At 35.4% G+C, this 1,153,433-nt stretch overlaps 1 protein-coding gene and 1 long non-coding RNA gene across 2 annotated transcripts; one reads left to right on the top strand and one right to left on the bottom strand.

The window, feature by feature from the left end:
• Positions 1 to 261,421: 261,421 nt before the first annotated feature.
• On the top strand, positions 261,422 to 787,424 carry CDH12 (cadherin 12). The gene is made up of 13 exons (XM_079302853.1): positions 261,422 to 261,699; positions 567,675 to 567,811; positions 633,569 to 633,984; positions 665,920 to 666,214; positions 713,421 to 713,540; positions 720,184 to 720,351; positions 738,156 to 738,343; positions 748,434 to 748,687; positions 769,883 to 770,019; positions 776,660 to 776,781; positions 777,393 to 777,510; positions 782,391 to 782,642; positions 786,148 to 787,424. The coding sequence occupies exons 3-13, from the start codon at positions 633,754 to 633,756 to the stop codon at positions 786,642 to 786,644; spliced, it is 2,382 nt and encodes a 793-aa protein (XP_079158979.1). The 5' UTR covers positions 261,422 to 261,699; positions 567,675 to 567,811; positions 633,569 to 633,753; the 3' UTR covers positions 786,645 to 787,424.
• Positions 787,425 to 844,351: 56,927 nt separating this feature from the next.
• Positions 844,352 to 854,563, bottom strand: LOC306800624. The gene is made up of 3 exons (XR_013773883.1): positions 854,513 to 854,563; positions 844,867 to 845,050; positions 844,352 to 844,474 (listed from the first exon to the last, which is right to left on the bottom strand). It is a non-coding gene; the product is annotated as an uncharacterized lncRNA (long non-coding RNA).
• Between the last annotated feature and the right edge of the window lie 298,870 nt (positions 854,564 to 1,153,433).

The following is a 1,153,433-nucleotide window of genomic DNA, read 5'->3' on the forward strand; positions in this document are numbered from 1 at the left end:
CAAATTTTTTGATCTACACAAATAAGCTTTTAAAAGCCTCACTACAAAATAATCTGCCATTAAAGAACAAAAATTATCAAACAGGAACAAAACACGTGAATTCTCTTAGTGTGAACAAGCAGATGTTGTTTCAAGGCATGGAAATATAAGACTTAAGATTTCTTTTTCAAATAATATGTAAAGCTAGGCTGAAAGCCAGGTTAAAAGTGAAGGTAAATTTGTAATGGGGACATGCTCTAAGTGATATATTGCCCTACATCTTATTTTCAGGACCAATTTCAGCATATCCTATCTAATGTGTTAAGCCAAATTGCAATGAATGAGATTTAGACCTGGTCCTCATTAAAACTCTAGAAGATTGCCAGGAAGTCATTAAGCAATCTACTTGGTTAGCACTCTAACCATGTCTCTGTGTAGTACAGTTTATTTCAACTTGTTAGTTCCTGCTGTCAGTGATTGTACATCTCAAGCATTCTGTGAACAGATAAAGATGATAGGTCAATGTGGCTACTAAATAAAAATAAAAGGCAAAGATTTGGGCAAAATACATAGCATCATCCTTGTAACTGCTGAAAAGAGGTCAGCATTCTAGAGATAATTCCAAATGCTTTTCATTCAGTTTGGGAGATACATCTGCCTTCATCAGTGGTCGTGATGCAAAGCCAAACTATTTGTCTTGAGGTGACTTAGGATCTGACTTTTTCTTCAGCACACAAACATTAATCATACCATTTGCTTTTTGCAAATCAGGATTAGAATACGCAAACTTCTGTGACTAGTTACACTGTTATCCCTGAAAAGTTGTTCCTAGTAAGAACTCATCTATCTCAATTCATGTTTCAGTGGCAGTACTCTGGAGGAGACATGGGACTGTACAACGCAAGAGGTTGGAGCAGATGGCCTGGAGTGCTTTTTTCCTAACCTCAACCATGTTTAATTCACAAAGTTTTAACAAATGGTTTATGGACTCATATCTGCTTCTGTGTACTAATTGCCATAATAATTAATCATGTTAATTAGTGACTTAATTAATTAACAATCCAAATAAGATGTTATCAGTTATGTGGAAGGGAAATCACATTTGTTCCTGTGACTTCACAGGACAGACCTGAGGATTCTGCTAAAACGCATTTACATTTTCTACTTATTTGTTGTTTTTCTTACCTGTTCTATAGTCTGAGATGACAGATTGTGTCTGGTTAATTGGCTTTTATTAATATCTGGTATACTGTTTTTTTGAGAGGTAAGTTAGACACCACTTTTTTCTGTGGTTATGATGGGTGGTAATAAAATGCATGTGTTCATTAGGAAGGTGGGAGAATCATAAGGAATATGGAATCTTCTGTAAATGTGGAAGTCGTGATATTTTTGGGTCCTTACTGTCTTGTGGGCAAAATTTACTTCCAATCCATATTTGAACCAGTGCCCATTACTTGAATTTTGTTTTGTAGAGAGCTTTAGCCATGTCAAAGCTCTCAAAATCTGGATTGCAGCCAGCTCACTGCTAATTAAATCCTCAGAGGTGTCTGGAATCTAAACAGTATGGTGTGCAGAGATATCACCAATCATTTAGCAGAAATTGCATTTAGTTCTACTGCTGCAGATATTCATACTCCAGCAGGCTTGCTGTTTATAGATGCCTGTACATGAAAATCTCTCAGTAGGAGATTAATAGAATCATAGAATATTCTGAGTTGGAAGGAACACACAAGGATCACTGAGTCCAGCTCCTGGCCCTGCACACAGCAGCCCCAAGAGTCACTCCATGTGCCTGACAGGATTGTCCAAATGTTTCTTGAACTCTGTCAGGCTTGGTGCTGTGACCACTTCCCTGGGGAGCTTGCTCCAGTGCCCAAACCCCTCTGGGTGAAAAATCTTTTCCTAATGTCCAACCTAAACCTACCCTGCAACAGCTTCGGGTTATTCCCTTGGGTCCTGTCACTGGCAACCAAAGAGAAGAGATCAGTGCCTGCCACTCCTCTTCCACTCATGAGGAAATTGCAGACTGCAATGAGGTCTCCCCCAGTCTCCTCCTCTCCAGACTGAACAGGAGACCTCAGCTACTCTTCATATGGCTTCCCCTCAATGCCCCTCACCATCTTTGTAACCTACCTTTGGATTATCTCTAATAGCTTTATATCTTTCTGACATTGTAGTGCCCAAAACTGCATACAGGGTGCGAGGTGAGGCCTCACCAGCACCACAGTGGGACAGGACAATCACAAGTGAGGATCTGCAAGGTCATTTCTTCAAAGCTATTTTCTGTTCTCTTGCTCTAAGTAATGCAAACCTTTTTGTTATGCGTTAGTAGCTTGTATTGCTATTTATCTATGCTATTGTGCATCTTTTCTACTAATCTCCCCTGCAGGCATCTTCTTTTGCCTCAAGGTGGTCCCTGGATGAGTCATTTTATACCACTGGTGGCATATCTGGTCTTTCTCATCCTCAAGAACTTGACATTTGTGTTTGGAAGTGTCAATCATTTTGTACATTTTATGGATGTATTTAGTATCTGAGAGTCCTCTGCTTTCCCACTTTTGCCTTCATTCACACAGACAAAAAAAAGGAAAAGGTGTAGAAGTAAGAACCATTTCCACTCATTTGATAGTACTCAAGGATCTTCACATAGAACACACAGGAATTTTGCAGTGGTCAGTGAGACATTTTGGGCAAGTTTAAGTTAAGAACACACTTTTCTTTCTTCTAAGATCATATAAGAGTCATGTAGAAGTTGGGCACAAGGGAAGGAGCTGCTCACAGATTTTCATTAAAACTAGTGAATGACCATTTTCTTAAATTTTGCTTTTCTGAGGACACACTTTTCTCATTAAAAAGCCAACATTATCCTTTCCTTTCAAAACAAATAAAAAAACTTCAGAGTAATAAAATCCATCTCTTCATTCATTTTACTTATGGGAGCCATCCCATAATTCTCCGTTTAACCTACTACAGTGAGTTGTTTGCTCTAAACATAGACCAGAAATACAGGTCATTTGAAGCAAAATTATTAAGCAAAAATGTTATTGTAAGAAAATACTTGTACTGAAAGGGTTCCTAGCAAAAATTAAAAAAATTATTTTCAAATATAATTTAAATAATCCTATGCTCATCCAGTCGAATACAGCGTCAACATGTTCCTTAACAGAAGCACAGTTCTACCACATGTAAAAGTTACCTAAACTATTAAACTGTTTTAACTGATGTTTATCATCAGATTGTGAAAAGTGCATCTTTGGTATTCTGTCCTAGCCTCCAGCAATATGTAACTCAAAGTCAAATTGAACCAGAGGCAGTATTTGAATTTAACAGTCTTTGTCAGATTATTTCTATAAGAGCTTTCCTAATCTTTCTTTTTTAGCAAAATAGTTGCCTGTTCTTGTATCTTTGTATATTCTTTTTCGGTTTAGATACTTAAAAATTAATGATTTTAAAAAAACAACTCCTCTGAGATGCAATTTTAAGAACATACAACTGTGGTGTCAATTTTTTAAAAATTTAACTACTCTGTTTTTTTACCTTTTCTCCCTGTTCTGTCCTCAATAAAATTATAAGTAACAGAAAGTCTGTTATGTTTGCTGAGACCTAGCAAAAAAGTACTCATGTAGATGAAGCTTAACAGGAATCAAACTACACAGTTGCATATTTAATTACATGTGCTCAAATGACATTTGTCCTGAAAAACAAAAGTCAAGTCAATCTACTTTAAAATGCAATACATGCACTCATTATGGATTCAGCTAATCCATCACACACTCTGTTTCTGTCTCTATCCTTTTTTTTTTCTTCTCAAGAGATTTGCATGCTTAGGTTTGCTTTTACTTTGTTGTAGTTCAGACAGCTTTTACTGCAGGTGAAACTTTTCACCTAGAGATTATCAAGCATAGGTGCCTTTATGTATTAGGTGCAGGTTACAAAGAGAATGAAGCCATGCAGCAGTCTATGCAGCAGTTCACACAGACAGATGCACATTTCTCTGTGTTGCACTGTATTTTGTGAGGTTAGCCTAAAAGATCACAGTGACAACTAACTTCTCCATATATTTTTAAGTGTATTTATGTGCATTTTTTTTTTATTATGCCAGACAATTAATTCATACCTCATCTGACAGCACTGCAAGGACAAAGACCTATATAGTAGGCCAGGAAAATTCAGTTTCGTCTATGCTTTTAAAAAGTGCTAAGCAAGCTCTGTACTTCCAGTGATGTTTCAGGACCATTAATTAAATATGACAAATATCTGATTACAGCGTTCTTTCTCTCGTGTTGACCTCTGGATAAGTCTACATAACTTAATCTTTTATCCTATATTTTTTTAGATATCTACAGAATTTTTCTTGATTTTCTTGATTTCTATCACAACCTACACAGACTATGATCAGATGTTCTGATAAAAGAGAATGTGCATGACATATGGAAATGTCATACCACAATGACACTGGGCTCCTAAGATCTTAATTAGCACATCAGTTCCAAAATTTCAGCTTTATATGAAAAAAAATCTCTTACTTTTTATGTTAACCTTTAAATGGTTAACCTCATAGAGGTAAACCTCTGTTTTAATGAAAACCTCAGCTGTTTACTCAGATTTTATCCCCAAAGAAGTAATCCTTTCCACTGCAGCTCCATTTTAGAGTCTTTAGTTTTCCACATTTTAATCACCTTTACTGAGCTTTAGTGGTGACTATGAGGTGAATAATTTATCATACTCTAAACAGAGGCAAAGAAGCAGAGTAAATGATCCTTCACAATTAGATTTGGAAGGTGACTTTAAAATCTTAGGGGATTGCCCAATATATTAAAAGTAGTCAATTAAAAATTTAATTAGAAAGGTAGAGCCTGGTTTTGTGGTTATACGTGTACTTTAGGTTCACCCTGAAGAAGATTTCATTAGCATTTGTTCATTTTTATGCATTTGTGTTTTGAAGATTCTCTTCTTTATAATGGATCTGCTGCTTCCTTTTTTAGTTAGACACAAGACTAAATACACTCAGGCAAAACAAATACAAAGCCATTAGTGAAAGGGCACATTTTTAAGCAGTCAATTAGGATAGTCTAGTCTATTTAAATTCTACCCAATTTATTTTCCTTACACATTTAATTCATTAGGAAAAGTTAGAGAAGTTGAGGACTCTTATATAATGATCTTCTGAGTCTTTTTCCTTATAGAGATAATCTTACAGAGATGAACTTAATTCTTGCATATTTCTATTGTAGTTGAATGAGAAAACTGTAAGGTTATTCTACCCAGGTCTTGGATGTTTTGTATTGTTTTGATGATATCATGTCTCTCTTCAGTACATATAAAAAAGTCTAATGGCAAGTATTCTCTCTCTCTGCAATGTTTTATAGGACTTTGAAAGCATGATGATAGTTCATTGCATTTTTGTTGGTAATTATTAAGTGGTTTAATAAGTTGCTTATATGGCAAATCTGTACCCATGTAGACAGAATCATAGAATCTGTAAACTAAACCCCAACTCCCTCATTAGACTTGTGTTGCAGAGTCTTCACCAGCTCTGTTGCCCTTCTTTGAACATGCTCTAGTACCTCAATGTCCTTCTAGTAGTGAGGGGCCCAGCACTGAACACAGAATTTGAGATGTGGCCTTACCAATGCAGAGGGACAAACTGCCCTCGTCCAGCCAGCATACTATTGCTTCTTGACCATCTGGCACATGCTGGCTCATGTTTAGCAGGCTGTTGACCAGCATTAACAGGTTTTTTCCTAGCAAGCAGTTTTCCAGTCACTCCTTCCCAAGCCTGTAGCATGGGCTGCTTGTGACCTTAGCACTGATCTGGCACTTTACCTTGTTGAGCCTCATACAATTTGCCTTGGTCCATGGATTCAGCCTATCCAGATCCTTCCTATCCTCCATAATATCAACACTTCCACTGTATGTGGTGTTGTCTGCAAACTGATTGAGGGTGTGCTTGATCTCCTAGTCTAGGTTATCAATGAAGATATTAAACAGGGCTGTCCACAATACTGAGCCTTAGGGAACACCAGCAGTAACCAGCTGCCACCTGGATGTAGCACCATTCACCACCACTCTTTGGGCTCAGCCATCTGGACAGACATTTTTGTATCCAGCCCAGAGTACTCTCATCCAGGCCATGAGCAGTGCCTCCAGGACTATCCTCTGGGAAATGGTGTAAAATGCTTTATTGCAGTCTAGGTAGACAACATCCACATCCATTCTCTCATCCACCAAGGATGACACCCTGTCACAGAAGGAGATCTGGTCAGTCAAGCAGGACTTAGCTTTCATAAAGCCATTCTGGGCATGACCTTGAGTACTCTGCTGCATTTTGGTGTTCAAGGCAATTTTCCATGACCTTCCTGAGCACTGAGGTCAGACTGACAGGCCTGTAGTCCCCTGGATCATTTTTCTGTCCCTTCGTGTAGACAGCTGTCATATTTGCTTGCCTCCACTCAGCTGGGACCTCCCCTCTAAGGATGCTTGATAATTGATGGAAAATAGCTTAGCAAGCTCTTCCACCAGGTACTTCAGTACCCTTGGGTGGATGCTATGTGTCCCTATAGACTTGCAAGTATCTAAGTGGTATCACAGGCTGCTCACCTTTTCCCATGGATTACTAGGGTTTCATTCTTCCCCATCTTCCCATCTTTCAGGTCAGGGCCCACGTATCCTGATGACACTTAGCTTTACTTTTGAAGACTGAGACGAAGATATTAGGTACCATAGCCTTTTCCTTATCCTCTGTTATTATGTTTCTGCCATCCACTAAAGGACAGAGATTCTCCTTAGCCCTCCTTGTGTTGCAGATGTGTTTATAAAAACCTTTTTGATCACCTTTTACTGCAGTAACCATATTAAATTCCAGGTGAGTTTTGGCTCTTCTAATTTTTTCCCTGCAGAGCCCCATGACATCCATGTAGACCTCCAGAGTTACCTGCTCCTTCTTCCAATTTAAGTTTCTGGTGCAACTTCTGTGGAGAAATATTCTATGGCTCAGGAGGAGGATTGTGATTATTCAATCTATTTTCAAATTGAATTGCAATACTTTCATCTTGAATAAGAAAGGGTCAGTGGTTTTGGGTATTTTTCTTTCACTGTTGTAAACAGCCTTTGAATTTCACCTCTTGAAGATGACATCAGATTTACCAATTTTTGTTAACTATCTTTAAAACTATGAGAAGATTGATTCCTTCAGTGTCAGGCATTATACTGAGGCTGACAGTTCTAAGATATGCAATGTTAAATAGCATTTCTTTGGTACTATTCTTAGAAATATTATACACACCTTCAAAGTGTTTCTAAAATTATATTGTTACTAATTTAGACTGGATAAGTGAGACCACTTAAGCATTCCTCTCAGTATCTCTGCCAATAAAGCTGACCTTTGTTTGGAAGAAAATTTTATTTTTAGAATATTGGAAGCTTTACTCCATCAAATTTGTTTTATAAGCCATTTTACCCTAGAACTCAATAAAAATTTTAATAAATAGGAACAATAATAATTGCTTTTACTAGGAAACTTTATGATTTTATTTCAGGAAGAAGAGCAAAATACCTGTTCTTTGGAAGCAATAATTGCAGCTCCATGTTATTTTCATGTATTTTAGCTCAAGGTTGAAGGTATCTCTTTGGGGAAGGGTAAGCTTCATTACCAATTACAAATCATGTTTAAAACATCTTATTTGGATGAAATGTAGCACTAAGAGTGAGATGTTGGAGCTTTTTGAAAATTTTATTAAAATATTCTTTGTCTTCTGCTAGATCTAAAATTTCAGACAAAGTCTAACCTAATGTTTATCCCCAGTTGAATATGTTCTATAGAAACTTGTGACAGAAACTTTTGTACAGAAACCTGTGGGAAGATGTCTACATTTTGTGGGACCCTAATGAAATTACGTAAGTGTCCACAGACTCATGTGTTATATATTTTACGACATCTTTGCGATCCAAGAAAATAATATTGATTCTTTTCTTGCCATTAGATGATTTTGAGGCAAAACCCCCATGTGGTACTAAATCACTTTTAAAAACTCAAAATAGTTTCTTAAAATGGTCTAATATATTTTCTCTCATGGTAAAACTGAAGAAAATAAGTGGAGTTACATCAGTGTTTTATATTCTGTATTCATGTAATTCTAAGAGTATGAAAGACTACACAAACACAAAATCAATCATAAACTGTGAGCAACTGAGATAGAAAAGAAATAAATTTTTTAGAAGTTTAGCTGATAAAAACAGCTCAAGGCATGTTATAGGACCTGAAAGGCATTACCTGCCATGTGAACATCCAATGATTACTTTGTCTTCCAAAACTGCAGCTAAACTAAAATCACTAAGTGTGATAACTGTGTGAGTCAGCTTGCTAAAGCACCCAAGAGCCTTCTCAGAATTTCATTATTCTGCCTGTGGGAGAATAGTGGACATAATGCAATGGTTTCTTTCTCTAGCTTGTTCTGGTTTGGTATTTTTTGGTTTGTGTTTTAGATTTTTCACTGTGAAGGAGGAGGGATGCATGAGAGAAAAAAATGCAAGCAGAAAGAAAATATAGTTTCAATGGCTGGAATAAATTATCATCAGTCAAGCTGGCTTGGAGGGTGGGGACATAGGGAGATCTCTTTCAAGGCTGTGACAGATTCTGAGGTCAGAGCAGTTACAGACTTTTCCATTGTGGATACCATTTGAATTTTTTTTTTTTAATTAAGTTTTGAATTTTCTCTATTTGGTGGAGTAAACAGATTAATTAATGTTTCTTATCTGTAAATTTAAAACTTTCATAAACCAGGAAGAAAACAGAGGCAATATCTGCATGCTCACAGGTGAAATAAGTATCCTAACTTACCTAAGACACACAATTATTTTGGCAGAAAATACTGGTTTTAATATGCCAGCTGTACTGCTCAACTAGAACTAGTGAGAGAACTAGCAGCAGCAAGTGACCAATTATATCTCTCTGAGTGCATCAGAGAATACCCAAGTAAAACCAAGCCTAATTAAGAGTGAAATTAAGCTTTGTGGAAAGCTGAATTTGTTTATTTAGTTTGACTTCCTATTTTTAGTTAATCATTGGCTAGCCTTAGTCTAGAATGTACTAAAGCATTAAGTGCATTCATTAACAATAATTAAAAATCTGCATTTTTGTCACTTCAATAAACTGCACTATCTGTCAATCTGTGATTGGGAAAGTTTTCGTTGACTGCAACTGGACTTCTAGAGTGCTGAATTGGCTATAGTCATAAACTAAGGCCAGCCTCACCAAGCCCTCTGAGGATCATTTGAAATGCAAAGCAGCTTATTTTCTGCCAGATTTTTTTACCCTTAATACAGAAATAGTGAGGAAATTGTGTGTTTGGAAACCTCTGTAACTCATAAAAACATACTACCTTCATACACATGAATGTATGCTTCCAGAATGGCACTGAAAATTTTAAATTTTAAATTTTGCAAAACAGAGGCACTAAAAAACAGAAAAACTGATTCAGAGGCTGAAGTTATATTTGCATTTGCAGTTCAGGTAAATAATTTTTTATCAGTTCATGAGCAAATACTGCAATTTTTATCTTTATTTCCCAGTAAAGTAAATACTGAATTTAATATGAAGCTACCATTGTGACAAGGTAAAGATGCTTACAGAAAAGTTAGATTGTAACACAGACTGTGATTCAAACCCAGATCTGTGACTACTTTGGTAAAATTCAGTGATGCTAGAAGTCTATATATGGTCTAAAGTTGCCCATACATTGATATTGGCCTCAGGTATTTTATTATACAAACCTTGCCTCTAGCACCATGTAAAGGTGCAAATAATTTCTAGATATCCTATATTTCTTTATACCTGCTTGCTTAGAAAATAATCTTAGGGGACAAGTATTTTATTTATTACTTTGGAGCTTTTGCTTTTTTTTTTTTTTTTTCTGCTCATAAATAAAATATTCTTCAAAGCATAGAGGAAATTGAAGTGTCTAAGAAGTTGCTTCTAATCCTTGACTTAAACTTTTTCTCATAATTATACTTTAACTATGGCTTTCATCTATAGAGAAGACTTAATATACTCTTCCTTGATAAATTTATTTCTAAAACAATAAAGACTTAGCTTAGGTATAAAGCTTTGCATTCTGGTTATTAACAGGAAAATATGGCTATCTCGCATAGAAGGAAATCATGAGTACATTTTCTGCTAAACATGGCTAGAACCATTATAGGAGTTCTAATCTGAGTATGATTCTGTTTCTCAGAAGTCTTGAGATTAATTGGGGAAGAGGATATTAATTATGAGAAACAAAGTACATTTTAAGTAAAATAAGTATACTATTAAAATTTTTCTTGATTTCTTTGGTCATGTTTTTGCAACTGATGATGTACTCGATGAAATAATGATGATTATAGTAATTTTATATTGCACATAAATGCCAGAACTTAACAGTGTGAATTTTGTTCCTTGGGGCAGTGAAACCCTAATTTCATAACTGGATGTGTTATTCAAGGAGTTTACCTCAAAACGTGTTAAGCAAGGGAAACGTGCTATTATAAATAAATCTAGGTTACTTAATCTGTTCACATATTTTTTAAAAGCCATTGATCTAAATTGCTGCAATTATAGTAAGGGCTGATGTCTGTATTAAGAAGACAGCAGACACTAAAAAGATTGAGTTGTAATTTATCTCAATGAATCCCTCTCAAAAGTATGATTTCCTAGGCCATGAATAAGCACCCAGCCTTTCTTTTGTTCCTGTACATTTGTCCTGTCTGTGGAAATTGAAGTATATTTTCCTGGAATGGGCTTCTGTGTAGATGTACACACACACAATAGAGTAAACCTTAGCAAAGAATAAGCTACAAATTAACTTGTTTTGCTATTTTCACTTGACAGCATCTCATTTATTTATTATCTATTCTTTTGCTCTCTCTCACTAATTACAAAAGTGCTTGTAATAGGAACTTGAAATCCTTCATGTCAGGAAGCAGGTTCTAAACAAAGTCTACTTTTAAAGCAGCAGCATAATTGATCTGCTCAAATGACAGTTGCTTGAAGATGTGAAAACTGCAAATTATCTTGAAGGCAAGTGCTTCTCTATTTGATAATCATTGTGTGTTCACATTTTTAAACAAGGCTATGTTTCACACTGAGATGGCCAACTTCAGAATCTCTTCACCTTAATATGTAGAGAGTGAGCAGAGATTTCTTCCAGCTGTCAGATAACAGAAAAATTTATTTGAGAGGGTGTTGAACATGGACTTTTGCAGAACATTCAGTATTGACTTCTTGCTTTCTTAAGACAGTCCCAAGTGCATAACACTTGTTAGAACCAAAAACTCAAGGGCAGAAATTCTCTAGGTAGATTTTTTTAGTAACTTGCTCATTCTGGCAAAGCTTGGCAGCCATCTTAATTTCAGTCTTCTTTCAGTAGCTGACATTCAGAAACCCTATGCATGACGACTTCTTGTCTCCATAACTCCACTCAAAAATTTGCTTTTATCAGGTTGTTCACTCATCTCCTTACTCAGAGATACTCAATAAAAGGAGATACAGGAAGCCATGAGGCTCTTTTCCGTCTCGCAGACATTAAAGGTGAGCCAAACCATGAGAACTCTTCCTGCCTCTTCCTTCATTAAGAATTGGAGCATTTCAATAGAAATGATGATTTAAAACACAGATGCCTTGGATATACTGTTCCTGTGCTAATGGGAATAATGGTCAAAAAATATTAACAGCATAAATTAGTATACTTAGTTCTTTACAAATGTAGAAGTGAAAATTCATTTTCCTAAAAATATGTCAACTGTGTATTTTGTACACAAACTTGGATTAAAAAAAGCATTGAATATTCTCCCCTTGTCACAAAAAAAAAAAAAAAAAAAAAAAAAAAATCCATGAAAAAGGGCTGATAATGAAGAAGAAGCCTGGAGCATTTGTTTGCATCAGACATAAAAAGTATGCATACTTTAAATTATGTTACTTCTACAGTTAAGATATTGGGACTGTATCAAGATTGTACGTACTTTTATCTTAATTTAGTTTTAAGAAACCCTCCAGACTATATCAAGCAGTAGGAATTAGGAACAAACAATGTGGGCTTCCTAAGTAAATAGTAGCTATGGCTATTCTGATTTTAATGTTTCAAACTGAATTGGAATATATAATTTTATACTGAAGCTACTGCTGGGTGCTACAATCACTGTGTAGATATCTATGACATACCATTGTAGCATATCAAAAGTCAGGTTAAGTTCTGTACATTTTTTACAAAAATTTTGAGTAATAAAGCAAAGCCCATAGTGAGTCAGGAAGACAAATCTTTAAGTCTTAAGTGACTAAAGATATATTAGATATTTGTTTGGTATCTGATTTTTTGTGAAAGATCCAGTATTCAGGAAGAGGTCACTGACTAACAATATTAGCTTGTTAAATCTTGTAACAGATGGTTCTTTGTGTTACGTTCACTGTCATAACCTTTAATCTTCCTAAAGGTTTAATTGTTTTTTTTTTGCTTGTTTGTTTGTTTTTTTGTTTTGGTTTGGTTTGGTTTGTTTTGGTTTTTTTTTTGTTTTGTTTAGGGTTGGTTTTTTTTTTTGCAATATGTATAAAATATTCCTTGTTTTATTACAGTTTCTACTTTGAACCAGCCAAAGTTTCTTTGATTTCTGTTGCATGATTCAGTTATCTGGACTTAAATGAAATTTGGTTATTTATTAAGGTGTGATCTGAAATCTTGAGTTTAGAAGATAGAAGAGCAAAAAAAATCCCAGAAGTTACAGTATCTTATCTACCATAACTAGTTTTCAATTGTGGATTTATAGAACAAGGCATTATGGCAGCAACAGGGTTTTCAGGGCGATGGCAAATTGGGTACAAGAGTCAGACTTGCTTGACATTTAAGTGTGTCAAGTGAGAAATACTCTTTATAAAACAGTGTAAAATTTAGTTAAGACATTTTATTGCCCAGGAGCTATGAAAAACTTGTAAGTCAGGATCTATGTGTTTGATGTAATTTATCATTAAAATACGCATAAGACATAGTTTTGTCTAACTTATACTAAAGTAACACAAAATGATTCTGCATTCTAAGAGAATTTGTGTTAATATACTTTCTTATGGACTAATTAGATGAAGGCTCTCTTACCTAGAAAGGTTTCACATAGAGCTACCGTATTTTTAGATACAAAATTTCATGTAATATTACTCTTTAGACTCCTATGGAAATATGTGTATGTAAATAGAAGACTTGGTAAAAAATACTGATATAGTAATAGTGGATATGAATGAAGAGCAGGAAGAGGAATTTTTAGAACATCAGCTCATTTATTAGAAGAGAATAAAAAGAAATGGCAAGCCCTGCTACTCATTGTTGCAGTATCATTTCTTCTATTTTTGTCAAGCATACTTTACAACATTTGGAAAATGTGAGAGTTAAAACAATCACAATGTTACATTAGTGACAGTACAGTATTAACTTTTCCATTTACTTCCATCAAAATCCTGTGGTAAGCAACAATTACTTCCAGTTTCTCTTCAGTTTTATTAAAAATCTCTGGTTTCACAATTCCAACAATTCAGAAACAAATTCTAAGTATCATCCTGTACAATGATCTGAACCTTCATTTCAAAGGTTAGTGAAAAACTGGGGTTTAGCTTTGGTCTGAAAGGTCAGCTATTAAGCTACCGTACTGTTCTTTGTATTGTAGTCAAATACTTTGTCAGGGAGGACAGAAGACATGTATGTGGGATGCACACATACAATAATCTGTTATGACAATTATTTGGGGAACTCTAACTTCTGAAAACAGTAGTAAAATGAGAGGAATTATGGCAAATGATCTGGATTAATTTCCTATAATTTTTATTTTAAAATCTCAGTTTTCATTTGGAATTCAATCAATATTTGTGTGATTTTGAGCTACAAGAACAATTTTTCTTCATTGGGTACCTGCCCAGTGTCAGTGCTCACAGTGAAACTTTTGGGATTATTAATAGAGAATTACTAACAACTGGACTCTAAAAAGACTGAAGTAAGTTCAAACTAAGTGTTTAGAGTATGCAATGTAAACTCTCACAGCTTGCACACCAAGATCAAAGAAGATAAACTGAAACCTTAAAAATTAAGCAGGTGTCAAGGATGCCCAAGAGTAGGATCTGTTAGAAATATCCAAAATCCAATTCACTGCAGAAGACCCCAAATTTTAACTACCAAAGTAAAATATCTTTTCTTGTATGCAATGACAAAAGACCTCCTAAAGGGGCCATTTTGACTGCGAACTTTTCTAATTATTCTCTTTATCAGTGAATTGGTCATAAGAAAAAAATTGTAACACACCCATGGTGTGAAGCTACAAGCAAGAATTTGCTAATCAACATCAGTTTTACTGAAAAAAAAGGAGAGGAAAAAGAGAAATACTAATGACAGTTTGCAATTTCTATGCTAGGAAAGTGTGAGAGAGATGTCCAAAACTCCCTTAGGTTGGATGGAATAAATAAATTTTTTAGAAGCAAAATAAACAAAAACCACTACCATCAACAAGAAGAATTGATAAAAAACACAATAGCAGTTGAGAAAAAGCCTAGTAAAGTTACTCTTCTGTATATTTATTCAGCCTAAAGGAGGAGACTTGCAAGTGTCATGAAAGAGGTAGTCATTAGGAAGAAAAAATAGCAAAAAGTAGGTAGCAACTTCTTATGAAAAGTATTCTATGATCCTTCATTTATGTGAGCATTATCAATAAATCTAGACCTGTAAAATCAGCTTCTCATTCATGAGACAGTGGATGGCAAGGGCAATCATATTAGGCTGTGTCTCTATTAAATGTACTGTTCCCTTAACTAAAATAGCACATTCAAGGTGAGAAAACAAAGTCATGTCTATTTTTAATTCTGATGTAAAATATAGTCTATGGTTTCAGCAGGCACAGTAATAGGAGGTTATAAGCCAAAACTTTCCTTCTTTGGAGACAAAGATGTAGCTTCTATCTATGCATTCATATATATATATATATATATATATATATATATATATATATATATATATATATGTATGTATGTGTCTTCAGACTCCATACATTATTAAAGCAGCAATATGTTTCCATGTCATAAGTAGTAAACATAAATTAAATATTACTTTTAATGTTCTAAATGACTGAAAATATGAAAATGCAAAGTAACTGATTGGAGTAGGATAGATTTGTGTCGGTTTTGCTCTGGACTACAATCACAAATAATCAGGTAATTTCTCTTTTAGAGAAAAGAGTAGAAGACTACATTGTTTGCAGAGAATTTTTGAGGTACAGACAATTTTTTTTATATTCAGTAGCTATTTCAAAATTTTTTTTCTACATATTTCTATCTCATCTCAATATAAAACTCCATTCTTGCCTTCTTGTGCTCCCTTTTATTTAACTTTCTAATATTTATTTATGGCAATTTTCATCTTTCTTTTCTACTGGAAGTATAAAATACAATTTTTCAACTCCTAAATTAAGGATTTCTATGCAGGGGCACTTCTGCATTTATATCATCATACTGCAGAATGTCATCATACACAAGTACTGGATGTGACTGTATTTGGTGATCAAGTGTCAGGCAAATTTAAAGGCATGACAGAGAATTGCAGATTGCATCAGCTGTTCTAATGCAGATGGAGACTTCCATGTTTACAGAGCTTTCCACTCAAATGCCATGAGAATTGAGAGCTCTCATAATATGAAAAGAAAGTCTTTTTTAATTATGATACACCCATTCTATATGATACCTGATCAACCTACATTTATCTAGTTAATGACAGCTAGATGTGATAAGCATCTACACAGGGATGGTCATGTATTTCTGAATGAAGATGCCACCTATTTATGCTGAAATAGTATGGAGTAGTTCTGGGGCAAATTCCATCAGAATACCCAGCAGAGAAAATATTAATCTGAAATTCCGAGGTCACCTGGCTATCCCCCAGGCCTGCAGCAGTCTCAGTCTTCCCTCACTCACTGTTTTTTAGCTCAAAAATAAAAAAGACAGATAGATGTGACCAGAGGAAAAAATCTTCCAAATGGAATGGGAAGTCACCTCTGACTACTGTTCATTGGGACCTTTTTTGGTACTTAAAAGGAGTTTATAGAAAAGATGGAGAGGGACTTTTCACATGGGCAGAGGGGAGAAGGGAAATTTTTAAACTTATAGAGGGGAGATTAAGATTACACATTAGGAGGAAAATCTCTATCTAGAGGGTGTTGAGACACTGGAACAAGTTGCCCAGGAAAGTTGTGGTCACCCTGGTTATGGAAGTATTCAAGGCTAGGTTGGATGGTGTCTTGGGAAAACCTGACTTAGTGGATGGCATCACTGCCCATGGTGGCGGGAGAGGGCTTTGAACTAGATGATCTTTAAGGTCCCTTCCAACCCAAAACATTTTATGGTTCTGTAATACTGTTCTTGCCAAAACATCAGCAGGTGCCATTGTGTATCATCTAATGGCAATTTGCCAAAAAACTTCTGTGATCCACTGTGTGTTATGATGCCCTGCATCACTGGTTGAGTTAAAGCAGCTGGATAATCACTTGAAAATGGAACATGTCAGCTCCAGAAAACATGGCTTGTTATGCAGAAATAATAGGTATGTCAGGGTCTTACATTAGGCTCAAGTTCCTGAATTGCAGCTGTCTCAGATCTAGTCTCTGTTTCTGAGGACTTCCATGGTATATATAAAGTAAGCAGTGTCTTTAAAAGATATGAAGAAATTCAGATGAAAACTTTTCCTTGATAAACTTCCTCTTTTGACACCTGAGCTATTATTTCACTGTAAAGCTGCTTTACTCAGCTTCTATGAATGAGCTTTTTAATTACTTTATATGCTGAGAAAAATCTCTTAAGGCCACCATGATGAAAAATACACACAGTTTCATTTATTGGAGGATTTTAGTCCTGAATGTCTTTGCATCAGTAGCAAGCACATTCAGAGAAGTTTTTAGAGCAGGTGATATTCCTTGTATTTATTTCAGGTTGATGCTGGTCTTGATTGTTAGTGGGATTAAAGCTGTGTCATCAGTTGTTGGTATCATATACTGTACTAATAAATTGTGACAACTTGACCTTGCAACTTAACTTGTTCCTAATATTACCTATGAGGCTACTCTAAATCATATAATAATGTATTTCCTTTTCTGACCATGCTGCCAGCATTCCCAAAAGTGCACATTTACAAACCTTACCACCATGTTTTGATGTAAAAAGCAGACCGAGAATTTTTGTAATGAACTTACTCATCCTTCTAAATGTTTATGCATTTGAAATGTAGACTTAAAATCTTCAGAAATTAAACTCTAGGTAGCCTCCCTCATTGTAGGCACTCTAGCACATTTATAGTCTAATTACTCTAGTGAAAATCTTAGTTCAAGATTATGTACATTAGATCTAACCTCCTTAAACGGCATTGGAAAAAGATGTAAAAATAAACTTGCTGGTGTAACATTAAGATATAGTGCCAATTACAAAAATGTACTAAAATTATTAAATATTAATTAATAGCAAAGTATTGATAGGAAAGGAAGCCTTTGTTTCAGCTAGGTTAATATAAATTAGTCCCTGAAACAATGTATTTAAATAGTATTATTTTGAGAAATAATATTCTATTACTACTTTTCACACATGGAATCTTTTTAAAAGCCAAAAAGTACTACACCTTATGCATGAAAATAAGATTTTTTTGTTAGACTGGTCAAAATGCTACAAAGTTACTACTTGTCCAGTTAACTGGATAATATGCTAATTACTATTACATTAAGATTTATATGAATGTACTTCCTTGTATCTATACCTTTTCTATAGCACTGTGCTCCATCTCCTAATATCCTTTTAGTTCCTGAGGTCAAATTTACTAATCTTTCTCAAGCAGAAATGGCAAGAGATTATGATAAGACACTACCACCAGCAGCTTCAAATTCTTTATCATCTAACATTTAATGTTAACAAGGGAAGAAGGAGATATGGGTATCTTCCTTGATCTTCTGAGCCAATTAAGATTTTTTTTTTTTTTTTTTTGTCAGGTTCTGTTACCAGTCTACTTTTTTTTTATACAGTAGCCATCTTAAATCCCAAAACATGTAAGGGTTTTGAGTTTCCTATTTTTTCTTAATTCCCTAACTACCCTCATCTGGAACAGATACTCGCCATATCTTTCCCTGTAGTGCCATGACATTTATTTAAGATTAGTCTTGGATACCTATTTTTTCTTAAGGTAAATGAAATGTCATCTGTTTTCAGTCCTGCCTTTTTTGGATGTTCACCAGCTTGGATATTCACCTATGGGATGAAGTATATGAACTAACAGAATTGAATTGTTCAAATACTTCTGTTTTTGCATCCATATGCATCTTCATCAATGTATCTTCAATCAATGATATGCAAAATTTGACAGTGTACTTTATCAAGACACTATAAGTAATGATGTGAGAGGAAATGTATTTAATTACAGAATTATGTAAAATAACTGAGCATCACTAATAAAGCATTTTTCTAAAATCAGAACTCGTGTGAAGTAAAGATGGTGATAACACTCAGTTTTTAAAGCAGAGTATTTACTAGTTTGTACAAAGTGAATTTCAGTATAAAATGTTAATTTTCCATCCCAAATTTTCAGTTGATCATTGTGCTGGTTTTGTCTAGGGAAGAGTTAGTTTTGTTCACAATAGCTGACATGGGGTTGTGTTTTGTATTTGTGCAGAAAACAGTCTTGAGAATACAGAGATTACTTAATTACTGCTGAGCAGTTCTTACATACATCAAGGCCTTTTCTGTTTCTCCTACTACCCTGAGAGTGAAGGATGCATAAGAAGCTGGGAGGGGACACAGTTGGGACACCTGACCCCAGATGACCAAAGGGATATGCCATATCACATGGCATCATGCTCAGGATATAAGATGGAACAAGGAAGCAGAAGACCTTTTGAGCGATGGCATTTGCCATTCCAAGTCACTTTTGCACGTGATGGAGCCTTGCTTTCCTGGAGATGGCTGATTATCTGCCTGATGATGGGAAGCAGTAAATTAACTCCTTGTTTTTCTTTGTTAGTATATACAGCTTTTGCTTCACACATTAAACTGCCATTATCTCAACCCATGAGTTTTCTTACTTCTACTTTTCAATTCTCTACCCCATTCCACTGAGGGAAATGGGCTGTGCTGCTTCTTAGGTGCTAACTGTAGTTAAACCACGATAAGCATAAAAACTGCTTTGTACAGATGATAGTGGGGTTTAACATTTTGAAATACATTCCATTTGTAAAACTAAAAGGGAAAGTGGCTGGTCTCTCATCATGCACTTTAAAATTTTTAGTGATCCAGGAACATGGAGATATTGGCTCTGAAGAGACCTATAAATAATTTGAGCATTGCACTTTGCAGGAGGAACAATTTTACATATTGCTCTTTAAAATTCTGTTTCCTATCATACTTCAGAAGCACAGGTGAAAAAAGTAAATCTGAAGTGCAAGCAGACACTATACTCATGTAAAGGATGCTGACAGTCAAGTGTATAAACCCAAGGGAGCTGTGCTCCTCTGTATATAGAGTCCTTGATCAACTGCATAACTACTCAGTCTCAAGATTCCAATGACTATCTTGTGTGCATTCATTTTGGAATGCATTTAAAATTATATTTATTGAAGATGGGCAACAAGACTCTTAATCTAACTGCTAGTGTGATGACTATTAATTGATATTCATACTCATTGAGAATTTGATGTAATTCCAAAGGGACTGCTTAGGTTTTTCCTAATATTTTGTTCTTGCCATAGTTGCCAGTACACAAGGTCAAGGTCTTCATTCCCTCACCAGTGCAGACCGGAAAATTTCATGATATGACAGACTCCGATTCTTATAATCTACACTGGCTTCCCTACTCTTGTAATTTTTCTGGACTTCAAAGGGTTTAGGACCAGTGGTGATCAGGAGCCCGGATTAACAATACATCTTTTTAAAATGCTTCCTAGCAGCTTGCTTTGCAAGTTACCTAAAAAGTCAACTTTATGCATCTATATTGCTACACCATTGGTGAGGGATGTAAGCAATTATGGGAGACCTGCTCTGGATAAATACACCACTCAATGTAAGAGACTAGTACAATTACTTAGAATTATAGAACATCCAGAGCTGGAAGGATCATCAGCACGGGATCACCAAATGCCAGTTCTTGGCTCTGCACAGGACAGCTCCAAGAACCACAACACTTCTTGAAACTCAGGCTTGGTGCCATGACCACTTCCCTGGAAGAGCCTGTTCCAGTGCTCAACCACCCTCTGGGTTAAAATCCTTTTGCTAATGTCCAATCTAAACCTCCCCTGACACAAATTCATGTCATTCCCTCCAGTCACTGTCACTACAGAGAACAGATCAGTGTCTGCCCTTCCCCTCATCTCATGAGGAAGTTTTAACTGCTGTGAGATCTCCCCTCCATCTCCTCCAGGCTGAATAGACTGAGTGACCTCAGCTGCTGTTCAAATGGCTTTCCCACAAAGCCATTCACCAACTTCATGGCCCTCCTTGGGACAATCTCTAATAGTTAATGCCTTTCTTATATTGTAGGACCCAAACCAGCCCCCAGCACTGGAGATGAGGCTGCCCCAGCTCAGAGCAGAGCAGGACAATCCCCTCCCTTGCCTGGCTGTGTTGCTGTGCCTGATGCCCCCAGGACAGGGTTGGCTCTCCTGGCTGCCAGGGCACTGCTGGCTCATGGTCACCTTGCCATGGACCAGAACCCCCATGTCCCTTTCCATGGCACTGCACTCCAGCCTCTCATTGCCCAGTCTGTCTGTACATCCAGGGTTGTCCCATCCCAGGTGCAGAATCCAGAAAGTGTCTTTGTTAAGGCTCATATGGCTGATGACTGCCCAGCCCTTCAGTTTGTCCAGGTCTCTCTGCAAGGCCTCCTTGCCTTGGAGGAATCAACAGCTCCTCCTCATTTTGTATCATCTGTGAACCTCCTCAGTATCCCTACAAGTCCTGCATCCAAATAATTTATAAAGTTGTTAAAGAGCACAGGCCTGAGGATGGAGCCCCACTAGTAGAACTCCACTAATGACAAGTCTGATGTCACTCCATTCACCATAACACTTGGTGAGCCATTTCCTCTCCCACTAAGATGTGTTTGTCCAATTGTGTGCTGGGGATTGTGTCTAGAAGGATCCTGGGAGAGATGGTATCAAAAGCTTTAGTGAAATAAAGAGATTACCTCATCTGGCTTGCCTTGCTACTTGCATTACCCTATTACAGCCCTTTTGCCATGCAAGTCCACAGTTTTCTTTTTCTAAATATCTTACCTCTCTTGGAGCACACAGATTGAGGGCTGCTATGATGTTCATTATTTGCCCTGCTGTTCCAAGAACACATGCAGGTCCCTCAAAAACATTAAGGTACAGCAGCCCTAAGCAGTTGCTGTGAGTTCTATTTTAACTGCAAGCTCATTGGCAATAAGTAGAGATGGTCTTTCTCTCTGTCCGCTATGGTCTCAAGCTTTGGGCTCAAGTTTTCAAGCTTTCTTTTTTTTCTGTTTTTACCTATAATACAGCATTCTGTACAGACAGACTTTTTAAATTTAAAATTTCCCCTCAATTTTTTTTTTTAAAGGAGTTAAAAGATCACTGGAGTGCTGATATAGTAATTCTAATTTTGTGTATGTCCTGACTGCCAGAAAGTAAGCTCTAGAATGAGAGTAAAACTATACTAGATAGTTGACAAATATTACAGCCAGAGAATCTACTCTTCACTCAGATAATACAAGAAACTGTACGTCAGTAGAAATAGTAAGACCATTAGTAGTGGAAGACTGATGAAAGCTAGAATTTTGAGAGATTGTGGCAGCTTTGTTACAGCTCAAAACAATGAAAAACAAAGTTTGTGCTTCTGTTCAAAGCAACAGAAATCTTGCTAAATTGATGCCAGAAAACCTTTAAGCCTTATCTCCAGACATCAGGAATGACCAGTCAGTGTAATTGCAGGAATCAATCCTGCAATAAGCAGTTATGGAACAATTTTCGCTAGAGAGTTTTTCTTATGAATGCTAATATTTTGTTCACTTACCATCTTTACACTGTTCTGTATTTTACTATTTTTAGTAGACATATTTTTTTCTTAAATATCACAGTGCATGAAAGTCACAGTATAACATGACAAAAGCAGGAGTGAAATATCTACATGTAGAAGAAATTGTCAATCATCTCTCCTTTAAAGTATTAAAATTATTAATGCATTGCTCTTTACAAATAATATTTACTGATTTAAGAGTTCTACTCCCTCCAGAACTGTTGAACAAATTAATATTGTTTTAATAATGGATATAGAACAGCATGCCCTGACTGCCCCTGGAGACTTGCTATTGTCATTGTACATTTTGCTTGGGAATGGATAAGGAATGCTGTAGCAAAATGCATAGAAATTAAAACATTAAAGTGTTAGGTGAGATAATTAGGTGATGGATGAAATAAAAGTGTTGTGGAAACATTAAAACATTTTAATAGTACCCAATTGATATAGCTGGCTGTTTGATAGCACAAGAAAATAACCAGAAAGAGTAATATCCAAGAATCATTTGAGGTGAAAACTTAAATCCGACAGACTTGTAAGGCAAAAAACCACACTATAGAAATAAAAGCATTAATTTCCTTGGTATCTGTTTCTTTCCTACAGGTATCAGAATATAGGTTGCCTGTCTCACTGTGTGTGCTTTGCTGAAGATTTAATGTCAATAGGTAGGATCCCGTCTTTTATAGAAAATGAGTATTGCAGCTACTTATAACAACATATTTTTCATGGGTTATAAATAACTTTCTTCTCCAGTGTACCAGCCAGGGGAACTAGGTCATCTGTTGCACAGGACAGCGCCGTGTTTTGAATGACTTGAGAGGCTTAGCAGCTTTTCTCTGCCAGAACCTGGGTAGAAGATCCTCTCTGGTTTAGAATCAAACAATAGACTTGCACTGTACTTAGCTGGCTAAAGAATAATGTGCCTTTATAAATGCCTCAGTGAAGACTCAAGGTGTTGATAATTTCTCTCTGGAGCACATGAAAATAAGCTTGAGCAATGTTGGTGCTTTCCCCCCAAAACTGCCTGAGAATTTAATAGGTGATCATTAGGAGTTTCTTCCTCTAAAGTAGTAAAACAGAAAATACTGAAGGCCAATTTAAATGTTAATGCAACGCATACTGTGGTGATCAGTGCAGAAGCTCTGTGGGAATATAGATCCTTTTAAAGGTGTCAACTAAAAGTATAGTAGAAATGTAGATTCTTGAATGATAAATAATTCAGATACTAAATATGTGACCATAATATCAGTGTCTGTGAATTTGAAACAGCTGTGGACTGTTGTTAACTACCTGAAAAAACTGTCAAAGCAAAGTTTATCTATTAGTACAATCTGTTGGCAAATTCTGGTGAGCTCAGATTTTCCTTATGATTTTGTTCCCAGAGAGGTTTCCAAGCGTGACATCTTGTAATCATACATATCTGCAATGATATTTATTAATTCATGATAATGATAATTACTGTACATACACCAATTTAACAATTCTACTCATATTGCTACAAATATTATTCAGTATATACTGCTCACTTAAAATATACTTATCTCTGTTAGGTATATACAATCACATAAGTAATGAGTGTAACTTTGAAAACACTTAAATGAGAAACAATTAGCACGACATTTTACCTCTTGAACACCAGGGCAGTGTAAAATCAAGCAGCTTAACTGTACAGATTTTTCAAAAAGCATGCTAATGGTGATGAGGCAGTCTGAAGTGATAGACTGATTTAAGGCTATGAGCTAATTAGTGAGATCCTGGTTAGAACCACAGGGCCTAATGATTTGATAAAGCTGTCTTGCAAAGCATCGATCTCTAACTTTTTCTTTAAACTCTACAAATAGTTCTCATTAAGTGCTAGCAATATGCCTGAAGTTAAACATCTGGATCCCTGGACTGCAGTCAGACTACCCACTACAAAACCCCAAAATTTTGCTCATCACTGAAGCTATTGACAGAACAAGGGGGAACAATGATGCTTAGTTAGACCCCTATCCACCAAAAGTATACAATATAATTTTCAGGAGAACAGAATTGTCTGGAACACTGGTTAAATGGTAATTATGGATGGTTCACCACTGTTACTGTGCTATTGATTTATCATTGATCCTTTTTCATGGTTAGAATTGAAGATCCTATTTTTTGTTTGCTCTTTTTACCTGTTTCTGAGATGGATGTAGGATGTGTAGGTCAGAATTCTCTAGTGCTTTCTACTGTGCATTTAGTTTTCTCTAGTTCCAGGAGCACTATATAATGATAAACATCTTGCCAAAAGTGTAAGCTCAGAATTATTTTGGCATGGAGTAAACATTTGTGGACATATAAAAAAGGAACACAACTTTCTTAAAAGCCTCATTTATTAATTTTTATGGTATGTTTCAGCTTTCTGTCTATATATTTGCAAAAACTGAGATACCAAGAGAAGGAAAGAGCTGCTATCAGTACTTCTTTTCCTACAATATAGTTAAATGGGTGAAAAAAATAGGAATAGTAGTTCAAAATGCTTTTTACTAATGCTGAAGACATGAAATTGAATTTACTTCTCTCTCCAGGGAAGCTCCCCACCTTTCCTTTGAACCAATGAGACATCACTGGATTATCTATGGAGAGTGGCCCAACCAATATGCTGAAAGAATTCTATTGCTGGCTCACAAAAATAATTAAATAAATGTACAAAGCAGAAAAGTCTACAGTTCCTGCTCTGCCATCTCCCCAACTACTGAGTGAGCCAGAACTGTGGATAACTGTGCTGGATGATAAGCCCCATATGAAACAGCTGAGGTGATCAGAAATGAGAATATAACCCTTCCCCTTTCAGAACTGGAGTATTTTTACAGAATTTCATGTCCAGATGTTGATGGCTTTTTTGTGATTTTCTCTGACAGTTCAATTTTTCTTAAACCACCCACTCCAAAAAGACAAAAAAAAATCATTCTTCCAGCTTTTACTATAAAAAAGTGCATTATGATTCCTTAATAAGGATTAAAATACTCTGCTCATAATTTTTTAAAGAGGTATGAAATAAGTTTAAAATTTCGTGTGTTTTTGGTGGCTTTTTTTTCATTGTAGGATTTTTCTCTTTCCAGTCTGTAAAATTAAAAGAAAATAAAAAGAATACATTTTTAATATATGTTAGTATAACACCTCTATTTTAACTCATCCTCTGATGAGTTAAGGTAGGTTTGTGGCTTAAAATATTTTTGATAAATTTTCAAATGAAATATAAATATGTACTTTACAATCTCAAGTATTCTCTGCGTAAAATAATCTATACAGTGCAACCCTGAAATACAATATACATGTTCAGTGTTCTAAATCTTATCCAAATCTCAGCCCTCTCACCAATGCTTGGCTTCCAGGAAGTGGTTACCCTCAACATGCTTCCCTCCTACTGTGGATTTGTTTTGCTTCTCTTGGCATGTTGGTGTTTGCCACGCATTAAGGATGGTTTAATTGGGAAGAAGGTGGATAGGAGGGAAGAACCTTTTGCTGGCATTGCCTGAAGTGATAAACAGCTCGTGTGTTGCAGGAAGTGCTCCTGTGAAGCAGCTGCATTGCTCCCTCTTTACCCACCCCACGCTGGCAGTATGGCTGAACCACAGCAGGGCTGGCAGGCACAGCAGCCTCTCTGAGAGCAGACGTGGTGTGCTGATCTGTCAGCTCTTGACATAACACCTGTGGCCAGAGGTGTTTTCTGTCCTCAGAATGAATTGATGGCATTTCCGGTGGGCACCTTTGTTTTACACTGGGGCCATGGTTTGTGAGCAATTGTTCTGTGATGCAATACATGCAACTAGTACATCTCTGTGGCTTTATGCTGTGTAACAAAGGAAAACTGAGATATGGAAAGGGGTATAAAACCAAAGCATATGAAAGGGTATATAAAAGAAAACCAATATTGTTCCATGCCTGGCATATTTCCACCTGGGATTCAGCCCCATAGAAACGTTACATACATGAAGCTTTATACTGAAATTTGAGCTAATTTTGAAACACTTTGAAAAATCTATATAAATTCTACAATTCATATTACTTAGGGAAATGTGCATATATCATGAGATTGCTATGAGGCTGTGATATCTAGAGTATTTGTCCTTTAAGCCAAGAAAAATCCATAAAGAAATCTAAGCAATCTTGTTTAGAATCACAGCATCCCACATCAAAGTAGTCATAACTTCTTTGTTTTGATCACAGTTAATGATCCATTCATTTGTCTTATGTTCTTATAACAAAATGCCCACAACTGCTAACTTTATTCACTGAATAAAGGAAAGCAAATATAATTCTGGGCTTTTTGAATGCTTTGGTTTTGTTTTTTTAAGTGAAGTGTAAATGAAGTCTTTGGGAATAGTTTTAAGAAAGTGTCAACATGCAGTAGGAAATACTAAGGATCTTGAAATACTTGTTTGAAGTGCTAGGTCTGGATGTGTAATTTGTCTTTAAATTTGTGCATGCAAATCAAAGCAAAGAGAAAATAAAAAGGATCAGAAACTCTAGGAAGTTACGTGCAAAATATATATTGAGGCAAATCCCAAATTGTCAAAGGAATAATTTATTTTAAACATAAAATGCAGTCATAAATCTTTTCCAAAAACCTCAGAATAAAAAGAGTTAGCAAAGAGTGTGTAAAGCTAATTGATGATGAAGGCATAAAAAGAGGACTTAAAGGTTGAAACCACAGCAGAGAAATTATGCAAGGAGGGCTTTTTTGTTAGGTTGATTTGGTATTTTGCATTGCTGAAAAGACTGGGGACTTTCTGCATAGAAACCCTGGGTTTAGTTTGTTAGAGAATCAGTGATTTTTTTTTTTTTTTTTTTTTTTTTTTTTTAGAGAAAATATAGAACACAAACAAATGAGAAAAATGAACAAATAGAGATTATGATGATAAGATGATACTTGCCACAGGGTTCTAATCAAAGTTGAAATTTCTTAACACAATTAATAGTTCAGCTATCTCCAACATAAAACTGCTGTGCTATTACAGGCCTGCAAGTGGCAGAAGTGCCACTGGTGGAGTAATTTTAAGGTTTCAGAGGTGATCTAGGTGGCTACAGACTACTGATTCTGATGTGTGCACAGAGCTAATTGTTGGAAACTCTTCCAAAAAGTAAAATTAGTAGATGTAGATGAATAGAATATCCTGAGTTAATATGATTTTATAGAGAGAAACTTCCTGCCTCTGGGGCTCAAAAATTATTAGGAAAACAACAGGTGCTTGTAGATATCCCTTTGTTCCTTCAAGTCTGAGCCACAAACTACTGCAATCTATACACTATCCTGGAGAATTATTTAGTGTGTGTGTTCTCATTCCTTCCTATTCATTCTGTCCTGGACAGGAAGGAAATGGTGGAACCATAGCCACATTTTACCACACTTGTTATGATCATGTTCTCCATGGTGAAATCAGATGGTGGGAAAGGGTGGTGTGTTGAGCTGGACATTTTAATTTAGTCAGAGCAGATTTCTGCTGCTGGTTAGTATCCTGGCTTCTTGTGGCTGTGCTGCAGCCCATGCAGAAAACAAAATTCTCAAGAAGGACAAAGAAGTTACAGATGTACAGATGGTATACACAGCAAATGTATGACATTTTGCCATTGCATTAATGTGATTTTAATATCCCAATGAAGTCTGATGTCTGAGATAGTAGCAAGAATTTATCACTTCTCTGTGGGCCTTAAGGAACCTATTTGTCTGTGACTTAGACTCTGTACTTCAAAGTAAACTGACTGTATATTAATAACAAATAATGGCCTATCATCAATAAAACTGAGGATTTAGACAAACATTGCTATGGAAATGGATTGCAGAAACTGGCAAACAGTTTGGTATTGACTGTTTGAAATAAGCTGCTGTGCAAGGTATGCTGTATGGGGATTGTGATCATCAGTGGCAGCTACACAGCTGCTGGGTTTACACAAATAGGTCTGCAAAGGTATGTAGAGTATACAGTTAACATTCACCAGACTTGCACCATGCAAATTGTATTTTCTGAAGTGCATTTGAATTAGTGTATTGTGAATTATTTGGAAAGTTTCATTCAGTATAGACACATGCCTCTATCTTTCAAATTTTATCTGGTGAATTCTAAGCAAATTTCCCAAAAGATTACTTGTTTGTCGTGGTCGCAGGGAATGGGAATATTCTGATTACAATGCTTCTATGTATTCTAGCTTCAGCCAGTTGTTTTCAGCTGTCTTTACATTCTATGTGTGTATGTGTGTGTGTGTAAGTAAAATCAACATTTTGGCTGTTGGTATGAGAAATTGCCACTGCCAGTTTGGACTTGTAGAAAAGTAATACAGAGATGGAGCTCTTAACATGAGTATTGGCAAGATATTTTGGATTTGTATTGTAAGTCCTTTGTATTGCTTGTTTTTTATACTTCATATTTCAAACTGATATAATTGGTTAGATCATGAAGGGTGACACTGATTTTGTTATTCTTGGTATTTGAGAATAAGAGATTTTTACACCAACATACATCTTTTATCAATGCAGAATCTACAATATTGTATGTATGGTCAGTTTTGAAAATCTGTGCAATCCTGCTGACAAGACACCTTCTTTGATTATTAATCCTTGCAATGAGAAACTTAAGGAAATATTTATCAACTTTTTAATCTATTTTTTTGTCACTTTGTTTTTTTCTGTCATCTGCTTTTTTATTCTTTTCCAATTGAAATATTATGATAGAATGAGTTGGTTAACAAGGTTTTAAATAAATAACAGGAAATAAATACTGCTGAACTTGCCAGGTATATCTTTATAAAAATATTATTAAGAATTTTTCCTCTCCTTGTTCATGTTTTAATCCTTTAATTCTTTAGTACTTGAAATTATTTTTTTTATTAATAGTCTTGTTTCAGCCATTTAATATTTCACCAGGATCAGTATCAGGCTGACAAGCTGTTACCACACAGATCCCCTAATTTTCCTTTTAATATGTATGGAGAACCTTAGCTGTCTTCCACTTGAAACTTGGCTACTGTGCCAAGTTCTGTTGAGCCTTGGTATTTCTGCTCCAACCTCCCTCTGGAAGCAGGCTGCATGTGAGCAAGAAATCTGGAAGCAATTTCCCAACTTTTGAGTTGCAGTTGTATATCCACCATTTGATATAACATCACCTCTCTTTCAAACTTGCAAGAAAAAAAAAACATCAGCAACAAAATCCCACTGAAAAGAATTCTACCATTTGCTTGAAATGCATCTACCACTTCAATCTAGAGATTCACTCTAAGTAGGTTGATTATTTTTATTTCAGACTCCTTAGATAAACACTCCATGACCCCCACTTGTATTTATTAGTAATTTATTTCTGCAGTTTCCTTTGCTTCCTTTACTAATTGCAACCCTCCATCACCTGATTTTTAGCTTCATTCATATCCACTGCACTCAGCCACTACATTGTGTATGATTTTTTGATCTTTTTTTTTTCCTAAGAGAAACATACTGATTTTCTCAAATTCACGAAACTTTATTCAGTCATAGGATTCTGATTTCTAGCGCATCTCTAAGTAATGCTAAATAACTTCCAATTTTTATTGAATTCCATTAATATTTTATTAAATTGCTTTTATTAAATAGTTTAAATGTCTTTTAATTTGAAAATAAAGAATGTGGCATTTGCAAAACATAAATGCAGGGCTTTTGAAAAAGTTAACGAACCTAGTTACAAAAATCCTAATTTACTTTTCATTATTTCTCCTTCTTAAACAGAAACTGAAATGATGTTGGCTACTTCTCATAAATTCTTCACAATTTAGGCCTTCTGGGTTTAAGTTCATGCAAAAACTCCAAACAGTAGATAAAATTGCAGTCATTCAGAGACGAACATCCTTTAGTTGAAAGATATTCTTATTTGGCTTCTAAATATTTGAGGAAGAATATATATAAAATTCTGGCTACCAGTTGCAAATGGTTAAGCATAAAAATTTGCCCAGTAAACAACACAGATGCATGTTATGACACTGGTCCCTTACTCCTTATTGCAGCTGTGGGGAATCAGATCCTGAGAAGCTTTGTGTGGTTGATTTTGGAATAAAATGGAAGCTGTTGATCTGGTATTTTGTTGGGGTCTGCTTCTTTAATGCATGTATGTGTTGGCTCTTGAGTGAAAGATGTCAGCATACGGTACGTGGACGTAATCTTGTTCAGAAGTTTCAGTAGAATATTCCTGGGAAGTAACTGCGTCTCATCATAAAGTATCATCACTTTAGCAGGCTGAGCAAAAGTAAAAGTTCTCAGGCTCAAGACAGGACTTGTCTCAGCTGGTATGCACAGCAATTGCAGCAGAAAACTGCATGGCACAGCGTTTTCTTCAGAATTAAAAATGTGCCTATATTCCAAAAGAACCTGCAAGGCAATATGTAGCAGCATCATACACAATGTAATGAATTAGTCATGTGAAGCTATTAATCATACTCCTTTCACCACTTGCTCCTCTATTAATCCATTCCTGTCAGAAATTTAACATTACAAATTCTTCAGATGTCTCATACACCTACCACTGTTTAAATTAATGTTCAGCTTCCTCAAGTCTCATTTCCCTTCAAAATACCTGTTTTTCCCAAGGAATGAGATCGTACAATTCCCATAGGAAGTTAGTTGTTATAAATACAGTGAGAGTCAGTTTTGAAATTAAAAACCTAGAATTATTTCATGCTTAGCAATGCATGACTACAATAGTTAAGCTGTGTAAATTTTTTTACTAACTGCAAAATATAAAAAAGGGAAGAACCCAAAGTTTCTTTATTTTATGGATGAGTGGGTATAGCATAATACTGTGACATCTTCAGAACTTTGCAAGAATCTGAATATGAGTCAGGAAACAGATACCTGTGTAAGAATAATACCAGGTGATATCTAAAATATTTTGCTGACCTTTGAAGAACTGGAATATAAACTTGGAGAAGGTTACTGGTGATGTATTGCTTTGAGAATTGATGAGAAGCTATTTTAGGAAAACATTTACATCTCAAGAAGATGGTATTAAAACAGCAACACAGCAGAAATCATTCTTCAGAGTCTGATACCTCTGGAAGGTTATTTGAGTTTTGATGGTGTGACTGATGTTTTCGAGGTTTTTTTTTTTTGGCACTGCTTTGTATGAGAAAATGGAAGCACTTTTAGAAATTGAACAGAGTGACAAGATCATAGGACAGGGTCATATAAGGTCATTCAGATGGTAAGGGATCTCAGGAGGTCTCTAATACAACCTACTGCTTAAAGCAGGGTCAGCTTGTAATAAGATGTTTTGCCAAGGAACGTGGTCAAACAACTCACAAAACTGTGAGTATTTTGCAAGGTATCAGTAGTGGGTTGAAAGGGTTCATGTGCCACTTTTAGTGTTGAATTATGTTGAAACCAGTCTGGTTTATCAGCCCCAAATTAATATTTTGATAGGGAAGGAAAGATTTGGCAGGTTAGCTGCTAGGGTGATGTGGAGATCTATGACTGGTACTTAATCCTATATAAGTTCTGTTCACTCCCACAAGGCAGGTTCCTCTAACATATTCCTTCTTGGAGTGTGTCTACAAAGCTTCTTCTCTTGAAGTGGGGATGCTCCTTCAAGGACAGTCCTTGAGGTTGAGCAAAAAGATGTGCCCATGAGCATTAGTGTGGTGAGTTACATTGATCTCTATTTAATAATTACGGCTTTTTTCTAGATTTAATTTAATATCTTTGATAGAGTGCACTATACCACAATACCACTACCCTCTGAAATCAGTAATTCACAGGTTTTTGCCCATCTGCTTTTTCACTGTTATAGACTATAACATCTGAATTTCTTTCCAAGAATATTGTGAGGGACTGCTCAAGTGAGAGTAGCTCATTTGCTCAGAGCACGATGCTAATAATACCAAGGTTTTGAATTCGATCCCTGTCTGGGCCATTTACTTTGAGTTGGACTTGCTGGTCCTTGTGGGTCCCTTCCAACTCAGAATATTCTGTGATTTCTGGGATCAGTAACTGCAGACCCTGTCCACAAACACACTCATTTTCTCACCTTTTATATCTAATGAATTAAAGTGAAAGCTTAGGCCTTCCAATATGGGAAATTTCTGGGAATAAATACAAAAATTATCAGAGCAATATTTGCAATTCTCTGCAAATACTGATGAAGAGAGCAAGCAGAACTGATGAATGGAGCACAAAGGAGGAATGTATTAAATAGCAAAAAAAACCCCTGAGAAACCATTGGTGCGATGCCTCTCTCCTCCTTGGAGAAATAAGAAAGGCCAAAAAGGAGCCTATGAATTAAAAGAAGTAGTCTACAGTGGGTTTATTGCAATGAATGTTTCAAGTGAAGGGATTGGAATTCAATTTGTTGCAAAAATAAGCAGGCAAATTAGTCTGTGCTTCTCAAGATAAAAATTTCTGTCAATGTATTTACCTCAACTAGAAGTACCTATAGCTGCTAATTTTTTCTGACCTTCCTTTTTAGCTGATAAGCACAAGGCAGCATTACAAATTCCTGTCCTGCTTTAGGCACTTGATTTATGATGAAATTATGACTCGGACACAATAGGCTATATTGATCTCTGATGTCTATAAAATGAGATTAGCTTAAAAATACTTGTCTACATCATGGTCAGATGGGGGGATTTTTTGGTTTTTTTGGTTTTTTTTTTTTTTGCTTTGAATCATCACTCAGTTCTGCAGCTGATATTAAGAGGAAGATTTAAGTATATGTGACTGCTATAATTTTATCACAGTTGTTCAGATTTTGGGTTGACTCACAGTGCAACTTTAAAAGCTTTGGTTTTATACATTCTGTTTTACCACCAGTCTGACTATACTTTTAAAGCTTTTAGTGCCACGTGCTCTGAGGGGAGTGTGAGAGACAGCTGCCACAAACTGACTGACGACATGACAGCAGTAAAAATAGATTGCCATGCTCAGGCAAACTCAGCAGTGACAAAATACTGCTAACATTGGAAAATACAGGGTTTTAATGTCCTCTCATTCAACATTTGTCTGACTCATGCCTTTAAAATAAGGTTATTAGGTACAGAAATGTCCCATGATATGCTTTATATACTACTAGGAAAAGTCAACTTCCACAGCCAGTGATAGCAGCTGTAGTTTTGCACAAACAGTAATCACCAATAGTGTGACATCATGCTAATAAGATCTAATTGGTACTCCTCCCACCCCTTCCCATCAACAGTTTATTTCTACAAAGAATAATAACTTGTTATAGCATTGTCTTATCTGTTCAATGGGTGAATGCTAATGGTCTGAAAAGCCTCAAAGAAACAGTATAGCTGATCATTGTTTGCTTAATTCACTAAGTAAATTAGAAGCTGAATTGAGCTCAGGATGCATGATTGATTTATCTAAATAGCTGACTGAGCACTAGAAGAAGTATGATAAATGAATGGAAAGTTCCACAGTTATTATGGCAGCCTCATTCACCTCCAAAATTCTTTCTTCACTTTTACTGCTTATTCCCTAAATTCTTTATTTTTCACCTAATAAATGTCCTTATACTTAAAGCATATATTGCAATTTTCCTTACCACAACAAAAGTATAGTCTGTGCATTGGTTAAACTGAAGGTAGGGAAATACTGTACATATCCATTACTGTTAAAAATTTCATATATATGGGTAACCCATTATTTTATTTCAAAATTGTTTATTCTATCAAAATGTGCAGCACAAAACAATAAAAATAATGAGTTTGGGATAATAAGTAAGTTTGCAGATGATACAAAATTGGGAGAAGCTGTTGATTGCCTCCAAGGCAAGGAGACCTGGGCAAACTGAAGGGCTGGGCAGTCACCAACCAGAGGAGCTTTAACAAAGACACCTGCTGGATTCTGCACCTGGATGGGACAGCCCTGGATGTACAGACAGACTGGGCAATGAGAGGCTGGAGTGCATGGAAAGGGACTTGGGGGTGCTGGTCCATGGCAAGTTGACCATGAGCCAGCAGTGCCCTGGCAGCCAGGAGGGTCAACCCTGTCCTGGGGGCATCAGGCACAGCAACACAGCCAGGCAAGGGAGGGGATTGTCCTGCTCTGCTCTGAGCTGGGGCAGCCTCACCTCCAGTGCTGGGGGCTGGTTTGGGTGCTGCAATGAAGGAAAGACATTAAAGTATTAGAGTGCATTCAAAGGAAGGCAGAAAACGTGAAGGGCCTTGAGGAGAAGCTCTATGAGGAGCAGGTGAGGTTACTTGTTCTGTTCTGCCTGGAAAAGAGAAGACAGAGGAGACTTCAGAGCAACCTAGAATTCCTCTCAACAGTGAGAGGAAGAGGAGGGGCAGACACTGATCTGTTCTCTGTGGTGACAGTGACAGGACTTGAGTGAATGGCCTGAAGCTGTGTCAGGAGAGGTTTAAGTTGGAAATTAGCAAAAGGATTTTAACCCAGAGGGTGGTTGAGCACTGAAACAGAGTCTCCAAGGAAATGGTCACAGCACCAGCCCAACAGAGCTCAAGATGCATTTGGACAATACTCTTGGGCCCATGGTGTGACTTTGATGTGTCCTGTGCCAGGCCAGGTGTTGGGCTTGGTGATCTTTGTGGGTCTTTTCCATTCCAGGATATTCTGTGATTTTTTTATTCTTTTTGCATTATGATTTACCTTCTTTTTAATTTTTATTAACGTATACAAGTAGCTCTACTGTTACTTTTTGCTAAAAATAGACATTTTGCATCTAAGAGCAATTAATTTTAGAGTCAGAAGTTTCTGCTTTTGCAGTGAACTAGTCCCAGTAATTAATTTTCCACTGTTTACAAGGGTTTTCTTGTTACATATTCACATGTGTTTTCACAATGGCTAGAATAAGTTGTTATAAGTTGTTACGTCAATTCATTTGGGCTTTTTATATTTTTTTCTAGGAGTTCCATTCTTTTCCAGTCTCTTGATATATGATTTTTTTCAAAATGTGATGTTGTGTTGCACTTAAAGATTCCTTTTTTCTCCTTTCAATCTTTAACTATAACTCTGTTGTTTGTGTATTCATCTTTGCAGAGACTTTTAATTGAATACTTTAATTTTATACAAATATTAGTCAAAAATAGTAGAAGTTACACTTTTCTTTGGAAAAAAAGTGAAATAAAGGGTGCAAAAAAATTAGGTGTTAAAAAATGGTGATCTGTATGACTGTGGTTAAAGGGGAAAGGTAGAGCTAGGGGAAGTTATGAAAAACTAATAATAATAATGTGGAAAATTTAATAAAGTAAGAACAAGTTGTTGGGTTCACAGTTCACTAATAAAAAAAAAATCAAGATTATAGCTAAAAAAAGTTCATTTTTCCAAAGAAAGAAATTATACTTTAAAATACTCAAAATAATCTGATGGTTGAGAATCTGTTGATCCAAAACCAAGTGCCTTCTACAATAGCTGTTATTTTATATATAAATTAACTAGTTAAAAGTCTTTTGATCCCAAAAGCCAGATCATAATGCTCTGAAAGGTGTTCTCCCACCTCTATGATGCCATTTGAGCTGTCTCAAGTAGCACAGTGTGAATTTGTGTCAAAAGGGCTGTGATACATTTTATGATCTTAAGCAATGCCATTATACTGGGATATCAAATGCAATCACAACCTGAAAAATGTCTGAGTAATAGACTAGGAATGCAGGGTAGCATTTTACAGCAAAGACTCTACAACACACATTTGGCTGACAGACCAAGAGACCAAGTCTTTTCCCGTTTGTCCACAATCAGCAGTCAGCAATTTTCTTCTTTACTACTCAAGGAGACTTCACTTTATACCTCTAGTTCTAGTGATATGGCATTTTTTTCTTCGATAGTGAGAAGACAAAAAACCAAACAAGACCACAAATGAAAAGGAGTTCATCCATCTCTAGGGTTTTAAAATCCAACTTTGTACAGAGCTAATTATGCCAGTAAACCTTCATTTACATGGAGTGCAGTCCCACTGACCAGACCTATCACCTTATGTTTGCTTTACTGTCAAAACATCCAGTGTGCTACCTTGTATGAGAACACTTTTTCTATGGGAAAGGATATGCTTTTCAAAATTTAAATATAATAACTAGCAATGATAATAACATAATCTTACTGAAATTGCTTGATTTAATTAAAACATTTGAGTATTTATATGGAAGAAAGGACTGTGTGGGACATGAAATCAATAGCCACATTCAAATAAGGAAAGGCCAAAACTAATAGTCATGCAAATGACACTTGGCTGTAATTTCATAGGCAAATTCAAGTTATCTGAAAAAATAATCAGCAACACCTCATATACTAAGCCACTCTTGATATAAGAGGCTCTTTGCATTTGCTTTCTTCTTCTGTGAAATTACTTTCTTCCAGCCTATGTGTCTGAAGAATTATAGCACATTATTTTACATGTAGTCTTAGAGTTGAAGCCTGTAGCCTTTGTGTTTTACAAACTATTTTCCTATTAGAAAACCTCCTATTTAAGATTTGTTTCATAGGTCCAAGGTGATATATAGGTTACTAAAATACAGATGCCTACCAGGGTCTGCAAATTAAAACTCCAAAGCCTATTTTAAAGCTTTTTGATCTTGTTTAATCAGCAGCATAAGAGTACACAATTCCCTTGTGTACTCCAGTTAACTGAATGTTATTGCTTAGATAAACAGTACACCTATTCTGATTAGGTTCATGTTTATTCATTGAGTCAAAGAAATAAGGGATGGAAACACCTCTGAGGTCATCTTGTCCAATACCTTGTAGGTGTAGTATTGTTCCCAATGGGAATAGAAGTTTTGTACACTCCAGCTTTAACCAATTCAAGTTATGTGGTTTTTATCTCTTCCAGTGAGAATTATTAAGCAATTTAATAGACTTAACAGACTTAAACACTTTTAACAATGTTTCAAAAATTTTGATAATACTCAGTTTGCATTTTATTTTGAGTTTATGGCTGTTACATAGAATATGGATCAAGCAAATATCCATCTTCCATCCACAGGGTTTTCAAGTAATGGTAGACCTTTATGAGAGTCTTATTTCACAGCTGATGAGAAAAAGACTTTATAAAGCTATCTCCTAGTGGTTTTAATGTGTTTGATTTTTTTGCTTTGGTAAACATTTTTATAATTTTAAAATTTCTTTTTCAATAAAGTTTTTTCTTCAGCTGTATTTATGAAAACTTTATTGATAGCCAAGAGGGTTTTTGGGAGCGGTTGGCCCACTTTTTATTTTTTTTTATCATCAGAGTGGGTAGAGGTGAGGCTGTCTTGTTTACTTTTTGTTTAAAATATTTACATCATTATCCTTTTTGCTTCTAATCAATAAGAATTTATTAAAATTAAAATAATTAACATTCAATCAGAATAACTGATTGTTATATGTTATAAGAAGCATTTTTGAAACGTCTTAAAACTTGTCCCTGGTTGGCTCTGCTTTGATTTCATTGCTTCAGAATGTATTTTTAAAAGGTGGGAAAGTACTCCAGAGATAGAGCAAAAAAGTTTATGTACATTTGAATAGGTTCCATTTGAAATATATATTTGTAAAATATACTCAAATTTACTTTGATTTCATAGCTGCAAGTTTATATATCAGTATTAAGAGATGGCTACTGACTTTGTCAAGGGAAGGAAGATCCCTTAAGAAGGGATTGCTTAAAAATCCATTGCGTCAGCAGTTTTCTGAGGCCTTATTCTATGTCATTCCAGGTGATATTCTTTTCTTAGAAACTGTGTGCCTTCCTCTAGGCACAGAGCTCTTTGCCCTAACAGTCTTCTACATCAATTATATATCATGACCTTTACTTGTGAAGCAATCAGGAATTCTACAGAAACCTAAAGCCTCACATAAACTCAGAGGAGGGGCAGACAAGTTAAATCAATGGACAGCATGCCATACTTTTCAGGTTGTCCATATCCACAGATCAGCCTGGAATTCCTTTCTACCAACTCATGATCCCAAGTCCTATCCATCCTCAGCTAGTACTGGGAAGCCATCTTTTACTAAAAGAGACAATAGTTTGGGCATGTGTCCTGTTAGTGGGCAGGGCTTTGGGGCTAGAAGAGTAGAACGTGCTTTAATACACAACACCCGTGCCACTGTATTGTAGCTAATGCACAATCATGTTAGTATTTGAATGTCTTCTCAGAAATCAACTTGCTAAATATCTGCCAAAACATATTCCACCTTTTATTACTTCTACTGCGAGTTTTTTAAATGTCTCTCCTCCCTCCTTACTTGTTGGGGTGGATCTGTATGTTAAATCTCAGCCTGTTTGAATTCAATAAACACATTTATGATGGGCGAGTTTTGGTATAAAATCTTATCAGCTCCATGTCTTTTACTGAGCTGACTTAGCTGAAATGTATATTTACCACTATAACTTAATTAAGTGCATAGATATAAATGGGAAATGAAAAAGCAAAATCAAACGGTTTGCCCTTAGAAAACAGAATAATCCCTTGCTCCTCAAAATCAATTTTTATGGGGTTTTCATTTTGGTATAATAAGACCAGTTAGACATAATAATCTTTAGCTTCCAACTCACTAGTATCTGCTGCAGTGAAATAAAACCTGCAAACTCATTTTATGCAGAAGGTGAAACTGAATTACCATAAAGGTGCCTCGAGGTCTAGATGCTCTGAGCCAAGCACAGAGAACTGCATTGGTGAATCAATGGACACTGTTTCTTGGGAGTCCCTCTGTTTCACACTGGCAATTTTTGTATTTTTGAGTGGCATTGCAGGACCTGGCTGCTCATAGGGTGCAGCCACATTTTCAGCAGTGTTCTCAACCAGAGCTTTTGCAGCATGAATGGAATTAAAAAATGTATTCCAGGGCATAGAGGGAATAAAGATTAGAAGAGGAAGAACAAAGAATTTTTGCCTAATGCAGCCTACAAAGAAATCAAGTGGAATAAAATGCAATAAAATGTCAGACTACAACTAGCAGGAGAAGCAATAGCACTCTTGCTTAGACTCTGTAGTTTTTATTCATCTGAGAAAGTAGGTCTGTATGTTGTCTAGTATGAGGAGATCCTCCAGTATGGATAAAGACTGCAAAACTAACATTAAGACAAAGAAAGAAAACTTAGTCAAATGAAATCCAGAGATTTACTTTTAGAAAGAAAAACTTAGAATGGAAAGCATTAACAAAAGCAAATACAGTTGTGAATAGGAAACAGATTATATACAGTTATAAATAAGCAATGGACAGAGGAAATGGGACACTCAGCAGTATATTTTCATAGAAGATAAGGCAAATTAAGCTGCAATAAATTCCCCCCAAGTGTACAACTTTGTAAGAGAAAAAAAAAATTCCTTTTAATAGATTTGAATGGTATCACATTAGAAAAATGGGGAGGCAACAAATTAATTTTGTCCTATCCGCCATGAGATAATGGATTAAATACAACAGTGTGAATGCAGAAAATAAGGAACCTACCTAGCTAGAGTGGAACTTACTGCCTTCAGTTTCCAAGGGAAAAATAAAAGCTTCATGCTGTTTCTGCCAGCATTGGATCATTTGGATACAGTGCAAAAGCACTTCCAGTAACAGTAAATTGGCAATGAAAATGAGAAAAAAAATGAATATGATTCTATACTGTAAAAATTTTCTTTTTATTTTTAAAAATGTGAGGCATCACAAGCTTATGTACATCAGTTCACAATGAACTGAAAAGTAGCAGATGTTACAAGAGGAAGGAGAAAGATCAAAAAGCCTAGCCTTGGACTAACAGTGAAATAAGTGGTTATTTTAGGGCAACTGTATTGAGATGCTATTAACACTTCTCCACTAAGTTTTGCTGTATTCATATGTAAAATAGAGCATGAACAGCAGACTAACATTGTAACAAACTAATCAACTTATTGCTGGTGAAAGCAGATCCTGCCACATTAAATAATCTTTTTTTCTTATGATACTTGTCACTTCAGGGATTTTCTGATTTGTATAGGGAAACAACTTATAAAATCCCTTCCTATTCATGGTACTTCTAGACATAGTACTTCAAGAATGGGGCAGTAATCTTCTGTAGACTAAATTTTTCACTACAGAAATGAAAAATACCATTATCATAATGTAAATGACCTTCTTAAGGTTTGTATTGCTGATCCCTTGCAGGGGTCAGCACTAAAATACAACATCCATATATTCAATAAAGGTACCTAGAATTTTTTTTCTGCTCATATCATAGTAATCCCTGACACTAAGATCATAAAGCATTGAACTGACTTCCTGGAGCCCCAATCCTCTTAGTAGACAGCAATAATGATCCTGTCCACCAGCAATAATGTTCCAAGATGCTTTGTTATATTGGGAGTGCAATATTGTTATTGTCAAATTTACTGCTTAATCACTGAAGCTCTGGTAGTATCCCATAATTTTCTATACCTAAACAGAAGGGTTAATTGTTTCTAAAGCTGAAATCCAACTATGCTGCAGTCATCCAAAATTAGTATTTTTGTGACCACCTTTCGAGATTACATTGTTCTCTTGAATTGTGCAGAGACTCTAACTAGCAAATTTCTCCAGTGATATCTAGGGTCTGGGTCATTTTACTGAATTTAAATTCAAATACTGATTAACTTCTAAATTTGGCCTCTTATACCAATTTCAAAACTCAATTTTATTTCAGTTGCATTAACTTTTAAGTGGTGTAAGACTGAAAATATCAAAGGCATTGATCTTCCTTTACATCAATAGGAAAGAAGAGAGCACTACTACCTTCTCTTGCTTTTTGGAGTATACCATTTGCTTTTTTAAAACCATGTACTTAGTCTGTATTTCTAACTATAATGTTTCATCCTTTACTAAGCAATTTGAAGTGCTAACATTGAAAATATGCTTTAAACATAAAGGTACACTTAACAAAGCTCAGTATGATTTTCTTCTGACATGAAGTAAGTTAATTTTTCATCACTTGGGAGTATATCTTCTTGCATAATAAAAGCAGATAATTCATTGATGTTTAAAGATATTCTTGAAGAGCTAGAATAGAGTATTTTGAATTGGCTTTACTGCACTGAAATACCTGTGGTTTAGATGATTTCCAAGGAATTTCAAAGCAAACAAGTAAGTAAATGCTGCTCCTAAATAGTTTAATTTCAATCCAAGCTTCTTTGAAAAATAGGTGTGAAACAATACTGATCTTGATTTACAGCACATGGCTGAAATGGGCATTATTTTCCACAGAACATAGAAGGCCAAACCTGTGAGGTGGGATAGTGCAAGAGGCTCAATCTGCCTGTGAGTTTTCTCATTTATATTAGCTCTAGGGTGCTCCTATCTGTGCCTGGCTTGCTCCCTCCTTGGGTTGCTCTTCCCAGCCCTTTTGGCTGCACTATGGATGGAGAAATGGGTGCAGACCTTATTTAGAGGTATCCTGTCCTCCTGGACAGTTAGAGATGTTTACAAATCTAGGACTACCTTTGCAGGTTACACAGGCCACTGGGATTACTCACTTTCTTGTAATTAAGCTTATGCTTAAATACTTTGCTAGTGCACATGCAGAATATATCTTTTACATTCATCTTGCTGACTTTTCCATAGTACTTATGATTCCTAATTTTATTAATAAACTCTTTCTTCGACAATTTTCAGAAAAATAAATATTTTCTGTGGGTAATCCTTATATTTGGACTTGAACCCTTTTAGTGAATTAAACAGCTTTTTCTACGACATTTATGTCAGGATGTACCATAACTACTTCTTTAGGAATACTCAAGGATGAGAGATTAAGGAAACATGTAAGGGGAGCAAACACTGGTTTGTATTCCAGAATATGGAGAAACTCTGCTTTATGAAATAAAAAGAGAATCTGGTAAGAATATGAAATCTTCAGGCATCATTTTATCCCCAGTGCTCTTCAAACAGCAGTGAAGGAATAGAAAATTGCTGGGCTGTTTCTCAAGATTGCTTTTGATATAAATGTACCATAGCTTGCTGAGTAACTCTGTCACTGTCAGAAGATTGCAGATGAATGGAGTTGAGAGAAACAAAATCACTTAGCTGATATTCTTTTGAATAAAGATGTATTTAGCAACAGCTGAGAGCTGAGAGAGATGCACAGGAACCTGACAGGATACTGCAGCCCGAGCTGGTGAGGCTGACAGGACATTACCAGATCCACCACACCAGATTTAAATGATTGCAGGGACCACAAACCACACACAATGCAGCAAACAGTCCTGGTGAAAAAAAAGCTGTCCATGAGCCAGCTGTGTGTCCTTGTGGCCAAGGAGGCCAATGGGATCCTGGGGTGCTTTAAGAATAGAATTGCCAGCAGGTTGAGGGAAAGTGATCCTGCCCCTCTGCTCAGCCCTGGTGAGGCACATCTGGAGTGCTGTGTCCAGTTCTGGGCTCCTCAGTGCAAGAGAGACATGGAGCTCCTGGAGCAAGTACAGCAGAGGATGAAAAAGATTATTAAAGTACAGGAGCATCTCTTCCACAAAGAAAGACTGAGGAAGCTGGCCTTGTGCAGACTTCAGAAGAGGCAACTGAAAGGGGACCTCATCAATGATATAAGTATCTGAAGGGAGGGTGTCAAGAGGATGGAGCCAGACTCTTCTCAGGGGTGCCAAGCAATAGGACAAGAGTCAATGCGCAGAAACTGGTGGACAGGAGGTTCCACCTGAATATGAGAAAAAAGTTCTTTACTGTGCAGGTGCCTGTGCACTGGAGCAGATTGCCCAGAGAGGGAATGGAGTGTCCTTCACTGGAGATGTTGGAGAACTATCTGGAAACAATCCTGTGCCACGTGGTCTAGGATGACCCTGCTTGAGCTGGGAGTTTAGACCAGTCTACCCACCGTGGCTCCTTCTAACCCAACCCATTCTGTGATTCTGTGCTGCATTTGTGTACTGTTATCCAAATTCAAACTCACCACTGAGGCATAACAATTTATCTTACTTTGTCTCTCTAAGTTCCACAATATGTTTGAATTTCCATTAGGCTTTGGCAACCTGTTCTTAAACGTAGCACATACTTTGCTCAGTGATTATGATGATAAATTCTTTGTAGAAGGAATCTGCAGGATGAGACATAGTGTGAGACTGCTTATGAATCTCCTGGCAAATAGGCAGGACTCTTGCCTGTTTCTCACAGAGCTGTCAAAGAAACAATTAATGTGTTAGTGTGATCTTACACTGTAAAGCTTCTTATGCTGCTGGCAATAATTATGTGCCCCAGCTGAGTAATTTTTTTTTTCTAAAGAGAATGAGATACCAGATAAATTGCAGCCAGTGAAATCAATAGCTTTTTATACAAGGTCTGAAAGGCCATTTTCTTATGTTTTCCCTCTTCTGTGGAGAACAGTCATCAGAGTAGCTGAAATATGCCTCCAATAAAAGCATTCATTTCTGTAGTTTTGATATGGGCAACAGTCTTATGCTTTGCTAGGGAAACAGCAGGTCTGTTTTTTTCTATTTGTACTTTACCAGATTTCTTTTACCTTGCATTAGGAAGTATAACCTCTAGGAAAAAACAGGCTGATATATGGAGATGCATGAAACTTGGGAGCCATTATAACATACTCAAGGACAGAATAACCATGATGCTAACTTTTCATGACACTGTGTGTTCCTGTGTTCTGCATACTAACAAGACAGCACTAGAAAATGTTTGAAGGTAACCCACACTATGCTTCATCCCTAGATGGAGAAAGGAAGCATGATTTTCCTCTGAAATATGTTGGTCAGTTCATGAAATACATTTCCCTGTGCTATTTAAACTGTGTAAGTAGTTAAATTATTTCTCATTTTCTGAATTTAAATTAAAAATCAAATGCATGCTATATGGCATTTGTTGGTAAACTTAACTGTGTAATGAGTAATTTCAAGGACATGATGCTTGATGTGAAATTTGGAGAGCAGATCTGCAGCCATTACCTCCAGTGAGCTCTGTCAGGTGACTGAGGAGGTGTCAGAGTAACTTAAGATATTGTGATGATTTTCTTGCAAATATGACAATTGCAGTGATGCAGCCACAAAGCCTGAAAAACCATGATGACTGGACATAACTTGGGGTTCAGCTTGTAGTTACTTAGCAATGCTAGAACTAGAATTTTACTGGTGTGTTTGGTAATAACTAGGATTATCAATATGACTTTTTTATATTGCTCTAACATCAGAATACTGATACATTTATAGAAGAAACTGAATATCTAATAGAGTGATGTTACAAGGCATGACAAGAAAGGCAGCAGAGGTCTTTGGGTTAATCCCTTAGTGCTGCAAATTAATAATGGTTTGTGTCTAAATTATCTCTAAATTAATTTTAATATCTATATCCTTCTACTACTGTTCAGAGTTCCTCAGTTTTGAACAGCAAGAAATTGCATATTCCTTCTTCTAAATACAATTCCATTCCCAGATGCCTCTTTTTCAAAGCTTATAACCATGAAGTTCCAGCACTCTTCTACCTGAGTGTAACGAGACCTATGCAGTTTTATTAACTGCCCCATCAGTAATATTTCTCTATAGAAATTTTAGAACACACTGGTTAATTTTGGACATTGTTTAAAAATAATAAAATTTTCAAAGTTTTATTTTTAAAGATTCCTACATATTTTTGGAGAAGAATAGCTGAGTGCAGCAGAGATGAAAACCAGTGACCTCTGCTGAGAGGAAAAAACAAACAGAAATTAGTTCCTGATATACCTGGAGAGGCTCATCAGTGTGTGCATGTATCTTTGGAATACTTACAGTATTCCTCCCTCTGCCTGATGGAGTTGTCTTGGAGAAGAGTAAATTGATTCATTTGAGGTATAGAGGGAAGATGCAGTATTGAGTAGGACAAGTAAGGACAGAAATGCTTATGTCGTACTGTTCATGGTACAAAATTTAAAAATAAATAGTTTCTATAAAAAGCTTCTTTCACCCATTAGTTTTGCCTTTCCCATGAAACCTTACCTAAATGGTCAGATAAAAAGACAGTGCATCACTGGAAACATTCAGTTTTGTTATTTTCATTTTTTGTAATAAAGATGAGTTAGAATGAGCAGCCTTCTGCTGTTCCTGAACCATGCTTAGGGTAATTTGTCTTCAGAGTCTTGTGACTAATGGCTTAAACATGACAACATTCACAAGTGTTTATTTCCATTTTGCAGATTTATAAGGGAACTAAATCTGTTCTATGTAAACAAAGCAAGATGAAATCCATGTTTATGATCTATGTATAAAAAAATAAGGAGAAGAGAAAAAAGGAAAGAAAGCTAATAAAATTGTCTTAGGGCCATAGCACTTTCACTTTGAAAACAGGCATAAAGTCTGGAAGTTAAAAGCTTGCCACAGGCATAGTACAGAATATCATAAGGCAAATTCAGAAACTGAAAGCCTCAGTACTGGATCTTTTTTATATGTGGAGTCAGTCTAATATGGCAGCAGTGTCCTCTTTCCCAATAAAGTAAATTGTATTGAACACAGGTTAACTGAGAATGGTGTCTATTTTCATGCTTCTTGAGCTTCCCAAGATAGAATTGAAAGCCTAAATAAGGAAGTTCAGGGTAATAGCAAAAACAGAACATCAGCAGAATAAGACTAAGGAAAACCAGTTACCACTGTTACAGCTGCTTTAGTCATTAAGTCTAAAGACATATTAAATTATGAAAAAGAAAATATTTTTGGAACAATAATGGGAACACGATTATTCCAGAATAATTTTGGAATGAGGATAAATGTGTATTTTGTACCACAGGAAAATCATCCCAGCTTTAAAAATCACAGAAGTAATTATGTTTATGGCTTAGGCTTAGCTTAATACAAACTAATTGCACAGTATAAAACATATTATATCAGCACTTCCTTTTCAGTTTTCCACCAATATTTAAAGCTTTTTTTGGTGTTCTTTTCCTAAACTGTATCACAGATTAATAAAAGTACCTTTTACCTTGAATCTAAATTAATTTTGGTTATTTCTTAATTAAACAAGAGAATAGCAAATATGCCTTATCTCTTCAAAATATGAGCCAGCTTGCTCTTTTCTACAGAATGAGTGTTTCCCATTTGCTTCCCTGAATACAAATTTTGGGTTGTATTCTATTAATGCATTGACAGTGACCATTTGAAATTAATGTGTACTTTGGAAAGTAAGAGAATTTTTGCTCTGAATGATAGGGGAAAGAAGTACACTGTCCTTGAAACAGCAAGTGCTAGTCTTTGGAGCATGTGATATCCCAGATGGGAATACTATGGGGTCTGTTTCGCTTTGCCTCTAAACAGTCACTACATTGAAATAAAATGCATTGATTACAATCAAATTGATCATGTTGATTACAAGTAAATATTTGATCAGTCTAAACTGACTGATCTGCTGAAGTTTGGAAATAGTTCAAAGCAGAATGCACCTGAAGTTTCCTTTCACAAAACTAACACACTGAGTAGTCATTTCTTAAAACATTCTGGGGACTTAATAACATATTAGATCCATTTTCTTTGTATTGCATCACAAACTTAATTCTAACAGTTCTTCAGCAGAAAAGTAATAGCAGTGATTTAACTTTATGTAAGCTGTGAAGCTGAATGAGAAGGCAATGTGTCTTCTGCCTTCCACAGAGAAAATCACTGTGTTAACTCTAGGTGTGATTTTTCTCTTTGAGCGTAATATAATTAATTTCACAATTGTTTTCTTCATCTTACTAATAACAGTGCAGATAAATGGTATGTTTCTTCTTGTTTATAAAGTTCAAAAATTCATACACTATCCTTGTGAGTGAAAGGTAGTGTTATTTATTGAATGAGAGCTGTAACAGCACCAGAAAATGGTGGATTTTTTTTCTTTTCTTTTAAGATAGTGGGAGAAAATAATGACTTTTGTTGCTGTTCTTGGCAAAAAGCCTGGTGGTTAAAAGCATTTTGTGTTTGTTTGCTATAGAATTCATTATCAGAGCTTTGCAATCTTAAATTAATCTCCATAAGCCTGATGATATTTCCTGTGGCAGGTTTGTGGGTGTAGAGAAAAGGAGGCAGAGCACTTGATCCGACTTCCATGATGCTAGGGCAAGAGTCTCATTGTCTCTAGAATGTGATTCTGTGAAAGCAAAACCGTGCATAATTGCATTTTAATGACAGTGCAAACAAGCAGTTCACCTGAAGGTGCTGGAAGGGTTGTTGCTGTCCATTCCCTGTTTCATGCAGCCCCTCCCAAAAGAGGTCAGCCAGCTCCAGCAATTATTGCTGCACAGCCTCTAGAGCTCCCTGGTGGGTGCTCCTACTATGGCTGAAAAAAATCCAAGCAAAGAAAAAAAAAAAAAAACCCAAACAAACAACAACAACAACAAAAAATCTTAAAAAAAAAAAACTCCTATACCTGTTCCCTGCTGACAACTGCTTGGGAAAAAAAGCCCCTGAACTTCTTCCCTGATGAAAACTGCTTGTCTGAATGAAGATTTTGATGGATACGCCAGTGTATCACAGCTACTCTCAATGGATACTGAAGCAGGAGTAGTTATTTGTAGTTACTGTCTTTGAGTGAATAAATATCAATTTGCATGCCCATTATGAGGTTTTGCAAGCATAATGTGCGCAAAAGCATTTATGTCAGACACAGTGAGTTTGCCTATAAATCTTGAAAGCAAATGTTGAGAACAAAGACATGTTTGAAGTTCTTAGTACATAGGGAAGCAGGTTACTTAATGAGCAACACAGAGCTTGAATGCTTGCAACACTATTTCCTTTAGGTTTTTGTTCAGCTGTTGTCTCAGTGTTTCAACTTGTCAGATGGTATCCTAAGTGAAATAGCTGCCATTTCTAACAGATCTGTTTTCCCTTTCTTTCATCTCCCTCTTGGAAGGAAGAAGGGGGATTAGCTGTGCATTTTAATTTTTTTTTTATCTGTTACTGAACATGAGCAAGCCAGCTCCTCCATGATGCAGAGACTGTGGATATTCAATTAGCCTTCCTTCCCAGATGATCACGTCTGTCCCTGTGATGTGCCCTCCATTCCCAAGGTGGAACTGTTTGTGGGGCTGTAGTATGATCTGAAGGAGAGAAAAAGTGTGGGTTAAAAAGGAAAAATACTGTTTAAATGTACATTAGTTCCCATATTGCATAATGGTGACTTCTCCTACCATACAGATATATGAATGTAACTGAAGGACAAGAAACAACGTGACAAAGTAAATGTTTCTATGGTTTCACTCTTAAATGTTTGTTTCACTGTAAAAGTGTCATCTTGCAGAAGGAGTTGACAGGGTTCTGCATATCCATGCTCTGTGACTACTATGAGTGTACACAAAAAAGGGGATACTCAATTACCACCTTTTCAATAAATAGATGTCTGATAGAAAGCATGAATGCAGACATAAATAATCTCATATTTACCTTAAAGTTTAATAAGGATTTGCAGCCATTGAACCTATGTGAAAAAATGTAGGAATGTAGCAATGTATAAATACTATACAGATTGCACTAAAAAAAATAATAAATTCTGGTAGCAGAATTTGTTGCTGTCATTTTTATCAAGCTGAATTTGGCAGGCCATTTGAGAGGAAATTACAGTGAACAATAAGTATTATAATGAAGGCATGGGTAAGGATTGTTGCAATATTCTAATTAAAAATATGTGATGGCCTTGCAACATTTCTAGAATGAAAGCCTACTGCAAAATGGAACACATGGTAAATTCTTTAGACTCAACATAGTAGAGTTTTTTTTTTTTTTTTTTTTTTTTTTTTTAATTTTTTTTTCTGGAGTTGCCCAGAGCATAATATCTGGTTTAACTAAATTAAATTATATTTTGTAGCACATATAACCATAATATTTCTCAGCCAATAAAAAAAAAAAAAAAAAAACCTTAAGTGTCATAAATCGTTTTATCAACTAGGTATGTTTGAAATGTGAAACTACAGAATGCTGATTATAAAATCAGAAATCACATCCTAATAGTTTTAGGTGATTGAATATACTACTAATTGTTAAGGAGCTCTTGAGACTTAAATCAGAAATTTTAGCACTTAAAGAAATTAGACTACTAAGCATGTAGAAAGTCCTGAGCTAAGATCATGTAAGTGTGCAAGGATCATAAATGCATTGTGATATGTCTCACAAACAACGGTATTCAGAATTCTGTACATTAAACCTCCTGCAAATATATGAATTAATGATAAAGTAAAATGGTCCTAACTACATTTTCTTTAATTGGCTAGGAATTCAGATTAAATCATATCTCCTTGGATTTTCTCTTATTTTTTTTCTATATAATTTCAGTCTTCAAAAAAAATGGCAGACTATATTCAGCATGTTATCTCTCTCACATGGCTAAAGAAGTTAGCATTCTCTATTAAATACCATTGTCTACACCACAAGCATTTAATTTTTGTCAGGCTCTAGACAGCAGCTTTAAACTGATATTAGGTATTTTAAAGTTTTCAGCTTAACATTTCCCATCCCTCATGATGGAAGAGCTGCTTTTTTAAGCTCTTGTTTTGTATCTGATAAACTCTAAAATACTGCAGAAGGCTACATGAAAGCATAAGTGAGTAGGTGACATTTGACCTGAAGTCCTGCGACTATTGTCAAAAAGTCGGTGCTGTGATGTGGCTGCTCTATTGTGTTTTCCACAGTACATTTGGCCTCATGACATGCTCAAATTGAGCAAACCCTTCCTGAAGTGTTGCTCTCACTCCCTTGAAATCTCTGGCAGCAGAGCTCATAGCAGTTAGCATCTCCCTTCACATTTAGGAAATAGATAGCAGGGGATATTTTTAGAGATAAGGAGCTTCTGGAAATAAGCTCTGTATCATCCCATCAGGCCTCAGCTGGTCAGACAGCTCAAGGTATGCTATGGCAGGGAGTAGATGTGTGTCCTTGATGATGTGAAAGAGAATGAAGGCAGATGGGTTCTCTCCACGTCTTTCAAAACATTTCAATGAACTGTAGATGTGACCCAATGTTTCACTGCCCTCCTGTCTCCCTTGATATGATTAACCACCTCTCCAAAGCTCTATGAATCTCATTAAATGCCTGTTTTCAAGAAAGGTGGTTTTTGTTTCCTATTGGAGCTTATTTTAATACTTTCTAACAAAGCCATGCTTGTACTGTTGGTTTCAGTGTTCTGTTTACTTCAAGTAAACGATAAGTAGGCCAATCTCAGAGGTATCTGAGGTGGAACTGGGGAACTTTGTATCTTTCAGGGAAAATAAAGGAGACTTGGAGATTTGGTGGTAGCAAAAGCATACAGAACTCATCCAACCCTGTGGAATAAGCCACGGAAAACTTGTCCTACAGCACTGATTACATTACAGAGCTCTGTAGCTTCTTTATAGATTTCATAAATTGCTTGGTATCTGAGAAGACAAAATGTGAGGCCAGTTTCCCCTACTGAGCTAAGAAAACTATTCAAGCTTCCTTCAGTTTTTCCTTCTAGGTATCTGATCAATGGAAGAAGGACTGTAATGTGAGAAAATCCATTTCTAATATCCAGAGCTGCATGTGAGCTATTACTGAATTCCTAATAGCTTTCTGCCACACTGCCCACACAGTCCCAGTCATTATCAAGTCAACAGTTTTCAAAGCATCCTGTGCTCAAAAGACAAACATAGAAATGTTAAAAGCAATTTAACAAGATGCCTTAACATAATGTATCAGAAACGAGGTGATTTTGTTTACATTCATAACCTTAAATACATGTAAAATTGTGTCAAGATGACACCCTTAACACTTGGAATTACTAAAGATCTCCTGTTATTGCTGGATTAAAAATAAGGCTGTAGATCTAGAATTTGGATAGATCCTATAGAGACTACTAAAAGTCTGAATTGATCTGTAGCATTGCAGCAATCAGCCAAGTAGTGAATATTCACAAAGATTTTTTCACAAAAAAGTCATGTATCCTTGGGAAACTATCATGTTAAAGGGCTCCAAAGAGTTTCAAGGGATAATATGTGCTTTAAATGTTATCTGAAATAATACAAGTAGTTATTTGACAACTGAAAGCAAACAGAAACAATCCTCCAAGCATCATTTTGGACATATTTAATCTTATGAATCTAAATAAAATAATGTTTCTTGTTTCTGATCCATTATGTTAACACATCTTGCTAAATGGCTTTTAAAATTTCTGTGTATGCTTTTAGCTTGAGTATATATTGCAAAATCACTGGTTCTATTGATTATTTGTAGATTTCTTCTTAATATTTCTCTAATTTTAAACATCAATATTTGTATTTCTAAAAGTATACAGGGCTATAAAGGAAACTGTACTGCTTAGGGTAATGATAGGTTCCTGTTTTCCAAATTGCTTTTCCCATGACAAAACCATTACTGTAGAATTTGTATTGCTGCTTTCCGTACAGCAACAAATTGTACTCGTGTCAGGAATATGTATAAGTGGTTTTTTTATCTTTTTATACAAAATGAGTACTTTTTTTTTCCATTTTCTATTTATAATCCCTAAAACCAAAACCACTTTCATGTTAGTGTCTTGATGCAGCAAAATAACCAGTAATGAAACACACATATTAGAGTTTTCCAAGTACTCACCTGACTCAGGGCCTTTAGATATGCAAAACGTTCTCCAAGGAGACATGAATGTTACCCTGTGGTTTCTACTGGTCTTACTGCTAAAGTGTAATATTTTTGTGCAATCTCTACCCTGAGAAAAGGGAATGAAAATTAATTATTAATATCACGTTGAAATTCAACAAAAGATCCACATCTGACTTGTACTCATGCCTTTGAAAAATTGCAGCCCAGTATTACAAAGCACAAAGCACCTCCTGAGTGAGACTTACACTCCTGGAATTCCACAGCAACTTAAGTTAAACTGAGATTTGATAACATATTCAAGTAATCCGTGTTTCAGTGACTTTGATATGAAACTAAATGTAACCTCAATATTTGAGAAAGTAAAAATGTTTTGAATCATTAAGATCATACCTCTAGAAGCACCCTAAAAAATGAAGGAAATAAATTTTCTAAGCATAGATCATATAAATGGCTTAAACCATAGATGGCAGTTGTTGACTGATCTGAATTTTGAGAGGTAACATATCCTGTTTCTACAAAACTCAGGTTTTTGACAGCTGCTTAGTATCTTCCCAGTGTAATAGTTTGGAAGATCTCAGTGACAATCAGCTTGCAAAGATCAGTGATGCTTGGAGTGGGTCTTGGTAAATTTTTAAGGGACTTTCTGTCTCCAGTTCCTCACAAACTCCAAGGAAATTAAACTTGTTGGGCTCTGGAACGTGATCACTCAGGGGTTGGACATAGGCAAGAGGAAATAATTCCCTATCCTTTGCAGGATCTAAAAAGCAATACAAAACAGGTCAGTATTAGGATGCAGAAATTAGGATTGTGGTTGACAACACTCTTGAACCACACCACAGAGGTGAACTAGAAAGGGAGGATGAGGAGAATGTTGGGTTAAGGAAGGAGAGGAGAAGAAGCTGAGACATGGCATCATATTAATTGGCTGAATGGTGCAACCAGAGGGAAGCAATCAATGCCTTGATGTGACAAGGTAAGTGATCAGTGACAAGAGGTTCTCTGCAGGGTTCCATACTAGGACCAGTACTGACTAGTATCAACATCAATGGTATAGAGAGAGTGGTTGAGCATACCTTCAGCAAGTTTTCAGATGACCCCAAGCATAGTGGTACAACTGACACACCTGAAGGATGGGATGCCATCCATAGGGATTTAGAAAGGCTCAAGAAGTGACCACATGCAAACTTCAGGAGGTTAAACAAGGCCAAGTATAAGGGGCTGCACCTGGGTCAAGGGGACCTCCTGTATCAACACTGGCTGGGGAATGAAGAGATGGAGAGCAGCCCTGCCAAGAAGAACTTGGGGGTGCTGGTGGGCCTGATCTGTCAGTGTGCACTTGCAGTCCAGAAATCCAGCTGTATCCTGGGCCACATCCAAAGCAGCAGAGTAGGTGAGGGATTCTGATCCTTCACATCACTCTGGTGAGAGCCCACCCGGAGTGCTGTATCCAGCTCTAAGGTCCCTGTTAGAGGAAGGCCATAGACCTGTAGTCCAGAGGAGGATGGAATATTTCTTCTGTTAAGACAGGCTGAGAGAGTTGAGATAGTTCAGCCTGGAGAAGAAAAGGCTCCAGGGAGACCTTCCAGTACCTAAAAGAGAGATACAAGAAAGATGGAGAGAGACTTTTCACCAGGGTCTGTTCTTACAACTACCCCTTGTTCTGATAGGGCAAGGGGAAATTGCTTTAAATGAAAAGAGTGTGCAATCAGATTACATAGAAGCAAGATTTTTTTACAATAAAAGTGGTGAAACGCTGCTCAGAAAGGTGGTGGATGTTCTTGAAAATATTCAAAATCAGGATGGATGGGGCTTTGAGCAACCTGGTTTGCTTGAAGATGCCGCTGCTCTTTGCAGGGAGGTTGGACTAGATGACCTTTGAAGGTAATTTTCAACACAAACCAGCCAATCACTGATCTTTGAGGGTCTGTGGGAGGAGGAAATTCACTGAAGAGCTCGATTCCTTACCTTTGCTGAACACCAGCTCTGATCATGCCTTGATAACAAGGCAATGTTTTCGGTATTACCGAAATTTATGTCTAAAACCAGAAATAAATGCTATGTCTGAAACTCTGCTGTCAGCAGACTGAGTGAAAAGTTGTGTCAATATGTTAGCATTTTAAAAAATGAAGGTGAGGAAAGTCAGTATATCCACATAAATAGAGTATATCAACCATGCTTTCTATAAAATTTTTCTGCAATAAAAGGCAAATTTATTTTCTAGCTGCTTTTCATGCCCTACACTTTTCTTTTTTTTTCTTTTTCTCTAAGAGAACATGGAATTTACTGTTACTCTGAAAGGCTAATTACATAGCTGTGAAGTATGGTCAGAAAGTTGGGAAGGAGATGTATGACTGTTGGGCTTAATTGGAAGAAATTGCTTTTTTAAAAAAGAAAACCTACTGTACATAATGAGCCCTAAAGCAATAATGCCTCTGAAATACTGTGTTTTGTGAATGAAGAGAAAAAGACAGACTGTTAAGAGTGTAATGAAAAAAAATACAGTAGAATGAGTGTTTTTTTTTCTTGTTATGATGTAAAGATCTACATAGTTTCATGAAAAAACTGTAATCTAATTCTGACCTCAAAGTCAAGTTCAGTAAGGCTTACCTTCTAAGGACTGTTCACACAGTCAGTCATCTGAGACCACTGTACAACAAAGATCATTGATCCTCAGATATTTCTGCTGTCTAAAATCAATATGCATCTGCCTTATTTAGTGCTATTTTTTTTAGGAACTATTTTGTATTATATTATGAGATTTTTAAGCCTTATGGGTCTTTTGCATCTGATCCCTGTCACAATTCAAAAACTACAGTTTTTGACAGAAAAACAAATTTTCCCCAAAGATTATTTGTTCACAAATAATTTGTTCTTTCTGTAAGAAAAGGTTACTTCTGAAAAAAAAAAAAAAAAAATCTAAGCCTGAAAACCTTTTTTTCACTTTCACATCTACAGATCCATAAACACCTGTGGCATAAAAACTTTGCAGCTCAATATTGCCAACATGTGATGCTATTTTATTGTTATTCCATAGGCCAATTTTCCCAATATCTCTTAAGCATGCCTCTCCCTGCCTTGCACCATGAAATAATTGTCAATGCAGTGTAGAAATATCTGTCTACATACACATGCATATAAAATCCACAGTCTATTATTATCTTGTAAATGTTACTTAAAAGGAAAAGGAAAAAGCCTGGCCAACAATCCCTGCTAAAAAAAAAAATATATATATCTAATGCATTGAGGGTTTTAGCCTTATCCATGTGGATAATGTGAGTGTAAATGGAAAAAGGAACTTTGTATTTATATAGAACATGCAATGAATGTGAAACCTCTAGAAATTTAAGGAAATGGTTGGGTTTATTTTCCTGGTGAATTATATGTTTTTGCTTCAGGAATTACTTGCATCTCATTGGTAAACCTGGGAGCAGAAGAGTTTGACTTAGTCTACTGTCAGTTCAATGACTTCAGTAATACTTTAAAGGCTTTAATGTGACTGCACTGAACTGCACAGACTTTAATAGCAGCTTTCAAAAGCAGTGATGGGTTTGGTCTCAAGCCTGACTTGTCACTTAGGACTGGAGTTCTTGTAAACAAGTTTAGTAGATGTCTGTGCAATCACTTCATTCATATAATTCACTCTGCAGAAGTACTTGTTTCTCCTCAGGAAGGCTGAAAACAGCTTATTTGTTTTTATGTGGGTATGCAGTCATGTAGCAATTGCCCATGGAAGACCACTACATTTGACACAGCATTTAAAACACAAATTGAATGATATCAATGATAATACAATTACAGAAAGTTTAAGATATAAATTATGTTTGTAAAATTTATCATATACTTCTTCTTTTCCATGCAGTTCAGTTGAGACCCTTCGCAACTGAGGTGTTAGTACTCATTCAATTACTTCCAAGTTCTGTAGCCATGTCTTAATCAGCAGAGATCAGAGGGCAATTAAAGTATAACAAGTGTCTTTTTATTTATACCAAAAGCACTTCTAAGTGTGGCAAAGTCAGAGGTCTGGAAAAAAAAGAGAAGAGAAATAAAGAAATTAGATAAGAAAAACTCAGTGTTGCAGTGATTTTAATATCTTAATGTGCTACACATTTATCTTCCTTTGTACTACAGAGTCCCTCCCAAGAAATATTAAAGTACGGTAGTAAATCTGGATATTGGAGAGCTTAGCTATTTTGCATGGCAGTGATAGACTTTTCCTTTTATTCTTTTTTTTCTTTTTTTTTTTTTTTTTTTTTTCTTTAGCTCCTCTGCCTGCTTTTGAATTGCAAAAAAATAGCTTGGGTCTTTGTAGACTTGGAGTCTTTGTCTTTGTGCCACCCTGCAGTGCTGTGAAGAACAGTTTAAGGTATTTTCCCTTTCTGTTTTCTAAGTGCATATTTGTCTTCAGCTCCTACATGCACTGGCCTGTTCACCAGCACTTGGGCAGAAGTTTACACAGCAGGAGACAGTTACTCCAAGGTGCAGAGGAGAATGAAAAGAATTGTCCCTAGAGTTGTCTTAATTTTGCAGTATTCAGGGAATAATGTGCCTTTGCAAGTAGTAGGCAATTAATGAAGACCTCAAGAAATGGTGCTTCTGCTTCCTTGACTGCAGGAGGTAGATATTTCATCTTCAGGAGCATCCCCATATCTCTTGAGAGCCCTCATCAATAGGATAATGCTACTGCAGTTGGGCTTTAAGGAGTCAAATTGTGCCTTTGCTGAAGAGGCAAGAGAAGAGCCAAGAAGAGGATCAACATACTATCTGCATAATAGCAGCATTCTGTAACCCAGACAGGTCACCTCCAATTGCAAATCACAATTTAATTGTTTCAATAGAGCAGAAAGAGGATGGCTGGTGAAGGCTTTTAACATGCCTCTAGTCCAGGTTATATAAGATCTTAGCCACCCAATTACAGCTGTTGTGTTTGAGGCAGTAACAGACCAATTGTCTGGACTGGAGCTGAAAATGCAGCAACTTAGCATAGTGAAAAGTAAGATGAGATTCCTATTTTGAAAAGACTTTTCCATCTGAAAGACTCCTTCCAGAAGATCTGGAACAAAACATATTCTGCAAAGAATATGCTGGCTGTACAATTGGAAGAGGCTGGTACTGGTTGATCCTATCTCATCCTGAAGGAGTGACACTACATCTCCTTTTGAAGTGCTTCTCCATTTCACAAAAGCTCTGCATTTAATCCTGGGTAAAGATGAACTCAACAACAGATAATGGCTTGGGAATCCTAAGGTGGAGGGTTGGATTTTTTAAGGGGGAGAGGGAGGAATTATATGACAACAGAATCTACTTGAAATGCCTGATGTTTTTGGGGGAGTTCAAAGGCTGTTTTGGCAGCCTGACAGCTGTGTTACACAGACTCTGGGAGGAATTGCAAGCTCATCTTGTGTGGAATGATGCAGTGCTGCAGTGCAGGCCCCTAGCACTACTAAGGCTGAGGTACCATGGTACTCACCACAGCCATCTCATGTCTCTTCAGACACAGAGATATGGAGTTATATATCACTTGGGGCAGGACAGGGTATGGCCATGGCACTGTGTGACCTCTCCTACCACATAGTGCCAGCAGCCCTAATCAAATTGGATATATGTGGAGAGGTTCAACAGAAGAGCTTTAGCACAGAGGAGGCTGCATTCTGTTTGTTTCTTTCAGTATTTTTTGAGAGTCATATCTTATTTGATTCTGAGTTAGCATTGCTGTCTTGCCAAAACCTACATAAAATAGAAAATTTTTATTTGTGAGAACTTCCTTTAAGAAGAAAATGGTAATTGATTGGATAAATCAATCTCCTCCCCTCTTTGAATTTGGATTGTATCCTATATCACCCAAAATTTACAGGACTCAGATGCCTCTGTGATACTTTCTTGATTATCTTATTCTAATTTGCAGAATTTGCACTGCATTGGAATCTGCCTAACCTGTGTTCCACATAAGTACTTCATGGCAGTGCTCTGGGAAAGAGCACTTTGAAGTACAGAACAAGAAAAAAAAACCTTATCTTAAAATTTTAGGGATGAGGCTTTGTTATTACCTCAGCCTCTTCTGGAAGGTGAATTTTTCTCTGAGGGGGGCTGTATGGTGCAGGAAGGGTCAGAGTGTGTACATATATATGTATGTATGTATCTATATAAATGTGTGTATGTATATATATGCATGTATGTATATATATAAATGTGTGTATATATATATATATATATATATATATATGAAAGTAGACAACAACTTTGTGTCTGTAACTTTTGGAATAGCCAGCTCTGGGATTTTTCCATGTTTATAGATACATTTTTCACTCTTATATACTCTTGTCAATAATGAAACAAATCATGTTCACACACCAAAGTCACACACAGAAAGTACTGCTGCTTTTGTAACCAAGGTTGGTTTTGTTTGGGTTTTTTTTTTGTTTGTTTGTTTGTTTTTGTTGGTTTTTTGTTTGTTTGTTTGTTTGTTTTTTCTGGAATAGTGTGGATTTTGTTAGTGATGGTTGTTGGTTTGGGATTTTTTGAGGGGAGGGGGGGAATTTTTTGGTCAAGTAATCTTGCTTTCAGAATAGCCAGATAACTAAAAGTGAAAGAAAACTTCTGCAAGAAAAGTGAGTGCTTGAAAATTGGTATTGTTAGTGACTTTTTTGTTGTTGTTCTCATAGTATGGTCTCACACCACCATTTTTCTAAACCACATCCTAATACATAAAAGAATGAAAAGAAGCTTAACTGGGCTCTTTTGGAGTTTAACTTTTCTCTCACTTCCTGTCAGCTGTTCTGGTGCTCAAATTTTGAATCAGTCTTTAAAGCAAGGAAGAAAATCTCATTATAGAAAGTATAAAAGGAATGCAGTAGTCTGTGTTTGATGGTTTCAACAGTTTGCACTTTTCCTGCAGTGTTTTTATTATTATTTTTAACTGAGTTAAGACTAGTGCCTTGTGCCAAAATTTGCGGCACAGATTGCAAATGATGTGAGCTGGTGCTGAGGGTTTTTTCTCTTAAGAATCACACATTCCCTGTGAAGAGCATAGCTCCTTCAGCTCTTGAGAACTCAGCTGTTTCACCTCACAAGGGAAGCATGACAGTGCCAGAGAAGTCAGTGCATCCATGTTTCACTCTCTAGCCAGCAGGGCACACTGCATCGTGCAGAAGCCTGGGCATGTCCTCATCTCCTCAGTCCTGCTCTCTGAAGCAGCCATTTGTCACTGCTCCTGTTCCAGCCCTTGGGGCTATACCTTGTAAAGGGCTGAATACTTTTAATTGCCTCTGAACTCACCCAGCAGCTCTTTGGATGATATCCCTGGCTTGCTATTTCCTTTTTATAATCTCCTGCTCTTTTTCCATGGACCGTAAAGATTACAGGTGATACCAATTTTTACTCATTGAAACAAGTGCCCAGTCAATATCGAGGTGAAAGCTCTGTATCCTACAATCAATGGTCTTGAGCCTTTTAGTCCCCTGAGTTTCTCTGTGTTTAGATTATTATGGAAAGAGTATCATAATTAAAATTGTGTGAATAAGCTATGATGAATAATTTATAATACAAATTCCTCTATTTTGTCTCTTAGGAATATCTCAAATTAAATTGACTTCTATTTGTTTTTTGAGTGGTTCATTGTCCAAGGAAGCATTTCTCTTTCATGATTAATAGTTAACGCTACCTTTCATCTGGTTCTGACTGTTTCCTAGTCTTGATTGTCCAAACAAGTCACACAGGGCTTTACCTGTATTCTAGAATACAGAAAAAATACTGCCATAAATATTTTACAATGCCATTGTGAAATCTCTGAGTAAAATTACAAATGCTTTTCATTTGTTCTAAGTGAGTGACTGAGGTATCTTTTTACATAAAAGCCTCCAAGCTACTAAGCCACTAAAGACACATGTAGCTGATGTCATGGCTGGGTTTACCAGAATACAGTTTGCAGTATCTAGACAATGATCTCAGCTATCCAGGTTGTCTAAAATGTGTCACACGTGCAAACACACATCCATACAGTAATGGACATGAAAATTTTTAATTCATCCTTAATGCAAAAGAAAGTTGTATAAATATACTGTGACACTAATTGCGAGATTTTTGCTGCAGCGTTAAGTAAAATTTCATCTTTATTTATTTGTTACTTGGTAAGTCTGTTGTGCTGCTAGTGATTTTATCCTGCTTCTTACTTTTGAAATCAGGCTCTTGGATTGTAAAAGAATCATGCAATTACTATCTGCAATGGAAGTGTCTGGTACACTGACAGGGGTTGCCAATTTGAATGCTCAACCTTCATAAATTAGAGAATTAGTACATTTGAGAGGATATATCCTGAACCAGTGTAGTGATATTTGGGGGTATTCACTTTAAAAGATATCACCAAATCAGTTACAAAAGGAAATAGTATAATGCACCCAGCGCTATGACTAATGCACCCATCTCTTGTCATTCCTGGAATAGGGTAACTACCTAAAGTTCTTGACTCACCCTTGTATATCAGGTATAATTAGATCCACAACTTTAACAACACTTGTATAAAATAGCACAACTGAGTTGAAATCGAAGGATTTCCTGAGTTAGCTATTTTGCTTATAGCACTCTTTCTAATTGTAGGGATGCTTTTTTTTTCTGTCATATCTTCTGTTTTGGATTATACAGTGTTCATGTATAAAGAAGACCCACTATCTTCACAGAAGAATCCAACCATTTACCTTACAGACAAAACTACTGCAGGACGTCTATTAATTTCCTATAAAGAAATAATCCCAAAATGAGCCCACAAATGTCTTTCAAATATCTTTTAAAAATATCATATTCCCTCCCTTAATTATAGTCAGAGTTGAATATGTTATTATGGAAATTTAATACCTTTTGCCACAGAAAAGTACTTTGAAACACAATGGTAACATCTGAAGGTGTGCCTTTTGATTAATTTTTTGTTCCTGCTGTTGTGATTTAAGGCTAACTTATATGTGAGCTGTCAGCAGGATCATAAGAAATTTTTTTAGACAGAGTAAAAAGACTGAAATGGTTTTGAATTGAGAGCAGACAATACAAAAAAATACTGAAATGATAAACATTGCTATCTGTAGCATGTTTTAATTTCTATGCATGGATATGGATATATTTGCATGTCTCTTCCTTCTTCCCATTGCCCAGAAAACTCAAGACAACTTCTGGTTTTATACTGTTTTGAGTAATACGTGATAAGATAGAAGGAAATTATGAAAACACAGGAGAATTAGAAGTGCAGACTGAAACAGATGTTTCAAATATGGCAAATGTTATTTTAGAATCATTATATCTTCTTTTTGTGTATTTTGAGATGGTAAGACCTGAAATGTCAAAAATCCGGGGTTTTTTCTGGATGACTTTTATTACTACAATTAAGTTGATGGATTTGATACTGCCTTCCTTGTCTCTCTTATATTTGCACATATTCAAAGATGCTTAAAATCATACTCCAGAAAATGTTTTATGGAATGTATTTTTTTATCTTTTCTATAAGGTGTATTGCTTATGACTATTTGCTATTCCTCATACATTAATTCATTCCCCACATACGAACAATTTAACAAGGTTTTCATGGGAGCCCTGTGCTATTGCATGGATCAGTCATTCATTGAAAGTTGATTCTGCTACATATTAAAAGCAGAGGTTAAGGATATTTACTTGGAGTACCTTGAAGCATAAAGGCCAAATTTAAGCTGGTCCTGAAGGTTGCACCAAAGGCCACTCTGAGGATTTTCTTATGGACAGGACAAGTTACATGGCCTGCCCACAGGCTCATGTATACAGGTAATGTAGTTTGTGGTTTATAAGTACGTTTTCAGAAAAGGTGTTGTGTGTTGAAGGGGACATACCCTGTACAGGTGTAAAACTTTGTAGTATTTATGGCTGTCAGCAGGTAGATTTTAGAGTGAGTTTATCTTGCTGAAATGCACAACAATCTATATGGTCCAGATGGATGACAGTTTATTGCTAGAAAAAGAATATAAGCTACACTAAGAAAACAATGTGCTAATCTTTCATCACTGGTCTCTTACTAAGCACAGATTCAAACTTACAGTCAAAATGGGAGAGCAAACAGGCTGCTTTGGGTCTGGTCTGTGTGCCCAGTTGTTGGACATCTTGCAATGAGGACCGTGTAGCAAGGCTGTGCCTGCAGAAGGCAGTGCTGCCATTGCTGTACTGCAGGAGAAACGAAGAACAACACATTTCAAAAATGCCACATGTGCCTTCTAATAAGAAAGAGCTTCTGTGCAGTAAAACAATGCCATGATTTCTTCTTTAATATTGAGTCAACTGTCCCTGAAACCTATGATATAAATAAAACCAACTCGTAGTAAAACCTTCAGTGTGGGTATCATTCCTTGAAACATTAGACCTTCCCATATGCCAGAAGAAAACTCATAATTTAGCTGCAGAATGTTTCAGCTAAGCTGGTTGGTTGTATTGCAGCATTGTGCTAGAATAGCTCTATTGCTGCTTGTCAGCAGGAAGCACAGGCAGCACATATTCACTTCTAAATGGAATTTACCATTTAAACAAGTGCTATACCAGCATTTCAATTTTTATGCCAGTGTGATTTGCATCACCTTAACTATGTTCAGTCCGACCTGCTGATTATATGTACTCACGTTGGATTGGATAAAGCTGCATGAGCACTATCTTGTTGATTCATTGTATTATTATGCTCTTTATCTGAAGCACAGCTTTTACTAACTGAAGACTTTCATTAGTTTGAAGTAGCCTTAGATTCTCCACTTCTAACAGAACAAGTTGTTTATTTTAATAGTTTTTGGGGGGGGGGGTTTGTTGTTTTTTTTTTTGTTGTTGTTGTTGTTGTTGTTGTTGGGTTTTTTTTTGTTTGTTTGTTTTTGGGTTTTTTTTTTTTTTAATTATTATTTTATTTTTTTTATTGTGGGATTTTTTCTTCCTTTAGGTTATTATTGATATGACAGTTGTTTTGGTGAAGGAAGGCAGATTTCTCCTTTGACATTCATAGAATCCAGATGGAGAAAATTATGGACACGACTAAATTTACTTAATGTTGATGCTTCACCTGTGCAGTCATCTTAGGGGTGTTCTTGTATGATACAGGCTCATTGTAATGGGGAATTAACAACTTGGGCTATTCTGCACAGCTTCTTCATACTTGTAAGTACTGTGCTATTTTATAAGCTGATATCTTCAAATATGAAATAGTATTCATACCCGAAAAGGGGAAGGGAAGGGAGACTGGCAGATTTATTGAGAAATACAGACTTACTCACAAGAATCTAAGAGAGATCCTGGCAACATTTACTCTACATCTGCACTAATATACTGAGTGGTCCATCACATTTATTCCTTTAAAACCTTCATTGCTATTTTATTTTCTGAAATAAGCAACTTTCCAGAAGCAGAGTGGTAGAAGAGTTGATAAAACACTTGAGACATGAGAGATGTCTGACTACAGAAGAAAGACAATAAACTTCAGCTTTGCTCTGGTCTATCAGTTATAGAAAAATATAACTGAATCTTTCCAGCTTTCTGATGTTGAAGAACATCAGTAAAGCAAAAATGAATTTTTTACTTTTCTTGACACAGGCCAGCAGCTAGTTTGTTTTCAATATTCTTGAAAGTAACCTGAAGACTTCTAAATTATAACTGACTTCCTCTTAAAGGCCTAGAGCTAGGGATTTTTGAAGAATTATGGCAGCATAGCTCTTTTCTTTACTCCCAGCTGTCTGTTCTAAAAGGAATACAATACAGACCCAATAGCTTTATATGTGCTGGCATCCCCTGATGCTAAAGAAATAGATAGATACTTTGAAAAAGTTACTATCTTTTATATTTTTTTCCATCACAGGAAAATCTCTGCATTTACTGAAATAGTTTCTGAGGTAGATAAATAACAATAGTTAATATGATATACACTCCTTCTTTGAAATTGTTTTTACCATATTCAGCTCTTCAACAGTTTCTTCTGTGCGTAGTGTGTTGATAAAAATATGAGAGGTATTTAGAGATTAAAACTTTGCTGATATCAATTTTTTAACCCTCCCCTTTCAGAAAATGCATTAAATCTTTCATTGTTGGTTTTGCTTTTTTACTTTGACATTATTGTAGAAATTGTGTACACAAATGTTTTCAGAATATGAGATTTGTATTGCTCCAGCAATTATGCCATATTGCAGAGTAGTTATGCTAATGCTGTACTAGTTTTGCATGCAAATAGTTGAAATGTGAGCACTGAAATGCAGCTACTTATAATCAGATCTCCACTACTAGTTTTCCACTACACAATGGGTCTTCAACTTTCTATGTAACAGGTTCTGCTTCTCTTGTATTTTCCTGCCTCTGTTTCTCTGTGTGCCTGTGGTTATGGTGCAAGAGCATACATGTCTTCTTGTGAGCTGCTGTCTGAGCATGGAGGGGGGTTTATGTGTTTGTAAAAATTTACAAAAACAGAAGCAAGCAAAGGCAGTTTCTTTATTTTTTCAGTGTAAATTCCATACATTATCTGAAAAATCCATCATTTATATACAAAACATAAAGGAAAGATCATATGATATGTGCTTCATACAGAAAAGTAACCAACCTTGAAGGAATATTTTGAGTATAGTAAAAAAATTCCAAGACACTAACTTCCAAAAAGAATTAGTCTTAGCAGCTACAAAGTCCTCATGTGCAAAATACTTGATACAAATATTTTGTTGTAAAATATTACATAATGCATTGATAATACCTTATCATAATGCTGTGCATTTTACTAATGACTATATCATAGTATTATACACATTAAAGAATTAGGTAATGTTACATATATGGCACTGGTGGTACAAAAGCAAAAACTGCTTTCAGAGCCCCCATCTACTCTTTGAATTTCAGGCTACCACTACTGTTTTTGATTCATTTTCTCTAGTGAAGTAGAAGCTCTTCCTTTATTTATATATAAAATTTTATTTACAACATTGCACAAGGTTAAACACAGGCTTGAAGATAAAAATAGAACATTAAAAAAATACAGAACAAACCAATCTATGATATCCCTCTCTTTAGTTATCATTTAGGCTTTATGTAAGGTAGTCTAAGCTGTGGGAGTCAAACAACCATCTTAACATTGTTTTATTCTAATAACTGATTTTCAGATGAGTGTTTGTGGCTGGGTATAAGATATATATATATATATATATATATATATATATATATATATATACACATATATATAATATATATAAGATATATATACAGAAGATATATATTTTGGGAAATGCTATATTTTGAGTTTGATTAGTTTTAGGAGTCTTTAAGAAAAGGAAATATATCATCAACTAGGCTTGTCAAAAACTTCAGGTTTTGATTATTTGTTTTTGTTTTTGTTTCTCTTTTCAGTTCCAGGTGGTGGGCTTGCAAGCCCCTGTAATTAAGACCAAAAAAAAAAAAAAAAAAAAAAAAGGAAAGGGGGCAGGGCATATTAACCTCTTAGGCTTGAAAAGTCTCATGTAGCCCAATATCGAACACCTAATAATCTGCAATCTGTCAATAAGAGGCAAAAAACCATAACTACAGGATCTTTCCTTGATCAGATTTTTTCTACTCTTTTCATTATCTTGTCTCATTAATCAGACATAATGTTTTAATGTCATTAATAATATAATAGGTAACCTAATAGTTACCTAGTAATATAACCAAATATGTACCTGTATTGCAGTAGTTGTTTATTTAAGATGATTAGACTTGAGAAGAGGATGTTAGGGTCCCACCACCCTATTTGTACCCTAGTCTGGTTGCAGCATTTAGCAAAATAAACACATCCATTACAGAGTGAGCTCTTAATTATATGACCAATACTTTGCAATTTTCTGTTAAGAACTTGTAGTATCAGAGACAAAAATGCTGGACTCCCTCTCCCAGAAAAGTGGTCTAGATACCAAAAGCATTGTCACCATTCTCCTATTTGTCCCAAATGACATTTAATTATCTTAAAAAAGTAAATGAGCAGCAATGAGGTTATAAATGATGGCCCATTGGTGGCCAAGGTGTTATTGAAGGGCAGGCAAAACTGTTTCAAATATTCTCTGGCAAAGGAAAGAAATTAATTGAATTCAGGGTGATTACCAATGCTCTGTTGGAAGAAATTGTGCCAGCATCTGCTCCTCCTCCTTTGGCTGTCCTTTGATAGGAAAGAATAATTCTTTAATGTTTTTTAAAAGGTACTGAACTCTGGCTGATTAGTCAGAGCTGTGACTCCCAAGTGAAGGGCAACCAATGTAAAGGATCTAATTTTTCCTGAAAGGCAGAAGGGTTAAAAGCCCTGTCATGGATGCTTTGCGTTACCTTGGGTAGTTTTCTCTCTATCCATCAGCTATCACAAATTGGATTCTTCCTTTTCTGCACTTTATATAAAAACCAGGAAAGAAGCTTACATTGTTGCTTACATTGTGTCTGAAATCCTATTAATTAGAGGATATAGACTCAGATCATATGTGAAATTAACTTATTCATGTGAATTCTGTGGTCCATAAATGTGGGTAATACCAGTAACTTTAGAAGGAATATATTAAAAGCCATGGGCTGAAATTCTTAATGGATTGAAACCATGGAAATGTAGTAAATTTTACTTTTTCCTCAGCCTTTTATGGTTGTTCTTTCTGTACAGACAGTGGAACCAATGATAATTATCCTGTGAGGAATACTGAGACAGTGCCTGAAAGGGGATGGGATTAGGAAGTCTAAGGCATGGTTGGAGTTGAATTTGGCAAGGGATGCTAAGAATAATGAGATATGCAGTAGAGAAAGACATGGGCCTATTAGAATGGTTCCAGAGAAGGTCTTTTGATGACAAAAGTCATCAGATGTCTGGAACTCATCTCCTATGAAGACAGTCTGGGAGAGTTGGGCTTGTACAGCCTAAAGAAAAGAAGACTCCATGGAGATCTTTCAATACTTAGAGGGAGATATAATAAAGACAGACAGTATTTACCAACACCTTTTCTGTCAGGAGAAGGGGCAACAATTTTTAAATGAAAAAAAAGGCAGATTTAGATTGGAAGTAAGGAAGATATTTTTCTTGTTAATATAGTGGCTGAGAGAGGCTGTCCACAGAAATTGTGGATACCCCATCATTGGAAGCATTCAAAGCCAGGTTGGACAGGGCTTTGAGCAACCTGACCAAGAGAATTATGCCCCCATGGCAGGGGCTTTGGAGAAGCTGATCTTCATATGCTCCTTTCAACCCAAACCACTCTATAATTCTATTTTTTTTATTGTAGGATCCTAAACCACAATCAACAGAAGTTTTCAACAATAATATAATTCCTACAAAAACCTGAAAGCTGTCTATATTTTCAAACTCATTCTCTGTAACAGCTACTGTTCATGCATTTCAACTGAACTGATCACATTGTATGTAATTTTTTTGATACATAGAGTTATATGGATATCAAAGGGAGGAAAATAATGATGAGAAATCTTTATTCCCACAGAATATATTAGTTAATGCTTTCCCAGCTCTGGGTCATCGTCAAGATAATTCAATATTTTGGTTATATATCCTGCAATCTCTTCTGTCCTGTGCAGGAGTGCTCAGTAATGGTTACAGCAATACCCTCTGAAGAAGAGGGAAATCATAGTTCCTTTCCTGGCCTTGGTCCTGAAATGCAGGGAGGGAACAAGGGCTGCTGCTGTTTGACACCTAAAATGAGTTCCTACTGCAGAAGATTCCCAAATGTTTGCCTTCAAGAGCAGCAATTGCAACAGACATGTCACCTCTATGTCACTCAGGGATTAAGCTAATGTGAAAAGGATTTTCAGCTGCCTTCCCCGTGCCTTTTGTGCTGTTGAATTTTGCAAAGATTACTTGTGTAATCAGGAGACAAAATGTCAGATTTGCACAATAGGGAAATGATAGCAATGTTTCAAAGGGTAGAAAATCTTGCCTACAAAAGAAATGGAAATTGTAGTAATTTCTGATGAATTGAAATTTGACTAGCTCACAGTGATCTCAGGTCTCTTGGTCTTGTCTGCATTTCTGTCTATGTACCATAAGTAATGAATTCACATTTCAAAATAAACCCACAGCACTAATGTGAGCTGTTTTATCATATTTAGCATGTGAATTTTCATTTGTTTCTTTTACCTTTCATGAGTTAAGATTAAAATGCTTTGTAATGGGGTAATAGTTGCAATAAACACCATTTGAAATTCTGTATAGAGATGTGATCAAAGTACAGAATAAGACACTGGAAATCCAAACTTTTATTCCTCACCTCTCTTTTTAGATAAGCAACTTCTCTGTGTTTCTCCCATGTTACTACCTGGGGAAGATAACTCTTACAAGTCTCACCAGGTTGTTGTCAGCATTAATTATAATGTTTGCAAAGAGCTTTGAAGATAAAAAGTGCTAGGTAAGTGCTAAGTAGTATTTTTATTCTGCTGGAGTCAGAGTAATGTCAAAGAGAATGTCAGCTTCAAAGACTTTGCTGTCAGATCTAGAGTGCTCACAGGATAGATGAAGGTTATTTACTTTTACCTACACATACTGAAATAATAATGGTCAATACAATCCTTTCTTTAATCCAAGCAATACTGAGATGCTTGTATTTTATAAAGCAATTTAATGCAATAATAATTTTTTGTTGCATGGCTATTACAAAATGGGTGGTTTTCCAAAATTTGCCAGTTAGAGCCAGAATTAAATAATACACAAGACATATGCTGTAGAAAAAGAAAATGCTGCTTAAATTTTAAGGACATTGATAAGGAATCTTCTCCTTCTGACCACTCATGAGATTCTAGCAGACTCCCAAGGCCAGAGACTTCCAGTGCTGGGACAGAAGCCCCTTTATGGGGAGCAGCTCCAGTAGCCCAGCAGGTGCCCTGCTTGACTCCCTGCACACCCCACTCCCACAAAATCATTCCAGGCTTCCCATCTGGCTCAGCCCCAGGTTTCCCATGGTAAAATCTCTGATGTCTGGCTCCATAAAGCCATTTATTCCTGGTGCAGTAACACAAGAAGAGTCAAAGCCATTGCCTCTGAGGAGCACACCTAACTAAGGAAGCCCTGGGATTTCAGCCTCTCACATGCCCTATAAGTCTTGACCTTCCTCCAGAGACTTTGGGTTCTGCCCCCTCTCTGTCCATCCATGTCGTTGGTCATAGGTCTTCATCTTCTTTGTTATCCAAAAGATCTGCAATTCCCAGCTCCTGCTGTCAGTGTCCATTCACCTGGCAGATGTCACCCATCTTCATGTCCTTAGTCATCCCAAAAGTTGGCAATTGTCAAAAAAGCTTGTTGTCCGGGGCTTACACGCAGAGCTCAACCTGTATTTCAATCTGTTTCTCAATCAGCAGCTTTCAGCCAAGCTACCTGGACCATATGTATTCCTCTATAACATATAGCCTTCTTTTTTCTTTTGTAGGGGGAGGATGGAAGAATATCTCAAAGGAGAAACTTCTCAAACTATATTTTAAAGAAAAGCTAAGTACGGGGGAAGAAAGAAGTCAAAACCAGCAGAGAAAATTTTAAATGGAGTTTAAACTTGGTCAAAGTCCATGCTTTGTACAGCCTCTTAAAAAAAGAAGTCAGAGACAGTGGTTATGTTTTATATTAAAATACTAGTAGTATGATCCAATATGCTCCCCTTCAAATTTTAAAAGCATGATATTCAATTTGACTTGATTCAGTTTTGTGTTTCATTTTAATTTCATTAGAGATATTTTTTTAAAATTTGATTTATTTTTAAAATTCATTTAAGTTTGTTAAAAGTAAGATTTCTCTTAGTCACCTTGAAAGTTAGAGCTGAGAAGATGAAGTTGTGGCTGCTAGACTTTATGTTTTGACATTTCTACAAGCTTGAGTTTTCACATCTTGCTTCATGATCTCTAGCAGGTTGAGAAGAAATTCTAAAACTTTAGCCCCCAAAATCATGACCCTTCAGCTTTCAAAATCATCTTAACCTTTAGAGGAACTTGAATTTGGATTTGAGTCAAGTAATTATGTAATTTAAGAACTGAAAAGACACTTATTTTTTCAAATAAATTACTTCATTTAGAAGTCATCACTGCTACTGTATAACCCTATTCCTTATCTTTCTTTTTCTTTTTTCTCTTTCTTTTTAATTTTGTTTGTCATTTTTTTCTTTCATATGACAGTTATTCAGAATTGAAGCAGTAAAAATACTGAATTTAACATTGAGGCCTGAATGGAGCCTGACTTACCCTGGGGCTGTGAGGTGTCTTATGGGATTCAAGAAGAATATATGAGAACAATAATAATTAATATAATATAAAAAAAAGAAGAAGAATAAATAGAATGTATTTAATTATTAGCAGTTGGGGCAAGGCTGACCTTACTTGGAGATCCAGATGCACAACCAACATCAGCCTCCAGGGAAGAATTGAGACCTGTCATTCAAAAGGAGAAAATCCTCAGTTTCAGAGTTCTACCTGGTGTTCAGTGATGTGTGGCAGAAAAAAAAATTGTGTGGGTTCTGCAGTATGAAGATCTTGCTGCATAGTTCATTTCCTTGGCTGGGGAAGAATTCTCAAGAATTATCTTTTAAAACTCAAGTTCAGAGAAGCACCAGCTCCTCGTTTCATCTTTTTTCATCCTGTGAGGATGAAAAAATCTTTATTCTTACCTACCTCAGACCAGCAGCAACTTGTTCAGGGGTAGCTCTGTTCCACACCTTCCCACTTATGCTTTTGCCTCCCCCTATTGCATGCTGTCTTCTTTGTTTAGAACTGGTCTTAAACTGCAGCAATTCATCTTTAAGGGTTACAAGCTGATTGCACTTGGTAAATAGATGCGCTGCCTGAACAAGTGGTTGTCTTTTCTGTACTTTGACTTAAGCACACTGCATTCAGTATAGCCTGCTTTTGATATTCAATCTACATAAAGAGCTGATTTATTTGCATTTTGTATCCTTCTATGTATGTAATAGCGTTTTTATTTTGAATAAGCTTCTTTTAAAAGTTTTTTTCACCTCCCTCTTTCAATAACTCAATTTTGCATTCAAGTGACTACTAAATTGACTGCCCTGAGTTGGAAGGGACCTGTGATGATCATTTGGTCCAACTCCTAACTTCACACAGGGCAACCTAGAAGTTAAACCATGTGTCTAATAGTGGTGTCCAAATGCTTCTCAAACACTGAAAAGCCTTGGACCACCACTGCTTCCCTGGGAAGCTTACTTCTGGTTTCCAGACACCCTTTCAGTGAAGAGCTTTATTCCAACTGCCTCCTAACCTGCTGGATTAAGAGGAACACAAACCATTTAGGTCACGTAGTTAGATCATTGTGCTAACAGCACCAAGGTTGTGGGTTCGCTGTAGGCCATTCATAATTGATAATTTTCGTGGGTCCTTTCCATCTCAGAATATTCTGTGATTATCTGTGATTACCTACATACTGTTTCTAAGTTAACCTCCTTATGTGTGTGCTGTTAAGGTTATAATGTGATTCTACATTAGACTTTCTTTCATTTCTCTCAAATGAAGTGCTTAAGTTGGTAGATGGGGTTCATGCATTGTTTTAAATTCCAGGCTTCCTGCAGCCCGCAAATTAGGCTTTAAGATATAATCTGAATGTTTTATGTACTCAGAACATGATGGTACAAGCAGATTTGGGGATTTTTGGTTACATCTGAAGGTGGCTGCAGAGCGATGTGATCTTCATTCTGTGCATTATCTGTGTTGGGGTGAAGAATACTTGTGCTGTTTTCTTCTGTGATCATGGGACAGCTACATTTGCAGTGCCACAGAGGGCAGCATAATTGATTTAATCACTGAAGATTGACAGAAAAAATGCATTTCAAAAATGTGTCTTGGATAAAAATCTCTCTTTTCTTATATCTTCAACTTGCCTTATGAGTCCCTTCATTATCTCTTGGATTTCCAGCTAACAGAAGTGGAAGGTGCTGCTCCCAGCACAGTTTCTGCTGTGTGGATTTTCTGCAGGCAGTAGCAGTCACTAGTAAATCTTGTCCATGCTCAGAGGAAATACCAGCTGTCCTTGCCTGCACCACTCTGAAGAAGCTGGATGCAAGCCAGGTCTAAACTGGAAGGCATGTAGCTGTGTTAGCACGGTGCTGAGCCGGAGTGTCACACCAGCCTGAAAGCCCTGTCTCCCAGCAAGGCTTATTAGTTCAAACTCAGTGCCACGTTAATTGTACCTCAGCATCTTCTGGTCTGCTGCTGGCTTACATTCAGCCAGCCTGGAGTGCAGACAAATCCAGTCACGACTGCCTGTAAATGCCAGGTACTTGCAGCCCATGCTTCTTCACACAGCAGTCAGCCTTATTTTCCCTAAACCCTCTTTAAAATAAGACTGCAAATATGTAGTAGAAGCATTCTGCTTAGAGGATTATCCCTCTAAGGAAGTGGCTCTTAAAATGTCTGGAGCCAAGCAGACAGTATGCTTTGATAACTATAATGTTGAGAAATAACCCCAGCTCTTTCTTCAAGAACACTTATTGTCATTGCCTTTCTTGTTCAATGTTGTAACTATTTTTCTCTAGTAATTTGGATTCAAGTGAACAAATGTACCCTCGGTATATATCACTTGAAAAATAATATTAAAAGTCAAACAAACTCCAAATTATATTTAAACTTCTGTGCATTTCAGAGACATAATTAAAACTATTTAAGTGCTGTGGAACATACTATGTCATACTGCATTTAATGGTATAACATTTCTTAATTAACTTCTGAGTGGCAGAAGATCCCACAACAGTAATTTTCAGGTATTGTGTAGCTTATTGTAGCTATAAAATTTATTATTGGCATATTAAAAGAAGGCAGGAAGCCTAACTAATGGCTGCTTTAAGGGGATCTTTTAACTTAGTATTACAAAAATTATTGAAGTAAAAAGTCTGTTCAGAACTTGAACTGTAATTTGCTTTGAAAACTTTTCTGCATGCTGAGTGAACTCATAATTCTAAATGTTTATTTCTGCATTTCAAACAGCATAGTTTACTATTCTGATGAAGTAGCCACAAGGTAATTTTCACATTTCAGCAATGGAGATCTTATCATAATATCCAAAAGGCACATACTGTGCTACCATCTGCTTATTTTTTTTTATTAAACTGAATGTGAGATCAAACTTTTTAAAAAATATGTTGTTTAAAATATTTATCATCGCCAAGCATCTGTGCTTAGTAAATATGCATTTATTTTTAGCTTACAAAAATTTTCTTCTCAAAAAAATTTCTTATAATTATGTTTTATAATCACTTTCTTAATCCTTAAACACAATGTGCTTTGCTCTTTTTTTTTTTTTTTTTTCTTTTGTTTTGTTTTGTTTTGTTTTGTTTTGTCTTACAAAAACTAGTTTTGGTTTTAATTCAGTTTATTTGCCAGAAACCAGCACATATTGTAAAAGGGGGGGGGGGGGGGGGAAACAGATACACACACACAAAACCACAAAAATCTATGAAATGTCAAGGAGAGAAAAAAAATTAAGGCTTATGAGAGAGGGGAGAAGAAATTGTAGAACCTAAGACAGAGTAACACCTTCATTCATCATGAGACTTCTTCTAGCAGAAAAGGAAGGATTGAATATTTATAAATGTCATGACAGACAAAAAGGCCAACAAACCTGACTTGTTTCAAATCATGTCTGTGGAAATCAGTCCATCAGAACTTCTCTAGTGGACAAACAGTTTCCAAACCTTCGAGCCACATCTAGGATTTTCTTGAGGATGTTATTTTTATCTGGTGCGTAATGAGTACCTCAAAACCCATGTTTTCTCTATCACTCTAAAAGGGTAGTTTCTACTTTGCCTCCATTTTCTTAGTACACAAAGTTATTTTAAACCTTATGAGAAGGCAAACTTATGATATACTGTCTTGTCAATTCCTTGAACAAAGGATAGTTTTCCTTTGTCAGATAGTGACTCAGTGAAAGATACAGAAAAGTGTCTATTCCCGAGAGTTGATTTTATGACTTATTGCTGAAAAACATATTTTGATTTCGTTACACAGATTTGTGGTTTGCTCTGCCTTTTATCTAAAAGTCCCACAATAAAAACAAGCCCAACATTGATAAGGTAGGTACCTGTCTGCACTGCAAAGTGAGGCCAGGACTATCAGTTACTAGAAGAGGCTTGGTTTTGGTGCACAGCCAAAATTGGAAACCTGTAAATGAAATGTCCAATATGCATGTGTCTTAGAATTGATAAGACATAAATTTTACTTCAGATTGTCTGTAAGATAACAGAATACAACCCCTAGCAGTTTACTAGAGACACACAGAGAATCATATTAAATATCTTAAAATTACTTCCAGAATGATAGGCAGGTTACTCTTGTCGATGGCATAATTTTTTTCAGTTTCTGTTCCAGGTCAGACATTTTCCCATGTTATGCTATTGCATCTCTTGCTGTATAGGATGTTGTAGAACTTCTGCTTAGATCAAGCAGGTGAGACTTAGGACTGGATGGGAGAGCAAGGGGAGAGAGCTGTACTCTCTCTGCTGCCTGAATGGTTGTCAGTGCTAATGGTGCAGGCACCTGACTTGCACCCCTGATAACCAAATGCATGAGCAAGTCTTATCTGTTAATAGGGACAGTCTAAATTGATTGTGAACACCAATTTTCAGGAATTGACGTAATAATTCATCTTGCTCCCTCTGTCATTTCTATCTGTTTTCTCTGCAGCATCTCTGTTTTCTCTTCACCTTTCCCTGACAAAAAAATATATTTTTCTTTTATCAAAAGTCAAATGGGACTATAGATATAAAACCTAATGAAAATTAGTAGATTGTATGCAGGTAATTCGAGAATCCAGTTTCTGTCTCTGGAAGGGACAAGTTACAGGTTGTATCAACCTGTACCTTAATTCTAGTTTCATAATTAATTATAAGTTTTTCTTAATTCTAAGTTTTCAAAAGGATGTGTTTTGGTGAAGTTTTTCATCTGTAAGGGCACAAGAATCTGGCAACAGCATAAAAAAAAACCCAAAACAACCAAACACCTCAGATGCTTAACAATAACTTTACATGTCATAAATTACACAGTTTTTGAAATGACAGTTTTTAATTTTGAGGTCTTTGGTAGCATCAGGCATGGAGCAGGGGGTGTTGGAACAGACAATCTCTAGAGGTAATTATCACTAGAGCCATCTAGTGATAATTACTGAAAACAGTGGTCATCAAGAAGATAAGGCCATTACACTGGCATTCCATTTTCCCCACTCTCTCTATCTTTGATGTCTTGCTCTTATGGCGCTATATTCTTCAGTTTTCTTCCCTATATTGTGCCTTGACAAAGCTTTGCATTCTTCTCCAAAGTTGATGAAACTATATTTTACATCACCATTTAATGTAGCAAGAACCACACAACAAACAACACAAACAACAGCAAACTCTGTCATCCCCTTCAGCTCTGTTCTGTCATTAGAAACAAAGCCATATTGAAATTTACTCACAATTTTATACTTTCAATTATTATAAACAAAAAATACCTTCACCTTGTATTAAAGCATCAGGAAGTCAGCTTTACTTACAAACTAATTATACTTCTTAATTATCAGATGCAGAAAGAACACGAATATCTTTAGTGGTATTGCAAAATACTTCTCATATGAGATTTTATTTTAACAAAATGCAATAAATCAAAAATCTTAGGTGATGTATTTTCATACAGAAACTCCTTCCATGCAGTAGGTTATTCCAAATTATCACAAAGACCATCTCACCCTTACAGTTTATGTTTCTTTTTAGAAGCTTATAGAAGTGGGATGTGGAAAAAAATAATGCAAGTGTTGAAAAGTAATGTTTTCTTTGCATTTAATGTAAAGATCAGCATAAAAATAGTTGTAATCTGGAACAGTTTACTCAGATACCTCCTTCCCCAATGCTAAAATATTTCCCAAAAAATTGAGATTACTGCTTCTACAGAAACAAAATTATATACTTAAGAAAAAAGAATGCAAGAAATGCTTGCTAAAACCACCAAAACCCAGAAAAGGAATAAAATTAAATATTTTGTGAGCTTTCATTATGAATGCTTCATTACTTACTGCCTGCTTCATGATTGATGTGGATATAGAGCTATTGAATTAATTTGTGATTTTAGAGGAAGAACTGATTAGAAACAAGGATGAAATGACAGTTAATGACAGTTAACTGATGAAGAAATTATTATGGTTGGCACACCCAAATCTACCCAAAAAACAGATAAATTGCCTTTTTAGATAATTCTGAAAGTATTAGGTCCCTAAAAGATTTGATTCTCATGTTATGTTATCTCATATTCTACAGAACTAGGATATTTCCTCGGAATTACAGTATCCAAGGGAAAGCAGATAGGTTTGGAAAACTTGTGAGATCCTTGAAGACTGAAGAGCTTTAGAGCAGACTATCCAGGACCTCATTCACAGAAGCCCTCTAGGTTTCTTGACTGAAGAAATTATCAGAAATTGTTCCAAGCATCCTCCATAATTGCTCATTACTTAAAATGAACAGACAAAATAAGGAAAGAATATTTAAATTTTTGAAAGGGAAAGTTGTTAAAGCAAGTATCCTAGTTGCTGCCAGTTGAAGCTACAATTCTATGGATATAGAATCTATGAGTAGGGTTCCAGCTATAATTCAGGAATTTCCTGAATTAGATGTTTAGAACAGTGGAGGTTATAACTGGAAGGCCTTCCTATTGATTATTATTTTTTATATACCTTTTCCTGAATGTTTATTTTTGTCCACTCTTATGGATAGAATGCTGGGCTAAATGTGTCTGTTCTGATCCAGTACAACAGGTCTTACTAAGTAGGTGGATTTTTACGAATAAGATCTTTAAACAGTAAGGACTTTTCAACCCTAATTTTAAGAAAACATTCATTTTGTCATAGCATTGTTTGCATTCTGCATAAATCCACAGGAAAGAAATTGCTTTACTGTTGTCCCCCACTTGGAATGCTAATAAATAAATAATACATTTGGCAGTGAGTGCTCTCTCAATCTCAGTGACTGCTGGTAAAATAAGAGGTGGCCTGCAATCAGGAAGGCATTTTTAGTTAAAGGAATTGAAGCATGAAGTGTGATGTTTTAGCTCTAAAGTGTCAGAAGCAAATCGTAATTAATTCTGACCTCTCTACGTTATGCATCTTTCTGATCAACTCTCTGATAGTGCAGCTGTCAGACAATGGAGCTTGGTATTCAGAGTAAATAGACCTGCCAGAGCAGGTTTCCACTCTGATTGGATCAGAGCCTGGAAGTCATTCTACAATTTCTTCACCATAAAATTCTTCTCAGTGTCTCCTCAGCCTTGTAAAAGAAAGTTAAACATATCCTGCTATGCAGCAATATTGCAGTTTTACTTGTTGCTTAATGTTTTCACTGATGCTTTCTTCGTCATCCTCTGGGCACAAACTCTTAAATATTTTAAACCATCTGTTAAATTAACATACTTTTTAAGAAAAATATGCTTTCATAGTTCCTGTTCAGCTTCTTTTACAAAGTGCACATTTGCAAGTTGTGTAGTGTCTATGGAGTCTGTTCTGAAAGCCTCACCAATTAAGATTTGTGAATATTGAACAATTTTGTTCTTAAAATTCTGTAGATATGAAATTAAGATTACATTCTTTAAACAGAAATGATGCCACTTTTTCTTTCAACTTCAGAAAAATTTTATATTTGGGCTTAAGGACCATTTTGCATTTGAAAGAGATGTACATGGAGGTTATTCATAATGCCATACCTCTGAGAAAAACAGTCTGAATTAATTCACTTGGTCTCCAAGACAACAGCCATGGCTTTCTTATGCCAAACAAAGGTTCTAATTAATGTCATCTAGGTATCTGCAGGCATGATTTCTGATCTATGGTTTTTGTGTCTGATCTACCTGAAAAATGTCTGTGTTTCATAAGCAAAAGGAAAATATGTCCATGGCATGAAAGTAAGCAAGCAGATGAAAGTGAAAATAATTAAAAAACAATTTTTTTTTTCGTCCTTTTCACACTTCTGTTGGTAATGTGAAAATGAGTCCTTTACTCTTCTGACTGTCAGTTGCTGTTCTTTTGTACGATGCTCAATGATCATTATCTATGTTAGATTATATATGACTTTTCCTTAGGGTTTTGAGGGCATCTCTGTTCCCTTGCTTAGCTACTTCTGAAGAAGATCCAGCATCAACATCTGGAGTGCATATCAAGAATATTTCCATTGTTTCCTTCCTTGTGTGCAGGAGAAAATTGATATTGTGGGGTTTTCCCATTTTCATTGCTTTATGAAACTTTCTTGAGAATGCCTAGATGGATTGGTAGTGGTTTTTGGTTTGGGGAGGCAAGCATTGGGGTTTTCCTGGGAGAGTAATGTGTTTGATTTGTTGGTTGGTCGGTTGGTTGGTTGGTTTTATTGGGGGATTCTTTGCTTGTTTGGTTTGATTGGAGTTTTTTCATTGCTGTTGGTTTTGGGTTTGGCTCGGCTTGGTTTCGTTTAGATGGTTTGGTTTGGATTTGGTTTCATTTGATTTTATTTTGGTTTTTTAGCATGCTTTGATGACCTGTCACCATTATTTGAATTTTCTGCTTTCACATCTTACACAGATTGGCAAATTGTAATGATTACTTTTGCCTGGCTTTTTGGGGCCTGTTTTGCTCTCCCTTACCCTGCTATACAACAATTAAGTTCATTGTAGAGAAAGACAGTTTTTCTGCTGTGATGTTGTGGTATTTTGTTTGGACTGTGTAGGCACTTGAGAAGTTAATTCAGTGGAGTATGCTGGGTTGGCAGTGTAGATTGCTGTAGCTGTCAATCATAAGTGTTCTCATTCGTTCTTGGTCACAGCAGTCCTGACTTGAGAGTATCAGTTTCATCTCCTGTGAGTAATGCTTTCTGTGCTGTGACTGTCAGCTTAGACCCATGTGTTAAGTATAGAGATTTGGGAGAAAATAAATCCCCTTTCTCCAGTGGGTCCTAAGAAATCAGAGGGGCTAGGTGCAGCTGAGCTTTATTTCTGATTAGAACCAGACTGGAAATATAAGTCTGTTTGTGTTAAATAAGATGCATAAACCATGTGGGATGTACTCTAAGTCTGATTTGATTCATAATGAGAATCACAAATAATGAATTTTAACCAATTAAACACTAAAAGTCTGAAGGAATTCAAAAGGAACTTTCAGGAACACAGGTTCAACAATAATGTATTGGAGCAACAAGTTATAGATTCTTTCAGATTGCTGGTGATAAATTTACTGCACATGCAAAATATAAGTGTATAGCATGGTGAATAAGAGTCCCTGGGTAGACTCCAGTGCAGTTGGATGTGCAAATCTTATCACAGAGGTGTCACCACTTTGGGAAGGAAAGACAAGCAAGCGTCGTCCTCTTGCATGCAAGGTCATCATATGCCCAAATTCTACTGCTGAGAATTTCAAATGCCAATTAATACTTTTGGGATAAGTAGAGGTGAGAGTGCAGTCAAATATTCTGTTACTGCCATCATAAATGGAGGGGTGAGGCAGTTTATGTGTAAATGAAGAATATCAAGATTTACAAAGAAAGATTGCAAAGTCTGTGGGTCTTACACAAGGACATAATGGAACTGGGACACATTAGTGTCACATTTCCACCTTGCTGACTGCAGAAACAAGGACTGCCTAGCTTCTGCCTGAAAACCTGTCATCACCTCAGAAGGTCATCATGTCCACAGAAATCCCATCATACATACCCACAGAAATCCCATCATTGCATATCTCATGAAAATCCCTTTACCCTTTATCTTTTACCATGTACATACACCATGACATATATCATGGCAGTAGGCCTCATGCTCACACAGTGTCATAAAGTACATTTAGAGACTTCTGGAAGATAGATGTTTATCAGTTCTCAAATGTACAGCTTAAATGGACAACTGAATTTTGAAAAGAAAAAAAGAAGGAGAAACTGCACATGGATGCCAGCAACCCAGGTCTGGGTGTAAAGGAAGGAAGATGAGAAAATTCTGAATGAAATTGATTCACTCCTATTTTTTCACACAAATGCAACATTTGAAGTCTATTTCAAGGCATAATGATTATCACGATTCTGGATGCCATAAAATCATTTCAGACTGGGGAGACAAAGGTTGCAGCACAGTTCAGGATGTAGTAGAATGTTGGCACAGCTGACAGTTTCCTGTGGAATAGGGAGGGTTGTGAGCTTTCACTTTTATTCATGTATCTAGAAGAGTGCAATGAACAAGCACTTCCAAATAATATCCTATAAAAGACATACAGAAAAACTAGCTGTTTACTCCTTTGAATGTGCCTAAGCATTAAATTATATTAAAAATAGACAAGAAAAAACTAGAGTTAATTTCTACTTTTGAAGGGTCCCTTTTCTTTTTGTACTTTCTTACTTGTTTCTTTTTTGAGGAAAAATAGTGGATTCTATTACTTCATGCTTTTAACTGCTCTCCAGTCATCCTCCTCCAGTGAGGCCATGCATTTCCATCCAGGAGGGCTTTGCCTCTTTATTACTTGCTCTGATATGAGCAGCAGCCCATGGAAAGGACTACAGTGAACCATATAACATCATTACTATTAATGGGCTCAGAAAGCACAGTCCATGAAAACACACTAGTTCAAGCCTTTAAAAAAAAAAAAAAAAAAAAAAAAAAAGGAGAAAAGAAAAAGTAGAGGTTTTACCTCATCTCATTCAAATGATGAATGGAAATGCTGAGCCATTTCTACAAGACAGATGAAGCACTGTGAACTGAGGAAGGATGTTCAGGCAGACTGCATGTGTGAAACCTATGGTTATGAAAGATGACTGCAATATCTTTCTGTATCAGTATTAATGATGCTTATAATGCATTCCTGAATATACACATCTGCTTACAGATATAGATAGATTTGAAGGCATGTCATGCCTTGTGGCTTTCTTCTTTAACTAATAGATTAGTGAAAAAGGTTGCCATAGTTCAGCTGTGTAACTTCACTAACGTAAGTTGAAAAAGTTTGGTTATCATTTGACAAATGTTCCTGTCTACAACAAATTCTCTGAACCATGTAGGTTTTTATCTAGAGATGTGCCGAAGTACTTGAGAATAATTTGGGCAGCTGCTGAACTGTTACCCACTAGTTCACAGACACAACTTTCACCTCTTTCTTTCTTTCTTTCCACTTCAGTAAATTTGGTTAGAAAAAATGATTTGCCCAGTAGGGGAGGCTTGGCTTCACTAAAACATTTTATTTATCTTTTAATATGCTTTTGTACTTCAGTCACAAGTATGCTGACAAATTTATATGGCATGCCATGGAACTGCTGAGATGCTAATATGATACCACACAATATCCAATATAATGTTAACTGACTGAACTGGTCATTAACTGATCTATGTGAGCCATGCTTTAGCATTCTCTTGGTAGACCAGTCCAGGGTGACTTTTTGGATTGCAGACCTTCTTGACTAGCAGAAATATTATGAAAAGCTGGCAGCTTGGGAAACAAACACAAGACATGCAATGAAAAATTTCCCATTCCATATCCTACTGGCATTCCCTGACCTTGCTCCAAAAGAAGTACTGCAGTTACCACTGCACAGGAAGTTGAGTAAGTTCAGGAGTTCCTCACCAGGAAAAGAAGAGCTTCAAGCAGTGAAATTTGCATAGTGAACATTAAATTAACAATGGTCTCAACTCTGAGCCTCAAGCTCTCTGTCTGATAGTGCTGCAACTTTTTGTGTAGCAGGTACTGGAGTACTGTTTCTTAGGCATATAATTTTATTATATTTACCTTTTAGCATACTGTTTTTTCATTGGATACTGTCTAACAAAGATTTTATACATGCAAGTATATTGAATAAACCAATGAAAATTGTCTTTTCTCCAATTAGTTCTAATCAGGATAGAATAGTTACATTCTGATTAGGAATTCCAGTTGAGTCACATTATATTTATACTGATGAAAAAAAAGCAAGAGCATATGTTCTAATTATCAGTGATTTGGGCTTGAAATCATTTGAGGTAAATTCTAACAGACATATCTTGTGGAAGGAAGTTTTGAACCATCATATCAGCTTCAAACAATTTGCATTAAATTGAAGAATATTTATTAAATTATGTTTATGCTTTCAAAATAACTTATAAATTCAGAAAGAAGTTGCATGAAGAAATGTCTACAGCAAATGATGCTGGCATTTTCCATCTCATCAGCAAAATATAAAACAGATAAAATGATCCAGACTTAGAACAGATTGAGAGTAATTCTTCATGGATGGCAAACAGAGGCAGCAGAGATTCTTCCAAGAATAGAATTGTATTGTGGCTGCATAGGTGGAGCTGCTGCCTATGATGGGATTCTTTACAAGAGCATTACTTCAAAATTTTATATAACACAAAATACCATTTTGCTGAAAAAATGCTAAGTGTAGCCCATAGTCACTGTCTATGTAACATGAGAAGCTTGAAATATTTTATGATGTCTAGGCATAAACAGTGGAAACAAATGTTAGGTCTTTAGGCAGAATCTGATGTACCAGAAGGTAAAATATAGACCAAGGAAAGTCCATTAATTTCTCTACCAAACTGGGGCCAAATGTCTCACAAAATTATTTAATTTAGCAGAAGATGTTACCCATTGAGACAATAGTAATAGCCCCAAACTGTAAAAATAAATACATGGAAATTAATACTTATAATGAAAAAGCTGCAATACAAAGCATAGAGAAAAAAATTATCATGAAATATCAAGTCAAATAGATAACAGCTAAGAAGTCACAGATTAAGAAGAATTCATTCTAATAAAATTCTTATCTATTTCATGCAAATATTTCCTGTTAATTTCTTACAATATATATAGACAAAAAAAAAGAAAATATTAAATATACATGAACATAACTTAACAGTTAGTGAATTAATTGAGAACTTTTATGCAACAGAATAGTTTAGCCAGTTTTATCAAATTTACCATGTTTTATTGCCATCTTGTATGAATGCTAGGGCTACAAGAAACAATTGTCCATCTAGTCTAAATTACATAATTGGAAATTCTTTTATCATATTCCATCATTTGTGGTCATGCAAGTTTATAATTTATCTAGCCTTAACTTATTGTGATGGAAAAGTCACAATACTCCATTGCAATTTTTTTTAATTAACCACATAAATGTGTTTATTATTACTTTTGCTATTATATTCTGGCTTAACAGATGGAAAGCCCCTCTAAATCTTTTTGTCTGTTTCTTGTATCAGTGTTTGCAGAACTTGGTCAGTACTTACATTAACCTTCCATGGATTTGATAAGGTAAATAGATTTATCTCTTGTATCCCCCCTTTGTGATGACAATCTTTCAATATAAAATGTAATTGGCAGCTAAAATATTGTTGTTTAGAGTCAGCCTCAAGCTGACACTGCTGACAATGTTAGTTGTGTAAGTCATGAGAAAAGCTCACAGAGTTCTTGATTCTTTGACTGGCAACTTCTAATGTTGTTTTTTTCTATGATGCACATATGCATTCTCATCTCCAAATTTGCAGATGACCTCAAGCTGAGTAGTGCAGCTGACACACCTGAAGGATGGGATGCCATGCAGAGGGACCTGAATAGGCTCAAGAAGTGGCCACACTTGGACCTCATGAGGTTCAACAAGGCCAAGTGCCAGGTGCTGCCCCTGAGTCGGGGCAAACCCTGCTCTCAACACAGGCTGAGGGATGAAGAGGTTGAGAGCAGCCCCAGCAAGAAGGACTTGGGGGTGCTGGTGGGTGAGAGGCTGGAGAGGACCCAGCAATGTGCACTGACAGCCCAGAAACTAAAAATGTCCTGGGCTGCATCCAAAGCAGGGTGGGCAGCAGGGGAGGGAGGGGATTCTGCCCCTCTGCTCTGCTCTGTGAGACCCCACTGCAGAGCAGCATCAGCTCTGGGGGCCCAGCACAGGAAGGACATGGACCTGCTGGAATGAGTCCAAGAGGACAACTGTGAGAGACTATATATTAGAAAAACAAAATTCTAAAGGTAGTAGGGCACTGGATCTGTTTGCCTAAAGCAGTCATGGATGCCCCATCCCTGGAAGCCGTCAAGGCATGTTAGATGGGGCTCTGAGGAATTTGGTCCAGTGTCTCTGTCCACAGCAGGGGGATTGGAACTAGATAATCTTTAAAGTCCCTTTGAACTCAAACCATTTCATGATTCTATGATCTTCTGAGTATTTTCACCAAAATCCACATGCCACATGAAATGAATGTATTCAAACAGTTATTTGGATTTTTCAGTAAAATACTTATTCTACTTTTGTAATTGTACAAGAAAACAGAAGATACTTAGCCACTTCAGTCTCTTATTTGTGTCTCCATCCACCTGTCCTCATCTCCAGTAAAAGAAAAACAGAAATAGCTAAAAGTTCTTACCTATTGTATACAAATCATGTCTTCATAGAGATTGCTTCCTGTTTATTCTTCAGTTCTACAAAAAGGTCAAACCATTTTCATTCAGAGACATTTACTTTTCAGAACAGTGGCTTGCAGCTGCCTAATGGTTAGCATCAATGTGAGATCTGTGGGTGGAACAGCTCTGGGCCACAGCCTGAATTTTATCTTAGTTTTTCATCCCAATTCTCTTATATACAAAATGCATGCTATTTCTCTGCTTGTCATGTTATGGACCCCTATTAGCACTCTACAGATTTACAAAGGATCAAATCTCTTTTTAGGTTATTCTCTAAGTTTACTGGAAAGCAGAGTGTGATGAAATATTTTTTTCCGTTGAGTAGTATGAGGGTGTAGTGGGTTGACATTGATTGTCTCCTAGACCCCTATCCAGCCATTCTCTCAATGCTTCTTGTCAGCAGTACATATGGGAAACAAGATGGAAATTCTCAAAGATTGAGATAAGGATAGGGAGAGGGCTGAGAGTAATTACACTGACAAAATGGACCCAACTTAGGGAAAATTAGTTTCATTTCTTGACAGTTAAAGAGAGTTGGACGGTGAGAAAAAAAGAAAGTGAGCCATAGCCCCTCCATTCCCCTTGTTTCCAGGCTCAGCATCAGCTCAGCGTTCATCCTAAGGAATCTTCTCCTTCACTGAGGGGCACATAGGAATGGGAATGAGCGTGCAGTCAGGCCAGAGCAGGTCCCCTGTGCTGATCCTTTCTCCACCCTTTTCCCTGCTCCATCCCGCAGCATTCCCGCAGTGCAGCCGTGTCCCCTGGGCTGTGTGGGTGTCTCATCCCTGCCGGGTCTCTCCTGCCCGTCCCTGCTCCCGCTGTCCCCTCGGGCTCGCTGCGCTGTTTCTCGCTCGGTTCCCCTGGCTCAGCCCTGGCTGCCGGGCGGGTTTTGTCCTCCCTTGCCCAGGCTTTCCCCGGGGCTGAGGGGCTCAGCCCTGCCCTGCGCTGGGGCCGCTGCAGCCGCTGGCACCGCCCGGGGCCGGGCCGGGCAGAGCCGGTACTGACCCGGCACCGACCCGGTACTGACCCGGTACTGCCTCGGTACAACCCTAGTACTGCCCCAGTACTGACCCGGTACTGACCCGGTGCAGCCCCGGTACCGACCTGGTACTGACCCGGCACTGCCTCAGTGCTGACCCGGTACAGCCCCGGTACAGCCCCGGTACTGCCCCGGTACAGCCCTGGCACAGCCCCGGCGCTCCTGGTGCTGCCCTGGTACTTGTCAGGGAAAACCCAGTCGAGAGGCATGAAATCATGAAGATTCCACCACCAGCTACTGCTTTCTTCCTTGATCTTGCTGTGTTACTTCCCCGTTGTACGGCACACAGGTAGGGATTGGAAAGCAAAATTAAGTGTATTTCAGAGATTCTTTTTTTGTCAGAAAGCAGTTGATACATTGAACAGTATGTTCTGGATGAGTCTAATTCAAAGTAGAATAACAATAAACGTAATATACAGTGACTTTTGTTGTTAGCTGTTAATGTTTATACACTACTGTTAGTTTTTGGTCAAGGTGTTTCTATTTTACTTAATCTCCTGGGTCTCTGTGTTAAGGAGTTGACAACCAAGGATATAGAATCCTACAGCTTGACATTGTTGTTGTTGTTGTTTATACTGATAAAATATTCAAATTGCCAGAAGACAAAATAAAAAAAATAAAATAACCTGAGGCAGAAAGCAAAGACAGAATATCAGGTTGTGGAAGCCTCAAGTCTGAGTTTGCTTCATGGGGACTCAAGGTATTGCTCCCAGAAGATGTAATCAGACAGCTACCTACTGCTAAGGCTCCTGAGAGTCAGAGGGTGATGGTAAGTCCAAGGTTGAATTATCCTTGATGCTTTGGCTAATTAATTTTCAAAAGAAAATTTTGTAAAGTAGGAAAATCAAGGGTTGGAAATTCTTCACTGGTAAAAGCAAATACCTTGAGGAAGCTTTTCTCAGGAGATTGAAGATTGAATGAGGATTAAGGGCATATAATTTTGTAATGAATATTTTTTGCAAAGGTGTAAGCAACCCTTAAATAGAAGTACCAAACAGAGCTACATGAATAAATATTTGTGAGATAATTCTGATGGCCTATAAAAAAGAAATCATCCTGGAAGAGAGTTTTGGCACAACTTAAGACTGATCAAGTCAGCTAGATCCACAGTCTTGTTTCTACATACCATACTTTTGCAAGTATCTGATGATACTTGCTAAAAAGCTCTTGAAGTGGCTTGTAATTTGTGGCAGAAACTCTATGGCTTGTCCTAGAAATGTCTAATTTTTTTTTTAAATAAGTACACTTACTACTTTTTATAATTCTTGTTATTTTGGAGGTTAGGTAATTTTTAAATTGAGGCAAATCTGTGAAGCCATTGGCGTTGTCTACAGAGATCAGGTGTGCTGCATTTAGCAGCACAATATGAATATGCAGTACATTAATTAAAAGCTTAAATTTCAGAGGTGAATTTTACGCTGGGCCATCTCACCTATATAGAAAATCTCTGCAGAAGAATTTTCAGAAAACAGTTAGAATATATGGAAAGCCATTCTAATTTTAACAAAATTGTATATCATTGTGGATAGTTAACTTATGAAGGCTACTGCAGAGAACGCTAACATTTACAGCAATATTGCCATTGTTCATGTTGCATCACGTATTGATTGTCATGCATGTACTACTCTTGGGTGAGGTGTAGTGAGAAGTGTTTGCCAGAATTTGCAAATGAATCCTTAATAGAATAAAAAGTAATTTCAAAATGTTAGATTTAAAAGGTGGAAGACTAATGAGAGAGAAGTTGCATATTTTCTGTAATTTCTTTGAATATAACATTTCCTTAACTCCCATCACTCACTCATCCCTGATTCACTGACATTACTTGACTCTTTCTAGTAAACCACACATTCTAAAGTAACTTTGTTTCAGTTCAAGACATGAAAATAATTTTTCTTGCATATTTCACTTCCAAGTGGAAAAATATGAAGTTAACCATGCACACCAGTTTACAGTGCCAGTCTGTCTTTACCCTGTGAACAGAAAGGAAGAATAAATGGTCCCTCATTCTAGAGCTGAGTAGCCCAAACTGGATCCCATTCATGCTGTTCCTAGAATAGACTGGCCGTGTCCACATTGCACAACAAAAGAGTGTCGGGAATTTCTCCTGTGGCCCTAAAACTGGTATTTTGGTACGTCTGTGTGAGTTAATCATATCTACATAAATGTGAGACTTGTGTTATTGCCCACCACACTTTGCTCTGCAAAACACATTAGTGGTGTGCTGTAAACCTCAGATGTGGCATGAAGACATGCAGAAGGTTTGAAGGTGCAAATGAGGCAGAGCTGGACGACTGTACAGGTTGAAAAGAGTCATAACTTATGTAGTCCCATTAATTCTGCTTATTACATTATCTAGTCTTATTAATTCTGTTCTGTACAATCTCGGTGAGATTCAGAACAAAGCAAGGGAGCAAGCTGTTAATAGAGGAGCAGTCAGTATCTCTTTGCTTAGGTTCATTCTTTGGTCTTTTAGAAGTGTGCATATGTACAAGCATTCTCTAAACTGGCTTCCTTTACCTTGTGAATCTCTGAAAATTTTGTGGATTAAGTTAAGTATTGTTTTGCATGCTTTTTTTTTTCCATTGATCAGCTCAGCCTTTTTGAGTTCCTGGCATTTAAATTCTGAGTCTATTTTTTCTATTTCTTTTCTCATTGAATAAGTGAAAGGCTGAAGTCTTGCTCCGTAATTAGCACTTGTAAGATGAACCTTACATGAAGCATCTATCATGGCTGTCTGTTTCCTGATTATCTCTGTGGCCTCTGTCTTATGGTTATAAATGCTTTTCATCTTTTGAGTGTCATAGAGTTTTTTGGAGGATTTGTTTATGTTGGTTAGAGAGTTAAATCTTTTTTTTTTTTTTTTTTTTATTAGAGGGCTTTAAACTAGCCTTTTTTTTTTTTTTTTTTTAATTTAGTCAAATACAGGATTGATAGGAATGCATTTTAAATCATAAATTTTGCGAAACGTTTGAGTGTCTTACAAACTAATTGCTAACCATTGTCTCTCAGCACTGCAACTCCTATTCTACAGAAGTGGTATTTTTTGGACAGTAGCTGTTACTATTAAGAATTAATATTTTCCAGCAACTAATTGATCCAAGAATCTGGAACTCTGATTACCACTGCAGGCTGTTTATATCAGAAGTTTCTCATCTGATCATCCCTGGTGTCTCTTCTATAAACTATCAGCTACAGTGAATAGAATGTAGTTCTTGGTATAATAAGTTCTCTAGCACATCTGCTTCAAAACCCTTGCTTTAAAGTTTTAAAAAGGGTCAGCAAATCTACCTTGACTAAAGTAGTGCATATGTGAAACAGTTTTCTTCCATCATTTTTTAGTGCATTGGGAGCTCTATGAGTAAATCTGCTTTTGACATTAAAAGGGATGTTGATCAGTCCCATAGTTTCTTCCTTTTTTTTTTTCCTTTTTTTATCCTTTTTAATCAATCAAATTTGTCATTAAAATTTTTATTGCCAGCATTTTTTCAGTGCCTCTGTGACAGTACAATTGAATTCTGTCAACTGAATTTTATATTCTGTTGTCAGCTTCCTTGTGCTGGTAAAGATATCCTAGAATAAATCTTTACAATTTCTGCCTTTCTGTATGAATTGTCCCAGAATTAGATTTAGTATTTGACAAGTTTGTGATGTGCTGTAACCAATCCATCTCCTGCAAAAGCTACATATGTCAATATTTTAGGCTTCAGCTTTACCTCTGCATGCCTCACATACCCTGCAGTACAAAGGGTGCCCATCGGGTGAGCCAAACCTTTCCTGTGTATTTTGGGGGAAATAATGTTGTGGAACTTCAGCTGTCATATTGACCTGCAACAAATGGTTTGCAATTGCCCAGAGCTCAGTTCTGTTTGAATATATTAAGAATGTACCTCTCTCAAAGATTGCTCATGAACATATTTTTGATTGTACACTATGTGGAGTCTGTATGAAAAGTTTCATTTTTAAGTCTTTCAATGCTTTTCCATGCACTTTTCCAAAAATGTAACCATTGCAAACATCGCCCTATTTCCATGGCAAAATGCTGCTCAAGTCTGTTAAACTCCATGTTAAAAGTATTTTTGTCCCTGAAAAAATTGTTTGTCTGCATTATGAAGACTCTCTGGAACTATTAATTAAATTTCTTTGCCTCTCTATATTATCATATATCTTTGTTATTCCTCTCCAGTTCCAATTGATATTTTTTGTCTTTTTACAAAACTTATAATATGGTACAGCACTAATCTGCAGCTTGTAAAATTTTAATTTCTTTATATAAAATCTCCTGGTAGTTGTTTTCTCAGTCTGATGATTCCAGCTAGGACATGAATATAAATTAGGATTTCAGAAGCTATCTATATACATCTGTGATTAGTCGATCCAAATGCTGATATAAGTAACTGTGAAGTTTTTCCCCATTTCAAAATTACATGCAAAATAGTATATATCAAGTTCATTTTGTTCTTTACATCTCCTTAGGACAGCCTGAAAACTGTGTCAAAATTTTTCAATTGACTTTCATGACTTTATTCAGGAAGAGGGAAGAGAGAATGAGGTACTGTGTTTCCAAACAAGGTAGACTGACAGAGTTTTCTTAGAAAATCTGGAAAAAATAAAGCTCAAAAAGTTGAAGTTAAAAAAAAAAAAAAAAAAGGAAAGCAAGTTGGTTTTTTTTGAGATATTTAATTGTAGATTGTTGAATTTATGACAGAAAACCAATTTTTTCCCCTAGTGATGGTTTCCTGTCCTCTTGCTCTGTTTGCTTTTTATGGGATCTAGATATCTACATTAACAGATTTCATATTTGTTTAAATCATTTCTTGTTGTCTGTTGGGCTCCTTGAGAACTCCAGTTGTAATTGAATGTTCCTTTTTGAGTTTATTACCTATATTTTTCACCATTTTGCTTCACAAAACCCTATTCTTTTCCCACACGAGCTTCTGATTCTTGCACATACAAGTACATTCCTAGATGTTTTTTAATAAGTTCATATTTTACCTCATAAGGTTGATAAGCCTTCATCCCTCAAACCTGGGAAGCTTTAAAGAAACAGAAGAAACAGAAAGGGAGCAATAACTATGTATAACTAATAATTTAGTAACAAAATAACTAATTACCAGCTTAATAATTAAAATTATTGCACCAAAAGTTTTCCACGACTTGCCTTTTACCCTGTTGCATATAGTATACCTATGGCAGCCTTGGCTGGCTCAAAGGAAACTGCTATTATGATTCAGTGTAGACAAAATGGAGTTTAAGAACATACAATTGCAGCCTTTTGATGTGGGTATTTCAGTGAAAGATAATATTAAGCTCTTGCTGAAAGCTAACATGGTTCACAAAAAACAGTGACTGCAAGAAGTGTTCTCATGAATCAGCCATTTTGTTAAAAGAGTGTTTTAGCAGAATGGTGTTGACAAGATCCATTTCAGCTGAGTGAGAATACCAGGTTTGCTTTTACTGATTGATCAACGACCTATCATGATACAATAAATCTATGAGCAACAGGATGGCAATGACTGACCCTGCAGTATGTATATGAAAATACATAACTTATAGTCTACGTTATTAGTAGCATACAGCATGATGCCAGGTGGGTCAGGAATCCTTCCTTAGCATTTATCTGGAAATATAGCTAGATGGAACATCTTGTGATAGGAGAGAGCAGGGGAAAGATGATGTATGAATTTCACAAACAGGATCATAAGCTGTCAGGCAATGATAGCAGTGTGCAATATTAATATATGCATCTCGCATGGGGAAGTGATAAATGAGACAGCCCTGTGACAAATTACATAGGCATGTAATAAATAAGTTTACCACATAACTGTGCAATTTATCAGATGCCTTTTGCCATTACCTGCCCAATAATCCATCTCTCAAGGATTTATTTTCACCATCTGGATTTCCTCAGCAGCCTGAAACACCCTACTTCTTTTAAAGTTCAACCTGTCCAAAAAAAACTTTTCCTCTTGTTCTCCCTACAATGAGAAAGCCTGGGCTGTTGAAAGTTAACAGCTTGGATATACATGACGATATCCTAACAATTCTAACACATTAATTCTGAAAAATCAAGTTTCCTGCACTTTACAGTGGGCTATGTAACCCCTTATTGTATCAAAATCTGTTCCATATATTATTTGAAGCTCTTTTATTTTCCATGTGTTTTTGCTTCCTATTCCAGTTAGCCATGAAGGACTTCAGCTGTACTTTTGTGGATATAAATGCAATATTCCACTTCCTAAAGAATGTGACCAACTAGCTTTGCCTGCTAAATTAATCTCCCCGAATTTATTAACACCCCTTCATATCTCAATTAGTTTAAAACACCAACTGCTTCTAATAATAAATATGCTTCCATCTTTCACCCGTGCTTTCTTTTCACTGAGGAATTGCTTCCAGAAAATCCCAAAACTGCAAGCCTGAATGGATTACTGACTTCAAATGTGTTACCTAATAATTATTACATGTGAATATCATTTAACAGGTAAGGACATACTTGAACAGGAGATGATTTAAAAATGCATAGGCAGATTATAGTTTTTGTTCATTTGGGGCATGGTTTCTTTGTAGCAGAATTGTAGGTTTTTTTCAAGGTGGTGTTGGGGGGTATAAGCATTTATGAAATTTCTCAAAGTATGGTTTGTTTGGTTTTTTCCCATTTTGAATTTTCCCATTTTATTCCCTTCTTTCTTTGAAGATTCCTAGGAAATCTGCGGTAGTGCCCTTATTGAATGCATAACAGTTCTCTACTGCATATTTTTGGGTTGTTTGGTCTTTTTCATAAAAAATATTGTGAAAATTGACTTAATTTTCCAAATTTCTGATAAATGCTTCAGTATACTCTTAAGAACTGATAACTCCAATTTATTGTCTGTTCAGCTCCACTCAAAATCTATTTTCTTCAGATTTAATGCTTTAAATCTTACATGGTTATTCTCATTTGGGATGAAATGAAGCTCCAAAAACTAATAGAAGCTCTTGAATCTATGAAAGAGATAAAAATGAAATTTTCATTTTTAACTTATTTCCCCAAAAATGGTTAAAAAACCCCATGGTTCATCAAGGTTCCTATGGTTTTAGACATTTTTACCTTAATTTTGTAAGACAGAGATATACAGATAAATGTATTTGAAGTCATGTGCAAGTGTTTTTTGTCTGCTTTTCTACCCTGCTTGGTTGGTTTCTCTCACTCTTTTAGACTTTTGAAATCTCCCCAAATTCATACTGATTTCCTCTATCTATATATTAAAGACTTAATTTTTAGATTTTTGTCACATTTTTCAATCTGTACCAATGTAGTAATGGTAAGATCTCTTTTAAGGGAATTTGCCATCTTCTGTCAACATGATTGACAAATTATAATACTTTTTAATTTACTGGCTTTTCTGTCTTAGTAACCACTTTTACTTGACTTTATGGACAGCCATAAGTCATCCTTCAGGATAACCAACAGTAACTACCCAGAAATTGTCTGTGCCCATGTGTTTTGTGTTCATAGAGAATAGAAACTGCAATTATGTGCATAAGGTGAATACTTGTAAGTTTCTTATCCTGAAACATTTCACTCAAGCAGATTCTTTAAATCTTGAAGCTCAGTGTATGTTTGATGTTTGTTATAAGTACTATGTGTTAATTCTTGATGAAGGGTGTACTGTGTCCGAATGATGCTCCATCACTGCGATATGGAGGTCACTGTAACTCCTCTTTGGTTTGGCAGGGTTTGCAATATATAGGCACTCAGCCAGCACAATGTTAAAAGGCCATAAAATGGGAATTAATTAGGTTTTTCCAATAGTTGGCTATTCCAAATGTCAAGCTAAAGCTTGGCAAGATTCTTGACATAATGTACTTCTTGTCTCCCATTTGGCTAGGCCACTGTACTGTAGGGCATATTTTACTCATAGCAGTACCAAAATACCTCCTTCTGGCCAGATATAAACTAAACAAAACAAGGTGTTTGAACTAACTCATTCAAAAGGATTTTTTTGGTTGCTTGTATAGTTTTGGCGCTTTCAATATGTAATGTCTAGGATCAGTATTCCAAACACAGCTACCTTCAGTGAGAGATGGGCTCCAACAAGCTTTTCAAATTCTCTTTGTAGAGATTCAAAGTCTGCAGTGTTCATAATTCATAAGATGTAGCTGTTGCAATAATATTATCTTTTTAAAGGCTAGTGAACATTCACAGAACTGTATGCTGCATATGGTCTGCGGACCTGCCCCCTTTGTGAACTCTGGGACTGCTGTCTTCTCTCCTACCTCACACATAGATTTTCTACTTTTGAAATCTCAAGAGGAGAGATGGATTTCATTGAAATATACTGCAGAACCATCTGAGTTCTCTACTCAAAAAGGGAACAGAGTTACACTTCTGTGCCTCTGGTTTAGCTTAGCCAAACACCACATGAGCTGACTGTCTTTTAGAAAGAGTTTTAAGTTTGGAGAGGGTCAGAAAACCAAACTTAATTCTCTTGTGTCCTAGGCTGTAGTAACTGTTATATCATCCTCATCCTTTGTCTTGTCAGTTGTAGGTAATGAAAGCTTTCCCTGTCCCAGAGTACAGCTTGGGTTTCTGTCTGCTTCTTAAGATTTTGGTTTATATGTTGGGGGAGAATTTAAATAATATGAAGCATGATCTTGAAAATAACTTATTATAGATTTCCGTTAGTGCTACCACTGTAAGGGAGGAAAGTAATGTCTTTTTCCTGGTGTGCCATTTATCAGTGAGCACAGTGGCTCAGAGCAATTTTGTGCTCTTCTCATGTCCCAGGCGTCCTCATATGGATTTTTGCTTCTGCTAGCAGGATGGAACCCCTAAACACAACCTTGATGCTTTGTCTTTGTGAGTTCTGTTTATTGACTGCATAGGTATTTGTTCTTATAACACAGAGGTAAGGACAAAATTATGTCCTACAAAGCAATCCTTACACTTGTTAGTTTCTTTCAATATCCCATGAGCAGAAGTTTAAACTTTCTGATTAAGAACATTTCATTATTGATCAAGAATCTATCTAACCATGCTGAGCCTTTACCATAGAGTGCTGAGAACTTGTGATTTGTGAGTACACTGAACAGTAGTAAACAGCATTTTCTTGCACACACAGAGATCATGAAAAAAGTTAGAAAGAGGAAGAGCTTCACAGCTGATTCTGTAATGAATATAATAATTTGTGTGGAGAAAAAAACATGAAGGATATTTTTATTCAGAACAATCAAATCTTAGTATCTGTATCAAAACATTATTTTCAAAATAATGTTTGAAAGCATTTTAAATTATGTCAAAGGTATCAGAACCTGTTGCTTTATGCTTACATCATGAAAGATGGCACCATGTTCTTCTGGGGTTTTCATGAGATTTCAAAAATAATTTTTTTTCCTGTGCTTTTATTAGCTTTTGTGTTATTTGCAGATACTGGAAGGGGCATGACTTTGGTAATGAAGTATGTTTACATTGTTTAGCTGTTGTGAACATGAAGTATGTTGAGAGAAATACAAAATAATTCCTTCTTGGTTTATACTCTTGTCTTTAAGTGACCATTTTTTAAAGTGGCATGTGGAGAGTACCCTTCTTATTTTTTTGTTATTTTTTTCAGCTGGCCAAGTTTCACCAATTACAGCAGACTACTGATGCAGGGGAAAAATATTTTAACCAAGAAAATTTCCATTTCTCTATTTCACAGACATGAAATCCCAAACAAAAGATCTTTGATCACTTTGATTCAAATGTGTGTCTATGTTTACAACATTTTTTTTCTTGCAGTTTAATTTAAAAAAGTAATGCATCTGATTCACTTAATATGTGAACATCTGTACTCCATAACTCATATATTTTTTTATTATTTTTTTTTGGGCTTTGGAGCATTTGCATATACAATTTGCATATCTCATTTATTTCCAAGCTTCTGAACTAATTTATGTCCATTAAAGATCTAGATTTTTATGCAGAAATATTTGAAACATATGATTTTTTCTCTGTTGCCATCTTTTGCATTATATGTCATATAAGGGACATATAATATAAATAATTATAAAATGAAATGTGTCAGCATGTGAAGGGATATTTTTTTATGCTGATCCATCAGGGTTTTAATATTTCCTTTGCTTCATATTTCATTTGGTCTGTATATTTTCAATCAAATAGAAGAAGATTTTAATACCATATTTTATGTGTTCTTACTTGTTTTGTTAGTAGTACTGTAAGAGATAGAAAGGGAATAATTCTGATGCATTCTGAAAGTAACTAAAGGTAATGAGTTCTAGAAAATACAAATCAATATCTGAGTGCTTATCCTTTTAAATGCTATTTGTATGCAGCACACTTTGTTAAAATTGTGTTTATAATAACTTAAAGAAATCTCATTTTTCTTCCAGAGAGCATGGAATCAGATTTAGCAGCTATTTAAGCTACACTTCACTTTTATGAGGAGGAAAATAATGCATATGTATGTTAATACATATGTTTTTTGGGAGCAGGAGAAGCAGAGAGGTAGTTTATTCAGTTCCCTTCCAAAGATGAATCATCTGTTTAGCTCTATAAACCAGTAATTTTTCCTATCCAGTCACATGCATAGAAGTACTACCTGTAGTGGAAAATGCTAAAATATGATAGCTTGTGAAGGAGCATATTGACACCTCCTTTCTTCTATTAGTAAAGTAACTCTTTATGGATGATATTGGTGTGGTATTGAGGGGTATGTTTGGGTAATATAAGGAGATCTCCTGTAGCATCCTTTTTTGTCTACTCATTGTGTAGAGTACTGTCACTCCAAATTAAACACTAGTAAGAATTATTTTCACAAAAGAAAAGGTTGGTGACATCATGTGCTGCTGGAAGGTGTGAAGATGACATTAACTGTGAGGTGAAATGACCATGAGACTTTGAAAGTGAAACTGATCTTTGCTGGGAATTGGCATGTCCATTTGAATCGGTCAAACAGGAACAAGGAGTAGTCATAAGGTTCCCTGTGAACCTTATTTACCTCATTCTCCCATAAGAAATAAATAAAATAACCAAAAAAAAGCACTATGGTAGTTCTGTGCAAAGAAATGGCATTAAGAATAGTTTAGATGAGGAGGTAAATGAATTTAAGTAGAATATTTTTATTGTAAAAATACAAGTTAATTGGAAGAAAAGAATGCATGACAAGTTTTGCTGAATTTTTTCCCTCACTGGCTGGTGATGGAAAAAATACCTCCATGAGAACAGTAGCAATCCTTTAATATATTTTTCTAGGCAAAAAAACCACAAAATCATCTTTCGTAAGGGAGAAGTACATTAATTCCATTCAATTGAAAAAGGTAATTTAAAGATTAAAAATGTACTTAACATGGGAATTTGACATAGAGCTTCTAAAGTAGCTGTAAGGGGTATGCCAGTTCTGTTCTGAACAAAATTAATTTGGAAATGGCCCTCTGTGTGTAAGTGAATCAGCAGAAGTACAAAGTCACTGTTACTTTCCATACCCACCCAAATTCTTTATAGATGATCTGATCTCTCAGGGTCATCTTGTATTAACCTCTACTCAAAGTGGAATCTTAGTGTGTTGCCATCAAAGTTTGGTGTTGAAGAGTGGAGATACCATCATACTGAACAACCTTTCGGAAGACAGTGATAAAATCCTTATTCTTTTCTTGACTGAACAAAGCCAGCTCTCATCACCTTGCCTCATATCCTCAAGTTCCCCTTTACCACATTGCTAGCCCTCTGTTATAGTCACTCAATTTTACCAATTTTTTCTTTTTAGTACCTTGGAGCCCAAAATGACATAATATTCCAGATGTGGTCCAGTGGTGCCAAAAATGGGAAAGTAGCAGCAAAGCTTGTGGTGATACAGCCTAATATGTTGTTGTTTCATCATTGCAAGATATTATTTGATGCCTGCAAATTTCTAAAAGTATAGCCCTCAACTCCAAAGTTCTTAAAGCAAAGTGGTACATTGTGTTCGTCTTTCTGTAGACAAATGATCCATACTTAAGGACAGAATAGCTCTTCTTCTTTCAATGTTATCTCGCCCATAAACCCTTTTGACCAATTGCTGTCAAATTGTGCTAGAGTAAGAAGCACAACAATGGTTCCTATTTTGTCGGCAAACAACTGTGTATTTAAATTTGGAAGATTTCACATTTGCATGAAAAAAACAGTGAAATGACACCTGCTCTGTCCACGGATGGCAGGACACAAAGACACAATGAGTTTTATTTTTGCATGGTCTGGTAAAAGAAGTAGAAAATAACCTTCAATAAGAAATTGATGAAATCCCTTGCATGAATGTAAGCCTATATGTAAAGTAGGACCTACTTATGGACAACTGCTGTCACTTCTAAAGAAAAGGAAATCAGTTTTTTCAGTGAGAATGTTTGAGGGTGTAGCTGATAATATCCTTTAGGTACTGATGGGCTCACATATTATTTTCTTTTGGCAGCATTTGCATAGTGCCAAAATATTTTTTCCAAATTATGTAACAGATTATAACAGTCAATTTTTGACGTTTTGACAAGCTAAACACATTAGTCCTTGACTGTAGAGGAGATCATACTGTGAAAAAAAAGAAAAAAAAAGTGTGATGCTTCTAATAGTGGGTGGATTATAGTGTTACTTCTGAGACCGAGTTTTAGTACATGCTGTAAGAGAGCACCCAAGGGTCATCCTCATTAGTACAGGGAGAGATCGTTCCAAACTTGTCAGAAAGAGCTGGTACATAGTCCTTTTTGGTAGTCTGTTTTTTAAGGATATTTTGCTGATGGGGGGAAGGGAGGAGAAAGCATAGAAATAATGTAAAAAATTCCTACACAAGGAATAAATAATACAGGCTATTAATGCATCAGTTTCAATGAAAGATTGCTTCTTTTCTTATTTTCCTCAAAAAATCTGCAAGAGATTTGAGAAAGAAAAACTAGTTTTCTTTCAAGATTCCAGTAATCTTCCACTTGCAAAGAGATACAATTATATTCTCCCTCAGACCTATTCAGGACATACACTGATGTCAGACAAGTATTCACTCACTGTTTGCACTGTTTCTGTAAGACATGCAAATATTTTGCAGTAATATAGCCTCTAGAATTAAGTATGTTGGACTTAAATACAACTAGTTCCTTTAAGCAATATTACAATAGTAACTTTCTGTAGCAGGAAAGATACTGATTAATTTCTTCATTGATCTTGTATAGTAAGCCATTGTTCTAGCTACCTTCATAATATGAACTTCATGGTGTAAATAACTTAGTAAACAATCAGTAAATTTATTTTACTAAATTTAATTTAGTAAATAATTAGTGGATTTAAAAAACGTGCTAATCTGATGATTAGCACACACAACAAACAGCTGAGCTTATGAGACCTTTGCTTAGAATTTTTATGGTTGTCAGTATGTAAAAAAAATTAAATGGTGCACCTGCTCTGTTTCGAACTTTTGATAGATTTTTTAAACACTATTCCTAGAAACCTATGGGTTTTATGATTACTGTGAAGTAGAAGGAGTAAAAAACCAGCTATTTCTTGAAATCAAGAGAGGTAAAAAGGTGGCATATAAATTGATTTCTGGGTGTTCTTTGTGTGGTCTGTAATTAATATGCTGGCTCCTGAACCCAAGACTGTGAAGAAGCAGTATCATGGTATGAAGTCCTGGGTAATTAGCAAGAGGCTGTAATAGTGCAGCTTGCTTTGGAAAAGAGGGAATGTATTTTATTAGGTAATAACAGATGATCATTGAATTTTCAGTATTAAATTTACAGTTTCTTAGACAATACTTGGTTAAAACAAAGTTAATTTGGAATAAAATTAAAAAGTTAAAAAAATAAAAGTTAAAATAAAGTTAATTTTGAATTTCTGTTGGTTTGGGGTAGTTCCTCTTCTCTCAGCTATTGCAGGAAAATGAATTTATATTCCCTAACAGCATTGTGGCATTTTCCCCTGACTTTTTATTGCCATTAATGTTATTTTTTTGTTGGTTTTTTGTGTCATTTGCTAAGTAAATTATTGTCATCAAGTTGATTATTTTGATTTTTTTGTTTTTGAGTTTGTTGTTTTTATTTTTTTGTTTTGTTTTGTTTTTTGGTGGGTTTTTTGTTTGTTTTTGGTTTTTTTTGTTTTGTTTTGTTTTGGTTTGTTGTTTTTTTTTAATGAAGAAACTTTTATGTAAAGACAGCAGCAGACAGTTGGGTTTTCTGTGATACTGACAACCTCTAAAAGATAGCTGGCTTTTAAAAACATAATAACTGAAAATAAGTATTTTACTTTGGGTACAGCTATTAGGATGATGCTTTGACCTGAGGGCTTTGGATTATTATGAGCAGAAGCTCTAGCCAGTCTTAGGAACAGTACTTTGAGGACACAGTCTCTTGTATTGTTAATGTGAGTGATGTTTTATTGCAGTGCCATTAGGCAAGTTGTAATAGAGCTGCACACCTAGTAAGGCATGGAAAGGAAACCTGCGATTTTGCCACATTCCCAATCTGCTTTGGGTAGAATAAGCCTTTATTTGAGTATCATTTCCTGTTGCTTCAGAATAGTGTCTTGTTCCACAGAGGCTGTAAATATGGCACTGAATGACCACAGCTTAGGATAAGATTTTTACTCCCTACCCTGAAGTCCATGATTGCATTCTTAACATCTCCTGCCTTGATTAATGAAATTTATTCTTCCCTAGATTGTGTGGTATGCAGCTCACAACCCTCCAGTTTCCCACATAATTGGACTATTACTATTTTTGTGTGTACAGGTCATTTTTTCTGATTTCTGTTAGCTTTTTTTATTGACTCTCAATAGAAAAAAAATCCATGCCTTAGAAGTTTAAAACACAGATTAAATTTCTGCAGTAATTCTTAATGCATGTTCTTTTAGCATTGAAAACAATCTGACCTAAGTATACATGCAAAATCTGTCCCCAAAAAAGTACATTTTGACTGTCAGATAAATAATCTAGTACATGTTTCTGCACAAAAGTTTGAACAGCTGTACATAGACTATTTGACAGGTGTTTGTTTTGCCTATTTAAAAAGTTCCTTATAATTTATTTACATTATGTGTGGATCTCCTTGGAATTGTTTGCATTTCTGACAGTACATCTGGAAGGGTTTTCTTCCTTTTTTGCTTAATTGCTTATTTTTCTATTGTTAAGGTGAATTTTAATGTCCTTTAATGAAGACTGGGCTAATGGAGGAAGTGTTTATAGTTTGATTTCCTTAGAAGAGATCCACTGAGAAAAATCAGAGTTAAAATTTTCTGAAAAAGAATAAATGGTATATAAATATGAGGGAATCTCTCTTCAAAAAACTAGCAGTTTATTTCAAAATGATTTCTACAATTCTTAGCTTTAAACTTGGACCATTCAGTCAAATATACTCTTCTTTCAAAAGTCTTTTCAGACATGTTCGCCCTCTTTTTTGTGTCTTTGAACCAAAAAAAGCCTAATGTCTTTTATTCCTTTTATGTTTTACCCAATTGGCAAAACCACTTTTAATCTTTCCTCCATTTAATTCATCCTTCTGCCTTAGTCTTTTTAGTTCCAATGTAGGGAAGAGTGGGAACAGTCCTTTATGCTGTCTCTCAGCTTTGAAGCTCTGCCAAACTTGTACTTCAAAGCTGCTCGAAGGCTTCAGCTTTGTCATAAAACCATCATGTACAAAGCTTTAACCAACCCACACAACAGTTTAGTTTTTAAAGTGCTCCTTTATTACTGAAGAAAGGTTAACTCTGGTGATTCCCTAAATTATCTCTGCAAGTATATAGGAAATACCTTTAGACAATACTGTTGAATGGAAAATTATTCATAATTAAAAAGCAAAAAAAAAAAAAAAGATGATGTTATATCGTGAGAATTATTTTTATCATCTAATTTTCCATTTGACTAGTATTCTGTTTTTAAATATCTGAAAGTGATTTTGAAGAAAAGTTCTCAATAGATACCCTAAAAGTTTTGTGATATTGAGCTAAAATACTAAATAATTTTAGATTTTTAAAGTCATAGCAATTCTTGTGTATTTAGATTATTGTATATATATGGAGGTCCCATATATCAGGTTTTAGATACTCAAATTAGGTTTTATAAGCATATTAATAATATTAATAAGGTTAATATGAAGGAAAAAATATATTCCTTCTGGTTCAGGTACACTTAGGTAGGTATATGGCCTGTAATCAGTTCACCCTTGCTGAAGTAGGAATCCTCCATGAAGGAAAATTTTATGTTCACATAACTGGATTCTACAGAGAGCAATAAAGTGAGCAGAGTCTGACTTAGAGGTCTGAATGCCTTACACTATATACCCAGATGGCCTAGCCTGTAGCTTGGCTTTGGAAAGTTTTTCCTAGTAAAAAAACTCAACTAGGTTTTGACCACAAACATACCCTCAACACTCAAAAACCACCTAAATAGGGTAGTCTGTGATCTGACTGAATAAGGAAAAGAGTTGAAAATAAAGAAAAAAACATTATTCTAGATTAGGAATTATATGATTCTTTGTTGGGTAGCTTGGTTATCTTTTTGGAAGATTAAGCTATTTTTTAATTTCTATTATTAAGGTGATCATCGTGTGACTTTTTCAGCAATGTAATGAAAAACAGAAAATAAAGAAATGGGGAAAACTGCATCTTCTAGGATAATATGGTAACAACTTCAAAAGTCTTACCTGTCCTATTTATAGTATTTGAAATAAACTCTATTGGTCAGGTCCATAAAGCTCTTTTCTCTGCCACTGAATTAATGCATCCTGGGTTACTACAGTGGGTCTGCTAACATAAAATGAGTGAATGCTAGAGAAGATTTACATGAAGTCTAGCACTATCTGTCTAATACTGAATGACCCTTCTGTGGCTGATTAATTGGGCAGATTATTGGGAAAGTAAATTGTTAGTTTTCACTTTGCAATTACATTTAGAAGAGTTATGTGTGGGTTAAATCTCATGCTAAATAGTCCTTGTCCTTACCTGGCTTCACCTAGGAAGTGAACCCAAATTTAAGGATCATATCAATGATAAATATAATGGAATAAAATAAAATGGAAATAATAAAATGGAAAAAATGTTCAACTCAAGTGTGGTGTAGTTGTTTTGTTGTTTTTTGGGGGTTTTTTTCCTAAGTGCATTAAGGTATAAAATATTATTGGTTTTAACTTTGGAATTTTTGAATTACATTACAAACTTTTAACTAATTCCTGAATTTTAATTTGTGAACACTTGTGTCAAGCAAAGGAGCTTTTTTTTGACCAGCTTAGTACAACCTCAGCCAAAGTGACATTAAACAGAATTGCAAATTTAGTGAAGCTAAATAACTGTCTAAATTGGGTGGTAAAGAAAATAATGAGGAATGCTTTCAAATCTATTAGCAACTAATCGAAAAATCAAAAAACAACTCCATGTGCCTGATGTGGCAGGAAACAGTAAAACATGTTGACTGCTCAGTGCAAAATATAAAAGACTGATTAGTGGAAAGCAGTAAGATCAGAGATTTTTAGTGTTCCAAATAAATCAGTTGCCAACTGTAACTCTGCAACAGGGTTAACTGAACATTCAGGGCAGAGATGAGCCAAGCTGTTATCTGGAGGAATACTGCTGACCACTATTTCCAAAAGTGGAGAACTATTACTTGATTTAGACTCACAGGAATACTATCTAGGTCTAAAGTCTATTGATCCAGAGTGTTGTTAAACTAGAAAAACACAAAAATACCACTTTTGAATGAAAGTTGATTAGCAATTCTGATCCTTTGAAAGAATGGAAATAATGCTTAATGGTTATAGTAAATCATTAAAAGTAGGTGGCAAATAATTTCTGCCTTTTTAATTTTTAACATTAGTTTCCTGCAATTACATTTAATACAATATTTGTATTTAAAACAAAAAGCTGCTTTGAAGAAAAAAACAAGAAAAGAGCCTCAAATTTATTTCTGCATAGATTTATGAAAAATAGCTCTTGTGTATTAAAAAAAAAAAAAAATCTCTTTTAATGTGTCATATTTTTAACTAAAAAAGGTCAAAAGCATTTTTTTTCTATTCATAGCGTACTCCGAGGAAACTCCTAATTCAAAGTATAGTTCAGAATGTAAACACAAACGTAGACCTGTGAGGCTACTTTGACTTTTCACCCTTATTAGAGAACAAGGAATTCTGAAATGCAGTATTTCCTCGAGGATATAAATATTTGTTCAACTGCAATAAAATTCAAGATAAAATGTATGTTCCCTCACTCGTTTGATGGGGAGGCTCTTTGGAAGGGCTGTTCATAATTCAGCACTGTGCTGCTTGCATAATGAGTTGGAAAGGTCTTCAAAAAATTGCATTTGGCTAATGAACAAGACATACATCTATTCACCTCAGCTCTGTTGCTTTTGTGGACCCAGATATCTTCCTTTCTCTTCATATTTTTTACTTAATGTGAAACTCTGTGTGAAGTGTAACGTTTAATACAGGATGCATGACAACTTCAAACTTAATGCTGACAATTTAAGTCCTTGTTGCCCAAGAGCTACTAATTTAATTAGAGGCTGCTATGCTGGGATTAACAGGGAAGTAAAACATCCCTTCAGAGAAATTTCATTGAAGAAGATTAAGAGTGCAAGTGGAAAAAAGAAAATTACATACATAAGCCTGTTATTTTCCACTGACTACAAAAGGCGTTTAGGATGACTAGGAGAGTTGGACATGCCTACTTGTAGATGATAGCTGAGGTGATCTCCCTTTTGTCATTCAAAGATTAATCTTTGTTCTCCCTAGTGGATAGCCATTGATTTTCCATGTAAATGCTTCCAAATTTTTGTTGAGAAGTTTTTTTCCATTTTTTTCCCCTCTTATTTTTGTTTGCTTGTTTGTTTGTTTTGATGTGGGGATTAATTTTTTTTTCTTTTATTTTAAATCATTGGGACATATAATTTATTTTTTTCCTCTACTCTTCCCCATTATCTGTGAGATCTACCTATGTGATCTCAAATTGAAAATAACCCTCAAAGTCATATTTATCATAGTTAGAAGTCTAGCTTTTTACTTGCATGTCAGAAAACTTGCCCAAGAAACTGTTATGCACTCATTGAATAACAGAACTAAATAACATATTCTGTAGTTCACCATTATTGTTCCCATTCTGAATACTCTGTGAAAACAATTCGTATTTAAGTTACAGTGTTAAAAATACTATTAGTGACTAATATTGCTTGATTACTGTGAACAAGTATAATTATGATATTTCCTTGTCAGTAAGAGGATTACTAACTTAAAATAATAATAAAAAAATCTCTGGTATATCTGATTACTTGATTTTACTCTCCTGTTTAATTTATTTAAATTACTGTGAATTCTCATTAACCCCACTGAAGCACACTACTAGGGCAGAAGGATGAGACTCTATATCCTAAGTTTCATGCTCCAGGAGAACTGTTTTGGATGTAGTGGGACTTAGGTCACTTCTCTTGAAAGCTATCTGAACTGTGAAGTATTTCTGTATGCCATGTTTATAGAGAAGAAAAGAAACATTATTAATTTGGTAGCCATGCTGGTTTAGATAATCTTTTTTTTTTTTTTTTTGTATAAAAGGTAAATATCTACAACAACTTTTTCAAAGATACAAGCAAAACCAATTTAAGTAGCTCAAACTACTTGAATTAAGAAGCTGAAGCTACTTAAATTCTTCCAATGGTCTCACCAGATCCCTTATAATTGTCCTGATGAAATTAGGCTATTCTAATTAAACCCATTATATGTATCAAAGAACAATGCTTTTAGCCATGTATATGCAGTAGCTAAGTAAATTGTAATATATTTAACATTTTAATAACTAGACTTTTATTTCTCTAAATATGCAAGTAAGATAGCTGAACTGTCACAACCTCAGTTCTCCAGCTACAGATGGTCTTAATGTTATCAGATCAGCAGGTCAGGAACTTCTCCCTCACCCCACCAGTGACCTACAACTGACCCGCAGTAAATTGCTAAATCAATGTGTATTTTATTGCAGGTTCACTGGAGATCCCTATCCTTAGGCAAAACCTATACACACCATAAATAGATTCCAAGTACCTCTTTCTTGTCTCTGAAACGACTAGAGCTGTAGGAGACAATGTATAGGCTGAAGAGAAGCTGTATTTGAGCCCCTCTCCAGATGCTGACAGTACAAAGCTCCTGGTGGTGTTACTGGTGAATTGCTGCAGCCTGTGCTGTGGCTGCAGCTGCACTGACAGCAGTGTCATACCTGGGTTAAATTTAGCTGAGACACACGGACCTGAGGTGCATACATAACATTAACTGCAATGTCTGTGTGTAAGGCAAGACTGACAAACCAGTGTCAGCCCACCCACAGGATAATTTTATACATCCTCTGCCAGTGCTTTAGAAGAGCTGCTGCTGTCAACTTTTAAGTGATGTTTAACAGCAGAAGGGCGGGCAGAGTACCACTGTGTCCATTCAGGGCTCAGAGCCAAAAGGCAAGAGCTAGCCTAGCACAGAGCCCATATTATTAACAGTTATCATGTTGTGTTTATTGGTTTACAGTATTCTTATGGCAGTGTGTTTGAACTGACAGTCCAAGCAAAGGGCAGCTACTGGGCTTCTCCAGGGAAGTTCATTCTCCCTTGGTCAACCTTGAGTGCTAACAGCATGAAAGCCTGATCATACATACATTTGTTTTGCTATACATCATCCTGACTGCAGCATTGACTAATAATTATTAGTGTTCATAGTATCATAGAGGGTCTGGATTGGAAGGCAACTTGAAGATCACCCATTTCCAACTCCCCTCCCATGAACAGGGACACCTTCTACTAGACCACTTTGCACAGAGCTCCATGCAACCTAGCCTTGAACATTTCCAGGGATGCATGGGGGGTTCATAACTTCCATGGGCAATCTGTTCCAGTGGAAACCCTCACAGCAAAAACTTTATCCATCCAATCTAAACCTACTCTTTTAATTTGAAGCCGTTTCCCCTTGTGCTGTCACTACATGACTTTGTAAATAGTGTCTCTGCATCTTGCAGGTTCCTTTCTGGTACTGAAAGGCCAGACATAGGTCACCCCTGAACCTTCTCTTTGCTCTGCACAAACCCAGTTCTTTAAGCCTATCCTCAGAGAAGGGATACTCTATCCCTCTAATCGAAAGTTAGCAACATTTTCATCACTGAAAGAACTTGTTTATGATGTATATATAATGTACCCTGCATGCATTAAAGTAACAAGATGGTGTACAAAAATGTAATCAGAGATATGTAAAGACCCTGATTTCCCGTCTTCGCTAAGCTCAAATGTTCTTAGATTTTTTGAAGAAATCATTGTTTTTCTGCACAGAAACATTTGCTGTACTAGAGCTTGCATCTGGATAGCACTTTAAAAATCAATTTAAAGAATATATTTTTTCAGTGGCAAGAATTGACAGTAGTATTGTTTTCAGTTGTTTCATAGCTCACCTGTCCAGTTATGAGTAGTTATATGGTGCTGGTATGGAGCTATAATAGCAATTTACAGATTTTTTTCAAGAGACATTATATATATATCAGACATAGGGAAGTTGACACAAAAAGTGATTGTGACTGATCAGTTTACAGGCCCAGTGCAAAGTGCACCTAAGGTACAGGTTTAGTGATTTATGTCTTATTTTAGGAGAGTCTGCTTTCCAGAGGATTGAAGAAGGACCAGCCTTGCACTCTTTATAGCTTTTGGATAGATGCATAGACTGGAAAAGAGTGTAAGTTGCCCATAACTCCTTATATTGCTGTGCTCCATGAACGGACGGTTCCAACAGGAACAAAGCACAAAAATGTCTTTGAGCATTTGGTAATGTAATCTAAATGGGCTGCAGAAAGAAAAGCTATGTGCCTTTTCTGAGGAAACTCAGTATCACTCTGCATAAATAATTGCAGAAGGGAGGCACTTGGCTCACAGTTATCTAAGCTTTAAGTGCAATTCCAGCATTTGCTATTTATTCGTAAGAAATTAACAAAATTTTCCAGTCAGCAAAGAGTTTGAAGGATGTACACAGACATGAAAACTTTATTGCTGTGTGACACCATGCAATATACAGTGAAAGTCTGAAAGAGAATAAAGCAGAGCAAGGTGCAGTGGAGGAAAGGTTTTATTTCTATCAAAGAAGCAGAGAAATGAAAGGGCAGAGAAAAGCAATTTACTAAGGGATAAGAAGGCCAGAGGATTTTCAATGGTAAAACAGAATTCACGAGGATTTAGGATTGTATTGTTCTTCTTTCACACCTCCATGCTGAATTTTCATAATTCTGGGGCAGAATTATCATAAAGAACTTGAATGAAAAACTGAGGGTTTTTTGTTTATGTATTTCCAAGACCAGCTGTCTTCATACTTGACTGTCATACCCTTATCTGTAAATTTGACATGGACTGAGCTGGCAACTATGAAATCTCAAGAGAACATGAACAGAAAATCTCATTGGAGAACTTCAGTTCAATTTACACAAAATAGAATGTTTGGCACAGGCTACTGAAAACTGAGTTTAAGCACTTTGCGAGAGACAGATTGTTTTCCAAAATTTTGCCTTTTGAAGCAGGGCCAGCACTTATTATTGGAACTGCTATAATTCATGAGATGATCTGAAGCAGTTTCTTCTATACAGGGGAGATTTCAGAAAGACATCTGAGACTTCATGTTCTCTCCAAATCACTGTTAGAACAACAGACTGTCATCCAAAGACCACTGCTGTCAATGGGACTGTATTATCTTCACTGGACACCACAAGGAGCTCTCAGTCTCACATAATCTTTTGCAAATAAATTAAAATAAGTTGGTAAAAGAGTGATTCTGTGTAGTCATTGTAATCTTTTGGGGTATATTAAAAATATATAATTTTTGTATTCAATAAAATAATGTTCTTTGTTTTGTCTTATGCACATGAAAATAGATGAACTAAATCTTGTGTAAACCACTACCAAGACTTGGTGTTAATGCAATTCAAAATGGAAAAAAAAAACCCAACATAACTGCAGGAATGAAATTATATAGAAGGTACAAATGTTTTTAAAAGAAATGAGGATTCTTCTGTCTTTAAAAATTAATTTGTTTTCTATTGCCAGTTTTCAAAATTTTGACTTTTTTTTCCAATTGAAGATGAAAACAAAACCATAAAAATTTCACATTTCAAAGGAATGTAAGTATTCAAATTATTGCACTTTCCTTGTTCTACTTTTCTTAGTGACTATGAAAGTTATAAGAAAATCAACTTAAATAAAAAATTATATGCAAGCTAACATGCCTCCCAGTCCAATTCCTCCCCCACCCCAAAGTCCTCAGCTTCACTTATAAATTGTTAAATTGTTGAAAATTAGTACAACCTAAGTACAATAGCCATAACTGACATATTAGGTATTTTGCATTCTAATCAACAGTGAAAATTTTTTCCATGTATCAAAGAATTCATGTGGAGTTTCTTGTAAATCTGCTTTGGATTTTTGTTGGTGGTGTTTTTTGGGGTTTTCTTTCTTTCTTAGAGGTCTGGTTCAGGTTCATTGATACAAATTGAAAGTTCCTTTTGTTTTAAAAGGTTATTTGAATTGAGCACTCTCTCACTTAAATTACTTACTGTATCTAAAATGTATTGTGAAAGGTAGGCAGTAAAGTGTTCAAGATGCAGTACATCCTAAAGTATGTTTCCTACTGAAATCTCTGCTGATAATTTAATGTGATACTCATGCCCTTATGTTCTATCCTGAATCACATAAATGCCTTCAGCTGCCAGACATTTTTTCACTGCGAAGTTTAACTGGGCTTTTAAATGAGTCCTACTCACTTATGAAAAATCTCATCTAAATGTATTATTGCCTTCATGCTGTCTTATCTTGGACTAAGGGCAAACATACGAGTTCAACTTTTGCTCTTGTCTGATAACACCATGCTTTTCAGGGAAATTGGAGTTTAAACCACTGTGGTGCAGATAACAGTTCTTTAGTACATCCCTGCAAAGATCTTCAAACCTATCCTCCAAGAATCCAATAGAAGAGAATTGAGGAGTAACTCAGCTTTTTACAGCCCAGTTAATCATAGGGTGCTCTCCTGTGAGACCTGAGAAAAAGCACAAGTAATGCAGTACAAGAAGAGATGAAGAATGGGAAATGCCCTTTTAATCATTTCATTTAGGCAAACGTCTTGCTGACATAGATTATAGGATTGTTTTATTTATGCAACTCAGTGCCATATAGATAATTGTTCCAGGTGTTATCTGTCAGTCACAGTGTGATCTGTTACCATTTAATCTGTAGATATCTGGAGGGGTACATTACCATGCAAATGGAACAGGCATTAAAAGATCATGCAATATGAGATTGTCTCCCACCCCTTTGATATTTTTTATCAATACTGTAAATGCATTGGTGAGCAGATGGTATTCACCCCAGAGAAAGAGGGAAATTTAGTAAGTACTACTTGCATGCCTAGTGATAGGGAACAGGAAAAGCAATAACATGCCTAGAACCTTTCCTCATACATCCACACAGTTCAGACTGTCTAATCTCTATGTGAGTCCAACATGAAAAAGTACAAAACAAGATTGAGAGTCATTTTTAGTAAAGAATGCAACTTTCTGATCAGATTTGGCTCTGATAAAATGTAGTCCTAGAAGGTACTGGGCTAATGTAAAATTCATAGTTATTCTGACTTTCCAGTCTGATGGGAAATCTTGTGAAGGATGACAGTAAGGAACTGATGTGGAAATACTCTTCAGTAAAAATGAAAGTCTATATAGTTGTGCTGAATTTTCTGAGTTTGTTCCTAGGTCAGTTTTGTTTCTCTGGGAAAAAAAAAAAAAAAAAAAAAAAAAAGAGATGAAAAAATCTTATCTATCCAAACCAGTTCTTGAATATTGCTTTTTACACTCCTCATTTCTTCTCAAGACGTGTCCCTTACATGCCACCTGTAAAGAATTGAGTAGATATATTGAAGATGATTGTTTTGGTATTTTTCAAGATGGATACAAGATACATCATAACAATTAGTTTGCTAGAAAAGGACATAGTTGCATATCCTTGTCTTAGAGCACTGTTTGAAGAGACATACACTGTGTAAAATTGACTGTTTTAATACAGTCAAAAGCAGGTATGTGTTTAAAAAGTCTAATACCTGATCTGGTGGATATGTTGTGCTTACTGATTACCCTAATCCATAACCAGTTCTGGATGTGCATTGACTCAAATGCTGCTTATTTGTGCTATTGTTTTTTTGAGAAGGTTTTAGCCTTCATAGCTAATTATTCAGAAATCTATTGCACATTGTCAGACTGTGAAGGAGCTGCTAGACATGCAAATTCTGTATTCAAGGAAAGATTTAAAGGGTCATCAAAGCAGAAAACAAACAATATGCTGAATTTCTCAGACAATAAGCAAATCAGAAAACATGGGAAGAAAGCCTGTTAAACTGTTCCCAGGACATGGTGATGATTTCTTCTTTACAAGAATTGAAAAATTAATATTAGATCTGGGGAGAGGGAAAAGACTTGGATGGGAGAATCAGGTAGCACACATAAAGAATCCCTAAGAAGACCCCTAAAGGGAGAGAGTTTTGTTCTAGACACTTTGGTTGATTCATCTCTGTGCTGTCCTCACAACCAGTACAGGCATCTTGTAAGTTTTTTTTTTTTTTTTGTTTAGTTCATGCAGCATTTCATTGCTTATATTGTGAAACACTGACACTTTTAACTGACATTTACATTGAGTTTGGAGATGTCTTTGTTGTATATTGATGGAAGGAAGTATTTTAGAAAAATCTGAGTGAGTTTGGATTGAAGACTACTTGCATGCAGGGTAGTCAAACAGAGATATAATATGCAAGGTATCAAGTTGGAGAAAATATACCCAAGACTATCAGGCTGTTGCTGCAGCTGCTCCCATTTCTCCAACAAAACAGAAATTGAAGCTGGAATTAGTTGTGGGAAGAAGAGAAAAACCAAGATATGTTCACAGGTAGGACAGGGAGCTAGGAGGCCAAGGCAGTGTTTTTGGTCTGCTTTTTAGTGCCACCTACAAGCTGTCAATGACTTCAGTCTTTTCTTTGTATGCCTGATTCATCAGAACTCACTGTCCTTTTTTTCCCTATTTGGGTGTATTTTGCCTCCTACTCTGTTCAATAACTTTATTTTGGCATCTCTTACAGTTTAATCTTTTGTTTAATCTGAGTGTTGGCTTCTCCTGGTTTTATTTTGTCTTACATTTCCTTGTACACCTTGTAGTTCCAAGGTGCTCTGGGACATTTGTTCATCGTTGTCCATGTAGGTACCATCAATACAAGTCATACTTAGGGATTGTCATCTCCAGTTTGTTCATTCTGTTTTTTCCACATGTGGACACTCCCATTCATTTTACATACATGCCAATTTTCACATTTATATTGCACTTTTTTACAATAGTTCTCCAGAAGATTTTCTGTTCGAATATTACACTGAATAGTCAAAAATATAGCGTGACCCCCAGGCAGTGGAAGTTAAAATCAAGAGACTCAGTTTTAGGGATTATAGTAATGCTACATGTGAATACATCTGCACTTGCACAACCCATTTACTGTGCTAGCAGAAATCTGGAGAGCTAGAAATTTAGAAAATTTGAAGTGTTATATCCTGCTGCAGTTTAACACTAGCTGGAAACAAAATACTACTCGTTTTCTACATTCTATGGTATGGAATTTTTGAACACATCAGATCAGCTGTCCTGGCCATGTCCCCTCCCAGCTTCTTGTGCAGCTCCTCACTGGCAGAGTATGATAATGAAAAGTTCTTTATTCAGAGTGAGCATTACATAACAGCCACTAAAACATCAGAGTTATCAACATTATTCACATATTGAATCTAAAGCAAAGCACTGTACCAGTTATTAAAAAGAAAATTAATTATTTCCCAGGCAAAGCAAGGACATCTGATTGCCCTACACAACTTCTAACTCTCAAAAACATGAACTATCACAAGTTCTTTCTCTGTTAGTCTCCCATCTCAAAGGAGAGGTAGCATTTGAGGAATGAAGTTTACATTCAGCATGACTAAAAATATCAGAATCTACACCTCACTTAAAAAGAAAAATTAAGAACTGAAATAATGTCTTTGACTCTAAAATAAAATAAGAGTGTTACTTGAGAATTAAATAGAAGATATTATTTTGCACTGAAAAAGGCAGCAGCGATCACATCAACATTTGAAATACAGTGTGCAGCTCTTAGGAGCTCATTATGATAGAGGTATTAAGGAAATGAGGCAATAAAAAAAGGGCAGGAAAGAGCAATTTAGAATTGAGACTCAAGGATTTCAGTTATTCAGAAAATTAGATAATCAAGGTTCAAATACAAGAAAAAACAGATTAAGCAGGGAAGAGACTGCAGAGGACAATTGAAAAAAGAATCAGATGGCAAAAGCTCACAATCACCTCATTTTATTCTAGAGTAATTCATAAATGAAACAGCAATAGAAGCCACTTTTTGTAAAGTAACACAGTGTGTGTTGCTTTCATAGTTACTCTGCTTAATGGATTGATAACACTTTCTTAAAATAAATAGAATACAAATAAACAAAATCCTTTTTTCAGGGAAAGGATAGTAAATTTTAGGAATCAAAGAAAGAAAAATAATATAAAAGATACTATTGTTTCATAAGTTTCCACATAGGCGCTACACATAGAAAAAAGCTTCATTGCTCTCTCTGAGTTCTGACTCTGGCCCTTCTGCTCTTATTAATCTGAAAAATATAATGGTTATATCTTTCAGTTTTGTTATGTCTTGTTATGTTTAATTTTATTCTGTAGAATCTAGTAGTTAGTGTATTCTAAGAATATAGGAAACCTTCCAAATTATAAAGTCAAAATATGGCCTGTATTATAGATTTTGGAAACTTATTTGATTGTTTGATTTTTCTATTTTAAAGTTACTATTATGACTCTTGGGAGATTTTACTCAAAATTTCTATACACTGAGGATTTCCAAGAATGCAAAAATTTTGTTGATTTTGGTCTCAATCCACCCAGTGGGAAAAAGATAGGCTGTTTTAATTCTTTCTATGCAGAAACAGGAGGGATAATGCAAACATAACTATATTTATTGGCAACAACTGAACAGATTTGAATTTGAGACTGAGCAAAACTTGCAGTCAACAGTATCAAAACAACATACATTTGCTCCCACAGATGGGAAGAGGAAAAGAAAAGGAAAGATAGCAATAGGGACACAGAAAAAAAAAAGATAACACCAGCCTTGGATCCAATAATGCTTGTCAGCCTGCCAGGGTGGTGATCCCCTGGTGGGCATGCACTCCTCCTCCTGAGACTCAGTCTTTTTGGTCTCCAGTTTCTTGTCCTCAGTTAGAGATACAGATCTGGCCTCAGAAAAGCACCACTCTGCTTTTGCAAGCTGCTGAGAGTCAGGGCATTAACCTTTCTAACTTTTTCTTCTCTCACAAATTTTGATTAGGAAGCACAACTGAAGTACTTAATTTACAATGATCTGTGCATGTGAAACCAGCTGTGATGTTTGAAACACTACTGAAGCGCATAGTGAAGAACTGTTAAATCCTTACCAGCTTCCCAACTCCCTTTATGTTCAGTGAGGTTTTTAGTTCTTTATTCTTTGACTCAGAAGAGTTTCTGTTATCCCTGTCTCGCTGAGTTGTTCAGAGGTCATTGAGCACCAAAGAATCTGGTGGAAGGTGGCTTCCATCAGTCCTGCATTCTTACTGGTGCCCTGAACAAGATGAACCTCTGAACCTGAAGATCTTCCACAAAGCTATCAGTCAAAAATTTTTATTTCCATGTACATGTGTTTCCTTTTATGCAGCTGTTTTTGGAGATGGTACATTTCCCTTGTCCGTTACCTACATAAGCTCTCCTTGTCTAAGGTGTTTGAAAAAGTGCTTTAAGATGACTTTAGATATGCACATCATATTTTTCCTACATATCATTCAACATTTCTGTCAGAAACTTCTTGTGAACTACAAGGGCATTTAGTCGGAGGCATCTGGAATACTTTGGAAGTCTTCATAGATGTACTTCATTTGTAATGGATGTGTGGGAGTTCCATATGTCCTTCAGCCTAATCACAGAAACAGTTTTCTGCCAAACTTGATGTTACCCATGTATTTCAGGAAGATATCTAAAATGCTATTTATTTTTTATTTCCTATCCTTCCAGGACAGAATTGTAGGACAGAGAAATGTTATTTGTGAAAACTAAGATATTTTGTAACCCTGATTATGTAAAGAAAGGATCAGTTAGCATTTAAATGCTTCAGACTTGGTAAGATAGATTTATTGCCTAAATTATTTTAGTATTTAAATACAGAAGGAAATAGCCATGTTTCTTAGATTCATTTAGCCCAAGTAAAATTGTAATTGTAAAATTGTATATCATATGTGTAAAATGTCACCTATGCTGCAAAGTTATATCTAGAGAATATAATACGTAGAATCACTCCTCCAAAACTAAGTAAATGTTTTTATTATTTAAAGGGTTTTTTCCCTGTGCTATTGTATTACATGGAAATCTTATGGAAGCTTTGTGTTGTTATCTGGCTTTCCAAAATAGATTCTGTGGTGCTTCAGTACTGTAAAATAAGATGCAGACCTCAACAATTTAACATCTTCAGCCTTTGTCCTTCATAAAAATACAGTGAAAAGAAGCTTTCTCAGTGCTTTGGGAACTATTCCAACCCATTTGGTTTTTATAATTCTCATTTTCTATACTCATAGCACTGATGTTCACTGAGCATTATTATTTAACAGGAGGTTAACATAGTAAACATTAAACTGTTCTTTCAAAAATAGAGAAACCTTAATTCATTGTCATATTTAATGAAACAGACTATAAAAAATACTTAACAGGGAGATATGCTGAGAAAGCTGAGACTGTTCACCCTGGAGAAGACTCCATGGAGATGTTATATCAGCCTTCTAGTACCTTATGGGGGCCTAGAAGCAAGCTGGAGTGAGACATTTTAAAAGAGCACCTGGTAGAGAAAATGGGTAAAAACTTTAAACTGAAAAAGAGTAGGTTTTCACTAGATATTAAGAGGATATTAGATAATAGACATTCTTTATTGTGCGGGTGGTAAAATGGTAGAAGAGTAGCCCAGAGAACTTGTGGCTGCCCCATCCCTAGAAATATTCAAGGTCAGGTTGAATGGAGCTCGGAACAACCTGATAGCAGAAGGTGTCCCTGTCCATGACAAGCAGCGTAGAACTAGATGATCTTTAACGTTCCTTTCAACCTAATCCATTCAATAATTCTATGTAATAGCCATTAAAACAATACTTCTCCTATAATTAGCTGTAATGGCAATTAATACTGTGCAGTGCAAACACTCTTGCCAGTTATGTATCTTCAGTAATTAATGTTAGAAATACCTCCCCTGCACAGTTCTGACTTCATTCTTCAATTAAGTAATAGGATTTTGGGGAAGGAGAGGTGCATCCTGATCTTTTTACTAGATTGTCAAATTGCAATGAGCTACCACAGTTTTTCTCTCTCTTTTTCAAAATTTATATATTTAAATATAGGCTATGATACTAATTATTCATTTGAGCTTACATGGGAAGTCATAGAACATTCAGATTGCAAAGATCTTCTGGAAGTCATTTATTCCCATCTTCTGCGTAGAGCAAAATATTATCTGACTGGTCAGGGCCTTTCTGTATGTAATGTTTTTCCTCTCTATATGTAAATAAGCTAGTGACCAAATAATTCAAGTTTATTATGACTTTTGTATTTATTAATTTGCTGAGTCTCCTCTGGGCTTCTTAGTATCCTTGTGGTTGGACAGCTGCTCGTACTTCTTTTAAAGCTCTGATAATTTTTAGGTAGTTACTGAATTCTTTATCTGCTATCGGGTAAAGAATAGAATGACTTTGGTAACTACAAATTACCAAATGGCAAATACAAACACTGAGCAGGAAGTCAGAGATACATTCAGAGGCTCCATTGATTCAAAGTCTTATAGCAGTTTCTGCAAATTGTTTTAATCCTTTTGGTACCATATTTCTGAATGTTAGTTGCTTATTAAGATCAGATTTTATTGCTGATGGTGTTAGGGCATCAAGTATGGGGTTTTTCGCATTTGCACTATTGTTAATGTATATTACATACTTAATACTAAATGTCAATGAAAATAATCATCCAGATTTAAAAGACAATATGAACTCTGTGCAACATGCACAGAAATAGCTATTGTAATGACTAAAGTATTGTTGTTATGATTGTGAATATATGAGAGAGCCTGTCAAATCTTTTTTAGAACAACTCTGGTGCCAACAGGGTTTATTCAAAACATTATATCATCACTTCTACTAACTTTTTTTAATCAATTGTTAAAAAGTCAAATTAATCCACTTATTGCCTTGCTGGTGGTATTTTCAGTTTGGCATTGTCATGTATCTAGAGCATTCTGAGCAGATAAGAGAAACTAGGCTTTTGTTTTGCTTTGTTTTCCTGATTTGTTGGCTATTCTTGACCAAACTGTTCAAAACCCTATACAAAAAAAACCCCACCTAAATTACCCCTATCCCTTCGTAATTATTGAAACCACTCCAGCCAGATAGGATAGCTTTATAAACCATTTCTCCAAGGTGTAAAGCTGCAGAACAGATGTTCTCCTGCTGTTTCTTTTGATTCTAGGAGACATTAAACAATGTATTTGGTTTTCTCTGTGAGATCTCATAGGAAACACAGTAGCTGCGCACACACTACAATTCTTTCCACTCGACTGAGATGCCCGGAGAAAGAACAGCCTAGTAATATCCAGGTGTGTTTCTAACTTCTTGAAAGGAAAAGAAATTCAGGGACACGGTAGAGGAGATTGTGCAGAAATAATGATCAGTGGTTCCTGAAAAAAATTATTTTGCCCTTACAAAATATGACAAGATTAAAATAAAAATAAATACATATATTAACTACATAATGAAATCTGATTATCAAAACTGTTACAGTAAATGTTCAATATCATAAATGTTACAGTAGCTGGGACATTGGAGTGCTTAGACAAAAATATATGTTCCCTGACTGCAAATTATGTGAAAGAGACCATTTTAGAAGGTTGCATTCAGATCTAATCTACATTATAGTTTTATCTGCCTGATTCAAGAGCTTGCAAAGGCTGACAAAACTCTCACAACAAACTTACAACAAACTTCACATTGAATAGAAGTATATGCATGTTTCTCTGAGTGACATTTCTTTTTTTCCCTCTCTTGGAAGTGGAATTACAGGTTAATTGACACTAACACAAGTTCTGGCTGCAGAACACAAAATACTGCTGAGTTCACAAAGGCATTTGCAATTGCTTTTTGGAAACATAAAGCATTCCTGTAGAAAATGCTGCTTTAATGTAGCATAAAAATACAATTTAATCTCTAAGCAGGTGTGACTGTAAATGGGGACAAAGTGTAGTTACTGTTCTTTCTTGTCATCGATTCCTCTAATTATTTTGCCTCATCATAAGAATTATAGTTTTTATAGCATCAGAGCTAATTCACGTACCTAAAATGGATGATTATATTTACCTTTTTATGCAGAAGTAACAGTTACACATTCTATATTAACAAGAAACACTACTGGTTGGAAATTTCATTTCTGAAGTTAAATAGCTAATATGCTAGATGTAGAATAGGACAGATGGTTAAGTGGGTAGAGCATCAAGCTACTGGGCCATGACGGTGATGCAAAGCTTCAACAGGAAACGTTCCTCAGTCTGGTCACCTATGAGCATACATTTTCCTTCTTTTGCCTTTTTTTATGAAAGCAAACACTAGTATTTGCAATTATATTCTTCTAAACCATTTCACTTTTTTTTCTTTATTTGTATACCTTCAAAACTTGAGAAATAAGCGAATTAAAGTGTGCTCACTAACTTTTTTATCTCAACATGAATTAATTGTAGCAATGCATACTGGTTTTATTCTTGTAGAGAATTAACATTGTTTCCTAAACTCTTTGTATACATTATATTATTATCATTATCTATAGGCCTAATTTAGTTGATCTTATCTATATCTACTGCAATAGCAAATTTCTTACTGCAGCAAACATAGTACTTGGACTATGAAGAAAGATTTCTCTCTTTTGCACCTAATAATTTGTGAGCTTTCATGGATACCTGAAAGATCAATTGTAATTACTAGTAATCTAGAAAACCCTTGAAGAACCAAGACACAAATATTATGATAAAAAGTTGTCAGACATACTTGATGAGATTGCAATAACAATTTCAGTACATTTGTTATCTAGTTTTTCAAAACTCTCTATACTTTTAAAACAATTAGATGTTACATCTAATTTTGTTTGAGGAGTCTTTATATAGGCCACAGCTGATATAAAAAGTACATAGTGATATATGTGATGGGTAAATTGATGAGGAACATATAATTACTGACTTTCTGAAAATGTCTGATTTATGGCTCTTAGCTGTTAAGATGTTTATCCCTTATCAATGAGAAATCAGTGAGAATTAGACTAGAACTCAGTTTTTTAATTTTGAGAATCTAGTGTAAATATTAAATATGTATTGCTCTTGTGATGAGGAGAGAGGGAAAATATGCTTATTCATGATCATACTCAACTTCTTGAATGTATTTTTTTCTTGAAATATTCTATTTCATTCATCATAAGCTTTACACTATTTACAACTCATGAAGTGCAGATCTAACTGTAACCAGACACTTCGTGGTTTTTTTTTTTTTGTTTGTTTGTTTAGTTTTTAATGGAAACAAGTTTAATGAAGTAGCAGATACCACTGGGAAATAGAATAAAACCTGTATTATATGATGATTTAGTCACAAAATGATGGAAATAAATTTGTTTTCATTTTGGTGACCATTACTTCATCCTCTTAATCCTCTTGCAACATCATTCTTCAGTGTAATGTATGCATTAATGCTCTTTGATTCAAAGACTTTTTATTTGGGCTACCACAGTTCATTGAAATACAAAGCATGAGATCTGCAGTGGTTAAGATTTCTGCATAGATTACTTGTACAAGCCTTAATATAAAATAAACTCTAATTTTGACCATCTGTTCTTTGCAGAGAATTAGTTGAGATTGATTCTTCTGGCCCAGTTTTTAAGGATTGCCACAGATATTATTCTGGCAGGGAAAAATTGGAATTTATGACATGAACAGATAAAGAGACTGGTTTAGGCTTTTAAAAGAAATTTTTTATAAAGCCAGAAGTAGGAAACCAGATTCATTAAGATCCAAAATGCAAGAATTTAATCTATATAGTACAACTATCATCATCAAGCTTTCCATGACATGAATTCTTGATTTTCTACAGAAAAAAAATGAATCATTTTCTCATTTCTGATGTCTTTATTAAAAGATACCTATGAGATTTTCTATAAGTTTGTGGCTGTTCATCTTCTTGGTGGCAGGATTAGATGTGGAATCTTCTATGATATTGGCTCGAGCTCTATTATAGCTCAAATAAATTCATGGCAAACATGGTAAAAAATTAATATGATGAGTCTTTTATAATCACTGCTAGGATTCTTCTTTTTTTTTCAAAGAATCATTAAGAAACAAACAAACCAAAAACAAAAATCCACTAAAAATCCACTGCCAAACCCTGAAATCCTACCTGCAAATGTTTTGAGTCTCTGTGCAGATTTGTAACTCAAAATCTTTGAGCATCATTCTCCAATTGGAGCAAAACTAGTGGCAGCAGCAGCAGATTGTTATTCTCAGATTGAGAAAAAGGCATGGAGAGGATGTGATGCCCCTCTGAGCAAACAATCTCAGAGTCATGAGACAAGTGAGATACTCTTGGAGGCATGAGTTCAACTTTGTTATTCCCTGTGCTGGAGAAGGCAAAACTGTTCACAGCCAGTACAAGAGCTGTTAGTGCATTCAGCTTTGCTCAATTGTTCATAAGTAGCACAGAGAAGTGTATCACTTGGTGCACTCAGCCTCAAAGTCAGCAGAGATTTGTTCATATCTCTTATACATTCTAAAAGAGGAAAATATGATATTTACTGTATTTCTGGCACAGCTCTGAAACTTCGTTGTGTAATACAGACAGTAAAGAGAATGACATTGGAAAGCTTCCTCTGCTTCTCAGCCCTAGGCATTATTATTTCTATCAATCTATTTCTGAGAATAGAAGAATATAATACATGCTGTTTTATAATCAAATTCCCATTTGCATCAGCTGAATCTAGTGATTTTTCCCCAGAGATTTCATAGAAATAATTAGGTTGGAAAACAGCTCTGAGATCATAAAATCCAACCTATGAGCTAACACTGCCATGTCCGTAGACCGTGGCAGTCTGTGCTATGGCAAGTCTTTCCTTAAACACCTCCAGGGATGGTTACTCCACCACCACCCCAGGAAGCCCGTTCCAAAATCTAGTCACCTTTTTTGTGAAGAATTTATTCCCAATTCCTACCTCATGCTCCCATGGTACAGCTTAAAACTGTGCCCTCTTGTCCTGTCACTGGTTGGGAGAAGAGATGGGCACCCACCTGGTTACAGCCACCTTTCAGGTAGTTCCAGAGAGTGATAAGGTCACTCCTGAGCCTCCTCTTCTCCAAAGTAAACAACCCTAGTTCCCTCAGCTGCTCCTTGAATCATTTGTGCTCTAGACCCTTCACCAGCTCTGTTTACTTTTTCTGCACACTTTCCAGAATTGCAATGTCTTTCCTGAATTGAGGGCCCAGAAATAAATACAGTACTTGAGATATGTCTCATCAGTGCCAAGTACAGGGGGAAAATCACTGCCCTGGTCCTGCTGGCCACACTATTACTGATCCAAGCCAGGATATCATTGGCCTTCTTGGCCTCCTGAGCACAGCTGGCTCATGTTTAGCTGCTGTGCACCAGTGAAGATCCTTTTCCACTGGACAACTTTCCAGCCTCTCTGCTCCTAGCCTGCAGCCCTGTATGTTACAACAGGGTGTTTGTGGCCAAAATGCAGGACTTGTCGCTCAGTTTTGTTGAACCTTATGCTGTTGGTCTTGGCCCATCAATCCAGCCTGTCCAGGTCCCTCTTGCAATGCCTTCCCACACTCCAGAAGGTCAACACTGTGACTCTGCTTGGTGTCATCTGCCAATTTGCTAATGCTAGATCCAATACCTTCATCCAGATAATCAAAAAAGATATTAAACAGGACTGGGCCCAACACTGCTCCCTGGGGGTCCCTATTACTGACTGGTCACCAGCTGAAGCAGCACCATTCATCACAACTCTCTGGGCCTGGCTGGCCAGCCCGTTCTTAATGCAGCTACAGTGCACCTGCCTAAGCCATGGTCTGCCAGCTTTTCCAGGAGAATGCCATGGGAAGTGACACATGCCAGTGTTAAGGCTTTGCTTAAGTCCAGATAGACTACATCAATTTGTATGTAAATGTAATAAGCTTAGGTGTGTGTTTCTTCTCCTCATGAACTCTACTGTCTACAGAATCATTACAGGTCTTTTCTGTTCAACATATATTTGAAAATCCTATATTCTATATACTATTTCTATTTTGTTCAATTTCTAAGCAACATTTTTATAGAGAATGGCAGAACACAGCAGCCTTTTCCACTATATAAGATTTCCAAAAATTTCCTATTCCTGGAAGAGGAATAGGTAGAGAAAATACTTACAGGTCATGAAAGGAAATATAAGAGCATTGCTTTTTTAAAACTGATGTTGGTATTGGATGGATTTTAATGTCATTCATTCATACTGATTAATTTCATGCTAGACAGATGAGAGTTGCGACATATATTAAGTTTCACTGAAAATTGGTAGTTCCACATAAAACTGTTTCAGTGTTTAACCTAATATCTGAGAATGGGAACACGTATGTACATTTCTTAAGGATTTCAAAAATGTTATACTTTTAGTAGAATTCAGTTTATACAAAAGTGAGCATATTCAAATTTGTAAACTTACTATCCAGAGTTCTACTAGCATGGTAGGGTGCTCACAGAATTTTGTGCTCATCATGGGATGAATCACACAACAGAAGAGCAACTGACTCACTATGGTTATGATTTGGAGTATATTTAAGTAATTGCTCACTCAATCATGTGAACAATCTAGTTAAGTTCAATTATATTAGTAATTAAGATGTGTGTGTTTAAGTATTTGCATTATTTTGTTCCTCAGTAAGAGAAAATCTCATATAAAAATATGGAGAATAGTGTTGAAATGGTTGAAGTTATTTATGGATGTTTATGAAAATATACAACAAATAATGGGATCAGGAAAACTTTTTGACATACAGCCCTTTATGTGTAGCCATGACATGAATTTTTCTTAACACCTGTGGACTTGTCTCACTGAAGTGAATGAATTTGTGCTGCTGTGAAATTACTAAAGACAGAGAGAAAATAAAGCCCTATCCCTGTTATTGAAATATCTGATAAGTATGCTGTTCAGCATACTCCTTATTTGATTTGCCCAGCCCTAATAACAAGTCCCATCTGTTTTGTGAGGCCTATGAGTCATAGTGCCTCCTGCATAAGTCATCTCTCTCTCTGAGTATCTCTCATTTTTATTTTTAACTATAAAAGAAGCCAGGACAATAAAATGAAATAAATATAGTCGGTGTTTCTTGTGTATTAGAATTGCCTGGAAATAATTTTTATGTCATAACAATGCAGTAATTTCTCATAATAGTTTATTATATTGAAAAAGTAATCAGATAAAATGCAGAAATGGCCATTAGACCTTCAGAGTTCCATGCCACTTTTTTCTCTCTATAAAACAGACCAGATTAATGTCTGCTTATCCTTTTCCATCATTCAGTTGTGAATATAGTTAAGAAAATGTCTGTTGTAGGAATGATGCTTCTCATTTTATTAGTATCCTTATCTCTAGGCAGGCTGTCATTTTTCAGATGTTTGTCATTCTGTAATAACAAAACCTGGTGACTCATCCAACAAAGAAACTTTCAAGTTGATCCCAAACTCCTTTGCTGAAACTGAAACGCCAGGAATTCAATGCATTTAAAATTCCAGCAAGGGATGCAGATACTTCCTTGCATATGCTATTGCCCTTGAAATGATAACAGCAAGCCTAACTAAAGGCCACCCACATAGCCATATAACCAGGAGGGGCAGAGGGAAGAAGAATCTGTACATTAAATCCATCTGGAGTAAATACAGTTTCTACCTGTAATGTTAATGGAGCAGAAAGAGCTAAGATTTTTTTCAAGAGACAGCAAAAGAACTTGCCAGAGCCCCAAAACAGGCTGTATGATATGGGAGGGGAGCAAGTGCAGGCAATACACAAGCAGAAAGAGAAAGGCTCCTTCATGTTCTCCTTTTTTCCTCAAGCAAAATATTTTATTATACACTGGTGGCAAGAAGAATAGACAATATACAGCTAATATTTTTAGTGTGATAATTTAAAAACTGCAACAGCGTACTCTTGTGTTTTCAAAATACCTCTTTTAGATAATTTTTTTCATGCCATGATTTTGGTGGATTTGGGGGATATTTTAGAATGCAAGGATTTCTATAGCTTAGGGCAGATATTATGTGTTTTCAGTGTTAATGTATGCTTGTATATATGTTTCATGTAGGATTCTGTCTTTCCTATCCCACACTTCTGTAATATAAAGAATAAATGTAAAAATCCTATCTATTTATCTAATTAATAGGATAACTTCCCATTTGATGCCAAGAATTTTTATTAGAGGAAAAACTTGTTTATGTCTTCCATTGGTCTTTTTAAGGAGAAAACAGAATGTGAAATTCTGTGGGTAGGGTTTTCTGAGTGTTTTCTTACCATCTCTAAAGCTTTCATCTCAAGGTAAAATTCCTCAGGTTTCAATTCTGCCAAAATGCAGAGCCTATTTTTGTCTTTTGAAGAAACAATAATCAGTATTTTTGCTATGTTTTCTGAACTGTGCTGGATCTTCAGTGAGCTTACCTTATGTGTGCTCAAAGGCACAGAGAACATCATGATAAACAGCAAATACTTTCTCTGGGAAGAGGCAGCAATGACTGTTGAAGTTGCACCTGCCTTTGCATGCCTGTCAGAGAGCCTAAAGCTGCTGATTCTGCCAGAGAATTCAAATTCAAGAAAGAAGGGAGGTAAGAAATATACTTTTTGCCTCAGTGTAATAATCTGTCATTGGAGTAGCTGATGTTGTAGCTGATGGAGAAGGAAGAGAGAAAAGAGTGGTCTGCCTAAAGTATACTTGCTTCTTTGAGCATATTTTTGTGCACATACATGTGGAGAATTGGCTAATGGGGGAAGGAAAAAGGTTTTTATTCATGCATAGTCTGATACAGCTGAAATAGATGCTGCTGCTGCTGAGATTTACTTGTATAAGATTTCTTATATAAACATTTAACACCATTTATGGTATTAAAAGCATGTTGCTATTTTTTTTTCCTGTGTTGCTGCACAGTTCTAACACTGTTTTATATAGAATCATAGAATGGTTTGACTTGGTAGGAACCATAAAGATCATCTATTTCCAACCCCCCTGCAGTGAGCACCTTCCACAAGTTCAGGTTGTTCACACAGCATGGTCTTGAATACATTAGAGGCTTCAACACAGACAAACCACTGACATAATTTAATTCTTTTTCAAAGCCTGTAATCAAATGGCAACGATCTTAAACTGAAAGAGGGTAGATTTAGATTGGACATAAGGACAAAGGGTTTCTTATGATGGTGATGGTGAGAGATTGGAACAGGTTTTCTGGAGCTCTGGACAACCCATGACTGGAAGTGTTCGAGGTCAGGTTGCTTAGAACTCTGAGCAACCTGATAGATATTGATAGAGTCCCTATTCCTGGCAGGTAGGTAGACAGCACAATCTTTAGAAATCCCTTCTAACCCAAATCATTCAGTAATCTAATTTTATGGCTTCTCGTTTCCACAGAATAAAGACAGTGTGAAAGAAGGGATGAAGTGTGGAGAGCTTTAAAAAAGTGGGACCCAAACTATTTACAGAGTCCACAAATGCCTAAAGCATGGACCCCATCCCTATAACTCTCCTGGAGAAACCTGCATATAGTATTTGTGAACTAGAGGCAAAAGTAAGCATCAATAAGATAGCAAATGAGTGCTTCATCAAATAAGCTTCCCAGAGAAAGTGCATTGAATAAAGTTACCTGTGCCTTCCTGAAAATGAGTTTATATGTATTTGCCTATCCTTTCATCACTATAAATATTTTAATTTGAAAAAATCTAACTAAGCCAATTTCAGTGGGTTGAAAAACACGAGTCTTTGATTCTGAGCAAAAAGAAAGTTATTTGCTTCAGCTGAATGTTTAGTAATGCAATGTCTATGGCCAGAAAAAAGAAGCAAAATACAAAGGAACTTTTTTGGATTCTTTGTCTCTACATTTACTGTCCTCTAAATGCAGGTTGATAGTGGTCCTATTATGTAGTCATTGCATCTCTTAAGACCTTAAATTATAGGAGGAATAAATTATTCTGATTTAGCACATGCACAGGTTTATTGATGAGTAGTATTGTATTGTCTCTTTAATTTTGAATTTGCTCACATTTTTTTTAGATGGGGAAAACCCAGTGAAATTTTTTACTGAAACATACAAACCCATTTTTCATTAACTGATAACTTAAAATGTTTGCTCAGATTCCTAAAATAATTGCTGGAGTGAAACTAATATACAGGAGAGTAAAATGCATTGTATCTAATTAAAACGTTATGAAATATACTTGGACACTATATGAAATTGAATACAACAGATAATAAAAAATCATTGGAGACAAAACTAACATCTATTTAAGCTTAATTGCATTTTTGCTGTCAATTGCTAATGCCCTCTCTACCTGAGAACTTTTTTATACTAACATTTTACACATTTTAAGTAAATATAACCTGAGACAGTTTTCATCATTGCCTATGGCAAAGCAGAAAAATTATTTAAACTGAAAAATTTACATTCTAGATTTGCCTTTCAAACATTCCCATAGTCTGAATGCAAACAAATATGGAACCATCATTTTGGTTTCACTCCTGCTTACATTCAGTGCCAAAATACAGGCTCTGTGCTCAGTACACAAAATAGCTACAGTCTGTGAGGTTTATATGACTCCCATTTTTGCATTGCCCTTCCCAGCTGACAAATTTTCTGAGAAAATGGACCATCACCTCTCCCCACTTATTTCTTTTGCTGTCAGTCTTCAAGGCTGTACCAGAAAGGTTGGTATTTATAGAGTTCTTGGTTTTGATGGAAAAGTCAAAATGCACCTTAAGAAGCTCCTGCTCCTCTTCTAGTTCTTTGCCACAACACTTGTGTTACTGTTACTCTGTGTAGACCCAGTATAGACCCTGTTACACACTCTGTTACTGAAAAAGTCCATCTAAAATAGAACCTCAAAGGTTCTAAAATTTCCCCTTTTTTATACTTTTTTCTTTTTTTTTTTTTTCTCCCTCCCCCCTCCGCAAAGTATGACGTCGGTAACAGCTGTACTAGCACAGAGGAGGGTGCAGGAGAAGTATAAGTATTGTGCCAGAAAATATGCTACCATAAGTGACAGGATTTTGTGTTTTCTTCATGGATTTTCTTTTTTTATTTTTACTTTTACTTTTTCTCTTTGATTATTTATACAGTTATTGTGCAGAAGTCCCATCTAAGCCTTAAGCTCTAGAAGTCTATATCAAAGCAAGTCTTTCTGACAGCATATGTAAGAGCATCATACTAGGTTGGGTTGTGTTCTCCAGGAAGCATAAAATGTCCAGGTGGTGTTGGTTTACTAGAGATAGTAGGGTAGTAGGGGATAGTAGGAGACTTTTTCAGCTCTGAGTCACTGACGCAAACCCAAATAAGCTGTCAAATAAAGCCAATTTTGGCCAGTTGTGAACTCAAAAAAAAACCAAAAAACCAAAAAACCAAAAAAAAAAAAACCAAAAAAAAAAAAAAAAAAAAAAAAGTTGAAAAGGTTTACACTGAAAATTATTTTGAAGATAATGTACAAGGCAATTTAATTCCAGACCAAAATTAAACTCCAAATAAGCCACTCTTCTTTCCTCCACTCCCCCCAGCAACAGAGGGACAAAAGCAGAGACTATGGGTTGAGGTAAAAATTTACTGAAATGGCAAAAACATTAATTAAAAGAGTGTACAGAAAGAGAGGGTACTTAACACACCAAAAGGTGTTCACCAGCTCAACTTAATTCCATGTGGCTGCTGTGACAAAAACAAGCTGCTCCTGTGAGCAGCACCACACGGTTTCCCAGACAACAATGAAATGGAGGGTCCTTCTTGCAGCTGGCACTCCCATCCCTGGGCATGGCACAATGACAAACAATGACAGGCAAATGCCAAAAAAACTAGATTGTCTGCACTGTACTGCCCATTATTTTCCAGACCTCTGCACTCTGCTGATTCAAATCCATGTGGCACTGACACTTCAGATTGCTCCACCCTGCTCTGTGTGGCTCGACTCATCTCCTTTTGGCTCATCTCAGCTGGAATGGGGCTCTCCAATGCTGCTCCATTCCCTAGAGATACTTCCCCTGCCAGTGCAGCTTTTCAGCACTGCCGTGCTGGAGCTGTGTCTCAGTGGAATGGGAAGGGAATGGGGAACCTCAGAGAATGTGGTTTACAGGGCTGATCCTGGCAATCCCCCCACATGAAGAAAGGGAGACAAAATGATGCACTTCCAGGGGTATTTTCCTTTTTCTTCCCCCCAAAACCATGCTCCCCCAGTGATGATGTGGTATACAGCAGCAACCTGACCATGCCCACACTGCTCCTGTTTCACCCCCTCTCTGCAACCAGGATGACACAGTTTGAACAGATTTATTAATTGAGAAGAATACAATTTAAACAGTAATCCTTCAGAGCAGAATGCTGTGAAGCATTTCAGACCATCTAAGTATTTTCTTAGGAGCTGCCATTTAAAACTAAACCAGTTTCCTATGAGGAATTCTCTTTTTTGTTGCTAACTACTCATCCAGTGGGTAGCACTTTTGATCTGCCTCTTGGATGACCAGCTGTGCGTTAAAGGTTTTTCAAGCAGAGTAAAAATCACTAACCACCAAATTGTAACAGAGAAGATGACCTCTAAGGAAAAGAAAAAAGCAATTCATGACACCTGTCATGAATATGATTCTAGAGATGTTAAAAGTTTAAGGGACAGAAAAGTGGCCCAATAAAACCCATAAAAATGAGCAGTTATTTTTATGGGCAAAAAGAACAATAATAAGTATAGTAAATATTAATTATTCTTATGAACATATTATAATTCACTTTATAAATTAACCCCAGCCATCTGTTTTTAGCTTTATCTCTGTAGCTGCAAAAGTACACATTTTGACACTTTTTATATAATAACAGTGCTTCTTGAGTATACATTCATGCATTATATGATTTTGCATGCTAAAAGGAATAAATTTTCAAATAAACTAAACAAAAACCCCATAAAAACAGCAAAAGAAACAATTTGGGAGAACCAAAGAGTTTTATAAAATTCCCAACAACTACAACTATACCTCTTGGGAAAAAAAAAAAAAATCTATCTCTGGGGAAAGAAAAAAAAAAAATAAAAGAAAAAAGAAAAAAGATAAAATTTAAACAATTAACCAGTATGCAGTTTTAAGTCACATGAACAAAAGTAGTCATAAGTATCCCTTCAATGTATACATTGAAAAATTTCTATCTTGGATAAGCACTTGTATTTTTTCTTTGGAGAATAACCTATGAAGTAAGGAGTTTAAACACATGGAGACGTCCTTAAAATAACAATTTTATTTCAATGAGAAAATCTATGTGAAGCAACAGAAAAAAAATGCAAATTATCCTTGTGCCTTTTTCGATGTTGAAAACTATGATCTTATGTCACTCATCCACTGTCATTTAACACAGCATCTTTAGTGTTATTTAGTGCCAGTAAAGGATTATAGTCTCAATCCATTTCCCCAACTTCATGACCCTTTAATATGCAGGTTAGTTTCAGAATAAAGTAGTAAAATCAAACCTGTATTGTTTTGATATTGCACACAACAATGTTAGTTTTATTTCTTTTTCTTACTTATTTAACTGTGTCTAGTAGACAGCACCAGTGGATCACTGAACTATTTTACTAGGCCGCTTTCCCAAACACTGCAAGTTTCCATTTTCCCTTAAACCGTTAACATATGTTCTGTTTCCATAAAATCTGTGAACATGACAATCTGTAACCTAAATACCCTTTTTACAAGTGTAGCGGTTTTTCCCAGCTGCCTCCACTCATCTCTGGGTCGATCTGTGAGCAGCACTTCTGAAAGCTTTTTCATATTCAGTGTATATGATGTGTTTAGATATTAGAGAGGATCATATTAGACCCTTAATTTTCTTTCCATTCCTTTTCTTTCTTTGAAAAACAAACAACAAATCCTGCAATTTGGGCTCAAATCGTCCTCAGATACATAGTCTGGTCTAATAGTGGATGAGTGTAAAGAAGGTGGCATAGCTAAGTCATTGATGTGTAGAGTGGGGGGTTTTGCTTATTTATTTATTCATGTCAGAAGAGCTTTTTGAGAAGCGCTGTCTAGTGTTTTGCTGTCAATGTAGGACAGGACTGGCAAGCACTAGGATTTTTGGATTTCAGTACCTCAAAAACCAGCAGAGGAAATATTCCAGTGCCTTTTTTGATTTTGTCACTCAGAATGAAACACTCTGCTGTTTAATGTAACTACTGTGACAGAATATAATCAGTTGGTTAGTAGTCAGGCAGGTGTTTTTAATTTTTATTCTAAACCTGGGAAATTACAGAGAAACAAGTGAAAAAACAGTGGAGCAAAAGGTACCCTGTGGTTACTGAGAATACTGTTATTGTTAAATTCATCTTTTCTACTGCTTTATCTTCATAGAAACAGATAGAAATAGAAAAGAAGAAGCATTCTTAATCTGATGTAGTTATAATAACTATGTTTATTGGAAACAATGTATTGATTAAATAGGCACCGTGAATTTAAAAACTTTCATTTTGACCTTTCTTCTTTCTGCTCCCAAAGTATTATGCAACAGCATGATATTTATTACAAATCATCTCATTCTGTGATCCAGTTCATCAACTATTTTACTTATCTGGATTATTACTCAGTCAAGGTCACATATCTCATTTGGTGAATGCTATGTACATCCATCATTTTTAGATTCAGCGAAGTTTCTGGATGTGTAGTTATTAGTTAATAAAGAATCAGTATTTCTATAATTATCTGTTTGCTGGGATTTGCCAAACCACCTGGAACTGCAAAAGACATCAAGTATGTTTTGTCACTGTAAACCCTGAAGATGTTTTATCTCATTCACAATATTGTGGGAATAGCAAAAAATTTTGCTGCTGTTCAGTTCAAAGGTAGAGAATTTATCCTAAATGCCTTGGTATTCTCTTCAATCCATCCCTAGAAAATCCTGCCTTGGAAAGTGTCTCCATAGTATCTCTGCTACAGAGGAGATTTAAAAATATTCTTCATGGAAAAGACTACTTTAAGATTGAGCAAATGTGTGTTGTGAATATTAGATTCTCTGAAAATTTTGTGATAATGGCATTACCTCAGTTATAATTGTATCCATTCAGAGTAAGAACTGGTGGTTATAAAGATAACTAGAATCTAAGAAATCTTAATTTAGTCCTCTGCTAGTATATAGATTTTCTGCATGACTGAGAAAGTACTTTAAACAGCCTTGCGAAAATATTCAAGGCAGTTAGGAGCCTCACAAATGCAAAGTTGACCATATTTTGATGATTTATAAAGTACACTTTAACTCACATTGTTTTATTAGCACACAGTACCAGTAAAAGAACCTTTTAAAACTTCTTTTTTTTTTATTATTATTGTGTGTAATTATTCGTACACTTGCACTTTGTTTATTAGCTATTTGAAGGCTTCAAGGGATTCTCCTATATACCCACACAATCTGGAAAAATAGTTGGCTATTCCCCTCAGTTAATGGACTCCCTTCAAACCTTTTCTCCTAAGACTTTCTTTAGTATTCCGCAGTTTTCCTGGCTGGAAGGTCTCTGAATTCACCAGATGTCCATTTTGAGCTCTTCATATGATGTATATTAAGACTGAAAAAGCCTTAAAATTCACTTAAGCCCAAAGGGTGATTGAAAATCCCACTGACATCCATTAAAGGCTATCAGATACAGATACTCCCTTTGTAGGAATGCCTCTCCTCCCCATAAATTGTGGCAGGATAGTAATAATAATAGCTAAGTAATAACAATTACTAATTACTAACATGTACATATTTCATTGCTTGCTTCTCAAGACATCCAGCCTGAATTTTAGGCAGAGCTCCAGCCTATCCAGTTGCAGCCATCTGCAAATGCTGAAAGTTTAGAACCGAAGGTTCCCTTTCCCGGGATTGCTGCTTCCTTCTTCAGCATCACACAGCTTTTCCAAACATTATATTTACAGATTTAAGCAGGAGGAGGGAAAAAAAAAAAAAAAGAAAAAAGAAAAAATTCTAGATATCCATTTGGTTTAATCAGGCTTTTATGTTCTTAAATCAGCTTCAGCCTGCCTTGTTCTAGGATGGTATTTAAATTCTTCACTTAAAAGTGAGGACTGAGGTGTGGATGTCCTGTGGCTGTCCATTGTCCTGTGTTGCCTTATCTTTTTTTTTTTTTTTTCTGAGATAAGATCATTATCTATAATCTGCTTGTGTTTTCTTAAACAAACTTTACAGTGGATTCATGTTCTATGACACCTACAAAGAAGGCATGAGGAAAACTGACACTGCATGTGTAAAATCCTAGAGCCCACTTAGTGTCACAAGCAATGTGAATGATGTTGCCATGGATAAATCAGGAAGTATATCTTAATGGAGATTCTCTGTTTACTTAATGGTTGTCTTGCTATTGCAAGATCACTGGCAAGTGTTGCATTAGTCTCAAGGCATGAAATGTGCTTCTTCCTCGCTGACTCACTAACTTTACTGGTTTGTCTGCACACTTTTGTGGATGAACACAACGCAGCTTGCTCTGCCTGTGAATTTACTGAGAGGATATATTCTCCCCACATTCTATTAGAAAGCTGAACAGAAACTGCAGTGATGTCCTTTATTTTCCAGCGCCTTGGCGTGACAGCCATTATAAAATCAGCCATTATGAACTCAATGCAGAAAGGTGTCTTGTTCTGTGAGTTTTTTACTGACAGCCTGAATGTATCCACCCAGCAGAGAAAGGTTTCATTGTGTGACTCCTAAGCTTTAGTCACAATATTCCAGGCTGTTAGAGCTTCATATTATTGGAATCACATTGCTGCTGGCTTTACAATGCAGCTGAAATGGGTCATTGATCCAATAGTGATTGTAAATATGGCAGCTGGATGTTTGGCAGCTCCTTTATTGCCCAGTGTGCATATTAAAGATGTCGGTGTCTGAGTCCCAATTGTAGATGCTTTCTTCTGTTGCAGGTGTGTATTTACTATACAAGTAGCTTTTTTCTGTTCTTTTAATTTCCTGTACTGTTCAGTTGTTGGACATTCTTCCTTTATGCTTTTATTTCTATGTTCTTGAATGAGTCTTCCATCCTGCTTACTATAGATTATATCAGTAGCTTTAAAAACTTGCACTTATGCAGTAGTGCAGTGCAGATGTCATGGAACTATCACTCAACTAAACTTGTGACCATTGAAGCTGAGTAGGATTGAGGTTACAGGATACAGGCCTGAGAAGTTACCCAGATTTTCATGTCACTTGTCAAGAATGCATCGAGATTTATGTTGCAATGTCTTTACTCATATGGCTCTCAATTAAAAGTAACTTTATTGTTCTGGTTTGGTTTGGTTTGGGTTTAGTTTTTTTTTTTTTTTTTTATGATGATGATGATTCAGTTTCTATTGTTTTTTTGGAATAAGTTTCCTTATTGCTGTTCTGTTTGATTACTTTCTCAGAGACATTGCTCCTGTTAGAAGATGAGTCTGTCTTTAATTAAAAAATCTGTATCATTCTAGAATATTTATATGAAGCTCAGCCTTAATTACTGTATTTTTTTGATTCTTGGTTTCAAATGAAAAATTGCATCTCATTATCTTGAGAGTTATATTACTTGTTACACACCTTTACTGAGTGTGAACGTTTTAATTTCTAGCTTTCATTTTACTAATTTCTCATTGTTTCTTCAGTGAAGTAGAAAAAAAAATCCACTTCTCTTCCATGCAGATTCATTTGTTGATACAATTTACAGTGTTTTTCTTTCTTCATCTGGAAATCTGGTTTACCATCTAGGTTGAGTTTTTCTATTCTCTAGTCTGAGTTTCTAAATGTTGTGTAGTTTGACTGTTATTTTTTTCTTTTAGTAGACCACATTGTTCATGGCTCTCAATACCATGTTTTACTCACTGTGTGCTGGTTAATGACCACATGAAACTAGAGGTTTTATTTTATTTTATTTTGAGAGTTTTTCTTACCAAAATGTGACTATTACAAGCAGAACAGTGTATTCACTCAGTTTCACTCTGTAGCAACCTCTGCTCTTCTATGCAAGTTCCATGTCATTAGCCAGTGTTGATAAGAAAGGGAGAAAAATTACTTTATAGAGTGAGGATCTATGGATTTTTCTTACTGCTTTGGACTCCTAAAGTGTCACTGAATGAGAATATAAATCAGGCTTTGCATTAAGATCAGTGAAGTACGTGGTTACATAAAATAGAACTTCATATAACAGCCCAAATCTTGCAAACCCTAAGAATCTGTTTCATTACAATGTTAAGCTTGAAGATTAAAGCTAAGGTCAGAAACACAGCATTTTCTTGAAAATGTTCTAGTTCACAATTTTCTTGTTTCATGCTAATAGAAGTAACTACTGTGTATGCTGTTTTTCCTAAGATAAAATCAGAAATAGAAATATTAAGTGGAAAACTTAGGGGTAGAGAATGAGAAATACAAATGAAATTAATATCTCACTGCTGTACTTGTTTAGGCCTAAATTCATAGCTAAGCATGAAATGTTCCACTTAATTTCATCTTATCTTTCTATTAATAGGGGAATTACTCTATTGCAGAAATAAGGTGTATCTAGCACCCCACTTACACTATATCTAATTACAGGGAGAAAGAAAAAAAATGATTTAGACAGAAAACACATATTGAAACTGGAACACAGACAGTGTGTCTGGTCCTGCTGTTTCCTGAATGAAAAGGGTTTGAAGTGCAGTTGTGTCTCATTCTATTTATCATTTTTTGGTAATTGCTTTTCATTCTTTCAGGATCAGTGCAGAAATAGATTCTGTAAATCCATCCAAAGGCTTGGTTTTAGCCAGTGTTAAAAGAAGCAAATAGATAGGTGGAGTTTTCTCTCTCTTAACAGGAATTCAATGCAATATATCTAACTTTCATATTGAGTCTTCTTTGTAGTGAATTCTACCAAATTGAATTTATATAGACCAGATTCTTTTTGGGCTCAAGGGTATGTGCATGGCATTAACTTAGAGAAGTGTTATCTCCATATGCAGTGGCCCTGTTGTGCAAGATATTGAAGTGCATGCTTCTTCTCACTAGGTTTTTCTGGTGCCACCTGCAGTATTTAGGACAACAGACAACGAAGGAGTAAAAAAAACCAAAATATGCATTTTGACTGTCTTTCCTTTTGTGTTTATAAGCAGAGTCTTTAAGCAATATTCATAGGGACTTGTTTTGCTTTATTTCATAAGGCTTTTTGATTAATCATTTCACAAAGAATAGAAGGCTAGACCTTTAAAATTATGTTCAAGATTAGAATCCAATTTTATGTTAAGATTTTTTTAGGCTTTGACAGTATTTACTTCCTTCCTGTTTTCCAACTTGAGTTGGAACAGCTGAAATACCATAAAACAGGCTTGGACAAATTTGATAGATTCATATCCAGATCTAGGGTTCCAGTGCACTCTTGACTGTAAACATGCCTCTCACTCTCACAAATTACTACCCTTCTGTTTATGTACTGAAAGGGAATAGAATTCCTATTCTATATCACATCAAAGACTTCATGCTCTGGCTTTCCACTTTCCCCTGTTCCCATTATTCTGCATTTCATACTGTTTGACATCTGTCTTTTGCAACACTTTGCTATGCCAGTATTGATTGTTTCCACGCCATCTTACTATGTGTCCTGTGTACAAAGGGCTTTTTACACAGAATATTCTGGTTCTTATCCCATATAAGGAAAGCTTCCTCATTATTTACTCTTACATGAAAGGGATTGGAGGGTTCTATTGTATACATTACTTATAATTACAATAATGGAATGCTGTTAGGAATATCAGAGATACCAAGATTTTTAATCAAAATAAAGTTGACAGTGCTAAATGTAGAGTAAAAATCTAATTCCAATGCCAATGCGTTTTAATTCCTGTTTTACAACATACTATAAGACAGAAAACCAAATATTTTTCCTTATTCTGAATTCTTTTGAAAATCATCTGTTCAGACTTTGTTGGAATTAATGTTTCCATATGTATTGTGTATTGTGTTTGCAGGACAGTTTTTGGCTGGGGAGGGGGGGCCTACAGGGGTGGTTGATCCCAGAGAGTGCTGGTGGATGAATTTACAAGCAGGGTTCCACAAGGCTCAGTACCATGTTTAATATCTTTGTTAAAGGTCTGGATGAGTGGATTAAAGTGTACCTTCAGTGGTCTCACAGAGTATTGAGGGAGGTTTAGGAGGATATTAGGAACAATTTCTACATGGGCAGGATTGTTAAACATTGGAACATCCCAGTCACTGTCCCTGGAGGTATTTAAAAGACTCATAGATGTGATACTTAAGGCTATGGTGTACTTATAGGCTTGGCAGTGTTAGGTTCATGGTTGGACATGATGACCTTAAAGGTATTTTTCAATGTAAAGGACTTTAGGGTTCTATGAAAAGATGCTTTAAAAACAGATAGTGTTGCAGTGAAAACAATTCATTGCAAGCATATACTGCACCATGTTGCACAACAGGACCTATTTCCCCTTTGCCTCCTAAATTGGCATTTTTGGTCCTTCACTGCAGCTCAGAGTAAAGAAAAAACATTGTCTCAGCACCATTGTGTATCTTTCATGACTACCCTTTATTTTTGCAAAAATATGATTTCTTGGGGTTTGAGGGTTTTCTTCATTGTTTTGTTTGATTGATTTTCATTCCAAACATTTATTTTGTACATATTTCACAAAAGAGTGTTTTCAAAAGTACAAACATACCACAGGCTTGGACTAAGTAATAGTCCTGTTCCCTCAATTATACCATCCTCTAAACACCTGTTCATGCTGTGAAACAATATTCAACATGTTGATCTTCTTCAATTCCCTCTGGTCTTTCCAATAAAAAAAGTTAATACAGTAACAAACCAAATCAGCATGTCATCTGCAGTGACAAAGTCTTGCGTTTTGTTTCTCTTGCTTTAAGTTTCTGAGAATATCAAATGCCCAGGTTTTCAGAGAGTTTTGCTCTAAACACTGCTCAACATCTGGTGTAACATAGGTCAGATACAGTGGTGGATTAAGAGGAGGTCGAATACCTTCAAGTATAGGAAAAAAGTTCAGATCTTAATATTAGAAGAGGAGAAGCAATATGAAAGGTTGGGGAGGCCATGATGGTACCACAGAAAAGGAATGAAAAAGAAAGGTTGTTGCAGTGACTGAGCAAAATACAATTCATGGATATAAGGACAGGTAGGTTTTATTGTTCAGTCATAGGTTTCAAAGCTGACACTACTTTTACCTCTCATATATTCTAAAACCCTTCTGCAAATACAGTATTCTAAAGGTTTTGACAACCACAGCTCTGCAGATGCTCAACAAATGCCTTTTTAGGATCAGATAGTTATTGTCTGAATGTCTGTTTGAGGCTCAGTATGAATAGGACCTCCTGTGGCAGCACAGCTCCTTTGAACACAAATATGGGATTGCTATTACATCCCAAATAGTAAGGGAAAAAAAATTGTTCTGTGCAGCTCTGATCTGCTCCTTCTAGATTCTAAATCTAAATTGAAATAATACCTCTGAGTCAGTTGAGAAAGTGTTTTTCTTTACTGATATATTACACAACTGTTTGTTAAATGTAGAAAATACTATAATTTACCTGAAGCTGAATTTACCAAAGAGCTAAATTAGAAAACCTATAAGTAGAAAAGTACACAATCATCCTTATTTCTGATTTTAATTTCTTTTGATTGTTTCTTTTCAGTTGCTTTGGCTACTGGACTCCAGAGATTTTTAGTGTCCATCATGTCTTTGTGAAGGCAGTTGTACATTGCAAACTAATTGCTTGTCAATTTCTATCTATTTTCACTTTCTAATTAGCCACATATACTGAGTTTTCCAACACTTTATTTCCCTTTCTTGCCAACACTCAAAAGCTTTTAAGCTTTTTGTTTTAAGTTTTTATTTCTTGCCTATTTTTCTCAGATTTTAGTTGGGAACATAAGCAATAAAATCAGAGTTAGAATTACCTTTTCTGCCATCAAAGAGGCATAAAAATATCTCCTTGCTTAATCTCTTTACAAGGACATCAGTGCAGTGTTCAGCACTGGCTCCCATGGCCTCTCCTCAAACCAGAAAGATACAGATTGAAGGGGTTGCATGTGAGAAGTGTAGGCAGTTGGCTGACATTTCACACTCAGAAGGGGATCATCAGTGGTTATTGCTCAGATTGGCAACCTGCCACAGGTGAGGCCCCTGAGGGATTGATACTGGGCCCCTTCCATCCCACAGGTTCATAAATTGCACAGCTGATGGGATTGAAAGCACCTTCACCAAGTTTCCTGGTGCTGCTAAAGGTGGTGGTGAGGTGGACCTGTGAAAGGGCAAGCCATCCCACAGAGAGACCTGGCAGGATGGAAGGAGAGCTAGTGAGGGCAGTATGGAGTTTGTAAGAGACAAGAGTTAATTCCTGTACCTGGGATGAAATAACCAAAAGCCCACGATAGGTCAGTACGTGTGTGGCTGGAAGGAGCCTTGCTGGAAGGGACCTGGAGTCCTGGTGGACAACAAGATAAACATGAGTCAGCTGCATCAATGGCAGCTCTAATTCCTGGGCTGCACCTACCAAGGAACTGCATTGCTTTAAAATTATTTCATGTGGTTTATTTTGCTGTGGCTTGACTTGTTGTGTTTTGCCTGGCTTTTTTTTTTTTTTTTTTTTTCCAAGCAATTCCCTTCCAGATATATATATATATGTATGTGTGTGTGTGTGTATACATCTATATGTACACACACACACACACACATATATATATATATATAAATACTTTTAGGAAAATCTAAAATTAGTATTCTTCATCTATGCATGACTGTTGTGGTAAATCAAATATAGTTTATCAAATTTAAGATAAAAATACTAGTATATAATAACATATTTGAACTGATACCCTGCTTAATGGTTATGCAGGCAAAGTAGAGAAAGATCTTTATAATAATGTGCAACTGCCAAAACCAAAAGGAATCTGAAAAAAAAAAACTTCAGCCATATTTACTTTTTCCTTAAGTATTATATAACTCCTTAAATTCCTCCCAATAAACATGTGGACAAAAAGAACAGAGAACTTTTTTCAGCCCTTTGTAGCTTAGGGAATCTACCAAATGTTTTCCCAGACACGGAAAAGGTAGAGATATACTTGAATACACTTCATGGCCCCCAGAGGGTCCTACTGATGTTACAGAGACGTTTACAAGTGCAAGAATCTGTCAGAATTACTTCCATATCTGGAGTTTAGCTTGTAGGTTTTATGGATAATGACTCGGTAAAATACATCTTAGTTATTTTATTGTGATTTCTTTTAAGCAAATGGTAAAAGTGTGAGCTATAAAGAGATGATGAAACATTTTTATCTAAATTATTTTTGAAGATCACAAGCAGAAAGTGCTTGAAAACCTCATCAGTTATAATTATTCATTACTTCCGTGCCTTAGCACAGCACAATAAGTATTATGCATACCTGCTGGTCAGAGGGACTTTTTCTTCATATGACTTTGGATGTTGAAAACAGCATAAAATTCAAACCTTACCAGAGTTTTTCATCAGGCAAGCTAAAAATTTGAATTTTTTTTTTTTTTTTCCCCCCAAGGCTCACAGGCATTTCCAAAGTGCAACATGATTTCAAGGTTAACTGCCATTCCCACCCCTCCAGTTCCTTACATGTAAAATGAGCAAGTATAGACTATCCATCAGCATGAGACTGTGTGAGGTAAGGAAGTATAATGACAGGATGTAAATTTTTCCATTAAAAATCTCAGCACAGTGACTCTCATGGATGGGTTTTTTTCAAGTTTACTACTATTGCTGTGATGCAGCTGAGGATCAGCCACTGTTAGGAATTCTGGGAACTGCAGAGATTTCACAGTGGAATTAAACAAATTCTCTGCCCCGCTGTGATTCCAAGGGAACTATATAAAGCTTCTCACAGGGAAGCTGTACTATTTTTGATTAGCACAGCATTCCAAAAACCTCTAACATGCAATGCATCTCACACCATGTATAAACTGTAAATTGCATCTGAAAACAGTTCTTTTTCTGTGAAATTCAGCATTTTGAACATTATCTGTGTGGTCACCAGTATATCTTTTGTTAAACTGAGATTTAAACAGCCTTCCTGTGGATGACCATCTAAATAGTGGCACATGCAGATGAGAACATGACAACATGTCAACATGAGAAGCTGAAATCTACTGCCTGAAGGGTCTGCGTCTTGTTGTGTACAATGACCAGCAGTCACACTAGAGGAGACCTGGACAGCCACCATTCTCTTACCTTTCCATTAGTTACTCACACTGTTTTTAGCAGCTCTTTCTTCCCTCTTGCTGACCAATTCAACTGGAATGCTCCAGATGGTCTCCCCTCTCTCTCTTTCCTTTATCTTGAATCCTGTTTGAGGTCTAGGAAGTCTTCCTTCTCCAAACAATGTCTTGTATAGCTAAGGACTGTGGATAAGGTGAAAAAAAAAAAAAAAAAAAAAAAAAAAAAGATTGGACAGAAATAGCTATGGACTGAGAGTTTTGTGGGATCAAGCAGTTCATTTTAGTGATTGCATAATTAGGTCTGAGAACTGGGAGGGAAGATCTTAGAAGAGAAATAACGTGTATGATATGGACAATGTCAAGGACAGTCAAGGTAAATATTCAGAGTTGGGAAGGGATCCAAGAATATCTTACTCTAAGGAATATCTAGGGAGCAGAGTAGGTTAGTGTTCAAGGGAGGGATGAGAATCCATACCACTGAGCATGAATTTAAACAGAGATTAATTACAGGCCTATGATAAGATCTACAGTTTGTGCAAAATTTCAGGTAAATACTATTCATCGGTGAAAAATAGAATGACTAGAAATCAGAAAGGCTGCAATAAAGAAAGCCTGGTATGATGAAAATTCCTATGTCCTCTTATATTGACGATTTTATTTTTTAAATTTAGGATTTACAGTATATTTATTGATAATATAAAGTAAGGAATAATATATTTCAATATATATATATGTTTGGGACAAAAGAGAGGGGAGCTGAATAAGTGGAAGAAATATAAATGGTCTTAGAAAGCATAAGTTCTTAAATGACACAGAAAAATTGAGCAGACAGTAGCAACTCTTGACAGAGTTTGAGATGCTGGTAAGGTGCTTTGCCTTCTGGGACCTCATTTAGCAGCAGCAATCCTCTGTGATACATGGTCAGAATACAGAAACAAATGGCTGGCTAGGATATGTGCCAAGTTCCACAGTTAACTTCCTTACAGCCTTTCTGTAGGCTTGATGGTGCTCAACAGAATGATAGTCATAGACAGTCCTCTGGGATGAGTTAAGATAATGGTACATGAAAGTGTCTCAATGTCTGATCCAACAATTTTTTTTTAGAAACCAAGCTGAAGTTGTGGCTAAAGTAGTAATCTCAGGTAGGTACTGACTAAAATTTTGCAGAATTGAAAGAATTCATGTTGAAGTGTTGAAAGAATAATGAGGGATCCCATGTTGATGAGACAGCCTCTCTTACCCAAACAATGGTGCAGACCAGGGAGGGTTGCATACAGAAATCAACTCCATATTCTTAACACTGTAACCTTAAACCATGCAATTTTAATCTTGCTGGAATTTCCTGCATGTTACATTTTCTCTGTGCCATTTTTACTTCTTTTAAGGCTTGGTTTAAAGTATTTCTACTGAAGTATTTATCTCTTAATTTTATTTTATTTCACCATTTCCTTTGCATGTCACAGAGCTTAGCATCCTATATTTCTATTGAAGTAATTTCTCTCTCCAAAATACACATCTCTCCCAGCCATTTAGACTCTCATGCTTTAACTTCTTCTTTTTGAATTGTTGACTTCTGCCTACAGCTTTTGTGAAACATATTACTTCAAAGCATAGAAGGACTCTTAGTTACACCACAGGAAAAAAGCATTCAATTTGTAAAATGCCATACATCCCAGTGACTTAGAGATCTCTAAACCTTACAACAGAGTTCACCATATAGAATGCATTGGAAAGAATGCATATGGAAAGAAAAAAAAAAAAAAAAAAAACAAATACTTCACTCTCTTTGAACAACTCTTCTTGTATTTTAATTAAAACATTTTCATGTGAGCCTTTCCCTCATTAAAAAAAAAAAAAATCAATAAAGAAAAATAACAGCTAAAGGTCTTGTAGAATGCTCTAATGCCATCATAGATGCATTTATGATGCACTTAAATTCCTTCAGTTTGGAATACACCTCTTGATCATTGCTCATAGAGCATTACCCCTCATTCCCTTAACAAGAGACTTTTCAAGAAAACATCTTTTATCTCGGTTTTTCTAGAGCTATTCTTTTTATTTTAAGGGTTAAATAATGGCTAATACTTTACCAGAGGTACATAATTTGCTGTTTCTCTCAAGTATAAGTGTGCATGCAAGAAGAGTAAAATTCCCTTACATCTTTACTTTACATCTTTATGTTTTGCTTGCTCACTGCATATTTTGAATCTCTATATTATTCCATAATAGTCATTAATTTGGAATTTTTTCACATATTCATACTTTTTGGTTCTTATGATTTCCCTTTGTGAAAGGTTTCTTAAATTTTTATTAATTCTTCTAGCTTAATAAATGGTTCTGAAAGGTTGTAGGCGCTGTACAACACAAGCATTTCTGTTGAATTAGTGTCTGTCCCTAGGGATTCCTCAAAGAGGACAAATAGAGATCTCCATGCTATATTGTCACAGATAGTCTACAGACTATCTCTGTCTAATAAAAATATTAGTTGTTGCAAGTCATAACTCTTTCATAATAACCCCTAAAATTAACACCTAATAACAATTTCTTTTCAGAGGTATTCATTGCTTCAAATTTTTCATTGCTGTCTGTTGTCTGTAATGTAACTTCTCTTCTGTAATAACACCACAGATTTTAGTATCTACATTATTGACACTGGTGTAAAAATAAGCATAGTCATAACCACTATGTAATGTAACTCTTCATATAAAGAGTGACACTAGTGAGAATGATGTTCTATTTTGTTCTATTTTGTCAAGGTACCTTGGTAGTTTACCTGCCAAGGTTTAAACTACCAAGGTAGTTTACATAAACATAAAATGCTACAAAATCTGCAAGACAATGATTTAGACAAAAAATTGATAACTTCAAATAATACAAAAATAAATTTGTTTGTCTAGTTTCACTGATCATAAAAACAGAATTGAGGAAAGAATGCAATTGTATAACATTAAGATGTGCATTATTAAAAAATATTATTTTTAGTGTGTACAAATATATATAATCTAGTATTAATTTTATTTAGTCCACTACTTACTTTTCATATTACTAACCTTAGCATGCTGTCACAAATACTTTAATGATTTGTGTCATCAGCTATATCAGAGGTCAGAAGTGATGCACCTATTAATTTTGTCCAATTTTTCCAGTAAAGGATTTCCAAGTATCACCCGTTTCTCCAGAGATACAGTGCTTAAAATCAAGCTTTAATTGTAACAGCTTCAGTGTAAGGATTCTTCTTAACTGTTTGGCTTCTATATGCAACTTTTAAAACACTAAAAATTCTAATCATATTAAGGAAAGGAAGGTTCCTGAGGTGTAGTCTGTGCTGCTCTTGTCAAATAGTTTTATCTGGGATTGACCATGTTAATCATGGTCAAACATGTATATCAAACATGGTTTCTCTACTGGAAGTTCTTCTTCCACTCTTACTGAAATAATCACAGGAAAAACAAAACAAAACAAACAAGCAAAACACGAGTTGAATTTAACTCCATAGCCATTTTTTTAAATCAGAATACCAAGTTTAGGAGATATATATTAGGGATTATATATATTACTTATATATTAAAATTATTCTGGTAGAAATTCAGTCAATTTTTTGTATACTTTTTAATTCCAGAACATAAGGATCATTATATGAAGAATTAAAAGCCTCTAACTCACATATATGCACATACACAAAAGGAAAAATGAAACACTTCACAGGGATAAATTGATTTTTCCTTTGTTAAATTGGAATTATTAGCTCATTGCAGAACTAAAAGGCTGATTTGAAGGAGTGAGAAGTCAGCTAAGGCAGTTGATTTAGTACTTGTCAGTAAAATTGTTCTTCTTTTGTCAGAACAGTTTTTATTAATTTCATCTTTTTCCTATATTAAGGTCATGATACTTTACTTGGCTGGCATATGTCTAAAAGACTTTTGAAAAGCATAATTCAGTTTTTGTTTCATTTATTTCTCTTGGATATCATTCTTTCAAAGTCTTTTCCCCCTGAGTGTAATTAGCATGATTTTTTCTAATTCTCTGATCCCTCTTCTCACGCTGTTTGATGTGTGACAAACCTTTGAATACTATTATAATTTCAAACTCTGATTTTTTTTCCCATTTACATAAATACTGGTGAAGTTTTCTTAACCAAAGACATCTATTAAAAATGGCTTAAAAGGACTTACTTCTTCATAGTAGATGGAGTGCTATGATAAAAACATAGCTGCCAAATCTAGAAACTCCTGAGCTTTGTATAGGGACAAATCACTATTAACAATGACTCATTTTTTCCTCAGATTAGCTCTTTATTTCAAGCAATAAGAAAAGAAAAATAGTGGCAAATGCATGAAATACAAAATTCAGATTAGAAAAGCAAATTTAGTGTTACAGACCTAGCTCACAACATAAGTACCTCAAGAAAGTGTCTGCCTTTTAATGTTCAAAATACTATATTTGCAATATTCCTGGAAATGCATTTATTTTCTTTAGATTCATTCCTCATAGTAACATCAGAGCATGCCTGCAGGTCCTCAGATGTAGTTCTGCCTGCACTGGGAATGCCTTTGTGGTAGATACATCCTTATGACTTCAATAGGAAAAGCATTGATGCAAATAAATTCCTCTCTCTTTGTACTCTTAGTTAATACATATTTCTGTATTTCTTGGGAAGCAGCAGAGTATATGAATCAGTGAAATAAATGGGACAGATTATACCAGCTTTATTTATGTCTTGCTTCCCATTTGCTGAGGCATTTCTCCACCAGGTTTCTTCAGAACCACAAACAATTTGAAGTAGTCTAGTTTTAAAACAAAACAAAATAAAACAACAAAAAAACCAACCAAACAAACAAACAAAAAAAAAAAAAAAAAAGCAAAAGAAACAAACAAACAAAAAAAAACTTCAAACCCTCAAGCAAACAAAAAACAGAACTAACTTTCTTTAGAGAACAGTTACCAGTCCCTGGAAGATGTAGAAAGATTGCATTTCTACATGCTAGTCGAAGTCTGAGATCATGTTTATGTCAGGAGGTTGGTATGTCAAGAGGTCAAAGGAGGTGATTCTCCCCCTCTACTCAGCTGACATGAGACCCCACCTGGAGTACTGCATCCTGCTTTAGGGTCCTGAGCACAAAGAACACATGGACCTTGTGGAGTGAGTCCAGAGGGGGGCCAGGGAAAAGATCAGAGGGAAGATCTGATCTTCCTACAATACCTACAATAAAATGCTGATACTTTTTTCCTACTTTTTCTTTACTGCTTTCTTACACAGCTTACATTCATCTGGGTCTGCTCCTATGTATTTTCTAACACACTTTGTAAACTTTCCTTTTTTTGTTATTCTGCAGCTCCATGCTAAAACTCAATAGACACGTTGCCTTTTGTGGATGTTAGATATAAATGGGATATGAGTTTTCTTTGTTCCTTCTAAAACCAAGCCAATATTGTCTAGCTCCAGTCTGCATGTCTTTAACAGGCATGTGGAAAGTTGCTTATGCTGGAAAAAGTCTCTCTAGCCTGTGTCCCAGCTCTTCTCATCCCATGCCTGTATTCCCCTTTGCTGCATCCTGGATCTCCTGACATGAGGACACCTCCTGGTATGAGATCTTACATCAGGTTTTTCATTCTCTATACTGCAACATTATATTTGAGTCATGAATATCTTATTGTAGCATAATTGCCTGCTACTGTCATCTCTAGAACTATGATCACACCATGAAAGCATCAACCAAAAAAAATTAGCTACCCCATGTCAATTAGAAATAGGATTATTGCAGCTAAACCAAGCAAAACAAAGGTACAGGCAGATGAAAATTTCAGACAGAGGTAGCCTGACAAGTTCTGAAACTTCCAAAGTCACTAAAAATCTTTTGGCCCGTTAACATCAATGACAATAGTGTGTATTACAGGGCTACAGATTAACAAAGCTCAGGTTAAAGACACCATAAGAAGTCTGGTTTTTTATGTAATTATAAATACTGTACTGTGTTATCGTCTAGTAGAGCAGTCTATGGTAATTTTTTTATGTATTCATGCAATGCTTGTATAGTTAGGCTTTAATAAATATATATATATATATATATGTCTTATATCACTTTGAAGATATTAATGGCTTGCTTTTATTTTGAATCTTTAGTCTAATTAATTTCATAGTGAAGAGACAGTAATATATGTTTTGTTGTTTTCTCTTTTTTTATGTCATCAGTAATTGTACTAGTGTCTTTGCCCTTGTAGTATGTTCTATGGAAATTGAAGTAACATGTTTGTGGAAATTTATGCTACCATTTATCTAATGCTTTACCACATACTAACCATACCCATTTATTTGTTCTTAGACTGTCTTTTGACAAGAATTACTGTTTCTATTGATGAACACTAGTGTACTGGTGTCTCAGAGGACTGAGATGGTTATGCTGTGCAAGAGGAGGAATGCAAAGGGTTAAAGTTGACCAGAGAGGGCAGTGGCCTTGGTGAGATGTCCTACATAACAGGTGTCAGAGAATGGAGAGATTGACTTTTTGAGACACTTTGGAATGCCTATGTGTGTGTGATAGGGGGTGGGTCTAGCCTTGCTTTTGGTCAGACAGTGCCTCTCATGCCCCCAGTGTCTGCCAGCCATGGCACACTGAAGGCAGCCCCTTAATGTCTTTTCACTGGTCCCAAAATCACGAGCCAGACACAGTTAGGTGATAATAAGGGGTTACCTTTATAAGTATCCTGAGCACATCCAGCACAGCTTGCTGGATGGAAAACACCAAAGATGCACACATGAAATAAAAGGGATGTAATTTTTATGTGTTTAGAAAATAACAATGACTGACAAGAATCCCCAGTTAGAGACATAAGCGATGAGGTGATTCATCCCTGCCCTTACCCTTTCCTGAATTCCCCTCATGCTTTCTCCTTAGGTAGGAACTAAGTTTTGTTTATGAAAATATGTCTCAGAGAGCTGATTTCTGCCTTGGCTCCCAGAGAGCTTTACCTTGGACTCCCAGGACTTGAAGCTGCTAGGGTATTTGTCTTTCTGTCTAATAGAGTAGGTAAAATAATAGCTAAAAGTGCAATAATAGGTACAGAGCCAAAGACATATGTAAGGAATATAGAGAATGTACAAAAGCAAAAAGGCAAAAATCAATTCAGCATCACCCTCAGTGTTTCTAACCCAGCCCCTGAGTGTCCAAGAGACTGGAAGTCCCACCTGGGAGGAATGCCCATGAAAAGATAAGGGTTTAAGAAGACTTAACAGGAGACAAGCAGGTTGTTCTTTAACACTTCCTTAATCTTGGACTTTTCTATCTCTTACATCACTGGAACCCAGAAGCTGGTATCTATATGTCTGTCTTTCTAAATTTTTCTTGTCTTTTTGTCTTTGTTCCTTTCTTCTTCTTCCTCTAACACTCTTTTCATGGAATTTAACATCAAATGGATGCAAACAAAACTCAGTTTTCCAAGTTGAATGGGCTACGTCAATGTTGTGATAAATGTTTTATATTGTACTAAGTCTTTTGCCAAAGTCCCTTAATTTTGTGTTTTGCCAGAAAAACTTTTGTGTAATTTTCGCCTCTCAAGAATATCTGGTTGGAATCTCTCCTTTGTGCCTACTGAGAGCAGAAGAACCTCAGTTTGCCCCGTACATTTAAGTGTCTGGGGTGTTACAACATGTTTAGTGACTGTAATCATGGTGGTTGTGTGCCCAAAACACTGCTCACAGATACAGGGTGCTGGTGGGTAAAATAATCCCCTGAAAGACCCTGGCCTCTATCTTCAGGGTCTGAGCACACCTTACTGCAGCAAGTCAGTGCCCAGCACTAAATTCAGCTTGGAGTGTCCTGTGGTGGCCTGGGGGCTCTGGCTGTTAGCTGAGAGATGAAAAACAATGATCAGTCTAAAGGGAAAGAAATGTATGCAATAAATTCACATGACAAAGATGTTTGTAGAGATCCTGATTTTGATGTAAGATGTTTACCTTGGTGGCAGGCAATTTGGAGCATTAAGCTGTGTAAACTTTTTATTTTCCAACAATAATTAACTTCTTCAGCTCTTTCATAGCACTTAATCATAGGTTCCTCCTTTCCTATGTGCATTTCAAATCTGAAAAGTGTGTTTACTTTTGTATCAAGTAAGTTGCATGAATGTTTATAATATATGAATGATACAGCACTGTAGTACTCCTCCTCCCAGTGTTAGTCTTATTTTTTCTGAAAAAAATGAACAGAAACAACTTTGCCAATACCCGGAAATTTTTGATTGATAGGTGGTTAAGGTGGTTGCTGTAATTACACAAGAGTGCAAAAAATAAGTGTCTTATGTCTTCAATCGAACACTTTCAAACTGTAAGCAAAATACAAATACTATTTATTTTTCTTTTCAATGTGAAAGTGATTGTGTTGCAATTCTTCTCTTTTCTTCTTGTTTATTCTCTTTCTCTCTTATTTCCTGATTTTCACATTTTATTTCATATTGAGTGACATCTGAATCCAAGACAACATGCCATGTTAAAAGAGATTGATTCGGGAAAATTAATTTGAGTCATAGGCCAAATTTATTCAAATTTTTCCATTTAATTTTTTAAAATGTTTTAGATTAGGTAACTTATAGTTTTCACTTTTTAAGTCCTTGATCAAATAATTCAGAATATGCTTGATATTTAGATCATGTTCAATTTTTGTTTTATTTTTAAATACTTAAGAATAGTAGCTAACACATGCTGAATGATTGCAATAAAGTGAAAAATAGAATTCTTTTGGGATCTATTTATACTTGAAAACTAATGCTATGAAGTCAGTTAATTTTAATCACTTTCCATAGTTTTCATGAAAAAGATAGGACATTTGTTATTTAAATTGTGTTTTTGTTTTTGTTTTTTAATTTAGTGTGCTATTAGTAGAAAATGAATTGCTCCTAAACACTGCTTGATGAAAGGGAGTGCTATCTCAGTTTTCGTCTTGCTGTTAATATTTCTTTCTCCCTGGGATTCTAATACTGCAAACATCATATATTCTTAATAGGTTCTTAGCTAGTTTGCTGAACATTGAAAATATCCATTTCCATTTTTCAGTGCATTTTTATCATTAGAATCAAAAGCAGTAGCAAAAAACAAGATTTGTATCTTATGTTAGACACAACTCTACATTCAGTGTCCTGCACTGATGAATAGGGTCCTGTGTTTTATAGAAAAAAAAACATGTATGTCCTATGAAGTCATAAAATCATATATATCATCTTGCAATCTCACTATTACTGGTATAACTAAATCATATTACTATATTCTCTCAGTTTGTTCACCAGAAAAATTCCTATGTCAGGTGCTAGGAAAGATCAAATGGTTTAAAGGATTTTCAGCATTACCTCTGGCCTTAATGGAAAAATGCATTTTATTTCATCATCCCTGCTACATGGAATGCAAGCTAATGCTATAAATTTGCATTAATCTCCTTGACCTTCCCTTGTACAGAAGAAATCAGGAGAAAATATCACCAATACGATTAGTTTTTATGTGAGTTTCTCTGGCTGTTATTTGGACTCCATAACAGAGGTGGTTTTGTTCCGCTTTTGCATATTCATTCACGTTCTTAGTGAAATGGCATTGCACTTAATTTACATTGGCTAATCAGAAGATTTTCTCAGTTTTGACTACCGTGCATAATACAACAGGAAAGATACTTACCATATCTCTACTAAAAAGCCTGTAGCATGAGTTTAATCATGCTATTTAATTGCTGGGCTTAATTTGAAAATAATTGTTCACAGCAATTAAGTAAATGTCCCAATTTCATTAACAGACTTTCTAATTAGAAAGTACAACATAAAAGTGCTAATGCTGCTTCATTAGGTTTGAATTACTGGTTCTAATACTACTTTTTTACTGTCTATACAATTTCTCTCTGCAGTAGAATATCAGCCTAATAACTGGTACTAGATTAGTAGTAAATTTCCTGTTGCAGCACATTCATGTCCTAGCCAAATGTGCATTGTTTTATTATGAAGGAGACTCGTGTATATTTTAAATTTTAAGTTTAGTTTGAAATTTAAAGAAATGTGAGATACAGCAATATCAGCTAAAAAGATGTAGGACTTGATTGCTTTGAAGAATACAAGGGCTTTCAAAATTTAATGTCCAAATACATGTTTGACACTTGCTATATAAGAAACTACAAATGAGAAATAAATGCGAAGTTAAAAGATATAAATATGGCTGCTGATAAGATATAGTGATGACCAAAATAATTCTGGCACTGTCACAGGATGACATTATAGATGCCCTTACTGTCTTTAACTGTCAAAACTATTGTTTCTTTACAACACTGAGGAACCATTTCAATTTTTTACTGTATTACTGTAAATTTGTGTAAGAAGGAGGAAGAATATTTCTGTTTCAATCAAATGATTCCTTTCTTGCATATTAAAAAAATCAGTATTCAGTAGCTTTAGCACAGTGTGGAGTGGAGAAAGGAAAACATAAAAGAAAAAATTGCACATAAAAGCAATAAGAAGAAATTTAAAAGATTGTAAAAGTACACAAAAGCACAAAATAGAATAGCCCTTGCTTGTTTCTAAGTTACCTTCAAACTTTCACTCAATTTCCTTTATTATTTCCCATACTGTCTCTTGTTTAAAATATAAGGATGATTAAAAATAGGTTACCGAGAAAAAAAAAAAAAAATTTTGTGAAATCTTGCCAGCTGTCTCATGTGCTTATCATTATTAGATGAATGCAACATTGACAACATTTATGTGATTATGGATTTTAATATTTGTAAAAATATGCATATAGTTAGAGTTTGGGAGTTTTTATTTTGTTTCGGATTGCAAAATCTTGTCTCGTTCATGCATGCGCATATATGGACAAATTGTAAATCTCAAAAACAGGAAAAGAATAAATTTGATGTACTACTCTCCATCTAAAAATATAATATCCTAATTATATTTATTGAATATGACTATGATGAAAAAGTTATAAATATGTAGAAATTTTGAAAATAGACCATAGGTGTTAATCTCGTGTGTCAAGAGGTGATCGAGAGAATTTTTCCTATTGACAGATGGAATCAAACTCTTTTTTTTACTAAAGGACTATATAGCAAAGAATAAATGTTTGGTCTGGATTGTCTCCCCATGATATCCAGACTTTCTGTGTTTTTGCCTAGGTCCAGTGTAAGCCTGCACACAGATGACAGCTGTGAGGGCAGTGAAGTCTGTATTCACTTTTTAGAAATGCTAACAGAGCTAGTTGTGTGTGTACATTTACAAATACACTTGCTGAAATAAGTTCATTCTGGTTCAAAAAAGCAGCAAACAGTATCTTTATTTCTTTCCTGATTGTCAAAGCCCAGCAGAGTACTTCAGAATTTACTTTTACATTCTCTCTGTTGGTCTACTGTATTTAGCCAAACTTTTTTTTTTTTTTTTTTTTTTTTTCCCTTAAAAGATTGTCAGATATAATGAGGACGACTTTAAGTAATGTCTTGCCTAGACAGGAGCTTATTTTAGACAAGGACTATTTGTAACTGTAGTTCAGTCAGATGTGATTCCAGCTTCCAGAAGTGCCAAACCAACCTGGATTTTAATTAATCACTAGAATTATATTAATCTTATTCCTATGTCTTCCAGGCTAAACCAAGAGAAAAAAACAACACGTACAAAAACAAGTTGTCAATGCTGCAGTCCATCCTCTGTAACATATAAGAGTGAAAACAGAAAACTGCACAGTTTTTTCTTCTTATGTTGTTGAGTTTTAACACTTCTGTCCTTTTTTAGGTTTTAGACTACTGCTATTATTTTTTCTCCATTTGCTGCTACCCATATCATACAAGGAATTTCTTTTGCAAGTCAGAATTTTTTTTTTAATCCATGTTTTTAATGAAATTTTTAAATCATGACAGAAAGATTTTGATAATTAGCATAGCTGAAATTGTCTCTCTTTCAGCCTCCATGTTTGTGCAGTTTCTTTTACTTACTCATTATTTCCTCATTTTGAATCTGTGAGAATTTGGGTCTTACTGTGTCTCTGTAGTTGGTTTGTGATTGCTGCTAAGATTCTGTGTAAACAGACACCTCTACAGTAACCCTTTCAGTGACCTCTACAGAACTAAAATTAGAGCTATTATCTCTCCTTCAGAGAGATAATAAGGGGAAAGTTCCAGAATAGGGCCTTGCATCTGTGTACATCCACTCACATATTGAGTTTAAATTACTTTTTCTCCATATTTGTTCATTTTTTTTCTCTATATTTGGCCAAGGTGAGCAACACAACAAGATAAAGAAAGGGGAATAATAAAGCAAGCCAGATGGCACTTCAATTTCCAATCGGACATGTAGAGTTTAATGTTTTCCTCTGGCTATGAATAGAAAAGAAAGTCAGGAGAGAAACTTTTTTTAAAAAAATATGATAATAGAAATGATGATAATAGAATATTGCATAATATTTAAACTTATCTTCACAGGAAATAGATCAGAATGTAATCAGCTTTGCTACTTTACTTATTACTAGATTTCAATTTGGATGTCAGAAAGACATTTTATGATTAACCATATTTTATGGTTTATTTGTCATCTGCCATATGGAGAGTTCTTTCTTTTTTCATCATTTAAATCTGATATTTCTAGATGAGAAATTTTGGAGGGAAAGAAACCATAATAAAGTTTTGGAATGTTACAAAGTTGATAATTTTAAAGGGTCTTTTTGGATAGGAATGAAAACTAAATTAAAGTAATGTAATTTCTCCTAGTGAAAACCTATTGAATACCAATATGTATAAAGGGGGGATTTTACATATGTTTGTATGTTAAATTGAAAATCAGTCACGTCTCTTGGCTCTCACTTCACTCTCATAATTATATCCCATGAAATTCCTCTGAGTAGATCCCTGGACAGTTCAAAGTCTGGTCTCATGAAATCTAGGATTGTGATCCTAGTTTTTGTCCTGCTTCTTTCTCTTGGGATCTTAAACTCCAGCATCTCTTTGCTGTCAAGACTGTCCCTGATCTTTGCATTCCCAGCCAGTTTTCTTGTTTGTAAGTAGAATATCAGCTTCTCAATCACCCATGTCAGAATGTCATCACCAATGTATGCATCATTGTGCCCTGCTGTGTTGCCCCTTCAACTGATCCTGGAGCAGCAAAGCTGATTTGATTTCAGAATTATATGAGAAATTTTGGCAGTTTGACATAATTTGAGATTTTTTCATTTTCTTTCTTGTGATGCACCATGGGAAGCATACTGTGAGCCAGACACTTATGTGACTTTTCAGTGACATACTTCATCAACAGCTCGGCAGGCAGAAGGTGCTACTTGCAAATTATGACTATCAGACCTAAAGAAAAAATATTCAGTACCACTAAATGGGCATGATATGAAGCAGCTCATAAGAACACAATCATCTTCACTTGTCTTCCTGGAAATTACCATTGTACTATCAAACAGTTTTTACAGGAGCTTCAGTAGACATTCTAGTAACTGACCTGGCAGTGTCAATGGTAGCAGGAGGTGAGGGACTTGTTCTTCATGGGTCAAATTCCTTCATATTAAAGGCCAGTGGTGTGAGAAATCTGCTGCAGACTTTGATTATCGAGCAATTGCTGTGGACCATCAGGATGACAAAGAGCTTTCTTGAGAATTTATCTCATGCCATGTCAACAGCAAACCAGTATTGAAATTTCTATTCCCCTGTTTATTAGCCTGCAGGAACATGATTTGATCTCCTATACAGATTAATGTGCCTGAAATGATGAGAAAACTATTACTTTTTAAAAAATGCTGAGGAAAAGATTACATAATTTACCATGCTCGAGCTGTGCAGCACTTTACTCATATAGGTTTCCCAACCATACACAAAGGAGGAACCTGGTTCCCATTGTTCATCCTCTCCTTCAGCAGTGTTTATATGCACTGTTTCTCTGATCATGTATATACTGTGGAACTTGCATCTTTACATCTATTTGATTTTTTTTTTTTAGTCCTGTAAGCCCTGTAAGGGCATTGGTACTTTGCAACTTTGCCTGATTAAATCTTACTCTGAGCACTAAGCATTGCTGCAAATACTTGCTTAATTAGTTAAAAAAAAAAAGTCAAAAACATGTATTTAGAAGAAGACATCGTGGCATTTGCATGTACCACACCAGAAAGTTCTGTGTAGTCTGTACCCTGAAGTAAATTTGAATATTATATTTTCCTCTTTACCCCCATGATGGAAAACTTTCTGAGAAATCTGAAGTCTCTGAAGTTTCTCTATGTGCAGCATTTCAGGATAGGCAGCTGGATGACACCCTCAAGATCCTACTTGCTCAATTTATGGGTGCCAGTATTCTCACCTTCAAGACAGGGTGCACTGTTATTATTTTTGTCTTACATATTAATGAGTTTGCAAGGCCTGGTATATCACATGTAAGTGGTTTGACTTTGTACACCTTTAAATAGAATTTTCTTATCACAATTCTTCTACATTTTAATCAATAAAGAATTAAGTGCATCTTACAGGAAAATGTGAATTAAGTTAATATATTTAAAAAAAAAGAAAGTTGGAAAAAGGATTACAGCATAAATGAAACAAGTTTTGAAAACTGTCTTGCCTCTGTAATTCTGTCCTTTTGATTGATTGTGTAAATATATATGTGTGGCTTTCTGCATGATTACTCCTCTAGTGAGTAGATTGAGATACTAGTTTAGAAAGTCTAGGAGGTGGATGATGAACTTCTAGAACTCCTTGGTTTTATAGGTCACTGTATTGGTAAATGGGGGACAATAATGGTGTTCAATTTAGCATTATCACTTAATGCCACTTTCAGTGTTTGTTTATCCAGTAGTGAATTAAACAAACTGTGTGTTCAATGGATTTTTTTTTTTTTTGATGCTCTAAAATCTTTGTTGAGTTGGGTTTTTGAGCATTTTTTTCCCACCAAATCATATCAAGACTATTCAGCTGTAAGCTGAACAGCCATTGCTGATCATTTAGGTGTTCTGCCCTTCTCCTTTTCAGACCAAAGAAACCTCTTCCAACCCTCCTTAACCTCACTTTAAATTCTCCAAATATAACCTCTTTACCTTCCTTATTTCCTTTCTATATTTGACAAGAGTTGGAAGTCTACTAATGATTCTGTACTTCATGGTTACCCTAGCAAATATGGTGGGCCCATAAGAAGTACAGAAAAGAACCCAGAAGTTATTGGGGTTTTTCTGTTCAGTTTCCATGGAAACAAATACAAAAATAAATCATCAGTTTTGTGCTTCCTTTCTTCTGACTTCTTCCCACTACCAGGGAAACCATATGATTTTTTTCCCCTCTTACTTCTATATTTTGGTACCCTACTTCTTTGTCTAATGCCTGAGTTAATTTTGTGGACTTTGCCTGGGGAGATTGGCTGCAGAGCACCTTTGAATGATGCAGAAGTGCACTCACTGCAGGGATCTTGGATGAGTAAGGACAGGGGCTGCAATTCTGCGGGAGCACCTTATGTCAGAGGACTTGGAACTGATTTGTGAGGAGAGAAAGCAGAAAATATACCAGAAAAAAAAGTGAGTATACACTAGCAGGATATACAGAAATATGTTACAAGTACTACTGTACTGGAAATACACATGGGAGAGAGCAGCTCTATCATGTAAGAAGCAAACAGAAAAACTCTCAGTTTGCATCATTGTGCAGTACATTGCTGTGTACAAAAAGATATACTGTACAGAAACTTCAGTTTTGCAATTATTATTCAGAATAAGGAGAGTTAAAACTGTTCGTCATGTCTTCTATCACTGTTTCTGTGTTTATAAATTTGTAGACAACTGTATGCCATGATATATGCCCAAAATGTCAGTAATACAGTTAAAATGCTATTTATGCTATCTGATAAAGTGGCTACATAAAATGCTATCAAGTATGTCTTATAAAACACTTTGATAAAAAGCTGTGGAATATACCTCGTTCAGTGATGATACATTGCTATGAAATTTACCTCTTATAGTCCTAGGAAACATACATCTAGGGCACTCATCAAACTGTGAAACAAATTATTTTGAATGGGACCTACTTTTGCAGTACTTATATATATTTAGTTAGAAACTAGTATAATTCTGATGTCCCAGTTGGAAGGCAAAAAGAAAGGACATCTCAAAGTCACCATTTTGAGCACATTAAGGAAAGAAAAGGCATGACAGGCTGCTTGTCTAGGAGTGAGGTGGACCAGGAATTATAAATAGATAGGCAAAGTCAGACAACACTATAAAGCACATTATTCTTATGAAAATATAAATCAGTTCCTCAGATTGACCTAAATGCAGTTTATCCTGTCCAAGCAGGAGAAGAATAACCTTAAAAATACCTGCATGTAGGAGCAAATCATGGATGTTTCATTTTGAGAAAAAACACAGGTTAGCCTTTTATACTTTATTATTCCTATTACATCCAATCATTAAAAAATAGGATTAACTTAAAAGAAAGGACACTATTTCAGGGACTGTCTGTGTTTTGCAGCTTCCTTAGAGTCTGCTTTCAGAATATGAAGTCAAGAAAAAAATTAGGACTTCTAAGAGAGATCTCATTGTCAGAATGATAATGGTCTTCTTGTCTGAGAGTTTTAATATTCTGCTGTGCTCTGCTCACAGTTAAGTAAAGCTTGCTGATTGTATTGTATCAAAATTTATCCTTGCTTCTTTTTCTATGGATATAAGCATCTCCCTGAGGTCCAAATTTATTGCTGTCTTCCAAGGGATTTTCTGTTTCTTGCTCTTGTTCCAGAACTGCCAGGTATCCTAGGTGTCACTCCTTAGTACTCTTCCACTCTAAGTCCCTTCATTATTCCAGCATTTACTTACAGAGGTTTTCTGAATGTTTTTTCTCTCCCTGGAAATAAAGGTGACCCAGAATCTCTGCTGGTCTCCAAGAAGTGGCTTGATGTATGGCATGAGACTCAACATTACGACTCAGATGTGGAAAAACTTCTCTGTTCACATGATTTGACCTAAATCAGAATTGAAGCATTTATGAACAATGAGTATTTAATCAGTAATGAGAGAACTACACCTTCAGGATTATTATCAGCAATAGAACAGATAGACCACAGTAATATGAGGTGTTCTAAACACATCTCAAAACCTGATTTCCCCCAAACTGTAACTCAAGAGACCATTGCAGACATGACCTGTGGTGGGTATTAAACATGAACTGGCCTTGATGTTACTCCATGTCATGGGTCTGTATATGACTACTGGAGTGCTGAACACCTGTTGAGGCACCACAAGCCTGTAGAGAGAGCTTCCCATGGAGTGGCTTGTTCTTTGCTTATTAAAATCACATATGAATATGTAAACTGTAGTATTATATAAGTCTGTTAAACAAAGTAGGCAAATTTCTTAACTGTTTACATTAACCCATTAATTAACCTTAAGCCAAAAACCTTTTAGTTTAAAAGCCTAACCTAGCCAGAGTCCTCAAGCTTTGAAGATGCAGAAGGAAGTATGGCTTTGCAGTATTTTATACCAGAGACAAAAAGACTATAATATGTAGAGAACTAGGAAGCTTAAAGGCAATATCCTGAAATACATCAAGTCAAACACCAAGAATGCATTTACATAATACTTAGATTTAATTTGATGATTGCCTGGGTTATCGTAGGAAGGCTTATACATTTTGTTTTCTGTTCATTGAATTTGCTGTTTCAGAAGGAACAGCTTTGGGAAAGCTGAAGAATTAAATCCTTTTATCTGTCCACTGAATTAGTTCAACTGTGGGGACAGTTGTACTTATCTGTTGGACTTTAACCAAGAGCTATTCAACAGAGAAGGTGCTTCTGTCTGCTGAGACCACTGACAAGAATGCCAACAGGGATACAACTTTCTGAGCCACTAACTTCAAAGAGAGCTGTGCTTTCATTTCAGCACAAGTTAAGGATTTATAGCCAGCAATTTTGCAAAAATCTGTGCCTTGGCATTACTCTAAACTATCCTCTGCCAAATGTTGTCAACAGCAAAAAGGTTATAATATGTAAGGGATTCTTTAAGCAATAAAGAGATGTTTCTGGCACAATTTCCCACCCATAAATCTGAAAAAACCCTGCTTGCTTCCCATGAGGGTCCTTATGAGGCTAGGCTTCTAAACTCAGAAGTGCTGAATCTATGTACAACACCAAAAATCAACGGTCTGTCAGAAAAAAAATACAGAATAGACTTGTGCAAGCTCATAAACTACATCAAACTGTCATCTGAAGATGAGGGAACAAATGATAACCAAGAAATGTGTGCTTGATTTGTGGCAATATGGTGTGGAATTGCAGGCCTGCTAAAAGAATAGATGACAGAGATTTAAGACTGTCCACTTTGAATGAAAGATCAGATGATACCAGGCAATGAAATATGTCTGTGCAGTTAATTTCCTTAGCAGGTGAAGCTTTCTAAAATGCTACTGCCCCCACATTTTTGTTACTTATTTGTTGTTTCTCTGAAGGTGAAGTGCAGAAAGGCTTTTGGGCATGAAATCTTATGCTTTTTTCCCCCAACCATATCAATGTGTCTATGTAAAAGATTCTTGTCTCCCAAACAACCTTGTCTTTTGTATCATTATAGTACTTAAACAATCAATCAGCAATCAAGACACCATTGTGTCAGGCAAAAAAATGGAAGCAAATCTATTCCATGAAGAGCAATTATCTGGATACATCAGTGATCTTATTCTGTGTGAAATTAATTTTTTGTTATCATAAATGTTATCTACTGCAGTCACTGTAAAACCTGCTTTCCCCATGGTCAAACTTTTACCTTGTTTTTTTTTTCTCCTCAAATGACATGAAATTTAGACCAGCCCATCCATACAGTCCCTATGCCTGCAATCTCAGTCAATGATCTATGCATGTGAAAAAATCCAAGAGATGAGATGCATAAGCAGGAGAGCAAATTTTTCTATATGCATAAATAAGATATTTTAAAAGTCCCAAATGAACTTATATAAAATATGATAAATTTTTACACATTAAAACACAAGCTATGAAACTGTTACAAGTGAAAAAATGTATGTCAGAATACCATACCTGAAAAAAATAGTGAATTGAAATAGATGCAGTCATACTGTTAGTTTTCATATGTTTCTACATGACAAGAAGTCATAAATATTAATGCCCAAAAATACCCTGCTGATAAGTAGCAGAATATGTTTAACACATTGAAGAATGAGAACAAAAAGGAAATTGTAACAATTCACCTTATGTATGACTAATCAGTATTTATCCCTTTATTTTTAATAACTATAGCTTCACAAATTCAGTATCAAACAACTTTTCATTAATTTAATGAACATTTTTTTAGAAGACAGATTTTTACATTAATGTGTCAGTTCTTATATGAATAGGGAATGGCAAAGTATAATTTCTTGGTCTACTATCTTATTTTAAGAAATTGCCTGGAGTATAAATGGCCTTCTCCTGGAGTGCCATGTCAGCAGTACTTGGGTGATTCTGGAGCTCTAACCCAAATTTGTATGTGTAATGAAAGAAAATTTAACAGAATATAGCCTAGAAATCTCTGCTCTGGTAGATCAAATGTACAAGCATAAGCACACTGTCAGTGGTTTCTGAAATGGCAGAAGCTGAAATTTAAGTATGTGATAAAAGCGAGTTTGTTGCCATCAAAGACATCATTCAGGTTTCTGGGAAAGTTTACTGGATATTACTTAGATAAATTCATTTTTATAAAATCTAGTATCAAATTGGATCATACCATAAGCTTGTCTTATCTGAGATGGAAGCCTATGTCTGACTAGTGATTTAACTTTATCCCTGAGAAGATTTACTTATCAGTTAAACTTTACACACTTAACATTGACTCACAATGAATCAAAACTCACTGCAGCACTTCATTATAACAAAGAAAGATCATGATTTTTCAAGTTGCTGTGTGACTCAGACAGTCGTAAGTAATAAAAAAGAATGCACATAAAAATAATTATATTGATTTTTGGCAAAATACTGAAGCGTCATCTATGAAATGTGGATCTTGTTAAAGGAGCTATGCAAATCAGTTTTAACCAAATAGGGTATCAGAATGTAAGCAATAAAAACAAGGAAGCTACCATGCACACTGCTTAAATAACATGAAAACCATTATATATTTTGAGAACAATTTCTGTTTGTTTCACTTCTACACCTGTTATGGTAAATAAGATTCCCATGTTGTTTTTACAGGTGCTGGAAATATAGGAGTGCTGATTCCATAAGAACTCTCTTCAACTTGCCCATGCTGTGCCACCTCACACACACCTACCCAAACTGAGTGAGAAGTGCCACATGACATTGCCATTAGATGTCTGCATAGCTCCTCTGTTATGCATCTCAAGCTTCAGCACCATGGAAGACTCTAATGCCTTTATAGCCTTCTGTACTCCTGCTTTCACTCCTGGAGTGAAAGGAAAGAGTGGAATTTGACTCATCATGCAGGGAAAGCTGTTGGATAGACAAAACTAGAACCAAGGCATTAGTAAACTCTAACAGATTATGAAATAGTAAAAATTATGGATTGTGGCTGATACTGTGAGATGCAACTAAGAAAATCAAAGCTGTCCTTAATCCATTCAATCCATTCAATCTATTCAATCCATTCTATTCACCTTCATATCAAATATAAAATTATATACATCAAGGGTTGGTCTGTGTATCCTAGTTTGGAGTGATAGAGGCTAACATAAAATACAAAACATTAGATTTGTCCAAGTATTTGTGACCTGACTGATCCCCAAGTACCTGAAAAAAGGACAGGTGGATCATGTTAAATCACAGCCTGTCTGTGTTGTGGGGGATCCATCCTATTTTTCTGCACCCACACCCCAAACATTCTAATCACCCAATGTTTCATCACAGTTTTCTTCCTAAAGCTATGACAAGACTGCCAAAATTAGAAGGAAATAGTGAGTTTCTCCTTCCAGAAAAGAAATATTTGGAAAGAAAAAGCACAAGGTATTGTTAAACAGGAAGATGTAAGCAAATTGCAAAAAAGCACTTAAAACAAAATAAAATCATCTGCCACCTGACATATGTTAAAAACTGAATGATTCTGAAGCCAGTAAGTTTTGCTAATTTAGAGGGAAGCATACCTTTTATTTTTATTTTCACTTCAATGAAATAAATCTAATATGGTCATCCAATATTTGAGTGAGGACTCCTGTTCAAAGAATTATGAACTTCCTTAGAAATCACTATGAATGTAAAATTTACAGACCCGAGTCAAAGAAAAACAGAATATACATATTTGAATACACCATATCTATAATAAAATTATTAATATATATAAACATTTTCATCAAGAAAGAACAGACAGCGAGGTCAAAACATGACATTCCCTCTGGGAGAGCAGAACATATTCAGGCACCTAATAAAAGTGTTAGCAATAGTCTCCAAAGCTGCAACCAATAGTCCCTTTATAGAGTCATTAATGGTGCTATAATTACTCTGAACAATTTTTACAATACTCGTGTTCACTCAAATAAATAACAAACTAATGGATGTGGTGACTAATTTTTTGTAAAGCACTGAGCTGTGACATTAACTTCTAAAATCAAATATTAATCCTGGTTTTCATCATGTATCCATTATTAAAACATTAAAGCATTATTAAAATGCTTTGTATGCATTTTTTCTTTGCTTTTTTTTTTTTCCTTTAAATCTGGAACTCTTGCTCTTTTCTTTCACAATGAGTGTCTGTACAAGAGGTTTAAGTGCCTTTTGTCTTTTTCTGTCTTCTCTTCAGAAGTGCCACCTGTGTTCTTTATTCTGTTTAATTCTACAAGTTTCTCATATATCACCATTTGACTCCACCTTTCTCTTTTACATTTCTTTGATCCTCTATTAACTTCTTTCAGGGCTAAATCCTAAATATGGAGTGAATTGATGCTTACATGTGTCAGAAATTGAGGCTGCAGACATGTCCAAGCCTAGGTTTTCATTGCCTACAGTTTTTAAGGTATACCTGTTTTTGTAGGCAGTACGAGTGGGAAGTAGAATACACAGATTATATCCACTAGCCTTAGGCACTCCAGTCTAATAATGAAATACCCTACTGGATGTGAACCCAGAAAGAAAACCTTCACTATATGCTCAGAGGAGAGACTGATGAGCTCTCTCATTAGACTGCTGTGAGAGTTCACTCTACGGCTGTGACTCTACTGGTGTACATACTTTATTTTAACAGGAAGAAAAGTTTTGTTAGAAGAATGAGGCTTCAGTTGCTGCATCCGCTGTAAAACATTGCAAATCATATCCATTCAATTTGTCAGTGTGATGGAAGGTAAGTAAAGAATAGGCCAAAGGAAGGGGCTTGGCTAGTCCAGAGGTATATAGCAGAGAAACAGCTAGGCCAACTCCATTCTGTTCTGTTAATTAGTTAATCTATCCCTGCACATAACTAAAATAACAGCACATTTTGTAATAAAGTAACACTTTAAACACAAGTCTAATAACTGCATTTTAGTAGAAAACTCTTCCCCTCCTCCCCCAGTCCCATTTCTATTGCATCTTGCAGAGACTGATGAGTATCAGCAGTCAGGGCACCAGTTGTTGCCTCATCTTTCACAGCTGTGCAGGGGAAGGTATTCCTGGGCCTGATCAGATATACTTAGGGAAATCATTCTGCTCCATAAGATGCTCTCTCAGGAAAGAAATAAGAGAATGAAATATTGTTTCTGGAGTGAAGAGCCTTTCCTCTGGTAAGCTTGGGTATTTTTGTTTGTGTGGGACAAAAAAAATATTGTTAGGGTTTCTTGTTTATTGTTTTTGATCAGGTGATATTTACTGCCTTTCTCAATAAGGCGACCTGTATTTCTGTTTTTAGTTTAAAATTTGGTTTGGTTGCAGAAAGCATGTTTTGTTGGTTTTTTTTTTTCTTTTGTTAGCAAAGCAGGCTGATAATATTATTTAGCTATAAAGGTCTTAAAGTCTGTGTTTGTAGTCTGGTAGGTTAATAACTGAATGCAATTATGTGGTCCAAATAGTTCTTCTGGTGAAAAGCAATGTTTTTTGATTAAAAATTTAAAAAAAAATTGCTTGCTTTAGGGAGATGTGTAAGTTAAGTCTTTTGCTGGAAAATGAGGTTATTTTACATCCAAAGGTATCAAAGATCTTAACTATAAGATCTAGGGTGATAAAGGAGGAAACTAGGCTTTTGCACGAGGTTGAACTTGTGTCCTATGTTGGGTGTCTTTGACCTCCTTAAAGACAAGATGGTGGATGTCTGAATTTCCTTTCAAGAGCTACCAACTTCGACTTGCTGCAAAGCCTAATCTTTCCAGAAATTATTGTGTAAATAGGAGATTCTTTCTAATATGTTTGTTTGTCATGCTGAAGAATTCAAGCCCTTTTGATTGAAATTTATCTGTATGACAGTTATGAAAACTTGTTTGATGTTGTTTCTGGCACTGCTTTGTATTGTTATAAATGATGAGACTGACACACTAAATATGCAAGAAAAGTCTGCTGATCTATGTAACCACATTACTGAAAATTTAAAAGAAAAACTAGATGGGAGAAATTATTTTCTTTCACTCTATGCAGTGTTTTGAGATAGTTGATGCTATCTATATTAAATTATATGAAAAATGTGCTAGAATTTCTAAGGGAAGGGTTGATAGTCATATATTATCATTGACCAATCTACAGATTGATTTTTTTAATCTGAGAACTAGGGAATTTGTTTTGTTGTTTTGTTTGGGTTTTTTTTTTTTAATATGTCTAAATATCTCTAAGGAATTAAACTTTTAGATTATTTTCAATATCTTCCTAGGCGTTGCTTGTATAACTGAAAAAATCTGTGTTTAGTGTCCCCTGTGTGCTAAAGAGATTAACCTCCTTGGCAAAAAGAAGCAAAGGAGGAGTCTAAGGAGCTGGGAAGATTGCTTATACACTGTTTATATTCTTATATGCTTATATAGCTGTAGCCATTTCCTTTAGCAAATATGTTTGAAGTTACACCTCAGTTATATAGTGTAATGTGAGGTGCATCCTTTTTCCATTTTTTTTTTACTCAGTCTTTTTCTGGAGATGTGTTGTCTTCCCATGTTGGTGTGGACCCCTTCAACTCTGGAGTATTAATTGCCCTAAATATAGCTGTTGCCTAGAAACCCCATTACACTCAGGTAACATAGCAGAAAACCTAAATTCCATCTGACTTTAGTATAATCGTGCCTGCCCTGTGTATACACAGAGAAAGTGAAAAAGGGTAGTGTTTAAAGTATGTAATGTCTTGTATTTGTACTTTTAATGTATTCTTCCTCACTGTGTAAGTAAATTGTAATAACTTAATCTCCATCCACTTTCCGTATCCTTGTTGAAACGTCTTCTGTCTTTGATTGTTTTATTTCTATTGCCTGTGATAGTGGTTATTTTCCAATATATTTTTTTTAAAAGATGTGGTACTGTTCTCATTCTTCTGACCCTCAGGATATTTATGCTTTGCACTTTTTCCCTTGAAGCAGAAAAGGCACGAAGATGTATTTATAGTTGTTTAGAGGGCAAGGGGGAAAATAATTGAAACAGTGCAAGGACTTTTCCTGCCTCAGCATTTCCCTTATGTGACCTTTAACAAGGAAGAGTTCTCTTTTGCTATAGAACCCTGCCTAGAAACATTCCTATTATAAAATGATAGGACACAATCATTACCTAACACAGTCACAGTCTGTGACTTAAGCAGGTAGTCTTTTATGTGCTCTTTAAATTAACTGCTTAGCATGTTCCTTAGAATAAGCTGTCTAAAGTTCTCTTTCTGTTTGTTAATCAGCTTTTGCATAATAATTTAGCACTTACAGACTTACAGGGGCTTAACAAGTCTTCTTGCTTGTCTCACTGTTTTCTGGGGTATGCAAGGAGTCGCTTTAATGTCTTGATGTCTTTGGATTATTAAGTGTCCGATATTATCACCAGAGAAGATTTTGCTAGTTGAATTACAATATTCTTGCTTTATAGATTGAAAAAACAATAAGCATGGAGATCAGATGCTTAAAAAGTTTGACTGAAAATTCAGTTGAAAGCAAGCATGGATACTCTGTCATAAACATAGAAACTGAATGCCTTTCAGAATTTTTTGTAATGCAGTTTTATGATATTTTTAGCAACACAAAAATGTTTATTTTTAAGTTTGGAACATAGTCTGGACTATCCAGGTTGCATTATCTCTGCTAGGTAAATACATGGCCTGTTTTCTGAAATTGTTACTGTAACTGCATCATGTATTTTTTAATGAGATGTGTGGTTTTGTTGTGCTTTAGTGTTTTGGTTTTTTTTCCCCCCAGTGTATTAGACCTGCAGAGAGTACAAACAACTCTTGGGAAGATTGGGTTGATGCAGTAGAGATCCACAAACTAAAGGGAAAGCTTAAATTATTTTTGTTAACTTGACATTTTTAGGCTACTGAAACTTGAATGGCAGTATTAGGATTAATTATCCTATAATTAAATTTGGATTCCTGTCTTAGTCATAACTGCTTGTTGAAGATCATTGAAGATCCTCTAGATTTGGGCCTAACTAATACACTGAGGATGGAATTGAATGAGCTTCATATTTGAGTTTCTCAAGTAGTGTCTTCAGTACTTGTACATTGAGCTTAAATACAGTATTGTGAACACCCTCTAGAGCTTTTGCAAAAGTTCTAGAAGCCTTTTCTTTTTAGTATAATTGCTAGAAAGGCTTATTTTTGCCAAAGAAATTTAATCCACCTTTTTTTAAAAAGATTAATTTAGTATGTAGTCGCTTTTTTAGGACTTCAGTTCTTGTTTACTTATTTCAGTAAATACTAGTTTGTGAAAAGTGTTATGAAATTACTGGTTAAGCTACTTTGCAGCCTGCCTAATGAGCGGCAAAGTTTAGATTTTTTTTCCTTACTTGTGGACTATTCTGAAAACATGTCCTGATACTAATACTGAAACTTTCAGAAAATATAATTTAGTAATTTTATCTTCATCACTGCTTTAATTTGATTTGCGTCAATGCTTTTTTTGTCCCTTTAACACACTGCATTAGGGTTTTTTCTTGTGAGTTTTTAATCTGTTTAATGTGCGTCTTAAAGCAGAGATGAAAACACATCTCTTTCAAGGCAGTCATATCAGCACATCAAAAACAGCAGAAAAGGGAAGCACTCTAATGGTTTTTTTCTCCATATAACCCATATGCATAATGCCCATAAGCATTAGAAGTATATGTGCTGTCCTATGGAAACTAAAATTTCCTCAATATTGATGGAGCTTTCCAGCTATGATTAATTCAAAAGCCTGGCTCTTCTTACACAGTGATGTATTCTTACACTATGATGATACAGTGCTTATGGGGGGGGGAGAAATCCCTTCTTATGTAAAAATAAACATGATGTCTGTCACATCAGGTCCCTTGGTATTAGTAAGGTTGAAGCTCTTTACTAAGGCAGCAATGAAGCTGTTGAGGTAGAGTTTTCCATGGTCTCCGTGGCACTGTTTTTCTTTCATTTCTCTCATGTTAAACCCAGACTGCAGGTCTTGTGCTCTGTACCTGCAAACACTGATAGCATTTTTGTGGCAGGTTCATGAGACAAGTGACTGCCACTGATATGAAATTCATCTTTCCCCTTCTCTAGGTTTTGGTTGTTTTTTGGTTTTTGTTTTTGGTTTTTTTGGGTTGTTGGTTTGGTTTTTTTTTTTTTTTGGTTTTTTTGGGGTTTTTTTGTTTTTTTCATGTGTTTTGTAGATTTGAGTTTGTGCTATTTAGATTTTTACTCCAAACTCTTCTTACTAAATATTCACCTGAAATTATGGAGAAAAAAATCTCTGCTGAAAGGAGACAGCATGCATTAAGTTATTATTAATAGATTTAGAGGCTGGAAGTAGATGCCTAGAAAGATAAAAATTAATTCTTGTCATAACTGTTTTGATATCAATAAATTTTATTGGTTTTACTTCTCAGTCCACAGAGAGATAGGAATGCTACTTTAAAAGACTGCTTTTAACATCTAGGTTAATACACTACACTGCTTCAATTGGAAGATGCTATATAAAGGTATAAATATTTTTTAAATCGTGCATTAAAAAAATCACTTAATCCAATGAGGAGCTGTTTCCTATTTCTGCTTTCAGGTGGCTCCCATAAGGGGAATAATACAGCTTCAAATTACTCCAAAAAGGGAAGAGACTGATTAGTATATAACACTATAAATATATAAAGGCTGGCTGGTTCTGTTGTTTAAACACTCTGTTCTTCTGGAAATCTCAGCATTGAGGAAGTAGTCAATATTTGAAGATGCTTTAGGGTCTATGTTTAGGTAGATTTCTCCACTCCTTTAAACAATTCTGTGCTAAGATATCCTTAAGCTGTTAGGTCCCTTTAAAATGTTTTGTTCAGGAAAGTGGATTTCTCTTAGTCTGCTTCTATTATCTATCCTAAAATGATAGATGTGTGTCATTTTTTAGGATTAATCAATAGGCATCCTATAGAGCTATAGGATATTATATATAGTTATATTTTGCTAGAATGAAATATGATTCTTGCCAGCACTTGTAGGTCAAGTTTTTCTTTCCCTGTACAGAAGATGAAAAATAAGAATAAATCTAAAATTGAGATTTTCTTCTTGCAGTACAGTGGGTTTGTGTTTCTGCCTAAATGTTTTATGAACCTTTAGAAAATGTCTGAATCTTAGGCTATATAAGGGACTTCATTTAGTCATCTGGGGGATGCCAAAATTTTATTGTCAACTGAATTTTTTGTGGCATTTGTGCTTTGAGAACTTTTGTTTTTAGAATTTCATGCTTACGCCTATATTGGTAAGTTAAATAAGTTTATGAGCATGTCATGAGTGCAACTGTACTGTGTCAGCTTGCCTTAATGCCAGAACACTAGACTCCTAGTCTTCAAAAATATAATTGCTGTTTCTAAATTGGCATTTGGGAGTAGTTTCTGAACATTGCCAATTCCTGAACTGTGCCCAAGAATAGTTTGGGAGAGCACTATTTAATCCAGGCCAAAAACCATGGCAGACAGGACTGTTGTGAGAATTAAAAGGACAGATAATTGAATTCCAGTGCTGTGGAACAATTTCTAGTACTAATGAAATAGTACATGTCTAGCCAACTTAAAAAGCTAAAAAGTGTTTTGGTTTCGTACATTTCAATGTGCCAGTTAACTTCAGAATTGGCACTTATGGGGGCACACACAAACAGCCTTAATAAGGAAATGTAATGAGTTTAAGCTGTAGACAAAATAATTGACACAGCATTGAACAGTTCAGTTCAGTCATGTGGCAAATCAGCATTTGATTTTGTAAACTAGCATGTTCTATTTGTTTTCATTTATCTTTTATCTGTTTTCTGTTAATGTTCTGTTTCATTATGCTAGACTATTTCAAATATCAAAGTGTTAAGAGTTAGAAAAAAGTACCTTTATTCTCAGGATTAGCTAATGGTGAATGTATTGAACATATAATCATCCTTCTTATTGATCTTCTCCCACTTTTGTTAAGGCTGTAGGTCTTTTGAGCATTTTCTGTGGGAGCAGAAATGAAATAGTAACTTCTGGCTTTCAGCTACCAACATATGATAGCATATATTTTCTGTAAAATAGTGATCAAGTATGTTTCCCAACTGCTGTACAAATTTCAAGTGTTTATATAGTATGCGTTCATGCTCAGCCCTTAAATGATCATCATTGTTTCTTGAGCAATTGCTGCAATTATAGAAAGAAATTTAAAGCAGAGTCAACTGCTGTAATGGACACACTGCTGTCATATGGAATTTTTTAAATATAGAAAATATTAACCTTGCTGTAGTACTTTGTCATCACCCATTTGTGCCAGAGAAGTTTGTACATATTATACAGACATTGCATTTTCTGTTTTTAAGGGAAATACGTGATCATTGTCTTGAATTTTTCTGAATATTTGATAAACCTTAGAGTCCCAAAATTTCTGTGAAGAGCTGATAAACAAGAGTGGTCTAAATGCAGTTTGGGCTGATAAATGTATGGCTTTCAATTAGCTCCTCAGTGGATCATCAACTATGAGAGGCAGAATATTTTGAGGGAGAGTAGATTTATAGAGCAATGAAATGATCAGTCACCAATCTAGTTTTCTAGCAAAGGATTTCTGAAGTGATAAACACTTAGGAAAAAATCTTTAAGAAAGGAGGGAGCGAAAGGAAAGATTTGGGTATAGTTTTATGAATGATTTAAATATAGTCTCACAAGATGCAGTCAATCACATTTCCAGTGTCAGCACCAGCACTCCTTGGTCTGACTGCAAGTTACCTGTGTAAAATAAACAAAGCTTGAGCTGTTTCTCTTGCCCAAAAGTAATTGTATTAGGGATACTACTAGGAACCTCCTTTGCGCAAGCAAAGAGATCTGAAAAAATTAGACCATCAGTGAGCTTGAGGAGAAAGCTGGGGGCCTCTGTTTACAACAGCAATGCTAATTGGTTTATGAAACTGCACTTCTTTGACATTGCTTTGAAAAATAGGGAATCTGCCAGGAACATGCTGCTGCAGAGCTCTATTTTTAAAGAAAGTGAAGAAATAAAAACCCTTAGACACTTAGAAAAAGTTATTTTGCATGAACAGATCAATCCATATACCTGGAACAAGATCTTTCTATTACAGGCTTATGTATGCCCGTGTCATGTATCAGCACTTCCCTGGTTGCTGTCAAGATGTTTTTAATCTTAAAACTGGATTGCTTGACCTCAGGTTGCATGTTTTCTGTATTCCAAATGCATAGACATTGCCTAACCACAGCTGACCTTCTCTCCAGAGACTGATAGAAAGCTGAAGGAAGGGAAAACATTCTTAGAAAACAAGCAGATCTTTTTGACACCCAGGATTCACAGCATAATACTACATGAAAGTTGCATCAGAGACTATCTGAAGGGGTATTCAAGAAGATATTCACAGCAAGGGTCTGGAGCAATAACTTCTAACCTATCCCCTCAAAGGGGTTGTAGTATTACATCAACATCCTGTGGAGAAGTATAGAAACAGTTCAGAGAAATTGCTTCAGGATTTTTGCATTTAAAATAGCTTACATGCAACTACAGGAGATAAATGTCCAGTTATTTTACAGGAGGTGGGTTTTTATTTAGCAGAATTAGGCTGCCCTTAAGATGCTCAAAATTTAACAATCAGGAAAGAGATGGCAAAGGAAATCTTTCAGCACTGTTGTTTTGAAACTTTAAAATGTATGCAGTACTGAAAAAGTAAATTATTACATACTGGCAAGTAGTATTGCAGTTTATTACTGTATATCCAACAGGATATACAGTAAAATATGTTGTCAGTTTCCTAGTCAGACTTGGCAGTAAGATATGCCACACTTCATGTAAAGCATAGTAGTAGAACATAATGATTTAAGATTAACAGAGTAGAACATAATGATTTAAGGAATTATGACATTCAACATCACTGATTGTGAGATCACTTTAATAATTCTCTTTATGCCATGGTAGGAAATTTGTTAACTTTATTAATACCTTATCTTGCACATCCGTCCTGATAAGCTGACATTTTGTGCAAAGTAATTCACTAAAATAATCCATTTTCTTTTTTTTTTTTTCCTTTTTGAGTGTATTAGGTATAAAGTTTAAATCATGCTTCTAATGGTGGAGGTTGGCTCAATGAGAACTGTCTTTAAGATTCTGTTCATTTGTGACCTAATAGCATACTCTTAACTCAGGTAACTCTATTTCTTCTTCCAGCAGTCAGTAGATTAGGATAAATAGACTGAAACCCCAAGAGAATAAATTATATTCAAATGAAATAATCATGTGTCAGAAGAATGAAGGCTAATGTCTTGATTTATGATGTGAATTCTTTCTGTTGGAGACTGTGAGGTAACTGAAATACATATTTTATAGGCCAAGCTGTCTTTGATTTGTAGTGGTGTCATGGCTAACCCCAGCCACCAATCAAGGACCATGCAGGTGTTCACCCAGTGGGATGGGCAAGAGAATATGAAGAGCAAATAAAAAGTCATGGTTTGAAATAAAGTCAGTTTAATAGGGAAAGCAAAAGCCACATGCCCACAAGCAAAGCAAACCAAGGAATTAATTCACCACTTCCATGGGCAGGCAGGTGTTCAGACACCTCCAGGAGAGCAGGACTCCATCTCATGTAGCAGTGGTGACTTGTGAAGACAAAGGTCCTCATATCAAACACATCCCTGTCCATTTCCTTCTTCTTCCCCCAGCTTTGCAAACTGAGCATGATGTCCTATCTTATGGAATATCTCTTTGATAATTTGGTGTCACCTGTCCCAGTTGTGCCCCCTTCCCACTCCTTCTGCACCCCCAGCCCCCTTTCCTGCACGGTCAGTACTAAAAGCACAAAAGGCCTTGACACTGTGTAAGCCCTGCTCAGCAATAACAAAACATCCCTGTCTTATCAACACTGTTTCCAGCACAAGCCCAAGACACAGCCCTCTACTAGCCATGGTGAAGACAATTAATGCTACCCCAGCTAAAACAAAGGCAAATTGCTAGCTTCAGGTTCACTCAGACTCATTCGCTAGCATGAGAGTGTGCAATGGTGCTTTTGTCTAGACATGCATTATCTAACAGCCCCATGTAAAACAAGTTATATAAATTATATTGACTATTTTATCATCAGTTTAAAATAGCTGAGAAGGCATTCATGCTTCATTTTTTGAGTAATGAAGCATATTTAGGATAATACTTCAACAAAATAAAACTTAGAAGATCCCATTTCTTTCGTTACAATTTTGGACTTTGTTAAGGAATAAAAGAGCATAATAGTATTAGATACACAGGAAAACTGTTAAAATGTGTTGACTCTCCTTCAGACATTTGTTCTTCATGGGATGTGGAGGCACTTTCATGTAGAATAATGTTTGACTGAAGTTCAGTAATTTCTGATCCCAGTTTAAGCTTTAAATTTATCATGTATTGTGCTACTACACCTGAAGCAGTTTCTGGTTCCATTGAGAGCACAGTGCTGTTTCTCAGGGAGCAGAAGGCAAATGGTGAATATATCTTGCTGGTTAAAACAGCTCTTACAACAAGAAGAATATATCTCATCTTTGAAGCTTATAACAGTAAGGTTTTTTTGTTTGTTTTTTTTTGGGCTTTTTTTGGTTGTTTTTTTTTTTTTTTTTTTTGCATTCGGGTGCTTGGTAAAGAAGTGAAGTGGAAAGAAAGTGTGACAAAGGAGAATCTCTCAAGTTGAAATCTTGGCCTTCCCTCACATTACAATATTGCATGGTGACTGCAAGTCATGCTACAGGCATGAGAAATGATGCCACCCAAAATGTGGCAGCAAAAACTTGCTCTGCAGTTGAAGGAACTCTTAGAGTTGTGTGTTCATCAAGAATGGAAGTTATTCACAGTACATAAAAAATTCACAAAATTGATTCAGTCATTCTTTCTTGCAGTTTTATTTTTTGAAGACTTCTCCCATGATAAATTAATCTAGGTACATTAATTTCCCTTGCAACAGAGTTGCTGTGTTCTATGCTTTACCTGTAACATCTTTTTGAAGTATTAGGACTAACTTTGGATAAAAGCAATTTGCTTTCCTGTACTCTGTATAACCCAGCGGGATTAAAATTCCTACTGGTATTACTGAATGTTTGTAAGGTAGTAGGTGGAGGGAGAATGTGCTACCAGAGGCTGAAGGGAATGCAGGAAGCCTGCCTTTGAGAAGCCTTTAATAATTCTTACTACAATTACGAGCCCATATGTTTAATTGCCAACTCAACAGCAGAAGGGGGCTGCAAAGCCAGAAATAGACTTTGTGAAGTAGCAGACCTTACTAGAATGGCCGGTTGCTCTCTCCTTAGATGTGGGTAAAGATATGGTCTGCAGGCTCAGCAGCCTTTTTTTTTTGTTTTTTTTTTTTTTCCCAACAGAAAGAAAGAATCTAAACACACTATTATCTGCAGGTTGTAAGATTTGTCACATATGTTAGTCCATTTTCTATTCAGACCATCATTGTGAAACAAAAACCTCCAGTTTACAAGTGGTTTTGCATGTTAAATTCCAAGGCCAGCAGGAATTGAATTTTCAACAATTCTGACATTATTATCCATCACAGAATTGTCCTTAGCCAGATTAGTCTCTCTTGTAATGTCCACCAGGGAATTATTTTGTCCCTTAGGGTAGAACATACAGGAATATGTTCTGTTGTGTCACAAAATCAATTAGGTTGTAAAAGACCTCGGCGATCAAGTCCAACCTATGACAAAACACCACCTTGTTAACTGGATCAATGCATTGAGTGCCACATCCAGTCTTTCCTTAAAGACTTCCAGGAATGGTGACTCCACCACCTCCCTGGGCAGCCCATTCCAATGCCCAGTCACTCTCTGTGAAGGATTTTTTCCTAAGATCCAACTCAAACCATCCCTAATGCCTCTTAGGACTGTGTCCTCTTGTCCTGTCACTGGTTACCTGAGAGAAGAGACTGACCCCCAGCTGGCTACACCCTCCTTCCTGGCAGTGGTAGAGAGTGATAAAATCTCCCTGAGCCTCCTTTTCTCCAGGCTAAACAACTCCAGCTCCCTCAGCTGCTCCATGCCCTTCATCAACTTTGCTGCCCTTCTCTGGACATGCCCTAGCAACTCAATGTTCTTCCTCAATTAAGGGACCCAAAAGTGAACACAGAATCCATCATGCAGCCTCACTAGTATGGGAAGATGATCACTGCCTTCATCCTGTTGGTCACACTATTTCTGAAACAGACCTGGATGCTGTTGGCCTTCTTGGCCACTGCTGGCTCATGAGTCCAGTAAATGTGCAATGTGTCTTCCTGAAATTAGCAGTTTTCATAATGACTCAGACATTTTCTCATTATCCTCACTGAATTATGCCTGGAAGTAAAACTAATTTTGCTTCTGATTAGTTTTCTTTGTCTTTCTCATCCCTATGAGAAAGTTGATATGATATATGATATATGATATATGATATATAGCAAAATTCAATGCCAAATAATGTTGTGGTATCAGTCTGATAAGGTGGTGCAATTAGATTTGAACAATTTAACCGGAAAATAACAAATTAAGAGGAAAATAAAATATACTAGCTGGCACTTGAGACCAGGACTGAAAGCTTTGAGAATCAAAGGCAGTCATGCACTGACTTTAAGATGATCAACAAAGGGATGCACTCGGATGTCTCCTGAAATCAAGATTTAAAAGTTCTGAAATGGTTAACTGGAGAAAGCAGTATTAGCTGAGCAAAATTCATATCATACATTTATAGAAACTGCATAAGTGATTTACTTTGTGGAGTGGATTTTATCTCTTTAAACTGAAGGTAGATGTGAATTTACTACAAAAAAAGTGGGGAAGAGACAAAACCGAAGGCAGTAAAATACAAAATTCTGTAATGCACTAACACCTCATTGATACTTACTTTTCCTGGTATGATGTGGCTGTCCTGGGTAGACAAGGAGAACCAAGTTGCCTGGCCATTACGCAAGTTACTCTCCTACTTCCCATTTGCATCATGGCTGAATTTGTATCTGGATTTGATACTCATGCGTTTCATCTTGCTTAAATGTTATCTTTGAATGAAGGTGCTGTTTCTAACTGAATTGAGCCTGATGCTCACCAATTTTCCTTTAGTAGCTTTTTGTCTTTATGATAATAGGAACTAGGGAGTGGGGGAATGTTATTAAACCTAAAAACTGAGGAAAACCTGGAATCTTGAAGAAGAAATCTGCAAATCTAGTACAAGAACTATTATTCGCTAGTTATGGTGCATTAAACAAAAATCTGAGAATGTTTATTGTGTTACAAAGTTACTGACAAAGAAAGTAAGAAAAGAATAAAAAAAAATTATAAGAGCAGGGATACTTATGGTGCTACACTTAAACTTTGTATTTCTTAGTGGGTGATCTTTCTGCGTTCAGCATATAAAAGTTTTTTGGTTCCAGTTTGGGTTATTATTCTTTAAAACAAGAACTTTTTTAAAAAAGTAAGTAAAAAAATATAGACAAGCTGTGTTTCTGTCATACTTTTGACCTTACCATATATCTATAAGGAAGCTCTATATACAGGAGGAATAGTTCAATGAACTGTTGGCTAAATAATTAAGAATAATCTGGAGAGGATCAGTATGACAGACATCAGCATTTTCCTAAACTTAATTCCTTGAGTTGCTGCTTGCCAAATTCTTGACTTTTGGATTGAGTAACTTACCTTTACAGCTGGTAAGTTAAACTATTTCCAGAGTTGTCATGCTCTGTTCAGTATAGAGAGAGAAAATGGAATTCTGTTGATGAAATGAGAGAGAATGCATTGTATTATAGAAGGGAAAGATAGAAAAAGAAAACATTCCTGCACAGTGCTCATCAATTTAATTTGATGCACAGTAATTTCATGTGACTATTTATTACATTTGAATGTAGTTTGTTTGAAGTAATTTAAGCAAAGTGAATGAAATATTAAAAGAAGAAAAAAACAAAAGCTGTACTGTAAAGGCTAACATTAAAAAGGAAAAGCATTTGCGAGAGAGGAAAGGTAAATGTTATTTCATTAATGGGAAAAAGTGATATGTGTTACCAAAATAGCTTAACAACAGATTATGGTTACAAACAAAAACCTCAACTACAAAAAAAGAAAAAGGACAGATGCAGTCCTTCCAAAAGACAGACTGTTTTATGCAGACCCACAAGATTAAATAAGGAGTATGGTCAGCTTTGTGTGCCACCTACTATCTCCTAAAAACATCATTATTAAAAACGTTGTATTGACTGTAACTCTATCTTCTGACAGCATCTTGAACTTGTAATATGGTCAAAACACTGGCATCTAACCCTCACTTTTTTCCAGTCTGCGTATTGGCAGTAAACAGTGGAGTATCTCTGACACACCGTATGAAAGATAAAAGATATTGGAAATTAATCAGATCTAAGTCCAGTATGGTGACTTACATGGGGTGCTTGAATGCTGCTAGCACATGTGACACTAACTACTTGTTTTACTTGTGGCACTCACTTGATGCTCATTCCACACACAGTTAAGCAACGTCAAGGTGTTTTCTAGTTCAGGTCTTAACAATTAAGCTTGACTTAGCAGTGTCAAGATCTTCATGTTGGCTCTCAGATAAAATGCACTTGATAGATTACTTGTTCCTAGAATCGGAATTATTAGAGTATTAAAATCAATAAGACATCTGTGCATTAATAGTATTATTATAAGCAATAATATAAGTAATATAATTATTATAACATTATTAATATTATTTTCTAAGATAAGCCTAGATTATTAATATCCCCCCAATAATTTTAAGTGAGAAATATTTATTTGTATGTTTGACTTCTATTATTGCTTGTATGTAACCCTTTAGACGAGCTCAGGCATGCAAGGAAACCATTCTGAAGTGACAATAAGCAGTTAAAGCTACCCATGTACATGCTATGATAACATACAGGTTGCAAAACTACCCAAGCTAGCTTAGCTTAGGTTCTGAAAAAATACTACTATTTCTTTCAACTGAAATGCATCTATTTAACATGAGAGAGGTAGTTTATTGTTTTTGAACTCATATTGCCAAAAAGAGGAAACGACAAATCCTTTATGAGATGGGTATTTATTTATACAATATGTCAAAACCTACAAATACTTTGATAATTTCAAGGAGTAAATAATAGTATATTTTAGAACTATTTAGGGCAATACAAATCTAGAAATCTTAGACATGATCATCAGATTACAGGGAAAAGTATATTTATATTGCAAATTTTAAAATAAAATGTTTAAGTTTTACCTTATAATCTATTTTTCTAACCTTTTTTCTTTTGATTGGTTCAGGGTTTTTTTGGGCAATTCTTGGTCCCCCTAGGCTAATACATTATTCAGAAGAAGCATTACTTTGATACAACTATATGTTATATCTGTATTAAGCCTGAATATGTTTAAGATACAGAATTTTTGCATGGTTTTAGGTTCAATATCTTTGTCACTATGGAAAAGGATGATCTTTAGGTTTATCACAAATAGGTTAGCATGCATGTATCCCACCAACATTAACAAGTCATGGCTCTATAATGATCAAATGAAGTAAGGACAGTACCTTGGGATTTGAATATGAAGGGAAAGCTCTTATTTTAGTACTGGTGTTCCTCAATTATTGAACTCTTAAGCAATATTATTTTTAAAAATAATATTTTTTAAAATGGGAGCTTTTAAACCTCTGAATACTTAATTATTATCCAAGGATACATATTTGTTTTTGAACAGGTAGTTCACAGAATATTTTTCTTTAGAAAATCCTGTTAATTTGCCAAAAGGTGAAATGGCAAAATAAAAACTGAATGCTTGCACTGCTGCTGAGTTACTGAAGAGTATGTTGTAATAATATCATAAACAGTTTCTTTTAGCAAAAAAACCACAAAAAAATCCCCAAACCAACCAAAACTCCAACACCAACACCTCCCCCCCAAAAAACCCAGATGTTATCAACTAAAAGATCAAATTAATAATGCATAAGATCTTAATGTTACTAAAGGAGGAAAAACAGTTATTTTGATAACTTATAGGTGTCATTTATCCTATCCAGAACTGATTTTAAACCTTAGGTGTTGAGCACTGATGCAAATTACTATTCTCTGATGCTTTTGTTTCGCCAGAGGTTTGCTAGTGGTCTGGGTGACTGGATGCAGAATAAAATGTGATGTCACTGAACTAAGAAAGACTGCACACTTGATAACTAAATATGTTGAAGTTACTGGGAAAAAAAAGAAAATGCAAAACTTGTGAGGAAATGCATCAAAGCAAGAATTTAAAAATTACACAGGTATAGGAAGTCAAACAAATGTTCAGGTAACAGCTATTCTAAAAAGCTCAATAATAGACCTCTAGGTGAGCCATAACCCAGGGATACCCTGCTGTTCTGGGTAAAAAAAAAATACAATATTCTGAGAGTTAATCTACGTTCTGAAAGGCCTTTTGAAGTAATCCTTCTCTACAGAATACTAGGAGGATTTTGGCTTCTGTCCAGTTCTGAGCTTTGCACAGCACAACTAGAGAAAGCTCAGAGAGGATAAGGGTGACCATAGGTCAACTAAACATGGCTTACAACGAAAATGTGATTCAATTAATGTTATTCTGTTTAAGATGATAGACTAAAATATGTAAAACACTATTGCAAAGAGAACTGGAATAATTATTTTCCATGTCCATGAGAAGATAAAAGATAATTCATTAAATGATAAGAAAGATTAAGGTTAGATATTGTAATTTTTTTTCAAAATGCTTAAGTGGGTAAGCACTGAAATGAACTGCCTGGATGTAGCTTCTGTGGAGAAGTAGATAAGCAGGTCACAGAAATTATGTAGATAAAAAATTAATGTAAGGAAGTAGACTTAAATGATAATGCAACGTGTCTTTAAACCCGGTAATTTCATGGTAAATGAGGAATAGGTATGTCAGTCCTTTAGCCTTAAATAATAGAAAAGCTTTCAATTACCCTTCTCTCACATTTGTGTCAAGGGTATAGAATCCTGTACCTTTTTTCCTCTTCTGTAGCTGCTTACAACCTTCTCTGGCTGTTCCTGTACGCTGGATTCCTTGTCTGTAACAAGGTAGCAGTCAGAATACTTCAGTCTTGCTCTTCAATGCTTTTCATCTTGGGATTCAGCCATTAGAAAGGCTATCCCTTGCTATCACAGCAGAGAAATTACCCTTGGATGATCCCCACTGAAGATGATAAGGTTGCTTTTTGTTTAGCTTTTAGTTTGCTTTTTCCCAGTGATAATTTTATTTATTCCTTGATCATGAAGTTAGGATGGGCATTCATATATGGTAGTCATTCATTTGGTTCACCCAACTCCTTTGTTCACACACTATTCAATGTTTCTGTGACAAGTATTACGGATTTTTGTGGTTTTTAAACACCAGACTGACATCTCTGTTATCCAGAAACTTTTCTCTGCCAGTGATAGTGCCCATCCTGTTGATTTGAGAAATTCAGCTGGGATGTGCAGAAGGCAGGCGATTTTCTAAAGCAGTAGACAGTGTTTATCAAAAGGTATACAGTGTTATCAGTTCAGGTGATCTAATTTACCTCCTGCTTTTCAAGAAATCTGATTGTGTTGACCAGGCTAAGGTTCAGCTACTTTTCAATTGACATAGATATTGTTGCATTTGCTCTTTTAATTCAGTACTGCTTTGGACTGTACCCTGGAGCAACTGCTTTTGGACTATATCCTGTATACTTGAAGCACACTAATCTTCAAAAGATCTGTAGACCATTAAAGGTTCAATATATTGCAACAGGAAACAAATGTTACACCTTCTGAGGATCCAATAGCTCACATTTACCAGTTTCACCATTTGTTGTCTTTACGTAACAAAGACTCCAATTCTGTCACTGAAAGGTACTGAGTCATGTCTTATTGTGCAAATATTTAATATTTCTGCTGACTTTCTCACAATTCCAATTCTCAAAATTCACAGAAGCTGATATTCTTTTATGCCCACTTGTCTTCTCCTGCTTTTACAAAACTTGATTTAGTTTGGCCACTCGAACTTATTAATTGCTGAATGAATAATGAGTAAAATACTGTCTTTCACTTACTGTGAAATGAGGCTTTAAAAAGGATGTTTGCTTTCTGATAGACTTGGGGTACTTCACACTATTTTTAGTCCTGAGATGAAGATAATCATGAGCAATCATCATGATTACTGAGGATCTGTATTCATGTATGAAATTATGTGGATGCTAGGACACTTGATTCCAGACTCTCTGTTGGTTCTCAAAAGTATTTTCCCTCTAAATTTAACTTACACGCCACTAAGTACAAAAAACTGATTGAAAATTTTAATATTTATGTTAATTATTTTATCCCAGTAATATATATATATATATTTAAGAAATTATTTAGAAAGTGGAGTTGCTGGGGTTTTGTTTAGCTGGGAAGGCATCAGACTTGCATTCCCTGCTTTTTTATTTCATGGAGAACAGTACCACCAAGTCTTGATTTTATCTTGCCAAGCATACATCCTTATTTGCAAGTGTAACATTTATATTCCAGGCGGTGTGTAGGACGTGTCGCTATTTGCAAACCATTCTAATTAACTTATTCTCCAGCTTAAGTATCATATTAAATAAACAAAAACTAATTATCATCTGGTTGTAATGGAATTAATCTCACTCCTTTCATTGACTCCTCATTACTCCTTCATTGCTCTGAAAGAAGAGCACTTGCTTTTCTTTCAGACTTCAAAGATATGCCAGTGAAGATTAATCTTCTGAATATTTTTTAAAAATAAAATATGATTAAACCCTTTGGTAAATACATAATTCTCTGAAAAAGACAACCTAAGTAATTTATTCTTTCTAACTTCAGCTTCTTTTCTCCCAATACATGTGCAACGTCTTGCATTTAAACAAAGCATGTGTCATAAATATTGAGATATGATTGTGAGCTTTAATTGTTAGCATATTTGTACTGTGATTAATAACAGAGATATGGGTCTGTTTTTGAGGTGGTCTCTAATAGATGTTTTAATGTACAGAAGTTACAAAACACTTGCACACACCATGCTTCAAAAGCAAGCATACTGCTTTTGCTTTAGGAATAGTATTTCCTGTCTTTCCATAACGACTTTGCAGATGGTCAAAAAGTAAAATCCATTTATAATTTTATGCTGGAAGAAATGGTTCTTTCCAGAGTGAGCACAGGAAGAGTATATGGGCTGAAATACAGACTTACTAGTGTTAGTGAAAGGGATCTGTATTTTTGCTGAAAACAATTTGGAAAATATTTTTAGGTTTTCCCTTTAATCCTGGTCTGCAAACTCAGAGGGTAAGGCAGTTAAAAGTGACTTTCCATTCAGGAAGGAGGCATTGGTAGGCTGTTTCCTGAATGGTCTTACTAGTAATTTGTACTGTAGACAATAGACTGTGACAGGAAAAGTACTTCTGTATCTTGTGGTCTTTGTCAACTCTAACATCTGCAGTTATGAAGGACACTCTAGAGAGCTAGTGTGGACCTTTCTGTTGCCAAGCTTGCACACTGTTGCAAAGCATTAGGAAATCATAGTTTTCAGAAAGCTATTCTGTTTATGGATTTTTTTGTTTGTTGTTGTTGTTTTCTAGTTTGTTTTTTTTAAGCGTGTCTTAGAGATGGGTTAACTGTTAACCCAGAACTAAGTCCACTATTAAACTATGCCCGTAAGTGCCACATCTATGTGCCTTTAAAATACCTCCAGAATGATGACTCAACTGCTTCTGGGGGTAGCCTGTTCGTATTGTGGACAACACTTTCTGTGAAGGGACATATATATAAATATATTTTTTTTTTTTAATATCTAACCTAAACCTGCCCTGTCACAAATTGAAGCTGTTTCCTCTTGGCCCATTTCTTGCATCTTGGGAGAAGAGACCAACACCCACCAGGCCACAACCTCCTTTCAGAGATAAGGTTGCCCCTGTAAAGCTGTCAAAAGCTTCACTTTATATATGAGATTGTGAAATGTAATTGTACAATAGTGTAGATAATTTTTGGTTGTTTTCCTGGAATTCTTACTCTTTTGCAACTAAGTGCTCATCCAAAAATTATTGTTACACAATTTATTTACTGAAACAACAAAGGAACAAAATAATCTCATTTATATTCCTACTTCTCTGAAAGTACTTCAGTCTTCCCTCTCCCCCCTGAATGCTCTTCTTGAATTATGCAAGTGCTTGAATGTTTTATATATATATATATGTTTATATATGTTTATGTATGAAGCACAGAATCTTTGGTTCACTTCATACTTCCTAGTTTTTTATTCGCTATTACTTCTTTCTTATATCCAGGATATCTATATCTGCCTTTTTGTTCTGTATATAACACTCAAATCATGTCCCTGCAATCTAATTGGCAACCCTTGCATCTCATTCTCTTGACGTGGTTCAGGTTGTCTGAATAATTTATACGTGGGAAAATTTTTCTTTGTTTTTTTTGGTGGGATGTATTTTGTGTTTTCCTCCCCTCTGCTCTTCTCCATTCCCTTCCCTCTCACCTTCTGCTAGGTTTTAAGTTGTACTGTAAATATACCTGAATGGGTGAAAATCAGTTTGTGAAGTTTCAGAGCATGTGGTCAGTATAGTTGTGTCATGAAAAACTTGTAACTAAGAAGGAAAAGTTTAGGAGGAAAGAAGAATCATGTTCATTGTGAACTGGATGGTTGAAACACAAGAGTCAAGTATACATATTCATACATAGCAATCAGTGCCCGGCGTTTAAAGATCTTCAGAGAATTGGAGGTCTCTCTCCTTTTACTGTTACAAGTCATTAAACTGCACATAAAAATTCAAATGCAAATTATATAATTTTTTTCTAAACTGACAAATACAAATTCCTAATTATCCATGAGTGATTTGATGGATGGTAAAGAGTTTGCCTTTAATGTCTGGATAGTTAGAAAACAATTTTGGAAAAGAAAAACATAATAATAACACACTTTGTTAAACAGGTGTTTTCTTGTAAATGTTAAAAATGCAAAGTAACAATTACAGGTGAGAAATTATGACTTTTTAGCTCTGCCCTCTTGCTAGGTAAGAAATGCCACGTACGCCTATGCAGCAACCTGAGCTGTGTCTGAGATCCTTTATTAAGCACTTGATAAGAAGCTCTGATCTCTGCAAATAAAACCAGTGGTTACAGTAACCCTTCTAAGATAAAAGCTGCTGCCTTCCTCTACACTTAGAAAGTTATTTATTATGTATCTGACTTGCAACATGGTATGGAAAGTAGGCAAGTAAAAGGTTTTTTTTAGCCTTACATTATCTATTAGTGAGATATTTCAGATCAAGAGGCTTAATCACATTCTTTTTCAACAAATTACTTTTCAACCAAAGCTCATTTTGTTATGAAGTACTGAGTACCACAGAATTAGATGTAATGTCGAGTATGAAATTTTCATCTCAGATACATTTTTCTTAAAACATGAATGAATTCATTGAATATGCAGTGTTGTAGCAGTATATTTTGTGCTATCTTGTGTTATGGGCTAATAAATATGCCCATAACATCTTGTAAAGGTTTTTTGTAAGATAAAAGGTAATCAAAATAATTGAGTCTTATGAAATAAAATTCTTCCTGTTAAATACTATTGAAGATAAGATTTACATTACAAGTTGTCTTTTTATGATAATTCCATGAGACCACCTCTTGTTTTGTTGGTTTGAAGCGGGAATTAGCACCTACTATTTACTAGTAATTTCAAAAATGCTGTTTTAGAACTAGGTAGGGTTTTGCATCAGCAGGTACCCTTTTCTGCTAGAAATCCTAGGTGTTTTTTTGAAAAAGGCTGTGAACTGATTTTCAAACATGCATTATTTTTATTAACCTTCTGATGGAACTTCAGAACTTAAGAATTTACTTGCCAGCAAACAATATTTTCAAACGGGTTTCAAAAACTTGCCCAGGCTCAAAAAGAATTTTAAGAATGGAAACATCTAAGTGGTAGTAATAAAGCTTTTGATGCATGCTGCTGTTATCTTGAAATAAAGCCAATGTATAAACACTATTATAGTTAACGCTACCGTAACAAATAAATTTACTGGTTTTTAGTTCAACTCTCTACTTGAAATTTACTCCCTGTGGCAAAATTAATGGTCCGTGTTGTTTACTAGAAGAAAATAGTGTACGGATATTCTTCATGTAAAGCAGAAACTCTGGATCAGTAATCCCAAATTCAATTGCACGCTGTTTAGTTTTTACTGGTAATGATCTAGTAATAATTTCTTAAGATGCTTCTAGAGTTTTTAATGCTTCAATTGAAGGAGAGTATATATTCCAGTGCTATGTGCATTCTCTCTAAAGCAGTAAAAGGAACTGTCAAAAGGAACAGGGTTTTACCCTTCTTTAAAGTAAGGATTTGCTATTTTAATCAAGGATGAAAATTGCCAACACTAGAAAACCTTTCTTGTAACTAAAACACTCTTTTGCTTTTAAATAAGCAGTGAACAGACTATGTTGCAGGAGGAATGAAAAATTGGTTTAGGGTGAAGGATTTAGGAGCCCTAGGTAGAAGAGTTAAAGAGAAAGTTCAGCTCTAGAAATAACACCACTGTTAATGCCACCACCATCCAGGAGTTCTGAGTAGGAAGCTCCTTTGCAATATCCCAGCAAGAATACCTTGAAGGTGTCTAAAAATGGCTTAATAATGGGTTGGTTTCCTTATACAGTTTCTAAATAAGTACCATCTGTAGCATAATGTAAGTCTAAAGCACACGATCCCAATTCTGATCATAGAGAGAGTATAGGGAAGGTAGGATTTTTATGAGGCTACAGTGAGCACACTATACTTAGGCTCTTATTTGTCTTTAATATTTAAAGCTGGGGTTGCTTTCATGTTTAAAAAATGCTTATATTTGTGTTCTTCTTACTTTACATTAAGCCTGAATTTTTTAAAAGTTTTTTTGAAAAAATCAAGTCACTGTTAACATAAGGGTGTTCTGATTTTATATCTTCAAACACTTTACAAAATGTGGTCTGGCTCAAAAGGGTTTGAGGGACAAACTTAATACTGACTTCTAGTAACACTAAAGGTTTTGTGGCATGCAGTGAAAATCTGGGCTATGTACTTGAACCTCAGAGTCACAAGAGAAATATTATGATCTTATAGGATAATTGATTAATAAAATTTTTAAAAGCTATTGATTTACTAGTCACCTATTAAAATATATTTATTTTTCCTGAAGTATATGAATATAAGATTTGAAGAGCGGTCTATATCCTAAAATACAAGCAGTACTATCCTATGGGGGTTTTTTTGTTGGTTTTTTTTTTTTTCCCTTGCTGAAAATAAAATATTTTCCATATTTCTTTTTCCTGAAAATCATATTTCTTTTGTCCTAGTGAAGTCTAATATAATCTTATTCAAAGTGCATAAAAACAGAAGAACTGCATCTCTGGACTGAACTTGGTGTTCATCTGCTGATTACTGCCTTCAGTAGTGCTCAGCTGAGGACAAAAAAGCTTGTAATTGCAATTAGATAGGACATGGTGAGTGAAATCTGAATCATCAGATATAGCAGCTCTTCTAATCTGCTTTGAATTATTAAGAGTACTTTATCCTTTTCCATTATCTACTCACTTCTTTGAAATTCTGTGACAATCATGGCCTTATTCTGCCATCATGTGACAATGCGCAATAAGGTGGTTGTACAAGATGGTCACACATCAGGAGGGAGGAAATAGAAGAATGCAGTCAGTTATTCAAAGTTCACCAGCCCTTACTCTCAGAGGATGTATTCTTGTTCTACCAGGACTTTTATCGTTGCTACACTACTTGTGCATCCATTCTATGCATTGGTGGGGTTTAAAAAATCAAAAATTGTTTTGAAAGCCATTATAAGTTATAGCTGAGCTTTGACTCTTCTAATTTTCCCCTTGCACAACCTCATGATGTGCTTACACAATCTACTGGCATCCTTATAATCCTTTCTTCTCCCTGAGGCAAAGTCAAGTGTTCAGCCAGAAGAGTGAGGATAGGGAATCCTCCATATCATACATCCTATTCTCCCAAGCAGCCTGTCCCAGGGAAGGCAGTTTGCAGATCCAGACAGAGATAGTGGATCTTTCTTGGTCACCTCTACCTACTCACCATAGCTCTGTCACTAAACATTGAAGCTGCTCTGCCTGAAGGACTCTTTGTTCTTCCCTCTAGAACTTAAAAGAAAAAAATAATTGGTGGGAAAGGTTCTTGTTTTATCAGTTAAATCAGTAGAATTCAAAAAATAATAAGTAATTAAGTAGTAAAAGCAGAGCAGTTAACCATTGTAGTTTAGAGCCAAATTTAATACAGTTCATGTATCTCTGTTTCCTTTGTTTTCAATTGTCCCCCTCTTTTCATGAGGATAGTATAGGAGACTAGTCAGCAAAATGCATTTCTTGTTTGACTGGCTATACCTTCATTTAAGGGTGGCTTGCATAAATATCCCTAAGGCTGCAAGTCCTTTGAAGGAGACACAGGAGAGATAACCTGCTGTTTGGGAGACCCATGGATGTTCTGCACTTGAGAATTTCTAGTTTTGGCCCAGCTTAAATAATGATTTTATTTCTCACACAGATGTCATGAGGAGGGAACTCAGGACACTCAGCATACTGGGAGTTCAATTTTGAGCAAGACTAGCAGGATGTTACTGCATATAAGTTAGTACTACTTTATCAGTTAGACACTTTTCTTTCCTGGAAGTCCCAAAACTTTTGTGAATCATATAATGTAAGCCTTACATTTATCAGCCATGCAAACTCATATTCCAGGAGTCGCTTGGAGAAGCATGTACCTGTGACAGGTTCAGATTTTTTAAATCATATTATTCAGTTATAATTATCCTGGGAAAGGCTGATGGAAGAGACATAAATGAGTACAATCTCTACCTCTTTCTTAAGATTCATGGAAATAGCAAGTATGTCCTTATAATATGTCACTTCAATAATTATTGTAGTCTTCAGCATAATCAGTTGTGGTTGGAAGTTATGATAGGGAGTTCTAAAGAGTTATACACCCAGCTATACATCCACACTTCATTGGTATAGCTTTTTAGTTGTTGGATATTGGAAGAACGCTAATAAGTCTGAGATTCAAAGATTTTGACTGCACTAGGATTTGATAGGAGCAGGTAGTTGTCTCTCATCAATATCGAGTGCTTACCTACATTAGAAATTCCAATTTAAATAATCAAACTCTTAGTTATCTGTAACCACCTATGTAAATTATGATGATCGAACATGATTTAATCTCATTTCACTCAGTGACAGCCTTATCTTTGCTTTTTAATGGCTGTAATATTAATAATTTTCTTTTCTGAGTAATCAAAAATGACTGGGCTGAATAAATGACTTTCTTAATTGGCAAATTAAAGAGTTCTGAGTAAACAAAGTTTAAATATTGAAATTTACATCTTTTGAGACATAGAAAGCAAATATTTTTATTTTTATTACTATGTTTAGTACTTCATTAAATAGGATCATTACTTAAGTTTAATTTTTGAGGTAAACAAGACCTCATCAAGACACAAATGATATCGGAAACCTGGTGCAGTGAAAGAAATTATTCCCTGTTGAATTATAGAGTCAATGAAGTATGAAAATTATGACATTTAATATATTAAATGAAAGCTGCTTTAGGGAATGCTTCAGCACTTTAAACTGGTATCTCATAATTTGGTCTCACCTGGCTAATTCAATATCACAATATAGCTGACAACTTTTCAAACTCCAAGATTCTGGCACTGCTATCAGATTTAGAAAGAAAAAAGATAGGAAAATATGCAGCAATAAGTGTGATATTTATAGACATTTCTAGTCAGGACATTTTTATGAGCTGTAATATTTATGCAGTTTAAAAAGCCATTCATTTAAGCATATTGTAATATGACTACTACTTCAGTTAGAGAAATTAACCTAGTTGCATAGCTTTTCCAGTTTTGATATTCATGAAATAGAAGGTGAAATCTTCATGCTTCTCTATCCAAATAAATTGTCTTTCTGTAGGAAATATATGATGGAGATTTTGGGAGGGTTGCTAACCCACAGGAAAAATTTCAGCAGAAATAAAAATTATGTTATAATTTTGAAACTCTATCTAGACCTTGAAGGGGGCAGTATTTCTTTGTATGTAAAGTGTTCCAGTACTTTGAAAAGCAGATATGGTCTTATTCTACCAACCATTAAACCTGATGCTGCATCCTGCCCTTGGGTCACAACAACCCCAGGCAGCTCTGGAGGATGGGGGAAGAGTGGTCGGAAAGCTGCCCAGTGGAAGAGGACATGGGGGTGCTGAATGTGAGCCAGTTGTGCCCAGGTGGCCAAGGCCAATGGCATCCTGCCCTGGATCAGCAACAGTGTGGCCAGCAGGAACAGGGCACTGATTGCCTCTGTACTCAGCACAGGGGAAACTGCAGCTTGAATTCAGTTCTGGGCCCTCACTGCAAGAAGGACATTGAGATGCTGGAGCCTGTCCAGAGAAGGCCAACAGAGCTGAAGGGTCTGGAGCACAAGTCCTATGAGGAGTGGCTGAGGGAGCTGGGGTTGTATAGCCTGGAAAAGAGAAGGCTCAGGGGAGACCTTTTTTCTTTCCCCAATTACCTGAATGGAGGTTGTAGAGGCATAGGGGTCAGTCTGTTCTCCAGAGAAACAAGTGACAGGACCAGAGGAAACAACTTGAAGTTCCGCCAGGGGTGGTTTATATTAAGAAAATTTTCTTTACTAAGATTGTTGTCAAGCCTTGATACTAGCTGCTCAGAGGAGCAGTGGAATCAATGTCCCTGGAATTGTCAAAAAAAACATGTGGATATGGCACCTGGGGACATTATTTAGTGGTGAAAATGAAAGTGCTAGCTTGATGGTGGAGCTCAAGGATCTTAGAGGTATTTTCCAACCCTTATGATTCTTTGATTCTTTTTACTTCTTTTGTTACTGCAAGAGCCCATTACTTATAGGGGGGAAAATTCTTTTTGAGTCAAGTTTCTTTTAGTTGGTGTTTATGCACTGAGACAATGTTATAGATAATTATTAATAAAAGCTAATTGCTTGCAAGCCCCTTTACACTCACAAACAGACAATGTAAGCATGTCCATTTTGAGATCATGGAGCCTGGGTATCTTTGCATTTTCAACTGATGTTAATATATACTTGGACATTTGAGTGTGGCAGGGTAAATTTTAGCATCAAATTTACTGTAAGAAAAAAGGTAGCATAAGCACTATTTCAAAATTAGGGGAAAATACTAAAATACTAAATACTAAATGCATGCACTAGAAGTGGCTATCTTCCTCTGTCTCTCTATGCTAGAATAAGAAGAAAAGACCTCACACAGGGATGCTAAGAGCTCTAGCATATCTGTATCAGAATGCACAATGGTAATGGTGTCCTACTCTGTAATTCCATACATGTACAATTTTGTTGAAACGATTCCTTGAGTATATGTCTCCATACCAAACTAATGGAACATGGTTTATCTCAGAGACAGAGACACATATGTATGACAGTGGAACATGAAAGTAACATGAGGTCATGTTTGATTTGCTCATAATATTTATTGTATTCCCTACTTTATTATGTCTTGAATTGCTGAGAATTTACTCTTCTTTGACTTGTTACTCATAAAGACTTAATCCTTCTTTTTAATGGAAGCAGTAAATACTTAACTACATTAATCAAATTTTTAGGGAAAAAATACAGAAGAAGCACAGGTTACAAGAATTGAAATGTCTAAAATCCAAGGTATTGTCCTAAAAATCCTCATGTTTAGTACAAAGAAAATTAACTCTAAGAGATAATTCCACAAAAGCATGTTTTCTCCAGCTACATGCATTGTTTCAAACTGCAATCCAATTCAGAACTTCTCACAACTAGCTGTTAAGACCTTTTTTTTAGCAGTATTTCATGGTTCATATTTTCTAATGCAGTTAAGCTTAACATGCTTACTTATCTGCCATGTAAAAAAACAAAGTCATCATCTACTCTTGTTGGGTCAGGTAGAGTGATGCAGACACTCAGACTGTTTTTTTCCTGAGGGAAAAGGCACCTTAAAAGTTTTGTTTTCTTGCATAGTTGCTTCACTCAAAGAAGCTAAGGCTAGATTTAGATGATTCATACTGTATTCTGAACCTAGCTGAAACCAATGCAATTTTAGAAGCCTGCTTATATCTAATTTATAAGCAGAAGAAAACAGTGTAGTCTATTGAAAAGAGGGGAATAAGTGTTGGGGAACACAGTGTATGTCCACCTAAATATCATTTTAAAGATGACAGCTTAGATGTGAGAGATCTACCTAATGAAGAGTCAAGCTGGAGAAAAGAGGGAGAAAGCAGTAGGTCTAGGGGAACACTAGTTGTGCTGCTGTCAATTAGTATGAATATCAATGCACCAAGTGATGTTTTTGATCACTACAAAGTCTTTTTTTTTTTTTTTTAATGGCCTTTTAACTGTGAATTTTAGTCTAGCAGACCTTTATGATAATCCTCTCATATTAATGAATCACATGTGCTTCGCTCTGAAATTTTTATCGTCTTTCCAACTATTAATATTCATCACGCTGGGGTTTATGGCTGTAGACCACATTGTTATTAATAAAACATTAATTGCAGAGTTGAACAGCAGGCACATTCTGTAGCAGAGCAGGGTATTGTAGTGCATGGGGGAAGGGAGTGTTTCTGACCTAGGGAAACCCCAGGCAGTGCTGAGACCTGCAGGTAAGTGGCAGCTCTCATGAGTGACTGATGAGGTGTGGGGTCAGGAGGAATGGTGTCACCCCTTGTGCTCACAAAGAGCAGCCCTGGGGAGCATGAGTGACCAGGAGCAGAGTGACATGTCAGCCAGAGCATGGTGTGGCAGTTTGCAGAGGAGAACATGCAGGGGGAGGGTGCTTCTTGGAAGGAGAGGCATTCTACTGGCCAAGAGGAGAGACTTGCTCCAGTATCTTTTGGAGGTTTTGGAATGCATTAACAATAGCTGCCTTCTCCATGTGATAGAGAAGTAGATGAGGAGAGAGGTGCTTTGCTGGACCCTGCTCTCAGCAAGAGTTGCTGTGGGGAATGTGCATCTGGTTACAGGTGCTGTAACCATCCAATGGAACAGCTCAAGACACTGAAGCCTGTGAGGAGGGTGCACACCAAACTCTGTATACCTTGGAGTCTGCTTGGTAGAATAGCATAGAATAAAGCCCAGGAGGGAAGATAAGCACAATCAAGCTGGTTGATATTCAAGGATCACCTCCACTAAGTTGAGGAGTTTTGCATCCTAACAAAGAGGAAGACAGATGAAATTACCAGGAGCTTAGTGGAGGGGAAAAAAGATCTTCTGGTCAAAGACAAACACAAAAAGCAAGCCTGGAGAGCATGGAAGCAGGGACAGGTAGTCTGGGAGGAATATAAAGAGATTTTCAGAACAACCAGGGATCAGGTTAGGAAAGCTAATATCCGGACAGAATTAAAACTGTCCACAGGTGTCCATGGCAAGAAGTAAAGCTCCAATGGCTTATGTCTGTGATAAAATGATGACAAGGGAAAATATGGCCCCACTTCATAAGGAAAAAAGAAACCTGATTTTCTGGGATTTGGAAAAGGTAGAAGTGCTCAAGAGCTTTTTTGTCTCAGTCTTTACTGCCAAGCCACACTGCCTGAGCCACACACACAGAAGGTAAAGGCAGGGATTGAGAGAATGAAGAACCACCTGCTATTGGAGAAGATCAGATCTGAGACCTTCTAAGAAAAAAACGTTGCACAAACCCATGGAACCCATAAAACAAATCGGTGGGTCCAAGCAAACTGGGTGGAGTAAGTAGCTAAGCTGCTGCTCATATTTGAGAAGCCATGGCAGTTTGGTGGAGTTCCCAGTGACTGATAGTTACCCCTTCAAAAATAGGGGTTGCCTCTTCAAAAGTGAGGGTGTTCAGGCACTGGAACCAGTTGCCCAAAGAATTTGTGGATGTTGCATCCCTGGAGATGTTCAAAGCCAGGTTGGATGGGATTTCATGCAACTTGATCTAGTGAACAGCATCCCTGGAAGAGGGTTATAACTAGGTCATATTTGATGTTCTCTTCCAAATCCAACAGTTTCTATGCTTTAATGATTAAAAGGCTGCTAAGACAGGAATCAGGATTTTTTAATAACTGTGAATTGCTATAAATAAAAGGAAACTGTGTCAAGTAATTTGCTCCTGAGTGGTGAAAGACTAGAAAAACATTCCTTTGCTAGTCATGAAAGCAGAAACTAACTATCTTTTAGTTCCTCCTTTCCTCAGCTGTTTTGTCATTGAAAATTTAGTTTAACATGTAAAAAGGGTTTTTTGCATGCTATGACTTTAAACCACAACAAGCTATATAGAAGGGTTTTCTTGGTGATTTTACTTTCTTGATAGAAAAGGTTTTTTATGCATATTTTCATATATTCATATACATTCATATATTCATGAATAATTTAAGGATTTCAGGAAAACAATTCCGTATTTCTTTAATGAAAAGGTACAATATAGAATAAAGCTTAATACAAAGGACTTCTAAAGTTGATTTCTCTTAAACACTTACAATTCCATGAAAATTTTTGCAGTTGTCTTTATTTGGTAGCTCCCAGAAATTATATAGGCTAGTATAAGACTGTTAATGTGGAACATGTGTATGTCTTGCTACAGTTATCTTATTCAAATAGCAGTTGTGGGAAGGAAAAGGAATAATTTTTAACTGACATGTGGAAAGTATGACCAAGATCTTAGAACAGGATACAGGTATTAACTTGCATCTAGTTTTGCTTTGGAATCTTTCCATTCATTTTATTTTTAGGGTGATAGTTAAAAAAAATATATATAACTTGTTATTCCATTTTACCATGGGAGTATAACCTGACAGTATTGTATAACACTTTCTTTGCCTTGTCAGCCACCTACAGATTTTTCAGAGCTTACTCACATAGTAAGTATGTTAACAACTTTTTGTTTTAATTAACCTCTAATGGTTCACCCATTAGTACATGTAAAGCACAATCAAGTCGAGACAACCGACATCCCATGACAGCACAGCTAATCAATATAAAAGCAGCTGAGACAACACAGCTCTGGCACTATAATAAACTGCATCCTTTAGGTGCACAGGTCTCCATAAACAGTTGGATGCCAAATTTTCACTTCTAATTGAAACTAAACATCATGACCAAGTCATATACATCTCAAATACTGACATTTCTTTCTCTAAGAAAAAATCTGTTTTGAAATTTTCTTCTGTATGGTTCTTCTTGCACAGTTCTAAAGATCACAATACTATTTTAGAAAAGCCCACACAAATAATCCATTCTAGTTCTATGTCTGCATATGCATATTAATAAAAATTTTGGAATAAATATTTTTGTTCTTGGAGTCATAAACTGGAAAGTGCTGAGTTTCTCATCTAATACTAAAATGTGAAAAATAACAAACCTGATAAAATCTAATAAAGATAATTCTTTTATGAGAAAGATGTGACTTGTTTATCTTTCAGTCTTCAGTCATCTTACAGCTATTATTCTATCTGCATATCTTTTTTTCCCCTGATTTTGATTTTTGGTTAAAGTGAAGCTTTTTGATATTGTTTGGTTGCTGCTGCTTTCAATCATAAACACTTGAAGGTGGTTGTAGGGTATCTAAATGAGGCTTCGATATCCTTCCTTCTTGTATTGCAACTTTGCTGTGATATCTGTTTTCAGGAATGGGAAAGAGGCTTGTTGTCAAAAGAAGTCTCTGAATGTTGCTGCTTCTTCTATAAATGACTACCCAAATCTAGATTTAGTGCTATGTCCAACAGGACTTGAATGCATGAGAGTAAACCTGACCTGTGTATTTTCATAGAGCCAGAGGTTGGCCCATCAAGTACCTCAATTTCTTTAAATTGCTTAGCAGAGCAAATTCTTAAACTCAAGGAGAAGCATAAACACAGGTTTGATCTATGTGCTGGAATGCTTCCTAAAGTTTAGACAGAATTATGGAGTAGAGTACCATGTATTTACCTTGTAAATAGTAGGAATGGAGATTGCAAATTGTTAAACACCTAGTTTCCATTTATTTTCAGTAGTAGTGCTTGGACTGCAGAGTGTCATAATGACTGGAGCTTTGTAAAACCATCTGCATTTAAAAATGGATTATGAAGGTGCTGTGAATTCCTCCAGTGCAGAGAATTTCCTGTTTAGATAAAATTCTGAAGATTACAGGATTGAATAAAAGAATGTCCTCCTCATAAGAGAAAGATGAAAGACAGGGGAAGGTAGGCTATGAGATTGTTTTCTTCTACTTGAGTATAGTTAATGAAGGTGAACAAAGTTAATAAAGATTAATATCCTTAAGCTTGAAAAATTGATTTTGATGTCAGAGACTGGATGTGTTCACCTCACAAAGTTTAGCAATCTAAATTCAGGAACTTAAAGCAAGATACCTATGCCCTTTCTAAAATTAATAGCTACGGAATAGCCTTTGAAATGGTTTGAATGATTTGAAGAAAAACTCTCACACAGGCAAGACACCCTGAGTAACGTTATGAAGGAGCTTACATTTTTTTTGCACTCTTATTTCAAGTGGCTAAAGCTGACTATGTGTGTATCCTTCTTACCAATATTTGATTACATTCTGATCTCATAATCTGTATGTTGGTCAATAACTGGAGCTGTGACGGGATGAAATGATTTCTCCCCTGAGGAAAACACAAGACCTTCATCTCCTCTACAGACATTAATCTTTGCTGTGTTATGCATGCCACACTTTCTTCAAAGTGCACTCTGTTAGTGTACATCATTCAGGCACTGCAAGGAATTAAGGATCCTCTTAAGCAAATCACTTAATTCCTCAACTTCACTTACAGCTAGGGTAGTCCAAAGAACAAATAAGATCATCTACCTCCTTAAACTGATGGTAATAGGTACCTGGTAACTTAGAAGTTACTTAGAATTTTAAAACATATTGGCTTTTGTGTTTTGTTTGATCATTGGAATATGATTTGGTGTAGATTCTAAGTCAGCTGAGTGTTAAATTATCTATAAGGAATGACATTTCACATATGCCAATGACAAATTAAAAGTCATGAGGAAGTGAATTTTAACTTTTTATTCTTACTCTCTAAGTATTTCCACATCTCATATATTGAATGATAGTAATAATAAATAATACTTAGGTTCTATGAAGTTGCTGTGAAAAATTGAGCTCCCACAGGGAAAATAATGGGAATTTGGAAAAAGCTATAACATGTGAGCAGGATTTTACGGAAATGAATGTGTTTGGGATTTTTTACATTTGGAAAATTAACTTTGCAAAGCCAAAGTCCTTTAATACCTAATTTGGACAAAAGATTTCTTCACAATATATAAAAAATGGGACAACAATATTTAAAGTACAAAACAAAGTCAGCTTCTCTATAAATATGAAGGAGAAAAATATTAAACTAGGCAGTATATCTTTGTTCTTCTCAAGTACGGTTGAAAAATAATAGGTGTTTTTAAAAATTACTGTTTTTATTCTCACATTATTACATCTAAATATATCTTGAATAAATAGCTTGACCTCCAAGTTGACTATTGAATATTAGAATGTTCAGGTAATCTAGAAAATATTTTTTAAAATATATGTGTCCAATATTTGGAAAAATGTGTATTTGAAAGTAAGTAGCTAATTATATTGTATGAAAAATAAATATCTCAGACACTCTGATCTATATATTACTGTAATATTTTTTTCACTGCAAATACAAAAGCTCTTATGGACCCTGTTTGCATTTTAGAATATTAAAGAAAAAGATTTTAATTTTTTTTAAGAACATTTTAGAACTTGTGAGTACTTGTTCCATAATAGTTTTTGTAGATAAAATCTATGAAATATTCTCCAGTAGATATATGAATAAATGTGGGGATTTTAGTGTTATGGTTTCATTTGAATTTGTAGGATTTTTTTCCCCAGACAACACACTTGTCTAGCAGGCTCAAGGATTAGTTATACCTCTTACTATCTTACCCTATCTGGCATCTGATCTAAAACAATTCTCACAGAAGGCTAAATGACTAGCTGATTAATGCATTTTTGTTAACCTTTGTATCAGCTTTTGGAACTCTAATCATGAAAATACAATCTGTGGTCTCTATCAACATAGTATTTCCTTTCTCTAATTCCTAGTTTAGACTGTGTTATCTGAATACCAGCCATTAAACAACATACCAGTAGGGGACTTTGGTCTGTCAGTCCCCAGGGTCATGCTCTTTGCAATACAATTGCCCAAGTCTCTCAGTGATGCAACCAGGCATTGTCCTACTTGGAATAACATAGCACATCACTAGCACTTAAGGATGCTAAAATGGAACAGAGAGCCCAGCAAAAGTTGCATGAAGTGGGTTTATTTAGTCCCCTGTAATTTTGACTTTTTCTTGGCAATGGGGAAAAGATCATTCCTGTCTTTTACATGCCAGTGAAATTAGCTTGTGTTCTGGGCTGTAGATATGCATCAGCCTGCTAATTGTGGTTTTTTTGTTTTGTTTTTTTAGCCTGATAAAATTGACCTAGTGTTGGCTCGGTGATGAAACAAAAGAGGCATTACTCCCACTTCATGTTCCAAGACCTCCCATGTTCAATCAATTTTCCCTTTCAGTTTATAGAAAGCTTTTTGGAACAGGGCTCTCTCTGTATTTGCAATGCCATACACGTTTCAGTTACAGGGTAGACTAGGCACAAACCAAGTCATTCAGTTATTATTCAAGGCAATAGAGAATCACAGAATTGCAGAAAGCAATTAGGCTGAAGAGGACCTCTGAGGTCATCAGGTCCAACCTGTGGACCAAACGCCACCTTGTCCACTAGACTGTGGCACTAAATGCCATTGTCCAGCCATTCCTTGGACACCTGCAGGGATGGTGAGTCTGCCTGGGCAGGCACGATATCTAACTACCCTTTCTGTGAAAGATTTTCTTCCTGAATAAAACAAAGATGAATCTTGGGATCCATGATCTTTTGAGTTGAAGATGAGCTTTAGTCTTTGGATTGCTTGTATACATGAGCACGTGTATCATGGGTTATGGCTCTTGCTCTTATAAAAATAAATGAAACCTCAGGTTTTTTTCCTTTTTAAATTAGAAACTGTGGTCTGCTTCATTATGATAATTAGTCCTCTGACATCACATTAATTATTGGAACCAATGCTGAGGAAAGTGAAACAGTCAACAACAGGAAGTATTTAATTTACAAACCTGTGTACTGAATAATATCAGTTTTAAAACTTAAAGTAAAAGAGAATTATTAATATATAATCAATTAACTTTGTATTAAAAAGAATCATTTAAAGAAAGCATGAAAGGGACTAAACACTGTCTTGATAACATACCATTACATTAGTTCCATGACCACTGAACAGCTACTTCATTTTACCTTTTTCTATCTCCAACAATAAACTATTCTATTTCCCTGTATGCTATATTTTTGTTGTGTTTTTTTGTTTTGTTTTGTTTTTTTTTTTTTTTGTTTTTGGTTTTTGGTTTTTGGTTTTGGGTTTTTTTTTTTTGTTGTTGTTGTTGTTGTTTGGTTTTTTGAGGTTTGTTTGTTTGGTTTTTTGTTTGTTTTTTTTAGTAGAATCCCTTCCACTGAAGTAAGAAAAAATATAAAACACTGGCTGGTGAGTAACGTGATATCCATATGAAAGGGTTAAAGGTATTTTTCAAAAGCTCCCTTGGCTCAAGAGCAAATCGAAATAAAAGTTGCTGTTGCTATTGAAACATAGTCCTGTAAAAAATGCTATAAAATCTGCTCTATAACTAAATTAAAAAGCAATAATCTGCAAGCATATTTAATTGTTTTTTTTATAATTTATGCTAGTGTGTATTTTGCAACTATTTATGGAGAGATATCATAATGGCATTAAAAGATGTATGATAAGTATTATCTGTATTTTCCATGTCAGAATGGAATTTTATTATAAAATTCCAGTAAACACAAATTATCACTTTCTATTTTTAAAGCAAATTAGAGTTTGGTATGATTAGAAATGTAGTGCCTGTAAAATGTGAAGGAATCAGTCTCATATCATGCTTGTCATGTTATCATTCTTTTTCAGGTTTTGGTAAGTACATTACTGAAAATGCTCAATAAAAAAAATGCAAACAAGATGACTAGTACTACAAGCTGTTATATTTTGCTGTATTGCTATAGAAAGCTGCTGTGCCACTTTAATATGGTTTGCTGGTTGTAAGGTGGTTGTTGAAATGTATAGGTCCTTATATAAATGGCAGTGAAAACCAAATGCTTCTCCTTTACTCAGCTCTGGAACTATTCTACAAAATTGCTTTAAATATTTGGATGGCTTTGTCAACACTTAATGAATTCTGGCCATCATAAATCTCAGATGCCCTCCCTGAGTAAAACCCAAAATTATCAGAGTTTCATAGCCTAAGCTGCCCTTGCCATATGGCGAGTGCAAATGTTTCTAAAGCAGCAAATGTTCTGTCAAGAGTTCCCAGTGATGTTTTGATTGGATTGCTCTATTATCTGAACAAGTCTGCCAAAAGAAAGCACCTGCACAATGAAAAGTGTGCAGAAGCTGCCAGTCTGTAACAAGGGAAAGAAACTGAAGCATGTAGTGACAAGTTACCTGTCATCAGAAAATATGTAGCATAGGTTATAATAGATTCTACAGCACACCTGATCTCACAAAATATCTCTTGCAAAAGAAAAAAGGTGATGAGTATGTGTGTGTGAAAAACTAAACTAGCTCCAGTAAACTTCTGCCCCTGAAGGTGCCAAGTCATAGGTTAATGTGCTGTAACAGCTTACAAAACAATAAATTCCTTAGTGGCTTCTTAGCTAGACCTTTCCAGAGAGGTTATCAAACAGTAACTCCAGAGAGGGTAGATACATTCCTTTTTCATATTCAGTTCTAAGATGCCAGTGCTGTATGCAGATTTTTATTCTCTTGGACAGTCTGGCCTGGAGCATATTATTCACTTGTTATAATTGATAGCTGAATATGCAAATGTGTTAAAGAACTGTCAGAAGTAAAATTATTTTTTCTCTTCTGAGGAGGAATGCTTAATGAGATCCCTTTACTATAGTCCACTTTTCTGGACTGTACATCATCTTTAAGTAGATTAAAGTTATATTTTGCACCAAAAAAAGGTTTTGCATGGACATGTGACAGTTATTATCTGTTATGTATGTAGGTTTACAGGTCATTACCATTTCTGTCACTGAGAAGGATATGTAGCTATACTGCACCTGTTGTTCTCAAGAAACAATAAAATTCAATCTTACCTAGTAGCCAGAAGTGTGTGAAGTGTTACCAGGACATGATCTCTGTGCAAATCCCTTGACTCAGCCTTAGCGCTATAAATTTTGCTGTGTACTCTGTCATGGAACTGAAGGAAGGGAAGTGGTGCAGAGAGGGAACTGTAGATCAGATCAACAGAACAGAAATAGACCCTGTCAGGGGAAAAAATAGTAATAATAATAAAACCCCACAAAATATAAAAAAAAACAACCAAAAAATCCCAAAACAACTGGATGATGAGTGTTGGAAGATTGTTCTTCTAGTAAGGTAGATTAGAGTTGAGTGGCAGTACAGTAAAAATCAGGGAGCGGGGGGAAATGGGGGAAGATAGATGGTATTAAGAGTTTTACGAGGACCTTTTGGGATAGATTTTTTTTTATCCTCACTGTAGAAATGGGTCCATTCATCTGTTAATGGATTTTAAAATTCCAGTTTAAGGTCAATAAAATTGAATTGTCCTTCCAGACATACCTTTGCATATTGTAATTCTAAATTTTTCCCACAGTAAAATTTCATCAAAAATAAAAGGGAGAACTGGAGTACAATGAAAGTGAGTTGCCTCAGTAAAACACTGTCTCAGCACACCTCATCTTCTACCTCTCACAGGGTCAATGCAGCTGTTACACAGACACTGCACCAAATGTCAACTGTGCACTGTCCAAACTCTAACTGCGTAGATGTTTTGAAAGATTTATGTTCTAGACCATGCTGTAACAAATCTTGTCAAACATGGGACTTGCAATGTTCTAGTCCTCCGTAACACATTCTGTACAATAAGCTAGTTAAAAATTCCTGGAGGATGTGTCTTATTCTTTAAAATTCCAACTTGGAATAAAAGCAAATGTGAGAAAAAAGTTATTTTGTCTTTGGAGATCTGTCTGATAGAGGCAGAATGATCTCTGCTCCCAACATTTCCATAATTCCTGGAATGCTAAAGTGAAATTCTCACTTTTCTTTTCCCAAAGTATGCTTTGAGTATTTAAAAACAATCCATTTTGACTTTTCTTTATTCTACTCTGTGCATCTTTTCCTAATTCACCTGAATAAGAAGTGGACAAAATAGGAGAAAAAGCATAATGCTATTTTGCAAAATCTTTTTTTATGTTCTTTCAACTCACCTCACCATCAGTCCACATTTGCCTAATAGTTTTCTTCTTTTCTCTCTTAGTGCACTACTATCCAATCCAAATCATAATCTAATGTGGCCCTAATGCAAAGTTGTTTATTCTCACATCAGTGATGTATTCTGTACACTATAATTATTTTCTGTAAGCTTTTTTGCACCTTTAAAATTGTATTTTTTTCTTCATGGATACTAAGTATGGTTTAGGGTTTTCAGAATCCTTCAGGCAGTAAAAATGAATATTATTTGGGTCTTAACCCTATTTAATACTGGAATTTGTAGCTGTTTTCTTCCTTCTTTTTCAGTATTGCCCTACTTAAAGTAAGACTTTTGTCAAATAAAAAGGCTCAGAAATAGGGGAAAAAGAGTTCTGTGATTGCAATGTCTTGAATACTGTGAACATGCAAGCAGACCTCTAGAGACTGTCTCTGGAGACTACACAAAGTGGCTATTAGTTATCACTGCATAATTTAATAATAATGATATGAATACAATTGGTAGGAATGCTTATTAAAAAAAAACCAAACCCTGAGATTATTAATTTTTTTGAAAGATCAATTTTAAAAGCAGAAAAGTTAACACTGATTGAAGGAAATTAATTATATTACCTTTTAAAATCTACTGTCCTTTAAGTTTCAGGAATTTTCTAGAAGCTTTTGTCTAGTTGCTTATGTTTGGGGGCAGTGGAAAGAATGTAGGCATCATGATCTGGTAGGTAACATACATACCTTCATTATAAGAAAGAAAATACCTCTGACAAGGTAAATTAATTACTTTATTTATATGGTAGTCTTGTCATTTTCCATGAAGCAATAGAAGCTATCCACTGGATTAACAAAACTGTTGTTCTTTTGTTTGAATGCCCAGAGACTAAAAATATCTTGTTTTGCTTATGCATAGATATTAATTTTAATGACATGAAATTAATGCTAAAACCCATCTAGGTACAGAGGACTGTAACTCTTATAAGCCACTGCACTGCAGGCATTTCTTAATGTATGTTTTCAAGAGAAAAACATTTAAAGCAGGTATTTTGTAAATCAAAGGAAACATTTCACTCTCAACTGTTGCTGGCAGATCCACAACCAGCACACCTGCATGACAAACATCATATCCTAGTGATGCCAAAAAAATGAAGAAGTCTAGACACCTGGTGTCTGGATACTTTTTTTTGCTAGACTTAGACACATTCACCAACCAGCAGGTTTATATTGGATCCACTAAGTAAAAAAAAAAAAGAAAAAAAATGGGGATGTTTTTTCTAAAAATTGCAGGCAACTTGCTATGCTTGTTTTTTTTGAGAACAATATGCAGAACAAGAAAAAGGTTATTTCATTCTCTGACTCTTTAATTCAATTATATCCTAAAACTCATTGTGTGCTTCAAAAATAAATTAACTCGAGATGTTATTCTGCTCTCCATCTGCTGCATTTCTCTAAATGTATTACTTCCACTCCTCAATCAGTTTAAGTGATTTTTTTCCTATCAAACCCATAGGCATATCTTTTTTTTTTTTTTTTTTTTTTTTTAATGTGTCTGTTCTAGAAATTGCCTCATAAACCATGTGACTCTCTAGTTTACTCTTTTTTCCCCTTGCATGAAAAGCAGCCAGTAAAATGCAGCTAATGGCTGTTTTATGCCTATGCTGCTGTAGACTCTGTAACAGCATGCTTCATGTTTTCCATCTGTGGTCTGTGTCTCGCTCGCAGAGGAGGACGTGTGATTGTAGAGCAAATGATCAGAGTACAGTTGCATTGTTGCCCCTTGATGCTGAGAGAGAAAAAAACTGCAGAAGAGGCTACTTGAGATAACCAGATCTTAGGTTGTAATTCAGCTGGTTTCCTCACTCTTGGATGTTCCCTTCCAAAGCACTTCTGCTTTAGTTTGATTGTCTGGTACAGCTGCTCAAGATTTCCACAGTACTATTAGCCATGCTAAATAAAAGATGTAAAAAGCACAGAATATTTCCAGTCTGCTCTTCCTGGTCTAAGTACAGCTTTAAGATCAGTGAAGGAGTAAACATGTGCAGATTTCTCCCAAGTATTAAATGAATTTTGAATTAGTAGCATAGCTAAATATTTATGGTTACCTAATAAATCACAATTATACCTGGTTGATATGAGCTCAAGAAAAAACATTAAGTTTCACTGGTTACCAAATGGAGATGGTCAGAAAACCTGCAACACTTTTCCTGAGCAATTTTAATACTCTAAGACATAATGGCACTGTCCAACTTGTAAATCTCTACATATATTTATATTCAATTAATCATACATAGAAGTCAACCATGCTTTCATTGGATTAAGAGTAGCTTGCCTGAGACTGTCCAGGAGGCCGAAGAAGTTGGTACAATTTCTTTAAATATATGATTTTAGGGCTGGGCAATTCACTTTATTCTTGCATTTGTTTTTCTCTTTGTGAAATAAGTGTAGCACTTGTATATGTTAAAAACTTTTTATGATGTGCAATTTTGCATTTTTAAAATAATTTGGCATCCTTAAATGAAGATTTATTAAGAAACATTAAGAAACACAGAAATTAACAAATCTTCAAGATAGATATATGTGCAGTTGAACAGATGTCTGTCTTGATACCTTTATGCTGCTCTAATACTGCCTTCATAGAGACAAAAATTGAACATCTGTTGAGTTTTCAAATGAATACAGTGAAATTGAGCATTCATGTCATGCTGATAGAAACCCTAAAAACAAAAAAGACCTGTTTTATGCCCCTGCTCCAGTATTTAGTACAATTAGTCTTAAGAAGTCCTGTATAATTGGTTTGTCTAACTGTATTAGCTGAGATTTTGAGCTTTGAATATCTGATTCAAATCTTATCTCCCTCCTAGTAAAGCCCATAGTTTTTAGATCTTTTGCATGTTTGTCCCTGCTTGAACATGGGTGTGCTGGTTTTGTCTAGGGTAGAATTCAATTTATTCACAGGTAGCTGGTATGGGGCTATATCTTTGATTTGTGCTGGAAATAGGGTTGGTAACACAGGGATGCTTCACTACAGCTGAGCACGGTTTGCCCAGAGCCAAGAGCTTTTCTGTCCCTCATCCCATCCCTTCCACCAGCAAGGAGGCTGGAGCTGCACACGAAGAGGGGACAGGAGAAGGCTGGGACAGCTGACCCAACTGAGGAAAGGGATATTCCATAACAAAGGGTGTCATGCTTAGCATAAGTAACAGGGGAAGAAGGAAGGAGGGAACACACTTAGTGGATGATGTTTGCCTTCCCAAGTCATCATAACAAGGGATGGAGCCCTGCTTTCCCAAAGATGGCTGAACACCTGCCTGCTGAACACAGTGGGAAGTGATGAATGATTTCCTTGTTTTGCTTTGCTTGTGTGTGAAGGTTTTACCTTGCCCATTAAACTGCCTTTACCTCAAACCCACGAGACTTTCCCTATTTCCTCCCCCATTCTACAAAGGGAAAATGAATGAGAGGCTGTGTGGGGCTTAGCTGCTTGCTGGGGTTAAACTATGACAATGGCTTATGAGATTCAGAGGTTTCTAGATGGGTTACACAGGAGACTGGGACACAAAGATTCTGTCTGAAACACATACACTATTCAAGTTTTCTTTAGTCTGTATTTTCTAAATCAGAGTGAGAGCACTCTAACTGTAAAGGACAGAAATCTAATCTGATTTGAATTATCTCTCTTTCTGCACAAGAGTGTATATCCTAAGAGGTGATTCACCTTTTTTTTTTTTTTGTATCAACCAGACCAATTTTTTTCTGAGGAAGGCAGCTGCTATTGTCCTATTCAGTTCTCACTTTGCCTGGGATGTTCTCTATCTCACTGATACTTAATGAATCCCAAAGCATCATCCCCAAAAGAGAAAATATTGGGAATTTTCAATCTCATTTTGGGAAAGAAGGTTCCTTGTTCAGACAGCAAGTGAACTTAGAGACAGCAATTTTTATTTTTATTTTTTTTTTTTTTTAATTTATCCTGACAACACTTACTTTTCTCGAGGGAAATGACTTCCATTCCAGAAGGTGAATTCTGTAGGTAAGCAATGGTGGTATTAAGAAATTATTTATTATCATCTTAGATTCTTATTTCTAGACAGCCACATGTTTAGTTATTAAACTTTTGTAAGCATTGAGCTACTGTGTATAAGGAGGTGGAAAGAAACAAATAGATGTTAGCTGTCAGTGAGATGTAAGAAAGAATATAGCAACATAGGAAAAAATCCTTCATCTTTAGTGACCAAATGATTTAGTCCTCTGAAATATTAATCTAAGTGTAATGATGACCTTTCATCATAGTTTTATTTTATTCTAATCTAGTTTCTAACACTATAGTTTTGAGTTTAATGATGTATTTGTTGTTTCTACTTTTCATAAAATATAAAAATGGCCACAAAAAACTCTTATTTCTTGATTTACTACACAGGCCACTAACTCAAATAACTACGGATTTTTAAAGGCATTTCACTCTGTTTAGACTAACATCTGCCTTCTTCAAGGATTCTACTTCAAAAAAGTCCTAAATATGTGACTTTTGTTGCAGATGCTAACGACAGGTATTTTTTCCTCCTTATAACTCTTCTCCTACCTATCCCTCCTCAATAACTGCTTCCAAACTCTTCTCAAACGCAACCTCTGAAAATGAGAATATTTCCTTTCTAAAGCTTCACTGCCAAAAATGTATTAATTCCCAGTATGTGTAAGAGTAGATCACTTTTTTCTCAAATTAGATGGATGTGAAATACTTGGTAGTTAAAAGTTCTGTAAGTGAATAAGTTATCAATAAATGTTATTAAATGATTACATTTTGCTAGGAAAATATATCAGCATTTGTGGACGTACTTTTGATACTGTGAAAACTAGAAATAGCTGATTGAACAAAAAGAGAAAGTTACTCCAGTTAACTACTTCATATTTCATTACATTTCCATTTCCATGGAAAATACTAGTTTATGATGCTAGTTACAGGTTTTCACAAATTGCAACGTTCAATGACAAAAATCAATAAATAATGAGAAGCTATAGAAAAAAGTAAATAGTAAAATATTTTTGCACCGCCAGAAATAACCGAGGCTGAAATACAATAAATTCTTATAGCATTACTACTGAGGAAAACATGCAAATCTGCAGGTGAATCACTTGATCTGGTGACAGCAATGCGGATGAGAGTTTTTAAACTGTGTTATCTCATATGATTTTTACCCAATCTTGTTAGTTCTTTCTAACCAGGAGATCTCAGTGTTATACCAAGAGGTCAGTAGTCTTTTTATTTTGTGTGTTGGGAAAAATAAGGTGCAAACAATAATAATTGGACAGTCTGGGTACTCACTATGCCATAGTGGAACGTCTACCATAGTAGAGTGGAAATAGAGCTTGCATTTTGTGAATCCTCTCCCTTGATTGAGTGGAGGGAAATAGTTGCTGTGCTACAATTTAAGAACTCAAAACATGCTGTTGAGTAAAATTACTGATTCTACCAAAATTCAGAAATACTTCACATTAGCTGAGGCTGAGTTTCACGCAGTCAAACTATATGTCAGTAATTACGTGATTTGCATTCACTTATCTCCAATTATCCTTGATATTCATTGATCTATACATACACATGTAAAAACTATTATGAGAAGTTACTACTAGGTCATTAAGGCAAAAACTTTCCGTCTTCAGCTTGACATTTAAAAGCCAGAGTTAGGAATTTAATGACTCAGTATGATAGATTTGTATCCCATGAAAAGCTCTGGTAACTGTGATGAGTAACCATGCAGGACCTTATTAGTAGGGTTTTTTTTTTAATATTCTCCTGAACCTAAATGTCTTATAATAATTAGGAAGCAGGTAGAAAGCCAATTTTTACTCCATGTGCTTTTGGAGCAGGTAGAAAACCAATTAATTTGATTCTAATAGACTATAATGGGGAAAGTAAAATTCTAAGTAGTGGGGCTAATCCAGACTTTCTGCAGAACTCAAGAACCATGGAGAATGTCTTGCAATTTTCCTATGCTTCTGTCTCTAATTGAACATAACAACAAATTGTCTTGAAACCAAGTAAAAATACTGGAGGACTAAGAACCCTTCCAATTTCAAGTGTTCAGTCCTAAATTATACCAAGAATTTGTGAAGGAGAATGAAAAACATCCTGTGTCCAAATCATCATCTCCAAGAAGTTGTGGGATGAAACTCAGATAAAGAAAGTGGATAACATCCTGCTGCAGTGAATTGAGAGCCACAGAAAGGAGTGGTAGAGGTGAAAAAAGAAGGAAAGGGTGAATCACTCCTAATTACTGAGATATATCCCAGATGTCACCTCTCACAGGCTTCCACTGGAGTAGTGGGGGGAGAAATGCAGCTGCTGAGGAACTGTGAAACTGATGGAGCAGCCATCATTAGCCATGGCAATTAAACTGTGAAGGAGATGGAATGACATATTCCATGAAAAGTTATAGGTAGCTGGAATATTACGTTAGCACAATTAACTTTTACTTTTTCCTGAGACAAGATCAAGAATATCTCATACACCATTTTCCTTACATAAGTAAACCAATACGATGTATTTCAAGTATTGTATGCCCTCTTTCCCCATTCCCCAGAAAATAAATTTGCATTCACACACAATCAGCATGGAAAAAATACAAGTATCTTGTTTTAAACAGGCAAGAAATATGTCATAATCATGCAAACAAGAATTTTTCATCCAGAGAGTGAAATTCTTAATAGCAGACGTGATCAGAAAATCCCATGTTTAAGAATCTTTAAGCAGCTGAAACTGATGGGATTAACACTGGTTTAGTAATGATGAGAAGAGAGAATACAGGCAAAGAACATTTCAAATCCTGTCAAACAGAGTTATAGGCAGTAATTCATAGGTTGAGGAAATTTTATTGTGAAGAAGTTGTTCTCAAGGCTATCCAAATAGAAAACTTGTCCAACAAAATATAATTTCTCTAGTGCCAGTCTTAAGAATGTTTAAATGGACTATTTTCCATTAACAGAGCTTATAGTTATTGTAACAGTAAAATAAACTTTAATTGTTGGCAGATGTAGGAATTTTTTTTAGAGAACTCTTGGGTAGCCCTGCATTTCTCAATAATGCACTGTTTTCCTTAGAAGTTGCATCACTGTCTGTGCTGTAAGGGCTAATAACTCCCCCTAAGGATGTTGAATGTTTTCATATGTTGAATGTTTTCAATAGCCTTTCTCTACATAGTTTTGTGAACAAACCCCCCATAAAACCAGCAGATCTTGTCACAACCAAAGAAAAAGAGTGCATGAAGTCCATATATCAACAAGCATTTTGAGTTGCCTCAGTGTGTAACACCTCCATTTAAAGTATTAATCTTCCATTGATTTGTTTTCATCCATCAATAATTGAAAATTTTGTTGGTTGTAAGTCACAGAGGAGAATTTCAGTTACTTTTTATGTAGTTTTGTGTTTTATTGTAGCACTTTAAATTAAATATAAAGGTCACACAGTAATTCTCTAGACAAATCCCATACAAAGCAATCATAAAGACCATTAGGTATGACAGGAATGCTCACCTCACAAAGAAATAAATTCAAGCTTACTGCAATATTAGTGTTAAAGCAAAATCCCTTTGCAACAGGAGTTGCCAAAACATGCCCAATGTCAGTATCATCTTTTTTGATCTAAATCAAACAACAAAGCATTTAAAACTCCATTTAGACACCTCTGCAAAAGTTTTTGACAAATCTTCTTCCCAATAAAAGGAAAAGCATGACTGAATTAAGCATATATTCCTCTTAACATATACAGACAAAAAAGGGAAGCATTAGTCGTGTTTGTTTTCTTAAGAGAAAGATAACTGAATATTTATTGGCTGTGGAAGTGAGTATGTGACAAAGCAAACAATCACAGTTAATGAAAGAGGAGTTACTGGAGAGTATCCATCACTGAGCCAAAATAAAATATTCTTGTAAGAACTGTATTTTTTTCCTCTAAGGCCTTTTTGTAGAAAAGGATAACCACATATCTATGTGCATATATAGATGGATAAATAGATCTCATTTTCTATGACTAGAAGCTTGTATAAAAATTTCAGTTTAAATAATTTCATAGTTACTCTTAATGAAAACAGCTGTTCTGATTCTAAGAGCATCTTCAAATAAACAAATGGTAATATAACATTTGTTTCAATATATTTTCTTCCAATGCTATGCATTTCATGCTATCATATTTGCAAGTATCAGAATTAATGAAAGCTGATCATTATGGAAATAGGTAGTTAAAAGACATACGCAATGAAAAAGTGTTTAACATAAAAAATAAATTTATTTAATTTATATACTAAAGATATTGAGTTGGGTACTAATGTCTTTGGTTTTAAAGGGCAACCTTTGCTTTTGGATAATGATGTACACTGGTAATTAGATTTTTTTCTATGTTCCACACCTTTGTTCCCTAATGCCACAAATAACTGTGTAATCTAGGTAAAATTTGCTTTGTAGAATGGGTTTATAATTTTTTTTAAATTGGTCTTGCTTTCTTAAATTTTAGAAAAATAAATTCTACTGGTTGCCTTTTGTTTTACAGTGGCACAATGCTTACACTAATACTCAAGTCTTGATGGGGGCTTTTAGATGCTATTGGAATACAGATTCTTTTTTTTTTTCCTGAATTTTATTCTGCCATTATTGAAAAAAAGCATTTTGAGATAAATTTAAGTCTTTCCCTAGAAGTATAACTATGGAGGTGCCTGTAAAATAAAAGTGAGCATATCATGGGCTTCACTTAACTTGCTGATAGAAATATTTGAGTTTAATCAGTGCTTAACTGTTCATCAGTTCCTGGTGTCCTATCCTCAAACCACAAGATGTAGTGGGGACACACTGCAGCTTATTTGACAGCAGCAGAAACCTAATTCACTAAAGCCTAATTCTAAATTATTAACTTGTTTTTCAGCCTTATGGCAGATCTAACATCAACAGTGTTCTCTTTTATAACACCAAGCAGTGCAGGTTGAGTAGATTATAGTCATCAGCTAAACTGCATTCACAGCTATTCTGTTTTACCAAAATAGCATTAAAGTGGCTGAAGTACATTCTCAAATATCTCTCTACCTCTTTACTGTCAGTCCCTCATTTTTCTTCCACAGCCACAATATCTCTCACAAAGACACTGTGTGTTCCTTTTCACTACTGTTAGCATATACATTGCTGTATCTATCCTATTCCTCTAGCTCATCTATTCTTATTTAACACTCTGACAGTAGTCTGGGGAATGAAAGAAGAAAACACATTTTGAAGTCACCCTCCCAAGGACTGGGAAGAGCTAAAGCTCTTTAATGGCTGCAGAGCAGCACTGGTGTGCTGAAAGGTGCTCAGTGCTGGCCTGGATATGTGAGGGAGATGGGCATATGCAATAATTGTTCTGGAACTTGAAGGTGTTCAAAGCACACCATGAGCCAGGTGACAGTAGGATATAACGTGGGAGTGAAGCAGCCAAACCTTATTTCTTTCTATATACACATTGCCACATGCACAGGTTATATGTAAGCATGCTTGGCAGTGTTTATAAGTCTTAGACTATATGGAAAGAAAAACAACAAGTGCTCAGTTGAGTTGAATGCAGTAGAGAATTTACGAAAATAAATAGTTTTGCTTATACAGTTATACTGGGCTGCTAGATATTTTTAACTTAATGTATCCATCTTTAGAGGAATTACATTAAATTTCTGTTCCAGGAAATGTCCAAGTTTCCTTCTGTAGTGACTCCTGCATCTCATTGCTCTCAACAGCACTGAAACAAACTGTCACCTTCCAAAAAAAAATCCTGTCTTTTGCTTTTCCCCCAGAGGAATAAAATCTAGGAGATATTTGAGTATTTTACACTGTTAGAAGTCACAGTCACATTGGTAAGAGTGTTAGATAGAAGCCATTTTGCAGTTGGATAGCACTTTTTGGAGTTTTCCTTTTGGAAAACACCCATGAGTCTCTAGTGTTGAACCTTCAACATGTAAGAGAGACCAAGCTATTAATTTAGAAAATAGCTTTTAAAAAATTAATTCAAGTTAAAAAAATTTGGAAGTCTTTAAATGTTTCAGTGTACAGTTTTAAGAATCTATGCTTTATGTTCTTTAGGGGGAAGAGTCAAGGGGACTGCACATAGCAGTGCTTTTCCTATAGACTCTATATTTATATGTAAATGGATGTGCTTTTCAGTGAAAATAGGTGTAAAATGAAATCTCCTCAGACATCACAAGAGAGACTGAGTCAACAATTATTACCTTACTAGTACATCTAGGTATTTACTGTATAGGATGTATTCATTGGTGCTCACTGTAGCACCACCACCACTTGTGGGTTTAGTTTACCTCAGCACCTACTTTGGCATGAAACTGGATTCTTGGGCATTGTGAGTATGTAGTGGCTGCTCAAGAGAGGCTCTGTGGCTGGCGTGACCAAGGCCTGATGGGGTATTATTCTCACATGAATATCCAATAAGCAATTTGTGATTGGTTTTGTGTTCTTTGTGGAAGACTGCTCTTAGCTGTTTCCTTTTTGCTCTTTGGTACTGAAAAATTATGAAGAATCCTTTTTAAGACTAACCAGGCTTTTATCTCCAGAATGGTTTTTGGATTTGGTTTTTTTTTCCAAATTCATCTGAGTATTTTAATTTCACTTTTTTGCTGCATACAGTGACAAGTAATTAGTCATAACTCAGGAAACTATAGTGTATTGGCACATTTGACTGCATGGATGAAAAAGTATATAATATTCTTTTGATAGTAAATATAGAAAGCTCTTATTAAAGACATAGTTAGTGATATTTGTTGATACACCAATGATGGCATGTTGTTTTATATAACTTTGCACTATATATTCTCTTTTGTATAGCATCCTATAGGAAGGAATAGGAAGGAATATTTTCTATATATGCTTTCTTCTGTATTGTGACTAAATATTTTCTGCCTTTTTTTTACCTGAAGGTCCTTACATTTGCTTTTAATTAGATAAAGAAATCTTCTGCATATAGAATTTGAAAATTTGATGATCTGTAATATGTAAGGTTATTGACTTGATGCACATTGTGCCCTTAGTATTCTTGGGATAAGTATCTTTAACTTGACTATATTCAGGGGATAGGAAACATGGTTCTTGTGCAAGTAGATCCATGATGATCAGTACTAATGGGCTATTTGTCAACTTCTGCCCAGAGTGAGTGCTGTACTGAACAAAACCAGACTTGGGGAGGTAGAGGCCAACTCCCATGGCAGCTCTATCAAAGTTGCTTAGATGATAAGCACGGTATTTCCATTCTTTTACAAAGGGAACGACACAGTCTTTTGCACTGCTGGTAGTAGGGTACAGCAGGCAAAGCATCCCACAGGCGCCCAAAACAGGTAAGAGGGATTAAAAATGAAAATAGCCTTAAAATGTGGGAGGATTCTTGTGTAGTTGAACCTTATTTGGGACATATGACAAAAATTAAATTAGTTCTATGTGCAAAAGGAAGGTGTTTCTGGTTTGCTAGCTCTAACAGCCAAATGACATGGTTTCTTTCTCAAAACTCTCTTTGGAAGGGCTTTCTCTTTTTCAAATGTTATAAAAGCCAGTAAGACTATGCTGTTGCTGTGGTGATCCTGTCTAATGAAAGCTTTATGCCTCCCTGCCCAACTGGCCCTGCACAGCTGGCATCAAGAGCCAGCTGTTTTTAAAGCAGACTGGCTGAATTCATGCTGAATGCCACTGGTGGGACAACTGTGGATGACAAATATGTTTCAGACACCTTTTTATGTATTCTCCCATCAATGAATAGGCATGTTTTACACTTCTCTACTTTGTGCACACATCATGCATCAAAATGGAGCTGAGCCCTGAGAACCACCAGTAATTTGTTACCACTCATGATAGTTGTGACAATATAGCACAGTATTCCGTTTCTTCTGCTGAGACCTCTGCCTTTGCTGTATTCATTAATCACATGATGTGAAAGACATTCCCTCTGTTTCAAGCTGAGAAACCTAACTTTTCAGGCTGCTGTAGAGTAAGAAGTGGTACCCCCAGGCCTACCACAGTACAAGAAACAAATTATAAATATGTGATGACCCAACTCTCAATGTATGTTAGTCATCTGGGTCATCTACTACAGATATCTTCCTGTTGTTCTGAAGCTGCTAGTGAGGGAGACAATACCCACTGGTGGGACAGAGCAGTAGTCTGCACCTGACATGACAGTTACCATTCAGGAAATATAAAGTATATACATGTGGTTGTCTCCTTAAAGGGGCCTTGTTCTTGCTATTGAGAACAAGCTCACTTTCTTAGATTTAATGTATTAATAAAGAGGTTGCCATCAGCAGCCCTTTAATATTTGTTCTCTTTTTAAAATAGCAAAATAGAAAATAGAACTCTCTGAATCCCACCTTTCATCTCACAGATGGGATCCACTTCCAGCTCCCACACTAGCTGTAGCACAAACTAGGAGACTGACAAAGCAATTCCTGTGCCTGGTGATCTGCCCTGAAATGGCAGAATATACTTTAGAACGTTAATAGAAGAAAAAAAAAAAAAAAAAAAAAAAAAAAAGTGCATTTTTCTCATGAAATTTCTCATAATATTGTGTATGAAGCAATGAGTATAGCATTTTATATTCTTGTAAGAAATCGTGCTGGTGGACCAGGATAGGGATTCATATACAGGTTATGGAAAACTGGTGTAATTGCTGCACACCAAAGGAGCCCAGCTCTTTAACCCTCAGCACCTGATAGAGCAGGTGCATTTATTGAGCTCAGAAACTCAGGAAAACTCATTGAGATGAGTCAACAGAAAGGTTGAAGATACATGAAATAAGAAAAGTTTAAATAAGTAGAAGGAAGTCAGCAAAGATTCGCAAGACATAATTATCAGAGGCCATAATAATAGTGCTTAGCCTAACTCCTTAACCTTAGCTTTTTATCTGAATTAGCTAATAAAAGATTGTTTTCTATTACTTAGATGATGTTTACTGTTCTCTCAAAATTTAGGAGTTTCATCTTCCTCAGAAGAGATGCTTAACATTTTCAGAAACAGGTGATCAATGTCAGAGATTAAAAGAATTTTTATAGTCAATAAATTCAGCTAAATTATGGGAAAATTATTTTAAATGTAAATAGATTTTTAGTGATAATTGTGATTTTGTTTATTGTTTCAGACAAGCACATATTTTCCTCATCCAGACACAACTTTTTCTATAGCTTGAATTTTAGTTTCAAATCATCAGTAAACTTTATTGTCCTCTTAACCCTCCAATTCACTTTTTGTTTTAAATGTCCTTTTCCCCTTCAAATTCCTCAAAATCTGCATCTTTAGAGTTAAACTTTTAATTGTTGATTTTCAGTAAGCCCATGCACTTGGTTTAAAGATTGAACAAATCATAGAGAATTTTTTAAAGTTTTAGATTCACGAAGCTGGCAGTCAATCAGCTGGTTAGTTCTGTGATATTATTCCCTCAAAAACACCACTCTGTCTGTATTCAAGCTTTGTTTCAATATGTTTTTCAGAGGTGAAAACTTTTGCCACAGACTTATTTTTTGGTTTTCTCAGGGCATTTTTTGTTTTTCACCCATTTGGTCCCTAGGGATGCTGAGCAGGCAGGATTGCTGCTGGTCATGCATTCTGCTGCAAGCCCCTCTGTGACCATGGGACAGTGTGCCTGTGCTCTGGTGCGTGGCCACAGCTCCAAGCTGGCCACCTTGTGCCACCTTGTACCTTGGGAAAACTCTCATCCAGGCTTTTGCAGGGCAGTGGAAGATGTGCAAAAGCTGGAAATCACTCATGGAAATTAATAAATTCCAAATTATCCTCTCTCTTAAAATGGATTTGCTGTCTTCTTGTGTTGGGAACTGTTATTTATGCTTGAACCAGTCTTATGTGTCAGTGCTTTGATACTTCCAACATTTTAAGATTTTCAGGTCAAACACGATTCCACAAAGAAAGGGGTAAATCAAGCTCTACTTCAACATATTCAGTGTTGTTCTTTCAGCCTCAATTTCTTCTAATTCAGTTGATTAGTGAGAGAAAAGGTTAGATTATGTCATATTTGTCTTCAGAGGTTCCCTCATTTTCATGGGATTATCAGGTCAGTCCCTGTCTGTGGCTTGCTTATTTACTAGACAGCTCAATGCTGCAATATTATAACAGGAGCAATTGGCACACTACATTTGAATTCTAAAATAATGTTTTTGAACATTATCAGTGTTCCAGGAAGGAGGATGTTTAGAACTGTTTCATAGATAAGTGAAATGGATGACCTTATTAAAGTATTTGGCTCTAAATTTTTAAAATGTTGTTTCAGAAATTACCTATACTGTTTTTTACTGCAAAAGTGAATATTTGGGAAAAATAAAAGTAGATAAAAAAAAAAGGAACTTAAAAATTAAACTCTTTTGAAGGTCTGCTGCATTTGCTGGTAGCAGGAACAGTTTTCCTTACACATGCATATTTATAATTTTCTTCTCCTGAAGCCTAACACAAAGCAGAAAATTTCTTTTTATCTGATACCCTAAGTGATATCACTCTGCTTTCTAAATGCAGTTTCTTACCCATCCTGGTCTGAGAGAAGTACATATAACCAATATATGAATACAGAGCAATATTGATGTTTTTCTTTTCTTTGTAAACATGCTTCTGTGTATATATAAGCACAGACCCACTATTAATATATTTAGTCTATACAATTGCAGAAAACACAAGGTAAGTTTCATTTCTAAGGGTTTTTTTTACCTTTGCAAATCCTAGAGCTATATAACATAGCCTAACGTTCTCAGCAGATTCTGTGAAGGGATTCACACATTTTATGTTGTGTTTTGCATGCAGGAACTCCATAAAATTATGTAAGCATCTGTTCCTGCAGATGCTTTTGGAGATATGTTGAGCTCTCAGATTGAATGCAGTTACAGTATGTACATTCTAAAAATTATGAATGTGTTAAATCTCCAGATAAGAGCTAAAAATGGAGATTTCATTTGTTTTCTAAGACCCATATGTGTGTGTGTGTGTGTGTGTGTGTGTCTATACACACATAGAACATAGAATTAGTGACTCTTCAGTGACTGCTGGTTTTGAGACAATAAGGTAACATCCTTTTCATTGCTTTATTACTGAATACTGGGCTGCTGACTTTTCCTTCTTGCATGAATAAAAATGGAACATAAAAAGAATTAAAATATCTGCCCCCTTTTTCTATCTCCAGGTAGATAAGAGCCTACCCAATATCAGGTATTTTGAGGCAGCAAAGATACTGAAATTCTGCTGCTTTTTCAGTTCTCACAAGAAGATTTGTTTTCAGGCAGATGGGATAGATACTTAATTTTTTTCAAATTATTTAATTCTGTTGAAAATACAAATAGAATTTTAAACTATTGATTAGATACTGTGGTTTTGAAACATTTTAGAATGCTTAGTTGATAATATATCTCACTTGTAAAATCACAAACCAGTATTTCAGATTGCAAACATAGAAATAAATTTGGGAGTTACAAATATAGGCATTGATTTGACATGTGGAAATATTGTGCAGCTTGTTTAAAAAATAATAAATCCAAATAATGGACAAAAGTACAGAAAGAAATAATACTAAAAAGCATGAAGCTGAAATTAGATAGTGTGTTGACAGGGGATTTTTATATCACCTGTATCAGAAAGACGCAACTGTGATTTTCAGCTGCTCTCATCAATGCTATGAATTGGAGAAGCAATGAATTTTTTTAAGGCCTCAAAACTTCTGTTGCAAGTGTTCTGGTTTTTTTTAAGTATCTCACCAGAATGCTATTCATAAGATTCAGACTCAGATTCAGAAAAGAGCAATAAAAGTTATTGAAAAGAAAAAAATACCTGGAAGGAGAAAACAAGAAACATTCACTATGGAGAAATTTGATTTAATTTTAACAAGCTCATACATATATTAATTACCTGATTAATAAAAATATAATTAGCATTTGTAATTTAATTATTCAGATGTTTTAGCAAATGATAAATTGTTTCCTGTAATCTATCTTTTAGCATAGGAGTGTGTGTGCAGGGTATTTATTGTTCTATTTTTTCTACAGGAATTGTAACTCCTAGAAAGAACAATGTTCTAAGTTAGTTGAAGCTGAATTTAATTTTATGCTATCATTTGTTTTCTATTGCCATGTCATATTTTACTTCATACCATCTCTATAGTGAACTGCCTATGAAATTGCAGGTGGACTTTTCTTTGCAAGCCTTTATTCATTATGAAAATTACTTTCCAGAAGACAGATGAAAAATTATCTCCATTTGACAGGTGGAGAAATGGCACAAGAAAAGGTAAAAATTGTTCAAAGCATCCAGTGATTTTGAATCTTAATCTAAAATGACAAAAGATAACTTTTTTCAAGTAATTTACCATTTGAATAATATTTTGTAATTTTGAGCCACTTCTGTGATATTCATGGGTACTAACTAAGCTCTGTCAATAAATTCTGCATTTTGATAATTTAATGAGATACAAAATCAAAATGATTGTCATTCATGAATGGCAGTACTGAGAGAAAAGGTTGTCAACCATTGAACAGCCATTTTGAAAGAGAAGACAGCACCTACTTCCATGGGGAGAAGAGCATCTCCTCATGGCTGCAATGTGCTTTCTCTGTTTTGTGAGAGGCTTTTTTTGTTCATCTTTCCCACTGTAAATAAATATGTCAGTGTGCAATCACTGGTTTCTTCCTTGAAGGTGACCAGTTCTATGTATAGAACAAGAAAAATCTGCAGAGAATTGACTATCAAATCCCAAGAAAAATGCCCATTAATATTGGACAGGCAATTTTAATTCCAGTCTTCTTAAATATTGTAATCCTTGGTTTTGTGACCTTTTTCATACATCTTCTAGTAACAGCCAGGAAAATGATGCATTTCAAAACTTAGACCACTATAAGAGCTGTGAAAAATTTGTGAGATTGACAGCTAACTGACCTGACTGGTGGGCAGTATTGATGCTCACAATCTCAATTTTTAGTTTGGGGTCAGATCTTTCTGTGATTAGGAGTAGTATTAACTCCAGTCTTTTCCCACCACCTCTTACATTCATTTTTGCAAGGAGGCAGGAGTACACAGAGAGCCCGGGGGGGCAGGCAGTGCTCCTCTGTCAGCCTCAGCTGCAGCAGCAAGCAGGCAGTACTATTCTCCAGAGGAGTGAGAAAGGGTATGTCCCTGACAGACTGACAACTGTGTGTTAAAATTCAAACTAGTACAGCACCAGCAAAGCAACTGTGAACAAGCAAAACAGCAATAAAGAGGATAAATAGCATTTATTTATTGTAATTATGGCAATAGTTTATTTTTGTTGCTACTTTAAAGATTAATAATAAAGTACTATATGATGAGGCAAATAGTTACCATGGAAAGTTTCAGCCTTCATGTATGAAGTTTAACAAAACCATAAGAATCTGAAAATGGATCTAAGTATCGGAAAACGACATGCAGGATAAGCAAGCTAATATTTATAAGTTGAGCAATGATCCAGAGATAAATAGATTCTGCAGATGAAGTCAATCTTTAAAAAATAGAGAGGATGATATATCTATTCCTTTTCAAGAAAAGGAAGAATAGTCATAAAATTATTTGGGTTGGAAGTAACCTTAAAAATCATGTTTCAACCTCACTGCCATGAGCAGAGACACCTTCCAGTAGACCAGGTTGCTCAAATCGCCACTGAGCACTTTCAGGGCTGGAGCATTTGGATCTTCTTAGGGGAAACTGCATCAGTGCCCCATCACCCTCACAACAAGGAGTTTCTTCCTAATATCTAGTTTAAAACTCTTCTCTTTCAGTCTACTCCCTGTGCTATAACTACATGCACTTGTACACTTTGCAGGGAGATTTATTTTATATAAATGCATATATTAAATTCAATTACTGAGATATGCCTCTGTCTAAATTAAGGTGCAAACAAGACCATGTGCCAAAGTCCGTAATACAGAGTTTTTTTAACAATTAATGTGAGGTACAGAGATAGAATAAAAAAAGATAGAATAGAAAGAGATCAATAGAAGATAGTCAACACCTGTGGATCCATGTGTCTTGATAAGCTCTCTTCACCCCGGGCTTCTCAGTAATGGGGATCCTGAGATTGTTCAAAACATTTCACCATTTATAGCTTTTAGCAAACAAAGAAATTAATGTTTATTGGCTACACAGAACACAAGAGCAATCTCTTGGTTAAATTATCCCCTTGCTTCTAGGGCTAGTCCACATTCTCAGATCTTTTCCTTATAGTTGGTGGGTGGAGTTGGTGGGTTGTGGTCTTCTCTTGCCAGAATTACCTTTTACCCAATCAGAGCTGATTCAGCACAGTTGCTAAGTTGGCTTTCCTTGTGGTCCATAAATTCTGTATTCTTTGTGTCCAGTATCAGTGATATATTCTTATCCCTCGGTTTTGCTAACCTCCCCTAGGTCTGAGATAACACCTGGAAAAAAGTAACACCTTTATCTTATTGCATGTTGTCTCTGTGATGGCTTAGCTTATACTTGAAGTTCTGGGTATCCAGGAAGGCATATTTGGAGATGCTTTCCTGTTGACTGGTCACAGATATCATCTGTACCATAACTTGGGGTGATCTTTGCTTGACCAGTGATATGTGTACAAGCAGTTGTTTTACATGGTTTGCCACAGTGGGAATTTCTGTCTAGATGTGTTAACCAGAATGAGCTAACCAGACCTCACCTCTGGCAGGCCTGGAGTTCACACCATCCTGTTGCTCCATTCTGTGCTTATCTCATGGCAAAGTCCTTCTGTGGCCTGAACAGCGTTTGAGACAGATGCCTGTGTTCCTTAATTCCTTACAGTATATGACAATCTTCTGACCGTAGGATTGAGTCTGTCACACAATTCTTATGACTTCTCTAATAAACTAGTAACTCATAAGGTCTTATAAAGAGTACACAGAGAAATACAGCATTGTCCATTTTTGCCTTTCATAGATTTCTAACACTTCCTGATGCAATATTATTCTAAGTGACTATTGCTGTTTCTGGGGCATTGCATATAGACTGGTTCACCAGTTCTGTAGGCATCTGGAACTGCTTTGGGAGTGGTTGTTTTACCCATATTCATGATACATCAGAAAAAGTGTTTTAAAGACTGATCTTGATACTTGTGCAAATTTCATCTTGGGATACCTTGAATAACTAGCTTAGTATTTATCAGAAACATTCAAACTCTCTTGGCTTCGGTTTCCTAATGCAAAACTTGTTTATTATGGACAAAGGGCATTATTGTTACCTATTTTTAATACAAGTCTAGAGGAATTTGATGGCATTAAGGAAATAACAGGCAGAATTCTCTTCTGAGCTGTATCAATATAAACATGTTTCAGAAGTTTTATGATAGTTTAAGTGTTGAATTTTTTTTTTAACAATGTCACAGCATGTCACTGAAACCTTTAATTGTGTATACTGTATTCCCACATCTCCAATTATCTCATTTCACTGGCATGACACTTCATTAATATAGAGTATCTCATGCTGTTGTGTTCTGAACAGCAAGCAGTGAGGGAGAAATTGCAGACAAGACCCTGAAGCCTTGAAGTTTAGTTCATTCATGGCAGTTTGTCAATTTCTCACCTAAAGGTTTTGTTCTGTTCATAGTGTGAGGTTATGACTGTCAAGAGAATTTCTATAAAATGAAATTTTACTTTCTTCTAGGTGTCTCTTGAGCTGAAGAAAGATCAAGCGTGGCATATTTATAGCTCTACATAAGAACATCTTTGACCATCACTGTCAACATATGTAAAACTTGCACAGTACAGCATGAAAAGACTGTTAAAAAAATAAAGAAGTAGGCCTACTGTAGACACAGCAACCAGCAAAACCCCTTAGTACACTGAACTACTCAGTGGTTTTCATTATGCCTCTGAGTTTGCATAGCAAGTTGAATTTTTAAAATATTTTGGCAATCAACAGAAGGCTTGAAATTCTGTGCCCATCAGTGCTCAATGATAATTATCATGTCACAAGACTTACTCTTTGAATTGGTAAGAATTTTTGTGAATTGATAAAAATACATTATTTTTGCCCCACAGACCACATATTGCTTGCACAAGCTAATATTGCGTATCTATATGTACCAGAAATAATCTCATAAATTTTGCATGAAATGGTCAATGATCACAAATTCAGAAATAGTTTTTCTCCAGTACTGCAGCCTCATGTGCATGTATTTGTGCAATAGAATGGTATTCACTGGCTTCTTGTTTCTCCCACACAGAGTAATGTCAATCCCCCTAAAGCAGACTTATTTCATCTGTTAATCATAGCATTTGTCTTCTGAATCTTGGTATCATTTGAAAGAATTGAAATCCCCCTGTTACATTTTTCTTCCTCAAATTAGACTGACATGCTAAGTAGAATGATTGCAAAGAATTTTCTCTTAAAATTTATCAAGGAGTGATGGGTAATGTAATACTTGACTATGCGACTGCAAGAGATTTCCTTGTTTTTCAGCTGTCAATTTTCCACGAAATTCAATTAAGATATTTCTTACAACTGGCAAAATTGCAGTGACATTACATTGACTTTTATTGCCTAGAAGCAATGCATTAGATATTTATCTGATTAAAGTAATGGCTACCTTATTGATCACATCAGTATTATCCTTCTGTAAGAGCTGTGTAAAAATCACCATCTTACAGAAATGACCTGTTGGTTATGGAAATTATTAGTATGTTGGCCACTGGCTGGCAGGTCAGACTACCCCCAAGTTACTAAGGCTTTCTTTTATTCAGGCTTGTTCTCCTTTGTACTGTCAGAAAGATCAAGTAAGATACTTTTCACCAGATACTTCAGAAACTCTGTCTTCTGTAAATTTGAATTGCCCTCTTGATCACATATAAGAGCATCTGACAGGCATAATAGAGATGCAACTCACAGTGTCACTTTTGATTATTTAAAATTTAAATTGACTCATTCAAATATACTGTGGGTAGTTGTGGATACCTTTAGAAATTTCTCTTATCATTTTAGAAGTTTCAATGTAGTGTATTCCTTTATTATATTTTTTTCACTTTAAGCTCCATAGTTTTATTTTTAAATAACTTTTTCTATAAATAGAATTTCTAAACAATCATTCAGGTGAATATAGAAAATCATTCCTAGCTACTGCTATTCTCAGAATCTTGACTTTCAGGAGTCTTACATGACAACTGAACACTGCAAAAATCCTAGAAAATTATTCGACATGAATCAAAGGAGAATACTTAAATAGATATTCTGTAATCCTTGCAGTTAGTGAACTTGCCAGCTCAGACTAGAAACCATATTTCAGAGCAAGGGAGCATGGGTCAGAGGATGCTGAGCTGTCACTTACAGGCATAAATATTCACAAAAATAGTGTTTTATTTTTAAACTTAGAAACATAACAACAGGTTTGTCCTTAATACTTCTTTAGAAATGCATACTTTTGAACTTACAGAATTACTAAGATGAAAACTGGTGGTGAACAAAAGGATTTATGTTTTTTTCTTGAAGTATAAACAATATAAATTATAGCAATTAATCAATTTCATTCCCAGACCATGTATCACATAGCCCAAGTATTATATTGCAAACATAATACTTCCAGCTCATGCCTTAAAAATAAAATGCTTGTACAAGCTTGTCCTCCTCCCAAAGTAAACTAAACTAGAAATTTTAAAAGCATATAATGGATGGTAATTATTTTTTTGCTAGATTAAGGTTATTTAAAAAACAAACAAGCAAATAAACACAATCCTTTGCAATTTAATTAAGTAGGTCAGATGAAAAGTGAGATAGCAGTGTCACAGCAGATACTGCAATTATTCTGTAACCATGATTTCTTATTTACTTTTATTTGAAGATTAAGATGTTAAGGTAGGGAAGAGAACACAAGAACAGGGCAGTGAAGCAGTATCAGGAAAAAAAGGAAGAGAGTCTGCAAACAGCCACAGAATTGTGGGATTTTAGGTCCATTTATTTTAATAAGTTCTTCCTATATTTTATAAAACGTGTTTCCTGCATCAGCAGAACTTTTATAACATGCACCTGGAGGTTTTGGGGTTTCCCTCAATGACCTATGGATATTCAAACAGGGATATTCAACTCAACAGTTTGGTGCTTCCTTCAGCAACTCTCAATAAACTTAAGAATTTGATTTTTTTATCTATCTTTGTCTGTAGAACTGTTTTGTGATACCCTGAGAGAAACTCATAGGTCATACTTTCTCATTCCTCTTTTTGTCAATATTCATCATTGTGCAATCAATAATTTATCAGCTGCTTTCCTACAGCTATACACAGTAGTGACACAAACCAGCCCAAGAACATCTGTGTTATTCATGGCTCCCTCAGTCACTCACTGTTATTGTGACATCTCAGCAGTGTCTTTATTTATGCAGTTATCATGCTGCTGCCATGGACCTTTGGCCCAAAGCTATAATAAGTCACTGCTGCCCGTTTTGCACAATCCATTCTACTAAGTGGATACACTATGTCCTGGGAGAAGTGCATTTCAGTGATGAGTAACAAGGCAGAATCATAAAGGAAACAAAATCTTTTTGCTGTTGTAAACGGTAGTTGTCAAACTTGTGCATCAATTATTGTTCATCTCATTCTGGTGCTTTTGTAGCAGGTGTTACCTTGCTGCATGAATGGTCTGAAATGAGATCAAATAAGAGTATTACCAGCATAGAAGAGCCATCTCAACACTCCTTTTAGTAGGACAATGTGTTGCTCTGGGAGAGGAAGTTCTCCCACAGCAATTAAAGACTATTCTAAGCATTATTTCTTTCACCTGAACAGATAATATGGCTGTGCTTTCTCTTGGGCTGTATTAGCATGTATTCTGAGAGACAATTCTTCCTCTCTGGCATTTATAAGATTGTGTCTGGGGTACCACACCAACTTTTGAGCTTCACAGTACAGGATGGTCTGTGGCATAGTCATGAAAGGCAGAGGGGAGAGCTGATTTCTGTACAGAGGTGGGAGGGTACAGAAAAAACCAAAATCAGCCTCTTCTAGAAGGTGCACAGTAGTAGCACATGAGACAACAAAACCACCTTGGAGTTAGGAAGGATTGGTTAGATATTAAGGAAAAAGGAATTGACCCTGAGTGTGGTCCAACACTGACGCAGGCTGCCCATACAGGCTGTTAAACCCTTTGTCACAGACATACTCAAAAGAAAACAATATAAGGCCCTAAGCTACACAATCTAAGTTGAGCTGTTTAGAGCCGAAGGCTGGTCTGGGTGACCTTCTCAAGTACTTTTCAACATGTAGGACTTGGATATCAATGATTTCATGAGAAACCCCAAGCCACAGCCTAAAGAAATGCTTTAAAATATGAAAGTGATAAAGAAAACACTACAAGATTTTATATCCAAATTGTCTAATCTGTGTAACAAACGTCAGTGTTTGGATCACAAGGGGAAATATAAAACCATTAAAATATATAAAAGATTAATACCATAAATGTTTACCAAAATTCTTGATTATTATCAAAGTAACTTAGGAAATATTATCACATATTCAGGGCATCCTAAATGTTCTTATTGTAATTGTACTTGTCATTGCAGTACATTTACCTTGTAATTGATGCTCTTGGTTTAAGGTGCTCTCTGACTGCTGTGCTGGCACCGTATTTTATTGTATTTGTCAGCCACAGCTTGTGATATGTTATGGCATGACATAAAGCTGTGTAACATAAAAAAAGAGGCAAAAAGGCAAGTAATCCACTCTGACATAATTTCTGTAGTGTAAAGCAATTTTTGTATTCTAATTCAAGCCTCAGAAAAAAATAAAACTTATTAGTTGTCAAACATGACTTGTGTTAATTCAAATATATTACTTCCTAAAGGAAAAATAAGGCTTCAGAGATATTATTTTTATATTGTTATAAACAGTTATTTCCTTGTGCTTTATTATATATAAGAATATTAGATGTCCTACATAAAGCGTATTAAAAGTGCACTTCCAAAACTGTCTTTATTTTAACAGCATATTTTTAATTACTGAGCAAGTTTCTTTTCCATCACGACAGCTACAATGATAGTAGATGATAAAAGTATATGTTAAATTCCAAAACTAGCAGATCAAGTCACACTAATTTAAGTGAAAATAAAGCCTGGAAAAATAACGGAATTGGATGCAATTTCACTGAAAAAAAAATAATTCTTTGAAGAAATCATTTCAGTATTTTTCCTCTTATAATGTCCATGATTATATCATCTCCCATATGTTGATAAATTTATCATCACATGCACATTTTCAAATAGAATTGCAATGAATGTTGGTTTTTTGCTTACTTCTTGATAGGCTATCCTCAATCTACTGCAGTTTTAAAGTTCATAGTTACAGTAGCTACGTAATTTTATTTTTTTCTGGAAAGATTGCATATTTATGTCCCCCTACATAGATTATATATCACTTCTAATAATTTTGTGAATGCACAGTATTTTAAGAATTTTATTGACAAAAACTTTAATGCCTTTTGAAGGTTTTGTTGATGGATTTATAGTACTTCATAGAAACTAGCTTTACATTCAAAATAGAATACTTCTGGTAATGTAAGAATTACTGTCTCTGTAGTACACATAATGTCTAATTGGGCGTAGCTGCAGCCCTGGTCAGGCTCTTGCACTCCCCAAGGTGTATCCTTTCAAAAACCTATTTTATTCCTTTTGCTCTGTCTAGTCTATGTTCCAGGCCAGCCTTTCCAGGGATCACAATCAATTGGTGGTTTGCATGCCCAGTTTCATATGCTTAAATTTCTATATTTAAATATAATTGCAGCAGTAGGCCAAAGGAGATCTAAATACTTGGATTAGCACAGATAATCTCAAACCACAATGACCAAGAATGTCAGAGAGAGGAAGAAATTGTCATCTTCTCTGGATGATTTCATAATGTATGCAATGTAAGGTTACATGTATGAATGTTTAAATTGCACTTATATTCACAGATCAACTATGAGCATAGTAAAAGTTTAGTATCACTCTATATAGGATTTTAAATTTAAAGATTTTTTCTTAAATTAAGACTCAAACTAGTTCCATCAAAAACCCGGGTGATTGGCTGAGTAGAGAAGGTCTGTTAGAAGATCTAAGATTCGGATGTGTTTAAAGAATGATAAATTATGTTATAAATTCTTGTAAGCTCACAATTCTTATTCTCTGCTAAATTTGCATGTATACCTTTATAACAAATAGACAAGAAATTGAATCCTCTTGTGGCGATCCAAACTTTACCAGTTGCATTTTCCATAACAAAATTATTTTGACTTTGATTTCAATGTATTTCAGTGAGATTATTTGGGGCATTAAAACACATTGAATTGCCCTGATATATTTGTAGTGTCTACTGTGTTCCTCATTTGGCATGTCCCTTATAAGATAGGTTCTAATACGCCTGTCATAATAAGTTCTTATTTATAATATTTTTGAAATGAATTATTTTTCATATGAAACAGGCTGGAAAACTACCCTATTTTTTTTCTACATTATTTTTCTATAATAAAAATGTTTGATTACTTTTCTATAGGGAAAATGCATCTTAAAGGCAGGAAAGCTTTCCTCTCATTTTTCATTTAACAATGTCTTTGTTCTCTTGGAAACTTCAGTGAAACTAGCAGTCTCTCTTTGTCATTTCTTCCTTCAGTTTTTGAATGATTCATTATCATAAAGATTAAAATACAGTGAAGGACAAAAATATGTCTAATTTTTTATTCATTGAAGGTTTTATCTTCTAATTCATATCCTGAGTTTTCCAGCTGAAATTTCAGCCTATAGACTTGAATTTAGTAAATTCTGTTTCCTAGAGTCTTGTGTCCCATTACCTGGAAGAGCTTCAGTAGACCTGGCTTATTTCTGGTCAATTTTGGGTAAAATCTGGAGCCCATTGACTCAGCAGATATTCTACTCTCTAATTTAAGAATGCCCATCCAAGCAGACCAAACAAATTCTTTGGATAGCTTTTGGGACAAGACATCTGTGTTGTTCTGCTCTTCCATTACAGGACTCTCTAATCATTTGCAATGACACAGCTACAGTACAATTACTCTTCTTTTAAGATTTAATCTTCAAAGAATCATCATTCTGGGACGATTCCATTAAATAACTTAAAAAGGAAAATAATTTTGCTTGTAAAAATGCAGGTGGGGAAAACTGAGAGATCTCTAAAAATAGTGTCAGAGATAAGAGAAATTTACAAGACTGATTCAAAACATTATTATTATTATTATTATTAATGTAAGAAAACTTTTTCTACAGAAGTAATAATTAAGGAAAAAAGGAGCAATGAAAATAAGGCAGATTCACCTCAGCTGGCTGCCATGTGCTCACTCAGCTGCTATCTCACTCCTCCTCAACAGGATGGGGACAGAAAAGATTAAAAAACACCTCATGGATCAGGGAAAAAGGCAGCATAATGGATGGAAGTAAAGGAAGCAAGAAACAAAGCAGGGCAAAATTATTTATTCTCTTATTTCCCGCCAGCAGGTACAGTTCAGCCACTTCCTAAGAACTGGGGATTGAGTATGTATTACAGTAATTTTGGTAGACAAATATCTCTATAACAAATGCCCCCTCCAGGCCCTCTTTTTTTTCTCTCAGCTTCTATTGATGAACATCATATGGCATGGAATATCCTGGGAAAAGCACTGCTGTATTATCAACCCCTTTCTACCTGCCAATGCAGACAGCTCTATGATGGCTGCTGTGTTGAACATTAACTCTGTTCCAGACATGCTCAATACAAAAAGTTTGGATATTTGGTGGTTATTTGTTGTTTATAGAGAAAAGGAGAGTGAATCTAATATACCAGGATGTCACCTTATGTATCAATCACTTTTACAAGTTCATCTCTCATGTAGGCAAATACAATCTTGCTTCATGTCTATTCACTGAGAGCTGATACCATATAATTTTATAACCAGTTGTATTTCATCATGTTATTCTTCTTCTCTGATCATCCATTTTCCATTTCCCTTTCTTAATACTGTAAAACAATACAAGCTTATCGCTGTCACTCTGAGGTTGATTAGTCCATCTTCCACTTTTCCTGTCATCTCTAATTCATTATCACAAATATTGGTACAGATCACCAGTCTGTGCTGGCAGCTTCCATCATGCTCCTCATTTAAGAACAACCAGGTTTTTTTCTACAGCTTCCCATCATTCTGCCTACAAACAGAAGTGCAATTTTGAATGTTTGTCACCTCAAAAGTCTCCTTAAGATTTTCATGTATTGTGTTGCATTTATGAAGTTGTTAATACCCTATATATTCTGTGCTCTTCTCTACTACAGTTCTTCCTGTAGTTTCATTGCTTAAATTTCCTTTAAGATAATTTTCAGTGTTTGTGCAGCAAGAAGCTCAATGGAGTGAGGGTCTCTGAACAGGACCATATGTTATCCTGATAGTGTACTGATAAATGAAAACCCACATGATTCACAACCAGAGCGTGGAGATGAGCTGGGTTCTTTTCCTGTTTAACTAGCTGTGACTAATTACTAGAAGCATTAGACAGTTTTAAAATTAATGTATTTATAAATGGAAGGAAAAGCAGCTTTTGCTATAATGATGAATGTTTACAGATATGTACTAGAAATTAATAAAAATAATAATGACAGTTATAAGTACTACTTAGTGGTTTTGCATTCAACTGAAATCAGAGATAAGGAAAACTTTTTAAATAATAGACCATTGTGTTTGTTCCTGCTTGTTTTGGTAGAGCTTGGTTCTACTTTCACACTGGTTGCTTATACATGATGTATTATTTCACATTGTGGTGTACGAGCAAGTAAGGAAGAGAAGTTTGAAATGTTTGGAATGTTTTGGTTTTTTTGTTAGCCAACTCTTGTAAATTTGGCTTTCCTGTCAAGATTTAAAACCTGCCACTAGCAACTGCATTCTTTCCACTGCTTATATCTTGAGAGAATTTAGTCAATTTGCATATTTTACAAAGTGAAGGAAAAATAAATAAAAGAAAAATTAAAATAAAATCAGGAAGCAGTCCATGTTTCTAAAGGCATTACCAGAGGGTTTCTGGCCTGAAGACTTAAAAAAAAAAAAAACAAAACAAAAAAACAACAACAACAAACTAACAGGCCAAAACAGCTTTGGAGATACTTTAATCTCAGTATAACATGGCCATCATCAGTCTGAGGAATTCCAGTGAGAGATTAAGTATGTTTACTAACTTGAGTTCTAATTAAAGAGCAGTGTGGCGAAAGAAATTAAGGAAAACATTTCTTATTAAAAAAAAAATCTTAAAATTAAATTCTAGCTGCTGACAGAACTTGGACTAAGAATAAAGCTGAGGAGTTGTATTTTATTCAATGTTAAAGACAGGCATAGGGCACTGTTCCAGTCTGGCAGATGCATAAAATCTATTCATTAAATGGAAAAACACAGATATATAAATTTTCTCTTATGCTCCACTCACCTCCAGCAGAATAAATAGGTATTTGGTTTTTTTTGAAAACAAATAATTTTTAAAGAAATAACTTTATATGCAGAAACTGTCATGTTTGTTGTTGAAGTTATTGAAAAAGCAATTGAGGGCTTTCAGAAGATTATCAGCATTTAAATTAGTTGAAAACTTGTGTTTCATTAATACATCAGAATAATGAGCCTGATTTCTTAAAATGTGCCAACCTAAAAACATGGCATTGAAATATTCAGAAGTGAGTTGAGAGGAAGATGAAGGATCTAACTTCTTAGAGAAAGAATTATGTTTTTTTGGGGCACAGACACAAGCTTTCCCTGTGTATGTTTCTCCCTTCAAGTGTACCATAGTGTTAGGTTATGTCTTCCATGATTTTAGTTTGACATTTGCGAGAGTCATTCTAGCCCATTGCAAAAATTGTGACAAAGACAACAATGTCATGGTGTCATATACTGTGTCATATTTAAGGATAATAATTTCTAATGGGAAAGTTGCCTGAAGTATCTGAAACATTTTTAAATGTCATTTGAATGAGCATTTTAACTTTCCCCCCTTAAATTCTACCTATTTACTTATTTTTCAAAGACTGATGATTTATAAGCATAAAACATCCTGTAATCTGTTAATTGCTCCAGTCTTTTTGAGCCTTAATTTCCTTCAGGAGCTCTTCATTACTTTTTAGGAGTTTTTCTCTTTCACTATATCATTGATCTTTCCTAGTTTCAAGTAAGTCAGCAGTGGCAGCGTACTTTTTCCTTAAAGTGCACTAGTTTCTATTTTCCTCAAATTCTAATAGACCTTCTAATAGAGACAAGCTTAACAGGTCAGCTCCATAATTTTAAGTGAAAGGACTTAATTTTCTCTTAGTTCAAAAGCAAGGAATTTAAAATGTTTCTTTGTCTTTTGATGCCCACATGATATGTGCTAATATTAATAAAGATGTTGTAAATTACATACGTACAATCATAGAATCACAAAAAAAAACTCCTCTAAAGTTATTGAGTCCAAATGTTAACCCAGCACTTCTGTGTTCACCACTAAACCATGCTCCCAAATGCCACATCCCCACTTCTTTTGAACACTTCCAGGGATAGTCACTCAACCACTTCCCTGGGCAGCCTGTTCCACTGCCTGAAAACCCTTTTCATGAAGAAATTTTTCCTAATTCCTGATCTAAGCCTCCCTTGGGGCAACCTAAAGCCATTTCCTTTTGCTCTATCACTTGTTACTTGTGTGAAAATACTGACACCTTCCCCTGCTACAGCCTCCTTTCAGATCCTAAGATCTGAACTCAAAACACCTCTTTGTGTTGGTGAAACACAGTATGTTGATTGAAAAACATTTATATTGGTGTTATTAGATGAGGCACAAATTAGAATGGTAATTTTAACTCAAATTGATTTTTTAAAGAGCCTGTATTTAAAATCATTTCAGAGCAGAACTTAACTACTTAAGTATTTTTTGCCTCTCTTAGATATGTTTTAAAAAGAAAATATTTAATATTTTGTACTTCACCTAAAGAGAATACTCAAAAAGTGGGTGAAAATACTACCCTTAACAAATAAAAATGTCGACTGTTATATATCGATTTAAATGTGTAATTTTAAATGTCACAATATTATTAAATTTTAAGCAAAGATGTACAGAGAAACCAATGTACCATAGGTTTAAATGGCACCACAATTTTAGACTAAGTACATGAATTAATTTATTTTTTATTTATTCAGTCATGTTGAAAACAGTTATTTTCTTAGAAAATTCAATAGTGAAAAAATAAACTGGAGTATATGACTCCAGTGATTCCATATTCTGAAAAAAAATAGAAACATGATCACAGTAAGAACAAGGCTTGTGCCTTCAACATTTTTTATAACTTCAGCTTGTCTTGAAACAGACAGGAATAAAATTATTAACCACACAGTCAAAAATATTCATAATTTTGGAGACTGGAAAGATCAGGATTGGATTGATTTTCTTGGTACTGTTTTTACCTTGTGAGTCTTTGTGTTGGTTTTGCACAGCCTGATTTTTGGTAGCAGGGGCAGCTAGGGAGGTGGCTTCAGTCAGAAGCTTCTGGAAGCTTCCATCATATCCAGCAGAACCAATCCCTGATGGGTCTGAAGATGGACATGCTGCTGGCCAGGGCTGGGCCAACTGGAGATGGTGATAACACCTCTGTGATGACATATTTAAAAAGAAAATCAAAACGAAGTTTGTGTGTAATTTTAATTCCAGCCAGAGACGAAGAGGAGGTGAGAACATGTGAGGGAGACAACACAGAGACACCAAGGTCAGAGCAGGAGGAGCAGGAGCTGCTCCAGTCACTGGAGATGAGATTGCTCTGCAGGCTGTGGTGAGACCATGGTGAAACAGCTGTGCCCTGCAGCCATGAGAATCCGGGGAGATGCAGAGATCCACCCACAGCCCATGGGGATCCATGGGGAATGCAGAGATCCACCCACAGCCCATGGGAATGTGCCCATGCCAGAGCAGGTGGATGCCTGGAGGAGGCTGTGATCCAGTGGGAGACCCAGTGGAGAGAGGGCCCTGATCCCAGGATGGAACAGCCTGTCCTTGGGGGACTGCACCCCTGGATGGGTGACCCACACCACAGCAGTTTTGGGGACTGTGTGCCTATGGAGGGGATTCATGCAAGGGAAGTTCACAGAGAACTGTACCCCGTGGGACAGATCCCAGAGTCTCACAGGGGAAGGATTTCCCTCCCTGAGAAGCAGAAGAAAACCTTTGGTGATGAACTGACCAAAACCCCCATGCCCCTGTTTCCCTGCCTTCCTCCTTGAGTGGGAAGGAGGGAGGGGCTGGGGGAAGAAAATGTTTTTCAGGGCTTATTTTACTTCACATTATCCTCCTCTGATTCTGTTAGTAATAATTCACATTGTACCTTGAAGTTGAGCCTGTTTTGCCCTTGGAGTGTTTTCTCCTAGTCTTTATCTCAACTCATGAGCCATTTTGTTAAATTTTTCTACCCTCTGCCCAGCTGTGGCAGGGGAGAGTGAGTGAGTGTCTTTTGTGATGTTTGGCCAGTGTCAAACCACAGCAGTTTTACTTGGAGGTATGCAGACATTCAGGCTGTATACACAAGTTCCTTTTTATCAATCTGGTGGAAAGCTGGTTTGTTTCACATTATCCCAAATGTTTTATGGCTTGTGGAAGATATTTAATGGTTGTCTGGAATGCCAAACATAGTTTTTAATCCTTATTTATTTGTTTGAAAAGTATATTCAATGAAACAATTTCCTTAAAGTCCATGCTTCATCAGCTAGCATCTACTTTTAAAAATACCTCATCTCTGAAATAAACCTAAATGGTTCATTGGAAAGATTGGGTTATTTCACACACAGAGAACGGCTGGTGACTTCATAATTTTGCCAAATGACATCTAATCCATATTACTATTATTTCCTTTATAAGGAGCTGATGGCTGATACCGAGGCTGAGCTGATAAAGAATTATAGATCTTTAAGGCATTTGAGAATTTACAGATATTCAAACTTAATCAATGTTACTATGCTTCTTAATCTTCTACTGCTATGACATTCAAGTTTTGAAGAGCCAGTGTAGTTTGAATGCATGACCAAATGTAAAAAAGATGGAAAATGTTAATATCTCTTGGCAGAAATGAAACTTTTTTACCCCCAGTTAAATATTGCCTCCTAACATTTTATAAAACATAATGGCCTATGGTGCCCAGGTGGCTTTCTCCCCTGGTATCTTGATTAAATATTTACTTTGTTTAAGAGTCAACATAGGACATAAAAAAGCTCAGAAGATGCATTTTTAAACATTCTCTAAAGGTTCATATTAAAAGGGAATTTTAAGCAGAACTCTGTAAAATTCATTTTATTTGCATTAAAAAATATATTTCACATCATATTTTTTGAAAATTTAGACAGCTGCACAAGATTAGGTTTTGAATTATTCATTTACAGATATTTACTATGTAAAGACATGGATGGAAAAAAAAAACCACCAACCAAAAAAAAAGTAAAAAAAAAATCACCCAGATCTTGTTTCAGATATCTTAAATGTCAATTAGCAGTTACAAATAAATTACATCAATCATGGCTACATGAGTTCATTATAATCCCATGAGAGAAAATAATTCTATTCACTTTGGACAGGGGCTCCAAGCAATCTGATGTAGTTGAATCTGATCCTACTCATTGCATGGGCATAGTACTACATGTTCTCTAAAGGTCTTTTCCAACCCAAAATATTTCATAGTTTATGATCTGAAATTTATTATTCAAAAAAATTACATGCAAGTTTTGGGGAAGGAATTTGTGTGAAGGAAGCCTACACAAAAGGAATATTATTGCAAAATTGCAGTAGTATTTAGATTAACCTACGGTAGTTTATGTTCTCTTTGCTGAATTAGTCCCAAAATTAGATGGTGTTTAAAAATTCTAAAGAATTTCAAATAATGGGCAAAATTAAATATCCGCCTCTATTTAAATGAGAAATACAGGCATAAGTAAGACTTGTCGAAAGGTAGACAAGTTGTCTGTGGCTATGGCATAAGAGAAAACCTGCTCTCTCTCTGGAGGTTTTGCTCAATAATTACTATCAAAACACAGTCTTTCTTACTACTGTGGCAAGGTAAAACACCAGCTGTAATCTGAAGGCATCATTTGTTAGAGTTTATCATGTGATTTGATCTCTTTTCTGGAATTACCAAACGGCAAGATTTCTTTTCACGTCAATTCTGTTTGTACTGCTACAATAAATAAAGAAGAGTAGTAGGAATCACACTGAAATAACCAGATTATTTTCCCCCTCACAAGCCTTAGAAGGATGGTTTGATAGCAGGATATATTTCCAGCACTGCACCACTGTCAGTCCTATGCAAAGATTGTTAGCTTCCAAATGTATGAATGGACCTAAACCTCATGAGATTAGACATATAAAACAGTCTTGCTAGCCTTAATTTTTTATATTTCTAGTATAAATGTCTGTTATAAGGTTATAAAAATTGGGAAAATACTGTTTGAGCAACATCTTTAAAAATCAGATTCATTATAGATAGTAAAAAAATCACCCTAACATAATTCAAAACAGAATGAGAGATAAAATATCCATCATGAATTTATGAGGGAAGCCATGTCTTGTGAAAGGGACAGAAGATAAAGCTAGGGAATATACCTCAGGTGGGCAATATGTTGCCAGTACAGACTGGTTTACTCATAGAGGAGCAAAAATTTGATTACTATTTCTAGCTGTATCACTGGTCTCTTACCAATTGACAAAAACCAAAACAATGCAGCAAACCGCCACAAACAAACAAACAAACAAACAAGTGACTAAATAAACAAAAGCAAAAAAAGCCAAAGTTCACTCTCAAAGAAATATTCCTATTCAATCCTGGCTCAGAAGTTAAGGTGGATCAAACCCGTAGGCAATTTCCAAAAATGATAGCTCTTAGACGTTTGCTTAACCAGCAAAAAAAATGTGATTAATATAATAGAGTTGCTCTGTGAGCAGTTTTTAACATCTGAAGACTGGTAAAATTGCTGAGTTTAAGAAAATTTAAAAAAAAATATTTATTTTTGACAAGTTAACATGAACTCTTACAGTCCAGTGCTATGCTTTGAAATACATTTGCCAACAAGTCACTGTCACTTATTTCTCTTGCTGTTTTGAAGGTTATTTTAAAGTGTTATTCCTAGTGCAATTCCTATTTGTTGTGGTCTAGTGTATATATGTGCAAAGGACTGAGGGAAAAATGTGATTTTTGAAAAACATTCAGAATCACACTTTCTAGAGCAACAACAAATATTTGTTTAGAGATAATAAAGGTACTGAGAAAAAGATGCAAGAATTTTAACTATACACCTGACATAAACTGTATTTTGCTTATTTCTTCCTTTATAGTAATTTCTTCCATGTTTTTATCCATTGTTGATGCAAGAATACTTTTAAAATTTATTACAAAGAAAGTCCTGGCTCTTTTAAATGAAATGCTTATTATGTATTAAAATGCACAAATATATTTCATAGATCTAGATGTTTCTATTTTAATATTCTGTTTTTGGTTTTTTTTAACCAGTGCCATAGAAAATTTCATTGAAGAGTTTCCTTAATTGAGAAGAAGCTGCTATGTCAGAGTCATAGTTGTCTTTCTGTAAATGCAAATTTCAAAAAGAATCTAAAAAAAAGACAAAATAGCAGCAGAAAAAAAAATTGATGGTGATTTTATAATACAGTAGAATTACTGTTGCCATAGTATACAAACCTTTTTATGTTTGGAGGTTATTTGGTTTTGTCTGGTTGGAGGTTTTGGGGTTGTTTGTTTGTTTGTTTGTTTTGTTTTTTGGGTTTTGGGGGGGGGGGGGGGTTGTAAAGATGCAGACACTGAAATTGTGATTAACATGAAGATGCTTATGGAATTAATCTTGTGTGACAAAAGCAACAGTGACCATAAAAAAAAGATAGTATTTTTATTCAAGAAAGAGCTACTTATAGAATCATTATGTACAAAGGATATTATTACATTATATTATTACAAAGGATAGAATATCCAAGTGTTTTTTCTCTTCTCTTCTCTCAGATAGTAAAAGAAAAAAGAGAGCAAGATCAAAACAGGGAGACCTTTAGCATTGCAACAGGCAAACAAGCAGAAAGAGAATCTGGTAAATGAAACCATCTATACTAAAAATCTATGCTGAGGTGTTGGTTGCTACTGAGATTTAATTAACAACTCAGTACTGGGAAAAGAACCAATTATACAAGCACAGAGATTTGACTAGGGAGGCTGAATCCTCAACTACCTCAACCTTTTAAAAATGTTCTTGTTTAGAGACAGAAAGAGATTTCTGCTTTCCTTGTTTTTTTTCAAAAAGTAGCAAAACCACAGAAAATATTTTGTGTGTATTTTGGATTGCCATCCAGATTTTAAGAGGGTTTCCAAATTAATTTTAATACCTTAAAGTTCAAAACTTTAATAAAGGTTGTTCCCCACCACAAACCTTTTCTATGCATGTTATGGCTGTTCCATATTTGTGACATTGTAATGAGCTGATCTTTATGTATAGACACAGGAAAACCAGAAAACATGGGAAGTCATCCAATGTAAAATCTTCAAATTTTTCACAGATATTTTTCTTTTCCTGTTACTAGATGATGCTTATAGTTTAAACATTTCCTCTCTATTGGACTATAACATTCTACTTGATCTATGAAAATAAAATTATTGGTTGCTTTGTATTTACTATTTTGATCAGTAAAGCTTATTAAAATTCTTAATTTACAGGCTTTCACTTTATTCTGAAATGCACATTATTTTAAACACATACAAAGCTAATTTGTAACACAAATATCTGCTAAAGTTTCTATATTAATTTCATCCTCAAATCTCTGCATTGATTGTCTACAGATATGACATTAAATTAAATATAATTCATAAGTCATCAAATTCTTCAGTCATAAAGATCGAGTTTGTCTCTTAGACCTACTGCTGCCATACACTAGAATTTTCTCAGTTGTTCCCAAAGACAAGCTAGTGCTGAGTATATGACACTTCTGGGACAAGAACTAGAAGTTCTCGGGAATCTGAGATTTCTGCAGTTTTCCATCTGTGAAGTCAATGCCCAAGTGATTCTGTGTTCTGCAGGTTGTGTTTAAATCCAAGAGATACGGGGTTTGATCTCATTGTTATCAGGTACTGTCCTTATATTGCTATGATCTGGTACATGGAAAAAATACGAGGGCTTAAAACACAAAACTAGCAAAAGGAAAATGTTCAGAATTCTTCATACCCAATAAATAGTGCTCACACACACCTTTTGAATGAGGCAAGGATCCAATTTTGTATGTGGTTTATGACCACAGTTGTGGTTCGATGGCACTGCTGTTTAGATGGGAAAGAGTCTGGAGGTGGGAAAGGTGAAGACTCATATTTTTTCCTCAACACATACTCCTGAAAAAAAGAATTGGATTTTACTCTTGCATAATGACTCCAACCCTATGAGTGTACTTATCTCCTCAGAAAAATTGTTGCTGCCTGCATTTAATAGTTTAAACCAGATATACCAGATTAACCAACAACATTTTAAATCATGTTTTGGTCTGACTTGTTGACCAGAATCAGAGCATTGGTTTTTGATGTGAATCCCCAGTATCTTAGATTTTATCGTGTCTCATTGAAAATACATTTTTTTTTTTTTTTTGGTCCGTATTCTCACAGAGTCTAATTTCTTGGCCAGCCTGTATCACTCAAAAAGATCTTTCATCAATTTTCCTGTAATTATTAGGTTAATGATACTTAGTATCATGATCACAGAAGCCTGTGAGACTAGAGGAAAAGGCATTTTGAATAACTGTACCCAGAGAATTCTGATTGTGACAAAATCTGTATGAATAATACAATTTGATTTGATATTTGGTATAACTATAGTAATAGAGAGTTATTTGGGACATCTGGATGCTTAGCACAACAGGGAATAAAATTAGCAGTTTCCTAACAAGCAGATTTTTAAATACTCACAGTAATAATTATAATTCCACAGGATGTACATTAACAAAGCACAACTTTGAGATTTATATGCTTTTTTCCCAGAAAACTACTGTCTGTCCATATTTAGAGCTAAAAATGTATGTTCACCTCATAAGGTGTCATAAAAGTCCCTATTGCTTTTCTAAGTAAATTATTTTTCTGTAGCCTGGAGCTGCTAACAGTACCTGAAGAATTAATAATGGCTTTGGCACAGGTCAGCATGTATCCTGCCAGTTCTCTCTCCCACTGAGCACACACACTAATACAGGACTTGGGACTCCAGTGAGGTTTATTATATTGGCTTATGGTGAACATGGTGGTAATCTTAAGTGCCTAGAGAAACAGGAGGGCACTTAAAAAGATGTCACTGAAATAGAACAGCAAAAGAAATGGAAATTTTCTGGACTCCATCAAAAATCCATTTGAAGAGTTGGGGTTATAATACACTCCTTCAGTGCTACACTGAGGAACTTTCACTTCTTCCTGTGAGATTAACTGATTTTACCTACCTGAAATTTTAGACTGGAGTTTGAAAAATCTGATGTTAATTCATAGATATTGTTTGGTTACCTGCTGCTTTATCAGTGTCATCTTTCTGGTAGGTTTGAAAAGTCAAGTGATGTTGCAGTCACTTAAGTGTTCCAGCTCATTTAATGAGACAAGAAAGTTGTGTTTTCTTCAGGCTTCCATGAAAGTGTTCACAAGTTGCTCTGGAGACCAGATTTAGAAGTTTTAGGAAAATTTGATTCATAGAGCTGAGGACTTTTTGATTGTGATTGGTTTTACATTTATTTCCTGCTATGAAAATAAGGCCAGAGCAGGGTTCCATTATAGAAGTCACTAAGCAAACATATAATAAAATGCTAATCCCTGTCATAGAGACTTCACAACCTAAATAATAGCCTCACATTTCACAAATGCTAATATAAGGTATATGAGTGAAATTTTATTCTCATTACAAAAGATACTTAAGCCTTAAGAAAGGCATATGAATATGAAAACAACTTACCATACAAATTAATGTATTTTAAAGTATAATATTAATAAAATGTTATAATTTTGAGGTGATGGATATTGTGTTATAGCAAGATGTCACATTTTTTAATTTTGCAAATAATACTTTTTAGAGAACTAAGAGAAACTTTTATGGAAACAACCAGATATTTTCTGCACAAAAACATGTTAAAATTCTCCTTTTGAGATCTTGCATAAGCTTGGCACTACATTTTCAATCATGAGTTAAATTACAGTATTGCTAGTTCTAAAGATCAAATTAAATCTCATAGACGTACCATGAAGAGTTTGTTTGATTGCTGCCTTCATTTCTGTTCTATCCAAATTGCAATAATGAATTCTATTTGGCAAAAGCTATTCTGACTCGGTTTAGACATGTCACCCTATCTTTAGTGATGCTACCAGAATACCTGCAGACTGTCCAAGCTGCCAAAAACGATCAAGCAAAGTGAGGTGTAATAATGCAATAAAGAGTTGCTCACCCATCGTGATGTGTGCTGACAGCAGGTGGTGCTGTACCTTTAAATTAAGGCGAGCTGCAGCTCCTCCATCATATCTACCTGCATGGAAAATATGGGTCAAGCTTCGTGGTAGGAGGGCACATGAAGCATGAAGTGTATTTTTTTGTTTTGTTTTGTTTTGTTTTGTTTTGTTTTTTTAATTGCTATGGATTCACATAAATACATGTTTATAGATATGGTACATGCTATTTCTGTTTTTTCAGTTTAGAAGTTCTTGTGGGAGTTGTCCTCTTTGTGAGTCTTTACACAGCTAGCAGTCAGGTGATTAATATTCCAGTTAGAATTAATCTTTTCAGATATGACACTCTTCCTATAGAGGAGAAACCTTCTGGTTATTTATGTAATGCTTTAAAGCCTAGGGTAGAAAAGGCATATGGAGCTGTCTACAGTGGAACAGCTCACATCTGTGACAGGTTTTTCTTTGGTCATCATTGCTGTTTTTAATTGCTTTGAATGCATTATTTATTTGTTTGGGGGTTTTTTGTTGTTGTTGTTGTTTGTTTGGTTGGTTGTTTTTTGTTTTTTTTCTTTTTTTGGGTTTTTTTTTTTTGTTGTGTTTTGTTTTGTTGTGTTTTGTTTTGTTTTGTTTTGTTTTGTTTTGTTTTGTTTTGTTTGTTTTGTTTTTTTAATGCCAGATATACTGGAGGGACAGCAAGGCACAGCCATATTAATTTTCCTGGGGAAATTTTGAGCTTCGCTCCTCAAAATAGTTGAACTCCTGCTCCAGATGTATGATTTAATTAAGGGATAGATCTGTAGATGGTGGTGGTGATGGACTGAACCTGAATTTAAATGTCTTGGACAGAAAAAGTCCAAGTAAGTAGCAAATTACAACAAATTACCACATTCCTAGAGGATCTTGTGAAGATATCCCAGTGAATAATTTGTTATATGAAATATAAACCAAACAGTCAGGCTAATTAAATGCACAGAATGTTATAAGTCTCTTGAGATTTCTCGCTCCATAATACTTTTTAAATGCAAAGTTTCCTTTCTGTATTCATATAATTTCACTGGCAAACAAGAGGTTCAAATAGAATATCATATATGGGAATAAAGTTCTATATGCAGTGTATGAAAAAGTTCACAGCTCTTTATGAGATCTAATATGCAAATTCTGTATCTACTGGGTTAAAATATAGTGACTAAATCTATTAATTTCCAGGTTGTGGAGTATTATGAACGATGAGTCACAAAACAGACTTGCTAATTAAAATCCACCTGAGCTTTATGAAAGTATCACTACCACTGCATTGATTGCATCTGCAAGGACTCCTTTTCTATTTAATAAGACAAAAAAAAAAAAAAAAAAAAAGAAAAATAGTTTAGTATTAGATTCTAATGGTACCTAAAACAATTACCAAAGTAACCTACTCAATACCTATATAAATAGTTGCCTGCTAAAGCTAACTGAAAACCACAGTATTTATTGTATTCAATTTACAGTCAAATGGATGTAGGGAAGATCATTACTGACAACCTAATTATCACTTGGAGCAGGATGTGTGATACACTTACTCTCGAAACTGAGAGAGCTTTCAGTTCTATTGATAGTGAAGCAAAGAAAGATAAATTCTTTCAATAAAAGTGGTTAATATTAGGGTTAAACTGCATACTGTATTATTATTGTGCTGCAGTTCAAACAAAACAAGTGCTTGTTGATAGGAGATTGATCTAATTACTTTTTAACATAAATGAAGAAAATAAAGAAGATTTCTTAGCATTTATTTAGCTTTCTTATATATGCTAATTTTGAAATGTGTTTTGATTATATAACTTTTCAGGACTGCTGTTCATGTTGAGGTTTTTTTCTTATGTAGTGTTAAAAATTATGAGAAACCAAAATAAATGCAACTTTTTTTTCCTTGCTCCATATTACTAAGATTTAATTTGACATTTTTATATGAGTTAATTAAGACCCTAGCATTTCTCATCCTGCTTTTAAAAGTTTCTCTTAAGCATATCTTATTTGCATGTGTTGAAATTGTTATTTAATTTTTGGATAAAATATATTTTCCTCTTATTTAATTACATCTGAATATGCTTCATATTTGTTCAAAGTGAGTGTTACTACAGAAATATGTATTCTATAAGGAAACATCCTGGGTGTGCTGGTGCTAAATTAATACATTCCGTGAAAGACTAATAAAAAAAACAAACAACAAACAAACAAACATGCAATATGCAATCTTCATCTTACCTCCTTTTAATTTTTTTTTTTTTTTATCATATGCTGGATCTTGTTAAAAAGTTAAACATTTATCCAACTCCTTCTTTGGGGCTGATGTTTTATTAAATATCTTACAGATGATCAATCAAGTATTATTCTATTCAAATTTCAGAAAATATTTGGAATAATGTCATGCTTGCAATAAATGTCACTGAAGTTCACTTCAGTTCTTTTGGAACAAAGTTGATAGAGTCATTAGCAGGGAAACCCTGAAACAGCTTGTACAGCTTTAAAATATGCCTGTCTAGACAGCAGATGAATGGAGAAGAAATTCTTCCTGCATTGGCCTTGAGCAAACTCTACACAAAATCACAAGTACTTATATAAGCCAAGACTGCAGTGACCAGACTTAAGAACTTAAAATCCACACTCTAGAGTATGTTTTATGTAATCATGACTTGTTTACATGTTATAAATGAACACACACCATGTGTGTTAGGTACTGTGCCATAGTATAATGCATGGCTCCTGGAAGACCAATGTTAAAACTTTATACGTAGAAAGAAATAAGTCTGCAGAAGGAGTAGTGATAGTATTCTTTTATCTCTCATTGTGTGCCATTCTTAGCAGAAAAAATAAGCTCCAGGACAGAGCCATTAATCCAATCTTTGGTGCACTCAGCAATATTTGAAGTGATCCTGCAGGCTTACAAGAATTGTCAGCCTTCCCCAAAGAAATCCTTGTACTTGCTTCCCCAGTGTAGACCAGAAGGGTTAGTTCTTTTACAGGGAAGTTGCCCTTTTCCTCCAGGGAGTTTCTGACATCCTAAATAGCCTATGAAACATGGTGAGCAAAGAGACATGGAAACTCCCAACTGGTTCTGCCCTGCAGTCACCAAAAAACACAGCAAAGTTGGCTGATGGCTTTCACTTCCTAAGGGCAAGGGAGCCCTTGCTCAAATATTCCCTCCCATCCCCCTTCACTAGCATGGAGGCAAATATTTACTCTGGTAGACGCTCGCACTTGCACTCAAAATATGACATGAACAGAACAAAGGGAATAAATTTACACACTTAATTATCATATATAGTATAGCTTAACCCATAGTGAAAGAGTTCAGATAAATCACATTCCTTCACAATTGTTTCAAGCTAAGTACATATAGTGTATATGAAAGATAGCTAAGCAGATGCTTGGTAAGCCACAGTAACTTGATTAATTATCAATTCCCTGGGAAACGAGGCCACAAATCCTATAAAGTTTCATAGGTTAAACTCTCAAGAGGTTTTCACAGATTCCTGGCATAATGTACTCGATATGTGACTGTCAACATATTGACATTTGAGTGTTTTAGCTGAACTCTCTTTAAAACAGCTTCAAAAGAGAAATTCTGCTCAAGATTTATTTTTGTAAATGATAAAGAGGGCATGGCAGATATAGAATTTATCAGAGTCTGGGGTCAAACCTCAGGAATCAGGCAGGGAAGATGTAATCAACACCATCTCTAAGTGTTGGCATGGACTTGATAAAAACCTTGGGGGAAAGGAAGGAAAGACAGCAGCTTGAGCAGCTGTTTTCACAGTGTGCCAACATAGCCTCAATGGGAAGTAAAAACTGGACAGAGAGGATGGATCTCATGCTGTTGGTGCAGAATCTGGAAAGGTTCCCCTAAGTTAGCACACACAGAGAACCTGGAGCCATTCCAAAAAGTACTGCATATGAGCTGTGAGGATAAGCATTTAAGAATGATGGTAAGGAGCTCAGAGCAGCAGCAATCTCACTGGGCCATCTCTGCCACTCAGCTCTGACTGGAGAGGATCAAAGCCTGAATAGTGACATGCTTTAACTGGAGGAAGCTTAATACAAAGCACACATATATTCAGCCCTGCCAAGTCAGCCTCTCAATCAAAAGAAAATGGCAAAAATAGAGACATTTTCAAGCACAGTATTCTTCATGTTTTACTGATGCCTGAGCTTACATAATTTTCCATTTGCATAGTTAATATAGAGGTAAAATAAGTGAAATCTGCTTGTGACATGAAAAATTAAAAAGGGGGCAGCACACTGGGATGAGCTTGGTGGAGCTGATATTATCTAGATTGTATCAGAGGGCTAAATGATTTGTTTCTTCAACTATCTCAGCAGTGACTTAAGCCACTATCAAAATTTTCTTTGATCCATTCTCAACTGAAAAAAAATACTAACCTTTCCACATTCACCATGTCAGATGCTGTACTTTTTTTACACTCAATCTGTTCTGTTTTGAGGAATTTTTCCACATCTCACTGATTGGAAACCAAAAGAGTAAGCACAACTTGGTCAGCAAGCAACAACTTCTTGAGGTTTTTGGACGTTTGTTAAATTCATGAAGTCATTCAGAGCAGTTACCCAAAAGTCACTTTTTAGAGACTCATATAAGCAAAAAGGAAAATATGCTTGATTATTGTTTTTATTAATAAAACAAATAAAATTTCAGCAAAATAAATGGTTGCAGCCCTGACAGGACAGGCACAAAATGAGAAAGCATTAATATAAAACTTTAGGGCACAGTTGAAGAAAAATCATTAGTTTTGTTTTCTTTCCAAATCAAAAATTGTTCATTGGTATTACTTCTCTGTATATAATATATGGAACCTAGCAGTAAATTTAGGATAGTACGCTTGGTTAATTTATCATGTTAATTTGAATCCATACCAAAAAAATGATTGCATGTCTTTTTATCTGCCTTAACAAATAAGACTTCCTTTTTCTAAGGAAGTAAATCAACATACCATTTGCTCTGAAGTCTTTAATGAGTCTCAGACCTTAAAACCAATTGTATTTCTTCTACAGATACCTTGCTTCTCTTGCTAATGGTAATAAAACTCTTTATTTTATTTTATTCTTAGTTTGGAATGAAAAAAAGGTGAATAAGAGTTCTCAGTCACAACCTTCTCCCCAAGATTTCTGTATTCCCAGCTTTCCCAGAACAGACAGAGACAGGCTGGCAGTCAGCCTGGAGGAGGAGGAGGGGTTGACAGGGCACTCAGGCTTCAACAACTTGCCAGAGAAGTGCATGCCAATTTTACTTTCCCCCTGCAGTGAGAAAATTAGTTGGATAAAAACCTTTCAGACAGGCAACAGGCAAGCTACTTTTTTTCCATTTGTGCACCCAGTATGGGATTTTTCTAGAAATCTTTCTCTTCACATCTCACTAATTTTAAAAACATTATCCCAATTTGCACCATCAAAAATACATACTAAAAGCATGGAAGGAGAAACAGATGGAGGCAGATAGTGTTGGAGAGAGGACTGAAGGCTGAGTAGCTTTGTATGGTTAATTGGCTGGTTAATAGCTCATATCACTTTACAGTACTGCAAAGTAGCTGGAAGATTCCTGTCGAGGTGGAGCTACTTGAAGGAAGTGCAGCACAGGATTTCAGAGGTCTAGTGGACTTACTTACAGAGAAAAAGGTGCTGAGTAGTAAAAAGGCAGAATGTTTAGAAGAACAGCCACATGGTGTGGCTGTTGGAATCCACAATCTAACCTGATTATTTGCCAAAGTACATCAATTAATGGATTCAGTTAAACTTCTATATGTAGAACATAAAGATAGTAAATGCAAAGAGCAACTTTGAAGACCAACAAATAGCCTGTAGGAAAGAAAAAATATTCACCCACTGTGTGCCTAAATAGTATGGAGGAAGACACTGCATTCTATCTTCTGTAATTGCTAGTTACAGAGTTCTGCAATTTATATGCCACAATGTGCTACTGTGGTTTCTTCCAAAGCAAGACCCTGAAGAGGTTTTAAATAAATGTTTACAGTTCATCATAAACCTGGAACATGTAGTGCAGTTGCATATACTTAGTTTGTTGCAGTGAGACAACATTTTATGTTCATATTCCTTGAAGAGCAGTGTAAGGACTCAGAGCTACTTCAGCAGAAGTTTGCAAAATTTTGTGTCCTCCATGCTTTTTCATATCAGTGATGACCATTACTGACTTTAAAATGAGATTCTAGATAAAGATTACAAAAAATTGAAATAAAAAAATAGCATTGATTACTTCCAGGATATTACTGTCACATGTGTATTTTGCTTAAATCACACTCCCTCCTCTTGGAATCACTTTTCTGGGATTTTTTGGGGTTCTTATATAGGTTATTTTCTTTGAAAGCATATCGCTGGTTTTTAATTTACTTTTAGGTCCTGAAGTATCTTATAATCAATTGAAAATATGACTAAAATATGTTCTGAGTTTTCATTTAGGTTTGTTAGAGTTAATTGTATTTTAAGAAAGAAATCAGCAGAACTCCAAAGCGTTGTTTGTTTGTTTGTTTAGGGGTTTTTTGTGGTTTTTGTTTGTTTGTTTGTTTGTTTGTTTTTTGGTTTTTGTTTTTTGGTTTTTGTTTTTTTGTTTTGTTTTGGTTTGGTTTTTTTTTTTGTCCCATCCCTTTTAAGGCAGTCTTGAGATTTTGGAAGGAAAGCTGATACTGAATTTTTGTGGCTGCTAGTGCTGTGATAACAAATATTTGACTACATCAGGAAAGAGAAAATTTCAAGCAGTGTGTCACATTATTTCAACTGATTGTGGCTGAGGGAATTTAAAAATTAATTATGGACCTTTTACAGGAGTTTGTTGGATTTCATGCTAGTCATACACAGGAGGCTCAGATGACAGACAGGAGAGCACCTTTATTTGTACCTACAAAATTATGAGAGGTGTCACAAGCCTGATTGTACCTGCTAAAGATTTAGCCTTGCTGAGAACTGCTCTGATTGGGCATGAGCCAGCAAATTGCCATTACCAGCACCACAACAGGCTCACAGAGGATTCAATGCTTACTGTTTCTTTGCTTTAAAAAATGAGATCGTTGTGACTTGGGTTAAGGAGAAAATGAGATACAACAACCAACCAATAACTTGATTCTCCAGAACACCTTACAGAGAGCTATGCACTGGACAGCCTTTTGCAAGTGCAGATATTCACTTTGATGCCAATGTGCATCAAAGATCTCCTTGATCAGAAGATATGGAAATACAATAAATGAAAATTCAGCCCTAAGACACATCATAAAATATTTTTGGGTATTACATTATCTTTTCTTCTCAGGTCTGTGGTTAATCACTTTAATGGTATTTCTTAACTGGACAAGTGAACTGTTGAAGGGGAAAAATAAAGAAAAACAGAATATTGATTTATAATGTTAAAATTTCACCAAATTTTATTAGATATTAATATTTTTAATTCTCAGAATAAACGACTCCATCAAATGTACAGTACAACCAAGAGGTCAGCTGGGCTCCAGTGTATGGTGTCTCAGGGACTGCTCCTGATGGGTGGATGGCACTCAGCAAAAAGAGGGACTGAAAAGTGTTCCTGAGGAATGAGTAGTGTCTGAGAACATAACTTCTGCCATCTGAAACAAAAAGACTGTTGTCTATATTAAAATTGAACCTTTTACAAACTTTTGATTTCTAAAAGGAGCAAAGCCCCTCCTAAAGGTGAGACCTGAGTTAAAGGGAAGTCAACTTCAGAAGAGGATTTTTTGTTGCCATGCATGTGTGCCCTAGGACATGTGAAGCAGACCAGGGCTAACACAGCAGGTAAAGGATGACCTCCTGCACTCTCAGCAGTCTGGCCAGGTCTCCAATGGCCAGGGGCTACCATAGGGATCACTTTGCAGCTCCTGGGTCCTGATTGCAATAGTTTTGATGAAAGGACATTATTTTGTTACATCTCAGATCTAAACAGCAGCTGTGTCTCTCCCCTACATCTATTTTTTCTTTTCACTCTTGAAATGCACATTCCTATGTTAGAATCAAACTAGAATTTGGAAGAATTATTGGGGAAAGATCATAGGAAGGTACTTAAATTATAGTATCAAATTGTTACAACAAAATGGAGAGTGTCAGTAAGGCCAAGTAATGCTCTGTGTCCTTATATTAACAATTGTATAGCTTCTAGGATCTGGGCAGTAATTCTCACCCTGTACTCGCCACTCATGAGGCCACACCTCAAATCCTGTGTTCAATTTTGGGCCACTCACTACAGGAGGACTTTGAGGTGCTGTAGCATGTCCAGAGAAGGGCAATGGAGCTGGTGAAGGGTTGGCAGCACAAATATTATGAGGGAACCTGAGGGAACTGGAGTTGTTTAGCCTGGAGAAAAGGGGGCTCAGAGGAGATCTTACCATTCTCTAACACTGCCTGAAATGAGGGAGTAGCCAGGTGGGGATTGGTCTCTTCTCCCCAGTAACAAGCAACAAGACCAGAGGAAACAGTCTCAAGTTGCACCAGGAGAGATATAGATGGGATATTTGGAAAAATTTCTTCACTGGAATGGTGCTCAAATAGTGGAACAGGCTGCTCAGAGAACTGGTGGAATCACCATCCCTGGGGGTATTTTAGAGATGTGTACACATGGTTTAGTGGTGAACTTGGTAGTACTGGGTTAACAGTTGAACTCAATGATCCCAAAGGTTTTTTAAACCAAAATAATTCTGTAATTCTATGTAATTTGTGTACAGTGGTTTGGCAGACAAGGATCTAAATATATCTTTCTTCTCTATCTGAAAATATTCCTCTCCTGTTTGACTGAGAAATTCACCTGATTTGGGAGCTCTAGCTATAAATCTATAATATTGGCAGAAGCTTATTCATAAAATGTGGAGATTTCACTGTAGGTTCTGGAGGAAAGTCAATGTTGCAAACTGAAGTGTAAAATTATTCCTGTCTCAGTGTTATTTTTGAGTCATATATCTCTGCCTTTTATGAACAGCAGGCATATTTGGAAGAATTATGTCTGAGTCATAAATCCCTATTTGCCTGGGACATGACTAATAGGTGTCTTTAACACAGTAAGATGATATTACTGTCTTAGCTTGCAATTTTTTTTAACCTCTGAAGAACATACAACAGATGAAGTTTAAACAGTACAATGACATTTATCTATGGTCTGTCAGGATGTTGTTGCCACCCTCCTTTTCTGGCCCATTGATTCCAGCCAGCAGATGCTGTAATTTATATGAGTCCCAGAATTTATTATTTCAATATTTAGCAAGCACAATCAGCATGGTTGCTTTCAGAACCTGCTGAGTGTGGTGGTCTGTGGGAGAAAAGAAGTGAGTGAGTCGAGGCAGGGAAGGAGGGAGGAGATCGTTGTTTGTGCACTCACTCACACTGCGTCGGCTGAGCTGTGACCAGGGAAAACAAAAGTCTGTTTAAATGAAAAATGCTGCAGATCTTCCTGCTGCAGCTACCAGTGGGGGCCAGTCTGTTTGTAGCAATTACCAACCCCTTGTGTTTTGAATAGCTACGCTTCTTGAGTGAAAAAAAAGTAATCTTTGTGAGCTGGTTTCTGTCATCCTCATTGTCTTGTAGAAAAGACAGAACAACTCTAACAACACATCTTAATATAAATATTTAATATTTGGGAATATCTCTGCGAGTCTAAAGGCTGCCAAGAATTGCTCATGAATAGGTTCAGAATTTCACAGAAGATTTATTATTACAATGCCTCCTTGCCATTATCACTATTATTAGCTATTTATTTATCTATTGTAGGTCAGACTGCACAGCATTATATGTGATTACAATATCTGCCCCAAATGTATTCCCCTAAAAAGCCAGACTCTTCATAACTGTATAGATATGCAAAATGTGTTACATGACACACAGATAAATATTTAATCACATAACAGGAATGAACAATACTTGGTGTTTCCTGAACATCCTCAATTGTTCCTGAAAGTGTGTTACCTTCAATATTAATTTATCTTGACTCTGCAATGTGAAAACACCATCAAGAAGTTTTTGGGGGAAATTCTGATTTTTTTTTTTTCTTGGAATACTGAAGTTTGTACTTCAATATCCCTGGTATGTGATTTGTCCCTTAAATCACAATGCGTTGTGTTTGCTCAGTCAATTAGACAGCCTAAATTCCTAGAAGAAAATAACTGTTGAGGAATAATGAATGAGGAATAATATATAATACATCATTAATATGGAAATTAATCAAAATTTATGCAGAAGCTCACAAACCCTTCTGTAATTATCAGCATTTTTTATAAATAAAATGGTAGCTGTCCCAGTATTTACAAACAAATAACATTCCCTAGCACTATTATGGGCCTAACTGATTAGATATATGTGCTAAAGCATCAACAAATTATGGTTTATGCTGTTCGATCAGTTCTAATTAATTCTAGATCTTCCTCAAGGGAGATTCTGTTCAAATGAACTGATTATTAGCAGTGATGAGAGCTGCATGGTGACAAATGTATCCTTTTCTACAGCCTCCAGGAATAGGATAGCATTTGGTTGGACATGAAATAAGGTAATGTTCTGTGTATTGAAATGTGACACATAAAAGAGATTTTCTTCTTCTGGTAGAGAGGACCATCAGAGGCTTTGTGTGTTTATTTCTTCCCACACCCTTTTAGCTAGAAACAGATAGTGCAAGACAATGCTGTAGCACACTAAACCAGAAAGTGACTGACTGTGGTTAGGATTCAGCCTACCAGCACCTACCTCCAGATAAATAATGGTGGTGGTTATTTATTTTAGTACCCGGTAGGAATTTATATTCTTTACACTGGAGGATGACTTTGTGAGCTCTGGGCTCTGCTTGAAGAAGAAATGCCATCTTGAGGTACCAAAAAGTACACATTTAAAACAAACAGCTGAAATGACAGCAGCTGTTGCCCCCAGGCTGATCAAACTGAGCACTGAAAAGGATGATTTTATCCCTGTGCTGTGGAGACTGTCACTTTCTGATGCAAACAACTATCATGCAGCATTTCTTCTTATAATTGGAGGCAACATGCCACAAATGAAAGAGAAACTGTGCTACTGCATCTGCCAGCCCTTTAAGGCTACAAGTGGTGACACTGGCTCCAAAATTTAGACAATTACTTGAATTCCTTTTAATTTTTTTATGTTAAACAGTTTTAGTGGAAGAATTAAAAAAGAGAAGCTGTGAGAAAACTGAAAGGACAAAGTTGATAATTTTTCTTTTGTTTCCAAAATAAAAACTTCTATGCTATTGTGCTTAATTTTAAATACATATTTAGGCATGTTTGGATTGTGGATTTCTAGCTTCAGAGATCTAGCTTCCTCAGACACCATTGCTTAATGAGTGCAATTTTCAAATATTCATCCAATTTCTTTGTGATTGAACTTTCTTCATTACTAAAATATCATAATGTTTTTCTACATCCATAATGTTTTTTGTAATTTAATGTAATTATTCCATGTTCTTAGTGTTCTTTCTCACAGAATCCCACAGTTTACATATTTCTCAGGTTTTTACAGAGCTTATAACTGTTTTATGTCTTGTGTAGTCAGGAATGGTCTTTGGCTAAAGCAAGGAGATAGAATTTCAGTGCTTGAAATATACCTCCATCAGAAAGCTGGTTTCCTATGTTAAAAGAAATTAAACTCCTGGAGTGACTGCAGATGTTGCTTCTTGCTACTTTTAATCAAGGATATTTGTTTAAAAATGCCTTTTGAATAGACATTGCTTGCCAAATATTTTTTTTTTTATTATTAAAAAGGTTAATTTTGTTTCAGAAAGTTATGATTTCTGATCTCATTTCTGAAAATATGTTGCACTCCACTTACCAAAGAACTCTCAGACTGTAGTCTCTGTTCAGGGCCAAACTGAGTTACAAGCAAAAAGTGTCACTGAGTATGGAGATCAGGAACTTCACAACCAGGCTCCCAGACTCCTTCAGGAAGTTTATTGTTTTAATTGCATGTGTAATCACAAACAAAAATATCAAACAAGACTGTGGAAAATTTGGCTTAAATACAATTTGCAGATTCTTAATAGAAATGTTCTTCAAGAACAGTCAAAAGCAATATATTGTGAAAGGTTTCTGAAGGACCACTGAAATACTCAAAGTTCTTTTTTCAAGTTTAAGATGCAATCTCATTACTATACTACTGAGGTACCAATTAAAATGTATATAAATTCAAATGTTCTGGTTCAAGTGGAGAGAGAGCAAATAACTTTGCAGAGAATTTGAAAAAATTATCTTTTCATTTTGACATGTGCTGTGTATACTGTTGGCTCAGTAACCTGTAAGGGAGAGAAAAAAGAGAAAAAATATGCACCTTAGTTGAAGTGTGGTTGTATGCATACTACTGAGTAGGTGAAATATCATAATCTTGCCAACAGTAGCTCTCTGTTGGCAATATGTGTGCTGGGGTTTTTGACAGAAGTTTATATGGGACTAATGCTCTAAAGAAACTACAAAGCTTTGTGCCTTACATGTCATTTAAGATCTTTTTAAGATCATATGGTAGTAATGTAGGAACTGCAAGACAAATGTTACTTTGATGTCAGATTTTGATTTTGGCTGGCATATAAAATCATAATCTTGGAACCCATAAATACCATAGCACACCACTAAAGAAGAAAACTCTGAATTCCCATAGAATTTTGTTATAGCATTTGTACTAATTCAAGTTGATCAGCTGAAATTAACTCTGGAGAGAGTAATACCAGAAAATACCATCACTACTTATTTTCACAATAGAATAAATCAAATGCATTGTTTTAATGAGGATTCAACTATGAAACAAATTCCTTTGGAGGTTAACAGTCCCATGTAGGAGTACTCCTCCTCTGCAGTAATTTTAGTGCAACACCTGCAGACATACACTCTATTAAGTTACTACTGTTTTATTCATTGATGATCAGGCCTGCTAAATCTACTGTAGCTTTCTCTCCATAGGTTTTCTTTATATTCAGTCAAATTTTATCAGAATGCATCTGCCTCACATCTCTAGCCAGCATGTAACATGATATTTTTAAAGAATTTTTGTCATTTCTAGGACAGAAAAGTCCAGTCCCAGAATACTCCCTTTTATTTTTTTCTCTCTGAGAAACTGTTATATTTTCACCTTCCTAAGAAAGTGGCAGTGAATCAGGTGAAGAGATTTAGAAGCTGGGTTAGAAGCTGAGTATTTTTCTGACAATGGATAGTTTTGATAGTTTGAAAAAGCATTGATGCTTACCCAAATAAAAAGTTTCTAAAATTCTCCCTTGTTAGATTTATGTTTAAATCTTCTCTGTATATCCATTTATGCTGGCTTACAACACATTACAGCAGTGTGGGTGGCTTATTTCTATCCATGATAACTTCTTTATACTTCCACTTCCAAAAGTTAATGACATATTTCTACTGAGAGTAATAAAACAAAACCAAAATCTGCTCAAGAGCTACTGCATTTCCTCTGTCTTAGAAATAAAGGATGCTTGATGGATATATAGTCCCTAGTGAGTTTTTACATGCATCTTGGACTAGAATTTTATCAGAATCTAACCTCCTTCTGCAGAGAGACATAAGTCTTGCTTCTTTAGCTGCTGCTAGCAAGAAAGCCATCCTCCATTATCATCAATGTATTTCTAGATACAAATTTATTTGCCTGTATAGAGATGGTGCTAATCTTATAAATTTCAGTAGACTTTTTTACTTTACTGTGTTCCTCTCCCAGTTCAGTAAAATGCATAGTGATCTCCCAAATCAGTACGATTTCACTGATTAAACATATATTTTGCTAGAAGAATGTAGCTAAGAATTTTTAATTCTTAGAACAGGAACCATTTTTTCAAGCTTTATCTTAGCTTCAAGCTTCATTAAAAACACTAAGAATGTGATGACATTAGAATTTTATCTCAGACATCTAATTTAATCAGAATTATTTCTCATTCTATTTTTTTCAGCTCTATAAACTTGACTTATGCAAGTTATTCTTAATATTTTTCAGTTGCAGTGAAATCAAAATCAAAGCTTTCTAAATGAAACAAAGTTCATGGAAATTCCTGTATTTTTTTTCCCTCGTATTTTTTTTTGTGGTTTAATGGTTTGCTTTTGTTTTTTTTTGTTTGTTTGGCTCTTTTTTTTTTTTCTTGGAAAGAGTCTCACTGGTATGTATTTGAATAGAAAAAGTTCTAAAACATATGAGAAATTGCAAATAAAATTACCTTTTCCACCCAAGCAAATTTCCAGTCTATGCACAGCTTATTTACGAGTTTCAGTTTTTCAGGTATTACTTATGCAATATTATCATTACCTACCACTAGCAAATTAGTACTTTATAGTAGTGTCTGCCTCTATCATCTGCTCACTTACTCTCATTGCTTGAAGGCTATGTCTTGAAGAAAATTAGAATAAACCAAAAGTGAGTAGAAGGAATATGATACTGAGACAGGCTACCTGTTCTGATGGGGAAAGAAACAAAGAAAACCCATTTTTCACCTGTTCAGAAATCAGATATTACTATTCAGTCAAATCTACAAGTATCAAGTCTTACCTTCCTCTCAGGCGTGGAGCAATGTCCGTATGTAAGGGGGATTACAAAATGAGTTACACATACTATTTCCTTCATCTTTACAGCATCCCTTTTTACCCATTTCTGGGAGCAGACTTCAAGCAGTGTATTGTAATTACCACGGGTGTCATAGGATTATAAAAAAATATATTTGCACCGTTTAGTACCTTGTCTGTAAATTATTTTATTTTCTGTCATGATAAAAGAAATCTGCAATAATTTTATTATATATGTTCAATGTTCTGAAACAGAACAACAAGACTGCATTTCTTAATATTTAAAAAATGCTCTTTAATATTTTTACATAATGCAACAATTTCACCTCTCCTTGGAAGTGTGTCTATACATAGCATTAGACCTCAGGAAAAAAACCTAACAAACTAGTGTGTGTGTGAGGGGGAGGTGTCAATGGAAAAAAAGAAAAACCAACAAACTAAAAAAACAACCCTGTATGCTTCACAACTCTGTTTAGATTTTCCTGACTCATCTACTTAAAAATGACATAAGGATGCTTCCTTTGGTCCTCATTGTTCTTGTTACATAAAAGGAAGAAGTGGTTAGGGCCCACTCTGTCCCAGGCAAAGATAACTTTTTTTGGTAGCAGTAGTATTATGTGTTGCCTGCTCAAAGTTCTTTTGAAACTGCAGTGTTGGAAAAAATGACAAATATTTCAAGATTCTAAATCTTAGGCCACAATTTCAGTATTTTCTTGGAAATGCAAATAATTCAAGAACATTTTTAATTGTAAAATTAAATCAGAAAATCAACCATTTTCTAGTGTTTGAGACAAATATCAATCAATTTCCTTCTTTTGTTTCTATAGTATGAGTGGGAAAAGAGCCAGGGAGATGACAGTATGCAGCATTTCAGAAAAAAAAAAAAAAAAAAAAAAAAAAAAACCAAACAAAAAAATCTCAGCTGTTTCTTTGATTTCTAAGTTATATGTAAAATTAAAAGAATATGCACTAGTTTCTTATCTATAGCTATAAATAGAACTTGCAGTAATCTTGCATAGATATCTGTATTTTTATGCTGCAACATGCACTTAGACCATGTCTGTATAAGCCAGTGGCTGAATTTTTGTTCCAACTAATTTTTACTCCTCTTTCTGCTAATGCACTTGGAAGCTAGAGCAAGCAGTCCATGCAAATATATAAAATTTGTGTGAACGGTACTCAAAGTTTTTGAAACAAATTCTGTAAAGCATCTAAATGTAAATATATAAGTTTAGAAATAGCCATTTCCAGATGCTATGAAGCTATAAGAATCAATTAAAGTTGCAAAAAAGGACAATTGTTTCCATTCATATTTTCAGTAATATTAATTTGGTTCTTTTCAAAGTCTGAGAAATGTTCATTATTTATTTTTGGCAGGGACTGTCAAGGATCATTTGTGCTTTTCTTTCCAACCTACTCTTTTCTTTTATCTAGTAGTAGTGGCCTGTTTCCAGCAAGATGGATAGATGCGCTGGCCTATGTACATCAACAGTAACCAAGGTACAGGATCAAAGAAATAACTCCCAACTAATAGATGTTTTGTGGACTCCGAACATATGTTCTGTGAACATAGGGGTTTTAAGGTCCCTTGATGCTTCTCAGGCATCTTTGTGGAGAATACTGAATGAAATACTACTGTGCTATATACTATATTCACTTATCCAGTGGCTGATAAATCTTGCCACCTCCAAAAGCCTTAGGAGAAGAGGGCAATGAATTTCAAGGTGATGTAGAGGTACACAGTAGAAACAAAAGGAAGGGCACTCTCTGTTTCAGACTGACTGATGTTAGAGCAAAAACTGGATGTGAATGGACTAGAGGGAGCAGGAACTTATTAAATTGCTGCCCCTCAAAGAGAAAGCCACAATACCCTCTAAGTATTTTTACTCTCTGTAAACTCTAAGGCAACACTTCATCCCTGTGTATGTACATTCAGGCTCAATGGGTTTTTCCTAACCTGAATTCCAGGAAAACAACCTCTGACTGTTTGGTAATTATGTGGCACTTCTCAGTGCCCCAGTGCCTAGTGCTTCACTATGAAAAATATCCAATCTTTTCCCAGAATAGTTTCTATCTTCTTAAAAGCGTCTGTATTCGCATTTCACACATTAGTGTAGCAAAAAAAAAAAAAAAAAAAAAGAGGGAAACTTGTTAAAATTGCAAGAAACTTGTAAAAACAGTGTGTTGATTTTTGAGGTCAGAATAATAATTGCATCCAGTTTCATCAGTAGATATTAAAATGCTTTAGATAGGTACATGTAAAATTCATGTTGCTCTTTTTTGGAGGACTTGCAAACAAGTACGTGGTATGATTTTTTTAAAATCTGCCATGCTGTTCTAGTTCAGTGGTTTAACACTCATCTAGCCTTTGTTTATACAAAGTATTCCCTCAACTAATTTTTTCTTTATTATTTCCTTGTGAAAATACTTCTGCTATTTCTGTGAAAACTAGTTTTAGATATACATGCATAAAATTGCTATTCAAGTTAACATACATGATGTAAACACTTGATGGAGGTGAGTATATAGTATATAGAACACAGCTGCAATCTTAGCAAGGCAGAAAATGTAATTTTGGGAAGTATAGAGAATGGGTAATCATTTGGAAATGTATGTAAGTGTATTGTGTTTTTTGAGAGAATCTTTGAATGGGTGTATCATCTAGATAAGTATATAAAACGAGAACAGACTTCTAATAGTTGGCTTAGAAATTAAAATAACAGCAACAAAATGTAACATTGTTTTAAAGATAATGTCTATTGCTAAGATAAGGTATTGTATTGGGATTTAAGAATTTCTGAGTTGCAGGAATAAATTTACCTCTCAGTGAAATAAATTCACTGTCTTGCTAGAGATACAGTGAAATAAGAAATGACTAAAAAAGGATTACATTAATATGTATGTATTTATAATTGTACTCCTGTGAAAAAGCTTGCAAGAATCTAAGGTTAGTGATAACAATTTATGAAGACATACATATCCCCAGAAGAAAACTATGGTAACTTGTTAAAACACAACAGTTTCAACAGTACTATCAAAATATATAATTTAGAAAACTTACCATTTAGGAAATATGGGTCAATACAATGCATTATTTAAAAGCAAAGTTTGTACTGAAATAATAATAGAAAAAATTAACTGTTTTATTAACTACTGTGTGTGTACCTTAGGGCTGATTTCCATTCTGTGATAACCACTGATAGTTCTCATCTGTGCTACTGACGTAATTTTGTTTTTTTTAATAAGTGCTATAGCCTTTGCTGTCCCTCTCATGCTGATAATCCAATTGGTGCTCATGATGCTGATGAAGTTCACACACAGACAGGTTTAGTTTGCATCAATTTGACATATTTCATGACTGTATGAGTTAGCTATATGATTCTATTTGACTTACTGCTTTTGTGAATGCATTGAAACATGATTGTTTTACTGGAAAGTGAGATGAGCAATCATTTGCATGTGTGGACAATGCTGGTGGAGAGCAAAGCTAAGTGAATTAGTAGGCAAGCTTTAAATGGGGATAAGCCAAAAAAGAAGGATGCAAGACGATTGTCCTCATGATTTGTTTCATGTTTTCAGCAGTAAGCCAGGCAAAGTGTGACTCACTGTTGGAATCACCAGCAAGGAAAACTATTCAGCTGGTGAAACCTTCTCTCCCTTTTTTAGCAGTCATTATGTATAAAGCACAAGAGTAAAAAAAATCAGTAAATCCACAGAACGCATTCTAAGAAGTAGTATCAGTTGTAAAGTTGAAAAAAACCCAGGTGAATAAACATTTTATATAAAAATAATTGCAAATTAAATGGGACACAGGTTATGTTTGGTGTCTAAAGGTACATTTTCCAATGGGTAGTTGGATAAGAAGCATTACAATTTGCAGACATATAGACATTGTGGACAATAAGCAGTTGGATGAGACCATGATAGTGGCATAGACATTGACAAACTGAAAGCTTTGTGGAAGGATGTAATAAGAAACAGAAGAAGCTCAAAATGCCTCGTGCAAACACTATTGCATCCTGTTTTGTCTCTAATTTCCTGTGTTGATGACAATTAAACAGGTAGTCATGCCTGCACTGTTCAGTTCATAGTGTGCTACTGCACTGATTGCATCTGAGAGTTCTCTCTCATGTTTTGTTTAAAGTGCAAGGTCTTTAGAGAAGGACTGATTATTAGGATAACAGCGTGACAAAGAGAAGAATGGCATTGACACTGCATAAAGACAGTGCTCAAATCTGGAGGTATTACCTTTCTAATAATCCTCAGGATGTGCCTTACCAGCACAGAGCACAGCAGCCCTATTGTATCCAGTATCAGACATTTAATTTTAGGAAAGAGGAAATCTGTTGAATAGGGAAGAGAGCAGAGTAAAAAGAATGCTCAGAATCTAGGAAGCAAAAATTCCTGTGAAGAGAGATGGAAGGAATGGGGATTGTTAGAGATGATATATCTGCATTTCATATCTGCTTGATATGAAATATCATAGCAAAAAGGAAGAGAATAATGCCCATTATGCTAAACCAGAGTATATGTAGAGCAAAACCCAGAGGACTTAAATTTCAACCAGGCAGTTTCATGTTAAGCACCTGAAAAATCTTTCACTTGTAAATGTAGCTAAAATGTAGAAGAGCCTAATTGAGAGACTCTGAATTCTCTGTCCTCAGCGATTTCTGGGACAGATTAGACATCATGTGGAAATGACACCTGTCATTTCTGACTCTTCTTGTGACCTTAGGGAGGGATTTCGAATGCTATCCAGCTCTACTTAAGATAATGCTGGATCTCTGGTTGGTTTCTCTAGGTGTCACTATAACAATCTGTATTTATAACTACAGTAAAAACAGATATCTGATGGCTACATGGATAACAAAGTGAAAAATCACTTAAGTGGCAGGTTGCCACTTTAATAATGTAATATACTGGTCTAAGTTCAGGGAGGTCTTAACTGGAGAAGTTCCAGAAATTATAGAAGATGACATTGATTCCTCATAAGTGTACCTATAAAATTAAGCTTTCTCTTTGAATGCTGTCTAGAATAAGGTTGCCCAACAAAAAGAAATTCTCAGGCAAAGACTGCTTACCTAATCTTACATATATGTGTAAATATTTATCAATTTTAAAAGTTTCCAAATTAAATCTCAGATCCCTTTTACCTATGTTGTGAAGCATGTGGGCTTTTAATCCTAGTTTTATATGTGTAGATGAACAAATTCTCCACAGAAATGGCTAAACCTTGAATTCTACCATGCACAAGTCAGGTGAATAAGTAGCTGCATAAATAAACTCAGTTATCCTTATAGATGTGTTTCCATGATGCTGCAAGGCTAAAAATCTCAGACTTTGTTTTGGCTGCCGTGGGAAATCCTTTAGACTCTGTAAGGGGTTTTTGTCCAGCCTGCATTTTCTTAACAGGAATCTTTGAAAAATCCTAGGAGTAGCAAGACAAATAAGAAACTTGAGTTATCTGGGCCAGTATTAGACGAATTCATAAGGATACAGGGGCAAAATTCAATCACGTTTACATCTAGTGGCATGCAAGGATTTTTTCAAAAAAGGATGAGTTCCAGTTCTTCTGGATGCATTTTCTTCCATGCTACATACATTTTCAACTTTAATGAGCATTCTCTCATAAGTAAGTAGCCCTATCTCCCCTTTAGAGTGACACAAAGAAATGAGCTACTCATGCTTCAGTGTTTTCTAAAAAAAAACATTTAAAAAAACAAATGGAATTTTAAAACACACACATACTTCTTTATGACAGATAACAAAATTAGAGGCTAAAATTAGCTACTGAGTTTCATGGCTTTGCAAGGACTTGTATACTCCTTTGTAAATTATACTATTCTGTTTTCTAGGGTTTGTTTTGAACTTTCAATTGTCAAACTTTAAATCAAACTGTAAAGCTGAAATAAAGATAATTTAAGGTAGGCTTTTAAGTGTTGTCATAGTTTTGCAGCTAGCATGAGCTTTATTATTGGTATACTCTATTGTAAGGGAATAACTAGGCTGAATGAACTTTTTACAGCCAGCTCTGTTATCAATTAAGGACGTGCAATAACATTTTTCTTGTCATCAGTTAATAGGATTGACAAAGATGAAAATCATACTTGCTAATGATCTTCTAGATTTAAAATATGGAACATCTCTAGCTCCTTTCTAGTCATTACACATTTAAACTGCTATGCTTGGAGGACACTTTCATGGCTTGTTCATGTGATGGATCAAAAATAAATTATTTCATTTTTTTAAATTCCTAGGAATTATTTTAATGTCATGACACCCACAGCTTTTCACACAACAAAGACAGGACTCCACGCAAGAGAAGAACCTAGTGGCTTTGATTAACTGTACAAAATGCTCTTAGGGCATGAGGTTTTTTGTGGTGTTTGTCTTTTTTTTTTTTGGTTTTTTTTTTTTTTTTTTGTTAACTACCAGCATTTTCACATACAACACAGTAACTGACTGTTTTGAGGAAGCTGGACTTTGAGGAATAGCTCATGTATTAGTTCTGAGTACACATCATTCCTGTAAGGGATGAGAGAGAGCTACAGGACAGGACTGCTGAAGGACTGTGAAGGCTGACCAGCTGTGGAAATAATTTAGCTACTGTCAATATTAGAATATTTCATCTTGGGCTTGGTGCTCAGTGGGAGGAGAAGGTTTTAATTTTGTCATGCTCCTTTTTCTACATGATAGCCCCAATCTATTAACTCTGGGAAGAGAAATCCTTTTTTTTTTTTTTTTTTCCCATGTTATCTAGTGTACAGAAAACCACATAATGAAAAACCAGTGTCCAGAAAGGAGACAGAGGAGTCCTGCAACTTTATTCGAATAAAGGGAGAGTCCTCTGGTGTCATGGGATTCCTCTGGGAACCAGGGAAAAGAGGCCTCAAGGCTGCTTTTTCCCTGGTTCCCTGTAGTATACAAGAACACACTGGGGCACACGCCCGCTGGGTTCTCTCTCTCAGGACACAGCCTCCGTTTATCCTAAACTCCCGGCTGCATGTTGCCCTGTTCCTTTCCCCATCAGCGGAGGTACTAGCCAGGTACAGCCTTCCCAAACCACATACCACATATCCCCCCCTGAACCTACTATTTTACCCCAAAGCTCAGAAATTCAGGCTTGTGCACACCCACTTGTCTGTCTCAAGCTGTCTGGGCTCGGTAGCAAACCTGCTGCTTGAAGTCAGTCGAGACATCAACACCCATTTCAAAGATGTTAACACCCATCCCTTCACCCATAGAATGGTTTGTAAAGACATTAGCACACATTTTCCCTATCACTAGGAATTTGGTTTTAGCAAGTATCACAGCTACATGCAGTTTGATTTAAATTGTAAAATAGTGTGTGGCATTGGACAAAGACAGAGAACCTTAATTTGTCATAGCTTAGCCTAACATCTATCGTTGTGTGATTTTCTGTCTTGATAGAAAGCTCACCAATCTTCTGAAACAGGACTGTGGTATAAAGTCTTTTCCACAATATAGGCAGTTGTACATATGTGTGTACATATAGAGGTGTACAATATGATCACTTTGGCAATGTCTCTTGTGCTTCTAAACTTTATGATATTGATGTTCCTCAGATATGCTGCGTACTTTTTATTTCTTCAGCACATATTCTGCCTACCTTCTACTCTGCACAATCTTCTCTGACTTGCTCTGACAAGAACACTGAGCAGACTGATAAAGACTTTTTAAGGCTTCTCCAATGATAAGCTATGGATCAGGTATATTTTTCTTTTTCAGGTACAATGCTCAGAACTGGCATTACTTCGGGGAAGCAATTCTGTGAAAGTCAGGGAGGTCAAAGCAGCCACTACCAGAACAGCTCAGCACACCCTACTCTCTTCCACAAGTTACTCTTGGGGAAGAGGGCTGCAGAAACTGAGCCTAGAGGCCATTCAACTTATCCTAACAGGGGGCAAATGGCCCATAAGCCAGAAGCCAAACCATCCTGAACTATGTCTGTAATACAGTAAGTGTTCCTTTTTTCGACTGAGGAAGGCCTTACTTCATAGGTGATAGCTGCCTTGTATTTCCCCAATAATTATGCCTGTTTCCCTATTTAACTAAAATGAATGAAGTTGCTGCCTGCCACATTAAAATCCATGCATGTATCTGCAAAATTTATTTGCCCGTCTCTGTCAAATGAATATTATTTTATATATAGCACTGCACTTTTTTCAACTAAATTGAGGGAAGCCCAGGTGTGTTTTTACTTGGCAGGCTATCTTATTTGCAAGTACAAACTTCAGAATATTGAAAATCTATGAAGACTGTATTATCCACAGGCAAGGGGAAGTGCTAATGTTATGTGGCTCACATCTCTCTGTATTTTAGCTGGGTTTGTTGAAAATTTAATTCCTTTTAAATTGTTCTATTTTTGTAGTAATTCATGTAGCATACCTTTTACTTTAAGTCAGGACAGCAGGCTCTCAGGCTTAAGCCATTTTAAACAGCTCTTCATTTCACATAAACACCAAGAAACAAAGAAGAAGGTGGTGTATTGACTATGAGGGTCTAGAAATAAAGTTAAAAGGCTCTACAAGTAAAGTTATTTTTTGAAATGTAAAGCATTCAATGTCCTTGATGAAATGATGAAGTCATATCCACTAAATAAAATCCAGGAATGGGCAAAATAAAAATCTCTCTTCTCTAGGTATATTACTGTGACTGTATATGTCACTATTGAAATTCTTTTTTCTTGTTTGATTGAAGTACAGGCATATTTTTGGTCAGAAATATGGGAAGTTTGTGGGGGGGGAAAAAAGAGGATGATGTCTGGATGGTAGATTGGAGGGCAAGTTTTTGGTTTTTTGGGAGGGAGGCAGCTTTTTGTGTGTGTTTTGTTTTGTTATGTTGGGAGGGGTTGGGGTTTTTTTGGGGGGAGTGAGGTTGAGGGTTTTTTGATTGTTGGTTTTTGGGGGGAGGGGGTTGTTTGTTTGGGTTTTTGGTTGTTTTGGTTTTTTTGGTTTTTTGGGTTTTTTTTTTTGTCATGGGCTATATCTACTAGATTGCAAAAACATCATCCTCCCAATCAGTCAATCAGTTGATTAGCAAATCGAGTATTTTAGTTTTTCACTGAATGTTACCCAGCTTAAAAGCGTCCAGGTATGGATAGTTTGGACAGTGAGAGCTTTTATTTTTAATAAAAAAAAAAAAAAAAAAAAAAAAAAAAGAAGAAAAGAAAAGCGATTACCCGGAGCTCCAAAAGCACAGGGTGGTTTTCAAGCAAGGGGTTAAAACTACTTTTCACAACTCGCAAAATTTCAGATGCAGACGGTGTATTTTTGTGGGAGGGGGTTAGGGAAAGGGAATCCTCCATACCAATTGGCTGCTCTCTATCAGCTGCAGCTGAGCTCAGGCTGCTGCTGAAGTGCAGTATTGATCTGAAGGGTAAATGTGTAGGGAGCCTCAGAGAGCGATTCAGTCGTATTCTGAGAAGGGAACCAGCCTCTTCCAGTAAGAAAGTGGTTTCTACCTGCCTTCGCTGCCGCGACATCCTCAGTGAAAGAAGGGGAGCCCGAGAAAGGGCAGCTCGCTGCTACAGCACTGAGCGAGCGGGTGCTGCCGCTGTGCTCGCTGCTGCTGCTGCTCTGCCTGGCGCTGCCGCAGCTCCATGTAGCAGGTAAGGCTTTTCCCGGGAAGGGGGAGGCGGAGAGGCCGGGATGGCACCGCGGTGAGCGGGGCTGCGGTGCGGGAGCTCCTGGACCGGGGCACCGAGGGACGCTGCCCGCTCCCGGGAGCGGCGGGGACACGACGGGAATCCCGACCGTGCGGGTCCAGCGGGCTCCGCTCCCTGCTCATCCCGGTCTGGAGCCGCAAAACTTCCTCAAGTTCCGAACAAAGTGTGCGAGCCCGCAGTGCCCAGAGGGAGCGGCGGAGGGGAGGAAGGAGCGGCCCCTTCCCTCCCGCTCTGTAGGCGTGCAGCCTCCGCCGGGTCGGGCAGCGGCCCCGGGGACACAGGTGCCTGTGGCACCAAGGCGCGGGTGCCGCCGCTCCGGCTGGGCTGGATGGCTGCTGACATCAGGGCTGATGAGAGGGAGAATACAGCGTGCCAAACTGGGCACTCCGCTGACAGGGAAAATAGCTGAGAGATGGTGTGAAACTCGTGAGACTGGGAATGTATTTGTCATTTTTATGTCCCTTTTTTTTTTTCCTTATTTTTAATTTATTTTCTTTATTTTAAGCTCTCAGAACTCTGTGTGTGTGTGAATACGGGGGTGGGGGTGGATTTCTGCAGCATTGGCGTTTAAAGTAATAAGGTTCAATTAAAGGAAAGAAGGTAAGGAATGTGAATTCGACTTGAAACAACTTTGAAAAACACCTGAGCAGCCTCCTCCCTTAAAACAAACAAACAAAAAAAAGGCACTGCAGAACAAATTTCATGGTGACAAACAAAATTTAGCCTTTACACAAGATTTTCAAATGTGAGCTGTGATTTATCATTATAATGTTTCAAACTGATCTTCTACTAATTAACCATGTGATGAACAGTATGACACGCATCATCTTTACACAAACGCTCTAATAGTGGGTTTTGCTCTGAATTACAAATCATGCTGCAAGTGTGCCTATAACAGCGATGTGTGAAGGTACTTGCTTACCTCGAGTATATAATGTAATTTTTGATGTGAATAGCTATGTGATTTTGGTATTTCAATTCTTAATATTTAGTCTAAAGTGAGGAGGATACATGTGTCTTGCCTTCTAAATACCCATTTCAAAGCATGCTATGGTGTGGTGCTGGTGATGGACTTTGTAAATTTCTGTGTTTATTGAGTCATGGTTAACTGTTTTTTTTTTCTGTATTTGCAAATATTTGTACAGAGCTAAATAGGATGCTGGATAGCATCAACGAATGGTTGAGGTTTCTGGTATTTCTTTCTCTATTTTCAAATTCAAATATAAATAGCAAAACCCAGACAATTCAAGAATACTAAGTATGTCTTATTATAATGCATCTTTTTCTGTGTATGTGATTGCATTTCAGATTCAAAGTAAATCAGTGTAATATATTTCCATGAAACCATGCTTTTGTGAAATTAACAAATGTGTCAGGACATTTTTATTTCAGTTTTCTGAACATGGTAAACCTTTCATTGATCACAGTGTGTTCTCAAGACGTTCCAATGATTCTTACAAAATATTTTCCCAGATCTGAAAGCTGATAGTTAGATTGCAGAAGTCATGAGCAGTTTAACTGATAATCTGATTTGAGTGCTCCAGAAAATATCAGCATGCAGACCAAAGTCTTCCAATATACTGATCAAACTAGTTACCTGATGTTTCTCTTCTTAGAGATTGAGGCCCCTGTGGAAGATGGTAGGGGGAACAAATTCTCCTTTGGGGAAGCAACAGAATACTTTGTTTTGAAAAGACTGTTTTGCAAGCAAATTTATTTTGTCTGTCTTGCATCTATCCCATAGATGACATTCATCCTCAAGTTTGCTTTATTTCTATTTATTTGTTTCTGTCCTGCCCCCTTACCTCCCAACTGTTGCAAATGCCAGGTCTATGGTAATTTTTTATCCACTGTGCTGGAGGGATCTCCCAAAATTTGCATTCATAATAGGTACACTGAATTCCCTCAAAGTGCTTGATACTTTGCAATTTTTTTTCCTTCCAAATATATAAAAAGAAATAATGTTTCAGTTGCAATGACATCCAGTAGAGAATAGAGAACAGAATAACATATATAAAGGCTGCAGTTGTCTCCCTATATGCAGTTTCTCATTTCATACCCATCAGTTGGAGTTTTGTTCTTTTGAAGAAAAACGTGACTTGTAATCAGTATTCAGAAGGAAAACAAATGTTTGTTTTATTTTCTTCAACCTTAAATAACCCATTAGTTCAATAATAGTGTTTGAAATTATTACAAAATTTTATAGATTAGCAAATTCCTAAATTGTTTTCCTTAAGTGAGTTTTAGACTGACAGTCTTTTCAGTATTCAAATAATTTTAAATATATTTGTAGAAGAGAATATTTTAGAAATCATTGAGACCTGTGTAATAGGAAAATGTCATGATGTTTTTGTCTTTCTCTGGTTGCTACTACCACAGTGTCTTAAAGGCTTGGGTATAAACCTTTCATAAAAGATTGCAAAGTTGTGCTTAAGTATTTAAGCAGTTATCACAGAATTAGAGCAAACTTACATGTAACTGTGCAAGCACCATTATCAGTTTTTTCCAATATTCTTATGATCACCCACAGTTCAGGTAAATTGTCTTTAATATGTTCAGAGGATCTGCTAGTCCCACATTAACTTTCCTAAACTATTCTGATGTGGACATGCAATGTATAGTCTTACTGTAAAACTGAGCAGATAAAGTCAGGGTGGAACATTGTGCTGCCCTCAAGTAATGAGGCACAGGGGCTTGGGGGTGGGCACAGAGCCTGGTGCTGGCAGCAAAAGACAGCCACTGAAGCACATGGAAACACCTTTTCATTGGAAGGGAGCAGGGCTCTCCTTACCATGTGCCCTGCTGTAAAAGTGGTAAAACTTTAATAATTTCCTGTGCGATGACCGAGTCTTAAATTATAACAACAAAGATTATTTGGAGCACAGTTTTTCTCATTAGGCATAACATCATAAATACCAACCTTCTTGAGAAAGCCATCTAAAGGGAATTTCTGCACATACATTTCTTCACAACAGTGTCTGCCCAGAGGGATCTCATACCTTAGCTCCGGAATGTATTGCTTTTAAAGATTATGAGAAAGTACATGTGTTCATTACACATTATTTTCTAGCTACAATAAAATTGTCTGAGAAAAAAGAAAAGTAATATATTTCAAGTTTGGATATATTTCTTTTGAAAGTTCTATTTTTGTCATCTACTTCTGATTCTAACAACATATACCACTTTTATTAAAAAAATATTCATAGTTTACTAAAACCTTTGCTTATACTTCATTAACAGACATTATTTATTATTATTGATACTCACATTATTATTTAATAGAGTATTATACTCAGTACTGTGTGAAATAATTTTGTGATGACAGCTGCCATTTTGATTAAATTGCAGCAGTTGTCCCATTCACAGTCATAAGGCTTTGAACAATGATTGCATATATGTATTGCTGTTGAGCATCTCTCCTTCTTTTAAGAATACCAAAGAGTTTTCAGAATATTTTTTTTAATGTTGACAAACAGTGACATGTGTGTGTGTGCATACTGACCTAGATGCATGTCCAGAAAAGGGCAATGAAGCTGCTGAAGGGTTGGCAGCACAAGTTTTATGAGGAACATCTGAGGGAGCAGAGGTTGTTTAACCTGGAGAAAAGGTGGTTTATCACTCTCCACATCTGCCTGAAAGGAGGTTGTGGCCAGATTCATCTCTTCCCCCAGTTAACAAGTGACAGGACAGAGGAAGCAACCTCTAGCTGCCCCAGGGGAGATTAGATTGGGTATTAGGGAAAGTTTCTTCACTGCCAGCATGGTCAGACATTGGGATAGGCTGCCTGAGGAAGTGGTGGAATGGTCATCCCTGGATGAGTTCAAAAGGCATGTGAATGTGTCACATTCCAACATGGTTTGGTAGTGAGCTTGGCAGAACTATGTTAGTGGTTAGACTCAATGATTTTAGACATCTCTTTCAACTTTAACAATTTCATGATAAACTATAAGTACAAAGTCAAATGTAAGCAAATTGATGACAGTTCTGCTGGAATTATTCAACATTTTTTGAAAAGCTGGAAAAGGAACATAGTTAAATTTTAATGTGAATTGTTTTAAACAGTAAAATATACTGATTTTTTCCAGTGTGTTGCTGAGTGGAACAACCATAATTTAATCTTATTTCCACATTGTCAATAATTTCTGACAGCTTATGTATTTGAAACTATGTATTAAAGACTCCTAATAAAAAAGCACAGGAGAGAAACACAGAACAAAAAAAGAATTAAAGCTGTTTCCATAGTGTCTTTGATTTTTCTTAATTTAACCATGGCTTTCTATTCATGTCTTAAAAGAAGAAACTCTAATACTTCTTCATTTTTCTGCTCTTCTTCAAATCATTACCTACAGCATCAGTATCTTTGCTGGTTTCCAGGCTATTCATTTGTGAAGCACTTTGAGGTATCTTGAATGTGAAAATTGTTATGAAGCCAAGCACTGCTTTGCTGTTGAGTGACTCATAAAAATGCCTCCACTTAAAGCATTTTTATGTATACATCAGTTTGGGTGTGTTTATACGTACCCTTTAAATGAAGTAATTTTTATAAGACATTTTAAAATGTGAACATGATTTAAGTTTGTATAGCACATTGAGTTGAAGGTATTGCAAGGAATGAATTATGGTTCAGGCTGGCAACAAAAAGAAAAACTACTAAGGAAGTATGTTATCTGAAGTGTTGTGTTTTATAAGTGCATTATGAAAAATATCATGTGGTCTTTGCTTTTTCTTAGATACTTGATAATTCAGTAAAGGAACTGGAATATAGTATTATAAGACATGACACCTCTTTTCAGCTCTAGATTTCACTTTTCTAAAGGTCTTTGTTGTGGAGGGAGGTCTATGGTCTCCTGTGGTACATTAGTTTCTCTCAGTGTTCACTCCTACTGGCCTTTAGGAGCTGTGTGATATAACTCATTGTGTCATAGTAGTGAAAATAAAGTTGGGGTATGTTTCCACATATGTGTTATTTTGTATTGTGATACTATCAGATTTCACAGAGTAAAGGTGACAGTGTTCTTACTTCTTAAAGGAAAAAATAGGGCAAAAGGGTACCGATTCTGTCATCTCTCATTATTAAAATTTGCTGCTCAGAGACCTAAATTTCAGAAAGATGGTTAAATCTGTCTCTTTTTAGGATGCCACTTAAGAGTCTGTCTAATATTAAGAGATAATTCCCTTATATTACAGTATGGTTCTAAGAAGCTGTCTGGTAAATAAAGTATTCTTCCCTGAGACATAGTAGAAGATAATAATCACCTCTCATCACTGAAAAACTTATATTGCTCTTGAATAAAACAGGGCTAAGGCATACTATTTTGGCCTCTTTGGTTTAAAAGATACTCTTTCCTAGCTTTATTGTTCTTTATTGGTTTACCTGGCTGATTTGTGTTCTTCTATTCAGTTAAACTAATTGTGAAATGAAATTGTGAACTAGTTCACTGATTGTGAACTCTGAAAACGCTACTTTGCTAAACTCCAGAAAGGGATTGCATTTCCCTGCCAGATCAAGTGAACTTGTCATAGCTTGTTATAACTATCTCCTTTTTGAAATCTTGTAACAAATACTTTGCTTCTTCTTTTTAGCTGTGTTTATTCTCTGTTTTGTCTCAGTGCATCCATTCTTGATATCTACTATAAAATTTAGCTATAAACTGAATTTTGAGATGTTCTGACCACTGCTTCAATGCAGACACTCCTGTTGCACTTGCTGTCTTTTAATTCCCACTGTCAGTTACCAAATGACAGATTTCTTTTTTTTCCCAAACATCTGTCCTCTAGTAGCAGAGTCAGAGGTGGTAGACTGTGCAATGCCTTCACTCACAGAAGCAGTCTCTTTTTTCAGTTCTGTTCTGTACATTATGTCTTTCTTATAAACCACTGAAAACTTTGACAACAGCATGAAAAACAGTGTGACTTTTAAGGAATTAGAGATGAACCTTGAAAATAACTTCAGCCACAGGAAAACACTTCAAAATAACAAAATGAGTCTCATGGATAATGTGTTAATGATCAACTTTGCTGTCATTGATGGAAATAGCCCTGGTTCTGGTCTTTGTCAGAGAAATAAAGCTGCATGATGCACTGAAGAGACAGCTCAATGAACAAGCATGACAGTCTTGATTCATCAAAATCTTTCATGTTGTATTCCAATAGTAATTATTTATTGCTGTAGAAATTTGCTTTGAAGCTAGATTTTTGGCTAGGTTGATTCTCTAGCCTCTTTAGGAGCACAGAGCAGAAATTAATCTGGTTTAACCTTGGCTGGAGACTCCCTCAGTCTCAAAGCTTGTCTATTCTGTGACTGGCAAACAGCATGCCTTTGGCCAGGCAGGGACTAGGGCATCTGTGTGGCTGCCCTGCTTATTACACACATGCTGGTAGGGCTTCTTTTGGGAGCTGCTGTTAATATGGTTTAGGGAAGCCCTAAAACTGAAACCAGTGTTTTTAATATCTTTATCTATGACATAAGCAGTGGAATCAAGTGCACCATTAACAAGTTATCAGGTGGCCCCAAGCTGAGTGACCCTGAAGGACAGGATGCCATCCAGGCAAGCTCAAGAAGTGGGCCCATGAAAACCTCGTGGTTCAACAAGTTCAAGTGCAAGATGATGCTCCAGGGTCAATCCCAAACATGAGTGTATACTGGGAGCTGAACTTATTGAGAGCAGTCCTGTGAGAAGGACTTGGGCTATTGGTAACTGAAAATCTCACCAGGTGTGTGCTTGCAGCCCAGAAAGACAAATACTTCATGGGCTGCATCAGAAAGAGGTGGTTGTTCCCTCTACTCTGCTCTTGTGACACCCCATTTTGAGTACTGTATACAGCTCTGGAGTCCTTAGCACAGAAAACATGTAGACCTGTTGGAGTGGGTCCAGGGGAGGCCACCAAGATGATCAGAGAGCTGGACCATCTCTCCTACGCGGACAGGCTGAGAGTTGGGGCTGCTCAGCCTGGAGAAGACTCAATGTAGACCTTTAGGGGCTTTTCAATACCTAAAGGGAACTTATACAAAGAGGGACAGTGAGTGTTTTATGGGCAGATATTGATATGGAAAGGCAGAATGCTTTTAAACTAAAAGAAGATTTCAATTATAAGATTTTTTTTTTTAGCTTTGAGAATAGTGAGGCACTGCCACAAATTGTCCAGAGATGCTGTGGGTGCCCCATCATTAAAGGTGCTCAAGGTCAGGTTGGATGGAACTTTGAGCAATCGTATCAGGGGGACATCCCCGGCCATTGCAGGGGTTTGGATCTACATAATCTTTAAGGTCCCTTCCAATCTTAACCACTCTATATTTCTATAAAATACTGGTATTCATTCTCTCTTTCTTCTGATAGTATAGTATCTCAGTGACAGGAGCAGAGACTAATTCTATCTATAAGCAAATATCAGTGTAAAAGAAAGGAGAAAAAAAAATACAGCAAAATGTTGCTAACGTTGGATTCCAAAACCTCATCCATATGTCAGAAGAAAAGAATGAGCTTTTCGGGACAATGCAAATATTATTTCTACAGTGTACAACTCAAAAGAAATGAATTAGTTGTCAGTGTCACTTATTTGGCTATGGCAGAGAGAGAGATGATCAAAGAATAGGTTGCAGCTTTTTTTTTGTCCTGTATTCATAATGCTTGTCGTAAGCAGTTGTGTTGATTTCTATACATTCTTCTCTAATTTATTAGTTGTCCTTTTACACTGAGAGAATGCATTTTTATTCAATTACTAGATCAAATAGAAATCAAGAAGAACTCATCAGAGGCCCACATACAATCTGAACAGTTTAAGGGTACAAATCTTCTACTTATAAAAGTTGATATGCTATTCATATTTTAGAGACTACCATATATATCATCAGGGAGATTCCAGAAATAAAAGTGCAAGTCCGCCTTCAAAGTTAGAGGAGGGTCTGATAACAGCAGCTTACACAATCATCTAATAATCTGCAAAGGTTGTGTGTGGCTCATGGGGACTTCAGTATTAAGCACAGGAAAGGTTTTTCACTGGAAGTTTTCCCCCACAGCTGTAGTGTGAACTGAATTGCTTAAACATGAATATGACTGTCCTTCTTGAAGCTGCGACTGGAGGAAAAAACTGCATACCTTATATTTGACTCTTGTCAGTAAAAGCAGTGTGCCTCAGTGAATTTCAATCTATCAGGGGAAAGTGTCAGAGGGTCTTGAGGGAGTATGCAGGTAATGAGTATATAATTAAAAGAAAAGTATGTCCCAACAAAGAATTTAGCAAAATGACAGTAGACAACAGTATACAGTAATAGATAGTAATTTATTCTAGGAAACCTTTAGAAATGTAACTGAAATTCTTCTATGTGGATTCCCTAGAATTCACAAAAAATGCTACAACACACAGTTCCTTAAAACACCTTACATATTCTCAGAACAACTGTTTAACAGAGTCATATAGTAAATGATCACAGATATTTTTTAATTTTTCAGGGTAAAAGTGAACAAAGTGGAAGCTAATCATCTGTCCTTCCTAGAAGGAAATAGAAGTGTTTTCAAGGGATTACCAATTTCTCACTATTTATCAAGTTCTTTAGCATATGCTTCTCCCAAGTTATCTATGCAGTTATTGGCGATGATCTCTTCTTCCCAACTGTGAAACTCATTCCTACTTTTTCAGGCAAAAATGGTTGATAGTGTGTAGTAATTTGATTAAAAGATTCATTTATTTCCTTCTCTTATTTCTATTTTTGCTATTTTATAACAAAAGAATTTCTATAAGATTATAATTTTTTTTTTTTTTTTTTTTTTTTTTGGTAAAGAGATATATAATTTGTGATTTAAACTTGATTCAGGAGTATTTAGGGGGACAATAATTCCATCTTCATTTATGATTCAGTAGTCTCAGAGGAAGTCCATATTTCCTTGTTGCATTCATAACTGAATAAAGCTGCCAGCATGCCATAAGAAAAGGAGGGTCATAGGAGTCCTTTAACTATTTGTCTTAACTGGGTTTGAAGCTCAGTCCTGTTATCAAAACTGAACAGTGAAGAACTGGTATTAACACCTGGAACTTATGTCTGTGCAAAATCCAGAGTTTCTAAAGTAGCAATTAATTGGCTTAATTCTGAATTCTGAAGTTATTTTCTGAAGGACAATGTTAATTTGTCATGTAGTGCTTATTCAGAACAACTGGAAGTGTATTCATTTTCTACAGTTCCAAAGTCTTTATTCCTTGTACTGTGAACGTGTGTGAGGAAAAAAAAAAACCAAACAAAAAAAACCAAACCAGGCAAACAAAAAACCCTCCAAAATTAGTGATTATGTTCTGTCTTCTTTAAGACAAAAATAAAATTGAGACACATAAGAATACACTTATTGTGCAAATAAGTGTTTTAATGGTGCACTTTAAAATTATTCAAGTCTAAATGTTAGGTTTTATCTTCATTGCTACCTATCCTTTGAAAACACACTTAGAATCTTGGTTGTACTTGGGCTGTATGCTCTAATAGAATATAAGACCTTGGAGCATTAACAAATCTCTCAGCTTTTAAATAGACTGTGACCTATTCATTTACAGGGCTACTTCAATAAAGCAATAGCTCACTTAGGTTAATGATGGATCATGGTGTGATTCGATTTGCAGAGTGCAGACTTGCCCATTATCCCCTAATGTTTGTATGGGTCATGTTATCACATCCAAATAATGATTCATGCCACCCTTTGTTCCTGAAGATATCACAGTGATTACAGGAAAGCTCAGTGTGCTAGTACACAAAGCCTAGAGGGCTCTGCTGGATGCTGTTGAATTATTATTTTTGGCTAGAGCCTGATAAGGCAGGGAAGTCTCGGGCTTCCCTGTGACACCTTCCTCTTGTGATTCAATTGGCCATCTGGCTGAGCAGACGGGCTGGACATTTGCAGAAATCAGATCTGTCTCTCCCTGTCTTTTGCTTCTTCCTTTTTCCTTCATTTTGGTGAGGAAAGTTAGGACGCCCTGACCTGCTGTGACAGATTATTTACAAGTCAAGTGCCTTATGACTTTCCCCCCTCTACCTTCTCACAGTTTGAGTTTCTAACATGAAGACGGAGCGATTGCCAACAGGAAGAAAACATAAATACTGTGTCCTCCTGTGGTTACTCACAGGAGAGACTCAGGCTGATAGTTACACTGAGAAGGGAAAAAAAGAATATGTTTTCTAGTTGTGAATACACTGCGAGTATCAACAAAATTTCTTCTCCCAGCGTTGCCACATTGTCATTTACACTGAAGAATTGTCACTTAGGCGTAACAATTCAAAACAGTCTAAGTGATAGGATGAGAAGACATTTTGGCTGTGACTGTAAATGTTTGTATAATACTTTAAATGTTTATTTTTGCTTCTCATTTTTGGGGATAATCTGAGTTTTGTCAACCTACCACTGTGTTTATGCTGAATGACCATCAAGCTGCTCACTGGTTCAGCTGCTGACAAACACTAAATCTTGATAAATGCTTCCAATAAAACTGTCATAAACCTCACTAGCACTGAACTCTCCTAGACATAAACCACTCCTAGTTAATATATAGTACAGCTGAAACATGAATGGGTAGAGGAATAGTTTCCTTACTTTTTTAATGCAAAGATATAAGACCTATGGAAATTAAAAAGATGAACTTCTATTTTTTTTTACCAACTGCACATGCAACCTAGATGCAGAAGAAATTGCCATAAGAAATAGTGGTGTTCTTCAAATTAATTTTCTTTTAACTGAATTTAAAGATTTTTCTTTCTGTCACTAAGGAGATATAATAGTTTTACTCAGTTAAATAATATTTTTCTAAGGAAAGCCATTGATAGTGAGAAAAAACTAACTTGAAAGTACCTGTTACCATTGTTTCTTCCAGTTTCTCTGCTTCTGCAGTTTGGCAAACAGCCACATTCAACAGCATCAAGTAGTGACAAAATGTTTAAAAATAAACTTTTTTTTTAACCCATTAGACTTTTTCTCATCCACCCATAAAAACATTTCCTAAAGAGTTTGGATACTATAGAGGGAGTTTTTTGTTCAAATCAGGCACTAGAAAGAGAATTTGGATTGAAATAATATTGCTGTGTTGACCTGTTTGGCATGGAATATGGTAAAAGGATGGGCACTTAAAATATTTCATATATTTGGCTCTCATTATATAACATTTTTTGTTGGCTTTAGAAGTATTATACAAGGATCTCCCCAGAAATAGTGCCAAGGATCTCAAAACTGTAAGCAGATTTCAAACCTAAATTAGGTTTCCCAGCTGCTTAGTGGTATATACTCACATTCAAATAGTGAAAAATGGCTTTTGAAATGTGTACTACATTAGAACTCAGAAAAGTTTAATGTATTTTAATTTGCTGAGTATAGCAGCAAATTTAAGACTTGAAAGTCTCTGGTGATAGCTGCCTGAAGCATTTATAGAGACTTTCTTCCTTTTCCCTCCCCTTGCATCCACAGTATAATGATTTTTGAGGATCAATATTGTATTCCTGCATTTGGAAGCTTAAACTCATGCAGATTTATTTCTGTCCAAAGTTTTCCTACTTAAGCATGTGGGACTTATTGAAGTTTGAAAGGATATTCAAAAATATCACTGTTTCCAAATACTAAAATTCCAGGTCATTCTCTCTCCTTCACAGATCCCATTACCAGTGATAAATTTATAAAAAAATCAAAAAATCCCGGTGTTTTAATCGTATCTAAGAAACATATAAACTTAGTTTATAATCTGAATACAATGACCTATCCTTCAAGCTCAATGGACTAAAAACAGGAACATGTGGGCTTTTTGCAAGCAAAGCAAAGTTTTTCATTCAAACCATAACCATAGTTGTAACTATTATCTACTAATTTCACAGAAGAGTGATTTTTTGCAAGGAAATATAAAGACACTTCAAGATTTCAAAGTTTGTGTTAATGCTGATAATTGCAGATTAAGATGGCTGTCACGTGTAGTGTAAAAGCATAGAATTTTTCCAATTTTATCTTTATCTTCAATATGTAAATACAATGTGTCTGTACCCTTATTTTCTTTAAATTGAGAACAGCACAATAGAAACATGTCCTGAAACAAAATCCTGGTTCTATTGTTATGCTTCGTATAGACCAGTGGATTCCATCCCTGGAAAGAAGGAATTGTAAATGTCACCACTATATAATATCTTCATGGGAATTTTTGAACTTGCTTTTTTCTGTGTGAAAATATGTACATACTCAAACTATTATTTTTTTTTTATTGTCTTTGAGATGATAGAGTTCTTGTTTTCATGTCTTGACATTTTATATGGGAATCAAAGATCCTTAGAGAATTTAGGGCCATAATATCCTTCTGTTGAACTCTAGTTCTCAAGTAGTAGCTAAGCACTCAGATTTTTTTGAGTGTTTAAGTTAAAACGTTATATAGAGACCAACCACCAATAAGAAGCAATGCAAAGCAAGAAATGGTGCTTTTTATGTCAAGTGCAAAGTGGAAAGCTTTGCTTTGGTATCTGTCAAATATCTCTTGCCTGTGTCTTACCTAAATACCCACAGACATGTAGACTTACCCCCATCACTGGAAGCTCATTAAATTCTTCTCTCAGACAGAACACCTGACAGGAAATGAGTCTTCTTCTCACAACTTCTCCTAGAATTTTGTCACAAGCTTTTCCTTCTATGAGGAAAAGACTTTTAAAACTTTTATGGTTTTAATTTATAATTATAACATTAGGCTTTCTTGTCCAAGTAATTTAAAATCCCATGGGAAATGTTATTTCTGCTTCAGATATAATTTAACAGTTCCAACAAAAACTTGTTATCATGGTTTAAAAGGAATGAATAAGAAAGAAATTACTTCTGTAACAATAGTGCTTTTCTGATGACCACTATTGTTGTATCATTTCAATTAAATTTATTCATTTATTTATGCAACATGTGAGGCTAGTCAGCCTCACATCACCTCATTTCATTACCTACCTGCTGTATGTAATGTAAATTAATTTTTGTGGTTCAGCTAGGCATCTAGTCCTGGTGCCCAGCTCTTCCATATTGTGTGTGACAATTTCTTATTTTGAAATTTTTTTCCCCTGTTAAAGTCACACAGTTGCAACAATAGACGTTGACATAATTTGATTCTTATTAAAAAAAAAAAAAAAAAAAAAAAAAAAAGGAAATTAAGCCAGTGGAATCATAAAATAAGGGTGGTCTGAATGTTATCTAGTACTAAGTAAATGTACAGATGTGATGGTTCAGGTTTCATATACTGGAAAACAAAAAGATAATTAATTTGTGAATTCTTGAGAATGAGTCAGTTTATTCATCTTGGGATGAGCTGTAGAAGCTCTGGTCAAAAGCTTCCTGAGGGAAATATTTTTCTATCAAGGATTTGATTTGTAGCTGAAGTAATCATTCTGCAAACAGAATTTGCTTTCCTGAAGAAAAAAAAATTAAAGGAATTAAATAATTGAAATAAAATATTCTGCGGACAAACACTTAAAAACTGAAAGCATTTAATTTAAAAACATTGCATGTTGTAGTTGTTGCCTCATGCTCCTTACTGAAAAGCAGAAACACTATTTCAATGTCCCTCCACATAAAGCTTTACAGCCTTGTCAGTCTTATTCACTAAGGAGAGTGTTGATCTGTGGGACAGGATGGAGAATGCAGGGAAGAGGAGCAGTCCCATTAAAAAAATGAGTACGACTAAACCTGAACTATTTCTGTCATATAAGATCCAAAAATATTCCAACTGGGTAATTTTGCTAAAATTATATTTTGTGGTTTGGCCCCTCCTTTTTCTAAAAAGCAAATACCTTATTTTGAACATTACTTAACTCTCTTAATGCTATCTTGATTAAGCCCTCAAAGTATATTTTATCTGTTGCTTGTGAACTTCATAATGTGGGAAGTTGTCTTTATCCATCTTCTTTATAGAGGTTTTCACCTCTAGTTTATTCAGCACTCAGTTTATTCTATTGCTTCTTCACTGCAGATCAAGACTTGGAGAAGTACAAGTGATATCACAGACTAAATTGTATAAATTTTAGTGCTTAGAAGAATTATTAGGCTTCAGCTGTTTTCTGACAACCTAAATAATTATTTTAGCATCAAGGCCTGACCCTCTTCTACACTTAGTGAAAAGACTGTATGATGTTTCGTCATTCTTGTAACAGCTAAGGCAGATTATTTTTTATCTTTCTTTGAGGATATTTATCAGATAAATAGCTTAATGTTGGTACCTTATGATTTCTTGACAGCTGGCCATAAAACCTGATAAATGCTCCTGCCAACAAAACAACACATGGGTTCCAAAAAAAGTTTGTGATTTTTAATAAGGTAGATTATTTGATTGATGTGCAGTATGCATTCTAATTACAAAGAAAATGAGGAAGAGGAAATTTGTCACTTCCCCATTCATTATTCCTTAATTATACTACAACTAATCAGGATTTATGATTGGCTGAAATAACCCCAGATTTAATTTACTACACTGCCATTACAGACTGATAAAAAGAAATAATGAATTATATCTTGCTGCCAAGACAGCACAAAAGAACAAGGAAATAGGATGAACCTTGAAATATTGTAAACAAGACTCTGTCTGCAAGCTCTCAGATTAGAAATTTATTGCAGCAAATGAAATGCTTCTCTTGTGAAATGACAGAGTGCATTTTTTTTTTCAATATGCAATATTTATGTTATTCTGAGTACCAGAGTGGATCAGTACTGCATGAAACCAATGCATTTATTTTGGTTTTGGCTTGTGTAAAAGCATTTTGCATGCTTTACTTAATATCAAAACATGTCATAAGGGCCAAATGAGTGGTGGTGATAACACAGCTCTGACATTATTACAGTTTCATTGTGGAGCTGAAATGTAGAATGAAAACTTTCATTTAGATGTGGTTATTTTCCTTAAGTCAGCTTTGTTCTACCAGTCTGGGCTTGCTGTTGTATCTGTTATATGCTTCCACTACCAGCATTACAGGTCTCAGTTTTAATGTGTGTATATTAGAGGAAGAAGGTAGGATAAAAAGTGAGAGTAAATTTTCCTTGTTACATTCTCATTTGTGCTCATTTTCTTGTATGGTGATATCAAAGTTACCTGTATCTCCATGATACACTATGAAAACAGGCATATTTGTTTTCATATCTGAATCTGCTGGCTATGCAGGCAAGCACATCAGGTGCCTATGGTGCAAGGTGTGGAAAATTCGAATCAGTCAAAGTTACTTCTTCTGAAGTACTGTTTTGTGTGCCCAGTAGAGGAAAAAAGACATAGGAAGAAAGATGTCAGAAAAGAAGTTAGCACAATGGTTAGTAGTTAAGGAATACTTTTGGGATGTAAGAAAATAAGGTTTAAATCCCTGTTTGCCTTGGCCTTAACTCAGGTCTAATTTTAAGTAACTTCGCCAGGCATATTTTACAGGCATATTTTACAGCCTGAGTCTCTCCAAGGAAGTTATTTAAATTTTTATAAAAATTAAAAGATCATTGGTAGGGACAGGAATTGTAAATTACTCAGTAGCACTGTGGGTAGAATATTCACCCACTCTTTCAGAGGCAGGTTGGGTTTCTGTTCTGAATTGATCCAAACAGAGGCTTCAAACTTTGGTTAGGTCTCCATAACTCTCAGATTAATTGCATTCTGCAATATTAGTTGGCCTAAAATTTAGCTTTAGGCTTTTTAGAGATGATTCAATATTGCCTGTGAGTAGTATCCCTACTTGAAGTCTGAAACAAAAAAATAAATATATATATATAAGAACAAAAGACACATTTTAACTACTTTTTTTTTTTTTTTTTTTTTTTTCCTAGTCATGGGGATGTGTTTTGGCTGCATTTATTTTCTCTTCTATTAGTGTAGATTTAAAATACTTTAAAACCAAATATAGACAGTGAGAAACCGCAATCTGAAGATCTGTAATCCTGAATTTCACAGTGCAAAAACTCTCAAGGTCCTGGCTACATTAAAACCAAGTCATTGAAAATGCATATCTCCTTGTAAAACAGCTGCACACAAAAACAGCTGTTGTGACTCACTGTGGGCTCAGCAACAAGCCACAGGGTCATTTTTATTTCTTTTGATTCTATGTCTTGTAATTAAGTAGGTTCAGTGAGTGAGTCATGTATGGTCAACCATTGGTTCTTACTGCTTTAAATAGCATATAGAAATGATCAGTTCACTAGGCTGTCATTGACAAGAAATCACTGAAAGTTGTAGAAAACTGTATGCTTGTTTTTTCAGTAAGATTCTTTTTTGCCTGCTTTTCCAAGCAGAGTTTGTCCATGATGTGCAGGGTATTTTTTCTATGTATGTGTACAAAGTGAGATCTCAGCACGCTGCTAGTCTTCCTGCTGATGTTCTTATTATCCCTTTGTCTTCTTTTTTTTTTTTCCTTTCTTTTAAACTTTCTTTTTTATTTATTTTGCTTTTTTCTTTCTCTTGTGTATTTCTCTTTTCTCATTAATTTCTACCTCTCTGCTCTTTCTGTATTTTCCTTTCTCCCCATGGAAAGATGTAATGTAGTTCAGTAATGCTGCTGTATTAGATTTAAGGAACCTTCTGCTTCATGCCAAGAAAGCTGGGTCACATCTGCAGCAAACAATGGTTCTCAAATGCATCAGATACAGGGAAAGAAGCCTGAGGCTTCATGTAGCACAAATAGAGCTGGAATATTTTTGTAGTGAACTTCATTTGCATCATGCTTGTACCTTAGTAGACATCTCTTATTTTATTGCATACCTATTTTTACTTATGTACTTTGTAGCTATACACAATTGCACCAAGAAACTGAGTATGTTAAGATGCATCCAGTCTCTCTAATTTTTTTTTTTCTGTAAAGACAAGAAAATATGTATATATTTAATGGTTTTTACAATGTATATATATATTATGGACTCATAGATGAGAAAATTATTTAAAGGAACAAGCTGGCAACTCCTGGATGTAGGTAATCAATGCAACTGGATTTCTGCAAAAGTTCTGATAGAATTTTAGTGTGCAAAGCTGAATCTTAATTCTGATTAATATTACAGCATTATGCATTAGAATGTCTTCTTCACTACACAAGAAATACATTCCTAATGATTTTTTTATTATTGAGGCACTTTAATAATTAGACAACTAGCAAAGAAGAAATGGAATAACCTATCTAGGCTAAGCCTGTGCTTTTTGAAAGATGAAGAATTATTTTTATTATGTCCATTTAATTCAGACATATCCTCCTTGACCTTGGCAAGGTTTGCAATGAGGACTTTTACGATATGATTTCAAGGAAAATGAATGCATTCGAAATTTCCACACAGATTCATACATCTCGGCAACCTTTAAAAATGCCCACTGTTTCATTTTTTAAAGAATTTAACTTATTTCTGTCAAATCTACAAGCTCTGGTTTTATCCTGTTTGTTGAGAACTTTTGAATGCTTTCCAGGTGTTGCTGTGTCTCTTGAAAAACTAAGACAATAGCTTGCAAGTGATGCCATCTGCCTGCATCCTTTGAAATATGTTAACTGTAAACAAGCAGCTTGGAAAAGGATTGATTGTTTCAGTGCTGACCACAGAGGCAGTAGCCAAACCCTTAATGCTGTAAAAACTCTGGCTGTAACTGGGGCTGCAGAGCCACACAGGAGCTTCTCTGTTGTGTCACTGGCACTGTGACTGGCACAGCAGGTGGACTCCAAGGAGGTCTGTGGCCTTCTCAGACAAGAAAATCTGTATCAAATAGTGCATAGCTCACAAGTGCTTTCAGTAGGTTAAATGTTTTGTTGTTTTCTTGGTTTAGGGAGGATTTGAACAGGTGGACAAATGAATGCCGTTTCCCATATTGCAAACCGGGATGAGACAAGAAAGTGCTAAAAGAGGGAAGGTGGAGAAGGAAAATCTGGTTTTGAACACTTGGCTGTGTGAATGAGGACTACACATAAGTTAGTTGATGAGTTTAAAATTGCTAATTGAGTGTTCCAGCAGATACTTCAATTAATTTTTTTCCCCAAGGAAAAGTATCCTTACTTTATTTTCTGAATGTGTCTTGTTCATCATACAGAGTTCATTAATATTTTGACCTGTGCAATATTTTGTTTGCTTATATGGCTGACACCCATGGGCAGTAACTACAAATAAGGTTTTAGTGGACAAAGTAGCATAATTTTTTTGGTGATATTTTTAAAAATGCTGGAAAGTATTTTTCAAAATGTATTTGACTCTATGTTATATATAAAATAAATGTGTAAAATTTCATCTAATAGCTCCACCTGGCATATCAACTTTTGGCATAATTAATTTTACTGTTTATTCATACTATGAAAATGAGATTTTGTCCACTTTCAGTTTAATCAAAAGGCTGCAGCTGATTAACTTTCTTCTGTCTGAGTTCTTCCATAATGGAGTTCCCATGACACCAAACAGAAAATAACTAATTGATCAGCTGCCACTTACCATTTCTTCCTTTACTCTGGCTTTTTCTGAAAATGCTTCTCCTTAGCCTGAGGCATAATACTGAGACATGCACACAGTTAGGGATGATAAAACTGCAGGACAGAGTAATCAAGCCATATAGATGTAGTGGCAAAGAAAATAGGTCCCCTGTGTTCTTTATGTGGCTTGATTTTGTTAAAAATGTTATTTATACACTGCAGGGGGTGAGTAAAGCAATGCAGGCATGACATCGTGGGCATGGATAGATATGGATGCTACAGACACAGTATATATACATTAGAAAGCTAAAAGCATAGAAAAGCACGACATTGATAACATTATCAAATGGTTTGCATAGTAGGGATTACACATTATATTATATATATCTGTATTTTGTAGATCCTATTCTTGCCAAAATGTGGCATAGCTGGCAGCATCCTAAATCAGGATGTGATTTGTGACAGAGTGCAAGTGAGAGTCTATGTGGAGCCTAAGAGTTCTAGGAAGGAGAGAAATCTTGGAGGACTTTGTCATTATATCCATGAATAGGGAAATACACTGTCCTAAATGGAGCAGAAATGTTTATTCTTTTTCAAACAGATGTGCCTACTTTATAATTTATTATCACATAATCTGTGCTTCTGAAAATACAGCAGATTTAATTGTTTCATGATGTCTTGTTTCTGACTCCTTCCCTGGCTTTTTCTTCTCTTGAAAAGAACATTGTTTTTTATCCTCTCAGAGCTAAATAATATGTTGTTCCAAGTATTCTTTCAGAGTTGATTGTCTTCCACCAGCTTTGAGACCTGGTAGAAGAGAGAGGTGGAAAAATGAGACCTGACTTCTTCCAAGTTTTGAGAACATATTTTTTGATACCTTTTCTTTCATAAGTACAATATTTGCTTCCACCTTTCCTTGCTTACTCATGCACTTAATTCTCTCTAAAAGCACTTCTCCCATGTTCACAAGTTTCTATTTTCCATTCAGTTTGTTCATTACATGTTGGATTTAATCAAATCATCATGGCTCCTAAAAAAGCATCATCCCTTACTTGTGTAAGGAATGTATTTAAGATGACCTTCCATACTCCATCTTACCTGACTTACTCATGTTTTAGATGGCAGAGCTATCCTCTTTGGAACAGAGTTAGACTTTCATAGGTCATTAAATCTGTGTTGCCATGAAAATAACTTTCTCTAGGAGGCTTTACATTAGCAGCACACAAACTGAAATTCTATCTTTGGTACCTGGTATCATATTTGATATAATACTCTTCTGTCTATAGGGGGCCAAGTGCTGTGAAAAAGAGAGGTAGCAGTGAAACAAAACTGATGGACTGGCATCTAGAGAGTAACCAGGAGGGTGCTTCTGCAAGCATAATATTTCAGTTAGCAGATGCTGTACCACAGCAATCCTCAAACAGTGTTTGCATCTGTCCCTTGTAGCTTTACACCTAAAAGGGCAGCAGCAGAATAAAGACAGGCAGAGATGATAATGAACCAACAGCAACATGCTACTTCTACAAAAGTTCCTGTTCCCTCAGCTCGTGTGGGTGTGCAAATCTTGCTGTGCTGAAAAGATGGAAAGAAGAGAAAATTGTCATTATTTTACTGTCTTTTGGAATCTTTAATTTGTATTCAAGATGTCCCAATGGTTAAATTGCCTTGCTGGGGTTTCTATAGGTCAATGTTGACTACTTGTATTTTAATTCTCAGTTATTAGGGAGCTTGTTATGGGGAGGACTCCTTCAAACATAACCTCTGCAAAGAAGAGGAACCTCTATATTCACTCAGTATATTTTTGCAATATTGTTTCTCATTAAAAAATACTAGTTTCATCAAGAAAAAACAGTAAACTAGTTAAAATAAAAACATTTTAAGGCAATTTACCATACAGCTATTAATAATTCCTTCCATTTCTGGAGCAATGCTTTCTAAAAAAATATCAGGTCAGGAAGTAAAGATACATGAAAGAAAGTGGTAGCTGCTGTTAACCTACGGACTATCAATATATTAGATAAAATAATTTTCTTACAGTGTAATTGACTGCTACACATCTCTACAAGCAGATGAAATTTTTTGGATTTACATGTCCAAGACTGTCTTTCTCACATATTTTAGATTGTTTAAAATACAATGAATTTGCAGATTAAATATTCAGTTGTTTTCAGTCTTTGTGTTTGTTGATATGGGCTTAGTCTGTTATTAAGCATTTTAGAATTTAGAATTTGTGGATTGCCAAATTGAAGTAATAGAACTGGTACTTAATTTACCATAGAACTGTGATGGACTTTATATTATTACTTGGTAAGAGGAGAAGTAAAATATATCTGTCACTGCACTGGGCAGATAAATGTAACCACTGCTCTCTGGTATTACAGAATCAGAAAAAAAAATATTTATCTCTAAATGTCTTTTCTAGCACTACATGTTCTTTCATACTTAATTACATCACCTTAGTCGAATCTCAGTTACCTTGAAAAAACTGCTGATAAATGACCACTGAAACTTAGCTTTGTTAGAGGTCAAGGTTTTGAAAGCTTTTGGATGGCTAAAAATGCAGCTTTTGATTCTCAGTAGTGTCGCCTCATGGTTTTAAGCGAGTAAGTTTTTGAGTTTTGGCAGAGCAAATGACAGCAAAACCAGTTTGAGGTCATTCTTACTTTGCATATAACTGGTTAAAAAATGAAAAATAAAAATCATCATCAGGCAAGAAGGCTGTGTTCTACTGTGCTGGCAATTCCCAGCATAAGATGTTATCTCTGTTCTTATGATATGTCATCCACTAGCACCACAGTAAAGCCCATAATCCACAAAGCAGAGAAAGAGGACATATAAAGAGTTTTTTTAGCTCAGTTTAAACCTCTCTTCTCTACAGAGATAACAAAGGTGAAATACAATGTCTATGTACACTTTCATTAAGATCTTAAAATACCTGGATACTCATGTCTCAGTTACACCTTTCGCTTCCCTTGGTTCTCCTTAGGAAGTGCTCAAGAAGAGGAATAATAACCCTACAAAACTGTCTAAAACAGTTGGAATATAATTTTTCATACAGAAACATGTCTCTAGACACTGATATCCATTGCTAAGGTGCAAAGGAATTTCAAATGGCAGCTAGTATGTGATATATTCATTTATCAATCCTAGTCTGATGGGCTTTGGCTTATTAAATATACAACTTTGGAAACAGCTGCTACTCAAAGTGCTTCTGGTTTTACAAAAACATCTCTGAATCATGTTTTTGTTTTGTGTGTACACATTTAATATGCTGTGCTGGTTCCACATGGAAGGTTGTGGGGCAGAGCCACCTGGGGGAGCGGAGGGGGTGTCCCCCCTCTGGGAGCTTCCCCTGTGGGATGCGGGGACCAGGCAGAGGCTGATCTGGTGTTTGGCATCCCAGGTGGCCATGAGAGAGTTGTTTCGTTTTTATAAATCACATTGAGGGGGGGTGGGCTGCTTTCTTTCCGCTTCTGGCCTCTCCAGAGGTGAGGTGGCTCTGGCTGGGGCCCCTGCCCTGGCCCTGGTGGCCCTGGCTTGGCTCGGCTCAGCTCCCCTCTCCACGTGGCATGGCCGAGCGGGGATCGGGGAGCCACCAAACGCTCTCCCTTCCCCCCTGCTCTGAAAGAAGAGGCCTCCAACTGTCCACGTGGCTTCTTCATGTTCTGGATACAATTTTAACTCTTTTAATGCCTGGATAAGATTCTCGATCTCCTGAGTTCCCCTGAATGAGAAGGAATAATGCATGGAGTCTACAGAAGTCATCAGAATGAAGATAAAGTTCCTGATGGGAAGAGATTGAAAAGATGCAACTGATAAGTAGCTGAAAACCTTTTTTTGTGGGGCTGTAAAGGGACGGTGACTACACTAAAGTTCCTTTAAACTGTGTAATATACTTGGGGAGGTTAAGTGCTTGAAAAGAATACCTTTCTGCTTTGAGGAAATGAAATCTCTGTTTTGGGACAGGAAATATGGACAGAGACATTTAATAGAAAAAGAGATGAAGAGTATTTTGTCTTTCAGCAGCTTGCCTTTAAAAGTGGTACCCCAAGTATGCAGCATAACCCATAGCACAGCTCTGGAAGGACTGTGGAGATGAGAGGAGAGTCATAATCTCCACTATTTTACGGGGCAGATATAGATTGTAAAGGTGAAGACACCCCCTATGCCTAAACCAAAAAAGGGACTTTTCTCTCTAGAGTGAACTGAAATTATTATTTAAGTAAATAACTGACTGAAGTGTGTTCTGTATGTTGTTGTTAAGAAATGTGGAATAAAGGAAGGGGGAGGAGGGAATAATCTAGAAATCTTATTCTGAATTGTTTTTGTGTTATTAATACATTTCTTCTTATACCCTATTAAGTTTTAAGCCTGCCTTGTCTCTGCTCCTGAATCCTATCTCTAAAGGAAACTAAATACATTAAAATTGGCAAACCCAAGTCACACCGTGAAATATGCAAACTCTGAAAATTCACTTGATATAAATGCTTATTGTTCAGTAGTATTTTCAGATTCTTGCATTTCCCGTTGACCTATTCTGTCTTTGACCTATTTTCCTCAGCTTTTTCTTCAAATTAAGCAATCATTTTCCTGCTTTCCCGAAGATCTCTATCAGTTTCTGAGCTACATATAGCTACACTTCCTAATTTTTGTTATGATATATATTATTCCAGATGAACTCTTATATATTTATGTGTATGTATAGGCCAGGCACCAAGCAACCTGGGAGACCTCAGAGAAAGAGAAACTAAGAGTTTATCCAGTAATGAGTAAGAGAATGACCAAGGAAAGCAGAACAAATTGTTTTTTCAACTGAAGAAATTATTAGAGACGGTTTGAGGGCAACTGCACTAAGTTTTCACTGTCACAGATTCTTGGCAGTAGCTGTCCTAGTTTCAAGCAGCATGAAGTTTCTGAATTTATAGCTGGTGTGAAATTATGCTCTGTATCAGCAAACAGAAATACTGAGTTCAGATCATTCCTAAGCGCTTCAAAATCTAGAGCTTTGAAATAGATGTTTAGGTATCTAATTTTAGGAAGTCTGATTTGAAACTGGACCTATTATTTGTATATGTTTTGAAGACCAACTGACGGTTTATCTCACCACTCTAAATCTCCAATATTTCAGACTGTTTCACACTGCTAGAAGGTATAATATTTGAAAAGCACTTTACTGTGTAGAAAAGCATTCGTTCTTACTTCAATGAAAGCTGCAATAAATTTGATGGAAGTAAACAGATTTGAAATGTAATAGACTGACAGTTCACTAGTTATATCTGAAATATCTGACCATGAGCAGTCTAAATTTCAAACCATTTTTTCAGTGTCAGAGAATGTATTGGAGTTTTAGCTGAAGGGCAGCTAAATGGTTCCATTTCCCGCTCAAACTCTATTATTTCTTGGCCTGATAAGGACCAGCATAAAATTTAGTACTTAGTAAATCGATTTGCAGATAAACAGCAATAACACCAGTGATTGTTATTGACTTATATTAAAAATTGATAATTATTGTCTCTTGACCTACAACATTCAAGACCAGAAACCATCAAAATGGGTGTTTTCAGTTTTAATAAGCATACCAACATTGAGGCCAGATGAGCGTGAGTAAACTTGGAGCATTTCAGGAAACAAAGGAGAACTTGCAGCTCACAAAGTTCAGTCATACTGCAAAGGCTTGGAAAATTAATGCTAGATACTAGAATTTAAATCAAAGCTTTTATAATAAAGATAAATTCTGGTGTAATTTTTAAAACTATAATAAATTATAAACAAATTTTGCCAAAATCTCAACTTTCCAGAAACACGCTTATTTTGAAATTGTTTCAAGAAAGGGGACAAGTTAATAGGTGTTTTTATTATTTTGTTGTTTTTTCACAAATTCAGCCTTTTTCACAACTGTAATTAAATTATTAATATGTGGCACTTTGGACAGCTGGGATTTTGTGTAAGACTTTTGTTATAAGGGATAGCAATATCAAATTTTGAAATGGACTTTTCAGTAGCCTTTGAACAAGCAAGGCATTTACATAGGTGAGTAGGTTGTTCAAATAAATTAGCAAGGCATTTACATAGGTGAGTAGGTTGTTCAAATAAATTATCCCCCTTGCTGATTTGGTCTAGCAAAAGGGTTGGTAGCTGTCCTAAGTTCTTGCACTTAGATGGCTTTATAATGAGAGGTGTCTACACCTCAACAACTAACTGAACCAAAGATTTTATGTAACTCCACAACAAATTGCAGAGTTGAGGTTGATGTAATATTGCAAACAAAGCTCTTAAGCAGAGCTGTATGCACTAACTCTCTAATTGCATATACAAATATTGGTTTAAAAGGAGTCATCTTATTTAGAAAAAGCAGTGGCGTTTAAGAAGAATCCTATGAATGTCAACAGAAAGACAGTCTTGAAACATTAATCTCCTCTAAATTGTTGCAGCCACAAATGAAGTTATCATAATGGAAAATAATTAAAATTAACTGATTGTTTTCATGGATGTTTGAAGTGTGAATAGTATCAGCACTTTTGTCAGAGTGGCTGAACTGAGATATTTTGATTAGAAAAACTGTTCCATGTCTAAAATCTTTCCTTTCTGTGCTTACAACATTCTTTCTTTCTTATGTGCATTTTTTTTTTTTCTTTTGGCATAAAATGCTTGCAATAAGACTATATAGCTGGTCAGAAAATGCTGGGTATTTAATTTTTTCCCCCCAGAACCAAGATGTATTTCAACAGGGATTTTCTCAGGAACCATTGTAAGCTGTAGCAGAGCCTACAAGTGTTACAGTACAGGCTGTGTGTGGATGTCTGTGAGAATAGAGTCATATGCAGGAACCAAAATGTTCACCTCTGATACACAAATTGCAAGTTGAAGTTTCGGTTCCAGTTGGCAGAAAAAGGATTTTAATTTGCATTAAAGTCTTGAAATAGAGTGCTTGCAAGGGAGAAATGCAAACATCATAGACACAGAGAGCATTTCTTTACAAGAGGTGGCATTTAATTATTTTTAAAATGTGGAAGAGCATAAAATATTAAACAAGGAATTTACTTCCAAGTATTTTGGTCACAGACCTTACAGTGTATAAAATAAACAAATTAAATTCTCCAGATAAATAAAGCAGGCATTCACCTGTGTCTTGTGTGGCCCAGGTGGCTCATCTAACCACTGTGCCCTTAGCTGTACAAGCAGAAAACAACACTTTTGCTGACGGAAGAAAAAAGGAATTTATTTTTGGGAGAAAGTAGTGTGACTATAGAACATTCTGCCTGTTGCTTGTGTTGAGCAATGGAAGGAAACAAATGCTCTACATGCTTAGACATAGTTGTAGGTCTTTTTTGTTTCTGATGCAAAATATTTTGAATAAAAGTTCCTTGCATCCGATCATTTTTTTATCCTTCTTCATTAGTGTTATCAAAACCATTTTCTATTTAATTCCAAAATTATTCTAAAATCTTACAATTCATGTGAAACATCCTGCACTTTGGTCAGTCATACTCAACAGTTTCTACTTATCTCCTCTAAGTATTGATGTGAAATGATTGTTTCAGGTTCAAATGGTTTTACATCCTTGGAAAAAAAAAAAAAAAAAAAAAGAAAAAAAACCAATTAAAATTGCTGTTTGTGTGATCTTAATCATCACTGGGTTGCAGGTCTGTGCCAAATCCCATTGAATTTGATGATGTGCCCTGCTTAAAGATGCCATTATGGCGTATTAAGACATAATATTTTAAAAGAGAAGAAAACTTACACAGATATTTAAGTAAGTATATTAACACACATGAAATAAGCAAATTAAAAAAATATATAATTGGTAAGAAAACATAACTCAAAAAGAAATTTCTAATAATTACTCTATGTAAAATCTTACTCATCCAATGGATCTTGTTTAATCTATACTTTGCTTTAATTTTTTACTCTGTATTTTCGGGCAGTCAACAATTCTGCATCTGTATTGGCCACCTAACATACTTGTGAGAATAAAATATCCTATTGAGTACTAGGACAAGAAGCGATTTTTGCCATTTGGCTGGTCTGTTTGAGTCTGGACTATTGAGGCCATTTTTTCACTTTTGCTGTTTACTGCTAGTAGTCTTTGATGGGTACATAAATCAGGTGGCACTATTTCAGTTTCATAATTAGGGAACTGATGTTATTTAGGGGGAAAAATTTGTTTAAAAATCAGTAAATTTTTTATTTTGTATGTGTATGGACTCATTATTCACATCTTTGATGGTAACTACTGTCAGTCTCATGCATTTCATGTAGAATTATTGCTAATAAGCTTACAGGGAAAAGGAAACAAATTATGTCCTGTTGTGTATGGCACATTTTCTAAGCAGGAATTTTCCAGCTGATTTTCTTTTATGGAAGGAAAAAAGTCTCAAAATTTACTACCAGGAAAACCTCACATCTGTTTCAAGGAGTGCCTGGTGCACTCTATTAGAGGGTGAAATTATATAATTGGGAAAAAAACACAGCAGATGTTTGCAATGTTCTTACACTTTTCCCCCAGGCACAATTTTTTGATTGCTGGGAGAGACAGCACACTGGCATAGATGGATATTTTATCTTGACCCAACTATGTTATCCAAAGCAACAGTTTCCACCATTTCCTAGTCCTCTTATAAGGAAACTGCTGACCTATATTGTTCCAACAACCTATCCTCTGAAAACACCTTAGCATGTCAATGGCCTTCTCCAAAACTTCTTATGCTTGGATGCTTTCATAAGATTGATTTAGAAATTCCTTGAGAATGAGATATGCTGTAAGATCACAGGAACCTGGAAATTAGACAAATCTTTTGGAATAAATTATGAACAAAATTAAATCTGATCTAATAAATAAAATTCATCTTCATGCAAAACCAAATTCAAACAAATAATAGAAATATTTAATTGCACCTTTTATTTGGGTGCAGAAAAAATGTTTGTATTGGTTTTCCCTTATGGTAGTTTGTATCACTGTCATGGATAGCATTTTGGCTTGAACAAAGATGCAAAACTGCAAACTTCTTAGCAGCTTGTTCCTTAAGTCTTCTGAAAGTAATTTCTCCTCCAACAAATAGTGACAAAGATAATATTTTGTGCCTTATGTTCAACCAGTTCCAAATCAACATGGACAATGGGCAATGCTGTGGTATATCTGAATTTTACAAAGATTATCCTAAGAAAGCAAACTGTTGGATGTTTATTGGGACTGCTACAAGAAGTGTTTGGAAGTATTTTAACTTGTTGGGTTAACTGTCTTCATCTTTATGTTGACTACTTCTCTGTGCATCCTCATAAATCTCCTGTTTAAAGTAGGTTTGTTAAGTTCTCCTAACATTTTTCTTTTAATTTTGAAATAATACATAATGCATAAAAATGTTTTTGTCACTCATAACCTCCTTTTTAACCAGAAGTGGAAACAGAATGCACTGAAATGTTTCAGTGCTAATGATTTTAAAAGTGTGGTTTTTGCAATAAGGAATTAATTATCAATTTTTGTCCAACTTCTCAAGATACATACCACTGATAATGCCCATGGATTAAGCTGGCAGTGTTCTTAATTAATCTTTAGATATGTGTCGTGCAGGATAATTTGCATATTTTCAAATGCTGCAAATCTACCCTATTGAAATAAAATAAGTTTTAGTGTCTACTAACAAAAGACAGGTAATAAAAAGGTAATAAAAATGTAGAAGAACGGGGAATAAATACCACAAAAATTCCTTTTAAAAGTAAGGGCATTTTTACTTTTAAAACCCAAGAAAGGCATTTTTAGTTAGGATTAACTTGTGCATGGTTGTCTCAGTACATTTAATTGGCAATAAAATAAAATAAAAAAAAAGTTAAACTTTCACATATTTATTACTTTAATTTTGTTTATTTCCTTGCTTGCAAATGTATGTGTCTTTCTTCTCTTCCTTCTAATGACATCTAGATCATAGGTATTCCACAGATCATGGCTGAGATACAGTGATCTGTAATAGACTTATTAGACTATATTGAGCTAGAAAAACCCCAAATTATTGGTTAGATACACATACTTTTTCAGTCCCAGCCACACAAGAAGTGTATATGTCGAGCTGTGGGAAGACATGAAAGTTGCATTAAAGAAGCATTTATTCTCTGGTCTTAATATTTTCTTAATCTAGTAGTATTTTTTTTACTTTGACATTCACTTAAGGGACTATACCTTATGAAACTACTATATCTTATGTTCAAGGCTGGATTAAACCTTCTGGGAGATGTCAACTAGATGATCTTTAAGGTCCCTTCCAAGACCTTAACATTGTATTATTCTATGCTTCTGTGAAATTAAACTTTAGTTTGTACGGACTTCTCATGAAGTGCAACAAATGCAGATTATAGTGGAAATGTAATATCACAGTTCATCAAAAAGTTTTTCTGCAACTATTTTGAATGCAAGATTGTCAAGGATATTTGTAGACATCTACATAGGGAAAAACTGTAAAGACCAGTATTTATTTTTTTTTCACTAATATGAAAAACTAAATTTAATCACATCCTCTAAGTATTTGATTATGCACTGAGCATTTATAATACTTTCTAAAGAAATTATACACAATGTGAACTTACATAAAAGGACCAAAAAATGAAGTATATATTGAATTCATCATTTAAAACTATCATGGAAGTGCTGCTAGACAGCAACTATATAGTTTGGATGATAAGAAACGAATAAAACTGATTTCGGCTGTCTATATGAAGAAGTATCAAAGTGTCTGATGTAATAAAATATTATCTCTTAAAGAAGGACTGTAGATTTACTCCTGATTAACAGGAGGTGATAGGCTTCACTTCAGCCTTGTTTTCAAAGGTAATAAATACTATGGCTCCCTCTAAGGCAAAGTTCTGTTTGAATCACACCCTGTCTAGTTTTAAAACATGTCTCTGTGATATCTGATTTTTTTTGTTTTATTTTTGTCTTTTCTGGATCACTTACATTTACTATACATTATTTTAGTTATTTTTATATTTTGTAATCTAAACTCTAACTCCTGTGTTGTTTCTTCTCCCTTAAAAGATCGATCTTAACAATAGAAGCTGTGGATAATGTGTTAATTTTCTTTGTTTTTGGGTTATTTCTAGTTGAACTAGGGCATATGATGTGAAAGGTCAACGATGCCTAACTGGAACATTGATTAAAGTGATGAAAATCCTCTCTGGAGAGAGAGCTTCCCTCTGAAAAGTCAAGCAAACAGGCTGTCATTAAGCTGCCCTGTTCCATTCTTGAATCTGAACCATTTATTAACCCTCTAGCACTTTAAAGTAAGTTATATAAGACTGAAATTTAGATTTAAGGGAACAAATGCAGAGATTTAGTTCTCTGAGACTGTCTGGTCCACAATTGATTTCATATACTGCAGTTAGACAGAATTTTATGGTCTCTTCAACCAACAGAACTATCTGGACTAATATTGTTGTACTCGTATTGCAGTTTAGCACATTTTCATACTACAGAAATTGAATTTGTGTCCTTTCCAATAATCATAAATGTGATAACTTTCTTTCCTATCAAAGATTCTGGGAAAATCATCATAAGATCCTTGATAGTAGTACTTGTTTAGTGTTTTTGGAAGGGAACTTATTAGCTTCAAGTGTTCATTAAAGATAAGATATGGCAAAAAAAATTAGGGCTATGTAAGTATCAAGAGAATCAAAGCAGTATGTTTGTGGTTTTTCTTTGCTTTGGGATTAAATTTATAAGGAAGGATTATTGTTCCATCTTCCTAATTCTTTCCCAGCTAACTGTGGAAAACTGATATGTGGACATCAATTTTCTGTCTTAGAGTTACATTTTCCAGTTTGATTTTGGATATAGAACTTTTTAACAATATCTCCTGAAAAACAGTATAGATATAGAGATAATTTTAGAGTTTCTTTTCACAAGTTCACTGAATTGTTTTAAATTCTTTTGGTTTCTACGGGCTGCTTGGTTAGAATTCTTTATTTTTCAGTGATTTTCTCTTCCTCACCCCCACCCATTAACATTTATTCATTTTATATGTTCTTGGCTATTTTTCTGCCTAGAATATATTCCATAAATTACAAAGTTGGAAGGCCACAAAGATATTCTTTTATCATTTAATGCTCCTCCTGGATACTCTATTGTCTTTTATTTTATAATTTTAATAATTGTCTTATCCAGTGACAATCTCCATTTTAATGTAGTTCGTGCTTGTCTTCACATGTAGAGCATGTTGAATATTTTGATAGGTGTACTAAACTACAGGTACGTCAAATAGAATAATTTATGCTAGCTCATTAAAACAGGGTTGTTTGTTTGTTTTTGTGGGAGGTGGGCAAGTGTATGAATTATTTCTGTTACAAAAACTTCCTGAGTCCATCATAAATCTGTGAGCAAGGAATGTTCTCATACACCTTAAATAGCCACAACCTATAGAATCTGGTTCTTTCCTATGACAAAAAGTTATAGAGTCTGTCTCATTCTCTGCCTTACCTTGCAAAAACTAGATTGAGAGAGAGAGGTGTTTTTTGAACAACGTGTACTAATTGTGATAGAAAAGTGTAATGTGAAATGCTGTAGAATAACGGGCAGATTTTAGAAATGCTTACCACTCCACTGATTGTGTTAATTAGCAAAATATCTACCTTTTAGTGATTATTAAAATCTCAAGCATTTTTTCCTGGAATGGAATTATTTGTATATTACAGACATACTTTTTTTGTTTTGTCCAGCTATTTAAATGTTTTAAAAAACCTCCATGTTGTCCAGAAATGGCACCACAGTGTCTTCTCTTTTCAATAATTATTCTGATGTATTTGTACAAAGTACACTAAGTTAATTTTCTTCTCATCACTTCCTTACTCCTATCAAATGCCAGTCCGGAGTAGTACAGCTGGTTTCGCTAGTCTCTTTCACCAATATTCATGAAACTAACATTGATGTATTTTCATTTGTTTATGCTCACCTCTGTGTCTGCCAGGAAAAAGTACATTCATACAGTCTGCACAATGGCTTTGCAGAAAAATTAATGCTGCATTCATCTGGGTCTTACATCAGGAAAGACTGTTCCACAGGCAATAGTGCAGCATGGAAGCTCTTTAGGAATAGAAGAGTTTCTGCCTCAGATGAGATTTTCAGGGAGCCTTCAGTAGAAAGGTTAATGAGAAAGTACAAAATGCAAGGCAGCTTCCATCACAGATCCAAATCGGCCTCAGGCTGAGCAAAATCTTAACATGCCGTACTGACAAATACTATCTCTTCTTTCTTGGTACCTGCTAATACATCAGGAATTCTCAAAAAGTAGCATATGGAAACCTGATCCCCAGTTTTGCAACAACCCCTTTAAAAGTTGGCCCCCCAAAATAACAGGATGTCTCCAAATGGCTATTGATGCCAACATAACACAGCACACCATATGGATACCACAGCATGGCAGTGGTATGACCTCAGGGGCAGTGGGAGGTAGTTAAGAAACCCTTTATGATTACAGAGAACAGATTTTTAGACATGAAGGACAGAAAGGAGCTATTCAATTGGCTATTCTGATCTGAGCTCATATGCAAACTGAAATAAAGGACTTCCTCAGATTAATTTTTATTTCCAATCAGGCATTGTTCTTGGTTTGCAAATTCCGGGTTTGCATAGTTCTCGGCAGTGCTTGGCCAGTGGGTCCCATGGTTAATTAATGTCATTATGGAAACCAACATGTGCTTTATTTGCAGGATACATTCAGTTAACATTAGCTTACAGACATGGGTTGTTTTTTGTTGTTGGCTTTCATCTTTTGGTAATTTTACCTGATGGAATGCAGTACAATATTCTTTTGTTGTTTAAATGGGGGAACAAAAAGTTGCAAGGGTATCAGAGACCCAAGTTAGTAGTAAAATAAAGCAGTACGATAAGAAAATCTGGTCCAGTAGAATGTCATATACTGTGTGTGGTAATATTTGTTTAAGATTATTTCCTCTGAATCTCCTTAATTCTATGCACTTTTTAACCTAGTAGCTATAAACATGCCAGTATTAACTAAACTTATAGGATATTTTAATGAAAAGTACAGGGGAGAGTTAAACGACTGTCTAAAATGACTGAAAATCAAAATGAAATTAGAAAACCAAAATAGATTAACAGATTTTGTTTTGGATATGGGGAATATAATTTTAGTTGCATCTTGTCCTTGAGTACCATAGACTAGAACAGTCAAAATAGAACATGTAAAGATGACATTTTTAAAAAAGCTAAACCAAGGGAGACTCTTTGAACTTGAAGCATTGCTTCCTCTTCCCCCTCTTCAGAAACATAGGATATAGTGTCTTAATATTTGCTGGTACTTAGGAATATAAACAAGATATGCATTAGAAATCATCAGGCTATGAAGGTACATCTCACATGAAAATCATCTTAGAGATTATAAAATACTAACAATGTTTTTTTCATATCAGATGTGACTTGCAGTCTTACATAGATCAGTGATATTATGAAATCAAACTCATGAAATGCTGTGTTAAGCATAAAATTAAATTATTGAAATAATTTTAATTTTTAAAAAATCATTATTTTTCCTTTTACCAAATATGAAATCCATATTTTTTTCTGAAGTTGAACTTCAATGTACAACTGTAATTTCCCATATAGGTCATCAGTACTTTGTGATGCTACATTATTCCCTTAGTCTTCCCTCACCAGTCTCCCCAGTTAGTTATGGAGCCATTTTTCTGTGTATGAAGTCACATGTAAACTCTCTCTGGTGTTGTTCACTGTCTAAGCTTTCTGTAATCTTAATTCATAAAATCTTCAGTGGCTTTGCTTAGCTTCACTTCATTTTGCAGCTAGAGCATCTGGCATATCCAAGTGGCCTCATGAATAAGCAAGGGACAGAGGATAATCACTCTGGTCTCTCTCTCTCTTAGGCTTTGGTATTCATACAGCCCTGCTTATGATAGCTCAATCTGTTTACACTCTCTAATGAATTCATACAAAATTCCTTTGAGATACAGAGGATGTACTGCTGTTCCCTTTTTGTAGGTGGATGTTGAAGCACCACAAAAAACCCTCTGATGCCTTTTGAAAAAGAATGAATCTTTTTTTCTTTTGCTTTATATGACATTCAAGACTTAGATCTCTGAAGTCAAGATTTAAATGAAACCCTGCTAATTCCAACTGATCCTTAATGACTGGCTGGGAAGTTGTGTGACAGAGACATTGATGTAGCTGATGGGCCCATCTGGTTGGGTTCAAGCTTGTAGTCTGAATTACTTCAGCTCTATCCTCATCAGTATGCCTCATTCTCTGGCTGGGACAAAATGTGAGTCATCAGTAGGCAGAACTTCCTGTTCTGTGTATTTCCTTATGGATAACTCTCTTGTATTTTGACCTTCATCTTCTTGATGGACTGAGATCTGGCTCTAAATGGTGCACTGGAACATAGCCAGATTTTCTTTTCCCTATTATCTCTTTTATTGTTGTTTTCGTTGTTTGATTTTTTTTTTGTCTAGTAAAACTCTTGGAACCTGAGTGAAATTCTGCGAATTGGTGTGCAGGTGACTTAAGAAGATGTTTTACACCGTTCAAGAGATGTTTTACTGAATCTCCTAAATTTTGCAAAGTTGAGTATTGATATACTTAAAACAATCTGGGGTCATGTATCTTTCCTAAGATGAAATAGAAGTGTTCTGTCATATCTCACATTTTTCTTTTCCCATTTTTATGGATCCATACCTGAAATGCTGTATATGGAATAAAAACTACCAGTATATTCATTTGTTTTTCATTGCAAGAAAAGGATTCTTAAAAGATGGTGTACTGAAAATAAATTACCTCTCTCACCAAACACAGATGTTTGAGTCCCTGATGAGGCTCCAAAATGTAAGTCTGTATTTTCTCCTCAATTTCACACTCCAGTTTTCCTAATACTACCTATTAAGAGTGAATTAGGGTGAATTGCAAAGAATATAATAAAAAATAGTGTGGAAATGTAAAAATATGTATAGGTTTTGTAAAAATACTTCTGCTGTGAAAATCTGATTCTTTAGCATGCCTTATATATCGTATTTGATATTAAAAAAATATAAAAATTTGAAGTTGTTTTAGAATGAATGGTAAATATTCAGTTTTTGATGTTTCTTATTTTGAACAAATCAAAATATATAATCAGTATTTGTATTAATTACTTAATTTGGTTGAATTATAACAGGTTAGTTTTTAATTTGTTAATTCATTTATTAATCCTAACACTGAAGAATTTTCATGGGGGAATTTGTTTTAAAAATGGATCTATGTTATAGATATCCTTTTAGATGCTCAATTGGTCCTTACACAGCACAAAGTACTCACTTTTATTTTGATATGCAAGATCTGACTTTTATTCTGACTAATTAATTTATAGCAAGAATAAGAGAGGGTAAAAAGTATTTATTTGAGTGCCTGAAGGAAACCTGAATACTTGTTTGCAGTAGGCAGAGTCCAGAGTGAAATGACTGCTAGAGAGTTGCATGGATAAATGGGGAGATGTGGGAGTCCTGTGTGTGTAGTAGGGAAAGCATGAGAGTTGCCATGGCTGGTTTAAAAAGGGTCAAATGTATTCAGTTTCTTTTCATGACTCTTACTCTACTCATGAGAGAGGTCTCAAAGTTGGATTTTGAATGTTCTAGCCCAATATTTGTAGTTAAATCAATAGTCCTCTAAATTATCAAATAATGCAAAGAATTATCATATTCATATATAATTTATAGAGTATATCATTAGTTTAGCCAACATATCTGGTTTCCTATAGAGGTTAATCTATCCTTTATATGAATTAAATGTTATTCATTATGAATAATGTTTTTTTCTTGCTGCATAGGGGCCTATTTATTCAGTATAAAGGCAATTGTCAGAGTTGTTGAACGAAATATTAAGAGCCTATTTGGTATGTTTAGGAAAAAAGAAAAAAAACCAGATTGCACTGAGTTTTAATCAGTTTCATTTCCTTGCATTTGGTAGAGTTAATACAAATAAAGCATTTTAATGTTATGTTTCATGCTCGAGTAATATCTCTCTTCTCAATTTTTCAATGGTTTGCCCTTTTTCAAGCTTCTAGATGAGAACCCAAACTCTCTAGAGGTCAGCCTGGTGTAGGAGATACCAGTAGATAAAGCAGATGGATATATCTTACCTGAAATGAGGTATTATCTTTCCTGTTCATGAGTGTGTATTTATCTCCACAGTCATTATTGCTACTGATAACAGCAATGAATCTTTCCAGAGAAATCATATAGCTGAGAAAAAAAGAGAGAGGAATGAGAAAAACCAGTGCCCCCACACCTAGAAATCTGCTTATATAGTTGATATCAGCAAACAGTTTGGACTGTTAAGTATTTAAGTATCTGCTGCGTATTTAAAACAATCACTTCAGAGTTTTGCTGAATTTAGGCTTCAGAAAGGGTGAGGAAGGAACCAGGAAAAGGAAATGTTTAAGGAAGCATTTCTGTGGAGAGTAATAATGCAAATAAAATGCTAATGTCTGTCGGACCATCACTGTCTTTATAGAATTGGCAGAATGGTGTGTTTCTGAATGGGGGAAAAAAAAGGTATCACTTACATGTATGCAGCAGCACAGAAGAAGGAACAATACCAGAAGTAATTTTGAGAAATGAGAATTGCATAAAGTCTTGGTTCACAATGTTTGCAGATGTTGTGGCAAGGGCAAAATAAATTGTTTAGACATGTCAAGGTGAGCAGAGGACCCACATTTATATCAGAATACTTGTCATAGTGGACAGAAAACTCAACAAAGGAAAAGAAGAAGGTGACTTTTCAATGCAAGAGACTCTAAGTATGAAAAAGAAGTACAATAATGCTTAAGGAGAGAAAGGGCACTGAAAATAAGAGAATACTTTTTACTAAGTGGGGAACAGCTATAAAAATACAGACTCTAAAAATATATGTGTTTTCTAAATTTATGATGGCAAATTAAAATTATAAAATGTGATACTATGAAGAGGAAACAGGAATCTAATATGATGTTGAATTCAACAGAGTTAAAGTACCAAAAAAAAAAAAAAAGGAAAATTCTCAAAGTTGTATAATGCTACTAAAGGTAAATTAATTTTTAAAATTCCTCAAAATCATTGATATCCCCTACTAATTTTGAAAATGAGGCATCTGAAACACCAGCAGACTGTAAATAGAATAGTCTTTAAAATGGGAACTGGTGAGAACATGACAAAACCAGTTCAGGATTGTAACATTGCTCTCTTAGGCTGTAGTGATTAAGATAGTGCTATTTCACCCACGTAATATTTTGTCCTTTTCCAAGAACACAATAGTATAATGTCATGATCTCAGAGTGGTGATTACTGGACTGATTAAAATTAGCCAGGATAGTCACAACTGAGACTTGTACTTGTTGAGCCTTACATTGACAACCTGTAAGGATTCTCCAGGAGAATCTGAACTCAGTCTCTGTGTTGTGCTGGACTGTGAAAGCATTTGTGATGAGCTCAGACTGCAGCTGGTAGTTTGATGTCAACTTTCAGTTTCCAGTCTTGGGTTATAGGTTTTATACACCTCTACCTAAACTAAGTATAACTTGCAGAATCATAGAACATGCTGAGTTAGAAGGGACCCACAAGGATCATAAAAGTCCAACTCCTGACCCTGCACAGGACCATCCCCAAGAGTTGCACCATGTGCCTGAGAGTGTTGTCCAAAAATGTTTCTTGAATTCTATCACGCTTTGTACTGTGACCACGTCCCTGGGGAGCATGTTCCAGTGCCAAAACACTCTTTGGGTGGATGAACCTTCTCTTGATATCCACCCTAAGCCTACCCTGCCTCAGCTTCGTGCCATTTCCTTGAGTCCTTTGGTGAGTGAAGAGATCAGTGTCTGTGCCTCCTTTTTACCTCAAAAGGAAGTTGTTGGCTACAGTGAGATCTCCCCTCAGTCTCCTCCAGGCTGAACAGAACAAGTGCCCTCAGATGCTCCCCATATGTCTTCCCCTCCAGACCTTTCACCACTTCATGTCTTTCCTTTGGATGTTCTCTAATAGTTTAATGCCTTTCTTACATTGCAGCACCCAAACCAGCCCTCCTCACCAGGAGGTGAGGCAGCCCCAGCTCAGAGCAGAGCAGGACAATCCCCTCCGTTGCCTGGCTGTGATGCTGTGCCTGATGCCCCCAGGACAGGGTTGTCTCTCCCGGCTGCCAGGGCACTGCTGGCTCATGGTCACCTTGCCATGGACCAGAACACCCAGGTCCCTTTCTGCAGCATTACTTTCCAGCCTCTCATTGCCCAGTCCATACACACAGCCAGGTGCAAAATATGGAACTTGCCCTGATTAAACTTCCTACTGTTGATGATTGCCCATCTCAAATTTGTCTCTCTGCGGGGCCTCTGCCCCAAGGGAAGCTCTGTGTTTCAGAACATCAACAGCTGCAAAAATACAGTAAATATTTGAATGAAAGTTTGAACCCATATAATATGAGTGATTTAAAATGGTGCATGATATGATTTTTCAATTGAGAAGAGATTAATAATTTTACAGGTGAAATATATTCCATTGAAAAAAATGGACACAATGAAGGGCAATAAATTTTAACAAAAGAATGGGAAATAAAATATTGAAGTATTAAAATTTTCTAGCCAAGAACTGCATAGTATTTCAGATTCATCTCACTCTCCTACCCCTTTTAACTAAGAAGAAATTAATATTGACAGAAAAAAACATTCATAGGTTAGCCTGGAGCAAAATGTTCTTATTTTTCTGAATCTTCCACCGCATTTAAGACGATGGCCAGTAGAATGGTTTATATTTTTCTGACATCTCTGCTTTTCTCTTTTGCCTAAAGCAGAATGAAAGTGTAGGCAAGAAGGAGCTGTAGAATCTTCCTTTCAAATAATGCTGAATGCCTGCTGTTCCTCAAAGTGGAATTTTTCAAAGAACAATTAAGATTTTCTGACTGCAACTAAACTCTTATTTAAATCTGAATCAAGATTTAACCTAGAAGTTTTGACTCCTTTTTTAAGAGTGAGAGAACTCTACTTAGTGGAGTGAAACAGACTTCCACTTTTTTAAATAATTAAAGTTTCATATTGATAAAAGGAGCTGCATTAACCAAGACACTTATACAATATTATTGGCACATAGGAGAACTCAGAAGTGTGCCGATAACCCCTACAACATGATTCACAGAAATTAATATTTTTTCTTTACAGAATAGCTGATTTTTTTCTTTAAAATGATGTCAAATATTTCACATGAGCTATGTGAATGAAGCAGATGTGCTGAGAGGATACAGAAGAGTATTATAAAGAAATAATAATAAATCAAAATATGTCTAGATTTTTTTTAATTATTGTGGCTAGGAGTTGTACATTTTTGGCATTTCAGAGTTGTGTATTCATAGGTTTGCAAAGGTAGGTGTGGGGAAAATACTTCTTATCTAGTTTCTAAAGGAGATAAAAATTTCTGTGCATGCAAAAAACCCAGCCCAAAACTTGTTTAGCAAAACCAGTGTAATCATATGTTCAGTTTTCTTCCTCCCACTCAAAGAACCTCACAAATTGCACTGTGAGTACATTTAATCAACTAACATGAACTCTATGTGGAAATGATCTGATTTTTCTGCATTTAAGATAGTCTGTCTAAAGGGATTTGAGGTTTTAATTAAGAGACGCAATATTCATTATAAGTGGAATTTTGTCTGAGGTATTCTAGTTTATTAAGTACCCTGCAAGCTTTTTAAAAGTACCCTGCAAACTTTTCTGGATAGAATAGATAAAAGTTTTTTTTGAAGGATGCTATTTGCTATATGGCTCTTCCCCCACACTCAGCTGTGGAAATGCAGTACAGTTTACAAGATGTTCCTTCAGCTGAATTGCCAGCACAATTTGCTGGATGTTCCAGGGATTCTTCCCTCTTTCAAGCATTTCCATCATTCAAGATGAGTTCCTCATCTTTCTACTAGGATAAAAGGATATGACCACAAAACAAGACAGAAGAAACATACAGATCCAGGAAGCACTGGATTTAGACTAAGTACTTTAGGTATACATGTTCAAGCACCTGAGATACAGATGTAATTTCAATATACTTTATTAGGGTGCTAAGTGGCAATATTCAGTATATTCAGCTTCTGTGAATAGCAGTTATAAAAAATTTGCTAAAGTTTGGATAAATTGAATATACAAATGGTTTTGCTTTAGTACTGATGCTTATCATTTGTTTATTATGTTCTATTCCAGGAACTGGATGTAGTTCATTTATTCTGTTTGTTTCCAAAATGAAGGAATTTCACAATACTATTATCAGACTGTCTGAAGGAAATTGAAAAGCTTGATAGAACTAATATTCATCAGCCTACATCCTAAGTGTGTGTACATATATATATAGACATAATTGACATGTTATGGTATGCATATTTGTGTGTAGTACGTAAATTTGGTTATAGATACATATATACATATATTACATATATGTATCTTCAAATGCAATAACTGTACATGAGTAAATTGAGAAATAAAAGCTATTCCTCTACAAAGTATTGATGTGTAGACATTAAAGTAGTTTCTTGAATTCCTAAATTATTCTAATATTCCTGACTTTCAAAAAGGCTTGTTCTTTTCTCCTCAGTGATGTACCAGTTTCCTGCCTTCAGTAAGATTTATAGCCAAGAGTTGTAACTTTTCATTTTATAAATTTACTTAACCTAAGCTTGAGTATCAAATTTACCAGTTAACTCTTTTACTTCTCTAGCAAAAAGTCCTTCCATCTTTGTGATCTTCTGTTATCTGCTGGGAGATAAGAGGGAAGCCTTTGGGAGTTTGGGTTGCTTCAACTTTGTCAGTCCCTAATTAGCTATTTCTCATGACCCTGTGAGCAGCATATCAAAGTTTTTTGTAATACCAAGAGCCACAAGACACAATACCAAGTATATAGTCAGAAGACAAATATGTGGGTCCTCCTGAGAAAAGAGGTAATTATGATTTCTCAGGGCTTGCTCTACTCTGCTGAGGCATGAGGTATGATGGGATTATTATAGACACTAAGTGCAACTATTTAGCCTACAGCCAGGGCAAGGAGCAGTTTGGATATCAGCAATCATTGCCTGGCTCATTTCCCTCACAGATGTATATCCCAGTTTCCTTTTGCCTGTACAGCACCTTCCTTGACTGATGGTGTGGTCTTGGACACATCTGGGCTGCTTGAACTGCATGCAGCCAGCAGTCACTGGATATTTATGTCTGACCTAATGTTACATAGACTAAAGGGAAAAAAAATTATCTGTAGACCCAACTTCTTTTTCAGCTGTATCTGGGAAGATTAAACATTGCTTCAACATGATGTGTCTTCTCTAACAATGGCTAAAAGTTGTAGCCTAAAAAAGTGTCAAATGAAGCCCACACATAAAATCAAACAGGATGATTGAGATTGGAAGACATTTCTGGAAAAAAACCAGGACCAATCTCTCATCTCAGAGCAGGATCAGTTAAAGCAAGTTGCTTAGGATTGTGTCATATTCAGTTTTGAATATCTCCAGGAATGGAAACTTCAAAACCTCTCTATGTCATATGTCTCAGTGATTGATCATCTTCATATATAAAAGCACATAAAGCCCATGTATTGTGAGGTGGGTTGTTTTTTTTTGTTTGTTTGTTTGTTTGTTTTGGGTTTTGTTTTTTGGGGTTTTTTGGGTTTTTTTAGGGTTTTTTTTGTTTTTTTGTTTTTTAGTTGTTGTTGTTGTTGCTGTTTCATTTTAAGGTTTTAATGGGGGTTTTTCACATCATTTTATGTCCCACTATCTCTTGCCCTGCCACTGGATATTACTGAGATGAGTCTAGCTCTTTATTCTTAACTCTTCCCATCAGGTATACACATTGATAAGATCTTCCTGAGCCTTCTGTTCTCTGGGCTGAACGGTCCCAGTTCTCTTTTGGCTTATCCTTCTATGTCAGATGCCCCAGTTCCCTGATCATTTTTATGATCTTTGCTGGACTTGCCCCAGAAAATCCATATCTGTTTTGTATTGGGATGCTCAATACTAGACAAAATATTCTAGGCATGTCTCTTTAGGGCTGGGCAGAGGGAAAGGATTACCTCCCTTGAGTTGCAATCAAAAATCTTCCATATACTGCCCAGATGCCCTTCATCTTTTTTACTTCAAGCACACAGCTCTATTTCATGGTCAATTTGTTGTCCACCAGAGCCCCCACGTCTGCTAAAAAGTACTGCTTTCCAGAAAGTTGTCCTCCAGTGTGTACTGATGTAGGGTATTATTTCCCCTACATGCAATTTCCATTACTGGAATTCATGAGCTTCCTGTTAGCCTATGCCTTTAGCCTGCTGAGGTCCCTCTGAATGGCAGCATGATGCCCTGGTGTGTCTAATATTCCTCCCTGTTTCATATCTTCTCCAAACTTGTATCCGTTGCCCAGGTCACTGATGAAGAGGTCATTGACAATTGTCTGTTGTGGTATCAGCCCCTGGGGCGCATGTGGCTCCATCCTCAAGGTTCAGCTCACTGACTTCCTGAGCTAAATGTCCTTTCTACAAATTTAGTACTTCTGTATGTATGAATTTGTCTGTCATGAACTTTTCCTCACCTCATTTAAGCGAAGCGTTTGCTAGCAGAGGTAACTTGCCTGGATGTCAGTGATGCTCAGGATTTCAGACCTGTCAACAGAAAACCACAGGAGGGTCAGTAGGGTGCTTTCAATTCCCAACAGTCACATTATTTTTTCTAAGAGACACTTGGTTATTGAACTTTTAAAATTTATTTAGTGGTAGAACTCACATAGTTACAGTTGGTAAATTTATTAGTTTCTGCTTATAAAGTGAAAATGGGAGAACTTAGATATTGTGAGATATCTTTTGACAAATACTGTCACAAATAGCAACTATGGTATTAGTTTATGAGCCCTGTTTAATTACAAACTTTTAAAATTATTGCACCAAAGTTATATAAAATTTGTGGCTTTAATGTACCAGTTATGAAAAAAAAATTGCTTCTGAAAATCAGAAAAAAAGTTATAATCATTCTCTCATTATAAGATAACTCAGTTTGTGTTTAGCTGATGCTTTTTCCAAGAGACTGACAAATCAATAGAAATTGAAATCGGTTTGCTGACTGAATAATTGTGAAGCTCAAATTTCAGCTAAATGGTCTAAGTGGAATTAAGCTTATCAGATTTTTAAAAATTGATTGACGTGTGAAGGAAAAATCCATGACAGCAGTATGGTACATGAACACTTTGCAATATAGAAGAAGGACACAATTATCTATGATAAATATTGATGACTGTAATGGCCTGGAATTTATTTTTAAAATTTTGCTAAGGACATCAAAACCAGAGTCATGGTAAGAAATTACGACTCTAAATTTAAATTGTAGAATGGTCAGCATTTTTCTATAAATTACAAACAAAAAAAGTGGAAAAAAAATAAACCCTTTTGCACCATTATTTTTCTACACTTTTATCTTTTTTTTTTTTGTTTGTTTAATCAGTGAACATTTTTCAGAAACAGAGTAATACTATACTTTTTAATACAAGTCTGGCTGCTTTGTTTATTCCTGTTTATAGAAAAAAAAATACATACTTGTCAATCTGTGAACCTCAAGCTTTGTTACCAAAGTTGGCATTATTACTAAAATATTTTGAATTTGAATTCAGGGTTTGAAATTATACCCTATGAGAGCACTCTCCAATTGGGACTTTTTATAGATAGAGACAGAGGAAAGTGACAGGGGCTGTCTAACCCAAAATCCTTTTTAAAAAATATTGGTAGAAAGCTGCTAATTTCACACACTTGTTCTCAATTTCTAATAGGACAGTGGTGGTTTGCAATGCTTTTCCCATGGCAGTGATACACTATACAACAATAACACAAATCACAGCTCGTTCACGATATCTCAAACTTCACCTTTTTTTATACGATGGTAAATCTGATAATATTCTGTGGCCTAGAAAGTGAGTCTGATCTGAGTTCAGCATTGAAAAGCTAATTTTCCCATGTCTTTGAGACCAAATAAGGTATGGAGTGTTTTTATTATCCTTTATGACCTGAGTCCTGAAAATCTGAGATAGATTAAAAAAAAAAATCTAAATATGCTTATTTCTAAAAGATAAAACTTTTTTTTTTTTTTTTTTTTTTTTTTTTTTTAATCTGATAATTTTCCTGTTGTTAAGTAGTTCTGCTGTAGCATTTAGAGGTGTGTGGGAGCCTTTTGTATAGGGATTGACGGTCCTCCAGGACAAACTCCTGCGTTGTGTATAAGCTGGTGTTACAGATGCAGTTTATTGAAAAGGTGTAGGTAGAGAAAGTCCTGCTAAGGGCTGCCAGCCACAGCCCTGAGCAGGACAGAGAGAGAGACTGGGGGCAAGAGAAATAGCAAGAGAGAGAGTAAAAGCAAGAGAGAGAGGGAGAGAGAGCGATTTCCTGTTTACAATACAATAAGTATTCTTCTATGATGAATATTCTAATTTCTATTAACCAATCTAACATGAGATACAAATTTCTATAGCATTTATATACAGCCTATAAGAATCCTTACATTACCATAGTGTGTTATACTTTAAACTAAAATCCACTCTTTGGACCCTAGCAGGGTCTTCTCTGACCTTTGGACCTGCTCTCCAGCAGAAAACATTGTTCTATTAAGAGGAGATTACTTTCAGCTGGCCCTCCTATTGTATTCTAGTTATTCAGTAACTGAGGTTTGGTATTCTCTCTTATGGTTTCTATATTTTCAGAATTTAAGCAATCATATTATTAAAGTTTTCCTGATTCATTCTTCCCAACAGGTGTTTTGTAAACAAAATTGGGCTTGTACATTTAGGCACATGTACTTGCAGCAATAGTGAAGTGCTGAAATTCAACAAATTGAATTGTGTTTTATTTATCAGTTTATGTACAATTCAGGTGTGTGTGTTCAGGAGTGCTTTTATCACTTGAAATTTGTATTAATAAGTTAATGAAAACTTGAGTGTTTTAATACTATTGCTGTATGTCTCTTAAATCAACATTAATTTATTTAAACTATATTTTAAAAACATTTTTTCTCTTAAGATTGCTTCTTTCTGCATAAAATTAAAATCCCTCTAGCAGTAAAAGAATGAAAAAGGAAACCCACAATTTTATTGTCAATAGTATTTTTTCATTCACTACACATTATTTTATCGAATATTTTCACTTGCATTCCCTTTCCTGTATTGCACTTGAATCTTACTTTTTCCTTTCTTCAAGCTTACCTCTGCTTTCTGCTTTCATTGCTTTTCCAATTCTTTGTATGTATTTTTTTCTTTCACATTACAACAGATGTTCTCTGATGCACAATTCCCTCTGTTTTCTTTTGTTTTTACCAGCACCTGCAAATTTCTTTATATTTTAAGCTAGTGACTTGCTTAAGAGCTATCCTAAGCTTTTCAGAACCTCTAGGGTTTGTTTCAGATGCTTAGTCAAAATGTCCTAAATAAAAATGGTAGTTATAGAAAGATGGAAACTTGTGCTGAATCTTATATAGACAACTGTTCTACTTGTGAGCTGTGAGGTCCCTCATGGGTTGAAGGGATGTGCTGGCTATTTTATGCCCTTGCAGACCATATGAGCTGTGTCCTTTAAATTCTGTGAAAGTCAATTGTAAAAATGTATAATGTATCCAGGAAAAATATTCCACTTAGGAAATTGTTATGCAGCAGAATTCTAGTATGTCTGACCTTTTCCGCAGTTGTGTAGATGTCACCATACAAATATAATGAAGTGCAAGCTGCCAGCTACTTTAAACAAAGTAGTTATATGGGGAAAATTTTAATCATGACATATTTCAAAGAATCGTTGGATTTTTTTTTTTATAATTTCTGTAGAATCATTGTCAATTAAAATAAGATGATCCACTTTTTACAAGTAGCTTCCGTTGACTTTTTTAGATAGATACTATGCCAGCCCTTGTGGATGGCCATCAAGGTGTTGTAGGAATGAAAAACATTGGGTGTCTCTACCATGTATGTCAGAAAACTTCATGATTGCTGTTTAAGAATATTAAACCCTCTTAAAGTCCATCTGCAACTTTAAGAGCTAAGTTGGGAGCTTCCATTTATCTTTCTACCTGAAACCAAAATGGAAAGTAAATAATTTCAACATGTCTGAAATGCTAATGATATGAGCAGCCAAGCTTCAAAGGAAATTGTCATCTAATTCTAGAGTCCACCAGTTACATCTTCTCTCAGGCAGCTCGACTGCTGAAAAGCCTGCCTTTCCCCACAGAGGTAAATTAGCTTTCTCTGAAGTGCTGCAGACAGGTAGGAAGGGCAGTTTCTCTTTGAAGTTTGACCACTAGCACTTCTTTCTCATGGAACTGAACTTCAAAGGGAAATATTGTTTCTCTTCTTTTTTTGGATGTTGTATTCTGTAGTATGAGAGACACAGTTTCTCTATGTGTGTGGGGAGAAAAATGTTCTTTTAAACAATATTTCTGCAAACAAGTTGAAGTTTCAGATTAGTTTCTCTGTGACAGGATAAACTGAATAGTGGCTAGAAAGAGCTACTAGAGACTTATAATTCTCTAATCGACAGGATTTTTTAAAAAAGTAGAAAGAATAGGAAAGAAAGGAAAAGATCAAAATGGTAATTTTTCTTACTAGCATTCAATTTTATTTACAGGCCAGACCAATCCTTTGCCAAAGAAACCTCCAAATCCAATGACTGGCCGTCTGGTTTAACTTTTGTGTTTCACTGGATAACATTTATGAGTTTGTTATAGAAATGGTGGTTAGAACCACCTATGGAAGCCATCCAAACCCCTGCTCTCGGCAAAATTATCACCAATAGATCGTATCAGCTGTGGTTTGGTCTAATGAAGTCTTAGAAGTTGCCAATGATGGAGGCTATGCTGCCTCCCTAGGTGACCTGTTCTGCAGCTGCAATAGCCTTCAAATATCTTCAGCAGGTAATTTTAACCTTTTTCCCCTAGACTTTGTTATCTGCCACTTCTAGAAAGAGAGGCTCAGTTGTCTTAGTAACTTTCCTTCAAGATCTCTAGTTTTCTCTTAGACTGCCCTTTGACCTTGGCTTCTCCAGTTGAAATAAGCATATTCTCCCTCAACCACTCTTGAAAGTCTTGACTGTGGGGCTCAAAACTGGTCACAGTAATCCAGGTGTGGGTCCATTGCAACAGATTAGACTGGAATAAATGTCCAATGTCCATTTAACATTCTGGTTGCTTTATTTGTGATCAGAGAACACTGCTGGATTTTATTCAGTTTTGTGTCAACAATTTGTAATTTGTAATACCCATTTTCTCTTCAGCTGGTTTCCATGGTGCAGTAAAACTACCATAACTGCATCTGGTCTGATTCATACCAAGCAGCCCCAATAATATGCCATGGAAGTCAGGGAAAGAGGACTTTGTCATTAATACAGCTATCTGGAACATTTCCATTTAGACAAATCTTAAGTAATGCTGCTCTTATGCTCCAGTCTTTTTCTTTGCATGGCAGTATTTCTTGCACATTAATAATATCCTGAAATTCAGAAGAGTGAACACCAGCTATAATGATAGAGAGAGCACTAGAGTCTTCAAGACCTCATGAATTATCTGTAGAATGTTTTTTTCTTTTGTGATTAAGCACTTCTAATCCATGCTTACAAGGAACAGACTTATACTCTTGAAATATTTAACAGTTTTATAGAGTAGATGATCTGCAAAATTACATAAAGTCTTTCACAATTGACCATTTTCAATTAACTTCAAGAAGAAATATTAGGAGTAACTTAAGATTTCAGTACATATTGCAGTTAGGAACATCATTAGGAAACTCTCTTTGACTTCAATAGGTCTGGGGAGAAAGGTAAAATGCTGATATATACAGTTTCTAATGAAGAGGTAGAATAGTGGAGCCCCAAGTCTCAAGACTGCAAGATTAATATGATACAAAGCCAAAACAATAGCAGCATATTTCAAATATTGAAATAGAATACAACTAAGTTGTGTTCTATAGTGACAAGGAGAGACTTATGGCTGTGCTAAATTTTTGCAGTCTTCAACATCAGTTTACAGTCCCATTAATCTCTGTTATTCTTTATCACATTTTTTTACATATGTGTTTCAGATTTTGTTTGGTTTTACTTAATTGTAATTAATCAATCCTAATTTATGCAAGCATTTTTATCTTAGCCTACACACTTTTGAATTTTATTGTTCTGTACAGGAGAGACAGAAGTTGCATTGTTTCGCCTCAGAATTATGCTGAAGTCTTTCATAGAGAAGGAGGCCAGCTAGATTTTCTGATAAGATTTTTTTTAAAATTATATTTTATCATTTTGGTGTGCAAATTTTTTGGTCTGTTTTATTGATTCTAAATATGCCAGTATTATAGGAAGACAAACCTAAAAAAAAAAAAAAAGTAAACAAAATATGCTGTAAGCCTGATCATTTTGTTATAGCATGAGTCAAATATTGTACTTAGTTTTCTTTCAGTGTTAGGTTTAGTATGCATTGTTTCATCACAGAGAACTCTGGCTGACTACTTCTCTTACGGAGATATATATGGTTCACTGAGGTGATTGCTGAGACAGGAATAGTTTCTTGTAGCAGTCTTCAGGTTTTCTTGTGCATCATCCCTGTAAACAGAACTGTAGAATTTCTCAGTGAATTGAAAAGATTCTGAATCCCATTTTCAACTATTGGAGTGAATAATTTAAATGAAAGAGCTGATTGATCTAGGAACACAGTACCTGGTTAAAAAAGAAAAATAAACTGCAATTCATCAAATTAAAATGTTATTATCCTGCCAGTATACAAGAAAAAGAAAACAGTGGAGGTTGCTTTTCTGTTAGACAAAACTGGAAAGATAAATGTAGGGAGATATATATGAGATTTATCCAAATTCTTGTACAATTGTTGTGGGAAAGTCGTGGTTTGCAGAATAAAATAAGAAATCTTATGAGTTGAGGCAAAGGTAGGGAGATTGCTTACCATTACTGTGCTACAGGCAAAAAAAGCTCCATATGGGGGAAATTAAATTTTTGTCAATTTAAATGCATTTAAGTGGTGAGCAGCAAAAGACAAAAATAAACACCTTTCCTCACCCATTCATAATTCCTAACTTCACCTCTGCAGTTTCAAGCCCTCCCCAAGCAACAGTGGAAGGTATGGGAGATGAAAGAATGTTGCCTTCAATTTTTATTTGTTTTAGCCTTTCATGTCAGCTGTAGAAAACAGATGATATCTGATTTGAGATTATGGGATTTTTTCAAAATTATTTAAATAGCAGATTGAACTTCTACCAAATAAATAAATAAATAAATAAATAAATAAATAACTTTGCATTATATAATCCACATTTTTTATTTTAACCTAAAGCTAAATTGTACTGAACTACTAACCTGATTCTTCTGGAAGCTATATACCAGTTTACTCCTCAATTATCATGGAATGCTACTAAATATAAACTTTATCTATCTATCTATCTATCTATCTATCTATCTATCTATCTATCTATCTATCTATCTATCTCTGTATCTATATCTTTATCTATATATCTATATCTATATATCTATCTATATCTATATCTACATATACAGACAGGCTGATAATCTTATTTTTAATTACGCATTTAGACAGTAGTTCTTGTTCATGACATTACACTTGATTGCTTCACCGTTTCTGAAAGAAGGGCACTGTTTCGAGATGTTTGCACTAAAAAATACTTAAAGGTAGAGGAGTTTTCTGTTAGTAATATCAATTGACATTTTATTACCAGTATAGTATATTTTGCTGCTCTGTCAGTTGCTTAGGAATAAAGCAATATAACGTAACAGAGATATTGCTCCAGAAAAGTCAGTCCTCTACAGTAGATGGCTTGAAATGTGTGTGCCAAGTAGCATTAAAAAACAAACCAGAACAAAGGAACTCTTCACAGGCCTGTGATTCCCACTATGAACTTTATAGGTCAGACACCCTGGGTTTTCATTGTCAGTAATCTTTTGGAACCAGTCTCTGTTTCATAACCCTGAAGTTGTTTTTCAGAAGTTCTCTCTCATTAATTCTTGCTTAAAGCCATATAATTAAAACCCTACAAGGTGTTTCCTGGTAAAAGATGAGTACCTTTCACATGAAGACAGAACACAAATCCCTCTCTTAATACAATGGGCCTTCTAACCTGGCACTCTCATAAAACCAAGACATCGCCAAGTAAATTGGCTGCAAGTGCTATCAGTGCCCTCCAGTGCTTTTGTTAATTGTATTGCCATAATTCCTGCCACAGATAGCAATCTTTGCAAAAGAGCAAGCAGATTTAAAGAGGCAGAATTAATTAAAATTGATTTTTGCAGTCTGTCACGTTAAGAACTGCTGGGAGAGTTTTCTTTCCCTTCTCTAATTCCTACTGTAGTAACATGTAACAGGTTGTTGCCTTACCTTGGAGTACTAATTATGATGAATGAATGGATTTGTCTGCCATGATAGGTACACAGGACAGGATTACAAATCATCAAAATTTACTTCATTTGGTACCACCTACAGAAAGTACATTTTTTTATTCCAGCTTCCTGGGTCCACTATAAAAGGGCACTAAAAAAGAAAAATTCCAAGGCCACATTTTTTTCAGTTGAGATCATAGCTTGCTTTAGTATCTCCAGAGACACAGGGCTGTAAATGTTTGTTGCAGATATGATAGAAAATGGCAGTGGAAGGCATGCAAGAATTAAAATATTACAACGTTATAGAGAGAAATCCCAATGTGAGCAGTGAATTTATTTCCTGTGTATGAGGCTCATTATCAAGGAATACTGCTCAAGATTTCCTGAGCTCCTTTATCCAGTTCAAATTTTATATAGAATTCTTCTCATATTTAAAAGCTCAAAAATTTGAACATTTATAAATAACCTTTAAGAAAATGACAGCTGTTTCTTTTATATAAATTTGCCTATCATACTGACAAATAGTGGATATATGAGGGAAGAATTAATGTACTTTAAATACATCAAGTCACTCCAAGATAGATTTTTAAAAACTTGCTTATTTAAAAAATCCTTAACTTTAAATATTTTAGATTTAGTTTATGGTTTGCAGTCAGGTTTTTGCAACTGTGGTTTCCATGATTTATGTGTATAAAAGTAATTTTTATTTTTGGCAAGTTGAGGTAGGGATATGATGAAGTCATAAACTTCTCCTTATACTAAACAATTTTTTTTTTCCAAAGTTAAGAAAAAAAGAGCATTCAAAATAAGTGCTAAAATTTATTTATGAATGAGGAGCTCATCAAGGAAGACTTGATATTTTCAGTAGATTTTAAAAAAGTACTTCCCTGGACTTTTTCAGCTGCAAAATCTTTGCCTGGGTTTCTGGTGTTGATGCTTCAAATTGAAAATAATATCTTGATTTAACTTTGAAGAAGGGTTATAATTTGCGTTTACTTTGAGAATTTGAATAAGTATTTTAAGCAAAAAAAATATTTCATGCAGCTCTTTACTGAATCAGAGTTTGAAAAATATATTTAAGGTGTGCACAGCAACTGCTTGTCTTCTACTTTCTTAAATTCTTATAGTCCTCTGACTGGATAAAAGCCAGGGGAGAATCAGGCCTAAGATGCTTCAATTATTATTTCCATTTCCATATCTAAGTCTAGCAAGCATGCTCCTGCAATTGAAACCAGCTATTCACAAGCAGAATTTACTTTATGTTGCATCATGTTTATAGAAATTCTGGTGGGAAAAAGGGCAGGAAATCTGTTATAAGAATAAGAGGCAGACACAATAAAAAATAAAGTGGAAAAAGCTAGAGAGCAAGCTAAATATGCAAATACAGCCAGTACATGCCAAGGTGAGCATTTTGCCTGATGCATTTCTTTCATGACCATCTTTTGAGCCTGGCAGTTCAGACAACATTTAGTCCATTTCACTCACTGTTTATCTTGTCTGTACTTCATCCAAGTAAGTCCAACAAATCAGTTTGTTTAAAGGACGATACGGGAGAAACTGTTAAAGCATTATTAAAGTGCAGATAAACCACTCCTCCTGAATTAGTTTCTTGACATCTGTAGTTTTCTATTACTCCTTTTAAGTAAATGGTGCTATGTGAAATGTATCATGAATGCTTAAGAGAACTTTTAACCCAAATAAAACAGTGAAATGTATGGGTCAGCAAAAAAAAAAAAAAAAAAAAAAAAAAGATAACCATAATATTAATTGGGGTGCTTAGGATCTATCTTGTTTTGCAGTGCAACTTTATAACTAACCTCAGCCAATCTTTGATGATTTTAAATATATTCACTATGTCCTCAAGGCTGATAAACTTTATTGAAAAATTAGGTTTTAGAAGTCTTTCTTGAGACTAAAAAAGTCTGGTTTGAAAGTCTTTCAGTCATGCAGATAAGTGTGTGAAGTTGTCTGAAACAAAAATTCAATTCCTGCTACAGCCTGATGAAACCAATGAGAAAACTTGTGCAGTAAACTGAATGGAATAATGAATTAAACCTTATAAGAAGATAAAAATACTTCTTACTGTACAGAAAAGTTGAGGTCACAGGACCACTACATTTGTAGTGAATTGGTTGTACAGAATAGCCAGTTACTAAAAACTTAAGCAATGAAATTATGGAGATAATGCAAATCCAAGCTTCTCATTTTATTCAGATTCAACTCTTCTGTAAGAAGAGGGAATTTTTATTTTCATCAACCATATTCCAGTGACAGATGGAATTATAACAAAGCATGTACCTGAACAACTAAATTAATATGCAGCTAGAACTTAGCAGATGTAAATACTTTGATGTCAAAAAATTCTAAACCACAGAGCTATGAAAATTTATTGTCTTGAACTTCTTTACTTGTTTAAATTATTTTTATCTTGATTATTTAAAATTGTTTTTTTATTTTTCTTTTAATTTTTTTTTAAGCAGGGCCAATCTGATTGTTGAAATAGGGATGAGGAACAGAGTTTCACATTAAGTCTGTAAATGAGTAAGTGTTACTTTGTGTTATTTGTATCTAAAATACCGTGCTTTCAGGTGAAGATAATTTCCAGGCTTCTGAGGAGTCCTTTAATTATTCCTCTTTTGAGTCACAACAAGCAGATGTGAGGGTAAAATAGTGGGGGAAAAAAAAAAAAAACCAACCAAAAAAAACCAAAACAAAACAAAAAAAAAGGAGTATTTTAAATTATCATAACAAGAAGCTGCAAGCTATTCAAATAGAAGGGATTAAATCAGAAAATGTAAACTGTAGTATCTACCCAGTAATGGAGTACTACAAAAAATCAATCAAATCTTTAGATTAAATGAACCAATATTCCGCATTTAAAATCAGTAATGTTACACTGACCTTCATCATCTGAGAACTTTATTTTTAGGAAAATACCACTGAGATGCCTTAATTAAATGTATGGTATTTATATATATCCCAGATCTGCAGCAGTTTATCAACAATTCTGGATAAGATTATTTTTGAGAAACCTGTCCTGTATATATTTGCTGACAGTTAGGAAAAAGATAGAAATCAAACAGGAAAGCAGTGATATCCTGAGAGGTTCAGGTATGTGGAACTGTACTAGAGTTTCCTCATTTCCTAGCAGACCTAGAAGCTGAATGCAAACCTAGTGTGTTACGTAGGAGGAATAAATTCTGCCATTTATGCTTCTGTTTTCCTTTCTGCCCTTGCTTCTCTTATTTGTTCACATTCATCTTTTTGAATCTGCCTTATTTCTGGCAAGGAATTTTCAGTTCTGTAATATGAAATAATTGCTGGGAAACAGGGACATCTGATTGTTCAAAGTGATCCTCAGATGAGCAGGTACAATGATCATGACAGCCCCTTTTCTAGGAATGGGGCACCTAGGATGAGAAAAGCAGCTTTAAAGCCATAGTCTTGGCTATGCAATGACTGAGATTTGTTACAGTAAAAATTCAAGTTTAGTCTTCTGCAATGTTTTACTTACATCCTCTCCCAAGTCATGGCAGTTTGTGCTCTGCTCTCTCACACATAAAACATGCCAAAGTAGAGAGTTAAAGATTCTTGAGTTATCAGTAGCTCTGTAAGACTTTAAATTATCAGTTATTAATATTGATGTTGGTATGGTAACAAAGCTTTCAAGCAGTGCAAGTATTAAGAGAACCATTAATGACAAAAGGATTCTTAATAGTAACTACTCTGAGTTACTTGGAATAGGACCTGCAAGAAATATGAAAAACCATTTTTTTCTGAGATTAAATAAAATATATATTTTTTTCCTATCTTGGTCTTTGTGGTCTTTGAGAATTTACTCCTATGGATTTTTTTCTTTAAGACAGACAGTACCCAGAATTGTAAAGGGCAATGGTCTGAAGTGCAGTTCACCATTATTTTTCTCAAAACCATTGCATTTTCTCAAAAAGAGAAAAAGAAAACCCACAAAAGCTATCCTAGCTTTTAGATACACTTTTATAACACCAAATAAAAATATATGAAGCATTAAAGTAATATAGAATTTTTAAAGCTGGGCTTCCAATTTTATGGGATGGGCCTCATGGTGATACCAGCAAGGGGTATATACCTGGAAGCTTTTCATGCTTGTATTCACCAAAGGAAAACTGAGATTTACCTTAAAGCAGTCTTATTCAATTAGCCTGAACTCTTTATTTAATGTATTGAGCAATCAAAGACCTGAGCACATGAATTAGGTTCTTCCAGAATTATGTCTGAGAGAAGTATCTCCTAAAAATGAGTAAAAGCAAAGATGATTTTACAATACAAAATATCTTCCCCTCTGCTTTTCTAGGGGTTTGCTCTTGGTTTACTGCACCAAGTTACACCAAATTGCCCTGCTACAGTCTTTGACACCAGACTTATGCTTATAAGGCCTGTTTTTCAGATTTCTTGTGTTTTAATAATATTTAGCTGAAGGATAGGTACTTGTACTTTGGATTCAGGCAGTTTCAATTAATTCCTGAATATCTAAAAGTATAATGATGTAAATAGTAATCTGGTGAAAACTTAGGACCTCTTTTTGCAAGCGCTTGTCTGACCAGGTCTATCAGTTCACACCCCGAAGCAGATTCAGTCTCACAATCAAATTTTCCTTTGAGAAACAAGGTCCACAGAAATAAAAATGTATATTTTTTTAGTCCTTATTAATCATTATTCAAAGTGATTTGCCAAGAGCTTCTAAGAGTCTCCTGCCTGAAGGCCATCTAAAGTACTTGTTCAGACCATTGGTCATTGACACTAAAGTTTAAACATGGAAGTGCTCAAGTCCTTGAGCTGCTGATGAGTGCAGTGCTTTTCAAATGCATCACATGAAGTCCCAAAAGTGCCAGTGTGGAACTGGTGTGGGGTTGCCCAGTACATAGTGGCTACAGTTCTCACAGTAGTCAACGTGGCTACTTTGTTTATAGCTCCGTGTTTAACCCTTCAGATTTTCTGCAGATTGTTTAATTTTCACAAACATTATGCTGTGCAATTATTTGAAAGGGAAAGAAAACTACACCAGCAGCACAATTTGCATTGTGAGTGTGTCTTTTGGTCATCCTCATCCATTTCATTAAACACATGAATGATTTCCCTGACCAGCTGAATGTGAGGTGTCTTTGCTCTCTCTAGCAGCACTCTGCAGTGTTTAAATGCTTAACATTTTCCAGGATACCACTCTTACTATCCACCAGAGTCTTGGTTCAATGAATAAAGAGAAGGTTGGTTAAAAGAGAGTATTCCCTGAATATTCTTCCTATCAAAAATGATTATTCTTTTTCCAATAGTAGCATGTAAAATTTCTAAGACTAGCTTGAATTTTAAGGCAAGGAAAATTGTCTTAAATTTCTAGATACTAGTATTGAGTATTCTGATTGCAAATATAAGAGGATCCATATATGAAACAGTATTCTCAATGTTAGTTTTGTTCTTGGGAGACAGAAAATAAAGTCTTGCTTAATTCTTCTAAGAATTTCTATTGGTAATTTTTTTAAAGATTTGCCTTTACCTTTTTCTTGAGGTAAATGTTTCTACTATGATTTATACTATTATATAAATATTGTCCTGTATAGAGAAAAGACAATTTTTACTACTTTTCAAAAATCTAAAATCATGTCAGAAGACTGTGGTTTTCAAAGTCTTTTTCTGTTTTTTAAGGAAAGATTCAGTGTTTAATGATGAGTTGCTTTTAGTTTGTAAGTTATGTTTAAAAGGTAAATTAATGCATATTACAGAGTTTTTCTATTGTTTTGTCTTGTGTTTTGGAGTGATTGCTGAACATTTTCATTTTCCTTTTCCAAGTTTAAATAATTCGTGACAGAAAATACAGCTGGCTGCTTGTACTGAAAAATACTTCTAATTAGCTCTTAAAGTCCTCTTCTGTGAAGGGTACTAGGAAGGGTGTTAGGACTCTCACAGATTGCTTGCTGCTTTCTTTCTCCCATCCATCTTCTTCAGGCATCTTGACATTTTATACTGCATTATTTTTTACACACCTTGTATTGAAGCTCTTAACCTGATCCTAGAAAGAGTATTTTTCACTGAAGAGGGAAAAAAAAAGACTTTTGGTTTTGATCAGACAATCTCTGTGCCACCTGCCTTAGTGGTACATGATCAACTGCTGTGCCATACTTCTATTCAAGTCTGTGTCTAAAGAAAATGCCACATAGGCTTACATTTATTTAAAAAGAACTGACAATTTTTTTATTGGTGCTTGTTAATGAAAAGACAAGGTGACCTTATTATTTTATTCTTTTAAATTTTTTTTTTTTGTTGTTTTGGGACTGGGGCTAGAGATAATTGCCATACTTCTTAACAGTCTCTAAAGACCAATTAACAACAGGGAGCTGTGTACTCTGCCAGTCTGAGTTTCAATTAAATGTCTGCTCCACGAGGAGCTAAACTAACACACAGCTATTGAGCAGCAGTTACACTATTGATATAGCTGAGTCCACCACAGAGGACAAAGGCTCTTGCTTCACGACAGATGGCCTAATGTTCTGGCAATTAATACATTTTTATGGCTTTTAAATCTTTCTGACCTTTTACTTTTCTGTTTGAATTAGTAGGGCACAGTTTTATTAGTGGAATGGAAGTTTAAGAACATGTTTATGTGACATCTTCTGTGGAACTCCCTTTCTATTTAAGATGTAAAATATATTCTGTTGGCAAGACTTAGCAGTCCAATTTTTATCAGTCAGGACTGCAATGTACTTATTCTGAAAGTGGGGAAGGTGGCAGTTCCTGATGAGATCCTGTTGTTTTATTATAGCTAGGCTGCCAAGGTAGATAAAGATTAGAGAATAGCAATAATTAGCAAATGGTATTAAGAACACAGTGATGAACACCCATGCAATGGAATTTAATGCTTTTATCCTAACTCATCACACCCTAGAGTCGTATCCTGAAAATATAGTTTTCCAAACAATAGAAACTTAAAAATCAAATCAACATAGTGAATATTACCATGTAAACATTCTTTCAAAATTCCAGTTACAGTTTAGCAGTAACTGCAAATTTTGGTTAGCCTATACAGTAAGATGGAATCTAAGATAATTATAGCAAATCATTTGCATTATAGCAAATCATTCCATTATTAAGAAATATACCAGAGTTTCACTCATTTGCTTGTTTCTTCTCCCAAAATATCATCCATACAAAGTTAAAATAAGGAAAATAGAAATGAAAAAGAAAAATACTACATTTCTCTCAGGCATATTTTATCCTGAGTCAGTTTTCCCAACATGGCTAGAAAGAAATTATAAGTGCTTGGTATTTGTGAATAAAACACATATCTAAAACCACAGAAAAAATGAGGAAAGACACAAATTATTGTGTGCCTAGCACATACTGAGAGTGGTTTTAAGTATTACTTAATTGCTGTTCCTCTAATTTTCTTAATAGAATAAGGATTGGATTGTTTGTGTATGCACAAAATGCAATATTTCAATGTCTTTATATTACATTTTTTCACTATTTCTATCAAATATACATCATCCAAACAATGAAATAACTGGAAAGGAAACAAAGAACACTCACAATTGTGCATCAACTTTATTTATAGACTACAGAAATATTGTTATCTGGTTTAAACTAATATTAAATCCATTTATTTGTTTGTGGTTTTCCCTAATATCTAAGTATTAAGAATATCTGCATTGAATTTCCAGTATTAATACATATAAAGTGTTTTGGTATTATTTTGACTACAGATAACTTAAACAATGCAGTTGTTCTAGTGATAACAAAGAAGTAACATTCAGAAAAAAACAATAAACTTTTTGTACTATAAAATCTTAATTAGTTTATAAAAATTCACTTATGTATTTCTCCCCTGCCCTCCAATACACGCACATATTCTTAGAAATTAAGTTTTTATTTCTCCACAGATTTGTTGAAAATCTTAAAAGACTGAGGTCTTAAACTTCTGTTATCCAAATCAACCTCTTGGGGATGTCATATATACTTGCTTATGACATCAGCAGAAAATTAGACAACTTAGTCAAACTCCTAGTTAAAGCAGCCATAAACTTTGGGAACTAGTCAGGTGACCAAACTCAGTTGTGCTCTGTGAAATTCACTGATTTGCATTAAATTTATACTTTATTGCTAACTAAAGTTTCCACACCCAAATTGCATGCAAAGTTCTTAATGACTAAATTTTTCTGTCCAAAAGTGTATCTGCTTTCCATCTGTAATGGTATCCAGAAGTATGATTCATTTTGATACTTGCTGGGTATATGCTTCTCTTCCAATGTTTTTACTGTGTGTGTACAAGTTTTCATTGTGAAGACAAGAATCTAGTAAGATGTTGTCTGAGAAAACTAGAAATTAAAAGAACAGGGCTGAAAATTCTACTCTCCATCTTTCCAAGATGGGCAAGATGAACTCACAATGTAGATTTTTTTTTTTTTTCAGGAGTATCAGATTATTCAGTGTCAAGGAGTTGATACTTTCCCATTGTCTGTGCGTGGACATTGGTTATTATTTGTAGGTGATCTAAATAGATGCATAAATAAATCCAACAAACCTCTAAAAGATTGACTAAAGAAACTCTGTTGTTCTATTTGTATTTTGATAGGTGTATATATAAGACCCCTCAGTTCTCAAGCAGGTCTTTTATAAACTAACTCACCATTCACAGGGGAAAGAGGAACATCAGATGAAAGAGATCAGGACCCTTTTCTGATATAAGTATAGATAAACTGTGGTGAACAGTCAGTTATGTAGAGAGATAAATGGAAGGCTTACCAAACAAACAGAACCTTAGAATTATGCTTTCAGTTACAAAAATAAAATTTATTTGGAAGTGAAAGAAGTTGGTTTATTTTCTTCAGAAACTTTAGGTACAATGTAAAACCTGTAATTATTCCCACCTTATAAAAAGTGGTTTTGGTTTCAGTACACACCTTTACAAGTTAACCTAATATTTTTAATATCTCATCACATGTGAGCAAACTTTTCTCTTCTTTGGAAAAGTTTACTTTACTCTTATGACTGTGCAAATGTATTGTGGTTGAATTTCCTTTATTTTTTTCTCTTCAGTTCTCTAAGAAAAGGAATCTGCAAATGGGTACTAACTTAAAATTTTGTATTTGAAATGGTGTTTTTCTATAGTTTGCATTAGTGTGTAGTGATAACTTCGTTCACATCTAAGTCTGTAATCTCCTTTTTTACAAAGTAACTACTAGCCTTGGCTTTTATCTTTCATAGATTTTGGTTTGGGAGATTTATGGGTATGTGAGAAACCATGTGAGAAATTTGCATTTTACTTTCCACCTAGGCATTTGCTGTTCATAGCAAGGGATTATTGAATGGAAGAAATGAAAATCAGTTTTTATTAATAGCTTGGTTATAATTTTATTGCTCACAGAGCACTCCAAGCTGGCAGCACTGTAGAATGCTATCAGTTGCTTAGCTGGGTGTAAGTACAGGATCATTAAACCTATACTTTTTTGATAGTCCTATTTAGTGAAACTCCAGCTCCACTTAGGTGTATGATACCTTTGGGACCAAGAGTTTATAACTATTCTTAAAGCTGGTTCAAGGTGTGTGAACATCTGTCTCTATAGTGCATGCTTAGTATGGTTTGATAGGATTTTATCTCCTTTATCCCTTCCTCTTTCAGTCTTCCTTTCTCATTTCTTGCAGCCTTTTTGGCACATCCCCTTTCCTTTTCCCTTCTCTTTCATCCCTAAAATAAACCACATCTGACACTAGAATTCTCACCATTTCCTGCTACCTGAAATAAACTTAATCTGCTAACCAATGTTTTTTCAATCTACAAAAATCATTGAGGGGAGGCCCAAGGAACTGTAGATCTGTTAGTGTAACTGCAGCTCCTTGAAAAATTATGAAGATCATACTGGATACTAGTGCAAGTGTTTTAAAGAATGATGCAGCTATCAGGCACAGTCTACATGGGCTCACAGAGGGAAAGTCTTGTTTCACTAGTTTGATGTCCTTCTAGGATAAGGTCACTCCCCTAGTGGATTAATGGAAAGTTATCCTGGATTTTAGTAAAGCTTTTGATACTGACTCTCACAGTAGCTTCTGAACAAGTTGTCCAGCAGTGGGATGTGTGGGCTCACAGTGCTCTGGGTGAAGAACTGACTGAAGGGCAGAGATCACAGGGCTGTGGTGAATGAAGTTGCATCTGACCAGTCACCAACAATGTTACTCAGGATACAGCTCCAGGGAGAGTCCTATTCAATCTGTTTATCAATGATCTGGATGCAGGAGGTGAACCTATGATGAGTGTGCTGCTGACCCCGAACTGGGGGACTGGGAGGTGGTGGTGACTCTCCTGAAGGACAGGAAGCTTTGCAGAGGGATCTAGATAGATTAGTGTTTTGGGGTATAATTATTGGGATGAAACTTGAAATAACTGTCATTATCTCTGTTTTGTGACAAATTTAGGAGAAGACACTCTGCAATGAGTAGTCTTCTCTAAAGATTTCAGTAATCAAACTCCACCAACAGAAGAAAGAATGCTAAGGAAAATGGGAAAAAAAAAAAACAACCCAGAGGTTTATTAACAACAGAATGCTCACAGAACTCACTCCCTGCCCCACACAGTTACAGGAACAAAGCCCCAGAAAATTAGGTGATTACCCCACTGCATTCAGCTTTGGTTTACCCCCCGCTAAAGTATTGTGTGCAATTCTGGGCCTCACAATTAAAGAACATGAAGGTCTTTCAGTGTGTCCAGAGAAGGCCACAAGGTTGGTGAAAGAGTTGGAAGGAATGTCCTGTGAGAAGCAGCTGAGGACTTCATGTTTGTCTGGTTTGGAGAGAGGAAGGCTGAGGGGAGGCTTCTTGCCCTCTACACCTCCTGAGGTGCAGAAATGGAAAGGAAGGTCCTGATCTCTTCTCCCTGCTGTTCAATCATATCATAGAATGGGAATGCTTCATAAATGCACCAGAAGAAATTTAGAGTGGACATTAGAAAGCATACCTTTAACAAGAGAATAGTTAAACACTGGAACAGGGTTCCTTGAGGAGTGGTTGATGCCTCATGTCTGTCAGTGTTTAAGAAGTATTTGGATTTGACAACTTGGTTAGCCCTGATATGGTCAGGCACTTAGACTGGATGATTGCTCTAGGTTTATTCCAATTGAAATAGTCTATTCTAGTCTGTTCTGTTCTTAGTCTGTAGGTTTGTAGGGAGATCAATCTGAAAAATTAAACTGGCAGATATTTGATTATATATACAAAACCCTTTTTCCTTAAATCACCAGGTATTGATCAGATACATGCTTTTAAATAACAATGAACAAAATATCAACTTCAAAGGAATTTGAATATCTCAATTTTGAATTTGTTCCTATTCCAATATTGTTTTTAAAGCTGCACTTGTTTTGAGGTTTGAAAATGTTAAGACCATGATAAGCTCAAGTATTCAAAGGCTACATCTGTTCAAAGCTTACAGATGGTCTTTTGTGTTATCTCCAGGCAGTGTATAATTATATGTGACACTGTGCTTCTCAGGGAGGTGTTGCAATGTACAGATATATTACAATTGAAACGTTCCAAAGGGCTTTCCTTAATACTTATTATTATCCATTCCTCAGTGTATTTATCATAACCTCAAGACCAAAGATTAAGTTTTTGCATATTGATTTGTTCTTGTTACAGAATCTGCAGTTGAAAATTACTGTCTTCTTAGGTTAAAAATACCAAAAGGCTTTCCTTCCCTTTCTGCATAATTTAATAGAGAAAAAGATACACGTTTTTGTTTTTCAAACCATGCTACAGAAAATTATTCTTTTTATATTTTTTTCTAAAATGCATGAAATAAATATTAAAAAATATTTTCTAGTAACGTCAGCACAAACCTTTTAGTTCATGTTTGCTCCTTTATTATTCTTAGACTTTCAAGTTTCTCTCCTATTGAGAATGCCTCCTTTCTTCTTTCTTTACTAGGTTAGCAGTCTTAGAAATGTTTCTTTTGTTTGACTTCCAGAATCTCCATGGTTTACCTCACAGACTAAAAATGCAAGGGTTAAATATCGCAATATGAATCTGACGTTGATTGAAGAACCATGTGGAATTTCTTATGGATGAGACTTGTACACCTGAGTATTAAAACAAAGAGACCTATCTTGAATTATTTATTCTCCTAGATTCTAACAGCTCTTTAAAAAAAAAAAAAAAAAAAAAAAAAAAAAAAAAAAAAAAGAAAAAAAAAGAGCCTTTTTTCTTTTGAACAAATAACCAATCCCCAAAGGTATACCTGTTGCAGTTGAATTTTATTAATCCTAATATGAAGGACAGGAAGACATTTAAGCAACCAAAACACCATGTATGAGAGAGAAGTGGTAATATGGTCGTAATCCTAATATGAAGGACAGGAAGACATTTAAGCAACCAAAACACCATGTATGAGAGAGAAGTGGTAATATGGTCGACAATTTTTGTAGGGAAAAAAAGAAAGCTGTAATATATTGCTAGAAATGCATTATATATTTTATACTTTCAAATCTCTATGCATAACTTGAATATTGTTAGGTTTTCTATTTCTTAATAGATCTTTGTACTGCAAAGAGCATGGAAACACTGTTGCATCAATGCAATTCCACAGTAACTAGGAAGTGTTTGTTTGTTTGTATTGTTACTTAGAAGATCAGGCAATGACAGGATAATTAGATGATTGCTTCTGTTATCTACAAGGGCCTTCCAAACAAGTGTATAATCTGCTGGTGGTCTACTCTCTTCATTCTCAGCATCTCTTGACACTTCAATAAGAGTTTTCTGCACCAGAATGAGTAGATTTTATCTTCATTATTTATAAAACTTGCTGTAACTTCATCTGTATGGAATTTTGCCCACTTGAAAGTACAGGATAAGCAAATATTGGTCAAATTATAATGTTCTCACTATTTTGTGCTCGTTCTTACTAAGCAGAAAGTTCTTTTATATTTAGTCCTTACTAAGCACTCCTTGTGTGAATTCTGAGTTTCCAGTCATATTTTAGAGCAGTTCAGCTCCATTGGAGCTATGCATAGTATTCATTGAAGTAGAATTGGAATTATGAATTCACTAATTAAAACTGTTATTTTCCGAAAATAAAGTCTTTTCATTACATTTTTAAGTGTAAAGATTTTTTCAACAGTCTGTATTGAGCAAAATTGTTACCACAGCCTTAATTCTAATCACTTTGGTAGTACCCTGGATACTCAAAGCCAAAATAACAATCGAGCCTTCCATTTCATTCTAAGGAAATATTTTTCCTTATTAAATGCTTTCTTTTCATTTTCTCATTGGAACTGTTACAATTCAATGGGGAAAAAAAGGGAAAAGAAAGCAGGATTTTCTGAGTTTTTTAATTTGGTATTTTACTTCATTTACCTTTCAGAATTTGAATCATCATAAATGAGTATTTATGTCAAGAAACAGATGGCATTCAAAGAAACCCCTCCATGCATGCCTATTGAGTGTAACTGGTTGGTTGGTTGGGGTTTTTTTGTGTTTTTTATTTGTTTGTTTGTTTGTTTTGTTTGTTTGTTTGTTTGTTTTGTCTTGTTTAGTTTAATATAGCCATGAAATGTGCAGGTAAGCAATGCACACTGAGGTAAAAACTACTTGCACAGGATTACTTTTATTTTGGGAAAGTTCCCCAGCATTTTGACTCAAAGAGCACAGTGTTTTGAGGCACAATACCTTTTCTTATTAGATATTTTTGTTCAACATATTTCTGTAGAGTTGCATAAAGTTTTGCAGGACTTAAAAGTGGTATTGACTTTTGGAATTGGGCTGCGTGAATGTTGCCTTTATTTTTCATTACTTAAAATAAGCAAACTTCCATGACAAGAAGCAATGTTAACAACTGATTAGTTACTAACAATTGCAGAGAGAAATACACTAATTTAAAATGTAAATCAGGCTATCATAAAATATGTTCCAAGAAAATAAACCAAACAAACAAGAAAGCAAAAAAACCCAAATAGAACATTGATTTTGAAAACTATTTCTGGCATTTATTGACTATGGAAACTCAATTACCAGTAAAAGTCAAAGCAGCAAGTAAAAGCCTTTAAATTTTATCCCACTTCCCTCAACAAGACAGTATATTCAAAGGAAAATTTTACACTCAAATCAGATCTTTAGTGGAACTGATGGCATGTGGACATGATTTTTTTATCTGTCATGCATTTCTATCAACTGAGCTAGAAAATTGAAATTTTTCTTTGTAGGCAGACCTTACGACCATAATTTATTCAACTGCCATCTTTTAACCAGTTCCTGTAGTATGTTGTAAATGGCAATAAGCTGAAATATAAAGTCTTAATAAACCCAACTGCTATTGCCTGGTTCCATATAGATACATTGCATCAATTATTTAAGAATGTAGTTTGCTTTTAAAATCCAGATTTCCAGATAAATATCCACACTCTAAGAGCCTTTTGTCTTCCCATGAAGTAGCTGGGATCGGCGAGAGAAAGTTATTTTCAGATGATCTTCAAGTTATGTGGGACAACCTTGTTTTCTCTTCAGTTATCCTGTAAGCGGAAAAACAGGGTATATAGTCTTATAATCTTAAAGTATAAAGTCTTAAAAGTGACCAATTGACAGCCAGTTAAGGTTGAAACTTTTAAGCAGTTTGATGATTTAGGCAAATATCCAATCATCATACCACAAACAAAAAATGACTACTTCATATCTTACTTAAAAAAAAAAAAAAAAAGAATTCTAAATTTGCAATCTTGTGAAAACAGACCACTTTCTGCAGAAATACCCAAACAAGTGAAGATACACAAGAAACATAGTAACACAATAAACATAAAAATACCAGTGATACATTGCAGAAATACCTTTCCAGAAATACCTCACGCCTTTAGAGATAATCTGGAAGGGAAAATAAACTGTTTATCAATGAAATTGCATATCACACTAGGGGGGAATTGTTGGCATTAGTCAAAAAAAGAGGAACAGGAAACTAAAGGGTATTCAAACATGAAGAAAAACAAGATGAAAGGCATCCTGGGGAGGAAAACAGTTAGTGTAGCCAAGGAAAACAAACAGCATGCTCACTGTCAGCTGGAAGGCAGTAACACCTGAAAGAACAAGGCTTGCTGTCATCACAGGGGACAGCTACATCTCCATGAGCACATCAGGAAAAAAGCAAAGGGAAGACTAATGCAACGTTAGGCTTTTTTCATAGCAGAATATTAGTAATGACAGTAACAGACCCTTATGAAGGTGGTCCAAGTGTGACCACGTCCTGCTACGTTTCTTGGATTGATAAGTGTTATTTCTGCAGTTATTATAATATAGTTCAATGAAATAATAGGGAAAGAAGCAAAGATAAAATATAGGCTTCTCATTGTAAACATAATTGTTCTCCTGCTTAAATGGGAATCTTTTGTTTTGCTCCTATAAGCAGTAAAATATGCATCCCTTTACACATTAAAACCCTTAAAATATCTAGGCAAATCAATCTTTCTCATTCTGAGAAGAGGGACTATTTAGTGCATGTTTCCCATTTCACATTTGGATATTTCTATAAAGAGGACATAGTTACTTTGTCATACATATTTGAAGTGTGTCTTCATTTTGTATGCCCATGTCTATGGAAGAGCTAGATTTTCAACATCCTAAAGAAGTAATTTTTCTTTATTACTATGCCACCACATCTACTACAGGAATCACCTGTCTGGCTAAGCAGCACATCCACTGGCACAGTGACATATGACTGCAAATAAGAATTATCTGATTATTCTGTGACTGATGTTGCCCACTAAAAAGAATTCATTAAAACTGAACTGTTAAAAACCTTTTCCATTTCTGGGAAAATTTGTTCTTGGCTTTGTATCAATTTTTTTTTTTTTTTTAAAGCATCTGTCTAAACTGTACTAGTACAATGTCCTTTCAAGGATGAATATTGAATCTTTAGCATTGCTACTTTGCTTCAAGCAATTTCTCCACCTCATATTCAAAGATGTTTGTCATGAAAGTTGAGTTTTAAATTAATTCTCCATAACTTGTCATGTCCCAAAGGCAGCTCTGGACTTCAATCCCTGTTCCTAAGCAGTTTAAACAAAAGAGAAATATTGTCACTTCTGTATATGTGTGTGACTACACTTGGGCAGGGTATTGTTCGAATAATAAAATTCAGAGAGGACAAGTATTTAATCATTGTAAGAATTCAAACACAGTCTTAGAATAGCAAAATGTAGGCAAGTTTAATTATCAAGCAAGTATAATTATCATTGCTACCAGTAGTCCTGCTGTAATGCTGTTTTTGGTTAGGCTTTAAACTTTTCCATGAAAAAAAGAGTCTTCTACCTGTAATGAAAGCATAATACAGCTGCAAGTAATGCCCTACAGATCACACTTGATGACTTGCTGATTACCTCTAGCAGTAGACATTGAGTGTAGAAGAAAGTTGTTCTTTTATGGGTACTTTCAGAATGCTTTTCTGCCTTTGAGATAATTTGAAATAATTTTTTATCATTTTCTTTCAGTTGGGAGTAATCAGCCATTGATAAATGGTTCTTAGAAAAAATCCACAGAAATATAAAAAAAAGTATTTTATATTTTTTACAATACTTTATTTAGCCATAGTCTGTGGCATGGGGACTACTATCTATGACCCTGAACTATCCTCCATGAATTAGGGAAGGATAATGCCAGAGGTGTTTTTAGTAGATTAGAGAATTATTATGCCTTATTTTGGTATGTTAGAGATATTGGCTTCCATAGACTTGTGTAATGAATTGATACAACTTTTCAGCAGTGAATTCTTAGATTTGGTGCTATGCAAAATGTCATCACTGCCACCATTTAAATTATTTAATGGATTTATGCAAAGATATTTTAAAAATTAAGGTGCAATTTAGATGTGTAGAACTATAATTTTAAATACAAGAAAATGCAATGAATTTTTCCCAGGGTGGATTGTAATTATCAATAGTACTGTACATAGTCAAAGCAGGAGAGAGAAACACATGATCTTCTAGCTGTGGCAATACAGGTTGCTAGTCAGTAATAACTTAATAACACACCTAAAAATCTGTATACTGCATTTCACAACCATTCATCATACATGCAGGTATTTAGGGGCCGAATAACACATAGTTAACTGTTTAAAATGTAGGAGAGAGAATCGTCAAGCTTAAATAAAAAAAACAGTTTCATCATGTGTATATCATACTCCCTCCTTCTTTTCAGACCTCCTGAAATTTTCTGAATGAGAAGGATGAGATGTTGCATTATTACCCACTGATCATCGCAGTGTACTGGCAATTATCCTACTGCAAATCACACAGTTCCTGAAACACTGATAATCCTTTTAGCTTAGGGTAGCACTACTGAAAAAAAAAAAAAAAAAAAAAAAAAATGGAATCCTCTTTGAGCCTTCAACTTCATTAGGTCTTTGTGTTCTTTACATTTCAGTTTGTATTTAGATATTTGGGATATTAGGAAACCATTTTGTCAAGAAACTCTCGAACCAGAGGATATCTTCATTATAAAGAAATGGTATGAGTTTCTGAGGAAGGACAGATGGTCATCTTTGAAAAGAGGTATCTCATTATCTATCTAGTGAAATACAACTTTGTTAGCCTCCTCCTGTGCCTGAGCTTCCCTGCAGTAGAATTCAGTTGATTTATCAGCTAAAGTCAGACTAGAGCCAGAGACCAGAACAATCTGCAGCACTGCAAAGGTTGCAGTGGATGAGGACAAGTTCAAGACCTAAGTTTACATCGATAGCAAATATAGCCAGGGACCTCCATCTCACCAAACTTTGCATGAAAGCCAAATTCCAGACTATTTTATAGTGTTTAAAAGAAATGTTAGTATTTTTTTTTTAACAGTATTGGCTTATATAGCATGTTGAAAGCCATTACAACAGTAAATGTGTCAAATATCCTAAGTTACTCAATATCTAAATCAATATTAGCTCTCTAGCCTCAGGAAAAGGGAAAAAAAAAATCAGTCTAAATTGTTATTTGTCATATGTTTGCATTTTATAGTAGGGTGTAGTCTTGATCTTTAGGTTCTTTCATAATAATGAAAGGTATAAGTGGTCAAGTAGAGTAAGTCAAGTATCATAACTGAACAGAAAGTTCTTAACAGGAAGATTTTCACAGTACAGGTGCCTTTGTGCTGGAGCAGATTGCCCACAGAGGCTGTGGAGTCTCCCTCACTGGAGATATTCAAGAATCATCTGGACACAGTCCTGTGCCATGTGCTCCAGAATGACCCTGCCTGATCAGGGAGGCAGGAGCAGAGGAGCCCCTGTGGTCCCTTCCAGCCTGACCCCCTCTATGATTGTGTGAAAGTTTTCAGTAGTCATACATGCAGTAAAGGTGAACAGCTGTCTGAGCATTTCAGAACATTGTTATCTGTGCTTTCTGCCAAACAGAGTTTCAAAAAATGATAGAGATTTTCTAAAGAAAAAAAAATAATTAATTATTTATAAAAACTAATCCCAAATTATGAAATTACTTTAGAACTAGCATGTGGAAAACCTTAAACATTCATTCTAGTGGGAAAAGAGTGGGGTTTTTTTAGGTTTTCTTGTTGTTGTTCTTGTTAGTTTGTTTGGGGGAGAGGATTTCTTAGGTGTTTTGGTGATTTGTTGGTTGGTTGGTTAGTTGGTTTTATAGAACTTAAAAACTTAGATATTTAGAAGGGCAAAATGGGCAATTTTTCCAGCAAAGTCAATTGGTATATATCTAAAATAGTTTTCTGCAGCTGAGAATCTCCAATCTTAATTTGTGGTGCTAACTCTAGAGAAACAAACTGTTATTTCTTCTTTACATCTAGTGGACAATAAAAAACAAGATATTTTCCTGAATTTCTATTCATTTGTTGCTTAACTTTCATTTTCTTATCATACCAAAATGAGGTATGGGGTATGGCAGTTCTTAGACTATATAAAAAAACCCAACTTGCTGAAGTTAATGCAGTCTTTGCAATTTACATTAGTCTGATCCTCTTTATCTCATGTAAGTTTATTTATAAATATACTTTAACTTGACTATATATCTTGGTTTTAATTGAAAAACCTAAAAAAGTTGTTTTGTTTTTTGGAATGCTTAGTTACCTAGAATGATTGCGTCATTACCAGTTCCTTACTCATTTTGGGTAAAATTAATATGTAGAACTAGGTAAAGCATTTTGTTAACTGATATACATAGCATTAAACAAATGGAATTATTTAATCAATGCCAGAAGCAGAAGTGTGGGTTTACAGGGCCCCACAGCAGTGATTGCTCATGGAATTGCATCCACATACATCCAATAATATCCAGTCCTTGTTCTTTGGACAGTTAAATTAGAAGCAGTTACTATAATGTCTCCCATGAACATAAGGGATCCCATCCACAGATGCATCATAAGCAGTTCCTGGTTTGCATGGCTATCACATTTCTGCTCTTCAAACAAACTTCAGTTCTGGGCAACTCCTTTCATTGAACAAAGAGACTAACTGAGATGTTTTTCTGCATAATATTATGAGTTAGTTTCCTGATGATTTTTTGTTTGCTTGGTTTGGTTTCTTTTGTTTTTCCTGGATTATAGCAAAACATTTTACCATCTAAAATTTAATATATGCTTATTTATTTCCTTCTGTAGGATTTTAAATAAGCTGCATGAATTAATTTAAACTAGGATAGGATGAACCTAATTTAAGTTTCCTCTTGGGAGAATTAATTCTGAATACAGTTCATACATTTTAAATTCTAAATTTTATTTTAAAAATCAGATAATTAATTTTAGTCTAAGAAATTATGCAAAATAAAAGCTGGATTTCTTAAACTTATTAGCAAACTAAATATTAAGACCTGTATACTTTTGTGCTCAGTGTGGATAAAAAGTATGTCTACTTGCAGTTAGTAAGTTCTCGTGAATATTTGTCCTTAATTCCTTTATTCATATTCCTGATGTTGTCTTTTTAAATATATGAGACATACTTTTTCAGCACATAGAGTCCATCACAGAATTTCTGGTCAGCTACCACTCATGAAAAAAACCAAAAAAACGGCTAATGAATATCTAGGAATTTTGACAAAAGGTTGAATAAAGATATTTGATTTGCTCCTACAGAAAGCAGGATTACCTACACAAATGTATATTTTTATTAAAGTTTTGTGGGTTTTATGGAAAGTAGAAATTCTGTGACGAATGAAATCCAGGAAACACAGCAGATTTCCAAACTAACAGTGCTTTGCATTCTTCCTAGCAAGGAATAGTTCAGAGTTTTCTCTCATGTATTAGATGTGCTTTAATCTTCAGTCTGATTGCAAGAATATATTTTATTAGCAAGGACTTTTGTTTGACAACAGGAATTACACCTCTCCTTCATCCCATGTTTTTCAAACTTCATTATTTATCTCTCCAGTTTCTAAAGAAAGATTGGCCCAAAGATAGTTGCCAGAGTCTAACAACAGCTATGATAAAACAGGTATGAAGGAATTTGTTGACATTTAAATATTTTGCATACTTACCACATCCTCAGCTGTTACAATTTTCTCAAAGAGAAAATTTGATATTTAAACATTGTGACATGGTTGTATTTTTCAGCTGCAGCTTTTACAATGAGATAATAAATTTCAAACAAAAAAAGCTGAAAATCAGAAATGCTTTTCATTTTTCTTATCTCCTTATAAGACCCAGTTGTTGAATGCACTTTATGCATTTCAAGATTGAATATTTCAGTTAGATTGGAACTCCAAACATCCACACTCTCCCTTTTACATTTCTTCTATAAGAGAATGTAGCTTTCAATATTTCTTAGAAAGCCTAAGTAAAACTTAGAGATAACTGATGAAAACTACCCATTTTGGCAGAGACCATATATCCTGAAACAATTCAGAAGTTCTTCCAAATTTAACTTTCTCTAAGAAGTTATAATTAAAACAAAGTATTTCTTTTATTTCCAGCATTATGTCCCAATTATTTTAGCTGGTAGAAAGAGAAATGAATTATGGGTGGCAGGTAATTACAGGAAATTAAAAGAACTGTTTCTGAAAAGGGAATATATTTACCTGCTGAAAGTAAAAAAAAATACAAGAAGACAATGAACAAATGAGTAATGATGATAATATCATCTCTGATCTTTGTGTAAACTCAGTTACAAATTAACGGTGAATGACAGAGTGCAATGAGTCCAAAGTAAATATCTTACATACCTCATTAGAAAAATCCTAGTTCTTATCTGCTAAAATGTCTTTCTGACTTATTAACCTTGTCAAAACATCCTTTTGAAAGACCTAGATATTTTCTCTATTTACAATGTCTTTCCCACAGTAATGCTAACATTAATACTGAAAAGTGGAGGAGGGAACGGCTTTCCAATATTCACCACAATGCAACAATAAGGGAAAATGCAATGGCAGTTTTAGGGAGGCTTAAAGCAAATAAAGCAGGTTGCATTTTTAAGACTAAAGTAAGACTAAAAGTAGCTCTGATTGCCCTGGAATGTTTTCATGGCTAAAAGTATGTTTAGAATAGCCACATAGCAGTGACCAACAACAAATGTCACCCAGACACAATCTCATTTTCAGTCATGTACTTAAATATTTAATGATGTCTCTCAAGATATTAGAATTTTCTGTGGTTTGTTTTTTTTTTTTTTCTGCTCCTTCCTGCAATGCCTGCTGCTCATCCTTCTCAGGATTTCAGGCTACACAGACCTTTCATATGGGCAATTACAGATATTTTAATGTTCACATTATTCCAGTTTGCTTTCTGCTCGGTTTCATTTAGCTCTTTTCCACCACTTATGAACTCCATTGGAGCCTGAACATCTGTAACTTCCTTATCCCATGGTTAGATTCAGCATCTTCCTTCTCAATGAGTCCCATTTCTTTCTTTTCTTTCTTTCCTCTTAGCCTTTTCTCCTAGCATGTGGAGAGGGCATTTGCATTCTTGCCTCTTTTCAGCTTTTCAGCATGGTATTAGATATCCTGAAAATGCTTTTGGTTGAGCTTTTTCTCATCTCCTTCATTTTGGGGTTGAGCTGTGAAAAGTCTGTGTAGCTGTGTGGCATGTGGGAATTATAACAAGGGTATCCAAGGATGCCAGCTTGGAACTGAATCTGAGGAGTTGCTAAAACACTTCAGGCCCAGCAGTCCTTTGGTATCACAGGCACTGCCTTGGGACAGCACAGGCAAAGTCATTTCAGTTTGTTTGCTGATCAGCAGCTGTGCAGTGGGACAGGGGCAGGGACAAGGGACAGCCATTGGCAGAATAGCAATCCAGTCAGAGAGGTGAGGCTGGCACAAGCTGCAGGTGCAACTCTCAGACAACATGAAATATAAGAAAAGTCTCTGGGGCTTTGTATGATTAGCAAAACCTGAGACAAAATACCAAACAAATTTTGTGTGAACTAGAAGATTATTTTTCTTCTGATTTAACAGTTTGTTCTTGTCCTCTAAGTTACCTTCAAATTTATCTTAGCTCTCTTACAATAGGAAATATATATGTGTGGAGAAACTAATCTGCAGCCTTTTCAGAGAAGAAAAGTATTGTTTTCTGTGGGTTTTTTTTTTTTCCTTTTTTCATTTTTTAATTTATTTGGGTCATTTTTGAGGGGTTTAACAAGTATTTGAGTGCCTGGGGGATAGGAATTTTCTTTTCCTACTAAATTTCAGGCTTTCTCTTTTTTGGCTTCTAAAACCTAACATTCCTTCCACTATTTTAAGTTGTAAATTTTTCTGATATTTCAAAGTGTCAGCAATTAACAAATGCCCTACTGATGGGATTTTGGAAAATGTGTCCAGGTTTCAGAAACTCCAAAGACAACTCAGATGATTTTTAGCTGGATGGGGAGATACAAGAAAGGGTTAAGACAGGAGACAAAATGAAGAGCTATGGGGTGAGGGGGAGAGAAAATAGTCTGCAGTGGGAAAAGATGTCAAACTTTTATAATTGTCAGAGACTTCTGTGAAAGGTTTTCACTGTTGGTATCTCATGAAAGAGGGTCATGGACAGTATTCCCTTCTCTCTGGAAATCAAGATTCTTGCTAAGGTGTGTGAGGGAAGTGAACATAATGCACAGGACAGCTGTCCTGTGTACTCTCTCCCACCAAGTCCTTTTTCAAATTACCTTAGTACCCTTAATGTTTTGATTATTATGATTTATTTTCTATTCCTTCTTTCACCTTATGTTTTCCTCATTTAATCTGATTTACTTCTAGTGACTCTGGAGCCTTTGATCTTTTCTACTAGCATTCTCCCCAACAGCCTTTTATAATAAATTTTATATAAAAAAATTTTGTTCTGTGGGGTTTTCCTTTCCTTTCCCAGAAGCTGAAATTGAATATGATTATGATGCAGGTCTTCTCAACAACCAAATTTGTTCTGAGCCAAATAAAGCACTTTCCAAAATCAGCCAGCAGATCATTTCTCAGCCTGTCATTACTTTCACATCTGCTGCTGCTGCTGATAGAATCTTCTGCATTGAAAATGCATGTTTGAAATGAGCACTGAGCACAAATGGCAGGACATAAAGAAATATAATGAATGTAAACGAACAATAGAACCCACTTTCAAATGCCATTTATGGGCTCAATCTTGCAAGCTGCTTGGAGGTTTCAGAGAGTATAAAGGGCACTCTGTACCTCTGAGGGAATAGTTAGGACCTTACTAGAACAAGATCTGTGAAATTGTGACCTTCCCTTCAAAAGTTACTGTAAGGAAAAAATCTTCCTATTGTCAAGATAGAGGGCTGACGGAAGAGAGGAAAAGCATGCAGGCTTATTGTGACTTAAAAACACAGCTCAATCCTACTAAAATTCAGTAATTCATTGGAAAGGTCAGCCACCTACAAGTTGACATTTCAAATGTCATTTTTAATTTATAAAATAGCAAAAAGTGGATTTTTGACTCTCAAACTGAGAGCCAAATTTTTGAACAAAATATAAATCTGTGGACTGTTACTAAACCCAAAACTCTACAACAAATTTGAATTCTATCAGAAGTCAAAAATTGTATCTAATATTGTGTGAGCATTTCTTGTCACCAAAATAGTGGCACCATCATTGTACTATTCTCTGCTGGAAGAAGAGTGAGTCACTGTTCTGGACTATTTGTTTCTCTTCTGCAAGGCTGACATATCTCTGCTCATCTGCTTCCCATGGTGTCTTTTTAATCTATTATATTCTTTACTGTGATGTCAAATCATGAATACAGCTTTTTTGCATGTTTTCTGTCTTGGCACTAGTTGTTTCATAAATCATTATAATAACAGGTGTATCAATATTTAATTCTGCATTAGTCTTTCTGTCATAAGTCTTTGCTCCTGTCTGCTTAGTATTGCCAAAATTTAACTCTGAGACTAATATAGTGCATGTTTGCTGTCTGTTTCAGTCTAACTTTTTGTGAGACAAGTTTTAAGACAGAAGTTTTACTTATATGCTAAGAAAAAAAAATAAATAGAGTGTTATTTACCCAACAAATTCCAATGCTTCTTGGTGTTGGCAACTGATTTTTTAATGAAGCCAAACTGCAATGTTTTCCAGTATAAAGGTCTATAGATATCTCTATTTTTTTGTCCTATCTCTGAAAAATAAGACTTCTATTATCCTTATCAATTCCATTATAATAAAATATTTTTCTAAAATCATTTGCTAAATGGATTGCAGATGCCAGTTGTGTCCTATATACAGTAGCTCTGATATTATTTCCATTGATTTTCATCTCAATTTTTCAGATGTCAGATTTCTAGAAATAATTTATTTAAGAGTTCTCTAATGCACACCCCCTTACTCCCTTCTTCTTCCCTCTCCCTTCCCCTTCCCCCAGCTTCTAACAAGCCTGACTGAATTTTAATTAATTCAACAGCAAAGTTTGGGCCCTTTTTTAATAAGACTATGAATGTGTCTGCTCAATAACTATGTGATGCTTTTAAAGGAAGTTTTCAGGACCAGAAATTCTCTGCCTGCATTGTAAGCAATTATTTATATGAGAGTAAAAAGACTGTCAGGTTTAATTGATTGTCTGGCTGACAAAACTTCCCATGCTACTATACAGTATTAATTCAAATTATAGAGTTCCATATAGGCTACCTAAAAAGTCTGTCAGGTGAGTGACAGGAGAACAATATGTTGAACCATTGAAATATGTGAAGGAGAGATACTGAACAAAAAGTTGTTCTGTGAAGAGTGCTCTGTCTTGTGCCAAAGGCAAAGCTCCATTCTGGGTTCTCTTCCTGAGCTACCAGGTGACACCAGACAAGAAGGAATAATCCATACACAAAGGGAGAAGGTTGCAGAAGCAATTTTTAGACTTGTATTTTCATATTTCTGTTCTTGAGTTGTATTGTTTTAATTCTTTCAATATATCATAAAGCCTATTTGGATGACTTGAAATACTCATTTTCCATTTTTTACTAATAACAGAAGGACTCATTTAGGAGTGGTGATACTTTATTGAATTATAAGCAAAACAATGTGTGGTCTAGATCCTCTATCCTGCCCTTCTTTGTTACTGAAAATTGGGATTCATTTAAAAGAAAAGTCAATGGGAGTCACACTGTGTTTATGGGCTTTAAATTACAGTGAGAAAGTGTAAAAAGAAGAAAACAGAAATAAGCTTTGGAAAATAAATAAAGTCTCTTCAGAGGCAGGGATCATATCTCTAATTAGTAATACTGGTGATGGCACTTATTTTTAGGACAGGGCACATGCTTTTATCCCTACCCAGCATAATAAAAGAGAAGAAACCTCGGATTTTATTAGTGACTTATTGCAGCTCAAAATTATTTATGAAGACTATCCATTTGATGACTGGAGGAATATCAATACAAGGAAAAGATATCAGCATGCAACTGCTAGGGAATATTCTTCTCTTAGACCTCTTTATAAAGAACTGTGCATGAAAAGTGTTTGCAAGCAACTGAAGAATGCACTCAGGAGACCCCAACAGTAAAAAGTTAGGCTACTATTTTAAATGACTACTCTATACTTTCTCCTTTGTGCCTAAGAATTGCTGGAGATTTCCAATGCAAATTTGGCTTCCCTTTAAAGACAGTTTTACTGTGCTTGTACAAAAAAAAAAAAAAAAAAAAAAAAAAAAAAAGGTTGAACTAAGGCTGCAGAGAACATCTGAATTCTTGCATTCCCTGTCTTATCTATACCAAATTTAAACACCTTTGATGTCCCAGTATGTTGTTGTACATTGGTTCATATACAGAAAACAAGCAAACTTTCCTTCCTGCATTCATCAGTCTAGGCTGTTACTTAAACTGTTCTCTGAATAGGTTACCTCTCAGGTAGCCAAGAGGGAATTTAGCTAACAGTTTTTGCAGTTTAGGGTAACAGACTCACAGACTATGGATTGCTGCAAGAATATATGTACTGTTAATTACAGATGCTGTTTCTTGCCATTTTGCCTGACTCTTATCTAATCTTTGCTACCCTAACCTCTAACTCCTGTTTCTTCACCTTTTCTGTACTGCTGCATTTTCATTTCCTACTAGGCTATTTTATCCGCATTTGGCCTTCTAGTGCCTGCATCGCATCATGGACAGATCTGAGAAAAAACACACAGTATAACAGGCTAGCATCTGTTTTTTTATCATCTGGTTATTTATCAGATGAACTTGAACGTAAACAGTACCTTAAAAGTTTTTCTTTACAGCTTCACAGTAGAGAGGAGGTACTACTGCTGAAATACCATCTTTTAGTGTTAGTTTTCCTGGTATTCACACTTAGAAACTCTGTATTGTTAAATATTGTCCTGTTGTATAATGAAACAGATTTGCCCCAGAAAGTTTATTGTATATAATGTAACTTAATCCAATTTTCAGATCTTAGATCTTTGAAGACTATGAAAGACAACAAATAAGGTTCTCAATGCTTTGGCTTTGAACCTCACATTTTGCAAATAGAAGGCCTGTAAGATTGTGCAGTCCTCCAATTCTGAGATATGAATTTTATTTATCTTTTTAAATGTCTTGCTTCCTGCTAAAGCCATACTCCTGTCTGGCTCATTACCAGTAGACATGGCCTTTAATATCTAAAACCAAAATTCAGAAGTGATTCTGAACCTATACAAGGAATGACAAAAGGGAATAAACCACCATGCCGTATAGGCTTGAAACTGCTTACCTGCAGTCTTTATGTCTTTACTGTTTTTCTGGTCACATATTTTTAAAACTACCTTTCTTCATACTTGTATTTATAAAATCAATTCACACTTAAAGTATTTTGTGTTCCTGGTGCCATCTACTTCAACAAAATCATTTTCATACAATTCCAAGAGTAAAAATGTGGTACTAATCTTTTTGAGGAAAGGAAAGGAAAGGAAAGGAAAGGAAAGGAAAGGAAAGGAAAGGAAAGGAAAGGAAAGGAAAGGAAAGGAAGGAAAGGAAAGGAAAGGAAAGGAAAGGAAAGGAAAGGAAAGGAAAGGAAAGGAAAGGAAAGGAAAGGAAAGGAAAGGAAAGGAAAGGAAAGGAAAGGAAAGGAAAGGAAAGGAAAGGAAAGGAAAGGAAAGGAAAGGAAAGGAAAGGAAAGGAAAGGAAAGGAAAGGAAAGGAAAGGAAAGGAAAGGAAAGGAAAGGAAAGGAAAGGAAAGGAAATGTTTTAGAGACTGAAGTGGGATGCACAGATCGATGTGCATCCCACTTCAGTCTCTAAAGCATTTCCTTTTCTGAAAACAACTGATTCAAAATAGATTCCAATATCCAGAAGATTTATACCAACTAAAAATCTTTGTTCTTCCCCAGCTAATGCTGCCTTCTAAAATTCTAGAAACCTTTTAACAAGAAACAATCAAAGCAAATTACAATATTTTTAAGAAGGGGGAAAAGACGTGTAGGGCTCCAGGATAGTCAATATCATCTCTGTCCCTGGTGAGATCATGGAACAGATGCTCCTGGAGACTGTGCTAAAGCACATGAAGAACAGTGCAGTGATTGCTGACAGGCAGAATGACTTTACTAAGGGCAAACCATGCCTGAAAAATATGGTAGATTCTATAACAGGTTTAGGGTATTGGTGAATTAGGGAAGAGCAGCTGACAGCATCTACCTGGACTCATGTAAAGCATTTGATACTGTCCCATATGACACCTTTTTCTCTAAAATGGAGAGAAACAGAGTTGATGGGCAGACCAGTTAATGGATAAGGAATTGACTGGATAGTCTCACACTCAAAATGTTGTGTTCAATGTCTCAGTGTCCAAGGGAAGACCAGTGATAAGTGGCAACCTCAAGAGTGCATCTTGGGACTAGTATTATTTATTATCTTTTCTGGGGACATGGACAGAAGGATTGAGTGAACTCTCATCATGTTTTTGGATGATATAAAACTCTGTGGTGTGGTTGACATGCTGGTGGGAAGAGATGCTTGACAGGCAGAGAAATCTTGCAAAGCTTGAGAGGTGGGCCTGTGAGAAGTTCAACAAGATCAAATGCAGCTGGATCAGAGAAATCCCAAGTACGGATACAGGCTGGGCAGCAAGTGGAGTGAGAGCAGTACCATAGAGAGGATGTGGGGTTTGTTGGTGGATGAAAAGCTTGACACGACCCTCAATGTATGCTTGCAGCCCAGAGAGGCAGCTGCATTCTTGGATGCATCAATCAGTGTGACCAACAGGGTGAGGGAAGGGATTCTCCCCTTCCACTATTGAGTCTGCTCTCAATAGACTCCACCTGGAGTGCTACATCCAACTCATTTATGTCATGCCCAAAATAAAATTGTCACATTGAAGATATTCCAGGGGAAGGCCACAAAGATGATGTGATGGATGGAGCACTCCTCCTGTGAAGGCTGAGAGATGAGCGAGTTGGGGCTGGGCATCATGGAGAAGGTAAGGCTTCAGGGAGACCTTTTAGCATCCTTCTAGTACCTAAAGGGGCCTACAAGAAATCTCAAGAAGGGTTTTTGACAAGGGCATGGAGTGATAGGGCAAGGGGTAGTGGCTTTAAACTGAAAGTGGGTCAATTTAGATTAGATGTTATAAAGAAATTCTTCACTATGAGGGTGGTGAGGCCCTGACAAAGATTGCCTAGGGAAGTTATGGATGTCCCACCCTGTAACTGCTGAAGGCCAGGTTGGATGGGGCTTTGAGCTACCCAGCCCAGTGGAAGGGTACCTACCCACAGCAGGGGGGGCTGGAAAAAGTGATCTTTAAGTTTCCTTCCACCACAAACTTTCTTTTGATTGGATGATTCATTGTTTGGCTAATTTGTTAACAAAAGATGCCTCCTACAAATTTGAAATTCAATTTGGACGAATAATCATGTGTATTACACTTCCTAGTAATTGATAGTCTGTTTGAACTATTGAATAATAAGTAAAAAACTATTTTAAAACACACACATTGAAAGATAAATGAGTCATCTTTGTGTTTTGCTTGATTGTTCTTTCCTACTCCAGTTAACAAGCAGATGATTATTCTGACAGTGTAACAGCAGTTTCTGTGTAGTTTTTCCAGTTGGAGGTACGCCAGTGTATTTCACCTAAGGTTGAATACTGAATATATATTTCACCATATTGAATGTATGCACATTTTACGTTAGCTTAATTTGGCCTAATTGAGTTCAATGTTCACAGAATCACAGAACCATTTACATTGGAAAATACTCTAAGATCATTGAAACCAAACTTTGACAGAACACATCAACTACACCACATCACTAAGTGCCATATCCAGTAACTTTTTGAACACTTTCAGGGTTGGTGACTCTACCACCTCTCAGGGCAGTTTGTTCCAATGCTGAACAACCCTTTCCATGAAGAAATTCTTCCTGAGGCTCTTGGCACAGTTGAACTTATGTCCTCTAATCCTATTACTAGTAGCCTGGAAGAAGAGACTGACCCCCACCTTGCTGCAATCTCTGTCAGGTACCTGTAGGGAGTGATAAGGTCACCCCTGAGCCTCCTCTTCTCCAGGATAAACAACTCAAGCTCCCTCAGCTGTTTCTTATAGGAGTTACTGTCTAGTCTCTTGCCCAGCTCCATTGCCCTTCTCTGGATGCAGTCCAGCACCTCAAAGTCAGTCTTGCTGTGAGGGGCCCAGAACTGGACACAGGATGGTGTGGACAGTGAGATGTGGCTTCAGCAGTGCTGAGTACATGAGGACAATTGCTCTGGTCCTGCTGGCCACACTATTGCTGATACAGAGCAGGATGCCATTGGCCTTCTTGTCCACCTTGGGCACAGCTAATCATGCTCAGCTGGCTGTTCACCAGCACCACCAGGTCCTTTTCCACTGGGCCACTTTCCAGTCATCTTCCCACAGCCTGTAGCACTGCCTGGGGTTGTTGTGACCCAAGTAAAGAACCTTCCACTTTGCCCTATTGAACCTCATCCCTTTGGCCTCATCCTAACTATCCAGACCGAGCAGATCTGCTTGCAGAACCTTCCTACCCTGTTGGTCAACACTCCCACCTAATTTAGTATTGTCTGCAAACTTGGTGAGGATGCACTCAATCCCCTCATCCAGATGATCAGTAAAGACACTAAACAGGACTGAACCCAGTACTGAGTCCTGTGGCACCCCAATAGTAATCAGACTCTAGGTGGATACAGCACCATTCACCACCCCTCTCTGGGGCCAGCCATAGAGCTGTCTTCTAGCACAGTGAGGACAGAACCTGTCCAAGCCATGGGCAGCCAGCTTTTCCAAGAGAATACCCATTATCCAGGGCTTTGCTGAAGTCCAGGTATTGTTGTTATGTTTATTTGAATTTCATTTTGGTTTGATATGGTTTGATTTGCTTTGATCAGGGGCTAGCTTTCATTAAAAGAGAGAAGGAAGCATAAAGGCAATATCAGATTAATAACTGACTTGAAAGATACTAAGATTAAGCAGACAGTGGGAAGAGGGACTGATTAGAAAGGGAAAAAGGAAATTAAGTCTGTATTTTAGAGCTCAGTAATAAATAAAGTAAGAAGTGCCAAAAGTCAGGTTTGCAGAAGAATTAAAATGAAAAGCACTATTTCTCCAAATGCATGCATAAAATAAGATAAAAAAGAAAAGTGGGATTAGGCAGAAATTAAATAAAAACCTTATTTGTCTTGATTTTCAAGAAAGATAATAATGGAGAGCATGGAACCAAACTAAAATGGATCATAAGGCAGAGAGAACAAAGGCAAAATGAAGACATAAGACAAAACAAAAAATAGGCAATTTCAAGGCAGATGGATCATAAAAATTCACTCTGCAAAAGGTTTGCCCTGCCTGGAGAATAAAGGACTTCAGGAGAACCTAAAAGCAGTCTCCTCATACTTGTGTGGATTTACTGAGAGGATAGAGATGGGCTCTTTATGGAAATACACAGCCAGAGGAGAAGATCAGCCTAGTCATACCCTGCTCTGAGCAGAGGGTGGGACTAGGGACCTCCTGAATGAATCAATATGAAACATTGCCCTAAAATAAAATGAGGCCTGGGAGAACACAATCACTGTCTCAGCTTATGTATGAGATGAGACTGAACAGAAGGAGAAAATGTAAAGAGAATTACTGGCCCAAGAGCAAATAAATATGCATATATTGACCTTGAGTGAATTCAGTCTGGAGTGAAAGATTTCTACCTGTTAAGGTCATGGAGATTTTGGAAGCACCTTCCAAATGGCAGTAGTGAGGGCCAAGACTAAATTTGTTTTATCTTGTAACTGATTGCTATATGGAAAGTATTATGGTATGTGTCTTCCTGCTATAGCACGTAATTCCAGGTCTGTGGCTAGGCTGATCTTCACAAGACACATCTTTTTCCTGGAAAAATTCCTTTGTTGTGGCCCACTCATTAATACCCAGGCATCTCTAAAGCTTAAAAAAAAAAAAAAAAGACACGACAGACTTGTAACATTCTCTCTCTGTAGGCAATCAATTGCAGATGTTTTTAGGAGGTAAGCAGAAGAAATCCACACATTCACCAAATAGAAGAAATCTTGTTTCTGCTAGTCATCCTCTGTTCACACTCATCATGCTCAGCTGAGTAGCTCTTTGAGATCCACATGCAGAGGCTACTGCTCCTTTAGTTGCTGTTCAAGGATTGATTCCTATTTGGTTGTTATTAAACAGGTTTGTATAAATGTCCTTCCTTTATAATTGAAATCGAGTATGATAATTTTGAGAGTTCTTTAATGAAATACTGCTGTGTTTTCTTCCCACTGATAAGAACGTTTTCTGGGCTCTTAAATTCAGTTCTGCAAAAAAGAAAAGTTGTATGCAAACACTTCTAGAGTTCTAGATAATTTAAAGGAAGAGTTTCAAAACTTGAGATGAATGCCATCAAAAGATAAGGGGGGAAAGAGATTGAGAGCAAATTTGAGATTTTCTATAGAATGTTTTTTCATATTTCTGTAGTGTACTTACATTTGGAGCGATATTTTAAAGAACAAACCTAAACCATCTGGTAGCATAATACTTGGTTAGTGCTTCATATCTATGTACTGGATGCACAGAAAAGCTTTGATTTACACAATGTCTTTCTGAGGCAAATGAGATACATAATGCATAATTCATGACTCTGCATCTTGGCATTGCATGGCAGTCTTGATTTGGATGTTAGAACCATTTTGTTTCTCAGAAGATTGTGACTCTTTAGGAGTGTGATTACAGTTAAGTGCACTGATGAGTGTCAGATATAATGAGAGGTTGTACCTCTGTCTTATGTCTCTGAGCATGTTGTTTTAGAGCAGCCACAAGCTGCAGGCCCTCATGCCAGTAATGAAGCATGGCCAGTATGCCTGGAGAAAAACAATGAAATTTGAGAGGAGTTTGTACAATGCTTTGGATAATTATTTACAAAAGGTGGGGGAGGGGGGAAGAAAAAAAAATTAATTGAGATAAAAAACATAACTTTAAACATTTTAGAAAACCATGGCAAGTGTCAGCCATATTGCATCATAGAAGGATTGTGCACCTGCTTCATGCCACTCACTAACCCTTACCTTTGCTTTAGTCTGAAAACAGATATGGGAGTTGGAGTTGTTGCAGAGATGCATTTTAGGGCTGTTGTGTTTTGCACATGAAGTGCCTCTTGGCTGTCAGAGCAGTGATGGGAATGATTACTGTCAGGGTGCTTTTGGCTTGATCCTAAGACTAACTTCAGTGACTGTGTGATACTCTTCACTGTGGAGAGAAGGGTGATTCTGATTGTAGTTCTTGTCTTCATTTCTATTCTCTCTAGATTCTTTCTCATAATGTCTGTTCAACCCAGTGATAGAAGCATCTTCTGTAACAAATGTTGTGTTTATGCATTCTCTTGGATTATTAATGGAATTGTTTCATAAAATAAATCCAACCTCTGAAAAATGTAGTAGTCCAGCAGATTAATACCCAGACTCAATATGTAGCAATGTCCTTCAATATCTTTTTTCATCAGCTGCAATGACATGGCTTTCATTATTTCCTAATTGTCCATAACATTTCCTTGTATTTTTCTCATTAAAGTTAGCTTTAAAAAACAGCCTGGTGACTGAGATGGTCTAGAATCATCAGTAATGTTACAGTAATGTAACCTTCTTCTACAAAGGTTGCACAATGACAACCCCATAAATCCTTCATTTAAATTAAGGGGAATATGATACAAGCAGCAGTAAAGATATTTTTGTCCCAGAGCTATTTCCACCTCCCTGATATGAACATCCTTGAGGGGCAATTCCCCAAGCTTATTTAGTCTTTGGCTTCTCTTATGAAATTACTTATAAGACTGCAAATTAGCTTGCTAATAATAGTGAGACAGTTTGAACATGAATTTATAAATACCTTTCCCACTTATTAATACAAACCTTTGAAGCCATCAAAGTTAGATAAGACATAACCTTGTGCTTTTAGCACCAGTATTTTTTTGTATTAGCTTTCTCCTTTTTAATCCTGTACTCAAATGCTGTCATAAATCCTCCTTATTTTCCATTTTTATTTGTGGCTATCCTTGGGACATATTTTTTTTTTTTCCTATTTCTACAGCATTTAGAAAAATGAGTCTCAGGACCTTGGCTGTGATTCCTCTTCTAGTAGAAGAGATTTCACAGCATGCAATATGTAATTACTTTTCTAAGATGCATCAAAGAAAAAAAAGTCTTATATTATATGGCAAATATGAAAGAATATTCCCAAAAGGGACCATCTTTTACATCCTCTTGCCTCAACTGCTCCTGACAGTTATTTCAAATCCTGGTAAATACCTCCAGTGATGGGAATCTCACAGCCTCAATTTAATTTAGTGCTTAACTGTCTTTACAGTTAAAAGTTTTACTAATGTATAATCAAACTTAAGGCTTCAATTTAAGCTTCTTACTCCATGTTCTGTCCCCAGTGGACATTACCAACAAGTTGTGAATTTCTTGTGTGTAACATCCATGTAAATGTACAAGGCTGTGAATGCTGCTCTTACTGAAAACCATCTAAAGTGCCCTTTCTCTTCATATACTCCTTTGTCTGTTATTGATTTCTTTTTCATCTGATGATTATACATTTTGGGCGATGAAGAAAAGGCCTCCTAAATTCCCTACACATGGCATTTCTACATTTGACAACTTAATTAACACCTGAATTCTAAACTCATACATTTTATTATGAATATCTAAATCCTGAAATTGCAAAAAAAAATTGTTATCAAAGCTGCAATGTATTTGCTTTTTTCTACCTTTCACATGATTACTCTTCATGAGATGAGGTTGTCTTGAGAGGAAATTCTAGTTGTATAATTCTGGTAGTCAAGCACCCTGAAATTACTTGGATCAGCAAATGGAACTATTAGCTATAGTTGTGTACATCCCATCCCACTGGTAAATTTGTCTTTGTTTAATGAAATTAGAATCTTGAATAGAGTTTTTAAAAACCCTTTTTTAAAAACTTCAATTAACAGCTTTATTACTTCAATTAATGTTAATTCAGCCACTATAATGAGAAGTGGGTATTTGTCAATAAATCTAAATTCAGTGCAGTGAACTATTAAATATTAATCTCTGTAAAACAACTGCCTAGTGTTGGTAGATATCCATGTCACTTACATTGTCCTTGTCACTTGTCCAGGGCAACACCAACTGTGTACTAAATTAACTTAAAAATTTATACTTCTTTCATGAAGCATTAATACATCTACTTATAACCTACTAAATCTATACATTTGAAGTGCTTTTTCTTAATTGGGACATTAATGAGGTACATGGAATTAAGCAGATTAATCTGACTCTTTAAGAATGCAAAAAAAATCAGGCGCAGTTATGTAACCCACTCAAAACTTAGAAAATCTATATTAAACTAGAATTTACCAAGTTTAATTCCTCAGAGGTTTGTGGATACTACTTAGTGCTCATGAAAGCACACATGGATACTGAGTGCACTTTTAGGGTCCCAGCACTAAAAGCAGTGATAGAATTGGGCAGATTCAGCTGGCTGGGATCAGCAGCAGCTGTCCCATGAGGAGATGCTGAGGGACCAGGACTTGTTCAGCCTGGAGGGATGGCTCCAGGATGCCCTAGAGCAGCACCCACCACCTGCCCTGACACCTCTGAGAAGATGGAGTTGGGCTCTTCACCGTACATAAAGTGAAATAAGAGAGCATCTGGCTATGTGAGGGGTGGAAATCACCCTGAGGACAGTCCAGAAATGGAACACATTTCCCAGAAATGTTGCTTGGAGTTTTTCAAGAAAAAAACAGATAAATACCTGAGCAGCCTGATCTGACCCCATGTCCGACCTTGCTCTGACATCCCTTTCAACCTGAATCATTCTATAAATGCAAACTATAAACAATTTAGTCGCTATATTTTTTAACTGATTTGAAAATATTATGGAAATGCAGTTGCTCAGTGTCAACTGTGCTTGTTTTCTGCATTTACTTGTGGTTAAGTTTAAATCTTCCTTATTACTGTTTTTTTTTTGTTTTTTGGATGATGATGCAATTACTTTTTGAGTCTTATTTAGAGTTTAGTGAGATTGTCAAGGACATGTCAAGGAGTTCATTGCAGCACTTCAGCACATTTCCTGAGATGGTGAAAGATAAATTGTTAAAGCCATCATAAACAATGTATGTATTTTCTCGCCATCTCAGTAACTGATTCTTTGTATGATTCTGAAAAACTCAGTTGATTAGGTCTTTTAACAGCTGAGTATTGTTCATTTCTGAATACTTAAATTGTCTGATTTGCAGAAGCCCTGACACATAAAACCTAAAGTTAGCCAGAGCTGTTTTAAACCTTTGGCTTTATTATGAGAAGTGTTCTGTAATAGCATATATTTGATGATACTTGCCAGATACTTCTGACAGTCTTGTCTTAATTTTCACAGTTTTGAAATGAAAACCTACATCCAGATGACATTAGAGGAATGTTGATAGCAGTGTTTCACTTTGCCATGAAACTTTGAAGAAATAAAGATATGTATATGGAGCAAGTCTTCATTGGATGAGACAGGGACTTTGTGGAAAACAAATTTATATCACAAAGTCATAGTGTGTGCAAAGTGGATAACAGTGAATCAATCTGTTCTGCTCTTATTATTTGCTTTTGCAGTCTTAATATTTAGGTAGTTAAGGTTTATTTGTTACAGATACAAAAAATTATTTGAGGCTTTATAAAGTTACGCAGTTGGATTAGAAATCATTTAACAGTATGATCCAAACATGGGAGAACCTAAAAAAAATTAGGAAACTGGTATTTGGGTTGGACAAGAGAGACTTGCTCCACTGTCACAGTATTGAAAGCTTCCTAATAACCACATTCAAAACTTCTTTTTGATCTGCTTTCTATTTTAGCTTCTTTCACACAAGTGGAGACTGGGGGCCTCACACCTCATTGATATCCACATCACTATTTTAGCAACTGAATTCATTGTATTGTCTTTCACTTCAATGCACATCTCATATGTTTCCCCAGCAGATTACACAACTCTCTCTCAAAAAGAACAGCATAACAAGCTAAAATAACCCACAAACAACAGAAGCCATCAGTAGCCACATACCACAGGTCATTATTACTGTTGCTTTGCTATCATCTTGATTTTCGCTGTCCTGTCTCTCCTCCTGGGTGGGAAGAGCACATCTGTGTATAAAACCAGAGTTTTTCCTGTACTGAGGAAAACATTTTTCTATTAGACATTCTTGGGATTTTTTTTCCCCCTTGGTTATGAACCAACAACTGTCTAACCAACAGTGGTGAAAAGCATGCTTCAAACAGTAACCTTGAGGGTACATAATTTGCAGAAAATGTTCTTCTGGAAAAGGAAATTTAAAGAAGGGATACCTATACTCTGCATTTGTATAATTTGCTATCCCTCCATTCTCTCTTATCTAACACAAAACTTTTAAAATAATTAGTATAATTGACCTGTTCCCTGTTGCTTCATACTTTTGGTCAACTTGGTTTCATTATTAGAAATGAAGACTTAGAAATTCTGCAGCAAAATAATCTGACATTTTGTGTGTGTTGTTTATATAAGCGAGCAGAAGTCAAACCCAGTGTTTCTTGGCCTAGCTATTTGTCTTGGTAAATGTGTATTGAGACTGTGCTACCAGATAAGCACAGTCATACTTCAATTTTTAAAGAGTGTTGCCACCTAATGTAGCAGTCAAAACTTATTTTCCATTAGAAACTTGCTTTCTCTACATTTACAAAATCTGTGTCAAGCTTTAAACCAACCAGTAAGAGTATGCACTTAGTCTATTTACATTATGTCACCTTGAATCTTTTCTCCCTGACAATTTAATGGAATCTGCTTCTCAGTTTCTTGTGGAAAGGAGTACCATACAAATACCTATCACTCAGTGATGGGTTTCTCAATAATGTTTACCCAGTACTAATATTCCCTCCAAAGTGCAATGCTAGTTTAACCTCTTTCCATCACTGAATTCACCAATTACCTAGGAAGTAATTCAGGGCTAAAATAAGGTATCAGGACTAATCTTGTTAATTGAGTTTATAAGTCAGGGGCCTGACCCTACACCAGTATTGAGAATAAGTCATAGAAGTCAGACAGTTTGCAACTCATTAGTGTGCCTAGGCTGTGAAATGATTACTTCTCAGTAATTTTTTTTGTAATGACTACTCCCAAGGAGGATGAATAGAGGTGGAATTCCTAGCCTTGTTTCTTCCTTTGCTAAAGAAAGGGGTGATGCATGATGTATAAACATTCACATGGAAACAGCAGATGAATGAAAAACAAACAAACAAAAAGATAGAAAACCCACAGCATGATATGTCAGTCCTTGGGGAGGGTGCAGTCTTTAAGGCACATGCTCCTCTGAGGTTGTTTAGATGAGTCAGGAGATTGTCAGCTGGTGAAGTGACATTCTTCAGTTTTCATAACACTTTTCCAGTCCTGTGCCAATAAAAGCTATACAATAGTTGGCAGCATGAAGCTGAAAGTAATTTGTCCCAAAGATAGGGGAAGGGAAAGAAGTAAACCAAATTAAAATATGTTCTGCAGATGGTTTTGTAAAAGACTTTTTTAAAGTAAATTTAAAAAAATATATTTCAATATGATTAACACTGTAGGAAAGTATACTGTAAATAAAAAAAAGAATGATGGGGACTTTGTGATACATTTATTTGTCCTTTAAGACTTCTCCTGAGTTGTCTGAAATAACATCACTGAGATAATTCTAATACTTTCACATGCAATCGAGATTCAACTACTAAGATGCCTTCTCTGTTTCTGAAAAATGTTACAAACTGTTAAAAAATTTCTTCTGCTGATACCTTTCTATTTTTATTCTTCTTCATGATCTCACTCACATAAATTTAAACTCTTTTATAATTAAATATTATTTCATAAGAATGGGATATTCCATATTTTCAGAAAAAAAAAAAGTATTCTTTCACAGGGTTTCTATTTTCTTTGAAATGTTGTTTTTTGAAATTATAGTATCCCTTTTTATTATACCAATAATACATATACTTTCTCATCTCTGTTTAAGCTCATTTCTACTTATCTAGCAATTATTGTTAAAAAAATGGAAACTTTATGTGAGTGTTATAATGTATGTTGAAACCTTTTTAATCACACTGAAGACAAGCCATTATCATGATTAGTCAGGTTATCATGGAAAATTCACTTTATTCTTAGTGGAACAAACATTAATTTTATTTACTCTTGTTATACATGAATATGTTTGTATATTTATCAAGAAGAAAATAATAGATTGCTGCAATAGGAATATCTAGAAGATTGATTCCATGACTCCTGCAGCAGTCATCTCATCCAAATGCCTGACCACTTCAACTAAAGTGTTGTTAATGGCATTGTCCAAATACCTCATAATCACCACCACCTCTCCAGGAAGATAGCTCCAATGTTGGACCACCATCTTAGTAAAGAAGTGTTTCATAATGTCCTTCTCCCCTTGTGCAGCTTTCCACACATCCTGTTACTGGATAGAAGAGCTCAGCATCTCCCTCTAACCCTTCCCTTTTCAAGAAGCTGTAAAGAGCAACTCTTTAGCCCTCTTCCCTCCAAATTAGATAAGCATAAAGTCCTCAACAGCTTCTCACAGGACATTCCTTCTAGTGCTTTTGCTAGCTTTGTTAGCCTTTTGCAGGCACCTTCAGAGATCTTCACACCCTTTTTAGACTGGACAGCACAGAATTGCACACAATACTTTAAGGGGGGGCCACACCAATGCTGAATACAGTGGGGTAATCACCTCCTTTGGCCAGCTGGTGATGCTGTGTTTGCTGCATCCCAGGATGTGGTTTGCCCTTTAGACTGCCAGGGCACACACTGCTGACTCACACTGAGCTGCAGCTGACCAGCAGTCCCAGACCCTGCAGGACTTTCTTTTCTTTTCTTTCCTGCAGGACTGCTCTCCAGCCACTGTTCTCCTCATTTACATTCTTCCCCAGCATTTCTCTGTCCTAGATTCAGCATTTGAACATGTCAAATTTTATCCCAATCATATCCCAAAACACCAACCTATCTGGATCCCTCTGCAAAGTCTCTTTGAGAAAGTCAACAGCACTTCCCAATTTGTCAATGCTGCATTCAGCTCCTGCATCCAGATCACTGATAAACAGATTGAACAGGACTGGCCCTGGAACTGTACCTGGGGACCACAACCTGTCACCACTCTTCAGTCAGTTCATCTACCAACACACTGTGAATCCACACATCCCACAGCTGGACAGCTTGTTCAGAAGAATGCTGTGAGGGTCAGTATCAAAAGCCTTATTAAAATCCCAGAAAACTACATCAATCACTTTCCCTTTATCCACTAGGGGGATGGCCTTATCCTAGAAGGATATCAAATTACTGAATAGGACTTTCTTTCTGTGAACACTTGCTGACTGTGCCTGGTTATTCTTTAAGTAACTCTCATTAGTACTCAGTATGATCTATGCAATTTTTTTCCGGGAACTGAGGTTAGACTTACCAGGCTGGTCTTTCCCTGGATCTTTTATCATGTTCCTTGTGTAAATTGGGAGTTTACATTCAGTAAGGACATCTTCAGACTCCCAAAACCTTCCCTAGAGTATCAAGAGTGGTCCTGCCAATACATCCTTCAGTAAACTGGAATGAATTCCCATGAACTTGTGAAAATTCAGAAGATACAGAGGATCCCTTATAATTTGAATATCCACAATTACGTCCACTGAAAAGTGGCATTCATCAGAGGTTGGTATTGGGACAGTTAAATCTTTATTAGGGACATGGGCATTAGGGATTACGTGTAGTCCAACCTGAGTCCTGTGTTTCATTCCCTAGAGGGAAGGAATGCCATCCATAGGGGCTTCAGGGATCCAGAGGGCTTTGGAGGTGGCCTGTATACTCAAGGAGATTATGTGCCTATTTGTAATCCCTTCTGCTTATACCGTCCTCTTTTGGGCAGGGCTAAATTTGAGTTACTTGGGTGCCTCCTTTGGGCAGCTGCAACCATCTTTGCCTCTTTTGGTGGTCACATTGTATATGAAGTTATAGGGTATTTTCTGCATTTGTTTAATTTTTTTTTTTTTTTGTTTTATTGCCCCTAGAGAAGGCTTTGCCTATCTCCCAGGGTTACATCCTGATAATGGCACGCAATGCTTATTGTTGAATCATTCATAGCTCTTCATTTTATCCTGTCCTGGTGCTCAAAAGACTTATGGTGTCATCTCATGTCTCTACTCAAATCACATGGCTATGCTAGTGTGCCACTTCATTCTATACAGAGTAATTGCACACTAATCATTACATACTGCTTTCCAAAAAGTTATGACAACAGGCATAACATGCAGTTTTTCAGAGCTAAGCAAAACTGAAGCAAATTAGGCAATAATAACCTGGTTGTTTGATAATTGCTAATAGAGCAAAACAAGCTGAAAGAAGGAACTTGGGAGACGTAAGGAAGCCCAGAAAAAGCAAGACAAACAGGTTCTGGTTCTGAGCTCTTGCAGAGCATTAATGCAGTATTAATACATTCTTATTAGTGATGGGAATGTTTTCTTACTGAGGTACAGGGCAACGTGTTTCTTAGAAGATGGGTTTAATTTCATGCTTGTAGCAGATGAACTACATAATCAATAGGGAAAATAGTTTGAACAATATATTTAATGCTTACTATTTGTATATAACAACTGACATATGAATGAAAACAGCACACTTTTTAGAAGGAAAAAAGAAGTGTTGGATATTGAAAACATTAACTTTTTTCTATTTTTATCCAGCTATAAAATATAAAATCTGAAACATGTTTTTACTGGTGAACAGAGATGAGTTATAAGCCTGGATTCAGCTCTGTGTGCAAATGGAATAGAATGCTGAGAAAGGAATTTGTTCCTGTTGTGGGATCTCAGACTTACAACGAACCTTACTGCTAGGAATACTCATAAGAAAGTTACCACAGAAGGCAACTGAGGAGTGATTGCAATAAAACTGGAAATGGTACAAACTGAGTTTGTACATACAGATACACACCCACACATATTTATGTATATACACACATATATCTCTATATACAGAACAGAAAATCATGTATTGTCATTTTTCTGAGAGAAGTCCTAAATCTTCCAGCCATTTTCCTCTGCCAAGACACCATAGCTCTCTGCTTCCCAGGTAATTGTAGTTCTGTCATTCTTTTTCTTCTTAGCTCATATTTTGGTTAAAAAACACCCAATTTGTGTATATTCACATATATTAATATATTCACACAATAATAGCTAAAAACTCACCAATTGAGACATATGTCTGGCAAGTGTCTGTATATGGAAGTATAAGAGCATATGTTTTTATACAAAAAGTGTGATTTTGACTAATAAAAATGGTTTATTATGAAAAGGACTAGAAGATTTCATGTTACCATAACAGTGTTTTGTTGTCTTACAAGCTGAATTATTTGGTACAGTATGTTCAAATTTCAAAAGTCCAATTATTTAAGTTTCTAAGAAATTTGATTAAGTGAAACAAAACAAAACAAACAAACAAACAAACAAACAAAAAAAAAAACCCAGAAAAACCATACAAAATAGCTTAAAAATAAGCCACACTTCAAGGTAAGACATTGTCTCAACAAAGAATATATAGCTGTTTGCTAAGGCAGATAGTATCTGCTCCTAAGATCCCATGAACCGTTCTTCCCAGGAAAGTATTTATATATAAAAATTTACTGACTGCATGATAATCAGTGACCCTCAAATGCTAGAGGGTCCAAAGCTGATCATTTTACAGGTGAGTTGTTCAAAACAAATGAGACTTCCCACAAAGCCTTACTATTGCAGCAGTGTCTCTGTGCTTTGGTACAGCTGGCTAATTGAAGATTTTAATATATGACAATACTCAGCCTTAACACAACCTGGAGTTTTCTGCAATTTCTCAGGTGCTGGACAAAGGGCAGGTGGCTTCTTGGCTCAGCAGATCTGGGCTCCCCACTGCCCCAGGATTTGGCAAGGGCTCCCTGGCCCTTAAGCATGAGCAGAAAAAAAATGAAAAAGAGAAAAATGCAGGGAGCTTTTCCTTGAAGAGGTCAGTTGGAGTTTTCATCAAACTTAGATTGAGATTCTATCTGTTGCTGTGCTGTCTGCCCGATGAATTCAGATCTTATCTCCTGTTATCCATTTTGTTTTGGTAACACCTGTCTATAAAGAAACACCCTTAAATAATGTTCAGAAAAGTTTCCTGCAGAAAAAAATGGAAGAATGGGAAAAAAATATATAAATTTATATTTTAAGAAGAATCTGAGAACATTGCTGTTCAGAATATTTTTAATTTTATTCAGCATTGTGAGAAATTAATATTTTCTACATATATTTATTGCCTTCAAACATAGGGAAGCTAGGAAACTATGGAAGCCCCACTTCACCTTTTTATCTCATTCTTCGTCTGCTTTCTCAAGAAAAACAAATAGGCTGAAAATGAATAGACCTGGAAAACAAACTAATTATCCAAATCTGAATCTGAAAATTACAATCTGAAATATTTGTTTCCCAAGAAATTAATATCACTTCAAGTAAAATGTAGCTTTTAATTTTAATTCAGAGCACAAAATAAAATTCTAAAATTATTACAGGCAATACCTAAAAAATGCAGTACCAGCATTATTTCAAGCTTTGAAATTATTGTTAAATTTATCTTTTTCTCAAAAAAAAAAAAAAAAATTCTTTCCCATGTTTAAATTAAATGCATGAATGGTAGAAGTTCCCTTGTTTATTTCAGTTTATTGCCTCTGTCTCACCTTACTAGATTACATTTGCACTAACCAAAGTCACTGTTTGCACTTATTTAACAGTATTGACTGAAGTACTGACTCTCTTTCAATGAGGGCTGATTTAGCTACAAATCACGGTTCCAGCACCAAGATCATTAATCAGCCTCAGGCTAGATCCATTACATGGATATTCAGTATAGAGAAAATATTAACAGCTCCACAGAAGAAATGTTACCATCAGATTAGCTCTGACTTCCTGCTGGAGCAGCAAATTACTCTGAAGTAATAATTATAATACATTAGTAGAGGTTTAATTTCCAATAAGTGCTGTCTATGTAAGGGTTACAATCTCACCATTCTTCAGAGAACAATAGATCATGTTATCAGCAAGACAAATCTACATGGAATTGAAAAAAAAGACAATAAAAAATTCATTACAGTCTCCAAATTGAAACAAAAATTTCCCAGAACTTTCCTAGCTGGAGCTTTGTGGAAAAAAAACCCTATTATTCTATTTGCTAAAAATTTCCCGCCATGGAAAAGCAAGGAAACACATTTTATCTGTAAATAAGGCCTGATTATGCAAACTCCAGCCTTCTATTTCAATAGTCATTTCTGGAGCATGCTGGCATCTGGTTTAGGATATATACAAAGCAAGAAGAAAGAAAGATGTGCTGAGCCTGAAGTATTTACCTTGACTGAGCATAGCACGTTGATTTTGATGGAGTTTACCATAGATCAGGGTCTGCACTTCTGTGTATATCCTTAAATCTGGTATGAAAGGATTTGATTAATTTGCACACAGCCACTGCACACCATACCATGGAGTTTTTCTTGAGAGTCAGTAACAGAAATTTTTTTGGTGTTTTTTTTTTGTTAATTTCTTGTAGCTCTCTGTAGAAACTCAACACTTTAAAACTTTTCAAGTCTCAATGTCTGTGCTTAAAGATGTTCTAAGCCTACATGTTGGCATTCTAAGGGAATAAAATTAACTATTTTGAACTAAATGAACAAAGGCACGTGGGGGCTTTGAAATATTCAGTGCAGCTGTGATCAATACTATTGCCTAAAATTAGTTACTAGAAACTTAAAAACCCTTCAATATTTGATAACTACAGAGGTGTTCCAGGAATGACCTCTTGCAGTGTATTAATTATCTGTACTCTGTGCATGTTTGATTGTGAAGTTTGGGGGAGAAAGGAGGAATGAGAAAAACAGAGACCCTGGATTGCAAGAAAAGGGGGCAACATGAGTTTTATATTGTGAGGATTAAGATATTTAGCTACTAGATATGTACTACTGGACTTTTAGTTGCAAAGATTGTATCCTGTCTTGCCACTTTAATCATACATTCAGTTCCTTTGTACAATCAGAAAAAAAAAAAAAAAGTTGCTGGGTCCTGGGGTGAAGTAAAGCTGATAAGAGTAAATATTACAGAATCCAGAGAAGTAACATCAACTAGTCATTCCATGGCTGACCCATTTGCCTCAGAAGGGACCAGAAATGGCAGTAGAGACAGTCTTCAGTAATGTGAGTTAGATTTGCTGAATTGGCAGAGAAATACATCTGCTTCCCTGGATAGGAGTAGACTGGCAAAAATTGTGGCCCAAAATATGCTTCCAGACAGGGAATCAAGGTAGAACAGCATAAATAAAGCCACAGTAAATGTGTTCCCCTACTCTCACTCTACAACAAGAATGATCATTCTGGTTTATCTCACTCTATTTTGCAATGAGACATTAAAATTTTAAAAAACCCAACAATTTCACGTTGTTATGTAGCAAAAATGTCTATAAGGATATTTGGTCAAACCTATTAAACTCAGGCTTAATTTTTCTTGTAGATAAGCTGTTTTTCAAGGTAAACCTGATGCCTTCAGGGTTAGTGAGTTCAGGAACTTCTTTGTCTCTTTCTGTCTACTGCATTGACATTTAATTATTTTTTATATTACCTAAATCTGACCACATATCCTGAGAATATCCTCCATCTTCATTTAAAGCTTTATTGATGGGATTCTTTGTGGCTCCATTGCAACAATAAAGAGATGAGTATCTTTTAATTCTCTAGATTTCTGATTTGATTTATATCTCTCAATAATGTATACACTAGAAGTTTTTCCTGTTTCTTTTTTCTTACTTTTTTTTTTTTTTTTTTTTTTTTTTTTTTCTACTTTGAAAACATTTAAAGCCATATTGGCAAATACAGAATAAATACAAGCTGTGGTGTCTGGATTGAAGCTTTCATAGAAGAATTAAAAATATAATGTTGAGAAGATGTTGGGTCGAGATCACTTGAGTTCTGCAGAGTTTGCATTACAGAATTGAATTTATTTCGTTCAGAAAAGAAATAAGCTTCTCAGTTCCACTGAAACACAGATTTCTAAGATTTAAAAGTAGTTAAGAATTGTAATTTCCTTTGTGTACTGTCACAGTTTCAAACTAGGCAATGAACTGCAAGAGACTATCACAACATTTCAGGATATTGTCTTTGTCTATCCTCATCTGTATTAATTGTCTAAGTGATCAAATCAGAATTATTCTTTGAACTGCTTATGCGCAAATTAATTCTTATATAGCTTAATAACCCCGTCACATTAGGAGAAATGCTTCAGCTTTAAAATGTTTATGTGAGACTCCAATATTTAGACTTAGTCTTAAATCATCAAAACTGTATTCATATTTATCGTACTTCCCCACACAGGAATGAGGATAATTGCACATAATAAGAACTTCTGAATAGCTGAAGCAATAGAACAAACAGAACATTCTATGAATTGAAAATAGAGATGGACAACCCTAAAAAATATTTCTTAAAATCTAGTAGCAATAATGCACATTGATATATTTCTGCACCTATGTCATCCAGAATGAATCCACTACTACTGATTTTGTATGTAGCTATGAGTTTGATTCATCAGATTAAAATAAATATAGATGTGTAGCTTATTAATTTGAATACGAAGAGAGAGCACAAAATTGTAATAAGATTTACTTCCTCTCCTGAAATAGTGGATAGCAACAAAATTCTGAATAACATATTATGCACTTCAAATGTTCGTACAAAGAATTCTATTTAACTCCTTTCAAGTCTTACTATATTTCAATGCAAAATGATAAATATGTACAATCACAGACATGCATATCATTATAAATGCGAGTGCAGCAGATAACTGTACTCAGAAATGCATAATATATAGCACATATAGATTTTTTAGCAAAATCATCATTATTGTAAAGTGTGGAACTTGGAATTCATATAAGCTAATAGATTGCAAGTATTTTATTTCGTAACTTCAGGGAAAAAAATGTTTTGTTTATTTTACTGGTAGGTCTGCTTCTACCTGAACTTAAGTTCTGTTTACATGAGTGAACAGCAGTACTTTTCACAGTACACTTCATGAAAACATTTCATAAGTATTTGAGTGCAGATGAGTCATGGTAACTTCTTTAATGTGTCCCTTGCAGCTAGGAGAGGATGATAGACCATAGTCTGAGAAGAATTTAATGTGAAAGAAAGTATGGGAAACAATTGGCAAGATATGTTCTTATAATATTCTTAATATTATTCTGAAAAGTTATCTTTTTATAGCCTTCTTCTTTTCTCCTGTCCATAACTTAATTGAGAAATGAAGAAAAAAGTAGAAAGGAAAAGAGGTAGAAAAGAAACCCTCTCTGTTCCACTACTCTCCTAATCTTCAAAGATTAGAGAAAAAACCCCTTTTTGGTATCAAAGAATTGTCTTGTAGGCTTCCATTTCATTTTAGCTACAAAAAGCCTGTATCAGAGAAGGTGATTTTTGCTGTCCCTGAAATTTAATATATCTTAACATTGAATCTCAAATCCACACCACAAATAGAATTTGTTTTCAAGAATCTATACAGTTCTGTTCAGGGGAGTGGTAAGAAGTTTAAAAAATCAATCAGAACTCCTGGGACTCTGAGTCTTGATTCCAAAGCTATTGATCTTATCTTGTGGTGCACTCATCAGACTTATTACCTCAGCCAACTATTTTGGCGACTACAAGTTGAGTTTTACAGCTTATTGCACACGTGCCCTGATTTAAAACAAACAGTCAAAACTCAATATGAAAACTCTTGTGCTCACTTTCTATTCTGTCCTCAAAGTAAAGACAGAGGACTCTGCTCTCCTCAGTTTAATACCATAATCTAAAAGATAATTCCAGGTGTTTGGAACACCAAAGCACTATTTCCTTCAAACATCCTCCATCCTTTTCTCTGTCTCCCATAGATGATACTAATCAGCTTCCATCCTGAACCATATGCTGCTACATTTTTCAGCATGTCAACTGCAGGCCCATAAAAATTTGTTTCTGTAGATTTCTGAAGTAGATCTTTGTAGAAATCCAATTCAATTTTCTTTTTGTTAGAAAATGCATTCTGTAAATTGCAGGTGAGACTGCAAAAGTAACTCCCATACTTCTACATTTTCATTGTTATTTATTCCAGATTAAAGATTACTGGTAAAAATATGAGATAAAGTAAAGCTTACAAAGCATTACAAATAAGAAAATAAAGAACATCTTTTGAAACTAATTTTTCATCTCCTGAAAACCAAAGAATGACTTTTTTTTTTTTAATTACTATTTTTTAACTTTAAAATAGAATGATTTTCAAATTTGCAGATTGAGGTTTCTTCTTCCTTTTTGCACTTAAAAAATTAAGAACATTGGATGATTCTAATGAAATCTGCTTAGGAAACAGGTATAACCATGATAAGAGGTTAAAATATTTTGAGGATAAAATATTGATTTACTTTGAACTGACTACCTCAAGTTCCAAGATCAGGAGCTGTCTACTTTACTATCACAAGCACAATTTTCCAAAACACTTGAGAAAACACTTCAAAAGAATCAAAAGAGTCAGAAATCAAAATTAATATTACACATTTCAAAAACAAAAATGTTTCCAGAGGTTTGCTATTATAAGAATAACTGGGTTCTCACAGGTGTTGGTTTATTTAACTTTTAGACACAAACTTTTCAAACTTCTCATGTTTACTAGACCTTTGGTTTGAATTCGTCTCTGTCTTCAGGTGAAAACCATCTTTTGAAACTTTCCAGCATTTTTCATCCTTTCAAATTTTTAGAAGTACACCAAAGACATATTTCTCTTCAAGGTATTGATATGAGAATTGAGTGGCTGCCTGTACTGTTACAGACACTGGGAATTGTCATTCATTTCATCATTTTCTCCACTGAAAAGGGAAAACAGCTATTTATGGGCCCCAAGAGAGACACAAGCATGTGAAACTGTGAGCTCTTTTAAAATTTTAATTAGTACTAAGCATCCTAATAAGAGGTTCAACCACCACACCAGGTAAACAATTAATCAATGTCAACAGCAAGAAAAATATGACTAGGCTTAGAGCTATTTATTTTTTGTCTCACTGACTTTGGTATGGTCATCTATTTGCAAATTATAACACTTTATCAAAAATTCCTTTGTTGCATTTTCTCACTGTATTAGTTGTGACATTCTTTCATTTATATTACAAACCAGAGAAGATGGTTACACCATTTTTAAGGTACCATAACTAAATTGAATATGCTTTTTTTTTTTTTCTTTTTTTCTTTTTTTCTTTTTTTCTTTTTATTCAAGTAAAACAAAGCATTTTCCTTGGTAAATTACTGGTGAGTCTGTTTAGCCCTGAAGAAATCAGATAAAACTCCTCATCATGTTTAGTGGAACTTATCACTCATAAACTTCACAAGTGCTCAAGACCTTAATGATGACTTCAGAACCTAATGTGCACGAAGTGGACAAGTGCCCCCAACAGTCTTTCTGCTCACTTGTGATTGTCAGAGTAAAATGCTGTTCACCTCCTTTTGAGGGAGATGACCTGTGAACTGTAAATTTTGAGACCCAAGGTCATGGTGCTCTAGTGGCTTTCAGTTACCTAATCAATCTATTTGATCAAGTTTATTTCTTGGGAGCCAAAATTATTTGGTTTGCATCAGAGCAGAGAAGAGAGATGATAATCAGAATTGAATATTTACATGAGCATAAAGATGTGAAACTCACACCCATACTGTTATAGCTCTTATGAAGATGGAGTATAGACATAGGGTATTTTCAGCTATTTTAAGAAAAGCTGATGTACCTTCTGTATCTGGAAAGCTATCACCTTGAGGTAGTTATCATGAATTGGATCATCAGCATTGGGCTTCTTATGGGGCTAATTTACTTAAAGATCAGATGTCCTACAATATGGGACTACTTAATAATTTTCCTAGGGTGGTTCTAGACCAAGATTAAGAAACACTTAATCATCAAGAACTGTGAGTGTCCTGGGTTAGCAAGGCCATAAAATGTGCATGGACTAAATAGACAGATGCTAAAAATATCTTAATTGGCATTAATTAGGATTATACCTAATAAGTATATTGTTCTTTAGAAAATAACTATATTTTTGTTGTTATGAGGGTGGAAATCCACACTGTCAAGAACTCTGAGATAAGTTCCAAATTGCCATGGTTTAATGCCAGCTGTCAACTAAGCCACACACAGCCACTCACTCACTCCCCTCAGCAGGATGAGGGAGAGAATCAGGGGAGTAAAAGTGGAGGAACTCCTGGGTTGAGATAAAGACAGTTCAAAACAGAAAGGAAAAGCTGCAAACACAAGCAAAGCAAAACCAGGAATTGATTCATTGTTTCCCACAGGCTGGGAGGTGTTCAGCCATTGTCAGGAGAGCAGAGCCCCATCATGTATTACAGACTTGGAAAGACAAACACCGTCACTCCAAATGTCCCCCTTTCTCCTCCTTCCCCACCCACTATATAATACTGCACATGACATAAGGTATGGAATATCCTTTTGGTCAGCTGGGGTCACTCTCCCATCTGTGTCCCCTCAGAACACTTCATGCACCCCTGGCCTTCTTGCTTGTGGGGTGCTGTGAAGAGCAGAAAAGGGGCTGACACTGTGAATGATCTGATCAGCAATAACAAAATCATCCCTGTCTTAACACTGTTACACAGCCCTGTTCTAGGTACTGAGAAGAAAATCAGCTCTACCCAAAAAAAAAAAAAAAAAAAAAAAAAAAAAAAACAACAAAAAAACCCCCAAAAAACCAGCAGCACACAAGCAAACTCTTTGTTTATTGATTTATATGCTTGGTTCATCCCCTTTAATAACCACAAATAAAGTTAGAAATAATATAATGGAGTAAATTTAAATGAAGCAGACTAGATAGATCTTCACTGTAATATATGACTGTGTTTAAAATATACATCTTTCTACATACAAACACATATATATGTGTGTATTAAGGTGGAAAGATGCACAGTGATCTTCAGTAGAAGACTGTATTTCATACTTCTGTTATCCCATTTCACTCAATGTATTCATTATACATGCAGTGTAGCTCTAACACATAGTAAGACAGGAATATTGTATTTTGTTATGTACTGTAAGTGCATTCATACACACAACAAAGTGAACTCCATATTGATTATTTAAGCTAAATCTATTTTGTTTTCCTTTGGGCAATTGAAAAGGCACTATTTTTAACACGTATCAACAAAATTACTTTATATTTTCACACCCTCTTATCTAAATTTTTATATCTGTATTTTCACACCCTCTATATTTGACTTCTATCTTACTGTAAAAATCTCTTTTATTTATATAGGCAAAATAAATTCCAGTTTAGAGTCCATCAGAAATCAGTTTTCCTTAGTACAGTCTCCAGTTTAATCAAGGCAATTGAGTTTTTCCTTTTAAACAATTTTTTGTTCTTAATGTTGCTTCATCTCCTCCCTCCAAATAAAGCTTGTTTTTACTTTCCCAAAACTTCGTCACTGGCACTTTTAATCTTCACTAACATTGTTATATTTAGACAACATCACCGAGAATAAGGGAACGCTGTTACACTCCCAGGGACAATTTAAAGTGAAACTCATTGAATAATTTGTTTTTACTGAAAACTAGGTGGAGTAAGCATAGCTGAAAATTTCACTACTCAGTCTAGTGAATTAAAGCAGGACAACACATGTGATAGATAAGAGGAAAGCAAGTAGCTCCTGTCTCTTCATTAACCTGCATAGGGGAAACACCTGGGAGAAATGGCAGAAGTACTACTATGGCAAGAAGTGGCGGGCAGGTGGTTTGGGTGGATTTATGGGTGCTCCTGGAACAGTTTCTATGCTACTGAACAGCATTATGGTAAGCTGTGGCTGAAGCATGTTCTGTGTAATTGTTTCTAAAATCTTGTGTTGTGGAGCATCTGGGCTGGTAGGAGAATTTGGGATCACTTGGTTTCTGTGTGACTGATGTTTTGCTGAAGGTTTCTTACTGGAGCACTAACTTAGTATAATCAAAATTGTTTTACTGAGCATTGTGATTTGAATTGGTTTTGTTTGGTATGCTTGTGGGGAATGTAAAAAGGTCTTCCTGGAGAATTTGGTTCTTCATGCTTTTGTTTGAAGCTCAAGAGCAAAGAATATTTACAAAGCCCTGCAGATAGTTCATAGGAGCTAATTGTTGTGTTTGTGGCATGAATTCTAGTTAGATATTTTCCTACTAAGCACAAGTTCTCTTGTCTGCTTCTATGTAGTTCTCACAAATTTAAAAATGGAGAAAAGGTTGTAGGTGAGGGCATTGGATGATTACTTCAATTTTCACAGATATGATATTTCAAAGACTTGTGTTTCTTGTTTTTACTATTAGTAGCATTTTACTATTAGCAGCAATGTAGCACTATGGACTTTAGATCTGTTCAGCCTTATTTTTTTTCAGATAGACTGAACACTACACAGATTATCAGTCATAAAGGATGTTACTGTTAAGTGCATTAGTTGTTTGATGTCTTAGAAAACATTGTAAAAGGCAACAACAACAAAATAAATCCCAAACCAAAAAGCAAACAATCCCCAAACTTTTATTTCAATAAAATAATCATCAAAACCCTAAGATGTAGGACACAGATATCTGTACTTCTAAAGAGTCTGTATGAATTTCCTTTCATGAATAATAATAATACAACTAAATACTTTAAGCATTTGGTTAAATTATATTGATCTCAAAAGTAAACATATGCTCAAGTAGCTTGATGACTAAAGTTTTATTTAAAAAAGAGGGAAAAAGCCCTGTATAACATTAGTAGTTTGGTGGTTTTAATAGGATGATATTTTGAAAAGCAAGCATGTATGTATGTATCTGTAAATATATGTGTGAATAGATTCTTGCATTCATGAAGTGTTCACTTAATTTCTTGGGCTTTTTTGGCTTATTTCTGGGAAATGTTTTTATGTTAGCTTAGTGGATACTCTGTAAAAAAAAAAGTCTCTTCTCAGGCTTCTGTTGTATTCCTGGCTTTAGACTTCACTATGGCTCACAAAGAGAAACTGGCATTTTAAAACTTTGGCATGCTGAGAAATGCATTAGGGATTCTTTTAAGTTATTTCATGCTTGTTTTTACTTATGTGTCTTTGTGCCTTTGGTACCTGCAACAATGTATCAAACTCAGTAATATTTTGAGGGTTTTTTCTCTTCTTTGCGTTAAATAATATTCAAGATTATAATATAAGTAGAACATAGGTGTGGTGTATTCTAAAGTTTTGTATTTAATTTCAACTGATGAACAAAAACACAGCTGTGTTACAATTTTCTCATTTTTTATTGCTCAAATTGCTGAGTTCATAAACACAATATGTGCAACTCTTGTTAACTAATTTGTTACTTTAATTGTTAATTCATTATGTACAGTTATGGATGGAACACATCCAGTTTCTGTTTCTAGTAATTTTACCAAATGATATTAATCTGGAATGTTACTAAAAGAGAACAGGCTCTCTCACAAGTGTGTCAAATACAATTAACTAATGACAGCCTAGTCCTGAAGGGCAAGAAGCTCTTGCTACATGAGGAAGAAGGGCGGCTGTAATAGGAGACCCTCTTGTAAGGGAAATGGGCCCAGTGTGCAGACTGGACCCAGCTCACAGGGAAGTCTGCTGCCTCCCAGGGGCTTGGGTAAGGGACATCACTGTAAAACTCTCCAGTCTCCAGTAAGGCCCTCTGATCACTATTTGTTATTGGCTGTTCAAGCCAGCAGCTTGAAATAACGAAGTCCAAGGGCAATCAAAAGAGACTTCAAGGCCCTGGGAGAATTGGTAGAGGTATCAGGAGCATGGGTTGTGATTTCCTCAGTTCTTCCAGTAACAGCAAATAGTAGGAATAGGCAGGTCCACTGGGTCAATGTGTGGTTACAAGGTTGGTGTCAGCAAAAAAGTTTTGTTTCCTGACCACAGGATTTTCTATTCAATGCCTTGTCTAGTGACACCTGAACAGATATGTCCTTCTCAGAAGATAAAAAGAGCTCTAGCATAGGAGTGGCACAGCTTTAAACTAGCTTGGAATGGAGGAAAGGGGCAAACCACGGTTGCCAGTGATGAGCAGTGGGATGGTGTGCACACAGCAAGAGGAACTTGAGGCTTTGGCCAGTCTAAGATTTGACATCACTGATATAAGCGAAACCTGAGGGGTGAATCCCCTGATTGAAGTGCCCTGTGGATGGTTAAAGGCTTTTAGGAGAAACAGGGCAGAAGAGGCAGAGGTGTGGCATTGTGTAACAGGGTTAGAGTATAGGGGTCTTACAGTTGGCAGTGGCACAGTTTAGAGCCTCTAGGCAAGAATTAAGGGACAAACAAGTAATGTGAATGTCTTTGAGAGTGTCTACTATAGAATTCCTAGCCAGAGCAATGACACTGATGAATTATCCTATGAGAAACTAAGGGATGCTTCCAAGGCAATTGCCTTTGCCTTTATGGGGGACTTCAACATGCCAGAAATCAACTGGGAGTATCACAGAGCTGGTTCAGCCCAGGTCAGAAGGTTCTTAAAAGACCTGTATGGCAACTTTATGGAAGAGGATCTAAGGGAGCTGACTAAGAAAAATGCCCTTCTTGGTCTGCTGCTTGTCAACAGAGAAGCTCCTGAGAGCAAAGCTGTGATTTAACTACTGAAAACTACTACAAAATGATTGCTTTCAAACATTTGTTTAGGCAGATATTATCAAATGTGACTGGGGTTTTTCCAATTGTTATGGATTTTTTTCTTCATCCTCTGCCTCCTCTGTCCTTTTTTTCTTTGTCTTTCAGAAGTAACATTTTCTGGGTAATGATGGATAATTAGCAGTATAGCAGTACAAGAATTTCTTTGCTTGTGCCAAATAATTTTTAAGCTCTTATGCTACACCTTAGTTTTGTTACTCTATTTATGTTATCCTTGGAGTGTCTGATCCAATTATACAGTCAGCTGAGCTTCGATACAGACAGCTAAATTAGCATGTGATAAGAACCATGCTTTAGAATTGTTCATAAATAGATAAGTATTTTGTTAAAGCTTTGCTGGATATAATCCCTTTGATTAATACTTGTAAAAGAATAATCATAAGGAGTAATTAGGAAGGATAAGTGACATAATTTTATTAGATATCCTAAATTTTCATCTTATTAAAAAACACCCCACTATTTCTATGTTAAAAAAAAAAAAAAAAAAAAAAAAAAAAAAAAAAAAGAAGTCCAGGGAATAAGTACATGTTGTATTGTGTTTTGATGAGCCTAGAAATATTGCTTTCAACAGGAGCCAGTCATACTTCCAAATATTTTTTGAATACAGAGAGAAGCAGACACATGCAGTGAGTCATTAATTATTATTTAATCTGGTCACCTAGCTGGCTAGCCTACATTTTAGACAACATCTATTAGTCTTAATTTTCCATGGCCTTTGTGGCATTTCCTGCAGATTGACTTTTATGCTCAAGACCTGACTCTTTCAGAGGGAGAGCCATTAAGAGCTTCTCCTGAGCATCTTGTAGTGCAATTCCAATACATGCTCCGACATTAATCTGCTGCACTTACAGCTTCCTGTAATGTTAAAGTTTAGACAATACATAATTTCTTGTCAGAGCTAAAATACACAATGCATGGCTTATATTTCTAAAGAATTCAGGAGTTTAAAGATTTGTTCTCTGTCTCAGCTCTTCTATAAAACCGCAGACTTAGAAGGTAGGATCAGTTGTTACAGCTGTGCTTAAGGCTTTCAAATTATTTTATTTTTTAAAATTAATATATTCTAGAGAAATTCAAGAGAACGGGGAGCAATTGCTTTTTTTTTCCATATTTCACCTGTAATCAAATTCTTTGGGTGGTTTTGATGCATAGCATGCTGTGATAGATTTGTAACACTGCCAAATTAAGAGATTTCTAGACCATGCTGATGCTTTATATATTTTCACTGTCCTAGCATCTAGTTAGATCAGCTGCATCCTTAATTACTGTTGTACTGTGTGATGTTGCATAATCAGAATATGATGCTGCTACAGCTACAGCCTTTCATTATTGTTGCTGCTGAATGACTACATTCAGACTTCTGTATTCCACTCCAGGGAGTATAGCAGACATCCTTTCTACACATTCTGAAGCCCTGTTAAAAACACTTGAATTTTCCTTCCATTCAATGTGGACTTTAATTGGTTGCATATATAAGTGATAAGCACTGCATCAAACAAATTTTATAGAGCTTCTGATCCATTAACATGAATATGCACAATTTTGAAGAGTATCTAGAATGCATTGAAAGTTCCAAAGTAATACTGTTTTTTTGGGTTTTTCCCCTATTTTTTAATATGCTTATTTACCCTGCTGAGGATGAGAGGACACTGAGTACAGGAATGTAAGATGTAAGAAAGCAGTTCTCTTTGGTTCTGTTTAATCAGCAGCTTGAATTAAGTTGCCAAACTTGCAGAAAACTTTGAGGGCAATGATGTTAACAACAGGCATTCTCCATACTTCTATCAAACTGGGATGTGCTCTGAGAAAAAAACAATTGAGAAGGCTCTGACCTATCCATCTTGCCTCTGTCCCATTAGTGCTGTGATATTATGGGTTTGTTTTGGGGCTTAGACTTCACTCTTCTTATGAAGACTTACGTTCCGCCCCAAATTATTAAAAATTTAAATTTAAAAAATGAAGCAACTTCATATTTTGAAAGTAGACAGGAAAGAGTTGAATATCACTCTTTAGGTTGTGGGGGTACTTAAAGCATTGTTCTTGGGTGCCCTCAGTAATTACTGGAGGCTTTCAGGTCTGTTCTCTGTCTAGTTATCTCATTAAGAGTTTTGTAAACTTCTGACTTGTTCTTCTCTTTTTACTCATCTCCCCGGTTTGTGTTCTGTAGTAAATGTTTTTTTGAGTTTTTATGCTCTCTGGGGACATGCAGGCAGCCTAACCCCAGTCTCATCTGTTTGAAAAAGAAAATACTACTGTGACCCTTTAAAGGGATCTCTCTTTTAAGAGTTTTTGAAGCAACAGAATATTTTGTTTTAAGGGAAATGTCTGTGTGGCAAAATAATTTGCTATGAACTCATATTAGCTAATTGGAGCTAAGTGTTTAGTTGAGTATGTCAAATTTCATCTAACTGGATTTTGAATCTGCTTTTCTCCTTCCAATGATTAAAAGAGATAAGAAGCTGATGTTTGCCATTAAAGCTCATCATTTGATCCCCTAGCTATCAATAGCAAGAGCCAGGATAATCAGACTTTTTTTTTAATGACTTCAATATAAGAAAGGTTAAGTAACTAAATCTTTAACTTGAGAAAGAAACAAATTGGCTAATGGCTTATGAAATGATAAATGACTATGAATTAACCATTTTTTACTCATTTTTTCATGTCTTATGAAACAAGAATGAATAAGAAGGGTAATAAAACAGGAGTTATGGAACAAAAAGAAATATGTATTTATCATACCAAATGCAACTAAACAATGGGGATATTCTTGCAAGCAGCCAAAATGACAAAGCAAAGTGTAAATAAATGCTCAGAAGGATTAGACAAACTCATAAATTCTTCAAAAGGTGTGGAACACTAAGGTGAAGACACTAGCTATGCTTTACAGAATCCAGAGAATGTAGATTAACCTATCACAGAAGAGTGTGTTCTCAAGTGTGTCTTCTCGAGCACGCAGTATTCTTTGGTACAGCTGCTGGGTTCCTTATTGGACACACCCTACTCAGTCAAGAAAATGAAAATTCCCTCTGAGATTAAGAAAAATTGAGGAAGTTTTACTGCGGAAGATAAACTATGGGGGAAAATGGGAAAATGAGGATAAGGCAGGAGCAAGAACATGTCCAAAAACCAAAACATAGAGCCACCACATTAATTGTGAATAACGTAAGCAGGTCAGGGCAACTGACAAAAAACAAAAAACCAAAAAAACCCAAACCAAACAAACCAGACCTAAAAACCTCCAGTACTTGCTGAAGGCGTCCAAGAAGCCAATATGCTTTGCCTCGAGGCAAAAATATACAGGGAAAAGTAGATCTGTGAATATTTGGGAGCTCCCTGACAGGCTTCAGGCAATTTCTAATGAAGCTCCAACTCTGTAATTGTTCTATTTTGGTATTGATTTTTTGTGTGTCACCCTGGTGTTAATTGTTGACACAGTTTGTTTAATTTTAATTCAGTTCTAAGTTTGTTTGAACATACAGTATTGCTTCACTTCCAGCATAGGCTAGTTTAGCATTTCTGGCAAATTGTATTTCCTGGATATTTTTGTCTTTATTTCATCATGATGCTGATGTGCCTTGTATATCAAGGCCTTCTTTGAATCTAGATATGCCAGCTCCTTTCTCTTAAGTTTTCTTACTTGCTCATCCCTGTGTGTCTGTTTGGGGCTAGTACTCTCCTGACTTTCCAGGTTGCTTGAAAATCTATCGCCCTCAATCAAGGATCTTTCACTTAAATAAATTAAAAATAAAAAGCAACAGAAGTTAAGGGAGAAAGGAGGATGCTGTGAGCCTTAAAATACTAGAAACTTGAAGTAACTGAAAGGGGAATAAGCAAACTTTCCCCAGTAGTACCAAAGGTACCCAGACAGATGAAGCCTCAGGGACCTAAGAACAGGCATAGATTCCATCTTGCCTTCCTCTTGCTTGGGATCCTTGTAACTGGGCCAGAGCAGGGAAGAGGTTTGAGGAAGGCTTCTGTAACTTGCTGAGCTCTTTGTGAGTGACAATTTATGAATTGTGAAAGTGGATCCTGCTGAGCTCTGAAAGGAGAGCAACATACCAGTGACTGCTGTGCAAAATATGCATGTCCAAGAGCACCCAGTTCTTGAGAAGTAGCAGGTACCAAAGCCAAGCCTGACCTTCAGGGCTGCTCTGTGCAAACTTTTAGCAAGGTGTCATCTGTGTTTGGCAAGAAACAGACGGAATTCTTACTTGTGAATGAATTTGTGGCTCCTCCTGATCCTCTGTAAGATAGGCTCCCAAACACTACCTGAAGTTTCTACTTCTTGGCTGGTAGTTTCCCCAAATTTGATTATCTTGTGATTTGACACTTTGAAGTGTTACCCTTCCTGCTTCCTCACTATCCCCAGCAACTAATTACTCTGCTACTCTCCTGTTTTTCCTTAGTGGATGTAGAGGGGAGAAATTACTCTGATTACCCAGATGGATTGGCTGACAGTAATAACATCTCCAGTTTGAGCTTTTTTTCTCCTTTGTTTTCTCTCACCAATCTCTTCTTGAGTTTTAGAAAACTACTTTTGTTCCTTCTTCATAGCAGTATCTGTGAACAGAAGAAAGATCAAGATGGAGCCTGCTAAACTTTAATTTCTCTAAATGCCTAGTTTCTATATGTTCAATAGGACTGATCATCTTAAATTCCATTTATGATTTTGAAGATATTAGACCATTGTTTTTGCATTTTTGCTTATAATTGTTCTCACGCATTCCATTCCCATTCCTAATGTCCAGGCAGCGGTCAGAGTGCAGTGATCTTCCCAGAGAAGCCCCCTCAAAAGGGCATCCTGGTGGCACAGGCACATCTGCCACCCCTGAGTGATTTCAGCTCAGCTGTGAGCTGCTGCTGCAGGCAATGCTGGAGGAACACACAGGAGCCTTTGTATGGGACTCCACAGAGATCTCCATTTTTGGTCCTGGGACCAAGACTAAACTGAAAGGTCTGTGGGAGCAGGGTTTATATAGTGAAAGTAGGGGCGGGGTAGAACAACAGGGCCAATGATCTGAGGGTGCAGGGATGGAACAAAATGAGAAGGACAATGGGGTACAAAGTATCTACTTACAACTGAATAGCATCGTGGGAGAAATTCTCTTTGCCATAACCTAGTAGCCCGCCTAAGGGTTACCTCTTCAGGAGAGAATTCAAAGTTTTTCTTCAACCTTTTCTTCCAAGGAAGGGCCATGGCTTCCATCAGGCCCTGTGCCTCCACAGTCATCACCTTGGCTATGGTAAAGATTTATGTTAATGGAAAAAAAAAAAAAAAATCACTGTAAAATTCAAGGATGTTTCTGGAGGTTTCTCATCCTCTATTCACTGGGAACAGCTTCACAAATTGTAATACTCAAGTTACACTTCATGTGCTATCATCTTGCTTGTTTTGTAACAGAAGCAGTGTGGTGTCACCAGGGAAATGTCATCTATTTGCTAGCTATTTCCGTTTCCAAATCATTGACTGCATAGACTCATGAGATTTTTCTACCTAAAAATAGCTGTGGCTGTTTTGAGGAATAACTTTTAAACTTTATTTCCGATTGCTTAATTAGTTTCTAAATCAAGCTATTTGCCCCTTAAAAAACTACCTAGTACACAGCTGGTGACATAAAGCTAAATAATTGATATCCTTATATGTAATTACAAAGAAATTAATACTCCTTTAGGAAAGATCTAATTATATTATTTTTGAAAACTGAAGTTAATTAAGCTCATCTTCATCTACTCCCTTTCCTTTCCCCTGCCCCCCCTTTTTGTGTGTGCTTGCAAATAAGTACCTCACCTTGTTTAAAGGAGTGAGATTTGTCTCTCCTCTACCCTTTTTCCCCTTACTGGAACCATGCTGGCTCGAGTCTATCAAGTTATATTTATCCAACTGTTCTGCCATCCTATCTTTAATTAGATTCTCTATCAGTTTACTCAGTAATGGGACAAATCTCACCAGGCTGTAAAGTTTAGGTATTTTTTAGCAGCATTATTTAAAAATAGGTACTGCATAATTATTTTATTCACTACTCATCAGCAATTTAAATGTTTCTGTAAGGATGTTCTGCAGATTTCTGCTTCAGCATTTAAAAAAAATATTTTTTTGTTTGATGCTACAATTCGTTCTCAACCTTTTCTCAGGTATCCCCCAATCTTTAACCCACTTCTCTAGAAGAAATTTATCTTATGTCAAGTCACTGGTTTTAAACTAGTGATTGGAAGACTATCATGTGCATCCAGAAGGAATACTTCAGAAAAGGAGTCTTTATTGAACAGCAGCTACTTTTCCAGTGGAAGGTTTAGCATTTTATATTAGAAAAATGGTGAATCCACTGTCCAATAAAGCCCTTGACAATAACTGGTTTGAACAATTTCTCTCTTCTTCTGGTCTCTGCACTTTATAGCTAATTGTGCATTTAAGAGTTTCCATTTTCATTTGAAAAACTAAATGCAACGTGAATATAGTCAAATAAGGATGAAATAGAAGGTAATTAACTGCAAGGCCAAAATTTTCACACTTGCACCCACACAGAGCAATGCAGATGATCAGATTTACTTAACTTTAGTCATATATAGCCTCATTCATGTGCATAGTAGAAAAATATTTTAAATTGACTCACAAGCATTTTCACACTAGCTCGTTATTGAAATTTTATTTAAAAATAATTTTTACAAATTAATCTTGAACCAATATTTTTATTAGAAGACAAAAAAGGGGGATGTGTTCTGATACAGTTAGTATTTCAGCTTGGCTTCAACGGAAGTCGTTCACATTGCTCTACCACAAGTATGTTTTCACTGCTGCTAATATTAAAGTTAATACACCTGTGTCATGCACGGTCTTTTGTCTTTTAATTTAATGGATTTGCTTATGTACTGGAATTTGTATCAAACATATTTAGTTCAATTTACATATATAGAGCTAAGCATATTTGCACCATGTTAATATGCAGTATCTGGATATTTGTGACAAAGGAGATTAACTGCAAAATCAAAAGAATTAGGAGGGGGATTACTTGTTTTTTCACCTGTATGTGGACCAGAAGTCCTGAATTCTAAGATTCCTAGCTATATCCAAGACATGATGATAAATCAGAATATTTTTATTCTGTCTTTTGGTTCTGGAGGAAAGAAAAATAAATATTTTGGACTGTAATGAAGACCTGAATGTAAATACTCTGCTGTAGTAGGTAGATAACTGGCTGGCCACCCAATCCCCACCCAACTCCTCTCTCACTTCCCCACTGGGAAAGATCCTGCCATGGAAGACTGTGGGTTTAAATAGAGTGAAAAATCCCTTATGGGTTACTATCAGGCAAAAAAGATTTGACAGTGAGAGAAGTTGTATTGGCATTTTAAATAGATCTGATTTGTAAGAAACAAAGATAAAACTTGTGGCAACACATTTCTTTCCCTGAGTGTTCCTGGGCTAAGTTTCACTCCAAGCTCTTTGGTGCATCCTCAGATGGCCCTGGTGCAGAGTGTGGGGGGTTGTGGTCAGTCCAAAACAGTTCCTCTGCCTCTCCTTTCTCCTCACACTTCTCCCTGCTCCACCTGGGTACCTTCTAGGGGCAGCAGAGGGGCCTGCACTCCAATGCCTGGAGCTCCTTCTCCCTCTCCCTCCAGGGTTTGGAGGTACATTTCCCGGTCTCATTTGCTTTGGGTAAACTGAGTTATGTGTCTCAATGTGTTTTTTTGTTGGTTTTTTTTTTTTTTTTTTTTTTTTTTTTTTTTGGTGGGGAAGATAACAATTCCTCGTTTAAGACATTGGGTTATAAGATTTTGGGGCACTTTTACTTTAGTGAAGGAGGAAGCAGCTGAACTCTTTACTTGCTTTCTGATACCATGTGTATTGAGGATTGCATGCAAATAAAGAGCAGGGCTTGGATATCTGAACCTTCTGCCCCTTGGGAGTTTCTTTTAATCTTTGTTTGTTTTGGTCAGGTTGTTCTTTTGAGTTTTTTTATGAACTGTTGGTCTGTTTTTAAAACAACTCACATTGCTATTATGTAGCTTTAAATTCAAGGTCTCTTCAATGAAAATGTTTTTACTCTCTAGGTGATACAACCTCTTTTCTTTCTTAAAAAAAAAACAAACCAAAAAAAACCCCACAACACTTTAGGAATAAAGAGCTTGTATCAAATTGCAATTAGATAAGTAAAAACCTAGATGTAGCTTAATGAGTAAATTAAGTGTTGGATAATGGTTGTCCCTTGTAAGGGGTTTTAATGTGGAAAATGCTCTTTAATCATCTGATGATTATAGAAGAAGATCCGTAATCTGTGCCACTTTGATGCCCTGGCAAGGTAATTTACTGTATTTTGCTTTCTTGCTGTGAAATTGAATAGCCTCATTCTGTGCCCACACAGCAATCTGAAACATCTGGAGTCTGCTGTGTTCAGAAGTCTATTTATTTTTTTAAGTGTTCATCCCACATTGAGTGAATGGAGAGTGTGTGCTTTTTGCTGCTGATGCACAGAAGCATACAGGGGCTGCGGATGTGATTAGGTATAGGATTATTGCAAGGTACATTTTGTAAGCACTTTGCTTTTTAGAGAATCTTTATACTTATTTCTGAAAGCTTTTTTTTTTTTTTTTTTTTTTTTTATTTCTGGGGAGTGATCCAAATGCTTTGACTGCTGTCTCAAAACGAAAAGCAACACCCTCCACCAAATGCTTATCTGCTGCTCCAGTGGATGAACTTGCCTTTAAAACTGAAGGCTCTGAAGTGTTGTGATACTTTCTTCACATAGTGAAATACATTAGGTGTTGAGTCTGTAGACTCTCCCTTCTGTATCTAAGTGACAGACTTAGGATAGGTGAAGCCCCAATCTGTGTGCAATCAACCCCTTGTTTGTTATAGAGGGAAAGAAAAGGAAAAGAGGCTTTTCACCTCTTCTCCACCAGTAAAGAATATCTTAACATCTAGTATAAACCTATTCTCAGTTTAAAAATATTATCCCTTTTTCTATGTCATTGTAAAAAGTCCTTCTCCAGCATTTTTGTAGGCCTCGGGATACTGAAAGGCCACAGTTAGGTCAATGGGAACTTCCTCTTCTCTAGGCTGAAGAACCTCCACTTTCTCAGTCCTTCTTCCTAGGAGAGGTCATAGAGCTTCTTGACAGCCATTCTCTGGACTCACTCCAACAGTCCCATGTCCATCCTGTGCTGGGACCCCACAGCTGGACACAGCCCTGAAGGTGGGGTCTCAGCAGAGCAGAGGGGCAGAATCCCCTCCCTGGCCCTGCTGGCTGTGCTGCTCTTGGTGCAGCCCAGGACACAACTCGCTTTCTGGGCTGGGAATTCACATTGCCAGGTCATGTCCAGCCTCTCTAGCACCCCAAGGCCTTCCCTTCGAGGCTGCTCTGGATCTGTTCATCCCCCTGTGTTGATACTGTGGTTTGCCTCAACCCAGGTGCAACACCTTGCACTTGGCTCTGCTAAATTTCATTATGTTCCTGTGGGCCCACTTCTCAAATTTGGCCAGGTCCCTCTGGATTGCATGCCGTCCTTCAGGTGTGTCAACTGCACCACTCAGCTTGGTGTTGTGCTCAAAATTGCTGAGGGTGCACTTGGTTATGATCAATGAATTAAACATAAATATATGTATATATTTCTCACATTATTTTTTTAAGTATGTTCCAATGCTTTGTTACTTTTAAGACTTTGTGGTGTCAAGTCCTATGTTACAATGCTATGACTCTTCTACTGCTACGTAAGTGGTTATTTTGTGTGTATAATACTGTAGTCTTACAGCTGCTATTTGGTATTGTAGAATTCTTCTGGTAGAACCTATTTAAAAAAAAAAAATCCTAAGCCTCTAAACCATCTCTGTAAGAATATCTGTTACCAGACTATCTGAAAACCTGTGAAGGACACTTTTATATTACGATTGCAAGATTAAGTTAACCTTTCAGAGACTCATCACGTTTTTCATTAATGAAAGCCTAATTAGATGGTTATTATGTGTGTCCAGTCAAAAGAACTGCTCTGATGCACTGATTGTGGTTTTATTATTTATTTCATTATGACAACTGCATCTAGAAGAGCATGTATACAGTGGATTTGCTAAAACACCCCTTTTTTAAAACAAATAGGCAAAGAAGGGAAGTCAAAGTAGAGATTTCACAAAGCTGTCATTCAAACATCTGAGGTTCTCTTGTGGGGTTTTTTTTTTGTTTTTTTCCCCTCTTCTTTTGCCCAATGTGCTTTAAAGAAAACAATGGCTGTGCAGAGTTTTGGTTGAAAAAGCAAAAGCTGTGTAATGAGATTACTACAGCTATTGGAGTGCAATTCTATTGTACTGCTGTGTCCATGTCCCAGTTTTCGAATAGATCATAATAACCAGCTGGCAATGCAAATATCACAGCATGTAGTCTGAGAGTTATTCTGATTAGTTTGTAACTTGCAAAGGCTCCTCTCACTCTTGAGCAATGAGCTCTTCTCCCACAGTTGCTGTTTTTCCCCAATACTTTGTGTCATAAGAGATACTGAGATTGCAATGGCTGTAATTCTGGTTCAAAGGTGGTTGCAATAGAATTGGGTTTGTTACTTTCCAGGGCTTTGAAGGGTATGCTATTAATATAGATGTTGTTTTTTTGTTTTGTTTTGGTTTTTTTTCCCATCTTTTCTTGCAGACTATCTATGTAATTAGGTTTTTTAATCCCTTCATAGAGTTTTAAATCTCACACAAAGATAAAAATATATATTAAACCACTGTAGGAGCATACAGTCTGTATGTTTGTAATGTGTCTGGAATTTTATAATTTCTGTAGAGGCAAAAACATTGTTGAATTTTTTTTTGTTCTTTTTATTTTTCTCACAGAAATTGCAAAGTTCTTGCTCTAGAAAGTACAGATTTATATTTTTTTAATCTCTAATATATTTTTGTCTCTTACTGCAATAATTATTTCTGTGTAACAAATCATGGTGGTTTTTTATGGAAATTTATTCTAGTGTGTGCTGAAAGCCTGTATTCTCTGATGTGATAAAAATATGAGACTTTGACTCCAGCATAAAGCTTGGAAATATGTGCTAGGGTTGTGGAAAAAATGAACAGAAAAGGATTTAACTATGCAAATATTTCCATGTTGGTTTTTTTTGTTTTGTTTTGTTTTTTGTTTGTTTGGTTTTGGTTTTTTGTTGTTTTTTTTTTTTTTTTTAATGTCTACATTAAATTTTAACAAGAATTAAAATGTTTGAATTCATCACAGCATCTTGTAGGGTGACCACAGTGAAAAACCTAGTAATGCTTCTAGAATTATTGTCCATTTTGGAAAACCTTAGACAAAGTAACCAGCTCTTGTTTGTCATGTGGTCATGTTAACTTTCTTATCTCCTTAAGATGTTCAGTCTTATTATTGAAAAATACAAACATCAATTTCTTCAGAATAGTTTATCCAGATAAACTTGTACTTTTTGTAGTCTTGCATACATCATTATATTGCATATATTTTGGCTAGGAACCCAGCTTAGGCATCTAGTTTTGATTTCTCAGTCTGCCACAAATTTCTCAAGTAGTCTGAGTAAGTAATTTAGCTTTCCAATAGCTCTAACCTCAATCTATGTAGTAGATTGAATATCTATTATTATATTTAATACATATGCTTCCCATTGCGAGAGAATACACACTGTAACTGTGGAAATAAACTTATGATGAATCTCAAAATGCTTAGGAAGTGTGGGATGGGTCCAGATGCCAGAGGTGGATGTGAAAAGAAGTCATTATGAGTCCCAGGATGTAAAATTAGTTCAACCAAACACCCTTGTCCCAGAGTATATTTGAATTTTTTGGAGAGTAATTCTAGCTTCATATTAATTGTAGGACCCTTGCAGTAGGCTTTGGTTTTAGGGAAAAGGTAAACTCTACTAAAATCTACAGAGGATTATAGTATCACCTTCTGCTCATCACGCATGACATTTTAGTTTGTAAGTATGTACTTTGTAGGGGAAGAACAAACAAATTTCATAAAACTGTGGAGGTGAAATATGGAGAAACTGTTCAAATTCTCTGTAGAATTTGCAAGCCATAGAATCACACACTAGTTTGGGTTTGAAGGGACCTTTAAAGAACATCTATTGCAACCTCTTTGGCATGAGCAGGGACATTTTCAACTAGATAGGGTTTCTCAGAGCCCTGTTCAGTCTGAACATGAATGTTTCCAGGAATGGGGCACATTCCACTTCTCTGGACAACCTGTTTCACCAGCTTCACTATAAAAAAATTTCTTTCTAAAATGTACTGTGCATTTGCACTCTCTTTTTAAAACCTGTACCTCATGTCCTCCTGGAGCAGGACCTGATAAAAAGCCTGACCATAATGTTGTTTTCTGATGTAAGTGTACTCAGTTTTTAACTTAGAGAAATAATGATTATTGCTTCATTTATTGGAGCATAAATAAAAGTCCCATTCCTGGGTAAATATTTTTTCTCCTGCTTTTCTCAAGATGCATTCCTGGCAACAAACAGATAAAATTATTAGAAAAATCTACAAAGAGCAACTGCTACACTACCAAAATACAAAAAGAAATTCAGCAGAAAAAGCAATTTAATTGAGAGGGAACTAGTGGGAAAAGAACTGGAAAGAAGCCCCCATAGCCCCTGTTCTTCAAGATTTCTCTAAAGGACTGAATATTAAAAAAAGCCTGGTTTTTCAGAATGTGTCATGGGCACATCTGAACATTTTAGATAAATGTTTTATTGGATGAATCCCATTCTAGTGGCATATGCTGGCAGCAGGGGTTATGACTGAACTGCAGCAAATGCCAAGATTCAGTTAAATATGTTTCAGAATAGCTAGGCTGGACTCTAATTACCTAGTGTAAAAATAAGAAATTTTCATGCATGATGTTGTGGTTTAAACCCAGACAGCAGCTGAATACCACTCGCTCACCCCCTGCCCTGGTGTGTGATGGGGGAAAGAATTGCAAGGGTCAAACTGAGAGCTTGTGGGGTGAAACAAAGACAGTTCAATGTGGAGAGAAAAAAAACCATGCTGTCCTGGCTCTGGCCAGGCCAGGGTGAATTTGTGCCATAGTGAGGAAAGGGCATAAGTAGGATATGGTAGTAATTCTCTACCACTTCATTTTCTGGGCATGGGAGAAGAGACTCCCTTCTGGGTTGACATAACATGATGGTGATTGAATTTAGCTCCGTAGTGAGAATTTTAATGTGGATTTCTTGCCTCTCTCTTGTACACTTTTGTTATTAATATTGTTGCCCTTAGTGTTAATTTTCTCATCTCGTTGCTGTTCCAGCAAATTGTACTGATCTCAACCCTTGAACTGTATCTTTTGTGCCTCCCGTTCTCATCTCCAGCCCATTGTAGAGTGAGGAGAGGAGGGGGAGTGGGTGACTGGAGCTTGGCTTCAGTGGGAACACTAAACTGGAGAACACCTTTCCTAAACCATGAGATACACATGAGCAAAACAAGGAATTAATTCCCTGTTTCCCATGGGCAAGCAAATGTTCAGCCATGATGAACAGAGCAGAGCCCACCACACACAGCAGCTACTTGGGAATACAAACACCATCACTCTTCCCTTCTCATCCCCTGATTTATATATTAAACATGAAATATCTCTGATCAGTTGGGATCAGCTGTCCTGGCTGTATGCCCTCCTAACCTCTTATGCACCCCCAGCATCCTTGCTCCTGGTGTGTGAAGATGAAAAGGCCTTGATGCTGTGTAAGCTGTGCTCAGGAGTAATGAAAACATCCCTGCTATCAACACTTTCCACCACAAAAACATAGCCCCATACCAGCTGCTGTGGAGGAAATTTTACTCTATCCTAGCCCAAACCAGAACACCTGCTGATACTGGAAGAAGCAGCATCAGGAATTTGTGCCTTGAACACAGCAGAGTATCCAAGAGGCTCATGTACAGGCAGCCTCACCTGCAACTTACTTGTGTTTGCAATGTTTAATTCTAAACTAGGCCAAAAAGTCAAGGAAACATAGTGTTTTTTATTATACTGACACTTGTATTAGAAGATCTTTCATGTGTACTAGCATTATCTTTTGCATCTATAAATGTTAATGTTGTTTTTTTTTTTCTTCTGGTTTATTGCTGGACTTATTGAGAATAATGTTCTAGTCAACGTTGGTATTGTATTCCATCTCTGGTTAGAGAGTCCCAGACATGGTCAATGGTATGAGTCTCAAGGATTATACAGGTGTAATTCAGCCTTGACTCACAGGGTTAACAATGGCAGAACAGTGATATTTGTATGAATAAAATAAATTATTCACTTATATTGATAATGATAATAATTAGATTTAAATACTTTAATCAGAATTATTTGATACTCTGTGTAGATATGACTGCTAGTACAGTACATTTACTTTTGAAGCAATATTGAAGCAGTGGTATTAAAGCTAGCAAAATAATTATTAGAGATTGATGTTACTCAGCTATGACAACAACTGTGGGCAAATCTTTCATTCAGTTTCCAGGAGTAAGGGGCATCACCTCTTAAGAGGGGATCTCCATACAGAATTCTAGAAGGGATGTCTTAGAAGTCTTGGCTGTTCAAAGGAGGGTCTGTGCTTATAGTGTATAAAGTGATTGACTGTCAGTCATAGTTTCTAGGCTGCTGTGTCAACTCAGCAGCTTTAGATAAGTTATCAGTACTATCACTTGTTGGTTCCTTTATCAGAGACTTTGCCAGCCACATCCTCACTAGTGCCAGATTCTGTCAGGAAATGTTATTTTTTGCATCCTCAAAATGTTTGGGATCAATAAGCCAGGCTGATCTCAACATTCTTCAAAAACAGTGTGACCCATATCTCTATCTGTCAACTTCTGAAAACCAGGTAAAGCTTGAGCTGTTTTACCCCTACTTAAGCAGAGCACTTTTCTACATGTGGACATCTGTATCAATAAGCACAAAAGTTCTTATGCCTACACTACATTGTTCAATAGCTAATATAAGATCTGTTCACAATCCTGTTTGTTTTGCGTGGCAAAGAACTTTATGCTTTTAGAGTAGCTTATTCTTTTATTCAAAGGTAGAAAGTTTTATAGTTTTTTGCTAAAAATTATTAAAAATTAAATATGCAGAATGATCCTTGAAAATATCTAAATATTTTCATTTACCTTCAAATAACTTTGGAACTCAAGTTGGAAGTAGCAGCAGGTAGCTATTGATGGTGTAAGAACTACAGTAAAATCAAGTCACAACTGGAATCTCCACCTCAGTTACTGTAGTTTTACAGAGTAAAAAGTTGCTTCTATTATGTAGAACTTTTAGTTTAAATGCATTACACACTGTTGTGCTTTCTCAAATGAGAGCATGTGCAAGAAAAGAATCAAGTTGACTTTTCATGTTATCTTAGTAAGGTTGTTCTATACTATTATGAAAAAACTCATATGGATTTGTTAACATTAATTGGTACTTTGGAGCAGATTTTCTTTAACTGGACAAAATATTAGGATAAATCCTTGACTTTGGCATAGTATGGTTTCCTTTACTTGTTAGTCAGGTTAGGTGGATCTCCTCTTGGAAATACTTTTGTAATCTAGAATACTGGGTAATATAAACACTTCCTCAATATGTTTGTGCTTTCAGATTTTTTTTTTCTTTTCCTAATAAAATTATTTGTTTTTATGGTAAGTAATTGAAACATGAAAACAGGTGTCTGAATATTCTACTACTACAAATAGTAGAGTGAGTAGGTTACTTTGTTGTTAAGGAAATTGTCCATGGTCTACAATAATTGAGAAAGAGAATAAATGAAAATTAACTCAGCATGTTACCAGCTGAACTTCCACCTTCAATATAGTATGTAGCAAATGGTGCTTTTCAGAAAAGTTCTTCAAGGAACATTGACTGCAGTGTGTTCCTCTGGGTTCTTCACCTGGTGGTGAAATCAAGTCATTTAACAATCCTTATGCTTTAACACAAGTGCTGTACAATTGTACTGTCAAAATATTTTCCTTCTGATTTCTGAATTTGATGGACTTTGGCAAAGCACTCCAATTTCTATCATTAGGTTAATCTGTGTGATAATCCTGGAGAGAGCAACTGAGAACTGTAGGAAGAAATATTTAATTTGTATCAGCCTGAGGTGAGGTGGAGGTGCTGCAGCTCCATGTCCCCAGGCTCAGCTGGGAGCCAGGCTGAGGATGTTTCCTACAGGGACACATGCATGCACAGGGCTCACGCTATATCCCTGGCCAGCCACACACATACCATAGAGCCTTCTCACCCACAAAAGAGGTAAAAACTAGTTTAATATGTAAATAGGACAGGACAGGCTGTGCTGGTCAGGCACAGGGCATGGGCAGATGAGTGTACTGACCAGCCACATATTTATGTGTGACCTGGCCTTTACTTATCCTTAGCCTTCTATTTTCCTATTCTTGTTACTTTCCAAATCAGCTAAACTTCTGGCTTTTACCATCTTTGGTTCCTCCTCTAAACATTTCATAATAAATCCTGTGACCTGGGATTGCAATTCCTTTTGTGTCCTACAGTGTATTTCCTGGAAAACAACTCTATTAATCTGAAAAGAGGTTTCCAGATTGACCCCTTGTGATGGGTTTCACACTTGGACAATGAGGCTGAGGTTGTGCTGGGACAATCCTAAGAGGGGTCCAGAGAGGTGCTTGGTAGTCCTTGGGTTGGTTTCCCACCTGTATTTGTGCATCCCTGTGGTTCTCTGAGTTTGTGGAGATGGGTCTGTAATGGGCAGATGCCTCCTGGGATGGTTCTGAGTGCAGCTGAGTGCTCCCATTCCTGCCATTGTGTCTCTGAGCTCCTTTGTGGTTCTGGGGATTAGCTTTATCACACAACCTAGAAGTAATGAATACAGTATAATGCCTTATGAATAGCAGGCTATGTTTGCTATTTGGTTATAATGGAGAATTATGTTGTACAAGTTGCAATTTATGCAAGTCTCCAGAGAGGAAGATGTCTCTAATTGAAATAATTGTAAGTTAGATTGTTTTGCTGAGAATAATATGTTGTTTGCCTTTGCCTTGTCCTCAAAATACTCTTCATAACTGATCCTTTTACTTCTGTTTTTAATTATTTTTCTTCAGAATATTCAAACTGTAGATTGTCTTTCACAAATGAGTTTGTAAAAGGAGAATTAAATTTACTTTGTTCTCTTTACTCTTCCTCAGCTATCTGTCATGTTGATTATTTACAAGGTCATGCTGTGTTCTACTAATTGTTGAGTTATTCTGGCATGACAGTATTGTTTCATGTAGAAGTTTTACCTGGGATAAAGTCAGCAGGAAAACCAGTTTAGACAGTGCTGTGATTCAGAGATTACAAAGGATTGGTCTCCAGTGCACAAAACCGACTGTCACTGTAAGAGCAAGATGAAGCTGAATGGGCCATGAGAGAGAGGGATAAGTGTTCTTTATCAGGGAATTGAGACCTTTCTGAAAGACATCTACCAACTGAGGACAAGCAGCATGAGGATGTATGCCCTGCAGATGGAACACTTATTTCTGTGTTTTGTTTGATTCCTAAAAATCATTGATAGGGTGATAGTGAATGGAAAAGATCATAATTTGTTAAATGCCGTTTTGGCCAATGCAATATTATTTAAAAAAAAAAAAGAAAAAGAAAAAATAATTTGCTCCCAGAGTCAGAGAAGCTAAAACAGCTAGCTGGTGTGCTATCATAGGATTTTAATTTTAGTCATTGAACTGAGTTCTCCTTTTCTCTTGTCTGTTTGAGATGGACATAAAAATTTATCTCCTCGTTGGTGCATGTTTGGTTCCTTGTTAGTTACCTGCAAGGAAGCACATAATTTTATATGCAGGTACTTTAAGACAAATGAAGTACTCAAAAGTGCTTACAGGAAGGCCTTTATGAGTTCAGCTTGACTAATTATATTTGGCTGGTTTGAGGAAAGCAGAGTTCTGAAGCTTTCACTGGTGGATGCCAGTCTCCAGAACATGTGTTTAAGTAGGTTTAAGTATGTGTGGAACTGCCTTTTCTCAAACTCTATCTATGTCTTATCATTGCTGTGAGAAGCTATGCTGAAAATCTTGATTAAAACCAGCCTGTAACTGAAGTAAATCCCTTCAATAAATGTATTTTCCCAAATCTCCTATGAGGAGTTTTTAGAGGGAGGTGGAAGAGTTGTTAAAGTAGCTTATCCTATTTAAATCTGCACAGATTATAAAAATTTAATACTTTTCATGACAAAAAAAAGTTGGAGTCAGTGTAATTTTAAGATTGGGTAGCTTCTTATTAATGGGCTTCTTTCTAACTACCTTACAACAATTCATCAACAAACAGGGATAAGAGGTAGTGATGGGTGTTGCAGAATGAGACCATGAAGAAAGAGCTCAATGTTCAGATCAAAGGATTTTTATGTAAATGTATCTCATTCAGGCTTAACTGACTGAAAATTAGCCATTATCCCAGCATCTTTATAGATTGCCCATTTATAAGAAAAATGCTAAAAATTCAATCTGTGACTACCCATACTGTATACAGGCAGTTATTTTTCTTCAACTTAGTGGTTATGTTGCTACTATCTCCCTTCTAAAAGGTTATCAGATTGTCTTTTAAAGTTTTGTTTAATTATCCGAGCCTAGCTTCACCAAGGTCTATTTCAGTGTTGAGTTAAAGTGCTATTTCTGTGTGACTACAGAACCAGTCCACCCAATAGGAAGCATTTCTAGACTGAAATGAGTTACTGACCTAAAAAGAGGTCTGACACTTTTGATTTGTATTCGATGTAAAAGATGCATCAATGGCTACAGAGGCAACTGCTATTAGCAGTTCACCTGCAGATCCAGTGTTTTCAGAATCTCTGCTAAAGATGGCAGTGCTGCCATCTTACAAATATTGAAGGAGTAAGAATAAATTCAGTCTTTGAAAACATCAGTTAGAATAGCTGGAATGGTGCCTTCTCAACATATTCCAGCCACTAGTAGTTTTAGAAAAACTGGAAGTTGCAAAATTTTTATAGCATTTAATTTTATAGAGAACATTGTTATAATATTTATGTAGCTTGTTAATATTTTATGAAAATTGTTTAAATGAAAGTATACTTTTCATGACTTAGTATCATAGCTCTTCAAAATACCTTCTTTGTTTCCTTCTCATATCTTAAATACTTGAAAAAATTTTCAGAGACTCACTTGATGATACCCTGCTTAAAATGAAAACAGTGCACTGTAGAGGGAGGTGTCTTGAAAAGATCTCAAAAGGTTATATTGTCATTATCCCTGCTTAATTAAATCAGGAGATGAGTTGTGTTTAGGTATTTTAAAAGCCACTTGCAGCATACATATGTTTTTTTTTTTCTGTAGAAATCTTGATTAACTATGCACTGTAAGATGCAAAGTCCAATAATTAGTGTTAATAAACTTCAAAGACAGCAGCATGGGAAAGCGTGTTGTACAAATGTAATTACAAGCTGTTATGATAGTTTACAAATATATGTACGTGCTTTATGTTGCTTTCTGCTTTGATTTTTTATATGGAGATTATAACAAATAAAATGGTCTCCAGAGATTATTTCTCTTGTTGCTGAGAAAGCACATCTCATATTTAATATGCAGCTTTTTAATTCTTCCTGTTTCCCTTCCCTTGGGTATGAGGTTTTATCCTGTAAAGATGGTGGTTTAACATTCTGAGTCTTAAATGTTGAAACAGTTCTGCCTGTTGCCTATTCCCCCCACTGTATTTTATGCACTAAGGGGCTTGTAGCTCAGCATGGCTTGTGTTTCCAGAACTAGCTGGATTCCAGCACTTTCAGAAATAAACTATGCTCTGACTGTGAGGGACAGCTGCAGTTGTGCCACTGTTTGCTACTTACAATGAATGCAGGGAAAACAGAAATATTTTTGCCTTCCCTGAGGTAAACAAAATGATTGGCAAAATAATGTTGTGTTTGAATATGAAGCAGTCAAGGCAGACCTCCCCGTTTAGTAAGATTCACATTATCATTTTATATCCATGGAAATAACTCTTGCATTAAAGTATTGAAGTATGCAAAATACACAAATCTTCAGTGCTAAAGAATGTACAGGATTGGACAGGGTCATCTATTATGATGTCCAGCTTTTCATAGCTTTAATTTTACATATAAAATTCCCCCTACCATTGCTACTGATATATTTTGTTAAAACAATTGTTTATTCCAAAACATGAATTAGGTTTTCTTATTCCCTATGCAATTATTTAATATTTCTCTTACCTGAGAAAAGAATAAATAATAGCTGGAGTTTGTTTTGGGTTTGTTTTTCTTTTTGTTTGTTTATTTGTTTTTTTGGCATAACATATCCTACTTAGACTTGGCTGGTTTTATGTCATCATTTTTGCCAAAGGAGCAGTTCCATGATGTGACAAGATACAGCCGGTCATGCTATCAGATATGTTGATGAGTGGCAAATGATATTCACATTTAGGACAAGATTGTTCTTTTCTCATAACCATTATCTGTCACACATCATTACGGCTTAGCCCATCTAGGACATGCCTAATGCTTGTTTGGGTTTTTTTTGTTTTTTTTTTTTTTCCTCTTTAGGAAACCAGAATCTTATCTCACAGGCCTTTTGGACTAATATTATGCAGGTGTGAATGTTCCCATCTCATTCTCTAGCTGTAGAATACAAATGCCATCACCAGCAGCTGAAGAAGGTCAGGAAATAGGATGCACTATATTCTGCAGAAATATTGTTGAGAGCTGAATAAACAAAAGGAGTTTAAGCTAGAATCACAGAGGGGTTTGGGTTGGAAGGGGCTTTAATGATCATCTAGCTCTAATCTCTAATGATCATCTAGCTCAATCCCTGACATGGGCAGGGATAACTGCCACTAGAGCAGATTGCTCAAAGTTCTGCCCAACCCAGCCTCACCATACAGGGGTTGGGCATCCACGAGTTCTCTGGTCAATCTGTCCTAGTGTCTCACCACTCTCATTGAGTAAAAGCTAAACAAGTAAACAAAAATTAATAAAATAACCCAAAATTCCCAACCAACAAAATATATTTTCTTCTTTATATCCCATCTAAATCTTCCCAAAATCTACCATCTTTCAGTTGCCCCATGTGCTGTTTCTACAGGCCTTGGTAAAGGCTCTCTTCCAGTCTGTCATGTATTGCAAGGCCACAACGGTGTCTCCCTGGAGCCTTCTCCAGGATGAGCAACCCCAACTCTCTCAGCCTGTTGTCAATCAGAGGTGTTCCACAACTCTGACCATTAATAGATTTACAGATATATTATGTATGAAGAAAGAATTATTGAAGACTTTTCAAATTACTGTACTGAATAAATTCTGTACAATAAAACCTATAAATATGCTTCATGTAAGTTTTCAGGAAATTAACTTAGTGGATCACAAAAAGTGTCTTAATTATTTGGGCACATGGACATTGTGAAAACAAGAGTATTTTTGCCTGGTTTTTTTGGTGACTTTCTCATCAGCATGAAATCTTTCTGAATTAAATTATGTTAATGTTATGTTAATAATCCCATTTCAAGGTTGTGGATGATGCCAGCTAGAAAAATGTAATTTTTATTAAGATACTGGGTTAAAATTGATACATTTTTCATCTACTGCTCAGAAAGCAGTAGTAGTTTTTCCTAAGAAGTTTTCAACAAAAACAGTAATTTCAACTTTAGTGGTCTGAGCTTTAGTGGAGACTTAAGCAGCTACCTCTTTCTTATGTAGTTTTTCTTTAACACTTTATAACATTCTTAGTAAAGCCTAAATTTTGAGAAGTGCATTGATAGTGTTGAGTGTCCAGTTCCTGACAGCATCCAGGAGGTACCATGAAGAATCAATAATTCTAATAATGGACAGCTAGATTTTTTTTTTCAAGTGAAGCCCTAGCATAAATTGATGTTCACATTCATTAAATTAATCTGTTCGTAATGGTGGGTCTCAAATTGCATCATTAATGTATTAGCACATTGTAATGGTCTGGTCTCTCTCTCCCTGTGTTGCACTTAACAGTACTTTAAAAAAAAAAAGCCCTGAATGTTCCAGAAAATTGATATCAAACTCCTGGGAACTATTACTCAGTCAATGAATTATTCCAAGAATCCAGTTGATATGGCATGCCTCAACAAACTGATTTTTCAAGTGATATGTTCATAAGATTGCTTATAATGTATACATTCTTATAATGCTTTTACTAGGAAAAGATAATGTAAAAATAATTTTCTATTTTCCTACTGATCAATCTGCTTTCTTAAAGCTGTATACCAAGCCTGAAAAGTTTTCTTGTAGCAATGTGATTTTTTTTCTTTTCCCTCTTGATTTCTTTGTTTCCATTCCACAGTCTGTGGTCTGTAAACATGATGGAAGGCAAACAAATGAAACTAGTGTATGCCAGGAACTGAAACAGCCCTACCTGGAAAACAAAAGTTTGTAAACATCTAGAAGTACGTTTTTATAGACAACAAGAAAAGGCTTTTTTCTTGTTTTCCATAAACTTACTGTAACAGTGCATTAAGAAAACAACCATAAGTTGCCCAGATGAAGAGATGCCTAGAATAACAATTATTATTAATTAAGAAAAAGTCCCAGGTGGTCAAAGGGAAAGAAGTAAGTATGTCATAATGAAGATCCTATTCCAAGCGTATATGATCAACTATGTGAGGTGAGAAGAGTGTGTTTCATAGAAGTTTGTGAGAATTATGAGCACAAAAAGTAGTGGATGCATGCACAAAAAAAGCATAAAATTAAACTGAAGATGGTACAAACCTAAGCCTTAGCCTAATAAAAAGTATATATCTTTTTAAAGAAAGTAGAAATTCCCTTGCACTTTTTTACTGCCCGATGTACCCAAGAACCTTTTTAAAATTCTTTTTTAACAATTTTTCCTTTGAAAAGTGATTTTTTTTTCCTTTGGTGTGTATTCTATAGTCATTACTGAGACTGGATAGATGGCCTTGACTTCCTGACAACTCAATGCTGCTTATCACAAATTTATGGTGATGGTTCACTGCTGAACCACTGCTGGTGGTTCACTGCTGTTATTTTATGACATCTCTGTCTACTTAGTATTAGGAAGAGTTGGTAGCTATAGCTTTAGGGTGACTTACTGTAAGCTGCCTTCTTGACATATGACTTGATCCTAATTATTTTTTTACTAAAAATGAGAATAAGGTATTTTTTTTCTCAATTTCAACCCTGTAATAGAACATGGAAGAAATCAAATTTGGTGTTTCTTATATTGGTAGACTTAGATCAACTCTGGCGTTGATCCCTTGTACTGCAGAAAAATCTTGTGCTGTGAAATGAAGCAATATGATGCTGATGTCTTTTGTCCAATAGTCATTATCTCTTTTATCAGTGAAGCATGCATGGTAGACAGCTTTATTTATTCTGTGTCCTTCTTAGTAGACCTTCCCGGTAATAATGACTTTTTCCCCCAGTTACTTTCTGGGATTTGTTTGTTTTGTCTGAGAGCTCTTGTAGCACATAGCTTTGTGCATGACAACTTGGGTTCCAAACCTTGTTTCCCTGCTGAGAAGGTCCCTTCCTTGTTATCGATAAGAATGCCTGTCAGAAATTATAACTTAGCATACGGGATTCCATTCTTTTATCTGCTCATGGGCTAATTCCATGCAAAATTAAGTTGGTTTTTGTTTTACTTCTTTTTCCAGGAGTCTAGAGGAAGTTAGAGAAGTTAGTCTGGTGTTGTGGTTGTACTAATATCCGTCCTGTTGAACTCCAGGCCAAATGAATATCTACTTTTGTCTAACAGCAAAATTGCCTGTTACTTCTCATGACTCTGGAGCTGAAAATGAACACCAAATTAGTATTGATGCTTTATTAGAATGCTCAAATTAGGTTTAATTTGAAGTGTGTAAGATGTGTCTTAGCATCACATCATACTCTGAAATTTGAAAATGGAATAGACATCAAAAATAAAGATTGAATTGTTAGTGAAAATTGAACTTGGTTTCATTTTTAAAATTAATTGACTTGGTATCCTGATTATAACTAATTGACTCAGAATTCTAGGCCTGAACTTCACGCCTGAGTATCATATGAACTTAATTAACCAACTTGCTTTAATGACAGTGCTGTAAACAGCCTGATAAAGTGACTGGTGGTTCAACAAATTAATCCTCTTCAATAATAGGGAAACAGTGTGTCTATACTGCTATATTATTTTATCATGTTGTTGGTGAGAATAGACTTGAATACATACAACTGGGAAAAACCATGAAAGAGAATTAAGCCCATAGTGAAAACATAGTATGCAGTGGTGTGTATGGATCTCTTGCAAAATAGGTCCTGGCTAGTATACACGTGTATATAACTGTTCATGTGGATGCATTTCAAACACTAGTAGATATGTGTCTGCATACACCTAGGTTTAAAGGAAAGGGTTAAGCTAGAAGAAAAATCAACAAAATCCCTTTGTGTTTTAGCAGCACTGCACTGGGACTCAGTTGAGATTCCAGTCACATGTTCTGTTTATCCTGAGGTTTTTCTTTTATTTTCTGTGGTTCTTGAACAGAGGCAGTTTGTAGCAGGAGACTGCTGCCTGCTATGAGTCTTCAGATTAGTCAAGACAACCCCCAAAATCAAAGGCTCTATCTCTTCCAAAAATATGTGTGTATAATTCTGCTTCACAAGTGTAGAGTAATTGGGTTCAAAGGGGCCTTGGGAGGTCCCCTAGTCTGACTTCTTGCTCAGAGCAGGATCAACACAGAGTCGAGACCAAGTCTTAAAAATCCACAATGATGGAAACTGCACAACCTCTTTGGAGAACTTATTCCACTGCCTAATTATCCCCATAGTGATTTCTCTGCTCCCCACCACAAGTGCTTTCCCCCTTATATCAAATTGCAATCTGTGTTTTTTAGTTGTTGTTCATTGTGTCTCATCTTCCAGCTCAGTGCAAAGAGCTCCTTCCCAAAGGGCAAGAGCTTGGCTTAGCCCTCCCTCTCTGAACTTGACTCAGTTGTTCAACACCTGCTGTGTACAGAGGGTCCAAAACTGGACAATATTTTAAATATTGTCTCAGTAGCACTGAGTGGGAGAGATTAATCCTCCCTTCAGCCTCTTGGCTGTGCTTCTGTTAGCACCGACCAGGATGCTGCTGGCATTCCTTGTGGCCAGGATGCACTGCTAACTCAGGCTGAAATATAAACATACTCTGCTGCTTGTCTCTTGGGAATATAAAGTTTGACATGCAAGGTTGAAATTGTTTCTTTGGAATTCACCTGCATGCAATATTTCAGATGGAAATAGGAAGAGGCATGAAGTACTAAATTGAATTACAATAAATTCTCTGATCAATTTGCTGCCTGATGCATGGCTGTTCAGACTAATATGTGCATTGTTCTAAAAATAAAAAAGCTCTTTTTTGGCTATATGAGTGTTAGCATTGACTTTCACAGCTCCTTTACCAAGGACAAAACAATAGTGGTTTGCATAAACTGAACCTTTAACTTTTTCAATCACTACCAAAAATACACTTTATACTTCTTTCTTCCACAGGTATTAAATTCAAAATATATCCTGAGGTGATTGTTTGGGTTTTTTTTGTTTTTTTTTTTTTTTTTTTTTTTTTGTTTTTTTTTTTTTTTTTTCTTTTCTTTAAAGGAAAAAAAAATAGGACACTCAGGCAGGTATCTAACTATTTCTGTTGAACTATCTCTTTAAGGCATATGATGCATCTGCTTTCGAAGCTATATTCATATTTAGAAATAGTTATTTATTTCAACTTGCTTCAAGATGGTGGAAAGGTCCTCTAAGATTTAATCAAATCCAAGTTCTTTGCTCTAGGAATATGGCAAAAAAGTAGGGTTTTTTCCTGACAATTTTTTAAAATTGCTCTGCTATAGAGTATAAAACAATCCTCTTCAGTAACTTTATGTAGAATATGCTAAAAGCAACTATTTCTATATAAAGACCATTTTCACAATAGATAAAATCAACAGGAAAGCTCTTTATGCTACTTTTCAGGCTGCTTGTCCCCTTTCAGGTTCGTACTAGTAATGCATTTCATCTGTTATCATAAAAGAAACTCGGCCAAAGACAGAAATAACTGGAAGAATTTTATATATTGTTTTAAGGCTTTTGTCTTATCAGCTCAGCCAACATATATATCATGTCAATTGAATTTATCTCTGAAATGTCTTGAGCCCAAAAAAAGAAGTGCAGTTATTATGAGGAATTTATAAGAGGTTATCTTTGAAATTAAAAAAGCAATTTATTAATCTAACAATTAGCTAAATAATAAAATGTTATATGCGTATTAACAGTTTAATCTGAATTGCAGTTTGCTAGTAGGTGTTTACCCAAATATTCTGTTCATGAATTTCAGTGATAACTGAAAGAAAAGGCACTAAATCTACTTGTGAAACTTTTTCATTTTGCATTTAATTTCTCTTCATAAATCCCTACATTGATACTGACTTCATTTGCCAGTTGCACTTATGTTAGCATGTCTCATTCTTAGTAAGTATATTTCATTTAGATCTTCTCATGATTCTTCTCTTTTCCTCACCAGTAATTATAAATCATTAAGTAGTGGAAAAATTACTTGCATAATTGTAATCCTTTATCAGGAAGCTAACTGGTTTGTGCATAACTGTGCTTAAGGGATAAATCTTGCTTACCTTGGATTTCTGAAGGAGCCAGAATTCATTCACAACAGATGTTGGTAATTTACCCTGCATCTCTAACTTCTACTTCTTCTTTTTTTCCATTTCATCTAAATGAGATGATTTTGTTAGAATTGGAGAGAGAAGTAAATAAGATATTTAATCCTACATTAGCTCTTCTAATACTTTGTCTTTCATAGAGGCTTAATTTTGAAGGCCTCTCTAATTTTACTCTAGTTTGCCACAAGCTTTCAGTCTAGATGACCTGAAACTTGGTTTCAAGGGAAAGAAAGAAAAAAAGACAGCATTGTTTTTAAATTGTATTTTACTGTCTATGTTCAGCCTTTAATTTTCCATAAGTTTAACCCCATGATCTTGTGTTTTTCTCTCTCACTCTGTCAAGGCTTCATGGTTGGTTTCATCCAGCATATTTCTCTACCTTCATCTGTTGTGAAAAAGCAAATATAAGAGAAACTACAAGAGGAACTTGTGATAAAACAAAAAAATAAATGGCCAAATTTCTATGTGTAATCATGGTCTTATATAAAGGAACTGTTCATTGTGTAGAATTCTCTTCCCTGCACCTTCTGCTGCTGCTCACATAAAACAATCCTGAAGTAATCTACAGCTTCTATAACGATCCAACTAGTAATTAGCAACTCTGACCTGTAATGCAAGAAAACACCTAATTATGTAGAACATAATGTAAATCTTCAAGTTCAAGTGGATGGAAGGGGAAAGTAAACCCAAAATTATGGAACTGGCTTAGAAATATTATTTTTGGAACAAAGTTCAACTATTATCAGCTTTAAGACTTTAGAAACTCTTCAAGGATTTCATTTTAAGAGGTTTTTTTTTAGTGTTGTGCTGTTGGTTGGTTTTTATTTTGTTTGGTTTGCTTTCTTCCAACAAGAATTGGAACTTTTTTTTGTTGGTTAACTTATGTTTTTGTTTATGAGAGATTCTTCCTACTGGCAGTTGTGCTGGATCACATTTCCTTGCAGCTCAATGTGAGTTTTTAACCTAACCAGTTGGGTGCCATTCATGATCCTTATGGTCTCTAATTAAATTAAAAAGAAAAAAAAAAAAATCTATACCTGATGACTGCTTCAGGGAGTATATTTGTCAAGCCCATAAGGTGCTTTTATGTGACTCTAAAACACTGCTCACAGTTGTTCCAATAAAGCCAAATTCTAATCTGGAAAATTTCCCAAGGCCAGGAATGATGTCTGATGATGGCATTGTAATTAGAAAAGACGTCACTGTTACACCAGTTGCTCGTACTCATATTATTTCCTTTACTTGTGTAATTTAATTTTTGTTTGACTAGTCTCCTCCTTTGTCTGCAGCTATATATGTTTTCTACTGATAATCTTATGCTGCATATGTTTATCTGACACGTTCCCTTGTCAAAGTCTGTTTTGTATTCAGCCTAGTGCTGGTTGCTATTGCTGAGGCCCAATTCTGCTCAGCTGTCCCTGACAGCTGACTGAGATGATGGAGAAGTTGACAGGCAGTGTTGATGCCTGTCCCTGTGGGAGTCTGTGAGCCATGCTACAAGACTGACCAGCACTACCTCTGTCTTTGCCAGAGTGCTGCTTTCTCACAGGTGTGATAATAGTGAGTTGGCAAGATATTTTCTTTCTCTAGTATTGAACTACCAAAATAGCCCATTGCCATGAATACAGGCAGAGTTTTAAAGTTTCATGAGCATGAACTGAAATTGAAAAATATCTGACTCAAGAAACTGTTAGTATTAGATTTTTTCATGTGATTTGGACTTTGGGACACTACAGTAATTTTTATTTGCTTTAGCTTCTGAGGTAAAGAAAATTTTTGAAAATCATATGAAATAAAAATCATTTGGCAAAAGATACTAGCATGCTTTTAGCTTTCTAAGTCAGTTGTTCTCTTAATTTATATACTAATTAATATAGTTGAAGCTGATGTGGGAATCTTTATATGAGGAATAAAATTAGAAGAGTTTTGATTATGTAGGCAATATTGTATACTGAACTATGAAGGTCATAGATGAAGATATGGAATTCTATCATTTGAAAAAAGTAATGGGAAATAAAGGAGTTCACTTAACACGGAAGAAGTCAGTTTAAGTTATGTAATTTATTGTCAAACTGCTAGTAATTATGCAGAGCCAAAAAACTTTGCCTCATGAAGAGCAACAGTGAGAATAAGTAATATTTCATCATCACAATATTAATAGATAAAAATGTATTGAATTTCCTGTTTATGAATTAACTGAGTAGCAGTAAATATGGGGCAAACTGATAACTGTTGGAATGAACACAAACAAATAGAAAATAATTGCATCTTCGGTAGACAAAATTAAAACATTACTGTTCCTGTGTAATAATAGGAATTAAGATTAATGTATATGTAGAAAAGAAATTCTGCTAATTTGCATGATCATTACCTGGTAGCTGGTTTATCCAGCTACAAGTGCTGATAATATGCACAAGAACCTTACTAAAAATAATGTCTTTACACTTGTATTATAATGTGCACACATACCAAAGAATTTATATGCTTGTTTCAAGACGTGCACTACGTAAAAAGAAATGCCATATGTTTCATTTTGAAAGGAAAAATCACATTCTGTGACATTTCCAGTGTGTGCCTACATGCTTCATGACAACCTTGTAAAACTGTTGCGAAATGTACAGCTCAAATATGAAGAAAACAAATTCTGCCGTGTCTTACCATTTAAAAAGATTGCTTCAGACTGAGAGGAATTTTTCAGAGATATTAGTGAGGAAAATGCTGCTGAATAAGTTGTATAAGTGTTCTTGCAGTCTTGACAAAAAGTAACGAGTACTTCCTGACAAGAAGTAACAGCCAGTTTTCCAAATCTTGGGATCAGTGTTCATCCAGTACCTTTTTTTTCTTGATGTTATGCAGAGCAGACTGTTGCGTTTGTTTTGTTTGTGTTTGCTTTGTTTTACTGAATATACCAGCCTTTTCTTGTGGATGAATTCCAAGGAATATAGTTGGACTTTTATTCAAAACAGCCAGTGAACATCAGTTTAAATTTAAATTCCCTTAAATCCTTATTGTAGGAAGTAGCTTTAGTAAGCAATTTTTTGCTGTATGGAAACAAGAAAGCAAGCATATATTTGTTTATTTGTTTGGGGTTTTTTGTTTTTTGTTTTTTTTATTTGTTTGTTTGTTTGTTTGTTTGGGTTTTTTTTGGTTTGGTTTGGTTTGGTTTGGTTTGTTTTTTTTGGGGGGGGTTTTTTTGGGTTTTTTTTTTTGTTTTTTTTTTTTTTAGTTCTCAAGAAGGATCTAACATATTTGCATAATGCTGGAAGATATTGTGGTATGGTAACGATATGCATATCCTAAGTGGGTAAAAAAGCTTCTTAATGCTGGTATTTGTACCCTGAACCTGGTCTATTATTCACACTCAGATTAAAATGCAAAAAGAACCCTGTAAATTACCTGTATTTGCACACATTAGTCAAGGTACCTAATATACCTATGGTGTCTTAATATAGCTAGAATACATTAAAGTCAATGTCTGTCACATTTGTGAGAACGTTACTATGGATTAAAAGTTTCAGCATTCATTTATTGCATTTTTTTTTCCTAATAAGTACTTTTCCATATTTTCCATGCTAGCTTTAATAGAAATTATCCAAAATATAATCATTCATCAAAAACCTCTGAGTTGTTTATAGAACCTAGCCCATAAGTTCTTTGAATAATGAAAAAACAAAACAAAACAAAACACAAACCTTGGTCTTTATCTTGATGCATTTAGCATATAAATGTTTTTAAATATGTGCATAACATATATGTAGCAGTTCAGATTATTTAGTTATATTGTAGCTGTACTACAGAGCCATACCATTTGAACAGGGTGTCACACAGCTTGCTGGACTGAAACCATCTCTGTTTTCTTGTCGTCCTTGGTGGTAGAAGGATACAAGGGATGTGTTTGCACTGACAGCAAGACAGAATTCTGGTTGTCACAATATTCAGGCACCTTTGTTGGTTGCTGTAGTGGTACTGGCATTTTTATGTTTTTGGAATATTGCTGAATAATTGGAGCCTTAATAACTGATGCTAAAAGGATGTGTTGCATATCTGCTTTCCTGACTGGATTCTGAAGTGTGCACACATTTGTTGATATCTGTATTTTTAAATGTGAAAATATATATGTATTGTGTATTTATTAAACCTACTTTTCATTTATTGCATTTAAAGTACTAGATGTGTTTCATTGTGCTGGTTGGCATTGCAGACAACTGACTTTTACAAGATAGCTACTTTTTTCCTGAATTTACAAGCTGAGGAAATAGGCAATTTCATAACATAGACAGTACATCTGTGCTGGTACACATAGGATTAAATATTTTGCCCCTTGTGATAGATGATTTGTTTAAGTCTGAGGAAGTTCAGAGCAAAAATGAAAATATTCTCTGCAGGAAAACATATAGAGGAGTGAAAGGATTGAGTACCTAATAAAGGACAGCTAAATCTAGCTTTGCTTATAAGCACTCTAATCTTCTTCTCAATTACTTTAGTGTGACTGGATTCCCTCTGCCAAAGGGTAATGCAGTTTGTATACACTGGTTCAGGAGGCTCTGTCAATGTTTTTTGGTGTCAGATAAATCTAATTTTTCGGAGGATGAGCCCATGTGGCTGAGCAGTATGGTAATGCTGAACTCCACATGTAACATCACAATGCAATGTCTGCCTGTTTTATGCATCCACACAAATGCACAGCAGAAATCTGTCATTTGGCTATGCCAGATCATGGTCTTGTGTTATGCTAAAGTCATAAGGTAAGCGTCCAATGATTCTTTCAACCAAGGTGCTGTCCATACTCATACATATATGCATCATTATATCTATCTGTCTATCTATCTATCTATCTATCTATCTATCTATCTATCTATCTATCTATCTATCTATCTATCTGTATGTGCATGTCAACTTTTGCTCTGTGTGTCTCTCTCATACCATGATGGCCAGTCCTATGTCTTTTTAGCTTGGGTAGTGTTTCAAACCTTTTTATGGGCAATGTTTCAAACAGGGGAACTGACCTCTCTAGATATTTCTTGGTTGTTACTTGATACTAGTCATCATTAAAAATTTAAGATTATTTAAATCTGTGTTATGTAGTTTGGCATATGATCTGTATTTGCAGTTAAAAAGCATAATTTGGGCAGTCTCTCCATCTGCTTATTAATTTATGCATCTATGGTCTTGTAGGGTATGAAATCTAAATTGAGTGTGGTATTGGCTTTCTGAAGTTTAGGAAATTATACTGATTTCTGCAGCTAAGTTACTAGACTGTTCCTGGATATAATGGTGAGAGCCTATGTCTGTAAAAGTTATCATGGTTTAAACTGGATTTTTTTCTTCTCACCTTGCTCCTTTTTTAACCAACATGGCTGCTTGTCTGCTGATCCATGGGAAGATGTGCATAATAAAGCACTAGGCTTCCTATGGAAAGATATCTTGTCTTGCATTTGCCATTTATTCTCCTCTCACCTTATGTTGATAAACTAACTGTTCATGTCTAATATAAGTCCTGGATCTGAGCCTCCTCTGAAGTCACGTGTGTTGCAGTAAGGACTGTCCCACCAGCCTTTTAGCAGGAAAACTTGTTCTTTTGACTATGCTTCTCTTTCTCCAGACTAAAGACCTCTGGGGCAGCTAAGATGGAAAGCTGAGCTGTTAGAAGCCAGCTCAAGTCAACCCTACTGACCTTGACTTGTCATGTAGCCAAGGCCCAGATGCAGCTATGTCAGCTGGCTGGATTTCTTGCCTCAGATGCAAACAGAGTGAACCCCTGATTGTGAAATAAACCATCACGATACTCTTGCTAAATCAGAGGGAGCAATCACCTAGCTTCTTACTGCCTTTCCTTCTAGTCCCTTATGCCAATACAGCAGGAGAAATTTCTGCTACCAGGCACTGCAAGGACATAGAAGTGTCAGTAATTCTTTCCAAGTTGTAGTTTCTTAACTTTTTACTACTTTCTTTGAAATTGTATTTATACAATTTTGTCACCTTTACCAACTGCTGTCAGAGCTAAACCTAGAAGCTTCTGCTTTGCTATATTTGGGTTGTTGCACATTTCATCAGTTCCCCTTAGGTGCTTTGATCTGTTGTTTCGAGCAGATAGCAAGACCAGGGTCTAAGGGGAGAAGACTGAAAAGGAAAAATGTTCTCAAGTGATGCTGCCTCTCATGTAGTACGTGTACAGCTTTTGTTAGTACCAGACATTGCTTCAGAGGGTATTTGTCTCTGTCTCATGGTGCTAGACAAAAAACTAGCAAAGAAATAATGATTAGGTGTCATGATATTTCCTGACTTCTGTGTTTCTTGTAGCTTGTGCTGTCTGTCTCAGCCCAAGTCAAAGTGGTGACTATCTATTATTTTTATTTTTCTACTTCCTTCTTCAAATAATTATTGACTCTGCTTCACTATAAACCAGTTTATAATGAGTGGCAAGATTTTATGAAATTAATTTAGACTCTGAAAAAAGAAATAGCTAATTAAAATTACTAAATGGCATTAAATTTCTGAAGATGTTATGTAGTGGTGCTGAAGTCTCCTATGAATGCAACCTTTCAGTCTAAGAAATCAATAGTAGTCCAAGTAATTGCAAATGGTCTGTACAATACTAACTGAAAAGCTGAATCTACATAGACAGACCCCTCCCCCAAAATGAAAATGTTGCATGTTGTTTATTCCCATTCAATACATACGACTTTTTTGAGCCAAGAAATGTTAGGTGAAATTCTTTTGAAAACTCTTTCAGCAAAATGTGGTTCAATGATTACATCTCCAAGTTAAAACAACAAAACAAAACAAAGAAATTGGATTTTTTTTTATTAGATTACTGTTATTTTCTTTAAAAGCAGACTAAAGTCTGTAGGAAAAATATTGGTGTTTTAAGAAGAGGCTTAAAATTGTTTTTTGGAAAATGAGTTTGGAGATGTTTTATTGATGTTTGGTAAACAACTCCTACAATATAGTAATTTATCCTTATAAACAAAACAGACACAAGTTGGGGATATCAATGTTAAAATCTGAAGTCTTAATTTTGTAGAAGCATCCATTTGTCATTCATAGTACTGTAAAAACTGTAAAAAGTGGCTAGAGAAGTACTTGATAGACGTCTAAGCAGGAAAAACTAAAAATGTTAGCATAATTTATCATCAAGTGGAGAATATTCCATATATAATTTATTCTATTATTTCAAATGTTCGTATTCCTTTTTCTTTTGTCTACATTTCAATATAGCCTTTAAATTATTTTTTCAAATAAAAAATTATGCAAACTAGATTTATTTTTTAATGGTTGCTGTACTTCTTTTGGTGACTGCATCTTGAAATTGCTTTCTGCTACCAAATCTGTTCACTCTGAAAGAAGTTACAGTTTGAAAAAGAGAATGGGAAATTTCAAAACCAACTTTGTGTAATGAGCCAGTGCTTCTACATTTTTGGTACACATTTAAATATGCTGATGTAGCTATTCTGAAGATGTATTTTCAACCAAGGAAATGACCTATAATTCTGTTGCGCTGGAGCACAAGGAAACAAGAGCTGGAATGACGTACATGGACTAAAGCAGTAAAGAAACAATTAATTTCTTTTTTTGTGGTTGCTTGGCCAAACCCTGAAGCCACAGTAGAACTGTTATTTCTGACACGACTAAATTTGTTAGACTAGTTTTAAGAAACTTCGAGAGGGATTCTTGCTGTTGGGAAAAAAACATTAAAGGCAGGTTTTTTTCTGAAGCATTACCTACCTGTTACCTGTTAATTCCCTGAATCATTCTCTGACTTTAATGATAGCTTTATAACCCTGGAATTAATTTAGTAATTGAATCACATAACCTTAATTACAGTGTGAAGTAATGGAGCTCTGATTGTACATGAGCCAGACTATAATCAGTGATGCATGCACTCTGGAAGAAAAATCCTGTCAGAAATGAATGATCTTTATGGGCTGTGGATATTTAAAAGTACAAGATTACAAAAAAAAAAAAAATCCAAATAAATAATCAATTCTTAATTTCTTTAATTAATAGAAATCCAGTTTAAGAGAATTCTGGTGTGTGTGTGTATATCAGGAAATTCAGCATAATTTTAATGATTTACTGGCTTTCTAATAGAGTCATAGTGTTGGTGTTTGTCAGTTATCTGTGATAGCTTTTTAATCTACTGGCCAGTTCATCTTAAATTTGAGGCAGTAGAAGGCTGCAGGCAGTGAAGGAGTTATGGTAGGTCCTGTGATGTTCTGTGGTAGGAGAGGAGTCAGGGCAGAGGCTGAGGGCAGGCTGGCAGAGTGCAGCCTGGGGAAGGGCAGCCAGGTGTCCTGGCCCCTGGTGCCAAGGCAGACACATGGTACCTGCTGGGGCTTTGGCATGGGAATGACTTCTATTTTAGCTGTCTAATCAAAAGGGGAAACAAGGACTGGGAGGAAGGAAAATGAAAGCTTTTAGATGGCACTAAGATGCAAAATAAGAACACTGTGGGAAAGAGGGTGAGGGGAAGTGAAGGGCATGGTTGTGGTAAAAGTAGCTGCAGCTACACGGGCAGAGGACCCTGCTTACTGCAATGTCCACAAATTTTTAAGAAGTCTTAAAGACACATTTATTTTTGATCTACTGCTCTATAGACAGAGAGATCAGGAAGCTCCATCGCTTATTGTGTACAGAGATTGTATGCCAAATCTTGACCTGAATACATCAGGTATCTGCCTTATCTAATGCAAACTAAGACCAAAAAAAAAAAAAAAAAAAAAGTTTTCTGGGAATATATATATAAAATTTGGTTGTTTATAGGAAAGAAGTTTGTAGAAGATGGGTAACTGCTAACAGTATAGCACACACAAGTGGTGTGTTACCTGTTGTAGCTCTAGGAGATAAAAAGGTAAGGAATTTAGATCTGCCCTGCTTCTGACATTTTCAACTATTCATTTGAATACCCTACAGAGTAAAAAATATCTGTCACTGTCTGTCCTTTCAACAGACTTAGGAAGTATTTGTGAAATGTGAACAGGTGCTGGAGGCAGTCTGAAAAAATGTCCATATATATTTCTTAAAGCACTTGTACTACTTGGGAGAACGACAAGCAGTATAACAATATATTAATCTGAATCTCACTAAAAATCAGTATTATTAAATGCCACTTTATAGAACTCCTTAAAGACTTTTTAAATCTTTTTGCACCCATTATAATTAATGGCCAGAGAAAAAGAATTACAAGGAAAAGTAAATCCGTTTGCAGATAAGTTGCTTTCTGCTGTCTGATTGCATACATACAAAATCTGAATATTTTTTATATATTCAATTTCTTATACATTAGATACTATATTTTGAAAGACTGGCAGCAGTCACCTTGACAGAAGAGGTTACAGTGACAGTGCTATTTTGTTGCCAGTAGTAACATCTGTGTTAAATGTGGTTTAATTAAGTTTGAGTTTTGAAGTTTATTGCTGTCACAGTACTTGGTGACATTTTGTGAAAACGAGATGGGAATATTAACACAGCTCATCAGCCAGGTAGTCTCTGCCCATTGCTCCCTTTGCCAACTTGAGAGTCCGCATCTACTGTCCTCAGGAGAAAGGTGAATTCCTGCTGGAAGTCATCTAGTGGGGAGGGGTAGATAATTCTGCGGTCTGTAATCCTGCATTCAGACACATAAATCAGGTTCACTTAAATATCTTCATAAATTTGCTCTAGTGTATAAATCATGAACTTCCTTGAAGATAGAGTGAATTCATATGGTTTCATCTTTTCCTGCTACATTTACAAAGTTATACATTGCTTAAATTGCTTAAATTGTACAGAGTTTAACCTGTCTCACTGTTTGATGCTTAATTACTAGGAGCTCAAGTGGAAAAAGTAACAAGGATTTACAAAACTTATCAGGCAGAGGTTCCATTTTACCTGAAATTCTAATGACATTACTAATGACTTCTGAAAGACAGACAAAACATTTCATTACTGCTAAACATAAGATTTTTACAGCTAGGTATATTGGGTTTGTGTGGCCAGGTTTTGGTGGCTGGGGTGAGGGGAGGGAGGCACAGAGCTTCTGTGAGAAGCTGCTAGAAGCTTCGCCCATGCCCAACAGAGCCAATGCCAGCTGGCTCCAAGATGGATGTGCCACTGGCCAGGGCTGGGCCAGTCAGAGCAGGTGGCAGTTCCACCTGTGGGAGACCTGTGCTGGAACAGGGTCCTGGCAGGACCTGCAGACCTGTAGAGAGAGGAGCCCATAGTGGAACAGTTTTCCTGGTAGTGCTTACAGCCTTTGGGGGGACCCAAACTGGAGCAGGGTGTCAAGCTAGAGGAGTTCATGTGGCAATGTCTGCTATGGGAGGCAACCAAAGTTGAAGCAGGGGATAGACTCCTTTCCCTGAACAGTGGCAGAAAAAACCTGTGATGAGCTGACCATATCCCCCACTCCCTAGCTCCTTCCACCACTGGGGCAAAAAGATAGAGGTCCTGAAGGAAGGAGGAGTGGGGTGAAAGTGGTTTTAAGATTAATTTTAATTCTCATTATCCTGCTCTGATTTTGATTGGTTATAAATTCAATTAATATCCTCAAGTCAAGTCTGCTTTGCCTGTGACAGTAATTGATGAGTGATGTCTCCCTGTCCTCATTCATCTTCCATTATAATTGTTTTCCTCTATACAGTTGCAGAAATGAGTGATAGAGAGTCTTTGGTGGTGGCAGCACATCCAGGCAGGATCAAACAACCACACAGGCTGTTTTATGATGTCCTGTTTTTAAGAAAAAAGAAACATGTTGGCAAACTAAAGCTGCAGTGCTCTGTGTTTTTTTGGCAGTGCTGGGTTCCTTTTGTTGCTGTTTTGTTTTGGTATCTTAGTGGGAGGTTTGTGAGAGTTAATTTTTCAGCTTTCACCAGTTTAGTATACAAGTGTCAGCAGTGCTGAAAGAATGTATGTACTTTAGGAAATATAACAATGAAACACTGAACTCTTTCAGTTCCATTAATTGGTATGGATATGTATGTAAAAGTTGGAATACCTGTGCACTTGATTTTCGTTTAATATATTGGCTTAATTGGGGTTTTAGGTGAGTAAGACGAGTAAGGTTAATAGGATTCCTTCATGCAAAGCTGCAAAAATAATAGTAAAACATTAGTAGAAATTCTAAGTAGAAATTGGAGAAATGCTCATAATTATACTGTGTAAAGACCTATAAATTTTCTAGTTAATTTGTGTAATAGAATAACCTGTCACTTTTTTTTCTATGTAATATAGTGCTCTTTGCTAAAGAGGAAGGGGAATGTTGAGGTTAAGAATGTAACTCTAATTGTTATTATTCATGTGGTTGTTGGCAGTGAGACTTGTAGTATAAAGATGAGGTTGATTTAGACATTCACAGATGTGTCTGTGGTTTTGTTTGTTCTTTGCTGATACAAGTTGAATGAATATGGATGTGTGAGGTGAAGCATATTGAGGAATAGTGCTGTAAGTTTATATGCTTTGCAAATGTTAAAAAATATTAGATATCTCCTTGCTAATTCTTCTGTTCTTTTATCACAGATGTTCATTTACAACTTGTGTTCAGTGAGGCATATTTGAATCTGATTTCTTTTCACCCAATATGTAACCAGTGAATTTCCTATGTCACCACTACAAAACCATATGTATGTACAGACTGAAATTGTTCACGTATCAATATTGTTCAGTAATACAATTTTTTATTCCCTATTGCCATTATTCTCTAATAAATTAGTTTTCTGCACTTGAAATACAAGACCAGTTGCTGTTATTGATTCAGTGTAAAAATAGCAGTTGTTTAAAAAGCAGTCCAAAATTTAAATTAAAAATTGCACGTTACATCTTTTTCTTTTCTCGGTGGAGGAGGGAGAACTTAATTTCCCTATTGATCATTTTGATGCCACATTACTTAAGAAAATAAGCAGAAATATAAAAGCGTGCGTATAGATTTTGAAGGCATAATTGTGATGATCAAAAACCTTATGGGGAAGCAGTTCTAAATGAACTTTAAATTCAATTTCTCAGAAAACAAAAGAGCTCTGAAAGCTCAGCGTCACTCTGAACAAAGCAATTCATTACCAGACTGTTGAAACATCATCTTTATTCTATTAGAATTCGTGAACACAGCCCACAATCAGGAAGTGTTACTTGAAATAAATAGATACTTTTTACTTTACTTTTTGCCCAAATTAGAGTATATTCTAGTGTGAGTCATTAATTTAATGGCTGAAATGCCTGCATCAAGCCAATGAAAAGTAATGGGAGTTCCCTTTACAATGTGAATCACCAATCAGAGCCATGGAGGATAAAACTAATTTCTTGCAGGTACCAAGCTGGAGATCTTGCAAAGGTGTTCCCAGGAGTTTTTGGTGCTCAGTAACTAGGTCTTTCAATTTACCACACTTCTGAGCAGCTGTTACTTACAGGTGAAAAGCATTCACTAGGCTCCCTGCATCCATTTCTTTACCTGCAGACCGCTGCTGGCAGGCTTCTGCTTGTAGTGTGCCTTATCAGCAATTGTGTTACTGTGATATACGATAATGGGTTATCAATTAAATGGAAGTAAACCAAGTCAATAATCTATAAGAGACAAATTTATTGCAATCACTGCAAGAACTGGATTATCAGTTGAAAGAAAAAAAATTCAAGTACTTGCTTTATGAAGAGTCTCAGTAATTGCTCTCTGTGGAGTTCTTATTATCTGACAAATAAATATTGAACAGAGCAAGTTATGAAACACCTACATGCAAAAAGTATTTATGTGAAGCTAAACAGTGTGGATTGCAATATGAACATAAAGTAACAGGAAAGGATAAATACCACATACAGCTCAGAATTGTGTTTCACTCTTTATATGTGTTAAGAGAAGACCAGTGGACTTTGAAATAGAGAGGAGGGCTTGCCATCCCTGCTAAGTGCTGGGCTGCCACTTTTTCTCTTCCTGCTATCTCTAATACACCAGTGTACCTTCACCATTACACACACACATAAGGACATCACCTCCAGTTGTTCAGGTTGCCCACACCCATAAACAGCCCTTACAAAACCCAGAACTGTACATGTGTCAATCTTGTTCTTACCCACTGGCTAAACATGTTCAAATTTGCACACAAAATGCCCTCTGGTAGCTCCCCTTTGACCTACATTCACACTCATATCCAGTTTCAGATTTACAGTCTCTCCTATCTTCATTTTCTTGCTGCCTAGTTGGGTTTGAAATTTGCAAACATCTTCCTTGCTCAAACACACACAGAACAGACAAAATGCTCCTCAAGGAAGTGAGTATGGGAGAAGAGTTTAAAAAGAAGAAAGGAGGCACTGCCATGTTCAGGCACCAGACTTGCTCCCCCTTGCATTCAACCAGCTGCTTTCATTCCTGCTGCTGCCCTCCTTGCTGTGCATGCTACATCTGAGTCACCTTAATCCCTCTGTTTTTCATCCTGTCTCCTCACAGGTAAACCACACGCTCCAATTTACTTTTAACCTTTAGACCCACTGTTGCTACAGACATTCTCCATTTTGGTATTTCTGGTGCTACCAAAGGTAATCTCAGACTCATAGACTCATTGTAGCTTTAAGATATTTGCAAAGTTCTGTTGGGTTTACAAGACTCCAAAAAATGTTTCAGTGCTCCCCATTCAGTTTTTCATGAGATGTATCTGTTTCTCCCATATCCACCGCCCTTGAACCATTCAATGAAACCCATCCCTTCCTCATAGCACCAGATGTAATTATTATTAATTTCTTGCCAAGACTTGTGTTGTATCCAGCAGATTCTCATCCAATCTTCAGGAATTTCTTCTGTCCTCCTCAGTAAGATTAGCCTTACTTCAGGGCACAGTTACCTGCAGGCATGCCTCAGTATTACATTTGTTCTCTTTAATTCCTGATCCTGAATTTAGCCTGTTTTTCAGTCCAGCTGGAGTAGCATGTGCTCAGACTCAGAGACAGTCAGTCTAACATTGAAAGAGGAATTTTTCAATTTTTTTCCATACTGAATGATTGTAATATTAGCCATCTTTGTACAAAACCAGTAGCTCACCCTTGTGCATATGAGTACATGTGAATGGGAAGTCTGGTTTGGTGCAAGGTGGCATAGAAAGTTGTCCTGGTTTCAGTTTGAAACCAGGCAGAAACACGGAATAATGTAGTGGTTTTGGCTCACCAATTTGAACCAAATTCACTGCTTAGGTTGCAACAAATAAAAATTTCAGGAAATCTTTACAAACCACCACATTGGTCCACTTTTTTTTTGAAATAACAAATCAGGAAAACACCTGATTTACCTGGTAGTTTTTCAGAATGTGTAAGAGGCTGAACCCTTCTTTTGTTTACAAGCAGGAATGAACTTAAAATTCCTCTGCAGGTCATCATGCTTGCTGTCAACACTCATGAATTTCTCAGAAATAACTGCAAATTCATTCAAGTTTGAGGTGACCAGAAATGCTGCTAAGTATTCCAGATATATCTGTAATTTTAGTTTTGCATGGAAAAAAAAGAAAAAAAAAAGTCAGATTTTGCTTGCCTACTTGATTTTGACAAATTTAAATGAATTTAAAATAGGTTAGACCTTCAGGAAGCCTATATTATATTTTCAGCAAACAGAGGAAAATTCATTCCTACTTTTTCTTTACTCAACATCAGATGGAATTGAGAGTTTCTGAAGAAAGACTTGAGAGTGTCCTCTGCAGATTTTACATCTATCAGTAAGTGGCCGATAAAGTGACAGTGTTAAGAGAGACACGAGCTCCTTAACTTTGTTACACAATTATACTACCAATGCAATCCAAGTATAATAGCTCTTTATATACCTAGGCTATTCTTCACAAATACCTCCCCTTTCTGGAATATGATGATTGGCTCTACCATCCAGGTAGAAAACCTTGAAAAATTAAATAATAGTATCTTGTTTTTTCACATAACCTACAGCTAATCCTTTCAAGTAATGATTGTCTCCTGCCACTAGGTAGGATCTATTTAATTTTATGTTTTTTAAGTAAATATGATCTTTCCCCAGTGTTCCTGGTACCATTTTATGTTTTACTATTTTTCTTTTTATATTTTAATCAATCTGTGATGGAATTTACCACTAAATGACAAAGAATTATGTTGTAATTGAGGAATATGAATGGCAGAACCATATACTACTAATTTAGTAGCATATTTACCACATCGTAGCTGGTAGAAAATCAGTAAGTTACTTAAGTTCACAAGGCAACAATAAACCATGAAGTGTAACTCTTTGCATGGTGTGATAGCCGGCAGCTTCTCCTTTAACAATGCAAAACTTATTATAAAGTTAAATATTGGAGCTATGTACCCAGAAACAGTAATGCAACATTTAACAGTGCTGCATTATCTCATTAGACCTGAAGATTATAATTTCTCTAGCTCAATATTAGCTGTCCTTGGCAATGATAGACTACTCAGGATTTCCTCAAAGAGGAAAGACAGTCTCAGTCTTCCATATTCATGGTGTTTGTCACTTCAAAAACAAAAACAAACAAGAAAAAAGCACACACACACACACAAAAAAACCAAACACAAAAAAAACAAAAAACAAAACAAACAAACAAAAAAAACCCCTGGACATTTTAATGATACTGATAATTCACAATAGTGGAAAGGAAAATGAAATGGTATATTCTGCCAATGTGAAGATTATTCTTATTTATTAATTCCTATTGCCTGATTTTAAGAGCTATGGATTATATTAAAAAAACTTGAAGAAAACTGGTTATTAAGGGCCTGAATAGGTACAAGTGTAAAAAGAGTAAATATCAAAATCTAAGAGCTGAAAGATCCTTTCACAATTCTTCTATTTTGATTCTTGAAAGTGCGATGGTGGAATTTATGTTTAAGGTGCTCACAGGTATTTCTCTTGTGTTCAGAGCAGTGAAAGTGTTGTGGGGGTGCCTCATCCTTGCATTCAAAATACTGTGTGCAAAAGAGGATGCACAGATCTGTACTGGTTTAATTGCAGTTGGAATAAAATCTTTGTGTGAAACCCCGTTATTATTAGTCTATTTGCAATAATAATAATTGTGGTCAAAGATAATGCAGGACAATCTTATCAATACAGTCTTATAAAATTAAAACACAGGAACTTGCTAGCACCTATTCTTGTTTGTCAGTGTCCAGTACTCCCATGTTTCTTTGGGCTCCCTGTATCAGAACAGTGCTGAGACACTGCAGAGCACTGTCAGCAACTAGGAAATATTTAATGTTGGTATTCTTTAGCTTGAGGGTCTGTGCAGAGCTATTTTATAAGGGAGGGATCATATTGGAATCTCCTGAAAGGTTTCTGAATAGTCCTCTTCAAAATCTTCTGAGTCTAGGCATCCATTAGAATGGAGGAGAATTTAAATAAGTCTGGAGGTACTGTGAAATGATAATGCCAGTGGCACTCACAAGTTGTGCAGATATTTCTCAGTCTTAAAAGCTCATTATTCTATTAAGCATTTCTTTCTCTTCTACTTGCTGACAGAGAGTATGTTGCTTGAAGCTAATTATTTGGACTTGGCCTCACAAATATGAGCTTTCTCATTTAGAGTAAAGGTTAGCTCTTATTTATGACTTACTTCATCTATTTTATTAGAAGAGTGGAAGCAATTCTTAAATCATTGCATAGCATCTTAATTAGGATTTTGAAGAGAGCTTTCATAATTATGGAATTTCTTTTATGGACTTTTCCTTTGAACCAAATGTTTCTTAGTCTTTTATGCAGTTTTATTGAGACTACACACCAGAGTTATAAAACATTTGAAAAGGAGATTTAGAGAAAGATAGAGTTTTCTCTGCATCCCCCTCCCACAGCTACCCCCCTGCTCATGTTTATTGTTCAGAGTAAAATTCTTCTCTTTAGACCTATGGGTGGTAGTCTTCTGAAAATTGGAAAGTAGGACATGGAGAGCTGTTTTATACTTTTGTTCTTAAAAGAAGCTTCTTTGGGTCGTGGGTAGTGCAAAGGTCATCACACCTGATGATTTTAATTGTAAAATTTGCTGTAGTTGTAGCTATTTTTCTAAAACCCGGGCTTCTGATACAAAGGAACGAATGAATCTTGGGTTTCCTCAAAAAAAGAGCATTCTTCTGATGTCTGTATTTGAGGAGAAAAGTTTAAAAATATGTTCTGTGTTGCAGAATTATAAAGACAGTCTGAGAAGAAAGCCTTTTCTCTTTCCCTTTCTTAAAAACATGGTCTCTTAGTAATCAGGCTGTATTGCATTCTTAGTTTGGAATTTCCTTATTGTAGTATCTCTGGAAACTTGAACTACTGCTGTCCTTTTTATAGAATTAGTGGGTGAAACAGCTTCATACTTAGAAATTATTAACTTTCTACATTATATATTCGGTTGATTTTGGTTTGGTTTTTTTTTGTTTGTTTGTTTGTTTTGTTTTTGTTGTGTTTTTAAAAATTTATTTTAGGACTACAACTCTATCAAAATATTGGAAACAAATATGCCTTTTAAAATATCTCTAAGTATTTATGGTTTTTTTTAGCCTTGACTTCTACAGTTATATATGTTTATTTCTATAAGTAATTCTATGTCAACTTTAAATGTCTGTTTTCATACTGAGGCAGATCAGGTGAATTTACCTTGCAATTCCTGCATTGATATCATTATCCAGGGAGTTGGATTGGGCCATGGTGTTGTACAGTACGACTCAAAGTTCACATTTCTGTGGGCATGACTTTTATGAAATGTTAATTGCTACTCTATGAATTTTTGACAAGGTCTGAATCTGAGAGAATCTTGAATTGTATCTGCTGGCATCTTTTCTTTAAAATAAATGTACTGAAAGTACTGAAAAGCATCCAACTGATGTTTTATGAAACATCAACCAGAACAAGGTGTATTTTTTTGGAAATAGATTAAAATTCAGCTTTTAGCATCTGAAAATGACAGGAATTGGAAACAGTGTCTCCCTGCTTATTCTGCTCTTCTAGAGCAGGTTCTTTTTTCCCCATTTCCTTGCTCTCCAAGTGATTTTCAGTTCTTTACACATACACCTCTAGATCCAAAGTTATTCTAACTTTGTCTGCCTCCTCTGAAAACTTGGCAGTACATATGCTCCCTATATCTCCTCAGGAGTTTCTCAGTATGCGCCTCGTCTGCAAATTCCTTCTGTGCTCTGTTGCTGCCTCTGTCCATCATGTCTTACACTCCAGGGAGCTTTTTTTCAATTGAGCATCCTCATTTGCTCTCAAGGCTATCTAGCTCTTCTCTTAATACAGCACACAAGCACAACAATTCTTTTGTTCATGAATCCTTAAAAAAAGATTGAGCTTGTATTAGAAGATGAACAAGTCAAAAAAAAAACAAAACAAAAAAAAAAACAACCCCCCCCCCCCCCCCCAAAAAAAAAAAAACCAAAAAACCCCACCATTCAGAATATGTAAAATGGACAAATGGACAATCAAGCACAAAGACTTGTTCATCATCACTCTCAGTACTTAATGGTAACTTTTTAAACTGTAATGTGATTTGGCATGGCTTTCCCTGTCTAGCTAATCTGTGTAGGAAGTGTGAAGTTACATGACATGTTAATATCCTTTCAGATAAGATAAAAAAACCCCATCAAACAATACAGTTATAGAGAAAATTGTTCATTTGTTAGCATTTTTATAAATGTTTTTAAGATATACCACCTTTCACTTTTATTTTTATTCTTCTGAAATGAAGATGCTTTGGCTTCATAGGGCACTGTTCATATCTTGTTCATCAAAACTATCTTTACCAATGTAAGTGCATCCTCCATTTATATATAAGTACGTTAAGAGAACTTGGAAACAGGTTATGCCTGCTGGCAGGCATTGGCAAGTGTCTGACAGTTGTCTGAAAATACATGTACAAACTTGCAATGTTTTATTGCCTGTCGTTACCTTCTCACTGCAGAGTGTCTGTGTCATAACTCACTGAAACCATCCTACATGGAATACAAATATTCAAGGAGAATAAAATTTTTAACACAATTTTCATTTTAAAAACTGGCATTTCCTATGAAAATAGCATTACAATTAGATTATGATGAGAGTTCTATCATGGCCATGATGAGAGTTCAGTCCTTTACTTCAGAAGAGAATATGGTGACTGGAAAGATTTTCTAGTCCTTCTGAATTGAGATTTCTTATTTGTTTCTGATTTTCCACATATTCCACCAGCCTGCTGGAAAGGGGAAAGCATTGTTGTTAGGATCTCAACCTGAGATGCATGTAAATAATGTATATATATCTGAGCACAAACACATGCATCCCACAAGACAGCTCTTGCCATTCCATTTACTAATTAGCTGGGTGGGAGGCAGTGTTGGAAAGGCAGTGAGCATAGAGTTGTGTAGGGCATCTCCAGCTGCCCTAGTGCTTTCTTTGCCAGTTGAAACACTGCTATTGGGCATCAGAACAGCTGGGCCATATGGGATCCACCTCCATTTGTCTATGGGCACTGCTCTAAGCAAAGCCTGTTAGTGTGGTATTTGAGGAGATGCAGATTGAGCTCTGAGTGGGAGCCTGAGACAAGATGCCAACCCTTTGGTTAACAAAGGGCATGTAGACCAGTCCCACCAGCTAGGAGAGCAGGCACTCAGAGACACAAGAGAAGCCAAGGACACTTCTGAAAGACTCCAGACTATGACACACAGACTGTGAGTATATAAAAGCCCAGGGTTTTTTTTGGTCAGTTGTCCCGCCTCAGTGGCACCAGCTCAGGCTGTTTCTGTGTTACTGTGCCATAAATGAGTGTCTTTATGGAAAAAGAGAGCTCAGATTCTGCTAAGGGAAACCTAAGGTCAAATTGGTCTGGAAATCTGGTCTGTGTGAGGGTGGGGTGTGTAGGGTGTCAAACGGGGACTTGTTACTCACTGGACCCACCAGCTGTGAAGGGCTTTGGCCCAGCAGTGAAAGTCTCTGGTGGTGGCAATGTGACTGCCAGAGTGCCTTCTGAATGGCCACAGTGAGAAGCTTCCTTACCTGTGGTCATGTACCATCAGTGCTGCTACCCACATGGCACTCTGACTTTGCCACTGCCTTTGCAATACAAGCAAAGCAGAAATGAGATGTCAAAACAGACTGACCCAGCCATCTTTCACAAAGACACAGGATACCACACTCAAACTGGTGACTCTGGTGATTAGCACCAAAGCCAAGCTTTCTTGCTAAGAAGTATCCCATCCCCATGCTCACATCCTAAGCTGTTCTTAAAATTAACATGTCTTGGAAGGCATCCAAGGTAGGAATAGATATACCTTGCTTTTAAATATTAATATAAGTTACCACAGGAAAGCAAAGTGCCCAAACAGAGATGCAACTAGTATTCATTGGAATAGATGGGTTTTTTGTTTTTTGTTTTATGTTCTTGAGAGGTTAAATACAGAAACCGTCAAATGCAGTTTCTTAACACTTAGATCAGATGCAAATCCTGGGGACTCACCAAAGACTCTTGTGAAATGTGATTGTATTAAATAAACTTTAAAGTTCTACTGCTTCATGTGGTTTGTAAGGTTTGGAGATATTTGCAAAAATGCATGAAGAGAACATAAGAACTTGGGAATTCATTCAGGAATGTGATTGCATGAGAAAAATGAGTGTATAATTGAAGATTTTATTTATGCCAAATTTTATTAAGCATTATATTTTTGTATTTCTACTTTCTGGATGGCTAACTGACTGTAGTAAATGAAGTACATAGGTGCAAATATAAGTGAAGTCCTGAATGTTGTGCTATATAGAGCTGATTAAGACCTTACATCATGTCAGATTGTGGATTTTCCTAAGTTTCAAAGACTGGTATATAGGGAAACTATATTCTCTCCTTAGGTAAAGTACTTATCTTGTAGGTAATTATTTTTTTATCCGTGCACGTATGAACACTAACTGGAAAATTAACTGTGTCTTACTACCATGGAAATTTCACCCTACAGGATGATTCTAATCAAGTTACATAAAGAATTGTTCATAAATATTACCAGGAGGTGAGCTTAACCAGCACAGTGATGTGGCTCTTTTAGAGTTTCAGCAATTGGATTCATGTCAGCTTTGTTACATTGCGAACAGCAAGACGTTGCAGAACAGAAAATTAAAACCTTTGTGCTCCTAAATTCTGAGATGAGTTAATTTCTTCCACTCTGTCCAATTTTTCAATCTTTATTTACAGTGTAAAATCTACTTCAGGAAAGCAAATATATTCTAAGACTTCTAAACCCTAATATTTTGCATTGGTCTAAAAGGAAAGTGTACAGAAGAATGAAATACAAGCCACACACTATGGTCCTCTGACTGTTGGCATGTGATATATACATATGTATACATATATATATGTGTATATATGTATATACATGTGTATATGTGTGTGTATATATATATGTGTATGTATATGTATATATATATGTGTATATATGCATGTACACATATTACAGCTGTCCATCCTCAGGGAATTCCAGGCAGGATTCACTGATAGAAAATTAGTAATTTTTAATCTTAAACAATTCATTCTTTGTCACCATAGCTTTTAAGTTTCTCCATAATAATAATGTAATGTTCAGTTTAGATGAATGCTGAAACATTGTAGGACCATGGCTTTACTTAAGCACTAGTAGTGCAGCTGGTATATAGCCTCATAATTTGGCAAGTTTGCTCAATGTGCTTCAGTTTTTAACAAGGAGTTAATCTTATAAAAATATCACTTAAATGCATAAAAATACTCTCAAAATAATTTCATTTGTTTTCTGAAATCTGGACAGTAACTTCTTGTTTTCAGACTTTAAAAATGTTTGAGAGATTGGTTGTTTTATAGTGGGAGTTTTTTTGGTTTTATTTATTTGGGGTGGGTATTTTTTGTTTTGTTTGTTTTTTTGGTTGGCTTTTGTTTTTTAATTAGAGAGAGGGGTATGGATTCAATCTTATGGAGACAGTCTGTTTTTGGTCAAGATATGGACAAAAGTTCCCAGAATGGTAGCATAAATTTATATTGATGTGGTTAATTGTAAAAATCTTTCAGACACTTCTATTTCTGTGACAATAGGAGACAGCCTTAAGGTTGGACTGTGGCAGAAGAACATAAAATTCTACACGTATGTGTAGTGTGACACTTCTGCAGATTGCTTTGACATGGAAGTCAGAGTTTGGAATTATTGTGGAATAATGGTCTGTGTTATTGTTACACACAATATAAATACAGAATGTTCGGCATTCTTTTGTGGGATTTTTTTAACTTCCATGTTTTTCTGTGGACAAATTTCTGCCTCTCTGTTTTCAGTATTGCTTGACTGTGGTGTTCAAGACAGAAGAAGGCAGATACTGTGTTGAATTGTTGGGTACCAAAGATGACTCAGGCTGCATCATAGCTGCATGTCCCAGATTTTCCCATGAGGCTCATCCTCCATTGGCCCATTGTGGTATTATTCCTTTAACATGCAACTCAAATCAAGGGCTATTTTTCCCTAAAATGACATATGAGATGCACACTTGATTTCCTCACCAAGTACACCAAGGTCCTCTGCAATCTAGTGCTAACAAGGTGCCTTCTTCTAAGGTTGCTGAAGATACAGTTAATTCAAGTTTTTCAGAAAGGGATAAAAGTGTTAGCTTGGATATGATTTTGCTATGCTCCTTTGAATGTGCAGGCAGATCAAATTTGCAGTACTTTTCTCTGTTCAGAGTATTCCTTGTCACCCCTTGTCAATCGTTGCCATAATTTGCAGAAAAACAATTCATAGAATAAAGAAGATTTTTTTTTTTTTTTTTTTTTTTTTTTTTTTTTTTTTTTTTGGTAAGCAGTTAAAAGTTCTGTAGTAGAAGTAGTTTTCAAGGCTGAATTAAGTCAGCGGAAATATTCACAGTCATGTGACCCAGAGCATGTATGTTTTACTCTTTGATTACAGTCTTCTAAATATCTCTGATGAGCTTCAGCTTTAATTTACCATCTGTAAAATATATAGGGTTTGTATTCAAATAAAAGTGTTTGGTTCCTATCTTTCGAGTATGTTAAATATTTTGTAATAATTCTGAGGAAACATGAAAGCAAGCCTTTAACTAGAGGTCATTTCTCCAGAGAGGAAATTAAAAAATAAACTTTCATTCATATATTTTTGTTCAGAAAAAAGAGAGACTCAGCATCCTAAATTTTTATATGTGTTCTGAAGATATGGGGGATTCTTTGCATGCACCAAATACAAGTTGGGATCTTCAGTTTACTAATTTCAGCAAAAATCTTTGGAGGAATATGACTCAGGTGGAATGGAGAAATTGCTCAAGGCAGCCTGAGGTATCTTCTTTATTTTCTTAGAAATTTTGAAGAAGAAGATAAGTAACACTTGTAACTGTAGTAATTTCTGAGAATCTGTACACTAAGTGTTTAATTAAGTATCAGTTTAATTTATGATGGAATATGTAGAGACAGATTTCTGCCAGCATTCTGAAAGTGCTATAGCCTAATTTTTGTCATCGTTCAACAATACCCAGAAGGTGGCACAAGTGCACAAGGAATTTGCACAATTCTTTTCTTATCGGAGTTCTTTTATGTTTGATTGACTGATTTTGAGTATTCTAATTAAAATGCAATTGTTTAGCTTTTCTGTTTCTTTACAATGCTAGGCAACTTGTTCAGGTAACAGTTTTTATGGGGTTTTGTATGATATCAGAAGTTATTATTTTGGAAAACATAATGAACTGATGTCTTTATTTATAGCAAAAGCTCTAAAAGATTTTTCCATGAGTAAGTCACAGATGAGGCTGATTTGAGACTTGGGGAATGTTGAGAAGGCTTTCACTTCCATTTTTATTGTAATTTCATCTTTTTGTAGCAAAATGTCTACATATTTTTTGCTCATTGTCTTCCTTGCCAGTTTCCCTGACATAACTTAAGTAGTTAGTTTTCTATGAAAACATACAAGGAAGTACCTAGGAAGGAATTTGGGTTATAATTTTATTTTCCAAGTAATTGATCACAGATGGAACACATTAATTATGAGGAGCAGAGAAAAAGCTGTAGTGCCTTATTGAAAAAATACATTCAAGGCATATTGCCTATCTACTGAATTTATCAGTTAGTTGTGTAGTTATCTGTTTTTTCTCAGATTATCAAAATAAGAAAAAAGCAATTATTCTTTTACTATTATGCAGTTTATAAAGTGTTGTGAAGAACAGTGCACTTTTAAACCAGTATACCTCTACAATGTAAGTGCACCATATTTATACTGTATTAACACTGTCCAGGTCTACTTACTTCAGAAACTTCTTTGTCTCAGAATATATCATTAGATCCCTCTCTTCATGCACAGAGGTATTTAGATATGGTAGCTGTATTTCATCCTTTTACGTGAGGAAAGAGAGCCAGTCTATTTCTAAGGAAGCCCAGACATGATGAGAGAAAAATGATCTTAGAAGATCATTGATGAGATATCCTTTAAATCCTTCTGTGAGAAACTTTATCACATGGGTGAACTCCATGGACTCCTATTGCAATTGGAAAACTTCAGAGACGAGGCTTTACACGGGGCTTGTGCTGCCCCCCTGAGCAGCAAAGGCACAAGGGCTACTCAGTTTACTCACAGCAGCAGGCTTGTAAAAATGTGTTGCTAAGACAGAACCCAATCCCGAGTATCATGTTTCTTGGCTTGTAAAAATGTGAAGACAGCTATCATACTGTTTTTAATTTACTCCCTTGGCTTGTAATTTTGATAGTTCGTGTAACATTGTGTCAGTAGTGCTTCCTTTCAGAATACCAATTCAAGATACCACTGTGGTTGCTGCATTTTTCCTTTCATTTCTTTAGTGGCTTCTGAATACCAGATGATGGGCTCCTTGCAGACCATACCTGAAACTGTATCTGTATTTTAACTTATATAATTAGATGAGAGCTTCTTCTTTAATAGTTAATGTCTAAATATGATAAGCTTTCCAAATTACTACAATGGTGTAGTTTTTTGGCTTTGTTTTTGACTCTTCTTTTGAAGAGTAGAGGATTTATTTGGTTTTGTAAGCAATATAGCTTTTGTAGTAAGAAGAAACTATCGCCAGGTGATCTAAGAATCACATTAAAATATTCTAAACTTCATTTTTTGTTAATTTTGTTGTTAAATAAGAAAAGAGTGACACAATTGACTACAATCGGTTTTCTACATAATTTGCATTTGCCTTAAACTCCTAAAAGTCTTCATTAAAATAAGAAAATACAGTCAGGTGATCCTTGCATTAATAGTTATTAACCACAGCTTTAGAAAAGGGAAAACATATGACAGCATCTAATAATTTTAATTTCTTCCATGATGCCTGCTAAAATAATGGAATTAGTTCATAACTTGTCTACCCAAATAATACCAAAAAATAAAGTATCTGAGGTTTGTTTTTGTTGGGAGTTTGTTGTGTTGTTGGCTTGAAATATTGTGCATTTGAAATAGAAATAAAATTAGAATCTGAGAAGTAAAGTAACATAAATTAGTGATTTAGTTTAATTCTAGGATACTAATTGAGTTATACAATGTATCTTGTATATGGTAAATCTTGTGAATATGGAAAGAGTTCTTACTGTTATGAAGTATAATTGAAAAGTACCTTTAAAATGATGAATTTTTACTTGAGGTTTTTTCTACAATCAAAGATTAAAATCCCAACTAGAGAAAATTTCAGCAAACTAACCTTGTTAAATTGACAATTTTGTAAAATAAGAGTGTAAAATTGCTATGTTTCTTTTTAAATATATTTCAAAGTAATTTTTCATGCACATCTTGCAGTGACTCCCAAAATTGCTTGCTGTGTGCCAAGAGAATGTGAAGGAAAAAGATGTGATGGGAATTGTTATCCATCCTGATCAGTCCTTCAAGTAATGGACAGTTGCTTGGGTTTTTTACAGGCTCCAGGAAAGAGTTTTCACCAGTTGATAACAAATGTTTCAGATAAATATTTTCCTGACATGAGGATTAATTATTGCCAAATTACATCTTACAGGAAAACAATAGTATCAAGGATTAAATTGACTATTTTGCCATCATACAGCATAATGTCCCACCTGGCACTGCAGCTGCACAAAGCTTTGGCAGTTTTCTAAAAAACTTATTTGCAGCCACCAGCTATTGTTGTTTTGTTTTTTTGGTTTTTTGTTGTTTTGGTTTTTTTTTTTTGTTTGTTTGTTTTGGGTTTTTTTTTGGGGGGCGGGGTTGGTTAGTTTTGGTTTGATTTGGTGTTTTGTTTGTTTTTTGTTTTTTGGTTTTTTTTTTACTACAAGGATTAGAAACATTTCAAATCTTCATTTTCAGCACTCCTGTTTGTATGTGTTTCTAGAATTCCTTGCTTTCTTGGGTAGTAAATGTCAAAAAGAACCAATATAGTCCTAGGAAACTGGGGACTTCTAGGGGGTCTTTTTCATGTCATCTTACAGATAAGGGTCAAATACAATTTGAATAGCAAAATGTAAATGTTAAGAAATGCCAACAAGTTTAACAGGTAGTATAATTTGACATTAATCTAGTGTGTACCTTAACCATATGTTGTATGTAAACAGGTGTCTTTAAAGTTGAAATATTTAGTAGTCCATAGGACTGATTTACAAGCTCCATATGTATCTGAGAAAATGCCTATCAAATAAAATATGTCTTTTAATAAGTAGTTTTGGTTTTAATTTAATTTTCTCAACTAGCTATTCAAATAAATAATGAATTAAATGAGTGAGTTCTGCCAATAATTGTCATGTCAGTATGTCACCCTGAATGGAGTGTCTTTGTCGGTTTACTGACAAACTAACTTAGGTCAATATTAGTCTGGAATTGCTGAGTTCAGATCTTTCCCCTTTCCTTTTTCTGGTGATCAACACTAGGTATTGCCCCAGGAGTTGTCTAATAACTGAGAATCCTCCTGTGGTGCCTGAATGCTGATGAGAGGAATATGATGGAAGCACCATCCTCTTCCAACAGTGGTGACTCTCCCTGGCCACTCTGTTAGCTCAATTTCATTCCACACTATAGCAAAAGCTTCAACCAGTGTCAGGCTTTTCCTAGTGCCATTGTTGTGAACTAAAAATAAGAGAAGAGATTGACTAAAATAAACAGAGTTAGATGGAATAGATTTATTGTAGCCAAATAAAGCCTGTACTAATGTGAAATAGATTTTACAGATGAAACACTGAGTATCATTATCTTATTGAATGTGATCTTAGTAAATATGCCAAGAAAAACTCATTGTATAGTCTGTCAATGCCACTTCTAAAAATTATTTCAATAAAAAAGATTGAAAACTTTTTTTTTTAAAATTCTCTCTATATATACACGTATATGTTATATTCCAGGAAATTTCTAGAGATTTTGTGGGCTTTAGAGGACGTTTTTGTTCCATCAAGTGATGACAAAGTAATGATAGGTTTGTTTGATCAAAGCTGATTTCATATGGCATGTATCATAGTGATACAGTGACTTTCCTTCCCTTCCCATGACTCATAACAGGAAATTAAGATATATTAATAATACATTGAGACAAAATGACCATGGTTAGGCTGAAATCCAGCCCCCTAATTTTGCTCTGACTGCGAAGTGGATGATATATTTAAATTTAGCTACTTGGGAACACATCCTGTTCCACCTGGCAGATTGAAGTAGACAGGATAGACCCTGAATCCTGATAGGGTTTGTAGTGAAATGCACATAGCAAGTGTTGCTTTTGCTGTTAACAGGTGAAGGAGAAGTGGATATGTGTGTGTGTTATATCATTAGATTACTACAAAGATTTCATAATTATACACTAAAAACAAGATTAAAAGACTGTTAGCTTAACTGAAGAAAACAGAACTTGTGTTTACCCTGCAATAAATGTTACTAATGAAGAAGTCCAAGCTAATAGCTTTGAAATAACCTGAATGCATGAAGAAGCACCTGGCAGGTCAAGTGCAGGAGGGTTCTTAAGTCAACAAGTATGGATTCCTATAGGTCATATATTTTGTAGCATAAGTTGTGTAGAGTTCATGCATGTTCAATTACACATTCCCTTGATGTGAAAATTAGAGTTACACCTAGCTCCTAACTAGAAGTAAGAGTCAGAAATTTAAATGGGCTTCCTAGATAATCAGTAGTTGTTTACTGTTGGCCAAAATGCATCCATTCTTGCCTCATGTATTCTCCATCATTAGTGAATTGTGGAGTTGCCAGTTTCGGTGTCAAAAGTGCATTGCTTTTGCTTCCAATCTGTCTGTGAGGTTTGATTTGACAGAGCTGAGTCTATCATGGCACAAAGAAGAGAAAGGAATCAAAAACAGGGTTATTCTCCAGCTCTTTGTCTTCTCTCAGGTCCATGCTCTTGGAGATAAAAGCATTAGAGGACCATCACATGCTCTGTCCTGGATGTTGTGAGCATTGGTAATGGGTGCATCACTCAGAGCTGAGAAGAAACTTGGGTCAGCAGCTATATTTTAATAGAACTGCAAAGGCATGCCTAGTGTTTCATTAAGCACTTCAGTTTGACTTCCTAGCCTCAGACAATGCTATTACTGGCACTGATGCTTGCTCCAGTGAGCTAGGGAAACAGAGAGAAGAGCACGGTTTGCATTGTTTGTTTTTTCTACTGTTCCAGCTGGATTAAACTAAATTATTTTCATCTCAGTGACTTGCTGCAGACATAAAGGGTTGTGATTCTTACTCTGTTGAGAAACAAGAACATTGCCTCTGCTCTAAAATCTCATTTGTTTTGGTTTTTTCTTTTTTTTTTTTTTTTCCCCTTATGCATAATGTGTTCCTCCAATGTTTGGTAGTTAAGTGAATCATAAACTTTTCATGCTCTGCAGTGGGTATATTCATATGAAAAATTACTACTAAGCTTGTCATGAAATTGTAATAGGGCATAGCACTTATCACAGCTGTGGACTTGTTCCTAACCATCTGAATCTCCAGGTGTGCCCTTGAATTGACAATAACAAGGTGATATGCTACTGTAGAACTTTACTGTATTTTATAATGCCACTGTCTGGGAAAATAGATTCATAAGAAAGAGTTAATATAGGTTCCTAGCATCTTTGCAAGATTCACACTTTTTACATGTTAGGAATTTCATATGAAAACATATAAAGAAAGCATAGGTGCAAAAAATATATATAAAGCTTTATTAATTTTATGGATGAAAATATTAAATTTCAATAAAGTAATCAGATCTTTTATAGTTCAGATTAATAAAAATGTTCTATAAAATTAAAACAAAGATTTTATATTTTTGAACATAGTTTCTGGCTGCTTAATCATTTGCTTCAGTGTAAATCATAATAACCCATACTTAGAACACTTGAATTCCACCCTCTTTGCAAGAAAGGAATTTAATGACAAATATAATTTTTCTGCTGTATGAAAATTCACGTACATCTAGGGATTTCTTAGTTTCACACCCTGACTGCCCACTCCTCCTGGTCCCCCAATTTGGAATTCCATTATCTTTGTTTTATATTTCTCAAAATAGTCAATGAGGGTGAAATTCTTCTCACAGAGCTCATCAGCAGAAAGCCCTTTATTGCTACTGCATTTTTCATGTAGTTGGAGAAGGAACATATACCAGAGGAGTCTCGGGTTAAACTACATGTTTTCTCTCTTCTACATCTGTGCAGTTGTGGCTGTTGGCATCACAGTTAAATGGACTTCTGCTGCCACTTTTTCACATCCTCCAGAGGACATTTGGGCTACTCAATGGCTTCCAAATGCCATTATCTTCCTGGAATAATTTCACAGGACTTTATATTCACAGGTGTTTTTTCAGCAACATTATGTTTTATAAAATCCAGAACAGAAGAAAGTAATTTGAAAGAACTAAGTGGATTTTGAAGTGTTCTTTGTTAGTTGATTGCTATTAGTCTGCTTAGGCATTGGATGTTTTTGGAGAGATTGTTAGGGTTTTTCTTTATACTGAGAACTACTACTTCAGGTGATGCAATGAACCTGATTTTAAGCTATTCAAATGACATGTTTATTGGCACAATTTCACAATTGTGAGATTTCTATAATTTAAAAAAAATCTTTAAAAAAAAATCATTTATAGTATAGGTATCTTGGTGACTTACACACACACTTCCTAGTCATATACTACTTTTTGATGGGAGAAGGGAAAAATCTGTTTTCTCTAATTTTCTTTTTCCTTAAAAGTGGACATATCTACAATCTGCCACGAATTGAGTATGGAAACATTGTTTCTTATTAAACTATTGTCCTGCATGTAGTTGCTATTCCTGCCCTTGAATTCAAGAGAGTCTGAGCATTTTTGAGACCAGATTTAGGTGTTGAGTCTGCAGAGTTTGATCCCTACCTTACTTACAGCCACCAGTTTTTGGATGAATCTAGGCTTAACCACAGAATTTTGTCACCCAGCCTCTTCAATATAAGATTTTGTCATACCTGCACATGGTACTTTATGTAAAAAATGTGCTTTACTTAAGTATCTTGGGCTTAGAATTTATCTGTAGACCACAGCATTTTTTGTTTAGCTTAAAGTTTCTGCAATACTTGCTTGTAAAGAAGCTAATGCTTAAATCACATAAAAGCTGAATCTCATAGAATGCATTGTGAATCACTGGTACTCAATGAAGTGGATTTTTCTTGGGAATGTGGGATTTAAAGCTATGATAGATAGTGATGCATTTTTTTTTCTTTTAAACAATGAAATTTCAAGACTATAGAGGAGCCAATTTAGTTGTCAAAATGTAAAATCTTGAGATTTTACCCTTTCTTTTATTTATAGTTTCTTATTTTTAGCAGAATATTTTGTCTTTAAAACTAGAAAATTACATATGCTATATATTTAGATCTGCAACTGTTTGCCCTTTTCTCCAGAAATAACTTCAGAAATAAATTTACCAAAATATTTTACTCTGTTTGAAATTTTACTTGCCAAAAGCACCCACATAAAATTTTAAGCTGGAACGTCTATTGTGGAAAGCCTTATAAAAAAGAAATTAAGCCTAGAACCCCCAGGAACAGTCATGGCCAGTGAAGCTGTGCATGTAATGGGGGAATAAAACACTATTAACACTGTCATTATGTTTAATAAAAGTACTTAGATCAGTTCTTACCACAGAGATAAAAGAAAAAGAAATAACCTAGTTATAAGACATAACTGATGACCAAATACTTTAAACAATGATTTCATTAAATTTTTTCAATTTTAAAATTGAAAAGCAAAATTGAAAAGTGTAATTGAAAGCTGTTGTGCAGATAACTCAATTTTCAGCACTGGAGTCTAACACAAGACCTGTAAATGGACAGACAACATATATTTTTTAACGTTTAGAAAGGTTCAAGTGCACTGATGGTGAAAACCCTGGGTTCTGATGATATCAAAAAAGACAGTGGCTTCCAAGAAATAGATATAAAAGGCAGAGCACTGCAAAAAGCTGCTATGTTTGGCAGTGGTTTTTAGAAGAAAGCAAGCAATTTTGGTTTCCTCAAACTGTAAAGTGATAGTAAAAATGATCTCAAATCCTGAGAGATTTGGAAAATGCAAGATAAAGTTGCCCTGGTACAGGTGGACTTAACTTCTCTTCAGAGAGCTTCTTTTCCATGAGTAGACATTTTATTTTCCATGAGTAGACATTGTATGAAGGTTCCAGATGCCTTGCTGAAACTGAAGCAGACTGCTTGCTTGTTCGTTCAAACTTCTGCAGAATACATCTGAGAAGGGTAAAAAATTGCATTGTCATTCCATTTTCAAAATGGCATTTGCTGTTGTCAATTTAAAAATAAATTTTGGAGTGGATAATATTTAAATGTGCTAGATAATAGACACCTTACAAATTCAACTTGGATCTGTTGTGTTAGACTATCAAGACTATAAAAAGCATGGTAATGTCCCCTATGAAAAAAGAACATATGGCTTCAGAACATTACATTTCTTTTAATGGTACTCAATTTTTACATTGTCTGTGTGCTTAATGGAAGTACTATTAGACTAATAGTAGAGGCAATGTTCCTTTTTTCCTTTAATTTTGATTTTTTAATATTTTTATCAAATCAATTAGATTTACTGATTAAAAAAAGAAAAATAACAATGAAATACATGCTAAATTTAAAAGAAAATATTCAATAAAAATCTGTTATGTAGTAGAAAGAATTTGTATTTGTGCATTTCTGAGTCTGTGTAAGTAGGCTCTTACAGAGGGAATGGAGAGAAACTAATGAAATACCCATTTGTTTTTCCACTTAGACAAATTATCTTTCCACAGCCATTAACAAAGTAGACATATGGTATGATTTTCCAGAATAATTTATGTATAGAAAATTATTCATCAATTCCCTGTTGTTCCTGAAACATGCATGAAGCACAAGTATTGTGTGAGCTATTCCAAAAGAAAAAGATGTAAAAATATTTTGAGAGTCCATAATAATTTATTCTAAGGAGTAAACCATATATATTTTGAAATAATCTTAAAATTATTCTTTTTTTTAGTAGAACTTTAAAAAAAGTCTCATTTCTAATGAAGCATGTGTATCATAGAAAAAGACACATGGAAAACAAAAAACTACCTAAAAAATCAGTGTACTTTTGATCTGGAGATAGCAATAAACTGTCTAGTATCACAAATAATCTAGCATGATCTTAGATAATCCTGCCATGCTTATCCTTTTGCTAAATTATATCTTTATGGGGGAAGGAGACTAAGTCAGGTAGACCAGAGTCCAGAAGATGGTTTTCAGAGGCCCAGGTAGATTCTTTCTATTTATTTAAAGAATTATGTGAAAATTTTGACTGCCCAGTCAAAATAAGACCAAGTACTTCTAGATGCCATATTGCACTCTTGGTATTTGAAACTACATGGATCCCATCTAAAAATTCAGACAAAATACAGATGTTTAAGAGACCATGAAATAAATTTAGTGTAGTGACAGAGTTCTTTGTCTTAATTCCTAGATAAATCTTGAACAGTCAATATTTAATTTTTCGTAATACTTATAGTAGCAATTTTATTATGGTTTTCTTGACTCATTTCTGCGAAGAAGGAGCTTTAGGATGGAAGTAAATGTCAGAGCCAAAGGCTTATTTGATTAAACTATGGCAACAGCATTAATCTTCAAAAGGAAATCAAGATAATAGAGGGGTCTGGATGGACCAGGAGATTGATAATTGGTTATAAAGCTTTTGACCTTTGAGCCAGTTGTTCAGATTCAAGCTAAGCCAGTAGTGACTGAAAATCATTACTCTCTGAGAGCAGTGCAATTGCTGTGTGAAATGGGTGATTGGTTTCATTCCAGTTTCTAGAGAACTGGTACTCATGTTGCAAAAATAGCTACTCCTATTGATAGGGGTTTAAGGATGGGAAAATTCTTTGCGTGCTTACCTTAGGAGGTTTTTTGGGCAGTGAGGGCAAGAAGCTGCAGTCCATTGGAACATAGACAGCATCAACACCTACCCTCTGGCTCTTGTTAAATAATTAAAGCCACTGTTTTTGTCCACATGACATTTGTCATTGACCTCAGTAAAAGAAAAAAATTGTATGTGATGCAAATCTGTACGACTTTATAAAGGTTTCTCATTCTCATGGATTGTTTTCACCATTTTTAGTAGGAAAAAAAGTGGCTATTGTTTTGTTTTGTTTTGTTTTGTTTTTAGCTTCTAATTCACAGAAAAACCTGTAATTCATTTATATGAATCTGTTTGACCTTGGAATTGTGCTTGCCCTGTTTTGAGTCAATGGATGACTCATATCTGAATTGAGCTGCTAAAGATTTGTAACTTCTTGTCTTTGTTGGACTGTGTTCTTCCTCCTTAATTGGATGACCTGATGTTAATAATTGATGTCACCTGAAACCAGTATAATTTAATTCTGTAAGAAATAATTTAGGCTGCTGGCAATCTCAAAAACCACAGAGTCATATTAAAAGGTTGGAGCCTTACAAACTTAGTAGTTCTGGGTTAATGGCTGGACCTGATGATCTCAAAGATCTTTTCTAACCTAAACAATTGTATGATTTGTCCTCTTCTTACTCTTCTAGGTAAAAGTTATATTTGTCATCTCCTTCACTATCCACTATTTTTAATTATTTTTAACTGTGGAGAATGTGGCAATATTGCTCTCTCAGGCACACTTCTAACTTCCTTTTGATTTGCTGGTTTCTTCTGCCTGTTTTCTGAATCCTCAGCAAACCAGGAGGAGTTTTATTGCTTCAGCATACTTGTATTTGCATGTCTTTTATAGGATCTATGCTTAATTTAATTAGGTGTATCTTCTTGTCTATTTCTCTATTGCCTTTTCTTTTAAATGCTTTTCAGTTTATAGTTTGACTGTCTAATGTGTATTGTCACTGTAAGGTCTTAGGCACCTTTTCTTTCTGGAACTCCTCTTGAGTGCCCAGAATTCAAAGTGTAATTAATCCCTGTCTCATTTTTATGTAGCTAGTTCAAACAGTAGACTTGACTAGTAGAGATTTTTTTAAAGTAATTAGTGTCACAGTAAAAAAAAAAAAAAAAAAAAAAAAAAAGGAGAATAAAAATTACAGTGGACCATTTGATACTCAATTAATGCTCATGTTGTAGTAAAAATCACATTGAATGATGCTGATTCAGAGGTTAATGCATTCTTCTGTCCTTGGAGACAAAGCTGCTTTAGAAATCTGCTGAACTTGTGAAAGGTTTTTTGGAATAATTTCATATATGTCTTTGTAAAATAAAAAGTTCTAAAAGGTGAAGAAAAATGATAATTTTATAGTGAATGCTGTTGGTTGTTTTAGTGTAATGAGTGGGTCTCACTTAGATTATCAGCAATGCCAAGAAACAATCTCCAACTACTGCAGGCAGAAGGAACAAGGAAAATTCAGGAGTGGATGCAAAGACTTACCCTGAAGTGCTGCAATTCATGAAAGCTTTATTTCTGAATTCTATCACAAGAATCTCAGAACTCAGCAAAAGAGTTAGTGCTGCTTGTTTTAATATTGATTTGTCAATAAGTAAACATGAAAACATTATTAGTAGTACATTGTTGCATAATTTTGTTGGAAGAGTATTTATTAAATAAGCCCAGAAGGAAATATTGTCCTTTACAAAATTGACTATGATGGTTTTGAGGAGTATGTTTGACTGCCAAATTTCTGTAAACACACTGGTGCAGTAAAATGAAAAACTAATATTGAAAAGTACAGGGAGAAGTGAGGCCTTTCCATCTATGATACAAGTTATTTCTGAAGGATCTTGTGTATGGGGAGATTCTTTAGCAAAGTCATTTTTTCTGGAGAATAAATGTTGATATAAAGGGAATGTGAAAAAGCCCCTAAAGCATAGAAAACATAAGCCCAGATGCCAGCTTCAGAAAGGGTGAATAATCACTTTCATTAGTAATTGTGATCCACCTCTCTTGTGGTGACAAAGGAACTCAGAAAAACATTAGGAAATTCAGTCCACCTGCAAAACCAAAAGAGAGCAAGTAACCATAACTTCATGCAGCACAATTTAGGCAACTTCCAGTTAAATGTTATACTGTGAAAAATATCAGTAAATGAAAGTGAATGACATTTCACCAAATATGCACATTCTTTCTCACTTGATACTTTCTGCAGTTTCACAGATGATAACAATCCTGACAGTTTAACTTTGTTTTCCAACTGTGTTCAGAATGTTTTCTGAATGTGGATATATTCCAAGGCACTCAATGGCACCACAGTTGCCAGTCAATTTCCTCAGGTTAGATGATTGATGCAAACTGTATATTACAGTTTTCATGCTGTAGTTTTCCTTCGGCTAAGTAATGTGGATTATTTGCAGAAATGATTTTTCAAATTTAATCAATGCAACTGAGAAAAAATCAATAAGGTTTACAGAACCACTCCACTCTTTATTTGCAGTAAGAGTCATTGGGATCTCTTTTTCTTATCCATTGCTTTTGGTAAGAGGTGCCAAGAAATAGGTAGCTAGGGCTGCATGATGCATTTTAAGAATATTTTTAAGGAAACAGGAAATTGCAGTGCTAGCACCAAAAAACTGTTGGGTTTTTTTCCTCCTTGGTTATTATTAGGTTCTTTATTTCCGCATCAGCAGATTCTAGAGCCCTACAATGTGTGTAGTTCTGGATGCATGTTTCAGCTGCTCTTTTGAACTGATATTAAGTGTTATTGATCCATTAAGTTAATATTGGCGCTATCAAATATAATAATGTGAAGAATTAATACTGAGAAAGTACAAGTTGTTTTGTTTATGACTTGTGATTTCTATTGGGGATTTCTGCAACAAAAGAGGCTTGTACAGTGTTGGGATTTATCTCCTTTTGGACTCTTTATTTTTTGTTTGTAAGTTTGGGTTTTGGCAAGTATGTTAAATTTTTTGTGTAAGGACCACAAATAAATTCTTCAAAAGAAAAGAGAATGTGGTTGGTTTGATAAGCTTGAAATAAATCATGGCATTGAAATCCTACTTGCCTTAGCAAAACTCAAAAATAATTCCCCAGTTAAGTGGGTAAGTTTGCTTCTGGTGCTGCCTTCCTCACAAATATGGTGAATTTAAAGATCACCACATCCATGTGAACTGAGTATTTGAATAGTACTAACTATTGCATTGGAATCAATCACTCCTACAGTATATTAATTGTCAGTGAATAGAATGTCTTGGGCATTAAAAAATTGTGGTTGAATAGAAATAATTTTAAAATTTAATTCAACTACTTATTGAATAAATACTCCTTCAACTGAACTTAAAGAAAATTCTATTATTCCCTCCCCTTCCCCCCACACCCCCAAAAGGTATTAAAACTTCTGAGGGTACTAAAAGTTCTGAAGGCACAAAAAGAGATTCTGTGTTAATTCAGTGGAGGGAGTGGAATTTCTGAATTTATAAATATGCAGTTTATGTTACAGTGTACTATTAGGTTTTCTTTTAATTTTTTCTTGAAGTATGGAGACTTAGGTTGCTAATGTGTTACGAATGGTTTATTCTCCTCTGCAGGCATAATTCACCGGTAACTCCCGAGTCTGTACATTTCTAAAAGCCTTAATTTAATATGATCTAATGATTTGGCTCAGAGTTGGTGTTACGCCTCTCTTTAGTAGCCTCTTATCTTGGATAAGGACACTGCCTGGGGTGTGAAAGAAGACAAAGAGAGAAAAACTAGCTGAACTGTTTGTCTTACTTTGGGTTTTCTCTTGTTTTACAGTTTTGTATCTGGATGCCATCTCTCTTTTAATATTCCTTCAGTCTTAGGTTTGGAATCCCATATGTTTTAGTTTCTTTTTTTTTTTCTTCCTCCCTGTTAATTTAGCTTTCTGTCCATCTGCATGAAAAAATTCCATTATGCAAATAAGTAGACAACAAATGAAAGCAGCAAAGAACCCTCCAAGGTTCCATCTCATTGAAGTAACAAAAAATATTTTCCAGTATTTTTTGTTTGCTTCCCCACACCCCCATAGTCTGAACATCAGATTGAGGTCCAAATAACTATGTGTCTCAGAGCTGTAATAGAAACCAAATAAGGATAGGCTAGTTATAGAAGTAGCTTCCATGAGTTACAGAATTGCATTTAAGAGAAAAATTACAACCATGCCATACATGATACTGATTTATACCATTATAGTAGTGACAAAAGTGGCTGTAAAACCATTGTGAAAAGAATAAACCATTATATGAGATGTCCCTAGCTTCTATTATCATTACTCTATCCTTCTCAAAAAATTCTTTGTATGTTTATTTTCATGCTGTGATGAATGATAGCTGACATAAAGGAAACCCAGCCAAGGCAATGCATACAAATCAGAGCCGCAATATGATATTCTGCAGTAATGCCTATTGGCTGTAAAATCCCCCAAGTTTTAGACAGCTATAAGGAATGTGAGCAGTTTAATTCTGAATGTTTGCTCAGTAGGATCCATCAGCTTCAAGGGGTATCCATGTCCTGCTCCTCACCTTGCCATATTCAGCCAAGAGGCACAGAAAAAGTGCTGTGCAGTGATCTGTTACTATTTTTAAATGCTAGATTGATTTTCTAATGACATATCATTGTGCTTTGACTGTTATTCTTCCCATTTTCATGAGAAACAATTGTTGACAATGCCGTTTTAATTTTGCATATTTTTTACAGACTATAGTGACCCAGTCAGTTGAGGACTGTGGTGAATAAGGCCAGCCAAGGGCTGAACTTCATTTCTATAAGGTCTTGGAAGATGTGGAATGGTATTCACAGGTAAAAAGGTGTCTCTGTCATCTCAAAGAAATCTGTAATAATTGTGATGAACTTACTCTGGTAAACCTGGTGCGGGTTCAGTTCTCACTTTTTGTTTGCTGGATTTTTTTTTTTCTTCTTTGTTTGCTGTTATTTATATATTAAACAGAATTTAGCTTTAGGCCCACTTAACTGAGCTCAAGAAATTCTAATTATCCTTGCTACATATCTCAACAAAAATACTTGATGCAATCTAGAGATATTTCACTGCTACAGACCAATTCACTATTCACAGAGAGCTTTACTGTATGTTATATTCTTCAGACGATTTCAATTTAGATGTAGATTGGAGAAAATAAAAGTACCTTTATAGTCTATTCGGTACCTCTTAAAGGACAGGAACTAATTTTCGCTTTGAGCTTTATTTTTATGATGCTTTTTTTCTTGTGTTTGCATGATATTATTTTTGTCAAACGGTATTTGTCTGCTTTCAAAGGCATACCTTGGCAGAACCCTTTTCATGCAGGTAAAAACCAATGTCATATGCTTCCTCATGTTTATTAATACACTACTGTTTGCTTCAGTTGTTGCATATGGAATGTACTGTAAACTGGTTTTACTATACTCTGGTCAACAATTTAATGCCAGGGATGACAAAAAAAAGCAATTACATATGAAGGTATGAATCTTATAAAATTAATTACAATGTATTTTGAAGTAAAAGCCTAAATGAGTTTAAAGCAGAGTCTCCAAAAGATGGCAAAGGTTGGTGAACTTTTTGGATTCTATTTTTAGTAATTTGGTCTATGAAGCATGGCTAAAAGTGTATGGATCCTAGGGTTTTTTTTGTCAAGTCTGTTGTCTTTGGAACAAAGAGTACAAGGCAATTTTCAGTTATGCATTTTATCTTACAATACTCTAGGCTGCTGACTGGTCAAAAAAAATTAGGAAATTGAGATTATATCTTGGTGATTCTGACAAATAAATGAAAATAACTTCTCTGATGTCAACGCAATCAGCACTTGCTATCTTGACTAGGCTTGTTGGAATTGTGCCAGAAGATCTTGGGATGCAACTATCATTTCTGCTTAGTAAAATGGTTTGGTTGATATATTTCCATGCACTTTGACTTTAAAATATTATTTTTCTGGCATATGGATTGTAAATTACATTTCATTTTGTTTCAGGACATTCAGGTAGACAGCATAGCAATGTAATGAGAAGGATAACAGAGACCAAATAATATGGAATTGTTTTATTATTTTTTTTTTTTTAATTTAATTACATCAGCACTGAGTAGACTATCTTCCAAGAATGCCTGTGTGTGGATGAAGATGAACCTTGGCATTCCTGGTATATAATTTGTTGTTGAAAATGAGTTTATATTCTCACTGCATTTATTACGAAATATAATTTTAAACCACTTGACTATAAAATTAGGCACAAAATTAAAATATGGCTGAGCTTATCATATGGTTTAGATAGCCCTCTAAGTGTTTGATATGTTTACATTGACACGTGCATATAAGTAGAGATGTGGAGATCAGCATATTAATTAATGTGTAATAGAGAGGTATTAGAATAAAAAAAAAGCTAGGTATTCCTCTCATTCAGAATGGTTCTAAGCATCCAGATGTTATGTTTAGCTACATCTATATATCTGGAGGAGTAAAATAATCTCCAGATTTGTGAATTGTGTACTTTGAAGAGCTTAATGGATAGAATAAACATTGTGTGTCTGCTTTGTCCCTCACAGCTCATTCCCTCCTTCTTTTTACTGTGAGTTTTTACAGTGGACCATGTTGGTTGAAAGTGAGTAGAGCAGGCAGTAATCAAATTCATCATAGTATCACCCAGTCTGGAAAAACAAGAGTGATAAACAAGGGGAAAGAAAGCCTTTTGCTGTTATCAAAGAAATACTGCAGGAGAGATCAGGAGGCGACTTTGTTGTGGGACAACAATCCATAATTTACTTTGCAGATGTCTCTGTAATTTAAACAGCAGGCAGAACAACCGCACAGTTGTAGATGCTCTGGGGAAAGGATACCCAGAGCCTCGTAAATCATGGTAAGGATTAAAAGTAATGAACATTCATCTTCTTAACCTCATAAAGTGGTATTGCAAAGCCAAGGATTATAACTTACTGTGCATGTAATCTTTGTTCGGGGATAGAGGGCATCATATTTTTTAAATGCTTCTCTCAATTAACAGTAACACCTACCTTTTGAAAGGGAAAAAATGTTGTAAACCAGATCTTTAAAGAATTTCTGGTATTAAAGGAATGCTTAATATTTCCCATAAAAGAAGAGAAAGAAAGATTCTTGCTGAGCCCATTTTTTCTAAGCCCTGATCTGTTTTAAAAAGTTAAAAGATTTAAATATGTTTGAAAACCTTGCTTAATAGACACTAGACAAAAATAATACTTACCTTTCCCATTTTAAATTGGTGGACTCCTGAACAACCCTTTGAATTGAATTGCCTTTTGCCTTTGCTTGAATTCAGCTAAATTTCCAAGTATAAATATTCAACTCAAATACTCATGATGATTGAAGAACAACCTCAAAATGAAAAACATAGCATGTGTTCAGTCTGTTAAATAAGCACCGTAAAGCCTGGATTTATCTTTTCAGTTTGTAAATGTTGCTGATACACTTGGAAATAAATTTTATCCATCAATGTATTGAAAATATTTTATTTCCATGCTCAGAATGGCAGTATTGAGGGACTGAAAATATTTGTAAGAGAAATGAAGTTATATGTTAACATAAGGAGCCCCTTTCACAGCCTTTTGGTTTTGTTTTGGTTTTTTTTTTTTTTTTCTTAGGAGTTGTTTTTTTTTGGGGGGGGGGGGTTGTTGTTTTTTTTTTAAATTCTGTTTCAGTTTTTCTTTTTTACATTTATTTCTGATATGTGACTCAAAATTCTATGCATTTCTCTCAGGGAAAGAAATACAGGAATATCATGCTCAGCAAAGTCCTGTACAGCATTACTGACAAAGGTGGTGATCAACTTTCAACCTGTATTATGAAGGAAACATAAGTTTAAAAAAACTTGTAAAGTTCTAATCCATTGCATAATTAGCACAATCAACCTAGAAACCAAGAAAGATGGAGACAGACCTTTACATGGACATGTACTGACAGGACAATAGGGGATGGCATCAAACTGAAAGAGGTTTAGTTTAGATATTAGGAAAAAATATCTTTACTGTGAGCATGATGAAGCACTGGAACAAGTTGCTGAGAGAAATTGTGGATGCCTTAACCCTAGAAGTGTTGAAAACAAAGTTGGATGGGGCCATGAGGAGCCTGGTCCAGTGAAATGCTTCCATACTCATGGCAAAGGTGTTGGAAAGTGATTGTCTTCAAGGGCCCTTCCAACCTAGGCTGTTCTGATTCTGTAATCTAAAGGTGAAAGTGTTGGACCACAATGTTATGTCTTGAAAAGAAAAAAAAAAAAAAAAAAGAAAAAGAAAAAGAGAGAAAGAAACACATGTATGTGTAGTTTGAGTCTCTTTGATAATTCAACCCTTTGGATTGTCAACAGACAGTCAACCATGGCATTAGGATGTTTATATTCAGTCATTATGTACAGAGAGTGTTTTCTAGAAAGCAATTCCTGAGTACTGTCAGAAGATTGCAATCAGGAGAATATTGGTTTGTCAACTGCTTCAGGCCAGACCATTTGATAGCTTCTTAAAGAGTGCTGTAAAGTTTTACAGGCCCCCAGCAAGACTTTTTTCATCTCTTCAGGATAGCTGTTTCCTCTGATTAGCTCATAAAGATTGTACTGGAAATATCTTCCTGGGCAGATTTTCTGTGGTGATTCTTCTTCTAATTCAACTATTTTACTTTCCTTGCTTTTTTCCTACTTTGACGATGTGAAAGTTCATTTAGTTTCTAGTACTCCATTTGGATGTTTGATTACTCTAGAAATCTAGCCAATAAAACAGATGATGCAGGATGAGAGAGTTTGCTTATACACCTACCATGTTAGTCAGGAATGATGCTGTTGCTGTGAAACTAAACACTGGCCTTGAATACTATTTGTAGATAGACTGTTTTGTTTTTCTGATTTCATGTAAACCTGAAAATAAGCTCTTTATGATCAAAATTCCTTTTCATACTATTAGTATGTGTTGCATGCACAGTTTCTTATCCTCATAAAACACGTTACTCTGCATTCATGAAACCAGAAATGGATCACAAATTAAGAGTCCTTGATTCCTGAGAACCACTAAAGTAAAACCATGAAGGAGACAGCTGTTTATTTGGTGAACTGGCAGAAACTGCTCTTTGTTTAGGAAGTTTAATTTGGTCTAATGTAAAAGCCTTTGTATTCTTTTAAATAAAGCCTTCTCTAATTTGTACTATGCATCAAAGACATAGAACATGCTGTTTTGAGAAAGCAGGATGATCAGGTTACAAATGCTAAGACGTTTTTATAACGTCATGTTCAAATACATGCACTTTTCAATACCAGTTATTTATTTGAAATTCTTTAGATTTTAGTGCAAAGTAAAAGATAATAATTTAAAAAAAAAGTTAATTTTCTGAGCAGTATCAGAAACAAGCTGATCAAAAACAGGTTTCAAAGAATATACCTGATGACATTGTGAATTCAAAAAATGAAGTCTTAATCTAATCCAAGGTAATCAAGTTCTTAAGAAAATTATGACTTTGTTTCTTATGCTTGAAATGAAAGGGATAAATTAAACTGGAAATCTGCAATATTCTTATTCACCTGAGACAAATAATTAAAAATGGCAAGTTATTGCAACATCATGGAAATAGTTGCTAAAGAAGGTACTTACATGATTTTACAAGAAAAATTGAATGTTTTAGGGATGTTGAGGTTCTTCAGATATTAAAAATAATTGCATAATTGTAGCGTCATTGACAAATTGCTTGTAATTACTGTTTCTCTCTTTTTGCCTATCCATCTTGTGACATCATGATCCCACCCATATCTCAAAATATTGTTTGGTTATCTGTTGTTGCAACATAAGCTTGTTGAATTTCTTTGACAGTGACCAGGTCAAAATACAGGAAATCTATATTCCCTAGTGACGCAAAACAAAACAAACAAACAAAAAAAAAATCCTCAGTTCCTTCCTTATATTGATCATTCACCTGACCAAGCCAAAAATCTTTCTTTGTTAAGACTTCTGCTGTAAAAGTTATAGATGGCATCAGTGTCACTGTTACACAGTTCTAATCTTAAGACACAATGCTTCTAGTTTGCTGATAAGTGACTGCACTTATAACATTTTGACTTCAGAAATGAGAGCTAAAATATAAATTCAATGGTAGAAATTCACATATTATGAATAAATGATGTCAAAGCTCTCTAATCTTGTAGCCTTATGAAGAGAGGAGAAAAGAGGTGCCTTATACACTAAGAATTTTAGTACTGTTTCACTTAGTGTTTTAATCTGTGTTTGATCTAGATATACCTACAGAGAAAAAGCAGAAAGTTGGTTGCAGAACTTTCTTTATAATGAGAAGATATCTTATGTTTGGAGCAAAACTGTGGGGTCACAAGGATTTTGTTATGGGCTTAGACCTGGCTTTATTCAATATTATCATTAACCTAATCAGTGATGAAATACAAACCTGTATTTCTCATCAATTTTATAGATAAATTTGCCATCTACAAAGTTGATGAGAATTAACAGTGAGTAGACTCTGCATTCAAAATAGTTCTGAGAAATGGAGAAGTAACCACTAAAAGGTGTGATAAATCTTAGATAAATGGAATATACTTTCATAAAAATCACAGAAAAGGAACAATTGATTAGGTAACTACTGGAAGGAAGGAAGGAAGGAAGGAAGGAAGGAGGAAGGAAGGAAAGGAACGGAAGGAAGGAAGGAAGCGAAGGAAGGAAAGGAAGGAAGGAAGGAAGGAAGGAAGGAAGGCGAAGGAAGTAGGAGGAAGGAAGGAGGACTAGGGAAGGAAGGACAGGGAAGGAGGAAGGTAAGGAAGAGGAGGAAGGAAGGAAGGAAGGAAGGAAGGAAGGAAGGAAGGAAGGAAGGAAGGAAGGAAGGAAGGAAGGAAGGAAGGAAGGAAGGAAGGAAGGAAGGAAGGAAGGAAGGAAGGAAGGAAGGAAGGAAGGAAGGAAGGAGGAAGGAAGGAAGGAAGGAAGGAAGGAAGGAAGGAAGGAAGGAAGGAAGGAAGGAAGGAAGGAAGGAAGGAAGGAAGGAAGGAAGGAAGGAAGGAAGGAAGGAAGGAAGGAAGGAAGGAAGGAAGGAAGGAAGGAAGGAAGGAAGGAAGGAAGGAAGGAAGGAAGGAAGGAAGGAAGGAAGGAAGGAAGGAAGGAAGGAAGGAAGGAAGGAAGGAAGGAAGGAAGGAAGGAAGGAAGGAAGGAAGGAAGGAAGGAAGGAAGGAAGGAAGGAAGGAAGGAAGGAAGGAAGGAAGGAAGGAATTGCAAACTGAAGATGATGCTGTAAAATTATTTCAGAATGAAGCATGAAAAATTTGGGACATGATCTGGTTACTGGAGAAAACCAAATTTTGTATACATTTTCCAAACAAGGTCCAAAGCACTATACAGGAAACTACTGTACAGACATCTCATGTTAGTTTCCAAAGGAATAATGGAGTTCTCCTAAAGCTCACATCTGGGCCCCTGAAGGAGAAGACAGGGATTGGGAGCAGTCAGGCTGCCATTCATGCCTGGCCAACCTGATTGCTTTCTTCTTTGTGAGCAGAAAGAAAGGAATGGGTAATGCTTGCCTTGACTTTAATAAGTCTTACATTGTTAGTGTTGAACATGGCACTCTGGATGGTAGAAAACTAGTTGGATAAAAAGCTGGTTAGATGGCATCCAGGCTGTATTCATAGGGAAATAGGAAGGAGATTGAGTCACAAGGATTATCCCTCTGCTGTTCAGAGTTTGTGACACCTTGGCTAGCTTCTGCTTACAGTTTTTGACTCCTCAGTGCAAGAAAGGAATCAACTAGCTGGATTGGGATTAGCAGACGATCCCCAAACTAGTCTGGAGCTGGAGCATTTTTTCTTTGAGGGGAGAATGGAGGATCAGGGCTTATTCAGCCTGAAGAAGAGACTGCTTTGGGTGAATTTGTCAGCAGCTTGCCCATGCCACCAAGGGGGTTTGCAAAAGGATGGAGCTGGGCTCTTCATGGGCATGCATCAGAGAGAATGAAAGGCTACAGGTATAAACTGAAAAAAGTGGAGTTCAGACTGGATATATGGAAGACCTTGTAAGTCTTAGGACAATCAAAGTGTGCAATAGGATTTTCAGAGAGACTGTTTAGTCTCTCTGTTTTTGGACATATTCAAGACCAGACTGAACAAAGCCCTGAACATAGTGGTCTGACCTCACAGCTTACTCCTGCTCTGAATTGAAAATTGGACAAAAGATGTCCTGATGTCTCTTCAGCCTGAATAATTCTGTGAGTCTATGTATAGTTTAGGAGACAATTTTTCATCTCTATTGAGCTCTTGTAATGCTTTTGTAGTGTTTTTCACATTATATTTTGAGTTATCTGATTGTTAAAAAAAGCTCTCTCATTGCATGAGGCAACCTTTATACAAGTATCTTCAAAGTAAAGAGAAAATGGGAAAAATTAGATATATTAATTTGCTATTATATGTTCCTGAAAGAAGGGAAAATATTTTTTTTTTCCCCCTCAGGACAAATAGGGCAAGAATTAAGTGCTTTTTAACTTTATAGCAAGAGAGACTTGGATTACATAGAATTTAAAATCATATTATGGAAAATGTAATTGAAATAGACTGTGTAGGAGAATAATGTATCCTTCACTATTAGAGAAATTTAGCAGCATAAGCATGTGTCAGAAACACAGTGATTTCTGAGAGTAGAAAATACATATTTTGTATATATATTGTATATATATTTTGTATATATATTTTGAATGTATTTTGTATTGTGCATTAAAAGGCTATGCTAAATGATTTTAAGCTTTCCTAACCTCAATCCTCTATTGTTCGCAGTATAACTGGGAGGTAATTTAAAAAAAAAATCCTTCAGACACTGAGTGTGTCAGGATTTCTTCAAAGACTGACTTCGCTGTCAGTTTCACTACTTTTCTCTGTAAGATTTATGTCAAATCATATTAAAATGTAACAGTGCATTTCTACGCACATCTATGTAAAAAACGCAATCTTCTTAGAGTTTGGTCTGCTGCAATTCAAGCATTCACAGCATGTATCCTTAAATACATCTAATAAAATACTTCTATTATGCCCTTTTCATTTTTTTTCTGCAATTCATTCAAAGAGTGAAAAGCAAGCCATTAAGCCATTATCATCTTATGAAGTTTAGTTATCTAAAATAGAAATTACAGCTGACCCAGGAATGAGTGATCCTGTTTCTTTCAGGTATTTTGTCATTTTCCAACATGCAGGCAGGGTAAGATAGCCTTGTCTGAAGTATGGGTTTCTGATGCTTCTTCTTCAGGTCCTTTTGAGTCTCTATTTTTTTTCTGGATTGCAGTCAAGCTGGAGATGAGAATTAGGGTAGACTGCTAGTCTGCCTATATGAAGATGAGGCTGAAGGCTCTAATTCTTGGAAGATTAAAAGCTTTAAGTGAAATGAATTGTAAAGGGAATAATCTCTTTCCTATATTGTCAAGGTTGATAACTACTCTAAAGGTCAAACCTCAGTTTTAGTATGAGTACTCTCTGAAATAGACATATCATCATAAGCAAAGACTGACTCATGGACCAAGTATTTTTAGAGCTGAAGAAACAGAAGTAAGAAATGAAATTTTATTACAATATGCCCTCTACACTTTGTATTTTAAAGAGCTATTTTACTCCACTGTCCTGTTGGATTTGTTTTTGCTTTCAGCTATATCTCACAGACCTCATTAGTAGCTAATTAGAAATGAAAAAAAACCTCTATTTAATTGTGTTACAGTGGTGTTTCACCCAACTTGTCAGGTAACAGAGGAACAGGAAAAAAAAAAAAAAAAAAAAAGTAAAATAGAGTTTTAGTTTAGTTTGTTTTAATATTCCTGTGGATGACTTTGTGGAGGATAGTGGATGCAAGCCTGAAACATATCTGAGATATCTCGGATGGTTTCTCTATACGAAATAAACTGGCAAATGTTCCTTATCTTCATAAATTATGATACTGCCTGTGATACTGTGCTCCATGCCCTTAATGTCTGAGGAACACTAGAAAGGCAATATGTTCTGATTGACTTGTTTATTATTTAGTGTCAATAGTTATGTATAAAGTGGTGACTCTTATGAAATCTCATGAGTCTGTGGTTTTGCCCTCCCCATTGGCAGTATTACATGAATATAATCAGTAGGGAGAGCTCCACTTTATATTCTGATTGCCTGATCTAATTGCCATGAAGAACATCCTTATTAGACCAAACTAAAGGATTTATTTTATTTTTATTTTTTTTTTTTACTGAAGTCATGGTCTTCTCATCTGACCTGCTGGATGTTGAGTTTATACTACAAATCACAGTTTGTGTGTTTTTATTGCTCACTTGATGTAAGTTGTATTTTATATTATTTGTTTTATTATTCTATTTATATTGATAAAGATAGTAGTGGCTCCTGTGATTTTACTGCATTATATTAAAAAATATAATAATATAGTATACAATTTATGAACTTTGCAACTGGTAGCAAGTATGTTACAGGAAACTGAAAAGATTAACGAGCCAGTAAGAATGTTAGTTTGCATTGATCCTGGTTGTTATCTCACCTACCAAGACCTTTGACATCTGCAGTTCATTTTGTGTCCTATAAATTATGGTATCAAGATAAGATGGGTGTGTCGACTTTATGAGCTAGATAAGTGGAGAACAATTAAATATTGTTATCTGAATCTCACTTGGCATCACCAGACATATGGTGATTTCTATAACGTCTTCTATGCTGAACCTATAGGCGCTTAATTTTGTAGTAAAGGTTTCGTCATATTGTTTGCATTTTTTCCAGTAATGTGGGTGTATGTTTTCTTTCTGAAAGTTGGCATACCTGCCTCATGCTGAGAAAAGTGTGTCCTCACCACTGCTACAGAGAAATGGAGAATAATCTCTCAGTGTGGTTTTGAAGTGTTGATAATGAGAAGTATCCTCAGATACTTCTCAAATGGAAGGCACAGAGACAGGAAATGCATAGAAAAGCATTTTTGGTTACTTTATAAAATTAAAATAAAGAAGAGGAACAGTGTAATACCTTAGGTAGAAATACCTTGCACAAAATGTCAAGTTAATGTCTGGAGTTTGAGAAAAGAATGAAATATTAAATTTCAGAAATTACATAAAATTTCAGATTAACAGACTGGGAAATCTTGAATGAATAAAGATTGTCTCAGTAGAAAATACATCTTTCTAGAGCCAGGGGCACTCACCAAGTATTGTAATGACTGATTATGAAATAAAGGAAAGATGATGAAATCAAAAAGTAGAATACAGAAGAGCCTATATTGATGTTCAATTTTCCCATTACTTCCTTACCTGGAAGCGAGGAATGGATTAGGAAGGCACACAAGCTATAAAATACTTTTCTGGCTCAGTCATTTTCTATTAGGAAGAAACGATTTCTTCTTTGACTGAAGAAAGAATTGGGCTAGAAAAGGTAAATATTTAACTATCTGAAAGTGCTTATACTCTGAGGCAGTTCTATGCAAAATATTAAATAAGTAATAGAGTAAATGCCAGCTTTGTCTCCTTCTAGATTCCATCAGCTGGATTGGTAAGAACATTAATTATTTTTGTGAATAAATATGGAAGTTTGATAAAAAGTTGTGCATACTTACATGATCAACTATTGGTATGAATAAGTGCAGCAGAACTCTGTGGATGAAAAAGAAATTTTACAGACATGAAAGTGAGGCAAGAAGATAGTCTGCAAAAGGAATGCTTCATTGCAAACTTCAGCAACAGAGGACTCCTTTTACAGTATTATGTGTTTTTCTCACTAATATGTATTTCTGCTGTCATTAGTCCCCCATACCCTCTATGTACCCACCAGCTATAAGGTCCTTCAGTGTATCACTTGCAGCTGAGTTTTTGATAAATGCTGATGTATTTCAATGCACTTTTCTATAAATTCATTATATTTTACAAAATTTTTGTATGACAATCAATTCTTTTTATGGAAAAAAAGTATTTTTTGTCACCATGGTGTTAATGGAGATAATGAATTTGCACGTTTTAAGAAATAGAGATGACTAAGATTTGAGGATATGTGTCACATTCTTGCATAATACTAGGCATCTGAAGTATTTCCCTTAATCTCTCTCAATCCCTTAGCAAATTATCTTCATAAAACCTTTTCCTGAATTTTCCAGCTTTAAAGACAGTCTCTGTTAAAAAAAAAACACTTATTTTAAGAAAATTAATAATTTCATTAAGATAATTTTGTTTCTTGAACAAAAGCTGATAGGACTATGGTGTGAAATCTTTTTCCTATCTCATCTTATTTTGCTATGGTGTATTTTATACAAGTGGGTGTGTGTCAGGGTAGGACCAATACTTTAATGTATACAAATCTGTATTCAAGATTGAGAAATTGAAATATATCCTCTAAGTCAGATATATCTTTTAGCACTTGTTTATAAAAAGAGTTGAAAAGTCTTCTTGTATAAGTTTCAAGATCTTATTTATGGGCCACACAGGAGATTTTTTTTTTTCCCTTGATGTGTTATTTAGTGACAGAAAGTTAAGTCATTATCTGCATCATTAATCCTAGATAGTATTATATTTTTTTGCTGCACTTTCACAGATTTTTTTTGTTAGCAGCAAACCAGTTTTCTATAGTTGCACATTTTATTAATAAGAATTTTAAAGTGTTTCTTATAGGTGTAGAAGTTTTTGAATGATCTGTTGCATTTACATGAATTTTTATACTTGTCTGTGATGAGTTGAAAGCCACTATTACACCCAGTGTGATAAGTTTTGTTGCAATTACTGCTAAATATTGCAAAATAATCTCTAGTCAATCTATAAAGTGTAGAATTAGCTTTTCTTTTCAATGGCTTTTTGACCATCATAGTTATTTTTCTGACCAATGTAAAGAGAGAAGCTAATGTACAGAAATTGCATAAGTATTTCCTAGGCCATGATCATTACAATTTTTCTCAGTATGGGATGGCAGTAGGTTCAGAATATGAAGTCACTATTTAGCACCTGCTAAAAATTATACTTAAGTCATAAAGTCATGTAAAGTCATTGCTTCATAAGTAGATTTAATGCTATGAGTCTGACTATAGAAAATGTTCTTACTGAAAAATGAATAGGTTTAGATTAGGAATATTGAAGGTCAGAATTTCCTTTGTATTTTAGTAAGAATTGAAGTATGTAAATAAAAGTGGTATCATGATTTAATTTTCAGCTGAAAAAAAAATCCAACCTTTGTTTGACATGGTAAAATTGACTTCTATTCTGTCAGTGATTAGTAGTTTTTGGGTTTTATTTTTCCTATTTTGGCCACATTTTTTAGATAACAAATACTATTTACTGTTTAATTCAAATGAGACTTCTTTTTTTTTTTTTTTTTGGTTTTTTTTTTTTTTTTTTTTTTTTTTCTTTTTTTTGTCTAGAAACCTTATCCTGTAACCAGTTTAAAGGGAAAATTTTCCTTTTATTTCTCTTCCATTGCAGGACTCTGAAAATACCTTCTACAGTTCCTTCCATTAAAAAACACCAAACAGCACAGAATAGAAAAAGCAAGAAGTAAAATCCTGCTTTATATATTGCTCAAAGAGCCTGAATAAAAATTTCAAGAATGGTCTAGTAATGCTTCCATGCATGAACCTCTAGACTCTACCCAAAGAAATTGAGTTGGTGTATATTTCAAAGCCATGATCTGCACATAATACAGAGCCTTTTCACTAAAATATACTATTGCCTTTCTACAAGCAGCCTTTTCTCTCAGTGTAATAAGGTTTTCTAATGACTATGCATGTATGGACTGCACTTGCAAAACAGACATCCAGGGTGTACAGGAAGGATAAAATTTTAAATATAATCTCATATTTAGTGCTTATTGTAATAGAGGCTTGGATTAATGTGTTTACCAATGTTCTTGTCTGTGGGGGGGGGGGGGGGGGTATGATGGCTGCATTTGTTCAGCTATTCCACACCAAATAAAAGTTTAAATAGCAATTATACATATTGTCGAATAGTGATTTACTTTTTTCTTTATTTAGAACTGAATAACTTTATTTATAACTGAATAATTATGAGACTGACTTTAGGAGTTTTGGAATCCTCCCCACCGTGCTGTGTGGATCTGTATTGTCTAAATTGAAGAGGGAAATAAGTTTAAAAACTGTAATTCTCAAGCCATTATTCGACAATCAGTTAATTCAGAAATCAATGCAGGGAAAATCTTTTAGGGAGAAGGGAATTAATTTTAATGTGGTTATAAAGTCGGGGAGCACAGAGAGAGGTTTTGGGGAGGGAAAGCCCCATACTTTATGTTGATACTAGAAGAAATGTTTTCACTATCACTTAATTTTATTCTAAAGTTCAGTGTAGATTGCAACCTGGTCATGTGCTCTGGATTGACATGAAAGAATTTCCATTTAAATGATTAAGCATTAAATGATTAAAGACATATATCAAATTATAAGTGAACAGCTGCTGGAGAGAAGAAATGCTAAAGGAATAAAAAGGGAAATATAAAAGTTTGTTTCTTTCTGTGTGTTGTATTGCACTATAATAATTATGAATTGACCACATCTTAGTGATATTTAGAAAAATGTGGAAGATGTAGAGTGCCTGTTAAAATGGGGACGACTGCTGTCTGGTTATTGATACCTTTATGGATAAGTGATCTTTGGTGGTCAAACTATGGTTACAAAGAAAATTCTTTTGCAGTTCACTGATCCAGCCTAAGCATAAAAAAACTTCAAAGAGGTGTGAAACTGTAGGAGTAAAATTGTTCGCAAATTGATTGGTAATGATAATAACAGAATGGCAATCGAATTCTTATTTGGTTCAGTTTTTGTGTATAAGTATTTTCAGAAAAGATATTTTCAAAATAGACAACAAGAACTATTTGCACAATTGCACAATGAAGGGATGCTTTTACTTTCTGAGATTTTTTTATACTTCTTCTGAAACCTTAGAAAAATACTGGGTAGGTGTAAATTCCACTCTGTGCTCAAGCTCAGTTATTTTACCAAACATTTTATATTGCTTACCACATAATGCTTAGACTAGGGTTTAGAAGACAAGTTTCCACTGCTCTGAGGGCTTTGCTAGGTATTTCTACATTGCTCTGTTAATGGCTTGTCCTGATTCCAGCTCGGATCAGCAGAATAGGCCAAGACATTGTGTTATTCTGTATCACATCATTGCCAGGGACAGGGAACAGCTTCCAGGAAAGAGGGTCATGCTTTTCCAGTGGAACAAGTGTGACTGCTGCAGCTGTGGGGTAATGCTGGTCCTGACCAGAGAGAGTGGCTTGGGTCGAGTGGCTTCTGCACTGTCCTTTTTCTTCTATATTGTTATGATGTTGATGCTGTTACTGTTTATTTTCTAATCTCATTGCTATTACCAGTTAATTGGTTTTGTCTCAACCCGTGATCTTTCCCTATTTTGCCATCTACTCTCCTTTCTCCGCCTGTGGAGAAAGAGGGTAGGAGGGGGGTCGAGTGTGAGAAGCATGTGATTTTGGAGTCTTAGAAGTGGGGGGGGCATTAAATTGAGGACTATCATTCCTATACCTGTTTAGGTGTAAAGACATTTTTAAATAAAAATACTTCATTTCGTAGGTTATAAAATTCAACAACTCTTTGAAGATTCTCTTATAGTATATTTCATAGTCTTAATGCCTTATTTCATAGGGCATTCTGCTAGGCTGAAACTGCCCAGACAAAAAATTAAAATTTTAATCCCTCTTTCCCATGATTTTCTTTGCAAACTCTTTATCATTAACATTATATGTAGAGGGGACAGCATTATTGTTCTTTTTCGTGAGTCTAAATGAAAGCTGGTATCATTGCTATACTTGTGAGGAATTCATTCTCTAAATGCGACTACAATTCATCATCCTAAGGTGCCTTCAGATGAAGATAGACACTAAATCATCCAGAAAATTTGAGGCTATTCCATTTGAGCACAGAGGCACTCTGTGGGCTATTTATGAGCTTATGCTTGAGGTTTCTTTCCAAACACTGTTTTTGTTTCTTAACTTTTGTTTTCAACTTCGTGCTAGTTCTGTGCTTCCAAATGGGAGATAGTAGCACTATTCACATTGCTGCAATGTGTCTATGCATCATACTGATGTTTTTAAAGGGAAATCAAAACTTTCATATGCAGCTGTCAGAAACACCATTATTTATTTTGTCAGTCACTTCACATAGGGTTTAGTTTAACATCTGCCAAAGACACATCCTGTATTCTATTTTGTTCCTATTCAATTCCAAGATCGTTTGGCTTACTGCAATGATTCTCAGTTGTTTGTTTATTGGCTAGTACACTATATTCTGTCAAACATAATTTCAAGCTACTCTTGGAGCCCACTTTCTATCTTGCTATGGGGACATGTATATTTGCATGGCACCTTTTTGTTTTGTCTGTTGTAGCTGTTTTTTATTAATGTCTCAAAGGAAGAGGTACGCATAAGATATATTAGATCAAGAAGGAAAGAAAGCAAAGGAGAAGTAAGGGAGTTTCAGTAGCAAAAGGGGAACTGAAGAAAAAGATGGAATAAGCAGTAAAAGCATTAGATTTATTTGGGACACACATGCACACAAGGAGAATTCAGAGAAAGGAATGCTTACTCAACACTTGCAAAAGCATCTTGACTTTAACATTTGGAAAAATTCTACTCAAATAACCTCCAGCGTGAAATCACACCTTAATAAATGCTGTAAATAATCATCTTGTTGCAATATGTGACTCAAAGAGGGACTCTTAACTATTAATTAAGAATGTTTGTTCCTGTGAACTGATATCATGAAGTTGTTATCTCAGGTAGAAGCCTCAAACTGGTACAAATGAAGTAAAAAGATATTTTCCATCTCTCTTTTATTTGTAGGTGCTTGAATAACATCATCTTTATTCTGTGGGTGGGAATAGAGATAACTGTGGGGTTTTTCTAGTTGACTTCAGTAACAAGGAGTTATCTATAAGTTTGCTATATTAGAGTTCTCTTTTGGTGTAGCAAATAAATAAGGTCCTGTTTCCTGGTTTTTGTTGGCTTGCTTTTATGGGATGGTTTTTTTGTTTGCTTATTTGGGTTTTCTCAAGAAGACTAGAGGGAAGTAAAATAGTAGATTAACTGGTCCTTACATTAAATTGTTGACATTTTCAATTTTTAATTTGTAACATTAGAGAAAACACACTGAAAAGCAGATAATTTCAATGCATGTATTTGGATATTTTTCTGCTTCTTTTGAAGGTGTTTTATTCTCAAACCACCTCCTTCCTTTAGAAAATAGAAAACTTTTAATATTACTATGATTTTCTGCAAAAGCAGCTGTGAAGACACAGGACCTCTCAGGACAGCAGATCAGGAAAAAAAGTATTAAAATAAAAATTCATGAAACATGTACAATGGATTTATAGAATAGACTATGAATAGGATTCAATTTCACTTTCTTCTGGTCCATAAATAAGCATTAAGAAATTTTTTGCTATTATTTCTAACAATTTCACCATGTGGAAACACAGTGATACTGTATTTCTTGTATATGTTACAGTTTTCTTATCTCTGTCATGCTGAGTAATCTCTAGGGTTCTTTTTGTTAGAAACCTTTAATATTAATTTTATTATTACTCTCTCTGGTTTACATCTATCACCAAATAATTACTTAGAAAAGAAGAGAGGTTTCTTAAATTAAGTTTTTGAAAGCATGATTTTTAGCATGAATAAGGACATGCTTTTGTTGTCCTCTATTTCTAGAATTTCATAGAAATCGTGTTTTCCACCTTGTCATTGAATATTCTTATTGAAAGGAAACAGAATTACATGCAGTTTTTTAGAGAATCTTTTTGGGTAGCACTACAAACCAAACATCTAAATAAAAAACTAGCAAACAAAACACATAAAACAAAAAAAATCTTGGTGCAAAAGCATAATTTCTATTCCTCGGGCATTGTGCTAATATAAGAACAGACACTAAACAGGACTTCAGAATTTCAAAACGATTGTAATAGCAGGAAAAATCTATTTGCTGTCTTTATCAGAGAAATTCTTATTGTGATGTCTGTAATCAAATATTTTTCACATTCAAAATAATCTATTCAGACCTGCGTTCTTCTTTCTTGTGACTTTTCATATACTTGAATTTCCATAGCATACTGCAAAATATATTTAGCCCTGAGTTCTTTGAGCTTTGTTCAAGGGATCATTGTACTATTGCAGAGAGTTTTAAACCTATAACCTGAAAAGCCTGAGGGAATAGGTGAAAAACTCTCAAAATCACATTCTCTTCTGAAAAACCTATAATAAAATGTTATGCACAAATAAAGTTTGATAGTAATCAAACCTGGAATACAAAAGGATGGAAGTTTTGGAACTTGTGCAATAAACCAACAGTACCAGAAACTCGAGCTGGATTTCAGCCCTGTAACACACAGTTGAAGGTCCTTTCTAGAAACTGGCAGTTCCTCAGTCTGAAGTAACTTGAATTGTAGAAGTTAATTTCCATTCACTACTGCAGAATTCCGATACATCTAGAGAAGATCTTTCAAACTGGGGTTATTCCTTGAGAAAACATTTTGAAGGAAAGTAATGTCACCTGCACCTCCTCTGGAAACCAACACAAAGATGCATCCATACCATGCACTTTTTGTTACAGGCTGCAATGAAAAGGCAGGGTTTCCTTCCCTAGGGCATTTTTATTTTCTCTGTAGATCCAAGCATAAAGTGAGCACTGATTGCAACTCCTTGATAAACAGCAACAAGGAACCAAAATTATTTCATATTGGATTTCATGACAGTGTCTATGCTAGAGGTCATATTTAGCTAATAATATGGGAAAGCCAAAGCCCACCTGGAGTTCTGTTTTACAGGGGATGTAGGGAGAAATAACCAGTTTTACAAGTACATAAACAGCAAAGAGAACAGTAAGGAAAAGATAACTGTCTACCTTGTCACTGAATATTTATATTGACAAGAAACAGAATTAGGTGCAGTTCCAAAATGCATTTTATTGAGATAGTACTACAAACCAAAAACCTAAACTTAAAATATCTCCCAAACTAAGACCATCAAAAGTGGGCCTGCTGCTGAATGCATCTGATAAACTGCTGACAATGTGTTAAAGGCAAAGATGCTTAATGCCTTTACTGGTAAATCAAACTTTAGGTGCTATAAGAGGCAAGGCATATATAAGAGCTTGATAGGTGGCACTCACTGGTGCTGAGGGAGCTGGTTGATGTCACTGTGGGGCCTCTTGGTTTTCTTTGAAAGGTCATGGCATTCAGGAGAGACTCCTGAATACTATAAGAGGGCAAACGTCACTCACGTTCAAGAAAGCAAAGAGTAAAGGTCTGGGATCTACTACTGGTCAGTCTCACCTTAGTGCCTGGGAGGGCAATGAAGCAAATAATCCTGAAAACCATTTCTAAAGGTGAATGAGAGGTAGGTGCTCAGGAGTAGGCAGTGCTGATTTTGGAATGAGAAGCCATGCTTGACCACCTTGATAGTCTTCTACAATGAGGCGACTGACTTAGGAAACAAAGAGAGACCAGTAGATGTTTTTTATCTCAACTAGTAAATTCTTTGACACTGTTTCCTGTAACATCCTTAGATAAAGCTAAACAGTTATGGATTAGATAAGTAGACAGTGAGGTGGATTGAAAATTGACTGAATGTCTGATCCTAGAGGATGATGATCAGTGACAAAAAGTCCACTTAGAGGCAAGTCACTAATGAAGTAACCCAGGGGTCAAGGGTGGAGCCAATATTGTTTAACACTTTAATTAATGAGCTAGATGATTAGGCACAATGTGTGCTCAGATAGTTTCCAGACAATTAAAAAATTATGAGAATTAGTTGATATATTGGTTGGGTGGGATTCACCAAGTTCAACCCAAGTTCAATGATGGGCAGAGAAGAATCTCATTAAATTCAACAGCAGTAAATTCCAAGTTTTGCATTTGGGGATGAGTAACCCTGGGCACTGGTACTGGCTAGGGTTGGCCAGCTTTAAAGCAGCTCTTCAGAAAAGAACCTTGGGATCATGAGCTGACCATGAGCCAGTCAGCATTCCTCTATGGCAAAGGTCACCAACAGCTTCTCAGGCTGCATGTAGAAAAATGTTACCAGTAGGTAAAGGAAGGTTGTTCTTTTTCTTCTGCTTGGCACTGATCACACCAACTCTGGGAATGCTGGGTTCAGCTCTGGTTCCCCCAGTCCAAGAAATGTATGGACTTTACTAGAATAAATCCATTGAGTGCCACAAAAATGTAAAAGCAGCTAGAGCATCTTCAATACAAGGAGAGGCCAAGACAGGTGGAACTGCTCAGCAAGAAACAAAGAAGGCTTAAGGGGTTCTTATAAATTTGGAAAAGTACCTGATAGAGAGGAAGTGAAGGAAAGCTCATGTCAGTGGTACGCAGTGACAGGGCAAGAAGCAATGGATATAAATTTAAAAATATGAAAACACATCTGAACACAAATTCCATGATTCTGTAAAAACAGCCCTACAGACCAAGGAAAGGAATGGAAAATCCTTCATATGTAGGTCACTCATTTTACCATTATTGCTTTAATTTAATCCAGAATAGCAGTCTTCTATTCACGGTGAATAAGGACTCACTGAGCTCTGATAGAGTGTAAGACTAAAAGTTATTGACATGAAGAAGAACCACAATCTATGTTTCATCATTCATTGCTCTAATAAATGGATGGGTTATGACAACAATAAAAGATGGAGCCATTGCTCCATCTACACATAGACAAAAGAGGAAAGCTGAAATATGAGTAATGCTATTTATGCTTCATAGTTTTCTTGCCACAGAAACCTGATCAATGCTTCAGTCAGTCCAGTACACAGCAAATCAACCAAAGGTTTTTCACTCTCTAGTCTTGTCGGGGTAAAGACCCTGTTGTCACGAGCAGTCTAAAATGATGGATAGTGGGGCAGTTTGTGTGTATCAAGCTGAATGATAAGGAGCATGTTGGGTGTCGTTAAATCAGTTGTTAGTCTGTTCTGCCTTGTTCATCTTTACTGCGTAGAAATCTCACAGTGATGGTTACATAATAAGGGATATGTATTTTTCCTTGATTTTTTTTGCTAGAGTGTACATACAGACCATAGTCATGAAAGAGACTAGGCTCTATTTTTTTTTTATTTTTTTTTATAGCCGATAAAAATCCAGAATTGATTTACAGCTTTGCTCTTGGCACAGCCTTCAATGACAATTTTAACTTGAAGCTTCATTGAAGCAAAAATAAGGCAAATAAAATATTTTCACTTCTAATATTCAGGACATAGGATTTAGAAAACTTACAAAAAAATCAGAGAATCTAATGTAATCTTCAGCAAATTATAAGCAAAGAATGAAAACATGAAAGAAATGCAAGATAAGAGTTTGGGAATAAATCAGAATTAATTACATTAACAACTGAATGAACTGACTAAATTTAAAGGCACAATTATATGGCAAATTATGGTGAAAATTAAATTGCTCACAGAAATAGAATCAGCTCCTTGGAGGCTGTGTATGTTATGCAATAGTATTCTGAAAAACACCAATGTAAAATGCTTTGTCTTACTCAATAGATTTATGTGAATGGGCAACCAGTTTGATTATTCTGCTGACTGAATGTCCAGTAATTTTTATGGCTTGTGTCTTAGTACTGAAGTGCACTAAATGTACTGAAGTGTCAACACACAGATTCAGGAAAATAGGATGGGTCATTAATAAGATTCTTGACTAAATTCAGGTTAATTTGGTTAAACTGACTCTTAAAAGTCATCAGCATAAATGCCCAGGATGCCTTAAGTTCTACTTTTCATGGCTCTGCTAAGCATGCACTCTTCATATTACCTAGTGGTTTTAAGACATAAAAAAAAAAAAAAGCCAATGAAGCTAGCAAATATTCTGGAATAAAAAAAATATTATTTTTCTACTCTGTTAGATTTAGTTTTAAACGTTTTAAAACATATTTATAGCTGAATTGAAAAAGTAGTGAAAGAACAAATGCATCATTAGCTGTGTCACTAAGTTGCCTGTCTGTTCTTCTCCATGACTATTTTTTTTCCTTTAATATATCTTAATATGGATAAATGTTTAGTATTTATTTATACATGTATCTGCATCTATGTGTCTTCATTGTACAAAAATAAAGAAGGTAGTATTTAAAGACCATTAGATAGTTTTGATCTGTAAGTATAACAAATAAATTGAAAACAAAGCAAAGCAAAAGGGGAGCCTAATTATTTGGAAGTTAGATAGATTCTTAGATAAGATTTGATTCTTAGATAGTAATCTAAGTGAAACAAAGTCATGTTGATTGTCATTATAAGAAAAATGATAAGAAAAATCAATAATAAAGAATAATGTGTAGATAAATCCTCTTGTGGTTTTGAGCTTCTAAGGGAGTATACCGTAAATAGTTATGAAAAACAAATTTGGAAGTTGTTAAGCAGTAGCTGAGTTTTCCACTAGTAATTAGTTCCCTGGTTACTTTTAGGTTTATCTGATGAAGGTTGTGTCACAGAGGCTGGAGAACAGCAGATTCAACAGAGAAGGATTCATGTTCTGAAAGACAGAGTTCGGGTTTTTACAGAATAGGAGGCATCCCTTCAGTACGTTCTGAATTGTTTTCCTGTTCCAGCATAACATTTTTTTTTTTTGGTCTGGATATCAGATCCTAGCTGTTCTTTTAGATAAGATAACAGAAAAAAAGAACTAAGGCATGACAGGGGCAGGCAGAGGGAAGACCTGCAGGAGGAAGTCTGCTGTTGTTATAAGGACTGATACTATTATGAAGGATCCAAGGAGAGGGTGCCAAATTGTCTTTGGGTGCTTTCAGGAGATGAGGCTTGGCAGAGCAGACAAGATTATGGAATTCTTCCATCCCTATACAAAAGTTCTCTTTTTCTCATGTCAAGGCCCTAGAGGAAAGAAGTTCATGAGAGATTAAATAAAAAGGACAAAAGATAAAATAATTCAGAAATTTTAATATTGCAATAAGCAAGGATTGTATGTTTTGGGAACTATAGTTTGGATTTTAATTAATAATGAATATGGGCACAGATCAGATATAGCTATATTGCTTGTCCTGTGTTTGAAGACTAATAGAATTACAATTGTAAGAGCTAAAAGTTTTTTTCCGTGTCTTCTGTAATTGATAAGCAGAAGCTGCTGAGATCTGTAATGTCCTTGAAAAAGTCCTGCTACCAAGCAATCTTTACTAGAGTCACTAAGACAGGCATTATTAGTAAAAGTAGTGTGTAATTCTAGTGATTGAAGCATGATCCTTGACAGCTTTTCTGCTCTGGCCTCTGTTTCTTCATATCTGACATGAGCAAGCTGAGCTAGGCTATGAGTCACTTCTGAGGAATGATTCAGAATTCAGATTTAAAATATATAGGCTCTATTGCAGGGGCGAGTAAGAAATCTATGTCTGAAAATTCACAATAAAAACTTTATGACACCTAGGTAAGACAGAAGTTGAAGTTTGGATGCATTTGATTATACCAGAGGAGGAATAAATTGACATACGAACAGTGAGGAAGAAAATTAAAATAGTTCATTATTTTGTAGCTCAGTAGCTTGAAATATCCAAAATTTGCAGGTTTCATTTCACTGACATTAGTTATTACTGGCTAATAAGATCTCATAGCTCTTTAACCTTGGTAACTCTTTTTATATCTTTCAAATGAAATCAACACAGATTTGTGGTGGAACCAGAAGAAAATTAATTAAATTCCATGAACAAACTTCTCCTAATTTTGTTATTTGAGAAGTTTCAGATGACACTGGAAATAAGGTTTTTTATTCTGTTATAGGAAGTAATTTAGTCTTTACAATCATTACTATCACCTGTATGAAACAAAATGCTGTGCAGTAGTGTAGTTACACTACGCTATAGTTATATGTAGTGACAACAGCCATGGGTTTGCAATGAGTCAGCCATTTTATAATGGTACTTGTATGTAGATTAAGTGCTTTGCAATTCTAAAAAAAATTATGCTAATGCAAGCAAACACATCAGTTTCTTGCCTGGGTCATAATCAAAGGAATCATAAATAATAGAAATGCATAACACAACTTAGAGCTCAGCAAGGAGTTGCTCTCTGAGTTCCTCCTTGTTTATGTGCAACCTGCATAAAATGGGGTTATAGCAATGATTATGGTCTTGCTCAGTTTTCTTTTTGATCAAGATATAGCTGGTGAGTTGCAGTTTTGAAAGCAATCTATGACACTTAAAATTGTGTCACAGTCAACACAGGATGTTACCTTTACATGAAGTACCACACATGAGAAAAGATTCTGTTGCTTGGCACTTGATTGTATTTCAGACTCCTCCCTAGAATGCTGTAGGACATTTTAATATCACAGTTTGGGCTTAAATTCAAAATACTTACCTTTAAGTTTGTGCTGTAGTTGTTCCAATAGGTTGATCTTTCCTTGAATACTTAGTTGGATATTTTGAATGCCAGATAGAAGGCTAAGTGGTATTGTGTATCAAAAATAGTTCTGAAACTGAAAATGAAACCATGCAACTACAAAGACCTTACACACATGGAAGATTTGTGGGGTTTTTTTGTGAATTTTAGTGGTTTTCTTTGTGTTTGGTTTTTTAGGGTTTTTTCTTGGTGGGGAGGTTGGGTTGGTTGGAACTGAATGAATACAATTAGGCACAACCTCTCAAATGCTGAGTTGTACAGATCTCCTGCAGGTCAAGTACCAAAAACCTCATTAAATTATTCTTGTCTTCCTGAAAGAGATTGATTTGAAATCACATGAAGAGAAAGAAGCTTGGGTTTCTGGTTTTAATTATGGATAATTTAACACATCTAAATATTTATGAGGAAGAATAATGCCTCGAATTCACATGTCATGTTTGTCTCAGAAGTAGTCTAAAAAAGCCTATCTTACTGCAGTTGACTTAGTATCTCTGCAAACAAATCATCAAAAAAATAAAAGTTTTTTTGGAAACATAAAGAAATTATGTAATATTTTGACAACACTTTACAAGACACAAGTTAGGTGTCTTAATAAACAATGTTACAAATTATTTTGGGGAGGAAAATACCTATATCTTTGAAGTAGCCTGTTAGAGTGTAGTCTTTTGTAAGACTGAAATATTCTGGAATCTTTCATACCTCATATCAAAAGGATATAAAAACACTGATTAGAGAAGTTATTTATTCCATACTGGATAACTTCAGAAATTGCATTAACTTATTTGTTTGGGGGAACTATTGGATTTTATTTTTTAGTTAATAGGTGTGACAGTACAAATGAATCTATCATCCTACCACTGAAAAAGATCAAGTCAGATAATGAAAATTGGGTTTCCCTGCAAACCATCTTGGAACTACAATGAACCTTCTTGTGCCAGTCAAAGTGATGCATGCATACCTGATGGTCCAAAAAATGCAATTAATGAGGATTATTATATTTTATAGTTTTCCCTGTGCTTTGTAAGCAAAAGATAAAGTCACAAAAATGAAATTCTGTGGTGTACATTTATTTCTGGGGCAGTGATCCCACAGTGATCTACAGTATGTCCTACATATTTATATCATCTATATCTATATATCTTCACCCTTGCTAACTTTTTTACCGAGTTGTCTACATAATTTCTGCACCTCATTGTTTATATAGGTTCACCTATTTAAGTATATATATAATAATTATCTTCATGCCTTCTGAAAATTAGAAATAGCAAGAGGAGATTTTTTTGGAACAGTGGTCCATTAACTGTTGTTAATTAGGATATCTTTACAGATTTCACTCATATGTTGTCTGTAGTTTGAGTTCTGTGCCCACATAGTATTTCTTCAAAAAAATGAAATGGTACAGATCATGCTGAAGTTGAGTATGACAGATGTGAACAGCATACCTTTGAGCAGAGGCTTGGCTTTCTTCTTTTTCTTAAAAAAACAAACAAAAAAAAAAAGAAAATCATTAGAAAATGTAAAGGGGATTTTGAAAAAAAAAAAAATCTGTTCTGATAATTAAATGGACAACAAATAATGAGCAACCCTAATGCAAAGCAAATTCTGAAGTAAATCTCAATACATACATCAAAGGCACCATGGTGTTTATTTTTTCAGGCTCCCATATCAAATTTTACTAAATCACTTCTGCCCTTTGAGTGGCATTCTCCTAGAATTGCCAGGTAAAAGCTGCCTGGTATAGACTGGAAAAGATAACCTCTATGGATTTTCTCAGTGCCTTTTCTAAGAGCTATAGTCTTCTTGTTAAAAGTGATTTTACACTATTGAGAAAAGTCAGCAAAAGGAACTAAATTTCAGGGAACATTTCAGCCTTTAGTGACAGAACTATTTTCCATTGGGGACTTTCCACTTTCTCAGAGTTAATACCTAGAACAGATAAGTATTTAAGTCTACTGCTAAGGTTGTAGTTAATAATACAGGTAATAATTACAGCAGTGAAGTTAATGATCTCATTTTGTTCAGTCCTAGATACTGTTAAATGCTTCTATATCCTGGATACATCAGATGCTTGGTAATAGAATTTCCTTAAGCTTCTATCAGGTAGAGAGAAAGAGAACCACTGAATATAAACTTAGATTTTCAGTACAAAAATTCTATTAGAATTATAAAAGTGAAGTCTCATGGACAATAATGGTTTTCCATTTATTCCTGCAATTTCAGGCTAATTATCTTCACAAATACCTGCCTCAGTCCTATTTTAGAAAAGGAAAAAAAAAAAAAGAGATGACTTAGGCCAATTATTCAAAAACAGTGTCTTGATTTTCTTTTTAGAGAGTGTCATCTCTTAAAAAACTGTGTGCTATCCAGGAGGGTAATTTTGTTTTGGCAATATTAGCGTCTTTTTTTTTTTTTTTTTTTTTTTTTTTTTTTTTGTTTTTTTTGTTTATTTGTTTGCTTGCTTGTTTTTTTCTTAGTTTTTATTTTTTTATCTGATTCTTTTCAGGAGCTCCCAGAGGTTTCCAAGCAATGTTCAATGATCAATTCTGATATAGATAAGTGTATGTAATACTACATCATTAAGTTGTTTTAATATTAAAAAGAGATGTCGAAATCATGAGAAATTCCTGTCCTGATATGCACCAAAACTTTTAGATGTGATTCTTTGAAGGAACAAAAAAGACAATTTGGAATACTGGAATTTCCATATGGATGAACAACCCCAGAATCCTACCTATCTCAATAAGTTACTCCAAAATGAAGATTTCAGAACAGTGAATCTAGTATAGAAAAGCATGACATTAAATTAAAAACCGGAAGACAGAATGTAGAAGAAAAAAATAGACATTGTACATGCGTATATATATATATATATGTATGTGTGTATGGTATACATTATATATTATATGTAATTATGTGAACAGACGTACTTTATATTATGTATATAATATATAATGTATATATTGTATACATATAGGTGCACATTATAAAGTGTTACACATTCTCTAAAATGAATTTTGGAATTTGCTACTGTTTTGGGAAGTAAATTTAAACTTCTGAAAAAAACTTTTCCAAATTGATTCTTCAGAAACTCTTAAAACCAGAACAACAAAATTTTGCTGATGAGGGTAATCAGATGACTTAATAAGCTTTCTCAAGCTTCTACTTATGCATTTTAGTAAGTAGGAAAATACATTCTGCAGTTTATGAGAGAGAAAATAGAAAAAAATCATTTTTATCTTAATGCATTTATCTTAGTATGGTGAAAAATTCTGCCAAATGAGTATACACTAATATGCTATCAGCCTTCAGTTCAGCAAAGCAACTTTGTACAGGTTTAAATCCTACTAAAATAAATATATATTCTGTCTGTCAAACTGCTTCTTCTGGTCCCTGAAAAGAGGCACCAGGCATGAGAAGAAGAAGATGAAGCAGAAAGTTGAAGTGAACTGGTCAAGGGTAAACAGGTAGGCAGAAGAGGAATGAAATCCCTTATAATCTTAAAATTTTATTCTGTACAGTTGTTTGAACTATGTACCTATTCCCTCCAAAGTGAAAGGTCAAGGATTGAATCAGTGCCTTCACCTGAAAATAACTGAATTTAAAAAAAAAAAAGGCAGAAAGGAAGACGTTCAGTCTTAAGAATAGAAGGGAAAAAAATATTTCTAGCAGAGCTAGGCCTAGATTTCTATTAAAAGATTGTCCTTTTTTTTCCTTAAGAATCTTTAAATTACATTCTCCGTTGTAGCAAGACAAGAATTTTTATAATAACCAGAAATGTCAGATACATAACAAGCATTCTATGTGGTCTCAGTCCAAATATTTATTAGTTTTTGTTCCTAATGATGATTGTCTGAGACAACTGAGGCAACATGCATTGATCATTGATGCTGAGGGGCTTTTTGTGGAGTTCCAGGGAATTTGTCACTTTTTCTGTAAAATCCTAAAGATGAGATTTTTTTGGAAATAGATTTTTTAACATTTTCTAAAGGATTATTATGGCATGGGGATATTAATTTCAGGAGAAGTGTTTCCAAGATAGGTGAGAAAGCATTTAACAGGCATTTTAACAAAGATTTATTAAACCATATTATTTACTTGTGCATATACTCATGTGCATGTGCATATTCTCATGTGCATGTGCATATAATAGTGCATATAGGATAGACAAGGGCTATGTATGTATATATAGAATACAATATTCCTGTTGAGCCAGGCATAGTTCCCAGGTGCTGGCAGGAGCAGTGGGGCTCTGTGGGGCTATGAGGAGAACCTGATGCTGCTCTTTGCTGTAGACAGCCAAGACAAGGCCCAGGCTGCAGCAGAGAAGATGAGGAGGAGGGACCAACAGAGAGAAGGTCTTAGAACTGAATGCAGCCCTAATTCCCCATCCCTCTAAGCTGCTCAGGGAGGAGGAAGAGGTAGAGGAATTGGAAATGAAGGGGTGAAGGTCAGTCTGGGGAGAAGCTGGAGGAAAGGAAGATATTTTTTATATTTCACCTTTGTTCCTCACCATCAAATTGTGCAATATGGACAATATATTCAATTAATTTTCCCCAAATCAGGGCATTTTTACATATGGTGGCAATTGACTAGCGATCTCCCTGCCTTTATCTCAGTCTACGAGTTCTTCTGTCTTATTTTCTCCCCACTGTCATTTTGAACGAGTGAGAGATTGGCTGGATGGGTGTCTGGTGGCTTGGCAAAGCCAACCCATCATGTCTTGGTAATGAAAACTAGAAATGGGAATAAAATATCAACCTGACAAATGCTTTTTAAGGCTTGTTTTAGAAGGTTGATTCCAACAGCACTTGGAAGATTGATGTTTTAAGTGAAGATCCTAGGTAATGTATTTGCTAGCAACTATCTTCCAGTCTTCTGGTTGTCTCTGTGTACAAGGAGCTACAACTGAATGTGTCATTTTGATGAAAACTGGAAGTGTGACAGTAGAATGAGGACCCACCTGGAATGATTGTGTCATAATGACTCATGTCTTTGGATAGTGCTTTTCCAGTGATACTGGAATTATTTGACAGTTGAAGGCAGTCTTATTCAGAAAAGCTGTGTTGTTGTTATTGCTGTTGAGGCATCTTCAGATTAAATACTTGTGTTATCTTCCATCAGCTCTGTTGCTGAATACACTGAGGAATAAGCAGTAGGTTCTACATATAGTCCCAACAAGGCTGTAGGTGATGGGAAAGTAGAAACCACAAAATTATAGAAAGAACAGGGAACCAATAAAGCACTTGTTCATACTGCATAATTTATACATTTTTTTCTTACAGTATACAACTGAAACCTCTGCAGACAATCTTCCAAGTTGCTACTGATGAGCTCTTAAATATTTAAATATTCAATAATAAACCTTCCCAAATACTTGAAGGATAATCAGTTAAGTTATTCAATAAAATATTCTGTGGTTTTTATAGTTATTAAGAACATAATGCTTTCATTAATTATATGACATTTTAATCAAAAGTAGTGCTGTATAGTGTGACATCTAAGTGCACATACATTTTAACAAAAAAAAAAGTCCCTGGCAGTAAAATCAGAGCGATGCTAAGAAATTGCTTTCCTTTGAAAAATTGAGGAGACTAATCTATAAACCTGCACATTACTAATAAGACAAATGTTTCCTTTTTTTTTTTTTTTTTTTTTTTTTTCAAATTCATGAGTAGACTTGGCAGTAGATATATAAGGCCCACTCCTGTACACTCTTGTTATTGGATAAAATCATATTAATGCTACAAATATATTAAGTGTTGGGTGAGCTTTCTTCCTTCCTATTGTTAAAAATCCCTAGAACTGATTAATCCTGTTTCAGTGAATGTCAAATGTACACTTTCTTTTGTTTGAGGAGCCCCGACATTACAATAAAGACCCTGGACAGGAGAAATTATTGTCTGTGCATTATGTTAAAGCTTATGCACCACCTGGTGGTTTTGAGAGGTGGTTCTGTGCCACAGGAGTCACATCTGAACAGCAGGCCCCCCAGGTCACAGACAGTCCAGATATGAACAGCCACAATAGCAGTGTAGAATGTGTCTGTGTGTCTGGCATTGCTTGAGAGAGGAGAAAGATGAGCTCTGAATTCACACAGGGGTCTTAAGTCTAGTGCTTTTGCAAATATTTTATTTTTCTGGAGATCCTGTTATTTACTGGTGACATAATCATTCACTGGTTTTTCCTCTTCCTCCTAAATCTCCTTCCCACAATTGCACATGTCCAAGATTGATTAAGTTAATAATCTCAACCAGACTTATTCCAATAGTTTCTTATCTGTGAGCCATTGTATGGAATTGTGTTTCTTCACCCAAAGGCTATTATTCTCACTGATTATTCTCTCTGCTTCTCAATTCAGTATCTGGTTATATATATTTCTAAGATATGTCCTTTCTTAATTATCTAGTAAACAAGTAAGGGGACATAGATAACAGTCTTACCATGCAACATGTTCACCTAAAGCCATCACCTTACTTTTACATGTGCAAAATAATCAGCAAAATGCAATGTGTAATACTGTCCTCAGTCAAATATGCACAGTTTGGAAACTGTTGTTTTCCCTTCTCTAAGGCTATATTGAAAAGTCTTTCTGTGCTGGCAATAACCTGCTGTTTATTTCTCACAGTAAAGATAATTCTTCTCCCTCTTCTTGTCATCCAGCCCTTCTTTCAGTATTCCAACTTAGAGTCTTTTTACCCAGTTTTCTTTCCACAGCTAATGACATGTTTTTTTTGGGTTTTTATTTTGGTTTGGTTTGGTTGTTGGAACTGAAGCAAAGTATTTTTAAAAATCATTTCACAAAAATAAATATTTCTTCTTCCCTAAGCACATAAAAATTCTAAATTAAAATTGGAAAAACACTAGGATTAAATCTTAAAAAATATTTCCTCAGCTTAGTCTGCATGAAAATGCTGAATTAGTGGGGCAAAGGCAAAGAGATAGAATGTGTTTGAAATACACCTGTATATAAATCAGAAGTTACCAGAATATATTTGCAGGCCAGTTATGTGACAGATGCTAAAGCGAGAAACAAACTGAAATTATCCTGCACATACTCTTCAAGGAAATCCATTGAAAATTAATTCAGAGAAGTGCAGAACCCAATCAATACTGACTCAATAATTTCAAAGCTTTGATTTGTTTTATTCTCTCATTCTGGATTCTAATGTTTGTTAAGTGTTCTTCACCCAGAGACTTGTATTTCAGCTTCCTTGTGTTTTGCATTCAGAATCTAAGCAACATTTCTTTCACTTTTAGGTTCATTTTTTTGTGTGGAGTTGAAATAGTGAACTCAGAAATAGTTTCACTGTAAAGCATTCATTACTTCATATGTTTTATGCAGAGTTTGCTGTCTGTTAAAATCTCAGGAAATACAGAAATGTATGAAAAATACTCGTCTAAGACAAATACTAAGGCCATACATTATTCTAACAGTTTCTTTTTGGAGCCACAAGCCATTTTAAATAAGACTATTAAATTGGTTTATAACTTCCTTGCAATTTATTTCAAGATTGAAGGAAGATATATGATAAATTGTGTGACATGCTGGTTTTGTATACACCATGCAAATAAATAGATAAATAAATAAATAAACAAACTGGGCTGGTATACAACAAATCTTTTGTGCTACAGGATTTTTTTGACTGTTGGTTTGTATTTTTTTAAAATTACAAATAAAATCTATCCTAGTGGCAAAAAACTTCTTCTGCACATCTGCAAGGTTAATGTGACTTTTACTTTCCTGTATAATGTTCCAGATACCACAACACATAGGAAAAAGGCAGAGAATAAATATACTATCAATGCTCAGATGATCCGATTTACATGAGCTGTAGTGCCTTAGTTAAGGGTCTATCTATACTATGACTTTCAGATAAAAAGTTATCAGGAAGAAGAAGAAAAGGTGGTGCTTTTCCATTCTCTAATTTTTTTGAAAACCAGAAGATATTATTGAGTAATTTGTCTGACTATTAACCTTTGAATGTACATAAAATACATTTTCTATTCACAGTTACCTTTAGCAAGGAGTGCTATTTAACAATGGCTTATTTACTTTGAGTCTGCCTACCACTATCTTAAATGGAGGTAAACAATAGCCTTTTAAATTTCTTTTCTTCTTAGGATATGGGAGACAATAGAGTTATATCATGGTAGGATGATCTGGATTTTTCCTCTGCTCTTTTGCTCCCCACTTCTATCAGTGATTTTCCTTTTTTGTGCATCTGATGAAACTCTCCAAACACCAACCTGATCCTCCTTATGTTAAACTAGAGTCCATTTTTTTATTTGTGGAAATAATTTTTTTTTTTTTTCATGTACACCTTGATTAATCTATAACAATTTTCATTTTGCCATTCTGTTGTTTGGACGCCTAAGAGCCTTCAACAATTCTTTGCAATTTTCCTAGTTCTCTTAAATATCTTTATCAGCAAACTAGCTCACTTTGCTGCTTTCCTCTTACGCAGGTTATTGATGAGTATATCAAGCAACACAAGGGCCAGAATTAGTTTGAGCAGAGGCTCTGTAGGGATTCCATTGATGACAACCTCTACCACCACCCCTGCATTATGTGAAATAGCTCTTTACACCTACAGTCTGAATTAGTATCTTTAAATGCAGTGGCTGCTTTTTTTTTCTTTTTTTTTCTTTGTTTTTTTTTTTTGTTTTGTTTTTGTTTTTGTTTTTGTTTTTTTAAAGCCTCAAGTAAGGAAATTTATCTTAAAGTCTTTTGAAAATTTAAGAAAGACACAATAACTTGATCACTCTCATCCAAATGTGCTGAAAAGTCAGGTGACTCTACACATCTTGCAACATCAGCTTCTGTTAAAGAGAGGACTGCTGTCCCTTCCCAAGTATATTCACCCAGATGTCCAAATTTTTTTTTCTTTATGAGTGCGTATTAATAAGTCTAAAGTTCCTTAAATCCTTTTGAAACCTTCTGTAAAAATTAATGTTCCCATTGCCCCCATTCAGTGTAGAGGTATCAACTAATTTCAATGAGAGGTTATATATCGTTGCAGTAAGCTGTAACTCCTTCCAAGCTATTTCTAAGAAGGAGCTAGGCACTGCATAGGATAAATGAAGGTTCAAAAGAGGCTCCTTGGCTTTCTCAATGTTCTTTGTTTATTTCATGGTGGTCCCAGGACAAAAGAGGAGGAGGATCTCAGATAATGGTCTTTTCTAGGAAAGGGTCAGGGAGGGGAATTTGACTCTGCCAATAGAATAGAGGCAGGAGGGAAGGGTTAAGGTGTTCCTTAAACCTCTGGTATTGGGTCACAGCATATCATCATTACCATTAATTTTTTTTTTCTTTCCTTGAGTTCTTGTTAAGCTCTTAAGTGAGTGTTTTCTGATTCCAATTGTGGCTGTTTTGTGACTAGTGTGTGTTATTAAATGTTAGTATTACACTCCCTCAAAAGGCCAGCATATATACTTTGCATCCTTTTACCTACAAGCCAAGGACAGAAATCCTTTCTAGCTTATACTTCCTTTTAGAGGACTTCAGGGCTTAGTTAAATCCAGTCAAGGAGGCAGAGAATTATGTTGGGATAAAGAAGCCTCTCCCTATACACAGAAAGACAAACCTTGAGAGGGGAAAAAAAAATTGTAATGTTCTGATCACTCATGTTATTATTGCAGCCCCTAATATGTGTACCAGATACTGTCAGTTATTTTTAATTACATAAAAATTGACATAATAGAAAACCACTTTGAGAGCCTAGCTATAGCTGAGAGCTCATGTCGATGTCTGGGATAAGTTTGCTTTCTATCCACTGTACCTTTTTTGACAGAATCATTAATTGTATTCTGGTGTAATTTTCTGCCTTCAGGTGTAATTTAAGCAGTGAACAGGTTTCTATATACACACACCCACATTATATAGATTTTTTTTTTTTTGTAGTTAAAGAGATGAGAAGCAGAGAATTAAGTGAAATGGTAGTATTGGATCCAAACCATTCTGCATTTAAATGTAAAAGAGAAATGAAATTGCTCTATCTTTTGTAAGTGGATTGTCTTCACAGTCTCATAAAGATGAAATCACTATTTTACTTGTACTCTGTGCAAAAAAGCATGAAAATCCAAGTGATTTCTGAGTCACAATAACAAAAAAAGACAAAAAAAATCTGGTTTAATATTTTACTAAACCCTTAATTTCCAAAATACAAGAATACATAATTTATTAGTTTTATTAATTGAAGTCATTGTGGGAATGGGAAGGAAAAATAAACTTTATGGTATTGACTAGCCAACAATAAAATTTCAACTTTGTGTCAGTAATGAGTTTTCTCACATGAGAAAAACTCGTGTTTTTCTGAAGATTCTCTGTCTAGAAATAACAAAATTTCATAGGGTGCTGGATGATTTATAATAATTGTTGTTCTGAATTGCATTTTAAAATTTCATTTATTCCATGACTAGGAATCAGTTTCTTAGGATTCACTTCAGAGGTAGCTTTTCACTCACTAAGCACAGAATGCTTAAATCTGGTAGCTCATTTCAGGTTCAAAGTACTCCATTTTGCAAAGCAAGTAGAGAGCAATAGGTAAATCTCTCAGTAATCCTGAAGGCCAAGTTTGACACATTAATTATATAACAATTGATATAAAACCTCTGCAGGTGGCAGCTCTGAAAGGAACAGCATAATGGGTGCAAAAAATATAAAGTAAAAATTAGAGCTGTAAAACCTTGAAATAATGTGAAATCTTTTTTCAACATGAAATACTGTGACTTTTACCCTATATATCCATATACATACACACATATGTATAGGTATATATATATGTATATATATTTATATATGTAAAATATATTAAAAAATTGAATACTTGTAGCAATACCAAAGTGAAGGAATAAGGTTGAAAAGTGCAAAAAAAATATTTTGACAATACATAATTGCTTTCATACTCTATTAACCACATATATGCTTTGGAAATTATACCAATTGAGTATCATACCCAAAGAAGGAAGCTGCAGAATGAGCTTACCATCCTCTACTGCATGAACATATGATTGCTTACAAGACTAACTAACGTTTCTAGTAAGAAAATAAGTAAAGTTAAAAAATAATTTATATGGCAATATAAAGTTTGATAACATCTTTTAAAAGCCAGGAATTATATTGAATATCTTATAAATCTTAATCTATATTACTGAATTTTTAGCTATTAAAGTTTGTGCTGGGAGCTGTTCTCTTTTCCAGAATTTTACAGTGCCAAGCAAAATGAAATTTGACTGAAATATCATTATAAAGAAATAACATTAGTGCTATAGATATCCTTCTTGGTCAACTTTGAGACACATGAATGTGCTTCTTGTGTGCATGTAATTGTAAACTATACTCAAATAAACCTGCTCACCTGTTAGAAAGAAGTTATTCCTATCTCAAACCCATTTGTTAGTATTAGAAGAAGAACATTTCTACCATAATAGTTCATCCTTTTCTGTTTTTTCACATTCAGTGACAGAGAAAGTGAATTTTGCTTACAATTTTCTCAAGTAAAGTTCTTAAATATGCATAAGTATTTTTTAAGAAATTGAATAAATAATCAAGACTCAGCATAGTGCTTTGGACTTGCCAAAATCCTATGGAAAATAGTTTTTAGGAATAGTTCGTGGGGAGGACTAATGCAAAAACTACTGGTTCTGATTCAGAAATGCTGTGCTCTACATCAAAGTTTAGAGCATTTGTGCCTATCTATTATATCTAATAAAAATCTAGCCTAGAGTTTTATAAATAGAGAAAAGCTAAGGCAGAAAAGTTGTCTTGCACTTTGCAGCTTCTAAAAAGCGACAGAAATTGCTGACCAGTCATAGTTTGATCTGAAAAATCATCTCATATGTAGAAATAAGACAAATACCAGTACAAAGTATGTTAAACAGCTGATTAAAATGTCCCTGTCTTTGTAATGTCTCTTTTCTGAAACAACTTTTATGTCCCTAAATATAAGATTATCTTTAAAGCAATGGGTGTTACACATGTAAGAGGACAAAAAATAAAATGTCTTTTTAAATTGTCCAGGTACCTCTTTTCCCTTTTGAAATGTTTTCTTTTCTCCTCTGCCATCTACCAGGACATTCAGAAGACAAATAGGATTTCAGGATTAAAGGGAAATGAAGGGTCAGAAATAATGCTGTGTGCATAATCTGACTACTTACATAGCCCAAGCTGTGTAAACAAATCAGCAAATTTGAAGTCTTTGAAGAAAAGAACACAATAAACACTGCCAGAGTATATAGTGTATCTAGCTGGCCAGCTCAATGTTAAAGAACTATTGAATGCCCAGCAAACACATACAAACAAAAATGAAAAGGCAATTCAGTGCTTTCTGGGCCAACAGGACAGGGAGCTCATGGTGAGGTGTTGGGTAAGACAGACTACAGGCTTGGGTCCAGTCAGGCAGCCCTTTCCAGCAAGACACACCAATGCTAATGATAAAATGATATAAAATTATATAAAACTGCGAATTGACAGCAAGCACCATTCCCAAACCACCAGAAAAATGCAGCTCCACTCCTCGAACCCAGGGGGCAAGAGGGGAGACACCATGAGGGAGAAAACCTGGCAGGGCTGCAGGGAGGAGGCACAGATGGCAACAGTGAATTAAATAAAAGATAACCTTGAGGAAACTGTGATCAAAGCAGCACTTTATCTCACATCAAGGAATTTAGCCTGGAAAGAGTACCATACCACAGAAATTAAACCCTTTGACTGCAGTTATTGGGGAGTGCTGTTTATTAGCTAGTGTTTAGATTTAGTGCTTTACAATGCAATTACTGATAAACTAGTGTCTGCCAAATCAGTGTGTAACAAATATGTAATGAGAAGTTTCAAACAACCCAATCACTTTGCTCCTAGAAAAAGATGATTCATCTTCAAATGGTTGACAAACTTGTTTAGCTGTTCTAAGAGTGGCAAAAACTGAAGCTCTATAGCCATTTAAATGCAAAGACAAATTAATGCTTGTTTCTTCATAAAAAAAATAAATGTGGTGGAACTTTTTTATTGTTCTTACCAATCTATCACACTTGTTTCCTTTATCTATTTTATTAATTCCTGCTATCAAAGTTTTTTCTTTTGTTTTCACAAAATATAGCAAGTGTTTATTTTCCGTGATCTGTGATATGAGCCCATAATTCATTTCTAGCTGTGTTCTCAGTTAGTGAGTTGTTAGTTTATTTTCTGTTTAAAATTCAGAGAAGACCGAGGTCTAACGAAAATTTTGGTACTCAATCATAGGTTTATGTATTCAGGCTGTCTTTTTTAAAAGATAAATTCTTCAGGCACTATATTCTGTATAACTCATCTACCAGGTTTTCAGCTATTTTTCATGCTGCATAACATGAGGTTTTTTCCATAAGACAGACCTCTTTTATTCTTAGCAGTTCCAGAGGGTTCTGTGGCAGCTTCTGCAGTCCCTGTCATAGGAAAAGAATCTGTACTTACACAGGTGTAGCAGGTTGTTTTGGGGTTTGTGTTTTGTTTGTTGTGTGGTTGGTGTTGTTTGTTTTGCTTTTGTTTGTTTGGTGTTTTTTTTTTTTTTTTTTGTGAGATATGGATGAAATTAGCAAATTCTTAATCCTTTTCATCATATGCCACAGCAAATCAGTCTGAGACTTCTCTAATTCATCCATTTGAAGGCACTCACCCTCACTGGAATGTTGGAGATCACATTGATTTTTTTTATTTCCAGCCTACTTAAATGTAATTTTTTTTTAATTTTCAACTATACCTCAAATCGTACTGTTTGTTCACACATCTCTGCCTGTCTTCATGTCTCCCCAGAAATCTGCAAAATAGCACTTTTAATTCTCTGACATGTAATGAAAGAAGAAAAAAAAATTCTTTTTTTTAATAGAATTTTTTTTTCCAAAGATGTTGCCAGTTACTAACTAATATAAAAATCAAAATCAACAAACCTAAAATACCAGGATATTATCATATGCAAGCTAGTCTTAATTAATTCCTAAAAAATCCCCTTATAGGTAGGATCTAAGTGCTATTATGTTATAAATTAGGCTTGTTCACCATGAGAAAAAAATCTTTCTGAATTCAACTTGATCAGGAAAGCAGTTGTGAGCTATGCACTGGCATCATGCACTGCAAAATAGGAAGAAGTTATAGCAACAAGAAAAGAAATAATACTACTGAAAACAGATAATTAGTGTGAAATATCGAGTTAGGGTAAACTTCTGCGCAATTTTCAAGCTTTAAATTGTTCTACATCAAGAAACCTGATACAGTTTTTAAGAATTACCCAAGAGTTACCCAATTTTTTTTTTTTTATTAGGACAAAAGATGGAGATTTCAAGTAAAGTTTAAAAAACAAATAAAATAACATCAGTAAAATTATTTAGAAGAACCATTTTTGATTTTGTTTTGTTTTGTTTTGTTTTGATACATCTGAACAAAAGAATATGAAAAACCTTCACAAATACATAATCTCTTATTAGCTGAATTAGGAAAAAGCAATGGTTCAGGCACAGCTGTTATTCTTTAGCATTATATGCAGTGGGGAAAAAAATAGAATAAAGGGAAAAAAAAGGTTTTACCATCATGATTTCTGGGCACAGCTCATCACCTGCAAAATTTTTATTCCCAAGTTCTAGAAGTGTGCAGTTGACAGTACTTACATTGGAAATATCCTGAAAAATAGATCTAGGCTGCACCATATGGCAAACAGGGTTTTTCCTAAAGGCAACAGTAAGAAGAGTATTAAGATAAGTGAACCCTACATTGTTCTCCCAACACTATGTCCATTTCTGTAATTTACTGTTAATTCTAAAGACAAATAATGATGAAGTAACATAGGTAAATATCACAGTGATACAGGTGGAGATATGTGGAAGATTTTTTGCCCAAACTTTGTTCCATTATTTTTGCAACCAAGTCTTTGAAACAGTTATAGTATGTAGATAGATAATCTTATTTGAAGATAGTAGAAAGAAAATTACTGTTTATGCAACTGAGCTGCTATACAGCACTGCATGTTCTATGTACACAACTGTTCTCCCTTTCAAACAAAGGACTAACTTACTTTACCCATTTCCTCAGCAGGTTGTGGGGGTTTTTGTCTTTATTGTTGTTGCTATTGTTTTCTTTTTGTTTTGGTGGTTTTTTTGTTTTTTTTTTTCCTTGGTTGTTTGGTTTTTTGTTTTGTTTTGGTTTGGTTTTTAATAAATTTTTATGGCGTGGTGGTTTTTTTTAATATTTCAAGGGAAACTACTTAGGAGTACATACCAATATGGAGTATTTATTGTTAACTTAAAATATTACATTCTTTCTTCATAGCTTATATTAGCCAGACAAAAGAGTCATTCCAGGCCTTTACAAATCTTTCTAGAAGAATGAGTGATCTTTCAAAATTTCCTGTTGAATTAGTGCATAGAAAACTGGGGCTCATATTAGTGTTGTTCATACTGTGAACCTCATAGTAAAGCCCATTATTCTGTGTGGCATATATCAGGTCATTCAAGAATGCATCAGAAGCCAATCCGGAATATGAGAGAAGAAAGTCAAACATGTCCATGATTTTTTTGAACAAACAGTAGTTAAATTTAAAGACACTGTATCATGTTCTCTACAGTTGTCTGTTTCAACTGGATCAACTCTGTACCTGTGATTTTTGCCAACATGAGGAACATTGCAAAATGATAAGACAATTAAATTAATTAAGGATTAATTAATTAATTAAATTAATCTCCTGGTTAGAAATCAGTGTTTGGTTTAGGCATATGTTATGTGTTTCACAGACACCACTGGAGAGTATTTAATATGAACCATTTTCTGAATGATCCATTAGGGTCAGATTTCAAGATTACTCCTGGGAGAAGTACGTGCTTATACCTTTGCCATTTTTTCACTCAGCTTTCTCCTGTTGGGAATTCAGAGCTGTAAATTCTCCAGATAGCTGTTTGTAGTCCATGAGAACCCAAGATGACTGTGATAGAATGTTGGTTGCTGCAATTACCAACTTGTCCCCTGCAGGAGGACCTCATTGTCTCCTTCAGAATCTCTCAGCTTTGATTGTGGGCTGAATGTTTTTGCAGAGAAAAGGGGGAATTGTACTAAACCATATTTATCATAATACCTTTCTAAAATAGTTATTTTTGTATGTAAATAGCATTTTCCTTCGTCCAGAATACCTTGTGTCCCATACCAGAGCTATCTTCTGTCATCTTTATTGATAATTTGCTAGCTTCACACTGATACTTTTGCTAATGACGAATTAAACCACATAATCTTCCAAATTCTGAGCTGCAGAAAAGTTCATACTGAAAGCCAAATTTGAAGTGTGACATTTGTGGCCATTTCTTGAAGGGCCTGGCATTTCCTGTAGGACAAGCTGCTCTTTAAAGCCTAGCTGATAAATGTGACACCAGTCAATTAAAGAAAAAATAACAGAGATGTATAATTACAGAAATTACAATGTAATCATGCAACCTAAAGTATTCTAGATGAGAAAAAAATTAACTATTAAAATCAGAATTACATTCTGTGAAAGAAACAGTCTAGTATTTTATTGGATTTATAACTGTTTAAGTAAATATAATTTTTGCAACTAACTAACACGTATTTTAAAGGAAAGAAACAAGGATGAACGTGCTAACACTTTTAAAACGTTTTGGAAGAAATCACTTAAACAGAGATCAAAGTCCACTGATGCTGATGTCAAAACAGGATGAAATTATCCATGGCAAAATAAGGATGACACCATTTTTAGCTCTAGTTTTCCCATTTTAAGCTTATGATTGTTCTCATGTTTTTATTCCTTTGTTTAAAGGAACTTTTTCTTAGTAATATTTGTGCCAAACCATGTACCTTGTTCATCAAAATGTCTCTGATTTTCTCATTAGAGGAATTAGGATTTTTCTAAGTATTTCACTATGTAACAAGTTTCCTGTACCTTGGGTCATACCCATGGCCATGTGCAGCTGCAGAACTTACCAAACTGTTGCATACATTATCTTGCAATAGCTTTATACAGGTCATATTTTCTTCTGGAATTTAAGCAAATCTTCCCTTTATTCGGGAACACCTGAGACAAGTTGGAATTTAATTAATTCATGATACTGTATGCAGGAATCTTCTGATTATCCTTTCTTAAAACCTTCCCATGCAGTTTATGAGCACTCACTCTTATTCTTCATTAGTTTTACATGTTTTCTTGATTTATACATATAAGATATAGCAAGTGATATAAGTGTATATGTATCTCAAGTTCACATAGTTTACCTAAGACTCTTAATTTCTTTGTAAAATGGCCTCCACTTAGAATTAATATCTCAATGACTTTGTGTCATCTGAAGTTACAAAAAATTCTTTTTTTTCTAGATAGCTCACATAAATATACATAAATATGTGCAGAATATTGATTTTCATTTCCCCTGAAGGACTATATTAAAATATTTCAAGTGAATTATTCTTCCTTTGCAAACACATCTTGAGGTCTATCAATGAGAACATATCAGTCTTGTCATAAGCTGAAACAGAGACAGTAAGCACTGCCAGTGATATTATTTTTATTTTTTATTTAACCCAAATGGCTCCAGATACTTTGGGGAAGCTAAAAGGAGGAAAAATCGGTTTACATTTTCCTGTCCATTAAAGAATGAAGACATCAGCAATCTACATATCCTGCAAGCAGGAAATCTAAGAGACTAAGATGTCATATACAGGGTGCTGATAATTTTATCAGAATTGCACTGTTCTTCATATTTATTATTCCTTAATAATTAAAATAAATCAAATGTTGCTGCCTCTTTCCATAGGGAATTGAGAGGAGCCATCAGGATTCTTTATTTTAAGGATAAAATGATTGTTGATGCAGATTAGCACAGATACTTGGATAGATTTTTATTGATTCAGACCTATAGGTCAGTTGATGTGGATGTTATTTTCAGACTCGAGCTATGACAATGTCTCTGGTTTAAAGATCTTATAGACTGCATTAGAATGCAGGCTTCTATCCTGGCATGGACTCAGCCTCAGCAAATCCATTGATTCCTCATTGTCATTTAAAATGCAGTTCTAAGATAAAAAAGTAATGATTTATTTTGTCCTTACAAAGACTTACAAAGCCAGGAAAAAAAAAAAATCCTCTGATCAGGTTATGCCATTTTTAGATGCATGCATTTTTGCTGCTTCCCCTCCCGAGCTAGAACTGTGAGACTGCTTAGCTTTGTTATACCTTTATCAATTGGTAAGCACAGGTCAAACATAAACATGTTAATTATTGATCTCCATGACAACATTCCATTACCTATCTAAGCCTAAAATAGATTATCAAATTGAGTAATCTCAGTAGGATTTTTTGACTACATGATCCAATATCTGTGCCACATAGTGAGAAACAATATAGCAATTCTATTATTAACTTACATAGAGGCAAACAACTGTGAAACTGAATGCATTTACAGCAGACCAGAAAACTGTATTATTTACCAGTGTGTCTAATCAACCAATAACATAAAGCAAGAACTCCCAACTCATTTAAAGAAGTATAAAGGAGAAACTAAGTACAAAGTTTTTATGTAGAACTCTTTCTGTAGTATCAGGTGGTTTTAGTCGACTGTGTAGATGTTAAAACAATTGAAATGCTTGACAAGTGCATTTCACTCTCCACAAGAGGTTCTTTCAGTGGACATAGAGGAAGATTTCCATAATTAAAACAATTTTCATTTTGAATGTGCTTTTTTTCTATATTTAATTCAATACAAAATGTAAAACTGCATTCTGATTTATAGTGAACAGTTGACTTTATAGAAAAATAGGATGTGCTCCTCTAAATTCACTAGAATTAGGCTGTTTTACTGAATTATTTTGACTTTACTAAAACTACTTAGGTACCCAAAATATAATAAGCTGACATTTGGTAAAAAAAGAGGTGTGCTAAAAGAGTGACGTTGAAAAGATGTATTCTGTAGGGATGGTAGCCAAATAGGTTACAGTTTGCATTTTGCAATGTGACATTGCATGACAGTTTCTGTTACTTTGTTAGATGCTGATATAATTAATTCAGTTTTCAATGATACAGTTTGATCCAGTGACTCTGCTTAGTTTGCGAGCACTACATAAAATTTATTTTTTTAATAAGCACTTTTACTATACTTATTCTTTCCCTGGAGCATGCAGAAAATTCCATTATCTTTTTCACTTTACTAATAGCCTTTAGTGAACTGTACTAGCCAATATTTGTTGCAAATGAGAGCACCTTAAATGTCTTGCTTTACCATTAAACTTTACAGAGCATGAACAAAACCTGCACCAGGGTGGAAGTAACAGTTTGTTCCAAAAAATGAATGTAGTAGAAATTGTTCACTGTCACTAGTCTGAAACATTTCTAATTGCAAAAAAAATAATAATAAGGAAGAAAAAAAAAAGTAGAGCCACACAGACTTGTACATAATGGAATGAGGCAAGCCTAGAAGGTGTTATTGATCATAATAATGCTTGCATCAAATTATTTTGGCTCAGCCTGCCTCAAAAAGCAGTTGTCACATTGAGTTCTCATCTGTCTCTGTTACTTTTCTCCATGTCGTTAAGGTACTGCCCGTAGCTAAGGACAGGGTAAGAACACTGCACTGCAGTTTGAGTCCTTAATTCCTTTAAAACCAGCAACACTAGCTCTTTGGTGGTGGGCTCCCACTGAACTGTAATGCCCTGGTGTTAGCAGTGAACATTCCATATTTTTATCACAGAAAGGACCAAAACTCACTGTGGGTATCACAAGTTCCAGTGATAAATGCAAGTAAAGGAAGAAATTGCAGTTTGCCATCTTCTATTTGCAACAGCTATTGCTTGAAAATATGTGTAAAATCAGGAGTCTTATGCACTTGGAATAGATAGGTATTTAAAAACAGATGGTTGTCAATAAGTTAGATATTTATTCACAAGTGATAATACCTGGGAAATTTTTTATTAATATTCAATCATATGACATAGACAATTTTTGGCCTTTTGTTATATATATCTATTAATAAATGTTGGTTTTTATTCCTGTATAAGCCTTTTGAGGCACACAAACGTGTCATTAAGGCAAAAGGTTGCATGGGAAAAATAACAGTTGCTTCCTGATCCTCAATGCATAGTTCAGCAAATTAAAGACTGTGGATACTTTTATATTACTATTCATCAAATATTTTCAGACTGCAAGTTTGCTGTTCCGACTAGACTGGACATCTTGCTCTGCCTCTTTACTTAAAAAAAAATTCACTCTGTAATTATGCAAATAGAACTTTATTTCATTTGAGGTTAGACATATATAAAGAACTTCTAATACGTATGTTGCATGTCAATAAATATGTTGAAACATTTAATCTTCAAAGACAGGAAAGATGTAAATGTAAAGAGGCAGAAATAGACAGTATTTTTTTTTTCGTGTTCCTGAATTGTATAAAGCTGTAAAACCCAATCTTCATATATCCTCATTCATAATAATTAAATACATAACTGGTTTGCTGCCAATGCAACCATTTTTCCTCTCTCCTCTTATCATCCTTGTATTTCCTATCTGAGTTGTTGCTTGCCTTCGATTCTGCTCTAGCTCACTTTTCCCCTTTAATTCTCATTCACTTAACGTAGTACATGACAACGATAATGAGGAATAAAAGCATAAAAATGGTCCCATAGACCATACTAGTGCTTGTTGAGGTTGTCCTGTCTGTGATATAGGAAGATGAAAAAATTGACCCTGGTATTTATTATCTGGAAAATATTAACAAAATGCAATCACTTTATTACCTTTCTATGAAATTTCAGTTGAGCTTTAATTAAGCAAAACTTTTTCTGAGTCCACTACACATGAAAAAGCATGAACTTAAATCAAGTTTGGAGTTAATAATGAGCATGAATATAAATAACATTCTTAATGAATATTCTGGGTTTTGCTGTAACTCCTCAATTGTTTCAAAGTCATCACTGAAACACTGAGTCATAGGTAACAACTCTTACAATAAGCACAGTAACAATGACATGTGAAGCCATTATCACGTGGGCTAAAGAGGATTAAATAGAAAGGCTTAGTGGAGAACACTTTGGGTGGGAAAGTATAATATTTTGTCATTAAACTTGAAACAGATCAGTTATTATTTAGTAATGTTCATATCTTCTTTCATGTGAGAGTAACAGCATTTAATTTCTTTTTTTCTGCATGATATTCCTTTAAAATCAGACAGACAGGAATAAAGCCCATTTTCTTTATCAAAAGAAGCTAATTTCAAAAGTCATGCATAAATGCTGTTTTCTGATCCTAAGTAAACCACAATGAGAAGACCCTTATTCCTTGAGCTTCTAGGAGTGATCTTGTCACTCTCAGAAGTTTTCTGCCCACGTCAGCCTACTTCCTGAATTTCTTAACAAAACAACAATGACCATTGTTTTCTGTAGCTGTCCAACAGTATTTGAAAACAGAGAGAAGAGATAATTCTTTATTTTCTCCACCTCCATGTTCCCCTTACAATTTTTTTTTTTAAAATACAAAGCTCGTATGAAAAGGTTCATAATTAGAAAAATAATCCAAGGTCCTAATTTGGTTTTAGGTATTTGATGTCCATCTAGTGGAAAAGTTAGTTTTAATTTTAGTTGGCATTTATATTTTAGACTAGAAGGCATAAACAATTTATTTTACAGTGGACTTTGAAAGGCTGCACAATATTTAAATTGTTCAGGGTTAAATCTTGGCACAGATGATGTCAAGAGTCAATTATTCTAAAGTTCTGCAACGATGAACAGCTTTTAATATATAAAAAACAGTTACATTTATGGCATGCTACGTAAAACTTTGCTGGAGCTGAATATATGGATCCTGAGCTTTGGGAGGTGGTACTGCTGTCAATACTGCCCATCTGGAAACTTTAAATCATGAGTGAAATTCCCAGTGGCTCAGAAAAGCACTGACATAAACACGGTGTGTCAGCATCAAACATGGTTTCTAGCTAAACTCTCAGTGTAAGTCTGTCAGAATGGACATTAAAGAGTTTTAATGATTTGTGCCACTGTTGCCTTCATCCTCTCTCGTTATAAAACGAGATTACAGCCTGATTGTATCAGAGAGTCCTGTCCCTGGAATGGCCATCACTGTGTCACATATATCTTAATGTCTGGGTGAGCTCAACCACTGAGTGGAAATCATGAATATATATGGCCAAATTTGCAGGGCTTTCCATTCTGTCTCGATGAGTGGAGGACCTGGATTGAGATCCTCTCACACGAGTTGTAAACTCTGGTTTTAGGGATGGAGGAAAACAGGACTCTTTGAAGGGCGTGGTTCTTGGCTGTGAAACTTCTTTTTACTTTCTTCTTCAGCTCAATGTCATGTCAGTGTGTTGCTTTTCAAAACCAAACCATTTCTTTTCATCTGTGAGACAGGGCTGTGCTAAAAGGAGTAAGGTCATTCATGCAAGGACTCAATGTCCTATTGGTTCAATTTTGCAGTTAAAAATACAACCATTGATGCCTTAGCCAGACAGAAAATTAGTACATGAGCCTAAAAAAAATATTTAAGATATATGTTTTAGCAGGGATTTTCTTAAATTAAAAAAGGGGGGAAAAAAAAGAAAAAAAAAAAAGTGATTTTCAAATTAGTTTCAGATATTTTTCATGTGTTGACATATCAAAAAGTTTTTCCAATTGATACAGAGATGAAAAAATATTAACTATCTTAGAAACATTTTAGTTAAACACAGAATCTGTTTCTAACACAGGAATGGTTTTGTTTGTTTTTTTTTTCCCCTAATTCTTTGAGTGAATGAGGTTTTAGAGAGAATATCAAGGAGATAATAACCCTAAAAAGTCTTAGTGGGAAGGAGTTCCACTTGTCCTGGTGAAATCTTAAATTTGGTAACATAGCCTAATCATATATTATTTATATTATAATGCCATTCAAATTTGCGTGTCTCTTAATGATTTTTTTCAGATTTGGTGTACTTCTGGCGTATTTCTAAGAATTGGATATCTATTTACTACCTGACTATGTGTGTCCACTGTATTTCAACAAAGATGAGCCAAGAACAAAGTTTTTTTTCTACCCAAACCATAGCCTTTCTTAATCCTGCTCCATTAGAAGCAGAAGAAAACAAATGTGAGGGAAAAGGCTTAATATCTGCATTTCCTTTATCCATGTCCTCAGCTCTTAATGGTGTTTCTGTGAACCCAGAAAATAAGTAGGTTCCTGCAAATTACAGCATTATAAACATTTTCTGCCTTACTGATTGCCACAAGTACAAAACCCCTGTTTATCATGGAGACTGTCCTGAAAGCAATCAAAACCCTGTCATTGTCAAGGTCCATGACTGGAGGACAGAGACTGTGGTATGGAAATATGTATTGCTGCATCTTCTAGCGTAAACAGGAATTAATCTTTGATGTATTGAGCATATTAATCATTATCCAAATAGCAATTTCACAGTAATGCAGCTGGAAGAGGCCTGAAGAAAAGAGTCCATCTACCATTAAAGTGGTTATTGATTGAAGGTTAATGTTGTGAGTCTGCAAGATCACTCTGCATCCTTCTTTTAATCAAATAAGTGCAGAGCTGAATGACTGACTGAACTGCTTGGCTAGCTGTTCATCTTATTCAATATGGGATATCAACATTGATTGTTTAAAGTAATCCAGTGACTAAAAACCTACAGCTCTATGTCAATTGGAAACAGTCATGTATTCATGCATACCTATCAGAAAAAAATTGATACTTTTTTTTTTCCTTTGTTCACATTCAATCTGTGAACATCTATTGCTTATTCCACTCTAAAAAGGGTTTCACCTTGTTTTCTCCCTGCTGTGAACACAATAATTTGTATTCTATTTTATGGTACTGTGCATTCCTGTATGGTACTCCTATGAAAGAGAATGGCAAGACATTTTCTTGAGAACACAGATAGTGCGCAGATAGCACAGTCAGGGAAACGACTGAGTTGATGAAATTACAGTGAGGCTGGGGAAGAACTTCCACTCCTTTGGCAGAGTGGGAAAAGTTTCCATTTTATGTCTCTTCTGTCTTACCAGTCAGTCACAGTTTTCTGTCTTTCAAAGTAAAAAGGGATGATGAAGAGCTAAAATCTAAGCACGTAAATTAAATGGCTTAGTCCCTAAATGCTGAAGGATTACACAGGAGTTAACACGGCATTTCAGAGCACATAAATGAAAAGCCCAATTAAAGTCTGCATAAAGTAGGTTGTGTAAATATCATACCAGTCTAGGACTTGACAGTGTCAACTTGTCAGCTGGTATTTCCTCTGCTCTGGTATATTCTCAGTGGATTGACTATTCATTTCTCTGTTTTTCTAGCTTAGGCCTGACCTTTATTCTTCAAGGGCTAAAATGAATTGTGGTGCAATCTTCTAGAAACATCAGCAGTGAATGTCTTATGCATTACTGCTAACACATAAAGAAACCCATGCAAACAAGTTATGCTAAATGAGTATTTTGTTACCATCTCTTTGTTTTGTGGTCTGAATTTGAGCTTTTACTAAAGTCAGTGACAGCTAAAAATTGCAATAAAAATTTTATCCTCTTATCCTTTGTGGCAATAATAATGAGGCTGTATAATATGAATGTCATATGCTGTGTATCTTTTGAGGAGTTTAATTGTTGCATGACATAATTCACAGAACACTAACCATTAGTCTGTCTGAGTATAGAACCTATTTCTATTTACATGATAATGAAACCTTCTCTCAAATAATCAGCAAGCTAATGAGACTTTCTAAATGACCCTCGACTATATGTTGGTTGTTCTTGTAATTTAGATCAAACACTGCTGATAAATAAAGCAGAAAAATCCTTAATTGAATGTAAACATTCAGACAAGAGAAGAGAGAAGAAACTAGTTGAAGCCAGAAATGAAAGGAAAAGGACAAAGGAGTTCTGAATGGAAGTTACTCCAGCCAAGATGATTGTGTAGGAGGCAGAAATGCACTGCATTAATGTCTATTGATTCAAGCACAATAAAGTTTCTCCAGGCACAATAAAGTTTCTCTCTGATTGCTTACTGAGCTATATAAAGGCTTTCCAATGGACAAAATAGCAAGATTTTTCCCTAAAAGTGTCTGCATTCAACATCATCTCTCCTTTTCTGTACTTGCTTGCTCTAATATCTGGTGTCAGATATGAATTTATACAAACAGCCTCAGTGGTTCCTTTGCTTTCACTTCTCCTGTAAAACAAGCTTTTTGGTGTTCCTCGTGAGGGACCAGCATTATAAAGACCAGCAAAGACTCCAAGGATCTTGTATGATATCTGAGTACATTTTCTAAGACAGATGCAAAGTTATATTCTTATAGAATGGTTCTTTTTTATTTATATGCATTTATAATGTAGCACGAATACAGTTCTTGAAGGGGGAAAAAGAAAGTAAATTACTTTTTAAAATACTGACCCTGAAGCTCTGAACTGGGCCACTCCCTTCTCCTTGACACTAGTGACTTGCTTCCAGGGCTTCCTACTTTCCTACATGGTTTCGCATGCTTTTCTCTTTTCGTCATTTACAGTTATCCTCTGTTGTCCCTCCTTTTCAGGACAATTTTGGGTCATGCTGCCTGTCCTGCTTTTATGTGAATGCACTCAAAATGGGGAAAAGAGTTATCCCAGCAAATGGCTGGGTTGGTACTCCTGAATGTATGGGAGAACAGGGAGTAGCAGAAACTGAAAAGAAAGTGTTTGTGATGATACGTAGAAACTCCAGACAAAGAAAATTGTTATATAGATCGTGTTAGCATCACATCCTTATTTAGAGAATTTTTAAATTTCTTTACCAGTATGATGACTTTGGTACAGGAATTTTTCATTAATAAATCTCATCAAATTAGAATATAAATTCATAGAAGAAATAGAAGAAAAGCCTATTTTTTGGTATTTTTTTAAATTTTAAAGGGAGTACTAATTAGTTATTAACATACATTTGTTAGTGCATTAACCTATAGTTGTCAGTGTTTTCTTTTCTGGAGAAAAATTTCCTCATACACAACTTTAAAACTAAGTTTCTTGTATTTTATGCATGCAAGCTTCTGCCTGCTACATGTATACATTTTGCACAATGATGTGCTACTCATTTCTCAAGACACTGGAGGGTATTATATATCAACCTAAGGGTTTGGTCATTACCTTGATACATGAGATTCATTTTGCTGGTTGTGAATGTTACGGTTGCCACAGCTGCTTGAATCACTAGCATATTTTAAACAAGAACATAAAAAGTTTGTTTTTTTTTTTTTTTTAATACAGTAGTGTTATCCTGTGGCCATTTGTCTATGTTCTTGAACAGCCTCTTTAAACATGTGGTGCAGGATAGTCAGTTGAGCAAAATGAGATAAGTTTTCCTCAGCAAGGGTAGAAGAATACATTAAGGAACAGGAAAGACATGAACCTGTTGGAGTGGGCTCAGAGGACAACCATGAAAATGATCCTCCTTTGAGGAAAGGCTGGAAGAATTGTAGCTGTTTAGCTTGGAGAAGAGAAAGCTCCACTGAGGCCTTATAGAAGCCTTTCAGTATTTCAAGGGAGCTTATAAACAAGATGGGAACAAATTTTTTAGCAGAGGTAGTTATGACAGGACAAGGGGTAATGGTTTTATCTGCAGGAGGGATAAACTAGATGTAAGGAAGAATGTTTTTACAATGGAGGTGATGAAACACTGGAACAAGCTGACTGGAGAAATTGTGGGTGCCTCATCTCTGGAAGTGTTCAAGACCCAGATGGATGCTGCTCTAAGCAATGTGATCAGTTGAAGATGTTCCTGTTCATTGCAGGGAAATTTGATTTGGACTGGATGTCCTTTAAAAGCCCCTTCCAACCCAAAATATTCTATGATTCTATGATATAAAAACATTTTTTCAGCAGATAATGAGTAACACTTTTCCTACACATGCCTGGTTCATGGACAGAGCACTGGGCTGAAGGAAGTGTAATTTCCAGATAACAAAAACCAGGAGACCCTGAGTCATTGGCCTATAAACTCTATTGCCAGATTTGAAATTGAGAAATTTTAACCTCTCTTCCTATGAAAAGAAACTCATCCTGCTTCAAAGACAGTTTTGAAAATGATGGAAGCATTGGTCACAATCTCAGTAATTGAGTCATTGCCAAGGGGAAAACTATGAGTAGATAACAACTCAGTACATCCATAGCTCATATACTGCCTGTACTGTCTTAGGAAAAAGTAATTGTGAGAAGAAAAAACAAGGAATGAAACTCAACATGTGATTAATATTATTTGTGTTCTGGCTTTTTTTAGAGGGTGGAAGATGTCCTGTTAGCAAGATCAGAAACATTACAGGAGTATCCATATTTATTTATTTATTGTGAAAAATCATTAGACAGGAAAGAAGAAGGGTTTTTTTGAGGAGGGATGGGGGATTTGTTTTGTTTTGGTGTAATGGAGGGGTTGTTGTTTGGGGTTTTTTTGGTTTTATTTTGTGTTTTAGGGGAATTTGTTTTGTTTTGGGGTCTTTTTGGGTTTTTTTTTTTGATTTTTTGGTTGGTTGGTTTCATTTGGTTTTGGGGTTTATTTCTGGGTTTTGCTTATTTTCTCCTTTTAAAATTTTCATAGTTAAAATGTCATTTGCTTTCATTTGTGATTCTCTCTCATCTACATTATCATTAAATTTATTGTTGCTGTGGTCTTCAGATTTGTTTTTACAAAAAAGCTTTTGGTAGGTCACACAAAGAAAGCACGAAGACCATATACTGCATTATTAAAGAATTTTGTCTGAGAGGAAAAGGAGATATTGTAATACATGTAGTAGTACAGGGCTGTTTATCAAGAAATTTGGTAGAATGTGCAAGAGCCTGCACAATTTTTTTTCTCTTTGAAATTAACTGTGCTTTAGGAAGAGTTTGGACAGATGTATTTTCACCCAACCTATATTTTTCTGTGGAAAAGACTTGATATGTATGGAGATAATATTTATGTACTTATGGTGGTTTATACCATCAAGAAGCAAAAAATTTCTTTTGCTACATCTGCCTTTGTCTTTCAACACATATGTTCTGTCCTTTGACAGCAGTAATAACCTTCCTACTGTAAATTCCCTAGTGGTTAGAATGGCATTTAGCTCTCTTCTAAGATCCTCAAGTGAATATTGTCTTCCAAAACCAAAATCTACAAGACTTCTGAAAGCACAAGTTGAGTAAATATGTAACGTCTTGATAAGATTCCTGATTTTGCTTAAAGTAAGTCTATATTTAAGGGCAATGTTTGAAATCCTTTGGAGTTGGTAGGAAATTCAGCTAATTTGGACTCTGAAGTCAGTAAATATTTTGCTGGAATTTTAATGTCTTGTCTACCTTTTTGTGAATTCTCTGCTGAATGTTACAGTTCCTGATGTTCCCCTGAACAGGTTAGAAAAAAACCTAAAACCTGGAGTCCTGCAGAAAATGTTCAGTGTCCTGTAACAGTAACTGTTCTGTTGACTAATTATCTCTTTCACAAATGAATCCTCTTCTCTCTAGATGATTTTATGGCAGTGAGACGCTTAATGAAACAGAGTTAAAAATGCACTGACAAAGGTTTGGTGGAGGAAAATAATGTGAACCATATTTTAATTTTGAAAACAAAGAAGCACTTGAAGTGTATCAGTAGAAACAGGCAAGAGAGAAGAATAGTACTGGATGAAATACTTATAAGTGTTAACACCAAACTTGCTCTTGCCTTAGTTGGATTCTTATTATACTTTACTACTGTGCTTGGAATTGCCTTTACTGTTTGACATTAATTTGTCTCTACTATATTTTTTATATTTATTATATATTTCTACTAAGAGTACTACAGAATTAATGGTACAGTGATCTTTAGTGAAACTACCTGTTAGAATCCTAACATAAGTGCAACATCTAACAGCCCTTCACTTAAAATTCCTGTCGTGCCATATTAATGAGTCTCAGACAGCATTAATGCGCCTGGAGGACATGGGTCTCAAAAGCCCAAGTGCAGCATAAAGGAAATGGACATTCATTTGAGTCTTAGAGCCCCATGAGACCTTACAGGTATAAACTTGGCTATAAATTGGCAAGCAACCTTGCTTGTCCTCAGGCTGTCAGAAATCTATGAGAAGTTTGTAGTGTTTTGAAGGAAAAAAAATAAAGCTCAAATGCATTGCCATTTGTTTAAAATCTAGCTGTAGGACTGTGTTCTGTGTGCACTATGTCTGGTTATGGGATGTAAAGTGAATAGGTTTTTTCATAGCCAGTCAACCATGCTTCTGCATTGGTCAATATTGACCAACACATATTAAACAGTTAGCAGTGTGGGTTGTTTAGAGGAAGATTAATAGTTAACCATGTAAAACCTTTGCCTGAATATTAGTGAATTAAGGTGTTCTAATGGGTTTGTTTTCCTGCAGAATTACAAGAAGTCTCACAGCCTACCACTTTCTTTTTTTTTTTGAAAATAGGAAAGAAAACACTTAGAAATCAGACTGAGGGATTTGTCTTGAGTGCTAAATACTCTAGTATACCCCTCAAGTACCCTGCAAATGTTGACAAGCTTCTTCCTAATGGTTAAACCATTGTTTAATAATCATGTAGTACTGAATTAACAAGGACAATCCAGAAAGAAAAACCTTTTCAAAGCTGATGCTGTAAGATCAAAATGTATTAACTTCATTTTTTTCTGTTTTCTCTGATGACTTTCTGTGCTTTTGTCCTCTGTCAGAAGCAAATCAGAAGCAATTCCAATTGACAGTTAAGTCTGGCATATCAATAAAGAACAAAAGCACAAGAAGTTTCAGGTAAAACTAGATTGTTCCCATTCAGATAATTATCACTTGTCCATCAGAACAAAACTTGCTCTACTTTTATGTTTCTTGAGTAGGGCATACAAGTGGAATACTGTTCCATTGACTCTTTTCTGAGTTTTGGGCAAGTGACTTCTATATTACAGATACTTTTTCACTAAACTTCCTTTTTAGACAGTGGTGAAGAGGAAGTGCTATGTCAGTATTTACTTTTATTTTTAGATTTCAACCTTAAACTTCCTTTAGAATAGTTTCATGTTGTATGTAAGTCATTAGAAATAATGGGTAGTTTTATGGAAACTTCCACAGAATTTTACCTAGAGTTTAATACAGTTGGTATATATGATTGCAGAAATAAGTAGATGATTGGTTTGATTTTTCTCTCTTTCTTTTCCCTTGAAAGGTCAGTTAAATTGGTAAACCAATGACAAGGAAACCAAGATCAACATCAGTAAAGATCCTATACATTCCAGCTGTATCTATAATGATGAGAGTTCTCTTTCATATCCTATTTAAGGCACTGATTTGTACCTTGACTGTCTTAGGTTTGGGTCTGCTACACACACCTTGTTTGAGTTTCGACAAGTTGTTTGGTCAAACTTTGCAAGTGTTATCTGGTTTACATTTATAAAATTGTGATAAAGATGATTATTTTTCTGTTGGGTGTACAACCCTTGAACTGCAACAGACAATGCTTATAAAGAAAATGTGTGCTTGTGAAGGACACTCTTCTGAATTGAAATACTGCAAGCGAATATAATAATGAGATTTCAGGAACTTGACTTCTACCAGATCATCAGGCAGGAGTGATTATAAAGCACTTCTCCCTGAAATGAGTATTCATACCAGAAATAAACTACATAATCTATTTTTCAGTGTTCAGTAAATTTTTCCTTTTTAGAAAGATTTTTGTGGAAATTTTAACATATTGCATTTTATCTATACAGTTTATCTGTCACTAATTGAGATATAGAAATGTAGAATACCAGTCAAGTTGTTCTGTAACTGGTTCTGGGTTTTTCTGCATTTTGCTCAAAGAAAATTTCTCTGTAACCATGAATTCTTGAAAGACTGACATAGAAAACCAGTAGTAGTTTGAAGAGCAAACATTAAAAATTTCCTGTTGTGAATGTCCCTTAGTCTCTACTAAAGAAGTTAAAAAGCAATTGCCCTGCAGTATCTAGGACTGTTGGTCTTAATGTCATACATGATCAGCATAAATGAGCACTACGGGTAATCTCTAGGCCAGGATGAGGAAAATTATTACAAAATGAGTCTAAACTGCTGTCCTTTCCCTCAAAATGCTTCAATGGCTAGTTAAAAATCCAGAACCCTGATATTCTGGATTCCTGGGAATGATATATTGAAAGGTAACAATAAAGGAAAAAAATAGATGCAGGACTGATCTCTACATTTCCATATTAACATTCAGTAATATGGTAACTAAGTAATGATAAACTTCACTCACAATACCTAACACAGTGTTTATTCAGATGAAGCTGTGCAATATGTGAACTGCACCCCACATGTAAAATACAGAAGAGATTTTTATATTGTTCCTTTTGTATCCATCACCTTCATAGTTTCTTTGGCCTTGATACACAAATTCCCTTTTAAATTGCTCTCATTTACCTTCTAAAATACACTAATACTTTGACTTCCTCTTGTACTGGGAAGTTTTAAGTTGGTATAACACTGGTGAAAGTAATGGTGATGTTGCCTGTGAGAAAATGGAAAAGCTCAGCAGTAACTCCTACATCAAGACTTACCTTTTGTCTTTGTAATTTTGTCTGGCTTGAACTGTGCATGGTAAAACTTTGACACAGACGTGGTAGAAACCACCTCCAACATTTTGCATTCTAATAGTGAGATTTTGTTTTTTTTCCAATTCAAATGAGCACAGTTACAATTAGTCTTTATTATCCAGAGAAGAGGCAAATGGTGAATCATAGCTTCATATCCTAGAATGTTTGTTATATAACACATATTGAATTTCATTTGTATGCTATATGCATATGTTTATGCTGAAAGCTGATTACCCAATTTCTTCTAAAGTCTTTGAAGGCACTGTGCCAGCCCTTCCTAAAGTTTGCAAGCATATTGTTTTTGACAGTCAGGAGAGTTTGAGATTTCTGTATTAATTACTCTGTTTATATAAAAATGAGCTTTATATCATTTGTGTATTCCTATTATACGTATTTTAGAAATTACAGAGTAATTACAGAAATTGCTTAAACTGCATGTGGTGTCTAATTTAATTTAATAAGATGCAGCTACATCATTTTTCATATCTCATAAAACTAAGTATGTGAGACAGTGAAGTAATAATGAAATGTTGTAGCAGTATATAACACATAAGGTTATAAAAACATTATTCATTTACCTAATGGTAATTATTCATTTAGTTAAGAAATATTGGTATATTTGTCTCCATATGAAATGTGTAGAGTATGTGAATGATTATTACTTCTCACTTTGTTACTTTATACAAAGAAATGCATGTTACTTTTTTCCTCCCACGTAGGGCATAGCCTTTACCAGTTTCAGTCCGGTAATATTAGCTCTAGCCTGCGGTAATGCATTTTAGTAAGCCAAAAGGGATTGCCATTTATCAGACTTGACAAGCAGTGGCTGAATAATAACTTTCCTGTAATGCAGACACTTTCCTGAATGTTTAAGTGCTGATGGTTTGAACATTACAGCTCACCAAATTTTAATTGATTTGAGGTTCACTGATTCACTGACCTCTAAGTAAGTGCCAGAACATACTGGGGTTTAATTTTCTTTTGGTTTTCTATCCAGATGAATTTACAGTCAAGTATTTGATCCTCTAATGTCCTATAGGTACCCCAGAAATGTACATCCTGCTCAAATATGTAAAGTCTTCTCTGCACAAGAGACAAACAATCCATACATCCAAAATATTGGTTTTAGCTGTGTGTGAAGTACAGGAAATGTAAACATTTTTTAGGGAGGGAAGTAGTTGAACAATTAGACACAACATTTCTCAAGACTTGCTTGCATGACTTAGAAGTGTAGGTTCTACAGCTAGACAGTGTCAGAATACGGATGAGATTATAGAATCTGTCACGTGTTTGAGCTAATTCTGCATAATCATTGCCCAAGTTTGACAGGCAGTATGATCAGTGTTTTAATTTTCTTCTCATGCTTCATAGCCATAATTCAAGTTTGTGAAAGGGTCGTGGAAACTTGTGGTTATATCCTTTAGTTCCTGAACCAAGAAGTTCCGTTAGTGGTTTTGTTTTTGTTTTGTTTGGTTGGTTTTTTTTTTTGGTTTTTTTTTTTGGTTTTTTGTTTTGTTTTTTTTTTTTAATAAAGCTTTCTGCTTTACATGCAACAAATTCCCAAAATATTCTGGGTTTTTTCAGCTTACTGGGATTTTTCTTATTTTGACTTCAAGACATGTACATGATCCTTCTCTTAACTTCAAGGAAAAATGAGAATAAAAGCTCTTTTGTGCTCTGTGACTGAATAGGAAGCATTGTAGTAACAAATACTTCCTATTGCTCAAAAATATTATCAAAAAAGTTATGTTGTTTTCTGCGTCAGAGCAATCGTTCAAAAACTATGTGCTTTCTTCAGAGACATCAGTGAAAATTGAAAAAAATAATAAAAATAAATTAATGAATGTGTTTATATTTTCTTGTTGTAAATGATTTCCTTATATGCCATCATTTGTGTTTGGAAATGGCATTTTATTTAACATTCTTTTTTTAAATTGCAGTGATCTATAAGGCTTTTTCTGGAGGATTCTATACCTTGTTCCCCATATGAGACACCTCAAAGTCAATAAAAGGCATTTTAGCAATAAATGAGGGTCCTAAATATGTTATTTCATTAATTCAGGAGCCAGGTAAAGGAAATATGGTGAAATAATATAAATTTTGCTTTTCATCCTTATTGAAGATATAATAGTTGTAAAAATTGTTAGAAGAACTAGATTAAAACAGGAATAGATAAGAAGTACTCATTATATTTTGGCTTTTCATGGCTACTTGCTGGAGAGCAGTGCAGTCTTGTCATTCTCTCCAGTTTTCAAAGGATGACATATTTAAAGGATGAGAATATTCATAAAGATCAGCAATTTATACAAAAAAATTCTTACGCTGATAAGTAAGAAATTCTTACAAATGGGTACAAACACACACCCAAAATAAAACAAAACAATAATTTAGACATTTAATTATTTCTGCAGTGTATGAAACTTTTCCTAGCTGCAGAAAAACTTTGCTTTAGTCAACAAAACTTATTTATATAAAGCTTTTATTTCTGTCAGCTTTGCCAGATACTCATGATACATAGTGAGTTAATATGTACACTCATGGCATTTATCATTAAGGAAGCCAATCATTACAGAATACATATATGTATATATATACACATATATGCATACATACATATATAAAATGGAATAGCAAGCTGCAATAAGTTTGCTACTTCTTTGCCAGTTGTATGCATTTCAAATATGAGAAAAGGACTTTCATATTCTTCTTGTCCTGTGAATTAATATACTTTGGTTTGAATTTTAGTGGATATTGGCTTTTTTTTTCTCTTGACAGCAATTGAGTGCTGTGTGTGCTGACTTAAACGTTGTGTACTAAAATTCACTCAGGACTGGAGTAGTTAAATAGTGGACTTCATGATACAATAAGTCATAATTAAAGTCTGATATTTACCTACCACTGGAGAAGGGTTCAAGGCAGGCAGTTTCAGAATTTGTTGTCATTCAGCAAGGGGCTCAGGAATGAGTTGAATCTCTGTAATGTGGAGCTGGCTCACAATTGGAAGGTAAGTAGTAGAATTATTAATATGGTGTTCATTCTTCTAACTACTCTTTTATTTGTTTTTCCTTACCCTATAGTTTCCAATATCATGTCTATATACTATATAGAATCTAAACTCCAGTGGGGAAAAGTTTCTGATAAATTCTTCTTTACCTTTATCCTCACTTCTTGCTCTAGACTGTAAAATGGCATGCAGGCTAGCTGTGCTCCAAAATAATTTTACATCCATAGTTTGTGCTATTACATATTGTGTTTTAAGCTTTTGTGAGACAATTGCCAAAATAACACCAATCTTTTTTGGTAATGGGCTTGGCATGTGTTTTTATTACATAGCTGTGATTTTTATGTTTCATATTTTGGTAATATCTTTACTCGTAGGTATTCAACTCTGCTTTAAACTTGTATACATATGTGTGTATAAATGTACTATATATGTGTACATGTGCTTGTAATATGCTGATATTACTGCTAATAATTTTCATATATATACATATATACTCTTATGGATATAAAACCAGTTTCCATTATTAGCAGGGAGATGTACTGTTATTCATACTGGGACAGATCATCAGTCCCTTAATCAGGAAAATTTTGAGAGTGAAGTCTGACTTACTGAGATTTTACTCTGAAGATTTCCCTATATATTTAGACAAATATTATTGTACTTTCTAATGACTCTTGAAAGGTGTAAAAATCACTGACCAAATGATAGAATAGGAAAAATGCTGATGTTTCTGTCTTAGCTTTATTTTTTTTAATATATATGAAATTATTTTATTCTGTTCTTGAGAAAACAGATTGTCTAAGTTTGTTTCATATGCTAGAAGTTCATAGGAGGAATCATTAGCACGTTATTTTGTGAAAGATGATAACACCAAATTCAACTTTTCCAACAGGAATGTCATCCTGCAATATTTTTTGAACTGATTTAATGAGCTCCAGCACTATTTTTCATGCTGAGTTCAGATTCTGTTTGATCTGTGAAAGCCGGTAATATGTGGTAATGTAACAAATAAAATTGTAAATAAATTTCATACTCTAGATTTTCTTTTTGGTCATAGCAATATCAAATACTGCACTAAGAGGAATGCACATTCAAATCATAGCAGCCTGGGTGGAAACTTCCCAACAAGCTCCTTTTTGTCTGACCTTTCAGAAGCTGGTGTATATTTATATACCTACATTCTATAAGTCAAACTCTTAATAAGTATAGGGAAAAAAAAACCCAAAAAACAAGGGAGAGTTTAGTCTGATCTCTGAAAATGAAGTTGGAAGGCTATGATCTACTTTTTTTTTTCCAAACTAAAATTAGTCCAAAAATATTTTTCCCTTACTCTTAAGGAATGAAGGAAAAAAAAAATCACTAAAATTGAAAGCAAGTACAGTCTCATACAAATACCATTTCCTGAAGTTCTTTGTGTGATAACTTTTCCTCCATAACTAAATCTCATTCCCTAAGTGAATTCTGCCTCATATGGAGCTGAAAAAAAAAGAGCAATGAGGTCCCTTGTCTCACTGGACTGTGACTGTGCCTCAGTAACTGATGCACATTTTGATATGCACTTCTTGCTCTTCCCCTGACGTGTTTCACACTAGAATGAGGGGACTTACTGCACAGGGTTTTCATCAACCACTTAATTCTGAACCCCTTTTGATGATGTCTTTATTCATTTGCAATCTGGTCTGCACAGCCTGAGCCCTTCTTCTGTCCTATTCCTCCCTCACAGTATCTTCTGGGGTCAGGCTGCTCCCTTCCGTGACACTGCTAGAAGATTTTTCACAGAAAAGCTGGCTGTGTTACCTCTTTAGTGTTGTCAAAGATCAGGACAGTGATCAAGATCAGCGAAAAAAAAGGGTGTGATCTCACTGAACAGGTTAGATGCTGTTCAGCTTGCTGGGGTACTCTTTTTTATCTCCTGTTTTGAGATTAGATGATTCTACAGACCCATGCATGATCTGGTAACAGTTATGCTGTTTGCAAACTTCAACTGTTTGATAACACAAGAACAAAACTCTCTGTTAATAAAATAATATATTAGTTAGCTAACTCCACTCAAGTAGGCTACTTTATCCTTCTCCATTTTTAAGTGGAATGACCAGGTAATCTAAACCCCAAATAGACCCCTTCCTAATCCCTGATTTTATAAATAATACTTAAAATGTTAAAATTTAACTTCCTATGTAGAGTAAGAGAGGTTTGTTTAGACAATAGTCTGGAAAGAGTCAAAATTTCATGGGTTTTAGCATAAGCATAGAACTAGTCTCCAGGTTTGGGATGAAACAGTTACACTGATGGTAGCAGTCCTATTAGGCAGCAGACTCACTCATTCTGTCTTCATCTGAATGTCACACTGAATGTCAACATCCTCAGCTGAGATGACAGCTTGACTTTAGGTAGGTAGACAATGTATTTTTCTACCAGAATTTTTTTTCTCAATGTTCAACTACACTCCCAGAGAGAAATTTTTGAAAAGCAGAGAACAAAACAGAAGGATTCTTGAATTTAGAGGTTAGGTTTGTTTTTTATACTGTCAAGATGCTAGGAAGATGCATATGCTTTTAAAAATCATTACCAGTCATGAGAAAAAAAACCCACTCTTTTCATCTCTTTGTGTGAGCTACCTTTCTTTTTTTGAGGTGTAGAATTATGAGACTAAGACAGAGCAGGGCAAGGTCTAGCATGGATATTAAAGGTCATTATTGTCACAGGTTAGCAGATAATAAGAGTGGAATTATGACTGCATAGGAATAATTGTAAAAACTGTGTTGCCTTCTTTCCTCTTTTTCCAAGCTAATCTCAGAATCTTCCTTATTGTAATCTGTTTATAAGAAACAGTGCAAAAGCTGGAGCCAGTAAAACAGGAAGCCTTGGCTTATCAATTTGACAATTTTCAGCTGTAGATGTGCATGAAAAATTGAACTATAACCACCCTGAAATATCTGTAATAATTGGCAGTAGTTTCAAGAGACTACATACAAGGTTGGTTCTCTGGTGAGTACCAGAAAAATTGATTGTGTGTGTTTGTTGGCTTGCTTTTTTTACTTAAAATATTTACTTTATAATTTCTATTTGAATTTTTTTTTGCTATTTTATTTTTCACACCCTCCTTATTTCCATAGGAGAAGAGCTCACAGCATTTTAAAATTTTAAAATTGTGCCAAAGGAAGCAATAAGAAGAAATGTAATTTCTTGTAGATAATGTCTTTTTTATTGTTTTGTCATTGTTTATCTGGAGATACTAGAGAAAATAAAATTATTCTGCCTAAATATAATGAAGCTGATAAGTACATAGCATTTAATAGAGCAGTTGGGTTGTTAGAAAGCTGTTAGAAAGGAAGCTTGTCTAATGCAGCATCATTTCAGAATTAGATCAGGAAATCGGAGGTCAGAGTTTCTACACTTGTCTTTCTCAGTGATAACTGGATAAACCACTTAAACTTGCCTAATTCTGTAACCTAACAAATTGTTTGTGCATATCAGAATGATACTTTGCTTCTTTGGTGACTATCAAGAGAGGTATGTAATCATTTGAGATCTTAAGATGGAAGTCTTCTCTCCTCCCTCTACCATTGCCTCCCAACAGGTTTAGGAAGAGAATCTTTCTCTCTCTCAAAAACTGTTAGTAATTATTCTTGTTTATTTTACATGCCTTAAAAAAGTTTGATTTTCATGAAAATCTGTTCATTTTCTTAATCTTAATTTGTATAAATTTAGCCCATGCTCATACAAAAGTGCCTTGGCTCTAAAGATAGTTTACAGAAATAGTGCCATTTATTCCATGCATTTCTGCCTTTCACACACTACATGACTAAGGTTGTGCTGGCTGCTCTTTCACATGCTGGTGGATGGCTGACCTGATTGGGTGTGTTTTAGAGATAATTTTGGAGGCTTAAAAAATTAACAACAGTTTCCAATCAACAATTACACTATTAAAAACATGATACCTGGCCTGAAAGCAGATGTTGCTATTGGAAGACAGGGGAAAACACAGGTGTGTTTCAGTGTGGTTCTTCAGCCTAAATTAAAGTGCTTGATGTGCTCTTTGATCTCTTCTGTTAGTTCACTTGGGTATAATAGCCTTCTCTTTATTACATTCAACAATGCTGTAATCTACCAAATGCAGCAAGATGAATAATAAATATTCCATTCCTAACACTGGAACCAGATGAATGGATACAGACTTTACAGATTTCGAGAAGGAAATCAGTCTTGTCTTTTCCAGAATCTAGGCAGAAGGCCAGTCTTACTTCAACTATCCTTTTTTGCTTGGTCATAACTGGTTAAAAAGAATGAAAATATTTTGTAGCCATAGCTTACATTCTTTCTTTTTTTTTTTTTTTTTTTTTTTTTTCACAACTGAGAATTGTGAAAAGTTGTAGCTATTTTAGGAATAAGTGTAAGAATTTCTTGAGAAATGAGAGCAGCTCTGAAAAAGTCTATCTGCAAGATGTAGCCTATTAAAGATCCAGTTGCATCAAAAAGTCAAGTTCTTGATAGATGTATCTGAAACTGTGAAAGAAACTTCTACTGTACCTGGGACATTGGAGCAGGAATAAGTTCTAAACATTTTAAAATTTTATATTAGATAAAATCTTGAATTCTTTCTTTATTGGTTTGAAATCTACCTGAAATTTACTTAGAAGTTTTCACAAATGAAAACAAGATCAAAGAACGTCACCTGATATAAACTGTGGATTCACTGAAGCCACAACACAGTGTTTGAAGCAGCTGAGGAACTGACAACTTCTTTCAGGATAGAGGCTGGTGTTTGTCCTGCCATTTTGCTTATTTATTTGTTTGTTTGTTTGTTTGCTTGCTTGTTTATACCTATGCAGATCTATTATCCAGTTTACTGGAACTAGAATGCCTAACTCATTTATTACCTGAAGTGTTTTTGGTCAAAAGTGCGAGAAGGCTGCAGTTCTCTGTGCAGATGGCAGAAATACTGTACACAGGAGTGGAGTGCAGTGTATCTTTTAATCTCATCTAAAGAAGCAGAGAGTGAAGAGGTTCAGTTCTGTGGCAGCCTAACCATTAACAGCATCCCAAACTTGATTTTGTTTCTTTACTTTTTTGGACTGAAAACACTGGGGCTGAGATTTATTATGTCATTGTCGTCTCTGCCTTTGCTCTGTCTCATCTGTATTCTTCACAGAGTCTATAAACATGGGCTGTCAGCAAGCTAAACCTGTCAGATTTCCACTTCCCCCCCTCCTCCGTCTGCTACTATGCTGCCCGAGAAACAGCCCCGCACACTGCACCCTCCCTGTGATTCTCATGATCACATCTCATTCATCACCGTGACTCCAAACTCAGCTCAGCACATGAGAAAAGAAGGTCAGGGATATGAAAGGAAAAGAGAAATAAACAACTACCCAGCGGAAGCGGTTGAGCTACAGGGGACGTGGGAGGTAAGATCGGAGCCAATTTCTCTGCCAGCAGCTGTACTGGGCATAAAGTACTTGCTATACAAGTTCTAAGTGCTTTAAACTGGAGGGTTGTGTAGGGGTTTTCTGCAGCTCCTGGTTTATTTCCCAGCACAGAAGCATAGTGAAAGGATAGAAAACCTTAGTTAAAGGTGGAAGGTGATAAAACTTTTTATAACTGGAGTAAAGATGACAGATTGGTTGCTGAGTGACTAGAAACATGATGGCATGCAAGATTTGGGCTTGAGAGTTCAATAAACACTGATGAAGGGATAACTTCTATGTTGACTTCCTGAGCCAAATTTTAAATTATTTTGCATGAAGCAGTAAAATTCCATTAAATGGGGTCTGTTTCCTCCTCTGTGCTATGCTGAAAATTTAGTTATGTAGAATTTATTTTAAAATTGTTTTGGTTCTGTGATATCCTCTGTCCATTCTCCTCACTACTACTTTGGGCATTTATACTCAGCAGGTTTGTCTCTTGATCAGATATTTTTCTTCCTTTATGCAATTAAGTTTTTTCCAATTTCTTGATAATTCCCATCATAAACAGAAATAGCTATTAACTCTTTTCTTGCTTGCAATTTTCAAATTTTCATTTAAAATATTAATGTGATATAATTCCAGTATTTTCTTTCACTCAAATAAGTGTGGGGGTGGGGTGGGGAAGAAAACTGCAGAGCCTAATATAAACACCAGTAAAACTCTGCTTAGAAGAGTTTTTCCCCCCCACAAAAAGTAGTATGCTATTTTTAGCAGGATTTTAATTTAAACTTTTATTTATATATGCAATAATTGATATAGAATTTTGTATATAATAATAACTTATTGCACAACAAGTACAATGATATTGGCTTAATAGTCTGCAATAAATATATCTATATTGAGTAATAATGTGACTGTTCTTTTTGAGAGCACAGATTGTCTGTCTCCTAACATTTTTTGATATGTTTCTGACTCAAGTTACAAGCTTGTTTTTATGCTTTATGTGTTATTTAAGCTAGAAAAGCAAAGTAAATTGATTATTTGATAATTCTCTTTGAACAAAGAAATAAAAAAATGGTGGAAGGCCATTAGTGAAATTATCAGGCAAATGATAAAACCAAAAGCATCCAATGATTAAGCAGGGAAAAGGAAATTTTATAGAAAATGTTTCCCATGATGTCCATTAAATGCAATGCTTTGGATGCAACTTTCAAATCTGTTATCCATGTGCCTCTGGCTCTTGTAAAGTGAGAAGGAATACTATTTGTATATCTGCTCAATTTCTCATTCTTTTTGAAAGATTTGCTATACCAAAGCTGAAGACAAAATGCTGCTGTTTGTGGCTCAAAACACAATTGCACAACTTACAGAGTCACTCATGGAGGGAATCTAGGAGCATTTGGGGAGAAACGTCTTCTAATTCAGAAAAGGAAGTTTTGCATTAAAAATAGAATAGGGGACTGTAATATCCCTTCTGTCAAAAATTCTCCCAAAATTTCAGTTTTCTTCAGCAAATGTAACTGTTCTCAGTGTCCATTAGGAGGCTCTTTTCTCTACGTTCATCATTCCCCATGGAATGATAACATGCAAATAAATCAATTTTGAGCATACTGAACATCTTAGCTTTAGTGGATAGGGGAAGATATGATCCCAAAATCAGGTAACTCCATTAACACGCTGTATGCACAATAATGTAGCAGCTGAAAAAGACAAAAATCTGAGCACATGGAGTTTGGATACTCAGGAAAAAGTTAAAAGTTGAGCTGAGAATGGATAGATTCTAGATTAATGTGAACTGTGAGGAGTAAAATAAATCGTGGAGAGTTAGGAACCAGGGGTAAAAACCTATTAGAAAAGAGAAGCACTTTTGAATTCCTACAATTTACTGAATATAAATGCAGCACTGTGATACAGCGAAGCTCTGAACTGACATGATTCATACTCCAAAATAAAGAAAAAAAAAAACCTGCTAGAAATTTCAAACTTGTGAAAAAGAGGTGTGAAAACCACCTAGCAGTACACCTATAAAAGAGGATATAGGTGCAGAACAATTAAGAAATAAATGTGAGTGGCTCTTCGTGAACTACATTGAACTGCAATAGTAACAGTGCTGGCAGTCTGAAAATGATGATCCTACTAGAGGAAAACAAAACAGAAGATAAGATCAGAATAATAAAGTAAATTGCAGTAAGAAAACAGGAATACTGTAGAAAACACAGATTTGATACATAGAGATATTTTCCTAGAGTGTAATTTGTAAAAAATTATAGAGTGTTCTTATGTACGACATCACTGCAAATAAAATATAGATTGAGTGGACAGTGAAAGGAGGAAGAAGAAAAGTCCAGAATCCAATAGTCCCCTCTTTACTGTTATACTAGGAAGAAGCCAACTCCTAGCCAGTTTATTTTCTGGCATCAAATGACATTGCTTCTGTTATCTTGGTCAATACCAGATTAAAATGAGATGTAAACCAAAGTTACTTTGCACTGGGATATCAAATATTCTCTTATGTCTCCCTGCTAAAGTAAACTGGTAAATATTGAACTTGGCAGACTGAATTTGACATGTATTTAAAATTTGAATAATGTCTTAGAAAAATAAATGGGTATCTCTCCTTCTTGAATACATAGTAAAGTTTTTATTACATGAGGCACTGCTGTCTAGATAGATGTTGAAGGTCTACATTAGGCTATGAAAAATTGTCTTTTACTTGAATATGAAAGGCAGCCATTTTAAAATAATAAGATTGAGAACAGAAAGGCAGTTTGGAAATTTGAGTACTTTCAAAAGACTAATTCATCTCAATAAACAAAAAAATGTGTGTTAGCATTCACCATCTAGCAAATATTATGAAATATGACAGAACTTACCTACTCTTAATTGCTTGCAGTCACCAAAACTACAACTTGTTTTGCCAGGTTGTAAATCAAATTTCTGTAATGAGGATATGTAGGGGTTTTGTTTTCTACTCCTACATTTCTTAAGGAGGGTTGGTTTAGCTGCACAGACTTCGTTATCCAAGCTTTGCAGCTCGGCTGGCTGCAATCAATAATGTGCAGCCCAAGACGGATTTGCAAAATAAACTAAATTATACCTTCATTAAAGACTTCATTGCAACTGATAGAGTTCAGGTCTGTATATTGGGTATGACAGCTATAATGCTTTCAGTGCACTCAAGCCAATGTTTGCAATATAAAGGGATGTACCACTCTAAGGATCGACATAACCATTCACCCCTTTTTAATTTTCTGGTAATGTTTACTTCCCATTTGATAAGGTCTTAAAAAACATTACTTACTATATGGAATTACGAAAACCATTGAAACACATTCAGATTTCTCTTCAGAAAGTAGCTGTTTCCTAGATAGGAGTCTCTTTCTGGCAGTTCTAACTGCTCTGTTGTTCAGAACTTTATGGATTTTCTTAAGACTTCTTGAAAATGTGAGAGGGTATATTTACATGCTTAAGGAGTGCTTACTTTTGATTAGTGGTGCATAGGAAATCAAGTAGGGTCTTATTTTTACCACAATTAACTAATTGGATGCTTTCTATAATGCTATTTATTTAATAGGAATAGTCAAACCACTGAGTATATTTGAACATTTAATTTTATTTTTGCTTCCATTTCTCCCTACAACCTTTCCATGATTCAAAAAGACTTCTCAGTTCTCTTGCATGTCTCTGTAATGAACATCACAGTCTAATATCATCAGGGAATGCATCCTCTGACTGTGCTGCTTCACTTCTTTTCCTTCCCCCTCCAGTGAAGGCAAACCAAACGTTTAAACGTGATTAGCCTGTTTCAAACTTCTTGCATGAATATGAACCAAGTCATAGTTTAGGAAAGAATGTGTTCTTTTATATAGCTATATTACTTAATTTTTTTAATGTCAATGTTTGAAATGGTTTAAAGTTATTTAGGGGGGATCAGGGTACAGTATTTAATGCAGCTTCTTTCCACTTTCTTTCATATCAGGATGTATAACAGTGCTGGCCATTTTATTTTCTTCAGGATGTAGCCTGTAATACTTTTTTTTTTTTTTTCTCAAATGCTAAATTTAAAAAATAAAGAAAAGGAGAATAATTTTCTAAATAACCCAGGAAATAATTGGAATTGAAACAGAAGAGAGAATAAGTAAAGCAATTTTTAAAAAGTAGTCAGATAATTTTATGGTTAGTCTTACAAGATTTATGCAAAACAGCTGGAACTCAAACTACTCTCTACATTGTGTTATAGTCATTATTAGTATTGTGCTTAATATGTTCTTGGCATTCTGTTGCCCATTACTATAATGAGATATAATGAAATCTTTTTCTAGTGCCCCAGGTGTAAAAAGTGTATTATTCAGGGCTTCACAGGCAGTCACTGTAATCTAGTCAGCACTGAGATGTGCTTGCTAGTAACTGGGGATAGTCTGCACCCTGGTATGTAGGGTTGGGGTTTCAGCCTCGCTGGCAGTCAAGCCCCACACAGCTGGTTGCTTACTCTCCCCAGTCAGGCTGGGGAGGAGAATGGGAAGCACAGAAAACTCTTGGACTGGGGTAAAGCAAAGTTGTGCACATAAGCATACCATAACCAGGAACTCTTTTACTACTTCCCAATGCATTCACCACTTCCCATGTGCCATGGCAGTTGTTCATCCATCTCCAGGAGATCAGGGCTCTGACTCATGTAACAGAGACCTGGAAAGAAAAATGCCATCACTCTGAAAATCCTCTGCTTCCTTCTTCCCTGAGCATGAAATCCTGAGTGTGATGCCATGTGGTGTGGAATTTCCCTTTGGTCACCTGGAGTCAGCTGCCCTGACCCTGTCCACTGCCAGTTTCTTGTTCCCCCTCAGCCTCCTCACTGTGGGGGAGAGTCTGAAGCAGAAAAGACCTTGATGCTGTGCAAGCACAGCTCAGCAAGAAATAAACATCCCCATGTCATCAGTGCTGTTTTCAGCACAATTCCGAGACTTAATCCCATATTAACTACTATGAAGAAAATTAACTACCCCAGCTGAAACCATCAAAGCAACTTACCTTCATAGAAGGTCCTTACTTACAGCAGTCCAACTATGGCAAAACTTGTGTCCTGTGCCATGGAGAAAACATACAATTAAGGTGAATTTATTAGTCACTGAAAGAGAACATCCCACCTACTTTATGTCTTGGCATTAAGCTTTTAGCAGCAAATATCCTGAGAAGCAGCATGGGCACAACTGTTGGAGGAAATTAGTATCCTTCCTTTTCCCTTCATTGAATTCTACATGATGACAGTTGTATGCCCAGGAAAGGAAAATATATTCTTTTTAGCTCTCTCTGCTCAAATATAGCCAAATGTGAATAATAACTCTCCTTCTCCTGTATTTCATAGGCAAAATGAGGAAGAGATAGATCTGCTTCAATACAGTGGTGTACTGATAGATGTGATTTGCACAGGATAGATTGTCTTTTAACTAAAAAAATCACAAAAAAAACCCTCTGTCATTTCCAAATTAATACAGGCTTTGCTTTAACTCTGCAGAACAAGAAACTATTTTTGGTATATCATGTTGATATGGAATGAATCTTACCACTATCATTTCCAGTGCATGTCTATTTACAAAAAAATTTGAATTTATAAAAAACAATCTCCATTTACAAACTATTTTTGTACTCAATAAATTTTTTGAGAAGCAACTTTTTTTCTCTAAGATACCTTTATTCTTTCAAAATTCATTCATTTTATTTATGACATAAGGGCTGCAAAATGCAATAATTTTGATATATCAGCTTATTGAGATCCCCAATCTTTTGGTTTAAGAACCATCCCTAAGCATTTCAAAGCATTATTTTAATTTTACTGAGCAATGTATTTTTACCTTTCTTGCTGCAGCCCTAGATTAGTATGTAAATAAACAGGTAACAGTGCTAAAACCAGTGCAGACCAACAATAGTATCTTGCAGTATTGCTTCTCCTGAGACATTCTGAAAGAATAGATAAAAAAAAGTCCACCATTGTCCAAAGTCTGTTTCTTCATATGTATCCAAAGTGCTTAATTGTTGATAATTTGTTTCTGAAATGGCTTTTTAACATGTTTTGCTTTTGTTTTGGTTTTTTTTTTTTTTTTGTCTAGTTATCCAAGGTAAATGGAACAAAAATTAATTGTACTCAAATATTGCAATATCAGCAAAAGTGTTTTCTGATTTGATTTTAATTTTATTTCTTAGAAGGGTTTGGTAATTAGCAGGGAAAATTCCCATCTAGGAAATTTCTCCAATTTTGTTTTTTTAATTGTCAGCTGTTAATAAAAGGAAAGTATAAAACAAGAAACACTAAAGTTGAATCTTGAAATTTAAGATTCTGTATCATATTATAACTACCTGAAAGATAACGCTAAACGAAGCTGAGAAAAGTAATACATTTCCAAACTGGTGTTTTTTAGCATGTTTTGAAGTAGTTCAAGATAGGGGATATAATTCAATGTATTCCTTTGAAATATTTTTATAATATTGATCAATTGTGTTTTTTGGCAGGAAAATGAAATGACACTACTGTTTTATTTTAAACCAATTCTCTGGATGGAATAGTTATTAACAGGGCTTTAGACTTGAGGGACTTACATGAATTTTAAAATCTTATACCAATGAATACATGGATAGAAGAAATTCAGCTGGATTTTGGAGTTTAGACAAAAAAAATCCATATTTGAAAAAAACCACTATTTTGCAGTGTAAAAAAAAAAAAAAAAAAAGTTTTAAATATAAAGTCAATATCAGGACCACGTTTTTATAATTTCATTGAAACAAAAAGTCTGGAAAAAAATAAATATTCTATTAAAATCCTTTTAAATAATAAAAAATCAAATAAAATTTCCACCTATTTACATTTTTAAAAGTTATATTTGTATGCATTTGGATTGTAGAAATATGTGTTTCTATTCACTAAATTGACTTTCATTTTGATTGGCCTACAGAATAGTATCATTTTAAATACCCACTTTTTTTCCTTATGCTTTTCCAAATCTTTCTCTCATTAGACCTAGACAAATACAAATGAAAGCATTAGATATAGCTTTTTTTTCTACCAATGTCCAAATTAAAATTCTGTGAGGCTCAAACATTCTCTTGTTTCTTATTCCTGTTTCCAAATAGATGAATTTTTGCTTTCTCCTCATTTATTTATTTTCATTTGTTCTTTTTTCTTTTGTCATCCTATACCAATCTTATATCAAACAACCCCAGCACTAAACCCAGGGTACACCAGTTTTCTTTTATTGATGTTACTATCAGAAGCCTGGTTTTTATTTTAGAATTTTTGCAGGAAAATTCCCTATATTGTATGTGTTCATAAAATATTTCTGGGTAACTCTGCTTAGTTCAGATGAAAACACGTTTATATTTCCCAGCTGTTTTAATAATTGCTTAACCAGAGACAAGACTTAGTTCGGAATTAAAAATATATGAGTTCAAGTCTCCAATTCAGGAGAAAAAATAAGTTATTCTATAATCTGTGTGGGAAAGGGAAATTTTATTTCTTTAGAAGGATACTGAGAACATTCATTCCCTTCAGATGCATGTAAATGCTATCAGAAAATGAGGAATGGGCAGATAAATATCTATTGATAGACCTAGATAAGGTATCTGTCATTCTTGAAAGCTCTTAGATAGTGAAACGCTCACTGGAAGTCAAATAAAAACTTACATATTTTTGTCCAAGAAGGATGTCTTGAACTTTGATCTCATGCTTTACTGTAATGTAATGGAGAAATAGCATTATTGCTGTGGGTTTAAAAAAAATTAAAAAAAAAATAAAGGCACATGAATGCTGATGTGAGGAGAGGAACATTGAGAAGACGTTGTGGAAGGAAGCAGACAGATGTACCAGACACTGCTCTCATGTTTCTACTGCCCTACTGCACTTAAACTCCATGGATAGCAACTCAAGTTGATTGATTTATTTACGTCCCTAGCTGAAATTCCAGAAAATTATCTTCTTCAGGAGAGCTCAGTGACTTTATATAAATGAGCATATGGGATCTGTACTTTTATATCATACACTGGAAGGCTTGGGGTCCTCTGCTGCTGCCCCACCTCACAGCTCTCCAACTACACCCCAAAGAACATGAAACTATTGCATGTGAGCCGCAGAGTAGTGCTGAGAGACACCCTGTGCATGGAGCTAGGTAGGAACTTCTGAGTGAAACTGTTTAACAGGCACTTCTCAAATTTTCCCAAGAATAATAAGTAGAATTCTGGGTTAAGGGGTTGCTGATGTAAATATTTTTCAATGGAGAATACATTTGATTTCTTTCAATGAGTTCAAAACAATAAACAAGAAAAAAATTGGATTTTGTTCTTCATGGCATTTTTAGTCTATAGACAGTTATTTTTATACGTGTACAAACATATTTTGAAGAATATCTGAGTTTGTTAAATACTAATCAAAATTCTTCAAGTTTTACATCATGAAAATGACAGAGTTAAAATAAGTTGTTAATATTTAATATCACTGGTTCTTCCATGAGTAGCTGAGTGTAATGAACTTCATCTTACAGAAGTGGCTTCTATTTAGGAATCTTGTGGTAAAGAAGTACTTGATCACACAGTCTAATTCTACTCTAATAGGTCTTGATAAAGTTGAATATATTAATTTGTATGAAATTATGTGGACAAGGTGTTGTGAATTCTGTCTTTGACCCAGTAAGCCACTGCTTTGATAAACAAGTAACTTTTCAGCCAAATTTATTAAAAGTTTGCTTAATCATACATACCATGCTCTGCCTATAAATTACTAAATTAGAATTTACAGTGAAAGAAATCAATTCATCTTTGTAGTATAGATAATCTGTTGATAAGCTCCACATTAGTCTGACCTTTATCAGCATAACTATAGGAAATGAGTAATTTATAAATACATTGACCAATTGTATCAGCATTTTCAAATTAATAATTTTAAGATAAATTATTCATATTTCAAAATCCCCACATTTTTTTGACTATGTGGAAATTACATGGTAGCCCCATTCTGCCCTAGGGGACAAGTAATCATACACATGCTATTATAAAATGTTTCAGGTCTTTTTCTCATAGTGTCTTTGTTTTTCTTCCCATTTTTCCCCCTGTATCTCTCCTTGATGATCATGCACAATTTACAAGAATGGAGACCTACTGAAAAGTTGAGATCTCTGTAATTTTAAAATTTAATTCTTCTCCATATATTTACAATTTTTTACATATATATGCAGTGTAGTACACATATCATTCACCAATAATTCATTGTGCCATGGCTGATCCATTCTAAATGCTCTCTGCATTGCCAGAAACATCACCTAGTGCACAGAATTGATGAGTAACACTGTCTGACAACTTGCACTACAATTTCTAGAGATAGTGAAGTAGCAAACATATAATGTGGATTGTGTTAATGTTCTTGAAATGATTGATTAGTTTTTAATTATAAATAAAATTTTAGTTTAGTTACTCTGTTCAGCCAGGTAAATCTTATGAAATTTAATGTATGTAATAATAATACATGATATAATTGAGTTTCCAGTGCTGGTAGATTCAGTTGTTTGACAATGCAGAGTAGATATTTTCATAATGACTAGTTTTATGATTGGGAACTTAATCCCATAAAAAGTAAGGCAGAAATCTACCCTTTTTATGGTATTTCTTGTACTGGAATGGTGACAGGAAGAAAAGTTACTGTTTGAGGTCTTGATAGACTTTTTTTTTTTCATCTGTGCCCTAGCCTTGATAGTACTGAAATACAGCACTTTTCTGTAAGTATTCTGATTCTGTCTCTTCTCTTAGGCACTGTGACTCATACATAACCATGCATTTGGAAGGGTATGAGGAAAAGCAGTTCCTAGCAGCCAATCGAGGCCACCTCCATCTTATTTTAATTTCCCTGTTAAATATAGATAATAGATCATGTTTTCCCTGATACACTTTTCAGGTTCAAAGCACTTTGCTTGCATTCAGTTTGATTTCTGCAGTCAGTCCTCCCTGGGTTTAACAACATGCATGTGCTCTAATGGTTGGTAGATGGCATTTATTCCTGACTTGCTCTGGAAGAACAGAAATTATCAAGACTCGGACATATATTGCGATTATATTAAACTTTTCTTTCCTTAAATTTTAAAAATTCCCAGAAACTCATGACTCTGCTGGACTTCATGTCTTTAGTAGTTTAGCCTGTGGTATATTTACATTTTTAATGACGTTTGTACCCTTTTGGTCAAAGTAGCTGTAGGCAAGCCATTTCAATAAATACAACGTGTTGAACAGTATGGAAAATGACAAATTAAGTTCTCTTGGAACAACTCCTATATGTTATTAAATAATGCAAAATACATACGATTTTCATAACTTGAATATGCTGTCTGGAGGTTTCAATGCTTAATTAGAAATTATGATTAAAGGCAACTGAGTAGAAAAATAGTACCATGACTTTCCTTTTTGTTTATTCTTTGCAGTTAATTAAGGATCTCATTTTTTTAAAGACTTTTAAAAAACTGTAAAACTGCACAGCAAAAAAATTTGTTGACCATAAATAAACATTTGGTGTTCTGTATTTTAGTGCAAGTGATAAATTCAGAGTTCAAGCTAGATTAACAGTTTATCATCTTGGTAGTTAAATGATGCTACCTCAGTAGTAAGACAGGAAGCAGCAGGAAATTTATATTTCTTCAATGTTGAATGGTAAGGGAACTCTGCAGAACTCTATCAGATGTGTTTAGTTTGACTAAAAACTTACTTCTGATCTTTTATCTACTAGGGATAATTTACCTTTTTTTACAGGTTTCTGTTATTGCAGCCTAATAGCATAGGGATGCCAACAGAGATTTGATATTTGTTTTTTTAAAGAGATCAATTCAATGTGTGTTTTCCCTCATTGTATTAAGTAACTTTGAGATGAATTACTTTGCTTCTATATCCTGTGACTTCAAAAATTTTAGATGAATATTAATGAATATCTCTTAATTTCATTGATGAACTAGCTTTCTCTTGTTAGACTTCTAAAGATATAATTACTTTTATTTTCTGCTTCCATTTGTTTGCAATCATTCAATGTAATGATTACAGGCTCAGACTTTCAGCCACCACTTCTAGTAATGCTAGAAAAATTTCCAAATGCATATTATTAATAGGAAGCTGTATAGTCAGATGAAATACATACATGCATTTGGGCTGGAGGAAAATTATGGTTCTTAATGTTGCTGATGGGGATGCTGGATCTCCAAGAAGGGGAGATTAATAGTGTGTCTTCTAATAGTGACAATAAAATTAATTTTATATCAAATTAAATTAGCACTATAGAATCCTAATAATCCTAAATTCTTCCTTGGACATTATTAATGGACAAAATGTAAAACCCATAACAGTTAACATAACAGTGATAATAAAGATGTAGCAAAAACTGCAATTGGAATAATTCTTCTGCTATCCTTTCTCATACTCTCATCATATACACTTTTATTCCCTAATATTTATATTGGTATCTGTAAAAAGAACTGTTATCACCATGACCCTGTAAGGTTTATAAAAATCCTATTGAAGTAAATGTTCAGAAAATAATGTCTCAAGTTTCTAAAATATTTTTCTGTCACTCCTAGTAGATGTAATTTTTAGGGAAAATGTTAGAAAATAAAAATTCATATCCTAATAATTTTCAAATAGAACTTTAAAGAGAAAATATACAGCTCTGCTTTTTAAAGTGAACAAACATACAAGTCCATTTCTAGTTCTTAACTGTTCCGACCTCTCCTTTTTTTTTAGATCATTTTTAAATCTTTCTGATATTTCTTTACTTAGTCATGCTCAATGCTGAACTCGGACAGGCATTTTGGGAAGGTATGCAATAGAAAACGTGTAGCATGAAATATTATGGCAAAATAATTTTTTAAAGCTGCTTCCAGCTAGGAATAAATGTTTTTTCTTACCAGAATACTTCTTCTAGTGTGGATTTTCAATATTGTTCGAGAATTTTTTTAATATTTTATGTTAAAATAGCAAAAGCAAGAGAGAGAATGCTTTCTAACAGGAAGGAAAATTCCAGCTGGTAGGAGGCTTTTCGTGTGCATGCATTTGTGTTTAGGAGGCTGTATAACAAATTTTTCCTTCTTAAAAACAAAACCATTATTGTTCTTACATTTTCTTATTTTGTTTTTCATTAGGAATTACCTATAGATTTCAAAAGCAAAAATGCAAAAAAAGGGCAACAAACAAGTAGTACTCTTTCTTTCAACAAAGCAACTCCCTCTGTGTCTCAGACACATATTTTGAAAAATCCTTCTCTTTATGAGGTTCTCATTGCAGTGCCTCTCTCAGCCCTAACTGAGTCTCAAGAGGGCAGGGCTGTGCACAGGATTTCCAGAGTGCCATTTTTAGTGCCAGTTTGAAAGCAAGAGACTCTGGGCCATACTTTGAAATATCATTCAGTGACTGTTTGATGGGACTGGAGTAATTATTGAATTTATCGTTCCCTAAACACTGGTTACATTTGGAATCTATAATGCTGGTTTTATTAGAATAGAGACTAGAAGCATAAACTTTTAAAAGCAGAGAGCTCAGATAATGACATAAAGCTAAGAGAGAATGTGAAAAGAAATTTCTCCTGCATTTTTTTGCCTTTTCAGAGTTCTCTTGCTATTAGCCCAGGTTCTGAGACTGGATTAGTACAGATGAATATTAATGATCCCTTGAAAGTGGTTAACTCTAATTTTGGAGGTGTGTATGTTTGAAAATACCCTTTTCTTCCCCACTGCATGCTTTCCCAAGGCAGCATTTTTACTGTCTCATGAGCCCCTTGGTTGCCTGCACACCAGAAATCATCCCTGGCACTTAGGCACTCTTTCTGCTTGCATGAGGAATAGTCTCCCTCTAAAGGTTCCTTCTGATCCAAGAAAAAAAGCAACATCCATCTGCCTCCTGCCTGGATCTGGGCTTTTAAAGAAATGGGGCATTGTGGTTCACAGTGACTATGTTAAGCAGATTCCACTCTTGGCACCTTTTGAAATCAAAGGTCAGAGGTACTTAGACAGGATAGCAAGAATCAGGTTTTCTCAGTAAGTTTATATTATAACATGAATGGATATGGAGGAAAGCTGTTATTCAATTATAATTCGGTCATTTAGTGAAGTGACATAATTTATGTTGCTACCTCTTTCTAAAAGGAAAAGCTGTCTGCCTTTATGCTTTCTAAATGGCATTTCAGGATGTTTGGCCGGTAAATTACATTAGGTTAATACTTTCCATGCTGCAAATGTATGCAGTACCTACACAAATGTCTTAGGTAGAGAGCAGTACCATCAAGAAGAGGACTTGTAGCAGTTAGTAACATTTGTCCTGACATTTAAGTTTTCACTGGTCTCTAGGAAGCAAATCTGACCAAAGTTTTCTGGGGAAGAGTTTCTAGTCTAACCAATTGCACGGATAGAAAGCAACATTCACATAGCCTGTGCTTTTGCATCCCTCAGACTCCTTGCTTTCATCTTCTGGACCCCTGTCATGATGTAGCCCTGGGCATTAATTCCAAATGCAAAGTGCTTGTTCTGATTTTCCTAACATGTTCCAGAATGACTGCTAATTATACTGGATGTGGGCTGCCACTGCTGTGCTGGTCCTATGTTCCAGTTTCTGTCTCTTGTGCTCTTCTTTGCTCCCTGTCTTCTTTGCCTGAAATGAAAGGATTTATTTAGTTGAATGTATTTACCTGAAGAGTTATGGTTTGGTCCATTGGCTGTAAGGCTGGTTGGAGGCATTTGGCACGGAATCAGTTTCAGTGGATTGTGGCTGCCTATTCTTATTGTATGAGGTTGCCAGTTGTACTTTATAGTCTGTGTGGAGCAGCTAATCTCTCTCTGGTGTAAAGGACAGAGCTGGATTGCTGTATACTATACATTACATCTCCTGCCAGCTGGAAAGATTGCTAGGCACTCTGGAAGATTTTTTTTTTTTTCCCTACAGTAAGGACTTTTACTTAGTTTCTATATGTAGCTCCTTTCTTCTTTTGATTATCTCTCAGCAACAGGCTTGAAGAGTGTTAAGGAGATTAAATGAATAAATGAAAAAAAAGACTGGTGGGAATTCTTTTTAACTCACTCCAGAATAGGACAGAACAAATGGAAACAGATGTAACATTGATCTACATCTGACCATCATTGCATCCCACAACTATCCAATAAAAGATGTAACAGTTGCAATTGTGTTCTATTGACATGTATCACAATTCTGAGGGTGTAGAATTGTTTAGAAAGACATGGCAGGGAGGGAGAGGGGGTGGCAAGAAAAGCCCCTCTGAGTCTTTTCCTTAGCTGATTATATATGAATTCAAAATAAAAATTAGATCTGTGCTAAGTAAAATTTACAAGAGGAGGAGGATGTACACTACAGATTTAAAATACTTTTTCTATTTGAAGTTGAAAATGAGGCAGCTAATGCTTCCTAGGTAGATTGAAATTAAACCATAATGTAAAAATAAGAAGAGTTAATGATATAGTGAAAGTTAGCCCTTTTTCATGTTTCATTTTCCCATGAAATGTTTGGAATAGATGAAAAGTAGTGAATTGCTAATTTAGGTCCATGCACACTTGCATGAATAAGTATGAAAATGGCTATACTGAGTCACACATCCACATAATGTAATATTCTGTCTCAGATAGTGATCAAATGTGAAAAAAGAACAGTGTGATTGTGTGCCTCTATTTTGCACAACTCAAAGCCTTTGTCCATTTCTGGGCCCCTCACAACATGAAGAACATTGAGGAGCCGGATCGTGTCAGAGAAAGGCAACAGAACTGGTGAAGGGTTTGGAGCACAAGTTTTATGAGGAGCAGAAGAGGGAGCTGGGAGTGTTTAACCTGGAGCAAAGGAGGCTCAGGAAGGACTGTATTCCTACAACTGCCTGAAAGGAGGCTGTACCAGGTAAGGGGCAGTCTCCTCTACCCAGTAACAAGCAACAGGACAAGAGGAAAAGGTCTTAAATTGACAGGGAGGCTTAGATTGGATATCAGGAAAAGAATCCTCACCAAAATGGCTCTGAAGCTTTGGAGCACATTGGCCGGGGAAACGCCTGAGTCACCTTAGAGGTGTTCAAAAGGCATGTAGATGTGACACTGAGAGACATGGTGCAGTGGACGACTTGGCACTGTTACCTTTACAGTTAGGCTTGATGTTCTCAAAGGTCTTTTTTTAACCTCGATGATTCTGATTCTATTGTATTCTTGCATTATGTCTTTCCAGCCTTCCTCTATTTTCAGGTCATGGACTCTTGATATGAATGAACATCTTATCTGGGTATTTAGCAACCTGCTGTGGATCAGTCTTCCATGACCTTTTCAAGTTTCCCCTGAGCCTTTTTTGAAACAAGCAATCAAATATGGTTTGGCAAGAAGTTCTACAATTCAGCCATCTGTTTTTGAGCCTGACTCCTCCTGGCTGATCTTACTATCCCCTATCTTGTTTTGAAATACAGTGTTTAACCCTGTCCACCTCTTTTTACTTGTTGCTTAATTTTATAAAATTTTATCACATCTCCCAGCCTTTTTTTTTTTTTTTTTTTTTTTTTTTTTTTTGTCCCCAGGATTGAAGAAGCAGATGTACCATGAATTTGTATATTGGCATCATTACATCTAAACCAGGTTTATTTTCAGGACTACCTATATATTTCAGAGATGTCACTATAGGTTTGTGAGTTGATGCAGGCACAATTTCTCCACTAGAGACAGATTCATATCAGGATACTGCTTCATCCATATGAGTTGAAAACTAGAAGGTTATGTTGAATGTCCTGCTTTGTGGAGCTGTCCAAAGAAGCTAGCCTTGGATCCCAAAGGATAAGCTCAAGCAAACAAGTGATTTTACCTGTGTATGTCTTTATGTCTTATTTAGACCAAAACCAGGTCTATACATAAATGAAATAATACAAAATCAGTTATGTGCAAATAAACCACCCGTGAGTCCAGTTATTGCTCCCTCATTTTGAAGATTTCATTTTCAGAAAAGAAAATAAGGTCATCTGGCCCATGACAGAGAAATTATTTGATAGTAAAAATATTACAGGTAAAAAACCCCAATTAATTAATTAATTAATTTTGTTTAGCTATTGCCATAATTTGAATAATTTTACTGGAATTCACCGTCTTTTGCATTACTTGAAGACTGGGGTCAATAAAGACAAGCTAAGTTTAATTTGTAGCAGTAAAATTATCATTAAAATAGAATTCAATAATGGTTCTGCAAATACGTTTTCTGACTGGCAAAGAACAGGAAGAGCTTGAGCCTACAGTGTATATATTAGCTGCATGTGTAATTATAACCAAAAGTAAATCAATTTAAAATTGTTGGAACAAATTCAATTAACTAGGAATTGCTTTATCCAAAAGTGAGCTATTTGAACAGTTGACAATGCTATGGCTAAAGAAGACAACAAAAATTGTTCTTTTTAAGGAAGCCTTTCTGATGCAGTAAGTAAAGGGCTCAGTGTTCTTAAAACTAGAAGAAAATCATGCTTCTAAGCTGACAGACAGGTAAAACAAAAGCTGAACAAAGTCCTCTGTTTTCAGACCGAGATCTGAGAAAGGGCGAGTTAGATTGGAAAGCACTGTTAAAGCTTTTGAACAGATTTTTTCCATTCCACTCTTATACATCCAATGCTATATATATTTTTGTGTTTTCTTTACTTTCTTATTTCACCTCCAGAACAAAACACTTCTTTAAAACAGCAGCTACTTGGTATTTTTAAGAGATATTCTTTATTTCTATTTTTTACGTGTGATGCTAACTGACAAATGTGCATGAACATGTTGATAAGTCCACTGGAGCACTGGTCATGTTTCTGTTCTTTCTGATGTCATATCTTGTTTTAATTTTTAAATTATAGCGCTCTTTGGAATAATATTGTTGTTCAGAGAATATTTTATACACAAAAAACCCCTCAGGTCCACAACTTATCTTTCAAATAAGTAAAAGTACCTAGATGAGGAGCACTAAAAAGAACAGTTGATTAGAAAAAGACAAAATGATTTCTGTGTCATTTCTATGCACAAGTTTAAAAGTTTTCTTAGTTGCTTGCAATAAAAAATAGAATAAAATAAAAAGAGTACAGAGCAAGAATTTTTATAATAGTAATTAAAGGTTCTGTCTTCACAAGCTAAATTCTATGCTGCTAATTTATGAACTCTACTAAGTTAGCAGCAGAGATTACAAAAACAGTACATTCACCATATAAATATGTTTCAGTAAGGTACATCTTAAAAAATATAGTCTGTTGAAATCCCTAAAATCCTTAAAAGCAATTCACTTCCTAGTCAGAGATTAACAACACCATAATGTTATTTGTATTGTTACACTTCTTAATTAAGCAGCCCACAATGCATTTACACAGGCACTAAAAATCCCTTCTTAAAAAGGTTTTATGAAACCATTTGTAAACATCCACAGCAAAGTAAAGCTCAGTGGATCTATCAGAACAGTATTAGCTCTATTTGCATGCCATAAAAATACAGGTACTCATTTAGCAACACCTGATAACTTTCATAAAAGAACAGGGGCAATATAATTAGGAAAGAAAGGACAACCAGACTGTTGGGGTTTTATCAGCACTGCAGTTACTGTGACTCGTTGCTATGAGAAGTTTTAATTAACCATCAATCACACTGAACATTTAAATGATCACATGCGTATTGTGATGTAGAACATGCAGAACTGCTTGAGGCATCACAAAAAAAACCTGTATAGAAACCAGTGTCAAATGTCCCATTTGTTATAATAACTGCTCTTTGACTACATTTATTATTTAAGGTGAGGATATGGAATTTATGAAGCCAACTGAGACTAAAATGTTTTGTAGGTTATGGAAATGCTGGAATGACTTCAAACCTTCAGTCTAAAATTATAAGTTTTATACTGGAAAGCAAATTAGAAAACCAATGAGAAATAAACCAGTAACAACTCTTTTTTATTATTATTATTATTCATATTATTACTCAACATGATTTTACCTACTTCTCATTTCCTAAGAGAAGGTCAAATGTTGACAAAGAAGCTAGCCAGGAAGGTGATAATCTGAAAGAAGGGATTGATTTATTAACCCTTTATATAAGAATTAGCTCACTGGCTTGGAGTGTCTTGAAATGAAGATGATCATGTTGCTCTGTAAATTTAATATTCCAGATGACCTATTATTATAATTAATCTCCACCACTATTTCAATATTTTAACTGTTAAAGGAGTTGAGGCTTTAACACAGATCAAAGGTTTAATAGGTTTGTATAGTGTTTAGCTTTAAACATCCAGGTAAGAATCCAGTTGGGTCTTGTTTAGTAGATTCCTGAAATTGATGGCTTAAGAAAGGGAAGTACTCTGAATTAATCTCTCCAATAAACACTGAAGGTTTTACACCTCTCTAACTTCATTAGGAGATTAGCGTGGTAAATTAGCAAGTTAATTCAGGTGTTTGAAATGCAGTTAAATTAATAGTCCCTTAGCCTCTTATTTGGGTTGCTGTAATACAAAGCGTGGCTCTGACAAAATTGGTTTTCCACATTTTTCAGGTTTCTTAGAATGTTTCAAGGCTCTACCTAAGACATAACAATTACACAAGAATAGTGTACTCCTCATCCACAAGGAAGCAAATGTGCCCAAGTTCTTGGTTGCTGTTATTTGAAAAACATTAAGTGTCTTAAATGTTTATAACACATCAGATGTCTTACCAGTCATTCTCAATGTTTCCACAGTAATTTTATTAAGCTATTTTATTATTCTGTGTTCTTCATTCTTACTGCTGCACAAATGTATTCTAAGACAGTAGAACCCTACAAGTTTCAATCATCTCCTGCATTCTGTTTTGAAAACAGAAGATTAGGTTTCTACTCATCTAGTATCAAATATATTTTAATATAATGTTATGTCTGTTGTGAGATGGCAATCTCAGATAAAATGCTACTGCTAAGTTACCTGTCTATAAAGTAAAATAATGGAAATATGACACCTTGACCCACTGTTTTTGTTTTGCTACAAAAAATAAACCTATATTTAGGCCTTCTAAATTCTTACGTCTATCTGTTAAAATATAACTATACACAAGAAAACTCTGAAATTTTCTTTCCATCCAGAATAAAAAAATCTCACAGAGAGAAATCTACTCTTGAGTGATGTTACTTGATATTATTTTCCAGATTTGTATGTCTTGCCTTAATTCAGAGAAACATCTGACAGTGTCCAAAGTTGCATTGATTTCAAGTGTTGCTGAAAGTAAAGAAGTATGACACAACAAACCTTTCAGCTCTATGTTCCAAAGGGCTTGGTCTGGCCATCTTTATATTGTAACTTTAGAATTTATGAATTCCCTCAGCAACAGCATTTAAGCTGAAATCCCCAGCATTTTGCTGACTGTATCTAAGACCCTTGCTTATTTTGACATTTACCCATCCTCTTTTTTTATCTTTGTGGGATTTTACTGTTTACTTTTTCCTCTTTTATTATCTTTAAATGTATTTTGTCTAGAAAAACATGTTTACTTCTGATTTATTGAACATCTGATTTGCTTGACATAGGAAAAAAGTTTAAAAAATAGCATTTTTATTGAGCACGGCTTGCATGCAAAGACACTGTGAATTTGATATTCAGTAGCAAAAGTTTATGATATTTACAGATCCTACCGCATATATTTTATAAATTTGATAAGACTGGAACACTGATATTTTGAAAGGTGGGGAAGTGATACAGGGAAAATGGGGAATGGTTTCCAAGGAGAAATAGGAGAGTATTTAGTATGGACAGTGAAGCTGATGAACTGCTGAACAGTTTAAAAACTGCATGGCCAGGTATGATAAAACAGTGTTTATTCTGCCTAGCAGAAAGCAAAGAAATCATAATTTGGGCTTTTTTCATCTTCTGAATTGATTTGATTCAGGAACCAAATGACAATTTACTGAATTTAATATTATCCAAGATGACAATAGCGTCTCATTTTAGCTATTCTGCTAAGTGCTCTTGGCTGGAGGTACGGAAGGGGTCAGAGAAACTAGAAATTATTCCTCTGTGTTAAGGTTAGATTCCTTCAGGAAATTCTCAGATATCTTAAGTCATCCATAAATTCCTTACATATGTTATATATTACTGAACCTTTTGAGATGGTTGGGACTGTTAGAGTCCCATATGAAACAGACTGCAGTAGACATGACATTCAGACTATATATCATGATGTGCTGGTTTTGGCTATGGAATTAATTTTCTTCAATATTGCTGGCAAGGTCTGTATTTTGGATTTGTGCTGAAAGCAAGATTGATAGCAAAGAAACATTTTTTAATTGCTGAGTTGCACTTATGTACAGTCAAGACCTTTTCTGCTTTTCTCACTGCCCTGCCAGTGAGTAGGAATTTTTGGAGTGGACACAGTCAGAGCAGCTGATCCCAACTGACTAAAGGGAAATTCTAGACCTTATGGCATTATATGGCTCTGTATATAAAGCTAGAGGAAGAACAAAGGAAATGGGGGATGCTGAGGGTGATGGCACATGTCTTCAGAAGTAGCTGCTATATATCAGGGAGCCTCAATTTTCCTGGAAATGACCTGGCCATGGGAAGTGGTGAATTAATTCCTTGTTTTGCTTTGCTTGAGAGTGTGGCTCTTGCTTTTCCTATGAATGTAGCTTTATCTCAAGCAATGAGTTCTCTGACTAACTTTTCTCATTCTTTTACCCACCTCACCAGAGAGAGGTGATCAGGGAGCTGTGTGGTGATTTCTTGCCAACTGGAGTTAAACCACAGTGCATTAAGACACGATTTAATGCATAAAAAAAAAAAATACACGCCAACTAAAAAGCTGGCTTTTTTTCATTAGGATTTTAACTAGTTTAGCTGCAAAGAGAGATACTCATCTTTTCTACTCACAGGGAAGACAACGCTGCTAAGAATGAATGTTTCATATCTTTCCTCCTCTATGCTGGCTCCTTGTGGTAATTCAAGGATGACCTTGCCTGTCCCACAGAGGACAAAGGTGTTACATGTCATACTTTGACTATAATTCTCTTTCTCCATGGATAATAAGTGTGAGTCTGCGTGGTACTTGCCTTTTCAGTGTCTGGTTATTTTTGAATTGAGACTTTCAAATTCTTTAAAGAAATAGCAGATTTCCTGTTAATTGTTAAATCCATATGAAAAATAAATTATACCTGGTGATCAGATGCTAATGGTTTTTGGTTTTTTAATTTTGTCTATTTTATGGACTAGAATATGCCTTTTCTACTTTATTTTTCTTTCCTGTAAAAATTTTCGGATGAGTGGACTGGGAAAACAGAACTGCCTTAGAAGAGGTGGCCATATTGTTGGCCCTGGCCATCTATCCCCAAAAGAAATGTGTTTTTCAACTGATGCATGAAGTTTGGAGTGTTGCTTCTTCTGGAGGATGGGTTTGAAGTAGAAAGGATGGAGGCCAGCTATTGCTGAGAGAAAGAAGAGTGAGGATTTTGACCATTACTAATGACCTGTGATGAGAGTTACTTCTCTTATCACTTAGAGGCAGAACACTGCCTTCTGCCCAAACCGTCCATCAGAGATTTATGTTTCTCTCCTTCTGAGACGTGTGGTTTCAGATCTCCCTGTGTGCAATAGTAGACTGGCACAGGAGATTCTGTGGGAGAGTAGTAGTGTTAGCTTCAGAACATGTCTAGTATCCCACATAAGAGCAAACAGCTGGGGAGGAAGGAGATTTGTATCTTCACTTTGGTCTCCAGAAAACATGACTGGAACATTTTCATGGACAAATGGTATCTTCTTATTCTTGCTAATTAAAGTGTACAGTTAAGCAATCAAGCTTTCTGTGCCTGGAGTGGTGTATCTCCAGGACCAATAGAATGACACTTAAACCAGATCACAACACATCTATATCACCACTATCACACTAATTCTTGTCCAGGTGTCTATAACTGTCAGAGTCAAACCTTGTGATAGTTTTGAATGGGAGGAGAAGAGACGATACAGAGTATGAAAATCATCGTATTTTTCAGAGGAGACTTCCCAACTAATTCATCTTGAAATTAAAATTCACAGTTGAAAGTCTCACTAAGTAGTTGTATGTAACTTGCAACTGTTTTTTATAAGACTAACATTTGTAGGACAAACAATTACTTACATAGTATTTGCTAATTAAACATTTCTATAAATCACAGCAAGAAAATTTCTACAGTATGGTAAAGACAGGATAAATTGAAACTTGAAATGTAACATTGATCTGTAGCCAAATGAAAATCTTTTAAATGTAAAGCCTCCATTTAATTTAGGCAAAATCAAAAATAACATCAATGGACCTGCTACAATTCTCCTGAGACCTTGTCCGGAAACATAATACAATTTCCATGCTGTCCAGTGATGGATCCAGTTAATGGAATAACCTTATAAACTTTAGTGTTCTTATTCATATTCAGGGGTAATATAAATACCATATGTCCTTCCCTTGGGCTGTAGAACATTAGGCTAACCTATTTCTTCAAGGCTCAATGTGCTGTGGTTGCTCTAGCTGTCTGATGTATTGATTATTTTATAATAAATGGTGTTATTTTAGTCATAGAAGATTTCTTTAGTAGATCTGCAATGTGCTGGAGACTGAAAACTGCACTGAAACTTAAAAAATTGAGTCTATTCCAGAGATGTACCAGATCCAGAGAAAAAAATACTATTTACTTATCCAAGGAATTCTCTCTAGCAGATTTGACACCTCCAGTGTTTCTTCCTGTGGAGATGTCTGAATTAGAGTTCAAGTAATCATACTCTTTATTTTCATTTAATGAGCACTCCTGCTTTTCTATAAAGCTTCCTTGTACTGTAATCCTCTGTGAGTCTACTTTCTAAAAACTATGAAGAATGAACATAAAATATGAATCTGGGCAATTTTTGATTTACTGGTTTCAGCTTTCATATGATTCAGATTTTACATGTTTATTATCACAGCAAATAGTAAGTTAGATTATCCTCTGGGTGGAGGTCTGTGCTGTACAGTGCTTGGCTTTATGAGATGCTTGAAAGGGTCAGCACTTGTGTCCTATAGTTCTTAGCTCCAATCTGTGAGCAGAAGGGCTACTGAACACCTGCAGCCTGTCAGATAAGGGGTGGGGGGGGGGGGTTCGGCTGGGGATTCCCAGTAAAGGCTGTAGTAAACTTCTGGAAAAATGAACACCAGAGACATATTGTAATTAAATAGTCCTCTATCACTACACTGCCCTCCCAGAAATGCCAAAGCAAGTATACCCAGCTCAGGTTTAATAGAGGTAAGCAGATCTGTCATTCCTTACACACAGATGTCAGTCTGGCTTATGTGTACTCCTACAGCTATGATGAAGCAGGAAGAGACAGGCATGGGAATTGGCAGAATTATAAGCTTGAGTCAAGCCAAGGGAAAACTCTTAGCTATCATACCTTGTTTTAGAAGGAAAAAAAACTTTATTTTAAAGTCAGAAAAGACATTAATTTCAAGGAAGAATTTTGAAATAAGAAGGCTGAACTCAAGGAAAAAATGCAGGGAGCTATGAAATGGAGGATATAGGGAATGGAAAGCTGCAAAGGGAGACAAGATACATAGTGCACACGTATGGCAGTTACATGTGCACTAATATATATATATATATAATATATATATATATAGTGGGGGTAAGTCCTCCGTGGAATGTTCTGTTTTATATGTGCATGAAGGAAAGTGCTGATGGCAGAAGAAAAGCTCACTTTTTTCCCCTTCAACTAGCCTTCTCATGGCACCTGGTGCATAGCTCAACCAGAGGATTCTGAACATCTGAAGGAAAAGGTTGCTGCTGAAAGCAGAGAAATGAGAGAAAAGAAATTAAAGAGGAAGAGGATTATATGATGCTTGTTAATGAAGGGAGGGGATTTTGCATACAAGGATTGCTATGCAGTCACTTCTTTTCCTAAGAAATTTATGGGGAAATTCCTGTGAAATTTATGGTTACTTGCAGTAACCATACTTGCAGTTACTTGCAGATAAAATTTTTACTTATGTCTAAGCAAATTTATCCATGTCTCAGGGTCTATCTATACTACTTTAGAAAATTTTCAAAAAAGCTTTCTAAGAAACATTCTAAGAAATTCTATTCACTTGTGTACCAATTCACAGGGATGATGCTTTGTTTCAGTTCACACATAAACCCAGCAGATTTGAAGCAGGACTCCTCTATGTTTCTTGAACCAGTGAGTTCATAGCAGCAAAACAGACAGCACTGCAGTAATGAGTGCATTACTAGATATGTAATGTTCACAGCCTTTCAGGACCATCAGGTTTTAATAGCTGCTGGTGCATGTAGTGTATAAGATAAAGTATATGGTTATGGTTCTGTGCACGTCTCAAATATATGCCTGCTACCTTCATGCACAGTAAAATAGAGAGGAGAAAGGGAAGGTAATGACCTGGCAAGCTTTCTTTTGGGTGGCTAACAGAGAGGGCACTATCTAAAATTGCAGGTTTAAAACTAGGTACCACAACAATTTTTGTCTCCATCCTCAGCTGACAGTCATCATCATCCTGAAAATGCTTGTTTTTGCATTCCCAGACCTGTAAAATATTGTTGTGCTTAAGCTTTTAAACTGAAGTCAGTAGGATCACCCACAGGCTTGAAAAGTTAGACTGCTTATGAGATTTACTGGATTAAAAATACAGGGTTCACTGCTTTGCAATGAAATAACCTTATAAATAATAACCTTAAAATGCAAGGACTTAATTTTTCCTTGTTTTTCAGACATGCCGTATAAAATCAACTTGCTGTTGATGTCAGCAAAATTCATCTTTCTGGCACTGGCCAATAATGTGTTAACTAGCCTGCTGCAGCTCTAATGGTAAAACTGAGATGGCTGGGCTTATTTAGAATCAGGTTTAAATTCATCTCTCCACAACCCTCTAAAGAGAATTAAAGGGCTATGAGAAATAATTAGCTGATGCCTGTCATATTCTTTGAAGATGAAAAATACTAGGTGCTACTGTGGTTACTGCATCAGTCCTTTCCTTTGAAAATGACTGCATGTAATCAAAATGTTAGTACCACAAACAGCACCATGGTAACAGAATTGTATAGGCAGAGAAAATATAAGTTTGTATGATGATAGGGGTTGCTGACATGGTCTTTGCCATCTCTTCTCTATTCTGTATCAACAGCAAAATGTATGAAATGCAGGAGTAGATATCTTTCCCTCTGCATTCCTAATAAAAATATCAAGTGACAGAGATGGAAAGAGAAGGCTAGTACTCAGTGTGCTCTGACATTTGCTTATATAGAGCACTTTAGGTGTGAGCTTTGGGGCCCTGAAAAAAAGATATTCAAGAATGATTAATTATTCTGTTTCCAATTATCCTTCTTATTTTAAATTTTTGATAAACAAACTGAATTTACCATGATGTATCAACAGAGCATCTCAGGGACTGTGGATTGATTTATGAAGTTTTATTCTGATATCCTGGCTCTTTTAGTTCTCTGTGCACTTTCAGCTGTTGCTGAACCCCAAACACTGCAGAGAAATATTTATAGAAAACAAACTGAAGAAAAATAAGAGATCTTAACAGCATCAAGACTGTGGAGAATTGACCTTCACACCTGTCCTGGATTGATCCCAGCCAGCAACAAAACCCTATGCAATCGCTCACTCCCTCCTCCACCAATGGAATTGGGGAAAGAATTGGAAGAGTAAGAGGTGGAAAAATTGTGAGTTGACATACAGACAGTTTAATAGGGAAAGCAAAAGCTGTGCATGCAAGCAAAGCCAAACAAGGATTTAATTCAGTGCTTCCCAAGGGCAGGCAGGTGTTCAGCCACCTCCAAGAGACATGGCATGTACTGGTGACTTGGGATGAGAAATATCACCACTTAAATGTATGAGTTTTAGAATTTTCCTCTTTGTTCTGTAAAGGAGTTAATCATCTTGGTAGGATGGGAGAAAGATTTGTTGTTTTGTTTGGGTTTTGTAATTAATATTGACATTATTATAGCTTATCCACAGCCCAGCAAATAAGAAGACAAATCTTTACATATTTTGCAATTCTTAAAATAAATTAAGCTGAAAGTGCCACACATTAATTTAAAAATCACTAATCATAAGCAATAGCTATGTTATGTGTTGTCTTATATGCAGGTAAATCTGTTTCTAAGCATGAATTGACCTTGCGTCCAGAATCCAATTGGTCAAATTTCACCTTTGCATATCTCAAGTTCAAAGGTATATAGGTGAGACAATACAGAGCTAATATCTAATAGGTGCTTGCTGAATTTTGATATATTTTGGTTGTTCATTTTTGCTCATTTTTTCTTTTGATCAGATATGCAAATTAAAGATGTAAAATCCAGCAAAGTCTGTCAAGGTTGGTATTTTGGCTGAATGGAGTTGGTATGTCATAGGGATACTTTGATAAAGGATATGAGCCAAAGATACTCTTTCTGGTAAACTTATTTAAATATGACCAGTAAAAGCTTGGAAAATTCCTATTGTTTTCTCAACATTGTAAAATGATGAAATCTAAGTAGTATGATGAAATCAAAATTTTTCATTAACTGAAATGTCAAACACCTATATGTAAAAAACAAATGTTTGTGTTTTGTTTTGTTTTTAAGTCAAAGCCAAATATTATTATAGATTTCATCTGTTTTGTTTTGTTTTGTTTTTTAAAACAGATGATTTTTTTTTAAATTAAAAAAACTCCAAACAATTTTTAATGCAGATCAGTGTAATCTCTTGGAAATACTGCAGTGCTACTCTTAACTTTGAACTGATCAGGTTAGATGGCAAACTATCTCAAATTTAATTTCCTTTCCCTGTTTTATGATGTCCAGATGGTAACAGAACGCGTCCTGAATAGTGTCAGTACTTGGACTTGTCGAGGATCTGCATGGAAATCAGTGCCTGCTTCACTGTACATGTTTGACACTTTGCTGTCAGGGTTATTATATAGGAGAATGCCCTAAACATGCTCTTTAAATGCAATCTTTTTCCAACAGCTCAACAAAATGCTTCTACATCTACTATCTCTCCTGAAATAGTTTTGACAATCCTGAGCAAACTTCTGAGTTGTTGAGTCACAGGTAAGAACTGGTCTAGAAAGACTAATCCCTATTACATCATGGAATATTGTATTAGTGCAGGATTTATAAGTCCAGAACTTGCTATTTCCTATCAAATGCTTCAGGCATGAAGGAGAGAACCTGTGCATGTTTTGTGTAGGCATAGTCTATGTCACTTTGCTACCCTTTTTAGGTGATCAGTGTGATATTGTTTCAACTAATTTTTATTAAATCTTGTTGTAACCAAAATAAGCTTAGAGAGGCAATGTTTTGTGTTTCTCCTTCTGGGCAGTGTTAGATCTGCTTCTTAGATTTGTGTTTTCTGCGCTCATAACCACAAAGCTGTCTGAAAACTATAATAGTATTTTTTCCTTGCAAATTATTGGCCCCTTGCAGTTCTACCTCAAGAAATATTTCTGGTCACATTACTCTATGATTGTATGATCTTCTTACATTAAAAAAAATGTATGAAAACTGTTTACTTAGCCAGGTACCACAGCTGAGTGGAGTCTTCACTCTCAGGATTTGGGAATAAAGAAATTCAAATATTTCCATTTTCCCAAATGGCTAACTTAGTGTTGCTAGAATTTGAATGAGGGCTTGTGAACTGTTCTACTACACCAGATTGTCTCTAGGTCTTCACTGATTTAACCAAAGCCTACAGACTTACCACCATGAAACACATGACAAGAAGGGGGATCAAAACAGTAATTTTCAGTTTCATTGGAGTTTTTTTATTTGTTTGGGGCTTTTTTCAGCTGATTTTGTTGGTTTTGTTGGTTTTTTTTTCAATACAGAAAACAGTTGCTTGTCAGTGGTAGACAGATTTTTCAAAAACTGTATTCTTTTACAGTTCTCCAAAGGAAAGTTATTCTCATTTTCAAAGACTTCAAATATCATTTATTTCCAGGAAGTTCTAGTGTTCCATAGTGCTTCTAAGTGTAGCATGACTAAGTCAAACATGGATATGAAGCAACCATATGATCCACTGTAATAGTTCATATCAGCAGTTTAAAACCTTGGGTAGTCATGCAAGCAAAATAGGAATAGAATCTGGTAAGTCTTCTCAGCATTTTTTTTATCCCAAACTTCTTGTGTGACTCCATAGGTAATCATTTCTGTCTGGCTAATCAAATATAACTTCCCATGTTATAATCCTATTAGTGCATCACTCTTTATTTTCAAGAGCTACTTCTGTTACTTTCTGATGTCAGTCATTAGTCCAGATATAAAGTGATGAGACATTTTTATCTTTACAAATTCTTTTAATTGCACACTTCTGTGGACAGTCTGTCCCAATTCCTCACAACCCTTTTGATGACAACATTTTTTCTAACATCCAGTCTAGACCTCCTCTGGTGCAACTTGAAGCCATTTGCTCTGGTCTTGTCACTCATTACCAGGGAGAAGGGGCTAATCCCCACCTTGCTGCAACCTCTTTCAGGCAGTTGTAGAAAGTGATAAGGTCTCTCCTGAGCCTCCTCTTTTCCAGGCTAAACATCCCCATCTCCCTCAGCTGCTCCTTATAAGGTTTCTCAGACGCTTCTGCAGCTCTGTTACCCTTCTCTGGACATGTTCCAGCTCTTCCATGTCTTCTGGTGAGGAGCTGAGAATCGAACATGGACCTGAATGCTGAGTACAGAGGGACAATCACTGCCCTGGTCCTGCTGGTCACACTATTGCTGATACAGGTTAGGATGCCATTGGCCTATTTGGCCACCTGGACACAGAGATCAGATTCACATGGCTGTTGATCAGCACCCCCAGGTTCTTTTCCATGGGCTACTCTCCAGTCACTCTGCCCCCAGCCTGTAGCACAGCCAGGAGTTGCTGTGACTGAAGTGCAGGACCCAGCTCTTGGCCTTGTTGAAATTCTTACAATTGGCATGGGCCTTTGATCCAGCCTGTCCAGATCCCTCTGAAGAGCCTTCCTACCCTCCAGCAGATCAGCACTGCTGCCCAACTTGATGTCATCTGCAAATGACTGAGGATGCACTTGATACTCTCACCTAGGCCATCAGTAAGGATATTTAAAAGGAATGAGTCCTGAGGAAGATCACTTGTGAATGGCCACCAGTTGGTTGCAACCCCATTCACCAGCATTCTTCAGGCTCAGCCATCAAGCCTAGCAAATTCTACCTAGCAAATAGCAGACTTGTCCTAGGCAGCCAGTTTTTCCAGGAGAATGCTGTGGGAGACAGCATCAAAGGATTTACTAAAGTCCATGTAGAAAACATCCAGACCCTTTTTCTCATCCACTAAGGATGTTTCCTTTTTGAGGAAATAGATCAGGTTGGTCAAGCAGGTCTGCCTTTTCTAAACCTTTCTGCTGACCTGGCTGAATGCCTGTTATTCCTGCATGTTCTGGCTCTTGTAGATGGGTGTCACATATGGGACAAGTCAACTGGGACCTTCCCAGTTAGCCAGGACTGCTGGTAAATGATGGAAAGTGGTTTGGCAAGCTCTTCTGCCAACTCCATCAGGATTTTTTAATGGATCCCATCTGGCCCCATAGACTTGTGCATGTCTAAACAGGTTGCTGACCATACTCCCTTAGATTATGGGGATTTTCTTTTGCTTTCCATCTCTGTCTTCCAGCTCAGGGGGCTGAATAAAACTCTTCTTGCTATTACAGACTGAGGCAAAAAGGTATTAGTAACTCAGCCTTCTCCTTAATCTTTGTTACTGTTTCCCCCTGTATTCAGTAAATGATGGAAATTCTCCTTAACCCTCCTTTTGTTACTGATATATTTGTAAAAACATGTTTTTACTATCCTTTACAGCAGTAGTCAGATTAAGTTCTAGTTAGGCTTTGGACCTTCTGATTTTCTCCCTACACAATTGCATGACATTCTTGCAGTCCTCCCGACTAGAAAAAAGCTTTAATGATGCATTCATTTGCATAATATTGTGGGATATATATTGACCTCTGTTGGTTGCTGACATGCATTTGAACATGGGAGGATTAATAATACAACTCCCTCTGCTCCACTGACATGTCTGTTCTGAACCTCAGAGGAGGCTGCTTTTTCTGTAATAAGGATTATTCATAACCCAGTTATATTGAACAGCCATATATTCTCAACCTGAAGTGCAGCTTATTAATCAACCATACAGTCCAGGAATTTCAACTAAAATATTAATATAGCATGCTATTCACTCAGGACAATTCATGTCACCACAACTGAACAGGTTCAATTGCTGCATCATAAATTCCGATTTTTAATAAAGTTGAGCACTACATCAAGCTCAGTGTTGTCATGCAGGATGTTGTCACCTTGTCAATGTTTGTTTTTTTTTTTTCTCTGATTAATGGGCTCAAAGTTTCAAAGCATGATATTTTAGATTGCCTTTCTTTTATACCTTTATGTCCTGTAGTGTGAAATCTGACATTTCAAAGGAACTTGAGCCTCCTGATGTCATTACCACCTATTCGTAATTGAATAGGAATGTATTCAGTTCTAAGACTGAACAGAACATGATATGTAGTTTTTATGTAGTACACACAATATAAAATTGAATGCAGTATATTTATTCAATCATACACATATTCAAATAATACTAATTTAATTGGTAGTACTGCAGAGCAGTAGTCTATGAAGTGTGAAAAGACAAGTTTCTTTAGTGACAGTTGTCGTATTGTAGTGTATTGCAGGAATCTAGAGCAGAATTACAGAACATAAAGAAAGACTCAAGATATCAGAGATCAAATAAACGGTAGTTCCTGTGAGCTTATACCAAATTTCTCCTACAGATAAGCCCAAGAAAGATATTGAAATAATTTTATATCTTGGGTTCTAAACTTGTTTTATTGATGTTTCCCCAGTCACAAACAGAGCAACTACACCGTGTGACCCAAGTATTCTTCCTTATGTGATATTATAAATATGGATAATTCTTTCAGGCTTTGAAACCTTAAGGTGAACTACTAAAGAAGGGAAAGCATTAGTACAGATGTCCCAGTACATCAGATGATTTTATTTTGACACATTGCTTATTCAGCAGAATGATTATCTTGCAATCTCCAGAGCTGATTTCTCCTTAGTTATTATACTGTCTGTGATCTGCATAGCAATATCCCACAGCCTTACAGAGATTTTTAGATCTAATCTAAGTAGCAAAATTAGGCGTTGCACACTTGTAGTCATTAAAGAGTTTTTGGGCACTTAAAGAAAGGAAAGGCACCACCAGCTGAAAATTACCTTACTCTGCTAGCCACAGCCTAGTCTGGCTAATTTACAGCATTGTTCTTTAAAATAAAACAGAATGACCAGACTGTCTGTTCTGTTAATGCTATAAAACTAGTAGTCAACTCTGTAACAAACACTATGTTTTCCTCAATATAACTGATCACCAGTTAGACCAGGCAAACTATCTGTTCCCGAACACTATTAATTAAAATCTCTTATGCTATAGTGACAGTGCAAATTAAGTGATAAAATAATACCTTTATTTTGACTGATAGAAATAAATTAAGGGGAACTTTTTCAGAATACCTTGATAACCCTGATTTTTTGGAATCTGGGTTAAAAATTGTCATATTATTTGGAAGATAATGTTAATTGTTGCTGTAGGATTTTATATATTGGGGGTGGGGGTAGAGAGGAGGGTTGATATTCAATTAGTTACATTAAAACATGTTGAAAATATTTCTGGGTTGGAGTTTATGCAAAGATTAATGATAAATGGTAAAAAATACATGGTTTGTTTTGTTGTTTTTTTTTTTCATTTGTTTGTTTGTTTTTGTCATATTTATTTCTGAACATAGTGCAAAGAGTACTTGAGCTTCTACCTTATCCTCACAAGAGGCAACTGTGAGGAAATATTGATTTCTTCAGCATATTTTAACTTTATTAGATTGAAAAGCTCTTAATTATGTGATGGGAACAGAAATGTCTTCATCATATCAGCCTGCTGACTTTTACAAGTATTTTGTTTTTCATGGTACCTAAATTTGGCTTCAAGATCAAGAGCAAATCAGAAAGGGTGATTTGGACTGTGTGAAAACAATCAAGATGTTTCTTCCCAAAGACGAATTGTGTTATGAACTCCTGCATTTATGACTAATTTTATAAGATTGATTGGTTTTTTTTTGTATATCCCTTGGGGTCTGCCAGTTCATGGGAAGAGCAAATTCCTCTTTCCTCTCTAGAAACCTTGCCTCTGATGCTCTTTTCTCTTTTTGTGTGCTTTAGAATCTTTTTATTGGGTAAGGATCTCTAAATCTAGAAACTTGCCTTTAGTTCTCTTAAGGTAAATCTTGTTTGTGTGTTGTTTTTTTCCTGCTATTTTCCTTGTTAAGGCACATAAGAGGCCTTAGAGGAGAGAAGAAGCTAAAAAATTTTATAGGTAGATAATCAATTTACCAATTTATTAATTTTTTTAGTATCAATTTACGTTCTGTAATTCCAGAGGGATATGATGAAGCATCAGTTACTGTCCTGGAAGCTGAAAAATTTTTAGTTTGGAGGCACATAATACTTTTTATGTTTGCATAAAAGGTAGTAATTTAAAAAGTGGTAGTCTCTTCATGTCATTAATCCTAGCCTTTGCAGACTGACTAGTCCTGGGGAATATATTGCCAGTAGACAAGTCTACTGCTTAGGCATAATTCCCAGCAGTAAAGCTGGCATTTGGCCTGCAGGACTAGATTACTATGGATTGTTTCTATGAATTACGTCCTTTGGCATCTGAACCGCATCCCTGGGAATACCCTCTTCATGACTTTTAAAATTCAGTCTGTATCTTCATTATGGACTTGACTTTCAGCAGAGTGCTTGTAATTTATTCCAAATCCTTCCATGTCAGACCCACTTGCTGTAGTTGCAAACTTATGCAGAACTGTCAGTCCATGAAGGAGCAGTTGGGACCAGGTGATTGAGTGCTTTGGCCTTGGAGTGGAGGAAGCAAGTGTGCTATTTAACACTTTAAGGGTTCTTACTTACTGTCCCCATCATTCATCTGAAATGAGTCTCTGCCTGCACTGTATTATATTACCAATTACATGCCTATGTTTGGCATTTGTGATTTAAGTAGTTGTTTTCAGGATTTTTTTCAAGTTTTTTAAATTTTTTTCCCCTCTGTTTTAAAACCTGTATTACAAGATTGTTAAATGTTTGCAGGGAAATGTGTCATTATGTTTTCAGGTGTTTGAGCATTCTGTCAGACTTTTTGCTGAAATTTGGATAAGCAATTCAGCTGTCCCATCATTCAGCCAAACCTTTGAGCACATGCTTGAATTTCATACATTTAGGAATGCATTAAGGTTAAGGATTTTTTCCAAGTGTTTTGGTGAATTAATATTTTCATTTTTAAAATACAGGCTTGACTTCTGATGGGATCTTTGGTCATTTACAGTGATAGAAATAATGGCATAATACTTTGAGAAACTAAATCAATCATGGTTTGATTGGGCTAATTGTTTCTAGACAAAAGAAAAGAACTTCTGCCCCTCTTTGTCATCTCTAATAGATAGAGAAAATAAAAAGCAGGAGGAAAAATAGTATCATCTCTACTATATTTTTGTGAAACTGCCATTCAAAAAATTTTAGCAATCTGTACAAATAACCAAGGAGGCATACAAAGCAATAGAAATTATGCCTTACCTTCACAGTCTTCAGCCCTGCACTATCTGCTCTTTTTCCCTCACGGCTATCACATTGCCTAAAACAATATGTTCCTTTTTCCTTAATTAATCAAAAGACACAAATCCCTTTTACAAATAATAGATTTTGTCTTTGACTAACTTTGTCATATTTCCTGCAACTATATAATCTGAAATGATTGCTTATGGGTGCTAAATGTTAAAATCCAAACTCAGTCTTTGACCTAATAAAACCCATCTCATCTTCAACAATCTCAAATAACATCGTCAGAATTCTCTCCCCAGTTGTCTCGATAGATGGGAGTTACAGCTGGTGTCCGTCCTGCTCTTTGCAATGATGTTTGTGCTGGTCCATCTGGCCAAATGCCACCTGCTGCAAGGGCAGGAGGGTGGGATCACCCATTTCTGAACAATGTCTCTCTGCTAACAGAAGGTTATTCAATTAGGCAATCACTTCTGCTTAATGCTGGGTGGGATGATGTCTGCCATCTGCACTCTCCCTCACTTCTCCCTTCCTGGGGACAGCAGTCTTTTCTGTCCCTGGGGAGGGGGAAAAGGTTTCCAATCTGCTCCATTTTAGCATTAGCTCTTGACTGCAATTATGAGAATCTAACATTTGTTTGGCTTCCTCACTATTCAGTGCAGACACTTTGTATAAATACGAATAAGCATTTAATAATATATTTGTATTTTAGCACTCCTCTCTGCTCTAGAGTGCTGAGTTTTTCTCTTGCTTGCCTTGACCTGGTGCTAACAAATTTCCTGCTTTAAGGCATTACACTAAGGAAAGATTCAGAATTCTAAAGGGCAATACAAGACTTTCCCTACACTTTTGCTTGTGTTTCTTTTTTAAGCTTTCCCTAAAGTCTGTTTGTATTGTTGATTTTGCTATGATTACTCAAGTTTGTAGAAACAGAACCAGTGTTTATTGCTGAGATTACTCTTGCTTCACAGGCAGATAATTCTGTGCTCTCTTTGTTTATTAATTAAATGGATGTGTCGCTTTGTGAGTTTTCTTGGTGTTCCCTGCTCTTTACATAACTAATCTCATTTTGTGGGGAAAAAATGCATATAATAAGAACAGAAATCAGAGGGATGCAGAACATCATCTGTGCCTTAGAAACAAACAGACATGCCCCTTTATACCCTTTCTAAAAACTTTGTAAATTCATCAATAGTATGTTAAACAACCATTTACTCTGATGTTTGTTTTAATAATTGGAATCTCTTATATCCATATCAGATTACATAATAATGAAAGCTATAATATTTATGGCATCCTGAAACATTTACATGACTCTGGAAAATTGTCCTCTAAGCATGGTTATTATAACAAAATTGAGTTTCATTCAACCCTCATATGTGTCTGAGATCCTATTGAAACCAAGTGCCACACTGCTGAATTTAAAGTTATTCCAGTTGGTTTTAAATGCACTGAAGAAAAGATTGAGTCTGTCAGATCTTGTTTTAGGTGAAGAGCATAACTCAAATTATTTTTCTGCTCTGGTAGTCCTTAGCTTTTTATTTTATTTTTTTCAAACGATGCACTCTTCTATTCTCTCAAATATTTTATTTATGTAGACCCTGTGTGTCATTTTGTTAAACAAAATTTATTAATTTTTTGCTAGTTGTAAAACTTACTTTTTCAGTAGAAATTATTTTATCCCCTAGTGACTGTTTAAACAGTTTTGATAACAATACACTATTTATTTTTTTCCCTCCACTTTCAATGGAAGGACATTCTGCAAGATTTCAGTTTCCTAATTATCTTTAAAATTTCTAATAATTGTGTCCTCCTATATTTAATAAGCAATTAATTGTAAAGTTCATTACCTCTCAGGCCTCTCAATAGTCAGTAAATGTTCTACACTCAGTCTACAACTTCCACCTGATCACAACATAAACAGAGATCATAAGGGGGTTGTTATTTGTGAATACATAATAACAAATGCCCAGGGTTATAGCCCCATTAGTGGAGACTTTCCCCCTTTGACCGCACTTTAACTGAGAACCATATTATAAGTTAGTATTTTGGGATAAAACAGCCTGTTGGACAATTCCTGCAGCATTTGGGATTCTTGTATTTCAAAGGATGCACCACCTTAGAAGGCTGGGAAAAGATGAATTCCTGTTGACTTACCAGTTTTGATGCTCTGAAGAAAGGTATCTAAACTGCAATTTCCCAGTGGTAATTATATATATATATGTATATATATATATATATAGTTTTTCTACTTGCTTACCAATTCTGCTTACAGCATTATTACATCCAGTGTACTTAATTAACATGGTCATCACATTTTTCATGTAAATTAATTGAGGCAGAAAAGGACATACTCAGACAGATTATTTAGCCAGTTACAAACAGTAGGAATAATATTAATACCTCTACACTGGAGAAGAAGGACTAGGGTGTTAGAAAGTGTTCTTAACTTTATTTAAATCTTCCTTTGTCTGTCTGAGCAATATCTAACTTCAATATTTTTATTATTATCTACAATCCTAATAATAGGATTCCCAAGTGAAAATATACAGAATGTGAAGCAAAACCATTTCTCCAAGTGAATAATAGTGATTTAAACACTCTTTGACAAATGTAAAGAGAGAAGATGAGTTGATGACTGAGATTGATGTAAAGACTCAAAATTTGAGTCTCTATACCTGTGAATACCTATGAGTACAAATGCACTCACATTATTCTCATCATTCAAGACTATCATAAACATAACTTTCCAAATTGACAGAGGCCAAGATAGATGATAATTCAGCCACCTAATCAGCCCAGTTTTTTGAGTTGCAATGAGACAAAATGTGTTATTTCTACTAGATTAGGTCAAATGATCTTTCTTTGGCCTAGTGATATTAGTTTTCAAGTTTCAAAAGAGGAAATGAAATAAAGATTTTAAAATACAGCAAAAGTGAAAATGAAGTAGAAATTAATTTCATATGGATAAACTGAAGGTAGCTTGGGAATGAAAATAACTTTATTCAACTATCAAGTTGAAACAGATCTGGGAGAAATATTATAGTAAAACAGAGCAGTTTAGCCACTGTAAAATTAGCCAGTAAAACATTCATTTTGATTTCAAGACAAAAAATGACTTTAAAAGTGTGTTTCTGGACCACACACTTCGTACATGTTACATTTTTAGCTAGACCAGTGCATTTTATGTCTGAAGACTTTATACCATAATTACATGTATGAGGTAACACAGAGGTGATTTTTATTTCTTAAATGGCATTGTACAAGAAGTTGCACTGTTTTAAAGGGCTCAAGACACCATTTAATTCTCAGCATGCTGCACAAAATTTGTCCAAAGGCATGCAGTTACAGGCAAACCATCCTATGCAAATTTTTCCCAAAAGGAAAGTTGAGCCTTTGAAGGAATCTTCACAAATTTTCTGTCAATACTAGAAATTAATAATATAGGTCAACTCTGTTTTCAAAAGAGGTATTTTCTCAGTTGAAATGAAGATAAAAAGACTTGCTATCTGTCAGTGACAATTGCTAAATTAGGTCAAGGATATTATTAAACCCATTGCAGTAGTACAAGGGCTCATCTTCCCAGCACTTCTGGAGTATTGGTATGAATCAGATAAGTAAATGAGAAAATTACATTTGGAACAAGCACTTATTTGGCATCTACATTAGTACAACAGTGACGTGTGCTAACAAAGTCTGATTAGAAATATCTTCTTATTGTTTTCTAAAGGTGTTCAAGATAAGCAGGATTAGGATCAAGATTAGGATCTCATGGGGATACTAATGGGCCTCTTGTCTGCACAAAGTCTACAAGCACAACCTGAAGGATGAACCCATTTATACTTTTCTGAGTGTACAAAACCCAGCAAGTCGGGAGATTTTCAGCCAGGTAGCATGCTGACAGTCAAGGGCAGACTGGCCACAGCTGTGCAATTGGAACAAAAGCATTGGAGCATTTTCTGCTAAAGCTTCCTCTAGAAAATTGCACCTTCACAGCAGGACAGACATAAAATATGGGTCAGGTCCTTAATTCATACAAGCCAGTATTCTATAAAGGAATTAGCCTTTGAATGGAGATGTCAGCTGTAGGGATCAAAAAGTCCTCTTTTGTGATGTAAATAGATGTATCTATGTATATGTATGCAGAAACTAAATTTATATATATATATAAATAAAAAAATATAATTTTTATATATAATATATATATTTTATTGTATATATATATACAATAAAATATATATATTATATATATAAATTATATTTTTTTATTTATTTATTTTTATGTGAAGTTGGTAATATGCAATTTAGATTGAAGTTTAAGTTTGTTCCAAATGAAAAGCCATAAAAATTCTGTTGCTGGCACAGATGAGTACATGGCCAACAGAGTTTAGCTTTAAACAGGTAAATCTATGTTCTGATTTACACTTGCAGCACTCAAAATGGCAGAATCAATTTGCTTGAAAATTGGTAAAACAAATTTGTTGTGGGCTATGACCTTGGATGCTGAATATCATCCCAGCAGGACTTTCTTTCTTTATGTTTGAATTATAAATCTTGGAAATGCAGGGGATTTTTTATTGCACAAATATTGACAGAGCTTTAACTATAATGGTGTAGCTATATTTCCTTAAAGAGTAGATATGTGTTTTGCCAGTGGTTAACTACTATTTTTCAAATAGTAGTATATGTTGAGCAGAGAAGGCAAATTAAAAATACGGTGGCAAAAACCAATAAGTCATTGATGTGAAGAATTAAGAAAAGGGGAAAAAACTACTACAGGAATGACTGAGGATGGAAACAGACAGCTGAAAATGTTAAGAGTATATGATGTGGAGATAGCCAGACATGGACCCTCACGGGGTTGTATTTATTGTGTATTTCAAGTGTTGTTAAGAGAATACAAGCACAAGATATATAAAATTATCAAAGGAAATAAAAGCAATTATTGTGACTATCTGCCATGTGACTTAATATAACAACTGAGTGTAAATTTATCTCGTATTACATTGTATTTGTGCTTGGAAAAAAGACTGTTGAGCTTTTTTTGTAGGAAGCATGGGCATTGCTGTTTATCTCATGTAGCATACAGGTACAAAGGTGTCTGATCCTGAATTACTTGCTTAGGGCAAATACTTGTTTTCACCTATGGCATGCTCTTTTAAGAGTCACAGATTTTATTCGATGTTATTTAGTTTAGATTTAAACACACTGGGACTAGTTGAGATTTGTGTTTCATTCGTGTCTTCATTCAGTAACTCTTGTTCATTTTAAACTTAGACTAAATTTACTAGCAAGGGCATATAATTACCTAATGAAGTACCTTTGTGATCATCAGATAAATTCTCCACAAAATTTTGTAGGATCTGATGCAATTAAGATCTTGTGTTGCTGTAAAACAAATGCAGTTAAATTATGCCTTATTTCAATGGCCCTACATTTTAAATGAAACATGAAGGAGTGAGATTAGCACCTGCATTGAGGTTGTTCCCTTTGGTAATGTCAAATCAGTCAGCTGATAAGCATTCCAAGGCCATGATTTCATTGAATCATATTTGCAACTTGAAAAGGGAAAGGAAACATGTTAGAGACAAATTTTCTTTAACTGGAAATCTAAGACCAAATAATTAAAATATTTTGTGGTTTTTCGTCTCTTCAAAAGTACTAGAAGATTATGAAGGATGAGGAACAAGCCACAGATGTGACTCTGGTGACAGCTTTCTGTGTTAGTTAATGTGCAATCACGGCTTGTCCTGAGTATATGCTCCATATATCATCAAGAAATAGAGTAGTTACGATGAAAATTTTATAAAAGTGTTTTGTGTTTCAAGCTGAGTCCACTTTTGTTTTCTTTCGTTTTTTATAAACTATCCAAAGTGGGTCAAATTTAATATCTAAATCTAAAATCTGACATCTCTGTTGATTTGAAGTGTATGGACTTGTGAGGAAGTAGGTAATCAAGAAGCACACTGCATTAGCTGCTCTGTGAATAGCCACAACTAGTTAACATTTGCAAAACACCCTCTCAATTGCTGTTTTTCTGCTTTTTCCCCAGATCTGCACTTTCTTGATTCTAGTCAGTAGTGAAACTGGATGGTCTGCTATAGTGGGAATCTATATTTATATATAATTTATATTTCTGTACATGTTTAATCAAATTTTGACTTATTTAGCCTTTGGACCATATCAAACTCGTCTCTAACATCTTACATTTCTTTTTGTTATGTCTCATAGCATCTCAGGAAAACTGGTTTTTTTTAGCCTTCCTGACACCTTCTCATCCACATGACTTCTTTCTCTTGAAGAATTTCCTTTATTTTTTGTTTCCATGGTCTTCTAGCCTTGCTATTGACCTTGTACAGCAGAACACAAAGAGAATTCTTGAGCTTTTACTGCCCTCAGTGACCACTAAATGTTGAGAAGAGTGCTCTTAACACCCTGTGTTGATAACATAGAAAGCTAACAAATCTTCTAAATCACAGCACTAAGGTTCCATTGGTCTGGGCAGTGAGCATCCTACAACATTTAAGTACAATCTTGCAGCATCATCAGCTCCACTGAATTCTCTCCTTGAGGCAGTTTGATGTATTCTGTCAGCTCAGCATTGTATTGCTTGACTTGCTCTTCAGTGCAATTCTAATGGGGATTAATGGCAGAAAACTTCAGAATACTCAGGGCCTTGCTCACCCTACTTTGATACCAAGCAGCTCCCTGGAATGCTGAGGAAAGTGCTTCATTTACGTTTGTCTTAATGCCTTATTGATTCAATGAGAAGTGTCTGTTTTAGGAAACTAATATTACAGGACAAAAAACGGCCTTGCTAAGTGGGAAGACACTTTGTATGGCTTTCTGTTATATATTTGACCCTGTGATCCAAAAGTGTAATAACTTACTCTCTTTTGGAGCCTATCCTTTTTCTCTGCAGGTCCGTAAGTTATCTGTGGATAACCAGTTAGAAATCTTGGGCTTTTATTTCTTATCATTTTCACAGAAGTATAATGTCAAAAAACAAATCTTAATGAAAATTGGTTTGAAGAATGATTCATTGTGAAAAAAATAATTAAATTCTTTTTTTCCTCCCATTTTAGTAAAATGAGAAGCTTATTCATCCAATCCAGAATGCAACAAGATGTTTTCCTTAACTTCAATAGGAACTCTTACTAGGAATGTCATTCCAGATTATTTTTAGATCAAAAGTGGACAGCAAGCACTGCTTCCCAAAAGACAGAGTTCTTTTCTTTCTTTCCCTTCTTCCAATGTAGATTATGCAACTTTAATTTACAAAGCTGGAATTCAGTTTTAACTCCCAAGCTCAGTTGTCCACGCTATTGTAGATATTCTACACTAATAGTGTTAGTGCAAAAGAATAACCCCAGTAATTCAAATCACACATGACAGAGTAAGAGAAGCATTCCCTTGTGTATCCAAGATTACACTTAAATGCAGGAAGGTTCAAATGCTTAGGGGAAACAGAACCAACTTTCTCTGAAAGTCAATTCTTATCTCCTACAAATTGTCCACTGATAAAGTGAAATTGATTACAATCAGTTCTTTCATTGCAAAACTATACTCCTAATTATAAATATGGTACAACTTCTCAGTTCTTTGCCACTCTGATGTTACAGAAATCATCTCAAAAACTTCACCACATATTATGATACACTAAATTATATCAGCAGCCTGTAGGAAGGAAAGTTTTTCTTTTTACTGTGTATGGCAGGTCTCTGCTTTTTATCTACTTTAATGATTGCTCAAATGGACTTTATTTTATCCTGAAATTTGTAGTATTTTTTTTTTTTTTTTGATTTCTGGTAAATTATTTTGGAAGTATCTAGTCTGGAAATCATGAAGGAGATGGATAGACACACATTTGTTCAGAGTGAATGCTTTTTAGACATGTCACATTAAAATACTACCCCTATGTTTATATATCACATTCAATTGTGTAATCTTGATGCATCTCCAATACTTAAAGGAATACCAAACAGAGTAACTATGTTTCTGAAGCTTGAGTTCCTACTTTTTCTATTCTAAAACACCTAACATATATGAGTTATATGATCAGTTAAACAGGTGATCTCTCCCTGTCTCTCTTTTAATTTTTTTGTTTTGTTTTGTGTTGTTTTGTTAATAAATACACATTTGTGATTTTTGCATGGTTTTTCTTCTTGGAAAACATGTTTTTCATCAAAGCAAAATCCTTTTCATGCCAGCATGCTTATTCTGAGATTTTTTTCTGAAATGAAGGTAGTAGTGTTTTGATCAAAAAGAAAAAATCTTCACTCCCCTACTCTGTGGGAGATGCTAAATCAGGTTCTCTTTTCAATTGTTATTAGACATAATGATTCAACGTCAAATTCTCTTATCAATTGCTATTAAGTATAATGATATGCTTTTAAAAAGAGACATTTTTTTAATGATTCATCAAATTTTAAGTGACTCAAAAATGGTTTGCTATATGAATAGAATCTAAACCATGTCAGTAGGGGAAGCTGGAAGGTTCTGACACCAAATTATTTCAAAATAGCTATAAGGGAGCTCTCATTTAGCATGTGAAAAGACCAATATTTTGAGGGATCTGAAGCTGATATTTGCCACATACAAGGTGAGTATCCTCATCTTACCTGTAATGAAAACACCTCTGACTTGGTGTCTTATTGTTTTATATATTTTTATTTTTTCAAAAAGTCGTATGAAAGTTTTTCTGGTTTCATTTCAACAAATATTTTATATTCTTGATTCTTCAGAAACAGTTGTATTACAAAGAAAGATTTCAGGAACTTTAAAATTAAACACCCTCTTTAAATATAATTTAGAACATTAATATTAGCAGATATTACATAAATTTTAGAGAATCTGGTTGGAAATTAGATGCATCTTTCATTTCTCATCTATCCAATCTCCAAAGTTATAAGCAAATACACTAACTGATTTCAGGTAAAACTTCATCTTGCTAGAGAAGCTGCCTCTAAGTCAAATAAGGAATAAGATTAAAATTTATTTTGTCATGAGAAAGGAAATTGAACAATTGTCCAATCTATGTTTTAGTTCTTCAGTCAACAAGTGGCAATCCATGGCAATCCAGGTTATACTTATATAAGAGACCAGGATCATGTCCATTTTGTTTCCATGCTGTATGACACAGGTTGGCTATGTCTAATGATCAACTGATCACCAGCTTGGTTGTTCACAGATAAATTTTATTCAGAGATATGCTGGGTAAAACTTAAAGCGTGTGAAGAGTACGAACCTCCTTTCTAATCTCAGTCTATGTGATCTTAGTGAAGACCATAGATGGTGAGAATTATTCTGAGTGCTTTCAAGTCTCACTTTGATGCTTTTCCTTGCCAAGTTCCATTTTACTGAAGTGCATGCCATGATTTAGTGATTATGTTTAAGCTTAAGAAAACAAGGAGATGAGTCTGCATACAAGCAAGGGAAAGGAAAATAATGAAAATGAAAATAATGTTTTCTACAGCATCTGTTTGGACTATCTGATCAGTTTTCCTAGTTTGAAGGAGCTACTCAGTTGCCAAGAGAGGTTGAGACTAGAAGGACTTTTCCTATTAACATTTTATGATGGTGGGTTGATCTGTAGAAAAAGATATGAAGCGGTTCAGCCTTTTTATTGATTCTTGAAAATTTTAGGAGCAGCTTAAGAAAGACTCTGACAATGATGATATGTGTATTCAAACCTATTAACTATTTAACTGGTAAACAGATTTTTTTTAATTGCTGTGGTGTGGATGCCTGTTAAATATCTTGGGAATAATTGTCAGTAAAAATCACATGGAAGAGATAGCAGTCTTCTGTGGAAACCAGGAGAATTTGAGATTCTGCTAACAACATATTTGTGTGTGTGAATGCATGGATTACACCCTACTGTTTGGCTCTGCTGCTCAGAAATATAGAACTTACTAGAATACAATTCTCAGGTAGTGGAGAAAGCAAAAGTCACACCTACATGCAGCAAGTATGAAATTACCACTGATACAGATTTTCAGTTGTTAATGTAATAGCAAATAATTAAAATTCTATCTGCTTGAAACTGAACTGTAAATCAAATACGATATTTTATTTTGAAAAGAATATAAAAATAGCAAAAAATACAATTAAGCTGATTTATGAACATCATGGAAAGCCTATTTGCTGCCAGAATTCTAAGAAAGCCCATTTTAGCATCATTTTTATGTTTCAATTTAAGTGAAGCATTTTCTTTCAGTTGCCTGAGTAAATAATGGGATGTTTACATTTTATTACAAAAGAATCACGGTTCATAAGTACTTCAAATTTTATATTTCTAGTTGAAGAAGTTTGACTGACTATAGAATGAGTTATATTTTATATTCATCTGGTTGGTGTATGGAGCTGGAATGAAACATGAAGAATTAAAATGTGAACAATTAAACTAGGCTTTTTAAATGTAGTAGTAAGGAGATAAATGTTTTTTGAAGTGCACAAATAATGTAATTTATCTTGCTGGACTGACATGTGAATAATTGCAGCTGCCCATTTCCCTGGTGAAATAAATTTCACATACATATCATGCCGTTGTGCTCTGCAACTCAGCTCTTTTCTATGCTTTCACCATCTAACACTAAGCAGCACACATCAATGTGCAGAAAAAAAATTCCCTTCAAAGCAATCCACACAAACAGCCTTATTTGAAAGACGTAGAGGACGATTAGTTCCTTAGGCTATATTCCTATTAAAAAAGGTACAGAGAAGAATATATGATAGTCAGCAGCATGCATGAAAATTAAAAATAGTGAATTTGATTTATCTCAACAAACAGATAAGCACTCTGTAAGAAGTGTATTAAGTATATAAATTTATATACATTATTTGCATTTTGAATTGATATTGTTAAAAGACTATTTTTCCATTAAAGACAGAAGTCATGTGCAAACCTTCCAAAAATGCATTTTCTTCTTAGTACTATATCTTATTGATTAACCAAAAGCAAAAAAGGAAAAGAAAAAAACTCTTAAAACTCTCTATGAACCCTAAGGAGCAGTTATGGTCAGAAAATTGATTGACTGTAAAAGAGCTGTTTTTATGATAGCTTTGAATAGAGTCTAATTACCCTGTTAGCTGTAACAGACTCCTATTGTTTGCACATATTCATATAGTACTCAGCACAAAGGATGTTTTGCATCTTGCTTTGCTTTTTCTTGTTATCTTAGATCATTTAATGGAGATGGAGAGAGGTCAGGTAAATAACGAATACTGAAATAGTAGTACCAGGCTGTGGGATAGCAACCATTTACCCAGGATCTGAGGTAGCCAACCTGGTCAAGTGACATGCCAATGACTCAGGCCACGTGAAGCACTCCAGCAGAGTCCAGTAATCAATGTTTTTTTTTTATTTCGTCTAACTTCTGAACTATTTTTTCTATTTTTTAAATGGATTATTTCCTTATATGGTTTGTCTGCGATCACACTATGCTTTACTCAACCTGCAATGTTCTGATTCCTTAAGTTTTAGCTTTTATATTTTTCAGAATCTCTGATGCCTAGTGTTTAACTCTGAAACTTCATGTTTGTAAGTTCTCTTCACAGGGTGGAAAGACAAAACAATTCCTTTTTAGCTATAGAATCAAGGATACCCATTACCCAAAAAGCATAAATAACAGCAAGGAAAAGGGGGCAAGCCAGGGGCTGAGACTTCATAGACTGGGGCTGTGGCTGGACAATTGACCCCAATATGTAGATGAACCTACACTCATAAAAGTGTAAAAACTCATGGCCAAGATCCATCTTGGATTTGATTTGGGTGTAGCCCCAGCCAGGCTCTTGCACTGCCCAAAGTGTATCCTTTCAACAAATATTTATCTTATCCTTTTGCTCTGTCTAGTGTCTGTTCCAGGTCAGCCTTTCCAGGCATCAACTTCACAGTAATATTTCCTATAGAAAATGAGCTGAAGTAATGGCATTGCATATCCTAATGTTCATTGACTTCCTATAACAGATATTTGTATTTCTGTTTTGAAGTGAGATTCTTATTTTTTAAGAAGTCTTTATGCTTACTTGCAGCATTTGAAAATGCCCTCTTGCCCATCTAGAAACAAAAGGCTAACTCAGTTAAAATATTATTTTGAAATAAATAACATTCAATACCACAAAATCAGTTGCTATACAAATTATAGCTTTTGTCATTTAAACTGGCTTATTTGCTCAAAAAAGTGAGCACTTCTTCAAAGTGTTTTGATGAGCACCAACTTCCTTCTGAAAAACAAGGTTTCCATTCAAAGGTAGTTTTTCATCTCAGTTTCTTCCATTAAAATCTCTAAAAGGGGTTTTGTGTGAAATTCTGTGACATGTCCGAAGTAGTTCTTATTACAATAACTGAGAGAATTTAGACTGCTCTGACAGCACATTAAAATATTCATAGTTCATTAATCAAACTTGAGTTATCTAAGAGCAACAAATTTTCAGGATGTGAATACATGTGGACTGACCTGTTGTTGAACTAAAACTGAATTTTGATATCCATGTTGCCGTTCTGTAAGCTTATTTCTTGATCTTTTTGCTACAAAGCATTCCTTGAAGTGACAAAAGAGCTAGAAATTCAGAACAAGTACCCACCAATAATTTCAACATTTCATTCACAATTAAAGTTCCTCCTCAAATGATTATTGCTTTATACTTTTCAATATTGAAAAAGAGGAACATAATTATATGTTGTTGTTTGCATATTATCAAAATTAATTTGAATATGGTCTTTGAAATTTCATATGTGCTGGTAATTCTCAAAATGAGAATTCCTAAAAAAGTTGTTTTCTTTTTTAAAAAGTGAGCTTTTAAAAAGTTAACAGAAATTAACATGGATCAGAAAGAGGAAATGATTAAAAACTGATCAAGAGATGGATTTAGTCAACAGTCTACAAGTTTTCTAAGACTCAGAGGAAAATTCTTTAACCTCAAAAAAGCAAATGACTGGGTCCAGAGCAAGATTCCATGTCATGCACAGTGGTCTATTTATTAAATTATCCTAGGCTTTTTATGTAGATCCCTGTTCTTATTTCAGTTCCTTTGTCCTCTTCCTTGAAGTGCATAAAAAAAGATAAAATACACATGACTGGTAGAACCTTAAGATTCATCTTTCTCTGTTGACCTGGTAGGTAATCAGTCTCTGTGGGTCTTTACTGTCAATGTACACTGAAGATGAGGCAGAATTTATGAGAGAGCATCCCCATATTTTCTGCAGTGGTAAGTTTCTAGGAATGATGTACGTGTTTCCACAGTAGTGAGAAGGATAAGAAAGCTTTAGACTTCTGTTGGCACAGAAAAAAAAGAAGTCCATCTCTCCTCATCTTCTCTAAAATTAAAAGTTAGGAAAATAAGAGCTGTAGAACATGGGCCCCCTTTCACATGATGGGACTATGTCATAACAGGATTTCAATACATAAAATGCTACAATGGTTTGTTTTAATTAAAAAACATTCTGAAATGGAGAATTTGGAAACTCAACACAGTATAGCAATTGTCAATTGATTCCAGTGCATTTCATGACCCATTACCAAATTTTCTGTGTCTTAATATCCTCCAAAAGGGCAATGATGTTACAATAAGAAAAATGTTCTTGCTGGAATTTAAGAAATATTTTAATTTAATTTCGTTTTATTTTATATGTGGTTTAGGAGGAGAAGGCTGCACAAAGACACAAGGAAAAGGGAAGACAAATTTTTTTTGTCTTAGTTTTGTTGTCAGGCTACAAACTTCAACTGGAAAATCTTTGGTTTGGAGAGGACATAGCAGAGGAACTGGTGTCTCATATTGTTAAGCAAAAATCTGAGAAGGAGAAAGAGGCAGACCCTGAATAAGTCTGAAAAGATGTGGGATCCAGGTCAAAATCTCTGAAATGCTGCAATGTGACTTCAGTCTCTGGTCAGAGCCTGAGGAGTTCAGGGGTCTCTGTTTTCTGTTATCTTTTGCGAACTGGTTGAATCCAGGTGTTTGGTCTTCTTGGCAGTTTTTCTGTGAACTGATAGAAAAGGCAGAAGGCCAGACACACCCATAGGGAAGAAAGCGAAGAGGAAAAGAGCCAATTCCTCCACTCTCTTGACCCCACACTAGGTGCCTGCTATGCTACTACATAAGTTGTCAAGGCTGACCTCAGTTCAGTAAAGGGATACCAAAGCCCTGGGGCTGGGCTTCCAGACAGGGATTCTTGCAGAGAAACTCTGCAGAGCTTTTTCTGGGAAAACTGGCATCCAGAGAGGAGAGAGAAGTAAAAAGACCACAATTAAAAAACAAAACAAAACAAAACAAAAACAAACAACAAACAAACAAACAAACAAACAATAAAGAACAAAACAAAACCAAAACAACAATTTAAAAAAGCATAGTAAAAAGGAGGGGGGAGAATGTACTTTAAAAAATGGAATCATTGCCTAAGTGCTCTCTATGCTTAAGTAGCTGTCAGTGAAGTGAGGAAGAGCTAACTGCATAATATCAACCTGTAAGGGATTATTTCAATTGATGCATTCAAAAAGACATTTATTTTGAGAGGAAAGGAGAGCTAAAAGTTTAAGTAAATGTGGTTGATTTTTTTTTAAACTAAAATATCTAGTTTTATGTGTTTGTTTTAAAAAGAGATGAAACCCAAGGGTGAGAAGTAAGGCTGTTTGATCACTAAGCAGTTTCTTAGGCACATAAAATCAAACATTCTTACTTAGTAGTAAAATAATTCATAAAAAATACTACAAAATGTATTGTTAAAACAACAATGGTGCTAATTATCTGGAATATCAACAGAAAGTCTTCTGGAAGGAGATGCTTTGGTTGGGACTAACAAAGATAGGTGATTGTAGCAGTATTGCTTGTAAGATTTTTGTGGGTATTGTTAGTTTGTTTATATGGTTTCTTATCCCTATAGGTAGAAAAGGAAGTTAAATAACAACTGTCACTCCTATGGGTATTGTCAGCTGTGTGATGCACAACTTTTATCTATTTGAATTTTGGTTCGTTTTGGGGTTTTATTACCATATCTCAATATGGGGAAAATCTAAAGTTAGAATGATTTTCTCTTGAAGTTGCCATGACTGAAGTTAAAAACATGAAAAAATAGGCAACTGGATAAAAAGAGTGTAGGTAGAGTTTAAGGTGGATTTTGGTCTTTTTTCCCTTTTTTTTGGGGGGGGGGGTGGGGTTGGGGTGGTTTTTTTTGGTGTTTTCATTGTTTTTTTGGTTTTTTTCTGTATTCATTGGAATTAGAAATGTTAATTTAATCAGACAAATACATGTTTTGTTAGGATCCCTATCCATACAAAGTTCTTTTTTCAATATCACTAGTTTGAATGTATCAACCCTGAGATAAGTGTGTGGAGTTCTATCTGCTCTGCCTGTGAGAATATTTTATCTAGATTATAGTAAGACTGCTAGTGCTGCACATCCCAAATCAGTCTGAAAGCAAAGCTTTGCCTGAATTCAGCTGAAAATCAGATCCATGTCTAAGTTAGCTCTATGCAGAAACATATATGCAGAAACATGGTGGGTCACTTTGTGAGGTAGCTAGTTCCTATGAATGGATTTCTTAGAGAGCTAAAGTATGTTTACATTGGTTATTTTTACTGCCAGGATTTGCATATATCTTATACTGTATGATCAACATGAGCTTTGGCTTCAGAATCTTCTGTTAGATGAAGCTCTATAAAATGTTACTCTGATGCATTCCATGAGTTGGGGGAAGGCAAAGAGTGCACATTATGTGAAATTTAAATCTATTTGAATTTCTACAAATCTCTGAACTTTGCTGTGTTCTTATGGATGGATCCATGTCTTCTGAGATGCTGCTGAATTGAATGAAGTTTTATTCTCCTTCTAAACAGATACACAATATAACATACCATATTCTGTAAACCTCGTGTGCACTTCTGGAAATTGTGTTCACTTTTTTTTTTTTTTTTTTTTTTTTTGATAGCCACACTTCATATTCTGTATCTATGCTTTTGATTCTCTTCCATGAGTAAGCTCTCACACGGGCAGGTGGAAGGATTTTGTAAAAGATAAATAAGGTATTTATACCTGTGACCATGTTGAAAGACCAGGGAGGGATCCAGATACTTGCACAGGTTATATTGACTAATTTATTCTGTTATCAGAAGTGAATCTAAAAAAAAAAAAATCTACGTTACACTATTTGCATGTCATGATTTGTTCTTCTCTCTCTTTGTTATTCAAACTCAGTCTGTTTGTAAATATACTATTATTTGTTTTTGTTTTTGTTTTTCGGGGGGGGAGGGGGGGGATGAAGTAGTCTTCATTTGATTTTTGTTCACAGCAAATATCCAGGGCTGCATCCCTTTAACTCAGTATTTAAAGGTGAGATTACTTAAGAGTTGGTTGATTAATCCTTACTGCTCATTCTTCAGACTTTTTTTATTCGAACTCTCATCATTATTTGAATAGACTGACCATGTACTTTATCCTCCAGACTTTGGAAGTTCTTTTAGAATAAAAGCCTATAAGAGCAAAATGAACTACTGTATTTATTTAGGGGTTTGTTTTTATCCTTTTCTTTTCCATAGCTCTGCTAGCCTTATATGCCTTCTTATTGAATCCTTTTAAGAAGGCCTGAAATATCAAAGGTAATCCTGCATCTTGTGTTTTGTCAAATCCAATTGATCACTGTGCTAATACTTTCATCTCTCCTCCTTGTAAGGCTTTCCTTATACTCTTGCAGGTTTGTTTCACAGACATTATGGGTAACATTTGAAATGGTTACTTTGAAGCTTTTAAAAATTTGTAACCAGAGTAGAAATAAGATTGTACTTCATTGGTGAGGTTAGCATGATCCCATAATTTTCCTAATATGAATACTAAGGTTGACTGGCATTGCAGTTAAAATGAAATAATACACTTTTTTTATTGGATAAGTTTTGTTTTCAGTGTGACACTCAGACTTTTAGTGGATCCCAAAGGGGAAGTTTTACATGCATGAAAAATTGTAAGGCTTCACTGTTTATGGTTTAGGAGCTTGCTTTACATTTTCTCATTCTGGATGATTTTAGGAGCATTCAATTCCAGAATACAATTCTGCCCTTCGAGGGAAATTTTGGTCACCATAAACACTCTGGTTAGTGGCCTAAAAATCATTACTTACTACTGTTTTATGATGCTTTTAGGTCTATTTTTATTTGAGAGATTACTTTCAAGCTATTAAAATACCTGGAGATTTATTAGGATTTTTGGAGACAAATATTTTATTTTTGATTGAAAAGTTTATCATACACAAATGCTTTTGCCTCATTGAATCTATTACAAAAAAAAAAAAAAAACAAAAAAAACAAAACAAAAAAAAAAACTGATGTAAATATGTAATTCAGTCCTTATTTGAATCATAGGTCTGGTAAGTCTCTGAGATAGAATAGAAATGTCTTTCTTCTATCTATAGTACTGCATATGCAAATTATGAGTAAAATTCAGTCTTCACATTTATTTCAATAGAGAGTTTTGCCAAGAGCAGAAGGATAAGCTATATCCATGACAAGAAATCTACATGACATGTTCCTTGCTTAGTTTCTAAATTTGATTTTTACCTTTCCTTCCAGAACAGAAAGGGTTGGTCTGAGCAGGTTCCTGTCACAGGAAGCATCAGCATTACCAGACTCTACCTCAGCTCCAGACTTTTCATGTCTGGCTTTTAGGCAGGCACAGTAAGAGTGAATTTTAAATGCATTAGGGACAGGCTTTGGTTAGGAATCTTTCTGTGAATAGGATATGTGTCTGTGTAGATTGAAAAGTTTCTTCTTTCATTTAACCTTTTTCCATATCTGCTCCATTTAAGACATTATAATTCAAGAAATACCTATCTATTTATATATAGACTTTTTTTTTTTTTTTTTGCAGTTGTACTATATATATATATATATATATATATATATATATATATATATATATATGGGGGTTTTTGCAGTACTATTATTTTGTGTTGTGTGTAACAGTTGATTCTCTGGAGCTATAAAATTCAAAATGATGTTTCAGGAAAATTTATAACATTGACCATTGAAATTTAGCTAGAATCAATTAGAATGAAGCTGCAATTATGCAATGGAGGGCAGCATATTATTAAAGTTCACATTTTGTATAATATTCCTATTATTTCTTCTACACAAAAAATGTTTCTGTTTGATTGAGGGCTTTGGGTTTGTTTTGTTTTTTGGTTTTGCTTTTTTTTTTTTTTTTTTGTTTTTTGTTTTTGTTTTTTTTTTGGGGTGTTTTTGTTTTTTTTTATTCTATGCCTTGATAAATATTTTAAACTAAGTTATCAGTAGGGAGGGGAATATCATCAAAGAAAAAGATCTCAGAAAGCTTAGTGAACTAATTTGCCTGGCATTATGTGGATGTTGTGGTTTGGAAATGAAGCTGTTGCTTTGAAACTACTACTCTATACATATATCCCTAGAGGCATACAAAGGGGAGAGTTTTTTCTATAAACTCTTAGAGGGATGCTCTCATGAATTTCCTGAGAATAATCAACAGGCTGCTGATGGTGTTTCCCACAGAAGATTGGCTATTTTGGTAGTCAGTGAACCTGAACAGGGGGTCAGCTGTTCAAAGTACAGCCTGAGTCCAAAGCAGCAGTTAGAGATGTTACTTTAAGAAAGCAGGCAGGAAAATGCTTTGGGTATGGAATCCAAAGGGTGATAGCAGTCACTCTTATTAGTATATATTTTTTTTTCTTTTTCAGGAATCTTTTCTGTTAGTAGGAAGATTCTTGTCTAGAGTTAAATTAATCTTCTTGAAATAATTGTATTTTTTTAATATTCTTATGACAAGCAGGTTACTGTTCATAAGATATCAAAATCAATGAACAACATAATACAAAACTATTTCTATATATCACATAGGCTCAACCATATAAAATTTAAAATTTTATTTACCTTAAAAGTTATATTTAATTGTTTTGTGAAATATTCATTAAGGTAAAAACCACAAGCCAGATACAGAAAAATAGCTCACCTAAGCTATCAAGGAAACTAGTAGGAGGTCCAGGAATAGGACTGAATTTTTTAGCATCTCACTGTAGAAGTCTAGCTCTAAAAATTAAATAATTCAATGTCACAGGGAGGGTTTTTTTTTTTTTTTTTTTTTTTTTTTTTTTTTTTTAATCACTATTTTCAGAAAAAGAAAAATCTATTGGAAGGAATTTGTCACTGAAGATTTTGAACATGTATACTGCTTTTCATTTAGAAAAATCTAAATTAAGTGTTGCATTCTGAGCAGTTAATTTAAGTGAGCTTATTTAATTCTATTCTCTCTCTTTATGTGAGATGTATAAATGTATGTGTGTATGTATGCTCCTGATTGCTTGATCTTAGTTGCATTTAAAGAAGGAAGGACATTAGAAGTTTTGTTAAATTTAAGGTGTGGAAAAAAAATAGTACCGGGGTACACTCAAACCAAAGTGAAGTTTTTTCATATCAAGAAACTTCAGAAAACTGTAGTTTGTTGCATACTGAAATTTTGTTTCATGTTCCAGAAAATGGAACTTTCTTTCTCTGTCTTTTCTATTGAAAGATAATGTTTCCTCTGCACAGAAATTATGAGGCTTTCATAATTCTAATTCTGGTATGTCTATTACTTTAGAAGGTAAAAAGGCTTTTGTGAAATGAATCAATATTTATACCACCTGAAAGTCCCAAGAATTTTTAGAGTGAGGTGAAAGTGTGTGCTAAAAATATGTTCTTCATGAAATACAAGTCCCTTGAATTGTTTGGCTCTGAAAGGTTTTCAACATAGATTATGCAAAATATTATTTTACCAGAAATTTTCCAGCTTTAATGTAATACTTAGTTAAGCATTTACTGATGTCATGGACTGGGCTGCAATCAACAAACTCGAAGCTATGCTTTTTTATAGGAACAGATGATCCCAAATAATGCAAATAGCATTGGAATATTTGTTGGTGCAAACCCAGAAGTTAATCAAAAGTTCTCTGATGGCTACTATTTCAGTGATGCATCTGGCTTTTTCCTATCATGGAGTAGTTAGCAAATAGTGAATACATCTTAGCTTCTGACATTTCATTGTATTCTTAACTTGCTTTGGGTCACATCCAGAATCAATTGCTAACAATGACAATTCTCTGACCTATGTTAAGGAGAGTTGTATATGGTTCTTAATGATCTAAAAAATGTTTTATCTTTTTCCATAACAGTGTCTACCACACTGAAACACTAAACAGCTTCAGTGTTTTCTGCTTTTCTTTGTTTCATTGTGAGATGTGGCATTTCTATTGACTAATGGGGTGGAAATCACTAATAATAGCAATTTATAAGTAAATAACATTCTTTGAAGATGTCAAAACAAACAGCAACAAAAAAACAGAGAGGAAATTGATTTTTTGAATAATTTCCCCCTAAATTACTAACAGACACATGACTTACCATATATAAAATAGATTTTTGGTTAATCAGGAAGGAAAAAAATAAAACCAACCAAAAAATTCTCATCTCATACCACTGTGGAAATTAAATATTCTGGGAACTGAAATCTCAATGGTATCTTTACACTTGTCTATATGGAAAACAAATGTAGGACTTGGCAGACCTAAGCCATTGTATTTTGAGGATGTCTACATCCAGAAAGTCAAAACTGGAGATCATTAATGTAAAAAGTACATGAAAAGAGCTCTTCAGCAGTTCAAGAATAAATGCATGACATATGATATGAATGATACAAGCCACTTGTTTCTCCTTTGTAATTTAAAAGTCAGTGTTCTATTGTCTGGGAGATTTCTTATATTAAACACTCTGCAAATTGCTACTTACTACAAGGATTAGATTTTTAATCAGGAAGGCTTGCATCCTTGTATAGTGATGGTGGCTTATATATTCAGCATTGTTAAGAATTAAAATATTTTTAATTTTTCTCTCTGTGTTCATGAGTAACACTAAGGCTTTAGATATGTGCCTGGCTGATAGGCCTGAATGGCAGAGGGTTTTTTACATTTTTTTTTCTACGTTAATGCAACATGGACAATGCATTCTCCATGACAGTTTGCTTTTTCCGAACTTGAAGTCTTAGTCAAACATCAACAGGACAAGTCTTCCTCCCAAATCTTGGTCACTTTGGCTGTGTCTGCATGAGGAAGTGAAACACACCAGGGTCATTATGATGTTGGTGGTGAAACACAGGCACAGTTTTTCCAGGGAGGTGGTAGATGCTCCATGCCTGGATACATTCAAGATCAGTAGAACAGTGCTGTTAACAACCTGATCTAGTTGAAGATTTCCCTGCCCATCGCAGGAAGTTGGATTAGATGACCTTTAAAGGTTTCTTCCAACTCAATCCATTCCATAATTCTATGATTCTCTGGCATTGAGGCCAAAAAGCAGAGAAGATCAATTTAAGTAAACTCAGCTAAATTTCCAAAATAAGATGCTTTTATATATACTTCCTGCTGTTCTTTTCTACTTCCTAGCACATTCCCACAGGAGTAACTTGCAAGAAAGCACGGAGGCTGGAAGTGCACTGGACACTGTTCTAATTTGCAGTATGAGTGAATAAGCCCAGTGCCCAGGAACAGCCACAGACACTGGATTTTTTAATAGCATAGGCAAATCTTTTGTGGTAGCAGAAAGGTTAATATTAAATGCTTATTACATTTTTATAATTACAGGATTCCATTTAACATACAGATTGGAAAACAATGTCAGGACATTGCCCTATCTGGATCATCAGCGTATTCCAGTGGGATATAGGAAACTTTGAATGCTTTCTTATGGAAAGCTGAGCCATAGTACCTTTCTAGCTCAGAGATGCAAATGGATCTCTTGACAAAAGAATGAAATCTAGCTCTGAACTCGTTGTGTGAGGTGCTGTAAGTGATTACTGTAGTTACTGCAGAACTACAGATTCCTCTCCTGTCTGTGCTGTGAATTTCTCTTAAGAAAGTCAAAAAAGTGAAAGAAAGCCTTGATGCTATACAATAGATTATTGAGTGTTGTTGCAAATATAAACTGTATAGAGTCAAATATTTTTGTATTATATATAGTGTTTGTATGATACACACATTTCTGCACAATTTTCTGGGGTTTTGATTTGTACGCAATTTTTTGAAAGATAAAATAACAAAACAACACAGTAAAATTGCTAGAGACTTGGTAGAGACATCCTGTTTCCTTTAAGAAATAATGCTTTTGGAGTACACTGAATATGTATTCAAGCATCTTGTCCTTGTTTTTAGTTTTGCTGCTGCCTCAAGACCTAAACCAGCCCTATGGTTGAGTGCTTTATGCTTTCCACTTTCACAGTGCTACTGAAAAATGTCATGTTGTCATCTCTTGCTGCTGCAGAGTCACAAATCTGAATTATGTAATTCAGGTATTGTTCCTGGGCCACAAATGGAAGAATCTTCATATTTATTCTTATTCATCTAGCTCCTTGTGTTCTAACCTGCAGTATTTTAGTCCTGCAGTAAATGCCTGCTTTAAGATATCTCTGCTCTCTGGATATATGAACAACAAACTCTTTGCTTATATAATATTAAGAATAGCAGTATTTTTAAATGCAGAGTTTCTTTGTGCTTTTTTGCAATCAACCTTGCAGTAGTATTTCTGGTAATTGCTGTATCCCATTATTGGAACTCACTGTATTGGTATAAAATGCCCTTGTCAAATCTCAATCTTTATAGAACCACAACCTGAGATCCTTCATTCTGTCAAAAATCAACAATAAATGTGGTCTTACCAGTGGAACACTGGGAATTGGAAACTAAGTTATCAGTATTGAAGATGTAAATACAGAGGTGATATTACACATTTGTTGCTTCACACATCGCACAGTGACAGATGGGAAGATTAGAGGTAGTTTTAGTGGGAGGTGTTTTCTCTATTTTTAATTTACACATAGTATGTGGATTAATTTATTTATTACAGTGAGAAGAAAAGTAAATTGCAACTGGAAATGCACCTATGATTAAATTCCTTGAATTGAATTGGGGTGGGTTGTGTTAGCACAATGTGCCATTAACATTACAATCACTGTTGTGAGAATGAATTCATATTGCTCCATACTCTGCTGTCATTATAACCTTTTTATTTCCACATAGCCATACTGAATTGTTGGGGTGAGCAATAACAAACCACGTTAGTGCCAATTCCATCTCTCTTTAATTCCACTGACTTCATTTGTCCAGTGCCTCATGCTTCCAGTGAAGGGCATAGAAAGATAAAATAACATAGGTATGAGGTGAAAATCTGAACTTATTTAAGAGAAGGGGAATTCAGTCATGGCTGTCTTTGCAGTTGAAATTGTTTCTGTTATTCCAGGGCAGTGCTGATATGAAGGGAAAAATCCTAAATTGAAAACCAATTGATCTAAATTGAAAATAAGCTGAAAACCATTTTGATTTTACATTATCTGTACTTAGGAATTAATGAGTCAAACAAACTTAGTAATTTTTTTTTTTTTAATAAACTCTAAAAGAACCCCAACCCCCAAACTTAGTTTATTTTGAATTCATTTTCCTAAATTATCACTGGAGTTAAAATACATTAAGGAGCAAAGCATCAAATATATTTATAAATAATGAATAATATTAAGATGGGACTATTTAAGATTCAGGTACACTTTTAATTTGTAAACTTAAATCTCTAGGATGATAACATGTACCTTATAAAACAATATAAAAATAACATTATGTTGATATTAGAAAAGGTAATAGCTGACATAGTGACAAACCAGGCATTCATTTTCTGAGGCTGGTTTTTTTTTGCATAACCAGCATGGGTAATTTGCTCAGAAAATAAGATATTGACAAGATGCTTTTAAAACAGCTCTCCCCTTGTCTTTGCTAGCTTGTCTTGTCCATCTTTTTCCACTCTTGAGTAATGAAGAAATATGCCATGTTCCTCAGATTTTCCATACAGAGAGTCTTCATTATTTCTTTGCTGTATGTTTCTTTAAATATTCAGCAGGAGTTATTTGTCTTTAAATTAAAAAAAACCAAACAAACAAAAACAAAAAAACAGCCAAACCAATCAAACAAAAACCTATCAAAATTGCTATATTTCTTTCCCTATTTATATATTGTGTATTGGCAACAGTAAATAATGATGTTATAGACTATATTTTCTTTTTCTACCTGTATGAATTAAGGTCTACAGTCTATACCGAGAAGTGTTAGCAGTTCAAATTACCATTCTATATTTTAAATCAATTTGTAGCTGCTCATAAAGTGTGTGTAACAAATAATTTTTATTTAGGTAGATATTCGGTAGTTATCAGACAGTCTAAAAGTTAAATGTATTAAATGATAATTTATAGAAATTACATTGTGTAGTGAGTTGGGAAAAAGGTGCTTACAGTGTGATTTAAAAAATGGACAGAGAATGCTCATATTGTTTAGAGGACCAGCTATCACGCATCCACATCTGATTGATGTGAACTTTTACCTGTGAAATTGTGATAGCTGTATTTGCAGCTCTTCTCTCATTTATGAAATGAACCGATTTGTCCTATAATGGTATTACAGGATAAGCCTCTTTGTGTTAAGTAATACATCAACTCACCCATGCTTGTGCCTGTTCTCTTCCCACTGATGAGTCCCACCTTTCAGTTGACCTCACCCAGAGTAGGACTTCATTCCTGTTTAGAGGCAAAAATAGTAGGGACTGAATGACTGATTTCTTAACGTTGAAAATGTACCCTGTGAGTGTATGAAAAAACGTTTTATTGATGAGTAAGTGGCCTGTTTTCCACCCAGATCAGTGAGAGGGGTTGTGGCCAAAGCATTATGCCATTCAATAGCACCTCATGTCATTATCTGGGGTGGGGGACAAAGGGACTCTCTCTTCCCAGGTTGTGCTTTTCTGATGGAACCACTGTGGCAGAGAGAGCAGTGCTGTAATGATGGTTCTGACTGGAGGGAGTTTGGATGGCATGGCTGCAGTCAGGTTGAGCTCTGTGTTTTCTCTTTTGTACACTTCTGTTGTTAGTGCTGTTGCTGTTCCTTTTCTTAAGTCATTGCTTTTTCCAGCAACTTGTTCTTACCTCAGACTGTGATGTTCCCCTTTGGAGTCTGCCGTCCTCCTGTGCAGCCACCCAGGGGTGGAAGAGGGGAGGAGGGGAAGCAAGTAAGCAGCATGTGGAGTTTTGTGGGGAGGGCAGCACTAAATAGGGAGTGCTATTCCTACACCACAAGAGTAAGGTAACATATCTCAGTGACAGGAAATTTATGCAGTTTTATTCCTCATCTTCTACTCTTTCCCCCAGTCTGAATCATGCATGAAAAATGTTTACATAATCTGTACAAAACTATAAGCATCTGGATTAGACTGCTCTGATAAAAACAAAGACAAGTTGTAAAAGCTTGATAAAGAAAGACAAAGCACTCACCAAAATATGTCTTTTCAAAAAAATAAGTTTTTTTTCCTCTATGTCCACCAAAGTAAGCTTGTGGTAAGAAATGATGGGATTCTACTCAGCTAATATTAACTGGCTAAAGTTTTGCCATCTGATCTTAGCAAACTACTTATGATACTTTCATAATTGAAGGGGAAAGACTTAAATGACAAACAAGAGGATAAATCTCATTTTGAAAAAGATGTCTGCGTTCAGATGGAAGAAAACTTACTGACATTCTATTCTGATAATGGGCTATCAGGTAGCCAAAATTAGAGTGCAAACCCAATTAAAAAGACCACTCATGAGAACTTTGAGTAGCAATGATATTGCAAGGCATACAGGTATGTTACAGTATTCTTTAAAATGTGACTTTCAGTTGTGAAAATATTAAAATTCTAAGAACTTTAGCTTTACTTAAGACGTTTTATACCACCCTTTCTTCTTATGAATAATTCTTTCAAGGTGTACATGTGTGTCATGGTTTAACCACAGACAGCTCACTTCCCTGCCACATAGACTGGGGAGGAAATTGGATGGATAAAAGGTAGAGAACTCACAGGTGGAGATAAGGATGGCTTAACAGGGGAAGCAAAAGCTGTGCTCAGAAGCAAAGCAAAACATAGAATTAACTCACTGCTTCCCATGGGCAGGCAGGTGTTCAGCATCTCCAGGAGAGTAGGGCTCCATCACACAGAACAATTAATTGGGAAGACAAGCACCATCACTCCAAATGCCCACCCTTTCCTTCTTCCCCTACTTTACACATGGAATGAGGTCATCTAGTCTGGGACATCCCTTTGAACAGTTTGGATCACCTGTCCCAGCTGTGTGTCCTTCCAGCCTCCATGCACTCCCTCTTCCTCTCCAGTCAGGCAGTACAGAAAGCAGAAAAGGCCCTGGCTCTGTTTAAGCCCTGCCCAGCAACAGAAAAAACACCTCTGCATTATCAGCCCTGTGTTCAGCACAAATCCAAAACACAGCCCCATACCAGGCACCATGAAGAAAATGAATCCACTCCAGCTGAAAACAGAGCAATGTGTACAGTTTATATTTTACCAATGCATTATAATTTTGTTTTTAAAGTTAATTATATGTGAGTGTGAGTATATATTAGCGATGCCCTTTTTGCTTGTCTCTTACTTGACAGGTAAGGACAATCTCTTGCAGAAATGCATGCAAAGTCTGACCCTCAATCTGCTGGGTTACAAATTTCATATAAATAATCTCACTTGGTTCACTGGAACCACTTTCTGTGAGGATGCAGTGAAAAAAGTTGAAGCATGGGGTGGATTTTTTAAATTAAATGTGAAGGATACATCCTGTGTTGTTCCTTTGGTCTCTCAAACTTACTGTTTGCTGGGCAGGATGTTGTAAAGCACATATTTGGGCAGCTCGCCTGCAGTTATTCACTGTGCCCTGCTATGCTGCTACTGGTATTTCAGCTAATTAGGACAACTCAGATATGTCTCTGTGAGTTTCAACCATTCCCAGTCTGCTTGCTGTTGAGGATAAAATCACTCATGAGTTCTGGAACATGAATATTTGTGTCTGATGTTTTACAAAATGTGATACTCCTGAGCTTTGTGCTTTGGGACCTGCATGAAAAGATTGTTAATGTATATAATACCAAGTGGAAGTGAAGTGACTGGAAATATGCCTATTAGTATTGAAAATGAGCCATAGAGGGAGACAGCATTGTGCTACAAATTAAAGGGTGCAGACGTCATCACCGTTGCCATAGCTTTCCTGTGTGCTTCAAAACCAGTTTGGAAGAAAAGATGCATACAAAAAGGAAGATGATTTTCCATGTGAGCAAGTGTAAAGGACAAAATATTTAGGTGAAGATAGACATAAATAATGGGAAGGTCCCAATCTCGTGAAAAGCAGGCAGTTACTTAGGCCACTTCCAGAATTATTTTAACTATTGTGAGAGTGATCGAAATATTGGAAAAAAAAGTTGGAATATCAATGTAAACTTACTTTGAGAAATTCTCAGTTGCTGTCAACATTGCCTATGAATTTCTGCTGTGGTAAATTCATAGTCATATACAGGATTTTTTCCTGTCTTATCCTATGCATTATTTCATTATTCTTTTGTTCCATGCTTTGGAGAAATGATTTAGGGGTTTGGACAAGTGTTATGAGTGGATTTATCATTAATCTCACATGCATATTTTCCTGATTTATTAAAAAAATTATCCAAAGTTCAGACATTTTCTTTTCTTTTATTTTCAGGTGTTGGTTGTGAATTCTAGACTTTCCATGTGTTTTGTTTATTCAGAACTTTCTTTTTTTTGAAAAAGTAGCATTTTCAGAATTAATGGTCAATGATGCAGTACAGGAAATTGCTCTATCATTGCAATACACTTGTGCAAGTTCTTACTTTGTGGTTGTTCCAAGACATGTATTTTACCACTGTTTACAAGACAGTTGAATTGTTTTCTCTGACTGTATGCCTCTATTTAATTATTTTCTTAACCAAATTAAAGCATTTTCATCCTGGTATCATGCTCATGGAGATCAGGATTATTTATTATTAATACAGTGCTTTCCTCAACAAATTATTTTTTTTTATTTATAATATCATTGTAAATAAATAATTTGTGCCTTTTTATCATTAATGACATAGGACAAATATGCTTTTGGTTGATTGCAAATGTGCTGCTGTGCAAATGTCAATGAGATAGAGAGAGTTTATTTTATGCCATTTTCTATAGTTTTAATTAAGCAATAAAAGAAGACATCCAAAATAATTACATACAGTTTCCTGCTTGACAAATATAAAACTAAAGCCTGTGCAAACAAAAAGAGTGCTAAAGAAAGAAAACACTTTCCTGCTCAGCCTAGATAACCTTAGGCACTTTAAAATATTAGAATCAGCAACATTCAGAATGTATCAACAAATTTTAATTAAAGATAAGTTGATATGTAAAGCTAGTCCACTTGTAGTTCCCAACATCTAAGAACCAGTATTTGCCTTACATTGATAATCACTCATTTAACTAACAGCATTAAACTATACAGCACTGCCTGGTTTTGGACACAGATTCGGGTTAAATAAATAAATAAAAATAATTGTTTAAAAGAACTTGGTTCCTAAAACAGTAATTAGGTTTCCATCCTTGCTCATCAGCATCCAAATATAATTATGGAGACATGCAAATAAAATCCACCTATTTCTTTTAGATCTGAAATGGACTGAAGAAAGGGAACACAAAATGAAGCTGCAGTAGCCTCTGTGTAACCCAGAGGCACCTAGGAAGAAACTCAGGACCTCTGGTCTGAATCTTTGACATTTTTATGTCCATTGCAAAAGCAAAACTCATCTTCTATATGTTGGGTAACATCACAGCTGAGCCAGGCACTTTCTTTGCCATTTTTCCTATCTGCTAGAAGTCCTTTCTGCACAGTGTTCTGAATTTTTGTGAGAGTGGTCTGTGGCCTTACTCCAACAGGCTGAACCAAGCAAAGCAAACCTAATGAAACCTCACAGACAAAACACAGCATTTGTTTCTGTTGTGATGTGGCATCACCAAGCATCCTTCTAAGGAGTCCTGTATCTATGTATGTGATCTGTTGTGCAAGTCTTGTGATTGTTACTTTCTTATAGTAATGTAAACCCCATTCTATCACAGGAGCTTATAAAAAAATTAATCATTGGATGAAATCACAAATTTATTAGTTTCATCCTGGCTACAATGTACTGTAGGAGCTCATCCCAGTCAATTTGTTTCCTACTGCCACAGAATTTTGAGGTCACAAGTGGTAAGTTGCTTGCTGTTGTCAGTGATTGGATTTGTAATCATGTGTATTGCAAATCTTGCAAATGATGAAACCATAAAATTGTGTTATTAATATCAAAATAGTGCCAATAAAGGCTTTTTCTTACCATGTCATTTCCAGGAAATATTTTCCTGAATATGCATCTTAAATAAAGTTTAAAGGGAGAATTAATTTTAAGAGAATGTAGAAGCCAGAGAGGGAGAAAGCAATTAACTTTACTTTCAAATTCTTGCAGAAGCAAGTATATATATTTTTATTATTCTTTTTTGAAATAATAGTTTTGGCTCAAGTTCTTAGAAAGAAGCAGATAATTTTCCAAGACACAGAATAGGTGTATCAGTTCTCTATCTTGGATAGTTGTCTGCTTCCCAAGCTCTAAGAACCTGAAAAGGTGTAACTATTCTGTAGGCAATTAAATTTAATTTTAAGGGCATCTCCAGAGAAGGGGATAGCTAGAGAGAGAAATGCACAGATTACAGGAGTGCTAAATATTGCAGCACATATGCAATGTTTGAAATTGACAGGGACCTTTTTACATCCCCTCTCACTCCATTCTCATTGTGGCTTTCTGTACTCTTGGATTGTTAATCCACTAGTCAGTAAGCTACAATATTATAAAAAATGTCAATATTGACATTAAGTGCGACTGAAACAAGCATTTAACATATCAATAGAGCAGAAAACAAAACTTCCCAGAGATGGACAAAAGTGATCTCAATTTGACCTGGTTGTATGTCTTCTAGATTTTGTACGGCCTTCAGTGCTTGTTTCTTGTTGTTTCTTTTTTTGTTTGTTTTTCTTTTTTTACTTTGTTCCCAGTCTTCATGGAGCATAAAGTACATTGAATATTTGTGTAATCATCTGGGGCTTTTGATTTGGATAAGTATGTGTACTGTACTTGCTAGATTCTAACACAATTCAAAACCACTCCCCAGGTTTGTATCAGTTGTGACACAGAGAATAGTTTTTGCTCTTGGATGATTCACTTCCTGGATTTAGCTTGCATACCTTACACCCCCAGTCACTATCCTAAATTCCAGACAATGATGCATCTCATGTAGTGTTAAGAAAAAAGTTTCCCTGACAGCAGTATCATACAATAGTATTATCCCATGTTCTCCTGTAGTCCTAATGTAGAAATTTCTGTTTCCCTGGAATCATTTGGATTGCAAACAAAGCAAAACTGAATTAAAACAAAGTGGGAAAAAATTTGATTAAATAGAGGTTATTTTGGAAGCAGAAAACCAAGGTTCAAAAGGAGAGTTTATTTGTCTAATTTTTTTATTTACTGTTGGTACTGAATATGTGAGCTTCATCTAGTCTTATAGAGAGCATGTTTTCTATTAGATTCCCTAAATGCAAAATGAACCAGGCATAGAAATCCTAATGTCATAGAATTGGGCAGTCTTTGCATTTAGTTGATCCAATTTTGAGTACAGATAGCCCCACATCAATTGAGATACCAAGTAAATTAGAATTTTCTAGTTTCTTGACCTCAGTTTTGTGGTCGTGATTCCTTTTAAGAATTTTGCCAGTATCTAAGAACAGACTGTTCTGGTTTTTAAAATATTATGAAAGTCCAGTAAGTTTTACTTTCAGTTCTTTTTTAATTTTTATTTGTGAATCCTTTGGAAAACTGAGTGGCTGTATAATATAGAGTAGGACTTGCACTGCCTGCCCTGGTATGTTGAATTCTTCACTGGAATCTCGTGATTATGTGCTGAGAATTCATCATAATTGTCCCATCTGCCTCCATTTCATTCTAATTTAAGCATCTTTTCCCTTAGTCCTCTCCCCTTTTTTCACTCTCCGTGGCCTCAGTCAGGTCACTCACCCTCTCTGCTAATGCTTCTCCATCTGTAAAATGGGAATAATGTGAGTTGTTGGAAAGATTAATTAATGAATTAATATTTGTAAAGCACTTGAAAGATGAGAAGCACTAGATAAAGGCTAAGTAGTGTAATTATTATTCTCAGAAGCGCCTTCATGAATAGGGGAAAAAAAAAGGATGCAGAGTTTTGGCAAACTGATTAATATCATATAGGTGGCTCTGGAGATAGATGAACACAGGCTAGTTGGCTTTGCTAACAGAGAGACAAATTAACATGAATGAATATGTAGTGTTTGGGGATTTACCCATTGTTTTTAACAGACAGTATTAATATTACACATCTTCACATCAATCACAAATTACAGCTTGAAAGCATCAGAGAAAATGGGACTGCATATTTAGGAAGTGAGGCCCTGAATCTTCCAGCTTCCACATTTTTCTACTTGCATTCCATATATGTGAGTGACTTTGAAACATGCTACTTATCACAGATGCAAATGGAACTGAGAGAATAACCGAGAATAAATATTTTAAGGTAATATTGTACAGTCTCAACTTTCTATTGTGATCATGACACCATCTTCTCTACCCCCCCACCAAAAGGCAAGTAATTTCCTAGTGCTATAATTAAGCCATCTTTCATTCCTCCATCTTCATAAAAAGGGAATAGGGAGGCTAATGGCTCAAAATGAGTATGATCACATAATGATACTTCCTGTCCAGAAAAGATATAATTACTAACCTGAAAAGTTTTGGTTGGTGTTTTTTTTGGTTTGTTGTTTTTTTTTTTTTTTTTTTAATGTGCCATAGCTTAATCTGTCATATGTGGCTAGAAAATTGTATTCTGTCTGATCAGTGGAGGCCAAATTTTATTACTTTGCTGCTGTCTCAAACCATCTTCATGCTGTCTCATGCCATCTTCAAAAGGTAACAGGTGTCTGTGCTTTGTGGAAGCGTGTTTTCTTCCAACATGTTTCCAGAGGAAGACTGTTAAAGAAACTGTTCCAGCATGCTCTGTACTGGTTTTTTTGGCAGCAAACTGCAGTGACATAGAGTTAATCTGAATTCCCTGCACAGAATACAATGCCCCAGTTTATGACAGACCATGGCCTGAGTGAGGACACAGCAGCTGAGAGAGACACGGCTTTTGCTTGGGCTGCATGAGCTAAGGAGTCTGGCTTTTTGCTCCAATCTCCTCCTGCCACCTTCAGTTTCCTGCTGGTTAGAACTGAGTGTCACATTTCATATTGTGATCTCATTCTTTGCTTTCTGAGCTTTTAATATGGAAGCATTAATAGATCCTACTGGAAATTGTGACTACCGGATGGAAAAATTAAGAAGACATCTTTTTATATCATTGTCTTTTAATTCAGGTGATCATTTAAGGTAAACCTTAGGAAACCTGATAATCACAAAGGTTTATGAGACTTTTGAATTGTAGGATATAGTCAAAAATAGGCAAATGAGAAATAACATTCAGGTCTGCAAAAGGAAGCAATTTTTTTTCTGAATTTTTACTATAAGTATGCAAACTCATGGGGGAGTACTATGTAGCATGTAATATGTATCATATGCCTGTACTAGGAGGGTGTTAGAGAGGGTAATGATGTGAGTGGTAAAAACAAGAAGGAATCTCAACAGAGTTAGGCCCTGCTAATCAGTGTCTATGTCTTTGTGCTAGATTGAAATCTTCAATTCCTTCATATCTAAAAATAAGATTTATATACAGTATATGCTTTAGCTTATTCGTGTCATGGAAGCCACTTAGTTTATTACATAATTGGATGCAATGCAATGCTTCTGGGTGTAATAATCTTGCTATTAGGCAATTGGAAGCCACTAAATAACTTCTATTCCTGATAACCTCTGAAGAAGATGAGATGAACCTTACCCTCCCCTTCACAGTCACCTTGAGGTGGTGTAGCTTGAGTATTCCCACTACAAATCTAACCAAGTGCTAACCAGCATGGTCCCATATGAAGTGAGAGTTCTTAACTCTTATAACCCATGCATATACTGGATGCAATTCCCATCAGCCTACTCTTTCAGGGCTTGGCACCATAATGCTGCAGGTACTCTTTATTTTATAATCTAGCCCTCTTCCCTGTGACAAGGAAATTGTCCTTCACAGTCTGGGCTTGTGTCTGTTATCTGAGGGAAAACTTGCTTCAGACTATGAAGAATGAGATTGTATGAGGAATTAAAATGTTTCCAGTCATGCTCCTTATGCTCCTTTACAGCATTTCTAGCTCCTCCTGAACAGTAGTTTGAGGAATGAGGAATAAAAGCAATTTTGTTAGCATTTGATTCCTACATAAGGTGGGGCTTTTTATGTGTATATGGAAAAATGCAGCTATTATTCTTCCTGGTTTTTCCCTCTATACCTATCCATTCTTACACTTCCAAGAAAATACAGTGTATTTCTCCTTATAAGACTGGCAAAACAGAGAGCAAGAAAACATGGAGGGAGGAATATTAAAAGAGATTGGAAATTTAAAAAAAACAGATTAAAGATTACTGTGGAATAGAAAAGCTGAAAAAGAGAAGAGCAATATCATATACGAAAACAGTCAAGGGTGAAATGAAAATAAAAACAAAACAGATCAAAAAATCAACAGGCCAAATGAAAAAAAAAAAAAAAGAAACAAATACTAGTTCCCCATAGTTAGAAGATTGGAATCTAGTCAGACAGATGCAAGTTAGGTTTGCTGGAAAGTTAGTTTTAATTAGTGTTTATACTTGTTACTATATTTTTCTGAGCTTTTCCAGAAACCAGTAGCATCTGAAAAATATCAGGCAGAGATGATGTCGCATTCTAAGATCTGATTTTCTCTATTATTATGAAAGCCCTGTGGTTACCCTGAAAAATGGACAGATATGATGCTTTATGACACTGAAAATGTGGCCCTTAAAGTGTGCTAGATTTATAGTATTAGTGTGAGTAAGTAGCAGACAGGCTTCAGCTATAAAAATGCCAGGGAGAATCCCAAGACTAAATAGCAGTTCAGTTCTGTCCCCTTCAAGGGGACAAGCAGCCCCTCCTTATTCAGAGAGACAGGAACAGGAAGGCTAATGGATGAGTGTAAGATATTTATGTGGTTACAAGCAGTACATTGCATCCCTGCACATGACTTTCTGCACTATCCTCTCCCCCCTGTCCCTGCATGCTCAAGCAAGTTGATGGCAAAAGGGAGTGAGCAGAGAGATTTTACTGAGAATTGTAAATTGCTGCTGAGACAGATCATACCACAAATCACACTGTTCCCTTCACCTGAACAAGAAGGATGTGAGGGAGGAATTGTACTTTAGGAAGGATGTCCCTGAGTCATTCTGTTTCCCACACTGCTCCTGTGGTGCAAATTGCAGGGCGCTCCTATTTTTGCTGTTAAGTCTAAAGGAGGTTTATAGCCTCCAGCAAAAAAAAGACCCAGACCAGAAACTGCAAACTTTGCTCCAAAACCATGCTCTTTGTTACAGCTGTTTAATTTCTTTTCCAGCTGAGCTGTATAGGGGCATTGCTGACAGAAATTTTCAGCAGAGGTTAACTAACTTCAAATATAGAGTTTCCTTGGTCCTGTAGAGTACATTCTAGTAGTCCCAGGTTCTCAATTCATACAGAAAGACACACTCAATAGACTGAACAGAATTTTGATTCCATTATTTAACAAAAATGCTTTTATAGTATGCATCTGTAAATAAAATAGTACTGCAAACACATATTACATTTTAATAATGGTTCATTCTGTTTCCTTCTTTGTAATTATGGACAACAATAATTTACTTGGTGCTTGAACATTAATACTGTTCCTCTGTGATACAAAGTTTATTTATCTCAGATTGTAGTTAAACTCCAAAAAAGTGGTGGCCTATTTCCTTTCATACATCTTCTTTTTACCTTCATTTTCAAATTCTCTCTACTAGACCTGAATATGTCCTTAAAAATAGTATCCCTCTTACATTTCCTTTCACTCACAGGGCTATTTACCCTTTATACCCTTAAGTTCCCTACTCTTATAAAGCATTAGGTTCATAAATTCTTCCCAGAACTGAATTCTAGAATTTTTAATCACCACCTGCTTTTCCCCTGTCATTATGATTTTGGGGCCATTCCCCTGTGCTACTTTCCTTATATTTGAAAGTCTGGCTTAAGTAGAAGGAATGGTACTGATTATTATTGCTAAACTAGGAGTGAGAACAGTGATCAGATGACATAAAGCAGTTTGGATTTGTCTGAGCCCCTTGAGGTACCACAAGGGGAAGCCTGATGAAGTCAGCAGTTTTCCACTGAGGATGACAAGAATTCATCTGTCTCCTTCCATCCAGATCACATCCTTACCTTAACATCAAGAACCTATTGAATAAGATGCTGAATTAAAGAAGTGAATGCTCAAGATTAAACTCTTTGTTACAAAGAAATGTCCTGTGTTGTCTGTACTCCCTATGGCTAAAGATTTGGAAAGTAATGATCCGTATCAAAAGTAAAATATTGGATGATGCTGCAGGAAAGTTGATCTTTGTAACCTGCTGCAGTATTCGTTGATGACCAATTGTATTGCTTCTGCATGAGATCTCACTAATTTATAGATCTGCTGTACAATTGCACTTAAATCAATGCTGCTATGCTGGTATAGTCCAGATAAGAGTTTGGAGTTGCCTTTGCTCAGCTAGAGCTTTTGAAATTAATGAGGATGAGAGTAAAATTTCAGAACTACCATGCATGACAGTAAAGTATTACGAAGAGTTAATTAGTCTCATTGTCTGTGGAGGCCATGGGAAAAAACTGGCTGCCAAAATAAGTAAAATATAATGGTTGTGAAAGATTGAGTGGCTCAAATGCCTTTCTTAGAGCATTTATAATGTCTTATAGTGGTTTATTATTTATGTTTTTGTCTGAAGAGAGGAAGGATAAATATAGCTTTATTTCATCTTTTCTATGTATTCTGCATGGATTTGCTGCTATCCCAGATGACTTGCACACCTTCCTAGTTTGTGTGTTCCCAGCCAAAAAGAAGCAATCTCTCTTTTTTGTTATTTGCTTATTAGAAAAGAAGAAATTACCCAGAATATTGACACTCTGAGTAAATCATCTATAGGACTTTTCTTATTTTTTCATACCAAAGGATCTTTTTAAATGTAGGGGAAGTATAATTCTGTGTGTTGGAGCTATGGACATAGACACAGTTTGCTTCTAGTTCTTTCTGCTCCTGAGAATCAACAAAGCTGGCACGACTGACTCCATGTGTGATTGGGCCAGCAGGAAAGTTGTGACTGTATTAGCATTTTCCTTACTGTTCTTCTATGGCCTTTTATTCTGTACTGAATTTACACTGGTGCATGATAGAGTATTGAGCTAGGTAATTTGCATCTGTGAACCAAAGGGCTTTATGAGAATATTGAGAAACTTACATTAGAACAGTTTTCTGTATTTATTTTGGCATTCAGTCTATTCAAATTAATTTCAAGATTGGAAGCACAGCTTTTTAAAATATGCTATTCATCTTTAAAAAAAGTCTTTTAATGAAATACAAATATCTGGTCGCCTTTGACAGTAAAAATACTATGGATTATTCAATGATACTGTAAAGGTCTTCTAAATTTTGCTGCTAAATCTTTAGTTGCTCAGGGATTTTTTACTCCCCATGATTATTATCCTGTCTTGCCTATGAGAAAATGTTTTTGCTTCACACTGAGTTACAATACTGAACAAAGAACATTTTATTGTGCAACTATTTTAGATTATGTTATGATTTTAAAATACTCTCACATGTAAATATTAATTCTTTCCTATTATCTTTACTTGGGGCAGTGAATTCAAAAGGTTAATAAGAGATTGCATAAAATTTTATTTTATTTTTTTTACTGCTTTAATATACTGCCCCCTTTGTGTAAGAATGATGTGCTGAGAAGGGATGCCTATTTTTTTATTTATATAGGTAACTATTTAATTTCCTATTGAAAACGTATTATTTTTCTGATCTCCTTGTTCAGAAAAACCTCTGTCCCTTTATTGAGATGACTCATAGGAACTGAATTCAAAATTTCAAGTTATATTTAGGATTGGAAATAGGACCCAAGGCGCCAGACTTTGCTTCTGTTATTTAGACTGTAGTAAGATTCATGAGTGAATCAAATTATTGTTTTCTTTTGTTAACATTGAATTTAAAATGCCAGTGTCTTACCTAATGGTCCAAGACTACAGTAAGTCCCAGTTGTTTCTGCACAAGCTGAAATCATGTTGTCACTTTGGGTTTTTTTCCTTCATGCTTCAGTCCCTTTCCTGGATCTGCTGGTTTGTTTTTTTTCCCCCAAACCTTTATATGTGGTGAGAAACAATTAAAATAATTCAGTTTTGTACAATGAACTTCTGATGAATGTTGACCTTTAAACCTTAAAAAGACAATCAGAACACTGAGTGTGAAAGATTACAATTTTAATTATTAGAGCATAATTTTTCTTGTGTAAAACTACTGAAAGATATTTGAAAAGGGGGTAACAAATGGAAAATAATGACTGTTATGAAGATCTCATTGGTTGGAACAGCAGTTGAAGAGAAGTGCTGAAATTTCTAGGGCTGGTGAAAGCTAAGATTCAACTAAACAAAGCAGCACGAAACCTGAAATTGGAAGCTTACTGGACTGGCAAATAAATTATCTCTAATAAGGTCTTTTTCATATTTAATTTTTAAATTGTATGTGAAATCATAAATAATACAACATGTGTCTGTGGATTGCATGTTTCATGAGGGATGCCATGTCAGAACAGATAAGACTGTAAGCATTGGGATGACTTCCACCCTTTCACTGGTACAAATATATAGGTAAGGAGAACAACCTCTTTTTCAGTGGGGGTTGTAACAGGAAATCACCTTAGTCTTGACACATAAAACCCTTTACTCAAGAGTGTGTTTATGTTTCACATTAATATGTGTAAAAGCCTTCTTATTTGATTAATTAGGAGATTAATTATTACTTTGTTACCATTAGTCCCAGGGCAAGCACAAATCCCTGGGTGATAGCCATTCAGTAACTTGCAAAAAAAAAAAAAAAAAGAAAAAAAAAAAAGTAACCTACATTCTAAAAGCTTTCCTGTCTGAATATAAAATATTGGCATTCTTTTTTATCTAGATTTTACATATTGAGGCACTCTTCAGTGGAAAGAGAGTGGCACTTCCAGAGGAGGAGCCTGAAAATTATATGGCCAACCCTGCTAGAGTAGAAAAGTTGATGTCTTCCTACTGATTGTCTAGTGGAAATATGGGTTACTTACATTTTTTCCCTGTTTCTCAGGCATTAAAGCCAGGGTGAAAAATCATTGTTTTCTGTCTTGCTAAATAAATTTGAGATTCAAACTTCCATCTAAATCACACAATACTATTTTCTCTGTAAAAATGAGTTTTCTGATGTGAAAACCTTCAGAAAGTAAACACATAATATACCTTCTCTACCACTTAACAAATTAAAAATTACTTTCTTTACCGTTTTTCATACTTAAACACAATTGCACAAATTTACCTGAAAAATGTATGAGTAGACCCAAATAAGTAAATAAAGAATTTCATTATATGTTTATGATTAACTTTATTTCAGCATTCATAGAGCAACTTATGATAAATACATATGAACTAGCATTGTTACTATAGGTTCCAAATCTTCTTCATTAGTTGCTATCAAAATATGAATTTTCCATTTTATATTGGTGCTTCAGACCACCAATTCTAAATATAGAATTTTGTGAACAAAATTATTCTTAGTCACAAGCTGGCATTTTCATATTTTCAAATCTGAATAGAAAATGGAGTCAGCTGCCTAGTGCTATCATCCAAGAACAGGAAAATAGCAGATGAGAACAGTCTTAAAAGTTGACACACTTTGGCTTGACTCATTTGACCATGGAAGCCTGAATACTTGGTACACTGAAGTCTAGTTTCCGTAATACCCTTGAATCAAAAACAAGTAACAAATACACCTCATTCTTCTTTCACTCTGCTTTTTTTTTTCATCCTGATCTAAATTTAAACTGTCATCTTTAATAGTTTTATTTGTACCACTGTAAGTGAAAAGCAAATTAGATCCTTTAAATGCATTCCTTGATGGTTTTTCCCTCTGCTGTAAGACAGGGAAGAACATGCATTGTTCTAATGTTGTACTTTTCTACAGTTTTATATCCATGTTGAAAAGTCCCTAATTTGAAATTCTTTCTCCACATTTTATTCAAATTCCCAGATACACTTGTTAAATAATTCCAGTCTGTTTGGGTTTTGTTGTTCTTTCCTTTTTCTTTCCATGGTGACTGATTGCCATCTGGGGGCAAACATGAGCCCACCATACTAATTTCAGTTATTCTACCCACTAACTGCTATTGTCTCCAGAGACAAATGTATGGATCCACTTTATCTCTCAGCTTACAGAACATCTCATACAGTGAGCCTTGTATTACGAAATGGCTACATCAGCCTCCAATTACTCAGCTCTACCCTGCGTTGGATGCTGGTGTACCTTGAGAAACAGCATGCAGAAGCACATTTGTTTAAGTCCTCAGATGGTTAACATTGTGCTTAACCTCCTCACAAATTACAGCCTCAGCTGCAGCACATCCATTAGTCTGGAAGAATGAAGATTCCCAAGCGGCCCTGGTGCCTTTCCCAATTCCCTGGCGACCCACCAATCCTCTCAGCGCTTTCTGTGCATGTAGGGAGTGTTCGGAGCTAATCAGGTCAATGATCATCTCACGGCTCAGGGGACATGACAGGAGCCTATCACAGCACTTACAGCATCTTCCAGACCTGAGCACGCTTGCTGAGAATCTCCTGTTAAGAAACATTGCTTTGGTGCCTCTTCTCTCACTCCCTACGAGCCTCTGAGGATTTCAGCCTGATCTCTCTCTCTCTCTGCTCTAGACAGTGAGGAGTTCACTGAAAAAAAGGCAGAGCAGCATGCGGCTACCCGGAGGGTGTTGATTGAAACTTAGATTCTCCCCGACCGCTGTTGATTGGACTGATGCTCCAGCGTTACCAGAGAAAATATTTCAATTAAGGTAAGTGCTGCTTTATGTGGCTGCCTGCGTCGTGCCGAATTTCTGCATGGAAAGTTGGGACGGAGTGGAGTGCCAGGCTGCAGTGCAGCAAGGGACCCGCGCAGCGCGGCGGGAGCGGGCTGGGGCAGGACCGAGCGTCCCAGCCCGGAACGCCGCTCGGGAGCGATTCGGGTGCTCAGCAGCATCTTAGGAATGATCCTGTGATTCTATAAACCTTGGGGAAAAAAACCCAAAAAACAAAAAAACAAAAACAAAAACCTACAGGAAAACCCAAAGAAAAAAAAAAAAAAAAGAAAAACAGAGCAGCAAACAAAGAAGAAAAAAAAAATATTAGAAGCATGCAGGAGTGTGAGAGGGGAGGAGGAGGAGGAAAGGCAAGTGCACTTTCCCCCCTGGTGTATGCATTTGAGGAAGCAAAGCAGCTGGAAAGCAAAAGTACATTATGGTAAAACATAATCCTGAATAAGGAGCATCATTCCTTCACCAGCAGGAACTCGTAGATGCGGGGCTTCAAAGTCCCATGGCATTTAAATGAGACAGTAAGGGATTCTTGAAATGTGACTCAAGAATATGCATGCAGCTTTCCAGGCTACCGTCAGACTGAGGACTGTGACTGGCATGTAGAAAGAATGTTATGCTCCGAGGCTGGTAGGATTTGGATAGTTGATTTCGTAGAATTAGCATTTCTCGTGGCGGGGGGGGGGGGGGGGGGGGGGGGGGGCGGGGAAGGGTGAGTAGAGGTTCTGTTTCAATGCAAGTGTCCAGAAAATTAAATTAGTTGCTATAGGGTGAGAGTAGTGTTTGACTGAAGAGAGAGAGGATGCACTTTTTCATGAGCTAGAAAGTGAGACATATCAAAAGAAATAGACTGATGCTTGAAGATCTTTATCTGTAAGGAAAAAAGACAATAGATGAGGGAGGCTGTCTTGTAAGATTAAATGACTAATAGGAAAATTTCAGAGATTTTTACACAGGCTGGAGTTAGCTAGACTTGTACCTGTGGTCTATCTACCCTGAAATGTCTAAAGTGAACTGGCTTGGATAGTCTCAGTCATGTCCCTGCTTGATAGCCGTGCTATCAGGGGATGTAATTAAGGAGCTTGTAAAGAGGCCAAACTTTTTAATACCATAAGGGATGAAATTAAGGTCTGCTGTATTGAAAATGTCAGTTCTCTCTCTTGCCCTTAAAAATTAATACATTTTTTAAAAACTCCATCCATAGAAAGAAAACATTTCAAATCTTCATAGGTTCGACAGATGTATAACTTCTAGGCAGTTTACAAAAGTGTGAGTTAATTGCACCACTTGTTTTCAGCCAATACTGTTTCATTGTCACTACATATCTCTATTGTTGATTATAATGTATTGTTGGAAATACAGTTCATAACACTATATCCTGCTTTAAAAACTCAGCTAATCAATATGGACATATACCTCTCAAGCCTCTGCCCTGCTCCATTCCTCCTCTCCACTTCACCACCTCACCATCTGGCCCCCTTGCACCCAAAAGAAAAGACAAAGAAAAAAGGACTATTCAGGCTACCTGCTGATTAGTTACTCCATTAGCCTTTTCAGTGAAAAATACCAAGTTGTCTTTCTTGCAAAAAGATGAGTATTGAGGGAAATGACTTGAGGTTTTGTGGGGATTTTGGGGGGTTGTTTGAAGAACACTGACAGTTTTAACTGTCTATCTGTATTTTCCTTCTTGAAAATTATGTTTATAATGGTGTCTCAATATGTCCACTGTTTTCTAGGAAAGAAAGCTGGTTTTGGAAGTAGTGACATGCACTCATTTTAGTGCAGCATATGGCTCACTTAGTTTTTCACATTATATTTATATGACATTTACTAAATGCCTGGGTGCTTCTTCAACCCAAAGATGCAAGTCTTGACCCGGGTAGAAGTATTTCAATGTATATATAAGAATGAATTACATAAGTCTTCACTTTTTTTCTTTTGCAACTAATCAATGTTTTTTCAGTATAGTTTTAATTCATATATATCAGAGTATTAATAATTTAAAAAATCAAAATAAAATAACCTAATGCACTGCAAGGAAAAAAAATTCCAGCATAAAGTAGTTGCAGTTGGAGACACCCAGATTGCATACAAATAGCAGGAAGTTCTGTTCCAGTCCTTCACAAGGTCTGGCTACAAACATTGTTTGACGTGATGGCTTTGTTCTCTTTTTGTTTCACAAAGCTGTTGTTGTAAGTAAAAAAAAAAATAAATAACGCTTTCACGGCAATGTGTCTGTGTGCTTTTAAACAAGTCTTACAAATACATCTCCATTATTATTTTACAAGATCACATGCTCTATCTGCTTGTAAGCAAAATGCTCTTACTTTCCGGTGTGCCAGCCTCAGAGGTTTCATGACATGACAGCTTACCTAAAAAAGGAAATGCTTGCTTGTTTTTTCATGTTTTCAATAAAAATGGACAAGAATTCTATAAGTATTTCCTGATCTTTTTCACTGGTGGGTTGAGAGCCTCTTCATACATAGTTGCAATCTTAAAAGTGACCTCAGCAATATGGGAAATAACATTCCTCTCATTAAACAGATAAATTGGGGCATCTGACTTACTGAAGCTTTTCAGACTTGTTAAACACAGGCAGACAGATTACACAGGAAGGCAGTATAACCTAGTACCCTCTCCTGAAGTTGTGGGGTTTTTTTACTCTAAGGTTGCATCAAATACTATTAAATATATAGCTATATGCAGAGTTCAACTCTTTTTCAGATATTTCAAGTTCTTTGAATGAAGTTGGTGTTAATTTTTTTTTTTGCCTCAAGCTACGTCTCCTTATTACTGACAGCAGAGTATGATTACTATCTGGACCAACTCCATTGAAAATTAGTGTTTGATACTAATGCTTTAATGTTTTACGAGCTTTTCACAAAGATTCATTAAAATGAGGTTTGGAAATGGGTAAAGGAAAGAGTTCTATGAAAACTGACATGAAGCCAACCATAGACCAGTGAGGAACAGTCCTGCTAAAACTGGGCTAGTGACATGTAATAGGGGAAACAATTGTTGATGACTGTAGCTCATAATCCAGATAATGTGCAAGAAAGAGATATGCTATCCTAAATGATAAATAATTTCAAGAGGATGGGGTGACAGTGAGATAGAACTTCAAGGGTTAATGAGTTTCCAGTTTCCCTTCTTGAAGATCTATGAGGAAATTGCTTTACTGAAAAGGAGATTTTTTTAACCCTGTGTTATTAACATGGGTTGAGGAACTAACATCAGTGTTCCTAGCAAGACCATTGTGTCACACCAGACTTGTTATCTCTCATTTGTTGTTTTCATAATTTTTTTCCTGGACACATTCTCACAATTCGCACACCTCAGTGTAGTGCCTTCCTCTTTGTAGAGCTTAATTTTCTTCCTAATGATATAAGTTTATCTTCATTCTTTTTCTCTTAGCATTCTCTTGTTCATTCCTTTTCTTCACCTACCATGATTCTCTTCCTTCCTTTGATGCTGCAGACACATCACTTTTCACACTTGGCCCATCTGTGTAAATTTTTCATTTTTAATTGAAACAAAAATCCCACTGAAGACAGTCCAATGCTTACAAGAATCAGAATTGTGTGCTCCAACAACTCTGACACCTCTTGATCCCCTTTTTATCTAGTTTTCAATTGTTTTTGATTGTACAGTCTTTGTGTCGAGGGCTGTATCTCACTGTACAGTAAGTAGTTAGCACAGTAAGATGTGGTCCTGCCTCCAGTTTTGGAGTCTATGTGTGTGTCTAGACTGCAGAAATTGCCTGCTCTTCACTGGCTCATGGAAACAGACTGCAGGGTCTAAGGCATCTGCTTCAGGATGACATTGTTTTTGCAAAAGTTACAGTTGAAAAGAAGCAGAGATTGCAATGTATATATTATGCTTTTAAATTAGTAAGCTTTGAGCATATTTTCAGAGGTTGCTATTTACAAGCCACTGTGAAAGCTGCACTTCCTGAATGACTTCTCAGACTTTAATAAGTTGATATAGAGGTTAATCTAGTCTTTGCTACTAATTTTTCCTGGCTTCTCTTTTTATTGTGTCTTGTCATTTCAAGCACTGTCTTCTTTTGTATTAACAGAACCTTTCACAAAGGCACAGTTGTTCTATAGAGGTGTAACTCATTGAAGGTTTGGCATGTGTCACTGAATATTTGTTCAGGTAATTATTTTGCAGGAAAGCTTTGAGGATACAATGTTCTTTTGGGAGAGACAAAGCTTCAGTCTGTTTTCTTGTTGAACTTTCAAGCCTGGTGGTTTGAATGAGGAAAAAAAATTCCGGGTGGAAAAATTCTACATAAAAATGGAATACAAACTTATCTTGCCATATTGATTACTGGAACTTGTATTTAGCAGAGATCAAAATCATAGTTTTTACAATGCTAGAAAAGTCTTCCTGTAAAGATCAGACTTGTTGACGTACACCAGACCATTCCAGGCTGGAGGACCATCTTTCTGCTGCGGATGTCTCAGCTGCCAATGTTTTTTAAAACAATTACTGCATTGGATGTGATATGTATAATATAAGCTTTATTTCCTGTCCTGTGTCGCAGTAGAGTGGGATTTGGGTATTGGAGAGTGGGTTCTGTGGGTGCCAAAGTCCATCTCTGTACTGTTGTACTGAATGGCCCAGACCTGGAACCACAGCTCAGATGTAAACACTTGTAGAGATATTCCTAAGAAAAGTAGATGTCTGAGATTAAAAATAAGAAAGTATCTAAGCACCTAACTCACAGTAAAAATTGGTTTACCACATAAGTTTAAAAGTTGTATATTTAAGTACCAGAATTATATGGTCTGTCAACTTTTACAGAAAAATATATTTGTAACAGTTGCCAAAATGGATGATATATACTCAGTTAAATGGCTTGGATGAATAGGTTTTGTTTCCATATTTAGGCCAGATTTATTATTCTTTTCTTGCATGCTACTCACTGATTACATTAATACTTTTTCCAGCAAACCAAATACACTTACAAAATACAGTAATGACTGAAACATTTTTTTTCCTCTAAAGTTAAATAGGTTTGAAAATCCATTCCTTTATCAGAACATAGACAAGACTTTTGACCTTTCTTGATCAACAATGTACTTTTGCACTGATCCCATAATCCAGCTTTTTGAACTGGGTCATTTGACCTAGAGGCTATAAGCTTTAGGTGGGTTCCTGGCTGCTGTTCTCTGAAGGCTGCCAGCAGGTGTTAAGTGTAATTGTAAATGCAGACACACATTTTCTAACCACTTGTCTGTGACCGTTTATTAATTTCACAAAAAAATTGGTTTCTTTATGCAATTCAAACACTACCCACAGATTTGGTTTGAACTGGAGACCTAGATTCTGACTTCCCTTCCCTCTTCCATATGTTTGTTCTGCAGTCCCCCTGGACCATTTATATAGTTAATTAGTTATACTGAAGTATTCCTGTATATGAAGTTGAGGTGACAGTTTAAGCAGCTCTCTTAAAAGCCAGTATGAAAGTCACAAAATACATTTATTAAGAACCTCCTTGTCATCCTATCTTCAGGCATACTGGCTGTGTGTGTGTGTTACACACTTTCATATATCTGTTTTATACTAAGTTTAATTTTAATGGGGAAAAAACCACTCCATTCCATGGTTCAGTTTTCCTATTTAAGAAAATGTCACAAATAAAAACAATTCTGTTAAATGGAAAATTTAATTACAGATTTCTAAGAATACTTGCCACATGAAGAAAAGCTAGAAACAAGTATTTCTTTACTAGATTTTCATTGTCTTGAACACTCTGAGCAGAATTTTCCACAGTACTTCTGCTAAGAATTTGATGATGAAGCCATTCTGCCAAATCTGAGTTCATTCAAATTTATTGCAACAAGCTTTCTATAAAAAATCTTCTAGTTCAAGTAATATTTCATTCACTAAATTGGAGTAATAATTATATAACAAAATGGAAAGCCATTGCCTTTCCATTTAAGAGACTTGTATGTTTGCTTGTTAAGTGTCTTTTCAATTCTCTCTAAAATATTAATAGTATTCATGGTATTTGGCTGCTATAATTTTAAATATATATCTCTTAAGAAAGGTTTCATTTACTGTCACAAGAAGTATTCTTTTACTACATAAATAGTAACAATTTTGGACATAAGTTAACACACCCAGTGTAGATCTATTTCACTAACTCCAAACAGATGTTACAGAAGTCCAGACTGACACTATTTTAGGAAAAGAAGGAAAAAAGAATCCCTATGCCTTTCAATAAAGGTCCTGAATGATGAGCAGTCCTCTCAGTAGAGCTGTGTTGCATATTTTCATGATGAATAAACTTGCTGTTTTTTTGGTTTGGATTTTTTCTTTTCTTTTTAAAACCTGACCTCCTAGATAGTGACACTCAGGTTTTCTATGAACCACAGCTTTTTGTAATTTGGCCCTTCCTCTTCAGAACTGCTACTTGAAGGAGAATGTGTCAAAAAAATAAAGCGAAAAAATGTGATATACCTGGCTTCTACTTGAATGAGTGCATATGTCAGAATAAATACAGAGTGTGAGGGGTGTTGAAAAGGTAAGTGCTGATAAGGAAAACACTCAAAATTATTTGCTAATTAAAATGCTTTTCAAAGAGCTCCACTTGCCTCTGATGTTTTTGTGATTCAATGTAAAAATTGCTATCCCATTTTTTGATCCTTACTGCATATAAAACAAATAAAACTTTCAGACACCATTACTTTCTTCTACATTTGTCCTCATGTCTCCTCATCTCATTCCTATCTTCCTCTTCTTATTGTTATTTGTAAATATTCTTTGTTAATGCGTGGAATGTGTAAGCAACTATTTCAGGTGCATCAATGGACTTCAATCCCACTCTGCATTACCCATCAGAGGCAGCACATAGCAATTACCTGTCAGTCCTTTTCACCCTGAGAGCCAAAATTTATCTGTCAAGGACATTTGAGTTCCAGCAGCCAAGAATGTGAGTAATCCTAGGCTAGATGTAGAGGAGATACTATGTATAGCAGGATGGAGCAGAGTCATCAGGGCAAACAACTGGATAATTTTAGTAGTTAAAGGGAAAACAAAAAACAAGAACAAAACAAAAACAGAAACAAGAAAACTATCCCAAAACAAAACATCCAAAAAATCCTCCCCCAAAAAAACCCATAGGGAATACTAGAAAGTAGCCAAATTTTTGTTTGTTTGCTTGTCTTTGCTTGGGGTATTTTTGGTCTGGTAGAATTTTTTGTCTCCAAGCCTGTAATTTCTTTTTTTTTTTTTTTTTTTTTTTTTTTTGCTTGGAACCGCCTGGAACATTATCTTCCAATAAACAATAGGCATTTTTTGCAAATGTTTTCTAAAGGTCACTATTTTTTAATCAACTCACTTTTTCTGTAATAATCATATGACATTTTTTTGCCCTATTTGTGATCAAAGAGCATGAATACTTTAAATAGAAAACTCACACACTAAACTGTCTTTCTAAATGTTGCTGTTACAGTTCTGTGCAGGCCTGGAAGGGGGTGTGTTGATTAACCAGAATTACCATTCACTTCTCATTACCTGAGGCTATATAATACTTTTTGTGGTACACACCTCAGGATGCTAATTCAGGTAAAAATAGCAAGGTGCTATGTTCAAATTTTCTCTTGACTGGAAAGTCTCACAACTATTTCTAAATATGTCTTCTTACCAGTCAAGGTATGAACACAGTTCATGTTCACATACCTAGTGACAGATGATGATTTTAATTAACAGCTGAGATTTAATAAGTCTAATATAATATATAATATTATATATATATATATATAAATATATATATATATATATATATAGATATAATCTCACTATTTGATAAAGAGCAGCTGGAGCTGGTTACCATCACCCTCCCTCAGTTGTTTTTCTATTAGTGCAGGGTTCTACCAGCCAAAGCACAAGTGGATCTATCTAAAACATTTTGAATGCAGTGTTTAGGTGTATCAGACATTTCCCACCAGCTGTTCTTCAGGCTCTCTTTGGACAAATACCATGATGGAGACATAGTTTATTATCATTTCAAAGTATACTTAGGGATGTTTGGGATCATTCTTCAACTCTCGGCCTCCTTGTGCCAGTTTTCTTGTGCAAAAATGATTAAGGAAATAGAGATCTTGAGCCATCTAAAATTTTAAAACATACAAGTGCTGGAGGTTCTATCTATGTGTGTTGTGTGGCTTACCTGCTCAGTTTGTTTTCAAATTTTAATTTTGAAATAAATTGTCTGATATTATTGATTTCCATAGTTAAACTAGCCATTTTAGGAGTCATTCTTCTAAAGTTTCTGATAGGATATCTCTCCCTCCCCAGTAAAAGTAAACAATAGTATTTTGGAAAATGTCTCCTTCATACCTCTTTAGAGCTTATCTCCTCAGATAGAAATTGTCTTTCTTGCAAAGAAACAAAACTTGGGTCAAATGGATTTAGTTTTCATGAGATATGTAGATTTATTTTTTTAAAAGTGCACTTTATAAGGCATAAATGTGATGTTTTAAATAGCATGCCAGGAAAAAGAAGTGATTTTTAACGCAGATCTATGAAATAGATGCTCTTTAGCAGCATCAATGCCCCTGAAGGCAAACATTTGAAAAGTCAGAGAGTACCATAACACCAAGATAAATGTTGTGAGTAGGATTGAAGGCAAAATGTAACACAAGTAAATAGAGAAACATTTCCTGTCAAAAAAGAAAGTATTAGTAATCAAAATTGTTGTTCTATTTTTTTTTGTTTATTTGCAAATCTCTAATGAGGTTATTTTAATATTAATGGGTTTTTTAAAAATTATTTTCAAAATATTTTCAAATATTTTTTTTTTAATTCTGAAAATAATTAGGAATACAAATTAAATATGCAATACGTATTTTCTTTATTATGCAAAATTCTATTGCTCTGTTACTGAAAAAAATCAGCCACAGAAATGAAAAATAATTCTAAGTAATCATTTGAAGTAGCACTTTATAATTCTTTATGAGAGCATAAGTGTATGTATGTTGGAATTTGATATTCTAAAATTGTAAAAATTCTCAAGCTCTTTGTGAAACCAACTGTTATTCGATAATAATTTGCAAGATTTTTGTAATTGGATAATCTTATTCATCCGCCTTTGAGGCATTAAACTATGCTTTATGGAAGGTATTGTGAAAGTAGTACTGCTCTGGTACTATAATCTAGCTTTAATTTTATTAAAAAGGTTATCATATTTACCAACTGAAACAAGTTTCAGAGTCTGCTCAGAACATTGTCTCATAGCTCAAAACCTACAGAAGTATCTGGCCAACTCTGGTTTACAGAGCAGGCGGGAAATTGTTCAGAAGAATCAACCTAGATGAAAAATGAATTTAACCTTCTATTATCTCATCAGGAGCTGGATCAGGCTGTGGCTGTGAAGTACACTGGATATGATTGATAGAATTAGAAAGTCTAACTGAGTGGGTAGGTTTGATAAGCACTCATGAGAGCTTTGAAGTTTCATGGAATGTCTAAGTAGAGTCTTAGAACTGTTAAGTTCTGATTTCTACTGTACTCTCATGTCTGGGATTGAAGTGCCATTCAGTGGCTAGGATGCTGAGTAATAGCCAAATTCCTGCTTTGGTCATTAAACCAAAGAAGCGCCAAGTGTGGGACAGTGCAGCGCCTCTGACCAAGATTAGGTGAGAATGTGATTACTTATGTGATGCCTCAAGATTTGCTGAGCTTTTTGTCTCCTACAAATTGAAGTTTATAAGTACTTGTGGCAGGTTGACCGGTTGACCTTGGCTGGATGTCAAGTGCCCACCAAATCACACTGTTACTCTCCAGCTGGACAGTGAAGAGAAAACAAGATAAAAACAACTCATGGGTTGAGATAAAGGAGTTGCTAAAGCAAATGTGAATGTTTGCAGGAGCACAACCAAAGAAAAAGAAAATATTTAATCTCTACTTCCCATCAGCAAGTGATATTCAGGCTTTCAATGATTTTCAATGTAGCAGTTTCTCTGGAGAACAAATATTGTAAATAACAAATGCTTCCCCTTTCTCCTCCTTCCCTTAGCTTTTGTATCTGATCAGATATCATATGGTATGGAATATCCCTTCAGTTATTTTGGGTCAGTTGGCCTGACCCAGGATCTTGTCCACCCCCAGCCCCTTGATGTGGGCAATGCTGAGAGACAGCCCTGGTGCTGTGCCAGTGCTGCTCAGCAGTACCCAAAACTCTGGTGTGTTATCAGCACCTTTCCAGCCACCAGTACAGAGCACAGCACTGTGAGGGCTGCTGTGGGAAAATGAACTCTGGCTCAACTAGACTCAGTACAGTACTGAAATTATTGTTGTTCTCTGCCAAAACTCCTATAAAAAAATAATAAAGGCAAACCTGCTTTGTTTCATTTTCCCACCCATGTTACCCACAAAGAGATTTCTGTTCCTAGCTTTAGGAAAGTTCTCCATCTGCCTGATATAAATGCTGAGGAACTGTTCCTTTTTTTATTCAACCCAACCCAGCAAACAACGGTAGTGGGTTAATACACTAACCACTGCTTCCTTGGAGTCACATTTCTCTACACAGGTCCTTAGCACCATTTTCCCTTTCCTGTTCCTAAGGAAGTAATGAATCACTGTCTCAAGACTAACTCAGATTTTTACAAGAGATTGGCTTGTGATTATAAATTGATATAATGTAAAATACTAATCCCAGGGATTATCATAAGCATAAATAGAAGCACTCTTTGTTTGGATTAAGGAATTGATGGGGGAAGAGGAATTGAGGTTATATATCTTCTTGAATATGGAAGGAGTATATTTATTTTTAATAACAGTGGTAGACAGTAATTACAGCCTTTTGCTCATTCTCCTGCCTCAGAGGAGCTGAACTGCTGCTGTCTTAGGGAAGACTGAGCTGCTACTGGCTGATGCCATTTAACACTTAGGGTCCTTCAAAAGGGTTTATGTAGTACTTCTCCTTTCTTTTTCTTATTTCTTTGATTTTCCCAATGAATATGTTCCTGAATTGCTCCTGAAAATGAGTTCAGATATCTGTGCAAGCATCTTTTAAAATTTGGAAGAGACCAGAAAACATAAATCTTTAATTCAAGAGAATCTGTCTTCAGCAAATCCTCCCTCTTCCCCATGACATGATGCACTTGATTAGACAGCAGTTAATGAGTACTTATAAGTTATGATTCTCATTAATATTCCTGTGCAGCTATAATGTTTCTTCTCTATTGTTATCAGTCTTCCTAATACCAAAGAATGAAAATTCAACTATTGTTGATTTTTTTTATCAAGAACAAGAGAATTCCTTTCGTGTGTATGCCAGTAAATGTGTCTGAGAACAGGCAATTCTGTGAGCATGCACATACATGAACAGCTTGGTTTTGCATATTACTGTCAGAGCATTGTTTAAAGTTAGTGTAATAACCTCAGCTTGAGATGTTGGCATATTCATTCAGTCATTAACACTTTGTATGTCCCTCAAGCTCTGATTAGATATTATGTAATGATTTTCAATTTTATTTGTTCATTTTCTGTTATTTCTTCTCTCTAAAATCAGATGATCCACTATTCTTTCCAAGTACTACTGTTGACATTTCATCAGGACAGGCAGGCTTCCTACATAAAAGACTCTTCCTTTCCCCTTTGCTGTATTCCTTTGCTTAACTGTTGTGCTTCTGCATCCACTTTAGAATAGACACCAGGTCAAAAGAATAATAGAGGATATATCAGATCAGCTCATCCTAAAGATTTTCTATATTACACTCTATTCAAGTATGTTCATGTACTGTTCTTAAAAATCTTTGTTCATTCTTAAATATGGTTTTTCTTCCTGTGTAATTGTAATAAAGGGATCCATATAATGACTAATTAGAATGAAAGAAAAAAAAACCCAAAGCAGTTTAATTGCACGCTATATGTCTTTTAAATCAGGGTGAAACCAACCCTTTAAATTGTCTTTAATACTGTTGGCAAAATGCCTTCTGATTCCACTGTTTAGAAGGCTGGTGGATTTGCAGGACCCGAAGAAATAAAACCTTTGCAGAATAGCCCAAAAGAGAATGTGATGGCACAATAGAAGGATTAATTGTGAAAGTTATCATGTTAGTCTTCTAATTATTCAAATCTTAATTACAACTGTGTTGGCCCAATTAGTTCAAAACACAAAGCTAATGTTAGGGTTGGGTGGATACTCAGCATCTGTGCATAAGTAAGAGGCATCTGTTGCCAAGTGGTGGAGCAATAGAAAGCATCAACTCACCAGCTGTGAAGTCAACAAAGCTCTTAAAAACTAAATTTGAGCCAACACAATGATTTAGCACCCTTGGGAGTGTGTAAAGCTTATCACACATGTATACTTTAGCTAGTTTTGTCACCTAGTGGGACTGTAATCTAGACCAACTATGCATATTTAAGTCTTTGCCTGCTTTTTAAACAATGACCTGCCTGACAGGGATCTGCAGTGGGGAATCTGACAGTGACATTTCTACCCATCAGTGCTGCAGTGGTATTTTGCTGTTTTGGTTTTTTTTTTTTTCCCTTGAACAATCTAGAGAACAAAAAATTGCCAAGCTCTTCAGAATATGCAGTGCCTTAAGATTTTACATTTTACAAGTACTACATACAAACAAAATGATAGAAAATAGTGAAATTAGTGAATTGAGAGGAATACCTTGTTTAAAAAGTGTTGCCTTTCCTGGCACCAGTTTTGTAAGAAGATGTAGCCATATTAAATATCCATTCTACCTTGTACTTTGTTTATTGCTATCAATTCCAGAAAGACAGGATTTTTATGATTCTGACTATTGATACTGATCTTAGTAATTTCTAGTATTGCCTACAGAGACCGAGGATATTAATAGCGTTGCTAACTTTACAATGGTATGTTTAATATTTATGCATTATTAACATTTAATGGTAACATGTAAACTTTACTGAAAGATAATCAATTGCCAGCAAGAACAAGAGAAGAAGGTGAGCATTAAAACCTAAGAAGGAATTATACTGAACACTAATGCATTCACTTATGACCTAGTTCTGAATGTTATGGATCCTTTGTCAGGGATTTCATTTGCATTACTTTCAAGTTTTTATTTATTCACATATCACAAAGTACAGATGGAGGAGTGTTTAGATTCATTGTAATCTGATAATGTTGTTAATTTACATGAAATGCATAGTTTGGTATTCTACTGCAGTACAATAGAAAATGAGCTCAACTTTCAAAACTGCCTTCACAAGAATTTTCAATTACATTAAAATAAAATTAAACTGAGTAATAAGGCATTTCAAGCATTTTGAGTCCAGATTTCTTTATTTGCAAATTATGAGGAGAGAAAGGTTTTTATTTCCTTCCTGTTTGAGCCAATATCCCTTTTAAAGTATGGTTTGTATTTTAATACAGAGTCTTTTGTTTAAAAAAAAAAAAAAAAAAAAAAAAGTTTATGCCTGCATGGCAATAGTTGATCTACTTTATTATATTAAAGCAGCAATCTGGCTGGACCGCAAAAGCCAAGCAATCCAACCTACTCGTATAAAAATATCTATAAATAAACACAACTACTTCTGAAAAGATGTAATGGAGTGTAAACTTTACTCGTTGTAAACTGAGCACTTTAGTGACTTGAAAAGCAATTTTTAAACTCACAATTAATTTAGATGTTTCTATCTTCATAGTCACAAAACAAATCCAGCAGTTCTTCACATTATACTAAAATTTTTGCATAATTGTGTGTGCAATGATGTAATGAAACAAAAAGTAGTACTATATTACATTTGGCTCAGATTAGCTGACCAATTTTGCTTAGGATTGTAAGGCTTCATAAGAAGTTCCTGGAAGATATAATGCTGCCACCTCCACCAATGAGTCACCAGTGCCATGTGTCTGAGTATAGCATTGCTGTAAATGGGAAGGAGAAGGAACATAGTGAGACACACAACAACTAATTACATGTGCTTTGGATTTGAGCTCCCTGATGCATTTGTGGCTGTATTTCACCTGAAAAATGTTCTTTCATTTTAAATCATATTGACAATATGAATAGCATGTGTATACTTTAACTAAACAACTTACCAATTCAAGTGGGCTGCCTCAGCTGTAAGGCATGAACTCAGAAGTGATAAAGCATGGCACTGCTTCAGTAAAATGGAATAAGAAATCATTTTGACAGAGCTTAGATCTTGGTCTGGGCTGTTGAATGAGTTTGGTTGTGGGATTTATTATTTCCCTCCCTGTCTGCCCCTTTCCTTTCAAGGTCAATGTTCCTTATTTTTTGTAGAGCACATCTTACATGACAGTACGGAATGAAATGCAACCTGGCTGGGTTAATGCTTTTGGGGTCAAAGTGGACTCCTGAATGCAAGGAAGCAGCACCTGAGAAATAGTGTTCACAGCCACTCCATAAAGACAAACAGTGACTAAACATCAGATGACTAAACTGCATATTTTTACTAAGGGGATGTGAATAAGGATTTTGAAATCAAATATTTTAGTCTATAGATAAAGGAAGTATCTCTCTTCTGTTTAAATCAACAGCATTGAATTAAAAGAGAGTGAAAAGTGCTGTGATTACAGAATAGTCTGTTTTGTCTGAAAACAAATTCTTGTTTATTGGGCCTGCAGACATCCTTAAAATAGCAAATTTAGGCAATAAAAATTAGAAATAATATTTTTTTGTTCATTTCCTATCCTGTCATTTACTAATGCAGGAGACATAGTAAAAATGAGCAGCAATTATTCTTTTGAAAATGACTTGACATTTGTCCATAATAAGAACAGAATTTTAAAATGTCTGATCTACAATATTGCAGGTGCCTGACTGTGGAGTGTCTGTAAGACTAGTTCATCTTTTTTGAAGCTCTTTTGGTTCCTCAAAGAAGCAAACCTATATTCCTTTAATCACAGAGGGAAATAATGCTTCCTTTGTTGCTCTTCCATCCTACATGCTAAAACAATGGTAAAGCATCAGTCTCATATGAGCTAGACTAGAATAACTTTATCTAACCCTCCACCCAGTACAGCTTCTTGTGATGTATACCTTTACATAAATACCACATTTGTGGGTAAACATTGTGGCAAGTTAGAGCTTGTCTCAAAATAAAGCTCCTATATTCAATGGATATAAACTCTTACATTTTCTTTGTGATAAAACACTGAATTTTACTTAAAACTAATGAGGTACAATAGAGTAGACAGAACATTTGGTCTGACAGAATAATTTTAGTAAAATGGTATTTCTTTAAATCATTTCTGCCAAAGCAAAAGTATTTCTCTCCCACAGTTTTATTCTATTATATTAAAATTGGAAATTTCTGTAGGGCTTTCTTTATGAACAACATTTGGTTACATTAGCAGTTGCAGTTTGAAAATGCACCTTGAAACTTCATGCAGCATACAAACTCTTATCAATATATCATGTCTCAAACCTACCAACTAAATCAAGTGACTTCAGTGAGGTTATTCCATAATGTTATAAGTTTCCATAAGAACAGCTAATGTCAATATCTGTCTGGTAGAATCACATCAGCATTTTCTGCTACTTCAAATTGAATTGCTATGGTAAGGTAAGTGAAAGAAATTATAAAATGTCATATGCCTTGGTGTCTAGACATGCTGCTTATATCTCATCACTAATAGCTGTTCATGTTGAGGTCAATGGCACAGGTGCTGGGATGATTCCTTAAATAAGTTTTGTCAAGTGTACTTTGGAGTAGCTATTTAATTTTAAATTATACCATAAAAAAGATGATCAGATTTTGATTCAGTGAAATATTTGTAATATTGATTTCAGTGATGCTGCATCAAGATCTGATACTCTCACTTTCCAAAGAGAAAGTAAAACTAAGGAGAAACTGTCTTTGTAGCATATCTTGACATCCCACTCCTTACTATATTAATCAGTGAAGCAAAAAGTCATTAAAAAATTGTTATGAATTCTTGAAAATTTATAGGTATTAGGCAATTGTACTGTTTTGTAGCCAAGTTTTTTTCCACTGGAAACCTTGAGAGATGAGCATACTAATACAGAAAGCATACAGTGATAGAGTGTGAAAGATAATTTTCCTGGGGAAAAAAATAATATTTTAACCATGGCAGAAATATATGATTCTATTTTAATTGATGTAAACTATTCTTTTCAATTAACTTCTACAATATGTGATCACTAAGAAGAAACTGGCTTCATAGTATCTTGCACAAAGTTCAGCAGTTGTTTAATCCTCTGCATTAAAATAGAGAAAGTGGTCAGAAAACAGAGTAGAAGTGAGGTGATGATTTACCCATTAGGCAAGGATGAAGACAATGTGTGTCATCCTGTATGCCATGCCCCAGCAAAGATTCTCTTTGTACTATTGCTTTACTGAACTGACTTTTTTCTTCAGACTCCTTCAGGACAGGAATAAATCAGATACGAGATAACATTAATCCAGTTTTACAGAGAAAGAAAATTACAGTGCTTATTCTCTCTGAGACTCATTATATTCCAGAAGAAATGTGGAAGCAGGCATTATTCTTTCCTGTATAAAAATCAAAATCTGAATGTGATATGAAGGACACTGATCATTTTTTTAATACTCCTATAAGTTTTAATATATTAAGTCAAGGTTCTCCATCCTCTCTGTACTGCTATAACTGCACTAAATTTAATAACTTAATTTGAATTAATTATACATCACGCTATTACTGCAAGAGACCTTTCTTAGCCTTTTAAGGATTTGTATAAAAATAACATACTGGACATCAATCTGTTTATTACACAGTTCCTATAGACATTATTTTTTGCAATTTATTATTAATAAATAGCTTACTGATACTGCAAATCAAATGGTTTATGTAATGCTTGTGGTAATCATTGGCCATAACTTTCTCTGAGTTGTTTTTAAAACAAGTCCTCATCATTTATAGTATCTCTTAGATTTCTAGCTTCTCCGCCTACTTGCTTAGAGTAACTTCAGAATAAATTCCACAGAATTCCTACTGCTAGTTCTAACTTCCACATGCTCATAAGGATTCTGTTTGAATTGTAAACTGAACATAAGAACCGTACCATCAGCTGGATTTTTTTTTCTATGTATTTAGGATTAATTCATGTCCCAGTGATGTGAACCTGAGTTTTATTATTGACTTCCCAGTGAGATGGATTAAGCCCTTAGGCAGTGCTTCTAACTCTGGTTCTCTAGTGCCTAGTGCAGTAACTAGGAAGAACTAAAGCATATCTCAGTTATTACCCATACACAACCAACTCAATGAGTATTAACTCAACACCAGAGTTGGAGTAACTACAAATGTATCACTCAAGAGGGAAGAGATAGTGATTGCAGCTCATGGTACTTGCTTTAATAATGAAAAAGAAACAAATTCTTAAATTATTAAAATTGGAAAATAAGCTAGCCTTATTAATCCCCTTTTTTTTAATATGAAATTCTAGAAAGAAAATTAGTGGTCACCATAATAGACATGTGACATAAACTTGCTGTAATTCTGATAATTCCCTTTAGAAATGGTGTTCTTTCTTCTTGATGAGAATGAGAGGAGAATAGATGAGTAAGGTTTTTCATGAAATTACTCTCCATGTCACTTCCACACTCACAGCTTAATTTTTTTCTTGCTTCTAGCTAGGAAGTGATTCCCACTTAACCACAAGAGCAGCACTGAAAAGAAAAAGAAAATGGGAAGAGTGTGGTAACATGCTAGTTGCCAGTTTTAACAGTAAGCAAATGTGAATTTCCTTAGTGCATTTAACTTTAAAAATTCAAATCTAAAAGTAGACACCATGATTCCCCCTTTCTTTAAGGAATATAAAATCGAGGACTCTATGAAGCAGGAAGCACTAGCTGCCTCTGTCAGACAATAGCAATGAAGCTTCAGTGATTTCTGTGTACTTTAAAGAGGCATATTTGAAGAGTAGTCTGATAACAGAATTCACTTCTTATGTCACACTGAAATTTGCAAGGCCATTACCAAAGTGAGAACACAGAAATCTGAAGTCTATCCTTTGAAAGGGGTGATGATTCAATTCAGATTTAGAAAGGCAAACAAAGCAGTCAGATAAACTGGCCTCCTAATACCTCTGTAACTTTACTCAAGGCATCTGATGTAGTCTTCTTCAAGAAGCATACAAGGAAAATCAAAAAACATTTTTTTTCTTCTACTCACCAGTTCAGTGTTATACTAAGGCAAATGCATTATTTGGTTTCCTATATAATCTCAGGGAAACAGACAGAGATCTACTTCCTGAACTCTGATTGGAGAATTCTAGGTTCTCATAAGCAAAACATTAAGAGACAAAATTAGGTCTCTCTCCTTCTGAAACATGTAGTACCAATTGCCTGTATAGTTTTGGAACACTTCATCTGGAAGAGACTGAAAAGAAAAAGTTTTTCCTGAGTGAAAAATGCCATATAATTTCTTCCAACTGCCTTTTGGTATTGAAAATTCAGGAACTTAAAGCTTTCCAGAGCTTAATGGGGAGTTTCTGTCAAAGTTATCTCAAAATGGGAGAGGCAGGACAACAGATTTTTCTAGAGATGATGTGCTGTTATGAAAACTAAGGACTACATTGCTGACCCTGCCTGAAGGTAGTGTTGAGCATTTGGAGTCTAAGAATGGTCTCGGTGTCAAACTTCAAATAGAACCCAAATTTTTAAGTTGGCCAAGCATTCCATAATCTTCTGTTCGACTTTTCCAATTCCTGAATTTGGAAGTTTTTTGGGATAGAAGTGTAATGGCATAGAGAGCGAGCCAAGAACATATGCATGCCTTTCCAAAGCAAGACAAAATACATGAGCTTGTAAGAAAAGGAACATTTGCATATGTACCTTAAATGAGACGTTGTGTTTGGTTTTTTTTTTTTTTTAATTTGATGTGTGAAAGGAAATTCACAAAATACAGAGCTTTTTGAAATAAGTCAACACATTTAACCAACAAAAAGATTCCTGCTATTCCATTTGGTTTCATGAACATTGGAATATCTACGGGTTGCTGGTAATTCATCAACTCTGTAATATAATTTTAAAATTATGATTGTCAAAGGTATTATGTCCAAACATAGGCATATGTCAAGGGACAAAACATATTCAAGTAGAAAAAATATTAAGCGAAAATATTCTTTAAAAAACCTAACAATTACTTAATTTCTTTTTGTCTGAAATACATTGTCTGAATTTCTTTTTGTATTTGATTTGCATTTCAGGCTTTAAAAACATTAAATTGCCATGGTGAGAGCTGTAGTTTTGAGACTACTGAAGAGATTTTTTTTCTAAAAATGTGAAAATAAGTAGCATGATATCCATTATCTGGCAGGCATCAATAAATTATGCAAGTTGAAATTATAGAATCAGAATCATTTAGGTTGGAAAAGACTATTAAGATCGCCAAGTCCAGCCACAAACCTTACACTTCATCTAAGTCAAGACACAAAATGCTACATCTATGTGTCTTTTAAAGACCTCCAGTGATGGTGACTCCATCACTTCCCTGGAAAGCCTGTTCCAGTGCTCAACAGCACTTCCCATGATTTTTCTTTTTCTAATATCCAAACAAATCCTCTTCTGCTGCGACTTGAAGAAATTTCCTCTTCCCCTACCACTTGTTATTTGGAAAAAGAGACAAATCCCCTCCCGCAACCATCCCCTTCAGGTGGCTGTAAGGAGTGGTAAGTTCTCCTCTGAGCCCCCTTTTCTCTAGGGCAAATAACCCCAGCTCTCTCAGCCATTGCTCACAAGGTTTGTGCTCCAGACCCTTCCCCAGCTCCATTGCCCTTCTCTGGACAGGCTCCAGCACCTCAATGTCTGTCTTGCTGTGAGTGGCCCGGGACAGAGAAGTTGAGGTGTGGCCTCACTTTGGTGACAACAGGGGGACAGTCACTGCCCTGCTCCTGCTGGCCACACTGTTGCTGACACAGGCCAGGGTTCCATTGGCCTTCTTGGCCACCTGAGCACACTCTGGCTCATGCTCAGCTGGTGGTCAACCAGCACTCCCAGGTACTTTCCTGCTGGGCAGTTTTCCAGCCACTCTGCCCCAGCCTGCTGGGGGAAGTTGTGCTGCAGGAAGTTGTTGTGACCCAAGGCACTTGGCCTTGTAGAGCCTCCTACAAGTGGCCTTTTCCCATTGATCCAACCTGTCCAGATCCCTCCGCAGAGCCTTCCAGGAGATCAACACTGTTGAACAAATTGGTGTCACCTGCAAATGACTGAGGGTGCACTCAATCTCCTTATCCATATTCTAGATGAAGCTGCACTAACCCCAAAACTGAGCCCTAAGGGACCCCACTAGTGATCTGACCACTAGCTGGATGTAAACCTATTCACCAGCACTGTTCAGGCTCAGCCATCCAACCAATTTTTCACCCAGCACACTGTGGACCTGTGCAAGCCCTGAGCAGCCAGTTTCTTCAGGAAAGTGCTATGGGAGACAGTGTCAAAGGATTTACTAAAGTCCAGATAGAAAACATCCAGAGCCCTTCCCTCATCCACTAAGGGTGTTAGATTGCCATGGAAAGGAAACCTGTTTGGGCATGGGAGCCTGCTGTTTCTAAAACCCCTGCTGACTAGGCCTGATCATCTCGTTTTTCTGTACATGTCATGTGATAACTTTCAAGATGATCTGCTCCATTCCTTTTAGTGACACTAAAGTCATACTGAAATGTCTGTAATTTCCCAGATCTTCCTTCCAACTGTTTTCATAGATGGGCGTCATACTGGCCAAATGAAGTCCACTGGGACCTCCCCAGTTAACCAAGATGACAATGGGAAGTGGTTTGGTGAGCACTTCTGCCAGTTTCTTAAGTACCCTTGGGTGGATTTCACCCAACCCCTTAGACCTGTGTGTGACTAAGTGGTATAGCAAGTCACTGGCCATTTCCCCACCTGTCATGGGGGCTTCATTCTGCTCTGCATGCCTGTTTTCCAGCTCAGGGTACTTGGTAACCAGAGAACGACTGGTCTTACCATAAAAGCTGAGGCAGAGAAATACCAGTAAGCATCTCAGACATTTACTTATCTTTCATCATTATATTTCCTCCTCCATCCAACAAACAATGGAGATTCTCCTTAGCCCTTCTTTTGTTCCTGATGTATTGATAGAAAGATTTTAACTCTCTTTTATCAGTAGACAGATTTAAGTTCTAGGTGGGTTTTGACTCTTCTAATTTTCTCCCTGAACAACCTCACAATATCCTTTTAGTCCTTCAGAATTGCCTGCCCCTTTTTTCCAAAGGTCATAAACCTAAAATTTTACACATTCACTTATGGTTAATCACGAGCCATGGTAAGCAGTGGCCTGGATCAACAGTTTCTCTCAGAGGTATGATAGGTGCTGGTAGCAATTAAGCTACAGTTCTCTGTTAAGCTTTATTATGTTATGATGGAAGATTCTAATTTTTTTTCACTTGGTATCAACAAATCTTTGTGTTGGTATGATTGTGTGTGTATAACTGCTTGAATAGTAAATACAATTAAGAAGATCTACTGGCGTACAGATGGGGAGGTAATAATGCATTAGAAGTGAGAAATCCTAGATCACTAAAATTTGAAACTGTTCTAATGTAAATTTTGGTTTTCCTTTTAATTGGAAGTTATTCTTCTTTATTTTATCCATATTACCTTTAAAAGGAATGCCTGCAGGTTTTTTCATATCTGAAATTCCTGGGATTATTTTAATAGTTGTTCATAAACTATTACTTCTGCTTGTTGTTGCAAGGTATTGAGGTTCTTTAACCAAAAAAGACTTCCAAACCTGTTTAAGTGTGTGACTGGTACTGGTCAGTACAGTAAAGTCTACTGACATGCTCAATTTAAGTGATTTGCTAATAAAAAGTATGTGAGTATATGGAGCTGTATAGTTTTCCAGTTCACAATTTCTGTATGAAACCACTCTGAAAAAAAGTGTGCTCCCTGTTAACAGAGAAAGAAAAAGTATAAAAATATTTCCTTTTCTGCCTTGTGTCATCACAGCATGACTCCAATAGGGGATGAGCAGCTGCATCTTTCTCTAAAGTCTGTTTCATAATCCAAAGCACTATATACCTTTGTATCATGTTTTTTATTTACTGGATTTGTCTTTTTCATCTCAAAAGCTATTGTAAAATTAGCCTGTGAAAAATAGCTGCAAAATTAAAGAAAAAATTGACCAAAGTTGTAAATCAAAGATTGCTCTGATTTCTGATCTTTTATTTTCTATAGAAAAAGAGCGGTTGGAAAATGGAGAATGAATATGCAGAATTTCATGCAAAATTTTGGCTAAGAATTCAGACAGTTATTTTTTACCAGTCTGACTGAATTTAGCCTAATTTACTCAAGACCATATTAGATCTCTGTACCCAAATGCATTGCTAGACTGAGTGAGAAGTTATGATTTTTTCTGTACACTGGAGACAAATTCCTATGTCTGTGGTTTTTGAGGGGCATATTAGTTACTCAGTAATAGGTTTCTGGAAATGGTTGAAAAGGATCCAGGACACAGAAGGGTTTAACCTCTTTTTTCTCATTATCAATGGGAAATGTTCTTTTGGCTCTGTGCCTTGTGATAGCATATCTGTGACCCTCAAGTCTTTCCCAGTCCCTCGTGCTCTCCTTTTAGTTTCAGTAGACATTGATTTTTGAAGAGATGCTTCCAGTGACCTAAAGCCAAAGTCCTACATTTCAACTTAGTTTACATGCATACATGAAGAAGAGGCAAAGGGAAGGGAAGGGAAGGGAAGGGAAGGGAAGGGAAGGGAAGGGAAGGGAAGGGAAGGGAAGGGAAGGGAAGGGAAGGGAAGGGAAGGGAAGGGAAGGGAAGGGAAGGGAAGGGAAGGGAAGGGAAGGGAAGGGAAGGGAAGGGAAGGGAAGGGAAGGGAAGGGAAGGGAAGGGAAGGGAAGGGAAGGGAAGGGAAGGGAAGGGAAGGGAAGGGAAGGGAAGGGAAGGGAAGGGAAGGGAAGGGAAGGGAAGGGAAGGGAAGGGAAGGGAAGGGAAGGGAAGGGAAGGGAAGGGAAGGGAAGGGAAGGGAAGGGAAGGGAAGGGAAGGGAAGGGAGGGAAGGGAAGGGAAGGGAAGGGAAGGGAATATAAAGGTATAAAATGAAAAAGTACATTTGAAGTCTTTATATGAAGTGAGAGAGAACAACCCAAACCAAATTCTTTAGAAAGGGGATTTTTTTTTTTTTTCAGCAGTGACTATTGGATTTCATTCAAACTTCCCCTTCTACAGTAGAGTACCATCATTTAGATTTATTCTGTAACAAATATCTAATACCAAGGGAGGGGATTTTACAGATATCTTTCTCTCTTAACAGTTCCACATAATACAGGAACACACTAGAAAGAAAATACTCAGTTCTCTGTGTAGAATTTTCTGCTTAATAGGTCCATGATTGCACACCTGATCAGCAAACGTTGAAAGTTCTCTTGGATGTTTCTGTCTACCTTATGCTGAACAGAATAGAAACTTCATTTTTACCTTTCAGTAGTGCTAAATGCTCCAATAACTCAACTGAAATATGATGGTAAGGTAAATCACCCTGTGAATTATTGAAGTACTAGAGAGATTAGGTTACTTAATCAAGGAACTGTTGCTAGCAGTGAAGTTTTCACTCCATAGAAGTTTCATTTTAATGTGTTTTATTGGAGTTTGGTTTTAACTGTCCAGAGAACTAAACATGATGAGATTCCTTTCACTGACTATGAGGTACCATGTAAATAAATAAAATCTGAGGATTCAGCTCAAATACTATAGTATATGTCAGATACTACACATCTAAGTTGGGAAGGTTGCTGGAATGCTGTACAGACGTGCTGAATTTGATGTGGAACACAGATTGGCCCAGAGAAGAGAAAAAAATAATATTAGAAATTACTTTGAGACCATGAGGTTAATTTATTTGTGCATGTATTTCATTTGGGGATTATCAGAGATAGAGTTTATATAATTTTCCAAATATGTAACATGATATGCAGCTAGGATCAGTTTAAAATTTGACAGTTTGAGTTTATCCCCAGTTAAGATAAGCTACGGAGTCTTTTTTATAACTACACACTGAAGCTTGCTTTCCCTCAGATCCTAAGACTTGTGGAAATAAGTACTTATCTGATAAATATTACATGAATTTAGGTAGCAGCAAAATATGATTCACTTAAAAAATGCCTATAACAATCTTTTATTTTCATACTTTCATATATCTGTAATAAAAATAATGTGGTAATAATTTACCAAGCATTGTCTCTGATAAAAATGCTTAATTCTACTCTCCTGTTTTCTTTTCTCTATCCATACACTGCAATACATTTTGAAATTAGTTAATCCAAACAGATATCTCAGAGGCATTTCTCTTACTACTTGCATTTAAGTTTTAATGTCATTATCAGTGTTGACTTCTAAAAATTGTTTTCACTTGAAGAAATTAGTTGTCCAACATTGTTGCCTGCTTAGAAATATTTAATATTTACCAAGATGAGAAAGGTACCCTAGTAGTATATTTTTCTTTCTCATCTTGCTTATTATGATGGAATGCATCTTTGGAATCAATAAATAAGTAAAGTTGTTTATATACAAGAGGAAAATGCATTCCCTTTTTAAAACAATGGGTTAATTGTCTTTATAAAGTATTTTTTGTCACACACTCATGATTCCTTTCATAAATTCCCCTAAGACTTGCATCTTAAATTGTTCATCTTCAAGTGTTTGGCACACTGTTTGTGTACACAGCATAGAGTGAATGTCTACATATGCATCTACACCATTTCTCTCTCTCCTCTTCCCTACTGAGATACTGACAGTGATGAAACATATTAAAATTAAATAATCCAGTTTTCTGAGTTACCTTACTTTTTCCATCAGTTGTACTAAAAACAGCATCTCTCGAAATGGAAGCACTGTGTGTCTGTGTCACTTACTGGTTATACTCTTATGGCCTCAAGCTGAATTTAGTAGGAAAACTCTGTGTTCTTTGTGGAAATAAGGGAGAAAAAACAGAACATGAGGATATTTTTCAAACTTTTTCTAGATTTCCAGTTGATTCTCTATGTTTCAGAATGGTTACTTATGGGATGTAGTACAAGGTTACACTTGACCTTTATTTAGTATGATCTTTACAAGATACTCATGGCTTCACACAGAACCTCATGAAGCACAATATCTGAAACCTCTTAGAAACTGAAAGTTACATTTCTCAAATAGATGGTTTGAGCATTGATAATGTGAAACCTTGGAGGAAAGATCAACAAAATTGCCTAATGACAATTACTGATCATCTTCCAAATGGATCTGCACTAGTGGTCTCTTTTATAGGTACATTTATGCACCTTCTTGTCCTTTACGCACATGTACATCTTCAATTTGGGGACATAACTCATATTTTGTCTTGCGGAAAAAAAAAAAATCTAATATATTTTACTATATTTGTGTGCCTGTGCATTTTTTTCATTAAACAGACAATGCCTTCATAGTTCTGTGTCTCCAAACATGATCTGAGCTCCACAAAGTGGGATTGATTAGAGTTAGGAAAATTATTTACAGTAAAAAATGAAGCAGCAGAAAGATAGTATATTTAACATAAAAGTTGCTTTTTGTTTTTGAGACCAAAAGTCATTTTCAAAGGAGGGGCAGAGTATAGTAAGTGTTTCTCTGACCTGAACTTCAGTCTTACCTTATATTTTGTATTTTAGGGGCTTTTTGTGTATTGTGCTTTAATAATTTTTCTTGTTTTATTTGAATAAACATGTTTACTGAGGTTATTATGAGGTTGCTGTGAGGTTAGGAGATAATACAGATTTTGAAGATTCACTGAGAACATAAGTTTACTGACCTGTGTTTAATGATCAAGAGCAATGATTTATTATAACAGACCTCAGTAATGTTAAGGGTTTTTTAATGGTAGGATTCAATGCAAAATCATGCTTCTGGCATTCAGCAGTCACTCTCTGTCCTGGTTTGCTTTTGCAAGGTCACTCATTGTTGCTGTGGCCCCTCTTCTCACTGGGACAAAGTACCCTGAGAATAATATTCCTGACTGGTCCTCTGACATTCTTTCTCATGTTCCAAATATTCTCAGTGTACACAGGCACTCTTGGAATATGAAGTGAAACCCTCAAAATATGTTGACTCACCAACCACACAGGCATGCTACAAAATTATGCATTAGCTTACACTGATTAAAATTGGTCTCATCTAAACAAATTAAGGGGTCTGTTCTCTCATCCATATGCATGGCTAATTCTCATTAATGCTAATAGAGGCTATGTGCATACATGGATGGGAGAACACACCTCTGAGGCTAACTGTATAGCTTCAGTTTGGTTTATTTCAGTCTGTTTTATGTTGTGTTAAGTATTTCAATAATTTAGAGAAAGATCAAAGGAGAGAAAGCTCAGTACTGTACCTTTTCTTGTACCTTACTGTGATAAATAAAATAATACACCTTATCTCTGTAAGTTGGGGGGCAAGTAGTTCTTTTTACCTGCTACTGGCTTTTTAAAGTATCAAATTCAGATTTACAAGCCTATGTTTTCAGGCAGAAATAAGGAAAAAAAATAATTTATGCTAAAAAGTTTCATCCTCCCAAAACAGTGAAACATTGATGCATATTTGTTACAATGCGGTTATTAAACTTTTAGAGCAAGGCCTCTGCCCAAATTAATGTGCAAACTTGACCATGTGATGAAGTCAAAAGTACAGATGTTATTTAACAGTAAATACAAGGCAGAGAGAGAGAGATATAAAGAAATAAATAAATGAAAAAAAAAAAAAAAAAAAAGTGTGGAGGTGTGAGAAGGAGAGTGACAAAGACCAATTAAGTAGAAAATATCACCACTCCCATTGGCCCTCTTCTCCCAGTCTTCTGGATGGTGACAGTCCGGCAAGACAGAGAGTTCAGTGGATTAATAGGTTCAGGCCAGGTGGGAATTCCAGGTACTTTCCCTGGAGAGGAGGTGGGGGCCAAGTTTGACACTGTCTCTTGCAACAGATTGTGGATCTGCAGCATCACTTCACGTCATGTGCAATGCTCTGGTTCAAAGCCTCGGCAATGAGTCTGGGGAGAAGTTCAGGGGGTGTTTGATGGACTATGACACCTCCCCAGCTGCCTCTCATGTGAATGTCCCATGGATGTGGCCTTCTCAGGGTGGGGGGCTTTGCAACTGAGACAATTTGTGTAAGGGAGTGAGGGTGTTTACTGTCTCACCAGAGGTTGTGTCACACACCCAGAAACTCTCTCCACTTACTCCCTGCTCCCAAGCCAGACAGAGATGATTTTCAGGACAGTGATGGGTTTGGCTCTCTCTCTTTCTTGATACATTCTTCTCCCTCAGCCTCATTTACTTCTTCCTAAATCTGAGATAAATGGACAGTAGTGTCACCTTTATCTTATCTCAGGTTCCATTAAGCAGTTTAACTAAGTCTGAAGTTCCAGTCCAGAGGCATATTCAGGGAGGGATGGGATTTGGTGGTCACACTTTCTTTATACTGTTTTACCATAATGGGCAAAAGGTCCTTCATAACAGTGTTTAAGCCATTAACAGTAATTAAAGTCTCTCACAGTATTAAATCTCTTAATGTCATCTTTATAATCTTACAAGCTGCTAATACCATTTACTGTATTTGAGCATGTTCCTGTGATACATACAGCATATCAGCTGTAATGTCATCTAAAGAATTCCCATGATTTAGTCCTTTCATATTCAGTTAAGTGTTCTTGGAACATATTCTGTCAAAACATTTTAAATATTTGTCTAATACCATAAAAATAGTGTTGTCCATATGTTATCAGACAATAGGAGATTAATTAGCATCCTTTACAGTCTGAGCTACACTTGGATAGAAGAGGTGAACATAACAGAGTCCGGTGCCTCAAGGGAGTTTGTCCTCTGTGAAAAAGGGCTTTAAAACAAGCCCCACTGCAAGAGGCTGGTTTCGATTTTTTAATTGTTAGGATTTCCAAGCAAAAATTAAGTAATTCATTATTGCTAAGAAACACAGACTTTTGGCAATGCTTATACTTTTAGTTGTTTCCATAAAGCTCAGGATCTATTCTGGACTGTAAATTCTTTGTCTTGGAGGAATGGGAGGGGATGGATGATGGCAGCAGAGGACAGGATCTTCAGACCTGATGCTGACAACCTTCCCACTGGAGAGAGGGAAGCAAAGTGGCAGAATTTCTGGGGTGTGCTCACCTTTTCTTCCCCGCTCTCTTCAACCAGATGCTTTCAGATAGGTTTTCCCTTTGGCAAGAGGTTTTGCCTTTGAAAATTACCATATTTTGTGAACTTGGTCTGAACTTGCTGATGAGGCAGGGAGGCTTTTCATGTGTTGCTGATCAGAAAGATGCACAATGAAGAAATATTTCTTCACTGGCCTACTTCTTTTAATTTAGCCCAGCTCCTAACTTGACACAGTATAATTTGTTACACACCAGAGTCATAATGACAATTTTGAAAGGTTTGGGATTTTGAGTTGTTAATGAGTCTTAAATTAATCTACAAAGGCATCAACTCCCATGAATTAACAGAAGTAATAATTTGTTTGAGTAGAAGTGAAGGCTTTGAAGTAGAGTTCTATTCTGTAGAGTGCTTCCTGGTCAGTGGAGGAGGTCACTGTCGATCTTAATAATTTTAAAAATTGAAATTAAAACCTTTGTTTAGTAAGAGGTGAATAATGAAGATTTGAAACGTAGTAAATAATTGCTTCCATAGTACATGATCCAAAATTAAAGCAGTTACTTTTCTACAAAAGTTTAGGATGTCATCTGCTGAAAAAAAATAGAGAAACAGAGTAAAATTGCAGGTTTTTTAATGTGTGTTTCCTGCAGGTGTGTCAGACCTAGTTGTAGCTTAGACCTGAGATCTTTGAAGCAATTCAGGCTCACCAAGAACTAGAATGACACAAAGAAAGACAAAGTGGCAGAGTTTGTTTTATACAGTCGACCAGACCCTGACTTTTGCAACAGAGAAAGGAGGTTACCAAAGTAATTAAGGCATAAAAATTAAAACTAAGATTAATTTGTGAAGATGGAGAAGAGAGACTAAGTGCTTCCATTTGTTTTATGAATGTGTTCTGTGATGCTGAACTCCCACATGTGGGACATGTCATCTTCTGTCTCATGGACATCTCAGGAGCATTTCCTCTGATTCAACATGCCCTATGGGCTGCCAACATATTCCCACACTTCCTACATCTGGGCTGGTTTTAGGTAGATCCAGCTCTTTGCTATCATATTCCTGAAGTTTGCTTCTAGCCAGCCTCTTTAGATTTCCAATTATGATTATAGAAAGAATATGGTAGAGCTGGTTTTCTCTGGGAATTACAGAGGAGAATTAAAAAAAAAAAAAAAAAAAAAAAAAAGACAGTAACAACAACCCAAAACAAACCAAAACGAGCATAATGTTTTATTATTCCTTTTCATTATGTATTCTTTTTCTGATATTTTAATTTTCTTCTCAAACATTTTTCTGTGTACTGTGGAAACTTGTCTTCCAGGAATTTATGTCAGGCAAAACTGTGAATTCCTATCCAACTATTCATATAATTTAGTAAAACTACTTCACTTTATCTTCTTTCTACAACACATATGCATGCTTCATTAATTGACCAAAATAAACCAGGGGCAGAAATGAAGCTTTTGCAATTTTCCTTTAATAAGGAGAAAACAAGGACAAACAAAAACAGAATGAAAGAAGCTCATGTGGGAGATTGTAAATTGATTTTCTTTTGAGATAGAACATAAGGGTTCTCTTTCTGTTCAGTGCTGGCTTATTTGAGTATTTGTGCTAGTTCAAGATCCTGCTGCTGACAAGATGAGTTACAAAATGTTTTGTAGTCATTCCTGCGCATCCATAGTAATGTGAGAAGAATATGAAAAATTCAAGAACATAGCATTTATGGTTGGTTTTGTTGAAATGAAGATGGATATATAGATCAGTATGAAGACTTGTGACAGACTTAATAATTTGTTTAGAGCTTCAAATGAGAGAAAGTCAGGAGAAAGGCTTTTCAGTTTGAGGGGGGGAGGTTTTAACTATTTTTTCTCTGGTTTATATTGTAATTGTTTAGGTTAAATGGAAATTTTAAAATTTTCTAATATTACACTAATGTTATAATTACCATTTTATAATGCGATTCATAAATTCCTTCTGGTTACATTGAAGAAAATAAGCTTCAGTCTTTTTGTAGGTAATGCAAAAATATGTTCATACAAACTTATTTTGTGGACTTAGATAATTTTGTTAAAATGCTTCTGAAGTTGTCATTTTTTGTACACTGTGAGCCTGCTTTTTCCTCTCAGTTATGCTAAGGCAAAGCAAGCTTTTTCATAGACGTGGGTAAGGCTAGAGGTGTTCATTAGCAGCTGAATTTCCCGCTGCTTCACTGGTGATAATAGGATGAGCTTTTTAAATGGTAAGGTTTGCTTTTTTTTTTTCCATTCAGCATTATTCCCTTAGTTCCTTATATTAAAAAAATCCCACAGAAATACCACTGAACAGAATAATTCAGCTTGTGAGTGGCACAGTCTGGAAGTCAATATATCTTTCTTTTCCTTAGTCTAAAAGATCCTTTCTTATAAAAATGTCATTTGTCATACTCAGTTCTTTTTAAGTAATACAATTTGGACTGACTACATTTTGGTACTTAAATATTTATAAATGAGGTAGTCAATAATTTTGTTCTTTAATATACTATTTGAAAAAGGTGGACAAGACAACTTTCGTGTACTGGAATGTTTTATAAAGTTTTAAAGGGAATATGAAATTTTCACTCAAAGTTAAAAGCTATATTATGTTATAATGACCAGGAATTTTTGAAAGAGACAATACAGAATCTTACAATAACATTATGGGTAATTTCACAGATTCATAATTGACTCTGGTTCAAATAGCTAAATTCTAACTTTAACATATGTTTTTGGATGATCAGAAAAATGAAGCAACCAGTGCCTGAAAATTTCCACTTACATGGGAATTTTATTTTCTGTGGTTCCAGAAAGAGAGAAAAGAAGATAAATTGCTTTCAGTTTTCATAAGCTAATGTCTTGGATTGTTTGGATTTCTCAGAAAATGCAAAAAGCTTGCAATTTATTTTTTAAAAAATTCCTATTATTTGATTTTATCTAATTAATGACTTAAGTGATGTGGCATGAGTGAGTATTTTAAGTGACTCAAGGATAATGGCAAAAGCAGGTTTAGTGCTAAAGGAAAGTGAGACAAAATTTGTTGGCAAGGCTTATTCTACTACTTACTAGATTGTTAAAGCACACAGGGAAAAATCTGAGTAAAATCTAAAATCAACCAAAGATAATCTGTGTGGAGGCTTTGGATGGAAGAAGAGTAAGAATAGGAAATTATAAAGATAGAAAAGAATGAAGGAAACTCTTCTGTTGAGTCACTATTTTGAGAGTGGATGCCCTTGCCAAACTTAGTCCCAGACTTGACAAATGGTTCAGGCCTGGAGGTTTTAAGAACACATAAAATTTAAAGAACTTATTTGATAGCCTAATTTAAACAATTTAACCAAAGATTCTATCAAATTTGATACAGTATAGTAATGACTCACTTTTGGGTCTTACTTACATGTGAATCTAATATATCTAAGAATCTAAGAGAGCAACATTCACAGTAGATTTGCTATGTAATATTCACACTCATACACTCACAGAATGAAAGGAGTACGTACAAGGCATATATTTGTGGTAAAATCCCATTGAATTCAGAGAAGTACTTGTCTTGGATGCCTTTGCATATTCTCAGTGGTGAGATAGTTGAGTCTGAAAGAGGGGGGTATCAGCCATTGTTGGGGGATCCTGTAGGTACAGCAAACTCGAGACTTTGCTGATGCTGAGAGACATCCCACTCAGGGACACTGCTGGTCACAGCCTGCTCTGGTGCAGGAGAGCTCATAGGGTCTCAAGACTGCTCTTTATAGGGCCACAAGCAACAACAGCAGCAATATGTATCAAACTAATAAACAAAACCCAGGGAGATTTGAGTAGGAGGGTGGCCATACAGCTCCACAGGAGGTTTCTCTGTTGGTTAGAAGTGTCTGAAAGCCATCAATCTCCAGGCCTGCTGTGCCTTTATCATCAGCTGCTGCTCCTGCCATCACATGAGTCTGACTTGTTCATGATGGGAACAGAGCTCTGGCAGGTTTGTGCTTTTGGAGCATCATCCTGCGAGTGCACCCCTCTGTGTTAGGTCTGGGGCTGGCTCAGATCAGTGGGACTGCTCTCAGTGCTTGAAGCAGGGGCTGACACAGAAGCACATTGCTGAATAGGAGGCTTAGCTGATTGATGTCTGTTCATCATAACTACATTCCAGAAAGCTTTCTCTGTCACATTCAGTTTGTTAATTCATTACTGTAGTCCTCTACCAGTGTTCCAAATATCTGTTATACCTTATATTTCAGTGATGGAAGTATGTGTCTGAAGAGTGATAACATTAAGAATGGCCAGTTTCTTGGGACATAGATGCCATAGATCAAAGCTGAGCTTTCACTATAACTCTAAGGGAAATTAAATTTTTAATGACTTATTGCTCCCTTTTCAAGTCCAAATACTCAAGCAGGATTTCAAATTTTTCAGTTCCAGCATTCATGCAGTCAAATGATTGCAAAATACAAGAGCATAAATTTATTCTCTAAAAAAGATATTTGTTGCTATGTGGTTTTATTTTTTAAAGTCAATTAGATGTCAGAAGTTTAAATCAGAAGGCTTTTATTTTGTTTTGTAATGAATCAAATGAAACAGCAACACAATATTTTGGTTGAAGGCAAAGTCTGTTTCACCAACAAAGCTTAGTAACAAGGAAAGGTAAGGAATTTGAATGGTACATTATCAAAAAGAAAAAAAAATCATATTTTCTGTGCCTTGGTAACTAATGAGCCTTAGATAATGATGTTGGGCTACTTCAACGTACGCAATGAAAGTGAACTTAAAAGTCAAAATATCATGAAAATATCAAGTTAGCAACAGTTACGAAACATAATTACAGAAAGGACTTACATCTATTTGATACGAAAATGTAAAAAGAAAAATCAGCTGTAAAAAATCCACACCATAGGGTAGAATAAAACCCCAGAAATTATCAAAATGCTTTTGTGCTTCAATTTTTCAGGAAGAAACTGGTGTAATACGTATGACTTGAAGGGGAATAGGCAGTCTGATGAGTTTAAATAATTTTTATTGATGCTAAGAGGATTAATTTGAATTAATACTAATTTCCATTTTGCTCCATTGGTTAGTTCTGCATGAACTATTCTGTGTGTTTTCTGTCTCTGATAAAGGTTTTTTGCTTTTTCTCAGAAGTTTTCATTTATATGTTGAAGAGTGGGTGTTCCTCCAGAGCAGCATTTTCTTATGAAAGAAGAAGTTATCAGCACTATTCATATCAATAATGACAACCTCAATGCAGGAATATGTGTCAGATGCAACCCAGAGATCCATGGCTCTGGGAAGAATGAATGACAGTTGACTTTCAGTTTTAAGACTTGCTAGACAGTTCTCTACAGTTCTTCTGAGAGAGCCAGAAAGAGCAGTAGTGATGACAAAGTGAAGCCTAATTAAAGCCACTGCTGTCAGCAATTAAACTCTACTAGAACATTCTCTATTTCTTTTGAAGTTAGAGGTATCACCTGAGTAAAGCTAACCATTTGGCTATATATGTTATACATGTTATATATTTGATTCTCATTACTCCCAAACTATTTCTATACCATAGACATGCATGCATCTTATATGTATACACCATTAAATATATATACCATCCTCAAAATGATGTTTAGACTGTGGTTTTGTAACAACTAGAAAGTGTTACACAATAAGGCTTCCCAAGTATGTGAAGCAGGACAGTCAGAGTTCAGGAGAACCAGGATTTTTTAAGTCCACTGAATGTGCCACTTATCTTCTCTACCTCCAAAATGCAGTGAGGCTGATGGAAAAATACTGTATTTCAAGGGCTGAAAGTCAATTTTTGAAGCTTCTTGTAGAAGAGGTGAAACAAATTGTGTCTAAATTGTGAGTCCCTTCTAATCACTGTGCAAGAACATCAGAAGCTACTAGTACTGCTTTCTGAGTAAAATGAAATGAGACATAAATCTGGCAATTACAGCTGAGTAAGCAAAATATTCTGGAAGATGAGGATTTTCATTTCACTGTTGTTTTTATGAAATCTTGTAATATGAAGATAGATTCACAAACTTTTTTTCTTTCTTTATTTTTATTTTTTTAATCTGAGCTGAGTTTCCCTCACACAGGAGGAGTCCAAACTGTAGGAATGTGGAGATGCATGGCACTTTGAAGCCTGATTAAGAGCACTGGAAATGTAAGAGGAACTAAATGAAGTGCTGCTCACTTTCAGATTAAATTTAATAAGCTCTGTTTCTGGCCTTCTCATCCCTTTTCAATGTGTTTTTTTCTTGCATTCACTTTGGAAGAAAATTTGGGTCTTAAGGAGGTGTGCAGTTCAAAGAGGGTTAGAGTTTTACACACTGTATTACCTAGTTGCTGCATATCTAATTAACTAAAAATTATCTACCTACTGAGTTGATATCAGCTAGAGCTTTATCTTTAGCCTCTTGGCAAGACAACTGTGTTTCACATGCATAGATTATTTGTTTAACTTTGCTGCCAGAAGAGATTATCTGTTAGAAGAAAACATATTCTTTTTAGAGCATGAGAGTTAATAGTGAAAACTGAACTGATGTTGTATCCTAGTTTTTTGCAAAGTTGTCTCTTTGTATGGGCATAACTTCGAGTTTATAGCCTGCAGCTTCAAATTTTAAGCTTTGCTTAAAATTTTTTTGACCTTCAAAATTTAATGAAATATCTCCATAAAAACATATAGTCAACTTCCTAACAACTTCTGACATTAGCACTCACATCCACATGTATATTTTAATGTCCTTTTCATTAACAAACTCTACAAAATGTAAGCCATAACATTAAATTTTTTCAACCAGTGGATTCGAAGGTGTTAGTGCTTTATGCTCGCCTCATCTCTTCAGTAGTGTATATTTTTTATTATTATTGTATATAATGGGAAGTCCCATGTATTTATTAAGGTTATAAAGCAAAGCAGCAAAACAATAATACCCCCTGAATGGACAGACATGTCCAGAAGGTGTTATCTGGGGCCCTCCTTACTCGGTGCCCCCTTAGAGATGAGCAGTGTTGGCTGCTTTGTCATGATGTTCTGCTCCTTATGGCCTTTTCTTCTAGATCTTCTTTTGTCTCTTGCCTCTCCTATGGCAGCGTCATGTCTGTCATGTGGCAGGTTCAGATTTGGCTGCAAAGTGGGTTTACTTACACTCTACCATTTTGTGCAATTTCTGGGTATTCAGTCACGTAAGTAGATATATCATCTCTATACCCATCAAGTGAAAGACATGTCAACCTGATTGTTTTGTCTTATAAAGTTGGTTCATTAATCAAGGAAAAGGTCAAGAATTATTTCTTTGAATATTAGCATAAGAGAACATGTGGTTTCTCAAACCATATAAAGGGCTGTGTAGGAGAAATTTTACAGCTGAGTCTAACATGGATAATTAAGAAAATATTAGAAAACTTAAAAAAAAAAGCTGAAAGAATACTTCAGCTCATGATTGTGCAATTCAGTGTTATATATCAAAGAAATCACATATCTCAAATTGATATTTGGAACTTGTTATTATATTCACACACAATTAAATCTAGAGCTGCAGCTTTTTGGTTAAAAAAAAAAAACAACAAAACAAAAACAACAAAAAAACCCCACCTTTTCATCGATGTGTAGTCAGAAACATTTTCAGTCATAGTCTAGCTGGTCAGATTTATGATCTGTAGCTTTCTGGACTGATACAAAATTAGGTCACTTTTTCAATATGTATGATATTATGAAAGAGAAGTGTTTGAAAGAGATGCCATGTTATTACATTGACTGCTTAAAACCCACAGATTCCTACCATAGAGAGATTAAATAAAATATGAATATTTGGAAATCTGTGTTCTACTCCATCTGCATCTGACTTTGGGCTGGTAACTTTAACCAGAAATTTGAAATAGAATGAAAAGTAGGAAGTACTTATGATAAATTATTTTAATGTGTGTTACTGCTTCATCTCAATACACTAAAGAGAGCTAAAACACTAATAGCCTGACCTTTCCTGAGGCAGAACACAACTCTTACATGACGTTGCTTCTGAGTGTCCTTGAGTAAATCTGACACGACCAGAACTTCTGCGGAAGATGAAAAATGATGTATTTATTCTGTTTCTAAATATATGACTTCAAAGTCCAAGGGGCTGGGATGGATTAATGACAATTTAAATGAATCCATAACTATATGGAAGAGATTAAAAAAAAAATAAGCCAGGGTCGTCTTTGAGATGCTGTCTAAACAAATACACGTGCCAGAATTCTTTGCTTGGATTTGAAAATATTCCTATCACTGGTTCCTTGATTGTTCCTACAGCTGTTTTGCATGTAGTCTGGCTATAAACCCGTGGCCAAAAGATTTGCTATATTTTTTTTCAAATGTGAAAATTCTGGCACAGAAACCAGCAAACAGAATTCAGGACACTACCTGCAAGCCGAGACAAGATACATGAAGCATAAGTATGAACATAGTTCAGCACTGTAAATAAAAAATCTCAAGTATTTAGTCTACAGAGATGAGTAAATGCAAGCCTGTCTGGAAAACAAAGCAAGCATTGTAATAGCTTGCTCATTTGCAAAGGTTAATGGTGTTTAGGGTCTGGAAAAAGGGGAATACTTTGACAAGCTACAAGTTCTGTTGAGCTGCAACTCATGATGAATATTACAGCTCAAAAGGAATGGGTTATCTACATAGGGAAAGCACTTATTAATTTCAGACTGGGCACTTCTACATCAGAAAAAATGAAATAATTACCAAGCAGGTGACAAGGGAACAATAAGGTAAAATTAATCATATGTAGTGGCAATTTTATTCATATTATTTAAGTCTTCAAACTACATGTGTAGGTTAATAAAGTACAGAAAGAGTGACAGATTGTAATATTGTCTTGGTAAAAGACCTGGGCTTGTCAAGAGACTGTTCTTATTACATTTTAGGAGATTTCAGGTACTACATAGTTCAGACTCAGACTCCAACTCTACCTAAAACTCATGTAACTAAAAGGTTTCCCTTTTCATTGGGAAAATTGAAATTCCATACTTTAATTTTTTTATATAAGCAGATGGCATATAAAAAAACCCAACAAACAAAATCAACCACCAAACTACCTGTACCTCCAAAACAAAATTATGATTGAATTCTTTCTATATATAGAGAGACAAATAATAAAAGGAATGGGAATAATGAGGATCTTTTCTTGCTAAGAATGGAATTCTAGGATAAACACTTTTAAAAAACTTTATTAAAACAAAAACACACAAAAAAAGATTATTTCTTGGGTTGCCTTTGGCATCTAGTATATCTTCTGGGAAAGAAGATTTTTTTGATATCATAGAATGGCTCTTCTACTATACCAGGTTGCTGAGAGCCCCATCAACCTGACCTCGAACACTTCCATTGATGTATGATATAATATAGAATATATTGGACATTTAATCTGAGGGAAAGAAACAAAAATGAGGAAAATTACTAGAGATTCTGTACAGCACTGAAAATAGCTAAAAATTTAGAGTACAAGAAACACAAAAAGGGAAAATAAGAACCAGGGAGAATAGAGGAGAAAATAATAAGGAAAAGAGTAAATAAAACAAATGTAAAAAAGGTATGCAAAGATACATAAGTCCATCTTGTCCATCTTGGGAATATGTGTTTAAACAGTGTATGGGTACAACACATTTGTGGTTTGGCAAACCTTCCCAACTGTGCCCCACCCCCCCTTCTTTTTTTTTTTTTTTTTAATTCTGAAAGATACATAAAATTTAACTTCCAGTATTTTGAGAAAATGAAGGAGTTTCAATTAGTGCCCTAAAAATATAGAAAGAAAAAACCCAGATTTGTCTACTGATTCCTCCAACTAGGATATTAGTACACATGTTTTGGCTGGTATTTTGCAGTAACAGCATTGAAGAAAACCTCTGTTTGGTAATTAAAATGTCAGCAAAAGCTAAAAAAAACCCATTTTCATAATAAAAAAAGGGTTTCAACAATGATCATGAGAATTTATAGATATATAATTTTATAAAAGGATATTAAGGATTGCTGCAATTGACTGTCATTGATCTTTCCACTAGTTGTTTGGTGAAAAAATGTTCCAGAGTGTGAAATTTTGCACAAATCATAGAGACTACTCTTTTCAACACTTGAGATGATCATGAAGGGGGAAAAACAAGAGACTGATTACAGACCTGACATTCAGCACAGTGCAGTCCAGCAGCAATTGGGCATGAGACACTCCAGGTTGTGTTTAAGTCATTAGAGCCTTATATTCCTTAAAGGGAATTTATACACATTCTCTTTCAAGTTACCCTATATGCCACTGTTACTACAAACTAAGATTTTAAACAAAGGCAGCAGACTTTGCGTGACTCTGTGTCACTGCAGAAAAACATATTTTTCTAACAGTGCATGAAGGTTACTTGACTTTGGGAAAAAAAGTTTGACCCATTTATATGAGCCTCAGCTGCACAAGGAAATAGAACAAGCTGTGAAAGCACACTGCGTAGGCCAACAGTGCAAGCTATAGATTACTGAGCCTAAAGTGGTGGTTAGTAAATCAAATAATGCCTCTCACTCAGCAATTGTAACACTCCTTCCTTCCAAAGGAACAGTGACTGTCTTAAATTTGTAGAAAATATTCCTTGCCAACTTGCTGGAAACCTTTTCCATTCATGGTACAGAAGAATCACTCTGTAATGAGATCTCATAAAAGACAAGGTACAGGCTTTTCTTTATCTTACTCACAAGCAGAGAATCAAACAAGTGTAAAAAGAAATCTGGCAACCTGCAAGGAAAGAGAGCCTTGCAGAGTTTTCAGCTGCTGTCTTGTACTGTCATACACTGAATTAGCAAAATAACAGATTGCCAATAAAACTGAAATAATCACATTCTAGGATAGCATGAGCATTATGAGGAAAGATGTACTGCATTTGTTAGGCTGTGTCTTCTACTGGTAATGGAAAGTGTGTTGCTAGATGACTCCTAATTTAAAAAAGAAAGAAGAAAAAAGCAGTAACTGGCTATACTTTATGATAATATTTAATATAATATGACCTTAATTTAACATCTGTTCTAGGCATGCCCAGTTAGATAACAATAAGTTATAAAAATCTGAGTGCTTTGGAAAACTGATGCAAGGAAGACAGGAAATTAATGCTCAAAATTAATCACCACCTTTCTTCATCTAAAAAATTACTCTCACTCTCTGTGTTAGTTGAACTCCAGACAGCAACTAAGTAACACACAGCTGCTCGCTCTCATTCCCCTCAGCCAGATGGGGGAAGGAGAACTGTAAGGGTAAATGCAAGAAACTCATGGGTTTAGATTAGAACAACTTAATAATAGAACCAGTAATAATGACAACAACAATTTTAATTTCAATGAAAAAAAAAAATAAAAAAGTAATTACAAGAGGAAAATAAAACCCAAGAAAGACAATCAATGAAAATGAAGACAGCTGCTCACCACCAACTGACCAATGCTCACCCAGTCTCTGAGCAGCAGCGCTGTGGCCAACTTCCCCCTTAATTTATTTCTGATCAGGATGCCATATGGTCTGAAACATCCTTTTGGTCAGTTGGAATCAGCTGTCTTGGCTGTTTCCACGCTTAAATTCTTGTGCACTCCCACTTATCTGCTGTTGAGGTGGTGTGTTAGGAGGAAAAGGCCTTGACTCTGAGCACAGATCAGCAGCAGCCAGGACATCTCTGAGTTATCAACACTAGTCCCATACTAGATACTGTGGAAAAAAACTACTTCACCCCAGTCAAAACCAGCACAAACTTCACTGTTACTGTGATATTTTCCTTTTAGTCCCCTTAGAAAAAAACTGTTTGACACTTCAGCTTAAGATTTGTTGCAAAGAAGTATTAAAGATCTTTTATAAAAAATTAAAAATTGTCAGTAGGCTTCCGCTGGAGTCAGTAATCAGCATGATTCATGCAAAAAATAAAGTTACGGTGATCTGCAGCATACATAAATGGAGGCAAAATATTCTGGTCTGCTCATCATTGTAAAGTTTTCGTAAAGTTTTAGTCATGAGAAGTTGTTGAAAATAGCTTAGAAAAGGACACTGAAGATCAGTCACCAGAAAATGACTATTTCCCACCATGTTTTGTCTTAATAATAGTAATGAGGTACATATCTGTACAACATCAAAATGTTTGTCAGTTATGTGTTTTAATATAGAGGAAAAAATACCGAATTAGAAGTATTTATTGATTGTAACACAATAAAATGTATCAGTGGTTCACCAGTGGAAGAGAGGAGATGGCTGTTCTCTTTGAGTAAAATAGTGTTTATTGGTCAGTCAAGCACAGGATATAACAAACACACATATCTAAGGACACAGAAAAGTACTTATTTTATGCAAAAAAGCAGAGTCAACTGATTTTTCTCTCTATGTACTTGATATAGTAATTTTCCAAGCAAAATGCTGGTGCTGCCTGGGTGCATTGGGAGATTTGATGGGAGAACATGGCTACATGTTCATGGCTACATTTTGCCAAAATATGATGATTTTTGGTGGAGGCAGTGTTTTCTGGGATATAAAGTAAGGAAAAGTTTATAAATGATTCTGCCATCTTACTTGCAAGAGCTATATCAGGTTTTGAGAGAAGAAAGAACATTCTTTTTAACCTTAGTTAAATAGACCAAGTTACTCTTGTGAGCACATTAAAAGTAATAGAGTCAAAGAGAGAAAAAAAAACCAGAACAAACTTATAAAAGGGAAATATGCATTTTATTTAAACTTGTATTCAGTTAAGGTGATTTTAAAATGTGTTGATAACTGATTACCACTAAGATATTATCAACATAATAATAGGAGGAACCTAAATATTATATCTCCAGCAGGGTTTGGAGCATCCAGAAATGTGAGTTTTCATTTCATCTCCATAGATTAGGCACTTTAAAGAGCAGAATAGTAGTTGTGAAAACCAAGAAACCTACTTTGGTTCCTACAAATGATTTTGTTTTTTCTTTCAGCTGTGTACACATCCCAGTGATCACCAAGTTATTGGTAGTTACAATAAGCAGATTATAAGGTCAGTTTAAGCTTAAGTGTAGTTTGTGAATTGAATAAAAAAATCAAATTTTGATCAACACGTACAATCCAAATTCTAATTGGTGCTTACTATCATGAATAAGTAACAGTAAAAATATAAATTCATCTTGAAAATAATTGTACATTTCAGCAAGGTGCTGTACAGCGAAAGAGTAGCATATATCAAGCAAAAGCAGAAAATTGCATACAGCTCTATTAAGATGTAATTGTTATAAACAAAGGTTTTACAGAGAATATTCACTTTGCTCTGTAGGAGGGGGTTCGATAGTATTCATGAGACAGTGCACTTGAGTAATCAAGTTTCTTATTCTTTTCAACACAGAATAACTTTCCTTTGAGCTCTACATAATTAAGATCAGCCACAATTTATAACTTGGCAAATAAATTGGTGTATGTTTTCCAAAGATTGAAAGATTGAAATCAACCTGAAAAGTTGTGACGGAGTATAGCTTTTCTTTTCTTTTTTTCTTTTCTTTTCTTTTCTTTTCTTTTCTTTTCTTTTCTTTTCTTTTCTTTTCTTTTCTTTTCTTTTCTTTTCTTTTCTTTTCTTTTCTTTTCTTTTCTTTTCTTTTCTTTTCTTTTCTTTTCTTTTTTTTTCTTTTCTTTTCTTTTCTCTTTTTCTTTTTTTTTCTTTTCTTTTTTTTTCTTTTCCTTTTTTTTTTTTTTTTCCTTCTTAATGGATTTTCTTCATTAAAAACTCATTGATTTATGTTCTCATGAAACTGGTTGTGTTTTGGACACTCTCTTTTTGTGTAACTGGGCATTTCAAGCAAACATGTGTGACAGATCATAAAACCAAATGCATGCTGCACGCTCTGTGTGACTTGCTGCAACATGAAGGCATCAACAAGTCATTCTTAAAAGAGTAATCTTGGAAGCTGAGGGAAGCACTTGCTGTGCCAGGTGATGTAGCTTTTAAACAACACAGAAATCTATTCAATTATTTTGTATTCTCAGAATGCAGTTTTTAAAAGTGGCACAACCTTTTAGATAAGAACCATTTGGCATTTCAATCTATCACTTATAGCCAAGAAGAACTAAGCCAGTATTGAAGACACATGGCTGGATTTAGTTCAAATCCTAGCTCTGCTTGCCTCAGTGGACTTTTTCAGATCCCTTTTCTCTATATTCAATTCCCTCTTTATGAAATACAGTTGATGGTATTCATATTCTGTGAGGATCTATCAAGGTGTTTTATTTATTAGTGCCTAGAAAGTAATGTGTGACACTCTGAAGCATTTATTTATATGATATATAATGGATGTATAAATGAACAGTCCTAGTATATGAAGTGTATATTCATTTTTACTTGTATCACTATTTAGTGTTTTGGGTCTTTAGAAGATTATGAAAGCAATGTCTTATGCAGTAAATGCACTTTTTCTTTAATATTTACAAGACTTTCTGTACTTTTTGTTCACTACCATCAAATTGTGCTATAAATAATCATAGTGCTATATTATAAACTTTTTATTATTTCTAAGTTCCCCAAAAGTACGTGTTTTATTTGTGAGATATTTTATTTTCTTCCCAAACAGGATGGAAAAAAATTGAAAACAAATATTTGTTGCATTGTAATGTATATTTTTCTTGGTTTTCTTGCAATAAGGTTGCAAGAACAAGTTTTTCAATTTGTGTTGTTTTCTTTTTTTTAAACATTCAGGATTAAAATTAAGGAAAATGGCAGAAAGATACATATTAACATTGTAGATGTAAATCTTAAAGTAGAATTTCACCTGTGCCAGTATGTTCTGAAGGTGTGTGTTAAGTGTGCTAGATGCATTTCCTTTATAATGGAGGCTCTGCCAAAAAAAATTATATGACAAATGATGTTGACCTGTTTTTAAAGAACAGCATTTTGAGGAGATGTATGGAAAGATATCATACCACACAGAAAAGAAAGATTAGCAAACTCAACATGTGAAACGTTTAACATTTACATACATCTCCTTCTAATGCAAAACTGAATGTAGTGTTATCAAATTTTGTTTCTTCAACTGCAAAAAGATAGCAGAAAAATTCTCCTTTATTTTGCTTGTAGTGGATGCAGAGAATGAAGGTCAAAGAATGAAGTTTTTATTACCTTGTTATTGACAAGGGGTTTTAGCAGAAGAACATTTTTACCTTTTCTCACTCCCTTCTTCCCTTCTCTCTTTTTTCTTGCATTTTGCCTGGTTGATTCTAAAGCTCAGAAAAGATGGCTTCCAATGTTTCAGCTTCTTCCTTTTTTCATAGCTGAAAAATAATTTTGTGGAGTAAGTGAACACATGCTTTTGAACAAACAAACGAGCAGAACCAAAAGCACCACCAGGAAAAATAGTCCATAATGACCAAAGGAAAGTCATGCTGTTTACCCAGGGCAATGTGAGCTCACATCCCACTGTGCTTTGCAGCTGTTCTGAATAGAAGGAACACTGACTGTCCTAAAATGTTATCTACAGTGGCCATATGCAGAAAAAGGAGTCACAGGAAATTTAGGCTTTGTAAGAAGCATTTCCAGAATTGCAACTGCAATATGTCCTAGAAGTAAATTTTCCCCAAATTCATGATAAAATTACTGAAATTTGCACCATTGGGTGTGTTTAATGTTTTTTACAATCTTTGTTGTATAAGTATGAGGAAAATCAAGCATCAGTTTTTCAGAACATTAGGGACTTGAGTTCATTTCAGGTGGAACTGATATACACTGATTTTTATTTTTTTTATCTTCCCTGCAAGCCACATTTTCTTCTTCTGAAATGCCATTCAAAAATGCCTGCAGGTCCTGTGAGCACAAAGGTTTGTTTTGCCATCTATATCATTGCTCTAAAATGCATTTGACAAAAGTAGAAAGAAAAGTGGGAAATTATTTGCTGAACTTTTTCAAGCATCATTTTCACAATACTTTTGCCTCTCTTGTTTTCTTTTTTTCCCTGATGACCCTTAGCAAAAATAAAAGGGAGCCAGAAGACTCTGAGAAATTAATTATAATCTGACATGTTGTTGACTTCATGCCTTATGTGGATGTAAAAACATTTAGACTTTTCACTAACACCCAGTCCTCTCTGTTCTTTCTCATTATGTTTGTCTTTCCTTTTTTTTTTTTTTTTTTTTTTTTCTTCCCTCTTGCTTAGATTTGGATTTTAGTTTTTCAGGTTTTTTTTTTGTTTTCTGGGGTTTTTTTTTTTTTGTTTGTTTGTTTGTTTGTTTGTTTGTTGGGGGTTTTTTTTGGTTTGGTTTGTTTTTTTTGGGTTTTTTTTGGGGGGGGGGGAGGGGGTGTGGGGGGCGAATGTTCTTGCAGCATGTGTGAATGCTAGATTTTTCAGCTGAGTGTTTTTAGGCTTTTAATAACCCTAAACATATTTTTATGTCAGTTGCATTGATAAAATTTGCAACAATGCCTTGCTTACCTTAGTGCTTGTCTAGGTGCCTATCTGTGTATTTGAAATGCAGAATCTTTTATCCTTTTTATTTTTAAGATCTGATCATGGATTAGGAGAAAACGGCTTGTTGACTCCTGCATGAAAGTTTGCTGCATCCCAAATTCAGCCTGCTTTGTGCTTGTTTAACGATGAAGTGTCAAGTCTGTGGCTGTTTATAGAGTTAAATAGTGTTTCCAAAATAATAATAATAATAGAATAAAGACAACAATGCATCAGAAAAAAACAGCAAAATAATAATTTTCTATTAATCTTATTTTCTTCCAAGCTCCAAGTTGTTTTGCAAAGGCAAAAAGCACATCTGTCTCCTTGAAAGGATTCTGTTTCAAGCAACGTCATAACCCACCTAGGCTGTTAAAGTGACACATAGACTTTCCTTAGCCTTTTTCTTGCTCTATGAAATATTTTAGGGTGGAAGAGAAAGTGTTCAGATCCTCTGGGTGATTTCTGCTCAGCCAAGCTAATTCCATTATCCGTTAGTCATGTTTACATCAGGCTAACAGCTAATAACTCACGTGGAACTCAGTAACCATCTTTAATCTTGTTCTTCATCCAGGAGCCTGGCTTTCTCAGATTATTGATGGTGATGGTTAAGTGTCCTGTCAGGCTTATGTTCATGGAATTGCAAAGTGACACAAGGCTCAGACCAGCTCTCTGGGGTGACATATAGTAATCACATGTACCCTTCCCTCCTCCTAAGGAAAAGAGCTGACTATCCCACCCAGGGTCTCAAAACAGTAATTGTTCTCATGCAACCCATTAAAGAGTTGAATTTTTCCTCCTGAAAAAGTTGGAAATAGACGTAGCGAGAATTGTGACTAAAAGTCTGCTGTCAGCTTGATGGCAAGCTGTTTGTATCCAAGTGAGTAGTTTTTTGTAGTAAAATGATTTTACAGAAAATTTCAGAATCCCAGTAGGCATACAGATGCCAAAGGATGCCCTCAAAATTAAATAAACCACAGATGACATACTGTGAAGAAATTACTTTTTAATTCTTTTCAGACTGGCTTAAACAATTCAGAGTACCAACAGTATTATAAAGCAATAGTAATTTTTTATTAATCTGTCAAAATGTTTAGCTGTGAGGACTTGAAGGTGTGAATAGTTACTAGAATTTTCATGCATATTTTTGTAGATAGCAAAAGCCCCTGAATGTCAATATAATAATGTCCAATCACATCTTTAACCTTAGATTTTATACGGTAAGTGAAACTGAAATAGAGTGAAGAACTTGTTTAAGCTGTTTCTATTCAAGAGGGCAAATCTGCTCTATTGTTGCAATCAGAATGAGCAAGTGTAAGCAGTGTCAGGCTAAGTGATCATGCTTTTCATCCTAGACCATGCTCAAGAAGCCTGTCTTTGTCTATTGAATAAAGATGATGTGCAAGTATCCTGCCAAGCTTCAGTTTGTGAAAACTAAATGAGGCCAAGAGCAGATTTGCTAAGGAACCTCCAATTTATGCAGCCTTGAAATGCTAAACATTCTTACAGGTGTGTTGTTACTTTTGTGATTAAAAAAACAAAACAAAACAAAACAAAAAACAAACAACAAAACAAAACAAATAAACAACAAAACCAAACCAAACCAAACAAACAAACACCCCAACCCTCTACCAAATTTATTTGGTCAAATAAGTCTGTCAGGAATGAAAAATAGCTTAGGATGTATTCTGCTCTGGAACAGTCTCGTTTTTTCATCCCAATGTAAAATCTTTCAGCTTGAAATAAGGAAGCAAATCCTAATCTTAAAAAATATCATATGTGCAAGCAGATAATGTTTAATTGAATAAAATGGAAAATAAAGGGTTGTCATGGAATCTGTGAAATTATGGATGGACTCTAGATAGAAATGGAAAGCAATCTGCTAACTCAGTTAAAATTTGACTGCATCACCTTATTCTAAAGAGCAATTTATATACATATATGAATAGGTGTAATGGACCTTAAAATATTTTCATACATTTGATCTGATCATTTAAACATAAAATTTATTTTATAAATAAATATAAACCCTTTTTCTTCCCCTTTTTCTTCCAAAATTATTCATAGACTCATAGCATCATAGAGTGTTGACACTCTAAACATCACGGAATGTTGTGGGATGGAAGGAAGATGAAAAATCATCTGATTCATAGCCCTGGACATGTGCCACTAGATCAACCTGTCCAGCCTGGCCTTGAATAATTCCTGGAATGGGGCATGCATAACTTCTCTAGGCAACCTCTGCTACTGCCTCATGACCCTTTGAGTAAAGAAATTCTTCGTGACATCCAATCTAATCCTCCCCTCTTTTACCTTAAAATCCTTCCCCCTTGTCTGCCAAAGTAAAAAATTTGCTCTAGATCTTTCCTATAAGGTCCCTTTAAATATTGAAGGGCTGTTAGTAAAGTGTCTCTGGAGTGTTCTCTCCTCCAGTCTGAACAATTCCAGCTCACTAGGTCTGTCTTCATAGGAGAGAGGCTCCAGCCTTCTGACCAACTTCACTCTCATTCTAACTGATCTGTCAATCCTGTCCTTGTGCTGGGGACCCCAGAGCTGGATGCAGCACTCCAGCTGTGGTCTCACCAGAGCAGAGCAGAGAGGAAGAATCACCTCCCTTGCCTTGCTGCAGGTTATGATTGGCATTCTAGGCTGGAAGCACACATTATTGGCTCATGTCCATCTTTTTGTCCACAAGAACCTCTAAGTCCTTCTCTGTAGGCCTGCTTTAAATGAGTTACTTTTTAGTCATTTCTGGGTTTGCCCTGACCCAGCTGCAGCACCTTGCACTTGGCCTTGTTGAACCTCATGAGTTTCTCTGTAGGAAGTGGAAAGACAGAAACTTTTTTCTTTTTCATTTTTGGTAGTGTAGCTTTTTCAGTTAGCCAGCCTAGCACAAATGTTTGTGTGACTTTAGCTAATGTTTCAGGTTTAGATATTGCGTGTTTATCTATGACTACTCCAGAAAATCCATTTTCCACTTCTTAGTCAGTGTACCTGTGAAGACTTGGTCCATACCAGGAAAAATCAACAGGACATATGAGGCATCTTTGCTGGGCCAAATGAGTGGAATTATTGGACTCCAATTAGTACACTGAAATGGTGGACTCCTCATCTTCCTAAAGCACCTGCTGAACCTCAGGAATAAGAGCTCCCTGGTTCTGCAAAAGTAAACTTTTCTGTTAAGATCTATTACTCAGGAAAAAACTTGATCAGTAGCAAGAGATGTTTCTTTACATCATCCTATATATTAGAACCAAACCTTTTGGTGTAATGACACTTCTGTAGTTGCATCTACACTCAGCTTTATTCCTCTTCAATTACTACAAGGGATATTTTTTGTTTGTGGAGAAAGAACATGGCCTGCTATTCCATCAAACATTAAAGGCAGTCCATGTAGTTTAGGAAAGTTTACATTGTTAACTCCTAGTATGGAAATGATTGTCAATATGACACATAAAGGTAAAAGGTCATTTATCCATCAATATGAACCAGAGTATAAGGATAATTTTGAACCTTGGGGCTTTGGAAAAAGGTTTGCAGCATCACTTCTTGTATCACCTGTTGCCCCAACTGTAGCATTAAAGCAGTTAGATCGATTGGGATGTTGGCTGAGTAAACAATCTGATGCTAGGTCACTTGCATTAAGTGGCTTTTCAGCAGATGTCAAAAGTGTTAGGCATGCAACCTTACAAAACAGGGCAGCAATAGATTTTCTTTTGTTAGCACATGGACATGGATGTGAAGATTTTGAAGGGATGTGTTCTATGATTATTTGATCACTCAGTCAATTCATAAAAGCAACAACTCAAAGAATGTATCAAAAATAAGAGTATATTATGGAACTTGGCTGGATGATTCTTTTAGTAGATGGATTTAATGCCATGGTTAAAATAGTGTCGTACAAAGTGTTTATACATTTTAGTCATTATAGTAGTAGTGCTAATAATGGTGCCTTGTTGGCTTTAGTGTATGCAGCGGATGATTGATAAATCTATTAATGGAATTTTTTTGGTGCAGAGAGAGAGGGGAGATGTAGTAAATGGAAAGACAGAAACTTCCACAGATACTGAAGGGATTGATTTCCAGCCTTGGAAGAAGCTAGGATTGATGTAAAAATAAAAGTGCACAGACAGAAAATTATAAAATTATGTTTCTATTGTTACAAGTAAGAATATGATTTAAGAAGCTTAATTGGATAAGATGGTGAAGAATTTTGTAGTGTAGTAATGTAATTGTTTAGGGTAAGCTAAGAGTTTAACTGTTATAATAGAAGTATATGTGTGTATGTGTAATAATAGCTCATTGGATAAAAGTATACTCAGTGCAGCAGAATTAAATAAAAGTGATAGGATAGAAAACCAAAATAATCTTAGTAGCAACTTTCCATTGGATTAGAATGTTGTATATTGGCTTGTAACAAAGCAACTTGTGACTACTTTGAGCTGTGGCTGACTTCTTGCTCCTCTGATATCTCACAATCTTTAAGGTTGATTTATATCTGAGTAATAAATCATTTTTCGTACAATGGTAGTCCCATCCCTTCATTAAAGCGACGATATTATTTCTGGTCATCACAGTTCTCAAGTTAGGTCACGTTCCTCTGGATGGCATCCCATCCTTTAGGTGTGTCAACTGCATCACTCAGCCTGGTTTCATCTGCAAGGTTGCTGAGGGTGCATTTGATCTTACTGTCCATGTCACTCAAGAAGATATTAAAGAACATTGGTCTTAAGACATAGACCTGTGGGACAAAAGAGTATTTAGTATTTATTCAGAAAAAACAAACCCCAAACCTGAATGCAATAAAGATTAAAATTTGTTAAGCTCTTTTAGGTATTATTTTTTTTGTTTTATTACAGAATGAAATATAATCTGTTTAATCTAATTTTCCTTATAATTTTGCTTTCCTAAATCAGAAGCACCATTGTATGGGGAGAAGTGGTTTGGTAAAAGAAAAATCATATTTGATTTTGTGGTCTTTTACTCAAATCAAGGTCTTTCTGTTACTGTATGTGATAGGGAAAGATGGGAGGAGAACACAAGTGATAAAAGTGGATGAAGAAAGGGAAATCAAGCTTAAAGACCCCATAGAGGTTACAAGCCTTGAGAGCTTGAGCAGGTGCAAGAGCACAGGCCTGCCAGGAAATTTTGTGTTGACAGAAGGATGGAAATTCATGCAAATCAGTCTTTCTTGTCACAACTTAGCATTTGATACATGAAAATTATGCTGATTTTATAGAATTAAACTGTCATTTTTATGGGGAGAATTATTTAGAACTGCTATGTTATAATATTCAATCATGCAAACATAAGTAAGGGCTGACTTCAAAATCTTTACTTGAGTCCTTGCTCTTCCTTCTGGCTTCCAGGAAACCTGTGGCCTCTTTTGCATTGCTCTTTCTGTGGCTGAATTTCCTCTGCTTGTAACTGCTGGATTTCTGTATTCTCCAACTCATAAGGTCATTGCCGACCATGGGGACATATATTTTACCTCTGCTAATATGAAATGCTAAACTATCTGGGCAGACTTCTGACTTGTGTTTTATGTTGAAAATTATTTTTATAGTTTCCTGTGTCTGCTTTAAAGGACTGCACCTTCTCTGCAATTTTCTCTTTTTCTCTTCTGCTTGTACCTCCAAGAACTGATGTCTCCAATCAGAATGTACACCATTTAATTTATGAGAGCAGTGATTTCAGGATGCAGGGCTACTGCTGTACTTGGGTTTATTTCATAAATAAATGTGGTTTTGTTCATATAGATTTGCAGAGTTTCTGTTATAGAAAGGCAGTGGAAAACAATTGCTCTACAATACTACAACATACTGCTTTTATGAGAGGCCTTGCCTTAGAATGCTTCTTTTATGGAAAACAGGTGGTTTTGGTTTATTTTTTTTCTTATCTTTTCTGTTTAGGAAATCCTTTTAAAGCAAAATCTGTTTTACAATTGTTCTTGATATTAAATTAGGATTGGCCTAAAAAGCTGATAGTTCCAAAAGGGAAGAAATCTGTGTTTCAATTTGCTTGTTTCTTTAATTAAAGTGCAATTTACAAAGAGATGATATTTCAAATTACTATATTAAAGTAAATTGGGTTTTCTGTTTTGTTTTTGTTTGTTTGTTTGTTTTAATTTTGAAGTCAATAAGCTTTGTTAATTATTGACTATTTTAATTTCAAAATTGTTTGATTATACATGGTATTTTATGTCTCAAACTACTTTGAAAAATATGAAATAAAAAGTTTTCAAATATATTTCCTAATTTATAAAATAATTTTTCTTTAGTTTCATATGATTTGACTTAATTTAGCCAATTGTACCATTTCTGATAGAAGATTTTCATGTAAGTTATTAGGGATATTTACCTTTCATTAAACAATGGAAAGACAATTCAGATCCAAAAGTTTGAAAAATAAAGAGTTTCTCATCTTACAAAGTTTTCTACTTACTATAATCTTAATCTAAATCTAAGTCTTATATTTTTTGAGTCTGTGCATGAGTCTTTTATTTTGCCTCTGTTTCCTATAATCTAAAACAGAAAATTACAGCAGTATGAGAAGAAAACAAATGACAAGGGAGGGTGTATGAAAAGACTAGACATTTAAAATGCTTACTTGTCTTTTCAGCTTCTGTCATGCTTTCTTTTGCAATTTCTAATCTTAAAACCTCAGTAAGTGTCCAATTCTATTTTTCACAGTTTGAAAGTTTTCTGGCCTTCTTAGTTGTGCTGCACTTTTTGAGTGTTTTAGTAAGAATTCGGTAGACAAGGACTATTTCTCTTATTAATTCCTTACTTTAAAAGAAAGCAAGATGTATTCTAGCATCTATTGTGTTTGCAGTTTATCCATTTAGTCTTAAATTTTCATCATGGTATTTCTCCCACACCATCCTCTGTGCCCTCAAGAAGTTTTTGGGACACAAATAGACTTAATTTTATTTAGTTTTATTAGTTCCAGTTTTGACAAGAGAAAAATTAAAAAATACAATATGGAATGTAAATGTGCTGTAGTAAGTGCTTTCTGTTTGAAAAATAAATGTCACTGGTACACAGTCAAAATAATAGAAAATGCATTTGAATTTTGTGCAGGAAGATTATACTCTTTGGGATAAAGCATTATATTTGAATTTGGTTGGGTTTTTTTTTCAGCAGAAGAATAATTTTCTTATTTTCACTTCTAAGCACTGAACCACATACCAAGTGTCTACTTAGTTTCTTTTTTTACTGGTAAACAGCAACTTTGTCGGAGCCCATATTGTATGGGAAAGGAAACTGCACATTAAAAATCTGAAGAAGTCATAATATTGTCAGTGTACTTCAGAAAAGCTTTTTCTTTAGGCAAACTAGGTGTGGAAAGGATTCTTACACTGTATTGGGAACATTAATTTATGTTATTCAGCAGCTAACATATTTGGTGTTTTTCTGAGAATTTGCCACTCTTAGGCATGCCTGTAAGGAATACATTTTCATTTTTCTTAAGTATGTAGGAATATGTCTCCATGTGTCTTATTATTTATGCATACATATGCACATAGAATTCAAAATAAAGGGATATTTTCTGTCCTGAATTTTTTGCCCCGACGACCAAAGCAAATACAGTTGTCATGAAAGCTTTGTTTCGGCATCATAAGAATGACTTAAAAATTATATTATTTTTGAAATAAGTTGAAGAAACTTAGAGACCTGAGAGTTTGCCTGTAATTTCCTAGGGAAAAAAAATAAATCAATAAGCTTGTTGGGAGAAATTGTAATACTTGGCTTTGCTGTAAGAGAAATTTACTTTATTATTTTTTCTTTCTTTTTCTGTAAGTGATTAAATGCTTAATCTTTGCAGAACAAAATGGATGGTGTGGGAGATGAAACTTTTTTACCTCCCTTAGGCTAAAAGGCATGTCAACTATGAAAGACAATTTTAAAAAGTCTAAGATTTTCTGCAAATTTTTGAAAAAAACTAGTGCTCTTCAAAATCAAATTGGACATAGTTTTGTCTCTCTGTTTCAGAGATCCCATCAACCAGGAAACAGGTGAACTAAATCATCAAGGATGCTGTAATTTTTTCCATTACTCACACAAGCAAACAAATTCTGAGTTTTAACATGGCATATAGTCCAACTTCTTATACAAACTGATCATGAAAAGATATATTGTGCCCTATGCTAATATGTATGTAAAAGCTTGCCCAGTTTTCCAAGTACTCAGCACACACGACTTCTGAGGCAGTCCTCTTTAATTCATGTGTCTAACTACAGACTTAATGTCTTGTTTTAAAATGCTGTTGCATTTTAATGACAGTTTCATCTCCTCTCTCTTCCCTTTGCCCCCTTTTAAATACTGTTTCTAAAATTCATGGCGAGAAAAAACAGCAATGAAGAGAGTGAGACAGGGAAGGTGATTAATTAGTGGACAATAAAGGGGCCACTTGATTGATGTGTTGACATGCTGGAAAGCTGGTGCAGTATTTTGTTCTTAATTTTTGTAACTTGAGCCAGTATGAGAACTGGGATCTTGCACAATTGCTGACACTCATCTGTGGATTTATGGGGCAATTAGCAATTCCCTCAAAAACTTCATCTGCAGGTTTTCTTATGTAACTGTAGTGTGATTATTTCTCAGTAATAGCAAAATATTAAAGTCTCTGTAACCTGGCTGAAAACTCTCCTTTGCATAACTATTATTCAGCTTGTTTCTGAACAAGGGCTAAGTCAGTCTTTTTCATTGATTAGCTGAGAGCCATTTTAGCTACCTTATTAAGAAATAATCACAACCATTTTTCTGCTCTGATTGTGTGCTGCTGCCCAGCCAGGCTGCCAACTATTTCTGCAGATGCTTACTAGTTAAATATTTAATTATAATTAGTGATGCTTGAATACCATAATGATGGCTAACACAGGTAACAGAGAACTACAGCCTTTTTTTACTGAGATACGAAGGGCCTGTGGAAGGCACAATGCTTTATGGTTTTGGGGGGCATATATTCTAGAGAATTAGTTGCTCATTCTGTGCTAATGACAAACCTGAGCCTTGAAACCTTGTTTTTCCTTGTTGCTTCCTGTGGGGACAGTAGGTTTTTTACTGAACCTCCTATTATCACACAAATAAATCCTGTAGAAATCTCATGATATTTACTCGAACAAGCAGAAGGGTAGCTCCTTTCTTCAGCATTATCAAAATATAGTTAGGGGTCTCAAGAGTGTGATCTTAGTGCTAGCCCAGGTTTTGAACAGCTCAGCAGGGATTCTACTTCGCACACATCAGGTGAGAGATGTGTCTGATGGGCTCCTGTCTGGTCTCCTTCTTCCTTTCGTCCTCACCTGAAATTCTGTCTCTCGCCGGAACGAAACTGGCAGGTAAATAGGTGGAAATCCATCTGGTGGTTTATCAGATGCTGAGAAACAGAAGAGTTGCAAGTGGTGAATCAATGAAAATTCTCAGTCACAGAAGTTTGCTGCATTATGCTTTATCTGAAAAAACAAAGGGTTAGTAAAGCCAATAGTGGTTGGCATAATCTAAAAAGTGCAGCTTTGTTCTATTTCTAAGTTGTGGGGTTTGGGTTTAAATGCTCTTAATGCAAAAAACCATATAAAAGTGTGCATGTGTATCAAAAGGGGTAAAAGCAAATAATTGTTTCTTGTTCTTTTTGAAATGGAAAATAAGATTCTTCCTGGGTATAAAACCCTCCCAGGAATTTCAAATGCTCTAACATCAGAGAAAATTTTAGCTAAAGTGAGGTAAATTCATAAAAGCATTTGAGTTGGAATTTTCACAAACAATAAGATTTTACTGTCTTGTATATCATCAATTGCTTTTAACATCTTATAATACTCAGCAAAGTATACTCTATTTTATGATGAATTAATTGTTCTCTTTATATATCTGAATGATCTGCCATAAAATGATGAGAAACAATTTTACAATTTCTGCTGGAGAAATACAGGAAGCTGAGCAAATTTGTAAAGTGTATTAGCCATATAAGGAAATTAATTTACAGATATATTTTTTAAAGTGCACTGTACTAACTGACCTTTCTCTACTTACATTTGAAAATTTTCCAGGTAACAGTTCTGTCACTGAATAATATTTTTTTATTAATAAACCAAAAAATGTGTTCATTATGTTTGTGATAAAGTGATATGATAATATTATCTAAAAATCCTTGGGAGTTTCAAAGACTTCTTTCCTAGAGGGAAGAGAAGAGGATTTGAAAAATAAGAGGGTTTATTTTTGCTTGCTTTACTGTCCTAGTGCAAACAACAAAAACTATCTTCATGAAGAGGCTTGATCATAGTGCTTGTGGGTGAGGCTTTGAAATTCCAGGAAAACAGGAAGTACCATCTGCCTTTGTATAGAACAAAGAAGAGTTGCTGTCAGTGATGGAGCACCAGGTTGGGAGAACTTCAGCAATCAGTGCATACATAAATCCATGGGGCCTGAGGCATCAACCTCACTTAAGTCCTCAGGAAAATAATAAAGCCCTGGAAACCTGGAAACCATTTCCAAACACACGAAGGACAAGAAGTAGTCAGTATGGATTTACAAAGGAGAAATCATGCTTAATCAACCTGCTAGTTTTCCATAATGAGGCAATTGGCTTGGTGGATGAGAGAACTGTAGGGAATGTAGTTTACCTTGACTTTAAAACAACTTTTCACATTGATTGCAAAACAATCTCATAGAGAAATTGATGAAGTAGACAGTGAGGTGGATCAAAAACTTGCATTATTGTCAGACCATTGAAACAGGTCACCCAGAGGGGTTGTGTAGTCTCCATCAGCAGAAGAAGCCTGCTTTGCCTATGTACCTACAGATGCTTCTTGTACCTGACCCTGACTGAGCTGGGGGTTTGGACCCCAGATGAACTCCAGAAGTCCCATCCAACTTCAACCATTCTGTGTTCCTGTGACTCACCATTCTGTGTTTCTGTGATTCTGCGATTAGTGAAGACATACAGTGTGTCACACATGACCACAGATCAGAGGTTGTGTGGAGGGAAACACATGTTTATTTCCACCAAATTATTAGCCTTTCTTCCAGCTTAGTCTTTGACCCATAACTCCATTTATACCAGGACAAAATGTGTGTCTCTGGGCTGTGTCCTCTGGTAAGGTTAATTCACTAATCATAGGGAAATATTTGATTTAGGTTGCTCCAGACTAAATGTGTCAATCTTTCTACCTTGAGACCTGAAGGTATTTTTTTAGTACAACAGGAGAGTGCTCTTAGTGATTACAATATGTCTGATTGATTGGCTGCAATCTATAATACTGCAGGTATGACATTATCCTCTTGCCATAATGCTGTTCTTTCTGAGTTCAGCTGAGGTGCAATTTCATCAGGACTATTTCAGCACTTCATTTCACTGAGCTTAGCCTTAAGACATTATCGATTTCCTATCTAGACCACAGTTTTGCAGACTGAAATAACTAGACAAATTTATGTTTATTATAAAAAAATAAAATATGCAATATATGCAATAAACAAGGTGCTCATTAAAGGTCTTGAGATAAGTTACATAAATCATAAACCACCTAGCCACTATACAGTTGCATTTTTACTGTAGCATGGAAGGAGCTCAGACAAAAATAAAGGAAGAATCTCTCTGAAGTGGCAAACAAAAAAGAAAAAGTAACCATTGCCTTTTTCTAAAGAATTAAGATGATGACTATAATAGTTTATGAAAATATGGGCTTTGTTTTAATTAATACTCATTTAATTGTTGAAGTAATTCAAAGCAGGGTGTTAAGAATGATGCAGAGTAAGATGAAATGGTTTCTATTCTAAGTTAAATCAGTGCTTACTGAAAATGGCTTATAATCCTTAATGGAAATTTTTTTTTTTTTTAAAAGTGGTTTTGAAATAGTAAGCTTACAAGGATTGCTGAGATTTTTCATTTCATATTTAAATTTTTCTATTTCCTGTATTTTCTGTGAAAATGTGAGATTGGGCATTTATGTATGTATGTATGAACAACAAAACAGACACAAAATAATATTTACCTTTAGTTTAGTAAATTACAGCAGATACTTTTGTGAATGATATTATGAAAATACATTCATACCAGTTAATAAAGATCCACATATGTACCAAATGGGAAAAAAATGGATCAGTGAGAAGAAGCCTCAAATAATTTATGTTGCTGAGTGTGAATGTTACACAAATGACAAGACCCATTTTCTAATACATTATTTTCTTGTCCTTTTAATTTGAAATTTAGAAAAGTAGGAAAGAATCTGAAAAGAAAATTATTTTCACCAATAAGATTTGCATTTATTTCTCTAAACAAGACAGATAGAGATGCAGTAGTAAGTGTCACTGAAATGAGTCTTTTATTTCCTCCTGCACCACCTCATCTATTGTCTGTGCTTGGCCATAATTGCTAAAATTCACAGCAGGCATCTGTTATAAAATCACCCAATTCATTACTCTTGAATTTCGAAAATGAACAATTGTACACAAGACACATGAGGATTTATGAAGATGAAAGTGAGGCATAAATATTATTTATTTTTTTTTTTAGAAACGGTAGACAAAGTGTCTCCTGGGTGCTTCCAGCATCTCTGAGTTTAATCCCTGACTTAGTTTGGGAGTTTCCACATTAACTGGGCAGTAGAGGGTTTTACTTGAGCGAGAGGTTTCTTGACCAGAGACATTCACACACAGCTGGTGAGTCTTCACAAAACACATCGAGGACTGAAAAACAAAATGCAAATGAGGATTACTTTGGCTGAAGTTATTTGTAGGTGGCTGATCTCTCTAGTTCAAATAGCAGCTGCCAGTCTAACTAGAGCCTGCCTCAGTTGCTCTAATGACCTTATATTCCTATGCAGTAATGCTGGGGTGAACAAAAAAAACTTTCTAAAAATCAAAATAGAAGCCCTACCATTGATATTTCTGATATTTTAAAATCCATGAAGGTTTTGTTTTCATTTCATTTTAGTTCACTGATGATCAGAAAAGAGTCATAGTCCTACCACAAATAGAGGTAGGATGAAAACAAGTTGTGAAAATGAGTTGTGAAAAGAGATAAATTACCAAGCATACGAGTTATGTTTTTATTGAGCATGGGATAAAGCCCAGGATAAAGTAGGTGACTCCAGAATAGTGAGAGGTCTGAGCTGATATTCTCACAGTTCAGAAAATTGATGGGTTATCCCTCACTCTTGCTGTCTCTGGGACTATCATGATGTCTCTGGGATTACCATGTTAAAATTCACAAGATTAATGGCTAGAAACCTGTTGGGCACAGCTGCTGTCTGTCGTGTTTTCCCAAGGATGGTATCAACCTCTGAAATTGAATAATTCAGTGCTGTTAGAACTAATCTATTAACCTTTCAGAATACTGAAAGTCTAAAAGTGGACTGTTATTTCCATAATTTTTGTGGAAAGAGATATTGGGGATTAAACACCTTTTAGCATTATGTTGGTGAAGACAGGGACATTTAAATCTGCTTGATAGCAGTTACAATAATTGGCAAGAGAAGACCTATATTTCCCATTTTAAATGTCTAATGTTATACACCAAGTTGACATTAAGCAATAATTGTACCATTATATATACAATACACAAACAAATGCCTGCAAGAACTCACTTTGGAATTTCTATATTTGAGTTAATTTTGTAATTTTGTATATTTTTGAGTCATTCTAATACAAGAAACTATAATAAATTGTTTGAAGTTTCTTATAAGGTACTGACAAACAGCAGAAAATCTTTTAATAATGAGATCTTAACTAAACTACTTTTGTGATCTGGTAGAATTTTTGACAGGTTCAGAAAAACAGAAATATCCTATGGATTAAGAAAATAATGTTACAGAGCACATTAAAATATGCTCATATGCATTTCATTATCGTGTGTTACATAAAAAATTATAAATATGTTTGAGTTGCAGCCTCAGATTTGTCAATTCTTGCTTTACATGTATTGCTAATGTGTTGAAATTTTTTGTTTTATTTGCCTTTCCCTCCTTGCCCCCAACTCATATGTTTATTCAAAAAGTGTAGAAGGACAGTAGAATGAAGGATTGTTTCCTGATTGTCCACGCTGTAGCATTGAAATAGATAGATTCATAGCAGAAATGAAAATGTTTGTAATTTATCAAAACTAAAGATTCTAGATCATTGACAAAGTAGGGATAGATTCACCATAGTACTTTTCTGAGTCAAACATGACACAAGACAGAATAAAAATGAAATTGAAAGCACTGCTTCATCTTCTGGCCATATTTGAAAAGGAAACTTTTTCTATTTGGAAACAGTTTTTTTCTTTTAACTTATGACTAGACTGTAGGGTTGCATTATGTATTTACAGAATAATACTGGCCAGGATCTGAATCTCAGCAAAATAAACATTAATTATTAACCTGGAGTGAAATTTCATTTTACCTGAGTTAACTTTCAAGAGTTCAATGAACCACAGAGACTTGTTCATTTACTGATGTATTTACACTTTATAATTAAAGTTCTAGTCTCTTATTTTTTTTTCCATTATCTCCCTCATATTCTTATGTATGTTTGTGAATTAGAAGTGATAATTTCCCAGGTAGAGGGTGATGGCTCAGTCATAAATGATCTCCTGTAAGTATTTCTAATGATGAGAAAGCTGATACAATATGTATAGAGTTGCATATAGAACCAGTTACCTATTTTTCACTCAGAATGTTTTTACCTTGCTCTTCTTCATTAGTTTTTCTATTAGCCTCAGCATTGTAGGTCTACACTGTTTTTGAAAGTGTGTAGCATTTGATTTTTTTATGTTACCAAACTCCTCAAAGTTACCACTTTTTTATATGCTAGAAAGCTGATTATTAAATCACATCTTTGAAGTTATAAGAATTTTATTACTGTAAAGTTTAGAAATGCCAGACATAATTAGACTTCTATCCAATGTTAGGCATTTCATAAATACATTTACTGTGTATTGATAGAGTATGTCACATGTTTTTTGTGCTGTATTACATCTTTGTGGCGACCTTCCTCTGAATGCGCTAAAAAGGACAATGACACTCAAATATGGGGGACATCATTCTCATCTCACTTTGCTTTTATGCCAGCTAAACTTCAATAGACTAGTTCAGATTCATAGATGATATCACTCTGTAGGCACAACTAACATCAGAATTGATTTCTTAACTAGTATACAAAATACATCTCTGCAGAGAACAATCGAATAGGGAAAGGAAGTGGCTTTGGCAGTCAAATCCAAAAATCATAGCCTTAATCATACTGATATTATTCTTTCCATGTCGAATCATTAGTAACTTTATATCAAGCAAAGTATTTGACATGAAATAGTAGGATTTGGGAGCTTTTGTAATAGAATTAACAAAAGTGAGCTACAGTCACTTTCTAGCAGGGGATGTGTTTCCATCTCTTTGTTGTTTAGTAGTCTACAGAGTACTGGTTTTGTCTGTTTGATGACATGTATCTTCCAGAAATACCAAGATTCAGCTTCTATATATGTATCTTCTACATACATTTCTTGCATTCAATCAGAATGCTCTCATCATGAATCTACAGAATATTTGGGTTTAGCTTAAGTGATTTGGTTTCCATTTCCTCTCTTAATCAGTAACTTCATATAAAAATCTCTGAAGTAATGGGACTGAGATTCAGATTTTCAAATTTTTGACAATTCAATCTGAGCAGCCAGGGAGTTAGCCTTGACTTCTGTACTGGTTTTGGCTGGGACAGAGTTAATTCTCTTCACAGCTGCTGGTATTGGGCAGTGTTTTTTGATTTATTCTGGAAACAGAACTGATAACACAGGGGTATTTTATTGATTGATGATCTGTGCTTATACAGAGTCAAGACCTTTTCTGCTTCTCACACCAATCCACCAGCACACATGTGGGCATGCACAGGAATCTGGGAGGGGACATAGCCAGGACAGCAGATCCCAAATGACCAAAGAAATGTTCCATAACATATGAAGTCATGCACAGCAATAAATTAGAGGGAAGGTTGGGAGCTGCTGCTTGGAGACTTGATGCCTGGGACATTGATTCACAGTTGCTGCCCAATTATTTTAATTTGTATTTCTTGGGGTTTATTTCTCCCACTCAGTTATTTTACTAATATTATTAACAATATTATTAATACTTTAATGATATTTCATTTATTAAACTGTTATATGAATGCACATGTTTTCCCACTTTTATTCTTTCAATTCTCTTGCCTCTATCCTCCTGGCTGAGGGAGTGAGTGAGCAGCTCTATGGTGCTTGTTTGCTGACAGATGTTAAACTAGGACAGTTTATACAGCTTATTGAATCTCACACAAAGGGAGATAAAGGAATAACTGTTTTGGATCATGTTAAGACTCCTGCAGGTAGAAGCACTGATATTGTTTTGTTTTTCCCATGGCAGTTACCTGGCATGGATTCCAGATGTTATTCTTGTCAAGTGGTTGTAGTAGCTGCAGAGGTTGGATCTGCTTAATCTGTTGAAAGTCTTCTGATTTGTAGGATGGACAGATTGAGAGTTAAATGCTTTGCTAGTTTGAGAGCTGTAATTTCTTGTAATCTCCCTCCTAACCCTTCTTTTGATATTACTAAGTAGTTTCCACCGTAACTAAAAAAAAATAACAGATAGAAAAAAGGAAGAATTACTTTTATTTCCAGTGTCTAGATAGGTTGTGAAGCTCAAGAAAGTCAAATTCACAAAGAAATGTGGTCATTTTGGGTCTAATACAATGGTATTTATTTAATTAAATAACCTTGAGGATATCTACCTAACTGATTTTTTTAAACTCAGAGAAAGACTTACCATATCCTTTTACCTATTCTTTAACCAGAGATATATAATCTCAAACACTTTAGCATTTAGTTTTAATAGGTATCCAAAACATGAACATGTTTTTCCTGTTGCCTTATTTTTTTATTCCAAGATATTGCAGATAAACAAGATTACATGATCAGCTATTACAGCATATCCATACTTATAGATATTATCTGACTTTCCTGCCAGCATGATCAACCATCTTACAGTATCACCAAGCTTTTTCAAACCTCTTTATCAGTAGGAAGATGGTTGCTCTACATTAGCTCTTATTTCCCATGAGCTAGAGCATTCCCTATACTAATAGATTTATGGTTAAGGTGGCTGCAGAAATGTTCTCACCATCAGTGCATAATGGACACTTTGTCAGTAAGCAATTTCCCTCCATTTTATGTTGGTTCAATTACCAGCCTTGCTGGACTGATGACAGTTTTGAGTGCATCATGGACCTTTAATGTTTCCTTCTTGTCTGCATGTGACAGTAGTACATCTGTGGTCTGATCCAAGTAGATACATCATACAGGTCTGCACTGGTTTTGGCTGGGATGGAATTAATTTTGTTCATATAAGCCAGTATATGAACAGTGTTACAGGGGCTGTGTTTTGACTTTTCCAGAAAACAGTGTTTTAGCTATTGCTGAGCAGTGCTTATGTAGTCAAGGCATTATCTCACTCCAACTCACCAGTGAAGAGGCCTCAGGTGCACGAGAAGTTTGGAGGGGAAACAACCAGGACAGCTGATCCAAGCTGACTAAAGCATAATTCTAGACCTATGGCCTCATGAACAGCATATAGAGTTGGGGGACAGGGGAGAAGAAGAAGAAAAGTTGGAATGTTTGGAGTGATGGCATTTATCTTCCCAAGTCACCACTACCTATTATGGAGCTCTGCTTTCCTGAGGATGACTGAAAACCTGCCTGCCAATGGAAAAGGAGTAAATGAACTTCATGTTCTCCTTTCCTTGCATTTGCAGCTTTTGCTTTATCTTTTAAACTGACTTTAGTTCAATCCATGAGATTCTTCACTTTTACCTTTTGGATTTTTTCTCTCATCCCACTGAGCATGAGTGAGTGAGCAGCTGGGAGGGGCTAAGTTGCTGACTGGGATTAAACCATGACAAGATCAAAAATAATTTTGAGTTTCTTTTCAAATACTTCTCTATATGAGGCCTTATGTAAATACTTGTGATTGCAGAGGGTCGATGGCTGTTGATCCTACAAGGGATAACCTTTGCCAAGCTTGGTGAGGTGATTTGTGTCTGCAGTACCATGACTCCCATTGATTAAGGGTTGTTGCAGCAGCAATGGCATGCATTAGTTTTGTATTCCAAAAGCATTTCTCTGCTCAGACTCTTTAGATTAATGGTCAGAATCAAAATTCTTCCAGAAGCAACATTTATACTGTATTTTGTTATTCCCAATAAATAATTGTAGTAGTGATATTTTATTCATCGTTTGAATTTCATGAGTTACTAAGCCTGCAGTTTTGGGGGACACAGTAAATATGATCACGATTTTTTAACAATCGTGTGTTAACAAACTGTCCATGCTTGCTGCTAGGTCATTTACCTCCTTTATCAAACTGGGGAAATGAATAAATGTATTTAAATATAAATATTAAATTAAATGTAAATATAAATTAAATATAAATGTCATGTTATAAAAGCATGTGTGGAGCTAAATTCTTACAGGGTATCCCTTTGTAGCTCTCTGTATGGGTTAATTAGATCATGCATAATGGCACTAAAATATCCATACAAGACAGTTTAAAGAAATTAGTACCTACAGCTAATACTGAAAAAAACCCAAGATCTAAGAAAAATCTGATCATCTGTATTTTTGTAATATATAGGAAAGAGATGCAATGAGGGTGCATGTCTGTTCACAACTATCTCACTGGATTTCTTTATGAGCATCACTGGAAATAATACCATAAAAAATTAGGAAATATAATGCCTTCCTTATGGTTAATTGCTCTGATTGGATTTCTAAATCCTGAAAGGAATGGATTTCAGAATGGATTTCTAAATCTAGTGTCCTATTTGTTTTTCTGATCAGAGGTATATAAGGAATTAATAAAATAAAAAAGCACTAAGACAGGTTTTAACATCAATAGCTTAAACAGAAAATGTAAAACAATAATCACAGACTAAAATAAATATATATATAGATATATATGCCTTTGAATTCCTGTACAAGTTCTAGTGGTGTTATAAAATATATTTCATCAGACCAAGCCACCTCCAATGCCAGGAATGAAATTATGGGGGAGAAGAAGCTACCGGGAGAAAATCTTCTCCCTCAGTTTCCCATGGAACAAATATTACAGTATGAGACTCTCAATTATTTCATTATTTGCTTTTCTGAGTTCTAAATTAAAAAAAAAAAAAAAAAAAAGAAAGAAAAAAGAAAAAAAGAAAGAAAGAAATTCATCATATTGAACTCCTTTTCAGCAGATGAGGCCATCTGTGTTACAATCCTGTACAACATCCATTAGCCTCCCATTTTTCTCTGACCCTCCCGTTCATCATCTTTTTGAAGCTGTAGGAAATGAAGCAAGCACTGGCATTGCTCTTTCCTGACTCTGCAGCAGGCATTCTGAGAGGCTGTCTGCGAGACCAATGGAGAAGGGGTTAAAGTGCTCTGAGTCTTGCACTTGGTTACTAACCTTCCAGCCGAGGGGGAATTGCCCTCCTTTCATTGAAGTCTTTCAATCTCTTTGCATTACTTTTGGTGCTGTATAACATTTTAAAAGCTCCCTGACTGACAGACATGGCCGGAGGCAGAGCTCTGCTGGGAGAACTGCAGTGTGCAGAGTCTTCCCAGCAAAGAGAAGTGGTGTGGCAATTAAATTGACTACAACATGATTTTGGCATTTCTGAAGCAGTGCAGACTATCCCACCCTCTTTTTTTTTTTTTTTTTTTTGATATTTGTTTCCACCTCTCATCTATGTCTGGGCAGTTCAAAAAGATATGTTGAGTTGATTGGTTATATTTTTTGCTACATTTCATGATACCACGATTTTGCCATAAAAAGGAGGCATGCACTCTGCAGCTTTGGATCAGGAGAGGCAAAAAAGTTTGGAAATCTTGGAATGAATTATGAATAAACACAGTCTGAATGTGATGTTATATACCACTGAATGCATTAAAAAGAGAAACAGAAAATCACATGTGAACTGTTCATTAAAAAATAAATTCATGCCAAATATATTGAATGCTGATCTCTCTTGTGGTTGGGTTGTGTCTTAAAGTTTCTTTGCTGGAATAAAATCCATAGACTGAAAATGATTGTGCAAATCAGAAGTTTTTACCCATTGCGCCAAAAAAATATTTTGCTGTAGAAGAAAAAATTGAAAAATTGGAAAATTGTTTTGAACATAGGAAAACTTTTATTTCAAGGATTTTGAGCAGATGGGAGTTCCTTCCTCATCTTTTATCCTTTTTGAAGGTAGAATTAAAACACTCAGTAGATAGCTTTCAACAAGTTTTTTTTTTTCATTTTATTTTTTACTTCATATTTTATTAGAGACCTTTATTTCTTATTGAGACTCTTTCAAATCAGAGCAAAAAAATCTCACCCTTTAGCATAGGAAGTGCAGCTATTCTCCTTGGTTTTGTTTCATTTTCCCTTTTTTTCAGAGTTCTTAAGTTTGCCAGGTTTCTGATCATAAATCCTTTATATTTAAATACTTCAGCATGTACCTAAGGAATAAGAATTTCTATGTTATTTATTGTTATGGATAGTAGTAGTATTCATAAGGAAAATATAACCTTTGGCAGTATTTGAAAATGAAAAATATATATGGTTAAGTGCTTTATTATTCTCCATTTTTAAGGTCCATATCATGTCATTGATTTTTAAGCAGAGCTCTATTGATTTCCTAGAAACCTATGCTTAAAAATCAATGACACAATATGACCCTAACAAAGTGGTGAATTCCATAGTGCTATAAATTGCATTTTTGTTTTTAAAATGTAAAATGCATCTATCTTAAGTCCTACAAGCAGTTATTTTTTATGTGCTGTCAACCAATACATTGTAGAGAAGACTTCAAGAGACTTTTCTAGCAAAGAAAATAAGCAAAGGATTCCTGCTCTGGACAGTAGGGTGAAAGAGTGGGTCCTCTATTCTCTAGTACTCTGTTTGTAAATCTGCATTAAATATTTTTAATATCACTGATGGGAAACAGTTTTGTTTGATAACTAGTCCTAAAGCAAAGGCTACATCTTTCTCTCAGACAAAGGTAATGCTAAGCAGAGAAAGAATGAGATATTCCTGTAATAATTGTACAGTGTTCTAGAGCAGCTCAGTGTTATAATGAAAATAGCAATCTCTTTAAATTGTGATTCTTAATCTTTTTTTCTGTCTCTAGAAACTAACTAAGTGTGAGAATTTTGATGAATGCTTCAGTGTAATCCTATGTAATTTGATGTTGCATGTAAATCTCTTTTATAGGTCCCTATAGATGGAATTTATTGCGGCAAATACCTTGTCATCAGAAGGATTAATGCCTGCATTAGCATTTCTGCAATAAAATCAGAAGCTAAGTGGTGAAGACCACAGACACCTCAAACCTGGATTCCTCTGCTCTGCATTAAGTGCTGGAGTTTTTATTACTTGCGGTAGGGAAGCCATTGCCAATGCTCACAAGGAACTGCTTATCCCTGCTTCTCTGGGTCCTGTTTGATGGAGGCCTCCTAACACCACTGCATACACAACCACAAGAGATTTTAGAAGCACAGCCAAGAGAAAATGTTGTCCCAGTGCCAGAGAGGAGATCATCTGCCCAGCGAGTCAAGCGAGGCTGGGTGTGGAATCAATTTTTTGTGCTGGAGGAGTACATGGGCTCTGAACCTCAGTATGTGGGAAAGGTAATTGTTTACTATTTCTTTGAAAGTTCAAATGATAAAGTCAAGTAGTATAATATATTGTAAATGTGTACCTGTTTCTGGTGGGACAAATCTTCAACTGGCAGTAGCTCCCTTTGCTCATTGCTTTTACCATCAAGCCTTTGCTGTAGTTATATACTTTTTTGTCTTCATATGTTTGTCTTATTTCCCCCTTCTTTCCTTTGGAATTAAACAAAAACAACAGCAATAAAAACAAACAAAAAAGAGAGACTGCCGATATGTCTGTGTTTCACAACTAATTTTAATTCAGACTATTGTAATAGCATATTTGATTCTTAGCAACAAACATTGGTCTGATGTCAAGACATAAGATATAAACCTTAAATCACAAGCCCAGAACGCACAGTCATTACTGTGATTGGTATGGTTATTCCAAGTCAGTTTTTAGCTAATGAAGACACATCTTTTTTGGTCTGTTGTCTTATGTCTCAGAACAATTTACTTTTATTTTGGATTGTTCAGATTGTTTTCAAGTATTTCCAATGTGTTTTATTGCTTCATATTCAAATTTCTGCACTACAGCTTTTACACTGCATGCAGACATGCACAATCACACCTGCAGAGAATTTTTGCAATTACCTCTCTCATTACATACCCACTGTTTCTGTAAGAGGGCATAAGAAAAAGACAGAAAACTTTTCAAGAGGTGTGGGAGTGGTGAATTTAAATAAGAGTTTTCAGACAAGAAAGCTGAAAAGGACACCTAAAGAAAATCTTAGAAGAGTATATAATTAGATGTTGTGTATAGTTTTCAGTTTAAGTAAACACCTTACTCAGTGCAAAAAAGTCAGGAATTTGTTTCCTGGGTCTCAAAATACCATTTCCCTAGACAGCAAGGTTTCAAATTCACCTGCTGTAAAAATGAGTCCTCATGCTTCAGTTTTTACTTTAATATCATAGTGAACCTTTTTTTTTTCTTAGCGGAAAGCAAGCAATATTTTTTTTTTCCTAAATATAAATAAATCCACAAAAAAATAATTTTTCTTCCTGCCCTTCCAGAAAGCTATTCTGAGGATGTATAAATAAAATACTAGATTATTTAGTTCTATTTAGCAAAGCAGCCAAAAATATACTTGGATATTGCACGTGAAGACATTTGTGTTAAGCCCTAAAATATATTGTTCATAGCAATTTGTAGAGCAGTGTGTTTGAATCACAAAGTACAATGAGCTTGTTCTGAGTCTGTAAGGGGGACCACACAATAAAAAAAAAAATCATATTTGTGATATCCAGTTGGTACAAGTTACACTTTCTGTAACACATACCTTTGTTCTGGCACCTCTCTGAAGATGTCAACAAGGACTCATCACATTAGATGCTACAGCACAGGCAATGTGATTGCTGTGCCTTTAATCTCTAAAGGCAGAAATATTATTGCTGTACCACTGTATTTTCATTAGTCTTTATTCCTATGTGTAGGTTTTTCTTGGGTCTTCTTTTAGGGTCAGTTCCAAACTGCCAAAATAATGTTAATGTTGCTAAAAAAGGAATATTATCAATGTGATGATGAATCAGCTTCTTCCTTTGTCCTGCTTTTGTTCCACTGACATTAAGTTTATAACCAAGTTTACAACTAATGGGCTATTTTCGTTAAGAGTAACAATTATCACAGATTTACCTGGAGTATTTTACCTCTTAAGACTTTTTAGAACTGTTACAAATTGTAGGACACTTTTCAAGTATAAGGAAAGTCAAAAAGTCAAACACCTGCTTCTAGAATAGAACAATTAATTCTAGGTAATAACTTTTTTCAATGCTTATTTTGATGTTTTTCTCAACTTGCTTTATCTATATTAAATAGTTTCTTTAGTATTTCTGAAAAAAACAAACAAACTCTGCCAATCTTTGTATATCATCTTTGCTGAATCTCTTACGAAAACGGAACACAAACAAACAAAACCAAGACGGAGATGTTTGTGTTTTCCCTTTATTTTCCACAAAGCTCTCATTGAAGGTAGAAGTTCCTTAGAGAAATTGTGCTTTTAAATCCAGATAGCAAAAACCAAGCTTCATATAAATTCAAATCATTGTCAACGTACTAAAATATACCCACCAGCCACTAATCAATATCTTTAGATTTCATACAATTTTTAAAAATCACATAAAATTTTTAAGGTATTAAATGCAGTTGAGTTTTGTATTGATTGCGGAACTAAATCTGTAGAAATAAATGATTCATCAAAATCAAACCTTTATTCTGAAAGCATATATTTTCAATTTAATTCTTTTTATAATGCTACTGTTCTATATTTTAAAGTGGTAATAAGTATATTATAAAGTGTAGCATATTTCATGTGAACTGAAATCACAAGGGTTTTATCTTCTTCTAGCCATTATATTAGGACATCTGTGCATAGGCATTTATATTACTTATTACAAAACTAAAGCACAGTTATAACGTCACAGTAATTTTTAAATAGGGGTATAATGTATCTATTAAATCAGGTGAAAGTTTCACTAAACAGTTGAGGGTGAATAGATAATATTGCAAACACTCTGTAAGAAAATACAGATTTGCAACAATAATGTCTTCTGTTATTGGCTAGTGCACCTAATTCCTTTCATCTCTATTTTTAGATGAATGTCGCAAGAAACATCAGATTGCAAATCAAAATATAGTTTACAATAGTTTACTGATGGAGATTAGTCTGTCTTACAGGTGAAGATTTTGAAATAGTGCTTGAAGCTTACACATTAAAAGCATTTAACCTGATTATTAAAGTCTGAGAATCTGCTCATTTAATCTGGAAGAGGAATAAAAATCTATGAGATTGATAAACAGAAGATAACCCTCTCTGCTCAACATTCATCAAGCTGATCCAGTTTAAAAAGTAAAATTAAAGTATTACCATGTGACCCATGTAAATGAACAGGGTGCTGGGAGGAAAATAAGGCTTGGCATTTACTTTACTTACAATTTGTTTTCCTGGTACCGTGAAGCTCCAGAAGGCAGGGAAAATCAGAAACTTTGTGGATGAAGACAAAAAAGTTCTTGATTTTTTTTATGCAAAAGCTCAGGTCACAATGAATGTGACAGAAATCATCAGAGGATAAGGTTCTTAAGCATGAATAGATCCCAGCAGAGTTTATACCCACAAACAAGGTAACCGTTTTAACTGCCCTTATGCAAGAATAGCTGAAGGGGGTGCAGCCCCACCAGGACACTATAAATATGTCTGTAGCCTTTCTGTATTGCTGTCTTTTAACAGGGACAAGCAGAGGCAGCAAAATAAACTGAAAGTTCAAGAGAACGATGAAGTGAAGATAATACTAGCAAAGGTTTTAGTAGTACTACATGTGGCATCTTCCCTTTATATGTGTCTTTGCATTCCTAGTGTGTAAATGCATCACTTCTGTCTTATTTTGTACACCTGAACAATTGCTTCCAGTGAGGATTTGTTTGCTGTCTGTCTTCAAGTTTGCAGAGGCAGGCATATGGTTGCTTGTACTGGATGCAGACTGGATGCATAGGATTAGATTAAGAAGTCCTCTTCAATATAGAGGCCATTTCACTTCTATTTTCCAGTGTAGAAAAAACAACAACGAGCCCACCAAAAATCCCAGAACCTCAGATTTTTTTTCTGCCAATAAATAACCTATGTTTTACAACAGTTTGTTTTTTATACCTCTGTCACATTAATGCATATTCACATACAAACTACTACAGATACTTTTTGTTAGGAAAAGGATGATGAAAAATTGAATACTCACAACTGCTTATGGCAGTACAGGGTAATGTAACAATATGATATTTTTCATCTGACTCAGTCCTGAGAAAGCTTCATCATCTTCAAATATTTTCCCATATATCAAAGCAGAAAGAATGCTGATTTGGAGCAAGCAGAGCTCTATATCAGTGACCAGAACAGTGTGTCTTTCTGAAATCTCTTAATTTATCCTCTGCATCTGAAATAGAGCATAGAATTCAATTTTGCATTTTATAGTGGATAATTTTTAATGTAATGGAATTAATGTTGACCACCTTCCATCAGACTTAAATCAACTTGTACTTCTGAATACACACACTCTTTTTTACGGTTATTTTCCCTCTTGAGTGAGTGTCTGATGACAGGGTAGTCTGTAGAGGAAATTCTGCACTGCTTACTTTGAATCTGTTCACACAAACAATTTTATAAAGCAGTGGCTATAATTTTGGCATTATTCATAAGCACCGAGTTAACTTGAAAGAAAAAATAAAATTTAAGGAAAAGAAATACATGCAGTAATTTTGAAAGCTACTGCCCTTTGAAGGAAATAACAACCCACTTAAATCTATTCATAAATGTACCCTGATTGTATTTTTACTAGATTTCTAGTAATATGATCACAATAATATTTCATTTAAATTGTCAAAAAGGTTTTTTGTAATTTACCAGATTCCATTCCCACAAGTGAAATAACAATATTAGAGATAGCCATGTATTATTTCCATTAGGCATTTGAATAGTGCCATCATCAAGAAGATGAAAATTGTTTCAGGGACTGCTGCTAGTAATGTATTAATTGACTCCCATGATGCAGGACATCACAGTACTCATTTCTGGATGATTATAATATGAAAGATATGCTATGTATAAGAATGAGCTTGTTCAGTACAGTGAACATATACTCAACTCTGTCTGCTGACATCAAAGTGAAATCTTGTTGGGCCTTAGTGGTCTTTAGACAGCAATTTAAAGAGCAATCAGGCATGATCACATTAACCTGGCTTACTAAATTGGCTTACAGAGTTTATGCCATGCACATATTTAAGCAAAAGCACTGCCACAATTTATTACAGACAAGAAAGTTGATGAGGAGAAATAGAATGGTTAAAAAGGTGTAAGAGGAATCACAATTGGTATCAGAATTCTGGATTTATTTTCTTGCTCTGTTGAGCTGAGGCCTTTGCCTCTCCCACTTATGTCTGTATGGGGGAAAAAAAGTGATGTCTTTAAAAGCTTTGCATCCTGTATATTGCATAGAGTATGTGAGACACAAAGTAATTTTGACAGTTGCATGTGAAAGTGTGAGAAGGAAATGGAACCATGAAAACACAAAGCCCCCATGAGCAAGTCAGACTTGCATTTAATGTTTACTCCTGAAAGCTTACCTTTTTACATGGTGTACAAAGACATGCAGCAGAGATGAACAACTTGCAACTGAATGTTTATTATTGGTCCAGTGGCTTTACTTTGTTTATTGATTTGCTTAGGTAGTTCATAGCAGGAAAATTAGGAGCGCAGTAGTAGTAAGATCTCTTTCCTGTGCTCCTTACATTGATGAAAATTATATAAGGTATTTGGAGCTGAAGATAAAGGAGCACTATGTTTTCACTGATTGCGTGAGAGAGGAGAAAGAGTGAGTTCAGGACAAGGAGAGGTTTTTATTTTTATCAAAATAAAAAGGAAGTACCAATTTCTTGAGCTGTCACCCACATTTTAGAGGATGTAGAAGGTTGAGGTTATTGTTCTGAACAGCTAAGGAGGTCACGGACTGGAGTATTTCAAACTCTAAAATTTAGCAGGCTGTATTATGCAAGAATTCAGTGATCACTTAGAAGATTCAAAGCCTGTGGACATGATCCTGTTAGAAGGAATGACTGGGTCTCACAAGACCTCTGAACACAGCTGAGAGTATGGTGCTAATGCTGCTTGTGTGTGTCTGAAATTTATGTTGCCAATACAGATGGACAAATACAAATGAGCTCATAGAAATTAAAGCTCCTAAAGAAAAATCTCGTACCTATTGTAGTTTTATTGGAATGCTTCTGTTTAAATGGCTTCATCTGGGCAGTAAGTTTATTTAAACAGGGAGGTATGAGGAAAGATAGTTTTAAAAATATTTAGAAATTCTTCGAAGGACTTAAAGAACAGACAAACCAAAAGATTGTCTCCTCTTTTAATCCAAGAAAAATTGAAAATTTTAAATTTGATTAATGTATATATTGAGTTTGGCTGAGAATTTCTGATTCACCTGGTTGACATAGTGTTACTGTTAGTCAGATCAGACATAGGCATGTATTTTGCATGTCAGCAATGCAAGCTGAATTTCTAACTAGTGAAACATTAGGCCATCAATTAAAATTCAGGTGGGATCATGAGATCTCCTGTCTGGATGAACATCAGAATGCTAAGCAATACATTAAATAACATTTGCCAGACAGCAAAATGGGGGAAAGTATTAAATACTTGTAGCCATTCCTGTATCTGGGTAACAATCTCTAAACCAAAATAACAAGTAAGTTCAGAAATGGAATAAAATTTATGGTTGCTGCAACATTCAAAAAGGGGGGGGAATAGCATAATGCCTCACTTAGACATGCTACAAAAGTATAAACTTTCAGCAGGAAAACAAACAAAACCCCCTGAAATATTAAAGAACTATTAAGTGACAGGAGACTAGATTAAAACTCAGGATTTCATATCTATGAGATAGATTATTTTTTCACAATGCGGACATCTCTGTTTCCTTTGCTCATTGCAGAGGAATGTGGGTTTGGCATTGAAACAGTAGTTGGAAAAAAATTTAAACTGCAAATTTCAGAAATATAAATAATTTATAATTCTATTTAATTAGCTATTAAAATATGCATATTTATAAAATTTGGATATTTATAAAGATTTCACTGAAAAGCAGCACTGAGAGGGACATGGGAGTGCTGGTCAGTGGCAAGTTGACCATGAGCCAGCAGTGCCCTGGCAGCCAGGAGAGCCAACCCTGTCCTGGGGACATCAGGCACAGCATCACAGCCAGGCAAGGGAGGGGATTGTCCTGCTCTGCTGTGAGCTGGGGCAGCCTCACCTCCAGTGCTGGGGGTGCTGCAATGTAAGAAAGACATTGACCTCTTAAAGAGTGTCCAAAGGAGGTTGCACAGATGGTGAAGGGAGTGGAGGTGAAGCCATATGAGGAGTGGCTGAGGTCACCTGTTCAGCTGGAGGAGAGGAGATTTGAGGGGAGATTCCTTCAACTTCCTCATGAGGGGAAGAGGAGGGGCAAAAACTGACCTGTTCTCTGTGGTGTCCCAAGGAAATGGGCTGAAGTTGTGTCAAGGAATGTTTAGGCCGGACACTAGAGAAGGGTTTTTCACCCAGAGGGTATTAGGACACTGGAACAGACTGCCCAGGGAAGAGGTCACAAGCACCCACCCTGACTGAGTCCAAGATGCATTTCAACAATGCTCTCAGGCACACAGAGTGATTCTTGAAGCTGTTCTGGGCAGTCAAGGACTCAAATTTCCTTGTGGGTCCCTTCCAAATCAGAATATGCTTTGATTCTCCGATTAAAATTGTTTCAATCAAATGCAAATTTTTGAAAACGTAGCATGAAAAATCGCTACTGAAATTCAAAACCAATGTATGACCATGAAATAGAGTGTAACAGCATTAAAACTTAAATTGATTTTTTCAAACAAAATTATAAATACTCTGAAACACAAAACAAACAAACAAACAAAAAATGGAAAGAAAGCCAAGCAAACAAAACCCCCAAAAACCCACAAACAAGCAAACGAACACAAAACCCCCAAAACCCAAAAAGCAAACCAAAAACTCTGGCGCTAGAATCAATCAATTGTTATAAAGCATGCTTCATAAGAAGAAGAAAGAATAATTCCCTATCAGCTGCCCAGCATCAATATATAGGAGAGGCTAACAAGTTAGAATGTTATCTCATCTTCAGTCACTGCAGTTAATATCCTCGTATGCAAGTCAGAAATAGAAATGTTTGGGATTGCCAGTCTTGTCATGCACTGCTGTTACATAACATGGTTGGTGATTTAGGGCCCTGAAAGTGTTTTAACAGCAGATGTCCTAAAGTACAAAACCCCCTGTTCTTCCAAAAGTGGTATATCAAACCACAATTTCTGTTATATAATTTAGAAAGCAATGGAATTGGAGCAAGTATTGGATCCATGGCAATGACCATTTCCCTCTCTCTCAGCAACGCTTCATGTCCCATAGGCTCTACATGAGCTGTATCTCCTCTCCCTCTAGAGATAACTATTCCCTAATCCTTCTTTCTGTCTCCCTGTATCTGATATCCACTCTGATGCAAAAGTTACAATCACCTTCCTTCTTGCAAAGGATCTGTTACATTTCCTATTCAATTCTGAGGAATTAACACAGTTAACAGAAGCTTTGCACTCCACAGCTTCTCTTCCAGTTTCAAATAGATCTTATGCACCCAAAAACTTGCTTGTTATTTTCCATGTGTTGGTGAAATGAATTGTCTTTCATAAATGAACCTTGTCTTTATTACATAATAATTATTTCATAAAACAGAGTAGATTACATATATTTCTTCAGGGGAAAAAAGGCAGAAAACTCAACAAAAGTCAAAACAGGTTTTCACAACGAAAAGTGGGGCAAGACTAAAACTGAGGACATAATAATAATACATAAAAATAACCAAATATTATTTAGATGCCCCAGTAGTGGAAAATAATTTTTTAACAGGAACACTGTGGCATAGTTTTCTCTCTGTTGTCATTTACTTATCATTTAATCAATCTAAATGAAGATTATAGAATACCAAATAATCCAATAATTTGTAGAGGCATTTTCAGACTCTTGGAAACAGATGATGCTGTTTCTAAGGGTGGAAGATGACCTAAAGCATAAAACCAATCTGGTGTTAAATTGAACTTTTCTTTCCACTTTTTTTTTTTTTTTAAACTCTGTTAAGTTCCTTGGTGTAGTTCAGCTGCATGTTTTCCATGACTGCTGCATGGCAGTGATACATGTGCTCTGCAAGCGGGAGAGGGTGACTAAGGAGAAAGGTGATTATATCCATTCAGCAGTGTCCTGCCCCCACCAAGCCCAGAGTCTGATCTCATGAAAGATGAAAAAGGGAGGAGAAAAGCTGAAAAACATGCTAATAAGGGAACACAATTGACTAGCATTGATGCACACTAAAATTAAAGCTAATGTAGATCAACAGTAACTAACTTAAATTTAGTTTTCCTCTGGTGAAGGTTTTGTTTCATAAATATATAAATACAGTGGGTGTTGTCAAATTATGTCAAAATGTTTGTTTGTGTGCAGTAGTTATTCTTGTATTTACAGCAAGATAAAAAAGTGTGTGTAAAGAACAAAGCAAACTTGGAAAAAAAACCCTGTCTTCTAGCATCAGCTGTACTGATAAAAATATTACCTTGCATGCATTGTATTTATTTTAGCTGTCAGTCCCTGAACATGTTAGTTGGAGTTGTTATTGATTCTGTTATCAATGATTGATACTGTAAGGCCGTTAAACCTTGCTATTGCTTGCTAAATGAAATAGATTTTCAATAACAGAAGGATTATTCACTCCTATTGTTGTGAAAATGCTTAATTGACCTCTGAGAAAACATTACTATGTTTCATCTTGGACCTTGTGATGCTATATTCAGTATCAGTAAGGATTTAGGCTGAGGCATATGTTGTTTAATGTCATCATAAATTATCTTGGAAAGTGTGAGAGTATCCAGGGAAGTGTTTGCTCTTCAAATTAAGCTACAAGAGTTACTAAAGACAAAGGCTAAATGGAAAAAATTGGAAAAAACATTATGAAACAGGACTAAAATAAGACATGAAATCTGAGGTAAAGCAGTACATACTGTGGGAGGAGTGGAATAATTCCAATTTCATAAATAAATTGTTGTGCTCTGTGGAAATGATAATCTCTCTCAAATGAGATCTTGTTTCATAATAGCTGTATGCACATTTGCTTAGTGTGCGGTGAGTGCCAAAAAACGCAAATGAGATGTTGGAAATTCTTAGCAGCAGCTGAAGGAAATAGATGTCATTAATACAGCTTTGTATCTAAATTTCTAGTGAGCCTGTTTCTTCCACACTGGGAATAATTTCTCTCCAGTCTCAGTGAACATATGTCTAAAAGAACTGGGAAAAGTACAGACAAGGATAAAAGGTTAATCAGGACCTTTGGACTAACTTGTCAGTGAGGAATGACTGAGTAAGATAGGTTGCCTTAGCCTGGGAAAGAAACAAAGAGGAGGAGACACGATAGGTCTCAAAAATATCGAGAACATTGGGGTGAGACTAAAGGGGGAAGATTCCTGTCTTAACCAAGAATGTGTGCAAGATGTGTGGGGCACAAATGAAGCTGACAGGTGGCACATTCAGAACAAAGAAAAGGAAGTCATTCTTCACAAAATGAATCAATCCAAAATAGGTAGTTCCATGCCACAGGTTGCTGAGGAGACAACAGAATATTTCGTGTTAATGAATGAAGAAATTAACAAAAAATCAATTTGCTCAAGGTCAATAACTATAGTCACCACCAATATCTGCATGAATACTGAAGACTTGGAAATGATGTGGTGAACTGTGCATTCTCTGACCTTCACCTTTACCAGAGGCAGAGCTCTGGGTTAAGGGCCTTGTGCATCCAGTGCAACGTACCATGCGTTGGGGACCAACGATAGTAACAGACATGCTCCTCCACCTAGATTGAATTAATGATAACTGTTTATATTAGTAACTCATTTAACTATGTTGAAAATTGATTGGACAGTTTAATGGGCAAGGAATTTCATCAAGTAAGAAATCAATTTTAAAAAGGAAAAATATATTTTAATAAATAGCATTTCTCCTAGTGAAAAATATGAAGTGTAAATGTCTGCATTATTTCACATAGCAATTTACTAAGTTTTTTGTTGATTTGGCTATATCAATAATAATATTAGATTCAAAAAACTTAAGACAGTAGTGCAGGTCACTATATAAACACAATGCCAAAAAAAATGTCCAGTTAGCAAGAGACTTGGGAGATTGTTGCAAATCTTCATACCTTTCAATATCTCATACTGCCAGCCATTTCACTCTGACTGCTTCTTTAGTTTTCTAGTCCATGTCACTGACAGAGGATCATCCTTAAAACATCCTTAAAAAGAGCTGAGCCTCTTTGGGCCTCTTATAAGTCCTCCAGAGGATTCCTTCTCTCTGAAGCTGACCTAAGCATAAAACACTTTTGCTATGCTGAGGATGCAGCCCACACACTCAGTTTGTGATTTGGCCTTCTCTCTGACTCTAAGCAAGAGGGAACTAACTCAGCCTATGCTCAGGCCATCTTATGAATGTGAGGTGATTTGATCAGGTGCAGTGAAACCTCCCAGGCAAGCTCATCATCCTCATGCAGCATGAATGTGACAACCCTTGAACCACAGTGGTACCTACATTCAAATTCAAACAGCTTGCAAAAGACAGACAGATTACAATGCACAAATATTCCTGTATGTCTTTTCCTGGGATATTTTTTCAAATCTTATGGTATTGTTATCAAATACAGTAGGTTTAAATTATACTTTGCAATCTGCTTCATAAAAATAAAATTACCTCTTAAAGGGGATAAGAGTTGTGATCATGTGTTGTTACTCTGACTGCCTGATAAGCTGAAAATCAAGAAGTAAATGAAAAGATTTTTTAATTACACCTTCTGCTTTATTTCTGTGGAAGAATTCCTTGTTTGTCTTGTCTTTAGTGTCTGTATATATTTGCATAGAGTCTTTATATACAAAATCCCACATGAAGTGAAGGAGAGTAGGTGTTTTATGTGCTGGTTGAATAAGAATTTAGGTCTGCCAGGAATGTGTACACTACACTGATTTTTATTTAATTTAAATTTTATTTATAAAGGGTTCAAAAACCCTTTTCTGGTGTTCAGTTCAAGCTGTCCTTTAAAGGAGTTTAAGGTGAGACAAGATGAGAGAATTTTCTATTCCAATGTCCTAGAGGCTAATGTCAGTAAATGAGTTTTAATTAGTAAACCCTTTTCTATGTCACTGTGGCAGTGGTTAAAACATAGTCCCTGATGATGATTCTATGCCATTCAGCAGAAGGTATTCTATTCACGTTTTTCTCATAGCACTGGTTTTCAGGAGTGATGTCTGAATGAGATCACAGCTGATTCTGAATCTTTTATGTTTTCTTGTGCCTTGGTGTCAGTGTAAAATTACTGTGTTGAAGAGAGTACAGTTTTTTAGGGTTTCATTATGCAGGATCCACAGATACTTTCTTTAGTGTTTCAAGTTTCAGATTTAGATAGTCAACAATAATTATTGTGTCAAAAACCATCAGGCTATAAATTATGTATGTATTATTGCTGATGTGAATTAAGGATTATAATAAAAGTGAGATAGGACAGTCTAACTGCTGTAATAATATTGGTTTTTTTTCTTATTGTGAGAATTGAAGCATAAACTGTGGAGGAGAAAGCTGAGGAAAAAAGTCTCATTGATGTAATTTGTGCAGTACATATTTTCTAGAAACCAAGAATACTTTCCAGCACTGTCATATAAGCCAGTTAATAGCCCTGCTTGTCAATTCTACCTGTATCAGCCCAACAGCAGGAAACTGCTTCTAGTTTAATTGATGCCAGTATTAGAGCCCAAGAAAATAACCAGAGTGTTTGCAGAATCAAGAGATTTCTGTGCAAGCCCAATGAATTTTGGTAGACAGTATTTGTGCAGATTAAGAACCATTATATCGATCCTGGAAACTTGAAAAACTGACCAGTACAACTGAAAAATTTTAAAAAGTAAAATATTTGCTTCATTCGAGTAATTTATATGCTAATATAAATTATTATGTTGTCAATATACTAATTATTAGTATGTTATACTAATAATTATTAAACTAATATATTACACTAATTTGATGCAATCAAGTAATTAAAAGGTAGTGATAAGTTTATGATTTATATAAGAAGCAATAACTTGAGCTGTTTGGGTTTTTTTTCAATAGCAAAATACAGAACCAAAAATAAATAATTCTTTCATTTGGATGCAAACAAGATTGGGTTTGGTTCTTTTTTATGTGATATTTTATTTACTCTGTTCACTATTTTGGCATATTTATTTCACTATCATAATCTGAAAGCTATTGTAAGGTCTGGTTCTGGAGTGCTCTTGATCTTTCCTTATCATCAAGCTGAGTCTTCTTCCGGGTGAGTCTGGTAGGAAATATAGCATAATTTTATTATCCAGAGTAGTCAAATTACATATATTGACAATTAAAAATAAATTAATGTCTAAATTATTATTTTGTTTTGGAGCAACACTTTGTAAAAAGAAATCGCAATTTATTCTACCAAAAAAAAAAAAAAATTGTTCTGTCCTCTTTGCTCATGAACCTGTCTATAAAGTAGAATGATTCAAAGATGTGCTTTTATGAGCCTCATCATTAAGGCATCTGAACATTTCAATGACTATCTTTGTAGTGTCTCTGTAAAGCAAGAAAGTATCATCTCTCTTCTCTAAGTAGGGAGTTGAAGCACAGGAAGCACAGGAAGTCTGAATTGTTTGCCTGAATAATTAATAAATTGAAACCTTAAAAACTAGAAAGTCTATCCTTCTGATTTTTTAAACTCTTGTTAAATGTGGGGGGGGTTTAATATAAATGATGTTCTACAGTTTGATATTGTCTGAACTGATGAGTAGGGAGTTGTGTCTCTGTTGAAGGACACAGTAACAGGGAGCTGGGCAGACCTGCCTGTGCAGAAATTAAATAAAGGATTACTGATTAAATTTTCCTACATCCAGCACTGCAGTGCTCTTTAGATTAAATAGTTAGCTTCCAAGTCCATGCCTAGTCTTGACATTAATAATGTCAAATTTGTAACTCCAAGGTAAAAAGTAAGGTAAAGTAATCTCAAGGGGAAGAGGGAAGGGGATTAAAGGCCAATGCTGCCAACTCCTCATGAGCCTGCTGTGTTTGTGGATCATCAAAACAGACAACAAAATTATTAAATAACTGGCAAAAAAGGCAACTGAGAGTCTTGTGTTCTTTAAGTCTGTCTGCCTTGTGCTTTATTCACTTGTGTTGCCTGTAATAGATTGTTAACCTGTTCCTTTGGGCAGCCCAGCCCCAGAGACTGATTTGGAAGTAATGGCTTCCTCGGTGTATTAAATAATTCTGACAGGCTGCTCATTTTTTTTTAATTATCTGCAAGTATTAGTGGTTAAAAACTTGTAAAAAGTAATGGTATAAGTAATTAGCCTATTGACATTACTTTTCCTTTTGGTTTTACAAGAAAATAAGAAATATGTCCTGAATTTCATCACATTTTATGTATTTTAAAGATAATTTTGTGTTATGGGGGAAAGTATAAAACATTATTTTTTAGGCAGAAAAAAAAAAGCACATAAAATCCCTCTTTCCAATATCTAGGACAGGAAGAAGTTCTTTTATTCTGTGTGTTCATGGGGCGTCTGCTGTCATATTTATTAGTGATGGACAGTCCGTATGCTGAGTTAAATAAGTAGGTAGAAATCATTTGCTCCAGTAATTTATCTCCAGTGTTACTTTCCAGTAATGTAACTCAAACTGTAGGAAAAAAGTAAATAACAAAGATAATATGGGTAAATTTATTCAAGGACTTTTCAAAGCCATTGATATTCTTCCATGAAAATATCTTAAAAAACCTTGAAATTCATTCATAGTCTTAATGTTCATTAATGCTATATACTAAAGGACAAGATGAGCCTAAAACAATGCCTATAAATTAAATAAAGACATTCTTCTAAATGTTGTAAATAACCCACACATCTTGACAGAATTTATTAAGAAAAATAATTTTCAGAAATTGTTTCTCAGATTCAGGGATTTTAAAGTAAATTTTCATTTTATCCTGTTAAATTTTAGTTCACTTCACCTTATTCCACCACCAATTTTATAGCCAGCTAATAAGAGCTCTATACCTTTGCTTAAAGATAGAATGCAGACATAAACTAAAGTTCACTTTCATTTTGGGCGGCACCCAAAAAATAAGTGGGAGACCTTACTTAAAAAAAATATTTTTGATTCTTTCAAAGAATCAAAAATTAAGAAGCGATATTATAATGAAGTTCTGAAGTCATAGCTGTGTTTTGGATTTGTTACCAGATAGCTGGGAATCTTCATGAGTGCTTTCATTCCAAATTAAAGGTCACTTTTGAGGCAAAACTCTTGATCATTTAGACTTACTGTAGTTTTATTCACATCAGGAGAGGTCTTGGAGAGTACAAACTAGATCACTTCTCGATAAAAAAAGCTGAGAGGATGCACTACATGAATTAGCACTTAGTCCACTGAACCAGATGAGATTTTGTTCGCAGCAGAAAACCCTGAGGTGTGTTTATTGCCTGCATTATTCCTCTCCATCAGCTGCTTCATTCTACAGAACACTCTCACTGGTTCACATTACCTGCTAACATAGGTACAGCTTGTGTCTAATAAAAAATAGATACAGAGACAGTACCCGAGGCTAGGTGAGTCCTGGCATGTTTAGTCAGCCATCTTTCCCTAAATTTTCCACTATGTTTAAGATGACCAATGAGTAGAAGGAATTTATACTGTCTCATGTACTAAGGTGGGGAAGAAATTATGCAAAATAGTAGTATAAAGCATGAGTGTATAATCTTAGTTTTGTAGTAACTCTTAGTGATATGTGGTATTTGCATTCCTGACTATGTAAAAACTTCCAGTTTGTAGTGCATATCTTTCATGACTTACAGCCCTTGAAAAATCTAGGTATTAAAATAAGTATTTACATTGTTTGTGTAAAATTATATTAATTTAGACAAAATTACCCTCAAGTTTGATGCTACATGTCTGTGTGTCTGTGTCTGTGTCTGTGTGTGATCTGCAAGTGAAAGTTGCATTTGTCCAAGTCTTCTTTTATGATTAGTTCTTATCTGTAATAGAACATGTTCGCCCATTACTTTTCGCATTGTGAAAAAAAAGTATAAAGAACAATAAAAATCATAAGATAGATCAAATTTATGTTGAAGTCACCAAGTTATTTCAATTTGAATAAATTTTAATTTGATCTTAAATGATTCTTAAGACAAAGGCATGAAACAGGCAGTTCAAACTTAAAAGAATCATGGCAGAGAAATGAAAAATAATTTTATTGTTATATTTAGTTTATAATAGATGGTCTATTTAAATAGATTTTTTTCGCTGCAATAAAGAAGTATAAAATGAAATGTTGTTAAATCGTTTTTATTAAATGGAAAGAGAAATAGAATAGTCTAACTGGAAACTGAATTTTTGAGATAAGATTTTGGTGTAAAAATGACACAAGATGTTACGAAGAACAGAAGCAATTTTCTAAGTACTTGTTTATCCTCTTATCATTATTTTTATTCTTCTGAAGGCTAATATTTCTGAATGTGTCCTCCTGAAAATATTCATGGTAATATTTCCTAAACAACAAAAATTAATATTTTTAAAAAATTGTAAATATAAAAGATAAGAGAAGAATACATACATAATTCACAATCTTTGATAGAGAAATCTTGTATGTAGAGCACAGTCTAAAATGCCATCTGTTTTTTCCTGTAAGGTTCTCATAAAATGTGTATTTTTAAAATATTTGGCTATGTAAAATTCATCTACCCTTTCTTTTGGAAATAGTTGCTAACTGTTTTGCAACATGCCTTAGTATTGCATATGATTTGCACCTTTGATCATAGTCTTCTTTTTTCCTTTTTTCTCTTTTTTTGTTTCTTCATTTTTCTCTTCCATGTTAACCAGGAAAAGAACTATTCTAAAACAAGCATGTGAGCAATCTGTGAGTGTCTGTGTGTATAAAAACTACACTTGGGAAACTTTATTTAATTATTTACTTTTGAGCTGGTAAGTGATCCAGATTTTCTTCTCATAGGTCCTATAGTTTCACAGTCTTGATCTTTAGGGGTTTTGACCTTAAACCTTCATGAAACTTACCCAGTTTCATATGGAAGGAGAAAAAGTTGCTTCAGTTGATGTTTTCTGTAGAGATGATGTTTATCTATTCTTTCTCTTGCTGTCTCTCACTAACTCAGCTGGAGTTCCTAAGATCAATAATTTCTTAGGTGTTCTTAAGTGAAGTTCTATAAAATTAGACTATTCTTCATTTCTCTGATCTTTGAGGTTCTATGGCTTGAATGAAAAGCAAACTTCACACTTATCTACAACTATTGTGCTGGAAGGCAGCTGAACGATTGAGTGCTGCCATTAAAGTCAGTACACTTACACTGAATTCTGTCTACAAATTGTACCATTGGGCTACCTTGTACCATTTTATTTCTTTGTCTGTTTCCCTTCCTGTAAGTAGGGTTGATTATTCTCTCTGAGAATTGATGTAAAGTTATCATCTGTAGCTCTTACATGAACATGGCTTTGTAGAACCTGAACATCATTAACTTTCCCTTGTCAAAGTCCATAATACCTCTGGGACTCAGCGTGTTGCTACACAAATCCTATATACATCCTGCAGTGCTGATATGTGCTGCTAATTTGCTGTTGCCATGACTAGTTTATTATTTCACCTGTCCACAGGGAAAAGTGCTTTTCCATTCTTTTCACAGCTGGCAGTACTACTCAGCCTGAAAATTTAGGAGTTTTTTCGAGCTTAGTAGAGAAAGAACTGGTATCTGATGCCCTGGCATGGCATTGGCACACATACCTCTCCTCTGGGACTAAGGTAGGTGTAACAGCAGGATCAGTCTACAAAATGTAGTCAGTAATGCTGGGAAAGCAGTGGTTTACTTACCCTTTTGGGAAGTCATCTGGAAGCACCTTACAACCTTCCCTTGATGATTCCAGTCTGTTTATGTTGCTCTGCTGAGGAGGGATGTATGTTAGAAAGTTGCACTGCACTCACAGGGAGAGATATCCTCCTGCTGAGATCTGTAACCTCTCCTTTATAACCTCTTTATAGACAAGTGTGTATCTGTTCTTAGTTATGCTTTGTACAGCCCAGCTTGGCTGAAACACCTATTCATCTATCAAAGTCATGACATTCACAGATCACAAGCAAGTTGGAGAATTACTCCGTATATTTTTTTTTCTGCTTTTCTGTTTTCTTCTTGCTTCTCCTTAAAATTGAAAACAGTGCCTTTTGAGGGCAAACTTCCTTAAGTAGAGAAGAATTTTTTTGAGAGCAAATTAATCAGCATTAAATAAATGTTTAATTTATGTACTGAAGAGACATATTCAGATTGTCCCATTCTTTTTTTCTTCTAAAATACAATTTCAATTTGGCATTCACCTCACCCTTAAGAATAAATTTGTGTATGTTTAGCTTACAAGGATAAAAATTTGAGTTCTTATAGGAATAAAAAATCCATGGAATCTCATATTCCACAGTCAGCCAAATGGTGATGATAAAGGAGCCATACAAGTCCCAAAATTGTTTCTAGGGGTCCACAGCACTAACCCAGTTCACAAAATAGATACTTCAGGAAGTCAGAAATGCTACACTGCTGCTAGTGGTATAGTGCAGCTGGTATATCAAAATATGAAGAAAGTATCTTTGGCTTAATGTGCCATTTTTTTCCATTATGGAAACACAACTAGTTAGTAGTATTATTTAAATCAAACTATTTTTAAGTGTATTTTAGTTTTATGTAAGATTGGTATTACAATGTCTTGTTAATCAAGAAAAGCCCAGGTCATAATAATAACTAGGTTAGTTAATAACTATGTTATTAAGTTAATAAACAAATTAGCAAAGAAATCTTGATGTATTTATGAATTTCAAAATATTTATTTGTGTTTCTTACTAAGTTTATGAATTTTAAAAGACTATTTATAGAAAATTAGGTATTCAGTTGAATTCTTACAGAACATTATTCTGATGTGTTTGTAACTATGCTGGGACGTAGTTTATTCATGATTTTATAGCATGAAATTTCTTTGCGACAGGTGTTTGGCATCCCATAATACCAATTCATGTTTCTGGCAAATATATCATTGAGATGAAAAATATGTACATTTAAGGCACATATATAGTAAATCAAAAGCTTGGTGTTGCTTAATTTTGTTTCTTCTGTCTGTGCTATATGATTTTTTCAAAGAAAATTTTGCATCATTCAAAACAAGGCCAGCTGGATGCCAACGAGAGATGAATCTATTCTGAAAGCTTAAAAAGGCTCACTTCAAGTGAATGCTGTATTCTTCTCATTCTGTTAAGCCAGACTCTCAAAAAACTTAGTTTTGGGGTGAAGGATGTGGCTCTAAATTGGGTCTCATAGCAGCTCAAGAAGGATGGCTATTTCCCTGTGCAGGTGGGGAAGGTCAGAGTAGGACGGTGGGAAGCTCTGTGCAAAAAGCCTTTTTCTCTTCTTATTGAGTCAAATAAGAGTCAATTACTTAAAGACCTTATTCCTTTGATAGAATCAGCTCTATGGGGCATGTGGCTGTTATAAATATACCTGTGCCCTCTGTGGATATGGACTTTGGCAGTTACATGTTATTCCCACTAGGTAAATAAAGTGCAGTTCTACAGAGCACATCCTTACATGACTTTCAATGGATGGCTTGAAGACTCTCTTTTAAGAGGCTGTACCTGCTATGTTCCTTTAGTCAGTCACACATTATCATCAGAGTTTGGTAGTTAGAGCTTGTCCCTGAGTGAGATGGGAAATACAATTTGCCTCAACACTAGAGTGCATTACTCTTCAACTGCTGTTAGCACTGCTTACAAGAGAATATGCTCATAAGACAGTTTTGACATTGAATCTATTCTGATTCATTAAATCAGTACTGCAGAAAACCAGTCATCATCAGATAACCTTGAAATAAATGTAATTTTCTGGCAAACAACTTCCCACTGAAAATAAATGTTTTTTAATAGAATTTAAAATGCTAGCTTTCAGCACATTTGGTAATTTGGTAATATCTAGAGTATTTTCCCCTAAAAAAAGTGGGAGCAACAGCAATAACTACGATTTCCTGGTTTACTAATTTTGGCAAATTGGTTAGTAAATAACTGCAATTGCCTGATCATTCTTTGATTTGGTTTAAACAAATGGTCTCTATTTTTTATGTCTCTGGATGAATTGGACACAGTAACGGATTCCTCTTCCTAAGTAAATTAGACTGCATTCTCCCTTATTGTTGAATTTAGTTCAATTTATGGTGCAAATATGGCTAGAGTGAAAGATTCATTACAAACAAATGCCATTTCATTTGATCTGTTCTAATTCTAAATAGGTGCCATTCTTCTGCATTGCCATTAACAAATATGAAGTTTCTATACATACATCTTTTAGTCATAATCAAAATTAACCTCACTAGGCTGTGAATTTTCTTAAAGTGCATTATTCACTACAGAGATTTTCTATCATTCAGTCAGTAAAATATTTACACATTCTTTTTGGAGAGGTACAGACGAAGTTTCTACATTTGGGATAAATGCCATAAGATGATGAAATCTATAAAAACTTAAAGACAGACAGCAAAGGAAAGATGATGTTTCATGCTCAGAATGTCTATGGCCAGTGATTATATTATTATTTAACAGATAAATCTGTTCTTATGTTCAAAAAGGGTGTGTGCCATTTATCACACCAAAGGAATATTTTTAGGAAAATTGCTAAAATGGGTTCCCTTTGTGAATCTCACTTCTTGGTCATAATTAACAGCTGCTGCAAATGCAGGTGAATTTAGCTACCAATAGCAACATTTATCAGTAAAAGAAGCCTGACTTCTGCAAGCATTTATGAATGGATGAAAGCACTGCCAGATCACAAGTAGCTCCCACACCACTGAAAGGATTGCACGGTAATTTCTGTCTAACAAAGGTTACGGCTAAATTGCAAGAGCATTTTTTTAATAAAGCTTGTCCCAACCCTGAATCTTGAAACAATAAAATATCATTATTTGAGGTATTTGAGGTTCTAGACAATCAAAAAGGAGGGTGTGGGAAGGACTGGAGAGAGAGATGGTGAATTATTTCCACACAAGAAGAGGCTTTTATTGTTTCCATTTTGAAATCTTTAGCATGGTAAAATTTAAAGGTCAAAAGAAAATTTTCCTAAGTGTATGAACTTCAACAAAAGAAAATGTTTACTCTCTGACTGCAGGAGAAAACCCTGCCAATACTCTGCAGGAGAATAGTGCAAGTGCTTGCAAGGCCCTAATTATTATTGAATAAAATTGGAGACAACAGGAGTTTTGCTATTGACTTTCTGAAGTCCAGGATTTAGGCTTTATGGAGGCAGTTACACTTCCCTGGACCTTGGAGAGATTTTGTCCTTAGAAACTGTGTCCTCAGGACTTCTAGAGGAATCATATGCAAAATAGGAAAAAATTGATATCTTTGTTGTTTCAATGAACAGTTTTGTCAGAAGAATGGAATATAAACTCATCCAGACATGGTTTTTCTACCTCATCTCCTGCTTCTTTCAAGTTCTCTGTAGGAATTGCCTTTTGTCTCTGGGGTAAAATGACTCTATGCTATTCTCTTCCTTCTCCACTCCCAATAGCAGCAGCAGAAGTGGATGTCGTTCTATCTCATCAAGTTAAAACATAATACAGCTGCAGCTATAGAAAACAGAGATCTTACACAGCCATATAATATTTTCTGTTCTAACTTATAAATATTTTTAATTTTTTTTTTGTCTATGGTGCTGTACTTTCCACTCATTCTTAGAAACATTTGTCTTTATTTATAAAAAACATGAGGATATCTTGAAAATGAATGCTTTACCTAACATATAACTACACGTAAACTCAACATGTTTCTCCTAAAACTGAATTGGGAAAATCCAGCAGAGACAATCATATTCAGATTTACAATTAAACTGCTCATTTGAGCAGAAATGATGCAACCTTGAGCTGTGGAAGATATTTTTCTTTTGCTTGTTAATACATAGGTGTGAATTTTTATTTAAAAAGAAGGGCTACCAATATTCTTTCACAGTGTAGTTTAATGTTATATGAAATATTAATGCATCCATAACTTAGAACATATATAGCATTTCTGGGATTTGATTCAGTTCTATGCAGTGCCATATAAATGCTGCTTGTTTAAGTAATCTGAGCCAGAAGAACAATCTCTATCTGATACTTTACCTGTGTCTTAAGAACCTACTTTTCTCCATGCAAATGTTGATTAGTTAAAGGACCCCACTGAAATAGAATGTTTACCTATTTTTGCAAAACCTCAAACCACAAAAAATCTCCTGTGTCACAAGCAAGCAAAAAATGCAAACTCTGCTGCATTTCACTTTTCTGTACTGCTTTAGCAAAATGAAAGAAATGCATACTGCTCAACCTTTTCCTATGCTGCTTCTAAAAACTGAGGAAAACCAAAACTGGTATGTGATAATACAACCTTTAAAAATATTGTTCTCAGGAAATCTTGCAGTGAGAAGGCTATTCATGGCGTTGTGCTTTCTTGAAATTGATGCATGTTAAGCGTTATTTGTTCATACTGCTGGATTATGTGCTGTAAATGCCTCAAAAATATCCCTCTAATATATATGTTAAAATTTATATTTTTCGCCTCTATGATGGAACTAAGATTTTTTTTTTCTGTTTAGATAAGAGAACTGGTCAAACAGTTTATGATAGTATGCCTTGTCACAGTGACAGACAAGCTGAGGTAAAATCTTTCTACTCTGTCATTCCCTGTCTGTTCTAGTATATCATTATCGAACAAAGAGACACCTTAACTGACAGAGCTTTACAGCAAGTGTGATTTACAGAACAAGTTGTTTGTATTTAACTTAACATTAAATTTAAATACACAAGGAAGGGAGTTTTTAACATTGATTTGCTAGTCAGTCAATTAAAAAAGAAATAAAAATAAAAGTAAAAAAAACCAAGAACCCCCCCCCCAAAAAAAAAAACAAAAACCAAAGAAAAATGATTGAGAGAGGGTTAAAAAAGAAGCAAATTTCATCAGCTCCAGAATTTGCTAGGCCTTTACTCTAAACCCTTCCAAGTTTAAACTTGAGTTGAAGAGCATACTGATAAAAGTAATAAAATAGCAGATGTATTTGATGAATAAGGTTCCAATCAGTATAAAATTAAGCATAGGATTTTATAATGTTTTTAATCTTTTAGATTTCAAATATCAATGGATTTAAACCAATACTCATTCAACACACATTTCTAGGGAAGTGTTTGCTGTAATTCGAATCTTTTTACATTTTAACTACAAGAACCTGTCATTTTGCACTTGTGACAGAGTGCCTTTTTGAAGTACTTAAAAGTTGTGTATTTATCAATATTTTTTATATTATTATTTCTATTATTATATTTGACAGAGAAAAATTCCAGCTTATTTAGACTCATGGGGAAGGCTGTAGGAATCTGTATAATAATGTGTACTTTCATGCTTCTGCGTGTCATAAAATTGTGACTTCGTTAGAGTAAACCTAGTTTAGGGAACCTAATTAGGGTACTCTTACAGGAACAATACTGAGACCTTGGCATTACAGAGAAGGTATCTCTTTATATTTCTCACCGCAGATTCAGGAAGCCAGTTAGGCTTGGGATTCATTTTGTGTCTGGTCACATGCACCATTTTTGTGACTGTGGAGGCCAGCTAATCCCTGAGTAGGGTTCTCTGTGTTACGGATTGATGAACAGTAGTAGATTACTTCATGACTACTTTGCCTTTAGATACTTATGACTGCATGGCTGGAGATGTATTCTTCTAGTTGCAGCTGTGGTGTGGAAATGTATACTGCCTCACAGCTACTGTCCCTCATACAGGTTCTTCCTTCCTCAGAAGAGCAACTCCAGCAGGAAATTTGAGTTTTCCTTAACTAATTTCAAAAGAACCAGGCTTATGAAAGGCAGCTATTCAATTCCTCTAACTACATGGGACAGTGTGATATAAAGAATTTCAGGGGAATCCTATTAGCTCCAGATGTTTAGGGTGGAGAAGTGAATACCACAAAGAAAAGGAATGGAAGCTGCTCAGAGTCAAGATCTCTTCCAGCAGCATGGCAATCATCAACAAGCAGCTTTTTGTCTGTCCCTTCAGAAATTGAATGGTGCATTCCACACTTTCTTCCCTATCACACAAGATATTCCTACTAGCATTGGTAGGGTAACTCCTGTGAGAGAAAATATGTCATGCAACTGACTGGCTGTAGCTATAGCTTCCTTTATAAATTATATCTCAAATAAAAAACAAGTCCATAATATCATAATTATTAGGTTAAATAAGGAATCAAGCATGTGTCCTCTGATGATAATTTTCTGTGTAGAAAAATCCAAGTAACTAACCAGGATTTTACACCTTGTAACTTAAGAGATCTATAGACTATAATTCTACAGAAAATGGATCACATTCACACACCTTAGAAAGAAAACATATTTTATCCTGAACACCTCATTCTAGACTGAAAATTTCTAACCTTACCAATAGTTTAATTTCAGTGACATTTTATAGTATAAGGCTCCTGCTTGTTCTCAACTTTATGAACAGTGGTTAACTGGTCTTCTTCAGAGAGGCTATCATCATAAATATAAGTAGATAGTCGCTAAAATTTATAAAGTCTCCTTTAACAAGTGTCTTAGAAATTTTGATTTAGATATTAAAAAAAAAAAAATCACATAAAGACTTCCTAAGTCTCAAGTGTCTATTTTCATTATATTTATTCATACAGCATAATTCATATTTGCATGCACTGATCTTTCACGTATGTTGTAGAAGAGATACAGCAGGGAACACAGTGCAAAATAATGTATTACTGACAGTATGTATTATCTAGAGAGGTACAACTGTGTTTGGTATTCTTATAGTGATTCCTCTTTCAAAAAGGAAATACTGCCATCACATACTCTACCTCTAAAGATCACACCCCTTCATACTTATCATTATAGTTAATTATGGCAATGCCATTGAGCATTTTGCTGATCTTGAAAAATTAAGTGTTGTCTTGAAGAGGAATGCAAATATCTCCTGCCTTCAGTTGGGATGATCTTTTTCCCCAGAGCCCTCTTTGTGGCCATTTTGCTTTCCTTATTTCTGAGTTTTGGACATCACATCATCCTCTGACTTAACAACAGGGGCTCCAACCAGGCATGGATACAGAAGGAGTACCAGTGCTTTTACAGGTGTAGTTCAAACCAGGCCTACAAGTGCCAACTCAAATGTATTAATTAATAATAGGTGATGTCTTTCACAGACTCCTTCAACCCAGAAGATTATTTACCGCAGATTTTGGGTGCACAGTAGTGAAAAGACATGACAAAATCCATGTATGAGGATACATGGCACAACCTCACTTTTCCCATCTGATGTATTGTTTTGAATTGTGAGGGTTTCACATTCAATCCCCTACTCAGTTCCTGTCAAATCCATTGAAAAATTCTAAAGTTATAAACATTTAATAATATGGTAGAATCTTTTTCCACTGAGCTGTCATCAGCAGCTGCACACTCTGTGGTAGCTCATAATCCTTCTGAAGGATTGCACTGGATAAAGAAGAAATTGGAAGTTGATACATTTCCTCAAATTTTGTCTCCTATTGCTGTTTGACAGCCAATACTGGAATTTGTAATTGGAACCTGCAGTTATGTTGCTACTTGACAATGGCTATACCCAGAGACCTCAACAGATTGAAGTTCACATCAGCTGTCAACCTTCTGGAGAAAATTTCACTCAACATTCAACATAACTGTGAAATAAAACCTATCAACATATGTGCACAGAGCACATTGCAACATGGAGTTATAAGAGATCAGTAAGAACAATTTAATTTTAAAAGTTACTTCTAATATTGATTGTTGCATTAAAGTTGAAGAGGGTGGACCACAACACTGCATTTCTATATGCATCAGCTCCACCTGAAGTGGTGATGCAGAAATAATCATCAGAAATTTATGCAACTTGTAACTTACATGTATAATTTCTTGTATAATTAAATTATATTAAGACATTACTGAGAAATTTTAATTCTTTCAATGTTTTACTAAGTGCATAACATTTTTCTTTGGCCAGGATTTTAACATATATGTCATTCTATAAAAGGAATGTTGGGAGTTTTTTCACTGTGATTTTAGAAGTGCTATTAAATTTCACATAATGCAACAAATATATAAAGCAGAGAAGAATTAGAAAAATAACAATCCCCAACCCCTCAAGTGCACGATGTTGGTAGAGATGAAGATTTATCTGAACTGACGAGGTCAGGTACTGTTTCTATTCCTCTCTAATGACTCATTTGCCATCATCTTGCTACTTGACAACCATACTCATTATTGAAAAAGTCTGTTCTGACTTAGTGTGCTTAGAATAAATCCCCATGACAGAAGGAGATAATGTTTTATTTAATTGGAAAATAAGTATTTTAATTTAAATAAAATTCAGCTTTATTTGTGAAACAAGAATCACTAAAGAAGGAGTATAAATTATTTTTTACTTAATTACTTTTGGATAAGATTGTATTCTAATCTTATCTGTACAGAAAGATACTTCAAAATGCAGAACCACATTATCTATTGCTATTTTTACAAAAAGTAGTCAGAAAAATGTCAATTCCAATTCTTAGAAGCAGATATTTTGCTAAACATCAAAAGAGAAGGAAGAGAAACACAACACAAAGAAAATTAATCATGATGATAATATACACACTGCTTACTAATTCAAATAATATTTTTTTGGTATATATATACATATATATATATGTATATATATATATGTATATATGTATATATATATATATACATCCTTTAATTGGCATTTTTAATTATTGTTTGAAATTCTCATAGTACTTAGAAAGCCTTCTCACAGAAGGGAATCTCTTACAAAAGCCCTGTACAAAGCTAGAAAAAATGCAACTCATGCTATTACAAGTAATTTTCATCTTTGAAAATTCTTCTTTTCCAAACGACCTTTTAAAAAATCATTCTTTTTTCCTTTTGATCACCTTTCTTTTACCTCATGATTTTGCAGTTGGATTGAGTTATCTTAAAGGTCTTTTTTAACCTAAAGGATTCTCTCATTCTGTGATTTTATTTGGTCCATATACCTATTGTCATTCATATAACCAATTTGCTGCAGCAGCCTAACTCCTCTCAACAAGAGCTTTACTCTGCAGTCTTGCCTGACTAATGCATGATAAAATATTATTTAGAAGATGCCCTAGGTAATCCAAACTTTTAGGATCAGGAAACATTTACACTGACTGTGTTTTGAGCAGATTTTACCTCATCCCTAAATGTCCTCTGCAGCAGTGTGTGCGTGTAATGAAGAGGGGAAGAAAGAAAAAAAAAAAATTATTTGATTAGCAACAATTAAACAGTTTTTGGTTTGGTTTGGTTTGGTTTTTTTATCTCTCCATGTCCTGAATTAAATTCTCTGGCATACTCCTTTGAATCTTAGGAAATTTTTCAAGGTTTATGTATTTTTAGAGGGAAGGTATAAATACATTTGTGTGAAAGCAGTACATTAGATTCTAATTATCAGTTTTTAAAAGACACTATGCAATCTGTGTAGACCTTAGAGTTCTTGCCAAGAGAAAGTATCTATAGAATATTTATATTTTAAAAGGGTACCCTTCCAAACAGAAAGTCTCCAGTCTCATTTGCACCATGTAGTGGGTGTCCTTGTTTCAACACACACTTTTGCATTAAAGATCTGCCAAAATAAGTCTGATATGGTCTGTGTTAACTATGTATAAAAATGACCTTTTTTGCTTTCCTCAGTTCAGGACATCATTCTGTATTTTCAGTCTTAGGTAATATGGGAGTTGAATGGATGTTCTGGTTTCTCAAATAGTTTCCATTGCACATCTTACAAGAAAGTACATGGGCTGGTGGCTACAGAATGAATGATGATACTTGGGAGTAGATGCAGGAAGAAAAAATAATGGAGTAAAATCCTAAAATATAATGCATAAAGAAAAATGATATAAACATACAAATGTGGGATGTATAACTAATACTGTTCTGCAGGCAAGGAATGGTTAATGGCGTGGAACTTTTATTATTTTTTTTCAGTCTAGATATACACTGTTATATTTAAATATAGCATGTAAATTGATTTACTAGTGATAAATAAACTGAACAGTGATTTGTTTTTTTCAGCCTGTGAAATTTGCAGTGGAATAAGACCTATAATCCCACAGTGTATCATAGGCTAAATATATAAGTTTAGGGATTTTTAGCATTCTTTGACATTTAAATTCACTACTTTTTTTTTTCTTTCTTTTTTTTTTTTTTTATGAGGATGAGAAATTCATAGCCATTCTGGCAGATGTCATAGCCCTTGTTCTTGCATGATTTGTGGTGTTTCAGTGATTACTTCATTTTAAAGTGACCATTTTGCAATTTTTTATGTTTTGCTTCTTATTTTTTTTACCTATGTGTGTGAATATAAATATTTGACTTTCAAAATGCTTGTATTAATAAAAGTATTGAAGTATTATTAAAGTATTGAAAGAAGGGAAGATGAACAATTGAGGATCAGATGAACAGGATATTGAAGATAAAATCAGCACCATAGCATACTGAGGAACAAATGCATCTGATCCATGCTCCTGCAACACTCAAGTTACCTAGGAGTATAGACTCATTCTTGAAGTGCATTGCCTAATGCATTTCCTGGTCTTTCATGTGGTTTGAAATTATTTGTGCAGGTGTATGCATTCTTGAAATGACACAGAACTGATAACAGAGTTATTGAAACAGTAAGATCTTAATTTATTGCTAAAATACAAACAATCATACTTCTTATTAGAAACTGTCAGAAGAACTGAATAAATAATTTGTCCCAGATGTGCTAGTAGTGAGTTGTTACCAACTTTTTCATCCTCTCTGAAGCAAACAAGCATTCAGCTTGTTACAGGCTGAAGCAGATTTCTAGATCACATTGACTTGCAGACTGCCTCAGTCTGGCATCTGGTACTGGTTATGATTCAAAAACACTGTCACAATTTCTTTACAGATTTATGCAATATATCTCACAATAGTCTCCATCTTATAACTTTTTTTTTTTTTAAATCAGTAATTTCCTTTGCCACATGTGTTATTGTTTGTGCACATTATCAAGAATTATGGAATTATATGTCTTTTTCTGCCATTATGGGAAAACACTCTTTATTTTCTGCACTAACAAAAAGTTAGGGGTTTTTTTTTTGCTGCAAAAAAAATATTAGTTTTATATTTGGGGCACATTTGTCCAAAGATCTGACACTAAGCTATGCTACTTACATAGTGAGACTAAAAGTGCAGGTTTCAGTAAAGGTAGAAATGAATCACACACATTTCTGAGCCTCTTCTGCACTTTTCATATTCAGGATTTATAGGGAAGACATAAAATTAAGATAACCTGTGTGAGTACAATCATTTGTACAACCTTGTTGCAGTAAATTCAGGTGATTTTGAAGTGTAAATACATTGTGGGGAGGGAAGTAGGTAATATCTGAGCACTTTTTCTCTTGCCCTTTAATTTTGGTGAAATAGTGGAATACCAAGAATTAGAAAACAAATGCAAGCAAGAAGGAGAAATCTGATACAAACGAAAGCTGCTGTGCACACAGAGTCAGAAAAACTAGTCTTTCACAAATATTCAGTATGTTTTTCAGCACAAAAAAAAAAAAAAAAAAATCTTTTCTTCCAGTGCAATACAGCTTGTAGCACATAAATCAAGACAGAGTAGAAACACTCATTCTTTATCCTAAACTGCTTTCTGGAAAATTTCAGGCATTGAAAGTCAGAATTATTTCCTAGTGTTATAAGTGCACTAATGCTAGCTTCTTTCTCTTCATTCTTGCATCTGAATCAAAGTTTTGCATTCTTTTATTGCTGGAGAATTCAGTTTATTTTAGATTAATCAATCAGCTGTCCCCCTGCAGTAATTTGACACTGTGTAATGTTGAATTGCCCCACAGATTGCACAGCTCAGCGTGGATTACAAATAAGCATGCATTTGCACATTGTCCAGCCATGCCATCTAGGAAGCCTATGTCAAAATCAGAAGATTTGGTGGATAAATACAATGTCATACATCGCAGCTAATGCAGAGCATAGCAACTCTGCTTAAATAGGTGGAATGGTTCCTAGGTTGTCCTAGCTGAGTGATACTTGTGAAGAGGTCATGGTGAACACAGTGAATACTTCTATAACTAGAATTGCTACCCCTGCCAGTTATAAACTGTTCTTTCTCCAATACATTTGGAAACAAAAACTATGTTTAGTCTAGTCCTTGTACTTCAGTTTTCCTTTGTCTGGGGAGCCCTTGCTTTTCCTGGTTTTTTTCCAGTTAGAAAAGCAACAGTAATTGATTCTCTCTAGTATAATCCAATGGCTCAGATAAGACATGCAGCCTGATTTGTTACTAGTTGAACATAAACCCTACAGCTGGCAATCAGAAACACACTCAACCATCTCAGCTTTAGTGCCAAATCCAATGACAGGAGATGGGAGTAATCTTGTCACACTTCCCTGTTTACAAATTCCCATTTCATAACTGCATTATTTTGTCCTGTGATATTCTTACTTCCAGGAGTAAGGCAGTCTTCACAATGAAGCCCAAACAAATTTTATGTAATATAGGAACACTACCAAAACAATTTTCCGGTTACCTCTAAAATGTTCCAACATTTTTTCCTTCAAGCTTTCTCATCATCATTTTGATTCCTTTTTTTCTCTTGATGTGTATCTATAAGCCTTTAAATGATAATGGAAGGAAAATACCAAGTTTTTTGCTGAGCAGAATATAATGAAACAGCAGGGAGTTTTGAGCCACTTAAATTAAAACGATGAGGAAGAAATAGACATTAATTATCTCAAACTATATTATCTTTTCATTTTGCAAGCAAGGAAATATTTAGCACCTTAGAAATAAAATGCTTTAGTTTGGACTGGCGAGATAATTTGAAATCACATATGGGGGGCAGCTAGATAAAAGATGAGAATTTAGTATATTCACTGAGCAAGAATGATGAGATGAAAAAGTAGACAAAGAAGAGATTATGTTTATGTTCACTCTGTGCCACAAACCATGACCTCTTCCACAGTCACAAGGACCTATTTTCAATTTCAAGTCAATAGCTATAAATGTTAGTAATTGCCTTTAACTCCTTTTCTGTAGCTTAGCTTCTTGCCCCATTACCAAAACCATTTAGTTTCTGAGTAATTTATTTTATACATAATCTCCTTTCATGTCCCATGTTTCCTCTATTGTGTTTCACCTTGAGCAGTACATCATGTAAATAAAGTCTATATCCATAATCGCTTTACAATTCAGCTTAAGGGAATTCACTCTTGCAAACTCCATTCTGACTGGTGTCCATTATAGGAGATCTTTTTAGTCCTCATTAGATGGGAAAAGTGGATGAATATTTTAAAAACTATTTCAGCATCAGTGATGTAACCTTGTGTAACTTTTCAAAACTTTTAAATGTATTTAAATGTATTTAAAGGATGAGTATGGAGCAGGTAAAGACATCTGAGAAGTTGAATTAAAGTTTTGTTGTTGTTGTTGTTTTTTATTTAAAATTCTAACTAGAGATTCATCAGAGTAATAGCCTGGAAAATATATATATTGGTATTTAAGGCAAAAAATATTTAGTTCAGTAGTCTTTCAAAATGAGCAAGAAACACCTAGATTTGCAGTCTGCAGTGTGATTATCTCAGAAAAGACAAAAGTAATTAATCAAATATTTGTGCAAAAGGCAGAATTTTTAGTTCTGTTTAGCATTTACTGTAATCATGAGGTGCATATTTTCTTTTTTTTAAACCAAGTTTGAGTTTCAGATGCCATCAAGGTCTTGCTCTTGAAATAATTAGATATTTCCCTTTTTCTATTCTGGAAACCAAATGCCTGTGAAAGCTTCTGACACTCTTTCATGCCATCTCACATTTGTTTGATGTGGCTATGGGTGATTTTATGTCCTTGGTCTTAAAACTCAGTTTATAACAAATGTGAACCCATGCTTCATTGCAGTTTTAGTTACTGAACTGCAGAAAGCCTGTGCTGTACTAGTAGGGGTAAAAGTCTTACATAACATGCTACCTACAGTTTTGCCATGCCCTAAGAGGCAGTTAAGGACTTAAGAAATTGGTTCCTCCAAAGTCTTTTATTACATTAAAAAAAAAAGGGAAAAAAAAACCAAACAAAAAAACCCCGTTGCTGACTAACCTTTGGCTGAAATGCTATTAATGTTTTTGTCCTTTCTTTGTTTTCCTTTTTCTTCCCAAGCTTCATTCTGACTTGGACAAAGGAGTTGGCACTGTTAAATACACCCTTTCAGGAGATGGTGCTGGCACGGTTTTCACCATCGATGAGACCACAGGAGATATTCATGCCATAAAGAGCCTCGATCGAGAAGAAAAACCTTTCTACACACTCCGGGCTCAGGCCGTGGATGTTGACACCAAGAAACCACTAGAGCCTGAATCAGAGTTCATCATCAAAGTGCAGGACATTAATGATAATGAGCCAAAATTTCTGGATGGGCCTTATGTTGCCAGCGTCCCAGAAATGTCTCCAGTGGGTGAGTAAGAAGCTGTAAATGCTTGATAACTAATTGCATATTACTTAATTGTCTCAATGTACTTTTCTTGCTGAGGAAAGAAAGAGAAGGATGAAACGAAAAAAACAAACAAACAAACAAAAAAAAAACTTCTAACACTTATTATTAGAAATGTTTCTAATATTCTGTGCCTAGGTATGCACAAATTACAGTTTTGTTCTAGCTTTTTCTGCTTATTTAGAAACTTATCTTCCTGCAATATGAGTGGCTGTGATGTTAAGTTTCTGAGGGTAAGATGAGTTTAAAAAAAGGGTATTCAAGGAAGGTATGGTAGGGTCCAGGGGCTCTCCCTAACCCCAAACCTGTTATGCCACATGATGTGGTGCATTTCCCTTCTCTCCCTAATTTACATTTGCTGTTTACTGTACAAAATTAGACTGCCTCTTTGCTGTAAAGCATCTTGCCATTTAGCTGGTTTTGTCTTTGGGGCTCTTAAACTCCTACAGCATTTGCATGATCTCCTAATTAGAGGGCAATCTTTATTCAAATCCTGTTATTTGCCCTTGCCTTGGTCACAATGCAAGTATGAGAGTCTGCAAGGGTGGCTCATGTTGTCAAAAACCTAATTTCCAAGAAAAAATTTAGTGCATCAGATTCTTGAATTTAAAAAAAAGAAAAAAATTTGCTTGTGAATATGGTAAGTTTTCGAAAACCTGGTGTACAGAGGACAGAGTCATTTTCTTTTCAAACAAAGGTGGACTGCAGTAATGATACTGAAGTACTGTAATAGATTTTTGCATGAAGAATTTTCCCAACACGATGGATATTTGCTAGAAATGACATAAAGAGCATTGATCCAGATTTGGAGCAGGAGAACAGGCTAAACCAGGCCCTTCTGGCCTCTTCCTGATGTCTGATTCTGAACTGGTCCTTAGCAGTGTGTTTGCAACACAAGCACAGGGCTTGTATCCTGCTGCCAGATGGCATTCACCAGAAATTAATTTGTTCTGGGCTGGGAGTCCTTTAAATTCCCAGTGCTAGTTCTAGCTCATTGCCCTTCTCTCTCAAAAACTGTCTTTTCCCAGTATTTCACAAGCCAGAACCAGCCATTTAATACTCCTGGTAGTTGTTAACAGTTTTGAAAGTTTTCTGAGTTTCAAGTATCGGAGGGATACTGTTCCCCTTCAGCTATGCACCTCAGATGTTGATATTTTTAAAGTCAATCTGGGAGGTGGCTAGATACCTACACAGGTTGCTACATAAAATTAATAAGGCAATGATATAAATTTTGTGATAAAGATTAGTAGAATGTGATAAATTGTGATAAAATGTGATATAATGTGATGTGAGTAAACATGCAGAGATGATCATATTAATCTTATAGAAGTGTACAGAGGCATTCACTATAGTCACCCACAGGGGTTTGTCGGTAGATACACAGTGTAGGTGCACTCTTGCTTCCCCCAATGCAATACATAATAATATTATTTTCAGTTGTATTATGTATAGATGAAAATCATTTGTTACATTTTGACACCTGTGTCTGTGGCAAATTCAGAATAACATTTCTCACTGTTGAATGTATGGTTGGTTACAAAACTGTTTTTAAAACCTGATCAGAAAGAAAAAATGAAAATCAGTGATGGTGTTTGTACAGCAAAACACAGTGTGTGCATTGAATTGTCTGCGAAAATTCCCTTACTCTATTGTTCACCCCTATCTTTCTTGGTTATTTTCTTAAATATGTGTGTGCAGCAGAAGATTAAATGCTAACAGAGCTTTTACTTCATATGAAATTCTCTTCAAGGTGTGCCTGCCATACATTATGGCTTTTACATGGATGAAGAGTTTCATGACTAAATGAGATACAACTGAGTATGGTGTGTCATGCATACGGAATTATAGAAGAAATGCTTTTCAATTTATTCTCCTTTAGAAAAACAAAAGTAGATGCCATGGCGAAATGGATCTTTTTGGGTTTTTTTTATTCGGTCACATTGACTATATCTAGAAAACTTATTCATAACAGTTGGGATTTTTTCCTCTATAAAAAAATTAAAGATGGATGAACAGTAATCAGAAAGGCAAGGCAAGGAAAGAGTTCCTTAAAAGGAGGCCTAAACTTTAATTAGTGGCTACTAAAGCAGATAAGAAATTTCGCTGTTAGGTTATCCTGCAGCAAAAATATCCAGAAATGCCTTGTCCTCTGTGTGTGTGTGCTGGGACATTGCGCCTTCTCTGATGTAGTTCTTGTTATTGTCTCGTTCTCTCTTATCTGTTTTTCATTCCTTATGCAAGCACAAATTTCTCAGAGGATCTAAAACTACTCCTTTCAATCTTCAGTACCATTTAGTTGCACCTATAGAGATGCTTAGACCTACCAGTGCCTGAGGCTGACATTGAAAATCACTTTGATTTTTCAGCTGGTGCGGCATATGGTTGTCTTGGCTTAGGAAAAAACCCAGATAAACTTTTCCTCTCATCTACTTTTTTTTAACATTTTCATTTTCTAGTTGCCACTTTTTAATTACCAAATGTTCCAAATTTCACTTACTATAGTTTTACAACAGTATTGATTATAAACTGCACTCATGAACATATTTCTTGGAAAGTTGTGGGAAATTCACTGAAACACTATTTTTTCACCCTGACTAGCCTCTTATGTGAACATGAAAAGCTTTTATGTCTAGTGTGTTGCAGTCCTTTATTGTTTCATGACATTTGTATGTAAAGGTTTGCCCAGTTTGATACTTCATTCCAAGGTAATTGGCAATATTGTTAGCAATGGTACTTTTTAGAAATTGTCATGGCTACATGGTTCTCAGTTTTGTAATGTCTCTGGACTTCCTAATAATTGCTGTTGCTGAATCTGAGAAGGCTGAAATAATACCAGAGCATACATCTCTGGAAACAGGGTTGCAGTAACAGTGCTACAATGCATTTGTACATCAAATGGATCTTGGCAATTTTTTAATGGAAAAAATGCAAAAATTGAAAATTCATTCTCAAGATCTGTTTTTCTGCAGAGAGGTGTTACTTCAATATACCTGTCATAGCCATGTTTATCACAGTAGATTTTCTTAGAGGTTGTGTTACTTTCCATGCATGTTGTAGGCGGAAGTTTACTTTTTCCCTTCAAATTTGCATTGAGGGTCAGATTGAATTTTCTTCACCAATTTCTGTACTCCACTGTTGGATTCTTTTTTTCCTTTTAATCAATACCACTCAATGAAAAAATAGTGGTACTGAATATCTTTTTTTTTTTTCCTGAAGAGATAGTTTTATTACTCTTTTAAGGTGCCTTCCTTACCAGGAGCCAAATTCCTTCATATGCTCAGAAGAAAAAATGCAAGAAGCACATTTACCCACTAAAAGCCAGGATGCAAACCTATTTCATGCCAAAGTTTGAATGGACATCCAGCCTTGCTCTTTCTATACATCCACTGTAATCTGTTCTTGTATGATGGAAAGTCAATCACAGCTATAAACAAGAAAGACCTTCTCTTGAAAAGCCCCTTGGGTTACCAACTGTTGTAACATGCAGGCTGCTGCACCCATCTATGATTTCCAGTGTTTCTGATAGTTTTGGAGTGGGCACAACTTCTGCCCTGCAGTGGAAGGATATCAGTGCCTCCAGAGTTGACGTATCTCTCACATGATAAATGGGATGCAGAGTACTTTATAGGGAAGATTTTTTTTTTTTTTTAAGGACAATACTTTGAAATTCTCTGCAGAAAAACGCGGCAGATGGAGTCAGATTATGATACAGAACTAATATTTTAAGAACAGAGATTGCTGTGCTGCTATCTTATGCCTAGTAAGAGACTTAAAAATGCTTAAGAGCTGGACTCCTAATGTTGGTGTCTTATTTGTGGTTTGTTTTGTTCTTGTTGCTTTTGTTTCTTTGGTTGGTTTTTCATGATATTGAAATGATTTTATGAATACTTTTATTTGAAAATATTTTCTTGATTTAATATAAATTCCAAAATGTAGAATGAATCAGAAATGGGCATTTATCTATGAGAACTGAAAAGAGTGGCATAATATCCCCATTTGTATGTTTGTATTAGCAAAATATGTTTTCCTTAAGTATAGTTTAATCAACTGTGTTGTTGCTTCTGGCAGCTGTGCCAGCTTCTGTTGCAGTATAGTTGACGCAAGCAAGCAAATATAGCTGAGTTTAAACCAAGGTTATCCCCTTATTAAAGCTATCAGTCCAGATGACTGAGAATGGGGGCATAGCAGCATTAAGCACACATTCAAGGGAAGATATTATCATATTTTTAATATTTATACAGAAAAATGTGCACAGGAATTCATTCACTTCCATAAGCATTTCTTTCACTGAATATGCTGATTTTAACAGAAAATTTATAATTTTCCATTGTCACCGTCTCCTAATTGTTTCCTAAGGTCTTTGCATTATTCCTCTATGCTTACACATAGACCAGCTTGGGCTGTGCTAAACCCATCAATTCCATAATATACAGATGCCATATGTTTTTTCCTATACAATTTCATTTCATACTTTTCTACTACATTACCTCTTTATTGATTAGAGGGGACTCTAAAAACTCCAGATCACCATGGCAGACTAAAATGGTCAATGATGATACAAAGTGGATATCAGTTTATTTATACTGTGTTCCTCAGTTGTGCAAAGCAGCTACCTGAAGAGTTTTATGGATTTGCTTCCCATGGTACTGTCAGTGTGAAAATAGTGTCTATAAATTTTCTGGCAGTTTTCCTTCTGGAGTGAATACTTAGTTGGCTTTTAATTAAGTATTGGCTTATATTTGAACATTGACAATGGAGCATATATATACATGCACAAATATAACATATTTTTAATATATCCATCTATGTAGTTTCATGTGCAAGAATTACAGTATCTAGAAAACTAACTTGGTGAAGTGGTGGGTAATAACCTGCACTCTGGTTTGGCTCACCTTAGCAGTGTGTGCCTGAGTTTAGCTTGAAGCTTACAGTGAGCTGAGGCTGGGGAAGGAAGGACTGTAAGGCATTGGAGCAAATGCTGAATGATCCTGCCTTTGATATAGATTCATAGCTGTTGGTGATATATTTTTAAAGGCTTCCAAAAGCTTACCTTGCCTGTTGCAGAAGATATTACTTTGGTAACCCATTGAGACCAGAGGTACTTTTGAATGGCATTATGCATGCTCATGGACAGCATAATTTGTCTGCAGCGACTGTCTGCAGACCTTCCAACTCCAGCCTTGTTTCCATGTCTTTTTCTGGTGTTATCCAGTCCTTAGAGAAAATGATGGGAGTTGCATGTCATATTCAAGATACAAACATTTTGAATATGTTTTATTTTTATCCAATTTTCCTTGTTGAATTATTCCCATTGATCATTTTCTTTTTTTCGTCTGCTGTTGATCATTGAGATGAAAAACTTTGGAGGATTTTTTGCAGTGATCCAAAGATCAAGAATTAATAGGCAATGGAGCTACAACCCACCTCTACGGAAGTACTGATAAGTTACTTTTTCTGATGCCTCTTTGTGTCTCTACATGTGAAGTTCCGTATTCTCAGTTTCATGCTATGCTAAGATTCCCCTGTAGCACTTTCCAGCGAAGCTTTCATTTTGTCAAGCTGTCACCTGTTCATATATTCTCTTTTATTGGCAACCTATGGGTTCAGATCCAAGAAAGATGCCAGTGGCAGCCCCTCTCTCATATAAAAAGACTGGCAATTGATTCCTACTGTTTTAGATCTCTTTTTATTTGGATTATTTTAAGAAAAGCTGCCATGTTTTAAATTTCCTTTTTTTCCCCCCTCTTTTTTAAAAGTCTTTGCTCAGTAACCTTGCTGAAAGCTTTTTTGAAATTTAGATACTCTTAACTATACTAGTAATCTTGAACCATATATTCATGATGCACTCAACAGTTTTAATGGGTTTTGTAAAGAGCAACTTCCCTTCACAAAATTGTACTGCATACGACCTTACAGGATTGTGTCCACATGTCCTCTAATCTGGTGCTTTATTACAGTGTACACATTTTGTCCACATTTCAGAAAAATCGTGTTCCATCACTGTTTTCCCATACCCTTTCCTGGAGCCAGGTCAGGTGGCAGTTAACTCATCGCAATTGACGGTACAGTGGTTTCCCACTAAGAACTATTTTTTTTTTTTTTTTTTAATTGAAGCTCTTGTCTTTCTAATTCTCTTTTTCATTTAATTTTGAAAAAATGCATCTACTGCACTGATCATCAGAATAACTTTTATTACCACTGTGTAGGAAAATGAGTTTTAGGGGAGGAGCAGAAGAGAAGGACAATTAGGGCTGCTTATCCTTTTCTCAAAGACTGTTTTTCCCTTTATACAGAATATTGCAAAAAATGTAAAACAAAATAAAAAGAATATGAAAAACCCTAACACTGAGATACTGAGAGAATATTACAAGTAGCCGGTTAAAGCTTTTGAAACAAAAGTGTTTCTTTATGATGGATCACTGGCCAACCTAGGCAGCTTCAATTATGGGGCAAGTGGGAGCCAGGGAAAAAATAAAAAAAAAAAAAAAAAAAAAAAAAAAAAAGAGATCAAAAGAGAGGGAGAAAATAGTGCAGAAAATCAAGACTTGATAGTTAAAGGATAATGGTTGTTGCCATATTGTGAGTTTCCTTTCCTACACCCTGGTTGTTGGATATTGTCAGTGAAAATAAGACATTTGGCAAATGCTGTCGGGTGGAAGAATCTATGTAAAATGAAAACTGTCAGAGATAGGACTATACAAACATGTGAACAGCAAAATTCTCAGCAAAACTGAGAAGCTTTGGTTGTTGAAAGAGACGCTGGATAGCTGTTTTCTGCTAGCTGTTCTTAAAGTCCCAGAATGTCAGCATTAGTGCTGAAACTATTTAAAAGCATTTGATTCTTACTTCTCATATATATCTAAGCTTACACAGGATATTTTTTACCATGATTTCAGCAAGACTTTGGGCACTATCTCTAATGATACCCTTATAGGCAAACGCAGGAGATGGGAATTAGATGAGTGGACATTGAAGTGCATTGAGAATTGGGACAAATGGCAGATCCCAGAGGATCATAATCAGTGGTACAGGTCCTAGTTGGAGAGCTGTCATTAGTGGTGTCCCCCAAGATTCAATACTGGGTCCAGTACTTCCTCACCAATGACTTGGATGAAGGGGCAGGTGCCTCCTCAGTAAGCTCCCTGAGGGCACAAAGCTGGGAGGAGTGTCTGATACCCCAGAGGGCTGTGCAGCCATTCAGAGGGACCCCAGCAGGGTGGAAAGATACAGATGGACAGAGAAGAACTACCTGAGAGTCAACTAAGGCAAATGCAGGGTCCTGCCACTGGGGAAGAATAACCCCATGGACCAGCACAGACTGGGGGTGGCATGCTGGTAAACAGCTCCTCAGAGAAGGACCTAGGCATCCTGGTGGACAACAAGCTGTCCAGGAGGCAGCAGTGTGTCCTTTCGGCCAAGAAGGACAAAGGCATCCTGGGGTGCATTAGGAACTGCAGATTGAGGGATGTGTTTCTGTTCCTGGGTGCAGGTGGAGTGCTCTCTCCAGTTCTGAGCTCCTCAGTTCTACAGAGACATGAAGCTGGTCCAATGAGGGTAACATGGAGCATTTATGGGGCTGGAGTATCTCTCTTATGAGGAAGCCCTGGGGGAGCTCAGGCTGCTCAGCCTTCAGAAGAGATGACAGAGAAGAGACCTGACCAATTTTGGTAAGCAGTGTGTCAGGAGGATGGAGCCAGCCTCTTCTTGCTGGGGCCAGGTGGTAGGGCAAGAGGCAACAGGCAGAAATGGATGCACAGGTGACCGAGCACTGGAACAGATTACCCAGAGAGGTTGTGGAGTCTTCCTCACCCAAGAACCATCTGGACATAATCCTGTGCCAAGTGCTCTAGAATGACCTTGCTTGAGTAGGGAGGTTGGACCAAATGGCCCACTGTGGTCTATTCCACCCTGACCCGCTCTGTGATTCACTGTGTGATTTTTTTTAACTCTAAGTGGACAAAGCTAAGAACCCAGGTCACAGCAGTTAAAACCACTATGTTTCTATCCACACACTGACTTTACTGCAGCTCAGTAGCATAAATCAAATAATATATTTTATCATATGCATCATTTTATACAACCTAACCTCTTTTAGGTAGCCAAATAATGCCTTAATTATTAAAATTAGGGTATTTGTTCTAAACATATATTCTAAATATTGTTGGTAGTTTCAGTGGTATTGATTATTAGCTCTTTTCGTAAATAAGGAGGAGATTAATAATTATTGGTCCAGTCTTGCTATTTTCATAAACACTTTTAGGTTCAAGATATACTTCATTAGAGTTGTTGGGATTATGTGTTTTTTGGTTGTTTTTTTGTTTGTTTGTTCGTTTGTTTGTTTGTTTTTGTTTGTTAATTTTACATTTGATGCAGGAAAGAAATTGACATATTTAAGTGTAGTATTGAAAAATGTAGAAATTGTTTTTATATAGGCAGGTAATATCTGTAAATATAAAACCTGTTGTATTGATACTTGTTTTAGTAGCCACAGATCAGCTGTAAATGATAAAATTTAAAAAGAAGTTGCTTTTTCTTACCACATAATTACTCTGAACATTAAATATCTTTTCAGTAAGAGCTGTTTTTTGGGCCACCAAGTGGTATTAAACATTAAACATATTTTAAAAGTATTACTGTTCTCAGCCACTGAACAATTGTAAACATTAAATATGTTTTATAAAAGCTGCTTTTCAAGCTACTGCCTGCATGGCTATGAATATAACTTTTATTTAAAGTTGTTTTTCAGCTGCTGAAGTATTTTCTTATACTCTCAGTTCTATTTATAATTTTTCAGAAAAGAAACAAGTTCAAGGTTTCACTGGTGCAAGGCAGCTCTTCATTTATGACAAGTAATCATGTTCTACCCATCTTCTCATAAAAACACTGCAGGTAATAATAACAAGCCAAATTTTAAATGGATGTTAATGGATATTTTGCATGGAAAGTGAGTGAATATTTAGTGTTCTAGTCACCCATTCCTGTGTTTTACTCTGTCATAAACCAAAACAATAAAAGCAGACATGACTGATATTCTCTACTAAGAAATTTAAGAAGTCTAAGAAATCAGTGATTGATGGATTGTGTGAATCAATCAAGTCATCATCAACCCCAGAGAAAGGCGAAAGAGACTGCAAAATAGTCTCAATATTACTAAGCAAATGGGAGTCACTAAACCAAATATGATTAAAGGCTTTAATTCTGTGTGCAGAAATAACTCTGTGTGGCAAATTAGATGTAATCCTAGGAAGGCCTGGAGTGATAAGAAAAGTGTTCATGAGAATCTGGCTTAACAAGAATTAAGAGAAGGATCACTGATCACAAACATACTGTTAAGGACAAATTATTCTCTGTTTAGAGAATCCCATAAGACTTAAAGTCTACAGCAAGTACACTGCAGATAAAAATAATACCTTAAGAAAAGAAAATCTACATAAACCAGAGGTTTAAAAATATCTGCAGTCTAAGGAACAGCATATACAAGTGTATCTTTAAATGGAATGTCAGCCAATTAGTAGGTGTATCTGTCTGCCAGCCTTGGATTTAATGAGTCCTAGGTACTTAACAGCTCTCCTTGTTTGTGGTAAGGAACAGCATAGATGGGCAATCCAATCCAATATCTGTCCTGCACAATGTAGGCTTTTCCTAAGCAGGGAACCTTTACAAAAAATTTCTCTTGTGGGAACAGGAATCTGGCATCCCCCCAGCTTTTTCTCAACAAGGGTCCTGATAGACCTGATCAAAATCTTTCCACAAGAGGTACTTCACTAAGTTTCTGTACAACAGAAAGGTGCAAGCATGTAAGTTTCTTAAAACTTTTTGTGAAAAAACAGATGGCTGCCTAGTGAGTTATCCCCCAGTTTAGCTGGTGACTGGAAAATTAAACAGGTGGCTCCTGTATTAGTAAAGCAGCATTCTTTATATCACCCTGGCAAGCCAAGCACTGGCTGGCTTGGAACCCATAGGCAAGGCATCACCTTCTGAAGCTTGGAACATGGTGCATTTGCCTGATCCCTGATTTCTCTTCCATATAGGTGATGACAAGACAGGTTGTCATGCCTTCCAGACAAGCTAGTCAGCCTGCAAGCTAAACAGGTCATAACTAGATAGGAAGAAGACCATGGAAATGAAACAAATTGTTCTCTTTGCTAAAAACTCTACAGTGCCACTAATGTTTCCTAGAGTGCATTTTTTTTTCCTAGAATGATGAAGGATGAAGTAAAAATCCAAAAACTATCTGAAATATCACAGTAGAATTTCACTGTCTAGACATCCTTACTTGCCAGTTATGTCTGAGCACCTTTTGTGCAGAAGCCAGCAGTAAATGTGAGATCATTGAGGATTAGAGAGGCAAAGGCTGGAAATAGAAGTGGAGTTGACTTTAGGCAGGTGTGAAAGTAAAGAATGACAGCAGAGGAAGAGGAAAATCTTTATAGACTGTTCAGCTTTCACTTCAAGAGCTACTGGAGAGAAATCAACACCTTTAATGCTGCCTTGGACTCAATTTAGGTTGACACTGCTAAAGAGACAGCTATTATTGCTGTTAACAAAACTTCAGGACTGTTCTTTTATCTTCATAAAAAGCTTGAAGGGTGTTCATGCATAAGCAGTCAAGGTATCAGTGTTCCTATGGAGCAGTCTTGAGGGAACAAGGAAACAGCAAGGAGTAGGCAAGAGGACCTCCAACTGAAGGATTACCTGACATACCATTCTGCACCAGGATTGATGGAGAATATTGCTGCTGGTACTCTCAGAGGCGTAATTTCAGCTAACCATCCACAACTTGCTTTGGGAAAAGATATTTTAAATGGTAAAGTATAATACGAATCCTAAAAGACAATCCAATAAAGTCTTGTCAAGAAGCCTACATCTGGAGATTATCTCCTCAAAAATATTTTTCATCTTCCATCTGTGTTTACTGCTGTTAGTTCAGCAAGCATCAGTTTTATCATTTGTTCTGATTTAAAGGAGTATCCCAACTTATCTGAAACATAAGATAATTATGTAGCTAAGATTCTCATTTTGTAGAAGCATCATCTTAGAAACCTATCTATCCTCTTGTCTCTGTAAATATCCAGAACTAGAGTCTGGGAAAAGGTTAAACTCACATTTAGGCAGATTATAATGTCACAGCCTATTTGGGACTAAGTTTTACCCAAGCATAATGTACCGCTTCTCTATTTCTTAAAAAGGATTGTTGTTTGGGTTCACATATATGTCAAATATTTTTCTAGTCCACATTTTGTTAGGTGCATTGGCTATACATTGCCTAAATTGCTCATGTCATTCTACAAAACATTTTCTTTTCCTACTTTTAACATTTTCCCCTTTTAGTCTTAAAGATAAAAGGTGTATAGGAACAGATGATTTAGCTTTGGTCCCTACTGAACACATCTCTATCATGCCACATCTTTTTGTCTCTTTTCTAAATTAAACAGATTAAATCTTTAAAGTTCTATGTGGAAAACTTTTCATGTCTCGATCACTTTTACAGTTTGCCTCTCAGGCCCCGTTACTTTTGCTGTCCTTTTAGCGATAAGGAAGCAGTAATCAATATTTTCAACAGCCTTGAGAGAATTCAGATGAGAAAGATGCCTGAAGGGCAGGTTCAAGTGCTCAAGCCTACAATTTATGGTCTTGCAAGAGATGATACAGACACGGATGCTCAAATTATCAGCCCTACTTGATACTTCTTTGGTTCAGTAGGTCCAAATTCATCAACTTCTTGCTGTTTTCAGGCCATATCACCTTATGTTTGAACACAAACCATATCCTTTCCCACAGTTTTCACAGTTTTCAACAGATACTTGATAGTCCTGGGATTCTTTCATCATTCTTCCATGTGATTTTCAATTAATCCTTTGTGAGTCTTCCAAACATCATACAGTTGTAGTGTGGGGGGGGGGGGGAGGGGGGCAAAATCTTACCCTGGTTGAGTAGTAAAAATAGATTTACTATGATATAATAAACCACTGTTTTTGATAGTTTTGTTTGCAATACTGGAGAGGGAATAAGCAGGGGATTCTTAACATTTGTGTAGAGATGGGCAGTAAGTGAACAAATGTAAACAGCTGTTTTTATTTCACACAACTCAGATTCAGACACTGTTGTAGTAGGAATTGCTGCAACATAAAATGTTGGATAATCGATTCCTAAATCAGCTTTTCTTTGTAAAAAATAAGCAAAGCAAATTCTAGCATTAAATTCCAAAATCCATATGAAGCTAGTAATTGAACTGGCAAGCTGTAAAGAAGGAATTCTCTCTTCAGGCCACTGCACAGCAATAAGAGATCTTTGAACGGCTGATTTAAAGGAAAGATAAGGGATAAGAACTGCACCAGCACATCCTACTGATTTACTGTAGAGATGATATTGTGGCAGGTCAGTAATACCTATACTGCAATCTGGATGCTTTATATTTTAGCCACCTTGATCAATTTACTTTGGTGAGCACAAGGGGACAGTAACAGTGATGATGGGACAGTTTTTATGGCAGCATAGTACAAGAGACTTTGGGACACTAACTCATCAGCTACCCCGCAGGAATGTCCTGATTGTTCAGTTCCAGGGCTGCTGTTGCCCAGACTGCCTATATTAAGGACTCCATGAGGCTGCACTCCTCACATGGCAAATGTGTTCTGTAATTTGAGTGTTGTCTTGTGGACACAGCATGCATCATGTCAGTACTGCTCTTATCAACAGCAGAGATTTTAGGCTCTTTAGTAAGGTCTTGTTCATGGAAGCTTTTCATCAGCACATTCTCAGGACAGATTTTTAAAGGTAGCTTCACACTCAGAGTTTACAAGCATCTTGTGGGTATTTATTTTTTCCTTGATATGAGTAAGTGTAGGGCATATAAATGGTTTTTAAAACCCTAGTCAGTCTCTAGACTCCCAAATATCTTTTAACAGCTTGAGCTCTACCACTAATTTCCTCAAGGTATACTGAGAATTTCTTAACCTGTAGACACCTAACATTTGCTGACCTACATTATAAATATGAGTCAAGGTGTCCTCGAAATTTGGACAGGTACTTCTAGCAATGTCTCTGGAGCCCAATCAGATCAGACACAAATCAAATTCAGCACTACTATAATAAATGAGGGAATGCCATGGAGGGTTAGACATCCACATGCATTTAATTGTCTGAGTACGCATGAAATATATTAGCACCTCCCTGAAACTGTAAAAAAGTAAGATTGCATGGGGTTTTTTTTCCATGGGTACCTAAAATGTCATCTAAGTCTGTCCCCAATCTGCTTGCGCATAAAAGCATCTGAACTTTACACTGCTGAGCAGCTAGGAGCCAATTAATGCCTAAGCACTGTCAGAAATCATAAAGTAGATATACCTAATTCTCTTTCGGAAGCCAGTCAGTGACATTTTCAGAGTTCAGAGTTACATCCCATGCAAAATGTGACTGGAGGAGAGGTTACATGTTTTTCATTTTGCAGTGAGGTAAGTAGAAAACTCACACAAGATGCTGCAGATGCAGCTTTAATGCTTTCCTTTTTTTGAATACCCCCTCCTTATGTTTTAACTACCAGAGTCTTTGTAGTTTTTCTTCTTTCACCCTTTTTTGACCTGATGAATATTTAATGATCCCACATAAAACAGATCTGCTTTCTCTCTTTTTTTTTTTTTTCAAGAGAGTGATGCTCTTGAGAGAGCATTCACTTAGGAGGTAGGAAATGCGCATTCAACCAACATACAACGGGAGAGTGACTTAGTCTGTAGCTCATGTATCCACTGAGCAGTCAGGGGGGCAACATCATCTGCTTCTTCATTTTGTCACAATAAGGTTGCTTTAAATTGTCAACACAGAAAAGAGTTCAACATTGTTATCCCCAGTAAATAATTTCTGAGAAAGAAGATATGTAGGATACAGCTTTCCTCATTGTTATTTCTTACAGTACCTTTTCACTAATAAGCTCGCATGTATGGATCTCAAAGGCATCTAAATAACACCAAAGAGAAAAAACCTGCATCTGAGCTTATTGCATTTTGCAGTGGCTCTTTTTTATGATTCATGCCCTCAGTATTGTTGTGCATAAAAGCACTGTATAATGTCTCTTCTCTGTTTTAAAGGTGTAGTCCTGAAGTTGGTGAAAACTGAGAAGAAATATTAATTGTAGAGCTTGATTCTTAATGCTTATTTGATACCAGAACTGACAAACACAGATAGGATGTGTGTGCAAGGAAACTATAGGAAATCACCTTAAAAACCAGTATGTCTTTTAAAATATGTTTGTGAACGTGTCAGGGAAATAAATATTTTTGAATAGCCAAAAAAAAGGAAAAAAAAAAAAAAGGAGCAAAAAGTTAATCAAGCAAGTGAATTATATTAATTCAATACAATATATTAATGGATATTAAAAAAGTATGAGCAGGATTAGTTAAGTGAGTTGATAACCATGATGTCTGGTTTTATGTATGGGGGAAGGACTGTGCATGAACTATTTCAAATTAGGACCTGGTAATCTTTTTGGCTTTCTTTGGATTTTCTTATAATTTATTTTGTTCTGTTTTGGATTAAGATAGAATTTTTTTTTTTTTTTGCCATTTTTGCTTCTCTTGATCTTTGGAAAAAATCAATAATTTGAATTGTAATTTATTTAGAAATTTAAAGGAGAAGACAAGAGTCCTTGAATATTGAATAGAAATTTTAGATAGTCAATATGTAGGTCTGGATTTGATTTTTGACAGATGTAGATTAATGTCTAAAATCATAACACAACAAAAGTTAAGCAAATCTTTTCCTCCAAAATGTAGAACTCTGTTTTTATGAGTTAAGCAGGATATCTAGGCCATATTTAGGTGTGTTTAATTTTAGCTCTGGTATTCCACAAGTTCAGAATTTTATGAATATCAAGGCTTGCTTATCTCACAGGTTTTTAGAATTTATGAATAAACATAAAGATGTTGGGGAGTGGAACAGAAAGGCAAATTTTTAGAATAGAATCCTCACCTGAGAAGGGTCAGACTACACTCAGCCTGGAAAACCGTCAGATGTCCTCTGCCTGCTTTAATTGATTGGATTTTTTTTTTCTTTTTTCTGTTCTTTTTATTTTTTGTTTGATTTGGTTTGGTTTGGTCTTTTTCTTTGACAGTAGTGTCAACTTAAGCACTGCTTTTTATCTTATCTCCAGAGAGAAGTGATTTTGATCATCAAAATAGACAGAGAAATGCAAATTGGCGGGAAAAATTCCCAGAGTAGGCTCAGAATAGCTCTAATGAGTAAATGATTGAAACTCCTCTCTGGTAAGAATTGTAGAGCCTCTACCTGAATCATTTTAACAGTGTGAAATACAGAGCTAGGCCTTTTTGTATCACCCTTAACTAGAATTTTCTGTATCCTAGCTATGCTATGCAAGTATTAAAATACTTGCATTAATGAATTTAGTTATGGTCACTATTTATTTGCCTGTTGTTCTGATTCTTTTTTTTTTTTTGTCTTGTGTCTTGTTTAAAGAGTATAATGCATTGCTACAAAATCGAGGCATTAAAGAAGCCCTCAAATAAGATACAAGGGATTAAAATTAGAATTATAAAAGAATGTTGCATCTTTCCTACAGAGACAGTTAAGCATCAGTGTCTGATTTTACTTCCTTTTTTCAAAGTTCAGGTATTTCAATTAGATAATCATCATTTTCCAATACATTTCTTCATACAACTAACAGATTGCCAGTGAAATATTATATATATATATATATATATATATATATATATATATACACACATATATATATATAGCCATAGCTACATGGACCTTGAATCACATCAAGAGAAGGCTGTATTGTAGAAGTGATGGCTCAGAACTCCCAAATAAGAAAACCTTCTCAAATAATTGTTGTAAGTCTTGTAGCAAAGATTTTTTAGTCCATAGTGCAGTGACAGCAGACAAAAGCAAACAAATGTTTTCTGCTTGCATTTTACAGATGGGAAATTAGGCAAATAAAGAAAGTTTGGGCTTAAATTTTTCCTCAGAGCTGTCTGATTACCAGTTGCGCCCCTGAATTTTTGGTTATTGATAAGGCACAAAAGAACATGATGAAGGAATGACCATGGAGATAGGAAATGAAACTGAGTATTGTATTACAATATATGCTTCAATTATTTCAATAATAAATCCCAATTATTTACTTTAAAATATAATTATTTGACCTCACTGGTTTCAGTATATTTTAAATTTTTCTTTAAATGAAACATATGCCAAGAGATATGCTAAGTAGTCAAGTTATTAAAGCTTTTAGTCAGGCTTTCATCCACATTTTACATGAATCCAAGGCTGTGCTTACCCAAGATATTTGGGCCATGGAGTGATGTAATAGGATTCATGAGTGGAAGTCCTGACCTGGCCTGGCATTTGACATTTTACCCAGGGATAACCCTCCATGAAGAGAGAGCAACTTTTACTGCTACTGTTTGATAAGTGTAAGCTTTTGACAACAGTTGAGTGACAGGGAAGGGAGAAACATAAGCCACTCTGGGTGGCAAGGGGAATTCAGGACAGTGAGGGTGAAGCTGATGGAAGTCCCAGAAAAAGACACCTTGAGGCTTTCCTGCAGGTGAGTTTCAGTGCTGAGCTCCTGCTGACAGTCAGAATTCCTGTGACTAAACATTGGGGAAAGTGAGATGTTTTGATCATACATTATTTCTGTACTAGGATGGGGAGATACAGTATTGGTGAGGGTTGTGTAGATGTGGAGTGAGACTATCTTGCAGGCTTTCTGAGTGGTGATATTCAACACTACCTTTTAAATACTCAAATAAGGAGGTAGAAATTCACAATTTTGAGTATTTGCTTTGACATAGCCTAGAGTTAATGAGCCCTTATATTTCTGATATTGTGCACACATCTGTCTTCAGCACATTTCTGCTCCCTCAGGTGGTAACAGGCAGATGTAGATATAGGACCATGGCAGACACCTGTGGTGACTGGGCTGAGCTTCACAGGTCACACACACTTGTTTTTCTCTTCACACATTGTGCTAACAAATACTTAATCCCTGTCATAAAGTTTATCCGATTAAAAAAACCAAAAACCAAAAAAAACCACCCAACAACAATACAGTTTTAGCTGTTAGAAATACCTTCATTTATATCATCAGGAAGATAAACATCTTTAAAATCTGATCTGTACTGTCTGCTCATCCATATTGTACTCTGTCTCATCCAAATTAGACAAATAAAGTCCCATGTTGAATTATTTCTCTAATGTGGGGGAGAAAATGGGGCACCTGGTTGTTTGTTTGGTTTTTTCCCACATGTATACCTGAACTACATACAGTTAGCACTGCATTCCAATTTGCAGAACACCAAATATTGTATAATAAAAGTGTAATGGGATTAGTTAATATTTTCCATGAAAATTTTCAGGTGTATGTTCATTCTAAAGAAAAATTGACAGAATTTCAGTTTTAAGATTAAACAATCTCAGAGTTGAAGAACTGGAATTTCATCCCACAAAAATAGATAACTGAATAGATAGCTCAAGTTCTTAGATAGATTTATGTATCTGAACAACTCAGAACCTCATTCTTCTCCTCAGTGTTTTTTCCCAAATCTCCCATCTCCATTTAGGGACTCCCTTCTGACTATGAAGTAGTACTGCAATATGAGAAATGGAGCCTAGCCAGAAATCCCAGGCCCATATTAATTCTGTTTATTTATTTTGTTTGCTATTTCATGTTTTGTTTTTCCAGTTTCCCGTGAGGCATACGCTGTTTTTGTTATTTACCTATGGGTGGGAAAAAAAATTACCCTTTTCTGGAAATTCTCACCTTGTTTTAAGAAGGAATAAGAATCTTCCAATACAGAGAATTTTGTGAGACTCACTCTTTTAAAATCAAGAGGAGTACTCCATATAGCAGTATATTCTGAAAATGCAATTCAAAAAGTTATGAAAATCATATTTTTCACCAAGCTGATGAATTCTCACAATCTTTTTTTTTTATAGATGTTCTTATCAGTTCTGAATGCTTTTCCACTGTATTTGTAAACTAGTTCTACTTTTCAATAATTTCCCCAGTATTCCTACAGATCTTATGCCTCAAATCTGTAAAATAGTGATTCATTTATTTTTCAAGCATTTTGAAATACTTCTTTAAAATCAATTTAAAGCATGCAGCTTTTAATTTAAACTACTTTTGTGTAATGTATCTATTCTATATGTAGAATAACAGGTTATCCACACTGATTACATGCTCAGTAAATGAAGAATACTGAAGAAAATTCTGTTAGAATAATTTAAGATAACAGGAAAACAATAGCAGAATGTCAGGCATTTGCTGAGAGTTTTATCTTAAGGCATATTTTCTCACGTAGTTTAGTACAGTGGTGATACACAACATTCAATGTTGTTCTTTTGGGTTTTGATTTGATGGGTTTTTTGTGTGTTTGTTTTTTGTTTTTTGGTTTTTTTTTTTTTTTTTTTTTTTTTTGTTTGTTTGGTTTTTTTTTTGGCTAGAAGCCATAGGAAAAACTGATGACCTTTAAAGATACTTTCTTTTCCATACATGTTTTGGGTTCTTTTTTAAGAAGATGCTCACTGTGCCTTTCTTTTACGTTTGTACAATAAGAAATGTCATGTTACACCTTGGTAATGTACAATATATTTGCTTTTGCCACAGGTGTCTTTCATTAAGCAGATCTTTATCTTATGAGCAGAAATATAATTTTCTTTTCTTGTCCATTTTTCATCCGGGAAACCACACTGACATAGAATTTTTTATGTGTTGAAGTACATATGCTGTTGCCCTGGAGAATCATCAGGACCTTGTCTTATTGGAGAGTCAGAGATGTATGGAAAAATTATTTACTTTTCTTTTACTATTTGTTTTAATATTTATTTTTGTGACATGTAAATAAAGAGATTTGACATGCAAGTAATCTGTACAGGTAACTGCTTTTTTCTCAGTTTTCTGACCTGAAAGATTAGGACCACTTAAAAATATTATCTGTTTGGTAACCAAAGATTGAAATTTTGAAACTCAAATAATTTGACTTTTCTTACTATTATTTCAGAAATAATGGTGGTAAAAGTGTTCAGCACAAATATAGAAGTATCTTTGATTAAGATGAATCTCAGTTATTTGGTTATTTTTCTGCATCCAAAATTAAGCATTGTTTACGATTATGTTCCCAAGGGGAAAAAAAACCCAAAAAACAAACAAAAAAATATTTTTTAACATATGAAATGTTTATAACTAAAGTTTTCACTGAAGATCAATTAATTTTTGCAACATGGGTATTGCAAACTTCTGTGTGGACTCAGCTGGGCACTAACAAATGGATCCAAGATAAACTTAGGGACTGCATGACACTCTTGTGCTTACCAAGATTATTTTAACAGTAGAATTCCCACCATGTCAGTATGCAAGAGGAATGTAATTACAGATCTTTCAACATAGCTAAAATTTAGAAAATATTAAATGTTTCCAGATTTTTGAGGGTTTTGCATATAAATCTCCCAGTATTTTTATCTTCTCTCATGTGACAAGTATCAGCATAGGGTTTATTTTCTTCTAAAAGAGGTATAACACTACATCCTTTATTCCACACACCTTGAGTATTTCAAAAGAATAAGGAGAACTAGGTCATGTTCAGGTCACTTACTGTTTCATCTCTCCACCTCCAATCCCAGCTGGCTTAATCCATTGTTGTGCTTGCCTTTAGACCATTGAACTCTGATCACACTGGTGACATTGGATGGGTGCACTGCACAGTCAAAGCTGGGGTTACTGATCTCTAATTGTCCTCAAATTTACTACAGCAGCTTTCACTAATGCACATTTTATTAAGCTACCAGGAAGAAATTGATAAATCTTCTTTCTATGCTTGAAAGCCCCACTGAACCTTTAAAAAACAGGTGATAACACTGAGAAGCTGCATTAAATTATAATAGGAATTATAATAGAAGAAGGAATATATTTTTGTGCCTAAGATTATAATTTATATTGCCATTATTGTAGGTGAAATCATCATTAATGTTTGCAGTCCCATATGGATTTTTTTACACTACTCATATCACCTCTGGGAAAATGATAATCATGGAATGAAAAAGATTTAAGTAAGATCAAGTGAGTGATTTTTCTGACCAACGAAATGGGAACTGCCTATTTATAGAGTACCTTATTCATCTGTTTGCATCCGGGTCCAGGCACAAGACAAGTGGAGGCCAAAGATCAGGAGTGTTTGAGAGCCAGGCTGCAAAGGGTCTCATAGTCTGGTAGTTCTGAAGCTGTTGCTCTTGCTGCTGTGTAAAGAGGAGGTGATCTGGAGGGAGGATTCTGAGACAAGCAAGTTAGTCTGAAAGACACAAGAAAGGACAGGTGTTTTGTAAGCAACATAACTGAAATGGCTCATGGAGAGGGTATAGCCTTTATGATATATTATACCTGTTATGGTTTGTGTTTTTAAAAGCACAGCCTTATTTTAAGGTGACAGAGCTGATGGTGGCTCTTCTGAGGGAAGTGCAGAAGGACACTAGAGACTGTAGCTGGCACTGTGCCCTAAGCCATGAGCCAAATTATAGCAGGTACATGGTGTTAAGTGAGGCTCCACCAGAACTCAGATCTTTCTTCTCAGTTACAAGGTCTACACAATGAAGCTCTAGGATCAGTATCAATATCCAAAGGTAAAAAAGAATCAAGCTTTCTGACAAAATGCAGTTGTACATAAATGCATCCCTGGTAGGGAAGTTACTTCAGTTCTCTAAAGTTATCTTAAGGTATCTAAGGTACTGAGTTTGTGTTCAAGTCTGCAGAAAGCGCTAAGTACTATGCTAGGCAAGTGCAACAGTTTTGCCAAAAGAAAAAAAAAAGGGGGGAAATAACTTTGTTTACTGCAATTTGGTCTTTTTGGCTAGAGTGTGGGAAATTAAACAGAGGAGATATGTGTTTAATTTCAGCTGAATATGATTTGAAATTGAGGTGATATTGAAACCTGAAAAAAAAGAGTTTAAAAAACTGGAGGGAAAAAATGCTGCTTAAAGAAACAGGAAAAAAAAAAAAAAAAAAAAAAAAAAAAAAGGAAAAAGAAAAAGAGAAGAGAAGCAAAAAATCCATATCACATCAGTCTAAACTGTGGTGCATCAGAAGTAGCAGTATGGGATGGCATGCACTTACTACATCTCAGTGTGCTGTTCCAATGTCTTTGCACTTGCTGCTCTGTGTAATCATCACTCCCTGTTGGATTCCATGTAAATTCCAAGTGCAAGCAATACTTATTTCTTCTGGAAGCATTTCAGTCTACAAAACTACTACACAAGGTGAGACAATATTCCCATTGCTCAGTGGTCCCCTTTTCCTGGCAGTCTTATCTTTCAGCCCTTAGGGACTGAAGCTGCATCTGCTGCAGAGCTGTTTCTGTAATAGCTCTCTGAGAGCCTATTCCAGGTAGTCTCTAATTAGACACACCCAGATGGTGGGCACAGAGCAGATGTCCTGCCAGCTTGGGGTGGATATGGAAGAAACTTTTCTCTTGGCTCCCTGTAGTTTGTCTTTCTAATGGTTTTTCCCCCCCATTTTTCTTCACAGTGAGCATTTTAAAATGTTTGCTCACCATTTCTAACATATGAAGCAAGTGTAGGCACTGTAATCTAAGATACTAAACATTCACATTGTTTGGTGTAGTCTGAAGTCGAGACATATTGAACTTATGTTACCCAAATGCTGTCACAAACAAAACTGCTCACTTGTGCTTGGATACACAATCTTTATCAGCAATTAAGATTTTATTCTTGGAAACTAATTAACAATTGTGTTCATACTGCCAGAGACATAAGTGAGCACGCTCAAGCATGTTGCGTAGCCAGCCTTGCAGATGAAATAAATGCAGATTGCTGGAATAGAGTCTGATGTTTTCAGTCATATGATAAACACAAGAAGCAGATCTCCAAAGTACAAAGCAGTTATTTTTGACAGCTTCTTTTCACAGTAGAACTGCACTTTAAATGTTTAGCCACATCTGACATTGAAAAGGTTTTGATGCAGAATATTTACTTACCCAGCAATTTGACCATCATTTTCATAGTGCTGTGTTTCATGCTCCATTTGTCATAGATGTTGACGTGTTTTTCACAGCATTTGGGGCAATGACAATTTTAATTAAAAAGTTCCCTTGTTATTCCTCCACCTTTCTAAATGTGATCACGTACAGAACAACTAAAAAAAAAAAAAAAAAAAAAAAGAATAAAAGCACAAGTAGATTTGCAATAAAGTGTCTGTAATCACTTGTGTTTCAAGAGATTTAACAAAGTCAATCCTCAGATATCATCTTTCTATTGTATTGTGTTTTTTGTTTTTTTTTTTTAATACAATGCTTTTAATTTATTTAAAATCAATTATCAAAGAATGGCTGTGTACCAGACAATACTTTATGATGGAAAGATTTGTAAAATATGTTATTTAGGAACTTGTGCTGGTTTTGCCTTGGGTAAAATTAATTTTATTCACAGAGGCCAGTATGGGGCTGTGTTTTAGATTTGTGCTGAACATAGGTTTGATAATAGTTTCTGAGTGGTTTTGGTTTTTTTATTGCTGCACAATAGCAAAATATGTTTTTGTTATTGCTGAGCAGGGCCAAGTCTTTTTCTGCTTCTCACACTTCCAGACTAGTGAGGGAGTTGGGGGTGCTTGGGAAGTTGGGAGGAGGCACAGCCGGGACTGGTGACCCAAACTGACCAAAGGAATATTCTAGATCATATTAAATCATTCTCAGTATATAAATTTCAGGAAAAAAGGAGGAAGTGGATAGAGGTTTGCAGCAATAATGTTTGTCTTTCAAAGTCACCATTCTGTGTCATGGGCTCATCTGTGTAATTTCCCTTCTCTCCTGGAGTTGGCTGAACACCTGCCTCTCCTTGGAAAGCAGAGAGTTAATTCCTTGTTTCTCTTTGCTTGTGTGCATGGCTTTTGCTTTCCCTATTAAACAGTCTTTATCTCAACCCACAAATTTTCTACCTTTTTTCCTTCTGATTCTCCCATCCATTCTACTGGTGGGGGAGAGAGCGAGTGGCTGTGTAGAATTTGGTGGCTGGCTGGGGTTAAACTACAACAGTACTTCTTGGACAATAAAATAAATTCTTCTCTCCATTATCAACCCTGTGTTTAGCACAAATCCAAAATGTAGTTTCACAAAAGCCACTGTGAAGAAAATCAAACACAGAACTGAAGATAAATTTGAAGGATGGAGGGCTGCCTTTGTGAGTCAAAATGCTTTCCTTGAGGAAGATTTGAACACAGCTTTACAAACCTCCCTGTTAGGAAGCACAACTAAAATATGTTTACATCATTATTTTGAGGATATTTGCATAATAATAGATTTTCACAATCCATGTTCTTCTGGTACACTATTTTCTGATTTCGCATTTCTTGAAAGGAAGTATTTCAGACTGTTGTCTTGAAATATCTTGTTATCTTTGAATATTTTGTATGAGGAAGAATGACACTGGTTTTTTTTTTTTTTTAGTTAATGAATATGTAGATTCTCCACTAACAACTTCTTAGTCATGCTACAGTAAGCCAAAAGGCAAGAAAATAACAGAGGTATGTGGAAGGGAAGTACTGTTCATATCTCATCCTTTAAAGAAAATAGAGAGATAGAGATAAAGAGAGAGAGGGGAAGGAAGGAAGGGAGGAAGGGAGGAAGGGAGGAAGGGAGGAAGGGAGGAAGGGAGGAAGGGAGGAAGGGAGGAAGGGAGGAAGGGAGGAAGGGAGGAAGGGAGGAAGGGAGGGAGGGAGGAAGGGAGGGAGGGAGGAAGGGAGGGAGGGAGGAAGGGAGGGAGGGAGGAAGGGAGGGAGGCAGGAAGGGAGGGAGGGAGGAAGGGAGGGAGGAAGGAAGGAAGGGAGGAAGGAAGGAAGGGAGGAAGGAAGGAAGGAAGGAAGGAAGGAAGGAAGGAAGGAAGGAAGGAAGGAAGGAAGGAAGGAAGGAAGGAAGGAAGGAGGAAGGGAAGGAAGGAAGGAAGGAAGGAAGGAAGGAAGGAAGGAGGAAGGAAGGAAGGAAGGAAGGAAGGAAGGAGGGAAGGAGGAAGGAGGGAAGGAGGGAAGGAGGGAAGGAGGGAAGGAGGGAAGGAGGGAGGAGGGAAGGAGGGAAGGAGGGAAGGAGGGAAGGAGGGAAGGAGGGAAGGAGGGAAGGAGGGAAGGAGGGAAGGAGGGAAGGAGGGAAGGAGGGAAGGAGGGAAGGAGGGAAGGAGGGAAGGAGGGAAGGAGGGAAGGAGGGAAGGAGGGAAGGAGGGAAGGAAGGAAGGAAGGAAGGAAGGAAGGAAGGAAGGAAGGAAGGAAGAAGGAAGGAAGAAGGAAGGAAGGAAGGAAGGAAGGAAGGAAGAAGGAAGGAAGGAAGGAAGGAAGGAAGGAAGGAAGGAAGGAAGGAAGGAAGGAAGGAAGGAAGGAAGGAAGGAAGGAAGGAATCAGAACCCAAACCAATAACATAATCTCTAATCTCCAAGAACTATATTTTGTAAGACAAAAATGGAAAAGTGTCTCAATTTGTTTTTCTGGACTTTATGGAGATTTGAGGCTGTCTGAAAATTTTCACATTTCAAAGATGTTCTGCAATAATTCTTTATTTTCCATTATATAATATTTTTAATTTATCTTTAACTTATTTTTAACTGAAAGGATTGTCAAAATTTCTCAGAAATCATAACTAGAAGTGTTTTGCACATTGTCCTGGCCAAATGCAGACTCTTAGAAGCCTACATGAGAGTCTTCCCTATGAGGCTTTCAAATTCAATTTTACCGACTCAACATGTCTAGGAAAGAAAATATAGGAATAACTTTCAGACTCTCAAGCCTTTACCCAACTGAAATTAGAACTCTGAAATTCTTGAAATGCTATGACTACTGAAAATGTATTATTGTACACAGTTACAATGTGTACAGCAAAAAGCTTTTAATCTTGACATCCACTGAGGCCAGGCCAATGGTGCTACCGACTGAAAATACAGTTTAGTGAAATTAATAAACATGGATAACTGGCAGTGGTTCAATACTCTGGACAGTCAGTGCAGTTTTGCTTCTGATAGCATTTTTTAAAATTTGTGTTAAAAACCATAATCAGGCAATTGCTAAAAAAAAAAAAAAAAAAAAAAAAAAAAAAAAAAAAAAAAAAAAAAAAGTTAATTTTAAATGTTGCTGTGTCTCAAAAGTGCCATCCCCACATTTGAGTAAGCAGAAATAATAGCATATTAAGTCCTTATCTGTTTAAGGGTCAAAGCACCTCTCTCAGTTTGAACATTTACTGCAGGCTTCTCAAGCCAGGCTGGAGAGCATTGCACTGGGTTCAGTGGAGAGAACTCACAGACAAAGTTCTGGCAACCTGGCTGCAGGAAATCCAACCTAGAGAAGATGACAAATGCAGGTATGGCAGTAAATGTCAGTGAGCACATAAGGATGCCACATCTCCTAATTACAGGGCACAAGAGAAGACACAGAGCTCTACAACCCATACCATTCATGTTGTACCTGCTGTTAACCTTGCCAGCACGTGGCAGCAGCATGGTGCAGTGGTTGCTTGCCTGTGGTATAAGAAAATCTTATGAAACTACATGGACATTAAAAGTAATTGAATGAAAACAGTGTGTTCTCTTCCTGGGTTGGTTTATGTTGGCATTGGAACATTTTTGCTTTTTCAACCTAACCAATCTCTTGTCCATCTCAAGACAGCAAGACATTAAATAAGACCTAACTAGGTAATTTTAGATAGCTTAGTTCAGGGGTAGAGGAGGTTATGGTGCACTGCATGTAATCTCTCTGCATCACTGCTTCTACTGTTATTTCTACTGTTGGTGTGATTATACTCCTTTTTGTGTTTTAACTAACCTTCTCTCTCTCTGCTCTGTGAGTATTTAGTACCTTCCAAAAATGGAAATAGCAAAAACTTTAAAACCAGCATGGTCCTCATAAATCTAATTATAACTGAACATAATTTTCCTTTTGTCTTTTAAATTAAATTGATGAAACGTACATAGTCATTGATCTTAAATGACTGTTAACTTTCAAAATCAGAGGAAGAAGAGAATATTCACAATAAGTATTAGTTATGTCTATGTTATAAAATTATCTTTGCTAGTCAGCCTATTATTTTGTGCTCTGAGTCCTTTCTCTTCCTGCATTTCCTTTCATTCTTATCTGCTTTCCCAGAGAGTAAGTTATATATCTGATTAAATGGTAATTAGTGACTTCAGTGGGGCTGCGTGTGTGTAACTGAGAATAGAATTTTGCCTAAAGAATTTTTAAAATCAAATATGCAATAATTAACGGAAACTGAAGTGGTGTATAATTTTTAATATGATGACCTAAAAATCCTAGTAATTGTCAGCAAGCTTTCTGAAGGAAAAAAAGCCAAACTTTTCTAAGCATGTGAAGTAAGAGAAGGAAAGGGCACAGCATACATCATGTTTGGTAGGTTGTCATTTCATATTTAATTTGATAACAATCAGATATGTGGATATTAAAGAGTAAGAAAAAGTAAAGTCAAGTACAGGAGTCATCTTTAAATTTAATATAAAATTAAACTCAGAGTCCTCTAATTGCTTCTCTCTTTTTCAATTAAACCTTAGAGCATATTCATCATACAATTGTTTTTACTGCAATATTTAAGTAGCATGATTCTTATCATTTTAAGTGACTGCAGAGGGCTGGAAAAATAGACATAACCTGCCTGTGTTCTGAAAAGTCATCTGAAAAGACATCTTTATTTAGTTAGCTGTTTCACAGGTAGGCAGATGCCTTCAAGTTGAATTCTTGAGTTGCCTGGGAGGCCACTGCAGGTGTCATCTGATAAAGCCCCCAGATAAAGAGCAGAGGACAGAAATTGGAGTGGGCAGAGGTTGCATCAGGCTACAGCCACAGCTGCAGCACCCCTCATGCTGTGTGGCCCTGACCAGCTGCCTGTTTTCTGTCCCAGAGTGGCTCTGTAGTAAGATGCTGATAACCACCTGCCAGCAGTCCCAGAGTTTTATCCCTGGTAAGTGAATGAGAGTAATGGGGAATTGCATCTGGGTAGACACATATTGAAAAGGAGGGATAAGGTTCTTCCCAGCCTTTCTGTGGTCTAAAGATCTAAGTCTTATAGAGGGTCATCTTTTTTTTAGGGTAAAAAAGGATGGAAGTTTGTAATTAAATATTCTTGCATGAAGGTGTGTTTTGGTAAGTCTTTCTCATATGCCATATGGTGACACAACAGTAACTAGCCAAAGATAAATCAGTAGCTTTCTCTGCTTTACACCAATAAAAATACAGCAAACGTGCCAGCAGTCAGTTTTAGAGATAAATGCATGAGCTTTGGCTTTACCAAACCATGAGTGCAGGGAAACTACAATAAATTCTGACTTCATATTTGGAGAAGAGGTATTGCTTCTGCAGAAAACCCCAAAATTTTATCAAAAGGAAAAAAGTCTTTAAATTGCTTATTGTATTGTCAGTCAATTAAATTAGCTTTGTGTAAGTATGTACAAAGTGCTCTGCATTCACAAAGGTGGGAGTATACTTTACAAAAATTCATTGGAGCAAGAGCTGATATCTAGTTCTGTGGCCTCTAAGCAGTGGTATTTGTAATTTTTATCTTGCAAAAACTCCTGGTTAAAGGCCCTATGTGGTTTAATAAAGTATGTTCAATTCCTGTGTTTCATATATAAGGGACAAAGGATTTGAAAGCTCATCATTTTCATGCTTCTGTTTTCTAGCTAAGGCTCAGTTCTGATCAGAAAAGTTTTTCCATAATATTGCATGAGTTACACATTAATTATGACAACACACCTGCTTGCACATAACCTAGAAATGTGCACTCCCAGCCCACAAACCAAACATGTCCTGGGCTGCAGCCAGAGCAGAGTGAGCAGCAGGGTGAGGGAGGGGATTCTGCCCCTTTGCTCTTCTCTGCTCTGCTGAGACCCCACTGCAGGGCTGCGTCCAGCTCCGGGTTCCCAGCACAGGACATGGACCTGCTGGAGCATGTCAAGAGGGGGCCATGAAGATGATCAGAGGGCTGGAACACCTCTCCTATAAAGACAGACTGAGAGAGCTGGGGCTATTCAGCCCAGAGAAGAGGGGGCTCTGGGGAGACCACAGAGCACCTTCCTGTACCCAAAAGGACCTGCAAGAAAGCTGGAGAGGGACTTTCCACAAGGGCATTAAGTCAAAGGACAAGGGGTGATGGCTTCAGACTGAAAGAGGGTAGACTTGGATTGGATATTATGAAATTCAGAAGAAATTCCTTACTGTGAGGATGGTGAGACACTGGAAGGGATTGCCCAGAGTAGTTGTGGATGCCTCATCCCTGGAAGTTTCAGGGTTTGTTGGGGCTTTGGACAATCTGGTTTAGTGAAAGGTCCTTGCTCCCAACAGGATTGTTGGACCTAAATGATCTTTAAGGTCATTTTCAACTAAAACCATTCTATCATTCTATAAGGTAATCTGTTGTACTGTAATACAGCTTAAAGAAAAAGGGTGATATTATTGAATACATAGTTTCTTATACAAATTTCTTACTGCCAGGGAATGAAAGAAGAAAAAAAAAGGATAAATTCTTGTGCTTGTTTCAATATTTCCATGTAATGATAGGAAAAAATGTGTCTTTTAGTGTATCATAATCAGGAAATTAAAGGGATGAAAAAAGAGATACCATTAGGATGGTGTCTTTCTAATGGTCACATATTGTTAAATCCAGTTAAGAACATAAAGTATATGAATACTGGAGAGAAAAGAGTTTAAATAAACATATAATTTCAGATATTTACTTGCAATGACATTGAATGATTTATCTGTTAAAGTGAGTCCTGCCCCACATCATCAGTAAAGGGTATATGGAGTCCTTAGTCTGTGTGGTTTGCTGTCAGAAAAATTCCTTGGTGATTTGTGCATCAGTCTCTATAAACATCACTCATAAGAATCATTCAACAAACATCAATGACAGTCATGAAGTCCAAAAAGGGCAGAAATTGTTAGCTTTAATTGTTTTATTTTGTCTTAAACCATGGAATTTTTGTGCATTTAAGGAACTGTGGATGCATGCCAGCTTATCTTGACACAAGAGCACCAGTGTACCTGAAGCAAAGTATGTCCCAAAGTTACAGAGCTGGCTCAGAATACCACACTGAAGTTAATGTTTTGAGTCAAGCTATCTGACACCTTTCTTTTTTTCTTTGTTGCCAAAGGACTTACTGCAAGGGTGCTTCTGCTTAACCTTTCTTGCACTGCCACTGTTTTTTAGTGAGATGCATTCCCCCAGTGAAAAAGAGGAGTAATGAATGTATAAATCAGCCTTTGCTACAAGGTCTAGGGGCAGCAACTAATGAAGGTAAATGAAAATAATTTTTTTTACAAAAATATTTGAATGCATTTTTATACTCTGAGATATGGAAAAGAACCACAGTAAATAAGAACAAGCGTGATGGAGGTAAAAGTCAGAATCTGTCAAATTTTGGACTGGTGACATATCACCAGTATCAATTTTTTAACACTGTTGTGGCTCCTGTCATTTTACTCCCATTTCAGGAGATGAGTTGTTCTCGAAATGTACTAATGCAATCCATTGTAGAAAACAGCACTGGGTTTAAAAAAAGATTAATCAGGTTCAGCAGATTTGTTTGGATCCCCAGATACCTAGAAACTAGCATGACTTAGCTTTCTCATTTAATAAATTTTTTTTAGAAATAAAATTCGAAGTGATTATTAATCTTCCTTTTATCTGACTAGGGAATTATTACCGTAAAAAAGCTAAGAAACTTTACAGAATGCTTTTCTAACAATTGTGTGTTTCACCATTAACAGTCTTGAAACTGTGTAGTTTTTTTATATGCAAGCCTGCCTGTTATTACCACCATCAGTTTAAGAAAACCAAGCAAACCCAAACCCTAAGAAAGGGAGGCTTGCTAGAGTATGAAATCCTACTAATTATAAGTGTGAAAAGTTTTGACTGTCTCAGGGGAGTAACAAATACATATATATATATATATGTATTTACATACACACAAGCAAATATATATGCTATATTCAGGCCACAGATCCAATTTGTAAGCATTTATATATGTAAAATTAAAATGCCAAAGTCTGGAGACAACTTTAACTACATTTTGTTTAAGGAAAAATACATAGAAAAATAAATAAATGGAGATCCAGTCGAAAGAAAGGTAAAGCTAAGGTGTTCTGTAAATGCATCAGGCAGAGAGCATGCTTATAAAGGTAAGAATTCTGCCAAAATCCATTATCATTGTCCTGAGTAAAGTTTGAGAGACTCCAAGTTTAAATGTAAAAGTAATCCTGAGAAAGGAAGCATTTTGATTCCTCAGAGGAGTCTGCTTTCAGGGCTTTCCAGAACTGTGATTAAAATGAAATCAGACATTATAGATACTCTTTTTCTGGCTCAATGTATGAATTTGTTGCAATTAATAGAGAAACATTTGTGTTGGATTCACTTAGAATTTGTATGCATTGGTGCAAAATCCCTGGGCATGCATTGTGAGAAGCAGCTTTGCTCCCAGGGCTGCCTGTGCTCATTAGCACTTGTCTGTGCAGAGACTGACATGTCCTGTGTCTCAAGTGAATGGATGAACATTGTTATGCCTGTGTGGCTTTTAGCCCTGTGTTGGCACACAGACACATAGGAAAGTGTCCAAAATTAGTACCAAACCATTTAGTCTGCATCTAATCTGTTTTTAGTCAGTGCTTTATCAGTAAGTACAGTGTTTGCATCTAGAAAAGTGCTTTGTTTCTCAGGCACCTCAAACTTTCTTGCTGATTACTTCAGATAAATTTGGTCTGTTCTCATTTCTGTGCTGGAAACAGCAATGACAGGCAGCCTGGAATGGGTTTTGGGAGTCTCTTCTGGGCAGCGGAGACAGACAAAGACTCCCTCTCTGACAAATATTACATAAAGCCTGATTAAAAAAAATAATATATTTTCATTACAGCTAGACCAGGTAAGGATTTAGGACTCTATGCAATGGTCTTCTATTGTATTCAAACAAGGGATCAGGCAAAACTACTACTTGATACTACTTAAGATATGGTATGAAGATATAAAGGTTCTTGCTAAAATGAGAATTTGACTTGTATTTGCTATTTAAGGCCTAGGATTGATAAAAGAACAATAGAAGTAAAAACATCTCTTCTCTGAGAAAAAACATCAATAATTTGAAATGGCCATTTAAAGTAAATCAGAAAAACCTGTGCATTTATTAAATGGATAGACTCAGCTCCAGCTTGTGTCAAATCTAGAGATCAAAATTTAAAAAAATACATTAAATATGTTAGCCAATGGTAAAACATTTTGAGCAGTTTTGGAAGACAGACATAGATTGCTCCCTACTGAGGGAAAAAGTAGGGGACTGAGGTGGAAGGTTTTGCTCTTCTTTTTACCTTCTTTATTTTCTGTGATCTCATGCAAGTTTTTCATCAGCCACAAGACCATGAGAGTCGATAAAGTTGGAAAAGACCACAGTGCATCAGCTGGTCCAGCTTCCCTGCTCAAACAGGGCCATCCTGGAGCACATTGCACAGGATTGGGTTCAGACAGCTCTGAAATATCTCCAGTGAGGGAGACTCCACAATCCCTCTTGGCAATCTGCTCTAGTGCTTGGTCACCTCATTGTGGGGTGGAACTTTCTGTGCATCTGCTTCTTCCTGACTCCTCTTGTCCTATGGAGTCTGGCTTCATCCTGTAGACGCCCTTCTTCTAAATACTTATACATATTAATTAGGTCCTCTCTTAGTTGTCTTTCTCCAGAATAAACAGATTCAGCTCTCTCAGCCTTTCCTGAGGTGCCCCAGTCCTTGAGTCACTTTTGTCACCCTCCGCTGTACTGATTCTAGAAGCTCCACGTCTCTCTTGTACTGAGGAGCCCAGAACTGGGCACAGCACTCCAGATATGACTCACCGGGGCTGAGCAGAGGGTCAGGTCATCTCCCTCAATCTGCTGGCAATGGTCTTCCTTGTGTACCCCAGGATACCATCCATTGGCCTTCTTGGCCATAAGGACATGCTGCTACCTCATGGACACCTTGTTGTTCACCAGGATCCCCAGGTCATTCTCCACAGAGCTGCTTTCCAGCCCCCAGCCTGTTCTGGTCCGTGGGCACCCTTGCCAGGTGCCTTTCTTGAATTTCAGAAGGTTCTTATCTGCCCATCTCTCCAACCTGTTGAGGTCCTTCTGAAGGCTGCACAACCGTTTGGGGTGCTGGTCACTCCTCCCAGCTTTGTGTTTTATTCTTCTCAGTAAAAAAACAAAAAACCCAAACCAAAACTGATCACTCTGCTACTGAACAGCATGGTGGATCATCTCTGCCCACCTACCCTTCCTTGAGAAACAGAGGCTATGACAAGTTTAGGTCTTTAAATAAAAATCACGATAACATTTATTAATGCATAGGACAGTGATAAAATACTGATCAAGGATATATTGATTATTAAATATTATCTATGAATAAGAAATTGAAAGCTTTAATGGACCAAATTCCTCATCTGGCTAGGTGAATGGCACCATCTGGTGGATCTGTCCTTTGGAAAATTTTTCCTGGAAATTGAAGTCATAACTTAGAGTCTGTTCCTTTACCATAAAACTGAATATTTTGCAAGAAGTGCTAAAAGTTAAATAAGATACAAAGAAACATAACAGTTATTAACAGCATAATTTTCATCATTGTTCATTTTGGAAAATTACCATTATTTTTGCACAATAAATGCCATATGAATAATAAAGACATCAAAGGAAATTAGCAAGAAGCAATTTATTAAGTGTTTACCTGAACTCTCTGTTCATAGCTATGAGTATCTATTAAAGAACCTACTCTATAATTCTGTGAAATAGTTTTCTGAACATGCTAATGGAATACAGGAAATTCAAATAATATAAAGATTCAGGGAGTTTTGGGGGGGATAGAAATGCTTTAATTTACTCTTTCATTGCATTGCAACTCAGTTGATTTGAGGACTTCTGTAGTAGTAGTATTTGCTTTTCACACACGATGGCAGTCATTGGCAAATGTGTGCTGTTGGTTACCAGCAGCATTGGAAATCTCAGTTATCCAGTCAGTTATTCCCATGCAGGTAAAACAGGTGACCTTTATCCATAGGAATCTTTGACAACAGTGTACCCTGGCACCTTCTGTCCATTGTATTTTCCTGCTACATTGCACCAGGTAACTGGATGAACAGGATACACACCCAGATCTAATTTCTGCCAAACAGCACACAATCTATAGGATTCCTTTCGACTGTATGGTCATCCATAAGAAGAATATTTCAGAAACACATAATCTTCATTTATAGTGAAGAGGAAAATATTGTAGGTGAGTTTAAAAAAAAAATAAAAAATAAAAAGTGTTTATCCTAAATAAACAAATATCTAAGAACATATAAAATAAGAAGTATAACCAAGCAGAGTCAGTCTTTGTGTGGCCGCAACCAGCATCTGATGTGTTCTTAAGAGTTTTCAGTGAGAAATTCTTAGAATTACTTAAGGACAGTAATTTTATGCTGCAAAATTCAGTTACCATTGGGAACCCCAGTAGTCCCAAGCATGCAATAGAAACATATTGAAAGTGACAAAGGGAAATTAACTAGACATTTTTACAAAATAGTCAAAGAGCGCACTCCTTTATTCAGTGTGGTCTTCACATGCCTACTGAATTTTAAGAAAATCAGACTGTATTCTGCATTATATTTAGCTGCAATAACAATGAAATGAACAAGCCTCTTTTCTCCACTGTATTCCTTTAAATTTCTCCTCAACTACTCCACATTAACACGAATTACTATTAATTTTCTTTTTTTTAACTATTGATGGTCAAAAAGAAAAATCATAGAGCCTTCAGAGTAAGAAAATAAAAAAATCTTAAAACAGAAAATTGTAAGTGGCCTGACACTGCTTAGATGTGTCCATACTGTTTTAGTTAGTACATTTTTGTCAGTATCTTGACATGAAACCTTTTGTTGGCACTAGATGCAATGGATCTAGGAAAAAACCTTGTTGTGATGCAGTCTGAAATGTTTCATTTGCAATACATTTCCAGAAAATAGAATCTCACATATATGGAAAAGAATGTGAAAACCAGAGAAGTAGGCTGGAGTTGAAGCTAATGTTGAAGAACCAAAAATGACTGAATATGCTGCATTTGGAAACATTGTTTTGTGGGAAGGAGGCAGCATAAAACAGCTTTTTTTTTTTTTTTTTTTTTTTTTTTTTTTTCTGTAGAGAGAAATCTAGGGAAAACAGAAGTTACTTCAGGAACATTTAATCAAACTAGACCTGGGCAAGGTTCAAAAGTGGAAAGCCCAGAGAAAGAAAGAGGGGCACAAGGGAGATGGTTGCATAACAGGCACAGTAGGGTATGTGTCAAGAGAAACAGGGAGGGTAAGCAAATGCAGTAAGTAGCTATGGGAACTGCAGTTTAAACTGGATGGATTTCCTTTGTGTGGCTCTCTAGTGGATGCTATGGGAATGGGAATAGGTATATGGCTGAAAATTGCAAAAGGTATGAGTCTTCTCAGCAGACAAGAGCTGCAGTGAGTCAAGGTAAAGTATAACCATTCTGTAAAGAAAGATTACTTGAGCAGCTCAGTAAATGACTTGGCATTTTTATTGTTTTGGATTGATTTTGGTTCTATGTGGTAATTTGTCCAATGACTAGAAGCCTTAATATATTTTAGAGTAAAATGGAGAACTTTCAGATGCTGGAAGCCTGAGCACCTCCATGTGGCTTTGCAGATACACGTTCCACTTCATCTAAAGGGTGCCAGAGTTGTAGAAAGATTAAAGAACAAAACCGACCAACCAACCAAACTAAACAAAGCAAAAAAAAACCAAAAAAAACCCCAACAAAACCAAACTAAACCCAACCATAAAAAAACCAAAACAAACAAAGAAAAAAAAACCACATCAAAAACAACAAACAAATAAGCAAACAAAAAGTTAATCTGCTGCAGGAATAAAAGATTATTCAACTGGACTCCAGTATCATTGTATAATCTCATTTGCTGTAGATCTTTAGCAGTTAATAAACCAAAAATTAATGTTAAAGACAACTGCTGTCTTATGCCGCAGGCTTGCTACTAATTTTATCCCTGTAGAATAATTTGGATTTCATTTCAGGGATCAGTTAAGTTGACAAATGTGATTGTGGCTCTTGGGGAAGAAAATTATGTCAAAAATGTTTAGATTTGGGAAATAAATGATAATTTATTAAAGGTTGGAGGTTTTTGTCTCCTCTAGCCTCTGTGACACATAGGTTGAAGTACATTTCTATTAACTTTTGAAAATTTTCTGAGCCAGTTTCAAGTGAATTAGGTAAAAGAGCCTTGGCTACCATGTTTTTGTAAGTGCTAAAATCTTAAAAGTGGTCTAGCAAGTTAGAGAAATGTAATAAGAAACATAAGAACTTAAATTATAACCCCTTTTTTTGAAGGGGTTAAAAGTCTCTTTGCAAGGGGGAGTGAAATATTTTGGATTTCTTCTAGGTGGCACAAGGTTTTGTATTTTAAGAGTTTCAACAGAATTCAATTATATATTGTGAATTCAGAAAGCATTATCTATGGTTTTTAAGAAACGAATGCTTGAAGAATCATGCAGGCAGTGCTTCAAGTCAATAATTTCAACAGAAAGGCAGCTCAGAACCAATTGATAACTCACAAAGTCAAATATGAAAATTTAATTTCTATCCATTTTCTTTGGATAATTATCAATCTGACGGAAAACATCTGCTATTATCTAGAGTGATAGAGCTAAATAGATTTTGAATTTCAAAACAACAGGAGCATCTAAATATACAGTCTTGTGCTACCCAAGGTAATGACAAGTTTGTTGTTAATTTTAGCATGAACAATATCTCACCCTTCCCAAGCAGGACTTCAAAATGGGAAGAGCAGCATAAAATTAGCTGAAATACTCTTAACTGACTAAAATATAAGGATAACGATTACGATTTGCCAAAACATACACATTTTGACTAGCTATGAGAACATTTTCTTTTGTCAGCCATGGCTAAACAAGAACTGTCGGAGGTGGAGGTCTAAACTTAGTTCTGGCATACAGGGAAGAGAGTCACTTTCTCTTTACACACACACCTTTAATACAGCCTTTCATATCACCTGGAATAACCCCAGGATCACTGGCTGGCTCTTCATCTGCTCTGGCATCATTCTAGTTAGAAGCTTTGCAGCCACAACCCTCACAGTCAGTATAACACAGATTACCCCATCAGAGTTCAGGCTTATTTTTAGACAATAGATGAATGAAAATTTAATTGATAAATGAACACATTTTGGAATGGGCAGGTACATTAACCTTTTAACAGTTGAGACTGAAGTCTCAAATTCCTGAAGTTAAACAGTAAAACTTCAGTACCTACAATTAAGACACACTCATGAAAACAATTTAATTTTAAAATAGAGCAATCTTAGAGGTTTAGTCTTCTCTAAACAGAGGAGAAGGGGGTTTTACCCCATACTTCAAATCTCTTTCTTCTCCATATTCTCCATTATATTTCTTGCTGTAATGTTGTCTTGAATCTCTCATAAGATGTTAAAACTGGGTCACAAAAGGCAAGAATGCTACTGAAGTTAATTTTGTGTCAGTGAAGACTTTATTCACTTAAAAGCTCAATTCAAGATGTCTTGAATCTATTTGCCAGTTAGCCAATTATATATGCATAAAAATGTGTCAGGGAATATTTTTAATGTAATAGTCCAATTTATGTAGAAGATTCAATTTATTTTTTGTTTCTCTACCAGCAATGGTTTTGTTCCACCTATCATAGATAAAGGTATGTTATTCAGGCTCACTTCACAATATTGTTTCATGTTTCTGAAAACACAGTTTTCCATTGATCAGGAGTGCTCATACATAAGAAACTGAGATGGAACAAAATAAAAGATACAGTAACATGGCATGAGTCAGGAAGCAGTTTTAGAAAACAGGAATATACCCTTGTGAATGATTAAACGAAATATAAAGCATATAAGCAGTCACATATATAAAATTTTCCAGAAAGATGGGCAGTACAAACTTGAACTTCCTCAGGCAAAAAGAACCTGACAACTCACACAGCATATCTGAGTGTCTTCCACTCCTAATGCAACTGTGGAAACAAGAACTTTCTTGCTCTTGCCTATTTACCATGCTCAAAACTGAAATGCTTTTCATCTGTTGATAAGCATTATGTTAACTTAAAATCATATTTTTCTTCAGGTTTTTTGTTTGTTCCAAAGGCCGCACTGTCTTTCAGTTTTTAACAAGTCAACCAAAAAAGAATACTGGGGATTTACACAGCCACAGGATGCAAGATGTTTTCTTCTATCATTAAATATCTTCTCTCATAAAATTTTGTTCAAAATAAGCAATTACTTGCAATTTTGTCAGCTCCTGAGATTCTTATTTGACTGCTTCTTGACTGCAGTCCATAACTCTTTCACAGACATGAATTTGAGAAATTTTAGAAATAGGATGTGCTGCTTTATGTCTTACTTTTGGGTGGTGTGGTATTCTGCCTAATACTACATCTCCAAATTATGTATATTACGTCATGATCAATGTTGTAACAGATGACATTTCTGTTACCACCACACTACAGAGCACCAAAAGTCACTACATATTAAATTGTCTTAGAGCAGTATCTACCACTGAGGGTGTGAAGGTTCCTTTTTTCATTTTATCATGGAGAACCTAAGAAATAGTAAAATATTTTGTTGAGCAGCAGTCTGGTGTTGAATTAAGAACAGGACCAGATCTCTCTATTACCATCTTCTGCTTCAGTCTTTCTTCATGCTGAGAAAAACTCTGCACACAGTATCTTGAAATTGAGTTGTGCTTAGTAAGGCAGAAAGAAATGAAAAGCATGTTTCTGTGACCTTTTGGCAAAGAACATCCTCCCAGTTATGCCTGGGAAGTGCATTCCTCCAGTGAAACACTGACATTTCCTTTGACTCACTTGACTTTTTCTAACAAAACTGGATGCAAGTCCCTACTCTGACAACACAGAGTCCAGAAATCTGCCTGCTGAGAAGGATGCTAGAGATTTTATTTGCTATGACTATATTATCAAAGCATTGTATTGATCCAAATTATGAAGTAAACAGAATTGGATTTACCATTCAAATCAACAAAAAATCAGACTGGAACATTAGAAGGTTTTTATATGATTTTATGAAAAAAAAAAAATCAAAAAGTAATGCAAGCATATAAAAAGGAGTGAGTTGCCACACTAATAGAAAATATTTGATATAAACACCATGATCAGTTTTAAGTGTGTACTTAAAACTTCCATATATGTAATATGACCTTGTGGTTTGAATTTCTTTTCTCTCCTAATCACTAAAATATTCTCTTTTCAGTATCATGAAATTGGCCAAATATGTGTAGTTGTACTATGATAGCATTTTCTATCTTCAGCTAAAACTTTATAGATTTTTCTTAAGTTGCAGCTGTTCCTGATGTGAAGTAATAATGATATTTATGTAATGCTATAGCATCTAAAGGCTCTGAAAATAATGTGATGTCATACTAGCATGACACAACAGAAGCAGAGCTGTGTGATGAAACAGTGTGTCATGAAAACTTGGCATTCAGAGTATTTGAAACCCTCATGGTTTCAAATAATATCTTACAAAATACCTATTAACAGTAGTCCTGCATCATGTGCACACCTACCTTCTTGCTTAGTTTTAACCCAAAATAATCCAGTTTACACGCTGAAAGAGTATACTGAGGGCAAGGGAAAGATCTGCTTCAATAGTGCACTCCTGAACCAAATAAAGCTCTTCAATGATAGCCATAAGAGCAAGGATGCAGTAGTTCTCTGAAGGAAGTCTTCATGTAGTACATGACATCACAAAGCTAAGGCGGAAGGAATCTCATTCACTTAATTTCCATGAGGATCATCACATATATGTTGCTCCTAATGGATATCTAATCTGTTCTCAAGAACTTCCAAAGACAGTGATGCTACAATCCCTTTAATAAAAGAACAAAATGGAATCAATTATGTGTTAACCATTAATGTGAGGGCTCTATTTAAAGTCTATCCACTTGTAACCTTAATGCCTGCATGGTTTTCTGTTGTGAGTTGTTTGTTCCCACTCTCTCTCAAGAGTTTCTGCTGCAAGGATGATTCAGCTGCATGTTCAAAGTCCATCAACTGCTGTGAATTACTAAGGGAATCTGAAGCTGACCTCAGTCTGTACCTTTATAAGTCACTGGGTCATTCCTACAAAAGGGATGTCATTTCTGAGAGGGAACACTAAGCTCAGATGAGAAGAGTCACCACACTCAGCTTTGTTCAAGCTGTCCCTGTTCATCCATCACAAACTTCTGACTCCCTTCAGTTTCTTGTACAGTTCTTGTAGCAAGGGAAATTAGTTCATTAGCTTTGTTTTAGGAAAAATTTGTCTGATTATTGTGGTGAAAGGTACGAGGTATTTGGAAATTGAATGTTTGTATGGTGCAAATCGGTCATGGGTAAGAATCAGAGCAGAACTTACACAGGGACGTGTCATCCTGAGTGTTTTCAGATGTTGGATTTTTTCCCCTCTTTTTTTTTTTTTAAATACCACTTGTGATGGAGGATGTGCCTGATGCCACTTAAAGTAACAATCTGTCTTCTGCCATTTCTCTTATTCCTACAAATAAGTTTGCATGAGGAGAACATCTTGTCAAGCCTGAGGATATCCATGTTGTTCCATGTTCTGAATCCCCTATAGTGATACTCCTCTGGTGGGTACGTGGGGTTACTGTCTCCTCTCACTACAGCAGGTTGTTGTAGTTGGGTATTGATATAGAGAGCTGTGTGGAATAGTATTAACATTATGAATTGAATCACTGAATGGATCAGATTACATTTTAAATTTTAATGCAAATGTATAGAGTAAAATTCTATGGATTCTTCAGTACTTTGATCTTCAAGTAGCAGGAAAGTCTTCAAAGCAATATTTTGATTAAATAATTAAAGTCAGCAGCTTTCACAGAGAATCTCATTGCATACTTGGTTGTGTAGAAGTCACTGATGCATTCTATAGTTCAATTTGCATGTTTCCATGACTCTGCCTAATCCAAGATTGCCCAAAGGATATTTGTAGATTTTGAGTAGGAAAAGAGTGGTAAAAAAAAAAAAAAAAAAAAAAAAGAGGGGAAAAAAGGAAAAATATTTCATGAAGACTGCTCTGCATCCTTCTTGAGAGATTTAACTTCAACATTTTAAATAGGTAGGAAGAACTGTGATACAGGCAATATAAACTTCAGAAGTGCTCAGTTATCAAAAGCTCCAAATGTCTTTTCCTGAAATGTTACCACATAAGTATGTCATTCAGTTACCAATTCTTGAGCCTGATTGCATGACTCTAAATATAACTCGAGAAAAGGCCTTGATAAACTTCTTTATTTCTTTCAAAATTTAAAATATTTTTTCATCAAATACTGGTGTAGAAACTAACTTTGCTTAGCTAAAGATACTGGGTAAACATAGAATTAAACAATTTCTAAACAGACCCAATATCTGGTAAAAAACAGTGGAACAACTCGGCCGTCATACAACATTAGAACATCTACTGAGATTCAAAACCAGGTCTCTTTAGCTGACATACATTATGAATAACATTTATTTCACGGCAATTTTTTTTCTTCTATCCTCTGTAAAGCTCAAGTTTTCTTATTACTACATTCTGAATAAATCATTTGACATTTGAAGAATTGATGTGTGAAACTCCAGCTCATGAAAAATTCAAACCATAAAATAGTGGAAGTAACACTGTGACTTGCTTTCTCCTGAGTTCTTTATGTGATGGCCACCACTTTTGGCACACTTTATTTTGGGTGGAAGAAAGCTTGGAGGTTGTCAGGAGTAGCATCACAATTTCAAGTTCTTTGCCGCAATTAAAAATCTCCAGGAGGTCTTCCATAAGAAAGGTGAATGCTTAAAAATTCTTTATCTAGTACTCTTTTGTCTGGCATGAGAAGAATCAGTGTTGTTGAAAGGCCATGCAGCTGATACTAACAAATCCTGTCCCAGTAAATATCATGACAATCATTAGGTTGCACCACCTTGGAATTGGTTCCAATGTTTCCTTGCTCAAATTGAACTTAATACTTCGTAATTTCTTTGAGCATTAGAGTCTGATTGCACTGAAGCAACTTTACAGATTAATAAATGAATAGCAACTCTTTGTGCTGTTATTCTGGGGTTGACTCATTTTTCTTCAATCCTTAAAGATTTCAGTGCATTGAATAGGGCTAAAATTTATTATTTTGCAATTCCATTGCAGAAGGTATTTCCCAAGACACATCTGATTTCCTACAGTGCTTTGAAAAAGTTGTCTGGTTGAGACATAGCATTTGATATCATAAAGGTTCTTCTAATACAACTTAAACTACCTCTCTGTAAAACATAAACTAAGACAGTAAAAGCATGTTTTTATCAGCACAGAGACATCTACAGTGGGAGATTTGCCAGCAGAGCTATCGTGATTAGAGTGCACTGGTTATTTTTATCTCACCTATCCTAGTCATGAAGGTTTACTGGCAGACTTAAGTCCCTACAGAGTCATGGCCTGAAAAGTAATCAGGTAGTCAAGATGATAAAAGGAGAAATCAAAGCTAAATTTTTCTATTTGCTAAATTTCATATATGAAAGAAGAACTTCTGTCATATTGGAAAGAGGAAAACAATTTTGAAAACAGAAAGAAAAAATCATTCTCCAGAGACGTATTTTTCAAACAGAGAGATATTAAGCTCAGTATTTGCTAATTTGTTCCTCTGCCATTCTCCTTATGCTTAATTTCCAGCAGTTACTTTACCAGACCACTCTTTTATGTGCATATTGGGTATAGACTATTAGCTGCTATTTCAAGCTCCTAATTTTCTTCAGAAGTGTAACCTCTGTAAACATTATCACAGCCTTGAGATGGTGTAAACAGCAAATGTCTTTATAATAAAATGAATAGTCTAAATTAATAAAAATATATAAATTAAATAAATATTCAGTGAGTAACAGGCATTATTAGCTTAGCCAGATTGAGTTTCTTAACTCTGGCTGACCCCAACAGATGATGGTAAAAAAAAAAAAAAAAAAAAAAAAAAAAAAAAAATTGTTTTGTTGATTTCTAAGCTAAATAATCAGCTAAAGCCCCCACAGCAGGTTTCCCCTGTTTATGCTCATCATCCATAAGGGAGACAGGGATGACCAGTAGGAAAAAAAAGCCAGCTTCCATACTCCCTAGATTGTTGCCAGTATAAGTTAAATGTTTTTCTAGACATACTAAAATATGCTTAATTATGCTCTAAATGCTGAGATTTGCAACAGCTGCTTTTAGCTACCAGCACAGCAAAACTATTAGCAAAAGGCTCCTGTTCTTCATCAATTACAAAAGGGAATGGCAGTATTGCTTTTGTGGCCACGGCTGCTTCTGACAGCTGAGAGAAATATATATGTTCAGGGTGATGTCTGGAATGCAAAACAGAAATAAAGTGTTCTTCCCTGATTGTGTCTAGTGTTCAAGATATTGATGGAGCCAGCAAGCTTGTATTATTATCAGGGCTGAACAGCCATGAATACATAAACTGGAAACTGACTTTTCCAAGTAAAATATGTCTTTCTCACATTACTTTTGTGGGAGTCAGCGTCCAGAGTATATATTCAAAACTTATTATTGGTAATTTTTCTATAAAAGATAAGCCCCAAAAGGGCAATGTCAGCATCTCTCTTTACAAATGCACATGTCTTCCGAGCACTGGAGTTTTGCTGAAACTACTAGTGGCAGGTCAGGGGAATATTTATTGAGACATGGAATCTCCTGATCTGAATTGCAATGTACTGCTGCAGTGCCATAAATTCACTTCTTTTTTTTTCTTAAACTTAAAAAAAACCCCAAACCCACAACTATGAAATGTGTTGATTAGATTTTTACTTGAATTCTGATAAGAAGATGGATGCTGTTTGGGTTGCCATAGTGTTATTTTTGGAATTGCTTAGAAAGAATATTGCACAAACTGGTTAGTTTCTATGCCAGCAGCTGTGCTCTTCTTTCCCCCTGCCCATAAAAAATAAAAAAAAAATAAAAAAAAAATCACAATCTTCTAATTTTTTTTCAAAAGTACTAAATCACACATGTGGAAGGGGAGAGGTTGTGCAGCAGGATGATGACAGTTCTTCTGACTCTACAAGGTAATCATGTCTTTACTCACCATGAAGTAAGTGACACTACCTTCTTTAGTCCATTATAAAAAGTAATTCTATGAAAATTCACATACTATGTCACATAATCATTTCCTGCTAACCAAAGACAAAAAGGAAAAAAAAAGTGAACAAGAAAAAATGGAAAAATTAGAGCCCTGAATTTCAAAGAAGAGTTGAGGTGGGAATATGCTTCACAAGATCATTAAATAAGTGATACCTTTGTTATTGGAGAATTTAAAAAATTTGGCAGGATGAGGGCCTGAGTCACCTGCTTTCTGAACCTCTGATCTCTGCGGAGTGGGGAGAAACTCTATCCAGAGACCATGGAACACCTCAAGTCCTGCTATAATTTCAACATCCCTTTCTTTATCAATTAACCTTGAAAACTTAGCTCCCACCCAGCCTTCTCTTACCTCTTCAAAGCCTCAAAGCAGGTCACCCTCACTGCCTGTGTAAAACAATGCACTGCTACCACTTAACTGAATTTTGGCATTTGTAACCAAACTTAATGGGATTTGCTGGCAGTGCAAGCTGTTCTTAATGAGAAAAGGCATAACTTATCCCCATCTCCTTTCTAGTTTGTCTTTGCAATTCTATTGACTGCACATTATTTTTTTTCAGGAATTGTCTAAATAATTCTGCACCATTATTCTCATAGCATTAAATCATCTCATTTTCCTTTACAATGAAATAACCATTTTATCTAGACTCAGTCAAGTTTTGTGTATTATTTGTAATGCTCTTCAGGTCAACAAACTAAAAATAAAAAAACCTCATATTTCATGCTTGATTACTTTGAAAGAAAGCACTAGCTCCACAGAGAGCAAGATATCCTACCCCATCTACACTTTGGTGAAGGTAAAATTCTTTTCCGAGTTGAAATAGTACAAAGGGTCAGTATTTTATTCTTTTATAAAAAAACAAAACAAAAGAAAACAAAACATTTATTATAAAGATAATTAATGAATTAAATATTCTGTTTCAGAGCTTGGGAGGGTCTAAACTTTAAAGTAATCTTTAAAAAAAAATTTGATATTCATAAGCAATTTGAAAATCTCAAACTGGATTCTAGAATATTTTGAAACTTCCTTCTAGTACTCTTTGCATGGGAAGAGATTTCATCAATAATTCTCTTCATTCAAAAATTCTTTCTATTTTGACATGATAGCATTTTTACCAATAAGGCATTCTCAGAAAAAAATGGTAATTGTTCTAGAAGTAAAATCAATATTTCATAAACCTTTCTGTTATGGTATAAGCTCAGATATCTTACGTTTCCTTCTGGTTATTCTGATAAAAACAACAAGGTTTTTATTAGTGCTCTTTCTGTCAGTTTTGCCAGCAAGTTATAGATTGTAGGCTCCATCCTATTTGTACATATTGATGAATCTCCTTTAGTTTTAGCTAGAGTACAATTCAGGTAAGTATGCTTGCTGTGATTTACAGTACGTTAGTTCTCAATACCAATTGCACTTCTTCAAAGAAAACACAATCTTTAAAATTCCGTACCATTTCTTGAGTTGTGTGAATGGTTTAGGATTTTTTTTTCCTCTTTCTAAAAGATAAATAACTAAAGCACAAAAGTCATTTTTTCTGCATTTTATAATGCCTTACACTAAATGTGTGTTGCCTGCACATAAAAAGCTTGAAATATATTTAAATGTTGATTACCATATAAAGTATTTTAAAAAGAATTACATCTTTTTTGTTAATTTCATTACTCCAAGTAGTAATGTAAATATATATTTTAATTAAAATGTTATGAACTATAGTTAATGTGATCCTTCTTCACTACCTTCATGCATTAAAGATTTGCCACTGTAGTGCCCTGCATTATTGCCTGGAAAAATATAATTTGATTTTATAGTCTACTTTTAAAAATATATTGATTTCATGCTTTGCAATAAAATAGAAAGCTTGTTAGATACAAAGAGCAATGCTTGATAATACTGAAAGGGTGAGAAACCAATTTCAGAAAACCCATTTAATACATTAAGTATGCATTTAAATAAGTAAATGACTGAAAGTATTTTAAAAAAATACAAACCAACATGCCAGATCTCTCCTAACAATATAAGCTTTACATATTATCTGTTAGTTGAAAAATATCTGACAGATGAGTTAATACATGAGTTGAAAATGCTGTCAATGTGAAATGGATTATTTTTTCATATTCAGTGCCAACTGTTTATCAGACTTTGTGTGTCTCCCTTAATAAAACTTAGTTTGTGAATCAACATTTCTTCTTCCTTTTGTGTAATAAAATTGGGCAATTGGAGCATGTACTTAGGAATATTTACACTAATAATCAGTATGTGCAGGGATCATCAAGCACCTTGGACAGTGATAGAATTTTCAGGTAGTTTGATGGCCACTGTTTGCTTCCTTCATGTCACATTTTTGAGTGAGGAGTTATAGATATCGATACACCTATGGCATTTATTTTCATTCGTTTTCATTTAATATTTGCTAATATTTTCTTTCTTTTAGAAGTTGATTTTAATGGAGCTTGCTATTAGCTTAAGAGTGTGATGTGCCCATTAAATGTAAAAAGTGATTACTGATCAAATAACACTTATATTTTTGTGCTTTCCTCAGGAGATAGAATATTTCTTGGAATAGCTTTTCATTTTCTATTGCCCAATAAACCGCAACTGGAGAAATCTGATGCTGCCATCACACAGCAAGTGTTTTTACAATGCTAGTACAAAACCTTTCAGCACCACTGTCAGTTCTCATCTGACAAGATTACATGGGCTGGGCACTGAAAAAATTGTCCTCCAAGCAATTAACCTTTGCTGTTGCTTTGCTGTCTAAGTCTTAGGGCCTTTCACATGGAACATCTTTCAGTGAGGTACTCCCAGAACTAAACTTTGACAAGCCCATTAAGCTTGAATATTTTTTTAAAACTTGTCGATTTTCTGTGCAGAAAAGTAGCAGTCTTAAAGCTCTTGCATTATTCCATGGATATTCTTGAAAAAATGCCAAATGGCCTCCAAATACACTAATCTGCTTAAAACAGGAATGGTGGAGATAACACATCACTGTTATGCTTCTTGTGTAGTCAACCTTCAATCCAAATCAGCACTGCAAATTCCAACATTGAATTGCACACAAGATCGTAGGAAACAATTCATCAAAGCTGATGGGAAAGACTAACAATGTGATGGTTACTTTTGCTTATAGTTTGAAACCTATTTTAGTTATGGGGCAGTTTAAAGTAAATAGATCAGCAACCAGCAGGAGGAACAAGACTTTGCAGATTGTTGCCATTTACAGTGAGTCTTCTACTTTCATGTGCATTTCTTTTGCTCCATTGGTCTGTTTTTTGTTGTAATGTAAAGGAAACTGCACTAGGTCTGGTCTATATCAATGGCTGAAAACAAAGTGACAAGGACTACTTCCTCCACAGTACTTCTGTTTCTTACTGAGCTGTATCGGAATGGCAAGGGCACTCAAGTCTGGATTTTGAAAACAATTACCTGAACTAAACACCTCTTTTCATTCCACAGTAGGAATATGAATTCCAACTTTAGGAGACTGCAGTGCAGTTCTCTAATGTACTTAGAGCTCGGTTCACTTGATTTTACTGAAGATTCAGGAGCTGATTGACAAACACTTGCTTTAAAGGCAACTCCCATGTTTTGCTTTCATAGTTGTCTACTTTTTCACAAAGTTGTGGGATATAATTCTTTTTAAAAATTTAGTATTGAGTTTTCCCAAGCCTCCATCCTTTATGTGCTATATAAAAAGATTTTTGCAAATAATGCATGCATCATAAACTATTCGTAAGTATCTTCCGACAGTGGATACCTTTCCCTTCCTTCCCCTTTATGCCTCGGCTATTGCCTAGATGGTTGCTAGCAGGCAGTTGAAGAACTAACAGTTTTATTCTCACCTTTATTCCAGGAACAAGAATTGCAGCAGAATCCACTAACAACTGGACTAGTGTGTCTGTATTATCCCTGGTCACTTCCCTATGACAAAAATGTGATTGCTTGTGTTTCCTTGCAGGAGCATATGTGCTTCAAGTAAAGGCGACAGATGCTGATGATCCCACTTATGGAAACAGTGCTAGAGTGGTTTACAGCATTCTTCAGGGGCAACCATATTTCTCCATTGATCCCAAGACAGGTAAATAGCTTATTAGCAACAGTGGAAGAGTTAAAGTTCGGTTTTTAGATTCATGTAGTCAGTTACAAAGAATAAATATGGACCTGGTTGATATGGCCAAAATCCAGGAGAGCAATTTCCCACGATTCAGTTCTGAGTATTGACTAGCTTTTTATGAATTGTAGTGTTTTGTAGAAACAAAAGAATCATGTTCTTCCAATCAGTCATGGAAATCTAAAATATGTCTGCATTGAATGATTATTTTCTCAATGTTTTACTATTTCCCTATAGATAAAACTTTATCTTCTACATGTATACTTTTTTTTTTTTTTTTCTGATGTCTGAGTTTTTTTAACTTGGGTCTTCTCAGCATTTTTACTTGCTGAACACACAGAAATTCTCCAGCAATTATTGCTTTGTTATATTTAATTAATTTGAGACTGTGGAACAACTAATTGTCTCCTTCCCTTTTCTTTTCCTGGGGCACATTATTTTTGTATGGGATTACTGGATGTGTGAGCAGAAAAAGATCCGATGTTTAAAGAGACTGAAGTATTTGAGAGGTTGGTAGACATGTCCTATATTTCTAAATGCCATTCTTGATTCTATATTTAGCAATTCAATAGAGGAAGTGATAACACACAGTGAATGCCACACATTATGGCATCCTGAGTGTGCTACAGGGAAAGCTATGCATAATCGTTCTTTCAGCAACTAGTTTCACCTTCCAATGTTGATGTACTTGAATGTCAGATTCAGGCTCTTTAGCTCTGATGGTGGAGTGTTGTAAGGCTGTGAATGCACCATCTCCATTCCTTTGTTCCATGCTACATTTAGCAGGAGATCTTTCTGTAATTTGCAGTGAGCAATTCTACTTTTAAACTGAAATAGAACTTCTTCAGGTGTCTGGGAAAAAAATTAGTTGCCTTTTTGTACGTAATTTTTTCATTTCAGTTTTGTAAAGAATGAGTATAAATTTAATGGAGCCAAAATTGGAGTTTTAGTACAAGTTTTGCAAGAAAAAAAGAGTAGTTAGTGGTACCTGGAAGTGAAACTATTTTTCCCATTGCACTTTGAATGTTTCTGTCATATATTCTCATCTGTTACTCAGTAGTGAGTCAACCATAGGTGATGACCTGCACCCTGCTAGCCCTGGAACATCATACAAACCTGGCTATTATCTTGAACGAGTTACTCATGTGCTAAAAGAATGGACACAGCTGTAGAGGAAGATTGGTGAAACAGTAGCCCAGAGTAGTTTAAAATCCTATACCATAAAAAAAAAAAGCATATAGATTCATGCTTCTACAAGTACCAATAACATACTGTAATGTGTCTTACATTACAAAGTTCACATTATGAGAATTACTCATGGGTCTAACAATGACTCTAGAAGTATGTGAATAAAACTGCACAAGATGGTGATTAATGATTTGTTCTTAAATCCACAAGTCTGGGGCAGTACTGCAGATCTGGTCTTCCCAATTCTTTATTTTATAACTGAGGAGTTTATACAGTAGTTTTTCACTGCAGAGTTTTACTGACAGAAATATGTCCTGAGCGCTTTTGACAGAAAAGGGGAAGAAAGCCATTTCGGTACAATGACAAACTCAGCAGATGAATAAGTTTTATTTTTGTGTGTTGTTGTTGGGTTGTTTTACCATCTCTTGCATTCCAGAAATAATTTTCAGACATAATCTTGCAGTTATTCAAAGAACCCAAAAACATATGTACTAAGTTTTTGCCCTGTATGGTGTTTCCAAAAGTGATGGCTTGCTTAGCTCTAGTGAGGGATGAAGAGCAAGTGTTTAGTGATGCACTCCTGGAAAATTCTTCTCGTTTTCAAAGAACTTAACTTTACAAAGTTTTATGTGACTAGCAGGGTCAAAGTAACTAAAATTCTGAAAGTATTTCTCCTCCACAGCTTTTCCACTTCCCAGTAGATTTGACTTGTCCAGGAGTACAGTAGCTTCATATCGATGACTAGAAATCCCACATCAAAAGTTTATTTGGTTAAGAACCAGCTCCTCTTACTCTTTTTTTTTTTTTTATGAAAGAGTGGCATATCAAATTCTTCATACCTCACACATTGCATAAGACAGTGAACAGTTAATTTCTATTTATATTCTCTCTGGATTTACTTTTTTCTAGATTTAAGACTTGCTTAAACAGAACCCACCCATAACAATAATCATCCTTGTCCTCCTCAGGGTGAGAAAGTGAGCCCAGGATTCAGGAAGACAGCTGATATGGATGTATACAGCTGTTTAATAGCACTTCTATTCTCTGTTCCTTCCCAAACAGTTCCAAACATTGTTTGTTTCTTTTGCTTCTACTGCACAGATGTTAATACATTTGTGGAAATTTGTTACCAGTTCAAGATCCCATTGCAAAGTCATAACTATAAAACCATTGACCAAAACTTTATGTATGAAATAAAGACTGTGCTTGCTAAGCACATGACTTTACACATAGTCCTTCCTCGAATCACTCCTAATAGGTGTTACAGATTTACTCTGATATGAAACTTGTACACTTAAATAGTTTTTAACTTCTATGGGTCTGAATGTGATGGCATTCCTTTTACTTCTCATCTTTACAGACCTCCTGATCTTTTTCCATCTTTTTGTTGGAGACAAGAAAACCATGTAGAAGTGGGAGAGTTCACTTTAATTGCTATTTCAAGGTAGTTAAATACAATATAGTACTTTCTGGAGAGCAATTGTTTGAATAGCACATTCTAACGCCTCAAATCTTATATATGGGGAGTATTTTTAAATGCTATAAGATTGCTCTTCTGATTTTAATGTAAAGGGTTTTTTTAACACAAGAACTTCTCTTAAAAACAGCTTAGCTCTCTTCTCTTTATTCTGTATATTCTCTTTTCTTATGAAAATGTCCATTTCCACCATTAAAATGTCCTTTCCCCCCAATTTTCTGATATGTTTATGAGGTTAGTATTCTTATTTATGACTAGATGTCACCAGGTTTTGTTAGACTTGATATTCTAGTCCATCTTCAGATGACTTCAGTTACATTATTGAAATCCAAATTGGTATCAGCAGGAGTATTGGTGTTAATATTCATGCAGTAGGTTTTTCTTGGAACTTGTGTTTTCTCTTCCACAAAAGTGAGTGATCTCCGGCTCAATTATGGGTCAATAACTTTGGAAAGCAAATCTTCTGGCCCAAGTCCCATGCATACTATTTTCAGTTTTCAGTGATCTCATGGAGACCATATTTTACTACACAATTGATATTGATGACATCTGAAAAGAAAAAAAGAAAATCAAAGTTATTCAGTTCTGCAGTTGAACAATATTGTAAAATCTTAAGGTAAAAGAATTTACAAAAACTCAGAATACCATTACATGCACATAAGGCCTCTATATTTTAATAACCCTTTGATTTAAATTTAGATATTCTCTGTGATGCTGAAGTTGAAATACCAATATTTATAGGCTCTAACTTCCCATGGATTCTTCTACTTTATTCTTCTGTTTTGCTGGTAAGATAACTCTAATTCACATTTGTCCTCTCCATATGAACTGATTTTGGAAGAAATAATATTTCTCAGTATTTTGTCTAAGCCTTTGAAATAGAGTAGGCAGAAAAAGGAAAATTGTCCATGAATTACTACACATAAAAATTATTTTCATTGATTTTTTTTTTCCTGAAGATAAAGTTTTTTTTTCAGAAAAAATATATAGAATGACCTTACACTTCCAGACAGGAAGGAACAGTGGGTGATTTGAAACTTTACTACTGGAGTGATAGCCCATTCTTCATTTCCTGAAAACTCCTGGAACGTTTCTGAGGAAGCCACTTAGTTGTACCCAGAACACCTATATCAACCAGATAAACTGCATTTTCTCTTCCCAACCCACTGTGTGCCCATGCTCTGTTTTTTGGGTTTGGTTGGTTTTTTTTCTGTCATCTTTTTCTGTAATCTTTTTGAACTTCAGCAAAGCTTTTGATACCACCTCTCACAGGATCCTTCTGGACAAAATGTCTGTCCAGCACACAGCTGAGTAAACACAACATCATGAGATGGGTGAGCAACTAACTGGCTCACAGGTCAGGCACGAAGGTTGTAGTGAAAGAGGTGACATCAGACTGGTGACTAGTGGGGTTCTCCAGGGGTCCATCCTCAACACAGTGTTCTTCAACGTCTTCAACTTGGACACAGGACTGCAAGGAATGCTATGCAAGTTTGCTGATGACACTAAACTGGGAGGGGCTGTTGGCTACCTTGGGTGCAGGGAGGTCCTGCAGATTTTTGACAAAATAGAAAGCTGGGCAATCATCAAACATATAAAGCTTAAAAAAGGCAAGTACCAGATTCTGCGATTTGAATGGTACATCTCTGGATGTACAGACAGACTGTGGAATGAGGGGATGGAAAGCAGCACCGTGGAAAGAAATCTGGATGTTCTGGTCCATGGCCAATTGAATCTGAGCCAGCAGTGCCCTGGCAGCCAGGAGAGCCAACCCCGTCCTGGGGGACATCAGGCACAGCATCACAGCCAGGCAAGGGAGGGGATTGTCCTGCTCTGCTCTGAGCTGGGGCAGCCTCACCTCCAGTGCTGGGGGGCTGCTTTGGGTGCCACGAAGCTTCATGAAGCTGTTAGAGAGCATCCAAAGGATGGTCACAAAGATGGTGAAGGGCCTTGAGGAGAAGCTGTATGAGGAGCAGGTGAGATCACTTGGTCTGTTCAGCCTGGAGGAGACTGAGGAGAGACCTCACTGTGGTCTTCAACACCCTCATGAGGGGAAGAGGCAGGGCAGGTACTGATCTGTTCTCTCTCATAACCAGTGACAGGACTGGAGGAAATGTCATGAAACTGAGTCAGGGAGGTTTAGGTTTGGTATCAGAGAAAGGTTTTTCAACCAGAGGGGAATTGGGTACTGGAACAGGCTCCCCAGTTCCAGCCTGACAGAGTTCAGAAAACATTTGGACAAACACTCTCAGGCACGTGGTATGACTCTTGGGGTATCCTGTGCAGAGACAGGAGTTGCACTCAATGATCCTGATGGGTAGCTTCCAACTTAGCATATTCTGAATCTATAATTCTATGTTATATCATTTTGTTATGAATGAAATTTTGTTTATGAATGTTATTTCATCTTGATAGTATAACATGAGTGGTCTTTCCTTCACACAGGTCTTTTCTCCTTGGAATGAACATACCAAGGGTATTGTAAAATATTGAAGAACATATAGTCTCTACAGTGCCAAATTAAACATTAATTAAGAGATTCAAGAGGAAATCTAGCAAAGTTCATCCTATTTGTAAAAATATTCTTTTTCTGAATCCCATTAATATGATTTTTTTTTTATCAGTTTTATAATTCGAGATTTCATTTTGGAACAAACTACGTGCAGTATAGTACATGCCATCCTGTGGCAGGAAAATAGTGATTCCTAATAAGGTTGTCATTATCATCTTGTTACAGGTGGCAAGAAAGGAAATTGCTATAGAGTTTAATTCAATGGGAATTTTTAATAGGCTCCAGAAATAGCAGCTTTAGGTCAAAGTTATTTCTAGACTCTGAAAAATTATTGTAAGTATTAATGGTTCTTATTCTGGTTTGTTAAGACAGCAGTGGTTAGTTGTTATAAAGATAAGAATGGTCCTTAAAGTTTGCTTGTTGCCATTCCAGACCCATTTTAACAACAGGTAAAAAAATTACTTTTAACATCAAATTGTTTAACACTCAAAAATAAGCCAATAATAACCAGGAAAATCATATGCCCAGTTGGCTTATTTTTCAGTTTTGCATGTTATCTGCACCAATGTGCACCTCGACATTTTCTGATATCTGTTGTTGAATAAATAGCATTGTGCAATGCTATAAATATTTGTAAAATTTTGACAATTTCTCTCCTACATATTTGATTTCAAGGAAAAGCCTTTAGTACCCCAAGCCTTTTAGGTTTAGATAACCTCATCAGCTAATTTGTGTATTCAGTAGTACCTCTCCCTTTCTCTCCCCGTCTTTCTCTTTCCAAGTCTTCCTTATATTCTGTATATTCCTAGCATACCAGAAGGGAGATTTTGGTATATCTGCTTAGATAGCAGCCGTCAAAAAAGACTAAAAGTCATATCTTACTGTGATATTTAAATTAATTCTTTTTAAAGGAAACTCCTCAAATTTTCACTGCATGTTTGTGGTATATCAAGGAAACTTTCTCTAAGAAAGGAAGAGTCTTCAAATAAAGACCTCTTTTTGTACAAAGGAACATTATCTTGGCCTACAGTAACTCGAATTAATTGTCAAGTGGATGGTTGGAAACAACTGAAGACTCTACAATGCAATGTCACCACTTGCTACATTGCCTTTATCTGTACCAGGCAGTGTTCCTCATCCCTGATGTGGCAAACCTAGGGTCACAACATTCACATCCCTAGTGAAAATACAACATTCTCTTTCATCCATTCATGTCCTGATTGAAAAGACAAAACAGCCATTTTGAGTGGTTGAATAGCTGACAAACACACTTTTGAAAAGCCTGAGTGATTTGCATGTTTTTGTGTGACCTCTCATCAACCCATTCACAAGAATTCTATTCCTGATTCAAGATATCCAGCATTAATTGGTAAGAGTAGACAATTGCAGCCCTTTGTTTATTTGTTCCTTTTCTTTCTCATTTCTTCTCATAGGTGTAATAAGAACAGCTTTACCAAATATGGACAGAGAAGTGAAAGAACAATATCAAGTTCTAATCCAAGCCAAGGACATGGGAGGACAGCTGGGAGGACTAGCTGGTACTACCACTGTAAACATTACTCTCACGGATGTCAACGACAACCCACCCAGATTTCCTAAGAGTATGTAGCATTCCAAGCACTGATTTTCAAATAAGCATGACTAAGAGTATAAAAGTATTAATATGGAAAAGTTCTGTAGATAAGAAACTGAGATCCTGGAAAAAGAACATTATATGAGATATTCTGGCTTTTTTTTTTTTTTTTTTTTTTTTTTTTTTTTTTTTTTTTTTTTTTTTTTTTAGTTTAAAGCTCAGTTTGAAAGTATGAGTTGAATATTTAAGAGGATATATACCATCATTCCACGAAACCATCCTGAGCCTAAGAATTAATTTCATTTACATTATAAAAATTATTTGGGAAATACTATTTTGTCAAGGGAAACTACATGAACCACTTCAAATCACAAAAGGTTAAAACCTGAGATTTTCAGCTACCACAGGCAAAGCAAGTTCATGCTAGACATTACTGTTATGATATTTAGGAACAGATTTTTATATGTCTTAGCCCAGAAGATTATATCTGTTCCTTAAAACACTTACAGCCTCAAAACAGTGATCATTCACTGATAATTTATTATGTTTCACATCAGTTAGTTTAAATGAAGCTTTTCAGAATTATGCTAATTTAAAGAGTTCCATAGTCTATGTGTGATTAAAAGGATTGTCACTTACTTGTCTCCATAAATTTACTGAAGTTTTGTATATTCCATACATTAAAAATGCAGAAACTAATCAAGCATAAACCTTGATAACTATGCCAAAATAATAGCTGCTAAAATTTGTTAGTAAGGCAAATTCGTATTAGAATATATTGCATGAATCTGCAGTAAGATCACAGCAGCTTTTTACTTTGCATCTCTTCCTTGCCCATGAATTGAAATCCCACCATATGTATTATGAATGCTCTGTAGGTACAAAACCTCATCTGCAACTGTGAAGTTTTCTCTCATATGAAAATTCTTCTTCTTTTACTCAGTCTGAAAATGTATCGTGTTTTTGCAGCCACATAAGAAAGATCATGTTATGAGAAGGATCCATCTGATCCTTCTGTCCCTTACACTCATGTCTAGATGGTATCCATGAAACAGGCCAAGCTATTCTTCATAAAACTTCCTTACTTTCTAATTATATTTAGTACCAATGGTGTCTTTGTACTTAACAACCCTCAATGTATTTTCTTTGCAGCAAGTTGCCCCATTGCTTTGAAACTTATCAGAATCCACATCCTCTGGCAGATTTACACACACTAATCATATATCATACAACAGTTCCTCCTCACTTGTTTTGAATCCATCTTCACATAATTTCCTGCATGTTAGTCTCTTCAAAGAATTCAGAAAGCACTGCAAATATCAGCTTTATTTAGAGAAGCTGTGCTGATTTCTCTTTTTTCAGTATGGGAAATTCTCTATGAGTTGAGCAAATCTGCACCTACTGTTTTGCCTGTATGTCAGTCATATCCATCCTTAGCTCCCCTGGACTCCTTGGAGAACTTTTGGGGAAGAAAAACATCAGTGTTATATTATACCTCCAAGCCTTCTTGTGCCACAGTGGTTTGAAGCAAAATATTGCACATCATAATAGTTCCCTTATTTCATTCTTCAGGCTGTTGGGCATGTAACAGCTAATCCAAATGATTTGTTACTGTTGTGTCTGTTTGTTCCACAACTGCTTCTGTAGCTAATTTAACCTTCTCCTGAGTCCCCTATAAAGTTCTAGGATAGAAAAAAATCTCCAGTTTTTCTATGCTAACAATAAAGAAAAAAAAAAGGAATAAGTTTTACATTTGTCATCTTATCTTCTCTGAGAACTTCTGTATCTCAGTTTTGGGCTGGCTTTGCACAGTTCCTCTCAGGCTTTTGCTTCCAGATGTCTTAAAAGACAATTATTATTAGCTTGTTTGCAGAGATTTATTCAAACTCATTGTCTTTTTTATTGTGGTTTTATAGATAAAGCAGGTTTTATGTTTCTGTCTATTGTCCTCTCTGAGACACAACTTCATTTTTTTGAAATATGTGCTCTTGCTTTTATTAGCTATGTTGTTTGCCCTTACAGATTTGCCTTTTAATGGATATGTGCATTTGCTGTGGGTCTTCTAAATGATATCCCTAGATAGCATCCACACCACCCATAGTGATTTAACAGTCTCAGCTATCCCATTCAGATTTTCTATAGTAATATGCCTCAGTTTTGTGTATTTCCACTTTCTTCTTATTATTTATTTAACTGAATACAACCATCTTGTAATTCTGGTTTCTATTGCTCCTGCACAAATATTACATTTATACTAATTATATTGTTGCAAAATGTAAAATAACTAGGGAACTTTTCCAGAATAGCTAATGTTAATACTGTCCTCTTTTATATGTCTTAGTTAACAACAATGCCTCTCGCAAACATCATTATCCCTCCACTGATAGTCTTCTATGACGTTCCTGTATATTTTGTTCCTTGATACCATGCTGCCTGAATGATTTTCTTCTTTCCCACAGATATTGAACACAGGTATAACTCTGATAAATTTTTTTTAGCATTAGGCATTAAAGTTACCTATACTAGTTCCCATTTTAATCCTTAGCTTTATATTATGGCTTTCTTTCTCCTCTTTACTGGTCCCTAGTTTGATCCAGCATGAACTAACACTTCTGCATTTCCTACTGGGCTATCATCTCCTTCTGTAGCATTCTCCAGTGAAGAATGCAGAATTCTCATCACTGCACACTTTGTCTGAACTGCATACCTTTTTTTTTCTAATTTTGTGCTTTCCAACACCTGAAAATTCAGAACCTTTCACTAGATATCACAATGGTCATAGAAAAGCTTTTAAACTTTGATAAGCTTATTTTTCTCATGGGCAAAATGAATTTTGCAATTTTTCCTATTCTTTAAAGGTGTCCAACATTCCAATATTGTGACTTGCTTCTCCTCACCACTTTTTCTCAGCTAGGCCTTTAAAGCATTGCCTTTCAATCTTTTTCTCCTGATTGTACATGGTGAGACTAGTCCAAAATATGCTACTATTAATGTCCTTATCTTCAGGTTTCATTTGCTGGCCTAAATTTCAATCCTGAGACTTATTTTTCAGACCTTATATGTTATCTCTTTTAGTTTCATGCCATGCTATGAAAGCACTTGTGGGATGCTCCAAACCTGATCAATAAGAGAATCCTCCCAGAGGGCCTCTTTGTACCATCTTTCCTACTGTCTTCATCCTCAGTGCTTGTTAAACTGCCCACAATTACAGTCTGCTCCTTCCTTTCAGCTGGAACATTGCTGTTGGAAGGGTACCATGGATACAACAGAAAATAATGTAACTGTCTGGAGACTGAAAACTCAGTACATTGGCAAGCATCATGTGCCCAGTGCTTCTGGTTTTCAATTGTATATTTCACTTCTTTTTTTTGTTAGGGCCCTTAGTATTTTACATCTTATGGAATGCTTTCATCTACTGTGGTGATGAAAAAATGCACAAGTTTCACACAATGTCAGATTGTTTTCATGACACAGAGAAATCACGGAATATATCATCATCTTTGAGAAATATAGCCTACAGGTCTCATTTAATGTATGAATTGCAGTTATGACATCTTTGCCCAATGGCTGCTATGAAGAGGAAAAGAAAAAATCACACCCAAGAGACCAAGGTTGTCTAGTAGTTTGCATGCTAGTAAGGTTGAAAACCTTTTCTTTCTATTATATCAAATGTCACAAAAGACAAATTACAGCAGTGACTCTCAAGAAAACAGAAGAGAATAAGATTTAAGATTTGTGTTGATATTAAAAATAACAAACACTTAACAAGTCTCACAAGCTAAAATGTTGGTGTGGGGACTCCAGTGTATTGGTCAAGCCTTTCATTTTTTTTTTTTGTTTTGCATTTGTTACAGGCAACAGTCTCAATCAATGGGGATTTACTTAGCCAGCCCTGTTTGTTTAAGCACTATGTGAGATGATGTGTAGCATGCCTGAAATTCACAGAGACACCAGGCCAATTGCAACTAAACAAAATAACTATGTGAGAAAAAGTGCTGTATGAATTATGCTTAGAACGTAGCAACTGTATTTTTTTTTTAAGCATTGCAATGATTCAGAGTAATTACCTGCCAGTAAGTGGAATTTGCCATTTGCTTGACTACCATAGTTAAAACAATGTAGAATTGTAGTTTGTATAAAAAATAAGTCTTTAAAATATGGTTCATGTAGGTGCCAAATTCAGGCCTGGCAAGAGGTCAGGACCCCTAGGTGCTGCTGGTGTTGAGTCCTCCAGTATCCCATTGCTCATCATTGGCCAACAAAGCCAGGAAGTGCAGACTGAGAAAAAGGACTAAAGGTCCTTTAACACAAACTGTTTCAGGGTTAAAGTTTTTATGTCACATAATCAGGACTACAGTTTTGCAAAGGACTTATGCCAAAGAAGCTATGCTATAGATCACCTAATCAAATAAGACAATATTCAATTTTCCAGGATAGATTTTCTGGACTTAGTAAAGCTGGAGAAAAAAACCACAGGTTTTCACAGCAGAAGTAGGAGAACATATATTATTAATATTTGGAAGGAGCTACATTGATAAATAATACATTACAAACTTGCAAAAAAAGGCATCATGAAACACCTTCATCTCATTGAGGGTCCTTTAAGGAGACAGGCAAGTTTGTATGGGTTATCAGCATCCAGTGATGAAAAACGCTGACTATCCTGCTGAATATGGAATTTTTTATTTAGAACCTGTGCTTTTGAACGTATTCAGTGGGGAACTCCCACCTTGCATGTCTCCTAGTAATGAGGAGTGTAACAGAGAGGAAACCTCTAAACACGTATTTCTGTCAGAGTGGTTTGACCTGTAGGTATCTATTGGCCCACATTTCAGAAGACTGACACTTCAGTAAATGGATATTTTCTTTTCAAACTAGTAGGAAAAAAATAATCTAAATAATTTTATTAGCAAAAATTTATTTCCAGAAGTGCTTTCTCTCTTCCCTGACTCTTCATTAGTATAGCAACTTTCTGGACTGCTGTGCATGTTTCATTGTTAAAGGCAGATCTTTTTTGTAAATATTAAAATTAATATTTCATACCAAAATTTGATTTTTACCAAAACAAGAGGGAAAAATAGTAAGGCAAAGACTGTAAAAGTAAGTACTATTCCTATCATAACAACAATGTTCAAGCAATTGAATAAAAAATTGGTACAACATAACAGTGCCTTTGAGCAGAGAGGAGTGGACAAAAGCTGTCTACATGTAGGCATGAATCCTGGTCCAGAAGGGGACCAATGGCCTTTCTCTCTCAGCTACTTATGTGCATGATCTCTGGCTAAGTAAGAAGATATTTCAGCACATCATTCCTGAAAGCTAATGGGCTAACCCTGAACTCATCAAGCAGCAGACCAGTCTGAGCAAGCTGCCAGGACAGCAGTGGCTTGTTTCCAATTCTTAAAATAAACTTCAAGAACAAATGCATGGGTTATATTTACTTCAACATTTAAATGACAAAAAACTATATAATTAGTTGGGATAAATTATGCTTTATGGAATCAAACCAATTAAGTGAAGAGGTGGATTCATATTTTGTAAGTTTATTATGCTTCAGTTTTCCAGTCTCTTTCTTTTGTTCACTGCTGACAGAGTGAGTTTGAAAGCAATTTAGAAATAAACTCTTATATGTTGAGCAATAAAAGCACATGTGGATCATTTTAGTCAAAGGGATAGTATGATATTTTATTTTAATACGACATAAATATGCTTTTAGAAAATAAGACCCGGACATAGAAGAAATGCAATTGAATTTTAAAATTTATACCCTTTTTAAAATTCTGATATTAGCAAATAAAAGACCATTTCAAGTGTCTTATGAAGTCAGAAATAATTTTGGTTTCTTTTTAAGGTATGTATTTTTTAAGGTGACACATTTTGAATTTGCTTTTTTGAACTCAAAAGGACTATTTGAAAAAAGATGTATTTTATCACATCATTTCCAGCTAACTGAAGTCAATTTTGTGAGAGCATGATTAAAAGATTTTTCTAATAGAAGAAAAATTAATTAAGGTTTGAACCTGATACTGGAATTTTGTTTACTTGTGAATGTCTTAACTTTAAAAAAAATGCATCTCTGATGGTCAGAAACCATTATCTCAGAGCTGCTTTGCAACCAGATTTAAAATAGTCAGACAGCTTTAGAACAAGACCTAGACATCACAAGGGCCATTTTTTTTTTTTTTTTTTTTTTTTTTTTTGCTGTCATTGGTCTTTCCAAAAGCATTTCAGTGAAATCCATCAAGATAGTTTGCATAAAAGAGCATGGCAAATTTCCAGGAATGCCAAGATATTTGAAACAGAAACAACTATTCATCTTTCTGGTAGTAATGCCTTAAATAAAGTGAGGTTGAAGGATTATTCTTACAACCTTGCACATCAGCCCATACTGTAGGAGCTTGCAGGTATTTGGATTTGAATTTTGCCAGAGGCCAGTACAGTGCATTCCACAGAATATGTTAAATTCTCTGTTGGAGACAGCAGAGGAAACAATAATCTTAGAGAGAAAAGTTCACAAAATAGACAATTCAGAAACAAACAGAATAATATTTTTTATTTATGCAATTTCAGGAATTCCCATGCAAGTGAAAAAAACCTATGCAAACATAGACTTGTCCTTTATTCACTTAGTTATATAACCCTGGCATGGCACTTGAATGACCTATTAACTGGATAATATGATAAAGACATATTATGTATTATATATTAGGAATAGGCTTTGCATATTATTGCCCTTTATATTGCATCTATTTTCTGCCATTATTTATTGGTTTGCAGCTGATTTTAATAGGTGTGCTGTTAAGTACTATGATCTGTAGAAATACTTAAAAAGAAAGAACAACAAATGCTGAACCAGGAATAACCTGTCTATATATATAATTGTGTATGTAGATTGAAAACTATTATCACAGTTACTTATTTATATATTATCTGAAGCTTAGTACATCACAGAAATTGCACATGCATTAAGTATCCTAAGTTTTACTATATTAAAGCTGGTCAGTTTTTAACTCAGCAAACTAAATGTGGCTGATTCCATTCAAGTGGCTTTGAAGTCTAGCTCAGATTATATTGAAAAACTGGTTCAGAAACAGAGTGCAAACAAGAGGTCTTCTGATCCACAAGAGACAGAAAGGAAAATATTTTAATCCACTGCTCTGGATGAGTGGGTTATGAGAGACAATGGTACCTACTTTTAAAGATTCCAGAAGAATGCAACACAAATCCCACCCAGTAGTGCACTAGAAATATATATAGAAAAAGATTGTGTGAATAATAAATTATTCTTCTCACTAATCTAAAAAATTTAAATAATGAAAGCAAAGATTTTATTTAAAAATAAGAGAGGAAGATTTATTCCCTCCTTACTTGGACAATTTAGAACCAGACAACTTACCTGCTTTCCTTTACCTAGAAAACTGACTCAGGACTAAGTTTCAAATCTGCCTAATTAAGCATTTTAACAAGTCTTCATGACTTTCTGGGAAGTTGTTCTACTCCCTGTAATTTAGATGTGGAAGTATGGTTTCTCTCAGTATTTCTGTTAAAAGTTGTGCTTTATATACCGCACTTGCATCTTTGTTGGCTCTCAGAATGCAAATGAGTCCATCTTTCATTGATTAAAGAATTTGCCTGGCAGACAAGATGCCCTAATTCAGTTCCAGCAACTAATTACTTATGTTATACCAATTGGGAGATACCTGCACAGGACAGGTGGACAGATTCATTGCAGAATAGCCTGCAGGCAGAGATTAGTTGTGAGACTGAGACAACACTTGCTTTGAATCAGAAAAGGAGGGAAGGTCAAATCCTGATTTTCTCCATCTTTAATTTTCTAATTTCTATGCCATAAAACATAAAAAGAAAACAGCACCAGCTTGGTCTTGTTAACCAAGCTTATATTGTTTAATGTCAGAAAATCTTATGCAAGTCTGATTTTCATTTACCTGTGAGTTTTGAGTAAATTAAAACTTCATTTTAGAATTAAACATATACTTTAAACAACCATTTCAAAGAGTGATGGAAGACAGGAGTGCAAAGGCTCCAGAAATGAGATCATGCAATTGCCAACCAGTCATGAAAACAGCACTCATTTTGGATTGTGACACCTTTGACTCACTACTGCTTTGCCATCAGTAAAACTGCAGTCAAATCAGTACAATGATAAATACCAGCTGACCAGTATTTGCACATGGCATTACAGGAATCAGAGGAGAGCCAAAGGTAGCTCCTCTTTACTCCACGTTCTTTCCAAGTCTCACACCTCTGTACTATTGCATTTGTTTCTCACCTTTCTTATCATCCTTTGGCCTCCCTTTCTTCTTCATCCTGTATATCCTTATTTTCAACAAGCACTCTTGTCTCCACCTTCCTATGAGAAACACATACTTATCCTTGATCTCATTTCCATCATAAAATTAGATTGTGGCCACCTCCTCCTTCAACTCCACAAGTAATTTTCTTTCTTTCCCAATGGTGGTAGCACTGCAAAAAGAATTTATACTTTGGTGAGTCACTTCCAGCTCTTAGTTTCTCCATATTTGCTATACTGAAATCATGAGTCTTCACCATCCCAGATAAATTCTTTACCTCTTCATCTTACTTGCTGAGGCTACCACCCTGTCACACAGCTCAGTGACCTTGTCTGATGTTTCTATTTCACTCACTTGAGTTGCACATTTGACAGGTAGCCATAAAAAGCTTCTGTATTTTGATTTTCCCTGCATCACCATTTAATCAGTTAAATTCTGGACTTATTTTCATAGACTAAAAGATATACAATGGCATGTTACATTTTGTTTTTCAAAGCAAAATAAGGACATGAGAGTATCTGAAGATTTACATAGATTGTACTGTTAGTCTTAGAACAGTCCAGGGTACAGTTTTGACCAAAACCAAGTAAAGCTTTCTCTGAGAAATTCAGGGCATTTGGAGAAATTAGTAAAGATCAGGAATTATTTTCTGCAGTCACTTTCCATGAAATTGACCATGAAATTTTGGTGTGGGTAACAGAATTTAGTAACATGGAATTAGGCCATTTATATTGGCTGGCTTCTGGGCCACAGAAACTGAAATTTCTTTGTACATTTGTAGCTTTTTTGAACCTCTTCTTTGCAATCCAGGCCTCTTTGGGTCACAATACCCCACAGTTAAGTAGCTTTCTATCATTATTTGTGTGTGTTCAACATAAAGGAGTTAAATTTTAACCTCTATAAAATTTTTATTTATACTTGTACCAACTTTCTCTTATTTTTTTCTTATTCCTTTCCATATCAGAATTCTTCACTTTTAGTGAGAACTGATTTTTCCCCCAAGGTGCATGTAACCTTAGTAAAAACTCTCTGGAAATGTGTCTTTTTTGTAGCTGTCACTGTTGCATGTTCATAATCATAAAGCCTCTTGAAGGGTGAATCATGTTATTCAGACTGAGTAACTAAACTCCCAACCAAAGCATACTAATTGGAAGAAAACTAAGAAATAAACTGGAGGGGGAGATATTCAATTACCACAGACTAAATGTTTAGTAAATTGTTTGTCTGCTGCACTTCTATTGTTTTCTAACTCTCAAGAATGCATAAGTAGCAAAGGTTATCTGAGGACTGTTTGGAGTAAGTATTGAATGAAACAAAAAACCTGTTTAAAGGTCTAAACTGAGAGACTGAACCCTCAGCTGCAAAGCAGAGCATAAGCCCAAATATAACTATTTCTTTATACTACTCCATAGCCAATGAAAAATGTAGGTAATTTCTCACAGGCTAAAATGCAATGATTGCACTGTAAACAATAGTTCAAGAAATACAAATGAGCACAAGAGTGGTTAGAAGTAAAGTATTGTCTATTTGTCTTAGCATTCTGTTGTTAATTCATTTCCCTCCTATCATCATCTCTAAGCGGTAATTTATCATTAATGGAAAGATTAGGTAAATTGTTTTTAAACACTAAAATTATCATCATAGTAGATTATTATCATTAATAATGGTATTTTACATCTGCTACCTTCTGTGGAGAAGGTGCAAATAAATACAGTTCATAGAAATTCAACAACCTTTGGCAGGAATCATGTCATTCACTCTACTACAATATGTTTTCTGTGGGGAGTGACAAAGAAATTATTCATTCAAAACACAGAGAGTATTTAGATTGGATGCATGAAATTACTCTCAGTAACCTTGGTATGTCTTGAAAGCCCCATGCATCTCCGCCTACTCTGATATTGAAAGTAGCTAAGGCTACAGATTTAACAGCATGGGGTTGCCTTGCAATGCTTTGAGAATTGATTCCAAAGTGACTCACTGACAACAGTGTCACTTGCTGTGTCACTATCAGTTCTGGCAGCATCTGCCTTTTTCCCTGAGGTCTTCCATGCAAGTAAGAAATCAACATATCCTTTGTGCTTCTAACCATAGTGAGCTTGCTTTCTGAAAATTTAGAGACTACAGGGCAGCATAAAGTGAAACAGACCATATGTAATTATCTAATTATAATCAAAATAGTTTAGGCTCATGATTTTCAAAACTATCTAAGAACCGCAGTTGTATTCAGATTGTCAGCAATGCTCCACTCCTGGTAAAAGTATTGAATGGGATGCCCTAGTGCTTGCAACAATCCACATATTCCTAATGACAGCAGTAGGAACTGAGTTGAAGATACCAAGCAGTTTGTAACTGTCTTCTGTGAGTCCAAAATATGTTTTTGGTATACTTGTATAGAGAAAGCTATAAAAATAAAAATAAAATAACAGGAATATTTTAGAGTATATATTTTAAGGTTTTTCTTGAATTCATGACAATTATTTTATTTTTGGTGACTTCTATGGAAAATTTGTTGAATTTGTAAATGTGATTGCCTAGTGCTCACAAGAGAAGGACCTGCAATTAAGAACTCACTACTTTTGCATTTCACTGCAAAATGAGCAATATTTATAGAGGAAGCTTACTTTAAACACCTTAATTGGAAAACATAAATATCACTTGTGATAAGTTGAGCATACTTGCTATAAATGAGAGAATATAAATGCAAAATATGCAATTTCTATCATATTGTATTGTTATTTTCGTATCTATATCACACACTAAATCATAAGCATTTAAGAAAACTGCATAGAATAAACCAAAACTTGAAACTAAGTGTAATAAACTATTATGGACTTGTACTTGTTGATTTCACAATTTCATATTTAAAAGCAATAATTTTTGGTCACTTCAGCCTGTGCCTGTATGGGGAAGAAAAGTAATATGAAGATTAGGGGAAAAAATTTCCTGGAAAGTACCCAATGAGTATGTAAAAAAAAAATCTTCACAAGGAGTTTTTTGAGTAATACAGATGTTAAGCATGCTTTGTTTAGGTGGTTTTAGGGATACAATTGAGGTGTGACTTGGAGGACTTAAGAAAGGAACCTAATTTCCTTAGTTGATGGAGAGAAAAATTATTCTTCCAATACAGATGATTTAGAACACCTGGCTTAGATCCTAAAGTAAATGGTTTGGCCACATTCTTAAGAGTGAATGAATTGTAGTAAATGTTGTGTTATTACATCTTGTGCCAGAGTGATAAAGAATATATGAAAAGGCTCCAGCAAGATATTAAAGAAGCAGGGATGTTAAGCAGAGCATTACAAACACTGTGTCCCATCCTTGAAAATGTTCTTTTTATCATGTTAATGTCTTGCATGTACCTTTCAATTTAAATTTTATAGAGGGGATATGTGTATTGATTTACTTCATGGTGAAAGTGTGATCACCAGAATATTACCAACTTACCTACCTGATAAGTGCCAATTACATGCTGCCTGAGATTCTGAGAAAGGAAAGACATCTTCTCCTGAAAACTTTTTCCTATCTATAAGTCATGCTACACATTGATAATTCTTTATAACTACTATGTAATTTACATACAAAACAATTGATTCAAGCTTTTGGACTATACTCTCCCAAAATTACTTCTCTCATTGGATTACGTTTTTTTGGTAGTAATTTCTAATTAGTAGACTGAATATTAGCAGAAAAATTCTTCATTGGTTTTGATACATAATGAAGCTGATCATGTGAAACTGGTTTTCCACATAAGCCCTCAGAGTTACAGAAAGTTACACTATGAATGCATTGGCAAAGTCATATTTTTCTCAACAACAACAAAAAAGTGATAAATGTGGGATCTTTGGTATACAACAATAGTAACAGGATGAAAGCAGGTACTCAGGAATTTGATTAGTTCTCCTCAGTCTGTGGAATATGGAAACTCCATATTGTCTAGAAGAAACTATTCTTTATAAACTCTAGAACTGATCATTTTCTTCCCCTCTTGGTAAAACTATGCTACCATACAAAGATGATTTAACATTTTCAAAGAAGATTAAGTAGTATCCTTGCCTCAGTATTAGGACACACATCTGAGTGTGCGTGGTTCCAAACAACTACTTCTATAATTATTTCTATAATTGTGTTGTTAAATAGAGTATATTCTCTGTTACAACAAGTATTCTCTATGCAACAACCAGCACACTTTGGAGACAAAAGCTGTGGGCTTGAGTGCCTTGAGAAATTAAGTCAACTGGCATTTCCCATTTCCTGAACCTTTGCTCCCACAAGGGGGATATTAATGTCTGTGGAATTATTATCTGACATGCAATGGGGAGGTTTATTTTTAGAAAGCTATATGACAACACCACCACATCAGTAGGGACAAAAAAATCCTAGCAAATGATTATATTGAATATTTCAGTATGCAAAAATTATACCAGTATAATTAACATAGTTTTCCCTTTAGAGAAGGGAAGTAGAATGGCTTCAAAAACACAGTCTGCTAGCTCACCTCAGGGGGTGATAGAGCTCTGGCTCAGGAACTGCCAGCTCTGGGGAAGCTCCATCATGTGGATTATCCTTGACTAGTGTAGGATCCAACTCAAAATGTTTTTTTGTCTCTGCTCATTTACCCTTAAAGTACTGGTGATCCTTGGACATTCACAATCTCTGCAGCACTGGGAAATGCATCTTTCTAGGTGTGGACTTTGGAATCCACAGAAGAGAACCAGACATTCTTAAGCATGGTTATATCTAATAGCGTGATGTATCTAATGAGGCCATAAACTCTCACTCAGAGCAGTGGGTCAAAGACTGGAAGGAGACTTTCCACAACTGAAGTTTTGCAAGCCCATCCCAGATCATGCCTGACCTGCCTCAGGCACATGGTGACAAAGCCTGGCTTTTTCTCCCCACACAATGTCCCAGCCCCTCTGCAGGGCACCGAGCTACATTCAGGAAAGGCATGAATATATCTTACTGCTATGCTAAATCACATTTACCTACTTTTAGGAGAATATGCATCAGATGCTGCTATTTATTTGGCTGATTAGTTGTAGCTGATGCAGCATGTTTAATATATTGTGTATATGCTTATATATTTACATTATACTTTCCTTTGGCTATTACACTGTAGTTAAAACACCAGTGAGAAAATAGGAACTGTTGTCTTATGATTCTCCCTAAACAGACATGAATCAGTGTCTTTACAGCCTGGGTCAGGATAAAAATTAAAATGCCTTGGTAATTTAATTTAATTTAACAAGAATATTACAATACACTGTCTCTTGGGTTTGAGTTTTGTTGTTTGGGTTTTTGCCTTTAAGATTCACTGCAATGCAATACTTTGGTAACTGCCAGAAAGCTGAAAAAAGTACAGACAAAGAAAATTCAGAAGAGGAGAATCTTGCACAGTGCAAGTATGATGACAGATTAGAAAAAAATGTTCGAATAACATTTACACCTTTTTGATTGAATGTCATTATGCATTTAGCTGAAGTCCTTTGATGCTAACCTGGGTTGTTCTTTAATGGTTGTTTTGCTGATAAGAAGTAATGATGGTGCTGTTCCTATCAGACCTGAAAAGCTTCTGGTAAATGATGGTGTAATCTTCAAGTATGGAGAAACAACAACAAAAAACACTCTTTTTAAGTAGAAAACAAACAAAAAAAGCACCTAACCTCTTTGTAAGTAAAAATCAAACCCCAGAACAGCTTTTGAGCCTTAAAAACTAAAACTAATCTAATCATGTCAGAAGAACTGTAAATGTGTGCTGTATTTCAGTCAATATGACTGATTATCTGTCACTTACTCAGCTCTGATTTCTTCCTGCTGTGCGCTCTGGAACCATCTTTGTTGTAGAAACTCAGAAGCAGCATGTATGAATTTCTAGCTCACCTCTGTCTCATTTTCCTGAATGATTTTGGGGCCAAGTAATTAGCCCTGTCAGTTATTTCAGCTTAAAAGCTTCAACAGCATCATCACTCATTTATTTTTATCATTTTCTCTGATGCTGCTCAACATGAAACAAAAAGACCTGACCAAGAAATATTTATTGCTACCAGCTTTCCTATACATGAAAATATCCCGACTGGCATGCAATACATGTGACTAAAATCAGCAAAGGAGAGAGCTAGTTGCAGTCCAGTTTTGAAAGGCAGTTTGAGAAAAGTGGGGGCTTTCTCCTTTGGCACATCCTGAAAGGCAGGAGCAAGTTTAAAAAGCATGTTTATAAGAGATTTATGCAAGTGGAAGAAAGATTTTTTTTTTGGCAGAGAAGTCCCACAAACAACATTTGACAGAATTATTCGTGCAGCATAACCAGCTGCTGCATAAGCTTGTCTGAGGTTCTTGTTCCATCATTCCAGGAACCTGAAGACAACAAGGTTTTCAGGACCTTTGGGAGTAAAAGATTATTACTCAGGCCTGTTTCAATATAGCTCTATAGCACATGGAGGTAGTAGTGTACACAGGCAAACTGGACAATAAAAAATGAATAATGCTAAACTGTCACAGCAAGTCCACAGCAAGAAGTAATGTCTGCTAGAAACAGAAAAATAAAATCTAGAAAACTGTCCTGCTATTTCATTTGATGTATGGTTTATATTGATCATTCCAAATGTCTTCCCAACAAAGACTGAGCCTGTCTGAGTTCAAGAAACATTTAGACAACACTCTGAGGCACATGCTGTAGTTTTCAAGGTGTCCTGTGCTGGGTCAGGAGCTGCAGTCAGTGCTCCTGATTGCTTCCAGCTCAACATATTCTGTGATTCCAGCATTCTATTATTTGAGGGAGGGAAGGAAAGAAATTAGGGTGGTTTCATGCTATATGTTATATTCTCTTGAAGTTTCTCTATGAGCTGGAAGCAATACACATTAATTGTTTTCATTTGTTTTATTCTGAAAGCAAGTTGTCACAGTAGAACAGCTTCCATGTGCTGTGCAGATAATGTTACAGGAGGACAATGGCACTGTAATTACATACTACATCTTCAGAAATCTGACTCTTGCAGAGTTTAAGACTGCTTCAGAGTTTCAAATTAATCTGGATGACCCCATCTTTATTGCTGTTGAATTTCTGGAAATGATAAAATGCCAAGTCATTGAGAATAACTAATAAGAGCATAAACAATGAAAAATGAGCAATTCAGACTTCTTTTTTTTTTTTACTTCATTTAAGTCCTATATGCTTTTCAGCCAGGTTCAATATTTTATAGGGAAATTTTTGTTTTAATGAATCTGAGTGATCTTCAGATCACTAAAAATATACCAGTTTGTTAATGATGGAAAAAAAAATTATGATCCTAAGCTCTTACATTTCATTTTCTTTAAAACTGTGAATGTAAACACATGTTATCTGATTCTGCTGACTCATATAAGTGCCTGTAAAAGACCTGGACATGCTGTCCAGGGCTAAGTTCTAGAAGTTTAATATAATATTCAAATGTAGATAAAGGCCTTTTCAGTCTCTTTTTTTGCATAACTGGCACAGCAGAGACCTAGTAATACCCGTGTTTGTAAATGACACTAAATATAGGAGGATTTGTAATTGCATCATAAATACCATGTTAAAATTTTATTCTATACTCAGAATCATCAAAGTACAGCTAAGAAATAGCTGAGACTATCTTGTCATGACACCATTTTGTGTCATAATAATCCTTTCCTGCTGTTAGAAGAACACTGAGAAATACAGCTTCCTTTAGTATGTTCCCTTGGAAAGAAAAGTAGTGAAATGATAATTACTCAGTGTTTAGTAGCTCAGTCAATGGGTAATACAAACCTGCACGCTGTGATGTCCAGAAGTGAATGCTGGCACAAGATGACTTTACTTATGGGGATTTTCTCGAACAAAAAGGGCAAATTTTGCTTTGTGGTATACTTTGCATACTGACTGGCAGAGAGGGAAAGCAAACAAAGGACATTTTTTCAGAGGCAATCAAACAGACAATTTTATAGGTTCCATAGCCCAAATGACTACTCACAAAAGACTGAGCTTTTTCCTAATCCAGCAGTGCTAATGTCATTTCTTCATCACCTGAAAAGACTGTAAAGCTGAAAAAGCTGACACAGCATGCATTGTAAGGAGATAACGACAGGGAGCAGCATCTGCTGTTTAATTCAGCAGCTGAATGTGAAAGTCATCTACCCTGCTGTTACATAATATACAGCTTCTCAGAGCCTCATTTTGTGATGTGTGGCTGAACCACTGCCTGGTGGAAATCTCTGAGACATCCCCCTAATGTTCCTCTCAACAGTCACAGTTTCCTGTCCTATGCTGTTGATAAAGAGGTGCAAATTTCCTCCTACACGTCGAATGCAGCAGAACTGAGCAGGATGTCTTCTGAGAGCTGTGGAACATTGACCCAGGAAAACAAAATGAACCAAGGGAAATAAAATGATGGAGCTAGCTTTGTTGAGGGACAGTGGTTCAAACATCCTGGGCTCAAAAGCAGCTCCAAAAGTTGCTGGCAGTTTTGACAGCAGAGACTGCTACGTGAAGAAAGGTGAGCTCTGCCTGCCCACAGCACACACTGCTCATGGGGTGTTCACAGGCAGCTGAGCCAGTGACAGCTCTGGAGAGAGGTGTAGCTGAACAGGGAATGCAGGCACTTCAGGAACAGTGAAATAAGTCAGGGCACCATCTTACAAGCCCAGACCTGCTGCTACTGCTGTTGCTAAAATCAAGGCTGCCTCCAAGTACTTTGGACTTTTTCATTTAGCTCTATTATGTCTAGCATTTTCCAACATAGCTGTTCCCCTGAATGAAACTATTTTCTCCTCACATGTCAGTAGCAATACTTATTTTAAAATTGTTCAATTTTTTTTGTGGTTTGTTTTTATTTTTATTTTTTTTTTTATTTTTTATTATAATTTGCAGTAGATAATCTGAAAGTAAAGATGTTCTAAGTTAAAAATTGTTTAGCTCTGAAATTTTAATAAGAGCACCCTCTGGTGGCTCATGTATGAACAATATCTCTTCCAAAAGGAACTGCATATTTACATATAATACTGAATTTTGAACAAATGAATGGAAACTTTTCTCACTGAATTCTTCCTTTCAGCCAATGTGAAAGCCATAAATACATTTTCTACAAAACCAAACCAAACCAAACCAAACCAAACAAACAAACCAAATCAAACCAAAATAAAACAAAACAAAAACAAATGACCAAACCTGCCACCCAAAAAACAGGAGGAAAGTGCTTGTAAACATGTACTATCTATAAGTACAATTTAATTCTAGAAGGAGTCAATCGCATGTGAAAAATTAAAGATAGAAATATAGATAGATATCTCAAGAGATACAGATGCTAAAGCCTTTACAGTCACAATGGAAAAAAATCTAGAATCTAGAGGAAGTCAATAGATAAGAATGGAATATATTTTTTGCAACCTTCATTGTTTTAATCTCCTAATTTTAATTAGATTATTTAAGTCTTTTTATTTTGCACAGCCTTAATGATTTTAATGAGAAATACCTGTGTTAATTACCAAGAAATCCCAAGAATGACTGTCTACCACTTTGTCACAGGTATCTTCCATTTGAAAGTACCTGAGACCTCTCACGTTGGTTCTGCTATTGGACGGATCAGAGCTGTGGATCCTGATTTTGGGAAAAACGCAGAAATTGAGTACAACATAGTTCCAGGAGATGGAGGAAATTTGTTTGACATCACGACAGATGAGTACACCCAGGAAGGAGTCATTAAACTGAAAAAGGTATGTGGCACCAATGGGTGGATGTTCCTGTGACTCAGGTGGTAAACTAGGTAAGGGAATGAAAAAATTTGCAATTTTATGTCATAAGTAATTCCCAGTTGTAGTGCTACATAAGTAGTTTATGTCTCTATTTGAATCCACAGTTGTGATCTTCATTTTAAAAGGCATTGCAGTTTAGTTTTTCATTTCACATACAATCAGGTATGATGCTTCATGGTGAAGAAGTAATTCTAATCTCTATCTAGAAAGTACAATTTCTCTTTTATGGGAAGTTTTCTACCTAAAACCATGCAAAAACCATTTTAGTTCGGAGCATGGAATGAAAGTGTTATATTTTATATTAGATAAAATGTCGTAAATTTTCACCTATAAACATTTTATTTAGAAAATTTTGACTTTTTGTTTGTTATTTTAATAATTAATATTATAAAGTACTATGGTGAATACCATTTTTATTCAAGGTAAGAGAGTCCTCAACAGTTGCAAATAGCCATGACCTACTTCCAGTCTCATAATAGTGTACCAAGTAGCTGGTTATTAGATACTAATGCAGGGAAACACACTACATCTCAGTCATTTATGTTGCTTTAATGCAGTAGAATAAGCTCAAAATTACTGAATTTATGAATTTCAAAGATGGAAAAGGTGCATTTCATTTATAATTTAGTGATTAAAGCACTCAGTAGGAGAAATCCAAAACAGGGATTTTGGACACATTTTAACCAGTTATTTTAACAACACAATTTAACCACTTATTATTTTCTGGACCCAATGATCACAATGATCACACCAATGATCAGCTTGTTTAGTAGAAAGAAATCTGAACCACAAGTCATTTTGAGAGAAACAATTATGTTTTATAGACAGCTCAGGCTAGTAGGGGTAAATTCTGCAAAAAAAACCAAACTATTGGCTAAACTTCACAAGGGTCTGGGAAGAAAAGAGTTCTGGCCATGTATATTAAGATAAGCTTTAGGAAAAGTGAAGCTTTAATTCTAAGAAAATTTAGAATGTAGGTGCTTAACTTCCCTTGGCTCTGACCATAGATCTATATTTGCATTATATTCATTCTAATAATGGAAGTGTTGGCTTCAACCTCCTGACCTGGGAAATAGTAAATTATCCATGGGTGCATTAAAGAAGGAGATGCTGTCAAGTCACTGACTCTTTTGCTAGCTTTAATGACATAAAATGGAAGCCACCATACTCACAGGAAGTAATTTGTCAATGAGACAGAAACTCTTTGACCTCTTCATACCCTCCTTCTTTTCTGACTAAAGGTTTGAGTGTTCTGTTTCCTCCTAATGGGAATATGTAGACTTTGTTTCATTTTTAAAACCCTTCTGGTCACCTTATCCCCTCCATGCAGATGACTCAAAAATGGGTGCATCTGGAGCTTTCAGACTGAGCAGCTGCATACCCCTCTATATGCACAGCCAGTAAGAAATTGAAGTAAGTAGAAACTATTAACAAATTAATATTTGCTCATTAAGAGCAGATTTCTGATAGAATTCAGTTCTTTTTGAAAGTCCTAAGCCTCCTCTGTGCTTCTTGCTTTTAGATACAAAAATAGAGTTTTCCATACTTGTGGTTAAGTGTATGTATTACCCATTGGTTTTCCGGGTTGACAGTATTAATGTTGATAAGAAGGGTTTCAGGATAATTAAAAGGGACTGGGTCTATTGGTTGATGGGACAGGAGTGCAGGCAGTGTTCTGCTCAGTTCTTTCAGTAGCAGAAATGAATAATGAAAGGAACAGGAAAAGCTGTGTTATCAATAAGCCATGAGCACAATTTTGAGTCTTTTGATCACAAGGCAACTTTTATAGCACCAGGCCTGATGTAGTCAGATGGGCTCCATCTATCTAACAAGGGCAAAAGGACTGTAGCCCATGAGTTGGCAGGGCTAATTGAGAGGCCTTTAAACTAGGTTTGAAGGGAGAAGGGGATGCAACCAGTCACTCCAGAGGTGAGCCTAAGGGTGGTAAGCCAGAGTCTGAGGTTAAATCAGTCCAGCTGAAGTGCATGTACACTAATGCACCCAGCATGGGCAACAAACAAGAGGAGCTGGAAGCCATGGCACAGGAGGAAAGCTATGACACAGTAGGCATGGTACAGAAACATGGTGGGATGCCTCCCATGACTGGAGTGCTGCAATGGATAGTCAAGGCTTTTCAAAGAGATGGGTGAGGAAGGACAGGCAGTGGGGTGGCTCTGTGCATTGGAGAATCTCTTGACATGGCAGACTGTGAGGTTGATGGTGATGAGGTTGCATGACTATGGGTAAGGTAAGGATTGGGGGAAGGCCAACAAGGCAGACATCCTGGTGGGAGTCTGTTATAAACCACCTAAACAAGATGAAGAGGTGGATATATCATTCTATAAGCAGCTGGAGGACATTTCAAGATCACCAGCAAGGGGTGGGCTTCCGCTGACCCTTCTTTTACAGACAGAGAAGGGTTGGTGGGAGATATGGTGATCAGAGGCTGTTTGGGGTACAGTGATCGTAAAATAATAGTTTTCAATGTTTGATGAAACAAGAACAGAGATCAACAAAACTTCTACACTGGACTTCTGGAAGACAAACGTCAGCCTAATAAGAATGTTGATCAGAGAGTATCTTGGGAAACAACCCTTAAAAATAAAGGGGTGCAGGAAGAATAGATGTCAAGAAAGAAATCATACTTCAAGAAAGAAATTTTAAAAGTACAGGATCTAGGCTATCCCTATGTGTCAAAAGACAAGCTAGTAGGAAAAAAAAAAACAATTTACCTGTCTGGGCAGGGAGGTTTTGAAAAAACTAATGATTAAAAAGAGGGTATATCATCTGGAAAAGGGGGCAGACAGCTCAGGAAATATTTAAGGATGTCATTAGGGCATGCAGAAAGAAAATTAGAGCTATGAAAGAAAAAAGTTAAAAAAATTGACACAATCACTTCTATATTCAGATAGTTTAGAATTGGCCACTGTATTTAGTCTTTCTAGCAGCAAGATAGGGCATAAACTGAACTAGGGAACTTTGACAACAGGAACTTTGACCAATGTTGCCTAATGTAAATGATAGATCTCTGAATATGGAGGAAAAACTGTAATCCTAATCCCTTCCTAATCTTCAGAACAGTGAGAGGGGGGAGTGAATGAATGTGAAGATCAGGAAATACCAGCTTTGTTCTATGCAGGAGTGTGGATAGAAGATAAACCAAACACACAGGGCCTTCAGCAAAGTATGCCTTTGTACTGATCCTATACTTTGTTTTTTACAAGACTTTTATCAGGGAAAAGATTCCTTTCACAAAACTTTAAATCATCCAGGTATTTTATGAACATTTTGCAATCATCCAAAATCCATCCACTTAGGTTCTTTGTTGGACCCCAAGTTAAAAAAAAGCTATATGGATTCTTAAAGATATTGTTCACTCAGTTGTCTTTTAATATCTTCACACTTGTAGTAATATAAATGTATTTTCATGGGTTTCAGTTTTCAGATTACAGAAGTGCTGGACACTCAGAATTTAGTAGATACCTATTAAAATGCATACTAGTTGTACAGTACAAACCTACAACAGCATTGTTCATTTTACTTGAGAGAAGAAATTTTACATTGAAAGATGTTCAAAACACTGATTTGACCTTGTGGGGTTTTGCAAACATTTAGTATGTATTGAAGTCTTTTTTAAAATGAAAGTGGGTGAATGAATAAGGCTGACACATTCAATTAAGAATTACAAATAATAAACAATGAAAGCCACTAATAAAAAGTGGTATATGATTTAAAAACAGGTTTGTGCTTTCTTTTCCATTATAGCATATTCTGGTGCTGTAAGTGCTGCAGTAATTCAGTGCTGTGCCACTTCAAAACCATTTATAAAATTTGCTTTTATTTCCCCTGGAAAATTTCTTGCAGCCAGAAACTGTCCATCACAGTATAGACACTTTTTCTGGTCTGTTGTTATGCAGAAAAACATTGAGAGATTTCTATATCAAAACTGATAAAAATGAAGCCTTCCTGGACTACCTTTATTTTTGGTGGAAAATAGGTTTGATGAGAAAGAAATTGCACAGGCCAGACTGTTCCTTTCAGCACACTAAGTGTGCTGACAGATGCAGAAGTCTATTCTCTGCTTCAGAGATGCTAAATGGGTAAGAACAGCTACAGCTGGACAAGTTACAGATCTTAAATCATCTGTTTTGGTCGCTCATTTATTTTTGTGCTATGATCCTATGTAAGTCTGATTACTACTACTTTTGTGCTAATTACATGCATTAAAAATGAAACAGCTTTTCTTATATTCTGCTAAATAAATCATCCAAATGCCATCTAGCACCACTGTGTGGTTAGCACTGTAATACCTTTTTCTCTCAAAATAAAAAATAAAGGAAAATAGTATCCCTTAATAAAGGGAGGGGAGGGGACTTGGCTTAAGGGTAGTGCTGTCTACAGTTCTCTGTAAGAGCGAGAAAGAAAAGAAAAAAGAAAAGAAAAGAAAAGAAAAGAAAAGAAAAGAAAAGAAAAGAAAAGAAAAGAAAAGAAAAGAAAAGAAAAGAAAAGAAAAGAAAAGAAAAGAAAAGAAAGAAAAGAAAAGAAAGAAAGAAAAGAAAGAAAAGAAAGAAAAGAAAAGAAAAGAAAAGAAAAGAAAAGAAAAGAAAAGATAGGAGTTAGGCATAGAATTATAATTCCCTCCCTTGTCTAGTGCTGTTTAATACAGCGCTTATTGCATTTGGTATTTAGATAGAGTCTTTGATCATACCTGAATCTTCAGCAAACTATAGTGGGTGTAAGCTATAAGACAGAAGGGAGCATCTCCTTCATGCCAGAGAATAGGGGCCTCAGATGTGCCAGGAACAGGACTGGTTTTGAAACTTTTAATGACCAGGCACAACAGTAAAGGAAAATAGAAGGTTCCAACCTTCTCTGAAAAATTGTCACTAAATTTATTAAACAAAGGATGAGTTTATATGATAAGTACATTTTGTGAAGAAGCCTTTTAATTGGCTCAGCATTTGCTAATCTGGAAACTGAATAGGGTTCAGGCACTTGTACTGCTTGAAGACATCATTTTACTAATTGTGCAGTGTTTCATTAAAAACTTGGAACACAATTGTTTCTAGGCTTCACCTTCCTACCCTGCTCCATGATACTGGGTGAACGTCTTCACATGGTCCAGTGGAAGCTCAGGGGACAACCACATCTTGTTTTTTTGTAAGTTGTGCACCACTACTAAAACTAACTGATCAGATGACAAAGCCGTGACATGAAATCCCAGCATGTCACAGCACTGCGCAATGAGAAACAGCAACTTTAGTGATGATAAAATAAAAGAAGTTGGGGGACAATGAACAGAGCCAGAAGCTGCAGAAAAGTATTAGGAGTGTGTGCTTCCTTTCAACTTCAGGCACCACTTTTTAGAAGACTTTAATGCAGTCAGCAAGTAGTGCTTTGAGTCTGACTAAGCTCAGTTGTGTTGCCCATGGGACAGCCCATGTATATAGCTCTGGGATGTTGATGTAACATAAGAGCTGTCTGAAAACACCTGTATTACACAGGAGTGAGCATAAGGCAGACTCCTGTCGTCCTTCAGTGAGAACTGAGTTAAAACTACTCCTTGCTTTACTACCAAAACTGTTACAGACTGTGCACCACACCCCATCCCACCTCATCCATTCTTTCTCCAAGGGCAGGGAATTTCTTTTGCAAGTGAAAGCACAGGCACTACCTGTTAATCTGTAATTACAACTCATGAGTCTGTGGGAGTGAGAATAGTGCTTGTGCATTTTAAGCAGGTGATATTAAGTCCTTCAGTACAGGCAGAAAGTGGTGAGCTGTGTGCAGATACAATCACAAAGAGCAACAGGAAATGTAAGGAGGAGGAGATGTTCAGTCTTTGTAGTTTGTGGATAGAACTGTTTGGTTTGGTTTTCCCTAGAACAGAGAAAAACATCATCAGAAATGGGTGAGATGCTTGAGAGCAGCAAACAAGGGCCCCGCTGACACTGGTCAGCTTCTCCCTTTCTCCAGATATAGAACAGGCATGTATTTTGCACACTTCTCATCAAATCTTGAAATACTCACTACAGATCTTATCTTTATCTTATCTTTCACTGTGCATTCTCAGCTCTAACTAATGAATGCTTCTGGTTAATCTAAAGCTTACTTTACTAAACCTGCTCTGTAATACCAGTCATTTCCTATTTAGAATCCAATGCAGAAGTCCAGTTACTGAAACTTAACTGCTTATACAGAAACCGTGTCAATGCACAGCAAATTGTCTTATGCCAATATTTTACAAAATGTATAGATGCTTAACCCATTTGAAGGGGATAGTGTTTCTGGCTTTTGAGACCAGCACATGTGGCCCAGAGTTAGTCTGAAATTGCACAATGCTAGTATGAAGTCAAGCTTTAGTTATTATACCCTTCCTGCCAACCCAGTCCTACTATCCATAACTATCCATATGTCCTGGGGCTTGAAATCTCATCCCAAAATATAGCTTTTCTGTCATTGTAGGTGAAAGCCTCTATCAGAAACAATACTCTTGTATTTCTTATGTGTAGATAAAACCCAGGCATTTCTGGAGTTTCCAGTTCTGCTTCTTTGTGAAGCAGAACAAAGTGACAGCGTAATTATATCTTTCAGACCTTTTTTTTTTTTTTTTTTTTTCTTTCACTTCTTTAATTCTCTCTCTTTCTTTCACACTAGCTAATATAAAATTTTAGATAAAGATGCATCTATATAGCAGCATTTCTTAACTTCTGCCTTGAATCTGGAAAACAGAATATTTCAAAATAGATTTATTTCTGATACAGAGCTGGTTATATGCTGTCCTAGTCATATTAAATAAGTCCATTCAGGTACTTACATAGTTGCAAGGCAAAGTGATTTGTCAGTATGTGTCTGATTTGGGGATTTGTAGAATGGCTTTGCTGTGCACTAGGCAACAATATAGAACAGCTTGTAACCTCAACATAGGGAAAAGCTGATGAGGACAAGTTGAGGGGGCCAAAAACATCTGTTCTGTCACTGGTACTTAGAATATAAATTAGAAATACTCAGTTATTGAATAGTTCACAGTAAATAAGGTATCACCTTAGCATTAGCAAAATACTGTTTACTACACAGAGAACCCCCAAATTTCTATAAAATAAAAGCCTTATTCAAACATACCTTCTGCATGTAATTACTTTTATAGAAGGAATAAATATCTCTCTAGCTTAAGAAAAAAAATCTATGAAGTCATTTCATTAAAATATTTTTAATTGAAAGACATCTCAAAAACGTTAAAGGTCTGGTTTGGGGTTTTTTTGGTACGGTTCAAACATTCTACTGTTTATATCCTTAGCAGCATACCAGATTCAAAATGTAAATGGGATTGAGCACCCTCAGACAGTTATTATATAACAGCAAAACAGTAATTTTTTTTTATTATTATTATTTAGTTTGGGATTTTTTGTTTGTTTGTTATTGTTTTGTTTTGCTATAATACATGTAAAATATCATGTGCACCACTTTCTCCTTGACAGATTTTAGTGATATGTACTAAAAATTAAAAATACAATAAAGTGTTTTTTTAGCATGTTTGAAACAAAAAATCCAAAAATCCAGAAGAATTTGCCTGGAACCTATGTAGACATTCAACTCTAGTGTTTTTAGGCAGACTCTGGACAATTCAGACAAATGCCTAAATTTTAAACTGTCAATGCCATCTATATGACTCAACTGCTCAAACATGGGCAAAACAGAACTGAACAGGAGATTGCAGCATGCAATCCCCATACATACAAGACAATAAAGCCATACTCTTGTTACATGATATATGTTGACCAAAATCTTTTTTTATTTGAAATTAAGTCCTAGACTTACCACTTGCAACATTCCCCAACTCTGAATACATTTCAGTTGCAGTTTACCCTCACTTAGGCTAAAGGCTAATTTCTGCTGTTCTGTGGGAGTCTGTCACTGATGTCTTTCTCCATCATTTTCCACCTGTCTCTTCTTATTTTGACTGCCATCTGTGCTTTACACTGGCCACATAACCTCTAACTATATTTATCATCAGTCCCATTGAAGGACAGAAAGAGACAATGAGTTGCTCTGAGATTCAGTGGAAAAATGTTATCCCTTCTTGGGATCACACTGCCTTCTTAAAAATATACTTTATATTTCTGCATAATGCTGGAGGGTGGAGAAGTAATTCAGCCACTTTGTCTGCTTCCTGGGTTTCTGTGCAGTGAAATATGCTTGTCTGAACATACCAATAGACAGAACTGTTTGACATCTTACTGCTTTCTGTTCCCCTTGCATCATGAAATGTGACTGAGCACTGGCCATGCACCATGATCTGCTACAAGTACCTTCAAGAGTAATTTGATTAAAGACAGCCTGCAAAGTCTGCATGAATTATTGCTCTTTCCATTAATATGTCTCTTTGCAAATTTACTGATGTATTTCAGGAGCCAACCTGAAAAGTTTTAATGCAATTTTGGTGGTATGAAAGATGCATACAAGGTATTACTTAGAATTACCACCTATGTGGAGCTTAGATTTCTTGCTTTTTCTGTATTAATCAGTTTTCTGTAGCTCAGCTATTGACTTTTTCTTCACCAGACTAAGTCCTTAAACTTTAGATTTCTCCTCTTATTATATCTTTTGAAACAACTTATATAAATATCTGGAAGATACTTTTTTTTTTTTTTTCTTTTGGGTGAAATTGTTTTGGCAATGCATAACAAGTTTGCACTAATACAGTAGTATAGAAAAGGAAACCACAGTGTAGAAGCAATATGAATAATGAACCAACGTGTCTATTTTCAGTGAAGGCAACATCTTAGGGTTTCACCACTGGGGCATGAGATCTACCAGACCTAAGGACAGAAAACTGAAGAATTTAAATCTGTCCTGATTGTGACAACTGACTGAAAAAACTGGAGGAAAAAAAAAAAAAAAAACCCAACCAAACAAAAACAAAACAACAACCGAAAACCAGACATTTAAACATTCTTGTTCATATACATGTAAACCTGTTGTTTTTTCCAGGTAGCATATTCTGCAAGCAAATTTCAACCTTAACAATTATAGGCATAAACCACTAGGTGCCAGTGTTACCCAGACATCAGGAAAAGGTTTTGTTAGAAAGCTTAAAAACAACATGAAAGCCAATGCAGATAAACCCTTTAAATGAAAATAAAGCTTCTGCATCTTTTCAACTAAATAAGACTGCAGTAAGGGTTTTGAGGTGATTATTTTTCTAGGAGTCAAGGCACTAAATTGATATGTGTTGACAGAAACCCACATCAAAACAACCTGATTGCAGGACACATTCCATCAGAAACTCACATAAGTACACAAAAGCTGCTGTGTTATCTTCAAGACCTCATGAATTGCACCTAGCATCATAACACAGAGCCAAAGTCAGCATTTTGCAATGTACATGCAGCTCAAACCTATGGCATGGATAGCAGCCCACTGCTAAGGTTGACATTTTACAGGAAAAGCTTGTTTCAGATCAAGTTAGAATTCACATTCCAAGTCATACCTGAGGTTTGGTTTGACTCATTGATGTATATGAGAGTTTTCATTTGGACTTATGTTCATCACTGTCATGGTCTTCTGAAAGCTTTCTCTTCTTAAAAAGGAAAAAAAAAAAAAAAAAAAAAAAAAAAGAAGGGAAATCTATTTCAGGTTCTATTTAAGGAGCTGGATCAGCTAGAGACAGCTGATTGCCAGTGCATGGGAGTTGCAAATGCAAACTTCTGACTAACCTGCACTCAGCTCATTTGTAAGAGATGAATCTCACTCATTTAACTTCAGACATCTACAGTGTAACTGTTTACATCCATGCCAGTCATCCTGATTTTTTTGATGTAGAGAAGCAGTAATTTCCTGACTATGATTCATCTGGCCTATTTCAAAAACCACCTTAGCATAAGATGAACTGCAAAACCAACTTAAATGATTGATTAGCTCAGGAGATGAGATTTACACCTAAGGCATCTAAAGTTTTGGCAGATTAATCCAACCAAAGGGATTTTACAATGTCTAATTTTTAGATAAATCTAATGTTTTGCTTTTGTTTTTGCTTTTGTTCTTCCTACAGCCATTAGACTTTGAAACTAAGAAGGCATACACCTTTAAGGTGGAGGCCTCCAATCTCCATCTTGACCATCGGTTTCACTCAGTGGGTCCGTTCAAAGACACTGCCACTGTGAAGATAAATGTGTTGGACATGGATGAGCCTCCAGTGTTCAGCAAGCCCGTGTACACGATGGAAGTCTATGAGGATACACCTGTGGGGACCATTATAGGTGCAGTGACTGCACAAGATCTTGATGCTGGCAGCAGCTCAGTTAGGTAAGAGAGCTTTTCCTCCTTCAGTAACTCTCTGACAACCCAAAGTGCTTCTGACAGTTGGATGCACTGGCAAAGAACTTGGTGTGAAGATATAAAGTATACCTAGTCTGTCCCTGCAAGAGATAACTGAAGCTCTGAAAAAATATTGGAAGGAGATGCTCGTTTGGGTGAATTATCTGGAAAAAAACATTGAGTGCTCACAGCTTTTTATCATGCTGATCATGTAAGTTACCACACACTGCCATGACTTCAGAGATGGTGTGTTAAGTCTAAGGAAGGGAATGGTGTCTGGATGTCACAGCCCACTGGTAGAGGACATGGTATTTGCTATAAATTCTCCTCCAGGCTGAACAAAGACTCATGCCAGGGGACTTTCAGGCATTTTTTGTACAATCACCATAACTCTGACTCACAAGCCCTTAAATTCTTATAATGTACTTCCACAAGAGTGGTAGCCCTTAATTTTGTAGGCTACACTTCAATAAGTTCTCAACTCCCACAACAAGCACCTCAAAACATGCTGGCTCACAGCACACCTCCAGAGAGAGTGAGGGGGTCCAATCCATGACTTTTATAGTTAACCTGGTGCACACCTCTTATGTAAAGTCAATTTTTCACGCTGTTTTGTTAGCACATGCACAGCCAGCACTTCTCCAGGGAATGAGTTGGCAGGTGGAAGATGAAAATGAGTCTCAAGGTGGAGCAAGAAGGTGGCTGAGAACAGCCCAGCCCCACCTCTGCAGGATCCTCTCCTCTGATCACACCTTTCCTGTAGCAATGCTTAGAAAGTTTGAGACAAAATGTGCTTAGGTGTGGTCCTCTACACTGGGTCTTCCACAAAAATATCTCCTAACCATGGTAGTGAGAAAGAAGATTTTACATGCTGCATCTGTTTGTGTTAGACATCAGTGTGACAGAACTGACCTTTTCACAAGAACCACTTACTCCCTACATCTGTCAAAGAACAAATGATCTGATAAATAATCATCACACATTTCTTGTCTGAGGCTGTGAGACATGATTGCTGACCAATATGGTTGTGTTCAGCACAAGGAAACTTGCCAGGCAAGCCTCTCATTTATTGCTATAGCTTATTTTCATGAAATAAAAAGGGGTGAGCATCTGGTATACAAATGTAATGCATTGATTTTGACAACCTATTTGCAGTCACATTAGAAAGATTAAAGTGAACCAGAGTCATGTACCAAGAAGGAAGCTTCTTGAAGCTTAGATATCATCTAAGATATAGGCAGCTGTTAACACATGCTTCCAGTACCAATTTGTGCTGGGCCTACCTGACTTCAGGAAACATTTATCCCCAGATTTTCAAAAGAAATACTGAAAACATAATGCATGTCATAAATTTTAAATATTAATGTTTATCAAATGGGACTATAATAGAACAGAAAAATGACATGAGTGTCTACCAAGTGCATGCAAATTCATGCATATATGATTATAAATTGAATTTGGACTTTTAAAATCCATGTATAATAATTATGTGTATTTTGGCTCAATACTTATATTCTCAAAATATACAATAAACATGCTAGATGTAATCATATGCAAAAAATTAACATACACTGTTTAGCTCCTGCTTTATCAATTCATTGTTAGTTTTTGTTTAAAACTATTACTACTGCTATTTGTTTCACTTATTTAATAGAATCTTTATTTTTTAAAAATATAGATATTTATTTGTTCATAAGCCTGATACATTCCTTCTCTGAAAAAGGATCAAAGCATTCACTAACAAAGACTGAAGTTGGAATCTTTTTCCCTAGTGGTAGCCTATGAAAATAGCCCCAGTGAAGTTAATATTCTGTTGAAAACCATACAAACCATACTCTCTTGCAACCAGATAGAAAGCCTTTAATCACATTGCTGAGCAGTTTTTCATATGACAGTGGAATAATTTGGATGTATAAACAGTTTCAGTGAGAGTTTTTCATTTTACAAACACTCCTAGGAGACTCAAGTGCTTTTTACTGATTCTGTATTTGCAATTACTCAAGAAAAATAATTGTCTCTTGATGGTTTATCCACATGATGTGTTCACTGGAATATTGAATCCTAAGCCATTTTATAATGCCCATGTCTATGGTTTTTAACCCTGAAATCACTACTTGAATGTCCAAATGTCTATCTACAGTCAATACCCCTACATTTTAATCTCCCTGATCTTCTAGCTGACCCTTTACATCAGCAAACTGCCTAAGTCCTTCCAGAGTCACATTTATGAGTTGATTTGACTGGTTCATGCCCACAGAAAAAAAAAAGAACTATGTCCCAGAATGTTCTGGTGCTCTTCAGTGTTGTGACTTTGGGGCACATGTGCATCTCCATGTCTTATGTTCAGAGTCCTATTTTCTACCTGTGCAGCAATGTCCTGCCCCAATAAGCAGCCCAGGTGGATTTGCTCCTGTGTTGCCAGTTAGTCCTCTTCCATTGCTGCAGCCATCACCACAGGATACTAGCCACCATCCAGGAGTCAGTGCAGAGGTAGAATGCAGGCTACTTTTCATATTCAGAGATATCTAAGACTAGTTGTATGGCTTTCACTTCTGCAAATAGGTTTGACTCTTCTTTTTATTCAGCAGTTACTGTGTAGGACTCCACACAGCAGCTTTCTATCTTTAATGGTTTCCTACCATGCAGAAAGATCCATCAGAAAGTAGACCATGTTCTCTTTTGTTTTGGGACAACTTATTATATGATGGTGCTTCTATGGCCATTGTGCAAGGAGTAGCCTCTGAATCTTTAGGAGCTGTCTTGGGGTGATTTTATGATGATACTTTATTTTGTAATTATCTGCTTATGCCCAGAAACAGCCACTTTCTTCTTTTCTTCTTTACTTTCTATTTTTTTTTTTTTTTTTTTTTTTTTTTTTTTTTTTTTTTTGGCCCATCTGGGTATCTGGTGAGGAGAGGTTGCCCCAAACTCAAGACCTCAAAAAAGCTGAACCAGCATGAGAAAGGACATTAAAACCTACCAACTTCTGTGAGCTGCTGTGAGGAAGAGTTTAACATCAGAAAGATTCCCATTTATTCTGCCCAAGCAGCTACACTAACTCCTGTTCCTCACCTTCCTTGAGACAAAAAGGGGGAGCCTCCATCTTTCCCTCACAGCTGGGCTGTCTGGTGGGGGCTTTGGGTTAAGTTTTTGAAATTTCAATATCTAGCATTTTTTCAATCCTTCATTGTTCCTCGCGGGCACCCTTTTGTTTTTTTCTTTGTTAATAAACAGTTGGGGATTTTTTTCATTTTTACCCACTAAGATTCATTTCTCTCATTGGCAAACAGGGTTATCAAAGCCCTTCTCTTTAGAGGAAATGCTCATTCCAGGGCATTTTCTCCTAAAATTTGTCCCTAAACCTAGACAAGGACATTTTCCTTTTTTACTTTACTATAGACCATTTCCAGAACTTCTAATTCTCTCATGTACTGATACCTTCATCTGCTGGGATCCATTTTCCTGGGTAATTCACAAGATCTTCCTTAAATGGATATCATGCCCTCATGCTATAGAGAGGCCATCTCCAGAGACTGCAAATTGCTCCTTCTCTTCCAATTCCTCCTTCAATTTCCCCATCCCTATCAAGGGATTTTAGCTGTTGTGGCTTCATGACCTTTCAATTGTTGACTGTCAGCCCTGTTATCCCAGCATCACCTGGCTGATGACTGCAGTCTTTCCACATTTCTCAAAGTTCTGACGAGGTCAAGGAATGGGTAACTTCAGGTTCCTGTTTGATTTGTCCCACTCTTTCAAATTTCTTTGTCGAAGGACCAGCTTTAACATCTGACCTCTCCTCTCCTGATTGTCCTCCTTCTCCTCCTTCTTCTTCCTCTTCCTCCCTTTCTTATCAATGGTATGGATCTGAAGCTTGCCTTATCCATTATTTTGTTTTGACTACTGGTGCAAGTACTGTAGTTGCTGTGTTTTGGGTCGCTGTCTCAGTCAGAGTGTCCTCAAATGCAGTTTGGGTTCCTGCCTCAGCTACAGTCCTCTGCAAGGACTGAACAGTGGCTCAGCAGGCACAGGTCAGGCCCCAGCACAGGGCAAGAAGCTGCTGGCTTTCACTGGGGTGGGCAAGGCACCCTTCCATCATTGATGGGTCAGTTTTTCCAGGGCTGGTCACATGTTCAGGTGTAAAGTCAAAGGGAACTGGAGGTCCCACCCTAGGAACATGCCCAAATCCTTCCACACACCCTGCCACCCAGGAGCTGGATGCCTCAGGGCAGATTTCAGTATCCCCACACTTAAAGTTTGTTTTCTCTTGCACCAGGAAAACATCAGATTCTACAAATCCCACAAATAGTGTGCCAATAGTATTCATTAATACTATTAACAGTATTACGCAGCTTAAATAAGGATCAGCAATAAGCATGGGAGCCTGCATTATAAACCCATTTACATCAGTCTTGGGCAGGGAGAGGCAGATGTGTTCATCAGCATCCACAGAAGATAGCTCCCCACACAAAACAAGGCTGCAATGCAAAGGGCAGAGCACAGAGCTGTTGTTTGTGCCAATATGCTCAGCAAAACAAGGAGATAAGGAGTGCAGCTGACAAAGGAGCTTGCTACTCAATAACTGCTATTATTATATCATGCAATATAGATAGATAGATAAATGGATGAATGGATGGATAGATAGACAAATAGATAGATAGAGAGAGAGAGAGAGAGGGAACTGCCTTTGTTTCACTGCCTGGGCACCAAAAAGGACTCTGATCATTTTTAGATACCACGTGCCCACCAAGCCACTCTATTACTCCCCTTCCCAGCTGGATGGGGGAGAGAAAAGATGGAAACACTCGATAATACAGTTTACTAAAGCAAAAAATGAAATATTGTGTTTTCATAAGGGAGGAGGGAAAAAAAAAAGGTTTATCCTCTACTTGCCATCAGCAAGGGAAGTTCAGCCACTTCCCAGGAAGCAGGGCTTCAAAACACATAGTGGTTTCTCTGGAAGGCAAATCCTGTAAATGGAAAATTCCTCCCCTTCCTCTTCCATTCCTTAGCTTCTATATCTGGGCTGATATCATAAGCTATGGACTATCACTTTCGTTGATTTAATTGGCATAATTGTGTCCCCTCTCAGGGTCTTGGGAATTGTTGGAGACACAGAGTTGATGATGCGCCAGATTTGCTCAATAGTAGCCAAAACACTGGTGTGTTATCAATACCTTTCTGGATACCAATGCAAAGCACAGCACTGTGAAGTCTATTATTGGAAAATGAATTCCATCTCAGCCAGACCCAATACACCAATGTACTAATATTCAATATTCCATAAGTTTTATATCCTCCAAATAAAACAAACAAACAAACAAACAAACAAATGAAAACTAAGCAAGATTGTAAGTTAGGAAAGTGTAAATTAGTTTGAAGACATTTAATGTGTTTGCAAGTTTGTGGTATCTTTACCAATCATACTTTGTTAGCTGTTTAAAATCTCAAATCTCAATCTCAGATGATCTCATAGAGCTAAAGAATTACTTCATCAATTTTATCATATTGCAAAGAAGTCCAAGTTATTTCTGAGTAAATATGCTCTCAAAACAAATGGAGAAAAGTGAGTCATGCTCTTTGAAGACACAGCCAGTAGAAATTATTGAGTAGTACTGGTAGTTTCTGGTAGTGCTGTAGTTTCTTTGCAAATTCATTCATTTTCTGTAAAATATCTTCCTGGAATGGTTTGGCCATTAAGTCCCTAACAGCAAAAAGAATAATCTCCACTCTGCCAAAAAAAGATTTGAATAAAACCTGCACTGTATGCAAAAGAAGGCAAAACTCCAGAGAGCAAATCAAGCTAGAACAGCTCACATAAAAAGAAACAGTATTTGTTCCAGCAACTAAATTCATGTTATCAGACACAAATTTTCCGTCTGTTATGTTAGGTACATCAGGAAGGCAAAGATAATGACTAAGGATGAAAACTGGATTCAGCTTTTAAAGAAAAATATTTTGCTTGAGGACATTGAAAATGGCAAGGGTTATATTATTTTTCTCTTTTTTTCTATTACTCATATCAAATTTTTAGACAAGTCAGAAGCCTAAAAAGGTTTGTTTTGTAAGAAGGTATTTGCTAGAGATGCTGGAGTGAAAGGGCACAGAGCATACATTCAGTAATGAACAGGAAATTAAGCACAAGGAGAAAAAGAGCCACAGGTATACAGCACCTGCAAGGGTGACTGGCTTTGCAGCTGTTTGGGAACATTACCCCAGTGCACCTAATTTTCAAACTGTGTTAAATCTGGAGTTTATGTGTCTCTGGTGATCTGTTTTGTCTATTCCCATTTTATCCATAGTGCTTCAAGAAATGCTCAGCATGCACATTAAGGTGAAGTCCTATGTACTTTTTGGCCATTAAAAATCCCAAAGCACTTGCAAAAACAGCTCTGATCTCATTTTCTTCTCAGACTCCTCTAAGTTTATTACTGTTTGAAGATGACTGGGAGGAAAAAAAGCTGCTGTTTGTTAGTGTGTTACAAAATCTGTAATTTGTAACTATGCAAGTTTTTGGTAGAGATCCTTGTATTTCTGGAACAAGGGGTTTTAGCACTTCCTAATAATCACTGTTTTATGTGACCATACAGCATGAATGTTATAGACAAAGCTGTCTAAATGACAAGAAAGCAGAAATGGAGGGCAGGACTGAATTACCTGCAGTACCTCCTAGTGAGCTCCTTTTAACTGTGTGTGAGAAGTTCAACAACTTTGCACTGACATGTCTGAAGTTGTCAGATTTCCATGGAAATGATATTCTGGTATAAAGTATAAGAGGATAATTGTCCCTGATGTGAATCCCAGATGACTCTAATTAACAATGAGTTTCTTATTCTGTGCCAAAACACTGCCCTTCAGGTCTTCTCTGCTTGCCTCAGGAGTTTTGCCTTATGAACCAAAAGAGCCACTCTAAGAAGGAAAGCTGTGGGGACTGTGAATTTTCATGATGAAGTCCAGAGTCATGAAACTGATTTTAAAGTAAAAAGCCATTTGTACATAGATAACTCCTGTTCTCAGCATCTTAGGGATAAGACTGTATTACCTTCGTGTGCTTCGAAAGGAAAATATATTTTTTTCTTTCTGAACTAGTTTACAATAGTCCATACACTTATAAGAACGGGTTTTGTTTTCCCAGAAAAATACTTTGTCATTTTAAGATTAAGAAAATAAAGATTTCTTCCTGAGTCCTAGAACACCATATCTTAATGTACAAGCGCCAATAAGACAAATTGAAGTATGTAAGAGTTTCAGTCCCATAATTCTTCCAACTTTTTGTGCCTACATTTTTTAAATTTACTTATTCTTCAGAAAGAAAAGTCCCACCCTGTAACATTAAAATGTATCTTACAGATGCATACATATCTAGAAAATCTGAGACATCAAGTTCCAGCACCTTAAGTGCCTTCATTTAATAACAGATTAGGTGACAGCGATTTTTCTGTGTATTGTATCATGCTGGAGAGAAACAAGTCAGTTTTGTACAGATAAGAGAAGTTGAGACTCATTAATTTTTGTTCCTTTTCAGCTGCTCTGGTGGTTTTGCACACTTGTTGCCCTGTTGCCTCCTGTTGGTTTCTGCTGCAATTTTAGCTATACTCCATCCTTTGTATTTTATGAAATGCCTGTCACACACCCCACTTCTAAAACCTCTAGTCCATAAGAGGATTCTATTCTATGAATTCTAATTTATCCAAACTATCTAATTCAAATCCCTACAGAACTACTTCTCAGTTTCTGCTGCAGATGCCTTGGTATAATTTTCTGTGCTCCTACCAGCCCACTATTTTCTTATATCTCTTATGCTCTGTCTGATGGTAGTCTCTTATTCTACAGTCTTTCTTTCTCCCATGGCTGGTTTCTGTATTTTTACTTCTGAATCATCTCCCATTAGCTTCATTGGTCTCCTGCTCTACCCTCTTCTTTTCTTCTGCTGAGGACAGAATTTTTTTGATCTGTGTCTTCATGTATTTGTTTCACTTTGTTCTAGCTACTTTATCTTCTTTGGAAAACTATAGAAACTCCAACATTTTCTCTGAACCCCAAGGTGTATATTTGGCAGGCACATCTGCTCTTTCCTCACCATCCTCTCCTTTCCATTCTCATTTGGCTCATTGAGCACCAAGCAACCATATACTCAAGAAGATTCCCATCTACCTACCTTTCAGCAATGTTGGATATGATACGGGGCAATGAACTCCTGCTTCCAGCTCCCACTTCTCCCCACTTTCTGACTCTTCCTCTGTTCTCTATTTTCTACCTCCTAAACTTCATCTTCATGACCTCAAGCAATCACATCCTCTACTCCACCACCCTTTTCCTGTAAGTTTATCTCCTGTGGTCCCATATACTGCTCTGCCATTGTCTAGGTTTGACTGACCTATCTTCTTCCTCAGCAACTGAGTGGTTTTAAGGAACTGAACAGAGAAGTGACTTCTCTTCAAACAGAAGGCAAAAAAATCTTTCTCTTCTGTGTATAAATGTCCATCAAAAGTTTTTTTCAGGCAGCAATTTCTGCCTTACTTTTACCATAAAATAAGGTGTAAATAACAAATTATTTTGGCAATCCCCTTCATGGTAGTCTAAATTACCACATTTTATTTTGCACTTGCAATGGATTAGATGCATGCAGACAGTTATCAGAGCTCAGCTAGTTAGTGGCTCAGTTGTATCAGTTCAGGTTGTGTGGTACCTTGATTTGGTGATAGGCTTGGAGCTACTACAAGGAGAAACTACAAATAAGGTGTGAATTTGTCTTACCCTTAGTCTTAAATCTATACACTTAAGGCTGAAGCAATCAGGCATGATCAGTGGGGAAGGTAAATGTAGTCACTCATTAGCCCTCTGTGATGCTGCAGCAGGTTCACTGGAAACAGATGGAGTCGTGCGTTAAAAATCCTTCCTTGCAATTTTGGGACACATGCAGACTGACATTTTGATCTGTGTGGGTTTTCTCGAGGCTGGCAGGAACATGGAGCAAAGGTAAGTACTTTCTGGCACAAGTCAGAAAGACTGTGAAAGTGAAAAATTAGACCTTCCCAAGTAAAAGACTGGTGGGAATAATTTGACATGTATAAATTTTCCTAGATCAAATCCTGGATGCACTTGAAGCGTGAAATATTTTTTTCCTAAGTCCAGCAAGTCAAAAGCAACTGAAAACAAAGTCTAAAACTGAGAGAGGCCAGTAACCTTTATTTACAGTCAGTAATTCATCAAGTTACTGAAGCTTGTAAAAAACAGCAAGTGATCTTCTGTTGGCATATGCAGTCATATTACGCTATAAAATGTCAGGAGATTGAACTGAAATAGATGTGCAGTCCCAAGAAGTTTATGGACTACGGCTCTAAGTAAATGGCCTGTTTGTGAAGGAAATGGATACTGAAAATCAAGAAGTATGCATTCAAATCCAAGGCAAAGAACAACCTGGCAAGGAAAGCTTTTAAATTAATTGAGAACAGCAAAGTAGCCCAAGTGAGGGGAAAGGAACAATATGATCATAATAGTTCATTATAGTTTCTGGTTTATTTCACAGCACTTGTACCACCTGGTGATGTGATTTTACAAAGCCAGTTCTCATCCCTGAGGCACAAACTGTAATTCTACCTCAAATAATAGTCTTCCTGATTTTACATCAAGAACTGTTATTCCAAATTTCTTCAGGAATGGTTTTCTCAAGGATTCTAGAAAGAAATTGTGAGATTAAAATAGAGTTTTAATGGCTACAGCTATTATCACATCACCTCAATTGGTGAACCTCTCAGGGCTTGACAGAGAATTAAGAGGACTCAGGATTTAAAGCTATGTCTAAGAAAAACCTATGTGCTACAGGGAAGTGTGATAGGTGGTAATCTGCACTTTGGTGCACCAAGTTGACCCTGAAGCTATCTCACTAGTATAGAATAATAAAAAAGCTTCCCAATATTTTTTATTTAAGGTTTTTCATCCCTTTCCATAAGGATAACTACCATTTGAACATAGTCAAATTCCAAGTCCTTTCTTTCTGAATTTGTCCTTCGGGTCTGTTTGCAAGCATACTTCCCTGACCTAAAATATTCAAATTTATTATCAAGATTAAATAGTTATTGCATACAGAGTTTCTTATATATTTTGCACTTTGTTTGTTCTTTTTTTTTTTTTTTTTTTGTTTTCAGGCTTTTAAATAGAGTTTAAACAATTGGGATTTTGAGAGTTTCACACTTTTTAGGATCTCTGTGTTTGGAAGTTTCAGTCATATTCTGACTCCAGATGCAAACAGATCTCAGATGTTTCTACTTTTACTGTGTCCTAATTCTGGGATTCTTAGTACAGGAAAGACATGGACATACTAAAGGGAGTCCAGCCAAGGGCCTTGAAGATGATGAAGGAACTGGAGTATTCTTTCTGTGAGGAAAGCCTGAGAGAGTTGGGAATGTTCAACCCAGGGAAGAGGAGCCTCAAGAAGCTCTTTACAGTTATAGATGTACTTAGTGCACATAGGAGCACCTCAAGGGAGGGTGCAAAGAGAATGGAGACAGATTCTTCTCAGTGTCCAGGGGCAGGACAAGAGGCAGTGGCACAAACTGAAACACAGGTTTCCTCTGAATATCAGGAACAGGAAACACTTCTTGCTGTGAGGTTGACCAAGCACTGGCACAGATTTCTCAGGGAGGTGGTGAAGTGTCTCTCTATAGAGATATTAAAAAAAAAAAACATTTAGAGTTAGTCCAGGGGAAGTGGCTCTAGGTGTCCCTACTTGAACAGTAGGTTTGGACCCGATGACTTCCAGAGGTCCCTGCCATTCTCTACCCTTTTCTATTTCTGTGACATCCATCTTTAATAAGCTGGAACAGAATCTGCAGAAAATAAAGGAAGGGAATCTATGATGGCTAAAAAGATTGGTGTCAGCATTGAAATAGTAAGTATACAGGTCTATAATTACAGATTATTTTAGAAAGAAATCTGAAAATAGTGTTTAGGAAACACAGCAAAGACATTCAGCTCAGATAGGAGGATAGAGGAACCCATTTTAGAAATAAGTGATGGGACCTGATGTTGCTCAGGTCAGACCATCAGCATGCAAATGGGAGCAAGGAGATGCTTATCCAGCAACTTTTGCCTGGTGCCCTCATGAAATTCATAAAACCTTTGAAAAGGTGACTTCATACTTATACTGACCTCTGCAGATTCTGCATTCCTTGATACATCAGAGGCTTGGGGAGGAGAAATGAAAGAGGAAAATGCAGCAGCTCTGCAGCATCAGAGCTGTTTTGAATAATCTCTTATTTTATAAGCACATCACCAAACCAGCTTCAAACCAGCACAAAGAAGCCTCCAATTCTTGACTTCACTGTTTCCCCTTGCAGATCCAGCTGCAATCCAACAGAGCCCCAAATGATGATCTAAGCAAGCAATAAATCTTTTACTCCGTGCTGCGGTTTTCTCTAGACTCAGCATGGCTATTTTATTTGCTTTTCCTTTGATTGTCTCAGCATCAGCATTTTACTTCAGCTCTTTAAATGGAAAAAAAAAAAATATGATGTTTGTTCAGATTTTGGTTCCAAAAGTATAGAACAGAGCTAATATTTATGTATTTATATGATGCAAAAGAAAACAATCAAAGATTATTTATATTGGATATATGCCAGTAAGCCAGCTCACCTTTATAGTATTTATGATATTTAATGCCTTAGCACTTTATCAGAAGACAAAGCATTCCAGGCCAGAGACATGGGAATAGCAGCCCAGGAAGCACCTTTATCCTGTCCTTTGGGGTTTATGTCAGATGCACCCAAGTGCAAAGTAAATTTTAGGCTTCTACTGAGGCTGACTATCTGATGGAGTCATAGCATTTGCTTTCCCTTTTTTGGCTTTCTTTAGGGTTGAGGTATCCATTCAGGTTTACTTACTCCATCTTTCTATACTCACTCTGCCCTTTAGTAGACACTCCAGACACTCATCCCAGCATTCTCTTTCCCCACCTAAAACTATCAAAGCAAGATCCCTTCTCTTCTTCACCAACCATGAAGTGTGCCCTCTGGTGTCCATGTGCCTTGGAGAATGCAGGTGATGGGTTCCTCCTGCTGTGGGCTGGATGAAAGGGGAAAGAACAGACCATGGGCAGCAGGGCAAGGGCAAATGCACACCTTTCAAAATCAGGGTGAAAGGGTGTTCATGGCCTGTAATGTGTGGTGCTGATATAGAAAGCACTCTACTGCTTTCCCAGCATAGCAGGATTGACTGCTAAACTGGGAGAGAGGGTGTTAAGTCCAACATGCCTTCTACTGCTGCTCACAGTCCAAAAACTGAGACTTAATTAAACTGCAGGACAAAGCTTTCCCTCTGCCTGGCTGTCTTGCAGTTCTGCCTGCTCAATGAAGCAGGAAAAATGATGTTGAGACTGAATAAAAACAATGCATTTTCCAAATGACAACAGCCTTTGATAAGATACTCAACTGGTAATGAGAAATCCAGAGCAGACAGTGGAGCTGACTGGAGAGTCAGATAAGCAAATGAACAAAACCTTTAAAGGCAGAGGGAAGAGACATCACAGGAAGTTGTAGACAGGCAGAATTGGCAGTTTGGAAGGGCTGATAACTGAACTGCAGCACACTTTAATTCTTATATTACCTAGCATGTTTTACTAAAATTCCTATGTAAGATTTATAAGGTTTATGAAAAGTTTAACAGCTTCCCTCGCTTGACTCTGACCCATCATTAGTTTGGCTGCCTGCAGCCACTGCTTTCCTGTCAATTAATTTGGCATAATCTTCTCCAAGGAGCAAAGTACAATTTATTTGCACAGATACACTGCTCATTCCAGACCAAGTAAGATACTGACTGCTAATATCACTAAACCTTCAACCTCCTGATTAAAGTCACAGAAGTAGGGAGCCACATATGAAGTGAACCACATCAAGTAGCATGCCAAAGACTCAAACTGTTTTTTTCTTGTGGGAGATCAAGTGTTATATGAAAGACATGAAAATTATAGGCATGGAACAATGACAAGAAGCATTCATACCTTCTCTCAAAGTGTAGCAATTCCTTTGTGCTTCTCTTAAGCATCACCACTGACAGGCAGTAGAGAAAACACTCGTTGTGGGAAGGCTCAAGTACAGATCTCAGGATAGCAGTCTGAGAAATTCTATTTTCTCCTTTGGAAGAGTGTACAGAGACAGCAACTTATTTGGGCTTCTGTCAAACTAATCCCAGAGTTCTCTGCTTTTTAATCCAAAATACTTTAACTAATGCAAAACTATCCCTCCTAAAAGACTAAATGCATTACCTCACTGGGATCTTCAAAAGCAGTGAGCCTGGACTATCACAAAAGCTTTACCTCAGTGTTTTGTGCATTTGAAAATCTCTGCAAAATCACGTAGGAATATGGCTTTTTGTGGGAAATGATGGAAGAAAAATCATAGTTAAACTGACAGAAATATTTTAGCATGTCAGTAAACTTGGGAGTGCATTTTTTAGGTGTGTTAAGTGTGATGTGGTATAAAGAAAATGCTACCAATTTATAACATCACCCACATGGGCATCTCTAATTTTTGATACCTTGGAACAAAGCAATGACTTTAAAAACTTTTAATGTATGCTCCCCTTGTTGGTTGTATGTTATTATATGACAGTAAAGCCACTTAGAGCAAGTTAGATCAACTACATTGGCTGCTCACGTTTGGTTGCATTTTATTATGCCAATTTAGCTTCATACTTGAGGTGGTTTCTGAGATCAGTTCTGCAAGCACAACTGAGCAATGACCCATTTGTGACACTGGTTAGGTCATAAAGCAGCTGAAACCAATTCATTTGAAAAGGAAATTTTCGTTTGGGAGAACTATAGGATAATGCTGATTCAAAGCAGGAAGGGAGCTCAGAATAGGACATAGCTACTTAACCTGAAACAACACCAGCAGCCCTTCCATAACTATATCTGCTTGTGCACTTTGGCGAGATCTCATGTTTAAATTTTATGGCAATAGTCAGTAGTGAATAGCAGTGCTGATTCCTTTTCAGACTTCAGATAGAACTGGGTTTTCTCCGTTGAGGGGTTTTTGTTTGTTTGTAGGTTATTGTTTATTCTCTGTTTCTAATATTCCTCCTAAAAAAAAAAAAAAAAAAAAAAAAAAAGAAAAAAAAAAAAAAAGAATAACAAAATCAACTTATTTGAGACAATTATGTATTTCCATGGGTAGGGTTCTTCTGGGATCTACTTTGAATCCATAGGATTACTGAAGGGATATGATCTGACAGACTAGTCCAAGTTTCCTTTGCTTTGACCTCTAATGCTTCAGCAGTGTTCCGAAGATATTCAGCAAAGGTACAGAAAATTTCTGCTGCAATTAAGGGAGATTGCTTGATAAATTATTTAAAACATATAAAAAAAACACCCTGCAACCTAGTGGATCTAGCATCTGCTATGTAAAAACATCCTTTTTTTGATTAATGACAGGCAAATTTTACAACAAATCTTCAAATGTTATTTTGCTTATTAGTGTAAAGTTTTTCTAATAGCTCTTGATATTTATATAGCAGATGATACTTTTATGGGAAAATAAGTAAGTCGATTGCATTTACTTTTTTAAATAAGAATATCACACTATTAAACACTGGGTATTTTCAAAATATCTAATATTTAATGTACATGATAGTGTGCATGGATACAGCGCAATAGCTTCTGGGTTGTACAGTGTAAGGGGCACTTAAAAATTATTGAAATTGTATTAGCACAGGACGACAAGAATTATATGCAGAACTTTCCTGCTACTGCTGAACAAGTAGTACATGACACTTAATTTCATATTAACATGCTGCACAGAGGAGAAAAATATTAGCATTTCTGCTCCTATAAAACTGTGGGAAACAACATTTTTAAGTTAATAGAAAGCCACAAAAACAGTCAAGAGTAATCTTTAAGTCGAAAGGAGGCATAGAAAAGGAGCTAAATTAATATAATATTGCTTCAAGTGCTGTAGCCCTGAGAAAGACTAGAAATTTAACAATCCTATTCAGTTGTAAATACTCAGATGACTGTATTATTTAGAACAAAAATTAAAGTGTTTTGCTAAATTTATTTATTCCTGTTTGAACTTAATGACTTTTTTAGGCATGCATGGGTTACAGTGACAGCAGAAATCTGTCATTGTTGAGAAACTTGCAAAGCAGACAAGTGCCTGGCAGACTGTGCTGACGAATTCTTGTAGCTGATGAGTCCCTGTGCCCTTGTGGTGCAGCTCGCACAAAGCACCTGATTCCTCCAGCAAGTCTTTGGGCCATGGGTGCCTGGGACTCTGAGAGCAGGGACCTATGCACTCTGGTACCGTTTTTTGCAAGGAAAAGACCTGGTCAATAATTGGAAAAGCTTATGCCGGATTATTTGATTCAATATTTTTTTACACTGGGGACTCATTTAAAAAATTCTTGATTGCACCTTTAGCAAAATCATGGAAATGACTCCTCTATGTTAACTGGAATTGAAGACACTTCCAGTAATCAACAGAAGAGTTTAACACTTACTTTTGAGAAGATTGATAAAGTTCTGACTTAAAGTTTCTCATATTTGTGCACGTAAATATGGTGATAAGATTTGTTTGAGTTTTGCACAATGATAACTCAGTGAATGGATTTAGAGTTGCAGGAAGGAAATTTTAGTGGCAGGATGGGATTTTAGAAGACATGTAGGTTGTATGCTTCAATATATTTTCAGTCTCTAACTTCTTAATTGCTTTCAAGCTTAACTTGAAGTCTGTCATTATTAAAACATGGAAACAGAAAAATCACTTCGCCAATGAGAAACAAGTAATTCAATCTCAAAAGGACCCAAAAATCATTGTTATATTTTAAAGTATTTTTAACTGTGCATTAAGATGAGTATGATTGGTATGATTATACTGTTTTCTATTTAGCAGAGCTTATGATTACAGAGACTATAAGGATTGTCATTCCACCTATCTAGACCTATCTAGAAATTTCCTTTACAGTTTCTATTACATTACCCAGCTTTCTATTTTAGTATCAAGTGACAGCACTTCTGTCATTCCTCTGGTGTGCAGCATAATGTACATCACTGACAGAAAGATTTACTACCGCACATAAATTTTCCCTTCTGAGTTTTGTCCCTTCACTCCTCTGTGTTGAAATAATCCTACCCTCCTCTTTTTGCTGTTGAAGCTACTCAGTTATTTGTAGGCTGTTATCCTGCCTCTCCTTTTTCATCTCTTATCCAAGCTAAGCATATGTTAGTTCTTTTAATCTTTTCTCCTAACTTGGAAGTTCCTAGACCCAAAACAGTTTTTCTTGCTTTTCTGTAAGCTTCCTCTAACTTTTTTATATTTATCTATTGATATAATGCCCAGGAAAAAATTGTGTTGTAGAGGTGTCATATTCTTAACATCCAGTTATTTGCAGAGATCTAATAATTTTAAGCCACAGCATATGATTATTCTGCTAATGAAAATTTCTTTGGGCTTTCAGGTAGTCTCATCACAGCTTGAATTACATTTGTATTTTTCCAGTCCCTCACCTCTTTTGCCATTCCTCCTTTAATGTTTCTTTCATCTATTTAATTATATATGTATTGGAATTACAAAAAAAATAGTAACTGATCACAATTCCCAAAAGAATTCTCTTAGCTTTAATTTATGTTCCAAATGTTTTTAGGCTACTGCTTATTATTTCTGCTATGATGGATGGTATTTATATATCCCAAATTATCATGGACCCTGAATTTCATTTAGTTGCAGTTTAATATTTAAATAAAACTGAAAGTGAAAGCAGTTTAAATAATTTAAGTTTATACACACAAATAGTGACCTAACACATTACAGATAATTGTTATTTCTTCCCTTTCCTTTCTTTGCAATCTTTTTCCTTAAAAAGCCAGTGTTCTAAGTCGCTAGCTACTAGAGTAAGCAATGTGCTTTACATCAGCAAAGTGTGAGTTGAGATAAATGAAGGTATTTTTATAAAGTTCCTCTATGACCTGGTTATTTGCCCCTCTCAAACTAAAAAAAATCCATAGGATTTTTTTTTTAGGAAATGTTTATTGAGCAAAAAGGCACTATGATCAGAACTCATTAATCTTCAAATGCCTAATTTTGGTTGTGCTGATCTTACACTGCCACTGCCTTTTTATCTTGCACCTTATCTATTGTCTGTGCTTTAGCACTCTTTAAGGTCAATCCTTGACTTTTACCTCTTTGGTATTTAGCCTTAATTCTCCCAATGTAGCTTTAAAGCAGTCTTCTCTTCCTCTATAACATACACACTTTTAGATATCTTACCTTGTTCATTTCCTGGTTTAAATTACATGACCATAACATCAAGAACAAGCATTTCCCATGAGAGGCAGGAGAAATCTTCCCCTCCACATGTTTAAGACCAAAAATTACATCCCGAGTTCTAAGTTTCACAGTCTCCTTAACATCCTGCCACCTCCCATCCCTTCAGAGCACAGGTTTCTCCAGCAGCACAGGACAGCTGTCCAACTCTTTTACTCATGGCATAACAGTCTGAAGCAACTGCACTTGTCTGCCCAATGGCTCAGTTCCTGCTGTCCTCCCAAGGATGACCTGCTGTCACTCACGTGTTCAACAGCACTCCATCAAGCACTGACATCTTGTGTGCTGCAGCAAGAGCCAGCTCAGTCTCTGCTGTTCTCCTCTATCAGCCAGATGAGTCCTCTTCCATGGGACTGATCTGTGAGAGCTTGTGAGGGACATGCAACCTCACTGGGTGCCAGGGTGAGTGCCATAGCTCTTGGAGCTCCTAAGAAGTCCGTGTGGACTATAGGTGAATCTTGCAGGCTTGAATCTTATAATTTTATAAACTTAATACTTCCATTCTGTCTCCTCTATCCTCCATGATGCAGCTATTCTTGAGAAAACTCAGACAGTGTTAGCAAAGATATATCCTTCCATACATTTCCTGCCTTCAACAACATAACCTGGAATACGCTTCTCTGCTGGAAAGGATATTCAGGGAGACATGTAAGTCAGATTGTACTCCCTGACAGTGAATATGAATGATATCAATGTCTGGTACTAAGAAATGCCAGGCAGACCTATTCAGGTCTTCTGAAAAATAATTCTGCTTTGTCCTATATTAACAAGTAAGTTCTCCCTAACTTTTCAAGGAAGGAAATGCCTCTTAGGATAAGTGCACTTATCCATGGTCAGTCTTGCAGGCACCCTGAGAAGTCAAATAAACCAACCTCAGTTGCTTCAAACTGCTATACCATGACTGGAAGATCTAGACAGCTGTCCTAATACCAGTATTTCAGCAGTGCTCCTCTGTGTATCCCAATCTCACAAGAAATGTCCCAGATATTTGGGACAAGAAAGTTACTGTCTCAAGAAAGTTACTGATTTTTCTGGTTGGAGGCATTTTTCCCATTTCTCCTCCTCTTCAAATAATTTCTTCCATGTTAAGGACAGAGTTTAGACTATTCAGTTGGTCTTAGAAAGAGATTAGCTGTTGCTGTCCTATTTATAAAAAATTGCACACTGAGCATTGGTGTGTGAAAGAGTGATTTCTGCCTGTTAAAGGAAACTGGATTTCCTTAGAGCCTTTACCAAAAGTGACCTCCTCTTGGGGAGTGCCAAAAAATTTCCCATGTAAGACCAGATAGGTGGGGTCCAATTCATTATTTTCTTATGCTTTATACACTTACTGATGTATCTGGGAGCAGTTCTGTGGCTGAGATGATTTTCTGCTAGGTACGTTTTTTAGGGTGCTATACAAGGACAGCCAATGACAGGAGGAAGAATGGATGTTTGTTTGCAGCTTTTCCCATAAATTGATCTGTTTTAGACCATACATTTCTGATAATTCTGCCTCTAACTCTCCCTTCTGTCATTTAATCGAATATGTGGATTCTAAAAATGAGAGAAGCTGAAACAGCATGCCTAATTTAAGCTTATGTGCATGGAGAGAGAAGGAAGGGATGTCTCTAAAGATTAAAATAAGTAAAAAAAAAAAATACTAAGAGTGTTAACGTTGATGACATAATAGTTTTCACACTGTTAGCACAATGAAAGTGAACACAATGAATTTGGAAGAACTGCTATAGTTCTGCTTTTATAAAATTGTTCAATTCCCATTTCCATGGAAGCCATGAGGAATTCTGCCATAAGTACCAGCAGGAGAAGTGCTAGTCTTGCTGTGCGTGCTGTGGACTTTAATCCTGTTTATGCTTATGTTTAGGAATAGGCATACTGGGCCTGTGCATGAAGTTAATCACCTGTGTGAATGCTTCTGATTCTATCAGATTCTAATCCTACAAATATCCATACTTGAACTTCAAACACAGCAGTGTTCATACTTAATATGTTTTCTCTACTTTCAAAGGCTCCTGTTAGAGGAGACCATCCCCTACAAAATGCTTTGAATTAAAGCCTGTACTTTTTTTTCCTGGCTCATACTGTGATGTGCAGGGTACTCAGGCAAAGTTAATCTTCCTAAGGGGAAATAAAAGCCAAGTTACTTTCTCACGCTTTGAACTCATTTATTTGTGTGTTGCTGTGTATTTAATTTTGGAAGATATTATAATTTATTAAACATGCAAAGCCTGACAGAGTAATTTTGCTGGTCCTGAGAGAGTATCTTAGGGAAATGATATTTCTAATAAATGGTTTATATATTTTTCATAATTTTAATGTCAAACAAATTTTGAACAAAGAGATTGAAATTACAAATATGGGTAGATAATAATGTATTCAAGAAAATGTGCCTGTTCAGCTATGTAAAAAGATACATGCTGCCTTTAGCAAAACATTTCTGAGGCTTTTCAGTTAAGGCAGTAACTGGTAATGATGCCTGTCAATTGATCAAATAACCTATTTTATCTACAGAGAGGAGGTTTTGTGTGATTTTGATTGAACAAAATGTCTCCAGACAAGCACATCACCTTATTTGTGCCTTTTTTACTCTTCAAGTCTTCCAGAGCTATTGGCATTCTTAGTACCAAGTAGAAATATTTTCTTTGTGACTATGAAAAGTACTGCTTTCTACCATTGCTTCCTTCTACAGAAGTAAACAATTACAGTGCTTATCATTCTGTTCCGTCTAAATTAAATACATAAATAACTCTAATTAGAGATGAAAAAAGCAAATTTTATTCTTATTCTCATTGGTTTGAATGAAATGAGGTGTCATAGGAGTGGTTCTCTAGGCTTTATAATCTTGTGAATGTACTTGTTGGTGAGTGCCATTTTGTTCTTATTGCCTACTGCTCACAAATGGCTTCCTCAATTTCATCCTGCCTAGTTTTTGAGAAACACTATCAAGATATGAAGAGACTAACAATGAAAAGGAAATTAGTAGCTGGAGGCAATTGCATCAGAAAAAAATATTAATCTGTTATGACTATAAACAGTAGCATCAAATGTGAACATAAACTTTCAAATTAATTAGCATTTAAGGGAAATGGGTTTGGATAGTTATCACACTGCTTTTAAGCAGCTATTTTTACAGGTGCATCTCTGCTTTCTATTCCTCGCTAGAGAAAAATAAGAAATAAGTAGACATTTCTAGTTTTAAAGCTGTTCTATGTTCATCCTTTTTAACAACTAAGGCTCAGGAAAACAAAAAATAAAACAAAACAACATAAAACAATGGTATTTCCCTGTTCCTCACAGGTCCAGTGAAAGGTGCGTATTCTTCACAAACTGCAAATTGCTGTTTATTGATTCTTAGATGTGTGGCAATAAGTATACCCTTCTCCATCTCCCTTGCTGTTACCTTGCCAAAATCCTCTTGGTCATCTCTTTGTGAGGCTATGTCCAGCTCACTGCAGCTACAAATGGATGCAAAGAGATCAGATCTGGCACATTCTTCATCACTGTCCCTAACTCAAGCCCTATTTCACATACCTTTTCTCTTTTGCTCTCTAAGCCTGAGTAGTGCTTCCAAAATGGCTGATATAAGTAATCAGGGTCACAGTAGATATGCATCATCTTCTTGGGACTTCAAGATTTTCAAATAATCTGAACACCAGGAGTACTAAGCCTTTTATTATATGCCATTTCCCCTTGAGCATTCCAACTCGGCAAAAAAAGAAATAAACAAATCATTCTTTATTGTCTTCTTCCTGCAAGGATGGTAATAGCTGCAAAGAGAAAAATAAAACTTGAGGCGATTACACTGCTGCTATGATAAATGAGTATTATTTGCACATTTGCATCTACTTTCTTTAATATTTTTCACATACAGATACTTCATGGATTGGAAGAATGATGTGGACAGCTACTTTACAATAGATGCTACTGAAGGAACCATTGCTACTAATGAATTACTGGACAGAGAAAGCACAGCACAATACAATTTCTCTATAATTGCAAGTAAAGTTAGTAAGTATGACACAAACTGAATTAATATGCTAATATGGTGTTTTTCTCAGAATGTAATGCTCAGGTATAAATATAACGTGAAGAGAGCTTGAATTGCCAAGAGTATTTAAGACAGTTCAATGAATATCATTTTCCAAGACTCGTGAGGATAATTGTGATGTTCAATCAGCCCTGTTTAGTAATGTTTTGCTAGCAGACCTCACATAACCATAGTTCCCTTAGAAGGTGAAAATAATTTTGTCAGCATGCTGAGCATGAGGATCTGTATGGGTACCTTCCAGCTTTGATTTCTGATTTTGTAAGTCACTTCATATGAAATTAGGCTAGACAAATAACAGATCTGTCAAAGTGCTTTTGAAGGCAGAAAAATGTAAAAGGTCATTTGATACTCATATTAAAAGTACACTAAAATTAAGTCAAGATATAATGCCCTAAATGAACTAATCTGTGTGCTGCATGTCTGCTCTTGTCCCTTCTCTCTTCCCAAAATTTTATGCCTAACCCCTTCTATGTGATTTGTGGTGGGATAATTCAATTTCTTGTCTCTGCGTCTTCTACATAGCCTTTATTTTTTTTTTATGAGAAGTCCCTTCTTCCAATATATCATATACCTGCAACTTTCTTCATTGCCATCCATGTGTATGGCATTTCTCATTCATGGTCTTGTCAAACTATAACTCTCAGGTGTACCTCATGCATTGAATACATTTTTGAATTTTTGGTCAATTAGCAGTTGTGCAAAGGCCATAGAATTCTTTCTGTTGACATCAACAGGCTGTAGAAGAGGGTCCTGCTGTATTTATTATTCATTCTATGTCATCTATGTGTCAGAGAAGACAAGTTTCTGTAGCAAAGAACATGTTTGCCTCAATGTATTTCTTGGCCGAGTCTTTGAAAGTTAATACATCCTACTAACAGGAAGAGGGAGATTTGGGAAGCAGAGATGGTAAATATTATTCCAGATAAAGAAAATCAAATTCTCAGTTGCAGTTCTTCAAAAAGAACCATGGGTTCACTTCTAGGAACTTGAAAATATAGAGACCACCAGTCAAATGAACACTTGAATTTTATCCATAGATTGAAAAAGACATACACTAACAGAGAAGCCTAAACTGTCAGAAGTGGTTGAGTCCGTGGAGATACAAGTGCAGTGTATATTCCAAGAAAATCTGGCAAAATTATAATTTATTTCCAGAGAAACTGAAAGGGAGGCAAATGCAGAAAGAAGCTCTCATCATGGTCTACGTTTCAGTAGAGCTTAACTATTTAGACTTAATTGTGGACAAAGGACATTTTTGATATGCAACTCTTTTTTTTTTTTTTTTTTTTTTTTCCTTCAGTAAGGAAACAGTTTTAGTAAATTGATTTAAATCTGTTTATTATTCTCAGAAGTAATTAAAGATGTCTAAATCCCTGAAATGTTTGTCCATGGACATATATACAACAGTATGACATTTAAGCAGAGCTGTAACAAATATTATGTATTTTGAAATGCCCAATTTTATCAATTGCTATGTTAAGAACCTGCACCTAAAACATATCTGTGCTTCATTGCAGCATATCCCAAAATATTTATACATTGACCATTATCTATAATGGTAACAACAACTGCCATATCTCTACTATACCAGTAACTGGCGAAATTCGGGGCATTTGAGGTATAGTAACTGTCAAAACATTATGTGTAATTGTCTCACTAAGAGTGTAATATAAAGGTGGAGGATTGAGAGATGACACACTGCACAAAAACAAAAATAATGGTTTGAGAGAAAAAAAAAAATGAAGAAGATTGAGGGGAAATTGTTTTATTTGAAGAAATATTGATATTAAAAAATGCTGTCCAGTGCTGACATAGAAACTGAAACTGTCATCCCTTATCACAGAAAAAAACCAGAGAAATGCCTTGATATATGCATGACTTTGTAAAAACATGTCCCAGTATTGGTATTAGCTGGATAAACTTTCTTCAGAAAAGAGCAGACAGTATTATTATTGAAGTATTTTCACTTCCTCATGACATTATCTCTCTATAAAGACATATATATATATTTCCTTATAAAATAAAAATAAATAAATAGACTCATAACTAGTAGCAGTCAGATTATGTTATTTAAAAAACTTTATTGATAAAATTTTGTTTTCTTATTGTGAGAGAATAGCAAAAATACTTCCCACACTTTTTAGGCACATCCTAATGATCATTCTGTAAACTACCTTTTCTTGAATTGTCACTGAATGGAGATGCTCTTAAGCAGGAGATGGCTGTTCTGCAGACATGCAGATGGTGAGACAGATATGAAGGCAGTTGAATGCAGAACATACCTAACCCATTCCTAAAAATAAAGTTCAAGGTTTATATAGAACAAAGTCTATGAGCAGGTGGAGGATATTTCAGACTCATATTGTTTTCTCCCATTTCACTTCCCAATTCCTCTGTACCTTTTTTCATTATCTGACTAATTTAATTGTGGCTTGTTGATTTGTTTTTTTAGCTCTTAGGATAAATCAACACCCTAGTAGCCTGCATAGTTGCTGTTTCTGAACATTTTTGATGACACAAAACCTATCCAAACTAATAAATTAAACATGGCTCTCATTAATTTCAAGCACAAAGGCCACTTGGCATGAAGTAGCTTATTTCTATGCCTTCTTACCTCCCATAGTCCCCACATGTAAATCAATCCTTTAAGAGTATTTCCTGCCTTTGCTGATTCCCAGCACATGCATGTGAATTGTCCACAAGACCGCTGGTTGCCCCAGGCCAAAACTGTATCAAGAACTGTTATAAGATCATAGTGGAATAAAAAAATAACAGTCCAGTGTTCAAAATTCCTCCATATGCTACCTAATTTCCTAGTATGGAAGTGATCTTTTCCATTTTACAAAAGAGGAGATAGATAAAATGCATAAGAGCTGACTTCTGCTTTCCTGTCCTCAAGGCATAATTTAAGAATAGAAATAAAGTGATATACCTTCCTGTCCAAACCATCTTCCCAACTCACCTATGCCTAGGCCTAAATTTTGAGAATGTTAAAAAACCTTAAATGTCAAGATGGAGTTGATCTTCTCCTGCATACCATAACTGGGTTTAAGGAATCAGCAGTTCTGCTCAATAGTCAGTGTCTATTTTTTCAGATACCTTGGATTTTCATATGTCCATTATTCCAAGAATGTTGCTTGTTTTCTGTTGCTATGATAGCTTTGAATCATCAAGATGTTGACATATGATGGCAATCAAGCAAAAGAAGGAAGCAGGATGGTCACTGTCTTACAGACAGAAAAAAATAAAACAAGGGAAGATGAAGTCAACTAATTAACTAAGTAGATAAAATAAATTTCATAAAGCTAATTAATTTTCCTGTGTCTTCCAGGCAGAATGGAAACATGAAATAAATTTCTTAATTTCTAGGCTCATGATTTAAACAGTTTGTCTTCTCATCTGTGTAATCTGAGTTTAAAAGGCATAAGCAGATGCTTTTAGTGACTCACTCAGTAATACCAGCATGTACATCACTATTGTGTTCACAGGGTTCATAAAGACTTGATTTTGAGAGAAACAGCAGCCAAAAAACAGAGGAAATTGAGGTCATGTCTGCAAAGTAGTATTTTAAATGCAATTCTTCTTGCTTGTTCCCATCAAGTATTACAGATCTTTTATTATTATGTATTATAGGTATTATGTATTAATTCAAAGCTGTACACAATCTTCTTGCAGTCATCGTTTATATACACAAGAAGCTAAAGTGATGTCAGTGCAAACCAGAAAGAAAATCATATAAACAACATGAAAACCTGAAAAAGGTTGATTGTAGAGTCTGATTAATCTGTTTACTTTCATATCTGACTTTTCCAGACCATTTATGCAAGGTAAAATTCTAGTTTGCTGAAATATTTAGGAATAAAAGATTTTGGCCTCTAATATATCTTTCAAAGAGACACCAGAGAATAAATCAGATACATCAGTGAGAAATAAATGTAAGAAGCATACTCATATTCATATATATTTCTACATCATGCTATATTGTGATTTTGATGGAGAAAACAGTCAAATCCTTTTGTTAATTTTAAAAATATAGGTCGCATACTACCTGAACTGTTGCAAAAAAGCAGAAAAAAAGTCATTTGGACAAGCAACTTCACAAAAATATGACCTAAAAAACTTCTTAAAGAATATGTCTAACAGAAATTATCAAAATCATCTGATAGCTTCATGATGCATAAATTTTGAATACATTTACTGTTTTATTGGAAAGGCATTCTGAACATATTTCTAAAAGGAAATTAACATCTATGCCTGTATTTTGGTGGTGATGCATTAATCTCTAATCTGTTTGAACAATGTCTCCTGAATCCGTTTCTCAGTGTTGTACTTTAAAATGAACACACACACAAAAACATCTAAAGCAAAACCTGAGTTACTCCATGTGAACTGATGTATCCCTTTCAGTGAGTACTGCTAGGAGGGAAGTTTTAGGTCAGATTGTTTCTCCCAGTCACTGTGTGAATTTGACCTGTTCAGGGATTTTCTGATCTCTTTATAGAGATCTTGCCCTCTACTGAATAAAATAACTTCTTAGTAATTTTTTTTTATTTATTTCCTGTTATAAAAAGGAACCAATTCAATTGTGAACAAGTGATCTAGATTTGTTCCAGCTCTTCAGGCACCTAAGGAATGAGTGTCTAATTCCTAGCTGCTAGACCAAACTGCATCTTAGACTATACTGGACTATGCCTTTCTCCACAGAGACATTCTGCAAGCAGGGATGCTGAATTGGAAACTAATGAGAATTCAGAGATGTCATTACATATTTTCTCTATTAAATGTTATTTATTTGTCTATTAAATTCATAGGTAGGCACTACAAATGTGTGATCTGTGGGGTTTTTTTTGTCTTCTAGATTCCAAGCTGTGTTTATAACATGGTCAGTTTATATACTACTTCTAAATAGGTAAAACAAAGCTCATCTTGCAGCTAGTCCTATGTAGCTAGGAAATCATTAGGGGAATATCTTTGGTTTTGACACAAGTCTCCTGAAACTATTATTGCATTTAGTAGTTCCTAAGAATAAGGAAGAAATCTTGAAATTTTTTTTATATTGACAACGTGAAGAGACTTTGCCCCTTGCTGTGTTAGTTATTAACAAAAGAAATGTCAAAGATTATACAAACTGAAAAGCAAGTGCCCAATGCAGATAATTTGAAGGGTCCATTGAGGGCCATGAAGATGATCAGAGGGTTGAAGCATGTCATTCATGAAGACAGGCTGAGAAAATTGAGCATTTACAGCCTAGAGAAGAGAATGCTCTGGAAGGACCTATTTGTGTGCTTCCAGTACCTGAAGGGAGCCTACAAGAAAGCTGGATTTTTGACAGCAGCATGTAGTGACAAAATAAGGGGGAATGGCTTCAAACTGAAAGAGAGTAGGTTTGGACTGGATATGAAATAGGAGTTCTTAACAGTGAAGGTGCTGAAGCACTAGCACAGGTTGCCCAGAGCAGATGTGGGTGCCCGAACCCTGGCAGTGCTCAAGACGAAGTTGGAAGGAACTTTGAGCAATCTGGTCTCCATGTGTCAGGGGGCTTGGAACTAGATGATCTTAAAAATTCCTTCCCAACCAAATAATTTTATGATTCTATGATTCAATGATTTATTCCTGAAAATTCAAGACAACACCTCTTTTATTACACAGTCCCATGTTATCATTCTCCATCACCCTGATTTATAAAATAGGTTTTTTTTTAGTAGTAAACAGTTTCTTCCACTCATCTTAAGAGAAAAAGGATAAAATAATTATACTTTTGACTCATCACCTATACTATCTTTCATGTACTTGCTATTTTGCAGGAGGTCTCAGCATAAAGTGAAAGAGAACATTATCTGCTTTGTATTGGCTAGTGTCTTTGTTTTGTCACATATTGTATTTGTGAGTAAACTTGTTTATAAAATGCATCTAGTTACTGATGAAGACTATCTATAGAGAACGGACAGTGGCAAAAAACGTGGTGTATACTGTTGTTTAACATTTCCTTTGCACAAAATTATTTGCTGCCTGCAGCAAAGAAATACTTTCCGCATCATGGTCAAATAGTTGAATGCTATCTGTGCATGTTTCACTGCTAAAGCTAATACTCTCTATGGCTTTCAGCAAGATTTTGCTTTTTTTTTTTCAAATCTTTCTCTCTTTCTCCATCCTCAAAATTGTTATGCTATGCTTGCCTCCTTGATATTTTGAAGATGTAAATAATGGCTAGACAACAAATACTGATTTTCTGCATTTAGTTGTGGAAAACAGAGTTCAGCTTTAATCATTGGAAGTGTTTTCCACAGCCTTAATGAAAAGTGATCTCAGAAAAGTTTTCATCCTTAATAGCAGTTACAATTCCCCCTTTTTTTTTTTTTTCCATTTATGCTCTGATAAACATAATCACATTGATTGATTCCTTAACCCATGAACAGTAATGGATCAAAGACTGGTACAAATTGATAAGAAGCTGGTTCTGTTTGCTTCTTAGTTAAAATCAGAAATTAATGGAAGTCAGGGGCTTTTGTGTGTCACAGTATGGAGATCACAGGTTTATGACAGCTTATGGGACTGATGATGACAACTAACATAACACTTTCCTTCTAAAATTATTTATAGGTAACCCACTATTAACCAGCAAAGTCAACGTTATAATAAATATTTTGGACGTCAATGAGTTTCCTCCTGAAATTTCAGTTCCATATGAGACATCTGTATGTGAAAATGCCAAGCCAGGACAGGTATTTCAAATTTATAATGCTTGGTGTTTTGCTTTTTCTTTCCTCATTATTTATAGCAGTAGAAATTTTCTGGGTTTAAAAATGACATCATGGTCAGAATTCTTCTAAAAAGAAAATGTCTGTGTTGGAAATACGTATTGGAATACTGTTTATTGACTTTTATGGTCTATTTACAGTCTAGTTGTTTCTTGCTTTCTCCAATTATATGGGTCTGAGTCACCCTTTACTGTGCATTTCATAGGTATGAGTTGAGAAAGAATTCCTTTCTTAAAGGATTGTAACTGTGACAGAAGTAGTAGCAGATAAAGTGAAGCATAACCATTCAACTGAAAGCCATCACTAGCATTTAATATAAAAAATAAATATTAAATACCATGAATATACACTCAATCTTTCTGATTTGCATCAGATATGTCAAAGCAAGACCCTCTCTGGGTTCTCTGGTGGTTATAGAATTCAGACTTCTTGCCTCCACTGTCCGGTGTACTGAGGGAATGACAGTAATCCAGCAAAATTTTACTTTCAATAGTTTTATATGATGCTCACTTTGCACTTCCACAAAAACGTTTATTTAAAAGAGTGAACTGACTTCAGAATTAATCTCATTTCAGGTGATACAGACCATCACTGCAGCGGATAAAGATTTGTCACCAGCTGGGCAAAGGTTTTCCTTCAAACTGTCATCTGAGGCTTCCAACAAACCAAACTTTACAGTCCATGACTACAGAAGTAAGTTGGTTACCCATGTCTCTCTTTCAGAGCAGCAGTCTGTAGTTACAATGACATAAATGTTTATTTTCAATTACAGTTGTGTCTACAGAGCTAACATTTTTCTTTGACTTCTAATTGCTAAACTCTCTGGGACTTATATTAATATAAATTCAGGTCTTGCACCTTTTCTTATTTTTAGGGGCAGGAATTGTCAGAACACCAAAGGCTGGGATTTCCCTACAGGCCTTCAAAAACACTGCTACCTGTTTTATTTTCTTCCTTTTATCATTCAGTATCTCAGGAAGAATCCATATGCCAATGCAGGTATACCTTTAAACAAGGCACTATTGCTGTCTTGTTTAAATACTATGACTTTGCTAACCATTTTCAAAGTACCCACATATTGTGCTTTCTTGAGGATACATATTCTTGCAGAAGAGTGAGATCTAAATATGGAAAGTGCTGCTGAAGTACAACACCTTAATAACTTGGATATTTATACAACTGACATCCCTGAATTTTCTTCCAATTTTTGTCATAACTGAAAATCTTTTTTTTTCCTTATTAACTTTAACTCTTTTGTTAGATGGCAAAGAACAAACCAAGACAAAAAATTGATTGTTTTTTCCTACTGTAAGTGTCTTCAATGATGTAGTCTTGTGAACAGACACAGCTAAAACAAAATAAACCGTAGTAAATTTTCACCACTAACTACTTTAATCAAATAAGATTAAAAGAAGTATTCGAACTAGCTTTAAATAACTGTGATAAGATTTTAATATAAAAGGACTTAACATTACACTTCAAAGAAAGAATACCTAAGCTATCTAACAAAGTTCAAAAACATTTGTCTGTGCAGGTCATATGCATCACTATCCAAAGAAATATGTAAGTCTTAATTTTTTAACTTGCTGTTTTCAATTTAAAACTGAGGTTACATCGATGGTAAGGTAAGGGTTCCCTTCTTGCAAATTAAGTGACTCAAGCCTTAAAAGTACTAGAAATTAAAAATACACCAAATGAAATAAAACTGAAAAAGCTTTTTTTTTTTTTTTTTTTTTAGCTTTTTAAAAAATGTGTTTAAATTAGTATATAGCCCAAATAATTTTGAAGCTGTGTACTATTGACATTGTTATGTAATAGAAAACTAAAGCAAACAACATAACTACTATTAATCTCAAAAAAACTTTAGGAAGAAATAAATTTGAAAATAAACAAAAAAAACCCCAAACCTGTGCTTCTTTTCTCTTTATGCATTGTTCTCCTGTGAAGCTGATACAATGAAAACGGTTTATTCCCCAAATTAATAGTGACTTTTATCTTTGTGTGTCATAGATAGATGAAGAGATTGAACAGATGGGCAAGAAACTTCACTTAAGGATTTTTAAATAGAGAATATAGTGAGACCATTCATAATATTGTAGACATGAATAATGGTATCTTATAAAATCAAAACTATGTAGATCCAAAGCATTTTATCAAAGGGCATTCAAACAGTTTTCTTGAGACAGACAGCTCAATGATTATGAAGGATGACTTTACAACAGATCCAAGTTCCCTTACTTCTGTTCTTAGAAGATTAGGGCATTACTCTCTTCTGGAACATATTTCAAGGCCCATATGGGTAGAATCTTCGCAATTATATAGTCTTAGAACATAAATACTATGTATTTCTACATACCTTTTTTTGTCACAAGATTTCTTTAAAGTAAGGGCTTTAATTTTTTTTTTCTTGTCTGTTTCCTGAAAATCCTTTAACTTCACCACGGCTTTTTTTTTTTTTTTTTTTTTTTTTTTTGGGTGGGGGGGTATTTTTTTAATAATTACCAACTTCTACTTTCAATAGAAGTCTTCTCAGGTAATTTTTACAGATTTAATTAATCAAAAGAATCTTTAAACTTATTAAGTCTATACAGTAATTGCAGCTTTTGTAAAGTGTGCTTCGCATGTGAGTTTGGTGAGGAAATTATTCAAATATTATTAGATAATTAAATTAAGTTCAAACTGGTAATGTTGACACTGAGATGACTTTAGATCTCAGTGATCTTTTAATGAGGCATCACTACTGTATTAAAACAATATTCCATAAAAATGGAAACATCCAAGATATAAACTTTTAAAAGCATTTATAAACAATTAGGAAAAAAAAAAAAAAAAAAAAAAAAAAAAAAAAAGAAGCATACTATTTGTTACTTTGTAAGGACCAAAAAAACCCATAAAAAACTATTTTTAATTATCGAGGATTTGCAGAAATATTTGAAAACCTGTCCAACAAAAACTCTGTCGTGCAATATATTCTGCCTTTTGTTTGCCAAAAAGGTGGAGGAAGGTCTGCTCTGTGCACAATTTAGAGGTGTAATAACACAACCTTTTTTTCATTACATAAACCTTTAAAAACAAGCACCATTTTCTTCTAAGCTAGCAATTATGTTAGTAACAAGCAGGTACTTTCTGAAAAGAATTTTTGCTATTTTTGGAGGACACACTAATTGTGTGTTCACTGTGGTACAATTAATGCTTTTACAAGTAAAGGGTGCATTTAAAAATTTAAATAGATCAAGAAGCCCTAATACCCATGGTATTCTATACAACTGAAAATCGTGGGTGGTCTGATACTTCAGCAGATGTAAGACTCTTGTGCTGCACCCAAGAGAAGCCAGGCCCCATACTTCAGAATATAACTTAATGAGGACTGGAAACAGAAGCTCAAGGATGCCTTTCAGCAGAACTGAGATCAATCCACCGTGTTAATAGAAGTGATAACCTGACAGAGTGCTTCCAGAGGGAATGCAGATCTCCCTCTTCCTGCTTTGTTGGCCTCACTCTGCTCTCTAGAGGGCAGCTTCCATGTGGAGTACACCACATTGCTCATGTAAGAGACAGATTTCCTTTTCTCACACATATCCTATAAATTAATTTATTGCCAAGAGACTGAAGAATCAGAAGCTATCTCAGCTTCTCTAGGCTCTTCTGTGTAGAGTTCAAACACCTGCTTGTGTTCGTATTCTCAAAAGAACTTTGAACAAATGAAAGGGGTCATAAAAGAGCAACAAAAAGTGTTCAAAATCAAGGAGTTAAGAGGTTGATCTGATTGATTCTCCTCAAAGGAGAATGAAAAGTCATTTAGTTCCATTGTAAGATATTAAAGTGATCTTCAGTGTTTCAATTAGAAAAAAAAATTAATTCTAATAACAGAAATATAGAAAAATAATAGAAATAAGATTAAACAGAATGTCTTCAAATTAGTTCTTAAACTTTTTATACAGTGCAGGTGATTAATCATATAAATAAAAAGCTGAAGATGGAAGCTGATTTGATTCAAACTATTCTAAAGCATTTTTTTCGTTTTCAAAACTAGGTGTAGCTGAACTTGACATGTCCATGTTTGAGTCTGTCAAAAAGGAGGTGTCTGAAATATTTTTTCTAGCTATATGCCTTCTCAGTGGTGTCTAATCATAACATATCTAATTTTGGATATTTAGGATTATTTTGTGGGAGTCCAGGGTTTTCCCTGGCTCCTTTGGGGGTGCAAAAACCCCCCTGGCAGACCCCTCAGAGACCCCTGAGTGCTGCCCAGGAGCTGAAGGGGCTGGATTTGGCTCCTTGGGAGAATCTGCTCACATTGAGAGAAGAGACACAGAAAATAATGATGAGTAGAGTGTAAATTAGAATGTTAGAACGTAGATAAATAGGTTTTCTTGAATGTTTATGATAAGGGACACGTGGCCAAGATGGAGAGTTTGGGGGGTGGACACCTTTTCCTCCTTCTTCTCCATGTCATCCATGTTGGGTGACACGTTGGCCTCTTGGATTGGTTGGGGTCAGGGCTGGACCATTTAATAAAATTGTATTGTATTGGTAAAATTTCTGTAAACATGTAATACGTAGTACTAACTATATAAGATAAGCCCTGCCTTGACCAGGTAAATTCCACCATGGATGCCAAGCTGAGCAGACCACTGCTGGCCAGGCAAAGTGTCCCAGAGATAAGAAACAATAAACTGTCCTTGGAAAAAGAGAAAACTGTCTCGGGCAGTCTCTCTTCGGTGGCTTCAGGGGAAACCAGGTTTTGTCCCTAATCAGAAGTCCATACCAGTATTTGAGTGTGAAATTCAGAGCCCTCAATTCTTCTATCTCGTAACAAACCTCCAAAGCATGAAAACCATCACGTGACATATCATAAAAAATATTATAAAAAAATATGGGTGAGATGGAAAAATGGTAATTGCAGCATGTTACTTTCATTTAGTTCTGTCTTCTCATTAATTCCCTGCCAAATTAATTTTGATTCTGCTTTTAATGTAGTTCTTTAAATAATTTCCTTGCTACTTTGTTTGATTCAAGAAAATCAGCAGTAACTAACTGGGAAGAAATGACAAAGTCTAGAAGTGGACTAATCAGTATTGAGTAATACTAATTTTCAAGTACTCAGTTCATTTCTCTAGTTATTTTTAATGGGCCAGGAAAGCCAAAATGATTGCATATTGTCTAGGTATACTACTTCCTATTTTTAAGGAAATTAATTTTTTGATAGAGGCATGATTCTAAATTCATGTGCAATCAAAATTCTTTGGACCACAGGCTTGCAATGTAAGGAGATCAGGATAAAAAAACTGAAAAGTCTTCAAAATCATACCTGCAATATTTTGTTTGGGGCTTTTTTAGTTATTTTTATCTCCTGTGAAATGTCAGCTGTTAAAAGGTTTACAAGAAAAGGAATTTCATTTAAGGTTCTGCAAAAGAAAAAATTGTACCAATCAGAATATAAGACCTTCTGTAATGGAAAAGCAAGGGAATTACATAGTTCATGTCATTCACCAAGTTTCAAGGGTGATATAGGCTACAGTATGGAATGAAGTGCACATTAAAAATCTGCTAATGATTGTCATGTTTTACAGACAACACAGCTGGGATAGAAGCCAGGAGAAATGGCTACAGCAGAAGGCAGCAAGAGCTGTACTTTCTTCCAATAGTAATAGAAGACAGCAGTTACCCTGTCCAGAGCAGCACAAACACTTTGACTATCCGTGTTTGCAGATGTGATTCTGATGGCACCATCCAGTCCTGCAACGTGGAAGCAATCTTCTTACCAGTTGGCCTCAGCACAGGAGCTCTGATTGCAATCTTGTTGTGTATTGTTATACTTCTAGGTTAGTTCTCATGAAGCCTGCAAAATGCTTTACTGTGATTACTCACTAGCTTCACCTCGTTTTTAACAAAAGCCATAGAAAATGTGTGGCGGTTTATTTCTCGAAGAATATCCCAAAGCACTGATCATGACCATGAATCTGCTAATCCATTCAATATCTGTTACAGCATTAAGAGAATCAGTTTTCAGTGGAACCCAAATAATAATTTTATTTCTGAAATTTTTAAAAATATATTTCTTGAATGATTAATTTTTAGATTATTACTAAGGTAGAAAGTCCTACTGACAGTAACAGCACTAAGAACTTTTATTTAATTCTTCATGCCTACTTAAGCAGAGGGGGAATGAAGAATGGAGGAGGAGAAAATAATTGTAACGTAGACTGTTACTGGCCACATCCATATAAAGCTTCACAGGAAGATTTTTTATTATTTTTTTATTTCAGGCGGGCATGGATTTCATGAGGTGGTATTGTTATTTGTTTTACCTTATATTTATACACTTATATATGGCGTATCCAAAGTGTATCTTACTTGTTATATAGCCTTAAGCAATATAAACTCAATTTTATAGTTTATACAGGCACCATGTGGGCTTCAGAAATCAGGCTGAGTCTTACAGATGCTGGCCTATGCCTCCTTCTGATACTAGTGGCTTCCAAGGTTCCATGATAGTACACAAAAATAACTCCTGACACAGAATATAACATGTGGATACCTCATTCCATTTGGTTGATGCAGATACCACTTAAATGAATCACTAAAGGCTCAGGGTTACATAAATAGCTTCTGATCAAGAGTGGGTAAAAGTCAGGATTTCTGCCCTGCATCAAAAAATCCTTGTGAGAATTTTTTTTTTTTTTTCATATCAGAGCAAGAATGGCAAACATGCTTCCCATGGAGTAGCGGTTAAATTCACAAATGCAGTCATTCTGAAGAACTTAAAACCTAAAAAACAACTAAGCAAAATAACTTACTTCAGGTTTTTTGAATCAAGAAAAATATCCTCTCTTTTGCCACAATTCCAGTTAGAGCAGGATGGATACCCCACAACTTTGTGCAACATATTCCACTGCTTGACATCCTGGTGATAAAGAAGCCGTTTATTCTGATATTTTAATAGAATTTTCTGCATTTCAGTTTATGCCCATTGCCTCTTGTCCTGTGACAGGTCACCCCTCAGAAAAACCTGGCTCTATCTTTACTTCCATCAGGTACTTATTCACTTTGATAAGATCCCCCTGTGCCTTCCCCAGAATGAACAGACCTGGCTCTCTCAGCCTCTCCTGGTGTGGTAGATGTCACATCTCCTATTCATCTTTGTGGCTGTACATTGGGCTAATTTCATGTCTGTCTTGTAATGAGGAGCCCAGAACTGGGCCCAGAGCTCCAAGTGTGCCTAAGCAGAGCTGTGCAGAGGGCAGTGACCATCTCACTAGACCTGCAAGCATTGTTTCTCCTAATGCAGTCCCAAATGCTGTTGATCTTCAGCACAAGGGTGTATTGATGGCTGATGTGAGCTTCTTGTTCTCCAGGATCCCAAGGATCATCTATCAAGCTGCTTTCTGGTTATCTGGACAACAGCATCTGCAGTATGTAGTTACTCCTCTCTGTGTGTGTGACTTGGGATTTGCGTTTATTTGACATTATGGAGTTCCTTTTGGCCCACTCTCTCAGCCTGATGAGATGCCTTTGAGCAGTGGCCCAGCCACTCTTTTTTATTGCCTGAGAACTTGCTGAGGGTGCACTCAATCCCACTGTCCAGTCTATTTATGAAAATATTAAACAAAAGCAGTCCCAGTACCAAATCCTGTGGTATTTTTTTTAGTGACTGGCCTCCCTCTGGTCTTTGAAATCTTGCTCACAACCTTTACAGTATGGCAGTTTGTCAGCTTTGCAATCCACACCCACCATCTGCTTGTATAGGTCACACATTCTCAGGTTTTCTGGGAAGATTCTTGTGAAAGATACTATCAAAACTTTGCTAAAGTTAGGTCAAAATTATTGCACTTTTCTCCCTTCATCAACCACTAACCTTATTGTAGAAAGCTATGAAATGAGTTAAGCACAATTTTACCTTCATAATTGTGTAGCAGTGTACATGTAGGAGTAGCATGCCTGCTACTCTTACGTCCTTTCTTAGTTTCCAGAATTATTTTTTCCATCACATTTCTAAAAATCAAGGTGAGACTGGCTGCTAGCTCCCTAGGTCATTCTTCTTGCTCTGCTTGAAACAGGAGTGACACTTGCTCCAGTTCTCAGAAACCTCTCCCAGTCTCCATGACCTTTCAAAAATTATCATAAATAGCCTCACAATTTTAGCAGCCATTTCCTCATCATCCATGTATATATCTCACCATATCCCACGTACTTGTGTGTCCAGTTTGTTCAAGTATTGCCTAACCTAATCTTCTTCCACCAAGGATAAGTTCTTTCTTGTTCCAGACTTTCCCTCTGGTCTTAGAGACATGGAATCACTGAAGGACAACTTCACAAGAAATTGCATAGTCAAAGTAGTTGCTGACTTAGGCTGGCCTTTTCTGTGTCGTTTGGCGACAGCTCCCCTGCCCTGTTCAGCAGTGGGCCCACCTTTGCTCCACTTTTTCTACCCTTTTTTTTTTTTTTCCGTTTTACTTGTACAAGCCCTTCTTGCTGCCCTTCGTGTCCCTCCTGAGACAGCACCATGCGGGCTTTGTCTTTCCTAACCACATTCCTGCGTGTTCAGACTGTCACTGTATATTCCTCCTGGCTCACCTGTCGCTGTTTACAGCTCTTAGGTGCATTCTTTTCTATCACTGACTTTACTCAAGAGCTTCTTATTAATCAATGCATGCCTCCTGCTGCCTTTTCTTGATTTCCTGCTCCTCAGGTTGGACCACTGTTGAGTTTGGAGGACATGATACTTGAAAATCAGCCAGCTCTCCTGGACCCCTCTTCTCTCCAGAACTTTTAACACGTAATTTTTTTAATCAGATGCCTGAAGAGGTCAAAATATACTGTATAAAAAGCTAGAGTAGGATTATTTTTTCTCTATTTCAAAAATTCCAAGTTTGAAATTATTGAGTATTCAAAATTCCATTTTTTTTTTCTGTAATGCTCTGTGAGTTGGGTTTTTGGTTTAGTTTTTTATTCTTGTCTTCAAAGTGTAAATTTAGGGTTCTTTTCTCTATTCTGCTATGGAAAATATTTTTTTTAAAAAGCCACATCTCTATCTCTCTGAACTAAAAACCTGAAGTCATGTTCAATTCTGTTTGCTTGCAAAGCAGGCCATCAGAAAAATTATTTGATACTTTCTTCAGCAGTAAAACAAGCACTTAGGAAAGTTAGACTCCTATGTCAAAGAGCAGGTAATTTTTCATTGGCTAGAGCACTACTAAGCATTGCTCTTTTCTAAGGACAAAAGTGCTTTTGATTGCTTGTGGCTTTCAAAGAAAGATATAATGATGTGTCATCAGAGTACTAAATTATTTCTGTGCATGTCTTAACTTCACTTGTCTCTCGTTACAGTCATTGTGGTACTGTATGTAGCACTACGAAGACAGAAGAAAAAGGACACCCTGATGACCTCTAAAGAAGACATCAGAGATAATGTTATCCATTATGACGATGAAGGAGGTGGAGAAGAGGACACCCAGGCTTTTGACATAGGAGCCCTGAGGAATCCCAAAGTGATTGAAGATAACAAAATACGCAGGGACATAAAACCAGACACTTTGCGTTTTACACGCCACAGACCACCAGCGGAAGATAACACAGACATAAGAGATTTCATTAATCAAAGGCTGAAGGAAAATGATGTAGATCCATCTGCACCCCCTTATGACTCCTTGGCAACCTATGCTTATGAAGGAAACGGATCTGTTGCAGAGTCTCTCAGCTCTATAGACTCCCTCACTACAGAGGCAGATCAGGACTATGACTATCTGAGTGACTGGGGACCTCGCTTTAAGATCTTGGCAGATATGTTTGGAGAAGAAAGTTACAACCCTGACAAAGTCACTTAAGTACAACAGTGAAACAAAAAGAAAAGAAAACCAACAATTTAAAAGATAAACCTAAGCTTTATATAAGACACAATTACTTTGATTATAAAAGACAGCAATTGTTTCCAGCAAGTTACTACATTTATCATACCGTCAGTTTTGGTTTGATTTGTGAAAGAATGATAAATCCTGTAACATACACAGGTTTTTGTTGTTGTTATTTTGTTATTCTGGAATTACACTGAGACAAGCTCAGGCCTACAAGGTGCAGTTTACTGACCTGATTTAGAAAGAAGGTAGCTCTCTGGCATCACGGTGGAAGAGTGGTAGCTTTTTCGTAATTCCACTAAAGTGCCTATTGAAACTTTTATCATTTAAGTGGTAAACTGTCTGCTGTGATGGTGTTACAAAACTGAATGGTAAATCAAATATGAACTTTAAGACAAGAAGCAATAGCAATATGCTGACTTCTCTTAGAAAAAAAAAAAATGAGATCACTTCCTGGAGTATCTAATGACTAGAACTGTGGGGGAGAAATGGGGTGTGTGCATTGTGTTTGGGGGGTTATGTTTGTTGTCCTTTTTTTAAAGAAAACAGTATGTTGAGACATCGTATTTCCTCTTTCAAAGTTTCACTGAAAATTTAAATTTAAAATGCTATTGCTCACTCTGAAGATGTAAAGCCCAAATTAAAAAGGAAAAGATCTTAGCATACACCAATGAATATTTAAAATGTTCATACAAATACTACATTTTTCCAAAATAATAAAAAGATGAAAGCAGCTATTCCTTGATGTGAAGGAAATTTCACTTGTCTCTCCCTCTTCTTTTGAAACGAGACTATTATTAGAACGTAATAATGGAGAGGACTTTTAAAGACTATTATTGTACCTTTAGTATACATTTTCCATTGTAAATATCACTAAAGCAGTACATGTAAAGAACTTCACACCACTTTTCTTTGCTCTGTAGGCACCATAAGCATATATATTGTAGTTATTTTTTCATTCATCATCTGCTAGAGTTCAGAATATCACTGTATTTCACTGCCACACCCACAGGAAACATTTTAGAAAACCTTCTGAGGCTGGACACTTTCTTAATTTTCTTCTTGACAAAATTTAAACAGAAGCAGAATAACCAGCACTTTTTTCCCACTCTCTATGTACATACCCATGCCTAAATGTAGCTGGGCAGATGACAGAAATTCAGACATGCACAAGGCATTATGTCTTGGAACATGTCTTGCAAAACTATTTTATATTACTTTTTTCTGATGATCTAAGGCATAGACATTTTGTAAGACAATGGTTTATGGCCCCCAAAGTGCATATATCCTTATATTCTCCTTCCCAAGTCTCTGCAGTGCTATACAATCTGTTTGAGCTCTACTCATGATTAATGGCACTGCCAAGGTCACCCTGAGTCCTTCTTGAACCAGAAGTCTTTTATTCACCTCAGGTCTATCACTTACCTTTTGTATAACTAAAGAATTAATAACTATCAGATATACTTAGCTCACAAGTCCGATATTAAAGTGCACAAGTTTCCTTTTACCCTCTGGGGGAAATGTAAAGGTTTACCAGCTTTATATAAATTAATCTCTCAATGAGACTTTGAAAGGTGCATATTATACATGAGTTTTGAAGCATTCAGTACAATTGGATAGGGCTGAATCAAAAGCACAATTGGCATAGCTTCTACTAGCAGCGTGCTGAGGAAGAGACACAGCTTTATGGCAACATAGAAATCTTGTGGGTTTTTTATTGTTTTTCCTACATTGCCTAAATACAGACTAAAGCTCTTTCCTCACAGGACAGGGAAGCACATGAAGAGATGGAAATCTTTTGACAGCATAGAAATTTTTGTGTGGAAGATTATGTTTTAAATTTGCACACATTCTAGACAGTATATCAAAAACAACTTGATATTGCACACTGGGCCTAAAAGAGAGCACTGAAAAAAAATATATTTTCTACTAGTCACAACAGAGACTTGATTCGTACAAGAGTAACACCTTATTAGCAAAGCTTCCTCACACAGCATGTGCATGGCAATGTTTCCTACCCTGTTGCCACAACTAAAACAAACATCTGACTCTACTCATTTTCAGATGTGCAGTCCTGTAGCCAAACTCTGCTCTTAGCAACTGTGTTAGTCCTTTATATGTCTTTCACTAGTAAAATCAACATAAGTGAGGGCAGTATTTGAATTTTTGACACCATGGAAAACATAGTAGTGTTTGACTTTCCTCCCCAGGAAATTCTCTGCATTTGTAGCACATACTGGCTGAACATTAGTTGTCTTGAATAGGTAGGCATTTGTTCTAAGCTGGACAGTCTGTATGCAAGACTGACTTCCAGAATGGGTAGACTGAAAATGTGATCTTTAACATACTGCTACACATAATCTGTATGTGACAGTTTATGTATGGCTGTATGTTAAATTAACAACAAATTGAATATCAAGTGTATATTTTTTGCATTTAAAGTATTTGTAGCTGAGATGTTGCTATCACATAATTAATACACATCCAGGAAGATTTTAGAAAAAAACCCCATAATATATAATTAGTAACAAAATTGTACTAAAATATATAATTAAAATATTTGAAGACCATTTTTGAACACTGATCAAACAATTTTAACATAACTGGGATATTATTTTGTAAATAATTCTACAAAACTAAGGAAAGTAATTGTTTTTTATTTATTCATAACCTGGGATTCAGGAAATTTACGTTTAATTCCATGTTCTTTCACATCCTTTCTAGAAGATGCTTTTAATATCTTATTATTTATCTTAATATTTTTTAAAATATAATTACAGAAATATGAAATTTGCAATAATTAAAATGTCAAGGAACCTGAGATGACATGAAGTCAGTAGGATTAGGGAGCCCCAGTGCATATGTAAATTGTATCAGTTAATTACTTCTGGTTTTCCACACTATATCTTTAAAAAATCTCTACAAACCCTTGCATAGTCAAGACATTAAAGTGGATGTCTCTCTTTCTGCAAAAACCTTAAAAACCTTAAAGGCTATCAGAGTGTCAAGAAGCTAAGAAATGTATAAAAGACACAGAATTGAGAGAATATTTTTGTTTTAATTTCCAAAAATAGGGTACTAGTGCACATTTAACATAATTTCAAATGTCTCAACAGTGCACTCCCTACAAATCATAACATTCTGTGAAACAACTTCTGCATATGAACTAACTGAAATACTTCACAGAACTACTAGGTTGGAAGAGATCTTCAAGATCATTGAATCCAACCCATGCCCTAACACCTCAACTAGACCATGGCACCAAGTGCCACATCCAATCTTTTTTTAAACACATCAAGAGATGGTGACTCCATCACTTCCCTGGGGAGTCCATTCCAGTACTTTATCACTCTTTTTGTGAAAAACTTTTTCCTAATATCCAACCTAAATTTCCTTTGGTACAGCTTGAGACTGTGTCCTCTCGTTCTGTCAGTGCTGCCTGGAGAAAGAGATCAACACCAACCTGACTACAAACACCTTTTGAGGTTGTTGTAGAGAATGATAAGGTCACCCCTGAGTCTCCTTTTCTCCAGGATAAACACCCCCAGCTCCCTCAGCCATTCCCCACAGGGTTTGTGTTTCAGCCCCTCACCAGCCTCATTGTCCTTCCCTGGTTGTGCTTAAGCATCTCAACGTCCTTCCTAAACTGAGGGGACAGAACTGGACACAAAACAATCCACTGGCACAAACAATTCCTCTTTTTTTTTAGTTAAATATTTATGACATACAGTATTGGTGCTGAAATAAAGAGATAAGTGTAAAGCACTCAGCTAAGAGTGGAAGTACCTAAGGAAAGTCAACTATTACATCACAGACATACAGAATTGAAGACAAATGTATAACAGAAATTTCACAGAAGAAGGAAAAAATCTTCCCTGCCCTTTCAAGAAAACTGAAAATGTCAATACTTAGGGAAGTTCATACAATTTCTCTTTGGAGTCTCAATATAAAAGATTGTTAACATTTGGGTTTAAGACATCTACAACAAAAATCTGAAATTACTGGTGTTCTCATAACACAGATCTGCAAAAAATAACGAGTCAAAGAGCAAGGATTTGGAAAGCAATGGCAGTAGATTATGATTCCTGCACAAAGATATGGTTGAATATTTTATACTTTGATGATTTTTTTATGATTTTATATATTGGCTAAATTTTGCTGTTCAAAATACAATCATAGTTACTGAGCATTTACTCTAGGTTTTGGAAGCAGAGTTCATTATGAAGCAAAGACCAATAAAGGACTCAATAGTTTACTAATAATATTGTTCTAAAGATTACTTTAAAATATTCTTGCCTTAGCAATAAGATTTCCATACCCACATAAAGACAGCCTATCCTTTAAACTGTTAAAAATTTGGTTTTGCAGATGCTATAGTCATGTTAGGTTTGCCTCTGTTACTGACATGAGAGCTATTAAGACTGTCTGGCTATGGAATAACAGATCTCTACTGAATGAATACAGGAAGAAAAGGTATTAATTCACTGGATTAAACACATTTATTATTACATTAATGATTGCATTTTTCTTGTTGAGATTTGAGGTTGTACTGTTTTGCACTTATATTATTACTTTTATTATTATGATTATTATTAGCATAGACATTCAAATCCTGTGGGTATAAAAACATATTAATCTTTGAAAAACTTCATGAAAGCAAATAATGAAATGACCCCAAATAATAACCCTACTTAGGTGACATTTAAATGTGAATGAAAATCAAAATTTATATTACACTCATTCACAACCTTTTTGTGATGCAAAATCTATAATAACCTGAATTCTTTTCTGCTCTTATTTAAATCAAGAATCAGATGAGTTGTCAGAATACCAGCAACCATTGCTATTATGAGCCAAACTAAAAGAAGTTTTGGTTTTTGGTGGGCCTTTGGAGTGCTTTTTAACCTGTTTATTTAAGTCGACAGTTTCTTTTATTTGACTTAATTTTCAACTAAAATCCCCATGAAATTAAAAAAAAAAATAAAAATCTTACTTTCATTCCGGTTTTTCCAATCAAATTGCATCTCAGGACTCAGGGAAATCTTGTCAATGTGTATAAATACCTGCTGAATGGAAGTAAACAGAATGGGACAAGGTGTTTCACTGTGGTACCCAAGAGCTAATGGACTTAAATTGAAATGCATGACATTCCATTAAAATGCAAGAAAAAAGGTGCTTTACTGTCAGCCTGTTGAACAGCTGATCATGTTGCCCAGAGAAGTTGTCATGTATACAACCTTGGAGGTCTTCAAAAACCAACTGGATTATTTCCTGAGAAACCTTCTGTAATTGACCCTGCTGTAACAGGGAGGCTGGACTAGGTAATCTCCAGAGGTATCTTCCAGCCTCATCCATTCTGTGACTTGTGATAAAAAACACTTAGACTCCTTAGCTCTGGTAAACTCAATAGCACTAGGAACCTAACTTCATAAGCAGAGTAGAATCAAAGAATGACACAATGGTTTGTGTTAGAAAGGGACCTTAAGGACCATCTAGTTCCAACCCCCCTGACATGGGGAGAGGCACTTCCCACTACATCAGGTTTCTCAAATCTCCATCCATAGTAGCTAAGACGTTTTTTCTGTGAGAGAGCTGAGGTAGGAGTGAAGGAACAGAGTAGCATCCGAATAATTACCAGAAATGAGAATAGGGTAGAGAGGGTTAAATTATTTATTGTAATTTCCAGTAGAAGAAATAAGGGGTATCACGTGATGTAAGGGTGAAATTTGAAAAGACCTGGATGTGGTTCTTCAAGTGATGACTAGCTGTGTCATGGAGGCTCAGAGCTTACACAGATTGAAAAAGAGTCTGGACAATGTCCTGAAAAGCTGCTAGTTTGTGTGTTGCTGATATATAGGAATCACATCTGGCTGAATGTGATTGAATAGTGCTTGATTAGCATCTGAAAGTCACATCAGCTGTTGGTTTCTTGGTGTTTTGCTGGGAACTCAACTTCTGCAAGTACTGAGTAAAAGTTCACTTCTCAAGTTTGACTAACTTATTTTCTTACTATGATTTTATTGTAAATTTCCTTGATCTTCATATCAACATTTCTTCAGTTCTAATTTTCTAGATTTCACAGATAAAACCAGTTTTTCCTTTATTACATATCACATGCTTATATGCAGGCATATTTTATGATTTCCCTCAGATTTGAACTGTTGTAATTGCTGTATTGCCTTCAATTCTGCACATCTTATATAGACCTTACACTCTTCTGTCTTTTACAGTGACACTAACACTGACTGCTGTTAGGGCTGATGACACAGTTTGGCTTAGTCTATATTTAAAAAAAAATCATGACTGCATAAAGAAGATAACCTCTACAATACATGCCTTTTTTTGCATGTATTTCACTTTGTTAGCTGTCTTGCTTACTTCCCTGTGTTCCAAGAACACCTGAAAAAAAGAGGAGAGAATGAAAAGACTGACTAGAAAAGGGGCCAATATTAGTCCATTATTCTGGAATGCAGGCTGCTGCTCTCCTGCTATGTTGTTGTAATGTTAGAGGTGATTTATTGTTTTCAAATGTTGAACATTCTACATTTATACTCAAATGCATGTTTTTCTACTGTATGCCTCTGTCAAAAAGGACAATTCAAGAAGCATACACAAAAAAGTGTATGGTGAGGAAATGAAATCATATTAAGAGGAATCACAAATAAATATGCCTTAAAAGCTTGTCTTATATTATTTGGTCACGTGACTGCAGTAAATAGTTATATTTAAAATTTCATATTTTTTATTTTGTCATCGGATTTTATTTTCTTAGAGCAGTAAGTGAAGTAAGACTACACATTTAATATTATCCAAATGCTCCTCTTGCCTTCAGACCCTGCTGTTTTAGGTTGTTAGTATTACTTTGAAGTTGGGTCTTTATTCCCCTGTGTATTCATTATGTTCCCAGTTATGGGTTCTTGATGCATAAATGGCTACAGCTGAAGTTTCACACTAGAAACATCTGACCAAAAAGTACAGGACAAGGAGGATAGGCGCAGAACTGGAATTTGGGTTTTCATAAGATGTTTCAGAGTGAACAAACATCAACTTAATGTTCTTCTAATATACATAGGCAAAAATCAGACAATTAATGTAAAAAAGAAAAAACTAACTGCAGTATCAAAACCTGTAGCATATTTTCTCTTGATCCATTATGGTATGTAAAACAGCTCTTCTTTGTGAAGGGAAGGAGATACAAAGAGTAGATGAAGGACTCTGGAGTTGAATGTCCTCTTTTTTTTTATGGCTATTTGTATTTAGCATCATTTTTTTATATATAAATAACAAGATAAAATTTCTTAGGTCAATTTTTTTTCTTAGTCTTAAATTAAGAAAAATATGTTTTATGAAATGAAGGGGGATTTCTCAGTGACAAATGAAATACAAATGTTTCAAATGTAGTAAAGCAAGATGTTAATCTTCAGTTCATAAAAGGAGAAATTTGAGAACAGAAATTCAGTTTATCCTTTTTCAGGTTTGATGCATTTAACTCACCAATGAATGATTATTGCTTCTAGTAATACTGTCCCAAAATTGGTAAGTGCTGCATTTTTCTTTCTAGGACTAATTTTTATAATAGCAATTCTGTTTATTTAAATTAAAATTCTATATCACACACATTAGTTTTTGTGTTTGATCATATCATTATAGAATTGAAGATGATTAATATCATATGTAGTCAAGAGAGTGTGGTAAGTAATTTCAGAAAAATTATTTAATGAAGTAATTTGCTGACCAGAGATATTCAATGACAGATACTGATCTGCCTGACTTGCTGCCTATCTAGAAGATAGTGCTTTGTTACCCAAGCTGACAGAAGTGCTTGAGTTCTCTCTTGATGGTTATGGAGAGGAGAATGCTCTGCCAGGGCTCAGATTTAGTGAAAGAGTGTCTTGACAACTTCTCTGGGTAATTGCTCTAAAAAACTGTTGCCATGAGCAGAGTGAGATCTCCATTTCAAATACTCAGCAGCACAGGAAACAAGTATGTGGGAAAATATAAGCAGGACCATTCTTCCCATTGAAATGATCTGCAAAAGACTGTAAGGCAAAACATTTTCCTTATAAATGGCCTCCAGTGCTGCTCTGTAATTCAGAGACCATGCATGCATTTGCACTAAAGCATTGCAGGATTAAATAAAACTGTGCAACATGGAAAAATTATTGCCAACCAAATTTGTTCTCTCCCTTTTGTTCGCAGTCTCTGAGCTGGCCAGGCTCCATCATGTTTCTTATTTTCTCTGTATTCAGAAATCTGCCCTTTATTCTTCATGTGACGGAGCCCTGTGGAGTGTTAGCCCCACCCAGTAGCTAAGCACCATATAGCCACTCACTCACTTCCCACCCCGATGAGTTGGGGGATAGAATAGGCAGAGGAAAGTTAGATAACTCATGAACAAGTTAAAGACAGTTTTAAAAGTGAAGGAAAGATAATAGAGGTGTAAAAAACATATAACAAAGCAAGTGATGAACTCAGCTCTTCCTCCTACATGGAGACCAATTCTCAGCCAGTCTAAAAACAAAGACTGCCTCCAAAAAAAACCTTCCCCTACAGCTCTATTGCTGAGCATGACACCATATGGTATGTAACATCCCTTTGGCCAGCTGGGGTAATCTGGTCTGTCAGTGTCTCCTCCCAAAGTCTGGTGCATCCCCAGCCTCCTCACTGGAGTGGCAGAGTGGGTCCAGTAAAACCTTGACTGCTCAACAATAGCTAGAAGATTTGTGTTTCTCAGTGCTGCTGTGCTCACAGGTGCAAAGAGTTGCTGAAAAAAGCAAACTCCACCCCAGCCAGACCCAGCACGGCCTCCAAAGGAGCGGTGAAGAACATCTAATCTGAAACTTCTCCCAGACGCCTATATACCATACACGGTTTCATTTACATACAACTGAAACCATGCTCTGGAGAGTATTTTTCCTCTCAAGATTGTCCAGGTTCTCAGAGGAGAAGTTGTCCATAGGTTTTCTTTACTCACCAGGGTAAGTTTTATATGGAGAATTTTTGGGTAAGGTAGAAATCCAGTGACAGTGCTAACATATCTAAATGCTGCTGAAATGCAGGAGGAAATCCTCCCTTTTCTAAATCACCAGTTGAAATCTGGTGATTTAGAAATTTACCACAGCTTTAGTTTAGCACACAGGCTGCAAAATTCACTTGAAAAAAATCAATCAAAACAGAAGAAAAAACTAAGCTTGACAATGACAAGAAACTCCCCTCTCCCATTCAGTGGCTCACTAGTAGAAGCATGCACACAAAATTGAAGAGCTCAATTTTAAAGCACTCCAAAGGTTACATCAAGTAAAGTATCTTGCTTCTCACAATAGCATATTCAGTCCATCCTGTTCCACTCACACAATCTGCTGAAACTATATAATAATTGTGTGCAAAGGAGTAGATCATTTAGCAGGCCAAACCCATAAAACATAACTCATATGTTCCATAGGAAAGGTTAGGCTCACAAGCAAAGCACTCTGCCCTCTGGATTATTCTCCCACAGCTAATATTTGCCTTTTACAGGCTTAAATCCTTGGCAAACTCTACTACTCCATGTGGAGAAATAATGAAATTTTATTCATTGTATTTCTTCCAGGAATTTTTCTTCCTCCATCATGAAGACTGAAATGTCTATTTTATAAGATGTGATGCGCATAATGAAGAATAACTACAGGCTGGTTTCTGGATGTTTCTTAGGACTGGGACTGAAAATGCTCCAGTTGATAAGGACAGTAAAAAAGAACAGCACAGGCTTGGTAAAATAGATAAAGGACATAACTTAACCAAACAGGATACCAGCTCAGCTCTTCAAGGCTGACGAAACAGGAGTAATACAAAACAACAGTACTGATCTTATTCAAGAGCTGGGCTCAATGAATGGCCACCTCAAATATTATGATACTGGACACTGAAGATCACCAAAGAAGGTCCCAAAAGACCACACAAGGACTTCTGACAAGGGACGTGACTATGTCAAATAAATTAATACATATGCATCAAGTAAGAGGGGATGACTAATGAATATGTAATGTGTGCATGATAAAAACTCCATTCATCTGAATCTGGGGCACTCAATTAGAGGAAGGATTCCCAGAGTGAAAAATGTACTACAATAAAGAATGCTCCATTTTTAACATGCAAAACTATGTTAGAAAATGGCTATCTGGCTAATTTTATATCACAGAAAGATCTAGGCAGGTGCAATCTGATTCCCACTCTATGTTTATCTCATGCATTGGCTGCTCTGACTCACCTAGACACAGCTAATCTTGAAGTATCAAGTTGAATCTTCTCTGGCCTAAAGATGCTTTCTGGTACCATCCATTAAAGGAAGGTAAAAAAGTTTTTCTAAGTGTGCAACAGCTCTTCTTTTTGTTTCTGGTGTGCTTGCTGAATCTGAAATATTTAACATAACTGAAGAACTTTCTATTTGTGAAAAGGAAAAAGACTTGTAAAAGAGACTACTGTACATAATTGTTAAAAATATGCAGAGAGAACTTTCCTGCCTTTCTCCTGAAATGCTCAGATACCAAGCACATGAGAAGTAAAATTTAGAATAAATGGTATATCTATGAAAAATTCATGCCAAAACAGTAAGCAAATTTAATGAGATATCAGAACATTATTTTCACAGTATATGATGGGATATATGGATATTCTACATAACTACTTTAATGTTCATATATTTTTAAGCACTAAAACTTATTTTTTTGCCATATGATGTGTTTTCAATGCTTGACTTTGGATGTCTTGCATTTTTTACAGTAATGTAACACTTTGAACTCTCCTGGAAATACTCCTGAATTGCAGTGACACTAGACTTGTAAATTAAAATAATGACTATTAGGAGTTGAAAAGTGTTTTCTGGTGTATGGAACAAGTTTTCCCTGAAAATGTATATTTTGTTAGTTATTACTTTTTATTCATTAAATTTCACTTTAAAATTTCATAAAAGTGTTGTAGATTTGTTTGGCAATTCTAGGCACTAGAATAGAAATATAGTTTCAAGAGGAAACATGTTTAAAACTGATACAGGAAGCTACTTCAACCATGCCTTTAAAGTATTCCAGAAAGTTTTAGTATGATTGACAGAAGAAAGGAGAAACCACTGAAATAAAAGAGGTACAGCATAATAGAAAAAAATTGACTGCAATTTTTTTTTTTTTTTTACTGGTCAACGTTTCAAAATAAATCCCATTAAAAAGAGAAAAAAAAAATGAAAATTTTAAAGAATATTGTGTGTCCAGACAATCACACTCATTTTTCTAACCTCAGATTGCCTACATTGAAACTTTTTTTTTTCACTTTTGTCCACTAGGCTGATACTTTTCCTACACAAGAAATAATTTTATATATCTGGATGTAGCTGTGTCAAATTTTATTTATAAAATTGTATTTAAATAGTTTGTTGATTTTTTTTTTTTTACTTACACCCAGTCACCAAGAAGTTACTTCAAAAAATATTTTATCAAATTAATTTTAAAGTACTAAGTTTAAAACCAAATCTTCATCATTTTCAAGAAGTATTAAATATGATGTAAGCAATATTTTAAAAGGATTAATACATTTCAATACATTGATTTCTAAGCATATGAAGGGATTTAAGAAAATGAGTTCATCATCAATCTGGCAATTCTAATAGGATTAATCATTCCAATATAGAGACACAGATTGAGATCACTCAGTTTCCTGCCAAATCAACAGTTCTGTTTTGGAAACAACCTCTGAAAATGAGGTTAAAAAGAATGGGAAGGAATTTGCAAGATTTCAAAGCCTCTTTTGGTTTAAAGCCTCTGTTAGCACCACAGCAGAATCTATCACTGAATATTTTCACAGGAGCCAGGGACAATATTTTCCAGCCTGCTATGCCTGACTGGCTGAGTCAGCATGACCAACTGAAAAATGTTATACTGCTAAGAAATTATGGTAGTGGCATGCAAACAGGTTGGAAAATAAACACGGGTGCAGCATTAATATAAAGCTAGCATTAGTCTTATGTTCCAGCCTTCAGGTTCAGTTTATTTCACTAACCTATTTAAAGTCTCCTCTCCAGAATTATTTCCACTTTTGTGGCAAATTAGACAATGGATCATTTGGATACCAAAGTTCTTGTGATCTATAGGCCATCTATATGCCTTCATTTCTATAGGAGGTGTCCCCTTCTGTCCTGAATTACTATTATAATGATCTGTTCTGAAGTGTAAGTAGGATTACTTCTCTGCTGGTACTCTTGATCAATTAGAGGGAGGGGATCACAAAATCATTCTCTCTCATATACCTTCCACACCCCAAAACATGTAATTTATTTCTTGTCTGTCCACTAACTCACATTTTTGGCAACAATTTGCTGAAGCACTTGAAACCCTTACAAATCTTGATGTACAACCAATATGCTCCTTACCATCATTTTGTGGTGTACTCTATCCATGCTGCAGCTACTCAAGATTCCCTACAGGCATCAATATTTCCTTCTGCTCTATAATTGAACCAGCTAAGCTCTAGCCTTTGCCTCCCTCCTGTAACTTGATATTCTCTGTCTTAGAGGAAGAATGTTTACAGGAGTTTCATTGGTACTGAGAAACTTCTGAAGACGACTCCCCTAGAGCAGAACACAAATGCACATCTGAAAAGCACTAGCTGCTGATTAACAAACAGCCTTTCTTTTTGAGGACAGGTCAGATATACATGCCTATCCCTGAAATGCAGTGTGAGATATGCAGTCCTTTTCCCAGAAAAATGGTGGGATGCAGTTAGAGATATTTTATGACGCATAGTAAGAACAAAAGGAGTACTTTGCTGTGAGGACTTAATTCCTTCATTCAACAGAACATCTGAGGAGAACTCCCAAAAGTACCCCAGAATGTGCAAAGTAACAGTAGTGTAAGCAAAAGCACAAACTTCTGTCTCTCTAAGAGACTGAATTCTGGTTCTGATCAGTGGGAGCTGGGAGTTAATGGGTGGGGAAGGTACTGCAGAAGAGATGTCTGCCATTACTTGCACTGTTTGAGCATCAGTGTCACAGTCATTTGGTGAAAAGTTTATATCGACATTGAGAAAAACTAAATGTAATGATATTCATCTTCTCTATCAGGATAACAATGGAATATGAAGAAGGTAACCACCTGATTTGTTTCTTTGTCTATGTGAAATAGGATCAGCACTAAGATTTCAGAAAATGGAACTATTCTGGTTGGCAACTGCTGAGTGCCATATCAAGCAATAGAGCTGGTAGGTTTTACTATCTTAATTTGCAACAAATGCTTTACGTTTCAGAGAAATTTGTCTCAATTCTGACAGAATTTGACTCATTTCATTCTGTGTAATTATGAAATATTCTGTTTAATACAAACTAAGAGAACTGCCAGCCATACATGCTTATTAATCTGAATTTTATTAATTTATCTTGCTTTCTAAGTTCATTCTTTGTTAAGTAGAACAGTATAAAATAAAACTACAAAAATATGAAATGTATACTCCTGCCATTAAAGCTAAGATTGTACTGAGAAGGCAATAGGTAGTAGGAGGTTCTCGTTGCTCGGATTACCTTAAGTTTCCATTGTGTGAATTTATAGAGAATTGAAACAATTATAAAAACCAAAGTGTTCAGATGTTTTCTAATCAATGTGACAGAAAAATCATCTGTGAAAATAAACAGCAAAGTGACTCAAAAAAAGAAAGAGTCATAAAAAGAAAATTATATTACTAAAGCAGTGCACCACAGGAAAACTTTCCATATTCTGAACTTTAAGAACAAAGGAGAAGAGTTCTAGTTTTAATACCATGATTCAGTTCCTCTTATCCATAGTGTGGATAAAACAGGCTTTATAAATCTGCTTTGGGATTCCAAAGCAATACTGGAAGTTCCTATTGAAAGCCATTGAACCTTCTTAATGACAAGAGAGTGCCATCAACTCTGCCTGGCTATTTCTAAGACTGAAGTGATCAACTTTCTACCATCACTGTTATGATCTTAAAATTCACGTGGGAAACGCAAAAGGAGAATCGAGAAGCCACTCTGGCATTTTCACTTGTGTCGATGGCTCACACAACCCTCCCCCAGAGTCTGGGTCTTTGCTGCCCTCATGTGGCTCCGAGGTTTGGAGTCCTTCCACGGAAGGAAAGGGGCTTCACTGTGTACACACTGGACAAATGTACCTTTGTTAAAGAACATCCAAACTTTGCGGGATCTGATGGGATGGAGCTGCACTTAGAAACAGTACGTGTGCATAAAGAAACAAATTATACCAAGGACTACTGGGGATTCCTATTTGACTTCCTATTTATATTTGTTAAGATCTATTTCCATGGTATAGCATGCATACATGTTTATTTTGTGTGTGTGTGTGTGTGTGTGTGTTTTCATCATAAAAATAATATTGGATGTTCTCAATTAATTCTGAACTAATAAAGCTGATTGCTACTACCAGTAACAAAAATTTCTTTAGTGCATTAATAAATGAGATATAAAAATGGCAGTCCCTGCAGATACAGAGAGAGAGAGATATAGATACATATAGATAGATTATAGATATAGATGATATAGATATAGATAGATATAGATATAGATAGATATAGATATAGATATATAGACAGATATAGATGAATATATATAGAGACATATATACACTTTTATACACTAATGTAAGAGATAATAGTTCCTTCTATAGTAAAATCATTTCAGCTTGCCCAAAACTTCACAAAAACAAGAATAAAACGATTTGACAATCAAATACCAGCTAACCGAAATCAACAGGCTCAGAACTGTTTTTCAGGAGTACCATTAACTACGAGGAAAGCTTGAATCCTACCAAAAAACCACAATCTGATGCATATTGGCACTGAAGAGAGCTTTGTGCACTTCAAAAGCATAAATTAGTAGCAAGTACCCGACAATGGCTCTCCACAGTTCCTGTATTTAGTGTAATGCTTCTCCTGCTAAGTGCTCGCAACTTTATTAAGAGCAATGAACTGGATTCAGCTAACAAAAAAAATGCTAAACATTCCAAGTCAGCAAGAGTTGTGACAGCTTACTAAAGAGCCAGATTTAACTGTACACTTACTGGGTTTGCAGGGACGGGTTTTGGTAGCGGGGAGAGGCCAGTTTTAGTTTCTGTGCAAAGCTGCCAGAAAGTTCTCCATATCTGGCAGAGCCAGTGCCTGCTGCTGGCCAAGGCTGAGCCCATCAGCAGTGGAGACAGCACCTCTGGGAATGCCAATCCAAGAAGAGAACATGTTATTGCACAGCACAGCTGCAGCCAGGGAGGAGTGAGGACAGGTGAGAGGAACAGCCTTGCAGACACCAAGGTCAGTGAAGAGAGGTGGAGGAGGTGCTCCAGGCACTGGAACAGAGATCCCTCTGCGGCCCGTGGGTGTCCATGGGGAGCAGAGATCCACCTGCAGCCCACGGAGAACCCCATGCCAGAGCAGATGGGAGGCTGTGACACTGTGGGGAGCCTGTGCTGGAGCAGGCTCCTGGCTGGAGCTGTGACCCAGGGGAGAGGAGAGCCAGCAGTGCAGCAGGCTGTTCATGAAGAATTGCACCCCATGGAAAGGGACCCATGCTTGGGCAGTTTAGGGAGATCCAGTCCTTGGGAGGGACCCCAGGCTGGAGCAGGTGAAGCCTGCTCCTTTATCCCCTGATAAAGAAGGAGCTGCAGAGAGAACATGTGATGAATTGATGGTCCTCATTCCCTGTCCCCCTGCCCTTCTGTGAAAGGCAACATACAGAAGTCAGGAATAAAGTTAACCCTGGGAAGAAGGGAAGGGGGATGGCGGTTTTTAAACTTTTAGGTTTTTTCCTCATTCCTGCAATGTTTTGATTGATAGTAAATTCAATAACTTTCCCAAATCAAGTCTCTTTTGCCCCTTACTGAAATTGGTGAGTGATCTCTCCCAACACTACTCTCTCCCCTTTACCAGCTGGGGAGGGGAGCGATAGAATAGCTTTAATGGGCACCTGATGTCCATCCAGAGTAAAATCACCACATCTAGTTGAGGCCCAAAATTCAGTTTAGAGTTACAACAATCTCAGCTCTTTGTGTTAGAACTGGTTTTCTCTAGACAGACTTTTATTTATAAACTACAATGCAATTGATGGACAACTCTCTTAATACTCTGTTCTGAGTAGAAGGAACTTTCCAATATTATGCTTTTTTAAATCCTAAAGGAAACTTTTGTTAATTTGGAAAAGGGCAAAGTGTTTGATTTTATAAAAGGAGAAAACAAAAAATATGGAGAGAAATTATTTTACAGAGATACCCTCTATACAGCAATTTCAAACACAGTGTGTTTCTCTCAGCCAGTCCCCTCTTTCACTTTTCTGCTATTTAAATGGATATTTTGATGTAATTTTCCTCAAAAATATTTCATAAGTTTAATGAATCAAAATGTGAAGATATTTAAAATGTCCTGAAATCATTAATATTTTATGCTGAAATAATAGCATTTATTCATGGATAATAGCATTATGAGTTCTGTGAAATGGGCATAGGAATAGTTTAAATTCTGCATATTCTGTAGTGTGTTAGCACAGGAAAATTGAATTGTGTCAAAATTCCTACTAAAGAAATACAAATATTAAGAAATTCCAAGAGAAATAATTTAAATATTTTCATTAGTAATATTGTCAGTATGTAATGATAATTTTTAATGAGCAACCTTATGTTATTTGCCTTGCATTTTAAAGCTTTGTAAAAGAGCCTAAACCAGCAGTCACTGTAGAATATTTTTTCACTCATTCTTGAAAAGCAGCAATGTTCCTTGTTTGGTAATGTTTCCTACTGAGAACAAGCAAAGCATCTAGTCTAAGCAGTTTTGAGCCTTTTTAAACTGTCTAGAAAAAATCCCTAAAATCATTATCAAACAACTTTTTACAAATGCAAAAATTTGCAGCAGCATGGCATCTCCTGTTCCTATGCAATTTTGTAGATGTTCATGAGCTTGTTTTGAGTGCCCTCTGCTCTGGCCAAAATCCCTAATAATGTTGTTTTTGCTCCTTATGAATCTGAACTGAAGAACACTGTGTAACTGGGAACCAATGAAAAGTCAATGCAGGCATCACCGTGCACAGGTTTTCTGTGCATTCTAAAAGGAACTCAAGTTTCCAGGCAGGTACTACCTTCTCCACCTCTGACTTCCAACAGGGTCATTTTATGTAGCTGCTAATATTATCTATCAATAGTTGGCAGTGAGAAAGATAGAGATGGCTGCTCTTGGTCCCTGCTACTGAAATAATAAACTTTCATTTTGGCTTTGTACAGTGTTTTCACATAAACTTTTTAGGCACATCAGTAATCTCTTCAACTCTCCAAGACAATATCCTGTTGTGAAAGGTAGGAATTTGTCCATTCTGGACTGAGGCCATGAATGGATGGCAAACACAGATCATAATGACCTTTCTCAACTCTCACAAATTTCTCTTTTCTATTTACCTGACTGATAAGTTGGGCTCCATTTTAGAAGCCCCACTGGCTACTGTAAGACTATGCACAATGGACCAGCAATCAGCAGCTCCATGTGGGAGGACAAGCTTTTGATAGATTTTACTAAGTTAGAAAATCTCTCCTGCTGCCTGTTTTAACACGAAGGACAGGGAACTATAAGGATTACCAGGCTGAATTGAAATACAGAGATTTTTTGAACACTCTAGGCAGAAAGAATTCAGTTGTATAAACCAGCTGGAATTTTTAACATTCTGCAAGCAATTATCAATGAGTCTGTGTCTTCTGCATCAGAAATAACTGTGTGAAAGAAAAAAAGCTAGTATATCCTATTTTCTGCACCATAGTAAGTACCTAAAAATTGTAAAAAATCTGTTATGAATATGTTATAAAACTGTATTCATGTAAGTGTTTCTATCTTTTTCTCCTTTTTGTTAAAGAACAGTTTCAATCCCTACCTCAGAAATTAGTGAATCTGTGATAAAAATGTTTATCAGTGAAAAACAAGATCATCAATATTCCAAAATGATGAATAAAGATTAATGACCTGCAGACTTTAAAAGCAGAGAAAGAAGATGGATCGAGGGAAAAAAATGGGGGATTTAATTACACATAATGCCTTCCTCTGTATTCTGGTTTCTCAGGATGATTTAGTCTCCTTCCCTACTCTGAAGTGTTAGGATCCTCCAGTGGATCCAATACAGCCTCATTTTAGACCAGCTGTTTTCATCAATTATGGAGGGAATCTGAAGTGAATGGGTGGGTATCTTATGTGTCACAGTTCAGTGTTTTAAAGTAAGTGGAATAATTCTAAATTTCTGGGAATATTTTCAAAGGTTCATTAGTAGCTAAATAGCAACATCCAAAAGAAATGTCAATTCCCTTAATCCCTCTTAAATTTCTCTAACTGTTGCAATTTCTTCATCAGTATGACAGAAATATTTCCACCAGTGGTCAGAGTTCTTTTTATTATTGTTAATTTACTAGTATGCATATGCATAGCACCACCATAAGCACCCATCAGACAGCCCCAGTTCCACAGCAGTAACCACAAAATTCAGACAATCTATTCTATAATAAAAATCTCTCAGTGATTTTTTCTCCTTTTAAACTGAGGAAAAAACCACCATCCTACTTTAGAGGAAGGAGGAAAAATTGTATTATCTTTTAGGAAAGATTACCTTTTGAAATAAGTGAAACAAACAGAAACTGCTACTCATCAGTGGAAGTATACTTTTCAAATCTATTTCTCTTTAGCTTTGCTTGATCACCAATCCCTGTTTTTTTAATAAATTATTATATCAACTATTTGAAAAAAAGAGAACAAGAAGAACTGAAAAACAGCATTGTCTAATTTCATAAACATACCATGGTTATTTAAATTATTTGTTTGGAATGGCTTAATTACAAATTAGTCTTTGATCTCCCTGCAGACTCTCAAGATTCATATAAACAGCCCTTTTTTTTTTTTTTCCCAGAATTTTTCAGATAAAACTTGTAGGCAAGCAAGCACAGATTTACATCTTAAGGCAACTGAAATACTTGTGTTTTTAAAAGCACAGTTCCTAAAACATACACACACTATATGACTCTGCATGAAAGCAAAAAGTATATGTGCATTTACACATGCAAAACCCTTAAAATACTTGCTTTAATGAATCCAGGAAAGAATATCACATATTCTGATGGGCTTAATCTAGGTTGGCATAATTTACTACATAGTCATAACAAAATATATCAGTCTAGAAAAGCTTTCATGATCTCAGATTTCCACCTACTGCCAAAAAACTTAAACATTTTTAAAAGCAAATTGCACAACTGCTGACTTTAAATGCTTTTCTGAATAAAGACACTAGGTTGTAATTACAAAATATTCTAGTTACAATGCAGTTTCTCTAAAAAAGAGAACTTCAGCTTTCAATATTTCTACCAGAATAAAGAGGGTATGATTTTGCTTGTAGTTTTTATTTTAGTTGTTAAGCTCATTAAGCAGAGAAACCCTTTTTTTTTCTCTTCATTAAGTGGTAATTCAATCATGTGTCCATACAAAGACTCAATTAAATATGCACATCTTTATCAGAAAAACGTTAGCAGTGAGAAATAGATAACAAAATCTTTTGTCTGCATTGATGTCAAGTACTTTAATGTGTTTTTATCAGTTTTATGAATTTAAAGTGTGAAGGTCAGTAGAGAAAAAGGTGAAAATGTTTCAACTTTCAGAAACTAATCAGCAGTAGGTCCTCAGAGTCACAATATAATGGAGAAGAAATGTTTAAGATATATGGGGAAGGTAAACAGTTTCTTTAACTGAGTTTAAGGCCCATTTATTGAAACAATCTTCATTTGGAAATTCCCTGTATATTTTACATATAAACCCACTTCTTGGTTTTTAGTGAAGTGGTGAAGACTGGGTTATATGCATTCTGTAGTACAGTTTCATTTAGGTTCTTTATTTCTGCACAACAAATATGGATGAGCCTGCCTCAAGAGGTATGCAGGCAGTACTAGAAATATTAACTCTTTGATGATGTCATGAAATAACCATCATAAATTAAAAAAAAAAAAAAAAAAAAATCAGTAATTATGGAATATTTGGTTTGAGGTGAGTCATCCAATCATTTGCTCACTCTGTCCCACCTCAGCTTGGAAAAGTTCTTAAAGCAGCTCTATTGATTTATTTGTTTGTTTTTTGCTTATTGAAGAATGCAATATGCATTTGGAATGTTGCTACCATGACTAAAATATGCTTTATCATTTGTTTGCCTGAGAATTGCAAAAGATTAAACCAAAACATTTTTAACTGTGCTGCTTTCCAGTCTTTCTACTCTTCATGTCAACTTTCCTCATGAGTCAGCTCCCAGCCTAGATTCAGGACAATCTTTTCAAGATCTCCCATTCATTCTTAATTACATTTTTTGGAGGGTTTTACAAAGGGTAAGTGCTTGGGGACTATAAGTAGAGAGTATGTAAGTAAGCCTTTCCCACATTTTTGCAATCTGTTTGAAAAGCCTATGGAGATACCTGACAGCTGATAAAGCCAGCTTCTGGGAATATTCTACCTTATGTCAGCGACTGTGCCACTTGATGGAAAGCCTGAAGAATGACAGGTACATTTTTATCCCTTGTCCCCAGATTTCTATTAGCATTTTTCAATCATGTCACTGAGGCCATTATACAAGGATGTAAAGTCCTTAGTGAATATGTTATTCTTCTTATAATAAAGCACTGTGAAAGGTGGCAGTCCCAAGTAAACTCTCCCATTACTTCAGAGAACTGACCTTTAAGAGAGAACTGCAGTTATCTGAGAAAACAAAAATGTTGGTATTTTTCTTGTGTAGATGTAAAGTTCTATCCACAAATATTTTTCTTTTGGTTTTAGCCAACATTTAAATCAATAACTATTCATTTTATTATTAACACTTTAGAGAAACATAATTGGATGTTTTCTCAACTAATAACCCAAGGAAATGTACTTAAGCTGAACTGAATGCAGCATTCAATTATTCGTAATTATTGTCGATAGAAGAAGCAAAAGTCATTCACCTCTGCCAGAATGAATAGACTTTTTGAGGGAAAGATTCTGAGAAAAGTAACATCTTAGAGGTGTGTAGGTATACAGCACCATAACCTTCAGACTGCAGTTATTGATTTCACAGGTGGGATGCACTGTGTTATTCCTTTAGGGATTTATCAGCCTTGTCCCAGCAATAATATGATCAAGTTCACTTGGAGAGGTGCTGGATAATGGAGAACATCACAGAAAGACATTGAGCAAACCTGAAGGGAGAAAAATGTAGACTCAACACGACTTTCATATTTACAGAATGTTAATCTAAACAAACAATTAATTGAAAAAGGTAATAATTCTACTCAAACATAGTTATCTTGGTATTTCTTGTCTGCTTTAGTTTTCGTCATTATTAAGATAGAACTTGGCACAGATCTTTAACCAATTGTAAAAAAAGGGGAAAGAAAATATCCTTGTTCTCTGACAGTTCTGAAAATTATTCGCATCATAAAATGCTGTAAGTAGCTTAAGATTCTAAAAGGGTTGCTTGACATCAATAATAATTAATTCAGGAAAGAAACCTGAAAACTTTTCTGTGCTTCATTTAGATTACTGAAATTTCAACAATATATTACAGATAAATTACATTTTCTGAACAAAAATTCTTATTTATGGAAAAGGTCAAAAGTAAAATTAATGACAAAGCAAACTTTTGCAAGTATTTGAAAACAATGATTCCCAGCTGAAAACTGAATTGAGAATTGTCCAAAATTTGATTTCAGCATATATATTCTAGGATAATCATAAAAAGTACAGGAATACGGCAGTGGAGGGCAAAGGGACCTTCCTCACAAAATATCAAACAATCCAACTAGGACTTAGTAAACAATACATGTGCTGAAGTTGTGTAAAACACTGTGGAATAGAAACTTAGGTGAGTAGCAAATTGATTCTTCAAGACACTACAGGAATTGTGGGGAAGAGCAAGTGTCCCAGCAGAAGTCCTGTGGTGAGCAGTGGGGTTTGCATCAGCTACAGTGGGAAATGAAACCCTGCATACATTTCCTTTCACCAACCAGGGAAATGAAAGAAACATGTACTATTAATGGATGGAAAAGGCCCTTCTATTTTTGACTGTCCTTGTGCACTCCTAGCTGGAAACTAAACCCCACACTGCTGTTTGCTCACTCTACCCTTGTGGGATGGGAGACAGAATTGAAAAGGTAAAAGGGAGAAAACCCCTGAATTGAGATATAGGCCGTTTAATAGGGAAAGCAAAAGCTGCATGCACAAAGCAAAACAAGGAATTAATCCACTGCTTCCCATGGGCAGGCAGGTGTTCAAACATCCTCAGGAGGGCAGGACCCCATCATGTGTAAAAGTGACTTGGGAAGGCAAGCACCATCACTTCAAATGCCTCTCTTTCATTCTTCGTTCACCTAAGTTTATATGCTGAGAAGGATGCTGTATGGCCTAAAATATTCTTTTGTCAGATGAGATCAGCTGTCCCCACTGTGTCCCATCTCAGCTTCTTGTGCACCCTCATCCTCCTTGCTGGTGGGGTGTTGATGGGCAGCAAAGGCTTTGGTGCTGTGTAATCCCTCTCAGCAATAACAAAAACACGCCTCTGCCGTCAGCGCTGTTTCCAGCACAAATCAGAAACATAATCCCATACAAGATATTGGGAAGAAAGCAAACTCTATCCTGCATACAATTAAAGAAAATATTCTCCTTAAATACAGCATTCATGAATTGCCTCATGACAATTAATCAGTCTCTGTTTTATTGCCATTAAAAACCAACAAACAAAACCTCAATTTTGACAATACTTCAGTGAGGCATTTATTAACTTAAGGCTTCTGTCATCATTTTGTTATGAAGACAGATGATGTCTGGAAAGGTGTATTTAAAACTAGAAAAGTACAAGAAAGAGACCTGTTTTTTTTTCCTATTCCCCTGGGACACAACAGCAAGGACAGGAGAAAGACCAGATCACTGTCTCAGTCACTTTGGAGCATTATTCAAATTGCTTGAGAGATCATGTATGGGGATGAGATAGTAGGCAGGCCACCTCTGGATACCTGGGCACATCTGGACACAAATGAATTGGGGAAAACAGAGCCACTTACTCCTTTCTACTGCTAATTCAGCACCAGGTTGGACTCAAACAATGATGCAACAAGTGGACAATGCAGACACATCAACTCTTTATCAGCTGCTTTCTAGATTTCCTCTGTGAAAAATGATTATATTTTTATCCACATCCAAAAATATTAAAGCAGTGAGAGTTAGCATGATGAAATAACTCTATACAGAAATTGTCTTAGGGCAACAATTTTCAGTGCCATTTCTCAACTGCCAACTGAAATTCCAAGATTTTGTATCCATATAAATTTATGTAGTTTCATAGCAATTTATTGTTTAAACAATTACAGCAATGATAGCCTGAAGCCAAGAAAGGCTTTCCCTCATGCTTCAGACTTCAGTCTGAGTATTTAATTTATGTGACAAAATTGCTACAAAAACTACTGTTCTGGCATTACAAACAAAATCACCTTTAATATTGTTTTGTACATTATTTAGCAGGAAAGAGTTTATGGCACACTCTCATTCTGAATTATCACTTTATTGCCAGAAGAGTGATGAATATAACTATCTGGTTAGCTTTGTGCAGCAATTCATAACCAAGCCAGTCTTGTCTTTAATTACATGAAGTACTTGATCAAGTTAAATTCTAGATGACACCTTTTAATTTTATCATTGCTACCCAAACCCATTTTATGTTCTACGGTCTCATTACGGATAATGAAATAAAATGCTGCTTGTGATCAAAACCCAGGACCTTTCCCCTCGCATGCTTTGCATCTCATCTGAAGGCCACGGTTTTCAAGATAGTTTCATCAGATCATACCTTTAATTCCTTCAAAACCAAGCAATGTAGCTACATTAATTTATATCTACAGTAAAATATACTGTTTACTTAACTACACTGCTATTTAGGAAGAAAGAGCTTCTAGTGTTAAGATTACAAAATTATTTTGTAAGTAATGCTGTGCATGTAATTGACTGTGTTGGTATGTCTGCTGCACCAAAAGTCGTGAAAAAAAGACATTAGTTTTTCAAACAGATAAAAACAAAGAATTTCTTACTTACCTTAACCCTATCCCCTCAAAACATAATTCTCAGTCAAAGTAACACTGTCTATTGGAGCTAAAAATATGTCTTGTTTTGTTTTCTTCTTGTTGACCCTTTTGTGGGGGTTGTTTATTTTGACTATTGTGTTTGGTTTGTTAATGTAACAGGAAGTTGAAATTTAAAATTGAAGCATTTTGGGGTCACACACATCCAGAGACCCTGATCTCTTATTTCTTCCCATAATTCTTTTCCCTGTCCTCATCACAGATTTCTCAGGGAGCCTGGCCATACATCAAGGTGAGAACTTTGTTGGGGACTGAACCCTCAGGCTGTAAAGGCATATAAAACAAATAAATTCCTTAATATTTAGTTTTTGTTTTGTTTTGTTTTGTTGGGTTTTTTGGTTTGTTTTTGTTTTGGGGGGGTTTGGGGGGCGGGGGGAGGGGGTTATTGTTGCTGTTGTTGTTGTTGCAACCAGAAATAAAATGAAGGAAAAGGCCTGTATATGGTATCTATATAAGAATGCAAAATCCAAAAGAAAAAGGGTCATGGAAGAAAAAGAAGATAAATAGAGAAGGGATAACTGACCCATAAAATAGTTGAGAAACAAAATTCTAAAGGAACATTAATTTCTGAAATTATACCATCCATATATATATATATATATACATATATATATAGTCTCAAATTCAGCCAATTTAGACTTTCTGTGTTTTTCCACCAGTTTTTAACCCTTCCTGTTTCTCTCCCACCCACATTTGAATGTGTAGCATTATAAGTGCTCTAAGTACAAGAATTTAGTATAGCCAGTAATATTTGTTACATGCTAGGCATGCAACTTTAGCAAATGTTGTACCATTAAAGCCTTCCTATACAGTGTATAAATTAAAAGCAAAAAATGGCTTAGAAATATTTAAGCTCATAACTGAACTAAACTGATTTCTGAGAACTGAAGGACTGTTAATAATTATATAGGATCTTTTCTATTAAGTAATCCAAACTTTTATTTTATAAAGCCCCTAATGAATTCATACTCTAGTTACAGCTTTGGCCTATGGTGAATCCTGAACCCTGTTCACATAATTGGCTGTGACAGAAAAGACATTTTGGGTGTTTGTGTTTAAAGCATAAGATAAAAGATAGTGTAGAAATCACAGCTCAGCAAGAAATGTTGTAGCATTTTGTCATGTAAAACAGTCATCAGTGTTTGCAGGGGTTCCATTTGCAGGTTCTGAAGTGTTACAAAGGATTTATCCAGTAAGTTAGAAAGAGTAGACCCCCCTCTTGTACTTTGCACTTCCCATCCACTCGACCATTCCAGGAAGCCAGGAAAAACAAGAACAATCAACATCAGTGACTCCCTGCGAACCAGTGGTCCTTTCAAGCTGAAAGCAGAAAAATGTGGGGGTAACTGCTACCTCTGCCTGCCCAATAAGCAATGAAGAACATAATAAGCAAATCTAGGTCATGCCAAAAAATAGAGAGAACACAAGATGTCCATTTAGCTTTACACTACTGCATTGAGCTCTAACAATAATTAAAAACAGTGCTATTTTGAATCATTACAAATTGTAGTGTTTTGTTTTTGTTTTTTTTCTCTAAGTGATCTCCATCTCAAGCCTTCTAGGCACACAACAACTTGTCTATTGTCTATTGAGCTTAACCAAATATATCTTCTGTTATCTTTCCTAGTTCTCATTATTGTACGTTGCAGGGAGAACTTATCACTTGATGAATATTTTCCATAAATAATTTTTATAAAGAAGAGAGTTTCCTTTCAGAGCATTTATAAGTTTCTTGCAAATTTCATTTCTAAATGAAAGAAGAAACAAAAGCACTTGTTTTGCTTTGCTATGAGTTTTTCTAATTCCATTGACTTTACAAGAAGCACACCTGATAAGGACCAGCCTACTTCAGGAGGCAAAAGATGAAAATAAATCTACTTATTAAATCATTAAAAATTCAGCCAGAGACTAGTGAAGGAATATTGTGAGTGAAAAAGAAAAGCAGAAAGTCCATCTGAATGCATTTTTTCAAATACTCTTCACCACTTCCTCTATGTTTAAAATTGTCATCAAGTTATCCAATACTGCACACTATCAGCTAATGTTATTTATGTTTCCATTCCTGTGTAAAGGTTTTTTAGCATTGCCCTGTAACACAGTGCAGGAGTTGCTACATTTGGTGAAAGCAGGGGACAGCGATTTTTTTCAGAAGAACTAGGGGATTTACACATTTACTTTAATTCTTCTACAGTATGAAAGCAATTAAAAATGTCGATGCATTTCTAGACACTGTTTTGAAAAATAATGATACAATCTGATCTTGAGAATGGTTGCAATGAATTTTTTAGGTGAATGCTTTAGTTATGAATACAATGCATCTTTGGTGTATCCACATGGATACACCAAAAAAGCACATCTCTCCCTTTCACCTAAGGATTTACTAATTTCTTATGAAAACGTTTAAAATATATTTGTATTTTTCTCTTCAATTTATTTCTCACTTTTATATTTATTAGTTGAAAAATTTAGTTTCTGCCTCTCCCATTGTGTGAGGATTTGAACCTCCAATTTTAATGGATAGTCATCCTTATCCTTCCAAACATGATGTGGGTGAAATGCATGGCTACTTAGGATCTTAGAACATACCTAAATATTGACTTCATCATCTGAACAATTTCTCTTTTCAGAATCATTATTTTTTTCTTCAGGGGATCAAAACCCCCTTCTTTAGGTTAAATTGTGCTTATCCACGGAAAAGCAAGCCTGAAAAAGTCTCTTCTAGCCTTAGTTTCAATAAATGACACTATTGCACAAATACTCGTTTCTCAGTAATTCCAAAATTATGTACCAGCAGGATACTGGGCCCTGACTCTTTCTCTTTTCTGTGAATTGACTAATGACTCTGGTGAGACACTAAACAAATCTCTATAGTGTATTAGATGCTTGCAGCCATAAAGTCTTTTCTGCTCCATAAAGGATGATGTGATTCCACACAGCCCACAGTATACGCTGTCCTGAAGTGACACTGCAGAGTCATTTGTGCACAGCAAGAAGCATGGGTCTGTCTAAATGACTGTTATTAAAAGTATAATGTTGTTTCACGAAAACAGTAGTTTCACTCCACATGAAAACAGCTCTTAAGAACAGAAAGAAAAATAAAAGTAATGGGGACTATAAATGGGGTGAAAAATACTCAGATGCTTTCTCTCTTAACTATGTAAAGCCAAATTATCCTATCACAATAAAAACATGATGCTATTTGCAATAAGTATGCAACTTCAAAATTACCTTAGACCTGTAGACTAATTTAACATTATAATTAAGACTACACAATTTCTTCCTTCTTTTCTCATGTAATGTCAGTTTGTATTGAAAAAGTAACAAAACAAAAACCCCTTGAGTATTTAAAATCAAAACTACGAGTCTTTAACTTTGTTTTCTCATACAAAATGAAAGTTTTGATCATACAATCCCAAATAATAAATGTTCTAGTTTCGTTCTGGTGACAGAACAATTTTGTCTGGCACCATGAAGAGTTAGTCAGGCAGGAATTCACTTCTAAACAACCTTCTCACTCTAATAATTTAAAAAATATTCTATTAAATGTTTGCAAGCTGTATTTTATTTCTGCCAGAAATTAATTTCCCGTCTTATTCTTGTCAGCCATCACGTAAACATAAACTGGTCTTCACCAAGTGTTCAAAATTTGTTGTTCTCAAATGAATTTTCCTCATATTAACTTTTTATAACTGCACCTGGAATTCACTTTTTGCCAAAAATACACTGTTTGTATTTTCTCAGAAGCAAGTGAAAGCTGCATAAGGGAAGTTTCTCATAGGAGTATTCAGTTTTTGCAACTAGAGACCACTTTTGTGAGATTCATCTAAATAAAAATGTATAATATGAATAAACCCTTACCATATTCAAAGTTCAGTACAAATACCTAAAAGTGTAATCACATTGTACAAATACCCAAAAGTTTAATCTAGTTCTGCAGTGCACACTGTTTTGTGATTCAGCTTGTTTTCTTCGGTAGAGGACTTGGAATGCAGTGAGCAATGTAAATTAATCTCTCCCAATATCCATTTCCCTTTATTTTTCCTAGTAGGAACATCTGTATGGGGAAGAGGGAAAATTTCAGGCAGGGACTTTTTTTTTTTTTTTTTTTTTAAGGATTGCTTTCAGTTCCAACAGTACAAATCTATGCTATACTTGCCATAACAAATTTATAAAAATAAAAAATATATGTTGGCATTTATTTATAAAAAATTGGAAAACCATTTAGGATGAAAGGGACTTCTTGAGGTAACTTAGTTAAATCCTGCTGCTCAAGCAGGGGTCAGTTACAATGGGTTTTCCAGCTTTTTGTCCAAGCACATTTTCAGTTATCTCCACAGAGAGGCCATAAAAAAATTCTGGGAAACATGTTCTAGTGTTATCTGAGACTTTGACCTATTTCTGATTCCCAGTTATGACAGAATCAGAATCAGAGAATGGGCAGTTTGGAAAGGATCACAGCAGGTTACCTGGTCCAATCTCCCTGCTCCACCAGGGTCATCCTAGAGCAGTTGGCACAGGATTACATCCAGATGGTTCTTAAATAACTCCAGTCAGGGAGGCTCCACAACCTCTCTGGGCAATCTGCTCCAGTGCTTGTTCACACACACAGTAAAGAAATTCTTCCTCATAACCAGGTGGAAATTCCTGTGCATGAGTTTCTGCCCATTGCCTCGTGTCCAATTACTTGGCACCACCAAGAAGATCCTGACTCCATTCTCCTGACAGCTTGACAGCTTTGTGCATCCTGTTTTTTTGCTGCCTTCCTAGACCCAAAATAACTAACAAACTTCACACAACTTTATTCAACTCTCAATATAATGCTTATATCATCAATGAATGCCAGTAACAGGGTTGCAGTTCACATTGTTTTATATGCATGCTGCAAAAAAAAAATCTTAATTTGAAAGAATTTAGCTCCACTATTAGCAAATCATGACTGAACTGTATAAAGATATTTTACAGTATTTCCTTTCACTATTTACAGAAATGCACAGAAAATTGGGAGATACAGGGTGGAAAACATTGTAACTCTAATTTTACTCATAAAAATATTGTATTTTTCTTTATGTCAGAACAAGATCTATCCATCACTGAAATTCTTTACATCCAAATCTATCTTGAGAAACCTAAAGGTAAATTTATCTCCTCCTTTATCTAAGGCCCTACAAAAATGATTTTACTTTTCTCTTCCAACCTTTTTTTTTTTTTTTTTTTTTTTTTTTTTCCCAATAGACAGAACTCTATTTTACTGTACTATCTTTTGTCATTGGTTGAGATTCTATGGAAGAATAGAACAATAAAATCATAAGAGGCTGATGCACAAATTATATTCTGTAAACAGTTGTATAATCTTTAAACAAGTGTGACAACTTTAGGTGATGTTCCCTCAGGTAATTGTTATGGCATGGTATAAAGGCACTCGGTGTTTTCTCATCCAGGTATTAGATGTGATTTTCCACTTTGTGCTTTCTTTTGTCTAAATTTGAATTCTTGCCTGATGAAAACACAAGAAGGAGTGGAAACAATGCTGCACATCTTTGGCAACCTTCTGTAAGTATGAAATAAAAAAAGAGGCAGGAAGAGGATAATATGCTGACATGCTGCATAATTCTCATGAGTCTCTTCTGCTCTCTGGTGAGCACAAAAACAAGATCAAGAGGCAACTCTTCTGCCATTAAGAAAAACCATTACAAACTCAGCCATTTTTTGTAAGGCACAGAAGGAGGAAATGATGCAAGCAAATTTTTCAATCACTTCTTATAAAAAATAAGTACTTCAATGCAATTAGGTAGTCTTTTCAAGGCAAGAGGCGGGGCTTATCTTGTGCAGTAAAGGGGTACCAAGGCTTAAACTGGTGTAAAGGCTAGAGGTTTTGATATTTTGAAAGTGCTAATATTGCAAACCCTTACATTAACAACTGAGTTCCTCCAGGTATTCCATGAAGCCACATTTCACACAGTTTTGTCATGGTTAATACAGCAAGAATGTTTGAATGCTTTGAAATACAGTACTAAACTCACATTTCTTCTCTCATCCATATACCTTAATTTGTTTCAGGGCTTATGATCTCTCTCACAGCTCCTTTGATCTACATAGACAACAGGTAAGAAGTGTATCTGAATACTTTGTGGTTATTGTTCTGAGACCTCATATTCTAGTGGGAATGTTTTTGTAAATATGATTCTGCAGATTAAAGTCTGAAAGGAAGACTAGTTTTATACATTTTGTAGTTTTAACACTGATAATTTAAAAAGTATTTTAACAAAGAGCAGCATTTTTGAAATTAGATGGATGAACTGTAGATTACAAGCAAGACTTACTCTCTAAGGGTATTCTAGGATATGTCAAGAAACACAACTGGAAAAGATTTTAAGTAGTTAATGCTCATTCCACTATTTAGACAAAAGGATTAAAATGTTTATTATTTTAAAAATAACCTACATTTATGAATATTATAAATGTTATTTCAATAAAGAATAGTTTTTTTCAGTTATACAATTGTGATTTCTTGTTTTTAATTTTTGCCAGAAAACTGCCATGTGAAATTCACCAAAGACACAAATACTATAGATATTAAAAGTGAAGATGCTGGGATTTGCAATGGGTTTTGCCTGTACTAACAGACTTCCCAAGCATGCAAGGTACATGCTGAGTCAAAAATCCCTTATCAGAGTATTTGAGAAGGTCTCATTGCCAAGGACATATATTAATTAAGGAACATAGAGTCACATCCAGCTGACAATACTGCCAGTAAATCTGGAATTTATCTGTTTAAATAGCTGGAGTAGCTCTGCTCTTAAACCTTCTCATTTCACTGAAGCATCTACCACTGAAATTTGCTGTAAGTCTGGGCTCTCTTAGTTTTAAACTTCATGGTACTTTTCCACCTATAAAGAACTACTTCATATTATTCACCCTGCATTTAAAGTAGAACTACCCTTGAGTTAACAAACTTAAACAGAATATTTCCCTGACTTCAAAGAGGCCATTTTCTCACTCTGTGAAATTATTGAGTAGAAATTGGGTTTGGTTTTGATTTCCTAGTCAAGATAATGAATCAGGATGGAAAATACCATTTGGAAAAATCTTTAAAGGAATTAATCTTTCATGCTCAATAACATGAAATAAAGTGTAAACACCTGCAACAGAGAATAAATAGAAAATACAGATACTCTTTAGCGGATGAGAAGACTCTTGTTATTCTCAGTCATTGCACATGGAAACATGCTGTGTACTGCTAATTAGGAACCTGAGACTTCAAAAGCAAGTGAGAACACACTGATTGTCAAACCAAACTTGTTCCCACCCTTTAACTGAGGATTCACTTGATGAAAGAAAAAAAAAAAAAAGTCCAGTGTTTTTAATGCAGCAGGAGGTTGTTTGTTTGGGGGTGTTTTTTGTTGGTTTTTTTGGGTTTTTTTTAATTTTTTTTTTTTTTTATTATTGAGAAGATTGTTTCCATATATGTACAAATTCAAAGTTTAAAAAAAGTTTTTTAGGAATCTAAGCAGTAGTGCCATAGAATTTTCAGTTTTGCAAAAGTTGTTGATCTTGGCTGGACACCAGATATCCACCAAAAGTGTTTTATTTGTTTCCTTGTCAGCTAGATAGGGGAGAAAAAGCATAACTAAAGACCTATGGGCTGAGATAATGACAGCGGAAGATCACTCTCCAGTTACTGCCATAGGTAAAACAGACTTGATTTGGGGAAATTAATGAAATTTAAAACCAATCAAATCAGAGTAGGACAATGCAAATCAAAATCTAAATCTTAAAAGCCTTTTCCCCATACCTCCTTTTTTTTCCCCAGACTTAACTATATTTCTTTATTCTCTATCTTCTCTCCCACAGAGGTGCAGCAGGTTGTGGGATTGGGTTTTGGTCAGGTCATCATACATTGTTTTTGCCACTGTTTCCTGCTCTCTTCCACTGTTTCAGCCTGGGGTACCTCCCATGGGAGAGTGTCCCATGAAATTCTCCCATATAAGTCCCTCCCATGGGCTACAAACTACAGCAGGGTTGTTCCTTCCAAGGATGCAGTGCTTCAGGCACAGCCTGTTCTTGCATGAGTCCCCCATAGGGTCACAAGTCCAGCTAAAATACCTGCTCCAGAATGGGCTCCTCTGTCCATGAGCCCATAGATCCTGCCAGGAGCCTGCTCTAACATGATTTCAGACATGGTCACGTTTTTTTTTTGAGCATCCACCTGTTCTGGCTTGGGGTCTTGTGAAGACTGCAGGTGGACTCTTCTTCCCCATGGACCTCCATGGAGCTGCAAGGGCACAGCTGCTTCACCATGGTTTGCACCATGGGCTGCAGGAGAATCTCAGCTCTGGCACCTGGAGCACTTCTTATCCATCCTCCTCCACTGCCCTTGATGTCTGCAGGGTTGTTTCTCCCATGTGTTTTTACTCCTTTGGCACACTTTTTGCCCCATTCTAAAATGTGTCTATGACAGCATTGCCACCATTATTGCTAATGGGCTTGGCCTTGGCCAGTGGTGGGTCCATCCTGGGGCAAGCTGGCATTGGCCCTGGCAGACAAGGGGAAGCTTCCAGCACCTTCTCACACCCCTGTAGCCCCTCAGCCACTCAAACCTGACCACAAAAACCCAGTACATGGCTCCATACAAACAAGGGGGCGATGCTAGGCCTTGGTTCTTCATCCCAAAGTAGTAATCTGTGGAGAACTGCAATACTCTATTTTGTGCAGATGTAACAGCTTGTCTGAAAATAATTTAGCATCAGTGTACCAGGTAAGTATGTCCTAAGACTCTATTAATCACTTTATCAATTCTGCAGCATGTACTTACCAAAATATTAAAAGTATATTCTGCTACTTATGGAAAACAGTGCTTTCCTCACAAGAATGTACATTTCAGCAACATTTAGTTAATATCTATTTTTCAAATTAATAACTCATATAAAATAATGTAAAAAACAATGGAAACCAATGGGATAAATTTAGACGAATGCATTTGCTGAGCGTTTCTGGCTTTGCAATATAGTTACTAATTTGTTGGTCTCCTAATTTATCTGGCAATGTATCCATTTCCAAATGGTAATAAATTCAAGGCTGTAATTGACTTTTCTCTGGCACACAAATTTGTAAAACTACTTCAAAGTGCTTCAGCTGGATGATAAAGCTCCAAAATGAGAAAGCTGTGCTCATCTAATAAGTTCTCAAAGGCTCATAAGGTTTATCTACAGGTTCCTAGAAAATACATGTTCAATTTCTGTGGAAATGAATTTTCACTTGCATTCCCCAAGGTCAGTAAAACTCTTAGAATGCAATTGCAGAGTATAAACGCAATACTTTGAGCAACTTTACATTATGCTGATTCGCATTTCAAAATTTACATTCCACCTTCCCAGCAAACGAAGTGACAGGATATACCAGAGGTTAAGCATGAAGTGAACTACAAAATGACAATTATGGCTATAAAAAGAAAGGAATGCATCTGATTTGTAGAGGTCAAGTCATGATTTGTGTGGGCACCTCAAGTGGCAGCTGAGGCTCTACATTGCTCCCATATGAACACACCTTTCAGCCCTATTTTAAGAGCTTCTGATAAGTCTGCAACTAAAGTGGATATCTTTTATACAGTTAAAATTTCTTCCTCCAATTTGATTTAAAAAATATTAATATTTACAAACTGATTTAAAAAATCTTGACAGCAAATGTCAGCATTAATGAACTTTCTCCATATGCTGAGTGTAGCATGCTCTCAAAAATGTAAAGATCAAAAACTTTTATGAGAAAGTATCTTAATTATACAAGTTATTTACTTTCTAATGGAATTGGTCATTATACGAATTCGGCTTTAATTCTTCAATTCATATAAATAGTAATTGAGCTGATGCAAGGTGCAATACCAGAATGTGCTGAACCCCAATGTAGCCTCTTCAAATACCTCACACTCAGAGCAAGAAAATTCCTTAGTTTCCAAGAGAACCTGCTTGGGAATATCAGCTAGTCAAACTGGTTGCCAATTCCTTGATATAGTATTAATAGCTTGGTATTTTGGCAGAGGTTTGTTTCAACAACCAATGGAAATTTACAAAGGATATTGGGTAGCATCTAAATCTAATTCTCTTGACTATGTTATTCTATCAGACACTTTTGCTATGTTTTTTTTTTTTTCTTTTTTTCTTTTTTTTTTTTTTCAGGGAACTGTTGCTCTCTATGCACCAATGTTGAAAATGATGATGTGATTTATAAATAAATACCTGTAAGTTATGGAAAATACCATTGCCATGCTAATCTATAACCCCCAATTTAAGATATACATGAAAAAATGCAAAACAAAACCTACTAGCTAATCAAGTCATTCAGACAATGAAGACAAAAGGAATTTTTTTTGTATTTTTGTGGTTTCAGTTATTCTCTCCACTATTCCACAAAGTTTTTCTAATAATGTCAGGATGAGTTTAAGTATTATTTTCCCAGTAGTCTGTAGTCTTCCTGTGCCTGCATTACTGGAGCGTTAACAATAATTTAACTATCATACTACAGCAAACACAGGTGTCTTTGCAACTGAAATCAGAAGTAAAATATACTTGAAGAAAAAATGCTGTATATCTCAGGACCACACTGATTATACCTTAGAAAATTCGAGTCCTTTGAGTAAGATTAATCTAAATTTTAAAATCCTAACCTCCAAATCTTGAGAAATTCAGTGACTAAAACCTGCCACTCCAGTGTCACCTCTAGAGAGACACTAAGGGGAGACAATTAATTGTTCGTTATTTTTAAGCCTGGGAATCATGGAAATCTTGACACTAAATCAAGTTACAAAGACTTTCCCACTGAACAGAAAATAAAGAGAAATCAATAATATGATCCTTCAACAGTGTGACTTAAAGAGACTCTGCAAGTTTAACTCTTGTAAATCAAATTAAAGGATTAAAGGTGTTAGAGGAACTTGAATGTCTTTATTTATGTGTCCAAAATTATCTATCTGAGAATCTCCATAATAAGAACTTTAGCATAAATATTATGTTTTAGTGACAGTAATAAAATATGGCCTTTTAAAACCACAGAGATGACTTCTGATGTTAACTACCCACATCAAAAGGGGCACTAGACCTTTCCCACCTTCTATTTCCCTTCTAAGTTTTACAAAGAGCAAAGCATAATGGAGTCTTAACTGGATATTAGACTCAATGCTTCTTTTAAAAGAAGTGCAATTTTCCATCTATCTGTATCTTCTGATTTCCTTTCATCAACAGAAAAATATCTAAATTAAGGGAAAAAAAACCACCACCTCTTAACTTTTTTTTGTTGTTTTTTTTTTTGTTGTTTTTTTGGGTTTTTTTTTAATTGGGTTAAGTGGGAAATTGTTGCATCAAGATTCTAGAAATTTGGTAGAAAATAAACCCCCTTGCATTCTGTCTGATCCTTGGAGATTAGGGGTGCTGAGTGTGGCTGAGCTTAATTTCCAGTTAGAATGAATTCAGAATTATAAATGTGGTTGTGTTCAATAGGACCCTGGGTGCATATAACGGGTTACACTATAAGTCTGGTCTCATTCATGATTACAAATTCACAAATACTGCAATTTAATGGAGAAAAATATTAAAAATTCTCTTAGATTGCCAATGATAAATTCAGGAGACCCTCAAAGCAAAACTGTAGAACTATGTGAAGTGTTCCTGGATATAATCTGATACAGTTTGAGGCACAAATCGTATAAAAGAGGCACCCCTGCTTTGGGAAGGAAAGAGTTATTTGCCAACGGCAAATAACTAATGCTTATAAGATAATTATGCTTATTCCAATCCTGTGCAGTATATCAGAGCTCTTAAAATAAATTTCTGACACAACTACATAATCTTAATTTAAAATCAATATTTTAGGAAAATATAGAGAGAATGAAAAGAAGAAAAAGAGACAAATGCTCACTACAGGTTTGCAAAACAAAAGAGAATTGGAAAACTTGAGCTGCTAGAAAAGTGAAAGAAGGAAAAGAGCAAAAAAACAAAAAACTTTTTCTTGCACATGTTGGAAGGGGAAAGATCAGGGCTCTGTGCCTGGGAGTGGGAAAAAAATATCCCTGCATGACCTGAAACCCACTCTCAGATTGATCATGAAGTCATCTGACTTCTATAGTGGAGGAGCTATGCTCAGTGTTTAGACCAAGATCTCAATTTCCGATGTGTCACTTTCCTACTTTTCAGATCTCTGGGATTTCATTTTTCCGTGTGTTTCATTGAATCTTACCCCCTTATACTACATCTCAGGTAATAATTGGTTCTTGCTATGTTGAAGGAAGTGAAAATACTGCAAAAGCTGAGCAATAATTGTTCAAATTCTCTACCATAATAGAGATAAGAAAAGATACTACATTCTAATATTTCTATCCCTAATTTCTTGTTAAAAATCTGAAAAGGTTTTAATCATGTAATTTCTGTTTATAGCAAAAGAGAGGTGCATAATAACAGACATAAAAGAAACCCCAAGCCAGGTAATGCTTTGCTAGTTTTCCCTCAGGTTTTGCTTCTGGTATAATTCTGGTATAATTATGACATTGAAATGTACATTGTGTTTATGATGAGAAACTGGTTAGACCCAAATCTGGTGGAAAATTAAAAGAAAGAAGCTTGTTATGGGATTCAGTGTGTCATCCTTTTTTGTCTCCAGTTCTGAATGCCTGAAAATCAACCCTTGATGCTGCTTTTTTTTCCTTTCTGTTTTATTTTTTTTACTGTGTTTTCATTTTTCTTTTCTTTTCATATTAACCTCCCCATGTTTTCCAGAAAGAATAAAAAATTATACTATTTTTCTGTATTATTTTTTTTTCTTCTCAGTTTTCAAACTTCTCCAATACTAAAAGGAAGAAATTATGGAAGACGAATCCTGATAAAGGTGCAACAGTACCCTCCTCATTCATAAAAATTAGAAACTCTAAATTTTAAACCTCTCATTTCCTCTCTACTTAGAGGAAAATGTAAGAAGGGTTTCCAATAGTTTTCTGATAATTAGATTTTAAAAAATAATTGAAAGACAATATGTAGTGAATAATTTAGCAATTATCCAGGTCAGGGAAATATGTAGGGTTTTTAGAACAGTGTATTAAAGTGAACAAAAGGCAATTTTTAATGAACATTGACTATATTTATCTAATATGAAATGGATCAATATTCAGTTTAATTTCTAAGTTTCAATTTTAGTTAAACTTTATTCTCTGGCCTTTTAAAGTAAATCCAAGATAGTTTCCTTTCTTTGTCCAGTATATTAAGTTTATGTATATTATAATATTCAGCTTATCATTCTGAATGACAAAGAGGGCCTAATTTTCTACTGGGATGAACACAGGCTTGTATAACCAGGTGAATATCGTTAGAGAAATGCTACTTTAATTTTGGAAAAAATAAAACCCAAACAAACCAAAAATCTCTGACAGCCAGTGTCCTACTGACATCTGTGTAGTTGTTCCTAAAAAAACATGAAAAACTTGGTATCAGTGAAATTAAACTCATGCTGCAAAACACTGACAAAATGGTAGCACCTTCTGGCATAAACTGATATAGACTTCATACTTTTACAGAAGAAAATAACCTGACAGCCTGTCAAAAGTGTTGATTTTACCACTCTGTTACCTCTGCCCCTCTTGAGTTTCATCTCAGCCTGTTTGCAGATGTACTGCTTCTAGAAATGCAAACATTGCTTGTTCCAGGAAGTGGCTTCATTTATCTTATGATACAGAAGATATAATATGTATTTTTGGACTGCTTGATAACTAGAATGACTTCTGTATTTATTTCCAAATCAGGTCTCCTATGAGTCCTATCTACTATGGACACACATCTATGTGGATCATGAAGAATATCATAGATACTTCAAGTTACATCTCAGGGATGAACCCAAAGTTCACTGCTTTGAACCCAGAATGCAAAACATTTACATCAGCCTGGCACAGGGACAGTTAGTAAGTCAGACTCTAAATAAATTAGTTCAGGATCAGCACCATGTAGTCACAGCTTCTTTGAAATGCTGTGTGAACCATAGATTTTCTCTTTTCATCACACAGAAAGTAACTGTGAAACATTAAAGACCAAATAGCACCAATTGTTCCTACACCAGCACCTGCATGACCTGTTAATCACAGGTCATATATGAGTTTACATGACAGAATGTCTTAACTAAAAAAAACCCAAATATCCTGACATTTGAATAGAACCCCAAAAAGATGTGAAGCATCGATAATGCAAAAAAGGCCTGGAACACTGAAAAACACTTGCAGGCTGGTATGTCTCAGAAACAAGATGCTTAAAAGAAGAAAAAAAAAAAAAATCCAGAAGAATGCAACAACATATTTCAGCTGCATCCTGGATAGGGGTGACTAAGAGTACAGAATTTATTGTAAACAGTGAATATAATCCTCTGAAAATCTGAAGAATGGATGCATGCATAGAATTTTCCTAATTTTTCTTCCAACATCTCATCTAGTGGCCTCTAGTAAAAGCCATTCCTTCTCTCTGGAAGCCTTGTCCGTCTTTTGTGAGTCCATAAATGACAGGATCGAGCAAACTAGCAGTGGCATAGGCAGAATGCATACAGAATCTCAATATGGACATATAGCTCAACAACCCAAAGTGAGAGATTCCAAAAGATTCTCCTCAGGGAACTGTAGGATGAGGACTAGGAGTGAATTTGTAAAAGGCAGACTGATAAATTTGTGAATTGGTATATTACTTCTTTCTGCAAAAGCAGCAGCCTGAATTTTATAGCACAAAGATGGAAAGACTGCTATACAACACACTGCCAAAACATCTATTCCAGGATCAGACACATGGATATACTTGTGTACCTTGAACAGACCACTCAAATCACATGTTTTGTTTTCAGCAAAAGGTATCACGTCTAAATTTTCATGGAAGTCTTTCAATACAGAAGATGGCAAAACCCCAATCAATCCCTTTTTTCATAGATAATAGCCAGTATCTGTAAAACACTTAAAACAAATTGTAGAGGTCATAGTTTTGTTTCTCCCCAATACAGAAATAGAACATTACGTTGTAATCATTATCAGTAGTTAATCATCTTTCATGAATTCGCACTATTGTCTTCTTTCTCCTCAAAGCCTCACACTTCAGTCATATTTGCTTCAAAATGGAGAAGACAGAGGAATTTTATTTTCATTTATTGCCTTAAGTGAGTCACATATTACTCTCCAGAAGACTCTAGACCTGTCCGGACTCAGTTTATCTTCCTCTTAGTAGCCTAGAAGCAATAGGATGAACCCAGAGAGACTTCTTCCCTTCCAAATATAGCACAAATTGTATAAATGCCCTTACACTGTAGTACAGCACTGTCAACAGTTTTAGTCCCAGATACTACTAAAATAGATGCAGTAATCTTGCTTGTTTGGGAAAAAAATATTCCAGGAGAGATAAAGTAGTCACTAAGACAAATTTTTTTTACACCAGCACTTTGGATATACTTTATTTAAGGATTGATAGTTCTTGTATCTTGTATCATGTAATAGCATGTGATTAGTTTGGGAGTTAGTTTTGTATTTACATGACTGCAATTGCACAGTAAATCCACTGTCCAGATTGCACTAAGTTACTAATGCATTTCAGTAAATTGTTAATATTGTAAAACAGTGAGATCTGTAATAGTCTGGAGTTCTATGACAGAAGCAATAGCAACAGTGTATTTACCATAGCAGATAACCTACACAAACTTAGTTGCATGGCATAAAAACAGGGGGCCAAAGGCTAAGATTTATATGCTAGAGATTTGAGCAAAAATAATTTTTTACTGCATTTGGAGGTGTCTAATTGCTTGTTGTAATGAGGCAAAAGGAATGATTCAGCATACCTCTGTCCATCTCTTCCGGTTGGTCCCTGGCTCCCTGTCTTTCTGTTGCTCATGAAAGACTGAATCAGCCAGATTCTACCTTTTATTGAGAATAATTGTGTTTATTGGAAGGCTGTTTTATTTGAATAAACTATCATCCTTCTTACCTAAGGTATATGACCAGATTCATTCCCCTGACAAAATAAGAATTGTGGAAAATCCCTGAAGCATCCTTTCAGCTGACAGAGAGGAACATAAGTTAGGAAAAAAACATTAAAAATATATTAATGAAGGACAGCATGATGCAGCCATGCATCTCTACACTGATGCCACCTTCATATCTTGTTGAGATTCAATATTCTGCTCTAGGTCAGTGTATAAAAATTCCTGCATATTGCTTATTCCATAATTCTTAGAGACATTTCTTGTACAAATAAAGTAAGTTTGCACCACATGAAAGAAGTACTGATATAGAACAGGCTTTTCACCATGCATTACTGCAGGAGAGGGTAAAACATTTTATTACAACACTTGCCTTGGATTTTATAGATGATATTCCTGACTGAGGATTATACAAATGTACAGAAAATCCTCCAGACATTTGTAGAATCACGTATAAGAGCCTGCAGAGACCTAAGCTATGTTTCCAGATCTGCTATGGGTTTGCTCATACTATTTTTGGTAATTTATGTGACTTCACTGCCTCCCTAATAAGATGCATTACATGAGAGATCATGTGCTGCTGTTCATGTACCTCTCTTACTACTACATGAAAAGGACAATGTTATTGATATTAAATAATGTATGGGTTTCAATAATTTTGAAACAGATAATAGGTTTAAGCATGCTCATTCAAGATATATATCCATCAGAAAGTATTTTTAATGGTAGCTTTGGAAAGATCAAAAGGAAAAGTTTTGTCTTTTTCTATGATTCTGCAGTTTTGTCTGTGAAAAAGAGAAATATTTCAGTACTGTAGTATCTAAATTTACAGGTATTATACTTTTTCACAAAAAGGGTTATTATTAAATGACAATATGATTTGCAATATCTCACACTTGCATATTCTTGTGTGTGTCTGCCGCTTCCTTTCATCTTCTGAAGAATGAGTATAAATATAACAAGTAATTAATTTTTCTGAGATCAGAAATGGTGAACCAGATCATTGGAATTTTCCCCCCATCCTTCAGATTATTTGATGGTTCATCAATTCTTATACTACCATTTTACAGTGGATGTAATTATGAATGTGAATGTGATACAAAGATCATTTCAGTCAAAAAATGTATCAAATTTGGTGGCTAAAACAAACCACAGAGGTATTCATGTTTCACTCATATTCATAAGTACATGCACATGTATAAAAATAAAGTTTATCTTTTTTCTACTCACATGTGTGACTTAAGAAGTCACTTAATTTGCTCCTGCTTACTCATCACTCAAAAGCAGCCAAATAGATATATATACACACAAACATATGTGTCTCTGAAAAAGAATTAACCTGAAATCAAATCCTTTGTATGAGCACAGGAAGTAATATCACTGAATCACATCGCATATTCCAAGTTGGAAGCAAAACTTTAAATTTAAAATTTGCTAATTGGCCTAACTTGAAGTGAGGGCCAAAACTGAAATATTTTGGTAGTGTATGCATTGCTTCAAATTAGCAAAAAACTGAAATGTTGCTTTTTGGATCATATGCAAAGCAAAATTGCTTTTTTGTTTATATTTAATTTCCTATGAGTTATTAAAATCGACATAAGTATAGGCTTCTTCTGATCTTCAAAGTTGTACAACAGAATGCCATCCAAACAGTCAAATATGTGACATAAAGCAAAGATGAGATTATTTTTATTTGCCATAAATGTTTTTATTTGTCACAAAAATCTTTAAAAAGCTTTAAAATCTTAAAAAATCTTAAAATCTTAAAAAAAAAAAAAACTCTACAGGAAGAAACCTACATTGAAAATAGTACAGGTAGCTCAGACGTAGAATAGCTAAAGTATGAAATAATTACCATTTATCTTTTAAAATGTTCATTGTTTAAACTGGTCTGACAATTACAGTCAGTTAATAATCTTTAAGCTGAAATCTTGCAGGTCTTGCTGAGATTTTAGAATGATTCATAATAAACAGAATTGAATGAATAATTAAACAGCTATCATTATTTCCTTCATGCAGGATATTAATTGTGGTCAAAGTTCACATAGAGCACAGCTACTAGACTATGTATGTATTAAACAGAAAGAATAGAAAGATATGATTTGATAACCTAATAGACATGTAATACCTGGAAAGAAATAATTGTGGAAAACCTTAAATTAATTCCTGTGAAAGTTTTTTGAAACAGATCATGTTATTCATGAGTCACACAGAGGCCAGATGTTCAACCACGAGTTCCATCATCCTAATATTTGCTGGAAGCACATTAGGGTTGAGCACATATATCCAGAAGATATACAGAGTGTCCTGACAATATGTCTTGAACATATGTCTTGACATATGTGACCTATAAAGCAAAACCTGGAGATGTTCTTCTGAACCGGAATCTCAAATCCCTAAGGAAGAAAAACTGGCCAAGTTGTGAAAGCCATCAACAAATATCACCAGGATTGATGAAGGACTTAAAAGGCCTGAAAGAAGGTAGCAACACAAATAGTGTAGTAGCTTCCATAAGAATGATCCAACTGCAGAACTGAAGCTTTCCAGAAAATTACATTTTCAATAATATTTTAGGCCTTTTGTTATTTCAGTCTCTTCCACTCCCCAGCACTTTCTTATTTATATTTTAAGGCTAGATTTAAAAAAAAACCAAAAAAAACCAAAAAAAAACCTTACCCCTCCTCTAATTAACTGAGATGTCAGTATACACTTGGACAAAAGTCTGTCAGCTTTGTGGAGAAAAAAACAAATTCTTTTAATCCAAAACTGGTAAGTCCCATAGTTAGAATTCTCATCTAAGTTATAAAATGCTCATCAGCTTATTAAATGCTCTGTCACACAGAAAGCCAGGCTTTGAAAGGCAAGTTTTCATACTACTCCTGTGACTCACTGGGATTTCTAGATTACTGCCTTATTATCTCCCTCATTTGTTTCTACTTTGTAGTAAAATTATTCACTGAATCCAGCAGAGATGGCAGGGATGGCTCAAGGGCCTGATGGTAAGGTAATGTTATGATACCAGAGCAACAACTGAAATACTAAGTACCTGAAGTATAGACTTCAGTGCTTAACTATCACTTGACTGTTCTGCAAAATGTTTTGTAGTTATCTGTGGTTTTGATTAAATATTCTCCATTGAATCCAAGGATTCTCTCTGAGGTTAAATTCTGTTCAAAGCAGTTTAACCCTGTGAAAAGCCTTTCTGAGCCCAACTAACTGAAGCTGATATCCAGCTTTACTTGAGAATGGAGTTCACAGAACTATTGAAAATAAGATTCTAGGGCTTGAAATGTTTGGGGGGCAAGTGTGTGGGGGGCTGGTACTGGAGATTTTTTGTCTTTTCTTTTTTTTTTTTTTTTTTTTTTTTTTTTTTTTTTTTTTTTTTTTTTAAGAAATCTGCAAAGTGATTTCTTTAATCTTGATCCAAAAATGACATTTAGAATACTGGCTTTGCTTCAGATCTAGGGATATTTCAGAATAGTATTTGCATACTTAACGTTAAGAAGATGTTTTCTTGGTTGCTCAAACTCAAAGTAGATAAATTTCACACTTTCAGAAGTGTGTAGAATGTCCTTTATAGGCACTAGCTGCCATGTTGGGATTGTGACATAGGATCTCTTGGCAAAATTATGCTGCCTTAGAGAAAAAAAATAACATAAAGTGCCAAATGACACAGGGAAGACAAAAGATTAATGAAAGATTACCAAAAGAAAAAATACTGGCATTTTCACTGAAATTCTAGCATGCATATAGAACCTATTAGCATCTTCATCATAATAGGCAACAGTTTTCAGAACTATTTTAATATTAGTGCAATTTTCAGCTCACAGTTTCTATTTACACTTGGTTTAACATGTAGTTAGGTTTAGAAACAGATATCAAGAGGAAATATATAATCAAAATAATAGTTCCATACATAAAACATCATAGTTTATATGGCAGCTTGCTTAGCCATTAAAACAATTAGGGGGTTTACAGCACAAAAGCTTTCATATTTAAGGCATCTTACATTTAACATATTATTGTGCACAGTTTCAAGTTGTCCCAATATAAAAAAATTCTAAAGAAAGCTTTTTTTTTTTTTTGTAAAGATTCATTAGCCTGTAAGATTTCCCATGAGAGACATATGGAGTGTTATTTTAAATGCTCTATAGTAAATTTAAAAGTTTGCATCTATTTAAGTCTCATCAGTGTTCTGGCAAGATTCTTCTAGTTCAATGCTTTGAATCTCAATTTTTCTGGATAATAAATTAAAAAAAAAAAATAGAAGACCTATATCCTCTGAAATCCTCTGAAGCAACTACTCTAGTTAGTTTTAGAAAGAATTCTTCTCCCTTTTTAGAAGTCCTCCTCCAGAATCAGGCTGTTTAAAAGCATCTGACTTCTCAGGCAAATTCATAGGTTCCCTATTATAAATGTAACAACATAATATGCTTTACCTTCTGCTATATAAACGGAATGGTGTACATAATGAGAAATTCATATATTGCTTCATGTTTTTGTATAGAAATTCATTCCAATTATTTCCAAAATATGTCAGTTTTATAGACCTTAACATATAACTGCCTACATTTTTACTAACTAAATATTAACCATTTTTCTACAGCTTTCATTTTCTTTTCAGTATAAATAAGGGCAGCCTTCAACTTCTTGTTACTTATATAAAATCATTCTGGTTCAAATGATGTATCATCAAATGTTGACATCTTTCTTTTCTAGAACATAAGCTTATTGAGGTTAAGAACAGTCTTTCACAGCGTCTTTTTTATAGTATGTTTGAAAATCACCCAGGGTCATAAGGATGCCTGCAGAAGAAGGCTGAAGAGAAGTATAATCCTAGAAAATACTAAGAAAAAGGTAGTAAGCATTTACATAAATCCTATGCTAAATTAATGCCCTTCATAACTAGAAAAATTATGAAAGAATACTTTGTTTTGGTTTTTTTGAGGAAAATATTTCAAAAATTGTAAACTACTATTAGTGTAAACTGAATTCTTTTGGACTTATAATTCCTATTAAGATAATAGAATATGAGTGCTAATTAATAAAAGTGCTATTTTAATCATTAGATACTTCTAAACTGAGATAAAAATGAAACAAATATTAGTCTGCAATTAAAAAATAGCCCAGACCTTATGTGAATTCATGCTAGATATATCATTTATTATGAAATTCATTCTGCTAATACAAAATACATGGGGTTTCTGTATTCCAAAGGAAATAATTCTATTCAACAATAAGGTCTAATACATAGAGTAATTCAAATAGGATGAATAACCAATGTCTAAATATACAAAATTACTCAGTCTGTGCATCCCAACTGTAAAGGGAAAATGTTTTTTATGACCTTGTTTATGATAACAATATAACTAAGTACATACTGTATTTGTTTACAGAGTTCAGCAGCAGTTCACCAAGATGAAAATATTATTTTCTGTGTAGACTTGCCTTGATCCATCTTATGTGGTCCTTGAACCTTAACATTTAATGTTAACAAGAAGATTTTGTCTTCCACATCACTTATTTATGCACAATGCAGAATCAGCTAACTCATAAAAAGAGTCATGTTACGAGCTCACAGTACAGCTTCAAATACTCCCGCTTTCCTTTTTGATTCTCTAGAAGACTGTCCTAGAATACAGAGCAGGATAGTGTGGTTCAATGAAAACCAGAAAAATTAAGCCTTTTTGCTGTCCTGAAAAACCACAAATCTCATTTTGTGAATGTTAAAATACATTTTATATGACCTTTAACTAAAGAGATTAACACCAAAGTAGTGCTATTTCCTTTTGAATTTATGATCTCTTTGAAAAGAATTAATGGGAAGCCATTAAAATACTAATAATGACCAAATATTTCAGATAATTATATTAATATGCAGTCACTGAGAGAAACTGTTATTTACCTGTATTGCATAGAGTGATTTAAGTTGTATATAATTAAATATACAATTTTTGCATCTCTTCATCAATTCTGCATTACTTGTATGTCTTCCCTAAATAATGCTATGTTAACCAAGACAGTAAATGCAGGATTGTGACTTCAGGCATAGTGATAAGCATGTCTCACTGACACTTTTCTTCTTGATTTGATTTTTAATATTCTAAATACTGTGCCAAACTCCATTATCACCACTTCTTTGAATGATAAGTGGTTCTCAACCTTCAGAAGTCATTTAAATGGGAAAAAAAAAAAAAAAGTATTTCTTCTCTAGTTTCTCCACATCTCATTTGTAGAAAATAAAATCAAGTGATCAAGTGTATTTTTTTTCCTGCAAGTCATAAGTAAAGCAAGGAGGTGGTCACTGGTATCACTGAATTTTACAGTACAGATACAGCTGAGTATAGGATCAGGTGTTGCTTTCAGCCAGGGTAGAGTTAATTTTTTTCACAATGACTAGTGTAGGGCAATGTTTTGGATTTGTGATGAAGACAGAGTTGATAATACAGAGATGTTTGTGTTATTGCTGAGCAGGGCTTGCAGAGAGCCAATGCCTCTTCCGTTTTTGGTACTGCCACACTGGTGAGGAAGCTGGGGGTGCTTGGGAGGTTGGGAGGAGACACAGCCAGAACAGCTGTCCCAAACTGACCAAAGGGATATTCCAGACCATGTAAAGTGGTGGGAGGAGGAAGAAAGGGTGGAGGAGTGGAAACCTTTGGAATCATGGCTTTTTTCTGCCCGAGTCTCCATCACACGTGAAATACATCCTGGAGATGGCTGAACTCCTGCCTACCCATGGGAAGGGGTGAATGAATTTCCTCTCTTTCCTTGCCTGTGTGCACAGCATTTGTTTTCCCTACTATACCTCAACCCATGAGTATTCTACCTTTTGCCCTTCTGATTGTCTCCCCAGTCCCAATGGTGGGAAGTGAGTGAGCCACTACTGGCTGAGGCTAAACCATGATGGATCATAAATATAATTCCCAATAATACTATTGCATTTATCCACTTCTGGCTAAAACTAGTTTACAAAATATATCCAAAAATATGTTTCAATAGTCCTTAATGATACAGGAAGGAAATGCAAATAGACAGTAAATTCTTATAGCAGCTTTGCAGTACCTATAGCAGACTAACAAGGAAGATGGAGTAGGACTTTGTACAAGGGCATGTAGGGAGAGGACAAGGGGCAGTGGCTTCAAACTTAAGCAGGGTAGGTTTAGACTAGATTGCAGGAAGGAATTCTTTACTGTAAGGGTTGTGGTGCACCAGAAGGCTTCCCAGTGCAGTTGTGTGCAATCCCTGAAAGTGTTCAATGGGATGGGGCTTTGAGCCACCTGGTCATGGCAGGGAAGGTGGAACTAGATGATCCTAGAGTCCCTTCCAACCTAGCCATTCTATTAATCTCTGAAACAGCTTGGAAACCCAGCTGGTTAAAAATATACTTTTGGCTTGAATGTTTCCTTTAAATTGTTTAGCTGTTCCCTAGTTTTGCATATTCTAGCACTGGATGCCTAAACAGGCAGACATTGCCAAAGCTAAACAAAACATGCATCATCTCCAAATTCAAAAAGATTTTAATTCCATGATCTTGTCCCTCAAATATCAATCTGGATGACTGCAACACCTGGACTTTAGAATGAGCTGCATAACACAAGTGTCAGTCTAACAGAGAGTCTAACTACAGAGTAGGAGCTTGGCATGAGATCCACTGGAAAATCAAAAAACAAACAAAAGATAAAATGGTGACCAGGGGAAACAAACTGAAAGCTTACGGAATACAAAACAAGCACATAAATAGAAAATAAATTTAAATAAAAGATACTGTAGGAAATTGCCAACTGATGCTAAATTTATTTTTATTACGCAACTTTTAGTTTGTTTTCTTTTTGGGGCGTGGGGGATTTTGCTGTTAATGTTTTTGTTGAGATTTTGTTCTTGTTATCTAGCAATTAGCAATTTTCAATTAGCAATTTCTGTATAACTCATTTGCAAATATTAAAATCTATTCACGAGCAACAATTTCAATGCCACTGCATGTATATTCACTCTGTGGCACAAAACCAAGTTATCTGTTTCCCCTATACCTACAGAACATTAATATCTTTCTGTTGAACAATTTCTGAATTATGATAATGTTATCAGCACCAAATTATTTCCATTTACCACTGAATCTTCAGGGTTTTATAAAACTGCATTAGGATGTGGAGATTAACCAAAAAATCAGTACACTAGAAATTACATCAGATGTAGACATGTAACCTACAATCAAAAGGATAGATTTTAAGAAAATGTGACAATAGCTGTATCTATTATAATTTTTGTATGCTTATTCAAATCCAGTATTTTGAAACTGTGAAGATTTTTCATTACTGTGTCCTAGTTTACAAAATTTTTAGTTACACATTTATCTCTAATAGACTCTATTGCAGAAATAAGCCTGTTTATATCATGTAGAATTATATTCAAGTCATGTGAGCCACAGTTCTCGCTTCCATTAAGCAATAATAATTTATTCCAAGAGTAGATAAACAAAGTCAAAATTTAGACTGACAAACAGCCCTCCTTTGCATTTTAAAAGCAACAAAACTTAACACTAAAATTTTGTGAGGTGTTTTTGTTGTCCTCACAATGTGATGTCCCTGCTAGAACACAAGAAATGAGAATATGTTATTAGGGACAGCAATTCAGCATAATAGAAATGTTGCATCAGAGTGATGCCTTAAGTTTTAGCTTTTGTATTTTCCAGATTTTCTGCATCATTAGTGAATTTCATATAAAGTGTTAGCAAGTTCTCTTCACAGTTTAGTTAGACAAAACAATCCTTTTCCAGCCCCAGAACCAAGGACACTGTTGCAGCTTCAGGCCCAAAAAGTTTAAACAGCAAATTGAGGAGACCAATCTGGGAGGATGGGACTTAATAACTTGAAGCTGTAATTGGACAATTAACCCCAACATGTAAATGGACCAAAACTTTAAAAAGTGTGAAAACTCATGACCAGGTGTCCATTTTGGGTGTAGCCTTGGCCAGGCTCTTGTACTGCTCAAGGTGTATCCTTTGAAAGCCTTTTAATAAATACCTGCTTTATTCCTTTAACACCATCTAGCCTCTGTTCCAGGTAGCCTCTCAAGGCATCAAGAGGAGCCATGTGATCATTGAAAGAGCAAAGCCATGTCACTTTTTTGCTTGTCTTGGGGGGCCAGAAGGAAGGTAAGAAGAAGAAATCAATAACAGGTTCTTTAAATATAAGAGAAGGTGCATATCCCACCTTTGCATCTACAGTGAGTGGTGCAGGAATAGGAAATTTAGAAAAGAAGCCACCAGCATAACATTTGTCTTTAGGACACGAAGAATTGATGAAGTTTCAGGTGACTAATTCAAGGACTTACAAATGCTATTCCGAAAGCTCCATGTATATAACAGATTAAGTACTATATTATGGAAGTGCATTATCAGCTTCACAGCTGCAGCTGCAATGAGGGATTTTTTTCATAGCTACTACAGATATTTTACATAGCTCCTCAGAAATGCTTGCTTAGAGCTAAGAATGCTTTTGGTTGACATAAAAAGAGCTTAACTGTTAGGATAGCGTGGAGGTCAAGAACAATTATCACTTCCTAGGAAGGTGAATGAAAGACTGAGTAAGAGATTTTATGTTCTAAATATATTTGATGATTAACACAGCTATATTTGACCCCGGCTAAAACCTAATCTTCTTAATTCTAGGGCCTCAATAGACCTTTATTTTTCTTTTTTCTGCTCACTTCCTGCCAAACCATTTAAAGGTATTGAATCCACTTGAGAACAGTCGAGTCCTCCAATGCATTTGCATGTGTTTCAAATTTTCCATCCTCATACAAAGATCTAGAAACTATGTGGAGTTTTGAATGTCTAATTTACTTCACTGCTTGTTTGAAAAAGCAGAAAGTCAATAGTGAGATGTGGATAAGCTATAAGTGAAGTAGCTTTTGGTACTCTCATCTCTGGAATCTAACTCTCAGCTCTCCAAGTGATTTTTTATAAATGTCCAAAAGCAATTGCTCTCCTCAGTTAGAAGACTGTTATTCATTACCTCCCCCTAAAAGAAAACTATGGAAAATCAGCAGAGCTATTCAGGTTAGCAGTACCATTCATCCCTATCAAAATATGAAGTTAACTGAACACACCATGGTACATCTGAAGAGGCTGTCAGATCTAATGAAAACATTCAGCTAAATAACTATCACAGTCTACTGCCATTCCTAGGATGGCCTACACTCAAATTTACATGGAAAAGCATCAAGTTCCACACCTTACATTTAAAACTTTAGAGATGCCCAGTTATGTATTTTTCCACTGAGTTTTAAGAGTGGAAAATGAGATGGGAATCTCATTTTAAAATGCTTCAGTAGTAAGCAAAAGTTTCCTTAAATGCTGACTGTGCAAACAGCAATTTGATCTCTTTCAGAATTTAGCACTGAAATAAAAAGTTTGAAGTACTGAAAATATAGATGAAGAAAAAGGAAATACATGTTTTCACAATGGACTAAAAGTTCTAGAAAACTTAATTTTACTCAAAACAATATTTTATTTTAAACCTTGGGTAGAAAAATTAACCAACACTAATCTCCTAAAAGTCTTTGTTTCATATGGATTTTTCACATAATCAGAGAGGTCTTCCAGCAGAGCACTGTGTTTTAGTATTTTTCTTTTCCAGTTGAGGAGGGGAAGTGACAGAATAGCTTGGTTAACACTACTTGTCCAGCAAAGTTCGACATTTAAATAATGGACATTGAAAACTTCAAGAAGCACAGATATTCCTCATCACACTATTTCAATATATCTAAAGAGCAATTAATAGAGTAGATGATATAGACCGTAGGTGGCAAATGTGAGACAGATTAAGAGTTGATATCACGGTTATTAGAAGAGGAAAATACCTTTCAATTGCTACTGTAAAAAAACATTTTTACATGCACTGAGTTTTTGGGGACCTCACCTAAGACCTCAGAAAATATCTGTTTCATATCACTGGATAACAACAAAAATTCCTCTAGCAGAATCAGATCAGTAATCCTAATTTAGTAATAAGAATTTTGAAAATACAGTCACTAAGGGTACTCTTCCTCTGAGAATTATTTTTATGAACAAAAGCACAGTCTTAATAATCACTCTGTCATAGTCACAGCCCATCTGTCCATATATATAAACTGAAAATAAATCTTGATAGGGGTGCTCATCTCGTTTTCCTCCATACTCCAGTATACACAAATAAGGTTGGTGAAAACATGATGCAATATGAGTCATTGGAACCATTAAAAAGTTTTTTATTGCTGGGAGTCCAGGAGCCTTTAAAAAAGTTACTTTTTATATTTATGGGGATATACTGCAGTATGGGGAATTTTTAGGATCACTATAATTTTAAGAATTAGTATAAAGGTTTGTGCAGGCACATTTTAAGCATGCACAAATGGAATAAGAAAAGCAATGATTGAGAAAGAAATTCAGTTTTAATCCATAGAAATAATTATTGCAATATTTCATTATTTATAAAGTTTACTAACACCTCAGCAAACAAAAAAAAAATTGAATTAAATCTTGTAAAAGCACCATCAGTCACCAATAAGACCTAGGCATCCCGAATCCCTACATAATACATTATCAATAGGAATAAACTGATTCTCATTATGTGTTGAAATGGTGCATAGCAGTTTAATATTCTGAAAAAGAAAGAAAACAAGTATTTTTTTAATGTCATATCAATTATGGCAATGGCGCAGAGACATTGTCCACACTCGTAGCAAAAAAAAAAAAAAACCAAAAAAAACCCAAAAAAAAACCAAAAAAAAAAATTCAAAGCAGTTCCGTGGTAGAGTCTCAAATAATGTGCTATTTTATCACCCTTCAGAGCAAGCTGCATCTCTAACAATGTAGTTGCACATTTTTATTCACAGCTACAAGAAGATCCGGGCTTTCCTTCAAAACTTAATGCTTTAATGCATAAATTGAAATAAACTATACAAATCTTGAAAAATATATTTGGAAAAAAAAATAAAAGAAAAATATTTGATTTATTGTGTCTGAAACTACACTTGGTCATCTTTAGCAAACAAAGAATATCTTCTCATATTTATAGATACTTATCCCAAAACTGCAACTTGAAATATCTTCGTATAGTCAGTTAAGCTTAATGCTGGTTTTTATGTGCTGAAATCTTAGATATTTGTATTATTTCCTTGTAATTCCATCATGGATTTTGGGAGCTTCAAAGCTGTTTTTATTACCAACCCATCAGGCAGTATGTTGCATTTATCTTGCACTGATTATTTCTGAAAAAGAACCTATGATTATATGATTGAGCAGTTTCTCTCTCTCACCTTTTTGAAAAACATATCAAAAGCAGAAGCTTTAACTGGTATGTTTTAATAACTTTATATAAAGTATTCGTCATGTCACTATGTTTCTGGAGCTTTATTTTTCTATTATTAAAGGCAGAGTGTTTAATTCTTTTTCCCTTGCAGATCCATCAAAATATTAACCATAATTTGCCTTTTATTCATCTCTATTCATATATAAATGCATATATAAATATTTATATATATATATATTAATATATAAATGCAAAACCTGCAAGAATAAAAGAGTAAACCAATGGCAGAGAAAATCCCATACAGAGTAAATGGTAAAGCTGCCAAGGTGAATTTAACTTAAAATTTTGTGAGAAATAAGTAAGATCTCGAAATAATTTCTACTTCTCATCCATATTCCAGTCTATACAGAAAAGAATTACATATTCTGCTAAGGTCTTGCAGGAACTCTTCTACTGGAAACAAAATGTTATAATTTTTAATGAGAATTTACAGAACTTATGACAGTAATGACTTTAAGGCAAAAATTACTAACAATCTGATATCTGCATAATTTGAATTTTAGCTGTACTAACAAGGTCCTATTTTTCTTTATCCTGAGCTGGCAGATGGATCTCAGTCTTGGCTCAGTAAGTTTTTTTTAAATCACTTGAGTCACAGACTTAACCAGCTAGCACCCTACAGTGTCGGCTTTTAAGAACACTTCCTAACTAACAATAGGTGAAATCTTGAGTTTTATCTTAGCTTTCTTTTTTTTTTTTTATATATATTTTTGGATGATTTTTAATTGAAGACAATAGATGTGCTCTTTGGCAGAAGGAAGCAAGGACAGCCTATGAGTCAGTCTTCACATGGAAACAGCCAAATCCAGCCCTGATCTTTTGAAGCAATAAAGAGCTGCTTAGCGCTACTCAGTCTATATCTGAATATATTTTCAATTGTTCACTTGAAACTTCTCCCTGATATCTGACTTCATTCCTCTCTATAATAGTTTCACCCCTTCACTGAAAGTGTTGTCAAGGGAAGTGGTTAAGTCACCACCCCTGGAGTTATTTAAAAGACATGTAGATGTGGCACTTAATAATGTGGTTTAGTTTTGGACTGAAAGTGCTGAGTTAATGATTGGACTTAAGGGTGCATCTTAAAGACATTTTCCAGCCTAAGGAGTCCTATGATTCTAATTTTATTGCAATAACTTCCCTCTTAGCAACTTTTGTCAAATAAAATAATCTAATAAGCATGAAGTAGTCAAATGCAGTGATGATGAGGGTAATGTTAATACATAAATAAAGGGAATGGATTGTACTTTGGGAAAATGAATACTTACCAACATAAGTAATTCATATTTTTTATAAATTCTTATGTAAAACAGACCTTTCACCCACCACTGTTATACATAATAGCAGGAATAAAACCCTTTATTATAGACCTGATATACTAAAAGACTCACAGACTGCATTTAAGGAACTCAAGAAGAAATCTCAAACAGCAGAGTCAAAACAGTAATTTGGAATTCTGTATCAGTTTACACTTTAACTGATGTATTTAGATGAGAGAAACACTAGAAAAACGCAGTACCAAAATATTCTCAAGAAAGAACTGTGCTTCAGAGGGAGTTGGACTACATTATTCATCAGTGAATCCTGTGCTGAATATTAGACAAGCTTAAATATGAAACAGTTTTATTAGTTAAGTCAATTAAGCTCAATTAAATTTTCTTGTATGCAAGATTCCGAAGAGATTTGAGATTCCTCCTTAAAACAACAGAGAATATATTGAGTACAAGCAGTAACATTTTTTAAAGACATTATTTTATTCAATATCATGATGCATTAATGTGACAGTTGTGACCAAATAGAACCTGTTAATCAAAGGCAATATGCCGAATGGGTACTTATAAGTAGTTTTTTTTCATTAGTAAGGTATTACCAATTTATTTGATGTTATGAAAGATACTATGCAGTACCTCTGACAAGGTGAACACTCAGAATTCATATGAGGGGAGGCAGGAACTTCACAATCCTTTAACCCTGTAAGAGGAGAAAGTTAAAAAGAGGAAACTGAAATTCAAAGAGCAATTAAAAACAATCTTGGCAGAATTAAACTAGACTTCTGTTGTAATGTTAATGGAATCTGGAAAGGGAACATCAGAACAGGACTATTAAAAATAAATCAAAACCAACAAAATATTTCTAAAGATAGGAAATGGATGTAACTAGAGACTGATATTAGAGTCTCGAAATTTTTAACACTTTCCTTGAGAAATCTGATAGTGCCACAATAGGTAAGACTTCATAATCCAAAATCAAGAGAGAAATATAAGCAACTGAATACTTGGAACTTAATAGATTTCACCATGAAAAAAATAGGGACTGGATGAGAAGGGCTTGGTGGAAGAAAGGCTGGACATGAGGCAGAGGTGTGCTCGCTGCTCAGGAAGCCAACCATACACATCCTGGGCCATTTCAGAAGTGTGGCCAGAAGGTGCAAGGAGTGATTCTCCCCCTATACTCAACTCTGGTGAGATCCCACCTAGACCAATGTGTCCAGTTAGGAGATCCTCAGAGCAGGGAAAACATGGACCTGTTGGTGGGGGGGTTCAGATGAGACCCACAAAAATGGTCTGAGGGCTGGAGCACCTCTCCTATGAGGGCAGGCTGTGAGAGGTGGGGTTGTTCAGCCTGGAGAAAGAAAAGGCTCCAGGGAGACCTCACTGTGGCCTTTCAGTTCTTGAAAGAATGATAGATAGATATAGATTAGGTATAAGAATTAAGGGGTTTTTATTATGAGGATGTTGAAACACTGGAACAGAATTTCCAGAGGGGTGGTCAAAATTTACAAGGCCAGGTTGGACAGAGTTTTGATCTAGTTGAAGATGTCCCTGCTGGTTGTAGGAAGGGGTGCAACTGGAAGACCCTTAAGATACCCTCCAACACAAACCATTCTATGATTCTATAACTGGGCTGAAGAGATGGAGTTCTGGGGTTCACTTTCTTCGTAGCAAAGGAGCTGACCACGGGCCCCCATTCCCAGGAATGCCTTGGAGGAAAGGAGGTTGAGGAATCAGGAGTGAAGATTAAAGGTGAAGGTAATCCTCAGAAGTAGAGTTCACAGATAAAGGAAAAATCTATGGGTTTTTTTGCTCTTGTTCTCAGTATCCTATTCTTATTTTCAGTGGGCAATAAATTAAATTTGTCTTGCACAACTGGAGTCTGTTTTGCTGCCACTGTTTGTGACAGTAATGGATCTGCCTGTCTTTATCTTCTGCTGGAAGATTTTCCATCCTATCCTATCCTATCCTATCCTATCCTATCCTATCCTATCCTATCCTATCCTATCCTATCCTATCCTATCCTAGCCTATCTTATCCTATCCTATCCTGTCCTAGTGAAGATGACTGTGTAGGTATCTGGCAACCAGGCACGGTCAATCAGAAAGACAAGCACGGGTAACTAATTTGAGAACAAAATAGGTCTGAATATTCTGTTACGTTTGGCTGACATGTATCAAGATGGTGATGTGTGATCAGCATTTCAAGGAGAATAAAAAACAGGAAAAGTGAGAATTGTGATGCTACTCCCCCTGTGAAAGACATCAGAAGCACAATACAGAAATTAGAAAAAGAATAAAAGTCCAGAATGTTTCTTCTGTCTGCATACAATTCAGTTGACTTACTCTCATTCTCATCAATGCTATTTCTCTGGTTCTTGTATAGCATAGGTGTAATTTCCTAAAAGCATGGCATGCTTTGTGTATAATACTCTATAAAATATTTTTTATACTCTCCCTACATGTAAATGTGCTCAAAAATTTGTTGCTCAGTTGTACCTATCCTTCCACTAACTGATTTTTGGATTTTATTGATAGTAGGACCACATTGTTCATATGCAGAATGAAAGGCATGTATCCCACATATGTATATGTTTTTCTTCAACACAGTAGCAAAGACAGGAGGACAGTTTTAACTCAGATTGTGTCCAAGCACCATCTATAGAATACAGTATTGCTACAATAAGCTACCCAATATTTTCAAAAGTGTAATCTTCAGAGATTGCTAATTGACATGTAACAGAAAATATGTATAACTTCAACACTAAATGACTCAAATACCTTGAATATTCCTTTCTATATTAAGGAGTGGTGCAATTTGAAAAAAAAATTATATTTAGCATTTTTCCTCATTTAGTTTAACTGAAAGAGCTTCTTTCTCTCATGATTTTTACAGTAATTTAATGCTAATGCATACATGTTGTCCTCTGCCTTTCATCAGCTGAAAATGTCATCAGAGAAATAAACATATTTTGACTGTTAGCTTGTTGAAAGCATTTGATCTTGTCTTTTATTCTAAATAAAATTCTAAAGAGATGAGTAATTTCCTAATGCTCTGAAACAGCAGGGGGAGCTTTCAGCTTGTTTAGAACTCACAGTGTTTTTAATTTATCATTCAAGAAGGTGTAACTGAGCTGAAGTACATTGTAGAATAGATTTTTAGAAAGATTAAACGATTTTTGGTTGTATTCCCAGGGTCAACACTATACCAAATCGATAAATAAACAAGGAAAAAAACCAACCAAACAAACAGATACACAGAACACCACACACCACCACACACCACATGCACAAAGCCAACCCTGCCTGCTTTTTCACTGGCAGTTTCGTCTTCTGTGAGAGAGCAAGAGTTCAAGTCCCTTGACTGGCACTTTATTATGACACTTCTCTCACAGCTGGATGCATTCTGCCCGTCACAAAGGTGTTTCAATGGTCATAAAACAGACTGAAGCATGTAAAACTGGTTATACTTGAGTGCATATCACCTGATATACAAAGGGACATGACTACATGAGTGAAAAACTGCAACTGATTTCTTGTTTCTGAATAAAACTGTTTCTGATTCTCAGTATAGTAACTGTTTTCCCAGGTAGTTTCTATGGAAATCTACTAAGTATACATTCACATTCTTTGAAAATAAGGTATTTATGTATCTATTAATTATTTTCAATTGACCTCTTCCGGCATTGGTGCATAATATTGTACTTTCTAGTACCATGCATTTTTCCTTATCTAATTAGAATTAGAATATGATATTGAAACATAAAAGAATAGAGGCGAAAAATCTGAAAACATAACATTCATCGATAATTTGTAATTTCCACTTACAGTACACCATTACACAAATTAGTCAAACTCACAGAAGTTGTACTTAATTATGTTCATTTATTTGCATCTTGACTTGCAAGTAAAACTGGACACATGCAGTCACAGCACTAGTTTCTTACATTAGAAACTTTTGGCAAGATATCCTTTTATTTTTCCTCTTGTTTTTGACTGAGTATTTTAATTATTTCTTCCAGGTAATTTCTACTTATTTCAGGAACACATCTAGAAAAAAAATCCTATCCCAGCTTTCTATTTACTTCTATTTATTTTGGTCTTTGAACAGTAATATTTTCATCCTGCTGTAGCCCAAATTTCTGCAGTACCCTATAATTTCAGATTCCTGATTTTATTAATTTTTAAAAATTTGAGCAATGAAATCTGAATTCATTTTCAAGAGTTTCAAGAATGATACTCAAAATTAGAAAATTCAGGAAGTTCAATACACTTTTTTTTTCATCCTTAGTTGTAACTGCTCATAATTTCATGTCTACAAAACAACTAAATCAGGTCTCTGAGGAGTGAAACTAAAAAGACTCTCCCTTCAATCAAGAGAGCAAAGACAGACTCCATGTTTCTAAATGTCTCAGTTTTTACTTCCTTTTTCATACCTCTTACTGTTAGAGCCATTTTTTTCTATATACATGTGTCAGGTATGCTAAATCATTAGACCATATCACCTCAATCTGTTGTGCTGTGTACTTCATATCTATTAAAATATTCCTGGCACATGTGCTCTTAATTTTATTTATCACCAAATTCCATTTCTCCTTCAATTCTGACTTTCAACTTCAATGTTTTATCTTATTCATCCAGCCTTCATTCCACCTTAATTAAAATTTACAGTTGGAAACAAAACATATATCAGTATTACCTAAGGAAGAAAAACTGATTTCTACAGCACATACATCTATCTTTGTTGTTATTATTATTATATTGGAATATATTCATGTTTATAAACAGATCATATATTACTACAAAGATGGGCAAAGTAATCCTGAAAAAGAAATGTGATCTTACTATTAACATCTTGAGATTAACTTCCCTGGTCACTAAAAAATTAATAATTATAGACTCCCAGACTGCCACTACAGCTGATCTTCTGTTAAAATAGCTGTCATAGAATGAACTGACAGATTGAAATGAGCAGTTAGGATTAACTTTGTCAACACCATTGGCAGGATGGAAAGCTGGTTTGTTCTGACATCCTTCTCAGTCATGTCACAACTTTGTATATCCCAAAATCCCTTGTCTTGTTTATTTATTACATCGCCTGTTCTGTCTTTAACTTTCAGGCACATGATTAATAATAGTGTTAAAAATCCAGGTTCTCATGTCTTATGAAATCCAAGCCTTTTGATTTCTACTGGAGGTACTCACTGTGATTAGAAAATGACAGTTAGTCAAAGAAATACTCAAAATAAATCTTTGTTATATTTTGTAATTATGAGCAAATTATTTATATTATTTGGTCTTCCATTGACTCATCTCCAATAAATAAAACCTTTTCTCTTAAGGATCTGCAGTGGTTGAAATTATAAAATCTGTAGGAGAAGAAAAGTATGCAGAGGAATATTATTAAACATAATGTGGGGCAAAGATTTGCAGTTCAGGCAAATCTGTGATTCCCCTGAATAAAATGAAATTTAATGATTTATAAAGTTATAATGATTGATGTCTTGGGCTTCCTGACTTTTGCAAAAACTTTTGAAGTGATTCATTAAAATTAAGATTTTCATTAAACTACAATCATAAATTAGTTTGTTAACATATTGTTCCAAGTAGAGAGAAAACACAGTGAGCCATTTGGAAAAAATTTAGTGACACTTCACTATTTCTTTATTCCAAATGTTCTCCATGATGTCTAACACATTCAAATGTTCAGAAAAAAAGAAAATTGTGTTGGGTATATGTGTCCAGAAATGTGTATTCTATCACCATCTGTTAGAACTGGTTGGGGTAGTGATTCCTTATCTCTTTGGCACATACTATCTGCTAATGGGCCATCTTTAAGACTAGGTGGGGCAATCATCTTTATCTTTTCCACAACCCATCCTCCCTCCAGGAAGATATCATCTGCTGGTGGGCCATTCAGTCCCACTGTGTGACTGATAAAATTACATCATCCCACTGGGAGATGCTCCAGCCAGGAGGAGGAGAAAAACCTTTCCTACCTAGATAAAAACTGAGGTTTTGGACAGCAAGGTATCTTCTTTCCACTGGATTCCAGAGGAAAGCTGGACCTTTCTACATCATCCCTGGACCTTCAGAGGAAAACTGCACCCTTCTACAGGAGCACTGCTTCAGCTGAACCACATTCTGCCACTGCAGGAGGATGCAGCTACCATTTAATGGGACTGCTACCAACACCCTGACTGACAGGGTGTCAGGTTAGATTCTGACTCTAACAGTGTTTTGGGATTGTTCTTTGTAATACTGTATTTCTATTTTAATTTTCCTAGTAAAGAACTGTTATTCCTAATTTCCCTATCTTTGCCTGAGACCCCCTTAATTTCAAAATTATAATAATAATTTGGAGGAAGGGAGTTTACATTCTCCATTTCAAAGAGAAGCTTCTGCCTTTATTGGCAGACACCTGTCCTTCAAACCAGGACAAAAAAACACACTAGAGAACATGTGGGACTGAAGATCTAACATTTTATATCACACATCATGGAAGTTTTTCACCATGCTGTGAACCGAATAGACAATTTTCTCCAACGACAATGGAAAAATACATAAAAATTCATTCACCCTTTAATAAGTGTAACAGCCATAAACTGGAAGGAGGGATTATGATGCAACCAGACACCTAAAATTGTATTAGTATAAGCTTCAAAAAGTTCATTTCCAGGGCTCCAAGCACAATACAGTATAGAAGAACTAGGCATGCAAAAAGATTAAGCTAAACTTTGATGCAGCTCAAGCAAACCAAGGGCATGATGTTGGGCTTTCATGCCTTATGCAAATACTCCAGAGGGTAAGCTGTTACTGTACCTCTGCAGAACTCCACAATAAAGATTAGGAAGGCTCTAGGATTTATAAAATTAATTTAAGTGTTGCAGGGAGAAACAAAAAATTTCTTCCCCACTTTGGTAATACTTTAATGAAACCACTGTTCTGAAAAACGATTCATAAAGCTGACAGTCAGTGCTCTATGGGTCTCCTTTCATGCCTATAAAATGTATATTCTGAAGAGAACTCCATTTACAAAAAAGAAAGGAAAAGCTTCTGAACTTAGAGAAAAGGGCTTGCCCTAGGACTTGTAATAGAATTTTAGCAGAACACATTACTGCCTTTACAGGGAAGTCAAGTACTTAACAACAGCAACAAAAGAATGTTAACAGTGTGTGGCTGAATTTAAACTTCCCGAATTAATTAATCTCCCATCCTTTAAAGGGATAAATAGAAAACACAGAGTGTAACAATGCTATACTCAATATGACAATACCACGAGAACAGATGTGCATTAAAACTGCACTTTGACTCACTTTTCTTTATAACATAGGCAAGGAGTTATGCATATAAGCTGAGTTGCCCTTTCTACTCATGGGAAGAAAAAAATTCATAACCACTGGGGGGTTTTTGGTTTGTTTGTTTGTTTGTTTGTTTGTTTGTGTGTTTTTCCTTTTCTTCCTTTTTTTTTTTTTTTTTTTCTTTTTTTTTTTTTTTTTAATTCTTAGGAGATTCTACTGTAGTAAGAGCCCGAAAAACAGAAGTTTCTTAATCTTTTAATCATAACTTCCTTCTCTACTGTCAAAATAAAGATTTATCACTTAGAATTGTTCAAACAAAACCAGATAATGCAGAAATGAAAGCAGGCAAATGGGTTGTTTACATTTTAAAATATATTAATTATTTCTGTACAGTTTCACATACCTTATGTACTTCCACCAGCCCAGGACCATTAGTATAAACTCAAGAAACCCAACAGCAAAAGTCACCTCTTCAAGTTTCTAGTGAGTTTCCAAATACCCTCAGTGAGGTACTCCACATTTTGGAAGCAATTTGGCATAGCATTAGCATTAGAACAAAAAGAAACTCTCAGACAACTGCATAATCTATTTGATCCCTCAGGTAGCTCTCAACATAACATGCAGTTTAGTGAATGAATTACATAGCCCCGTGGAAGTTTATACCCTGATGAAAAAACAGAGGTTATCTTTACTGAAGTGATTGCCATGATATTACTCAAGGGCATATATAATTTGACTAAATCTTTCTTCAGAGTACCAGATACTTCTGCATTATGAATGGCATTATTTATTCTATTCAGAGATTAAAACAGGCACATCACTTTGTGAAAGGTAATGGTTTCAGACTTCTTTGGAAGGGCAATGTAGGGGGCAATAGATTTTCTTTATTACAAAACTAGAGAAAAAGGTATTTGCTTAATTTAATATCTAGTACCTTTTCATTTGCATAATTGGCAACCCAAATTGGATAAACTTACTTCTAGTTTTTGGGATGAAGTCTTGCTGCAGCATGTTTCAGCACATTTCAAGGGAGTTGGAATTAAAAGGAAGGAGATGTTACAATTCACACAACCTCAAATTATTTTCTAATACTTCTGTATACAAGACAACATCACACACACACACGAAATTTGAAGGCAGAAAGCATTTGATTACTGCTGCTGAACCCAATACTCATTCTTTTTTCCCTAAGGCAATAAACCTAATCATAAGACATGTTTGCATGCATACTGAGTTCCAACAGTATAAAAGAACTTTTTTAGTAGTGGTAGATAAGAACAAAGTCTAACAATTTAAGAATTTCTATGCGTTCATCCGTATCTTAACACATTGTTTAAAAATATGATTTCTCATTTTTGGACATTCACTACAATTACATAAATTCATTCTCAAGGTTATTGTCATATCAAAATTCAAATAAACATTCAATTTTCAATTTATATTTTAGACTTAGAGTATATGGGTTGATAACCATATACAATCAAACTTGGCGTGTTTTCAAAGTGTATTCATTTCAGTAGAAACATGGATTTTTGTCAGAATACCTCTCTGACAGTAGTTTTTCACCACATCTGTGAGGTGTGCAAAGTACCTCAGTGGTAACATATCAAAGAAAATCTATTAGATTATAATAATTTTTCTCTAGTTACGTATGAAGTATGCATATTCTACTTACACATAGAAATATTTACATTTTATTGTATTTCATCAAATAGGCAACCTTACACCAATTTTGAATATTAAAAACTGGATTTCAGGTGGAGTATACTAAATGCAGGCATTTCTCTTCTCTGATAATTTCTCTCTAAGGACTGCAAAAAAAAAAAAACAACTGGAGAACATGAATAATGATCAATTAACAGTTAGTAGTAACAGTTATCAAAATTAATCTTGAATTCCCACCCTTTTGTCATGTGCCACATTTTTTCAAAAATTTCAGAGACCTGAATAGGAGAACGTATTTCATACTAAGCAACTTGCTCCTACAGACAGCAAGCCAATCTACTTCAAGAAACTGTTAGAAATGTCTCTTGAGGACTTTAAAGACTTATGGCTTAAAAAGGGTAAAACCCTGGAACAGCAGTGCTGTCATACAACAGACAGAATCACAGTTGTAAAAATCATGAGAAACTAGAGATGTACCCCAGAGCAGTGGGTCCAATTCTGTTAAACACCTTAATTCATGATCTTGATGGGACAGAGCAAACACTTAGCAAGTTTGCAGAAGTCTGGGATGAGTGGCTGACACTCCAGAGTGTTGTGCTGCTATCCAGGGGGTATCCTGAACCTGGAGAAAATGGGTGACAGGAACCTCATGGAGTTCAGCTAGGGAAAGAGCCAAGACCTGTGCCAGGTAAAGAGTAACCCCTTGTACAAGAATAAGCTACAGGCTGACTGCTGGAAAGCTGAAGCACAGAATAGGACTTGGAGGTCCTGGTGGACATTAAGTTGAACATAAGTCAGCAGTGGTCTCTCAAAGAAAAGATATCCAACCATATCCCTTGCTGCAGTAGGAAAAGTATTGACCACCATGGTGTCAATACTTGTCTCCCAAGTGAAAAGCGATAGAACAAGAGGAAAAGACCTCAAATTTTACCAGGGGAGGTTTAGGCTGGATATTGGGACAAACTGCTTTACTAGAAGGAGTTGCCAAACATTAAAATGGTTCCCAACTGGAGGAGTCCCCATCCCTGAAGGTATTTACAAGAAGGGTAAGTGTGGAGTTCAGGGAGGACATGGTGAACTTGGCAGTGTTGGGTTAATGGTTGGACTTGACAGATAGGATCTTTTCCAGCCTCCATGATTCTGTGATTATATCTGGACTAAAGTTCCATTTGCAGCACAGAACACATCAGTTTGAATGAAACTTTGCTTCAGTTAAAGAGCACACAGATAGTGACAGGGACATATGTTTGGCAAGGACTAGCTATTAAAGGGTATATTGCAGGACTATAGGAAAATATTATTTATGGATATTAATAAAGGAATGCAATAAAAAATCCTAAAAACCAAATCCCTGCAATTTTATGTAGGAGCTCCCTGGCAAAATGGGTCGTAATCAAAATGAAAATTTCCTTCATTTACCAGAAACTAGATGTTGCAATTGCTCAGTAAACCTTAACATTAGAAAGAAAATTGGAATAAGACATCCATTTATTAGTAAGCATAAAAAAGTTAATTATGCACCACTTAATAAATTGAAGTTTCTTTAGTATTCTGATTTTGTTGAAATTAATCTTACAGACTGAGCACTAGCAGAACTTATTCATAATAATGCTAACGAGGCCAGCTTAGTTGAGAACACCAGCATATTGTTCCTCTTCACACAGAAGCATATTTCACTCTAAAGTAATAAATACTTTCTCTCAAGAGTATGAGCTATTCAAGGAAACTATATCCTCTTTATTTTCAGACCTGGGTCTTCTTTCAGCATTCCTACTCACTATGCTTGTGGAGGAAACTTTGGTCAGCAAGACTATAAAAGTGAAATTGTCCCCAAATTTTCCTTAAACCAGGCAAATCAGGATGATTTCCAGATACTATAGCAGCACAAGATCAACATGCTAAAGCATTGAAACATCTGTATAATTCTTTATGTTCTTAAGTGGATCTCTTGTAAAGATTATGACTTAATTTTGTTAGGAACTCTTCACCAAATTTGTTTTTGTTTTCTCCTAACAAATCTTATAATGGAAGTTATAAGAGAAAAGGATGTAGATCTGTTATACTCATGCTAGGACAAGTTTCTCTTATAACAAAAGCACTTAAGAAAATATCCAGTGGTGCCATAAATCTTGTGATGCTTTGCTTTCCACTGCACATGCCATGATTTCAACATGAACTTTATTTCCCATAAATCTACTTAAGTGCTTACCACCAGTGCCAGTGGCTGCCATGGATGTGTCTGGTCCTTTCGGCTATAGCTGACTCATTGTGGATTTTAAGGAGACAGATGACAACCCAAGAGTTAGTGTCAGAATCACACCTGCTTAACCATAGTGCTGGTCAATGGTTTGACTCAAGCCAAGTTTGGAAGAAATTAATATCTACAGTCAGTATGAAAATATGACTTTGAGTCAAATATTTTACCCTGTAAATACTGGACAGCCCAGGGCCTGCTGAGCTCTCTTGCATGGTGGGCAAGATCTTCCCTTGAGTAGGCATGCTTCTCTAGGTTACTTCTTTAGTCTGAAAGGTTCCTTAGCACAGCAAATCCTTGGTGAGATTTTCATACTGAAATCTTTGCTGAAATAAAGAATTGATTGTGTATATATAATACCTTATATGCAAAACACTGACCAAGTTTGGGACTAAATGTGGATCAAGCTGGACCTAAACTCCCATCTTAAGAGGAGTTTAGAACATAAGGGTGTCCTTTCTGAAACTCAGAACTCTGCAGGAGGATTTCCCTGACAGTTTTGTCTGACCTGGTCCTCTATGCAGTAGATAGCCAACTCTACCTTGTTATAACATCTTGTTCAACCACTGAAGCATTGACCATCAAAATTTGTTAAGTTGCTGGTTATATCAATGGACATATTGCTACTTCTTTCTTAAGAGTGAAGTGTGTCACTCCATCCACCATACACTCCCAGAGGTCAATTTAATGATGCATAAGAGGCATATTACCAATTTTGATTTTCTTCAGTTGGAGAAAATGAACTCACTTCCAGTTAATGACTGCTGGCACTTCTATGCCTTGCAATCCCTAGCTTCAAGAAGCCATCTCATTATCTGTTATGGAACACAAATGCTTGATAAAACAGCATCTTTTATTCTTTCAGTTTGTGTGCAGAATAATTCAAATAGATTCTTTAGCCACTCCAGCATTGCTTTAAGGAAGAGCTATTATTAGTAATCCCAGGCAAGAGATGCAGAGTTTTTCCCAAAATTAAATCAGATTTATTGGACAGAGGGTAAGTGACATTATAGTTTAAGAGATGAATTTTAAGTAATGTCTGTATTGAAAACTCCTGAACATAAAATAACCCCAAGGGCATAACATAAGGGGAATAATAAAAACATATATTCACAGCAACACATATAAGCTTATTTTATGTTGTATTGCATTATTGGTTTACAGTAGCTGAAACACTGCAAAAAATTTATTTAAGAGGAGGGCTTATTAAAATACTCTATTTGTCTTCTGTGTGATACAAAAATGTCACCATTACCGTCTAACTCCTTTTGTGCAATCTAAATTTTCTGCTGATCTGAAATGTTTCTGAAGTGAAAAAAAATTCTGCTTCCTGTTGATACAGAGGATGTCATTCCTTGATGATGGGAATTCCACAGATATCATAGTAGTAATGGAAAACATTAGAATATTTTCTTCAGCACAAAATTATTGCTTCATGAAGATCTGACATGCTTTAAAGGCTCCAGAAAGTAGCTCCTAGGCCAACTTAGCATACCTATGGCTAAAGGAACATCTTTTCAGTGATGTCAGTAATCTCTGGGAATAAGGTTCATGATAAATCTGACATGCTTCTTCAGAGAATTATTAATACTGTTCCACATAAAATTTATAGAATAAAGAAGAGTAATTTAATGTTCTTTATGCTGTAAGGGTGTGTGGGGCACCAACACATCAGACTATGCAGCTGATACCAGATTCTCTGATAATAATACATATTTTTGAAATCTACAGTAATACAGTAATAACAGAGAGTTTAGTTGTTTCAGTGTGGGGTTTTTTTTTTTTTGTCAAAATGAAATATTTAACATGCTGAGGCTTCATAGGATTACATGAATTTTTCCTGATGATCCAGTTCAGGATTAGCAGATTTAGTGTTTCAGCAGAAATGCAGAGTCTCAAAACCAGAATGTTTTCTGTAGCAATAGTAACTGTGTTAACATTTACTGAAATCCTGCCTACTTGATTTTCCTTTTAAATGCCACACAATTGCAAATCATTCAGCTTACCGTCAATGACATATCTGATTGTCAGGATTTACCACTAGGTAAGAGCCTCCACAGGCTGACAGCTCAAAGCTGTTCTAAGAATAGTTTCCACTGGAGACTAAGCTGCATCAATTAATTCTGTAACTTAACAGATAATACTTGGTAAGAATTGGCCTTGAGATGCTTGAATTGCTACTTCCTAAGTATTCCAAACTAGGGACAGTTAAAAAGTCACTCAAAATTTTGAGAGATTGCTAGGCCAGCAATTCCATTATCCTCTGAATTAAAAATATCTATTTGAGAAAAAGTGTTTTTTTTTTTTTAAATGGGATACTACAGACTAAAGAAAGAAATACAGGATAGGCATCCAAGAGTAAGTTTATAAACCAAGCTGGTGCTTGTCATAGCCTTGACTACCAGAGGTAGAGCTTGTACATTGAAGCTGAGACAGATGCTTTTGAAATGTTATATTCAGAATCTTAACATTCTTTCAGTAATGCAAAGTAATTCTTCCTTCACTGATCATTTTCACATATGGGAATTTATCCTTGCAACAACTACAAAGCTTTTAGTACTTCATGGATGAGCACACAGCACTACTGACACAGTTCTTGCAATGAATTATCCAAAAGAAGTCACCACAAGGTGCTCTTGGATAACCATTAATATTGCATATTTTCTCCAGGCACATTCTATGTGGTTCTCCAAAATAGTTCACATTTATACTCATACAAAAAACCTTTTTTCAATCAATTAAAAAAAACTTTTTTTCAATCTTTTAAAGGAAGTTATATTTTATCCTTTCCTGCTAAACTTTAAAACTTCTTAGTTTTGTCTCATGTATGGGCCACTTGTGTTAATTTTATACCTTTCCAGGGTAATTTGCAGAATAAACTTTACCATAACTTACCATTTAAATAGTAAGCTTTGCAGCCTGCATGAGGTCATGGCACACTGTGCTGGAACGCAGGAAAGGCAGAGATATTTCCTACTCAACCAAGAATAAAAAAAATCCAAGAACTACAACCCTATTTAATGTGGCAATGCCTACTATAGCATTAGTACTCCCTTTTTCCTTTAAAAAAGGTTACTGAGTTTTCCATGCACAGATTCAACAGGTATCAGCTTTTTATTCCACTAAGTGCCATATCCCATACATATGAACCCTGCAACAAACATTTCTGTTCAGAGACTAGCAGTGCAATGACCAAAAATCTGTGTGCATCACAGAAATGGACTGAAATCAGTCTCATTTCGGACTCATTTTTAATAGTAGTAGAAACTGGCTGCTGAGCCCCAGGCAGAGCAGCCTCTTAGTCCACTCTTGTTGAAAAGGGCTCTAAGAGATGATGAATTAACTGTAATAACACACTTCCACTGAAGTCAACTGCAACTGGACAATCAGTTGTCACTCAAAACTGAGGTAAAAAACAAGGTCACAAACACAAAAAGACTCTATTAACCATATAATCTAGATGCAGGTCGATTTTAAGTGTTTCCTCTTGAATTTTTCAGTCATCTTCAGGCTCCTTGGAATTCTCCTAAATTGCAATTAAAGCACTTTCTCAGATCCCATCCAGTACCTGAGAAATGTTCCCGAGATACTGAGGCCAGTGAATATTTAATTTTAAAAGCAATTTTATTCCTAGATGGTTACATCCAGATCCATCTAAGAGGACCATTGTGCCGAAGCCTTTTAAAATCATAACTTCCCATAATCAGAAGTATAAGAATATACCACTGTAGTTATTAAAATTTCAAGGGATATATGAAAAATGAAATAGAAATTATTTGAATATATTATCAATAATTATCACAGGAATATATTTGAATATGTATTTTGAAATGCCATGAAAATATTACAGGAACAAATAGTTCTTAATAAATGTAAGATTATTCTATAGTTAATACTTATAAATGCTATCACAGAACTTCAAAACACATAAATATGCTAAAAATAGATCACAAGAAACATTATGGTCCCAACCAAACCAATCCCCCAAAAAGTACAAGTAAAAAAAACTGGTGTGAAGAGTTACTCATAAAATTGGTCTAGATTTTACTCCACTATATGAAAAGTTATGATTTTTTCCTTGGAAAATGCTGAGCTGTTGGTCCCTGTACAAGTATTTAATCAAATATTTGATCTTAAAATTATTTATTCTTTCATTTTTATAAAACAAAACACCTTAATCAATATTTACAATATGCCACAATATCGTGCAAAATATGTTTGGAGTATTTCAGCTTAAAAGACTACAGTTTATTTATGAATACACCTGCTGAAAACTATAGAATTTGTTGAATTTTTATACATAATTCATAGTGTGACTCACATTAGCTCAGCTGGTCAGAGCATGGTGCTGATAATGCCAAGGTAATGGCTTTGATTCCCATACGGTCCATTCACTTCTTTTTAATAGAAGAAAGTAATAAAAAAAGACCACAGCATGAAAAAACAAACAAAAAAACAGGAAACATTTTTTGCTCACACTTTCATAGGGGTTACAATTTAGGAGCCTTAGCAAAAGGAGGAAAAAAAGGAAAACAAAAAATCCCCTCTGGTGTGCAATAGTAGGGCTGGTGACTGCCAATCTCACCTGCACATAACCACAGCAAACAGGATGCAGTTGGCTGATTAAATACTCCCCTGACCATCTTCCACATCTGCTTTTACAGAAACACAATAGGCATGTATGTCTATTAAGACATGGCAGCCTGAATTTGGGATTTCTTCTGCTGACCTGAATCATTAATTTTGTTCATGCCTTTTTAATTTTATCCTTCTTCCTACAAAACTCCAGCTTCATTTAGGTGCAGAGGAGAGTGTAATGCACTATAATAAGATTCTGTATCTAAAAAAGCACTAGGCAAACATTTATGAAATCATTCAAATTTTAGCTGTTTAAACACATAATTTAACATTAAATGTCTTCATCCAAATTCCCATTTAACAGTGCTGTACCTAAAAGCTGTATCCTTTAGGATATAAGTAAAATTTAGTGGAGGCTGAACATTCAAACTGGAACTGTGTAAGAACAAATCACTAATTCAGCTGCTTACTAAAGAACAAATTGTAACTTTGAAACACAAAATTAAGGAAAACAATTTTCTAGCATAGACACGCAATTCTTTGAGCTTTCACTAAAAATCTTACAAAGACAATGATAAAGACTTTGTGATAGTAAACAATCTTGCTCATCTCAATCCATTAATTTAAACATCTGATCCCATAAGCACCATCCTATGAGGCCATCTTAACTCTACCAGAAGCCTTAGACCTGTGAAGTAGATCTATTTCTCATACAGATTCCCACAGAAAATTTTTAAGACATGGACTCTGCCCTAAGGAATAGCTTCCTCTGCTTGCAGAAAATAGAAATTAGAACACATTCCTGTAAAAATATTTTTTCTGATATACCTGTAGGCCTTGTGTAAACTTGAATTAACACATATGTGTTGCTCACAGCACATGGAGGAGTGAATGCATACAGCCTTAATGAAACTGTCAGGACGTAATTTCAATCATCTGGGGAATTTGAAATAATTGCCTCCATTAATTTTGTAAAGTTCCGGATTAATTCAGTGAAAGTAATAAAATCTGCACAGAAAATTTTGGTGAAATAAGTACTTTAGTCTCTAAACACTACAAATCCAAATATTTACACATGTAAAAATGAAGTGTTCTTTTGTTATTTAAACCAATTTTATTTTATTGAACTACTTTTTGCATTATCAGGGGATGAAATGTTTGGATTTTTTTCCCTTTAACCATGGAACATGATGTAAATCAGAGTAACACTGTAAAAATCTGCATAGTTGACTTCTAATGGTATTTAATCCTAGTGTTTCAGGGAGGCAAAATTTAAGATAGATGTAAAATTTGAAAAAGCAACAGTATTTTTTCCATCCCTCATGATTTTTACTATCTAGTCTCCTTTAAATACAGTACCAACTCTCCATAAAATAATTTGTGCTGCCAGAACCTATTAAAAATAAAATAAAATAAAATAAAATAAAATAAAATAAAATAAAATAAAATAAAATAAAATAAAATAAAATAAAATAAAATAAAATACCACTATTGCTGTAGCATAAAACTGAGGATTTGTAACTTAGTGTCTGCAGTACAAAACATCCCATTTTATGTGCAAATCTCAAATAATGTCATTAAGTTGTTGCATCTGAATTACTTTCTGATTTGCTTGAATTCACACCAGTTTGTTACACTCAAAGCATTTTTAAAAGCAAGTCCTTCTGCAGCACAGATACAATGCTGAGGATTTCCTCTCTATCATAGCAACGTTTTGTATCACTTTAGATATGTTTGCTAATGTGGTCCTCCTTGCTGTTTTTCCTCCCACTGCTTTGAAACTCCACCTTGCACTCAGATTTACTAAGGTCTGTGTTGCTTAGATTGGTTACTTTCCCTTTCTTCTCTTTCTTATCCCTAAAACTGGTTTTGCCTAGCTTCCAAGGCAACATTCTGCTGCTGAACAACTGCTGGGCATTTACCAATTGTTTGTAGCCCTGTGGCTGTGACTCTCACCTTCACATTGGAGGCTTCTGCTGTCATCCCATAGTGGTATCCCTATGCTCTGCATTTCATTCTAAGTCTATATATTTTTAATTATTTTATGCAGAAATATTACTTATTATTGTGGTTTAGTGGTTACAAGCATATGATAGCAATTACTGTTATTCCACACAGCAGCACAAGGTTAAATAAGAAATTAAACCAGGAAAGGTAATAGCTACCTGGTCATTACACAGCTGGTGTTACAGCTAAACAAGCTGAAACAGGTCCATGAACAGGTCATTTCCAGATAAAGCCTGAGAGGTCCAAAGAGTCATGAGATTGGCATAACTGGCCCCAAGCCTCTTACTAGCAATGGCAACATAATTCCTAAGCTGGACAGGACTGCACTCAAATAAACAGAACCCAAACCTTCTGGGAGCAGGGAAAATCCAAGCCTGTGGACTTCATTCTTCTGCTAACAAAGGACTACACAGGTATTTGTCTTTGAGTCACTGTGTCTACTACAAAAGAAGCACTGTACCAATACATAGATGCAAATATGCCAATGCAGCAGCTCCTAGAGAAGGGCAGAGGAGATAAATGTCAAGAATGAGAGGTGGTGTGTGTCTACAAATTCCTGACAAAATAAGTACTGTTTGGATAAGGCATAGGCTGCTTTATGAAAGCCTGAAGTCTCTTGAAGTCCCCATCTGTTGTCCATAGACCACAAGTAGAATCAATAAAAAACTGCCAAATAGTGATTAGAGAGCCTAAATAAAACGATCATTAGGATGTTTTTCTTTTGACCTCTGAATAACTTTTCAATTTGGTCCTCTGCACTGACAATGGATTAGGGTTAAGAAATAGGCTTAGAATAGAACTAACTTGCTAAATTACACACTCAAGTTACTGGTTTTAAGTCTTGAATTAGATATGATTGTCAATAAGGTATTTTAGCCACAGTATAGGATGAAATATTTTGCAATTTCTTCTCTCCCTTACACACGCACTCATCAGAGAATAGCACTTAAGAGGTTAACATGTACTTGTTTTGTGAAAAAGAACAAAGTATGGAAAACAAATTCTCTAATCCAATATTTACATAACCAGACTGTTGTTAAACCAACATTTTTAGTGAAATTACGCATCATCACCCAAAACTCACAGATGGCCTGTGTCTGCTTAATATCTTTGAGTTTAGTATGGCACCGTTGCCAGTTTAGGGACTCTAAATATGGGCAGGGGGCCTAATTTAGATAGGCTACCTTGTTGATTCTAGATGGGGTACAAGGTGGAAGTTTTTTCAGAAATCAAGCACACTGATTCTCAAAAGTTTACACTATCAATACACTTTAAAACACAAAATCCCCACTTTTTTGGCTACAAGTTAGTTACTTCTCTTAAAATTAGTCCGTTACCTTCTATTTTGAAATAATTCTGTTGCTTCTGATATTACATAGTCCACATGGTCAGTCTCTCCTTTTTGAGTCAGTGGGTTTCTTGAGTCAGCAGTCCATGAGTCAGTAGTCACAGTCTCTCACTGCCAGACTCCATAGGCCATGACATGGCACCTATCCCTCGCATTAGATAGGCACAACCCTATTTCACAACCGCTTTCTCATTCTCCTTAAGTTACTGGGGAAATTGTTAACTGTTTCTGGCTCTCAAGTTGTCTGCATCAGTACCTTTTACAATTAATTTCCTCAATGCATTTATCTGCATGACTCATTACCCCTGAAATCCTCTGCAAAAATAACCATCATTTTTTCCATTGTTTAGTCTTCTGGAAGCAAATTAGTTTCAAGGGAGTTGTTATGCATATCATAGGCATCAGCTCAAGCATTTTGTTTATTCTTTTTTTTTTTTTTTTTTTTTTTATTGTGCATATTTTTTTTGTAAATGTATTGGTCAATGTGTTTTAAGAACTTTTGGTCTTGTGGTTCATCCAAATTCAATCAACAGGTGCATTTACCATACCAGACCCTCCATGCAATCCATGTGGGATAAATAAATATGCCTTACATGCAAATGTATTGATACTCTAATTAAAATATTTAACTAATAAATGTCCAACAATATGTTCAAAGTTGCTTGTTAACTTCACAAGAAATTTGTCAAGTTTTCAAATTATTTTTTACTACAAAAAGATTAGAAATTTCCTATATACAGGTTTCACTATATCCACCCTTCCCTGTATGATCCTCAACCTTATGTTCACTGAAAACAGACGTGGGTATCACTACGGAGAGTTGTCAATACCCTGAATCCTTCACTTATGTGGACACTCTCACACAGCCCACTGTTGGCAAATAGACTGAATAGTAACAGGGATAGGATTAGAACAAGTGTACACAGTATGTGCATACAGATCAAATGCACAAAGCTCAGGAGCGTGCTTGCCCGAAACTGATCACATTAAATATCATGGCTGGGAACCAATTGCCTCTGGGGGTGTTAAAGGGCAAGGAAAAGACTAAATGGTAAACAGGAAAATTCTAACATATGAAAAGTTCACCTGAGAAATACAGAAGGAACAAAATTTTGTGACAAAAGTGAGGAAGATACCTTAGAGTAGGAACAGCATCACTCACCCTTGCTGGCACTATAACCTCAGCCATGCTAAAGAGGATGACCTCCCCATGGGAAGCCATGAGCAGCTAATATCCAGACTGTGCCCCAGCATGGTTAGAATTTTGGATGTTCAGCTGCAGGAAGATGTTTATTAATTATTTAAGAAGGTTTAGAATTCTGCCTTGTCTGTTGTACAACATATATTAATCCCAAAGACAGATGGTTAACGCAAGTCCATAATAAATTTATTAGTTGCTTTGATTCCAATTTAGATTAAGCAGGTGAACTGAGCCATTTTCCCCTGTAATAGCTGGCAGACATGTCTATATTATAGTAAATATTATTCCTTCTTCATTTTATGGACTAATTTTGCATACTTGCAAATTATTGCATGCACTATACCTTGTCTTTGCTTTACTGGTTTGCAAAACTGTATTATACCTGACATCAATATATATGACATGTTTTACATGTGCTAAATAGCTATTCTGTTTTTCCTTTGTTAGTTCTGAAACAAGTTTTCCCAGTTCAGCACTGCATGTGTTTAGTGACCTATAATTTACTACTGATCATTTGCTCACAACTCTTGACCTGTGGTTTCACCATGTGCCCACATGTTCTTTCTGTCAGCCCACACTCATATCCCTTTAGGCTGTGTTTTATTCTATCATCACCTACAACCCATTCCATATATAAGAACTACTTCCAATAACTTGCATTACACCTTCCTGGTGCAGTCACAGCCCCAACACCAGCTATTTAGCAATGCCAAGTGCCTGCTTTATACTTTTGTCCTCCTCTATGGCATATAGTATCCCAGAGTCCAACCCAATTGCAAAGATTCAACTCTTTCAGTAGCCTACTTTTTTATTTCTTTTTTAATTTCCCCTTTTTACAAATGCCTTGTGGCCTTTGGGTTTTCTTGCTTTTTAAAAATATTTAGTTTTAAACACATTATGCTACTCATACAATGTGACCCTCATAAGAAGAAAACTCCATGGAATGTTGTTTCTTCTATTGCTATTTCTCTATGAAACAGTGACTGTTCATGCCTGAACAGATGGATCCAACATCATGGCATAAACTAATCTGGGTAGAAATGGAGCTTTCTTAAAGATTGATGAACACACTGATTTTGGTGTGCTTTGCCTACTATGCTATAATCACTCCCCATAACAACTTCTCCAGAAGAAGCCACAAATATGGGGACTTTTGCTGCTCTGCTACTATGTATTTAAAGAGAGAGAAATATGCGTAAATCATGCAAACACAAATACTCAAATTACTAATGCTTTCCTACATTATTATTTTCCAGAATTTTCTCTCAATTAAAATATTTTTGTCTTTATCTCCTGTCTTTTCAAATTATTATTTTTAAATTTCTACTCATGTTTTTATTATGATTTTGAGTCCAGTGATATTATGCCTTTGAGCTGAGTTTGCTTTAGTTTCTCCTGGTATTGAAACATATCAAGATTTCATTTCCATTTTTCCTTCTGATTTTCATGCTATTTGAAGCATTAATAATTTAGCTTTTTCAAAATATGACCTATTTTCCTAATGTAGACAAGCCTATAACATTAGCTATCTATGAAGCAAAATAAGTGGATTCATTTATGCAAATAGTTAGCAAATGAAAAAGAGGATTGAGTTTCTCTGCAGTATGAGTTTCATTTCTAAGTTGTAAAAGATAAAGTATAATGGAAATATGAGGGAGAATAATGAGAGGAGCCTTTGTAAAGGGAAAGGCTGCCTGAGCTATCTCCCAATATTCTTTGGAGAAGTCGGCACACAGAGATAAGCAACACAGCAATCCATCCAAAGGGCATCTCTTTTTACAAAATCTCTGTAGCTGATGTTTGAAGTCTAGCACCATCATGGCATTTTAAACAAACCATAGAAGTCATGCCCCATCTGCAAATTGTTATGCAGTTTATAATAAAAATGAAGCTCATCTCAGTTTGTCTTCTTTCTTTCTTTCCTTCCTCCCTTTACACAAGTATATAGAATGACACTATTTATTTTGGTCATTCCCACCAAGGGAAAGGGCTATGTGTTTTGAGTTTTGTTAATTGTCATTGTTAAAGAAGTAGAGATGCAAATCAATGCAAATAACTTCAAGAGATTATCAGACTGCTAGTCATCAGCACTCTAGAGGATGATAGAACAAACTGAGGAGAAGGGGAGGGAGACTCAATTCTCACATTCCTTACTATCTCACACACACAAGGAAGGAAACTACTGATTCAAGAGAGATCAGTTCAATATTACCATGTATTAGAAATTAAGATTATCAAATTAAGTTCAGCTGCAGTCATAAAAGGTAACTAGAGTTAGGAATAGTGCAAATTCACATATCTGTGATGTGCCATTTTTTGAATATTGCAGTTGTGATCCACAGTCTCAAAAGAAGATAAGAAAAAATATTTTTTTTGGCTATAGAATACTTGTGAATAAAGAAAAGACATGCCTAAAGAGATATTGGCCACCCACCCCAAAATCATCCATAGCCTGGTCATACCACTTCATGTTAGTAAGTTTCTGGTTGTGTGTTTCATGGCCTACTCTAATAAAAACACCACACTTACTGAAGTAACTCGATCAAAATTCTATCTTGATGCAGCCAAATGCCAAATGATTTTACAAAAATTTATAAATCTCTGGCAATAAATACAATGATATAAATTCCACCACTGACTGGGAAGTTACAAAAAAAATCAATGTAATATTAACTCTTGCAGTTGCTAACTCTCCACTTCAAGCCCGTTATGTGACAATGTTAAAAAAGAGATTTGATTAACCCAGAACAATCTTTCTTACATCAGCATGACTTTATGGAATGACTAAACCCCAAAGTTTAACAAGGGCTCAAACAAGAATCTGAAATCTCAACTCGGCACTATCTTATTCTGTCATATCTTACTCTATAGATCATGTTACAGTTTGTCAGTTAACTACAAAGAGCCATATTGACACAAACTTTTATTTCAAGGTCAAAAACAGTTGACAAAATATTTGTTTTGCATGCTGCCATGTAATGTTGCAGTTCTAAATAGAGCTTACTAATACCAGGTGGCCACAAATTAACTTGAAAATTGGGACTAGCAGAGGGCATAAACATCTAAAAACCAACAGCAGATCAACAGCAGAAATTTCAGGACTTAGATGGCTATATACAGTTTTAAACTAAGTATAATTGTTTTATTGTGTGGCTGCCAGGCCCTTATCTTTGCAGCTAAAAATTAAAGCACTGAGATAAAATAATAAAAAATACCCCGAGGGTATGCAGAAGGATGTAAGGAAACCAAGGAAAATGGATATCCTTGTCTGGAAGTATGACAAGTCCTGTATGTTTGTGTTACTAGAATGTCCCACATGAGGGTGGAAGGATCATGCTGACACTTAAGAATGAGGACAAGTAACTGGAAGTTATTTTAGAATTCGTATCCTGTAGATCACTACAATTACATGAAAGATTTCAAAGCTGTCTATACTCAATTTGTTCTGTTAGGTTGACATTTGTTCAATGATTAGCCTTAGGTTCTCTACACTGAAATATAGCCTCAGAAGGAAGTATAGAATCAGTACTACTGTTGTGCTAGAGGCATCCCCTGATCTTTCCCAGTGCTTCCTGTCTCTTCAAAATGGGTTGATTAAAAAAGCAAAGGATAAGGATGCACTCCTTACCTTCTTACTTCGCCTCAAAGCAGCGCAATGTTGACCAACATAAGCAGTGATTGATAACAGTTCTCTTTGGAGGAATTCATGTGCTACCTTTGCTGTACTGAAATCACAATCCCAGAATGCTTAGGCATCCATATATGATTCAAAAGTGGTGCAACACACCTGTCCCTTCACCCAATCCCCCATCCCCACCTCTCCAGCCCCTTGTGCTTAGCTTCCTCTCTGACTGTTAGTAACTCTCTCAGAGGAAGAGGTGTTGCTGGAGTACCACACCCTTTGCTGAACCTAACTCCTTTCCTTTTGAAAGCAAATATGCAGGAAGAAAACAGCTAAGACCACTAGAGTGATACAAGGCCATAATTTTTATTAAATTCTAATAACACAAGCAGTCTTCTCTCTTCCAGCACTCAACAGTCCTATATATTAGATTGTCCCCTTTTTGTTGGAAATCTGCAATAAAAAGAGACTACAAACAATATTTTAAAGAATTAAACCTCTTTACTTGTAGTTTACAGTTATATAGTTTATATAAAATATCAGATTTTTAAAAGACCTGGATACTTACAGTGGTTTTGTTAGTTTGTTCATTTTAGTAACACATGGAAAAGGACAAAAGAAAAAGTCTTGTAAACATATAAACATAATAAATCAAAATATTTTCTACAGTTTTTATTTAAGATAATCTTAAAAGAATATTCTTATGTATTTTAGCTAGAAAAAAAATACACTACAACATTAATTTCCATTTAGGCTTTTTGTTAATAACAATACTCATGTTCCTTTTTCACACCTTTCTAGATGCTTCTGCATACCAAATTAACTATGTGAATCCATCATTTTAATGAGAGGAGGGGACCAAAAACTCAGATGTTTGAAAGGGGACATGAGAACTACACTCAATGGCGTTCAGACCTCTGGTTTCCTATATCCATATATAAATTAACTCTAAGTAAACTATAAATTACTATTAATTTGCTAACAAACAAGAAATGCACATTGCTGTAATACCTCAAGGTCTCAGCAATAAACCCCACATTTCTTTAGTATTTTCTTTTCCCTCTTCACTGCCTGTAGAGATAACAAAATGAATCGAAATGTTGCCTAATCCTCACTTTCCCTACCCTATCTGAAATTCCTGCATCTGTTGTTGTCTTAAATTCCTCTGGGAACAATCTCCAGTAACCAATATATTAATTATTTTCTGTTTAAATACCATCCTTGAACTTTTTGCCATGCCTGTCTTATATTTTATATTGTTTAACCTTTTATTTCCTAACACAAAAATTATTTAATCACCCTGACTGAAGATGACATATTGATATAAAAATGCCTTAAACTGGCAGAACTGGTTTAAAGAGCCACCTACTAGAGGAGGGCCTGCCAAACAACTGTGATTTGAGAGGCAGAGACAGAGGGAAATCAAGTGGCCAAGAATGGACCTAGTTCTCATCACAGGAAGGTTACTTTGCTTCCTATCTTTTACACAAATGTTAATTTCCCCAAATGAGGACACTTCCACATATTTAACTGGATTTCAATATTTTAAATATTAGTTTCTACAGTACAGAACTGCAGCTTTTCCTCATTCCAGGTGTTTTTCACAAAAAAAAAAAACAACCAAAAAACCCCCCCAAAAAGCCCTAAACAAACAAACAAACAAAAAAAACAAATAAAAACAAAGAATAATCATACAGATTGCAAAATTCCTAGAAAAAAAGTCAATCTAATATATGGAAAATTCAAAAGAGAAAAATAAGAGTGACATACATTAAATCCATTAATATTCAACATATTGTTTAAATTTCTTCTTTAATCCTGTTCTTAATTGGGTATTATAATATAGCTAAATATCAACAGTGTGTCATGGCTATCCTGTTGTACCCCATAAGAAAAAATATTCTTAATTTTTGTGTTTTTAATTTAATTTAATTTTATCTTTTGAGTTTATTAAGAGAAATTTCAAATCAAAGTTTCAGAAAAACAATAAAAGTACAAATAATAATATGATGAAGGCAATAAAATGCAGTTTTAGAACTCCACAGTTTTTATCACTTTTACTTTCATACTTTTGTTTCATTTATATTCCAAGACCTATACACAGAACTGACACTTTCACCTTGTTATCAAAGAAAAGCTATATTCCATTAGGAAAGTGTTCAGCATTTTATGGAATTAAGCTCTGTATTTATAACAAATGTCTCCAGTTATATGCTACTAATATAACCATACTCCAAAACTCTCTTGAAGCATGATACCAGTAATGCATTTTCTCCTGGAAAAACTGATGAATTAAATGTGAGGCTGTAAACAGAAATTACATTAATCCATCTTGTAGCTCACAGTAATGTAAATTTCCTAACCTTCTTGTTCATATTGCTGCAAACATGTCATTAATCTGTTACACCCTGAACTTCTGTTCTTTATACTGCATAAGAGCAGTGGAGTAGATAAACTATGGGCAGTGTATCAAGAGGAAGGAGCAAATTATAGTTTTGACACTTACTAAGTGATTTCCCCATTTTTTTTCTATGTATTTCTTCTGTAAGTTATCGCTTAGGTACTAACACTTCCATTAAACTTTAAAATGAGCTTTCTCTCTGTATAGAACTTGTGGAAATGAAATAAATTATCTGTTTCTTTGTTCAGAGTGGCTGCATTAAAGTGCTGTCCCCTGTTTTATGGTGGTGTTTTAAATTCTGGAGGAATTTCTCCAACATACTTCTCCTAACACACTGATTATGAGACTGCTCAAAAGAGTAAAAATAATATGTACTTGAAAAGATCTATTTGAATAATAACAAAATTTATAAGAAAGCTTGGTGATAAAATTACTCAAAAGATTATTAGACTTTGCATTGCATGTTTTTATCATTTGTTCTCTGATGAGTAAATGTGAAAATAGCATGTCATGTGACTGTCTATCGGGTTTGCATGGGCAAGCTTTGGAAGCAGTGCGGGGACTAAAGGGTTGGCTTTTGTGAGGAGCTGTTGGAAGCTTCCTCCATGCATGGCAAAGCCCAACTCTGGCAGCTCCAATGATGGACATGCCACTGGCCAGGGCTGGGCCAGTTAGAAAAGTTGGTAACAACAGGATGAGTACATGAGAAAAGGACAACTCTGCAGACACCAAGGTCAATGAAAAAGGAGGGGCAGGAGGTGCTCCAGGTGCCAGAGCTGGGGTTCCCCTGCAGCCCATTATGCAGCCCATGGTGATCAGCTGTGCCCTGAAGCCCATTGAGGCTCATGGAGGATACAAATATCCACCTGCAGCCCTTGGAATAGACCCATACCAGGGCAGGTGGATACCTGAGAGGAGGCTGTGATCACTGCAGGAGTCCCATGGATAGAGGAGCCTGTGCTGCAGCTGCCTGTACATGAAGGACTGAATCCCATGGAAGAATAACCCACTCTTTCCAAAAAGTGTAAGATTTCCAACAGCTTTCTGTTCACCAATATAGCTACAAATTTATTGTAAAATAGTAATGGAATGCAGCTGTAATATTTCGAATATCAATGTATTTCCTTGGCAATATAAAATACTCTATCATTCCTATGGTTTAGATTCACCTAAGAGAGAAAACACTCACAATCGTGTGCTATTGCCTCTGCTAGTGCCATACTCTGCTTTCCTAGAAGACATTTATGTTTGCATAACTTACTACAGTTTAAATTCTCCTTATAGTTCTAGTTTCATTATATTTTCCAGAAATATTTGGCAATCACATATTTTTATTGCCAAACTATCATTTTTCCCCTGAACTCAATTAATCTAATTTTTGTCTCTTTAATTTCTTTCCTGATATACTTACTTGAGTTTCTTTCCCACCTCATAGCACCTCAGCTGTTATGCTCCTGATCCTTTTTCTCTGCACTTTTTGAATAACATCAAACTCTAATCATATCAAATCTTACCTCCGCTCTAGAAATTTAAGTTCAATTCTTTCCTAAAAAACATTTTCCACCATTCAAATTTTTTCTGGTCTTTTCTGTGATTTCTTTGGCAATTCTCATCAGAAAATTCCAGATGTTCTATGGCAGAAAAGGTTGCTAATCTGAAATTCTTTTACTTAATATGATCTAGCAACCACAGGGGATATACTTTTTAAATTTTCATTTTACAGGCTAGCATAGATTTTGTCAGAAAAAACATGGCAGCTTTTATCCATATTGTCATCATTCAATCTAAAACATGAAATAAAAGTTCCATTTAAATTCTTGATTATTATTTCAAATGTACTTTCATTCTAAGCATAAAATCCAGTCCAGGTTTCATGCTCCGCATAATCTATTGTCAGATACAAAAGACAGAAAGATATTTGAAAAAATTAACTGAGGGGTAAGTACATATTTTCTACAATTTTTTCAGCATTTCTATCTTTGAGTCTCTCACAAAACTAATTTAAGCTGACAGATTTGTTAAAAAACACGTTAATTGGATGTAGGGGGAGAATTTAGTTTTTTTCTTATCTGTTTGCAACACTACTATGAGGTATTTAATTGACAGTATTCATTATAGTGTAAGGCCTGATTTAGAAACAATTATGCAAGATAATATAACCATTCTTGTCAATAGCTGGATTAATGATAAATCTCTGAAATAATAGAATTTGGATTTTTTCTGAAAGATCTTGCCTGATATGTGATGATTCAATCACTTAAAAAAAAAATTAAAAAGAAGAAATGAAAAACATTACTTGGGTTTTAGAAACGTGTCTATTTCATACAAATTAGTTTTCTGCAAAACATTGCCAAGCTAATACATATATGACTTATGTAATATCAATCTGCATCAGTCTGAAGATCTGGACATTCTCATCGCATTGGGTAACTCACACTACTCACTTTTGCAGAGTCTCTCATATGAAAACATATTCACTGACTAATTTCTCTACCTCCAAACATCAGTCTTGATAAAATCACTTGGAAATTTTGATCTATTTTGTCTACAATGAATTCTCATTGAACACATTCTTATTTGTCAAGTATGCTTTGGAATTTGAAATGCGGCTCAGATATCCTATGTTTTTCCTCCTAAATTCCTGTTTCACCCATTGAAATAAAAGAAAATAATGGAATATTAAGACAGACCTGGTTATCTCTAAGAATCTAATAGAGTCTAAATAAAATACTAGTTTCGATTGTAAAATCTGGCCAATCAAGTTTTACCATAACACCATATCTCCAAAATTTTAATTGAATTTCCTCACAGCAGAAGTCTTGAGCTCTTAGATAATTTTTCAGGGTCTGATTCTCTCTGCTCTGTAAAAAATTTTTCAGTCCAATATAACTGTTCACAGATCCAAAATTGAGTTCCATTTTATTTTCAGTTACTCTAATATTAGAATGGATAATCAGTACCCTTATAAAAAGTGGCAGCTCTTTCACATTTATAAGTTTGAGGTAAAAAGGAATCAGTAAAAAAATTCTGTCCTTAAGTTAATCAGTGCTTATAGGAGTAGATTTTGTAGCTTTCTTCCCAGTATGAAATCTGTACCAAAAAATGCTTATTACAGGTCCCAGAACACTGGAGCTTCTGCTAAAGCAGTAGGAACTCACACATGCCAATACTCCCAGCCAAATTGTTAATGTGCTGACCAATCTGGCAGCTGTCACACAGATCTGAACCAAATGAAAACATGCATCACAAGGTGAATCCAAAGCAGACCTTGAATATTTCCAGTGGCATTGATTGGGACCACCTGACAGGAGTGTTAATTACACACTAGGTTTCTCGAAATTACTGTTTAATATTCTACATCAAATTTCTTGCCATATGCTGAATTTTTGAGATATGCAATCATTTCATCTTAGCATTTTTTTGAGAAGAAAACAAAAAAATGTATTGGTTCACATTATTTTTTTTTCTCCTTGAATCTCTATCCATTATCTCAGCAGTTCAGCTATTTGCAGTCCGATGTCTACATTTGATGTATCAAGCTGCAGGACCTTGGGTCAGGTTCACCACGAAAACTCTTAATCTTTGAAAAAGAACACATAAGAAAGTGCATAACCTAGAGTCATGCCAGATAAGAAAAGTAAAACAGAGATGAGTAACAGCTTAGGGATTCAGGAGAAAAAGTACAGGTATGAAAGAGCAGACAATGCTAAATAAAACAAACTAAGGAAACTGAAACAGTGAAACTGCAATGCTGAGCATTTGATTGACATTGAAAACTGGTCCATTCCAGGGAGTAACAGAGGCCAATTCTTCCTAATCTAGGACTGACTGGCCAGCAAAGGCTCATCATGAGCATATTAATGGGCACATTAACCAGTCAAAGCTGTAGGAACTCATTAGTTCTATCTGCTCTATGAGTAGCCAACATGTAATCGCTTGTTCTTTTCAGCTGTATGTATCTTCTTTACAGAATCTCCTTCATAGGTTAAAAGTTACCAAATGTAAAATACCCAAGAAAGACAAGGTTGCACTGCAGCAGACTCATGCTTTGGAACAAGATCACTAAATCAGAAAACATGACATTTTTCTGGTTTTCCCACTTCTAATAAAAAGTCACGGGGCATATTTTGCACACATTTTTGGCATTACTGACTATACAAAATACCAGAAACTTTGACAGCACTGGTTAAAGACCCATGGATGTCATAAAGATCATCATAGAGTCCTATCTGTTAACTGTAGAGCATTTGTGCCATTCTAAAAACCTCACACGTCTCTCCATTTGGGAATGTTGTGCATAGCCAGAATAAGATCTCACCAAATTGTCTGAATATGTTGTCTACATTCTTTGGCTATTGGGATCAAAATGAGGCTTTGATCATGTATTTGAAGACTGTATGTACTTAATGTACTTAAATAAAAAGTTGAGTGGAATGTGACAGCTCCTAATGTGAATTTTCTTCTTTGATGTTTACACTTTTGTTAACACTATATTTTTTTGCCAAAGTACCCCAAAATAAAAACAGAAACCAAACAAACAAAAGAAACCCCAACAATGTTTAGATTTCTCTCTTTCAATGTTGTAATTTGTTCTTTTTATATTTAAGGTTTGGGAAGGTTTTAATGACGCAAGAAATAAGGAAAAAAAGAGTGGAAAAATCTTTTCTGTTCTGGAAGATCTGTGCTACTCTGAATGATCAAAGAGTGCATTTCAATGTTAACAATTTGAAAAGGAGATCGATAATCTTGAGCACTTTCCTGCTATATTATTACAATCTGCACTCTGTCTAAAGTTTAATTTTAAAAATAATTGTCCCTTATTAAAATCACCCACATTACATTACTGCTGGTCATGCAGAAAATTACTTTGCTTCAGGAGACAAAACCATCCGATAAAATAATTTCTGTCCTATAGATGAAAGAAAATTTGTATAATCACAGTGCAAAATCTTGGAAGTGCTTTGTTTACTAAACTGAGCTGCAAGCACCAAGAAGAAGAGTTAGTGCATGTGACTGTCATGCATTTTTGCTGCTTTCTTGAAACTAAGAAGTGATCTCCCTAGTCCTTCTGGCATTTTTATATAGTCTTTATGAAATGGAAAATAAACATTTATAAATGACAGAACTATCAAAACTCTTGGAAAAAGTGAATGCAATGATCCCATTTACAAGAAGAATTTTCTATACTTCCATTTATGCATTTTTTTCAGAATGTAGTGAGTTGACAGTACAGAAAAAGTTGGATAAAATTGGGTTGGGTTTTTTTTCTCTTTTCTTCTGACAGGTTTGATCAAAAGAAAAAAGAACATGAAATGTACCTTGGGGCAAAAAATGAAAATTATAAAGTTGAACTTCTGAATTTTTAATAATCTATCAGTCTGAGGTTTTATTTTTTTTTGTTTGTTTTTTTTTTTGGTAGTGAAACCAATAGATGCAGCAATAGAAACACTAACATGACTTAAATAAACAAAAAATAAACTGAAAATTATAATTATGTAAGAGATTTGTTTATTTTATCTAAGAGAAAGTAATTTTTATGATGGCAAGGCAGTTTCCTTTTTATTCTTATTTATTCTTATCCCATTCTACCACGTAAAGGCTAGAATTCTCCATGTACTTATCTCTTCTCTACACTGACCTACTTCAGGGGCTGGAGGAGAATTCAGTTGGAACTATGGAAGCCTTAGTGAGCAATGATCCTGTGTATTCTGTAACAGCTGCCTGGTTGGGATGTGTGTGTGAGCTGTGAAATGATCAAACAAAACATGCAGCAAACAGCAGCAGTGAGCTGCTGCACAAGGGCTGCTGGATCAGGAGCAGCAGATGCTGACAGCCATGCCCTCCCTGTCTCCCTATCCCAATATGGCACACACACCCATTTAACGTTTTTGTCAGTCCCTTGGAGAAAGTGTCAGAGCTCACTCTCTAAGATTAGAGATGACACCAAATGCAGGGAAGCTGCTCAGTAACTCTAGAGTGGGGGGAGGTACTGTTCACACATATCTAGTCAACATGGAGGAACAGGTCAACAGGAAATGTAAGGAATTTGGCAAGGCACATGAGACACTTGTGCCAGGATATGGGCAGGTATCTGTCTGTCTGGGAGCCCCTTAGAAAATACCTGCCAAGTCTCTCGTGGGTTTGGTTTGTTTTGCTTTGTTTGTAATCTCCATAGCTTCATCTAAGGTGACTTAATTATAAATCAGAAGTACATCAGCTGCCTGATGATTGATGAATAGATGTAATATATTCTATGTGAATTGATGAACAGATAGTATAAGTCTATTGACTTACATGAAAATTTAGTCTTTTTGTTTCCATGGCTGCTAAGGGAAAAACATTGGTGAATTATAGTTGATTGCACAGAGGTGATATGAGAGCAAGCAAGGTACCTACCTACTTTGATCCACTGGCAAAGTTAATTTGTATCACACTGCCTTTTAGATATATTACTGCTTCGAAGTATGCATACTGAGAGGATGAGACCATTAAATAAATTATTACACAAAGGTAAGTTGTAGTAACTCCTTTAAGACATTTAAATATAGGATTGGCAATAAAATGTAATGATAAATTATAGTTTTAATAGATCTTGAAGAATATGTTCCAATACAATTTTAAGGGCTCAATAAAATTTGATACCTAACTCTCAGTAAAATATAGCTAGACTTTCTGCATTAGTGCATAATAGTAGAAGGTTTCAGTAATTTAAAGAGAAAGTTAATATTTTATATAAATATTTAAATACTTGACACATTATGAGAGAGATGGAAACCAACATCTCATATTACTAAGTAACTGTTTGGTTGATTCTATTAGAATTGTAGTAATTTGTGTTGGTTCTAAAAGTCATTCCTAATCTGGCTCATGCTAGAGGACTAAAACAATCTTTAAAAAAAATATGTCACCACTTCACCTGTGTGTTTTTCACCACTCATTTCACACTTATATTTGCTACTTAGTGAGAATGATTACTTTTTGAGATCTCAGTACATCTCTCCTGGTCATTAAACATTTGACCTTCTTACACTGATCAGCAAGTGATAATTTATCATCACACAATAGACAGGGCATTGCTATACTGGATAATAGGGTACATGTTTATTCTTGCTAAAAATTTCTTTCAGGACTGCAGAAACTAGTATAAAGTATTCTAAAAGAAAATAATATTTCTCAGAAATAAGACTCGTAAACAGCAGACTTTTTTATTCACAAAACCTCTCACAGTATTTTTAAAATATATTGAGGATTTTTAATTTAAAAAGATAAATTAGCATAATAAGTGTCTCAGTAGGCAACTACTTCTTACTGACTAACTATGATTGCTGAAGTCACAACTCATGTTTTTATTCTATGAAGAAAGTTATAAATCCACATTATTTCCAATGGAATTAATATTGATTGTACTTGGCCATATTAGTGCATTCCTGTAATTACAGTCACCACTCATACAGTACAAGTAATTGGTCTAGCAAGGCTTCCAAAATACATCCTAGAAAGAAAAAAATAATTAGATTTTGTGAAACATTTTCAAGCTCCTAATGCACTAAGTTGAAACAAGAACCAGCTCTTATTAGCAGCCAGTGGAATGACGTGCATTTTCAGATGGGTGAAAATTTTAAAGGCACTCCATGCCAATATGGCCAAAGACAAAAATTTTCATGTTTTCTATGAATCAAAATCCCTACAGAAGCAGAAACATGTTCCTTGTAAGATCAGACAGATACTGTCCAAAACTGCCCTTAGTTTTATCAGCTTGTTTCTGGTCTGCACTAAGCAGCAGTAAAGAACCTAGCAAAAATCATGCTATTTTTAGACTGAATGGGTCACAGCTCAAATCCATCCCTGTAGATCACAAAAATGCTGAGTAAGAAGGTAATTCCTGAGTAGTCCTGAATGGAAGCTTTTCTTAAAGTAAATGAACAGTGATAGCATGACTTCAGAAACCTTTTATAAATTTTTCAGAATTTGCCTGCCAAACTCTGTGGTAGATAGTTCTATCCAATTTTTCAACAAAAATATAATGCTATAATTACATGTCCCATAATTGAAAAGATGTTGTCTAAGTGGGGGACAAGGAATTTCCATTCTCTCCACAGATTAGAATTGTCTACATCTCCACACTTTAAAAAATAATATATATAAAAAGATATTAAGTACGGACTTTTTTTACTAATGTAATCTGAGCTATGTAGAACCCCCAGACATCTTTATAAGATTTCTTATGTGGGAAAGAAAAAGAGGGGAGAATTAGGAAAAGGAATTCTGTGTTGCTGATTGACATAAGAGTGAGCAAATCTGCCTATGATTTTCCTGACTCATTGCCTTAGAGAAACTAGGAACAAGGCTATGAAAAGCAGCTAGTCCATTACTATATTAGCACTTTTCTTCTAACTAATTATCTTTAAGTTTTCCAAAATATATAAACAATCACTCTGTGAGTCTTCTTAATTATTCTGAGTGATCCATATGTTTCCTTCATTTTTCATAAAGAACACAAAGTGCCTACATAGCAGAGCCTGTGTTGAAAAACTAAAACAAAACAAAACAAAAAACCAAATAAATAAATTTAAAAAAAGCTAAAAAAGAAGAAAAAATACAAAGCTTTTAAACACTGGAGAAGTTAACTTTGCACTTTACTCAGAAAATTGATACAGTATATGATGCTATCTTCTCTTCCATTTAAAATTGAACCCCAAGCTGTAGATCATCAAAACTCATTTTCCACAAAACTAACAAAATGCAGTTTGACAGATTGATTCTTGTTAACAGTGAAAAGGTATTGCACATACTGACCTGAACTGATTTCAGGTTGTTTTTTTTTTTATATAATAAGAATAGATCATCACTTTTTATCTCCTGACATATGGATAATAGAAGATTTATGCAATTTGAAAATGTCAAAGAATTTAAACAGCAGAATGCATAATTTCTGGCTCAATATGATTTTTTAAATTGAATATGTAAATAACAATAGGAAACACAAGAAATTAACAGGAAATAAAAACTACTTCTGGAGGAAAAAAATAACACAAGAATAGAATCACTGTTGGACATAAATTTTTTTCCCTGCATAGCTCTGATCACCTACACATCTTCCCTCTCAGGGAGGAATTATGGGGTCATCCAGAAGTTTAAAACAAATGAGACCTTTTTTAGGGCAGTGACATTTTTCAAAAATGTGCTTTTACTAAACATTTATATATTTTTCATAGGTTCAAGATCAGAACTTTTTCTTATTTAAGAATAAGGATCATTAAGAGAGCTACCAAGAATTCCACCACTGTCAAGTGTAGTTTGAAATCAATGCTTTTCAGGAAGATCAGGTCCTGTCCTCAGCGTGCCAGACAATGGTGAGACTGATTTTTTTATAAGTTATATAGTATATAGAACAAAAATATACAAATCTTAAAAGTCTGTGGTTCATAAAAAAATATAGATAATAAAAAAATTCCTGATCACTGCCTCTCCTTTAAACATCACTGGTGACTCAAGCACTTCCCTGGGCAGCCTCTTCCAAAGCTTGATCACCCTGCCAGTGAAGACAGGCACCTTTGCAAACACTCTGCCCCCAGCCTGTCATACTACCTGGGGTTGTTGTGATCCAAGAGCAGGACCCAGCACGTGGCCTTGTTGAGCTTCACATTATTGGCCTTGGATTGATTACATCCCCCATTATATATTCTCCATAGGTAAACCATTGTAGTAGTCAATCTTCATTCTTTAAAATGTCATCAGAAAATACTAGATGCTTTTATTATATTATTACATCTATCAGGATGCTAACATGCATGTTGAAGTCTGCATAGTGTGCATGAATAGTGTGAAGCTAAACTTTTGATGGAAGCAATTAAAAAAACACATTTTATTAAAAAAAATTCACTTTGTTACCACTGTGAAAACATTTCCTCAAGAAAATTGTTGTAAAGGAACTAAGTATAGGGTAGTGATTTCTTAAAAAAGAGTCATTAGCTGAGCATCTACACTTAATTGCAATCTCAGTTATACCTTATGGACACAGAGACATTATGTACTTCTTGTAAAATTTTAAATCCAAATAGTTAAATTCAGATAAATACTTGTGCTAAAGTCCAAGTACAGAAATAACCGATCTGTATTTATGTCTCTGTCTAAAGTGAACTCAGTATATTTTGAATAGAAATGACAGCTTGTAGGTTTAATGCAGTTAAAGTAATTTGTTCTAATTCAATTCACATTGATTTACTTTTTCTGAATGTTCTACTTTTAAAATTATTGAAGGAAGGACTGGCTTTTTTAATGATAAGAAAGTTGTTTTTCAAGGCTCTAATACAGGGAAAACACCATTCAGAAGAAAGCACTACTTCTAGAAGCCATCATTATAATTTTAAATTCTCTTCTGTGATCTGTAAGGGTCTGCTTCAAAAACAGAGCCGCATTAAAGTAAATAACATTTCCCAACGTTTAAGTGAGATTAATTCAGCTAAAGAAAACATGTATTCTTACCTGGCAACTTCCAATGTTGCTCACATAAAAACTCTTATATATTTACTTATGCAAAATAATATGTACACAGCAATGACTCCCACAAAGTCATTAGCCTCCCACTGACTTGCTGTGCAGCAATTTAATCAAAGCTTAAGGGAAAAACTAATTCATTGCAGCTACTTTGTGTAAAACCAGAATGATCTGAAGCTACAGCAATAAAAAAAAGTCTTCTCTGTAAAAGGATAGGTACAAGAAAAGAGATGAAGGAATTCACACAAATTAATCCAGGTAAAGGTTAGGTACACTGCTTGGAGCAATGATAAAATTGTGGCTCTTAGGTAAGCAAACAGGGTTGCCATAGCTGTTTAATACTTGTCTTTCTCACTGTGAAAAATGGGAACAATAAATACTGAACTGCCATATTGACAGACATAAGGCAATAAACATCTCTCAGCAATATCCAGTTATTATTACAAAAAGAGAAAGAGAACAAAGGGTATTCTAACCTTATAAAATGTTATAATGAAACTAAAAACTCAGTTCTCAGTGTACTAGGTATTCAAATTTCCAAAGGGGAAATATTTTGCAAAGTGAGCTAACTTCCCTCCACTGAGAGAGCAAAAAATTTCTGTTGTGGACGTAGCACTGACCCAGCTTTAGGCCAGGGACAGGTTGCACACCTTGATTACAACTGTACTTCATTAATTACATCAGCTACCTGCGGACATAATGATAGGAGAGTTTCTTACATGTCCACCTATCAGATGATTTCAAGGTTTTGAATGTGGCTATGTCTGAGAGAATTCATGAGCTATTTAGGAATACAGAACTAAAAACTACTAAACAAAAATGTCATAGAGTCTAAGGTATCTGTGAAATAAATCAGCTCTGAAAAGCCAGTGAAATAAATACCTTTTTCAAACCTTCTCCAAATACACGTCTACTGGACATATGAGAGTATCTTCCCACCAAATGAACTCAGAAGTGACACCTATAATTTGACTAAAGAGAGCAGGAAAGCCTGAGGATATTACCAACATTCAAAGGAACTTAAATCAGCACGAAGTGTGTTAAATAAAATCTCTATACTTATACTCAAATTTAAAAGGAAAATAAAGCAATAACACTATATGATATTAAAGGTGCTATTTAAGTTGATGCTGTTGAATGTTTAAACACTGGAGAAGAGTAAAATTAGGAATCTAAATCCTTATAGCAGAACTGATTTCAGCTTGCTGCACCAGACAGGAAACCTCACCCTTACCACCTAATGAGTTATAACCACAACTTTTTTCCTTTTCATTCTCATGCCATTTCTGTTAGAGCTCTTAGAGACTCTATAAAGTGGAGAAGTTTAAACTTTAAGGCCTTTCCAGAAACACTCTGGAAATATACACTATTTCTAGGTTGTTTAAATAATTTTCTTGTTCTATATGATAAAAGAAACAATAAATGACACAGATTTTAGTAAAGCATTCAATATTATTAACAAGACATTTCTTTACAAATGTAGATTCGTGTAAAACCCAAAAATTGCTCACACTTACAGCCTTGGAAAATACTAAATAATACCTTCTCCCTGCCCCTACCAGCAATTCCCACCCTCTACTGGTCTACTTCTTTCTAAATCAGTTGAGGTTTTGACTGGGTTTTCTGGACAGTCCCATGAGAATACAATATTTAGAAGGAACAAAGATTACTTTTTCCAAGTGAGAGAAAGAATATTCACTCCCAGAATTTAAGAGACTAAAAAGAGAGACTGCCACCGAGAAAAACTCATTTTAAGAATGGACCTAATAACAGGTCTTTGATTCCCTTCCTGTATATAAAGCCTTCCTGATTTCAGAACGTTTCTAAATTTAAATTCAGTGTGTTCTTGCTCCTACTGGATTGATTAATGTCACTGTTTTATTGTCTGGACTAATCCTTTTCCAAGATCCCTTCTTTTTAACACCACTACTTGCAAAACTAGAGGTAACAAACAAACTTGTCAAGGACTTCTACAAAGAAGCCCTTCAACTATTATCCAAAGACTAAAAATCTAAGCAAAAGAATTAATTTCTTAGCAGAATTTTAATATTTCTCTACGTCTGTAAAATCCTAATATTTCCTGATCATTTATAATTTGTGTCCCAATGACAATTTTGTCATTGTGTAGATAGTACAAACTTTAATAATTAATAATGGATAAATCTCAGCTGTTTTTGCTGATGTTTAATGAGATCAGGAAGCCTGTGATTGTCACATACAAAAACCTACTTACACAGAATTTGGAGATTAAAGTCCATGAAATTCAGCAGTCTATTCTCAATTTGAGAAAAGCCCAAACCAAAACCAAACAACAAATAAAAACAAAACACAACAACACAAAAACCCCCCCAACCAACAACAACAGCAAAACCCCAAACGAAACCAGAAAACTATGGAAGAAGTCTGGGAACCTTACATGCAATTTTAAGCTTCACATTTGCCTTGGCTATGCCAAGGCCATGTTCTGCTCCATGCAAGAGCTATTTCAGATTCCTAATGGGAAAAACTGTGCCTTGTTCTGTACAGGGAACAAAGCAGCCACACTGATATAAACTTCTCTTGTAGGAATATATATTGCATCTCATTATTTGATCTTAAGCATACACAAGCCTTATTACTTTTGTTCTGGAAAGCCCTAGAAACAAATTCCAGCAGCAAGAAAACAGCCACTCAGTTGGGGTATCTCTAAAATATTGATGTTCTTCGGTACAATGAGAACAAATCATCCAGCTGTCTGTTTTGCATGTGCCCAGGAAGAAAGTATCCCATTCCCTTTCCTCTCTATGCAACACTCAGAGCTAAGCTGAGCAGAATTCTTAAGAAACCATATGCTATTAAACAGCAAAAGCAGAGATGAGATCAGTGAACAATGCATTGAAAAAAAATAAAAAAAAACCCACTCCACAAACAGACAAAACAATTATATAGGTATAAAAAACTTATCCAGAACGCAATTTTGACTCTTTATATTCCTCAAGTAATATACATTTCCCAAAGTGTTGAGGAAATAAATGTTTGTTAATTATGACTTAAACCATATATGCTCATAAGAATGCAACTTTTGAGTAGGGAAATTTGTTTTCATTAGGATGAAAACAGTGCAAAAAGGAATAGAAATTACACTGTATTTTCTTGTTATACTGAAAAAGAAAAAGTACCACTTCTGTTTCAAAAACTGAAAAATGTAAAAGTAATTCCTAATGCACAGAAAGGAGCACTGAGATTATACTACATGGTATTTCTATCACATAATTAAATGAATTAGCCTTAGAACAAAGTTATTCAAGAAGAAGATATACTTAAAAATTAAACTTTTTATTAAAACACTTTTACACCAAAGGCTTCTACAAAGCAGAAAAATCTATTTAAGAAGCAGTATTTTCTTGTTAATTATAAATATAAGTGGGCTAGTCTTCATGCCATCTATGTTCTAACAAGATTTGTATTTCAATAGGGAAAAAAATAAAAATTAATGTTTGGGAAGTGGTTTAATTTGAATCTGTTCAGATTTTATTGAAAATTGTATGAAGAATCTTTAGTAATCTGTGAGTGGCAGTTTTCCCTGACAGCCAGGAGGGCCAACCCTGTCCTGGGGGGCATCAGGCACATCATCACAGGCAGGCAAGGGAGGGGATTGTCCTGCTCTGCTCTGAGCTGGGGCAGCCTCACCTCCTATGTCTGTGTGAAGTTTTGGGTGCCACAATGCAAAAAATATATTAAGCTGTTGGAGAGCATCCAAAGGAGAGCTATGACAATGCTGAAGGCCCTTGAAGGGAAGCTGTATGAGAAGCAGCTGAGGTCACTTGGTCTGTTCAGCCTGGAGGAGACTGAAGGGAGACCTCATTGGACTCTATGACTTCCTCTTGAGGGGAAGAGGAGGGGCAGGCACTGATCTCTGTGGTGACCAGCGACAGGACGTGAGGGAATGATCTAAATCAAGGGATGTTTAGGTTGGATATTAGAAAAAGATTGGCCATCCTGAGGTGGCTGGGTGCTAGAACAGGCTCCTCAGGGAAGTGGTAATAACCTTAAGCCTGACAGAGTTCAAGAAGGATTTGGACAATGCTCTCATGCTCATAGTGTGATTCTCAGGGATGGTCCTGGTTTAGGTTATTCACTGAAAATAATAACATGGATTGTCTCTGGGTTCAGATTGTCAGCAAGGCCCTCTGGAAGAAACTTTTTTGCTGCCAAAACAGAACTGAGGCTCAGAATAGCTCACACACAATTAATCTTTTTTTAATCCATCAAGTTCCTGCTGCAAGGTACTCTAAGCCAACAAATTGTTTCACTCAGTGTATAGCAATGTCTTTGCACCTAATATATGAAGGGAATTATTATTAATGAGATTATTATGCTTAGCAGTTCTCAAACAACACACTGATCATTTAATTCACTCTGAAAAGAGAAAGAATAAGCTATAGAACTGTCAAAATATGTGCCATGCCTGCTGAATTGATGAAGTACTGAATAAAGGAGGAACCTGCCTCTGAATCTTTATCAGGTTGTATTTTCTAATAAACTGTGACATGGGATATAAGATCCCTCTCTGTGCTGTTTGTCTGGATCCATTACAACACTACAAAATGGCTCAAACATAGTGAACACTGTTCATGAGTAATAATGGACTAGACCCAGAACAGAGAATAGAGACTAATGCCCAGGTATGTGATTACTTTATGTGATGACAGAGAGAAAAGTTAGCGATTTTATAATCCTGATTCATCTGTCTTTCACATTTCCTTCTCTTCCTAGGCAAGAAAACCTCAAAGAAGCACACTAAAGTGAACGTGTCTAGGGCAAGTCCACCTTGGTTTTACAAGGGAGAGTAGCTACTTGACTATAGGTTGGGAAGTCTCACTTCATTACAACAATGCAACAAAGTTAAACTATTTCCACAAGTCTGAAAACAAAAGCAGTTTAAGGAGAGGATGGCTGGAGGGATTCAGGTAGGCATGGCAGCAAGTAAAGCTACCCACAAAGACAGTAGGTGCTAAGGCAACTACTTCAGACTCCCTAGCCTCTAAAAAATCACACAAAATTTAATCCTAGAGTTTGCTTTCATTTTAGAGTGACATAAAAACCTGCAAATATAATGTGGCTGTGGAAAATATGATACTTTAATTCCTTGAGTGTCTCAGAAAATTGCAGACTAGATTAGTGTGACTAATTAAAGGGAAAATATCGAAGAGCACCATCATATATGTGAACAGTAACAAGCGTATCAACTGCAACTCAATCTGATTTCTAAACCACACCATGGTATTATTTGCATAAACTTCAATTGAATTTTAGAAAAAACTGTATGAAAGCAAAAAGAAATACCCAATCTCATTAACACTGACATTGGTGAGATCTACTGCAGACCAGTGACTGATTTTCAGACTACTATGTTTTCCACATGGTAGCCTATAAAGTAGATACAGAGCACTGCATTTAACTTTTGAAATATATAAACTCTAAGGAGGAATAATAAAGATGATAATGTAAAATATTCTTACTCTTCCATCTCAAGTTGTTCTGTGCAGTTTAGACAACAGATTATTTGTAAAGTGTATAAAACAAAGTTTTGAGATATACATATATATGTACAAAAGGTCAATTTAGATTTACTGCAGCTTTAACAACTCCGTAATAGCAATCTGTATGAGTATCTAATATTATGTTCTCCTTTCTCTTTTAGACAATTATTCTTCCTTAAAGTACCTACAGTATGTGTTTATAAATGGTATATTTAGTCATAAAATTTGCTGAATTTAGTGCTTTATGCTTTTACACTTCAGTAGCTTTAATGTATCTCAGATTTACAGAGCTGTGTTCCTTTTTAAATGTATTTTCTTTCTTTTTGCAGAACTATAAAATCTTTTAAAAGATCTTGAAGTATTGTATGTATCAACAGTTACAGTTTAAAATATTTTTCTAAGCATTCTATTTCAGTGAGACCTTAAAAATCATTTTTCCCAGATAGATCTCTTTAAAATTATTTTATTTATTCATTATTTTATATCTCATTCAGCCAAGTCCAAATATATATAGTAGTATCTAGTATATACTACAGTGCTTTGTTTCATATGTTTATTGTGACAATATATTTCGTTAATACTTCACCTATCACTGATATCTTTAAATACTGTATTCTGTGTGTACCTTTTGCTGGCTTTTGCAGTTTTACTACAAATGTTTAGTTTATCTGTGCTTAATCCTAAAATACTTTTTAAATCTTTTTACCTGAAAATGGGTACTAAAACAAAGTTTAGATATTTTCCTTTGTGCTTGTCAGTTTGCTAAAGCTATCTATAACCCAATGTTAAAAAGTTCCTTAAATCCATAAAGCAGAAGACTGTGTCTGAAAGTGTTTGTGTAGCTTCTCTATCCCTAAGAAAGTCCACATGGAAGTGCATTTTAAAGTAGAAGCTCAGGACTGCTGACTTTAATCACCTACTGTGTACACCAATAATCCTAGAGCTGGTCCATATCCTCCTTACAGACACAACCATCTCAAGAGATTAGAGCAGATGAAGACTATTTGTAATTTCAGGATAAATAACTTAAATTTCAGGATAGTTTCTTAGTACTTCTAAACTATAACTAGTGTGTAAAGTTGTCCTTGATGCCAGGAACTGATGGAAGATTAACACTGGCCTCAGGAGCTGTCAACTCACTGCAGCCTCCTGAAAACTTTTTACAAGAGGCTATGTAAGCATCTGATGCACTGATGACATTGGGGCTGCCTCCTATACAACCTTCTGACATGTAAAGCAATGTGTTTGGGCCATATTGTATATCAAGATATATTTTCAACTTGATGACTCCCTGTACCAAGGAATTTAATTTGACACCAGATTAACTTATATGGATATATTAAAAAACAAACAAACAAACGATATTTTGTCTATATAATGTAAGAATTTTTTTCGATATTTTATTCATGTTCAAGGATTTATGTAGTATCTGAAAGTATAAATATTCTTTAATGAAATGTCTATCTACAAATGTCTATGCCATAAGTTTTAGCTTTTATATTGCAGATCCTGTACTGCATTAGTGTATAACTCTGAACTTCATATGGAATGTTCATAAACTCTCTTCACAATTTGGTCAGACAAAACAATGCCTTCTCAGATGGCATTGTCAAGGTCATCATCTCAGCCTCAGGCCCAAAAAGTAGCGACAAAAGTGAATGGGGGGGGTGGGGGGGGGGGGGCAAACTGAGGGAATGTGACTTCATCAACTGGAGCTGTAATTGGGCAATTAACCCCTGATATGCAAATAGACCAAACTCATACCTGTCTAAAAACTTCGTCTATCTTGGGTGTAGCATGTGCTAGGCTCTTGCATTGCCCAAAGTGTCTCTGTTAAAGGCTTTTTATAAATACCCACATTATTCTCTAACTCTGTCTAGCCTCCGCTCTTGGCAGGCTTTCCAAGGCATCAGCATAAATGAAGAATTACAAATCCCAAAGCCTGAAGCGTGTGGAATTAATTTCTATTTTCTGGGTTTGTATTGTGAAAATAATGTTCAGAGTACATGGTAGGCCATTAACTACTTTGTCACAGCTCTGCTTGCTTTTTTTTGTTGTTGTTGTTGTTCTCATCAGTTTCATGAAAATATTGTTTCTCATACTGCTTTTTGTCTGACTTAAAGGTTTAGCTTAGCTTGGCTATACATGATGAAATTGAATTTAAAAGCACGAATCATCTAGTTGAAACAATGGAAAATAACCAAGTAAACTTGGGAGAATTTTATTTCAATGGATTTTCTGCTAGATAACCATGAAAACAAAAGCTATCAAGGCCAGAGAGAAAGTTTCAGTTTATTTTTTTTTTCCCACAAGACACAATAATTTGATATGTTAGTTCTATCAACTGCTTTTTCATCTATTCATTCTTACATCTACTCACATTTACTAACACAGGTGTTTGGATGACTTCAATTCCATGAATGAACTGTTCTTATTGCTATTTTTATTATGAGTCCTATTCCTAAATTCCTATTTCCTTCTTTAGTGATCATTACTGATGATCTTGTATTGCTGACTTTTTCCCTCATCAGAAGTTCAGTGTATCATCATGGTTCTTTTTATGCTAAATTCCTTACTCCAATATTCATAACCATCATAGCTTGCTAAGCTACCAGTTTTATCTTTCAATATTTAAATAACATCTAGTTCATTGTATCACCAAACAGAAAGATTTGAACTTTAATAGATGTGACTGAACAGGGAAAAGAAAAGATTGTTATGATTGCTAAATAATTTTGGAAGGTTACTTTATACACAGGAATATGATTAAGAATAATATACAGAGTAATATACAATATACATTATTGTACACACTTATGCATAGACATAGATGTAGACATAGACACAGACATAGATTTGATATAAATATAGATAGATAGAGATATAGACAGATTATGATATAGATACATATACAGATAGAGATTAGATAGATATAGATATATAGATATAGATAGATATATGATATAGTTATAGATGGATAGATATAGATATAGATGATATAGATATAGATATAGAGATGCAGACATGTGCTACATATATAGGTTAGCCATTGCAGATATGGATAAATAAAGGAGAAGAGACATATTGATCAAATGATTAAAACTGACCCTAATCCTCATTATAACAAATGTCCTTGAGCAGCTTCACCCAGTAACAATAGCTCTATAATCCCTTGCAAAGAGAAAGATCATCATGAGATGGTCACTGTATAGAGACTAAGAGCACTAAATTCTTACAACAATTAATAAAAACGTTATTTCCTTATGACAAATACTAGTTCAGAGCAACCATTTTAATGCTTAGTATCCCATTTCAGTTTGTGGTGAGCAGAGCTGTTGGAGTGGTGTCACTACAGTGATGATGATCCCAATGCAGCATATCACTGCTGGCTTTTCCAATCAAGGTGAGGTGCTGGACCAGGTGAGGTCAGACCATATGTCCACATATAGTTAAAACTAATTTCAAATATTGTCTTAAAGAATACACTGAAGTTCATCTTTGCTAAATCACATGAAGGGATAAAAAATTCCACTTTCACATTTCTCAGCAGAAAAGGAAAGAATTGTTGCTGCTCCAAGGTTATGTGATTTCAGAATTTCATTTATGTTGTAAAAATACACAATAACACAGTTATTACTTTATCCTGAAGTGATGTCAGGGAAATATTGTTACAATATTTACACAGGTCTTTACTAGAGACAACAGTTCCATTTTGTGATTTCTTTCTCTTTCGAACCTTTCAACAACACAATTTTACTTGCAAAAATAATCATGCCAAGTGACATTCAATTTTGTACAACTTTTACAAGGCATCCATGGCGTGACAACAAATTTGCAGAAAAGCAGCAGCGACAACTTAAAGCTTGTTTTACATATATCGGAAAGAAGGTATTTCAAATTGATGTGTGTCTTAGTTTCTAAAATTCATACAAATTATCCACTTTTAGAAAGAGATGTAATCCTAAGATTGTTTCTTAACCTCCTAATGAGAATGTTTTGTGTGTTTTAAGATTTTTTTTGCCCTGTTGTAAGTGTGATGCCCTACCCAAAAGACTACCTAGTCACTTCATCACAGAGGGCACATTTGTGTCCTGTACATTGTTACTGATGCTCTCTGGGTGCTGCTCCTTGGGCACTGCCACAGTCCTGCTTTCTCTTTCTCAAGGTTCTGCCTTCTTTTTCTCAAGAGCACAGGCTTCTCCCCAGCAAAGCTCCTTAAATACTGGATATTGCAAAGACCTCTCAATAGCTCTGGGCTCCCTGAGCCTCTTTTGGTGTCACACAGCCTGGCCAGACCTGTTACAGCAGAAAAGGGAAAGATACAGGTTCCTTAAGACAAGAATTAAATGGCTGCCATCTGCCACAGGACCAAAACTACGGGACTGTCTGTAGAACCTGAGGGGATGAGAGTTGACAATAGGATCAGGCAGCTTTTGCTTAATCTACTCATCTCTTTGCATTAATGCTGCTGTGCCACTAGTGTGATTTATAAGTAATAGTTGCTGTCAAAAGGAAATTGCTGTTGTTTCTGGCCATGCATAACTTGTCAAAATTAAATACACACTTTGCAGTAGGGTTGCTGTCACCTCTGCTGCACCTCATTAGGCAAATTGAATTCATAGAACGTTAAATATTGTTGGGCCTGAGCTTCTCTCAACCACAAAATTCAAGTCACCAAATTATACTAATTATCCTCTTGCATTAGGGATTCTTTTTTAGCTGGGAGTTTATTTCAGAACTCGTCCAGTACAACTGTGAGGTGTCTACACCCAGCTGCCTTACCATGGAGGTGTGAGGCATAGTGCTGCCATTGCTGTCACCCCATGAGAGCTGCAAGCCTGGCCTGGTTTAAACATACCAAGGAGCTGAACACACTTCAGCTTTGCCCCTGGATGTGAGTTTTTCTGAACTTAAACCAGAGCTGCAAAAAATGTCAAGGTGCCAAATCAGCTGTATGCACGGGTCTGGTGGAGTGAGGGTAGCAATGGTGGTCATTGAGAATTCTCCATGCTTAAGGAAAAAAATGTTTATGTGCAATATATTTAGATATAGAGATAGATAGATAGATAGATAGATAGATAGAGATGATATAGATATAGATGATAGATATAGATATAGTTACAGATATAGATATAGATTAGATATAGATAGATATAGGTTAGATATAGGTATAGATATAGATATATTAAATATAGATCATATAGACAAATAGATGTAGGATACATAGATAGATAGATAGATAGATAGATAGATAGATAGATAGATAGATAGATAGATAGATAGATAGATATGATAGATATAGATGGTAGAGTTATAGATAGATAGATATAGATAGATATATTTAGATAAGTATCCTTAGTCTATCCTAAAAAATATAATTTCAATTTACAAATGTTATTCATATAAAGGCAGTCTTCCATATGTGTTGACATTCCAACATGAAACTGTCAGGACAAACACACTACACTACTATGGTTAGAGAACCAGAGTAATTTAGAATGCAAAAAAAAAGCATGGAAGAATACATGCATATAAAATCAGCTAGTGGGAATTTTCAGACTAAGTATGTTAAAAACATAAGTTATGATGCTGGTTTGTGTAGACATTAAACGTGTTTGCAATAGTCAACTTTTTCTATCATAAAGTTGTTGCAGTAGAAAATAAAGGCAGGAAAAATTAACTCTACTCAAACCAAAGCCAGCACAAATGGCCACAAAGAGAAATGGAGGAAATTACTTTTTTAAAAATAATTTTAATTTTTTTTTTTGTTTTTTTTTTTTTTTTTTTTGTTTTTTTTTTTACTGTGAGTGTGGTCAAATACTGGAACAGGTTGCTCAGCTAGATTGTGCAGTTTGCACCCTTGGGAATATTCAACACTTGACTAGATATTGTCTGGGAAAACTGTGCTAGTCAGCACTACTTGAGGAGGGTGATTGGACAGAATTGATAGTGACTATTTGGGAGGACACACAAGAAGTTTTCTGGAAGCCCAAAATGAGCTCCCAAGATACTATGATTTAGCCTTTTATTTTTATAAAAATGGTGCTTTTCACCTGCTTTACCTTATTTCCTTCTATTCTCATATTCTTTCTCAACTAGAAACTAAAAAGGTCTTCTTCTAGAAATTTGTTTTAGAGAAAAAAAAAAAAATCCTAATGTACCAGTGTCACATTCTGAACAATGTTCTCCCTCACTCACAAATAATAAAATCCTACCTGTAACAATTAGGTCAAATCACTTCAATATTTTTTGTATTAAGACCATTGGATTTGACTTCCTAAGAACAATGCTGAAGGCACTGAGTAGACAAATTACTAGAATACAGTAAATTTATAGGATTGCCTTTTAGAAAGTTTAATAACTAGAAATATTAATAATTACCAGTAGTACTCAGCCAGGTAATCTTTATACATTTCCCATGGTCATTTCCACAGTCATTATTTGATTAATGGGAATTCATTGACCCTAAGATAATTACCCAATCATTACCAGACAACAAAATTAACTTCAATAATAACTATCAATCAATACAATCACTAATGCAGTATGGCTTACATTAATGATCCAACATTAAGATTTGAGTTTGTGTAATATTCACATTCATTAATGCTTGTTTGTGTTCTTCAGAATACCATATTCAAAAAGAGATGCTTAGATTAAACATCTATTCCTTCACATGCAGTCCTTTGTACACGACATATTAGATTTCCCCACTTTGCATTTGCATCTCAAAATGTGCTTTGGTAAGTGTCCAACAATGGAAATTAAGAGAGCACTTGCAAGCAGGTTTAAAATTCAGTATACATTCACACTTACTCTCATGTTCCCTTCTGACATCATTCTCTGGCTAGAGAGTACAATTAATGATATTTCAGACTATCAAATCAATAGAACTACTCACTTATGCATACAGACAACCAATCATTTCATGCAAGACTTCTTGAACACCCTGTTTTTACAAGTTGCAAAAAACCTTCTTGTACAGAACATGTACTGGCTTATCACTAAGATGTGCTTCATATAACTTGACATTCATGAATGAAATTGAGCTTTCCTCCCCAATGAAACTTCTTCAAGCTGAGATACAGTTGGCACCATGCTTCTTCTACCTGATTGCTCTGAGAGATGCAAAGATATCCCCTCTTGGTTATAGTAAATGTTAAGCTATTTTAGATACATGGACTTTATGTGATTTTATATTTATATGATAAAATGCTGTGAATATCTAATGGAATTTTACTCAATACTTCTGAGGGTAATTGTCAACAAAGTTTAAAAACTTTGTTATCTAAAATATTTTTATATACTTTAGATTATGTTAAAGATACACACCACACTTTGTATACATGTATCTTATATAATAAAATTGTTGATTATGAAAAGTTATTTACTTATACATGAATTTTCTGTTTAATGTTCTTTATATTCGGTGCTTTCTAGCTTAAAATTTTAAGTAGTTTTATATAGGGAATGGTCTTATAACATTGATTATATTGTCTCTTGTCTTATAACAATGTTCATACTGACGGACAAAAAAACCTTAACATTTTCTTGCCTGGCTTCTCATTTTTACCCAGTTTTAACACTTTTCCATATCTTAATTATTTTCAATTGATAGTTAATGAAGTCATTATGAATAAAATATAAAATATATTCAATATATTCAATATTCAAGCGATCCCTTGAATCAAAAAGGCTTTTTTTGCATATTGATTTTATTTTAAATAATTTCTCCTAACACAAATGTATCTGAAAATACTACTAAAGGAACTCTTCGTTTATGCTTAAGAAACCTGTGTTCTGTAAACCTATTAAATTTAGGTTTGGATTTTAATACTATATTTAATACACCAAGCAATATTTCTCCATTTCTCTTAAATGTACAGCCTTAATATTACTATTATATGATGTTAAAATTTTCAGATAACCATGACTGTATAGATGTTTTCAGAATGAGGGATTTAGTTTTGAATGTTAGATCTTTGATATTAAACATGTGAAATTTGAAAAACTTGAAAAATAGAAAGTGTTTTAATTATGTTTGCTAGAAAACACACACATTAAAAAAACAGTTGTTTCATTTAGCCAGTCATAGATACAAACACAATTAGCAGACTTTAATAAAAAAAATAAGCATCAAAACACTAAGTTAAAAAAATTTATATTTTAAGGGGAAGATACAAGTTGGTAAATTTTTTGGAAGTTCTATCAGATTATTTCTATTTGAATTAACTGTATTAATTAAAATGGTAAATTAACTTTTATTTTCTATTTCAAGATATTCTCCTAAATTTCATTCTGAATCACAGTTCAATTAGCCTTAGAAAATAAATTTCAATATAAGTTATTTTAACAATACCTTTAAGGTAATTTATATAACCCTGTCATAACTTTTCAGTCCTCATTTATGCTATTTATTTATTTCATTGTATCTATCAGGCCTACCTGAAGTGATAATTGCCTTCCAAATACATGAAAACAGCCATTTGAGGAAAATTATTTCAACTATTTTATAGACAGAGGTCCCTCTGCTAGTGAAAATTCACAACCAGATGCTAAACTAGAAATAAAGAATCCATTACCCAGTTGCTTTGTCCTGGAGATAAACTGCTATTCCACAGCCCTGTGTTCTTTTGTGGGGCTGGAAGTGAGCCTGCCAAGGACAGGGAAAGTGGCATCAGGGTCACAGGTGCCACAGGAGACACCTTGCAGGGCAGCAGCACATAGCAGCAGAACAACAGGGTACCTGGTGGGACTTGGGGGATGTCTGGGGAGGTTCCTTTATGCTGTGCCATGTGCTTCTCTCAAACCCAGAAACCCGTGGATTCCCCAGAGGGAATTCCTCCTGCTGAGCCTGCGGCGTGAGGAAGAGCTCAGCACCCGAAGGCGATGCCATGGCTGCAGCTGCTCCACACCACTGCCAGGGCTGGGTGAGGAAACCACCTCTCTTCTCAGCAGCAGGCATGATTTAGCAGTTCCCAAATCCCTGGAGAGACAGAATTTTAGCAATCAGCAAGGGCAGTGAGAAAGTGATTCAGAAACAGCTTGCAGCCAGAGGAGCTGCAGGCATGGGGAACATGATGCTTGGGTGAGACCCCTTGGGCATCCTGATGCTTTTGTCCCCAGGATTGTCAGAATTAAATGGGAATATGATTGAGATTAGAAACATCAGAGATTTTGAGTTAAGATGTTTTGATTTCAAGTAAGACTCATTACTTTTGCATTATATTGTATTTTCAAAGGAAATGCTTTAAGAGAGCTTAATAACCAAGGTGTTTTAATGGTCTGATAAAATATGAAATATAAAATATATCTTCTTTAACCAAAATATTTTCTCAGTACTGATTTTTTTCCTCATTTGTAATCAGTACATTTCCAGACACAAAACAGTGAAAAGTCTCATTTCAGTAATCACCTGTGAAACGGAAATAATGATTATTTTATATTGTGAAGGATATTACACAGTTTCCACTATTTTTAAATACTGCTGATTTTAATCCTTTTTACTTAGATGAGGAAATGATGTTATACTACGGATATCTACTAACCGCTGTTGAAAGACAAGGTGAAAGCCTCTTACAAGAATGTGCAATGTAAACATTTTGAGAGAGTGATTTTAAGTCAGAAACAGAAACTGTAGTCATAATTTCCAATCTTCTTCTAATTGTATCTTTTATATCATAAACCTCACTCTATCAGCAAAGTGGTATGTTATTCCCATTATCCCCAAAATGAATCAGTTGCAAACTGCAACAAAGACAAAATAGGAGCAGGGCAGCTTGTGGTAATATTAAAATTGCTCTTTTGTTTTTTGAAAGATGTGTTATTCATGTGGATTCTTTACATTGCCAGAATAAGTGATATGATCACCCTGGAGGCAGAAATTAACTTGTCCCAGTGAAGTGCCTGATTAACTTTCAGGAACCCACAAACTTCTGCCACCAATAGTGTGAGGTAAATGTAACATCTCATCTAGGTTGTGCTCTCTGTTAGGAGTAGCAGAGTGGTTAATTCTCAGCAAAGATGATTTTTGTTTTAATTAATCTCCTGCCTTTCATTTTCAAGTTTCAAAATCCTCCAAAACAACCTCCAACCCCTCCCAGTGTTATTTAGCAAACTGCAACACGGTTAAATGGCATCATTAAGAGACTTTGTGCACCCAGATCAACCTCATGTACAATTTAACATGAATTTTCTCATTATTCACCAGCACATAAGACTATTAACAAGAATGATCCTCTTATTGCTCCTTAGTTCTTCTTTTGTGTCTCAAAAGGCTTAAAAGAGTCTATATCCATTATGTTTACTTGAGATCTATTTCATCTGATTAGTACAATCACTTGCCCTCAGTCAGAAACAGAAAATAAACTGACTCTGGTACAAATGCTGAAGGACAGTACAGACAAAAAAGAAAATAGACCTGTCTGGTGGAATCTGTAATCCTGCCATCAATATAGAGCTAAGAAGCCAGACTGCATGTGCAGAGGCCAAGATTTTCCTATCCAAATAGCCATAAAGAAATTAATTTAAGGTCATGGTATTGGATTCATAATAAGGAGGCAGTAATCCATTTCCTAAGGCTGCAACAGTCTTCCTGTGAGACTGTGATAAAGACATTTATTTCATAGATTTGGGAATGTATTCCCAGATTTAGCCACGAAATTTTTCTTAACAATAATACATACAATGAAGCAAATTGCTTAAAGACTTTAGCCTAAAGTACTAAAATACTTTACTGGATCAAGATTTTTAACCTGAAGCTTCCTAAATGAAGACAGCACTACTCTTTTTATCCCTCTGCCAGATCTCAACAGACTTGTTATCTATATGCCCAGTTTTACTTCTGTGAAAAGTCTCCATTAGTACAGAAAAATTATTTAGCACAACTAATCCTGAGCTTATTTGGGTTATACTTGCTTTTCAGAACAAGAAATAATGGTGTACCTTTTCTGTTCTTTATAATAGAGTAAACTTGATCTCATAAAAAATGACAGATTTACCATTACATTTTGTTGAAAGACTCTGTCATAGTCTATGTAGCCTGTGAGATAGGAGGGAACCAATGAGGAGTATGTCAGAGTATAAAGAAGTAATAATATCATTGTCCCTGACAAAGAAGGGTCTGAATTCAATGCAGGAACAGACACAAGCAAAAATCTATTTTATAGCATCCCTTGCAGTAATAAAAATTGCTGCTTGAGGCCACCTTCTGAGATATTGCTAAAGTAATTTTCTGTGATCTTTGAAGGTTGTTTCTGTACATACATATATATATATATACACACACACTCATACAAAATGGTCTGGTGTTGGAGGACAAAGCAATAAAAGAACAAAAAAATACTTTGAAGTTTAAATCCTATATCTAGGATTCAAAAGCACTGTTCACTTTTCCAGCATAGAACTGTCCTAATAAAACCCCAGTCATACCAGACATCCATCTTTTTTCAGGAATATAAAAGGAATAATGAATTGAACAGATATTTTATACTCAATAAGTAGTTCAGACAAATAAGAAATGACATAAACCTTAATAATAGTTTGATTAAGCCATTAAGATGGAAATTATCACACTCAAATATCTTATCCGTGAAACTGAGCATAGAAATTATTTTGAAATTATTCTAGAAGGATTTTTTTTTTCCCCCCAGTGTCTTGATATTAAATTACCTCATGTTTGGTTTTGTCACTTAAGGTAGTAGGGTGGCAAGACTGCAAAAGAAATGCAAATTATATTAAAATAGGCAAAGGTATTTATTTCCTGGGAATGTCAGAAAGAATAGTCTGAGTCTGCCCCAAACAGCAATTTTTCTTTCTTATCTGCCAGCAGTCTCCAGTCCTGCCAGACCATCCCATGTGTAGGGGAGATTTCAATACCTTTGTCTGCTGCTGTTTTGCCAGGCAAATCTGGGCAGGCTGCCTGCAAGGTAGGTTGTGCAGATGGTTGGTAGTCAGACACAAAGTGTTGGGTGCCAGCGTTCATGGTTACTACAACTGCAGTTTAGAAAGTAGAAGTAGCAAAAATACAGGAAAAATCACAAAACAATGGTACAGGTGCTCTAGTGAAATGACTGATGTCAATAACAGAAACATGGTAAGAAATAGACTCTGCACTGCATAATTACTGCTGCTGTGAGTCCCATGGAAACACAGATCCCCAAGAGGACTTGGGATAATTAAGAGTATGCCAAGTGTGATTTCTAAACAGTGCCTTCCTGTGAGAAATCCATTTGTTATCTCCTTGAAGGGACATGTTTGCCAGCATACAGAACAGAACATTGGTGGGTCTGAGCACTCAGCACTCCATTCCTCAGCCTGATAAGGCTTTTCTACCTACCTCTTCCAGCCCTTTCAGGTGCACACAACATGCCTCAATCACTCCTGACAAAAACATAGCAGCTGTGTCCCCATTTCCTACAGTTTCCAGAGAGCAGAAAGCGTTGGACTGTACCAGATGGAGATGCCAGGCAAAGGCATCATGCCTCACCTGTGTGTGATGTCCCTAATCACATCAGGTGGCCAGGTACAACAGTTGGAGGGCATCAGGAGCACAGTAAGCAACAAACCAGGGCTGGGGTCAATCCAGGGGGGCCAGTCAGGAGCAAGATAAAATGGGGCCAAGAGGCAGGACTGGAGTTACACAACACAAGTGTGAGAGATCCAATCAGAAAGCAGGGCTGGAGTCAGTGTGCTAACAGTACAGATCCAAGGCCATGCCAAGAAGTAGAGCCATAGACTGGACTGGGAAGAGGCACACCTGCAGTTCAGCCCAGGGAACAGCTGGAGGCCCAGGGCTGCTCTGAGGGTTCCTGGGATCACTGGTAGAGGGTATGGGTGGTAGCCCCAAGAGAGGCTGGGTTATTATGAACTGTTGGTGTCCTCAGGGCACTGACAACACCAAAGTGGCTAGGAAAATCATCCAAGGAGATGAAAGACTTCTCAACAACTGGAGTACTACATTAGCATTGTTACATATTTCTTCAGAGTGGTGGTTATATATTCCTTGAGAGTGGTAGATCAGCATGAGTTTTGTTATTTCTGTTTAAATCTGTGATCTTTACAAAAATAGGAAGCACAGCCAGTAATAAAGACATTTGCTGGGGCTGAAGGGTGATTAGTTCTTTTCAAATCCAGACACAGTTTAAATCAATTAACATAAAAACTCAGGTGTTTCAGTCTGAATCAAGATATGGCTTAGACTTTGCTTGGGCTGAAAATAGCCAATTCAGTCTTGACCTTGTCCACTCTGAATTCACACTGCAGACAGGGACATTTCGTGCCATGTGACCCTTCTACCCACACAAGTTCACAAGGAGCTGTGTGAACTCTTTAGTCCACAAAGACCAAGTTTCAGAGCTGAATTACTCCCACAGCCTACTCCTAGTTTTGAGACCATTGCCCTGGGTTGGAGGCTATGTGTAACAATCTGTAGGGTGTAACTCAGGAGTCTGTCTCACCCCATGTATAATTTAGATGTAGAGAGAGGTATGAAGAAGGGAACTTCCTTCATTCTGTGCTTTGCTCCACTGTGAGTACTCAGTATTTTCCAAAATTAAGGAAAATTTGTTGAAGTAAATTTAATAAAATCTGGCATTATATAACATGCTTTATAAATATCTAAAGGGTTTATTTCATGACCACAAATCTAAATAAATTTGCATTCATATCTTATTAAGTGCTATTAATTTCAATTTTCTTTATTTTTTCCATACATCTCAGTGTGTTACAAAATCAATAGAAACTGTTAATCTGCCCTCCTTACTATCTTTAAGCTACACCTTTTTTTCCATTTAGACAGCAGGCTGTGGTACATTTGTCTGAATTGAGTAACATGACAGTATCTACAGTGTGAGTTAGTACCTTGACTTTATGATCTCAATTGCATAAGCAGTAGTCAATTTTTTATGGTTTTCTTGATTGCATCTTTCCATTTCACACTTAATATACCATTGCTATAAAGGGTCACATTACACCTTCCAGAGCCTTTTTTTTTTTCAAACTATTTGCAGAATAGAGCCCTGCATCTGTTCCTATGCAGTTGGCATTTGGATATTCTGGCAATAGAGGAGTGTATCTCTTGCTGTTTGCATCTGTATTGCTTAAGAGAAAAAAGCCTACTAATGCAGATGAGATCTCCAGTCATGTAGGTATCCAAATGAAGCTAATATCAACATTTTTGATTTAAATAAAGTCTAGATTCTGGAAAAAAAAAATCATGGAAACAGCAGGTTCCCATGACAAAACTGCAACCATAAAATATATCAAACCCTAATGTCATGTATCATTTCAACAAGCATAACAAAAAGCACTAGGTGTTGTCTCTGAATTTCAAATTTCTCTGTGTATAATATGTACAGAATTAAAATTTGATTGCAATTTCATCTGTAAGTCTGTTTTGGCTTAAGAGTCCTTATTGATTACCTAGACCATCAAGTGTAGTTTCTACCCCTTGGCTGGATGATTTGATCTTTTGAAGCAGGACAATAACACTACTTTTGAATATTAATAAAAGCCTTTACCAAGTAAGTGTTCAGATGAATAATTATTTTTTTAAGGTATCCAGTCAAATTTTGAGACACAGATGCATTTTGGCAGTAAATATGAAGGGGCCAGCATGCACCATGTGCCATAGCCCAGCAGCTGCCTGCAGACCAGCCAGGTCCATGACTTTCTGCCCTGAGCTGCCCTCAGGGAGAGTTTTTGCAGCTTCTGAACCACTATCACTCATTCAAGATACATCTTGTCTCTTTTTTGAGGTACCTGGTACATTTTAGTTTCTGTCCTCTAGTTTTATGGTTCATGATGCTTCTAGAATGTGTTCTTCCTTGTGTTTATAAAAGAGAGGAAGCTTATATTTCACCAGCTTGTCCAACCATTCCCAGTACCCACCAGAGAAGAAAGTGTTATTGTTCAGCATTAATTGTCTCACAGCTGGTATTTTGAAGGAGCACAGCCTTCTTTTATGTAAGCATGGTCTAAAATTAGAAATATAGAAACATCTGTAAAAAAATAATAAGATCTTCAGACTGCCTGCTGTCCTCACGCTTTTGTATGTATGTATAAAATGTGTGTGAATGGGAAATATAAGCAGATAATCAACAAAACTTAAACTGATGCGTTTTTAGGTCTTACTGGAAATAGTTTTGTATGAAGCTGACATGAAGCTTGGAAGACTTATGGAGCAAGTCATGTCTGCACACCAAACCAGAAACATTTTCTTTTGTCACTTCAGTCCCTTCCATATCATGTGGTGAGTATAAGCTTTAAAATTTGGCATCTGTTATGTTCTTTAATGACTTCAGCAAAAAACAAATTCTTCACTACCTTTTCCATAAACACAGGTAGAGAAAATTTATAAAAGACAAATAATTCTGTTTTTCAAATGTAACAGAAGGCAATTTCTTGTACTGGACACATGGAAAATTGCAGACAAATTATAAAGTTATGCTGCATTACAGTGGTGCACAGCAACAGCAAAATGGGAATAAAAATAAAAACCCCTAGGATATTTTAAACAGAGATGTATAAAGAAAGAAAAATATAGTGCTACCAGGAATTATAAATAAGTTTTTCCTAAACTTTGGGCTTAGATTTAAACAGATTTCTTGCTATTAGATTTTATATAAGCTGAATAAGTAACCTCATTTCTCAAAACCACCAGATGTCATTTAGATATTTACATCCCATTTCTGGATTTTGCAGTTTTCAGCTCCTACTGAGGCCAGTAAAAAATAGAAGAACTGTGATGCCTTTTAACTGTTTTAGAGCCTATATCTACGAAAGTGACACACAGTGACAGACTGTGAGGGCTTAAACTACCTCTCAGAAATGTGTCCAGTGGGTGTCATCGCTCTGAATTCACCAGAATTGGTGGGTATACAGTCAGTGTGAGGTGGCAATCAGCTCCTTAAAAATGTGACTCAAACTTTGTTCCAAGTGCTCAGATTTGTGTATGCTTTTCTAAAGTCAGATCTGAGTTAAGCCTGATGACAAAACTGAGGCAAAATTTTCCTCTTGGTACAAATCTGTTTCATATACTAAACACATTTCATGCTTGACATTTCCACTGACATAGATAAGAGACTTGCACACAGTGCAAGTATAGAATTAGCAACATGGATCCCTGCTGATGAAAGAAGAGAAGAACAACAACAGCCAAAACCAAGGCTTCTGTAGCAGATGTGAAGGGTAAGATTCTAAGACTGTCAGGAACTTTTGATCTTTTTTTTGCAAAACTTAAGTTCCACTGAATTTTCTTTAACCTGTGCAGACATGCTGCTTGTTCATCTTTTAACTCTCTTAATACTCTTTTTATTTGGTACATGGTTTTAACTCTTACGTGTAATCTCGCTGTAGCTTACCCTGTTTTTCCCCATTTAGTTGTTTACCTACCAATTAAAGTTAGAATGAGAATATATCAACCCATTTTCTCCGGCTAGATTAGTCATTCTGTGTCTTCACATTTGGATTGAAAGCCCACTGATGAGCAGAGTACAATCTTTTAAGTTTAAACAGTGCTTATTATTTTATTCTGATCCCTTAGCTCTTCATGTTGATGTGTCATTTGATACAACAGCAATATGTTTAGCTTTAGCTTAAATCAAATATTATTCATTCTTCCTGACTGAAAATTGAAGTTTTCTAGTAACTTTCAAGTTTATTCTTCTGAAATAATATACATACAAAGCATGTGAATTGGCATACGTGCCTTTCACAAATGTCAGTACAAAATTTCTTTTTTTGGCTACAGTAAGGATGGAACATATCTAGATGAAAAAGAATGTACATAACTCTTCTTCTTTACTGATAAAGCTAATTTGAAAGCACAGTAAAAATACATTTATATGGTAAGCATATTTGTTCAGTAAATCATAAACATTCACAAACTATTAAATAAGAGAAGACAAACCTCTGCTTTCAATCCATTTTACACAATGTTTTTCAGACTTTCCTTTTTTCTCAGTCATAAATCTCTTCAAGCAATTAAAAGCATATTAAAACTATAATCAAATAAATGGCATGAATGTGTTTACAAGTGACTCAGAATAAGAGTGGCAAAAAGGCATGCTGTAATGCAGTTCTTCTAGCATAATACCTGTTTACAGTTCAAATCAATGTCTTCCACCAGCCAATCGATACCACAGCACTCTGTTTATCACTCTTGCAAGCCTTTTCAATAATTCTAATTTTAAAGAGTCATTGTTGAAATTGTATAGCCATTGATTGTTTAAAGGTTGCAGATAGCATGAACAAATTGAATTTTGGATTCAATTAAGCCTGTTGAAAAATTGCAAATCACCTTTTCTTAAGAAAGTTTTGTATCAGGCTTTCGGATGAAATCAACTCACATAGATCCACTATAACCACAGTGTGTCTGTTGATATAGATCAGTGGTGGATCACTGTAAGGCAAGCTGTAAGCTACAAGAGGGAGTTGTACCCTAACCCAGGGTTGAAACAGTTTTCTCATTTTCCCTTGATCTGAGCAGAGGCTGTAATAGACAAGCCCGGATATCATTATGTATTCTCTGTTTCTCCTATCAAGTATCTTATCTGGTAGAACCACACACATACTGAACCCGTCTCCAGTCTGATCAGACACAAGACAGCTTGCATCTGTTAGCTCCAGAGCCACAGTAAAAGAATCCTAGGTGAATTTAGTGAGTCCAGTTATTTCAGGAGAATGGTTTAGTGTCAGGTGTGATCATGCTGTGGCCTCTCAGTAAGATGCTCATGGTGAGATATTTTTCAAAGACAACTGGCCACTTACATCAGTATCTCAGAAACAGAGACCTTCTAAAGCGTTGGGCTTTTTTATTGAAAATCTGGCCTGTACATTAGCTGTAATAGCACAGTTCAGGTTCACAATGTCACAGCAAAAAATAATTAGATGAGAAATTGTCACTGTGTCTTCTCTAAGGCCAACTACAAGTAACGTAGCACTGTCTTTTATTTCTGAACCAGAAAGATGAATTTCATATGTACTGAAAAGAAAATGGAATGCTTAAAATGGCACCTGTTCCCTACCTAAGCAATTACTATAATTCATCCTATAATAACTTCAATTCTGTGAGTGCATTTGTTTCTAGGACTTTGATTCAGACTTTTTTTCTGGCCAAATGTTAGAAATAGTGATAAAATTCAGTTTATTTTTTTGTGTCTCGTGAGAAAATTAATCATATTAATTTCAAACATCTTCCCTTTTCTCCTTTGTTCACTTCTTCTTTGGGAACTACAGATATCTCTTTTTTGTTGATTTGTTTTTATTCTCATTCAACCTTCTGCATTGCAGATAAATTTAATTTTGCTCACCGATCCTGCATGCAGCTAAAGATAGAAGGTAATCAATAAAAAGCCTTTGTTAGCTCTCCCAAATTGAAGTAAACAGCACAGTTTTTATGTACACACTTATAAGTAAACCTCTGGTAAATCCACTCAATTGAGTTTTGCTGATTTTAGATATTTTTGCAAATCACTAACATTTTAAACAAGACTATCTTAACTTATAAGCAATTGTCCCATTTGGCAACTTGAATGTGCAAAATGCAGACTCTCAAACCTTGTGAGTTTTATTAATAAACACTTTGCCTGCTTGCAATGGAAATTTGCAGTAAAGGAATTAATATATGTATGTGCCACAGATTTTGATCAGTTCTATCAAGTGTTTTCTTAACAATGAAATTAGAAATGGGCCAGTCTTATATGCAAGTGAAAGCTGTGTTTTGTTGCAATTTATCTGACAATGTAGCTTATAGCTATCTCTAAATTTTTATTTTTTAAATGCCTTGAATAATTCTAAAGGCAGTGATGGAGTTAGGAAAACCCAGTCAGCTGTTCTCTGTATTCTCTTCATAGTAAATGTTTCTGCTGGAAAAAAAAAAAAAAAAAAAAAAAAAAAAAAAAAAAAAAAAAAAGCACAAGCCACATCTGAGATTCCTTTAATAGCTGAAACATAGAGACGAGAATGACTCTACAATTCTACTAGATTCCATTAAAGTAGCTAAATTGTTCTTACTACAGTAACTCATGCTGTTTGTAAAAAATGTAAAAATGTATTGGAGACCCTGAGTAATCTCTGCTCCATCAACAGGTTAACCAGGACACAGTTATTCTTCATCTTCTCACCTTACAGGATCCTTATTCCACCTGTGAGAATAACATCTCATACAGGCAAGAATTAAAGCAGATATACAGATGCTGTGTTTCTAAAGACATTAGAAGGCTTACATTTTAGAGAAGAATTTGTTAGAATTGAAATCTGAAGATATTGATACCTTGTTCCTTGAAAAGCACCTCACTGTTGAAATATGTAAAGCATCATACAAGGCTTTTAATACAAAGAACAAAGTGTCTTTATAATCACAACCCTGGTAGAAAAGGTAATGGCCTGAACATCTTCAAATTTGTGCTTTACAGCATCTGAATTTTCTGTGTGGGCCTCCTGTGCAAACTGTACCAGAGAAATACTTCAAACCACTGAAAGACTACAGTGTCTGAAATTTAAATAAAACTAAGATAATATGCCGGCCATTATACATAGCCTATGCAAATCTTCATGTTTAGTTCAGTATGTTCATCAACCTTTGATGAATTTCTGCAAAGTGTCATATATGGGAGCTCACAGTGAACTTGGATGTAGTATGAACAACAGCTTTAGTGCAGAAAAATATAAAAATTTAAAGCATTTGGATAGCTTTAAATGTCTGTACATCAATTCCATTTAATTAAAAATGTCGTTTTTTTCCTGTTGAGATTAAAAGTCTTCAAGTGCATAACATTTCCTAGAACAAATACAACTGCCACCTTTCATAATATTCAGCAAGTCTGAAATGGATTTTAGCCCTTCTCCTTGGCAATACTTTCCAGTATGTCTACTCAACAAAACTGATTTCAGCTCAGTAATATTTGGTTTCTTTGTCATTCTCTGTCCACTCTAAGGATTCTGTGTAAGCATGTCTCTATCTGCTTGCAGTGGTAGAACTGGGTCTCACAACTTTATAGGCACATTTAGTCACTGGGGAAAAGAAAAAAAGAAAAAAGGGGAAAAGAGAAGGGAACATTAATTTTGAAACTCCTGGAAAATTAGTTTGGACCTCTGACTACTTCTTTCTTAACTATTGATGTTAATCAAGATTGACAGCAATTGATGTGTTTATCTGTATTTTTGAAGGAGCACCTCTTTTTATACCTGTTCTGTATGAGATTTTACACAGATACCAGAATCTCACCAGCTTAATGTTTTACTCAACTTTTATATGTGCATTTGAGTATTTTATTTTATTCTTCTAACATAACAAAATAATTTGTTTGCTAAATAAATCCTCATTTCACTTTGTAACCTTGCTATGAAAGAAATGTCTAAGTTCATTCAACTCTGCTTGTCAGACGTATTGACAAGTAACAAAATCTGGTCCTAAATATTTTCATACAAAATGTATCTTTGTATACAAAGCTTAGGACCTTATTTTGTTTAAAATTTAAGCTAAGTAGGAATAAGAAATTACTTATCACACAGGAGCTCTAGAACAATGAGTAGAATTTAAGATTATGAGTACTGCTGTCAAGTTCCACAGTGCACATTTAGAGAAATGTTTATGCAAATATACATTTCATAAAGTAAAATGTCTCATATTGAATTTGAAGACAGAAAGACATTTACTCTATCCCCTTTTTGTGTATAGAAGAGAAGATGCAATGGAATGAGTTAGAATGATTTTCAAAACAATGTTTTGCACAAGGCGCTGAAATTTCTCATTAACTTCAAGCAAGGCACATAAAAATGGTTAAAGACTCGGCACAACTAAATTTCTTCTTATCTTTTTTCTTTTTCTTTTTCTTTTTCTTTTTCTTTTTCTTTTTCTTTTTCTTTTTCTTTTTCTTTTTCTTTTTTTCTCTTTTACTTTTTCTTTTTCTTTTTTTTTTGTTTGTTTGTTTGGTTGGTTTGTTTTGTTATGTTTTGCTTTGAATTAATCCAGTCAATACACCATGGGCCAGGGAAGGGAAGACAATTTAACTCATAACCACTGAAAAATAAGATAATAGGCACAAAATTTGCTGTCATTAATGATTTATTTTTTTCTAAAAGGAATTTATTTCCAAAGTATGCAAGTCCAGGTATATGAAGTATTTGAACAAATTTTCAATAAAACCACTACCAACAGAAACAATTTATACAAATAATAGTTTTATTAGGATTACACCTTTGCAAATACCAACTGAAATGGAGTTGAATATTTTGTGAAGTTGTTGGCTTTCGTTTGCAGCTACTTGCCCACTAGGAGACACCATTGCTCCATAGAGCTGAAAGACAAGGTGGTGGCAGTAAATTATCAGGGGTAATACATGTTAACAGTCTCTCTTACCTTCCAGGTCGTTCTCCACTGTTCATAAAATTTATATTGACCCCGATGAATTTTGCTTTTCTTTCCCAGGCATGCAGAAAATGCATGAGCTAGCATTTTTCACAGTACAAGCATAAAAAAAAAAAAAAAAAAAAAAAATAAAAAAAGGGGGGGGGGGGGAGAAAAAATTGTAATCAGGAATAGTTGGTGAAATAGTAACAGGGAATTTTTTTTTTGCAATACTTATGAGGAAACAACCAACATTTTTATAAGAAATAATTGAAATTTTAAATACATTATCATTTTCATGTCTTACTGTATTTCAAGGCACAACCTCCAGGATGAAATTGAAGAGAAGATTACAACTTGAAGATGAGGAAAATTTTCTTCTTTGTGCAATAATCTTCTCATTCAAGAATTAACCCTACATCAAGGAGTTGAGTTCAACATTTTCTCTTCCATTAGAAAGATTATGTATACATGTGCATAAAATACATGTATGTATGCTCCATGTGCACATTCATACTCTATACAAAATATAAAAATATTTTTAAGAGTTGATTTCCACTAGAAAAGCTGCTAGACAGACATAAAAAATGGAAGGATCTTCTCACGCCATTAGCTAACCAAAGTCAAGAATTAGTCCTCTGTACTTTTGAAACACAGCTGTATTTTTTGTAATTCAAATTTTCAATAATAATATGTGTAAAAGTACATAATTTTTAAATATTTTTTTAATAAATGGTACGTGAAACCTTTCTCCTGATTTAATTTATTAAGAATTTTTAGGGTTACTTTTTGGTTATATTTTATTTGTTGTGTTCTTAAGATGGATTCTACAGCTGTATTATCAAATATTGTGCATTTAATTACCTGTGATCTAAATAATGATTTTAATCTCAAAACTCCAAATAGCAAAAGTTTTTAACATTTTTGAGACTGATAAAACAAAAAGGTTCTTATTTCAAACTAAAATTTTATTTTAAATGCTAAGAAATCTGTTCTTTGATAAATTCTGGAAAATCTAGTAACTGAAAAAAGTGAATTTGAATGTATCTACTTTGTCACTGAGATCAAAAACTCTAGGTCATACCATTAGCTGATGTAAATCACTGCATTTTGACAGAATTTCATAGAGTTGGGCTTCTTTGCAGTAGATAAATATCTATATTTTTGATGTTGCTAAGTAGACCCTGTTTACCAAAAAATTATTGTCTTTGATACTGCTTAAGGCAGTTATATAAAAAAAAACTCTTAGTGGAATTTTCAGCTTACAAAAGAAAAGTGTGAGATTCTTCTTGAAACGTGAAATTTCTTAAAATATTAGTGTGGCAGCAACCAAGAAAAGAAAGCTAGCAATTTTTATTCTTTTTTAAAAGAGCTGAGTACACAGAAGTAAAATAAGTGCTTCTTTTACATAGTTATGATCAAATTTTGAAAAGATTTCCAGCCATCTCTGGGGATTTATTTACAACAACTCTAATGCTATTAAAAGGGAGTTTGTTTTCCAGAATATTGCAGCAAAAAGTCCCAAGAAGAAGAAGTTGACTAACTAGAAAATTTACCTCACGCAAAAACAACCTGTTTTATCTAATAAGTGCTTAAGATTTTCTTTTCCATCATCTAAGAGATCCTACAAATTTACAATATAAGATTTGAAATGTTATATGAGAAATAAATATGAATTCCTATCAGCTGGAATAATTTACCATGACTGGGAGAGATATTCCACCATTTGAAATGTTTGAACCAGTGCTAAAGGGTCTGCTGAATGGCACCTAGTCTTACTTAGGCAGGAATTATAGGTCTGATGTAGAAACTGGTCAAGGAAGTTCCATGGCCTACTGGATGAAATGGTCACAACAGTCCTCTTAGGTTTCAGAATTCTGTGGAAAAAATACTATTAACACAAGGATAGAACAAAACAGATACAACAAGCTTTATGATTCATCAAATATTTGTTGTTTTACCATGCACTTGAAATTATTGTGTTCAAAATTGAACCATTTCCTAGCAATCTACAAGTTGCCTTTTACAATTATTTTTCACCTAAGTCATGCAGTGAAGAAAGCCAAATTCTTTGTGATTCAGTTCATCTAACCTTTTTTAGAAGTGTATTTTCTGAGAAAAGACCATTTTGAAGTAATAGTGTCTCATTCAGTCTTGGTCTTAAATAAAATTGATCAGATAATAAATAAGATAAATAGTGGTAATAAAGGTGCATGACTTTAAGGTTTGGAAGCTGAAGGGCTGATCCCTATTTATCTTTGCTAGTGGGTGAAGACTATTCTTTTAAGTACCTTGTGATAGTCAAATTAAGCAATTTTAGAGGGCAGAATAACCTTCTGCAGCCTTTGGCTAGGACACAGATATTGAACAAGCAATTACCATTAGGGCTAGAGCACATCCTTCAAATATTGTACCCAGTTTCATGGTACCTGAATATGGTCTTTGTTGTGTAGCAATAAAAGTCCTTAAGCCAGGAAAGTAAATTAGATGCTATTGTAATTTCTCAGAATGCTGCTAAAACAATTAAAGACCTTTTCTGCTTTGCCTGCTTGTTTTTCTGGCAGCTGCCGTGACTGTGCTTGGATATGCAGGATGACTTGACTGACTCCTCCATTTGTAAATGTTTGGATCCAAAAGGTCTGAGCTCCTGAATGACTGAAGAGAGTTCCTGCAGTTTTTCACATTTTACCCAGTTGTTTTAAAGCTTATCTTCTAAGTTCCTCAGTTTCCACAACTAGATGATCAAAACACTGTATAATGTTATTACCTGTCTTTCCTTTTGACAGAACAAACGACTGTAAGTACATGAATTTGCTTTATGTGCTACTAATATGTCTCAATCAAAAACACAATTTGTCTTTTACTCCTCATCCACATGAATTAAAGACCTAAGTTGTCCTTTCCTTTTTACCTGTTTGTACTTTCTTTGTACTCTTCTATATACTGATACATATATATAATTTTTATAATTTTTATAAAAGCAAATTGCATTTTTTTTCCTAAATGAACCTGCATAACTTTGTTTATCACTTCTCAAAGGGAAGTTACATGCCATGGTGGAAATGAAATAATAGGATATTATTATAAGCAATACAATGATCCATGTGAAACAGAGGTCAGAGAATGTCTTAACCAATGACAGTTAAAGGTCTGAGATGTGGCATGTTACAATAATGATGAAAGGCTGCTAAGCAAAACAGTCTAGAGAAACTAGACTGGGAATATCTCTTAACTGATACATTAACTCCTGAGTAATTTACTTGCTGAGTTGACTATAAAACTTGACAAGGCTTCTAATATAATCTGATATTAATAAAGTCCTCAAGAATATTTGATGTCCAAAAAATCCTAGAAGTTGGATTCTTTACTCTTAGAATAAAATGAAGCTCCAGATATTTGAGAATAGATTAAGAAGTACATGGTACATTTATTATTTTTAGTCCTATTACATTTCCTTTTATCTCAATTGTTTGGCAGTGAAGCATGATAGATTTTATCATCTATCAATACATATTAGACATAATTTTTTGTGATGATCAAACTTATTTATTGCCATCAATAAGTTTTAGAAAGCTGTAATTTTGTGAAAAATTATTCATCATTCCTCAAAACACAAATTATTCCCACTGTAAATACAGTTAATATCCAAGAGATTTATCCACCTCTATCTTCCTTTCCCAACTTGCCTCCAGGACAGTATGCCTCATACACACAAAAGTGATCCCAAAAAACCTGATTTATCCAACTATTCTAATGACACATCTATATCCATGTGTGCAACCCTTTTGCCATAAGGACAAGACCTTCAGTATTCACTAAATAGATACATTCTTTTATTAAACAGGTGATGATAGAAGCAGTAGATTGTGATATTCTGAACAGAATATTACTTCCCTCTTTGCCTTTGTTTGGGTTTCTTAATACTGTTGGAAGCCATTGTCAGAGATTGTGTGCACTTTTCCCTGCTTCCCTAATATCTGCAGCAAAAGCATATCACAATGCTTGGTTAAATTTGCCATCTGTAATTCCAGAACCTCAGGTATATCTGAGCCAGCTAACTGCAATTCACAATAATGATTTAATATGTCATGATTTTCAGCACTCAAGCATTCGTTTTCACTTGAAAATGCAGAGGGTGAGATTCATAATGGCACTGAAATTTCCTGCTAAATTTTCCATCTGGCAATCCTCTCTCACTACCACTACAAAATCCGGTATTTCCATCCGTTTGCAGCTGTGGCTCCTTCCCCCGTGGGATCAAAGTTGCACCTGGCTAAGCAGCCTTTTAGAAAATGGTACAAACAGTGCAATATGTCATTTTGAATGGTGATGACTCCTTTTGGATTTGGAGTTAACAGCAGGCAGCCAATAATTTGCTGGCACACCCTACACATGACACCAAATCAGAGTATTTCCATTCAATTTAATTAGATTTATTGATTTGCTAAAGGCCAAAGAACAGATCCGTTTTGAAGGGTAGAAATCATCTTTAGTGGCATCCATAGGCCAATAATGCAACTTAAAGCATCTGTTCTTAAGCTGTATTAAAGCCAGGACAAGCCCTCCTAATTAGGCAGCTCCTTCCCTGTCTAATGCCTGTGCAGTGCAGATATGCACTTCAGGAATGAAAAGAGCTGCTGGTCTTCAGGCTACACATTTTGAGGGATGACTGAATCAACACCTCCACAATTGCTGGAAGTATTTGAATACATCTTGCTTCTTGGTTTATGATGAAGGCGTTTTTGTGACTGCTTTTTGTGATTCTTCCTTGTTAAAATCATCTGTGGAGGCTGCTGGACAGAACAGGAGGCACAGCCCCAGGAGACCTGGATTCTACTTCTTATCCTTGCAAGTGGCTTGCTGGAAAACCTTGGAGAAGTCATTCCCCACCCATGGAAAAATTCTCTGTTCTTTACAGCTTAATTCTTCTAAAAAATACACCATTAAAAGTCTTTCCTTCATTCAGCCCACATTTTATCTAAATCCATTAGCCTAAGAATCCCAACACTGAAGAGTGCTGAAAATGACAAAACAGAATTAAATCACAGCTGAAGATAAAACTGAAAAAAGGGAGCTGTAACTCTGTTTACAGTTACTGAGCGTTGTTGCATATCATCTTGGGACTATTTCCACTATTCGTGCCAGACAGAGAGATATTTATTTTGTTGTGAATGTTTGGTTTAACATTTTATGTCTTAAGTCTCAGAAGAAGAAATTGCTGGAGACAATTTCATCTCTGGAAAAGGCTCACGAGGGCTCTTTACCTGCTTCCAGGCAATATGCTTGGCAATTAATTACTGAATGCAATACCTCCAGATTTCCCTGGTCACAGTTACAGGTAAAAGCTGTTGAAATCTGCTGCCATACTGCAACCAACACACAGTGATTAAACAAGGAAGAGAATGAGACTGCTAGAGTCCATACTATTTCAAATGGTAGTACTTAGGTGATAATGGGTCTGTCTGGGGGCTTCATTCTGCAGTTTAAGTTCTCTTATCTCTCTCTCTCTTTTTTTTTTTTTTTTCTTTTTTTTTTTTTTTTTTTTCCCTTGAAGGCTGTCACAAGTGACAAAAACTATCAAGCTGATTTTCATCTTCCTGAAAATGTTTTAATGCTTCCACAAAGTAAAACGGACCCAATACATGAGACTTTATCTCCTTACAAAACTTGGAAGATGTATTGAAATTTGGCTTAGTTAGATCTACACTGTGTTGGTTTCACGTGCTGGTGGGGAAGGGTGGATTCCCCTCAGGGCAAGCACCATGAGGCTGGGGAGTGGGAGGGACTCTCCTGTCTCTGGGATCTTCCCCTGTGAGCTGCTGGCACCAATCAGAGAGCTGATTTGGTGATGGACATCTCGGGAAACCAATGAAAAGTTATTTCACTTTCACAAATACTACTAGACTAAGTTAACTATGCTCTCTTTTGGTACCCGGGCCCGGCACCAGGTCTGCAGGGAGCCCTTGGCCCGGCCCCAGCTTGGCTCAGCGGGGCCATGGCTCAGTCGCATGGCTCCCGGCCACATGGCTCCTGACCCCCGCCCCCGGCCGCATGGCTCTGGGCAGCCCCGGCCCTGGCCTGGTGGCCCCCAACTCCGCATGGCCCTGGCAGTGGCCGCATGTTGCTTCTTCATGATCTGGATACAATTTTAACTTCTTAATGCCTGGATAAGATTCTTGATCTCCTGAGCTCCCCCTGAATGAGAAGGAATAAAGCATGGAGTCCACAGAAGTCAGCAGAATGAAGATAAAGTTCCTGGCAGGAAGAAATTTATAAGATGCAACTGATAAGTATCTGAAAACCTTTTTTGTGGGACTATGAGGGGATTGTGACTACACTAAAATTCCTTTAAACTGTGAAATATACTTGGGGAGGATGGGTGCTTGAGTTGAAGACTTTCCTTGCCTCGGGAAATTGAGCTCTCTGTTTTGGGACTGGAATGCAAGCAGAGACATTTAATAGAAAAGGAGATGAAGAGAATTTTGTTTTTCAGCAGCCTGCCTTTAAAAGTAGTACCCCATGTGTGTATCGTAACCCATAACACGGCTCTGGAAGGACTGTGAAAATGAGAGGAAAATTCATGGTTCTGTAGGTCCTGGACGGATACAGACTGTGAAGGTGAAGATACCCCCTAAGCCATAACTAAAAGTGGAACTTTTCTCTCTTAAGTAAACTGAACTAATTATTTGGGTAGATAACTGACTGAAGTGTTCTCTGTATGTTGTTGGTAAGAAATGTGGAATGAAGGATGGAGGGAATAATGTAAGAATCTTATTCTGAATTTTTTTTTGTGTGTGTTATTAATAAATTTCTTCTTGTACGTTTTTAAGTTTTAAGCCTGTGTTGTCTGTAGTCCTAAATCCTATCTCTAAAATAAATTAAATATATTAAAATTGGTAAACCCAGTCACACTGTGACATACACTGAAATTATCACAATTATTAAGACAATTAATTTCTTTAGTTTTGCAAGAACTTCCAGTCCTTCACCAGTAGAGTTTATACAGAAAAATGCATGGGTGTGGTCATACTTCATGTGCATGCATTCAGGAGCTGTTAAAACTCTATAGCAGACTCTGAAAGCAAATGGATTAAACACCCTGGCCTTTAACTAAACCAATTTTATCCAAAGAAAAAGGGATCTCAGCTGTCAGGGTCCTAGTACCCCTCACTGCATGGGGTCTGAGCTATGATTTCCCTGGCACAGCCCAGCCAGGCCAGGCTCTGTGGAGGGAGCCAGGCTGGGACTTTCAGGCAAGGAACACAGCCACAAACCTTCCCACTACCCTAGGGCTGATGCCTTTCTTACAGTGAAGGCAAAACCAGGCTAAAATCTGTTTTAGGGGCCAGGACTCATGGGCTGTGTGCATTTCCTATGTCTGCTGGCTGGCTCTGTGCAGGATCCTTCAATAAGATGTCTTAGGATCTCCACATACCCTTGGCTCTGACCAGGCAGAAAATATGCTTTGTGTGCCTGAAGTAGCAAAGAAAGCAAGATTAGTAAATCACTGTGACAATTTTGAGTTTGTGTTAAGAGAAATATTTAGTAAATGTATCTATACCCTGAGACCAGGGAAAAAAAAAAAAAAAAAAAAAAAAAAAAAGCAAAAACAAAGATCCCTTTTGAGTTCAGAACATCTATTGGAAACAACTATGCAACTACTTATAAATTTCTATTTTATATAAATGAAGAACAGATACCATGTTACCATGAGTTTTATGGCCAGAAAAAAATTACTTAAGCAGTAACAGAATGAACAGAAGATCTGTAAGAGCCTGTAAGGCTCCAAAAAACTCACTCCAGAAATCTAAAAGCTGTTCACATACTCTGAGTTAAACACGCAGGAGAAAATTGAGAAGATACTCTCAAGAGTTTAAAATAACAAAAAAAAACTTATTGGCAACTTTAGAAAATCAATCCTTTGGCAGAACAGGTAGGACTAGTTGTGATTTACTAAAATTTTAACTGATACAGAGGCTTTATTAGAGTATTTAATGAAGTCTTTGTAGCAGTTTTTCTTAGAAGAGTTGATTCATTGCCAAAAACATTTGAACAGCTGAAATAAATGAATCTACAAGAAATAGACAAAGGTTTTTTTTTTTTTTCCTTATCAGTTTATAATCAGGAAAGTACTGAAAATTTAATTTCAGGTATGAATATTTTTTATTGATTTTTTCCAAACTGCTGATAGCATGAATGACCCAGAAACCTATTATTTTATTTTTTTTTATTGCTTACCCTGGGGGTAGGAAAAAAAAAACAACACTTTTTTTCACCCAAAATTCTTGGAAATACTGTGAGAGACTTATTAGCACATGCTGAGATTTGTCCACTTAAGCTCTGAAAGGTGAGAAAAATCAATTAGCAGTAGAATGTATAACTTTTTGCCACTTTCACATATAAAAGTTTAAAAAGAATATAACCTCTGACATTGAAATACACTGTGAAGGTCAAAATTGTGGATTCTGTAAGATATGGCTGGAAGGACAGAAATCTCTGCTGAATGATTTACTGGCTGTCTGCCATACTCTGAATTGCTGCCTGTCAATGCCACATGTGGCACCTTTCAGATAGCATATTCTTTCAAGTAAGTCTATAAAGGTGGCAGATATAAAGAGTGTAAAAGCGTGCTTTTGTTAATGCTCAAGAGTATTTACATTGACAGCTAGAAAAAGAGAATACTTTCAGTCATTGCTTTTGTAGATAGCAACACAAAATGATCACATTCACTTCATTCACTCATAACCAGCTGTGATTTGTATTTTGAATTTAGGAAATCCATGTATTTATGTTCCTCAGTGTTTGAAATCATTTTAGTTTCCTACCATGCAAACTGAATCATGGAGTTGGAAGAGTCTTTTCTCATAAAAGAGGTTTTAATTCTATTTCTTGATTTCTATCTCTGTTAGAGGTTGTGTTTTCAATCCTCTGCACTGTAGACCTACAAGTTATAAAATAAATTTATGGTCTTGGAAGGAAGGGAAGCAGAAGTAGTTGAAAAGAATTAGATGCTGTCTGAAACACAATAATGTGCCTGCAACTTCTCTCTCTGTGTTTTTCCCTACTCAGGAATCATCACCATTACACTATATTTAAATAGCATTTTATGAAACGTATAGCCAACGTAAAAGATTAATTAGAATTTTAATGTTCTCTTTATTCTAAAGAGAAATGTCTAAATGTCTCTTTACTAAAAATAATAGAAGCCTGTATATCCATTACAGATTCTTTGCATTACCACATTTTAAATGAGAAACTTGACTTATGCAGGAGAAATAATTGTACTGTAGGCCATCATTGTATTTTACTATGTCCATCATCTTAGATAATAGTTGAAATCTATACATATTTATGCAAATATGGGGGGATAAAGAAGCAAGGAATTGGAAAAAGAAGCAAATAAAATAAAATAAAATAAAAGCACTTATAGAAGTAAAGCCAGAGTCACTATTAAATAAAAATGTAAAAGAGTAAGGCAAAATTTTCTTCTTAAACCTGTTAAATTAGTCTGAAACCAGTAAAGTACACATTATTTAGCCAGTCTGTGTAACTACCCGTGGTTATCGTGCTTCAGTCGTCCTTCTCTGTCTTTTCCCTATTGGCAGCAATGCTGTGCATCAGTCCTTCACCCAGGCATCTGCAGAGCTCTGCAAGAGAGGTTAGATTCCTGAATCTTCCAGGGTTGACACTCTCCTGTGCATGGTGTAAGGCAGCTCAGTCCTGACTGAGGCCACTGGATCCACCATCACGTGTATCTGGCTTAAAAGAAAATACTTAGTGCATTAGAGAAAATGAGAATCCACACTCTTGTTAAAGTGCAGACATAAACTTTTTTTCAGCTAACCCTGTTAAAGCAGCTAGCAGCAATATATGTAATGTGGCAATAATTTCTAAATTGTTTTCTGTGAGCAGCAATACCAGAAGTGTATGTATTTGCAAAATAAGTTCAGACTGCTTTCCTTTTCATCTGTTGCTAACTAGCTAGCTTGGGCATTCTTTTGGTTGTTCAATATTTAAATAGTAATTTCCATTTCTTATTTCTTTTCATGGTACTAAGAGACCCGTAACTCCCCAGGAATGAAGAGGATTGGGTAAACAAGTTTGGCTGTCTGTAGGCTTTCTGGTTATTTTACTGGAGAGTACAGTATCATCTTGGCAGCACATGTTCCATTCATTTATTTCCACTATCAGTGCTTGAACTTTGTCTGAAGGGTGGTTCAGGTGATATAAGTGAAAACCATCACTAGCGTTGTAAAAGAAAAATAATAACAAGATGCTGATGGATTAAGAAGGGCAAAAATGAGTCCCTCACAGCATAGAAATGCATGTTAATTTAGGCCATCATTGCAATTTATTTGTGTAACCATCCATACCTGATGCAGTGTTAAAGAATAAATAAATAATATGTCAGTGTCTGCAAAGAGAGAATGAGGACATAGGCTTAGACTTTCTAATTTTCTGGGCTGTCCCAGACTAGCCCCTACACCTATGTCACTGTCATTAATCTAGAAACAAGTTAAAGAGTCTCATAAATGTGAATTTCAGTCCTGAGAAAATATATACTCTCTCCTGGGACAAGAACATGTGGCATTGATCCAGCAACTGCCTGTGGAAGTCACTGGCCACCAGCACAACTACACAGATTTTTTTTAGTAGCACAAGTCCAGCTCTTTCATTCTACTTGTCCCTTAAGATGATTTTGTCTGAGCTACAAAATCATGTTTTCATCTGTTCTCTAGAAATTTACATTACAGCTAAAGGTCAATGGTATTTTGGCTACACGGTTTGTCATAAAGGTGTTTTGATATCAAACCATTAGAAGAGAGCCCTGGGAATTGCAGAGATGGGAACAGCAAAAATGCAATTGGTACATATGGAATGTGTGCAAGAGTCTGCACATATTAAAGCTAACTGTTATTTGCTTTGCTTAAATATTAGATTTGTGTGTATTTCCTTAGCTCTTGAGATAGAAAAAATGGATCAGGTAATATAATTTAGTAACAAATTGTTATTGCTACTCATATAAAAAAATCTGGTTCATAAACCCCTGAGGCAATGCTTTTCATTCTGTTCTTGTAAAAGTAAAATATATAGATATGCATGGGAGTTAGTTGAAATAAAAATGAAATAAATAATGACCTGGGAAATTAGTGAAGGTTCTTGACTATGTGAAATACATTACTGAAAAATCAGATTATTACAGTTGTTATTTATTTATGCAGTACATTATTTACTGAGCAATTAATTAAAAATATTTTTCTATTGTTATGGAGAGCCATATGTAGGAAGAACTTTGTTTAACCACATTCTCTTTAAATAGCTTGCTGATTGACTACTGGCCTAAACTGAATCCTTTTGTTGAGATACCCCATTGTCTGTCAAGAGGGAGGCCATGCAACACAGTCCTGTTCTGTCCAGTTTTCAGAGTCTGACTGTATATAAATATGAGGTATTTATATCTTTCTGTAATAACAGTGCAATATCTTTTCTGAATATTTTCTCTGGGTTTTTTTTTTTATACACTGTACAGAAAATCTGTGCAAAAAACAAAAACAAAAAAAAACCTGTGAGGGGGCATTATGCATCCAGTTATTGTAAATAGATTGGTAAAGTTAAGTATCAGCTTTTGGGAAAAGAAAAACCCAAAAACCTTTTAGAATTAGCAAGAAAACAAATGTAATAATGAAAATGAAAAAAAATTAAGTAATAACCATAATCCCTTTTCTTGTTCTTCTTTTTTTTTTTTTTTTAAGATATTTTGTTGCATTCAGAATTTAAAATGTCTGGCTGTATTTATAATGGTTTCTATTTTGCTTGGAAGTTCTTTGAAATATCAGTTAACTTCATGTTTTTATACATTTTCAAAAAGACCAACTGTATTTAGTTCTTAATAAAATTTTTCTTGGGAAGTAATGTGTCTTGAGTGTTCCTCATTTAAGAAGCTGCCCATGTAACTCACAGCTGGGGCTTCACAGATTATATTCAGTGATTGCTCTTTAAAAAGCAGTCTTATCTTATGAAGCTGTCCTAAAGTTAGCTACAACAGCCTATTTCAACTCATTAAAAAACCTAACAAGGTTTACAGAACTGTTGCATACTTGTATTTTTCATTTATTTCTAAAGTGGCTGCAGGTGCCCTGAATTGAAAGTAATCAGACATATGGTTAAATATGATTAGAAATAGAAACAGAAAAATAAAAAATGTCTAAAAACTATTTGTAGGGGGTTTATCCTAGATGGGTTTCAGCTACCCAATAAGCTGCTCATCACTCCTCCTCCTCAACTGGCCAGGGTAGAGAAAATGTAGTCAAGTAGGTAAGAACAGAGAGGCATAATTCAGAAAATATTGTCATGGTCAAAAGAGAATTAGGAAAATTATTTGAATTTATTGGCAATCAAATTGGGGATATTTAATCTCTGAAATGATTACATCAAAAATTCTCAATGATAATGAGAAATAAAAGAAATCTTAAAGCTGCCCCCACCCCTCCCTTCTTCCAGGGTTCAGTTTCACCCCCAATGGTTCTACCTCCTCTCTCTGACTGCACGGGGCACAGGGAATGGGGGCTGCACACGTTGTGACTCCTGGGGATGGGGCTGTGCAAGGCTGGGAGCTGGGTTCAATGAACCTCGTGAGTCACTTCCAAACAAGCATATTCTGTGATTCATCACACTTTGTCTTGTTGCTCCTTCCTCCTCACACTCCTCCTGCTCCAGCTTGGGATTCATCACGAGGCAGTCCTCCAGGATCGTCAGCATGGGTTCTTCCCACAGGTAACACTTCTTCCCAAAATTTTCCAGAGTGGGACCCTTCCACAAAGTGCATCACTTCAGGAACAGGCTGTTCAGTGTGAGTCCCCCTGCAGGAAACCTGCTCCAGCATGAGCTCCTCTCCTCTGCAGGGCCACAACCTCCTCAAGACAGAGTTGACCAATTTGTCTGCCAGGGCATATTGCTAACTCCTATTTAACTTGCCTGAAGGAGAAAAGTATAGAATTTGAATAATATATAATAATATATATAATAATATACATTATATATACAATATAATATATATAATATAAAATATATATTATATACATAATAATATATATAACAATATATATAGTAATATATAAAATTAATACAAAGAATTTTTAAAATGTAGAGAGAATTGTGCTGAAGAGCTGTAAAGCTGAAATGAATTTTGGTTTATGCTGCAAAAGTTTTTAATCTTTGCTTTACTGATCGAGATTGTATCAACTCCCCCTATACAGAAATACTGTGTTTTACAGTCGTGATTTTAAATGACTGCCTTACTTTGCAATTTGAAGCAGTTATCTTCAAGAACAAACCAATTTCATTTTCATACAATCTGCAGAGTATATCAAAACAAAAATGATATTACTTTAGATTTAGCAAAGCACTGTATGTGTTAAAGTAAACATTACGAAACTAGAGCTGTCAGCTAAAATAAGGTAATACATACAAACACTTATACACATATATTAAGTAAATAACAAAAGACTGACTAAACTTTTTAAGTGGTTTTCCCAAAAGGAAATGGAAAAATTTAAAACTCACTTAAAAAAAAAAAAAATTCTTTTTTTTTTTTTCTTGTTTTTTCTTTTTTCTTTTCTTTTTATTTTTATTTTCTTTCACAGTGAGATTTGTAGTTTTCCTCTCAGTTATAAATTAATTCAGGCTTTAACTTACAAGTTGCTCTTGGATATTACAAGAGGACTTCACAATAAACTACAACTCAGTTTCAAACCACCATTTAAAAGAAAATCCAATAGAAAATTGATGCAGTGATATAACAAAAATGCAACTAAACCGATTTTGAACTCCTAATTTTCCATTGGGCTAGATACTTGAAATTTATTTTGTTATTTTTTTTCTTATGTGGTATATAAAGGATGGATGAAAATTTTTATTCCTTATATAGCAAAGATTAGCATCCAACAAAATATCATTAACAGCTCCTGCAGTATGACAAGAACATCTCAAAAATGTCACATCCAACATGGGCAATTCAATGAGATTTATTAGCCAGCATATGTATTTTAAGGGCTCTGACACTCTGAAAATGGATAGAAACAGAAGACAATGATTCGTTTCTGCAGGTTCTTACTATAAGCCTCAAAAAAAGCCCTGTAGTGAGATCTAGTAAAATGAATGGCTGAGCAAAAGCAAATTCTTTGATTATAGGAAAAGTTGTTATATTTCCAATGAAACAATTTATGTAAAGTAAGATTTCTGTCTGATGTCCCTAGATTTGAAAACTATGATATAGAATTAGAATTACAAATCATGCCTTCCTTCCAAGAAGTTCCACTCTATTAGATACCAGCTGAGCAAAAAACTTGGATTTACTCTATAAACTCTGTGAGTGTCTACACTCAGTTCATGTCTTTGTTTTGAGACACTTCAGTTCTCACATTAGTATAAATTTCTTTCATTTCAGTTAAGTCTGTTTACCTCAGTGCTCTGAGGAATCAAAAGCTCATAAGAAGTTCTCTTTTTCTACAATAAGATTTTTTAATGAATATCTTCAGTAATTCTATGTCTATAAATTTGGAGTTGTGCAAATCCAGTGATTTTTAAATTGTTTTCTAAAAATGTTCTAAATATTCATTTGTAATAGGAATTTAATGTAAGAAGAAATCAATGTATATGTTTTAAACTTAGTGTAATATGCATTATATAGAAGTTTTAGCTGCTCATATACTGTATGATATAATTCCCCACATAAAATTTTCTTCTTAATCTCCTCAACTTAAGCTCATGGAGTTGTTTCAAATATAGAGATCTTATGGACTTCAGCTGTCTGAAATATTAATAATATTAAATATTAAAAAATTAAAAATATTAAATATTAAGTTATTTATAAATGCTGGAAGGGCAACATGATGATTTTATAACACTTTAAGGCATACAATTTTTATCTTTACTACAGTAAATAAAATAAGTAACAAATGGCCACAGTCCCATATTCACAAAAACAGTGAATTTACTGAAATTTACTCTGGGGTGACCATCAAATAAACTGTCAGCTGGAGCCACAAAAACCAGAGGGAGTGCAGGTGCATATAACCACAGTAATACAACTGAGTAACACACAGTTGCCAAGAATTATACTCTTAAAGCTGAACAGGTATTTGTTGGGCCCCTGATGCACCTTTTTCTGAATTGCTTTAGCAGCTCAGGAAAAACCTTGAAAAGAATAGGCTGACAAAGATGGAAGTCAGTATATCTCTGCATGGTGGAGTTTTGTTTTCCAACTACATATTTTAAATGGTAGGAAACTTAAAAAAAGGTTTAGGGATATTAGAAAGCATGTATCAGAATAACTTGTGAGGTTTGTGTAATGTTCTTTCAAATTCAGACATTTCACTGATCATGCAAGAGGATAATTCGTGCTGGTGTCTGCTCTAAAGGACCCATGTAATTGTGGGTACGGGAACAAGTAGATTCAGTAGTAGCTACACAAATCTGCTCACTGTTAAAAAACCCAAATGTATGGAGTCATGCTCTAAAAAATGTTGAAGGCAGCTGAGTTACATATTCAGTAGTACGTGAAACAAGGAGCACAGTTCATTACCACCTCATAGATATCCATTGCTTTGAAATATACACAGAGCATTGTTGTACTGTTTTCTATGCAGGCAATAAAAGTCAAATACTCTGCTTTTAAATTACCTCTAAAAGACACAACATCTCAAGATTTTATCTGAATGTCTAATAAATGCTTCTTCAGCAATATTATGCACACGCTTCCATAAACATAAAAAGAAATTCCCTTACTATGAGAATGTGAATTATTCAAAAACATTCTTATTCCATTTGCTAACAAAAAGTAAATAACATCTTGAAAACATCTGAAATCAAGAAGCTTATTTAAACGGAAGAGGATACTTTGGCAATTTTGTAATATTGTCTAGGATACAATAGGAAATGGAGTTTTTGGTTTGGTTTGGGTTTTTGGGGTTTTTTTCTTTGATTTTTTTTTTATTTTTTTGTGTTTTTTTTTTTTTTTTTTAGCAAAACTGAAGCCAGAATATTCTAGGTCAGCTTCCTATACCCTCAGGAATAAACAGAATAAAACCAGATAGTTTTAATTTAAGTAAAATCAGCTGAATTATCTCATTCAAATTAATCAATTATTGAGTGTACATTCTTACAAGTAAGCACTTTAGTGCTTAGATAAATGAGTCACTACCTTCTGCTTATATTATCAACTTCAGAAAAGTTCCAAGTCAGAATGTATCTTACTGGCATTTACTAATTACACAGAAACAAAAAACATACACCACTTTTATATAGCAGATTTCTGTTGTTTTGTTTTTTTATATTTTTTTTCCTTAGGATAACAGCTCACATGTGCTTACAGTGAAGAGAAAATTTAAGGTTACAATTTAACACCTTTTTTTTTGTCAGGAAAGCTGGTATTGCCACAAAAAGGAATAATTTGTGTCTTCATGTAGCCTTAGCCCTTTTTCTGGAGTCTTTAATTATAGTTCTATCATAAAGCAGTAAATTTATGCTGATCTTGATAAATTAAAGAATATTTATGTATAATCCTTCTCTGTGTGTATGTATTTATAAATGTATATATATTTAAAAGTTGATTTTAAAACTAATAATTCTACAGCTTTTTTTTACTGCCTAGCCAGCACAAAGTCCTATATAGTGCTGAAGTAGAAATGAGTGTTAAGAACCTCAGAGGAGAGCAGTGAAGGTGTTGACTTAAGTAATTTGATTTTGTAGATGAAACTATGGGAAACATAGACTATTAAAAATTTTTTGAGATGACAATTTCTAGTCTGACAGTCTAATGTCTAACTGATGGCATTAACATATACAAATAAAAAACAATTACCTCAAGTGTTCCAAATAAATAATAATCTTACATTTCTCATAAAATATTTTGAATTTAATTAAGACTGATACTAAGCAAAGTAGTCTTTTTAGTGAGCGGGTTAAATTGATTGCTCCTAGGTAGAACTATCTATAAGATTTTCTGTCTGGTAAATTTTACCTCAGCTATATATTTCTCATGGAACCGAAAAAAAAAAAAAAGTTTTCTTACTTTTTTCAGTTGCCAATAACTTGGCAATTTTTTAAAATTAATTGAATAAACTGAAATCAGGAAAACATGTTCTTCATATACAGATGAGGTTTCTAGACATTACTTTGACACAATGAATGTGCTTAGGTAGTGGCATTCAGCAAGAGGTTTGCCTTCAAAATTTCAGAAGCATATACTGGAAGACAAAAGACAATTGATTTTGATTCATTTTCACTGGAACTATGCTTGGTTAATGACTTTTTCCTAGCCTCTTACATTATCATTTATCACAGCAGCATGAGCAAAAAATACATTTGTTTTGTGATCAGAGTGTGCACATCAAGTCAAAACAATGTGGTTATTTGTATACCTTCTCAGCAGTTAAAATTATTCTGGTTTGCATTTTATGCAATTTTATACTCCATATATCATTTTTAGCTCTGTTTAGGTCAGGTTTTTTCCTGATAAATGTAATTAGAACTCTGTTTTCTTTCACCAGTTTTACTTCAGTCCACTGTGCCCAGATTTTATTTCAGAATAGAAGAATTAAGGTATGGGCTTAAGTGTTAAAGACAGACAGATATAGAGTTTTGTAAAGGTGCATGGACATACTCTTCAAAATTAGGACAAAAAATAAAAACTCCAGGAGAATCATAATTTCCAATAGTTTGAATTCTGACTTCTGCAGGACTGAAGTTCCTGCAGATTTTTGGGAACTTTGGAGATGTGAGAACACGGTTGAGAGCAGGGACCTCTGCATGTTACAAAGTGAACTGATACCATGGTTTGTAACATTGCAGTAGGAATGAAAAAAACAAGGTGACAAGAGAGCAATGTTTGAGAGAGACAATTACTTGTAATTCAAGTGCTTTTTTTTTTCAATTATTTATTTGATAATCTTGTGTGTCCTTGATATGTTAGAGAAAACTAATGATAATGTCAGCTTTCCCTTGTGCTGCACCATTACTGAACACTTCCAAAAAAAGAAACTCCAGGGATGTGGCAGCTTTGCCTGATATGTTTTTCTGCAGGTCCATGGAGAGAGATGGCTTTGGAAACCATTTCAGAGATGATTAAAAGCCATTTTGACTCTCTCCAGGAAGTAAATGAATAAAAGTTTGTGACTCCTGGGAAGAAAGCTTGAAGTATTAATGGGAATGTCTTGGTAATGAAGGTCAATCCTGACAGGAAAAACATATGCATTAGCAGACATTGTCAAAGAGAAGTTTAAAAAAATTCCAAGTGAATCAATAAGGCAAAATAGCTGAATTTCATTTTTAACACCAGTCAGTTTCACAGATGGAGACTCCCATGATGTTCCAGAAGCAACTATCAAAAGTAGTGGGTGTAAAAAATTAACACTAAACACTCAACAGCAAGATCTGATACTGTGCAGACCTTGTAGGAAACACATGAAAGCATACAGATGCCATTCACTGAGCAGAGAGTTGTACCATATGTTTTGTCATTTATTCACCCTGTTCAACAGGGCAAAATATTTTGACCCACTATCATCTTCTGGGACCCTGAGCTTGCTTCATAAAGCATTACAGATTTACCCTTGTTAAGGTGGTTGAACTGGGAGGACCTGGAAGGACTTTGCCAGTGCTGGAATCAGAGGCTGACTCCATGCCTTTTTTCCAGCAGCAGTAACAGCTCAGAGGATTCTGCCAGGGTGGACAGACAGCTCTAGTGGCTCCAGGTGACTCCACCGTGTGACACCTGAGTGAGTAGAAACCTCTGTTTGCACAGAACCCAGGGTTCGCACATCAATCAGAAGTAAAGAGAAAACCTTTCATTACTGAAACAAATGGTTTTGAATCTCAGGGACAGTATTTTTCTTAACAGGAATAACATTTCTGCACTAGATTTTAGAGTGTTTCTTGACTTTCTCTTATGTTGAAATAAAGGATCTTATTTTAACAACAGAATATGAGCAAAAAGAAATTGAATGCCCTGCTTCAAACAACTGTGAAATGCAGTCCTTGAATGGAGCAGGCTGATGCACCTGTTGGTACCTGTGAGGTCCTGACCTCTGAGCAGCCCTGCAACGCTGATGGCTGGGAAGACACCAGACAAACTCTCAGCTGTGTAACCATTGAATGATTCAGACAAAATAAAGGGAATGAGAGAAATAAAATAAACTTTAAATATTAGCATCAATATTTTTAAAAGTTTTGTGATCAAAAAATGAGACTTTACAGATTGCAAATATAAATACAAATTTTACATAATGTAATATAAATGAGAGATTATAAAATAAATCATACGTAAACAATTGTTTTCCCCCTCTAGAAATTATATTCACTAGTCCAGAAAACTGGGTCTATACTCCATTATTTAAAATTAGAATTTAATTTCTATTGCTAAAAAGAAAACTTTATTGTTAAAAATCAAGAAAACACTGAAGAGAAGCAGTCACCTGTTATCTTAAAAATGGTAGAAAACCAAAAACCAAGAACAGTTAAATCTTAATCAAAGAGAACAGCAAGAGAAATATTAAAATAAATTAGAAATTGGAATACATCTACAATACAGCCAGTTCTTATGTGAAATAGCAATTAGAAACAATTTAATAATTTAGTTAATAATTAATGTGTTTTTATAATGCATAACTTGTTTCTGTTGGAGAGTATTGATATTTATTGTAGTCAATTTATTTAAAATATCCACAAAAGGAGATTTAAAAAAAAAAAAAATTGAACAAGTTTCTCAGACTCAGTGATAAAGTTTTGATGATTCATACAGTATTCCATTTCTAGTAATCACAGAAATATGGACATCACAGTCTAACATTATATCAAGAAAAAACAACTTTACCATGCACAGCTTGATGGTATGGAGCACCTTCTGTAACCTAAAAAAAAAAAAAAATAAAAAGAAGCTTGTTGTATAGTTCAATTCTAGTTTCCTGATGCTTTGCTTTTTTGATTTGAATTACTATTCTTGATTTTTATGCTCTGATAATTTCTGGTTCATCTCCTAACTCAGATAGCTGTCATAGGAGCAGAAAATGCATGAACTTCCCATGAAATGAAGGATTGTTACCACCTATGCAATGTTTAGCGATCATTTCTGTTCAGTCATTTTATTGTTTTCAGCCTCACTGAATGTTTGCCCTTTGCACATTAGGGAGTGGACCTAGTGGACCATTCTGTGTAAGTAGAATCTCCTGTTTAAGACATAGGACCTCACTTTCTAGAGTGATAAGCAGAAATAACACAACTTCTTTGCCAATAGTTTAAAGAAAAAAGTCCAAAATATTTTAGAGCATATTCTTTATCTGAGAATTCTTGCAGTGTATCAAGTAATGGAATTATAAACTTTATTTCTCTACTATTCTGAATGTACTTATTAAAAAATAAATTAAAAAAAAAGGAAAAAATCTTCATATCTTAAAATAACTTGGTGTTTGGGGATTGTATTTGGAATGTGTTGCTTGAGTTTATAAGCCTGTCTGTCCTCTGAGATGTAGCGTATGGACTGAAGGACATTCATTCTTTATCACAGCAGTAATGAATTTGAGGGACCAAAGGTCACAAATATTGCTGACTGTATTAACAAGTACTGAAGAAAGAGCTGAACAGCACTGTATTGAACTTTAAGCTAATCATGAGAAGTTGTCAAGTAGTTCATATTTCCGAACACTGTGATCTGATAGACAAAACTGAGATCAGTAAAGAAGAAAAGCAGCAAGGAAAAAGGATTCTCAGTCCTAAAATTTTTGGAGATAGGATAAGCAGAGCATAACTAACTTTCTGGTTCAACAATTATAGTCCTTTCCTCTTCACATGGTGTTTTATATGCTGTATTGTTATTAAAGCTTGTTGCATTTAAGCTAAGGTATTTCATGGCTTGCCAAAGTCTGAAACTTTTAAAAATATTATTGAAATCAAAGGAATTTGGGGACTTTTAATAGAAACACTTAACAAATACAGATATCTTGAAAATTCTCAGTTATGTTAATCTATCTTTGTCCTGTATACATATAGCTCCTCCCTAGATTTCTCTGAGCATGCTGCCTGGGATATAGACCTTCCTGCTCTGTGATCCTACCAATGTAGCAATTCACAGAATCATAGAATCATTGAGCTTTGAAAAGGTGTCCAAGACTTTGGAGTCCAACCATGCTGGAGAGCCAGGTGCAGCATGTCATTTAGACCATAGCAATTATTGCCACATCCATTATTTCTCAAACACCTATCCTGGGCAGCATGTTCCAGTGCCTGACCACCCTTTCAATGAGGAAATTCTTCCTAATGTCCGATCTCAACCTCTTCTGTTGGACCTTGAGGCCGTTTTCTCTTGTCCTGACAGTAGTTGCCTGGGAGAAGAGGCTGTTCCCCACCTGACTGCAATCTCATTTCAGGCAGTTGTAGAGCTCAATAAGGTCAATATCTGAGCCTCCTCCTCTCCAGAAGAAACAATTCCAGTTCCCTCATTCACCCCTCACAGGACATACAAACTTTCACCACTTTCATCGTCCTTCTCTGGACACACTCCAGTGCCTCAATTCCATCACTCCTTGTGCCCAGAACTGAACACAGGACTTGAGGTGTGCCCTCACCAGTGCCAAGTACAAAGGGGACAGACACTGCTCTGGTCCTGCTGGCCACACTACTGCTGATACAGAACAGGATGCCATTGGCCTTCTCGGCTACCTGGGCACAGCCAGGTCATGCTCAGCTGCTGTCAACTAGCACTCCAAGGTCCCTTTTCTCTAGGCAGATTTCCAGTCATTCTTTCCCCATTCTTTCCCCAGCCAGGAGATATTATTAAAGGATTTACTTTAAGCCCAGGCAGACAATATCCAGAATCTTTCCCTCACCCATTAAGTGGGCCACTGGTCATAAAAAAGAGATCAGTTTGTTTTAGCAAGATCTGCTTTTGCTAAATCCATGATGGCTGAACCTGATGCCCTCCTTGCCCTGTATATGCCATGTGATCACACTTAAAATAATCTATTCCACAACCAGATCTGCAGGACACACTACTCAACTCTCTTTGGCATAGGTGATAACAGTTATCATAGTTCATAATCCACCTTTTCTGGGCAGAGGCCTTGTGGCTTAAGAAGGAAAATCCCAAGCTCAACATGAAAGAGTGACCTGGTCAGAATCCTTCCAGCTCAGCCAATTTTGTGTATCTCACCAAGAGAGGTCACTGTTGTGTGTAAATCTGACTTTGTAAAACGAGAATGAGAGCAGATGTCTCTGCACTCTGCCTTAACATGCGTGAATAAAAGCTTAAATCAGCACTATTGGTTCATAAGTAACTAAAACTGTGATTCACATGAATTCACTTTTCAAGAGAGTAGTTTTCTTGCCTTAACTGCATATGGATGATATCCGTGAATTTCTAGGCCAATGAAGGGGACTACAATATGTAGAATGCACTTTACTTGCCTGTTTTGAGGTGGAATCTTCCTGAGTAGATGCAGTTCCAGGACGTGAGGTTGACACCAGTTCACATGATCAGAAATATCTGTGTGGCTACTGGGGAGTGTGACATTCAAAATTCATCTGCCTCCTTTCATTCCATCAACAAAATCATTATTGCAAAGCCCATGATACAGGCCCAAATCCTTCACACCTAATTTTAAGAATTTGAGATGTCCTAAATGCTGCCTTTGAGTCAGAAGGGAGAGACAGGAACTTGCAAAATCAATTTCAATTTGCTTGAGATACACATAAATAGGCTTTCCTCCTCTTGTCAGCTAAGTAAGGTACAAAGCTTGGGTATTTTCTACATTCCTTTTATGAATATATAATGCAGAAAAACATATATTTGTCTATAGACACAATAACTGCATTAGATGACTATAGGAAGCATTTACTAATACACTGGTAATATGATTCTAAACTGCTCTAACACTATAATATTTTCATTTATATGCAAGGGTTTTTTTTCTACAATATGACCATGATTCATACAGGAAGTTATGCAAAATAGAAAAAAATTATGCAAATAGCATTCTTTGAAGTTTTGAATTAAGTGCTATGCTCTGGAGTACACAGCATACACACTGAATGCTTGATGGCAGGAAAATACTTTATGTTTCGATTATATTCCAACAATGTCAGCTTGAGTTGATCCTGTCTGTCCACAGAAAACGACTTGCTGATCTTCTGTCCCTCATTACCTCTGTTCTGTTTTGAAAATCCAGTCACATGGGATCAACAAAAAAAATCTCATAATTAGGACTTGCCATTTGTTTGCCAGCTGTGTTGCTCTGACATTCGGAAATATAAAAACTCAAAATCACCAGAGAAACTACAGCAAAGAAGCTTCACTGCCCCAAACTGCACATATTAGAGGACTTTGAAGATCCCATCATAAACTGATCAGTAATTTCTCCTTGTCTGTGATGAAGAAGTTGTCCTGTCAGGCTTTTTGGTAAAAGGTGGAAATTTCAAGTAAGATCCCTGTGTTATTCCAGGTTTCTCTTTCAGCAGATTGTAGCTATCACTCAAACTAAACTGAAAATTAATATGCACAATCTCCTCTTAAAAAAAAAAAAAAAAAAAAAAAAAAAAAAAAAAAAAAAAAAGGAGCGGTATTTCATTACCTTACTATAGTATATTGGTAAATTCATATTATTTGAATACATATACATATACTTATACATAGTAGAGCAACTAATTGCATTATTTATTCCTTGAGGCTGAAAATAGTCTAACAAATGTTCTTCAAAAAAATCAAACCAGAATTTTGAATCTTTAGGCTGATTTTACTTTACTATGCATTGCTTGTTAAGAGGAACAGGACTTCACCTTTACTCAAAACTAAGAATTTCTGGGTTTATTTCATAGAGAAGCCAACATCAGTCAGCATAGGCTAGTGTTGAAGGAAAAAGCTTACAACAATGGGTGGGATAATGCTTGCCCCACACTGCCAAAATTCTTGATTTCAAAGACCCCTCACTATGTAAAAGAAACACAAGAGGCTGTTTCTTTCATAATTACAGGGTTATTACTCTGATAAGAACTTATTTAATGGACCATGCGCTAAATATCTGATCAGTAAAAAGATCTGTAAAATTTTACAGATCTGTGATCTGTAAAAGACTTATCTACACTTTAGATTCTAGAAGAAAAGTATATTTCAAATGCTGTCTGAAAGGAATATTTTTAAAATCCTTCCTAGTGTCAAATGCTTTCAAGCAGGCACAGAATGCTATGTCAAGGTCTGGGCTTTCAATTTCCTCAGGTCTTTAAGAGAGTGCCGTGTCAGCAAAATTTTAAATGGAGGTAAAATAATCATTAGACAGATGGGGCAGTGCCTTTCACCAAGCCAGATGCTAAATGGCTGCTTTAATGTAGACAACTTTCCTCCCTTACTGAGAAAAAGGTACTGAGAAGGATATCTGCAGTGAAATAAAGCAATGACCTGGATGTTAAAGAGTAAGAGGTTACTGCAGAGAAAAAGAAGAAAAGGAGTAAAAACACACTGAAAACCCTATGCTTCTTTCTACCATCTCCATCCCCACCATCTGGTCCCCCACCATCCTGTATTATGTCCTCCCCTCTCCTTGCCATTCCTGAGAGGTTTTTCTTGAAGGACCTGAGATCTCATATTTTCACTCTGCAATTGTTTTTTTTTTAGAGAAGTAAATCTATTGCAGAGTACTCAAAGTCAGAAGCACCAGCACACCTCAAGCATATCATTACCTTAGCATTATATACTTTTCTCTTGTGCTTTTCATCAGAGCATGAGTAAACAGTTTTACCCATGGACTCAATTTAAAGAATGGCTGTGAAAATTTTCCCTCCATATATACATATGAATGTACAGAGAGTTTTTTCTGAAATGTAATCCACACATTTCCAAGTGGAAGAAGAGATGGAGAGAAAATTATTTGGAGTCTGAAAAACTATTCTTATTCCTTTCCAATCATTGTCTCAATCTGAAGAGGATTACAGATTATAATGCAAAATAAATTCTCCTAAAAGCCTCAACTCAGTCGTGTGAAGAAAATCTGATGACTAATGGCTGCAAAAGAACCAGTGTTTTCTTTCAAAGAGTGTGAAGCATCTATTGTATTTTAATTCCATGCATATATGACAAAATAAATTTTTAAAGCTAACTGAACCATTAATAAACAAAATCAATTTATTTTTAATTCTTGCATTTCATGTCCTCATTAAACCTGTGTAGAGGTTTGTATCCATACAAAAGCATGTTGGGTATTTTGAGTTTGGTGAGCTGTTACTGTTTTTGTAGGGAAAAAGGAAATGTGGAAACTCCAAAAATGGATTCTAGGATGGTCTAGAAGGGTCAAGTTCCTAGCAGCATTGTTCCAGTATGAAGAAAAGTCTTCTGGTAAACAGGAATTACCAGGAAAACATTTTTCATCAGAAAAGCACAATATAGCAAAGAGAACAATCTCATATTGGTGCTGCACCAGAAGCTCAGATGGGTCTGATAATTATATGTCTGTAACTGCATCACTATTCTATTGTAAGCCTGCTTTCAGGGACAGTTACAGTTCATGCCTCTCATCACTCACACAGACTTCCTCAAGCACTCTTAAAAATTTGCTATTATAGACAAAGGCTAAGATCTCTAAAGCAGCCTGTGGTTACAGACTGGTTTATTAAAGGTAAAGTCAGAAGTCATAATTACCCTGCATTTGCATATGTTCATATTTTGGGTATGCATTTACTGCATGAGAAAAGCAAATAAATGTTAGAATCAACTTCCATACAGTGAGAACAAGGCAGGGTGGAAGCACCCTGCATCTCTAAAAGCTGAATTTGAGAATTTAGACAGGGTACAAACCAAGGGGACCACAGTATGGGTGCTAAGGTCTCACAAGTCAGACACACCATCTGTATTTACTTCATCAGTCCTTTCCTATTGCTGTAGGTGAGGCAATGAGGGAAAAAAAAAATTATTTTGCTTACTACAGTAAGGATAGCAGACATGACAGAAATAACTAGGAACAGCTCATTTGTTTGCTTTCTCAGTGGATGCCACAGTTACTCTTCATGTCACATTGTACCCACGAAAAACTCACATAGCTTGCAATGTTTGGAGTCCAAAGTGGTGTCTCACATTGCGATAAATCAGAAGAAATGAAATATTGGTGCTGTCATATGTAGACGGTGATGCTAATCTGGTCCCTATATACTGATAAATGAACTATCTGGATCAGCATCCAAACAGTATTCAGCATTTTCAACTTGCTAAAGCAAGAAAACAGACACCTGGCAAACATGTTTTATTCAGAGTACTTGGTGTTATTTAGAGAAGTTCATCCTTCTCAAAAACATTGTCATTCTCCTGTCATACGTGAACGCACCTACTACAGACACAGATGCTTGCTCTGCACAATTGGTCCCCCAGAGCAGATAGTTAATAGTGCAGGTTATATGGAAAGTTATTCTGAGCTGATCCCTGTGTGTAGCAGCTGATATTTCCTCTATTTTGTAGTTTCCTGCTGGACTTATATGTATCAATATTGGTTTTCCAAAACCAGACATCTTAATATTACTACTTTATTTTGCAAATAGACATTGCAATATTTAAAAGAAGACTTTACTGTATAGCTGAGGAAATGTTCACACTTGATTCCAGCTTGTATTGCAACAGCACAAAATGCCAGCAAACCTGATTAAGGACAGCCAGGATATTTATTTTATCTTACATTAGTCTTTGTATTAGCTCAACAGAGAGCTGGCAAAATCATGTTCATCTATGTAATTCTGCTTAATATTTGCCATTTCATAAATTTCTGCAAAGAATTCAGAATAAAGTTGAAATATTTCCTGAGCTCTGTGGCTTTATGATCAATTAATAGAAAAGCTATAAGAATCTCTATTAAATGTCTTATAGTTATTTTTTGTAAAGGCATTAACTTATCTCCACAGAATTTAACCTAGGCAGCAAAAAAAATCAGATAAAAAAGATCAGTTATGTTTTGGGAAAATTGATCTCTGTGAAACAATAACTTATTCTAAAATCTTGAGTACAACCTATCTCTAAATGTGATTCTTTCCACTACAGTGTTTTCAGCTATGGCCACAGAGGTAAATGAATTTAAGTATCAATGAAACATTATGTTTATAAAACATTGTTCTCTTGAAGGAGAAAATGTGACAGAGTAACAGAAAAGGTATCATGAACTTGTCTTGCAAACTGCTGGAAAGTACAACTGTTGTTCTGCTATGAATATGACACGATTTGAAAGGCAGAAGCTGACCCCCAAAATAAGACAAGGAGAATACATAATAATAAGAATAATAAAGGCCACTGAAAGGATGTCTGACCAAAATATTTAAGAGCTACCAGGCTGACTGCAATAGAGCTGCCACCAAGATGAACGTGCATCTGTAACTGCATAGAGCTTTTCTCTCCAGAGAATTGGGGAGTGGGAGAAGATCAGAGAACCTGAAATTTTTTTGAAACAGTTGAGGGAACTTTTTTGGTGAAATGGGCAAAGGAAACAGTCTACAGAAGTGATAACTAGTGTCTTCAAAGATGAATGGATTCCTTTTTTCATCATAAACTATCCAGATATAAATTTAGAGGTTTATATTTTCTCACAGGTTCTGACATGTGTAGTTTGTTGATTTATAACATTGTCACTCTTGGTGTCTGCCCTTCCTCTACATCAAAAATTTATCACAGCAGTGTTGGTGGACTCAAACTGTGTTGGCTTTCTAGCTGCTGCATCTTGCAGTAAATACATTCACCTGAGCCATGCGCTGTCAGTTTTAGCTAGTGCTGTGCACAGTGAACTGTAGCAGAAGTAAATGTATTGCCTTAAAACTCATTCCTCAGCATTTTCTGCTGTCTCACTGTTGTGTAAGCCAAGGATTAGCACATTTGATTTTCCTGCTGCAGCTAAGGGGCACAGCTGTGGGTCATGGCAACACCATAAAGTCTGCAAAACTGCACAGCCCCTTGGTAAAATTCCTCCTGTGAGATGCGGCCAGAGGTCCATATATTCTCAGACAAGCTGTGTGTTCACACCTGTATTTCAAACTGTCCTTCATTTTTAAGCCCTTTGTTTTCTTCCACTAGTTCTTGGCATTTAATATCTATGAGAAATTATTTGTGATCTCATGGTTTTTTTTTGCCTAAAGGAGGATACTATATTATTATTTTTACCTAATACTCCAGTTAAAATCTATTAATTTATTCATGTTTATTTCGGCTGCAGCAGATCACTACGGAGATTTTAGAATATTTTATTGATTGTTGCTGATAAATAAGCTAAAACTAAATTCATCATGATATGCTGTTATTTGTGTTCACTCAAAAACATTTACAGCTCTAAAATATTTTTATATAAATTGAATCAATTAGTATAAAATAATAATATAGAACCTCACATAGAGTCTTAAAAAGGAAAAACATTACCTTTTCTAGCAACAATGCGGCTACATTTTAACAGTCTAACTGTTTAACTAGTTTAACAGCCTAACTGTTCTAGCAGCTATATTTATTATAAACATATATTTTGTTAGCTTTTTAATCTTCTATTCTTAGTTCTACAACTCACAAATTTTAATTACATGTCTCTCATTATATTAATTGATTTTATTTTCTGTGAATTATTTTTTCTTTTACTGAATTTTAAAAAATAGGTGTTAGTTATTTCAATTTATTTTCTGAATTCAGCTAATTAAATCCTCCATAACCTGAAATGTCTTCTTCCTTCTGCTTCCTTTTCTTTCCCATTGTACATGGAAAATCTATTCCTGTTTCCCCCAATCCTTTCAGTCGGTCTATCATTGTAGTGGTGATATTGTTCTCTTTCTATTCCTCTGAGTATCAAGTTTTCTGTATTTTCTGGCTTGGCTGGTTTTGCCCTCTACAAAATTTGTAGCAAAATAATAGAAACGGCTCACATCTTTCTCATTTTTTCATGTGTTTACATATAATCCCAGAACTGCACACTTTTGAAACCTTCTCAAGATACAGATCTTGTCCTGCCACCTAAACACTGGCATATTCATGAATTAAAAAGATATGAAACTCATTTCTGTTGTATTAAAGGACTGTAAAATTACTGCATTAGAATTCTAGAAAAATCCGAAGTAATATTTTTCTCAACTCTACCAAGTCATCCTTTAGATTATGGAAAGGGGGAAAGGTAGAGAGTAGGAGTATATGGCATTCCTAGTTAGAGACTACTTTTCTAATTTAGTGATATTTAAACTGCTTTTTGAAACAACAGGCAGATCTGCAATTAGATTTCTCATTCTTGCTTTGATGAGCAAGAAATTCTGGCCTACTGTCATAATAAAATAACAAATCACACTGCTGGATGTAGAGTCCAACCATAAGAGAAAATTGAAAATTAGAGCTGACAACAATACATTAAACAATGAAACTACAGGTGACTGATCACACATAAAGGCCAATTAATTAAAAACAAATTGCATATAACATTTAAGACTTGTTATACATTTTGATTATGGTTCAATAACTTTCTTAGATCAAGCATTAAGTAGTTTTTATTATCTTGAATTTATCTTCCACTGAAAGCAGGAAGACTGACAACATTTTAGCATGTTAGGAATTTATATGGGTAATTTATAAGAATTGGTTTATTTCATATTATTTGCTCCAATAATCTCAATAGCAGCAGACCACAAAGACTTCTTCCTCATAGCAGTACTGAGCATTGCAAGGTAAGAGAAAAGGCAAGATAAATTAAGTAGCTGAATCTCATAATGAAGAAAATCAATTTCTACTGCTTGATAAATCAAAGCAAATTCAAAGTCAATAGAACAATCCAAAATTTATGCCAGAATAAAGCAGAACCTTGTTTTCTTCTTTTTCTCAAATACCAGCTGAAACATAGGGCATTTCAAGGAGTTTAATGACTAACTGGATTTAATGGCACTTGACTGCAGCTCATACCTTCAGCTTTTCTCACTAGTTATCAATCCCCAGGAAATTATCTGTGTTTCAGTCATGACTGTTTGTGTAATGAATTTTAAACAGTGTAAGCAGATTTTAAACACAAGAGATGATGTCTTAATGGAAGTACTTGAGTCTATAAAAATTTTTCTTCCCTTGGTATATTAGGTTTTGGTGGCCAGGTTTCAATAGCAGGGATCTACAGAGATGGTTTCTGTGAGAAGCTGCTGGAAGCCAATCCCAGGTGGCTCCAAGATAGATGTGCCATGGCCCAAGGCTGAGCCAATCAGAAAAGATGGTAAGTCCTCCGTGACAATATATTTAAGAAGAAGGGGAAAAAATTATTGCACAGATTTAATTGTGGCAACTAAAGAGAAGAGTGGAGTTCATGGAGAACTATCTCCCATGGCAGTGACCCCATGCTGGAGCAGGGGAAGGATTCCTCTGCCTGGGCAGCAGGAGAAACAACCTGCAATGAACTGACTGTAGGCCCCATCCCCTGTCTCTGTGCACTTCTGGGGGAAGGGGGCAGAGCTGGGAAGGAGGGAGGGGTGGGGGGAAGATGTTTTTAAGGTCTCTGCTTCTGCTTATTTTGCTCTGATTTCATTAGCAACAAATTCAATGAATATGTCTGATTTTATTCTATTTTGCCCAAGACAGTATTTGATGACTATTCTCTCCTGGTTCTTATCTCAGCTAAGGAACCCTTTGTTCAGTGGTACAGGGGAGTGATAGAGTGGCTTTGGTGGATACCTGGCATCCAGAAAGGGTTAAATCACATTTCAATTGCCAAAGGTGACACCAAAAATACTACAGAAACACATCCACACTCCAAGCAGGCGGGCACTTGTCTTTACTGGCTACGTTTCCACTCTGCTCATTGCTCCTCAAATTGGTAGTCCCTCTGTCTTAATTAAAACTGTGGCAATAGTAGAGATCAATTCACAGAGGAATCTTATGGGGCCAAAAATAGACATAAAACTGTTGCACTTGTACAGGTATACTGAGAACCTTAAATGAAATCCAGAAAAAAAACAAAGCATGTTTCCCAGTTTCCTTAGATAGGATATGTTTCCTCATTTGCACACCCCAAATATCAACCAATGGAAACCAAGAAGAGTTAGCTACAAGACATTTATTGGTGTTTGCTTTTCCTCAGTTTTCCTTTCAGTGCTGTCAGGTGTTAAACAGCAATAACAGTTTAGAGTGAACCCTTTCCTTTTGCGCCCACTCATTTTCCAGGTCTGGCACAGTCCAAAATGCAAAGAATGTTATTGCTAGCCATGCAGTGAACTGCTAGTTACTGCTGGGCTCCTAACCTTTACACATGACTACATGGCCATAAACTTGCAGCCATGTAACAGTGCCTGGTATGAGTCCCTCTATTTCACTATGTCACTGATCTCTGCAGATTCACAGCAAGATGACTCAGTCCTGCAGTAAATCTTCAGGGGTGTTTCCACTGAACTAACACCTTTCCCATTTTCCTTATCTTGGCTTTACTGTTGACCTGTGGTAGCTGTCACTGTGGACAAGGCGACTTTTTATGGAAAGTACATGTCCTGGCTAAGACTAGGATAATTCTATACAGAGTAAATAATATTTTTGTGCATAATACCCCCAATAATTCCTGAATGATGCAAGAATTCAGTTTGTTGTTGAACATCACCCATGTAACTCAACCTTATTTCCTGCAGTGGAATTTTTACCATGCGTTTCTTGATTCTCCTTTCTTCACCATTCAGAAAAAATAGAAAAGGCTTTGTTCACTTTGTTCATTAGATAAACTAAATAATTGGCAATAGGTTTTAGATGCCGAATATGCTCATAATTTAGAAAGGATAGAAAAGGATCATTTAATATAATGTATAAAAATAGTAGGATAGGATGCAAGAAATAGGGGAACATTTTAGCTTTAGATTTTTTTTTCCTAAAAGAACAGCCCAGGGAGAGAAAATAGATGAGCCATGTAGGAAAATCACCAGGGTTGTTGTTTTCTGTGTTTTTTTCAAGAGACATATTAAGTATTTTCTGGAAGCATTGGCTTTATGAGTCAGTTATATATGTCTTCAGGCAACATAACAATGAAATTAATATTAGTAAGATAGTGTAGGAGTTTACGTTTATCCAGAAAGAATACTGATTGTTTTTACTCAGCATTTATGACGTAAGTATCATTTGAAGGAACAGGAAAGAATAGGTATTGGAGAGCATCAATATTACAACCCACTTAAAAATAATCTGAATTAAGAAAAGAATAAAAACACCAGAAATAAATTTCATCTAGTAAGAGAGAAATATCTAACTAAAGAGGAGACCTCAATTGATCAGAATGTGGAGGCTTCTCTATGTGTTGCAGTCTGAACTATTGCATTGATTTATATTGGGTCAAAGGTAAAGCTTATGGGTCCTGATCTGAAAGACATCTCCTCATACCCATGTTCCCATGAATTTGAAACACAGGATTTTTTAGACCCTTACTTCTAATCTTTGATCTGAATGCTTTACTTGATTGAAGTTCAGCACTGTGCAAGAGATGAGGTTTTAGTGCCTTTGAAAACACCACATGCACCAATATTTAGGCTGCTGAACTAGAACTTTAGAGATGAGAAACCTCTGCTCTGCTGTGCAGACTCAATTTAGAGCATATTTTCCTGGCTATTCTATTTGAACTGCATATCTTTGGGGCAAGGACTCTTTCACAACATTTATGTATTTATCCATTAGTTTTTCTGAGGGGCCTCTGAGTTTAATGTGGATCTCTGTGGAAGTAAATTACTAAAAGAAATGACATTAGATGAGCATTATCCCAAATTATAGTTGTGCAACTTAAAGCAGAGCTTTAGTGATTGTGGTTTGGTTTAGGTCTAACAAGCTTGTAGAAATTGATTAAAGATAATGGAATTCATAAGCATTTGGGTTCTTCTTCAGAATCACCTCTGTTTTGCCTAAAAATCTACAAAAACCTGTCAAGTTAATATTCGTGTAGCAATGGATTGTACTTTTTAAACACACTACTCTTTAAATAGGTATTCATTTGTGAGGGCCCTAGGGTCTTTATGAAATATATTCATATATAATGCATGGAGAGTACATTAATTTATAAGGTCAGTATTATTTTGCTTTTCCTCTTTAAGGCTTTAGACATATTAATTTAAAATTTCTTTCTCAATTATTAATTTATACATATTAGGGACTATTCTTAACCACTACCTTTATGAATAGTTACTTTCTGTAAAACATGTTCATCTCTTTATCTACACACTGACAAAGTACATTGCAAATAATATTAGATTTATGATAGCACCAGGAGCCTGAGCTTGGACTACTTCTTTGCTGCACAGACAAAGATGAGTGAAACAAATTACCTGATTTCAGAAGTGCATGTAGTTCTTGTTAGACTATGGCTCTTTGGACAGTAAGGCTGCATTTGTTATCTCCAAACATCACCTGATGATTTTTAACTGACCTTTCAGCAGAATATCTGAGAAACAACATGTACAGGTCCAAGTCACCCTGTCCATTGCACTGTAGCTTGACAAATCACAACCCAGTTGCAGCAAGACAGAAACTTGGCATGCTTTATTGCCCTGAGAGACGTGAGCTTCTCTGTAGGTCCTGATGTATTCCAACTACCAGAAATACTCTAGCCAACTGTTTGCTGTAGTACAAGCAAGAATAAGATCAACAATGAAAACTGATAATTTGCAGTCATTTTTCAATGAATAAATGTAGCATTTTAAAGAAACCCAACCTGCCACTTCTCTACATCTGATTTTTTCTACTAAGAATATCTTGCAGCTGAGGAAATAGCACATTCTGCAGCAGAGCTAATATGCAAAAACTGAATGCAGAATTATGCCAAAGAACCAGAATAAATGAGGTATTTTAGAGCTGAAAGCATTAGCTTCATTCATGTTTCAAGCCTGAACTAAATCATCTCTTCTGCCATGTGAATGTCTTGTGAATGTGAATTGTGAATAACTTAAGAAAATCTGTAACAGAATGAGAAAGATTACACCATTTATAATAAAATCCCAATTTTTTAAATTGAGACTTGCTTTGTTTCCCGCCAACCTTCTTTCTAATATATAAACACTTCTTTACACATTGACATTTTCCGTCACCTCATTTTGTGTCTTACAAGCACTTCAATTTCCTTTTCCTGGCCTTAACTGCCCCTAAACTATCTAGACAACTCATCATCACCAGTTTTTTGTTAACTGTTGTTAGTGAAGGGCAAGTTATATATATGGAACAGAATAAGGATAACAAAGAGGTCTCTTTGCAGTCTGAAGGCAGTGGGTTACTCTACTTGTTCTGAATTTTCTGCTTGCTTTGAATAGGTAAATAGATGAAAATTCAATCTAATAGATTAAAAATTTAAAGCACTTTTTTATTCCAAGGAATGAAAAGGCAGCTCATGGGAGAGTTGTAATCTATTCAGGGTGGCCACGAATAATACAAAATGCTTTCTTTTATTTGAGTCTCTATGACTATTAAGATGCAAAGAATTTTATATCACTCTTGGTTAAAAAAAAAAAAAAAAAAAAAAAAAAAGAGTCTGACTTAGTTAAATAGCCTGAAACAAAAAATTTATTTTCACTCCCCAGGGGGAAGTTTCTCAATAAATGTTCTGAAATTCAACCTCATCCAGGCCTGTCTAGCCATGCTTTGGCTGTGTCGCAGATGCAGCTACAATCACTGTTCTCTTCTGCAAACTGGAATCTAGGATTCCCTGTGCCTGACACATACATTTTCTTCGAATCATGTTCCACTTGCTTTACCTGATGATACTTAGAGTGGATGGGAACTTACCAGCTGAATTGCAGTGAAATCAACTGACAGGAAACTTGACCTACTGTCACTACAGGAAACTGCTGAGGGCACAAAGAGCTTAACTGGAACAGAATACATTATCTTTTGACAACTCTTCAGACTTTAGTCCCAAAAAATTGCTGTTATTAAGGATGGAAAATTAAGGTAGCTTTTGGTTTTGATAATAAATCTGGGAAAATAAAAAAATGGACTGAAATATCAAAGCAATGTTTACTGTGGGACATCTACTTGTTCCTTATGAATGAATCATGCTTATACCCATATATGCTTCAGAAACCTGTAATAATCCATGTATATACCAAGTCTTTCTCTCTGATTTTCATTTAGTAATATCCTTCATCTCATTTTCTCTCAACAGTCTGCATGCTGGCAGTATATTGTGTATTTTGCAGCTATGGGTATCAGATGGGGGTGATGGAAGGCATACCATTCAGAGGGGCTCACCACCAAAAAAAAGGGTGTGACATTCAGAGAGCCTCAACAGGGGACTGTGGCTGGCTGTGTAATCAGGGGCAGATACAGGTCATATTTTGTTGCTGAGAACTGAAATGGGATGTGTGAGAATGTGTGTGGAGTCTATGCTGAACCTCTATGAATAACAGCTATAAAGTATAAAAAAAGGAAAAAAAAAATAGGACAACACATTTAAATGCGAATCTCACTTGAATTTACAAGAACTTCAGTTTCTGCCTGGAAGGTGCATTGAATTGATACCAAAGAAACAAATCTAATCCAGAGGTGAATTGGGTCTTGAAACAGAATTGACATCTTGCATATAAATATTAGCAATATGTATCATATCCACAATAAGCATGCTCTGAATTTCTCCCAAACAAAGCAGAATCGAATATACTCAAAGGCAAAATTAAATCTTAATACCAGTGAAACACATGGTTTGATTACATGTACCTTGCTAGGAAGGTAGAAATCCATTGTAACAACAAGGAAATTTTTATGTCCTTTGAGGTAACCACATAGAAGAACAAGGGTTTGCAAAGGCAGTGAGGTGAAAGACCCCATACAACAAGAATAAAGCCACTTTCCTGCGTTTGATTTACCTGTGACTGAAACAGTTGACTCCTGTTTGAGCAGCATGGTTTCTCTTGACTGTGTTGTAATCAGGAATGCTTTGAATTTGGCTCATGGCAGGTGTGAAAATACATTCCAAGTGTGGGATGCAGCACAAGTTTTCATTCTGTTATTTTAACATTCTGAATATAAGTTATCCAGTGTAAGCTAAAATTGATATTTATTTAGAAGCAGTTGCTTATCTATAACCAGAATCTCTTAGAGATAAGGAAGCAACTGAGGGTGTGGGTGCAGGTGACCAAGGGCACCCCAAAAAACCCGCAGGTGAAATGTATGAGTAAATTTATTTCATTACCTCCCTGGCTAGAGGATCCCAAAACAACACTGAACTGCATACAGACACAAAACAAGGATGCAGGTGCCATCAGGCTTCTTCCAAACTTCAACTTTTGTTATAAAAAAAAAAAAAATCAGGATTCTGGATGCTTTACTTTGAACTAAACTATCAGATGGCATATGGCCATACTTTGTGTTGATTTATGAAAAATGTAAATTAGCAGTCAATAGCACATTTTACCAGCTTGAAATAGGTTTAAAGTGTTTTCAATGCTACAAGAATAAGTAATGTACCTGAAAGACAACCTCAAATGAGCAAACATCTGTGACAGTCTTCTTTGATACCTACTGATTTCAATGAGCATCTGGAAAAAGTTCAAAGTAAGCTAAATGAACTTGTGGCTTAGTAATGAATCTGTTTACAAAGTACATCGAATCCTAGGAAGCTACTAGAAACTATAACTGTTTTCAAGTTGGTGCAGCCAACTTTCCAAGTTTAAGTTCATATAATATTTTAAGTAAATTTCTCTAGATCTGATTTTTTATTAAAAATTGTGAAGCTTTCTTCTTCTTTATACTCTAATGATTATAAATAGGAGTGCCCCATAGAATAAAATTAATTTGGATAAGTTGGAACTTTTTTTAGCAGTACTGATAAATGAGAGTTATCCTGTGTTATCGCACTATGTCCAAATCCCTTTTGATTATTTTGGTTTAGATGTGTTCTTTTTGCATGATGTCTTGACATATACTTTTTTTCTTTTTATTATATTAAGCCAAAATATACTGACATAATTAAGGAAAATATAAGCTCTCAGGACATCATTCATTAAAAGGATGTCAGCAATCTTTAGAACATTCTGCGGTTAAAAGTGGCAGAAGTCCATTCAAAATTTTTATGAGACAAATGTCTGGGAAACACTTTAAAATATAAAGAAATTAATTAATTAATTGACAAATAAACAAACTGAAATGTGATTTAGCTGGTGCTTCTCTCTCCAGATATCTCCAATGTTTTGCAAGGGGTCCCTATGCTGCTGAATAATACCCTTGTTACTTTTTCATAATTTCGCTGTCTGGTCAGTAAGCAAAGCTAGTGTGTATTCCATCTAGTCAAAGGCTTGGAAATATAACATGATTTTCAGACTTGCATTGTCCTTTCTATTGCATTATGCCTCTTTTGATATAAATATACGCATGTCCCAATTTAAGTCATGTTACTGACCAATTATAAGGATTTTGTTATATGTTGCTATCTGGAAAATACAAACTTCCCCATCCTTGAAAAAATTTCAAGTTCAGTATGGATTTGAAAGTATGAATTTTGAAACTGATGCTTCAAAACATGAGGTGAGAAGGAAAATGAGTAAGACTTAGAAAATTTTCCATAATAGGAAAGAGTCCAATCTAGCAGATGGGATGACCACCCTAAATTCTCAACTACGAAGTTTCATTATCACTTTCTTCCATGCACAATATTCAGTGCTACTACAGATAATAAATTTATTCATTGTTTTTAAAAGCCTATCCACAATTCTGCATTCAAGCTTACTGTCTTCTCTGATAGCACATTCAAAGACACTCTCTGGAGAAATAATTCATTTAACTTCAACTGTGGCTACTCATTTTTTGTTTTCCCCTGGTGGTCTATAATTCTTATTTGTATCTTTTTAAACACCTTTGTAGTCTTTCAGAAAATTCAGATCTAAGGAAATATTAAAGGTCTTCCAGATAGAAATGCTTTCCATGACAAAATGTTTAATATTGACTTTGGCTCTACTGCTGTTCAATTTCAAGCCTTAAGGCCTTTTAACACTAATAATTGTACACGCTTCTGTTTTCTTTAGATAAGATAAATCAAAGAACTGACACAATTTCAAATTGACAGATATAAATGAAGTTTATATATTGACAAGCTAAAGTGAGCTATTAGAAGTCTGACATTATAGGCTTTCCACTCCATTAAAAAAAAAATCCAGAAAATTAATTACTTTAAATCTTCTTCTTTGTGTGCAATCATGGCAGTAGAATGCACTCAGAAAAACAATTAAAAAAGGATTGCAATTGGATATCCAACATATAGCTCAAGATATGAAACTCCTCTAATTAATTGTTTCTGTTGTAAGGATATCTTTAATGTTTAAAGTTTGCATATATGTTGAGATGCTTTCATTTATCTGAATTTTCAAATATTTAATTACTTGCATATCATAACTTTTCAACACATTTCTAAATATATCCTTCCTTTAGGTTATGTGCTGGAGGTTTTTAATTTTTGTTTTAGACCCAATTATATTTTATGCTAATGGAAAAATGTCTTCTTTGTCAGAAATCTCAAAATATTTTTTTTCATATGAGGATATCCAGCACTTTTTTACCCTAGAACAACTGTAGTGATCCCTATTGCAGCAGTTTTATTTTTCTTCCACTGACCTGACCTTTCATGCATACATTCATTAAGGTTTCCTGAAATCTCTTACTGATATCTAGGTGAGAGAATGATATTCTTTATCAAGACTGTTGCTGTAATATCCAGAACACACCCATCACACTTCAAGCCACAAAGACATATTCTGGGTGAGAAGTTTATCCTCAGTGCTGAACCTTGCTGGTGCCAGTTGCTCATTTTGCAACATAAATCTCTGTGAAGGCTGTCATGATACTGGCTTACCTCTATGTATAAATAACTGCCAGGGTACAAACAAGAAAGGTGGATGGGATAATGAAGACACTGGACAAGATTAGATTATAAAATTGGACAATGAGGCTCCCTAAAGGAAAAGTGGAAATTGCTATGATTTAGACTTCAAGGAAATATTTCAAAATAAAAACTCACTAGACAAAGGAATTGCAGAAAACATTTGGAACAAAGATAAGTAATACCACTGACTTCAAAGAGAGTGGAAAATTAAGGGAAAATTATATTGAGCTTGGATTATTTCCATATATGTGTGGAAATAAACGTTAATACTTTTTAATATTATTGGTTTTCAGCAAAGAACAAATTAAGATAAGCAGTTTACCTAGTTTTAATTTGCACACTGTAGACCATCCCTTCCTAAACAACTGTTTCTGTTAATCCGCCGGCTAAATTTTTAGAAAATAAAAGGCAGATGGATATGAATATTATATGATACAATTTTTTAATACTACTTTCTTTAGGAGTAGTCCAATAGAAGTGTAGAAACTAAATACAAAGACATGTCAGAGATATTCTTCCTCTAGGGCTCTTCTTACTTCATTGCAGATATGATGTTGTGTAAGGAGCATCAGATTAACTCTCCAAGACAGACATTTTGCAAGTTCCAAAGAAAACAGCACGATTCAGAGAGCTCAAATTACTAAATTGCATAGAAAGAACAAAAGCTTTAAGCAGTGAGCCTAATTTGAAATGTCTGTGACACCACTATAGTGCCAGGAATTTCTGTGAAGCCCTGCTACACCTGTTGTTTCTCTGCCAACTGTGTGCTTCTTAGCTAAAAGAAGGATAAGGGAGCATACAAAAACGATTGCAAACAATGGGATGGCATTCAGAAGACCTCATTTTAATTCCAAGTGCTCCTACCAATTTCCTATCTTATTTAGACTAAATACATAATCCTTCTGAGATCCTATTGTGTGCTCATAATGGTGCTTTCATTAATTCTTTGTAACAGAAAATATCCTTTGCTATGTTTATATAGCTACATACTATATTCATGGTTTTATCTGGAATAGTACATTCACAGCATGGCTGCTATGAAATGAAAGCTTAGTGACAGAGGAAGCAATTATGGTTTAGCAATTAGGACAAGCAGGAAAAGCAGAGTAAATTAAGATGGCAAAACAGGGACAGAATATGAGAAATGGATTGCTGCTAATGAGAATGATAGCCATGTATGAAACTTCATTGTGTACTAAGGTCTTAATTGCAGGAATTCTCTGAACACACAGGAAAATAGACTTGCACTGAGGATGTCCTGTATGACCAATAAGTCTCTTCCAAATTCACAAGATATTGCAGCATTAATTACATTCCACAAATAAAAGAGAAAGATATCTCATAGTGTTGTTAGGAAGACAACCACAATCATTAAAATACCTTTTTAAGACTTATTTATACTGTATCAAGATAAAGTTTTTTTTAACTGAGATTTTTTTCCAAAGCCACCTGAGAGATTCATATGCTCCAGTCCCTGTTAAAATTAAATCTACTAGGCAGCTTTGAAAGTCACAACTTAGCAGAAAAACAAAGAGCTGTCAATGTACAAAGACACTTGCAAGTACAAACCATATGCTGTCTCTGCAGGACATCCTTAAACTAATCAGGCATCTTGGTTTCTATTACATTATATCAAAGAAATGAAAGTTTAGACTTTGTATTGTTTCTAAAAAGGAGGATTCATTAAATTCAGATGGTCTCTATCTGGAGACCATTACAATCATTGGGATTATTCAAGCTGGAACTGCTTTTATGTAGCAGCTTCTTTTGCTCCAGAGCTTGCTCTCTCTCTAACCTATGAAGTACAGGATATTAAGATACAGAGGGTTCAAAGATCTCTCTGCAAAATGCTAGTAAGAACAGAATGTATGTCCATATACAGACATAATCTTGTTCTATGTATTTATTCAAAATGTGTGTAGGCAGGGAAAAAATATGTTTTTCTAAAACCCAATTAAAAAAATCTAATCTGGGATGCTAATTTTCATTCAAACAACACAAGATGAATTGAAATATTGAGTTTTCTTATGCGATTCTAATGGGCAAGAAAGAACCTTCCCCTACTCTACAGCAAAATTCTGATCTTGAGAGTCAGAATATCCTAAATGCATGCAAAGGTAATAAAAGCAGGATATACAACCATTGTTTTGATTTTAGGGACCAGTCCTTATGTGCAGGTAGACATTGCAAAGGTAAGATCAGGCAACCACTTTGTTTACAATTGTTAATATTAAAACTCTTAACAAATATCTCTACAATATATGCCAAAAACTCCAGTTTTATTAATCCCTTATTACAACAATTGCAAATTCTCTGCTTCTTTGGCTATCTTTCTCAGTTTTTCCTGCATTTTAAGTTTCACAGTTAATGATATACACACAAGTAGATAAGATTAGGAAGATGATTTGCCTCTGGGCAGGTTATCCCATAACTGTTCATTATGTGTATTCACTCCCTGAAGCAGCTGGTATTGACTGCTGACAGAAATAGCACATTGAATTAGCAGATCAGTGGTTTGACCTGTAATGGCAATTCCAATTGTCCTTTGCTGCCATGAGCACAAAAGTTTAATTAAAATGGATGTAAATTAGTTCAGACATTTGAAAACTGAAGCAGATTATACAAATTGCATATAGAAAAAAAAAATCTTCTAATGCAATTTTGGCAATTGTCATCTTAGAGCAAAGATAGGAACAATTTTTTAAAATCTAGATTTTCTGGATCATCTTACACATGGAAAACTCATGTCTTACTGCCCATCCACCACCACCATGAACTTTATCAATCCTTGTCCCAATTCTTGAACCAATTCTTGGTTCCTCCCTCAAGAAAATACTTCTGGCGACCTGGAGGAATCATAGAAGCTGTGTTTTGGCAGGAGGATGAGTGAGATGGAAATAGCATGGAAATACTTGTGACAAATAGGGCTTTTGAAGATCATGAGAATATTTCTTCTCACCTAGAAAGATTCATAAACATTGAAACATGATATTTGGAAGAACAGCCAGAGCATAACAGAGATTCTACTTATGACTACTGAAATAAAAGTGTTAGAGTATGTCAGGATGATTTCAAAACCAAGTAACTTTGGCAGATTTAAATCCATCTACACATTGGCCTCAGCTTTTATGAAGAGTGGGTTTTAATTAAGTGCTTAAGATGTAAATGGAGCATGGTGTTAGTCCCTCAACACACTTTTAAAATTAGTTTGTACACTATTAGCACAGATATGGTACAGTTAAAATCCTAGAAAGTAAAACACCTGTAAAAGAAACAATGATGAAAAGCCTTGTGCATTTTATCCAGACTGAGAATTCTGGGTTTATTCTCTTAATTATGTTCAGTTCTGTAAAGGAATCCAACTGAGCACTCAGAGTTCCTTAAGAGTAGATATACAGAGACCATGAGAAGTCTTAAAGTCATGCAATACCTCATAAAGAAGTTAAAGAATACACTTTTTAATGGGTATTTCATCAGGGCATTAGTAAGGCAGTGGTCATAATTTAACTAAATTTATGATTAACAGTGGAAGCACTACTTAACTGCTGGAATTCTTGCAGCCCTCTCCACTACTCCTCCTTTAGTTTCTGTTTCATAGTTAATTTTCATGAGGGGCACCTGACACACTGCCTCCTCAGCTTCAGTTTAGGTATACTTTTTTTCCTGTGTGCTCAATTCCTTTTTTTCCAATGGTTTAATTTCAAGTGTTGAATTTTATATTAATATGTTCCCCTCTTTATAAGGTTTTACCGTGGAGGAAAAAAGAAAAAATGTAAGTGTTTTATTCGCTGGATATCTTTGTCTCATTTTCTAGAATTAAATTTTTCATTCTGTTGACCGTAGAGCTTAATCATGTTCTCATTATTTTCAAGGAGATTGTTTCTGTGATGTGCAGGAGTTGAAGAAGGAGGCTCTTGTCTTTATATCACTATACCCTTTTTACAGTATTTCCTTCAGAAAATGAATTTCATACTCAATATTGTCAGTATAGTTTAGGAAAATTTAGTTGAGGTGGGGATAAAATAAAATTTGCTTTTAGAATGAAGTGTCTGAATTTTGCTCATGGGCAAATAGATAATTTTGTTTTATGCTGTGTGAACATGTGCAAACCAGATGTCTAATTTCAGTTTCCTCCAATAAATCCAGAGCTGATAGAGGCCTAAACCAGGTGTGCTTGAATGGTATCTGAAGATGAGAACAGGAGATAAAATTGCCAATTGCTAGTCTGGAACCGGTTTTAGTTTGCACACACTGTTTTACTGCATTTGAGAGACTTTTCACTTAACAAATTGAAGAAACACTACAATTGCAATAGTGTACAGATGTGTAGGCCAACAACATCTGAATCTGCCTAGAGAGATGTCATGCTGAGTTAAAGCAATGTTTTCCAGCTCCGGAGTGATGGGGCTTGATTTAGACTGAAGTAAAACAAACAACAACAAAAGATGCCTTATCACAAACAGAGAATAAGAGAAGCTGTTATAGGACCTCCTGTGCCTTAAAAGGAGGTCGTTTGTTTTCAGTGCCACATGCGGTTTTCCAACAGTTGAAAAATTTTTTTTTTTTTTTTTTTTTAAAAAGGAAGGGGTGGCAAAGGGCAGATAGCAGAGCAATTCTGGGCTAGTGGAAGCAGCCTGTGTGGGAAGAGGCTGTAAGTGATACTTTGCAGGACAGCTGATGAGAGGGAAGCACTCCTTGAAGTTTGTCAAGAGAGGGCAGATGGTAGATGAGAGGAAAGCAAGAAGTAACTGAAAGAACCACGTCAAACCAACCTGAGTGCAGTTCTAACTGGACATACTGACTAAGCCCAGGAAAGCTTGGATTCATTTTCCAAGCTAATTAGGTGGTTTAAGCTAATGCATTAACAGCAATTTGCTTGACTTTAAATTCAGCTCTTGCTGTTGTCCATCTAGAATCAAGTATTAGATGCCTGAGTTCTGCTAGTAGCTAATAAGCAGTACAAATAGAAATATCAGAAATTGTAGCTGTGGCTAATTTAAAAAGCTAGGGTTCCTGGAAGACCTGTTCTGGAAGGGAAGAACTGACCAAAAGTTTTCTTATGTGATTTCATCATTACCATTTGCAAAGTGAGGAGCTGGTTTTTTATGCAGAGCACTGAACCATCCTGCAGTACCTAAGCTGAAACCACACTACTTTTTGAATGTGAAGCAGTTTGAATCCTCATCTGTGTGGCACTGAGAAGTACTACCAATTAGCTGCATCCCATTGAAGAAACTAATCATTTTCCCAGATACAATTTGATATGCCTGTTTGGACTATTCTGGGGAAGTGCACCTGGTCTTCTGTGCTGTCTTAGATAATTAATGGTACATTTTGCTGAAGGTAATGTTTTCTTGCATTTTATTGTATCTTATGCCGAAATTAGCAAGTAGTGTGGAACAGCAAGAGTAGAACCTGACAGCTGTTTCTGGGTGTTTGTACCATCTCTATTACAGGTAGCTTTGCTCTGCAGACCAAGTCAGGTCCTGCAGCCTCAGTGTTTGGTATCATCTGCATGCATGACCTGTTCTCCTTGAGCAAATCTTCTGCTTTAGCTTTTTCTAAAAGGAATTCAGTTCAGCTATCTCAAAGCTTCTCCATGACATAAATTTTAGTAGGCACAATGAAGAAATTTGCTTCTTAATCAGACTCTCAATAAGATGTAAAATGATAACATAGGTCCATCTTTATATACTAGAGAACTTCTGGGTTAGTCCTCTGTGTTTGCAGATATCTTTCGAATACCATTGATGCCTTAGGATTTTGTTAGCAATACTACCTGCTTGGAAAATTAAATTTGTTTATGTTGTTGAGAAGGCTTGCCTGAAAAAGGAGACCTTTTTACAGTTCTGAATTCTAGCACTGAAAAATGTGCTAACAGTCTATTTCACTAATAAATACTGGCTCCTAAATTCAGCGTTCAGGTTTCAGTGACAAAGATGCCATTATAATTTGTGCAGTATAACTGTAATATGCCTGACCTTGACTTCATTTTGAAAGCAAGCAAAACAAAGCTGACTAGACTTTTAGAAGATCCCCTACAACAATCAGTAAAGTGAATGAGACCCTTTGTGGTGGGTTGACCCTGACTGGATGCCAGGTACTCACCCAAGCTGCTCTATCCCTCCTCTCCACCACTGGACAGCTTTTGCTTTTTTAATTCTCTCCCTTGTTCTTCAGTGGGGAGAATGAGTAGGCAACTGATGGGTACTTAGCTGGTGCCTGGGATCAATGCTCCACAGAGGGAGGAGGGGAAAAATGTTTTGCTGAAAAATTTAGGATTCCAAACTGTCTCTCGGTAAAATGAATTCCTTCATACAATCTTTGTACTGCTTAACACTACAGAGGAACAGATACTTACAGGCAATGCAAGAAGCCTATAATCTCTCACTAGAACTTGGCTGGAGGGAAAATTACACATAGAGCCACAGTAACTGTTTAGTGGTAAGAAAGTAAAAGAAGTTTTACAAATACAATGTCAGAAGCAACTGTAGAGAAGGTGTCTCACTGTTTGAGGTGTTAACTTAAAGGTGAAATTAATTCAAAGAGAAAATAAAATGCATAAAGGAGTCAGCTGTCTGAGCACACAAACATCCAGTATATGAAGCAGCCCTCTGTGAGCAATCGTGCCTGCACTCAGGAGTGCAGAAACTCCAGAAGAAGGCTTTCAGGAAAGGAGAAATGCTACCTCTGACTAAGCACCATGACAGACAAAAGAGTCTGAGTGGTACAATTTCTTTGAATAAAAAATACCCAGAATCATTACACAAATATGGCTATGCATACAAAATGTGAAGGAGGGCATTATATCTCAGTACTTTGCCTTTACATAAACATAAAGGCCACAAAAGTAAACAAAGAGATGAATGAAAGCCAAGAACAAAAGCATAATGGATGCCTACTTTTTAAATGGTAGAAAATTGAGTCAGAAGACAAAACATTTTGAAAATATGGTTTGACTCTGGAGCTCCTCAAGTTACTCTGGGGTGTATTTTAGAGCAAACTCATTGCTACAGATAGAAATTGATTCCTCCCCTGACTCTCCTTGTAAGTCTTAGCTTTAAAATCACTTGAGAATGAAAATCTATACTATGTCAATGGGTTCAGAAGCTGCACATAATAATGCCAACCAAAGTTGTCTTATAGGTGAGGAAATGCACATAATTATAGAAAACCCCTTGATAGTTAGAATTAGACAATGTTTTATGAAGTTTCATGTTCTTTCTAATTTTCCCTGTCTGGAAAAGAGTGCTTCCCTCCACTCCCACAGTCTCACAACTTAGGTAAGCAGCAAGATGAAAACAATGGGAATTAAGTGCTCAGAGACTGGGCAAATTTCCGTTTTTGAACTCATATATGCAACAAATGAGGATGGCCAATCTCTTTAACCCTGCATAATACTAATTTAGACAGGCAGAAAGATATTTCAGTGTGAGCATATCTGTCTTCTAAATCTAATTTCTGGTCAGGGATCACAGTATATTAAATAGAACTTTGCATTGATCTTCAGTCTGTTTTTACAAATTTCTGAACAAAACCTTTTTAACTTATTCATTTTGATAGATCTGATTCTACAGACATAAAGACCTTGTCATGTTCGGATTTTTGAGAAGCTTAATGTATTCTCCTGTCTCCATAACCTGGTTTGTAACTTTCTGTCTTTTGAAATTCAGTGTGATAATTAGACTAACTTTTGTTAGTTCATCCATTTATTTAATTTAAACTGAAATCAACTTAATCCAGATTGATCCAAGCTTATTATTAATATCATTTGTTCTCTAAGCTTTGCCTAGCTCAGTATTACCTGTAATTTTCAATAGTATTTATCTTTCTAACAAAATTAAGGATAATTTTATCTCATAGCAGCCAGATGAAAGGTTGAAAAATCCATTTCAATATTAAGTTTTCATACATACTTCTGATTAATTGTGTGGCAACTCATATTATGACCAATATTATTGCTATGAAACAGGAGTCAATGTAGAATTCTTAGGCACTTTTCCACATTTTCCTTATGAGAAGATCCTGATTACCCAATATATATACAATCATATAAAAGATCTGCCCCAAAGCAAAAAAGCAATTGACCTTAACAGGCACTATGAGTAGTACTCATTGTCCGTCCTGAATTCTGAAGGATGAATTGGAGAAAAAAATAATTGTGCAGCCTGAAGCTTTCTTATTATTCTCAGTATTGCATGGCACACAGTTTAGTGCCAAAATTATACTTGCCATAATATAAACTGGAGTTGGAAAATAAAAATAAGAACTCATAAGAAAAAATAAAGTACATAAAAGTAAGAACTCATAAAATAAAAGTAAGAACTCCTTGTTTTAGAACCATGTTTGATTCAATGAGTCCAGACAAAAAGTGGTAGAGTAATAATGATGAATTTTATTTTGACAAGTCTTGTTTCCCCCTTACATTTATGAAATGGGGATTAAAAAACCAAAAATCCCTTGATTTTTGCCCTAAATTGTTCAGTTTCAATGTCTTGTTACTGAAAATAAGTAAATATTTTCCTGTGGAAGTGAAAACTTTGAAAAACATTTCTTAAAGAGGGTACTTCACAAGGGACTAACTGATTTTTTGCAGAAAACACAACAAAACAAAACAATACCACAAGTTTCCACATGACTGCTTAGATGAGGGATTTTGAATTCACTGATAAAACTGTTAAATTTTACCAAAGTTTTAAGAGATTCATCAACAATATTTTCTTTGAACAAAAATATTCTACAGTGAACATCTGCAATCATTTGTCAATGTCTCCATAACTCTAAAGGAGTCCCACAGAAGTAGTTTCCATGTGAACAGGGCAGTGGTGCCTGGTCACAGTCTATGAAATCCTATCTCAGTTTTACAGTTATTAAGATTATTAACAACCTGCAATATCTTATTATACAGCAACAGATGTTGCAATCAAATAATTGTCTTATCTAGAAAACACGGGTATTAATCCTTTATAAATATGATAAATGTAATTCTGTTACAAAGTGCTGCTATTCAATTGTTTCTGGAGAATGATTGATATACAATGAGGTTGTAAAAAATGTGGTGCAATAGAAGGAAAAAAGTAATCTCTGTAGGACACTTGTAGTTGATACTGTGGAAAATTATTCAGGATTTGAAAGGAACTGGTTCAAGGCCAGCAGCACAAATGTTATTTGAATAGGTACAGATCTCTGTTCCTTCTCATATAGCTAAACTTTAATTTTTTTTTCTCTAGAAAAAGAACATATTTTTCCCATAAATTCACAAAACTTGATCTTTCCTGCACAGATCTGGAGGACACAGCTCGTGATGAAATCGGTGCAAATCTATGCAGATATAGCAAAGAACCAAAGTCAGTTAAATTTTGCTGTTCTAGACAATAACAAAATCTGCCCTCTAAGCAAAGTTCCCATATACAAGCACATTTTTCAGCAAGTGTTATGCATCATGAGGATCCATATGGCTTCAAACATTCTACCAGGCATCTGAATTATAACACAAATGGAAGCATCATGTAAGAATAATTCACAGTCTGATTTTGTTAGACAGTTTTGGTTTATACAACCAACGTTATTTGTATTTAGAACATTTTTTGTAAGATATAGGTCTTGTGAGATTATTCTGCACTATGACCAGTTAAAAACAAACAAACAAACAAACAAACAAACACTCTATTTAGGAGACCTGCAAACTAGGGATTTTTTTCCATGAAGAAGTACCATGGCATCTTCTCAAGATCAAAGTTACACAAGTATTTCTGGGCAGATCGTGCTCATAATAGATCACAAACCACCAACAGTAACACAATTTGGTCTAAAATCGTATGGAGAATACTCAGTGGTATCACACCCTTTCCCAATAATGGAAAAGTTCTTCTTTCTTGAGTAAAACCATGGTTATAATGTTGCTTTAAATTTAAGTTTTTTTCATGAGTTGCTAGATATAATAAGGAAATAGGTGTTAAATAGGTGGTATGCCAAAGAAAGGATATATATATATATATATATATATATATTTCTATATACCTATACATGCACACACATAAGACAGTCATGTCTATAAACATCTGATTTGAAAGTATCAACAAATCTCCACTGGCATAGGACATTTACTGATCAACTTAGTTTTATGGACTATGAAGAACATAAACCAGATGCATGTATTAATTGACAAAAACATAGCAAAACAGAAATGAATTCAAAATACAAAATAGGAAACTCTGATGTCATGCAAACCCGAATTTACTGTTTCATCAAACACTTGTAACATTTCCAACTGACTGCTGAAGAAGAACAAAAAAAGAGAAGTTCTCCTTAGTTTTAGTACAATCATGCTATAGAGGACTTTAGGATGTTATTTACAACCCTGATTCAGAATGTGATTTTTAAACTGATGTTTCAAACTTCATTGCTTTTTGCTTTTTAATTTTCTCACAAAATATGTTTTGACCTGGAAGGAAGCCATAGAAAGTTGTACTCAGGAGCCAATGAACTGACAAGAGAGGACAAATTATGTTTATGGATTCCCACAGGGCTATGAATAAAATGGTTCATCACCCACACAGATTTCTTCTACTTAGAGATCCAAAGTACATCATTCTCAAAGGGCATGCACATACAGACAATCACCAAATCCCATGGGAATAAATGCAAATCATAATCCCAATGTATAAGCTGTCAAGGACCACTGGAGACTGCATTTCAATCATCTTGGCAGTTATACTACATTGAATCAATAGAGCACATGGCATTATTACTCAGGCATATGCATTATCATTCAGTAAAACAACAAAATGTCAAGGAAAGAGACTAGAAGGTAGAAATAATTCTGGATATTGCAGACTGCTAAAATTACAATTATCTGAAAATTAGAAAGGGTGCTTTTTTCTTTTTTCCTTTTATTGAATTATTACATTTACAGAAAGCACTGCAACAGTAGCTCCCAATATTCCTAATCACATTAAAAAAAATCATGATATAGATAAAAGTTTTATTTCTGTAATACTTACCTAAGATATATAATCTTATTCACAGTAATGCAAGTTAAAATTCATGAACAACATAAAGCAACTTATACATATGACTATATTTTTGGAGATATTTAACCACCCTGGAGAGAAAACCCTACAACAATCCAACGACAAACAACTCTACATAAACCTGTCATATCAAGATTTTGGTTACATATCTTACCTTGCATTAGTGAATAGACCTGAAAAGACTTCGGCAAGAATTTGTTGTTAAGTACTCTGAAAAAAATCGGAATTCTTTCAATACATCTGCAATTATGAATCTTGTTTAAAAATGCACACAAAACCTCACTTTGCACAAGTTATATTAGCTCTTCTATGACGGAATTATTTTAGTATGATTATACATTTCTCATTATTTTTCACCCATACAGTCTCCCGAAATGAATTACTAGTTTTGATCTTTAAGTTGGTAACTAATCTCAGTGAAACAGGATAGTGTCTTTATTGGTGAAGCCCCTGACTGTAATCAAGAAATGTGTACGTGTGTCTGTAATAAGTGTTTGGGTTTTTCTCTGTACTTCATTTTATCTACCTAAAATATTCTAGAAGACCTTTGTCTTCACCTAGAGTTTCAGATTATACTCAGTGTGCTATAAATATGATTCAGTGTGATTCCCATGACTATTTTACCACAGCTAGTCAAGTCACAGGTCACAACTAGTCAGCCTTAAAAGTGGCAAATAACTGTTAGATTATTCTACTCCACATAGCAAGATGTCATTTCTTGTTTAGATTTCTTTTTTTTGCTTGAATTCCTATAGGAGGCTTTTCTTACTAAAGCTTTTTTCCTCCCTATGCTATGTTTGGTAAACAGGTATTCAAAACCTCACAGAAATATTTTTCCTTGCAGAATTATGCTAATATTATGCTCCCGTTCAAAGATACACATCACACACAACAGAATATTCTTAAAAGCTTAAAATGCTTCAATGATAATCTTTTGCAGTTATGTTCCTCATATCACATACGGTCTTCAGAGTTTCGACACCTTGAATTGCAGAATTTTAGGCAAAAAAGAATGTAAGTGTTTGAAGTCATTAACTTAAAAACTACTTAATAAAGACTACGTGCATGCATGTGCTAGAACTAGAAATTACCAGAAAAGATGCAGGTAGTAGCAGTACTCAATTCAAATGAAGTAGATTTCAGCATTTTCAATTAGATTAATAGGATTTTTACCATTTTGTCATTGAACTGTCTTCATAACCCAGCACTTGCTTCCTCTATCCTTAATATTCAGCACTTCTAGAAGTGGATACTGAAGGTTTTCAACAGAAAATCCCAAGATCAGCCAGAAAGAAAGAACCTACAGAGTACTAAATTTTCCATAACATTTTGAAGCAGGGAAGAAAAAAACAAAAAAGGAGTAATGTAATATAGTAACTTGATTAATTCTGATATAGTGCATGGGCATGATCAGTTTAAAAACTCTTCCAAAAACCATTCAAGGAGACAACAAATACTTGCTTCTATTTCCTAGGCATTCATTTTGTATGTGACTGCATGTTATTTTGGTGATCTAGTGACTATTAAACTGATGGGGTAATTTAAATTTAGGGCAGCTTTGGCAGTTCTTCATCATGTTTCTGGTAGAAGCTCCCTGTGCACACAGAAAACTCTGTGACAATGAGGAACTGAAAACAGAGGTAGTTCTCTCCTGGCCCCGTTCTCATCTCCATCTCATTTTCAAATCTTAAAATGCAGTAGAGTAGTAATCAATTTTTTCATGAGTTTCTTTATTATTGGGCCCCGTTCTCATCTCCATCTCATTTTCAAATCTTAAAATGCAGTAGAGTAGTAATCAATTTTTTCATGAGTTTCTTTATTATTGGTAAAATGCAATAGTTTGCTTTTTGCTGACTAAGTTTCAACTGCTAGAACTTTGGGCTGGCTTTGTTAAAGATAATTGTTTAGATTCATAATGTTTTTTTTAAGGTTTTCATTTTATTTTAGGAAATTTTTCTCACATCTGTGGTCAATACGATGTTTGGAAAGGTAAAATGTGGTCCTTACACAGCTGAAAGTGCAGGAAGAGTAAGAAATCAATGCTATTTTTTTTTAATGGATAAACGTGTATGTGTAAATGATGAGGATGCACATTGTAAGAAGGACACTGGGATACCTGATTGACTCTGATACCTAATAGGTCAATACATAATTAAATAAGTGCATAAAATTATTATACTATGGCAAATTCTATCACCTAAGCTTCTTCCATGATTTTTTCATATATATATATATATATATATATATATATATATATACGTGACGATGGACTACATGTCTGAAAACTGTTTTCAAATCAGGTCCTAATTTAGTCTCACAAAACCTTGCCATTGAACATTGTTAAATCGCTGCCAAATTACCACTGAACTGTATTTATTTGGTAATTTCTAAAATAAATTTTATTATTTTATATATGCACCTCTCAAAAATTAGGTTCATCCCTTTGTTCACAGTACTCAGGTGTAGTTTACATGTCTGTAATTGGATTTTTCAACTCTCATTTCTATTTAGCTGGAAAACATGCCATAAATCTACCTGGAAACAAGGTCACTTCAAAATTTCTTCCTCAGGTAACAGAAAGGAATAACAATATGGAGTGTAAAAAACTATAAAATTAAGCTAATTCAATGCTAAAATAAAACTTTCTTTTATTGGTAGAAGACGAACACAAAGAGGAAACAGGTTAAGTTTTGCTTGTAGGAAAGGTTGTCTCTCAGTAAAAATTCTTTTCAGCTATATTTTACATCCTAATATGTCTTACTTGAATATTTACAACATAGATCAGTCTCCATCTAGGAGTCAGCTACTTGTACTTCACTTTTATTTTGATTTCTCATACATTCATTTATTTGTACTCATGTCTGCAAGTACTCTGTGACACTTTTTGTCAGTGTTAAGTGGTTTTCCTTATCTATACAGATCACAATGAACCTCACTGAAGAGGCTCTAGAGCTAAGTTTTGTCCTTGACAGGTAGAATTCTCACCAGTGGATTCTTTAACTGTACAGAGCATAAAAGTGATTGAAAGGCTATACCTTTTTCAACAAATACATGTAATCCTGCTGTCACAAATCTCTGTGCTTCCTTATACTATTTTTGCACCCTACATCCTGTCACCACATCTTGTCTGTTCATGGTTAGAATTAGACTGTAGGGCATTTTGGCAAATAAAGTATATTAAAGAGAAAATGTTTGTCATATCAGTCTGACTACAAAATTAATCTCAAACACATTTTTGTTTGAGAAAACCAAAAGAATTTTTCTTTTTCTAGTAATTAGTAAATAAAACAGCACGTAGTCTATAAGTATTGTAGGTACATATATAATATTTATTGGACTATATTTTAAAAGCTTTTTCCTGAAGCATTACTTTTCACAATTCGCTTTTCCCAGAAAAAAAATACCATTTTATTGAAATTGTTGAGAAAAAATTTAAGATAAAGGGGTTTTTAGCATAAACCACCACAAAAATTATTGTACACTGATAAAAAATACAAATGAAAAATTCAGGGCTTTTGAAGCTTTCATGCAATTTCAACTGATGTCTTTGATTTGGATTTTGCAATTAGTAAGTAATTTACAGAAAAGTTTATTTAAGTGGTGTGTAAATTTACAAATAATTAAAACCTATTTGAAAACCATCAAACCTTCTAGAAAAAAAATATTTAAAGAATTCAGTGGAATGAAGAGACCTGTAGATGGCATAAAAACACTGAGAAGAATTAAAGATGCTGCTCTAGAAGCTGGGAAGGAATCATTTACATATGGTTCTTGGAGATATAAGTGAAGATAAGAATGACAGAAAATCATTCAGAGGGTTTCTGCCTTTCTGATGCCATTAGAAAATAATGACATGGAAATGTTCATCTATGCGTATGACAGTGAGAGAGGATGTTCAATAAGCAATAAATTATCTGAAAAATAAAAAAGTAAGTTTTTCTTACTCACTTTGATAATAATTTTAATATAAAGCATGACAGCCGAAGGAGAGCTCCTTTCCTATGAGCAACAGTGAGAAAGGCACAAATCCTGGCTTATCTGATATATATTTGGTCCTACATGCTCTAAAAGACCTAGGCATTTACACTACTAGCATCACAGTTGAAGTGAATATGGAAGTCTTCTGCAGCCTCTACTTTATTGCCAAATTGATTGCTGATTCCATGAAAAGGAGCCAGGAAGCACTGAATTCCAGAGGTCATTCACAGGTCAGGTTTCTTACTGTAAGGCTGCTAAGTCTGAAGCATTGGTAACCTTGTTCCAAAGCAATATTCAGTAATGGATTAGTCAACATACAACAATAAAAATTTGAGTTTCTGAGCTAATTTTCAATGGCCAATCAGACAGAAAACAGTCTCGGCAAAGAAGGGCTTCTTCTGAAATATAGTTTTACCACAAACTTCTAGAATACTCAGCTTTTTCATGTATTTATGGTTAAATTAATTTCAAAATTATAGCAATTACATCATGCATTCATTAATACAATAAAACAAATTCCCCCTCTGACAAAACACAGCACTGAGTTTTCCTATCCTTTTTCTTCTCTTCCATTTCACCTTCAGCAGCAGCAGGAAGGTGAAAACAAGCTGAGTAAGACTGACAATACTAGAGAATATTTCAGGCTTTTTGAGGTGTACAGACGGTGATCAGGATGATGAGAATTTATATAAAATGGATTGAGCATCTCAGTTCATTGACAGTAACTCTACCATCACAAATGAATCTTTAGAACTCTCCAAGAAGAGTATGATGCATAAGGTAAGATTGACACAGGCTGTAAGTCTTTATCAGTAACTATTCTATCTGCTTTCTTTTAGATCTGTGACTCACAAAAACCTAGAAGATTTGAGATGAAAGAGGTTAGCTCAAAAAATCAGTAAATTTCTTCTGCTCCAGTGCAGGATCAGCTGTATCTCAAAAGTGCTTGTGAGATATTTGTCTAACATCTCTATAATAATGTCTAAAAGAAAGGGATTCCCAGTCCCTTAGCCAATCTTTTACAGTGCTAGTCTGTCTTTGCCATTAAAAAGCTATTATTAATGTCAGGTCTAAATCTCTTCTGTTGCAGTTTAAGCCCATCATCACTTTTCCCAGAGGATGTGAAGAAGAGCTTCTTCTTCTTTTTTTTCAGTAGCTTTTTGTTGCTGAAATCTCTTACTAAGGTGTATTAAGTTTGCATGGCCAGGTTTTGGCAGTGGGGGCTACAGAGGTGGCTTTTGTGAGAAGCTGCTGGAAGCTTCTACCATGTTCAGCAGAGCCAAATCCAGCCACCTCTGAGAGAGATGTGCCCTGGTCATTGTGCCAGGCCAATCAGAAATGGTGGTAACTCCTCTGTGACAACATATTTAGGAGGAAAGAAAAAAAAACAAAATGTGTTTGTGCAGTTGTAATTGCTGCCAGATGAGTGGGGTGAGAATATGTGAGAAGGACAACGCTGCACACCCTGAGGTCGGTGCAGAAGGCGGGCAGGAGGTGCTACAGGCACTGGAGCACAGATTCCCCTGCAGCTCATGGTGCAGACCAAGGTGAGGGAGCTGTGCCCCTGCAGCCTGTGCAGGTCAGTGGGGATGCAGGGATCCACCTGCAGCCCATGGAAGAGACCCACACCAGAACAGGTGGATGCCTGAGAAGAGACTGTGACCTGTGGGAGGCCTCTGCTGGCACAGAATCCTGGCAGGGACTGGCTGAACTGTGGAGAGAGGAGTCCATGGCTTTCTTGGTAGGACTTGTGACCCTGTGGGGGCTCATGCCAGAGCAGGGTGTGCCTAAAGGGATGTAGCTGGAAGTGGAAAAGCACAGCTTGTGGAGAATCATTGCCTGTGGGGTGGAATTACATTGCAGCAGGGGAAGGACCCTTTTCCCTGAGCAGCAGCAGAAACAACTGTCTGAAATCCCCATTCCCTGTCTCTCTTTGCTGCTGGGTGGGAGGAGGTAGAGCTGGGAAGGAGGAAGGGGTGGGGGTAAGATGTTTTCAAGGTCCTATTTTACTTCTCATTATTCTGCTCTGATTTTGGTAATAAAAAATTCAAGTAATATCTCTATTTCAAGTCTGTTTTGCCTGTGGTGGCATTTGGTGATTGATCTCCCTCTGCTCATTTCTCAATCCATCAACTCTCCATTTTATTTTCTCTCCCTTGTCCAGCTGTAGAAGGGAGTGATAGGTTTTGGTGGATGCCTGGAATCCAGAGACTGTCAACCCACTACACCTGGCCCAGCCCTTTATCTCCTTTCCTTTTCTTTAACCACACACCCACTAGAAACTTCAATAATATTTGATGCTATATAGCTATTACCATTTTTTACATTTATTAGAGACAACATCTTCTTTGGTACTAGTTTATAACAGAGCAGAAATCCAAGTTGGTCTTGGCAGATTTTAACAGCAAACAAAATTGTTAAACCTCTAATTATTGGAGAGTGTTAGCCTACAATATTACAGCTACAAAATTATATAGGAGAACTAGTTTTTGAGGTCATATCCAGGCAAAGAGCTGCAAACATCTGTGCATCTGCTCTGCTTATGATCAGAGGTGGCTGGAAGGTATTCAACCCTATTGCTATGGCTCATGATCTGGGGCTCTGACTCAGCACAGTGTGCTGCCTTTATTGCACCACTCCAGGTTACAAACAGCTTGCATCAGCTTGTCTTGGAGCAGGAATAACAGAGCTGCACGGCCACCTGCACCTGTACATAAAGATATATAGACATATTTTAGGGCAGTATCTACATCTTTATGAGCTGCAGTCAGTGGGATGAACCTCTGTCCTCCCTGGGACTACAAGATGCTTTTTAAATGCAAATAGCCAAGCGTGCACAAGATATTAAACACAAATAACCATAACTATATTCCTAGGTAGCCTATGCACAAGTATATAATTTTAGATAGCTTTTGCTTAAATGTATATGATACAGCTGTATGTGCAGTAATGTGCCCATACTGAAGGTAAGAGGGAGACACAACCCATCTGGGTCAGACACAGCATTGTTTACATTCAAGGTATGCATTTTTAGCTAGTGTCATAGGAATGACTCATTAATGTGAATTAATATGGAATTGGGATTTTTTATGATGAAACAAAAAACACCTTTAAAAGAAAACTGATTTCGATCCTTATCCTTTATATTACTGTATTACTGAGCATCAATGCAGAGTAAAATAAAAGACATAATTGTTTACTTTAGAAAAGCTTTTGATACATTGTTATTATCAAGCTTTGAGAGATGCCTCAGCCCAAATTAAGGTGCAAATGAGACCATATGTTAAAGTCAATAGATAGGATTCTATTTAACAGCAAATGTGAGAGAAAAAGAGATAGAAGGAAATAGCCACCTGCTGTGGTGGCTTGTCTCGTGGTAAGTTTCTTCTGTGACCTTAACAGTTTTTGAGGCAACTGTATTTTTTATATACTCTCACTTTAAATGTACTCTTCATTACACAATTTATATAATTTATGATAATAACCTCAAATGTTCAAAGAACTGATATGGCACGTTGTATGAAGGTAAGATTTCTACTAAAATAAGAGTTATACAGTATCCTGAAATCCAAAAACACTTTGAAGAGAAGTGCAGCTTATTTAAGTATGATACTGTGGTGGGATGACCCTGACTGATGCCAGGTGCCATCCAGAGTAAATCTATCTAACAGGAATGGGGAGAGAAAATACAGCAAAATGTTTGTGAATTGGGATAAAGGATAGGGCGAGAATGCTCATCAATTACTGTCAGAGATAAAACAGACTTGATTTGGGGAAATGTATTTATTGTCGATCAAAATAAGGAGAAGTAAAACAAATCTTAAAAACACCTTACCACCTCCCTCCTTTCTAGCTCTTCCTCCTCCCATTCAGTGGTACAGGGAGACAGGGAGAATGGGGTTACAGTGAGTTCATTACATGTTATTCCTGCTGCTGTTTGGGGAGAGGAATTCATGTCCTTCTCCAGTGTTAGGTCCTTACCATGGGGGACAGCAACTCCACCAATTTCTCCAGCATAAATTCTTCCCACAGTTCTTCATGAACTGCTCCAACATGGGTCCCACACCACAGGGTGCAGTCCTTCTGACACTGTGTTCTCCACTCCTTTCAGTGAACCTGTATCCCCATGGTCCTCTTACAAGCACAGCTGCTTCATGGGCTGCACCACAGGCTGCAGAGAAATCTCAGCTCCAGCACCTGGAGCACCTCCTGCCCCTCTTTCTCCACTGACCTTTGTGTGTGTGCAGAAGTTGTTTCTCTCACATATTCTTACTCCTCTCATCTCTGAGAACAATTATATCTACAGTCAGTGAAATAAGTTTTTATTTCCTTCATAAATGTGTTATCACAGAGGCACTACCTTCTCTAACTGGCACAGACTTGGCCAGCAGTGTGTCTGTCTTGGAAAGAGTTGGCCTTGGCTCTGTCAGACATGGAGGAAATTTCTAGAAGCTTCTCACAGAAACCACCCCTGTAGCTACCACTACCAAAACCTGGCCACATAAATCCAATAAAGTTACAGATAAAAAGCTTGTCAAAATTTGGCCATACTCATGGGTCCCATGAGCTCTTCTGTAGTGAGACATGTTCTCTCTAGATGTAAATGTGGTGCTGTTATACCAAGAGAAACATCTTCAGAAAACGTTTCAATTTTCCTGTTTCTCATTCTTTTGACACCAGATGGCACTGCAATATACAATCATTTTAATCACCCAAATTAATTTTCATTTAAGTGGAAGAAAATCTTCATTAATCAGTTTGGATACTAGAACTGTATGATTAAAAGGCTTACTAACCCTCTTGCTCAATTTCAGTCTTCCAAGCAAGCTGTTGTCATAGTGCCAGGGACTACCTTAGTCTTTTTGTTATTCAAAATCCATTTAAGCATTACCATCATTTTTGTTTACCTCTTTCAGTTTTACTAGTCTTTATCTAAAAAAACTTGCTCACTGATCTAGATTTGGGAAATATGAATCTAGTCTACTTGCTGTGGAACCAAAATCCATGACCATAATGAGCAAGTGCCTTGAAGTTTTAAATTATCCTCATCATCTTCCAGATCATGCACTGTAGAAGAGCCTAAGTTGATCATCAAGGGAAAGAAATAGCACAGGTCTCTAAATCTGAGCAAAGATAATGCTATTTTCTTTATCACTCTGTGCTCATTTTACATCCTTAGTAGTTGCTCAAAGCAATAGAGCTTTCTTCAGCATATCTCATAGGTTCTTCCCTGATTCCCTTCTATCCACTCTACATGAAAGAGTAGCCAAATATTATGTAAGATAATGTTATTATGCAGGAAAGAAAGAGCACAAGAAGAATTCTGAGTGTTAACAGCAATATTTATATTACTTCTCTTAATGCCTCCAGGGAATTACATATGGAACCATTTTTATTTAGACCAATGCAAGGCTGGATTACTGTCCCTATACATCATGCATCAGATAAAAATTTCTTCAGAAGAATGATGTAATAATCCTAGGAGATCAGAATCATATCAGTATATTTAACATGAAATCTACTAAAATACAACAGAGAGGAATCACAGAATTGTAGAATCATTTAAGTTGAAAAAGACAATTAAGGTCATTGTGCCCAAGAAGTAACCCAGCACTGCCAAGTCCACCACAAATCCATCTAAATAATTGTCATGTATATATGTCTTTTAAACACTTGCAGAAGTGGTGGCTCAATCACTTATATGGGCAGTCTGTTCCAATGATTTAAACGGGATTTTCAAACCATTCTATTAATGGCTTTAAGGACATCAGCAGTGTTTTCAATCAGAAATAATGCTTTTGACACCAAAAAATGCCTTTATAAAGAGTCAGAAAATCTAAGTTGCAAAGAAGAACTGAAAAGATATTGAATAGCTGCCAATTTTGTGTGTAGTCTGAAAACTGCTAACTTCTGATGATGCATTAAGAAAGACTTTAGTACTTCTACTGCCCAAATAAAGCTTTTCAAATGTCAAAGTTAGTTTACCTTCTTGAGTATGACTTAGCTTTGTATAAATTTCTAAGAATAAGTTCTCCTGTGTATATAAAACACTGTTGAGGAGCCATTCAAAACACCATCTATTTTTGATCTATAAACCATTGATATTAGGTCTTAAAGCATGAATCTAAAATTTTGGAATAATTAATTTCTTAATAGTTGCAGACTGTGATAGGAGAGAAATAGAAAGTTTCTTTCCAAAACAGATGCCCATAAACAAGATTTATGACTTGTCATTACGAGGTATTTTTTTTTTTTTTTTTTTTCTTTGTTTTGTTTTAGTTGTTTTTTGTTTTTTCTTTTTGTTGTTTTTTTCTTTTTCCAGCTTGCTCCAGTGGAGCCTACAGATTTTCACCAAAACAAGTTTCTCACATACCAGATGCTTATAAATCCAGAGCAGGTGTGCATGTGTGTTGACTTGATTTATGTCTCTGTGAAATGTGTGGGCAACAGAGGGGGAAGAAAAATGTAACAGAAAAAAAAGCAAATCACCTCCCAATGGCCCCAGTAGAAACATAAGTCCTACTATTTTCTATGTCTTTCTAGTTATGAGAAGAAATTAAAATAAGTTTTCTCTCTCTAAGACACATGAGAAATATTGTTGCGCGTCCACTGATTTTTTTTGTACCCATTTCTTACACTGAACTTTTCTGCCACGTGAAAATTTACTGCCCTACATCACTTTGTAAATCTATGTACATAGCTGAAAGAAAAAGTTATTCATCTTTACACAGAAGGGATCTTGTCTGAAATCCAGTCCCTCACAACATTTTTGCGTAAGGAGACGTAAAATAATCTTAATTCTAACTTGTTTAACTTCAGATTACAGAAAACAGAATGTGAATTTTTAAATGGTAGAGGAACTTGAGTTTTGTATAGTTCCTGTAGTAGTACCTGAAGACCTTTATAATAGTGATTTATGAAGTTCCTAAAACCATATTACTACCACTATTTTTCTGAATTAGGGAAGATTTTAGGAAAAAGGCAAATCCCTCAAAAAGCACTTGTGTCATATTCTGCTTGACACCAGACTTCAGTTAGAATAAACTTCACCAAATACACCCCTCCACACCTGACCATCCACCCTTCTTTGTACCAGTCCATAGCATCTGAACTGGGATACAGGAATATAGTGACAGATAATGTCAAAAACTTTGCTGAAGTCCAAATAAAAAATGTCCACCAATTTTTCTGACCCACATATTTCAGCATTTGATCATGGAAAAGAATCAGGCTGGTCAGACATGATTTACCCTTCAGTAAATTAAAGGTTTCTGGTTCCAGTCATCTCCTGTGCATGCCCAGAAATGGGGTCCATGCGGACTTGATCCAGCATCAAAGTCAGGCAGCCAGGGGCTGACAGTTTTTTTTAAATTTTCTTTTCAAAGATTAGTGTGGCATTTACCTTTCTCCATTTGTTGGTGCTTTCTCCTGAACTCCACAACAACCCTTCAAAGATGAGAGAAAGCAGCTTTGAAAGGATGTTGGCCCATCTTTTCCAGCAGCTTGGATGGAGCCTGTTGGGTCCCAAGGATTTTTGTGTGGATTAAATCACTCAGCATCAGGCCTTTACTTTCATTGTTCAACCTCCCTACCACATAAGTATGCAAGATGTAAGGTATATGCAGGGTAAGTCTTTGAGACGTGGGGTTGTAGGGAAGGGTTTTTTTTTTTGGAGGGGGAAATAAGGGTGTGTTGTTTATTTGCTTGCTGTTTCACATTTTTTTTCCTTTTTTTTTATTAAGCAGTATCTTGAAGACTTTCATCCAGTTCCTCTAACAAAGGCTACTCACTTCTCTCATTTGCTACACACAGGAAATTGAGAAAGAAAAAAGGGACATAAAATTGGAACAAAAGGAAAAAAAACCAGGAAAAATGAAAAGATACAAGACAAAAATCTGCAGACACGTAACAAAAGAAGAAAGAAGTAGGAGAAGAGTGAACACATGTCAAGCTATTTTGCAAGAGCATAGTAGGAGAAGATCATAGAGCTGCAGTCATCCACCAGGCTTTGATAAAAGGAGAGACTAGAAAAAAATGGAGAAGTCAAAAAATGACTGAATGTAAGGAACAATCACTTCAGTTGTCCTGAGTCTAATAATTCTGTCCTGCAGTTCTGTTTGAAAATGGCTGACAACAGCAGTGCCTGTCAATCTGTTCACTGGCTCAGAGGTTTGGATCTTTTTTCTTTTCTCAATATGTAGAGATAAAGAACCACAAAAGATACATAAAATGAAATGAACAACCACCAGGCTTGGGTACAATCAAGTGATAAAAAGACAAACTTCCTTTGCAGTAGCATTAAGAAAAAGAAAATCAGGAAAAAAGAAATATAGATTAAAATAATAAAGATAAATGCTCTTCTTAGCATATGCAGGCATCTCAATTTGAGGATTAACAGGAGGCCTAATCAAAGCTTTTCAGCATTTAATACTTGGGCACATGTACATAAATGTATATAAATAAATAGATGTATAAAATTACCTTGCATTCCCCCAATTGTAGACACTTAAGGTGAAAAAGCACTTTCCAATGGCTCTGTCATTAAAACATCTGTAGAAGGAGATGTAGAGTTGGTGCTGTTCTATATACCCTTTCTTATATTCATTCCTCTTATCCCACAGAAGATGGTCTATGTCTGTCAGATCTTGTATGGTAGAACAATCCTGGCACTGAGTGATCAGCTTGGGAAAAAGAAAATAGGCATTCTGATGAACTGGGATTGTGAATCTATATCCACATAAGCCTGAACCTACTGACATTTTAAAGTTCAAAATGAATATATTATGTAGGACAATATGGCTCATTATCTGCCATTAAAAAAAAAAAGGGTAATTACCCAAATCTTTGGCATAATGACTTTTGCATATAACTTTCCAAATAGAGTAAAATTAATAGCCAATTCAAAGTAGAAAAGAAAGGAGATAAGACTGAGTTTGTTAAAAAATGGTAATATCTAAATGGTACATCACCATTCTTATTCTGGAGTAAAAAGTAGGTGTAAATTTAGTAAGTAAATCCTTAATTTTAGAATATATATTTTAATCAGGATCACTTGCTTTTAGCTCATAACTTATCCTCTATTACTTTCTCCATATAATCCTCCTGTTGTACTCTTACTCAAACGGAACCATTTCTCTTTGTGTTTATAATGACCTGCTTTATTAGAAAAGTTGATTCAAACATAAAACTTCTAGCTGATGCAAATATTAACATTATACTAAGAATATAAAATCCAGTAAGTTCAACCAATTAACAAGGTGATTTATTTGAAACCTTTCTATTATATTTTAAAATAACGTGTAAAAAAATAAAAGAAACAAAGTCTTTTAAATACAAGTTTAAAAATTTGTGGAGATTTCTTAACCAGTACTCTTTAGTAAAAGGCTTTTTTGGCATGAAATAGAACCAAATGTTAAGAATTAATGAAATCTCTTACTACTTTATTTGCTATCAAAATAGTTACTGTTGCAGCATTGCACTGTAGTAGTCCGAATTTGGTTTAAAGCAAGCAGTTAGAGTTTTTCTTTGAAATTTCAGACAAAGTAAAAGAAGGAAAATAAGCTTTAAGAGCTAAGAGTCTAAAAGCAGTTATACTTGGATTGCCACTTTCCTAGCTGTCATTTTATTTGTTTCCTTTGTCCTTCCCAAGGTGTGACTTCATAAGTTTTTTTTATAATTGGTCCAAGAGACGGTCCTAAAGTGATGTAAAATAGGAAAAGAATCATTAATATCTAGTGGATACAATGGTTCATACCCATTGAAGAGTGTCTAACAGCACTAATTTTGTGAGAAATCCAGATAGAGAAGTAATTATTCAATTATATTTCAAATTGATTCACCTAAAAGCATTGGACTGTTAAAGTTTTCCACTCATATATTTGAGCCTTTCTAATGAAATCAACACTATTACTCTGTTCATATCAGGAGTGACTGAGACCTTCTATGGTTGTATGCACAACTGGCTGCAACTTACTGTTTCTCTTTGCCTTAGTAGGCTACCTCCTGCAAAACGGACTGAAATTGGATCTATTTCTCATAAAAACAAAAACAAAAACAAAAACAAAAAAACCAAAACAAAAAAACAAACAAACAACAACAACAAAAAAAAAAAAAACCAAAACAAAAAACAAAATAAAAAAAACAACCAACCCACCAAACAAACAAACAAAGAAAAAAACAAACAAACAGAAAAACCCCCTATTATTCTTAAATCCATCAGAAGGCTGCTGGATGCATTTACCATAGAATGCATGATTTTCAAAGCCACAAAAGCTATTAATTATCATGGTTAACTGTGTTTACAACCAAGCTCTTACAAGCAAACTAGCCTGATCAGAAATTCTCTATATCATTGAAAACAACTACCAATCAAACCTGGATGGTTTTAATTTCCCTCACTTCACAATGTCGTTCTTAGATTAAAGTTCAGGAATATTGCAGTCAGACAATTTTTATATTCAAGTAAAACTAATCTTTAACTTTAAAACCACATCCAACTAGAAGATGAAATGAGGTCAAGTATTTTTAAATTATTAAAAGTAAATAATTTGATTATCCCCTAAAATACTGTTCATTTGTTGGATGTTGAATAAATTTTGTTTCTATTCAGGTAAGATTTTGAAAAAAGTTTTAAAAATACTTAGGAATTCCTTAGGAATATAAAACATGCTCATGTGACAGAAAATTTGTTACCTGTGTAGTTGAATCACACAAATACTGTTCTTCCTTGACTAAATAAATAGTAGAAAATAAATTGGCAGATCAAATATTCTTCTGATGTAAAATGACAGACTCATTCTGAAAGCATAGTGCCATATTTGGAACACATTTATTAAATATTCCTTATTAACACACTATTCCACATGGATTCTTCTATGATTTTAATAAAATCTTTACAGTCTTCTGCTTTAGATATATATTTACTGTTATCATCAAATCTGGCACAAATTATGCACTATTTGATGAGAGGTAAAATCACAGGGATCAAGACTGATGAAGTGCTGTGTAATGGACTTTAGGAATTTTTTTCTTGAATATATTATACAACGATGGAGTGAAGTTTGCATCACATAGCTGTATAATACAGTAGTGCCATTTATATCAATAGTCTACAAGTTTTGCTCAAAACTTATAAGGCTCAGGTATAAAGTTTTTCAATTTGCTCTGCCTAAATTATTCTTGACCTGTCTGCATCTTGATTTCACTTGATTTATCTGTGGCAGCAATTTCTCTTGTTGACCACGTCTACAGCTGATTTGTTTTGCTTTTGTGTGGTATGATGACACTCCTATAGAGAAAGCAGGAAACAGAATTTGCTCTCTGAAGAAGAAATTTGCATCCTTAACAATGAGGTGTAGAGAAATACTTGGCATAATAGCTGCTCTCTACTCAAAAGCTGAAATACAGAATGTGGTACGGATGTATACAGGAATGGGAAGAGAAAAGATGAGGAGTGGGCTTGCAATGGGGAACACCTGTTATGTGTATGGACAACTTGCCAGTGGTCAGTTAAAAACATGCAGAGCTGGAATGGGTCAAAGCTCATTGTTTGTGTGTCAGGACAAAAGAAGTAGGATCAAACATGCATAAGAGCCATAGGTCAAACACATCAAATTTGGATTTAACATGGACTTCTTGAAGAGTGAAATATAAAAGTAGGTTAGCAAATGTGAAAATAACCTCAAGTGGATGTCAAGGGTGGAAGAAGATGCAACAGGACTCAACATCATATTTCGCCCCATGGAGGACTCCAGGTACTGAACCCTTAGATTAATTTCTCCAAATGCATGGACTTGTATTGCCATGACATGATGAAATAGGGACTTCTATTATCAGAGTAAATCTCACAGGAAGATTGTCAAAAAACCTAAAAGGAATCTGCCCTGTAGTATTAAAAATGCCACAAAACAATGTTGATCACTATAAAGCTCTGCCATGATCCAAGCCCATTTTATCGGCCATCTTCAAACCAGAGAAGCATGCTTTACCTCTAAGAAAAGTAGACAATACAAAGCCCATTGAAGGAAAGAACTGTCTTTATTCATAAGTCTATCATTGAGAAGTAGATGAGAGGTGGAATAAATAACATAGTAGTGATGTCAGACATGAAGAACTCTAATGGATATCCCAAAATCTTGCAGTCACAGAACTGCTGAAGATGCAAGAAAACCATGTCTGAAATAAGCCACTTCTATTGGTGGTGAGACAAGCTAAACCAATATTAGTTCTTAAAAGCTTCAAATCTATGTTGAAATTATATTAAGTTTCGGCACCTATGCCAGAAAAATTTAAGCCCATTACTTGGTCCTTGTTTTAGAAATTTAAATTTAGGAGTTCAGATGACAGACACCTATTTAGGTAGTACAGAGAGATGGACAATTCTTTATGAGTTTAGCCCAGATTTAGATATGGCATGAACTTAATTTGTTTCATTTTGTTATAATTCCTGATTTTATATACATCCCAGACAAGATTATTAATGTCTTTAACAGCCAACTAAGTGGTCCACAGGACAGGATCCCAAGTTTCTAATCAGCCTAGACTTCAGAAACCAAAGGCATAAAGACCAAAGATTTTAATTCAGCAATAATCCAAGAAGTAATTTACAGAAGTTTTGCTATTTATAGAGAAAAAAAAATTGGATAGTTATCCATAGATATTGATTAGCTATTATTTAATCCAGCAATTCTTCTTCTTTTGTTGTTGTTGTTGTTGTTGTGTGTTTTCTATATTTTAGTAAACCTTACGAAAAAAGGAAATAGTAACTTGACAATTTGTGAAATATTTACATTTGTAGTAGGCCTTCATTATGAAAGAATGAGGTATATGTGACAACTTCTTCCAAAAAAAAACTTCCCCAAGGAAAGTGAGTGTGGCAGAGAGCAAAGTGAGATGATAAGATGATCTACCTATCAGATTGAGGCTTTTCTCACAATAACTACAAATTTTGGGAAAATATTTCCCCCAGTTTCCTGGCTCTTTCTTTATTTTCACAGACATTATAAACTGCTTGTTTGATGTGTTGTCATAACCAAGCTAAGCAAATGTTAATTGATCTTAAAATCTATGCCACAGTAGCATAATTAGGAATAAGCATTAAACTAGGCACCTTTTCTGTGAATCTTTAATGAAGAAAAACCCCCTACAATTATTCAAAGTATATTTAAAATTGTAGTGGACACCTTTGTTCATTTCTGAATAGCAGTTGGCTCTCTGCTCACTGCAGGTGCCATCTCAGCTCAGAGCTGCCTCTCACATGCTGTCAGGAACAAGCTCATGAGCCAAACAAAGTTAGTTGCCAACTCAGAGCTCAGAAAACAAGTGTGACTCTCTGTTCTCTGTTTCTCACAGTGACAGTTGTGCACTGTTGTAGTCACAGGGGTCTGGCATGAGAGGAAAACAACTTTTTGGCTGCTATAGGCCTAAATCCTTTGTGCAAACTAACACTGACACCAGTTGTCAAAAGAAAATATTTTTTCCCCTCAATCCAGGTAGAAGGTAACCATGTGTGCAAAATCATTTTGTCTATCAGTCAGTCTTTTACTAAGCCATGAAACCCAGCTCCTTATGCAATTCAAACACTGTATTTTTCTTTGTGAGTTTTGCCAAGAACTTCTTGAATCAATATGAAGAGCTCATATACATTAATAATAATAATAATAATAATGATAATTAATAAATAGTAAATGAGAATAATGAAAATAATAATGTTATCCACATCTAATTGGTACCTCAATAAGCTAGTGATGACTCAGTGAGATATACACCAGTTATAGGGTAATGCTGAACACCAGTACAGGTTAATTTCTCAGTGTTCCTGCAAGGATATGCTCCCTTTGAATCGACCTTGTGCAATGTAACTCAGTGACATTTTACTATTGGTCTTAACAGCATTAAAATGGGTACAAACCCACTAATTTTTTCACATTCTCATGGCAGGAAAAGCTTGTGGGGTCTTTTCCTTTTTGAGGATCCAAGAATGAGACCATTAAAAAATTCTCAGATTTGAAGACCAGCCTAGTACTCTACTCTAAATGAGATACTTAAAAAGCACTCATTTTTATATTTACAACCACTATTCCACCTAAATATCTGACTCTGAGGACATCCACAGACTGTGAGCACTGAAATGTTAACATTATTTCATACTTCACCTCCAAGGACTCAATTCCAGCTCCAGATTTCCTGTGAAATGTGGTAGCCTCCAGAATTTAGGCTGTCACAGATTAATAATTCTACATACAATAGCTCTCTGCTATGCCAAAAAGGAGTTCAAGATGTATCATAACAAAGGCTGTGATGCCTGTGATAAGAAGAGAATTGAAACTATTTGGCTTTATAGAGAATAATTAATGACTTGGTGGAATGAGAGGGTGAGAGACATCTTGCTGTCTAGTCTTGTGATGGGACATTTACCAGGGACCTGGGTTGTGGTCTTTGCTTCAATAAATTTTCAGTTATTTTAAATTAATTAACCCTTAGCCCTTTGTATTTAACCCTAAATTAAATAGTTAGTCAAACAAGATGTGGACACCCATGACTGCTATCACCACTAGGCTTCAAAGTCATGATCCTTTTCACAACTTTTATACAGGCCAATGACCTTAAATACTTTAAAATATGCTGTATCAGACAATGGGGTGCCAGCAGCTTCTGAGGAGTCAAAGTTTTGGTCTTCTTTCATATAACCTTTCTGCTGAAAAACAGGACTTTTATAAATGACAACATCTACCCGATATTTGGGAAGCATATAATGTTCACATATGAAAAGGCTTCAGCAGCACAGTGATGCTCAACAGAGTCTCTACAGTGTTCTGGCAGTCCAAAACTCTGTGCATATTAGGCACTCAAGTAACTCCCTGGTACAATCTACCATAATTTTATGGCAGAATTTATGTACCTTCAGAGTTTGTCATATTATTAAGAATAATCTTAGACAAGATGAAAGGATTAAAGAAGATGTGTTTGCGAAGCAGTTTTGATAATGCAACAACAGTTTAAAAATATGATTAAGATTTATATTTAAAATTTAAGCTATGTAGACTGTCTCTAAGTATGTGAGGCTATACTGCTAGCTCTGGAAGTCATATGATGGTGCAATGCCCTGAATAGTTCTAAATATTTCTTATTCTCATTGTGAAAGAAGACTACTTCATAGATTGCCTAACGTATCGCCCAAAACAATGGTATAATGTAACTCATTTGTCCTTCACAAAAGATAGGGAAAGGCAGACCTGTGGTGGCACAGTGATGCAACACATGGTAATACAGAGCATTTTCTTCTCCTCTCCTCTCCTCTCCTCTCCTCTCCTCTCCTCTCCTCTCCTCTCCTCTCCTCTCCTCTCCTCTCCTCTCCTCTCCTCTCCTCTCCTCTCCTCTCCTCTCCTCTCCTCTCCTCTCCTCTCCTCTCCTCTCCTCTCCTCTCCTCTCCTCTCCTCTCCTCTCCTCTCCTCCTCTCCTCTCCTCTCCTCTCCTCTCTCCTCTCCTCTCCTCTCCTCTCCTCTCCTCTCCTCTCCTCTCCTCTCCTCTCCTCTCCTCTCCTCTCCTCTCCTCTCCTCTCCTCTCCTCTCCTCTCCTCTCCTCTCCTCTCCTCTCCTCTCCTCTCCTCTCCTCTCCTCTCCTCTCCTCTCCTCTCCTCCTCAAGAACTCTTAAGATCTAAGTTTTTTACCTTTTTTTACCTTTACCTTTTATCTTTATCCCAGTGCCTGGCCTGAGGCTGTTTTCCTCTACATACAAGTCTCACAGACCATGGCAATATTGCCATGCAAATTAGATGTCATGAGAAATATTGATTTACGAGCTTCTTTCAATATTTTTCATGTTTAGCTTCTAGGAAGCTTTACATGAAGACTTAAAATAAGCTGATGAGACAAATGTTCAGTCTTTTGCTATATCTGGAAAAATCTCTCTAGGCCAGGATGTGTTTAGAACAGAAAGAGGAAAAGGTATTCTCACCTGTTTGAGGGTAAATTATCAGTAAGAATAACAACAAAATAGATTTATTCCATGCTTACTCAGGGGAGAGATAGTAAGTAGTTTAATATTCTTCATATTCAAATGCCAAAACATTCAAACTATTTAATAATAATGATCCAAGTCAGAGCATTACAAGTGAATACATATTTACTTTAGAAAACAAGACAACAAAACTTCAAGTGCAAGTTCCAGGAGAAGATGTGTAGGCTCTAATTCCCCAGGAGACAGTAGCTTTCCCTTAAGGCTATGAGAAAGCATTACATGGTGGGAAAAAATAAAATTTAAGACATATTAACTTCCACAAGATTCATCATTGACTGTGACTCATAATCAGAGCCCTTGCACTCATGTATCCCAGTACAAGATATTACACATGATGTGCAGTACCTCACTCAAACTATGGTAAAAACAATCTACAACTTAGGAGCTACTGCAAAAGTTTGTAGCATCTTTTATGATTTTATCATCACGTAGCTGGTGCCAGGAGACTGCAAAACCAGAAGTTGTGAGCTGTTCTTCACATTTTTGAGATGTAACTTCCATGGACCCTTTCTTCTTTTATTAATTAAAGGGAAACAAAAAAGAAATTGAGAGAAAGAGAGAAAGACCAAAAAAAGAGCAAGGAAATATTAAACTCAGCTCAACAAGCAGAGGAACAAATGCACTCTATCCCAAGACACTGCACAATGTCTTTCATGATTACTTCACCTCTCAAAGCCATCAAGAGTTCATTTTCATGCCAAAGTAATAAAAACTCAATCCACTGGAGAATGACTGCACAGAAGGAGAGAGATCTGCTATATCCAAAATCTGATAATTTTTTACACATTTGAGTCTCCAGATTTACAGTGATTTGGACAAAATGGTGACTGATTCTGACAGGAGCTCATTCATCCAAATTGTACTCAGTGATATGAATCAGTGATTCTCAACCCTGCTAAGCTGGAGAGCTCTAATCAGTAAATTGTCAAAATCTGGATCTTATTTCAGTCATGAAAATTCTCTTTCTTTTCATGTTCACTATTTCTGGAATCTAAATGAATCTGAATGAGTTTAGAGGCGTTGTTTGTATAATGTTGATATGCTTAGGTCCCAAATTTGTGCTGCAAACTTGCAAGTGTGTCATTGTGTTTTTATGATTTTCTTTAGCTTCAGCAGGATAGAGTGATAGCTGATCAGTAACATTAGCAAAACATTTTGTGAGTTCACTGCTTCCTGCAGATTGCATGAGCAAAGTATTGTAGGGAATACAGAGGAAGTTGGTTCCCTAGGGGTTTAATCTCTGGTGATCAGGAAAAAGTATTTTTATTTCACATCTGAAACTCAAAATTTCATATTCATGCTTCATGCTATTACATGTATCATCCAATCTTGAATTCTAAAACCGATTTTTTCCTGCTTGTGTAGTGATAAAGTTAAAAAAAATCTCCCTGAATATGACACAAAACTGGTCATGAGGTCCCACACAGGTCACAAGTTTCAACTCTCTGCCTTTTACTTACAGTATGGCAAAAGGTATCAAGAATTTTAAGTATACATTTCATTACATCACAAAGTCACTGCATGTTTCCAAAGGAAATATATCAATGCTAAGGGAAAATAAAAACCACATGATTCAAAAACAAGTTCTCCAGTGATCTTTTAGGAGTAGAATTTTAGTCAGTCCCCCTATGCACGTTATTTATTTATTGTCATGCCACACTGACTCCTGTAAAGCAGGGGAAGCTGTTTTTCTCTCACATCTCAGGCTAGGCTTGGAATCATCTCTGTACAGCAATCAAGCAAAAGTGTGAAGGAAACAAACCACTGGGCCATTTTGTACAGTATGAAATGTGAATCCCTATCTTAAAAATTATGTCCTTTCTTGTAATTTCTGAAAACAAGATTATCATATCCTGGGCTGCATCCAAAGCAGCATGGCCAGCAGGGAAAGGGAGGGATTTCTGCCTCTCTGCTCTGGTGAGACCCCACCTGCAGTGCTGCATCCAACTCTGGTGTCCTTAACACAGGAAGGATATGGACCTGCTAGAGTGAGTCCAGAGGAGGGATATGAACTTGATTAAAGAGATGGAGCAGGTCTCCCAGGAGGACACACTATGAGTATTGTAATTGTTCAACTTGGAGAAGAAAAGGTTTTGAGGTGACCTGCTTCTGGCCTTCTGGTACCTGGAGAGAGTCTACAAGAAAAATGGATATGCTATTCACAAGACCATGTAATGAAAGAACAGGTGCAAGTAATTTAAAATTTTGAGAGTAAATTTAGATTATATATTAAGATAATAATCTTTAGAGAGAGGGTGTTGATGCACTGGAATAGGTTGCCCAGAGAAGCTGTGAATGCCTCATGCCTGAAAGTGTTAAAGGCAAGCTTGGCTAGATCTCTGAACAACCTGGTCTAGTAGAAGGTGTTCCTACCCAAGCAGAGTGGGGTTGGCACTAGGTAATTTCAGGCTGGCACTAGATGATTTACTTCCCTTCCAAGCTGAAGTATTCTATGATTATACATAACATGAAAAATTCATTTACATAAAAATTCCACAAGAAAGGATGTAGCTGAAATTGTTCTAATAACTGAGGTATGATTATAATAAACCTTTTAATTTTTAATGTTTCTGTAGGACTAAGAATATTATTGCATTATTGGATTTTAAAACTATGAAATAATTTTTTTTTTTTTTTTTTTTACCATGAACAATATAAAAATGAGGTGGTTAAATCTCTTGGCATTTTAACTTGGAAAGTTAATAGTTCTGTTCTGTTCCCGTGAGTCATCTGAAATCCCTCTTATGCTTTTAAATACAAGGAGAGATTCATATGGTCCTCAAGAGCTGAGGTTTTAAATGATAAATACAAGAATGAATGTGTAAAGAACAAAATCTGTCCCTTTATCCATAGCTTGTTCTTTCTGCTTCAGCATTATGTGTGGGAAGGGACAAAACCAGGCGTTCCAGAGATAGGCAGTGGGATGTTGTACCAAATGTGGAGGAAACAAACTCTAATAGGATTCCTCATTCTGCTCTAGCAGTGTCAGCTATCACAAATCCCACTTGAAATGTTTCTACACTGATGCACGCATGAAGAGCAAACAAAAGGAGCTTGAAACTTTGGCACTGTCTCAGAGATTTGAGATCACATTTTGCATAATGGTCCTGTGACTGAAGTGCCCTGTCGGATGGTTACAGGCTCTTTGGAAGGGGTAGGCAGGGCAAAAGAGGCAAGGAGGTGATGTTGTATGTAATGGAAGGACTGGACTGTATGAAGGCCATGGTGCACAAGGACATGATTGAGAGCCTCTGTTTAGGGATTAAGGGACAAGCAAATAGTGTAGATGTGATTGTGGACTATAGACCACACAGCCAGGATGGTGACTCTGATTAATTATTCTTTGAGAAACTAAGAGACACCTCCAACTGAACTGCCCTTGTCCTTAAGGAAGACTTTAGCTTGTCAGAAATTAACTGGGAACGTCACAAAATGGACACAAACACTTCCAGGAGATTCCTAAAACACCTGGAAGGTAGTTTCATGGTACTGGTACTAAGGGAGTCAACTTGGAAAGATGCATGCCTTGATTTGTCTCTTGTTATCAGAGGGGCTCACGAGGGAAGTGGTTGGTGGCCCTCTTAACCACAGTGACAACAAAGCAATTGATTTTAAATATCTTCTGGCAAGAGGAAAAGTATCACTAGAACTCCAGCTCTGGACAAGAGGAGAGCAGGCTTCAAATTCATTAGGGAACTAGTGAGTAAAGTTCCCAGCAAAAGCTTTTGTGGCTGATAGGTGCTCTCAGTTCTGGTTATATTTTAAACACCAGCTCTTAAGCGCACAGTGGCAGGCAAATCCAAAATGTCAGAAGTTAAGCAGAAAAGGCAGAAGGCTGTCTTGGCTGAGCAAGGATCTTCCTTTGGATATAAGGCAAGAAAAGGAAGTGTATGCCCAGTAGAAGCAAGGTCAGATGATGTGGAAGGAGCACAGAGATGCTGCTTGCCACTATGGGGATAAAATTCATATGGTCAGCTGGAGCTGCAGCTGGCCAGAACTATGGGGGACAATAAAAAGAGGAGTTTTATATACATTAATGGCAAAATGCAGTGCAGAAATAACATTGACCTGCTAGAGAATGGGGATGGTCACTTCATAAATGTGGACATAGACAAACAGAGATATTAAACTCTTTGCCTTTGTTTTTAACATCAATGACAGACCAAGCTGGTGCCAATGCCTTGAGCTAGAGTACCGTGACTGTGAGAATGGTAAACTCGCAGTTGACATAAATGCTGTGAGTGATCTGCTTTTCCAGTTGGATCCCTGTAAATCTCTAATGCCTGAATGGGCTCCTCCAAGACTACATGGACTGGTGATATCCTGAGATCTCTCTCAATGATTTTTGTATGGTCTTGAGAATCTGGAAAGGTCCCTGTTGAGTGGAAGTGCTTTTATCAGAAGAGCTTGCAATATTGGTTGGAGTTACTAGTGCTTTCTACAGTCTGATAGATGTTTCTCAGGGCAAGTACAGAAAAACCATAATAAAAGAAGTCTTATTGTTATTGCTTTCAATAAGAGTTTTGAGTTCTTTCACACTTCTGTGCATTTACCATTTTGTACGAAAAAGCAAGGCAGAACATACTGTTTTAAGGAACCTTGACCTAGCATGGGGTTTCTTCCCTCTTCAAATTTATTTTGTTTTCTATTTAAAAAGAAAGAACTTGTTTTTTGCAATCATTCTGAATATCAGTACTTGAGAGAAAATTTTGCATGTAAAGGATATTGACATGTTAAAGACAGATTAATTTAAAACAGTGCCACAGAACTAGGCCAATAAACAGTGCCTGTCTCCCTCGAGAATATGAAGATGGAACTTCACCAAAATACAGAATTAGGTCTTATTTCTGAGCTTAAGTACTCACTTAAGTACTCACTTAACATTGATTGAGCAACTGAAATGGTTTGATAATACTTGACAAGAAACAAAGAAAAGCGAAAGGAGCAAGAGATAGTTGTAGTTAATGATTATTAATTCAAATTTCTTAGAAAGCATATCAGTTTGAGAAAAATTTAAATAGCTTTCCCTTTTAGTTAGCAATTTTCAAATAGATGTTTTCAGAAAGCTTATAATAACCTATAGTGTATTCACTACTTTGGCATTAATTTCACTATGACTGATAAACATACAAATGTAAAAATTATCTAACAAAGCCCAAAAAGTTTGGTATTCAACAGACACACACAGAAAAAGGAAAAAAAAAATCCTAAAACCTTTGTGTTTTGACTAAATTTCCATTGAAGTCTAAGATTTAATAAAGGCCTGACATTCTTTAAAAGAGAAACCAAATTCTGAGAAACTCATATTGTTCAAACACTATGAAAAAAACAAGTATTTACCAATCTGAGTATATTTTAAAATAATATTTTAGAAAGAGGTATTACACTCTTTCCTCCTCCTCAGTGATTTGCAGACTTGATTTTGTCAGGCTCTCTTTTTCCCAAAATGTCAAGTGGCCATACTGCCAGAATTCTAAGATGTGGAACATCTCTAGCAATTGTTCTACTGAACTACAAAAACCTGTGCACAAAATAATTTGACCAAGAACTTAAGACTTATGAAGTCCTTGGAAGTTAGCAATTTCAAGCTCATTTCTCTGCAGGGTTTCTCTGTAAACGACACAGACTCTCTGTCTGTGTTGATTGCAGAAGAATATACATATGGATAGGTCTTCATATGTTCAGAGTCGACAGTACATATTATTAGGGATGAATATCAACAAAGTGGTATTTTTGTTTTCTGGCTTTGTTGACTTAAACATTGTTGTCCTGGTTGCAGCCAGGACAGGGTTAGTTTTTGCAGTAGGTAGAAGACATGGGTAGAACATGGATGTTATTCCACACCACCTCATGTTATTACTGGGAGTTTCTTCTGGGTTGAGGGCTTTCTTCTAGTCAGGGTGGTGTGGTTGTGGTTGGGTTGTTCTGCAGTGAACATATTGCATATAAATCATTCTTTGTATACTTTTGTTACTAATATTGTTGCTGCTACTGTTTGTTTTATTTCTCATTGCTGTTTCCAGTAAACTGTTCTTATCCCAGTCTGTGGTTTTAGTTGGAGCACTAAATTCGACAATACAATTCCTAGACCACAATAATTATTTGACAAAATAATTGTCAACAATAAATATAAAACCATTTTTATAGACATTATAGTATACACATTCTTAAAAAAGTACATCCATTCTTACAAACCCTCATAAATATCAGATATAAAGGGTAAGTAAAACAAAAGCCTCTGCATTAAAAATAAGATTAGGAAAAGCCAGAGAAACCCCATAGCAACAAAACCAGATGTTTGACATTTGAGCAAACATTCATGAAAAATTCTTACATCAGCATTCAACTAACTATCTTCTAGTTTATTAAAAAAGCTTTAGTAATATAGTTTTGCATTCCAATTTTGAATAACACCAGGAGACAGTAAATCTATCAGCATTTTTTTCAAGGATACTGTCTTTTAACATAATTCTCTAGCAAACGATCGCTGTCCAGATCTACTGACCTAAATGTAATTTAATTCTAATTTTGTTGCACTACCACAATTTAAAAGTGGAAAAGGAAAAGAAAAGAGGGGCAAATCATCATGCACATGATAAGAATTGCAGAGCAGCTGGGAGAGAGACCCTCCTCTCTCCCAAACGTATGCAAATATGTAGCAAGCCAATGCACTTAGTAATGCTGGAAAGAAGATGGCACATGATGATAATGACATGGCCTTCAGCTTTTTGTTAATGAGAACATCTATCAGCTATCAAAATGAGAAATATTTCAGTTACCCATAGCGTGAGTTATTGATATGTTTAAACAGCAGATAGAGGATGGTAAGGAATAGCTGCATAGCACCTGCTACTCCATGCAGTGAATTGTGATGATGTCAAATGAGGAAAAAAAAAAATTAGCCTGACTACAGGATGTTTTTTGAAGTGTATTAATACTGGTATCATGAATATTTGAGTTAATTTTGCAGAAGGAATTCAAGTTACCTTTTTTGACAAAGACTTTTCATCGTAGAACTAAATCCAGGCAAAATTTTTATTGTTTTTTTCCTACATTAGGAAAGTGTTAATGCATTCTGTAAAAAGAAAACTAAAGCACATTTAAAATTAAACATGTACCTAGGTTATTATCACAAAAGACTGCCTTGGACATAGCCTTTCTTCAGCAACCCCAGCGTTTTCTGAAGCACAGACCTTTTTGCATGTATCTGGAGAAACCAAATTACTTAGAAACTGTCCAGCTTATGAAAGGAACTTGCACAGACAGATGGTGCTTAGGTCTGGGATTAAAAAATTTATCACAAATGTTGATGGAAGTGCCACAGCTGCTGCTTGCTCACACAAACTGAGCCATGACTGGGAACTGACATGTTGTGCATCATAATATCCCTGGAAAGCAGAGCACTTTGCCAAGTTCCTTGCAGAGAAGGTTTTTAGGTGCCAAAGGTAGAGAACTTATAAGGAGAAGGGGGAAAGCAATAAATTGTGTTCAAACTAAAATTTGCCAGAGAATGTTTCTGGAAAATCAGCAAGTGTCTGGAGACAGAACAATGCACAGAAAAAAATCAGCAGACATCACAGAACATTCAGTCTCTTGATTCAAAGGTCAGATATTGAAGTGCTATCTGACTGTGTGTGGGAATAGAGGGAACAACATTCAAATTGATTAGAAGTGATATCAAGGACGTTAAATGTTTATAAGCCTATGTGAAGACTCAGAGATAGAAATAGAAAAATTAAAAGCCATTTCACATATGTTTTGAGAATCCACAACCTCTTCTTGACCAGGAAGAATATTATGGCTTGCCAATGAAAAATAGTCAAGTCTATTTTGCTTACTACATCTCACACACAACATAGTCCTCAGTAAGATAAACTGAAATAATGATATGTATTAATGTTCACTAAATTTTGAGTGAGGAACTGCATTAACATTAATGTTAACAAAAAATTTTTTTGACAGCTTACTGGATTTCTACCTCAGTAGCTACAGTGGAGTCTCATAGAATGAACTGTTTCATCTGTGAACTTCATAAGACTGCTCCAAGATGCAATGCTTTATGGGTGAATTTCTTCATAATGGACTGCAGGGAAGGGAAGAAGAAACTTTTATTTTGAAGATTTCCATGATAGATTTTCATAGCACATTACCATAATAGCGTGACTACTCGACTCAGATGAAGAATTACTGGAAGTATATTAATTGAAGACTGCCAAAAATAATGATTAACTATTTGCAAACATAAGAGGAGCTTTCAAATTATGTAATCTGTATTTAGTGCCTTTCTTGTATATGAACATGGTAAATGCCAGCACATATTTTTTTCTTAGAAGCTTGTTACGCCACTGAATTTGCACTCACTGCAGAATTCACTGCCACTAATATTGTAAAATTGCAATATTGTAAAATTCCTGGGCAAAAGAGCTCCTTTTTCAGCACTGGCACTGTTGTTTGAAGTACACTCAAATTAAACGACTGTGAAGTCTCAGCATCTTTATATCTGGAAGTAGTGAAGTTTGCAAACTCTTCTCAAAGTGATGGTCAGTCTACAGTGGTCTGTAGAAACAGCAAGCTGTGTCCCTGTGGTGCACAGTACATTCAGCTACACACACAAGTTTTGCTGGACAATCTTTTAAAAAACATGAGGGGCAAAACAGCCTCTGCCAGTATGGAAAGGAATGACAATATCTCACTTTGAAGCTGAAAATTTCCATGTTTAGCATTACAGCAAAAAACAAATACAACAAAACAAAACAAACAAAATATCAAAAAAACCCCCCACAAAACATATTTGAGTTTAAAATAATTAAAGAGAAAGACTCCAGTTGAGATTTACTTTGAAAACCGTCTGGTAATGTTTTCAACACAACAGACAAGAGTTTTGAGATCTGGAGGTTTTTTTAAAATACATTGTAAGAAATAGAGCTCCCATAATCTTCCCTTATTATTTCCAACATGTATGATTTTAGCATATTTAAAACTTAAAACTGTTACTTGTGGCAGACAGCTCCAGAACCTGCACTGTATACTTACACAGGAATGTTATGTGTTCCTGTTTTACCCAGGAGATTTAGATAAATTCTCTCTGTAATCCAGCTGTACTCAAAAAGGGAAAATGGGAGGGAATAAGCAATTATTTCAGATACCTTCTTCCTAAAGGGATAATATTTCATATGCCAACATAATTATGTTTTATCTATTTTCTTCCAAAAGTAGCACAACACTAAAGCTTAAGAAAAGTAGGAATTTTTTGAATTCAGCATTTACTTAGGTTTGTAACCCTCAGGAGTTTTAAACCCTTGTACCTCTGAGCTGTTTCCCTAATGTTCTGCATCTCCTAATTTTCAAAAAAAATGTCTTACATTCTGCAGAGTTACATATTTTATAATTTTACCTTTATTGATAGCTGAACACTGTTTCTCTTCCCCCCCCCCCCCCCCACCCCCATTCATAGCTATGGCACAACCTTTTTTCCCCTTCAACATTCAAACCACTTCTCTCTTTACTCCACATTTTCTTCTCAACTCCTGTGCATCAGCATTAAGTGCAGGTAAGAATTGTATTGAACACTTTGCAACCATCTCTGGGTGTCTAAGGGAGGGAAAAATTTTATCCTGAAATCTTTCTTGAGGTACTAGCAAGTCAAGCTGCAGATTAAGAGACCAAAAAAAATTTCATAGATTTTGAAGCATGGGAATCCATCCAGCATAAGTGACTTCTAAACACAAAATTATCTTATCAGCTCTTTAACACATCAGAATTTTCCACATTGGGTATAAGCACATGATTTGTTCCCACATCTATTTTAAGAGTACCCTTGCAAGAACAGGAAATTTCCTCAAAAAGAAGAGACTGCAAACACCGATCTTCATTTGTGTGCACAATGTAATGGATATAGGAGGCAACTGAGTATTTAATTTCACTACTTTATTCTTAATAATTCTCTAGTCTTAGAAACGTCTCTCTACCTTGAGTCAGCTTCAGTCAGCCTCAGTCCCTTGTTTAGGCAAGACACATAGAATTTAAAATTGAGCAAAATTTAAATTTATACTGTCCATATTATGTAAATATGCAGACTACAAATATTCTTCATCGAATTATACTATAACCATTTATATGTATGCACTTCAATTTTAGAGGTATCAGCTAAATAGAAAATTCAAAGCCTACTGCTCTCTTGACTCCTCCTGTTTGTTCTGCTGCATGAAGTTTAAACCTGTCATTTCTTGCAATGCTCTATTTTTTCCAGTGAAAAAATATTTCCAGTATTTCACAGATTTATCTGAAAGCTCATATAGACTTTGGAAGTGTTCATATTACTGTTTGATTGAAAGAACTTCCCTAGTTCTTCCTGCTGTCCATGTTCTACCAGTGTACATGAACACAGTGAATTTTTTTTTTTTTTAAGTTTGTGTCACATAAGCAAAAATACTGGTATTATGTAAATGGCAGACACCTATGCTGATATAGTATCAAATTTCCAGTCTTGAGTTTTCAATACTCATTAAACTCCATGAAACAACGAAGTGCAAAATCCATACAAAATACCTGTCAAGTGATACATAGATAAAAGGATGTGGTTGATTGTTGTCTCTTAAACAGAGGAAGTAAATAAAACTCACAAGAAGGTCTAGTCTAGTTATTTTCAAGACTGTAGAGACAGAAAGTGGGATGAAGATATACCCAATTTTATGTCTAGCCACATCCAAGTTTTGCTGTAGATTGCACTGTATTGAAACAGTTATGAATATAAATTCTATATATGAATATAGAGATTCATGCCATCTGTGGATCTACTAATTAATTCCTCCATCTACAAATCAAAACTAATTTGTTATTACTAAATACACTGCACCTGTATTAAGAGGATGCTTCAAATTGCACTATTTTAAAACTAATAATTGGGCCTTCTCCACTTGAGAATGCTATTTCAGTTTAAATAATTTTAAACATCTCTTAGTTTAGTTTTACTGCATCACATGTTGCAGTTCAAACTGTCTTCTCTAGGGCCAGAAACAGAAAAATACTCTGACAACTTTCCTAAGAGTCTGTAGTTTATCATCTTAGGCAAGTTTCTGCACAAAAACAGATATATTATTTCTAGACTATAATATACTGTTGAAAATTGCTGCTCTATCCTCTGTGGAGGGATTGCTTAAACTAGTTCTGGAGTAGTGTCATCTGCTCATTACTGGTCGCCATGTCATCATTTAGTGACATTTACAAAACTGTGTGGAAGGTAAGATTTTAAGGAATTTTTATCCATATGAGTGAGGATTATTTTAAAATAAACAAAATAACAGTATTTAAACCCGCCTTAAGGAGATTTCCAAGATGTCTCAGCAATTGAAATGAGTTGACTTAAATTTACACTTTGAGGCTTTAAGTTGTATAAAAAAACCTCAGGGTTTGAAGCAAATTCTATAATTAAAACTTCTAGATTTTATAAGTTAGTTTATACATTAAAGAAAATGCATCATTTCATGTATGCAAATATTAAATCAATGTTACAGATTTCAAAGTTAAATCTGAAGGATTTTAATGCCCATAATTGTTTTTTCATCATCCTACCAATGCTATTTTCTACTATATTTCCTACTTTTCATTTTATGCTAATGGTGTATTCCATGTAAACATCCTTGCCACTTTACACATTTTTACTGCAGTTGTTCACAGTGACAAGATGGATAAGTCAGATTCTTCTTTGGGGGGAGTGAGAGTGAAAGAGTAATTATTTTTTTCTGAGTGAAAAAAATGGCTATTTGTATATGTAGTGAGAGATGGAAGTGGGGATATAGGAGCAAGAACTCAAACCATACAAAGGATGCCAAATCCTCTTCTGAAAGACATAAGCTTCCTGCCAACCCTGTAAAACTGTGTTCAATACAAGCCTCTAAAATATGTTGTATGATGTTCTCAGCGGGATATCACAAAGCTGCAAAGTTCTCAAGATCTCAAAAGATGGCAACTGCACAGAGTATTCTCTGTCCCTTTGCAGCTCCCATCTGCAAGTTTGCAGCAAAGGGAGCATCCCCACTGAATGAAATGAGTGTTCTTTCTCCAGCACAGCATGATGACTGAAATTCCAGGTATAGTTTACCTGGGAAGGCTATTCCTAATTCTTTAAATCCAGGCCCATAGACAAGAACTAAGATAGGTGGCTTAAATAAGTGAGATCAAGACTGACAAAGAGAAACATGAAAAATAGAAAAAAAAAACAAAGCAGCTTGGAAATCTATTCATGTGAGAACATAAATAGGAATTAGGGGGATAATTAACATTTGGTAGAAAAAAGAGCAAAGGTTAATGGGCAAAAGGCTTGTCACAACAGAGAATATGCTCATCAAGAGATTGAGTCTATAAACTTGCCTCCTGATGCCTTAGCCTACTTCTGCAGTCATTAAAAATCAGTGATACCTATTGTAGAAATAAGTTATAGCATATGTGATCCTGCTCAGACATTAAGTCTCTGATTTTAATTTTTAATTTCAGAAAATGGCTTTTAAAATCGATCCACTAAACAAAATAATGGCAAATATTGCTAAATGGTTTCAAGTACCTGAGAAATGCATTCAGCACACTGCTACAGAATAACTGCTGAGTGCCAGCACAGATAACAGACCCTTGGTCCTGATTTTTGCCTACTGAAATTAAAACTTTGCAGATTAGTGCGGCTTTGGTACTTAAGAGGCCCTTCAAAAATTTTTTAAATGACTAGTAAGTGCTACCATGAGTGAGAGTTAGAATCTCTCCAGAGGTAAACCTGGTAGGGTTAAACGAAAGGCAGAAAAAATCAGAGAAATTTCACAACAGCAACCTATAATGTTCCAGAATGAAAGTACTTTAAAAAAAATTGTCAGTCCTAGCTGACACTTGGACAGTGTGACAGCATACAACTAAGTACCAGTTCAAATGATTACAATTAAGGGACAGCCAGATTTGAAAATCATGATCAGGACATATAAGGCTCAGTCTTAGATCAAACACAACCCAAGTTCAGTCTTAAAACTTATGTTTTAAGAAAAAATTTGCATACATGAATACATAATTCTATCTATCTATCTATCTATCTATCTATCTATCTATCTATCTATCTATCTATCTATCTATCTATCTTTCTATCTATTTATCTATGTCCCTATTCCATCTCGATCCCATCAATGGGATGAAAAATCCTTGGTTTCTTCATTAGGATATAAGATTAGCAGAAAATTTAGTAACAGCCATAGCAGCTCTAAACAAATAGATAAATTATAGGTAGTGTCAGAGAAAATTTTCATCCTTGAAAAATATATACCTAAATAGATGGATGAATACTGAGATGCCACATTCTGAAAGGTTAGCCAGGAAAGAGTTTTATACTGCTTATATATGTGTTATACAACAATCTGTATTTGAATCATCACTTAATAACTTGTGCCACAGTCAAATTTCCTTTGTAGTTTGAGTGTCCAACGCAGCAATTTAAATATGGTTTCCTTTAATACAGTTTTCTCTGGTTGTTACTACTATACACATGGAAGCTTTAAGAGTCCTGTAAATTACTTTTTATTAGAAAAAAATTATTTATTTTCCTATTTACAGAATGCAAAAAATAAATTTTGATTTTTATCCTATTTAGAATAAACATTAATAGTTTTAAGGCATATAGGTGGCATTGCCTTGCACTTTATGCATTAAAAAAATGCGAAATTTTCAGTCCATTTGAATTCCATACTCAAAGATACAGCTTGTTAAATACTGTTCCTCACGCCAGTGGCATTTTGTGCACTTTGAAGCTGCTTTTTGAAAGACACTCCTTTCCAATTAAATAGAAGATCAAGGACAGAAAAGGATCACTGTACTAAAAAATGAAATATAAATCTGCTTCTAATATTGACTATAAAGTGAGAGGAAAATCTGGCAGCAGATGAAGCTTTTCATAAATATTATGGTTACCTTTAATTTTGCTAAGAAAACATACAAATCCATGACATGCTACAGCTGAAAGCTATAATTCTAAAATTTTGAAAAAAGAAATGTTCAGACTTTCAATTTGAAGTAAACTATTGGGGTAGAATTCTCATTTTAAAAATCTCTGAGTAATACTGTATAAGTAACAATGTATAAAATGTAAAGTAGTAAAACATCAAAGTAAAAAATACTGGAAAATACTCAGAAATTTTTTTATCCCTCACATACTCTCATCATTTTTAGCTGCAAAACCTCTGATCTGCTCAGTTCTCTTTTTAGTGCACACAGTTTTAATCTGCAGTTGTGTATCCACAAAATTATTACTTATAGTTAAAAAATCATAACTAATTTATCCTTCATTTTATTGTAGAAAGACAGAAGAAACAGATGTCTGGAGGAAAGGTTTTTCATTTAACCTTCCTGCTGGGCATGCAATAGCCTACTTCTAACTCCTACTTGTAGTGTCATCTTTTCCAAATATTTTCTTCTCTATGTCTTTCTATCAAAGAGAGAATAACTTTACAAATAAAACAGTGAAACCCCTAACATCACCAAAACCAACCCACAGAATTCATAATTAAAGAACAAGATTGATGCCTTCTCTTGTGATATCTTTGCATGTTGCTTAAGCCTTGATTGTGACACTTTGACAAAATTTTATATTAAACTGACGTAGATTATGTGGGATAATGGATTGCTTGGCATCTACAGTTAAGGGTGTATGGGGAGGAAGGAAATCAGATCTACAGCTTCAATTAATTTTTGTTTGCTACTCAACTGAAGGAAAAGCTGATATCATCATTTCTGGCTCCTCAAAGTGAAAGTTAAGCTGTGTACAGCTTGAAAGAGAGCAGAAGCTCCCCTTTCATTCTTATGTGGCCTACAAAGTAAATGATACTATCAGTCTTAAACAATACCTAGAAATTCTTAATCTTATAAATAGCTTATAGTTTTTGTAAGTATGACTAATGATTTTTAATTTGGTGATGGTGATACAGATCTCTTCCAAAATATTTAGATATAAGGCTCCCTAGCAGCCTCTTTAAGTTCTCTGAAATTTGTCATCATTTACAGGTATTTTAATCTAGAATTTTATTAAAATTTTTACTTCCAAGGGCAACAACTTGGCTTGCATGCTTCAAGGATTTTGAAACACTAGGAATCCAGATTCTATTAGATGAATAATTTTATTTTAAATAGCTGACTTTTTTTTTTTAATCAGGTTAAAAAAATTTTAAAAAGTGTTCAGAGGATAAATGGATTGTGTTGTGCGCCTTGAAAGAGAAGACAAGTCAAATGCACATGCATTCTCTGTATAGAATGCTTTCTTTTGCATAAAGAAAACATACTGCAAAAACAGCTACATCCTCTAGCTGCTGGATTTGTTACATAGACAAGAATTTGGTAATCAGGCAGCAGGAGTGTGACTGTTTTCTGAACTCCTTCTTTGGAGTTTTTGGGTAACATGTGGCTTGTGCTAAGAGCTGAGGTAAACTGGGAGCAGTACCACAGTGTCAAAGTAGGGACAAAGTCATTATGCAGTGAATATCACCTCTGTTTCTTGTCTCCAGCAGCTATAATCCTGTGTGCTGGTTTTCTGATGTTTCCTCCAGAATCTGCTAAATAAAGGAAAAGGTGTAGACCAAACTTTCAAGATGGAAAATACATCAGCTTATCCAAAAGAATTTTTGAAGCAGACCCAGCAGCAGCTTGAATGCTGGAGCTCCCAGTATGCTACAGGGAACACTCACACCATCATGGGAGAGGAAGGATGAGCACCCTTACCATCAGCTTGGTAGATGTTTTGTTCATAGGTACACAATCTGCAGGTTATAGAATATCTGTGTTAGAACCGTCATGGATTAAGTGATGAATCAGTGAATTTAGTTATCAGACAACTCTGTACAAAGGGAATTGAGCCCTTAGATGTTGTATTTGTTCACTTTACAAGGCAGCTCAAAAAATAAAGTTTAATTCACAGAGTACATTGTACTATGATATTGAGAGATTCAAATGAACCATGACACCATTGACCAATACTTATGATCAGCTGCAACTGTGGTTAATTCCCTCAAAAAAATCCAACCAAAAACAAAACAACAAGCAACAATTCTACTGAAAATATAGAGTGCAAACTTTGCTTGCAACACATTCTCTAGGGTGTTGCAGTTTGATTGGAAACCATCTTCCTCTGATATAAAATTTCTAAGCGTTAAACAAAAAATTATGGTGAATTGGAAGATATTTACACCCAAGAGATGAGCAAAGCTGATATAAAAAGAAAGAAAACATTTCAATTGAAATACAACCTGTTAATCTATAATTAAACAATGTGTCATGCAATAGAGGGATAAGAAGTGACATGATGAGCAGTAAGCCATACAGGTTAGATTCAACACTGAGAATATTGAGCATGCAAATGAAACATCCTGAGTCTTTTTGTTTTCCATACCATGTAGATTTTTCTTATTGAGGATAAATATTAAAGTATTCTGAAAGAAAACATAATGCTTTTGATAATGTACTGATGCAGTTGTTCAATTCATTAATCCCATAATAAGAACATTTTTAATTATTAAAACATCTCAAAAGATGCATTTTTTGCATGTAAATATAAGAATATATGCATGCCCTATTTTGTGTAATTACATTAATATGATGCTTAATTTGTTTTCCTTGTTAATGATTAAAGAATGATGACTCATAGGAAGCAGTAGATTGTACAAAGGAATAGAAATCCAGTGCAATTTGAGACCTATTTATTAATTTTTTTTTTTTTAATAAATTAGACTCCTCTCTCTTTTTTTAATGAGAAAAAAATTCAGCTGAACTGTGTAAATTTAGTGAATTATGTCATTCTGGGTTTCCAGTATTCGTTTACATAAGAAGTGGTAATTTATATTGCCTTAGCCTCTTACTGACTTCTTGTTAAAGACTTTCACATTAATTTTAGCATTTAGGTTTTTAGGACAGTAATTACCAGGTGTGCACTTTTCCCTTTGGCATAATATTGACCTAATATTTAATGCTAATGAAGTGTTCTATGAAATTTAAGAACAAGAAAAGAAAAAGAAAAGAGAAAAAGAATATTTAAAGTAGAATGGCATAGCATTTATCTTTCTACATGCTCTGTTTACCAAGAGGAATTTTTCATTTCCCCAATAATTATTGCTTTCCTTTAGTGTTGACTGGGTCTGCATCAACCCACATTAACAGCTCTTTAACCTGCCCACCCTACCCAATGCCGCTGACAATTTCCCAGGTGACAACGTTTCTGTATGACTGGTGCATGCAAGTCCCCACACTGCTCTATGGCTGTCACACACCCCCTTGCCCTGGCAGAAGATCCTCCAGCCTATCTACTATGGCTTTTCCCCCACTGCTGTGCATTGGAGATATACTTCTAGGGATCTCTCTTGCAGTTCTCCTCTTCTGCTATCTCAGCTGAGTGCCTGACAGTAAGACAACAAGCACAGGGTGGTAAAATGAGCACAAAGAATAAGTGGACCAGGGCAGGCAGTTGGCAGAGCAATTAGAGATTAGAAGAGGAAGGGTAAGAGGTGAGGAAATCCAGAGAGAACAAAAGAGAAACAAAGACAGAAATGTGCTGTAATATGGAATGAAGGGTGTGCACTTTTATCCAGGGAATTCCTTCTCTATGCCCACACAGAAACATATGTAATGCATCTCCCTTATACCCTTGACTTTTTGGACTGCTGCATAGATTTTCTTAATGCTGAATTTTAGATTCATAGTAACTTCCTATACCTACAAAATGAAATTAGTCTAGAAAAGATTTTGACTAGAAAAGCTATTTGACTCTCTTTAAAAAGATCACTAAATTAATTGTTGAAAGTGTTGATTTTAAGATACAACCTTTTTTCCCAGGGCTATAGAATAGCTGTGTATGGTTGGAATGGGAAATTTTTAAATGAAGGATGGGTGTTGTGGTAAGCAATTGCCCTAAGTAATGATGAATCAACATGGAAACCAGATACATTTTTAATGATATTTTACATTTTCAGATCTATTTCTTAAACTGACTGTGGAAGTTCTTAATCCTGCAAGAATAATGCAAAAAAGAGAATGAGATCTGATTCCAAACAGGCTGAGCATTCTCAAACCTGTTTGGTTGCACTTGCACATATAAAGAGTCGAAACTCTTTTTGCCTGTTTTGCAGGAGCTGTTTCCCACAAGGAAATATGGCTGTTTTCACTGCTAAGACTGATAGCAGGTTGGCCTCCTGGTATTGGAATTACAGCTTCATCCTGACACTGACATAGATTTTGCTTGGGCTGAAAACTTGCATAGACGACAGAGCTGATTTCTATATTTTGAGCCGAACTAGAGATATCATATACCGTTCATTTTATAGACAATAATTTGATCTTTTAGCTAAATAGTTTTGGGGCCTTTGGACAATACATATCCAATAATGATTTTTGTGCAATTTGCACCAATTTATTAAGAATATGTATAGAAGTCAGAAATAGGTATGACTACATTAACTTCTACCACAGAATCTTTTAGCCAAAAGCAGTTAAGCAGTGCAAGTACACTAATAAATCTTGGAAATTAATCTCTTGATATCATCGGAGTTCCTTCCTCTCACAGCTCAGAAAAAAATCACTAAACAAATGCATAAACTTCACCAAGAAGACAAGAGCAACCTTGCAGAATTTAGCACAAGATGTCCTGTTGCTGGTCAAGATGCTTAATTTTTATGCAATATTTCTATTCCCAGATTGATTTGTCAGTTCATACACGTGGGACGAGTACTAGTATTACTGGAGAGTTAACTATGCAGATCGAACAAAGGTTGGAAAGATATGCTGCACTGGGATGTATCATTTGAAGACAGTTGGGACTATTCAGTGATAATGATGCTCCAATGAATTAATTATATCTACAATATGGTAAACACGAGTTTTATACTTACAGTGTGGTAAACATGAGTTTTAAACATGAATTTAAACCTTTTGATTTTCCTCCCAACACTTATTATAAAGCATAACCAATGAGAATATCTCTGTCAGGAAGAAACAAACTTTAGCAACTGTACATTTATACAACGCTAAGATTTATAAAGTACAGTTTTTCTCTCAATTGTAATTAATCCTGTCAAACATAACACTGGCTAATATTATTTTAGAGTTTGGAAGTATCTCTTCTATACTGTATCATTACAAGTTAAACCAATTTTAAAAATAATAATTATTAGCTGAAAGAGCAAGAATTGAAGAAAGGCAGCAGATAATTTTTTACATTAAAATCAAGCAATGATGTAAAATCCCTGAGGTTGTTCCATAAATAAAAATTCATGGTGATCTCAAAAATATATATAATCTTTGTAATGAATGGTAGTACAACTTCAAAATGCCATCAGATCTGAGTCTTTCTTGCCACTCCAACAGTGGAAATAACTGACCTATCTGAAGGATAGCTCTTGAAACATAGAAGCTACACACATCAACTCAGTTTAAAAAAAAAAAAAAAAAAAAGAAAAAAAAAAAAAAAGAAAAAAAAGAAAATAAAAATTAGTGAATAGACAGCCACTTCTTGCTTATTTACTATAGCTGAACTTGCTCTAGCGCTGTGAGTAGACGTATTAGCAGTTAATCACCTGTTAGGCACTTTATAAACATTAAAAATTTCCTGCATAGCACCCAAGGGATTCAGGTATCTTAATTTATTTTAGGAGTCATATTCTGAGAACTTCCTGGAGGATTATATTATTAAAACCTCCATGTTTACACTATGAGTAGAACTGAATTTGCGGTAAAATCAACAGTACTATTCTGTTCACACAGCAGTCTAGAAATTATGGATATTGAATGGATAACAATAAAATGGATGTAGACATAAAACAAGGGTTGTATAAAGACTGCTGCAGAGATGAAGAAGAGATGGCAATGTACATGTGTTTGACTGAAGGCTGATGCAACTTCTGCTTTACAGTTTTACACTTGATGTTCAGAATCTGGAAGAAGCTCTTTCTTGTGGGTTTTCTGCTGACAAAAAATTATTACATACATGTTACAGGCTAGACTGGCACTGCACAAAGTATAAAAGAAAAATTCATTGCAATTCACCTTCTGAAGAGTCTACTTTGTGGGGGGAAAGAAAAAGAAGAAGCAAGTAAAGGAAGTTCATACTTTTTGGAACACCTTTATTACCAACAAAGACGATTCAAAAAAACAAAAAACCCCTCGACAAACAGCAAAATTTTGAACAGAGACTCAACACCTTCCTGGTTCTCCTCACATCCTCTCCAAAAAGATGTTGCACAGTTTTTCTAGCATAACATTTATCCCCAAATTGGTTACATTGGTTTAGATAAAGAAACAATTTTCAACTAATGCATAAACAGCCGAGCTTTTTTCCATCACTTTAAGTATAATTTCATTAAATAGTCATTACAGGGTGCCAAATGTAGTTTTGATGATTGAACTGTTTTACTGTGGAATAGCTATAGGCATCAAAGTTTTTTTCTAAGCTATTTCCAACTGCACAAAAATCCTCCAATAACCTAATTATGTCCTAGAGAGAGAGGAAATTGAGCAAGAAGCCTGCTTAGTACCTAAGCTTTTTTTAAGTTGAGACACAGAGTGCAGTGTCAAAGCCCATCCTGACATCTTTGTATAACTTCTCTTACTCTTCTCTTCAGAGCTCAAAATTCTGCAGAAAGGAGAAATAGAAGAGTGAGACTTATAAATCACTCTAAACTAGAGGGTAACCAGTGCAAGAGAAAAGGCAAATACTTGACGCCATGAGTACAGACATAGAACCAAGCCAATAATTGACTTTTGCAATTCAATGTGACAAATATAAAGACATGCAAATTTTGTAGGCACTAAAATTCTACGAGTTCAAGGAGCATCTGGTAATGCTCTTGGCCACATTATTTATATAGTCCTGAGAGGATCAGAATTCTATGATTATAGGATTATCCAACAAAAATTAAGAAATTTCCTCAGTCATTGCCAGACCAAAATAAAAAAACCCAAACAAACAAAGCAAAAAAATAAAAAAGCATTCTATCTGAAACCAAAAAAAAAAAAAAAAAAAAAAAGCTGGGACACAAACTATGATGTTTTGAAACTGAGAAAAAGAGTAGCTGACACTTAATTTTTTTTTCTTTTAATTTACAGAGATCATCTAATTTGTCTTATGGCAGAAAGTTCCTGAAAAGGCATTACAAAAATATCAGATATAAAAAAGTAATACAAAGTTGAATTAGTTAGATGCACAGTTAGAAATGTCAGTCTTTAGAGAGTATGATTATTTTTATTATTATTATTATTCATCCCTTGTGTTGCTATACAGTTGAGGACTTTCCCTACCATTCAATCACATATTAAGCACATGGAAAGAAGAGTTTAATCTCAACTTTTAGGATGATAAAAGACAAATATTCATCTGATCTCCACCACAAGAGTCCTACCATTAAACATCCCTTTCCCATAAAGTTCCTATCTTCCTCAGTACTCATTTTGCCTCCTTGAACATAAAAATTCTGCTGGAAGTCTCCTGTCTAAACATTGACTACAGCTGAAAAAGTGAATGGTGAAGTGAATTCGTGAAGAAAATCATCTCTCATCTCTCACTTCTGAAACAGGTTTTAGTAAAGTTCAGGAAAAAAAAGTTTTTTAATAATTTGCAAATTTGTTCATAGAATTTGCCAACGTGCCAGAAAGTCTCTAGCAAACTTTCCAAACATTTTAAAAATCTTCAAAAAACAAAGAAAGAAAAAAAACAAACAAACAGAAAATATTAGTATCTTCCATCAGAAACAAACAAAATCATCACAATATTAAGAAATACCCTAGATACTCCTTTCCCCTCCATCAGAGGCAGCAATTTGGAATCAACAGCTAAATTTTCTTCTCTGTATATTGCCAGTTCTGCAACTTTCTGATAACAGACCTTTACTCTCTACACTTTCATTTTTCTTTCTAGACTGAAGAGAGTAAATGCTCCCTGTTTTATCATATAAAATGAAGACCAGTTTTCTCTGCTCACCCTAACAACTGCTCTTTTTACTCATTTATGTATTAATTTCTTTTTTTCTTGAATATGACTATACAGAGTTACAGAGAGAGCTTCACTGATTCATTTTTTCTATTTCAAAGGAAGAGCTGCTATAATCTTTAGTAGAACTAGTACATAACCATAGGTGTTGCATACTGTTTTCTGTTTTCTATGCTCCAAACACACTGATCCTTAATCCATAAATTAACATCTTGCAGCTTTAATAAAATGTTATTGGTTTATTTGCTACCTTACATCCAGCCAAGTCAACAGTGTAAGCGAGCCATGATGAGATACTTAATGCTAAATTTTTCTAGTATTAATATTGGTCTTCAAATTCTCTGGCTACGTTTGTGGAGAAAGGAAAGGAATACATCTCTGAACACTTGATGCACCTCTCCACAAACTCAAGCAGTTATTAGCTCTGTGTGTTCCCCTAACTCTGAAGAAGAGTAACACAAATCAAGTTTGTTGCTTAAAGGAGGGTGCAGGACATAAAAACTCAGGTTTCAAAAGTTCCACTTTAGAAAGCAAAGACTGCTTTTAGTCATTTTCTGATGGCAATATCCAAGATAAAGAATGCACAGAATACTTTTCCAGGGGAAATGGTACACTCCTTGCCTGTGGTCACTGCAGACAGCCTGGTGAAGTGTATGAGGCAAGATCCTCATATTAACAAAGAAGTAAATTTCAAGAATTACAGAGGGAAGGCATAGGTTACTGTGACTTCAAGCCAGGGATTTCAGCCCTAGATTAGGATCGATAGATGACAGCAGTGCAGTAGTAATTTTACCTAATAAAAATATTAAGCTTCTTAATAGAAAATTATAGTTTGTGCTCCTCAGTCTGCACTGTGAGGCCTTAACCCAAAGATTCAAATTTCAAAGATTTCAAAATTCAAAGATTCCAAAATTCAAAGATTCAAAGATTCAGGTACAGGCTTTACATTATAAGCACTCTTAGAAATTACATTCATACATAAGATTACACTGTTTGTGCAGCAGCTTAAGTGGCAACATATAAAGCAATCATGAAAAATACCACAATTCTCTAAGAAATAATATCTGTTTTCTCTTGTTATGTCCTGAAAAGATGCAAAATAATAGCCAGAAGGGGGAACAAGAACTGGACTTGAACAGGGGCAACAAAACCATTCTTTCCAGACATCCATTTTAATAAATATATCGGAACACATTTGATTTTAGCCCCTTTATGGAATAAATACACAATTTTGGAACCTCAAAGCCCCATGAAATGAATCTGTCACATTCTCAATGTCTCTCTGGTATGTGGTGCTTTTGGAAATCTGGTCCTTTTTTCTTGGCTTAAGGAGACAAGTTGTTTAAATTGAAAACTGTGGCACATGATAACCAACAACACCTTAGAGAGATTTTTGCATGTATTTGCATAACCTTGTCCTCTTTAAAAGCAATAATGCAAACATGAAGCAGACCCCTTATTATTTGCACATTTTTAAACCACCAATATACATTTATTTTTGACTTTTGTTCAATTAGCCTAATCTCCTGCAGACCCATTTGTAATAATCAGTATTTACTGCCATGACACATATGGGCATGAGTGGAACTAATCATCTGCAGGCTGTCCCTGCTGCTGAGCTGCACAAACAAGCTGTTCAAGACTTCATCCTGCAAACATTTCTGCTTCATAAATCAATGGGAACCTAATGTAACATTTTCCTATATTTTTTTTTACAGAGACTTAACTGAGATCCACAAGCTCATTTCTGAATGTCACAAAAAAACCCAAACCAAAACAAAACAAAACAAAAACAAAAACAAAACAAAACAAAAAAAAGTAAGATAAGATGGACCCAAAGCAGACAGCCATAAACAAGCATGCCAGTCCAACTACAGTTTTAATCTATAAAATTAATATTATGTGTTCTGGTGACTACACCTGTGACAGATGGCCAACAGAGAAGAAAGCTATCCCTATCAGAACTGCCGAGTTCTGAAATCCCAATGCACAAACCACAGATGGCAGTGGCAGAACAGTTCAAAGAATTAGAGATCCAGAAATAGACTTTTCCTTTTCTGTGTTGCACTCCTAAAATGTGTGGGCGCTCTTTGCAAATTACCTTAAAGCAAACACATCTTTGGGTTAAAGCAACTTGTCAGCTTTCATTAATATAAATGTTGGATAGTAGGTCAGGGGCATGCTAATCAAATAGATTGATCAATTCTTTTTACATTTCAGTGCTCAGAATTTCCACTGACTCTGGGGAAGGATTGTAGCTCACAGAATCTGAACATTTTTGTGCAACTTACAAGCAATCAAAGTACTGCTTTGCTCTCCAGGTAAGTGATCAGTCTTAGAAATCTATTAATTGTTCAAAAATGCCACTACATGTGAGTGGATACAGGTTCCCTGATCAAATTTTGAAGCTATGAATGCTTCAGAAATGTTTGGAAGATTTCAACTGATTTTTCTGTTTCACTTTTGTGTGTGAGTCTGATCCTATAGATCCCTACACAGACCTGTCAAATCAAGCCCAGGACCTACATCTGTAGAGGTAAATAAAAAAAAGGCACCTGTTACCTGAAAGAAAAGAGATCATAGTGACAGGATTGAAATACAATTATTTTATTGTATTGAATTAGAAAATTACTGCTTTAAAACAACCAATATACTCCTAGCTTCATATATGCAGTGTCTTCCCTTTGACCCACCATAATTCCCTTTGACCCACCATAAGAGTTTGAATGTAAAAGGATAAATTATTACAAACTGAAGTCTAAATAAAAGGTGTTAGCAGTTCTACCTCATCAAAAGTGCTGAGGTTAGAAAATCAAATACAGCTGAGTTCCTGTAAATTTCAGGAGAGCAGCCAGAGATTTAAGCTTGTGCCAGTATGGAGATGGGTCTTGAGTGCAGGAACACTGTTTCTCCCAAGGGATTAAAAATAGATTTAACAAGTGGGCTTTTTTTTTTTTTTTTTTTTTTTTTGCTTCCATCACATATAAACGAAAGAAGATGGAAGAAACCTCATGGAAGGACATAAAATACCAATAAAAAAAATAAAAATAAAAAGAACATAAATTTAGTTCAACTTTTAGGCCCTAAGTGGAGAGTCAAGGGCTATTGCTTCCATGGGATTGCTGATCTATGGAGAGCAATGAATAGAAGGAGAACAGGAGGGACATAGGGAGGGAGACAAGGAGGGAGACAAGAAGAGTTCCCCCTCTGCTCAAGGAGGACCTCCAGTCCTTTGAGCAGTGTGTGAGGTGGCTGTAAATGCAGCTCAGAGCAGGAAACTAATTTGTGTGCTTTCCTGAAATTGAGTAGAGGAATAGACAGAGAGAGGGAGCTCACGGCTTTGAAATTGCTGCGGGATGTGCTTTTGTTCTCCTTCCTTCATCAGTTGAAAACAAAGCCTCCAGACATTAAGACAAGGTCAGTTGCTGCTGATTTTGTTTCCCGACATCACAATACCAGTCCAAGCCTAGCTTATATGAATTAATTTGTCTGTACATCCAAATCTTCCACTGTAGACAGCTGTATACTGTTCCAGTGGCACATAATCAATATAGAAAGGCAAGGTTGCAGAGAGAAATAAGTTATTGGGAAAAGAAAGGACCAATTGCTTGTGATGCTTTGGACAAGAGAAAAAAAAGGGAAAAAAATAGAAATGAAGAGGTAAAGTAATAAATTGTGATCTAATAGATAATATTTCCTTTAAGACAAGAACAAAGCTGCAAAATGCTAATGCCTATTGGAGTGTCCTCCGTTGCATACAAATGTGAAGATTAAATGCCCTCTACTATTGGGCAGTCTGTGACAGTAACCAGCAAACATTTGATAATTAGAACATTAAAAAGCCATCAGCTACTAAGGACAATCTCAGCTGAAATGAACACCACTGAAATGACAATACTGTTCACCAAACAAACCAATGCACTTGAAATTTTGCAGCTGGGTTAATGCAGGTAGAAAGGAGGTTGGATTTTAAACAAAAAGTCATTAACAGCTGCTTTATTTCACAAATCCTAGATACTCACTTTTCCACAGGATACTAAGAAGCATTCACAGCATCATCTTGACAGGCAATCATTCCCCTATTAGGTGGCAGCCTTACTTTAGACAATAACATCAAATCATTTTCTGGTTCTGAGGATCTAATAAAAGAGAGGAGAGGAGGAAAAGGAAGAGGAATTTTCAGCGAGCTAACAAATACATCCTAAACAAAAATTCAGAATAGCAAAATAATTGCAGATAGCTGAGTGGCCACTTACTTCAAAAATCTGGATTAACCCTGGCTAGAAACAGCCAAAGAAGAGACTGTAGGTCTGTTTCCTAGATGGCAATCTAGAGTGCTTCTTCCTGTCTAACAGTTGGATTTCTGTACTGAAATCCCCCCCCCAAACCCTTTACTATATCCAGTTGATAAAGAATCATGATTTAAAAATAATTCTTCCTTAAATTTTATATCCATCCTTAGTTCATGTAAATGTAAATTTATCTGTGTTAATTCCAAATGCAATCCCTTAACAGAAAGAGGAGGTGGACTTGGGAAAGTCTGTGCTTGTTAAAAATGAAGTCTTGAATGGAAGAATTTAGTGAAAAATCCTATTTTTCAAACAACTTTTTTAAAGCAGTAATTCCTGAATGATTCTGTAAAGGTTTTCTCTGCCAAGAAGTAGCCAAGTAGTTTTCTTTGGTCCTGGTTTTTGTTCAAAACTTGTCTGGCATCTGGAAATCACTAGACGTTGATGAATAAATTTAGTTTTACTTCTCATTGATTCAAAGCACATCAGCCATCAGAAAATGATGGGTTTGTTCCAATAAACAATAAAAAATGAAATTGTGAAATATATACGCCTCTCTACATGAAATTTTCTAATAAAATACACACAACATAGGAGCAAAAAACCCTAGGTTTCAAAGTAAGCTTCTGGCAGATTCTGTCTTAGAAAAGACCTAGACATTTGTATACAAATTATTAACAGGTGAGAACAAATTTGAAGGCTGTTTGTGAAACCGTTTCAAAAATGTACTTTCTTCATCTTAAATATTCCATCAAGCAGTTTTTTAAGCCTCATATAGATTTTCTGTTGCTACTACATAATTTTACATTTTTAGATTATATTGACACCTTTATTAACAAAATCAACCTTCTTTATGGATTATAAATTATCATCTACATATCACTTTATCATCAATCCTGTGTGAATAAAAGTTTGCCCTAAACAAAAAAAAAATAGGACAAACAAGTTAGTATGAAGGTTATGAGCGATAAATACTAATACATTAACAATTGACTGCATTCTTTAAATAGTTTAGCCTAGATTCCTGAGAAATGTTGAAGGATATTACCAATATAGGCTTTAATTGTCAAACCCTTCCAACAGGTAGCACCACCCTTGAAGCAGGAATATCTGAACTGATTGCTAATATCTTTCTAAACCACCAGCTTTCGACCAAACTAACACAGCTTAATTTGAATATTAAATTTGAATATTAAATCCCCTACTGGAAAAGCAGGAACAATGTTGTAATGGGAGGGACATGGATGAAATACATACCTGACTTGTTAAAAGAACATGGCCTTTCAAAATGTTGTAATGCACTTAATGCACAACAGACAAATGATTCAAATAATTAAAAAATAGGATCCTCAAGGTATTATTTACTTATAGAATTGTTTTATTTAATTTTCAAGGTGTACATATGCCTGTTTAACTACTTCTTGTACTAGATTTGCTTTGATTTGTTCCATTAATAGGATTAAGAGGTCAATATGTGACAGAATTTCTTGCTAATGCTGGTTAATCTTTTCTAATATGAGATCTAACCACTTGCTAATATCTCCAAATGTCAGTCATTGTTTATGCAAAATCCCTGGGAATATAATACCATAAATATTGCTTGCATTAGTGAAGCTGAAGTTTCTGCTTTATTTAATAAAGAGATGGAAAGTTCAGAGCTTAAGAAAGTGAACCTTTTCTCATCAACAATGGTGTGATGTAAAACTAGAGTAATGAATTACTTAACTGGCCAATGGTTGTGTTAATGCTGTACAAAAAATTGTCATGGGAAGAAAGGAAAAAATTATTTACAGGACATTCATATGGTTTTTGTAAAGTAAAACATGAACTTTATTATCTCGTCATCCTACTTCCAAGAAAAGACAATATATGAATATGAATAAACAACAATTATATTAAAATTGTCAAGAATTCTAGAACATTCAAGCATATTTTGATTTTGTAGTTTTACTCTCTATCCTAACAGCAGTAAATGAAGCACTGAACTTAACCCCTTCAATTCCTATGCTGCAGGCTGAGTTTGCCTTAGATTTCCTTGCGTAGCATATCAAAGGAAGGATTTTGTCATCTAAGCCCAATAAAGATGACTTTGGTCTCTTGTTCACTTTGGTCAGGCAGTTCATAACCACGATGTTGCCCCTGCTGTGTTGTTCTCTGCTTCTGACCCCCTAGACCCTCAATAAGTTTGTCACCTATCTGGAGAGCTGAAGAGCTCCATATATCTGAGCTGTACCTTAGTGCACTAGCAACTCCATCTCCTTTTCCCTACTCCCTGTCCCTAAAGAGTCTGTATCCAGGCATCAATCCACTTCAGCCCTTCAGACACACAGGCTGTTCCCATCTCAGTTATGCAATCACATCTTAGTTTCTCAATCAGACACACCACATGTGGTCCTCCTGCTGGTTTTCCAGTCTATGTACATTTGTGTGCAGGAACTTCGGAAGTGCCTTTTGAGACTTTCTTCATCCTTTCCAAAGGCCCTTATGCTCCCATCACCATGTCCCATATGCTTATTACTCCTTGATTTCCACTTTTTCCTTTACCTCCAAACTGTCATCATCATTCTCAGTGTATCTGGTTTAATATTCTCTTCAACAGACAGGCAAGACTGAGGCAAAGATGCTTTTAGGCCATTACTATCTAGTGAGTCCCATCTCTTGCTAGCATCTCTTGCTTGCTTCTCATCCCTCAAAAAGAGACCTGTGGTTAAAAAACCCAAGATAGCACCCATGACACTGGGCACTTGCTAATTCACAGTGTGTATCCATTCCTACCCTAGTCCTGCTTCTTCAGTAGCAGAGCTGAGAGAAACACCACTTGGCTTTCCATGTCCCTATCTTTATCTCCAGACTACTGCAGCCCCTCCTGATTTCTTCCCAGGTCTCCCTCAGAAGTGACACACGTGGACAAAATGAACAGGAGCCTTGGAGTTGGGAATCCCACGGCATTCTCACCTGAACATTCCTTCCTGCCCCAGTCCAGAATGTCTGCAAACAGCAAACCTCATGAAAAGCCAGTGTGCCCTAAGACCTCTGGTCAGATGTGCTCCCACCCTGCAGAAAGGGACATCCAACCATCACTACCCTGCACTTCACCTTTGTGCTGGTGTTCTGTGCATGCTCAGCCCACTTGAGGCTCCTCCGAAAGGAACTTGCTCCCTTACACAGGATATTACTGTTAATCCTGAGAGTTCAGATCTGAGGGTAGATAAAGAGTCATTCTTTTGCTGTCAGAGGTCACGAGATTCGTGCCTCTCCAATCCCGTGAGCCTTTATCCCTCACTCATTCAAGCACAGTCTATATCTGTCCCTCCTTCCCTGCATTGAAGGGCTCAGATCTTTCCCCTTCAGTGTTTCTTGTGAAACCCCTGTCAGGATCACATTCATTACCCCTGATAGCACACAGTCCACTCCATTTCCCCTGCAGCTCCTGTGATCAATCTCTGCTGCTGGTGTCCCTGGAGAGGCATCCTATTACTCCTTGCTGCCACAGCCTTGACTGCTGCTTTCCCTGAAAGAGTTCTGTCTGAGTGAAGACATACCACCAGCTACTCACTTCCAATTTTGACTATGCAGAAGCTGTAAACCTTCTCTTGGACCTCTTTGGCAAGCAAAATAGATACAGCATTTCAAATTTTCAGCAATAGTTTATTTTTCTTGAGTAATTCACCCTATACCTTAAAAAGCTTGGTTTCTCTCATGATAAACTCCTGTCAGTGATATTGTTTTTCTCTGCAGATACACAAAGGTCTGCTCTCCCTGGCACATGAGCAATCTTGTTGCAGTGGAAGCTGTGCAAAAATCTCCCAGAACTGATAGGTCCCATGATAGAGTTCAATAAGGTGCAATGTGTAGTTTACCAAAGATAGAGAAAGAAATTAGTACATTATTCCTCAGAAAGCATTTTTCAAAAAAGAAGGAAACACCTAGTTGATGATAAGGGAAAACTAGCATATAGTATTGTAACAAAATGCCTCTCAAACTACAGATAAACTCTCCTCCAAAAGACTCTCTTTCAAAAGAGCCAATGTAAAGAAGTACCTAAAAAGCTATTCACATTTTTTTGTTATTTTTGTCCTATTTAGTTTTGTGATTGTGAAACAAGTTAAAGATTCACATCTGAATTGTTTACAGAGATTATCAGTAGTAAGATGTTATTGCTACATTTTGCTAACTTGTTTCACAGTTTATTCATGGTTTAGGGATGGTACTTCCCAATTTAGTTCTCCCCACCGAGACCCTCCAAGCCACACTGCCTCTTCCTCACTGCCTCTTGCCAGCTTCACCCCAGCCCTCGAGTGGCCTGAGAGGTGGTGTCAAAAAAGGAAAAGGTCACGAGATGAGATAACAAGATAAGATGCAATTTACTGGAAAAAGCAGTAAGATAAGAAAATAAACAGTAATGGCAATTATATTAAGAACAAAAGTGCACGAAAGAGATGGCAATTCATGTGCAAAATGCTTGGGAACCCAGCCCAACTGAAGCAAACCCTTGTACCCAGAAGAGAGTTCCTCTGCCTCCCAAATTCCCCTTCCCTGCACCTGGCAGTAACTTGAGGTGGTATAGAATAACCTCCCTGTCTTAGCCATGCCCCCTCCTGTCTTCTGCAAAAATTAACCCTGTAACCAGGACAATAGTAAAATGCCTAAATCCATTTTAAAAAAACAGATTATTTTGAAAATTGTGAAAGAGGAATCTCCACCTGTTATATCAAACACTCAGTTCTAAGGTTAAATAAATGTCCTGACCATGACACCTTGAAAGGACAAAACCTTTAAAGCAGTCTAGCTTTTTCATTGTAGTTTAAGGACATACATTTGGATTCTATTTCTCCTACATTTAGCTTAAAGTTATTCTTCCACTAGAAAGCTTTCTGACAAATGCACTAATTACATAGCCTTTCTTGCCTACAAGCTTATTATTTCTGGGAAATCATAAACCACAGAGGTATCACAGTCCTCCCCAAGCAGAAATTTTCCACAAACTGAGTAATGACATGTTTATTATGACACAGTCACTCACATGCATTTCAAAAAAATTTCAAAAATTCAGATAGAATTCATCAGAGTTTCCTTCCTAAGAGAAAAAGGAATCAATCATCATTCACAAAACTTTAACAATAATTCTTAATGAAAACCATCAATCCAAGCATATAATTAGTGGAAGTAATATAAATGAAAAATGTTTAACAACATGAGGAATAAAGACTGCAACAGTGTAAAATTATACACAATGTTTTAAAAATAAACTAGTTTCTTAACAAATAAGTCGGGTTTTTTCCTCCCTTCTTAAAAAAAGTGTTTAAAAGAGGAAGATAGAAAGATCCAAGTCTACTAACATTTTCTGGTTAAAAATTTCCAAGATAGAAGAGCCATACCAACAATAAATTCTGTGAGAAAGCAGGTTGGAGGGGAGTGTTGCACTTCAGTAGCCATTCTCTTTTCATCAGTTGGCTATAATGCTGGGAAGGGATTCTTGTGAAATCCTGTCCTGCTCTAGTTAGTACATAAAACCAGAGACTACTGGGAATTGTGTGATGTTCCTCAGTTTCTGGCTTCCACGTATCCTCAGCATGAGATTCCCAAAAGCAGATTGCAACAGCCTGGGTATGTTGGTTTCATTGGAAAATAACAATACTAATTTCATCTAGTGGTGGTGAGGAGATTCCATCCCATATGGAAATGATGCTCAATCATTCAAGGACTGGCATTTCTATCCCATCATATAGTCTCATTGCAGTGCCCTCAAGCTCTCAATATATCTCTTAGTCTACATGAATTAAAAAAAATACATCCTCTAGTGACTTAGTAATATCATTTGTTGGGTACTTACAGTGTGTAAAGCTTGATGTTGCTGAAGAAGATTTTTCTTTCCTTTTCTGCCAATAAAGAGAAAAATCAATACTGATCATATAACTTCAGGTGTTGTTTTGACCCATACAAATACTTTCTTGTGAAAGCTCTTGAATGTGATTCTCTATCATGATGAAAGAAATCATCATTTTCAAGGTTTCATGAAACAGATGCCACTTGTAAAGAAATGTTAAGGGAAGCAATAGTAATAAATCAAATATTAAAAAATTCAAATTATGCAAGAATTGAGTTTCATTCACAAGCACGTTGCATTTATGTAACTCATTTGACTTCAGTAAAGAATGCAATTTCTGATCTAGACAGCTAAATGGATGGAGAAAATGAGGTCTTCTAAGCTCTCCCTCACTGTTTTTTCTCATTTAGAGTTCTATGCAGACTTCACCGTCTTTGAAAATACTCATACCCTAAAAAAAAAAATTGATTTTATGCATAGGCTTCCTCTGTTAGCCATCTATCTTTAATGTCTTCCAGTTTTCAAAATCAGAAACAACATTATGCATTCCTATCCTGGGAAGAAATGAGAATTTCTTACTGAGTTATATAAAACTTTCAACTGATATAGAGAAATGCAACTGATAATTAAGTAAATTAAAAACACCTGATGCTTCATAATTTGCAGTCATTGGTGCTAAATAATTACACAAGGAAGAAAATGTTTTGGCTTTTTATGCAATCACGGAATAATTGGAGAGATTAATGGTACTAAGTGCGTTTTGCAATTGTTGAGCCATTTCTGAAAACACTTGTAGCGTGAAATGCAATATAACCTAAAGACTGAAGTGTACTTGGAAGACAATTACTTTAGCTTCTAAACAATCCAATATGATTTTGCTCAAGCAGTAGTGTCTGAAAAGGAGCATATATTACATTTGTTTTGTGCTTTAAGCTGCTTTTTTTTTTTTTGTGTATTTCTGTCACTTCTATTTTACATCAGTAGGAAACATGCTAAATTTGGATGAAATATCTGCTCTTCTGATGTAAATGATGAATATAATATGATTACTTCACTCAAAGCTTGAATCATGAAAGGACCTTTTTCTTATATAGCTTCACATAAGTGAGTCAAGGTGCATATTATATGCATGATCAAAAAGCAGAAAGTCTGACATTTGAAGGTCAGATCAGAGAGGGCAATAACAAAAAGGAAATTATTATGCATTCTTTTACCGCAGAAAAAGGGAAGTAATAAAGGTTATGTGAGAACAAAACTTTCCACCAGATTCACAATAAACTTCTATAATTACACAAGAATCAAACCACCCCAAAGCCCCAAGATACTTCCTGTGAACCATTCCTATATTGCCATATATTTAAAACTGATCTCATGCAATCTCAAAATGTGTGTTCATAAATATTAACATAAAGCATTGGGGAATGTGAAAATCTGCATGGACATGCCTCTGTGCTTAGATTGTACTCTGAGACTTTTTTTACAATGCAATCAAAAGTAGATTTTGCTGTTGTCTCTAGCAAAAATAGCATAAGTAATCGATCTGATAACAGAAATTTTTAAAGGAATCTGAGAAAGTGGCCTCATAAAATATGTAACTTTACTCTGTGAATACTCTGTGGGAATTACTTACCGGTGCAATGAACTGGATAAGCCATAAGTCAAAAGCCAGCACTGTAATTAATCTACTCTCTTTTCCTGATTTTGTGATGACAAATGGCAGACTGGAAAACCACTGTACTAAGAACCCAATTAGAGAATAGTTGCTGATGTGAAAACCATGGAAAAAAGGAGTCTGAACTTACCCTTGCAGAGAGAAGGTTTTGGAAGGAAAGACTAAGTAGCTCTGTGACAAAATACCCCATGCTGAAAAACACAAACTACCTTGTCCACATTTTCATTCCTGCACGAGTCCATACTGATACAGTTTTCTGTGTCAGAAGCTACACAGGTGGAGTAGAAACCAAGGTCATTCCAACGTACAAAAATCTGACAGGTAATTCTTGGTAGTGAGCTGCATCCTAACATTTCAAACAGAATAATGTCACACAGAAGCCATTTACAGTCATTTTAAGACACAAAGTAGTCTGTGTGCTGCAGACATGTCTGCTCAAAATATTTATGCTGAAAAGTTGATTAAATAGTTTTTATTAATTAATTTTGCTGTTGATTAAAAAGATTAGAGAAAAATCCCAAATTTAATTCTTAAAGGAAGGGATGGCTTTGTCAGAACATTTGATACCCTTTCTCTCCCCCAAAAACTTCCTAAAGCCTGATCTCTATCACTTTGTATCAAAAGTTATGATGATATTAAACCAGACAAAGCAGTAGGCATCCTAGGGAATTATCTCACCATCTACTTCTGAATATTACTTTAAAAAAGCTCTGAATTGTGATATAGAAGCTATTTTTCTTCAAATAATCCCACTGACAATTTTTGCTTCTTCTCTCTTTTACCACACACAGCAACATATAAAAGAAATATTAGTGTTTTTATGTTAAGGAACCACAGAGACATGCCTAAACAAATAATTGATCGTGAACTCTTACAATGAGGGAGGTTTCTTTCCACCTTATCTATGTTTTTTATGGTTTTTGTATGAGGATATATATAGGCTGTCTTTAGTAAGTAAAGAAGACCTCACCTTCCTTAAACATTCAAAAAGCCTCCTACATAATTTATGATGGCAATCTATTCCACAAAGTCTTCCTTTGTTGATGAATATGACAGTTAATGAAAACAAGCTTTTAGACACTTTTTTACAGGGTGCTATGCTTCTTAGTGAAAGTCAACTGAGCTTAATAATATTTATTTTAAAAAGCAGGTTTAGATTGAGTACAGTTGACTGAGAATATATTTTTTTCAATTATTTGACCAAAGCCAACACCTTTTACATGCTTCTTGTATGATGTGTCAATATAATATTACTACCAGGAGAAACAGCAGAAAAATATGAAGACATTGTATATGTTACATGGCATTGAAACACTGCTAATGAGATTTAAAGTTTAAAAGTATTACTTGGCCTATAGATATACTACAAAAAACCATATCTTTGAATCATGAATTTTCCTATCAATACATTGTTAAATACAAATGAAAATTAGGAATCTAGATATGACATTAATTTGATCAATTAAGTAGAAAAATCCCACTAATAGATACACTAAGAAAAACAGGAAGTTTTCTTAAACAAAAAAAAAAGCTGCAGATTTAAAGCAGATAGTAAAGTGGTAAAAATCTAGGCATTGAAATATATGTTGTGAATTTTATTGCCAGTACAATTCAAGGAAATCTGTGTTTTTATACCATGTAACACATTATGCCCATAAATCATTATGTTCACTTTGCTCCTATTGCTTTATTTTCATTTCCCCATTCCACTCCTGTTCCTGCCACTAGGGGCTAAACACAGAATGCATAATATAGGGATTTGGACTTCTACTAATCTTAACCAGGTTAGTAGGCAATACTTTTGTGCCTGTTAATAGGCTTTTCTGACCAGATGGTGGCTTTTTGTGGCATCTGTGTTTCCAGAGAAGGTGACTTCAAAGTAGGTAGAGACATCCTGATTCCTTTGTGGGTTCAAATCATAGTATAAAATGTGATTTCTGGTGAGACGGTTTTTGTTCCTGTTCATACAAAAGTGCACTATTGCCCCAAATACCACATTATCATTTTAGTCTTTAGATAATGTGGAAGATTTTCACAGGCTATTACATCTCATTCATAATTAAATTCAGCTGAAGTCCTTTCCTCTAGGACAATTCCATTTAGGATGCAACTTGTGGACAAAATTCTGCAAACTTACCTTTACAAAGCAATACTAAAAAATATCTGAGGACAAATGAAGCTGTCAAACAACAACCTAAATGCAGGCGTTGAGTGCTATAAATAACTTGCTGTGAGGAGTGCACAAGTGAAAACAAAAAGCTACAATGATTCACAGTGGTGACTCAAACTATAATATAAACCTATAGCAATTTCTGAGATACAGAATATACTTCTTAAATTGTCCAATTCCCACTGATATTCATGTACAACTGAAAACTCAGCATTCCTAGCACTTTTGATAGACCTGACAATACTCTCTTCAAATCAAGGCCAAAAATTTTACTGTTTTCCTCATAAGTCTCAGTGTAAAGGCTAACATGCTCCAAACTGATTCACAGAATTTTCTGATGGGGTAGAATTGTCTTAAATAAAGGCTATAAAAGTTTTATTTCAACAATCTTCAAATACACCCAGAGGGGATGTAGAGGATTAATGAAGTTCAGATATCTAGGCCTGTGAGAGCAGATGTTTCTTTTCATGCTTCGAAAATTATAAGTTTTTATACCAGATAATAGGATTTTTTCCTTTAAAGAGAGTGTCCTAAAACTGCAGGTTGTGAAAAATCCTGGTAAATAGTATGCCAAAGAGACTGGGCATTATATTTGTGAGTTATGTGCACCAGCTGGTGGATTTGTTCAGTTGTAAAGATTCCAAGGAACAAATGGGAGGACATACACAACTTTATATTCTGAAGCATTCCTGAAGTCATTTTTATTCCAGTAGAATATATATATATATATATATATATATATATATATATATATATATATATATAAACTTCATGGTTCTTTAGCAGGAGCTACACAGTTTGCTTTGAGATAGACTAAGGCTGAAAACATCCTAGTGCAAGTCCACAGTCTGCTTTAGCAGTTGAGAGCATCAGGCTCAATGTTAATCAAAGGCATCCATCACTGCTGGCTTCCTGAACCAACAGTATTCTGAAATAGCTGTCTGAATAGAGAATGTAGTTGCCAGCTTCCCAGACTGATCCTAGCTTATATTTATGTATTAACTCACATTCTCACTATTGTGTCCCCATCAGAATACAAAGCTAAGAGATAAGTAAAGGTGAAAGACTTCAGCCCTTGGGAGATGGCACTGTAATATTTGCTTTCCTACCTATGAATCAGTATGAAAATGCTGCATATCTCTCTTCTCTTTTGCAATTAATATTCAAGGCATTGGAGAGGAATTGGGGCAGGCAGCTGCTAAGGGGAAAAATTAGGAAGCACTGTAGAGAGCTGTCTTCACTGTAAACAAGCTAGAATAGAAGGAGTTAAATCTTGCATCTGGCCTTCAGACCATTTACATATTGGCTTGGGAATTTACACTGAAGACAGGGTTCTGAGTTTTGACAAAAAATATTTTTTAGAGGATTTAATGATCATCCTTAGAAGCATAGTAGAATATGAAATGAGATACATTCAGACGTTCATGGAAATCAGATGGTATTTCAGGGCCAGGCAGATGTCAAGGTGGTTTGTAATCTTAGGACCTCATGAAAGTTGAATTTTTGTTGAATATAAAAATGTTTTTTCATGTTTTATTTGTTTTAGCAGCAATAGAAACGCTTGAATATCACATCAAACTCATTACATGAATCAACATTCTATGCTGCATATCAATTGGAGACTACATTTGTAACACCCTCAAATTCGGTGTTTGCTTCAAGACAGAATGCTATACAATAACAGACATCTATTTTACACGTGCTGCAGTGCTTGCCATCCTGCCACATCTTTTAGCTGTCATGACCGAACTGTTCAGTTTTTAAGGCAATGATTTCAAGCACAGCATTTTTAACACCTTGCCAAAAATTACTTTTCACTTATATTTGTTGCTGAATTTCGAGGATAACTGTGAAATATTCCATGAATTTTGTTTATTTCATGCTGAACTTTACCTGTGAACCACAACATAATTGTCAAATACGTGGGAACATTCACAACTCTTTGTGGCTCTGCTTCTGTCTAAGGTGATCTCAGAAGAGAAACGATGTGTTGCCTCTCTAACTTGTTTTGTTTTTTAACTACAGAATTCCTAATTGAATAGAGCATTGACTGGTTCTAACAACATGCACAGAACAAAACTAGCATAGTGCTTTGTGCAAGAAGAAAACATATTTATTTTTTAATTCCTTGTAATTTTATTTTCACTCTTACCAACAATGTGTGAAAGCAAACATGTAAACACATCTATATTTTCATTTATTTGCAGTAAAAATCTCTTTGGTTACACCACATTTAATTACATAGAACTCACTGATTAAAAGAAACCCCACTGTCTTATTTCTGTCACTTTGATATATTACTCCAATTTCAACAGAAGATTTCTTCTGGCTCACACTTTTGGTTAGTGTTTTCATAAATACCTTCCTTAGGCAATTCCTTCTATTAATAATGTGCATGACATTGGAAAATCTTTTTTTCCTTCAGAGTTGCTGTGATTTATGGACCTGATCCTGTCCTGTAAAGTAGATTAAAAAGCCCCTTTTGAACTAGATTCACCATAATGTTATTCTAGATTTTCGGAAGAAGTGGCTTGATTACATGGAAACTGCTTGTGAAAAAGCTGCTACAGTTGTATAGCTACAAAGGTGAAGTAAACAAAGGTCAAACTTATTCCTATTTCCTAGGACTATTTTCTTTCGGTTTTGATGAATGTTCTTAATTTTCATTTTTCATCTTAAGCAAATTAAATTGTGTACAGTGTGGATATGTACTTTAAAAAGGACTTAACCCAAAGTCTCAGATAATACAAAAGAAGTCTGGCATACAATAATATAGCTAGTAATCAATTTTTGCTATAACAGAAAATCCACCCAGATGTTTGTTCCCATTTTGAGATTTTAAAAAAGGAGGAATGAAAAGGTAGATTTCCACTATAATTTTTTTCCCCATATATTCAGATGGCTATCTCCCTGCTTCCTTTGTTTATTTTTCCTGCTCTAGTAGAACCACAGAATCATAGAACAAATCACTTTGGAAGAGATTAGAAGAGGCCTTCAAATCCAGTCTTTTATGCAGAATAGCCAACACTGAATGGAACCGATTGCTTAGTAGAGCAGCAAAAACCTCCAGGGAGAGATATTCTACAGTCTCTGAGCTGCATATGCTAATGCTCAATTATGCACAAGGTGGACAAATTACTTTCCCTTCATTTCAACTCAGAACCTCATAAACAGTTTCTATTAATAACAACTGACAATGTTTCATTCCTCTGGGGGAGTATTTCTTCTACTAGCTCTACATGTGGGAAACTCCATAATTTTGTTTTGGTTTGTGTTTGGTTGGTTGATTTAATACTACCCATTGATTTAGAGTCCAGGATTTAAAACATTATTATAATGGATGCAAGATATAAACCAAAAAATAGCAGGAAAATATAAAATACATAAGGTGCTTCCAGGGGGCCCAGTGAATCCTCAGAACTACATTCAGAGACATCTCCAGGATTTTCAGGGGTATAGAAAATTTGAATTCTTTCAGATGGGGAATGATAAATTCCTGAGGAGGGATCTCACTTTTATAATCCTTCATGGTACTCAGTCCCATGTGACAAAAGCTGCATGGTTTATATTTCAAACACAACAGAAAAATTCATTTGTCCCACTGCTGTCCTGTAGTTATAATGTGGCTGAGTGTCAGGGCTGTGCCTGAGGTCACACACAGTGCATTCAGACACGAGTGCCCTGGGTGGTCCAGGAACTCCTCTGCTCCTTCTGCACAGATGAACAAAAGGGCTGACTGGAGGGACAGGTTCAAATGAATTCCTTCCTGTTTTTGTGTGGAAACCTTGGACTGTTATGGACTTAGATTCTCCCAGGTAGCTCATGCTGTGCATAAACAAATTAGTAAACATTATCTGCATGCTTCAATCATCAATTAGTATTCTGAATGGAAATCTGGTTATCCCAGACTCCCCAAGCTGCTCTGGACTAGACTAGACAGTAGACAAATAGGATGCCCTCAATAGTCAGTTGAGATTGTTCCTGAAAATGCAGAATATTCAGATAGGTCAGTGCTTTGCTATCTAAACTACTTCTCATAGAGGAGCCTAGGTGTGGCTGGATCCAACCTTAGTCCCACATTTTTCCAAAGGTTTATGTCTAAAGGATTATACAGATGTAATTGAACTTTTATGCAACTTGTTCATCAGGATTAAGAATGTCAAACTTGATATATTTACATAAATACAAATATTTATTACGATAGTGATTAAACAAAAATATCTTAATCAGAATTATTTCCTATTCAGTATAGAAGCTATAACTACTAATATAGTATAGCACACTCTTTCTAAGCCATATTGAAGCATTTATATTAAAGCAATTGTTTAAAAGCTAGCAAAATCATTATTAATTACAAATTGATGCCACTACTGTGAGCAAATTCCTTTTTCTCAGCCACCTTGAGGGCTATCCCTATTCAAGTAAGAAATCTTCACTCACACCCCAAGAAGGGGTATGGTAGAAGACCCTGCTGTTAAAAAGTGGAACTTTATAGTATATACTTTTTAGTATAAAGTGAGTGACTGCCAGCCACATGTCTCCAGGCCATCTGTGTCAACTCAGCAGGCTTAGACAAGTTAACAGCAGTATTGCTTCTTTGTTCCTTTTTCTGGGTATTTTATCAGTTCTACCAGATCTTCACCTCACTGTCAGGATGTTAAACTTTGGAATTGATAAGCCAAATTGGTTTCAGCACCCTTCAACATCAAATACTGCATGGCATCCTCTTTTCCACTTGTCACTGGTAGATTTGCAAATAGAGAGGATATTGTTTGTTTTACTTCATTCTAGGCAGTGTACCCTGCTATAGGTATCCAAGAAGAAAGTGGGCCTAGAACAAAGATAAGCACTTTATACTAACAAGACCACTTAGACAAATATTTTATACCTACATGTCTAGTCAGCTTCTTGTTATGCCTGTGGCTATTGTTAGAGCCTGATATCTTAGCACAATTACAAAATCTGAAGGAAAAATTTAATTTTTTTCTTAAATGTCCTCTCCATTCAGTTTACTGTTTCAGGGCATTCTCAGCAATCAGATTGATCTGGATGGCTGTGGCAGCTCTTTATAACAGAAACATTCCTTGCAGTCTGATCTTGTTCATGTTTCTTGAAATGACTACTTCACCACAAACATTCACAACAGCTGGAATACAGAAAATATAAATAATGGATTGTGAGAAACAAATGACCATCTAACACAGCACATGACATCCCAGTTTGAAAAAATGGGGGAGATATTTACATGTACAAATAACTTCCAAGAGGACTGAAATGTGGAAAATATAACACTGGAAGAAATCATCATTCTATACAGTTGAGTGGAAGACAGTCTTTTTAAAGCTTCTGAACTGGAACTTCAAAAAACGATGATTTATAGTGTACATTCTGACAAGCCAAAAGCAATCAGCATTGATTAAAGCTACAATATATTTAATAAGACTACTAAAATATCCAGACACAGATTTTTAGAAACATAATAAAGAAAATTAGGTTATATTGACATGCTGTTTTCTATTATTATGTTGACCTACTTCAAATATTTAAAAGAATAATGTTACAAACAATAAAATGTACCTGACAAAAAAGTTTTACATATTAGTTAAAATGTTTTCTGATGAATGATGCACACTACAGAAATCTGTTCAAGTAAAAAAAAAATGGAATATTAAAGAGAAGTTTACTTATCATAGGTAGAAATACATCTTACAAACTGGTTTTCAATATTACAAAAGGAAACAAAACATCCACACATTTTGGGAACACTGAGATGAGAAGAGGGATTTTTTCCTCTTTTTTGGAATGTCTGTGTTGGAGGAAAATCTGTTTCATCATCTTTTTCATTCCTCCCCTCTCATCACCCCCCACAATCCATAACTATTGAAATTTAGAGAAGTGCTCCTCTCATCTCTAACACATTTTTTGTTTGAATGGAATCAACTAAAAGAAAATAGAAACCAGCAACAAATTTTTAACTTATGGTGGCAAGAAAAGAAAGTTCATTAGCAAAGTTTAGATTTTTTGACTTAATACAAATTTTCTAAAATTGGAAAGAAACATCATATGGTAGTCAATCTGAACTGAGAATGCAGTGATGGACATGTAAAATTTGTGTTCTGAGAGAAAGCATTCAGCTAAATCAAGAGAACAGAGAATGATGACATTTCCTAATTTTCAGTACTTAACTACAGTCTCTATTTGAAAATACTACCACAAGAGGTGAATTTTCAATATCCTTCTGCAATTTCTTAAGATGTTACAGTTAAAATATGATTCTTTTCCTAGTCATAGATATCATCTAGACAGCCTTGTGATTCATCAACATGATTGAACTTGTATGTTTTTTCCTGTGGGTCTGATGATGGAATCTGATAGCCTTAGCTGGTTGTTACCCTCCCTGTGAACCAGCAAGAGGGGAAGTTACTGCAAGAGTTTCTTGACAAGAAAATAAAGCAGATCAAGTGATGATTATTATTTACCCTTAGTAAGGCAACCACGAAACCAGAAGATCAATCTGGTGCTATCTAGAATCAGTCTATTGATTAGAACTGTAAAAGCACCATAACCTGGTAACAACTTCGTGTTCACCACATCACTGCAGTTGTATGACAATAATTACATAGAGAAAAGAGTACCACAGAATTTAACTTTTCTTCTTGATGGATATTATTGCCCAAAAAATTTTTTAACAACTGGAATTTCTTTTGTTAACTTTAAAAATAATAACATAAATAATACAATTTTCTTTCCAGTGACACAGAAATACCTTGCTGAACATTATCAAAATTACTTTGCAGAACAAAATCTTCAAGTAGATTCAAATTAAATGGCTCTTTTGGTGCAAGATGTAAAGATTGATAAGACTCTGCTGCCCAAATGCTTATATATCCAGCAGGCTCTTTCCTTGAACTAAGAAAATTAATTTTCTTAAAATCACAATTTAAACAGTTCCCTAAAAACCTCATGCTGATTACCATCAGACCATCTAATATGTGCAGTTTTAGTCAACCCAAGCGTATCAGGACCATTCCAGTTGTGGAGAAGAGTGTACTCCAGCAGCCATTGATTCACAGTCATTCTCCCCAAGCTTGAATTTGCCTTTCTGCCCCATTCAAACAGCTGGTATCTAAGTCCATCTGTTTCTTGCCCTGGCTCCACATGACAGCCTTCTGTTCAACCCTATGTAAATTACTTCAATTCATGCCTAATGTTTTTATTTTTATCATGAATCAAGAAAAAAATAATCGTGTACACAAACCATAAAATCTTGCAATTTTCTTGCAAACAAGAACATTTTCAACCACATTTTCAACTCTTTCTACCCAAAATCACAATTACTTTTGTTTTGGAATGTAGTCCAGTTTAGCTTCAATTTTAAGTAAACCCAGCACTTTTTACAGAAGCCAGCACCAGACTTTTTTTTCTGGCCTTTATTAACACCAAGTATCTTTCTTTTAGTCTTCTAGCCTTACAGGAGTAGCACCAGGTAATAGTCACATCCCCCATGCTCACTCTATCTTTCCCAGTCAGTACAAGGCAAAACTATGACTGAATTATTCGAGCAAATTTTTATTTTGATGATGGATCTCTGTGGCACCCAGATGATTAATACTTCACTATAGCAGCATAAAAATTGAGGATATTTGGTCTGTCAGTGTGTGACATAGCTCTAGATGTCCTTCTATTTGCACTATGACAGAATTCTTGACTTGAGACCAGATGCTCCATAATAGGGTAATTAGATGTCATTTATTGCAAATACTAACAAGATAATGGCAATACATTTTATTGTGTAGCAGAGCATAAACTTTCAAAATATTCTAAATCAAACTGATTCTCTGATGAGTTAGATTTTCACATGGAAAACAAATTGAGTATATTCAACATGGACAAATAGAGATTTCTGCTAGAGATTAACCAGAAATTTATGCTGGGGGGACCAAAACCCTGACAGCATAGTTGAAAATCATATTTGCTTGCACTTGGCTTTCTCTGGTGTTGTCCAATGTACCAGCATCCTGCTGCATTGTTCCCTGAGGGAATTGGTGGGGAAAGGGAGGGAAAAAGAAGGGACATTACTGTTTTTGGTGGTCTGTCAGTGGCTATTTAAAAAAAAAAATTAAACATGTAATCCTGCTTCCTTAGAAAAGATGAACAAAAGAAACATAGTTTTGAATGCTACTTTTCCAGACAGGCCTGTGATTTTAGGAATCTCATCTTTTAGCCCCCTCTTAGAATTAGGTCTTTTTTTTTAGGTTTTTTTTAGTTTTATTCATATACACATGCAGGAATATGTGCCAACAAATTAAAAATTTCTCTTCTTTATCACTCCTCAGAAATCATTCTCTCTCACACTTCATGAGAAACTTTTGTTCCAGCTTGTTTTTCCCACTACTTTACTCCATGTGTTATTTTTCCCACTATTTTACTCTCATTTAGACTAAATGTAAGATGTGTGGCACACTTGTCACCATTAACATGGTCTATGATAACTTACAGGCTAAAAAGATCTAAAAGATCTTGTTGTGAGTCCAGGTCAGAGTTCCTTCAGTAGTAACTGGAGTAGCAATTACAGCTGTGAATTCTTTTGAGAATCTAAAACAAATAGTAAAACTACCAAATCTCTTCAGCTATGCCAAAAATACAGGACTAGGGAAGTCTTTCAATGCCCACATTGAGCTGTGAGATCCAGTAGCATCACAGTTCAAGACACATACACATGCACTAACACATACCTTGCATCCCAATTTGATTTCCATCTGAAGAAAAAGATCCATCCAAAAATCAAATAATTAAATAATGTTGCTTTTCTGTTGTAAACCTCATTTAGTAACACATTTGACAAGAAACAGAACATAGAGAGTTTGTCCTGCAGTCTTTGCCTTGACAAGTTAATTTCCTCTACTACTGCTATTTTCTTCTTCCAGAATGCCACTTGCAGTTCACTGCCACTACCATAGGAAATATTAATTGTGCTAGATTTTATTTCCATGGATATAATTTGTTGCTTTTAGTACACAGTTATGCAAATGTACCAGGTATCTTTCAGAGAAAAAAAAAAATTAAAAAAAAAAAAAAAAAAAAATAAAGACTATAACAGCAATTTGAAAATTTGAGTATCTTACCTATAACTTCATGTCCTGTGAATCAGCGATGTGGACAAGGCGAGATAAGTGAGATGACGCAAACAGACTTGCTATCCTGCTTTTTATGTTTTGTACAAACATGATGGTTTTTTTGTTCTATACAAACATTTTTCAGCACATATGCATCAAATTTAAATTTTATTATCATTCTTTAGAATAGGCTGATAGGCATCTAAAAAAGCTGGCACCCCTTCTAAGGAGGGAAAGCACAGTCTTTTATAGAAAAAAGGTAACAAAGAATCTTGCTGAACAGGTGGTTTGTTACTCATTATTCTATAAAAAAAATCTTAACGTGCATATGGGGGTTTTGTTGCAGTTCATTATACTATCATTTACATATATAAATTTTCCCATGTGAGTGTTTTTAGTCATCTTTGGTAACTTGAGGTATAATTTCCATCATATCAACTAGTGCTAAGTCATTACTTAACCTTATACTCTATTAGAGTTTCTGCTTGAATCTGTTTAAACAAGTGGTTATCAAACAAATAAAAATTTTTAAAATTCTCTTTCTCAAGACTCTTACTTTAATTCTGTTCCTGGAAACTCCTCATTGCTCCATTACATCCCTTTATATTGGTTTCCATGCTATTTTAGGGTTACTGAGAATGTTTGTTTGGTTGGGGTGTTTTTTGGTGGGTTTTTTTTTGTTTTGTTTGTTTTGTTTTTTTGTTTTTTGTTTTTGTTTTTGTTGTGTTTTCTTTATCTGATGTCAGTAATTCTGAGAATTCTGAGAATCAAGTAATTCTATTTAAACTCATCCTAACAGAAAAATTAATCAAAACATGCCATGTCGTATAGAATCCAGAATTTAAGATACCGATTAAAATCTAGTAGACCCCATTTGTTTTTAATATACTTACTGTCCAGGAATACTCTCTCTTTTTGGCTTTATTAGAGTTCAGTTTCTCAAATTTCTGCACACAAAAGATCAGGTTTTTCCCTGAATTACTGGGTTGCATTTTAAAGAAGCCTAACAAAGTGATCAGCCTCAGATGCAGCTTCATAGCAGCACTTAGCAGATACTTTGTTTCGAGGAAATATTTGTTTTTCTGTAGTAAATGGGACTCAACACGTTCTTAAATTAGCAGTTATTTAAATTCTTGCCTGTGCTAGAACTAGTGGTAAAAAACAATGTAACTGGCATAATGAAATATGCACAGTAAAGAAAAAATTGACAGCAAACTATGGATCATGTGATATTGTTAACTGAAGGTATTGTATGGTTTTCTTTTTCAGAAGGCACCATTGTCTCTCATATGCATGCTTTAAATAAAACAAGTGGTAATAAATGCTAGAGAAAGATGAAGGAGGAAAACTTAGAGCTCAAAAAGGACACAAACTGTCAAAGTAAGCCACTCAGGATACTGAGGAATCCTGTAAATACGTTCCCAAGCTGCCTTGAAACATACTGGATTAAAATTAAAAACAATTTTATATCCTAGTCATGAAGGTAAATTCTTGCCACAATATAATTTAGGGATGCAGTATCTCTATGTGATAGATTTTAGCACTTGCTCCTGGGTGTACTATCTTCTGGCATAACATTAAGGTCTGACATGTTCAGTAATGTCAGGAAGTCTGGGCTGCAAGAGGAAAAAGGACATCTAGATAACCCTGGTGTGCTCCTCACGGGCTGAAAGAGCACCTATCTTCTGTCAGATTTTGCAAGATCACCTGTAGTGCTGCAGCATCACTTTCTAGATCCTACACAATCCTGTATATGGTGGCTCAGTTGACCCCTTTTACCCCTCTGTCCTCAGTCTCCTGTAATCCAGTGTCCAGATATGATTCTGATATTACTGATATCAAAGCACCTGTGGGGTTCTCATTTAATTCCTCAAGGAAAACCAAATATGGAACAAATTTAAAAGAACATAGATCAAACATACCATCAGCACTGAATAATAATGATGCTTAATGCCTTTAAAACTTAAGTTTCTTGGTACAAGGGAAACTTGAGAAATAGAAGGCAAACTTCACAAATTAGTGTATGAGTTCTGTAATAAAGTTGCTGACACTTTCAGATGGGTTGCTTTTGAATTTTTATTAAGAACAAAAAACTAACAAATTGCTATTCTAAAAATATAATTATAAAAATATTTTCCTTATTACGCATCTGGATTACAATTAATAAAATTGTTAAATTTCACAGTAAGATAGGAGAGTGACAGAGAATAACTGCTCCTGAACTCAATTGCATTTTTCAGTATTTTGCACAGAGATGCAACATGTAGATGGAGAGGCTACCCAGTCTTGGGGACCCTCAATGTCTGAAATGAAGTAATTTATCTTTACATTCTTCACAAATAACATGCACAAAGGTACATGAGTTTTACTCAGCTGCCTCAATCATGATTTCTTTTCAGATTCACAACCTATTTTTATAAACTGTCACAAAATTAATCATTTCCTACCTTTGCAGTTTTCTTTATTTCCCATCAGCCTACCCTATGCCTTCACTTTTGTATTCTCTTCTAGCTTCTTTTGTTGATCTTCCTTTTGTTTTAGATTGCTTTTTATAACTCTTCAAAGGCCTCCCATTATCCTTTTTTCATACCTTGTTCCTCTGAAAAAGCTGCAACAGTATGACTTTTTTTGAAAAAGTGACAAGAGATGCTGCTGATTCAGTGCAGCAAAGAGATGATACAATGAGAGCAGAGGGTGGTTTTACAGCTTCTGTCAAAATATGGGATGGCCTTAGTTTTCTCGTAAATTTGTTTAAATGACTGGGTTTAATTCTTTAAGGAGAAGCCAAGCTCAGAATAAAGTTTTTGTTATTTTGGGAGAGTTTTTGTCTATCTACTGTTATGCATTTTTCTCATACTATTCTTGCAAAATATCCTCTTTCATGATGTTGAAGATAGCTGCATACTATAAGGACTGGCTTCTCCAAAACAAATATTTTTGAAGGGCTTCTCAACAAACATAGATTTGCTACTGTTTTACAGAGCAATCCAACAATAAATGAATTCCAATTTTGCCATATATATTGCTATATGTCTACTTTGGAAGAAAACAAACAAACAAACAAACAATAATGCCATAAAGCAAAAATCTTAATGGTCTAGGGTTTTTGAAATGACACTGCAGGAGAAATTGCACGTAAACATCCATTATTCCTTCATGTTGTAGATTCAAACACTATAGCTTTATTGGGCAATGTGTTCTGTCACTGCTATGTACATTTTTATATCCCACCAGCTGTCATTGCAACTACATTTGGACTGTCATAGCCCTCAGCAGCCACCTTCCTTTTTTTCTGAAATAGTTCTGCGGAGGAACAGTAAAGAACAATAGAAAGATCTTTCTCTTACTCATAACCCTTGTATCTACAGGTTGACAAAGTGAAAAGACATAGAGGAAACAAAACCATCACATTTCTCAGAATTCAACATTACTAATTATTTAAACAGAGGAGTACCTATGGGGAATATTAACGTGAATTGAAGAATTCTTGAAATGTTTTGAGCAGTCCAGTAAGAGATGCAACTACTGGGGGAAAATCCTCTAGGTCCTAAATACATGCAAAAGATTGTTAAAATCTTCAGTTACTATAAATACCAAGTTCTGAGCTAATCTCTTTTTCAACTACATTAAAGTTCAGGAGAGACAAAAAATATGTCACAGAGTTACAATTCACCACAGACAAGTCACTGGGCATGACTGTAATTGTGTCCTTTCCTAATCCATGTACAATGTTCTTAGGAGACAAATTTGTGATGAAAAGACACTAGACTAGATAGTTCTGCTTCCCCGTGGGTGTCTGCATTTGAGCTGTCCTCAAGGCTTAGGTGAAATAGATTGTGTAAATTACCTTACTGATTTGAGCAATATTTCTTTCCACCTTGGTTTATATCAGGTCGAATGTGGTTTAAATGATCATTATATAGGGTCACATTTTTAATAAAAGTGTCTAAACAGAAACTTATTAGTGTCAGTAGGAAAGTTCTCCTATGTAAACAAAACTCATTCAGTGCCTTTCTGTTACCTTCTTGGCCAGCAGGACTTTGAAAACAAAGAAAGAATGAACAGAAGCTCACAAGTGAGCTTCATTCTTTCATAATCTATGATTATATTGCATAGTCTGAGTGCAAAGGTTCATATGAGACTTCCTATCTGACCCTGCTTTAATTTTCCAAAAACATTGGATTTTCTAATTTTTTTTTTTCCGTATAGGAGATGAATTGTCTGCCCTGTGTATAAAGACTGTTGTTTCTAGCATTTTCTAGTGCTTGTTATCTAACATTGGTGCTGTAATAATCCTACTTTGATCTTGGCTGCACTGTAGGAAGCTGAAAATCAGAAGCTGTCCTAAGGTAGTATGTCCTTTATTATGAAAAGGGTCAGAATCAGATACTGCTTTGCCGGTTCTTTTTTAACTTGGTCATGATGAAAGACAAAAAACCAGCTTGTTTTAGGCTCTCTCTTAATTCGTAGTATTTATAATATTTTTTCTCCTAATCAGTGATGAACCATTATCATGTCAAATTCAAAATTTATAAATATCAATATAAACGTATCATCATGGTTTCAAATACCTTCATTAGTTTGGCAGCTTAGTTACAAATAACAGTTCTGATCCTCATTGGAGCAATCAAACTGCTTACTTCAAGTGGGGGTTAATGATCATAATTCATCCAAACATCTTTTTCATTATAACAAGAGGTATGGAAAAGGTAATTAATTATTTTTATTTTAAAATATATTTTACCAAATTCCTTGCAATGTCTTTGTTGTACATATATGTGTGGACTTTTTTTCTTGTTATCTTTTAAATTTTTTAATCAGAACATTCTATATCTGCCTTTTTTTTCTATATAAAACATAACAGGGATTTTAAACAAGCAGGATGTTTTTAATAATTGGTTATTTAAGTCCATGGGTAAAAAAGCTACAGTTGAAAAGGACCAGTACATGAAAGAAAAAGTGATTATCCCAGATTTATTTTGAGGCTTAGATATCTAAATGAGAGAGAAGAAAAAAAAAAAAAAAAAAAAAAGATCCAATTTAAGATCCAATTTATTGGAGCAAGGCTTGAGAGAGGGAAGAGGTTGAAGAAGAAAAGGAGGAGTGAAGAGTGAAGAACTGCCTAATAACAAAGAGAGTAGAAAACAAAATATTCCAAAGCATTCCTCTCTATTACATCTTTGCAGCATAGAAAGATATGACATAAAAGGTAAGTGAGGACACAGATTGAAAAGCATTGGCTGAAGAATGAGAATCTGAGTTTATTATGCGAGTTTTATTTACATATTAGACTGCATTTAAGTGGAACCCTTACTCTGTGCCCTTGAAGTATCTTGTCCTGCCACAATAGTTGCCACTCAAAATATAAGCCAATCTATTGTTCATTTAACTCCTGATTTGGTTACTCTACTCTTTGTGGCTGTGATAATGCTGCCAAAAAGGACTTAATGTTTACTGTAAATGTTTAAGTATAAAACAAGTTTTTTGTTCATTTTCTCTCATAACATCGATGGAAAAGTCTCACACTCATGTCAGAGATGTTTCATATACTTCTTATCACTCAAGTACTTTTGAGAATCTGCCATTTCAAGGAACAAGTCCTTTCTCCTTGCATGGAAACCTTGTACCTGTAAGTGACAATATACCAATATAGTTTCATCAGCAATCAATTGATGTTAAAATCTGAATCTTGCTAGATATCTTGCTATAATTTGTCCTTCTTTAAAATAAATATATCTTTTTGGAGTTTTCTCTGAATAATTTTAATAAATAAATTAATTGTTAAAGGAAATAATCCAGCTTTAAAGTGTGGTCTTCTTCCCATTATAACAGAGGTAACAAGAAAACACTTCAGTAGGGGAAAAAATTCCCTGTATGATTTTACCACTTTGTGTCAACACAGCATCCCAGTTTTCCCAATGTCTACAGTACAACACTGATGATCTCCCTCATCTTTCAAGTAACAATAAACCAGTAACTCTGAATGAAGCTCTGGGGAATGTGGGTATTTAATTAATTTTCCCCTTTTCAAATGCATCTTGTTCTGACAATGTATGACACGAAGTGTGAGAATGTCTATTTCCCTCCTGAAGTGTAAGAAGTAGTTAAGAAATCATCATTTTCTTCTGTTATTTCTGCCTCTGTCAGGCAATGAGAACACCAAAACACAATTACTTAAGCACATCAGAACAGCAAGTGAAAACATTTGGGAACACTTCCTTTTCATTACTTTCTTTCAGTTTACCATACTGATGTTGTTTCCTGACATTTGTGCTATGCTATGTGTTACTTATAGGACAACTATTTTGCAAATATATCTTCCATCAGATTAATGTTATAGCTTTTATTCTTACATAAACTTAAAATTGTCATATTTGGGAATGGCATCAATTGCATCAATTTCTTGATTGCACTTTTTCTTATTTTCTCTTACTTAAACCTCTTAGTTGAACTTTCTGATTGAACAGTTTTAAGAAAAATCAAGATGAAATTTTATAAAATCTTATTGCATTATCTCGAATATTTATTCCCCTCTTCAAAAGAGGCTGGAATTTAAATATGAGAGCACTTTCTGTTCCAATATTCAGTGATGCTGGGTAACACAGAAGACAGATCAAGACCTGAAAATAAGTGCTGCTAATCTTAGCAGCAGCCAAAAAATTTACAAAAAAATTCTAATTTTTGTAATGCTGCAAAAAATTATATGGTATGAATTTACTTAGTAATGCACTCTATCAGATAATTTTTATTCCAGTAATATTCTTTCTTAGAATGTATCACTTGTCTAAGATCATACCTTAAAAACTAATGGCTTACTAAAATGTTACTGAGTTTAGAAAGAATTGCATTTTCATGAGGCAGATATCCTGAAACACTATTTTCTTCCCCTTTTACCATAACAAGCATGTTCAGTGCTAGTTTCTTCAGTGGACAGAAGTTTAAATTCATGTAGCAGTCATATTTTCACCTTGGTAATCTTCCAAATATAGAGGGAGGTTTGAGAAGAGGTAAACAAAATGAATGTTTTCATTGGACCAGTGAAATATCCACAGGAGAAGCCTCAATGAATCTCCAAGGTTTTATCTTAAAGTGTTACATTGATAGATACATATTTAAAAATCTATTTCTCCACAAAATATGTTGCACTGCCTAGCCAGGTTTGTACATATATGCGTTTGTACATACACTTGTGCTGTTTCCAATGAAATCTAAATATACTGCAACTTTGGAAATGAGAAAGAGAACTGACCTCATCCCTGCAATTTTCTGATAGTTTTTGATGCAAGTTTTTCAATGCAAGGACTTTTTCTCACCCAGTGTACCTTGTACTTCAGCTCACTTTTTTTACAAGTTCATGGCATGTGATCACTTGGGTTTATTATCTGCAGCTGTGAATTCTTAAAATGGGAAGCAGGTAGTTCCATATGAATCCATGGAATGCCATAATATAGAGGATTCTTTTATGACAACACTCTATATATAGGGATATTGTCATTATGAAAGATTTGTTTTGTTAAAAGATATGTTTTACAACTATATTGTATAGTACAGGGAGAAAAATCCCAAAAAATAAAACATAGGTAGTTGGAAAGATCTATAGATTAAATAATTCTATCCAGGATCAGGACTAAACCAGCCTCTTTGTTAAGGGAGTTTAACTGGGGTTAAAATCAATTAATATAATTCAGATTTATCTACTCTTCCTGAGTGAGAATGGGAAAAGTATTTTTTCAGCTGTGCTTCTCAGATGGTCTATCTAGACTCAGTTAACGATTGTGATGGTGAAAGATGAACAAACATCTTGGTATAAGTAATTTGAGCGAGATGATTAAAAATAAAATATAAAACAAAGCAATATAGTTATTAGAAAAAAAAAATATCCAGTATCTTAGGGTGTTTTACAGTAGAACTAAAAAGGGAAATATGTGGGGGGTTCCTGGGGGCTGTCGCTCCCTTTAAAAAAAAAGAAAAAAAACCTATATGAGTATAAACTACCAAAGTCTAGTGTAAAGTTCAAAAGATAAGTCAGGAAAGGAAAAAAAATGTCATGAAACTGGCCTCATTTTCCAAGAGAAGCAGTAAAATAAGTTATTTCCCTTCTACTTGCTAGAACATGACTTAAAAACATCCCTCAATGACTGACATTGCTATGACTAATGCTCTCAGCTAGGTGACTGGTGCAAACAGCTTTCTGCAAAATATTTTGATAAACTTTAAAACTAATTTACAGTTTAGTTATGTTTGCTTTTCTTTTGTTCTTTTTCCATTAGTATTCCACAAAAGGCATTGCAATTTTCAAAATGTGGTAGGAAGATGGCAGTGTTACCAAAACATGTTAGTAATAGCTGCTTCATCATACCAGAGTAGAGTCTACAAGCTTTCCTCCTTAGAGAGTCAACTCCCTCACATCATTTAATTCAAATGCAAAGATCTAAAAATGAAAAAAAATATGGATATGTGAGTTGTAACAAATAGTTGTTCTCCATCTCTGTACTTCTAGGTGAATTTTAATTTAAGTCATACAATGTAATAATTAAAACATTTTAATCAAACTATCAGGGTTAGGTTATCTGGCATCAGGACATATATAAATAACCTGCAACTAGTTCAGATAACTCATGTGATTTACACATACCAGAATTTCTAACAGAATAGAATTTGGCTCCCAAAGAATAATCATCTCAGTCAAGACTGTTAATGAAATATGAGAGCATATGGGTTAGTTAAAAGACAAAATGCAGGAATTCATGGCAGAGTCTCTATGACATCTAAGTTTTGAGAAAGGTTACAGGAAAATGTTTGGCATAATAAGTCAAATAACTTGTGGATTATTTGTTGCAGAGATCTAGATTTCCTCACAAATAGAAGACATTTTCATTTAAGCATGAGGATATCTGCACACATGCACACATACAAACACATATTCTCCCAACCACAGAGAGAAGGTAAAAGAGCAAGTTTAGAAAATCTAGATAAAATTTCAAGAACTTTAAATTTAAGAAGCTAAATCAGAAATATAATCAGAAAATATATATGTATATATATTTATGGGCAGTTTTGGAGACTACAACAATTATTCAAAATATTAAGGTACTTATCACACTTGGTAATCAAAAGTGGTTTATATCCTTTGAGATAAGCGGAGTGCAGTCCCAGATAGCAAAAAAATTCTTATACTTCTTGTTTTAAATCAGAGTTCCTTAAAGTTGTCAGGTGATGAATATAAACAGGATGTCAGAGTAAGTGGTTTTATGTTTGAATATTTTTATGTTTGTTTATTTATTTATTTATTTAATGTTCTTCTGTCGAAATATTGCCGACCTGTGTCTCCCAGTCTTGCACATCCTCATCATTATCTTTCTAGCCTCACAAAAATAATGGGTTTTGCATTCCTGAGCTCTGAAGAGGAACCAAAGATTTTGCTCAGGGAAAAAAATAGTACAAATGTCAATTTTTTTTTGGTGGAAAGTTTGTAATTTAGTTTGAATGCTAAGGTATATTATGGTGGTGGCATGTTTTTTTATAAGGAAAGTTCCTACCAGCCTTCCTGATGTTCATATTTCCTACAGACAAATTTCTGTGAAGACTTGGATTATTTTGTAGGAGTTTTTGTAGGTGTTCTGTACATAGATTTTAGCTTGCTTCATTTCTCTGTAATTTTTCTTTATTATCTTTCATCATATGAAAGCCTAGAGAGTTTGTATATTAAATCTTATTTAAAAATTATTCTGGCAATATTTTTCCAGAAGAACACTGAAATCTCACACAAATTCTTACTCACTACATAAAAAGATCAAAATTCCAAAGGATTAGAAACCATTGATACTACATAAGAGTTTCAAAACTTTGCTAGTACTAGATGAGACAAGAGTTCTTTCTCCCAAAAACTGGACATTTGAGAAGAGTTTAATCATTATAAGTATTGTTTTTTTTGAGTAGTAGTAGGCAGAAGAAAAAAGAGAAAGAGATTTTAAAGGAGAAAAAATGCTCACTTGAAAACATCAAAGTAATTTTACATAAAGTTTTCAACATTTCCTTTGAAAGTTATATTTTCTCTCCTGTCATTTTAAAAATTCATTTGTTAACAGGTTTTGCATACTTATCATAGCAACTAGAAAAAAACCCCAAACTATATCAACTTTACTAAAAGATTAGCATTGATTTTTTTCCAAAGATAATACTAAACATAGTTTTGTTCCATTTGAAATAATTTTGGCTATTTTGCGGTTCAACCATCAACTTGAAAGAGAACAATTATTCTTCCAGTTTACTTGGAACCTAAGGACAGGATAAAATTTTTTTTTTTTTTTTTTAGATGTATCCACATTAAAAACAGCAAAAGCATGCTATGAGTTACATTTTTAAAAATGCAAGTTTTGAAGAGGGATTGCTGAATATTCAGGGTTAATACAAGAGTAATGGTGCTGCAGCTTCATCCTTACCTCAGATACCCTCATAATAAATAATAATGTGGGTTTTGCACAAGTAAAGACTGAGTAAAAACTATGGGAAAGTGAATAGAGGAAATGGCAATCTTTTTAATTAATTTTCTCCATTGAATTATAGCTATGATAGTTCTTCAAATATTGATTTCAGACTTCATTTCTTCTGGACATGACATTAGAGTAAATTTTTTTTATATATTTTTAAAGTTTATCTTCATGATTAATTCTTTTAAAGATATAAACATTTGAAATGTCAGGGGAAGTTTGTATGTTTTCTAAATATGTTTTTTACCAATGCCATATTACCAATGTCTATGGCATAATCTTGGGGAAAACTCTTTCAATTAACAAAGATTTTGTAAACAGGTGATTGTATTTCTGAAACTCACTTTTGAAGTTTCATTACTGCTAATAAAAAGACCTTTCACCATTTTGAAAATGTTTGACTTTTCTAGAGAGCTTAAGGAGTGGTTGACAAGGACATGACTTAAGAAAGCAAACACTCTAACTATGAAAGGAGACAGATTTCAGCTGATGTAAAGTTTTAGAGCCCATAGTAAATATTTTGGGTTTTTTGATCTGGGTTTTTTTGTTTCATTGGGGTCTTTTTTTTTGGTGGTTTTTTTTGTTTTTTTTTTTTTTTTTTTTTTTTTTTTTTTTTGTTTTGTTTTGTTTTGTTTTTTGTGGGTTTTTTAAAATTTTCTATTTCATTATTTATTCTCCAAAAACTGCATTTAAAGAAAAGCCTGAACACTAGTGATCTGGTGGGTATTGATGCTTCCACTGACAGACTTACTTGAGTTCACTGAAGTTCCAGAAAGATTTCGTACTCATGCAGCTGAATGAAGAATCCAGTTGATAAGTTTTTTTTATTATACTCCATTTAAATGCAAATTACTCAATTTCATCTTGAATAAAATCACATTTAAATAGACAGCAGTATTTTAGAGCTACATCCTTGAAAAAGGATGCATTTCACATCCATTAAATTGTTCTACATTGTCATTTGAATGGACATTTTAAGTATTTACTGCATAAAATAAAAGGTAATGAAAGAGTGCTTAGATGCAAAAGATACGCAATGTCATTCTACTGACTATCTCTGTGTCCAGTGTGAACTGAAATTCTATTTTTAATGATATTAGCCATTAAAATGTATACCTTCCTCTATGGAAGAGTAAAAGCTTTACTACTTTGCCAAGCAGAGCTATATTCCACCTATCCCATGTATGTCCATACAGTATGCTGAAACAGACTAAAATATGTCTTTCCTTGGGACTCAGATATTCATGAGGTTTCTGTGGTGAAAAAAACAGGGGAAACTCATGTCACTCAACCGAGGTACAGATTTAATGGACCATTATTAAAAGTTATCCTTGTGGTCCTCTTAATGTATGAGTAAAATATTAATAATAATAATACCTATTTTAAACCAGATTATCACTTTTCTCTTGACTAACAAAAGGTAACACCATATAATGAAATGGCAAATAGAAGTATTATCCCATTCATTTACAGGAAGAACACATTAATGTGAGAAAAACTTATGAATGTATGTCTGAGAAACAATTATATTGGTTATTTATCTGACAGAAGTAGAAACACTAAAATTAAATTGATTATATCCATGCATTATTAGTTGTTGGGTTTTTTTGGGTTTTTTTGTTTTGTTTTGTTCTTTGTTTTTTTAGCTAACTATAAATTATCTCCAGGAAAACAGGTCCCCATAGCATGTAACCATTACTTGGCAACACGAACATCATAATTCCAAATATTCCCAACTTCCTTCTTCTTCCTCCCACTTTACACTCTGAGGGTGATGGTGTTGTATGGTGTGGAACATCCCTTTGGTCAGTTTGGGTCACCAGTCCCAGCTGTGTCTCCCCCCAGGCTCTCAGCCACCCCCAGCTTCCTCACCATTGTGGCATTACAGAAAGCAGAAAAGGCCTGGGCTCTGTGTGAGCCCTGCTCAACAGCAACAAAAATATATCTGTCTTATCAACCGTGTGTTCAGCACAAATCCAAAACACAGCCCCACACCAGCCACTGTGGAGACAATTGACTCTACCCCAGGTAAAACAAGCACTCCTTGGGAAGCAGTGAATTAATTCCTTGGTTTGCTTTGCTTGTGTGCAGAGCTTTTGCTGTCCCCATTAACTGTCTTTATCTCAACCGTTTGCCCTCTGATTCTTTCCCCCATCTCAGCAGAAGGAAGTGAGTGAGCATCTGCATGGGGCTCAGCTGCCAGCAGAGATTAAACCACGACAATAGGGAATGTAAACCATTCTATTTTCACTCTCATATGGAACTAAGAAAAATCTTGTAATCTGTTGAGAAAAAGATCCTGTACTCTGCAAATTGCTCGTTGCCACATGTTCAGTGGGACACAGTGTAATTTTCACTCTTGCAGGTTTAAATATTTGATTATTTCTCTTTCAAATATTTCCTGTCAACTCCTGTGAATATCTCTTTCTCTAAACTCTGTCTGAGTTTTTACAATGTTTTTTTTTTTTTTTTTTTTTTTTTCATAGGAGAGGAATAACAGCAGGAAAAGATGGAAAACTACTTCAACTTAAACTGTAGCAGCTTTAATAACATTGTTGCATTTGAAGTTTTTTCAGTGGTCAACCATATTCTTCAGGAACACACCACAGCTCAGCGATACAGCTTCTGTTACCAAAGTAAAGAAATAGCTTTGGTCAGACCTCTGACAGGTGGCTACAGCATCAGAAAGCAGCGACAGGCAGTTTCCCTCTGAAGGCTCAATAAACTCAGATGTCTAAAGGCTGTAATCTCCTGGATTACAGCACCTACCACTGCTTCCCACCAAGGCAATGCGAGCTCTCACCTGCACAAGCAGTCTTGGACTGTTGGACAAGTCTGTCCCTTGTTGGGATAGATTATATCTATTCCTCCAAGTAACAGGTAAAGATAGGAGTGTCGTGCTCAGCAGGTTTGATTGAGCAGAGCATTTGCTTTCACTACACATGATGATGCCTTTAATTTGCTCAAGCCACTAGGACTCTGATACTCCTTTTTTTTTTTTTTTTTTTTTTTTTTTTTTTCAAGTTATCAGTGAAGTTTCTTTACTCTAAACAGACCCCTATTACACTCAAGGCATCTCTGTGGTCTTTGGAGGGTCACTCAGTGTCTGCCGAATGCTAGTTTGGGAAAACTGCCGTATCTTCTTTCTGGGTTGTCTTGTGAGGGCTATTTTTGTTAAGCCCTTTTATGCAATGCTAAAATTCCACTTATAGGTTTTGTCACTGCTGTCCACCACCTCCCACTCTTCTACCCTGGTATTCCTGCACAAGTAAAAATAATTTCAACACAAACTCAACCAATTCAGGTTTGTCTGTCTGTTCTCATTACAATTTGATGTGACAAAATATGTATGCACACATCTGAGCTGTCTGATGAGGTTCTCCCATAAGTCATTGAACTCTTCAGACATGATTCAGCTCACAATGAGGTAGACAGATAAAAGAGATCAGATAAATCTAGAACTAAATATCTATTTTCTGCAGAGACAGAACTAGTTTTAGGAAACAACTGGTAACTTAATTTCAGTAAACAGAAATTCTACCTTTCTGTTTTCATTAGGTTTTTCTTTTTTACTATGAGCTGTGTCCCAATAATGCCCAATGTGTTAAACATATCCACATCACCCCAAAAGATTACAGTGTAATATATCTTGTAATTAAATCAGTTATGCTTCTATGCATAAAGACATCCATGAAACTGTTGTGCTGCTCTTAGTCCCTGGGCCTAAATGCCAGAAAGAATAAAGTATCTAATGTCAAGACTACTTAAGTGGATTTTATACAATCCTCCCACACAGGGAGTATTTTTCTTCTCCCAAAAGAGGCTTTTATGGTAGGTGGTTAAAAAGAAAAAACAAACAAACAAACAAAAAAACCAACAACAAACAAACAAAAAAAGCCAAACAAACAAAAAAACAAACCAAAAAGACCAAACAACTCAACCCAAAGCAAAGGAAACAAACCACAAACAAACAAAACACCAACAACAAAACTCCCACAGGTAGCTCAGATCAATTAATTATTAAATCATGGAAATATTCCTTCTATGGTCTTACAAGTCTTTTTAGAAGTTTGTGACTTCAGAAAAAATAAACAGAAGCCTACACAGTACATTGGGAATGCACGTTTTCTGTTTGTTTGTTTGTTTGTTTGTATTCTTCAAGTTTTTGAAAGTAATAAACTGTGATAATTAATTTAAGAGATCCTTGGTTACTGCATATTTTATGATGTTGGCTTTAGATTTTCAAAAATCTTATGAATGATGTATGTAAAACTGTAAGAAATCACTCTGGAAGTGAAGTGCAAAATTAAAGTAGAATTATTTGAGTTATGTTCATAAACAGTGTCAGCAGAAAATCTCAGTGGTGGAAAAAATTTACCAGACTTGAAGTTACACTGCTTTTTGAATAGTACACTGTAGCTGTGTCCAGGATGTATTTTTGTAAAGCCTAGTAATGATGTCTCTGTTGCTTTGTACATACTGTTAATGAGTTGGGGGGGGGGGCGGGTTGTGGTCTATCTGTTTGTTTGTTTTGCAGAATTCAGCTGAGTAATGTATGTGACTTGTATGTGCATAACTAAATTTTTTACAGAAAAGCTGCCAAGCTATGATCAATGAAAAAAACAAAAAAAAAACAAAAAAACAGAATAAACCAAAAAAACCCACAAAAAAACCAAAACCAACAAAACAAAAAAACAAACAAAAAACAACAAAAAACCAACAAAAAATCCCAACAAAAACAAAATCAAACAAACGAAATCCTCCAAAAGCTGCTTCCTTAGGTTTTTTCACTTATATCTACAGAGCAAGAGTTGTCACATGCATTACTACTGTTCTTAAGAACTATGAAAACAAACTCCTTGTACTATACTTTTGTTAAATTTCCATTTAAGTGTTACACTTAAGACAGAGAATGCAACAGTCCTTATTATAGCATTTTTTTGAGTGTTGTGCATAGAAAATAAAGCCTCTCTTCAAGACTGCACACATTTGAGATATACTTTAAATTCGTACTAAGGTGTGATTATTGTGTTTTCCAAAACAATTTCATTTTAATTTCACTCTACAAATAATGTTGTAGGATTCCTAATGAGTCAGGTACATTTTCTTCTTCTTCCTCTTCTTCTTCCTATTATTATTATTATTACTATTTTTTATTTTTATCCTCTGGTTCTGTTACTACTCTTTTTTAAATTCATTTCTCTGCACTTTTCCTATCCAGAATGGCTGCAGTGACTCCTAGTATTTATTTACTCTTTCTCTTCTCTTAATATTTTGAATTGTTTTCTCTACATTTGTATCTAGGAAATATTTGGATCTTTTTAATTAAAAAAAAAAAATAAAAGAGAACAAAAATGCAGTTATTATATCTGGAAGGTAGATTAAAATTAATTTAGATTTTAGAAGATCTTGAGGACAGATATAACAAAGAACAGTGGCTTGTCTGGTTTCTACTGCGGTCAACCTCTGGATCTGTTCAAACTGCTCATATTCCATGGAGGTAGGAAAGGTCCAAGAATGGAACACACAAGGAAGGAAAGGATGTCAGGATAAGCTGAAGTCTCAGTTACTTGTGGGGTTTCAAACATGAACATTACACATTCACACATTGTACCAGAAGCCTTTATATATCCTAAATATTTATCCTAAATTGAAAGTGAACCATCCTTTGAAATTCTGACACATAATCCCAAAAATCTGATTGAAAGACATCAAAATTGAATCTGCATAAGGTTTAAAGTTTCCAAACATCAAACATCTAGTACTGAAAGAGATAAACTAGATATATAAGTATGTGTTTGTGAAAGAGGTTTCTAACATCTTTATGTTAAAATCAGGAAACCTGAATAAAATTCAGGTAGTGAGGAAAAGGGAAAGGAAAAGATTTGGAGAATATTAAGGTGTATGAATCCCAACCTCAGAACAACCACAGTGCTTATATGAAATGGGGAAAGATACATTTTATAAATTAAAATTAAAATAAAATTTGTATTCAAATGAGAAGGATATTTATCAAAACGGAGGTTGAACTCCTAAAAACAAGTTTTTCTTTTTTTTTCTTTCCTGCAAAGTCTCTTGATTATATAAGCAAATATAAGAGCTAAACTTGATTTATTTTGTGAGATTAATACATTAAAGATGAGAGATGAGAGATCTCTACTTATGACCCTACAATCAAGATATTTTTTTTTCTCTTAACAACAGTATTTAGCACTAGAGCAAAGGCAGAGTAACTACAGAAACTTGTGTATGTGAATTTTCATGTCCAAACTGGAATAAAAACTGAAAGTGCTTATCCTGGGAAAATTAAGTGAAGATAATGAAAACAAATTTAAAAAAGACAGTCTCCAGAGACCTGGAGAACTGGCGGCACATTAAATGACAAATATCTCCAGCAAACATTTAAATCTGTTCAATAGGGAATTAAAGTGTAGTAGCATACATAGAAAAAAATTATCATAAGTGTAAAAGTGAGGCAGACAACTAAAAGCCTCAAAACATGCCAGGTTTCACCTAAAAACTTGGAATATCATTAAGTACATTGTTTGCATTAGAAATAAAAAAATGCAAATAGGTTTACTATAGACAGAATATCTGGCACCAATTCAAAGTTTTTGCATTATTTAATTTTGATATAATGTTTATATATGTAATTTGATGTTACAACTTTTATATGCAAGAATGCATGAGAGGATTTTGTTGTTTTCAGCAAATCTTTGGCATACTAATTAAGAGAACATTATTGGCAAAACCAGAAATAAATTGGATTACTTCACAAAAGAAGCAATGACTACAAAATAATTACCACCTTAGTATCAGCAAAGATATCTTTCAGTAGTCACATATTTTCTGGACAGCTTTTTACTTTAGAAGGGTTCTAAAGATAATTTTCATTGTGAAGCCATTCACTGTTTGCTTGGGGGAAATATTTTTTCTCAGCATAGAAACAATCATAGAAGGCAAAATTTACTGTATCATTGCTTCAGATCCTCCTGGAGTTATGATTTCAGAAATGTTGGTTGTTTGTGGTTTGTTTTAAAAATATATATTCAGAAGATAAATGTTACAAAGCAAAACAAAGCCGAAGGGCAACAATCCCTTGTGCATTCCTATTTAAAAAATTGTGTCACTACTTTGTTCTTGGTATTATTATTCCCTATAGTGAATAAATTTCTAGGAAGAAAACCTGCAGTGTTTTACAATTTCTCTTTAACTTGTTTTCTCTTGTAAAGCTGCTTGCTAAGAAGTACCTCTAAAACAAGACAAAACTGTAAAAGAGCATATTTGGCCACCTTTTTCATCAGCTTGTTCGTATCATAGAAGTACTCAAATAACTTGCAAATTACGAGAGATATAATTTCAGTTTCTGACCAGAACTGGAAGTGAAAACTAGATGAAAGCAAGGAAATTGATCTCACAGAACATTTTTTAAAGTCAGTTTTCAAAGTATGAAAGAATATATACCAGCAGAAACTTCAGATGAGCTGTCCCATGGACAGCAAGTTTGTTTGGGTTTTTTCCTGGGGAAATCAAAATATTCTATCTCTTTCTTTTAAAACACAAAAGGACCAGTTGAATATTATCATTAAAGTTTATTTAAGAGAGATTTCACTCTACTTCTTTTGAAAAAAACTTTAGGAGCATCAAAATTAATCCTATGCTCTTTGGATGTATGATATATCAAGGTTTTCTAAGAGCAATGTAGTTAATGATTTTTCTTAGGGAATACATACAGTTAACAGCTTATAAAGAAACTTTTCAAAATAATGAAATATTTCACTAAATCAAGCTTTTGCATAGTATTTATTCATAGATTGGAATGCACCACTCTAATAGGGGTACACCTTGTATAATAAAATATGCATTATACACATAATCTCAATATTAAAGTACCACTATAAAGTTAATGAATATTGGAGTAATGCTTTTCATCTTCTACGTGTTTTTTCTCCTTTTTATAAACAAAAGGAAACTTGAATATAAAGAAGCTTCAAAATTATATACTAGTGAAACTTGAAATTTTATTTCCAGTAGTGTAAAGCACACTATTGTCTAAAGGAATGTTCAATTGGAGAAATATTCTGTGGTGACAATTTTAAAGGGGAAAATCATTAGAGTATTGTGTTTCTAAAGGAAATTACAACAGTATAACAAGGTTAGCCCATACATATACTACAGATGTAGCAATAGTCAGATGTAGTAGTAAGACAGTACAGCTCTACTCAAGTCAATAATTCATTTTTATATGTCAATAATGTCATGTTCACATCTACTGAGGTCAGCTTCATCCCTGTATGTTTACCACAGCTATAATGAATTATAAAGTAAATATTAAACTGTTATAATGATGACATACCAAAAGCCTTTGCATGTCAATTGACAGTGGTAATAATAAAAACAGTTATTTCAGAAGCACAAACTTCTCCTATTAGTGGGCTTTTAAATTATATGCCAAAAGAAATCCTAATGCTTCGTAGTTAACCTTGATAAGCCCTTTTACAGGGTCTCTAATTACATGACTAATGTGACAGACCCACACAGTCTGATCAAGTGCCTGGTGCTGTGGTTCAGTCCTCACTGACAAGTGGTCCTGACTGAAATCATCACTGTTGTGCAAACCATGAGATCTGCCTCTTCTCAGGAACTGAGGAATTTGTGCCTTAGCAGCAGTCAACAATATGAACTCAAGCTGGGACCACATGGAGCTACTGCTACAGCTGTACCCCTGCACACACACCAAATTGAGGAGGTTGACTATTAATCAATCACTTTTGTGGTACAAACTCTGCAGCCTTTCTGAGGCCATCAGGCTATTGTTGATACCAGGCAGCAGGTTGCACATTGGTGAAATCCCCTTAACAAGGAACTCCTCTCAAGGTTGTCCCTTGAGACTGAGAGGCCCCTTACATGACATCTGACACCTATAATGAAGTGACAGTTTGCATTACACCTATGTAGATTATATAGTTACTAACATTTTCATACAGTCAGAGATAAACTTAACTATTAGAAGTGGAGGAAGTAGTAGTGTCCAAATCATTGTCTGTCATCATCTAGTTGCTGCTTAAATTATAATTTAAATAATTGTCATATTGTTGTTAAATCATTGTTTGATTAAAAATAAAATATTGCACAATCACCATTTGATTGCCATGTGACTTTCATTGAGCCATTAGTTAAATAACATCTGTTCATAGTTGGGCCATTAAGACCCTTCTAGGGGACCCCACAGCTATGACTTCTCTTACTAATTCAGCTGTGCTCACATAAAAGATTATAACCAGAATTCTTGCCACAAGGTGGAACAGGAGGAAGGGTGGGCTGGGAAGAGCCAAGGGAATTGTAAAGAGCAAAATTTTTGTCTGCATGACCTGTGTTGAATTTCTTAATGAAGTCAGCACATAGTGTAGTTGATATGGATTAGAGAGACAGGAGAATACACACTATTCTACTGCTTCTAGTGCTGCTCTCAGCCTACTTCTTTGTGGCAATACCATTGAAAGAGTGGCACTAGACTTCTGCCATCAATAAGGTGATGGACATGAAGTTATATGTTGTCTATGCAAAACTGATGACAAAAATATTTATCTCTATACTGTTTGTCCCTTTTAATAAATAATCCAGTGTTGATGGTTGAGGAAGGAAGAAGGAAAAACTGTTATAATCAATGATTTTTATTGGTAGAGGTAATAAAATTAACTTTATTGTTAAAAATAAATCCAGCACTTCAAAAAAATTGAACAAACATTAGTTACATTTGAAGGACATGACTTTTTATAACTACAAATACTTACTTTGTGGCATCTTAAAACTCCTGTACCATACACTTCTGTCTGTAAATGATGAACATACAAGCCAAATTAGTTGCTCAGCAAATGGCTAAATCCTCTGACTGCATGTTTAGAAAGTCCACATCTCCCTCTATTGGGAGACAACTCATTGCAACCACACAAAACACTATATCCCCATAGATAATTGTGCCTGTCTTAAGCTTCAGGTGTCTGTATATTCAGATTCATTTACAAAGCTAAACTCCTAAATCTTGTTCCTGTTGAATCATTGAATCCTTTTGTGTATTCACTAGGAGACCAACAACTTTGTTGTCCTACATCCAAACCTGTGTGCATGTAACCACTCTTCTCTCAATGGAATATGTACACGCACACCCTTGGATGGAGAGCTGTCTGTCAGGCAGACCCTCTTTAGTGTTACACACTGAGTCATCCCTGTACAGCTAGATCCCAGGTTTCCCTCCTCCCAATCACTGAATACCTGATACCAAATAGATCTGAGTGAGCCCTCAGCTCCTCTCCTCCTGCCTTGAGCTGCAAGAAACTCGGCATCTTAATTCAGAAGAATGAGGAAGAGGATAGGAGGCATCATGTGCTACTTTTCCTTTCCTATGTCTGTCTGTATGATGCAGATATAATCCTGAATTTAATCCTGACCACCACCCTATGGCCACAGTGAGGGTCCCCAGCTGCATTAAGTCAAGACTGCAGGAACAAGGGCTCAAATTAGTGTCACTTGTGGCCACCCTGGGTCCCAATTACAGTTTCTTGGAGCTTAACTCAAATGACAGAAATGGAGAGGCAGCAAGGGGAGCAAAAAGCTTAAACAGGTTTAAACTTTTTTCCAGGCTGAGCATTTTGTTGCCAAGGTTAACTCCAACAGTCTAGTGACATTCTTGACTGACAGATACAGAAAAAAAGTAAACAGACCTGAACTTAAAGGTCACAGAAAAGTCCTCTAAAATTTGTGTCAAAGTAACTGACCAAGTAGTTTCAGCTGAAATTATGAATATAAAATACTTTTAAATTTTTTTTTTCTAATTCTGACATATTTTGTCTTGCAGTATGTACCATAAAACAGAATAAATGAAAACTGCAAAATATTTTCCAGTTTCTTATGGGTGAATACTAGTAATAATATATGTGAAATACATAAGGATACCATACCACAAAGGAAGGGCTAAACCAGGAGCTTTCACATGATAAATGCAACAACAACTAAACTAGGAGGAGAAATAGAGGAAGTATTTTCAGGGTTGAATTTGTATCTCCAAATGAAACCAAGTTTTGATACACTCTATGAATGAATCAGCATCATGCTGATGGCATATTAAACCACTGCAGATTTAGATTTATCTCCTGTGGTTTCACCACAATGGATAGTCTACTTGCATATTATATAAGATGGAGAGGATGGTTGTTTGGATACATTGAGACAGAAAATTCAGATTGATTTTTTATGGATATTTAGTTTCTCATCTGTCAGAAATTTTTCTACATCTGAATTTACAGACTAATTAACTTTCCCTAGTGAAACAAATATTTAAATAATCCAGAGAACATGACTCATTCAAACTTTACAGTTTCTTCTCTGTTTTATGCAATATTTTTGTATTTCTCTTTTTCCAGAAATCTTAGACTATATACTTTTTACACAGTAACACTTTTTTTTCCCAGCTCCTTCTCATTTGTTTATACCCTCCAGGAAATACATTTTTCATGTGAAGGTTTTTGTGCCTAGTCTGCAATGAGAGATTTTAATCATAAGAGTGCCTGACTAACCTGACTTTAGCACAACAGCTTGGATAACAATGAAAGCTGTGCATTCCATATCAATAAAGATGCCTCAAAAGAATAGATACTAAAAGCATTTTGGATTTGAAACTCCCAAACTGTTATCATATGTGAATTAAATATATCTATATGAAAATAAAAATCTTACTTTTGACCATGAGAACTGTATTTTGAGGTCAAATTCTTATTTATAATTAAATTTTCTACTAAGCTGGCAAAGACCACCTGAGATTTCAGATTCTAAATGGTAACCCATACTTGCACTCTATAGCAATTTTCTTCTGTGAAAAGGAAGTCCAGTAACTTTACTAGACAATGGTATAAAACTGATACAGAAAATAATGCAAACTCTTACAGAAGATAATGTCAAGATATTGGATCTGAATTTCCTTTCTAGAGATATTAATCTGTTCCTACTGAATCCATATGAACTCAAGGGGAAATCAATATTCAAAGGACGAAAATAAGATGTGTACGCCCTTCTGTTTTAACTGTTTGGAACTGCCACAAATGTACTTACAACTCTACAAGGTCTACAAGAGATATTTTTCTTCAATGAGCAATCTGTGTGCAAATTACTATCAAACATATAAATTAGTCTCTAAATGTTTTGCAAAATAGTAACTGATTCCATGCTCTGAGAATTTACATTGGCAGCTGGTGAATTTGGAGAGGAATCAAATGCAGGCATAGATAATTTTCAAGTGCTCTAGAAAGGAGTGACATTGACAGAATCCTGTTTGTGCTACTATTCCTATCATCTACAAGAACAACTTATTCTTATATTACATATTACGTTATGAAAACAAAAAGGTCATATGGCTATTGACATGTGGTTATCAGAGGCATTTATCACTTTAAGGCAAACCTAATTTCAATAATCAAGTTCTGCACAATTTTAGTGAGAATTGCTTATTTATTTTGGGGAATATGATTCGTCAACTCTTCATGCCTGTTTTTTTAACATTTTTCTTTGTGAAAATAACAAATTAATAGATTAAGAGAAGGAAGGATGAACAAGGATGGAAATCTGAGACAGATCAGAATCTGCTTTCACTGCTATGCTGTTATATATAACCAATGCTAAGATATTTATATAAGACATATATATATATGATATCTGTATAATACTAAGATATTTATATAAGACTTTCTGTCTTACATACGTTGTTTTTCCCATGAAACTGCCCAAATTTCTTTTTTTTTCAACATAAAGCTTCCAAAATCTACATTCAGATACTAAGAAAAAAACTAAATCCACAAAGACAAGACCAAAAACACACACACACACACACACACACACACACACACACACACACAAAATAAACAAACCGAAAAAACCCATAAATATCCCAAAAACAAAAAAAACCTGCTGCAGTAACAATAACACTAAAAAGAATGTTGAGTTCTCATAAACATTGAATTCTAAATTTTCCCTGAATTTTTATTTATGCCTTTATTTTGGATGCACAGAAAGTTTTGGAATTTTACAATTAAATTGATTCTGTTTAGAATCATGAGTGTTAGAAGATTTTCTTCAATCTAAAAAACCCAATTAATCTTTTAGTAACTAGATTTTTGTGTTTTTTCAACAAAAAGAGACCAATAAACAGAAATCTCGCAATTTTTTTGTGTTTTAAAGATTTATTGAAGTAAGTAATAATAACAATGAGGTATAGAGAAGTTCAGTCTGGTGGACACATATTTTCAAGGCATTGGAAAGAGTTTTTCCACAAAAAATACCTTTCCAGGGAGCAGGACAATGAAACAAAAACTTTACTGATCTTTGTAAGAGGAGATGTGTAAATATTGCTTATGTTCATAGCAAGATGAAACCTTTTCTGAAACTCACCCTGATCACTCACTTAGCTCTTCAAATTATATTGTGTGATGTTTTTCTCTGAACAGAAAATGGGTTTTGAGCTTTATTTTAGTAATTTTTTTTAATATTTTCACTGAAAACTTTGTCAGAGGTGCTCACTTTCATGCACTTCTGACAGAGCTATCTTGATCTTTGAGAACAGTAATGTTTCACTTTTACATCACCAGGAACTTGAAGATATTGTAAAAACTGAGCTTAGTACTTTTAATGATTAATATACTGGAAGCCAGAAAACATTAAAAAAGTATAAAATAAAAAGAAGGTCCTTATTGTATTAAGTTCTGCCTTAAAGAGCTTGAAGTAAAGACTAGAAAGATATACCAAGGAAATGAAGTGTTGAACACTTTTTACAGACACAAACTGGGGGCTGAATTTGCAGACTAAATACCAAATCCTGGCTCCTTAACCAATCCTTTAGTCCAGAAATAAGAAGAGTGAAAAGCAGAAAGGCATGGTTCATGGCCACTAAGACTTAAGAAATATCTCCTTTATTTTGACTATTTGTAAGAGACAATTTCTTATTACTAAAAGAAAGTTGTACTGTTTTTTGTTTTGTAGTTCATCAGCTGAATAGAGCAGTGCTTTAAAATGAGGGAAGTTGGAGGTATTGCAGAGGTAATACCTTAAAAAACTACTGGTTTAAAATTAATTCCTTGAGCTCTCTTCCAGTTTGTTTTTTCTTCTGACCATAATAATAAAGTCATATAATCTTTAAAGGCTTGTTTTTTTATGTAAACACAACCTTTTTGGGGTTTTTTTTTGCAGTACAGAAAATGTAATAAATGAGCTAGAAAGATCATTGTTTCCTTCTGTTGCTGTCCATATTTAGAAGAAATATTTTTTGTGTATTTGTTTTAAACAACTTATCACTGAAGCCAGTCATCAAGCAATTTTTATTCTTTTCCACCTTCATAGTTTGCAATAAAGGAAAACACATACAGGCATTTCTTAGGAAAAAAAAAAAAAAACAACCAAAAAACCTGAGTGAGCAAACAGAAGTAAAATACCTCAAAAGTTTAATAAAATTTACCTCACAAAAAGATATACCTCAAAAAGTTTAATAAAAAATGCCTCGAAGATAACTTTATTTACCATTTTTTTATGTACCAAACTTCTTTCTTGACATGGTGCACACACTGACTTGGAGGACAGCTCTACTCTGTGCAGACAGGAGCAGGTGATCCCCAGAGAGTTCCTCCAAACCAAGCATCTCCATTTGTCTGAAACTCCAAACGTACCACTGTCAGGACTAGGAATTCCAAAATCTCACTGAAATTTTCTTAGTGGCTTGTGCCTACTGGTCTTCACATAAGAGAATTAATCAGAAATGCATGAATTGTTAACTCAGAAACTTCAAATGTACTGTTTGCTCTGCTTTTTCTTCAGACATGGAGGAACACCTCTGGACTCATTTAAAAAATCCAAAAGGGAAACTTCTGGTGAACCCAACAGTGCAATAGATATGGACTTAGAATTTAGGATGAAGATTGGTTGTGAACTGTAAATGAGAATAAAGACATAAGAACCTTCTAATTGTTAGAAAATCAATACTCTTTGGAAGAAAGATGTTCCTCTCAGCTTAATTCTAATACAGACACTGAAAAAGAAAGTTTTTATAGTCTTGTTACCTTTTTATCATCCTACTGAAAATCAAATTGTCAAGTTGAAAATACATGTCTTTTTTTCAGAGCATATGGCAAATATTTAAAGCAAGAGGTTTAAATTTATCTTACCTAGAAAATTTCCAAAGATATCTAAAACATTAAGGCAGCCGTGGCCCTAGATGGGCACATATGTCCTGATTCCAGATATTAGCATCTAGCCCAAAATGTACATTAATACTTTTTGTAGAATATTTGCTTTCCTGATTCATTAGAACAAAAGAAGATTCCATCAGCTTTAGATCTTGTTCTTTATAATTCCATGTAATATATTTTCTGAACTAAAGATGGAATTTTGGGAAGGCAGCTTCTGCTATTCCTACAAAGTAAATTGACTCTGAGAGCCTTTAGCTGCTGGCTAGTTATTTTAATCAGGAAATCAATTTTAGTTAATGAAGAAAAAAGCCCCAAAGAGCTCTGTTCTCTCAGATCAGATCTATGGACACTCCATCTACCTCAGTTTGAGCTATTGAAACAGGTTAGTTCCCTACCTGAGGTGTGAGCTTTGTGAAAGGGAGACAATTGCTTCACATGCAGAGTCCAAAAACCTTCATCACTTTAGGATTCCTTATCTAACCAGAAAGTGTTATAAACAAGTTAACTAATTGATATAACCCTATAATTTTGGTTCAGAAATGAATTTTCCTTTATTCTTACAAGGACACAAAAATTTCTGCTTACATGCAGAGAAGTGTGGCATCATTCTGTTCAGAATTTGTGCAATAAAATAGGCTACTGTACAATGGATCAGAAAATCTTCGTGAAGATTAGAGGATTTTAGGTGAGTAGGAAATAACATAAAAGTGCAGAATTCATAAAGAAAAGACATTAGGCCTTGCAAAGGCCTAAAATTTCATTGTGGCAAAAAATTATCACTGTCTTTTTCATAAACTATATCAAAAATTAGAGAGACTAACTTGAATTGAGCACAGAGATGAAGCAATACCATGACAGAGGATTTTTGTAGACTACAGGTTTGCAGTTTGAAACTGAGAAAGAAATTTCAGTGCAAGAGAATTTTACTGAATAAAATAAGAGAAAAATTAATTGTTTTGACCATAATTATTTTCTAAAAACCTTAATTTAACTTGTATGCATGTCGGAAGAACTCACTTTTATCATCACTTTTGGTGCCATCCATTTTGTTTGGCTATAGCCTGCCTTAACCAATTAAGATCCAAACAAAAGCACAAGCCTGAGCTCAAAAGGCAGCAAAGGTGATGCTTTAAACAACCCATTCTCTATAGTTCTCTATATTTCCAAATGTGATATACTGAAAATGCAATATATAATTCTATTTCTAGGCAAAATTTCATATCTGCTGTTCTGAAGATGCAGCTTCACACACAAGTGTCATCTCTAATGTACTTCATCATCTTCACTGCCTGGAAAGAAAACTTCATGGCTTAATGCTAACTAAAAGTAACTGAGAAGGTTTACCCTACAACAATTGTAAGAGGATAAAGGAAAAAATAAAGAGGGCGGTCAATAAAATGAATTTTGTTTTTTTCAGATTTCAAGTTCTGTACTTAAATTACCATCTCTTCAAAAGGTTTAAAACTACTGGTTGTTGTTTGCCATGGTTTAGGGCAAAGGATAAGTAGCAGATAACTCTGAAGCCTAAAGCTCTAGGCCAATATGTGCATGCTGCAATTTTGCAAAAGAGAAATTCCTAGTAATAAAGACATAAGGTGAGTCTCTTCACTGGAAAAAAAATACCAGGAGCAGCTCCAAGGCTCTGGGATTATTGGTATCTGGCTGTGACATGGGAACACAGTTCAAGAAAGCAAAGAAGTAAAGATCCCTCAGTATGATATATGAGGAATATAATTTAAAAATTTAAAACACAAAGTCGAGGTTGTTAATCAGAATAGTATTCCACAGGTAAATACAGGAAATTCCATACCTGGTATGTACAAGGCTGTAGATCCAAAGACTACTGTTTCCACTACAGAGGAGTGTGGGCTGTCCAGAGCACAACACAGGGTAGTCAGAAGTGGGAATATAGAGATTTCATACTGATTTATCTATTTCACACTGATCACATCTCAGGCCTTGAAAAAATTGCAGTCTTAGACTCAAAGCCATCTGACCATATTTGAAGGTATCTTTTCATCATATGTATGCATAATCTGTATTGTCACATAGCAGAACAAGGATTAACCTGCACATATTGGTGGATCATAACTGCTAAGAGCAACTAAGATTAACATTTTGAATTTATTAACAAATCAAAATTATTTTTGTTGTAATTTAGCAATGTTTGGGCTCTTCCTGGCCAAATGTGATCAGTCATTCTGCTTTGATAATCATATTATAATATATTATTATATAAATAATATTATATTAAATATACTATAAAATACTTTTCCCCTTCTTTCCCTCAAATTTTTGTCCCTTGGACCCATAGAGTAATCAAACTTCTGCAAAAATTCCCCAACTTTTGTAAAATCATATGCCAACAGAGTATTTAGTATTGAACACCCTTAAGATATCTTTTTGAATTCAAGGGTGCTAAGAAACAGGAGAAATATTTCTTAATTGGAAGTTAATATTTAAATTTAAAAAAAATTCTTTTGATATTCATGCACATTGAAACATACACAGATACAGATGGTCCCAGCTACTCCAGACTGCTGGAAAGGGAAGAGATTGCATGTTTGAATACACAGTTATTCAATCTATTTATCTTCTCACACAGCAAGGTCAGTAATAACAAAACAAAGCTGAGCTCCTAGTGACCATTATTACTTTTGCTCAGCTATCCCTATACTTGATATTTAGTAACTAAATTCCTTCAGAGGGTTGTAAAAATGTTGAAAACTTTAATTATTTCAAACTGCCAAATTATGGTTAGAAAAATATAAATTTAAACATATTCACCTGGATCTTTACTATTTCACAGCAAAATCCTCAAGTCTTATTTTCAAAATTATTTTTCACAGACTTTTCTTAATTAGAAAATCAATCAATCTGGGAAATATATAGTATGGTATTTCTGTTAATAAATCAATATTTTTTCAATGTTATAGGCAATGTATATAATAAAATGAAGTAATTTTATAGTAACATACATTTTACTCTGCCAGCAAGAATAAATTCTACCTGCAATACATGAATGAATACAGTATACTTGAAATCAAGACCAGATTTGACTTAACCACATATATTAAGGCTAAATATCATGTTAAAATTATGTTAGTCTGTGGTCATTTCAGGATCTCCACATAGGTAAGGCTATCAAACCCCAACATCACAAAAAAACAAAACAAAACAAAATCAGAGCAGCTAGCTCACCTGTTAGCCAGAAGGTCTGAGAACCTTACTCTAGTGTATAAAATGAGCAGAACTGAATAAAAAAAAAGTTTGAAATGAACTCTGATATTATATTACCAGATATCTTTGATGGCATTTGCTTCATATATGATTTGCAATGATGAAAGTACTTTTGTGAGTGCTTGAAAAAATATAAATCTAAATCTCCTCTTTTAAACCCAGAGGTGTCATCATTTCCCCATGTACAGTAAAGACCTCATTAGTTCTCCCTTCCCCCCAAGAACAATAAGTATGGAAAGGAATGTTACTGAGTTTCTGAAAAAAGCAAATGATTTTGCCCTTAGCTCAGCTCTTCCACTGTGTCAGTATGATCTCTGTGCTTTCTTCAGATGTAATCTATGTAGTTGCATTCAGATACATATATGTGTTTATGAAGTTATTGACATTTATACTAAGATATATTCTATTTGCCCCCTTCATTTACAATTATAATTAATTGCTCCTTAACTGGCACCTAAACTGTATATCTTGAGTAATCTTCAAAGGCAAATGACTGCTCACTTCAAGCTTTAGAAGCAAGTTTTCCATCTCAGTTTTTTTGCTTTGATGAGATGATACTTTACACAAATCTCAGCACAAAAACAGGGTTAGCAAAAGCAATTACTAACACCTCTTCACCAGAAAAAAAAAAAAAACAATAAACAAACCTGTATGTGTATTCTTATATGTATGTAGCTTTTTTCTTCTGCCTTCAGTCATGTACAAAGAACACATTCACACAGATCTGAGGACTCCAAGAAAGAAGAAAAAGCAGTCTTGAGATCACTGGCCCATTACCTGAAAAACATATGCTTTGTTTGAGCAGTCCCATGAATAATCAAAGCCCTTTTTTTTTTGCATGAAAAAGGATTTTTTTAACATAATATTCTTTTTTGCAACCATTTGCCAAATCCTCCTCTTCACATTTTTCTCAAAATCTTAGCAACTTCACAGATTAATTATGTAATTAGTACATAAAACATATTTAGTAAATTATTTTAAACTTAGTTTACTCCTTCTACAGAATTATAGCTAAATAGTTTGTGATCAGGTCAACATCACTACATCAGTAGCTTAATCCTACAAAGCTCACTAAAATAAACACATATAAGACCTTGAAAAATGAACGGAAATCCATGCTTTCTGCCTTGCCCTAATAAAGTCAAATGTTTAGGAAGAATGTGGATAAGACTGTAAGCTCTTTCAGACTTCTTTTTCAACAACTTCTCTGAATTGCAGGACCTTTTCTGACCTATTTGATTCTCTTTATCCTCATCACACAGTTGACATATTGATATGTTAACACCTATCCTCAGGCTGTATTAACCGGTCTTTAGATTTCAAAAGAGAATGTACTCAGATTTTTCTATGCTACCCTTAAAACAGAAATGTGTTCCTCTCAACATTTTGAATGGAAATCAAAGTTTGTGAATGTTTTATCTTGCATCCCATATACTGTGGCACAGGACTTTACCATGGAACACACAGGTATTGCAGCAGATTTAATCAGAGAGATGGTGTTTGAACAGGCAGGGCACAAAAATCATAAAGAGAAGGAGACCATTTCACATTGCTGAAGGTTCCCAGGTAAATTCAGATCTGGGTTACTAGAGGTCATGTTGCTGTATTCACTTCCTTCTTTGATTTTTCCTAGATTTAAATGGGAACTTTCCATCTCTTGCTTTTCATTTTTATTTAAGTAATTTTAATTTATTTTTTGGACACATTTATGCTTCATCCTGTAGTAACTGGAAATGTTAACAAAAACACAGTATTGATTTCAGTACTGTTATCTTTCTGTGTGCATTAAGCCACAACTGTGCTCTGCAGTGCCAGCAAAGCCAGGGATTCTGTTATTTAGCTGCTATTCATCCTTGAAATACTGGGTTATCAGACATGATCTCCTCTCTGTTGATCAATGCCATATCAAGACTTTCTAAATTCTTCCTTTCTCCTAGAATTCTCTTTGTTTCCCTGCTCTCTGCCTTGCTAACCCGACTGCCTTTGGCATCATGAGCTGGTAGGACTTGGGTGTGGACTTGTGGGGAGTCTTCACAGGGATCACATGAGGTTCCAAGGGTACCCTGCTTCTGCCCCAACCTGCTACTTCTCAAAATGAAAAATCCTGACCCCTATTTAGCTGTGTTGAAATCACTGGATAAACCTCCTCCTCAGAATTTTTTATTTTTCTACTATAAGCTGACAGTAAAAAGACCCATTTGTAGGTATAATCCTAGCAGAAACTCCCTTTTATTATTCCATTCAGCTACACTCAAGCATATCATAATTCCTCCTCCATAAAGTACCTGTACATACTTTGGTTTTGTATTCACCCGTTACTAATAGCTGTACAATATTATTTTGTTTATGACAGAATATGGTCTTGGTTTTTATGCTTCTGTATTATGCAAATAAATACATATAATCTCTCTACCTTGTAGACTGAATACAAATTATTTCTCTGTCCTTGAATTCAATAAAGGTTTTAAGGAGCTTTTAAAAAGACATATCACATAGATATTCATGACAAAGGAAAAAACATTTAAAATTTAATATCTTAAGAATGTAGACATATGTAATTTTTCTTAAAATATCTCTTGTCTCAAAGTTGCTAATTTTGAATGTCTGATGGAATAGACTATCTGAGCTTGGAAGGAATTAAGCTATTTTTCCTCTATGCTTTATTTTTAAATATATTTACTTTTTTTTCTTGTTTACTTCTTTATATTCAGCATTGTGCCTTCACTAGAAATACTCAAATGAATCAAGAGCACGTGAACATTTGCATTTTTAATTGCACATTTTCCTGCACAGTAATTCAGATAATAAAGCCTCCTCCTAGGAGAATGACTGCAACTGGACTAGCCGCTTAATTCTTAATGACCATTTTTAAATTAAGGATGCAGCATCCCAAAATGATAGCAGTATTCAAACCAGTTAAACTGTCTTTGCCTCATTCCAATGAAGGTGCTGGGAAGTTGAGAGTACTGGTCATACCCTTTATTCTGATCGTTCTCCAAGAGCCCACTGCAGCCTCAATGCTACATCCCCCTTATCTTTCACCCTGGTGTTAACACTGATTTATACCTAAATCATTGCCACTGACAATTCATCCAGATAATTTCAATTTGCTGCTAATCAAATAACTATTAGTGTGAAGTGACTTGCACTTCCATGATGGATGCAGTGATTTAAATGTGGGAAGCAGAGAACGGGGAGAACATAAATACCCATAAGTATTGGCTCATGCAGCTTCAAGGTCACTTACAAGCAGACAAATTCGGTGGTGACAGCAGCAAAGAGCAGAAACTTAGGCAAAATAATGCACAAAGTGGTGTTTAGAGAGCACTGTGATTCTTTTCCTTTAGCCCTATCAGGAAGCAGCAAGGGCAGGTTGCCCTGTAGAAGGCAAGATAGGAGTTGAGCATCACAAGGCAAGCACGGGTAGCAGCCACCCTGAAATGGGGCCAGGAAACAAGTCAGTAAGCCAGGGTCAGGATCAGGCCCAGTGATGGTAACCAGGATCAGCCAGAATCCAGAAAACACCCATCAAGTCCATAGCCAGAGAAAGGGCCAAGGTAAAAGCAGAAGGCCAAGTCATCAGGCTGGGATGAAGATCAGGACAAGGGAGGAGCAAGATGGAGTACAGATGGAGCATCATTGTGTCCTAAGGCTAGCTCAGATGGGGATCAAGTTCAGAACCCTCCAGTCTTGGTCACTGGCCCAAGCACAGGTGGAGGGAGCTGCTGCTAGGTCTTCTTCTGACTGCTCCTTCAGAAAAGACCTTTTCAGTGAGACAGCCTCCAAAAATCAGCCAAACTCTTGCAGGGGAGAAGGGGATTGTACTCTCAAATACACTTCAAGAATCACAGAACTGCATGAAGTATAAGACCACAGAGCAAGGATACTCATCTCCAGATAAGGTACCAGGCAGCAGGTACCTTAAATAAAAAATAAAGACCAAACAAAATTTTCTAAAAGTGGACCTTTGCTGCTGCAAAGTTGACAAGTTTTGTGTGCTGGCACACCATGTAAATACAAGGTGCAACAGGTGACTATCTGCATATATCCATGTTTTGAATAAGATAGCAGCATTTGTCTGTTGCTGTAAAATTGTTAGATTTAGATTCATGTAAAACAAAATAAAATGTGAAAATAAAGTGAAAATACATCAATAAACATTGCTCTCCATATAAACTAATCTTGGTAACTGGGACTAGGCACTTATTAATCATATCTCCAGAAGATTTAAACTTAATATCTAAAGAAATATCTGTATTTGAGGAAATCACAAAACTCATACTGAACATATTTTAGAAATAAAAAAGTTAAATTTTAAAACCAAATACTTCAGTAGGAGTGCTCTAAATAATAGAATGTGAATAACTAAAAGCAAGATCTGCTTCAAAGTTATTCACAAAGTATTCTGAATTTCAGTAGTATCTTTTTTCTCTATATAAAGCAAAACCTTGTTACAAATTTTGAAGGTGTGACCATAATGGACATTTTTGCATACAGAGAAAATAGGTGTTTTTGTGGAAGAAAACACTTCAAGTTGCATCTCAATATTCAATACAAAGAAACCCACAATGCTACCTGGTTTTACTTGCCAAGATTTACCTGGAATGAAAGCCAAGTCAAAGATATGCTGAAGTCTGTTTTGAAATTCTCCTGGACAAGGAACTCTTCATCAAAGTATAGAGACTAAAACTACATGACATTTCTTGTCTAATTCTCTGACTATTAATGTTTAAATGTGCAGATGAACTGATTTTCCTCTTTCTCTAGGTTTTAGGCAAGAGCCCAGTTTATATTTAATCAGTTTAGATCTATCAGCATATTGTGGAATTTGGGGAAAAAATTGTCTTCATTGTGGCACCTTTTATTCAGTAACTACATATTTTAAGTAATTTGTCCTTCCAAACATGGTGTTGCAAACACTTCCTTCACTTTTTCCATGCATTACTGGGAAGAAAAAAGTCTATAGCAGAGAAAGAATGTCAGTAACTTCTGACCTTGCACAAGGATTCATAAGACAGATACTATGAAAATTTAGAGCTTCAATAGCTCTTTTTTTTTTTTTTTTTTTTTTTTTTTTTTTTTTTTTTGTGACACTGTAAAACACTTGTGTTTTTTAAAATTGTTTTATATAATAGAGGGGGAAACATATCTTAACTAGGAGTGGCAATTAAAAAAAAAAAAAAACACCCCCCCAAACAATGCAGGATTTGCTTCTTTCCCATTGCAGCACACTGAAAATTCTATTGTCTTCTTACAATTATGTTCATTTAGATCACAACCTTTGTTTCTTATTCTAAAACTCCTTTACTGAGACCTCAAACCATCTGAAAGTCCTTTATTCTCAATTATATCTTAGTCCTGCTTTAGTAGCAGTGCTCAACCATTTGTGGCAGATATACTGCAGAATCTTTATTAAGCCCATCTGTTCAAATCTCCCCCTTTATGAGAAGTCACTGTTTTTATAAAGTCATTGTTGGGATGAAGATAAATCAAAACTGAATTAAATCAAGTGTTTGTTTTTTTTTAATACATGCTACTTTTCTACCTCATTATGCTGTATTTTTCTGTTAACAGTTGCAAAGAATAATTATTTTAAATCCTAAATTAGCTATGTACAAATTATATATATAAGCTAGTATTCTTCAGCAACAGAGTGGATAGAGAAGTATATTATAGGAATTTTTTTTGTGTTAACTTCTAGCATATTTCATATATATTGGAAATATATATCATATTATTGAAAATAATAAAGTTGTAAATTCAGTTATAAAAATGAAGTAACATTACTGAACTAAGAATCACACATGCTCTATAAATACAGTTGGAAATTTCTGACCTTTAAAAATTAGATAAATGAGAAAATGTTCCCACTGTTCATAGAAAGTGTTGTAGCTGTAAGACTAAACTTCGTTTTCTTATTCAGCATTTTCAAATCAACAACCAAAGAAAAATACAGTGGGTTCTACACAAGTAAGTTGCAGCAAGGATTAGAAGGATTTTTAATTCAAACTATGCACCTCATCTTTATTTCATGCACCAGCAATGACTCAATTTTGGAAAATAATGTGCATACTTACTCCTATTAATATATATCTAAAGTTCACAATAGGATTAAATTATTCATTAAAATTCTAAATTTGTAGAGTCAGCTAAATCCTAGTAAACAAAAAAAATCATAGAATAAAAAACATCTAGTGAAAGGAACATAAAGTGTAAATATCAAACACAGGAAGGTACTTAAAAAAACTTACAAAAGGATCAGCCCATGAGCAGCAAGCAGCATAAGGATAATTTTAGAAATGCAGCATTGTTTGCCAAGCTCTAAAAACGAATGTCAAGAAAATTTGTCCTAAAAATATCCAAACCCTTAATAGTGCCCATTCTCAGAAAACTGAAAAATAGAGCTGAAAATAGGAGAAAAGTAGTAGCTAAGAAACCTCACACAGTCTTCACTTGTGTACCTGGGGAATAATATGAAGCAGTTCTTTTAAGCAAACATTAAAACCTGATGCTATGAAATTAGGAGGTGCCAGTGCTAATATGGAAATATTATCAACAAATGCAGAGATTGTTTAAACACAATCTTGTTGGCAGAAGCAAAGACACAAATATATGATATGTAAATCTGCACATTTAATGAGTGGTTTTGGATATAAAATTGCATTTTAAATCTATATTTTTGACAGCTTGTGATGGCACTTTTGCTATGATACCATGGCAAATGCCACTGGTGAGTGTAGCATGGTCTAACAAAATGAAGACAATTTGTGAGATGATCAAAATTACCCAGTACATTGGAAGAAAAGTCAGTTATGAAGCCAGAGATATAGCAAGCTACTGGCTGGTATAAGCAGAATGTCTCTGCAATCTTCTGTCCCTTGAATAAATATAGAATAGCAATAAAAAGGGATGGAGAGGAGGTGTTGTCAGAGCCACACAGGAAATGTGAGGTCTGTGAATAGTTCCATAGCAAAACTCAGAGCAGCAGGCAGCTCTGACCCAAGAACTGAAATAGGCCTGGTTTTCAGAGAGGAAATAATTATTTCCATGTCTGGGAGAGAAAACAATAAATACTTCTGATGAAATCTAAAGTTGTGAAAAAGCAGAAGTGTGAATGAGCAGTGTAGGAAATGAAAGAATAAGTATAAAATTGGTTAAAATTTAGGACTGTTGTAATTCCTGCTTTGGCCAGGGTGTCCACTCATGTACTTCAGTCTCCAGATGTATTTTGCATTATGGTAAAATAAATAGATGATTTGTTTATAAAAATAATAGCAACAGTAGTATTTAGCATTACAGTCCATGACAGTTGGAAAGAGACTTTGAAAATAATAATTAGAATATCACCTATCCTTAGGAACAATTTCTCAGATTTAAACAACAATTTTGAGATTTAAACCTGGTCCATTTCTAATACTGAAATTGTTGATTCAAACTTCAGAAGAAAAACCAGATTTTTCTCCCTTGCTAACCCTCTTTAAGCCGGTATTTACAGAAATACTAGAGGCAAACATATTCTTGTATTCTTACGTTTTAAAGTAGGCTGAAGATGCAAGGAAATGCTGTGTGATCCACTTGCTGCTTAGATCAGACCCCAGTCTGAAGTTTACTAACTGCATTGATAAATAAACATTAGCATTTTCATCACGTGCATGAAATCAATTGATTTGTTACCTCTGCAGGCCTATCTGGTAGTGAAACTAAGCCCCTTTTAAGTGTTTGAGTGATCTCAATGTGGGATTAGTTAAACAGCAAGTTGATGCTGCAGAGGCATGCCCTGAGAGACAGGAGTAGCAGCAGCCAGTTCATCACGAGGCAGAAGCACACTTGCTGGGGCTGTGGAAGAGCCAAGGTCAGGACAAAAGGAGAGAAATCCATGCAATAAGAGATTAGCTCCTGGGGCTATTCCTTTCTTTGCAGATTGCAAAAATTCTTTATAGGTGTAGCTCTGGGGATTTAATTTATATACAGAATACTCTTCATTTTCTTTCTCTGTCTTTTATTTTATATTATTTTTTTTTTTTTTTTTTTTGCTTCTGCTAGAATCTTTGTGTGCTCCGCATTCAAATGAAAAACTTTAGCAGTACAGAATGGATTAATACAGGATTACAAGAAGAAGATTATATTTCTGGGTCCTCTCATCTCTTTTTTTTTTTATACTGTATATCCCAATATTATATTACATTGCAAATACTCAAAATGACTTTTTTATGCAGAGACATATGTTAAAGTAGCTGTCAAAAGAAAGTAATTTTTTAAAAGTAGCTGAGATTTGTGAAGAATTCTAAGAAGATTTATTTAGTCTATAAAGAATATTAACAGGTCTATTCATTAAACTCTATAATAATTTAGGATTTAAATGTCCTTACAGAGTGCACACTTTCTTTTTGGCTTTTAGATCCAGTATTACCTGACATTATATTTCTTTCTTTTCCTTCTTCAAATACTTCATGCCCTCTGACATTTTTGTGTAATAGAAATTCCAGCACAAAATATCACGGACTCTCTCTGCTCCTTTTATCCTAAGAATATTATTTCTCTAAGCTTTTCCAGTCACAAACATTTGGTAATCTGAAAGGTCTGATTTTGCTCCTACTGAGGTTCATTGAAAAAACTTCAAATAACAGTCAAAAAAGCTTCCAGCTCTCTGGAAAGCCTTTAATCCAGAATATTTTTAAAAGGAAAAACTCCTGTGTTCTTAACAAATATAAAATAATAGTGACTTTCGTAAGGTTAAGGCTCACAACAATGTTATAAATGATGAAATAATTCCTCTGCTTTTGCATGTTTAATTCACTTAAACACAACGAACCATGAATTCTGGTTTTTACCTAAGACATGCATTAAGTCTTATAACAGAAGTGGTTATTGTTACAGTCTGGTTAGATTAGTTTCTCTCTACAAGGAACTGGGCTGAGACCCATCCCATTATTCCCCTGTGCTCTCCTGCCAGTTTGAACACTGGTATCCAAAAATTATTCTTTCTTCTTTTTATCTTCTCATCTTGTCTGATGAATTGCTAAATTTAAATATCAAGCATACTCCTTTTCACTTGATCCTCCAAAGGGAGTTAAATCTAAGAACTCAAAAAGAACAATAAATATCAAATTCCTACAGAAGATTTATTAGCATAAAATAATCTTTTCTCCTTCTCTAAGTACAAACAACAGAAATTTGGTAAACCCTGGCATAGGTTAGACCTAATTTCTCTTTCTCACCTCTGGGCAGAAGAGCTATTAATGTGGGTATTTTCTGTCATAATATAATCATCCATTTTTTATGGAATCACAGAATCATAAAATGTTTTTTGTTGGGTGGGACCTTAAAGATCACCTATTTTGAGACCCTGTGACATGAGCAGGATACCTTCCACTAGACCAGGTTGCTCAGATCCCCATCCACCCTGGCCTTGAGCACTTCTAGAGATGGGGCTTCCACAACTTCTCTGGGCAACCCATTCCATTGTCTCACTACCCTTAGAGAAAGGAATTTCTTCCTAATATCTAACCTAAACCTATTATCTTTCAATCTAAACCCTGTCACTACATGCACTTGTAATAAGTCTCTATCTTTCTTATAGGCTCTCTTCAATACTGGAAGGCCACAACTAGGTCACTCCAAAGCCTTCTCTTCTTCATAAAGGAAAGAAAGAATAATCAGTCACAGAAATAAAGGTTTTATGGAAAGTTCCTGGCGTTCATTTTGATAATCCATACCATGAAGGAGATGTGCAGAACTGAAGGTCAGAAGTAAAGAAAATGTAGAGAAATGCATTTAGTCATTTAACTACTGCATATCATACAAGTACACATCATACAAGTACATACTCTGCATCATGCAAGTATTAGGATAAAAAATGTTTCATTTTGTGATAGAGAAATTCAGGGAAAACACACACAAAAAAATCCCTTTTTTTTTTTCTCTGAAATCAGCTTTTGCAAAGTTCCTTCTGGCTCTTACCATTATTTTGCCAGTTTTCCCTCAGACCTTCTCAAATCTGAGCCCATCAGTCAGGGATTCTGCCAGAGATGGTGAGTGAGAGGGGAGGAGTTCACTTTCTTACACAAACTGCTCCATCTCCAGAAACAGAGAAAAAAAAAATTTCCATGACTCCCCAGTGTTAGGGAGTAATCTTAGGGATTATGAGAACCTCTTTCATATGCTGTACATAACCTGTGTTCCTCCAGCTCCAGTTTATTGAACCATTGCAGAATAGGAGAACAGGAATTGTGACTCATCCACCTCACCTTTCCAGAGATCAAAATAAGTGTTGCATAAATAAGCAAAGCCATTTAGGTTGCACTCCATTTTTCTGAAATCAAATTTTTATGAGAAGAATTTAAAAGCTTTTACCAGGAATAATATGAAAACAGTATCTTAACAAGTAAGGAGCATTAAGCAGTCAATAATTCAATTAATCAGCCTCTGTAAAAATTCAAATACACCAATAATTTATGCACCTACTGAAATGTGGAAAGTCAGAATGAGAATGATATGAGCCCTAGAGAAAGATTTTGAACCCTATCTGTCCATTAACTCCTGGCACTCTGTATTCTACTAAGCATAAATGATATACGATATATAAGAGCCCCAGGCATGATACAGAAGGTATGACAGCAAAACCCCTGCATGCAGGTATCTCAATTAATTCCCAGATTCCTCCTCTTTCCCAGCAGCAAGAAAGTTGTTTCTCTGTTGCTGTGTCCTTAGGTGGTTAAATGATTAGTTACATATTTATATTCACTGCCCTAAATGATTCTTTAAGAAGGTCTGTTTCTGTTTCCCCTGGGATCTCAATCTAGGCAGTTGACTGGAAGAGTGTTGCAGTTTTTCCTATTGGGTTAACCCCTTCTATCAGCAGACTTATGTTTTCTGATGTTTCTAAGCAGATAGAACCCATCTTTTATAATTGGCATTTACTGACTTTCCCGTCACCCCTGTTTGCACAGAAATTGTGCTTGCTTTATTTCAGGCTCTGCAAATTCAAGCAGAAGCAGGTGCTTCATTTCACCTATCTAATCATGGCTCACAGTTTTCTCTTCACAAAACATTCTCTTGGAATGGAGAATGTTTCACTCCAGAAGTTTGGGATACTTCTGTCTATCTAAAATTTTTTGCAGTTAACAAAGAATGTTATGTGGAATGAAAAATATTTATATACAATGAAGTTTTCTTGCAGAGTTCATTTTAGTGTGGATTATTCTAACTGGCAGAAAAAGTCTCATGGGTGATAGATGTGAGGAAAGAGATTGTTGGGGTTTGAAGTTAAAATTTCTTTCACCAAAACTGCTGAACAAATCTGACCTGTGGCTCAAACACATAAGGAGCATAAAAGTTTGGGGTTTAGCTGTAGCAGTTCTATTTATCCTGCAAACATCAGGCTGGGAAATAGGTCAAATCATTTTACTCTGTTCTCTTTCACCACTGTTCCTCAGTTCTGAGGCAAGGGAGATTCTTCAAGGAATACGGGCAATCCTTTTTTTACTTTTCAATCTTTGCTATCCAGACAGAGATTTAATAATGGATAATGGTAACCAATCATTTTAACGATGGCAGCTAAGTCTGCTAGGAGCTGAACTAAAAGCAGCAACTAATTTCAAAGACATTGAAAAAAAGGAACTTAACACTTGCACTCAAAAGTTTCTCTCTTACATTAGATTTTAAAAAAAGGTAAAATAAATTAAAATCAAACTAGTGAAAATACACATTGCATTGATGATGACACAAAAAAAAGACTCTTAGGTGAATCATACTTAACTTACCAGAACCTATTGCATGGTCCACCTGGATATTTAAACCAGGGAAATGGAAAAGTTTATCTCCTTTTACTAAAACCTCAACCAAAGACTTCCAGACAGATCTTTCAGTCTTTAAAAAAACCCCAAAAAAATCAACAAACCAAAATAACCAAAGCACCCTACCAAAAACCCAAACCAAACAAATGCAAAACCTGTCTTTCTCCACATAGCTGAGAGATTTTACTGCATCAGATTTACAGAAGATTTTTTTCTGCTTCAGTGAGCACTGGACTAAATAAACCAAGTATATAGCTTATTGTATTTATTTCCAGGGTAATGATATGTCCTGTTCCTTGTCTATATTGTCATTAGAAATGTTTGTGCTCATGTAAGAACAAGATTGCAGTTTGTCTATAATACTTAAAATATACCGAAGATAGTATATTTTCATCAAAAGTTATTTTAGGCATTTTTACTCTGAAAATGCAATTTTTAATATCTTAGGGTCAGTCCATCACAGATATATGATATTTTACTCCACATGTACTGAAACCAATGAAACCACTAATCAACAAGGAACTGAGTAGGGATGGCCTAATTTGGACATTACACAATCATACACATTGCTGAAACATTGGCTTTGCTTAAAACAGGCAACAGCCTCTGCATTCAATTTGGTCAGCCTTAAAACAGTGTAATCTATCTGGATTCTTCTAGCCTGTATATGTTTTCTTTCCTCTTCTGGTATCTTCTAACTCCATTTTCATTCCTTTCTTCTGAGTGGTTTAAAGACAACACTGTAATTAAAACTATATTTTTAAAACCTGACTGTGCTTAAGATTTCAAATTATCATTTTTTTCATCCCATAAGGATAATTTTACCTTCTATCTATACCAGAAACATCTGATTTCTTTTTCTTAATTTTTTAGTGTCTTCCTCTTCTGGCAGTAATTTTTCCACATTCAAATTTTCCCCTTCACAATATATCCTCAAATTATACAGATACTGATCCTTTCCTTACTTTTTCCCAAGCTACAAAACATAATGTCACTGCAATTGGTCTGCACATATTACTTGACAAATAATTACCATTCCCAGAGTAATTTGTGAATCCCAACAGACAAAACTGAGTATTGCATCAACCATGATAAGAAAACAGATTTACCAAGATTGGTCTAAAATAAAGGACATTATTTCTGCCCTGCATCTCAGAATTTAAACCAGTATCAAAAAGTGTATGCCGAAAAAGGCAAGAGTTTTGTCTGGTAAATTTAGCCATTTCAGAGCAAGATAATTACATTGTAGTTTTGCTGATGGATTACAGTGAAATCTTTTCTAGTAATCTGCCCACAGTCAAGTATTCTCAAAAAGAAGACATAACCTTGTGGTTCAGTTGGTCTCACCTCTTTGTGGGAACCAGTTTCCTATCTGCTCAAGCAGCCAGAATTGTGATACCTCCTTATTATCGTACCTTATCTAATCTGGGCTAAACCAGTGGGGTTTTTTTCAGTGATTTGGGGGACTAGTCCATTTATAATGAAACTACTTATTTTTCTTAAAGCTCACCACTGCTCTAGAGTTTTTCTCTGCATGTTTAAACTATTTGACTGTAAGTATGCAAAAGATTTTCATGTTCACAGTTATGCACAGAAGAACAAGACACATTTTTTCAGCTAATGCTCTAAGCTGTACAGAGAAATTTATAGAAAAACATGATGGATTATTTCCATGTTTTCACTCTACTTAGAAGCTGAATCTTTCCAAGGGAAGTGTGGACTTCCAAAGGTTGCCAAGCAAGCAACTGTTAGAAATCCTTCTAATCTCCAGTAACATTTAACAAAAGACTTCTACTGTGTTCCTTGCCTGAGCAAGAGTTCCTCCTGGACCATCACAGTCTTCTATTTGCCTGTGTTACATGACAGACTTTGGAAAATTGCACAGAAGGTCTGATGCATATACTGAAGCTCTTATTTAGATAAAGGTTCTCAGCACAGCCATGCAAAAGAAATTGAGATATTTCTAACTTATTGTTATGTTTCTTGGTCGTAAGGCAGTGGAGCTAAACAGGTCCAAGTGCTGGTTAGGATCTTGTGGTGCCAGTGAAAGTTCAGTGGTTCCTCTGTCACATTCCACACTCTTCAGATTGGTGCTGAGTACAAACTATTCTGCTGAAACTTCACATTCTAACTCAAACAAATTCCAATAATCCAAGAGAAAGTTTTTATTCTGTCCTCATGTTTATTGTGTCTGTCTGGGAATCAAATTGCAATTATCTCTATTATTTATTCACAGTAGCAGTTATTACATCTTTCATACGCTGAAATACTTGAAAAGCAAGTTTAGGTTGGAATAGTGTTATAAAACATAATTCAATATCTACTTCTCATGGAGATATTCTCAAAACACTCATGAGGATTTTTGATTTTTTTAATGATTATGTCCTAATCAGCAGAAGACTATGCTTATGTCCTAAAACTGACTTGCTGTTTCTCTTCTCTCATTCTAGTGATACAGATAACTGGACAAGTGGAAAGGGCAAAATTCCAGCAGAGAATATCTTTTGTCTCTCTTTTTAGACATTACTGTTTCACCCAAATAGTTTTTCATGTATTGGAATTTAGACCTAGCATCAAAAATTGAAGGGATATATAAGTCCTCAGGATGAAAATTTTCATCCATGAAAATGCTTTTTTTGGGATATTCATATGCTCTGGTGAAAAAAAAAAGCTTGAAGAAAATATTACTCCATTATTTAGGCTGATTTATTTTTCTATCCAAAACAAATAGTAGAAGCATTTTGAAGGTAACCATTTTAAGGTTCCCATAAGAAAGGACAAGAAAATTAACTTTCTGAAAATATCTTTTCATTGCCATATAGATGCAATAACACCTTTGAAAATTCACTGTACTGGCTTATTAATGTAATGTGCTGGCTTAAGAAAATACAAACCAGCTATTTATTCAAAGACGCAATTACTCATTATAAAGAACAAGATAAACCACATCAATAATCTTAGGATGATACTTTCATATTTTTCCTTATTTAGTCTGTGACACCTCAGGAACCCATCTTGACACCTTTCTTGACCCTGCAATGCACCTGTGTTTTAAGAATGGCTGGTAGGAGGAAAAAGGAAACTGGGAAAGCAGAGGCATAAGTGACCTCTGCACTGCAAACCAATTACATGCCCTAAGATGTGATTGTCCATGACACAAGTTCTTGCTTAGAGTCAATGGAAACAAAAAGAGAAAAATCTAGCCAAGTTTTTTCTCTTATTTGAAACTATTGTATAAGATAAAAAAAAAAAAAAACAAACCTCTGATACTCTGAACACATACTCAGTGATTCAATATTTGCAATGATGCAGTTTTGATTTGGACTGTAGAAAAGATCCAGTCTCTCAATAGGATACTGATGGACAATTATTCTTCATTTCACCAGAAAAATCTCTTTTCATTTCTATCCACACTAAGCAGGACTACCTGCTGTGGATTATGATTTGTTGCAAATGGAAAACAACTCATTTTGTAGTCCTCTGGTTTATGTATTGATGTAAAATAGTGATGGAACTATTTTCTTCATGAGTGTTCCCTTGCCACTTTATGAAATAATTCCCATGACATCAGAAGTGATGCAGTAAGTGTTACCTCATGTAGAAGTGTTAGGGCTGTTCTGGCATGCAAAGAGAACAGGGTCAAGGAGGAAAGAAACTGAAGTTCTCCTTCTTCCTGTTATTTTCTTTGTACCTTCCATTGCTAGTTATAGGCATATTTCATCTCAAAGAGATTTGGAGTTAAAATTAATTTATTGGCATCCTAAAGAGAGAATTCCTACCCAAAGCACCATAGTTTTTATCTAAGATTCTTCTTGACCACACCCAAATATTATCTATGGCAATTCTGCCTCCCAATCTCTGTTCTTTTTCTTCTGACTATAATGAAATCAGAAATTCAGTGAAAGAATAGACAAGATGACAACCACATATAACCCTAAATTACAAGGTAACTCAACAGCAAAATTGTCAGAATCTTTAGAGCAACATAATCTACTAGGCCAAAAGAAAATTTCTGAAACTAGACACAGGAGGTCTAAAATCACCTCCTCTGAAGTATATCATAGTTAATATTTAATAGTTGGTTCAGGTTACACTACAGTATACATAAAAGAAAACAGAAACAAACAGAACTTTTTTGATTCCTGCAAGTCTCCTGTAAGACAGAATAGCTACATAGCAAAAGAATTCAAAATACTAGTCTAAATTTAAATTTCTGACAGAATTACAAAATCTTGGGATAGGTCTCTTGGAAGAAACCCCTAGAAGATATCTACTCCAACCTTCCTGCCCAAACCATCTCCCTTGCAGCACATCATATCACATCACTCAGAATTGTGTCCAGACAGCTTTTGAATATCTCCAAGGAACAGACTCCACAACTTCTTGAGGCAGCTAGTTCCAGTGTTCTGTTACCCACTCATTAAACAAATCCTTCCTCAATTCAGGTGGAACTCCCTGTTTATCAGCTTCTGCTCATTGCCTCTCATCTCATGGCTCAGCAGCACTGAGTTCTATCCTCTTGACACCTGCCTTCCAATACTCACATGCATTGATTGATAAGATCCTCCCTCAATATTCTCTAGGCTAAACAGTCCATCTCCCTCAGCCTTTCCTCATAAGAAAGGGGCTTCAGTCCATCAATAATCTTTGTAGATCTCTCCTGGACTTGCTCCAGGAGCTCCATGTCTCTCTTGTCCTGAGGAAACCAGAACTGGACACAGCACTCCAGACATGGCCTCACAGGGGTGAGAAAAGGTGTAGGATCACCTCCCTCAATCTACTGGGAATGTTGTTCTTAATGCACCCCAGGATACCTGTTGATCTTCTTGGTCCCCATGATACACTGGTTCATGGACAACTTGTTGTCCATCAGGGCTCCCAGGGCTCCCAGCAGTTCAGCACAGAGCTGCTAGGTCTGCTCCTAGCCTGTCCTGGTCCACAGGGTTATTCTTCCTGAGGGGCAGGATACTGGGTTTGCCCTGGCTGAATTTCAGAAGGTTCTTCTCTTGCTCATCTCTCCACTCTGCTGGGGTCCCTCTGAAGGGCTGCACAGCCCTCTGGAGTATCAGACACTTCTCCCAGCTTTGTGCCATCAGGAAATTTGCTGAGGAGGCACCTGCACCTTCATCCAAGTCATTGGTGAAGAAGTTAAACTATACTGGGTCCAGCATTGAGCCCTGGGGGACGTCACTAGTGACATGTCTCTAACCAGACTCTGTGGCATTGATCACAGCTCTCAGGCATGACCATTCTGACAATTCTCAATCCATTTCACTGCCCACTTATCCAGCCCACACTTCCTGAGTTTACTTTTGAGGATATTGTGAGACATAGCGTTGGAAGCCTTGCTGAAGTTGAGGTAGATGACATCCATGCTCTCCCCTCATCTATCCAGTCAGCTGTCCTGTCATAGGAAGCAATAAGATTGATTAAACATGATTTAATTCTGGTGGTCATATATGTTGATTACTGCTGACCATCTCTTCTTCCATGCCCCTCAAGGTGGCCACCAGGATTAGCTGCTCCATCACTCTTCCAGGGATTGAGGAGAAGCTGGAAGGCTGGCAGTTCCCCAGGCCCTCTTTCTTGCCTTTTTTGTACATTGCGGTGACATTTTTTTTCTTTTAGTCCTTAGGCAAGTCTCCTGATAACCATGATCTTGCAAAGATGATTGTGACCTAGCAATGACATCCACACTTTTGGGTACATCCCTTTTCGTTGCGAGGAGCAAATCATGAATTGGTTTAAATATACCTGACCGAATACTGTAAGAGATTATGAAATTTATTTATTGAATCAAGAGATTAATAGAGAAGTGTAGCCTGAGCTATGCCTTTCTCAGTGAAAGCAAATCTTCAAAACATCAGATCAATGTACAGTTTTCATCACTCTCTAGTGGCACAACCTTTTGGCAGTCCTGATTTTAGAAAGACAGACTACCACAAGCACAAAAGAATGGAACTATGCTAAAATCACTTACTTGAAATATACAATTCTAAATGTTCTGAATTGTAGATTATTTGATTTTAATTAATTTCAGACAAGAAAACCACTAATTTATATTCCAGTACAAAGCAGGAGACTAACTCATTTCAATACATACAATTTCAAAATAAAATTTCCATTTGGAATAAGTAATTCTATGTATACATAGATATTTAGACCAAATATTTATGGAATCATGGTTCTTTTCAGTTTGCTGACTTGCAGAGAACATACCCACTCTGCAAAACACAATTAAAGTAATGTTATTGTACACTCTGATATAAATTCAGGTTAACCTGGGCAAAAGGCTGTATTCTGTGTTTAGGAATTTGAAGATGATGGAGTATCTCAGATACCTCTTGGGCACATTATTATTCTGAAGCATGATTTATCTTCCACTCTGTGGCACCTGGCACCCCATTTCTCCACAAATAATATCTTCCCCAAAGATTGTTCTAGTGTTTACTGCTCCATTTCTCCACATCCATGTGTCTAAAAGTAAGTTGTAAGGAAAGTCATCATTAACACAGATTTTTCTTTCTTATATTTGAGATATGTTCCAGATAGATTGTATAAATCCAGGATGCACAGAAGAAAAATACACTCACTTTTGAAATACTGGCAGAATCTGGGTCATTAATGTTGTGACAGGATAACTTAAGACAGAGAGTGCTGACCAAAAATGTTCCAATTCAAAGGTTCTGCTGTTAGAGATAAGTGAGCCAGCAAAACTGAAACACAGGAGGTGACCAAGTATATCAAGTAGAACTTGCTTTATTCATTTACTTAATTCAGTGAACTATCATGAACTTTTGAATGAGTAGCTCTTAGTTTGGTAAATTCAGTAGCTTGTCTTTGCTACTTCAGTTGTTTTCACCTGAAATGACATGAGAAAATGTCTGGCAACATTTTAGTGGAACTTAATGACTCCATATAAATGGATTTTTAATAGAACAGGGAAAAGTAGAAGTTAATATTTTCATAAACACTAAGTGAAATAGCACCTACTAAGTTGTCATTAAAATATGAATTTAGGTAACAGTTTATGTTTTTTAGACATAAGATTAATTATTAGTGTGAGTCAGACGTCAGAATATATTTAAAAAGGCATTCTAAATAGGAAAAAAAAACTGTTATAACTTGCTCCTTAGCTAATGCAGTGTACTTATTGACTAATTTCAATGACTCCTTGGACATAGCCTGTCCTTCCCGGTACAATTAGTTCTTTTTGTTTATCATATTGTCTTCTCAAAGACACGGTACCCTATAATTGCACAGTACGTTCAATCCTTCGCTGCACACTTGTGTACAAGTGGTTGTTTACAGATTAATTTGAATTGCATGCTACCTCAAAGTACAAGATCAAGTCCTGTTTGATGAATGAACCACAATGCAGAACTTGGTATGTGGACCTAGTGAGGGTCTTCTTCTGGCAGCAATTTCACAGGGCAACCGAGCAGACGAATCTCACTTAAATTTAAATCCAGAGGTCACAGACTTAGTCCTTGCCCTCTTCTAGGACACCATGCAATGCAATAACTAAGTAAAAACTATGGCTGTTGGTCTTAGAAGGTAGGAGAAATTTTCAACCTGTTACTCCATCCTCCTTTCTTCTGAACCAAAGAGATAGCAACAAACCATCTTGACACCACACTATAAAGCATCTAACTTACAGAACAGAGCATCTGCATTGGAAACTGTTATGCATTAGCAGAATATATCCAGGCAACTTTTATTTTCAGGGAAATAACCTGAGAATCCACTTTGTACAAATTTTTGAGTTAGGATGCTAAACTACGGTTACTCAATCAACAGCTCAAGGATGAAAGATATAGGCTAAAAGTATTCAAACAGTGGCAACTGAAGACAATTGAAATGATTTTTTACATCAGATTTTGTAGTCCTCTGCACTCAGATGCTGATGAAAATGGAACATCTGTTAAAAGGCATGTATGCAAATATTCAGAGTAAACATGGTTCTTCATGCACATGGAAGTCAGATATACTTAGTGTGTGCAGGAACAGTCTTAATCACTTAGGTAAATCTTGAGACATAAACTAAATTTGCAGCTTGATAATTTACAGATTTAGCTTGGCTTCTTTGGCAGGCAGGCAGGCAAAGACGGCTTATGTCAGTTCACAGAGAGGTCAGCAGTATTGATTTTGGCATAGGTTACAAATATTTTATTGCCTATTATGCAGTAAAAAATCTTGGAATAAAAACTGAGTGAACAGCTTGCTTACGAACATAATTATTCTTTTTCCACATGAGCAATAATACTTGTAATACAATTCAAATAATCTTTATATAATAAACCATGATCAAATAAAACAGATATGAAGAAATATTCCGTCTAAATGTTTGGCTGGATGACAGACACTGCAGGAGGATATGACTTTATTAGTACATTACATGTGGTCTGCACACACAAACTCATTAATAGTTCAATACATAATAAAGTTTTTTGTTTTGATGCGATTTTTTGAGATATAAAATAGCTCATTTGAAATGACCCATTATATCAGAAACAGAAGTAGGATTAAAAGCTATGCCAACCTGCATGATTTATAAATAAATCAATAAGGTGAAATTTATTTCTTTTATATGTGGTTTAAAGATAGTAAAACAAGACCTGTTTAAGCTCATGAATTTACTAAATCATATAATTCAGTTCCTTTGGAAATTTTCCTTTGATTTAGAAAATGTTCACGGTAAGGATTAGTTTCACAGAGTAGACAAATTAACTGCTGTCCCTTAGATAACAAGATTAAAATCAAATTTGCTTTTCTAGTGAGAAAATATTGATTTTAACTACTGAAGACCAATACAAAAAGCTTTACACAAACTCACATTCTACTGATAACAGAAGACTATGTGAAGACCATGTGAAACAGCACAGCCAGAAAACTCACTTTAAGCTGCAAACCTACCACAATTAAAATTTCTAGCTAAATTTAGTTCTCACAAAAATTCTAGTTGTGTGAAATAAGTAACACAATGCACAAAGCAAATTTCGAATTTTTTTCTTTTCTCTTTTTTTTTTTTTTTTTTTTTTTTTAAGATCCAGAGATTTCTATGTGGACACTATTTATGTGATTCTGCACCACAAGTACCTAGGAAGGTCAAGCCCTTATACTACAAAGAATTTAATATAGAATGCATTGATTCAAATTAAAAAGTAGGAGAACAAGACTGCTTTACTTTTCTTCCCAGTAGAAAAACCCTTTCTATATAGCCCCCTGTGAAAAGACAGAATACAGAGAGAGGGTGTATTAGTTGCACATCATAGGGACAGATTTTACACTGTACGTACTGACACAATGACAAATCTACAGCTGCTACAACTTATTCAAAAATCAATTCATTGTTACATGCTTTTTACAATTCTTCTAGAAGTGTCTTGAAGAGAATTGCTATTCTCACTGCAGGTGCAAAAAGTACTGGCAACTATTCATGTACTCTAGAAATGATAACCAATAACTCATTTATTACGGGAGTAATACTATTCTCTATTGTACTGACTATAATAATAGTACATACTAATAAGATAGAGGAACCATAATCATTATAAATAGGAAAATAGGTTATAGCATTCATTTTAACACATTTTCAGATCTTAACAAAATCAGCTCTTATTTAAAAGCTGAGTGAGAAAATTAAGAAAGGAACAGGGCAGGTGTTGCACAGTAACAACCATCTCCTTTAAAAAAATATAAAAGGTTATTGAAAATCTGTATATTATTTTGTGAAACCTTTAATCTTGATATATTTGTGTCTTAATAGAGTACTCCAGCAATGATAGGGTGATAAGAAGTGTAAAACCATAGAATTAGAAATGGAAATTTAAATCCCACACCATTTCTCATTTTGCATATTTACACAACTGTTTTTCTACTCCCTAGGAATTCCAGTCTTTAGACATATTTAGAGAATATGTGGTTTGGTGGCTTCTTCTCTTTTTTTCTTCCCCTCCCCTCCTTCTTTTTAATAGAATAATAAAATCACAGAACAGTTTGGGTTGGAAGGGACTATTAAAAGTCATCTAGTCCAAGTCGGCTGCAGTAAACAGGGACATCTTCGATTTTATGAGGTTGCTCAGAGTCCATCCCACTGGACCTTGAATGTGTCCAGGGATGGAGCACGTCTGGGCAACCTGTTCTCATGTTTCATAGCCCTCAGTGCAAAAGGTTTCACTCATATTTAATCAAATCAAGTACATCTACCCTCCTGCAGTCTAAAGCCATCACTCCTTGTCCTGGGTGAGGAACACTGTGACAATGGCAATAAGAAAGAAGACTGAAAGGAAATCAAACATCTTATAATTATAAATATATTGACTTGATGTAAATAGTGTAAGCTGCAGGAACTACTACTTGAAAACTTCACAAAAGAGATTAATGGAAAACCAAAGTTGCAACTGAAGACTAGGCTGCTTCTCAAGTGAAACTTTGGGAATGCACTGGGGGAGAGATACCAAATACACTCTGAATGCCAAATTAATTCAAAAGAATCCATTGCTTTGTGGGGTTGCAGCTGAGGACAGGGGAAGAATTTGAAAGATTACTAAAATTTCAAAGCTGCACAGCAGAAGATAAATCCCTTGAAAAATAATGTGGCAGTTGAGAAAGAAACACTAAGGAAAAGGATAAACATTTTGTTACTTTGAGTATAACTCTGTAAGAAGTTTCAACCAATAAATTAACTACCTGCAGTTTAAAAGAATGGGAAACAACTCAAACAGCTGTTTGCCAACACATTAAATTCAGCACTGTTAAACAACTTCTTTCAAAGATATGTGTGAAAGATATGAAACCATTCATTAAAGTCATAATAGGAATGCAAACAAGACAATTTGTAACTGGGATAGAATATGATGAAAGAATTAACTGTTTAGAAAGGACAGAATTATAATTTGAAATGGTGATATAGTACTGTGTACTCACAAAAGTGACTGATTAAATAAAGATAATATTCCCCATAAATTTAAAAAAAAATCCATTTTCTGGGGAAGACTTTTCAGGTATATGGCTAATACTTTTGCATCAGGGCTGAAAAATGGTTAATTTGGTTTTGTAACTTTATGTGAGATATATAAAGTAGCATTACTTTTATGATTCCTACTGATTTCTTAGCATTTCTGTTCCAAATTGTATCAATTCACAATGGTAATTCTCAGGCATGCTTTAATATAAATAAGTAGTAAATTCCTAAATCAATTAATCTGTGCTGCCCTAGTAAATACTCCAGATGCTGTGAAAATACCTTTTGGTTGAGAGATTTCAAGATAATTAATTTTGTTTCAAATTCACACCAAATAAAGAAACAGATAAAAACCTAAAGTACTGGGTTTATTAGTATGGCAGACAGAAAAATTCGGATTGTGATAAATAAAGTCAACAAAAGAACAGAAAGGTTTGAATGTGAAGGTAGAGGTACTGAATTTAAATATAAGCATAGTGTCTGGAGTCCTCATAAAGAAAAGAGAAAATCAGATGGCAGACAGTCTTCTAGGATAAATAAACAGAAAATCCAGAATTTTAAAAGTGAAAATATCTATAAACATGTGGATAAAGAATCGATGAGTTACACACATCAAAGTCAGAAATAAAAATATCTGCAAACACATTTGAACTGCAGTTTTCTAAGAAATTTAAAATGAAATTAGTTATGCAAAAAAAAAGGTAAGGGAAATAACTGTATCAGCTGTAGAAGCAAGCTTTTTTGTTTAAAACTGAAAGAAATTAAAATCCATAAACTGGATTTTTATAGATTTCTGGCATCAAATATTCAATTAATCATTCATGTAGAGGTTTTAACCTGGAACTAACAAACAGAAAGCCCACTGCTCTTCTTACTGTCAGAAGTATATATGAGGTAAAAAAGGAAATATAAATTCCTCAACTGCTACAATCCTACTTGACTACAGTTCAGAAACAACTCAGAGAAGAAATTACAAAGAAAAAATAGTAATTGTACTTGGAGGAAAGTGAACTAAAATCAACATTTTTTTCGAACATGAAAATGTGCCTTTGTTGTTTTAGCACCCTTCTCAGACAACTGAAATGTATCCATGCTAATTTATCTAAATTTAAACAGAATCTCTGAGAGAAATGCCTCATGGGAAATTATTTTATAATTCAGAAGAGACCAGGTTTTATAGAACCGACTTACAGCAAGAAATTTCATATAAACTGTAAAATAGCAACAACAAATACTCTTAAACACACCAAAAAAACCCAACAACAGAAAAAAAAAGACTTATGTTGAAAGGTAGGTTATCACATAAGAGATGCCAAATATGTTCTTTAGTAACAGACCTTGATACTGATCCCATTTATTATTTCCACTGGTGACTTTAATATGAGGAATTGTAGCAAGACAAATTTCAGAGGCAGTTTCAGAGGCAGTATCACTACTGAAGACTACATTATTGTCCTTCAGGAATAATTAGATTTCTCTGCAGATAAAACGAACTAACCAACAAACCAAGCAAACAAAAACCACACATAAAAACCACAAACCTCCAAAAGAAAAGTTCTTGCGCTTGGAGACTAAGAAAAATGCATGTACTAAAATGAGAAAGGCAGTATTGGTTGATTCTACTATTGTAGGTGATTATCATGACTTGACTGAAAAAGACCAAATTAAATTCTAATATTCAAGAACTGAGAGGCATTCAGTAATGGAGAACTAGGTGTTCTTATCTACAGGGCTCTGAAAATGCTTCCTGGATAATCCTTTACAGACATCTGATAGATATTTAAAAAATACAAGATTTATTTAAAGTAGGTTGGTGTGGAGAAGAGTTTGTAGGTTTATTCAAGCAAAAATAGTCTCATATTCTTGTATTAGAAATACAAAAGTTGTACTAACATTTAGTTACTGACCATGATATGAGATCTATTTATGTTACTCAGGAGTACTAAGCCTTTTTGTATCCAGTAAGAGCCAGCTCCCTCTGGTCACTATGGCTGTAATTATTCTTTAGTTCAAAGAGCTGCACTGAGAATCTTCTTGGGTGCTAATGTAACATACTGTGGTTAGTGTGGTTAGATGGGGTATTAGTAGTTTTTTGACTGTCAGCTGCTCAAAGTTCTTGAAAAGCTCCTTATCTGAGATTAATAATTTTGAGATTGGATTTTGCTAGTTTATGAACAGTAAAAAAGAATGAGGGGAGAATATGAGTCTAAATAAGTAATCTTCCAGCATGAAATTTTAAGAGAAAGAATCATATCTTAAAAGAATATTTAAGATGGCCGTGGATTTCTGTTCATTGCGGATTTGTATTTAGCAGGCTTTAAGCCTCTATTGTTACCAAATAATACTGAGAAGTTCTTGACATGACAGACAAGCATATAGAAAAGATCAGCATATAGAAAAGATTCAGATCAGCAGCAGCATTGCAGTAGGAAGTGCACGTGTGTGATCAGTTCACATGACAGATCTTAATGGTTCTTAGCGTAGATGGAGGAGTCTGTGTCTGCATGCAGCTTCTGAGGTGCACACAGAAAAGAAAAATGTGTCAGTAGAACAAAAGATTTATGGATACCTGGAAGACATGGGAGAAATTTCAAATCCCATATCAATGCAATAATATCAGTCATTTGATACAAGGCATAAAACCAATATCAGACCCAGGGTATTTGAATGATTCTTTCCAAGAAGATTATTTGCACTTAAAAAAGCAGAATCTCTATTTACCAATACCTTTAGTATTTCCTCTTGTGCATTCCCTCTTCTATCATTTATTTAAAATAAACTTACATATATAATACAAATCATAACAGCATCAGAGAAAGAAAAAGAACATTCTGAATTCTTCACTTACTGTCATTACATGGCTCAGAATCTGTTCCACATTAGCTCAATATTGTCCATGCTAAAATTTTAGAGTGACTTTTCATGGTTTTTCTAGAAACTCAGGCTCTGAAGTCATGAGGCAATGATCATAAAATGCAAGGATGATGGATAAAACTCCATTAACTTTTAATGGTGAACCTAAGCATCTACAAGTTATTTCTCGTGCTAGTTGCACACCTGATCTCGAGCAATACAGGCACACAAACACATAAATGACCTGGTCTACGTAAGAAGATGAAAAAAGTAGCTAAATTAAAACCCCTATTCAGCTTATCCTTAATGTAGTTCTAAACTCAATAGTTCAGGTTGAAAAGAAGAAATTAAAAAAAAATTTGTACCAATCAGCTTTAAAACAACAGTGAAACACAGTCAACCTTAATTCTACTCCAGATGTTTGACTACTGTCACTACTGAATGGCAAGGAAAGCAAAGGTTTTAATATCAAAAAGGTGAAAATTTCAGAAATGCAAGACTACAGGACACATACAAATGTGTTCAAAGTTCAAATTTTGAATCTCAAATGATAGAAAACTATAGGTTTTTCCATAGTTGCATATAACCTATATGCCTATGTGGCTGAATGTTCACTGGACCTCAAATTTCATCACTATATTAGGAGGTATTTTTACACAGGATTCAGGAACGAATTCTTATGCAGGAGAATAGCTCCATTTCTCTCAGGTTCCAATTTTACTCTTAGCAAAAACAGAAGGTGCAAAGCCTCAAAATAATTTCAGTGGTGGAATTATTTTAAAATATTTGGTTCATCAAGACAACTTCTGCTGCTCTAAAGAGCTATAGCAGTTAATTTCATTATGTCAAAGTGTTTTGCAAGTGAGTAGTCTGGGTAGTTTTACACCTTCTCTGCACTTTTTACTCTAACTGTAAAAAAAGCTATTAAAAAAACCCTGAACATCAAATGCCTTACAAAATAAGATATTGATACTGGTAACACAACAGCAGAATAAAAAGTAAGCTTAGGATAAGCTCTGAGGTATGTTTGTAGGAACAAGGTTAACGGTTATTGCTAGCAATCATAAAAATTACGAGGGTGGAAGGAAACCTGTGAGGTCAGCTGGTGCAAATCCTTGTGTTCAAGGAGTGACACCTAGATCTGGCTGACTAGGATCATGTCCAGTTGGACTTTCAATGTCTCCAGGGAGAGACCTCACTACCTCTCTGGGTAACTTGTGCAGGGCCCACTGACCATCAGTATAAAAGTGTTTCCTGATGCTCAGTTAAAACTTCCAGTGTTTCAGTTTGTGCCCACTTCCTCTGGTCCTGCCACGGGGGACCTCCAAAAAGAGCACTGCTCAATCTTCCTTGTGCCCTTCCTTCATGTATTTGCTTACATTAATAAGATCCCCCTGGGCCTTCTCTTCTGGCTGTTCAGTCCCAGCTCTGGGTCTTTACTCATGGGAGAGATGCTGCAGTCCTTTTATCATCTTTGCAACTTTTTGCTGGACTTTCTTCAGTATTTCCATGCTCTTTGTCTTCTGAAGAGCCTAGAACTGGACACAGCTCTCCAGATGTGGTCTTCCCAGTGCTGAGTAGAAGGGAAAGATCTTCTTCCTCAGATGCTGGCAATACTTTGTCTAATGCAGTGCAGGATACAATTAATCTTTTGTGGCAAGGGCATATTGCTGGCTCATGTTCTACATGAGTGATTGCCAGGACTCCCAGGTCCTTCTCTCTGGCAAGATGCTTTTCAGATGGGTTGTCCCCAATATGTACTGGTGTGAGGGATTGTTCTTCTCCGGGTACAGGATCTGTTGAACTTCACGTGTTTCCTTCCACTCCATTTCTCCAGTTTGTTCAGGTCTGTCTGGATGTGATCACAGCCTTCAGCCTGTTAGTCACTCCTGCCAGCTTTGTGTCATCAATTAATTGGCTGAGGATACACTCTGTGCTATCATCCATCCAGTAACAAAGATGTTAAACAGCACTGGACACAATTTTGACTTCTGAGCTCCATCTGGCCTGTCCTTCCTAAAGATCCTGTATCCCTCCATTCAAGTCTAGTCATGGGAGTTTTCCCACCACACCACCATGATCCCATCAGAATTGTTGCCTTGCTGCTGATGTTACCAGGATTCCTTGTATGTAGATCACGTTTGTTACTGTCAGGTATTGCACATATCCTAATGGATGAGGAAAAAAAAAAAAAAACCCAAAACAAAAAAAAAAAGGAAAAAAAAATCAACAAAACCATTATTATGACTGTTTCTTTCAGAGAGGATAGCTATAACTGGCATCCCAAAGCGTGAAAACTTGCACCTGAATTAAGAAAATCTTAATACACTAATTCTTCTTCCTCCTTGCAGGGGTTTTGCACAAAAGTACTGTACATAAAACAGCCAGTCTTTAGCAAATGGTGACCTTGGAACTTTAAAATCCTCATCTTCTTTGTGGCATTAACCTCTGAAACCATATGTGTGTCACGAACCCATAATTTCACTTTGCAGTAATTCAGAGCTCAGTTCAGCTTCTTCTTACACCTACTAATAGTTTTGATTTATGCTTTAGGTCTTCCCCTTTACACCATAACCAAAGATGATAAAAATCACTATAATGAACATTTGTGGATGTTTCTCTGTCTAGAAATATCTCTTTTTGAACAGATTTTTACAATGTCTCTCTTCTTTTTGCAAGCGTTTAGAAATCAGAGCTGGGTCAAAGTCTGAATCTCATTTTTCTCTTTTGGGAACTTTATAGAATATTTAATCTCTAATTCCCATTTGAGTCAAGGACTATGAAATGAAAGAAAGCTCAGAAGGAGCTTGTAGCCTCTTATTTTCCCTTTCCCTTTCCTTCCCTGAATTTATTTTTTTATTAACTTCTTAATTCAGACTATGAAGAAAGAGAAAACACTATGGTTAATGCTTGTCAACAAAATGACTGATTTTTGTGTAAATCATTAATGTATGTAATTACTATACAAGAGAATGAGATGTCAATAAATATCAAGCAGACTTTCTGATGTAAACTGATGGTGTATGATGTACTTTCTTAAATGTCATCAAAAATAACCAAAATAAAGTTTTGCAAGGCACTGTTATTTGAAGCCCGTAATGTCCGTGTTCTAGCTTATCCATCCCAAGTGATTTAAAGATCATTGTGACTGGAATCAGATTGCCAGTCTATCTGGTTTGCTTTTTCTTTGCCTGATTATGATGTTAAATATGCATGCACTAGTATTTTGGAGAAGTCTATTGAGAGGAATTTTGTGGAAAAATAACCGGGGGTAAAAAGAAAGTAGGACAACAATTATAGGAGACCTGCAGTTTCTACTCCTTGGATGGAACATGGTCAGCAGATCTAACTTCCCACACAATACTATATAAGCAGAACTAAACAGAGGGTAGAATGGAGTAGAAACACAGCATCCAGACTCTGTTGCAACCTTTGCAGAGGAGGGAACTCAGTGGTACCTTTTAGCTGATAAGCTGCACAGCAGCTGAAAACCAAGGGAGATAAAGAAAATGTCCTGCTGCTGAATCAGCAACCATGGTGAAATCATTCTCCTTGCAGTGACGCATGTCCCCATTCCAGGGTTATCTCAGATACCATGCTGAGATACCCACCCCCAAGGCATCCCTCACTGAGTAAGATGTATCACTGAAGTAACTCAAGCTCCCTCTAAACAAATAAAGAGTATAAATGTAAGTTTATAATGGGCTGAACTTGCCCTTTTCCCTATGGGAACAAGAACTGCACTATATGTGTGCTGAATTGCTGTCTTGTGCTAGCTTTTTTTAGGGATTAGATCTTGTTACTACTTTAAATACGTTTTTGCAGCCAAATACTATCATCTGCAGTCTTTGACCTTTAACCTGTCACAGTTTTACTGATTAAGAGCGTCATTCTGTAAACTGCTAGTGTGAGTCCTTCAAGAGCCCTGGCAGTCTCTGGCAGTGGGTAAAGGTGTGAAGACTCAGGAGGGAGCCTCTCTTTGGAGTGTGACCCTGAACACATCCATTGAGTCACCCTCCAATCCAGTGAACTGCTCAGTGAAGGCTCCCCATAAGGGCAGAAAGGTCTCAGATTTCCTGGGGCTCAGACTAATCAAACATGAAGGGTTTAAGTGAATCTCCCCTTTTCACATGATACTTAAAAAAAAAAAAAAAAAAAAAAAAGGAAAAGGAAAGATTTAAACTGAAAGTTAGTATTAGATTTTTACTCAGTAACTTCTGTAGAATTTAGGCTATTCGCTTAGGTGCTTGCTGGTTTATCAGATACTTCTGAGCTTATGGGGATTCATGAATCCATAATTACTGGCTCTTTCAAGAACTGAGCATCGTTTTTCACACCTTTTATGGCAATAGCTCAAAACCAAAAGAAACTATGCAACTGTGATTTATTATTTACCAATATAATATAAGGACTTTTACAACTGTTCACTTTTTGTTGATTTTGAATAACAAGGTTACAGTTAGGTATCAATTCCTGAGAAACCATGAATTCATCTTTTATTTTTGTCAGGAAACTACAAACTCTCACCCAAATTTTCTACACCCCAATAATGTGTTTAATATTTTTCAGAATTGGATGCTTCTTTTTTTTTTTTCTCCCCAAGCAATTCCCTTTTTATTTTCGCCTCTTATGTATTAGTGTTTCAAGAATAACACTTTTAATTTGACATATAAGTAAATAGGAAAAAATGTTCTGAAATAAAATTCATGACAATAAAATAATGATACCAGCCTTGCTACAGCTCACTGCTCATCTTTTCAGAAGTGGATAAAAATTACCTTTGTGCTTCCTTACATGCTGCAGAAGTTAGGGCCATCTTTCATTAGGTAATAGCATTGAATGCTGAAACCTATTCTATATGCTGGATTTCTGTACACGTGCAAATAAAAATGCTCTCCTTCACAAGGTCATATTCTCTATATAATTGCAGAGGCCAGCCTTTAATAGCATTATATAATAGGGAGGCGCTCTCTCGAATATTATCGTTTGATGGTTCAGTGCAGCGCTTTCATAACATGCACCTTAATGTAGCATGTAAAAGTGTAATAGGCCATTACTGCATTCAGACATACCTCCAGATCAGTGCCCAGGTAAAACCTTAAATGTAAAGAAAGGCTATTCAAATAGCTATAACCTTCTTGTCTCTCTGCAGCAACAAAAATATTAGTGAGCCTTCAACATACAGTTTCTCAATTCTTTCCTTTCAGAAAAGAATTGTCACCTGGAGAAAGCAAATGAGTAAACATTTTTCCAATACTCATTTGTACCCTGTCAGATATGACAGCAGGAAAGGATTTTGAGGTGTTGAATTGTTGTTTATTTGTTTGGTTTAAATTAAAGTGCATACATCTATGCTGTTAACAGAGATTTGTGCATCTCCAGGTTTCCTTCACCTCATCAAATGGGAGCATGAATGATTATCAGGAAGTTGCTTTTAAATAACTTTTGTGAGATAGCATTTTTATTTTTATCAGGAGGCTTATGCATAAAGATACCTTGCAAGATGAAGATTTTTTTATGAGGACAGTGGACTTGCATAATGTTGAGAATCGAATCTAGTCACGCATTTTTCTCAGTTCACAAAACACAGTGATGGAAAATAAGATCAAAGTTATACATGAAAATAATGAGGAACAAAACAATATATGAAAAATTCAGTCTAAATACTACACTAAACAAAAAGGGAAAAAAAGCTGGGAGGAGTGGTCAATACCCCAGAGGGCTGTGTAGCCTTTCAGAAGCTGGAGAGATGGGAGATAAGAATCTTCTGAAATTCAACAAAAGCAAGTGCAGGGTTCCTCCCCTGAGAAATAATAACCTCATACACCAGGACAGGGCTGGAAAGCAGCTCTGTGGAGAAGGATCTGGGGGTCCTTGTGTCCTTACAGGTGTCCATGAGCCATCAGTGTGTCCTTATAGCCAAGAAGGCCAATGGGATTCTGGGATTCATTAAGAATAATATCGCCGTCAAGTTGAGGGAGGTGATCGTGCCTCTTTAGTGTGCCTTGGTGAGGCACATCTGGAGTGCTGTGTCCAGTTCTGAGCTCCTCAGTGCAAGAGAGACATGGAGCTTCTGGAGCAAGTCTAGTGGATAGCTACAAAAATGAGCCTGTTCAGTCTTGAGAAGGTTGTATCGGTGTAAGTGTCTGAGGGGAGGCTGTCAAGAAGATGGAGCCAGGCTCTTGTCAGTGATGCTGAACAATAGGAAGAAAGTAGACAGAAACAGTCACAGGAAATTCCCCCTATGAGGGCAAACTTCTTTACTGTGCAACTGTCTGAGAGGTTGTGGAGTCTCCCTCACCAGAGATATTCAAGAACACTCCAGACTTAACTCCGTTCAATATACTCATGACTCACTGTGGTCCCTTGTAACTTTACCAATTCTAGCTTTACCTCTTTTAAGCTGGTAGAAAATTGGACTTCTCATTTCAAGGGATACACTTCAAAAATTTTTAAAAGCATAATATGTCAACATATCACTATATTGACATTATATATCTTTCAATGCTGTTAAATAAAAAACATAAAAAATAGTTCATAAAATTAAAATCTTAATTTGAAATATTTCTGGGCTTCCAGTAGTAAACATGTAAACCAGAAAATAATAATAAAAAAATAGAATGTTAAGGGTTGAAAGGGGTCTTAAAGATCATCTAGTCCCCGCTAATTGTGTCATATCCTAGGGCATTCAGGTGTCACAATCTCATTCTTACTAAGCATTAAAAGTGTGTGGAAAGAAAGAAGCTAAAAAGTAGGAAAACATAGAATAGATACCACAGGAATTAATTGTAAGATTTTTCACTTCATCATTCAAAGTCCTGAATCCTCTATGCTGTATATTAATATTACTTACAGTAATTCAGATAATGCATTTTTATAAAGATCATACAGAGAAAATAATGGTTCCAATCTCTTTCATTTTTTTCTTTATTTCTTTATTTTTAAATAATAAAATCTGGCACAGTAAGAAAAATTTGTTTTAGTAAGAAAAACTCATTTTACACCAGGCAATTTTAAAGAAGACTCAGAAAAAGAAAAGATAATTCAAGACATGTAACTTAGTTATCTGTGCACTTTCCTAGATGTGATTTCCACACTATGCAGTAACATAACCCTTTGAGTTCTTTTAAATTCTGTGATGGACTACTGGGCCTACCACAACTTTCTTAATCCCAACTATGCTCTAAATCTCTTTGGAATTATCTGCAGCTATTCACTTGAGCCAGACTATGCTACAATGAAAACTAGATGAAGTTCATGTCCTTCATGCGAAGTTAAGACTCTATAATATATTGGTAGGAAATTAAATACACAGAATGTGTAGCTGTAAGAACACTCATGCTGTGCATAATGTTTTAGTGAGCACAAAAAAACCCTAAACTATAAAGGAGTGGAGAATTCTATATTCTGTATCTCCCTGATCTGAATGATCAACTCCAAGCTCAAGCAGATTGCCTCTGACAAAAATTGAAAGTGTTAATAAAATATAATAACTAAGTTAGCAAAATACTTTTACCATATTATCAACTGAATATGCTAAATATATCTAATAGTAGTTTAATTCCCTTCTGGGATAGTCAGAAGAACTCACAGGTTTTGAATAATGTTAATGAAGACACAGGAGATGTTTTTAGCAGTGGCATGGTGTCTTGGCAAATCTGAGAGACTGTATCCTGGGACTGGTCAAATTCTGATCACTTCAAAATATCCCCAGATTACTATCCGAAAATCTATGGAATGAAAGCTATTTGCTGAGAGATTTTAGGCTTTTAAGTTTCATATTTTCTCTGAAGTAAGGCATCAACAAACACACACAGAAACGAAGCAATCGCCTCAGCAGTCTGAAGTCTAATCTTCCTTCCACTATCTTGTTCCAATTTTCCTTTCCTCCTCTCTTAATTTGCAGGGAAACTTAAAATATATATGGGATAGGGTACAAAACTTATCTCACAACAAAATAAATATCTATTTTATAATTGTTGCAAAGTTATCTATGCACCTTGAAAAAATAGTGGAAAGAAAGTAATGTTGCAACAGGTAATAAATTCATTTGAATATGCACATATTTAAAAGTCAGGAAGAGTTGGCAGAGATGTCTGCAAGATTGAAGTGTTGTCTTAAGCATCTCCAGCTATGAATGTTTGACAGTGCTTCTGGTATCTCAAGTAACACTTAAAAACCATTTTTAATTCTCTTTCAAATATACTTTGTCTAATCAGGTTTTTAAACTTCACACATCGCTCAGAAAATCACCCACTGCAACACTCCTGAAGGAAAAAGGAGTGAGGAAAGAGAGTGACTTAAAGTGAGAATCTCAAGAGAAAACTGCATTGAATCTTCTAGAACTATATGTTACTTAAAATATTCAATTTTATTTTTTTTAATTATAAGGATTTAATAATCAGAACTATTTCCTAACTCTGTTTACTTGACAAAGTACTAGCAAGATAAAACTAGAAAATATCTAAGACATTATGAAAGAGATGCATTATCTTCAATCAGTTAAGAAATTCTAAATATTAGGATTTGTCAAACAAATATATTCAGATAAAAAACCAAAGGGGAAAAAAAAAGCAAACACCAAAATTTATATAATGGCAGATTGCTACAGCAGATCTTTGCATATTTCAAGCACAGCTACACAAATATACCTATACAAATCTGAGCTCAGATTCCCAAACCAGTTCTTGATAACTGAGTAAATGCAGACATTATGTATCTGTTCAGGCAACCATGATGTCACAAGGATTTACATCATTGAAGGTTTTCAAGATGTGGTCCCTGTATGAAAGTCCTGTGTAGAAGGCATAAATTATAAATAATATATATTTTATAAACTATAGAAAAATTATATTAAAATTATAATAAAATTGCATGTTGTTATATATTATATTACAATGATAAGTTGTGCTATATCAAATCAATGACTAAACATATCACTGCACTATAAATAAGATATATGTAACCCCAAAACCCCATATTTGTAAGCCCCATATTTGAGATGTAAATTATACCACCAAAAATTCCAGGTGAGAAAAATGGCAGTTGCCAGCATTTTATAAAGAAGCTGATTCTTTCTTTTGACTAAGCATGTTTTAAACATTTATATCACAAATAACAACATTTTTAAACATGGGGTTTTTTTTTAAAAAAAAAAACCTCTTGCATTTCTTGGCTTTGAAAAAGTGCATTTCCGTCAGTCATTGGAGTTTCCAAAAAATGTCAGCCTGTAAACAATGCAGCATTTGTACAGAACATGAAACAATAGTAAATTACTGAATACTGGTACATGTCCTTGAGATCTGGTTCACCCACATTGTTCTCATTGTTTTAGCTAGAGGGTTGTTAAAAGCTCAGTATCACAAATCTAGTTTCGATACCTCTAAGAGATTATCAGGAACTGAAATGACTGGCACATTTGAAATCATGTTCCTCTGAATGCAAACTATATTGTGAAAACTATATAGAGTTTTTATGGATAAATCTATTTTCTACCAACTCTATGTTTTTCACTTTTCCCCTCTCAAATTTAGAAAAAGTGCCCTCAGTAGACTACGATTCACTAACATTTCTTCCCTTCAGCAATTTCAGTTAGTTGAAAATTATTTCATAAATGAGACCAGATATTCGATGAAATTTCTCTGAGTTCTTCTGGGCCATAATGAATATAAAATTGCATAAATATCTATCAGGTAGCTAACAGTTGTCATGTTTTATATGTACATCAGCTAAAGTCAGATCATCATTCTAAGTTCACTGAGCTGAGTATTAACTGTAGTCAACATTAAGTCATCCTCTTTTTAATTTTTGTATGGCTCAACAGAGCACAGATTAAATCCAATGCTAATCCAATATAAATTCAAGTTGGTAGAGTCTACACAGTCCAGTGAAGTGGGAAAATATTTCCTGATTCCTATAGAAATGCAGCTCCACTGGACTAGCTATAGCTTGCACTGCAGGTTAATCAACTAACGACCAGCATAATGCAGCTGGAAACTTCAAATCACAGACACAGTTCATGCCAAGAGTTCAGAGCCTGGGTCCATTGCATGGTATGATAAAGTGAAGATGTGCTCCACTATAGAAATAGAAACCTACAGTGATGAAAGATGCAAGAAACAGCTGTTTTGAAAAATATATATCTGGGGTATAAACCATAAAAGAAGAATACCTCTCATAACCTCATTAAAAAGTCATGTAAAAAAAAGTATTTCCTTATTAAAATCTGTATAATCATTAATAATTTCCTTACAAACCTAATGAACAGTACTATGATGTTTTCTAATATTTTAATTTAAAAAACTTTGGGAATGTGGGAAAAAATATATAAGACCAAAAATTATTTTCAGAAGCTTAAATGTTTTAATGGTTTGGTCTTTATTCAAGTTTTAGAAACAACCACTTTCTTTTTATTGACATAACTCTCTGCACTCTGAGATTTCAATCAAAAGTAACCTTTCTAAAACTGTTTTGTTTTTCAGCTTGCTCCCTTTAATTAAACTGCACATTCCAGAAGAAAATGCAGCTACTTTCTGAATATTAATTATAATTCCCTTGAAGTCCCTTAGGTCATTAAAATATGATTAGCTAAAGGCTTTTCCTAGGTGGAATGAATAATAAACTTCAAATATACAGATACATTTCAAGTCTACAATGATTATCTTGTTGGGATTCAGTTAATGAGAAAAATCCATCTCTGTTGGTTTAGTGACATGGATGAATATTTCAATTCCCAATGATGCACAGCATGACGAACATAAATCACAACACCTGGAGTATCAAGTTAGCCACCTCACACTGAAAGGTCTGCAAACTACTAAGAATGACACAAGTATTCCTGCTGAGTGTATTACCTAAAGTGTCCTCTCCCTTAATTATTTTTATCAGATTACTTTAAATCAGCCCTGTGCTGAGGCTTATTAAAAAATGAATCCTGTTTCCACGACAATAAATTAGTTTTACCAACTTGTAATAAATGGATACATTAAAGTATCTGCAATTTTGTTTTTTTTTTATTTTTTCATTCATCTTAAATGTGAGCGAGAATCAGATAAATCTGTCCAAGAAGTGTAATATTCAACATTTCATCATTTATTTAGTATTTCCAAATGCTTCTTCTGGGGTTAGACATAGTTCCAATTAGAAAGAAATGTTGCAATCATCATTACCAACTTGTTTGAGGTTTTAAAGGACATATTTGCATAGTTACATTCAATTAACACCATCAGGAAATATGGCAATATTGTATTACCCACTGTCTAGAGAAGCCTTCCATTCAGGAATGGTTTGAAACCATCCCACCTTCATGAAACTTTGACCACAGCAACACCTGTAACAACTTGTCTTAGGTGGTGACCCCTGAGAAAGTCTAGAGCAAGGCAGATTTACCAGCAGGGATGCAGTACTTGATTAAGGTATGTTCAAACAAACTGGAGGTAGACAGGGCTCTGGGAACTGATGGAACGCAATCCTAGTGCTGTGAGTTGGCTGATGTCACTGTCAGACCACTCTCAAATGTGTTGTGAATGTCATGACAACTGGGGGAAGATAGCCAGGGAAGGGAGTAAGCAAATGTCACAGCCATCAGCAGGAAGGTCAAAAAAAAACCAAAAAAAACCAAACAAAAACACATCCAGGGAATCAGTGGCCAGTAGGCCTCACCTCCATCCTTGTATAGGTGGTAGAGCAGGCAGTATGTCTGGAAATGGAATAGCTGTCAGTACTAAGTACAGGAAAATCCGTTTACAAAGGGAAAATCATGCTTAACCATCTGATAACCTTCTTTGAAGACAGAACTGGACCAGTGGAATAGAGAAGAGTAGTGGATATGATTTATTCTAATTTTAGCAAAACTTTCAGTAAAATCTCCCATAACATCCTCACAGAAAAACTGATTAGGTACAACCAGATAAATGGACAGCAAGGAGGGAGGGATGACAGCACTCTAAACTTCTGGGCTCAAAGGATTTTGTCAAATGGCATATGGCTCATCTGGAAGCCAGTCACTAGTGGCATAACTAGGCATTGATACAGCATCTACTACTGTCTAACCTCTTCATAATGACCAGGATGATTGGCCAGAAAGTTTGGTGATGATAAAAATATGGGAAGAATAGCACCAGGTGGGTGTGCTACCATACAGAGGAGCCTCAACAGGTTGGAGAAATGTGCTGAGTGGAACCTCACACTGTTCAACAAAGAGATGTGCAAAGTCCTGGTGACAGAATAGCCAGAACATAGGCACAAATAACTCCACAACACACTACAGGCTGGGGCTGACTGGGTGGAAAGCAAACTTGCAGAAAGGGAACTGGATGTCCTGGTGGACACTGAGCAGAACATGATCTGATGATATGTCTTTGCAACAAAGAGCATCAACAGCATCCATCCTTCACTGCAGGGCTTATCCAAAGCAGGCTGAGGGAGGTGAACCTTTCTCTCTGCTCAGCCCTTGGCAGACACACATTAAGATCCATGTTAATGTCTAGGTACCTCTGTATGAAAGGGTGGTAGTACACTTACTGATGTAAATGCAACAAACAGCCAACCCAGATGATTAGAAAACTCATGTTTCTTTCACATGAAGGAAGATTGATACAACTGGGACTCTTCAGCCTGAAGAGGCAAAGTATCAAAGGAATCTGATCAATGTGTTTAAGTACCTGATGAAAGGAATAAAGATGGTAGAGTCAGAATCTTCTCAGTGATGCCTAGAAGAACACCAATGTGTGATCAACATTATCAAAATTCTAAATCCTAAAGCCACATCACTTTACCAGCTACTGTGAAAAATAAAGAAACTCTGTTCCAGCTGAAAACAGCACAGTGAACAAGCAGCAATGGGTACAAAAGGAAATACACAAAATTCCACTTAACTATTGGAAAAAAATCAACGAATATTTTTTTTTTTATTAACTCTGAAGTAGTCAAACACAAAAAGGAAGCTATTCAATCTTTTTTCCTCATAAGATAGGCAAAACGTAACAAGAAATAATCTCAAGTAATTGCAGCAACTAGGTGACCTCTACATGTTACATGGTCCTTTCAATTTCGATGACAACTTGATGGAGTTAATCTCATCAATTCATAAACAGAGAGACAACCTTCTCACTTCAAAACCATCAGATGATCAATTATTCTCCTGCCCTGACAAAAAAAAACCAAAAAAAAAACAAAAAAAGGAAAAAAAAAAAGAAAAAAAAAAAGGCATGCTTCACACAATATTTGGATTATTAAACAAATAGGGTATTACAATGGCTACATAATTTGATTATCTATTTTAAAGCAATTCTATGATGACCATTTTCAGTAGAAAACTTTTAGACAATAATTTAGTTAGACTTTACAAAACCCAACATTTTTCAGGGTTCCAGATAACAAATATGAAGTGTATAAAGCAGATATTGGCAAAGTAAATAGTAATTAATCTCATATTTCTGCCATATTTATTTTGAGTAGCTACTGAGGTGGGTAAAATCAAACCAAGCTGCTAATCATTATATCGCTCTAGTTCGAATCCCTTCACTGAGTGTGTGCACACACCAAAGGCGCACACACGCAGAGCAATGTTCTTTAAGTTTCAGGTAATTATAGACTGAAACAGTCAGAGAAACAACAGCTACATACAGTAATTAAATCTTCAACAGAGTGGCACTGCAAGTGCAGGTGGTTTGTGCAGGTACCCTGGGCTGCATAAGAAAAAAAAAGAATCAGGTCAACAGATAGGCAGATACAGACAAAACACACACACATATACTTATTTATACAAGAAATACACATATTGTCTATCTCTTTATACTGAAACGTGAGGAATAAGAATCCGCCTATACACTAAACAGCTCTCAGAACTTCTAGCAACAATTCATGAAAGCCAGCTGCTTTTTACTTCCTTTTTGTGCTTTCTTATACCTTTAATCATTCTATTAACAGCAAAGAGCATCTAATTGAGTCTACCCATATAACTTACTTGTCTCAATGCTAAAAAGAAGGGCCAGTAAGTGACTGCAGTAGTAAAGAAAAAATACAGTTCTGATGTCATTATTAGGCACAGAAGGGCTGGTAGTTGTTTAGGATTTTACTTTTTAAATGTTAATAGTAAATGAGGAAGCTAGAAGAAAACCATATATATATTCAGCCAGAATCATGTAAGAAACATAGGGAAACACAACTACACAATGCTACATCATGACACATATCAGAAAACATAGCAAAAAAATACTACAGAATATTGAAAATTAGTCATTTTTTCAAAACTTCAAATGAAATACTCGCTTTTCTTCATTGTAAACAGTAATTATAGGCCAGACTCTGACACTGTTTTCTCTATTACTGGTTATGCTGAATAATATTTTATTTTAAAATTTTCTCATTGATATAAATAGCTACTTTATATTAAAAATGTCTTCCCAAACTGAAAAAGTTGATTAGTAGTCAAGAATATTTGTTCCTTCTCTAAAGATGTGTGTCCTATTTTTATCTTACTATGAAAATATCTACTTAACAACCTATGGTCCCTTAACAATATGGCACCTCTCTGGAGCTTACACAACACATAAAATGGGTTGAAGTAGTTTTTTATTGATAAAAAGGGATACTTTCAAGCTTTGCTCATATACTAGTTTTATCTTTCTCAGTAGCTGTTTGAAATAGAAGCACAAGAATGGAGAAGAAGTATACTCAAAATTCAGTCTGACATAATAGCAAGACCAAAACAATTAACAAGTGAATTTTTGTAGCTGAGCTCTGCAGGGTTTATGTGCTTGTTGCCCATGTGTCATTCAAGCTCTGGTTAACATAAAAAGGAGTCATCTGTGCTGGCTTCTCCTTCTGGAAAGGACAGTAATTTGACTTGTCTGCAGTTGCAAAATAAAATTTTATCCAACTTCTATGAAATAGAATCATAGGATCAGAGAGCAAATGGCAGTTTTGTTGCTTTTAATAATAAATGTTCTGGTCTAAAATCCTGACATAGGACATTGTGTGTCAAATCAAGGCATGGCAGGATATAGAACTGGTAGGATGTAACCATGTGCTTAGAAAGCTGATATACTTTCCAGTGATTTCTCTGGGGGTCAGGATTTCATTCTCAGACAGGGAACAGTAGAATGGAATGGCATGGTAATTTCCACAGACAGTGCTAGAGGAGTGGTAAATGAAGAGGTATGAAAAGAGGAGTCAGGATTAACAAAGAAATCTAAATTACAAGCAATGCTGGCTAACTGGAACAAATGTGAAAAGAAAGGCAGCTAACATTTATGACTTTAGACATGTAATTAAAGACCTCTCTTCAAATGGTTAAGAGAGCAGGAAGAAGCAAATAAAGATCAATTATCAGTGTTGAAGCATAACACTGAACCTCCGTTTCTTTACTGTAAATGCTGTTCAACTTAGACAATTTAAGCAAGAATGAGAAAAATGCTATCTTCATCTTACTGACAATTTCATAACATAGATTTCTTAAAGAAATTCCTTAAACTAAGAGTAAACTCTAACAGTGTTCATGGAAACTGCAGCTGGACAACAGTAAGTCCATGAAAAATGGATATGTATCTGTGCTAGCATGTGTATTTGTCAAACATGTACATATCCCATGCGTTATTTACATAACCTATTGTTTAAGTGCCTACAAAATATACAGTTAAAGTAGGTATAAATAAAACCTTCTAGAAAGCTTCAAGAGAAGCACAAGTCTGTTGAACACTGTGCTGCTGAACAAGGAAAGGTTTTTGCAATAAAAGTAAGAATCAGGTAATGAATCATCTAATCTCCTCAAATGAAAATTAGTGATATCTGTGTAAACAAAATGCATTTGAGTGATAACACAGGGAACAGCCAACCCCCTAAAAAAACTCCAAAACAGATTCTTGATAGATCTAGGAAGTCAGAAATATTATTATATTATACTTATTACCAAAGAAGTAACAAAACTGAAAAGGATGAGATACATACTAGAAACTGGTAATGACAATGCTATGCACAGCAGACAAACATAAACTCTGACTGCCAGTGCACCTGCAAGTGTGGAGTATGACTTTCTGAGAGACTGCTAAAATGCCTTCCTTAAATAATCTTTACAAGTCTGCACAGTGTGTTCTCCTCAGTTTACAGTCTCTGCTGCATTCTAACGCTGTTACTTCTTCCTCTATGTGTTTCTATCTACTTCAATTTTGCTTCCCATGAAAAGAGATGTTAGAAAACTATATGATTTTTTTCTCTAACAGAGAATCTAAGCAGAAAGGCAATTTTTTCAGCTTGCTCACATGGCAACAAACCCAACTACCCATGAGCTGCTTGGAAGCCAATGATAACAGAACTAGGGTTTTCACACAGCTGGCTATTTAAAAGAGAGTAACATAAAATCTTTAAAAGCAAGGAGTCAGTTACAGTCTGAAAGGAACTGAAAAGAAACCTGGGAGCTGGAAGTTCTTGTGTTTTGGATACCTAATTGAAGGGAAGGTGAAGGGACAGGGTTGCATCCCAGATTCCCCAAATAAGGTAACTGTCAGTTGCAAAATTCTTTATCAGTTGAGTGAAACAGACTTGCTAGCAAATGCAATTTAACAGATTAAACTCATCAACAAATCTGGTTAATCTGTCATTGCTTGTACACAACACACAGTCTGATAGGAACAAAAATTTTTCCTGCTTCACAGAGCAGCTGTATGTCTTCCTTGTTTACAGCTCTACTGCAGCATGCCAGATTAATCCAAACTTCCATTTCTGTATCTCTAATTTTGCAAGAAAACTCCTGGGTAGACAGGTATTTATGTGCCTGATTTGCAGACTCCTGTAACACACATATAAGCCCTTCTGCTGACAGCAGTATCAGCAAGATTTATGTAGGTAGCTGCCATACAGATTTAGGAGTCTGCCTGCACACATTGCACAGTATAATCAATGCCAGGCATATATTTAGGCAACATATTGGTCATACAGATAAGTGGAGAAAAGTATATTATTTCAGAAAGTTTGATCCTGAATGTCAATATTGAAAGTGGTAATATCATAGAATATTAACACAGCTACAGAATTTTCATTATTATAAAAAGCCAAATCTCCATGATTATTATTATTATGATTATTAAACATTCATGCAACCTATTAACTTTGCATGATCCTTGAATGAGATTGTAGAAGGACAAAGTCCTTTCTGGAATATTTTAAAATCCAAATAAGCAAAGATGAGTAAGAATATGCATAGAACAGAGAAAAAAAAATGTAAAAGAGGAAAGAAAAAGAAAGACAAAAAGGAGAGGGATTTAGAAAAGAAGATTATTATGAACTGTGAATATTTTAGGGACAAAAAACCTGTTAATATATTTCATTGCATGGTGTTACTTATGGTAAGACCTGAGATATGGCACAGGAGGAGAAAATCATGACTGTAACTAAGCAGAAAGTAGTGGATTGGTGAACAAAAAAAGACTCCTAGAAAAGTATTTCAGAAATAGTAAAAACACACTGAAGACACAAATCAGTCAGAACAACCAAAAATTAATACAGTCCCAAAAGCTTTAAGCAAAAAAATAAAAGCAATTAAGGTACTGAGAACTTCCAATGTCTCTTTAGCTGCTACATGAAACTGTAGTAAAAAGGCTGATTTTCTTCCTCCATAGAAATTATCCTAAATTTATCATTCCCAAAAAGTAAAAACTGCACCGTGTATATTATGTGACAGTCAGAGGCAGTTCCTTCATTGAGAAAACATCTTCTCAGACAGTGCTGGTACCACATACACTGTTTTTTGCTGACTTCATTTCCAATGGAAATGTCATTCTGTGCTTCCCCCAGGCATCTGACTTGAGCCAGGTGTTTTGGAAAAGATACAGGGCTTAAGGAAACCTTACCTGGACTGTACAGAACTTTTCTTTAGTCAAGTCTGGGAACTAAAAATGAGAGCAGCCATCCAGTACAACCACAAAAAGGAGATATTTTGAGCAAGAATATTTGTTGTGCTGCCTTCATTCTTCAGTAGAATATAGAAAGCAATAGATTTACTTCTCTAGCCTGCTGCAATGCGGCAAGTTACTCAAAAATCATATATCACAAAAACCATAAAGGATGTCAGGATTTGAATGACCATTTATTGTTGAGAGCAAAGGCCTTAGAAATCTCTTGATTTTTGGTTAATGTAAATTTTTGCAGATCTCTCTGGTTTATCATGGTACAGTATTAAAAATTAACTATCAAGGTTGTCCACAATAAGAATGTATCTCAGTAGAGAAGACATTGGAATAGTGCTGGAGGAGCAGAGATGACACAAGTTCAGGTTTGTGGCAATGAATCACATTTCTACATTAGTGCACAAACGTGCCCTTAGGGACAGACTCATAAAGACGGGACATAGCTGAATGACTCTGGGGTTAGGACCAGTATTTTCTGTGAGTTACCAGTCAATGTAAGGACAAACACTTTACGTGCAGGTGTGGAATGAAATTCAAATTAAATACACACTGTCATGTCCAAAGTAGTTATCCCTAAGAAAAGCTGGAGTTAATGTTTTGATATGTGTTATTTTCAACAAATAAATAATAAAAATTTTGCCTATCACTCAAAAAGAATGGGGAAAACATTTTTATAATAACCACCTGAAAAACCTTCCTGTTATTCAGTTCTGTGGATTATTAAAAGCAACTTCCATTGCTTAGCAGGGCTGTTACTAATAGAAACATCACAGTGGTTTAAGGTTTTCTTAAGGTGCAGCACGATTTCAAATATCTTCTAGAACTCAGCACTTTTCTTAAACCTCACAGGAGCATGTCCTTGCTTTCATTTTCCAGTGTCCCTCACCTGTGTTTATGTTGTTTCAGCCTGCCTCCCCTCCCCAGCATGTTTTCATTTGAAGGCTAAAATTATGTCCTGTACCAGATACCATCAGATGGATAATGAAGAGCTTAATTTATACAAATACAGAGGGGTTTGTGGATTCCAGTGAACTTGCTGACTAACCCTGTGATTGATAAGCCATTTTGAAATGTGAACAGATAAGGACAAGCCCATTTCACTGTACAGCACAGGCTTCCAGCTGGAATCTTATACTGCTATAAAGAGAAAGTTCTCCAAGTACATCAGTCTTGTCTCAGACACCTCAATTTCTAAACCTGACATTTGCTACATATTGCCAGGAAGGGTCCACTCCCAAAGCAGTGCTTTCATGGACACAGAGGGTTCAGAAGAATGGAAAAGAGCAGAGTGTTATGGGCCTCATGTGCTTAAACAGCATTCTGAATCCCACTCTGAACACTAGTTATAGTGGGAAAAGAGAAAGGCTGTTACAAGGACCACATCTAATACACTAACCAAGAAAGTAAAAAAGCAAAATATATGTGCTTTTTTCTGGTACCTGGCCAAGTAGTTGATAGAAAGTTGATTTCTCTTCTGTCAGAATGGAAGACATATAGTTATTGGTTCAAGCTATCAGATAAAAATTCTCTTTTCAAAAGATGGGCTATGTTTTCAACAGAGATAATAAATATTTTTTGCTAGCAATGGAACTTGATTTTTCCTGGTTTCCAAAAATGCATAATTCACCAAATTTAGTTCTCAAGCAAATAGCTTGTTTATGCAGCCTCTTCAGTGTTCAACATTTACAAAGGCTTGCACATATTACTATGCACCAAAATTAAGACTTCTAAACTTTTCCTTTAAAACATTCTACTTGCCACTGCATTTGCATTGAATCCACATGTGATGTCCCAACACCAGAACCAGTGATTTCTATGTGGATTTCTCCGATTATGGACTTGTCCTCACCTCCACAAGAGGGAGAAAGTGTCATACAAGGCCTTCTGAAACATAAGTCCATTCCACCAGACTGAGCATGAAGAGGCTGATAAATCTGGTCATGGGACAACTGCACATGCACCATGTTTCCCTGCAGAATAGTAGAGAATTAGAGCAACATTCTTGGTCATCAGCTTCACTGGCTTTTGAGGAAGTGGCCTCCATAATTCATATTGCATGTTGGCATGCAGCAAAAAGGTTGTATGAAGTTTTTCTTTTTTCTTATTTCAAAAATGAAAATAATTAATATATAATGATTCTATTTCCAACTAAACAAGATAGAAATTAATGAACAGCAGATAGCTTTTTCTTTTACCTAGGACACAAAAATCTGAGATCATTTGTTCCTCCCTGAACATATATTTACTAGTGCCATGTGTAGGTGGAACATTATGCCAAGAATTCTGTAGTTGCAGAGAAGATACAACAGCTTCTTAAAAGCGAATATACTTCCAGAATATTTTTAGCATGTTACGTATTCTTAATTTCACAGAAGAAATTTTATGCAGGTAGTCCAGAACTCTGAGCTGCTAAAATACAAAACCAGTAGGGTAGTGTGTAGAATATTATTTAGGATCTCCAGAAAACATATTTTATAATCGATTATTTCTCTTAGTTACATTAAAAGGCATAAAAATATTTTTGCAAGAAAGGTTTGTAATTTTTTTAATAAGTTCTTTGTAATTTTAAAAATTTATTAGCATTAAGCAGACAGCCTTCATGGTCCAGAATAGCCTATGCGTGTAACACAAAGTCCTATCCTATTAACAACAGGAATTATAGCTCCTAACAGTAAGAAGGACTTTGATATTTATTTTGACTCACCTCCTGCAAAAAATAATCTTATCCCCATTTCTGTATTTACTGTCTAATGTCCATTTACTACTTACCCAAGACTATTGAAAAATGTGAAGATTTTTTAAATGCTTCTTTGTTTTCTTTTTGTTCAGATTATGTGATATGCTCATAATACACATACAGATTATGGAAATTCAAATTTAACCTTTCAGTTATATAACTTTCACAGCACTTAATTTGGAGAAGTAAAAAAATAAAGCAATCTTCTCTACTGTAAGTAGTGATGTGTTACCAGCAAGTCAATAATCTATAGCAGTCACTAGTATAAGAATTCATTAGTTATTAAATTTATTTTGAAGTATGTATAAAGTATAAATAAGTCATACTGCATACATCCCTGGTGGATCTTTACCTGGAACACATATTCCACAGTACTTAATTGTGCTGCCTGTTATAAAATATGTGTGCCTTGCTGTTCCTGATAGATGTATCTTAAACCCCCTAGACTTGTAGAGAAAAAGTAATTTCTTACATCCAACGATACCCTGTGACTCAGGCTTTCAACAACCCATAGGATTTTAAAAGATTTCCCCACGCCCTGCCAAACCCCACAAAGCCCTGAGCTGTCATCAGCAGAGGCTGGACCACATTCCTGCTGCCCCTGGCCCCTGAACCTCCATCTGGTTTATATGGCAGAAGCCATGGTGGGCACCTGGAGCTCATATGCAGTTCCTTCAAACAGCACCTACAGAAATTCAGCACATCTTTAGATGGGCAATACCTTGCTTTTACCCAAATACTTAAATAATCAACTGGAAAATAAATAATATAAAATGTAACAAGCTATTTTATATTAAATACTCATCAAGTAAAAGATATAAATGTGGATAAAAGATACAAATGAAGGGATGAAAGCAGAACAATACCTAAAATATTTACACATTAATTACCTCAAAACCACCTTTCCGTTCTTCATTCAGTTACCTTGCTGTCTTTCCTGTTTCTCCTCCTTTCTTCTGTAAATGTGGCAAAATATTTCAAGCTTTGCACCAGCTGTAGTTGCTACAGAGCCTGTCAGAAAGCTCAAACAAAGGGAAAAAAAAAAAAAGATCTCCTGGAGCACCATCTTTAGAGGGCATCTCCAGTAACACTAGAATCATTCAGTTGCCTCATGATGAAGAATGTTAGTTCTTGTGGCAAATATTCCCTTCAAGACTATTTTCCTTTGAGACAGTCCTTGCAGGCTTCATCTATCATCTGCAATTCTTTTTCAGCCTCATGCTTATTCAAGGAGAGTTCAGTCAATCCTTTAGTTAAACAAAGACTGTTTCCTATCCTAAGGAAAGTGAGTTTGTTGAGGACTGAAGTACAACAAAATTTCACCACACCTTCCCTCATCTTCAAGACACCTGAAGCAGAGTGTGCTGAGGAATGAAGAGGCTGAACTGAACACAGGGACCTGCATCACACCATACATCATCATGCTCAACAACTGTGAGAGAATTATTGCAATGCAGCCACTGCTCTGACAACAGCTGGACATCCCTGTGCTGGTGAGGAGGATTACATCAGCATCACTTGGAGCTGGATTGGGGTTTTCTTCCAATTTTTTTTTTTTTTTTTTTAATTTTTCTCCACACTCCCTCTCACTTCTTCACTTATTAAACTGTAGTGACTCACAAGGTTTTCAACAATGATCTTCAAATTCTCTCCCTTAGCTTGTGGTGGGGTGTCTAATGGGTCCTTAGTTGCTGGCTGAGGTGAAACCATCACACCAGCAAAGCTCTGAAGCCATTCTCTGACTAAAATGGCTGGCATAGCTTATAAAATGAAGTGAGAAAATAGCACAGCATCTAGCAAGAGAAGTGATAGAAGGCAGAGGTAAAGAGGGCAGGGGAGAGGTTGTGTGAAGCATGTCAAAAGAGTTGAGAAGCAGAGCAATGGGTAGCACAGAACAGCCAGAACAGAAGATGGCAGCGTGAGACACAACAACATCAGAACCAAGTGAGATCAATGCACCAACTCAGCTTAAATGCAGCCTTACCCCACATCAAGGCTTCAAAAACCTTGAACAGTGAGTGCCAATTATTACAAGAGAGAAAAAGCAACAAGCTGACCTGGCATCTGCTTCCTCTGAAGAAAACACAATAAAATATCATTGGTTAAGTTTTACGTTAAGTACTGGATTTATTTGCCATTTTTGAGCCTTTTTATTTCCATTTAATAAAAGTGTGCTTGTTAGCAGTTTGATTTATATTTCATAGCTGCTTGATATACTTCACTGCATAAAGTATTTTTCACTGGAACATGCATCCCATATCAATCTTTGTATCAAAAAAATATGCAGGACTCGAACACCTAAATAAAATAGTTCTGTGAAGTTCTTTAAGATGAGGAGAAGGTACCATATTAATTACAATAAATTTTTTTTTTCTTTTTGTGATTGATAGCCAACGTCTTCCATTTTGGTATACCATGAAAGTGAGTTTTATGGAAAAGTTACCTTTCTAGTAACATCTGCACCCTTCCTTGCCAATATGCTAAGCTACAATAGCTAATCAACTTAATGCACTTCACATTATGATTTCAGTGGGGTTTTTTTTTGCAACAATGGCATGTCCATACAAAGAAATGGTATTTTCTTATAAAAGGATAAAATTAAGAAATCTCTTAGCACAGTAAAAAAGCATTGTTATTCTCAGCTTAAAGAAATAAAATATAGCAGAAAAAATAGGAAAACCTTACAAAAAATAAATCAGAAAATTTTCTCCTAGGGTTCTGGTAAGACACCTAGATTCAGGTTTGGTATGGGAACATTAAAGTATCATACAAAATGTGTCTATTTATGTGAGTGACTACAGGTCATGCTATCTGAAATGACTGCCACACCAAAAAGGCAGAAAATTATTCAATTCTGATCCAATTTTTTTTTTTTTTGGCCAGGATGAATAAGCATCATACAGAATTAAATAACATCATTGGGAAATTACAAGGGTATTTTTAACCAAGCTCCTCAAAAAGAGAATACTCTCTATGTTATTTGATCACAGAGTCATTCAGCTCAAAGTTTGTTAAGAATTTAGGAAAAAAAATGTGGCAAAATTAACAGAAAACCATGCTTATTTTTTTTGCTGTAATGTTCTAGGGCCCAGGAGAATTGCTTACTTTGTTAATTTCAGTCCTGGAAACTGTGATGTATTTATGCAAAAAAGAAAAAAAAAAAAAATCTTTGTATCCATCTAGCAAGTTCTTCTAGAAGACCTACCTGCTACACCTGCCAAGACCATGTGGCTGCTAGAAGAAAAATCCTATTTAGAATGCTGAGTGTAATTTTGCAACACATGTTAATCTTTCTCGAATTTGTATGGATATAAATGAATTAGAGAAACTTGGCTTGATTAAGCATACCAAAGGCTAAGATGGAATGGAAGCACTCCCTGCAAATAAATCAGGATGCAAATACTGGGGAGAAAGAGATAATTCAGCTAAACAAAGAGACTGGCAGAAGGACAAGGTCTGAATAAATCAAACTGGTGACTAGAAGAAAGCTCCCAATCATTTATGGTGTGAGGATCTGAAACAGCTTCTCAAGAGGCACAGTGGAACACAGGCCAGCCAGTGCTGACAAACCTGGTCATTTATTGAATTACAGTACATGAACCCTATGCAATGTGTCTGTGCATTTCACAGGACAGGTCCATCTTGCTCCCTGCTCTTACAGGTTGGATGAAATCTTTATCTGAGAATGGACAGGTTTTCTCTTATCTGATGTACTGCTTTTGGCTGAGATAGAGGCAATTTTCTTTATAACACCTGCTATGGTGCCACTCTTTGGACCTGTTTTGATAACAAAGTGAAGTTTTAGGCATTGCTGAGCAGCACATACACAGTGCCAAGGACTTTTTCTGCTTCAGATACTCTGCCAGTAAGCACACTGGGATGACAAGTAATCAGGAGAGAGCTCAGGCAGGATAGCCAGCTTCAACAGACCAAAGGGGCAGTTTCCCTACATATGGCTTCTTTCTCAGCACATAAAGCCGGGGGAAGGAAGAAAGGTGGGATATTTGGAGTAATGGCAGTCATTTTTCCGAGTCACTGTCATACTTGGTGGAGCACTGCTTTTTTTTTATTATTATTTTATTATTTTATTTTTTTTTTATTTTTATTTTTTTTCTCTCTAAGGATGTTTAGCAACTCACTTTATCCCTCCAATATCTCTCCTGCCCTACTGGTCAGGTAAGGAAAAGTGGCTATGTAGTGCTTAGTTGCTTGCAGGAGTTAACTCAGAACCTCTGCTCAGTGGCTGTCTTTGTTATATCTTCCCAAGTGCTGTACTGTAGGGTTGGCTTTGGAAGGAAAGGATACAAAACCAAAAATGAAATAACACAAATAAATAGCTAAGCATGCCTTCCACAAACCAATTGACAACGCTTTAATCTCCACTACCATTTTGATTAGATTTTTGAGATTTAATATTACAACAACTTCTCACTGGCCTGCAACTCCACAATTTCTCACTCCACTCAAATAAAACTCCTACAGTGTAGAATGATGCCCCAGGCTGCTTTTACAATTAAGGAAACTACCAGAAACCAGGGAATCTGGATACAGATGTTCATTTTTAAAGAGAAACTTCAAAAAAGACCCAACAAGCTTAATAAGTACCAGCACCCACCATCTCCCCATGTAGAAATCTTGGGAGGAAAAATGCCCAGAAAAGGCCAAGGTGTTCTTTCCTGTTGTAGCTACTTTAGTTGAGTGGACTTACATTTGTCATTATTTACAAAAGAAAGGCCATACCCCAGTGTCTTGTGCAAAACCCACGTGGGCATTCTCTTTCCAGCCTGCAGCTCTTGCTGGCCTATCACTTGCAGACTATTTAATAAGATAGAACTGGTTTTAGCTCCCAATGCCCAAAAGAAAAGGGAAACATAATATTTCATTTATATTACAAACCCTGTACAGTAGCCTAAACTACCTATTTGCAGTGTTTTAGTCTGTACTACTTCTGAGCATGACTTGAAAAATGGTCCTGTTTATTTTATCTTATCACATTAGCCTGGTATTACTTTTTGCTCATAACCATTCAGACATGTTTGGCATTTAACATATGCTATTTTGGAAAAGATTCTAATCTGTTAAATAAGTTTTGGCTTATCTGAAAAGGCATTTTTCTTGCATACTGCTATCTGCAGATAGTGTGATGGAAGATTAAAAAAAAGTCGGTATCTCTCCCTTCCCTACAAGCAACACTCCCTCTACTAATCTTGCTTCTTACAAGCAAGGATGTCAGAGACCAGGTATTCAGGTCTTTAGACCAAATTGACAATTTTCTTTTAGTGCTTTTAGGTAATTATATTTTAAATTTACATGAGAATACTGATATATGAGCAACTGAACTGCAAATTACAGTTCCAACAAGTCTTTTTTAGAATAGGAAAGCTCTTCCTTTGAAGGGGAAAGAAAGAGAGTGAAAGAAAAAAAGCCTGGGGATATTGTGACCATCTTCAGCAGCAGGCAGCCCCAATACTTTTAGCAATTAAGCTTGTCAGAATTCCTTCTCACAAACTCCTGCTGCTCTAGCAACAGCAAGTGCCAGCAGGCAGCTGTGTTCCCAGAGACTGAGAACATAAACCCAGCAGAAGACAACTTGGTAGTTCTTTGTAGAAGATGAAGAAAGCCAGACAGATGAACTCCTTAATAAACTTCTTCTGTGAATTAAGAGCTGCGGGGAGTTTAAGCTTTTATGCTTTTATTTGCATAATGACCAGCATAAGTTCTCATGTCACAAAAGGAAATGGACTTTCCTGCCTGAGGCCACCACACTGCATCAATCACTCCATCACTTAAGCAGCACAGCCTGATAAAATCCTCATGCCTTTATAAAATAAATGCCTTGTAAGGAGTATGGGAGAATTCAGCATTAAGAGCAGGGGGACTCACTATAGGTTAGCAAGAGTTTAACTAAGGTGTGAATCAAACTGATGAGGTTCTTCAGCAATAAGACGTTAAAATATTAATGGTCTACCTGAGCTCTGTTTATCCAGCAGCTTATTTAACTCTCCCAAAGCACAACCAGCTTAAGACAAATATCTCCAACTAAACTAAGAACACAGAAATGATTGTAGCCAGCATATTAGAATCATAGAATGATTTGGGCTGAAAGGGACCCACCCTTAAGACCATGTAGTTCCAACCGTCTGCCATAGCCAGGGACTACTTCTAGGAATTCAGGCTGCTCAGGGTCGCATCCAATCTCGTGTTGAACTCTTCCAGGGATGATGGGTCCACAACTTCCCTGAGTGACCTGTTTCAGTGCTCTACCACCCTCACTGCAAAGATTTTTTCCTGATGCTGAATAGAAACCTATTCTCAGTTCAAAGCCATTCCATCTTGTCCTATCACCACATGTCCTTATAAAAAGTGCATCTTCAGCTCTCTTGTAGGCCCCTTTAGGGGAAAGCTGCTGTAAGGTTTCCTCAGAGCCTTCTGTTCTCCAGGCTGAGCAGCTACAGCTCTCTCTGCCTGTCTTAACAGGAGAGGAGCTCCAGCCCTCTGATCATTTTCATGACTCTTCTCTGGACTCAATCTAGCAGTTTCATGTCCTTTCTGTGTTGAGGGCTCCAGACATGGGCATAATACTCCTGGTGGGATTTCACTGGAACAGAGTAGAGAAAAAGAATCATCTAATTTGGTCATGCTTCTTTTGATGCAGATCAGGATAAGATTTTTCTCCTGGGCTGGAAAGTACTAACCTGAAAGAAAATTACTTCTGAAAATCTGCCAGTAATTATACTCTGAATTTTTGAGGTTTTGGTTTGGATTGTTTGATTGTTTTGCAATTGCTTTTTCTTCTTTTTAAATTTGAATTGTGATTTTCTGTGTTCACCGAGAAGACAGAGCACACCTACGTTATTCAGTCCTAGGTGTGTAAGCACTAAGATATAAACTAATTATTCTTATTCCCAATTCAAAATTCAGTGCTTTATTAGGTGCAAGGAATAACGCAAGTTCTGTGCACGGACCTCACCTGATGTAAAATGAGTCTTCTCACATTCTTTTCTTTGCAAAAGAAAAGGTGTTTCCTTGGGAGAAAACAAAAAAAAAAAAAAAAGTAACTCAAGCCTTCAAGGTCCTGATATACTTCATTCCTATTCTTTAGATATAGTGTAATTTGTTTGCTGATTTTTATTTTGCAATAAGAAATATATAATGGCAAATTCTCTGTTTCAATATAGTCCTTTCTCAATAGAGCTCTATAGTCAAGTATAATGCATTACTAAGATTACCATTCTTCACGGCAATAATAACATTAACCACCACCTGATTCCAAAGGATGGTGGAAACAGGAAGATATAGTTAATATATGAAACTGTTTGGACACTGGGTTAACAATATTTTTCTATAATAATTTTCTATAATTTTCTATAAAATTAATGAAATTTGCTTTATTTATTGCACTGATAAGGAAAATTACTTTCAAATACTAATTTACAGATTCAAAAACCCCACCATTACACTAATGAATTCTTTTAGGTTGCTTCTTGGGTTACTCTTAATAAAATAATTTTGTGGGGAAATATGATGCTACAGTTAGGTCTGGAAACATAGGGAGATGCAGTACTGAAAGTTTATATTGGAGGAATATTCTGCCAAAATGAGAAATTAAGCTGCACTTAAGGCTTATTGTTCTCTTTTTTAATAAGACCCTATCCAGAAGTCATCCTCAGGTAGGAATGTAGCTGCCTTAATTTGCAGTACCAATGCCTAATATAAGTGAACCAAACCTGGGTGTCATTTTCTCCTCCCAAGGTGTCTAATTTCTCCTAAACAGGCAGGAAACATATTAGAAAAAAGAGAAAAAAAAAATCTATCCGCTGCTGAAAGCATTACATATTCTGAAAAAGTATCCATTTCTGGGATAGGAGGAGTTTCCAGCCAGAGGAGTTTCCCCTTGGTATTTCACCTTCAATGGGTAATGAAACTACCAACCAGACCTTAAGACTTATCACAGAGCCTTCAGGCCCATACTGAGAGGTAGAAAAAAGAGGATGAAAAAAAGACTGAAGTCCTACTAGGTCCCAGGCTCACAGTATGAAGCTGTGACCAAACTTTCAGAGTTTCAGAAGAGATAATAGAATGCCTGGATTCTGATGTGAATGTAAAGTGCATCACAACTGTGAACTATGAATGATAGATAAGAGGTAAATTTAGACAGCTTTGCACTTATCTTCATTTTCCCTAAAAGTGTCCATGTTTCTACAATTTGGAAATGCAGGCAGACACCAAACTAAAGCCCCAAATTGTTCTTGTTGAGACAACAGTCATAACACATAAGTTTGTCATGTTCCAAGTGTCTGATGGTAGGCAAGGAAAATGGCCTGAGGTTTTCTTTATACTCTGTGAATACTGGTACCAGAGAGGATTATCCCTCCCTCACCATTCCTCTACCTCCTTTAATTCTTGTCTCTACAATTAGAATTTGAGAGATAGACTAAAAAGAGATGCAGTATAGCAGGTTCCCAAAACAGGCATCATAGATACTGTCTCATAACCATCATCCTTCTTCATGTTACATTATCCTGAATAACATCTGATAAATGTATAAACTTAATCTGTTTCAGTTCAAGTAGTATGATTTTCAGCATGCTACTTAACTGTGTGACTTTTTTTTTTTTGTTTTTTTTCTTCCAGAGGGGTGAAGGATGCATTGCTTTCTTTTATTTTAAATATTTTCTTTTAAATCAGGTGTTTTGACTTTGTTAGCCTTCAGGGCATGGAGGTGTTAATCATTCCCTCTGCCATTGAAATCAGCTGTTCTCAAGCTTCCTATTTGGCATCAAGAAGTCACAAAAAATTTCATTTTATATCTCATGAATCATGTTAGCTAAAGCCAGCGAATAGCTATCTTAAATACCCTTGAGGTGGAGGGGAGGAACAATCCTTGAGAACATGGAGTGTACTACAGATTTGTAGGAGCATAAAGATGAGAGGTAGCAATGAGATGCTGCAACCCAAGAGCTCCTTCAGACAGTAGTGAGTGTAAAGGCAGTGGCAAACAAAACAACTCACTCACCTGTAATAAGACTAGGTATTCCTTTAAGATAGGAAAAGAGCTCACAGTCCCTGCAAGACAGAGGGCTCACAGCCAAGTCTGCTCTCTGTTCAATCAGCAAACACAAATCAGAAATTTTGTACTATCAGAAGAGCCAAGTATTTACAATGTATGAGTCTTGGCAAAACATCCTGCGCTCAAGCTGAAAGAAAATGAATGCTTGCTCTTCTGGAAATTGCAGTTAATTAACCAGAGAACCAATCCACCTTGCTTGCACTATTCATGGCACTTACACATAAGATCAGTCTATTGAAACTAAATCTCAACTAAAGTGGATTTAAGCTTCTAAAGAACTTTTGTTAATCTTCAAGCATAAGTCCTACGCCTCTCCTTTTTCAACATGGATTTTGTCTGATGCCACAAAATTAGGTTTGGATACACATCTCCCCAGAAGTCAATGAGGAATAATATTATTTTCTGTTTATAAGGCAGAAGTAATTTCCTGAATGAGGGGGAAGCTCAGAGTGGGGATGGGGGGAGTCACTTAGAGGGAGCTTGAAAATCAAATGGAGAGTAAATGTATTAGTTCTTGAGAAAAAAAATTACTATCATTGCAATTCATGCTTAAGTGAAGTTTCTAACCATCAGAAAGGATAATAATATATGCTGTAGAAACACTATGATCAGAGTTTTCAGGTACAGCAGATTTGCCCACTAGGAAGCATCCATCAAAGAAGCTTTAATGATCGAAATGTCACTGCAGAGCAAAGAAACTCTGAGAGTTTTCTTTTATTATGCCTGGAACAGTAACACTTGTACCTGCAATATTTAGAAAAAAATATGAATAAAGAAAAAGCTGCCATGCTCTTTAACGAAATCAAGTATTATTTGCTCAACAGGTCTTTTGTCTGCTTCAGGGGGGATTTGATATTTTTTGCCTTTTTCTTTTTTCTTTTTTCTTTTTTTTTCTTTTTTATTTTAAGAACATGTACTTGTTGCTGTCAAAAAGTGTGCTGAAAGTTTTTCATCTTTGCAATAAACTCTGGGTGATGCATGACACTGTGCACTAGCAATGCATAGTTCAGGTAAGATGGAGATATCAAATTCTTTTTGGAAGTAGTAGAAACACAGCATTAAAAAAAAAAAAAAGGTTCATATTATTACTAATATGAACCATTTCTTTGATGTCATTGAGATCAACCAGATCATTGCCTCCTTGTCCTCTAAGTGATAAATAGATCTTGCCAAATGAGGATTTAGAAGGGACTTCTCAAATGAGTCCCTCCTAACTATGTGCTTAAAAATTCAATTTATTTAATTCACTTTAGAAGTGAAGGCATCAAGAAAGCATCAAGATGGACAAAACATGAAATGTCTTTTCATCTTGTAAAATATTATAATTTACAGATATTTCGATTAAATAGATTAATATCTAATTTTTTTCCCTGTATTGCTCTGCAATAATTTGCTGAAGCTGGAGGAAATAATGATTAACAGTCCAAAGCCTACCATCAAAAATACAATGAAGAAATGGAAAACAGTTAAGTGGGTACCAATATGTTCTAAACCATTTAAGAATTTCCTCTTTTTCTTAAATTAACAAGAATTAGAGGACAAAAATACTGAGTTCACTTGAATTTTCTATAAAATTTTTAAAATTTGCTTTATTTAAATATTATCAAATTAATTTAGTGGATAAACATATATTTATACCATCCTGCTATGAAAATAATTGTCCTACATCTGAAATACAAGCTTTGAGCAAGTATTCTGTGCAGCTATCAGAGCAAGCCCTGTGCCTGAAAAATTCAAAGATAGAAATGATGCTATCAAAGTTTTTTAGATATTTTATTTTTACTGGTCAGGAATACTTTTAATCAAAACTCAAAAAAGGAAAAATTGTAGTTGTTGTAAAAGAATTTAATGGTAATTTGTTTTGATGATTACAATTCTGTTATCCTGCAAGGCAACTTAGAATCCAAAACCTATATACAGAAAGCATTCCAGATCCTTAACAAACCATGATAGAGGTAGTGAAGAAATTAAGATCATAATTTTTGTGTTTTACTAAATATACTATATATTCATATATATATTGTATATATTTAAGTATATTTAAATATACTTAAATATACATACCCTTTAAACTGTGATATTATTACAAAAGATGGAACACCTTCATGTAATTTCATGTTATGCCCAAGTGCTAGATTATTTCAGTAAATTTCTCTGCCATCTGTATGTAATCCACATTGAAATTTATCAACAGACAACTAAAACTGCATTAATATCTAAGATGAACATAGATTAATATTTCTAATGTTCTACAAGTTGTTGGGTTGCTCGTGATAGTGAGACAGCTTATCTGAGGAATTTACATAAACCATGATTGCCTTGGGTGAGACAGGACACCAGCCCTAAGCAAGTTGCTTGAATTTCCCATATTAAACATTAATGTAGTACAAAAAACTATTTTTTTCTCTTTCTCCCTTTATTCTAAGACAATTACCCATTTCAGCTGATTTTCTTCCAATAAAAGGTGTGAAAATTCTAATTACAAGCTCATAAACACATAAACATGACATGAACTTCCATACATTTCTTCTCAATAGTTGAAAAAAGCCACACACCAAGGAATTGCATTAATTTAACTCTCTTAAATCAGTATAAATGAATTATATTGATTTGGCTTAATTCTCTAACAAGCAAAATGAATGCACTCTAATCCAGAATAACCAGAGTTGTACCTATTCAGCAAAGTTAATTTAGAAGAAAATTTATTAAAATTCAATTCAGTTTGTTTATGTATGTAGAAAAAGTCTATGGGGAAGCATATGCTGGATAGCCTTAGGAAATTGGCATTGCATATTTCCTTTCCAACATGGAATGCAGCACCTATTCCAGAAGTTCAAAAGTTCAAATAGAACATTCTACCAGAAAGTAACGATTATGAATTCATTTATTACTATATTATCTCAACTCATAAAATGCATGTGTGTGTGTGAGGAGATATCTTTTGGTGCATTAAAAAAAAGAAACAAGAGGTTTTGGCCATGAAATATAGATTGTCAATATCAGTAAAGTCTGAATACAAAGTATGAGAATAATGCATGAAAGCATGAAAAAATACATAGGAAAAAATAAGTAGAATCATAGAATTATAGAATATGCTGATTGGAAGGGACCCACAAGAACCACTCCAAAAGCATCAGAAACTACAAAAATCAGGCTTTGGATATTTTTGCCCTCTTTTAATCGTACTGTCAAGAGCAGATTTTATTGTAACTTATTCTAACAAAAGTTAAAACCTGAATTCACTGTTCAAGAAATGAATTCAACCCTAGCACCCGAATTATTGCTTGCCATTGCTTTAAGCTTGCTTTACCCTTTTTCCACTGTTTCCCATGAAACACTTGTAGGATGAGGTGCATTACTTTGAAATAACAGTAGCAGAACTCATCCTGGTTTGTTTAAAGAGGAAATTCAGATGTGTATTTCTATTATTTTAATAAAGAGACTCAACAGGAGTTCATTTTTTTCAACAATTATGAAAAGAAATTAAAAATGTATACAACACTGGTCTGTCCTCCCCATGTAAATCCAAATGTTTTTCCATCCATGCAGTAAAGAATTTTCACTAATTTTGCTATTTCCCAGCTCAATTTAAAATAAAATAAAATAAATATGTGCCTATTTCAATGTGACTCTATTTTATATGCCCAAGATATTATTTAATTTACTCTTTTTTTTCCCCACTTTGGCCACTGAAAGAACTGCCCAGTTTTCATCTGTAGAATTGTAGAAGCACGCTTGAGTAAGCACTTATTACATTGAGAATTTTCCATCCTTCAAAATACACTTTAGAAGTTTGGAAGAAGGATCCAGTGTTTTTTGATTTTCCTAATTGTGTTTTTCTGCTGTTTTCTCAGAAATTTACTCACTCAATCACCTTCATCTATTGAAGGAAAGACGAAGAGATTCTGTCTTTTCAGGAAAGCTTTATACAGAATTTATGTTCAGATCTTCAGTGTTTAAATACAGATGAAATTTATTTACTTACTACAGTGATTGATAAAAGAGAATTTGAACACAATGACAAAAATGCACATGCTTTCAGAAACACTTGGATGATTTCAAGAGAAGAGGTTATGCAACTACAGACTTTCAGCTTAGTGCTGTGTACATACAAAAACCTGACTTTTGTGTGACAAAATATTTTTGCAGTTTCAATTTTTTTTTAAAGCTTTATTGATGTCTAGGAACTTGCATGCAGCTGCACATTCCCAGCATCTTCTGACTTCTAACTGTGTGATTCATATCAAAGATACACATTTTAAGAGAAGTGAAGATGTGTTATTTAAGAACCCTAGAAATTTATTATCATTTTCAGGAATGTTTGGCAAGCTTTAAAGGAAAATTTGGCTATAAAAATAATTTAGGAAACTTACATGCAAAAAATATGCTTTTCACGATGCTCACCAGTAAGTCATTAAATTCAGTGATGCTGTTTAAATTCTAAATTTTAAAAGCCCCAAATCTTCATATTCACATCACCCTCCAGTGCCCGACTTTCTTCCAAGAGTAATAACAACACTTTTTGTCATAGAAAACTGTCAGTGCATGACAGAACATATGCCACAAATAGTAGTGGGACTTCTTTGAAATTACTGTCTTACTGAATATTTAGAATACGCTTAAACATATGCAGATAATTGTGTAAAGCGTATTAAGCTTAAATAAAGCTTCCAAAAATGCAGGATTTATTTTGACATTTCTGTGATTAACAGTCTTAAATAGAAAGACATAACACACAGATAATGCTCCACACATTTTCACATATAAGAGAAGGCATTCCTTAATATAAAAAAAAAATTATAATATGGTCACTCAATATGTCATTGTTTTTATTTTCTGAGAAGTTTTTATGATTTACCCTGGTTTTCTTGGGGGAAGAATGTCATGGTTTTATTGAAATCAGTGCTCTTCTGTCAGGAATATATTTGTGTTCCTTTATTGCATGCAGAAAAAAAGCCTCTTATAGTCCTGCTTCTAGTAAACAGAACATAGATCATTACAAATACAGAATGAGTAGTACATGACTTTATGTCCCATTCTCCAAACTCTTACTTGTGAGATAAAAACAATAATTTTGAAAATATTGCAGATAAGGCATACAGTAATGTGTTCAGTCACAATGGCATGGAATTCTTGTGCTAAATTTAGGCAAAACAATGCCCAGTGATCGATCAATTAGAATGTTTTATTTATGGCAGCCATGATTTGAACCTTAAACATTAGGGTAGTTTGAACGGCCCATGGTGGAAGCAATTTAAACATTCCTGAGCACCAAAGCAATTCCAGTTTTTCTGACTTAAACTTTTCTGAACAGTACATGGCAGCAGTTTCTTAACAGCCCATAAAAGTAGTGGTTTATATTTTTAACCTTATGCCAAGCTGAACAACCCACCACAGAAGCAATATAGATTCTTAAGGAGAGGAAGATAAGAAGAAGGAAAGAGTAGAAAATAGAGGAAAAGATAGGGATCACTAGTCAGGGTTCCAGAAACATCTCTGGTCCATTTTCTTTGGATGGTGGGTGAACACCCAGACTCTCTCACTTGTGCTGTATTTATAGGCTAGTCCTTGCACATGCTCAATTTGTTATTTTCAAACTTTTCAGAAGTGGACTGGGGGAGTCTTTTGCTTTCAATCCCACACCCTTTGTGAGTGATGCTGTCTCAAACTTGGGTTTAGAGACAGTTGTGCAGGATAAGGAAGATGGTTCCAGAAAAGCGCTATCCTGCCTCTTCAAGACCCTCTTTCCTGACTGCACCTTATCTTGTTGGCATGGTAACATTCCTTTTCTTTTCTGCTAAGTGTTTGAAATATTTACTCTTTCAGGTTTTTAGTCTCTCAAGCTAACATTCACAAATTGTTTGCAGGGGGAGAAATCGCCAGTGTACTTCAGAGCATAACTCCCTGAAGTAAGTGCTACTACTACATTTCATGTAATTTACCTATCTCAATTTTTAAACCATTTTTAGCTATCAGTAAATGACAAGAGTACTCAAATGCCAGTAGTAATGCGGCTGGATAACTCACCTTTATAACTCTTTTATCCAAATTGAGAATTATCTGATGTGTTTGATATTAAGTTACTGAAACTTTCACAGGAAAAGTTGTGACAATGCACTGCTGTCATGAATTTTCATTATAGCAATACATGCTGTATCTGGGGATGAGACAAAAATGATATTTTAAGTTATAGCAAAAAGGAGACCAGAAATAAGGATTATCACCTCACAAATAGGGACACAGACAAAGCAAAGCAGTTTAAAGCTTTCTTTGCCTCAGTCTTCAAAACTAATAGTGGGCTATCAATACCCCCTGCAAAAAGCAACAACAAACAAATTTCCACATCCAACCCAAAAAACCAATCAACCAAAAAAATCAATTAAAATTCAAAAGTATTATCCAATTACCCGCATTTTATCCACATCTGTTCAATTCTGGGTCGCTTAATTCAGGATATACTTGGAAGCAGAAAGAGCATATATGACCAAGGGATGTTTTTTGGAGTCTATAATAGATGACACATGAAGGCAAATCTGGCAATGTGAAGGGCTTTTGGGAGGGGTCGATCAGGGTTTGGGATTTTTGTGAGAGATATTTGTATTGGGGTTTTTTTGGCTACAGCATCATCTCAGTTATAGATTAAAAAAAATGCCCAAATCCTATATTAAAGAAGAATAATTTGTAACATTAATAATAATAAATCTGTTTTATAAAGTATTTCATGTCTATCTGCTGTTAGGCAGATACAAGAAGTATCAAACTCAAAAAGTTATTACAAAGGAATCTTGGAGTATGACAAAGGATACTTTTTTCAAGATGTCTTGGCAATCTAGAACAAAATCGTAATGAAAAGAATAACTAAAGGGCTGAAGAACGTGCTCTGTGATCTTTCAGGACCTCAATCTATTTAATACATCAGAAAGACTAAAAAGATAATTTGTTTACAAGTGGGAGAAGCCTATTAGGGAGCAGAAGTTTGATCGCAGAGAGTAGGTACAAAAGAGTTTATTAAGACTCACCAGCTGAGAAGTGAAAGTAAACAAGCCCATCTATTCAACAATGCAAAGCAGATATTTTGATATTTAGGAGCATCAGGGATACTTGAACACTGGCTAATGATTTCTCTAGTACAGAGAATCAGCAGATAATTTTTAGCAGCACTAAGACTTCTGAGGCTTCTGTCTTGTAAATCTACAAGTGCAAAAAGAGCAGCCCAAGCTAAATGTACATCTGCCACTGTGATCTGCAGCTCTACTGTTGTCTGGTTTTGTACTTCACAGTAATGACATTTGGAGAACCATCTCACTGAACATTTGGAAGTAGCATAGCTGTTATGCATGATAATGCATTTGGTTAATGATAGGTTACACAGCACTGTATAAACAACACAGCTAAGGCAGTACTGCCCTACTTCTCCCACAGTTCAGGAATGCACCTTCTTAGTGCCCTACGTCCATTAAAAATTTCCTTTGGACCATGAGCACCTAGAAGCAACCCACTTACTCTTTGGACAGTGGCTTTTAACAGAGTGCTCACGGAAGGATGATGCTCCCATTTTTATTTTTGTCTCACAGAGGATAAAATAGGATTCAGGCTTTTAAAGAAAAGCACTCATTTATAATGGGTTTACCCGACAAGGTGCCAGCAGCAGCACTGGAAGGTCTGTAGGAGCTCTCCATCTGTGGGACACTGCCAGGCACAGCTGATCCCAGCGGCTCCAGTGTCCCCAGTGCAGGGCATGGTTGTGCCCCTCAGCCACAGGCAGGTGCTTCATCCCAGACAGGAAAAAAGCTAAAGAAATATGTAGCAATGAATATAAAATTCAGGATGCATTGTATTGGCACGTTATTTAGTATGAAAAAGTGAGATACCTGAAGTTGCCTCTAAATTAAGAATACTTCACCATTCCTTGGTGGGTTGCCTTCAGTTAGCTATGCTGCTCATAAAAATGGTTATAAGGACATTCACTAAGTAAGAGAGGAAGCCTGACCTACAAATCTTGATCATATTTATTCCATAGCTTTCTGCAGTGCCCCTACAGTAGGCCTATGTTGTCAGACTAAAGGAAGAAACAATTTTGACATATATCTTCATTTCCCTGTTCTGTGCAGCTAATAGGTCTTATTGTACAACAAACCTAGACAGATATGGGGGATACGTAACAGCAAAAAACCCATAACATTTATATGACATCAAGGGTACAAGTGCACTGCTGTCATTATAAGATTCCACTGGCATTGTCTGAGACATGCTTAGATATTGTAATGAAAGTTTGATATTCACACAGAATTACTGAAAAGGTATTGTAAAAGAGAATCTAGAGAAACAAAGCATTACAATATGTTGTTACATATAAGTGGGGTGAAATTAAAGCATCAGTGTGTTTGAGAGCTCGTCATACACCAGCAATACAAACATAATGTTAGCAAATTGCCTTCACAAAATGTTAACTGAAAGGGAGAATATGATCTGCAGGGAACAGTACTCTATCTAAAGATAAGCAGTACAGGTAGACTCACCTAAGTTCCAATTGGATCCACTAAAACAGCCTAACTCCAGCACAGACTCCACAGATCATGGCTGATAGACGCATGGCTTTGAATCCCAGTCATTCCACAGACATATTTGAAAGTAGAAAGATGCAAGCTCTGTATGGGATTCAAGAGAAAGTCAACGGGTTGATCTGCCAGTGAAAATTCACACTTACATATAAATAATCTCCCTTCATAAGGTCTTTCATTACTTCCTAGGCTATTTAAATAAAAACAGTCACTAAATAAAATAATCTTTTTCTATGTACTTTTCAAAGAACGTCCCATGTAATCAGAAGAATAGAGCATGAAAGGGTTTCTTGTCTATTACTTGAAATGTATATATTAGGAAAGAGAAATTCAATGCCTCTATAACCAACTTTTCATCTAGGTCAGTGAATTTAGGCAGCTTGTTTTTCCTTTTCTCCTGTACATGCCATGGTGTTTCTTCACAACAAGATTTTATAGAGAAATACAGTAATTATATACACTCACCTTCAGATAACCTGGTTCAAACACAGTAACATATCTACTACTAATTTTTGCACTGGCTGTATTTAGTCCCTGCAGTTAGTGTAGGTAGTGAGATTAATAATGATTTCATACATCTTAAGCAGGTTGTTCCAGGAAAACATCACAAGTATGCCAATTAATTTCCTGCTTCTAAACTTTTTTAAAATTTTTTTTGTTGTTTTTTTTTTGTTGTTTTTTTTATTCAAGTCCTACTGACATCACTGGGACCTATTAATTGGAAGAATTAAACTGCAAGAAAAGAAACAACACTTCTGGAAAAATGCATGCAACTCTACAAGAGAGGTCTGCAGAAAGGCAAAAGTTGATATTGGAGAAAAACAGATAAAAGGATAACATATTGGACCTAAATTATTAAAAAAAAACAAAAAAAACTTGGAAATCCCAATATTGAAATAATTAAAAAGGATCAAAGCCCTTGAAGTGAAGTATTATTTCACGAATCATGACAGCTCCCTTTTACTAAGTTGAATTACAGCACAGAACTAACAAAGAACCATAATCATCTGGAAAGTAAACCAGTCACTCAATTTAAAAATAAGGTACAGGTTTACTAGAAATACAAAAGACTTCTGACAGTCTTTTAAATAGCTACAAGGAGAGCTTTGCTCTTCAGAAAATGAAAATCAGAAAGTGAAAATGAGAAAAAAAAAAAAAAAAAAAGAACCCTGAAACTTTAGCAAATTATTTCGAAAAAGATTTAGTACAAGTTTTTCCCTCCTTTACTTTATGACAGGAAGATTACTCTTTATATAAAAAAATAAACCAACACTTAGGTATTTTTTTGAGATTGTTTAAGTCAGGAACTGAGATGAAAGTTCACATACATAAAATAATTAAATATGACAAAAGTAAATTCCTCCCTAAATATATTGACTATATGGATTTCTACCTTTGGTTATTTTGTAAAGATGTCTCACACTTGCTATGTCATTAGAAAACAGGAGTATAATAACAGATCTTAATTTTTCTATGGAAAATATTTAAGCACTTGGTTCATCACTGAGGGAAAAAAAAAAAGGAATCTTAGACAAGTTTGCTAAAAAGATTTTAAGACCTTCCTGATGAGGAAGGTTGTGTGTGTGTGTGTGTGCAATAAATTTAAGTCAGTGAATTTTCACAACACTAAAATTTTTGAGAGCAAATTCAGGTTGTGTCAAAAGTGCACTTCTAATTTTTTTTTTATTTTTTAATATCTAAGAGCATCTGCCACAACTACTGTTTGAGTACTTGACAGGCACAAAATTTCCATCTATATGTAAAATAATTACATCTAGTTTTAATAATTCTTCATGGATTTCAAACAATCAGATTCAATCTTCTCTCTCTTTAAAGAAGACTGCTTAAAAGAACAGGGAACAATTATTTAAGCTTCTGAAAAATATATACTGTTTACATGTACAGAGAAAAATAGTTCCTTTTTTCTGTTCTCTCCTAAATATCAATTCCATATAAAATATAAAGTTAGTTAGCTCACTCTTTGCTTCTTGTCCAAGTGAAGTAACTTCCTGTCCCTCTGTTACATGAAAAGGAAAGATTTACTCAAACCCTTGCTGTTTGATTAGTCTGTCAGAGCCCCTGGAATGCTGAGACCCTTCTGCCCAGCTAATCTCTCAGCATCCTGATATAGGAAGCCTTCACTGAGCAGTTCACTGGATTGGAGGGTGGCTTGTGTGACTTGTTCAGGGTCACACTCCAAACAGAGAGACCCTCCTAGGTTTCCACACCTCTACCCACTGCCAGGGACTGCCAGCGCTCTCGATGGACTCACATTAACAGTTTACAGAATGACACTCAATAAAATTGTGATGGATTAAGGTTAAAGGATTGCTAGGATCATGTCTGGCTTCAAAAACATGTTCAAGGCAATATATTAATTCAAAGTACTATGCAGACAAGCTCTAATCCCTCAAAAATCTGGTGTGAGATTATCATTCAGTAGTCACAGTACAAGGGGAAAGACAGGTTTTGCTTGTTGACTGATCTCACAGGTTACAATGGAGGCTTCTTCAACTCTTCCCCATTCCCAATTCACTTTTAAACTCTTTATTTGTTTTTAGGAGGAGCTTGAGTTACTTTAGTCATGAATATTAGTGCAGGGTCCTTGCACCTTGGAGGTGGGTATCTCAGGATAGCACCTGAGATAACCTTGGGATGGGGACATGCATCAGCCCAAGGAGAGTGATTTCACTACAGCTGCTGATTCAGCAGCAGAACATTTTCCTTTGTCTCCCTTGGTTGTCAGGTGCAGTATAGTTTATCAATTGCAAAATACCACCAAGTTCCTTCCTCTGAAAGTGTTTTGGCAGAGCCTCTCTGTGATGCCTGCACTCCTCTCCACTCTCCATTAGTATTATTTCTGAGAAGCTGGATATGTTGACTGCATTCCATCCAGGGAGTAGCAATCATATTTTCCTCTGTACTTTCTCTTCCATTACCATTTTTTACCCTCAGTTATCTTCCCACACCCTCCAAGACAAAATCCACATAAGGTATAGAGATTAGTTCCATTGCTAGACTGAGCCACCATCAGGGTGCCACTAAGATCTGGCTCCTACAGCATTTATATAGCTCTACTATGGTATTCCAGCAGGTTTTGCACACCTCAAAAACCCATTTGGGGCATGAGTGGGATATAGAAGAGATTGGCATATTGCACTTGTAATTATTCATAGTTTTTCTGTTAGAAAATTTTTTTTAGAAAGTAAAGTGGAAAATTGGTTTATTTTTTGTCCAAAAAAAGACTATATTGAATTTTTACCTGTTGGAATTTTACATGCTATTCTTAAAAAGGGCACCAATAGTAAAATAGTGAGATTGAATAATATCTTTGTTGCTATTACTCATTTCATACACCATTAAATAGTGATGTGTATTCCCAAATGCAGATTGTATTGCATTTGAAATAAGAATTGCTAGTTTAGGAGGAATAAGCCTAATTATTTACCAAGGATGGAATTATGAGAACAAAATTTCCATTAGCGATTCATAATAAAGTGTCAAAAAAGACTACCTTACCCCTCCACAACCCCAAAATTACAAAGAGTAAAAGGGTTGGTTTTTTTTTGCTTACAGCCCAGGAAACATAATTATTTCAAGTGCAAAGAGTTAAGGCATTAGCATAAATGTATGGGTAAACCTCCATTTTCTATTACTGATATTATTTCAAAACCAAATCAATTAAAAAAACAAAACAAAACAATACAAAACTAAAACTTAAACCAAACATTTTGTAGAAGAAGAATTTGGCATAGTATGAACTTATATTTCCCTTGAGTTCCCAACATCAAAAATACAATATTTTTCTGTGTGGTTTAAAGGATGAGCTCTGTTCAGCCCTAGGGTAACCTCTGCGTTACACTGAAGGAGAAAAAGATTTATCCCATTTCTTCTCCATCATGCTCTCCACTAGCAAAGGCAGAGAGAGTTGATTATCCCTCAGTATCATTTTCCTCTTTGAAATTGAAAAAGAAGAACACAATAAAAAGGAGACAACTGTGATATATTAATCGAAGGAAGGTGGAAAATTGGTATGTAGGGAGAAGAAAGCAACTATGAACAAAACCAATAGAGACATAATGATCTAGACATATACCTCTCTCCACCACCCAAAAAAAAAAAGAAAAAAAAAACAAAACAAAAAAACCCACAACTAAAAAAACCCCAAAGAAACAACAACAACAACAAAAAGAACAAAAAAACCAAAACCCAACAAACAATTGAAAAATCAGCTGACAGATATTACCATAATATAAGCATACATTTATGTAGTAGACTTTCACTGTCTGATACTCCATCTGTACTCATAGCAAGAATATCTTTTTTTCCCTGAGTCAGTATAATCCCAATTTGCAGTGTTAAGTAGCATCAAAATTAAATAGCTGCAGAAAAATTGGCACCCTTACACTTGGGAATGCACCAGGCATATTCTAGGGAAGCATATTTAAATGCATAAAACCAATAGAGGGCAAACCCACCAGGACATCAGTTAGCATGTCTCTTAATCCCAATCCCTCAGAAATTAGTTTTTTGATTTGGTCAAAGGTATACACTTATTCATCCTTTATTTGGAATAAATATTTTTCCCAAAAACCCACTTGTGTAAAGACAACAAATCAATTTTCCAAAATTCAAGAGCATGCAATACTTTCGTATGAAATTCAAATATTTCTGTTCGAAAACAAAAGCATGGAAGTTACAGTTTCATGTTCTGTAGTATATGACACAGTCTTTACAGCTACTTTCAGGTATCCTGATCCCTAAAAAGTTGAGGTACGGTACAAGTATTCTCAGAAAGTGCCTAGACAGACATGATTGACCAGAAAGGTGTTTTCTTCTTTTTCAGAAGAGTTTTATGCTGTATATAATATGGTATCTGATATCTCTTCATTAAAATACTGCTTGTAGATTAATGGAAACTTCCCCCTCCAAAAAAAAACCCAAAAACAGCAACAACAAAAATCCAAAGTACCACAACAAGAACAAGTAGTTCAGATTTCCTCCTAATAATATTAATGGCCACCTTGAACTCCAGCTGGCACAGTATTGTGCTCATTAGTAAGTTGAAACAAGTTTCAAAACATGAACTTTATAAATGACCCTTTTATCCAGATTGGTAATTTAAAGTTGATAGGCATATCTAGGGTTTCTGAAGAACTATACCATCAGATGTGTGAAGCCTTCCCACCTTACCAACCAGTCTCTCTCTCTACTGCTCTAAAAAAAAAAAACCCAAAAGCAAAAACAAACAAGCAAACAACAAAACCCTAACATTTTCCTGGCTTTATATCTGCAGATTATAAGATTTTTCCTGCATGAGAATGTTACAGAAACCTATTTATCTATGCACCCCAGGGAAAACCAGCTTGCCACAAATGGTGGTTTAAAGGGTTACATAACGGTGATTGCTACAGGCTGTTTGATAGCTTTAAAACCCATTGTGAAGCCTTTTGAATTTCACAGAGTGCCTTTATTTAATGAGAGAGAATTTTACCCCTCTGGAAACCACTGCATTATTTAGCAATATAAAAAAGAACTTTTGAAAGCACTATCTTTGTTTGCTCCCTTCAAGACTTGGTGACTGGTGAAAAGGGAGATGGAGTAGTTAAAAAAAGGTAGCTGACCACTTGATTTTAATACTGTTAGAAACTTTCCCATTTTAAAGTAATTTACAAGTAACCCATAGATATCATTCTTATAATTAAATCTTCTACTGAACATCATCTCTATTTGAGCAGACTTGCCTCTCCAAGTGTAAGGTTTGGGAATATAAGCCTTGCCTAGAGCTATCCACCTACATGTTAGAAGAAAGCTCTAGTTTCAAGCAGAGAAGCTTCACAGTACTCTTTCTGCTATGAAACATGTCATTTTCAAACTGGATCATGAGTAATCTGCAGCTTTCTGAGCGCTTTTAATAACTCTATTATCAACTGAAATGCTGCCTGTATTGCATTAAACATCATTTTGCAGGGAAGCTACAGGAAGGGCAGCTAGCTTCTCCTTCAGATTTTTCCTTTAATGATAAGCAGTTAGAATTAAAAACTGTTGTCTTTGTAATTGTAAGAATGGATATTTCCACCATTTTGCCAGCTTTTAGTTTCAATTATGTTTTCTCATAGGGTAATAACTAGCAAGTCCTATCTGGTATTTCCTTTCAAGATAGAAAAGCTCATTTTTCCTTTATTATCAGGATGCCTTTCAAGAAACTTCTACTAATGCAAATTTTTCTCTTACACATGTATTATTTCTTCTTTGCTTTCTGCTCATGTTTCACCATATAGAACACTCCCAAGACTGACAAAAGTAATGGCTTATATAGGCTTAGGTTAAACTGGATTTTTTTCTATTGGGTTTAATACCCTATGCTATTACAAGTGGGGAAAAAAAAAGAGTATAATTATTGACCACATTCATCATTATGAGAAGACAGCTCTTATATTTTATCATTCTCATTAGGGATATGCTTGGTAAGACTGATCATTGTTCCTTTCAGTTAATTTGTGCAATTTCATTAACTGTATTTGTGCTGATCACATAAAAATGAAGCTTATACACCAGAAGATTATGCTGCCATCCAGAAGGATGTGGTCAGGCTGGAGAAATGGGCTGGCAGGAATCACATGAAATTCAACAAAGAGTAGTATAGAGCCTGTACCTGGAAAGGAACAAACCCATGCACAAGTATATGCTAAGGGATAGAAAGCAGCTTGGCAGAAAAGTGCTGGTGGACAGGTAAGTTGAATGCAAGTCAGTAATATACTGTTTTGATGAAGAAGGCTGGTGGTGTCATCAGCTGCATGAAGTGTTGCCAGAAGATTGAGGGATGGGATAATTCCCTTGTACTCAGCACTGGTGGGGCAGTGTCCAGTTCTGGGCTCCTCAGCACCAGAGGTACATGCACGCAGTGATACAGCAAAGAGCCAGAAAGGTGATGGTCTGAAACATTTCCCACATGAGGAGAGGCTGAAAGAGTTGGGACTGTCCAGCCTGGAGAAGAGAGGTCTCTGCTGGGATCTTTCCACTGTAAACACCTGAAGGGAGGGCAGAAATGGGACAGAAGCAGGATATTTTCAGTGGTGCCCAGTGACAGGATCTGAGTCAGTGGTAATAAACTGAAACACGGAAGGGTCCTTATGAACATCAGGACCTTGTTATTGTGGGGATGAGTGATCACTGGCACAGTTTTCCCAGGCAGCCTGTTGAGTCTCTATCCTTGAAGAGTGACTGGACTGTTAGTCAAAAGATGATTGGACATGATCCTGGGTATCTAGGTATGTGTAAATCTGCTTGAGCAGGAAGGGATTGCACCAGACAACCTCTGGCGTTCCCTTTCAAACACAACTATTCTGCAATTTCATTTGGAGATAGGAGGTCAGTGAACATTTCTGTCTAGATTTTGAGAGCAAACATATTTCTGCTAAGGGATTTAGTGTTATAAGTGATTATTGATTGCCAGTGACTAGAAACTAGCAGCTTATAAAAAAAATCACTCAATAAATTAGTATATTAGCATTATCATATTTAATTTTGTTCAGATTTCACTAAATAAACTGAATTTTCTTTACTATTATAAAGGGGGAAAAAATAGTAACAATATCACTCATTAGGCTTTCCATAAGCTTTGGTGCATATAGCAATACAACAGATTCTTAAGCAAATATTTACTTCGGTTTCTTTAGTGTAAAGGTGGACAGTTCAACTTTATTTGGTCATATGTATGACCAGATACCTGATTATAAATTATGTTAACAAGAACATATCCACTACAGACTTTGATATTGGCCTAAAGGCCCCTTATTTTTTACTTATTAACAACTTTACTATATGCTTGTTTGACCCTAGTTAAAGCTATTTGTATGAACTAACAGCTATTTTGTTCTTTAGCTTAGCTCAGAACCTGTCTTCAGAAACAAAATAGATGTGTGGATTGCTGCAGCCCTGCCCTGTCCAAAGCAAGACATTCACTCACTTGAGCTATACAGGAACAAATTCCAGAGCACAACAGCAGAAAGCAGTAGGGATTTTCTCACCTGGGCACACACATACATTGGTTCAGGGACAGCAACACACAGAAGGCCTTGCTGTGGGAATACTTATATTCAGCTTGGGTTAACTGGAACACTCTGATCCCAGTAGTAATTAGCTCAGATGAGCCTTCAATGGAGATATTCCCTTTGTAGATGTTCACACCGTCAGTGCCTTCCAAGCACTTTTTATATTTCCTCTCTGGGTCTAATGGGTATTGGATGGCCGATGGTCACAAAACTAATTCTGACTGCTGAGAATGAAACATTACAGAACATAAAAATGTGAATAGAATTGCATGAGGGAACAGAGTTTGAGTGGAAAAAAAATAATGACAAAATATTAGCTGTTCACCTCTGGCTACCAAGAAGGACAGAATACATGAACAGAGGAAGCAGAAAATTCACTTCAAAGAATGGACAGGCCAGGAAACACCTCCCCAGAGCATTAAAAAATAGGACATAGGCAGTAGAGAAAAAATTGCTTTCTGTCCTAAGATATGGCAAGAATATTCTAAGGAAGCTACTAGAAAATGTCTGCTAGTTACATAGTATTTTGTGGTTGAAATCCAGTTGGTGTTCTTTGAGCCATATCAGACTATTTGAAGTACAAACTCACAGAAATAAAGTTATTAATTCAGTTTTGTGTCAGTTTTTCTCTTCCCTAAAATTAAAAAAAAAAAAAAAAAAAAAAAAAAAAGAAAAGGAAACCAGCTCCATAAGAGATATTATGGACACTGCTTTTCTCTCAGAGGCATCCTATCAAAATAGGCTTTGGAGTTTTGCTCTCTATTCATCACATCAACAGAAAACAGAGAGGACTCCTGGCATTTACCTAGAGAACATTGTGCCATATTGTACTGGGGTGGCCCTGACTGAAAACCAAATACCCTCCAAAGCTGCTGTATCACTCACCTCAGCCGAGCAGGGAATAGGGAATCAGAAATATAACAAAAAGGTCATGATGGGTCAAGATAGGCAGGGAGAGATAACTCAAAAACTAATGTGACTGTCAAAAAAGACTCAACTTGAGGAAATTAGTTTAACTTATCACCAATCAAATCAGAGTAGAATAATGAGAAATAAACCCACATCTTAAAATAACCCTCTGCCCACTGTTCCTTATTTTCTGCGTTTAACTTCACTCCAACATTTTCTGGCTCCCTCCTCATAACAGGTGTCAGAGAATGTGGGCTGCACCTCTGTACACTCTTCCTGTTCCACAATGGGGTGTCTCCTATGGGAGCTTTTCATTAACTTCTGGAATGTGAGTGCTTCCTGTGGGCTGCAGTTCTTCACAAAATACTCCAGCCTGTCCTTTCCACAGGGTGAAGTATTTCAGGAATAGGCTGCTCCAGAGTGGGATACTCTTTCCACAGAGCCTCAGGTTCTTTCAGGAGCCTGTTCCAATATGAGCTTCCCATGGGATCACAGCCTACCCTGAGCATATCAACCTGCTACTGCGTGGGGAGTGCCATGGGCTGCAGGTGGATCTCTGCTCAACCATAGACCTCCATGAGTTGCAGGGAGATGTTTTCCTTCTCATGAGCTGCAGGGGCAACTCTGCTTTAGCACCTGGAGCCCCTCCTCCCCCTCCTTCACTGACCTTGGTGCCTGCAGGGCTGTTCCTCACTTGTCTGTCCCAGCTGCTGATGAGCAGTATATTATTTTTCCCCTTAAAAACATTATCCCAGAGGAGTTACCACTGTCTCTGTTGGTCTTGGCTTTAGCCAGCAGAGGGGCCTGTCTTGGAGCCACGTGCATGGGTTTTGTGGACATAAGGGAAGCTTCCAGCAGGTGTAGTCCACACCACTACCAAGGCCTGGCCATGCAAACCCAATACACAGACCCATATGGCAGTCAGTTGCAAGCACAATCTCCTCTCATTAGCTAATTTCTATGTACTTCAAAACCTGTAGAGACTTTCTGCTCAAGAAAAAATTTATTCAGTCATGGGCTTGGAGCCTTCAGCCAGTAGTCTCAGATGTGCTAAAGAAACAAGATCTCTACTAAATCTCACTCAACATAAAAACTATTGTTGTGGAAAATGAACTAGTTTGTGCTGGCCAAGCATGTATAGAGTCCGTTATATAAATTAAAATCTGTTGCTGACACCAAACATTTTTTTTGGTAGCTTGTGCTTACCTTTACCTTATCTGATAATTTATTCTTATAAAACCAGGCAATTCTCACATTTCATTCCAAGCTCTAGAATGATGCTCTGCTTTCTGTTCACATCTTGCTTGTAGATACCTTGTAAAAAAATAAAATCAATCATGTCATATTCAAATTTCAGTACTATTTGTTTTCTGCTTGCTTACTCATCTACCATGTAGTGTCCTTAATGACTTTGCAGATTTAGAGGTACTATGGCAGGATTCTTTGCAATTATAGAATAAGGTTGGTGACCTCTTGTCAACATACTGTGGAGTGAGATGCTGTAATGATATAATGCACTTCAATATGAGTGGTAGAAATTTAAGGAAACAACCATAAAAATGTTAATGAAGAAAACAGATCAAGGCTTAGATTCCTTCAGTTTTAATTTTCTAGTTCAAGAAAGGTATTTTATCTTTCAGTATATTCTCTACTCCCTATTAAAACACTAATTCAGAAAGAAAAAAAAAACAACAAATAACAAAACAGTGGTTATTTCAAAGACATGAAACCTGCTTTAAAATGAATCTCACATATCTCAATTGCCTGGAATGGCATCACTTTTGATTAGTGCATATAGTCAAGGGTGATCAATTTAAGCTTTATGATGAGCATTCCAGTGGCCAATAGACAAATTAGACTAATTCTCCATTTTGAAGGACAGATTTTACTTCCACAGCACTCAGATGCAGAAACAGATTGCTATTTGATGAACACAGCTAGATTACTTTGGAGTGAGAACACAACTTGAATATGAGAAAAGAGCTTCCATGGTTTCACATGCAACACTGAGTCTTTGAAAAGACCATGCTGTCATTCTGAGCCTACTGAAAGGTGGAGCTGTGTGTTGTCACTGAAGAAGTGGGTTACCATACTGAACAAGCATGTATTACTGTTCTAATTTAATGGAGATGTGGAAATAATAAAAGCCTTTGCTTTTTTGACATTGAACTGTTTTATAGATTGTGATGTGCTTCATGAATGTTATTAGTTTGGCACAACACAGAATCTGATCTTGAAAAACCTTGATTGCATTATTGGAAGCTTATACCTCTATTAATAATGACAATAGAAGTTCCTCAGGCAAAGTTCTGCATTACTGAGGTTAATGGAAATTTTTTCACTGTATTCAACTGGACTGCTGGTAGAATTTGACACTAGAATTTGCTAGATTTTGACCATTTGGCACTACTAGAATTAAAGCCAAAAATAAGAGGTCTTGCTCCAATCACAATTGTTACAATGAACATACTTGTTATGTATTTGGCATCAGCATTGGTGAAGCCATTCTTAAAATTTCAAATTGTCAATGATTGCTAAAATTTTTGCTCAAAAATATTTTAGAGATGCAGGGATTTTTCTTTTCAGGGACGCATGCAAATGAAACAGAAAAAACAAAATATGTTGAGCAGTCTATTCTACTGCAGAATTCCAATTACTTTTTCAAGAAAGAACTCCAAAAACAGAAACAGTCTGTACTGCCCTTCTAATCAATGGTCAGGCATTGTTCAGCTCCTACACAAATAAATGCAAAAGAAAATTCAGCAGATGTGGCAGAGAACTTGACTTGTTTTTCACTCCTGCATAAAGATTGGATTTCTGAGGAGAAACTCCTTAGTACAAAAATAAATTTAGAAATTTCAGATGGGACCTGGAAATACTGTGTGATGATTCTCAAAGGGCAACACAGTTTCTTCCACCTGACCACAATTCAGCTGGCTATGGGATTTGTAGGGGGTAAGCATTTTAAATCTGCAAATACATCTCCAGCTTGTCCTTCTGCTGATTATTTCTCGAAGGGAAAAACGTGACCACTGCTGGAGTAAGCATTAAAGCCAATGTTAATAGTATAATTTCAGTACTGTTCAGGATCCAGAGGCAGTTGCTGATTTGAGTTGTTATCACCAACTGAGCAATTCTATTAACCTTTACACCCAGATTTCTGCATAAAGTAATACCAACACAGTACAGGGTACAATAAGAGAAGTTCCATTTGTAAAACACTATTTTAAGCATAGTCAGAAAAAATTCTCAGGGCTTAAAAAAATTCAGCAAGTGTATTTTAGCATCATATTCACTTTGTTCTGCTTTCCTGTGTTTGTGGATTTTGCTTTGTGGCTGCCCCACTTACTCCAGCAGCTCTCATTAAAAAGAAAGGTCTCTATTAACTAGATATTTAAGCATATAGAGAAATACAATATTTTGATTTTTTTTCTGCAAAATTTGTTTAATGTATTGATCTGTTTCATCAGTAGTGAACAAATCTCACATGTAAATCTTTCTAATACTCCAGTCTCACACTTAAGTCTGAAGGAAAGTGAGTGACAAGAGCCCAACAGTTTATCTGTAAACCTTTACACAAAAATAAACTCCTGTCCACTTTGAAGTAGGCAGTGAGCAAGTAGCAGGATACTTTCCATACTTAAGCAAACTGAAAATCTAAATATGTTGTAGAGAGGATGAGAAAATGGCAGTCTCTTACTAATTACTGTGTGAAAAATCCAACCATTTTTTATCCTGCTGTCATATAAATCCTGGTGAGAAAGACCTATGCATATTGCATATTGCAACTTTAGTCTAACATATATTTATATAGATAGATTTTTCTTTACTTTCATGCTGTGGTACTGTTGTGGGCTAACCTCAACAGGCTGCTGAGCTCCACTCTGCTGCTCCCCCCCCAAGCTAGATCAGGAAGACAATGGGAAAGATAACTATGAGAAACTTGTATGCTGAAATTAAAACAATTTTACAGCAAAAGCTGCATGCAGAAGAAAAGCAGCATAAGGAATTGATCCATTAATTCCTGTTGGCTGGCAAGTGTTTGGTCATCTTCATGAAAAAAGGGCTCCATCACAAGTAATGGTTACTTGGGAAGACACATGCTGTAATTATGAATGTGTCATGCTTCTCCTTTCCACCAGATTTTATTTTCAAGCATGACATCATATGATGTGAAATATCCCTTTGTTCAGTTGAGGTTAGCTGTCCTGTTGGTGTTTTTTCACAGCTTTTTGTGCACCCCTTACTGGGTGGTGGGGCACTGTGAGAAACTAAAGGCCTTGACACCATTCGAACACTTTTCATAGTATTTGCATTCCTATGTTAACAATACTGTTTTAGTCACAAATCCAAAACATGGCACAATTGCAGCTACTATGAAGTAAATTGGAGTAAATGAACTCTATTCCAGGCCTGCCTACCACAAGCCCTTGGGCTGTTACAGGGAACTTTAAAATTTTCACGAAATAGTTCCAGAGTAGTTAAAAAGACATTCAGTATTGACAGAGAAACCATGTAGAAGGTTAAAAGTTAGATCCTGGTAGTTTAATGCATTAGAAATCAAATTTGCTTTCACTGTAGCCATTAGCAACCAGGATACTTCAGGGCACTGTGAGTCTATCCCACTCCTTCTGCTTGGAAGCGCCTCTGGACTGCTCAGGGATGGAGGATATCAACACCAAACCAGCCTAGTCCTTTAGTCCAACTACCTGCAAAGTCACTCTGCTGCCTCCCTGGCTGTATGCAATTATTTGATTCTTAATTCACTGCTGACCATAATAATGTAATTACAAAGGGGGTGGGGGGGATGATTTGTTTTTAGACCTGTAGGAAGAACAGAGAGTGTTAATACTCCTCTTCTGAGTGGCTCCAAATGCTACCTGCAGGAGACGAAAGAAACATGGAAAGGACTGTTTTCACTATTGTACTGTCTGGAAACTTTCAGCTCATTTTTTCTTTACACAATGTTCTCGTCCCTCAAAACAAAAGAATGAAAGAAACCTGGCTACACACTGAAGTGCACACTTAGGGGAAGAAGAACACACTTCTAGGATTATTTCACTTGAAGGAATAGAATAATTGTTTTCTTACATTTGGTGCAATGCAGTTGGAAGGCAGCAATTAGTTTACAAGGTGAACTGCTGCAAGCTACTCTCCAATGACAAATTACCAGTGACAAAAGGCATGAATCCTTGAGAGCTAGAGCTTGTTTGGGGTCTAAAAATGGAACAAAGTGAAAACCAAGGGAGGAAAACAGTATTCATTAATTAATTCGTTCATTCATTCATTCATTCATTCATTCTTTCATGCATGCATTCATTCATTCACTCACTCATTCTAACATGAGAATTGAATCAGCTTAGTTAAAAAGCGGGGTCTCGTTACCTGACCTGAGATTTAAACCACTGTGACCCGAGATTTAAACCACTGGAGATTAGTACAGTGCCAGTGGACCTTTCCCTTGCATGCCCAGGCAGCACAGACACTGACGGCTGGATTGCAGCTCCTTCAGCTAAGCTACTGCTGCTTATATCCATACCTCAGCTTCCCCAAAGCAGGAAAAGCAATTACAGCCATTAGGAAAAAGCATAGGACTGAGTGGAATTCTCTATCCTTCAGTGCATTGAACATTGCATTTTACCCTAGTCTGGGTCTGAGATGCACCAAAGTGGCAACACTTTTCTCTCGTACATCGCAAGAGCACAGGTGACCCTAAAGGTCACTTCTCTTGTACGTGTTAGCTAGCAGCCCCTCTAAAAGAGATGGCTGGGGACATTCTCTCTCCAAGCCACTGAGCCGAACGTCAACATGCAGATAAATAGTTTTACACTTACTTGTTAAGATTTTAAATTGCAAATAATATTACACAAAGAGCTGCTTTTGGCTTAATTTACTGCAAGAGGTAGTCTGGTACTAAACAGATATCACTTCATCCTCTGGTACCCAGCACCAGGCCTTTACTAAGTGAAGGGAGAAAAGTGGATTTCTTCAACCCTATAGCCTATGAAAAAGATTACTTAATAAACAAACAGAAGAAAAAGATGAAATGCCACCAGTGAAAACACATGCATTCACACTAAGTTCTATAAGTTTATTTCAGCTGTGACTTTGTACAATACCTGGCACCTCTCATGCTGTTACATGGTGAACAACAGAAGTGTGCATGGGGGGAAAAAAAATAGAGCTTATTATCTGGAATTGTTGTAAAAAGCCATAAATCTCTTGATAGAGGGTTTCCTGGATTTCTCACACTCCTTCACCAATATTTTTGCTCCTCCTCCCATATGCATTTTAACAGCCAACGCTTTCAGCCAGAGCTTTGATTGAGCACATAGGACAGAAGTCAGCCTCTCAAGCTCACATACCAGGAGTGTCAATATTTTTGTCTTGATAGCTACATTCAAACTCTCAATTTTTACTTCCATATGCCAATTAAATATTATATCTGTTCAAAAACTAAGTGTAGTGATGGGTTATAGATTTTATTTTTTTTAGTATTGCACAAATTTCCATTTGATTTTTTATTTTGTTGTATAAGACAAGGGTTTTAATAAAGTGTCTTTCATGCTAGTGGGCATTTTGTCTGTTATAATATTTTTGCTGGTTGTTCTGTAGTGCAAATATTCAATCCTTGATACCACAATAAATTGTAACATTATGGCAAGTTGAGTAGACAGGATGTCTTTCATAACTTACTCCAAATCTTATTCTATTCCTACCTGCACAAAGAAAAATTGATCTAAAAATAAGAAAAAAAAGTTTACCTTTTTTAACTATCTAGAATGATACAACTAAGACATCTGTTTGAAATGTTCAAAAACAATTGTACTCTGCAATTTGTAGATCTTTTTATATTTTGAGTTGCTTAAAAGTACCTAATTGACACTCAGAATTTGGGGGTTTGGGGCTCATGGGTTTCAAGGGGGTGGGATTTTTGAAAGTGAAATCACTGCATCCCTGCCTTGCTTTGCAAATCTTTACCACTCTAACTCTGTCTTGAAGTCACAAAACAGTAACATTAATCAAGTGAATAATCACAGCTATACACCTCCTACAAATAACCATTATAGGAAAGGATTGCCTCTTGCTGCTTTGTTTTCTTACTTCAAAGTCACTGCCTGTGGTTATCTTAGTTTCTGCAAGAGCAGAGGAAGGATGATACACAATTCCATAAAGAAAAGTCATAGCAAAAGCAGCTTAGATGACAAGTATCCAACTCTAAATTTGGAGCTGAAGACTCCTTTATTCAAATGCAAGTAAACAAACCTGTACAGATGGGACCCCAGTTCTTTTGATAATAAGTTTCTCCTTTTGCTTATTTGAGAAGCTTTTTCCAGAATTCAATCTAGTTGATCAAGTTACCATCACAGTTATTTTCTATATAAAATATAAAAATAATTAATTCCTCTATAAATAGATATTCTTCAGTAGGAATAATATGTGTGAGCTACAGCCCTGAAGAGGGCAATCTACAGGCAATGACAATGATTACTTAGCATAGTACGACAGACTAGTAACTTTCAGAGCCAAGAGAATTTGTTTGCAACCGTTTGACATGGTCTGATTTGCTGTACTGCCATATGAATTCATCCCCATTCTAACAGATGGAATGATATTACATTTCAAAGAGAATAAACTCCTTGATGAAAAGAATCATGTCAGCTGTTGTGCATGTCTGCAGAGGAGTTAAATCTCCAAGTTTTTTGGGTTTTTTTGTTCAAGTTTTGGGTAAGTGTCATAAGAAAAATTATGCAATGCTTTGGAATTTTCCTGTAAAGTTCTCATTTAAGTAAAATACAAACCTCATATTGAAAATTGTCACTGCAGTGTTTTCCAAACTTTAGGTCACTGTTTACTAGCAATGGCTAAAAGGATTCTCTAATCAACACCAAAAATTTAAACTGCAGATCTAAAAGGATTAATTAAAATAATGGGGGTATACAGCTCAGTGATCAATAATATGGATATCTCACTGGTGATCTGATGGTTCCAACACCACATATTTTAGGTATTTTTTTGGAGCAACCTCATGGGTGTTCAGAAATAACTCAGCATTAGCTTTAAACAGAACATCAAGTTTAAAAGCAAAGTGTTAACACTTGCACCTATAAATGTCAGAATCTCAAGTAAAAGTTGATGTCCAACTTTTAACTACATATTGCATTTCTGGGATCTTTGTTTGAAAGGTGTTAAGAAAACCCTGGATTAGCTTCAGAAGTAAGCTGGAAGTATTATTAATTATTTGAAATAACTAATCTTTGGTAAGACAAAAATAAAAATCAATTCATTTTAGTAAAGATGTTTCCCCAGCCCAAATTTACACAAGATTACTTCAATAGAGGACCAAATAATAGAATAGATGAAGACATAATGAACAATAGAAATCTAGGGAGATGCTATTACATAAAAGTACATAAATTTCACACAAAATCACAGAATGAATGGGTTGGAAGAGACCTGCAAGATCATCGAGTCCAACCCATGCCCTAACAACCATGGCAGCAACTGCCACACCCAGTCTTTTTTATACACATGCAGGGATGGTGACTCCACCACCTCCCTGGGCAGACCATTACAGTACTTTATCACTCTTATAATAAAAACTTTTCCTGATATCCAACCTATATTTCCCTTGGCCCAGCTTGAGATTGTGCCCTCTCATTCTGTGAGGTGCTGCCTAGTGAGAGAGACCAACCCCCACCTGACTACAAACACCTTTCAGGTTGTTGTAGAGAGTGATAAGGTCACCCCTGAGTCTCCTTTTCTCCAGGCTGAGCAACCCCAGCTCCCTCAGACATTGCTCACAGGTTTTGTGTTCCAGCCCCTCACCAGCCTCGTTGCCTCCTCTGGATGTGTTCAAGGGTCTCACTGTCCTTCCTAAACTGAGGGGACAGAACTGGACACAGCACTCAAGGTGTGGCCTCACCAGTGCTGAGTACAGGCGAAGAATGACCTCCCTGCTCCTGCTGGCCACACTGTTCCTGATCCAGGCCAGGGGCCATTGACCTTCTTGGCCACACCATTCCTGATCCAGGCCAGGGGCCACTGGCCCATTGGCCACCAGGGCACGCTGGTGGCTCATGTTCAGTGGCTGTCTATCAGCACCCCCAGGTCTCTTTCTGCCTGGGCACTGTCCAGCCACACCATCCCCAGCCTGTAACACTGCAGGGTGTTGTTGTGGCCAAAATGCAGGACTGACACTCGACTTGTTAAACTTCACCTTATTGGACTCTGCCCATCCATCCCTCTGTTCCAGGTCTCTCTGCAGAGCCCTCCTACCTTCCAACAGATCAACACATGCTCTCAGCTTAGTGTTGTCTGCAAATTTACTAATGACAATATCCGTATCCATGCCATCAATAATACCCTCATCCATGTAATCTTTTTGTCTTTACAGGTTAAAATAAATCCTTGTAGTTATTTACCTGGAGTTTTGTGGATTCTCTGGTCCCAAGACAGAAACACAGGCCCTACCTTCATGTGGCCACAAACCATATAATCCAGAGGCTCTCCTATGCTCTACCATTCTGTTGACTATTCAGTCTCTTTTTCTGCAAAATTTAAGAACTAAGTCATTTCAACTGGATAAAGCAAACTTTTGAGATTTTTTTAATTTATGAGTTTCCTAATGCTTTCTTTCTGCAATAAGTGCCATAGGGTCATACTATTCCTAAACACTTTTAGGTGTTTGTTGAATCTTATGTCTATTTGCTTTTAAAATGCAGTGCTACCCTCTGAAGTTGCAAACTGGCTGTGTAATATTCACATTAAACCTTAGACTTTCTTTATCAGAAATGCAACCAAAACATGAATATTGTTGAGAATCTGCAAGAGAAAGAAGTTAGGGTTTATTTTTCTCTTTACAGGAAAATTCAAATATGGTGGTTAAGACATTGGTTTTAAAATGCTTTTAGAAATATGATGATCTGGAAGAATCTTGTTCTGTTCCTCCTCCCACTCCCCCTACCCACCCAAAAAACGAAGCAGCAGTGAATTCTAAGCAGTGAATTTAGTATTCTCATATCCAAATACTTCTGACTGCTCGAAACTCTAAATGATAATAAAACAAAAGATCAAAACCTTTGAAATTAGCTAATTTATAAAACGTCTTGTATACACTTCTACTAAAATGTCTAAATTATATGAAAATTTTAAAATGTTGGCCTTAAGACATTTTATTTTTACCAAATTTGGAGGTTTACAGAGAAGTTAAAGGACTCAAAGTAATTTGAGAGAAAACCAGATCCAATTTCACATTTCTGATTATTTTTGTATATATTTTAGAAATCTGGATTTCTTTAAAAACAGCCACAGCATACTTTTTTCAGTTGATCAGCTGATAATAAATGTGCTTAAATGGAATTTTAGGTGTTAGAAGGGGCAGAATATGCTAAAAGAGTTGGTTAACTCTAAAAACTTGTGTAATGTGAATAATGTCTGAATGTAATATTTTTTCAGACTAATTGCAGACACCTTGTGTAATGTAGTCCTACTATTTACTGGGTAGATATATTTTAAGCAAAGAAGAGATAGGCTGCCATATCTCAAAAGGAACATGGAAATAATTACGAAAGGAATTCTTGAAAGGGAAAATGAAATAATTTTAAAATATTGCTTGCTATCTATCCCAAATGTTGTTTAAATGATCTGGATATCAGCTGAAATAACTCAAAATAAAGCATCTAGCAGTCCAAAGTTTAAATGTTGTCGCAAGCCTTGTTACCCTTTTGTAAGTGCTGTAAACAATCCATTTTCCCTGTTTCAAGGTGGAGTGCCAAAGACTAATCATAATAAGAAATTCTCATAAGCCCACTGCTTGCTTAGTGTTTCATCTTCCAGAAACATGAGGAGCTGTAAGTGGCATCTGTAACCATCTAATATATAATTAAACAGATATAAATCTGTTAAAACTTATATGAGATGCTAATTTATTAGGAAATTCATAGAAGCAGCTCTAGAGAGATGTGGCCAGATACACCACTGATTTGACTAAAAATCTACAGTAAGTGTCTTTCTAACAGAAATTAAAGACACACATTGCAGTTAAAAAAAAATAAAAGTGATAAAACAATGATATTATGGTAGAAAGCAGCTGTTACCTACTTTAAAAGCAGAGGCTAAAGAAAAAAACATAATAATAAAAAAGACATGAAAGAAAAACCAAAGCACATTTCTCTCTTCACCTCTACAGATTTTATCTGTTCTTTGAATATTTTTACAATAAACTAATATGCAATTTCTGCAAATATCTTGGACATGAAAGTGCTCAACAGAAACTTTTCAATAAACTTGATGTCTCCATTGAAACAAAACACTGAAACATATTAAAGTCAAGTTCTTATTATACTACTAGCTCCCAATAAAATCTAAAATTCTGATTTCATTTAGCATAAGAACTCTAAAAAGTAAAAACTCTAAATAGTAGAGGTAAAATTTACATGTCAATTGATATCCTCTAAAATAAAGTCCTGTGAGATGTAAATCATTAATGCAAATTTTTCTTTTTTTTTTGTTTTTTTTGCATTCTTTGAGAAATTTTAAGAGAAGTATTAGTAATGTGATAGTGAAATTTCTATTGCTACATAGAATTTATAGTTGATAGGCAGTAGAATCATATGAACTAATGCAGTAACAGTGAATGATAAAACTCCAAGAAGTTTCTGGAAAAAAAAATAAAATAGAAGATTCAATGAGGATCTCTGTGTTTATACACTCCAGAATGGAGGGAGACTGATTTGTCTCAGTACCCAGTGAAAGGATAAGATGTAACAGACACACATTGAAATAACAGAGAACTGCCTCTAAAAGCTAAAGAGCAAAAAGAAAGAAACAACTTTTACCACGATGATGATCAAATACTGGAACAGGTTTCACAGAATTTATGGTATCACCATCCTTAAATATTAAAAACCAGAGTAGACAAAGTTCTGAACAACTGACTCCAGCTGACCCTGCTGTGGAGCAGGGTCAAGAATTGGGTAAGATGTCCTCCAGAGATTTCTGCCTACCTCAGCTGTTTTGTGACTTTGCAAAATGTGTTTGAAGATGCTGCCAAAGGAGCAACTCATAAATGAATAAATTTAGTTGCAGAAATATGATATAATATCATACTTTCCTCTATTTTTCTGTCAAAAATATGTCCAGTATGTTCCAAAATATACTTTATAAATATTTCATAATACAAAGAGGTATTACTTGATTCATTGTCACAATTGTGTTGGGAGAAAGAGCTGGCTGGTTATAGTCCCATTTTTATGTACCTTCTTAAATTATAGAAGCATCAACACCTATATAAGAGTGCAGAAATACTATACAGCAATGAAGAAAAGAGTGTTTGTTTTCTTTTGATAATACAAAAAGGTATTTGAAAAGGTTTAGCCAGTTCAGCGGGAAAAGTAAGGTACAATGAAATTACATTTCTACTTTTGTTTGTACATGAAAAAGCTAAAAATGTCACTTTGGCTGAGTTAAAAATGATTTCACGTATTGTAAAAATGTTATCAAACCAGAAGAATAAAAAAAAAAAAAAAAGGTCAAGTTCATGACTGGATGCTTCACTGCATCTGTTTCCACATGGGCTTGCCATTTTATTGAAAATATCAAGCACATAGATCAAGGTTCCATAGAAGCGAATAACTAGACCTGATAAGAAAAAAAATCTTAAAAAGTTTGAAGGTTGTTTCAGCACAGGTTAATTGTTTCATTACCCATGAAAAAGGGCAACAACATCCCAAGAATTTTCCCATCAGAAAGCATTATTGAGAGCACTGAACAAAAAGGTGACTTGAAAGCCACACAGAAATATAGAGAAATACTCAGAAAAACAATAATAAAATAGAGCAGTGTCAAATACAACAGTTGTTTATAAATATCAGCCCTTTGGCTTGGGATGTTTAATTAGTGTATTCAGATCTCATTAGATTTTGCTTCCTTGGCTTTTTTTCCAGGCAGTATGGCCTGAACTCAGTGTAAATTAAGTACACTGAGTGCCCCATGAGATTTGGCTCATAATTATTTCTCACCTTAACATCATCTAGTTCAGCTCAAAACAACTGAAATATGAGAAAGAGAAGAACATGTTTTAAACAGTCCCATTTGAATGCATTAAAAGCTTTTTATGAGCATGCCTAAAGTGTCAGGCACCTGGCTCACAAGTTGCTAATAACATATGCTCACAATGCATTGCATCAGAAGCTCAATTTGAGACAAGGCAGCAAAAAGAAAATGTAGTTTGCCAAGGGCTTTTGTGTATACCATGATTTGAACTATGCAAATATTTAACAATTGGAAAATTTAGGGAAAACAGTTGTTTCACCTGCTTTTTTGCTTTTGTTTTTTATTTTTTTTTTGGGGGGGAGGGGTTGGGGGTGGCATTCTTATTATGGTTTTAGTGCTAGTATTAATATTGGTATTGGTATGTTTTAGGATTAGTATGTATTGGTATTTATTAGTATTAGTGTTACCTGCAGCAAGTTATCATACAGCACAGAATTTAGTAAAATCTAAATGCATATCAGGGAAGTTTAAATCGTGCATTTCTGCTTCCTAGAACACTAGATTTGTTAAGTTGTGCTTCATGCATGTACCCTTTTGGTACACAAATGATGTTACCATATTTCTTACCATTTTAGTTGTGCATGTTCTGCTACAGCCCTTATAAATTCAAACACATTTTATATTCCTTTTTTCCTTCAAAACTGTGCATCTAATACAAAATTCTTGTTATATTACCAAGATTGAACATGAATAGAAGGCATTAACCTTGTTTGTGGTATCATTGTGGAAGACAATAAATCTTGAGTTTGCTTCCGGAAAAACACCTCAAAAGACTATTCCACTCCAAGTTTCCATTCTAAATGGGAATGGCCTAGGATTTGTCTCTTGGGAATAAAAAAGGCCAAAACAGCAAATAAATGCTTATGCCCACTTAAACAAGATGCATAAGCAACACCAAGATATAAGTTGAACTTTAATTCATCTCTTACCTTGTCTTTTAAACAGATATATCTACATTAGATACTGACCTTGGAAAAGGAGAAGAAATGTATTAGATGCTCACAATTTTTTCTCTGCAAGGGCATTGTAGCCAAATTGCTGCCAACCATATGCTGATGTGTCTCATTGCGGGTTTCCAATATAACACAGATAGCCATGCTACATCATCACACACATGCACAGGTTGTTCTTGAAGCTCCCAAAACAACATTTAAAGTCTAGCAGTAAGATTTTCCCACCCCAACAGTTTTTCCCAGTTAATGGAGAACAGCCCGATTTGCTAAATCGTACCTTGAAAACCTGAGTAAAATTGTGCTAAATATAACTATGCTACAGGAAGACAGTATAAGGGGATTTTTATACCTTGATTTCTCATAATGGGGACAAAACCACAGAAGTTCTTTCTCCAATAGCTGAATATAATTTAAGTTTCAGAAAACTCATCAAGAGAATTACAGGCAAGTCATGCCTGTATCAGTCACAGAAGCGTGGGCCTTGATGACCCAAGTTTGCATTGCTTAAATATTTAAGTAGGACAAGAAGGACCTAATAGTGAGACATTAAGATCTACTAAATTCATCAGGAATTTAAGACAGAACACCTTACAGGATCAACTCACCACACTTCACATGAATTGCAAGTGTAAATGACAATATCATTGGTCACCTTTACATCTTCTTCAGTTGAGAAAGGTCACCACAGGGGAAGGATGCACTAATGCACAAGTCTAGGTGATTAATGGGTACTTATTATTGCTGGCCCATAAGGCTTCAGCAGCTAAGTACAAGACTTAATGGTCACACAGTTTTGCTAAATTTGCTGAGCTGGAAAGCTGCCAAGCTGGAGAGCTGCTGATAAACAATTAACAGAACTTTTACTTAATGAGCGCTTGAAAATTAGAAAGAAAAAAAAGCCAAATGCACACCTTCACAGAACAAAGCCATAAGCGAGCTTAGGCCATGCAATTGAAAAGCTGTATTGAAGAATTAGCAAAACCAAGGTCAGAACACTGTTTCTCCTGTGCATGCATGGGGGCACACACAAATACACATAATTAAAATAACAATATTGCTTACCGAAAATGAGGGAAGTTCTTCCTTGAGATTCTCTTAAATTAGTGAGATGAAAAGAAACAGTGGATAGCATACTGAAACCATTTTGAAAATACAAATAATGGCTTTGTTTGACACTATATATAATTCCTTCTGTACACCAGACTGCAGAAAAATTAGCTGTTTTCTATTACAGAAAACATAACTTGGGGAGAAAGAGAGAAGTGAAATTCTTCACTATAATTTTTTCTTTTACTAAAGAAACAATGAAAAAAATCTTAAAAATCTTTCCTATCATTTAAGCTGGAAGTTTGCCAGCACATTTTCTGAGGAAAACCCCAATACTCACCCCAAACTAGCAGACAACCCTTCATAAACAACACAAAGTTTATACCAACTTTAATATTTTCTGTCAAAATTAATGATGTATTTCTTATATTGAAGAGATTACTGCATGCACAGAAAATTACTTGGGTTTCATTTTTATCTCTGTCAACATTAATCAGTAATGTCTGTAAAATCAATAATGGTTTGTTACTAGCATCAAAATTTCTCAGGTTGTAAGATGCAAAGTTTTGTTACAAATAAAAATACTTTGGGTAGAAATAAAAAGATAGAAAAATATGTTACATGACCACATTAAAAAGCAACGCAAATGAATAGATTAAGACTCTCTAAAATATTTTACTTCAGAATATCACACCAGAATAAATGCTCTAACATTTTTATATATACTGAAAAATGAAGTAACACAACTTTTGTTGAATTCAACCGTAAAAAAATCAGATGGATGGACCTTTCCATGACGTTTAACTAAAAATTGAGACCACCAGCAACATATCTCAGAATCAAGTGGAAAGAAAACTAGGAATTTTCTCGTTTCATATATAAAACTCTAAGTTCATTTTTTAATTTCAATTTTTTTGTTAGCTAACTCCTATGTAGAGTTACTAATGAACCTTAAGATTGACTTCTATACACATTCTTCCCTATGAAAAGATATAACATAAATAAAAATTATATGGTTACATTAAATATAATTTATGTAACAGAAAAACAAACAAACAAACAAAAAACCTGAAAAAAAGAACAAAACAAATCAAAACAAAGAAAACAAAAACCAACTAAACAAAATCAAATTAAAGAAGCTTGGTGGAATCATTTGTACTGCTTTTAAAGAATAGTTCCTGGTCCAGGCTGGATGCCAAACTTTTCCTTCGTTCACATCAGCAGCTGGGCAGGAGAAAAAGCAGAGCTGAAATTAATATGGTTATCATGAACTGCAGACATGAGCATGATCTCTATGGATGTACACCCTGCACTGGAGAACTTGGCAACCTGGCCTGGTTCAGCACAGCCACCTATACGTCAGAACTACTTTTACATCATATGAGAAAAACAGGATTTTGTAAGACCTTACAAGTACTAGTCCCTTTTTGCTTGTTGTAAGGAGAGAAGGAATTTCTAAGTGAGTCCGACTCAGCCCTGGTCAGACCCACAACAGAATTAATTAAAAAATAAAAAAAATCAATATATAAGCTACTGTTCAATAATTAATCTCTGAATTTTAACTAATATCTGCATGATAATAACAAGTTTTCTGCATTATACAAGCAGCACTCCATAAATATTCAGTTTTAATGTTTAGAATATGTATTCCTAGTTCATATACAATACATGTAGAAGTTTAGCAATAAGTATTTCATAGTCAAAAATATTCAGAGAAACAGTTATTTACCCATTATAATGCAAGTAGATAAACCCCTTTATACGTCATTCTTTACAGACTTCCAGCATAAAAAAACAACAATTATTGGTTAATTACAATGCTAACTGAAGAATGAGATCATATTCAATGGCAATAAAAATATTTTTTATTAACATCCATCACAAATTACCACTAAGAGATTACCACCCTCTTAGAATAGGAGAGTAATTCAGTAAGAGACTGTCGGTTTCAATACTTCAAATTTAAGATAAATAAGATAGCTTTTGCTGCATAGCATCCAAAGGGGAAAGCTGGAGTCCCTTTATAGTCAATGAATGTCAGATCCTCAGCAGGACACTTCAGACCCTCAAGCCAGAAAACTGCCTCCTTCCCCACAGATACCACAACGAGTTTTGCTGCCTCCTTTATGCTCTAAGGTGGCTCAAAGGAGGTACTTAAAGAGCCTTGAAAGAATCTGGCACTTACAAGGTATCTGTGAAATCAGATACCTTGAAAGTAGCAAGGCTACCAAAGCTCAAAATGTCCTTCTAAATAAACCAAGGGATGTCTATTCCTAGGATCATTCAGCTGTCTCCTGAATTTGAGTTCAAACTGAAAACTTCCCTTCAAGTGTTTTGAAAGAAAATGGTTTGTTATAAAGCAATATAGACTATTTCATAGAGTTTATCAAAGGTATTTCCTATGCAATGACCAATTAGTGGGATTGGTGCTGAGGGGAATGACATTACCCTGATGAATCTGGGAATACAGCCTGCAAAGCATGTCAGCACTATGCTTCCTAGTGTGTTAGATATTAATGTAGTTGAAGATGATATATGATACTACAACCACCATGATCTTTGACACACATTACAACAGACTACTGTGAAAGAGAGTTGGTCTCTTAAACCATTAATTACATTTCAGTCTAAATGAAACAATGTTTGACTAGAGAAGAAAACTCTGGAAGACTCTTGTTATTTTTTTCCCCAATTTTTGAATTTATTGAAGCAAACTTTATTTACAACAGCCAAAGTCTGCAACATTAGAGACAAAGAAAGGAGAACATTCTGCACTTTTAAATAGAAATATTTTTGTGTTTGGTAATACCATAAAAAGTATTTTTTATTTGCAGGAACAAGGGATAAAGTTCTGAGTTGCTCTTTTAACGAAATTTGCAATTTAATTACCTTCATTACAAGAAAGAAATATCAATGCAGCATAAAAGATCTACTAATAGTTATATTCTTCTTGCTAATCTTTTACTTTAAATCAAATCGCTGTCTTCCAAGATACTACTGTTTTACTCTAAATACAAAATATATGCAATAAATGGTCTAGTTTATGGCACTACATTACAGGCTCCTAGTGTATTATTTTCTGGTGAGCCCCAAAAAAATACAAAGGTTGTAATTTTTCACAATGTGATAATCCAGTTTAAGCAATAATTCAAATCAAAGAAGTAACACTAATTTTCCAGGATGAATGGCTTTCACTGACATGAATAGGTATTTTCTATAACAAGTTAGTCAGTTATTTTATATTGTATAGTTATAGTTATTTTCTATTTTGTATAACAAGTGGCACAATTAAAATAATATTATTTGAAATAGTATTATATTGAGTTAGCTTTTTCCTGGTTATTTGAAATAATATTATATTGCATTAGCTTCTTCCTCTAAATCTTAGTTTAAAATAGATTGTACTCTTCTTCAGTCAACAACTGAGAGAGGAAAATGGAAGAAAGAAGTGCTGAGCTCAAAGTGTTCAAGAAAACTAAGATTTTTTAACAAATGTTTTTGGATTCCTGGGTTTGCTCATAGGTTTTTGTTTTATGAAAATTTAGATGTTTAGACAGAAAAATACCCAATATATTCCCATATCACTTCAATTTGCTGCTTCTAAGGCTTTAATTTCAATTTTGAGCTACACTTTACACAAATGGACCAAAGCATGACATGGTTTGGAATCAACCCAAACATTCTCTGTTTTTCCTGGAAAAATAACTTCCCTCTTTCATTATGATATCAAGTATATTTAATCTTTTCAATATGTCCAATATGTTTAATCTTTTCAATATTGACCTTCTTCAAAGGTCAATAGCAGTTCTGGAGAAAAAAAAAAAATAAAACCCATCTGTGTTTCTGATAAGAGTAAAATGATCACATAATACATGCTGCTTTCCCCACAGTGGACATGTTGCTGTGATGGATATGATCACAGATGCAGTGAAGGTGAAGTGTGGCCTCCACAGAATCCTTAGTTTTCCCTTCCTCTCCCAGTGCAGACTTGTTTTACATTGATTGGTCTTTTCTGATTTTAGTCATTCTCACACTTGAGAAAACTTCCATGTCTTCCACTTGTAATTTTAAGTTCTTTATTATGTTCTTCTCATGCAACTTGTCAACCTCACTGTTGTTAGAAAGTGATGTATTAGATATTATGGGATACAGGACTTGATGCACTTTCCTTGAGTAAAGAAGCCTCCCTTGGAGAGCTGTATCTGTCTTAAGAGTCCTGTCACTACCACAAACTTTTTAAAAAATTTCATGACTATTGTAATATATAGCAGAACCCAAAACAAAAATGGCTAGTGGACCTATTTGTACTTAAAATTGCTATTGATTTTATTTTATACTTTTTGGGTTTTTCTTTGCCTATTCCAGAAAAGCATTTTGAGTGTTTTAAATGCTTGATTAATTTGTGGAAATACATATTAATATTTATCAAAAGCTGAAAAACAGGGAAATAACAGTCAAAGTTTTCAGACTACTGCTTTAGTCAGCGGTCGCACTGTGCACTGAATCACTAAAAATTAAACCATTGTAATGTGGTTTATCAGATGATCAAAGCACATTTGCATTAAAAGAAAAAATTTCAAAACATAACACTACACAAATCCATATTTCTTTTAGCAGTTTATGAGGTGACAGTTAAGCAACCATCAGACACAATGCAACATTTAGAGGTTTCCAAATCTGATTGGACATGATGAAACTTTGCAATCAGTTTACAATGTAGGCCTCAGAAGTTTTAATACATATTTTTTTAAAAAGCTGCAAAGCTGAATAATATTGATCAAACACGAGAGGAAATCTGTCATTGTATTGGACATTATTTCCACTAAATCTAAGTATAGATGACAAAGATCCATTTGTCATGCATACTCAGAATTTAGTGGAAACAATCTTTCCAAAATTTCATAAAAGTTGTAATAGTGCTGAATATCAGTATTAGCTTGCTGGAAGCATATTATCCCCTCATTTTTCACTTCTCTGGTATGCAGTCATTAGCAGCAGACTTTCACATTCTTAATCTTAGTTCCTCAATTAGTCATCAAAATTTCCTGCCCAATTTCCTTCCGATGCTGACTCTTCCTATTTATTAAACTAATTTTCTTTCCTGATATAAGTACTGAGAAATAAATATTCCTACAGGATTTGCCTCCAAAGAATTGAGTGAAATTTTCAGTATGGGCTACATACCAGATGGCATACAAGAGTTTGTGAAAATAAACAATATATGAAATTGCTGTAGCTAAAAAAAACTTCAAAGATGAAAATCTTCCTGATGTTAAGGAAATCTTTCGGGTGTTTTTAGTTGGTGTTTTATTGCTTAATTGTTTGTGTGTAGGTTTTTGGTTTTTTTTATAATACAGGAATATACAAAATAATTAATACTTCAGAAAATTCCACAACATATGAAGAAAAATTTTAAAAATTGCACTTTGAAGACTTTGGTTTAGGCATTTTATTCAATCTTCTAAAAGGAGCCTTATCTTAATGATGTTGAAGTCACTAAGATAGTTTTCAAAAATAGGATAAAAATTACAAAGATTATATCTAGAAAAAGTTAAGTTAAAACATCCTTTGGATCACAATAAAGTTTTCTGTACTGTCTCTCACAGTATCCTTCTGGACAAAATATTGTAATAAATAGGGTTACATCAGGTTGGCCACTCGTGGGGTTCCACAGGGTTTCATTTCAGGGCCAGGTTTATTCAATGTTTTAATTTGCAGTGGCTGCAGCACTGGCCTGACAGAACTCAAGGAACATTTGCATGATACTGTCAGGCACATGGTGTGATCTTTGGGGTTGTCCTGTGCAGGGCCAGGACCTGGACTCTGATCTCTGTGGATTTCCTTCAACTCAGAATATTCCATGATTCTATAGTGGATTATGAGTTACATATGAGCTCTGTAGCAAAAAGCCCATTGATAAATTATTTTGAGCAAAATTCAAAGCTTGTGGCTCTGTCGAGAAGGGTTGAGAAAGTTTGTTTCATCCTTTCAATTGTTATAAATTTGCTATAGCCTTGTGAACTTGCTCATAACAAGCTTTCATTTCATATTCACTGTGCCATTTTGAAGAAAAGATCAACAAAACAACTAAAGAAATTTTTAGCTCCTCAGCATTCTGAACAATCATCTCTAATTTCCATCCTTTTTTATATTAATGTATAGTAAGATAATATTTGTAGTGATAAACTATCCTTGCATAGTACTGCTCTTGTGATTATAAAAAGCTTCAGCATTTTTATCACTAATAACAGTGATTTATTGTTTCCAGTACTCTGTGGGTGAAGCAATTCACATAACAACCCTAATGTCACTCGCCATTGTTTTAATTTAATCAGCTGTAAAATAGAAATAATAAATTATGTTGTCTTGCAGGTTATAAGATTATGTATGTCCAACAATCCATGAAAAATTCTAAACAATGTATTTGGTTCTTACTTCTCATTAACTATATGGCATACTTCTATTGTTAAATATTAATCCAGGAGACCTAAGTTGTATTTACTTTACTCTGCAAGAACCTAGTTATAGCTATATGAAACTTAGCTATAGTTAATGAAAACAAAAATAAATGTTAAACAATTTCCAATTTGTTATTCACAAAAAAGTTTATAGTCCTGAATTTCATTGGGATTGTTAACTTACTAGTTAGAAATAGGTTGTTGCTTTGCCCTGCCTCCAGCCTAATTTTCCCAGCATTCCAAGAACAGTGGGAGAACGATGAGAAAGAAAGGATGTTTGAATACTCATAAACCATCTAACAAGTCAAATCTATTGATCTTAACAACTTTTATGTCTTAAGACAGCTGGCCATCTACCTCACAGTAGTCATTAAGGAGCATTTACTAAATCAGGAACCTTGCTAATATTATAGCTTATAGCAACAAGAAGCAAAGAACAAAAAAAAAAAAAAAAAAGGAAAAAAAAAATCAGATCATTTCTACTGGAGAAATGAAGATTAGGCAAACTATAAAGCATTAGGAAAATTCTGTAAAAATTCGTATTACTTTTAAATGGCAGATATTCAGAGGCAGACAAGTCATAAGAGCATCATCCACCTAAGAGAGGGCTTTAATATTCTCTTCTTTTTGGGGGGTAATACCTATATTTCCATTCCAAGTTTAGATACGGCACTTCTCTCACCTATTAATCACATTTTACAGATTTTTTTCACCTTGCCAGTATTTCCCAACAAGTGCTTCCACCAGTTTTTCTAATCCATTTGATCTGTTCATTCAAAAACATTTCTTCTCCTACACCAAGGACTAAAGCCTTAGCTGTGTTTCCATGACAGAGACAACCACAACCACAGCATCAACATTGTGACGACACAACAATGCAATAAGACAAGAGAGGGATAGATTTTGTTAAGCATATGCTTGTATATCAGGTTTATTTACAGAATGACGGGTCATTGTGAGCCATTTCTGAACAATCTAAGATGATCTTCCTTCCTCCATATTGATGACTATTTTTTTTTTTTTTTTTATAAATCTAACTTAAAATAATTAGCAGCTATTTCCTTTCCTTTGAAGGAAAAATCCAGTGTGTACTGAGGGATTGCTATCAGTTTGAAGATCTGGTAAATGAGGCTACAAAGGCTAAATCTATTTTCAGGTCATCCAAATAAAGTGAACAAAGAATGTAGAACATTTCTACATTATCTGTAGAAATGACAATGCATGTTGAAAATCATTTCTTCACTGCCAGGTATATAATGAATTTTGGACTAAAGTTGCATCATGCCCTCACAGTACTTCATTTGCTTAAACTAGACAGTTGACCATAAAGTAGTAAAATACTCCTGAATGAAATGTGATAACCAGTTTATTCCAACTTTTTTAGTTGCAGAAATATTTTATCCACACTGTAAAAGTAAAAAAAAAGTCTCTAATAGATGTATTTTCTACATTTGCATACAGTCAGCTATATGCTTCAAAGCTGCTTGATAATCTTTTTCAAATGAGCTGTGGACAACAAAAATATCCACAACAGAAAATTGCTAAGTTATTTCAAGTGTATCATAAGTCTGTATTCATCTTCATTCACTTTTATGTTCATGTTACTTAGGTGTCATGTTGATTTTGCATTAATTAAAGCAGTGAGAAATGTGGCCTAAAACTATGCACGGGTTCTTATTCAGTAGCCTGAAAAGGTCTCTTCATGGCATCTCATTCTTTCCATATATGGTGTAAATATTTACAGCTATCAAAATTCTACCCACATCAACACCAGTAGATTTTGGATTTTTGTTTAAAGAAAACTTATTGATCCTTTGCAATGATTTTATTAGAATGACTCAATAATAAGGGAGGTCTGGTAGAGTTTGGTTTCTAACATACACAAGAACTCTAAATTATTTCCTTAGATTTACATCGAATGAAAGCAGCAAGAACTGAGACATTATATACAGAATCTTTTTGCTAATAGACAAACACAAATTACTTTAAAAAAAAACAAGTGTCATATCTATGTGTACACCTTTAATTTTATGAATGTCATTAAATCTTTTTATGTTAAATAAATATCTGTCATACTGTGCTCTGACTTTTCAGTGTATTAGTAGAAACTAAAATCCAGTTATATACTGAATAAATACATCTAACAAAGTTAAATATCTTTTGATATTTATTATGAATTCATATTTAGCTTCATGAAGCTCACGATAAAAGCCACAACAGTTAGTGTATTCTTGAAAGTGAAATTAAAATTTCAGGTTCATTGAAGGTCAGAGAGACCATATTAATGCCCTTCATGATATAGACTGCTGTAATAGGAACCTGTGGCTCTTTATCAAAGAGTATGCTTTCTTACATGTTTTTGGCTTTAGCAGCCACTTTAACATTTCTTATCATACCCATAAATCTGAAGTGAACTGTTTATCTCTACAAGTTAATTACCTTCTCATAGAATTTAATACTGAACTGTGCATATTAAGAAAACGGGTAGTTTGTATCTCTGAAGACGTGAGAAAAGTAAACAAGACAAAACTTTGAGTCTTCTTGCAATTACAACTGTACTGAATAAAATATTTAGGTCCTGCAAGTTATCTCAATTGCACCAATTACCTAAGAAATGAAAACTGCTTCTTCAGTTTTCAGCTTCTTGTTGCTACTTCCTCCTTGAGTGTTGAAATTTATCATTTTTTTTAATAGCCACTCTATGAGGTACTTGAAAGCAAATTTGCACCATTCAGGAATGCGTGACAAACAATCAAAGAAACAAACACTACAAACAATGTAGTTTGCCATGTCCTAATATCTTTTAGTCCCAGGCATCTATGATAGTAATGCCCTTCTATTATAAGCTATCAGGATTCATTTAAATACCATCAGTAATAGGATGATTTACTAGAATATAAATGACCTTTCTTCATTTTCAGTTTTTACTAAGAAGGTCTTCTTCACAGCCTCTAAGTATCGTATAAAAACATGGGTTATTTCCTTTACTCCAGAGAATAAGTCCTCCTTTTCAGTCTCTAACTCTTATTGAGCTCCATATAACACTTGCAAGACACAGACAGGTTGTGAGTACAACTGAAGAAGAGACTTCATCAATGGCTCAGTCTTCCTGGGACAGATCCCTTTACTTTTTTCTAAAACACTACTCACTTTCAAGGTACTGAGGAACTTTCCAAATTCTTCCGAGTCAAGGGTAACCCTCAAAATAGTAGAATAAGTACTGCTCACCTCTAGTAAATATAATTGCAAGCCAAATTATATATAGTTTTGCAACAATTTTTAATAACTAGCTAGAGCCCTTTGAAAATTTCACATACCCAGACAAAACTCTACATACACACTCATCCTTGGCTATTACTCATGAATCCCTTGAAGGTATGCTGTGAAATACATGGTGAAAACCACTCATGTAGACTTCCAAGTGGTTGGAAGTCACTTGTTGAGAATAGTGTGCACTGTATCTGGGATTCTGCCCCTGTATTTGGAACTTCTATTTTGCAGTTTTTGAGGATATGGGAGGAAATAACACACCTTGGATTTCATAAATACAACTATGTTTGCTAAGTGGCTTAATAAGCATATGCTGGGTATAGTTACATTCTCATCAGGAAATGCAAAACACTATTTAAAACAATAAAATTACAATAATTGAAAGAACACAGATGCTCTTTAATGATGTAGTAGAATTCACCCTCAATGGAAATGTTCATTAATTCTATTTTAAGACAGTGTGATTCACCTGTATATCAGACAATTATCATTGAAAGCTAGGGTAGCAGAAAGGTTACATATTTAGATTTGATGACTCCATCAGAGAACAAGCAATATTTCCCATTTGGCAGCAGTATGCCTACTCATTTACTTCTCCCATATAATGTAATTTATAAGCAGGGGGAATAAAGTCAGAAACATTAAATTTCTCTCACCCAAAAAAAGAAAAAAGAAGAAAACAACAGTTCTTAGGTCAGACTAATTCCAGAAATTTATAATAATTAATACAGTATCATCTGCAATCTGAAGAAAATGTTATGATGCCCACAAAGACATTCTAAATATCCAAAACTGAGTTACATCAGTAGCAATAAATAAGCATAGCTAAATTGCTGCTAACTTGAGGAGCATAGGAGTAGTGTGCAGTGAGCAACATACAAGGATAGAACTACAATGAAGATGGTCACCAAGGTCATCCATGCTGTTTTGTACGGGTTTACTACATTTCTCTTCAGTATTCAAGATTCTTTAACAGAACCTAATGCAAGATGGTGTAAGTCCCTGTTTTATCATTGTTTAGGCAATTACTAAATTTCTGGCAGAGGCATCATTTGACTTGTGTTCCTTATACTTTATATATGATTTCCATATCTATGTTAAAAAAAAAGTTCAAGTATTTCCTTAGTTGTTGAAATTTGTGAAAACTCTGCAAGCAAACTTTTGAAGTCATTGAAAGGGGTAGTTCAAACTCATTAATTACTCATTGACATGACCAAGCATTTCTCAAATGGTAAATCATTTTTTAACTTGATTTTGCTTTTCTATATTTTCTGCATCCTGAAAGGAGTACCTTAACCCTAGTTACAATATTCAGATACATGCAAAAGACTTAACAAGTACTAATTAATCAACTCACACCCACGTGCCATTTGTTGTAATCTATTAAAGCAAGGTAACTGCAAGCACAGAAGAAACAGAATTTTTCTAAATTAATTTTGGCTTTTTTTTGTTTGTTTTTTTGTTTTTTTGGTTTTTTGTAATTTCAAAATATACTTTAAAATATTTTATCTCCATGCATAGATATACAGAACTCTGGACTTAAACATGTTGACAACTTACTTTGTATCTCTATTAACATGTGCTTTGACAAAAAGCCAAAGATGAACGGGATGTCTACACACAGCAAGGAGAATAAGACTCCTTCATCTGCTATTCCAACATCATAGATGTATGCAATACTGTACTTATCAAACCTTGCCTTAAACACTCCTTGGGAAGGGGCTCGGGCTGTCTCAAAGCAGCCTTCCTCATTCCCATATTTATAAAGACACGTAGTGACAAGACCAAGGGGAATGGCTTAAACTGAAACCGAAATTTAGATTAAACATTAGGAAGAAATTATTTATTGTGAGGGTGGTTAGGCAGTGATATAGATTGCCCAGAGCAGTGGGGATGCCCCCTCCCTAGAAGTGTGCAAGGGTAGGTTGAATGGGACCTGGTCTAGTGGAAGATGTCTCAGCCCATGGCAGAGGCTTTGGAAATAAGTGATATTTATGGTCCCTTCCAATACAAACTATTCTATGACTCCCATATGTCAGTGCAACAAAGGCAGAATGAAAAAAATACCTTTTGAAGGTCAGACATTTAATCCACCCCCACAGATTACCTTCCTAGCATCCTAATGAATCCAGAATAATCCAAAGATTATTCAAGATATAAAAACTAGTTTCATTGAGCTGTCACTATTCCTTATCTTCTCCGTTAAATGATATTGGCCTATGTCAACCTAAGAAAAGAACCAAGCACATAGAGAATGGAGTAAGAATATGCTTTCTGCATAGCTCAGTCTAAAACAGAGCTGGGGATCCAACCATGAAAAGCTTTGCTATAGAAACTCAATGATGTGTTACAGTTGGTTTATGACAGTAAGTGCTCCCTTTAATTTTTCTTTTATAAAAGAGTATTTTTATTCAGGTGTTTCATTGCATCACAAGGTTAATGCTATACTTAAAAGGCATAAGCTATCCAGATTTAATAAATGTGAGAAGACAAAAACCACAGCAGAGTTCCACCACATTACCCTTTCAGATAAAATTAAAAGTAAAATTCACAATGAAGTTTGACACATTCAGAAGCTGTAACTTTATTGATTTTATGAATAACTGGAACTAAGACTTCAGAGAGTTGTTGGTAAGGAATTTAAGTCATTTTATTTGCAGTTATTTATATGCAGTTTTAGTACACTAAAACCTAAAGAAGAATAAAACAGAAATATCTTCTCTTTGCATAACAAAACCAAACAAGCAAGAAAATTAAATGGGCCTGTTTTATGCTTTCACGACCACATTCAATGCAGCTTTAATAACTTAGAATGGCTGAATAAAGCTGTCATTCCTATGTTTCAAAATTCCACAGAAACAAAGTGAAGACAAAAATAGGAAAGGAAGAAAAAAAAGGAAAATTATTTCTTTAGCAAAATAAAGATTTTAAATAAAATAAAAGAACCAAAAACAAAACAAACAGTGAAAAACAACTCAGATTCAAACACCAAAAGGCAAAAAAAAAAAAAAAAAAAAAAAATCTCTGAAGAGGACTAATATCAAAGAATGAAATCTTACACAAAATCCCAAGATTATTCCATTGGCTTCTAAGGGTGTTAAGGTTGGAGAAACAGCAATTCTGTGCATGAAATTATAATATTTATCCAAAGTACATGAATAAATGAAACCCTTCAAAAGTACAGGACATTATTATTACTTTCAATTGAATGAAAGATTTTAAATTAAAAAGTAAATTCTGAAAAGATTGTGTCATTCTCATTCGCCATGTGGAAATGCAGTATAGAATTATGTGCCTGAAATGACTACCATTTTGATGCCTCCTGGTTTATTAAATATGTTATAAGATGCAAATCAAAAGAAGGACTGAGCCAATTATTCTAGTATTCAGTACAAAACAAATAGCTGCTTTTTTCATTTTTTTTTTCAGTGATCATGCATAGTCTAAGCACATTTTGCTAAAGGAAATAGGAACTAGAGAATATGTTATTTCTCTAGGGAAAGGAAGTTATCTCTAGAGCTGCTCAAATATAGTGGAGCATAAACAGCCAGTGTGTAGGCCATTTTTAAATATATAGCTTTTTACAACACCATATCTAAAATAAAAAAGGGTACAAAAGCCCAATAAACTCAAATCACAAGAAACCCTCCTGTGAAATAAAGAAACCTATGTTCTGGCAGCTTTTATTGCACTTAGCTTTTCATGATAAAAAAATAAATATATTCAGAATCTTTGTAAGTCCTTGTAGCTTGAAATCTTTTACTGAGCCTCTTTTACTCCAGAAACAGCATATTCAGAATCTATATGCAGATATGATAGCCAGTAATAATTGTCTTTCTGTAACAACAAAAAGAAAGGGTGTTTTGGGGAAACAACAACAGCAACAAAATAACAACAACGGCAAAAATACATCGAACTCACACATTCTTTTTCTAGAGCCTCACAGGTGAAATTCCCCCTTCCCATTATCCAGATGGTCAAATGGCAAGGGTCAAGGACAGATTAATTCATTATGATTACTTTGATTCTTTCTACATTCCATACATCAATTTTAATTAAAAATCTAACACTTTCTGAACACAATAATACTGATGACTGCAAAACAATATATTAAATGCCCCCAGATAAGTAAATAACTGAAAAATTGCTACTGATAAAAAATATTATAATTTTACATTTAAAAAAAACCCAAAGAAATGCTTGAATTTTTTGTAAAGTTAAGTAAATTACATTTGTTAGTCTTCTGTCTTATTCCAATGCAGTCATTAATTCTTGAAAAATTAACAGAAATAGGAACAATTCTTTTTGCCCTGATCCTGCTTTACTAAACCAAATATAAAATGTGTCACTAGATATTAGAATGAAGCAGAAATATATTTTGATCTGCTTATTACATGCATTTGGGTATATTGGATTAATTTCAAATTTTCTAATGTGTTAAAAATATTATCCTTTTGGTAGTGTCACAAATTTCAAATGCAGCCACAAATGTGAAGGCTCAGCTGGGTTCTCAAAATAAATCCCCAAACGCAAGAAGTTGGTCTTTCAGGAAAGGCCGCTCTCCTTCTGGAAAGGAATTTCACAATATCACAGCCTTGTATGTTCATTAAAATAAAATATCTCTGTTTCTTGACAAAAAGTCTTTCTTTACAAGAAACAGCAGAAGACTCAGCAGAGATAAAGCCACAGACTGTGTCATAATTAAGATTCCTTAATAATGTTGGTAACTAAAAATGTGACATGCTAATCCTAGTAACAGGTTTTTCTTTATAAAGAATCATTTCCCAGCAGAATTCTGAAATATCCAACAGGTCTTTACACCTGCAGACTTCTTGTCCCTCCTGGAAAAATTTTATTGTGACAGGTCTATTAAAAAAAAAAAAAAAAAAAAAAAAAAAAAAAAAAATCATTGAAATAGTTAATTACACTCATCTGTGTATTTTTCAGCATCGCAATTCTGTTAAGACTGTTAATAACAGCTCAATTTCAGACCTCTATTGTCTATTATTCCTGAAAGTTACACTTTCAGGCTGTTTGTTTCAATATGAAGGTTAACAACTCTCATCCCTTCAGCTATGGAATGACTAAATGTCAGGTGGTTGGGTAATCAAGTTCTTTACATCAAACAGGAAGTTTACATACTTAGGGAACACCAAGATCTGCTAAAATTGATAGTGAAATTAAATAAATAGATTGTGCAAGAACTCTATGCCAATAGATTTCTAGCACCCCAGGGTATACATCAAAATATAGTGCAGCCCTCTCAGATACACAGTAGCTAATAGAATAAATGCATTTCAAATGAGATGACTCATTCAACAATTCTCTACTATTTGCTCATTTTTCACATAGCAATTATCTGCAAATATAAAAAGGAGAATTACAGAAAAGTGAGTTTAAATTGCCGTGCATGGAAAAAATAAAGTTAATTCACTGGTATAAACAGATCCTGGATCTCTAAATAAATTATCTTTTTCTCTCATATAGAGGAAAACTACCACAACTATTAATTCTTCTCTCTCCTCATGTATGGAATAGAACACAAAGATCTCAGTGAAAACTCACTCTGTAAATAAATGTCCTCTTCAATTTTAGAAGGATTGACAAGAAAACATGAGCTAAAATGTGAATTATAACAAAGTGATGGCAAATTGAAATAGAGCTAACAAGGCATGATGAGTGCTGTATTGTGTGAATAAGATGATTTGACAGTATTAAGCACTAAAAGAAGTACAATTTTGCATAAGCAGAAATGTGAAATCTCTACACAGTGCTTCTTCAGGCTATCTTCAAATAACTTCAGACTATCAAAAACATTTTACTATTATTAATTGAAAAATCCAATTATGCCACTATGAGTTAATGAGTCGGTGTTACTTGAGTAAAAAACCCAACAGTTCTTTAGCATCTTTTAAAACATATAGGAAAAGGATATAGAAAGAAAGTGTCATCCTACTACAATAACAATTCCAAATAATGCTTACTGTCTCTTTATGTGAATTTTTAAGAAGAATCATGGAAGAAAAATGTTAAGAAAGCTGTCAGAAAAGAAAGATGTTTGTGAAAGAGAGGCAAGAAAGCCTACAATGAATAAAATTTTTAAACATGCCTATAGTTTAGGGCAGATGCTTAGACCAGGTTTTGAAGAATTTCCTGCAAAACCAAGTTAGGCACATGCTATATAGGTATATGAGTTTTACTTAGTAAACAGAAAAAAAGTGCTATTAAAAAATTAAGGTCTCCTAGTTATATATACTGTGAAGTATGCAAAAGCTTTACAAACTCTTAGTTTGTAATTTGAGCATGGTCAGGATTGATTCTCAAATAATACAAATTATAATTAGTCAGTCTACTCATTCTATCTTTTCTAATACTTTCTACTCTTTTCTGTAATGATCAGCTTCAAAGGAGAATTAGGTCAGAATCAAAGGACGTGCCAGTATGGGTGCTATTGTGGCAGGAGATAGATACAGACCACCTTTAAGCATAACAAGGTTTTTTTTTTAACAAAGTAAGACGATCTCTAAATCATAGAGCCAGATTCTTAGGATGGATTTTCATCTTTTCCTGTGATCTACTGGAAGGACAACACAGTTAGAGTCAAGCAGTTGAGTTGTTGGGGAGGTGCCAGGGATAATTCCTTGATACAAGGGATGGATAGGTCAAGTGCACAGTGGGTCTGATATTCACTAACAGGGACAGACTGATTGGGAACATAATAATCAGTGGCAGCTTTGGATGTAGTGACCTTGAAATGGAAAAGCTCAAGATCCCCAGGGGAGGGAAGAGAAGGTAGCAAATTACACACTATAGATTCAGGGTTCTAGAAGTGAAAAATTTGGCTTAATCAAGAAATTTGTATGAATGACCTAAGAGCAGCTCTGGAGGGAAAAGAGCTTGCAAAAGCTGGCTTATCTTCAAGAGCAATCTCTTAGCTCAGGAATGGTCCCTCACAGGAAAAGAAACAGATTAGCAGATCAATTTAACAAGGAACTCATGACTGTGTTTCAAAGCAAAAACAGTCCACAGAATGGAGAAGCAAGAACAGTTTGCAAGGGAGACTGTATTGCTCAGACAAGCAAGCACAGTGCAAGGAAAAGCAAGGCTCATCTGGAGTTCATACTTGAAAATTATGTCAAACACAGCTAGAGCTTCAAGTGCTCTATTAAGAGGAAAAACCTGTCGAAAGAAAACATGGCTGTGTTGTTTTATAGGGCAGTTTGCTGAAGTGAGAGCATACAAAATAAGGCTGAACTGCTTGCTTTGTTTGCAACAGTAGCCTGTCCATACCTGTGTGCTGGTTAATGAGAAGATAGAAGTTGCCTCCTTAAACCCACAACTGGAAGAAGCACATGAATCATGACTGGTAAACTGTGGACCTAAGAAAAAAACATCACCTGAGGAAAGTGGAGCTGTTCACCATAGAGGCTGTGTAGTCTCTTTCCTTGGATGTTTTCAAGACTCTACTGCATAAAGTCCTGAGCATCCTCGTCTGAGCTTGTGGCAGGCTCAGCTTTGCATGGGAAGTTAGACTAGAGTACTCTTGAGTCCTTTTCATCCTAAATTGTTCTGCAATTATCTTACATGAAAAAATAAGTTTGATGAAGACTTTATAACTCAATGGGCAGAACATTGAAAATAAAACTGCTTTCTTTATCTTAAAACTTTTTGTCTGGACTTCTAGGTTAAAAGGAGTTCTGATCAACTCCACAGCTGGGAAAGAAAATAAAAGCTGAAGATTACGAGCTCTAAAGAGATACCTTTCAAAATAATTTCTGAACTTTAA

This window comes from Erithacus rubecula, assembly GCF_903797595.1.
Source record: "Erithacus rubecula genome assembly, chromosome: 3".
Classification (NCBI taxonomy): Eukaryota; Metazoa; Chordata; class Aves; order Passeriformes; family Muscicapidae; genus Erithacus; species Erithacus rubecula.

Bases quoted from the DNA above. Each gene is read 5' to 3' on its own strand.
- CDH12 (XM_079302853.1), top strand. From the start codon at position 633,754: ATGCTCACAAGGAACTGCTTATCCCTGCTTCTCTGGGTCCTGTTTGAT. The intron at 713,541-720,183 runs GTAAATAGCTTA...TTCTTCTCATAG, and splicing joins CTCCATTGATCCCAAGACAG to GTGTAATAAGAACAGCTTTA. The intron at 782,643-786,147 runs GTTAGTTCTCAT...CTCTCGTTACAG, and splicing joins GTGTATTGTTATACTTCTAG to TCATTGTGGTACTGTATGTA.